Here is a 1,153,433-nt window from a genome sequence, read left to right as displayed (position 1 = left end):
CCCCCAAAAAGATGCTATATCTATTTTCCCTTTCTTCTTTAGTAACGGAATGCCAATTTTATTTGGGATGGTAACTCATCCAGTGAAAACACTGTATTTCCCAGTAGCTCTGGTAGCACCTGTAAATAACAGGTGACTGTTCTAGTCATTGACATGCAAATGAGGTACTATGTGGGTCTTCCGAGAAGACTCCTTCCAGGTACTGGCTCCACTGTGAAGTACACCCCTACTTACCTTTTCCTTTCCTTCTTCCTGGTGCCTAACATGTGGACATGATGACAGGAGTTTCTGCAGCTGTCTTGGACTTTGAGGACATGAGCATGCATTCACTGGTGGTGGGGAAAGAAGGAGCTCTAGTCCTCAGTGAGTGTGGACTACCTATCTCTGATTTATTTTATTCGAAAGATAAACTCATATCTTGTCAAACTTTCTTTTATAAACAAATCTGATCCCAATTATAATCATAGCTTAAGCTTACATTGTTCTTTATCAAGACTGACTACATGCTGGATGTTTTTCTACATGGTTTCCATACATTAACTCATTTCTTTCTCACAACAACCATAGGATGTAGATGCTGTTATTATTCTGATTTTGCAAATATGGAAACTGAAGCAAAGAGAGCTTAACTTTCCCAGGGTCATGGGATGAATAGTGCACAGAGAGCAAAACAAGCCAGGTGTGGTGATTCCTGCCTATAATTCCAGCGGCTGGGGAGGCTGAGGCAGGAGGATCACAAATTCAAAGCCAGCCTCAGTAACTTAGTGAAATCTTGTCTCAAAAAAAAAAAAAAAAAAGTAAAAAGGACTGGGGATGTAAAGCACCCCTGGGTTCAATTCCTAGTACCAAAAAAAAAAAAAAAAAAAAAAATGCAGCTAATAATAATAAAAAGTGGAAGTAAAATTCTGTTCCCTAGGACACCCAAATTCATGCTGTAGCAGTTATGGTCTTTGGCCTCTGACGTATTCACTGTGAATGTGGTATGTTTCATGGATTTCTTTGTCTGGCCACTACCTTCCTCTTGAATTCTGAAAATGGAGGGACTCTGCCCATGTGGCAGTGCACACTTGGCACCCAGCTACTCTGGAGGTTGAGGTAGGAGGATTGCAAGTTCAAGGCCAGCCTCAGCAACTTAGAGAAACCCTGCTGAAAATTTTCAAATGGTGGGGGCGCAGTGCCTGGGGATGCAGCTCAGTGGTAGAGCAACCCTGAGTTCAATGCTTGGTACTGGAAACAAGGGAAGAGGGCATGAGGTGAGGTCATAAAGTGAAATGGGGTCAGATCAAGTTTGCCATCAATGCCAGATTTGGGGAATTTAGATAAGAGGAAAAGGTATTAAAAGGTGTGTGGTTTGGATGTGAGGTGTCCCCCCAAAAGCTCACAAGTGGGATAAGGAGGTTTGGAGGAGAAATGATTGGGTTGTGAGAGTCTTAACCCAAACAGTGAATTAATCCCCTGATAGGGATTAACTGAGTGGTAACTGAGGTGGTGGGGTGTGGCTGGAGGAGGTGGGAATTGGGGTGTGGCTTCGGGTATATGTTTGTATCTGGCAAGTGGAGTCTCTCTCTCTCTCTCTCTGCTTTCTGATCATCATGTGAGGGGCTTCCCTCTGCCACTCTCTTCCACCATGATGTCCTGCCCTACCTTGAGCCCCAAGGAAGGGGGTCTGCTGCTTATGGATTGAGACCTTTTCTCCTCTACAGTTGTTCTGGTTGGGTCTCTCAGTCGGTGAAAAAGCTGACTAAAACAAAGGATCTGAGCAATATGGTAGACATTTATCCTCCAGATCGGCCAGCACTCCAAAGTCCTTCTTATTGTGGAGAATCACAGAATTTATGGGAGGTGAAGACCCATTTCACACTAGGGAAGCCAATGCTTACAAGAGAACCACCCCAGGGCACTTAGAACAGGTCAATCAGGAGTTCCCACCAGGAGCTTTGAGTCATAAGGGCAATTGCAAAGATGTAAGGTCACTGAGAAATGTTTGGTGGCTATGGTGGAATCAGTGCCCAGGGATGAGTGTGCATGGGCAGCAGATTCAGCATATGGTGACCAATGTCCATTAACCCCTGGATGCCCAAATGTTTCCTGGGAGATCCTTCTCAGCAAACCATTGGTGCTTTGCAGTCTAAAACTTCTTTGGTACCTTATTCTCTCTTCAGTCTTCCCCTTGACTCTCTGAGTTCCCTGGTTACTTTCAATAAACTCCTCTTCCATTGAACTATTAGCACTGTCATCCAAGGTTTGAAACCAGTCACCTTGACTACAGCAGGGAAGTAACATTTTCTTTTCTTTTTCTTCTTTTTTTATTTTTTTCAATTCAGTAGGGGGATTGAACCCAGGGGTTCTCTACCGTTGAGCTACTCCCCGGATACAGATATGGGTGGGGTGTCCAGTTGGGGGCCGGTTGGCATTTCGAACAAAGAATTAAGCAAGACAAGCAGAAGTAACAGGCAGAGTATACATTTATTGAAAATGAAAGCAACATTTGTTAAGTAAAGCAAAATGAGCCCAGTGAGAGGGTGACTCAAGGCCCTGTGTCTGAGGGAGTCTTGTCTCATAGGCCGAGCTGTGCCTTGGTCCCCTCTCTGATTGAACAACCTACTCCATTTGGTCCCATTAGTTTCTCTATTTTCATCTAATTAGAAAATGGTTTACATTCTTTACTTGCTTTATACTTGATTAGAATACAGGACCTGTGGCAGAGTTACCATGGCAATGAGCCTTCAGTGGCCGAGTTGTCACAGTCATGGACTTACCATAAACAGAGGCACGATGACTCATCTGTCTGTCTTATACTCCAGCCAACATTTTGCTCATGTCCTGTCTCTACCATATTAATGTCCTTAAACATCTATCTCACCCCCAGCCCTTTTAATTTTGAGACAGGGTCTCACTAAGTTGTCCAGGCTGGCCTCTAACTTGTGATCCTCCGTCCTCAGCCTCCTGAGTTACTGAGATTACAAGCAGATACCACTGTGCCCAGCTAAAGGTGACCTTTCTCAATGTATTTTGCATTTATTAATAAATTGATATATTTTATATGTATCCATTTTTATTTGTTAATAAGAGATATTTGTACCTGTGTGGGTAAACAGTTCTATAAAAAAAAGTGTGTTAGTGACTTTTCTCCTACATGGTACGGTGAGGCACCTCAGACTGACAAATAGAACCACATAGGTCTGTGGATGAATTTCCATATTTTATATATATAAATTTCCGTATGTTTATATGGTTATGTGTGCTTCTACGTGTTCCATCAATATACTTTTGAGTTTGAATATAGGTAAATATTTATTAGACTAGACTACGTGTGGAGGAGGAAGTCATAAAGTACTCTATCTAGCATTGACGACCTTAGACACCGTCCAAACCTCGCAGGGGCAGGGCTGCTAGTACAAAGTCCCCTGCCAGGGTGAGCATTTAATATGCAAATGTGGCCTTTCCACTGCCCTGTCTAAAAGCTCCCTTCAGTCTAGCAGAAGTTGGGAGCTAGAGGACTATGGCCACATCTAAAGATGTTTTGTTTAGCTCTCAGTGTTTTTATAAACATTGGAATACTTGCCAACTTTAAAAATCTGAATCTGCCTGATAAAAATCAGAAATTCCAGCTTTTCTTTATAACTCTGAAGATTTGGTATCTCTGGGTCTGCATAACTCCACAGCAACACCTGGTCAAAACTGAGGGGCAGTTATTTTCTTTCTTTATTTGGGAACAGGTTGAATTTGCCAAGATCCCAGCTGTGTCTTTTGCACTCCCCTGTTTATCCTGGACCTTCAAGGCATTTGAGCTCTGGGACTTCAAGGCCAAGGGAATCAAGTTTGAATGTCTTATTTGAGCTTCTGGGACCTTCCTTGATCTCTTCCTGCCTATGTTTACTCCTAAGGTGCCTCCTGGGCTCAGCTCCACATAGATCATTTACCCACTGTGCTTTTATGAGGGATGGGGGAATGCAGATTAAACCCAGAAGCATAATAGGCACGGATGAGGTTTTTCAGTTCTCTTTCTCCAACATGAGCTACTGGAGTTCTCACTAACTTGGTGAAGGGAGACTGTCATCAATTTATTTAATACTCAAAAGAGATGCAATTTTATTGGTATCTTAATCTAGTGTGTGGGGGGGGTGGGGTCATTAGATTACAAATAATTCCAAAACAATGTGACGACTACATTAGGAAGAGTCATGAAGCCAGGCACAGTGGTGTACACCTGTAATCCCTGCAACTGAGGAAGCCGAGGCAGGAGGATGTGAGTTCAAGGCCAGTCTCAGCATTTAGTGAGCCCAAGCAACTTAGTGAGACCCTATCTCAAAATAAAAGCTGAAAAAGGGTTGAGGATGTGACTCAGTGACCCCTGGGTTCAGTCCCCAGTACCAAAGGAAAAAAAAAAAGAGAGAAGAGGAATGAATACTTTCAGGGAGGAAGCCTTCCCAGAGGAGGTAACCCAAGCTAGGACTTGCAGACTGAAGAGGAGGCCTCAGGTGGCGTTGAGGTGTGACTGTTCATTAAGAAGCAGGTCAGACTTCCCCGGACAAAAGCACAGCAGTGGCGCATGCCTGTAATCCCAGCAACTCGGGAGGTTGAGGCAGGAGGACTACAAGCTCAAGGCCAGCTTCAGTAACTTAGCAAGACCCCGTCTCAAAATTAAAAAATAAAAAAGGGGCTGGGGAGGTCTCAGCTGGGAAGGCCTGTGCAGCTTTTTCACACAACAAATATTCTCTTACTCTCTTCCTCCAGGGCAATGAGTGCCTTCTGTTTTATATTTATACAATGCAGAGGGGCTCTCCATGTTATTCTTCTCCAAAGACTTGCTCCGAGGTGACCAGTGTATTCTCTTTGGAAAGAATGTTCTGGCAGCTTGTGACTATAAGATATTTCTAAGTTGCACCTTGCTTTGGTGGGATTCCCCATAAAATAGACTCAGTGACAGAGATTGGCATATTCTCAGGAGCAACACCCATAAGGGACAGAAGCAGCGCAGAGCAAAGGAAGGAGCTGAACTGTGTTGCAATTGAAGCAGATGCATCAGCTCATCCCACAAGGACCTCTGGTGCTGGGATGACCCTACAGTATTGTCTCCCATTAAGACTAGGAGAAGATGAGTGGGATGGTTCATACCTGTAATTCCAGCAGCTCAGGAGGCTGAGGCAGGAGGATCACAAGTTCAAAGCCAGTCTCAGCAATTTAGCAAGGCCCTAAGCAACTTGGTTGGACCCTGTCTCTAAATAAAATATAAAAAGGGCTGGAGATGTGGGGGATGTGGCTCAGTGGTTAAGCGCCCCTGGGTTCAATTCCCAGTACCAAAAAAAAAAAAAAAAAAAAAAGACAAGGATAGCTTTTGTACTGACTCAATAGTTAGTCATTGAGCAACCCTTGAATGCAGACTGCTCTAGCCCCAGATTTGTAACCTTGGGGAAGCAAGGTCCCTTCAGCCAAGGTTAATTTCTGGGGATGGACTTACCTATGGGTCTGTTTGTGTGTTTGTTGGAGGCGCGATGGATTGGGGATCAAACCCAGGGCCTTGTGTGTGCTAAACAAGAACTCTACCCCTGAGCTGCACCAACCTCTCATCTGTGAGCCCTTACTAGGCAGCTCTTCACGAGCGGGGGAAGAATGACTCAGACTCCAAGGGAACCTCTGGGCAGTACACCACAGGGTACATTTTACCCCTGTCCAGGCACAACTTAGTTACAGCTCTTTCTCCCCCACTGTACTCAAAGCACTTTGTTGTGAAAAGAATGTTTGTTTCTCCCCAAATTCATATGCTGAAGCCCTAATCCCAGTATGATGGTATTGGGGGTTATTAGGTCATGAGGGTGGAGTCCCCATGAAGGAATTAGTGCCCCTGTCAGAAGAGACTCCCAGGCTTCCACTCTCTCTCAGTCATGTGATCTGATCTGGGCTGGGGATGTAGCTTGGTGGTAGATCATGTGCCTAATGTTCCTGAAGCCTTGGCTTTGATTCCCCAGCACTGCAAAGAGAAAGAGAGAGACGGAAGCACCAACTGCAAACCCAGGAGCGGGGGTCCTCACAGGCATTGAGTCTGCCAGCACCTGGATCTTGGCTTCCCAGATTATATACCTGTAAGAAATAACTATTTTGGGTTGGTGGACAAAGCCCAGTGCACAAGGCCCTGGCTCCTGCTCCCAACACCAAACAAACAAACAAACAGAGAAAGAAAGATGTCTGAAAGCAGGCATGATAGTGCACACCTACAGTAAGCCAGCCATTCAGGAGCCTGAGGCGGGAGAATCTCTAGTTCCAGGTCAGCCGTGACAATTGACTGAGAACCTCCGCAACTTAGTGAGACCCTCTCTTAAAATAAAAAATAAAAGGACTGGGGATGTAGCTCAGTGGTAAAGTGCCCCTGAGTTCAATTCCCAGTACAAAAAGAAAAAAAGAAAGATATCTGTTCTATTGTTTAAGCCAGAAAATCTATTGTATGTCATTACAGCAGCTTTTACAAACTAAGTTACAACCTGAAGGCAGAAACAAGGGGTGTCCAATGAATGCTTGGAACTAAGTACCCAATTAGTAGATGAATGAATAGACACATGCAAGTAAGAGTAAATATAAACCAGGAACAGTGGTACACACTTTTAATCCTGGCTACTTGGGAGGCTGAGGCAGGAGAACCAGAGGTTCAAGGCCAACCTGGGCAAGTAAGTCCCTATCTCAAAATAAAAAATGAAAAGGGGCTTGGGATGTAGCTCAGTGGTGTAGTGCTTGCCTAGTATGTGGTCTGAGCCCCAATCCCCAGAACTAGAAAAAAAAGAATGGGGGTGTAAATAAAACCCCAACAATATTGGGCTTAATTGGTTGCACCTATGCAGAACTTTACATATGGAAAAATTCTGCTAAGAATATGTTATGAATATATAAACCTTCTGAGCAATAATTGTTAACAAAACCTGTCATCAAAATGAATTGATATTTAGTGGGCATGAACTAGAAGCACGACCCTGCATTAGTTAACTCTCCCAAAATGTCTCTTCCTTAATAGTAGAATTATTAAAAGGTCTCAGCACTGGCATCCTGATTCATCTCTGCTGTGGTTTGGATGTGATTTGTCTCTTCAGGGTTCATACACTGGAAGCCTGGTCCTCCATGTGGAGGTGTTAAGGTGGAGGCCCTTTAAGAGGCAGAGTCTAGTAGGAGGATGCAAGACCTACTTCCCTCTCTCTGGCTTCCTGTTTTGTGATATGGTCATTCCTCAAATGTTCCTACCATATTGGTACCGTCCACCATGAGTTGATGCAGCCAAGGGGGCCCTCACTGGAGTTGGCACTATGCTGTTTGGACTTTGAGCCTCCAAAACTTTCAACTAAACGAAACTCTTTTTCTTTTCTCTTTCTCCTTCTCCTTCTCCTCCTCCTCCTCCTTCTTCTTTTTTGTACTGGGGATTGAACCTAGTGTCACACATCCCCAATCTCTTTTATTTTTTTATTTTGAGACAGGTTCTCACTGAGTTGCTTAGGGCCTCTCTGCATTGCTGAGGCTGTCCTCAAATCTGCAATCCTCCTGCATTATCCTCCTGAGTCTCTGGAATTACATTTGTGTTCCATCATAGTAGGGTAAACTTCTTTTATTTATAAATACTCAGCCTTGGGTATTTCATTATAGCAATAAAAAGAAATGGACTAATATAATCTCTTAAATTGCTTTTTAGACCCTCTGTTACATAAATCTCTTCTGCCTAATGTAGTTTTTATGATGTTTCCAAAGTTTACTAAGTATTTAATCCTTCTTCTTCCTCCTCTTCTTCCATCATCGCCTCCTCCTCCTCCTTGTGTGTGTGTGTGTGTGTGTGATTCTGGGTTTTAAACTTAGGGTCTCACACACACTAGACAAGTTTTCTACTGCTGATCTACATCCCTAGTTTTCAAACTTATACTGGTTGTTTTTGCATTTCTTCAGATGTTTCCAATTTCTTCCAGTGGCCTTATTTCCCATGGACATTCATTGTTTGACTAACTAAAACAACAACTCTTTTCTGGGAAAGTCTCCATCAAAGCCAATATGAGGGTTAGTCTGTAGCTCAGTGATAGAGCAGGTGGTTAGCATGTGTGAGGCCCTGGGTTCATTCCCAGCAAGCAAACATGCATGCACACAAAACCACACACACAGACACACACACACACACACACATAAGCCCCGTGTGACCCTTGTGGGGGTAGTTGATGATCACAGAACCTTGCTCCCAGGACCATAGTGATTAGCCCACCACTGGACACAAGACTTAAGCTGGATTGATTATTGTTCTTACCTGGGAACTTTCTACCTTAGGAAAAGTGGGAAAGAAGAGCGCTGATATTCTATCTGTGGAATTCCTTGCTAGGCTAGGAGTTCAGACCATCCCCTACCCCATGAAGGAAGGAACTTTGTACTAGAAGACGATGCAGTCAACCTCAGTGGAAAGTAACAAGGAGAGAAGTGGGAGGGTCCTGAAGGCTTTCAAATCCCTGATTCCAGGAGCTAAAGTCTTAGGATGCTGTTTCCTGACCTCCCAAGGCTTAGCTGTCCAATTCATCCTTCATTCTGCAGTCCCCAAAGTCTGCTGTCAGAAATCTTCATTCTGCAGGAATGAGTTTAAGCTATGTTTCTGTCACTTCCTATCCCCTGCCCCTGACACACACTCGCCCACACATTTGCCATTGGAATTTAAGGTTCATTGCAGGTCAACCTTCACAAGGTGATAGAGCATAGGGTAAAGGTCACCAGCTCAAGTGCCTTGGGTTAATCCTACCTTCCTTACCAAGTAGTTAAGTGATCTTGGGATAGATATTTAAATGGTCTGTGCCTCAGCATCTCATCTAGGCAAACTGTGAAATGTTAAAAGCATTATGCACTTTAAATGGGTTGTATTTTTTGAAGTCATAGGACAGCACCTGGAGTGTAACATGAACTCAATAAATAGAGTTATTATGATCTCTTTCTTCTGTTGTCATTGATGTCTTCCATGGCACAATCTCTCTGTAGAATTCCATATACAGTCATTCATTCCAGGACCTCACCTTTCTTTCTTTCTTTCTTTCTTTCTTTCTTTCTTTCTTTCTTTCTTTCTTTCTTTCTTTCTTTCTTTCCTTTCCTTTCCTTTCCTTTCCTTTTCTTCCTTCCTTCCTTCCTTTCTTTTTTTTTGTGATACTGGAACTCTAACCCAGGGGCCTTCTACCACTGACCTACATCCCCAGCTCTTTTTATTTTTTTATTTTGAGACAGGGCCTGGCTAAGTTGCCAAGGCTAACCTTGAACTTGTCATCCTCCTGCCTCAGCCTCACGAGTTGCTGGTATTACAGTATATTACAGTCATGTACCACTGCACCCGGCTCAGATTTCTTCTATCTTTTTACTTTTAGATTGTTAAGAAAATTACTTTTGATATTTCATGGCCTTTCTCATGGACCACTTTCTGCTTCTTTCTTTTTGCTAATGGTTCCATCCTGCTTATTGTTCTTTCTATATTTCTTCTTCACAATACCTTCAGCTCCTAACCCCAACACCATGCTTCTTTTTATGCCCCCTTTTTATGGACCTTTCCTACTACAAGGAGCAATTTGCTGTGTGTTTATTTTCTTTGGAATCATCTCCTCATTATGGAAGCAAGATTATTTATCAGCCAAGGATGGAGCTCTTCCTGGTTTGGTTAGGGCATGCTGCAAATGGCCCCTATAATTGCCAGTCCCTGCAATAATGCTTTTTTTGGCCAGGACACAAACCACAATCAAAAAGGTCTTCCTGAGTTCTGAAGGTCAAGCAATTAGAATTTTCTCAGGGCTTTAGAAGAGTGGAATTCTGGAACGGAGCCTGCTCCCCACGGGGAGCATCTGCTGGCGGTAGTTCCTTAGGTGGGAACTGGACCTAAGGTGGCACCCGGGTGCTAGTCCTGGCTCTGCTATTCCTCCTACCTTACATCTCAGAGCCTTGATTTCTTCATCTATAACATAGGTTTACAGCAGTATTACCTTGATTTTGCATGAAAATCAAACTGAGACAAGCTGGTAGTTTGTAAGTGGTGAAGTGTTTGTAAGTGGTAAAGTGTTCACAAGTGGGAGATGCTATTAATGCTAGTTTTGGTGAAAGAGCTTGAACCCAGGGGTGCTCTATCACTGAGCTACATCCCTACCCCACCTCCTGCATCCTTTTTCAAATTTTTAAATTTTGGGACAGGGTCTCACTAAATTGCTGAGGCTGACCTCAAACTTGCAACCCTCCTGCCTCAGCCTTCAGAGTCATAGTGTCAGCTTAAATAGGAATCCCATGATGGAGAGAAAACAAGGGATGGTCCTCTTTAATATGCTTTGCACAGTGCCATGTGCGGACAGACAAGATGAATTCAGGACACTCTGGTGAAGAGTCACACTAAGAATCTTCTTAAGTAAGGCAGACAAATGGAGTCAGTTGTTTGTGGCCACAGTCCCTCCTTGAAGTTCCAGAGATAAGACACATCAAGGAATAGCTGCAATTTGTGTAGCTCAGTAGGAGTTTTCAGAAGCAGACTAAAAGGATCCATGTTGCCTCTCTGGGCCTTCCCTTATTCCATCTGTCCTGCCTTCATTGCTGGATCCCTGCCCTCTCTCAGCCAGGTCTAGAGGGGCCATCAGGATACTCTTACCCCACCTGGCTCATATGATACAGAATTTTCTAGCATCTCTGGCCAGCCCCACACGTTTTCCCATAGTGCTGTTGCTCTATAAGCTTAGATTTTGCCTGCCTGTAAAATGGGTATAGTTAAGTCTGTAACACATGTCTCAACAGAAAACTCAGGGAACACAGAGAGGTGACTAATACTGCCCAGGGAGGGGGCTGACTTCACAAGGAAGCTAATTTTAGAGCAAAGTACTGAAGGCGAAGGAGGTGTTGCCAGAAGGTAAAGGTTGCAGAGAAACCCCGCTCCCTGTGCCCCCAGAGGGAACAGTGTGTGCCTTTGACAAAGGCATGAAAGAGCTTGTTGTATTCTGGAAAGAGCACGAAGTGATCCTGGCTGCAGTGAGAGTGGCCTGGTGGGAGGGGCCTGGAAGTGCTAAACTGAAGGGAAGCTTGGGAAGAGCAAGCCTAAGCCCAGCCCCAGGGCCTGTTTCCCCAGCCACCTTCTGCCCCACAACTCTGCCAACTGCAGGAAGAGTTATCTTGAAAATGACTTTAACTCTTATCAAAAGTTGGCTGAAAGAACATCTAACTGAATCACAGTCCTCACAGGGACAGATAAGTTCTGCTGAGTCTTCTGAGAGATGGGTGGCTTCAATCCCCCCATCCCAGACTTTTAACCTCAGCATCTCAGTCTTTCTCCCTGGGGACAGAGGGCCTCTCATGCAAATAAGGGACTGGTGGCCCACAGTTACCAAGGTCAATATTTAGATCAGGTTTTTGATTCTCCAGTACTGTGTACACAGTGGAGCCAACTACTCAACTTCCCTCAACCTCAGTTGCCACATTGGCAAAAGGGCTTTTGTGAGAACTAACCTAGATTATATGTAGGCTTCCCAAATTCTGGTTCCTTCCCAGTGATTCTACCTTGGTGAAATGCATCCACTCAACTATCCAAACTGGAAACCTGAGAGTCAGTCTAACTTCTTCTTGCTAATATTCATCAGCAGGTCCTATAGATCCCCCCACAATATACCTTTCTTCTCTCCACTGGCACTTCACAAAATCCTAGCCAAGACTGTCACTCACTGCACTGTGGGAGGATCATGATCTCTGGCTGCTTCTCCATCCACTCGTAACCTCCACAGGGTGGCCAGAGCTTCGTGCCACAGCCGAAAACCCTCCAGTCATTTTCTTCTCCCCCAAACTCCATAGTCTTTATCGCAGCCTATAAGACCCTGCAAGAGCTGACCTCCACCTTCCATGTCCCTTGTTCCCATCACTTCCTGCCACCCATCCTTACTGGTCTTGGTACAACTCCTAGAACATGCCAAGTGGCAAGCTCTCTCATGCCCTTTCCATTCCCCTGACTTTCCTATACCTGGTTCCTGCCTGCCCTCCTTGCCTAAAGCAGCTTCTTCCATTGTTCTTCCTCTACCACAATACTCCTTTCTCCTTAGACAGACCGCAGCTTTTCATTATTGATTCACTTGATGGCTTATGTCAGGCACACAGGGAACTGATCCTGAGACAAAGATACACGTACAAGTGATTGGTAATTTTCATTTTTAGGAAATGTTCCCGAAGGGCAACTGGTAAGGGAGGGGGGAAGAAGGACAATAAGGGTGGGATTTCAGGTCAAGTTCCCTTCAATCTCCTCCCATGGGGGAGCCCTGCAGTATAAATTTTGCCTCTGATTTATCCCAAATTGAAGCACTGTATTCCCACACCACTTAATCATTAGGTAAGGACACTGGGGTAGGCAGGGATAAACTCCCAAGTAGGCCTCTGGAAAGTGCTAGGTTTATTCATCCCAGTAAACAAACATACAGGAGCCAGCCAGGTGCAGTGGTGCATGCTTATAAACCTGGCAGTTTAGGAGAATGAGGCAGGAGGATCACGAGTTCAAAGCCAGCCTCAGCAACTTAGTGAGACCCTGTCTCTAAATAGAATATAAAAATGGGCTGGGGATGTGGCTCAGTGGTTAAGCACCCCTGGGTCCAATCCCTGGTACCAAAAATAAATAAATAAATAAACAAACCAGGGGAGCCGGTGGAGAGGCCAGAAAGACTCTGAGGCTGACTTGGTCAGAGTTGCCTGGAGTTAAGTGCTGTCAGAATAAGCAAATAAAAATGTAGGATGTCCAGTTAAATATGAATTTCAGATAAACAATGAATAATTCTTAATGGAAGTATGTCTCATAGAAACTTGTAACATAGTTATATCTTTTTCATTGTTTATCTGGATTCAAATTAACTGAGCATCATGTATGTTTTCTTGCCATGGGGTGAGGGGATCAGCCTTTTATGCCCTATGTTGACCAATCCCTGACTTCAGATTGTTCCAGTAATGAGGTTTAACCCTAGGTAATGAGACTGTTTTCAGTCGAGGCAATTCTCAGGTGACTGTCAGCTGAGGGCTGCCTGCCAGCAACCCACTCAACAACTGAGGGAGTAAATCCTCAGACTTGGAAGAGAATTGGGAGTGCCTCTCACAGTGTCTACTACACACACTCATTCTCCATAACCCACTTGCTTGAATGTACCGGAAGGATATTGTCTGGCACAGAATCAGGCAGAGGGTTGGAGAATCAGCATCAGAAAACAGACAAAGACCAGCTACCTGGGAGGCTGAGGCAGGAGGATTGCAAATGCAAGAGCAGCCTGAGGAACTCAGTAAGAACCTATTTCAAAATAAAAATAAGAAATAAAGAAAAAGAACTAGGGATGTAACTCAGTGGAGGAGCAACCTTGAGTACAATCCTAGTACCATGAGTTGGGAGAAAAGCAGCAGAAAAAGCATGCCAAAGTTACACTAAAAGTCTGACCAAGATGCTGTTGCGGGTACCCCAACCTACACCCCACATTCGCTAGGAGACTCTTGACCTTGCTGCTGCCATCTTGAATAATGTCTCTTCAGTATTATGTCAGTCCTTCAAGGTGCCAAGTCCTGGTTCAAGCCTCTGATCAACTGATTTAGGTCACTGCACTCTCTAGCTCTGTGACCTCTCATCTGGAATCTCTCAAATGGAGAAACTTCCAAAAGACTAAAAGACTAAGCTAGGCACAGTGACACATGCCTGGAATCTCAGCTGCTCAGGAGGCTGAGACAGGAGGATCATAAGTCCAAGACCAGCCTCAGCAACTAAGCGAGGCCTCAAGCAACTTATTGAGATTCTATCTTAAGAAATAATTTTTAAAAAGGGTTGGGGGTATGGTTTAGTGGTAAAGTGCCTCTGAGTCCAATCCCCAGTACCACCCCCGGTGCCCCCCCCAAAAGATTAAAAGGCTACATCAGGGCCAGTGACAGGGACATTAGGAGCAGGTGATATCTCTAAAAGGACTGCACAGCAATTTGAATCATGGTCCAGATTGATCTTGACTGGCCCCAAGGACTGTGACCACCAGACATGGGAGAGAAACTCACAAGTGATTACAGATCTGATTCTCTCAAATATGATATGCAAATAGGATAACCTAATAACTCTGGAACAGGAATGACTTAATTATGTAGATACTTTGCCCAAACACAGAGGTGACTTTCCAATGCAGAGAAAAGTGTTTTCTGGTGTGGAACTTACCGTCTGTGGCAGTAGTGATCAGTGTCATATTTCAAATCCGAGTCCCTATGGACAAGAAAGAGGAGGCAGATCACTCCTCCAAATGATAGATGAGGCCTGTCCCTTGTTTAAGAAACATTTTAAAGTTTTTAGGCTGATGTAGCATATCAATAAAGAATATTAATTTTTAACACATGGAATATATTTTATAAATAAGTGAACTCAGAAACACATCACAGCAAAGGTGTACGGGAGCTGTTTCAGGCAAGGTCTCAATGGGTAGATGTAATCTAGTGGGCTCACCAGATTTCAGGGGTCCTCAGTTTCTTGGGTATCTAACCTGTTACAGGCATTGTGTGGGTCCTGGAGAAACGGTGAGGAACAGGAACAGGAGAGTCAGATTGTGCCTTGGGCCGCTTACATTCACTAGGATAAACAAATTCATTTTCAACTGCAAGGAAGTAATTAAGAGGCTGAAGTAGAAAATTAAAGATGGGGAGAGAAGATAACTTATTTTAGGGTGGCAGGAATGAGTTCTTGCTAAACAAAACCCCATTTGTAAACCAAAATTTATCTTTCCAAGGATACAAGGGATTAATTAAAACAACAATGAGGCTGGGAACATAGCTCAGTGGTAGAACATTTGCCTCACATGTGCAAGGCCCTGAGTCTGATGCCCAATACCAATAAATAAGTAAACAAATCATTTAAAAATACAGCAACACTAACTTTCAGGAAGGCAAGTCTTCACCACTTTCGTTTTTGGAAAAAAAATTTTTTTTTTTATTTGGTTTGGTTTGGTTTTGTTGTTGTTGAGATGGGGTCTTGTTGTGTTGTCCAGGCAGGTCTGAAACTCCTGGGTTCAAGTGATCCTCTGACCTCAGTCTCCAGAGTGGCTGGTACTACAGATGTGAGCCACCAAATCCGGTGACATCACTGTTTTCTGTGACTTTTGATGATTTTATTCTGTTTATTAGTAAACAGAAGGTTGCTTGGTGGTTTGGAATAGAACATAAATTGGACATTTCTAAAGGACAGTATTCTTTAAAATTGAGTCTAAATTTACACATGAGCTGTAAAACCACTTCCAATTTTTTTTTAAATATTTATTTATTTCGATACTGAAGATTGAACCCAGAGTGCTCTACCACTGGCTTACATCCATCCCTAACCCTCTTTCTTTCTTTCTCTTTCTTCTTTCCTTCCTTCCTTCCTTCCTTCCTTCCTTTCCTCCCTCCCTCCCTTCCTTCCTTCCTTTTTTAAAACAGGGTCTCACTAATTTGCCCAGGTTGATATTGAATTTGTGATCCTCCTGCCTCAGTTTCCCTGGTTGCTGGGATTACAGGTGTGCACCACTATGCCCCACCTATTTTTTGTTTAATATGAGACACGTATCAGAGTACAAGGCACATGGCCTGAGTACTCCTGCATTGTATTTTGCATGTTATATGAGAACATATACTGGGCTGAAATCAAACCTGTTCTTACTGTGGAACATGAGAATTTCTACAACTCTAATTTTTTTTTTTTTTTTTTTTTTTTCAAAAAAAGAAGGAAAAGCCAGGCACAGTGGCACATGCCTTTAATCCCAGTGGCTCTGGAGGCTGAGGCAGGAGGACGGAGAGTTCAAAGCCAGCCTCAGCAAGGTGCTAAGCAACTTGGTGAGAACCTGTCTCTAAATATAATACGAAAGAGGGCTGGGGTGTGGCCTAGTGGTCAAGCACCCGAGTTCAATCCCCAGTACCAAAAAAAAAAAAACCAAAAAAAGAAGGAAAAATACAAGAAATGTGAATAAATGTATAGCAAGCCAGGTGTGGTGGCGCATGCCTGTAATCCCAGCAATTTGGGAGGCTGAGGCAGGAAGACTGCAAGTTTGAGGTTAGTCTTAGCAGTTTAGCAGGCCCTCAGTAACTTAGCAAGACCGGCTCTCAAATTTTTAAATAAAGAGGTCTAGGAATCTGGCTCAAAGATAAAGTGCCCCCCAGTAAACGCCCCTTGCCAAAAAGAAAGAAATCCTGTAGAAGCATACCATGTGAATGCTGCAGAAATATTCATAATCCTAAAAGACAGATTGGCACAGGAAGAAAGACAAATGTACCCACATTCACATCCTAGCTGTGCCCCTATCAACTGAGTGTCAGAGTTGGACAAGTTAGCAATAATGATAATAGCTAACATTTATGAACATTTACATTGTTTCAAGCTCCAAGCTGACTGATTTGCATGTATTAACATATTTAATTCTCAAAACCACCTTCTGAGTTAGATACTTTCAGCTTCATTTTTTCAGATGAAAATAAATACTTTGGCCCAGAGAGGTTAAGAACTTCATCCAAGCTCACACTGATGAATGTAGAACTGGGGTGGGAATGAGGCAGGCTGGGTTTTACATACACACTCCACTCTTTTTTTTTTTTTTTTTTTTTGATACTGGGAAATGAACCCAGGTGTGCTTAACCACTGAGCCACATCCCCAGCCCTTTTTGTATTTTATTTAGAGAGAGGTTCTTGCCAAGTTGCTTAAGGCCTCCCTAAGTTGCTGAGGTTGGCTTTAAATTTGCAATCCTCCTGCCTCAGCCTCCCAAGCTGCTGGGATTACAGGCATGCGCCACACCGCCTGACCCCAATCTAATTTTTTAATTGGTGCATTATAATTATACAGAATGGGGGGATTTGTTGTCACATATTCATACCTGCACACAATATATGCATGTACATGCTTAACCACTCACTGTGCCACACCTCCTCTTATTCAAAACCTCCCATGTCTGATTCCTGTCTGTGGAGGAACACCTGTGTTGCTTCACGGTTCCTGGTTGTTTTCTGCCCTTCTCATCTCCACCACTTGCTAGATCCATCTAGTTAGCAGAATCTTTCCTGAGCTAATGCCCACCTCCACTTTACATCTTTTTTCCCTCCCAGTGCTGGGAATCAGACCCAGGGCCTTGCACATGTGAAGTGTATGCTGTACCATTGAGCCACACCCCCAGTCCCTCCACTACCATCTAGAGCACCACATCCCATGCCTTAGCTCATGCTGGTCTCACACTGCTAGAAGATCCTAGCTGGAGGTGGGTTGCGACTTAAATGGTACATTCAGCAAAAGGCTTTTTGAGAAGATGGTCTATGAGCATCCCCCATCCAAAAAAAGATGAAACAGCCATCTGCAAAGCTGGGAGGAAGACCTTTCTGAACAGAAGAAATGGCAAATGCAAGAGCCCTGACGAGAGTGTGCCAGGCATCCTTGGGGAATAACAAGGAAGCCATTGTGGCTATATAGAAAGGGTAAGTTACTAGGCATGTTGGTGCACACCTATAATCCCAGGGTCTTGGGAGGTTGAGGCAAGAGGATCACAAGTTTGAGGTCAACCTCAGCAAAATGAGGCCTTATGCAACTTAGTGAGCCTATCTCAAAATAGAAAATAAAAAGGGCTGGGGATGTGGCTTAGCAGTAGCGCACTCCCGGATTCAGTCCCCAATGCTGAAACAACAACAACGACAAGAAAGGAGCTAAGCCCTACAACTTCCTTTGTCCTGTCACCGATGATCTTTCAAAATCCTCAAGGGTACCCATCAATATGTACTACTATAATGCACCAATAAAAAATATGGAAAAAAATTCTCAAGGGTAGGCTGGGCATGGTGGAACATGCCTATAATCCCAGCTACCCAGGAGGCTGAGGCAGGAGGATCCAAAATTTGAGACCAGCTTGGGCAATTTAGTGAGAGCTTGTCTCAAAATAAAAAATAAAAATAATTGGGGATAGAGCTAAGTGGTAGACCACCCCCCAAAACATGTTCAATTCCCAGTATTAAACACACAGACACACACACACACACAAATCCTCAAAGGCAGGTTAGGCTTTTCTAATTCCTATGAAACTCTTCGAAGCACCCAGTGAGGAACTGTCCCCACAGACATCGAGTACTGGATTAGTTCTGAGTTGTGCTGACCCAGATCTTCAGAGCTATATGGGAAGTGGTATGGAGGGGGAGGTTCACTTGGTTGGGTTCTCTTTATTCACTAAAGTCATCCCAGGAGCAGTAAGGTTATCTTCCACAGAGCAGCCCTCTCTCCAGCTTGGTACATTAAAATGCTAATTGATACTGGGAGGCTGACCTTGGGTAAGTAATTAAGTAGAAATATCTTCAGGGCTTTCCTTTTTCCTTTGGAACCTAGCTAAGGGGTCAATAAACTAGGGGTTGAGGACCAAATACCAATGGACCACCTGTTTCTGTATGACCTTTGAGCTAAGAATTATTTCTACACATTTAAATGGTTGAAATAATAAAAAATAATATTTCTTGACACATAAAATTATGTGAAATGCAAATTTGAGTGTCAGTTTTATGATTGACACTGAGATACAGCCACACAAATTCATTCGTAGATTATTTTGGAATACACTCAAACAATAGCAGAGTCGAGTAGTTGGGCTAGAGATAATGCCTAAAATATTTACTATTGAGAGCAAGAGATAGAAATGTGCTAGGCAGACGGGGTTAAGACGGCCACCCCGGGTGTTCATAAATGGGGTGGACAGCTCCTGACCAGTGACTCCGCTGGAGCCTGAAAGTATGTGTAGGAACCCTGCATCAGTCCCTGAGGTGAAACAGGTGTGATCAACATCCTGATTGGACAGGGGCTTGTGAACACCAATGGCCCTAATGTAACTGGACTCAAAGACCCACTTCTTTAAAATCTCTAGCCTATGGTCTTCAAGGCCACATAACTCCCCTCGAACCTTATCATGTAAACCCCTAGACACTGGTGGGCAACCCTCTCTTGGGACCCCTTCCACTGTGGGAGCCTTTCCCTCTCTCTCTCTCTCTCTCTCTCTCTCTCTCTCTCTCTCTCTCTCTCTCTCTCTCTATCTCTCGTACTGGGAATTGAACCCAGGGGTGCTTTACCAACTGAGCAACATCCCAGCCCCTTCTAATTTTTTTTTTTTTGAGACAGGGTCTCACGAAGTTTCTGAGGCTGGCCTCAAACTTGCCATCCTCCTGCCTTAGCATTCCGAGTCGCTGGGATTGCGACTGTGTGCCACTATGAACGGCTCAGCTTGCTTCCTATTACTTTAATAAGTCCTGTTACTTTGCTCTCACTTTTTATGTCCTCTGATCTTATTTGAATTCACAAGACAAAGAACCACAGAGAACCCTCATCTTACTATTGAATTATTTACAGAAAAATAAAATGGGGTGGGGAGGGGCTGGGGTGTAGCTCCATGGCAGAGCACTTGCCTGGTATGCACGGGGCCCTGGGTTCCATGTTGCTGACGCCTGACCTAGACCATTAATTTCAGATTTGACTGCACTTTGGAATCATTTGGAAAACTTTAAAAAAAATACTGAGCTACTGATGCCTGAGCTCAGAGATGCTGATTAATTCGTCTAAACACTCTTTTAAAAGTGATTACCATGTGCAGCCAACCTCAACAAGAGCTAACCCCATTATTTCTCTATGTTTAAGGTGTTGTGCACACCTGACGGCTTGTTAAAATGCAGATTCTGACTTGGTAATTCTAGGGAGGGACCTCAGGTTCCCCAGTGGTGTGAAGGCTGCTTATCTTTGGGCCACACGGTGAATATAAAGAATCTGTAGTAGCCTGTATAATTTTATTGTTTTTTTGTGGGGGTAGATGGGGTGAAGTGGGGTGGGGATTACACCCGGGGGGCTTTACCACTGAGCTACAAACCCTGTCCTTTCTCTCTTTCTTTCTTGATACTGGGGATTGAGTGCAGGCGTGCTTAACCACTGAGCTACATCCCCCGCCCTTTTTTATTTTTGAGACAGGCCCTCACTAAATTGCTTAGGGTCTCTCTAAATTGCTGAGGCCGACCTCAAACTTGTGATTCTCCTGCCTCAGTCTCCAAGCTGCTAGGATTACAGATATGTGCCACCATGCCCAGCTCAGTCCTTTCTTTTTTGAGACAGGGTCTCACTAAATTGCTGAGGGTCTCACTAAATTACCTAGGCTGGCCTTGAACTTCTGATACTCCTGCCTTCGCCTCCCAAATCACTGGGATTACAGGTGTGCACCATAGGCCCAGCTGTAGCCTCTTTCATTTTCTCTTAAAGTTAGGTTAAAAGATGCTACGAAACAAATATGGGTCCCATCATGATCTTCTTAGGCAACTTCACTGGACCGAAAATTGCCCCTGAAAGGGATTTTGCTCCTTTCTCAGAAAACAAATGGTTTTGCTAGGCGTGGTGGCACATGCCTGTCAACCCAGTGACTCGCCAGGGCCAGGGCAGGAGAATCACAAATTTGAGGCCAACCTCAGCACTTTAGCAAGTCTCTGAGTAATTTAGTGAGAACCTGTCTCAAAATAAAAAAAATAGAAAGAGCTAGGGATGTGACTCAAAGTGCCCCTGAGTTCAATTTCCAGTACCCCAGTACCAAAAATAAAAAAATAAAAAATAAAGGTTTTGAATACCTGCCCTAACCTCAATCTTTTAAAACTTCATGTGTTCCTGTTTCGATGAAAGAATAATTACAGCTTTCTCCTCTCACACTCCCATTCCTTGGGGGAAGTTTTTGAGGAGTGTGCATAAAGAAATCCTCTGTTGGTTAACTGCCTTGAAATTGTGTGTGGATTGTCAATTAGTCTGAGTCCAGTGAATGGGAGAAATGCTTCCCCCACTGGCTATAGTTGCACTTTAGGAATTAACTAGGAGGAATAGAATGTCCTTCCGGGCATGGATTGCTCTGGAATCTCTCAGCTGAGTCATCTGAAACACTTTGCTAGTGAAATTGAAAAGGAAGGCCCAATCAGATCTTACAAGACATTTTACCCCTAACTTCTCCCTGCTTTGCTATGAGGAAGAGTAAGATTATGGAATTTCAAAATCTCTTTATCTCATTGATAGTTTGGTGGATTAGAAATACACTGCGTTTTAAATACTTTTGCCTCCCAATCACCTCCCAAACACCTGAGCCTTTACCACCCTAAACCCACTTGCTACTGGGACCTGCTTAATCTTAAGAAATATAAATATGCATGAGCCTTAAGTATGTTAACATGATACTAATTCATTCTATGGAGAAAATTTTCACTTCCTATTTCTTTTTACCTGAAGTAAAAAGCCACCTCAAGGAAATTATCTTATTGTAGCCCCAATTTGCATAGAAAAAAATGTCTTCTCCTAAAAGTAGTAATTATGAGTTTGAGATTCAAGTAACCTGACAGGGACTGAAACTTGTGACTCAACTCCATATTTCAGAAGGCAACTGAAAACCCATACAGAATGGAAACCCGGGAAGCTATAAAACCTTGGTAGTTTGTGGTATGGGGAGGGGGTGACTCTCAAGAGACTAGGAGGCTCAGCTGGAAACACCCCCTGATTAGTCCACATCCAACTCGGTGCCCATGTCTTTATAACATGTCCCTGCATCCTACTCCCTTCCCTTCTCCCAGCCATGCTCTTCCTAGAATTTCTTTATTCGTATGAAGGAAAGGTAATAGAGAGCAAGGGGAAATGCAGAGAGTTTTATATATTTTTTTTAATTTATTTTTTTTTTTACACATGCTAGGCAAGTGCTCTATTACTGAATTATATCCCCAGTCTTTCAAATATTTTTATTTGGAGACAGGGCTCCAGGCTGGTCTCAAACTTTCAATCTCCTGCCACAGTCTCCTAAGTAGCTGGGGTTACAGGCATGCACCACTACACCCAGCATAATTTTTTTTTTTTTTTTTTTGTCCTGGGGATTGAACCAGTACAAAAAAAAAAAAAAAAAAAAAAAAATATGCTTTACCACTGAGTTACACCCCAGCCCTTTTTAAATTTTTTATTTTGAGACAGGGTCTCACTAAATTGCTTAGGGCCTTGCTTAAGGCCCTAAGGGACTCAAACTTCTGATCCTCCTTCCTCAGTCTCCTGAGTTGCTGGGATTATAAGCATATGCCACCACACCCAGCTCATAAATTTTTTCATATAATAGTTTATTAAGATGTAATTCATATAATACCATACAACTCACTCATTTAAAGTATACAGCCTCATGGCATTTAGTATATTCACAGATGTGAGTCATCTCCACTCTCTAATTTTAGAACACTGTTAACACCCCAGAAACAAACCGTGTCCACGGTCACTCTCTGTTGCCCCCACTCCCTAACCCCTGACAAGCACTAAACTACTTTCTGTCTCTATGGAATTGAGAAAGAAGGTTTTTATAGCCAGAAGTTTGGGTGATGGTATCAAAATGTGGGCCCCTCAGCTGGATCTTTCACTTCATCTCTCTCTGGGTCTCTGTTTCCTCATCTGCCAGATGCGGGATTCTCAGTCTTGGCTGCATGTTAGACACAGTGAACTCAAAAAATATTCTGATGCTCACATATCACTTCCAGAGATTCTAATTCACTTGATCTGGGTTGAGGCTGAGGCATTGGAATTAAAGAAAAACTTTAGGAACATCTCTGTACCAGATGTTTTCCATAATCTTGCTATCCAAATGTGATCCCTGGACCAGGAGAATTGATTCCTTCCCTAGGCCTCCTGAAATAGCATCTTGATGTTAACAAGACCCCTCAGGTGACTGTGGGTGCACTAAAATTTGGAAAGCCCTGCTGTCAGGTACCCCCTGGTTTCCACAGTCCTGCAGTTTTGTGATCTGGGCTCCTTTCTTCTTGAATCACCAGGTGATATTAGTAATCGGTTTCCACAAACCAAAGTTTACCCCACACTGGAAAATTGGCTCTCAGTTTGCTCGCTGAACAGGATATTGGAATATGCCATTGGCAAAGTTTGCAAGAAGTTTGTTCAGTGATAGTTAATTACACAGTAATTTGGAAGAACATCAAGTCATTTTAGAGTTGTTTTATCTACTGTCCAGAAGCAAAAAAAAAAGGTATTTAGGTTTCAACCTGTAGACAGCTTTGAAGCATTCTGTACTTTGCATAAATCACACATCAGGAAAGCCACCCTGTTTACATTTGAAGCAGTAAGAGCAGAGGCCCTTAGCTTCGGCTGCCCATGACAATGGCTTGGGGCCTTTTTTTTTTTTTTTTTTAGCACTGGGGGTCAAACCAGGGCCTCAGCATACAAGCAAGTGCTTTACCATTGAGCAACACCCCCAGATCCCACCTGGAGACCTTTTAAAACTCCTTTTTGGGGAGATCCTGTCTCAAAATTAAAAATAAAAGGTCTGGGGATATAGTTCAGGGTCACTAGGAGAGTGCCCCTGGGTTCTATCCCCGATACAAAAGCACGCAGGGCCCCCACACAGACCAAATAAACCAGAATCTTGGTATTTTTATTTATTTATTTATTTTTGATACCAGGGATCAAACTCAGGGGCTCTTAACCACTGAGCCACATCTCCAGCCCTTTTTATATTTTACTTAGAGACAGGGTCCCATTAAGCTGCTTAGGGCCTTGGTAAACTGCTGAGGCTGGCCTTGAATTTGCAATCCTCCTTTCTCAGCCTCCCAAACTGCTGGGATTACAGGCATGTGCCACCATGCCCGGCTTGGTATTTTTTTGAAAGCTCCCCAGGTTGTTCTAACAGTCAGTCAAATTTGAGGAACACTGGTATATTTGACTACTCTTTTCCTGTTTTAGATGTATCAAAAAAATCCTACTTTAAAGTCCAAGTTGTATTTCCAATGCATTATTGTTGATCGAGTCCATAGCCTTATGCTGAACAGTATCCTAATGTCCTAATCACCAACAGCAGGACTCAAGAGAAGGAACCCATCAGGAAAGAGAAATATACAGAGCTTAGAGAAAGCTAGCACCACGACTGTTTGCATGGCCATACTCAGGACATTAGCAGCCCTGTCATTTGGTATTGTTTCTCCAGGGTTCCATATGCACAGGAAAGTCTACACAGATGTTTTGTTTTATTTTATTTTATTTTTTGTAGTACTGGGGAGTGAACCCAGGGGTGCTTTACCTCTGAGCTATATCCCCAGCCTGCCCCCAAACCTTTTTATTTATTTTTGAGACAGGGTCTTGCTGAGGCTGGCCTCGAACTTGCAATCCTCTTGCCTCAGCCTCCCAAGTTGGTGTGATTACAGGTGTGTGCCACCGTGCCTGGCCTACACAGATATTTTAAGACAGACCTTTCCTTAGGAATTATATTATCAACTATGTAGGTTTGATTCTCTCTTGATCTTCAAATACATGACAACAGTTGTTATGATGTGGATCTCAAATGTCCCCCAAAAGTCATGTGCTGAAGGTTTGGTCCCCAGCCTGTGGCACTACTAGGAACTTTTAGGAGGTGGGGTCAAATGGAAGAAAGGTCACTGGGGGCATGCCTTTGCAGGGAATATTGGGACCTGCTCCTCCTTTCTTTCTCTCTCTTTTGCTTCCCGAGAGCCATGAGGTGAGCAGCTTCTCCTGCTACCCAGCCCTCCCCCTCCCCCACCTTGCTATACTGCCTCACCACAGGCCCACAGGCAACAGGCCCAGAGACCATGGACTGACACCTCTGAAACTTCGAGTCAAAGTCAAACCTTTCCTCCTTTGAGGTTGATTTTCTCAGTTATTTTGTCATAGCCATAGAGAGTTTAATAACGTAGTGGTACTAAACAGTTAATTAGCAGGGCTGGGGGTGTAGCTCAGTGGTAGAGTGCTTGCCTAGCCAGGGTTCAATCCCTGTACCTAGAAAAATAGGAGAAAGATTAGTTAACAGATATCTTCTAAAAAATGCCTTCCAGTGCACCTCAGGGAAGGACTGATAAAGAAGCTTTGAGGCCTCCAGGCTCTGCCAATGAGATAAGGCAACCATTAATGGGACAGTGAGCAAACAGTGCAAGGCTGAGATGATGGTAAAATCAGCAAGGACTGCAGAAATTTGGAGGAAGAGAGAGCAGTGCCCGTTGGAATAGAACGGAGAAGCTTTGCAACCAAGGTGGTAAGATGGCTCATGGAGAAGAGAAGGAGGGTCTTGGAGGAGGTGGACAATTTTTATGATGTTCTTCTGTCTATTCGTTCCACAGAACATTATTTTGTTACTATGAGCCAGGTGTTGTACTAAATGATTTCCGTGCAGTCTTATTTATGCCTCCCACCACGAAAGAGCAATAATTGTTCCCATTCTGTAGATAATGCTACTGAAGCACACAGACGCCAAATAACTTATCTAATGTCCCAATGCAGGGAGGTGACAGAGAAAGGGTTCGAGCCTGATCTGTATGACTGCCAAGACCAGGCTGTGGCACTATGCCACTCTGCTATATTGAACGCCCACTTAACACTCACTAAGGGTATGCCCGCCGGTATGTTCCTAACCTTCTACATGACTTATTTATCCTCAAGACAACCCCTTCCAGTAGGCAGTAGTATTTTCGAGTTCCAAATAAGGAAATTTGGGTATAGAGACATTAAGTAACTTGCCTGAGGTCTAGGTTGTCAGATGAAATACAGGATATCCAATTTTTAAAAAAATTTTGTTTTTTTCGGTTCTGAAGATTGAATTAGGGGGACTCTATCACTGAGCTGAATCCTCAACCCTTTTAATTTTTTTTGAAATTTTGAGACAGGGTCTCACCAAGTTGCCAAGGCTGTCGTCAAACTCGTGATCCTCTGGATCAGGTCCCCCACCCCCAGTAGCTGGGATTATAGGTGTGTATCTCCATACGCAGCTACAATTTGTTAAATAATAAACATGTTAGTATAAGTATCTTATAGGACATGATTATCCTAAAAATTCATTGTGGGCTGGGGTTGTGGCTCAGTGGTAGAGTGCTTGCCTAGCATGTGTGAGGCCCTGGTTTCAATTCTCAGCACCACATACAAATAAATAAAAGTTCATCAACAACTAATAAAAATATTTTTTAAAAATTAAAAAATAAAAATTATCTGAAATTTACATTTTAATGTCTATCCTGTTTGTGTCTGATTTTGCTAAAAAGCAAGGTTTGAATTAAATGGTCCGATTACATTAGGTGGTCCATACCTTTTTTTTCTTATAGTACTAAGGATAGATATACCCCAGGTCTTGTGCATGCTAGGTAAGTACTCTACCACTGAGTTACACACTTAGGCCTACTTATATTTTTTTAGCTAGTTTTTTAATGTCTGAATTTCTACCATAAATTTCCATTGGGTGCCCATGGTCACTTGTCACACTCCCAGGAGGTGGTTTGTGTCAACCAAGAGTTTGGCTATCAGCAAACCAGGAAGAGAGGTGCGCTGGGGGGGCTCTGCCTTCCTACTGGTACCCATAACTTCTTACTTCCATTTATATATGACAATCTTGCCCTCCAAGTCCCAGTCTTGATGCCAAGGCTCTGCTGGTACAGAGCCAATTCCAATTGGGGCTGAAGCACAGGGCATCAATAACGTCCCCAACATCTAGCATATGAAGGTTGAGATCCCATAGCATGGCCTGGCTAGTCTCGCTTCCAGATGCAGAGGGATCCATCCCGAGAGGCAGTCATAGTGTCCTCATAGTCCACGTGGCCCATGGGGGCTCACAGACTTAGCTACTGCGTTCCAGTTTGGCTAGAGATGCTGGGTTGGCAATAATAGCAGCGCCTTTGGGAAGAAGTAAGTGGGCTTCTTTGCCTTCTTCTATCTGATTTTATGGTTGAGAAGTGAGGAGTTGGACTCTCCTCCCTCCCTCCCCTCCCCTGTGTTCAGATGACGTTGCTGACACCCACACCCAAAGGTTAAAATCCTTAAAGGTGTCGGGCGACACAGTTCCAGGCTCTGGTAACACATGCTTGGTTCTGATGCCCAGAAAAAAAAAAAAAGAGAGAGAGTCGTTATGGGGTTCTGCAGACACATGACAGGTACCACTTCCTGCATACATTGCAGAACCACCCACAGGACAGACCTGACTATTTCCAACACCTTCACAGAAAACTGTGGCACGACCACAGCAATGGCAGTTCTGTGACCATCTGTAGGGAACTAGAACTATTCAGACTAATCAGTTAACTTAGACCTAGGGGCCATCAGCCAGATGGCCATGTGGCCAAGAGTATCACTTAGGGAAGAAGAAGGCCTGAGAAAACGTGGCATCTCCAGAGTAAATGTAGCGTTCAGTTCCAACACTTCCCGCCGCGGAAATCTGGCTTAGCCTAGGGAGCAGCAGGGTTCTGCAGCTGCAGAAACAACCCTGGCTGTGGTTAAAGGGGGTGAGCACTTATGTAATTGAACAGCAAACAAACAGAACAGATCTGAAAGCTTAATGGGACCAAAGTGACACTCAGGAAGAAGCAATAAGAATTAGCAATAAGAAGATGAGCAGAAGCAGGAAAACTGCTCCCTATTGTGGAGTAATAGGGATTCATAAACAAATCCCCACATATTAAAACGTACACACACACCTACGCTTGGCAAAGTTCTACAGCATATTGTAGAGTTCATATTTAGCAAAACATAAACTCTTAACGTTTTCAATGACTTTTATTATTTCCTTTCGTTCTTTACTAAATGTCCAAGTTAAAAGTTACAAAACTCCTTGAGGTGGAATATGTTCAAGCAGTAAGGAAATGGTTAAGTTATGGCCCAAAGATACCAGATATTGTCAGCTTAGATCTCGTTCCAAGACGATTTTGAAGATTTATTACTCAGTTGCCCTACTTTCTGTCTCCCTGCCCTCCGGTTATTCTTCCATGCTTCCTCTAGAGTTACCCCTCTAAAACATGGCTGGTTTAGATCACTATCAATCGCATAAAAGAGAAGATTGCAGAAATTCAGTGCCTTTTGCAATCTCTTCCCAAACTGATTTCTAGATTCTTCCTTCATGATCTATTTCTCCCCTCCCAGGCTACACCTGTCTTTTCTTTGTGGATCTTTGATTCATACTACACATGCTGCTCTATTTCCATGTCTCTTCTGGCCCGATTAATCTCCAACCCTCTATGTCTTTGCTTGTGCTGTTTCTTTCACCTGGTCCCTCTAGTGGTGTGAGAACCTGTTTTTTGTTTTTGTTTTTTTTGTTTTTTTTAGTTGTCGATGGACTTTTATTTCATTTATTTATTTATATGTGGTGCTGAGAATCAAACCCAGTGCCTCACACATGCTAGGTCTTAAAAATTAAAAAGGACTGGGAATGCAGCTGGAGCTGTTCCCACTGTTGTGCACAGCTAGTACCCATGTTCCGTGAAATAACCTTGGTAGCCTAAAATCTGCCACAGGAAGAATATTTACACCATGAAAATTGGCAAATTCTACACATCTGGGCTCTCTTTCCCTGTTAAACACCGAGTGCTGGCTGTTTAACATTGAACAACACCTTTGAGTTCTCCTACTCTTTGCCTAGAAGATTCCTATTTATCCTCCAAGATGGTTCTCTGTGAGAACGGTCAAGAGGTTTTGAGGCTTTCTTGGACTCCCACAGAGAACAGAGAGATAAAAGCCACTTCTCTTTGCTGAGCATCTGGTCTGGGTACTTCACATACATATTCTCATGCCTCCATTAAAAGAGTTGTGTCATATTGTAAGCATTTGTTTGTGATTGTCTCCTTGGTCAGTGCTAAGGGCAAAGATTACTATCTATATGGATGTGTAAAATCCTAGGGGCCTTCAAAGTATCTCATAAATAGTGAGTTTAGTGATTGCCATACTGTTTAAGTAGAAACTAGGAAGAAAAACTGCATTTCTTAGTTTCATCTTTCTCTGTTCTCCCAGAGAGCCCCCATCATATCATAAGCAATGTTGGACATTTTCCCAAGGTCTTCAGATGGTTGACTTTCTTTTTTTTTTTTTTTTTTTTTTTTTTTTGGTACTGGTGATTGAACCCAGGGGGGCTTTACCACTGAGCTACATCCCCAGTCCTTTTTAATTTTTATTTTAAGACAGGTTCTCACTAAGTTATTCAGGGTCTCACTAAGTTGTTGAAGGTGACCTCAAACTTGTGATCCTCCTGCCTCAGCCTCTCAAATCACTGGGATTACAGTCCCGTTCCACTGCACCCAGCTGATGGATTTTTAAAAAAATCTCCATAAACAAATCCATACTAAGGTATCACCAATATAATACTTCTGGGGTGTTTACAGATGTAAAAGGGCTACAGGAACTAATGTACAAAGTTGGAAATGTTAGGTCTATGAATAACAGGTAAGGAAGGCATTTTTGAAAAGAGGGACCTTTCAGTGACCACTCTTGGTAAACATTAAGGTAGAGGAGATGCCCTATTGCATTTGTTTGATTTGCTAATTTTGGCAATCGTAGGAAGGTCACCTTGCAAAGCAAAGTTTGAATCAGGTGGTCTGGCTATAGGATCCACGCTTTAAGAAAAAAATTGCTTTTTAAAATTGATTTATTATATCTGAAGCTTTTCCATAAACTTCTAGTACCAGTGGCCACCTGCCACGCTTATACCAGGCAGTCCATACTGAACCAGCAAACAGGGTCTGGCCTTTTGCAGGACTGGTCAGACCAGAGAGGTGTACTGTGTAGCTCTGGTACTGATAACTTCTTGCTTAGGGACATGGTTCCTGGCTTAAAATAGGGCCTTTACAAAGGCACCCATTGCCACCACTACCTTGTCTTCTTTCTCCTCCTCAGATACTGGTAATGAGCAGAGCTAGGCAAAGCTAAGAAACCATTCAACTGATTTGAAACTATTTTTGGAAGTTGGTAATTCTCCTTATTTCACTCTCTCACTTCTTAAATTTATTAAAGCATCAAAACATGATGAAGAAATCTGTTTTCTTGTGGTGTTGAGGTGCTTTGTAGGGCTGGGGATGTGGCTCAGTGGTAGAACCCTTGCCTGGCATATAGGTGGCCCTATTTTCAGCCCCAGCACCCCAAAGAGAAAAAGAGATGCTTTGTAAATATGATTTGTCTACCCTTACCTTCCAGTGAGAGAAGCAGACAGTAAATACTAATTTAACCTGACTTGAATAGAAGCTGTAAAATGATTGAGAGTTTCTTTCTTCTAATTTATTCAGATTAACTTGGTTACAAGTTAAGGTGTAGATAAAAATTGTGTCATACTCATACTTAAAAAAGAAATAGTAAAGCAAGGTAGGATGGCTTACACCTGTAATCCCAGGTGAGGAGGCTGAGGCAGGAGGATTGCAAGTTTGAGGTCACTGTGGGTAATTTAGTGAGACCCAATCTCAACATTAAAAAAAAAAAAGAAAGAAAAAACAATAATACATATAGAAGCAATAACTTGTCTTCTGTCTTCCGAACTTACAGCCGCATAATAACTTTTCTGCTGCAATAGTAAAGTATTCCGATCTTATTGGTCTTTCCCTAAAGGCAGAGTGTTGCAGCAATAAGATCAGAACAGAGATAATTGTGGACTGCAGAGGTAGCTTCATTGAAGAGATGAGACCCGAAGCACAGCTAGGCAAGGAGCTTGGATGTTGTCCTAAGGGAAGAAAGTAACTAGGGCAAATGTTCAGAACAGCATTCCCTGCTCTGTGTTTTACAGAACAGCAGTTAGCAAAAGACCGTCCAAGACCACAGACATTTAGGAAATTCAAATACCCAACTCAGATTAGACTATTATAGATTCTGGGAAGACCTAAAGGAAAAAAACCTATTTAGCTTTGTTTAATCTAAGTTTCCCAAATGTGCTTGATCATCTAACACTCTTTAAGATCTTTCAGAATATTCATGTTCCATGGAACACTGTTGGGCAATACTAATTTATAGCATAACTTTTAAAAAAATTAAATTCATTATTTTAGCTAGATATGGTGGCACCTGTCTATAATACTAGCTACTTGGAAGACTGAGGCAGGAGGATTGTTTGAGCCTAGGAGTTGAAGACCAGCCTGGGCAACACAGCAAGATCCTTATCTCAAATTTAAAAACAAAAAAATGTAGCCATAAAAACAGGGACTGAGCGTGTAGCTCAGTGACAGAGTATGTACTTAGAAATTCAAGACTCTCGGTTATATCCCAACACCAAAAAAATTAAGTAATTTTTTTGAAATTGTGCATTTTTATAGGGTACCATGTGATGTTTCAATACATGTATACATTATGTAATGTTTAAATTAGGTTAAACAGATCTATCTCCTCAAACATTTATCATTTCTTTATGGTGAAGACATTCAAAATCCTTTCTTTTGGCTTTTAAAACTGTATAGCACATGGTTGTAATCTACAGTCATCTTCCTGGCAATAACACAGCAGAACTTCTCGCTACAGTCTAACCGCATCTTACTACCATTGACCAACCTCCCGCCTCCACTCCCTCCTCCTCCTCTCCTCTACCTTCGGTAACCACCCTTCCACTCCCAACTTCTGTGAGATCAACTTTCTAAAATTCCACATATACAAGGGAGATTGAACAGTACTTGTCCTTCTATGTGTGGCTTATTTCATTTCCCATAACGATCTCCAGTTCCATCCATGTGGTCACAAATGACAGACTTCATCCTTTCCTAAGGTGGAATAGGATTCCTTATGCATAGGTACCACATTCTCTTTATCCATTCTTCAGTTGATGGACGCTTAGGTTGCTTCCATTTCTTGGTTATCATGAATTGTGTTTCAATAAATATAGGAATACAAATGTCTCTTTGACATACTGATTTTGTTTCCTTTGGACATATATACAGTGTGAGATTGCCAGATCATATGGTAGTTCTATCCCTTAAATTTTTTTTTTTGGTTCTGGGAATTGGACCCAAGGGGGCTTAATCACTAAGCCACATCCCCAGTCTTTTTTATGTTTTATTTTTGAGGCAGTATCTTGCTAAGTTGCTTAGGCTTCCTTAAATGGCTGAGGTTGGCCTTGAACTTGCCATCCTCTTGCCTTAGTCTCCTGAGCCTCTGGAATTACAGTCATGCACCACCTCACCTGGCTTGTGCATTTTTTTTTTTTTTTTTTTTTTTTGAGGCCTCAAAAGAGTTGATCTCACTTCTCAGTTCACACTACTTTATCATCACATTTTTAGCAAGGTTTCTCTTCTTCTATTTCATTCCCCATTCCCTCCCTCATTCCTGAACCGTGTTTTCTTTCATGTTTCCTATGTTTCCCTAAACATGCCTTTATTATACCAAATATAATATATTGCTTAATGTGTATATGTTATAAATTTTATTCTTTATTACAATTTTTTCTCATGCAATAATACCTTTTTTTTTTTTTTTTTGGTACTGGGATTGAACCTATGGGAATTTTACCATTGAGCCACATCCCCAGCCCTTTTTATTTTAATTTTTAAATTTTTGAGACAGGGTCTCTGCCTAAGTTGCTGAGGGTCACACTAAGTTGTTGAGGCTGGCCTTGAACTTGAATCCTCTTGCCTTAGCCTCCCAAATCCACTGGGATTATAGGTGTGAGTCACTACTCCTGCTCATGCAGTTATACATTTTATTTTCGGTTTATTTGGTTATGTTGGGGTACTGGGAATTGAACCCAGGGCCTCTCTATCACTGAGTTACATCCCTGGTCCTTTTTATTTCTTATTTTGAGACAGGGTCTTGCTACATTACCCAGGCTGGTCTCAAAATCTGGGATCCTCCTGCCTTGGACACCGGGATTACAGGTATTTGCCACCACGCTGGGTCCAGGAGTACATTTTAAAGGACTGCATTGGTTGTTATGAGTTCATGCCATCTGTTTTTGTTAAGGTGGTGGTGTTGCTGCGGACAGAACTCAGGGTCTTGTGCATGGTAGGTAAGGTACCCACCACTGTGCTACCCTCTGGTCCTTGTGTGTTCTTTTTATCACTGCACCAGAGTTATTCATCTCTCCTCCACTATAGGACACCAAGTTTGGAATTTTGAGATTTGGGCACCAGGACAGAAAAATAGTCACTACTTTTGGGTTTGAAGAGTTTTCTTCTCTTAAATAAATAACCTGGCCTATTTTGGCAATCTGACCTGATCAAGTTCTAGAATGATGAGGAGTAAATTTCAGAAGCAGCAGCATTTGGGGAACAGAACAGGAACTAAAAGTCTTTTGCCTCAGAGAATTCAAAACTATTACCTTTGTCCAGCTTTCAAAATTGGTTCCCTGACCTTAAAGTATGATGGTTGAAAAATAAAAGTTTTTTTTTTAAATCTAAGAAAGTTGGGCACAAGGGTGCACTACCTGTAATCCCAGTGATTTGGGAGGCTGAGGCAGGAGGATCGCAAGTTCAAGGTCAGCCCCACACAGTAATTTAGGGAACCCCTGTCTCAAAATAAAGTAAAAAAGTACTGGAGATTTGGTTCACTGGTAGAGTGCCAGAGTTAAATCCCCAGCCTCTCTCTCTCTCTCTCTCTCTCTCTCTCTCTCACACACACACACACACACACACACACACACACACACAGTAAGAGAGAGAGGGTAAAAAAAAAAAAAGAAGGAACAGTTATAGATTTATGGCAAATGACCAAAAGCTGGGGTCTGAACAGTCTGCCCAGTTGAGCAAGTCAGAGGAGGAAGATTGGCAGAAGGCCCTCTGCGTCTCGTGGGACGCTCATAATGAGACACACTGACCTTCTCTTCACCCAGCCCCTGTTTAGTAGGACAGGCAAAGTATTTGAGAGTAAGAATCCCTGACTTCAGGTAGTAACGATGGAAGAGAATCCTGGCAGTTTGGGGGAGTCGAGAGGAATGACCATCTCAGAGGAAGCGTCTAATGATGCTGAACAGGAAGTATTGTAGAGCTCAAGAACTTCTGAGCAATCAAGGAAACTATTCCAGGTAATTAAAGTACCTGGAATTGTTCTCAACTTGGAAGTTCTTCACTTCCTTCAAAGAGGGTGTGACTGTGAAACCCCTCTGAACACTCACCACAGTTCAGATGGACAGTGAAAGCCAGGTTTCATCAGGACACTTGGTTTCAACCTGAACTGTGAAAAATATGTATTGATAAAAAAGAAATTCCTGCCAGGCATGGTGGCTCACTCCTGTAATCCCAGTGGCTCTGGAAGGTGAGGCAAGAAGATCACCAGTTCAAAACAAACCTCAGCAACTTAGCGAGACCCTAAGAAACTCAGTGAGACCCTGTCTCTAAATAAAATACAAAACAGGGCTGGGGATGTCACTCAGTGGTTGAGTGCCCCTGAGTTCAATCCCTGGTACCCGTCCCCCCTGCCCCGTGAAAAAGAAGTTCCTTAAATTCTAATATTATATGGAGTCCTACTATAACCAGTTTTCATGAATTTATTATTAATAAAGAGACAGCTGAACTTAGAGAGTGAAATTTGTGTGTGTACAAGTAGAGAGACAGAATTTTCTGTAACTGAGATTGAAAACCACCAACACAAACTCTTGAAAGGCAGAAAAGGTTTTCTAGACAACAGAAGAAAAGGAGCTGAGTTGAAACACAGAGAGACTTCTGGATAAGACTAAGGATTTTTAACCAATCCACTACAGCAGAAGAATAAGTTTATATAAAAAACACACTGTATATTATTTGTAGGACTGTTTCCTGTCCTTGACTCAGTAGCCCAGTGCCTAGAACATAGGAAACACTGAGTAAATCTTTTTTGATTAAAGTAGCTTAAATTAAGTGCTGACAGAGTTGGGTACAGTGGTGCATGCCTATAATCCCAGCAACTTCGGAAGCTGAGACAGGAGGATCACAAGTTTGAGGCCAGCCTCAGCAATTTAGTGGGACCCTAAGCAACTTAGCGAGACCCTGTCTCTAAATAAAAAGGGCGGGCAATGTAGCCCAGTGGTAAAGTGACCCTGGGTTCAACCCCTAGTACCGATAAATAAATAAATAAATAAATAAATAAATAAATAAATAAATAAAGGCTGACTACTGCACAGATTTTATTTTGTTTATTTTTTCATGTGTGTGTGTCTGTTCCTGTGTGTCTGTGTGTGTGATGCTGCAGATGGAACCCAGGTCCTTGCACATGCTAGGCAAGTGTTCTAGCATTGAGTGCCCCAACCCAGAGTTCATTTTACAACATATATTTATAAAACTGTAAACCAAAGAACCCCTCCAGTTATGCAACATGTGAACTACATCTAACAATTGTAGTCAAGCACAGAGAGCACAGTGTAAGGGCCAGGTCAGCTGCTGACTTCTAACTGGGGGGTCTCAACAAGGTTTGTTTTGGGCAGGGTCTGATGCATATTGGATTATCCTGGGGGGGGGGAATGCCAAAAATTGGGCCTAATACCAAAGTTGTTATTGAATTAAATTTATCTGGTGTTTCTTAAGTCACAGGAAAATGTAGTCCTCTGTCTTAAGTGTGAGATTTCTGCATTCATGACCTCGGCTCTAGGTCTTAGTGCTGTCTCAGTATGATACAGTCAAAAGAAGCTGCACCTAGATTAGTGTCTGGCGTACTACAGTGCCAGCCACATATATGGTTCTAGCCAAGCAGGGCCTAAGCTTGCCAGATGTTTCAGCAGAGCTCACAAACCATCTGTGCCTTTGGCACTTTGCTGATGCTTGTGTGAAAATGCACAGATGCAAGGACCTGGCTTGCAGCACTAGTCACGACTTCAGAAGAGTATTTATTTTGTGTATTTTCTCAGATGTTTGGAAGTAAGCTTTAGAAAAATCAATAAAAATAATGCAAGCTGCAGAGAAACTTCAAGACAATCAGTGCATTCTCCCTGGTGTTAAACAATAATTATAACTTTACATTTTGAAGGAAACAAAACAGAACTTTTTAGGGTTTCTAATCAGACATGAGTCTAAAATGCAATCTCTCTCTTCACACACACACACACACACATACACACACACACAACACAGTGTGTTAACTTTCCACAACTATAACAAAATGCCTGAGGTAAAGAGAAAAAAGTTATTTTGGGTTTTGGTTTTAGAAGTTTTAGTCCATGATTGATTGACTCCATTGCTTTGGGCCTAGAGCAAGGCAGTACATCCTGACAGGAGCACATGGTAGAAATAATCACTCATCTCATGCCCTAGGAAGCAAAAGATAAAGAGAAGGAGGTGAGGGTCCCTCAGTTTCCTTCAAGGGCACACCCCAATACCTAAAAGTTTCCCACTAGTCTCCTCCTCTCAAAGGTTCCTCCTCATCCCAACAGTACCATGCTGGGGACCGAGCCTTTGATATGTGGGCCTTTGAGGGACATTTAACATCCAAACTACAACACTCACATACACACACGTGTATCTATATACCTGTATATCTCTACACCTATATCCATACATAGATCTATATAGACACACATATGTACATACATATATATCAATATATCTATCTATGTATATATCAACATTTCATTAGGCATATGGGGAGGCACAGAAAATAGGTTATGATCTTTGTTCATTTCTAAGAAAGATTTTTTTTATTAAGTCACTTAGGAAATTCTACTAGTTAATCCTTTTCACTAGGGTTACTTAGTGGAATGGTCTGCATAAGGGGTCCAGATATCTGCATTTTCCTCCTTAAGGTGCTACAGAAAGGTTTTAACCTGGTTGGAGGTGTAGCTCAAGGTAGAATGCTTGTCTAGTGTGAAGGAGATCCTGGTTCGATCTCGTGCACTGCAGGAAAAAAAATAAAATTTTTTACCACTGTGGAAGTTGTTAATTTCTCTGGATTCAGTTTCTTCCATTGCACAATAGATATGGTCGCCTGTAACATCTTGGCATCCTAGGACTCTGACTTCCTTCTCTCTCCTCTCTCTTTCTTTTTTTAAGTGCTGGGAATCAAACCTCATGCATCCTAGGCAATGCTGTGAGCCACATCCCAGGCCTTCTGACTTCCTGATCACTGTGTCCTCCCTCTCTCACACACACATACCTCTCCACAGTCACATGACTGAAAAATGTACAAACGTTGGTGGGTTTCTTACCGTCTGGCATTCTATGTGAGGAAGAGTATGGAGGCCACTCAGCATCTATGTTCTTTCCATTGCTAAAAGCACTGAGTTCTTTGGGGAGAGTTGTCCCTCCTCAATTCTGTGTCCTTGGAAGGAGGGTGATTCTTACACAGAAATGCAGTTCTAGATTACATTTAAATTAACTTCACTCATTGCAGTCACCCAACATGGGAACACATTTCCTCAGCACCACATGGTGCTCAGTGCTTCTCAGGAGCAGGACACGGGACTGCATTGATTTCCCATGGCTGCTATAGCAAATTACCACAAACACAACACATTTATTATTATGTTTTTCCTCCCATACTGGGGATTGAACCAAAGGCTTGGAGCATGTTAGGCAAGCGCTCTACCACTGAGCTATATCCCTAGCACTTTTAAATTTTTTATTATGAGACAGGGCTTCATTAAGTTGCCTCGAACTTGCCATCCTCCTGCCTCAGCCTCCCCAGTAGCTGGGATTGTAGGTGTGCACCTGCTTCCAACATCCTGGTCTTGTAAAATAGAGTTCATCTTTACTATCTAGGATGAAACGGTCTTCTTTGCTCTCTGTGATCCCTTTTGTTGAAGCTGGCATAAAGAATACTTCAGTGTCTTGAAACTCTGAAAACAATCACTTTTCAGAATTCAATATGTAAGATATTTTGACATAGTATGTCTTCGCTCTTTTTATTCTCTGGATGCAAACTTACTGCTGGAAGATCTCTGATCCTTGATGATTTCAACCTATAAGAAAGCAGGCACCACTCAAAAAGCACTATGGTTAGGACAGAAGTTAAACACTAAAAGAAATACATGGTAGTAAGTAGAATTTAGTATTAATAAATCAGGTTAAACCAAATCTTGAAGAGTTTGGAATAAATGTTGGGTACTCTTACAGAGCTGCATGCCTCAGTAGTTATCAAAAAAGAGGAGGCCATGTACAATTATGCAACAACAAATCCCATCATTATGTACAACTATAATGCACCATAAAAAAATGTGGGGAAAAAAATTCCTTGACCACACCCACAGACAAAGGAGGGTGAGGGTTTAAACCAATACCAAGCAGGTATTGAGGTCGTTTGTCCTTGCCTTGCCCAGACCTGCAAAGAATTATTTTTTGTCCCTCCTGCACCTCCCTGAACCCAGTGCTCAGGGCAGACTGCACAGGGGAGAAGGAACTTCTGCAGCCCAACAGGAGCGCCCTGAGCACGGCCTCCCTCCCGCCCTCCCTTGGTTTTCAGCAGGCCTGCCATTCTGACTAAAGTCCTTTCAGTAAGGATTCTGTGGGTCTCCGCCCACCTGACCTCCTACAATCAGGGGCTATGAAGCAGCTCAAGTGCAGTGTAAGGCTGGGTGGTAGTGCTCACAGCCACTGTGCACAGCCCGGAGCTAGATCTCATTGTGCTGGGGGTGGGGAGCAAGGGGACAGGGAAGGAATGGGGTAGGGTGTGGCCATTTCTTTCCCTCAGATTTTCACAGTGCACCTTTTGTATTCTAGAATTGGAAATCTGAGTGTGGGAAGAAGTGGGTTAGTCCTGGAGAAAGGGAAATGAGGGACAGGGTTCTCTGCAAAGAGCTGGAAGCTAAAAAAAAAATCAGGTTGTTCTTCCTTACCAACCATGATTCAATGGGATCTCTGCCAGCTTCCAATGCAGCAAAAAATGTCTCCGAAGCGCTCCTGAGTCCAAAGACTCCACAGGCTGAAGCAGGAGGATCATAGGTTCAAGACCAGTCTCAGCAATTTATTTATTTATTTGGTATAGGGGATTAAACCAAGAGGGGCTGAACCACTGAGCCACTTCGCCACCCCTTTTTTATTCTGAGACAGGGTCTGAGTTGGTTAGGGTCTTACTAAGTTGCTGAGGCTGGCCTTGAACTTGCTGTCCTCCTGCCTCGACCTCCCAAGCTGCTAAGATTACACCAGTGCACCACCACAAACTAGCCAGCCTTAGCAATTTAGCAAGGCCCTCAGCAACTTAGTGAGGCTCTGTCTCAAAATAAAATAAGAAGGGCTGAGGCTACAGCTCAGTGGCAAACCATCGCTGGTTTCATTATCCAGTAACGAGGAAAAAAATTATGTATATGTATAAATACTTAATGTTGTTTTCACTATTTAACAATTATTTCACTATTTAAGTAATTTAAAAATATTTAAATTTTTACCTAAGTTTTATCATAGTACATATATTCTGAAGCTTTCAGTTTAGTAACTCAATAGTATGTTTAGACTTTTAGATTTATAATGAGGTTTTATATGTATTTTATTTTATTTTATTTGGTACTGGGGATTGAACCTAGGGGTGCTTTACCACTGAGCTACATCTCCAGTCTTTTTTTCTTTTTCTTTCCTTTTTTTTTTTTTTAGTTGCTTAGGGCCTCACTAATTTGCTGAGGCTGGCCTTGAACTTTGGATCTTCTTGACTCAGCCTCCTGAGTTACTGGAATTACAGGTGAGTGCCACTGCACCTGGCTGTATTTTAAATTATATATCTTACCTGTTTTAATGCTGTACAGTATTGTAATGTATGCATGTGTCACATTTTACTTATCCACGCCCTGTTAAGAATCCTTTAAGGGCTGGAGATGTAGCTCAGTAATACAGTGCTCACCTGGCATGGGCGAGGCCCTGGGTTCAATCCTCAGCACACACGGACATAAAAGAATCATTTAGGTTGTTCCAATTTTGCATATTAAAAAATCCTACATGAATAACCTTGCATTTTCTCCATGAGCAAAAATGGGATATCTTTTATAGCTAGTTTTGTTTGCAGTCTAACTTTTTTTTTCTCTAAAGAGAGAAGACAAATATCTACCCAGTGCATGGAATGACTGTGATGAATAAGAAACTCTGTAAATATAAAATTGCTTTGTAAATTGTTTCACATCATATAAATACACAGCATCTTGCACAACCTACTACAGTGATCCTTATTATCTAAGTTACTGGAGCTCTCTGACCAGGCATATTTTAGGGAACACTTCAATTTTCTTCCAGTCATAACATCTTCACTATCACAGAATAAATGTTTTTTTAAAAAAAAATCACTTGAAAAATAAAATTCAAATATGAAGATTACATGATAAATTGTCTTATTCAACAAGGTCTCAAGGATACAGACAGCACACATTGTTGCAGGCTGAGTTTTTCAGAAGCGGGCACAGATGGAATCTGGAGTGTAAGATGTTTATAAGGGATCAACACCCTTGGATGGAAAAAAAGCAAGGTAGGCCAGAAGCTGAACTGCGGTGTAGACCCCACAAAGCTTGAACCCAGGGTACAGCGTGATGAGGATACAGCCCATCAGAGCCCTGAGTTGGGCTGAAATGGGCTGGGTCTTTATATTCCTTCCTTGCTGGGTCAGTAAAGAAGGTGTAAACTCAGAAGAAGTGGGTTTTTGCAGCCATGGCAGCCCTGAGGCAAACAACAGCTGGAAGCTATTTGCTGGCTCCTTTCCCTGGGTAGGCAGCATGTCCAACCTTCCTTAAAAGATCTTGGGTGGTGTGTCTTCATGTCTGCCGCCGTCCATCCCATCCGCTGTTATTCTCTGCGGACATTTTGGTGGCACATCCCTGAAATCACAGCTATTGGGTAGGTCGAGGCAGGAGGATTACAAGTTCAAGGCCAAACTGGGCAATTTAACCAGATCCTGTCTCAAAATGAAAAATAAAAAGGGATGGGGATGTAGCTCAGTGGTAGAACATCCCTGGAATCAATCCCCAGGATCACAAACAAAACAAAACAATTTTAGATAAAATAAATCTAATAGTTTTTTTTTTTTTTAATTTTAATATATTTTAGTTGTCAATGGACCATTACTTTATTTAGATGCGGTGCTGAGGATTGAACCAATGTCTCACACCTGCTAGGCAAGGGCTCTTCCACGGAGCCACAACCCCAGCCCTAATAGTTTATTTTGAGCAAAGAATGATTCATGAATTGGGTAGTACTCAGAATCAAGTGAGTCAGAGGCCTCCACAGCAGCAGCAGGCTGCTATGCCAAGGGAAGACAAAGAAAATGGACTTGATTGATTTAGAGTGGAAAGACATTAGTTAGAGATTAGTTGGTGGTTTCTGATTGGTAGTCTGTAGCTTTGTTTTACTATTTACATTTGCTTATCTAGGAATGTGAAATATTGGAACTGACTCCATCTACCATCTTCCTTTTTGTTTTGGGGGGTCCAAGAATTGAACCCAGTGATGTTTAACCCACTGAGTCACATTCCCAGCCCTTTTTATTTTTTATTTTGAGACAGGATCTCACTAAGTTGCTTAGGGCCTCTTTAAGTTGTGAGGCTGGCCTTGAACTTGAGATCCTCCTGCCTCAGCTTCCCGAGTCTCTGGGATTATAGGAAAGCACCATCATGCTTGGCTGGGATTGTCTAATGGCTCCCTGTTAGGCTGTTTTAAAACAACTATTCCCCTTTGGTTCACCCTCTCATTTGTGACCAAATCATGGTATCAGGCTGACTGAGGAAAGATTTCTTTTATTGATCATCTCATTTTAATCACTCTAATCACTGTGAGACCATTTGGTGTACCATTAATAGCTGTGGACACAAATTGAAGACTCTGGGGGAATACAATGCACCAAGGAATTTACAATGATGACTATACCAGGCGTTTAACAAGAGACTGGAGTGTGCCAAGGTCCCTGAGAACTAAACAAGTTGAAAATCAAGCAAATCAACCAGAGGGGTTTTTCAACCTATTTTAACCAGGTGGTCTGTTTGTTAATGTCTTGCAATTGAGTTTCTGTAAAACAAAAGGCATTTATCCAGGTACAAAAAGAGTCCTTAATTACTACGCATGTTACCAGAGTCCTAAGCCAGAGGTCTGACTCTGCAGGTCCCAATGAACCAGATCCGGCTGCCTGCCACCTTGAGAGTCCAATCAGACACCAATGGTGGTGAAGTCGGAAAGAAATGTATTCAGTATGGCCATACCAACAACAGGGTCCAGGAGCGAACCAGCATCCTAAGTCCTACATTTGGGGTCTGACATTAGCTCTAGGATTGTACAGAAGAAGGACAAAATCAGGGTCTACTGAGATGTATAGCAATCAGTCTTGGTCACACTGTGGTCTCGTTGATCACCACCTCAGATCTGGTTCTGTGAGGTCCTGATGGTGCTGCAGAAGTTCTGGTTGCTGTAGGGGGCAATTTATTTTCCATCATGAAGTAATCTGCCTACAAGACTGGATGTTCCTGGAACCTGAGATAAGCTGAGGAGAAAGTGGCTCTAAGAGAAATCAGTTTTGAAGAACAAAAATAGAGTTAGGACAATAACTGAATCCTCCTTCACACAGACTCCTCCTTATTCAGCTTAATCGATAGTCCAATGCAATACCATTACCTAACACTACTTGAGTAAGAGAATTCAGAGACTCGTGCTGGGCATCTACAGCCTTAGCTGTAGAACCAAACATAGTAGCCAAAGTCAAAGACAAATCTCTGATCATGTTTCACTTGTATTCACCCCAAACCCTGGGGAAAAGGATCTAACAAACAATGCCCACCCAGCAGTGTTGAAATCTGCTGGAAACTTTTTTTCTCAGATGATGCAGGTTTAGAGGGATGGACCAATATTTAGCTTCTGGTTGGTGATGGAGTAATAGTGGCACCACCAAATCACTAGTCTCCATCAAGGAATAGAATGGCCCAAGCATGTAGCTAAGTTAAATCCTCCACAGACTAAGATGTACCCTGGGAATACACATAAGGTACCTCCTTGGGTGACTTCATTTGTGGAGCCATTATTTGGAACAAAAACATTTTCAGTTTCTAACCAAGAGACTAATGCTGAGTTATTACATGTTAGAAGGCTGCCAAAATACATACATAGATAGGCATTCTTGCAAATAATTCTATTTAAGTTCCTTTTGCTGTAGTCTCCTTTCAATGTAGTCAGCAGACCCACTCACCCCATTCCATGGTTGGGTTAGATTAAAACAAGGAATCAGAATAAATGGGTCTAGAACTTTAACTCTATAACAATATAAACAGATGGTTGCCTTTGAAATTCTGGTAAATCACTCATAAGGCAGACCAAAGGATCTGTAAAATTTTATGTATATTTTGGTTTAATTTCCTGCAAAAGCTAATGACTATGAGATTCTAATGATGGACTTTCATTACCAGGCATGGATAGAAAGAAAGAGGGAGAATCAGGAGAGAAAAGGGAAAAGGTTTCATGATAGGGAGAGGAAGCTCTTCATTTGTAATCTTGGGAAAGCTGCGTATACTCACGATGCCATCTGCTTCTGAGGAGGGACCTCCCTGATCAACTTTACCTTGAGGTCTCCAACTGGTAAACAGTTCTGAAAGTCTGGAAGGGCCCTGTTGACCAGAGACTCCAGGCCCTGAAACTGTTGCATCATGAGTGGTGAGAAGAACTTGGTATGATCCCTTCCAATAAGGCTCAAGGGTGGTCTTTCTTTCTTTCTTTCTTTCTTTCTTTTAATATATTTTTAGTTGTTGATGGATTTTTATTTAATTAACCTACTCATATGTGGTGCTGAGAATTGAACCCAGTGCCCCGAGCATGGTAGACAAGCACTCTACCACTGAGCCACAACCCCAGCCCAGGGCAGTCTTTGATATCTTTTCTGAAAAACCAAATTTCCTCTTCTAGGTCATGGAAAATCTGATCACCAATTAGTGGGTCACAGAAAACATCTTTTTAATGGTGGAAATGTGATTTGGCATAATGTATGAAGGTCTGAGTCACGTCAGAGGATAAAAGTACTGGGGACACATGAGGTTCTATCTTTAAGGCACAATTCTTCCAGTCATTATTCGTAGATGTCAGCTTGTGCTTTCCAGCAGGACTACCCCAATTGTCATTAAAACCAGCGGTAAATGTTTTGACTACAGAATGCCTGGTGCAGTTACACATGCCTGTAATACCAGCAACTCAGGAGGCTGAAACAACTTTGAGGTCAGTCTGGGCAAATTAGTGAGACCCTGTCTCAAAATAAAATTTAAGAAGAGTCCTAGGTATAGCTGGGTGGTAGTGCACTCCTGGGTTCAATACTAGTACGATTATTTGGGGAGGAGGGGTGGACAGGGAAATCTAGTAGATTCCATTAGTTTAGTCAATTTTAGTTTTAGAATGCCTTTTTTCATTCAACCTTTCCAGAAGGCTGGGGATGGTAAAGACAATGATAGTGCTGTCGTTTTTACTATCCCAAACTACTATGGAAGGTGAGGACTGCTTTTCTGTGCTATTGGAAGCTTATGTGGCCTCTGTCACCACTCCATTCATGTGCTCATTGTACCAGTCCTAGATGATGGTTTAGGAAGGTCAGAGCCTGAAATGTTAAAATCTTTGGGAATACACACAAGACGTCTCCATTCTATTTATCAGGTTAAAAGTTTTCTGATCTGTCTTAGCACAGATCTGTCTTTTTTTGAAGTGCGGCTGCTCAAATTATTAGTTCTAAACTTTTTTTGTGCTGCCATTTCAGGGCTGCAAGAGTTTTATATGTATACAACAAGCTTCTGGATTTCATATCTGGCTTTTACTCACAGATGCTCCATACCCTTCTGTAGATCATCGACAGCACTTAGCAAGACACCCAATTCCATTGTCCTTATATCTCTCTCTTCTTTCCAAACCCAAATGCCTGATACACTGTACCTGCTCGACATTCATTCTCGTTGGTACACACTTCCAATTTACCCCTGAGAAAGATTTAACAATTGAATGACCACCTGTGCTAGTGGTGTCTGGGTTACCATGATGGGGTCACCGTGGACAGCCTGTTGGTGTGTGGTCCACTTCCCAAACCTCACATTATCACCTGCTTTTTGAACCATATCCAACATCAATTGTGGCAGATTAGAGTCTCTGGAAATTTGGGGTGCAAGGTATTTATTAGTGATCGACACTTGTAAAAGGGTGTGAGAGGAAGCAGGACTGTACTGAGGAAGAAATTAACCATTATGTCAGCCCAACCAAGCCTTTGGTAAACTAGCAGGATATTCTGGAGCCAGCATTGCCCATCGACTTTCCCCAGGTCAAAATGGCTGTGCCTTTTTATCCCCGCCACTCCCCACACTTCCTTAGTCATTGGCTGACCTGGAGAGGGCATGACCTCAGATGAAGCAACTGAGGACCTTCAAGGAACTGACAACTTAAGGCTGCTGGTTGACCACACTTGCTACAGCTGGGCAGCATGCTGTTCCTTGAGGGAGGATTTTGATGACACATTAGTGTCTACCATATCTTTGGGGTCACATTCCTCATACCCAGCTCTGCTTTAAATAGAAAAATTGACAAAAGGGTCATTTCAGTTGTAAACCAATTGTCGAATACCATAAAACCAGAATAAAAGTCTAACAGCATAAGTCTCTTCCCCAGATAGGAAAAAAAGGATGGGAGGTCATTATTCATTCATATTTGGGGTAAAAAAAAAAAAAAAACTCACCTTTTTGCAATGTCTTTATTACAACATGGATACTCACAAAGAATAGTGGTTTATATTTCTCTCTTTTAAGTCTCCTAGATGAAAATCTTGAATGATTTTTCCTTTCCAGTCTCACTGGAAAGACAGAGTCATCTGGCAAATCCTGTTACTAATATACGGTTAAACAGTACAAAGCTAAACTCATCTCACATGACCGTCATGGGTTTTCTCTGAGGAGTTGAATCACATATACAAAAGCGATCTCCCTTAGAAGGAAAATGGAAACATGGAAAAAGAGAGGAAGCCTTGCTGTTAGAGACCCTGCAGGAAGGGGGATTGGAGGTCAGCCATGACCCGAACTCCTAAGGTGCTAAATTGGTCACGTGATTTCAGCCTGCCAAGGAGTGTGTGCTTAGCATCTGCAGTACTGCCTCTTAGGTGTCCCGAGTCCTGAGGGGACTCTGAGAACCACGGGAACCAAATAAGCCCTTCAAGGTCACATTGCTCCTTTCTGGCAAAACTGGGACTAAAGCACAGAGCTCCCAACCCCTACAGTAAGGCTGGTTCCTCTCTTCAGCACTCAGTGATGTGTCTGGTGTACTCATGGATATAAAGAAAGCAAAAATGGCAGCTTTGCTGCTTTTCATGACCCACTCCACTCTCAAGATCCCCATGGCAGATGCTGTGTGTATGCAGGAATCTGGGTGTGCTTTCTGCCCTCAGGCCACAGCTTCTCTATCAGAGCCACTTTACCTGTGTGCATAAGGGAATCCCGTGTGCCTGGGGAGTCTACCTGTCCCTGTCTCCCGGCAGTCCTTAATTAATGACTGGCAGGTCTGGGGATATATTTCTACCCCCTTTCCTCCCAGGAGACAACTCTGAGATGAGACCTGCTCTGTCACCAGGTCGACCTTGCTCAATATCGCCTCTTTTCTTTATTTGGTCCCTTCCCTTTCCTGAGTCACTTCTGTATTCCTCTCATGATTTTCCCCCAGGAATACTCCTTAATAAGTCATTTTCATACAAATTTTTCTTCTCAGAATTTGCGTCTGAATTTCCTGAAATTTGCTTCTGGGGAATCCAAATGAAAAAACACAACCAACTCTGAAATTATGATCACAACCACCCTTTCTTTTTTTTTTTCTTGGGGTGCTGGGGATCAAACCCAGGGCCTTGGGCTTACAAGGCAAGCACTCTACCATCTGAGCTATCTCCCCAGCCCCAACCACCCTTTCTTGAACACTGGCTGTCTGGATATGGGCCTCAGAAATCTTTGGTTAAAATCCTGGACTCACGACTGACTCACTGTTTGCCTCAGGACACACTGTTGAACCTCTTCTAAGTTTTCTTGTAAGACATGGAAAAGAATCTTTCTCTCGAGCATCTTAAGTGCCTGTTTTTATGTGAGTGTGCCCGGGGCTCAGCACTCATAGAAGGTCAGGGCACTGCCTTAGCAGGCAGTAAGTCTGCAGCTAAGTAACTTACCCAGCGTCTATCTTAAGTACTTGTGACCAGAGAGTGAAAAAAAAAAAAATTATTTCAAAATTTTACTGATCACTGGGGCAAGAGAAATAGCATTTTTCTGCATCCCTCACAGGACTCGACCACTGAAGGGTTTTGTAAGCATTTGTTGATGGATTGGGTCCCACAGTCAAGTGATCTCCCAGAGTTTCCCAGAGGACACAGGCAAAGAAGAAACGGAAGTGGAGGGAATAGAATAGGCATGAGCCAAAGCAGCGAGTCTGGCAGGCGGAGGAGAAGTGGCCCAGGACCTTGATTCTTAGGGAGCAGCCGAAGATTCTAGAAAAAGAGGATGGCCATGGGGGTGGGATGATCTGGAGTGGGTGAAGCTGGTGGGAGCACAAGCTCACACAAACACCCAAGGCAGAGAAGCTTCCAAAAATGTTTACTCACTTACAAAATGCCAGGCAAAGGGACCGTCAGAGACTTGTAGCTAAACAACCCTGCGCACATCCTATTTGCACAGGAAGAGCCTGCGATGGCCAATTAAGATGCCTGAAATTCCTATAATTAATCAGCCAGCAATCTTTTAGGGCAAGACATCTTAACCTGGAGCCTAAGGATCTTGGAGTCAGGTATGGGAGCTTGGATGAGGAAAAAAATTATCTCTTTGTTATCACCAAATCATAATGTAAATTATATTTTCACTATCATTGAACTAAAAATTTAATTATGATTTGTAGTCAATGAATTTAGCACTACCCATGACTTTGTTACCAATATAAGTCACAGATATTTTCACATAACATTACCGTTGCTGTGGATATTTCAAAATATTGACGTGTACCATATTTTGAAATTAAGAAAGCTACCAGATCTGCCTCTAGATCTTATTTTTAGCATATTAATGAAGAACATATCTTACTACTTCATATTTTACAACATTTTTACAGCAAGATTTCAATATCGTTTTTTTAAATTATGCATTTAAAACCATTCTGAAGAAGACTCACGGAAGGAAAAAAAAAATGACCATGATATTGAAGGCCATAGAAAAAGCTCATGGAAATAATAGTTTTTTCTTTAACTCTCCATCAGATGAGCGTCATCTACCCGTAGAACCTATAAGAAAGTGTATATGAAAAACGTGAAGTCTGATTTTAAAATGTGATAAACGTAGGGAGCAGAGGACAGGGCTGGGTGGGCTGCATCTGGGGAATGTTCAGCCCCTTGGAAGGATATACTTCAAAAAGAGAAAGACAGAGGACCTGTTACAAAAACACAACAAACAAACCACCTGCTTAGTACAAGGTGACTGGGGATTGAAAGCTGGGTCACCCCAAACATGGGTGTTTGTTAAAAATACAGATTCCCAGGTCTTGGCTGAACATGACAATCTGTATTTTTAACAAGCAGTTCAAGTGATTTAAGAATAAAGCTTAAGTAGGGGATCTTGCCTACCTACGACTGTTGGGGAGAGAAGAAAATACTGTAGTTTTCCAGGGAACAACTCAGCTGTCCTTGACATATTAATTTGTACCTGACTTCCAGAGAAATGGAGATTGCAACCCTTGCTGGGTTGTAATCCAGCCCCCTACTGGGACAGGTTCGCTTTCCACTCCCCTGAATTTTAATTTCTGTCATTCATGTGGGTGAGTTACTATATTTCTCAGAGCTCAGTTTTGGGGCTTTCTTTGAACTAGATGAATCCTTTTTAGTAAGTAGGTCTGAGTTCTAACTAAAATTTCCATCCAGATTTAGAAAGAGTGAGGTATTTACTTATTAACTAATACTTATGTAAATCACAACATTCTAACCTTGATGTAATTGAATGCAGGATTTTTTTTTTTTTTTTTTTTTTTTTTTTTTTTTTTTAGAAGCTCCGAGGAGAAAATCCGTGACACAGTTCAAAGGGAGATTTAAATTGCTAATTTCCCAGCACTGGAATGTGAGGAAGGATTGTCACAGATTTAGCATGAAAGCCACATATTTAACATTCCTGTGTAATAACCCTCTCTTAAATTACATTTGGGTTTGAGAAACACCAAGAATAAATTCAGCACAAGGGGGAAACTTTGTTGTTTATTTTACTGGAAATAAAAATTGATAAAGAACTTCTGCCTGTCAGAAAAAATATTTTTCTTTAGTCTCCCACATGATTTTATACCATAGATCACATTGGAAATAACTTCTTTTTTCCTAGTGCTGTCTGAGTTCTGTGTTTTGGGGCCCAGACTCAGGAAGTGAAAGGATAAGTAAGAGACAAGCATGTCACCAGACAATAGATGTAATTTGGAACAAAGACATTTTTATTTGCCTAAGGCTCAGAAAGTCATGCCAAGGAAAGCCTGGAGGAACTGGTTTGGTCTTTCCTTTTCCAAACCACTTCCTTGGCTCATTCTTTTCAGGTGGCCAAGACATGGTATTTTAACTGCTAGCAGAATGTCATTGTGACGTCTTAATGACATAATTAGTGACAATTCAACCAATTTTTATTGGGTGTCTTCCACATACCTCAGGGACTGGGTTCAGCCCTTTATGTACACAGGCCCATTGACGCTTCACTATAATCCCATTAGGTGGGTATTAGCCACAATTTACAGAAGGGAATTTACAGTGGCTGGCATAGAATCAGCGCCTAAGGAATGGTGGCTATCATTTTAATTCGTCATTACTTTCATGAATAACTTCCATATGAGGCTAGAGGAAATTTTTAAATTTCAATATGAACCTCAGAATACAGGTTCAGTTTTAGTAGAAAGGAGGCAGAAAGCCAGCTAAAATAAACCCAAAGCTGTGAGGGTAATTAGGAGAAACCTCATTTGTCTGAATTCAAGAGTTTGTTCACAGACTTATTTGGAGTCATACCATACAAGGTGATGACCTAATTAAACCTCTGAAAGATTCCACCTCTCAAACTGTCCCAATGGCAATTAAATTCCCAACAGGAGTTTCGGAGGAAGCTTTCAAACCATTGTAGTAGGACAGACCCCTACTCCTAAAATCATTTAATGAATCATCAAATTAAAGAACTAACACTTTATCTTCTGATATTTACAAAGAGATTGCTAAGATCAACAAAAGCACATTTATAGTTCTTAACCACATGTTCAAAGAGTTGTACAACTTTTCCTTGTTGGCCTAAAGTAATTACCTGATGAGGAAAAGGTGCATTATACCTTAACAATTAAAAAATGTTTCCAAGTTTGAAAGTATTTGTTTTAATTTAGAATACAATCACACAAAATTATCAGGTTGCTTTTTGATAATGAATGGAAAACATTTGCTCATGTTTTTCCAACCCCAACACCAAGTTGTTCCATTGAATTTCTTTATAATTTATTGTACCCAGAAAACTGACAGGTAGAGAGGGAGACTATTGTTTCCTCCTTGATTAACAAGATTTATGTTTATTGAAAGAAAACTTTAGGCAACTCAGGAGGCGGAGGCAGGAGGATTGCAAGTCCAAGGCTAGCCTCAGCAACTTAGTGAGACCCTATCTCAAAACAAACAAACAAAAACCAAAATGTAGCTCACTGGGGAAGTGGCTCAGTAGTAAAGCAACCCTGGGTTCAATCCCCAGTACCAGAACAGAAAAGGAAGAAAGAAAGAAAGAAAGAAAGAAAGAAAGAAAGAGGCAGGGAGGGAGGGAGGGAGGGAGGAAGGAAGGAAGGAAGGAAGGAAGGAAGGAAGGAAGGAAGGAAGGAAGGAAGGAAAGAAAGAAGGAAGGAAGGAAGGAAGAAAAAAAGAAAGAAACTTGAGTTTTCAATACTTCTTATTTAGCTGTCCAAAATGAAGAATAGAGTCTAAATTCCAACTATAAGATTTATGTATGCTTGCTTTCATGTCACCAGTTACAGTAATTTTCCCATTACTATTTCTCTCTCTCTCTCTCTCTCTCTCTCTCTCTTAATTCAGCCTTTTCCTTCTAGGTTGAAGTCACTCCCTTTGCTTCGAGAGTGCTATATTTTCTCAATGAATCCACTGGTATTAATAAATCATTTGGGACTGTGTATTATAAAGTCTATGGGAAATGTATCTTATGATCATTATCATAAGTAAAACTATGTAGTAACTATGATTTCAAAACATTCTCCCCTCATTATCTCTAACCTTAAAACTTGGGAGGTGCTGACATTAATCCCATTTAACAGGCTAGTACTTGATATTTTCTCAGGTTCATAGGACTAGTAAATAGAGAAACCATGGAATTAATTAATTAATTGGTTAATTATTTTATTTATACAATTGTGGATTTGAGTTGATACTTTGAGGGTGTTACTAATATCAGGGATTGTTTTAGTGAGATCTGGTGTTAAGCTTCAGCATCAGTTTTTAAAAACTACAGTTAAATAAAAAGGTTTCCTTTGTGTGTGTTTGTGTGTGTTTTTTCCCCACATTTTTAATTGGTGCATTATAGTTGCACACATTTAAAAAGTCTTAAAAGTGTGTATATTGGGCTGGGGAGATAGCTCAGCTGGTAGCGAGGCAAGCACAAGGCCCTGAGTTCGATCCCCAGTACCACAAAAAAAAAAAAAAAAAAAAAAAAGTGTGTGTATTAACAGAAAACAGGTTGTGATTGCTCTTCAGGCACAACTTGTGTACAGGATCTGCAGCAGTTTTTCCCGGAAGGCTCAGGGTTTGCTGCCATCTCTGAGGCTTACCCTGATGGAGCAGAGAAGTGAGGCCCTCTAGCTCGCCAAGCTAAGATGCATGATCATCATGCTCGGACCTAACTGACCAGGTGCCTCTGTTCAGATAACTTGGTTACTACTTTTTTGAGACTCGATTCCCTTTCTTACGGGCTGGGGTTGTAGCTTAGTGGTAGCGTGCTTGCCTGCCATGTGTGAGGTACTGGGTTCCATTCTCAGCACCACCACATTAAAAATAAGTAAAATAAAGGTATTGTGCCTATCTACAACTGAAAATATGTTTTTAAAATTCTCTTTGTTATATTTTAATTCTAGTCATAAAAACGATACTGTGCTGGGCGTGGTGATGCATGCCTGTAATCCCAGTGGCTCGGGAGGCGGGAGGATTGTGAGTTCAAAGCCAGCCTCAGCAATTTAGCAAGGCCCTAAGTAATTTAGTGAGACCCTGTCTCTAAATAAAAAATAAAAAGGACTGGGGAGGGAGGTGGCTCAGGAGTTAAGCATCCCCCAACCCCCAAATGATAATGAACACTATAACTAGCGTTTTATAAGGAGTCATCTTATGCCAGATGCTTGCTTAAATGCATTGTATGCATTATCTTACTTACTCCTCCTAATAAGCCCACTGGAGGGTTCACAGTTGAGAAAACTGATCTTCATACACGTTAGCAAGTTGACAGAACCAGGCCCACACAACTTGTGTATGAGTCCATGTCCCTGCCACTCTAGAGTCATGTCAACAGTCTTTCTGAGTTCCCGAGTTCATGCTCCCTCGTATAATCAGAAAACTCTCATCCCCCTGACAATCACTTATGCCAAGAATATCTCATCAGTTGTTAATTTCTATAAATTGTATTAAACAGTGTCAATTCACCTATGTCACCCTCATCCAAAAACACATCATAATATTAATTTTAGTTTTCAGAATACATCCATCCCTTGACTATTTGAGAGCCCTTACCATAGATTCCAGGCCTACATCCTGCATGCCTTTTGCGGCTGATCAGTTCAGGACTTGATTCCTATTGCTGAACTTCAAGTCAGGAGCCAGGGGCCTTCTAATGACTCAGTTTCTGGAATATCCTTTCACTATGCTCTGCTGGAGTGACTTACTTCCATTTGCAGTCCTTCACATTCTCTCCTGCAAAACCTGAGGTCTGTTTCCTACATTCTCTGGACACCATGTTGTATGAATTGGTCTGGATGTCTTTCAGACCTTATAGTTCTTACCAGTCCAATTCCCTAACTCTCCATTTTTCTCTCATCTTCGTCCCTACAATGGTAGCCTTGCTTCCTTGGGTTTGGATAACATCCTTTATTTTCTTTCAATTGATAAACAAAGACTTGTTGATATGACCAAGTTCTATGCAGAAATCACCTGACCTCTCTAGGCTCAAATTCATTCTATACATTATTAAATTATTGGCCTGTTTTAGTTCAGTTCAGTTCAATATGTATTTATCAAACAGGAATGTGTTCCATGTCTTCAAGGAGCTTACAGACATCTGGGGAATAATTGTTGGTGGTACTGGTGGAGTAGTGATTGTTAAAAAGGTGAAGGGTTGGGATTTTTACCCTGCTTGCAAGCTAGCAAGTTAGTTTGCCATATTTTAATGGATATGGGTTTAAGACACAAGTCTGTCAGAGAAAAGGACCTTAATTCTTATGGCATGACAAGCAGAATGAGCATCAGCATATTCACTTCAGCTGCCCTTCCTTCCAGCCCCTTAGGTGTGGTGTAGACAGACTTGGGCAGATACCTGGACACAGTGGGTTGTAGTATAGGAGAGAAACTCTGAGTTTAGGGAACCTGAATTTTACCTAAACAGATGTAAGATGGTAATAATACTGGAAAGTGAACGTGGGATATATGAGAACTCTTCTACCTTCCTAACTTTCCTATAAATCTAAAACTATTCTAAAATAAATCTGTGTAAGTTTGTAAGAAGCTTATTTGCCCTTTGTTCTGAAGGGAGATTCCATCTCTATCTTCTAGCACTGCTTGTTATACAAACATTCATGAGAAGTGGGCCCAGAACGAAAGCAGAAATGTGAGCACTTCATAGCGTACTTGTCTCCCAATAACGCCTACTCTGTCTGCACTGTCTTGGCTTCTGGTGAATTTTCCCACTCTGCTCACCACTCTGATTGACCCGACTGGTAGTCAGCTTTCTGTCAGTCCAACAAATACCAGAGATACATTAAATTATGACAAGAAAAGGTTTATTTTGGCTCACAGACTTGGAGGTCAGTTGGCCCCAAAGCTTTCGGGCCTATGGTCAGGCAGACATCAGGATAGGGAGTATGTAGTGGAGCAATCTGTTAACCTCATGGTGGGTGGGAAGGAGAGAGAGAGAGGGAGAGGGCAAGAGACTGGAGTTCCACAAATGATCCCTCCCTTTTTGTTGTTTTTTGTTTTTTTTTTGTACCTGAGATTGAACCCAGGGGCGCTTAACCACTGAGCCATATCCCCAGCCCATTTTGTAATTTTTTTTTTTTTTTTTTTAATTTTGAGATAGGGTCTCACTAAATTACTGAGGGCCTTGCTAAATTGCTAAGGCTGGTTTTGAACGCACAATCCTCCTGCCTCAGCCTCCTGAGCTGCTGGGATTACAGGTGTTTGCCATTGTGCCCCACCACAATCCCCTTTTGGGGAATGTCCCCAGTGACCAAAAAACTTTGCACTATGCCCCACCTCTCAAAAATTTCCACCATCTTGCCATGTCCATATTCTGGGTAGAACCCCACTATCCGACCACCCCCCAAATAATAATAAAAAAAGAAATACACCACCTTCCTATAGTACCATGCTAGGGAATAAGATTTTTATTTACTTCTTTTTTTTTTTTAACTGGGGATTGAACTCAGGACCTTGCATATGTTGGCCAAGTGCTCTACCACTGAGTTACATCCCAAGCCCCCATTTATATATATATATATGTTGTTGATGGATCTTTATTTTCTTTATTTATATGAGGTGCTGAGAATTGAACCCAGTGCCTCATGCATGCTAGGCAAGCACTCTACCACTGAGCCACAACCCCAGCCCCCAAGCCCTTTTTGATTTTTTTATTTGAGACATCTTGTTAAATTACCAGAATGGCCTCAAACTTATGATCCTCCTGCCTCAGCCTCCTAAGTAGCTGGTATCACTCATGTGAGCCACCACACCCAAGTGGGAACAAGCATTTTTTTTATTTTGTTTTGTTTTTTTTTGCGGTGGCGGGGATTGAACCCAGGGCCTTGTGCTTGACAAGCAAGCACTCTACCAACTGAGCTATCTCCCCAGCCCAGGAACAAGCCTTTAACACATGGACCTTTGGGAGACAGTCCAGATCCAAAGTACAGTAGCACTTAAAATGAATGGGTCATTGTTTCAGTTGATAATTTTTGTATTATTAACTATTATGTATTATTAACTGTTTTGGAAGGCGTATATTTGTGCCAGGTTTGGTGGTGCACACTTATAATCCCAGCTACTGTGTAGGCTGGAACAAGAGGATTGCAAGTCCCAGGTTAGCCTAGGCAATTTAGCAAGACTGTGTCTCAAAATAAAAAATAAAAAAGGGATGGGGATGTAGCTCAGTTACAAAGCACCCCTGGGTTTGATCCCTTGTACCAAAAATATAAAAATAAAAAATAACACAAATGAAATTAGCTGAATGCCCTGAGAGTGCCATGAGAACTCAGAGTATAAAGAGAGCATGTCCAAGAGACAGCACAAGCAGAGGTTTTACACTGCGAAGGTCATGGGTCTGTATTAAAAGCCTGAAAGTCAGGAGCTAGGTAGTCTATGTTCAGAATCCACATCTGCGGCTGGGGTATAGCTCAGTGGTAGGGCACTTGTCTAGCATGAATGAGGCCTTGTTTGATTCTCAGCAATGAAAAAAAAAATCACATCTGGGGCTTGCTAACTTCCTGGGCCTGTGGCACAGGTCATATATAGTGCAACCATATAAATAGACATATTCTCAAAAAATGGCCTCAGGTGATTTTCTTTGAGTGGCAAAATGATGTGTGATGCTTACTTTCTTCTTTTTTACTTACCTATACTTTCAAATTATTAAATAATAAGTATTAACTGTAATAACAGGAATAAACAAAAACCATGCTTTAAAAAGCTGTTATTTACTAAGTAATTTACATTTATTGATAGAAACATTTGTTTCTGTTCTTCTCAAGCAAGGGCCATGATATGTGAAAATTTGTCACTGTGACAAGCCAGGATTTCACTATGCGGCTGGCATGTAGAAGCTAATTCCTTAGCCTTTTGAGTGAGCCTGGGTGATATCTCAAAGTGTCAAAGTGACCATCATTTATTACATGATTACATTTTATGAGTAATAATAGCGGGAGATAGTATGGTCTCAATTTTACAGGAAAAAAAAAAGCTGAGGGTATTATATATGACTGTGGTAATCAAGAATTTGAGAATCAGAATATCATGGGTCTAGTACCAGTGTTCCCAGTCTTGGCATTACTGATGCTTTGGATCAGTTAATTCTTTTTTTTTTATTTTTTAAAAAATAAGGAGCTGCTGCATGGTGTGGTAGGCTCGCTGGGCTCAGGGTATGTGTGGGCTGGAATGACGGGATGGCCAAAGGGAAGAGGGAGGTTTTGAGGCCAGGCACCCGGGGGCCTCAAATATGCTTCTGGCAATGGGTAACTTTCATGAGGAGTCATGGCAAGCTACGGCTAAGATTAAGAAATTCTCGGAAATCTAGTTGTCAATCACTGTTGAAGTCCAGCTTCTTCAGCATGTAGTTGAGGACATCAGGATTCTTCTGCTTCTTTGTGAAGGCAGCCAGGTCTGTACTCATGAAGCTTAGGATCCCCCTCTTGGATAGAGTGCAGCTGTTCCCAACCTGTCCAGCATACTTCTGGAAAACAGCAGCCAGGGACTCCAGGCACCACTCCGTCTCTGTGGGGTGGGACATTTTTTCCAAGTTGGAGTGCAGCAAGGAAGAGGTGACTGCAGCTGGGAGCAATGCCTGACTGCTGTTGGATCAGTTAATTCTCTTTTGAGGTTTCCTGTGTGTTAGCTTCCACCCTGCAGATAGTAATAGTATCCCTCCCTCCAGGCTGTGCTAACCAAAAATGTCTCCAGGTATTGCCAAATGATCCCTGGTTGAGAACCACTTGTCTAGTATTTCTATTCATTAACCCTGTGCATTAAACTATAAAAATTCAAGATACAAACCTCACACCATTTTCAATACTTAACCTTCATAGGGGCTTAGTTCTCCGACTAAATCTTTAACACATGATGATACAACTATGTTCATAGTGATGCATTTAATGTATTTTGTGTAAAATTATTGTTCCCTATCTTCTGTATATTATTTCCACTCTCAAAAGGATCAAATGGAATCAACATTTTTCAGGCTTCTTGTCAAATTGATGACAACAAAAGTTGTATAAATTTCCATTTCCATTAGCAATTGTTTCCTTATTGTGATTGTGAACCCTGGGCCTTGCTCAGCATATGCTGTACCACTGACCTGCCCTGGGAGTCTAGCTGAGCACACCCTCACCAACATTGTATGTGTATGTTTGTATCTTTTTGCTAATATAAATTCTTAAATTATATATAAATATATTGTTCTTATGTGTGTGTGTGTGTGTGTGTGTGTATAAATATATTGTTCTTATGTGTGTGTGTGTGTGTGTGTGTGTGTGTGTTTGCGTGTTCTGTACTGGGGATTGAACCCAGGGGTGCTTAACCACTAAGCCACATCTCCAGCCTTTTTAAAATATCTTATTTAGAGACAGAGTCTCCCCAAATTGCTTAGGGCCTTGCTAAGTTGCTGAGACTGGCTTTGAACTCTCAATCCTCCTGCCTCAGCCTCCTGAGCCGCTGGGATTACAGGCATGCGCCACTGTGCCCAGTTCTTAGTTATATTTTTGAGCTCTAGTAAGCATGAACATTTTCTCATATATTTTAGCCAGTGTATATCTTCTTTCCTCAGTTATTCATACTTATTTCTCCTTTGTTGGGGTCTCTGTATTATTCTCATCAATTTGCAGAGGTCTTTATGTAATTTAATGTGGATGTCATAAGTTTATCCACAAAACAGCTCACATAAAGCATCTAAGTTGAGACTTTATTAAAGGTTGAACAGATGGCAAAGGATTTACATTATTGCAATTGAAGCATTTTCCAATGAAGTTCTAAACATTCACCTTTTTACAAGTCCTTGGTCATCTTTCTTTTGTCTTTCTCCTTTTTCTTTCCTTTTCTTCCCTATTCCTTCTTTCCACCTCTCCACCCCTGGTCCCTGATTCCTATTCCTTTCCATAGGAGACCAGTTTAGGTATCTCCTTGGTTTCTTTGTCTCTTTTTACCTAAGTAGTTTATCTTCTGCCCTAGAAGTTTATCAAGGTACTTTCCTAAACAAGGACACTTCCTTTTCTAAGGGGAATACCAGTACCAATATCTTTAACATTGTAGGACAGTTAAAAAAAAAGTTATGAATTTGATTGTTCTATTTGCTTCAAGTGTTTTCCCCACTTTGATTTAAACATTTTATTGTGGGTATCATTCCATTCTGCAAGGAAATTTTCTGGAATGTGGTTGTTTATCTCCATCCTCCTTCTGTTCCATCTAAGTGCATGCCATCACTCCATGGAAGAGTTAATAGACAGGAACATGAGCTTCCGGAGATCCCGGAACTATCTTTTCCATTGTGAACTAAAGGTTGATAGAGATTATCACTTTATAGTGGACAATGATGAAAATGAGTACCAAAAATGATCAGTTTAGGGGCTGGTGCAAAGGACAAATTGCACATTGTTGAAGTAGAGGCAATAAGTTATAAAGGCAGTCTGATTAAAGTCATGCTGGCAACTTTGAAGTAGTCTATACAGCCAAGGGTTTCCCTTGGGGGCTTTAATATAACACTGCATGTGGCCTTATGGTTAAAGCGTGATTCAGGGCCCAGACCCATCAGTGACAGTACTTGACAACTGTGGAGAAAGATGCAGAGTCGGAAGATGAAGAGGAGGAGAATGTAAAACTCTTTAAGTTTATCTGGAAATTGACCTGCTGCTGGAAGTGGTAGCATTTTCAAATAACAAAAGTAAGATTTGCTGCTGATGAAGATGAAGAATATGATTTCACTGAGTATACAAATGAAGAAAAAACTCCAGTGAAGAAATCTATATGAGATATCAGATATTCTAGTCAAAAATGCACAAAAATCAAGCCAGGGTAGAAAAGACTCAAAATTAGCAATAAGATCAAAGATCAAAAGAATCTTTTTAAAAAAAAAACAATGACTAAAAGAATGACTAAAACAGGGGGCTGAGGAGATAGCTCAGCAGGTAGAGTGCTTGCCTTGTAAGCACAAGGCCCTGAGTTCGATCCCCAACACCCCAAAAAAAAAAAAAGAATGACTAAAACAGCAAAGGACATAATTCTGAAGAAGACAAAGCAAATGTGCAAGTGAGAATAGAAAAAGTTGGTTCTTCCAGAGATCATCTGCTGCCTGGGCAAGTGGTAGTATCAGACAAGGCAGTATGACAGGGTCTGTGAGCACACCTTTCCTGTTCTCATTTTTCCCTACCCTTAAGACATCATCACCCTATGTACATGTATGATTTCAGGAATGGTATGAATCTACATTGTGTTTAACCTTAGAAAGGAAATGATGTGCCCCATTTGTGTACAATGAATCAAAATGCAGTCTGTAAAGAATTAAAAGCTAAATAAAAAAAAAAGAAAAAGTTGGTTCTTTTCACAAACAGGTTAATCTATTATGTGACAGATTGCTTCTGTATGACCAAGCAGAGACTATTCAAAATCTCTGGCTGTAGAAGTCTTTATAAGAAAATAGCTTAAACAGTTTAAATTTTTTTGTCATTCCCAATATGATGGTCCAGAATTATAATCTCAGCTATTTAGGAGGTTGAGGTAGGAGGATGGCAAGTTCAAGGTCAGCCTTAGCAATGTAGGAAAACCTGTCCTCAAAATTAAAAAAGGGCCTGGGGATGTAGTTAAGGGTAAAGCACTCCAATCCCCAGTACAAAAGTGGAGGAAATTTTTCTGTCTTGTTTCATTTCTGTAACAGTTGATATCCGGCTGTCCTCTTTAGAATGCAGAGAGAACTTTCTCTACCATGTTTGATAAATGTTGTTCAGGTTCCATTGCCAAGAAAGTGTCATCTAAAATGCCAGTTTAGGTTTGAAAGATGGAGCTCCACTCTTTGCTTAGTTTTAATGTAAGGAATGTTATGATAGGACATAATAGCAGCAGTGGTCAGACATGGATAATAGATAAAATTTTATTTTTTTTCCTTTAAAAATGTTGTTAGGAAAAAAATAATCTTTACATGTCTGTCTTTTTTTTTTCTCCAGACAGGCTCTTGCTAAATTGCTCAGGTTGGTCTCCAACTTGTAGTCCTCCTGCCTCAGTCTTTGGAGTAGCTGGGGTTACAGAGTTGTGCCACTCACTTGACTCTATGCCTCCTGTTTTAAGTTTAAAAAGCGCTTCCATCTTGGTAGTATTTACAGTTGGAATAGAGGAAAATGTGTGGCATACTTGTAACGTTCTCAGATAACTATGGATGCTTCTATTAACAGCACAGAGAAATGAGCCTCCTCTGTCTTTGTAAAAACACATTCTCTTACTGTTATAAACCGATGAAAAGCAATTATGTCCTGCTTTTGTTAAACACACTTGCTAGGTTTTTAAGTGAGATATTCTAGGCCAATAATGATTAGACCTAATTTTTATTGAGCATTATTCGGTCTCTATGTATTACATGGATTTTAAAATGTTGGAAAATGCAGCAAGGTCAGAAGTAAATGCACTTGAATTTAAAACTCAAGAATCCAAGATGATTAGTCTGCCTAGGACCACACACAACAAGAAGAAACCAAGAGGTTTCAAACGCAGGCCTTAAAATTTCAGGGTCTAAAGCTACTATCACCAGCCTCATCTAGCTATTTAAATTTTAACTGAAGTAAAAAAACTTTTAAAATTCAATTCCCAAGTCACATTAGCCACTTTTCAAGTACACAATAACCCATGGAGTTAGGGGTACTGTATGAATAGCAAGCAGAGAATAACATTTCCATCATCACTGGAAGTTTTGACAACGTGGAACTAACGAAAAATTGCCTTAGGTTCACCTTGTGATGCCAGAAAGTCTTTGGAATTTCTGACAAGTTTCCAAAGCTGTGATATGAACTGAAATTCATCCAAAATTATGTTTTTACTTTCTGTTCAACTTACTTCTGTAATTCTAAGGAATTTTGTGGTGAATTTCTGCAGGGATACATAACGGAAAATGCATAAGACGGGTCAGAAAACCTATGCCACCGGCATTTCCTATGTGCCAAGCACCATGCTAAATGCAACTTCATATAACCCACAGGATAGCTCTATCGGGTATTTATTTATTTTTGTACCGAGAATTGAACCCAGGGGCGCTTAACCGCAGAGCCACATCCCCAGCCCTTTTTAATATTTTATTTAGAGACAGGGTCTCGTTGAGTTGCTTAGGACCTCGCTAAATCGCTGAGGCTGGCTTTGAACTTGTGATCCTTCCGCCTCAGCCTCCCAAGCCAGGGTGGAGTGGGTGGTGGGGGTGGCGGTGAGGTGTGGGGGGGTGTTACAAGGGTGAGCCACCACGCCCGGCTATCTGGTGTATGTGTTAATCACTACTCTGCAGATGAAGAAGCTGAAGTTTAGAGGTGGAAGGTCACATTGCTAGTAAGGAAGTCCAGGATTTACCACCAGGTGTTTATTGTGCTATACAGCTCTGTACCCTTTAGTTCTTCACTTTCCTTAACCGTAAATCTAAAAGGATTAACTTAGTAAAAACCTCAAAATCCTCTACTGCTTCTAAAACTCTGTGTTCTAAATTAGAATAATACCACTCACCTACCCAAGCTAATGAAATATGCATGGGTAGGAAGAGCAGCTTGCTATCTTCCCCCCAAATGGGAATACTTTCCTCTGTCCATGCCCATCCTGATTCCTTGCTTGCTTTTCCTTATCTAAAGTGGTTTGAACCATTTATAATTACCACACACCACATACCCTCCCCCTCCCCAAATTGATAAGAAGCTCGAGGTAAGGGGTGATTGGCTGCAGTACATAATCCAAACAAAACAAAACAAAACGAAAAGAAAAAACCAACCAGAGCAATGCCTGGCGCACAGTTTATGGACATTTATGGAACTAAGTGGAATTGGACGGCAAGGAAACTATGAATCGGCTGCAGTGAACTATTCAGGATATTACTCAGAAAACTGGCCTGTCGAAGAAAACCCCGAGTGAAGAAGCCTGTGAAGAGGGCTGGAGATAAATTCCGATCCCCAGAAACCTCAAGTGGGACAACCTGAGGGATGGGATTCACGACGTTTCCAGGCTGCCCGCGCGACGCCGCCCGCAACACCCGCAGCAGCGGCAAGCCCCACCCACCCGGCTCGGCCGCGGCAAGCCCCACCCACCCGGCTCCCAGGCTTCCCCGAGCCTCCGGACCCCGCCCTCTCCGGCGGCGCGGCCGCGGTCGCGGCTGCGCAGTGGCGCGCGCGTCGGTCAGCTGACTGCTCCGACTGGCACGTGACTTGTTCTGTGGGCGCTGGGGTCGAGGAAGCTGTGAGGCCGGAGCTTAGGTCCGGGAGCGATGGAGCGCTGAGCCGTTAACGTCTGCCAGGCCGCCTGCCTCCGCACCTGTTACCGCCGCCGCTTCCTCCTTTGGCACCTTCCTGGGTCAGTGAGCGATGGCTATCCGGGAGGGGTCCCGGGCCTGGCCGAAGCTTGCTCTGCTGTCGCCGCTTGGGAGGGATGGGGGTGCCTGTGGGGCCGAGACCTTAGCGTTGGCGTTGGAGCTGGAGCAGGCAGGCCTGGCGCCTGTGTCTGCTCGGCGTCGGTTGGTCACTGCTTTGGGCCTAGGTTCAGTCGCTAAGGAGGAGGAAGGAGGGGAAAAGAAACGACCTGAGGGGCTACTCAGTGGCAGAGGCCGAAAGGAGAGGCACTGCGGACTCAGGACCTTTCTGCTTAGGCAAGGGTTACAGAGAATCCACGCGGTCTGATGGAGGGTGGACGGTGACAGATTCAAGTGAGGATCCGGGGTGGTTTGTGGGAGGTCACAGCCAGCGCTAGAGCCCTTCACTGGGTGTATGGACTTGTGTGTGAGTAGGGGGATGGCAGTTAAAGGGCCTAACAGCCCCTCTCTGCACGCAGGGCATCGTCACGGGACAACAGGGTCGGTCTAGGCAGGACAAAGAATAGAAATCCAGGGAACGCAAACCTTTCTGTTGTTGCTATTAGAATGGGGGAAGGGTAGGCAAAAATCTCCGAAAGGGAACTTGCTTGGAGTCTCTTAAGGCATATTGAATCACCTGAGAAACAAGAGTAAGAGGGAAGCTAGTATTATTTTCAGAGGAAAAATCTGATACGTCAGGGGAAAAAAGTAAGTTCTATCCCGAGAGTGCAACGGGTTTAAATAGTCCAACCTTAGGAATTGGAACTAATAATATTGGGAAGAAAAGTCACACATGTAACACATTAAAGTTCTATAAGGTTATATATAATTGTCAGAAAGAATGCAAAGTGTTTTGAAAGTGTGGAGCAGGGGCAAATGTATGAACTAGAGCTATGGGAAAATACCTTGGAGGCAAGGGAACTTGAGTTAGGTCTTGTCAAGCCAGTGGGATTTGGACAGGTTGAGGAAAATGGGGATAACTTTCTAGGCGTGGAAAGCCATAGGATTTGAAGACCTGAAAATGAAGGGAAAAGTTTCTGGGGTGGGGGACAAAGACCAGATTTATGGTGGGTTGTGTTATGGAACAGTAGGAAATAAAATTGGGAGTCAAGTATTGAGAACTTTGAATGACTTTTATTTACTTATTCAACTAAGGTATTGAGTGTGTACTGTATGCTACGCATTGTGGTGATTCAGAGGTTCAGAAAGTAGGATTTCTGCCTACATAGAACTTAACAGTCAAATTGGAGGAGATGGATTTTAATGATGATCACGCAAGGGTGAAATGTGCTTTGAAGGAGTACCACCGTGGTGTGAAAGAGTTTACCAGGAATATGACCTTTTTTTAAAAATATATATATATATTAGTTGTCAATGGACCTTTATTTATTTATGTATGGTGCTGAGACTCGAACCCAGTGCCTCACACATGCTAGGCAAGTGCTCTTCCACTGAGCTACCACCCCACCCAGGAATATGACCTTTATGGAAGAAGATTCAAAGAAGACTTTGCTGAGAATGTGACTTGACCTGCCCTCTGCAAAGAGACTGAAAAGGGGATGTGATGGTACCAGTGGCAAGAACATTACAGACTGAGGACTGGAGTTGTGGCTCAGTGGTAGAGTGCTTGCCTAGCATGTGTGAGGCACTGGGTTCAATTCTCAGCAATGCATATAAATAAATGAATAAAATAAAAAGGTTCATTAACAACTAATAATATATATGTGTGTGTGTGTGTATGTATGTATATATATATATGAAGAACATTAGACTGAGAGAACAATATATGTTAAGGCCCTGAGATGTGAGGAGGAATAAAGCTTTTGAAAAGTTGTTGGAGAGGTAAGTGGCTGAAAAGTGGGTAGTGCTTATGGGAGTTGGGGTCAGGCCCAGCAGGGCTTTTACCCTAAAAGTAAAGAAGCCAGTAATGATTATAAGCAGTGGAATGAGTCAGATTGTGGCTTTTGAAGAGATAATTTTGTGAAGATGGAGGGTGGCAAAAATGCATAATGAGACAAGCCAACTCAGGAAAACTTTGTTGTAGTCCACTGAAGGATTTGAGGGAATAGTTCTCTCTTCACTGGGAATTTAAGGAGAACTTTTAACACTCACCTTGAGAGGGTTAAGGAGTTGGGAAAGAGAAAGAATGATAGTTCTGTTTGCCCCTTTCCCTGAAGGTAGTTGTAACTACTACCTAAGCAGTCCTGAAATACACAGGGAGGGCTGGATCGTTTTGGAATTGATGGGAGACTTCTTTGTAGAAATCTATTTTGACCTTTAAAATTTGTCCCTTAGTAATGTCATCTGTTTCGGAATAACTTTTGTTGAAATATAGTCACAGGAAGGAATCAGTTAATCTTTCATTTTATTTTGTTCTTATAGGTCTTTAAGGGATGGTAGTTGAACAGGCTGTCATTGGGTGGATAGGGACCTGTCTAGATTCTTGGAACTAAAAACAGAAGTAAAGTGATTTGTCTAAGCCTGGCATAACTTCCACAGACTTCTTATTACTGATAGATTATTCCTGCTGATTACCTACCCAGTACTTACTATGATTCAACATCAAGAGAGCAGGGTGAGTTTTTTGAAGTGCGTTCTAATCTTTGATTCAGCATTTTGGGTGAAGTTTTCTCTAGGACAGCTTCAAGGGATTTGGCAGTCTGTACTTTAGAAACTGCATCTCTAGGAGCTTGGGGAAAGCACTATTTATAATCCAGTCGGGGGAGATAATAAGCAGCAAGGTAAACTGAAAGTACTCAGTTTGTCAATCTCAGTTCTTTGGCAACAAGTGAGTCTCAAATTGTACTGAAGATGGAGCCTCAGGGTTGTATTGCAGAACTCTGGGATTTCTTTCCCTTTTTGCTATATTTTACAGAGACTATATAAAATTTCAAGAAACCAAAATATTTAGTTAGTACTTGGGATCTAACTAAATGTTGAGAGCTTTGTGGCTAGACTAAGTGCTTTTAAAACTGGACAGGAAATGCTCATTTTTTGGTGTATAAGTCTTAGGACCATCATTTACATTTTTGCAATCCAGAAAGAAGCTTTTGGGCTTCACGAATTTGATTTCCACAACTTGTGAAATAATTTTGTTGGTCAAAGAACAAAACTGGCCCCACAACAAAACTGCAAATATAAACATTTGCAAAAGGGTCTTCTTGCAGCCAACCTGTCCTTAGCATAAGTGTTCCTTTGAACTTGATTTTGCTTAGGAGTAACAGTTTTGACTGAAAACAGTTTTGACTGAGCACCTCCTAGTTAAATTTTGTTCTTGGACATATTATTATTATTATTTTTTTTCTTTTTTCCCCCTGTGCTGGTGATTGAACCCTGGGCCTTGTGCTTATGAGCAAGCACTCTACCAACTGAGCTATATCCCCAATCCTCTTGAACATATTCTGATCTCTCTGAAGGATACATCTTTTCTGTTTCGCCCCCACTTTGGTATCAGGGATTGAACCTAGGGGCTCTTAACTAGCCCCCCCCCTTTTTTTTTTTTGGCTCGGTTTTCTTTTCTTTTTTTTTTAAATTTATTTTTATTGTAAACAAATGGGATAATCTTGTTTCTCTGTACATGAAGTAGAGGCTTATACCATTTGTGTAATCATACATTTACATAGGGTAATGGTGTTTGATTCATTCTGTTATTTCCCCCCCCCCACGCCTCCTACCCCTCTTTTCCCTCTATACAGTCCCTCCTTCCTCCATTCTTGTCCCCCTCCAACCCCCCCCATTATGTGTCATCCGCTTATCAGCGAGATCATTCGTCCTTTGGTTTTTTGAGATTGACTTATCTCACTTAGAGCCCTTTTTTAAAAATATCTTATTAGAGACAAGGTCTCCCTGAGTTGCCTGGGGCCTCCCTGATTGCTTAGGGCTGAGCAACTAAGCGGTTGCTTAGGGAGTCTCCCTAAGTTGCTGAGGCTGGGTTTGAACTTGCAGTCCTCCTGCCTCAGCCTCCCGAGTTGCTGGGATTATAGGTGTGCACCACTGTGCCTGGCTCTTTTTTACCTTTTGGATGTAGAAATATATGTGATTTTAGTTATAAGTCAATTCCTATTCAATTGTCTTTCTCTCTTTTTATTTTTTTCAGTATTGGGAGTTGAATCCAGGGTCTCCTGCTTGTTAGGCAAGCACTCCAACACTGAAATACATCCCTAGCTCTACATTTCATGTCATTAGTGTTTTTTAAGACAATGAAAATGAGCTGTGGTTGTAGATTAGTTGTAAAGCGCTTGCCTAGCGTGTGTGAAGCACTAGTTTTGATCTTCAGCACCACATAAAAATAAATAAAATAAAGGTATTGTGTCCATCTACAAGTAAAAAAAAAAAAAAAAAAGTGAAAATAGTGGAAAGAGCTCGGGAAGTATAAAATTTCCTATTGACATGAGTGGTTCTTGGAATTAGGAATTTTAGTTTATATTTTTGATAATGAAACAAAATTCTTTTCCAGTGGGGAAAAAACTGCTTCTGATATGTGAATATGTACGTATGTTATACATTTATTGAGTTTAAAAATGAGCCAGGTAGACAGGAGGTTAGGTGCTCTGGTTATATCATGAGATAAAAGACAGAATAACAGCTGGGTATTTAAAAAGTGAGGGGTGTCTTGCCAGGTGAATGCAGAAGTGCTATTTTATAGAAAGAGATTAATACAACTTCTGAGGTATTTTAAGCAGACTTATCAGTGAACAGGGAAGTTGTTTGTGTATTAAACTAATTAGCAGATGGATAAACCTTACCATGAAAGGTTATCTTCTTGAACCAGCCTATAGTTCAGTGTTTTTGCATGGTGCTGTTGGCATTTTGGACAGTAGTAGCTCATGTCATCCACCAAATGCTGATTAATGATCCTCACATTGGGACAACCCAAAATGCTCCCATTTACTTCCAGACTTCTGGAGGAGAGGGTTACCATTTGGTTGCAGATGGATACATGCATGTGGTTCCATCATTTACTTGTTGAACAATATTGAGTGTTGAAAATACAGAGGCTAAGAGTAATATTTTAATAGATTCAGTTCTTGACTTTGTGTGTGTGTGTGGTGCTGGGGATTGAACCCAGGGCCTTGACTTGACACGCAAGCACAAGCACGTGACGAACTGAGCTATATCCCCAGCCCAGTTCTTGATACTTTACTGTAACCCCTTTAGTATGAAACTACAGAAACTAGTCTGATATTTCTTTGAGAAACTTGTCTGTTTCAAAAGCTGCTTGAATAACTCAAATATGTTCCCTTCAGTCCTGATAAAATGTAGTCACTAGCTGTGTGACCTTGGGTAAGCAATTTCATTAACTCTTCCCTTTTTTTTGCAAGTGGGGGCAGTTATATCTACTTTAAAGGAATTAAGTAAAAAGCTTAACATTAAAATGCTTGTCGCTGGGCACTGCACATAGTACATATTCAATAAGTGATTGTCCTTAACCATTTAACAGAATCTCAAGCTTACTGGAGTTAAGAATAGGGGAAAATTTATTTTAACTCTTTAACTTGATAAATTTCAGACCTAAATACATTGTAACAGAGACACCAGCACCTTCTCATACTGTGGTTCAGTCAAGATTATACATGACCAACCCAAAAGAAAAGGGAAGTAATATTTGGGGAGCCATGAATGTAGATTCAGGGAATCCCCTGGCACAGAAGGAACTGTTTGCTCCCTGGGTCATTCTGAGTTGCCTGTACAGAGAGGGAGTTTCTGGGAGCTGAGAAGATTCTGATGATGACTTTCAGTAATAGCTATACAACTCTTCCCTGTTGGCTGTATCTGCCATTTCAACCAGCTTTGCCAGAAATTACTAGAAACTTTCCAACACTGTATTTTGTGTAATTACTCCCTGCAACATGTTTCAGCTGTGTGTGTGTGTGTGTGTGTTTTTCTTTTTTCTTTTTTCTTTTCTGTACTGGAAATGGAGCCCAGGGCCTCATGCATGCAAGCAGCTGCTCTGCCATTGGACTACATCCCTAGCTCTTGTTTCCGTTTTTTTTTTCTTTTTTTTTTGAACTCAGGAGCACTCGACCACTTAGCCACATCCCCAGCTCTATTTTGTATTTTATCTAGAGACAGGGTCTCACTGAGTTGCTTAGTGTCTTGCCATTGCTGAGGCTGACTGAATTCTCCATCCTCCTGTCTCAGCCTCCCAGGTCACTGAGACAGGTGTGAGCCACCACACCCGGCTCCAGTTTTTATGGTAGGCATTTTGTGTGAAAGCGGGGCTTTCCTTTTACAAGTTTATTTCTTCTCATCTGTGGTATGAAAAGATTGTAGTTGTTTATAAAATGTATCTATTAAAGATTTAAGTTTTCTTTCATGTTTAAATATATTTATTGAGTGATCTTGAGGTAGTCTTTAGTAGGAAATAGAGTATTTATAAATACTGTTACAGTTGAAAACAACATATATAGGAATTAAAATTTGTTTAATGAAAATATATGTTGTGCCAATTTTAAAATCTCATTCCATATGAATCATGGAAATATTCCCTGAAAGGTAAAATTCCCCTTTTAGTTATTGGAAACATTTAAGCAAGTTACAGTAAAAGCAAGCCTCTCCCACAATCCCATTTAAGATGCTTGTTTTGAAGGGTGAAATTTTTACCTTTAGGGAGGAAATGGTTATTCTTACTTTCATTTATACAGTGTAAGTGATTTCTAGGATAGGATATGGCAACCAAATTTTAAAATGAATGGCTTGACTGGGCATGGTGGCTCTCATCTGTAATCCCAATGATCTGGGAGGCTGAGGAAGGATAATTGCAGGTTTAGTCAGCCTGGACAATTTGGCCAGACTCTATGTCAAAATAAAAAATAAAAAGGGCTGGGTGTGGTAGTGCATGCTTGTAATCCTAGTGATTGGGAACTGAGGCAGGAGGATCACAAGTTTGAGATCAGCCTCAGCAACTTAGTGAGACCCTGTCTCACAATAAAAAAACAAAAGGGACTGGGGATATAGCTCAGTGGTAAAGTGCACCTGGGTCCAATCTCCAGTACCTAAATATATGCATACATACATACATACATACATACATATATGCATAAATAGGGCTGACAACGTTGCTCAGTGATAGCATCCCTGGGTTCATTCCTCAGTACCTAAATGAATAAGTATTTTGTGTTAAATGTTTCATACTGATCAGTTTCATTTAAAGTTGAAGTACATATTTGGAAGGCAATGTAATATTTTACTGTTATCTGAGTCATGCCTTTTCTTCGTGCTTGTTGAAATAAACTGCTTTAGTAAACTTGGTACAGTTGCCCCTTGGTGTATGAGGGAACTTGGTTCCAGAAACCTCTCCTTGACTCCCTGGTGGATACCAAAATCCAAGGATGCTCAAGTCCTCTGTCTAAAATGGTGTAGTGTCTGCATATAAGCTACACATACTTTCCCATATGCTTTATTTCTAGGTTAACTGTCCTAGGTAGCATAATGATAAGCGTCTGTACATATTCAGCACAGACAGAATTTTTTTTTCCCAAAATATTTTCATTCAATGGTTGGTCAGTGCATGAGATGTGGCCTCTTTGGATATGGAGGGCTAACTATTTTAAAGGACTGGAAAGGATGTTGTTTGCATATTGGGCACTTCGTAGGCTTATTTTACTGTGAAATTAATTTATTGTGAAAGATGACTGCATTTCAGAGACTGCAGTATTCTTGAAAGCATTAAAATCAGTCAAGGGTTGGGCACTTTCTGGGGTGCTGCTGTTTTCTGCAGTTGCCTCTGTCTTGAATTAGGCTTGTACCTTCCATTCACAGAAGCAGTGCTAGCAGATCTGTTCAGGGTTAGCATCCCCACCTTTTGTGTTGCTGAGTGAGTTACTACATTACTGTTTTTATTTTACATTTTAATCATTTGTGGTAGGAAAATAATTCACTGCCTTCAACTCCCTAAAGTGAGAGAGACAGTAAGTAAGCAGTCCCTGAGGTTTGGACCCAGGTTTTCCTTTCTTTTCTCCTTCCCATGGATAAAGAGTCCAGGAAGATTGTAAGGATAAAGGATAACAACTCAGACAAGGACTAGTGGTGTTGACAGTGGAGACTGGCGGATTTGTGTTTTATTTCTAAGAAGTAGGGCTAGGGGCATATGTTTTTGTGTTATTCAGTCATCTGTCCCTTGGAGAGGAAACACTGTGGTCACAAACCCTCCTGATATTATATGTTGGGCTTTTAAAATCCTTTGTATTCTGTTCTCTGATAAATTCTATATGCTTTTAAGAAATTTTATTTATTTTTAAATTTTGAGATGTTAAGTTACCCATATTGACTTTGAACTTGTGATCCTCTTGCCTCAGCGTCCCAAATAGCAAGGATGATAGTCAGTGTGTCACTACACTCAGCTAAATTGTACATTCTTCCTTTTTCTGGTACTGGGGCTTAAACTCCGGGATGTTTTACCACTGAGTGACATCCCCGTTCCTTTTTTTTTTTTTTTTTTAATTTTATTTTTTTAAATTTTGAGACAGGGTCTCACTAAGTTTTTGAGGATCTCACTAAATTACAAAGGATGGACTCACACTTGTGATCCTCGTGCCTTAGCCTCCCAAGTGGCTGGGATTATGGGCTTGCACTACTGTTCCTGGCTAAGTTATACATTCTTGAGCAAAGCAAGAATTTACCCAGATTTCATTTTGTTCTATACTTGATTTCACGTATTGTTGTTGACTTATTTTTTTTTTTCAGCTTCAAAAGCATATGTTGGAGTGTGTGTGTGTGTGTGTGTGTGTGTGTGTGTTTATGGTTTCTAAACTTCATAGCACAAAAATCATTTATGTTTATGGAACTAATGATGTTGCATGTTTTTTTTTTTTTTTTTTTTTTGGCAGTGCTGGGGATTGAACCCAGGGCCTTGTGCTCAAGAGGCAAACACGCTACCAACTGAGCTATATCCCCAGCCCTGATTCTTTTTTTTTTTTTAAATGATTGTTTTATGTATTTATTTTTATGTGGTGCTAAGGATCGTACCCAGTGCCTCACACATGCTAGGCAAGTGCTCTGCCACTAGTCCACAGCAGTGCCAGCTCCTGTTGTGTGATTCTTGATGATGGTAGGACATTTAGCTATATTTTATTAAGGCATATTGGCATTTCTTGTCACACTGAACTCACTGTGTAATAATGGAAATGCTTGTTTTGGTATAGTGGTTTGGAAACCTGACTGATCATCTGATTTACCTGAAGGATTTAATAAGAAAATAGAAAAAAGGAAAGTCCTGGGCCTAACAGTGTAGATTCAGGGAATGAGTATAGGAACAGAAAAGGATCTTGGATAGTGTAATCTAATCCTTTTGCTTTACAAATGAGGAAATTTCTGCAGACAATAATATTCAGAACTGGGATTAGATCCCAAGGCTTCAGTTTCTCAGTGCAGCACTCTGGCCATTACACTGTGCTTTCTGAGTTTAGCATTTGGGGTTTCTCTGGCTATAATTCCTAGTGAGATAAAAAGATTGTTGACTAACCTTGATCTCATGCTTGAGATGTAGCTGCTGTTAACCAACTTTACCTTTCTGCTTTGTATCATCCTCAGATTTCTTTGTTATAATGCCATGTAATAATTTCTAAACTTTTCACTGTTTTCAGGTATGAGAGTAATGCCCTCATATGGGGTTTTTTTTCTTTGTTGTTAATTTTATGTGTGTGTTTTTACATATAATAAGTCATTTAAAAATTGGGAAACAGGAATATGCACAAAGAATGAAAATAAAAACATTCATGAGCCACTCCCAAAAGGTAATCATTAACAACTTTTTTAATATATAAATTAATGTTTTTTGCTTATCTGTATCCTTATTTATTTTGTTAAAGTTGATATAGCTGGGTCAAAGGATATGCATATTTTTAGATAGTGATGATACAGTATATTCTGAAACACATTTTTGAGCTTTTATTAATGATGTCAAAGTATTATAGCTTCATTAATACTTTTATTATTTATTTAGGTACTCGGGATTGAACCCAGGGGTACTTTATTACTGAACTATATTGCCAGTACTTTTGAAAATTTTTTATTTTGAGACAGGGTCTTAGTAAGTTGTTTAGGGCCTCACTAAGTTGCTGAGGCTGTCCTTGAACTTGTAATCCTCCTGCCTTAGCCTCCTGAGTCGCTAGGATCACAGGCATGTGTCACTGCACCCTGCTTTATGAATGCCAGTCAAAATATCTTGCCATATGTTTGCAAATTAAAGACACATATATAAGTATGAGTGACATCTATTCAGGCAGCATCCATTGTTGTTTTTTAAAGAAAATTGAGTATTTCTCCCCTTATTACCAAAGTAATACATGTTCGTTGTTTTGTTCCATTTTTCACACACACAGTATTCAGTCTTTCGGCCTAGACTTGTTAAATTTTTGGTGTTCATTGTTATTAATTCTGTTTTCTATTAAATGTAAAACATAGGACTGAGAGAGGCTAGGAGTTTGAGGCAGAATTCCCACTCAGAAATAAATAGCAATTAGAGAGCAAAACCAAGCCCTCATGAATAATACATTTAATACAACTGGCTGAGGCTTCAGTTTCTAACTGCAGTGGAGTAACTGATACCAGATGTGATTCCCACCATAACTGCAAATGTGGACAAGACTTATGAAGAAACTGCTTTTAGATAGTGGACAGCAAGCAGTAGAGGAACTGAGAGAAAGGAAACAAGTGATGTGAGCTCTGCAATCCCTCCTGTACATACTCTGCACCATAGTTAGCAAGGGCAAAACCCAAGAAGAGCATGTCAGTCTTACTGATTTAAGGAGATTAGGTTTGGGGAAGGCTTATCTGGCTAGAATTTGCAAGTCAGATTGTCAGAGGGCATAAAAACACCAGAAAGTAATATAGGTCTCTCTTGAGGAGGGTCAACAAAGAATGACTACAGAGCTTTAAACTGAACAATTGCTAGACCTCACAGGATTGAGACATTCAATAGAATCCCCAAAGGTCAATAATAAAGTTAAATTAGTAAAGCCATGTACTTATTTTAACAGAGTTTAAGAACAAACCTTGAGTAGATCAAGCTTGATCCTCATGTCACTTAACTGCCTGCCAGAACAAAGTACAACACTTTTAAAAGGAAGACGGCAAGATCCAGTGATCAGCCATATAATACTGTGAATTATAAGTATGCTCAATGACTTGACATGAACATAAGGAAGAAAGAAATGGAAGATCTTTAAAAATGGAACTTATAATACAGAAAAATGCACCTGAAGTGAAATACGCACTGGATGAGATGAATGACAGATTAGAGACTGTAAAGAAAAGTTCAGCAAAGTGAAAGAGAGAGCAAGAGACTATCCAAACGATGCAGAGAGAAACACTGGATGAAAAAACCAAAAAATCGAAGCTCAGTGACATGTTGAATAATATCAAGTTGTTTAACAAGTGATTTTATCTCAAGGGAGGGGGAGCAGGAAGAAATACTTGAAGAAAACAACGGCTGAAAAAATTTCAAATTTGATGAAAGCTATAAATACAGACCCAGGAAGCTCAACAGATTTCAAGCAGGACAAATAATTGTTACTTTGGGGTAGACAAATTTTTCATCTACTACAGAAAGCATCTATTATTTTAAAAAATGGATACATTAGACACTGGCAGAATTGAAAATTTCTATTCAAAAGCACCATTAAGTAAAGGCAAGCCTCAGATTGAGAGGAAAATATATAAATGTGTGTGTGGGCTGTATAGTTTTGATATTTAGGGCCCCACAACATTCCATGTGGACAGACTTGGTCCCAGTGTGGCACTGTTGGGAGGTGGTAGAAAATTTAAGAGGTGCTGCTTTGTGAGAGGCTTTTAGCTTGTGGGGTATAGCTGTGAAAAATGATGCCCCTTTCCTTCCTTCTTTTTTCTCTTTTTCTGTTGCTGGCCACAAGGTGAGTGGTTTTGCTCCACCACATGCTCCCACCATGATCCATTGTGTCATCACAGGCCTAAAAGCAATGTGGCCAACCACTGATCATAGACTGGCACCTCCAAAAGTGAGCCCAAATAAACCTTTTGTTTTTCTAAATTGATTATCTCAGTTTTTTTTTTTTTTTGTTGTTTGTTTGTTTGTTTGTTTTGAAGTACTGGGGATTGAAACCCAGGAGGGCCTTGCACCTGCTGGGCAGGTGCTGTACTACTGAGCAATACTCCCAGCCTACAGGTATTTGTAATAATGGCATAAAGCTTACTAATACCATATATGTATATCACAAAGAAACTGTATCAATATGCAATTTCTACAACTCAGTAATAAATCAACCCATTTTTTAAAAAATTGGGCAAAAGACTTGAAAAGAGACTTCACAAAAGAAGATCTGCAACTGGCTGATAACATGGAAAGGTACTGAACTTCATTATTACAATGACAATGCAAGATACCTCTACAGCCACTGGAATGGCTAAATACAAAAAGACTGAGAACCCTAAATGTAAGTGGAACACCTGGAGCTTGCATACCTTGCTAGTAGGAATATAGAATATTATATTTACTCCGGAAAACAGTTTGGCAGCTTCTTATAAAGTTAAATATACCGTGATCATTCTACTTAAAAATTCTGTTCCTAGAAGTTTACTCAGGAGAAATGGAAACATATCTTTACAAAAAAACTTTGTAGAGGAATATTCATAGTGCCTTTCTTTTTTTTCTTTTGTACCAGGGGTTGAACCCAGGAACTCTTAACCATTGAGCCAAGCCACAACCCTGGCCTTTTTTTTTTTTTTTTTTTTTCTTTCCCCAGCCCTTTTTTGTATTTTGTTTAGAGACAGGGATTCACTACGTTGCTGAAGTTGGCTTTGAACTTGGCAATCCTCCTGCCTCAACTTTCTGAGCTACTGGGATTACAGGTGTGCACCACCATGTCTGGCAGTGTCATTTTCCTTAATGGTATCAAGTTAGTAATGATCCAGCTGTCCATCGATAACTGAACAGATAAATTGTAGTATATTCATGCAGTGCTGTTTTAAGCAATCAAACAGAATGAAGTGCTGATATATACAACATGGACAAACATCAAGGACATGCTCAGCAGAAGAAGCTGGATAGAAAAGTGTATATGATGTATGCTTCCATTAATAGTGAAATTTTAGATCATGTAAAACTAATCTGTGGTGACAGAAAGTAGATCAGCATTGTTTAGAGCTGGCAGTTGAGCAGGGACTGGATGTGAGGGACTGGATGTGAAGGAAGGTTTTGAGTTGATAGAAATGATAGATTTTATTTTTCTTTCAATACTGGGGTTTGAACCCAGGGCCTCCTATAGAAATGTTCTTTTTAATTTTAATTTTTGGTTGTTGATGTACCTTTATTTAATTTATTTATTTATGTGTGCGAATCAAACCCAGTACCTAACACACGTCAGGCAAGTGCTCTACCACCGAGCCACAACCCTAGTTCGAAATGTTCTTAATCTTAGTTTTAGCAGTGGTTACACAGATCTATATGTATGCCAAAAACTCATCGAACTCTTAAAATGGATATGTATGATTGTATATAGATTATATTTCAATAAAGTTGATTTAAGAAATAAATTGAGAAGCCCACCAGTTATGAGTTAAGTAATTTATGTTTTCTTAAGTCTCACAATTATTTGTTTATTCAAGAATATTCAACAAAGACTTTGAGATTCTGCTGTGCCAGCCTCTATGTCATATACTGAGAGGATACCATGGTTAGCAAAAACTACCATGATTTCTACTTACCTTCTCAGGCAGTTTATTTAGAAGACAGATATTAGTAAAAAGTGGTCTATAGAGAAAGTGCATATAATATATGCTCTCATCTAGTATATAACTTGCTACATAATATATAAAATGCTACATAATATATTTCATCTGCGGTATTTTCTGTGTCTTGGTTTCTTGTAATTACTACCCATCTCCTGGGGTTGTTTAAATAAGTTAATGAGTTAATATATGAGAAGTAGTACTTTGGTGCGGGTAGATAGGAAGTGTCTGATCAGTCTTGGCTGCTGCCTTTAGAATATTTGACAGTCTTTTTGGTACTGGGGATTGAACCGAAGGGCACCCAAACACTGAACCACATCCCCAACCCTATTTTGTATTTTATTTAGAGGCAGGGTCTCACTCAGTTGTTTAGCGCCTTGCTTTGCTTAGGCTGGCTTTGAATTCATGATCCTCCTGCCTCAGATTCACAAGCCACCAGGATTATAGGAGCATGCCACAGTGTCCACTTAGAATATTTGACAATCTTAATTGTCTGATGTTACAGAGGTACACCTGTGCTAGCTCAGGGACCTCTGGATTAGAACTAGGTTTGGGGAAAAGAATGATGAGCTCACTAGAAATGTTGTTTTAGGTGCTTTGAGACATCAGAGTGGAAAGGTAGTCAGTGACTGATATTGGTGGGGTACAGTTCTTTGTGTTACAGGAGAGCCCAGGCGGAAGTTACAGTTTGGAAGTGTCCAGCACTTAGCCTGGAATTGCCTAGAGTGTTGAGAAAACCAACAGGAGATAAACACATTTGTACACATACACATACACAGGAGAGGAATGTAGACTTGGGTCTGAGTCTTGAGAACTCCAACCTGTCATCATTGTGCCTATTTGATAATTTTTTCCTCTGTTTAGCATATGATGTGCATTTATGCTTGATTTCCAGTATGCAAGATGAAACAAAAGGAAATAATTATTAATTAAAACAAGTCATTTGAAACAGTGGAGGTGTTCAGGTCTTGTGAGTTGATAACCAGTGACCATCTATTTTGACTCTCTCCTTGCATCTGAGAGAAAAAGGGAAATATGTTTGACAACATAGATTTTATTGTCTGACACCCCTTCTCCCCAAATAGTTCAGTATACCTCCAAATAGTAAAATGTATTCCCAAATAGTAAAATGTATCTACAGAGATAAATTTTATTTGCAACTGGGTTAAATTGTTCTTTTTAAAATTTTTTCACCTTTATTTATGTATTTATATGTGGTGCTGAGAATTGAACCGGTGCCTCACACATGCCAGGCAAGTGCTTTACTACTGAGCCACAACCCAAGCCCTAAATTGTTCTTAAATTTCAAGAATTTTTTTTAAATGCAACTCATGTTAAGAGTTTAACCATGGGCATTGCTTAAAAACAGAAAATTAATAAATAAAGCTGGGCACTATGGCACACACCTTTAATCCAAGTGTCTCCCAAGGCTGAGGCAGAAGATTGCAAGTTTGAGGCCAGCCTCTGCAGCTTGGTGATGCTCTAAGCAATTTAGTAAGACTCTCAGATGGGCATGGTGCATGCCTGTAACCCCAGTGGCTCAGGAGGCTGGGGCAGGAGGATTTCGAGTTCAAAGCCAGGCTCAACAATTTAGCAAGGCCCTAAGCAACTCGGTAAGACCTTGTCTCTAAGTAAAATATAAAAAGGGGTGGAGATGTGACTCAGTGGTTAAGCGCCCCTGGGTTAAATTCCCAGTACCAAAAAAAAAAAAAAAAAGAAAAACAAAACCTAACCAAAAAAATATGTTTTTGCAAGCGTTAGGGATGCTATTGTGTTGGGCAGTTCTTGTATCATTCATCCTTAGGCACTTAAGTTCATTGATCTTAGGCGCTTAGTGCCTAAGAACTGAGGTCATGGACTTTGCCTGAAGTACCGATAATTTTTTCTTCAGACCCTTTCTTTTATATATTTGACTACATTCATCCTTGGGTTGCGGGGAGACAAAGGCTTAGGAACCTGCAGCTTTATATTTTTTAAATTTAGAAACTAAAAGAATTTGTTTTTTAAAAGACTTCAAATAAAAATAGAAACTCCTCTTAAAAATATATGATTTGAATATTTTTCTTGGCCTTTATTCTTTGGCTAATCAGATGTTTTAATTGATTCAGAGTCTTTGTTATATTTGCATTTTATTTATTCATTCAACAAGATGACAGGAGGGCAGCAAATAGGTTCACAGCATTTCATCATGGCCAGAATTGTGTTTACTGGCTCTTTGGGTTTACAGAAAAAAAGATACGCTGATGACCTTTTAGCATTTTCCAGTCAGGTAGAAAAGAAGTGCTTTATAAAAAATGAGGGGAGGGCTGGGGGTGGAGCCGAGTGATAGAGCATGTGCTTGGCAAGTGTGAGGCCCTGGGTTCCATGGCAACGCCAAAAAAAAAAAAAAAAAAAAAGCTCGGTGGGGGGATATGTGATAAGTGCACATTTATAAGGTGTAAGTAAACAGGATGTTTTCCTCTAGGGGCACTGGGGAGAGCTTGAGAGGGAGAATGGGGTAGGTACACAGTTAATACAGTTACCTCCAGAAAGATCTAATCATCATTTCATTTATTCCTTCCAACAGTTTTGCGAAGAGGTTTGTGGGATTTCCATTTGCACATGAGAGAACTTTTTAAGGGGTAGAGTTAGGATTTTAACTCTTGTGAGACTCCAAAGTTTATGTTGTTCTGTGATCTTAGTTTAGGTCCCTTGAATCTCTAAATTGTTTTGTCTTTTTGTGTGGAGTAACTGTTGTGTTCCTTTTAGGAGGTAGGATAGTTTTGGATGCCAGGTTCTGAACTATTTTAGAACTTGTAATGCTCCTGGGTGAAAATAAAAGGGAAAGGAGTTGGAAACATTTTATGTAGCAGAATTCATTAGACTTCCAGGATGCTCTGAACTTGGAGCTAAACATAGAGTGAAGGGGTTCCACCTTGCTTGTAGATCTCTCTTCAAATGGAAGACTTCAGGCGTGTGTGACTGCAGAGCACTCTTCTTTCCTAGCCTGACACAATAAAGACAATGTGGCCTTTATAGTCAAACACAGCTGGATTTGAATCCCATCTGCCAGTTGTGTGGCCTTAGATAAATTACTAATCTCTGAGTGTCTCATAGGGTGGTTATAAGAATTAACTAAGGTAATGTATGAGAAGTATGTAGCACAGTACCAAACATAGGGGCACCTTTTTTTTTTTGGTGGTGGTGGTGGTACTGGGAATTTAACCCATGTGTTCTGTACCACTGAGCTACATCCCCAGCTCTTCTCTTTTTTTTAATTTTGAGACAGGATTTCATTAGGTTGACCTGGAGCTTGCCATCCTGGCTCAACTCCCCCAAATTGCTGGGATTGCAGGATTTTGCCCCTCTGTCCTGCTTATTACAGTCTTTGAAGAAGCTGCAGTTTAAATAATTTAATATTGTTGTCAGGAAGAATTGTAACACTTGACTTCATTATCTGCCATTTTAATGGGGAGGAGGGGTATAAAAATGTGTCATCAAATACATTTCAACAGAACTAGTTGTATAAAATAATGTAGTAAAAACTCAGTTTTCCAAAAATCATAGTTACTTTAGAGGATCTGAATTACTAACAGACATTTAAAGATGCCATTGGATCCTCTGATAAACTGACAAATTTAAAATATTGTGATTGGTGTTTGAGCTAAATAGCTAGATTCAGTTAAGTGCAAGAGTATTAGATAGAGGAAACCAGAGGGAAATAGCTAAGGCCAAAATAGCCAAAGGAAAGTGAAAAGGGTAGCGGTTATTGGAGCAGCTTTGGTAAGGTGACTCAGGTATAGTGGAGAATAGAAACCAGATGACAGGAAGGCAGCAAATAGGTCCTGATTTCATCAGGAATTAATTGTAAAAGGCAACTTCCTGAATAGGTTTTGGAGTTAATATAGGTATAGTCTAAGCCTCTATCCTTGCAACATTGTACAATTAGTTTTATTGAACATATTGGCCCTAAAGGAGAATTAATTTGGTAGATTATTCTGGTCTCTGAATATTCCACTTGATACTCACTAAAATTTTATTCTTTATAAATTTACCAAGCTGTTATAATTTATCTCATGATTACATTCTTATAACAGTTTGAGATTTTTAAAAATATTTCATATATACAGAACAATTCAAATATTGCAGATTAACAGACATCCATGCATCTACTACTTAGATTTAACAGCTATTAACATTTTGCTGTTTGCCCCAGATTGATCAATCATCCATCCATCCATCCATCTATCCATCCATCTCCTCTTCTCTCTCTCTCCCTCCCTCCCTCACTTTCTTCCTTACTTCCCTCCCTCCCTCCTTTCCCCCCTGAGCTCTTGGACGTGCTAGGCAAGTGCTCTACCTCTGAGCTACACTTACAGTCAGATGTTTTTCTTACATAAAATCCTGGGTTGCTGGGAGTACAGGTGAGCATCACCCCCACCCAGCTTAAGTTTTATTTTAATGATGCCGTAAAGAGTAGACAACATTACTTTCATTAAAATGGGCTACTGAGGGGGCTGGGGATGTAACTCGGTAGAGTGCTTGCCTCACAAGCACAGGCCCTGGGTTCAATCCCTTGGACTGCCAAAAAGGAAAAAAAAAAAAAAAATGGGCTACTGAAATTATGAAAGTCCATTATGATTAACTATAATCCTTTATATTTTGAAGAAAATATATAAAGTTCTTTCTCATTCATTATCTGATTTTGTTCTTAGGATAGCTATATGTTTAATTTACAGAGATGGAGTCCAGTTTCAGGAGAGGTTAAATGGGCAGTGGTGGTAGGGAGTTTATGCTAGTTCTCATGAAGGCTTTGGAGTGGAAAATGATACTGTAATTTTTTCGTTTTTATGAGTTATTTTGTGATGTGTGCTTTACCTACTTATATTCTAAGTAGATTTATCTTGTCCCGCCATCCCCACTCCTCGATCCTGTGTGTTTTTGGGGAGAGGAAGGAAGAGGAAGGAAAAAAGATTATAGAAAAGAGTTGGATGTATTTTTAATGGGAGTCTTTGTGAAGGAGTATCCACAACTGCTTCTGTCACTCAGATTCAGTACTATTGTTTTTACTCCTCCCTCCAACCTTATATTTGAACAAAACCAGGTAGATTAGCAAGACTTTTTAAAAAATTTTTATTTTTTTGCAAATGTTTGATTGTAACTAAGAACGTGGGGGATTTGAGGAGATTCCTCTAGGTCAAATATGGATAATTATCAATTTGACTACTTCTAAGTTAGTGTGGCAGATTTATTTGGTAACTACTGTTCAAATGCACTGATTCAATTAAGTCTTTCTCAGAGGTAAGTTATGCCCAGCTTTAAAAATTTTTTCCCATTTTGTTTGTATATGTTAAGTTTAAGGTAGACCTATACATTTGTGGCCCTCAGATTTGGTTGAATGAACCTTGCTGGCTGGTATTTTGGGTAGTCTCACTTCTTGAATAATCCTATTTAGGATGTTATATAATTTTAAACACGTTAGGTAATTTATATATTATGTCTTTTTTCCCCCTGGTTCTGGGGATTGAACCCAGGTCCTCACACATGCTAGGTAAGCACTCTGTCCTTGAGTTATATCCCCAGCCCCTTGTATTAGGTCTTTATCATTTCTTTTTCTTAGTATCACAAATAAATCACTGATATTATTTACTTCCAGATAAGTAAATTTGTTTGATATCATATGCCAGTGTTGAATTAGTTTTGAAACAGGTTTGTTTAGCTTTTAGTCACTATGACAGATACTTGGGAGAATCAGTTTAAAAGGAGGAAAGGTTTATTTTTGGCTCATGGTTTAGGAGGTTCTAGTCCATGGTCACATGGCCCCATTGCTTTGGCCTGTGGTGGCACAATATATCATGGTGGGAGTGCATGGCAGAGGAGACCTGATTAGTTCATAGCAGTGGGAAGCAAAAAGGGAGAAGCTAGGCACAGTGGCACCTCCTATAGTTCCATCCACTTGGGAGGCTGCGTGGGAGAATTGCTTGAGTCTAGGAGTTTGAGGCTTGAGGCTAGCCTGTGCAACTTAACAAGACACCAGTTTAGAGAGAGAGAAAGGGCAGGAGGGGCCACAGTTCCAATATTCCCTTCAGGGGCACTACACCAGTGATATAACTTCCTCCATTTAGGCCCTACCTCTTTTTTTTTTTTTAATTGTCAATGGACCTTTTTTTTTGTTGTTTATTTATATGTGGTGCTGAGAATCAAACCCAGTGTCTCACACATGCTAGGCAGGTGTGCTGCCACTGAGCCACAACCCCAGCCCCTAGGCCTTACCTCTTAAAGGCTTCCATCACCTCCCAGTAGCACCATGGGCTGTGGTCTGTGGGGTACATTTTATCATTTATCCTGTGACTGAAACATTTTAGAAATGAATGATACTAAAGGATTTTTGTTTGTTTGCTTTATTTTACATTATAGCTTTTTTCTTGATTTCCAAAGAAGTACCTGGTAACAAACATGACTGAATTCTGGCTTATATCGGCTCCTGGGGAGAAAACCTGTCAGCAAACATGGGAGAAACTGCATGCGGCGACTTCAAAGAACAATAATCTTGCTATTTCTTCCAAGTTCAACATTCCTGACTTAAAGGTAAAGCTGTACTGTGCAAATGTAATCAGGAGTGTAATCAAATAGTTTGTAATCAGGAGGGGCCAGTTCTTTTTTTTGGTAGAAATGAGATACCCAGTTCCTTCAGGAGAAAACCCTCTCATCTCTAGTTATTGACATAGTTTAAAGTGTTTCTTTTTCTTTGAGATGTTATAACTGCCAAAACTAAAGAACAGTTTTTTCTTCCTAGACTTTTTTGTGCTTTTTAAAATATGATTTTCAGAAGTGAAAATCTCAGTAATATGTACATTTAACATTTTTTTTTGTAATTGTAGATGGACAGAATGCCTTTATTTTATTTATTTTTATGTGATGTTAAGGATGGAACTCACTGCCTCACACATGCTAGGCAAGCACTCTGCCACTGAGCTTCAGCCCCAGTCCAATAATATATATTTTTAAATAACCCAGTGAATTAATTTTTTGTTAATAAATTGATATTCTGCTAACACTGTAAATGTGTTACTGTGGTACCTACTTAATCATACTAATTAACCAAATCTAACCTCATTATTTAATCCATTTAATCTGTTTACAATTCTGTTCTGATCTGATTGATCTACTGATGCTAGAGCAGTAATCTAGCAACTTCAATGTGAAACAGGCTGCCAGTAATCAGTTGATCAAGTTGCTGGTAATTAGTTTAATGGACTTTTGTAAAGAATGGAAAAGATGGTGATATTTACAGTTTGCTAGTTAACCAAGTGAAGCAATCATATGCAGAATTCATCGAAGACATACTGAATGTGTTCAGTGTTTGATTTTTTTGGAGTTTGCATTCCATTTGAATAGGATGTTTCCTCCAAGATAGGATCTTTTGCATGCAATTTTGCATAGAGGTTCCACTACAGACCCTCTGACTCACATCCATGGACCTCTTGCTTAAAGATCCATGTTGTAGAGCAGGACTTCGAATGACCCATTGTCACCAGTATAGGCTGCCTCAAAAAGTCTTCACATTCTAAATGGTGCTTGTACCCATGAATCCAAGTATTAGTTTATACATATAAATAGATTTGAAATGTCTGACAAACATCTTTTTACTACACTTGCATGTTTTAAAATAAAACATAAAGAATTTAAGATTTGTGGACCCTTAAAATCAAGATATTGTATAATCTTGTAAAAAAGGTGGGGAGGGATGAAAGCTAAATAACAAAATGCTATCTTTCCTTTCCAGGTTGGCACACTGGATGTTTTAGTTGGCTTGTCAGATGAACTGGCCAAACTGGATGCATTTGTAGAAGGGTAATGTACTTATATGCATGTAGTAGAGCAAAAGGAGAGACATTATTATCAAACTCCCTGGATGTTGGACTTGTCATCACATGTGTACTTGGTTTATAGAAATGGTTTTAGAAAGTAATGACTTTTTTCCTTTATAAAGCAATTTTATGAAGGTGAAGTTTATATACAAGAAAATATACCTGTTGGAGAATGAAAATAATAATATTTTAATATCTTTATTGAGGTAATTTACATGTCATATAGTTTACCTATTTAAAGTGTACACTTCAGTTTTGTTAAATATATTCACAGAGTTATGCAACTATTATTCCAATCAGTTTTAAAACATTTTTATCATTCTCTCTCCTTCAGTAAAACATGCTCCTATTCCCATCAGTACTCATTCTCTGCCCCCACCACCCACTGATCTCCTTTTTGACACTGTAGATTTGCCTGTTCTGGACATTTCATATAAATGGAATGTAGTACATGGTCTGTTGTGATTGTGTTTTTTTGTTTGTTTTTTGGTAGTACTAGGGATTGAAGCTGGGGGCACTCTACTATTGAACTATAGCCCCATGGGGCTGTTCCCCACCCATTCCCACTTTTTTTTTTTTTTTTTTTTGGTGGGGGGTGGTACAGGGGATTGAACCCAGGACCTTGTACATGCTAGGCAGGCATTTTACCATTGAGCTACATCCCCAGTACCCCTGGTCTTTTTAAACATTTTTTTTATTTTGAGATAGGATCTTGCTAAAGTTGACCAGGTTGGCCTTGAATCTCTTGTCTTCCTGCCACAGCCTTCCAAGTCTGGGGTTACAGTATGTACCATTGCACCTGACTGTGACTGGCTTTATTAGTTAGCATAATGTTTTTAAATCTTAGCCATGCTATAGCACATATCATCATCTCATTTCTTTTTATTAACAAATAAAACTATTCCATTATCATCAAATAATATTATCAAATAATCCATTTGATTTTAATCCACTCATCAGCTAAGTGGACAGTTTGTTTCTTCTTTTTGATTTATATGGACAATATTGCTATGAACATTTGCATGCAATGTTTTTATGTGCTCATATGTTTTCTTTTCTCTTGGGTATATACCTAGGAGTGGAATTTCTATGTCACTTGGTTCCTTTTGAAGAACTGCTGTACTATTTTCCAAAGTGGCTACACTATTTTGTACTTTCACCATCAGTGTTTAAGGGTTGTAATTCCTCCATATTGCTACTATCAGTCTTTTTGATTATACCCTTCCTAGTGGATATGAAGTAGTGTCTCATTGTGTTTTTGATTTGCACTTCCCTGATGACTAATGATACTGAGTATCTTTTCATGTATTTATTTGCCATATTTTTTTCTTCTTTGGAGAAATGTCTATTTGGATCCTTTGCCCATATTTAATTGGTTTATTTTTCTTTTTATTATTGAGTTGTAAGTTTTCTGTACATATTCTAGCTACAAGTCCTTTATGAGATAGGACTTGCAAATAATTTCTCCCACTGTGTGGGTTGTCTTCTTTTTCTTTTTCTTTTTCTTTCTTTTCTTCTTCCCCTTTTCCCTCCTTATCTTCCCCCTTCTTCCCCTCCTCCCTCACCCCTTCTTCATCTATACTGGAGATTGAACACAGTAATGCTCTACCACTGAGCCATATCCCTAGCCCTTTTTATTTTATTTTTACTTTTTATTTTTTGGTACTAAGGATTGAACCCAGGGTTGCCTTACCACTGAGCCACATCCCTAGCCCTTTTTATTTTTTATTTTGAGACAGGGTCTCAGTAAGTTGCTTAGGGCCTTGCTAAGTTCCTAAGGATGGTCTTGAACTTCAGATCTTCCTAACTCAGCCTCCTGAGTCTCTGGGATTACAGGTGTGTTCCACCACATCCAGCCCCTTTTTATTTTTTATTTACAGACCGGGTCTTCCTAAGTTGCCCAGGTTGACCTCAAACTTGTAATCCTCCTGCCTCTGTTTCCTGAGTGGCTGGGATTATAGGTGTACACCACTGCACCTACCTTGTTTTTACTTTGTTGATTTTGCCCTAGAAAGCACGAAAGTTTTTAATGAAGTCTAATTTGTCTACCTTTGTCGCTTGTGTTTTTGGTATTATATCTAGAAAACAGTCACAGTGTACATCTATATTTTCTTCTAGAGTTTTATAGTTAAAGATTTTGTATTGAGGTCTTTCCATTTTGATTTCATTTGTGTATATTGTGTAAGATAGAGGTCCAAGTTCATTCTCTGGTTTGTGAACATCTGTTGTCCAACAGTGGTAGAGTGTTTGCCTAGCATGTCCTGGATTTGATCCCCAGCAGTTCAAGGAAGAAAAAAAGTATAAGGGCTAATGTGTATCTCTGTAATAGTTGTCCAAGCTCCTTGTGTTAAAAGGCTATTGTTAGCCAGGCGCGGTGATGCATGGCTGTAATGCCAGCAGCTCAGGAGGCTGAGGCAGGAGGAACACAAGTTCCTAGCCAGCTTCAGCAAAAGCGAGGCACTAAGTAACTCAGTGAGACCCTGTCTCTAAATAAAACACAAAATAGGGCTGGGAATGTGGCTCAGTGGTCGAGTGCCCCTGAGTTCAATCCCCAGTAACCGCCCCACCCCACCCAAGAAGAAAACAAAAAAGAAAATTGCTATTGTTTATTAAACTGTCTTGGCACGCTTACTGAAAATCGGTTGGACATAATTATGAGGGCTTGTTTCTGAACTCTCAATTCTGTTTTATTGATCTGTTGTTTTTATCCTTTGCCAGTACTGCATTATCTTGATTATTGTAGCTGCATAGTAAGTTTTGAAAACCTAAAGTGTAAATCACTAACTTCATTTTTCTTTTCAAGATTGTTCATTCTGGGTTTCTTGCATTTTCATATGAATCTTAGGATTGCCACATCAAGTTTCTGTGAAGTCATCTGAAATTCTGATGGGAATTGTGTTTAGTCTGTAATTCAGTTTGGGGAGTATTGCCATCCTAACAATGTTGTCTTTGATCCATGAACTTGAGATGTCATTCATTTTATTTGAAGATGCTGATACTTTTTTCTTCAAAATTAAGTTATAACTATTTAATATAATGCTTATTCCATAAACCCTGTACCCCTCCTTACTACTTAATGTCTAGTTTCATATACTACTTATAATACTTAAAGTGACATTAATGTATATAAATAATATATGATACATGTAAGCTATATGCTTGTCAAATCCCTAAAACAAGAACTTTTACATGTTAACTATTTGAAGAGCTTATAGTTAATTATAACTTCAATTATAATATAGTTTCTAGTCTAACCCTCAATTAGAGTAAGGTAAAAACTGCAAAATTTAAAAATTTTTAGGCTTAGTGAAGTAGAACATACCCTCTTTGTATATGTGTAATTGTGTGTGCGTGTGTGTGTGTGTGTGTGTGTGTGTGTATTTACCACCTATTGCCCCAATACTTACATAGTACTTGAATTCAAACCCTCTGTTGGGGGAGTGAACCAGTGCCCTCTAATTTAATTATAACTTCAACTATAATGCAGTTTCTAGTATTACTCTCAAACAACTTTACAAATTGCAAAAACTCCCAAGATTTTTAGGTTTAGTGAAATAGAACATACCCTTTTTTATATATAGTCTTACCAACTTTTACCCCAATACTTACGTAGCACTCAAACAAGATTATTTAAAACTTCATGACAACCATATTTATTCTGATAGTTAAAATAGCTTAATTCATAAAGTAAAGCATGAAAACGTTTAGATGAGTATTTTAACTCCATAAAATTTTGATCCTGGACTTTTTATTAATTTATAGTAGAATTATACATGCAAATATTCTCACCTCAATAAGAATTTTCTCTATATCAAAATGAGCAGGTTTCAAGTCCACTATTGTAGTGGCTCATAACACCTTGCTGAATCACACCCTCACGGGATACAGCAGTGGTTAAGATTAAGCAATATGAACAAACGTTCAACTAAGTCATACTATAATAGGGTGGTAAACTTTGTGCTAGCTCCTGCAGTCATACAAGTAATCCAAATTAATACAACTTGGCATAAAATGTCCTTTAAATGTATCACAGTAAAGTTAAGCCCTAGGTAAGCTGTGGAAAACTTTGGTTAAAATAAAACTATAAGAGTAACCTTAATATATGTGAACACACAATAGCTAAGACACAAACTGGAATTAGATACCTCACTATGCTTAACCATAAACAAATACTTAAATAACAAAACTACTCACCAGAGTACAAACTATTGGCTACAGCCTAAAACTCAAAGTGCTTGATGGTACTTTATATCCCTTCAGAGGAACCTGTTCTATAAGTAATAAACCCAGACTCATCCCAGCACTTTGTGCAGTATTAGCCCAGGTACCACCATCTTCAGTAAACTCTAATAAGGTCTTAACTTTAAGCACAGTTATATACATAAAAATGTTAAATCAAGGTGGAGACTGTAAGGTGGAAAGAAGGGGGCTACATTTTCTATCTTAGATCATTTCAAAATAGCTCTTATGAAATCCAAGAGTCAAAGGCAGATTTAGTAGTAAGAATAGAGAGCCTAAGTAAGTAGAGATATAAAGCTCATACACACCACCTGTCACCCTCCTCAAATATTACAAACTAAAAATATAATTTTATTAACATAAGAAGAGATAAGTTGTAGTAAGGTGAACCTACTGGAGAGAGTGTGTTTGGAATAACCAAAATATGGCTTAATTTAAAGCACACAGCCTACACCTGGAAGATTTCACATAATTTGAACTTTTTTTTTTTTGACAAAAAATTGTTTTTATTCATTCAATAAAGAAAATCCATTTTCAATACAAAGAAATAAAAGATGAGGAAGTAAAATAGATAAATTCTATTTCTCTTTGCCTTTGTTGGCTCATGCTGCTTTAACAAAATACTTGATACTGGTGGAATAATTTATAAAGTAGAAAATTTTATTTATCACAATTTTAGAGGTTGAGAAACCCGAGATCAAAGTTCCAGAAAGTTCAGTGTCTAGTCTCAATGCACTAGTCTGTGCTACCAGGATGATGTCTTGAACACTGCTTTCTCTGGAGGGTATAAGTCCTGGGTCTTCAAATGGTGGAAGAGAGAAGGGTAAAAGGGACGAGCTAGTTCCTCAAGCCCTTTTATAAGGTCACTAATCCATTCATAAGGGCAAAGCCCTCGTAATCACCTCTTGAGGCCCCATGACCTAGTACTATCACATTATCAATTAAGTTTCAACACATGAATGGGGGGACATTCAAATCACAGGACCCTTCCTTATTCCAATCGAATGATCTGAATCATGATTTTACCATGCAGCCTGTCCAGGTAGGTTGGCCTGCTGAGTAACATGTTATCTCTTTTAGCTTGTTGTGAAGGAATAGTGAGCATGGTACCTTGCATTACTTACCCTACTTCCTGCCTCACTTCTCTTTTCTCTCATTCTTGCTGCCCCTATTTGGCATACTTCTCTCTCTCAAGTAAATCATTAACATTTAATCCTTGCCTCTAATTCTATTTTCTAAGGAATCCACGTTAAACAACTACATTATTTAGACTCTTTTGCATTTAGATATGACCATGCAACTCAATTCTAATCAATGGAATATACATAGAAATTATACATACTGCTTCCAAACTTGGCTCATAAAATTTCTATCATGCTCAGCTCTTCTCTTTCCTATAGAAGAACTGTCTAAAAAGGAGGAAAAAAAGAAAAAGGAAAAACCAGGGCCACCTTGGAAGTCTATATATGGCAGAGTCTTTGCTGCTGGGATGTCCAAATGACTGGAGGAGAGTTGTCTGCTGACCTGTTCACATCTCCACAAATGATACATGAACAAGAAATATGCTTCTGTTATGTTTATACCATTATTTATCTAAACTCCATTTACAATAACAATCAACATACCCCATTTAGTAAACCTATCTTGTCAGTAACCCAATAAATACCATTAGTGAAATCAGAATGCTTAAAAGGATATAACACAACATCTGAAAGTCATATTTTCATTTTTTTCTCTTCTTTTTTTGGGGGGGTAGGAGTGGAATGCTTACCTGAAACCATACTTTAAGTTTGTGTAACTGAAACAAAATAACAAACCCAAACTTCTTTTTCCAAAATTCACAGTTTGTAAGTTCTTTCAAAAAGTCAATCTCAAGCTAGGCATGGTGATACATGCCTCTAATGCCGGCTAATTGGGAGGCTAAGACAGGAGGATTCCAAGTTTGAGGTCAGTCTTGGCAACTTGGTGAGAACCTATCTCAAAATTAAAAATAAAATAGGCTAGGGATGTAGTTCAGTGATAAAGTATCCCTGGTACACATACGTACAAAAAAAAAAAATGGAATGAGACAAAAGTTAATCTCACTCTCTCACCCTCTAACTACCTTTTGTACAGCTCCAGGAAAAAAATTAAAATGATCTGAACTGGCAAGTGTTCACCAGTATAGACATCTTTGTGCTGGTTTTACTAACACAGGCTACAATCCAAGAAGTGCAAAAGAAACTAATCCAGAGATGCGACTGCTGAAACTAACTTCTTCATTTCCACACTACATGTTACCCACGAATGAGAACAATTATTCTCAAAGTATAAAAGTCCCCATGGGAGGAACATTTCATTTTTTGATATTTTAGTAGATGGTGCCCTCTGATCTTAAAAACTCAGGGGGACACTGTGGTGCATAACTGTGACTCCCATTGGCAATCACTGCTGGATCTGCTCAGTCTTTCATACAAACAACTCAAACACCTCCACCCACTTCATTCTCTATCTTCCTCTAGATACCCACTCAATCACTCCCTAAAGGTAACCCTGTGATAGAGTGGAAATAGTAAATTTCCTGCCTGCCTTTCTCCCTCACACAACATTCAATAAGAACAGAACAGATGCTGGGTCAGCCAAGTGCTGAGAATGGATGACAGTGGCATGCCAGAAGAGCTGCTAAGGAGGGACACAATCCAAACCAAAGACCAGCGAAGGGGTGGGTCAGGAATGCTAGATGAAGTCAACATCTGTGGCTTCTTGCTGGGGCAAAGAAGCAGTTCAGAGATGTGGCTAGATCTCAGTCTCAGTAATGGGTTGCCTACAGTGAAGGAAAAACTTTATGTTATCTTGGTCTGTTCATTTAACATATATTTATTAAGAACCTGCAATATACTGGGTGTAGTCACTAGGAACAAGATAATTTGAACATTTTGAACTGATCCTAGCCCACCAACCTTATAAATTCCAGTACTATAATTATCAAAACATTTGTACCCAATAAAAATGTAGGAGATAGAAATTATTTACTGGAGCTATGAGACAATACCATAAGGGAAGGATAAAAGGTACAAAAGCACAAAACAGCGTAATGAATTAAACAGACCTTCACATAAAGAACTTAAACTAAGAACTCTGAAACCAGTTGAACTACTCACAAGCAGCTGAAAGAGTAAATTCATCTATGTAGTTAAATAGTAGGGAGACTTATGAGTAGAAGTTTTCTAAACTGTATTTTAGCATGGGTATAACTTTTTGCATTTTGACTAATTGGTGGAATCAATAAGAATTCCTTTGACAGATCATTCAGATACATATGGCTTAGGTAAATTTTGTCATTTGTAAAATTCAGAATTTTGGAGAATCATTTAGATTTTTAAGGGAATAGACTTGAATAGAAGGAATATTTCCTAGAACTCTGTGCAGGCAATTTTCTTATTTATGCTGTTAATACTTTTCTGAATTAATTAGAATCATCATAAAGCAACCGCTCTGGCCATAGAAGCTAACATCAGGGTTGCAGAGAGAATCTTTTAACCTAACCTAAGGAGGTAAACAGACCTAATGTTGAAGAGGTGGTCTTTAATATTGGAGGCAAGAAAGTCCTGTAGGAGACAGATTTACAGTAGATTAGTCAGGAGATATTAAAAGCCTTAAATGAGGCCAGGCTCTTGGTTATAAAATGGAAAAGAGAAGTTAAAAAGTAGCAGATTACATTTAGGATTTTAATTCCATATATTCATACAGAGTAAATTTATGAATTATTGTAAATGTCATGAAAATACTTATTGATGATATACTCAAAGGACAAAAGAAAATAGTCTCTTGATTTCTGGATTATAAGGGCTCTCTTTTTAATTTTTTTTTTGGTGCTGGGGATGGAACCCAGGACCTTGAGCATGCTAAGCATGTACTCCACCACTGAGCTATACCTCTAGACCAGTTACAGGTTTTTAATTAAAAAAGAGCATGAAGAAACTTATTTTTAGTTGCAATCCCTGAGGCAGTTGTCTTCCTTGAGGTTCCATCTACCTCATTCATTGTAGTTTCAGGTCATGACAACCAGAGACACTGAGAAAGGAAGTTCCTGGTAATATAATTATTAACATTATATATGGAACTATATTTATCACCTTGATGACTTCTTTTTTTAATTGGTTATGGGGATTGAACCCAGGAGTGCTCTACCACTAAGCTATATTCCCAACTCTTTATTTTTTATGTTGAGATAAAGTCTCACTAAGTTATGAAGGCTGGCCTTGAATTTGACATACTCCTGCCTCAGCCTCCTGAGTTGCTGGGATTACAGGCATCTGCCATTATACCTGACTGACCTTGATGGTTTTATATAGGTCTTGTCAATGGTATCCTAAGTATAGTTTAAAGTTTGCCAAAATCTTTTAGAAAAGGGATCTGAAAAGTCAACATGGGGCAAATGTAGTGAGCTTGGTCAGTAGAATTGAAAGCTACCTGCAGTGTTTGTCAGCTCTTCTTTTCTATGCTGCTCTGCAAACACCATCTTTTTTATTCTACCTGAAAGATATGAGAATCTTAAAGATCCTATGGTTGTTAGACCTTGGTGGCATTGACAGATGGTAGCCCAGTGACCCAAATGTTTCAGCTTTTAAGTCAGAACATAGTGATATGTTGAGAAGGCCATAGTCTATACTTTCTCAGTAATCTAGTCATTAGATTTTTTTTTAAAGGTGACTGCATGCATTGGCATAGATACTCTTAGAGATGCATAGGGCGATCATGGAGACATAGCCCCACGTTCAGCATATTGAAGACTTGGGGCTTGCTTCATTGTTTCTGAAATTGTTCTACTTAAGTTTGAAGATCACTCAGTATAGGGTTGTCGTTGAAGTTTAGTCCTTTTGTCATATTTTCCTGGCCCTTACTGGTTCATGTTTATACCATTACAAGTCTTCCAGTTTCCTCTCCCAGCAGTTGAGCTTAGTGTGTATCTTAAGATCTGTTTTGATCATGTCGTTTCCCTGTCTGGAGTCTGCATTGAGGAGAGCTATCTGCACTCTTCTCCTCCTACTTCCTAGCATAAGCCCTCAATTCCTCAGCATGTTGGCTCCTGTCAATCTTACCCTCACCATTCTCTGAATGCCCATGCTTTTCGCCTCTTCTTGTCTTGATGCAGATAATACCCTGTGACAACAATGCTCTTTGTTCCCAGGCAGCCATCCTTTCCTTCCTTGCCCATATCCTGAACTGCTAGTCTTTCTCGATTATAGTAACTGGAACTGATCCCCCCTTTTTAATGCTTCTCTGTCTGTAACCTCAACTGGCACTTAACTCAAATTGTTAGTCATTTATGTATCTTTGTATCTTTCCAGTTAGATTTTAAGCACTGGAAGTAGTGATTTTGTAATTTTGAATTCTACCAGGATCTAGAAGCTGCCAAGGAAAGGAAAAAAGAACCCCAAGAGTCAAGGACCAATAGAAACATGGGTCCTGTGACTTTGGACAAGTCACTTGTTTTCTTTATTCTTCATTATCTTTCTTATAAGAGATTGACAAGGTCAGATCTAAGTGCCTTTGTGACATTGGCAGTATGGTTTCTTCTGTTGTGTAACTCCTTGCAAATAGTAGTTGCTCTGAATAAGTAAATGTAGGACCCCAGCCTTCTTCACATAGTCGTTTCATTCTGAGTGAAAGTACAGTGTCCGGCTCGTAGTAGATTGTCAGTTAATGCCAATTCCCTGCCTCCTCTTTTGTTCTTGACCCTTGCAGTCAGATCCGTTGTTCATTTTCTCAGCATATAATTTATGGCTATTTACAGACTATTTTTCTCTAGTTTTCCCCTACTTCCTTTCCAGGTTAATAACCACTGCCCATAGTCTCCTTAAAACCCTACACTTACTTAATTGATATTTGCATGCAACAAAATCTTGGTCTGTTTTATCCTTAAACTACTACGTGTAAAGTACAACCATTTCTTCTCTGTTATATAGATGTATGTAATGGGAATATATATACAGTTAAATTCATGTCTTTGTGTAATGTGTTCATTGTATAGCATGGATTATAGTTTTTTCCCTGAAAATGGTGGTGTTGGTTTTTTTATTCCCCAGGGTGGTTAAGAAAGTGGCTCAGTACATGGCTGACGTATTGGAGGACAGTAAAGACAAAGTACAGGAGAATCTGTTGGCTAATGGAGGTAAGTTAATGTTTCATGATTCTGTAATTATTAACTTAGGTAAAATGAATGACATAGCTAAAAAAACAAAAAAATGTAAAACCAATCTATAGATAAGGATGTTAAATACAACAGAAAGCCATTAAAATACAGTTGTTACTACTGATATTGCCAGTTATATCCTGTCCCCTGAAATACAATCTCATATAAGATAATCTTACATAATATATAATCTATGATATGATGTTGATTTTTCTGCAAAAGCAGTATTACAAAGTTGTATCTTCACTCTTTCTGGAATGTTTGCTAACTTATGTTTATAAGTAGGTTTTCACATTATATATATCAGCATTGTTCTCTGGTTACCTGCTGTCTTCCCTAGCTTTTTTTTTTTTTTTTCCTGCGGTGCTAGGGATTGAACCCAGGGCCTTGTGCTTGCGAGGCAGGCACTCTACCAACTGAGCTATATCCCTAGCCCTTCCCTAGCTTTTTATATTTAATAGCATCTAACTGCTCAGGCCTCAGAATAGAAATTATTAATTTTTATTACAGAGCAATGCCTCTTCCCCTCAAATTTGAGTATGACTTCTTAGTACCCATAAAATAGTGTACTGGCATCTCTCTAGCTACAAGCTAATATTTACACAGTTTGCTTTGTATAATAATGACTTCATACAGACAGCTTTGACCTCCTTGTTGATATTTTTACTTGAATTCTAAACTACATTGCCCTCAATGATAAGAATACTGGTTTTTTAGTCTATTGTTCCTGTAGTCTTATTCTCCTTATAAGTAATAGATGCTCAATAAATATTTAATCAGTTACAATATAGTAACTTATTCTTGATTTTTGTTATTGTAATTATCTTAATCCAATTGCTTGTTATTTCTGTTAATCTTTTAGAACAGAATAGAAGGTAGATATGTTAACTTATGACACCTTCATTGATCTTTAGTAGATGGAATGGCAGTTGACAATCCCTGCTGTTGACTCCTTGGCATTATGTAAAGACTTGTTGAGGAGAGAGATACTTTGATATGAATTACTTTTGTCAGTTAGCTTTGTCACTCTTGACATTTATTTCTCCTAGCCTTGATCCTGTTGAACTTGAGAGGTAAATTTATTTTGATTACTAACTCAACAGTTGTTAAGTGTCTCTTTGGTTTTATATTTTTTATTCCTTCATTTGAAAGTGAAAGACTTCATGTTTCAAAGTTTGTTGATTTGTAGGCTTAGAAACAGTCATCACATGGTTTTACAGACAAGTTTATTTTCAATTTGGGGATGTTGTCAAAGAATCCTTTTGTCAAATCAAACTTATCAAGGAGACAATTCAAAGTCATTTCTTAATCTTTGTCTCACCTACGTATGAGGCACATCATGGATATGTACATATTCCACTTATTAAGTTGTCAAATTAGGAGCATTGAATTTTGAGTCAGAAGAAGAGACTAGAAGGTAAATTTTGATTAACCCATGTTGCTTAATCTATTTCCACATTTATTTAATCAGGACTTCAGAAACAACGTCTTTGCCGATGTTCTTGGTATTGAATTCAGCATTAAAATGTATTGCTGTATGAAAAACCTGTAAAAAAAATTGTTGCTTCTCTTTAGTAATTAATGTATTCCCTTATTTCAGTTGATTTGGTTACTTATATAACCAGGTTCCAGTGGGATATGGCCAAATATCCTATCAAGCAGTCCCTGAAAAATATTTCTGAAATAATTGCTAAGGTAAGATAAAAATTAGAACAGGTGGTACATACTGTTTTATAGTGGCTTTTATAATTTAGCTATGAAATACTTTTTAGGCTTTTAATAAGCAGTTAACTTATATGTCACAGGTAAACCAGATGTATACCTATTACAGTACGAGATGTTAAAATATATTCTATTTTTGTGATCCTGGGGATTTAATCTAGGATCTCACATTCATGAGGCAAGGCATTTAAATTTTAAAGATGTTATAAAGTATAATGTCAGTAATGTAAGTATATAAATTATCTAAGTTGGATAGTTTATTTACATGGCTGATTTAAATATGGCACAAACAGGGTTTCAAGAAGAAACTTTAAAATTATGTAATTATTATTTATACAAATTTTAAGGATAATTTAAATCATGTAGAGTAAGGAATTGGAATCTAGTAAAGATTTATGGGTTATCCAAATAAATGATAATGCCACTTAGGTATGTATGTATGCAGTACTTTTTCAAACATTAAACTTTATGGGTTCTCTGACTCTTTCTGACTAATAATATTGACCCTGTGCCCCAAAGTGCCTATGTTCATGTACCACATGATTTTATGTACAGTTTTCAGAGAGCACATGGACACTGAAGCCCATCCATTAACTCACCAAGAGCCCCTTTGTATTGAAATGTCCTTGAGCTTGAGAGAATTTGTAAAAGTCTTAGCACAGACCTTAATGAAACAAGTAGACAAGGACCTGTTAAATTTGCCAATATTCTTAATGACCTGGTTGGAGGGAAAATATGGTTTAAATTATTGGGCAGATACACCTTGGCTCCCAGTGACTTTAGTTATACAGTATTGCTGTAGAGTTAAATGAAAATGAATTGACTATCAAAGATTTTATCATTTACTAATTTTTTTTTAATGCAATAGTGGGACTTGAACCCAGGGCCTTGTAGGTACTTGGCAAGCACTCTGCCAGTGAGTTTTTTTTGTTGTTGTTGTTGTAATATTGAGATAGGGTCTTGCTAAATTGCTGAGGCTGGCCTCAAAGTTGTTTTGCTCTTGCCTTAGCTGGGATTTCAGGGTTGCACCACCACGCCCTGCTAAAGTCATTATATAATTTAAAGAAAGTGATTCTCTTACAGGATTGAACCTTGACTCTCTTTGGATCCTTATCAAGAATTTAATCTGCTTCCTGATACTATTATAGATATTGTAGAGAGGTGAAGTGACTTAACCTCATGGTACACAAGGTAGAGCTGAGTCAGAACCAGTTCTTCAGATACTAACCTACTTTGTATTTTCTCCCTAAGTAGTTAATAATTTTAGTCCTTTTTGGAAAAATCAACTTTTTTAACATTTATAAATTCAACTAAATTAATTTCATTGAGAAAACATTTTGTGGTAATTATAGTGGAATTTTTGACAACAAAACTCCATAAAATTCTTTAGCCTTGTGAATTGAAGCCTTGTAATTAGTAATCTTCAAACCCAGTGGCCTAGATTCATTTATATGGTTTACAAAGTAATATAGTAATAAGCTGATACACATGAAGATTAAAACATTAATAAAAAAGGTTCATATGGAAATTATCCTATTAAAAATGAAATTGGTTGTTTAAAAAATTACCCTAAGGTTGTGCTTTTAAAATAATAAGATATTCTTACATCAGAAACTAATGTATTTTGTGGAAGTTAAGTTCAGCTACTTTAATTTTATTAGTAGAAGCAGGCTTAGGAAAATTTTGACTATTTTTCTCCTCTTTTTTGAAGGGAGTAACTCAGATTGACAATGACCTGAAATCTCGAGCATCTGCGTATAATAACCTGAAAGGAAATCTTCAGAATTTGGAGCGAAAGAATGCGTAAGCATAGCGAGTATATGTGAATATTAAGCGTAGGACAGTATGCTAGCGTGCACTGATGAGGTGTGGCTGGGGTTTAGCAAGTTCCAGTGTAAGCTGTTTCTATAATCAAATGATGTTCTTTTAATATCACAAAGTTGATTAAGTTTAACTTTGAAAATGGATGTGAGGCTGATTTATTATATTTGTTTCATTAATATGATTTGTGAATTGGGTTCTGGTTTATGTCTTTATCCATTTGCTACTTCTCAGAAAAATTCTAAAATTAATTGTTTTAAATCAAGTTTGTAGTCATTGCTTAGCAATAAACTGCTTAATTCTGTAGAAGAATCCATTTATGATGTAATAATTCTCTGATTTTTCTGTTTTCTAAGTTTAGATTTTTTTTCACATTAGGTTTTCTTAAAATAGGACACCCTTGTTTTGGTTGATCTTGTACTGTGACCATACAGACAAGGGTAGTTTTAAGCATATATAACTATTCAACTTGTATGTTCATAGACCGGAAGGAAAGTTGGTTGGGAGACCATCAGTGAAGCAAATAGGACAAGATATTTTCTTCATTACTAGAATACCAAATGAAGACCAAAAGTTGATTATTGGTTTAATAACCAAAATTGCCTGGTTTCAAATGAGGCATAGAGAGAGGGAAGAAAACTAAAGGCCAGGCTTTTAAATGGCATGATTTCATAATTATGATGAAATAGACTTTAGTGAATAGCCCCTTACCAGTCAAGATGTAATCAAGAGAAAAGCTGGGTTAGGATAATTAAAGCAAACACAAAGGTAGACACTGGAGAGAAATTTTGATAAATGTTGCCATTTCTTTGGTTGTAAGGTTGGGATATATTTGTCTAACTGTTGACTTCTTATAAAGCAAAAATGCTAAGACTAATTTCTCTTGAGATATATATGTAGCAAATGTGAATATGACCAGTCTGCTGTTGTACTACAGAAGCACATAATTATCCACCTAATGCTTCTTTTTTCTTTAGAGGAAGTTTGCTAACTCGAAGTCTGGCAGAAATTGTGAAGAAGGATGACTTTGTCCTTGATTCAGAATATCTCGTCACATTACTGGTTGTAGTTCCCAAGTATGTTTTTCTATTATAAAGGATTTTACTTGTTAAAATACAAGATTAGTATCTGGTATTGCAATATGAAGTTTTCCTTAAAACCCAAGTGTAAAACAAGTATAACCCTGGTATTCATTCTGTCCACCAACATTTTCTCATAAAGTTGAATTTCATTTATAACCTGGTTATAGAGATACCAATTATAAACTGAGATTGGTATAGTTGAATCATCAAAAAATTAATACCAAGTTATTGGATTTTTAAGAATACAGATTTTATATTTTTTTCAAATTAGGTCTTTGGATTTGTTTTTCAAAAAAATCTATATGACTAGTTAGGATGAATTTAAACCCTGTAGGAAGCAAAGAATGAGTTAGATTGGGGTGAGCAAAATTTTTTTGTTTTACTTTTTAAAATAACATCTTTAAAGTTTTTGCAGTTAAAATATCAAACTTAAAATAGATCTTAGTACATGAACATACTAAGTTTTCTAATTGTATTTTAAGATAGTCTTTAAAACATAACAACCTGTATATCATAGAAGAGTATTCTTGATCTGCAGTTATACAGAATGAATTTTACAAACATAATAAATATATGTATACTCTTACACATAACAGTATAGACAATAGCAGTTAACAATAGTAGCTTGCAACAGCAAAATGATTAGATCTGCAAAATTTTTTTTTTTTCTGTCAAGGGTCAGATAGTAGGTGTTTGGGCTTTGCCAGCTGTCTGATCTGTCACAACTACTCAACTTCACCATGTCACCTTTGTGGTGATAGCTGAAGCAGCCACAAACACCATAATGGATCCTAGAAAAGAGAGACAAAGCACCTCCATGGAATTCACAGTGGCTACATTGACCTTTCTTGTACACTTTTTCCCTGTTACTGTAGTAACTAGGCTTTTGGACTTTTCCTTACACGTGGAGAAAAGCTTAAAACTAAGGGGGTTTGGCTTCAAACTTTTAATTTCATGTTTTAGTTACATAACTCCCTTGCTATATTGGAGCACTGTTATTTGTAGTAAATTTCTGTGTATCTGTGTTTTTACACTGTGTAGAAAAATTTATACTATATAAGAAAATAATCTTTGCCTATACATTTCTCTCATCCTTTATTTAAATTTTGTGTTTGAAACCAGAACTTTTTATAGTTTTCCATACCTTATATTTGAAACACTAAACTTACATAGGGCACTTTACATAATGAATTATTCTCTATCCTGGCCTACAAACACTATATTTTAAGTTTCCAGCATAGTTGTCTCTCTGCACACCTCCAGAAGCCAGTGGCCTCTAGAGAAGGTGGTTGCACAATACTCTGTGGTGACATAATTTACTGTCACTTCATTTATTTGCTACTTCCTGGTACTCTTTGCTCACTGTAGTTTTATTCAGTCATATGTAATGGCCACTGAATAGAAATGACAGTGATTTCAGTATGGCCTTTTTCTTGTTTTTTAAATGAGGCATAATACTTAGCAACCATATAGTTTGAAAGTAATATAGAATGTATATGATGCTTTGCTTCCTTCCCATACTTAGTTCTAGGGTGTGCTGCTTTTGCAATAGTTACTGGATATAAGAGGGTGGTGATCCCTACTTCCTGCATCACTCAGTGTATCTGAAATTCATTCTCAGTAGGAAACTTGAAATTTTTTGTTACGTATATTTGATGTATTTCACTGTAGCTACATTTCCTATTTGTCTCATAAGTTTGTCTCTTCCTGGATGTAGCAGGAAGTAGGACTTGTTTTTCTTTTCCAGTGCTTATTACATCTTTTCTGCAGGTTAAACCACAATGACTGGATCAAGCAGTATGAAACTCTAGCTGAAATGGTAGTTCCAAGGTCTAGCAAGTAAGTAGCAGTCTTTGTAAAACTTTATTTCCTAGAATTCCTCTGAGAGCTTGGTTATTAGATTAGGAAATATCTTTGCATCTTTCCTTTATGGTAGATTTATAATTTAAAAATGATCATTTTTAGCTTATAAGTGAAATATATTAGCAGTAGCTATCATAATGTTAGACTTGGAAGGGACTTGGCACAGTCTGTTTCACCCACTCATGTTTATAGACGTAGAAATTTGAGGCCAGTGAAGTGAAGTAGTTTGCCCAGAGTCACACATGTCATTAGTGGCAGACTGGAACTGGAACCAGGTCTCTGGTGTGGTGCTTTTTCTGCTGTAACAGTCCTCATTCACTGTGTGACTGTAATTCCTCATTTTACCTTGCAAAGAAAACCTTCCAGGTAACTTTTAGAGTGCTGTTGATCTCCAAATGTTCATCAACACTTTGAGCATAGATTTTGCCAAATCTGTACATTTCTTAAAAAACAAAAAACAAAAAACTGAAGCCAGGTGCAATGATGCATGCCTGTAATCCCAGCCACTCAGGAGGTTGAGATGAGAGGATCACAAGTTCGAAATCAGCCTAAGCATCTTGGTGAGACCCCCGTCTCAAAATAAAAAGGAAGGGCTGGGGGTGTAGAGCACTTGCCTAGCATGTAGCCCTGGGTTCAATCTCCACTACTGGGTAAAAAATTCTTTTTATTAAATTCTTTTAAATTTACTTTGTCTAATTTGATATTTAAACTCATTCTGTGAAGCAGTTTGGGCAGTCACCCTTTTTTCTCAGAGATGAGGAAGATAAATTGTTGCCTAGAGCATATGGCTGTGTAAGTGTACAGTGGCAGAGTTAGGACCAGAACTCAGATCTTTGAACTCTAGGTCCCATATTCTCTTACACCATTCCATGTCATATTCCCTATATTCTGCCATTATCACTCAAGACATTCTTTGAGAAAATACTCAATATAGTGTATATATACCCAAAGAATTCCTTGTATGTAAATGCTTGAAGAGGAGATAACCTTGTGAAAAAAAGGTGTAGGAGATAGTGAAGGACTGGGGAGATTAGCTCAGTTGGTAGAGTGCAAAAAAGTCCCTGGATTCGATCCCCAGTACTGCAAGGAAAAAAAAAAAAAAAGAATTGGAATTAGTAAGGTCAGGCCCATGAAATATTTTCTTTTCCAGTTTCATTGTGTCATATGGGAGGTAGCTTAGTATTTTGGAAAGAGGCCTGGACCCAGGGATCTGAGTTCTATTGCTGGTTCTGCTACCAACTTGCTGTGTGACCTGGGGTAAGTCTTTTAACTTCTCTGGGCCTCATTTTCTTTGTAAAATGAGCATAGCACCTTCTTTGTATATGTTATGAAGTAAGTTAGTTTAGAGCTTGATAGGATATATAAGATAGTACTGCAGTCATTTCACAAATATTGATCTTTTGAGAACTAAACCACAAACTTGCGCCTATCATGAGTTTTTTTCCTACTGGAGGGAATACCTTTTATGCAAACCAGCCCCTTCACATGATAACTAGAGACTACAGTGGTGTCTTGGTATTAGATTCAATTTTGGCTATCCTGACAGATAACGCCTTCTTATCTATAGAGGATTCAGACTGTAGGGGTTGACTGTGCCCAGGAGTCAGTGAAGGAGGAGGGTGAGGACTTGGTGCACAGACTGCCTTCCAAGTGAACACATACCAGCCAGGTTTCCAGGGGTTGGTGTGTAGGCTAGCTAAGTAGCTCCAAATTTACTCTGAAAGGGGGACTAAACTTATTACTTCAGAAATTTACCTCTTGCAAATCACCATAGTAGTTTAAAGGAAAAAACGCCAGGCAAGAAGAGTTTAATGCAGGCCTCTGAGAGACTTCTAAGTGCACAATGGTGACCTGAGTCCCCAGCCCTTCCTCTCTTGTTGCAAACATCTGTTCTACATATTTCTCAGTCCAAAGTACAAATGGATTCACTGACTCAAAAACCTAGCTGTTTAAATATCATCATAGAGAACAGGGCACGAGCTCAGGTAGCACCAGGAAGAGCTGTAGCTTAGGTAGAACAGATAGGCTGCAGGGTCAACTCAACATTCTTCCACTGTTTAGGAACAACTTAGGATTGATGCTGATTTTTTTTTTTTTTTTCATGAAAACTAACATTTTTGAGTCATTGTTCAGTGCTTTCCACAAATTAAGTCAAATAATTATATGTGGTGACACTTTCATTTGATACTTTTTATCATGGTACCTGAATGATGATGAGTCTTGGAAGTAGTGAAGATGAAAGTGGAATTTTGAGGTATAAGAATAGATTGAAAAAAATATCATCCTCAACCCTGAAAGAAATGATTTCATTTTTAAAGTGCTTAAAATCTAGCTATTCCAGTGAGTTGGGAGACTGAGGCAGGAGGATTGCAAATTTGAGGCCAGCCTGGGCAACTTAGCAAGACTCTGTCTCAAAAAAGTGCTGGGGATGTAACTCAGTGGTGAATTGCCCGGGATTCAATCCCCAGTACCAATAAGGAGGCTATAAATCTAGGTATTTATAAGGTATTTTACATGAATCATAAAATCATTGTACAATTTGAAATATTGCTTTTTTTGTGTGGTGAAAAACAGGATGTATATGAATGCTTGTCAAGGCCATGGCCAGGAAGTAGAGGCTGGGTTGCTCTTCTGCTTCTTTTTGTTGGAATATTTCAGAGAGGGGTGCTTTTTATTTGTACTTTCAGAATTACCACTTTCCTTTTTTTCTGCCTACTTTTGCTTATTACAAAAATAACAGCCTTCTGATTGAAGGTTGGGAGTAAAGTTTGAGGTGGAGCACTTGGCTCGTGTGCACAGAGCTCTTGGTGTAACACCCAGCACTGGGGGTCGGGGCACTGATTGGGTCAGATCAGGGGTTAACATTTGCCTTTCCTTGGAAACCACCACAAAGTCAGTGGAGCTTCACAGAAGATTTGTTCAGTGAGCTAGAGTTGCAGAAGAACCTTGCTAGGAAGTGAAGAAAGAATTACACCAGCCATTATGCAGAGACGTTTCTCTTTTTGGGGGTTTGCAAAGGTAACTTGTATGAAGTACGGGGCAGGGAAGAAACAGGTGGGTTGGTCAGGGAGCAGAGAGCATGACTGGTCCAAGCCTCAGGAGGGAGGGAGTTTACTCGTTTATTTTAATCTGGTAGGGCGTTTTCAAGGTGAGTTAGACTGAGCCTCCTGTCCAACATTGTATCTGGGGATACTTCAGGTTCATGTTGACTCATGAAGAAATGTGATTTTCTTACCTTTTTTCTCTCATTGTGGCTTTCATTTTGTTACTTTACTTTGGTTTCACATATCACTTAAGATTTTTATGGTATTTACCTTGGTTTGAAATCCATTTGTCATCTGCTGACTCTCCTCTTTGATGCTCTCATCACTTCCGCTTGGTTTCTGCAAACTGTTCTCTTGCCTCACCCTTGACATCTAGAAAGGTTTACCTCTGGAGTCAGATCTTTTATCCAGCTCTTTACCAGACCTTCTCTGACTCCTCCTTCTGCTTTTTTACCTTGTTCACCTCCTCAACCTCTAACCCTGGGTTTGCATTGACTTTGATTTCCTCTGATCAGGCTTTGTCTCCTGTTTAGCCTGGACTCTGCTGATCACTTTAGCCATTCATCTGCAGAGCCTTCAGCCTTCAGCTCTGCAAACTCACACCCTAAATTAATCTTCAATGCAGTCCGATGGCTTCGGTACTGGAGTTGTTTGAGTGAGCTGAAGAGACTCTGGTAGCCACTCCAGACTCATGCTGTTCTGTGTCAGGGCAGCCTTCTTCCATAGCTCTTATCTTCACTGTAACTTAAGAATTTTTAAAGCTCCACCTGTGTCCTGCACGAACCCTGTAGCTTCAGGCTCACATACAGACATACAGGGTCCCCACTGGTACCCATGTGATGTTGTATAAGAAAACAACCAACATGATCTCCCCAATGTTGGACTTAACCTGTCCAGAATTGATTCAGATAAAAAAGCATGGTAGTCAGCCACCTTGGACTCTTCTCCCTTACCCCTTTCCCTAATCCAGTCAATCATGTCCTTTCTACTTTCTGTGGTAGTTGGTTGAACCATATGAAATTTGTTCAGTAAATCAAAATGGCCAAACATCTCCAATTTCATATGGTTTATTCTACTTCAACCCTTCCCCCTGCTACTGCTTCAATTCAGACTCCTCTTATCTCTGTCGTGGACACTCTAATGGCCATCAGCTGTTCTCCTTTTTCCCTCTCACACATACTGCCATTTTCGCCTTGTGATATGTAAATCTGTTACTGCCCTGTTTATTTTTTGCAATGCTGGGGATCGTACTAAGGGCCTCCCACATACGAGGCAAATGCTCCACTACTGAACTACCCTCCCACTCCCTGCTGCCCTTTTAAATCTCTTCTTATTCCTCCCTGCTTTTACTGCCCCTACTCAACATCCCCCTTCACCACCAATGTGGAGTTTCAGCTATGTTTATTTCTGGCAGTTCCCCAAGTACGCTGTGCTGCTCTCTACCTGTGTTCATTGACCTGGAATATTCTCTTGCCTGTCCTCCAGATTTCCGCTTGGCACCACTTCTGTGAATCTCTTATATCCACCCAGATAAAAGTACCATTCCCCCAATCCCATGCACATTCTCTATTATAGCACTTAAAGTTGTGTCGTACGTCTCTTTCCTTCATTGAACCCTTCCCTTGAGGTCAGGGAATGGGGTCTTAATTGGTTTTACTCCTAGCTAATTAGAGCTTGGTACAGTGTAGTACTCCAGTACATGCTTAACAACTAAAAAGTTCCTTATGTTAAGGACTCATTGTTTATTTTTTATAAGGCTTTAAGAAATATCCTTCCTGGAGGAGAGAGGGAAAGCCAGGTCATTTTTATTGACTTTTTTCTTGATAAGGTGACACAGTAGGATCTCATCATAAAACAAGATTGGGTTTTTATCTTGGTTTTTCTGTCAGGATTTTAAGTAAGAAGTACAACTCTGCTGGTTGTCAAGCATCAGATGTTCTAGAAGGGGCCTTCAGTTTGCAGAGTATTGCATAAGATTGATGTGTTAATGGTGGAATATTTTTTATGACTCTGAAATAGCCTGTCAAGTTAGATTTGGATTTGTTTTCATCCCAACCAGTTTGCACATCACCAAGTCAATGTTGGCAAACCAAAAGATCATTAAAAACTTTTTTTAAATTGAGTTCTGTCCACTTGGTAGCTGCCCTGCTTTTGGGGTTAAAAGGCACTTAGGAGCAAGAACTAAGGATAACAGTTTTAAATTATAGTTTAAAAGTTTTAAAGGACCTAAATCCAGTATAATTGAGTTCCTCAGCATATCAGTGATCACAGTGTCTGTTGGTCTTACTCTTGGGAGGTGGCCCCTGCTGACTGGCCCACCAAGAGCCAGCAAGGTTTCAGGTCTGAAAGCCATTCTTTAGTTAAGCACTGTAGTTGCTGCCTAAATTTACTCAGCTAACCAGGCAGTTCGAAGGCATCTGGGAAAAATGAAACTTGCTTTTTTTTTTTTTATGGTGCTGGAGATTGAACCCAGGGCCTTGAGCTTGCGAGGCAAGCCCTCTACCAACTGAGCTATCTCCCCAGCCTCCAAAACTTGCTTTTTTAAAAAATAAAATTTAATAAGTCATCTTTAAATTCCATAAGCATTCCCTTCGTTTTGTGAAACAGTTTTTTGATTTCCAGAGTACCACATGCTACATAAAAACTAAACATTAAAATAACAAAAGGTCCAAGGTAATGTGCTTATTACCTTGATTGTGGTGTTGGTTTCCTGGTTATGTGTATATGTCCAGACTTATGTGTTGCACCTTTTTTAAGAAAAGACATAAACATGAGTAAACCCTCAATACAGGAAAGAAAAGGAGCCCCTGGCCTCTTGTAACATTCCCCTGCCCCCAGGGTCATCACTGTTGACGGTCTAGTGTACCGTTTCATAGACCTTACATGTGGGGGTTCTGTGCGAAAGAGCTATCAACAATAATTTTTTTTTTTTTCCTACTGGTAGTTTTTGAAAGCCAAATTACATGTCGTGTGAGTCATACAGGTTGGCCTTCCAAATAGTGGACTTTTCCCCACCGCATTACAAATTTATATGACAGTTAAAATTTCCTGGCACTTGTGTTGAAAGGTCTTCCCAGTGATGTCCACAGAGCTGTGACTAAATAGAAGCTCCACCTCAGGGGTATCTTTAAAGCCTGAAGTGGAGCCTCAGATGCACCCGGATGCTTTTATTCCCAGGTTATTTAGACAGTTGTGTTTATGGTTTTGACTTGGGTCGTGATGGTAGAAAAGGAAAGAATCTGAGGTATGAGGTAGTGGTCATGCAGAGAGGCTGGGCCAGGCCTCTGTGGGGCTGGCTGGGTTGTGCTGAAGAGAGGAGAGAATTAGGCTTCTAGAAGTGATGAGTATGTTCAGCAAGGAGATGTCCTAACCAGCCCTCCTGACAGACTGAAGATTGTGCTTCTTCAGAGTTTGGATGCTTTATTGAATTAATGTTTAATTCTGTTGGTTAAAAGGAAGTAAATGAAATACAGGATGTAAAGGCATCATAACCAGAAAGCAAATGTACAGTGTCCTCAGTGTTTTGAGGTGGTACAGATAAGAACATGCAGGTGGTTTGGGAAGGGCCATTTCCCCCACTGCCGCTCCTCTTCCTCCTGTTTCTGAATTCTGCCCTTGGTATGAAAGAGAGCAGAAAGTGTCAAACTTCAAATAAACTGTGAACTTCTTTTTTTCCTTAGTGTTCTCTCAGAGGACCAAGACAGTTACCTTTGTAATGTCACCCTGTTTAGGAAGGCAGTTGACGACTTCAGACATAAAGCCAGGGAAAACAAGTAAGATTATTTTTTGTTTTATTTAATTTGTTAGATTAGCTGTATATGGTGTGAACAAGTTTTTTTCATCCCCACATTTAGATTCATCGTTCGTGACTTCCAGTATAATGAAGAGGAGATGAAAGCAGATAAAGAAGAAATGAATAGGCTTTCTACTGACAAGAAAAAGCAGTTTGTATGTGTTCTGTTTTCTTTTACTTAAAATAAAAAAGCAAAAGTTCTTTGATTTTGTTTTGAAGACATTTTTAGTTATTTTTCTGTTGAATAATCAGAATGCATTTCCTCTAAATAGGCTTTGATCTGTAGTTATCGTAAAATACTTACCAAAAACAAAATAGTCCAACTATATTCATGTCAGAAATTAATTTTATATATAAGTGTTTTGGTTAATGTATTTGTAGAGAAGGATGATTCTTAAGTAATGAAGTTCTGTTTTCAGTAAGAATATTCATTTTCTTAAGGGAAGTTTTTTCAGTGCTTCAGTCTTTTTATGAAGCAGTTTGTATTTAAACTGTTAAGAGCTGGTATGTTCTAGGTATAACAGAGAACAGGGACGATTGGATTTGGAAAATAAAGATGGCACCAACTTTCTTGCCATCTTCAAGGGCAGGATTATTTTGAATACTAAAAACTTATAAGAAGAGGGAAGCGTGATGAGTTAAAAAGTGTGTTGCTCTGGTAAAGTGAGGAGAAATAGAGGCAGATTTCATTGAAAATTATTTCCTAGTGCTTCATAAACCACACCTTCTCGAATGGGAGAAAACCATCCTTGACCAGGCGATGTTCAGCATAACCAACTTGTTAGGGAAGATCCTGACCCTCCTTAAAGAATAGATGTCTTGACCAAAGATCTCATTTTTTCTTGTCCTCATTGCTTAAATTAATTGATTGGTATATCCCAATGAGCTTCCTAATGTTATCCAAGTATTTGTTAGCTGGAGTGATAGTATGTCTTTGCAGTGTGGAGAAGAGGTTTTATTATTTGAAATTTTTTTCTTTAAAGAGACATTTAATCATAATAAATATTTTAAGTTCAAAAAGAAATTTACTACATCATAGAATCATTGAAAGTTTAGCACATGAAGAGGTTTCAGAGAGCTAGGTGAATTCCCTTATTATTAGGGAAAACTAAGAGCTCAGGATATTGAATGACTTGCCTACATAATTGTTTATCTTTATTAATAACCTAAGTTCTTTGTAAGTTAAATTCTATATAAATATATTAAATGTTGTAGAGTATTGAATAGTAAATTCAGATTTTTTATGTTTTGGTGTTCACATCCAGAGTAACCCTCTATTCTGTACCAGTTCAGACTACTTTCACAAAATATTTATATTTTTATATGTTTATGAAAGTAGTCTAAACTGGTACAAAATAGAGGGTCACTCACTATATTAGGGAGTTGTTTCAATTCATTTTAATGTCTTTTGAGATTACTCAGTGCTGGCTAACCTTTTAGTCTAATTTAGGATAGTGACATAAGATAATTTGATATCCAATATAACTAAAATAATACTTAAACTTTTAAAAAGTGAATTACATTACTTAATTCTCCTATAGATTCTCAGTAGCTAGTTAACTCTAAAAATATTTTATCTAGCTGGGTGTGGCGGTGCATACCTGTAATCCCAGTGACTGGGGAGGCTGAGGCAGGATCACAAATTTGAGGTTAGCCTCAGCAATTTAGGGAGGCCGTAAACATCTTAGTGAGACCCTGCCTCAAAATAAAAAGGGCTGGAGTTGTGGCTCAGTGGTAAAGCACCCCTGAGTTAAAAAAAAAAAATCTAATTGTAAGATCAAACTTTGTGTTGTTTTTTTCTTTTTAAAGGGACCACTTGTGCGGTGGCTGAAAGTGAATTTCAGTGAGGCGTTTATTGCGTGGATTCATGTGAAAGCATTAAGGGTTTTTGTTGAGTCTGTTTTAAGGTAAAGAAAGTTGGGAAACTTGGAACTGAAGAGTTCATAGATGCTGAAGGGTACTTTGAACCTTTTTGTTATAACACAGTCCAGCACCATGACATTGATTTGGAAAAACCAAAAAGCCAGTTGTGAGGGAATACTGTCAGAGTTACACAGTTTTAAGTGCACGTCGTTTCATCCTTTAATACCAGGTTTAGAAAAAGTGACACATGCTGCTCTACTCCTTGGCTCTTTTTCTAGGTGTATCACACACTGCTTAACAACAAGCTTAGTTCTGAAAAATTCTTGATTTCATTCTTGTCCAAATACCACAGAATGCCCTTACACAGGCCTATGTGGTACGGGTCAGTCACATGACATGGCCCCTTGATGGGGGCCAGAGATCCAGTAAACAAGCGCTGTTGCTTGTACAGGGCATACTGTGGTAGAGAAAACTTCCTTTAAACTTCTGATGAGAAGAAGTACTTCCTAAAATAGTGATAAGAAGTATAATAAACACTAAACCACTAGCAGTCATTTTTTATCGCATCTTGTTTACTGTACATGCTTGCATGTGCTGTACTTTTATATGACTGGCAGCACAGGTTTGTTTGCACCAGCATCATCACAGACATGAGTCACAGTGACTGTGACATCACTGGGTGATGGGAATTTTTCAGCTACATTGTAATCTTATGTGACTACAGCATACATGAACTGTCACTGATGGAAAGCATCAATCTGCAGCGCTTGACTTTAGTTAAAAGTAGATTATAAAATATTAGCCAATGTTTAAAAGGAAGATACTTCAGTTATTTTACATGTAGTTTGGGTACATAGTATATTAATGATTTATTGAAATCATTTCATATTAACCTGAAATACTCTATTATTTTGAGATATTTAAAATTTCATTTTGTGATCCTCTGTACATGTTACTCAGATTAGAAATATATATATTTTTTAAAAAACTTATCTGTAGCCATACTCACTATTTTTAGGTATCTTAAATTTTTCAAAGTGTATGTGGGTAATCTCATTGTTTATTATAAAAATATCTGGTAGCCTTACATGTTATCTTTACTTCCTGAGAGTATTCATAGATTACCTTAAAAATGGAATAGTATTAAAGTAGTTCCCAGTAATTGACTCATTTTTAAAATAGAAGTTTCTAGTGGGCATTGAGGACCAGAGGTGGTTTGTGCTTCTATGTAAAAGTTTCTGTGACTGCTGTGTACACACTTCTATAATCCCAGAGACTCAGAAGACTGAGTCAAGAGGATCACAAGTTCAAGACCAGCCTTAGCAACTTAATGAGGCCCTAAGCAACTTAGCAAGACTTTGTCTCAAAATATAAAAAGTGTTGGGGATGTGGCTCAGTGATAGAGCTCCTCTGGGTTCAATTTCCAGTACCCCAAAATAAAAAAATAACAAAAATTTCTATGACTATTATTCGAACTTGTGAAGGGAGTCATTAAAATGAGATGCCCTCTACCCATTAATGATGATTAAAGGGTAGTTAGTAGGATATTTACTCTATAAAGGAAATCTCTCTATGAACTTGTGTTGCACACTGTATTTCTTTTTTACAAGGTATGGTTTGCCAGTGAACTTCCAAGCAATGCTACTTCAGCCTAATAAGAAGACAATGAAGAAACTGAGAGAAGTATTGTATGAATTGTATAAACATCTAGACAGCAGTGCAGCAGCTATTATTGATGTAAGTACTTACTAGGTAGCTTGGCAGAGTGGGAATTGGAATGACGAAAAAACATTATTAGAAGATAGAAAAGGGGAGGTAAATATGTATCATGATAATCACTTTTTATTACTTTGAAGTTCTCAGTTTGTTAGACAAACAAAGCAAGTAATTTAGGTGTTTACCCTGTTCTCTGTTAGTTAGAACCGTGCTTTGCTTCTTGATATTTCTAAAAGCCAGTCATTATCTGACTGAATATCAGCTGTTTATAGCTGCAGAAATACAGAAATAACCTTGCTACTTGTTTGCTAGAACTATAAATTGTGGAGAGAAAGAAAATAAGTAGTTATTTTAATTTTATTTGGTAGAAGAAATGGAGTCAATAGATAAGCATTTTAAAGGGAACTATCAGTTTTCTAAAATGGTTTAAACCAGAAGAAGATATAAACAGTATGGGAGTGTTTTGTTGTTTAACCTTTTTTTTTTTTTTAATTGTAAACAATTGTTAAACCTTTTAGTGGGTTTTTATTTTAGATATTTGATTTCATGTATCTTGCTGATTTTTTTTTTCTCTTTAGTTTAGGATGGTAGTATACTATATGTGCACTAGTTAAAACTATGAAAAAGCAGTTTTTTCTTGACAAAAGAAAAGGGGGAAATGACTTGCTACATTTTCATGGAATCGTGGATAAAATGTGAGGTCTAACTCTGATACATAATTTTCTAGCAGTAAATTCTTACACGTAGGTGATACCTTTAAAGACTTACTTCATTTATTTTTATACAACATTTTCTCATAAGCCCTTATCCTAAGCCTGAGATATTAAGTCACTTTTGCAGCATGCATGGAAAAGGATGGTAGACTGGTAGACACCCGGGCTTCGGAGGCAGCATTTGACCCTGGCTTTACTAGGACACACTGTTTCCTGAGTCAGCCTCTTAGATACTGCTTCCTCATTTGCAAAATGGAGAGTGCCCCTAATTCTGATTGAATTAACATAAATGCACTAACGGTCTTTCAGTAAAAGGTGAAGGGTAATACTTTTTGTTTTCCGAGTTCTGTAAGTACATGCCTGGTCTTTGTTTTTTTTCCATAGGCTCCCATGGATATTCCTGGCTTAAACCTGAGCCAGCAGGAATACTACCCCTACGTGTACTACAAGATTGATTGCAACTTGCTGGAATTCAAGTAAAACTGCAGCCCTTCGTACAGCCCTGTGCTTGTTTGTGTACTAGCAGAACCAGGCTGCAGTCTCATAATACTTTTAACTCTTGTCCTTTGCTTGCTCCCACCCCGTCCCTAGTGAGTTCTCCCACAGTGGTCCATATGTCAGTGTTTTCTTTTTAAAGGAAAATATATATATTGATTGTTTTTATTGATCAGGTCTGTAAATGTGTACTAAAAAAATCAGAGTTTATTTATAAACAGAATAGTTTATTTAAAGAGAAGGTCTTTCCTCATTGATATTGTGATATGCATTAATTCCATTTGTTACCTATTGTGCACAAAAGCCTTGTTTACAAGGGAATGGTGTAAACACTTATACCATTTTGTTCACTGTATGTAGTAAACATAACTGTTTCATAGTTATTGAATCGTGATGTAAAGAAATGTGACGATATTCAGGTATGTGCTTTCTGAATGTTTCAAATTACAATCTGTGAGCACTGTTGACACCCACAGGAGAGAATAAAATTACCTGTGCAAAGGTGTATTGTGGTGTGTGTAACTTCAGATTACAATTCAGTGTGAGAGTTTAATAAATGATGTCATAGCTAACTTGCTATGCTACTTTCAGGATCTTGTCATATGCTGAGGTGTGACTATTTGTGTCTGACCTATGTATGATTTAATTGTGCCAAATTTGGGTCAGAGCACAGATTTGAAGATAATTTTTCAACATATGATGAGTATTTGCATTTGGACACTAGACTTTTAGTTCTTGCAAATAAGTGGGACCAATTTTGAATAAAGTATAGCGAAACTATGCAGTTTTGTAATTTGTCTTAAGTATTTTGCTTTATTTTTTAAACAACTTTAACAACTTTTTTTTCTTTTTTTTTTTCTTTGTACTGGGGATTGAACCCTGGGACACTCTACCCTGAACTACATCCCCAGCCTTTTTTATTTGAGACAGGGTCTTGCTAAGTTGCCCAGATTGGCCTCAAACTTTTGATCCTCCTGCCTCAGCCTCCTGAGTAGCTGGGGTTGCAGGTGTGCACTGCTGTGCCTGGCACGTGTTTCTTTTTTAAGGTCTGTAATTATAAAAACTTTCATTTTGACAGTATGTCATTTCTGACAGCCTCTGTAAATAGAGGCATTGCTGGCTTTTAAAGCAGGGTTCTCTGGTAATGCTGCCCTTCCTGTGGACTCATAGTCTTCCAAATGGGAGGAAGAAGTATGCATCTTAAGGGCGTCTCTGAACAGTCCATTCCCTTTAGGAAATTAATCTCTAAATTTCTTTTTATTATGGAATTTTATATTGTTATTTCACTTAATATTAACTTCAAGCAAACACAGAACATGGGAAACAACCCATACTGCCTCCAGTTTCTAACTCCCAAGGGAAACTTTGCATTCTTCCATGCCATCCTTTATATCTCTAGAACATACGGAGCTTTCTTTTAATAAAACTAAGATCATACTACACACTTTCTATCACTCATTTTGCTTAATACTACATCCCAAATACCTGCACATGTCAGCATAGCTAGAGCGACCTCATTCTTTTGACCAAAATCATGTGTCTTTGCCATAATGTATTTAGTCAGTGATGGATATTCAGGTTGTTTGGTTTTGTTTCTTACAAACACCGCTGCAATAAGCATCCTCCTACAGATTGCAGTATACTTGTATTAATATTTCTGGAGGGAGAGACCCTAAAGTGGACTTTGTAGCGTCATAGGGTATGTATAGTTGAAATTTTGACATACTGCCAAATTACCATTTAGAATTCTAAATTCCAGATGTATTTGGAATGCAGATTTATTTTCAGTTTTCCTTTTAACAAGAGAAAAATTTTTGGTTCTGATGTCAGAAAATTCTGGTTGTTTCTTGCAAGTGTTCTTTGAGTCTTAATATCTGTAAAATGGGGATACCATAGGAGGGCGGTTTTGACAATCTGTGATTGCTAGGTCCACACTATGCCTTAAGGTCGTATTTTGACTGTAATATTATTCTGATGAGAGAGGCAGGGACTGTGTCAGGTTTAAAATCCCAGCATATATTTCACGCCGTGGGACTTCGCATAGCTTCTATCAGGAATGCAGTACAGCAGAGGGACTGAGTAACTCTGGGACCAGACCCCAGCTCTGCTACTGATGAACTCTGCAGTTCTGGGCATATTGTTCAACTCCTTCGAGTAGAGTGTCTGGCATAGGGCCGTCATGATGAGTAAAGGAGACCCCTTGCCCACCGAAGAGCCCAGAATGTGCCTGGTGGGAGCTTGATGCACGTACTTAATATCCTTGAAGAATATATGTAGCTCCTTTTCACTGTCTAATTTGGTAATTTTGAGGAACACATTATTATAGAGTCTGAAGGTTAGTTGTAACTGTGTGTAGAGGAGGAATGATAGTTTGTGTGTGAAACATAACACTATGACAGTTTGAATGTCACTGAGCCTCAGTCTGTGTTGGAGAATTTCGGTTGTTCAGGGTGGCCACCATTCCTGGGAAAGGACTCACTTGCCTTACTGAGGCGTGTCCTGTTCTTTGAGGCTGGAACTCAGCTAACTTTGAGATTCACTAAACATGTGGAGAACATGTTGCCTCAGCCCTTCATTGTGTTGTTTAGGATGGGAGGACTGGTTGTCCCCATTTTATGTATGGAAAGACTCAGGGTCAAACAAGTTAAGTGACTTCTGTGTTAGAAGTCACAAATTTTGAGTCAGAGTCAGAATTTGAACCTACGATTTCTGACTGCTGGGTTCTTCGTCATGCCACCTGCCCTCCCCCAGGTAGTGTGTGAGTGAGCGAAACACATCCATCCCTTAACCCTCGTCCAAGACAGTGATACAGGAGAGGTTTTAGGCATGGATAATTGGGTGTTAAACTGTGCTGTCATTTGGCAGGAGCCCAGAACATCCCCAGTGATGGGTGATGGTGTGTTCAACCATTGCATGCTAATTTACTAGTCTGCAGTCTTCAGCCAAGGAAGATACCCTCCTGCTGAAGTTGCTCTTTAAAGCAGAAACTCTTTGTGGCCATATTCCATGTGGTTTGAATGAGCTTATATCAAGTAGTACCTTTAAAGTAATACTTTGTGTATATATATATATATATATATATATATATATATATATATATATATTCAGCAATGTGAACTTTTACTTGCTCTCAGTTCAAAATTATAGTTCCAAATGTTGGAAATAAAGTATAAGAAATTGATCTAGATATGAGGGTTTTCTCCTTTATTCTCGGCTACCTTTTCTTTCATCTTAAGAAGAAATTAGAGAACATGTGCACAAGCTTAAAAACCACATATGCAAATTTAACAGCTTACAGTGCAAACCTTGCCTGACTTTAGGATCAGGGCAGTGATCAGTGATCATCTTGTTAACGTCAATAAAAGATGGTGTGTTGGGGAAGATCCATAACAGTATTACATTCTAGAGAAAGCAGAGAAAACTTTCCTGATTGAGTACTGGTCTCTAAATTGAAGTTCACTCATTTCAATAATGTATATTCACACATGGTGTTTATTTTCTAGGATAAATAGCATTAGAACCTTCAGACTAATATCTGGATATATATTTTTTTTTTAAATTATGGTACTTTGGAGTCATTTCATTTACCAGCAGATTAACCTTTAGACTATTTTTATATCTGACTCCTATAACATATGAGAGGGAAAGAGAACAGTAAAACCAAGAAATTCATGAACGGTAAAATGTAGGAAAAACAAGACAACCAGGAATGGGCGAAATAATGCAAGAAGAGAAAAGCTTTAAAACAAAACAGAAGGTGGTCAACACACACAGAGGGATATTTCCTGGCAGTTGCTCAGTACTGAAACTGATTATTCTATCCACAGTGGTTCTTTCTTGAGGAATTTAATAAAAGTACAGATTTGTTACTAAACTCTATAGAGATGTGATTTCTAGTCTTGAATAGGTCTGAGGAATAATCTGCATTTTTAACCTGCACCCAGGAGAATCTCACCCAGAAATTTTTCCTCTGAATCTCAAGCTGGTGTGTTGACTACAGTTTGTGAGTATCTTGAGGCCTGTACAAATAGTGATTCTCCGTTTCATGAGACCACATGCCATAGGGTGATTTCCTGTGATTGGCTTTCCCTGCTTTGTCACCTGAGGAAGCACCCCATCAGAGCCAGTCTGTGCAGATGGCCTTACCCCTGAGATCACAGAATATGGGTTGATATTTACAAAAACTGTCCACCGTGATCAAGGTCACATTTTTATCTCTTAGTTGAGAACCCATTTGGCATAGTTTTTCACTATTTATAAAGTGTAAAAGAACAACCAAAATACAGACTTTGAAAGAATGGTGTGAGGAAATCAAGAAAAGGGTAAGATGAAAGTGAGACAGTAAAGATTATTTTGGATGTTAGACAAATTAAACAATAAATTTCATGTATAATATTACCTTGAACTTGAAGGTAGTTGTTTATCCAGAGGATGAATAGAAACTATTCAGAATATTAAATCCCAAGAGCATGTTTTCTGTACTTTGCCATTTCCTACCTAGGTGGATATGACCTCTTAAATGAGAATTTTTAATTATCTTTTTCACCAACACAACTTGCTATATTTTATATTTATTTAGGTACATTTTTGGAGCGACTCTTAAAGCAGTTATTTTAAATAAGCTTTATGTGTAGAAGCATAAATTGCTTTTTAAATAAAAATTGTGACTACACAGTACCGTATCTTACCACAAGAGGGCACTCTGGCACCATCGAAAAGCAAGCAGGTAGTTTCTTCCTCCTCTCCCTCTGGTGGTTGGTTCTGAAATACACAATTGAGAAAAGCCCACACACCCAACAAATCAGAAGCATTCCAGTTTGGAGTTTTTTGTTATAACCATTTAATATAAAATTCTCAGAAAATGTTAGATGGCCTGTGTTTATCTTGTGACAATACATTGTGTGTGTGTGTGTGTGTGTGTACCCCACAACACATTTCAGCATACTTATGCTAACCAGTCGCAAAGTTTTCAACAAAAAGAATGAGATAAAGGTAGACATATGTATGTTTGTGCAATGTGTGCATATATAATCACTTACTTAGCAGATAGTTTATTGAGCACGTACTATGGACCAGGCAGTATTTTAGGAACTGGGGACAAAGCTGAACAGTTGGAGAGGCATAGCACCTATCTCCATGAGACTTACAGCTTAGTAATCTGATGGCAGCCTTGCATGAAAACTGCTGACTCATTGGCCCCAATTATGATCAGTGAAATTCGTAATCTAAAAATATACTTAATTATGGGTATCTGTCCAGAAAAGTCAACCTATAGTATCAGTTTATGCTAAAGAGTAATCCGTTTTTTACTATGATCACATAGGTGTGATTGAACACTGTCCAAAATAAATTGTTGTGTTGAACTTTCTATGCCTGTGCTACACACTGGAGGAGCCCCTGGCCACTTGCGGCTGTAACTCACTGGAAAGGTGGCTAGTTTGACCCAAAACTAGAATTGTTAATAAATTTAAATAGCTACACATGGCTGGTCGCTACTGCATTGAACAGGTTTAGTGGTCAGCTACAGGTAATGAGCTCTTTTATCCTTGAGTTTCCAATATACTCCATATCCTTTGGCCTTTTATTGTCCCTATAACTGGAAGAACCAGCCCAGCTTCTATTCACTTGGATTGCCAGATTGAATTTCCCAACAAGTCAGAGAAATAAGGGAAGGACTGCTCTCTGAATCACTGTTGATGTGCCTCAGATTGCTACAGACAGCATTCCCTTTGATCACAAAGACACTTTATGTGCATGAGGATAAACCGGATACAATATTGAAAGACCAAAAAGCTGTTTGTGATGGGAAATATTGAATCAGCAGAATTGAAAACACAGCTGTGTGGTTCTAATGGGAATATCATTTCCTCTGTCAATCAGTGCTCACTTAGCATCCATTGTGTACACGCCTTCACTGTGCCAGACTCTAAGGAGACGATGCTCAGCAAACGTTCTTGAATGACATTACTTACATCTACCGACCCAGGGATCTGAGAGGTTCATAAAATGATGAAGCAGTTCAGTTCTCTAAAGAAGACCTGTCAACTCACAGGTGCCCGCAGGAAGAGGCCAATTGCATAGGAAAGGGGTTGAGTTGAGCACTGGTGTGTTGGCATGAGTCTTGCCTCTCTCCTGAGTCAGAGGTGCTGTCCTGTAGGACTGTGGGCCAGGAAAGCAGGCACCAGACCACGCTCCTCACTGCAGCCCTGCACTCCCCCTACCCCAGTTCATTGCCCCTTTTCTTTCTCAGCCTTTGTGTCCAGGTGAGTGGCACATTCTGGAAGCCCCTCTCCTCCTCCTGGCTTTTCTCATCTGACAGCTTCCAAATGGGCTGCCATGTCCCTGACCTGCCTTCCCCTTCAGTTCACCCTAGTCTGCAACCAGAGGATGGGCTAGTCGCTCCAGGCACAGGATAGAGTCCCTTTGTTAAAATTGGGTTCTCCCCTCCCCTGCTTATTTGTTGAAATTGCCTTCTCTGTGTTTTCTAAAAGCAGAATGTTTACTGTTTCTTTTTTGTTTTGATGGGAGCAGTGTTTGTGAGGAATGGCCAGGGGTCTGCTTTCTCTCCTGCCTTCTTGGAGCTGGCCATGTTGACTGGCATCAGATCTGTGCTAGTGTGATCTTGGGCAGCTTAACATCCTGGGATCTAAACCATTTCTTCATCTATAGGAAAGGGATGATGAGGATAATGCTGTAGGGTAATTGCGACAATGGGGGTTAATCCTTAGATTCAAGTTTTCTAACAAGGCCCTGACACTGAGAAGAGGCTCAATATAGTAACTGGCTTTTTTTTTTTTTTTCTGTTAGTGATCAAAGGAATCAAAAAAGATTCTTGTCTTTGATAAGTGATTGAAATTATTTCCCCTTTAACTACATCTACTTAGAAGGCAGCTACCAGAATCACATGACTAGCAGTTTTACTCCTAAGTGTACACTCAGGAGGACTGAAAACCACATGTCCATATAAAAACTTGAACATGAAGGTCCAAAACAGCATTGTTAGTAATAGCACCAAAGTAGAAACAACCCCACTGTCCATCAAGAGGAGAGTGAGTGGCACAACAAAACGTGACATATCCTTGTAATAGATATTCCACCATAAAAAGGAAGGAAGTACTGATCACGCCACAATGTGGATGAACCTTAAAAAGTGACACCAGACACAAAAAGTCACATATCGTATGATTCTATTTATAAGAAATGTCAGACAAATCCAGAGATTCAGAAAGATTAGTCGTTGGCAGGTACCAGGGAGGGATTCGTAGCAGGGCTTCCTAGGGAGTGATAAAAATGCCGTGAAGTTCGTGGTGATGGTTACACAGTTGGTAAACACACTAAAAAAAGAAAAAAAAAAATTAGATACTTCACAAGGGTCAGTTTTTTAGTATGTGAATTATTTCCCCATTAAACCTATCAGGGATTATCTGAAATTCTCTTCTTTAATGTTTATGTGCTTAAAAAAATTAATTTGAAATCCCTTTTTGAAAGACAAAGAATTTTGAACTTCAGGGTCTCACCAGTTATTCCATTGGTTTGTCTTTTTGTTGGCACTTGCTCCACTCAGTCTCTCCGTCTTGGCTGTGGCAATCTGCAGAGCCCCCTCCACTTCTGTGACTGTTACAGATCTGTCCCAGGAGAGCTCACTCACTGGTTATCACATCAACAATCACCATTCATCCCCAGCAGTCGCTGAAGAGAGGACAGCTGACTGAGGATAAATTGTCAGGCTGCTGGTCTGATGATCTCCTTGGTTTAGTAAATGTCAATCACAACTTGCTTAGATAAAAGTGCCCTTAGATCATTCATTCATTCAACAACCATTTACTGATGGCAGAATCCTCAGTCACTCAGCAAATGTTGAATGACTGCTGAATACCTGGATGCTGGGACAGAAGCACTTAAATGACAAAAAGGACCCTGCTGCCCACCTGAAGCTTACCTAGTAGTGTATAACAGACAATAAACACTTAGTGGACAAGATACGATGAATGTTAGATTTCCATGGCTGTGACAAAACACCTGAGAAAATTGATTTTCTTAACAGGAGGGTTTATTTTGGCTCATGGTTTCAGAGGGTTTGGTTCTTTGTTATTTCTGTTTTTTAGGGGGGCCTGTGGTGAGGCAGAACATCATAGGGATGTATGGTGGAGTGAAGTTGTTCGCCTTATGGCCACTGGGAAGAAAAGAGAGAAGGGAGAGGCCAGGGTCCCAATATCTCCTTCAAGGGCACATCCCCAATGACCTAACTTCTTCCCACAGGCCTTACCCCCTAAAGATTTCACCACCTCTCAATAGTGCCACTGGATGGTGACCAAGCTGTGAGCCATGAGTCTTGAGCCTTTGGAGAATGTTGAAGATCTGAAGCATAACATTCCACCTCTAGCACCACAGGCTCATGAGTATCCCACAATGCAAAATGCATTCAGTTCATCTTCCAAAAGTCCCCAAAGTCTTAACTGTTCAGCATTGCTGAAAAGTCCAAGTCCAAAGTCTCCAAGACTCGAGGTAAACTCAGCTGTGAGCCCTGTAAAAATCAGAGAGAAAGTTAAACACTTCTAACATACAGTGGCACAGAGCAAACATTCCCATTCCAAAAGGAAGGAAAAGGAAAAGGGCAAGGAGGAGTCAGACCAAAGACAGATTGAAGCCCAGCTGGGCAAGCGTTCAGTCCTACAGCTCCATGCCCAGCACCTGGGGCACACAGGGTCATGATGCGAACCCTGAGGGCTTGGGCAGCCCTGCCCGGGGACCTTGCTGGCCACCACTCACCTTTTTTTCCCCTTGTAGTACTGGGGATCAAACCCAGGGCTTCACACATGCTAAGCAAAGGTACCTTCTCACTTTTTTAAAGAGTGTTTTACAAACATATTTAGTGCTGTCCTACAAATACAAAGATCCAGCGAAAATTTAGTCATTTAGTAAGCTTTATTATTAAATTCTTTGGTAGATGCTCTGATTTCTTTAAAAATGTGATTGTCACCTGTTTATAAAATCATTAGGCATTTTAAATAATAGTTGACAAATGTCCATCTGACTCTGTAGTCACACCGTAGTCTTTTGGTAACAGCCAACAAAAGAACAGGGTTTTGGGGGGTGTGGGGCAGGGACACTCATTTCCTTTTTATTTTTCCAGTACGGCTCTATTGCTTACTTCCACTTTCCCTAGTGGGAAGAGTTGTCTTTTTGCTTCAAACTATTATAACCTTGCAGTGAGAGACGAGAGGCAACCTCTGGTCACTCAGCAGAGTGTGAGTATCTTGTACATTGCTGCTCTATTGGATCCCTCACATTCTTCTGGGGGAAATATAACAGCTTTGGGGAGACATGACCCCCTGGTGTGTTGAATTGATTGCTTGGGAATGTTAGCCTGCCTTCTGGAATCGGGGTGGGTATCATTAGGCACTTAGGTTGAAAGGAAATGTAAAATTTTCCATAGTTGGAACTATCCAGATTTTCATTGGCTCCCTGCCCTCACATCAGAGTTCCTTTTCTAAAATAAATATTTTGGAAGGCTCTTATCTGCACAGCCAGACACCCAACTCCAGCTCCTGACCAGGCAAGTTAACTCTTTAGCCACCATCTGGTACACACTGCTGTTCCTGTCAGCTTCCAGAACTCGTCAATCCTGCGTTGGAACAGAGTGGACAATCACATATATTAGGCTTTTTAAAAAAATTTTTGTATGTCATAATTTATTAATTTTTCTAGGCTTTTTCTTTCAACACCCTATTTTTTGCTACTTAATTTTGTTTGGTCAGAATCTTTTTTTAACATTCTGACTCCCTTTTGACTTTTTCACCTTGGTAATTCTGTTTATTCTTTCTCTTTACTTCATTTTGGGGTCCCTTTCCAATGAGCCTTTTTTACTTATAAGGATTGCAGTAAACAATAAATAAAAAATAAAGCATGCTTGTCTGAAACTTCATGCAGCTAAGCAGTCATTTCAGATATTTTCTGAATTTGAGGGAAATAATGATAAAATTATGCAGTGAGGTCATGTATTAGAGTTCTCTAGTGAAATGGAATATGTATATATGTGTGTATGTGTGTGTACATACATACGTATATATATTTATGTAATATGTATGTTATATATATAGACACACACACACACACACACACACACTTACATTAACAAGGAATTGGGTCATGCAGATCCCTGAGTCTGAAGGCCAGAAGCTGCTGTAGAACTTGGAAGAGCCAATGTTGCAACCTGAAGGCCATCACAGGAGAATTCTTTCTTCCTAGGATCAGCGTTTTATTCTCTTCAGGCCTTCAACTCATTTGTGGGGCTCACCCACTTTATGGAGGGAAATCAGCTTTACTCAGGTCTACCAATTTAAATGTTGATCTTACCTGAAAACACCTTTACGGAAACACCCAAAATGATGTTTGACAGACCATCAGGCACCCTGTGGCCCAGTCAAGTTGATGCATAAATGAACCATCAGAGGCATCTCTTGCTTTCTCAGTGACCACACAGCCCAGCCCTGGGTTTGGGATTATTTGTTGTTCAGTGTATACAGAAACTAAGCCAAAGAAGAGCTCCGAAACCTCAGTTTGCCGCCCCAGGGGTATTGAGTTTTGCAGCACTCTGGCTTTATATGGGGAGTACGTTCCCTTGTGCTGTGTCGTACATGTTCTTTTTACTGGTCGCTGTTCAACTCTCTCCCATTCCCCACAGAAAGGGTTCCAGCTCTTCTCCCCATTTCACAAGGTCACTCCTCAAGCCCCTGTCCCTTCTTTCTCTGCCTAAGATCTTGTCTTCTTCACAGATGGGAGAAACCAAGACCACAGCAGCTAGTTGGCTTGCTAAGGTCACATCTCTTGTGAGTGGGATTAATTTGAAGCATTTTGCCTCCCTAGTCCTGGGAGCCCACTGGGTGCTAGATGCCTCGCCAAGTGCTAAACACTCTCATCTCCAAATATCCTAGGCTCCTGTATGCCTCTGTCCTCATTTCTGGAAAACTCTGCCCTCCTGCAGCTGGCCTGTGCCCACCCTTCATATGAATGCTCTGCTCTGATCTTACCATCTAATGCCTGCCTTTCTGCATACAGGCCTCTGGCACCTCATTAGCTTCTGTAATAGTCTCCTATTTCCAGTTTTTCCTCCCTTTTATGTGTATGTAAGGAAAAAAAGAAAAAAAAAATCCTCAGTTCTATTAAAAAAAAAAAAAAAAAAAAAAAAAGCCCCAAGGGAATTGGGACATATCAAGCTGACAAATAGAAAAATAAGTATGGCAGGAAACAAATCAGGTGTTCAGAGTCTGCATGACGAACAAGCTGCGTCCCTTCATGCTGTTTGCTGACGAGTGCGCAGCCGTGGAGAGATGCAGTTGTATGGCCCCACCGTAGTACCCAGGGCAGGCTCCGCAGGCCTGTTTGACTGGGTTCTGCTCCCTGTCCAGGGAGAGGGATGTTTCTCGCCTCCGGGTGCAGAGGAGACATCTCTCACATCAGGGTCCCAAGACCTTCCTCAGCACCAGGTCAGAATTATGACCTGCTTCAGGGGAGAAGGGCAGAGGAAGCTGAGAGGGACCTTAGGGAGACAGGTGGACTCTCGGGGAGAGAAAGAGCCCCTTCCTAGAAGGAGCCCCGCATCTGCCAGGCCAGTCACAGTTGTCCCTTCAGTTAGAGGAACAAAACCTCCAGCGTATGCTTGAACCCAATCAACTAGAAGAAAAACTGATGGATTGAAATAGCACCAGGTTCAAAGAAGACCCCTACGAGGTGCCCACAACTGATCTGTGGCCGCACTGTTTAACCAAGAAGGAACAGTCTGAAGCCCAACTATCAAATGATTGACGAGGGGTTTGATTTTCACAAAAGCTTGCCTGGGAACCTGCATTTTCTTCCCAGGAAAATCACATAAGTAGCTTGAGCTGGACCCTGGGTGAGTCACTTGCCTTCCCTGAGAGGCGAGTGACGTCAGCACCCTGCCTGGGGATGGGTATACCTTTGCTCTGTTGCACTGTCTTTAATAAATCTTGGCCTGTACTTGCTTTTAAAGCATCACTGAAATTCTATTTCAGAGGCTTGAGTCAAGAACCTGCCTAGGCCAATTTGAGGTTCCACTGACTCACTGCAAGGACCTCCTTAGACTCCTGCCAGGTGACGTGACTGCTTCTGCTGTTTCTTCAGGTGCCAATGTGCCCTATTTGGGAGGTAGCATACTATTGGACTCTACCCAACTATGTTATTAAAACATAGAGCAAAACTCCGTCTTTTTAGAAATTTGTTCTTTTTAGGTATACATGACAGCAGAGTGTATTTTGACATATCATACATACATGGAATCTAACGTCCCACTTTTATTTTTTTTTATTTTTATTTTTTTATTATTTTTTTTTTACGTTTACATAGGGTAATGATGTTTATTTTTTTCCCTTCCCCCCCCACCCCTCCCACCCCTCTTTTCCCTCTATACAGTCCTTCTTTCCTTCATTCTTACCGCTCTCCTTAGCCTAACTCTAAACCTAACCCTAAACCTAATGCTAACCCCTCATACCCCCCATTATATGTCCTCATCCGCTTATCAGCGAGATCATTCGTCCTTTAGTTTTTTGAGATTGGCTTATCTCACTTAGCATGATATTCTCCAATTTCGACCATTTGCCTACAAATGCCATAATTTTATCATTCTTCATTGTGGAGTAATATTCCATTGTATAAATATGCCACAGTTTCTTTATCCATTCATCAACTGAAGGGCATCTAGGTTGGTTCCACAATCTGGCTATGGTGAATTGAGCAGCAATGAACATTGATGTGGCTGTATCTCTGTAGTATGCTGATTTTAAGTCCTTTGGGTATAGGCCAAGGAGTGGGATAGCTGGGTCAAATGGTGGTTCCATTCCAAGCTTTCTGAGGAATCTCCACACTGCTTTCCAGAGTGGCTGCACTAATTTGCAACCCCACCAGCAATGTATGAGTGTTCCTTTTTCACCACATCCTCGCCAACACCTATTGTTGCTTGTATTCTTGATAATCGCATTCTAATTGGGGTGAGATGAAATCTTAGGGTAGTTTTGATTTGCATTTCCCTTATTACTAGGGATGTTGAACATTTCTTCATATATCTGTTGATTACTTGTACATCTTCTGTGAAGTGTCTGTTCATTTCCTTAGCCCATTTGTTGATTGGATTATTTGTATTCTTCGTGTAGAGTTTTTTGAGTTCTTTATAGATTCTGGAAATTAGCGCTCTATCTGAGGTATGGTTGGCAAAAATATTCTCCCACTCTGTAGGCTCTCTCTTCACATTTCTGATAGTTTCCTTTGCTGAGAGAAAGCTTTTAAGTTTGAATCTATCCCAGTTGTTGATTCTTGCTTTTATTTCTTGTGCTATGGGAGTCCTGTTAAGGAAGTCTGATCCTAAGCCAACAAGTTGAAGGTTTGGACCTACTTTTTCTTCTATAAGATGCAGGGTCTCTGGTCTGATTCCAAGGTCCATGATCCATTTTGAGTTGAGTTTTGTGTAGGGTGAGAGATAGGGGTTTAATTTCATTCTATTGCATATGGTTTTCCAGTTTTCCCAGCACCATTTGTTGAAGAGGCTATCTTTTCTCCATTGCATATTTTTGGCCCCTTTGTCTAGTATGAGAAAATTGTATTTATTTTGGTTTGTGTCCATGTCCTCTATTCTGTACCATTGATCTACCTGTCTATTTTGGTACCAATACCATGCCGTTTTTGTTACTATTGCTTTGTAGTAGAGTTGAAGATCTGGTATTGCAATACTCCCTGCTTCGCTCTTGCTACTGAGGATTGCTTTAGCTATTCTAGGTTTTTTATTCTTCCAGATGAATTTCATAATTGCTTGCTCTATTTCTGCAAGGTACATCATTGGGATTTTAATTGGAATTGCATTGAATCTGTATAGCACTTTAGGTAGTATAGCCATTTTGACGATATTAATTCTGCCTATCCAGGAACATGGGAGATCTTTCCATCTTCTAAGGTTTTCTTTAATTTCTTTCTTTAGTGTTCTCTAGTTCTCATTGTAGAGGTCTTTCACCTCTTTTGTGAGATTGATTCCCAAGTATTTTATTTTTTTCGATGATATTGTGAATGGGGTAGTTTTCCTAATTTCTCTTTCTGAAGATTCATCACTTATGTATAAAAATGCATTGGATTTATGAGCATTGATCTTGTAACCTGCTACTTTACTGAATTCACTTATGAGTTCTAAAAGTTTTCTGGTAGAATTTCCAGGTTCCTCTAAATATATAATCATGTCATCAGCGAACAGGGATAGTTTGAGTTCTTCTTTTCCTATTCGTATCCCTTTAATTTCTTTGGTTTGTCTGATTGCTCTGGCTAGAGTCTCAAGGACGATGTTGAATTGAAGCGGTGAAAGAGGGCATCCCTGCCTTGTTCCAGTTTTTAGGGGGAACGCTTTCAGTTTTTCACCATTTAGAATGATATTATCCATGGGCTTAGCGTAGATTGCCTTTATAATGTTTAGGAATGTTCCCACTACCCCAATTTTTTCTAGTGTTTTGAGCATGAAGGGATGCTGTATTTTATCAAATGCTTTTTCTGCATCTATTGAAATAATCATGTGATTCTTAACTTTAAGTCTGTTGATATGGTGAATGACATTTATTGATTTCTGGATGTTGAACCAACCTTGCATCCCTGGGATAAAACCCACTTGATTGTGGTGCACTATCTTTTTAATATATATTTGTATGCGATTTGCTAAAATTTTGTTGAGAATTTTTGCGTCGATGTTCATTAAGGATATTGGTCTGAAATTTTCTTTCCTCGATGTGTCTCTGTCTGGTTTAGGTATCAGGGTGATATTGGCTTCATAGAACGAGTTTGGGAGGGTTCCCTCCTCTTCTATTTCATGGAATAGTTTGAGGAGTATTGGAATGAGCTCTTCTTTAAAGGTTTTGTAGAACTCGGCTGAGAACCCATCTGGTCCTGGACTTTTCTTTGTTGGTAGGCTTTTGATGACCTCTTCTATTTCATTGCTTGAAATTGGTTTATTTAAGTTGTGTATGTCCTCCTCGTTCAGTTTAGGTAGTTCATATGTCTCTAGAAATTTGTTGATGTCTTCGAGGTTTTCTGTTTTGTTGGAGTATAGATTTTTGAAATAGCTTCTAATTGTGTTTTGCATTTCACTCGTGTCTGTTGTGATGTTTCCTTGTTCATTCCGAATTTTAGTAATTTGAGTTTTCTCCCTCTTTCTCTTTGTTAGTGTGGCTAAGGGTTTATCAATTTTATTTATTTTTTCAAAGAACCAACTATTTATTTTGTTAATTTTTCCAATTGTTTCTTTTGTTTCGATTTCGTTGATTTCGGCTCTGATTTTAACTATTTCCTGTCTTCTACTACTTTTGGTATTGGTCTGCTCTTCTTTTTCTAGCGCTTTGAGCTGTAGTGTTAAGTCGTTTATTTGTTGATTTCTACTTCTTTTTTTGAATGCACCCCATGAAATAAATCTTCCTCTAAGTACTGCTTTCATAGTGTCCCAGAGATTTTGATATGATGTGTCTTTGTTCTCGTTTACTTCTAAGAATTTTTTTATTTCCCTCCTGATGTCTTCTGTTATCCATTCATCATATAATAGTGTATTATTTAGTCTCCAGGTATTGGAGAAGTTTCTGTTTTTTATTCTGTCATTTATTTCTAATTTCAATCCATTATGATCTGATAGAGTACAAGGTAGTATCTCTATCTTCTTGTATTTGCTAACAGTAGCTTTGTGGCATAAAATATGGTCTATTTTAGAGAAGGATCCATGTGCTGCTGAGAAGAAAGTGTATTCGTTCTTTGTTGGATGGTATATTCTATATATGTCTGTTAAGTCTAAATTGCTGATTGTGTTGTTGAGATCTATAGTTTCTTTATTCAATTTTTGTTTGGATGATCTATCCAGTGGTGAGAGAGGTGTGTTAAAATCGCCTAGTATTATTGTGTTGTGGTCTATTTGATTTCTGGAATTGAGAAGGATTTGTTTGATGTACATGGATGAGCCAATGTTTGGGGCATAGATATTTATGATTGTTATGTCTTGCTGATTTATGCTTCCCTTAAGCAGCATGTAATGTCCTTCTTTATCCCTTCTGACTAGTTTTGGTTTGAAGTCCACATTATCTGAGATGAGGATGGATACTCCAGCTTTTTTGCTGTGTCCGTGTGCATGGTATGTTTTTCCCCATCCTTTCACCTTTAGTCTATGGGTGTCTCTTTCTATGAGATGAGTCTCTTGCAGGCAGCATATTGTTGGATTTTTCTTTTTAATCCAATCTGCCAGTCTGTGTCTTTTGATTGATGAATTCAGGCCATTAACATTCAGGGTTATTATTGTGATATGATTTGTATTCCTAGTCAATTGACTCATATTTGTTTTTGACATGATTTGGTTTCTCCTTTATTTGGCTATTCCTTTAGGCTAGCGCCTCCTGTTGCTGATTTGCATCGTTGTTTTTCATCTCTTCCTCATGGAATATTTTGCTGAGAATGTTGTGTAATGCTGGCTTTCTTTTTGTAAATTCCTTTAGCTTTTGTTTATCATGGAAGGATCTTATTTCATTGTCAAATTTGAAGGTAAGTTTTGCTGGGTATAAGATTCTTGGTTGGCATCCGTTTTCTTTCAGGGCTTGGTATATGTTGTTCCAGGCCCTTCTAGCTTTTAGGGTCTGGATTGAAAAATCTGCTGATATTCTTATTGGTTTCCCTCTGAATGTAATTTGATTCTTTTCTCTCGCGGCCTTTAAAATTCTCTCTTTATTTTGTATGTTAGGTATTTTCATAATAATGTGCCTTGGTGTGGGTCTGTTGTAATTTTGTATGTTTGGAGTCCTATAAGCCTCTTGTACTTGGTTTTCCATTTCATTCTTCAGATTTGGGAAATTTTCTGTTATTATTTCATTGAATAGATTGTTCATTCCTTTGGTTTGTTTTTCTAAGCCTTCCTCAATCCCAATAATTCTTAAATTTGGCCTTTTCATGATATCCCATAATTCTTGTAGATTCTGTTCATGATTTCTTACCATCTTTTCTGTTTGGCCAACTTTGCTTTCAAGATTAAATAATTTGTCTTCAATGTCTGAGGTTCTGTCTTACAGGTGTTCTATCCTATTGGTTATGCTTTCTATGGAGTTTTTAACTTGGTTTATTGTTTCCTTCATTTCAAGGATTTCAGTTTGTTTTTTTTTCAGTATCTCTAACTCTTTATTGAAATGATCTCTTGCTTCCCGTATTTGGTCTTTTAACTGTTGATTGGTGCAATCATTTAATGCCTGCATTTGCTCTTTCATCTCCTCCTTCAATGCCTGCATTTGCTCTTTCATCTCCTCATTAGCTTCCCTGATCGTTTTAATTACGTACATTCTGAACTCCCTTTCTGACATTTCTTCTGCTGTGCTGTCATTGGGTTTTATTGATGTAGTATCTACGTTTGTTTGGGACATTTTCTTCCCTTGTTTTCTCATATTGGTCAGTTGTCAGTGGGACCCTGAGATATTGCAGTTTTCCGCTATTGGCTTATAGTGTCCCGGTAGATTTCTAGTGTATCACCTCCCAGCCTTCAGTAGCCTGATGTCTTGGAGGAATCTGATAAAGCAGCGCATCCGAAGAAAACTGCCCCTAGCCCCCTACTGGTTCCACGGTTTGGAACTGGGTCTGTGCGGAAATGCTCTCACTGTGGGCCTGCACCGTGCAGCTGGCCGTGTGGGAGGAGCCCACTGCCGGAGTGTGGAAGGCTACCTTGGGAAGACTCTAGCTGCCTTGCCCGGCTCCGATAAGCCACCTCTATCTGGGCCTGCCACCCGGGCCGAGATTTACCCAGTGGGCAGACTCACCCGTGGCTCTATTTCAGTCCGAGTCTCTCAATGCCTCCCCTTCTTAACTCCTGGGTTCTGGAGCAACTGGGGGTGCAGTCTCCCTCTAGGCCGCCATCTTGGATCGCCCCCCTCTAGGCCGCCATCTTGGATCACCCCACGTCCCACTTTTGTGGTTGTACATGATGTGGAGTTTCCCTGGTGGTGTATTCATATATGAACATAGGAAAGTTAATCTGATTCATTCTCCCGTCTTTCCCATTCCCCACCCCTTCCCCCATTCCCCCCGTCCAATTCAGTGAATTCCCACCTCCCCCATTGTGAGTCAGCATCTGAATATCAGACAGAACATTCCGCCTTTGGTTTCTGGGGACTGGCTTCTTTCACTTAGCATGCTAGCTGGAGATAAGTTAGCTGATGAGGCCGCTTAGTGCAGGACTCAGGCCTGGAGGTGCTTCAGTGTGCGGTCGGGACTGAGCGCTGGGGAAATCTTGCTTCAGTGTGTCTGAAGTCAAATCAGTTTTGTTGTCCATTCTGTTTCCCATAAAAGAACACAGTTCCAGTATTCCTGATCCCATGTGTTATTTTCATAACACATTGCATTTTATATGTGTGTAAAATATAGTTGATTTTCTTATGTCCTGTTTGGTGTTGTTTTTACTTATTTAGTACATTCTTATTTAGTGTGCTTAATTATTCATTCTTCATTTTACTGTAAGTATTGGGCTATTTCCTTTTAATGGAAAAGGAAGTAGAATCAGAAAAAGATGATCATGTTATTCAAATCTATTTTTACTCATAAGTAGCAGTGCTCTTGCTGTTTGGCTATCAGAAAGTGAGTCTTAAATAGGAAAGTGACAACTGGCCGTGCCTTATTTACTACTGAACTAAGTCCCACCTACCAGCACTCTTAGACTTGAGTTCTATTTCCAACCCATATTATTCTTTGGGATACTCAGCCAATTCCAAAATCACTGGTATTTTGCCAGTGATCATTTGGATGGCGGGCCTGGTTGGCTAAAAGCCCACCACGTCGTGGTGTGATGGCTCATGTTGTGGGAACTGGGGATCACCCATGGTTTTGACTTGAAGGGGAAGGAAGTAGTTAAATCCAGAGCATGTCCTCCAGGTAGCCCTTCCCAGGCACAAGTGGGGGAGACCAAGGTCCAGAGTTAATGGGCAGCCAGATTGCAGAACCAAATTGCTTTGGACAAGGAAAGCTTAGGATAATGCCTTTTCTCTAATGTCCTTCCAAACGCCTGGCTGACTGAAACCTTGATTAATATAGTTGGTCGTAGGAGGTCCCATCCTGCCTCTGGGTTTACTCTGTGCTGTGGTAGACAGCAAAGAGAAGAGGACTGCCTTTCAAGTTGCCTGTATATCATGCACTTGATATGAAGAAATTTCTGGAAAAACCTGAAAATTCAAAAGACATTCCCATAGACAATAGAATTTTTCTTTACTTCATTTGAGTTTCAATTTCAGGCAATGAAATTTGAGTCTGTTTGGTTTTCAGACTACAGGTTTTGTCTTATCTCATTTGAAATTGGCACGTTATCCGGCAATACTTCCCCTTCCGCAAAAGCAACAGTGATATCGAATACATGGCACATGTCTTCATCTCCATTGCGGATGAAAGGAAATTAGCATTTGTCTTTAAAAATCTCGGTAAAATAATAGCTCATAAAAATTATCCATGTATCACAGGTCATTTAAAAAGCATGCACCTCAGTGGACTCTGCAGCACCTCCACCTTCTCACGGGCTGATGGGGTATTGCCCCAGCTACATGAGTTTCCTTTTGGGCAATTTCCCTCCACTGTGGAGGAACAGATTTAGCAGGAAGACCAGCAGCCTTATATCGGTTCGCCTCCCCTTAGCATCTTGTCACCTGGGGGTTTTCCCTTGGGTGTGGCAGTAGCAGCTGGGGCTCTGGCTGCAAGAGAGGGGCTCAGGGTAGAGTGGCGGTTACTCTGGGAACCGCAGAGGTTGGATGGCGCCGGGGACAGCTAGAATTTCATTTCTTCTCCCATCATCCGGAGCTGCCCCACTGGGCATGCTTCTGAAATTCTGGCCTGTTCTGAGATCTTTGACCCGAGAGGGATTCTGAACAACTGCCTTTCAGGACCAACAACAGCTGTCCTCACGCTGTTCTCAGAAGATGGACAAAAGATTAATCCCACCACGGCAACATATTTCTTTTTCATAATTTATCTATTCAGTTGATATCTACTGGATTATTTTTATTGTGTTCTAGTTGGAAATACCCATCAGCTGCTCATCAACTACACTGGGAACCTTTGAAGGGCGGTCTGAGTAGGATGATTCCATCATCCATCCATTTCCGGAATGGACGTCTACCTGTTGAGTGCCTGCTGTGTGCTGGTCATAGTTAGTGGCTGGAGAGACAAAGAAAAGAAAAAATTCTGACCCCAGAGAAGCTCATGGATATTTTTTTTTGGTTTGTTTTTGTTTAGCAATATCGAAAGGACTCAGAAGATGGTTCACTCGGTAGTCCGAGGGTCCTTTTTGATCCTTTCCTTGAAACTGAGGACCTTTCTGTTCTACTGCAGTCAGAGGACATGGAAAGTGGCAGCTTAAGTTAGGGATACTCCTGATGATGAACAGTGAGGCGACCTCAGCGCCAACTGAAGATCTGGTGAGGATGTTAGGGAGGGACAACTGGCGTTGCCAGGATATATTTTAGAGATGCCGGGTTCAGAAGCAGAAGAAAGACTGAGTTGCTGGGAAGCAGGAACATCTCAGAGGAGGTGGGGAAGGGTTCCACCCATGTTCCATGATGGAGAAAGCTCTCCCACTCCTACCTCCTTTTATCTGGTATAATTCTTCACCCCAGAACCTGGAGGGAGCTCAGACTCTATTCATTCTGGGTCCTTAGGACAGAAAACAAGAGTTGATAAACATAGTGTGCTTAGAGCCTAAACTAGCACAGAGCAAGAGCTACGTCCGTGTCCGTCTGTGGTTGTCATGCTGTGTGACAGTTCCCAGATGATCAGACATCCACTCCTGAGCTTTTCATCTGAGCGGTTCATCAGCAGTGGGAATGCTGGTCTGAATTCTCTGCAGGCCCCTTTTGGCAGACGGGACATCTCTGTGCCCACCCTTTCCAGCGTCATGGGACTAGAGTCCCTCTGCTACTTGCAATTAGAGTGTGCTTCTGAAAGTCCAGGCTTTGGGAGGCACGAAAGAGGGGAGAATGGGGACAATGAGATGTCTGCCTTGGGTAGTTCTGGTTCTTTCTGTGTAGCAAAGAGCCCCAAGGTACTTCCTGTACAGAGGTGCAGCAAGAGGATTCTCAACTAATTGCAAGGAGGATGGAGGCGCTTATTGGGGTGTGGGGGAAAAGACACTAGAATAATAAAAAAGCAACAAGAAAAACCATTTTTTCCTACTGCTGTAGGGGATGCCCATTATCATGGAGATGGCAGGTGGTCTCATGTCCTTAGTGTTTATGGGATGGGTTAACCAATCCTCCTGAGCCTCACTAGGACTCTTCCTAGAAGGACCCCAGGAGTTTATCTGGAAATTGAATGAAAAACAATTAAAAAAAAAAACACCAAAAAGAACAAAAAACAGGTAGGTTGGGACTTTGCTGACAGTAGGGTGCTCCAGGCACCCATGTGATACATGTAAAATAAGTGTTTTCATTATAGATTTGTTTTGGTAGCCTAACTGGACAAAGTTTTAAAATACACTTAGGGCTGGGGCTGTAGGTCAGCAGTAGAGCATCCCAAGACCCTGGGTTCCATCCCCAGCAACAGCAGAACGACCATTATAGAAATGCTTACAAAGGGAGCCCAGAACCATTGTTCCCAGTATCCAGCATCTACCAGATATGCAGCGTGGATAATTATCATAAGTTCACAATGCTGCCACCTGCATTTATATAGTGTCAGGCCCTGTGCCAAATGCTTTTGTCATTGTCTCATTTAGTTTTGAGAACAGCCCTGTGACAATGATGGTAAGACTGGAGAGTTGGAGTCAGTCACCTGCTCACAGCCCCGGGCCTCTCGGGCAAGTCTGACTGACCTGCAGCTGTGTTCTTGGAACCACTGGGCCACATTGCCCCAATTCTGAACTAGAATTCTGGAAACCAGTCAAACCTTTAGAGGAAGACTTTTGTTTCAGATCTGGAGGAGCAGGGAGAGAATATTACTCGAGGTCTGAAATAAAAGAGGGGCCCAGGAAAGGGTGCAATTTGTTCAGGCATCTGTCATTGAATGTAGTGGCAGGATCATGACATTTCGGAGAAAGCCATGTTTTCTGTCCCATCTGCTCAGGATTAGGCCAGCAGGTAGGAAATCTGGATCCTACCCCAGTTCTTCTCATTAGCTGGGGTCAAGCCCTTGGCCTCCTAGAATCTTCCTTTTCTCGAATGGAAAGTGGGGACACTCTCATGGCCTCCCTCAGAACTCAAGTTAGAAACGTCCAGGGCGTCACACACGACCTGCAACGTGTGACCAGGGCAATGGGAGCATTTTGGGTAGAAGACGCATTCAGCCCTCCTCCCGAGTGAGGCAGAGCACGCCACCCAGCAAGGAAAGCTTTGCAGAAGGATATTTTTGAGACTGATGCAAAATCCCAAGCAGTGACGTCCCAGTGACTCAGCCTCGTGGGTGGAAGTGATTTTCAATAATGACAGTATCGCCGTCTTCCTCCTCCTACAGTGTCACACATCACCAAACACATGCTCACTGGCCCTCAACCCACTAACTCAGCTGCTGTCCACAGGGCTGAAGTGAACAGAGTGGACCTGCATGTCAGGGAACATCCCTCTGAGCCATGAGGACCTCAGCGCCTCTCTGGGCAATGTTTTTCTCTTCCTTAGAACAAAGCCCAGATAAACAACAGTGGTAAAAAAGATCACCTTGTACACCCCCCAGTTTTAAACAGTTCTCTGGGAGTTGAGGCGTAATTATAGGCACCATTACCAGGGAAGAGGCCACTTGAATTAATTAGAAAGGGAAGCCACACAGTTAAAAACATTTAGAAATTGGTGGCAGTTTTGAGAAAGAAACTGCGGTAATTTGTGTTGGGCCATTTACAGATGCCCTTTCAGGCAGAACAATACAGAAATCAGCTCAGGAAAGAGAGTGCAGGTCGTGGCCATGTTTGGAGCTAATGAGTGACCCAAACAGTGCTTCGTCCCAGTGGCAGTCTTGTGTCCTCTCTGACCCTGGTTGCCTCCAGAGCTAAGGGGTCAATTAAGGACTTCACCAGGGTTTCCACAGGACTGCTGTGACCCCAACAAAAACCAGAGCCCTGGAGCCAGTTGGAGGAGGAAAGAGAAGGGGGGTTGCTTGCGCACTCGGGAACAGAAGTGAGTCGGAGCTGGAAAGGGTCGTGTTGGGAAAGAACTGCCGAGTGCAACCGTCCACTGTGCCAGCCAAAGCCTGCAGGGGTGAAGCCTGGGTTCCACCCCTCACCTGGGCCCCTCCCAAAGTGAGGCGCCAGATGGAGAACTGGGACCAAAAGTGATTTGTTTCATGTGCATCGTTTTATGAAATATTCATCGTGGGCTGGGGCGAGGCTTAGTGGCAAAGCATGTGCTTACTGTGCTCCCGGCCCAGGGCTCCATCCCCAGCCAGGCTACATTAATTGATTAGTTAATTAATTATTCAATTATTTTACTGGGAACTGTAAGGACAAGTACAAATTTAAAATGAAGCTTAATTCTTGTCAAAAATAAGTGATTTTCTTATCCTTCTTTTCTTTGAGCACTTATTTATCTTAGAATGAAGCAGACCAGGTACCCCCACCCAAAAGACCCTTGCCGTAATTCATCTTTTTCTCTTGTCAGATCAGCAGGATGTCTGCAGAGGTTATTGTGGTTAGTAGTTTCCTTTTTCTTATCCATGTCAGGTTTGCACACAAAAGGTATGAGTTAATCTGCAAGCTTGTTGTACAAAAAGATATCATCGCTGACCCCCGACCCCCGCTGGTCATAAAGTTCAAAGAATTTCCAAAATCTTTGTTCAGAGGAAGAAGTCTTAGGCGAGAGCCACCTCTGAACCCTGCAGTCAATAAACCTGCTTCCTGAAAATTCTTCGGGTGTTCAATCTCTTCTGTCCCACTTCGAGAAAACTCAAAATGGTAAATACTTTCTTCTTTAAAACGTATGTAAATGCTTTGGAATTCTTGACTGGCATTCTGTCAGCTTTGTGACATGTGAATATCTTTCTGAAGTCCCAGAGAGGCACCTCTTTGAAAAGTAAACATCTGGAGAGGACGTGGAGGAAAAGGAACAGACTCATACATTGCTGGTGGGACTGTGAATTGGTGCAACCACTCAGGAAAGCAGTGTGGAGATTCCTCCAAAAACTTGGAATGGAACCACCATTTGACCCAGTTATCACACTCCTCGGTTTATACTCAAAGGATTTAAAATCAGCATACTACAGTGATGAAGCCACATCAATGTTCATAGCAGCTCAATTCACAATAGCTAAACTATGGAACCAGCCTAGGTGCCCTTCAACAGATGAATGGATAAAGAAAACATGGTCTATATACACAATGGAATATTACTTGGCCATAAAGAATGACTTTATGACTTTTGTCGGTAAATGGATGGATGTGGAGGCTATCATGCTAAGCAAAAAATCAAAGGGCCAATGTTCTCTCTGATATGTGGATGCTAACTCACAATGGCAGGGGTGGGGCGGAGAATAAAATTTCATTAGCTTATACAAAGGGGAATGAAGGGAAGGGGGGAGAGGATTAGGAAAGATAGTGGAATGAATCAGACATCACTTTCCTATGCTCATATATGAATACACAACCAGTGAAACTCCACATCATGTACAACCACAAGAATGGGATTCTATCAGAATATACTCTATCATCATGTATATCTGAAAAGAATAAAAAATAAAAAATAAAAAACCAAAAAATAAATAAAATCACACTTATCTAAAAAATAGAAAAGAAAAGGAGAGACGCACACATCAAGGTGAATAGCACCGTCCCCCAGTTTCTGAGGGATGACAAGGGTCAAACTTCAGTGGCCCCCTCAGAGTTGCAAAACTACCTTCTCCCGGAGATTCAAGTCCAGATCTCTACTGTAAAGCTCATTAGCTAACCCAGATGCCACCCGACTGCCAGGTGAAGCAGCCCGCTCAGTGTGTGATCCGAGCTGCTGTCCAGTCCTTTCACTGAAGGCTTATTTTTGTTTAATTTGAAAACATGTTTGGACCGTGGCACCTGCTTGACTGTATGAGGGAGTCGGAGCCCTTTTCTGCCTTTGTGATCTCCCTGACTGCCCGAGATGTGCACCACATTCTGGGTTTAATGCTCATCTAGTGCTAGAAGCATGTCATTCTCTGCTGCCTTTGTGGACAGGACTCCTGGATAGGAGATTCACAACAGTGTTTCCCTAGCCGATCCCACTGTCCCACAGGGTCTGTTCTGGCCTCCTGCCCACGCTCCAGATTCTTCTTCTTCTTTTTTTTTTTTTTGGTACAGGAGATGGAACCCAGAGGTACTTTACCACTGAACCACACTGCCAGTCCTTTTTATTTCTTATTTTGAGACAGGGCCTCACTAAGTTGCTGAGGCTGGCCTCAAACTTGCAATCCTCCTGCCTCAGCCTCCCCAGCTACTGGGATTACAGATGTGCACCACTGCTCCTAAATGCACTCCAGGTTTCTGAGTACAAGTTGTATGTCACTTTGGCTTTCCTACAGCAAAAGTTCTCTTTCAGGACTCAGATATTTATAAGAGATGGTCTTAAAGCTGATTGAAATTAAGGATCAGATATCCTACTTTCATTGGAGAAAGGGGCTTATGGAATCAGGAGAAAAGCAAAGAATTGTTAAATCCCTGCACTTGAGAATGCTCGGTCCATACCTCTCCCATAGGAATCCCCACCATCTTTCTATTCTAATCACCTTCAACATCCATGTTTCTCTCAAATCCCCGTCATGGTCAATAGCATTATATTCAATAAACTCTTTTTAAAAAATATATATTTTTAAATTGTAGATAGACACGATACCTTTATTTTGTTTGTTTATTTTTTTATGTGGTCCTGAGGATTGAACCCAGTGCCTCACACATGCTAGGCAAGTGCTCTGCCACTGAGCCACACCCCAGACTTCCATTTGATAAACTCTTAAAAACAGAGTGTGCTCCACTCCTGGGTGTCGGAGCAAGAACCATGAATGCACGTGTCCACAGGAGGACTTGTGAGTTAATGTTCATAATTGTCCCGACCCGCGGGACATCAACGCGGAACGGCAAACCTAAGAGAGAAGGAATGAAGGGACAAGAGACGCAGGGAGAGGCAGCAAGACAGGAATTCTGATCAAGCTGCAAATTTTTATTGTTCACACAGGGGTATTTATATGCTCAGGGAATGAGGGGTATGACGAGGTGCAGCCTGGTTGGCTGTGTTCTTCTATTGGGCTCCTGATAGGCTGCAAGTTCGCGCCGGCGGGAAGGTGAGGTTCCCAGCGGCGGGAAGGTGAAGTCCCGGAAGAGAAGCAGGGACGGCACCATAGGCGCCATACTGTCAGAATTATCAGCCAGGAGGGGGGAGGGGCGCTGCTGCTTATTGTAAAGGTCAGAATGTTCTCAGAATGAGAACTTCTTGGTCCCTGACACATAATGACCAAAACCTGGAAGAAACCAAACACCCACTGACAGGCAAATGTAGAAACGAATTTGATGTATCTATACAAGCTACTCTGCCACTAAAATAAACAACTAATACATGCAATAGCATTAGTGAATCTCAAGGACATTATACTGAGCCAAAGAGGCTAAAGACACCAGACACGAACACTACACAGCACACGAGTCCTCCAATGTGAAATTCTACAACAGGCCACCTAACCTACTGTGACCGGAAGTGGCTTGGTGGTTGCCGGTGATCGGAGTGGGAGGAACTCACTACAAATGTTTTTGGAATGATGGACACACTGTCTTGATCAGGGAGGCCTACCGCACACATTCGCTTCTGGCTCAGCCCCTTGTCCTCTCCCCAACGCCCTCCCTGCTGGAGTGGCTGGCAGAGACATTAGGTCACCTGAGTCAGGATTTCTGGACTGAGAAACCCCAGGTTGGTGCACGTTCACCCCTCGAGCCCTGGAGGAAGCCCACGATCAAGGTGGATGGAAATCAAATCAGTATACAAGAGTCTCTCTGAAAATCTCTCTGGGATCCCTTATTGATATTTGCTGACTTTATGGAGTCCATTTAAAACACTGAATTACAGTCGGGTGTGGATGGAGCAGCTTGGGAGGCTGAGGCAGGAGGATCTTGAGTTCAAAGCCAGCCTCAGAAAAAGCAAGGCACTAAGCAACTCAGTGAGACCCTGTCTCTACATAAAATACAAATAGGGCTGGGGATGTGGTTCAGTGGTCGAGCGCCCCGGAGTTCAATCCCTGGTACCAAACAAACAAAAAACGCTGAATTACAATCCATCCAGGTCAATGTTTCCCTGCTGGAGCTGGGGACGGGGAAAATAGTCACCCCCCCCACTCACCTCCCCCAGCTGATGACACTCAAGGGCAATGTCACTGCCTTCAGGGAACAGGAGTGATGACTTGTGTGACAGAGAAGCAGCTTTTCTCTCCACATTAGTTACCACTGACAAAGGTGTTTTCCTACACCCAACACTGTCTTGTTTTGAGAAAGAATTTTTGTGCTTAACCAAATACAAAACCTGACAAGAATTTCTTCTACATGAATCAGCAGGGCGGAGTTGAAGTGACAATTTTTTAAAAAAGCAATGAAATATTTAAAGACAGCGTTTTCTATTTCTCTCCCCTGGGGAAGAGACCCCTTAATATTCCCATCAGCATTGACATGAGTGAATCACAGTCCTCTGGTTCCTATAAAAGCCTCGTGACCACAGAAATGAAGAGCTGTGCTCCATTTGTGTACAATGAATCAAAATGCAGTCTGCGTCATGTGTAAGGAAGTAGAGCAAACAATAAGATACACACAAATGCATCCTGACTCATCACCACCCTGCCAGCTGTGGCTGCACACGACTCTCCCCACCAAGGCTTTCCCCAGGGAGAGCTGGGGACGCACGGCTCCCAGCTGCGTGCTATTGTGGACAGCCCTCTGTTTGCTGCCAGCTGGGTACTTATGATGCAGTCACCGGGCTCGACAGGGGTCACTCCCTGTTGTTATCCTGAGGTTCCTTGGGATTTTTGACACTTAGAATCTATGATATCAGGGACACCCCGGAAACTCTGCAGAGTGGTGGCATGTGCTTCACAGTCACACCGATCAGTCCTTCCCAAAGACCTGAAGGCAGAGGCAGGCCAAGGTGATGGGGAGGGAAGGCAAAGGCCTCCGGAAAGACGTGCGCTCCCCACTTTCCTAGACTTAATGGCAGCCTCAAATTTTCCATATTATCTTATCTGTATGAAAAGTTGATTCATTAAAAGGAGGAAAAAAAATCTGTTCATTTGCTGTGAAGTAGGGTTGGCCCCAGGAGGCTAAGACCTGGTCCTTACTGTCAAACAGCTCTCAGGCCTGTAGGGGAAGCAGATGCAGAAACCCAACCCTAATAGTGATAACGAGCTGGGAAGACCAACCCACTGTCCCCTGGGGGCCAGAGGCATCCCTATGAGAGGAAGCAGCCCTGTGGCTTGCTTCTGAGTGTGCCGAGCCCCAGCGGATCCTGCTCTCTCTGTTTGCACTGGTGTTGATCCTGGGGGTGACTCAAGAGAAAGAAAAGCCGATGCAGAGCTTGGGACCTGAAGATGCAAAGAATCCACAGTAGGGAGGTGGGACAGGGTGAGAGATTTCTGGGCACAGAAAACGGTCATGGGTAGAGGGTGCCCCCTAATCCACGTGCGTACCCCAGTGTCTCAGGGTCTGACCTTACATAGACATAGAGCTGCTGCAGAGGAATTGAGATGAGGCGATACCAGAGTGAGGTAGGCTCTTAATCCAAGACGACTGGTGTCTGTAAGAGAAGGAGGGACACGCAGAGGGAAGGCGGCTGTGTGGTGATGCCGCAGACTGTGGTGAGCACGGCGTCCTCCAGCCGAGAGCGCCAGGGACTCTTGCGCATCACCAGGAAGCATGGAAGAGATCGTCTCTCAAAACCAACCCTGCCAGCACCTGGAATCCAGGCTCGTCACCTCCAGAACTGCAAGAGGAGCGCACTGCAGTTGTTCTAAGTGGCCCATTAGCGGTACCTGGTGTGGCAGCCCAAGGAGGCTCACACAGAGCGCTAATATGAGGAAGAGCTTGGGGTTTCTGAAGAACCATTGGCAAGCCCTGTGCCAAGTGAGAAGAGAGGAGGCTTCCTGCGCCTCTAGCACACACACTGTGTGTGCTGGTCACTGCCCCGAGGTGCGGGGGACTGTGAGGTGCTCCCAGCCTCTCGCTGACCTGTGCCCTGAAGGAGCCTTCAGTGGAGTCGGAGGAGCTGGGTTCAACCTCCCCATCTCTGCCTCTAGGGAACTAAATTCCCACCTTCCTCACTGTCGCAGGGGAGGATGATGACGACTGTCCTTGGGCTGCCTCTCTTGGGGTGCTGGTGGGAATAGGAGAAACTGTTGGAAAGTTCATTGTGAATCAATCACACGCACTGGAGTGTTAGGTGCACCTTCTCCTGTTGCCCCATAGTCAGCAGAGACTCCTGAGGGGAAAAAAAGAGCAGCAGCTGCTTATTGAGCAGCGCTTACTATGGTTATAACAAAATTCTCACCACCTGGAGACTGCTCCATCAAAAGAGGCTGGGGACAGAGCCAGGGGACAGGCAAAGAGGCTGTTACAATGAGAGCTGATGGAAGGATGAGGTCAGACCTTCTCCCACACCCTCTTGCTGTTCCCATTCCATCCCCACCCTTACAGTAAGCCTAGGGAACTTCGAGATTGCCAAATACCCGACAGGGGCACTCTGGAGCTGGAGGGATCAAGGGACTGACACTTGAGCCGCATTTTAAACCACAAAGAGAGAGTCTGGCTGGGGTGGCCTGTGGCAGCAGAACGAGGATGCTCAGGGGGCTGTACTCACAGCCGCAGGACTCAGGTGGGCCTGCCCATGGCGAGAAGATGACCCCACTGGAGAGGGCTGGCACTGATCTGTTTTGAAATGTGTTCTGCCCCATAGAACTCTCTGCAAGGCAGGTGACCCAGCAGAGTGAGCCTGGGTCTGAATATCAGAAGCCAGGGCCTGGGGGCAGTCATCAGTGGGCAGCTTGAGACGCATCCTCTGGGCCAGGGAACTATAGTCAGGTCCGCTCACAGGGGGGTCTCCAAGGGACCTGCAAAAACTCTACATGGGAGAGAGTCAGCATTTGCCATTCCCAGGCACCAATTCCGGAAAACTCATATCTAACAAAGTACTCTACTGGGACTTCCTACCTTTTAACTTCCTGCCACCCATCCCTCCCCACTCCAGGTCTAGAGGTGCCAGAAGAGTACTTGGGCAAACTGAGGCAATGAGAAGTCCACCATTCCTCCTTCTCTCCATTGAGTTTCTGAGTCTGATTCAGGCCTGAGGTGCTTTTGTCATTGTTGTTAGTGGTGTTGTAAGGGGTAGTTCCCCCCCACACACATTTTTTATTGGTGCATTATAGTAGTAATTAGTGATGGGATTTACTGTTACATATTCATACTTGCATGTGGTATAACAGTATGATTTGGAGGCCCACATTTTAAATTGGTGTGAGATAGCTTTGATAGTCAAAAGGACTGGACTTTCCAATTGCTGAAGAAGACTGGGTCCAGAGGTACATGCCCGTAATTCAGCAACTCAGGCGGTTGAGACAGGAGAATCATGTATGAGACCAGCCTCAGCAACTTAGTGAGGCCCTGTTTCAAAAAAGAAAAAGGATTGGGGATGTGGCTCAGTAATAAAGTGCCTGTGGGTTCAATTCCCAGTACAAATCCAAAACAAACGAACGAACCCTTCTCCCCACAAATACACTAATACCTGAAAAAGGATACTATACCTTAATAAATAGAGTGACTGGAAATGTCATGGGGCCTTTCTTAGAATTCATCAGGGGCAGGTAAGAATGATTTGACAATAGTTGCTTAAAGAGGAAGTAGTCAAAAAGAATCGAGTTTTTTCTTCTTTTCTTCTCTATACCATACCAATTAGTCTGTCCACAGTTATAGTTCGATGAGTACTAACCATGGAAACTCCTTTTCTGGGAATGAAAGGATTGGTCAAGCCCTCCTGTCCCATTGTAGCCACATAAATAGTCACATAAGGGACGTATGTTAAACAGTTATCAAACATGGGTGTGAGAAACCATCGTTCTCTGTCATTAATTTAATTTAGATTAAATTCTAATTTAGCAATAAAACTGCAGATCTCCACTTAGGAAATGCTCTTCTCCTTCAAAGAAATAAATGAGTCTATTCCTTAAATTGTGCTGTGCTCTGTATGTGAATTGAGATAATTGGAAGAGATTGCAATTAAGTGTCATCATATATGATGGTGGACACTTTGAACTTTTAGGAATGCATTAAATCATATTAATAGAACAGTCATATAGTATAGAAAGAATATGATACAGGATGAATACCAGATTCTGGTGCTTGAATCTGACATAGAGTTAACTCTCCATATCCATGGTTTCTGCATCTACAGATTCAACCAATCACGGAGTAAAAATATTTGGGGAAAAATTGCATCTGTACTGAACAGTGCAGGCATTTTTCCTATTCCCTAAACAGTACAACTATTTGCATAGTATTTCCATTGTGTTAGATATTATACGCAATCTAGAGAAGATTTCAAATATACAGAAGTACGTGCGTGGGTTATATGTAAATGCCACACTATTTTACATAAGGGAATTGTGCATCCATGGGTTTTGGTATCCATAGAGATTCAGGAACTAATCCCCCAGGGATACCAAAGGATGACTGTACATTGTTTTTGGCATAAGAGTAAAAGCAACCCAACTCAAACTAGTTCAAACTAAAAGATAACACGCTGGTCATGTAACTTGGCGGTTTGGGGCCATATTTGGTTTTAGACATGGCTGGTTTCAGAGCTGCCTCTCCCTCTGTGTCTTGGCTCTGCTAGTTAAGTTTCAGTTCATTCAATGAACTTTCCTCATAGGATGGGCAAGATGTCTGCTGGCCCCGTCTGTCTCCCATTCTCCCTCCTTCACAGCCCAGCAACCGCAACTGGCCCATTCCAGCAGAGTCCACCTAGCAGTAAACCCCGTGACAACTCAGGTCACATTCTACTCCTGAATGACCAGATGCTATCCAAGTTATGGCAAGTTGTGATTGACAGCTGGTGACATGTGGCTATCTCTGCAGTGGAGGCTGCTGCACAATGGTTGACAGTCTCATTGGGACCTCACAGAATGGACAAAGAGTACCCTCCCCAACCTGAGGAACTAGTAGAAGGAGATGGAACAGCATCGACCTCAGCCAATACCAGTCCCATTTTCTTCTTTATGTACAAAGTTGATACTTTCTTACCTGGAATTAAAATGGCATTCCTTCAACCTGTGCTACTTTCCCTCCTCTGCTTAGAGTCAGCCTTCCCGTCGGAGACCGAATCATGGAACTACTGGTCTGGAGATAGAAATTATTTTGAGTACGTGTAGTTTTCTCTGAACTAAGATAGTAGAGATTATTTCTTAGCCTTTTTATCCATTTATGTATAAATTATTAATATACTGTGTATAAATACATCCTAAAGAGTATTTAAGACATCTTATAATAACACAAACAGAGTTTAAAGAATTGAATGAGGGCAAAACCCAGCAAACACCAAGTAGGAGAGGTACTGGGAAGTAAATCATCCAAAAAAAAAGAAAAAAAAGAAAGAAAAACCAAAAACCGAAAACCAAAAACCAAAACCACCCAACCAAACAACAATAAAAAAGGAGGCTAAAGATAACTACTTACAATTCTACTCCTAGTTATGTCTAAATAAGCTCTTATTAGATGACCCTCCTATAAGTTATACCTATAAACTCTAGACAATCAATACTTGGAAGATGGGAATGGCGTGAAGAGAGTTTTGGGGCTTTTAGATGAGGTCAGGCCTTATTCTGCCCAATGCAAGGTGGCTAAAATGCCAATTTAAAAAAACTATAGTTTTTCCTACTTGAAGAATCAGATGATAACACTTAAGGAAGGTTTAGGGAAAAACTGAAGGAGGGGTGTGTGTAATTTGGGAATGGAAAGAGCCAGAGAGTCCCAAATTCTATGTATAAAATTTGCCTATATATGAAATCTGTATATAAAATTTCTGTATATAAAATCTCTCACTACTAAATCATGTATACATGGGGCAGAGTTCAAGAAAACCAGTGAAGAGAACTTAACTGAGATTTGAGCTTCAGCCCAAAAGAGTTTGCAGTTAGAATTCAACCAAGTGAATTGTCTTAAAATTGGTACTTACTAGAGGACTATATCTGAATCCAGAATCTCCACAAAATTGCATTCACAATATCAAGGACATCATCCAAAATCATCCACACACTAAGAAACAGAAAAATACACTCTCAAGAAAAATGATCGTCAGTGGAGCCTCATCAGAGTGACCCAGATGCTGGAATGAACAGATAAGACTTTTAAAGCAATTATTATAACAATGTTCAATGACATAAAGGAAAACATGTTTGTAAAAACTTAGAGGTAAAAAAAAAAAAACTCAGCAGAAGAATAGAAACAATGAAAAGAATCAAATAAGGGGCTGGGGATATGGCTTCAGTGACTGAGCACTCACCTAGCATGCACAAATTCCTGGGTTCCATCCCCAGTACAATAATCAATCAATCAATCAATGCCATAAAACTGAAACAATGCAATATCTAAAATAAAGTCATTGATGGGGTTAATAGCAAAATGAAGATTAAAGAGGAAAAAAGTCAATTTAAAGAGAGTAGAAATTATCTCATGGAATTTCGACTTCTACTTTGCAAAGGTCAGTCATAAGTTTACTATCACCAAAGCACAAAGGGAAATCAGATAGATCATGGACCGTGTTGCTTCCCTGAAGAGTTGTTATGTTAGGTTAGGTTGCAAGAGGCTCTAACGGCCAGTCCCTACCTATCTGGAGGACACTTCATGCCAGTAATTAATCTGCTCTCCCTTCACTCCAACGTCCTTCCACACTCTGCTCTGCACTCCACTCTGCTGGAGTGGGTATTCTGCACACTGCATTTCTTTTTGGCCAGCTGTTTCTTTTTAGTTTTTTCCACTTAGGGCAACAGGAGACTGGAAGGTAGGAGGACAGGGAGTGGTTTCTTTCTGTATACTTGCCATTCCTGTTAGCATTTCCTCTAGCCCGTTTTCTGGCAGTTCCAGCTAGTTCTGGTCTCCACTTCTCCTCTGGGGCACCAGCAGCCACTGGGCCTCTCACTGTCTCCTCTCTAGAGGTGTATTGTGCCAGTTTTGTGACCCCTCTTTTTTGCATTTAATTCCTGATAACCCCAAGCTCTTTCCTTTATTCCCTCAACCTCAGGGGTGAGAGTTGCTTCCTGCACTTCCTGTGTGTTAACCTGTTTTCCTTTTGAAATTTTCAGTCTTCTCATATTCACTTTAAATTTTTTGTTAAAATGACTCACTTGGTTTCTGTTTTCCTGACTGGACGTACATCCCTTTTAAGACAAATTGTCCATTTCCTCAATGGACATACATCCCTTTTAAGACAAATTGTCATGTATAAAGCTGACTGTGGAAGATGACTGTGAAAGACAAAGTTTGTTATGGATCCAAGATGCCTCCTTTCAGGTCTCTTACCCACCACAATCTTAGGAGGCCCCAGGGTCCACAGCCCCTGCCAGCCTGTACCCCTCCATTCTACTCCCAGGCCCTCAGGGACCACATCTGATAGTAGCAATAAGCAGTCATGGACTTTGATAAGATAAACTAGTTCCCTGGTATGCCAGGTAAAGTATCCACCTCCTGATAACCTACCTCCTTGACTTAGATCAACATGCTTAGAAAACCTTGGACAGAGTGGTTAAGCAGTATCTTTCCATGGGTATTGACCCTGTCATCTGCTCTGTCCACGCAGGAGCTTGGCTATTCCTTCCTTCTCTGACATCTTCTTTCCTGAGCCAGTGGGAAGGTTGAAGATGCTCATGAGTCAGAGCAAAGTCAGACTAACATGTTCCAACATGGCATTGTATGATGGAGTGGCTTCTAGAGCTTCACAGATGCTAGGAGAAATACAGCGATTCGTTTTTAGCTGGTACAAAGAAATTCATTTGATTTTCTCAGGTAGTCAGTTAAACTTTGCTTCAAGAAATTTGTGTTACAGATAATGTGTAACTCCTGTATATTTCATAATTAACAACTTTCCCTACTTTCTGTGGAAAAGGACTTTATGTAGTGTGACTCAGATGTCCCATAACACATAGATTTCCAAGCTTAGAAATACTCTCCTAACCATACAATTTAATCAACCGACCCGATGCTTTAAGATGATTCAAGATAACACACACATGTCACAGGTATATAGTTCAGTAAATGGTAGCTACAAGAATATTGTGCAGGATTGTATTTTCCAAAAATGGTCATGACAATCTTTTCTCCTAGGACACACATTCTTTTAAGAAACCTGCCATTCCCCCGTCAAGAGGTGGAGTCTACATTCCCTCCCCTTGCACCCAGATGGGCTTTTGTGACTACGGTGCTACATGGAGCATGGGGAACATGATGCTCTGAGCCTTCTGATGCTAGGTCATCTAAGGTGACAGTATTTCTTCCTGTCAGCCCTCCTTCCACCCTGCTTTTCTTTGGAGCCCTGAGATTTCATGTAAGAAATCTAGTTACCCAAAGCCCACCATGATGGAAAGTTCTAACAGCAAAATGACATATATACACTCCAGGAGTCCTGCTAATCCAGCACCAGAGGCTTCCAAACTGAAGTATCAGACACAGGAATGAACCTTCAGATGATTCTAGCCCCAGTCACCATGTAACTGCTATTGCATGAGAGAGAGAACCACCCTCCCCCCCCCCCGCCCCTGATCTACAAGGCAATAACACATTATTGTTATTAAGTCACTAAGTTTGGGGTTGACTTGTTATATTGGCAATGACTGTTATATTAGGAATACCTAAGTGGGTGTTAAGTCCTTTGGAGGGATTTCCTTATTTAATCCTGACTGTCCCTGAGAGAAGCATTTTTATTCACAGTGAGAGCAAGGATGTAGACGAGGTCAACTATAGTGAATCTGGGATTTCAGTCTGGCCAGGATGGCTCTAGAGCCCAAACACCCGACCACTGAACCCTAGAGTGCAGTATGCCCATCTCTGCTTTTCTGCTGGGTAACAGCATGTCCTCTGACTCACGCTTTTATTGCCCTGTTCCCCGAAGCAGAGAAGCATCATGAGTGGGCAGAAAGACTGTTCTCATGCATCCAGTCAATGCCTGAACCCCAATATTAGAGTTTTATTCCTTTAGCTTTAAGACTGTGAGTTGCTTTTAAAAAATCTCCACTGGCGGTGGCGCTGGTGGGTGGATACCTGTTATCTCATATTAGTCACTATACTTAGCGAGGATGAGTATATAGGAAGCTTTCCCGTTGGGAGATTTTAATGGCAGCTGGAGGCAGAAAAGGGAAAGAAAAAAGAGGGAGGGAGGAGGAAAGAAAAACAGCAGTGAAGGCAGAGAACAGCATGTAGAAGGGAAAGGATTCATGGGAGGCTGAGGTGCCAAAAGCAAATGTTCATTGTCATTCAAAAATTGTACTGGATGTCTACGATATTCCGGGCCCTTCATTCAGTTAGCGCCTATGAATAGAGTTGAACATAATGTTCTGCAGAATCCTACTCCTCCACAGGCAGAGACCAGAGGCTTCCTGGAAGAGGCAGCAGCTGAGCTGATGACAGTGGCCAGGCCAACAAGCAGTGGAAGGCAGGCAGAGGGACAGCAGGAGCAAGTCCAGAGCCTGGAACTGTTCTCAAGTGCTGAGGGAAGAGAGCAAGGTAGGAGCTTCGAGAGATGAGCCTGGCCTGGAGGTAGGAGACGGCGTCCTGTGGGTGATGCTGAGCCCCCAAAAGGTCTCCATTCATTGGGCACTTCGATGGTGTTACCTAGTATCAGTGATTGACTTTTATCACTTAAATACTAACTCCTGGACTAGATCATTAATTCCTTCTAGGTAAGAGACTTACTTAGAAAAATTTGTATTCCCATTTATAATTTGCTCAAAATAAGGTATTCCAGGTCAGGTGCAAGGGCTGGAAATGGAGATGAGATCCTGGTCCAACTTCAGTGACTCCACAGTATGCTTGGGCAGATAGAGAAGGGGAAATACGGTCACATGCCACATGGTGACACTTCGCCAATGACACACCAATATACAGCCATGCTCCCCTAAGATTATGACAGAGCTAAAAATCCCTATTGTCTGTGACGTCCTAGCTCTCACTATTCTAGCACAACGCCCGCATGGCCAGTCATGCAAATGCACAGCACGTACATGCAATTGCATATAGTACAAACTGTTTGATAACAAGAATAAAGGACTAAACTGTGTATTTACTGTTTATGTATTTACTTTTTCCATTGTTTTAGATTGTGCTCCTACTTATAAACAGCTTACTGTAAGGCAGTCGGTTGTGTTACTCTGGAGCAGCCTCATCCATCTCACGTTTAGTTCACACCAAAGGCTAGGGATGTAGCTCAGTGATACAACCTTACCTAGCATGTGCTAGCTCGGGATACCACACACAAAAAATGAATGAACAAATAAAACCATAAAAGAAACCACATCAAGTGGTCAGCCTGTGTAACCATCTAGGTTTGCATAAGTACATTCTATGATATTTGCACAAAGTCGAAATCACCCAGTGGTGTGTTGCTCAGGACACATCCCTGTGGTCAAGTGATACATGGCAAGATGATTTGGCCTATGATTGCTCCGGCCTTGAGCTGTGTTGGACTCCTGTGGTTTGGAACCATTCTGAACCTATCTTCCTACTTTTTCTCTTGAAGACTCCCTCCTCCCAAGTTCAGAAGTGGCACTCTTGGTCTAGGTTTTAACAACCTGCACTCACGTCTGCAGTCATATAGTGATTATCCCAGGGCTGGGCAAGAGAGAACTCTGCTTTCTGGCTTAACAGGAAGCTAGAAGGGGTGAGGTGGGGGCAACTGCAGTCCTTTCCTATGACTAAACTGTGAGTTCTTTTTCTAGAGAGAAATTCAGTCAGTCTTGACCAATAGAAAACACAAGGAGGTATTTAACTCAGAGGGGGAAGTTAGGGAGTCACGTACAATTACACATCCCAAACGTGTGTGTGTGTGCACACGTGTGAGCGTTTGATGAACCTGAGCTGAATCTTGAAAGGCCAGCAGGAATTAACCAGAGTAATTCCAGGCAGAGTGGCAGGTCTGCGCCTGCCTCCTAATAGCAGAGTAGGTGAGATTCCAGAACCTTCTGAGGATTGGGGGTGGAGGGGCCAGCACCCTATTCCAGTGCTTCCCCCAACTTCTGTTGAGGAAAGACTCCTTCAGATGTTAATAGATGTACAGAGAGAAAACCAGTCTCCTGAGAAGAAAATTGCTCTAGTTTCTGCTGGTTTTCTCTGAGCCTTTAATATGTTAATGTGCATCCAACAATAGCATGCTTTGTCTGTAGAGCACAGATTCTGAGCCCTGTGTGGAAGGGTTTTGTAAAGTTTATGAAGTGTACTTTTCATTGAGGTGTGGAGTAATAAATGATTCAGTAACTCTTAAGTCCTGCCATCCCAGGTCTAATTGGCTATACTGTTGTCAAAACAAATTACACGATATAAACACATCTATTGGGGCGAACACTGGCATGGTAGATGACTGCAGACTTGTCAATGGTTCTGTCCTAATTCAGCCTCTCTCTGCTTTGCATATGAATGACTTTTGGCACTATTTGTTCATTGGAATACAGTGTAGACAGCTGGATTACTGCCATGTACAATGAGAGTGTACATGTATTATTGGTTCAGTTTGTTGAAACTCCAAACAAACAAGCCCATTTTCATTAATCATACCAGGGGGATAATATTCCACAGCTGGTTAGGGGAAGGAGAGCCAGCAAGACAGACATAGTTGTGGGGCTTCTAGTGCTGAGGCACTGGACAGAGGTACAACTAAGTCACAAGACATGAGTTTGTGTTACAGCTCCACTGATTACAGGCTGTGTGATACAACTCATGTAACTTCCCTAAGACTCAATTTTTTCATCTGTAAAATGGGCATAATACCTACTTTCTGAGCGTTCAGAGAACTAAGGTATGTGACGTTGTTTTTCAAACTGGGAACTGTATAAGTGGGTCCAGGTGATCCTTTTCCCCAAGACTGAATCAGCCTGGGTTACTTTAAGAGGCTCTCTGATTCTGACCTCACTTTCTTAGTGTGAATTCTAGTTCACTCAAATTCCTCCCCATACTGAGACTCCTAGGCAGGAAGCACTTACTGCCCAGGGGTCTTTTTGCTCTGAGCACCTCATGTTCCTGCTGAGGGTGCAACTGGATGGACTAGGGGTGGGCCAGGCACTCAGAGGAACAGCCCAGCTATGGGTCCTGTGTTGGACACCCACCCCTCTCCTGTAGAGACCTCTGCCCGTCTTCTTGGGCTCTTCTCCATAAACTCCCTCTTGTTAAGGTAACTGGAGGCTGTGGCTGTGTCTCTTAGCTTAAAGGAGCCTGTCATGGAAGAATCTCAAGATCCCAAGGAGAGAATGGAGTTAGCTCACAGTAAGGAACTGTTGGTGTCTACTGCTTGGGGCCTGGTAAACAACAGCGGAAACCTGCAGTCAGAAGCAGAGCAAGGACACACTTTAGGTACTGATGTGGAGTGATCCACAAGGCATTTCCTAATTGAAAAGTATGAGTTTTGCAATGGTATGTATAATCTGCATCACTTGTGTACAACATGGAAATCATCAAATATCTCTGGAATATTACATAGAATCTAATGACCCTGGCTGTCTATGAGGAAGCAATCTTAGAAACTGGGGCACTGGGGGCTGTGGTAGGAGAAAGAATTTTCACCAATCTGTAGTACTTTTTCTAAATCTTTAAATCACTACTTAAACCAGCCAATTAGAAAAATATATATTAAGAACAGCCTATGAAGTCCTGGATTTGAAACTGGCTCTATAATTTATTGCTGTGTAATGCTGAGCAGGTGACTCAATGTCTCTGAATTGTTTTCTCTACTGTAAAAAAAAGCAATGCCTGTCTAATAGTAATCTTGTCATAGTCCACCCTTCCCAGAGTCTAAGTTGCTCAGTCTAGCCTCAAACTTGCAATCCTCCTGACTCAGCCTCCTGAGTCACTGGGATTACAGGCATTCTTCTTAGCTTTCTCTTTGAATCCATTTTTCTCTTCCAGCCTTCTAAAGGGTGGTTTCCTCAGGCCTGAGCTTGGGTCATTCCTTATCTCTCCGCACCTACTACTCTCTCTATATGGAATCTCACATTCTTGTTCATAGGGATACGGTACTCATTACATCCTACATAGTGTGTAAAATGCACAGTGGAGGGCATCATCTATAATATTTAGCACGTAGAATCAGTAGGTAGACCAAGTCCAGAGTTTCACCAGGCACATATTAAACAGGCCCCCAATAAATTTTCACTGAACAAATAATAAAGTATCCTTTTGTAGTAAGTCAATTCTCGAATCTAAAGTCAGTTTTCAACACAACTGATCTTAAAAAAAAAAAAAAAAAGAGGAGAGAGATTATTCTTTCTTCTGACACTACTTCTTATTCTTTAAAAAAAAAAAAAAAATCAAAATTGTCACCCTGGTCCGTACCAGGCACCTTGGCTTTTCTATTGGGCACTCTTGTTCCTTCTGGGTACCTCAGTCTCTGCCAGTACTGGGAGCCCTAGAGGTGCCAAAGTGAATTTCTTTCCTGTTTTTGAATGTTTCATCTGACTAAGAGGTTGCTGAGGGGGTAAAATCTATGCCCTGACATCAAACAGCTTTGAATGAAACTATTTTCTAACTTTTGCCACCGTCTCCTCCTTTCTATGGGATCTGGGAGAAGTTCATAGTGGAAGGGAGTTTGGACTGGGTTCAGGGCTGGGGAAGGAGGCCAGACTGAGCAACCAGCACCAGGTTGCTCAAGAACCTTCCCTGTTTCTGACAGCCAAGGCCTGGCTTTGCGAGGAGACTGCTTTCCCGAAATCTTCCTCCCAGGATGCTTCTCAGTATCTCAAACAAATAGAGCCCATCTAGCCCATCAGTCTAGATATGTTCACACACATTTGAACAATTTAGTTTTAAATTGTCCCTCCAATTAAAAAATTCTTATCACCACCTTCTTTTCTCCCTAGAACATCTGCCTGCCTTCCTGTGGGACTCCAAAAGGTCCACTGTTCTTTCTAACATGAGGCTTATTTAGAAAGTTGTTCTTTTTGATTTTTAACAATCCTAAAGTTCTATTCTTATTGGAGATGCTTTGATAAGAGGGAAGGACCCTGCATTTTGACGTGCATGATGCCAGTGGATCTTCGAAATTCATTAAGTAAGTTTCTTGCTGATGGCTGAGAAATGGAAATGCACATCAGTTAGTTCAACCTGATAAAAGAATCTGTCAGGAGGCAAAATCAACAATGTGGATAGTTCCGACATTCTAGCAGCCCACACATAATTTTTACTAGCTCATTTCTCCCTGGTGCTGCCAGAATAACACCCCATGCAGCACAGATGAGAGATGAAATCAAACCACCATTCATATTCACAGCTTGCTCCTGGATTTGGCCATATGACTGTTTATGAGGGAGCTCTAAACCGTGGAGGTACTATTTTTCACTCTCTTTCCAGTGTTTTATTTTTCTCAATTTTGAACAGGATTACTCACAGCATAGACACTGCTTGAAACTGGAAAATTTCCCCCAGCATTCTTAATAATCTTTGTTCCACCCCCAACCCCGTGACTTACAGGGGGGCTCACGCAGATTTCCCACAATGGGGCTGTCTGTCATTTAAGAGGTCCTCACAGACTTTCCAGGGGGCCCTGTGACGTAGCCATTTCTTAGATGCATGCAGGTCACTGGTCCCATGGAAACTGCTCTAAAGTGGGGGACTGATGTTGTAACTGAAAGCATGGACTTTGGTGTCTTATAGACCTGGGTGTAAGTCCTGACTTCAGTGTTTGGGGTCAACATTAGATAAGTCATTTAACCTAAGTCTCAGCGTTCTGATGAAAATGAGGCTCTTTAAAGTAATCTACCTCCTAGCATGGCTGTGAGGATGGAAATACTCCATGTTGAACACACTTATTATGCAGACACTCATTGGTACTGCATAAAGGTTAGCTATTAGCCACAGGAGCTGGGGGAGATGTCCTGCCTCCCTCTAAATCTGCCTATTCCAAACCTGGGAAGCCAGTGTACCCTTGCAAGGATGGGTCCCTCAGTGTTCCCTCAATTCACCTCAGTTGGTTTCAAGGGTCACCCCTGGGTACAAAGTACAACTGTACCCAGAAACCAGATCTTTCTATTGAATTTCACTTCCCTGGCCCAAGGTGGAGACACCAAGAAAAGGAGAGAGTCCTCCACACTTTCAAAGCTCCCCTGCGAGGGTCACCTTCGCTTGTCCCTGTTCTTTGTCTTGCTTTGAGAATGTCCGGACTTTAAGGACATTGGCAGTAACACATAAGCTACAATATCCAAGGCAGGACAGAAAGAAGACTCAACTGTCTCAGTCAAGGAAAAATGATGACCAGAACAACACCTTTAAAGATTTAAAGAGTAAAACACTCCCCCCTGCACTGTTGTGTGTTGGGTGGGACTTGTCTCTGATGCTTGCCGGGCACGGTCCTGGTTTCCAGCAAAACTGTCAAGCAGGTATCAAGGGTTTCTGAACATGGGTTTATCTGCAGGAAGTGGGAACAAAACCAATTCTAAAGCTTGATTTAATCATCCTCAATTCAGGCAGAGTCAGATCAAACCACCCAACCGGGCAGCATCCCAGGGGCTTCATGCCTGTGGACACCACTCATCTCAAGACGCCCCATGAGCTACCTCTGCTTCTTTCCCACCTGCTGCTGCACTTGGGCTCTCCTGGGAGGCCATGTTTTCGCAGGGTTGTCTACCCTGCTCATTTTCCCCGTGTCCCTGCTTACTTTAATCAGGAAGTCATGTTTGTCACTTAGGATAAAACAATTACTCTTCTGGTGACTAAATACCAGCAAAAAGCACACTGAACCTCATTTCCACATTTATGTCATGAGGACAGAATGGAGAGGTGGCCCAACTTCACAGCCGCTCACTCCTCTCTTCTACGTCTCTACCGTACCCGACCTAAGCCACCATTGCAATAGCCACCATTGAGATGGCATCGGGAGAGTAAGTGATCTGGTCTGTTCTCTACCCTGGGAAATGATAAGTATCATGACTGCTTCCCCAAACCCTGCTGTGCAAGGTCTGACTTCATGCACAAATACAACTAGCAGCCTGGCCCATCCCAGCTGTGACAGAATCAGTGTTCTGCAAGTGTTTTTTTGTTCAGAGCAAGAAGGTCAATTATCTGACCTACTTTGTGCTACATGAACATTTCTGAGAGCCTTCAAGAGCTCCAGGAGACAGTTTGCCTTCAAGATCCAGGCATGGTTCAGAGGTGAGAACACTGTTCTATGCCTTGAGCTTTACCTTAGAAACCCAAGCCTGTGCTCCTGTACTCTTGGCATTGTAAGATAGCAATCTTCTGCCAAAAGCATCAGCCAAAATCATATTACTGTTATTTTATTGTGGTGCTAGGGATGGAACTCAGAGCCTCATGTATCCAAGCAAATGCTCTATCATTAAGATGTACCTCCAAAATCTTTTGTATTCTATTTCAGTTCTTCTCTTTTCATCAGATTATATTCCTACAGTCATCCTATTGATTCTCATACTGAATTTTAGATTCACTTACTGAACTGCTATATTCTGAATTTGTGGATCCCCTCAAAATTCATATGTTGAAACTTAATCCCCACTGTGATACTATTGAGAGGTGGAGGTCTTTGGGAAAGTGATCAAATCATGAGGGATTAAGTCCAATGCTCATGAATTGAATTAGAGTCTATATAAAAGAGAGTGGAGATGGGCCAGCAAGCCCTTCCAATCTCTTCTACCATATGAGGACATGGCAAGAAGGTGCCATCTTGGAAGCAGAAAGCAACCCTTACCAGACACTCAAGCTGTGGGCACCTTGCTCTTAGACTTCCCAGCCTTCAGAACCATGAGAAATCAATTTGTTGTTTATAAATTAGCCAGTCTAATATATTTTGTTATAGCAACAGGAATGGACAAAGATGCACGCTGTTAAACTCTTAATAGGAGTGTGCGTAGAGAGCTGATACCTGGCATTGAAACCACTGCTCTTCAAAAATGCCATACAAATACTTGGAGTCATAAAAAGTGCTCTTTCTCCAAATGTGGGGAGAACTTGTAGTTTACTCTTTCTCTAAGCGAGATTCCATGTTTATAAACTAAGAGATCTAGGCTCTAATTTTTCTGTCCCTGACATTCATAGTGCCCTTTAGCAAATTACTCAAAAAATTTCTTTGTTCCAATAGAAGAGAAAGTGCAGAGGACAGTATTATGAACTCATAACACTTAATAATTGCTGGGGTCCAGCCCTAGTAGCTGTCGGGGGTCCAAGGTGGATGGGAGGCATCAGCGCGGTGGAAAAACAGCACACAGAGACACCAAGTGTTCTGAGGCTGAGTCTGAATCTTTATTGTTCTTTTTGTTTGTTTTTTCTTTGGTATTGATTACATCATTTCATGGTTAATACAAGGAAATGTTAAGTAAAAAATCTTCAAGAGTATAATTAATGATCTTATTCAAGAAACATATTCTTACTGTATGATAACTTTAAAAAAAAAAAAAAAAACCCAGTTCCCAGCAAGGTAGAGGGTACCATGCTCTGTTTAATTTTGATTTCCCTGAAAGAATACATCATTAAGTTTCTATAGCAGTTACCCCTTCCAAGAACTCTAATGTTAGTTATTAACAGTGGAAAGGTTTTGTTATTACTAACAGAGAATAGAGGAATCAACTTATAGTTAATATTTATTCTATTTCATGTACTCAATGGTGGACTAAAACTCTATTTTGATCTTTAAAGAACTAGACATAGGAAGAATACAAATTGTACTTATGATCAACCTATTTATTTTATTAAGTGGGAAAAATATCCTTAAACTTATTCATAAACACTAAGAAAGCAATGAAGACCAAACACCACATCAAAGCTCAGAGGAATATACTCTCATATACCTATATATAACTTTTAGAGAATTTGTATACTAAAAGAAATCACAGGCTCCTTACAAATTTGAGCAAATCATATTGCTTATTTATAATTTCATCTAAGTATTAATATTAAACTTTATTGTATGTTATTTTGTGTCCCAGCACCATGAACTCTCCCTAGTATGCTCTATAATCTGAATCTAAGGATATATTGATTATTAGTATTAAAAGCAACTGCACATAGAGACATGCCATGCCTATGGCCCCCAAGAGGGAGGATGATCTTTCAACAGAACAGTGTTAAGTGTTGAACCCTCTACTCCAACAGAACCGTGTCAAGTGTTGGAGTGGTAGGAAACAGATGCAGCCAATAATGTTTCTGGAATTTTCTATATAAAAATTTTGGAATTCAGTTGACTGGGTAAATGAACTGCGAAAGTGAAACCAATATTCCTCCTCTACCTACCATTTCTAGATCTCTCCAAGTCACTATGTCCACCTCTGGTATTTCCTTCCTCAGTGATTGGCAATCCTACCAATTCAAACTCTTGTATTCTCCAACATCATGTCTTCTTTCTAAAAGCCGCCTAGTGCTCTCCAGAATCCACTCTGGGCTCTCTGCACACCAATTTTCCATCTGCCTTCCAAGTGATGGTTTCTAAAGCAGATCTGATGTTGGCAGTGTGTGGTTTAAAGTCTTCCGGTATGTCCTGGTTTTGTTTGTTTGTTTTAAAGTACAAAGTTCAAATCTTTTTCTAAGATCCTTTCCACCCCTGTATGGCTCCAGCCTATTTCACCTCACCTCACATTCACTTGGTCCTTTTTTTACCAGGCTCTAGTTCCAGGGCTTTTATTTTCTGGAAGTCCCTGAGCATCTTCCAACTCAGGCACTCTCTCTATCCTGACTGCTCACTCCCATATAGACTGTGATCTCAACCTGAGAAGGAACCCCTGGTCTTGGTGCTATGAGTCCGTGCTCTCCTCTACCTTATAGATTCTTTTGTTGCTGTTGTTCTGCTTAGATATACCTGACAATAGAATTCATTTTGACACATCATACATAAATGGAGTATAATTTCTCATGGTTGTACATGGTGCTGGATTTCACCGGTTGTGTAATCATATAGGCATATAGGGTCATAATGTCCAATTCATTCTATTATCTTTCCTACCCCCATATCTCCTCCCCTCCCTTCACGCCCTCTGTCTAATCCAAAGTACCTCTATTCCTCGCTAGGTGCCCCCACCACTTATTGTGCATCCACATATCAGAGAAAACAGTCAGCCTTTGTTTCTTTGGGACTGGTTCATTTCACTTAGCATGGTATTCTCCAGTTCCATCCATTTATCAGCAAATACCATAATTCATTCTTCTTTAAGGCTGAGTAATATTCCATAGTGTATATATACCACGTTTTCTTTATCCATTCATCTGTTGAAAGCATCTAGTTTGGTTCCATAGTTTAGTTATTGTGAATTGAGCTGCTATAGACATTGATGTGCCTGTGTCACTGTGGTATGCTGATTTTAAGTCCTTTGGATATAAACCTAGGAGTGGAATAGCTGGGTCAAATGGTGGGTCTATTCTAAGTTTCTGAGGAATCTCCATTCTGCTTTCCATAGTGGTCTGCCTTTTGGATTCTTGTTAGTACCAGCCTCAAGGGCCTCTTACAGCTCCAACCTAAGCTTTTAGGATTGAATTGCAATAATTAAAGTGAATTTCATTACTACAAAAGGATACTTCATTATTGTCCAGTGAATATTTATTGGGGGCCTATTTATTATGTGCCTGGTGAAGCTCTGGACTTGGCCTAGCTACCAATTACATGTTAAATATTACAATATCCTCTAATGTACATTCTACACATTATGTAGAATATAATAAATACCATACCTATATGCTATATACTTTGTTGTGTTAAACAGAATGTGTTACAATCTAAATATAATAAGTAATATATGATTTATTACACAGCTCATTATATATACTGCTACAATGTCTTGCCATAAGAATTTAGCAAACATACTTTGAATAAATGAATATGATATTTAACACCATATTCTATTCTAGCACAGACTAGTCAAACCCTTCACCTTTCCCAGCCCTCTAGGATGGTTTCCTTCTTTTACCTCCTGTTCTAGGTTCTTTGGGACAAATTCATCAGTTTATCCAAGTTTGAGCTCTAGGTCTGAATCCCTATGGACTTTAGAGTGCACCAGAGGAAGAAAGGCAGAAGATTGCGGGGGTGGAATTGAAGAACTGGTCAAGCTCACTCCTGGGTTTGGAGGGAAGCCTGCCATGGCTCCCATACCACCCAGGGAGGGGTCCTGGACGGTCCTGGTGATCTTTCTTTCCCTTGAGAACAAAGTTCAAAGAATCGTGAAGTTACAGCACTGAAAGGGGTGTTATATACAGGGTCTAGTTCAAGTCTCTGAAATCATAGGCCCCACTCCCCAAACCAGCCCAACCAGGCATTCACTCTTCTTAATTCTTGGTGGTAACCCTGTCTCAGTTTTCTAGGACTGTGCCCAGCTTCGCTGCTTCTAGAACAAGTGGCCAGAAAGCTTGTGAGCCCCTTTCTAGGAAAGAAGAAAGGGAGGGAGGAAGGAGGGACAAGTGGGTGGATGGGTGGATTATGCGTGAATGGATGGAACCATAATCCAGGCAGGAGGGGTCGAGTCCCTCCAGAGACCCTCCTCTCGCTGCGGTGGCTCCTGCACCCAGGCCTGCTCCAGAGCACTAAGGAAGGGTGTAGAGAGCGGGGGACTTGGGACAGGGTGGGGGAGAGGTGAGGGGAGGTGGGCAGGGGGAGGGCCTCAAAGCAGAGAGGAGGCGCAGCAGGAGCTCCGCGCGGGCTCCCAAGCGATGCCGCTGCCGCCGCCTTCTCTCGGGCCGGGGCTGCGCCGCCCGGGCTGAGCCACAGCGCCAGCAGTGAGCCGAGCGGCCGCCAGGCGCGCCCACAGCGCGGGAGGATGGGCTGCGGCGGGAGCAGGGCTGATGCCATCGAGCCCCGCTACTACGAGAGCTGGACCCGAGAGACCGAGTCCACCTGGCTCACCTACACCGACTCGGACGCGCAGCCCAGCGCCGCTGGTCCGGACAACGGCCCCGAGGCCGGCGGCCTGCACGCGGGTGAGTGAGCTGCAGACCCCCGCCTGGCCGGCCGCTCCCTGAACCTGCGCGCGGCCCTGGCCACCCGGAGAGAAGCCGGAGGGGTCGAGGCGGCAGGAGTGTGGCACAGGACCCTGGTGGACCCATGGCGGGTGGGGGGCAGTGACAGACAGGACTGCCCACTGATGGACTGGCTGCCTCAAGCTGGGGTCGGGGTCGGGGTCAACAAGAGCCGCTTACAGAGGGCTGAGCTAATCCTGAGCTGCCCACCACCCAGCGCTTCCTTGCCTTGGCCAGTGCATGGCGCCCACCCGGGAGGGATGGGTGGGAGGACTACCCATCTGGTCCAGACACCTACCTCACAGCCCACGCCAGGGCTCCCACCCGACCCTGTCTGCCTTTGCCCTGCTCTGGTCCAGCTTCCCCTCTGGTCACCTGTGTATCCAGTGGCTTCATCCACTGGCCACCTGGACCCTCTCTTGCTTGATTTAGAGACAAGACGCCGGACTGGGATTGCCTGGGTGGAGTCTTCTTGTTGATTCCCTTATCCTTCCTGTTGGGCTTCAAAAATCAGAATCCTGATTCAGGGCAAAATAAATGCATGCCTGCCCTATCATGACTTTAATTTACTTTTCAAGCAGTTATTTCACAGTGCAGAACTTCCTTCCCTACTCCCTGTCGTCTCAATTATAAGGCAGGGCATAAAAATGTTTATAATTTGAATACTCTTACTTAGGTCATTCATTCTCCAGCCACCAGAAATCTCTTAGAAGGATTTGAAAAGAACTTTCTAGTCCAGTCACAAGAAAGGATTGTTTTTAAGCAAACACTAATAATTACAGAGATGAAAACTGTTGCCATGTACTAAACTTTGATTGTAAATGTGTTGGTGACACTAAAAGGGAAAAAAATCACTACTTATTACATGGATGTTGTCACAAGCCAGATTGATAACTAGATTTAAAAAGTTGTTTTCTGACTGCATTATGTAGGCATTTTTGAATGAAGAAATTTAAAAATAAGGCTAATTTGAAGCATAATGCATATTATATGGAGGAGGAAAGACATGTGAACTACTTTTAGGACTAATAACACTCAATCAATGCCTCTTAAATAAGAGCTGCCACCTTAGCCTTGCAAATAGGACTCTCCATCTTTTTTAGGACCAATGCTGGTTTTGTTTGTTTGTTTAAACAAGAGGGTTTGGCTGTGTTGCCCTGGCTAGCCTTGGACTCCGATGCTGAAATGAACCTCTGGCCTCAGCTTATCCAGTAGCTGGGACTATAGGCATGTGCCTGGTCTGGCTTCTTTTTCCACATAAGAAAATGGCTTTTTTTTTTTTTTTTTTAACTGAGAACAATCTGTGAAAGCTGTCAGAACACTGGATTTCTCTCTAAATTTCGTGACTCAGAGAGGCAATCATAATGATTATTTTGTGTGGCCAGTGCTTTCAGCAAGTTACCAGGTGGTAGTAGGTCGGTCAAATTCAGTGTCAAGATGAAGATAAGACATGAACCTCTAAAGGGATTGGTACACATTGGATGTAACAGCATTTCCCAAGGAAGTGGTGGTACTTCTCTGCAGAGACTGAGGCCAGGGCTGCACAGCAAAGAAATAAGATTGAAAAGATCTAGCATGAAAAAGAACAAAGTACAGCTTCAGGGAATGGTTGCCGTGGTGACAGGGAGTGTATGGTGTGAAAGGGAGGGAGCGAGGGGGAGAGAATATGAATGGGTGTGAGAGTTATGGACTGGCTAAATATGTACATATATGCTCCTCAAGTCTTTTCCAACATTTATTCACTCATTTCTCTGCCATCCTAACTCAGATCCCATCTATCAGGAGATCTGATCCCCTCAACAGGTGGGGATTGGGACAGGCGTGCTGTTCATGGAACTTTGCCAAACATGGGACAGCCTTGCCAGGCAGATGGTCCTGAAGGTCTGCATCATTCATAGGATGGACTCAGCTGTAGCTCCGGGACATCACGCTAAAATTGGCAAGACTCGTCGATGGGCAGAAGCATTTCAATTCTCTAGAAATTTCCATCAGCCTTGGAGGAGAGGGACATTTCTGAAGACACAGTTTGAGCCAAGACTTTTCTTGGAGTACATTAGTATTCTCGGGGGTCTCTGGAAGAGTGACTTGATTCCTGTGGCTCTGCAGCCTGAAAACTGGTCCTCTTTAGTAGTGGGACATCCGAGAAAACTACTAATCTCCTGGGTTTCTGCCACCCTGGGAAATTAGCCAGGATTCATTCTTTCTTTATTTTTCCTTTCTTTCAGCTCTCCCTGCTTTGCCCATTCCTGCCAGTACTTTAACCATGAATTCAATCCCATTGGGGACCTCTAACGGACTTCTGTGACTATGTGGTCGTAGGAAACTAGAAGACCAGTTTTTCCTGTTCCCAGCAGTCGTTTTCTGATGGAGCAGGGAGGACAAACAAATGAAAGAGCTGGATTCAGGAGAGTTCGGATTATAAAAATCCACCCGGTCCAGTACAATGGTTTTGCACTGGATTCTAGAGCTAGAGAGGGTCTCTGGAAGTCATCTACCCAATCAAATGGACTCTTCAGTGAATTGTCCCAGTCTGTACACTCTGAAGCTCTTACTTATGCCCAGTTCCCTCAGTCCTCAAGAATACTTTCTTTCTGGGCCCCTGGTCACTCTATCAGATTGAAATCACCTTTCTTCTGGCTACCTCAACCTCAGGACCTTAGTGGGTGGGGAGTGGACCTAAGTCTTCTCTGTGTCTTCCATGCTTAGCACATGTGTGACATAGGTTGGAGTTTCATGAAGATTTTCTAAATAAGCAGATGATCTGTCCAATGCTGCTCTTCATTCCCATCAACTCTTCCTAGAAGCCTCCTCTTCAGCTTTTCCCTGTCTTGCTTGCCATTGAACTTCCCCACTTAAATCTATTTAATATCAGTCCCTCCAAGTACCTTTCTGATTCCACAGTTTCTGTTAAAACAAACAAATAAACAAACAAACAAAAAAAACCTAGCCCCAACTTTATCACACACTGCTGAAACATCTGGCCCAGTTCAAACACTCCATAGGTCCCCAACTCCATAGCCATGTCGACTGAAAAAACCCCAATAGGCATATCTGCTTTTATTTTTTTATTGTTTGTTCTATTTAGTTATACATGACAGCAGAATGCATTTTGATTCATTGTACACAAATGGAGTACAACTTTTCATTTCTCTGGTTGTGCATGATGCAGTCGTACCATTCGTGTAATCATACATGTACATAGAGTAATGATGTTCATCTTGTTCCACCATCTTTCCTTCCCCCCTGCCCTACCCTTCCCCTCATTTCCCTCTACACAATCCAGGGTTCCCCCATTCTTCCCTTACCCACTCCCTCAGCCCCCTGTTATGTATCAGCATCCACTTATCACAGAAAACATTCAGCCTTTATTTTTGGGGGATTGACTTATTTTACTTAGCATGATATTCCAGTTCCATTCATTTATCAGCAAATGCCATAATTTTATTCCTTTTTATGGCTGAGTAATTTTTTGTTGTATATCTAAACCACAGTTTCTTTATTCATTCATCTATTGAAAGGCATCTAGGTTGATTCCACAATCTAGCTATTGTGAATTGAGCTGCTATAAACATTATGTGGCTGCATCACTGTAGTATGCTGATTTTAAGTCCTTTGGGTATAAACCAAGGAGTGGGATAGCTGGGTCAAATGGTGGGTCTATTCTAAGTTTCTGAGGAATCTCCACAATGCTTTCCAGAGTGGCTGCACCAATTTGCAATCCCACCAGCAACATACGAGTACTTTTCCCCACATTCTCATCAACACCTATTGTTGCTTGAAATCTTGATAATAGCCATTATAATTGGAGTGAGATGAAATCTTAGGGTGGTATGGCATATCTACTTTTAAATCCCACTTTAATTTCTTATATTCTATCCAGATTGAAGGTGTGTCATATGACAGTGTTCAGTAAAATTTTGTTGAATGAATTCTGCACTTCACTGTGGGATGGGTATGTTTTTCACTTCCATGAAGGACAGAGTGTCTTGTCCCTCCTCCTCACTCAAAAAGTGATCCTAAGTTCCTGGTCCCTGTCCTTGGAGATCATCTCCACTAGCTAGCAGAATTGAATTAAATTTTTACATTTGACTATTTTGTAGGCTGGAATTTAAAACTTAGCTGAGGCCAGTGTCTGATATCCATTATGTCTCTGTTACCAAAGTCAGTCTGTCAAAGAAGGAAATTAAGTTGGTCTGACATGACTTAATCCTCATAAAATCAGTTTGCTAGACTGATTTTTACTTCTGTTGTCAGATGGGAATCTCCAAGGTGATGGGGAGTCTGAGGTTGTCATGACCCATCCTCACTCAGCCATTCCATACATTAATAACTTCCTAGCTTGGTCTCAATTTAATTGCAAGTCCCTTTTTTAAAATTGTAAATATTCCCTTTAACTTTTTCTCTAATATCTTGAGAGAAAACAACATTTCAAATTATTATTCTATACAAATTACTTTAGTATAATAAAGTTTGAAGAATTAGAGACTCACAACAAAATGATTTACCTAAATAAAAGTCAAATAAAATGACAAACTTGAATATTACTTATCAGGGACCAGGCACCGTACCTGGCACTTTATGTAATGCATCTCATTTAATGTTTACACCCAGGATAAGGTAGGCACCATTACCACCTTCCTTTTACAAGCCAGGAATTGAGGTTTAGAGTTGAGTAACTTTTCCAGCTCAGGCTGGTATCCATCTGAGATTCCAAAGCCCACACTCCTAACTACTGCCTTCCTTGTTAATAGAGATTTGCTGTAGAATTCTTGATCGGCAACTGATGGTACCCAAAGTTTAGTGCATCCTCTAGATGGTCCAGTCTCTCACAATTTTCCCTGCATCATTCCTGAGGATGGGCTATTTCTTCTTAGGATAGGGGGTCTCCTCATGCCTTTGCAGAGTATCTTCCCTGGGATTTCCACTGGTGAAATTTGAACTTGCACAGATAGCTCCTTTCAATCCTGGAGGATGCTTTCCATCTCCTCTTACCTCCTCCAGGCCAAACACGTGCAGTTCCTTAATCATTTCTCATGTCTCTTATGGGTCTGACCATATTCCTGTAAACATACCACTAGGTTTGTCAAAGTCTTTCTACATACAAGGAACCTAGGGTTACCTCCAAACTCCTGCTGTCAACTCAGCTGCAGAGGGCACCTGGCACATTCTGAAGTGGCTGCAGAAGGAACCTCTTTCCTCCTGCAGGTAAAAATCAGGTTAGGATTGTTTTTCTGTTCTTGTTGCCATGTTACCTAGATGACTCACACTAAGCTTGTGATTAGTTAAAACCCTGAGATTTTTTTTATAATTAAATTGAAGTTCTGTGGCATTAGGGACATTGTATTTTCTCTGCTATATTCCCAGAACCTGGGACAGTGACTGAAATATAAGTGGCACTCAATAAATATTGAATGAGTTTTTTTCCCCCTGTGAATCTTGCATTAGTATTGTTGGTTTCAGTAATCACCAGTTGAGATTTTTGCATTTGTTCCTGTTAAAATTCATCTTGTTGGGTTCCCTTTAATGTTCAACATTGCTGATCTTGATTCAGGTTATAGTGCTATAAAGAGAATATTCCAGGGTTTTTTTCCCCTGTGTTGACAGACTGAAGATGAAAGACATTTGCTCTCTGTTCCTTCAACAGACATTGGGCACAAAGATAGGTAAGATACATTTCTTGACTTTAAGAGGTTAATAATACAGGGGACACAGACACAAAAGTGGACACGCTTCAGGTGAGCCTGGTTCATACTGGAACAGCATGAAGGAAAAGTGCCAGAGGTGTCAGGGGACCAAGCAGTTCATTCTGCCTGGGAAGGAGGTAGTGTGTGTACAGACATCTGTAGGAGCCCAGCTCAGGAAGCAGGTGTGTGTATAGCCCTTTCTAGCCAGGAGAGGTGGGGGAAGGCAGCTCAGGCTGTGTAAGTGTCGTGGCTTCCCGAGGGACAACCCTCCACTCCAACCCCCTTCTATATATTGGTTACCACATGTGGTTATATTTTAAAATGCTTAATGACCAATGACCAATGGCTGTCAGGTTAGATAAGGGGTCTGTCAAGTTAGATAAGGGGTCTTTTCATTCACCATTGTATCCCCTGTGTTTGACGATGGTATGACTTTGAGTGAACTCTTTTGAATAAATCTCCTAAAATTTTTAAGTGTCTTTTCCCCCCATAGACCTCTGAGCTGATGATGTCCTTCCTTGTCAGTTCCATCTGCTTCTCTCTTTTTGGGTTCTTGTCCATGTGATTGGTTACACAGTCAGAAAAGGTCCCCACCTTCCTCATGCCCCTTTTCCAAACACCAGCCTTTTTGTTATAAGTGTTGTTTTGCAAAAACTAAAAGAAACAGGTGGTTACTGTGCAGTTTATGGAGTTTTAGGAAATCTCATGTCCTCTGGCCCTTGTCTCCCAGGCAGAGCATCACAGCCTGCTCTGTGAACCCAGGAGCAACACTGGCTGGATCACGTTGCCCAAGCTCGATTGTGCTCTGCCTGTCCAGGGAGGCTGTGAGCTCTTCCAGGTTGGGGACCACCTTACTGATATCTGCATACCTGGCATCTACCACACATTTGTTGAATGACTATGAAAATGAGTAAATGGATTAATGAGCTAGCTATGCACATGAAGCTTGATCTGTCTGTCTTACAACCTCTTTCCTGGGTCTCATCTTGGGTGTTTTTTGTCTTAGATACTTGGTCCATGGAACCTTGTCTTTGTTGTACTCCAGAAAGGCTATTCCAACCCTCACCTGAGATGAGTTTAAGGTGACTCCATGGCTGGGTATAATAGCTTCCTAAGCACGTTCCAGATTCCCTTCTGATGGTTGAGGACCTGGTGGGAATGATAGTGTCCTCTCAGACATCAAGGGGTCTTTTCCTGTGCTCAGCATACTTCAAACTGGACCCCTCAGGTCCTGCCTTCACTTTAGGGTCTGTGCCCTGTGACCCACAGCACTTTCCTGCTGTTAAGACCATTTGACTTATTAGCGAACTTGGGTGTCTGAACCTGTTGGTCTTGGCTGGTGTTGCCTCCGGCCTCCAGCTACTTCCAGTAGACCAGTTGATTTCTGCTGCAAAATTCTGTCCCTGTCAGGACTCCCACAGTTTCTTTGGCCATTCTGAGTGTCACCTCGGCTCCCCCTAGACTGCAGATTTGATGGGTATACCCTGTGCCTTAGTTCAAATTGTGATCTAGCCCCTTCTAGTTTAGCTACCAGGAGCCCTCACTTCTTCCCATGCTCTCTTCCCGTCTTCCCCACACCCAGTCACCTTCATCCCCATGGAGATGAAATTCTTTTAGAATGTTGCTATGGGCTGAGTTGTGTCTACCCCAGTCCCACCCCAAATTCAGATGTTGAAGTTCTGATCCCTAATATATAACAATATGATCTAATTTGGGGATAGTCTTTACAGAGGCCATCAAGTTAAAATGAAGTCATCGAGGTCCTAACCCAGTATGACTGTATCCTTATAGAGACAGAAACAAATACACAGGGAGAACACAGGCCAATATGGCTACACTTCCACAAGCGAAGGGGCACCAAAGGTGGCAGAAAACTGCTAGAGACTAGGGGAGAGGATCAGCTCTCTCTGCCCTTAGAAGGAACCAAGCCTTCGGCTGCCGTGATCTTGGACTTTTGACTTCCAGAACGGAGACTATAGATTTTTGTGGTACTTTGTTATAGTAGCCTTAGAAAACTCATGAGTGTATTTGTGAGCACAAATGTGAGCATTTGGAAATAATGAAAGAGAATTTCTGCTCCCTCACATTCCCTTCTGAGATTGGGTCTATTTCCTTGACATTGAGAGTCAGATAGTTTTTACTGATCATCTACTATATGTGAGAATTTTTCTTTTGGATATCAGTTCACATTACTTTCCAAAGTAACCTCATAAACTATCGTTATAACCGTAATCTGAATGAAGAAATCTCAGTTTCCGTGAGTTTCAGGAACTGAGCGAGGTGACGCAGCTAGGGAGTGAAAGAGCCTGGATGGGAATTCATCCCTCCTTTCTAAACCCAGGGCCATGTCCATTGTGCAACTGCTAAGCACGCATCTAGCACACCCTCCTCCACCCATCTGCCGGGTGTGGGAGCCTCTGCCAGCATTTACAGGGCTGAGGATGTGAATTTGCAGCTCTGTGGCTCTTAGGCCACCCCCTCTCTGTGCCAGTCTCTGCAGAGCAGGGATGCTCTGAGGATCAGCTGGATCCCAGTGGACAGAATAATGTGGTCTGTGGTTTCAAATGCAATATATGTTCCTTATAAAACTTAAGTAGTATAGAAAAGCACGCAGGAGAAAATACCACCTCAGTCAGCATCTAGGCTTCATCCTCAGATCCTGCACCTGGTTGTCAACTTGCATGATCCATTTGATGTGGGGATGATGTTTACAGTTCGGTGGGTGTGGGGAAATCGCTCAAAGTGTTTGGAAGCTCAAGGTTCAAGACAAAATATTGTTTCTCCTGTGTTTACAAAAATATTTGGAGAGAGCTGGAACCAAAGTCTCTCTTAAATGGAGGAAGAGCAAGGCCCTGGATAAGGGAGGGAACTTTTCAACCTTTATTTTTTCCATACTAAGCAAATGTCATTGAATTCAGCTACTCTCTGCTGACAGTAGCCAGAGGCTGTGAGCTTTATGTGGAAAGGCTTCAGGCACCATTGGCCAGTTACGCAGTTAATATTTATTATGATAAACACATACTGTGTGAATGTAGTTCCTCCTACATCCCCTCCACCCCCTGCAATGGGCTCACGATGATCATGCAGTCTTATGTTCTACCCAGCAGTTTTCTGGAATGTACATCCTTTACAGATGTTGAGGCATAGTCTCTGCGTGCGTGCATTCATGCATGCATGTGTGCGTGTAGGGGGTTCGGGCGTAGGAACCAGTTTCCTGAGTTTCAAATGCCTATGAAGTCAGGCAGGTTGGCTTTCCAGTGTTCCAGCTGGCCCCCCTCCATATGCACCCAGCCCTGGGTCTCTGTGTCCAGTCGACTAAGTATGGAGTGTCTGCCTGCATCTTATCATGTGGTTTTTGTGTAAGGAAGTAAAGCCAGAAGCCTGAGTAGGTTGTTCTTAATCTGGCTCCATCTGCTTTCCAAATGGTACAAATTTCTCCTGGATTCCAGGATTAGGTTGCCTGTTAACCTTCATTGGTGGCAATATTGTCATTTTTCCTCTGTGTCTTCATGAGTATTTTGGTGGGCAGTTAGACAAAGCTGAATCAGTGGCAGCTGGCCTGATGCCCTTTGGCTGGGAAGTCCCACCCAGTGCCTTTTGACCTTCTGCAAGCCATTGTGCTGTGCTTCCATGCAGCCCCACCCCCAGGACCAAGCCAGATCTGGTCTTTCTGATTAGACTTCCCACACTTCCTTCCTCATGAGCCATTTCTCCTTGTGCCTCAGAGCCTCAAGCCCTTGGTCCTCTCCCTGCTGTCTTCATGCAACACCATCCATGCTACTTTGCTTGGAGATGGGATAGTTCTGTGGTTAAGGAAGCTGGTGTTGAACAAGGGACAGTTATCAGCTGTGTAAACTTGAGGTTTTCTTAGCTGTTCTGGTTTTGATTTTCAGGCAGATGGGAATCATAGAAGAATTAGTGCATTCACAAACCTAAGGGGCCCAGTTTCGTGCTGCCCATGCTAGCAGCCGATCATTTGCCTCCCTGGGCTTGACGGTGCTCATCATGCCAATCTTAAGCCACGGGTCACCCTTCCCTTCTGCTCCCTACATCTCTGTTTCTGAGTTGCCTGGCACTGCTGGAAAGGGTCACGAGTGACCTGGAGGGTCTTGCCATCTTTGGCAATTCTAATTCTTATTAGTACACTGTGACAGTCGCTATGTAATAACCCCAGTGCTACCTTATTCTTTCCCCTGAATACCAAAATAAATCAAAGACATACTACGCATTCTTTCCAGTCACCCACTGTGCCTACTTCTTGCCTCTTCATAGTTTTAAAAACATCTTTAGCCATCCTTTCCTCCAGCCTAAGTGAAGGGAGAGGACTCTAAGTGCACAGATGACGCCATTCCTTGTAACCACAGCGAGGACCTCATAGGCAGCTCCATTTGGGTGCCAGTCTCCTCTACATCTCCACTGACCCTCCCTGAGTCCATCTCCTTCCACTTGGACCTCTGCAACAGCCCACTCCCATTCTTGCCCTTGACAATGCATCCTTATAGCACAGGAAGAACAATCTCTTAAGCACATTTATCACATCCTGTCTCTGCCTTGCTTAACACCTTCTAATGGCTTCTCTTTCTACTAGAGGTAGAATAAACCCCAATCCCTCTCCTTGTTCTCCAGGGGCCTGCCTGACTCATTCTCTGCTGCCTCTCCAGCATTGTTTATTCTGTTCTTCACTCAGAGTTTTCCAGTCGCACCAGATTCCTCTCTATTCTTTGAACACACCAAGCCCTCTCCAGTTGCCAGGCCTTGGCAATTGCTGGAATGTGCTTTCTCTCCACAGGTCAGACCCCCTTACATAATTAACCCCACCTCTCCCTTTAGCTCTGGGTTCAGATGTCACCCTCTCAGTGACACTAGCCTTCCCCAGTAACTGTCTGGTTATTTTCTTCCTAACACCACAGTCATTATCTTATTCTTTTCCTGTTATTTCTGAACTTCCTCACTCCATGAAGGCAAGGCCCCAATCACTCACTCACTGTTGGAGCCCAAGTGCGTAACCACAGCACCCAGCACAGAGTGGATATTTGTTGAGTGGAGGGAACCCTTCTCATCTTTTATTTGGCTGCATGAACAGAAGGCAAGTTTAACAAGTTAACAGTTTGCACCCCAAGTTTGGAGGTGGATGCTGCACCTGCTCAAGGATGCTCTCAAGAATCTGGGTCCCTCTGAGTCTGTTGCTCTGCAGTCCGTGTGTGGATTTCATCCTCATGGCTGTTTTTTAAGATGCTGCACTGTCTTATTTGAGATAGGAAAAACCCAGTAAGCTTTGCTTGGGTCTCACTGACCAGAGCTGTGGGACATCCTACTGGCTGCAAAGTAGTCTAGAGAATCAAGACTTCTAACTGAGCACATGCCGTCCTAAAAGCATCAGGGTCCTTTTGGCAAAGGAGAAAGAGAGAACAGACCCTGGGTAGGTTGCCAACAGAGTGGCTGCGTCTTTCATCCTAAGGCTGTGATCAGAGAGCAGATGAGATTAGCAGGAGCAAGGAGTAAAGGAAGTAGATAGGTGGGGAGGGAGAAGTCTGCCAACATGATTGCTGCATTAAGATTTTGCTTTAATAATAATAATGTATTTAATAATAATGTGTCCAATGAGTGCTTAATGCAAACATATGCTACATATTCACATATTACATGTGCTAATACTGAAATATCTCTTAAAATAATGCAACAACACCCTAAAGACTTAAATCTTTGACCTTGTTTTCTGTTTTGTTTTCCTGTAAGACTAATGCCAGCCAGAGACTGATGTGCAGCTCATATTCCATGGCACCCGTTTCCAATTAGTGAGAATATTTGTGGAGGAGGTTCCCTGTGCAGAGTCACACATCTGCTCAGCCTGGGGGCTTCTGTGGGAAAAACTGCAGTCAGTCCATTGACAAATATAAAAGAGTTGACAGCGTTTCTTGTGGAAGTTCAAAAAAAAAATCCCCTTGCTGCTGTCTCCAGGGCGTGTAGACTTCAGCATACGAGGAAACCAAAGGGGTTTGTAGAAAACAGCAGGGCTGTTTGGAGAACCAGTCACCATAACAACAGGGCAAGGCATTGGTTACAATGAACCTGAAATTGCCTGTGTACCCTTCAAAAGAGGAAGGATTCAGGTTTAAGCACCTCAATAAACAATAAGTGTGTTTGAAACCAAGTCCTCATCAAGTTATTACCTTCAAGAATCACTTCCCAAGGACACTCTGGACAGTCTTTACAGTAGCCAGGCTCAGACTTGCCGGGCTGATCCGTGATGTATGCGCACAGCCTCTGCCTCATGAGCCTGGCTTCATGAATCAGCTGCTCTGCCTGTGCAGGTGCTGCAGATTTATTACCTCTCTTAGCTTCATCTTACAAAGACGGGCGTCCAAGAGGTGAGCTGACTTGCCAAAGGGCAGACAGGTTGTAAGTAGTCAGTGGGGTTTAAGCCCAGATCTGTCTCATTCTGAGCCCTGTGGCCTTTCCTCTGTGACAGTTCCTTGGCTGGCTACTAGCTTTGCTTCTCATTGTCTTTCACTTTGACATTTGCAATAGCTTTTGGACTCTTCCCTCTCACCCCATTCATGTCCACTCCAATCTCTTTCACTCTCTTGCCTGGGGAACATTCCTGAGCCAAAGCTGGGACCATTGTCCTGCTGTTCTGCTCAGAGGGTCATGATTTTCCATCATCTACAAAATGTGAATGTGCCGCCATTTTAGGCCTTCTTTCCGTCAGTTCTCTGCAAATCCTCTCCACTCAGTCTGACTGGGGCTGGCCTTTGAAGCACCCTATCCACTCACTGCCTCTGCCCCAAACATCTCCAGTCCCGCCCTCCAGTTCAGCCATGTGCTCCTTTCTAGGGCATGCCTTTTAGGATACTTACTCCATTTTGAATTTTCTCATTTACAGCTATGACCTATCTTTGCTACCAACCCATATTCTCTAGAGTTGGTTAGCAGAATCTGATGGATTCCTACTGGGGAGAGTGCCAGGGAACACCAGATGTAAGGGGTAAGGGGCATGGCTGGGGCAGAGGAAGTTGAATGGCTGTTGCAACAGGGTCCTTGGCTGGTCCCTCAGGAGCTGCCACAGCCCCTCAGCAATTGAGCAGGCCATTCTACCCTACATCAGCCAGGCAATGGACACAGGCAACCCCCAGCAAGAGGACAAGACGGTGGGTGGGGTCACTTCCTTCCACAGAGGGTGACTCCTAGAGAGGAACTTGACTGTGGGCATGCTGAAGTCAAATCTACCCACCTCCTGGCACCCCACAACTGAAGGATCTGTGTTGCAGGCAGCAGGGAGACCTGGTCAGGCGCTCCAGTAGCCTCTACAGGCAGGAGACACCATCAGCATATTCACCTTTCTGTGCCCCCGTTTAGCTCCATAATGATTCACCAGGGGAACCTCAGACAAAGGCTTCACTCCTGGGGCTTCTGATTTGGTAGGTGAGGGAGGACAAAAAGCCTGAATGTCTAACAGGTTCTCTAGGCCAGGGAAGAGACAAGTTTCACAGGTCGGGGATGCCACAAAATTCTGCATTTTCAACAAGCTCACAGTGATGCTGATGCAACAGAGAGCTGCCTGAGGCCCTAGATCAAGGTTGGCGAACTGTTTGAGTAAAGGCCACGTGGTAAACACTTTAGGCTTTGTGGGCCATGTTTTCTCCTCATTGTTGCTATTTTTAGTGTCAAAGCAGACTAAACCCTGGATGCCTGATGAGCATGTTTGTGTTCATGCCCACTCCTGTCTTAGGTCACTGTGGGCACAACTAGTTTAGGATTCACTGTCTTTAAAGCCGAAGGCAGTGTGAAAGACAGAAAAGACCAGTTTGCAGGTACTAGTGCCGGCCCTCAAACACACCTGTAAATAGCTCAGCACATAACCTTGTACTCCATGCTTAGAAAATGAACAAGGAATGAAGACATGGGATAAACTTATTTCTCATTTTAAAGGTAACCCTTAAAAGCTATTAAATCCTCTCTGATGATATGAGGTCATTAAGGTACCCTAATCAGAGATCTTATTATGCAAATTATGCTCTTGATTTGAGAAGAATATCATGCTATCACCCAGAGGAAGGCAGAGGGCGCCTGAAGATTAATTTCATCCCCTTCCTGGTTCTCAAAGGAGCTCTCCCTGCGTAAATATTGGGGCTCTTGTGCCCCTTCAGCACAGGTCACTGTTGACCAGTTTGGAGCAGCCGCTGTGGCCTGAGTTGTTTTCCCAGCTGACCTTAATTCAGACAGTCCCCATTCTAGCTGCCCTAGGAGGTGTGAGGAGATGATCTCCCCGTGTCTGAACTCCCCTCACCTTTCCTGAACTCTCAGTTCTTGCCACAGGCTGGAACGCCAGGGTTGAGGGTTTTTAGAAAGTCGCTGCACGTCTGGTTGGTTCTGAGTCTGGGCAGGCGATGAATGGGGTTCTGTTATGATGTTTGCTTTACTGAATCAGGTGTTCCTTTGCAGAGGTAGGGGGGCTGCCAGCCATTACATAAGAAAACACCCGGTGAACTTCCTAGAAAAGGCATCATTTAAATAGAATCTGCTAAAAATGTTAAGAAAGGGACCCAGAGTGTGTCCATGCTCTTTAGTCCCCTTTTTTTCTTTTGTACATAAATTGAAAATTCAAATACTATTTTTGGGACCCCTCCCCCTACAAATCTCATAACCATATGTAAAAGAAAAATCAGTGGAAAATGTAAGAAAAAGTTACATGAGAAGGTGATTCGACATGATAGCTTCATTTGAGCAGCAGACACCATCTGGTTGCTGTTGCTCGGTGCAGTTCTGGAACCCCTTAATCATAGATAACCTCAGGCATTTATTTTCCTAGCATTTCAAACTAGCATTTACAACTTTAAAGCAATACCATATATTTCAAGCACATACACTATACATATGTAAAGTCTGAGCAGAGTATAATGAACCTGTGTACCATCGCCTAGCTACAGCAATTAACACGTGGCAAATCTTATTTTATCTCTGCCTCTATTCTCCTTCACCAGTTGGATAAGTTTTAGGCAAATTTTAGAACTCATGTAATTCATCATAAATACTTCAGTATGAATCTCTAAGAGGTAGGGGCTCTTTTAAACAAGATGTTAGATTTGACCATATGAAACTACTATTTTTATAGATTCCTACTGTGCAATATAAGCAATCCCATATGCTTCAACCTAATATACAACTGGAATACCATCTCAGACCTCAAAGTTAATGGAAATGCCTTCATTCTGATATACAAATTCAATCAGTGTCCACATTTCTTTAAAGGTTTCATAAGTGTTTTTTCTAAAATTTGTTTGAATCAGGATGGACAAATGAGGTCCATCCATCATTGTATTTGATATTTTTCTCAGGTTTCTTTTAATTTATGGATTTCCCATTTCCTTCCTTCCTCTTTCAATTTATTTGAATAAATTGTTTTTGAATAAACTGTTGCTTTCTTTTTTTTTTTTTTTTGGATTTTGCATCTCTATGGGGTTGTTTAAAACGTCCCAGTATTTAGTTAGACAGACGGAAATTTTCAGGAAGTCTATTGTAGGAAATGGTGATTATAGTTAATTACAATGTATTGCACACTTGAAAATTGCTAAGAGTAGATTTTGAAGAATCTCATCACAAAAAAAGTACGTGAAGTAATAAACGTTAATTAGCTTGATTTAGCCATTCCACAATGTAGACATATGTCAAAACATCATGCTGTGTAGCATAAATAGATACAATTTTTATATGTCAATTAAAAATTTAATTGGACAGAATGTTCCAGATTCCCTGTAAACTGGTGATTAGAACTACAGGCTTGATGAAGTTCAGGTTTGATTTTTTTTTTTTTTTTTTAAGTAGGAAGACCTCATGGGTTATGATGTACTCTTTCCATTGTGACATACCAGGAACCACATGGTACCTGGTTCTCTCTCATTTTTTGGTTAATATGGGCATATACAATCTGATCCATCCATTTTAAAGTTTCTTATCAGTTTTCTACCTAATGGTTTTAGGAGTTATTGATAACAATTAATGATTTCATTAAGGATCACAAAATTGTGATATTCTAACATCTCTTCAACATTAGCTAGAATTCCTTTATACTACACTTGATTTTAGCCAAAAGGCCAAGAAGCAATTTCGATTCTTTTATAAAGAACAACGTTTCCTCATTGTGCTGAAAAGGCTGAATAAATGTCTAATTCTTTTCCTTTAATTATCAATTCTCATTTTCTTCCCTAGTACTCCAAATGACCAGTAAGTATTAAGGTATTATTGTGAATTCATGGGATTTAGCATGTTTTAATTCATTACACTTATTATTAATTTTGCACTCAAAATGTCCCATCTTTGGCTATGGGGAGCTTCTCAGTTTGACTCTTGATTCCTTTTGCAGAACTCTAATAATTTTAATAATCCTTCCTCCTTGGTATGGTACATTTTTTTAGGCTTTTATTTTTCCTGAAGTTAGCCAATTCTTTTTTTCTTTTGGTACCAGCATTGAACTCAGGGACACTCAACCACTGAGCCACATCCCCAGCTCTATTTTGTATTTTAGAGACAGTCTCACTGAGTTGGTTGAGGCCTTGTTAAGTTGCTGAGGCTGGTTTTGAACTCTCGATCCTCCTGCCTCAGCCTTTCGAGGCGCTGGGATTACAGGCATGCGCCACCATGACTGACTTGAAGTTAGCCATTTCTTTAAGGAGCCTCATTCCTTTAATTGAACTATGATATTCATACACTACAACCTGGCACTGGGATGTTTGTTGCTACTGGTTTTGTTGTTGTTTATATGCCTTTTCAGTGAACAGAACTAGGAATAATTTATTTATTTTGAAAGAAACAACATGTTTGCATTGATAGTACAGATTCAAATTTTTCATCTTTAAAAAATGTGTTTGTGCTAAAATCCTGGATTCCTACCAACCATTATAAGTACTTATTTGCATTATGTTATGTAAATAACAGTATAATTATTGAAAATTTAAAGTTTTTTTTTTATTTCTATCCTTAGGGTGAATCCTAATAGGAATATATAATTAAATTACAATTACTATTTTTTTCTTTTTTTTTTTTTTCATGGTACTGAATATTGAACCCAAGGATGCTTTTACCACTGAACTACATCCCCAGTCTTTTTTATTTTTAAATTTTATTTTGAGTTGGTCTTGCTAAGTAGCTGAGGCTGCCCTTGAGCTCAAAACCATCCTGCCTCAGCCTCCTGGGTCACTGGGATTACAGGCATGCACCACCACACCCAGCTACATCACTATACTTTAAAATTACTTAAAATAATGTCTTACTGTGTGGTTAAGCCATCAACTTGCCATACACATAGGTTCACTGCTTCTTTTTTGCTTTTTGGGGAAAAATTGCTGTTTCTTTCATTCAGTTTAATTTTGTTTTGTATTAGTCAAATACTTCCATGGTTCCAATGACCAATCTATAAAATAAGCTGCATTTACAAAGTCTAGCGTTCATCTCTGCCCCCCTACTCTGCTCCTTTTCTCCTCTTGCAGAAAATCATCAGTTTTTTTTTTTAAAATAAGTACATGCATATACACACAAAATATATATACAATATATACATATAGCATACATAATATATACATGTTACACTATATAGTCATATGCTGTCCCTTAAGTTGAAAGATAGCATTCTATCTCACTGTTCCATACTTTGACTTTTTCATTTAACAATATATCAGAGATCACTTCAAAGCACTATGTAGATAAGTTCCTCATTCTTTTCACAACTACATAGTGCCCAGTTGTATGGGTGTATTCTAGTTTCCTAACTCAATTGCTTACTGACGATCATTGGGATTGTTTCCAGTCTTTTAGTCCTGTCCATGTCCTTTTGTCTTTACCAGTGTCTATTTGGATAGATTCCTAAAAAGGTTATGACAGGGTCAATTGCTGCATGGGAATGTAATTTTGCTAGATCTTGCCAAATTTCCCTTCACAGAGCTTGTACCATTTTGTATCTCGTCAGCAGTGTGTCTAAGTACATGCCTGTTTCCCTATAGCCTGGCCAACAGCTTGTGTGTGTGTGTGTGTGTGTGTGTGTGTGTGTGTGTATGTATGTATATATATATATATATATATATATATATATATATGTATATATAATGTCAAACTTAGGGATGTTTGTCACTTTCATAGGTGAGAAATTGTTCGTTTTAGTGTGCATGTGTGTGAGTAAGGTTGATGTCATTTCATGTGATTGTGGGTAAATTGCCTCCCTGCCCCCCCATGCAGTCTGTTCACATCTCCAGGCCTGTTCTTTTGATCATATTCACAACTTGCAAATCTTCATCCTTTGAGGATGACTGAGATGTTTTGAAAAGCAGAAAGTCCCTAAGGTTATTTAGTGAATAAAATTGCTGGGTTTTGCTGTCAGATGGAGCAGCTGGGACTGGCTGGGCATCTTTCTCTCAGCACAGTTCCAGGGCTTCTCCATATGGTCTTTCTGCATGGGCTAGTTCAGGCGCTCACAGCGTGCTGACCTGAGGGCAGTTAGACTGTTTACATAACCGCTCCGAGCCCCACTGCGTGCCTCAGCTAGCAAGGGAGGAGCGGCCTTGCCTTTTATGACCTAGACTTAGAGGTCGCGTAGCATCGCTTTGCCTGTGTTCTCTTGGTTACAAGTGAGTCACAGGCCTGCTCAGATGCACAGGGGAATTAGATTCCACTTGATGGAGGCATGGCAAGGTTCTACAAAGGCACTGCAGTTTTTAAGAACTGTAAGTGACCTGAAATTTTACTCTACAGTTAACCCGTCATTGTCTCATGGATGCCAGTGAGACATGAAACTCCTGGGTCAGAAACAAAGGACTATGGGTGGCGAACTTCCTGATTAATAGCATTATTTCCCACGAGTCTCACAGGGTGAAGCAGATGGGTCCAGGTGGATTCCTGTACAAATGTTACAGATTTCTGTTTCTATAGTCACTGAAACTCTCCACATAAAAGTACCAGTGACCCTTTGAAGGTACTCATTTCCCTTGACCTGCCTGCGGTTTCCAGCACCATTCATCTGGCCAATATCCTCTGCCCACCATTTCCTCCCCATTCTGAAAGCCACCATCTCCCATAACACTGTCTCTCTCCCACCTCTGAGGGTGTTTTGTCTGCCTCATCCTCCTTAGCTGGCTCCTCCTTCCTGGTTCCCCCACACCCCTTCCAAGGCTCCATGATGTCACATCCTTTTCCCAGCTTTCTTTCCTTATTCATCAGGCTCTGTCTTGGTGAGCCGTCCCTAGACACCTCCCACTGCTCCTCCTCCAGGCTCCAGACCCTCATTTCCAACTACTTGTAAGACATCGATTATTAGCCAGCAGCCTCAAATTCAATTTATCCCAATCAAATTAGCCTTTTCTTCCCCACACCCACCCCTCCCCCTTCCATATACCTGCACTGGATTAATGGCATATATAGTCTATAAGACAGCTGAAACATACTGTAGTTTTCTTTCCAGAGCAAAGTACATTACTAGCATAGGAGCATGTCTATCTCAATATACTTTTCTTAGAGTTCAGTAGTAGGATACTGTTGCTATTTGTCATTTAACTTTCATGGTTAAAATGTGAAACATTATGGAGCTCCTAATTGAATATATGTCTATAGATTGGGTTTCTTTTACACCTTCCAAATATGTTCCCCTCTACCTAGAGGTCTTTGCCCCTAACTAGTTCCACACTTTTTTTGGGTATAGTACTAGGGATTGAACTTGGGCCTCACACATGCTAGGCAAGCACTGGACCATTGAGTTACACCCCAGCCCTTTTTATTCTGAGACAAGTTTTCAGTAAGTTGCCAAAGCTAGCCTTGAACTCTCAGTCCTCCTGCCTCAGCCTTCCAGTAGCTGGGATGACAGGTGTGCACCATCATGCCGGGCTTGCAGTTCCATTCTCTTGAGCCCTCACTGTTTCCTTTCATCTTTTCTCTTTTGTCCTGCAGTTTCCTCAGAAGGAACATGTTTCGACCCTCACACACATTGTGCAAGTCTAACCTAAAGCCAACCCCTCCGCAAAGCCTCCCTAGGCTCGCCCCACACAGAACTCTGTTTTCCCTGTTTATTTTATTTTTCTTTTAAATATTATTTCCACTGCTATAGGGTTAGTACATGTACACAGGTCTGCCCTTCTGTAGACAAGAGGGGTTTCTTGGGAGCAGAAATTGTGTCTTGCTCGTTGTCTTTCCCCTATGAAAGCTTACATGAAACAGGAGTTTCATTCATGTTTTCTGAGATTGGTAAGACAGACCAACACCTACTTTGTTATCCATTTTACATTTGCATAATGGAGTATTGCTTGACTACAAAACTGTGGGATTTCAGACATGGCTCTATGGACAGTCAGCTGGGTGGTTGGATGGCTATACAAATGTGTGACCATTAGCTGTATGAATGTGTGGAATCTCACTCTCTGGCCACAGACTGCATGGCTCCATGGCTATGTACTCCAGAACCTTGAAAACCCTCCTTTTGTTTTCCTACGTGTTACATCATCACTTCCTCCAACATTCCAAAGTGGATCACGTTTCCCATAGGGAGCCACTATGCATTTGTGTGACTGCAGCACATCCTGCCAACATTACATGTCCCTATACTCAGGGACCAAAACCAGTATGGCTCCCTCGTCATCAAGGCAACCAAGAATGTCCCTGACCCTTTCCAAAATCCTCCTCTTCCCACCTGTTAAGTTGGTAATGAGTACAAGGGGGAGAAGATTGTGAGCACAGGGGAGGATATGAAGGAAAAGCTACCAACGAGTCGTGTTCATTAGAAGCATCTTGTAGTTTGTAAGGAATCACTGAGAACAAACTGAGATTTTTTAGGAGGTAATCAAGACAAGAGTTTCAAGGCCTGCCTAAAGCCCTGCAGCTTATCAACAATAGGACCCAAACTAGAACCCATTTTCTGATTTGTACACTGGGAATTTGTAAAACAAACACTTGTGTATTCTACTTACTGTGGGCCTGCCACTGTTCTACCTGTATAACATGGTGACTTTTTTGAATGGGGGCACGTACCAGGTATTAAACTCAGGCACACTTGACCATTGAGCCACAACCCAGTTCTTTTTTTGTATTTTTATTTTAGAGACAGGGTCTCACTGAGTTGCTTAGCTCCTTACTTTTGCTAAGGCTGGTTTTGAACTCATGATCCTCCTTATTCGGCCTCCTGGGCTGCTGGGATTATAGGCATATGCCACCACGCCCGGCTACAAAACCCACTTGGGTACTTGTGACAACTTAGTGGTCAATCACCCCCACTTTGCAGAAGGTGCTGCACAATTGGTAAGGCTCTTGCCCTCTTTGTCCTGCAGTTTTCTTATAATACTTGCCTTTCCCAACAGAGGTACAGATGGATGATGTAATGTATGTCAAAGACTCGGAAGTGTTTCATCAATGCCAGCTATCATTATCGTGACCACATGACATGTCCTCCTGCTACCCCCCCAAAATTCTCCCTTGCATCTAGCATGGGGGCTCACTCCTTTCAGCTATCCTCTGTCGATCACCAGAGCAGGTTCTCCATTGTTTGCCTTCCATGCAGTGACCACACGCTGTCAGTGCAGGATGAGGACATGTCCTGAGGAAAGGTCATCTTTGTCCACTGTCTTTTAATGACTCAGAATTTAAGCTTCTACCACTCCACTTCTTGCTTGCTTCTTCAAGTACACTTGCTTCTGAAACCTTTGTTTCTGTCAGGCTCTGATCTCGAAATGCTGCCGGCCTGCTCTTGGTTGTTTTGTTATGGTGAGTGGAGAACAAGAGGGACAGGTGACCGATACAAAGGAGAGATGAAAATGTGCTCTTGACAGAGAGCAGCAGAGAGTCCTGCTTCCTTGAACGGCTTTTTCCTGGCTTTGGAAATATTTTGTTTCCAGGGAACTTCTTGAATCAGGGCTTAAAATGAAGATGTGTGGGTAGAAGGGAGACCTGAGGACAGACTCCCTGTTTTGGAATGGACAGGGTCACTAGCAAGGTGAGTCTTCTGTGGCCAGTATGTTGGGTAGAGGGGAATAGTGGTTTTACTATTGTCCTGAAAAATTTTTATATTTTAAAATTTACTTAAATACATTTGAATGCATCACTGCGTTGTTGAATTTGTTCAAATCCAGTGAACACATTAACCATTAATTAGGTGCTTGTGCCTCTTTGAAAACCTGGTAATCATTCTCTTAAAAGGAAATTGTACCTATTTAATCTCTTTCTTTGTGTGTAATGCTAAACACAGCATCTAAACTGGATTTCTAATTCACAGTGCCCCAAGTGACTTAACTTGGTACAAAGGACACATTAGGATGCATCAAATCTAAATGGACTCTCAAAATACACACCTTCCAGGCTAATTTTCATGATTGACTCATAAGACAGATGTGGAAACTCATTTTAGTAACAGGCAAAATATAGTCCTTTGGCCTCCATGAGTCACTTAAGTCCACCATTATACCCAAAATGGTGCCTGTGTTTACTTAAGACAAGACCTAAGTTTTAATTTTGTTTGATGCAGGTTTTGCTTTTGGAGGATAAAAGAATAGATATTATTGAAGAGCTCAAGAGACTAAGAAAGTCCAAATATAATGGCCTTTCAGGGCAGTAGTCTCACCGTTGACCCTGAATGAGTGAATTTTGCTACTCAACCAGGTATTTGAGGAGCACTTTCAAAGTGCTGTCCCAGGCAATAAGGATAGATCTATGATGAGCCCTATGCAAATTTACAGTCTAGAGTGGTGCTGTCCAATAGAACTTTCTGTGACGATGGAGTGTTCTGTTTGTCACTATCCAGTACAATAGCTGTGGTCTATGGATTACTTAAATAGAACTTGTGCTGTTGAGGAAATGAATTTTTCGTATTACTTAATGTTAATTTAAATTTACATAGCCCATGGTAGCTAGTGACTACCATATTAACACAAGTAGAAGATTCAAATAAACTGATTCACACAATTCATTACTTGTAATTGTTATGCTACCCAAAGGAAGAGTTCTACTTTCCAGGTATTGAAGGACAGCCATTGTGATTGGAGGAGCCTCATCATAGTGGTGAGGAAAGGAGGGAGGACTAGGGACAAGGTGAAGTTGAATCACATAGGATGCTTGTGTCATAGGACCTTGGACTTATCCTAATAGTAATGAAAAGCTGAAGAAAGGTTTTAGGCAGGAAAGTGCCTTGATCCAGTCTTATTACATGTAATAAATTTATACATGTGCAAACAAAGAATATCCTCAAGTAGCTTCCTGGGTAGAAGGTGACATATTTTGAGACTTTGCATCTCAAAATTTTCTTCATGCCTTGTACATTTCACTGGTATTTTGGCTGGGTATAAAAGTCTAGAATGAAACTTGTGTTTCCTTAAAATTCCGAAGGTGTGGCTCCATTTCTTCTAGGTTCCAATGTTACCATTGACAAGTCTGGTCTCATTCTGATTCTTTATTCTTTGTATAAAGTTTATCTTTCCTTGTTCCCATCCCTCCTGCCCTGTCTCTGCGAGCATTTAAAAAAAAAAAAAAAAAAAAAAAAAAAAAAACAAAAAAAAAACTAATAGCCTTCAATTATGGAAACATTTTCTTAAGAAAATTAGAGTACTAGTTTAGGAGAAAAAAATAACATCTTTTCTCTCCTATTTTCCGTCTCCTTGATTTTTTTGCTCTATATTTGGGGAGTTTTCCTCAACATTATCTCCCAAACTTTCTGTTGAATTTTTCATTTCTCCTTTAATTTCCAAGAACTCTTTTTTTGGAATTCCCTTTTGTAGCATTCCCATTCTCATTTTTCAAGGTGCACTATGTCTCTGATGATGATATCAATTAGATTTTCTTTATAGTGTTTGTTTCTTCAAGTTTATTTCCCCCTTTTGTTTTGCTGTCTTTTTTTTATTTGGAGGCTTTTCTCAAACATCTGGTAGCCTTGACTGTTTTCTCATATTTAAGGAGAGAACACTAGGATGTTGGTTGGAATCTCTCATAGGAGGATGGAGCTGGAAATCTGTTTTTTAGGCCTTTGAGGAGGCGGGTGATTACATTCCACTAAGAAGATTCTTCCAGCTTCCCACCTGGCTGCCTGAATAGAAAACTAATATCTTTAATATTCCATACAATAGTCCTGACCTCAATTGCTCTAAGTGATTCTCAGTTCAAAAACTGTGCAAAATATAAAACTATAAGTTCTTTAAGGATGGAAGAAGGGCAATCGTTCAGACTCTCTGTGTTGGGAAGAGAATGTGGAGTTCTAACTGCTATCTAAGCAGATTCTGCACAAATACTTTCCTCCTTCCAAAAATATCCAGTGCCTCCGATTCCTGAGTTCCTTGGGGATATAGGGATATAAACTATGTCACTTCTTAACTTTCCCCTTTACTGTTTGGATTCAGCTTTCTTGAGCTGTTAAGATAGTAAAGCACTATCTCACCTCCTTTCTGGCTTCCAAAATTGTGTAGTCTCTCTTCTCTTTGTCCTTGTGAATTTATGCCTTTGAAAATTTTCTTACATCTGTCTTAGTGGGATTTGAGAAACAAAACTAGTTGCATTTGCAATTATAAAAATTGTCATTTCAGAACTGGGATTCAATGAGCCTATTTAAAAAATAAAGCACCTTATTTATAAAAATTGAGAAAAAAAAAAAAAAAGGATTTGATGATTCTTGGTGCTTTTGATGGCATAGGGGGTGAATTGAATTCCCTAGGAAGATACGTTCAAGTCTTAACTCCCAGTACCTGTGACCCTATTTGGAAACAGGGTCTTTGCAGATGTAATCAAGTTAAAATGAGGTCATACTGCATTAGGCGAGCCCTAATCAAATGACTCATCCTCTTATAAGAAGAATGAAATTTGGACACAGACATAGAGGGAGAGAGTCTTATGAAGATGGAGGTTTGAGTGACACGTCTACAAACCAAGGATTGCTGGCAACATGAGAAACTAGAAAGGAGACAGGGAACTGGTTCTGTCTCAAGGCCTTCAAAAGGAACCAACAACCCGCTGATACTTGGATTTCAGACACTAGCTTCCAGAAGTGAGAATGTGTTTGTTGTTTTAAATCACTTAGTTTTTGGTTCTGCTACCACAGTCCTATGAAGTTAATACAGATGAGTATCAAACTATGCATTTTAGTATTCTTAGAAATAGTGGTGCTTCGACAATAAGTACATGACAAAATGTTCAACATCCTTAGCAATTAGGGAAATGCAAATCAAAACTACATGGCGATTTCATATCATACGAGTCAGAATAGCAGTTATCAAGAATGCAAATGATAATAAATGAGGGAGAGGATGTAGAAAAAAAGGAACACTTTATACTGTTGGTGGGACTGTAAATTAGTATAACCACCATGAAAATCAGTATGGAGATTCCTCAAAAGACTAGGAATAGAATCACCATATACCTCTTTCTTGATATTTACCCTGAAGAATTAAAGGCATCTTACTACAGTGATACATCCATACCCATGTGTATAGCAGCACAATCCACAATAGCCAAACTCTGGAAACAGCCTAGGTGTCCATCAATGGATGAATGGATAAAGAAAATGTGGTGTATATACCCAATGGAGATTTATTCTGCCATAAAGAAAAATGAAATTATGGCATTTGCAGGAAAATGAATGAAACTAGAGACTGTCACGTAAAGCAAAATAAGTCAAACTCAGAAGGTCAAGGGTCATGTTTTCTCTCCTAAGTGGAAGCTAGAGAGGAAAAAGGAAAACAAAGGTGGGGGGTGGAACTCTTAAAAAAATCAAAGGGAAATCAGTGGAGGAAAAGGACCAAGGGGCAGATGGAAGGGAGTGGGGAAGTGCTGGGGAGTGATATCCACATTCTGTTGTTATATTGTGTGCATGTGTGAATATGCAACAACACATCCCATCAGTATGTACGACTCTGATGGATAATGCACCTATTAAAAATGCAGAGGGAAAAAGGAAAAAAGAAAAAGAAATGGAAGTGCATATCATTTTGTTATCTGGCAATTTCTTTCAGTAAATGCCCTAATTTTTCCCTCAACACTATAAAATTGACTGTGCAGCCTGTATCTGTACATGTCTTATTTTTCTGGTTAATTTTTAAGAAGCTTATCTGACTCCTTCAGAAAACTATCAAACCAGACAGAGCCAGGAGCGTTAATAATAAGAAGAAAAGGAGTCCAAATACATCTCCAATAATTTTGACTCAAACAATGGAAAATTTTCCAGTAACGATGAACCCAGAGGATTTCCTCCTCTATCCCCTACCTCCCAAGGTTACCAGAATCCCCCAGAATCCAACTCCATGCCACCCAGATTCTAGTCCTTTCACAAAAGTGCTTACGTTTAAAGAACTCCCTCCTCTTTCTGAGGAATTCCTCTTCTCTGTGTTACTTAATCCTCCACCCACTTCGAGAGCTCTCACCCCAGCTGTGGCTATCACCAGTTTTCCAATTGCCCCTGGGCTGTAGCTTTTCCCAGAGGATGGGAACTCTAGGTTTTTTTTTTTTTTTTTTTTGGGGGGTGGGGAGCGGGTGCAGTTTACTAAGGATTGAACTCAGTCACTTGACCACTGAGCCACATCCCCAGCCCTATTTTGCATTTTATTTAGAGCCAGGGTCTCACCGAGTTGCTTAGTGCCTCACTTTTGCCGAGATTGGCTTTGAACTCACAATTCTCCTGCCTCAGCCTCCCAAGCTGCTGGGATTACAGGCAGCACCACCACGTCCAGCAGGGAACTCTAGTCCTAAAGGATACATTCATAAACACTGGGTCTATGGGGACCTGTGTATAGCAAAGAGCCATCATGAGAAAGGAGCAGCCACAGTAAGAACTCACCAGCACACTTCCTGTCTCCCCACCTCTGCACCGCCCTCCCATCAGCGTGGCACCTGGAGAACTCAGGCGACCCAGGCAAGACTGGCTTCCTGTCAGAGTTCACTACTGCTGACAAAGTGTCCCCAAATCTAGACTTCACACGAGAAAAGAACCAACTCTATGTCAGTCCAAAGGTCAAGGCTTCACAAATAAACTTGCCCATGGGTGAATCTGCCTGGATACCTGAGCACTTTCCCCAAGTTTGGGTTCTGCATCGACTCTGCAACAGCAGCCCCTTCCTGGGATGTGTTAGTTCAGGATTTTTTTAAAATTATAAATATATATTCATAAATTATTGTTATATAGCAAACCATCCAAAATTACTTATTTCCTAGTTTCTCTTTTCTTCAAGAACTTTTTTTACTTTATTTAAAAATTTTAATTGATATAATTGTACCTATTTATGGGGCATAGTGTGATAATTCAATACATGTGTACAGTGTGTAATGATTGATGGAGGGTAATTAGCATTTCCATCCCCTTAAAGTCCAGGTTCTTTTCAGTATAAATGACTAGTCTTTCCATTAATTCACTTCTGCCATCCCAGATTCTCATAAAACTGCTGTGTTCCTCTTCCTGCTGTAACCACAGACTCCACTCTTGTCTGCTTCTGCTTCTACATGGGACAGCATATAGTTCTAGAAAACTTTTGTAGACTGAATTTTAAGTAATTTTGGCTAATTTGGGGGTATTGATCTTTTTTTTCCTTTTTTCTTTTTTTGGGGGGAGGGGCACTAGAGATTGAACTCAGGGATGCTTAACCACTGAACTACATCCCCAGCCTTTTTATTTTGATACAGTGTCTCACTAAGTTGCTTAGAGTCTAAGTTGCTAAGGCTGACTTTGAACTTGGGGTCCTCCTGCCTCACCCTATCAAGCCACTGGGATTATAGATATGTGCCACCATGCCCAGCTTGGGGTATTTATCTTTTGACTTTTTCCCAAATGGATATTTCACAAATGGATATTTCAATGAAAATGATTTTTGATGAATAAGAATTTGATAAAATGTTACAGAAATAAGACATCTTATTCAAGAAAACCTCCTTTGCTCTAGGAAAGCAATAGAAGTTCATTAGGATTAGGTAGCCTAAATTCTATTCTGGCATACTTCTTACTCTAAGAGGCAAATTTCTATATCTCTAGTTTTCCTGTAAAATGGGAACAATAATGGCAACTTCACAGGTGTAAGGATTAAATGATTCCAAGGATTACTTATAGAAACGAAAAGATGTATCCCACTTGTGTACAATGAATCAAAATGCAGTCTGTAAAAAATTTAAAAAATTAAAAAAAGAAAAAAGAAAAAATAATAAAAAACTATTTACTTTAAAATGTGCATATTAAGTTTGGTTAAGCTATTCCTTACAGCTCATAAGCAGTCAATAAAGCAAAACATAGTTTATAAAGGAGAGACCTACAAACTGGAAATCCAGTAACATTCTGAATAATAGCATTACTTTAATACACCAAATAACTTTGTTTTGTAGAAACTGAAATGCAAATAATTGGTTTTAGTTGTAGAAAGATACATTCGCTTATTTTTTATCTCATTTTCACCCACTGGATTCTTTTTTGATTTTTGAGCATGATGGATCATCAGTTTCATTGTAGGAGCAATGCCAATATTAACTATCCACCATTGCATTGGAAACTTTCAAGATGGGAATCGTGTGCCACACAGATATAAATTCCATCGTTTCCACACAGAGCCTCTGCCTTACCTGATGTTGGATGTCAATTATACCACCCTTTCTCTCCTGAAATGACTCTGAAACAGTCATCCATGGGGCCATTTTACCTTCATGTAGTACAGAGATCTCATTTACCTGTCTTTTCTCATACCCCAAGATCACTAATGGAGTTAGTACCAATTTAGCCCTTAAAATACAAACGTGATCACCAAATCATGGAATTCTACTAAGTTGAGATCATTTGGATGATCCCAAATTGGTTTATAATTTTTTCACAATTATCACCCAAATGGAAGCATGATAATATATCCTAAGTCCCTCAGAGGTTTGCTAACAACTGTGTTTTTAGGCAAATTGAGCAACATGGAGGAAAGCTATGCATATAGTAGACATTTGGTAAATAAGTTTTTATAAACATTATTCCAAAACTATCCCTTAAGGACAGAGACTTCCAATGTTTAAGTTTTAAATTTTTATTTTATTTTATTTTTGGTACTAGGAATTGAACCCAGGGACACTTTCCCACTGAGCTATATTCTCACCCCCATTTTCACCCCCCTTTTATTTTATATTTTGAGACAGGTCCTGGCTAAGGCACTGAGACTGGTCTTGAACCTGTGATCCTCCTGCCTCACTCTCCGAGTCTCTGGGATTATAGATGTGTACCACCATGCCCAGCTACATTTAAGTTTCAATTAACTAGATTTCAGTGACTTCATATTTCAAAGTACTAGATTTAAGTGATTCCATGTTTCAAAAATTAAAAGAGATAGGGGAAATTACTCAACTTAATTGTGACCAAGTTGAACCGGGATCTAAGTAACTAGTAACCGTGGTGCCAGAAGTGAGTAAAGTGATTGCAGAATACAAAGTTAACATGGTTCTGCCCACAGTCCTGCAGTCTCCGTGAGAACCAGAAGGCCCTCAAGAAATTCCTTTTAAGATCTACCACAGAAGGAAGGAAGAAGCTATGGAAAGGGCAGTCACTCTCATAATGAGCAAGGCCGACCTTGTAGAGAACACAGGTGACCTTGATCCATGCACAACCTAGAGGATAAAAATTATAACTGAGCATGGTGGCGCACACCTGTAATCCAGAGGCTTGGGAGGCTGAGGTAGGAAGATCACAAGTTCAAAGCCAGCCTCAGCAACTTAGTGAGGCCCTCAGCAACTTAGCAAGACCCTGTCTCAAAATGAAAACTAAAAAGGGCTGGGGATGTGGCTCAGTGGTTAAGCACCCCTCAGTTCAATACCTGGTACAAAAAAATTACATAAAAATTATTCAGAGTCCCTTTTAAAAGATTCAAATTCCAGAAGCTGAAAGCTGGTTAGACTCTGAAAGGGGTCTAGATTCTGAATCCATTCATCCCACCTCTTCCATCAAGATGGACTTCTCGAAGGAAAAGTACAAATATGGAAATTCCAATTTGGTTGTCAGGGAAACCTCTCTGGTGTCTTCTCTCTCTCCCTCTCTGACACACACACACACACACACACACACACACACACACACACACACACAAGTACCAGCACATTCTGGGAATGCAGGAGAAAGTCATTTGTATTTGCTGAGAAAAACAGGTGAGAATGGACCATCTCACGCCAGGCACGGCCAGGGGTCCAACCATAAGGCAAAACTCATGCGAAGTCCTGGGAAGGGCTTCCTACACATGGTCTGCTATGAGGCAGACTCTTCTTGCTGAGACCTTGGGTATCTGCTACTGGGATGCCAGCTACTTGATTTTCCCAGCTTACCTATGAAATGCATGATGGAGATGAAACTGTGTAGAGGAAACTGGGTGAGTGAACTTGAAAATATATTATACAAATATATAAAATATAAGGGATGATTCGTAACCTAGAAGAGACCTGGGTATACAGTCAGCCACTTCTTTAGTCACTCCAGGAAGGCACCTGGACTCAGCAAGCGTGGGCAGTGCTCCATACCATGAACTCCTATTAGAGTCAATGTAGATAGGATATTAAAGGCAGTGAGAAACTTACAGCAAATAGACCTGTTCACCAGGTACAGTGGGTTGAATGGTGGCCCCAAAGCTAGGGCAACAGTCCTAATCCCCAGAAACTGGATATATTACTTTACAAGGCAAAAGAGTGAGTTAGGTGACAAAGCTGGGGTTAAAGACCTTGAAAGTAGTAGTTTTTCCTGGATTATCAGAGTAAGGGAGAGAAAATATCTTTTCTCTGCCTATCCTTTTATGGTTAGGCCCTTTTAGCAAATGACAGATTAACAAACGTCTTTATATTTATTTAAGTTATGTATGACATGAAAACCCTTAAACAAAAATGAAGACCCAAAGAAATGGTTAAACCTGTGTATTTTGATGCTAGGTTTGCTGAAAGAGAGCATAGTTATGGAGAAATGGCATGTTCTAATGGTAACAAACCAGGGAAAATTAGCAAGGTCTTTTTCTTCAAATTCTCCTATGTTCCTGCGTCTTCAGAAAAGGAGACTCCTAGTCTCTTTTTCTTTGGGTAGAGGGAGGGTGCCTCTCACACAAGGGTATTATGATCTGCTTCAGGGGAAGGTTAGAAAGTCTTTCCTAGATTTTCAGGACCTGCTTCAGGGTAGAAGGAGGGAGGGAAGGTTAGAGAGACCTTCCTGCTTCTGCTGCTCTTCAGTGTGTCAAGGCAGCATATTTTGGGGTAGCGTATCCTGAACCCTAACATCAGGATGGAGTCTATAAGCAATCGCATGTAACTTTATGAGGAAGACAGAGGATAGTTCAACATTATACCACACACAGAAGAGAAGGTGATGTCAAGACAGAGGCAGAGGTGGGGATGATATGGCCATGGGCCAAGGAATGCTGGCAGCTAACAAAAGCCACAGAGGTAAGAAACACCAGCAGAGGGCAGCTCTGCCCTGGCAACACCCCGATTCATACTCTGGCCTTCAAAACTACGATAGGATGAAGTTCTATTAAGTCACCAAGTCTGTGGTCACTTGTGACAGCAGCCTCAGGGAACAAATACTCTTTTGTTTGGTGCAAAGTTGACCAAACTTACAAATTTATTGTAACCTTTTTATAGGACACTAGTTTTTATGTAAACACAATGATCTTCTCTGGGAAACAACACTTGTGGTGAATTCATGAATGACTGACCCAAATCTACAAGTCTGGATCCATTCTTAGCACACTAGAGTTTGCAGGATGGCCAGAAGCCTAGGGTCATGCCATGTGCCTTCCTTCGATTCTCTCATCAGAGAAGGCATCCTGTCATTCCTTGCTGCTTCTTACCTCTAATCTAGTTGTGTTTTGTCTGTGGGATGTCATACGCAAAGCATGCTGTTATTTCCTACCAGGTCACACAGATGTGCTGTCTCAGCCTCTTGAATGTTTTTGTGATCTCTTCCTAGGTTGTTTGGAGGGAGTCTTCTATTGCTGGACTGCACAAAGAATATCAGGATGCTTAGGAACAGAAATTAGAGGGTCTCACACGGTTTGTTATTTCCTGTTAAAGCTGAGGCTTAGCCTGTGCTCACGTATTACCTATTTTGCTTTCAACTCTCTGCCTGGAAATGACCACATAAAGGGAATTCATGATCCTAAGCTTCAGTGCCTTTCCAAGTGGGGAATCTGACCCGTGGTTGGATATTTGCAGAGGATTTCTGGATTACCTACTCAGTGCTTGTCCCCTTTAAATACTATTCATGGGTTCTGAGGGCAGAGGTTTTGACCACATTTTCAGCCTTCTCCCAAACTCCACTCCAAAACCCCTGGATTAATTCATTAGAAATTGCCAAAGATGCTGGATGTGGTGGCACATGCCTATAATCCCAGTGACTCAGGAAGCTGAGGCAGGAGGATGGGGAGTTCAAGCCAGCCTCAGCGATTTATTGAGGCCCTAAGCAACTCAGGGTGACCCTGTGTCTAAGTAAAATATTAAAAAGGGCTGGGGATGTGGCTCAGTGGTAAAGCACTACTGTGTTCAATCCATGATATGAAGGAGGTGGTGGGGGGGTGGACACAAAGAAATTGTCAAAGACAATGTCCCCAGGGGACCCTGGCAGACAAGGAACTATGCAAATAGGTTAGAGAGTGTAGCCTCGACAGGGAGAAACTGACATGGTCTCCACACCAAGAATTTATAGTGGAAAATTTAGATATCTTTTCCGAATTTTACATGGAAAATGAAAAATGGGTCAATGGCCCCTGGCAGGGAGAAAAACAATCCTAAGGAGAGAGAAAAAAAAAAAAAAAAAAAAAAAAAAAACCCACATCACTTGTTAAGAGTAACAGATTAGGACCCCATGGAAGGATTTTCCTGATATTGTGACTTAATGGATGGTGACAAATGACAGGACCAATTAGGCTTGGAAGGACTTATGGCAGGACACACTCCACTTGTGAGTAATAGAAAACCCAAATTTAAACTGGATTAACTAATAGGGAAATGCACAGTTTCACATCGTGATAGTGCTGATGTTGAATGATTCAGGGTTTAGTTCATTCCACCCTCAGCCTGAGAACAAGGTCTCCACGCCTATCCCAGGAACGGTGGCCACACGCACCAGCAGCAGGAGGAAGAAGAGACTGCTCTTGAAGGAAGATCTCTGTAGGTGAAGACCCACCTCTCCAAAGCCCCTGCCCACCCTTGGCTGACTTCCCAGTGGTTTCGATGGTCAAAGTTATTAATTCCACGTGAATCAATCACTGGCAAAGAGACCAAAGAGCCCAACGCTTTTGAAATTCATCAACCAGTAAAGTTTGAAAAGGACACAAATTGTGTACATTTAAAAAGAGAGAGAGAGAGAGTGTGTGTGTGTGTGTACATGCTAATAGAGTTACTAACTTTTGATTTGTCAAGGTGTGGAAAAGGGCTGTCATTTATTACTACTACTATCTCATTGAAAAGAATCTCTCTTACACACACACACACACAGAAAAAAGGATTTCTAAATGAACTTAACAAGTGTTTATTGACTGCCTATTATGTGCCAGGGACTATGCTAGGCTAGAATACAATGGTGACAAAATTAACAAAAATCCTTGCCTCTGCTTGAATTCTAAGTATAGGGTAATAGATTAAGAAAAGCGAGCCAGCATAGTGCTATGGGGGAAAAACAAAGCGGGAGTGGGGGTGGGGCAGGAGGCCCTGGCTGAAGGTGGTGGGAAGCACACAGTCTAAGGACGGGGACTCCCCCTATGCCCACGTAGACACAATATGCTTTCTCATGGTTCTCACTGCACTACGCCCTGGGGAAATCTTCTCTGTGACCCAACCTTTGGAAACTTCTGCCCTGTGCTCTCCTAGCTTCACAGAGGTTGAGATGGGAGGGACCTGCGAGACGGGACAGACTGTGTCAATTCCTAGGCCATGGATTGGCTGAGGTTTTATCTTCCCCAGACAGGATCCAGGAAGTGTCTCACTGCAACCCAGTATAAAAGGATATTTCAAAGGACTGAGGAAACATGACAACTGGAGCCTGAGGAAGAAGAAAACCACCTGGGAAAACCGGATCCAGGGAGGGGTGCAAGGGAGCCATGTGAGGTCCAGGTGATCCACACTGGGGCCACTGGCCCAAAGGTTATGAGGAGTGTTTCCCACAGTGAGTGGACACAAAAGCTTCTGCAAAATTGATAGCAGTGGTCAGTTCTTTTCTGACACAAAGGTTAGAGTATCCACTCCGTGACCTCGAATCCATGCCCCATGAACCTAGGCATAATTACTGAAATTGATCCCAGACATGGAAGTCATGGTTGTGTCACCGAAATACCTAAGTTGCAGAGTGCTCTGAGGTACTCACTGAATTCTGGGCATGCCCTGAAAACAAGATGGGAAAACACAGTGAGGTCAGTTGTATTCATTCTCTGTTGTCACTATAACAAATGGCCACACACTGAGTCACGTGAACAACACAAACTTATTTTCTTCCAGTTTTGTAGGTCAGAAACTTGATGGGTGTTGACAGAGCAGCGTTCTTTTCTGAAGCCCCAGGGGTTAATCTATTGAACCCAGGTCCTCACACATACTAGGCTCATCCCATCCTATCTCCTTTAGATTCTCTATCTTCTAGATCTCTCTCCACTTTTGGGGGTGATGGGTGCCAGGGATTGAACCCAGGGGTAAGTTTAACTACAGAGCTACATCCCTAGCCCTTTTTTAAAATTTTGAGACAGGGTCTCACCAAGTTGCTGAGGCTGGTTTTGAACCTATGACCCTCCTGCCTCAGCCTCCCGAGTGACTGGGATTACAGTTATGCACCTGGCTTCTCTCTTCCACCTTAAGGACACCAAAGCTTACATGGAGCCTGTCTGGTATTTCAGGATAACCTATGTTAAGGCCAGTTGGTCATTAACCTTAATTCCATTTACAATCTTAGCTCCCCTTTACCATATAATCTAGCATATTCACAGGTTCCAGTGATTAGGAGTGAATTTTTTTTTTTTTTTTTTTTGGTACTGGGTATTGAACCCAGAGACACATAAACATTGACCCACATCCCCAGCTCTTTTTTTATATTTTTATTTAGAGACAGGGTCTTGTTGAGTTGCTTAGGACCTTGCTAAGTTGCTGAGGCTGGCTTTTTTTTTTTTTTTTTTTTTTCCCAGTGCTGGGGATTGAACCCAGGGCCTTGTGCTTGCAAGGCAAGCACTCTACCAACTGAGCTATCTCCCCAACCCCCTGAGGCTGGCTTTGAACTAGTGACCCTCCTGTCTCAGCTTCCAGAGCCACTGTGATTATAGGTATGTGCCACTGTGCAAGGCTAGGAGTGGACATCTTTAAGGGGCTGTTATTCTGCCTACTATATCATGTCACCAGAATCGTACTCAATACATAAAGAGTTTCAGGGAAGAGATCTGACATTTGTTCAGCACCTATTATGTGCCAGGCAGTGTGGGTACTTTATGGGTTATCTGGTTTAATGCCTCAACATTCAATCCCTATTACAAGTGAGAAAATGGCTCAGAGAGGTTTGGTGACCACAGCACTCAGTCCACATGTCCTCGAATCCATGCTACCCCATGTTACCGTTTGCCCCCTCCTAAACAGGCTGGAAGGCCTCAAAACACAGTGTTTGTGGGAATAAGGGACAAAAGCACAGTACAAAGATACCTTCTGAACCTTGGGCCCGTGGAGCCCTGGCACCTAGTGAGTATATGTCTGCCGAGTGGATGTCTGGGGGCCACTTCCTGTGTCCCTTTAGGAAGGATTCCCTGGCACGATCTAAGGCACCTGCCAAGGGTCAGGCCTGCACCAGCCTCTCTGCTGTCCTCGCTCTCCCCCCACGACGGGGGCACTACAGTCTCTATCTTATTAGATGAGAAAACGGAGGCTCAGAGTCATAACTGGCCTAAGATCACATATCAAGGAGCTGGTGATAAAGGTACTGGGCCAGCTGCTTGCTGGCCAAGCCAGTGCTCATCGCACTGCATTCAACAGAAGATGCCAATAAAAATGTGCGGCATAAATCAACCTGGTTCTTTCTGAAGATCCCAAAAGTCTCTGCTTCTTCTCACCAAGCCCCACCCCGGTTGCCCACGGGGATTGTTTTCTGTCTCGAGGTTTCTCCTTCAAGAGCTGCTCTTTCTGTCCCCGCTGGAGACCCTTCGTTTAAGTTCCCGTGCTCTCAGTGTGTGCCTCCTAATGCCCATACTACAGTGTCCCCAGCCCCAGAAAAGGGACCCACAGCGGAAATTGGTTTCTGGATTTTATTATCCTGTGGCTGTAAGTAAATGCACTTCTGAGTGAGAGAACATCAGTGGGTGATCTTGAGCCAATGTATTTTCTATGATTTGAGGTGATGGGATTTTCCAAGTTTACTCCAAATGAGTAAACTTGAGTTTCATGGGTCTCTGGATACAAACAGGCTCGCATGGAAAGCAATGAGCACGATTCACTTCTTGCTGCCACTTTACTCTCTCAGGACCTAGCCATTCTGCAAAGTCTCTCAAATTTCAGGGAGTCCCCAGAGTGTCTCTCACAAATTATTCTGGCCAGGAGCTGTTCTGTCACTATGGGGTCCTGGTTTTGGTTTCTGTTTCAGATACCTCTCCTCATTATCGTCCCTTTCTTCCCTGACACATATCCTGGGTGCTGATATATTTTCCAGGCCTATTTTTTTTTTTTTTTTTGCACTGGAATTATTTGCAAGGGGTATTTAAGATCCCTCTTAATTATGCCACAGACTATAATGTCATAGAGAAGTGGTTCTCAACTGAATGATTCCCCTCCACCCCCCCACTCCAGTCCCAAGGACATTTGACATTCTGGGTTGTCATAAATGGAGTGGGGGATAATGATACTATTGGCATCCAGTAGGTAGAGACCAAGGGCACTGTTGAACAGCCTCAATGCTCAGGACAGCTCCCACAACAAAGGATTATGTTCCCCAATGTCAACAGTGCCTCAATGGAATATTACTCAACCACAAAGAAGAGGGAAATTATGACATTTGCTAGTTAATGGATGGAAGTGGGGACTATCATGCTAAGTGAAACAAGCCCAACAAACAAAAAAAAGGGATAAATGTTCTGATATGTGGATATGTGGATGCTAACACAAAATAAGGGATAGGGGAAGAATAGAAGCACTTTGGATTAGATAAATGGGAATGAAGGGAACAGAGGGAGGATGGGGACAGGAAAGACAGTAGAATAATCAGATATAACTTAACCTGTTCATATATGAATACACAACCAGTGTAATTCCACATCATGTACAACCATGAAAATGGGAAGTTATATTCCGTGTATGTATGATATGTCAAAATACATTCTACGGTCATACATAATTAAAAAGAATGAATACAATTTTTTTTAAAAAATAGTGCTGTGCTTGAGAAACCCTGCTCTAGAGCTGGGGTTATATCGTAAAGTAGGAAAGAAGAATTTTCTCCTTTTTTGTGTTTTGCTGTGATCCTCGAGGGGCCCCACATCTCAGGCAATATTTTGGCACACAAGTTTGTGAGTCTTACTTATGCGCCCCCCTAATCTCCGTGGGATGAAGTTGTGAATGGAAGACAGATCTGAAGGACAGATGCTGATTCTCTTTCAAATGTTCCTCCCCTCCAGCTGCCAAGACTGCCCGTCTTCCTTCCTGGGTGAGGCTTGCTGGGCTCAGCTTTTCCCTGGCTGTGTTTAATTTTCAGGAGGCTCTTTGGTCCCTAATGCAAGCACCCTGTCAGCACCCACGAGTTTGTCCTGACACATCTGAACTTCAGAGCAGCTTCCATACAAACAGGATAGAGAATTTTTGTGAATTGATGTCCAAGTAGTACAGAACTTGGATAAGTTCTTGAAAGGTTGGGCTTGTGGTTTATACTGTGTCAGGACTTTTGGTGGCAAGTAATTAACAAACACATCACATCAAAAAAACAAGACCCTTCTGAAAAAGAGGGTGGGTTGGGGACTGTCTTGACTCGGTTAACAGGAAGACTAAATGTAGGGATGCCCTGGAGAGAGGGTAGATTTAAGGCTCAAGTGATGTCACATTCCATGTCTCCCTCTTCCCTCCTATGCTGGATTCATTCTTAAAAGGCCTCACCATGACAGAGACCACTGCCACAACCCCACCTCGCAAATCCCAGAGTCAAGTCCAAAAGGATGGTAAGCCTCTTTCCCAATAACTGCTGCAAAAGCCCTGAGATTTACTGACTCAGGCCATGTGATGCCTTGGAATCCATCACAGTCCAGGAGATTCATTAGTTTTCCCTTAGTCATGTGCTCCAACCCAGCCCACATGGTCTGAAAGTGGGTGAGTGGGGTCCTGGGGAAAAGGAAATGCTGAAGGACAAGCCCACTGCATGTGGTTTAGATCTAGTTTCTGTTTAATGGGCTACCGGATGATATTGGGTGTGTCAGGAATGGGATATCTAATGAACGATGCCTCCTTTTAAAATAAGGAGAAAGCAATGATAATTTTGTGTTTAAGAAAATCAGAATGCATGTTGTGGAGGAAAGGGGTCTGAGAAATGTAGAAATTTCTAAAGGAATCTCTGAAAGAAATATGTCTGTCTGCTCCTCGACCTAGTTTTTACAGTCCCATAATTAGGCACGCATCTCGATTTCGACCTTTCAATTTCTAAAGGTTATAAACACTTAGATTTTTGCTTGATAGCATGCCAAGATGTATCCAATACAGACATGTATGTTTTTCTATATATTGATTTATTCATGTTTTAGATTTTAACTAAAATTCCCTGTGGAAGCATATCTTTGTGTAATAGGCAACCTTCTAAAACTGTTCCACAATTTTTTTTGAAATGTCAAAAATACTTTAAGTACTTTTTTTCCCCTCTACTAGACTTCAAAGTACATTTTTCAACATATATAGACACATTTTTTTTTTTTTTTTTTTTTTTGCCGTGCTGGGACTGAACCCAGGGCCTTGACATGATTAGGCAAGTGCTACCATTGAGCTACATCCCCAATCCCCATCCTATATTCAAACATGATTTTTAAATGAAAACCTTTTTTTTTTAATTGCCCTTTTATCTGCCTTTCAGTTCAGTAGTGAAGATTAAATAAAATAAAGCAATTGGTTCAGTGCCTGACGTAACAGATTTCCTATAAGTAAAAAACTGCTTTCTGCTTCTGTTTTAGAAAATTTAAAAATTCTCAAAAGATAGAATATTCACTCCAGTTTGTAGACGGGTGATTTTCATGCTTAGGATATAAATCTAAGATACAGGTTTTTGTTTTTGTTTTGTTTTGGTGCTGGGGATTGAAACCAAGGACATTTTATTACTGAGCCACATTCCCAGTCCTTTATTTTTTCTTTTGAGAAGAATCTAAGTTACCCAGGTTGGCCTCAAAGTTGTGATCCTCCTACCTGAGCCTCCTGAGTCACTGGGATTATGGGTGAGCTTCACTGTGCCTGACTATCTTCATGTTAAATAAAGTATCTTTGGCCTCAAAATATATGCCAGTAATTTAAATAACGTAACATGCATCAGAAAATAATGAGAATTTTCAAACATTGTTGCATTTTTCTATGCTTTAAGAGAAATAATATAACTGGGATCGAAAACTAAAATGCCAGAGCTCCCCCAAGACCTTGCTTCTTCCCAGGTTAGCAGAGATGGCTAGACAAAGTAATATACTTTTTTTGAGGGAACTGGGGCACTGGGAATAAACAAGAATTGTTTAGAGCTCAGTTGTGTGATACTGACGTCAAGTGGCAGATGTACCTTCAGAGGTGGGTAAGGCCTTTAATTAGAACCAAGCCTGGATAATTATCATGAGCCCAAAAGAGGGAGCACTTGCAAGCCAGGCAGAGCTGCTTGGATCTGAGGCAACGGGGCAATATGGTGTGAGAAAGGAAGGTTTTTGGAAGAGTCAACCTTGATCATGATCAGGATGTACTGGGCAGTGGAGAGAGACTGGAGTCAGGAGGCCAGCTAGAGGTGTGCAGCAATCTAGAGGTGAGGTGACCTGGACCCTTTCAATGGGGAGCACAAAGCCACCTGAAGAGGTACACAGGGATCAGCCTCAGACTCGACTATAGAGAATGGAGTAGAGGGGAAGCTCATAGTCTGTTATCCAGAGGCTAGAAAATTGGGGGCACAGTTGGCAGAGATGGCAGTCAGGAAGGGAAACTGACTGAAGGTAATGAATGCAACAGGTTTGGACATGTGGAGTCTGGAGTTATCTGGGAGACCTGCTGGTTCTGCAGGGCTGTCCACATGGCTTCCTGAATCTCTCCCTAAACCTCTCTTGAATCCATCCTGCCCAAGTCCACCCCTCTGCTCACTAGAGTGGACGGTCTCATCGACCCTTGTCTCCACTCTTGTGATAGCCCTCGCTAATTTTCCTTTCTCCTGTCTCCTCCCCTTTAATCCATCCTCCTTCCTATCTTCAGTCTTTTCTCTCATGTTTTCATTAGGCACATAGTTTTGTTTTCCTGGTTATTAATTTGGTGTTTATGTAGGGATCATATAAAGTATTGCACTAGATTAAAAGCAAATAAAGTTAGAGAGTAATCTGTATCCTTGAGAGTATTGAACAGTCTTTCCTTTAATGCCATTCTAAGATTGGACCTCCACTTGATTTGTGAGGATTGCACCAACTTCTATTTCCAGCTCTCTCACTAGATAGGAGTAACTGGAGGGTGAAGATGCTAACTTATGCCTCCATGAAACGTCTGGAGTGTGTAGGGGTTCAGCAAATACTTGCTGGGATGAACTAATAGGAGCAGAGAGTTGGGTATCAGATTTGAGCAAAAACACTGAAGATGGATAATGGTTTCTGAGAGAAAACATTAGAACAAAAAAATGAAGAAAATTCAAAGGTTATTTTTCCCTTAGTAGTCATGAGCCATATGTGATTTTGGGGGGACAGAAATTTTAAGATCCTGGGTTGGCAGAGCCTGGATAGACCAGTTCCAGTATTGCATGTAAGCTCCTGAGTGACCTTGGGCTCAGGAGGTTTTCCATAGGGCTGCCTGTCTTCGTGTGTACACCTGAGGTCTGATCCACATATTCTGAATGGCAACCTTGAAGAAATATCAATTTTGATGTTGTTTGACACTGAAGAAAAACTGCCTGAGAGGAAGGACCATAGGAGGGATTTTGATGTTTCTCAGTCTTCGCATCTCCCGGTTCTATTAGGTCAGAGCCAGTTCCGCTTCAAAATGGAGTCTGTGCAGTTAAGGTGGGATTGGATCACAGCTGTTGACTATGTGGATGATCATGATGTCCAAATACTTCCGTTGGAAAAGACAGCCACTTCCATGAATGTCAAGAATGGTATTGTAATTTAAAGCAAATCCAACTGTACCTATTCCCAAATCCTTGCAGGAATTTGTCCAAAGGGAAGATCTTAAACTGATATCTCAGAAAAGTAAGCCTAAACCACCTTTAAATCTATTCCAGGAAAGCTAAAGGATAGGAACTGGGAAATCAAGAGCCAATTACTGGGGCTGGGGTTGTAGCTCAGTGGTAGAGCACTTTCCTAGGATGTGTGAGGCACTGGGTTCGATTCTCAGCACCACATAAAAATAAATAAAATAAAGGTATTGTGTCTATCTACAACTAAAAAAATATTTTAAGAGTCAATTACTATATATCAGAAATACAAAATCAAGTCAGTCCAAGTGGAGTTTTTATTTTATACTGCCAATAAAAAGTCCCAAACATCACTGTCTTATGTGACTCCTGCAGAAGAGATTTTGGATATCACCACCCACTTACACATTACCAGACAGCTACACAGGGGTAGGTTGTTAAGCATCATCCTGTTCCCTCTGATCAGGTGCTTTTGAACTTGTTATTGCAAACCTTTTCATCTATAGTGTGGTCACAGATGATTAGCCTAATTAATTAACTATTGTTCTGAAGTCTCCCTTTCTTTCTTTCCAAATATTTAATTGTACTCCTTAGGTGAGATTTTTGGCAAAAGCTACCTTTCCAAAATGGTATCACTTTGAGTCACAGTCTGCTAAGAGTGGCTTTCAATTTGAAGAATCCAACTGGGAAGATAATATCTTAAAAATACCTTCAAAGAGTTAAGGGAAACTCCAGAAGGTGATGAACCTCAAAGTCAGGTTCTCCCGGTGGACTCCCTGCCTCCACACCTGAACTCTTCAAAGGGATTCTCCACAGTATTCCAAGACAGTGTTCAGACTTAACGAGGAACATATGGACACCCATAATTTGGCCTCTGTCTCTTTGGCCTGCCTTTTGCTTCACCCACAGCATTACCCCTGAGACTTCTCCAAATTCCAAATACCACCTCCAGAGATGGCAAGGACTGAGCCTCTCTCTCACCTCTGGCATATCAGAGAGGCACAGTAAATATTTGGTGCAGAACTACATGATGTACCCCATGATAGGCTTTTCTTTGCCCTGCTCATTTTTCTTCACCATGACAAAAGACTCAGTAGGTAGCCAAGCCCTAAACTGTCCTTCTAAAGAAGGTAGGGTGCCCACACACCTCATGAACACGATGCTTCATTCTTCACCCTGTCACAAATCATATCTCAGCCCTCTGATCACGTGCAGTAAACAGACCCTGGGACTGTCAATGAGAGCAGTCAGTCCTGTCAATCAGCATCTCTCACTTCAGATTAGCCTTTCACTTCCTGACTGGCTCCCTGGGGCCCCTTAGTCTCTAGGTCTAAGTCCCTGTAGGCATTGCTATCCACTGAATAGATAGGGAACAAAATTATAGCCCTAGCAAAGTTGACCTTAGATACTCTCTTGTCCGGACTCTTTTTTCCATGACTTGCCTTTGCGCTTAGGAAAGAATTTGAAATCAAATGTTGGCATGTCATTGTGCCTAGGGGTGAGAAGGTGTGAAATTAACCCTGACTATGTGCCAGCTCACCTACTCTTTTCTTTGATCCCCGATCTTTGATGTAGATATCATGATTCTCATTTTATATCCAAGAAAATTGAAGCTTAGTGATGTTAAGTAGTAGGGCAATGACCCAACCAGTGGATGGGAACAGGATGTCTTTGGAGTAGTAAAAGATCTGGGTTTTGAGTCCTTGCTTCACCACTGGCTGATTGTCTCTGAGGAAGTTATTTAGCCTCTCTGAGCCACCGTGTCCCAGTCTGTAAGAGGGGAGTAACAGTACCCATTTGCTTAGATACTGCACACAGTGAAGCATTGCACACTTGGTAGACAGACACCTGGTAGATTCTCGTCTCTTTGGAAAGATCATACAGCTTGCAAGAGGCAGAGCTGGGGTTTGACTCCCACCCCACTGAAGCACACCCTTTCTATCACTGTCAGCCCACCACCAAGGCACCTGTTGAATGAACATGAATTTAAGTCATGAACTCACAGACACTTAAGGGCCTCAAAAGATCATCCTCAAAACGGGGTCAAGTTCAGATACAAGGCAATGAAAGGGGGGTGGAGCACAACTCAAACGCTGCTCTATGCCACAGGAAAAATATCGAAAGGAAGGAGCTTTCCTTTTGGTGTGCAATGAAACCTCTTCAAAATTTTTGTTTTAAACCAACCCAGAAGATATTCCCCCCAAAACTCTCCTTCCTCTCCCACTGATAACCACTCTCCTGTGCTCCAACCCTTCTCCAAATTTGTCCATTTAATGCCTGTCTTTTTTTTAAGCTTCCTTTCCACTGGTGATTTACCTAGGTTTTTCAACCAAGAAATAAGCAACAGGATCATTCTAACAAACAAAAATTCCGGGCCTTTAAAAGATTGGGGGAGTAGAGGTTGCAAGTACATACAACATAACGTAATGCTATTAATTTCTGGCATGGAAGAATGTGACTTGACATGTTCCCTTTCAACCCAATGCAAGCTGTGAAGTTGTTTTAATAAACAAAAACCCTCTGCCCTAAAAGATTGGGAGGTGGAGAAGGGCAAATTTAATTTACCATAGTCCCACTCTGGAGCTAACTAAAATTTTAAGACTTAGTGCTAATCACAGAGTAGAAGATTCTGTTCCCTGGTATCAGCCTTTATAACATTATAACAAAATACCTCAGAGTGGGTAATTTATAAAGAACAGAAATTCTCACAGTTCTGGAGGTTGCAGTCAAGACCAAGGCATCAGTGGAGACATGCTCCTCAAGGAAAGAGCCTTCTATGTGTCCTCTCATGGCGGAAGGGACAGAAGGGCAAAAAGGGAAAGAACGCTGTATTCTTAGCTGATAGAAGAGCGGAAGGGCAAAACAGGCCAGAGCTGGCGCTTTTTTGAGGCACCAATTCCTTCACAAGAGTGGCTCCCTCATGATTTGGTTACTTCCCCAAAGGCCCCACTTCTCAATACCACTTGGGGCTTGTTTCAACATGAATTTTTGAGGAACACAAACAGTCAAACCATAGCACCTGGGTAAGGAATTTCAAGCATCAGCAAAAAGGAGGGAGCAGTTTTGAGCTTCGGGCCCCTTTCTGTTGGCACAAAATCAACCCCATAGGCCTTCCAGCCCCAGTATCAAAGGTTCAGAGGTCAGGTCCTCAGCACCTGGCTGGAGTTCCACATCAAAGCTCCCCTTTCCAGCAGCCATGCAGCCACCTGTGGCAAGAGGGACAAGAAGTCCACACAACTCTTGTAGCTTCCTCACCAGCGCCCCCACAGGATCCCCAGGCTGTCACCAGCCTCCTGTTGGTTGGATTCAGGGTGGTCTTTACTCAGCTGAGATCACTGGAGAACTGCTTTAACTAGGGGGCTCTGACTTTCATGAAATTCTGTTCTGTCTTTCTGTTGCTCGAACCAACAGATAAACATGACCACTCAAGACTTCAGGAACGACCTGGAGAAGATTGTCAGTTCTGCCCCCCATTTTGCCCTCAGCTCTAAACAAATCCTAGACAGATTCCAGCCTTGACTGGGAGACTGTGGGGAGCCGAGGCGAGCTGAAGAGGAACGAGGGGCCCATGGCAGGACTTGCTGGGGCCATTGCACTGTGCACGAGCTGGTCCTCTCCCTCCCAGTCCTCCACCCTAATCGGAACAGCAAGCATGGTGCACCTTTGCCCCGCTTCCTTGGGAATCTCAGCTGTTTGGTACATCAAGAGAAAAAAGCACTTTAACACCTAGAGGTTCACATGGCAGCTTTTTTTTGCACAGATAATACTTTGGCAGCCCACTCAACAGTCTGAGACTCAACAAACATTTCTTGACTGCCTAAAGTACACCAGGCAAGAAAATGAAAGTGACAGACATGGTCTTTTGTCTTCAGGGAGCTCCTGGCTACTGGGGCGGGCAGGCATGGAAGAATCATTCCAACGGTGATAACTCTCCAAAGAGGAGGGACGGCACTGGTGAGGAACAGGGGGGCCTGGCCTTACGTGGTGGAAGATGTGGGAAGACCCTTCTCAGAAGCCGGGTTGCAGCTGAGATAGAGAATTAGCCAGGCCGTGGGAGCAGAAGAGAGTGCAGTAAAGGCTACGGGTGCCCTAAGGAGCCCTGGGAGCAGAGGACAGGAGAGGGCATAAACCCAAGGCCAGAAGAAGCAAGAGAGAACCTGGGAGGCATGTAGGACTTGGGTCTGTATCCTAACACTTGGAGAAGCTGGGGAAGGGGTGGGCCCATGTCAGATTCTAAAAGATTGTTCTGACTGCCCGTGGAGAATGGAATCCACAGACTGCCATTTCTCCTTTTCTTGGTTTGGCAGCCTCTCTCTGTCCCCTTGGTCACACTGCCAAATGTCTGCAGCACCCTGGTTTGGTGAGCTTCTCTGGAATTATTTTCTCTCTCAAAGCACAATCTCTCTAGAGTGGAAGCTGACCAAGTCCACCTGACTGCACTCTTGACATGAGAGTGTTGAGTGCAGAAATAAGCCTGGCAGTGTCTCCCTAGTGTTATGGAATACATGTCTGATCTTCAGCTGGGGACCAGAGGGCCAAGCGCATGGCCAGAGGGCAGTTTCACTTGTCTAAGAAAGAAAATGAGCCGAGGAAGCGCATCACAGACTGCATTCATCTCCTCACTGGTCCCTGCAGTGTGACATGCTCGATTCTGGAAAGCAAGTTACTTGAATTCTAAAGATCTGCTCCACCCTTGAGGATAAGACAGTTGAGCTACAGATTATCTTTAAAGCAACAAACAACAAGCCTTTCATTTATTTTGATGACACCATACATCCACTCATTGTTGCCTAACTCTGAAAAGGGAGAATATGATTCATTGTAGGTTTGTGTTTTTTTAAATGATGTGAGTAGACATAAATGCATGCAGAAGCAAAGGTTTCCAACTCTGGCAGACCCGAAATGGAGTCCTGGCCCTGGCACCAACCACAGGACCCCAGACAAGTTACTTAACCTATCTGACCCTGGGTTTCCTCTTCTGGGAAAACGAGAGGGGGGAATACTACCATCCATCTACCACGTTGATGTGACAATGAAGCAGAGTTGGGAATCACACTCTGACGCCGTGCTTTTAGCTATGAGTCATATCAGGAGTTTTTGTCTTCCCCTCCTTAGCTCTCAACATGGGGCTGGCATGCACCCACAGATGTGAATCTCATTTTTTTTTAAATTAATCTTCATGCCAACAATGCTCAATCTTTCCTTTTAAACACGGCTCAAGAATCCCCGTTCTGTGGCACATGAACATAATCCCAGCTGAGGCAGGGAGATCACAAATTTGAGGCCAGCCCAGGTAACTTAGCAAGACCTTGTCTCAAAAAAAATGATAAAAAGGGATGTGAAGAAGAAATATGAATGGTGAACAAATATCAGCATACTCTAGTGACGTGGCCACACCAATATTTGTAGCAGCTCAATTCACAATAGCTAAACTATGGAACCAACCCAGACGCCCATCAGCAGGTGAATGGATCAAGAAAATATGATATATATACATAATGGAATGTTCCCGTAAAGAAGAATGAAATTATAGCATTTGCCAGTAAATGGATGGAACCAAAGACTATCATGCTAAGTGAAAAAAGCCAATCCCCCCAAACCAAAGACTGAATGTTCTCCCTGACTTGCAGATGCTAACACACGAGAAGGTGGAAGGGAAAAAGAAATGTTCATTAGATTACAAAAAGGGGAATGAAGGGCAGGGAAGGGGGATGGTAGTCGGAAAGACAGTAGAATGAATCAGACATTATTTTCCTAGGTTCACACATGAAAACATGACCAGTGTAACTCCATATCATGTACAACCACAAGAATGGGAAGTTACACTCCATCTATGTATGATGTCAAAATGCATTCTACTGTCATGTAAATCTAAAAAGAAAAAAAATTGTTTTAAAAGAATCCCAGCTCTGTTAGAACTAACCATGCCTTATTTCAGTCACATAAGTAACCCACAGCTTCTTATAAACAACTACAATTTGTCCCATCCACACATATTGTTGGAATGCCTCAGTAAACCTGTCTGACCGAACCAGAGAGTTGGACTTCTCATCTCCTGATTTTTGAAGGGTTGAATTTCTCTATAGAACAGGACATATAGCTATGAATTAATCCTTGTGTGTTGTTCTTGCCCTTGTGTTATTATACATGGCTATTTTTTTTTTTTTTTTTTTTTTTTCAGTGCTGGGGATTGAACCCAGGGCCTTATGCTTGCAAGGCAAGCACTCTACCAACTGAGCTATATCCCCAGCCCTAGATGGCTATTTTTGATAGAATATTTGATGATTTAGTGCAGTCTAATGAAAATATAAAATAGTTTTGGGTCCAAAGCTATTACTAATGAGAAGAGGCAGAGTATGATATACCTCTATTTTTTACAAAACATTATTTCATAAGTAACAAATGAAAATATGTAGGAATGTTATAAAGAACAGTCTTTAAACCACCCCATGATCCTGGTCCTTTATCTTTTCCTTGAAACAGACGTTGTTACCAGTCTGTTGGACATCCTTCAGGCCCATTCTCTGTGAACATGCACTCACACGAATACCCCCACACCCATGCACTGTCCCCCACCAAACCCCAATAAGATAGCATGCAATGATTTTCCAAAATAAAAACTATCGTTAGGACATAATTTATGCTCTACTTGCTTTTCCATTCATTATATGTTGGACTTCCATCTATAAATTTACTTCTTACTTCTAAATGGTTGCATAGAAGTCCACTGAATAGGCAAACCACAATTTATTTAGTAATAATCCAAATGATGATTGGTGGCTATGCTGATGACATTCTTCACTATTGCAGCAGCATGAAGAGCATCCTCAGCAGGCCTGGTTCTGCAGTGGCATGAGGTTTTCTAAAGTAGATGTTAAGGACTGAATGAAATTGCCGAATCATAATGGTATGCCCATTTCAAATTTGGCTATATTGTTAATTGCCTTATAAAATCATTATTCACACTTCCACCAGCAGTATATGAGAGAATTCATTAACCCTCATGCTTTCAACGCTTAATAGTCAGACTTCCTAGATTTTGCCATTCTGATGGATAAGAAACTATTATTTAATTTTGCATAACTCTATTTCAGAAATTCTTAAGTAAGCCATAAGTTACCAAATTGAATTACCAAAAAAAAAAAAAAAAAGATTCAGACAGGTCTGTGTTTTATATCCTCTAATAATAATATTCCAATGCATGGTATAGGTTAGGATTCCCTTTGGGAAGATTTAAAAATTTTAAAAATTAGAACAATTCAATTGACCAAATTCTTCTAATTTTTATTGACCCCAATATATTTCTTGGATTTAATAAAGATATATCATCTTATTTCTAATGTCCACTTTGGAGGACAATTTAGTGCTGACTACATCCCATGTGGAAAAAGCCTTATAAAGAAGACAGTTGTACTAAACTCAGAAAATGTCAAGAAGAAAAAAAACGACTAACCAGGAAATCACTTGCCCCTGGCTTTAAGGGTTAACCACTCTAAAAGTGATTGAATCAGGCTGCTATTACAAAATAACTTCTACTGGGTATTTTTATTATTTTAAAAATATTTTTTAGTTATCAGTGGACTTTTATCTATAGGTGGTGCTAAAGATCGAACCCAGTGCCTCACACATGCTAGGCAAGTACTCTTCCACTAAGCCACAGTCCCAGCCCCCATTGGGTAATTTATAAACAATAGAAATTTATTGCTCAGAGTTTTGGAGGGTGGGAAGACCAAGATCAAGACACCAGCAGATTTAGTGTCTGGTGAGGGTTTGCTCTCTGCTTTAAAGATGGTGCCTCTCCTTACTTCCTTACTTGGCAAAGAGGTAAGGCTCCTTTTAATATTTTATAAAGGCATCACTCCCTTTTTTTCCTTTTTATTTTGCAGAACTAGGGACTGAACCCAGGGGTGCTCTACTGCTGAGCTACATCCCCAGCCTTTCCCTGCCCCCCCCCCCGCTTTTTTTTTTTTTGAGACAGTGTCTTGCTAAGTTGCTGTGGCTGGCCTGGAACTTGCCATCCTCCTGCCTCAATAGCTGGAATTAAAGGTATGCATCCCTGTACCAGACTCATCTTAAGGGCAGATCCCTTATGACTTAATCACTTCTATAAGGCCCACTTCTTAATACCATTGCATAGGGGTTAGGTTTCAACAAATTTGGGGAAGACACCTACATTCAGACCATAGCAGAGTGGAAAATTGTATTTGAAGATTGATTCCCTTTGAGAAAATTTCACCGTTTAAGAAAACAGTTTAAACCAGGTGCCATGGTGTATGCCTGTAATTCTAGCAACTCAGAAGCTGGGCATGAGGATCACAAGTGTGAGGCCAGCCTGGGCAATTTAGTGAGCACCTCAGCAACTTAGCAAGACCCTGTCCCAAAGTAAAAAATAAAAACGGCTGGGAATGTAGCTCAGGGGTAGAGCACCCCTCCGTCCATTCCCAGTACAGAAGAAGGAAAAGAAAGTCTAAAGGGCAGGCCATCAAGCCTTGCATGGTTCCAGACACCTTTGAAACAGTTTAAGGGAGTCTCTTTCCTATTTAGATCTGCCAACTTTATGGGAAGAGGCCAGATCACAAGCAGGACATCTTGTCTGGACATGTAAATAAATGAGATGAGCAACGTAACCCTCCATATCCAAACAGAAAATCCACTAGAGGGACAGATTAACCCTGAGGGCCACTTCTCACATCCAACTCCTGTGACTTTCTGCCCAGGCATCTGTTGATCTCCTAGGAGATCATTCTAGGAGAGCATCTATTGATCATCCTAGGAGAGCATTCCATGCTAAGGGTGGCAGCTTGGTGGGATATCTAGGGTTGTACAGGTAGACAATTCCCTAGAAAGGCCATTTGAGTCTGAGAAGGTAGGATCCAAACTGGGTCTTATGGAAGAAAAAAGGGGAGTTAGACACAAGGACAGATAAGATTCATTACCTTCTGAGTATTCTGCAACTTGCCTCATCTTCTCTCTCTCAAAGAGAATTGTGTCAACACTGGACCAAATCATCATCTTCCTTGTCAATGAGAAGTCAATCTTTGTCTTCCACCTATCCACATCCAGGGTCGATGGAGAGGCAGGAAGAAAGGGAAGGTAGGTGCAGAGAGGATTAAGCTGAGAGAATAAAATCCTAGTAAATTTTTAAGTCTCAGGTGTAACCCCTGCACCCAACATAGTGCCTGGTACTCAGTAGGCACCAAAAGTATTTTTAATGGCTGATTAAAAGACAAATGATAAAAAAAAAGGAATAAGTCATTTGTGGCAAGGAAGAAGTAGATGAAGGAGGAATGAAGATGAGTAGAAATGTTCGTAGATAAGGGTGGAAAACAGATCATTATTATTATCTAGTGTCTCTTTAAAAACTATACATGGCATCTGCATTGAAAACAGTTGAGGAACATAATAGGCAAATGCCAATTATTCCTGGTTTTAGACTATAACTTTCATTTTCTGTTTTTTTTTCTTAGTCTAGTCTTCTACATGAAACATCTAGTTCTTATGTAAAAAAATTTTTTATAAAAGGAAAAACAAGGGGTTATAGGTTGAATCGTGTCCCCCCTAATATTCACATATTGAAGTCCTATCCTAACCACAGGTACCATGGAATATTATTGCATTTGGTGATAAGGCCTTTAAAGAGGTAATTAAATAAAATGAGGTCATCTGGATGGACCCTAGTCCAATATGACAGGTGTACTTACACACAGAGAAAATGAGGACACAGACACACCCAGAGGGAGGCCACCTGAAGACAGAGGGAGAAGACATCAATCCATAGGCCAAGGAGAGAGGCCTTGGGAGAAACCAACATTTTAACATTCTGACCTTGGCTTTCTAGCCTCCCAGGACTGAAAAATAAATTTCCCTTGTTTAAACCACCTCTCCTGCCCTACTGTTGTTATGACAGTCCTAGCAAACGGAGGCACACACTTTAAACAGTTAAGAGAATAATTCAAGGGAAGGCAAAGAGGAAAGGAAAGACTGCCAAAGAAGTGTTTTAGGCAATTTGAGAGAAAGGCTCTGGAAAATAGGGTACTGCTATGGTCACAGCAATACTGCACACTTCAGAAACAGACACAAAGCGCATTTGATGTGAGAGCACGTTGAACTTGAGAACAGCAGTAGCTAATAGAAATGTGGTTGAGTACCTGCCCCCAAGAACCTGCTCTGTGGGGATCTTGGAGCAGAGGTGATGCTTCCAAAAGGGAGTTGCCATTGAGGGATCAAAGGGAGGGAGGGAACCAAGTACAGCTTTGGAGAAGACTGATGGGTTCCAAGGATAGCAGCAGAGAGGAGAGTGAGGTCTTGACTTCCCCTCTTGACCATCTCACAGTTGCTTAGCTTACCTCCTGGGCATCTCTTAGACAAATCCAGGTCAGATTTCATGTAGACATAGACTTCTGTCCTTGCTTCTGTTCACTGTCCTCAGTTCTAGCTGTTGCTCTCGGCAGGTGTCCTCACCTGCCACTAGGCACCATAGGAAAGCCATTTCCCTACCAACTCTTGTGACCAAGGGCAGATGTAAGCAGTTGGTGATTCATCTCAAGGAAAAGAGGTTTCTAATGCTCTCCTGGATTAGGACCCATGGCCTCAGGGGGCTGTTGCTAATACTGTAAGGGTCCTTAAGGACTGACCGTACAAGTTCACAAGTTGGTCTCTTCTCTAGACCACTTGCTATTCAAGTCCAAACATGCTTCTTTATTTTCTTTGGTCAATAAAACATTCCAAAATGCATTGCTCACCATTTTAAAAATACTAGCTTTGTTGAGCTATAATTCACATACTATTCAATTGACTTATTTAAAGCATACAATTAAACTTTTTTTTTTTTTTTTTAATTGTCAGGGCTCTGCAACCACCCTCCAAATCAATTTTAGAACACTTTCAACACCTAGGAAAGAAACTCCATACCTACTAATAGTCACTCCTCATTTCCTCCAAAACGCCCACCCCTGGGCAACCACTAATTCACTTTTCTATCTATAGATTTACTCATTTATGAACAATTTATAAGGCACAAGCATAAAATATATAAACTTCTATATCTGGATTTTCATTTAGCATAATGTTTTCAAGTTTCATCACTATTGTAGCATGTATTATTACTTCATTTTTTTATGTGTTGCCCAATAATATTTACCCATCCATGATAAATATTTGTTTCTACTTTTTGGCTATAAAAATAATGCTCCTATATGACCATGAACAGAGGTTTTCATTTCTCTTGGGTGTAAACCTAGGAGTACCATTGCTGGATCATGGTAACTCTGTGTCTAACCATTATGAGTACCTGCCAGACTCAAAGCAGCTGCATCGCTTTACATTCCCCCAGCAGTGTAGGAGGGTTTCAAATTCTCCATCTCTTCATCAACACACATATATATTTTTATTACAGCCATCCTAGTGGGTGTAAAGCACTGTCTCATCTTGGCTTTGGATATGCATTTTTCTGATACCTGATGATGCTGTACATCTTTTCCTGGGTTTCTTCGTAATTTGCATATCTTCTTTGGAGAAATGTTTATTAAGATCCTTTGCTCATGCTTTAATGGGGCTAACTTTTTCAAGTGGAAAGAGTTCTTTGAAAGTAAGAATTCTTTATCAGGTAAACAATTTGCAAAAATGCTCTTTCATTTCATAAGTTATCTTTTCACTTCCTCCATGGTGCCCTTTGAAGTACAAAATATTTCAAGTTTGATGATGTCCAGCAGACCTATTTTTTGTCATCATGCTTGTGCTTTGGGGATCATTTCTAGAAACCATTTCCTAATCCAAGATCATGAAGATTTGTACCTATGTTTTTAAAAGGCATTTTATAGTTTTAGCACTCACATTTAGATCTTTGATTCCTTTTAACTTTTGTGTATGGTGTGAGGTAGGGGGTCCATTCTTTGGCATGCAGATATCCAGTTATCCCAGCACATTTGTTGAAAAAAAAATTTATTATTTTGTTGAAAGTCAATTGGCCATAAATGTAAGGGTTACTTAACATTTTCTAAGAATATTTTTATAATAGTGCTCACATCATATTATAGTATGCTGCTGACAATTATTCATCAGATTGAAGAAATGACAGACACCTTTCTATTCTAGTTCATTTTGAAAGAAAAGGAGACAAATTCTAAGTGGTTATGTAGTCACAATTTATACATTAATTCAGACAAAATTATCATCAGCCATGTGATTTTGGACCTGAGCCCAGACAGAGTTTGATGAGCCAGATTCTCATTTGATGTGACTTTAGGAGATTCTTCTCAAGTAGACTGTTAATGTCTTATACTTTGGTTTTCTGTCATTGAGGGGAATGTCTTGCAGTTAATTTTTGATGACTTTGGACAGACTCTGATCATCTTCTCCAAGGAGAACCAGTTGCTGGGGTCAAGGAGAAAACCTTCTCTCCATGTGGTTCCCAGCTACCATTTTCAATTTCTATACTCTGCCCTCCTGCCCAGTTCTACTTCAAAAATAGCAGGCAGCTTTGGCAAGAAGTCACTGGTTGCAGTTTACCAACAAGCTTTGGACACAGCTGTTTCCCATCTTTTGGCAAAGTCAGTGATTTGGCTTCTCTCCTGGATGGGATAAAAATTTTGTGGAAGGTGTCAAAAAAGACACATTCCAGGGGCACACAAATGTCTCTTAATTTACTGCTATACGATTCATTGTGGAAAAAATATGGATGAGACTGTAGATGCAACCCTCAAAATTAGTATAGGTATCAGTTGGTCAGACAGATATATACAGATCTATATCCCTAATATAAACAAGTCTTTTCAGTCTTTAGAATCTCCTGTATCAGAATCTCTGGATTGTAGAGGGACTTACCAAAAATCCATATTCCTGAGTCCCCATGGAATCAAGAATTATGGGGGAATGGCTTCACCTATAAAATAAGTGCGATTCTCCCACCTCCCCGACTTGAGAGGGGGTAGGAGTAGTATACAGTAGACTTGCAGATGGAGCCCAGGGTGTGGGACAATGAAGCCAATGAATAATGATTCCTGCTTCATGGGACCCCTATAAAGATGAAACGCACAACATGCGAAAGGTTTTTAACAGTGTCTGGTACACGCATTTTACCTATTTATGGCACAGAACCAGCTGCCTTGTCATTTCATGCCCCTCTCATTAGCAACATTAGTTACATTCTTGACTTAGGAGTCAGCAATGAGCCAAGTGCTGAGCTGCTGGCACACTGAGCCTTACAATAAGCAGAGAAGCTCTGATGAGAAGCAGAGAAGCTCTGGTGAGAAGCAGAGAAGCTCTGGTGAGAAGCAGAAAAATAGGGCCAGCTCAGGGACCAGCATTGCCATCTAGTGAGCAGGGGTCATCTGCTCAGTGTGGTCAAGAGGTCACCCCAATGGGTCAGGAATCTGGGGGTCATTAACCCATACTTCTGCCTGCAACCAACCAGGTGTTTGACATGGATTTAAATTATATTTCCTAGTTTTTTTTTTTTTTTTTTTAAAGACTCAATCTTAGAAAACTTGCAAAATACAGAAAAACACAAAAGAAAAATAATTTCTCTTTCATCATCCAGAGATATGCTCTGTGTAGAACAGAACAAGCCATTTCAAAAATATGCTGTTTTAGAGCTGAAGAAAATTAAGGAGGCTATTTAAAAAAAAAAATTTTTTTTTAAAGAAAAAAAAAACTATGTCCTCCCAAAGTAGCACCGATTGGGTATGGTGGCGCACACCTATAGTCTCAGGGGTTTGGGGCTGAGGCAGGAGAATCACAGGTTCAAAGCCAGCCTCAGCAACTTAGCAAGACCCTGTCTCAAAATGAAAAATAAAAAGGGCTGGGGATGTGGTTCAGGGTAAAGCACCCATGGGTTCAATCCCTGGTACCAAAAAAATAATAAAAATAAAATAAAAAGACAAATTCTTGGATTGGGGGGTTAAGAAATCAGTTATAATTTTGGTTCAGCCATCAATGAAAAGTGAAAATGTTGAACCAAATGAGAGATTTTTAGTCTTTTTCTAGAAGCCCCTGGGAATGGAGGAGCTGTTGAGAGGGAAGTACTGGCCATTTGCTTCTCAGTCACAGCCGATCTGCTTCAGCCCGGCCAGCTTCATGAAAGTGCAACCAACTCAGCTGCACAGGGACCCACCCAACCCCACAGGGTTAAGCAGAGGTCCTGGTTTGAATTTAATGTTCTGCAGGTGCATCTTAAAATTTTTAGAAATTTTGTCTTTGAATTTGAGGGTTTTTAAAAATAACTATTTTTTTTAATGTAGTGCTGAAGATCGAATCCAGTGCCTCACATGTTTTAGGCCAGCCCAGAATTTGAGTTTTGTTGAGTGAAATTCAAAGTCCTTGAGTACACAGTCCTTCTGAGAGGACTCACTGTTATCTTGCTAGTGGAGTAAATTGGGCTCCCTACCTGGCTGCTCCTACCCGCCACGTGGCACCTCCCCCACGTGGGGTGTGCTTTCTGGGTCCTTTTCTGAGCCCCATCAGATATTTTTCATCCTTCATGAATTCTTCAATGTCATCCTCTGCTTGCTTTTCAGTGAGAGTATTTTTTTAAACTTTTGAAGTTTCTTGGCATGTTATGGGAGGCATACATGCATAGTTCAATGCTGAGATGGAATTATGCAGCAATCTCCAAATAACTTTCAAGTCAGTAATCTCTCTTCTAGATATTGATCCCAAGGAATTAAGGATAAAGCTTTCGCCAGGAGTTGTAGCATATACCTGTAATCCCAGTTACTCAAAAGACTGAGGCCAGAGGATCACAAGTTCAAGGTCAACCTCAGCAACTTGGTGAGGCCCTAATCAATTTATTGAGAACTTGTCTCAAAAAATAAAGTATTTAGAAAGCAGCACCACAGAAACTTTAAAAATATAAAAAAAACTTTAAATCAGGAGGAGTTTCATCCTAGTAACGCTTATTAAAAATGGGAAACAAATATACAATCAGAGAGGACTAGTTAAATAATGGTGATATATCCATACAACATGTTTAAAATAATATTACTGAATAGTTCATGATATGGAAAAACATCAATGTCTTACATGAAAGTTTCAGGTTACAAATCTATTTTTAAATTTCATTTTTATAAAAAACACATTCTTATAGAAAAGGACAGCTCTCCATGGTGGGATTTCTGGTGATTTTTTTTTTTCTTTTTTACTATCTTTTTCTCCAAAATCTTGGGATTATCTACAAAAACTGCCATGTAAAAGCCTCTGGTGCCACCTTCTGCTTACCTTCCCAGGTGTGCTGGAAGATGGACTGTCCTCTAATGGTGTTCCCAGATCTGCAGCCCCAGGCGGAATATCCAACCAAGAGAAGAAGATGAACTGTGGAACCCAGTGCCCGAATTCCCAGAGCCTCAGCTCGGGCCCGCTGACCCAGAAACAGAATGGCCTTTGGACCACAGAGGTAGGGCTGCGACCACAGGATTGACTGGGGACTGAAGAACAGAGGTGGAACTTGCTCTAGGTCAGGGCCACCCAAACTGTCCAGGGAAGGAGCACCTCAGCAATAGATACCCTCTACCTTTCCTTATAAAAATTGCTGTAAATCTCAGCCCAACCCCTGCCATTTTTGTTGAAACAGCAGAAATGGGTCCTTGATATTTCTACTTTAAAGGAAGTGTGTGTTTAAGCACAACTTTGTTTCAAATATATTTTCTGGGACAGTGAAGACTGTCCTGGTTACAAGAACCAGTCTAAGTCCAGGTCACAGTCCAGTCTCAGGTTGGCAGGCAGGGAGAGGAAGAAGCTGGAAGATCAGTGTGGTAGGGAGCAAGTCTGACATTTTGCCTCACACTCCCTCCAATCAGGTGGGCAGTGGAAGGTTCCCCAAGGATGGTTCTCATTCGAATGTGGTGACTGCGTCACTCCAGAGCAGTTGCTGTTGGAAAGAAGGCAGGACTATGGCATCTCTGAACCTGGCTGGCATCCTTTCTGATCCTTTTCCTCCCAGAGCTATTGTTGAGAAGTGTTTCTCCTGCCACCATCAGGTCCTCCGATGGGTGTGAGAGGGCACAGGCCAGGATCTTGATGGCAGGCCAGATTCAGGGGGCTGCAGTCTTCCTCTTCCTCCTCTCCTCCCTCCCACTTCATCTTCCTTATGCCTCATCTTCTCCCCTCTCCTGTTAAAACGTACAACTTGCTGTCTAATGATAGAGTTCTTGCTCATGTCAATGAGCTTCTTGTCTAAGCTTTGGTCAAAAACTTGTTGCCAATTCAGCTCTAATGTTCATTAACCAAGGAACCTGGCAGAGATCAATCTTTCTGAAATTGAGGCTCCTTATCCACATAATGGAAATTAAATAGTACCAAAATGAGTAAAGAGATGGGCCTGCTCTTATAAACTAAGATGTACACAACAATGGCAGTAAGGATTAACAAAGGATAGTTCAATACGTGACACCATGACCCAATTAAAGAAACACTAATGGGAGTCCTGCAGACACTGTAGGAGGAAATGGGGGTTGGATCTGAGTGCAACAGAGGCTTCCTCGGGTCCTTTATTGTCCACTTTGCCTGTGCATAGCTGGCCTTCTGTAGACCTAAGCACTTTGCCATCTCTCAAGGCAGTCTGGGTCTGAGAACCATGCTCAAAAGCTTGGTGACAGTTGTAGTGTGGACCCAGACATTTGTCCCCTAGTTTCCTCCCAACACACATGGCCCCATTCTAAGCCAGGATGGGCCACAGCAGGGAGGAGGCACAACTGCCTGGTGGCTGTAATGATCCATGCATTGTTTCCCCACATTACTTTCTGCCCTCATCATCCATCACTTCCAAGCTGTATTTTGCACTTTACAAGGTATTTTTAGATCACCTAGCTCATTGAATCTTCTGAAGAGCTTGGTGAAGCAAGCAGCATTCCCATTTTGTGGGCAAGGCATTCTGGGAGCCTGTGTGGCAGTTAAAGTAGGGCCAGGCAGAGCCAGCCCCTGTGGGGTTTCAGCAGCATGTTCATTTGAGTGTGTGACATGAATACAGAACCTGGATAAAACTGTAGAAATGCTAGAGATGGTGTCATAACTTTACAATGAGAAAGTTGACTAATATTAAGGTGGACCAGAAGATCTTAAAATATGTTTTTTTAGAAGAATAACAACATATAAGTTAACTACTAATGGCATAATGCTGTGTAACAAAGCATGTCAGTATTCAGTGGCTCAAACAACCACCTTTCCTCCCTCCCTCCCTCCCTCATGGTCAGCTGCAACTTAAATGGGCTAATCTGACTTTAGCTTCCAGGTCTGGCTCAGTCTGTTTCATGTGTATTACTCTGGAAATTATGCCAGGAAGCAGCACCTCTCCAAGGCATGTTTTTCTCCTAACTCTGATGGAAACTCAGGAGGGCAAAGCCAACAACCTGAACACATTTCATATCTCTGTTTACATCACATTCACAAACAGCATCCTGGTCAAAGCAAGTCAAATGGACCAGCCCAACATTAATACAGCAAGGAGAGAAGTGAGGAGAATGAAAGATTAGGAGCAATAATGCAGTCTATCTTGCATACCATACACACAGAAAATGCACAAGTCATAAATTTAGAGAATTGTTATGACACAGGTGTGCAACCATCTTCCAGATGAAGACAGAACCTTACCACCCCAAAAGTCCTCGCTGTGCCCCTTCCCAGTCACCATCCATCCCCCACAACATAACCACTCTTCTGACTTCTAGCATTATAGATCAGTTCATTTTTGAGATTTTCATAAATGGGATCATACAGTGTATACCCGTGTGTGTCTGGCTTCTTTTGTTCAACATTATTCTTGTGAAAATCACCCATGTCATTGTGAGTTGCAACAATTTCTTCATTTTAATTCTATATATTTTGTTATGTGACTATATCACAATTTAACTATTCTATTTGATGGACATTTGGGTCATTTCCAGTTTGGGGCTATTGAGCAACACAGCTATTAATATTTTTTAAAAATTTTTTTAGTTGTTGAACAACACAGCTATTAATATTTTTTAAAAATTTTTTTAGTTGTTGATGAACTTTTTAAAAAATTTATTTATATGTGGTGCTGAGAATTGAACCCAGTGCCTCACACATGCTAGGCAAGTGCTCTACCACTGAGCCACAACCCCAGCCCTATTAATATTCTTGCACATACTCTTTGGTAGGGTATCACTTCCTTGAGTTATATACCTAGGAGTGGAATTGCTACATTGTAGGATGGTCTATATTCGACTTTAATAGATTCGGATACATAGTTTTCCAAAGTGGTTGTGCCATTTTACACTCTTGCCAGCAGTGAACTGAGTTTCAGTTCAGAATTAAAAATCAATGATTTGTACTTAGTCTGACTTCCTTAGGCCTATGATAGCAACTATTTGTGTGTTCTAGGTACAACATAAGGGCCTAAACACCAGTGTATCACCTCACTTAACCCTCACAACATTTGGATCAATATCTAAAATGCTGATATCGTCATCTCTAGTTTACAGCTGAGAACTAACACTCAGAGATAGCTGAGGAAAGCTCTTCTCCACACAATCTACCCCCAAATTCTGGAAGCCTCTGTGGTAGTTAAAGTAGAGCCAGGCAGAGCCAGCCCCTGCAAGGTTCCCCAGCAATAGATGCAGTCGCAGGAGACCATTGACCACACCGACCAGTGCATCCCCAGGTAGATGCACACAGCAGTAAGTTCTCTGTGCAGCTTTTGTTTGTTTTCACAAATCAACTAAGGATGGCTGTGTTGTAACTATTTCAAAATAAGATCAGGAAGTTGATAGCTTTGGTTTTAATATTTCAGACAATTGCTGAAATTTGTCAGGGGTCCTTGCATCTGGCGAATCATCAGACATCCTGAGTCCTTCGAAGCCCAAGGCAAAGGTTTTCTATTGAAGGTGTCAGTTTACAAGGCAAGTTTGCCTCTGATTGAGGCTTCTGCTGCAGAGCTTTCTTATACCAACACTCCAGAGGGCTTTCAGGTTATCTAGATCTGCCTAAAGAAAAGAGTGTTCTTTTTATTGCCTCCTAGGCCTCGGATTTATGGTTTCTTTCTAATTCATCTTTTACCCTGGGTCAAAGCTTCATGCATTTTCAGTATCTGCCGGGCTTCCTTTGCATACCCCCACCACCAAGATGACCTATACCCATGGTCCCCAGGTGACAGTGCTTCGACTTAATGATTTTTCAACTTTACAAAAGCACAATGACAATGGGCATTATGTAGAAACCACATTTTGAATTCTACATTTGGATCTTTTCCTGAACTATCAAGACAGTACAGTCCTCTCAGCTCCCACTCAGCCTGACAATCACAAGGGGACTGCATTGCTAAGCTATGATATTCAGAAGATTAGGTGTACTAAATACATTTTTGATATATCTTCAACTTGCAATGGGTCTCTTGGAATAGAACCCCATGGTAAGCAGAGGAGCAACTGTGCTAGCCCTTCACAGTGTTCCCTTGTGCCCCATCAGGCTGTCTGGCTGATGGTTCTTTGGCATTTTCTTTTTAAAGCTTTCCTTCTCCAGAAGACCCCTCTGGAGAAGCTTGCGGCCCCATCCACATGCCCACAGTGGCCCTACCATTCAGACAAGTGTGTGTCTTAAAGACAACCCTGCTAGGTCTGGAAAATTTCCTCATTGGTTCCTATAGTGCTCTTAAGAACCATTCATCGATGTCCATTAAGCACTGTTCTAGTTCCAAGGTTCCAGGAGGGGAGCAAAGCAGATGTGGCATTTGTTCTGGAGTAGCCACCGGTTTTAACTGGGCTGAGGACTGGAGCAGATAATATAAATAAAGCAGTTACAAACAGACTGGTGCTCTGACGGAACTGGAAGGTCACTAATAGGGGTAGCGACTCTATTTAGCACAGATGCATCTCACAGTTCAGATGGCTTTCTAAAGGGTGATGAGGCACAACTCGCGTTGCCTACAACAGGGAGCAAACAGCACCCGCTGCTTTGAGTCCTTCTCCACTTCGTGTGCCATCAAACAGACCATACCCTGCATTCTCAACTCCCTCTGGCCCCTGCCTTCTGCCTAGTGTTAATAGGTGCTAACTGGCAAAACAACTGTGGCAAAAATGATCTTTTGCAAATTGGATGCAACTATCTCAGTGGGGAGCTCTTTCTCTATTGCACCTTGGTTTCCCCAGTCATTTGGGACTTTATTGACTCTGCAGTGTCTGATGATTTATTAGCTCAGTTTCCTTCACCCAGCCCCCGAGCTGTGCTCAAACAGGAGAGGAGGCTCTGCAGTTGCTCATCTTCTGCTAATTAGTTGTTCAGGAACTCAAGGCTGCCTCCCATAATTCTCTAGCCCTAATGTGCCATTTCCTTGGGCTTAGAATGCCTGTCTCCAGCCCTGACGTTTCATAAACCAAACAAAACTACCTCAAGTCCTCAGAGAAGGTAGAAATATATATGTGAACATAACTCTAAGTAGACAAAGCTCCAAGTATGTGGCCAGCCTCCCAGAGAGCCTTCATGTCTTCAAAAGCTGCATATTTTCCAGTTGCTTTATTATTCTTGGCAAAGTGCCCAGACTGAGTTAAAGGAATTGGCCCTTGTCTGGACTGAGCTCTTAGCTAAAGGGCTTCCCCCTTCTGCCCCACTCCCAGTGTCTGGCCAACAGTTGGAAGGACGGCTGGAGCCTCACAGAGCTGGAAGAAGAGGTCAAGAGAGCGGGAATAGGATGGGCCTGGAATTTTTCCTGGACAGCGGTAATAAGAGCCATATCAGGGAAGAGTTTGGAAAGTTATGATGAGTCTCTCCTAGGAAAACAAACTCCAGACATCAAAAGGAGGGAGAGAACAAAAGGAGGGAGAGAACCATTGGGTAAAGCCAGAGGGGAAGTAGTTAGAAGGGCACTGTGATGCGGTGACTTTAAGGGAGAACTGGGCAGGGTGCTGTGGTGAGCTCAATATTCCCTCCAGGCTTGGGGTTTTCTTGAGACTTTTGCCTTGAAGTAGAATCTGATCCCTGCCTTCCAAGACCAACAGCTGGCCCCTGATGGAGTTGCTAAGATGGAATATTTCCCAGTTGAAGCCAATTGAAGCTTTACATCAATGCTATGAAAATCATGAGACAACAGCAAACCACTTTATGGAATTTGGGAACAACTAGAGGTTTCTTATTGTCTGTATTCCTTTAATGGAGACCTGACTTGAAAGAAGTCAAACATCTTGAGTTGCAATGTATAAGGCTCTGATCTTTAATCTTCTGAGGAGGAGGCAAAGAGCAAACATGTTTGGAGTGCTTACTATGTGCCAGACACACCATGTATGACATTATCTTTAGCCCTTACAACTGTGAAAGGCAAGGTGTCCTTCCCCATCTGAGAGAAAGGCTCAGAAGCTGGATGTTTGACCAATATGGCCCAGGGAGAAATGACTTGGCTATGCTAGAATTCTACCTCCCATCTATCTGCCTCCAAACCCCATGTCCTTCCTTCTCATTATCTGAAGCATCATGGTGGAAAAGTTAGAGTGAGCTTTGGCAAAATTGTGGGAGGCTGGATGTGGAACCTGGGGCCACCATCTCTAACTTGACTCACCAATATGATGTTGGCCTTGGGCAAATTGCATTAACCCGGATGACCTCAGCTATCTCACTGCAAAATCAAACACAGCGAGATTCTCACCTGTTTCTCAGGGATGTTGCAAGGAACAATCAATTAAGAGTATAATTGAAATCCAGGAGGCAAGTTGTAGGGCATTTAGGCAGGGCAACGCAAACAGGTTCTCTTCCTGGAATTTTTCTTTTCTTTGTGCAGATTTACCTTCTCACATGTGTTCCTCCAATTATTTATGAGGTGTCTATTATGTGACAGACACTAAGTTAGATGCTAAGGATAATGTAGTGAGAAAAACAGACTGGGCCCTGACCTTCTTAAAGTTTATAATCTGATGAGAAGATAGAAAATAAATGAGTAAGCAAATAAAGGTACAGTTCAAGCTGTGGTTAAAGGCCAGGATGAAAGTAGAGTGTGGGGAGAGAGAATAATAGCACTCTGATGGTGTGTACTTGGAAAATCCCTGCAACACTCCCTGGAAAGTTAGTAGCCAGTATTACCTGTGGGGACAGCTCTAGGGGCCAGAGCCTGCACTCAAGTGTTACTTTTCACTGTGCCCTTCTCTACTCTTTAATTTTTTACTGTAATTATGTATTGCTTTTATAATTAAAAAAAAAAAAAAAAACACTAGTAATATGGCCAGGTGTGTTGACCAATGCCTGTCATCCCAGTTACTTGGGAGGCCAAGGCAGGAGATTGTAAGTTCAAGGCCAGCTTGAGCAATTTAGTGAAACTCTGTTTCAAAATTAAAAAGGGCTGGAGATATAACTCAGTTGTAGAATACTCCTGGGTTCAAATCCTAGAACCTCCGAAAAATTTATATATTAGTAATATAGAAAAAAAAAATAGCATCTGATAAATCAAATCTCAGGAAGCCCTGATTTTCTTTGTTATCTGCAAAGATCTGTGAAAAGGTTTGTACAATTCCATGCTAGGTACAGACAAATTTGTGGAATCCTAACAAAGCTGAGAAAATCTCTACTTCCATTTAGAGGGAAACTGAGAAAAGACTGAGCAAATTTAACAGCTGTCCTGAGTCCAGGTCTCCACAGAGCAGCCAGGCTGTCCCTGTCACCATGGGGAATGAGCTGCAGCATTGATTTCTGAACCTCAAGAGAAACCGGTCCATCTGGTTTGGAGACTGCCAAGAAGTGATCACAGTCAACTGGTTACCCTTGAGAAATGGCAGCCAATAAATGACTTTTAATTAAAGAGGCAGTATCAGGAAGACAAATTCATGATTCACAGGATATAAAACTTGCAGAAATGAAAATGAGGCAAGAGAATAGAAAAGCTGTCAAACTAGGTGAGACACAAGAGGTGTCAATGGTGACAGATCACAAAACAAGACTATTACACCACCCTTCCCACCCCATTCCCCCCCTTCCCACGTATAACTAATTCGAACAAATTAAAATTTTCTTAATTAAAACAAGAATATTAGAAGTGGGGAAAGAATTGAATTAGCAGACAGCTGTAAAAGATAAAGGTGCCAAATAGGAGTTTCTCGTCATCATATTGAGAACCACAGGACTTTTTAAAGCCAGTGATTATAATAGGGACATATTTTCTTTTCCTGTCATTAAAAAAGGGGTGGGAATAAATATGCAAATGAGGTTTAACTTGCTGAAAACCACATAAAAGGGGGATCATATCTGTTATACAAAGTGTCCTGAGAGACAAAATGAAAATTTTTCCTTGTACCTATGTAGCTCTTTTTTTTGGTGTGGGGGGAAGGCAGGAAGATCCCTGCCCACCCTCTCCCCGTTTTTTGTGTTGTTACCCTGGGAATTGAATCCTGGGCCCCCTGCATGCTGGGCAAGTACTCTACCACTGAACTACAACCCCACCCTTAGAGAGGGTACTAGCATTGTAGTCTTTCTTGTTCTCCTCTGGGGTTGGATTCTAAGCTTTCCAAGCTGTAACTGGGCTGTAGTGACTGCCAACCACCTTGCTATCCTCACAGCTGTAAATGGAGTGGGTACCTTTCAGTTGACTTCAAAGCTTTCAGACTCCAAAGCTTCTCTTTAAAAAAAAAAAGTTTCCAGGAAAACACCTTGTTGTTCTAATTGTTTACTTTGTTAAACTTAATAATTATTTGAAAGTGAACTTCTTTGTGGCTTGGAACTTTCTGGGCTTATCACTAAACTACAGAACTTTAGTTATTTTTTTTGTTTGTTTGTTTTTTGCGGTGGTAGGGCTAGAACCAGTGCCTTGTGCTTGCAAGGCAAGCACTCTACCAACTGAGCTATCTCCCCAGCCCAGAACTTTAGTTTTTCTTTATCCAAAAGTGTATCTTTTAGAATCATTATTATTGTTGTTGCCATTTAGAAGTAGTAGTTGTAGTCATCATTTTAGGATAAGGTTTTTGATGTCAATTTGATGTTTCACTGACACAGCTTTCAAATGAAATTAATGACAATAGATATACCTGGGGTTACTGACTGCCCTGATTTGTTAGGGCCTGGAGAAGATTCTGCAGTGTGGGACTTTTATTTTAAAATGGGTCAGTCCTGGGAAAACCAGAAATTGATCACTCTTTCCAATGCTGAGGGACACACTTAATTCTCTCCAAATATCTAAGAAGCAGGCATCATTTTCCTGTTTTTCAATTAAGAGAATGAGACTTAGGTTAAAGCGACAGGGTCTTGTTACAGCTAGCTGGTGGCAGTTTCCCATTAGGTTCAGCTCTCTCTGACCCCAAGGCTGATGCTCTAAGCATTCCATGGTACAGGCTTATGATATGCAGATTTAAGAAACTGCCCCACTATAGTTGGGATTCAGCGGCTGCTCCAAGAATTTTGTACCCTTTCACTCTTTACACAGCTTAGAAATTCAGAATCATCCAACTACTGAATTTTGGCTTAAATTTTTTAAGGATCTAAAAATTGATCAAAATATAGCAGAACATTGTCTGTGTAAAATCTTAATAATCTTTTGTAATATCTTGCCAACACTCTGTTCTAAAGATAAGTACTTTTGCAGTTTGGAAAGTTTGTATTTCTATTCTTGAAAGCTCTTTTACCTTCTATCAACTTACAGGGACTCTGACATCAATTTGGCTCATTTCAATCATGGCCTCCACGTATTCCCCTGTTCCTGTTTTCAAAGCCTTCGTGTAACAACACCTTACAAGGAAGTCCAATGGGACTGGCCTTGCCATCGCCACACCTTTAGGTGCCTTCTTTTCCTGCACAGCACCTGTGGGATGAGCAGGCAGGAGGTAAATATTAAGTTCAGTGGCAAGTGGGAAGATGAAGTCGCCTAGGAAGAATGCTTCAAAGGATCATACAGGAGGAGTTACAGAAGGACAACCAGAGATGTCTAGTGGATGAGAGGTTGAGTTCTGTTTCTCAGGGGAGAAAAACCCATGAAAGTCACTGCCAGCCCTGATGCCAGTTCTAGCTTCACAGACCTAGGTGTAAGACAGAACCTAAACAGTACTGGCTGATGGTGGTTAAAGCAAGAGAACCTGGACAAGGGCAGGGTGCTTATTCATTCATCCATCCATCCATTTACTCAAAGTTTAACTGAGGGCCTACTATGTCTCAGAACTGATGAGAGGCACCAGGAACATTAAGAGGAAAACAATGAAATCCTATTCTTGAATTAATGAATAAGTCTAAAGTGACAGTTGAAATTATCCTTGAATGCCCCTCAGATCACTTATAAATGAGTGATCTTACGTCAGTTTCCCCAGAAGCAGAGCCTAAGAAGATGACTTGTGCAAGGAATTGATTGAAACCTGCATGTTAGTGCAGGTCAGAAGGTCAGGGCTGAGGAGCAAGTTCAGCAGGCATGTGAGCTGAGCTGAACAGTTGCAGTACGGACTCATCTTCATCCGACAAGGAGCTCTAGAGCATGAGTGGCTGTAGATTTGCAGCTCCATGAGGCCCAAGAGGTAGCCTTTCTATCCCCAGTAATCAGACACTGAATAGGGATCCTATCCAGGAAATAAGGTGTAACTTCTTTGGCATTTCTGGGGTAGGTGGCTCCAATCAGATGAGGACAGTTTTCAGAAGAGCCCTGCTATAAGTATTTAAGAGCCAAGACTCAGTAGCTGGGAGACAGATGCATCAGCTGACTAAAGGGAAAGTAGTGGGCACCACCAGCAGCCACTACAAGAACACAGGTTTTATGTGACACGACAGAAACCTACCTATCATTTATCGATAAATTCAATAGAGCAGCTTATTTTTTTGTCCAGTGGTGGAACAGTCCGCATTCTTCAGATGCACCACAGATGACATGGTTGGCTGTGTTTAGCCATGAAAATCAGACATCCAGCAACCCCTGACTCGCACCGAGCATGGGGAGATCCTTGCTCTGTAAGAGCTGCTCCCACAGGATCTGACACTGTTTTCCAGAAAGCAGACTGGGACATTCATTCCACAGGATGTTCATTAGGAAGTGCCCCTGGGGTTGCCACCTGTGGAAGGGAGGAGTGGAAGCAGGAGGTGGCAGAGGGGGACGATGAGCCACAGTGCAGGCAGACAGCGACCTCCACCTTCCGGGCCCCTGGGCACTCTACAGCTGAGTGGCGCACCAGATCTGGCCTGCCTTAGATGGAGACGGCAGGGTCTTTCTGTCCTTCCCTTTGTCACCACACTGGGCCACCTCCAGAAGGCACAACCTTGCATGAGGTGACTCTCTGAAGCTGAGACCACTCCTGAAGGGACAACTGTAAGCTGTTTGTTGACCGTGTTCCCTGAAGCTGGGCAGCAGGTCCTTCCTGGAGGGGGAGTTGGGCAGTACAGTAGCACATGCATCCTGGGGAGGCCACTTGGAAAGCTCATCTCAAGTCACTCCAAGCTCACAGTCATTCATTGGAGTGGGCAGGAAATAACCCCCTCTTCTAGTCAGTCATGTTCACTTCAGGAGAAATGGTGGGTAGGTACATATTGAAGAACTTAGAGTTTAGTTAATGCTTTAATCTTGGGCTTTATCATTGATCTGTCTTCACCTAGACATGGGTAATTCTACTTTTATACAGTTTTTCCCCCACCATTTTTATTTAGTAACAGGTAGTGTGCTAAGTACCTTACATATATTGTCTTAATCTTTACAACAACCTTATGAGGTAATATTATTCCCACTTTACAGATGAGGAAATTTAAGATTAGTGAGATTAAAAAAATACTTCCCCATGGTGAAATTATATAGACTGTATTTGAACCAAAGTCTGACTCCACAGATCAAAAACTTAAGCATCCTACTAAAGCCAGCTGTGAACACTTTTACCCTCTGATGAACCTGAACTAATTTATTCACTCAATAATGTTTCTGTCTTTCGCCAGGTTCTGTGTTAGGCTAGCATTATAGAGTCAACAAAGGAACCTCTGAAAATAAGTGTGTGTATATTAAACATCATATTACCCCATCAATATGTACAATTATTATGAGGGTTTTTTTTGTTTGTTCGTTGGTACTGGTGATTGAACTCAGGGGCACTCAACCACTGAGTCACATCTCCAGCCCTATTTTGTATTTTATTTAGAGAGAGAGTCTCACTGAGTTGCTTACTACCATGCTTTTGCTAAAACTGGCTGAACTTGAGATCCTCCTGCATCAGCCTCCTGAGCCACTGGGATTACAGGCATGTGCCGCTGCATCTGGCTCAATTATTGTGCTTTTGTGTACTAAATAAATTTAACTTAAAATGCCACTGAAGAGGAACTTGCATACATGTGTTCTTATAGGTCATTCTTCCAGCCTGTGTGTTTGTAACAATCATCAGAAATTAATGTCAAAGTGAAGATCTTTGGATATCTCCTAGTAACTCAATTCACTGTTTCAAACTTTTTAACAGGCCAAAAGAGATACCAAGAGAATGTCTGCAAAAGAAGTCACCATTAATGTTTCAGACAGCATCCGGCAGATGGACAGAAGTAAAAGAATCACAAAGAACTGTGTCAATTAGCAGAGTGTCCAAGTAGAAGAACAGAGGGACTTCTGTGGGTGCCCTTCATGTTACTGGATCCCCTCAAGCAGCCTTGAAGAAGCGGGCCCCATTTGCTCAATGTGGACACTGCTGAATGCCTTGAGAAACGGTTTTACCTGGCAGCAAACAACTACCTGAGCTGTTGGAACTTTCCCAGCCTCTTTTAGTCGCATACAGCGATTGTATTGAACAGTTCACGAATCTGTTAATAAGCTGCCAATGCATGGTTAGGTTTGGCTCTTTGCAACCCCTGTAAGAGGGTCTGATGTAGAAGCAGGGAGACAAAGTCACAGGTTGGTTTATCCAACAGTTCAGTAGGAGGAGTGGATTTCCTGGGTGAAAGATTCACATGCCAGTGCCAAGCTCTCCTGGCTTCGGCAGGGAACAGTTTCAGGCAAGCTCATCTTTTCTTTTTAAATAGTGTCATAACAAAACATACTGTTTTCACTTAAAAGCTGGCTTTCACCCAAATCCCAATCCAAAAATATCAGAACCTGAGAAACAGGAAAACTCTGTTATTCTTGTTTCCTTAGCTCAGATTAGATCCAATTTCACAGACACTAACTCCACTGGAGTCTCTCTGGAAGGTCTCTGATCCAGACAGACATATTTTCATTGACCTGAAAGGTCCTCCTAAGCTGGTGTCCATATGTTGGCCTCCAAACTGTAACGTCATGATCCCTGTGGCCCCCGCATCCAACCTGGGACACCTCCCCCATCAGGGCTTAGCCTGACATTGCACTTTCTGAGAGCTTTCCAGTTCCCTTTCCTCCTCTTGAAGATTTTTTTTTTTTCCGCTCCATTTGGGTCATTTGCAATTTTAATCAAAGACTGGACACTGCTCACAGGAGGGAGGTCACCCAGGAACATGCGGTGGCACACATGGCTTCCCTTTGGCCTCTCTGTGCACAGCCCCAGGACTGTATCATCTTGGTATCTGCAAAGTAATTACTTTAGAAAACCAGTACCTGGTTGATGTGTATTCACATTGACATCAGACTGCTACGCACTGTGTTAGAAAATCGGCAGTTAACACAGTGAAGTGGTGTTTTGATAGGAATCATTTTCTAGCACTTTTTAAAAACATGTTCGGCTTGACATATTTTCCTTTAAAATAATGTAGCATGATTTTTAAAGGATTATTAACATGACTGAGATTGGAAAAGGAAGGGTTCAAGTTGTACCAAACTATACCAATAAACCACAGTTAGCAGAAATAGGCAGCCTGATGGTGTGTTTATGTAAGATAGTCCAGAGAACTAACATGAGCTAAAACAGACTAAAACTCAGATACTCCACCTTCATCTGCTATGACTCCTCAAACACAACTTAGTTGTTTTATTTGTTCATCATTTCATTGATAGAAGACATCTTTAGAAATTAAACATTAAATACCAAACCTGTTCCAGCTAGTGTGCAGATGTTGAGGGATTTGGAGTTCAGCCAATTACAACTGTACATCCTGACTCTAACAGCAAACTTAATTAGGAGACTGACTGAGACCCTAAGGTACAGTGTGCGCTGTGAATGACTCTGCAGCGGAATCTCTCTTTTACACTGAGGGTGGATCTATGTCAAACCACAGATCTAGGTGTTCTCCTCATCTCTGGACAAGCCTTTACCATACACAGAACCGCGCTTTTCCTAACCCTCAGTCATTTTGATTCCTTGTTAAAGGGCTTTTAGAGAATTTCACATTCTGAAATTTTTAAAAACAAGCAAAACGTGTGACTTTTATGTGCGTGGCAGTATCGCTCAACAGGCACACCCAACTGCAAGGTTGGCCATGGTCCTGTGAGTTCAAGGGCTCGTCCCCCCAGGGCATGCGTGCTGTCCAGTCACTGTGCTATGGGCCCTGGCTAAGCCCAGCTTCTCTTTATAACTTTGTTCCTCTCAGTTCACTGCTGCACATTGTTTGGAATTTATCAACTTGAGGTGTCTCTGAATGTATCGAAAACACTTTCTCACTTCTGGGGGAGAAGGGCACGGAGAGCATGTGATCTGGCCCTCTGCAGAACAGTCTGGATTCCACCAGGGTGGTGGCCAGAAGCTGAACCATGGTACTGAAAATTCATCTTTTCTGGTGTGTGTTTAAGACAGGAGCCGATTCTTTACTATCTGTCCTACTGGGTTAATACTTTCCATTGCAAAGTTTGTGTCAATAAAGTCCTTAATTTCACATATATACAGATGGCTATAAAGAATCTTTACTGGAAAAAAAAGAATCTTTACTGGAACCTTAAATATGTATGTAGAGCTATTCAATTTTTTTTTTTTTTTAGATTCAACAAAGGCCTTTTTACAGGCAGAGTGAGTTTGTACACTCTTATAATCCCAGCAACTCAGGAATCTGAAGCAGGGAGACCCTAAGTTTGAGGCTGCCTTAGCAATATAGAGAGACCCTGATTCAAAATAAAATATAAAAAGGGCTGGGGATTTAGGTTAGTGATAGAATGATCCTGAGTTCAGTCCCCAGTACCAAAACAAACAAATCCCCAAGTCTTTTATATAAGTGATTCCTGTGAATCTTCCAGAAAACCTTGTGAGGTAGAGGTAAGAGGAATGCCCTTAGCAGCAATTTAAGTATTTATAGTCTGCTCAACCAGTTGGTGATCATGCTGGGACATGAGAGAAGAAATGTACCTGCAAAATCAGTGTTTTCCCACCATAATCTGATGCCTCTCCTATGTAGAAACAAAGTCAGCCTGGCTGGGAGGGTTAGCATTTAGAGTGAGTTCTCAGCAAGCCTGAGACTGGGCCAAGCCCAGAACTAACAGGGTGACTTGGGCTATTGGAGAGGACTGGGGAGCTCTTGGGGAGTTTGGGTCTGGCCCAAGCTCAATCATCCCTCCAGAGAGGGTGACCCTGACCATGTATAAGAAGGCACCTTCAGCAAAGTGACTTTAGAAGTCAAAGGATACGGAACTTGTACGCCTTTGTCGGGGTTTCCGGGACCCCCAGCCTTGGGCATGGTCAAGATGGTGCCTGACGCTGAGCCAAAAGCGGCCAGCTATACAGTAAACAACCAGCGAATTCCAATGATTGGCTAGTTAACGATGTGACTAGAGCATGCCCCCCTCGTGTACCTATCCTATGCTTGCAGCTGTCTGCGTTTACCTCGTGTACTCTCCCCTGATTGGTTGAAGTGTCTATAAGCCTGGTGGGTGGGAGAGTAGGGGGGCGAAGGCTGAAGCTGAGCTGGAAGCTGGGAGTGCGCGGAAGCTGGGAGTAAGAAGAAGCCGAGAGAAGAGAAGCTGGAAGTGCGCGGAAGCTGGGAGTAAGAAGAAGCTGAGAGAAGAGAAGCTGGGAGTGCGCGGAAGCTGGGAGTAAGAGAAGTGTAGGAGAGGGACTGTGCATAATAAACTTCCAAAGCTTCAGACATTTGTCGTGTCTCTCTCTGCGGCCAGAGGGAACGCGATACGCCTTAGAGTAACTACCTAGACTAAAAGGGAGGGAAGCAGGGTGGTCCCAGGCTGCTGCCTAGGATGCTCAGGTGGAAGGCTGTACCTCCTCACCCTTTCCCCACCTTCACAATACTGCCACCCTCCAGGCTACCTGCATACATTTGTCTAAACCTTGCTAAACTTCCCGTTTGACCCTCCTCAGTCCACTCTGCTGGCTGTACCACTTGTCACAGAAATGCACCCCATCCACATTTGCTCCTCTAAGAGGTTTACCACTCTCCACTGCTGGCAGCTCATCCGCTGAGACCAGATGATGGACTTGCTGTGTTTGACATGCTTTGCTTCACAGGGAAAACTTGGGAATTTCACATAAATCACCAGCTCTGGCAGAGACTCCTAGTTTAGAACTCTGCTGTGCACTCTCCCCTTCTTCCTTAGCTAGGCACAGCTAGTTCACTTTGAATAAAGTCTACATTTGCCAGTCTCCTTTGTAGCTAGGAGTAGCTACATGATTAAGTTCTGGCAAATGAAACAATGAAAATGAGGCATGAAAGCTCTGTGGAAGTCTCTTTATAAAAGAACATTAGGGTTCCTCTTTCCCTTTTGCTTCCTGAGCCTGGAATGAGATGGTAATGGCTGGAGTCACAGCTGCCCGTTAGGCCAGGAAGTGATTTGGGGAATGAAGGCCACGCCAAGCCAAGCAACAAGTTCGTGCCTCCATGAGCCCTGGACACCCTCAGTGTGCGCTCTCTCTCTCTCTCTCTCTCTCTGTGTTTGAAAGAGACTTTTACTTCACTTAAGCTGCTGCTGCAAGCTACTATTCACAGCCAAACCCAATTCTAATTGATACACAAACTTTCATTTTCCCTTGAAAAATTGGAAGCTCTTTCCCCTTGTGCTGTCCATGCCACTTGGCTACAGTTGACTGGAGCTGCTAAGTCTGCACTGGTCAGAGCTGGGGCTTCTAGATGGTGATGATACTGACCACTCGCTGTGGCTTGCACATGGCAACCTCTGCATTTTTTGTCACCTGCTGGAGACATTTAAGTTTATAAACTCTGCTCCAAATTGTGCTCCCAAATGTCTAGTTTTCATGTTTTACTGAAATATAGACGATCCTCTACGTCCCACCCACCTGAGAAGTAGTAACCTTAGGAAATTTTTTTAAGTAAGCAAATTACAAGTGTGACCTAATATTTAAAATTATGCATTTATTTGCTCTTTCATTACTCTAAATATATTTATTGAGAAGTTTTAATGTGCCAGAAATTGGGAATAAAGCAGACTTGGTTCTTATCATCATGGAGTTGATGTTTAAATAGAAGAAATAGACAAAAAAAAAAAAAAAGAATGATCACAACTTAAGATGATTTAAGGTGATAAATACTGAAAGGAGTGCTAACAGGAAAGGAAGTAGAATGGAAAACCTCTTTTTGCTTTACTTCATAGCAAAATTTCTCAAAAAAGACTAGTAGAGAAAGATGAAGGGTCAAGGAGAGTTTTTAAAATGTGGGGACAGACTACAGTCTGTTTCTCGTCTATCGCAACGATTCTATAGAGGGTAAGGTTGATCCTGAAAGGACAAGGTCATTGTCCACAGAGCAAACTATCCTTGAGAAGGTGAGAAGAGAATAGACAGATACCTACATGAAAATTTAAAACTTCTCTGTGGCAAAGATGTACATAAATCAAGTTTAAAGACAAAGTTATACAGTGATACACATTTTTGAAAAAATGAGAATAGAAAGAAACAACCAAAGGTAAAAAAGAATATGAATAGGCAGGAAGAAAATTAAATGTCCAATAAAGCATCAAAAGAATAAAACTAGGTGATTTTAACACGCCTCTCTCACCACTGGACAGATCTTCCAAACAAAAATTGAACAAAGAAACCATAGAGCTCAATAACACAATCAATAATTTAGACTTGACATTTATAGAATATACCATCCAACCAAGAGCGAATACACTTTCTTCTCAGCAGCACATGGATCCTTCTCTAAAATAGACCATATATTATGCCACAAAGCTAATGTTAGCAAATACAAGAAGATAGAGACACTACCTTGTATTCTATCAGATCATAATGGATTGAAGTTAGAAATAAATGAAAGAGTAAAAAACAGAAACTACTCCAACACCTGGAGATTAAACAATATGCTATTATATGATGAATGGATAACAGAAGATATTAGGAAGGAAATTAAAAAATTCTTAGAGGTAAATGAGAACAAAGAAACATCATATCAAAATCTCTGGGACACTATGAAAGCAGTACTTAGAGGAAAATTTATATCATGGAGCACTTTTAATAAAAGAAGTAAACCTCAACAAATAAACAACCTAACACTACAGCTCAAAGCCCTAGAAAAAGAAGAACAGACCAACACCAAAAGTAGTAGAAGACAGGAAATAGTTAAAATCAGAGCTGAAATCAACGAAATTGAAACAAAAGAAACAATACAAAAAATTGACAAAATAAATAGTTGGTTCTTCGAAAAAATAAACAAAATTGATAAACCTTTAGCCACACTAACAAAGAGAAGACGAGAGAAAACCCAAATCACTAAAATTCGGAATGAACAAGGAAATATCACAACAGACACGACTAAAATACAAAACATAATTAGAAGCTATTTTGAAAATCTATACTCTAACAAAATAGAAAATTTTGAAGACATCAACAGGTTTCTAGAGACATATGAATTGCCTAAACTGAACGAGGAGGACATACACAATTTAAATAGACCAATTTCAAGTAATGAAATAGAAGAAGTCATCAAAAGTCTACCAACGAAGTAAAGTCCGGGACCAGACGGGTTCTCAGCCGAGTTCTACAAAACCTTTAAAGAAGAGCTCATTCCAATACTTCTCAAAGTATTCCATAAAATAGAAGAGGAGGGAACTCTCCCAAACTCATTCTATGAAGCCAATATCACCCTGATACCTAAACCAGACAGAGACACATCGAGGAAAGAAAATTTCAGACCAATATCCTTAATGAACATCGACGCAAAAATTCTCAACAAAATTTTAGCAAATCGCATACAAAAACATATTAAAAAGATAGTGCACCATGATCAAGTGGGTTTCATCCCAGGGACGCAAGGTTGGTTCAACATCAGGAAATCAATAAATGTAATTCACCATATCAATAGACTTAAAGTCAAGAATCACATGATTATTTCAACAGATGCAGAAAAAGCATTTGATAAAATACAGCACCCCTTCATGCTCAAAACACTAGAAAAAATAGGGATAGTGGGAACATTCCTTAACATTGTAAAGGTCATCTATGCTAAGCCCATGGCTAATATCATTCTAAATGGTGAAAAACTGAAAGCATTCCCCCTTAAAACTGGAACAAGGCAAGGATGCCCTCTTTCACCACTTCTTTTCAATATCGTCCTTGAGACTCTAGCCAGAGCAATTAGACAGACCAAAGTAATTAAAGGGATACGAATTGGAAAAGAAGAACTCAAACTATCCCTGTTTGCTGATGATATGATTATATACTTAGAGGAACCTGGAAATTCCACCAGAAAACTTTTAGATCTCATAAGTGAATTCAGTAAAGTAGCGGGATATAAGATCAATGCACATAAATCTAAGGCATTTTTATACATAAGTGATGATTCTTCAGAAAGAGAAATTAGGAAAACTACCCCATTCACAATAGCCTCGAAAAAAATAAAATACTTGGGAATCAATCTCACAAAAGAGGTGAAAGACCTCTACAGTGAGAACTACAGAACACTAAAGAAAGAAATTAAAGAAAACCTTAGAAGATGGAAAGATCTCCCATGTTCTTGGATAGGAAGAATTAATATTGTCAAAATGGCCATACTACCTAAAGTGCTATACAGATTCAATGCAATTCCAATTAAAATCCCAATGATGTACCTTACAGAAATAGAGCAAGCAATTATGAAATTCATCTGGAAGAATAAAAAACCCAGAATAGCTAAAGCAATCCTCAGTAGAAAGAGCAAAGCAGGGGGTATCGCAATACCAGATCTTCAACTCTATTACAAAGCAATAGTAACAAAAACGGCAGGGTATTGGTACCAAAATAGAAAGGTGGATCAATGGTACAGAATAGAGGACACGGACACAAACCCAAATAAATACAATTTTCTCATACTAGACAAAGGCGCCAAAAATATGCAATGGAGAAAAGATAGCCTCTTCAACAAATGGTGTTGGGAGAATTGGAAATCCATATGCAACAGAATGAAACTAAACCCATATCTCTCACCATGCACGAAACTAAACTCAAAATGGATTAAGGACCTCGGAATCAGACCAGAGACCCTGCATCTTATAGAAGAAAAAGTAGGTCCAGAGCTTCAACATGTCGGCTTAGGACCAGACTTCCTCAACAGGACTCCCATAGCACAAGAAATAAAAGCAAGAATCAATAACTGGGATAGATTCAAACTAAAAAGCTTTCTCTCAGCAAAGGAAACTATCAGCAATGCAAAGAAAGAGCCTACAGAGTGGGAGAAAATCTTTGCCAATCATACTTCAGATAGAGCACTAATCTCCAGAATCTATAAAGAACTCAAAAAACTCTACACCAAGAATGCAAATAATCCAATCGACAAATGGGCTAAGGAAATGAATAGACACTTCATAGAAGAAGATCTACAAGCAATCTACAAACATGGAAAAATGTTCAACATCTCTAGTAATAAAAGAAATGCAAATCAAAACCACCCTAAGATTCCATCTCACCCCAATTAGAATGGCGATTATCAAGAATATAAGCAACAACAGGTGTTGGCGAGGATGTGGGGAGAAAGGTACACTCATACATTGCTGGTGGGGCTGCAAATTAGTGCAGCCACTCTGGAAAGCAGTGTGGAGATTCCCTAGAAAACTTGGAATGGAACCACCATTTGACCCAGCTATCCCACTCCTTGGCCTATACCCAAAGGACTTAAATCAGCATATTACAGAGATACAGCCACATCAATGTTCATAGCTGCTCAGTTCACAATAGCCAGATTGTGGAACCAACCTAGATGTCCTTCAATTGATGAATGGATAAAGAAAATGTGGTATATATATACAATGGAATATTGCTCAGCCATAAAGAATGATAAAATTATGGCATTTGCAGGCAAATGGATGAAACTGGAGAATATCATGCTAAGTGAGATAAGCCAATCTCAAAAAACCAAAGGACGAATGGTATCGCTAATAAGTGGATGATGACACATAATGGGGGGTGGGAGGGGTTAGTGTTAGGATTAGAGTTAGGGTTAGGGAGGGAGGTAAGAATGGAGGAAGGAAGGACTGTATAGAGGGAAAAGAGGGGTGGGAGGGGTGGGGGGAAGGGAAAAAAATAACAAAATGAATCAAACAGCATTACCCTATGTAAATTTATGATTACACAAATGGTATGCCTTTACGCAATGTACAGAGAAACAACATGTATCCCATTTGTTTACAATAAAATAAATAAATAAAAATAAAAATAAAAAAATTTTAAAAAAAGCATCAAAAGATCCTCAGTCTCACCAGCAATTAAGCAAATTGAATCAAAGATGCTACATTTTCACATGATTACCAAAAATTTTTAAAAGTTGATAATATGCATGTTGCAAAGGGTGTGGGAAAGAATCACAAAGATTGCTGGTTGAAAGAGATCAGTGATGACCACTTAGGATGTCATAGGTGAGGTGAAACGTTACTCTCCTGGGCTCCCCAGCAAAGCCTAAGAATTAAATTGACATCAGACAGAGAAACAAGAGAAAAGCATGCAGATATATTTAAGTTTTATAAGACTCAGGAACCCTCATGAAGAAATGGCCCAAAGAATGGTGGGAAAAAAACCATGTGCTTTTATAGTAGGCTGAACAAAGAAAAGCAATGGTGGAAGGTAGCCAAAAATACACGGGAAGACCAAAGGAAGAGTTATTTTAGCAAGATTTCTTTGTACAGAATTTTCTCAGCTTCCAGTCCCCATCTCCGCTGATAAGCATGTTCCTTTCATCCTAGTAGGGAGGACATCTTTTATATGTGAGCTTTATCTCTTGCTTACAGGGAGAAAAGGGAAGACCTGAATGTTCTTGTTGGACCTGCTGTTTTGTTGTTGTTGTTTTTAATAAGCACCTTGACCTCAAAATAATACTTATGCCAAAGTAGCATTTTGTGGTTCTGCCATTCTTCCAATGGCGATTTGATCAATTTGTTAAAATTTAAAATGTACATATTCTTTGGCCAAATATTTCCATTTTCAAACAGGGTATCTGTTATGGACTGAATTGTATCCCAATGACCCCCTCCCATTCATACCCACAGTATGACTGTATTTGTGGATAGGATCTGTAATGAGGTATTAAGATACAATGAGCTGGGTGCGGTGGTGCACACCTGTAATCCCAGTGGCTCAGGAGGCAGAGGCAGGAGAATCACGAGCTCAAAGCCAGCCTCAGCACCAGCGAGGTGCTAAGCAACTCAGTGAGACCCTATCTCCAAATAAAATAAAATACTAAATAGGGCTGGGTTGTAGTTCAGAGATCAAGTACCCCCGAGTTCAATCCTCAGTACCCTCCACCCCAGAAAAATAAATAAATAAAAGATAAAACGAGGTCATCTGAGTGGGCCCTAATCTAATTGGTAACCTTATACAAAGGAGAAATTAGGACACAGACACAGAGGGAAGACCCCAAGAGACACCAAAGGAAGATGATCCTCTACAAGTCAAGGAGAGAGGCCTCAGAAAAAAAACGGCCTTGATCTCAGATTTCAAGACTCCACATTGTGATAAAGTCAAGTCCGTTGGTTAGGCCAGTCTGTGGTTCTTTGTTATGGCAACCCTAGAAAATGAATACCCCGGAAAAATACCTGCATATTTTTATAACCAGATATGTGTGAGCCAGTACTCAGTCTTTTCTAACTTGGTTTCAAAGGAATGGAACAACAGGACAGAAGGACACAGTTCAGCAGCAGACATCACCACGGCTGCACCCCTGCCTCCCCTCAGCCCCGGCATTCCCTTCCCCCTCAACTCCTTTAGTGCACCCTGCAGACTTCCAGCAACTGCCACCTGCTCTCCTTGGGCTTCTCTTGTCACCTCCAGGCACTGGTGTTACTGGTGCTTTTCCCTTCCTTCCCTATCCCAGCATCCCCCAGGCAGTGACTGATGGGAGCTGCCTTGACCTTGGGTGGGGTGATGCTAAGCTGTGTTTTAAACAAGCTCCTAGGGTGTTCCCAGCTGTAGTAAGCTCCAGTTACCCAGCGGGTAGCTGGCTGAAGAACATTCTCCTTTATTGAATGTTTCTCTCAATCTCCAGGGTAGGTGCATTGCTGGTGTTGCAGGCATTGATGTGAGCAGCAGCCTCTCTTCTCTTTGTTAATATCATAGTCTAATATCTTTTCTAAGACCTGGTTTCTGCCAATAGATAATTCTCCTGCCTAGCAGGGGATCTACATCCTGCTGCCATGGATCTATAAATGTTCTTTTTATATATAGTACAATAATAAAATGGGCTTTAAAATAAAAATAGATAAATGGCCTATTTTGCTTTGGAAGTAACCTCTGACATATCCCAGATGCAAGAAGCAACTTGGAAAGGAGCCCCCAAGAGACGCCTTAGAAGTCACACTACATGGTTTCAGGGACAGGCAAGTGATAGAAATGAACATTGTAGATCACCACAGCAGGTAGTGGGACCTGAGATGAGAAGGATACTTGCATTAAAGTTGAAAACAAAATCAAGACCAAAAACTTTTACTAGGATAATTTCATCAAGATTTTGCAATCCATGTGATAGGCTCAGAATTAGACTTATTCAAGGAATTTTTTTCCAGATCCCCAACTGATAGTATTTGATACCTGCTTACAATTGGTTTTAACAAAATGCCTTTGCTGTTTGACTTGTTCTGCCCATGATACACTTCTACTCAAGTGTTGTGCCTACCCGTGACTCACTTGCTCCTCTGAAGCACCCACAGCAAACATGGGTAAGGAGAGGATTTCAGGGAAAATAATTGCACCCAATCATGAGCTGTTCAAGGACCCTGCTTCATTCACCCTGATGAAAAAGGTATTTGCATTAGTTAACCCAACTAAGAATCTAAGATGGCATCCAGGAAATAAGACGTCCAGCACATTTATTAATAGAGAACATGTAATTAGTAGTTGCTTGGAATGACAGAAAAGTCTTCAGTTGTCAGGAAGTAGGCTGGGTTCTCCAGCTCCAGGTCACCATTTCACATTTCCTTCTCAGGCCTCCACCATCTCACCTCCAATTCCACTGAAGCTGTATTTTCTAGGGCCACCATACACTAACCACCAAATTCAATCCTCATCCTGCTTGACTTCTCTGTGTCAGTTTCTTGTTAATGTCCTTCATGAAAGTTCTATTAAACCAGGTATAGTGGTACATGTCTGCAACCCCAGCAACTATTTAGAGGCTGAGGCTGAAGTATAGCAAGTTTAAGACTTTGTCTCAAAATTAAAAATAAATAAATAAATAAAGAGAGCTGGGGATGTAGCTCAGCAGTAGAGTACCCCTGGGTTCAATCCCTGGTATCAAAAAAGAAAGTTCTATCAATCTTTACTATGCTACCTTTATGAGTCTAGGCTTGTCATTCTCCTTTGCCAATTTCTTTCTCCACCTTCTCCATCAATGTTGATATTCCTCAATATCTCCTTTTCAACCTTTCCCCAATAGGTACTACCATTATTTTTAAGCTCCTGGAAAATTTAATCTACTTGATCCTGTGGCCTCAATGATTTACATGCAGGTCTATTCTCTGTCCCAAGCTCCTGCACCATACATCAAGTGACCACTGTACACCTTCACTTGGATGGCCTGTGTTGCACAGTTTTGTCACCTGTCCTCTAAACATCTTTCCTGTATTCTTGGGCATCAAGCTGGGCTATTTTACCCAGTATCCCCTTTGAGGTGAGCACCTAAGCCACTTCAGCAAGAGCTGACTTTAAATTATTTCAAATTGTCCTTCATAAACCAGACAATAAAGTCCAGCATCAGAAGAATTTCAGCTTAATTCTCTTGGGAATATGGACTGTTAAAGGATGTGACATGATCAGACAATGGATCATCCAGATTTAACTCAGCAAATTCTAGTTATCTATTGCTAGATTGAGCTTTGCAGTTTTTGTTTCTTAGGTGTTCTTCAGGTACAATTCTTCTTTTAAAGGAGAAAGTAAATAAGATCACCCTTTGATCCAAATAGCCCTTTTCATAACATTTTTTGCATGAAATTTTATTTGCCTTTTAAATTTTATTGCATTATCCAGCTTGTGTTCTAATAGAACAAAATAGCCAAGGATGGCCTGAGAAGCAAGCAGTGACAGCCAGAGGGCTTGGAAAAACAGCACAGGCTTCAAGTGCAGGAGACAAACCCTAACTTGTTCCAGCTGTGCCCTGGGGCATATTGTAGGGTCTCGGAGACTCACTTCCTTAGTGGAAATCACATCTCTTGGAGAGCTTATGGGTGAGGATTGAGTGAGATAACATGCAGATAGCGTGGAGTCTGCATATGCTAATCATTGCTTTATGTCAGGTACCATGCTAGGCGCTCACACACACTATCTCTGATCCATTCAACAGCTCTGACAACTCCACTTTACAGATGAGGAAACAAATGTTCAAGGCCAGACAGCTAGGAAGTGGCAGAGCTAGGGTTTGAACCTATTTGCCATTGTGTAAATACTCTCGCTCTGTCCCTTGTGCCATGAGTAAATCCTCAGTAAATGTTCATTTCCTTCCTGTCATGAGGGAATAAAGTAGCCTCACAGTTCTTTTTATAGCATCAGTATCTCAGCACTTCCAAGTTGTCAGTGCCAATTGAGGATAAATTATAGCACCCTAGATGCAAAACTGCAAAATTTCACCTTTAACTTTTTCTTAACTGCAATAAAACAGAAGCAGTCTTCTGAGGTATACCACAATATTAAAATTACTAATAAACTTTGAGGGTCTTTAAGATGCACGGAATTTTTTACTTGAACATTCAGGATCTCTTAAAATCTAAAAACATTAAGGAGTAACTGCTCGTTCCTCTTTGTTCCTGAATAAAAGAAGGTCTGAACTGGCTGGGTCCCAAGGAGAAATGAAATGCCAGCCTGCAGTCCCAGCTACTGCAGAAGCGGAGACAGGAGGCTTACTGGAGCCCAGGGTTTCAAGGTCAGCATAGGTGACATATTGTGACCCCATTCTAAAAAAAAGAAAAAAAAGGAATGAAATGCCAGAGCTGGTGGTGAGCACCATGGTGGCCTTTCAACCATTCATTGTGGACAGGAATGAAATAGAATTGTTTTCAAATTAAAAATTACCCATAGGAAGAATTACGATTGCTTAGCAGACTGGTTGGTGATAGGACTGCACATTTGAATCATCTGTGGAGCTTTGAAAACTATGGATGCCTGGGTCTCCATAAACCAGATTCTGGTTTAATTGGTCTGGTGTGAAATCTGGGCATGAAGGTGTTCAAAAACTCCCCAGAAGATTCTAACATACAGCCAGGGTTGAGAACCAATGGCTTAGCAAATCACCGACACAAATAGTGTCTCAAAAATTCTCTGAGAACGTCTCAATTTGACTTCCTGGGTGTGGAGCAGCATCTGTGACCCATGCAGGTCATTTGACCTCACCAGGTTCCTTTGTGCCCATGTACATCCTGGGGACTCATAATACTCATGGCACCAGGAGGGCTTAGTAAGGGTGTAGGGAAAGTGCTTAGCCCAATCCCTAGCATATGAAGGTAGACACAAAGTTGTTAATTATTAAACTGTGATCCCACCATGAAAGTTCCAGAACAAAGCAAGACTTGGCATCTAAAATGCAGCTCTCAAGGGTAAATGTACAGAGGGATGGCTCTTTAAGTACTTTGTTCTCCTGTACCACAAAATGTACTGTTTTTCAAGATAAGCACTTCTTACAATACGAAGTATACCTTGGGAAGGGGAAAGTAAACCTTCCTAAGGTTTCTTAGGAAACACTGGCTCAAGATAACATGGAGTGGGGCTGGGCTGGGGCTCAGTGGTAGAGTGCTTGCCTAGCATGTGTGAGGCACTGGGTTCGATTCTCAGCACCACATAAAAATAAATAAAAATAAAGGTTCATCTACAACTAAAAAAAAATTATATAGATAGATAGGTAACAGAGTAAGAACTCCCTAGTGGGTTTTGGATATTTGAAGACTATTTTTTTTTTAAATGTGGTGCTGAGGATCAAACCCAAGGCCTCACATGTGCTAGGCGAGCGCTCTACCACTGAACCACAACCCCAGCCCTAGAGATTCTTAACAATGTCCATTTAAACTTGATAGTCCTTTCATTCACAAATACTGCAGGATAGTGTTCCCTAAATTGGTAATTGACAAGTGAGAAGTGAGTTTGGATAGAAAGAAATCTCATGTGAGGAGTTAGAGAGACTTGGATTTGGGCTTTTTACATTTTTCTCTTGCACCAATGAATTGTCCAGAACTGGACTTCAAAGAAGAAGTGCTGTCCTCTAGGAAAGCAGAATACCTGGCCCCAGTTATGTGACAAGGCTGGCAGTACCTTCTGCAGGTCCAGAAAAGGCCCAAGTGAACATGTATATTCAAACACAACATTTGAGCAGGCATAGAAAATTAAATCCTTTAAGAAAGGATCTGAAATAGATTTGAGATCCCTAAAGAGCAATAGGGATGAGTCACTTAAGCAAAGCCGAGTACATTTTTGAGATACAAGAAATCCTCTGGGCAAAGATGACAGGATGAATTAGACTCTGGTGATCCCACCCTTCCTATGACTGCCTTGATCACACTTGCCAGCCTCAGGCCATGGGCCTGGGATTTGGACAACTCCAGGCTCAGCTCCAAGCTGGGCTACTTTTACACATTGCCATGGGACATGATCACAATATATAGCTCTGTCTCTTACTGTTCCTTTAAGATGTATTCTAAAAGGGGAAGTTTATCCTTTGCCACCTCCAGCGGCCCTACGACTTTTCTGGACACTCATAGGTAAGAGAAAGCCTTGGAGTCACTGGAAGTTACAAACATGATTTCAATTTAGCAATTAAAACAGTGAATCCTAGAAATTCATCTGTGTCAAATTTTACTCAAAGGTTAAGATCTTTCCCTCCCTTCTCCAGGCCTGCAAGTGGCCGACTGTGATCAGATCCTACCCCTGCTTTGCTCACCTCCTCTTTCCTCCCTTTTGAATTTTGCCAAAGGATGGCAGGAAAGGGAATCCAGAGTTCTTCCTTGACAGTCAGGAGCTTCCCTCAGTTCTCATGGTCCTCTAGAACTCTACATTTTTTTCCTCTTTGGAATTGTTTTACCTGAGTGTTCTTCTGGATCCTCATAAACTCCCCCACACCTCTGACTAGTTCCTGTGATAGAGATGACACGGCCACCATTACCCTCTTTGCCCATGAGTTCAAGTGCTCCACTCCCCACAGACTCACTCTGGTGAAGCCCATGACCCTCCCAAATGGCTCCAACTCAGTTCTCGTACCCGTGGGCAGCATCTACCCCAACCTGGGGCAGGAGGTCAGAGCAGACCTCTGCAGATGGGACAGTTGAGACCTAAGTGACCAGAATGAGCCAGTTGCACAAAGACCTAAGCACAACAAAGTCCAGGCAGAATGAAGGACACCTGCAGAGTCTAAGCAAGGCTGGGACAGAGGGAGAGAGGAGCCACAGGAGAGAGAGAGAGGAGAGCAAGATAGAATCCAGATCAGAAGGGTCTCATGGGATATGGCAGAGACAGGATTTGTGTGTGTGTATGTGTGTGTGTGTGTGTGTGTGTTCACTGTGGGTTTTTATTTTTTAAATGTCTTTCTGGTTACTATTTGAGTAGTAGATGGATCTGAGATATATTTTACGGAGGTTGAGACTATGAATTGCCTTTTTTTTTTTGTACTAGGAATTGAACCCAGGGACGCTTAACCACTGAGCCACATCCCCAGCTCTTTTTTGTATTTTATTTAGAGACAGGGTCCTGCTGAGTTGCTTAGGAACTTGCTAAAATGTTGAGGCTGGCTTTGAACTCACAATCCTCCTGTCTCAGTTTCCTGAGCCACTGGGATTACAAGTATGTGCCACCATGTCAGGCTAGAATTGCCTTCTTTGACCTGGCATTTGTGCAGATCACAAATGAGGACTTCAAAGAATCAAAGACAATTCCTGAATTTGGGGTTTAAACAACTGACTGGTTAATAGGGTCATCTACTGAGGAAAAAAAGGTTTGGGAAAGAAAAATCAAGAGTTCTGCTTGGGAATGAAGGTGTTCCGTGCTTATTAGATATCTGAGCGAAGCTGTCCAGAGGCAGTTGGAGATTCAAGTCTATAGCTAGGGTGGGAGGAGTGGTCAGGCCTAGAGATACACTTGTAATACATGATTTTTAATTCATGGGATTATATGAGCTCACCTTCAGAGACTATGTCTGTGGATTAGAAAACTGTGTTTAGAAATTCCATGTCCCAAATTTTCACAGTAAATAAATAATAAAATCAGGATTAGAACTCAAAGCTAGCATTTAGATAGGGTGAGCATGAAGGAGTTCTAGGACAGGAAACTTCTATTGCTAAAACCAGGACAGCGCCAGACAGCCAAGGGCAACTTGGTCGCCTTATACCCAGACCAGCGCTCACCGACCCATGTTCTCCTTTGGTGACTTCAGCTGAGATGAAAGTGATTATAACGAGTGACTTTGTTTATTCTTGTCTTCAAAGATTTTTCATTCTGTTCATTTTTTCTACGTTCATGAAATATGTTTACTTTGAAGATTGAACCCAAGAGGAAAGCACAGAGCACCATGTTTTCTTGATCCTCTGGAATAATCAGTAGGAAAGACAATCTTTCTGAAAGTGCCACACAATTAACTCTCAAGACAAAGTTCAAACCTCAGTTGGTGAGAAAAGGGCAGGAGAGAATAAGGTGTCCTCAATGGAGCTCAGCATCACCCCAACTCAGCCACACCTCGCACTCCTCAGTGTATATTACCATCATATCTTATTCACCCAACTCTTTGTCTCTTCCCCTCCCCACTTCCTGAAACCACTCTCATTTCCTAGCTCTGTCAATGTATCTTACATGGGCCTTATATCTAACAGTCAATGGCCCACTGTCCATCATATTGCTCAAAATTCTAGGGTCACCCATGACTGTCCTTCCTATTATTGAGTCATGTCTCATAAACTTCTGAAATGCCTCTCACATCAGCCTTCCCCTCTCATTTGACCCCCTTAGCTCTGGTGGTCAAATCTCCTGAATTTCTGCAGAAGCCTGACCTGCCTAAAATGTAGGCACTACGTTTCTGACAAAATTATCTTCCTAAATGCAAATCTGATTTCAGTACTGGCTGTTCAGGATTTAGACTCAAATAAGACTGGCTTACTAAATGCTTGCATCAAAATCTGGCTCCCTCTGTCAGCTTGAGTCAGTTCTATATTCAGAACAGATCTTCTTAGATCTTCTCATTAGAAAAAGGGGAACTCACCTTATGTTTGGGATTGCTTTATTGGGGGCAGTGATTCAGTAAGTGACTAAAAGAGACAGCCCTCATTTCCTTCCTCTCTGCTGGGCCCTAGCATAGCCCCTGTCCCTGCAACCACACTTACCCTGCTGCACAAAGTTGACCAAAGGAGTGGCTGAGTGTGGCAGGAGTGTAAATCAGAGCCAAGAGACCTCAGTGGAATGCCATCTCTGTGTGAGACCTTCGACAAGTCATTTAAACTGAATCTCCTTTGCCTGATCTGTCAAGGGGAGGCACTCAATAAACATTAAATGTGAAACTTCCTTGCTCTAAATTTCAGTAGTTCTCTCTGGTTGATTTTCAAAACCTTCCCGGTCACTACAGCTCTCACCAGCCTGCACTTATTTTATGATGTAAACAGCCCTCTTCTTGCTACTCTCCACCCTCTGACTGTCTTTGGCACTAGTCCTCACTAGTGCAGCCCTCTCTCCATCACTTTTTTTTTTTTGTTGTTAATCATTTTTCTTCTGAGGTTCAGTTCCAGAGCTACCTCAATCCTCATTGAAGCTTTGAATTCTCTTAACCAAATATAAACTCTCCCTCCAGTAAATGCCCCACCCTCTCTCTATATATATATAGCTTATGGTACCAATGTATCCAAGAGATAGAAGTTCTTGTGTTCATCTTAGTAGTTGATAAATTGTAAGGACCTTAACTCCATGACATGTTATTATATATGTTCAAATATGCTTATTAAATTGAATTACTTGTGAGACATAGGACACCAGCAAAGTCCATGATCTAAATGCTTAATTAGAAATTCATTAACTCATTTGTTCATTTATCTATACTTACTGGATGTTTTTTTTAAGGTCCTGGAGATACATAGAGAATTTTAGATTCCCACACTGAAAGATCTTATAACAATCAGCTGAAATACAATGTGATAAAGACATAATAGGAAATCAGTTGACAAACATGAGTACAAATACTTTATTATTACTAACTATAGTGAAATACCTTGAGAGGGTCCATTTTAGTCTCTGGAAAAACACTGCCTAGATACATGAATCCAGTCATATTAGCTTAAGAATAGGGAATCAAGGAATTAGTACCCATTGAATGCCTACTAGGTGCCAAACAATATATACACATGACTTCACTATTGGAGTTGTGGGATATTATAAGTCCCACTTTACAGACGGGGAAGTTTAGATTGAGTTGTCACATAATCCAGGTAATGTCATACAATTAGAAGTTCTGAGCAGTTATTAATCCCAGGACAGTGATGTCACCTTCCTGGATGATGGGACAGTAACCTGAGGGCCCATGGATAGCCTGGGCCTGGTGTAGGTGTCTGTTCTAGGAAACCAAGATGCTAGCCTGGAGCCACAGGGATTTGTCTCTCAGCCAGAAGACGTATTAAAGGAACCAGGGATATTTGACCTGGAGAAGATAAGAGGTGGAATACCCTAAAACCAGGAAACGCCATCCAGGGGCCTGTGAAAGGAGCCTGTTCCTGGTCTAAATTTTATCAACTAAACTCAGCTTCCATTCAATCATCTTATAAGAGCCATGGAATTCAGAGAGACTAAGCCTAGGATGACGATGTTGACTCCAGAGTATTGCCAAGAGATGTGCCACGCTATGACTTCCAAGAAAAGGAAGCTAAACAGCTTCTGACTTGGTGGTGATATTATGAAGATAACTTTCTGGGAATTAAAATTCCTTCAACAAATGTTTTTGCCATAAAATAGAACCAAATTACATGATGAAAGGAAGTTTAATTGGGAGATCCAAGATGGTAGACTAGAGGGAGGCTGCTTTCCTTGTTGCTCCATAACTCAGGATTCAAGCAGAGGAAAATCTGTTTCTCTATGAGGCAGTCTTTGCTGCTCATCGATCCCCTGCTGTTTACCCCATTCCTCCACCACAATCACCTGCTGTCTGCCAGCATATCACCTACTTTTTGAATGCAGATCGCTCATTGACTGCTACCTATCATCTGCCAATTACCCATTTGCCTGCCTCTTGCCTGCCCATTGCCTGCCTTTCACCTACCCATCACCCACTGCCCAAGGTCCACCTGTCAATTGTTCACTGTTAGCCTGCAGGTCACCCACAGACCACCTGCTGCCTGCTGTTGTCTGGAAGTCCAATATCACAGTACCTGCAGGCTTGGTTACATGTGGCTGCTGCCATTTTGGGACAACAGTCAGGACTTGCAGGACCCCTGGTCTGACTGACCATGCCCCACCTTCAGGACCCCCGGCCAGCCCACACCCTGCACAGACTTGGCCCCCCGTGCCTGGTCAGCACCTGCACAGTGGCTCCCCATTTGCTAACACGTTAGAAGCCAGTGTAGCCATCTTGGATTATCCTGGAAGCAGAAACTGCCATCTTTAGGCAACTCCCATCCTGACATGCCAGTTTGAGACTGGAAGCTCATTGTCAGGTATCTCTCATGCATCAGGGTACTGAAGACTGGGAGGTTTGAACAGTAAATGACTGTTATAGTGTAGTTTTTTTTTCTCCTTTTTGAAATTTTTAAGTTTTTATTTCTTCATTTTTCTGTTTTTCTTTTGTTTACCTGTTTCCTTGAAGTCCCTTTCTCCCTTTTTTCATCCTAACAAACAACTTCTTTTGATTTTGCTTTCACTCTTCCTACCATCTAGTACCTCTATATACTCTTTCTTATCCCATTAACAGTTACATCCTACACCCCTCCCCATCCTCTTTGTCCACCATTAGAAACTGTAGACCTCATTATAAATCTATTGGTTATACTGTAGATAATAATAGAATTCATTCTCTCTGTTTATTATGACAACACTGTTAACATCTTCATAGGGGCTATTTGGTTTAAGGCTGCATATTGTCGATACTGGGTGCTGCTATTATTGATTTCCCCTTTAAAGGAGAGGTTTTGGAAACATGCAGGGTCACTGTAAGTCTATAGGGGGTAAAGTACAATACCCCAGAACCCCATTGCTAGAGGGAAAGAAACGTGAACAACATGAAAAAACAAGAGAAGAAAGTATTCCAAACAAACCAAGATTCTATATTAATAGAATCCAATGACAGCGTGGTAGATGAAATGTCAGAAAAAGAGTTCAGGGCGATCCAAGATGGCGGACTAGAGGGTGACTGCATCTCCAGTCACTCCAGAACCCAGGAATCAAGAAGGGGAGGCATTGAAAGACTCGGACTAAAATAGAGCCACGGGTGAGTCTCCCCCAGCGGGTGAAGCTCTGTCTGGCCGGCAGGCCCAGATAGAGGTGGCTAATCAGAGTAGGGCAGGGTAGCTAGAGTCTTCCCCAGGCAGCCCTGTGCACTCCGGCGGTGGGCTCCTCCACAAGGCCAGCTTCTCCAGCTTCTCGGAGCAGGCCCCCCCAGTGAGAGCCTTTCTGAACAGAACCAGCTCCAAGTCCCGGAGCCAGAGCGGCAAGCTCCGGCCCACAAGCAGCTTCAGGGACCAGGACAGGGCAGCCAGGGACTTCCCCAAGCAGCCCGGCCCCCTCCGGTGGGAGGCACCTTTCAAGGCTAGCTTCTCAGAGCAGACCACCCAGTGAGAGCCTTTCTACACAGAGCCAGCCACAAGTTCCCAAGCCAACAGAGAGCTCTGACCCGCAAGCAGCCTCTGGGATCAGGGCAGGGCAGCCAGAGACTTCTCCAGGTGGCTCTGCCCACTCTGGCCACAGGCTCTTTCCACGGGGCGATCCAAGATGGTGGACTGGAGGGTGACTGCATCCCCAGTCGCTCCAGAACCCAGGACTCAAGAAGGGGAGGCACTGAGAGACTCAGACTAAAATAGAGCCACGGGGTGAGTCTCCCCCACCGGGTGAAGCTCGGCCTGGGTGGCAGGCACAGACAGGGATGGCTTATCAGAGCAGGGCAGGGCAGCTAGAGTCTTCCCCAGGTAGCCCTGCGCACTCCGGCGGTGGGCTCCTCCCACATGGCCAGCTTCTCGGAGCAGGCCCCCCAGTAAGAGCCTTTCCACACAGAGCTAGCTCCCAGCCCTGGAACCAGTAGCGGTCTATGGGCAGCTTTCTTCGGAAGCACAGCATTATCAAGTTCCTCCAAGACGTCAGGCTACTGAAGGCTGAAATCTACAGGGACACTATAAGCCAATAAAGGAAATCTGCAATATCTCAGAGTCCCACTGACATCTGACCAATATGAGAAAACAAGGGAAGAAAATGTCCCAAACAAACCTAGATACTATATCAACAAAACCCAATGACAGCACAGCAGAAAAAATGTCAGAAAGGGAGTTCAGAATGCACATAATTAAAACAATCAGGGAAGCAAACGATGAGATGAAAGAGCAAATGCAGGCATTAAATGATCGCACCAATTAACAGTTAAAAGAGCAAATATGGGAAGCAAGAGATCATTTCAATAAAGAGTTAGAGATACTGAAAAAAAAAAATACAGAAATCCTTGAAATGAAGGAAATAATAAGCCAAGTTAAAAACTCCATAGAAAGCATAACCAATAGGATAAAACACCTGGAAGACAGAACCTCAGACATTGAAGACAAAATATTTAATTTTGAAAACAAAGTTGACCAAACAGAGAAGATGGTAAGAAATCATGAACAGAATCTACAAGAATTATGGGATATCATGAAAAGGCCAAATTTAAGAATTATTGAGATTGAGGAAGGCTTAGAGAAACAAACCAAAGGAATGAACAATCTATTCAATGAAATCATATCAGAAAATTTCCCAAATCTGAAGAATGAAATGGAAAACCAAGTACAAGAGGCTTATAGGACTCCAAGTATACAAAATTACAACAGACCCACACCAAGGCACATTATTATGAAAATACCTAACATACAAAATAAAGACAGAATTTTAAAGACTGCAAGAGAAAAGAATAAAATTACATTCAGGGGGAAACCAATAAGAATATCAGATTTTTCAATCCAGACCCTAAAAACTAGAAGGGTCTGGAACAACATTTACCAAGCCCTGAAAGAAAATGGATGTCAACCAAGAATCTTATACCCAGCAAAACTTACTTTCAGATGTGAGGACGAAATAAGATCCTTCCATGATAAACAAAAGCTAAAGGAATTTACAAAAAGAAAGCCGGCATTACAGAACATTCTAAGCAAAATATTCCATGAGGAAGAGATGAAAAACAACGATGCAAATCAGCAAAGGAAGGAACTAGCCTAAAGGAATAGCCAAATAAAGGAGAAACCAAATCATGTCAAAAAACAAAAATGAGTCAAATGACTGGGAATACAAATCATATCACAATAATAACTCTGAATGTTAATGGCCTGAACTCATCAATCAAAAGACATAGACTGGAAGATTGGATTAAAAAGAAAAATCCAACAATATGCTGCCTGCAAGAGACTCATCTCATAGAAAGAGATACCCATAGACTAAAGGTGAAAGGATGGGAAAAAACATACCATGCACACGGACACAGCAAAAAAGCTAGAGTATCCATCCTCATTTCAGATAATGTGGACTTCAAGCCAAAACTAGTCAGAAGGGATAAAGAAGGACATTACATGCTGCTTAAGGGAAGTATAAATCAGCAAGACATAAAAATCATAAATATCTATGCCCCAAACATTGGCTCATCCATGTACGTCAAACAAATCCTTCTCAATTCCAGAAATCAAATAGACCACATGCAATAATACTAGGCAATTTTAACACACCTCTCTCACCACTGGATAGATCTTCCAAACAAAAATTGAATAAAGAAACCATAGATCTCAATAACACAATCAACAATTTAGACTTAACCGACATATATAGAATATACCATCCAACCAAGAGCGAATACACTTTCTTCTCAGCAGCACATGGATCCTTCTCTAAAATAGACCATATTTTATGCCACAAAGCTACTGTTAGCAAATACAAGAAGATAGAGATACTACCTTGTACTCTATCAGATCATAATGGATTGAAATTAGAAATAAATGACAGAATAAAAAACAGAAACTTCTCCAATACCTGGAGACTAAATAATACACTATTATATGATGAATGGATAACAGAAGACATCAGGAGGGAAATTAAAAAATTCTTAGAAGTAAACGAGAACAAAGACACATCATATCAAAATCTCTGGGGACACTATGAAAGCAGTACTTAGAGGAAGATTTATTTCATGGGGTGCATTCAAAAAAAGAAGTAGAAATCAACAAATAAACGACTTAACACTACAGCTCAAAGCCCTAGAAAAAGTAGAGCAGACCAACACCAAAAGTAGAAGACAGGAAATAGTAGAAGAAGAGCCGAAATCAACGAAATTGAAACAAAAGAAACAATCGGAAAAATTAACAAAATAAATAGTTGGTTCTTTGAAAAAATAAACAAAATTCATAAACCCTTAGCCACACTAACAAAGAGAAAGAGGGAGAAAACTCAAATTACTAAAATTCGGAATGAACAAGGAAATATCACAACAGACACGAGTGAAATACAAAACACAATTAGAAGCTATTTTGAAAATCTATACTCTAACAAAACAGAAAACCTAGAAGACATCAACAAGTTTCTAGAGACATATGAATTACCTAAACCGAATGAGGAGGACATACACAACTTAAATAAATCAATTTCAAGCAATGCAATAGAAAAGAGGTCATCAAAAGCCTACCAACAAAGAAAAGTCCGGGACCAGATGGGTTCTCAGCCGAGTTCTACAAAACCTTTAAAGAAGAGCTCATTCCAATACTCCTCAAAGTATTCCATGAAATAGAAGAGGAGGGAACCCTCCCAAACACGTTCTATGAAGCCAATATCACCCTAATACCTAAACCAGACAGAGACACATCGAGGAAAGAAAATTTCAGACCAATATCCTTAATGAACATCGACGCAAAAATTCAACAAAATTTTAGCAAATCGCATACAAAAATATATTAAAAAGATAGTGCACCACGATCAAGTGCGTTTTATCCCAGGGATGCAAGATTGGTTCAACATCCGGAAATCAATAAATGTCATTCACCATATCAACAGACTTAAAGTTAAGAATCACATGATTATTTCAATAGATGCAGAAAGAACATTCAATAAAATACAGCATTCCTTCATGCTCAATACACTAGAAAAAATTGGGGTAGTGGGAACATTCCTTAACATTGTAAAGGTCATCTACGCTAAGCCTGTGGCCAACATCATTCTAAATGGTGAAAAACTGAAAGCATTCCCCCTAAAAACTGGAACAAGGCAGGGATGCCCTCTTTCACCACTTCTATTTAACATCGTCCTTGAGACTCTAGCCAGAGCAATTAGACAAACCAAAGAAATTAAAGGGAATTGGAAAAGAAGAACTCGAACTATCCCTGTTCGCTGATGACATGATTATATATTTAGAGGAACCTGGAAATTCCACCAGAAACTTTTACAACTCATAAGTGAATTCAGTAAAGTAGCAGGTTACAAGATCAATGCTCATAAATCCAATGCATTTTTATACATAAGTGATGAATCTTCAGAAAGAGAAATTAGGAAAACTACCCCATTCACAATAGTCGCGAAAAAAATAAAATACTTGGGAATCAATCTCACAAAAGAGGTGAAAGACCTCTACAATGAGAACTACAGAACACTAAGAAATTAAAGAAAACCTTAGAAGATGGAAAGATCTCCCATGTTCTTGGATAGGCAGAATTAATATTGTCAAAATGGCCATACTACCAAAAGTGCTATACAGATTCAATGCAATTCCAATTAAAATCCCAATGATGTACCTTACAGAAATAGAGCAAGCAATTATGAAATTCACCTGGAAGAATAAAAATCCCAGAATAGCTAAAGCAATCCTCAGTAGAAAGAACGAAGCAGGGGGTATCGCAATACCAGATCTTCAACTCTACTACGGAGCAATAGTAACAAAAACGGCATGGTATTGGTACCAAAATAGACAGGTATATCAATGGTACAGAATAGAGGACATGGACACAAACCCAAATAAATACAATTTTCTCATACTAGACAAAGGGGCCAAAAATATGCAATGGAGAAAGATAGCCTCTTCAACAAATGGTGCTGGGAAAACTGGAAAACCATATGCAACAGAATGAAACTAAACCCATCTCTCTCACCATGCACAAAACTCAACTCAAAATGGATCAAGGACCTCGGAATCAGACTAGAGAACCTGCATCTTATAGAAGAAAAAGTAGGTCCAAACCTTCAACTTGTTGGCTTAGGATCAGACTTCCTTAACAGGACTCCCATAGCACAAGAAATAAAAGCAAGAATCAACAACTGGGATAAATTCAAACTAAAAAGCTTTCTCTCAGCAAAGGAAACTATCAGTAATGTGATGAGAGAGTCTACAGAGTGGGAGAATATCTTTGCCACTCATACTTCAGATAGAGCACTAAATTTCCAGAATCTATAAAGAACTCAAAAAACTCTACACCAAGAATACAAATAATCCAATCAACAAATGGGCTAAGGAAATGAATAGACACTTCACAGAAGAAGATATACAAGAAATCAACATGAAAATCAATATGAAAAAATGTTCAACATCTCTAGTAATAAGAGAAATGCAAATCAAAACCACCCTAAGATTTCATCTCACCCCAATTAGAATGGCGATTATGAAGAACACAAGCAACAAAAGGTGTTGGCAAGGATGTGGGGAAAAAGGTACACTCATATATTGCTGGTGGGGTTGCAAATTAGTGCTGCCACTCTGGAAAGCAGTGTGGAGATTCCTTAGAAAGCTTGGAATGGAAACACCATTTGACCCAGCTATCCCACTCCTTGGCCTATACCCAAAGGACTTAAAATCAACATACTACAGAGATGCAGCCACATCAATGTTCATTGCTGCTCAATTCACCATAGCCAGATTGTGGAACCAATCTAGATGCCCTTCAGTTGATGAATGGATAAAGAAACTGTGGCATATATATATACAATGGAATATTACTCCGCCATGAAGAATGATAAAATTATGGCATTTGCAGGCAAATGGATGAAATTGGAGAATATCATGCTAAGTGAAATAAGCCAATCTCAAAAAACCAAAGGACGAATGATCTCGCTGATAAGCGGATGAGGACATATAATGGGGGGTGGGAGGGGTTAGCGTTAGGGTTAGGGTTAGGTTTAGGGTTAGGGATAAGGAGGGTGGTAAGAATGGAGGAAGGAAGGACTGTATAGAGTGAAAAGAGGGGTGGGAGGGGTGGGGAGAAGGGGAAAAAAATAACAATGAATCAATCAACATTGCCCTATATAAATTTATGATTACACAAATGGTATGCCTTGACTCCATGTACAAATAGAGAAACAACATGTATCCCATTTGTTTACAATAATAAATTAATAACAAACATAAGAAAAAAAAAAGAAAAGGAGTTCAGAATATACATAATTAAAATGATTGGCAAAGCAAAGGATGAGATAAGAGAGCAAATGCAGACAATGAACGATTACTCCAATGAACAGTTAAAAGAGCAAATGCAGGAAGCAAAAGAGCATTTCAATAGAGATAGATATTCTGAAAAAAAATAAATAAACACAGAAATCCTTGAAATGAAGGAAACAATAAACCAAATAAACTCAATAGAAGGCATCATCAACAGAGTAGGTCACTTGGAAGACAGAACCTCAGATAATGAAGACAAAATATTTAATCTTGAAAATAAAGTTGACCATATAGAGAAGATGGTAAGAAATCATGAATAACTATGGGATATCATAAAAAGACCAAATTTAAGAATTATTGAGATTGAGGAAGGCACAGAGATTCAAACCAAAGGAATAAACAACCTATTCAATGACATAATATCAGAAAATTTCCCAAACTGGAAGAATGAAATGGAAAATCAAATACAAGAGGCTTACAGAACACCAAATGTACAAAATTATGACAGATCTACACCAAGACACATTATAATGAAAATACCTAACATCCAAAATAAAGATAGAATTTTTTAAAGGCTGAGAGAGAAAAGCATCAGATTACACATAGGGGAAACCAATACAGATATCAGCAGATTTCTGAGCCTAGACCCTAAAAACTAAAAGGGCCTGGAACAACATATTTCAATCTCTGAAAGAACATGGTTGCCAACCAAGAATCTTATACCCAGCACAACTAACCTTCAGATTTGAGGATGAAGTAAAATCCTTCCATGATAAGCAAAAGTTAAAAGAATTTACAAATAGAAAGCCTGCACTGCAGAACATCTTCAGCAAAATGTTCCATGAGGAGGAAATGAAAAACAACAATGTAAGTCAGCAAAGGGAGGAACTACTCTAAAGGTAAAGCTGATCAAAGGAGAAACCAAGCCAAGTGAAAAACCAAAAATAAGCCAAAATGACCAGTAATACATATCATATCTCAATAACAACCCTGACTGTTAATGGCCTAAACTTATCAATCAAAAAACATATTAGCACCAAAATAGACAGGCAAACCAATGGTACAGAATAGAAGATGCAGAGACAAACCCATGTAAGTACAGTTATCTCATACTAGACAAAGGTGCCAAAAACATACAATGGAGAAAAGATAGCTTCTTCAACAAATGGTGCTGGAAAACTGGAAGTCCATATGCAGTCGAAGAAAAAGTAGGCCCGAATCTTCATCATGTTGACTTAGGAACACACTTCCTTAACAAGACCCCCAAAGCACAAGAAATAAAAGCAAGAATCAATAAATGGGATGGATTCAAACTAAAAAGATTTTTCTCAGCAAAGGAAACAATAATGTGAAAAGAGCCTACAAAATGGGAGAAAATCTCTTCCACACACACTTCAGACAGAGCACTCATCTCCAAAATTTATAAAGAACTTAGAAAACTTTACACCAAAAATACAAAGGACCCAATCAATAAAGGGCTAAGGAACTGGGCAGACACTCAAAGAAGATATAAAGATGATCAACAAATATGTGAACAAGTGCTCATCATCCCTAGTAATTAGAGAAATGCAAATCAAAACCACCCTAAGATTTCACTGAACTCCAATTAGAATGACTATTATTAAGAACACAAGCAATAATAAGTGTTGGTGAGGATGTGGGGAGAAAGGCACACTCATATGCTGCTGGTAGGGTTGCAAATTGGTGCATCCACTCTGGAAAGCAGTATGGAGATTCCTCAAAAAACTTGGAACAGACCCACCATTTGACCCAGGCATCCTACTCCTTGGTCTACACCCAAAAGACTTAAAAATCAGCAGATCACAATGACGCAGCCACATCAATGTTTATAGTTGCTCAATTCACAATAGCCAGATTGTGGAACTAACCTAAATGTCCTTTAATAGATGAATGAATAAAGAAACTGTGGTATATATACACAACGGAATACTACTCAGCCATAAAGAAGAATAAAATTATGGCATTTGCTGGTAAATGGATGGATTTGGAGAATAGCATGCTAAGTGAAATAAGTCAATCCCAAAAAACCAAAGGTCAAATGTTTTCTCTGATAAGTGGATGATAATACATAACAGGCAGTGGGGGTAAGAGAAGAATGGAGAAACTTTGGATTGTGTAGAGGGAAATGAGGTAAGAGCAAGTGGGAGAAGGAAAGATAGAATGAAACAGACATCATTACCCTATGTACATGTATGATTACATGAATGGTGTGAGTCTGCATTGTGCACAACCATAGAAAAGTTGTATACCGTTTGTATAGAATGAATCAAAATGTAGTCTGTAAAAATAAATAATAAATTTTAAAAAAGATATTTCAAAGTAGAAATAACTGGTAAGCTGCTGATCAACAATGACCATGCACAACATTCAGGGTACTATGTTCTGGCCCTTATTGCTAAATCAAGGACAAGCTTTAGCAATGAATTTTCCAAAAGTGCATGTTCCCTCAGACCACATCTTTGCACCTGCTATTTCCTTAAGCTGGAATGTTCTATTCAACAACTTCTTCCAGGAAAAATGCTTATTCAACCACAGAACTTACATTATACCTCTTTTCCTTAGGAAATGTTCCCTGATGATCATCTACTCCTATCCCAGGATATTTGAACCACCACACTTGAGACACTCCCCCTAAGCCAGTAATAGTATATTTTATTAAAATGAATTTTCTTATGTCTGTTTCCATAAAATAAAGCAGTTTGATGGGGGGGGGGAGAGTGTTTATAAACTATTTATTTATTTATTTATTTTACTTCTATAAGAGTGAGGGAGTAAAAAGTAGATGTGGTACTTTTCTATCTTTACCCAAAGACTTTAAATTCCACTAAAGGTATGCTTTCTCTTGTAGAGATGGCTGAGTTGTGACTGGCCAGGGCTTGTTCTGAGTTCAAACGCAAAAGTGGCAAGGATAGGGCTTATTTCTGCAGTTGGTACCAATGGTAGACCATAGACAGTATACATAACCAAATCGTTTTGAGTTCTGTGACTCAAGTTCTACTATAGTCTTCCTTCTTCCAGGTGAAAGAAACTTATCTACTTAGGGTTCTCACCTTTCCTAAGAACTACATATGCCTACCAGAAATGTCAAAAGGCTGGGTGGGGTGGGCTGGGTGTGTGCGAGAACATCTGGATCTTCTTTTCTACCCACATTGACATCTACTGAGGTGTGCAGCACTTCTTCTGGACTTTGGTCTATGTGCTGTCTCATCCCAGTCTGCAAGGTCCTTTCCTTCCTTGTGGGTGTCTTATCATCTCATGAGTACATGGGAAATATTTATCGCTTCTAAGACCCACTGGGTCCAGGAAAGGAACTCTGTGCTGCCAAGACCCTAATGCTGCTATGCAGTCTGGGGGCGCCTGAGGTCACACTATTGCTCTGTTCTATGTTAGGCTTCAGATGCTTCTGGGGAGTTTGGGCCCTTCTGCCCAGACAGACCATACCACCTGTTCTCCATTGCTGTTTCCTCCCCACTAGGGGCTCACCTGGAGACCCCTTATTATCTTGTCCTGATTCCACAAACATATCTTGGGGTTCTCTTATCCCTCTCCCTTTTGGGACTTTTCCATTAAAACTCCAAGGTCAGGAAGATACCATGTGACCAAAGGGGAGGTGAGGTCGTAGGGTAGCAGAAAACACTGGGGAAGTAGGTAGGTTTGCCCTCAACGGGCACTTATAAGTTTCTGCCTTGTTGTTGAGTCTGAATGACCACTTCTTCCAAGGAAAAAAATTAAAATTAGAGACATTTAAAAAGGTCCATAGTCGAATTTATCCTTGATGATCTATCATATTTCTGACAGTTACCAATACTAATTTTCTCTTTAGGAAATCGAGTAGTGACCTTGAGTCATTAGGATGCTTGTGTTGAGGTATTGGGGAGAGGGGCAGTTCATCATGTGGGCACACAAGCTTGAGGGACACATTCTCCCTGCACTCAGAGAGCATGGCTAGAGTCTCCCTTGCAAACCTGGTAATAGTCCTTTCTTGCCTGAGGCTCCGACATCTTGCCTCCCACGAGAACACACAGCAGCATCATGATGGATTTGAGAACAGGCCTGGCTGTACAAGGAAGCAATACAGGTGGTGCCATTTATACGACTCGAGGGTAGTAACAAGGCCCCATCTGCTCCAGACATCTCCGCTGGCATGCAATTGTCCCTTCCCACAGGGACACTTTCAGAGTTGTTTCTTTACTGTAGGAGGCATAAAAGAGCCTGCTTCCCAAAGGCTACACCTCCTCATCCTGTTGTACTGCAGGTTAAGTTTTGACACAAAGTTGGGAAGGGGAAACTTATTTAAGTCCTAGGAGGCTGAAAATTCTCTTATTCACCTACCAAGTTCTCCATTTACTACTGAGGCAACTTGGAGAAAATCATTCAGGTCTCTGCTCAGTTTCCTACTTTGGATTCAAGAGAGCAATGTTGGCTGCATCTCTAGGAGCAGCACATCCCCCCACTCCAGGGGATGCCAGTATGAAACCAGGATGTGAGATCATTGGTAGAGAGGAAACTGGCAATGCAGCCGGGCAGACTTTGGTTCAAACCCGGCTCTACCAAATACTGTGTGTGATTTTGGGGTGAATTATATCATGATCTTAAGCCTCAATTCCCCCCATGTCAAAAGGAAGGTGGAGCAGAGTTTAAGGGGCTCACCTTACAGATTAAATGAGGCAACCAGCATAAATAAAACATGAAATTGCCAGGCCCAAAATAGATATGCTGAATGTGGACCTGTCCTCCCTTTTCATGTTTGATGATTTTGTTCTTAAGATTCTAGTGAATCCTTTAAAGAAAAAAGGGGTGGAGGGCACAAACATCTTCAGAATGGAGGTGAAGATTTGGAATTAATCAGAGTAGACAGGAAAGGAAGTCAAATTGCAATTTGCTGTGATGGGTAGTTGTAAGGGTCATAAATAACACCCAGGACACTGTTGCCATGGTTTAATTAAGCCTGTGGCCCCATACTATAGAATCGTACATTAAACTGAACATCCAGAAAGTTTTCTGAGGTATTTCTAGATATTATAAATTAGTGGGATGCTATGCTCCATGCACTTTATGTGCTTGCTTGCCAGTGGTGGCTATCAGCAGGAAATTCACAACATGACAGTCATTTACAACACTATTTGAAGATACCCAGGTGAACAAGACACATCATTCTATTTTGGAAAAGATAATTTATCCAAGATACTCCACCTATTCTTTCTAAGCTCTAGAAGAAAAACTAGATAGGTTTTGTCCACCTGTCAAGAAAGAGCCCCAGGATCGTGCTAAGTGTCTTGCAGTGAAAGCTGTGGAGTGAGATGAGCCATCAGGAAACAAAGCCGTGTGCGTGAGAACGTGATTCATGCTTCTCAAAGGGCTCAATGTGACCTGCTCTGGTAATAAATTCAAAGTCAGAAAAACCTCCAGGGCAGGCTGAGGACAGTAGGAACAAAGAATTCAAAAGGGCAGAGGAGTGAGAAGAGAAGCTTTGAAGAGCAAGAAGGAAAGAAAGTGATCCAATGCTTGAGATAAACCGGGTCACACAGAACATGTCATAGTCGATTGCTTTGCAGTAATCTTACAGGAACAGTGTGGGAAATCAGTTGAGCTGAGAGTGCGACAGTTTGGTGATTCTGGGTCAGGCCTTTTTTCCTCTTAGCACGGAAGAATAAGGAACTAGCCTCCCACAGGGAATGACTCACCCTGGTGCTGTGTTCTCTCCCCTTTAAGGATATAGATACTATAATAAAACAGAAAAGGAAAAAATCATGCAGCAAGAAGGGAACCTGGGTCATTTAGTCTAACGTTGTCAGCAGAGCAATGCTCAATTCCTAAATCCTCAGTTCATATTTTAAATGAAAATGGGTTAAAGTTTTCTTATAAAAGTTATAAATGTCTTATGTTGCCTTGGAAGGTCTAAGAGCTTGGACTCAGGAGCAGGACAGATGTCTGTTCAAATCCCAGCTCTCAATGCCTACCTACCTAGCTGGCACTCTTGCCAAGCTTCAGTTTCCTCATCTGTAGCATGAGGAATGCCCTAGATTTGATGTGGGATGAAGTGTTGGTGCTGAACACAAATCACACCAAGTGAGCTATGGATGTTTAAAATATGGGGAGAGGCACACATTTAGAATTGATGGATCGGTGTGAAAGTACTTAGGATGGTAGCTGGCTCATGGGAGGTACTGACTGAGCCTTAGCCCTCACCAGTGTCGCTGCCTTCCTCCTCATCCACAGCAAACTGGCCTGGATTTCACCTTTGATGAGGTTAAGTACCAGTTATCTTTATGATACTTTCTTTCCCTTTTAGTTGCCAAAATGCCTCCTAAGATGAGTGATGTTTATTCCAATATTTCCTAAAGTTGATCACAAAAATTCTCTTCTGTTCCATGTGACAAGACATGGAATTGATGGTAAATAGTATGTATTTACTTTGGTGCCAATACCAGGCCCTTTTTGTTACTATTGCTCTATAGTAGAGTTTAAGGTCTAGTATTGTAATACCTCCTGCATCACTTTCCTGCCCAGGATTGCTTTGGTTATTCTGGATCTTTTGTTCTTCCAGAGGAATTTCATGATTGCTTTCTCTATTTCTATGAGGAATGTCATTGCGATTTTAATTGGAATTGCATTAAATCTGAATAGCACCTTTAGAAGTCGGGCCATTTTGATAATATTAATTATGCCTATCCAAGAACATAGGAGATGTTTCCATCTTCTAAGCTCTTCCTCATTTTCCTTCTTTAATATTCTGTAGTTTTCATTGTAGAGGTCTTTCACCTCTTTTGTTAGATTGATTCCCAAGTATTTTTTTTTGAGGCCATTGTGAATGGAGTTGTTTTCCTCATTTCTTTCAGATGATTCATCACTTATGAATTAGACTTATGCATTAGACTTACGTGTGTTGATTTTATATCCTGCTATTTTGCTGAATTCATTTATTAGGTCTAGAAGTTTTCTGGTGGAGTTTTTTGGATCCTTTAAACATAGAATCATGTCATTGGCAAATAGCGACAGCTTGAGTTCTTCTTTTCCTATTGTATCCCTTTAATTTCTTTGGTCTGTCTAATTGCTCTGGTTAGTATTTCAAGGATGATGAATAGAAGTGGTGAAAGAGGGCATCCCTGTCTTGTTCCAGGTTTTAAAGGGAATGCTTTCAGTTTTTCTCCATTAAGAATGCTGCTCGCCATGGGCTTAGCATAGATAGCCTTTACAATGTTGATGTATGTTCCTACCAAACCCACATAAGTACAGTTATCTCATACTAGACAAAAATGCCAAAAACATACAATGGAGAAAAGATAGCTTCTTCAACAAATGGTGCTGGAAAAATTGGAAATCCATATGCAGTAAAATGAAATTAAACCCCTATCTCTCACCCTGTGCAAAATTAAACTCAAAAGGAATCAAGGATCTAGGAATTAGACCTGAGACCCTTCACCAAACAGAAGAAAAAGTAGGTCCAAATCTCCATCATGTTGACTTAGGAACACACTTCCTTAACAAGACACCCAAAGCACAAGAAATAAAAGCAAGAATCAATAAATGGGATGGATTCAAACTAAAAAGATTTTTCTCAGCAAAGGAAACAATAATGTGAAAAGAGCCTACAAAGTGGGAGAAAATCTCTTCCACACACACACTTCAGAGAGAGCACTCATCTCCAAAATTTATAAAGAACTTAGAAAACTTTACACCAAAAATACAAAGGACCCAATCAATAAATGGGCTAAGGAACTGGGCAGACACTTCAAAGAAGATAAAAAGATGATCAACAAATATATGAACAAGTGCTCATTATCTCTAGTAATTAGAGAAATGCAAATCAAAACCACCCTAAGATTTCACTGAACTCCAATTAGAATGACTATTACTAAGAACACAAGCAATAATAATAAGTGTTGGCAAGGATGTGGGGAGAAAGGCACACTCATACATTGCTAGTAGGGTTGCAAATTGGTGCAACCACTCTGGAAAGCAGTATGGAGATTCCTCAAAAAACTTGGAACGTATCCACCATTTGACCCAGGTATCCAACTCCTCGGTCTACACCCAAAGGACTTAAAACCAGCAGATCACAATGACACAGTCACATCAATGTTTATAGTTGCTCAATTCACAATAGCCAGATTGTGGAACCAACCTAGATGTCCTTTAATAGATGAATGGGATAAAGAAACTATGGCATATATACACAATGGAATACTACTCAGTCATAAAGAAGACTAAAATTATGGCATTTGCTGGTAAATGGATGGAGTTGGAGAATATCATGCTAAGTAAAATAAGCCAATCCAAAAAAACCAAAGGTCAAATGTTTTCCCTGATAAGCAGATGATACATAACCATGGGTTGGGGTTGGGGGGAGAGAAGAACTTTGAATGGTATAGAGGAAAATGTGGCAGGAGGGGTGGAGGAAGGAAACATAGTAGACTGAGACAGACATTATTACCCTATGTACATGTGTAATTACATGAATGGTATGAATCCACATTGTGTACAACCATAGAAATGAAAAGTTGTACCCCATTTGTGTACAGTGAATCAAAATGCAGTCTATAAAAATAAAAATTTCTCAAAAATAAATAAAATAATATGTATTTACTAAGTGATATTTCAAAACATTATATTTATACCATATAGCTACTGCATTTTGTAATGCAAAAGTCAAGAGTTTCTTATTATATTCATAGTCTGATGATGTGACAGAACATTTAGAATTGAGACTTCTCAAATAATCTTGTGTATTCTATGACATAGAAACTTACTGGGATTGATTGAAACTTGTCATCAAAATTGCCTCCTGTGCTGGTGATATAGCCCATCACGTAGAGTGCCTGACTTGAATGCTGGAGGCCCGGGTTCGAGTCCCCAGCACTGTGGGATTGTGGAAAAATTGCCTCCTAATCAAATTCTGGCCTAGGAACCCTGCAGCATGCCTCCATGCTAAGATGGGATGTGCCTTTTCCTGGGGGAGAGTCCTGGTAGGTTGCTCATTGGTACTACAGGATGCCAGCCTTTCTCCTACTTACCTGGTTTCTGCAGCATCTGCTTTAAACAGAATCTCTACCTACCTGTGTTGCAAGAAAAGGTAGCATCGAACAGTCTGACCTGCTTCTATCAAAAGCCTCACGCAGAAGATATTTATTGATCATGGGCCGAAGAATTTACAGTTCTTAGTCCTTCTATGTACTCAAAATGCTAGATTTGAATCACCCAGAATTCAAGGCTACTATGCATAGTAATAACTGTTAATTGAGCACTGGCTAGTGCCAGTCACTAAGTGAACACTCTATTTTCCTTATTTCACTTAACCCCCAAAATAATTCTTTGAGGGAGAGTCTATCATCCCCCTATGGCTAATGCTGTGGATTCACTATTCAAAAGAAAATTACTTCCCTTTCTTCCTGTTTAGTAACTGAAATGCAAAGAAGGGTGCATTGTTGTTGTTGCTGTTTCTGGAGTCAAAAACATTTTTAGTTGATGCATTCCATTTTATCAAGGAGGAAATTAAAGTTCAGTAAGTGCTAAAGGTAGAATTTGTGCCCAAGTCTGCCCAACATCAACTCTGTTCTTAACTGCAAAAGCAGTTGGATTGCTTGCTCATAATATCTGTATCTGTTTACCGTGGCCTCATCCTTTCCAAACTTTTCACAGAACTCAGAGGTAATTAAAAGCTGAATCTCACAAGAAAGACCTCCGTGGTAAATCAATTCCAGAAACATCAAGTTGTGTTGTTTTGTTTTGTTTTTGCACCAGTGCTGGGGATTGTATTTAGGGTCTTGCACGTGCAAGGCAAATGCTCTTCCACTGAGCTGTATCCCCAGCCTATAGTCCCTTTTTGGGGAGAACCATAGTGCACATCAAATGACAAAGTTTTTGAAAAATCCTCCAAAGAAACCTGCTTGATTTTGACTGGTTCAGTGTTCCTCAACTTCTTTGGGCATAGAACACTTTGTTAAAAAGAATAATGCCATTCCTATTCATATTTTTCAGAACATTGTTCCCTAGAACAATTTGAAAGATTACTCCCCGAATTGTAAGTATTATTTCTGCAGCTTTGGTTTAAAATAAAAGTGAGTCACAATTCTGTCCACTTGGGGAACCCTATAAAGTCCCAAGTGATAAAGAGAATTTGGTGCCAAGATAAATATGCACCTCCTAAGGATACTGTTTGCTAATGAGAATTTTGTGACTTAGTGTGCCTCACCTTCTGTTTAGGCTTTCTGAAATTCAGAGTCAAATGGGGACTAGGTGCCATTTTATACAGTTTTTTAAAAAAACCTGGCCTAAATTTTCCTTGTTCCAATTCTGTATTGAGGGTTTTTGTTGTTGTTGTCATTTTGTTGTTTTGTTTGGTTTTTTTTTTTTTTTTTTTTTTTTTTTTGATACTGGGGCTTGAACCCAGGAGTGCTTTACTACTGAGCCACATCTCCAGCCCTTTTTATGTCGAGACAGGGTCTCACTCAGTTGCTTAGTGCCTAGCTATTATTGAGGCTGTCATCAAACTTGGAATTCTCCTGCCTAGGCATTCTGAGCCCCTAGTATTATAGGCATGCATCACCATGACAGGCTGCATTTGAGTTTTATTTAAAATTATGCTTCATGTTCTTACAGGTGATGGTATAATGTTTGTAGAATAGATATAAACAAATTAAACAAATCAAACGGACCTAAAAAATACAAGTCATGTGGCCTCTGCCAACATGAACGAGCCTGTGGTATCTGATCAAAGAATCCATTTTAAAATTGATACTGTAAATCTTAAAATTACAGCTTATCTAACAAAAGATTAGATCTGAATGGGGAGATAGATATACACATTTATGTTTTTTTTTTTTTTTTTTTTGTACCAGAGATGGAACCCAGGGGCACTTAACCACTGAGCCACATCCCAGCCCTTGTCTTATATTTTCTTTAAAGACAGGGTTTCATTAAGTTGCTGAGGCTGGCTTTGAACTCCTGATCCTACTGCCTCAGTTTCCCAAGCCAGAGATATATCTTGTAGATGCAACATCAATGCCTTTGCTGAACTTCCATTGGAGTCGATTCCACTTCTATAGATTGCAAAGCTAAATCAACTTGTATACCATCAATTTCAATAACCAAACTAATCACAGCCTTACAAAAAATAAAAGTAAAGAAGACATGCCCTGTGACATGTGCCTATTTCAGAACACTGAATTTAGTTAATCATGGTGATAACTAGCACTTTCTTTTTTTTTTTTTTTTTTTTTGAGGGGGGGTGCCAGGGATTGAACTCAGGGGCACTTGACCACTGAGCCACATCCCCAGCCCTATTTTGTATTTTATTTAGAGACAGAGTCTCACTGAATTGCTTAGCACCTTGTCTTTGCTGAGGCTGGCTTTGAACTTGCGATCCTCCTGCCCCAGCCTCCCAAACTGCTGGGATTACAGGCATGCGCTATGGCTCCCCACGTGTAACACTTTCTTAAGAACAGAGTTTCACATAATTGTCAACACAGAGGAGTGAGAAGTTATTCATAAATTGGTGGCTTATACCTTTCATTGAAGGGTCAACTTAACAAACCCTAGGTCAATAAGGAAATACAACTAAAAGCTTACTGTGAAGGACTGGGGACGTGGCTCAGTGCTTGCGTACCATGCGTAACGTCCTGGGTTTAATCCCAGTTGTGGGCAAGGCTGGGGGCAGGGGTGACATACTGTGAAATTCAGTAGGAGAGAGAGAAGAAATGCATTGCTGCATCTGTTGAGGTAGGATGCTCGGGACTGAGTAGGAGCCGGGGAAGCAGCTGCTGTTTTAGACTCCTAAGCAGCGTTCAGATATCAAATTTACTGACAGCTTTTCATTTCTTGTGGCCGCACTTTCATCTTTACAGCCCTAAATTCCACTTTAATCCCAGGCCTGGTGACTGCTTGGATAAATTTCATGTACGAGGATAGAACTTTTGAACTATCAGCATTTCCTTCTTCCTATTCTTTCAGGCAACAAGAAGCTGTCCTCCCTGTGGCTCTCAGGAAAGAGTCATTATGATACCAATGCAAAGAAATAAAAGGAGCTTTTGAGCTTCTGTGCAGATCTTTGCAACTCAGAACAGCAAATACATTAAGAGAAAACTAAAGCCAAATCCATGGTTAGATTGTAGGTTATATAAAAACAGAAAATGTTAAGCTTGAATACAATATTTCTGTCTTGTAAAAGGTCTGGTAGACAGGTTAGAACTAATGAGGTCAGAGATTAAGACTCCATCTATATTTCAGTTCCATCCTAGGCTGGCTTCCACCCTCAAGATGACCTCCTGGTACAAAATGGTTGCTAGAGCTCCAACTATTACATCCACATCTGAGGTAATAAGAAATAAGGCAAGGAGTTCCCATCCCTTCCTGCTTAATCAGACATCTCAGAAGTCCCATACAACACTTATGCTTATATTTCATTTGCCAGAATATAGTCACATGGCCTTGTCTAGCATCAAGGGAGCCTAGAAAATATAATCTTTTAGTAGGACACACAGCTTATCTAAAGAAAAATCAGCATTCTTTTACTGAAGTAGAAAGGGAGGATGCATGTAGGGTTGAAAATAGTACTCTCAAATGTGTCTCCAAAGAACCCAAGGTGTAAAGTTTATACCATAAACACAAATTGAGAAGAATCCTTGATTACACAAGAGCAAGTTCTCACCCCAGATAAAAGTTGTTTGGACTGAGGTACAAAGGAAGGAAAAGAAAGGAAGTGGGGAGGGAGTAGATATTGAAGGTTCCCAAGCACAGGAAGTGGAGCCAAGATTCATCAACAGATCCTTGGAGGGTTACCAGAAACCTCAACGAAGTGAGAGAAGACAAAAGCAGAGAAGTTCTACACCTTGCTCCCTGGGGAAGACCCAGGAAGCCACGAGCCTCATGTCATTTCTCCAGACCTGTCTGCGGAAACATCCAAAATGGAGACGGTAGCTAGCAGTCCTAGCTAGACAGAGCCTAGGACAAGTCTGAGATTTCCTGTGACCCCACAGCAGTGCAGAAGAGAATCGGAAGTGCCCTAACTCTTCAGTCTCCACTAGGAGGGACTCAAAAATGGCTGGGAGAGGCCAACAGGTCTGCCAGTTGAGAATGAGATGCAGGGTGACCTTCTTGGACCAACTACTGGAGACCAGATGGAGAAACCAGATGTCCTAGAAGTTTCCTGCCGGGATGATGTGCCTCATCGTAGATGCCAGCAGGGACAGATGTCTCCCCCTCTCCACGCTGGCTTTGTGAAAGATCCCCAGAATTACCCAACCCAGGAAGTGGGAGGGCGGGGAGGTGTGAAAGTCCCAATTTCACTTGAAAAATAAAATCTTGATTTGAGTGAGAAAAATTTTAATTTGACTCAGCTTTAAAAATGCCCAGGATTGAGTTGTGCCACCAGGCAGAATGGAGAGGTTTGTTTAAAGAATTTTAATCAAAAAAAAAAAAAAAAAAAAAGTTTGTACAATTGTGTATGACTTGCAAAACCTCATCTGCAACTCTTACTCTCTCAGTTGGCAGATCTCACTTTTGGAAAGTCATTCAGCTCACAAGTTTCTTCAATGGTATATGAAGAGCAGTGACAAATGAGCATTTTGCTGTTTCAACTGAAGTTATTTTGAGTGAACAGAATTTGTCACATTACTTCAATAATATTGTACCTCATATCTCTGACTCACAAATAATCTCTCTGGCCCCACCAGCAGGCACCTACGCAGATGGTCTAAGAATATTTTCCAAACAAGTTGCATCTAAGGTGACTGATTTGTCCTAGCTTGCTCAGGACTTCTCTGATTTTCACAATAAAAAGGTCAGTATCCCAGAATCCTTTTGAACAGTCCTGGACAAACCAGAATGGATGGTCACTGCTATGGTTTGGATATGGTTAGAGTGTTCCAAGACCTCATGTGTTGAAATTTAATCCCCTTTGAGGTATTAAGGGGATGGAAACTTAATCTGAGCATGGTGTTTAGAGATGGGACCTTTGGAGAGTGATTAGATAAGGTCAAGGTCAATAGGGTGGAACACCCATGATTGAATCCTGGTGGCTTTATAAGACAGACCTGAAGAGGCACACACACACACACTCTGTCTCTGGTCATGTTATGCTCTTTACCACCTTGACACTCTATCAACAAAAGCATCATCAACAGATGAAACCCTCAGCCCTTATACCTCCAGAACCATTAGCCCAAACTTTTTTTTTTTTAAACAAAGCAATCTGCCTCAAGTATTTAGTCATAGTAATGAAGAGTTGACTAATACAATCACCCTGACTATAGTAGAACCACCAGGAAGGTTTATTAAAACAAATATTTCTGGACTCTATCCTCAGAACTTCTAATTCAATAAAGGTGGGGACATTGAGATTTTTGCATTTGTAACCAGTTTCCCCAAGATACAATGCTATAGCCCTCTGAAGTGGAAAAGACTGATGTGTCTTTTCCAAACATTAACATAAAAAATTATTTTGATCCACATATTAATCAGTGAAATATATACAATCATTTATTTTATTTTTATAGACTGCATTTTGATTCATTGTACACAAATGGGGTACATCATTTCCTTTCTATGGTTATACATGATGTAGATTCATACCATTTGTGTAATCATACATGTACATAGGGTAATGATGTCTGTCTCATTCCACCATTTTTCATAATCCCCTCCCTCTCATTTCCCTCTATGTAATCTAAAGTTCCTCCATTCTTCTCTCATCCCCCCACCCCGATTATATATCATCATCCACTTATCAGGGAAAACATTCAGCCTTTGTTTTTTGGGGACTGACTTATTTCACTTAGCATGATATTCTCCAATTCCATTAATTTATTGCAAATGCCATAATATTCTTCTTCTTTATAGTTGAATAATATTCCATTGTGTACATATACCACAGTTTCTTTATCCATTCAATTAGAATGGCTTTTATCAAGAACACAAACAATAGATGTTGGCGTGGATGTGGGGGGAAAGGCAGTTTTACATTGCTGGTAGTTGCAAATTGGTGCAGCTACTCTGGAAAGCAGTGCGGAGAATCCTCAGAAAACTTGGAATGAACCTACCTTTTGACCCAGCTATCCCACTCCTCAGTTTATACCCAAAGGACTTAAAATTAGCATACTATAGTAACGCAGCCACATCAATGTTTATAGCAGCTCAATTCTCACAATAGCAATATAATTATAGGAATGTATATGTATTTATATATAGTCATAGAAAAAGCTTTGATCAATTTTTTTCTCCTCTCTTCCACCAGTTCCCTGGACAAGACAGGTTGTTGGAACTGTACTACAGCTCATCCCTGGGAGACTAAGCCTAGAGCCTTCCCCTCCAACCCTTCCAGAAGTTCTGTAAGCACCTAATTTTCTAAACCATTAAATCCCTTTCTACTAGAACTATCAAAAAATGTTCTGTTACCTGTAAACTAAATCCTGACTGATGCATCACGGGACAATGTACCGAGGGGTTTGAGAAATGGTACAGGAAAGGGAAAGAAGTTAGAGCAAACTTCAGGACTAGAGAAGGAACCACAGAGGTTTCCTGTGAATATAAGGCATGTCTAAAACCAAGATGCCCCTGCCCACCTTACCCATTTACAGGGAAAACAAACCCAGCTGTGGAAAACCATATGAATTCACTCCTGAACAGTTAGGGAGAGACGACCTCATTCCTCTTCTGATCAGAACAAGAAGCCCACCTGGCTCTACCTCTAAACAAAAGCAAGCTGTGCTTCTCTAACAGACGGAAATGAACGGGCTTGAAATGAGTGGGGATCCCAGAATGGTGGTCTCAGGAGCCTTCCCTGTACAAACACCTTACCCTAGAGAATCACAAGGGTGAATACAACTAGCCACAGTGAAACACCCTGAGCCGCGTGAAGACCAGAGGGGCAGATCCTGGCATACTAAGAGGGTTAGGTATGATCTAGGAGTCCCCAAACTCTCCCATATCTCCAAAGATACCAACTTCAAAGTCATCCCTTTCAAATTTTTACTTAAGCCTTGAGAAGCCATTTGCCACGTAGAGAGGAAAAAGATGGCAGACATTCTCCACTGCAAGGTCACTAATTGGCTAAATCAAGCACAGAAGGGGAAAAAGTGAGCCATGGAATCTCAATGTAGACCACTCTGGATTTTAACGCAGGCAAGCCAATTAAGTTCTTGAAATTGGATTATGCATGCAGGAGGAACCAGCGTTAGGTACTAAAGTTAATGTTCGGCCGTTGAAGCAGTGCTTCTGCTAGGACTCAGCGGATTGATCAGCCCCATCCAAGAGCGTGCGTGCACCCACACACTCAGGGAAGTACCTTATTGCCTCAGCCTCATTCTCATATGCCATTGTAGGCAACTTACACCACCTAATTTAAAAATTCCATAAGTACATACAGTTATCTGTCAATTTAAAATTTAAAAATTATCATCCGACTTGGAAAATTATCACAGCTAAACCTCATAGTGTAAACTTGATTACTAGTCTATAAGATCCCACTCTTAAAAGGCTACAGAATCAGCACAAGCTTTCTTCTCAAAACTTGAATTCGTATCCCACTAGAAACTTTTATACCTTGTGAGGTATAAATTATAATATAGGTGAATGGGTGAAAATTACATGTTGGAGTTCTTACGTTTTCACCTCAACTTTTCTCTGTTGCAATTGCTATGAACTTACTGTCATAATTCTATCCGTTTATTGAAAGGCACTCTATATACAAGGCTTCAAGTTATGGGGACAAGAGCAAAAGGGTGGTTGACAATGTGATGACTCATTTTTATTCTTACACCTCTCCGATCCTTCAACACAGCAGCAGGGGCTTTGCAAGACTCAAACAGGTATCTAGAAGTTCAGTTGTTACTAGTGTAGTTCTGTCAAGAGAAGAAGGGTTAGACAAAGAAAAATTAAGAGGGCTTTAAGTATCGTGACAGGGAGTCCTGTTTCACCATCTCAGGAGAAGCTGCTCACATCTAAAATATTGTCTACTTGTCGGGAAGCCTTTCCTTATCCAGCTTTACCTTAGTCTCCAACAGGTGTGTGGACTGCAGGTTGGAGACCCCAAAACTATTTCAATGTGGGTGGCAAAAACTTGGTGTAGTCCCTTTCAATGCGGTTCAAGGGTAGTCTCTTAACCAGTCAGCATACCAAAACTTCTCTATACTTTGTATCATTTTGTCTACTCCATGATGAGTCATGCAATACAGAGCTCTTAGTGATGGAAGCTTTGAAGACTCAGTTCAGAGCAGGTATCTGTCCAGGCCATCCATGAGTCCAAGCTTAACACTGGATTTACATCCTTTCAGTTACCAGTTATGTTCCTCCAGCTCAGGTATGTAGCTGAACAGCCTACGTAGGCATTTGATTTGAACCAACCTCAAAGAGTCCATTCAAACTGCACATCTCAACAATCTCAGCTGTAGCTGACCCAGCATGAAAGTCTGACTAAGCATTTCCCGGCTTCTCAATCAGTTCCTGTTCTGCCTGATGTTGGCTTAGCAGCCTTGTGAACAATCAGTCTCTCCAATAGAGTTCCAGGAGTTCTTACCCAGTCCAGTGAGTTGATCTCAGAGTTATCAAAAACCCATACTGCGAGGTGCTGCAGTTGGAGCTCAGTGGTACAGCACTTGCCTAGCATGTGTGAAGCACTGGGCTCAATCCTTGGCACCACATAAAAATAAACAAAATGAATGTATTGTGTTCATCTACAATTAAAAAAAAATTTTTTTTTTTAAATCAGTACTTCGTCTTTTCCATGAGTCCCCTTGAAAATGAAACACTTAAGGCCAGAATGAACAATTAACCATCTGTGAAATGACAAGACTCAAAATGGCAAGGACTAAAGATCTGATGAGAGTTCACGACAATAAGAATGCAAATGACAAGAAAATTGCCTCAGGATTATCCAATTTCTATGGATCTCGTACAATTTTTGAAGTACATTTTAATGACACATTCCTACAAATGCAACTCAAAGAGGATCATTTATTTGACAAATCTTTCCATACAATTGAGCATATCAAATATTTCTAATCAATTTAATATCCCTCTTTCAGATGCTCCAGAGGCCGTCCTGGAACAGTCCAAAGCTGGTTTGAAGCCAAAAGACCATTCCAGAACTTGATTTGGGAGAAGTTTATAAAAAATGATTAAAAATCTTCATCAAAATAAGATCACAGGTCACTACAAAAATAGTCACTTATCTAACCAAAGTGACAAAGCTTTCAAAGTAATCATAAAAAGCCATATTGTCATTGAAAAAAATCCAGCTCTTCCATAGAGGACTAAATTTTCTTCAGTCCTTCCTTTAGAAAGACTAATCTCTATTTCCTAGTAAGAGTACATCAATTCTCCAAGAAAACCTGTTTAACTTAAAAAAAAAAACAAATTCTAATTTTTTATAGTTATACTTTGATATTAATGCTCAATTTTTATAAAAATTTTAATTCCCTTCAAATTTTAGCCAATTTGATCACATAAGATTCCTTTCGCCAGTCAACCATTTTCTACAAGTCTTTTATCTATTCAGTGATTTGTCCCACATTTTTCCTTTTAGAGCAGTCAGTCATACTTTTAGATTAGAAAAATTCCTCTTCTCCCGTCCAAAAAAACTCACATCTTTTATACCCTATAGCTTCACCCACCCAAAATGTGTGAGGAGTTATTATTTCTAGTTAAAAGTACCACATATTAGGTTTCCTAACACCTAACAACCTTAATTTCTAGGAAGCAATTTTGAATTGTTTTATGTTGGCATTTTGTGAACAAATGCCTATTCTCTCTGTACTGCAAAAAGATGTTCTGCTAGCAGAATTCATTATCAAAATAAACTGATGCCAGTATTACATTTGCTTTTATTTTTTAATTTTTTTTATTGTAAACAAATGGGATACATGTTGTTTCTCTGTACATGGCGTAAAGGCATACCATTTGTGTAATCATAAATTTACATAGGGTAATGTTGTTTGATTCATTCTGTTATTTTTTCCCTTCCCCCCACCCCTCCCACTCCTCTTTTCCCTCTATACAGTCCTTCCTTCCTCCATTCTTGCCCCCCTCCCTAACCCTAACTCTAACCCTAACACTAACCCCTCCCACCCCCCCATTATGTGTCATCATCCACTTATTAGCAATATCATTCGTCCTTTGGTTTTTTGAGATTGGCTTATCTCACTTAGCATGATATTCTCCAATTTCATCCATTTGCCTGCAAATGCCATAATTTTATCATTCTTTATAGCTGAGTAATATTCCATTGTATATATATATACCACAGTTTCTTTATCCATTCATCAATTAAAGGACATCTAGGTTGGTTCCACAATCTGGCTATTGTGAACTGAGCAGCTATGAACATTGATGTGGCTGTATCTCTTTTATGCTGATTTTAAGTCCTTTGGGTATAGGCCAAGGAGTGGGATAGCTGGGTCAAATGGTGGTTCCACTCCAAGCTTTCTGAGGAATCTCCATACTGCTTTCCAGAGTGGCTGCACTAATTTGCAACCCCACCAGCAATGTATGAGTGTACCTTTTTCCCCACATCCTCGCCAACACCTGTTGTTGCTTGTTACATTTGCTTTTAAATAGGTGGCAACAAAAATACCTGACAAGGAGTTGAATTTAACAATTCATCCCTTTGCAGGTACTAACAGAGCTAACAGGAGTGGATGATTGTTTTCTTCATTGCGTTTAACACAATTACCAGTTTTCTCTACTATTTTTTTACATCTCTTATTTTAGTTAGTTTTTTTATTGCTGGGACCAAAACACCCAACAAGAATTTAGAGGAAGAGTTTATTTGGGGCTCATGGTTTCAGAGGTCCCAGTTCATAGTGTACTCCATGACTGGCAAGTCACCATATCATGGGGGAAGGGCCCAGTGGAGGAAAGCTTCTCAGAGTACCTGTCGGGGTGGGAGGGGATTGGGGGATAGATGTGATCTCAGGAAGATGAACCCCTTCCAGGGCACACCCCCAATGACCCACCTCCTCCAGCCACACCCACCTGACCACAGTTATCACCCAGTTAGTCCATTCAAACTAGGATGAACTGATTAGGTTATAGTTCTCATAATCTAATCATTTCTAAATATTCTTGCATTAACAGGCGCTTTCAGGGGTACTTCCTATCCAAATCATAACACCTGCATGGTGTGCATGCACCTGCTTCTCCCATGATATTCCATAAAGAGGGGAGCTCCACCTACCTTGTTGTCATATCCCTGGTCCCAATACAACGCATTTACACATGGATGGTCAAATATGTGAAATGAACACATTACATTACTCATTGTTTTCTAATTAGTCAAGATACAGTTCACTTTCAATAAAAGCCATAACAGCCATTTTCTCTTCAGAACAATTTCTAGAAGCCTAACCCATCATTAAAGGTAATTGGGAAATCTTCTGCTAGTCAGAATCCTACAACAAGCTTCAGAATTTTAAAATATTTACAAAATGTTTGAGTCATTTTTAAGTATCTACCCACTTAATCCAACATAACTGAAAACCTCAAGTTACTGAAAAAGATTCTTGAAATTCTGAGAATCTTTTATAATTGTGGGGGTGGTATCCTAGGGATCCAAGTGAGGGCCTCATATGGGCTAGAAAAATACTCTACCACCGAGCCACATCCCAGCTCCCTAACTTACTTTATTATAGTTAAGTTCAATAAACAAAGCTAGTCATTGAAGGAGTTAAGCACCACCCCAAAATATATTGCTTTAGTACATTGATTAAGTAGAAGTCACCTTTCTGTTCTTTCCCGTTTTTTTATTTTTTTATTTGTTCTAATTGGTTACACATGACAGTAGAATGCATTTTGACACACTGTACACAAATGGAGCATGCCTAATCCTTCCTGTGGCTGTTCATGGTGCTGAGTCACACCAGTCGTGTAATCATACATGAATACATGAATCATACATGAATAGAGGGTAATAATGTCTGTCTCATTCTCCCGTCCTTCCCATCCCCACTGCCCACCCCTCCCCTCACTCCCCTCTGCACAATCTAAAGTAGAAGACACCTTTCAGAACAGAATGCAAGGTTTTCTGAGCCCCTCCAATAACTTAGAGACAGATCCTCAAAGGGACTTGACTTCAGCCTTCTGAAGATTAACTCTTATCACAGGACATTTCACCTCACCCAGACCTCGGTTCCAACCATCAGTTCTCCTCAAGGCTCACCCATTCTCCCCACGCCCAACCATTTACTGAGATTATGTTATTGATCTCCTGCTGACTACTTACTTCAACCAGGGGTTAGTCAAGGGACCTTCACCCCTTTCTTGATGGACCTGCCAAATCATTGCTCTAAACACCATTACCAGACAAGAAAAGCACAAGTAGGAAGCCTACTTAGGACAAAGGGAGTCAAAGGAAGGCTCATTATCCAGACCTAAGAGCCTTTGCCTTCTTCACTGTAAAGCTTCCTGGATTCAGTCATCCCTCTCCCTGTGCACAGAGGGAGCCATCCTTATAAATGGAGATTTCCTCCATAGGTGTGGGTTTCCTTCACTAACCATAGGTCTCAAAACAGAAACAAGAAACCTGACCTGGGTTCTTTAACCAAATTACTTAGTTCAGGGTGCATCACCCTGGGCCTAATCCAATTCCTATCTAAGCCAAACAGTCACCACAACCCCCAAAACATAACCAACAGGTTATATGCCCTCTCATAGCACAAACTAACCCTTGGTCTGATCCCCAGGTTATGACCTCTCACAAAGTGGATAGAGTTCCAGGAAGTGTGGCTCTAGACTCCCAGCATCCAGTAGAACCCATAATTCCTGGTCTTCTAGCAACTTCATCCAAGCACTGAACCCAGCGCAATTTATTTGTTTTGTCTGATCCAGTCAGACTTTAAGACCGCCCTACAAGATCCAGTCCTGTTTCTACTGAAACCATTTCAATTCCATTTTCGTTTCATTCAGTTAGTCACCTGACACCTCCCTTCAGGACTTAGTCCTGTCTCTTGTCACAACTTCCAAGCCCAACTTGGACCAAGAAATTTGTTCAAACCAACTCAGCTTAAAACACAAATCCATGGAGCTCCAGAATTCAAGAGAGAATTCACTGTCCCAGTTGCCACAAGAAAACACTGAGTCAGTGGGCTTCGAGAGTACTTACCTCTGGTTACTTGATGTTCTGGGGAGTCATGGGAGCCGTTCTGTGACTACATCAAAACCATTGGGGTACATTCCTTCAACCAGATAAACCTCATGGAGCTTGGACAGAACAAATGATGACTTGTGAAGTGAACAGCTACTAGAACAACAGAAAGCTCTGAGGACTCCAGCCAACGTGGTCAGAGAGTATTTATAGAAAAACGAAAACATGAAATGGAAAACAACTTAATTGGCCTCAGATTCATCAACTAGTCAGTTGGATACAACTTAACCCGTCAATTGTTCACAGCTTTGTTAGTTAATTGACTACAAGGCCTTCTGTGACCAATGAAAGCTCAGTAACTGTAATTAAACTCTACATTGAGTTGGTCCTATTGGGCCCAATCAGGTACCTAGTCCAAACCCATGGCCTACCCCAAAATATTATTCAACACAAACAAGCTAGACCTAACAGACATGAAGGAGCCTTGAAAACTCTATACTAAATGAAATGTTAGTCACAAAAAAAATCACACTGTTTGATTTCATTTATATAAATTATTCAGAGTAGGCAAATCCATGAAGACAGAAAGTATACGAGTGCCTTCTAAGAGCTGTGAGGAGAGGTAAATGGAGAGTGACTGCTAATGGGTGTGTGGTTTCTTTTGGGGGTGATAAAAATGTTCTGGAATGTAATAGTGGTGATGTTTGCACAGCATTTCAAATATACTAAAATCAACTGAATCATACACGTTAAAGGGTTGAATTTTATGGTATGTGAATTAAGTTGCAATTAATAAATCATATTAGGTTGGGATTTAGTAATTTTGTGTCTTAACCCTTCAGCTATTTTCACTTGTGAATGGTTCAGAAGTGTACTACATATCCTTCAAGATGCCTGAAGTTCCTCTGTGACCAATTTACATTTTTTGAGATATTGCCATGACCCTGGGTCATTTTGTAAAACATACATCAATTGCTTCAAGAGCAATCCACATGAAGTCTCTAACTCCTCTGTGAGTGGATTTTTGGTTTCCAGAAAATGGGCAACGACTGGGATGCCAACTTTTCCTGGCAAATGACTGTTTAGATGGGAGGAGAGGGAAAAGGGACATTCCCTATCTGGGACCTATTATGAGATAACTGTGCCTTTAGAAACAAGATAGAACTTTTCTAAGTATTTCCCTGTAGTTTGTTAGGTGAAATGAATATTAATTGCCATTGTGACATCATTTGAGTGTTGTTAAGATCTATGAGATAGTGAGCCTGAGTCACTGGAGCTGAGGTGGTGTGTGATGGGATGAGGAACGTATTTTTGTCCAGAACCTAATACTTGTTTAGCCCACATCATAGGATTACTGCAAGGCTCAAAGTATGATGTGTCTGAGTAAGGGCTTTGTATTTGCACCAAACAAATGAGAGGAATCACTATTGTCTAATGAACCAGAGAAACGGTTCAGAAAATTATTTGTGGTCTGAGTTTCTGTTCAGTCTTCACATGTAGGATCACACCCAAACTGTTCACACAGAATTTTGGCCTTTGGAAAAATTGGCATAGTACAAATACAAAATGGCAGCATTCTCATTAACTAGCATACCCTGCTACTGTGACTAAATGACCTGTCAACAGAAGTCTCAACGATATAATAAAACATCCTCAATACAGAATTTGAGGCAGAATTGAGACAAAGACTTAAAAGCACTTTGCAAATGGGAAAATGCCAAATAAATGCCAGTTGTTATTATTAATTGAATAAAGAAGATTTATTTATTGTGACTTCTAATTTCATGTTTAAAAATACCTACTAATTTCTAATTCATTCCCATGACAGTATTTATTGGTGCCATCTGCTGGAAGTTCCTGAAAAATTGATGAAGTTAAAAATGAACAGAATGATAAACAGCACAGCACATTTCTATTTTAAGTACATGGATTCTTTGCATATTAAAATAAATGTAGGTAAAGTTTCTTATATTCAAATTGGCTATGTCAAACATTTTGATGCTGAAAAAATGGATGTATTTTATGAACGATAGCATTTGTTTGTTCACTCAGCAATGTGTCTTGAGCTCTTGCTGTCTGCCAAGCCCTGTGCTAAGAACCAGGCAGGTGAGGAGGTATAAGTCACTGACTTGCTTGCGAGGTATCTGGGTCCTCCATTTAATGGGGGGAGACAAAAGACCATAAATAACTAAGTGTAATACATTAGAATAGGTGAAAATTCCTTGGGAAAAACTGAGGACAGGCTCCGAAGTTCAGTGGATGGTGGTCTTCTTCACAAAATATTGAAATCTACCATCTTGGCAAAAGAGGGGAAAAAGAGAAAATTACTGAAGAAAAATCAAACTTGAGGAAGTGAAGCCAACAGGCACATAGCGGCAGAAATGAAGAAAACCAAAGTTTTCCAGTCCTGGGAAACATCACGGCATTAAATGCTCTTGATGACCATCAGATTACATTTAAATGAGTCCAGCCTTCAGTCTATAAATGCACCTTGGATTTCAATAGAGTGCATAAGCCCTGAAGACCAACATATTTATCATAAACTCAACAAATTTTTGCCCCTGTTTAATTCAGACATACAACTGTGATGAGCTTTTGTCCTTTGCAGCAGGCTTACCCCAATCACTTCACTTAACCCACAATAATGCATTTTAGAAGACTGAAAATTTTGGACCCCATCGATGGAATGTTACTGGGGATTTCCAGGAATGTGGAATGAAAGTTACCTTTAGATCAGTGGTCCTAAAGTTTAGCATGCATCAAAATCACCTGGGGTGCTTTCTTAAAATACAGGTTGCAGGGTCCCACTTTGTCATTTAATAGGTCCTAAAGAATATGCATTTCTAACAAGTCCCCAAGTGATGTTGCTGCAGGGACCACACTTGAGAACCTCTGTTTTAGACTATGACATCATAGTCTATTCACAAGCATTTTAAAATAACTTAAAATGATTTGCTTGATTTAAAAAAGCAATACAGGGGTACATTGAAAAATGGAGACAATCATTAAGGAGGAAAATTTAAATCACTTTAAATCTCAACACCCTGGAATATCCACTGGAAACATTTGATACCTCTCTGTATTTCTTTTGATATGTGTGCATATGATAGAAAGCATCTTGTATAAACAATTTTTGTATCAGATTTTTTTCTCTTGGCATTATATCTTGAGTATTCCCCATATTATTAAAGTTAGCCAATATGGATCAGATTATTGTCTGAGTAACTAGGACTCAAAACCACAGGGATTGCTGGGAGATGTGTAGAGCAGCCAGAGTTGACTCCATCCAAGGAGCAAGGAAGCTGACATCTTTATCTGACACCTCCCATGGGGTAGGGGCTGCTTCCAGGACTGAAAACTTACCAGCACTGCCATCCTCTAGTGCATGGGCCATGAGAAAAACCCTGAGAGAGCCACAGGTGCTCACAGTAGAATGTCATCAGTATGCAAAGGAACAATAAATGAGTATGGGTTACTAGAGGAGGGTAATCAACAGCATCTACCACTGGCAAGGAATCTGTGTGAGCATGGAGCCTCCTAAGGAGATGACTTGGAGAAGTATACCCATATAGTATTCTAATGTAGGCATTTGTGTTTTCTTTTTAAAAATCAGTTCTATTATTGATTAGTTGACTCTTGCATGGTTTGTATTGAAGCAGTTTTTACAGAGATGTGTCTTTATAGAGTTCTAGGGAATTAAGCCTCATAACCTGCCGAGCTCATGACTTGGACACAATAGACTCTCCATCTCACTTACTCTGACTCAGCACCCGCTAGCGTTCCTTCGTGCCATATTATTTTCTATAACAGTTCGACATATTTTGGACTGCCAGTTTTAGCACTCTTTTTGAGGTGATAGGCTCTTCTGCAGTTAATTTATTCTACTTCTCTCAAGAACATTGAAGCTTTTTTATAGCAGGTACCACCTCACCATGGTTAGGATAGTTCCAAAGCTTGTTGCAAGCACCTGGGGTAAAGCTTTTTGCAACCCAGAGTTGGTTGCAAAAGCTCAATGCAGCTGGTTGTAGCTCAAATGCCACATATTCCCACTGCTCTTAACAAAATTTTGTAGATTTTCTCGAATTAATGTTTCTCCATTATCATAAGTTCTTCAGGCAATTCTAGAGACTTTGATTTTTAAAACCTTTTTACCAGTTATATAGCTGTTTTGCTGGTGAGAGAATCAATTGAACTCCTTGCTCCATCATTTTGGAAGCCCTGCCTCATCTTTATTTTTTCCTTCTCCAACCAACAGGTGGTAGAAGGAGCATGAGGAGGTAGGAAGACAATGATGATATATCTTCCCTTTATGGAAAGATTCTAGGATCTTCCCATCCTCTGTGTGCTCAACCACTTTAACCATTAATAAGTGACATTAACATTGAATATGTTAAGAACAGCAGGTATAAGTTGTAATTTTTGGTGGGGTTAACATCAGCTGATTAATCATGGAATTATGCTTATTAATTATTTTGGTTTTCCTAAGAAATCTATTTTAGGTTGATATATAAAAATTTACCATGAGTGTAAAATTCAAGAGCAGACCTATGACTTCAGACATTGAAAAATGTTTTGTTGTTGTTTTGTTTGTTTGGGTTTTTGTTTGTTCATTTATTTGTTTTGGTACCAGGGATTAAACCACAGGGCACTTAACCACTGAGCACATCCCCAGCCTTTTTTTATTTACTATTTTGGAACAGGGTTTCACTAAGTTGCTTGGGGCCTCACTAAGTTGCTGAGGTTGGCTTTAAACTTGTGGTCCTCCTGCCTCAGCCTCCCGAGGCACTGGGATTACAGGCAGGTGCCACCACGCCCTGCTAAAAAATGTTTTTGAATTATTTAAGTAGTACATAGTTTTTATCATAGAAAAAAAAAAGGTTATATCTTTCCTTGCCAGAGTATTTTAATTGTTTAGGCAGTTAGTCTAGTTAATAATCACTCTAGTTTGGGTCTAAATAATAGTCACCCTATTTTGAATCTTCATTTCCTTTCACCACAGCTTAGTGATTCTAGGTGTTTCAAATAGGGGATTTAACAGAGGGCATAGTTACAAAAGTGCTAGAAGGGCTGAAGGAGCAAAATTTGGGGATAAGATAAGTTAGAGGTTAATAACTGGGGAATCTGCTACCACACTAAGGCTAGAGAAGAAAGAAGAAAATGCAGGCGCATCAGGCCTTCATCACTGATACTACTGAAGCTCATCGGTGTTCCTGGAACCACTGAGACACCACCAGCGCTTGAAACTGCCACTGATGCTCAAACTGCCAAAGGACCGTGGAGTTTGTAGTCATCAGAGGTTAGAGGAAGAGCAATGGCTTCTTCCAATCGCCTTCCGTTGGCACTGGGAAGTTTATTAAAAAGAAATGTTGTTTCCAGGGTCTAGAATTTAACTTTGTCCAGAAGTACTTTCTGCAGTAATGAAAATGGTCCATAACTGTGCTGGCTGGGGGTTCAAGATAGCAGAATAGAGAAGGTCATTTACCTGGCTGCTCTGTGGTGTGAAACCAAGAAAGCAGATAGGCGACTTCTCCACAGGGTGGGTGGAAAAACAGGGAGGGAGGACTTTACTGGAATTTAAGACTGGACATTCAAAGCAGATCGGGGACTCAAGCTAGATATAATAAAATAAGAAATCCCCAAGGCCACAGTTGCTGCCCCGGCTGGAGGCACCAACCAGAGTGGTCCCTCTGCAAGCAAAGTGGAGCAATAAGGGAATTAAAGGAACCTGTATTTTTAGGAGGCCTGAGGCAAGTCTGGGTATAGAGAGTTTAGAGATCAAAGACACTGCCCGACTAAACTGAAAGGTGCACTGCACAATATCCTTTTGTGGGGAAAGAAGTCACATCTCTCCTGGTGGCCGCTGGAGGACAGAGGAAGGACGTGGGGCGGGCAGCTGTGGGCCCCACCAAACCTGAGTTTGGCCTGGAATACAGGCCTAGCAAACCCATACTGCACGATATAGAGTGTGGCAAAGCAACTGGGACGTTACAATAGTCCTGGCCACATAGGGACGACTGAGTGCTTAAAATGTGGCAGGCATGACCGAGGAATTGAAATTGAAATTTATTTAATTTTTAATTAGTTTAATTTTAAGAGCCACATGGGACTAGTGGTTTCCACATTGGACAGCACAGATTTAGCATTGACAATGCAGAGCAGAGCACGGAAGGACTAGATTGGAGCTCAGCAAGCAGGCAAATGGCTTGTGGAGGCTCAGTGCTCAGATTTGCCTTCCACCCTAGCTGTGTCACGCAGTAGCCATGTAATCTTGGGCAAGCTACTCAGTTCATGAAAGCCATCTGTAAAAACGTCAATGACCATAAAACTTACCTCCTAGGATTATGAGTTATTGGCAGAATGAAAAAAAATGATGTAACCATTCAGCAAATGCCTGACTCACTATAAGTGCCCAATAAATGTTCATTATAATTATCATCAAAATAAATATTTCCAAATCTTTGATCATTAGAGGTGGGGTAAGATGCAGAAAGTCTATAGGGAGATGGTAATTCAATTTGTCTCCCAATGCCCTTTTAGTTGTAATTCTGTGAATATATTTGCTACGTATTTTGTATCTCCATTCTTCTTATAGTATGGACTGTATTTTTCACTTGGCTTAATTATCATGCCATTATAGGCATACTGTTATGGAAGGCTGACTTAATTATCATATGTTATGGAAGTTCACAATGATGTTAAATAATGCTTATTGGACCTGAGAGAGTGATGCAAGTTTTCTTGCTGTTTTCTGCTTTGTTCACAGGGACGATTTTTTTTTTGACACCACTATGACAGTCTAAGAGGCTTTAACTATAACACATTGCTTAACTCTAACTACATGTTTATGTCTGACTTTTCTTTATCATGTTCTTAAAGATAAGAGATATATAAATGCTTACACATTTTTATAGTAGTTCCAATGCATTGTAGAGGCTTAAATTATTATAAAATGTAATATTTTGTGCCAAACCTAGTCATGTCTCTAACAATTTCCTCTGTTCTTTCAAAGGTTTCAGAGAACAGACTAGGTTCTGGAGACTTATCTCTTACACAAACAATGTTGATATGGCCTAGATGTTGTCAGGTGCTTAGAGAACAACATTCCCATTGAAATGTTAGAAATTTCACAAGACAGAACCATCCTTGCAATTGTGTTGAAGGAGCATCTTATCTTGGTCCAAGTCAGAAACAATGTTAATGAGACACACCTGGGAGTAAAGTGATTCTCCCATGAGGGTAGGGGAAAAAAAAGTTTTCGTTGCTCAACTACATTGTAAAACATGGCATATTTCTCAGATAACTTATGAGGAGCCTTTTGAGAAAAGGATAAACACAAGAGAATGTTGAGTCCTAAATGGAAGCTAACCCAATAATAGCCTGCATGCAGCTACAGTGGATTGCTTTAGTAATATGTGCTCACATGCCCGGAGGCACATCGGGCCTTTCACCAAAGCCAGGCAAGGTCATGTATTACTCTGTCATTTTTCTGTGGCTACAACATTTACTTTAGTGGGAGCTCTTTACATTAAGTTAAAAAAAATAAAATAAAAGGAAAATAAAATGCCCACAAGATCCATAATTGTGCAGCCCTCTCCCTTCTGCATTACATCTACTCATCATGTCTGTGGGAGTTATTTTGAAAGCACTTGCCAAGACTCAGATTATTAGTTTTCTAAGGTATTAGAACATGGAAGTGAAAAATTTGCTACAATCTTCCTTTCCACCTCTGAACAGTATTTAAACCAGTGAAGGGAAATTAGCCCCTAGTCATTGGTTCATGCTTTCTAAAACAGACCACCCAGTTGCCTGTCCTTGCACTTTCACTTTCTTTTTTATTTTTATTATTATTGTATACAAATGGAATAGTTTCTCTATTTGTACATGGAGTCAAGGCATACCATTTGTGTAATCATAAATTTACATAGGGCAATGATGTTTGATTCATTATCTTTTCCATTCCCCCCCACCCTTCCCACCCCTCTTTTCACTCTATACAGTCCTTCTTTCCTTCATTCTTACCACACTCCTTATCCCTAACCCTAAACCTAACCCTAACCCTAACGCTAACCCCTCCCACCCCCATTATATGTCCTCATCCGCTTATCAGCGAGATCATTCGTCCTTTAGTTTTCTGAGATTGGCTTATCTCACTTAGCATTATATTCTCCAATTTCATCCATTTGCCTGCAAATGCCATAATTGTATCATTCTTCATGGCAGAGTAATATTCCATTGTATATATATGCCACAGTTTCTTTATCCGTTCATCAACTGAAGGGCATCTAGGTTGGTCCCACAATCTGGCTATGGTGAATTGAGCAGCTATGAACATTGATGTGGCTGTATCTCTGTAGTATGCTGATTTTAAGTCCTTTGGGTATAGGCCAAGGAGGGGGATAGCTGGGTCAAATGATGCTCCCATTCCAAGATTTCTGAGGAACCTCCATACTGCTTTCCAGAGTGGCTGCACTAATTTGCAACCCCACCAGCAATGTATGAGTGTTCCTTTTTCCCCACATCCTCGCCAACACCTATTGATGCTTGTATTCTTGATAATCGCCATTCTAATTGGGGTGAGATGAAATCTTAGGGTAGTTTTGATTTGCATTTCTCTTATTACTAGAGATGTTGAACATTTTTTCATATATCTGTTGATTGTTGGTAGATCTTCTGTGAAGTGTCCGTTCATTTCCTTAGCCCATTTGTTGATTGGGTTATTTGTATTCTTGGTGTAGAGTTTTTTGAGTTCTTTATAGATTCTGGAAATTAGCGCTCTATCTGAAGTATGAGTGGCAAAGATATTCTCCACTCTGCAGGCTCTCTCTTCACATTACTGAGAGTTTCCTTTGCTGAGAGAAAGCTTTTTAGTTTGAATCTATCCCAGTTGTAGATTATTGCTTTTATTTCTTGTGCTATGGGAGTCCTGTTAAGGAAGTCTGATCCTAAGACAACAAGTTGAAGGTTTGGACCTACTTCTTCGTCTATAAGATGCAGGGTCTCTGGTCTGATTCCGAGGTCCTTGATCCATTTTGAATTGAGTTTTGTGTAGGGTGAGAGATAGGGGTTTAATTTCATTCTGTTGCATATGGTTTTCCAGTTTTTCCAGCACCATTTGTTGAAGAGACTATCTTTTCTCCATTGCAAATTTTTGGACCCTTTGTCTAGTATGAGAAAATTGTATTTATTTGGGTTTGTGTCCATGTCCTCTATTCTGTACCATTGATCTACCTGTCTATTTTGGTACCAATACCATACCGTTTTTGTTACTATTGCTTTGTAGTAGAGTTGAAGATCTGGTATTGCGATACCCCCTGCTTTGCTCTTTCTACTGAGGATTGCTTTAGCTATTCTGGGTTTTTTATTCTTCCAGATGAATTTCATAATTGCTTGCTCTATTTCTGCAAGGTACATCATTGGGATTTTAATTGGAATTGCATTGAATCTGTATAGCACTTTAGGTAGTATGGCCATTTTGACAATATTTCTTCCTATCCAAGAACATGGGAGATCTTTCCATCTTCTAAGGTTTTCTTTAATTTCTTTCTTTAGTGTTCTGTAGTTCTCACTGTAGAGGTCTTTCACCTCTTTTGTGAGATTGATTCCCAAGTATTTTATTTTTTTCGCGACTATTGTGAATGGGGTAGTTTTCCTAATTTCTCTTTCTGAAGATTCATCACTTATGTATAAAAATGCATTGGATTTATGAGCATTGATCTTGTAACCTGCTACTTTACTGAATTCACTTATGAGTTCTAAAAGTTTTCTGGTGGAATTTCCAGGTTCCTCTAAATATATAATCATGTCATCAGCGAACAGGGATAGTTCGAGTTCTTCTTTTCCAATTCGTATCCCTTTAATTTCTTTGGTTTGTCTAATTGCTCTGGCTAGAGTCTCAAGGACGATGTTGAATAGAAGTGGTGAAAGAAGGCATCCCTGCCTTGTTCCAGTTTTTAGGGGGAATGCTTTCAGTTTTTCACCATTTAGAATGATATTGGCCATGGCCTTAGCGTAAATGGCCTTTATAATGTTAAGGAATGTTCCCACTACCCCAATTTTTTTTAGTGTTTTGAGCATGAAGGGATGCTGTATTTTATCGAATGCTTTTTCTGCATCTATTGAAATAACCATGTGATTCTTAACTTTAAGTCTGTTGATATGGTGAATGACATTTATTGATTTCTGGATGTTGAACCAACCTTGCATCCCTGGGATAAAACCCACTTGATGTTGGTACACTATCTTTTTAATATATTTTTGTATGTGATTTGCTAAAATTTTGTTGAGAATTTTTGCGTCGATGTTCATTAAGGATATTGGTCTGAAATTTTCTTTCCTCGATGTGTCTCTGTCTGTTTCAGGTATCAGGGTGATATTGGCTTCATAGAACGAGTTTGGGAGGGTTCCCTCCTCTTCTATTTCATGGAATACTTTGAGGAGTATTGGAATGAGCTCTTCTTTAAAGGTTTTGTAGAACTCGGCTGAGAACCCATCTGGTCCCGGACTTTTCTTTGTTGGTAGGCTTTTGATGACCTCTTCTATTTCATTGCTTGAAATTGATTTATTTAAGTTGTGTATGTCCTCCTCATTCAGTTTAGGTAATTCTTATGTCTCTAGAAATTTGTTGATGTCTTCGAGGTTTTCTGTTTTGTTGGAGTATAGATTTTCAAAATAGCTTTTAATTGTGTTTTGTATTTCACTCGTGTCTGTTGTGATATTTCCTTGTTCATTCCGAATTTTAGTAATTTGAGTTTTCTCCCTCTTTCTCTTTGTTAGTGTGGCTAAGGGTTTATCAATTTTGTTTATTTTTTCAAAGAACCAACTATTTATTTTGTTAATTTTTTGTATTGTTTCTTTTGTTTCAATTTTGTTGATTTCAGCTCTGATTTTAACTATTTCCTGTCTTCTACTACTTTTGGTGTTGGTCTGCTCTACTTTTTCTAGGGCTTTGAGCTGTAGTGTTAAGTCGTTTATTTGTTGATTTCTACTTCTTTTTTTGAATGCACCCCATGAAATAAATCTTCCTCTAAGTACTGCTTTCATAGTGTCCCAGAGATTTTGATATAATATGTCTTTGTTCTCATTTACTTCTAAGAATTTTTTTATTTCCCTCCTGATGTCTTCTGTTATCCATTCATCATATAATAGTGTATTATTTAATCTCCAGGTGTTGGAGAAGTTTCTGTTTTTTATTCTGTCATTTATTTCTAATTTCAATCCATTATGATCTGATAGAGTACAAGGTAGTATCTCTATCTTCTTGTATTTGCTAACAGTAGCTTTGTGGCATAAAATATGGTCTATTTTAGAGAAGGACCCATGTGCTGCTGAGAAGAAAGTGTATTCATTCTTTGTTGGATGGTATATTCTATATATGTCCGTTAAGTCTAAATTGTTGATTGTGTTATTGAGATCTATGGTTTCTTTATTCAATTTTTGTTTGGAAGATCTATCCAGTGGTGAGAGAGGTGTGTTAAAATCACCTAGTATTATTGTGTTGTGGTCTATTTGATTTCTGGAATTGAGAAGGATTTGTTTGACGTACATGGATGAGCCAATGTTTGGGGCATAGATATTTATGATTGTTATGTCTTGCTGATTTATACTTCCCTTAAGCAGCATGTAATGTCCTTCTTTATCCCTTCTGACTAGTTTTGGCTTGAAGTCCACATTATCTGAAATGAGGATGGATACTCCAGCTTTTTTGCTGTGTCCGTGTGCATGGTATGTTTTTTCCCATCCCTTCACCTTTAGTCTATGGGTATCTCTTTCTATGAGGTGAGTCTCTTGCAGGCAGCATATTGTTGGATTTTTCTTTTTAATCCAATCTGCCAGTCTATGTCTTTTGATTGATGAGTTCAGGCCATTAACATTCAGGGTTATTATTGTGATATGATTTGTATTCCCAGTCATTTGACTCATTTTTGTTTTTTGACATGATTTGGTTTCTCCTTTATTTGGCTATTCCTTTGGGCTAGTTCCTCCCATTGCTGATTTGCATCGTTGTTTTTCATCTCTTCCTCATGGAATATTTTGCTGAGAATGTTCTGTAATGCCAGCTTTCTTTTTGTAAATTCCTTTAGCTTTTGTTTATCATGGAAGGATCTTATTTCGTCATCAAACCTGAAAGTAAGTTTTGCTGGGTATAAGATTCTTGGTTGGCATCCATTTTCTTTCAGGGCTTGAAAAATGTTGTTCCAGGCCCTTCTAGCTTTTAGGGTCTGGATTGAAAAATCTGCTGATATTCTTATTGGTTTCCCCCTGAATGTAATTTGATTCTTTTCTCTCGTGACCTTTAAAATTCTGTCTTTATTTTGTATGTTAAGTATTTTCATAATAATGTGCCTTGGTGTAGGTCTGTTGTAATTTTGTATATTTGGAGTTCTATAAGCCTCTTGTACTTGGTTTTCCATTTCATTCTTCAGATTTGGGAAATTTTCTGATATTATTTCATTGAATAGATAGTTCATTCCTTTGGTTTGTTTCTCTAAGCCTTCCTCAATCCCAATAATTCTTAAATTTGGCCTTTTCATGATATCCCACAATTCTTGTAGATTCTGTTCATGATTTCTTACCATCTTCTCTGTTTAGTCAACTTTGTTTTCAAGATTAAATATTTTGTCTTCAATGTCTGAGGTTCTGTCTTCCAGGTGTTCTATCCTATTGGTTATACTTTCTATGGAGTTTTTAACTTGGTTTATTGTTTCCTTCATTTCAAGGATTTCTGTTTGTTTGGTTTTTTTTTCAGTATCTCTAACTCTTTATTGAAATGATCTCTTGTTTCCTGTATTTGCTCTTTTAACTGTTGATTGGTGCGATCATTTAATGCCTGTATTTGCTCTTTCATCTCCTCCTTCAATGCCTGCATTTGCTCTTTCATCTCCTCATTTGCTTCCCTGATTGTTTTAATTATGTACATTCTGAACTCCCTTTCTGACATTTCTTCTGTTGTGCTGTCATTGGGTTTTATTGATATAGTATCTAGGTTTGTTTGGGACATTTTCCTCCCTTGTTTTCTCATATTGGTCAAATGTCAGTGGGACCCTGAGATATTGCAGATTTCCTCTATTGGCTTATAGTGTCCCTGTAGATTTCCAGTGTATCTCCTCCCAGCCTTCAGTAACCTGAAGTCTTGGAGGAACTTGAGAATGTAGTGCTTCCGAAGAAAGCTGCCCCTAGCCCCCTACTGGTTTCAGGGCTTGGAGCTGGCTTTGTTCGGAAAGGCTCTCACTGGGGGGCCTGCACCGCGCAGATGGCCGTGTGGGAGGAGCCCACCGCCGGAGTGTGCAAGGCTACCTGGGGAAGACTCTAGCTGCCCTGCCCTGCTCTGATAAGCCGCCCCTATCCGTGCCTGCCGCCCAGGCCGAGCTTCACCCAGTGGGGGAGACTCACCCTGTGACTCTATTTTAGTCCAAGTCTCTCAATGCCTCCCCTTCTTGAATCCTGGGTTCTGGAGCGACTGGAGATGCAGTCACCCTCTAGTCCGCCATCTTGGATCGCCCCGTGGAAAGAGCCTGCCGCCGGAGGTGGCAGGGCCGCCTGGAGAAGTCTCTGGCTGCCCTGCCCTGATCCCAGAGGCTGCTTGCCGATCAAAGCTCTCCGTTGGCTCGGGGACTTGTGGTTGGCTCTGTGTAGAAAGGCTCTCACTGGGCAGTCTGCTCTGAGAAGCTAGCCTTGAAAGGCGCCTCCCGCCACAGGGGCCCGGGTTGCTTGGGGAAGTCCCTGGCTGCCCTGTTCTGGTCCCTGAAGCTGCTTGTGGGCCGGAGCATGCCTCGCTGGCTCTGGGACTTGGAGCTTGTTCTGATTAGAAAGGCTCTCACTGGGGGGCCTGCTCCGAGAAGCTGGAGAAGCTGGCCATGTGGGAGGGACCCACCATCAGAGTGCGCAGGGCTGCCTATGGAAGACTCTAGTTGCCCTGCCCTGCTCCGATAAGCCACCTCTATCCGGGCCTGCCACCCAGGCCGAGCTTTACCTGGTGGGCGAGACTCACCTGTGGCTCTATTTTAGTCTGAGTCTCTCAATGCCTCCCCTTCTTGACTCCTGGGTTCTGGAGCAACTGGAGATGCAGTCACCCTCTAGTCCGCCATCTTGGATGGCCTGTCCTTTCACTTTCTACTATGAAGTCCCATGTTCTGTTTAACACCACATAAAGCTCTGGCGTAATGCCTAAAATCTAGCCTTGACTTTCCACATAGTCATGTTAATCATGAGGGACAACCAAGACTGTCACAATTATGGAACTAACTAATCTGGATGGGCTTTGAATTTCCATTTTTCATGCACTTTTTACAGTCACCCCAACACCATCATATAATTATTTTTCTGACAAAAGGAATAAGGAAGCAACATGGTGGGAATGAATCGTGGGCTATTGGAGCTGGAAGGTACCCTGGTGTTTGGATAGCAAGGGACCCCCAAAAGCTTCTGTGTTGATGCAGGTATGTTCAGAGGTGAAATGATTGGATTGTGAGAGTGGTAACCTAATGAGTTCATCCTAGTTTGAATGAACCAACTGGGTAGTAACTGTAGGCAGGTAGGGTGTGGTTAGAGGAGGTGGGTCACTGGCAGAGGCCTCTTCCCTTCTCTCTCTGCTTCCTGGTGTCATGAACAATGGAGCAGCATTCCTCCACCATGCTCTTTCACCATGATGTTCTGCCTCCCTTGGGCCCAGAGCAACGGAGTTGGCCCACCATGGATTAAAACTCTGAATCCATAAAACAAAATAAATCTCCCCTCCCCTAAGTTGTTCTTGTCAGATACTTAGGTCACAGCAATACAAACTTGACTAATACACTTGGTGACTACAGAATTTGTCCCTTCCTTGAACACTGTGGTGAAGACTCCAAGAGCTAGAGCAACTTGACCCAGTTTTCTTCTGATTTGTTCCATGATACCATGCTGCACATAAGGAAAGTGCATGGATAAAATTCCCAGCTTCCACGTGGTGGGGAGTGGGCAATGTAGGAACCATGACAAGAGTTTTATGTACATTCTTTCACAGACCCTCATGCCAAAACTATGAATTCTTTTCATTTTGCAGATTTGTAATCAGAGTCTTAAATCACAGAACTTAATTCACAGAGGTAGTAAATGGCTGAGCCAGGATTCAATACCAGATATGTCAGAGTACAAAGGTCATTTATTCAAACTGCTACACTACACAATATTGTCTATGCCAAATATTACTCACTCTAAAGAAGGAAGTATCACTAAGACATGGAGAATAATTTGAGATTCCAGAAGACAGTGGGATCACAGGAAATATATCCAGAGTAGTACCCATCCCTTAATAATAATAATAATAATAATAATAATAATAATAATAACTACCATTAACTGAGTGCCCACTATAAATGGGCACTTTACATGTATTATTTAATTTAATTATCATAATTTCTCTGCAAGATATGGATCATTATATTCATTTTCAGATAAGGAAACTGAAAATTAGAGAAATTAAATAACTTTCTCCAGTCACAGCAATGGCAAGTGCTAAAATGAGGTTTAGATTCAAATCTAAGTGACTTGAGAGTCCACACTCAATCATCTTAAGATGAATACCTGAACCATGGGAACTGTTTAGTAGATGTTAAATGCATAAAGAAATGAATGAATATGGTCTGGAAAGGAGTGTACCTGTTACATAGTGTCCAAGCCTTGATTACAAGGACTTCAAGACAAATGAGTGACAAATGCACAATGTTTTATTTTGTTCCAAATGGTAGAATTGGGAAAAATCACTGGAAACTGCAGACTTCCTGTGCAGTAATCTGGTTTTAAAGACTTCATTGCCTAAATGACCTTCAGATCTCTGATTCAAAGATTCTATAAGAGTCAGTGTCTTTATAGAGGCATAATAAGGAGGAATATTCCGACAATGAGAGCTACCTAGTAAAACAGTGTCTTGCCCATCTTTGAAGGTGTTCCAGGTACATGACCACCTGCTGGGTGTGCTGAGAAAGAAATTATTAAACTGGGTAATGTAAAAGATGGTTTCCAAAAATGGCTGTAGTTATTCCCTTGCCTTTACCATTCATTCCCTTTTGTAAGATGACTTTGAAATTCCTTCCATTGAGAGGTGGTATTTCCCCACTCCTGTCGGGGTTTCCGGGACCCCCAGCCTTGGGCATGGTCAAGATGGCGCCTGACGCTGAGCCAAAAGCGGCCAGCTATACAGTAAACAACCAGCGAATTCCAATGATTGGCTAGTTAACGATGTGATTAGAGCATGCCCCCCTCGTGTACCTATCCTATGCTTGCAGCTGTCCACGTTTACCTCGTGTACTCTCCCCTGATTGGTTGAAGTGTATATAAGCCTGGTGGGTGGGAGAGTAGGGGGGCGAAGGCTGAAGCTGAGCTGGAAGCTGGGAGTGCGCAGAAGCTGGGAGTAAGAAGAAGCCGAGAGAAGAGAAGCTGGAAGTGCGCGGAAGCTGGGAGTAAGAAGAAGCTGAGAGAAGAGAAGCTGGGAGTGCGCGGAAGCTGGGAGTAAGAGAAGTGTAGGAGAGGGACTGTGCATAATAAACTTCCAAAGCTTCAGACATTTGTCGTGTCTCTCTCTGCGGCCAGAGGGAACGCGATACACTCCCTTGAATCTGGGCTGACCTTGTGTCTTGCTTTGCTCAAAAGAATACAGCAGAAGCAACATTAAGCCAATTCTGAGCCTAGACTTCAAAAGGCATTGCATGGTTTCAATCTCCTTCCAGAAACCCCAAGACTCACAGTGAACAAACCCTAGGTTACTAGAGGCTGAGAGACTTCATGGAAGAAAAGAGAACTGCCCTCAATGATCAGTCGACCTCTAGATTAGAGTGGCCTAGCTGACCACAGATGCCTGAGGGAGCTCAGCAGAGACCAGAAGAACCACCACATAAATGGGCAACAATACATGGTTGCCACGTGATTCTCAAAAGTACCTCCTAAGATGAAGGAGAAGTATAGGGAATGCCTGATGGCCCAATCATAATAGTTTATACCATTGTCATCTGCCTATATTCCAGAAGGCCTCCAGGCTTTCCCCTAACGAACCTGGTAATAGCCCACATTAATTGGGCATCTTTACTATTGACAGACAATAGTCTTAATGCATTAGGTAAATTAATTGTAAGTCTCATAATAGCTAGTGAGAAAATGAACTGATTTTACAGAGATAGAAATAATGGCAGGTTTCTAAGACACAGAGTTAGAAGTCCAGCCCAGGAACCCAGGAAGACTAAAGCTATAGCTCTTGCTATTAGTTATACTACATTGCTTCTTGCTCTGTTCTGAAGCGGAGGGTTGTCTGCAGGAACTATACTTACAGTCACAAAAACTGGTGGTTATATTTTCTGATGTTTTCACCAGGTGCTCTTCAGAAAGTCTGGGATATCACCAAATACCTCATTCTTTTTCTAGGTTTCTTTGGCCTAAAAGTCATTTTTCTTGCTGTCTGTTTTTGAGGAATCTCACTATTAAGTCTGAAATTAGAACCTATGATCAGGAGAAATGTTTAAAAAGGCATGGGAATAAGTAGAAGAAATGCTCCTTTACTAAAAGAGAATTGATTCCCCAGTATAAGAATTTCCATCCTACCCAGAACTGGAAATGTCTGCAAATCAGATTTAGAAAAACATATGAGATAGGCTTATGCAAAAAAGGTTTATGTAGGGAATCAAATGCTAAGTAAAATGATTGCGGCAAATCTAATAATCATGCCTAATATCCAAGATGATTTAGGATTTTTTTTTCTCTTAGATATAGTTTCCTTGAAGCTCACGACAGTTATAAAACGTCTCAAATTGCTGTTTTTCTTGTTGAATACAATGCACTGCCAACACCTCAACCATAGTTAAACCAGTCCAAAAGAAAAAAAGCCAAGGAATGTGTCCATGCCAACATTTTCTTCACAGTCTGACACTGCATAGCTGTCTGCTATGAGACTTCTTAAACAAGAACTCCATTTGCCAAACTGGATGAAACATGATCAAGACGAATATGCTTTTCTAGAAATTTCCTCTGCCTTGTCTAATTTTTCCATTAGAGTAGGCTGTATCACTCATTTTCCTACTAATTGTGGATTTTTTATTTTTTGGTACCAGGATTGAACCCAGGGGCACTTAACCACTGAGCCATATACCCAGCCCTTTTTAAAATAGTTTACTTAGAGACAGGGTCTCATTAAGTTGCTTAGGGTCTTGCAAAGTTGCTGAGGCTGGTTTTGAACTGATGATCCTCCTACCTCAGCCTCCGCAGCCTCTAGGATTACAGGTGTGTGCCACCCAGCTGGGTGTCATTGTGAATTTTTTTAAGACACCTCTCAGCACACCCCCCATTTCCACACACACACACACACACACACACACACACACACACACAGTAGGACTCAAATACTGACTTAATGTGGGAATGGGAATTCTCTATCACCCTCTGCCCCAACCCCACTGTTAGGGATTTGACACCTGCCTCTAGGAAGAGTGGTGAATGCCTGTGTTTTTGCATATGGACCTTCCTTTTGCTTTACCCACTGTCTACTAATGTTTTAGGGCACTTCTGTAATCTTAGCTTTTTCTTGCCTACAGTTTTTGACTCCTCACATTCCTTCAAATTAACCATTGGATTCTCAAAAGACAGATGGGAGTCTTCTGGGATGTTTTTGCAGACCTCTTTTCTTTTTTCTTTTTTCCTTCCTCTTTCTCCATCTTTCAAGAATACTTTCTTATACAATTTTCTCATACTAGACAAAGGTGCCAAAAATATGCAATGGAGAAAAGATAGTCTCTTCAACAAATGGTGCTGGGAAAACTGGAAAACCATATGCAACAGAATGAAACTAAACCCCTATCTCTCACCCTGCACAAAAATCAACTCAAAATGGATCAAAGACCTCAAAATCAGACCAGAGACCTTGCATCTTATAGAAGAAAAAGTAGGTCCAAATCTTCACCTTATTGGCTTAGGATCAGACTTCCTTAATAGGACTCCCATAGCACAAGAAATAAAAGCAATAATCAACAACTGGGATAAATTCAAACTAAAAAGCTTTCTCTCAGCAAAGGAAACTATCAGCAATGTAAAGAGCCTACAGAGTGGGAGAATATCTTTGCCACTCATACTTCAGATAGAGCACTAATTTCCAGAATCTATAAAGAACTCAAAAAACTCTACACCAAGAATACAAATAATCCAATCAACAAATGGGCTAAGGATATGAACAGACGCTTCACAGAAGATCTACAAGAAATCAGCAAACATATGAAAAAATGTTCAGCATCTTTAGTAATAAGAGAAATGCAAATCAAAACTACACTAAGATTCCATCTCACCCCAATTAGAATGGCGATTATCAAGAGTACAAGCAACAATCGGTGTTGGAGAGGATGTGGGGAAAAAGGTACACTCATACATTGCTGGTGGGGCTGCAAATTAGTGCAGCCACTCTGGAAAGCAGTGTGGAGATTCCTTAGAAAACTTGGAATGGAACCACCATTTGACCCAGCTATCCCACTCCTCAGCCTATACCCAAAGGACTTAAAATCAGCATACTACAGAGATACAGCCACATCAATGTTCATAGCTGCTCAATTCACAATAGCCAGACTGTGGAACCAACCTGATGTCCTTCAATTGATGAATGGATAAAGAAACTGTGGTATATATATACAATGGAATTTTACTCAGCTATAAAGAATAATAAAATTATGGCATTTGCAGGCAAATGGATGAAATTGGAGAATAATGCTAAGTGAGATAAGCCAATCTCAAAAATCCAAAAGGCGGATGATCTCACTGATAAGCAGATGATGACACATAATGGGGGGTGGAGGGGGGCAAGAATGGAGGAAGGAGGGACTGTATAGAGGGAAAAGAGGGGTGGGAGGGGTGGGGTGGAAGGAAAAAATAACAGAATGAATGAAACATCATTACCCTATGTAAATGTATGATTACGCAAATGGTATGCTGTTACTCCATGTAAAATCAGAAACAACATGTATCCCATTTGTTTACAATAAAAATAAATTTAAAAAAAAGAATACTTTCTTTTTGGAGCAGTTATAGGTTTACAGCAAAATTGGGTAGAAAGTAAGAGAGTTCCCACACATTCCCTGCACTCATATATAGCCTCTCCCACTGTGGATATGTTCAACAGAGTGGTACATTTGCATGTACACTGACACATCATTGCATCCAAAGTCCATAATTTACATAGGGTTCACCCCTGATGTCCTACTTTCTATGGGTTTTGACAGATGTACAGTGACATCTATCTACCATTGTATTATCATACAGGATAGTTTCACTGAACTAAAAATACTCTGTGCTCTACCTATTTCCCCCACCTCCCAGTCTCTGGAAGCTACTGATATTTTCATTGTTTGCATAGTTTTGCTTTTTCCAGGATACCATATATTTGGAATTACACATGGTATGATTGGCCTCTTTCACTTAGTAACACACATTTAAGATTTCTCCCTGTCTTTCATGACTTAAGAGCTCATTTATTACTAGTGCTGAATAGTATTTCATCGAATGTGCCACAGTTTGTTATTTTCCCTATTGAAGGACATTTTGTTTATCTCCAAATTTTGGCAATTATAAATAAAGTTGCTTGTGATGGTTTAAATATGAGGTGTCCACCAAAAGTTCCTGTATTAATGCAGGAATATTCAGAGATGAAATGATTAGATTATGAGAGCTAAAATCTAACCAGTGGATTAATCCATTTGATGGATTAATATTTCTAATGGACCAAGTGGGTGGTAACTGTAGGCAAGTGGGGCATGGCTAGAGTAGGTAGGTCACTGGGTGCATGCCCATGGGATTCTATTGTTTTGTCCGTACCTCCTCTCTCACTCTCCTCCCTGGCTGCCATGAGCTGAGGAATTTTCCTTTGCCACGTTCTTCCCCCATGACATTCTTTCTCACCTCATGCCTAGAGCAATGGAGTTCACTGACCATGGACTGAGACCTCTTGAAACATGATCCCCAAATAAACTTTCCCTCCTTTAAGTTGCTGTGGTCAGGTATTTTGATCACAGCAATGAAAAACTAACACACTGCTATAAACATTTACATACAGACTTTTGTGTAGGCATAAGTTTTCAACTCCTTTGGATAAATACCAAGGAACACAATTGCTGGATCATATGGTAAAAATATGTTTAGTTTTGTAAGAAATTGCCAGTATGTCTTCTTATACATTCTGCCAGCATTTGGTATTGTCAGTCTTTGGGATTTTAGTCTTTCTTACAGATATGAAATTGTATCTTGTTTTCACCTTTGTGTTTTGGTTTCATTCTTGCCCTTTACTCTTGTATACACATTATGCTGTGAGATTTTCCTATTACCTTCAAAATATTTTTAAAGGTAACATATTTTGATGTAAAAAAAAAAAAAAAGAAAATTATAGGAGTCCCCTTTGCACATCAGATTCTACCTTAGTCTCTACTAACTCCAATCAGTCACAAGAGACAATGTTTACAGTTTCTGTGTTTCCTTGGAAATAAATCTTTTTTTCTATATTCTTTCCCCCATATCCTGGTCTCACCCAACTGAAACCTTGTCAATTGCATTTTTTGTTTCAAATCAATTAAAGTTTTACTGAGGAAAACATCCCAACACTCTCATACTTGTCCTACAGTTATGGTAAGCACATAGAGGGGCTTTTACAACCTCAGGTATCTCAAGTTATTAAGCTGTCCAGGTAATTCTCTTGTAGCCATTTATGCTATAATGGATTTGTTAATCAAATTAAAATGCAACATTTATCCTACCCAGAGTTTTTACTAAAATGGAAATATTTTATTCATGATATTCCTGTTAAGTCATCTCTTGCTTTAAAAAAAAAAAAACACTATCCTTAAGATTACAATACATTCAACTTGAGCAAAAACAGTCATTTAAGTAAGAACCATGTATTAAAATTAAAATGAAAGTAATCATCCCAAACTATATTTTTAAAGAAACAAAAACTGACCCAAGTTTTTATTGTGGTTTTAGTTTTTCCTTAATGGAATTACTTGAAGGCTAAAACCACCTTAAGGGTAATTCAATTCTACTTACAAATATGACTGTGTGGGGAAAAAATACAAAAAATAAAAGTAAAAAAGAGGATAGTGGAGAAACCCCCCTGATGAGAAGAAAATCTTCATCACTAATGCAGAAGGTAAAGCGATGTAGGAGAAGAATTTCCTCTTCCCATGAACTCCTTTTGGCAAGCTGGGTCTCTGGATTGGAGGAAGGGAGGGAGGGATAAAGGCTGGCATGGTTTGCCCTGGTTCAACGATTTTCCTTTGAAAACTTGCATGTGCATAGACTTCCCAGTGTCTGATCTCCCTTCAAAGGGTTTTAAATTTTATAAAAGTGATATGTTAACTATCTGTATAGGGTTGTTAGTAGTAAAACAAACAAACAAATCAGTTAATTCTCCTTCCATCATCCACCCTGTTCCAGGAGAAATCAGTACAACTATTCTAAATGTTGTTAACTGCCTCAAAACTCACCTGAGGGCCGTGGTTGTGGCTCAGTGGTAGAATGCTTGCCTAGCACATGTGAGGCCCAGGGTTTGATCCTCAGCACTGCATAAAAATACGTAAAATAAAGGTATTGAGTCCATCTACAACTGAAAAAAAATTTTTTTTTAAACAAAACAAAACAACAACAACAACAACAACAAAAACTTCACATGAATCACTCTGCTTCCCTGGTCTCCACTTGTCTCTTTTTGCTTTGTCGCCTATGCTTTTGGTGTCATATCCAAAAACATTGGCAAAGATCAACTTCAAACGGTCTTTCTATAGGTGTTCTTCTAGGACACCTAGATTTTCATGAAATCCATTTCTAGTTCATTTGTGTATATGGGTAAGATAAGATTTGTCTCAGCACCACTTTTTGGGAGACTATCCTTTCCCCATTGTGTATTCTTGTTACTCTCATCAAAGATTAGTAGACTATATGAATAGATTTAATTCTGGATCTCTATGCTGCTCCATTGGTCTACATGTCTACTTTTATGCCAATAACACACGGTTTAAGTTATAATAACTTTGTGATTCAGTTTAAAATCAGGAAGTCTAATGTTTCAAGTTTTGTTTTTCTTTCTCAAGATTTCTTTAGTTATTTAGTCTTGCTTGCTTGGTTCCATATGGATTAGAGCATTGATTTTTCTATTTCTGTGAAAACTTCCAGAAATTTTGAATCTAGATCATTTAGGTAGTAAGGACATTTAACAATATTAATTCCTCTAATCATTAATTTATCTCATTTGTTTTTAAGACAGTTTTTAAAAATCATATATACTCAGGAGCAACGCAGCAGGTATGATTGGAATAAAATTGGAATTTTTGTATCAAAGGAAATTAATTTTTTTCCAAATAACTAAATTTGAGGTAGGAAGCCCTTTTCTTTTTGCAGTGCTGGGGATTGAACCCAGGGCCTTGTGCTTGCAAGGTAAGTACTCTACCCACTGAGCTATATCCCCAGCCCCTAGGGAGCCCTTTTCTAGATGCCTTTGAGGAAAATACTTTTTCTAATATCTGACTTAACTTTGCTGCTTTGCTAAAAAACAAAAGCTATTAAAAAGTAAAGATGACCAGATATTAGGTATTGAAGTTACTAAAAACAAAACCTAGCAGGGTGAATTACAGGCACAAAATATAAATCAAAGCAGTAATAGAGCTAAGACTGTTTTTCTGTAGCATTATAAATCTCTAATTGCAAATGACAATACCAGAGCTCCAAAGAGGCAGTCTTATACATCAAACTGTCATTAAAATATGTGGCTCTTTCCTGCTGTGTCATGTTACTACTATACTGATTTTATTCTTCCAGTAATACTGGGGGTATTAATTAGAAATTATATTATTTCTGGCTAATCATAATGGATACAACTGAAAGGTTAATTGCTATGCTACAAACACTGCAGCAGTTAGCTTTTAGAGTAGAGAGCAATGGATAATGCATTTCATACAAAAGTCAGTTTTTAAATAAAGACTAATCTCTATGCCATGTTCATAGATTCCCCTAAGTTACCTGGGGGAACTGGAACCATGGATAGAGCATTCAAGACCTGGACAAAAAAGTGACTGAGAGAGGCACCACCTCTTACATGACCCACCAACACCTCTGAATAGGGCTGCAAGCTAGGAGCCAACCAAGTCTTTAATACATGGGCCTCTGGGGGACATTCCCAAACTACAGGAGTCATATTTCAGAATGATTACTTTCTCCCCACTCCATGTTGGGTACAGGAGGGTATTTTTCTCTGATCTTCACTGAGAGAACCTGGCAGAGCTTCTGGAGATAAAACTCACAGAAGTATGAGTATGCTCTCTAAAGAATAGGCCCTTTGGAAGTTTGAACTCTCAGACTTGTCTATGTGAGCCTCTAGCAATTCATCAGTGACAGTTCCTTCCTATCCGTCTTTACTTTTCAGCTACTATGAATTGAGTAACTTCTTCTACCCCACTCTCCAGCCATGATTTACTGCCTTGCCACAGGCCCAAAAACAATGGGGCCAAGAGATAGTGAACCAAAACCTCTGAAACCATGAACCAAAACAAACCTTTCCTCCTTATAAGTCAGTTATCTCAGGTATTTTGTTACAGTAGCAGAAAGCTAACTAACATGATGCTTGAAGATTGTGTTTTTCTTAGCAAGGCCTGTGCTCAAGAGAAACTATTTTACCAGAACCTAATCTATTGAGGGGTTTTATCAGCATATAATCAATCTTGGGGAAGGGAAATGTCCAATCTCAGTGCCCCCTAGCCATCCTATCCCACTGAAGGAGGCCTAAAAACTGAGAAGTACTTGTGAAGTTCAAAGCCCAGTGACACAGGCTCACCAAAACAGATCTAATCACAGGTCTATAGAATGTTTCCCCTCCCCACACACCCTTAATACCACATTACTAAATCCCTATTGCCACAGTTCATTTCTCCTACTCCATCATATCCAACTTTCAACCAAAATTTACAAGGCATAGTATAAAACAAAAACCATAGTTTGAAGAGATAGAGCAAGCATTAGAACTAAATTCAGATATGGAATAAATATTGGAATAATCAGACCAGAAAGTTAAAATAACTAGGATTAATATGCTAAGGACTATAAAGGAAAAAGTAGATAATATGCAAGAACAAATGGATAATATAAGCAAAGAGATGGAAGTTCTAAGGAAGAATAAGAATTGCTAGATATGAAAACACTGTTAACAGATATAAAGAATGCTTCTGATGGGCTCATTTATAGACTGGAAAAGTTTGAGAAAAGAATCTCGATTTGAGGATATACCAATAGAAACTTCCGAACTGAAAAGAAAAGAAAAAACTGAAGAAAAAAAATATTATACAAGAACTGTAAGACAACTACAAAAATATCACATGTAGCCAATGGGAATACCAGGAGGAGACAAAAAGGAAAAAGGAACAACAGAAATATTTACAGCAATAATGATTGAGAGATTCTTCAAATTAATGTCAGACAATTCCCTAAAATCTTTTCCAGAAAATAGAGGCAGAGGGAACACTTTATAACTTCTATGAGAGCAGCATTGCCCTAATACCAAAGCCAGACAAAGCCCTACAATAAAACTACAGACCAATATCTCTTATGAACGTAGAGGTAAAACTCAACAAAGGTTAGCAAATGGACTTCCCTACATGATGGTGCACACTTGTAATCCCAGCTAGGAGACTGAGGCAGGAGGATTGCAAATTCAAGACTAGCCCAGGCAATTTAGGCAATTTAGAACCTGTCTCAAAACGAAATAAAAAGGGATGGGGATATAGCTGAGTGGTACAGTCCTTGCCTAGAGGAAGACCCTGTGTTCAGTTCCTAGTACTTCAAAACAAACAAGCAAACAGAAGATTAGTAAGTCACACCTCTTCCCTAACATGAGTGCTAAGCTCTTGGTAAAGCTGGGAAGGAATACCCTTCTCCAAATTCAAGACTTTCCACATTTCCATGTTTTGCAGATTTCAAAACTCTTACTTCTGGTTAGTCTGTGATGCCCTTGCTCCAGGTACTGAAATGTGACATCCATTTTCTGCAGCAGGATGGTTTACCTGGCAATCGCCTCCGTTTAAGTCATTTTCCATTTGTCAAAGAGCTTCCACAAGTTCATTTTTTTCATATACATTTCTGTCTACCTCATACAGGGGTCCTACGAATTAGACGTAAATGAATGTAAAGGATTTGACACTATCCCGGTTTAGTCTTCAGAAAACATGAACTATCATTCCAAATATTATATTCTCTACATATCGAAGGAACAGAGACTCTGAAAGATAGGTAATTTATTTGGGATGATGTGTGGCAGAGCTGGAACTAAAAACTAGCTTGACTTTTAAAGCAATACAACTTTCTATTACAGTTTTGCATCAATGAAAGCCTAGGATCTGCCAGGGTTCGAAATCCCACTGCCATCTGCACTTAATGCTGGTAACCAGATCCCTGAATTAATTGCTTTTTTTTAAAAGGGCAGTTATTCTGGAAGTTATCCGTTACGGAACTCGGGTCACTAGGGCAAGTGACATTGCAGAGCACCTCGGCTCCATTTAAGGGTTCCTGGAATGCCAAAGTGGGTTCCAAAGGGAGCTGAATTTTAAGAATCGCCATAAGCTTAAAAAAATTTTTTTTTAAAATCCTAGGATGAAGCCCTCCGGGCCGAGGGCGAGCTACCGCGCAGCCCTGTGCTTCAGCTACCGTACCCGACGGCAAGCTGCGGGCCTTCCCGGCGCTCGGCCGGACCCCGCGCCCCGACGGACTGTTCTCCCGGGCCGGGCCGGGCCGGGCGGGGCGAGCGGCCGAACCAGGCCCGGCGGGCGCCGTGCGGGCGGGGCCGGGCGGAGGGCCAGTCCCCCGCCGCCGCCGCCGCGAGCCCGGACCTGCCCGCCCGACCTGGCGGCGCAGTCTCGCGGGATCGCTCAGCTCTCGCTCCCCGTGCGGCCCCGGAGGCAGCTCGAGACCCGGACACTCCCCGGTGCCGTCCGAGGTTGCGGGGGGGACGGCGACGGGGAGGGAGAGTGGCCTTGCAGCGCCGTCCGAGGTGAGGCTCCCGGGCCCCGACCGGGCGGATGGCCGCGGAGGCAGGTCTTGGGCCAGCGGAGCGGGCCTGCGGGGGTGCGGGGCGGGCTGGGGGCCTGGACGGTGCGGGGCGGGCTCCGGCGCGCTCGGGATGGAGCCGCAGGTGCTGGGGAGGCGGCGGCGCAGCCAAAGTTTCCTCGCAAGTGAGAGCCAACTCCTGAAATGCGATGCCGGGCCGCCGAGCAGGCCGGGGACGCTGCTGCCGCGCTCCGGGCCTGGGACAGGTGTCCGGGAGTGGGGGCGCTGGAAGACTGCCCCGGGCTGGGTTGGGGGCTGTGGTTTGCGGGGAAATGTCATCTCTAGGGAACTGATGATTGAAGGTTTGTGCTGTAGGAAACACGGGGTAAAGGGGTGAGGTGGAGAAAAAAGGGAACTCTGGCCATTAGGAGTCAATTAAAAGGGATTAACAGAATCACAGAAATCATGCTTCGGAACCCACAGGACCGCCATCGCAATCTGTCGGCCGGGACAGATTCGCTCCTGTTCCCATTTCGACGACATCATTACGCCCTCTTCACACACACCCGCCCCCATTCCATGAAAACTGGTTTCGCCCCTCCACAGGAAGAATCCTAGAAGTCTCCCTCTAGTTGGCCTTTTGAAAAAACAGGAAAAGTATATCCCCAGAAGACTTGCCACAGAAGCTGGCTTTTTAGAGTCTTTAAAGGTTTAACAACTCCTTAGGTTTTAAGGAATTTCCCTGGATCTGTTTTCTTGTGTGTAATAATATTACCAAAAAGGACCCTTGGATTTTATGGTTGTATTAGTGCCTTTTAACGTGGTCCTAACTTACACCAGCATTCCTTTTTTCTCCAACTCATTCTCTGCCCCGCTTAAACCCATGTTCCATACAACATAAACCTTCAATCATCAGTTCCCTAGGGATGAGATTTCCTCAGCAAATGATATATTATATGCCAAAGCAGATTAAAGAGTATCTTGCTAGGATGGAATTTTCCGTCGTTTTCCCAATGTTACCTAGAACAAAAATCTTAACTCTGCACTTTGACTTGCATTTGATTTTATGACAAATGTTTTTATGATAACACTCTCTGGGTTGTTTTTACAGCAATTGACCCAGAACTCGTTTCCAGGAAAACGGGTTCCTTCAAATTGGCGAAATAATGAAATGAGGAATTTGAACATTTTATCTTTAGATGGGAACCTTCTGATGATGGTGAAAAGCAATTAATCCAAGCCATGTGGTAAAATCAGGAATTCGAAGAAAATGGAACTGTACCCATTTTTGTTAATGTGTGTTTTTCTGCCCCTCATAAGGGGGCATAGTCTCTTCACCTGTGAACCAATTACCGTTCCCAGATGCATGAAAATGGCCTACAACATGACATTTTTCCCTAATTTGATGGGTCATTATGACCAGAGTATTGCTGCTGTGGAAATGGAGGTGAGTGGTTCATCATGACTTTGTTGAAAAATGGTTTATGCTTTGGTCTAAAATAAACTTTTATTTTTAAACGCATCAAAGAATTTTACAAGTTTTGTACAAATCATATTTTGAAAAATCCTTTTGAAAATTCAGTCCCCCTGCTGACATATTTTGTGTACAGTTGGAGCCTTCTTTAGTAATTTGCTTAAGATAAGGTTTATTTTATCATGAAGTTTGGTTCTGAATGACTTTCGAAATATCTTGCACCTGGAAAATATTTTGCTTTTTGCAATTCAGTACAATAGCTGCTCTAGAAATATGAATTCTGTATTTTCCAATTCACTGAATATATAATCTATATTGCCTGGACTGAAAGTGAAGAAACTTACATGTTTTATTAAGTAGTTTTAATGTTTACTCAGCTTAGTTTTTCCAAAGCAAATAAATTATTGGAATATGTTGGGGGCTGCAGACAGTGTTTTACTAAAAACTAGTTTTTTAAAAGTGACTAGTTTTTAAATACAGTACTTAAGTATTCTTTATAAAATACTTGTTAAATGAAACCACAAATCAGGTGAGGAGCAGTGACACTAAAGATTGCCTTAGGTGCCTCAGTTACTTGCCTCTGGTTTAGAGATATGCAAATTGCTAGGGAGGCGTGGGAAGAAACAGCTACCTGTAGAGACAGGAACCTACCCTCCCATACAGATCTGTTAGGTTGATAAGTCTCATGAAAGAAAGAACAAATGTGCTATTTTCATAGTCTTTTTTTCCCGTAAAAAAAAAATAAATGGTCTGAGGGTGGTAAAGATTTTTTCCCCCTCAGATTGTTTCTAAGAGATGAAATCCCTTCAGATCTAATTTAGGTACTATTTTTTTAAAAACTGACCAGGTTTGATTATGCAACTTTGAAGTTCTTCCATTGTTCAGTTGAACAGTTGTCTAACTACTTCACTGTAGACTAATGTCTAAAAAAGGAAAGCTTTTAAAGTAGATACCATTTTAAAAGATACTACAGATTATTTTATCAGCATCTTTCAGTGGTTTTTCAATCCAATGCGAGATGTCCTTTTAGACACTGAACAAATGGTGCAGCAAGATTTTCATTGATTTATCAGAACCTTTTTGATAGTTTAATTTGATTAAAATAAAGTATGCAGTGGGAATACCATCAAGCAATGATTCCATCATCCACATTTCCTCTTATGATAATACATATAACTCATGTTTCAGTAGTGTTTTTAAAGTATTTTATCTTAATCTGGTTCTTTCCGGTGTAGTAGCTACATACATTTTGAATGCTAACAGTGATTTTATAAGCTCTTAACATTTAGACTTGAGTTCCTTATCTGGAATACCATTGTAAAGATAGGGGAGAGATGTATCCCTGCTATTAAAAAAGGCCTATAATTGTAAGACAGTGACAACTATTTTTGTTCCACTCCTATCTTTATAAAAAAAAAAAAAAAAAAAAAAAAGATTTCTTTTCTGACTTAAAAACGAGAAGTTTTGTTTGTTTGTTTTTTGGTTTTTATTTACCTAACTTCTTTCCCAGGTAGTTTTGTGTCTAGACATTATCAAGAAGGCTTTTTGGTCTTACCTTCTTTATTTGATTACTGATATTACCAATCTCTTCATTATATAAACTTTCTCATAGGCTTCACTAATCAACATTTTCTATGAATCACATTTCAGTAGGCTTAAGGATACAAAAGAAGAAAGCTATCAAACAGCATTCATAACAGCATTCACCTGAGTCTCCAAAAGGAGAAGGGAACGTGAACAGGCAAAAATAATATCAACCTGGGTCAAAGTTTTAATCTCTCTATAATTTTTTGGTCTGTAGTGTTGTGCTTTTCCTACTGTCCCATTTCTGTTTGTTCTTAGCCAGGAGCATTCTTTCCTACTTCCTATATTGAATGCCAAAATCCTACCATTTGAGACTTGTAAATAAACCAAAAGGTCATGCAGAACTTCTTAAACTTTCTTGCCATTAAACCCTTCTCAAGGGTTAATGTTTTAAAATTTAAATAAATAAGATGGGTAGGATTATAAAAGAAGCCAATTATATTGAAATGTACTTCTATTTGGGGCTAAAGTTAAGAACCCCTGAACCCTACATTATTCAGCCCAGAGAAATTGTGATTTGTCCAAGGTTTGAGCACTGCGATCTGACTCTGACACAGTTTTCTCTGTCAGCATAATCCATAATGTTATCTTTCACCTTTTTTTAAAATACCTTTAATTTTGTTGAATAAGCAAGATATATTTCCAAAGATTCAGAATATAATGTGTAAATTTCAGTCTTTTCAACTTTTTTGCAGACTCCATTTAGATAAAAATGAGGTGATTTTTTTTCCAGCTTTGCCTTTTTTTTTTTAATCCCTTTCATCAGGATCTTAACTACAAAGTCTTATGAGATAAAAAATAAAACCCCTAACCTTCATTCTGTCTTTTCTAGTGGTGCCAAAGTGATTTTATTAAAATGCAAATGCATACAGTCCACCTTGAGGTTAAAATTCTTTACCATATGCCTAAAGTCAGGAAAATAAAGACCTGCTTCTAGAGTGTTTCCAAACTTGTCTTGTGGGACCCTGCTTTCCTGTCTTTTTCCCATACTGCATACTCTGATTCAGCCAGCCTGACCCATTTGTGGAACTCAGATTCATATCACTCTTATCTCTGTACCTTCGCACATTTTTGTGTCTTCTGATAAGCCCTCTACCTGCCCTTCTTTCTCCACCTAGGTTTCTTTGTCTCAGTTAAAGCAATGACTCTTTTTAGTGAGGCCTTCTTTCCCCTTTCTCCCAAGCATTAATGAGCCCATTCTATACTCTTATGACACTTAATATTTATAACAGTTCATGTACTTTACATGTTGTATTGCAGTTATTTATGAGTCTTTAGATGGTGAACTTGTTGAAGGAGGGATGGTCTTTATTCATCTTTATTCTTTTTTTTTTTTTTTTTTTTTTTTTTTTTTTGTGGTGCTGGGGATCGAACCCAGGGCCTTGTGCTTGCAAGGCAAGCACTCTACCAACTGAGCTATATCCTCAGCCCTCATCTTTATTCTTAATGCCTAGTGCAATGTCTCTGTGCATGCTAGATGCTCAATAAAAGCTAAATAAAGAAAAAGGTGGTGTTTTCTGTCCCAGTAAGTCAATGAGAGAGCATTTTTCTTCCAGTTCTTACCTTCCACCTCTATCCTCTATCTACCTCTACAGTGTTCAAGTGAGAGACATTCTAATATTTTTAGGTGGTTTACATAGCATCCATTTTTGTTCTGCTGAACCTAGCTCTAATGAAATTTATCAGTTGATATTCTCTATTTTCTTTCCTATATTAGCTCTACATATATTTGTTAGGATTTGTTTAAAGAATTTGATTTTTAATCATTTATTTTATACAAACTAAAGGAATTCATCTTTTGAGTGGACCATTGGATTATAAACTGTGTCAGGTATGTTTCAAACATTATGCTTGAGTACTTAAATTAATACTCCAGTCAAGTACTAGATTATGATTGTGAGTACTTTAGCTTTTATTAAGAATATCTTTTATAGCTTCTGTAAAAAATAGATTGGGTTTTACACTTTCAACCCAACTGCCTTTGGTTCCTGCTGGTCCCTGTTAAATTTCCACTGAATTAATGATAGGGCGAGGTTCTGAAGAATTGCCTGTTGGTTATGACAATGAATTGTACTTTCTTAGCCAAGAATTCCATATAAGTCAAGAGATCCACCTCTTTCTTCTTTTAACCCTCAGTTTCCATTTTGTGACAACTAGCCTGTTTTGTAGAGTTTAGGCATTTATGGTCATTAATCTGTGATTTTATGAGATACTTTAGAGCTGTAGTTTTCGAAGTTTAGTTCATAGACCAGTGACTGTGAGCTTGTTAGAAATGCAAGTTTGTGGATTCCATCTCGACCTACTAATTCATGATATTTCAAAATAGAGCCTAGGAAACTGTGTTTTAACAAGCTGTCCAGGTGTTTTGAATGTTAAAGTTCAAGACCCATTGGTTTAAGAATAGGGATCGCACCAAAAAACCAAAGGCCGAATGATTTCTCTGAAAGTGGAGGATGATTCCTAAGGGGGAAGAGGCAAGGGGTGGGGGAGGCAAGAATGGAGGAAGGATGGATTGTGTAGAGGAAAATGAGGGGTGGGGAGGGGGAAAGGAAAGATAATAAAAAGAGACAGGCATCGTTACTCTATGTACATATATGATACACAAAATTCATGTATAGAGAAATGAAAGTTGTACTCCATTTGTGCACAATGAATCAAAATTAAAAAAAAAAAAAAAGAATAGGGATTGCAAACTTTTTTCTGTAAAGGGCCAAATACTTCTGACTTTGGAGTTCATATGGTCTCTGTCACAGCTATTCATCTCTATAACTATAGCAGAAAAGCTGTCATAGACAGTATATGAACAAAGGAGTGCTATGTTTTGGTAACACTTTACTGTATTACAAAAATAGGGGGACCATATTTGACTGAGCCTCATAGTACTTGAAAATGTTTTAAGGATACCATATCATGTAATAAATGAACATTATTGTGCATTGTTATCAATATGTCACCTGAATTTTATGTCATTTACTTTCTATATGCATTTGTTGAAGTCAGGCTTATCACAAGCCAGAAGAGTCTGAGATAATCACAAATCTTAAGTTTTGTTTCAGAGATTACTTGAAATAAGGGACTTCAGTTTTTCTTTATTATCTGAAACTAAAATCATTTGTATTACAAAGAGTTAATTTACAATTCTGAATAGTAACTTGGCTTTGTAATGAAAAGGATGTTGTACATTCTAAGGCTCCCAAGTGGAAAAACAAATGGCTGCTGGTTTTCCATTGTGTTCCTTTTGTTTCATATCTAGGGCATTGTTTCTCAAATTGTGAGGTTTGACTCCCCTGAGAGACTGATTTCATCATAAAAAGCTGAGACCAATCTAGGGAAAATGGAAACAGGAATATTGTATTTTTCCTTTGAATTGCCTTCATGGAGGTCCAGGCAAAAGCAAAGTCATGTATTGTGTTTGGAACATCATGTGGCCATTCCACTTTTAAATAGTCTAAAGAGAAATAAACCCCCCCACACCCCTGCCCCCCCCAAAGGCTTTTCTTTCCACCTGTTAATATGTACTATGAAATGTCTCTATTCAATTAAAAATAAAAGGATGGAGAAAAACTGGATCAACAGACTTCTAAGAAAAAACCTATTATCCAGTGGCTTTTAGGCATTTTTATTTTTCTGCTTTTAGAAGAATGCAGGGACCCCATCCTGCTCTCACCTATCACCTTTCCTCCTTGTTCTCTACCCTGTGTCCAAATACATAAGGGGAAAAAATGTTCAGTGTGATTAACCTGATTTTCAGGGAATATGATCTAAAAAATGACTGTAACTACTGTAAAAGTCAGATATTAATCATATAAAATGAAATGACACTGAAAGTGTTCCAAGTCAGTATTATAATAACTGTCATGGTGTTTTAAATGTAGAACTGCAAGCTTACCTTCCTTTGTTGCAAACGTAGGGAAAGCACCCTGCCTGCTTTCTTTGAATCTATAGAATAAGGGTAGACCTGTATTGAACAGAAAGGGTAATTAATATTTCTCCTGGAAGGTTCTGCTGATAGGCACAGAGTTCCTATTCCTCTCCTTGGTGTGTTCCATGGTCTAGGTGGTTATTGTTGTGCCCTCAGGAGAGCTTGGTCACAAAGGTACATGGTCCTGTCAGATCGTGGGAAGACCGTTGTGTTCTTATCATATCCTCTCCTTCAGAGTGTGACATGTAGGTAATGAGACTTTATTATTCTAGTTTGTATATTTGTCATGTGTTCATTAACATTTGTTGATTGTGTACCTGAGTGCATAGCTTTAATGTGTACCTGAATGTATAGTTTCCACAGAATTATAGCTTTTCAAGTTATTAGTTCTAAACTAAAACATTGACCATTAAATAGATTGTTTTGTAGTACCAATCAGTTAATAAGTATATTTGTCTGATTTCTAAAAGAAAGGTCTTTGGGAGAAATAATTTAAAATATTTAATGTTCCCTGCCAAGAAATATTTTTTTTAAAAAATAAGTTTTCCATTATGGAAATATTGTAAATTCCTGCCTTTTATTCTTTTCAGGCTTGAATTTTTTTTAAAAAGAAGCTGACTTGCCTGAAATTCATCACATTCCTGAAAACATGCAAGAGTTTACACCACTCTTTCATGCAGTAGCCCATTGATTTTTCTCAAAGAATTTACACCACACTTTTGTAACCACTTGCTCTGTGAAGTGTAACTGAAAATATTTCAGGACCCTTTAGACTTCAGTGAGTCTGTGTCTTGCTGAGGTTCATCACTTTTTTTTGTTTGTTTGTTTGTTTAATCGCTTTTTTTAAGATTGCTTGACTTGCTTTCCATTTTTATCACCATCACTAAAGTCAGCTTTCTTTTTGAAACCTTTGTAAAACAAGTATAAGGCTTTTATCATTTCATGGGATTTAGTGGTTATGAAGACCAGGGGTAGAAAGCATAAATCCTGAGCTGAGAATCAGATACTTTGAAGTCACATGGCTTTCATAAGGTGCCTTACTTCCATGTACTGATGGGATTCTGATTTATGCTTCAATTGACAAGTATATGTCCTGTATCTCAGTACTAGTGGAGGCAAGACACAGCCAAGATGCTGCTATGGGACCACTCTGCTTAGACTCCATTTTATATAATTTTGAAATTATCAAACACATTTCTTTTTTCATTCTCTCTCAGTTAGAATCCTATCCTAGTTTTTCTCTTTGGGATATTATTGTTGCCAACCCCAGGACCATGGTATGGTTTCTCCCATTAACATTAGCATGGGGAGCTCAATGGTCCTTTCCCTATATACCAGACCAGCTGGTGTCCGTTTGTTCAAGTATTTGAATGCCTAAATCAATAACTACCTGGGGCACCATTCAGGTACTCGCCATACTATAATGGACCAAACAGACCTCTGTGCCCTCATGGAATTTACACTCTGGTGGAGGAAATATGTAAGACAATCTGTTTTTATTATAACACTTTTAGCTCTATTTTTTAGCAGAGACCTAGTAGATTACTTTTTTAGCCCATATTATTCATTTCCAGAAAACACTTTTAGACCTATTTTAGTATTATTTTGCTCTGGTTATTCCTTTATTTATATACCTCTTTAAGTCCTTTAATTCTTTAAAAAAAAAAAAAGCCTCCTTTCCTTGTATTTTGAATAATTTTCTTCTTTTTCTGCATCCTTTCCACCTGAGATAGGGTTAAACAGAAAAATAATTGATTAGAGATGATAAATTTAATTGATTAAAAAAGAAAGAAGGAAAAAGAATTGATTAGAAGATTAATGGGCAGCTCATAGGCTCAATGGACGGGCTGGAATTCAAGCTCACCCTTAGGAAACAAGCTGTAACTAAGACTCTGATGCAGGAACAATTTACTTGGGGACATTATAAAAAGGGAATTTCAGTGAGGCCAAGTCTTGAATGGAAGGGATCCAGAGTCTTAACCTGAAATTAGATAGGTGGATGATCCTCTTTTTATGGTGCTTGAGAGCTTAATGTTGGCTGCTGTTCTGCTTCTGACAACTTGACTGCTCCTAAATAGCCAGATCAGCCTGAGGGAGAAGTTGTCATGCTATTAAATTGGGGTACCCCTTCCTGCTACCTTTTCCCTCTTGTTACAAAGCCTAATAAATCCTGGAGTAACTAGAGAAAAGTCTGACTGACCTCCACAGAGTAGATTATTTTGCCTTCTTGTTTAAGTGCTTCCTCCACATGGAGGGGTTTTGGTTTACATTCATATGCAACAAAAATATTTTTAAATTATAGGCTTATTTGAAGAAGTGCATTCACATACTGCTTTTCCAGACTCCTAATCACCAGTTCTTCAGCTTTGCTTTACAAAGTCCCTATCTGGTTGTACTATAAGATATATCTCTTGAATCAATGTGACTTCTTATTTCAGACCACGTTTCTAGCAACAATACAGAATAGACATAATAATTGAAATTCAGCCCACTAGGACCACCTTTAAGTTGAGTTTGGCTGAGCCACCTTGTGTAAACCAGGCTATAATTGTTCCTTTTCAGTCATTTGGTCAGAAGAAACTATAGATGTTTTAAGAAAAAGATGGTAATATGGCAGAAGTAGGCATTTTGAGAATGCTCATGCAACTTTAGCATGAGCTAAGATCTGCTTAGCCTCTTGCAAATGGAATACTATTGGATACACCTGGCATTTTGAGTAGGTGAGGTCGATAATACCTAGTTCATGAGAGGTAGCTTGAGTTATCTCCAGATATTCCATTGTTGTGTTCTGTTTCTGTCAGAAACTAGTAGCAGAACCAAGGTGAGAAGACCCTTTTGCTTATGTAGGGTTAATCTCATTTGCCTTTGTAGCATACTGTGGCATTTAGAGTATGTGTCTATGGCTTTATCAACTTTATGTCTTCAGTGTGGTGAACCATTATTTCATGTGAAATGATCTCTGACAGTGAAATGGAGGCACAGAGCTGAAGAACAGATGTTACCCTAAGGCAGTGCCTCTCAAATTTTGAAATGCATCAGCATCAGCTGAAGTAATTGTTACAAAACAGATCTTTGGCCCTACCCTCAGTTTTCCTAAATCAGTAGATCTGAGATGGGATGGAGAAATACTGATGCGGTTGATTGAGGACCACTCTTTGATAATGCTTCTTAGGGCAAGTTGGCCAAGGTATAACACTATCCTTGCTGGTAAAAAGCAAATTACTTTCACAGAAGAGAGTACTGACTACATTAGAAGTGCATACAAGGTGGAGGGTTGTACTGATTTGCCTATGGTAGAGAAACCATATCTGGAAAAGCACCTTAACCATTTGATTATGATTGCTTCAGACAGTTTGTAACAACATATCCAGTTGCACTGGAATGTTAAAATGGGCAGGTGAATACATTTTTGATGGTGTCACTATCACGGAAAACCTGCTTGGTCTACAGTATTGCTTTTGATTTTCTGTCGTGGTAGGTAGGGAGGGAGGGAGACCTCTAATGGTTTTTGTTTGACCCTTCCTACCATAGTGACATCCAGAAAACCAATATGGAGATTGTGTTTTTGCTAAATACAGCTTTTAAGGTATACATGTGAGACTTAGGAAATCACAGTGGGTTGGATTGGGGGTCCCACTAAGCCTCTGTCAAGAGCACAATTTATTATCTGAATTCCAAAAGCCCTTTGTCTAAAGCTGGCACACTGAATCTAGAATCTCTGAGAAATAAAACCCATCAGTATATATTAACTCCATCCAAAATTGTTTTCTTTTTTTCTTCAATCTAGAAACCTCAGAGATCAATCTTCACAGTGTCTTACCACTAATTTATAAGCCTTTTTTTCCCCCCAGATTTGATTTTGTTTTTTCCCTCCTAGGGCATGCTGGGGTGGAACTCTAGTTATAGGGTGAGACTTTGAAGGGAAATTTGGAGCTTGAAGCTATTTTTTTCTTACAGAATAAGTCTTTCCATGAGGAGGATCTGCCTTGAGGGCTGTGGGTTCAGAGTACTATGAGTATAATACTGTGAATCTTGTCACTCATCCTTACCTCAGAACTCTGGGTCTCACTGCTTCCTAACCACAGTATCACCAGATCTTTTATGTGGAGGAAAAATTGTGCATTGTAAATTGGCAGCCAGCAAAATCAAACTGCATTTGGTATTCAGCTTTGTCTTGAGTCCTCTGAGTACTTGTACTTCATACCTTGAGTCAAGAATCTAGGGATGCTCTTTTGTCATTCTCTTCTTAAGTCAGTGCCATTAGAAGCCCTAACCTCACACCGTAATCTTTTAATAATTCATTTTCTTCATTCTGTTTTCTTCTTCTCTGGTGGCAGTCATTTGATTTCCCAGAAGCATTGTTTTCACTGGGTCCTAAGATGTATGTAGAATCTAAGCGATTAAAAGGATAACTCAATTTACTGTTTTGCTCCAAATCTTAATGACTGTTTACTGCTTTTAGTCTCAAGTTAGGCCAGAAAACCAGTCCTAGAACTCACCCATTTTGCTGAGGCCACTTACAACGTATTCTTTGTGTAACTTCCACACTAGTCGGTCTTCTTGGCTACAAAGAACAGAAACCAATTCTGGCTAATTTAAACAGAAAACTAATGGATATAAAACAGCTTGTAGAATTCACAGGGAGGCTGGAGATTCACAGATTCAAAATATGTGGAGGGGCAGAGGGAACCAAGACACACATTGTAGGATCAGTGTGTCACCAAGACCAATACCGTTGGACACTTTCTGAACCATTGTCATTAGATACTTAATTTGGCACTGCAGGGAGAGTGTTGATCCCTCTCCAGCTGCCTAAATTGTACCTGTTCTTCACCCAGCCATCCCCCCAAGGAATCACAATACCTGGAGCATCTAAATGGCTAAGCCTATGTTTTTGTTGCCAATTTGCATCCCTACATTCCTCATTATCTTCTACAGTATCTCCCCTGCTTTGGAATTCCCCAAAAACAGGACTGCTGGGCAGATGAAGACAGCAAATGTTCACTGAATTTTCAAAGAGAAAATTTCATTGTAGTATCTACAGTCGATTTGAAACTTATCTCTAGTCTGCTACTCAAGTCTTTGTTACCCTCTTCAAAGCTATTGAGTCGTTAGTGTCCTCAGAAATCATCCAGTAGTTTGTGGCTCTCATTTTACTAGTGGATTCTGAAATTCAGAAACAAATTTCTGTCAGTGGTGGCACAGGTAGGTAAAGAGTACCTAGAATTCAGTTAGGATTAAAATACTAGCATTATTTCCAGAAAAAGATTACATAAAGTACTCCATGTATTTTGGTTCTCATTACCCATTTATTTTACTGTTTAGCTTAGGCTGTTTTTCAGAACAGAGGTGCAAATTGCCTTCTGAATTGCCTCTTCCTCCTTCAATTCTACCAGTACTAATAGTAACAACCATGTCTAGGGATTTCTGCCAGAGACTGACCATTTCCTTGAAGGAGTCTTTTATTTCTCTGAGGATTAAAATTGAAATTAAAGGACTATTTTGTCTATTATTGAATGGTAGACTCTCAAAAGCATTTTGATACTTTTATTGTGGTTAGTTATTGGATGAATTTGTTTTGAGAATGAAATACAAAACAAACAATTCATAAGTGAGATCATGAAGGCCCTAGGGCAGTAAGTGAGTGTCCCAAAGTGGGAAGAAAGGGAACAGACTGAGTAGACCAGGAAGTTTGAATATTTGCTCAATTCACAAGTTTACATGCACTAAGTATGCTAAATACTAGTGTAATAATCTGATGAATTTCAGAGTATAAAACTATATGGACATAAATATTGCAGTGAGTCAGGTTAGTAGTTTTTATATCTGAAGGTTGATTCTGAGAAGGGTGCCTTGGACATTTTGTGGATGAACATGATTCCTATTAAGATTTTTCTTCAAAGATTAGGGTAATATGTTCTTCAAGTTATGTTTTCAACTGATTGATACACTAAGTTCAATCATAGGCTGATTTATTATTTAAAGTGCCATTGTTTGTTTCTGAATTATGTGTTCAAAATTACCTGCTTTAGGAAGTACGCATATTATCTGGAATGATGAACATAGTTTGAGGTTTTATAGTTTGATCTGTGACCTGTGAATATTTGTTTTTTCAAACTGGAGAGTTTGTTTCATGTAAATATTTACAGTTCTCTCTTGATATCTTTTCTTCCTCTCATTCTTATTGGCATTTTTGCCTGTCCAGTGCTCTGGGAAGGGTGATTCTCAGGGAGAACCTTCGTGTGAAGGTTCAAGAGGGCGTCCTCTGGAGTCATGTGGACCCAGGTTCATATCCTCCTTTGCTACTTACTACTTTTATGGCTGTACAAAGAGATTTAACCTCTCCAAGCCCCACTACCTTGTCTGCAAGGTGGACATAAGAACATCTATCTCACAAGGTTGTTGTAAAGGTAAATGGTATTTTAAAAACACAGTGCCTCATTTATGGTTAAGTGCTGAATAAGCAAAGCTCTGATTTGTTATCAGCAGCTGTAGTCTTGCTAAGAATACCACTGGATCATGAATAAGGATATCTAGATTCTATTCAGAGTAGATTTTGGAATTTGAATAATAATTTCCAATAAGAAATTGGCTTCAGTTTTCTCACTTACAATCTGAGGGTTTGGATTATGTTAGTGGTTTTCAACCTGTGATTTCTGGAGGTGCTTTGAGGTCATTGGTAGTGAGGGAAATGGTGAGAGGTTTCTCTGCAGGGAGGGCTTCCTCCTCAGTCAGAGCAGCTGTGCCTTTATTTATTTAATAACTCAGGTTCTTTGTAACTTCTTATTTAAAGAAAATGTTTCTTGGCAAGATGTGCATGTGCACGTGGAGGCACACAGCACTTTGAAAATAATTGACTTGGTCTTCTTGGTTTCCTTCCAAGAATTTTTTGTCTGTTTGTTTGCAGCAAAACTTGGAAGTTGGTGATCTCACTGAGTCTTGACACAAAGATATATTTTGTTTGTCCATACATGTTTTAAATGTGTAAATTAAAGTGCCCAAATCTAAAAATTCATTGTTTTCTTGTGCCCAATCTGACAATTTCTGTGCCCACCTTTCCAAATAACACCTTACTGGAGTTGAGTAGCAGATGCTACCCCCAAACCTCCATTTTCTTATACCCCTGTGAATCTACCTGCCTGGCCTCTGAAGGATTTTGAGTGTTCAACAATCTGGTTTTGTCCTCTGCACAGTGTGTGAACACCAGCATTATGGGATTAACCAACATTGGCACTGTATAAGAATTAAACAAGGGACATGGTTTCCATGTGTGTCTTGTAAGAAAATTGTTTTAGTGTAGATTTTCATTTTGCCAACTCTCGAACTGGATGATTTAGTTCTTTACTGCTGAACATCAAGTTTATCATGGCTATTGCAAAATGTCTTCTGAGTTAGAATTAAAATACAGTATGTTTTGGGCTGGGGATATAGCTCAGTTGGTAGAGTGCTTGCCTTGCAAGCATGAGGCCCTGGGTCAAACTCCCCAGCACCACAAAAAATAAATAAATAAAATAAAATACAGTATGTTTTAATTCTTTCTACCAAAGAATCTGATTATCGGATACTCAAAAAATTTAGGAACTAGGCTTTTGTGGGAGAGTAAACAAAGAAGTAAATGCACCAGGTACTCATGTCTTCTTCCCTCCACTTCAGTCCCAAAGGAGGTTGGTCGCACAGTTGGGCACCGTCCCCTCTGCCATCCCCAGGATAAAGGAAATTGAGAAAGTCTTGTGCTGTTTGCTGTCCAATAATTTCCTGTTATGTGGCAAAGACTTGGGCCTCTGATAGTCATTCAATAGAGAGATGCAGAATACCAACTGTAGTGGACAGGTGAAACTTCCTTGGGTCCAACATCCTCTAATTATTGTGTATGGGTTCTGTCTGTATGCACCCTTTAAATCACATTTGTTAATTGTAGTACTCTAATCATATCTCATATTTATTTATTAATTTTCTGTCTTATCTATTAAGATATATTGAAATTTCTTATTATGATCATGAAATCGTCCTTGTAGTTTTGTCAGTTTTTACTTTATATATTTTAAGGAAATTTTATTAGGTCTATCCAGTGCTCAGCAATGCATCTTAAAGTGTATGTTGCAGTATCTAGAATCTGAATTTTTTTTATGTCCAGAGCTATTGTGCTGACCATCCTGATGAAGTATCAGTCCTCATTCCTTCTTTATATCTTCCAGAAATGTTTCCAAGTTTATAGTAATTGATGAGAATTTTTCCTGTTTCTTTTTTTCTTATGTAATTATGGATTTTAGTTTTTCATCTTTAACCTTTTCATCTTTTTTCAGTGGCATTTGGGGAGGAATTAAATACTAATAATAGGTTTAGTACAATTCCCCTGAATCAGGATTTTCATCTTCTCTTAATATCCATTCTGCATAATGTCAATCAGATTCTTTCAGTGTCCATTTTTATACTGATGATTTTCAAATCTATATCCTTAACCTAAAGTCTCTGGTCAGCATAGCTCTATTTATTAACTGTCTACTAGTAGGTAGTCATATTCAAAGGTCCTTTGAATACATCAGACTGTCCATCAAGTAAATAGATAAACAAATGATGGTATAGCCATACAATGGAATACTACTCAGCAATTAAGATGAATAAGCTACTGATACATGAAGCAAAATGGATGAATCTCAAAATAATGATTCTGGGTGAAAGAAGCCAGCAATAAAAAGAGAACATACTATGCATTCCACTTACGTAAACTTAAGAAAATACCACTCCGTAGTATAGAAACTAATCAGTACCTGCCAGGGGTGAGAGATTACTGAGGAGGGAATAAGGGAAAGGAAGGTATAGGGAGTGGAAAAAGAGGAATTACAAAGGGGTAGGAGAAACTGGATGGTGATGGTTATATTTATTACCTTGATTGTGGTGATGGTTTCAAAACTTATACAATTGTACACTTTATACATACTCCATTTATTATATACCAATTAATTTTACCTGAATAAAGCTGGGGGAAAAACCCTCAATACTAAAAGGCTTTTGACAGAAAAGGAGGAGTCCTTGCACACGCTGCCCGCATCTATCCCAGACCTGCTCCCCAGCGGCAGGCACTTTGAACCCTTCTAGGTGTTCTGGCGTGTAAGCCATATTCAGACCAGTATGTTTACTTTGTTATTTATTAATTCATCAAGTTAGAACTTTAAGCAGTAGCTCTTGTTCTTTCCTGCTGTGGTAGTTGATAATTCATTTTTCTTTTCCTCCATTTTTATTTCTCTTCCCAATCTTCTAAGACAGTTTTAACTAAATCAGTAATCAGTGCTAGCGTTACTAAATATATCAATATTGTACATTGCTGAGTTGAATAGTATACTCACATACATTATTTAAAAAGACCTCCTCCCCCCACAGTTAATGCAATAATTTTATTTATCCCTATTTTGCTTTATGTACCTACTGCTGACATTTTTCAGATGCCTTAACAGACTTGTCAATCATCTAGCGACAATTTCCCAAGGGGTCTAAATATCATATAATCTGTCAATTCCGGTACTCCATTCCCATTCCCTGGAGATCTTTTTCCTTCAGCCTCTGTCCTCCTATCAATATGCTCTGATTGTGTTCTAGACTAGATTCTGCCCTACTGAGGATTCCTCTTGATGTTTTTCAGTACTAGATGAAGTAATTCCTGAGTTTCATATTATTTTCCTTCTTGGTTTATTCATATATCTCTTCAGTGTGTTTCAGGAATACTACATTCTCTGGTTGCTTTCTAAAAAGGGATACTCAAAATTAAATTAAAAATAATTGATAGAGCCAAAAATATCACGATTTAACCTCACCAAAATATTTGGCTAGGTATAAGTTTGAAAGTAACTTTCTTCAGAATTTTGGAGTTATTTCTTTATTGCCTTCTAGCATGTGATATTACCAAGTATTCAAAATTTAATTCAACCATATGCCCTTTTATTCCCTCTGGAAGCAGTTAGGATCTTCTCCTTATTTTAATGCTCTGAAATTTTTATTGACACACCTTGTCATGTTCACTCATTGTTCTGGAAAACATTCGTTTTTCAGTAAATATAGATAAATCACTATGTAGCATACATTGTTATAGGCTCTGGGGATTTATCAGTGAGCAGAGGGCGAGGGATATAACTAGGTAGAGTGCTTGCCTAGCATGCATAAGGCCTTGCGTTCACTTCCTAGCATCACAAACAACAAAAACAGTGGAACAGAATAGACAAAAGTCTCTTTCCTCATAGAATTACATTCCTAGTGGAAAAGGCAGATATTAGAAATAAACTATATATAATACAATGTTATATGTTGGTAAGGGCTTAAAAGAAGTACAAATTAGAGCAATGGGATGGAGAATGATTAGACAATTTTTAGGTAGGTTGGGTAGAGAATGCCTCTCTAACGTGACAGTTAAACAGACTCAAATAAGGACAATAACCATGTGATTATTTGGTGGAAGAATTGAACGGAACAGCAAATACAAAAATTCTGAGGCAGAAATATACATGAAATGAGAAGCAAAAGTTTCATTTGGTGACAGTGGAGTGAAAAAGAGAAAGAATGGTAAAAAATGAATATGGCGATATATCAGAGTTAGGGACCTTACAGGACTTGGTGAAGACTTCAGAATGTATTTTGTGAACGTCTCTGAAAAAGGACAAACTTAGATTTTTAAGAATCACATTGGTGGGAATAAGGATTGATATGAAAAATGGACTGTAAGATTCACAGGGTGGGAAGTAGTGAGACCTGTTAGGAGGGTTTTTCAGTAATGTAGGTGAAACATACAGTGCTTAGAATGGTTGTGAATAGTAAGAAATGGTTAGATTGAGAATATATTTCCAAAAGAGAGCCAGCAGGATTTGCTGATGGATTTGATATAGGATGAAAGAAGAGAGAAGTAAAAATCAATCAAGATTCTTGGTCTGAGCAACTTGGTGAATTGTGGTAACTTTTACTGAGGTGGGGTAGACCGAGGAGAGAGTGTTTGTGGGTTAAATCTGTAATGGGATTGAGTCGTGTTTTAGATATATTGGATTTGAGATGCCTGTTGACAGCCAAGTGGAGTTGTTCAGAAAGCAGATGTTCACTAGAGTCTAGACTTCACAGGAGAGAACGGGGCCAGCGAGTTTCCCCTGAGGAGTGAGTATAGCTTGAGAATTCTAGGGACTGAAGCATTTCAATATTTAGAATCAGGATAGGAAAAAGGATCAGACAAAGAAACAGCCAGTAAAATAGGTAGAAATTCCAGGAGAGTTAGTATCCTAGAAGACAAATGAACAAAGTGCCTCACAAAGAGGATAAGATCCTTTGTGTTGATTGTTGAGTAGAATTTAGCATTGGACTTGACAATGTGGAGTTTATTGGTGACTCTGACAAGCAGTTTTGCTAGAATAATCCTTGTCTTCTTAAAAATGTGTAATTGAATAAAATAATAGCATCCATTTTGTATAAAGGGATCTTGCATCTAACAGCTAAAACATACTGATGTCCTCAAAATTTGTATTGAGAGGGAGATTTAAGATTCTTTTGGAGTAAAGTGAAAAGTATATACTTTAAACAGTAAATAAACTTCATTTATTTGCGATGAAAATATTTCTAACCTTGTTTTGCTATTTCCTTTGCAGCATTTTCTTCCTCTTGCAAATCTGGAATGTTCACCAAATGTTGAAACTTTCCTTTGCAAAGCTTTGTACCTACCTGCACAGACCAAATTCATGTGGTTCCACCTTGTCGTAAATTTTGTGAGAAAGTATTTTCTGATTGTAAAAATTAATTGACACTTTTGGGATCAGATGGCCTGAGGAACTTGAATGTGACAGGTAAATTATGTTTTTCCCTAAAAGCTACTAATGTATTTTAATATTGTTAACTCTTCACAGTGTTAGTGACAGGCTTTCGTTATTTAATTCAATAATGTTTATTGCACACCTAATATACACCAGGCAAAAATGGTGGTAGACATTGCATACATAATGATTGCAGTAAACAGACTTTGTTCTTGCTTACAGAAAACCTAGAGTAAGGTGGGATGGACAGAAAATAATCAAATAATTATGCCAATAAGCGAAAAGTTAAGACTGTGATGATAGAACAAAGGAGATGTACATAGTTCCTTGAGAATGTATAGTGGTACCTTTGGCCTAACTGGGGGATAGGGAAGGAGGTGACTGCTGAGATGAAGGTTGACCGAGGTAACTGGGCAATGAGAGGAGAGAAGAGCGTTTGGACAGTAGGAGTACTTTCACAATAGAAACCCTGTGACAGGAGGGAGCTTGGCATATTTGGGAATTATAAAGCCAGTGTGGCTACAGTGGTGAGAATAAGAAAGACTGGTGCAAGACAAGGAAGGAGAGAGAAGCAGCGGTCGAACCATTCGGAGCCCGTCTTGCATGTTTTTAATGCTGAGAGCATTGAGAAGGTCTCTGTGTATGTTAAATTAACAGTGGGTGACACGTGCTGTTAGCTTCCGTGTAGAGCAGGGCACTTGCATCACAGTCTCATGAGTGTTGTTGGCAGCTCTCCGTGGCAGTTCATCTCAGGAATCCAGGCTGTTCCCATTCTGTAGTGCTGACAGTCACGTAGATGGGAGAGAGAGAAGATGGAAACATGCCTTCTCTTAACTGCCTCTATCTGGAAGTATTGTACATTTTCCATTTGCATTCGTTCTGGCTAGCCTTCAGTCATTTGGTTGGTGTCGGGGTTTTCCACATGGATTGTCAAACCACCAAGGATGGTGACAGCAAAAGAAGAGGTGAAGAAACTGGCGAGTCATGCAGCACTCTTACATCCATAAATTTCTGTTGTCCTGGATCTTACTACTTAGTGGAGGGAACTGGAAGATGAAATAATATATTTATATTTGAAGATGATAAGGCCATTGGAGAACAGGGAAGCTAGGAAATGTGTGTCCAGAGAAAAAGGCATTTAAGGCAAAGGAAGTGTCAGGTGTTGCCAGTCCAAAAAAAAAAAAAAAAAATTCTTTTTCACTGGATGAATGTGGAAAGGAAAGGTTGCGGTGCATGAAAGGGTGAGTGGAAAGCGAAGCAAGACACATGGATATTTCTCAGGAAATCTGGCTATAAAGCAGAGGAAGAGAGTGTGGGGGCCAGAAGAGGATGGTCAGGGGAGGTTTTATTTTAATGGGAAAGATCCAACTACTGTAAGAACTGCTGGGAACAAGGAACAGGCAAGTATGTCTGAAGTAGAGGAGATTGTCTATAGAAGTTTCAGCGAAGGAGGTAGGATCCCAAGCACAGACACAGTGTTGGCCATGGATAGGAGTAGCTGCTGCTGTAAACCGCAAGAGGAAAAGTTGGCTACAGATGTAGGTGGAGTTGTATGTCTGGTAAGGATTGTTGGAAGAATCCTACTTGCCAGTTTCTATTTCTGTTTTGAAGTACTAAGAGTCAAGGTCCTTTGTGGAGAATCTGGGGAGAAAGGATATGAATTTGAGATAAGTGTAGAGAAGGGAGGAGTGAGTAGAGGGGAAAAACTTGGTTGCATGCAGGTAAATCAGGTGAATTTGTAGTGGATCTCGTATGACCTATTGAGACCTTCTCCAGCAGCATAGGTGGCTTGGGGCTAAGTGCAGGAAAGTAGATTACTGGATTTACCTGTGGTTGGGGTTGTCAGATGGGTTCAATGCAAAGATAAAGGAACAGGAAGAAAATGAAGGATAATTAGAAGGGTGTTACTGAAATGATGGTCCAGGAAAATCTAAATGGATGAGGAATGAAATGAAGAAATGGAAAGAGTGCTGTATGCAGACAAGGTTGAGGAGATTTCAGTGAGGTTTACAAAAAAAGGCACAGCAGACATTTTTTAATAAACAAACTACAAAGATAGGAGCTTGTAGACCAAGAGCAGGATACTTGAGTTAACTTTTGGAGATAGTGTACATCTGTAGGCTGTGGCAGGTTCCTTGTGATTGCAGGTATCCCAGGGGGGTTATGGATACGCATGGAAAATTAGCAAGTTGGGGAGCTAAGAAACCAGAGTGGGTTTTCCACATGGATGGTCAAACCACCAAGGATGGTGACAGCAGAAGAGGTGAAGAAACTGGCGAGTCATGCAGCACTCTACATTCATAAATTTCTGTTGTCCTGGATCTTACTTAATAGAGGGAACTGGAAGATGAAATAATTTTATATTTGAAGATGATAAGGCCATTGGAGAAAACACTTTGTTTTTATGGAATTGCCACTCAATTTCAAAGCAGAAGAGGTTATAACTTACAGAAATTTACTCTGGGGCCTATGCTGTAATTACCATCTCCTTTGGAGTTTGTATTTTTGTATTTTGATTTTGTTAAGAAACTACATTTTTTTTAATAATTAAACCAAACCAAATTTATCTCACATATGAGAATACTTGATACTTAGGATTGGAAGTAGAATCCTCGTTTTAAAAAACTGTGTAAGCCCCTGTGTTAAACTGTATCCTGCTCATATCAAGCAAACCCATAAACAATGCCCTCTATAAAAGGTTAATTGGGTCAACACATAAGTATAATTCTGGTGTGCTCTACAGTAGAGAAATTTTGTTCTCTTCATTTCTGTAAATAAAAGCTTCAAGTTTTTATGGCGTCTAACTTTGAAGACATGAAAAAGGGGATTTCTGATTAAAACCCTAATTCTAGCCTGCTAAAGGTTTCTAGCATAATGAAGGGTTTACCATAGTCAACTTTGTGACAAAAACATAATGACAGCTTCTCCTGTTTGAGAAGCAGTAGGACCCTGTGGCTCTGGATACCAGAAGGTACTTTGTCTTGGAAAGATAAAAAGGTAATTCTCTGAGGCCTGTGGGTTCCTCAGCTTGTCAGAGCACAGGCACACATTCGGATGTGAGGAGGAGCCTCTTGGCAAATGAGGCTTTCTGCGTTCCTTTGACAGCTTTCTAACAGATTATGCCTCTCATTGTGACCTGTTGTGCTTCTTCTCACTCTACCCATGGTAGTGCATATCCACCATACCACCTGAGAGTCTTGGGATCTTACTATTGTCTATTATACTGTGCTGTTTTTCTTTCTCGCATTTTCCTGTCTTTATTATAATAGTCCAGCATTTCCCCCCAGAATGTATATCTGCTTTGCTTTCACAAAAACACTTTATTGGTATGGTTTATCACTCCTCACCCATTGCAGTGTGCCGAATTCTTAAATTAATAAGTGCATTTCAAATTGAAAATGATGCAAAAGTGCTTGTTAACAGGCAGTCTTATAATGTGAAATAGTCTACCATGTTAAGGCCAAAGTACTTTTCATTACATATGCCTTTAGATTGGTGTTAGTGTAATATTTGGCAAAGTGAATTCTCTTTATTGCATATAAAAATCTCAGAAATATATTTTTTTCTCTTAAAGAAAATTCAGTCTGGGCATTTCCATGATAGTGAATAAACATAATAAACAATGCTTGGGTTGATCATTTATAATAAGAGTTCATATTACAAAAATAGGAATTTTTAGCACAGTTAACTCATGAATGAACCTTATCAATTCACTAAATTTCACATTAGTCTTTATTTATTACTTCTGTTTTTCTATTCTCCAGACATTGGGGATTTGGAATTTTAAATATTCTGTTCATATAGTGAGATCTCATTTAATAAATTGGGGAAGGAAGCCGACTAGCTTTCTGGCAGTTTATTTCTAAATTGAAGAAACTATAGAACCTTTGCGGGACCTACACTCTGGTAGATGCATAATTGAATGATATATGGTAAGTTGCAGGTGCTTATGTGCTACACCCAAGGAATCCTCTTCTATGAAACTCTTGCACAAATAAGGAGTCATCAGCTAAAATATCAATTAAGTAATCATTTTTCTTTGTAAAATAGGAAAAAAGTCTAAAAATCCATTACATAAGAATGATTAACAATTTGTGATATACACACAAGAATACTACCATACACTTGATAAAATGAATGTAGCTGACCTAAATCTATCAACATAGATAGGTCTGAAAACATGTAGTGTTGAGTTTTATAAAGGGAATTGCAGTGTGGTATACAGCTTGTCACTTATGTAAAGTTCAAAACCCACAATACTGTGCGAAGTTATTGTTAGCAAAAAATATAGTTAAGTATTTTAAAATGTGTGAGAATATAAATCAAATTTCTAGTAATGAATATTTCTGAGAAGAAAGAGAAGGAAATAAAACCTGTGTAGTGTTTTATTTTAAAGGATAGCAAAACTTACATAATTCTACATTTCAATAAAGCTGGTAGATACATGAATGTTCATTTTATGGACATTACATACTTGTACACACACACACATATTTGGAGATTGAACCCTGGGATGCTCTACTACATCCCCAGCCCTTTTTATTTTTTCTTTTGAGGCAGGGTCTCACTAGGTTTCTGAGACCAGCCTCAAACTTGAAATCCTCCTGCCTCAGCCTCCAGAGTGAATCACTGGGATTAGAAGTGTGCCCTGCCATGCTTGGCTTATGAACTTGTTTTATTATTCTCCATTTTTATCTAATGTGCATTTAAATGCTTTATCATTAAAAACTTCCCCTGCTTTTAACTACATAGAACCTTCAAAATAATACTGGCGTGTACAAACTCGACCCAGTGATAAAGTTCTGCACAAGACAGAAATATCCCTGTGTATCCCTAAGGTCTGTCCATAAACAAGGGAGGCAAACACCCAAACCTAAATAAAATGGTGATATGAGGTGAGCTGGTCCTCAGCCTCTTACTGGTGTTCTTGCCCTTCTCTTAAGAACTTGAACTCTACCCTGTCAATCCAGGAAAGAATCTCATTTCATTCATTTTAGTTATACTCACCTTAGTCACATGATTGATGTGCTTTGCTTGTTGGCATTAGGAAACAAAAGTGGGGCTGGGGAATATAGCTCAGTGGTAGAGATCTTGCTTAGCATGCACAGGCCTTGGGTTCAACCCCCATCAAAACACACACACACACACACACACACACACACACACACACGCACACACGCACGAATGAGTTTCCCCAGGACTTACATTTCATATGCCATAAGTAGGCAAGTCAGTACTTTTTTGTCTGAAAACTACTAATTGAGATACATTTTTTAGATATTTAGTCTTAAAAGCAGAATTTATTTTAAAAATTATTTGACTAAGTGTTTTCCAAGTTAGGGGGCTTTCATGTTTACCTGCTTTGTATTTAACATATATTCATGTGTTGAGGTCTAGTGAACAACCACAAGTTTTTAATCAATTTCAAAACTTTCTACTCAACCCTAACCTGTAATGTGTTTAGGTTTGTATTCCTTCTCATCAATTATGGATGCATAAGGTAATATTTATAGTTGGGAAACACAGATTCAATAGCAGATTAGTACAGATATTGACTTCATGTATTTAATTTTTTTATAATCTTTACAGATTGCAATACTGTGATGAGACTGTTCCTATAACCCTTGATCCACACACACAGTTTCTTGGTCCTCAGAAAACAGAAGACATCCCAAGAGACATTGGAATTTGGTGTCCAAGGCATCTTAAGACTTCTGTGGGGCAAGGATATAAGTTTCTGGGAATTGATCAGTGTGCACCTCCATGTCCCAACATGTATTTTAAAAATGATGAGCTAGAGTTTGCAAAAAGTTTTATTGGGATAGTTTCAATATTTTGTCTTTGTGCAACTCTGTTTACATTTCTTACTTTTTTAATTGATGTTAAAAGATTCAGATACCCAGAGAGACCAATTATATATTACTCTGTCTGTTATAGCATTGTATCTCTTATGTACTTTATTGGATTTTTGCTAGGCAATAGCACAGCCTGCAATAAGGCAGATGAGAAGCTAGAACTTGGTGACACTGTTGTTCTAGGCTCTCAAAATAAGGCTTGTACTGTTTTATTTATGTTTTTGTATTTTTTCACAATGGCTGGCACTGTGTGGTGGGTGATTCTGACCATTACTTGGTTCTTAGCTGCAGGAAGAAAATGGAGTTGTGAAGCCATTGAACAAAAAGCAGTGTGGTTTCATGCGGTTGCATGGGGCATACCAGGTTTTCTGACTGTTATGCTTCTTGCCATGAACAAAGTCGAAGGAGACAACATTAGTGGAGTTTGCTTTGTTGGCCTTTACGACCTGGATGCCTCTCGATATTTTGTACTTTTGCCACTGTGCCTTTGTGTGTTCGTTGGGCTGTCTCTTCTTTTAGCTGGCATTATTTCCTTAAACCATGTGCGACAAGTTATACAGCATGATGGCCGGAACCAAGAGAAACTAAAGAAATTTATGATTCGAATCGGAGTCTTCAGTGGCCTGTATCTTGTGCCCTTAGTGACGCTTCTTGGATGTTATGTCTATGAGCAAGTGAACCGGATTACCTGGGAGATAACTTGGGTCTCTGATCATTGTCGTCAGTACCACATCCCATGTCCTTATCAGGTAAGAGCTATCACTTGGATTGTGTCACTGTTTACTTTTAATGTACAAAATGTTCCTAGAAATGTACTTACATTAGTCAAGGACTGAGCACTAGATTTCAGATGACAAAATCCAACAGACATAGGGAATGATGATGCCCTGCGCATCAGCTAAAACTGGGGTAAGTGTCCCAGGAGTTCTTCCTGAGCTGTGGCTTCAGCTGCAATAGTATAAATACTTCTTGTATTTATTCTTTTCAAAATTAAATTGGGATGCAAAGGCAGGTAACAGTAGTAAAGAACAGATTCAGAAGCACAGGGCTATAGGCCTCATCAGAGGGAGAAAAAGAGAAGTAACTTCTATTGAATTGGGGATCGTTTTTACTTCTTCAGTCAGGAGAGGAAACCCCTGTTTGAGGGCAGGGGTTTAATTTGATTGTGTTATCTTAAAACTTTTTGCATAGTACATGCTTATTAAACAGAATTTGATTTTTGCCTAGTCCATGCTGTTATTTCTTAACTAAAAAAAAAAAAAAATACAATTGAAACAAAATCTGTTTCATGTGTTTCTGATGCTTATGATTAGTGTAAGGGTGGTGTTTTTAAGATTAAAACAAATATATAAAATTTATATATATGTATTTTTACATATATATTTTATACATAATTGTTTTTATATATTTATATATAAAATATATATTATATATTTATGTATTATATAAAATGTATAAAATGAATATATAAAATTTTAAAGCATTTTGAATATTTTTAATATAATTTTTATTTTAAAATAGATTAGATATATTGTTTAATATTGATATATGGTAATAATTATATTCTATCAAATTAAAAATTACTTTACACATATAAAGTTAATCACTTCAACATTATTCACAAATGCCAGTAGGTTAGAAGTAACCTGAATATCTTGAATAGAGGTAGTTGAATAAGCTGTGGTTCATCCACATAATGGAACATCGTTCAAAGGAAAGAAAAACTCTATACTGCTTGTAGAAGGATCTCTGAGAAATAGCAAGTGCAAAAAAAGCAAGATACACAGCAGAATGTGTAATATTTTTATGCTTGTACAACATTTTTAAATAGTATTTGAGTTTATGCTTAAAATAAAAGTATGATTTTGATTTTTGTGAAATGTCTGAATTTTCACATTTTACTGATATTTATTTTACTATAGCCAACCAGGTTTTTATAACATAAACATAAATATGTGACAGGCTACAATATAAGGGGTTATAATAACTTATATTTTATAATCACGGTAGATTATAGTGAAGGAAGATGGATAATATTTAGAGGTAAAAGAGACTTTTGTGCCTGTGAGGCCAAAAAATTATAACAATATTTTAAAGGTCATTCCTAAATACATTTCAATATTTTTCCCTTCCTAGATATAAAGATATGTAGATTTAGGTATAGACATATGAAGTTTCTTCATTTAGAACTTAGGTAAAAATATGTTGTATTTAAAGTATTGCTCATTATAATATGTTATTTCAAACCTTCTATAATAAACACACTGACGATTTATAACTTAAGTAGTTTTACATTGGCAATATAGACTTTTCTGTGCATTTTAAATGTATAATTATTTTTCTTTTGTAGGTAAAAACAGAAGCTCGACCAGAATTGGCCTTATTTATGATAAAATATCTGATGACATTAATCGTTGGTATCTCTGCTGTCTTCTGGGTTGGAAGCAAAAAAACATGCACAGAATGGGCTGGGTTTTTAAACGAAATCGCAAGAGAGAGTAAGAACCTATTGAATCATCTGACATTGTTTTAGAATAAATAGATCAAAATACCAAGATCTTTTACCTAAAATGGTAAAAATTCAACTTCCAGAAGATCCTATAATATATGTATACCTATAGTTCATTTTAATTCTTTATGAACATTGTATTTAATATACTGTAGAGTTTTTTAATTATTTTTGATTGATTGATTAACGAACTCTTTGTGATACAAATCTCAGAACCCTAAACCCTTTCATTAGGAAGTTTCAGGCTGGGGATATAGTTCAGTTGGTTAGAGCGCTTGCCTCGTAAGCACAAGGCCCTGGGTTCAATCCCCAGTACTGCAAAAAAAAAAAAAGTGTTTTCAGAATCTGAAAAATTGCATTAAACTCAGCCTTTTTTTTTCCCCCCTTGTATTTGGGATTGAGTCTGGGAGTGCTTTACCACTGCACTTTTTTCTTTTGAGACGGGGTTTTACAAAGTTGGTGAGTCTAGCGTCAAATTTACGATCCTCCTGCCTCAGCCTCCTGGGTCGTCAGGATTACAGGCTTATACCATCATGTCCAGCCTAACTAGGCTTTATTTTTTGTGTGCTATTATGACTATCACATATTTATACACCCACTCTATAACTTCACTGTAACTTGTCAACTTTAATGTTAGAAAGAAAACAAATTTAAACAAAGACCATTAATTATATTCCATGTCTTTTCTTGTGGTTTACTTTTATATTTGATGTATTTATAGATGATACAGAGTCAGTGAGTTCCTTATTTTATGCTGGTTTGAATTCCCTTGCCCTCATTCTTTGATTTTTGTCTGTTTGATTTCTTGCCAATTTTCTGTTTTCTGCTGACAAAAGCAGGTTAGTGTGCACAAGAGATTTCACTTCATAAAAATCTACTTATTCATGGCATTTATATTGCAAGATTTTATAAATAACAAAAATCATGTAGAACTTCTAACTTAAACAGTGAGGCAAAAGATTTATCATTTCCTTTATGACTCCTACTGTAATACTTGAAATCTGTTGAGTAAATTCTCTTCTTCCATTTTCCTACAGCCCAATCAGTGAAAGTCGAAGAGTGCTACAGGAGTCGTGTGAATTTTTTTTAAAGCACAATTCTAAAGTGAAACACAAAAAGAAGCATTACAAACCAAGTTCACATAAGCTGAAAGTCATTTCCAAGTCCATGGGGACCAGCACAGGAGCTACAACAAATCATGGCACTTCTGCAGTAGCAATCACGGACCATGATTACTTAGGACAAGAAACTTTGACAGAAATTCAAACTTCTCCAGAAACATCAGTGAGAGAGGTGAGATCAGACAGAGCAAGCACCCCAAATTAAGAGAACAGGACTGTGGTGAGCCTGCCACCCCAGCAGCCTCCACCTGCAAACTCTCCAGGGAGCAGGCTGACAGGAATGGCTGGGCAGGCAGCCTGAAGGATAAGAGCAGTGTGTCTGAGGACTCTCAGAGTGCAGGAAGGTAAGATTTTAATTTTGTTATCTAAGCTTATCACAGTTTTAATTACTGCATTATCCATTTTTTATTAAAGTATAACATCTGGGAAGTTAGCATTTTATGATATGATATGTCTGCTCTTTAATATAAGGATTTGGGGTTCAGGCTATAAATCTGTTTATTGGTTTGATTCGTCCCTTGAAGAAGAATTTTAATATATATATTTTCAAGAAGGAAAATAATGTCCATTTCCTATGGCAGTTGTTAGAGTTGCTTGTACATTTAGGTAAACATTTACCATTCATCTGAAATATAGACTAAATTTTCATTAATACTACATTATAATTATGTCTGAAAGGTATCATTTTATACAAAGATGAATATAAAATCTTTGTTTTCTGGACGTGAAAGGATATTGACATTTTTAATGAATTTTCCCAAATGATCATAAGAGACCCAAACACAGGTCAGTGGTCAACACTGAGTTAGCCAGAATGCTGACAGCTAATTACTGTTAAGGTCTCAAGATCATCTTATCTTGCCACCTACAACTGGGCCAAATGCACCTTCTCTGTGTTCCCCTGACAGCTTTTGTATACCTGGACTGTAGTTGGATATATACTTTTATCCTCCGCTATATTTGAAAATCGTCAAAGGCCAGAACTGAGATCTTATTCATCTTTTTGATTTATATGGTGTCTCATCCATGGTAGGAAATCCACCATGTTGAACTATGGACAGTCATCTGCCCTCATGGTGCTCCTATGAGACACAAACATTCAGTCTACACACGGATAGCACTTGATGAAGTTTCTAAGGTCATCAAAAACTGTATTTGAAAAAAATTATTTGTATTTTGAAGTGTTAGAATATACTAAGAGTTTTAATGGATTTTCCTCTGATTAAAGTCTACATTAGTTGGGGATAAACTTATGAAAAATGAATACCGTAATAAGGACACCTGACATATTTGTGCTTATTTATATATGTCAACATTTTTCTTCTAAACAGGGTAAGTCCAAAGAGTGATGTCACTGAAACTGCCCCAGTGCAGAGCAGCAATCCCCAGGCACCCAGTTCTTCAGAGCCGAGCAACCTCAAAGCTTCCACTTCTCTGCTTGTTCACTCAGCTTCCGAAGATAGAAAAGAGCAGGGTGCTGGCAGTCATTCAGATACTTGAAAACATACTATCTCATTACTTAGAAGTAATCCATGTTACACTGGAGGTGACCAATGCACTGTCTTAGGAGAGTCACTGCTGGGCTGGGGGTATAACTCAGCGGTAGAGGACTTGACTACCATTTATAAGGCCCTGGATTCAATCCCCAGCATGGAGGGCAGGGGAAAGAATCACTGTTACATTCTTCTTTTGCACTTAAAGCTGCATTGTCTACTGTTTTACTGGTAAGGGAAAAAAAAAAAAAAAAGATTTCAAGAATAATACAATTCACTTCCACAAAGATTTGTGACAGCAGTATGTCTGAAAACAGAAATGTGCAGGTTAATAATATTTTTTAAATTGTGTGGGAGGAGGAGTTAGAGGAATCTTCCTTTTCTGTTTTTGAAGATTCTCCTCTTAGAAAGTATTTTTAAGATATTATGCTATTTTGCCTTTTTAAATAGAAAATCAAGATTTTACATTGCATAAGTTTTAAATATTTAAAACTTATCCTCTTACACACACACATACACACATATATATTTGAAAATAAGCTTATATATATTTGAACTTTTTGGAAATCCTGGAAAATCAATTCAAATATTTTTATTATGTTATTCTGATATTTTAGAACTACTTTGGTAGCTTTTACACTGAATTTCTAAGAAAATTGAAAAATTGTATTATTTTATAGGTTAAAAATAGTTAAAATACCAAAAGGTTTATAATAGGCATTCAACTTTTAAAAAACATTTATTCTGCATTATCATCTTACATGTATGAACTTTATTAAGTCTCATTTTAGGAACTTCACATATCTATCATGCAACTGAAATAAGGTGCTTACTGGAAGAGTGTCTGATGTTGATTGTATTGTGCTGCTCCCTGATCCTTTGCATTTTTTAAATAAAATGTCCTGAAGGATTAATAAATGAAACTTTAGTCTTTTATAAATTAAGCCAAGTGCAATTATTTCATTTTTTAAATGTTTATGACCACCAAGCATTGCATTTTTACTATTTAGGTTGCCTTATACTTTAACTTTTTTTTTTTAACCAATTTCCATACTACAAAACTTTGTGTGCTATAGTGTCTTTCTCAGATGTTAAGTAGAATTCATTTCTGCAGCTAAGTAGCTGAACATTTAAAAGTGTGTTAACAATATTTTGGTGCCAATCAAATGGAAAAAGTGTCTTGATAAAATGATTTTGTACAACATACTTTAAAATATTAAAGAATTTTCTTAATTTTGGTTCTCATTAAGCATTAAAGTTTTTTGATGCTTTTGGTCTATTTAGCATACTGTTAAAGTATATAAAGAAAATTATGTACTGTATGGAACATGTTGTAAATATTAACTTTTCCACATTTGTAAACAGATAATGTTGTATACAAGAACTTTGTTTCATGTGATCTTTTCCTTAATAAAATCTTCTTTGTATAAGAGATTGTAGAGAATTCTGTGATTAGGTGTTCAATCCTGGTCTAGGGACTGGGATTTGACTCAGTGGCAGAGCGCTTCATGTGTGAGGCACTGTGTTCGATTCTCAGCACCACATATAAATAAATAAAATAAAGGTTCATTGCCAATTAATAAAATATTTTAAAAAATAATAATAGTCCTGGCCTAGGAAGTAGTATAATTTTCCACCCTAGTGACAGTTAGCCAAAAACTTCTTTTTAACTGAAGAAAGAGAAGACGGGACTCTATTTTTCATCACAGTTTGTTCCCCAAAGTGTTAATTATAAGGAGACCTGGGATGATGGGCAGATGAGCAAAGGGAACTCAGGACACTACATTTGCAGTATATTAGGTAATTTGAACAGAACTGAAAAAGAAAGCTAAAATATACACATGAAATAAAATATCGTCCCCAAAACATTAAAAAGTCAGTTGGATGGTGAGGAATTGCCAGTTAAGATCTTGGGAAAAGAGAAATTCACACTGCCAACCCCAACATTTGGAACTTCTTTTGTCCAGGGAGAATTTACTAATGTGGAAAAGGAGGCTGAAAAATTGAACAGTGTTACCAATAGCCTCAAGACTGGAGGACAAGAAGAGAGGAGTGTACAAAAGTCTTGCACTGTAAACTGAAAGGGTTGGATCCTTCAAGTAAGTGTGAACTATAAACAAAGCAACTCTACTTCAGGTTATCTGGGGGGAGTCAGAAAAGCCCAAAACCTGATATTAGATAAAGGTAGTACTGGATTAGTAGCCCTCAGGCACCAGGCAGAAGCAAGTGAAAATCTTGGGAGGAGGAAAATGTTCTTCTTCATACCCTAAAAGTACTTAACAGCATCCATCCTATAATCAGACAATCAAACATGGAAAAACAATTTTTTGGATCATCAAAAAATGAATAAGAATTATCACAAACATCAGGTAAAAGGAAAAGATCCACAGGTAATCCTGAATTACCAGACATATATCATGTAAGTTTAAAATACCAGCAGAGGAAACAATGAAGTACTACATACCTATTAGAATGATTAAATCCAAGAAACTGACAATATCAATTTTCAATGAAGATGCCAAGAAACAGGAACCCATTCATTGCTTATGAGGATGCAAAAATGGTACAGGTTGGCAGTTGCTTACCCAGGTAAACATGGTCTTATTATATGACCAAGCAATCTGTAGCTCATGCCTACCATGTGCAAGGCTCAAGCTGCAAAATAAATTAGCCAGGTGTGGTGGTGCACGCCTATGACCCCAGTGACACAGGAGGTTGAGGCAAGAGGATAATGAGTTCAAAGAAGTCTCAGCAACTTAGTGAGACCTTAACAAACTTAATGAGTCTCTGTCTCAAAAAATAAAAAGGGCTGGATGTGGCTCAGTGGTTAAGTGCCCCTGAGTTCAATCCCCCATACCAAAATAGAAAAAAAAATTAAATTGTATTTTAAAACAGAGGAGATATGAAGATAGCTTCTACGGTGAAGTAATCCAGTAAACACTATCTCCACCAAAGTTACCTCACTACTCAGAAGGTGATCAAGGCCAACATCAATAGTGATAAGTCATGTTGAAAGTATCTGCCAGGTCAGGGAGATAGCTCAGTTGGTAGCGTGCTTGCCTTGCAAGCCTAAGAACCTAGGTTCAATCCCCAGTACTGAAAAAAAAAAAGTATTTACCTTCATATGATGTGATGAAATGGCACCTTACCTCTGTGATCTTCCTCCCCAAAACCTATAATCTCAGTTTAGTCATGAGAAAAATGTCAGATAAATTCCAGAAGATGGGGCTGGCATTGTACCTCAGTGGGAGAGTACTTGCCTGGCATGTGTGAAGCACTGGGTTCGATTCTCAGGACCACATGTAAATAAGTAAAATAAAAATCCATTGACAACTATAAAATATTTTTAAAAATTCCAGAAGATGGACGTTTTACAAAACACCTGACTAGTACTCCTCAAAAGGAGTCATTGGCATCATTATTGTAAACAAGAAAAGTCTGAGAAATTGCCACAGCCAAGAGGAGCCGAAGAAGACGTGTAGCTAAATGTAATGTGGTATCTTGTGGGGGAAAGTAATAGATAAAAACTAAGGAACTGGGGTGTAGCTCATTGTAGAGCACTGGGCTCAATTCCCAGAATGGCCAAAAAAAAATTTTTTTAATTAAGTTAGTATTAGGCCAATTGCTGCAACCAACAATCCTCAGAATCTTAGCAAAAAGAGCTATTATCACTCATGTGACGGAGCAGATGTTATTGAGGTAGACTTCCAAATGATTATTCAACCTTTCTGCCCACTCTTCTATCTGTGGCTCTGCCATCTTTCTCATAAAGAAAAATTGCCAAGGAAAAGTTTCATGGCCAGAGCTGGAAGTGGTCATTTCCAGCTGCATTTAATTTACTGGAATTCAGGCACAAATTCATATCTAAGAATAAGAAAGACTGAGAAATGTAGTCTAGATGTGCATTTAGTAGGGAGAAGAAACAGATTTGAGGAACCATCAGTCAACATTGCAATCTGCAAGTGTGAGGTGTTCAGTAAATCTACTAATATAATGCCATCCTTCAATTCTTTGAATAATTTCCTTGAACAATCATTTGCTATACAGATAGATTTGAACTGCTAGTGATTTACTTAGAATAAAAATTTGCATCTATATCCACCTAAATTCTAAATGGTTTATCAACCCTAAGTTTCATACTTACAGTCAATAAGCTTGAATTTTAAAAGTATTAATTTTTAAGAGCAAACTTTAAAAGTAATATCCCATTTTTTTTAAAGTAGTTTTTCTTTTTCATGGGACCAGAAGCATGGGGTGAATCCACAGTCTCAGAAAAAGGTGAAATTAATTTTATAAGAATTATGTAGCATTTTTCAATCCAGAAAGTTGAGTTCAATTTCACAACACTATGGGATTTACATTTACAATAACAAAGTTGGCATGAGCAGTGTGCAGCTACACCCAATGGCAGCAAAGGTGTGATAACATGATATATCACCTTGAGAGTCTGCTACAAGCCCTCAAAAGCATTTCACAGAAAGCCATCTTTCAAAAGGAAACAGAACACCCATTGGCATCTATAACCATTATGCTGTTAATGGTTCCAAAGGCATCTTAACTAAACTTTCCTGGTGAAACTGGACAAAAACCAGTCTGTAATTGTCACCCATCATCAAAATCAGAGTTTTCCTGCTTCCTTTCTCTCATTTACTCAGAAATGTACCACTGTTGTGTCTAGTTATTGCTGCTGGAAAGTTTTAACATTGCCAAGGCAGGCACCTCTCAGGAAATGAAAGATACAATTTGTAATAACCACAAGAAGCCCTGCCCTTACTTTTCTGCTTGGAAAGCATAATCTTTCATACCTCACTGCCCACAGCCTAAAGTAGAAGACTTTGATTCCAGATGGTAAAAACCTTTTAACAGCAGTCACTGTGATCTGTCATGTGCAGAGGAATCAAACTTTGATTGACTCACAATGGCAGTGTGTCCATAAGGAGAGTGAAGAAAAATTAAAAGGCTAATCCAAAATGACCAAAGACTTTGAGACCCAGAGCTAGATGACAGTGGAAAGAGGCCCAATAAAGGTCACGGTGAACATGACTGGTGGAGGGGACCCAAGGCAGCAACTGGAAAATAAATGCAATGAAATAAAAAGCAGGAAAGATTTGGAGTGGTAAATACTAAATAGAAATGAAAATAAATGAAAATGATTGCTAAGGGCAGTATTTTCACTCACATGGTTTTAACATACCTAGTGGAAAAAGTCTACTAAACCCAACATTTAATACCTATGTTTATAAATATACCATTATATACTATTACATTTTGAATATACTATTACATTTTGAAGAAAGGCATGGAATCAACAGAGATTTAGAAAGTTTTTCCTAAACTCAGAAGAAAGTAAAATATCTGCTCTCTTCTCTGTCATTTTCCAAAGGACTAAGTAGAATAAATCTTTCTAGTTTATGAGTTTGCTTTCTCAGGGTCCTATACCAAGCTCTCATCCATTTAGCTGTCAGGAAATAAGCAAATCTTAAGAGTTAGACTCCACACTTGATCCAGAAAACTTACTAGCAAACACAGAGCCTAGCAGTTTTAGTCCTTCTAATGGTCACACCAGTGGCTTCCATGAAAACATTCATGAAACAGAAAATCCCAGGTCTGCAAACAAAACTGACCACTGGCAAAACCCTTGCTGGCATTTTGTACCTTTTAACAGCCACCTCACTCAGCGTAGGCTCCCTGTGCAAAAGAAGGCCACTGTGTTTCTGGAACTTCCCTGTTGGCAGGCTCCAGGCAAATAGCACAGTAAAACAAACCAACAGGGCTGTTTCCTCGACTGACAGTCATCACTGCCTCTTTGTCACTGGTCCTCAGACTCTGGCAGGCTTTCCAGGCATACCCTGGACACCAAGTGGCCCAAACACCTTTTTATGTTGTTTGTAGTGCTGGGGACAGAACCCAGGCCTCTCGTGGGCTAGGCAGGTGCTCCACCACTGAGTTACACCTTCAGCCTGCAAAGGTGTTTTCATGGAAGCAAAGACCACAAAAGGGGAGCACAACACTTCCCAAACTGGGAGGAGGGTGGTTCCAGGGCTTTGGGGGCTGGTCAGAGGGTAGCTCCCCTGGACACTATGAAGAGACCAAACAAGTAGCCTCCACTCCATAAGTGTACTGAGGAGATTGAGGTAGTGGAGGAGATTGAATTCATGCAAATGAAATCTAAGTGCACTGTCATGGAATCTCCCAAGACATTGTTAAGTGTTAAAAAAAAAAAGCCAAGTTGCAAAATTTTACTAGACTAATACCACATATGTAAACAGCCCTCATGGGATAATACTTTGTATTTATTATGTTTACATATTGGTAGATTTTGCAAACTTCTATTACTTGTTTAATATGACAATTCAGGTCAACCAAGATGTATATAGATATAGATATAGATATAGATACAGATATATAGATAGATCTTAATGAATTTCCTTATTTTCAATATCACTCTAAAATTTTCAAAATTATTGCACTCTAGGTAAAAATTTCCTTTTATTCAATTCTGTAAAAAAATACAACATGCTTATTTCCATAATATAATTCATGAAATTTCATTCATCTCAAATATGAAATTAATATATAAATATATAGTTGGTTTTGCCTTCTCCTATAACTTGGTTTAGAACTTTGACAAGTGACCTGTGTCTCTGGATAGAGATCTTAGAAATATTTGACATGTCTCAGTCCTATACTGAATTCTAGTTAAATATTTCAAGATGGCTTTGGTCAGCCAAGCCTGACGGCTGGAATGCAAACATGAGCAAATCACTAAGAAAAATAATTAAAACCCTTACTTTGGATATGCAGCTTGGAAACCAGCATATCTGTTGAACATATTAACAATGACTCATAACCACATGAGTTAAATATACTGAAGAATTAAGTGTTTAGCTCATAGTTCTGGATGTGCAGAGGTCTGGGATTACTATAATTCCAACAGAAAATTGGGATTGAATTAGATATACTGGACATGACTCCCAACTTCAAGGCCAAGAGTTTGCTAATAATGCACCCTGTTGAGCTGAGACATAAGGGGAACCTCCCTGTCTCCATCTTTCAGTTTTCCAAGAGTCTGTCAGGCAGGAGGGGAAAAATATCTTTGCAGCAGCTCATGGTGCAATTTGGATTCTTACTTCTGATGCAAAGTCCAAGAATCTTGGAGCAACAGCAGTCCTTGTGACAAGTTGTAAGGGAAAGGAAAGGCTTCTTTGGGAATACCCAGGAGCCCCAGATAATCCAACTCGTATTTGGACCTTCTGAATCTACCAAAGCAGGGGAGAGTTCATCCCTGGCACACTGTCATCTTACATCTCAGCATATTCCTAACCATGGGAGTCGCGTATTTACAGTGGTAGACTCCAGAGCTCTTAGCCCCAGGGTTGAACTATCTATTCTAGAAAGGAACGGATATACAATTGACCTTAAACTACAAATGCTGACAGGGTATGATCTTCTTGGATACATGGACAATCAATTTTAATAAAAATAGACTACTGATCCATGAGATAATGGATGAGTCTCAAAAACATGATGAGTTAAGGAGACCAGACACAAACAAGTAAACAAAGAGTCCCTCAAGTGGATGAGTGAAAAGTAGGACTACTAAGGGGTCAAAATGTTGTACTGACACATGTGGCACCTCTTCATAGAATGTGCAGGTGTAAGTTACCTATTTGAACTTCATTCAAAGCTCTGAGAAAAAGGAACAACCGTCTCTTTTTTGGACCAGGGATTGAACCCAGGGGTGCTTAAACACTGAGTCACATTCCCAACGCCTTCTTTAATTTTTTTTTTTTTTTTTTTTTTTTTTTTTGAGACAGGATCTCGCTAAGTTGCCTAGGGCCTTGCTAAGCTGTTAAGACTGACTTTGAAGTTGTGATGCTTCTGCCTCAGCCTCCTGTGCCACTGGGATTATAGGCATGCACCACAGTGCCCAGCTGGAACAACCATCTTTAACACACCTGTGTTCTCAACCAAAAGCTGTTGGGTCCAAGTCACCATCTATTGCCCTACACTGATTCATTGCAGAACCTCTATTTACTCAAGTAGCAATTCTATTCCACATGGGGAAAATGGTCCTAGGAGTTTCTTCTTGATCTGCCTATAAATCTACTGTGCTTATCTTGGTCCCCCTGTTCATGATTCTTTCAGAGATGTGTATGTGACTGGCTTCTGGCCAACGAGATGTGGGGAGAATGGGGATTTCTAAGAAAGATTCTTTTCCTCTTCAGAAGGAGGTAAGACAAGAGCTGGTCCTTTTCTTTTTCTAGATATTGTGGCATTCAGCAGAGACAGCTCTCTCCTTAGGGAGATGACACATTAGGACAAAGGTGAGATCCTAAGAATGACAGAATATAAAGATGAGAACAAATTTAAGTCCTTGATGACACTGTGGTTGAATCACTGAATTAAATAATCCTGGATATGCTCTCCTTCTGAATTTGTTATTAAGAGGAAAATATAAATTTCCTTATTAAGTCAGGATGAGTTGATTTTCTATTATTTGCTGCTGAAAGCATCTTAACTGACTTAACGATCAACTAACTCCTTAGAGATGATTGATATGTACCCCCCAATGTAAGTCACATAAAAGACAATGTTTGTTGAAACATTATAAGAATGTACATATCAGACATTGTCATGACCTCTACTAGAAGTGCATCATGCCACACAGGTACACCAAATCTGAACTTTGTTATGCTGAAAAAAAAATGAGTAATTAAGTATGTGGGCATGGTAGGATTTGTGTGGAATAAGGAGGTCTGGGAATCAGTGATGGTTCAGAGTAGCAACAGTAGCCATCTGGCTTGGGAAGTGTGATTTATGCCAGCAGAGACTTCAACCTTCAGTGAGAAATCCTTGAAAATTCTGCTATAAACATGAGGGAACAAAGCAGAACAGGACAACGGATAAGCTGGGATCTGGTGAAGACTAATCAGTTACTGAGCCTCCCAAACAAAATGTTGACATTTTTTTGTTATGCTCAGTATTTCTGTGCTCTTTGGTGCCACTCCACATGGATACTCTTGGAATATTGCCACAGCCAAGATGGCTTTTGCAATGGCGACAATGACGAATCTAGGAAGTCTTTGCTCAAAAGACTACCCAGAGCTACAGCATCTTGGGGACCTTAGTCAATACTGTGGTATTCCACCCAATCCTATCAACTTTTAAAAAACAGACTTTAGTTTTTAGAGCCATTTTAGATGCACAGAAAAACTGAGTAGAAATGCAGAGCTTTCTCAGATGCAGCTTCTCCCACTATCAAAATTCCCCAGCAGAGCAATCCATTTGGTCCCATTGCTGAACCCGTCATGACTTATTGTAGTCACCTAAAATCTACAGGTTACACTAGGGTTCACTCTTGATATTCTCATCATTGTCCTTAAAGTCTCCTGTGCTCTGCCTGTTCATCCCCCTCGTTCCTCAACCCCTCATGTTTTACTCACCCTATACTATTGCCTTTTCCAGAGTTGGAATTACAGCATGCAACCTTTTCAGATTGACTTCTTTACTTAGTAATAGGCTCTGGGTCTTTTCATTGCTTGATAGTTCCTTTCTTTTCAGTGCTAAATAATAGTCCACTGTCTAAATGTACCACAGTTTAATCATTTACCAGCTGAACAACATCATGGTTGCTTCCAAGTTTGTGTAATTATGAATAAAGTTGCTGTAAACATCCACGTGCAGTTTTTTTGTGTGGATATAACTTTTCAATTCTTTTGGATAAACACAAAAGACTACAATTGCTGGGTTGAATGGTAAAAGTATGTTTTGTTTTGTAAGAAACTGCCAAACTCTCTTCCAAAGTGGCATTCCCATCAGCAGTGAATGAGAGGCCTCCTTTGCACTACATTCTCACCAGCATTTGGTGTGGTCAGTGTTTGGGGTTTTAGTCATTTCAATTGGTTTGTACTGAAATCTTGTGGTTTTAATTTTAAATTTCATAATGACATATGATATTGAGAATCTTTTTCATATACTTATTTGCCATATGTATCTCTTTATTGATGAGGTAGTTGTAATGAGACAAGGAAATGATAGGAATTGCTATAATTGTGTGTTATATAGTAATAATAAGCTGTATTTGGTATTTGCCTGGACTTGTAAAACTAAAATAAAGGCACCTGGTGACAAACTTGCTGTGTGGCAGGATGACACTCCTGAACAATGCCAATATGAACCTTTATCTATGATCTGAGTGGGGCTCCTGGTCTAGTCGTGTTCTGATCTTTATCAATGAAGACCAGAGCGTGACTGGGCTGAGAATCACTACTTAAACCCCTGGACTTTTGGAGCAAACTGTCAGCAGCACCATGACCAGAGGACTCCACGATGCTCTGTCTCTTGACTACCCGGCTGCTGTCCACTCCATCACTGATTGCTGATTGACCATTGTCACCGAGGCCAGAAGACTGGCCACCTCTCCAGCGGCGACAACTGCCACCCAGCCTCTGGCTTATTGGACACCCAAGGACATCCAAAGACATCTGAGGAGTTGAGAGAGGATACTGCTGAGAAGAATCCCCTCAGTCTTGCTGACTGACTTCTTGGTTAAGAGGTGTTGCATTGAGTAAGTCCATGGGGATTGGACTCTAGGTGAACAAGGGAGTGAATCTTCAATGTATTTGTGACTTGCTATTATTAGGAGTGTTAAGTTGAGTGTGCATTGCATGAATAAAATCCACTTGTTGGAACCAAACCTGATTCCTCTCTTGCTCATTGCTCACGACAGTTGTTCAGGTCTTTTGCCCATTTTTTAATGAGGTTGTTCACGTTCTTATTGTTGAACCAATATTTTCACTTCATATTGGTGACAGATTTCAGAAGCGATTGATTTCTTCCACCTGATTCTATCTATTTGCTCCAGATACTCTGAAATTTACATGGAGACAAGTTAGAATTTTAGTTCAATGCAATATAAATTATTTAAAATCTATTAGATGCCCAGCATAAATGATACAAAAAATGTGAGATACAGTCACTGATATCTTGACACTCTTTAGGAAAAATAAATATGGCAATGAAAAAATTAGACAACACTGAAGGACATGAGCAAATTTCCAAATTATGGCATCCCCTTTAAGTACTTACTGAGCCGAAGCCCTTGTCCCAGGAGCAGCAGCCACAGAGTGGTGGCCCTGCGAGTGCACCTGGGGCCCAGCCACATTGTCCACAACCTGCTGCTGCTCTTAGCCAAGCATGAGCAGGTGACCCAGGTGCTGTGCATTCAAACAGGCCACTGCTGTGCAGACCCCACCATGCAGGTGCGGGTCTCAGGTGCTCCCAGCCAGGGTTGAGGCAAGTCAGGGGAGCCAACGTGTCACCCTGTGGTTGCCAGACTGGGCCAGTGGGGATGCCCACTCCACAAAGTGCTGCAGCCTGGAACCCCCAGCATTCAAGATCCACTGACCTCAACCACTGGGAAGCTGAGATGGCAGCTAGCTGTGAGAAAATGAAAACAGGCAGAACTAAATGGAAATCAAACTCAAGGGTTAACCAATAGCATTGGTACTTTTCCAAATCCTAATTAGCATAAATATGGACCAATAGCATGAACCCAAGTGCTATATAAACCCTAGACTAGCACACTCAGGCGGCAACCTGCTGTCAGGTCCCCTGTAGCCCTATGTGAGCTCTGTTTCTATTCTTGACTAAATCCTACTCTTTTCACTCTCGCCTTCCCTAGTCAGTGAATTTCTTTCTCTGAATTTGCAAGACAAGAACTCAGAAAGAAGTTGATGGTGGGCTGCTGTGGTCTGCAGGGCATACCCCACCATCAAGAGTTCACGGCTGCAGAGGTCTGCAGCTTATGCAGATCCTTCCCTTTCCTCCAGCAGAAGTGGAGAAACAAGAGTTTCATTCTACCACTAAGTCAAAGTGCCATAATGTTTATTGTAATGATAGTTATTAGTAGTGTTTTGGAAACAAAGACCTAATAAATTTCTACCAATGGACCAATGTTTCAGGAATTTGAAGACTGTAATGAGTATAGGAAAGAATATGTGCTTGGGACAGAGCCTAAATTTTGTTTGAAGACTTGTCAAGAGATAACAAAATGCTTGTGGAAAAGTGACTGACAAGAAAATCCAGCATTGTCAGTGACATTTTCCTACTTACACAAGACTTCTCAGTAAGTGGAGCCTCACAAATGATCATTCCAAGAGGAAAAGCAGCACCTTCCATTAATACTAGATATGGGGGTCTCAGCCACATCCCACGTGGATGAGAAAAGGGTTAACTGTCGGAGGACGATGTTGGTTATAAATCAATCAATTACCCATAAACTGATCTAATCAATAAACACACAAGAGCCAATACTCTTCTTAATGAGAGGAGGCACGACGGGTGGGCCATACCAGCTCTGGCCTCTAACAACATGGAGTAGCCCAACTCTCTTTTATTTATAGTCACACGGGTAAAGGGACCTGGAACAGGAGGGGCTTCTTCTGTGATGAACATGATGGGGTGGAGTTAGGAAGCCAATTTGCTCAGGGAAACTATCATAGAACCAGGCAGGGAACCACTCCCACAGTGCCACATACTCCCCAGCAATCTGGGACAGATCTCCCTGTCTGCCTCTGTGTCCTGAGACTCAATTTCGTCTGATTCTGCTAGATGAGGATGGCTTCCCACAACTAGAATCCTTGGGGAGGTAGAAAGCAAACATATTACCGACAAGACACTCAGCAAGCAAAGAAATTTGTGCAAAGATCTATTGACTCAGAAGCTTTGGAGGTGGGGCACAGCTATCTGTTTGACAAACCTGCTAGGCGACACTCTTGTACATGGAAGTTTGAGATATGCTGCTTTAAAAAAAAAAAAATTAAGTTGTAGATGGACACAATACCTTTATTTTATTTATTGATTTTTAGGTGGTGCTGAGGATCAAACCCAGTGCCTCACACAGGTTAGGCAAATGCTCAACCACTGAGCTATAACTGCAGCACTGATATGCTGTGTTAATACATCAATCACATTCTGAGGGATCAAAGCCCCATCACTTATCCAAGATGAGCAGACACACACTCCTGAATCATCCAAAACAAGACCCCCAGAGATCATGGCTCCATTGTGGTTATGCCCCTGTGTTAGAATATTAGGAGTGCTGTAGCAAAACACCACAAACAGGGTGACTTAAACAACAGCAATGTATTATCTTGCAGCTCTGGAGGTTAGAAGTCTAAGATGAAGGTATTGGCAGATTTGGTTTCTCCTGAGAACTGTCCTTGGCTTGCAGATGGCTTCCTTCTTGACATGTCCGTACATGGTCTTTCCTCTGCACAGGCATCCCTGGTGTCTCTGTGTATCCTAATTTCCTCTTCTGATAAGGACACCAGTCAAATTGAGTTAAGGCCCTCCCTACTAGTCTCATTTTAATATCAATACCTTTTTAGAGGCCATCTCCAATCAATCACATTCTGAGGGACTGAGGGTTAGGTCTTCGACAACGAATTTGGGGGTAGAGTTGGGGAACAAATGCCCACTCTTAGCAGCATCTCAGTGTGACGATCTTTTCTTTGGCTATTCACGGAAGAATATCTGGGAAAACTGTTGACTTGAGAAACTGAGGTTCTAGAAACACCCTGCTCAGAAATCTATGTCCTCTCAGGTTTAGTTTGCTGATAAAAATGCAAATGTTCCTAGGAAGGATTAACTGGAGGGGCTCCCTGGGGGAGGGGGAAACACCTCGGAGGGACTATTGAGACTTACTGATTTAGATGACTGTGGAGCAGGAGAAAGGGAGCAATGAAAAGCAGTTGACTTAAATTTTCCAATTGTTTCTACCAAAAGAGAGGGAGAGTGGGACCAGGTGCGTGAAGAGTCCTTCCACAGCAGTGTTCAGAAGGAGAGAAGAGAACCCCTGTGATACACAATGATGTATACTCAGAGAGAATCCGAAGTGCAGGAGGTGGCTAGCACAGTTGTTAAGTGAGTGGGACATCCTCACAGTGAAAAGTCCTGAGAAAAATTCAAGAGAAAAATGATGTCCCTGAGCCCTGCTTTTTAAAGCGTAGGATCCAACCCCACTGGGCTGCCACTCTTTAACACATGTGCTACCAGCCTGTTTAGAGGGTAGACTTGAAATTTCAGTCCCTGAGATGGGCACTACCGACCAAACTCAGTTTCAGGGTTTAGGCTTTACCAATCCATACCCTCCTTCTAGGATGTCATCAGTCTTCCAAGATCAACAGCAGCTGCCGTGTGCAAACTGCCCCCAGATGGGAGACCTCATGAAGGTGCCACTGAACATTCAGATGGTGCCTGTTCTCTGGCCCACTCCCTGCCAAGGCAGCTGGACTCATACTGCAAAGCTAACATTAGCCCCCCAAAAGCATCCATTTTCATCACTTCCTGGATTGCAGCAGTAACATTCTTAAACCTGAAGAACAGTTCTTAAAAAGGTTTTAAAACCATTAACATTTCTTCCTTGATTTTTAATAGCCTTATCATACCAGCCTTGATAATTGTGAAATATGAAACAATATAATTATAATCAGTGCAGAAATACAGGACTCTGCCTCTGTCTGTATACATGAATAATGGCGGGGTGGCATTATGGGGAGATAGCCCAGGAATGTATTATTCCAGTCATCACCTTGAAATGTCATCAACGCTTAACAAAGGGTTACCAAGAAAAAACAGTTCCTGGAGACACATTAAGCAGATGCTGAGGATGTAAACTGACTTTTGGAAGAACTCTGCCTAAAAGAAGGGCAGGAAGGAACAGAACTGCTTCCTGTGATGAGCAAGGGAGCACCCACCTTACAAATTAAGGCACGTACTAGGGATTCCATTTACTTGATGAAGAGATTTCACAACGAAACCCCAAAGGAATCAAACACCAGGTCATCTCTTATAACCCCTGGTATGAGTCACATACAACTAGTGGCAGCATCTAACCTGGGGCATTTATAACCAGAAGAAAATTCATATATCAATGCTTGTCCCTGTTTAATGGCTACATGAGAATATTCAGTATCTCTCCTTATCTGATCTCAGGTGATTTTCTTCTAAAAACAATTTAGTGGTTTTCTTTTAGCAAGTGACTAACTTGATATCTACCTTGGTTCTCCTTTTCCCTTCCCATCCTCTCACTTACCCACCTTATCCTTTTCTGGCTCTGGTGCAAGCAGCTTGAGCACTGTAGAACTGTCTCTTCCAGTTCAGAGTCATCTGTAAAATTGGAAGCGTGCTTTCTACAGAACCTATAAATAACGGGGTCAAGAGTGTTAGTAAAAATAAGAATTATCAATCTAGACAAAAGTTAGAAAGAAAAGACAGTAAGAGGATGTCTGATAATTCTGATAAAAGTGCCAAAGTATTGCCAACGGGTTCTTTTGAAATCGTGGTTAGGAACATGGGAAGGGAATTTGCCTAGATTCATTTAAATTTTCTACATAATGGTTAGCAGGTCTCACCACCCATAACTTCTGTGCCACAATTGCCAATGAATTGTTTCACTAATTCATGTTTTTTCTTTGAACAGTTGCCTCTTTCTTATTTTGTACACAAACCTCTTGATCTTTCAAAATTCTATTCATTTCTATATTTTTTGAAGTCAATAAGAAATTTATTTGTTTTAAAAATTCCAAATCCTGGCATTGTCCAGAAAATTTTTTTTAATTAATTTAGTTTTTTTTTATTGTAAACAAATGGGATACATGTTGTTTCTCTGTTTGTACATTAATTAATTTAGTTTTGATACAGAGTACTTAACCCAGGATTGCTGCTTTACCACTGAGCCCTTTTTATTTTTATTTTGAGACAGAGTCTCCCTAAGTTGCTGAAGTTGCCTTAAACTACAAGCCTTCTGCCTCGGCCTCCCAAATTTCTAGGATTACAGGATTTCTAGTATTATAGGTCTGTGCTACCACACTCAGCTATTTATAATTGTTATAAAGTTGAATTGCTGAAACTTGTTCACTGAAACAATTTGACTACATTAATGTTTTACATCCCCACATTCATATTAAAAATTCACACTCAAAATGGACTTATGTACCCTATTTTTCCCACTTGCAATCATATACTTAGGTATTTTTTGACCCCGTGGGGGGGAAAATTTAACATTCAGAACTACCAATAACAGGAAGAAGAGAAAAAAATCTTTTGGAGAATGAAATGTTTCCCATCATAGTGAATTCTTAAGTATGTTCTCCAAATATGCAGCATGCTAGTTGGATGTCTTTTGGCGTAATTGTTACAAGTATGGCATGAATAGCACACAGGTTGATGTATTCAAGGTGAAGAAGCCAATCAGATAGACCTCACCTGCCTCCTGCAAAGTACGGATAACTGCGATCAGAAAAAGCAGATCAGTTTTGAAGTCCTGAACAATTTTCTCACATCAAACGCTGGAAGTTTGCGAATCTGAAGTTTAGTGGACTTGGATAACAGAATGCCACAGTACGAGGCCTATAACGATGAGGTTTGTTCACCCCTCCAGTAGATGGCGCATTTTGTAGCCAGCTGTTTCCGGGGCGCTTTATCACAGGAAGATTTCGGGCATTCTGATTTATGCGAGCCTTGGTAGAAAGACCACCTTTCTTAACCTGCTTCTCCTTCCGCTGGAGCTCAGCAAGGTAAAGGCAGCCCTGACCAGCTATAGTGGCAGCAGTGCGGCAGTAGCTGCGAACACAATTCAAATCTATTGATCTTTCTCCCTCTTCTTACTAGTCAATTCCCATTTTGTCACTTCTTACCATTCCCTAGTAGACACTTTTGGGAGAGGTGAAACCGTATTGAGTTTGCTCTGTCATTTGCTAAAAACTTTGCAAATATTATTGACTTGTTATAATTTCTATTATAATGCTCTGACTTTATAGCAACAAAGCAATCACATTGATAACACTCAGGGGAGTTGAAGAAGGAAACAAGAATCCATGGTTCAGCTGATGCAGTTGGAGATTTGTGGAGGGAGACTGGAGAACTGGATGTATTTTGTAAACCTAAATGGGGATGCAATTCCAAAAACCTTGCTTACTTTGGCTTCCTTTTATCATAAAACAGGCGGTTCTTTGTACCTTGAAAGAGACACACAGGCTGCAAAGAGTCATCTGAACTGCCTAGAAATGCCTTTAATCTTGACCATTTTCAAACCCAGATCTCCATGGTGAACAATTTTCTGAGAATTTCTTACAATACAGAGTCTGTTCAGAGGATGCTGATTAAAAAAAAAAAAAAAAAAAAAAAAAAAAACCTCTGTACACAGGGCATAATGAAGAGGGGAAGAACGTACCCAACTTCGGGTAACTTAATAAAAAGGAAGACAATTTGACAGGAAATGAAAGACTACCCAAGTTGAAAGCATGCACCATGCTATGATTGAAAATAAATGAAATGCAGTTCTTCCAGGTCTAGCAGACCAGAGTTTGCCCTCCAGCATGGCAAAGGATGTCAGCTTCCAGTTATATAAATATGCAGAAATAAAAGATGATAGCTGTGCACTATTCTTACTTAATTGAAGGCCAGAGACTTTGGGTCATCTTTCACCAATGATTTAGGCACTATACTTTTCCATCAACTTGTATTCTCTTTATTTTTTTTTAATTTTTTTTTAGTTGTTGATGGGGCTTTATTTTATTTATTTATTTATATGTGATGCTGAGGATGGAACCCAGTGCCCCACACATGCTAGGCAAGCGCTCTGCCACTGAGCCACACCCCCAGTCCTCCTATTCTCTGAAGACTGTAACATTTCTAACCACTGTGACCTGGTAAGACTTGGTACAGAGTGTAGGTAATCATTGGATAGCAAATTAAACAGCCTGGTAACCTAGATATGTAGGAATGTGGAGAAGCCACCACTTTGCTGGATATTAAGGCTGACTGTGTGTGTACATGTGAACATGAGTCAATGGAGGGCAGAATTCAATATCCCTTTTCAGGACTGTTTGCCTGTGAATCCATTCTTCGCGTTTTCCTGCTCTGCTCTGACCTTGGCAGTTTATTTGCCAGACCTTTGTTTTACAGGCCTGCAGTTGGGTTTGACCAATCAGAGACTGGACAGTGGGAATAGGAGAGAAGCCAGGGTATTGCTCATCTTTCTGTGGTACAGGTGGCTCTTCTGTCAGTGGCTTCATCTCTTTTGTGATTTCAGCTTCTGGTGGACAGCCCAGCATAGTTCCAGCTTTGACTGGAAGCCTTAAGAATCCCTAGCTTAGGGGAGGGTAGCAGCTTATAGTTATGGCCAATTTTAGGGTTGCCTAACTGTCCTCTATTTAACATGTAGCTTGCGTGGGTGGCCAACTTTTTGTACAAAAAATTACTTCTGCTTAAATTCTTAGAGTTGTTTCTGTTTCCCATTTGGACCCTTAGAGAAACAACTGATGCATAGATTAGGTGCCATTCCATGAATCATGCCTTCTTCTCATTCTGTATGGAATTCTTAACCTATCTAATTGTTTTAGTCAGCTTTTTCACTGCTGTGACTAAAAGACCTGATAAGAACAATTAGAGGAGGAAAAGTTTATTTGGGGGCTCACGATTTCAGAAGTCTCAATCTATAGACAGCTGGCTCCACTCTTCAGGACTGAAGGTGAGGCAGAACAATATGGCAGATGAGTGTGACAGAAGGAAGCAACTCACATGATGATCAGAAAGCAGAGAGAGAGAGAGAGAGAAAGAGAGAGAGACACAGAGAGACACAGAGAGAGCGACTCCATTAGGCAGATACAGAATATATACCCCAAAGGCATGCCCCCCAATGCCCCACCCCCTACCTGCCTTCAGTTACCACTCAGTTAATTCTGTCAGGTGATTAATTCACTCCTAACCCAATCATTTCACCTCTAAACCTTATTGCATTGTGTGACACATAAGCTTTTGGGGGACACATCATATTCAAATTATAAAACTAATAAAAGTAATAATGGTTAATTTGTCTTGAGCACAAGAACCATTGTGCTAAGGCAGCAGTCTCCCAATTGATCCTCATGCAATCCTTTGAAGAAGGTACTGTCACTATCCTCATCTGAGAAACTTGAAGTGCAAATAGATCTTAAACAATTTTTCCAAGTCATGCTCCTTAAGAAGTATAGTCAGAATTCAACTGAGATGAATATAATTTCAGTCTATCACTTTTAATCATTCTATTCTATTGTCTTTGACATGTTGTATTTATGAAAAAAATATATACAAAGGTCAAATATCTTAAAATCAAAACCAACATACATGGTACAACAACAACAACAAAAGAATTTGTTAACCATGTAACTGAAAAGTACAAGTTCACTTTGGGATAGGGTCTTTCTTTTTCTTTAGTTTTTGAAAAGAGCGCTTTCCAGTGGCAGACAAAATAGTCATTGGTCTTTGATAGCCCCAAATTCAGACTCATACTCCTCCAGTTTAGCAGAAAGGCCAGTATTTACTGAGAATGGTTTTGTTTTGTTTGGTTTGGTTTTTGATACTAGAGATTGAACCCAGGGGCACTTAACCACTGAGCCACATCCCCAGCCCATTTTATTTCATTTTTATTTTGAGACAGGGTCTCACTAAGTTTCTTAGGGTCTTGCTAAGTTGATAAGTGTGTCTTTGAACTTGCAATCCTCCTGACTCAGTTTCCCAAACAGATGGGATTACAAGAAGTACCACTGAGTCCAGCCCCACCTCTTTTTATTTTTTACTTTGAGACAGGATATCACTGAGTTGCTGAGGGTCTCAATAGGTTGCTGAGGTTGGCCTCAAACTTCCTCCTGCCTCTCCATCCTGAGTTGCTGGGATTACAGGAGTATGCCACCACGCCAGGCCTGAGGATAGTATTTGTTGTTGTCGTTGTTTTGAAAGAAGTCCCAATAAGACCTCTTATTAGGCTGTTTTTGGGATCTTCTGTTCATCTCTAAACCAATTACTGTGACAAAGTGAATGAGGTCCTTAATAGCTGGGGGCCTGGATAATATACCCCACTTCTGTGTCAAACCCCCACTGGACCTACATGGAATGGGCTCCTTATTCTAAAGAAAGATTCTTTCACCAAAAGAAATCTAAGTGGCTCTAAAAGGACAAAAGGCAAGGAATGTCCAACTGAAGAGAGTCCCCTTTTCCTCCTTGACCTCAGAAATTTAATGACATTCCTAGTTATTCCTCACCTTTCACAAATGATGTTTGAATTATATTTTCCTCATTTTGTACGTTTCTAGTTTTTATATTGGCACTCACAGTTATTTTCTATTTTCAACGGGAAACCCTCCTTTGTACTCTACTCTAACATGCTGGGCCTGGAGGTTAAAAACTACATTTCCCAGAGGTCCTTCCAGCTGACTTCCTGATATGGTCTAGTGATGGAATAACTAGAGGCATTACAAGGAGATAGGAAGAAAAAGGGAACTTCTTGCTACTGAGTCCTACTAGCCTGATGCTGACTTCAGAGGACAGAATCTGCTGTAGCCGCCAGCTTCTCTTTCCACTTCCAGCACCAGCTGAGCTGCAGCCCCTTCAGAGGTACCAACACCAGCTGGCCTTTCTCCCTTGGTAGTTCAAACCCTGTGCACTCAGCACCCAACAAGAAGTCTAAGAAATGATCGTGCACCAACTGGGCAGGCATGAACCTTTCTCCAGGCCCAACTTTCCAGAACTTCCCCACAGACACCTGTTCTCTTGTTTCTCCAGCCTGGAGGGGAGGGCAACAGGGATAAGCCGCTTCCTTCGGTATCTGTCTGGTTTTCTCTGCATCCTGTCTTTCTGGGGAACCAATTTTGTATGTTAAATGCTTTCTAATTAAAATATCCAGTATGGCTTATGTCACTACTCAAGTTCTGCTGTCTTAATTCCAGTGATTATCCCATTGCTCCTTTAAAAAATTGACAATTTAAGCCCATTTATTTCCATGTATATTTTAACTACACTAAGTTTACAAGACCCTCTCCCTAATATTACCACTGTTCTTGATTCTTCTTGCCAAATACAAAATAGTCAAGCAATTATGCAAAAACTGCTATACGAAGCAAATGCTGCTGAAACTGAACTTTTGACTGGCAGGTAGCAATCATATGACACTTTGAAATGTGAAGTGTTCATCATTAACTGATACATAAAGGATGCACTTAGCACATAAAGAGTGATTGAGAGTTAAGTGAATGTGTAATATTTTAAAAGTTAAAAACTATTTGTATTTGCTTTCCTGTAAAGGACGTATATATAGAATTTTGGAGGCTGACTCCTGCCAAAAATTCAATTAGAATATTTTTAATGATCATTTTATTTTGGCCAAGCCTGATAACAATTTATGTTACAGGGAGGCAAGAGATGAAAGTCAAAAGCTTTGAGTCATAACTAATTGCTTCTACATAGGAGGCAGAATTCTACGATGGCATCCAAGTTTCCCACCTCCTTAAGTATAAACCCAATATAAACCCTCCCTGGAGTGTCAGTGAACCTGTGAATATGATCTATGTCACTCTCATGATTATTTTACATTGTATAGCAGAAGGGATTTTTACAGAAGTAACTAAGGTCCCTAATCAGTTGACATTGACTTAATCAAAAGGAAATTATCTTGGGTGGGCCTGACTTAACTGTATGAGCCTTTATAAAGGACTGCACCCTTCCTGAAATCAGAGCTTTAATATGTGAAATAGAGTTCCTTTGGAGGGGCCACCTGGCAAGGACTTGACACCAATCACTGGTAGCCGAGGATGTTGATTAGACCATAGATAGCAAGAAAACTGGAATCTCGATCATACAACCATAGGAAATAAATTCTTCCAACAACTTACGGAAGCCTGAGAGGGGAATTCCCCTAGACAAACTTCCAAGGATGAAGCACCTGAGGACGACTTGATTTGGCCTTGTTTGATGCTGAGTAGAGGATATAACCAGGTGCGCTGGAATTCTAGTCCACAAAAACTGGGAGATAATAAATCTCTACTGTGTTAAATCACTAAGTTTATTATAATTTGTTACAAAATAATAGAAATGTAGGGGATTCAATTGCAGTAGCAGCAAAATACTACAATAAGAAATATATAAGACCTAAATTTAAAAATTGCAAAGCTTTGCTGATTCATGAAAGAGGATTTGGAAAAATGAGGAGATATGTTAAGTCCCTAGAAGAAAGATTAAATGTTTTAAAGATGCCCAATAATTTTTATGACAATAAGAAATATATTCATAACCTAATAGAAAAATAAAAATACTTGTTTTTCTTTTCAACTAACAGTCAGATGGCCTCCAATGCCACTTGACAGTGAAAGAAATGTTGAAAGACTTGGAAATAGCCAATATTCTTTAAAATGGTCAATAAATATAGTCAGTTTTTAAAGCAGCAAACATTTATACAGAAATATTTCAGACTAATGTGTGTATCCAGATGTGAGGCCTCATACACTACTGAGTATTCATAGTGGTATGATTTTTGTAAAATATAATTTTATATTATATATCAAGAGCCTTAAATATTCTATCCTCTCTGATGTAGTAATTCCACTTCTACTTTCTATCCTTAGAAAATAATTAGATGTGTGCAAAATAATTTCATAGAATGACAAATGCAGTATTATTTATAAGTTGAAAATAACCTATGGGGTTCAGGATGTGGCTCAGTGATACAGCACTTGCCTAGCATACATGAGGCCCTGGGTTCAATCCCTAGTTAAAAATAAAAAAATTAAAAAGAAGAAAGACGGAAAGACAGAAAAGAATCTATGATAATAACTTTTCCCACATGTGTCCCCCAAAAGTTCATGTGTTGAAAATTTAAATCCCAAATTCATATGTTAATGGTATTTGGAGGTGGGCCCTTTGGGAGATAATTAGGATTCAATGAAGTCATGAGAGCATGAGAGTGGGGCCCCTGGTGACATTAGTGACTTCGTGGGAAGAGGAAAATCCTGACTGTAGCTCTTGCTCAGTCTCACCATGTGATACTCTCTGCCATGCTGTGATCTAGCAAGAAGGCCCTCACCTCGTGTTGAACAGACTCCAGGGCCATGCTCTTGGACTTCCCACACCAGAACTGTGAGGCCAATAAAGTTCTATTCTTTATAAATCACCCTGTCTCTGGTATTTTGCGCAGCAACAGAAAACAAACCATCAAGACCATTGTTCTAAGCCAAAATTCAGTCATTTCCCTGAGTAATGATGAGTTTGGAAATTGACATGTGATCTGATCCTGGCAGAAGATATGACCCAAGGTTTATAAGGTGACTTCAGAGGGTTTTTGCCCCTAAAATGACAGATAGGAGACCATAGCAGATTTTTCAGCACGTTTCTGTGCCTGAATGTGGCATCTGAGGCCTTCTGACTATCATAAGGAAAGGAAGCCAGAGGGTAAAAACTGGCCCACTGAAGATGGCAGAGTGGAGCCATAGAAAGATCTCAGCGCACTCTTACTTCAGGCCTTGGGGTTGAAGATGCCCTCTACCTGGAGTAGTCTTCTCATAGATGGTGGCACAGCTAACTCCCTTGCCTTATTCAAGCCTTTGCCCACGTGTTACCTCATTTTGAGACTAGTCTACCCTATGCAAAATTGTGCCTGGCTTCTTCTATACTGCCACTGCCACTTTTCGTTCCTATTGTTTTCCATAGAATTTATTGCCTAATAGACTTTACGATTCATTTATTATGTGTATTGTTTACTGTCTTTCATGATGAACTAAATTATAAGCTTTAGGAGGGCCAAGATGCTTATCTTTATTATTCATTGATAAACTTCTGTAACTCTGAACAGAACTGAACATATAGTAGACCTCAATAAATTTTCATTCAATGAGTGAATGAATGAATCCAGCAGTAATGGCAGACTTAAGATTCAAATTTGGATCTATTGGCTCATAGCCTCACTCTATGGTGTGCTTCTTCTTTCAAACAGAAGAAAGATTTCCAAGGAGATAAGAAAATGGATTTGTTATGAGTGGTCTAGAGGGAAAAACCAGGGCATATGGATGAACACTACATGGAGGCACCAGGCACGGTGGCACAGGCCTGTGATCCCAGCAGCTCGGGTGGCTGAGGCAGTAGGATTGAGAGTTCAAAGCCAGCCTCAGCAAAAGCAAGGTGCTGAGCAACTCAGTGAGACCCTGTCTCTAAATAAAATACAATGTGGCTCAGTGGTCGAGTGCCCCTGAGTTCAAGTCCCCAAAACAAAAAACAAAACAAAAAAAACTACCTGGAGGCACTTAAAGGAACAGTTTCTTTAATTAAAAACAGCCCAGAATCCTTGAAAGGGCAGCTCACTGGCCAAGCTCCTGACTTCGGTTTTACCTTTCCATTGCAGTCCCTTTACTTTGGTCCTTTTCTGCCCCTATGGTACCTGACCCTAAAAGCACCTCCTTGACTTTGAGCCTCTGGTTCAATTCTTTCCTCAATTTCCACCAGCAAAGATGTGTAAAGGTGGAATACTCAAAAGGAATATTACTAAACACTGAACCTGAACTAAAAATTCTCTGACTTCAATTACAACCCTTCTTTGACACTTACTTGCTATATGACCTTGGAAGGTTCACTGTGTTCTGAGTTACTCTTAGTCGTGTGCCTCAATCACAAATTAGGTGGCTGGTATTGGCTGATTGCTAAATTGATGCCAACTCTTCAAGTCTTTGATTCTACTTTTCCGAAGAGATCAATGATATTATATTAGAATTTGCACCACATGAATGAAGTGGGATAAACCACACCCAATGATATTAACCCATTTACTCACCTTACTAATTTCTTTCAAGAGTCTTGTTTTGGGAACAGGTGCTGAATATGCATGGAAAATGCTATTTACTGCTATTTCTATTTAAATTATTAACAACTTAAGTATTTTAATTTGAAAATCAAGACTTTCTTGAATTTTTAAGTTCAACATAGAAGACGTAGGCTCAACTGACACATAAATTTAAAAGATTTAATTCCACTAAACTTTAGCTCTACTTAGAAACCGAGTCAAAATACATTGTTTTACATAATTTAAAATACATTAACAAATCTAATATATCCAATTTTTCTTAAATGCCAAATGTCTATTGGGAACAACTTTAAGGTCTAATAAGAAGAAACTTTTAAAGCACATAGCACTTTTTTTTTTTTTTTGAGGTATTGGGGATTGAATGTAGAATCACTCTACCACTGAGCTACATCCCCATTTTTTTTATTTGTTTATTTTTTGAGATAGGGTCTTGCTATGTTGCCCAGGCTAGCCTCAAATTTGTGATCCTCCTACCTCAGCCTCCTGAATCATTGGAATTATGGGCATATGCCACTACATCCAGTTAACATATTACTTTCAAATTTTTTGGTTTTGGTTTTTCTGGTGCTGGGGATTGAACCCAGAGCTTCAAGCATGCTAGGCAAGTGTTCTACCACTTAGGTACATCCCTAGCCCCCAGCACTTTTTAAAATGTTTAAACAATCAAGCTTATAAATGTAGTTACCAGGTTATATTAAACATTGAAAACCTTTTCAAACTTGAAAAAATGTAGTTATTGGTTTCAAATTAATATCGCAAATTTAATATGTTAAATTTTTCAAGTGTATTGTATACAAAAATATCATTGAAGTTGTTAGAGGACATTACTAAAATTAGGCTTGAAAAATAGAATCTGCAAAAGTCTCATTTGTTCATCTGTGGCTGAGGAAGTCTGGGGAAACAGCACTCAGAACTCTAAATAATTCCTAATCTTTAACTGGAACTAAAATTTCTAATGGTAGAACAGGCCTAAGGATTAGAACAAAAAAACTCATCTGGATAAGATAGTAACCTTCAGAGGTGTTAGGATAAATGCCTTTGCAAACTCACAGAGGTATAGAAGTAAGAAGTTAAGCTAAACCTAGAGCAATAGTACTTTGGGACTAATTTTGGAATGTGGGAGACAAGATATGTGAAAGCCCTCTGTATGCTGTAAAGCACTTTTGCTTGATTATATATTCTCTTTAGATAATGATAACCAACTTACTTATCTTATAGTGTGATTGGATTAATTCTGTGAATATGTAGTTTAAAAATGTCAGGATGTTAGTTAGTGCAGGGTTAGTTCTTTGCAAGTTCCCCTAATGTGGACCCCAGATTTACAGAAAGGGACCATGTGAAATTACTAGGAGATAACAGCAGCAGGAGGAGGAGGAGGAGGAACTAGAACTGTCTGGAAGAAAGACTTTTCAGTGGTTCCCTGGTCTCCCTTCCAGCCTCCAGGCTGCTGCGACCACAGTGGTTTGGCTGCCAAAGGGCATCAGCCAGGATCTCCTTCAGCTTTACACAGGGCCAGTTTTTCAGACATTCACACAGAGCATGGCACTTATAAGAACCTCACACTTGGCTTATTGCTCTGTTGGCATGTTTTGAGATTCTTTCTCTCTCTCTCTCTATCTCTCTCTTTTTTTAGTAGAGGCCCCTACATTCTCATTTTTTCACTGGGCAGGGCAAATTATGTAGCCAGTCGTGGCTTTAGAACTCATTTAGATTTTTGCTTCTTCGGACAAACAGGAATGAAGTTTACCTGTAGCTAGGTGTTAGGCCAGGAGTGAGCATCCTAGAACTGCTTTGATCTGCTTCCCTCCACATCTGCTCCTTCTCTTTAATACTCATCAGTTGGGCTCCCACTAACTTTGGGGTACCGGCAGATCTCTAAAGCGAATCCGGTTGAGTCCTATTTGACATCAGCAGGATTACCTTTCAGGGCATCCTCCATGTTGCCATAGATGGAGCAGGATCTGTTTTGTCCATGGTGTACAAAGGTTCGCCTGCTCGGATTTGATCCTCCCTGGTGGGGAGCCTGGTCCCTGAGGAGGCTTTCTTCCAGAATGGAGGAATGACAGATAAACGAACAGAGGGGTTTCGAAAAGGACACTATCAACCAGAGATCAAGAATGAATACTCAAAAGTGAACGTCTACCACTGGATGTTGGTTAACTTCCCTGACTGAGTCTCCTCGCAGGCTTCACCTGTGGCTCCTGACCACAGCCACGCCTCCCCGCTCCCCGACTCTCAGGCTTGCTCTGCGCGCAGTCGGCGCAGCCGGGAGAGGGTCCCGGCGGGCAGAGCGGCTGCGGCAGGAGGGGCGGGCCTGGGTCTGGCCCGCCCCGCGGGCTCGGGGTGGGGGCACCGGCCTATTACGGGATGGAAACTCCGGCTGTCCACGGGGCGGGAGGAAAAAGAAGGGAGGTCGGCGCGCGGTGAAAGGCGCATTGATGCAGCCTGCGGCGGCCTCGGAGCACAGCAGGGCCAGACGCTGACCGGGTCCTGGCTTCCGCGGTCTCCTTCTCCGCCTCTGCCTCCAGCTCGGCGGGGTCCAGCTGCCAGCGCCATGCACCCCCCGGGCCGCGCCACCTCCCCGCAGCGGGGGCTCGGCCTCCTGCTGTTGCTGCTGCTGCTGCAGCTGCCCGCACCGTCTAGCGCCTCTGAGACCCCCAAGGGGAAGCAGAAGGCGCTGATCCGGCAGAGGGAGGTGGTGGACCTGGTGAGTTTTGGGAACTGGGCCGGGTCTGCAGCGATACAAGAGGGGGCAGTGGGCACGGCGAGGGTGTCCGTCCAGCTGTCGGGGGAAGGGTGCCTGAACAGCTGTTTGTTGTGTATCCTGTGTTCCCCTGGGTGTCCCGCTTTGTCTGGGTCTATGCACAAGGAAGGACCTGGGATATGCGTTTAGTGGAGTCTTGGAACTGGAGGGGAGACCAAAACCAGAGGCCATCGTGGGGCGGAGGTGCGACGTGGGTCGGTGGAACGCTGTGTACTCCAGGGAGTCGCCCAGTAATTTCTGGTCTCAAGGGAGGCCACACCCTTGGGAGGGGTGAAGAGGGTTAGGGCGTCAATGAGAGTAGAATAAGGACCTTGGGTAGGTAGAAGTGGGCTGGAAAAGACCCTGGACGGCTGATTCCCTGGGCCAGGGCCTTGCAACGTGTCCTTTGTTGGGGCTGTTGGCCACGTCTTCCTGAAGGAAAGAATAACAACCCCCACTAAGCATCTGTCCAACTCTTTGTAACTTGAAGATTATGAGTCACATTGGGTCATCTTCCTGGGGAATATAGGCTGCAATTTACTCTGTTGGACAACCACAGCTGGGGCCAGGAAAGGTTCAGAAGGTTTAGGCCGAAAGGGCAAATGAAGGGTCCCAGCATGGACCCTTGGAAGATCCATTTCATTTGCTCTGTTTAGATTAGATGGGCAGCCTATTCTTCAGCCTGTGGCCACCAGGTAGGAGCATCACGGTGGTGCTAAGGGAGAAGACCCTTTCCAGAAGCACAAATAAGTAGCCCAAGGGCTTTCTGAGGGGCCAATCTGAGGGAAGGTCTGTTTGCTTAAAGCTCTTTCCCTGTAAAAGTCAACAAACCCAGCGGGGGTGGGGAGGCAGTGTCCTGTGGCTAGAGCAAGTCTTTTACAGATAAAGGGAGCCCTTGGCACATCATAAACTTCAACCCTTAGACCAGCTTCTTTTGTAGATAAATATGGTTGACAGGCACTGCAGGACAAAACCGGAGACATTTATTGATTTTTTTTTTTAATTTCAAATTTGTTAAACTGCCATTCTAAACTGAGCTAATAAGCTCCCTGGCAGCCAGTTCTAAGCTGGATTCAACATTACTGGAAAAAATTCCTGCCATTTCACACAGCACTTTTTGGTGATAGGGTGTGTAATTTTGCTCCACAAAAGCAGACTATGTGTTCAGGACTACAGTTCTATTTTAAATGTCTAAATTGTTAAAACTGTACCAAATGACTGTGGTTCGTGTGTAGTTTGCATTTTATGAATGTGTAATTATGATCACAAAATACCCCTCCTCCCCATAAAGCTAGCAATTTTTCCCCTTCTAAGGATTTACAGTGCCTGTGGTTTCCCACAACTCTAGCCCAACTTGGAAAAGCTTATTGTGCAGCCAGGCTCAGGTGCATCCTGTGGCTTGGGTTTGGTTTTGGTGATAGAAAAAGTCCACACAGTCATTAAGGTTTCAACAGATTCTGTAAAGCAACTTCTTTGTATAGGATCTTTCAAAGCCTTCCTTTCAAGTTTCCACCAAGTTCTGCCCCCTGGTGGCTAGTGAAAGAAAATGGGGGTGGGGTAAGTTTGAGCTTCCCAGTTGACATTTTTCATTCTACAGACATTTTTTGAGATTCTTTTTTTTTTTTTTTTTTTTTTTTTTGCGGTGCTGGGAATTGAACCCAGGACCTTGTGCTTGCAAGGCAAGCACTCTATCAACTGATCTATATACATTTTTTGAGATTCTAAACAGTGTTGGGCTAGCAGTTTAAGGTGGATGAAGACAAAAATAATACCTGTGGAACCAAATCCAATAAAGTTATGTGGTCTCTGAAATGCAATTTTTACATGCAAACATAGTACTACTGACATTTTGGGCCAGGTAATCCTCATTGTGGGGACGTCCTGTGCATTGGTAGGTAGCATGGTTAATAGCATCTCTGACCTTTACCCACTAGATTCTGTTGGTAATCTCCCCAAGCAAATTGTAGCAAACCAAAATGTCTGTAGACATTGCCAAGTGTCTCCTGGGGGACAAAACTGTACCCAGTTGAGAATCATTGATAATATGGAAAAATAATCCTTAAACTATGTAGCATCTTGCCATGAGGAGGATAATTGTGGGGGGGAAAAAAAGAATACCAAAAGAAATTTTATTGTTTCTTCCTTCACACTTTAAATCTATGTGGATATATATATTTATATATATGTATATGTATATATGTATATATAGGTATATATATGTATGTATGTGTATATATATATATATATATGCCAGTGAAAGTGAATGAAATTAAAATGAAAATTAATTCTATCATATGCCAAACCTTTAAAACAGTTTTTATTTTGGCATGTCTTCAAATATTTTTGCAATTTTAAAATACTTTTGTTACTATTTCTCTGAGAGTAAATAAATAATAGTGTCTTTTTTCTTTCTTTCTTTCTTTCTTTCTTTATTTATTTATTTGGTCTTATAGTAGGGAAAATGGCAATATCTAAATCATAAAATATCATGGACCAAAACAAAATCAAGCTGGTGATGTAAGAAGCAAATTGGTTAGCAAACAGTTTAGTCGGATCCTTCCTAGATAGTGTTATTTTTGGATTTTATAATCTGATCATGCCCAATCCCAGACTACAAGGGTAAAAGATAAGCTTTGAAATTATCTTAATATGTAAGGAATGTTGGATTTGTTCTCAATGAATAGTATATTTATATGGAATTATAGTATTGTACGATTTATACAAATAGTGAAAATGATAAAGAATTTAAATGGATGCATTGAGTTTTGGGAAGTCTAATGAATGGTACTCCTGTTCCCTTGTGAACTAATTCAGGGGTAGGCACAGGAATTGGACAGATGAAGCTCAAAATATCACCTTTGCTCTGTGGCTCACATGTGCTAGCTGTGGGTTTGCTAATGCGCTTTCCTCAAATCTAGAAGTGGTCAAGGTAGGGTCTGGTCAAGGAAGTGGATACATCTGTCCTGAGTCACTGCCTCATACTAGTCTTTGGGGGGTTTGGATGATAATGGCTGGCATGTGTTCCAAGCATTGTTCTAAGCACATTTTATATGTGATGCACTTAAATCTTATATAAACCCTACAAAATAGGAATCTTTGTTATTATCCCCATTTCACAGATAAGAAAACAGGCACAGAAATGTTGAATAACTGGCCCTATCTCACATAGCTAATAAGGGGTAGAGCCAGAATTAAAATCCAGAGAAACTGGCTTTAAAATCCATGTATTCATACTCTACAAAATACTCCCCACCACATACACATAAACAACCGCCACAGAACATAGAGAATCCTAGTCCTTACACACCATTTGATACATTTAACTAGGTTACTTACTTCTCTTTGGGGAGGCAGGGTGGGTTGGAGACCAGAAGTGTTACCCTGGTACTGCTTCCTACATATAAAAATGGTTCAGAGGGTTCAGGCCAGAAGGGTAAGTGAAGGGTCCCAGCACGGACACTTCAGCAAGTGGAGGACATGCATATCCAACGTAGAGCTATTACCAGTACAAGGTAATTATTGACGCTAAGATTTTATTTTACAATTCTGTCCCTAGCAATTCATTATAGGGAAATAATTCATAAGAAAAAAGCTATGTGGGTGAAGACTTTGATTATAATATTAATGACAGGAAAAACTAGAAATAAACTAAATATCCAAAGATGGTACACTGCATGAAAGTGTGAGTATGATTTTGAAGTCCAAGTTCTTTTATAACCTCTATAAGGTTAGAAGAAAAAAGAATATGATATTATATCTGGAATACTGCTATTGAAAATTCTATGTGCTTTAATGAGCAGTGGAAAGAAACAGGCAAATGAAAAAAAATTTTGCCTCCTTTTTGATTTGCACACATGTGCGCATATGTGTGTGTGAAGTTTGTGCAATAAAAATATGAAGGAAATTGCAATATTTTAGAAATAATTTTAAAAAGAGTTATCTATAATAACTCACTTAGAACATGGACAAGTGGTTTGAAGGGATTCAAATAAATGCAATTTTAATCATATTGAGTCTTTGAATCTTAAGTGATGAGAGTTGTTTTCCCCTTTCCTTTCCTGCTGTAGTACAATGGAATGTGTTTACAAGGACCAGCAGGGGTGCCTGGTCGAGATGGGAGTCCTGGGGCTAATGGCATTCCAGGTACCCCTGGGATCCCAGGTCGAGATGGATTCAAAGGAGAAAAGGGGGAATGCCTGAGGGAAACCTTTGAGGAGTCCTGGACCCCTAACTACAAGCAGTGTTCATGGAGTTCCCTGAATTATGGCATAGATCTTGGGAAAATTGCTGTAAGTAAAGTCTGAATTACTTTCAAGATGAAGCAAATTTAAGGGTTTTATATTTGAAAGTTAATTTTCTAGTAGATTTTATTTTTTTTTAAACCAAGAGATTTTTTTTTTTAAAAAAAGATAAGGAGTAGGTAACATGTAATTTTTAACTTAATGAGAAACTTGATAACATTTCAGTTAATTTCATAAAAGTATTTTTAAGACAAATCACCTTAATATTTAAAATGTCACTCTTATTTTTTTTTAAATGCAAGCAAAAAAAAGGAGAACATAGGTTTGGATAGTAAGCAAATTTCTAGTCTTGTCATAAAGTGATTTTATATTTAAATCAGTCGAAGACGTTCTGCTGTGGCCTCAGACCTAAAAACGGAAGAAGTTTCCAAGAATTACCACATGATAAGAATTGTCTGCAAATGGGAAGTCCATTGGTATTTGTCCTTATTCCAGGTAGTATGCTCAGCTTAAAATTGCTAAAGAGAAGTGAAATGGATCAAATGGAGTTTACTACAACCATTTAAAATTATTCTGCAATGTTTTATGTGTGCATAGGGGGATTATTCAAAATAGCATGTCTGATGTCTGACGATGCATTTTGATTGCATTCAGTTGTCTTTTTTTACTAGGGCTTGAACTCAGGGTTGCTTTAGTACTGAGCTACATCCTCAGCCCTTTTCAAGATTTTTTATTTGAGGCAGGTTCTCTATAAATTGCTGAGGCTGGCCTTGAACTTGTGATCCTCCTACCTCAGCCTCCCAAGTCACTGAGATTATAGACATGCGCCATCACACCCTGCATGATTCAGTCACTTTGATTAGTGTTTGCTTCGAAAGTAATTGGGATGGAACAGAGTTGAAATTGGTACTGTTTTATAAATCATCATCTTTTGTTGACCACAATACTTCCTGATTTTAACTACTACTACCACTACCAAAGAGATTTTATCTTTATTAATTATTAGAGTTCTTAACCAGCAATCTACACATTATCCCTGTTCTTCATCTCAGACTTTCTACTGTATTCTATAAAAAGAGTTTGAGACTGACTTCATTTTCTATGATAGAAGTTCCATCTAACTGCCATAGTATTGGTGACTATGAGCTTTTCTCTGTTCATATGTAATTCTTTCTTAGAAAGTATTTTTTTTTTCAAATGTCACCTCGTTATGTAAACATCTGATGTTGATAAAATGCTCACTTATTTAGAGTTGCTCATCACAAGTTGTTGAGTTTTTTCTAAAAGCTATCCCAGTGGATGCTGTATTACTAATATATTTTTGAGTGCTTTTGGTAGTAGTCAGAATGATTTCGGGATCTTTTAAAAACTACTTGATTTCTTCAAGTAACAGATGATAGGACCATAAGCCAAAACACTAATTTTGCAAAGACCAATTAGAGGGAAAAAAATAAATCTCGAACTTATTATTGTGTCATAGAGGTAAAGTTTAATGCTTTACCCCCTCACGCTGCTTGCTGTTGCTCAAATAGAGAGATTAAGACAGAGATGTATGGACAGCACTAGCCTAGAATGCAAGTTCCCTGAAGGCAGGGATTCTATTTTGTTAACTGCTATATCCATACCAGCTAGCACGTAGTTGGTGCTTAGTGTGATTTTGAATAGAAAAAGGAAAGTACATAAAATGGTTGGTTGAAAATACTGAAGACGAGCTGTTTTTGGTAAATCTGAAAAATACATTTAATGGAGTGAATTCTATGAAAGCCATTGTTTGATTTTCTTAGAGTTCTTATATCAAAGTCTATCTCAAAAGGAATCTCCCTTTGTAAAAGTTAAGCTTTTTAAATATGTTGGAGAGAAGGTTAGTTAAGTAAAATTCACAATGTAATTTCAAAGTCTCTTTTAATGAACAGGGACAGTGTTAATCAAATTCTATTTTTCTGCTTGTGGCAGGAGTGTACATTTACAAAGATGCGTTCCAACAGTGCTCTGCGAGTTTTGTTCAGTGGCTCACTTCGACTGAAGTGCAGGAACGCATGCTGTCAGCGTTGGTACTTCACATTCAATGGAGCTGAATGTTCAGGACCTCTTCCCATTGAAGCCATCATTTATTTGGACCAAGGAAGCCCTGAACTGAATTCAACAATTAATATTCACCGTACTTCTTCTGGTATGTAAAATAGTGACATCACCTTAGATCTGTCATGGTTTTAACTGAGTTTCACTATCCTGTTAAGTCACTAACCTGCTGTAAAGGGATATCTAGTAAATTTGCAGTTTATGATTCTCCATCCTGGGGTGCACTTCAAAATTACACATGGACCTTTTTAAAAAAATGTATGGATACATGGGTCTCATCTCTGACCAACTGACTCAGAATCTCTAGGGTAAGAACCAGCATCAGTATCTTTCAAAAGATTCCCTAGTGATTCTTATGTGTCCTAGGGTTGAAGAATCAATGACGAGTTAGCTGCGATGGCAAAATAGCTAGTTGTTTCATAGAGCATTGGTTTTGATTCTCAAACTTAAGTTACATACTGGGCTCACCTGGGTAACTTGGAAAAATCCTATGCATGGAAGTGTGATCTCATGGGTGTGGATGCAGCCACCTAGGCAATAGAACTTCCAAATAGTGTCCAGTTATTCTAATATTGAGTCAAGGTTGAAAACAACTAGGGGCTGGGGAGATAGCTCAGTCGGTATAGTGCTTGCCTTGTAAGCACAAGGTCCTGGGTTCAATCCCCAACACCCCCCAAAAAAAAGAAAGAAAAAAAGAAAACAACTAGCTTAGATTGATAAGGAGACAGACTCATTTCTCTGCCTGTTCTTTAAAGGGGTGGATACTGTCTACTGAATTTGTGACCAGTGGTCACTTAGGCTGTTGGGGGGAAACAGTTTGTTTTATTTTAAGGTTTATGTAGGGAATGTTTAGAAAATACCAAAATACAGAAGGGTTAAAAAAGAAAAAACAACTATTAACCTCATCACCCAGAGATACCACCATTGGCCATTTGGGTTTTGAGGTTTGCTGTGGAGGTGGTAACCTGACAGCACATGACTAGGAGAATCAGAAAAAGACACATAATGTTGGCTTCATGTCCCTGATTTCTTACTCATCTGCTTAAAAATGGCTAAGGGAAAAGGAAGAGATCCCCCACTGCTAACCAGAAATAGTATTTCAGTATTCTTTAGGGATTGAAGTCAGATACTTATCCATAAGACATCAAGGGCATTGCTTCCACTTTTTCTCAGGTCATAAAGATATTTTGACCCCCTCTCTTTGCATATCAAGAAGGTCTAGGGAAATTGAGCATCTTACCCATGATAGTAGAATTACTTTCAGAAAAGCAGAAACCAGTCTCCTAGCCCTCTTTTTTACCTTCTGGCTATGCACTTTTTTTTTTTTTTTTTTTTTTTTGCGGTACTGGGGATCGAACTCAGGGCCTTGTGCTTGTGAGGCAAGCACTCTACCAGCTGAGCTATCTTCCCAGCCCCCTAGCCCTCTTTTTGATTAGACTAGAAGGCTTCTTCATTAAGCCCTTACTTGAAACCTGTGACGGATAGAAAGAAGTGCTTCCTATCTGAGAGGCAGCCTCTAAAACAAGAAAAAAAATTAGATATAAAATATAAAATTCCATTTGGAAGTGGTATGTTTAGACAGTAGCTGATATAAGCAACTGACTTTCTATGATATATCTTCAAGGTATGTATTAATGCCTTGCTATAATGTAAAGTCTAAGGCCTAGGAACTTCGATTATATAAATTATTTAACAAAGCATTTCCCAAACGTTATGTGGAAACAAGTATGATCAATTTGGTGGCATGTCCAAGTAATTTGCTGTTAATAAGAGTTTGTAACAATGTCAATTAAAAGTTATCTCTATAATAAAATCACTTTCCCTTGCATACTGAAATTCTTTCTTGAGGGAAAGGGAAGCAGGTGCACTTAAAGACAGCACATCAGAGGAAGACTTAAAGCCTTGGATATGCCCATGGGAGTTTGACCAACCTTTGATTGTCGTCTGTTACCAGAGTCAAAATAGATCAATATCGCCCAATCCTACATATTTTAGGAGCTTAACTAGCTATGCTACTTTAATTTTCACAGCAAAAATTTTAAATTTACTCATTCAACAAACAATATTTGGTTTGCTAAAGATGATGAAATGACCATTTGACTTTCCCCACATGAGGCTGATGCTAGACCCAAGCTTGTCCGGCTTCCTGAGGCTGTGGGAGGAAGTAAACAACTTTCTAGGCTGTGGATGTCAAGGTCTTGGAAAAACAGGAGTATTGCTGGGCATTTTCACCTGGTGCAGTTCTGAGAACACTAGATTGCATGGTGCTTAGTTCTCCTAACTTTAGAGAAGGCCTGAACCAGAGCGGGTTACCTGGATTTTGACGGACTGCCCTAGATGTGCTGATGTAGCAACTCATGGAAGCAGATTGCTTCAGACCTACATCCCCGAGGCTGCTGGAATGTACTAACCAGTCATATGAAAGCACTAAAACCTCGAATAGAAAACCTAACCAGTTACTACACTACTTTTATGCAAGATTCATTGTCTTACTAAAGAATCTGCCAACCTACAGTTCTTCTTCCCCTTTCACAAAGACATATCTTTGCCCGTTATGATGACCACTGCTGGAATTTTGTTTTCCTTTTAGATATAGGTGAAGACCCTTAGTAAGATAGAATGCAAGTTGTGTATTGGTATGTGAAGAAGTCCAGAGGACATGCAAAAAGGTGCATAATTATAAAGCATGAGATCAGAGAGGGAATGGGGTTTTTTGTTTTGTTTTAAAGTAAATATTTTTTTGTTTACTTTTTAAAATTTGTTCTAATTAGTTATACATGACAGTAAAATGCATTTTGACATATCATACATAAATGGAGTATAACTTCTCATTTTTCTGGTTGTACATGATGTAGAATTACACCAGTCATGTAATCATATGTGCACATAGAGTAATAATGTCTGATTCATTCCATTGTCTTTCCTACCTGCTACCCCTCCCCTCCCTTCATTCCTGTCTAATCCAAACCTCTATTCTTCCCCAGCCCATCCCCACCCTTATTGTGAATTAGCATCCCCATATCAGAGAAAACATTCGACTTTTGGTTCTTGGGATTGGTTTATTTCACTTAGCATGATATTCTCCAACTCCATCCATTTACCAACAAATGCCATCATTTCATTCTTTTTTAAGGCTGAGTAATATTCCATCATGTATATATGCCACATTTATCCATTTATCTATTCATCTGTTGAAGGACACCTAGGTTGGTTCCACAGTTTAGCTGTTGTGAATTGAGCTGCTATAAACATTGATGTGGCTACATCATTGTAGTAGGCTGCTTTTAAGTCCTTTGGGTATGAAAGGAGGAGTGGGATAGCTGGGTCAAATGGTGGTTCCATTCCAAGTTTTCTTAGGAATGAATACCCATACTGCTTTCCATAGTGGTTGCACCAACTTGCAGTTCCACCAACAACGTATGAGTGTACATTTTCCCACACATCCTCAACAACATTTATCGTTGCTTGTATTCTTCTTCTTTTTTTTTTCTTCAGTGCTGGGGATTGAACCCTGGGCCTGTGCTTGCGAGGCAAGCACTCTACCAACTGAGCTATATCCCCAGCCCAGTTGCTTCTATTCTTGATAATTGCCATTCTGACTAGAGTGAGATGAAATCTCAGTAGTTTTAATTTGTATTTCTCTAATTGCTAGATAAACATTTTTTCATATATTTGTTGACCATTTGTAATGTCTTCTTCTGTGAAGTGTCTGTTCAGATCCTTAGCCCATTTATTGATTGGGTTTTTTTTTTTTCTTGGTGTTAAATTTTTTGAGTTCTTTTTATGTCCTGGAGCTTAATGCTTTGAGGTGCATGTGGTAAAGATTTTCTCCCATTATGTCGGTTCTCTCTTTGTTATTGATTGTTTCCTTTGCTGTGAAGAAGATTGTTAGCTTGATTCCATCACATTTATTGATTCTTGATTTTACTTCTTGTGCTTTAGGTGTCTTGTTAAGGAAGTCAGTTCCTAAGCCAACATGGTGGAGATTTGAGCCTACTTTTTCTTCTGTTAGCCACAGGGTCTCTGTTCTAGTGCCTAAGTTCTTGATTCAGTTTGAGTTGATTTTTGTGCAGAGTGAGAGATAGGAATTTAATTTCATTTTGCTACATATAGATTTCTAGTTTTCCCAGCACCATTTGTTGAAGAGGCTACCTTTTCTCCAATGTATGTTTTTGGCACCTTTGTCTAGTATGAGATAACAGTATTTATGTGTGTTTGTCTGTGTCTTCTAATCTGTACCACTGGTCTACATGTCTGTTTTGGTGCTAATACCATGCCATTTTTGTTACTTTGTCTCTGTAGTATACTTTAAGGTCTGATATTGTGATACCTCCTACTTCACTTTTCTTGCTAAGGATTGCTTTGGCTAATCTGGGTCTCTTATTTTTCTAAATGAATTTCATGATTGCTTTTTCTATTTCTATGAAGAATGTCACTGGGATTTTAATACAGATTGCATTAAATCTGTGTAGTGCTTTTGGTAGTATGTCCATTTTGACAATGTTAATTCTGCCTGTCCAGGAGCATGGGAAATCTTTCCATCTTCTAAGGTCCTTAGAAGGTCCTTAGAAGGTCCATCTTCAATTCCTTTCTTTAGTGTTCTGTAGTTTTAATTGCAGAGGTCTTTTACCTCTTTTGTTAGATTGATTCTCAAGTATTTTATTTTTCATTAGATTCCCAAATATATTTTTTGAGGCTACTGTGAATGGGGTAGTTTTCCTAATTTCTCTTTCAGTGGATTCATCACTGAACTATAGGAATACATTTGATTTATGGGTGTTAATTTTATATCCTGCTTCTTTGCTGAATTCATTTATTAGTTCTAGAAGTTTTCTGGTGGAATTTTTGGATCTTCTAAATATAGAATCATGTCATCAGCAATAGTGATAGTTGAGTTCTTCTTTTCCTATTTGTATCCCTTTAATTTCTTTCTACTAATTACTGTGGCTAGAGTTTCCAGGACTGTGTTGAATAAAAGTGGTGAAAGAGGGCATCCCTGTTTTGTTCCAGTTCTTAGAGGGAATGCTTTTTCTATATCTAGAATGATGTTGGCCTTGGGTTTAGCATACATAGCTTTTATAATGTTAAGGTATGTTCCTACTATTCCTAATTTTTCTAGTGTTTTGAACATGAAGAGGAGCTGTATTTTGTCAAATGCTCTTTCTGCATCTACTGAGATGGATCATATGGTTCTTGTCTTTCAGTCTATTGATGTGATGAATTATGTATGTTGATTTCCATATGTTTGAACCAACCTTGCATCCCTGGGCTGAACCCCACTTGACCATGGTGCACTATCTTTTAAATATGTTTTTGTATGCGATTTACCAGAATTTTATTGAGAAATTTGCATCTATGTTTATCAGGGATATTGGTCTAAAGTTTTCTTTCCTTGATATGTCTTTGTCTGGTTTTGGTATCAGGGTGATACTAGCTTCATAGAATGAGTTTGGAAGGGTTCCCTCTTCTTCTATTTCATGGAATAATTTGAGGAATATTGACATTAATGCTTACAAGAAATTACTTACTATAAGGAAAGTCTGTATAAAATGGGATTCCCAGATTGAAGGGTTGGTATAATGATTATGCTAGAATTTCTTTTAATATAAAAGTCTTTTCTTATACTTGAGTAGCAAGTACTGTACAGGTAAGTGTTGGGAAGGGGTTTCTTAAATTTTTTAAAAAGACGTGTATATTTTGGTTCAGACCTCTTCCAAAGTTGGGAAGTCTTGACTTTTAAAAGTATAGGCTTCCTTTGTTTAGTAAATAAATTACTTTTTGGTTTTAGGCTACCTCTGTAAGTAAATAAATTCTGGTTTTATGATTGAAACCTGTAAGAAAAAGTACCTATTATGCTTGTATCACAAAACAGCTAAGCATATATCTCTTTAAAGTATTTATGTACCAAGAAAAATAAAAATACACAACTTTATTATGAAACCCTTATCAGATATAAGAATTTTTAATTAGCTTTATATTAAACAGGAGTATAATCTAGCTTTCTAAAGTAATACAAAGTGAATGTTTTGCTCTCATTTCTGAAGATGTTAACTGTGATCTGTTTTGCAGTGGAAGGACTCTGTGAAGGAATTGGTGCTGGCTTAGTGGACGTTGCTATCTGGGTTGGTACTTGTTCAGATTACCCAAAAGGAGATGCTTCTACTGGATGGAATTCAGTGTCTCGCATCATTATTGAAGAACTACCCAAATAAATCCTTTAATTTTTCATTCCCTACCTCCTTTTTTTTTTTTTTTAAATCATACCTTTGGTTCATTTAAATGACATTTAAAAATCTTTATATATGTATATACATATATATATATGTATATACATATATATATATATATATGTATATACATATATATATTTGAGTGAAAACAAAGCTAAAAATGTTTACAGACCAAAGTGTGATTTCACACTGTTTTAAAACCTAGTATTATCCATTTTGTTTCAATCAAAATGGTTTCAGGATTTTTGGGGTTGATTAGAATACTTTCTTCCTACTTACATTCTCTGAACCTTTAGTTTGGAATGTCATTGTGGTCTTTAGTTTTTCCTATTCTGTTAGCATAGCCTTTTTAAAAAAACACAAAAGTTACAAGTTTTTGTACAAGTCATAAATGTTTAAAATTGTTTTATATCTGTTAAATAAAACACTTCAAACAAATTTCTTTAAACTAGTTGCCACTAAAATTGAACTTTCTAGTACTTTATATCTGAAGAGTTAAGTATAAATCTAATTTTGTATTTATTCATTTAACACTTTATGAATTTCACGACATGTATATTATAGTGCCATTCTTGAGGGCAAAGAGAAAAGGATGTCTGTTAGGAAATTACAACCGAACTTTAAGAATTTGTTTATTTAACAAACAGTAAAAAGACATGAACTCTGACCTCAAGTTGCTTACCCTTTGGTAGAAAGGATCAGACTTACACAAAAAGAAAAGTGTTGAAGGGCTAGTGTAGGTCAAAACAAGAAAGATCAGAAAGAATTCATGGAGGCTCGATAGGTGTAAGACTGATGAACTCTTGAATTGGAATTATTAGCATGAACTAATAAAATACTAAGCAAAGCTAGAAAACAGTAAGGACATAATTTTTTAGTCTTGTACTAAGAAGGCCTTGGAATAACAATCAGTCTAGTGATATCAGATTGTGATCCCAATATACCATTTGCTACTAAAAGGATCTTTGAAAAATGGGTGATTTGGGGGCAGGAAATATATAATCTGGGTCTGGAACACTTTGTTATACTTGAAAATAAGGCAACTATGAAAGACAACCTAAAAGGCTTTTAAAGAGCCAGCTTGAACTGGTTCCACTGGCAAAGATGACATGATTTGAGCATGAATAAAAATAATAATTGCAATGGCTTGAAACTTATTAAACATGTTTCAGTGCATATGTTTATATTAAAATAAATTTCACTGGTCAACTTAATAGGATACCAGCAAACAACTTGTTACTTTGAAAATCGGTAAATAGAACTAAACATTTATTCTGTCACCATTTTATGAACTGTAACTGTAACCAAACTGTTGATGAAAGGGAATTTCTCTTTATAGAAATACATATACACATACACACAGTATTATGTATCTTATAGTAATATCATACATTGCTATAACTAATAAGTGAAGAGTGATAACAGTACCTTTTTCCAATTCTTTAGGAATGAAGGGATTTAACGAAGTTCATCAATGACTGATAACATTCCTAAAATAGTTAAGTGCCTTCTAATAAAATTACATGGCACCACCCAGGAAGTACTCTTTCCAAGAAACAATCAAACCCAGATCTGCTTTTACCTCCATATCTAATCATTAGTTGTAGGAAATACAGGAGATAAAAGAACATGTTCATTGACACCAGAGGCATAATCAGCAAAATTCAGATTGTAGGAAACTTGAAACACAACTTGGCTTTTTCAACAAATAAATTGCAAGAAAATTTTTAAAAAACACATATTAAGAGACGTAAGATTACAACAATCAATTAAAATGCTTGGGCTTATTTGGACAGATTCAAGCAAACCATAAACACAAAACAAGAATGAAGGTTTCCTTGAGATAACTGACATTTGAACATTAACTAGGTATTTAATGGTATTAAAAATTGTTATTGAGATACAGTAATGGCATTATAGTTATTTTAAAATAATGTTTGCTGAAGAAAAAGTGATAATGTCTGAAATATACTTAAAAATAATCTGGAAAGGGGAAGTAAGAGAGTCTAGATAAAATAATATTAAAGATAGGCAGATATTAACAAAAAAATTTGACAAAGGGCAGGGGTTAAAAACATTTTGGGTGAGATAAAGAACATTTTAAGATTCTAGGATAGGAAATTGTGTTTAGAGAACAGTGGGTTGAGCTTAAGGCATGTGCGTAGGAAAAATAAGAGATAAATTTGGTAAAGGAGGTTGAGAAAATACTGTGGAAGTCAATATCTGATTTGTCTGTAGAACAGTAGAAAGCTATTGACAGTTTGGACAGAAAAACATAGCTAGGCACAGTAGTGCACACCTATAATTCCAGCAACTTGGGGAGGCTTAAGGCAGGAGGATTGCAATTTCAAGGCCAGCTTCAGCATCTTAGCAAGCCCCTGCCACAAAATAAATAATAAAAAGCACCCAGATGTAACTCAGCTGTAAAGCACCATTGGGTTCAATCCCTAGTACCAAACAAACAAAAACACAGCTGAGTGAAAAAAATGAAAATTAGAGGTCCAAAAACTGAAAGAAGGCTAGATTAAGAGGCTATAGACAACAAAACGTCAAACCCACAAACAAAAAATGAGCAAAAGAAAGAAATGAGTAGGCATTACTCTAAAGATACAAGCACATGAAAAAGACACTAACCATCATTAGCCATTATGAGACTGCAAGTTAAAATCATAATGAGATAACCACTTTAAATCCACTAGGATGGCTATAATAAAAAACTGGAAAATAAATGTTGATAAGGGTGTGAGAAACCAGAACTCTTGATACCTTGCTAGTGGGAATATAAAATGGTACAAATGAGAAACAGTTTGGTGGTTCCTCAATGTTAAATGTAGAATTACCATATAACCCAGTAATTTCTATTTCTAGATATATAATCAAAAGAACTAAAAACAGGTTTACAAACAAAAACTTGAACATGAATCTTCATAGCAGTGTCATTCACAATAGCAAAAGGTTCAAACAACCTAAATGTTCATCAAATAAAAAAATGAATAAAAATGTAGGGTATGAATACAATGAAATATTATTCAGCCATAAAAAGGAATGGATTGCTGAGACAAACTGACAACATGGATGAATCTAAAAACAAACTAAACAGAGGAAGCAATGTTACAGCAGATTGGTGCTTGCTGGACGCTGAGGAAGGAAGAATGGGGAGCAACTGTTCACTAAGTACAGGATTTCCTTTTAGAGGTGATGAAATGTTCTAGAACTATGTAGTGGTAATGGTTACATAATGTTATGAATGCACTAAATGTGTAGACTTTAACGTGAAGAAAATGGCAAGCTTATAGCATATACATTATCCACGGGGGGTAAAAAAAAAAGGAGCGACTGGAATGGCATGGCTTTACAGAGATTGATGACCCTAGGATGAAAGAGAGAACGTATTTGAGAGATGTCCAAAAGAGGCTCAAAAGGAAACGATATGGGAAAACGGACCACAGGAGAACCAAATATCACTTTTGGGCGTTCAGTCTTAGGATATTGGAAGAAAAAGAAATAGGAAGGTCAGATTTGGGGGCAAGATGGCTTTGAAGATGCTGAATTTGCATTAACAGGAAACTATCACAGATGCTCAACAGGCAGTTGGAAATGAGTCTGGAGCTCAGAGGAAAGTTTAGGGATGAAGATGGATATTTGGAAATTTTTAGTATGGAAGTGATAATTAAAGCCATGAGATCATATTGCAAAGAAAGTGAAGACTGAGACCCGTGTAGGACAGAGAAATTTTCAGATTAAGGAAGTTTAGGGGTTAGTGGCAATTCCAATTCTTTCCTTAAATTTATAATTGCTTCTCCTAATCTAGTACTTCTCAACCTTAGCTGTATAGCACCATCACTTGGGAGAAGTAGAGGATTTTCTAACTCTAAATTTAGAAGTTACTGAAGAGAAGTGTGATCAACTACATAATGTATCAGTTACATACAAATAAATTTTGTATGATGGTAATAGGTGAAAAAGATCATATGCCAAGTTGAAATACAAATAAAATAGCTGGTTACAGTATTTGTAACTCCAATCACAGCCCTCATTAGTAAAGATCTAGAAATTGAAAAGTAGATCATAAGCAAAGGTGAACACAACTGTTCATAATATTTGCAACTTGTATTACAGCCCTTATTTGTAAATAACTTCTAGAAATCAAGAACTAAAAGACCAAATCCCAAAAGAAAGTGGGCAAAGAACACAAAGATAGTTCACAGACATGTGAATGAGCAGGTGGGAAATAAATCCAACAAAAATTTGGGGAACTGTCACCTCATTGTCATTTCTGGGGGATTATTAATCTGAAGGGTCAATACATATTCTTCACGGTGACACAGGTTGCTGTACCTTCTGCCACCTACATGAAAAAAGCTAAACCACTGCAGACTATTGGATCTTACAGGCACAATATAACATCCGAGTGTTATATTTAACCCAAATATAATCATCCCCATTCTTGCCAGTTTTGAGAATCAGAGCAAGAGAAGTCTCTGAAACAAATTTAGTCTGTAGAAGTGGCAATACCACTTGGTACCTATGATCCAATGGAGTCAATGAATTAGGAGTTTTTATAGCAAATAGAGGTGGTAAATGACATCTTAAATGAAAACCAACAGGAAAAATCAAAGACAGAACCTCTAGAATTTTCTAAGAAAATTATGGCCTCTTCTAAATATTTTCTTTCCAAAAGCAAGACCCCAAATACCAGCAGCATCTGGCATGCTACTGAGCCTTGGTAGACATCAGGTGACCATATGGTCAGAGTTCCCCATATTACCTGGGTGTTGTTTGAACCATCTGTAATGTTGAGGATGTAGATGTGTAGCAGCAATCATAGTAAGGAAATGGCATATAAGAGACAGCTTAGGAAGTCTAGAAGGTACCTTCAATACCAACTCTCCCACGCCTCATGCCTATGACCTGGTGTGTTCAACAGTTGACTGATTAAAAATGTTGAGGTCTGTATGTTACTCTATGATACAAGCCCAAAGCAGGTATGCTGATGTTAAGTCCAAAGCTGTAGCACTATAGTCCCAGTGACGGGTGACCCTGAAGGACAATGAAGGAAAATTCACTGGGTACTCAGTCACTGGAGTGAAAAATGTACAAAGTATAGATCTATGCTAATTCATGGACAACTACTATTGCCTTAGCTGGATGGTCAGGGAACTAGAAAAGCAATGAAAGATGGTAATAGGAAATTTCCGACAAGTAGTGGATGGATTTCTCTGAGGGTATTTGCGTCCCTCGTCAATGACTACCAAGGTGCATTCAATGCTGAGCATGCTCTTAAGAATGAGGGCTAAAATAACACACTGGGTGTCTCAGATTTTTCCCAGCCACTTCAGTGGTTTTAGAAATACTATGTAATCACATAACAGTCCCAAAGTGCTTACTATCCATAAAGTGGCATCAATTTCTATAGAAAAAGGAGTCCATGACATGACAGCTGACTGGAGAGTAAGTTTAGGAACTATATCAAATGTGTAACCTAGGAAGCATTCAGTTGCAGCCAGTAATAGAAAAATCCAACTGAGATCAGTTTGTAAATAAAGGAAATTTATTGTCCACCCTGAAAACTTCAGAGATACATGTTGATTGATACATGGTGAGTTGAGTCAGAATCCCATACATGTGACTTAGAACATAGTTTCTTTCTTTCTTTCAATCTCTTATAGTTGCTTCATTGATGTTGACTCTATTCTGGACAAACTTCACCCAATTCATGATCCTAAATTGGTTTCCAGGAGGTATGAGAGTTATATGCATTCTCACTCAAGAAACAGCAAAGAGAAAAATCTATGTCAATATACTCAGGAAAAAGATCTTTAAGACTTACTCTGAATCAGTTTAAATAACTGCCATTTCCAAACTGGTCATTATCATCAACAGAGATGGTACATTCAGATTGGCTCTGCCTATCAGGACTTACCTCTGATTCCTTCTAAATCATAAAGCTGAGAATGAAGGGAAGAGGTAGGCTTTGAAAGAAATTCAGGCTACTTCTCCGAGAAAAAAAGAGAAAAGGATTCAGGGCAGTCAACAGCAGGAATTCATTACAGGTATTTCAGAGGCTATTTCCTATTTAATCTTATAGAAAGAAGTTCAAAACTATAACCCAAAACCACATATTTTCTGTATGTTACCTAACATATAAGGTTAAGAAAAATCATTTCGCAGTATTACATTTATTTCAATAACCACTACAGAGAATTTGCTACAAAAGTGGTAATAATACATATTTTATCTGGAGGACTTTTCGTGGGATTCACATTCAAAAGAAAACCTGGGCTGGGGTTGTAGCTCAGTGGCAGAGCACTTTGCCTAGCATGTATGAGGCATTGGGTTTGATCCTTAGCACCACATAAAAATAAACAAATAAAATAACGGCATTCTGTCCAACTACAACTCCAAAACAAATTTAACAAAAAAGAAAACCTAACTGATGACTTCTGAAATCAAATATACTTTTTAGTTGATATCCCTATTATATAGTGTGCTGTTTAAAAAACATGACGTAATTATTGTCAGACCACAAAAACATATTGAAATCAAAGGGACTTCTTTATAAAGCCTGAAACCCATCACTTTGGGTCTTTCATCATGGGTCTCTGGCACATAGCTTGTTTATTTTTTGGCTTCTTTTAGAGTTCTCTATAGTCATATTCTGGTTTTTCCCTTGCCAACCTCTCCTACTTCCAGCCCTTCCTAGACTTACAGTACTTTTTCATGATAAAGTTCTTTTACTTTTCCTTCATCTGCTGAAATCCCAGAAAGAAGAGTCCATGGTAAATTACATCCTCACAGTTTGCTCACTTCCTCAGCTGCTTGCAACCTGTCTTCAACTTCTATAAACCGAATCAATGTTCAAACTACTGAAATATTTACATGGTTGATAACATATGTTTTAAGTTTGCTTCTCTCTGACTGGTCTTCCTGTCACCCCTAGCCATGTCTCTGTACTAATTACTCTCATTTCTCTTTTACCTAATAAAACCCCAATAGGTTTATTAGTAAGGCCCAGGGTTATGCACTGACCAGGCTTGCAGCTCGCACTTTTATTTATTATACTGACGACTCACTGCTCAAGACAGGCCACCTCCACTCCCTGCTTGCTAGTTTTCTCGAGGTTCCATTTATAATCTTCCTTCAAGGTCCTGCTTAAATGTTTTCTCATGAACCCTGTTCTAGTTCCCCTCAAGCTGTAAATCACCACCTGACTCCATCAACCATGTCCAAGCTACCACCAACTCTTGACACCAGAAAGCTTCTTAACCAGTATCCCTGCTTCTTGCCTGTCTCCTAATTGTTCCTCCAATCACCAAAATGAGTTCTCATACAATCTAAACTTCTTACCATAGACTACAAGATCTGGCTTCTGTTAAGGTTTACAAGAACTGTGTTAAATTCTTTATTTGAATAAATTCAATTAATCCTGTCAATAATCCTATGGCTATGTATCACATGCTGCTGGTGACTCATTTAGATTCCTTTTACAGGGCTGGTGCACTCCTATCCTAGCTGCTACAGGTTGGCTGCCAACAGCTCTCCACCCTTATTTGGAGGACTGCCTTTATTCTTCTTTCCCTGCCTTATTCTGTTTTCTTTATTCTGTTACAGATTTTTCCTAAGAGTACTCCCTCAGTCATGTGCCCAAGAATCCCCATCTCAGGCATTACTAGAGGAACTGATCTAAGACATCATTCCACAGATGAGGAACCAAGAGGCAGGTGAAATGATTTGCCTTTGGTCAAACAGAAAATTAGGAGGCTGAAACTGGAAGCCAGTCTGATTTACCAGCCTGCACTCTTTCCTGCAATGCTGTAGTAGTCAGTTCTCCAACCTCCCCTTTCGTCACTCATTCTCTACTCAAGGTAAGTCCTGCCTCAGGGCCTCTGTAATTCCCATTCTCTCTGCCTAGAATATGTTTTCTCTATTTTCTTGTGGTTTGCTTTCCCACTTCTTTTAAAAGTTCTCAAATATTACTTCCTCAAAAACACCCTGCCCAACACCAACCATACTAAGAAGCCAACACTATCCTCAATTCTGCTTTCATTTTATTTGCTTTCAACACCAGAAATTATACATAGATTTGTTTTCCGAGACTCATACTAAAATGAAAATCCCCTGAGGGCAGGAATGTTGTCCAGCTGACTTACTGCTATATTTCTGAAGCCTGGTAACTGGCTCCTGGCAACTGGTACTTGGTAAATATTGTTGAATGAGTGAAGTAAGAGCTCTTTTCTCAAAACACTTTTAGAAACTCTTTGTAAAAATGTCCCTGCATGTTCTTAATTTAATGTTCTTATTTAATGCAAATTTTATTATGTTAGCTTATATGCTCTTGGAGGACAAGAATTATGTTTTATAAATTTGTGGGTACACAGCAAGATTCAAATGATGGTGCTACCTCTAAAACTCCAAATATAAACTATAGTTTATCTTTCCATATAGGTATTAATATCAGGATTTCATATAAGTTACAATATAATCCAGAAGTATGAAAAAACACTATACTTAATTTACAAAACATTCCTATGCATGTTATATGTATTAAATACAATTAGATACTTATCATTTCATCTTTATTTTAAAAACAATGCCACTTTCAAAATATAAAAAAATAGACCTATTTTCAAAGAAATATGGCTCTGAAAACCATAATATTTTATTTACAACAAGTGGATGGTAGTGCAACAGCACGCATTGATGTTTATGATAAATACAATATCAGTATTATTCTGTCGGCCTTTTGTGGTAGGCCTTTATACTTACAGATAGTTACAATTACTTTAACAAGTAAAATCAATAATAGCCATTAATATAATTTGTACTTCAATGTGAATTTGAGCGACCAATGTAGATTAATCATTTATTGGGAACTGGATCCATACATCTGGACATTAAAGGAGAAAGTTAAAATTTCCCTCTTTTCAGTTTGTTAACAACACACAGTATCTGTGAAAGGCAATCTACTGAGCACTTCTCATAAGTGATTCACAGCCATACATGCTAAATAAAGGCTGCCAGAGCCTAGAAGTTGAGATTTTACGACTTTAATCTACACTAGGTATTTATGCCCCAAACCAAGAACTGAGTCCAGGATTATGTTTTAAATTATGGAAGAGCCACTGGGGGAAAAAAGCAATGGAATGACAAAAAAATGTTAGATATTTCTCAGAGAATTACATAATTCCTCAAATTTCTACAGTTAGTGTGTTCCAAATGAATTAAAACTAAAGCACGTTTACAGTGGACTTTTCTCACTAAAATATCCCCATTCAAAATGATCTGGATTTGGCAAAAACCTTATTCAGTAAATTCTAAACACATTATTCAGTAAATTCTTAAAGTTTAATTACCCTTGAAACAAACATTCTTTTAAGAAGCTGTTTTCTTGCTATTGCACAAGGTCAATTTTAAAGTCAATCCAGGCAAACAAATTCTGAAAAAGGGGCACATTCCTCCAATCCATTTAGCAAATGTTGCAAATTAGTTTCTACTTAATGAAATGGAGAGATGTCTGAAACTCTACACTTGGTGTCAGTTTTAACATGTAGAAGGCAGTCATGACAGACAGAGGTAGCCAAGTCCCATATATATGGAGAAGACAAGAAGCAGGAAACATTGTGAAGACTTAGCAGCTCTTTGACTTCTAAAGATTAACGACAAATTTTGTTTATAAGCCATTTTGCTGTGCAGCATTCTTCTGAGTTTCATGTCTCAAACACAAAGGAGATTGATGCTGTCTTGGGAAAATATACAGGAATTACTTTTTTTTTTAGCTTACTTTCTTGTCTCTAAGGCCAAGTAAAAAATGTGAGACATTTTCATATACCACAAAGGTAATACAGCAGGCTGGAGTCACTCTAATCAAATTGGGGGCAATTCCTTTGTAAAATCCACCGATGCCTTCTTTCCTTAAGAGGGAAAAATAGATACAAGCTTAATTTCCTAAATAGAAAGCCAGAAAACACAAATTTTAACTGAGAAGGGTATGGAGTAAATAGTCGAGTTTAACTTTGACTTAAGTCCATGTTTAGAATGTCCTGAAAAAATATAGTTTAAAGCCATTCATAGGGCCTACATTCTTTTCATAAACTGACTAAGAGAGAGGGTGGGGACACCTTAAAACTGAGCTGGAAAGTAGCTTTAAGTTAACAATCTTTGAATGCTTTCAACTGTGTGGATATGCAGCAGTTTTAACTGATCTAATTGAAGCATTAAAAATCCTATAGCTTATATAAATGCCCACAACACTACATATAGTACATATAAAAATAAAATTTTATTTCCTTGATGCCTCTAATATGGAATAAGGCCTAGGAACTTGACACTTAGGTTCTTATTCAGTATTTCTTGTATTTAACTAAATTTAAACATTCTAAATATTCTGCTCTGGCCTTTTAGAATTAAAGGCAGATAATCATTTATTCTCATAGTGAAAAACAAGCATCTCTTCCATACTGGGAGATAAGTACTGAAAAAGTTATAGGACCAGTAGCAGGTATGGGGCCTTCTAAATTGTATTAAACTAGCTTTACTATTTCTTACTTTCAATGCCAAATGTTTAAAACACCTCAATTTTATTATTTTTTTCAAGTAGTTCATTTTTTTCTTGAGATGGGGCTCTTGCTATGTTGTCTAGGCTAGCCTCTTAACTCATAATCCTCCTGGTCTCAGCCTCTCAAGGAACTGTGCCACCACCCCCAGATCTCATTTTATTTTTACAGCAACCTTGTCAGCCTATTTAGTCTAAGTTTAAAATGAAGAAATCAAGTCTCAGAGAGATTTAAGTCCATGCCTACACAACGGCAGTAGTAAATGAGAAAGCAGGGACCACTAGTCATGCTTTTACCATAGCAAATTGGCCTTTGTTATACAACATGTACAGGATAAATTAAGGCATCACAGCAATTCTGATATTCAGCATACTCTCACCTCCATGTCTTTGCAATTACATCCGTTACACCATTGTAACACATGTGCTGATCCTGAAGACGGGCTCTCACAACTTGATATGGGTATGTTGCTGCCACAGCAAATATTTTGGATAGTGCAGCCACAGATATATATTCTACTGTGCTCTAAAATGACAATGTGAAACATTTGTAGACAGGACTTCTTTAAAAATATAGAAGTAAAAACTATAAAGAACAAAAAAATTTAAATGAACCTTTATGTGAAAAATATGGTTTCCTCTCTTCAATGCAAGCTCTGTGTAATTATGTGGTTTTGCTTTAAACATTCGCACATCATTAGCTTATCAAATATTTAAATATAAATTAAATTAGCAGAGTCAGTATTCATTATCACATCAATACTACTGAAGTATACATGACAAAATTTCCAACTCTTAAATGCTTCTTCAAGTAAATATGATTTTTACAAGAATGATCTTACCAACTGGGCTTCTGGTAATCTATTGATATGCTGGTTGTACTTCAACTTAAGCAATTCATATGCCATAAACTGAAGGGCACCATGTGATGTTCCAAACAGTCCAGGAATAAATCCCTAAAAGGGAAGAATTTTAAAAGGAGCAAAAACTAAACAACTTTCAAAGAAAGATACACTTAAGTCAATATTTTCTCTCTTAAGTGTAGTACTCTAAGCAAATTTAAGTTTTGTACATATCACATTTTTATATGAGGTTAAAATAATATTCTCTTTTACTTTATTTTTTAGTTAAAGATTTGGGGGGCTGGGGAGAGAGCTCAGTCGGTAGAGTGCTTGCCTTGTAAGCACAAGGCCCTGGGGTCGATCCCCAGCACCCAAAAAAAAAAAAAAGATTTGGGATTTTTGCCAGGTATGGTGGCACATGCCTGTAATGCCAGTAAACTGGGAGGCTGGGATAAGAGGATTACAAGTTTGAGGCTAGTCTCAGCAACTCAGTGTGGCCCTAAGTAACTTAGCAAGACCCTATCTCAAAAAAAGGGGTGGTGGGGGGGGGTAGAGGCAGCTAGAGATGTAGCTCAAGGGTAAAGTCCCTGGGTTCAATCCCTAATACTATCTGCTCCTTTCCACCTGCCCCCAATTTGAATTTTCATGTTATTTATTCTTTAAACAATACACATACAAACATAAAGAAGACACCATCATCAAGAACCAGGATATGAGCAGGAGGTTAGATTCTGGAAAAGTAAAAAAGGAAAGGTAATAATAATTCAATGGAGTAAGCATAGGTATTCTAAAAGAATAAGGCAAAAAGTGATGGAGAAAACACAGAATTGAATGATTTATGTCCAACACTTTTGCCCATAGGCCAGTAATTTATAACAACAAACTCATGTTATTGATTTTAAAAACTATTACACAATTCTTTAAAAAAAAAAAGTTAAAAATTGAAAGTATCTAATTTTGATTTTAAACTATGGATGGCCTAAAAAAAAATGCAGGGACTAGGTGTGGTGGCACATGCCTGTAACCTGAGCTACTGAGGAGTTTTGAGGCAGGAAGATCACAAGTTAAAGGGTAGCCTGGTATATAGTGAGACCCTGTCTAAAAATACAATTTTTATAAAAGGGCTGGATATATAGAGGTATGTAGTTTAGTGGTAGAGCACCTGCCTAGCATGTATGAAGCCCCGGATTCATTCCCCAATAGTGGGGGGAAAATTTTATGGGAATAAGACAGGTGGGAATGGATGGTAGAAAAGCAGAAAATGGGAGAAAAGGAGTTATAAAATAAAATAAAAAAAACAGATGTTAATGTCACTAATAAAATATTTGAAAAAATATCACAATAGGCAAGGGAATAGGATTTTTGTTATTTTAAAAATACATGAAAGGTTTGAACTTTATAAAATTTCCAATAAAATAAGAGGCTATCAGACTCACTTATCTCTTCTCCAGACTGTTATCCCAACTTGCCTGACTTACTAAAAAGACACCTGACAGAGTTTTAGACAGTTCTCACACCCACCAGTGTCATGATGACACTAGAATAAGCAGCTTAAAATACAATCTTAATATTATAAGCTAGATTTCAGTTTTCATTCAATTGCTTCTTGCCTAAGGGTGGCTTCTTTTAGGACCAAATCCAGGTCATTCAGAAGAGAAACAACAAAGCTAAGAGAAACTGCAATTCTCAGTTATTGAAAATATATTGATAACTCATTACCTTATACAATCCACGCACACCTTCATACTTATATATTTTCACAAGTGCATCAAACATTCCTTTGTATTGTCTCTGTGAGGAGTTAACAACACCTTCATACTGTAACATAAGGCGAGTTTTTGTTACCCATAATGGGTTTGTAATGCAGAGGGTCATGGCTCCTAAAATCAGATTTAAAGAAGATTACTCAGCATATAGGTGCTTCTCCACTTAATCCAAACTAAGAACAGTCCATTATGTAAAGGAGGAGTTTATCTAGAGGCTGTATCAGGAACAACAGAGATGTGGTCTTTTTAGGGTCAGAGCATAGACATAATTTTTGAGGGTTATAAAAAATTCCTCATGTGGTGGTGAGAGGTAAGTTAAAAGGGAAATGAGATGTAAAATACTTCCCTTTGAGGTCTGGGGATAGTAAAGGTCCCCTGACTCCTAACCAATGTGGCCTGGTATAGAAAATAGATGGAAAGGAGATACAGATCTTAGGAGCATAAGACAGCATAAACCAGAGGGGCTGAAGGTTAGACGAGAACCAGGAACTCAGCATCTCAATATTCTGTGCACATATACACATTCGTTCACCTCCTTCATCACAATCTTCCCCAAATCCATTCAAAGTAGCTACTTCCCCTCAAAAATTAACTGTGTGATACAATGTCACATTTTACATTCTTACAGAAAGTGACAACTCTGTAAAAGAAAAAAACTGGTCAAGTTTTTCATTTGCTAAATTTTCTAAGGAGTCCTTTATTCAACAAATATTTGTTGAGTCTTATCATGACTCTGCTAGTAGCTAGGTATTCAAAAAATGAGTGAAGTAGTTATTGCTTTAAAAAAACAATCAGTAAACACTGAGAAACCAAGGTAGCAAGGATCGAAGAAGTAGGATTTATAAAGATTTATGGGTCTCACTTTGTTTTTTTCTCCAGATAGTATACAAACATAAGGTAATGAAATAAGGCTACTAAATTAAATACTTTGAAAACTGAAATAATATTTTAAGGAAACATCTACCAAATCATCTTAATCTATTAGGAATTCATAACTTTTCTAAATTTTCCACCCTTTGTGATAAGTACAATTTTTGAAATCCATCCAGAGAAACCAATAAGGGCAATTGCTAAGAAATTTTATGTGATAACTAATTAATATACTTAGATAACTTTACTTAAATTCTGGTATCCAAAGGAAAAAAGACAAAAAATAAAAATGAAAAACAAGTTTGGAAGGTGATGTTTTATATTACACACATTGCCTTACCAGCTTCAGCAGCTGAGATGAGGTATTCTGTTGCCTCTAACCTTTCAGCTCTTCCTTCTGTTTTATATGATTTGATGGCATTGTAACTAAAAGAATTAAACATGAGCAGGTTAATTAAAATAGATGTCCTAAAACAGTAAAGTCTGTTTCAAAAAATATGCAACTTAATAGCACTATCCCCAAAGTAAAAGTCAATGAAAAACAAACACAAATGAGACTTTATTTTAAAGAATGGACATGACAGAAATGGTTTACTATAGGATTACACCACCTCTCCCTAACAAATATATATGTCTGGCAATACATATGTAACATATTTTAATCACACATTCAGCAGTCAATTAAAAAGGACAGGAAAACTGGGAGAATGGGAAGATGTAGCTGTGATGCAGAGATTGAGAAGAACAGGCAAAGGCAAGACCAAAGAGGCACTTAACAAATATGTGTGCTGAGTACCTATGTTCTGGAACTATCCCTTGGTTTTCTGACAGAGAAACATCAAATATAGATCTTTCTTAAGATTAACAAGGACCACAGGTGGCAAACAAATAAACAGTAAAAGACATAATAAAATGATAATCATATAGAAAGGACACAGACAGTATCATAAGAGATCCAGAAACTATGAGGTCATAGAAGACTTTACGTTGGAGGGGGCACTAAGCTGTGCATGGAGATGGGCACAGTTCCAGTAAGGAAAGATATGAACATGGGGAAAGTGATAGTGATAACGGTGGATGGTAAAGACAGGGAAAATTGAGCCACATTGAGTAACAGAGATTTCAGTTTTATCTGGCAGAAAATAGTCACTAAACATTTCATTGCAGGGGAGTCAAATCAGGCCTATTTTCTCTAAACACAAATTTTACTTTCCTCTTAAAAGACTACAGTTGAATCAGTATTTTCAAACTTTCCCAGTATAATTCTAACATGCAACAAATTTTTCTCATAAGCAATTCTCATCACATAAACATCATTTGTAAGGCTTGTTCTTAGAAACTCTCTAGGACAATGTATACAAATCAAATTCATAAAGTATTTTTTTGGGGCAAGGTGGCACAGCACCTGTAATCCCAGATACTTGGGAGGCTTAGGCAAGAGGATCACAAGTTCAGAGCCAGCCTGGGCAACTTAGAGATCCTGTCTCAAAATAAAAACTAAAAAGGGCTAGGAATATAGCTCAGTGGTAGAGCACCCCTGGCTTAATCCCCAGTGCTATAAAACAAAAACAAACACAAACATATATGTGTATGAATATATCTATATGGTTTACCTAAGTATGTCTTAGGAGTGAAATTAAGAAAAACATTTAAACAAAATGAAGGCTAAATTTTAGTTTTTTACTTTAAAAATGTATCTTAAGATTGGTTTGGATACTGCCATTAAGTTATGAAAGATCAAGTAACATATATAACACAAAGGAGAAAAAGGCAAAGGCACCAGGTATTGAGGTTTTCCTAAAAATGTCCTCTGTTAAAGAAAAGCTTTCCCATTTGTGGATTCAGTCTCAAATATCAGAGGCAAGCTCACAGCAGCACATGCTTCTCCACAGCAGCAACAAGTTGCTCTGTTCTTATGTACTCAACAAGCTGAGTGTGGCTGCCATACATAGGTCTTCCTGTGGTTTCTTCAGAAGGCACGCGATAGAAGTTCTTTCTAATAGTGATGCTATCTGACTGGTGAAGGAGTAAGAGAATGAAAATGAACAAGCTGGGAAGATGAAGCAGGTCAAATAAGAGGTATGAAGCAATATGCTTCAAAGCCTTTCAGCTTTTGCTTTCTTTCCTCAATCAGGCTCTCCTAAGATGTGTTTTTATAAGGACTCTAAATCTGTCTTTTCTTTCCTTTCCAAGTTCATTATGAATCAAATGCATTTCTGGGTTTCTTTTTTTTTTTTTTTTTTTCCTTAGGTACTGAGAATAAACCCAGGGGTACTTTACCCCATACTTTTTTATTTTGAGACAGGATCTTGCTAAATTGCTGAGACTGGCCCCAAACTTGCCATCTTCTTGCTTCAGCCTCCTGAGTCATGGGATTACAGGTATGAGACACCACATACAGCAAATCAAATACATCTCTGTAAGCCATCTCAAATATTTCAGGAATCTGTCTGAGCACAAATAAGCAACAATCTCAGGATACTTTAGAATTTATAAAATTTTCTATTTTGGGGGCATTTTGTAATTAATCTCTTATTAGTGGAGAAAATAACAAGTTATCTTCTTTTATAAAAAATAGAAACCAAAGAGAACTGAAATTCATGATTCATTTTAGACAAGAGTTCCAGGTTCTTCCAATCTCTGCAATACTTTACAAAACTACTAATAAATAACAAATTGGTTTATTCAACTTTTTCTAGTCTATTTTGGCTGGTAGAAATGCTCAAGAGTCCTGATATGGCCCAAACACCTCAGAAATCCTGAGGATGTCCTAAAACTTCATTTTGAATTGTCCAAATTTTTTTTAAATGATTTTAAATAAGATAAAAAGTTCTCTTCTAATCTGTGAGTGTTCTGCTTATAAAAATAATCAGTTAAACACCTTGCCTTCCTGAATACATAAAATGGCTTCTATAGGGTTTTCCATCTCATTTCTTCATCCTTTCCTTTATAAACTTTCTTCTAGACCAAATGCTTCTGATGATAATAGCTGAAAGTGAAGGAAACTAATAAGCTATTTGCTCTCTAATCCTTCCACTTAAAATACCTGATTCAATGATTCATCTTTCTTCACCAAACAATATGTAAAAAACCACCAAAACAAAAATTCCTTTTTATTTAATACTGTGAAATCTCCCAGATCTACTCACAAGAAAAAGTAGAGTCCCCAGGATAAACCTGCACCCCAAACATTTGGAGTTACTCCTTGATAAAGTCCCCGCAGCCCATCAAGTTTCCAAATGGTACTCAAGCAATGTAAAATTCCTTTATATTTTGGTCTCAGTTCCAATCCATCACTCACTGCATTAAAGGATACACAAAATGAGAAAAAAAATTCTAGTTCAGAATCACATATAAATAGGTTCATAAATTAGATATATAAAGAAGAAAAATTCAGAAGAAAACCTTTATTAAGCAGAAAAATATTTCCTAGAATTGTTCTATACTTCAAAATTAATGTTAATAAATTTATCCAAGCATTTATTGAGCATATATTAAGCACCCAAGTAATATTTTAGGAAGTATCAGATTAGCTATTAAATAACCCAAAATCTCTTAGGTAAATAGGTTTCAAAACCTGTTAACATCCTTTCTCATTCTCCTGAGTCACTGGGATTACAGTACACCAAGCTGAAGTTTTTTATACTGCTTTTCCCCTACTCAAGAAATTATAGAAACATTCCCCCTTGCTATTAAGTAGATTCCCAAACTAAGACTTTTAAAAAAGTGATAGTTTTCCATCTCCTAGACATTCTATCATTTATACTATCATTCCCCTATTTGACATGTTCTCTTTTTTCTATTACAAAAAATTCTCTAAAGAATATTTTGTATAACAGTTTGTATGAATTCTTATTTCCTTAAAATTAACTATTAGAAGGGGAATTGACATGGCCAGGCATGGGTGTAATCCCAGGGAGCCTGTAATCCCAGCTGAGTCAGGGGGATCCCAAGTGCAAGGTCAGCCTCAGCAACTTATTAAGACTGTCTCCAAATAAAAAAACAGAAAGGGCTGAGATTGTAACTCAGTGGCAGAGTACCCCTGGGCTCAATCCAATACACAAAAAAAGGGGAGAGAGAAATGATATGGGTCAAAGTGTACTAATTTAAGTTATAAATACATATTGAAATTGCCCTCCAGAGAGAATTTACAGTCCACCAGCCACAAATAAGCATGCCCCATTCAATGTACTCTTGACTCTACTGTGTATAACAAGCATGGCAAATAAGAATCACTGACTTGTGTTTCAGTGTGTGTGTATATATACACTAGATAGCAAAGGTAAAATTTATTTACTATTACGGGTTGTGGTCAAAAAGAGCAAGATGTTGGCTGGAGACAGAGCTCAGGAAAGAGCTTGCCTAGCAGCCACAAGGCCCCAGGTCTGAAATGGGAAAAAAAAAGTTTTGAGATATTGCTCTAGATCATGTTCCCTTGGACCCCATGGGGAACAAAATTAACCAAATTATACTGTTAAATTGTGTGCATGTACAAGTAAGTAACAACTAATTCCACCACTAAAAAATGATGAAAAGAAACCTCACTCATTATTTCCCTGTCTCCATCTTCAATCTCTCCCTTCCTTTCAGTTCTTAACATCAGAATTTAAACAGGCTTAAGTCTTTCTTGAAGTACTTCCTCTTTGATCCCATTGCCTCCCTATCAGTGAAGCTTCTGCAAATGAGAAAACAACAATCCAGCTTTCTCACCTCCATTGCAATCTGTCTGGGTTTCACCTATTACTTCAAGTGCTCTAGTTAAGGACCTCCAAGTACACTTTGGGAGTCCTTTCTTCCTTAAGAACCCCTTGTAACGGTGGTTCACTTCACCTTTTGAATATAGCTCTGAAGCTTATTTTTAAAAGGGACATGTTTTCCTTTTCCTCTTCTCCCTCTCCACCTCCCTAACCTGGGGTGGGGAACAAGATTACTTTGAGTTATCTGCCAGAGGATCTAGGAAGTAAATATCTTCCAAATTAACAAGTGAATGTTAACACACCATCAGGGCACACTGGGACCCCTTGTCAGGGCACACCTGGAATACAGCCTTTGAAGAGCTCCTTTAAAATCCCCTGGTCCCTCCTGATGGGCAAATCACAGTCTCTGGGACAGAAGTCCCTTTGCTCCTCCTTTGTTAGCAAAGCAATAAAACTTCTTTTTCCTTTTTCTCAAAACTGTGTCTTCATTATTGAATGGGCATTGGGGACAAGGACCAAGCTTTCGGTTACACCCTTAGTGGCAGCTGACATTGTTTACCTTCTAAAACACCTCCTTTTGGCTTGCCTCATCCCACATCCTCCTGATTTTCCTCTTCTTTGCCACTAAATTTCCCCAGCCCCCTTTTTCTCTGCCCATCCTTAAATGTTAATTTTTACAGGCAATCTTTCCACTTTCAACTGCAAAGTAGATTCACTGCCATACCTGTGCTCCAGTTTCTTGATCTCTAGTCTTGATCTCTTTCCTAACATCCACTCCTGGAGATAATTTTTTACATGGCATAAAAGACATGTCAATCTGGCAGCTTAACTTTCTGGAATTTTTTTTTTTTTTTTTTTTTTTACTTTCATTTCTAGCATTTAAATTTTCCCTTCCACTATACCAAACTACCCACTCACAGCTTCAGACCAACAGCATATGTTACTGAAATAGACTTCCTGGGATTGAATCCCAATTGTTAACAATTATTGTGTGACCCCTGAGTAAGCCATGTGATTACTCTTATACCTGAGTTTTGTCACTCACAACATGGAGGGGGAAAAAAAACCAAAATGAATTCTGAATATGTTAACACCAATTAAATGAGTCAGTATTAAATGGATTGATATATGCATAGTGGAGCCAGGGATGTAGCTCAGTTGTACAGTGCTTGTCTAATATGTGCAAGACTCTGGGGTCAAGCCCCAGCACTGCAAAAAGACCCCCAAAACTTTTCGTGTGTGTGTGTGTGCGGGAGATTCAAACCAGCGGCGCTTAACCACTGAGCCACATCCCCAGCCTTTTCTTGTATTTTATTTAGAGACAAGGTCTCACTGAGTTGCTTGGGGCCTTGATAAATTGCTGAGGCTGGTTTTGAATTCAGTACCCTCCTGCCTGAGCCGCTGGGATTACAGACCAAACAAACACTTAAAGCACATGGAAACATGTCTAGAAAACTGTAAGCACTAAAAATATTTGTTCATTTATGCCAATGAGTCTTGTAATACCACATAAATATAACTTTACCATGTGCTAGACTTGTTTTTGTACATTATTGTTCCTTTATTAATATTACAGATTTAGTTATATTCTCCTTTCTTCTTTCCTCACAAAAACTCACAAATCTTTACAGATGGGGTTATTTTAGGAAATTCCTATTTTTACACATTCGTATTTGCTGGGATTCCTATCATTTTTGAAAATCTAAAATTATATCATAAAGTCAGAACAGACCTCAACGATTACCTAATTCAAGTCTTCCACCCAACACAAGAATTTCTTCTAACCTCTGTCTGAACCACTTTTAGTCATCACCAGTTTCATTTCATAGCACCACAATGTTGCCATGCCAAAATTTGCCTCCCCATAATTTCAACTCAACTTATGTCTGAACTTAGGATCAACCCACAATGAGGCAGCTCTCTTTCCCACATGGAAGTTCTCTTAACTATCTCAAGGATTTCCATTCCCTCCAAGCTAAACTAGTTCCTTCAGTTTTCTCACATGAGATGATTTCCAATCTTTCCAACTTCGGATACCCTGAAATTTTGATTCATATTTAGAACTCATTGAAAAATTATAGGTTTGGTTTAGTAGCACATACATTCAGGACTAAACCCCCATCATCAGATATTAATTTTATTAAATGGTTTTAATTATATGAAAGCATAAAAACCACAGGTTAAAGCATTGATGCTGATGACCAGATGCTTTATCTCCATTACTCATCTAAAATTTTCCTCTTCTCTATTATAATATCAGAGCCACACTGTGGGCTTTATTATTACTCTCAATCCCCTATCTGTAACTTAAACCCTACTAGTTTCCCACTACTCTCCCACTTCATCAAGATTATCATCTTCTCAAGATACCAAGAATTTTCTTCCCTCAGGTATAGTCTGCTTCACTGCATTGTCTTAAATTAATCAACCAACTACACTATTTCTCAATGATCATCTCAACTGCCACCTTTTCTGCTCCTAAACAAAGCTGCTGAAAAAGGTCACCAAGTTACACAGGTCCACCTCTGCAGCCAAGCCCAAATTCTTTTATTCATGTTCAATTCACTATATACCAGGGATTCATAAAGGCAGGATGGTAAGTAGTAAAGCGCCAGAGAAATCCAGAGTTAGAATACATAGATTCAATTCCAGATCTACCTTTACATTCTGTGACTTGGGCAAGTTAAGTCATTCCAGTTATTGTCACCTGTATAAAGAGGATAATAAACTCACAGGATAGTGAACAAGAATGTATATAAAGCTCGGTCAGGCACAGTGCTGCATGCATCCCAGCAGCTTGGGAGGCTGAGGCAGGAGGATCTCAAGTTCAAAGCCAGCTTCGGCAATGGTGACACACTAAGCAACTCAATGAGACCCTGTCTCTAAATAAAACACAAAATAGGGTTGGGGATGTGGCTCAGGCCCTAAATACAATTCCCAGTACAGGTGCAAAAACAAAACAGAACAAAAAACACAACTTGATGTTTCTGGAATTGATTTTACCACAGAGGTCTTTCTTGTGAGATTCAGCTATTAAATACCTCTGAGTTCTGTGAAGTTTGGAAAGGATGAGGCCAAGGTAAACTGATACTTAATGACAAAGCTGATATTACCAATAATACTGATATTATGAGAAAGCAATCCAACTGCTTTTGCAGTTAAGAACAGAGTTGATGTTGGGCAGATTTGGGTACAAATTCTATCTTTAGCACTTACTGAACTTTAATTTCCTCCTTGATCATATGAAATGCATCAACACCACTCAGGAGGCTGATGCAGGAGATGCTAAGCAACTCCGAGAGATCCTGTCTCTAAATAAAACACAAAACAGGGCTGCAGATGTGGCTCAGTGGTTGAGTGCCCCTGAGTTCAATCCCTGGTACCAAAAAACAAACAAAACAAAACAAAAAACCATATCTAAAGCTCTTTGTTCATTGCCTTTCTTCTAGTAAATGTTCCTGGTAAATGCTCAAAGAAGATTACTTGTCAATAATAATCACAATTATTTATATATGCATCATAAACTCTATGAAATTATGTGTTTGTAGTATCTTTTCTAAAGGGAACAGTCCATAACTTTCACTGATTTTTCTTCATCGAACTGTTTCTTGTCTTCTTTCTGTCAAAGTATTAATTCTATGGGAAACCTCAAAATCCAATCTTGCAAGGAACCTTTACAGATGCATGTGGCCATCAGCAATTTATGATTTTCTTGATAGTCTACACGTATTCCTATTTTGTATTTGAATTTTCTCTACTTTGCCCTTGATTTTATGTTTTTGGGAATTTTCTTATATGACTAAGTCTCAAATCTTACAATTAGATAGTAAGTTCCCTGAGGTCAAGAACTTTTTAAAGCACTTCTGTAACCCAGAGAGCTCTAAGTCTACAAATATTAAGAGATACATAATTCAATTTCAGGTACAAAAAAAAAGTGAAGAGAATAAAATACCTAGTATTACTCTAAGATAAACCGAAACTGCAAATTGAATTCTCAGGGCAGAACTTAACTTGTATTAATAACCAGAAAAAAGGTTTCTGAGTTAAGTTTCCAAAGTTTATGTCTAAAACTATCTCTTCCAGAATTTAGTGTTGAGTTTAACTTCTAAAGTGCTAATTCGACATCCTTAATTCACTTTTAAAAAAATCTAGATTCTGGCTACTTTTTTGTTCAAAGGATAATAGTACCACACTGTAAAGACCAAAAACCAAAGAAACTGAAGAGAATTCTATCTCAAACCTACTTCTATATATCCACAGGACAGCACTCTACCCCAAGCACTTGACACTTTCAGTTACGCTTCCAAACACGTGGCTGCCCTACGATTTCAAAGTACCTCCAGAGAGTTACTGATTCACACGTGTGACAGCCAAGTCCTAAAAAAGTGACAAATCCACTCTTTTTTTTTTTTTTTTCTTTTCCCCTCAGACTTTGCCCAGTCTTAGAGAGCGGGGAAGACAGCGGCCAGGTCCTACTTTCACAAATCCAGTTCCAGAGGAGACAACGTAAACAGCATCTTTTTCAACGCCCGCCTCCTCAAAGTATAGAAGAAGCAGGGGAGAGCCACGGTCCCCTTTTGAGTTTCTACCACCCAGTCGGTGCTTGCAGCTAGGAAAGCGCCCCGGGTCTGGGTGGGCTCTTACCGGCAAAGCGGATCTTCACGAGGTCGAGCGGGTGTAGCGCAAGGTTGGATAAGACCCCGCCGCTCACACCAGCTACCAGGTTCTCATACCGGACGTGGCGGAATACTGTGCTCCACGCCGACGACCCGGACGCCGACTGGCCCTGGCCGGTCATAGGCTCGGGGCCCGTCGACACTACGGCACCCAGGGCCGCGGAGGTGGGACGAGATGCAGTGGCCGCCACCGTGGCGACGGTCGCCGCCCGGGAGCAGGAACCGCAGGGCGCGAGCCCACTTCCGGGATTGGCGAAAAAACTCTGACAGCCGGGACCCAGGAACCAAGCCCGGAGACCCCGGTGCACAGGGGCGTGAGGGGGCACGGCCGCACGTCACGACGGTGGAAAACGTGAAGGAGGCGGGGTGCACGCCTCCACCTAGTGCCCGCCCTACCTCCACAGCTGAAGCGGCGTGCTTGAGTCAAAGGACGTGGACGATAGCTACAGCTGAAGAACCGCCCCCTGCCAACCTTTGCCGGCGCAACTACGGAGCGCCGCGGGATCCAGCTGAGCCTCGCTGGTGGCCACGAGGCGGCGTCACGTGACAGGAAGTAGTCAGCGAGAGGCGGAAGTGGAGTGTGCGGGAGGAAGCGGTGGTTCTCACCGGACTGAGACTGGTGGAGTCCGGGAGGAAGAGCCGCCAAGATGAAGGTGAAGATGCTGAGCCGGAATCCGGACAACTACGTACGCGAAACCAAGTTGGACTTACAGAGAGGTGAGGGAAGGTGATTGGAAGGGGCGCCTCTGCAAGTCTTAGGTCCGGCCTCAACGAAAGTAAAGGAGTGGGCAGACCAGCACTTCAGTCTTGTTCTTTCCCACTTCTCTTTCGCCTAGGCAAACTTTTTTCAGATAGTGCTGTTGCGGAACTGGGTAGCGGGTAGTGTTTTTTAAAGACTTTTTTTTCCCTAAGAATTTCTTCTAGTGATAACTGAAAGTTCCCAGGAGGTAGAAAGGCTTCCGCCTCCGCCTTCCATTTCCATCTCCTGTTCTCTGGTTCTCTTCAGGTTTCTGTTGTTGAGAAGTGAAACTTGAATAAGCCACACTCGTGTATTGAAGGGTTTAAGGATTAAACAGTCTTCTTTAAAACTTTGCAACTTGTGTATTCACTTTTCCTCTTGTAATTACTTATGCGTTTGAAAAGGAACAAATGGGTTTTAAAGCCATCACTTTTCGCTTACCAGAAACCCTTGTGAAAAGTTTAAGTGCGGAAAGGGTAAAGTAAAAATAATGTTTTATTTATCCTTAATGACCCGTTCGCTCAATAACATGCCGACCGCTTATGAACTGTGATTTTGGTCATGAAACCTAAATGACTAGAGACCAAACTGGTGTGAACAGACCATTGTAAGTGAAGAGAATAGCACCTGCAAAGGCTAGGGCTTTGCCTTCTTTCTAAGGCATACAAAGAAGGGCCATGTCTTTGGAGTTCGAATGAGGGATAAGCTATTAAAAGTGAGACGAACAATATTTCACTTTTGATTAATAGAGAGTTGTCAACATATATATGAGTATTGCTAAGATGTAAGTTTATGGTCCCTGCTTCCAGTATGTTTACAGGGTAAGAAATGAGACAGGAGTATTTCTGAAATGCAAATTAAGTTTGTCTGTCAGACTTGAGATTGTTCTCAATCGTTGAACCTCTGATCCCTATTTCATCTTCAATTTCATCAGTCACTACTTTTCCCACAAGCAGCTTATATTCACCCTTGCCAACATGAGTGCATTTCAGGCATTCTCTTTCAGACTTCCTGTGGCACACACCCTTACCCAGTTAAGCTGCTCTGTCTAGGAAGGTTTCTTTGAACAATAATCTTCTATGCATGTGCTCGCCACCATAGCAGCAGCCCTCTTCTATAACATTTTTATACCTTGGTCAGTGTTTACCATAATGTCTTCTGGTTTTACTTTGATGAATAGTCTTTCCCATCAGACTGTATTTGGAGAGAGAAGGAAAATCATTTTTAATATTCATTGTGTTTAGGTAGTATGTGGCACATAGTAGATGCTTCATGAATGTCTGAATGAATGGGCCTGTGACTGACTGGTCATAGAATCTCAGTGTTAAGATGTTCTTAGTCATCTGATCTAGTTATTTTTTTCCTACATCTCCCTATTTATACTTTCTGATGGAAAGAGCAATAAATGGAAAACTAGAAGTTTTCGAGCTCTGTAAAACAAAACAAGACATTTGTAGTCTTTATCTTCCATTTTTATTTTAAGAGTTATTTTCTTATAAATTTTATAAAGTATTTAAGTATTGGGGTAAGCACTGAGGAATCTGTTTTTAAAAGTCCCTTGGTAATTCTGATGCAGCTAGTTAATATGTGTGAGAACACCTTACCTAAGTATATGCAGTGAGAGGTCTGGGGATGTAGCTCAGTGGTAGAGTACTGGCCTAGCAGGCACAAGGCTCATTAAATAATAAATGCAGTGAGTTTATTAATTATTATATCCTCAGTGCTTGTGCTGTATGGCAGGTCCTCCTTCAATATAATTGACGTTTCTTATTGACTGGATTATGAATTTAGAGGTGAGCAGGATCATTGTGAGGTGAAAAACTTCACTGAAGACATTTTAAAAAAAGATACAAGATTTTACTAGACTTTTTAAGGGGTACACAGGGCTTAGATAGGTTAGAATAAAAGTTGGAAGTTCTGTTGGAAGCCTTAATATATAGAAGAATTCAAAAGTGGAACAGTACAAGGCAATTTTAGATGACAGTGAGTAAACTTATTTGTCTTTAACTGAGCTTCAGAAAGAACTTGAAGCTAAAAAAGGTAGATTGGGGTCAGATTGTAGAAGACCAGAAAGGAAACTGAACTTTATTCCGTAGGTCATAGGTCTCTAAGAAATGGATGCTTTGGGGGTATCCATTCCAGTGTGGTAAAAAAGCAATTGGAATTTCAGTTTATACTTTCTTAAAAGACAAGTGAATTTTTATTTATATAGTATTTGGATTGATTAGAATACCCTCATTTTAGCTATATGTTAAATAGTCACTTACTATATGAGGTAATTCACATATACTGAGGAGTGAAGGATTGACAAAGCAGTACTTCTAGCTTCAGAATTTTGCAGCATGTTACAGTTTATATTTATAGGGGATTATAACTTTTAAGTGATGAAGTGGACCATAAAAATCTTTTCAAGTTCCTTGGTTTTATTATGGCAAAGTTCTTGAAAGAGTTGTGGAACATAACAGTGAATTAAGCATTTCTTAAATTTGGCAGGCCTCAGTGGTTATGAATGTGAACTAGGAGGCTTTTTAAATTTTTTCTTTTTTAGAAAAAAACAATTTTCAAAGTTCATTTTAATGATGAATGAGGAAATGACTTCAAAAAAATCTTGTGCTATGTAAAAATCATTTTGATGATGTATGCTTGGGAATGTTTCCACCATTTAAAAATTTTTGTACTGAAAGTGATGAAAGTGTTATCTATAAAAATTCATTTTTTCTTCTGAAAGAAATTGGGAAACAGTGATCTTTTTTACTGTTAAAAGTATTGAAGTAGCAATTTTGTAGGAACAGCTGTTGACATCAGAGAGGGTAGAACTTTTTAAAACATACTTCAGAAATAACCTTTGCAAATCTGATGGAACTAAAAATTAAATATACTAAATGAGTGTAGTAGCTGTAGGCATCTCTTTGGATCTCCTTATCTTTGTGAAGGCCAGGCAGTCCTCACTCTGTACAACACTGTATTAACTGAACCAATTCTCCTCTTTCGAGATGTTCTCAGTGAATGAAGTCATAGATATTACCATAAGAATATGCCAAGCAAGGAATTGGTTCCAGGATGCTTGCTATTCTTTTGCAGGATGCCTGAATTCTTTTCAGCTATGGTAACCCTTAAAACCAAATGCCGAAACAAATTGAAATTAGACCAGAACCTTTGAAACTATCACTGTGTTCAATTGAAGTTTGTTTTTAAATTTAATTATTAGTATACATTGATTGTGTGAATTAATGGATTTCATTGTTAGGGTTCCATCTATGCATGTTACATGCTTTGATTGTATTAACACTCCCTACTATCTCCTCCCCCTAACTTTTATCCCTTTCCCTAAAAATTCCTCTTCTACATTCATGGGATTTTGTTTGTTTTTTGTTTGTTAGTTTTTTAGATTCCACATGTAAGAGAAAATGTGATACTTATCTTTATGAGTTTGCCATATTTCACTTAACATGATGCTCTCTAGTTCCATCCATTTTCCTGCAAGTGACATGATTTCATTCTTTTTGACTGCATAGTACTCCAAATAAATAGTACTAGTCCTCTCTTGTGTGGATATATCACATTTTTTTTATCCATTCATCTGTTGATGGGCTTCTAGCCTGATTTCATGGCTTGACTATTGGTAATAATGCTACAATAAACACAGGTGTACAGATAGCTCTTTTATAGGCTGACTTTGATTCCTTTGAATATATGCCCAGGAATGGTATATCTGGATCATATATGTTTGTTCTGTTTTTAATTTTTTGAGACACCTTCATATTGTTTTTCATACTGCACTAATTTACTTTTCCACCACTAGAACATAAATGTTCCTTTTTCCCTTGCATTTTCACCAGCATGTTATTTTTTGTTTTCTTGATTATAGCCATTTTGACTTTTTCATACTGCACTAATTTACTTTTCCACCACTAGAACATAAATGTTTCTTTTTCCCTTGCATTTTCACCAGCATGTTATTTTTTGTTTTCTTGATTATAGCCATTTTGACTGGGATAAGAAAAAAATGCCAATGTCGTTTTGATTTGCATTCTCCACTGGCTAAAGATGTTGAGCATTTTTTCATATATATATGTATCCATTTGTATTTCCTTTGAGAAGCATCTGTTCAGTTCACATGCCTATTTATTGATTGGATTACTTGTTCTTTGGGTATTAACTTTTTTGAATTCTTTATATCTTCTGGATAGTAAGCCTTTGATGAATAGCTAACAAGATTTTCTCACATTCTGTAGGGTGTCTTTTCACCTTGTTGATTGTTTCCTTTGCATCCTTTGCAGTAAAGAAGCTTTTTTTTTTTTTTTTTTTCCAATCCTGTATCTGATTTCCTCTTTTTTTGGTCTTATGGCACCTTGAGGATAGTTCTCATATACTAGGTTTGGGTTGTTCTGGGAACAATGCTATTCATGACAATGTGAATAACCCTTGACAACATTAGGTAAGATGAAATAAGCCTGTCATAAAAGGACAAATATTGCATGACTTCGCTTAACTGAGATATCTAAAGTAGTGGAATTCAATGAAGCAGAGAGTAGAATAGGGAGTTGCTATTCAACAAGTACGAAATTTTAGTTATGTAAGATGAATTAGTAATAAAGATCTGCTGTACAACATTTTGCCTGTGGCTTTACAGTAGTACCCTTAAATTTTTTAAGAGGTAGGTCTCTTATTAAGTGGTCCTATCAAAAATTTAAAACAATTTTTAAGTGAAATAATTGTAAACTCTGCTTTTAAACTATGTATTTGTGCATGTTTTAAGAGTATGAAATGAATGGGACAATATCAGAATTTTATATTTAAAAATGTTAATAACCAATTTCTTTAGAAAGGGTTACATAATTCTGGAAGATGAACTTCCACTTTTCTAAACATCTCCGTTTATTTAATTCTTTTTTTAAATTTATTTTTATTGTACACAAATGGGATACATACTGTTTCTCTGTTTGTACATGAAGTAAAGACACACCATTTGTGTAGTCATACTTTTACAAAGGATAATAGTGTTTGATTCATTCTGTTATTTTTTCCTTCCCCCCCAACCCTCCCACCACTCTTTTCTCTCTGTGCAGTTCCTTTTTCCTCCATTCTTACCTCCTTCCCACCCACCACTATGTGTCATCATCCACTGATCAGGGAGATCATTTGTCCTTTGGATTTTTGAGATTGGCTTATCTCACTTAGCATGATATTCTCCAGTATCATCCATTTGCCTGCAAATGCCATAATTTTATTATTCTTTATGGCTGAGTAATTTTCCATTTTGTATGTGTGTGTGTGTGTGTGTGTGTGTGTGTGTGTGTATGTATATATATATATATATATATATCACAGTTTCTTTATCCATTCATCAATTGAAGGGTACCTACGTTGGTTCCACAATCTGGCTATTGTGAATTGAGCAGCTATGAACATTGATGTGGCTGCATCTCTGTAGTAAGCTGATTTTAAGTCCTTTGGGTATAGGCCAAGGAGGGGGATAGCTGGGTCAAATGGTGCTCCCATTCCAAGATTTCTGAGGAACCTCCATACTGCTTTCCAGAGTGGCTGCACTAATTTGCAGCCCCACCAGCAATGTATGAGTGTACCTTTTTCCCCACATCCTCTCCAACACCTGTTGTTGCTTGTATTCTTGATAATCGCCATTCTAATTGGGGGGAGATGGAATCTTAGGGTGGTTTTGATTTGCATTTCTCTTATTACTAGAGATGTTGAACATTTTTTCATATATCTGTTGATTGTTGGTAGATCTGTGAAGTGTCTGTTCATATCCTTAGCCCATTTGTTGATTGGATTATTTGTATTCTTGGTGTAGAGTTTGTATTCTTGTTTGAGTTCTTTATAGATTCTGGAGATTAGGGCTCTATCTGAAGTATGAGTAGCAAAGATTTTTTCCTACTCTGTAGGCTCTTTCTTCACATTGCTGATAGTTTCCTTTGCTGAGAGAAAGCTTTTTAGTTTGAATCTATCCCAGTTATTGATTCTTGCTTTTATTTATTCTGCTATGGGAGTCCTGTTGAGGAAGTCTGATCCTAAGCCAACATGTTGAAGATTTGGACCTACTTTTTCTTCTATACGATGCAGGGTCTCTGGTCTGATTCCAAGGTCCTTGATCCATTTTGAGTTGAGTTTTATGCACGGTGAGAGATAGGGGTTTAGTTTCATTCTGCTGCATATGGATTTCCAATTTTCCCAGCACCATTTGTTGAAGAGGCTATCTTTTCTCCATTGCATATTTTTGACCCCTTGTCTAGTATGAGAAAATTGTATTTATTTGAGTTTGTGTCCGTGTCCTCTATTCTGTACCATTGATCTACCTGTCTATTTTGGTACCAATACCATGCCGTTTTTGTTACCATTGCTTTGTAGTATAGTTGAAGTTCTGGTATTGCGATACCCCCTGCTTCACTTTTCCTGCGAAGGATTGCTTTAGCTATTCTGGGTTTCTTATTCTTCCAAATGAATTTCATGATTGTTTGCTCTATTTCTGTAAGGTACGTCATTGGGATTTTAATTGGAATTGCATTGAATCTGTATAGCACTTTTGGTAGTATGGCCACTTTGACAATATTAATTCTGCCTATCCAAGAACATGGGAGATCTTTCCATCTTCTAAGGTTTTCTTTAATTTCTTTCTTTAGTGTTCTGTAGTTCTCATTGTAGAGGTCTTTCACCTCTTTTGTTAGATGGATTCCCAAGTATTTTATTTTTTTCAAGACTATTGTGAATGGGGTAGTTTTCCTAATTTCTTTTTCCAAAGATTCATCACTTATGTATAAAAATGCATTAGATTTATGAGCATTGATCTTATATCCTGCTACTTTACTGAATTCACTTATGAGATCTAAAAGTTTTCTGGTGGAATTTCCTGGTTCTTCTAAGTATATAATCATGTCATCAGCAAATAGGGATAGTTTGAGTTCTTCTTTTCCTATTCATATCCCTTTAATTTCTTTGGTCTGTCTAATTGCTCTGGCTAGAGTCTCAAGGACAATGTTGAATAGAAGTGCTGAAAGAGGGCATCCCTGCCTCATTCCAGTTTTTAGGGGGAATGCTTTCAGTTTTTCACCATTTAGAATGATATTAGCCATGGGCTTAGCATAGTCTTTACAATGTTAAGGAATGTTCCCACTATCCCTATTTTTTCTAGTGTTTTGAGCATGAAGGGATGCTGTATTTTATCGAATGCTTTTTCTGCATCTATTGAAATAACCATGTGATTCTTAACTTTAAGTCTATTGATATGGTGAATGACATTTGTTGATTACCTGATGTTGAACCAACCTTGCATCCCTGGGATAAAACCCACTTGATTGTGGTACACTATCTTTTTAATATATTTTTGTATGCAATTTGCTAAAATTTTGTTGAGAATTTTTGCGTTCATGTTCATTAAGGATATTGGTCTGAAATTTTCTTTCCTCGATGTGTCTCTGTCTGTTTCAGGTATCAGGGTAATATTGGCTTCATAAAATGAGTTTGGGAGGCTTCCCTCTCTTTTATTTCATGGAATACTTTGAGGAGTATTGGAATGAGCTCTTCTTTAAAGGTTTTGTAGAACTCAGCTGAGAACCCATCAGGTCCTGGACTTTTCTTTGTTGGTAGGCTTTTGATGACTTCTTCTATTTCATTACTTGAAATTGTTCTATTTAAATTGTGTATCTCCTCCTGATTCAGTTTAGGTAATTTATATGTCTCTAGAAACCTATTGATACCTTCAAGATTTTCTATTTTGTTGGAGTATAGATTTTCAAAATAGCTTCTATTATGTTTTGTATTTCACTCGTGTCTATCGTGATATTTCCTTGTTCATTCTGAATTTTAGTAATTTGAGTTTTCTCTCTTCTTCTCTTTGTTAGTGTGGCTAAGGGTTTGTCAATTTTGTTTATTTTTTCAAAGAACCAACTATTTATTTTGTCAATTTTTTGTATTGTTTCTTTTGTTTCAGTTTCGTTGATTTCAGTTCTGATTTTAACTATTTCCTGTCTTCTACTACTTTTGGTGTTGCTCTGTTCTACTTTTTCTAGGACTTTGAGCCGTGGTGTTAGGTCGTTTATTTGTTGATTTTTTTCTTCTTTTATTGAATGCGCTCCATGAAATAAATTTTCCTCAAAGAACTGCTTTTCATAGTGTCCCAGAGATTTTGATATGTTCTTTGTTCTCATTTACCTCTAAGAATTTTTTAATTTCCTTCCTGATATCTTCTGTTATCCATTCATCATACAATAGCGTATTATTTAATCTCCAGGTATTGGAGTAGTTTCTTTCTTACTCTTTCATTTATTTCTAACTTCAGTCCATTATGATCTGATAGAATACAAGGTAGTATCTCTATCTTCTTATACTTGCTAACATTAGCTTTGTGGCATAATATATGGTCTATTTTAGAGAAGGATCCTTGTGCTGCTGAGAAGAAAGTGTGTTTGCTCTTTGTTGGATGGTATATTCTATAAATGTCCATTAAGTCTAAATTATTGATTGTGTTATTGAGATCTATGGTTTCTTTGTTCAATTTTTGTTTGGAAGATCTGTCCAGTGGTGAGAGAGGTGTGTTAAAATCACCTAGTATTATTGTGTTGTGGTCTATTTGATTTCTGGAATTGAAAAGGATTTGTTTGACATACATGGATGAGCCAATGTTTGGGGCATAGATATTTATGATGGTTATGTCTTGCTGATTTATGCTTCCCTTAAGCAGTATGAAATGTCCTTCTTTATCCCTCCTGAGTAACTTTGGCTTGAAGTCCACATTATCTGAACTGAGGATGGATACCCCAGCTTTTTTGCCGAGTCCATGTGCATAATATGTTTTTCCTCATCCTTTGACCTTTAGTCTATGGGTATCTCTTTCTATGAGGTGAGTCTCTTGCAGGCAGGATCTTTCTTTTTAATCCAATCTGCCAGTCTACGTCTTTTATTGATGAGTTCAGGCCATTAATATTCAGGGTTATTATTGAGATATGATTTGTATTCCCAATCATTTGGCTCATTTTTTTTTTTTTAACATGACTTGGTTTCTCCTTTATTTGACTATTCCTTTAGGATAGTTCCTCCCTTTGCTGATTTGCATTGTCGTTTTTCATCTCTTCCTCATGGAATATTTTACTGAGAATGTTCTGTAAGCTGGCTTTCTTTTTGTAAATTCTTTTAGCTTTTGTTTATCATGGAAGGATTTTATTTCATCGTCAAATATGAAAGTAAGTTTTGCTGGGTATAAGATTCTTGGTTGGCATCCGTTTTCTTTCAGGGCTTGAAAAATGTTGTTCCAGGCCCTTCTAGCTTTTAGGGTCTGGATTGAAAAATCTGCTGATATCCATATTGGTTTCCCCTTGAATGTAATTTGGTTCTTTTCTCTTGCAGCCTTTAAAATTCTGTCTTTATTTTGTATGTTAGGTATTTTCATTATAATGTGCCTTGGTGTGGGTCTGTTGTAATTTTGTGTATTTGGCGTCCTATAAGCCTCTTGTACTTGGTTTTCCATTTCATTCTTCAAATTTTGGAAATTTCCTGATATTATTTCATTGAATAGATTGTTCATTCCTTTGGTTTGTTTCTCTAAGCCTTCCTCAATCCCAATAATTCTTAAATTTGGCCGTTTCATGATATCCCATAATTCTTGTAGATTCTGTTCATGATTTCTTACCATCTTCTCTGTTTGGTCAACTTTTTTTTCAAGATTAAATATTTTGTCTTCAATGTCTGGGGTTCTGTCTTCCAGGTGTTCTATCCCCTTGGTTATGCTTTCTATGGAGTTCTTAATTTGGATATTGTTTCCTTCATTTCAAGGATTTCTGTTTAGTTTTTTTTTTTTTTTCAATATCTCTAACTCTTTATTGAAATGATCTTTTGCCTCCTGTATTTGCTCCTAACTGTCGATTGGTGCGATCATTCAATGCCTGCATTTGCTCTTTCATCTCATCGTTTGCTTCCCTGATCATTCTAATTATGTACATTCTGAACTCCCTTTCTGTCATTTCTTCTGCCATGCTGTCGTTGGATTTTATTGATGTAACATCTAGATTTGTTTGGGGCATTTTCTTCCCTTGTTTTCTCATATTGTTCAGGAATCAGTGGATCATTAAGATATTGCAGATTTCCTCTATGGATGTATAGCCCTTGAAGATTTCTAGTATATTCCCTCTTAGCCTTCAGTTGCCTGAAGTTTTGGAGGAAGTTGATAATGCCGTGCTCCACAAAGAAGCTGCCTCTCTAGGGGTGGTGGCCTTCAGTTGGGGTATATTGCCTGCTAGTGGGCAGAGGTGCCTCCACTTGTTGACCAGTGGTCATCCAAAGGGGAACTAGGCTGCGGGCTGAGGCAAAGCCTGTTTGGGCCTGTGTCTCTGGTTTTACCGTCTTTTTGGGAAAACCTCGCCCAGCAGGGAAGACTCATCCGGTGGGGACATCTCACTGGTTAGCTCCCCTCCTAGAAGTTCCCCTCAGTCCACAACTACCGCCTGGCCTGGGCAGCCTTACTCTGCAACGTTCCCAGGGGCCTGGACCTACCTCCTGGGCCTGGGAGCCTTGCCCTGCGCCCAAGAGTCTCCTTAGGCTGCCCCTCCTCAGAGAAGCTGTCTGCAGTCCTGGAAACTTCGCTCCGCCCCTAAGCGTCTCTCTGTGCGGCTCCTCCACCAAGAAGCTGCCTATGTCCTGGTACTGTGCTCTGCACCTAATCATCTGGCTGTGCGGCCCCTCCTCTGAGCAGCCGCCTGGAGCCCAGGTGCAGTCGCTCGAGTCCAAGCGACTCACTGCTCGCCTCCTCCCAAAGAAGCTTTTTAATTTGATGTAATCCCATTTGTCAGTTCTTGCCATTTTTTCCTGAACAATTGGAGTCCTATTTAGGATTTCACTGAATCTTGAAGTGTTTCTCTTGTTTTCCCTCTAGTAGTTTCAGAGTTTCAGGTCTTACATTGGGTCTTTGATGCATTTTGAGTTGATGTTTGTACAGGATGAAAGGGATCCAGTTTCAATCTTTATTTAACTGGTGGATGCCCAGTTTTACTGCATCATTTGTCAAAGAGGCTGTCTTCTCCAATGTCTGTTTTTGGCACCTTTGTCAAGAATCAGGTGGCTGTAGATATGTGGGTGTATTCCTGGGTCCTCTGTTCTATTCCATTGGTCTACATGTCCGTTTTTATGCCAATACCATGCTGTATAGCGTATTTTGAAATCAGGTATTGTGATGTCTCCCCCATTAATCTTTTTGCTCAGGATTACTCTTGCTATTTTGGGTCTTTTGTACTTGCATATGAATTTTAGGACAGATTTTCTAGTTCTGTGAAGAATGTCATCAGTATTTTGATGAGAATCCTAGATTGCTTTTGGTAGTATGGCCATTTTAACAGTGTTCTTCCAAGTGATAAACAGGGAGGTCTTTCCGTCTTTTAGTGTCTTCTTCAATTTCTTAACTATTTTATATTTTTCATTATAGAGGTCTTTTACCTCCTTGGTCAGGTTTATTCTTAGAGGGGTTTTTTGTTTGTTTTTAAGACTTGTGAATAGAACTGTTTTCCTGATTTCTTTATCTGCAAGTTCATTATGGGCATATAGGAAAGCCACTGATTTTTTTTCTTTTTTCTTTTTTTTTTACTTCACATTCAAAGCTTTTATTTTGAAAAATAAGATAATGAAAGTCATCAAGTCATTAAGTTGTAAATATATACAGTAGCCACTGATTTTTTTGTTGTTGTTGTTGATTTCGTATCCTGTTAGTTCAGTAACTTTTATCAGTTCTAATTGTTGCCAGTCTATTTTTGGTAGACTCTTGAAGGTTTCTACATATGGAATCATATCATCTATAAATGGGGATAATACAACTTTCTCCTTTCTTGTTTATTATGTCCCTTTTCTTTTTCTTGCCTGATTAGTCTCGCTAAAGTTTCTAATACTTTATTGAGTAAAAGTGATGACAATGGACACCCTTGACTGTTCTTGATTTCAGAGGAAATGCTTGTAGTTTTTACTCATTCAGTATGATATTGGTTATGGGTTCATTACATGTGTCCTTCGTTAGGTTAAGATGTGATCCCTTTTTTTTTTTTTTTTCCTTTTCTTTTTTTGGTGGGAGGTATAGGAAATTGAACTCAGGGGCACTTGACAACTGAGCCACATCCCTGGCCCTTGTATTTTATTTAGAGACAGGGTCTTACTGAGTTGCTTAGTGCCTCACTTTTGCTGAGACTGGCTTTGAACTCAAGATCCTCCTGCCTCAGCCTCCTGCGCTGCTGGGATTACAAGTGTGCGCCACCACGCCCAGCTGTGATGTGATCCTTTTATACCTAATTTACTCAGGGTTTTTATCATGGATGTTGAATTTTATTGAAGGCACTCCTGCATCTGTTGAGATGATCATAATGATTCTTATCCTTAATTCTGTTTATGTGATGTATTACATTTATTGATTTGCGTATGTTGCACCAACCTTGCATCCCTGAAAACCAACTTGGTAATGGGGTATGATCTTTTTGATGTGATATTAAATTCAATTTGTGAGTATTTTATTGAGGATTTTTGTACCTATTTTCATCAAGGATATTGATTTTATAGTTTTCTGTTTGAAAGAGTTCCTTTCCTTTCTCTTTTATGGAATAGTTTGAGGCAATTGATATTAGTTCTTTAAAAGTCTCATTAAATTTGGCAGTGAATTCATCCAGTTCTGGGTTTTTCTTTGTTGAGAGACTTTTTATTATTGCTTCAATCTCACTGATAATTTTTTATCTATTTAGGATTTTATATCCTCTTGGTTCAATTTTGGTAGTCTAGTAATTTGACCATTTCTTCTAGATTTATTAGTTTATTGGCAGTGGCATCTAATTTTTAAAATATTCCCTTATATTATATTCTCTGTATTTCAGTAGTAGGTGTTGTAATATCCCCTTTCATCTCTCGTTTCATTTATTTGGGTTTTGTGTCTCTCTTGATTAGATTGGCTAAGGGTTTTTTCTATTTTGTTTACCTTTTCAAGGAATCAACTCTTCATTTCATCAATTCTTTGTGTTCTTCTTTTAGTTTCAATTTCATTTATTTCTGCACTTTTATGTTTATATTTCTTTCCTTCTACTGATTTTTTGGTTTGGTTCTTTTTTCCCTAAGACCTTGAGACACTCCATTAGATTATTAATTGGAGTTCTGTTTTTCCAATGTAGGCACTCACAGCTATAAACTTTCCTCTTACAATTGCTTTTTCTGTGTCTCACAGACTCTGGTAAATTGTCTTTTCACTTTCATTCTAGACATTTTTTAATCCCCCCTTCTCAATTTTTTCAGTGACCCATTGCTTATTCGAAAGTGTATTATTTGGTCTCCATGTGTTTGCATATTTCTACAATTTCTCCTGCTGATGATTTCTAGGTTATTCCATTTTGGTCTGATAAGGTGCAAGAAATTATTTTCTTGCATTTGTTAAGACCTGATGTATGAACTAAAGTGGGATCTTAAATTGGAGAAAGTTTTGTGTATGCTGCAGTGGTTGGGTATATTCTGTAGATGTTTGTTGAGTCCATTTGATCTATAATGTAATTTAACTCTGATTTTTTTTGGCCTGGATGACCTATATATTGGTGAAAGGGGGATATTGAGATCACCCACTGTTATTGTATTGGAGCCTATCTCTCTTTTTATGCTTTTTTTTTCATGTTATATAATTGATGCTCCAATATTCAGTGCATATGTATTTGCAGTTTTTTAAAATCTTCTTTTCATGGATCGCACTTTTTATCGATATGTAGTGACCTTTGTTTCTTCTGACCAATTTTGGCTTGAAGTCTATTTTTTTGGATATCACTATAGCTATTCTTGCTTGTTTTCAGATTCCATTTGTTAAATAATATCTTTCTCCATCCTTTTACTTTCAGTCTGAATGTGTCTTTGCCAGTGAAGTAAGTTTATTTATTTATTTATTTATTTATTTATTTTTATTGTAAACAAATGGGATACATGTTGTTTCTCTATTTGTGCATGGAGTCAAGGCATACCATTTGTGTAATCATAAATTTACATAGGGTAATGTTGTTTGATTCATTCTGTTATTTTTTCCCTTCCCCCCACCCCTCCCACCCCTCTCACCCCTCTTTTCCCTCTATACAGTCCTTCTTTCCTCCATTCTTACCACCATCCTTATCCCTAACCCTAAACCTAACCCTAACGCTAACACTAACCCCTCCCACCCCCCATTATATGTCCTCATCCACTTATCAGTGAGATCATTCATCCTTTAGTTTTTTGAGATTGGTTTATCTCACTTAGCATGATATTCTCCAGTTTCATCCATTTGCCTGCAAATGCCATAATTTTATCATTCTTCATGGTGGAGTAATATTCCATTGTATATATATATACCACAGTTTCTTTATCCATTCATCAACTGAAGGGCATCTAGGTTGGTTCCACAATCTGGCTATGGTGAATTGAGCAGCAATGAACATTGATGTGGCTGCATCTCTGTAGTATGCTGATTTTAAGTCCTTTGGGTATAGGCCAAGGAGTGAGATAGCTGGGTCAAATAGTGGTTCCATTCCAAGTTTTCTGAGGAATCTCCATACTGCTTTCCAGAGTGGCAGCACTAATTTGCAACCCCACCAGCAATGTATAAGTGTACCTTTTTCCCCACATCCTCGCCAATACCTATTGTTGCTTGTGTTCTTGGTAATCACCATTCTAATTGGGGTGAGATGGAATCTTAGGGTAGTTTTGATTTGCATTTCTCTTATTACTAAAGATGTTGAATATTTTTTCATATATCTGTTGATTGCTTGTACATCTTCTGTGAAGTGTCTGTTCATTTCCTTAGCCCATTTGTTGATTGGATTATTTTTATTCTTGGTGTAGAGTTTTTTGAGTTCTTTATAGATTCTGGAGATTAGTGCTCTATCTGAAGTATGAGTGGCAAAGATTTTCTCCCACTCTGTAGGCTCTCTCTTCACATTACTGATAGTTTCCTTTGTTGAGAGAAAGCTTTTTAGTTTGAAAAAAAAATGGAATGCTTTACGAATTTGCGTGTCATCCTTGCGCAGGGGCCACGCTAATCTTCTCTGTATCGTTCCAATTTTAGTATATGTGCTGCCGAAGCAAGCACGTGAAGTGAGTTTATTACTGACAATAATCAGGTCTTGTTTTTCAATCCAATCAGCTACTCTGCATCTTAATTGGAATTCAGATCATTTATTTTACATTTAGGGTTATCATTGAAAGGTACTATTAGTTCCTGTCATATTGTTTTCCTTTTGTTTGTTGTGAATATTTATGTTCTTCCTTATTCATCTTAAGAGGTTGGTTGATTTACTGCAGTAATCCTGTTTGACTCTTTCCTACTCCTCATATATTTATCAGCTGTTCTAGTGTGACTTGTTTTTTTCTGTGGTCTTGTGGTTGTGTTTACCTTGCTTCCTCATCTGAGTGTAGGATTCTTTGAGTATCTTTTATAATGCTGATTTAATGGTCATGAATTCTTTTAGTTTATGCTTATCCTGGTAAGTATTTTCTTCATCATTTTGAGGGATAGCTTTGCCTGACATAGTAATCTAAGTTGATATTTATTTTTTTTTCAAGGCTTAAAATACATCATTTCATGTTCTTCTGATCTTTAGCATTTCTGCTGAGAAATCTATTGTTTTGATGGATTTGTCTTTATAAGTGATTTGGCACTTCTCTTTTGCAGCTTTTAATATATTTTGTTCCGTATTTTAGCTTATCTAACTATAATATGTCATAGAGAAGTTCTTTTCTGGTCATGTCTCTTTAGGATTCTAAATGCTTCTAATACCTAGGTGTCCATCTTAGCTCCAAGATTTGGGAAATTTTCTGTTATTTCACTGACTCTGTTTTCTGTGCCATTAGCCCATAGCTCTACTCTCTCCTCTAAATCTATGAGTCTTAAATTTGGTCTTTTAAAGTTCTGGGAACTTACATGTTGTAATCATAATTTCTTTTCTTTTTTTAATTACCATTTGAATGTGATAACATCCTCTTTGTCTTCAAACCTTGATATTCTTTCTTTTGGTGGAGCTTTCAACTGACCAGGTTTTTTCCCTCTCTCTCTTTCTTTCTCCTCCCCCGCTTTTGAACTTCTGATCTTTGCATTTCCAAGATTTCTGGATCTTTTTCCCATTTTCTATCTCTTTATTGAATTGCCCTTTCATATCTTCCATTGTCTTCCTTAATTCATTCAACCGTTTATTTGTATCTTCTTTGAATTCATTCATCATTTAAAATATCAGTCTTTTGAATTCCCTGACATTTCAACCCTTCACTATCTTTGGAGTCAGTTTCTAAAGAGTGCTTTAGGAGGGCTTATGTTGCCTTGTTTTTTCATGTTTCTTGTGTTTCTATGATGGAATTTGTCCATCTGTTGAGCTGGAACTTTCTTGTACTTTTTTACCTTATTAGTGAGCACTGTTAATGATGTGTTTAGGGAAATTGATTTGTATGTAGTGTTGAATCTGATTCCATATGGGTTCTTAGAGTAGTTTCCCTGTGACTTCTTTGTCTGTGATTGGTCGGTTTTGACTCTGTGCATACCATGTTGGAGCTTAAGTGACCTTTTTCTGTAGATCTTATGAGAGTGTAGACCCTGTGGAGGTTCAGGGAGATGTGTTGTAGACAGCTGTGTATCAGGGATGTACCCTGTGTAGTTATTCCTCCTTATTTGTTATAGGTGTGTTGTCTGAAAGGGTGTAGAATCTTCCTAAGCTACCGTCATTCGTAGATGTGATGTACAGCAGTTGCGTTATTTCTCTGCTGTTGCTGGGGCAGTGAATGACCAGGAATAGAACTTCAGTCCTTCCCTGGCCATTCCTGATTGGGGTCAGGCCGTCAACTGGAGAGTTTTATCTCCCTTATTATTTAAGTTGAAATATTTGCCAAAATTCAAGTGAGATTAATTGTGAATAAATTGAGGTGTAGAATCTCACAACTAGGTTTGAGGTGTAACTTAGTAGAACATCTTTTCCATATGTTCAAGGCACTGGGCTTGATCCCTAGCATTCCTCAGAAGAAAATTAAGGGCATAACATTAGCTATATAAAAACAAACTAAGGATGCAAATAAGTAATAGCAAATTAAAAACAATTATCACCACTTCACCAAAAGTAGAAAAGAGAAGAAAAATGTAATGAACTACAAAGATACTAATTCATAAGGATAAGAAAGTAACAGAAAGATATTAAAAAATAATAGGAAGGAAATAGAAGAAAATGAAAGGTTAAAGAGTGAGAAAAGAGGGGAAAGGTTCAATTAAAGGTTTTTAATTTTTTTTTAATTTAGAAAGGGGAAATTAGAAAGAAGAGGAAAAAAAAAAGATCCAATTAAACATTTTTTTAAAACCAAATGGAGGAGGAATGAAGAAAAGAAAAAGTTATTAAAAGGAAGAAGAAATGACAGGGAAAGATAAAAGAAGAAAAAAGAAAAGGGAAACAAGGCAAAGAAAGTATGCATGTGTGTATATTCATTTGTTTTGTTTGTTTGGTACTAGGTGTTAGACCCAGAAGTACTATACCACTAAGCTACATCCTCAGCCCTTTTAACTTTTTATTTTGATACAGGTTTTCCTGAGCCTGGCCTTGAACTTGAGATCTTCCAGATTCAGTCTCCCCAAGTGTGTGCAGAATCTATGATTACATACATGCACCACCACACCTGTCTTACATTTTCAAACCAAACTGGAATAACCAAAAAATGTCTTAGTAAAGAGGAAATATTTCATTTCTGCCAATAATGTCACTTGTATGGGGGAAAAGAATGTGTTTTCATTCCTTTGCTCAGGCCAAAGGAATCTTTTTGTGCCTTCTCTGGCTCTGCACCTTGTAGAAAGAGCAAAGGCTATATATTCACCCTTCTTTCTTTTTGGTGTTCACTTAGAAACCAAAGAGAGAGGTTTGTGAGCTGAGCCAATTGTAACAGCTCTTGGTTCCCTTCTTATCAGTACAGGCTGAGATCAGTGTTTCTGGATTCAATCCTCAGTACCATATAGATACAGATACATACATACACAAACTCACATTCACATTTTCTTTGCCTTTCTTCCTTTTTGCTTCTTTTGTCTCTCCCTCTCATTTCTCCTTTTTAATTTTTTAATTTTCCTCACAGACTTTTTGCCAGTAGCATATTACTCTGGTTTTATTATCTCTGTACATTCCTAGGGTAGAACTGACTCTAGTCATTGTAGCATTTCTGGATCTTTAATGCCACCTTTGATGGCTGCTTCAAGGGTTGGAAAATGCTATGGGATCTCAACTGCACTTAAGCAGGTGGGTATCAGCAGATTGTGCACATACTCCACCCCCATTGGCACTAGTGTTCTGAAAGTTAGCTCCCACACATATTCACATGCAGTTTCTTGTGTGTCCCTGCCTCCAGTGGAGTTCCCATAGATGATTTCTCAAGTTGATGGTCCTAAATGGAAAGTTTTCTTTGTTTACTTAGATGTCACAGGTCATCTTTCCACTATTTAAAGCTCAGCAGTTTTATATCAGATGCTTTCCACCATAACCAAACCAACTCCTAAGGCCAGCACCTGCTGGTTCAGTGTTTGACATGCTGCTAGTTCCCAGAGACAGGATCATGTAGGGACCTTTGACTCCCATACTGCAGACAAGACCTTCTCAAGATGACTCCTTGATACTGCATCATGATTATATTTTGGGTCATAGAGAATACTTCCTCAGTGCCAGTATACTAGATAAAGTCCAGGTTTGCTCTCTGTTTACCCTGCACTTGTGCATGTTATTGAGACCTCTGTTAACTGTTTTCTGGATCTCTTATTCTATTTCACCTCTTTTACTTATGACCCTGCTCTCTGCTGTGCTGCCAGATGTTCCTCACTGATGTACTACTCACCCTCTGTTCTACCCTCCAAAGTCTCACTTAACCTCAAGGAGTAGCTACTCTCCATTTGTTTTGATTCCATCCCAGGAGAAACTGGAGGTCATTGGGTGCTCCTTATGTGCCATCTTGGAATCTCCGCCAAGTTTATTGTTTTTCATTTTTAATTTTGTTTTGCTTCGATGACAGTAATCTTTAATTACATGCGCTCATTTAATATGCATATGAAAAACAGTTACTAATGGGATATGCAGTATAATGTGTTTGGAGGTGACTGCTATAGGGAGTCTTTAAAAGTTGTTGAGGACAGATCCAGGAAGTCTGGCACATGCCTATAAATGCCGCTACCTGGGTAACTAAGGTAGGAGGATTGCAAGTTCAAGGCCAGCCTGGGTAACTTAGTGAGACCTGATCTCAAAATAAGTAAAAACAAAAAGGGCTGAGAATGTAGCTCAGTGTCAGAGCACTTGCCTAGCATGTGTGAGACCCTGGGTTCAATTTCCAGTACTGTTTAAAAAAAAAAAAAAAAGATTTTTACTGGAGTGACATGCTTTAGGATGGTTAATCTGATGATAGTATAAATTGCCACCAAATCAACTAGGGATGATTTTCTAGTAGTCCCAGGAAAAAATGTAAAAATGGCCCTAAGTTATTAGATAGTGGGGGAAGAGGAAAGAATGAGTATTTCAGAGAGAGGATGAGTAGGACTTTGGATTTATTATTGGGGAATATAGAATATGGAATTCACAAGAATGACCGAAGTTTATTGTGTGTTAGATACAATGTACAATTATATCCAACAATGTATAGGGAATTAAAAAAAGAATGATAAGGTGAAGTCACGGGGGTAAGAAGATGCATTTTTACTTTACACCTTGAGTTTTTTTTTTTTTTTTTTAAGATATGTGAGCTTAGAATTATTTTCTAAGAATTATTAACTGAAGCAGCAAAATGTTTGGCAGAGTGGTTAAGAACATGGCTTATGGAGTCAGACTTTATTAGTTTGGCTACCTGCTCCATTACATCACAAGCAGTCACTTAACCTTTCTATGCTTCAGTTTCTTTAAATATAAATGGTAATAGTATCTGATCCCGAGGGTGGTATGGAGATTAAATGAGTTAATATGAAGTGTTTAAAACAGTGCCTGGAACCTAGTGAATTCTGTTGGTGTTTTTTAAGTAAATAAAGAAATGTGGAAAGTGCTCAGTAAATATTAGCTGTAGAATGCAATTATAATCACATTGTGCGTCTGTCAGTGTAGTGTTTAACACCAGAGGTAAATAGCATTCTCTGCTCCCTAAGCAGCTTGAGTTCAGTTGAACAGAACTTCCTATATATTTGCTCTGTGCCAGGCACCAGACTAGGCATAAGGAGTACAAATGAGTAATGTGTCAAAGCCTTGCCCATGAGAGGATATAACCAGTCGAAGGATGCACAGTAGGATGTGTAGAAGGAAAAGCTGTGTGTGTATTTGTGTGTGTGACCTAATTATTTTACTAAATGTATGCATTTCATGATTTTCTGGTAGTTTTGGAAAGACTTATGGACACCAGGTCTTGGACTTTATATTCTTAGTGTTAGGCATCAGTGTCCCTAATTAAAGGCTCATTGAATAATACATTGATTAGCCGAGGGTCTCTTTGGAAAATGTTAACTGAATTATTTTTCAAGAAGGATTGTTCTTATTTCAGTTCCAAGAAACTACGATCCTACCTTACATCCTTTTGAGGTACCACGAGAATACGTAAGAGCTTTAAATGCTACCAAACTGGAACGTGTGTTTGCAAAACCGTTCCTTGCTTCCCTGGATGGTCACCGAGATGGAGTCAATTGCCTGGCAAAGCATCCAAAGAGCCTAGCTACTGTCCTTTCTGGGGCATGTGATGGAGAGGCAAGTGATACTCTAAACCTTGATGTTTGAAGCTAAAACATTTTTATTACAAATATTTTTCCTTTAGTTTTTAGTTACTGTAGGTTTTACTTTGATTTCAGTTTCATTTGTTAAGACTAAATTGTTTGAAATAGTTTGGTAGTTTTTTTCCCTAATCATGAAAAATTGTAAATGCAGTAGCTTAAGGCTCAGTTTGACAGTAAATAAAGTAACTTTATAATAAACATTTGAGTTTTTTCACAGAGGATGTTATTAATGACAACACTTAATTTCCTACTCTGATAAGGAAAAAGCTTTATTTTAAAGTAGAATCAAATAAACTAGAATCAAAATTTAATCAAGATTAAATTTTCATCTTGATATGTATATGTGTGTGTACATATACAGATGTGTATTTGTACACACAGACATATATATCCATATGTATCAAATTATTTTAAATCAAAGGAATTGTTTTTATATGTCTGGAAAAGTGATTTATAGCCTTTTCATTGGCAAATTTCTTTCTTCAAATGTTGTACTCCTGTGCCTGAATGTTGTTACATTTATAGTTCACTGAAATTTCCTGGTATGTTTTATCATAGGTTAGAATTTGGAACCTGACTAAACGAAAATGTATTCGTACAATACAAGCACATGAAGGTTTTGTACGAGGAATATGTACACGCTTTTGTGGGACTTCTTTTTTTACTGTAAGTTTACTACTGTTGTCATTGAATCTTCTCAACATGTGTAAGAATGATTTAACTGAACAAATTATTTTATAGTTCATTTGGAACAATCCAACGTTCTCTTGGAGTTCTACAATATAAAGAACTTATTAAACCTTGAAAAGCCCTAGTTTTCTGGTGTATAATCTAACCTTTTCTATACTTTTTGTCTTCTTATAAATAATTACTTAACATCATTGAACTAATATTGTACTGACACCTGAAAAGAGGATTAATGGAAGGTAAGATTGGAAAGGTAGTTTGACTTACTCTGGAAGATTGTCAGTGCTAAAATGAATAATAGTACTTCAGCTGTCAGACAGTAAGGAATTATTGAAGGGTGTGTGTATGCATATGTAGTAAAATTTACATAAACTATTTTTAAGTGTACATAGTTTATTGGTATAAGTATGTTCATGTTATTATTACATCATTTGCCACCCTGGGAAGTGAAAATAGTAGAAAGAAATTATTGTATTTAGTAACTTGGAGGTTTGACAAGCTTGACAACTGAAAGGTATCTAGGAAGAAGATAGTTGCTATAACATAAAAGGACAAGTCAGGAGTATCAGCAAATTTAGAGGCGAGAGAAAGGTATGGTTTGATGACCTGGTCTGCCAGTGGGTATTCTAGTGAAGATATCTACCATCCCTTTACAAACTTAGGTCTGGAATTTAGGAGGGAAGTCAGAACTAACTGGCTTCTTCCATTTATCTAGTTGGTTTTTCTTCTGGATGTATTGATTCATTTACTATCCAGCTGGAGTGTTTAGAGCATGTTTTTTTAGATGCTGAAAATGAATAAAGACTGATTGGAAGCTTTATTCACAATAGTCAAAATATGGTATCAATGTATCAACATATAAATGGATAAAGAAAATGTGACATATATACACAATAGAATACTTTTCAGTCTTTAAAAAGAAAAGCCTGTCTTTTGCAACAGTGTAAATGAACCTAAACTGGATGTGGTGGAACTCACCTGAGGCTGGAGAACTATAAACTTAAGGCCAGCCTCAGCTGGACCCAGCTTGTGTTCCTTTTTTTGTTCCTGTTTTATTTCACTTATCATAATGTCCTCTTAAGTTCATTTATGGGGTTTTTTTGGTACTAAGGACGGAACCCACGGGTGTTTTACCACTGAGTCACATCCCTAGCTTTTCTTCTTTCTTCTTTTGAGACAAGGTCTAAGTTGCTTAGGGGCTCGTGTATTGCTGAGGCCTCCAGGGAGGGTGTGTTCAAGGACACAGTTTATCCAGTTTTCTATAAATGCTAACATATCCCATTTGGTCAAAACCAGATCAGCCAAAGCCTAGGTATCCAGGTTATACCTTACTGACTCCCAGTAAAATCATGTTTCAGAATTGAGTTTTAGAATGTTGTCAGTAGCTCAGATTCAGAGTTGTTAGTAAGATGTAGTCTAGTTAGATACTTTTTACCTATTGTAAGGATGTTGTTAAGGATTCTATTTTTAGCATCTTCAAAAAAAAATTCCTGATTCTGTTGCCAAAGCCTATCTCTAATCAGTTTTCTAATCTTATACGTACTATGAAGTGTTTTGCTGGAAATGTTTCCATTTTTTAATTTGCTGCAAAAATAAAGCTAAATTCATGTCCCTCCCATAGATGAAAATGTATCTTTTTATTATCTTTATTAAAAATTCATTATAAATTATATATAATATAGAAATGTGAACTTTAAAACTAGCAATTCTGTACAGTTTAAGCATTCTTAATCTGAAATCTGAAGTACTTTAAACTCTGGAACTTTTTAAGCATTGGCATGATGCCAAAAGTAGAAAGTTTTGTGCCAGAAAACTATTTCGATAAAAATAGAAGGGAGACCAATAGAGTAGGGTAACAGGATCAAGAGAGAGGGAGGAGGGAGAGTATGAAGGAGTACTGGGGAACAAAATCTACCATGTACAGATATACCATAATGAATCCCATTTTTATATATAATTCACTAATTAAAAATAATAGAAGGGAAATCAGTAGAGTAGAGCAAGCAGATGGGGGGAGGGAACAGGAAGGTAAAGAGGAGTGATAGTGATCAAAATCTGTTATGTGCATGTACAGGTATGACATTATGAATGCCATTATTATGTATATTATTATGTATATTTATGTATGTACATTGTACCAATAAACATTTTCATATGTACAGTTATTAAAAAGATTGTACAAAATTACCTTCAGTTTCTGTTTCTAAGGGGTATATGAAATATAAATGAATTTTCTGTTTAGATTTGGGTCCCATCCCCAAGATAAATCATTAGGTATATGTAAATATATTCCAATCTAAAATATTACTTGTTCCAAGCATTTCAAATAAGGGATACTCAGTGTGTGTATGTGTAGTTGTGCAGTACTATATATATAATAACTTTGTGTTTATATATAATAACTTTGTGTTTTCAACCACAAACCATGTTATATTACACTTTGCTTTACATTCCTATTTGACCTAATTTCAGATATGTCTACCAAATAACTCAAAGCTAAATTATCATACATTTTTACTTTGCCTTTATTTGGGTGGAGTTGCCTACAGGTCTACTCACCATTGTTTTGTCACTATCTGGGCAACCATAAGCACAGTGAAAAGACAAATGCTGTTTTTACTAACATTATCAAAAATTTTTCACCTTATGAACCCCCCAGAAGTTCTTGGGGTTCCCCAGGGATCTACCCTTCACTGCTTGAAAACTACTAATTTGGTGCTTTCTGGAGTCCTGTGTCCTAGAAAAAGGGCTTTATCTCTTACAAGAGTGTAAATAATACCTTCTTGCTTGCATTTTTATGTCTTTTATTTCATTTTTTACATTTGTAACTGTATATAATTTCATTATCATGTGAGGCATCATATTGGCTTAAACTTTTAACATGACTCATCTGATATTTCAAGCCATTTTATTATAATCCATTTTTCTCCCTAATTTGAAGTGCCATACTTATCACTATATGCATTTTGCACTATATTTATGACCTACCTTTTTTCCCCTAAGGTTCTTCTTTTGCATTACTCATGATGTTTTATTTTTATTTTTATATACTTTATGTATGTGTCACATATCTTTTCCATAACATAGTGGCATGTCAATGCATCAATAAATGTGATAAAGGAAGAATATGATATATGTAGTTTTTTTCATTGAAATGCTTACAATTTGATACATGTTGGCAAGTTTTAATTTATAACTTGTTCATTACCATCATACTAAAACAAATGTGTCTAGGTTGGTGATGACAAAACAGTGAAACAATGGAAAATGGATGCACCAGGCTATGGAGAAGAGGAAGAGCCACTGCATACAATCTTAGGAAAGGTATAAATATAAATTGATTTGTTCTTTGCCTATTAAAACTCTCCTCTCTTTATATTATTTCATAGTTATAATTTCCAGAAAGGAAAAAAAAATGTAGATAAGAAATGAGAGGTTTTTATTTGCAATAATTTTTAATGCAATTTAAATTAAGCAATTTTTAATGCAATTAAGGTTCTTCAGAGCTAAAGAATTGGAACAATTCTTTGGAGTTCATTGTAGTAGAATTTGATATGTTTTTAGCCACAGAATGTAAGGGAACATTTCTTGTAGGAAGAACGTGGAGGAAAATCTACAAGGGTAGTGGTTAGAAAAATAATGCTTCAGCTTCTGTTTGGTTTATATCATCATAGATCTTACATAGCTCAGAATTTCTTGAAATTATCCTTTAGGAAATGAAGTGTAGTGTATGATACGGCTCACAAATAGTTATGCCAGTGAGATGCTATGATTTAGTTATAGCTTTAGTTTAATTCAGAACATTTGAGGGGTGGGAGGGGTGGGGCGGAAGGGAAAAAATGGCAGAATGAATCAAACAACATTACCCTATGTAAATTTATGATTACACAAATGGTATACCTTTACGCCATGTACAGACAGAGAAACAACATGTATCCCATTTGTTTACAATAATTTAAAAAAAAAAAAAAGAACATTTGAACTATCCATGTTTTACAGTGCTTATATTTTTCTAAGAAGGCAAAATTCTAAAATTAGATTTACTCTTTAACCTAAATATATTCCTCAAATCACCAATTTATTTTAGTATCATGGTTAATCTCTTCTTGGCCTTCTGCTAAGATCAAGTGCAATATGATGGTTAATATGTATTTTGGTTCTGTCTCAGATATCAAGAAGTTACAAATGTTCTTAAAGGGACATGAAGTTGGTTTATGAATATAAGATGGAGATAATTCTCGGGTGATAACAAATTCATTAGTAATTTTTGAAACAAAGTTGGGTTCATTCTTAAATTTTTTTTAACTCTTTGGGATACTTTTTTTCACTTGAAGGAATGACTTCAAAGAAGTCACTTTTGTTTTGGGGATTTCCTTAAAAATGAAAATATAGATAAGTGTATTTAATTTTTTAGTCTGCAAATTTGAAATAGCAGAGAAGACACCCATCTTTAACAAACTCTTTTCTTTTAAAGACAGTGTATACTGGAATTGATCATCACTGGAAAGATCCTGCTTTTGCCACATGTGGACAGCAAGTTGACATTTGGGATGAACAAAGAACCAATCCTATATGTTCAATGACCTGGGGATTTGACAGTATAAATAGTGTTAAATTTAACCCAATTGAGGTAATGTTCTTTTTAAAAATATGTTGTTATTATTTAATCATTTTATCTCTGTTTAGGAAACTTTTAGATATAGGAATTTTCTGACTATTAATGGTTTTCTGGCATTTGGTCAGTTTTGCAGATTATATTTGAGTTCTGACAAATCTCAACTTGTTTCCCTGAAGTTTAGTTCCCGACACCAGTGTTAAGGATTGTGAGAGAAGGAAGGTGTGTAGAACTAAGCAAATACTGAACTGTTTAACTTTGAATTTATTTATACCTTCAACACTCATGTTCCACAGATAATTTCATTGTACTTTTAGAAAAATGTTAGTTTTTATTAATTATCTTGGAGGTCAGAAAGAACATTGAGCAGTGTTTTATTTATAAACCATAAGGATACAGTGCTTCATAGTAACATGCATGATCATCATTAGACTGTGTGATAATTACTTATATTTTTCTTTGCTTAAAAGTCTGCGTACTTGAGGCTGGGGAGATAGTTCAGTTGGTAAAGTGCTTGCCTTACAAGCACAGGGCCCTGGGTTCAATCCCCAGCACCGCAAAAAAAAAAAAGTCTCCATACTTCCTCCCTGGTCAAGGAGAAGACTTGGAGATTGGCCATTACATATTGTCTATTCTGGTGTGAACTTAGAGGCTACCTGAAGACGCTACCTTTCCCTGAGCTTTTTTGTTAATACACATAATAATAGTCGGGTGTCATGGTGCACACCTGTGATCCCAATGGTTCAGAAGACTGAGGCAGGAGGATTTGCCAGTTCATAACCAACTTCAGCAACTTAGAAGACCCTGTCTTTAAATAAAATATTAAAAAGGACTGGGATGTGACTCAGTGGTTGAGCACCCCTGGGTTCAGTCCCTAGTACAAAAAAAGAACACAGAGTAATGATGAACTCATTGTCCAGAACACTCAGTAGAGATACTTTCCTTCAGAAAGAAAAGGAGATCAAAGCATACATAATTTCATTTTAGAAGTTATCAGGAGGCTACCATATTAAGTGCTGTAAACAAAAATCCTGATATGTAAGTTTTATACTCTCAAAGACTCAAGACTAATAAAAGGAAGGAAGAAAGGTTAAATCAGAGTAGCAAGTAATAAGAATTGTATGATGTAATAGAATATGAGGTGCTGTAGTGTGATGTGATTGTATCCTTGAGGTATTACCAAGAAGGCAGTCTAAAGATACCCTTTTTGCCCCTAGCACATGCCTGTGTACACACTTCTAGGAGAGGCTACAGGTCTAGAGCAGAGGTTGGCAAAGCACAGTCTGTGAGCCAGATATGACCCATTGCTTGTTTTTACAAAGTTTTGCTAGAACACTGTTTGGCCCTCTTGCTTACATGCTGTCTGTAGCTGTTTTGCACTATAATGGCAGCATTGAGTAATTGCTATAGTAACCACATGACCCACAGATCCTAAAATATTTACTCTTTGGCTTTTTACAGAAAAAGTTTACTGATTTATAGTCTATAGTTTCTCTTTCTTTTGTATCCTTATTCCATTCTCCAACTTCCTTCATGTTTCCCTTGGTTACAGGAGTAGAGTATGGCCTAGAGGGCCACGCTAGATTTACAGTATAGGACTACAAATATAAGCAACTTGTAAGAATGTTTTATGCTCCACTTATTGTGGAGCCAAGTCAAAACTGTGTTTCCTGCCAATGTGCCTTTGAATTGATTTTATCCACATCACAATTCTTCTCTATATTTGTTTTGTTATTTTAAAATGAGATTAAATTATATCTCTCAGTGCATGTCATAGTTTTTTTTGTGAGCATAAATTATAGTAATGTACGTGAACATTTTTAAAAAGTGCTATCCAAATTGAAGATGATGATGCTTTTACTATAAAAAATAATAAACCCAGACAGATAAATTCCTACTTTTCCAAGAGACAGATCTTTTGCTTTTCTATTTTGGTGAACATCTACGTCAGAGGATCAGCTCCTCTGAGATGGCCAATTTAAAAATCATAATTCACTATTAGTCATGACCTAGCAACCATGTTTTTCACACTTGTCTACATAATAGCTCTATTCATTCTCCTGTATTTGTTTGTTATTAAACTTATGAGCTTAGTGCTAAAAACAAATGTTGTGCATTTCTCTTATCCTATATTAAACTTAATGGAAAGGACATTGCTGTGAACAAAAGGAGTATGTTTGTCTACTGTAATTATTAATAATTAATTTTCTGTTAAAGTATTGAAGCGTAGTGTTTAGTAAAACCAAAATTTTATCCTGAGTGTTGCTATATTTTACAGTGCAAAATACGACTTTCAATCTAAATAGAATTTTTTGCTTTGCTCAGATCAGTCTATTTTTAGAAATGGAACCTGGTCAAATGCTGAGGTGACATAATGAAAGACAAGAAAAGTTACAGGGTCTCTAGGGCAGTTCTCAGAGAGGCAGCAGAGGAGGCTTTTGGAAAGGTCTGAGAAGACATCAAGGTTATAAAGTTAGCTTTATGATGTTTGATTTGAACAGTATACGCTCAGTAGTAGGAGTTAGGAGACCATACAGCAATTTAGTATATAACTTTTCCTGTTCCTGGTACACTTGCACTATGAAGTAATAGTAGGCAGAAACCAAGAGTTGTGTGTTAGAAACCTTGAGTGAGGAGGAAGGGTGGTATTCAGGGCTCCTGAACTGGGTGGTTGAAGGCTTATTTTCACTTAATGCCAAGGGTTTTGTAAGTAGTTTGCACATTTATAACTGACATAAATAAGCTGAATATTTGAAACATCTTAAAAAGGTGGACAAAGGACAGGCCTAATTTATACAGAAAGTTAACAAATGTTTAACTTCTAATAAAGCAGAAAATTTATGTGTTAAGAAAATATTGTCATACAGAAACAGTGGCTTCTTTGGAAACTGAGGCAGAAAGATCACAAGTTCAAGGCCAGCCTTGGCAACTTAGACACTGTTTCAAAAAAAGAAAATAAAAGAGGACTGGAGATACACTTCAGTGGTAGAGTATCTGAGGTTCAATCCCCAGTACCACAAAGAAAAGAACAGGTATTAACTTTTAAATGACATTACTTAAGGCAGTAAAATCAGTATATTCCCACATTGTAGTGTATATTGGTACATTTCTTCAGAAAATAAGTAGCCCTGAATATCAAACACCATGAAATTGTGGGCTGGGAATATAGCTCAGTTGGTAGAGTGCTTGCCTTGCAAGCACAAGGCCCTGGGTTCAATTCCCAGCACCACAAAAAAGGAAAAAAAAAAAAAAAGTGAAATTGTTTATACTTTTAGGATTAAGTAGTGTCACTTCTGAAATTTTTACTAAGGAACAGAGTTAATGTATAGAAATGTTTTTTGAAGTGTTATTTATAATAGTGAAAATAGTAAACAAGTCAAAGTTGAAGAACAGATAAGTAAAATATGTTCTATTATGAATTTTAAAAGTGTTACCTGTACATTGTTACCACTGGTATCTAAAATATATGTATGAGATCTTCACAATGAAACTATTTAGGTTGCTAAGATTATATATGATTATTGTACCCTCATAAAATGAGCTTTAATGTTATAATTTGGTGTTTTAACAAAAAGATTAAGTATATTAAATCATTTGTGTAGTGAATAGACATGGTTTGCTGCCAAGCCTGACTTTTAACAGGTGATTATTATAATTATTTTTAGACATTTCTTTTGGGAAGTTGTGCTTCTGACAGAAATATAGTACTATATGATATGAGGCAAGCTACTCCTCTGAAAAAGGTGAGTTTCAATTTTGTCCTTGCTTTATTATCATTTCTCTGTAAAATGAATAGCTGAAAATGTGAAGTAAATTTTTTTATTTTCATAGAAATAGTCTTAAATCCCAGAGTGATAATAGTGGCATTTCTCTCAGCTTCCCATTGCACTTTAAAGAAGCTTACATTTCTGTGTCTTCCATGATGCCAGCAAGTTTTAGGCATCTAATTAGTACTAATTGAATTGAAAATTATTAAATGACATATATTGCAACTTATTACTTAGCAGTATAATATTATCAGGCATATATGATAAAGTATTTTATTCCTGAAAGTTTTAGAACTCATTCACAAAACCAGCTTTATTTGTTTAGTTATATGCTGGTGGGTACTAGTTAGTTTGCTGGGGAGTTTTTGTTGTTGTTATTGTTGTTGTTTTGTTTTTAGACAGGCACTATCTTGTCCAAGGTAGTAGTCTTCCCAACAGTTCTAATATGGTAATTCTAGGATTATGTGTCAAAACTAATACAACCTATGCTAACTCTGAAAAAGGAGAGAAATCTTGTTGTAGGTAGAAAGATGAGTACTTTTTTAAGTTGAAGGTTATAATGTTGATTTTAAGTACTAGTAGAATTGTGAGGGCACAAGACGGGCTAGATATTATTCATTTGCATGAGTCTGTTGTCATAGTCCATCGATAAAGGAAATGCTTTTAATACTCTCTTTGTTCCTAAAGTATATTTATGATGTGTTATAAACTCATATCAGGAGAAGAGTGTGTGTGTGTTGCAATTTAAGTAGATAAATATGATTATTTTTTCCAAAGTACTACCTTAAATCATTTTACTCATTCATATATATTGAGAAGATCCTACATGAACTTTGGTATTTAATTTTAAGTGTGTAACTTAATCTGTATTTCTCTTATAAAATGGTGGTATTAATCACTACCTTGCAGCATATTGATAAGAGTAAAACATACACTTTCAGTATTCAGTAGAATGCCAACGTGAGGTACTAGTTTAATAAATGTGATCTCTGTCCTCCCATCCCCACTTTTCTTTTAATGGTGTTCCACTACTTTTAGGTTGTAGGAAATAACTGGCTCCAGTTTGCATTCCATTTTTTTTTTCCCCAATCAGTCAGACAATATGCAGAGTATATTCATCAGTGCTATTTTATTTTTAACTGTCGTTTCTACCGTCAGTGTTTCTTCTCCTCCTCCTTCATTTTTCATTTTTTATTTCTTGTGGTACTAGGAATTGAAGCTAGGACCTCATGTGTGCTGCTGCCCAGCTTACCATCATGGGTTACATGATGCATCCCTGGCCTTTGTCAGTGTTTCTTCTATCTTTTCTATGCTAAATATAGTATTTTTCAATCCTCCACAAGGTATAGTTTTGGAATATGAGAGAAGCAGTTACTGGAGAACTGCCTGAGAGTTAAACACCCTACAGTGGGCAGTCGCACACAACAAAACATTATCCTTCCCCAAATACCATTGGCATTCCATTGAGAAATACTATAAATTATTGGTAATCATAAGTCAGTTCAAATCTTGCTGTTCTTTTGAAACATTTCTTCTGTACCTTAATCTTAAACTCACCATTAATTTTGTTCCTAGTTTGATACTTAGTCATTTAAGTTATTTGAAATTCAGGGACCAGGTATTAACCATTTTTCTCTTTTTCATATGTACCACTCTGCCTTGTATTCAGGAAATTATTATTAATTGATTTCTTTTCCCATCACTTTGAGCAATAGTGTGCACATAGTAGATGTCTACTAAGTATTTGCTTAAATCAATGGGAAAAAAGCAATGAAATAGGAACTTTATTCATTTTAAAGATAATTAACTTTGTAATAATAGAATAATATATGCTTCCTTTCTCAGGTTATCTTAGATATGAGAACAAATACAATCTGTTGGAACCCTATGGAAGCTTTTATTTTTACTGCAGCAAATGAAGATTACAAGTAAGTTTTGCTTTTGTAAAAATGTATTCTATCAAATGACTCAATTACACACATTTTACTACTACAGTATGGTTCACTAGGTAAGTATGCCTTCATATACAAGTTAGAAAACTGATTTGCTTTGCTAAAAATAATTTCCAAATTGGAGAAGAGCTGTTTAGAAAATTATTTTCTCAGTTTTTGGAATGATGTATACCAAGCACAGTAAACTATAACCTCTGGACCAAATCCTGCTTGCTGTCTGTTTTATAAAAAGTTTTATTAGAATTTTTTCACACCCATTTATATATATGTATTAGATATGGCTGCTTTTATGCTATAATGTCTCAGTTGAATAATTTTCACAGAGACCTTATGACCCATTTGACCTTATGGCCAAAAATATTTACTATCTGGACCTTTATGAATGAAGTTTGATGATCTTTGATATAGACTCTATGAGTAAAGACTAAATCATATATGTTTTAATGGAAACAAAAATATTGCTTGCAATTTTGGGGACACTTGGGTGCTTTACCACTGGGCTACATCCCCAACCCTTTTTACTTTTTAAGACAGAGTCTCACTAAGTTGTTTAGGGCCTCAGTAAGTTACTGAGGCTGGCTTTGAACTTAAGGTCTTCCTGTCGGTCTCACAAGTCACTGGGATTATAGACATGTGCCACCATCTCTGGTGTCTGCCTACAAATATTAGTATCTCTTACTCATGTACTCATGCCGTCAGCTGTCACTATTCCATCATTAAAGCAAAAGAAAAATTATACTTGAAATTTTTTAACTTAATATTTGCAGGTAGGCTATTCTGTGATTCTGTTGTGTAAAATTCTCTTAATCTGCCTTATATTCTTGACCTATGTAGAGTTTTGTTTCTTATGTAATGTTTTAACATTGTTGAAGCATTGCACGGTGGCACTTATTTCATCTTTTCTTGAAAGATAAAAACAAACATAACTGTTATAAGGTGGACAGGACATGTGTGGTATACCTTTTTTAGGATATTTAAGCAGAGATATTAACCTCCTTATTCATCTTTTTTATCCAATGCATTAATTGTAGTGCTATGTATATGGTAGGTTCCTAATATTTTTGTTTGTTTTATTAGAGAAGGTGGAAGTTTGGTGGTGGATTGAACTTTAGATTTTCTACATTTACATTCTGTGTTCCACTTTATACATGTGAAAGCATAAGTAGTAGTAACATTAGTTCATAAATGTGATTTATTATATAATGTTTTAGTGGTACTTACTAAAACATTTTTGATTTCTTTACTGAAGAGAGGCACAGTTGGATGGTTACTAATAGTAACCACCCACACTAAATGAAATTCTTTTTTTTTTTGATGTTTCAAAATCAAATGACATTATTCCAATTAAAAACAATGAATGAAATAAGTAATACTGCAGTTTTGTGACCACTTTATTAAGGTGTCTAAAGTACATTCTCATTAGCTATTTTGACAGCATGAACTTTTTTCAGAGCATCCTTTGAATTTTTTGCCATGGGAAGCATTATATATATGGCACACAAAAGAAAGAACATATATAAGAAATGATTATTAGAATGTTCCATAATTGCTTTTACTTGAAAATCACCTTGCTGTGGTATCCCTTTTCTGTATTTGTAAATATTTTCCTTCTTTTATAAATGCCCTTTAAATATTCTAATCATTGTGAATTAGAAACGCAAGTTCAAATCTAGGTCAAGCAGTAATTGCTATAAAAAGTTGGGCAAATCATTAAAACTAATTATTTGTCATAGTTTTATCATCTGTAAGAAGAGAACTTTGAAATAGATGATCCCTAAAGAATCTCATGACTCAAACTTTGTTGAGAACCACTGCTCTGGGCAGGTAATGCTCTGAAGCAGTTGTCAACTCAAAAATTTAACCTCAATAAAAGTTAAAAAAAAAATTGTTTTTATAGAACAGTGCTTTGTTTTTGTATAAGTTGTGACTTTTCATAGTGGTGTTATTTTTTTGAAATATTTTTAAGTTGTAATTTTTAAAAACATTTTACTTTGAAACAGTTTTAGGTTTACTGAAAAGTTGCAAAAATATGACATTGCTATTGCCCCCTAATGTTCTAGATTGCATCCAGCCAACCTCCCCTTGCTTCCCCTCATAGGGCAGGCCAGTTTTCTGGATTATGAGGGCACAGATTCTCTCTTCCCTTTTGACCTTATTACTTCCCAAAGACTGTACTTCCAAATACCATCATAATTGGGGATTGGACTTCAACATATGAAGTTTGAGAGGATATAAACATTCAGTGCATAATACCTTAGTGCTTTTTTTTTTGGTATCAGGGATCGAACCCAGGGGTGCTTAACCACTGAGCCACATCTCCAGTCCTTTTTATTTTTTATTAGATACAGGGTCTCACCAAGTTGCTTAGGGCCTCACTAAGTTGCTGAGGCTGACTTTGAACTCCTGATCCTCCTGCCTCAGCCTGCTGAGCTGCTGGGATTAAAGGCATGTGCCACAGTGCCTGGAACCTTAGTACTTTTGAAGAGGACCCACTTGTCAGTTATTTTGTAAACTACCCTTAATTTGGATTTAGCTAAGGTTTTCTCATTATTAGATTGATATTATGTTTTTGTCAATACCACAAAATTGAGCTTGGGTTGTAGCTCAGTGGTAGAGCACTCCTCTATAATATGTGAGGCACTGGGTACAATCCTTAGCACCACATAAAAATAAATAAATAAAATAAAGGTATTGTGTTCATCTAAACACACACACACACACACACACACACACACACACAAAATTGATATGCTTGTCTTAGTATGTTAATCAGCTTTCTTTTGCTATGATAATGCCTGAGGGGGAAAAAGAAGGAAAGACTTATTTTGACTCACAGATTTTGAGGTTTCAGTCCAATGTTGCTTGTAGAACTCATGGCAGAGGGAAGGAGTGGAGATCACCTCAGTTACTTGCTTTGTACAACTATGCAGTTTCTACTACCTCTCCAAACCTTTAAATTAGGAATCCATTAGTGGATTAATTCACTGATAAGGTTAGAGCCCTCATGATGCAATCATCTTCCAAAGGCCCCACCACTAAGTACTGCACTGGGGACCAAGTCTTTAACACATGAACTTTTGGGGAACATTTCGCATCCAGATCATAACTATCATACAAAGGTCTGGTACTTGATGTCAGTATGTCTTACTACTGATGATAATATTAAACTATCAGGTTTTTTAAACTTAGTTACTATATTTTTCTTTTGTGATAATTACATAACTTTGGAGAAGAACTTTGAAACTGTGTAGATATCATCTTTCTCTTAAAACTTAAACTCAGTATCATCTTGAAGTATTTTGGTATTATGGTCACAATAATGCTGTATTACTTTTATCCATTGTTTTCATTGGCTCATTTGGAGCGCTATTCTTTTAGTAGTTAAGAATTTTTAAATCTTGAAACTCAAAGTCAATTGTTTTTACCAATTGTGCATAAAGTATATTTTTCTTATTTTGGTACACCCTTTGAAAAACTGTGATCTTTTTTTTTTTTTTTTTTTTTTTTGGTAACTTTCAACATAACTTTTTGTTTGTTTGTTTAGAGCTTTAATAGTTGTGCTTCCTCTTACATGTCACTGATAGGAGTACAAATTAACAGCCTTATTGTAAGTGATTTGGCAACTCAAGCCTTAAAAATGCTCATGCTTTCAGATCCTACTTTAGAAATCTGTTCAATTTTAATTGAATCTGCCTCATTCAGTTTTAATTCAAACTTAAATATTTGAATTTCATTTAAGCAGTATGATTTTTTAAAATTGGAAATTATTTCCAAAAAATAGAGAAATAATTTGTATTCATTTATGTATGCAACTGTTAAAATCTTTTCAAAGATTATTTAATGATATGAGAAAATGTTCATGATGAGAGCATGAGATGAAAATACAAAGCTTTATATGGTATTAATCTCAATTTTATCAAAAGTAGAAGTTTAAATAGCTTAGTCCAAAGATGTTTAAATTTTTTTATTGTACCAGCTGACTTTCTCTGGGTAGTAGAGTTAAAGGTAATTTTGTATTCTTTGTCATTTCTTTGAAACTTCCACATTTTGTACAATGAGATTTACATTATGAGGAGAAAGTGTGTTTGTGTGTGTGTAAATATAATCTTAAGGAGCAATAAAAATTGTTGATATTTTTCCCTGTCCCTTCACTGTCTATGTACAGGATTGAGCTATTTATTTAGATGCCCATGATTTAGCCAGTGGGTCTTATTTTCAGTAGTGCCTTTTAGTAACATAAATGGCTTCTTTCTAGAAATTTATGTCAGATTTTTAAAAATTCTTTTACAGCTTATATACTTTTGATATGCGTGCGCTGGACACACCTTTAATGGTCCACATGGATCATGTATCTGCAGTGCTTGATGTGGATTACTCCCCTACTGGGAAAGAGTTTGTGTCTGCTAGTTTTGATAAGTCTATTAGAATCTTTCCTGTGGACAGAAGTCGAAGCAGGTATGTGACTACCAATAAACTATTTGTTTTTTTTTTATTTTTTTTTGTCCTAATTGTTATTCGTCTGTTACTTTTCTGCCTGGTTATGTATATATGATAGGGCTCATACCCATGTGTTGTGGGCTTGGGATATTAGCATCCTTTGTATCATCTATGGACAAAACATTAGCCTACCAGGTAATTTCTTTCATTGAACAGAGCATTATATTTATGTCATGAGTAAACTTTCTGTAATTTAATTTGCTAACAACTCTGATAAGTTTTAACTAAGGCAGTATAAGAGCAATTAATACTGTCTACTTCTTATTTCTTACTCATTCAAATTTAACCAATGAAAACCTAAAAAGAAAAAAAAATTGTCAAGACCTTTTTTCATTCCACTTTGGTACATATATGCTGTGATGGATCATGAAGTAGGAAATTTGAATACTCAGCTGTCCCGTAGTCTCAGTAATGTGATATTTATGTTGTCTTGTACTGCTTGGCTCTCTGGCTCTCTACTATACAGTTTTTTACTAAATATGATATAGTATTTATGTATCTATAATATATTGTATCATATATACATGTGCATATGTGTGTGTGTGTTTTTTTTTTTTTTTTTTTTTTGGTACTGGGTACTGAAGTCAGGGAAGCTTTACCACTGAACCTACATTCCCACCCCTTTTTAATATTTTTTTTCTTTGGAGATAAGATCTCACTAAGTGGCTTAGATCCTCGCTAAGTTGTCGAGGTTGGCATTGAACTTGCAATCCTCCTGCCTCAGCGTCCTGAGTCTCTGGAGTTAACAGGTATATACCACCATGTCTATTTTACTGACTAACTTTATTTTTCTAGCAATTGTCGGGATTAAACCCACCACTCTGATATGCTGGGCAAGGGCTCTACCACTGAGCTATACCCGTAGCCCTGTTAAGGCTAACTTTAAAACTTAACTCCTGTGAAATATACAACCCCTTGTGCATGTACAGTGTGCTGTGGGCTAATAAAGCACTATCATGCCAGGCACAGTGGTGCCTGCCTGTAATCCCAGTGACACAGGAGACTGAGACAGGAAGATTACAAGTTCAAGGCCCACTTTAGCAAATTAGCAAGACCCTCCTCAAAATAAAATACAAAGGACTGGGGCTATAGAGGGCTTCTGGGTTCAGTCTTCAGTACTGCCCAAAACAAACAAATAAGCACTTTCATACACCTTCTATCTAAGTAATAATACCTTAGATATATTTCTAGAGGTATGCGTAAAGGAAATTCAAGTAAACTGAAGGACATTTTTCCACAAAAATTATGATAATTCAAGTATGATGGTAGTGTTACTCACAAATAAAGATATAACCACTTCCATTTTAATATGATAACTGCATATTAAAATACAAACAAAATAAACGAATCTCTAAAATGTAATATATACACACATACATACATATGCATATATAGGTATGTGTACACTCTCACTTCATTTAGTGTCCTAGTCTTGGTTGATAAAATTAGTTGGAGAAAAGGTGGACTTTTTGTAAGATAATGGGATTATTGGAGGTAGTAGAAAAGGAAAAGAGAAGGAGTAGAATGCAGAATGTGGGAAAGGAACAAAGAGAAACCTGTGTAATGAGATTGTGTGGTGGTACTCTCACTAGAGGACAAGTGCAAATGGCAACTTTATCAGCTTCCTAAAGATTAATGGTAGCAGAGAATCTTTCTCAGACTCTTTGTTCACTCTTTAAAATTAGAGAATGTTTAATTCAGTGTTGTAGGTACAACAGATAGAGATGCTCAGCATTTTAGTGCAGTGATGAGAATTTTGATCATTACTCTTAATGATAAACTAGCTTCTGTGGTGCAGCAGGTTTCTGAACCTTCTGGAAGAATGATGCTTGTTTTCAAAGACATACCCTGTCCTTTTCCTAACCCACCCTCTTTCTGTTCCAGAAGGGTCAGGACTAGGGAAAGACAAATGAGGTGCATAGCAGGCAGAATTTAAGGAATTGTTTGTTCTCAGGGTTGATCCTGTATCTGTACCATCTTGAGAATGAATGTCTCCTTAAAGTTCACACAGGGAGTAACTCACTTGCCTCAACTTTGTCCCAGTCCTGTGTTCACCACCAAAAGATCTTTCAAACAGTGCCTCCTAAGAGTCATGCAGTTCTTCCATACCTTTTTCGGTAAAAGTGATTTGCTTGTCTGGCTCTTCACTGTTTTAATTTTGATAATTAAATAATTTGTGATAATTCATGTTTTTCCACTCTTGATTCAAGGAAATCACATTGATTCCCAAACCTTGTGTCATCTATTGCATGGAAATAATTTTGATCATCATTATTTGATTTTGATTTTGAAGATAACTTGAGTTAAAGGTATACTTATGACTTTGATCTTTATTTTGTCATTTTCATTGTAGAAATATTTATGTTTGTTCTTATGTGGCTGTTACTTCCTTGCAACTGCCTTCATATTCTTCTCTACATTGTCTTGAATTGTTTATGGGGATAAATTAGTCAGGCCCAAGGCAAGGCTGTTAAGAATCAAGAGACTATAGACCTCCATCATTTCATGGCGCTTGAACTTCTGAAGGTAGTAGGACAATACTTTTCTAACATGATGCATAAAGACACACAAGGAATGAAAAACAACCAAAGAGTTAGAGAAATAGGAATATGTATTTGTATATTTACCTCTGATCCCAAAGACCCAGTTCCTGAGTGGGATTGACTTATTCCTAAGCCATTGTGGCTGGCTAAATGCAGATAAGGTCAAGTTATTCCATAATTGCATAAAGAAGTTCTTATGTCCCGTTTCCAGGGCAATTTTTCCTGATGTCATTTGGAGATTTGCAAGCACAGTCTTCATATTTGTTGCTCTCTGTTGTGTTTAGATGTAAATGGTATTCTCTCTGTGACCTTTGCTTCATCTGCTTGAAAGCTTGTTCAGCTTTGTTTCCTTGGGTCTGTTATTATTTCTTATCATTATGCACATCAAGCAACTCAGGCCTAGGCAACTTTTTAAATATCTGTACTTTTAAAATATTTTCCTTTGAACGACAAAATGGTTAAACTGTGGGGGTTTTTGTTTTGTTTTGTATTCTCCACTACTGGGAATTGAACCGTGGCGTGCTCTGCCACTGTGCCACATTATTACCCCAGTCCTTTTAAATTTTTTATTTTGAGACAAGTTCTCACTGAGTTGCCCAGGCTGACCTCAAGCTGTTATAATCCTCCCTCACCTTTCCTAGTAGCTGGGATTATGGGCATGCACTGTCAATTCTGACTTAAAATGTATTGTTTTAAAGAAAATTTTTTAAAACTAAGATTAAATCAATATTGGAAGTAGGTTTCTATGGAGATTTCCTTCAGTATTTACAAGTATTATATGAATGTTAAAAAAGTAAATCGACTAGGAGTTCATTTTGGAAAAAATTAGTTTATTTTGACTGTATACAGAAAAAATTTAAGTTTTTGTAACATTCATTTCTTAATAGCATAGTTTATGAATCTAGCATATATGTCAACAAGAGGTTAAGAGCTCTGCATAGTTTACCATTAAGGACGATTCTAAGTTAGTTAGATGTCTAACCATTTATTTCACTGGTTTGAACAAATTATTTTTAATAGTTACTGAAGTCTCATTGGATTTCCATACTTTTAAACACATTATATTGCTGTGGGAAGGTGGGGCTCTTAAGCAGGTAGAGATTATAAGAAATGAGCCTTATAGAAGCAGAACATTGAGAAGAAGAAAAAAAAGCAGTCTGTCATCCAGTTTTCATTTTAATAGGCTATTCTTTTTAACCATCCTCCCCCCTTTAAAAATGTTTCTTATGATTTATCATACTGATTAAAATATAACTCTTACAAACAATATAAAAGACTAGTTGTGTAGTTACACTTTAGAGATACTTTTATTGATAAGAATTATATTTGATGTGGTTGTTCTCTATGAGTTTTCTTCTGTGTACAATTGTTGAACCTGTTTCCTTTCTCTTAATGTAGTTTGCATTTTCAATCATTTAATCCAGATTTGGAAAATTTATTTCCCCAGCAGTCTTAGCTTATTTTTTCGTGACCTTATCTTTTAACTTGCTTTTTAATGCTCTTTTTCACTCTTCCCAATATAGTATCTTCTGTGAATTCACTTAGCATGTTTCACAGTTTTTCCAAATAGGTATCATATTTGACTATTAAATGATTCTTACCTCAACTTATACTTTTTTAGCCCTACCTTTCTTTTCACACATGTAAATTAACTCTCACTTCAATTAAGCTTCTAAACAATGCACCCAAAGCAAAAATCAGACATCAAATTCAGCATATCACAATGTGCTCTTTGAATGCTGTTGTTTTATTTTCTACTTTGGGTGTTGGGGTGGGAGGGTAATTGTTGACCTGAACTGAATTGAGAATGGGCAAAGGGGCTTATTAAGAGCAAACCATTTTTTTATTGTTACAAAGTTACCCCAGCTTTAAAATTTTATTTGCATTGCATATTTATTTTGTGAAATTTCCTATATATCTGGTTTTGCTTAATTTGTTTTTATTTATTTCTTTTGTTGGATTATAAATTCTTCCAGGGGAGGAATTGTTTTTAAATTCCCTAAAATTTAGCATAGAACATTAATTGGGTTCAGTGAAAACACATTGAAGTGAATTTGAATTTTTCTTTTATACTCCCTTAGAACTCAAAAATGGTATCCTGATACTTGACAGTCAAATGGTTAAAGAAAATCTATACCAAAATCCCCAGAGCTTAACTTAATAATTATTCCGTAGGGAAGTGTATCACACAAAACGAATGCAACATGTTATATGTGTAAAGTGGACTTCTGACAGCAAGTACATTATGTGTGGGTCTGATGAAATGAACATTCGTCTGTGGAAAGCTAATGCTTCTGAAAAATTGGGTGTGGTAAGAGACCCCTTTTTCTTTCATCTTCATAAAGCTAGTTGAATTATTATTATGGATATCATTATATTGTAGAGATTCATTTGAAGTATTTTAGGTATTTTGATGAAATGGACACATCTGTGATGAAAAGAAGTAAGTTAGGAACAAAACAAACAAAGCTATATTGATTTTTTTTTTCACATCAAGGACGCTTGCAGAGTGCCTTTGTTAATCCAGATGTTTGATAATATTTGAACCTACTTGTTTTTTTTGTGTGTGTCTTCCTTGAGGCAAGAAGAGAAGATTGAGGACTAGAAGTTTAGACTTTAGAAGCCTCTCTCTTCTGTTAGCAGACTAGTAATTGGATAGATCAAAGGTTTAAAGTCACTGTGAGGTTATTTTTAATATCAAAGCAACTAAAACACTTAGGTAAAAAGTAAATACAGAAAGTTTCAGACTTTAAAAAAGATTCACAGAAAATATTACAGATATTATCATTAGCTAATTACCTTTTGGTTGTAGGATTATGGTTGGGTTTTGTTTTGTTCTTAATTTTTTTCTAAATGTCCCACATTTTATATAAGAAGCATACAGAATGTTTTTTTATCAGAAATAAATATTAAGAAGTAAAGATTAAGTATGAATTATTTTCTCCTTAGGCCTAATAGGAATATCAAGGTATAATAGGCTGTAATTAAAGACAATTCTATTTTAAGCTTAATGATTAGTAAGTATTGCCCTGTGCCTGGATTTAGTTCATCAGTAAATGTTTCTCTGATTTGTATTATCCTTAACATTAAATAAAACCTAATTATTATAGAATCAAATACTTTTTTTCCTTTTCTCTTTACACACTTATTTTCAGAAAATAAAAAAGTTTAGGGGCTAAGAAGGGTACTCCTTAATTTGTTATAGTGAAACAAAACCAACGCACTATTCATTAAGACACCAAAATGCATTTTTTTAGCTTACATCAAGAGAAAAAGCAGCCAAGGATTATAACCAGAAATTGAAGGAGAAATTTCAGTATCATCCTCATATAAAACGTATTGCTCGTCATCGACATCTACCAAAATCTATCTACAGCCAGATTCAGGAGCAGCGCATCATGAAGGAAGCTCGTAGACGAAAGTATGTACTGAGGCAGATGACTCTGTTACAGTTCCCTTTTCTGACTTTCCCACCTTTTTTTTTTTCTTTCTTTTCCCATCATAAGTGAAAGCAATGATTGTCTAAGAATGTGAGGATTCCACTACTTATTTTTAAGTATGTGTTTAAAGGACAGCAAAAGTGAATTATCAAAATAAGAATATACTTCTCATTTAAAAACTATTATAAATAGATAATGTTTAAAATTGATTCCTAAAGTAGCTGTAATTATGAGGTATTGCATATTTTTCATGTAAAAATTCAAAGAACTCATACATTGGTGCTCATTTCATAAGTACAAGAATTCCTAATACACTTCATCATAACATTTGAGAGCTAACATTTTGGATCTAAAGCAGAACTGCCCCTACACTGCCATTTCTCCTGGGAATATTTTCTTTGAAACGTTTGAATTAATGCAAATAGTGCAAAGTATTATAGAAGTTTTAAGTCAGAGCTCTTTTTAAAAAATTATACTATAAAAATGACTATTATTTTGCTCTTTTGTTACATGTCGGGATGGGATCAAATAATTTTTGTTAAAGTAACCATGGCAGGTTTTTAGACTTACTAAAGAATATTGCTTAAAAAAAAAAGCAAATGAATAATGAGTTTATTTCTAGTTAAGAACACCACCTTTTACCTATTCTCATTGTGAGTTTTTTTCAGTAGTTATTTTTCTAGTGAAAGAAAATGCTTTATGATTTTTTGAGAATGTTTTCTTTGGTTAAGATGATTTCTCCTAAACTTGCTTATTTTCTTTATTTCTAGGGAAGTGAATCGTCGTAAACATAGCAAGCCTGGGTCTGTGCCAATTGTGTCAGAGAAAAAGAAACACATAGTGGCTGTTGTGAAATAATATTTGATATTCCTACCAATCCTGGTGTGTAATTATTGTTGCTTTAAACTGGGAACTCTACAAATAAAAGTACTGGCTCTAGTTTAATAGTAAACATGAATATGTGTTTTTTCTTTCCCTACCATCACTTCACTCATCTTTCTCTTTTTCTGTTTTTCCTGCTTGTGTTTTGACTGCTCAAACCTGGTTGCACCTCAGCCCAGTGAACTGTTAGATTATGGACCACCTGAAAAATGAAGCAACCATAGTATGATGTTTGCCTGGCATCTTGTCAGGGCATTTGGTGTTAACTGCCATAATAAGCCCCACCTGCTGAGTCACTGGCTCTACCTGCTGCTATAACCTGTGGTTTCCATAGTGATGTCCAGTGACTTGCACACCACAGAATCTGAGTGGTTAATGACATGAGCAATTTCCTGTAATTCAAGTCTTTTACTAATCTAGAAATGGGAGCATGATGTTGATCATTTTGAAATGTAACTTTACCAGTTCAAAATCTTTTAAAATGCACAGGTGTTTTTTTTTTTTTTTTTTTTTTTTTTTTTGCAGTGCTGGGGATTGAACCCAGGATCTTGTGCTTGACAGGCAGGCACTCAACCAACTGAGCTATATCCCCAGCCCCACAGATGTGTTTTCACAAGTGAGGGTGTTAGGGTAGAACCAAGAGGAAGGAAATAAGGATGGTGGTAACATGAAAGAGTTATTTAAGGACATAGAGAAACCTAAGTAAATAGAAAAGATATATTGTTACTCCTTAGTTTTCCAATGCCTTATTATTAAGTCTTGCAACTTGGTTGCTGCTGTGTGACCCTTTACTTTGATGGAAACAGCATATTGCTTTTTGACCTGTTCTTTTATAATTCCCTCTCCATCACCTTATTTCAGAGAAGAGGAAGGGAAAAACCTTGAGAAACGATTGTCAAGGGCCAGAAAAGAGAATCAGGAAATGAAGATCTTTTGTCTTTAGAGAATATTTAAGGTCAGCTTGAAGGTTCTAGCAATGAATCCAAAGATTGTTTGCAACCCAGAAAAAACTGATGATTCATACTGGGCCTTACAGTCCCATATTAGAAAGTACTTGTTTATTTGATGACAAAGATTTTGAAACATAAGGGTCAGTGTTTTCCAGTTTTTTTGTTATTATGACAGTTCTAATAGTGCTAATGGTGTGTGTATTTTAAAGTAAAATCCTTGTTTGCCTTGATCTCTTTGATCCCTTTAAAGTTGTTAAATAGCTAGAATTAAGTCAGGGCCAAGAACTTTCTTCAATGAATGAAAGCAACTAATGTATTGAACATATTGGATGAACATATTTTCATTTAGTCAATGTGTATGATTCTTAGCTGTGTGTGTATGTGTTGTTTTGAGTCAGAGGCATTCCTGGATTGCTTCATGATCACTGAAGACAGTGTCTAGAAATGAACTCATTATTTTGCTCCAGCTCCTAAATTTCATCTTCTGCATTCCGTGAATGATACACCACCCTCGGAGATACTCAAGACAAGCCTGGGTATAAGGGTACAGGTTTTATTAATACTGATGACAATAGCAGCTAATGTTTATTGAACACTCACTACCCTCCAAATGGTTTTCATGCACTTAATTGAAATTAATTTACCATAAGAACTCAAAAAGGAAGGCCTTAATATTGTTCTTGTTTAGCCTCTGTGTTCAGTTTTTAGAAGAGTCCTAGAGCTGTGTCTCAAAGGAGATAAACATGAAAACGTAATTAAGAACATTATGATGTCTTAGCAGGATCCTATAGTAGCACAGAAGAAGGAAAGCCTTATTTCCTGCTGGGGAAGGAAGAAATCCTCCAGAGGTGAACAGCATTTATTAATTGCCAATGGGTTCTGGCGTATTGCAGGGATGAGTAGAAATGCAGTCAAGCTATTTTCAAAATAAATTTGAGTTTTCTCATTTAGATATATTACTGTTAAAGAAACTGTTTTGGCAATCCTGTGTTGCTAAACATTTGCTACCCCAGATCAGTATATAAGATTTGGGCTAATATTCTTTCTCTGAAGAGATAAGGGAATTATGGAATGGGAGTTAAACTAGGTAATAAATATTAATGAATCAAAAGGCACAAAATATGTACAAAATATCTTAGGGGAGAGAGCAGAGAAAGGGTGAGTGTGAGATAAAGTTGAAGCTATGTGTGAAAAGCAGGAGACACAGGGCCACAGAGGGGTGTGCTGCAGATCCTGGTGGATGGGTCCTTGACAAAAACAGCAGCAGGCTTCCAACAGGTGTGCACACAAACATGCTTTTGCATACACACAAGAGCAGAGAAGACTAGCAGCAAATGAAGAAGAGCTCTCTTCCAATCTTTACCCCCAGAATTCACCCAACCAAAGGCAAAAATCAGTTTTAGGGCCAGGATCAAAAACAACTCTGAATGATTTTATGATTCCTTCCTCTTCTGCCCCCCACTAAATACAATATCTCTCTACTGCAACTAAACATAAAGGTTAAAAATACAAATGTTGACTGAGTTAATACATTGTTCTAAATACATTAATTTTGTTGTAGATTGGACATAATTTTGTCACAAGAAAAAAGATTTTTTTTGTAAGGCAGTTCAAGGAATTAGTAGGAAGGAGTCACAAACCCAGGACATTGTTCCCAGTACAGCATAAGCAGACCTCCAGGCGTTAAGCTGGGCCCTGCAGTAGCCACAAGGAAATGAGACTTCTTTGGTATTTGCTCTGTACCCCTGACTTCTGTTTGTCAAAAGTTAAGCCCAAACAGCTGCCCTAGTCTGACTTGGCATGACCTTTCAGTTTCAGTGACCTATGAATTGGCCATTTACCTGTCTGCCTTCTGACTTCACTTCCTCAGGGGAAGAATTCTTCATCTTTAATCATTTCTTTGGAGGTAGGGTTCTTAACAGCAGTCACCTCAGAGCCCTGGTTAGAAGCTTTTAAATGTCTGCCCTTGACCACTGGCTTAGGGTTGGCTGGAGGTGGAGTGCTTTGGAAATGAGCTGTTAGTAGGAAAGCCCTGAAAATGCTTTGTATATTTCAATTAGAGCATCAAAAGAAATAACAATATCATATCAGTATTTTTTAAATGGAAACAAAGTTGAAAACAGCAGTGTCTCTCAGGTCTGAATGTAGACCCTAATTACCTTCCTTTCTCCATGTGACTCCATCCTGAGCCCGTGGGCTGACTAGGCCATGGCTCCTAACTAGCTCCTACCAAATCCTTGTCCTGGTGGCTAGCCTTGCCCTGCTTACTGGCATAAGAGCTGGCACTTGCTTTATCCAGCTCCTATAATGAACCACTACATAGAAACCCTCCTCTTGTGCCCCAACCACCCAATGAGCCCCTGGATTCTGGCTGAGCTTGTTAGACCACATCACTGCTGAGAGCACTGCAGCAATTCCCATCCGCTGCATCTCCTAGCTTGCCTGCTAGAGCTGAGGTCCCAGCATGCTGTGCACCTAAGAAGAGCACAAATTTTGTACGCTTCTTAATTACCTCAAAGGGAATTTTATCTTCTCTATAGCAGGAATAAAACAAACTATATAAGCGTGTTATCCACCTAATGCATTCAGGAAGCCTTGTTTTGTATGATTTATGAAGGGTTTTGTTGACTTTAACATTTGAACTTCCTCATGAAGAAACTTGTTCCCCCAAGGATTAATCAAAAACATCACAAAAAATATGTGGAAAAGTGCCCTTGAACAATTAGAATTGTGAGGGAATGTAAACCCAAATATTGAGTTTGATATGATGGTAATATATATTCCTCAAAACTATTGTTCTTAATATTTGTAATTTTAATTTAAAAATCCATTTGGATTTACATGTATTATCACAGTACATAGAATTCCAAATATAAAAGCTTTAAGCTCAAATATAACTAAGTAACTAGAAAAAATGTCTTTGAGTCTAGTTTCAATCCTATAAGGAAATAGGTCAGGAAATTAATTTGTAAAAAGCAATCTCATTAATTAGATTTCTTTCCAGGTGAAATGTGAAGCTTTGAATAGCATTATCCAATCTGATTTATAATGAATGAATTCAATTTCAGTTGAAATAAAGAGATTTCCTATTCATCTGGGACTTTCAAACCACTATGATTTGTTTTATGAGGAAAAATGTGAAATATTTTCTAGAGGAAATGTATATTTTAAGGTAATCTTACTAACCGTGGTTTGCTTAAATTAGAGTTAATAAAGTAGAAGTTAATTGCTCAAAATCTGCACTTCATAGTAACAATTACACCTATATAACTATAGGCAACATACCCTCTCCAAGACTGTCAGACTTAACATGTAAAATGGACTTATTAACTCATATGTACCCACAAAGATGAGGGTTTCTAATGAGACAATGTCATACCCCAGGCAAGTAGCAATCTTCACAAAGATATTTGCCTCCATATGCAGTGTGCACTGAACAATTGTTCTTTCTTATTTACTGGCATCTATTTGGATGAAATCCATGCTGTGTGATTCTTGGAAGTGACAAAGCCAAATTCCACCTCTCAATTCAATTAGAAGTAAAAACCAATTGAATGTTTCTACCCAAGACTTGAATCTGGGGTTAATGAAGATAGGGACAGTTTTGTTTTGTTTGCAGGACTAGAGATTGAACCCAGGACCTCCCACATGCTAGACAAACACTGTGCCACTTAGCTGCATCATGAGGTTTTGTGTGTGTGTGTGCGTATGTGTGTTTGAGACAGGGTCTTGTTTCCTCTTGCCCAGGCTGGTCTTGAAATTCTGGTCCTCTGCCTCAGCTTCCTGAATAACTAGGATCACCCATCTTCTCTGTAGGAACAGTTTTAAAGTGACACATGGAGTAACATCTAGCAGTAGCAGAGTGCAGACTTGCCCATTGAAACATCCCAACTGTGCCATTTCTGCAGTACAAACTTTGACCTGATTTCTGGTCCCTTCCCTTCCCTGGAACTTGTCAACTTTCCAGCCATGGGATCCAGCCTTCCTATCTGATCTGTGAGTTATTCTGTACCTTTCCAACAAATTTCTTTTCTGTTGAAGTTAGCAAAAACCAGTTTTTGTTGCTGTAACCAAGAGCAAGTATATAGTCCATGGGCAATTAATTAATTAGGAAACTACCATTTGAGTAGTTACATTAGAGATGATTCCTATTTCCTAGCATTTCTTAAGTAGATCTTTTTTTCCTGAGAATTATTTTTCTTTAAAAATAATTGATTGGAACCCAACAAAGAATGATAAGCCCTGCACAATCTATTGATCTTAGTATGTTGGAAATGAACTGCCTTCTCTTCTGGTGTGGACAGTAATCTAATATATTCTAATATTGGGGCTGTACATTTCCCTTTCTCTTTTTCCTTTGTAACCCTTTCTCCTCTCAAGACCATTGTTTTCCTCTTCTCCCAACCACAGCCCCACCCATATTTCTACCATTGTTGCCCTACTTGTTAACTTCAGTTGGTCAAGGAAAGGTATCTGTAGAGAGCAAGAACAATAGAGAGGAAAACTTTGGTCAACATCTGGGAAGGGAAGGAAAGTCTTCATGTTCCTATTGGATTTTATTCACGTACTGATTTTTGCAGTGCTGGCAATCAACGTTGGACCTCACATACTAAGCAGCCCCATATTTTAGATTTTAATAAAACTCACTTTTGTATATTCTCTGCCCAGTTTCTGCTTTCCATTCTTGGGACAGAAAAATAAGAAAGAGAAAAGATAGAAAAGGAGAGAAGACCTCATCACTGATACAGGGCTGGGGTCTTCTGAGAAACTGAGGCAGTATGCAGGCCCCCCTTCAATCCCCGATTCTTGGGATCAAGTCAGAAAGATTTCAGACATGTTGCTCAGTGTAGCAGACAGGAAAAGGGAAAGCAGGCTTTCAAGGGAGTAAGTGGGTCCTCCTAGAGAGGAGAGGGACAGTGTACCCCTCCTGCCCTCCAGTTTCATTGGGGGTCCTGGGGAAGTTTTCAGAGAGTCCTGCCAAGGTCCTCCTCTTCACTTTTGACTAAAAGCAGGACGACATCAGACTTTCAAGTCCCAGCTGCCATGACCACTTTAGGTCACATTGACCCATGCTGACCAGTTCTAATTGGAACCTATTCTTACAGATTTAGGGTTAGGGGAAATTATCCTTTCCTCCCTAAGTTCTAGGATGTGGTCTGTTAAAGGGTCACAAAAGTCCCCCCCCCCCTTTAGGGTTTTGTTCCTCTTATTCGAATATTTTAGGCCTGCATTTCTCCTGCAGATAACAGGTAGTTTGCTTAAGCCAAGCAGGACTGCAGGTAAATTGTTTCTTGGAAAAGAAGCACGTGGGGGTCAGCACAGTGATCCCATTTTATAGAATTATTCCCTTTACCTCATGTTCTCACCAATCATGTCCAACTGTCCCCTATCATCACAACTTCCTATCCTCAGCCTCTTATTTCCAGCCAGACTACAAGGAACTTTGTATTGCTTATTGTTATAAGTTCTCAGCATAAGAACATTATCTACCCCATTGTAGGTGTTCATTTAAGTTTGTTGAAGAATTGTGACAACAACATGATTTATGTAAATTCCTATTCTAGCTACATTAATGTTTCAAATAAGTTTTATGAGCTGCTTTGGGAATTTATGCCAAATTTATAGTTGTTTCTTTTTTTCTATTAGAAAATAAATTTCCTGAGTTGGGTGTGGTGGCACACACCCATAATTCAGGTACTTAAGGAGATTGAGGCAGGAGGATTACAAGTTTGAGATCAGCCTCATCAAATAAGCAAGACCCTGTTTCAAAACAACAACAACAAAAAAAACCAAAGGCCAAATGTTTTTCCTGGTAAGTGGAGAATGATATATAATGGGGGTGGGGAGGTGGGGAGTGAGAGAAGAATGGGGGAACTTTAGAATATGTAGAAGGAAATGGGGGGGTTTGAAAATGGTGAAATGAGACAGACATTACCCTATGTACATGTATGATTACACAAATGGTATGAATCTACATTGTGTACAACCATAGAAACTAAATGATGTACCCCATTTGTGTACAATGAATCAAAATGCAGTCTGTAAAAAAGTAAAAACTAGGGAAAAGAGGGGTGGGGGGGAGGAAAAAATAACAGAATGAATCAAACACCATTACCTTATGTAAATGTATGATTACACAAATGGTATGCCTCTACTTCATGTACAGAGAAACAAGATGTATCCCATTTGTTTACAATAAAAATAAATTTAAAAAAAATTAAAAGCTAAATTAAATAAATAAATTAAATTAAAATAAAAAGGGCTGAGGATGCAGCTCATGGTAGAGTACCCCTTGGTTCAAGCCCCAGTAACACAGAGAAGAGGAGGAATAAGAGGACAGGGGAGATAATTTCCTGGAGTTGAATATTGGTCTTACAAACATTTCTAAGACAATTTCACATGGGCTGGGAACTATCCTTCCAGAGGGGTTAAATGGAAGAAACCTAATATTAGCATTGACGACTTAAGAGACTTCAGCCCAAAGTTGATTTGACTTGATAAAGAAAATACTAAGTAATATAAGAAGTTACTTATAACTGCTCTTTTTTTAAAATATCCTTGGTATCCACAGAGGATGAGTTTCAGGAAACCCCACAGATACCAAAACTGTGGATGTTCAAAGCCCTTAAATAGCATAGGATTTGTGTATAACCTATGCACATCCTCTATATACTTGACATCTCTAGATTACTTATAATACCTAATATAATGTGAATGCTGTGTTAATGGTATATTGTATTATTTAGAGAATAACAAGGGAAAAAGTCTGTAACATTCCATACATACAGATGCTGTGTGTGTGTGTGTGTGTGTGTGTGTGTGTGTGTGTGTGGTACTGGGGATTGAACCCAGGGCCATACTGTGAAGTATTCTACCACCAAGCTATTTATATTTATTTATTTTTATTTTGATACACAGTCTTACTATGATGCCCAGACTAGCCTTAACTTGCTATCCTCCTGCCTCCCCAGTTGCTGGGATTACAGGCATGCACAACCACATCTGGCTCAAATGCTCTTTTTACGACCCCCCCCCCCCCCATTTTTTTTTTCAATTCACATTTGGTTGAATTTGTAGATGTGGAACCCATGGAGATGGAGGACCAATTGTATTTGCTGTAATTTGGTTCTGAACAGTAAGTTACCAAATAGCTTAAATGAGATTTAATAAAAAGCTTTAAGTATTTTTGATAGTGCCGAAGAAGTTTCAACTTTCCAACTTGTAGATTCTGCCCACAAGCACCAAACTTCTCTTCCACCATCATTCAAGGTCATCAATCACTGCCTTCTCCTCTAGCTGCCATCCTGCCATCCTGCCATCCTGCATCACACTGCTGAGCTTCTACCTGCCCTGCAATGCGATGGCATTGCTCTGCTACTTTACTAATTCCCCACTTACTGACCATCCACCTTTGAATGTCACTGTCTCTTTCCTGACTCCCATCAATCATGAAGTCTTAAATACCTCCTAATCTATGAATCTTCCCTCTTATCATCACTGCCAACACCCCAATCTAGCCCACCAACATCCCTCACTCAGATCAACTACACCAATGACCTCATGGATCTTTTAATGTAAATTTTGCTCTCTTTTAATTTGTTAGTCCAAGTGATCGATATTTTCAAAAGCATATATTACCACAACTCTCCTGTAAACCTTCCAGTGGCTTGCTATTGATACTAGAATAAAGTCCAAAATTTTTAAACATGGCTTACAAGGCTCTATCCTCTCCATCAGCATCACACATTCCATCTTTTTCTTTTTCTTTTTTTTTCTTTTTGGTACCAGGGATTGAAATCAGGGACACTCAAGCCATTGAGCCACATCCCCAGCCCTATTTTGTATTTTATTTAGAGACAGGGTATCGCTGAGTTGCTTAGCATGTCACCGTTGCTGAGGCTGAATTTGAATTCACAATCCTACTGTCTCAGCCTCCTGAGTCACTGGGAACACTTTCCATTTTATACTATGAGTCTTCCTCCATCTCTATAGTCAGTTAATGTGGACTTTCCCAGCTCTTTAATGACTTTGTATTTTCTTCTAATTTGAGACCTTCCACAGATTCTCTCTTCTAGTCTCAGAACTTTTTCCACATTCTTCAGATCTGCTCAGACGTCATTTCTTCAGAGGAAATTTCTCCTCACCATTGGAGAAATAGGTCTCTTGTCACATAATACCATAGCACTTCTCTGTTAGCTACAAACTCAAAAAAATAGACTATACCTATTTAGCCTCATCTATATTGCCAATTCCCTGACCTCTCTGCTCACACCTACCAAAAACTCCCCTTTACTCTATACCCTGAGAAGATGTGACTATGTCATTCTTTGCTTGCATCAAGTTCTCTCATAGAGAAATGTCTCCCACATTGACAAACTATCCCACGAATCTGGAAATCAATGAGGTCTCTACTTAACCTATTTCAACAAGCCATTTTAGAAAGGTAGTCAAGATTGTGGTCCCTTAGTTGGACTTTTTGGGGATTCAGATCCTGGCCTTGCCAATCTCAAGAAATGTAACCTGTATACATTGCTCAGCCTCTACTTCTGACTCAGTTTCCTCATTTGATTAGTGGTAGTAATACCTCTTGGATTGTTAGGCAAATTAAATGAATGAATATGTCGAATTCTTAGAACAGTGCTTGTGTATAATTCATATTGTGCAAGTACTTGCTATTATTCCTTGAACAGACTCTATGCCACATAGACTAGCAAAGTTAATTCTGTGAGGTAGGGTGTATGTTGGGCTTATTTATTTTTATTTGTCCAATGACTATTACTAAGTAATTGTACACTAAATATTTGTAGCATGAATACAGAGAATATCAAATTATCATTTATTGAACATCATTATAGTGGACTATAGCAGAGAAGTTACCTCTCATTGGAAAATTTCCATAAATTATCTGAAAATGAGGGTAATTATATCTTAAAGGATTGTTGTGAGATTTCAGTGATAAAATCCAAGTACAGTAAGCTCACCAACTACAGACTATTGTTTACTTTCCAAACTCAGAAGCTAGCAGATCTCTTTCCTTGGGTTCCAATATTAGGTTCTCAGTTCTGCCTTCCTTACTGTCCCTTTTACTATGGCATTTGCCACAAGATAATCTGCGTTGTCAGCCTCCCAACAGTTCTCTAAATTCTCTATAAAAGGGTAGTGGACTCCTCTGCCTTCCATATTAGCCAATACTTGTCCTATCTAGTGGTTACTCCATTCTTAACGGATATTGAGAAGATAAATGGAAATGATTAGAATGTACTTTCCAAACACAAAATATTGTATTGCAGCAGTCTGCCAAAAGGGATTAATATAACCAGATATCTGTAGAACTTATGAAGACCCAGTCTATCTTGCAACTTCAATGACTAAGATTGTAGATATGATAGAAATCTGTAAATGACAGATAAAAGAAAATTTATTAAATTCTAGAACAAATGCATTATTCCACTATAAACAGCATGTTCCTTCTTCAGATGCTGCAATAAATGAAAAAGATGGTTGTCAAAGAGATAGTTAAACTATGCCCTTTGGCTAGCAGATTTGAAGTCCATTCCATCCAGTAGAAGGGAAGGTAATTTGTCTATAAGTGATATTTACAGATTATTTCTATCACAGTTGTAACCCAAGTTATTAAGCTTAAATGTTAAAAGTATAAACATTGCACTTTATGAAGACTTTTGTTCCTTTGGTAAAATATATTTTAACATTTATATACAAACCTTAAAATCTGCTATCTTTCTGTCTTGAAAACCGTATTTTTAAAGTTCCCTTTCCCCACTCAATATATTATAAAAATCTTCCTTGAAATGTATTCTACCTCCTACTTGGCTTCATTTTCGTTGAAGCTCATATTTTATTTTTTGAATCATTTGTCAGAGGCAATATGTAGTATCACAAAAGATGCATCAGTACAGGAAATGCTTATGAAACATAGAAAACTCATTTAATAATAACTCATAGTAATCAGTTAGCATAAAGATTTGTGGATGGTAATATTCAGATCCTTATGTAGTCATTTAATCTTTTCTTCAAAATTCAGAAAGTAATTACAAATCCACAGCCAGGAAAATCTGCCAGTTGATGCAAGCATTTGCTCCAGGGAGAAAATTTGTCAAGGTTAAGCTTATTTTGTCTGGTCGGGTAAGATAGGTTCTGCGGATAACAAAAAGGAAGCTGAATTTTTTTGTGAATTGAATGAATTTTATGTCATCGTAAATCTGACCACTCTTGCCTGAAATATTGCTGCATAAATCCATTTTTCAGGTGTGATAACTTAAAAGAGATTTGTATTCCCTGGGGAAATAATAATTTCCCTTTTTTCCTGGCATTGAGAATTTAGTCATGACCTTCCTTTGCCCAGGTCAAAGTTTAAATAATTGGTTCTTTCCCCTATGCTGGTGGTACCTCTGTTTACATCATTTTCTATGTGTGTGCGTGTGCATTAAGGGTATAAGTTTAATTGGACATTTGAAAGAAAGGTGAATAATAGGGGAAAATGCATAACCTTCAAAATAAAAAGTTAACTATTGCCAAGTTTCCTGAGCTCCAAACCAGACCCCTTAATTTCTAAATTTAGGTGAATAAATGGTCATGTAGCTCATTTTGTATCTTTTCTACTTCCCCAACCCCTAATCCCCAATGTCTTTCTTTTTAATGTACTAAAACCAAATGAGTCAATATGTATCAAGATCTTTTAGTATCGGAAAATAATGACCACAAATCATTAAGGGTAGAATATCAGTTTTCTTTTTTCCTGAGATGAAGTAAAACTTGATCAACTACACACTTCCTAGGTAAACAGAGTTGATATAGGAGCCATATAGTGATGTTCTAATTTATTAGGCATAAACTCAATTTTTTTCTTTATCTAAGATTGTCTTTAACATTTGTTCAAGGACAATTGTGACAGACAGCAAAAGGTTTCTAACTTCAAACCCATTCCCAACCCTCTTTATTTCCATCCCTAAACATTTTCTTTCTACCTCCACTGTAGCTAGAGGTAGCCTTGCCAACTGTTCTTATCAATTAGACATAAGCAGAAGTCTACTGTGAAGTTTCTGGGAAAGCTTTTCATTCCTAATGAAATGAGATGAGGTTGGTGCTTCTCCAGCCCCCCATCCTGCTCTCCTGATTGGTTTCACATTTAAGACATGTTCACATTTAAACATATGTTCACACATGTCGGGCACATGGTAGCCAAATTGTGATCATGAGTCCAAAAGCATGAGGCTAACAATGGTAGAATGGAAAGAAAAAATGCCAGGAGGTTTGATAGTATTATTCAACAGAACTAACCTTCCATCTCCTGTCTTCAAATTATATGACAAATAAATCCCTATTGGTTTAAACCACTGTTGGTTTGATCTTCTTAATTCTTATAGCCAAGAAACCATCCTAATGGATGTAAGATGCAGTTTGAGTTTCAGTCTGAGAACACTTACCCCCCTACAAGGATATGTGAATATTATTATTTTATTTCTTATCCATTTTAGGTGAGATTGTTCAATCTGTAGTAATCATTAAAAGCTTTTTTTAAAAAATTCAGCAAGTAAACTGGACTTTTTAAAAATGTGGAAGACAAGCAATGGTTTGGTGTTACGTAAGCATTAGCATTGTATCATGATGTACATGTAACACAGTTCAAGGTTTATCCTTGGGATGATAATAACTTTAACCAGTTTGGAAATGAGGCCAATTATAGACCAGGAAGAAGCAAATTTAAAATTAATCCCTTTCAATCGAGGGTTCAGATGGCTCATATCCATTCAACACATCAAGGCATTTTCTGTAGAGCTTAATGAAACTGACTTTCATAAAATAGAAAGCATATCCTCCTAGCAAGGATTTCTAGTTCTTCCACACCAATTCTGTATCTCTGAGAATAGAATTTGCTCTCTCAATAGACTGATCTGTTGTTAGTGGAATAGTGTACAACTCCCACAAAGCACTTCTCCTGTGACCTTCCCCTGGTCTTAATTAGTTCTCCACAGAATGGTAGATGTACTTCTATAGTTTCTAAGCCGTCAGCTGCATGCCATGTATCTATCAGCTTCATCATCTAACACTATCAAGTTCCCCATGATCTAGCAGTCAGTTCAGAGAGCCAGTCATGTTCCAGTTAATGTCACCTGTTCTGAAAAAAAACTATTAATCAAGTGCTCCATTGATTTCAGTTTCAAATTTGCATGTCAGATCATTTGATAACAATTATCTACTGCATTTTGTTTTAAATTGGGGTTATAATTCACTTTACTTACAATTAACCAGTTTAAAATGTATAATTCAATGGCACTTAGTGTGCTACATTCTATACCCATCATTCTATCAAGCTCTAGAACATTTTTATAACCCTGTATCCACTTAGCAGTTAGTCATTTGTCATTCCCCTCTTCTAATTTGGGGCAAACATTAATGTGCTTTCTTTTTTAAAAAAAAAAATTAGATGTTGATAGACCTTTATTTTATTTATTTATTTTTATGTGGTGCTGAGAATCAAACTCTGCCTCACACATGCTAGGCAAGCACTCTACCACTGAGCCACAACCCCAGCCCCCTACTTTCTCTCTATGTATTTACCTATTCTGGAAATCTCATATAAAGAGAATTACACAGAATGTAAGCTTTTGTATTAGGCTTTTTATTAGCATGTTTTTGAAGTTCTTCCACATCATAACATGGATCAGTACTTCATTTCTTGTTATGAATAAATAATATTTTATTATATTCACCTACCACACTTTGTGTATCCATTTAACTGATAGACATTTGGGTGGTTTCTATCTTTGGGCTATAGTGAATAGGGCTGCTATAGACATTCATGTACAAGTATTTGTCTAGTACCTGTTTTAAATTCTTTAGGTTGTATATCCAGGATTGGAATTGTTGGGTCATGTGGTAATTTTATATTTAGCTTTCTGAGGAACTACTACATTGTTTTCCATAGCAGCCCTGAAAACATTTTATAGATCTACCAGCAATCTATAAGAATTCCAATTTGTTCACATTCTTACAAACACTTTTTATTTTCCTTTTTAAAAGGGTAGGCCCGGCACATTTGCTCACACCTATAATCCCAGCAGTTTGGGAGGCCTGAGGCAGGAGGATGGAGAGTTCAAAGTCAGCCTCAGCAACAGCAACGCACTAAGCAACTCAGTGAGACCCTGTCTCTAAATAAAATACAAAATAGGGCTGGGGATGCAGCTCAGTGGTTGAGTGCCCCTGAGTTCAATCCCTGGTACCCCTCCTTTCTATTGTTGAATTCTTTGCCTATTCTGGGTGTGTGAGTCTCTCATTGGATACATGTTTGCAAATATTATCTCCTGTTTATGTGTGCTGTCTTCTCAGTTTCTTAAAAATGTCCTTTGATACACAAAGTTTTAAATTTTGAAGTTCAATTTATTTTTTTTTCTCTTCTTTTGTGTGTTTGGTATCATATCTAAGAATTTATTGCCAAATTCAAGGTCACGAAGATTTATCACTCTTTCTTTGCGTGTCATGGTCTTAAATACTTTTATGAAGTTAGCACATGTTATAGTTTAGATATGTGGTGTCCCCCAAAATCTTCTATGTTAAAATAGGAATATTCAGAGGTGAGGTGATTATATTGTGAGAGCTGTAACCCAATCAATCACTCCTAGTTTGAATGGACTAACTCACTGGTGACTTGTAGGCAGGTGGGGTGTGGCTGGAAGAGGGGGTTACTAGGGGTGTGTCCTGGAAGGGTTCATCTTCCCTGTGCCCTGCCCCCTTCTTCCCAGCCACCAGGAGTGGATCAGTTTTCCTCCACCACTGCTTTGCCACCTTGGTGTTCTGCCTCAACTCAGGCCTAGATCGATGGAGTTGGCTGATTGTGAATGACTCTGTAAGCACAAGCCAAAATAAACCTTTCTTTCTCTAAGTTGTCATCAGGTATTTTAGTCACAGTGACAAAAAGCTGACTAATACACCACAACATGACTGACTTAAAAGTAAAAAAGGAGTAAAGTTTATGTACTAACATACTCCATAGAGAGCTTACCTGATACCAAGAAGTTTTTTTTAAGTATTATATAATTAGAAGTTGTTCTTGGATTCTGCTACCTAGACATCACATTGTCCTCTTAGCATTTAATTAACAAAGATTGTTAATTGATGAGCTAAGTGAGAAACAGACAATTTAACAAGGTCGACATAGTCCTTGGAAGATAGGCAGATGGTTCAGTGACACGATATAACACTTATTTCCAAATGAAGACTTGCGGCACAGACCCATCTTTGCTATGTTCGAAATATTCTGCATACCTACTGTAGTTTGGATTGTGAATGTCACCCAGAGACCCATGAGTTAAAGGCTTGGTCCCCAGGGTACCACTATTGGGAGGTGGTAGAGCCTTTATGAGGTGGGAGGCTGGCAGGAGTTCTTTAGGTCATTCAGGATGTGCCCTCACAGGGGATTGTGGGACACCAGCCCTCATCTCTTCCTCTTTTTTTTTTTTTTTTTTTTTTTTTTGCTTCATGGCCATCCATGATGTGAGTGTTTTTGCCTTGCCACATGTTCCTACTATGATGTGCTACCTCACCACAAGTCCCAAAATATGGGATCAACTGATGATGGACTGAACCCTCCAAAACTGTGAGCCAAAATAAACCTTTTCTCTTTATAAGTTGGTTATCTCAGATATTTATGTAGTAATGGAAATCTGACTAACCTACCATGTAAATTTGTTACATTCCCTAAAAATCTCCCTTAGTGAATATCTTTCATTAACTATCGTGGCAGAGCCTTCGCCACCAATAAAATGTTAGACAAAGCTCTGCAATGAGTAGTAGGATTTGTCATAATTCTATCCAACAAACAACCAGAATTTGGAAAACTGGGTTAGAGATTAAGTTTGTCTTTAGCATCTATCATACCTACTAAGGTCAAAAAAAGGACAGCCTTCTGACTAAGCTGTACCCCAAATATGAGTAATTTTCTTGGTAGAGCATTCCCAGGTTTTTAAATTTTGCAAGTTGAAAAACTGTGTTTTCACTTCTTACAAAATTGTTCACATTCAGGGTGACTTATTCATTCTAACTTATAAGAGACTATTTCATAGGTTAGGAGGTCAAGTTCAAAATTTATCATGGACAGAAGTTGTATTTGCCCAGATGCCAACACTATTTGCTTCAACTTCTCTCTCTTAGTGGTAAGACATTTTGGAGAACAAATTGTTAGTACCGCAATATGGTTGGAACTCAGTAGAAGTGTGTGTGATGGGTTCAGGTAGTATGGAACATTTATTTAATTTTTTTTCTTTCTTAGTACTGGAAATTGAATCCAGGATGCTTTACCCCTGAGCTATATCCCCAATACTTTTTTATTTCAAGACAGGGTCTCACTAAGTTGCTTAGGGTCTAAGTTCTCTAGGCTGCCTCAAACTGGCTATCCTCTTGCCTCAGCCTCCCAAATCACTGGGATTACAGGCATGTGCCAGTGCACCCAGCATCAAGTAGTATGGATCTTTTTCTGCCCTTCTCTACTCAGAGTGTGACGGTACTTGCATAAATATTAGTTGATTTTCTCCAAAGAGGTCCTCATTCCCATATACAGCTTTTCTCTTTTGTAACCTGGATACAAATATATCAAAATATCCAGGAGCATCTTTCTTTCAGGAGACTGACAGTTCTATCTATACAGAGGAGATCTTGCTCTTGGGTTAATCTAAAGCTCTTATACCAAATGGCTAATAATTTTAGCAATCTAGTAGTTTCAATGACCTACAATAAAACCCTGAGCCACTAAAGTAGGAGGAATTAATGGTACTTCATTTTCTTCTGTTTTTTTTTTTTTCCTTCTCTCAGAAAGCAAGAAGGAGCCTGAAGAAAACTAGATCCTAAGTGCACTTAGCACTCCTCTTCTTACATCCAAACCATGATATTTCTGTGGACAAGCAATATATGTATTACAGAGTTTCTCAGAATGGTATGTGTGTATCATCAGTAGCTCACAGATTGATTTCAGTGGTTACACAGATGAAGCACTTTTATTTGGAAAGTTATGCACTTATATCAGTGGATTTCAGAAAAAGATCTAGTTATCGAACTCATGGTGTCATATATATTGCAGCTTAGGATGAAGCTAAAGTGTGAAGATTTTTTAAAACAATAATTCTTTCAAACGGTAATATTAAACAGGTAAGAGTAAAGGCAGTATGAGGTTACAGCAAAAATGATGAAATTAGTACTCAAAGACTAAAATTTGGGAACCACTAGATATATTTCTCATCTTATGTTAAGTCACAGTGTTAGCAGATTTAATAACATATCATCCTGGCTGATGTGATACTTCTGAATAATTCCATTCAGTTCCCTATCTTCTACTTTATTTATGATGGTTACAAACGTTACCCTCATTCGCTTGGCTTTACAAAGTATCAACTTTGTTCGGAAAAATGCTTACTATGGCAACCTCTGGGGGGCTGCTTTCTCCCAACCTTCTTTTTTTATTCGAGTACTCAGATTCAGCATTTATCTATAAATGCACTCCCTTGTGATTATGCCTCATCCTAACTTTCTCTTATCAGTAGGTCAGCCTTGTCTTTCTCCTAGCATTTCTTTCTGTTCACCAACTCCTGAACTGCATCTCTCATGAAACTTCCATTTAGCAATTTATTTTTTTCTATCTGGCACTAAATGTACATTACTTTCCTATCCATGACATTCCTATCCACTCCTCTTCCTAGTTCTTCCTGCCTCTTGCAACACTTGGTGAAAATAATTGCAACAAAAATAGTTAGATGTAATTACTGGCTATTTTTACAAAATTAAGTGTAGCTTGCCCCTGCACTCTTCTAGGTATATTCTAACTAAATAATTGACATTGGTTTTCTAAAGTGAAAGCATCCTTCCATCTGGTAGGCTGTATAAAACTAATATCGGCTTGCTTTCTTGTGTTTTTTTTTTCTTAGGACTGAGACTGACTTCCAGTTTTCCTGCTGTATGACAGGACAACAGTAGGCAGAGGCATTTGACAATGCCACTGGAGTAGATTGCAGTTTTTTTGAGAAACCCAGTGCCTTTCTGAATTGGACTAAAAGACAATGGCTCCATTTTGGACCTTTTAAATACATAATTTCATTGAGTTATTTATTTAGATTTCATCATATCCCATTTTTATTAGTTTTTGTATCAGACACTCACCTTTCCTTGACCTCATCCCCCAATTTTGGAATTATATTCTATTTGGAGTTTTAATGGATTATTGCATTCTTCCATGTAACTCAGCATCTCATCTCCCAGACCTATAGTCTATACTCTATAATAAGACCTTTCTATCTTAATCAGGTACCTAATTGTGAAGTTATCATTGCTAACCAGGTTTTGGATGATTAAAACTTGTGATTTAAAAAGACAATGAATGTGGTAGAACTCTCGTCTACATGAAGGCAAAAATAATTGAAACATAAATGGACCTTAAATTGTAATGAGAGGGATAGATAGGATGAGGTTTTCTAAAGTACCAAAAGGAGAAGGTCACAGGTATAACAGAGAAAGAGATGATTAAAAACAATTAGAAGTCATCTGGAGAAACATTTGGGGAAAGCTTAACATGGGAAGCTAGAGCAGGAAAAGGTGGTTGAAGGCTGCTAGAAAAGTCCAGAGAGAGACCTGCATCAGCTTTATACAGATAAGTTATCTAGAAAGCCTTGGAAAGAGGAAGCAGCAGCTTAACTCACTTTATCTAAACAGATCGAAGGAATCTCGAGATGAAAAATTTAACAGAGATTTAGGATGGAATCCAACTACAATTATTCAAGCAGTAATTGGAGGTTGCAGAAAGAAAGCAGTTTTCAACTGAGAGCAAGGACCCTCCCTATCTAATGGCTAGACTGAGCTTAATTATCAGCTCACCTGGCAGCGAATTTTGAGCAACAAGTTTTTAAAAATTTGTTCTTTTGATATTGTACTGGTGGGTGGTTCTACTCGTATCCCCAAGATTCAGAAGCTTCTGCAGGACTTCTTCAATGGAAAAGAACTGAATAAGAGCATCAAACCTGATGAGGCTGTGGCGTATGGTGCAGCTGTCCAGGCAGCTATTTTATCTGGAGATAAATCTGACAATGTTCAAGATTTGCTGCTCTTGGATGTCACTCCTCTTTCCCTTGGAATTGAAACTGCTGGTGGAGTCATGACTGTACTCATCAAGCATAATACCACCATTCCTACCAAGCAGACACAGACCTCCATGACCTACTCTGACAACCAGCCTGGTGTGCTCATTCAGGTATATGAAGGTGAGCGTGCCATGACCAAGGATAACAACCTGCTTGGCAAGTTTGAACTTACAGGCATACCTCCTGAACCCCGTGGTGTTCCTCAGATTGAAATCACTTTTGATATTGATGCCAATGCATCCTCAATGTCTCTGCTGTAGATAAGAGTACAGGAAAAGAGAACAAGATTACCATCACTAATGACAAAGTTCATTTGAGCAAGGAAGACATTGAGCGCATGGTCCAGGAAGCTGAAAAGTACAAAGCTGAAGACGAAAAGCAGAGGGACAAGATGTCTCTAAGAACTCACTTGAGTCCTATGCATTCAACATGAAAGCAACTGTTGAAATGAGAAAATGCAAGGCAAGATAAATGATGAGGACAAACAGAAGATTCTTGACAAATGTAATGAAATCATCAACTGGCTGGATAAGAATCAGACTGCAGAGAAAGAAGAATTCGAATATCAGCAGAAAGAGCTGGAGAAAGTCTGCAACCCCATCATCACCAAGCTGTACCAGAGTGCAGGAGGCATGGCGGGAGGAATGCGTGGGGGCTTCCCTGGTGGGGGAGCTCCTCCGTCTGGTGGTGCTTCCTCTGGGTCCCCCATTGAAGAGGTTGACTAAGCCAGCCCAACTACAGGAGTAGTATTGTTTCACAGTAAAATATGGAAGGGCCCAAATTTGTAGCAAATTCTGTGGCAGTTTTAAAGTTGCTGCTATAGTAAATTACTGGGCATTCTCAATACTTGAATATGGAACATGTACACAGGGAAAGGAAATAACATTGCACTTTATAAACACTGTATTGTAAGTGGAAAATGCAATGTCTTAAATAAAACTGTATTTAAAAATTGGCAAAAAAATTTGTTCTTTCTAGTTATACATGACAGTAGAATGTATTTTGGCAATTTATACATACATAGAGTGTAACTTATTCTATTTAGGATCCTACTCCTGTGGTTGTACATGATGTGGAGTTACCCTGGTTGTGTATAAAAATACAAGGCTAGGAAAGTTAAGACTGATTAATTCTACTGTCTTTCCTATTCCCTTCATTTCCCTTTGTCTAATCCAATGGATTTCTACTATTTCCCTCCTCAAACTCCCTTGTTTTGGGTTATGAGCAAAAATTTTTTGAAACTGAGTTCTATGAATTAAGAAGCATCAAACTGGTTTAAGTAGTCAGACTATATTCCTGTCACTCTGGATAATGTGTATCCTGAAATGTCCTTACTGCAAAACAAAGTCATATTAAAACTAAGTGACTGACTGGGCTGAGATAACAAGACCCAGAAAGGAGGAAAACCACACCAAACAAAGATAATAAAAGGAAAAAGCATTCACACTGCAGGCAATGGACAAACTTCCTAGTCATGGGAATTCTAGGAAGATTCTGGTGGTTTTTTGATATATGTTCATCCCAAGAAATAAAGGGAATTATTTTGGGGCATGAAATTTTTTTTTATAGCTGTTCAAATTATGCCTTGTCCTTAGAATGAACCAAGGTAGGTCAAAATGTATTTTTTTAAACAATTACACACAGAAAACCAATGTATAACTAAGCATAAGTAAAATATTTTTATATATATTTTCCATTAAATGAAATTCATATATGTTTATTGTGAATAATTTGGGCTATAGAAGAATAAGAAGACAATTCTAAGAACTCAGTGCTATCTGTAGATATTATCCTCTAAACTGGTAGAATAGATAATATTTTAGGGAAAGAAAGCAAGTGGGAAAAAGAGCTGATGGTTGGAGACTCAAAATTAAATTATTGTGCCTATTGTGAAATAGATAATATTTGTGCCTATTGTATGTGGTTTATGGGAAATGGACAAAATAATAATTTTACTTTATTCCTAGTCTGCTCTCATTTTATTTTTATATCTAATTTACTGCTCTCTGGGCCTTCAGTTAATCAGAACTAACTAGAATTCTAGGAACCATCTGGAAATTTTTCCTTTCTTCTTCTTTAGCTAGCTCACATTGATGCATTCTGGCTTTATCAGCAAAGAAAGAAATCACTATTTCTTTTATTTTTTTTCCTTCATATTTCTTTAATTCTTTAAAGTGGTGCTGCTCCAAATAGCTAAAGACTAATTTAAAAAATAAAATGATGATTCATTCATTTCCTCTGCTGGAGCCACATTTCAGCCTCAGGGCTCAGGGTGGCTGCAGCTTGAGGTTAGTTCTGGAATCACAGTCTGCCTGAGACTGTTAGCTTCATGGCTCATCTCTTCTGGACGGGAAGCTTCCACTGATTATGTATAGAAAACAATGGATAAGAATTAGGCTTTCTATTTGGGAGTTATGTATTTTTGAGCAAAATTAAGAATAGTGTGGGCAGAGTGGATTAGGATGAAATTATCCCTATTTTGACAAAGTCCTTTTACACATAAACACATACACACACATACTAGATAACATGGCTAGTATCCACCCTCAAGAACAAGGTAAATTACCAAATATCTACAGTACCCTACTGGGTTTCTCACAAGAGCAGCAGAATATGATAATTAAGGTAATTAATACTATGAACTCTGAATTTATTTATTTGTTTATTTTATCAGTTCTTTGTAGTTATACATGACAGTATAATCAATTTTGATATAATTATTTAAGTATGGATTATATCTTATTCTAATTAGGATCCCAGTCTTGTGTATGTACACAATGGTGATATTCATATATGAACATAGGAAAGTTATGTCAGATTTAGTCCACTGTCTTTCCTATTCCTATTGCCCCCTTCCCTTCATTCCCCTTTGCATAATCCACTGAACTTCTATTCTTCCCCTGTACCCCCTAATTGTAGGTTAACTTCCATATATCAGAGAAAACATTCTTTGGTTTGGGGGAAATTGGCTTATTTCGTTTAGCATGATAGTCTCCAGATTCATCCATTTACTGGCAAATATCATAAAGTCATTCTCCTTTATGGTTGAGTAATGTTGCATTGTGTATATACCAAATTTTCTTTATGCCTTCATCTGTTGAAGGGCACCTAGGTTGGTTCCAAGGCTTGGCTATTGTGAATTGAGCTGCTATAAACACTGATGTAGCTGCATCACTTAGTATGCTGGACTCTGAATTTAAGTCCCAGCTGTATAACTCACTGGCTATGTAACCTTGAAAAGTTATTTAATCTTCCCAATTTGTTTTCTCTGATGTTATATAGGGATTAATAATCATATATAATATTCATTGGTACATACTATGCATAGAATATTTATTACTCATTCATTTTTGATTTAACAAGTAGGAAGATGGGTTAGAAGAAAATGTTCAGACTTAAGTTCAAAAAAAGGGATGGAAAACAGTGAGTAAAAGAAAAATGGTACTCAGCAAATAGGTTAAACGTGCAGTTGGAGTCCCAGAAGGGGATGAGAGAGAGGTATTATTTCTTGCCATACCCATTTTACAGATGAAGAAATCAAGGCACTGATACATTAGGTAAATTTCCCAGGGCCACACAGGTAGTAAATAGTAGAGCTGGAATTTAAACACAAGCAGTCTGGCTATTAAATCTACATATTAAGCCAGTTATATTCTGAGGAGTTTACATCCATTAACTCATTAAGTGCTCACCAAAAAATCCTATGATTACTATCATTATCTTCACTCTATACATGACAGGTTGGGTAACTTGTCTAAGATTATACAACTAGCTAACAGTAGAGCTGGGATAAAATTCCAGGCAAGTCTAATTCTGAATCCTACAGGGAGAATCATTATGGCTCTCAGTAACAGTACAAAATCATTGAAATCTTGTGGGAATTAAACGGGAACTGGTACTTAAAGCACTTCACCCAGTGCCTGGTACACATTAAGATAGTATTACTGTTATTATTACTGATTATTCTCTAATTGTTTGTGGCTCTGTAAGAGCTCAAGTAACTAGGTGGGAGTAGCAGGAATGTACAGAACTGCCTGAAATATGATACCCTTGCTCTCAGAGTTCCCAAGAAGTGAATCCTTTACTTTGGGAGAATCCTTAAGTCACTGTTCATTTACTCCCATTAAATAACAGCAAGATAGCAAGTGATTGGAAACCAGAAAAATTGCAGGGAAAGAGAAAGGACCATAAATCCTGCGTTGGGGGGAGGGGTTAAATTTTGATGGAATTGTGATCTATCTTATCTGAAGGCAGGCTACCATGGGACACAGCACTGCACTCCTCAAATGATGCCAAGGCTTTTATAAGCGTAGGTGATGTTTTTATAACCCCCACTCTGTACCAACTACTTTCCCAAGTACATGTTACTCTATGTGCTTCTCAGAAGAGCCCCATGAGATGAATACCCTTATTCTGCCAATTTTAGAGATGTGGAAACTGAAGCCCAGTGCCCAAGGCCAGAGACCATCAGTAAGTGGCAGAGTGACCTGAATCCAGTATCTTAAGTTCTTCTCCCATTCTAGCTTTAATAATCTTCCCACATTACAGATAAGATGTGCTTACACATATTATGTAGGAAGTAAGAGATTAAATAATATAATTTCACAATACAAGTGAGGACCTTTTTTCTCCTTTCTTTCTTTCTTTCTTTCTTTCTTTCTTTCTTTGGTGCTGGGGATTGGACCCAGGTTCTTGTGCTTGTGAGGCAAGCACCCTACCAACTGAGCTGTCTCCCCAGTCCAACCGTTTTCTTTTAATGAAGTTGTTTTGTAGTTCTCTTGCATAAAAGGTACTTCCCATCTTTCGCCATTAAATTGCACTGATTCCTTTGCCTGCAATGCTTTCAACCTATTGTCAAAGATGAGATTCTTGATAATAAGTTCTGCATCTGTTTTGCAGAAGTGGACAGCTGTAAATAGAAGTGTCTTGCTGCCCACAGCCAAGCCCTCTGGGGATAATCATATAGTAGGAGCTGGTGGGGTGGTGGTATCCCTTTCTGCTTTTCATTACCTTTACTAGAGCAGAAATTGGCATATACTGGCAACCAATGACAACTTGGTTTCACCTTATTTGGGATCCTAAGAGATGAATTTGTCCTCTACTTACTGATGAAGACATAATTTTCTAAAAGACCAAGAAAACAGAATTTGTAAACAAAGAAGTTAGAGAATTTGCAAGCTTTATGTGTTCTTCTAACTCAGTGCAGACATGTAGTTTATTCTTCTTTTGGAAGGGTCAGAAAAATTTAATGTACCTTGCTAAATAGAAGTAGACAGTAGTCATGGTCTGCTAATCCCATCTGCTTTTCATGAGAAGAAGCAAAGGTCTACAGGGCATTGTCAGTAGGATTTGTTCTCCTGTAAGAGATTTTCCTGAGGATTTTACATAACCAAATGTTTAGCTTGTTTACTACTTCGTGGTTCTAGATTGAATGATCTATGTTGATATGTAATACATTAATTAATGCATTTTTCCAAACTCATGGCCAGCTTGAAACATTTATAGATTATACTCTTATAATAGAATCTGTAAGTATATATTCTTAATATTTTATAATATTTTGAGATATTAATGAAGGATTAAAAATATAAGAGCAGGGAGGATAATGTTAAAACTCCCTGAAGATTGTTTTTGTTATTACTCATGTGAATTTATTGATACTACCCTGATCCTAATACAGAATTCTTTGAAGGCAAAGCATTTCTATTTTTAGCTCACAGTGAATCTGACATAGTAATTTGGACATAGTAGATACTTTGTTAATGTTTGTTGAACTTTTGAATGATTAAAAAATGAATTTAGTAAGTTCTTTAAAAACTTTGAAACCTAAATACTTAAATAACTCCACTGAAATAGTTGCAGCAGAAAATTAAAATATCTTTAAATGAAATTGAGCCATGCAGTAAGTACAATTGTGAATATGCTGAGGAAATGTTTGTAACAAGAATCTAACTCTTTTATATGATAAATTATCAATGAAAGAATGTTGATTTTTGCATGTTGATTTTACACATATTAGCAAAAAACTAGCAGAAAACAAGAATTGAGAGTGAAAAAATAAATATGAAGAACTGGCTTAGTCATCATGACTAAATGATCAAGCCTCAGACCTGGCATGTGATGGGAGACATGAATCTACTCCGTCTTAGTCCATTTCAGTTTGATGTCTTCTGTAGAATGGGCAGCTATATTTGGTGTTTGAAGAGACTTTGTTTTGTACAAGTAGTTGGTTCTTTTCCAAACGAACTACTTTCTTTGGTTCTCAACCAAAGAAACAATGGAGAACAGGACTGGCAGTATTATTCTTACTGAGAGCCGAGATGTTGATCCCTGTTTTAGATCAGATTAGGTAACTGAAGAGACACACTATTCCTGGAAGATAGGAGAGACCAGACTCATTTAAAAAAATTTAAGTCAACATTTATTTTTTCAATAAACATTTGTTTCTGTCAAAATAATTTTACAAATTTAAATAATACTGTATTAGTAGGAAAGAAACCTCCAAAGATACCTCCAAATAAAATGGTTCAAGTAATAAAAATTTATTTTTCTGTCGTTTGACAGAAAGGGAACAAGACAGTTCAGAAGAGTGGGTAGTTCAACTCCACAGGGTCAATCCAGGGACCCAAGTTCCCTCTGTCATGTTACCCCCACATACCCTGAGGTATTGTCCTTTTCAGTGAGACTGAAGCTGGATCACCCCCAATATACCCATTCTGCACCTTGAAAGAAAAAGAAAAGTGAAAATAAACACCAAACAGCTTCCTTTAAAGGACATAAAATGGAAGTCATTGACACCCCTCTGGCTGCTTCAGCTGGCAGGGAGACTAGGAAGCATAGCTGTTAGCTGAAGAGCCACGTGACCAGCAAAAATTCCTGAGGTTCTATTACCAAAAGGAAAAAAAAAAAAAATTGAAGAGTGGATATTTGGGTAACTAACAGTCTCTATCTCAAGCACATGAAGGCTTTTCTCAAATACTTGATGGTTCTGAGCTATCTGTTGATATTTAAGATTGAGGTACTGAGAACTGATTTTGAAGATTTGTGATAGGAAGCAGTATTTGAAGAGAATCAAGCTTTACTGTTGGTTCATTTGATAGCCAATTTATTCATCATTTGTGTGAACCTCCTGAATGTCAATATTTATAGGACTTTTTTTTCCCCCTGAGACCATTCAGTCTTCAAGAAAACAGTCCTCTAATCTTGTACAAGGATAAGAGTACTCAATTCCTAGGGCTGTCTTAACAAAGTACCACAAAATGGGTGACTTAAAATACCAGAAATTTGTTCTCTCAAAGTTGTGGAGATTAGAAGCCTGAAATCAAAGGGTCAGTGTCACCAAGCTCTGAAGGCTCAAGGCTCCCTTGCCTCTTTCTAGATTCTGATGGCTGCCAGCAATTCTTGACACTCCTAGTAATCTTGATTTGTAATTGCCACCACTCTAATTTCTGATTCCATTTTTATGGGCTTCTTTTCTATGTCTCTATATGTGAGAACATCAGGTATTGGATTTAGGGCCAACTCTAATCCAATAGGATACCTTTTGGTATGTGTGTGGGGGTTACTGGGGACCTCACTGAGGGTGCTCTACCACTAAGTTACATCTCTAGCCCTTTTTATTTTGAGACAGGTCTCACTAAGTTACCAGTGCTGGCCTGGAACTTGCAATCCTCCTGCCTCAGCCTCCCGAGCAGCTGAGATTACAGTTAGGAATATTTTCGAGGGACCTATTGTACAACATAGTAGTTAGCAACAATGTCATTTGATACCTACATTTTAAATTAATTAATTAGTATATTTTAATTGTCAAAATTGCATATATTTATCTCATAACACAGGATGTTTTAAAGCATGTGTGGAATGTCTAAATTGAGTTAACATCTGAATTACCACACATGCTCATTGTTTGTGGTGAGAACTTTTAAAATCTATTCTTATTGATTTTCAGTAATATAATACATTGTTACTAACTCTACTCCCCATGTTGTACAGTAGGTCCCTTGAAATTATTCCTAACTGTAATTTTGTATTTTTTATCTCACATCTCCTCACTGTGCCGTCCGCCCTACTCCCTGGTAACCAGCATTCTACTCTCTACTTCTATGAGTTCAACATTTTTAGATTCCACATATAAATGAAATCATGTTATATTTGTCCTTCTGTGCCTGACTTATTTCATATAAAGTCTTCTAAGTTCATCCATGTTGTCACAAATGACAGAATTTCCTTATCTTTTAAAGGCAGAATAGTATTTCATTGTGTATATACACAACATTTTCTTCATCTATCCATCCATGGATGGATACTTGGTTTATTTCTTTTAACTTTTTAAGGAACTGCTCTACTTTTTACTATAATAGCTATATTAATTTATGTTTTTCTCCAAGGATGTGTAAAGGTTCCCTTTTCTCTGCATGTTCACCAAAACTTGTGATCTTTCTTTTTTCTTTCTTCCTTCCTTCTTTCTTTCTTTCTTTCTTTCTTTCTTTCTTTCTTTCTTTCTTTCTTTCTTTCTTTCTTTCTTTCTTTCTTTTCTTTCTTTCTTTTCTTTCTTTCTTTCTTTCTTTCTTTCTTTCTTTCTTTCTTTCTTTCTTTCTTTCTCTTTTTCTCACTTTTTTTTTTTTTTAATAAAAGCTATTCTAAAAGGTGTGATGTAATCATGGCCGAATAAAAAGTGATGCTTCTGGGTGTGGTGGTGCCTGTAATCCCAGTGACTCAGGAGCTTGAGCAGGAGGACCGTAAGTGTGAGACCAGCCTTGGCAACTCAGCAAAGAGGCCCTAAACAACTTAGTAAGACCCAGTCTAAAGTAAAATAATAAAAAAAGGTCTGGGGATGTAGCCCAGAGGTAAAGTGACTCTGGGTTTAATCCCCAGTACCAAAAAACAAACAAACAGAAAACAGTGATTTTTATGCCTTCTTTTTTTTTTTTTTTTTTTTTTTTTTTTTTAGAAATGTCTCTTCCTTTTTTAATTGTTTTCTTGCAATTGAGTTGTTTGGGTTCGTTATAGGTTTTGGATACTAACCCCTTATCAGATGTGTGATTTGCTCACATTTTCTCCCAAATTCTGCAAGTTGTCTTGTCACTCTCTTGATTGTTTCCTTTGATATGTGGAAGCTTTTTAGTTTGATGTTGTCTGTTTGTTCATTTTCCAGACCAATGTTGTGGAATTTTCTCCCATCTTTTCTTTTTTTTAATTATTTTTTTTATTGTTTGTTCTATTTAGTTATACATGACAGCAGAATGCATTTTGATTCATTGTACACAAATGGAGTACAACTTTTCATTTCTCTGGTTGTACATGACGTAGAGTCACACCATTCATGTAATCATACATGCACATAGTAGTTTTGGTGTGTCATGTCTTATGTTTAGTCTTAATCCATTTTGAGTTGATTTTTGTATATGGTAAGAGATAAAGATCTAATTTAATTATTTTGCATGTAGACATTGTCTCAACACCATTTGTTGAAGACTGTCCTTTCTCGATATGTGTTCTTGGGACCTTTTTTGAAATTCAATTGACTGTAGCCAGGTGTGGTGGTATATGCCTGTAATCAAGTTAAGGCAGGAAAATCACAACTTTCAGGGCAGCCTCAGCAACTTAGTGAGACTCTGTCTCAAAAATTTTTTAAAAAGAGCTGGGGATGTAGCTCAGTGGTACAGTGGGTTCAGTTTCCAGTACTAAAAAAAGACAAAAGACACAAAACAAAACAACAAAAACTTAGTTGACTGTAAATGATGCTTGGATTTTTTTTGCCATCTTACTCTATAGGTCAATAATTCTGGTTTTCATGCAAGTACTATGCTGTTTTGATTACAGTCACTTTGTAACATGTCCTGGAATTAGGGAGTATGATGCTTTTGGTTTGTACTCAATGGTACAAAGTTCCAGATAGACAGGAGGAATAAATTTTGAGATCTCTTGTACAGGAAGGTGACCATAGTTGATAATAATGTATATTTCAAAATAACTAGGAGTAAATCTCAAATGTCTCATAAAACATGATATAAACAAGGTTATAGATTTGTTAATTAGCTTGATTTAATCACCCACTTTTTATACATATATCAAAACATCACATTTACTCTACAAATGTATGTAATTATGATTTTCCAATGAAAAATAATATCAATAATAAAAAAGAACTTCAGGTATTACCATGGCACAAAATATTCAATGAAGCCAACCAGGATGGAAATTAACCATAACAACATAGAGTAAACCTCAAGTTCCTCCTGATCTTAGTGCTATTTTATTTTTAACTTCTCTAAACTTTCCTCAATACTTCAATCTTTTTTTTCTATCTTCCTGTATTATTTCAACTCTGTTAAATCTCATACTCATAATTATTACCAAATACTTGAAACCATTAGGGAGTTACCTTTGTATCAATCTGGCACAGCACAACATAGAGCAGAAGTTAATCTTGGGTCACCATGGGGATCTATAATTACATTGGCAATAATGGTGATAGTGAACAATATCCCTATATTATTAGTCTTGTTTTTCTAAAAATTTCTTATTTCTGCTACTTCCTCTTAGGAAAACCACATTAGTGACATGCTTAGGAATGATCATATAAATTTGTTTAATGCTACTGGGGATTGAATCTAGGGCTGTCCTTACCACTGAACTACATCCCCAGACCTTTTTATTTTTTTATTCTGAGACAGGGTCTTAACTAAATTGTGCATGCTGTCCTTCATCTTGTGATCCTCCTGCCTCAGCCTCCCAAGTCACTGGGATTACAGGTGTGTGCCACTACGCCTGGCTAAACTTTGTAAAACTATTATATGCTGATCCACAAAGCAATGTCCTTTTCTCATAAGAGCTAAAACACAAAACCTTCTGAGGCTTATTCAGTGAAAATTCTGGAAGGAATATCTAAAAGAAAAAGCTGACTAAACTACCCTAATTATTTTACTTCCATTTTCATCTTTTCTTGGGAAGACTTGGACTGTCCCACAAGGGCTAAGGAAAATATTAAAGATCTTCCCTGTCTACGTGCCTGCCTTGACCTTGCACATCCTTAATGGAATATCTACTGAATGTTGATTTCTTGGTGGGTTTGGCTTACTCACAAGGATTCAGTCATTCACTTATCTCAAGGCTATCTCCCTTTGGAGATCTGGCCAGTCCTCTGGGGGGATGAAGTGTCCTTGAGGGGATCACTAGCTCATGTGCAGATCATTAGAATGGAGCTTTCTTTGTCCTAACTTGAATTTAAGGAGCCCCACTGGGAATAAGACTTTGGAGTCTCACCAGTGGAGAGGACTCTCTGCCCAGGACTTCCCAGTCAGGACCCTGGGAAACCATACTAGGGCACCGCAGGTGTTGGTGTTTCCTCCTAGCTGGTGATGTACTTTCTTCTCTCTCTTGCCTATCACTTTTTCTTTTGCTCTTGCTTCTGTATTATTGCTAAAATAAATGCTCTTTAGTATAAAAGAGTGTCTTTATTGTCTTTTGGATCCAACCTACCATATTCAGCAGCTGCATACATACTCGATGCTTTAACATTATGCGACTTTGAATTATGCTGAGTACAAAACCCTAGTCTAAAGGAGAATTTTTCTTAATATTTCAAATAAATCATATTTGAATTAAAAACATGAATTAAAAAATTAAAATTCTGGTCGGTTGCAAATTTACAAACAACAGTTGCACTGTGGAGTCTTTATTAGAAGAGACCTATCAGATACCCAAATTTCAAGTCATAACGTTTCAATAAAATAATGTGTGGTTTCCATTAATAAAATGTTTTGTGTAGAAAGAGCAAAATATTTTTATACAAGTATTAGATCTGTCATCACTTTCCTTTGCAAAGAATGAAGACTGTCAATAATAAGTCCTATTTGCAAGAGTAACATGGAGGCAAATAAAGAGGTCAAGAGAGAAATTATGAAAGAAATGAATAGAATATGTTTTCCCAGGTGCCACTTGAGGGAAAACGTTTTGATAGATACTAAAGAAATAAGAAAATTGAGCTTGTCAAGGCTAAGAAAGCCACTTGTGGAAGTATAAATAAAATCATCAAACATAGCTATTAGAAAATCATTTGGCTTCAAACTCATTCTGAAAACAAAAACAGGATTCTACAGGCTCCTGTTTGGGACAGTGAAGTTGCTTGAGTGAACAGAGGGAGCCATTTCTTGTCACTTTCTCCTTGCGGGCAATTCTAAGAGTTATGATAATTTCTTCCACCCACCCCACTTCTTTAAATCACCTATTTTTACCTTCTCAATTAAATTATTGACTCCTCAATAAAATTACTTTATCCTTCATTGTTTTCTGTTTGCCCCTTAGAACTGAGTAGGAATAGAATGCCTTTGACTTTAAGACATTTATGCATAAAAGATGATAGTGGTAGACAAGCTAAGGTAGTGTTTATAGAAACTGACACTGTCAAAGAGATCATCTTCAGGTGGGCCTTAAGGGAATGATGGCCTGGATATCATGGCCTCCACAGCCACATGCATCACCTGCTTTCCCATTAGGAACAGTATCAGACCTTAACCTGAGTAACGTGCCCTCTACCGTGAGTTCAAGTCCTCTGGAGGAAGTTGATGCCCCCTCAAACTTAAGGGGAAGCTTTGGTTAGTTTAATCAACCACAGGCACATTCCATTTCCCCTGCTTAATGTCATTGTTAGGTAGGAGCAGGGGCTGGAGGATGAGAAGAGGAGGATATGAACCAATCAGGGTGACTTTCAGGACTGTTGTTTGAGATACTAGAAAGAATCCCTGTCCCTCCAACACTATGGTACATGGATGTAAAGCCTGGAAACACTAGAGTCATTTTTATAGGTAAGACAACCTGAGGACCAAGGAAATATAGAGAGGAGGGCACTGTAAAGACAACTGCAAGGAACAGAGGCAGCCACAGAGCAAGGAAACCTGAAGTCTGTTACTGTGGACCACTACATCTTATTATTGTTTAACCCAGTTTAATTTGGTGTTTTATGGAGTTGAAAGTCCTCAAAGTTAGATGGTTACATTTCAAATAAGTAAAGGAGCTATTTTTTCCTGGCATAAGTGATATTGAAGAGATGAAGATAAGTCAGGAGGCCATGGAATATAAAAAGTACACAGATATTTGTGAGGTGAAGTGTATATATACTGTAATAGGGTAATTAAAACAATGGATCAGAGGAAGATGTAGAAAATTCCATGATTTTGGCTATGGATTTTGGACTTTATGTAGGCAAAGTCAATTAGTGAGTTTTACTGAGGATTATAAGAATAACACATTTGCTGAGCACTTCTTATAAGCTGAGCATTATTCACATATTACCTCATTTAATTGTTAAAATCTTTAACAAAGTACTATCATTTTCCTTGATTTACATATGATGCATACTTAGTAACATTTTTAGTAAGTGATAGAGCTGAAATTAAAATCCTTGAATTCTAACCTCAGAGATGGCTCTATTAAATAACGCTTTAGTTTGCCTCCTATGTATTATAATAAAAGTTGTGTTTTTAAAAAGGTTAATCTGGTAGCAGTACAGAATTATTTGGAAGGAAAGAGTGGAATAGAATGAAGCAAGAAAAAGTAATCCTGGCATCATATTTTAGAACCAAAAAGAACATTCCCATTCACTTTATGGAAGAATTTGGACACTAAAGATTGTGACAATTAAGATGACATAACAAATTAGAGGTATCCTGACTCAAGTCCCAGTGATTTTTCTTCTAAATTATGCTTATGATATTGCAATTATTTGTTAGGGTGATAAGAACTTAGGTTAGGGTGGTGGCAATGAGAATAATTTAAAGGATATGTCTAGGATATTGTAAAGAAATAATTAATGGTATTGATATTTAATGACTGATAGTGCTTTATTAGATGATAGAAAATCATAGAAATAATCGTTCATGTTTTTGACATTCCTACCTTGGAAGATTTGTGGGAAATGATGATACCAATTATAGAAATTAGAAGTTGGAGAAAAAAATTGTTGTTGTTGTTGTTTTTGGAGAAGGGATAGTGAGTAAACTCTGTTTTAGATAATATCAAGTTTTAGGTGATAATGAAACCTTCGAGTATAAATGCTTTGTAGACATCTGGAAATAAAGGACTAAAACTGATGATACACTTTTAGATAGTAGTTTCATTAAAGTGATAGTTGAAGTCATAATTTTATCATTAATCTTAAAGTAAGTAAAATGAAGTAAGTGTATTATTATTATTATTAATCTCCTTCATCCACTTGTGGTCTTTTCAGTTACTTGAAAAACGTTTGTAATGCTTCTACTAGACTTGGATAAAATTCCCCCAAAAAATAACTGCTTAAAGTTGTACCTTATTATGGTTATCAATTCAATATACATTTGTATATTAGTAACTCTATAATTAATTCCTATGCATGTATATTTTAACAGTAGGGTGGCCAAAGTCCTTCTATTTTACTTTTGGTTCTGTTTCAATTTATCAGATATTTATCTATAGTTTTAGGGTAAAATATACCAATAATCTCTTGGTTGCATCAATTATTTTAAAATCTATTTTCCCCACTTTTTGTGGCTATATTAAAAATGTAAAAATCTCTACTTTCCATTATTTTCTCCCTTGTACTATCTTCATGTGATTTTCATCTGAGCATATGAAACCAACATTATTTGCTCACTTTTACATTTCACAGTGTACATTATCATGAAAAAAATCACTTGAGATGTAAATATTTCAAAAATTAATTGACATTAGAGAAAACTAAAGAAGTTAATGTTCTTTTTTAATGACATACTAAATGGTATGACTTTCACAAGATCTTATTTCATCCTTTCCCCATGACATGGCAATAATGAAGTTTTGGCAGACCATGTCTATCAGGTAATTTCACTTCCTTGCCACAGTTACAGGTTCAAGGAAGGTTCAGGTTTTTCAGACCTGTTATCAGAGGTTGGCCTGCCTTGGCCACAGGAAGAAGGAGCGGTGCTCCAATCAGTGCACAGTTCAGAACTTCTTCTCTTTGTCAGTACCCTGGGCGTGCTTTACCACTGAGATACATCCCAGCATTTTTTTTTTTTTTTTTTTTTTTTTTTTTTTTTTTTTTGGCGCTGGGGATTAGAAGCCAGAGCCTTGTGCATGCAAGGTAAGCACTCTACCAACTGAGCCATGTCCCCAGCCCCCATCCCAGCCTTTTTCATTTTCTTTGGCGATCTCACTAAGTTGCCCAGGGTGGTCTCAAACTTGTGACCCTCCAGCCTTGAATAGCCAGGATTATAGGCATATTTCACCATGCCTGGCTCAGAAATTCTGTTGGATGCATATGGGAGGAGACTGACACAGTTATTGAAAGGTCCTAATTGTTTTTGTTAGCCATATTATGTGATGAAAAGAATCACTGTTAAAGTCAGTATCAAGAACAGCAAAGCACAAATCCAGAATAAAATGCTGGATCATCCAATTCTTTTTGTGTGTGTGTATTACTGGGGATTGAACCGAGTGGTGCTCTCCTACTGAGCTGTATCCTTAGCCCTTTTTATTTTTTCTTTTAAGACAGGGTCTCACTAAACTTCCAACACTAGTGTCGAACTTGTGATCTTCCTGCCTTAGCCTCCTGCCTTGCCTTGATTACAGGCAGGCACCACTGCGCCCAGCTGAATTAAACAATTCTGAAATCCTATCTACTTTTGGATTTTCTAATTACATGAGCCAATAATTTGCATTATCATTTGTCAGTTTGTGTTGATATTTTCTTTAGCATTACTGGAAGTATACAAGAGCTAGAGCTTTCTTTCTCTTACTAGGAAAAGACCTGAAATAGACTCCATCTTCATACCTTTGTACTTAGTTCTCACTTCTTGACTACACTGCTTGTGGCAATTATACAAGACTTGAAATTGAGCCTTATTTATCCACTGCTTACATTCAAGGAGTGTATCTGTCATCACTCTTACAGGCTTACTTACAAATGAGCTCATTTTCTCAGGGGTGTTATGGTCTTCTGGGATTTCCAAACCTTGGTGTTGTTTCTTAAAGGAAAATGATATCATTTAGTTTGCCAAGATATTCTTGCCCTTGCTGGGTGTGGTAGTGCACACCTGTAATCCCAGTGGCTCAGGAGGCTGAGTCAGGAGGATTGCATGCTCAAAGCCAGCCTTAGCAACTTAGTGAGGCCCTCAGCAACTTAATAAGACCCTGTTTCAAAATAAAAGAAAAAGGGCTGGGGATGTGACTCAGTGGTAAAGTGACCCTAGGTTCAATACCTGGTACCAAACCAAACCAAACCAAACCAAATAACAAATAAAAACTCCTCACCTTCAACATGGTTTACAAATAATTCCATTTCTTAACATTGACTATTGCATTAAAAAATATTCTTAATGAGCCACAAACTATGTGACTGAATGACCTCAGTGACACCATGGTAAAAGATATTGTTTAGTTAGCCATATCTTACTTTAATCCTTGACATATATAAATTTGAGGTATAACAAAAGGTCTTTCTTTTCTAAAATACATCTTAAAATATCTTACAGGAACAAAAGTTTACACTTTAAAAGAAACAAACAAAGAATAAAAGCCGTGAGATGTTCTTCACAATGTTGACTCCTGGGCTGGAGATGTAGTTCTGTGGTAGAGCACTTGCCTAGTACGAGGTCCCTGGAAAACAAACAAACAAACATAATGTTGACTCTTCATAATACAGATGCCTAACTGATCTTCTATCAGTGCTTATATCAGAAATTTCTGGAGATGTTCTATATTGGTGGTGTGCAAAGTGGTAGCCACTAGCCGCATACAACTACTGAACACTTGGAATATGACTAGTATGAAGCTGGGCCTGGAGGCACATGCCTGTAATCCTAGCAACTCAGGTGTGGAAGTACAAAGTTCCTAATACATGCTTGCTGAATGAAATAGTATGTTTCAAAAGTCAGTATTAGATATGGCTGTATTTTACAGAATCATTTCATTAAAAAGGCAGAATCTTACTGATCACCTTAGAGAGAACTTTTGTTTTATAAGAACTAAATCTTCCAAAGTTGAAAGACTTTTCCAAAATTTTTGACATGGCAACATTTTCTTGATATATACTAAGTAACCTACAAAACATACAACTAGTAAACACGATGAACATTTTTCTCATTCTGGTATTGGAATGAACAAATTTTCCTTTCACTAGTAAAATAAAGGCTAACAATCTTAGGTTATTTTTCATTTTTTCTGGTAATCCTTTCATTGTGGGAAATGACAGGGCTCTTTTCTATCTCGTTTCAGTTTAGTGTTATATGACGCTAATCAGAAAGATAGTGAAGTAATTAGGGATGCAGTACCATCAGTACACAGCTGATAGTAAGCTTTGCATCTCCTGTCATCAGATCTAGGATGAGGTTTCTTGAATTTCATGGTGTCTGGTAGAGTAAAGGACATGCAGTTGGATCAGGCACCATCTAGATAAGACTAAAGCAATCCTCATAGGCAGAGGGAGATGTTAGAAGCATCAGCCAGTCACATTGTGAAAGACAAATCCATCCTGTCTTAGTGTGCTTTCTGTTTCTAATAATACAATACCACACCCTCAGTAAGTTTTATAAATAAAAGAGGTTCATTTTGGCTCTTGATTTTGGTCCATGATAAAGAAGGATCACATCTGGTGATGGCCTTCTTGCTGGCAGAGTCCCAAGGTGGTGTAGGGCATTACTTGATCAGAGACAAAGAGCATGTCAGACCTAGCCCAACTGGCAGACTCATTCATTAGATAACTCATTAATCCATTAATGGAACAATCCATTAATCACATGACTGGATTAATCCATTAATGAGAGCAGACCATAATTATCTCTTAAATGTCCCACCTCTTAATCTCTCATAATGGGAATTTTTAAAAGAGGAATTTTATCATTTAACCATAGTTAATTTAAATTAACCATAATTAATAGTTTGTTTCTGAGAGCCACAATTTTGTGGGAAATTTGGATTATAACTCATTCCAAATTTTCTAGATTTTTTTTGTCCAAACTTCTATAATCATTCTACATGTTTTAAAATAAACAGCTATTATCTTTTCTTCCCACCTTGCTATGACTTTATTTTCTTACACTGTATTTCAGGCCTTTGTTGATACTTCAACATTGATTACAATGCGTATCTTACAAGTCCATGAGTAGTTGATCCACTTTTTTGTATCTTCATTAGAAAATGGGCTCAATATTTCCTTTGGTTATTTCTGGATTTCAGTTGGTATCAAAATCTTGTCCTAGGGGAATATTTAATATAATCAGAGTGACTTAATCTTTTCTATTGTGGAATTCATTAACTTCACTTCAAATGTCTAGCGTGTAGAACTGCAATTACAGGATGTTTATGACATAGACATTCATTTTAGGAACACACTATTTGAATTTTGAAGATTTTCTTTCTCTCCTTCCTTCTGTTTCCTTCCTCCCTCTCTCCCCTCCTCTTTCTTTCTTCCATTCCTTCTCCATCTCTGTCTCCCTCTCCCTCTCTCTCTCTCTCTTTCCCCTCCTCCTTCTTTCTCTCTACTGGGGGACTGCACCCAATACCATAGAGTCACATCCCCAGTGCTATTTATTTATTTATTTTTTTGAGACAGGGTCTTACTAGGTTGCCCAGGATAACCTTGAACTTCTGATCCTCCTGCCTCAGTCTCCCCAGTAGCTGGGATTACAGGTGTGTGCCATTGAGCTGGGCTTAAAGATTTTCTACTTTCATTAAGTATTGTACATTTGAGTCTAATTCATGTTCCAGTAAATTTAGCATGACCATATAATATGAGGTGTAAAGTGAGATACTTGGGGACTGAAATAAATTGCAACCAATAATCACAACTGAGCAACAGGTTAAAAAGACTGACCTGGGAAAACTAAGTGAGTGTCAAGCCAAAATGGAACATATATTATCACCTTAACTAAACGTTAGTTTCTGTTCTAATTAAAAAAAAAACTGATTATTTTTTCAAGTATGATAAAGATTTTTGGGTTAAATATAACTATTTTATTATTCTTATTAGATGCCAGGCACTACAATAAAAGTGTACTTAGATTTTGGTCAGGGAAACAGAATATCTACATATAACCACATTAAGCAAATGAGTATTGTGTAATGAATGTGGAGCCAGGAGAAACAGATTTGAAAACTAAGCTTGAAGTTTAACCATTTCATTTAGTCAAATCACAGACGGCTGAGGCTTAGTTTTCTTACTTATAAAATGAAGTGACAGTAATTCTTTGTTATAGTTTGGATATGAGAAACCCCCCTATATTAATGCAGGAGTATTCAGAGGTGAAATGATTGGATAATGAGAGTTGTAACCTAATCAATTCATCCTAGTTTGAGTGGACTAACTGGATGATAACTGTAGGACTATGGGGGGTGTGGCTGGAGGAGGTGGGTCACTGGGGGTTTGTCCTAAGAGGATTCATCTTTCCTGAGGCCCCTTCCCCTCCCTTTGCTTTCTTGCTGTCATGAGCTGGCAGTTTTCCTCCACTGTCCTCTTCTACTATGATGTTGCCTCACCTTGGACCTAGAGGAATGGACTCAACTGACCATGAACTGAACCTCTGGAACAGTGAACCAAAATATTCTTTAAGTGTTGTCATGCATTTTGGTCAGTGATGCAAACCTGACTAATATATTCTTTGTAGAAGGTGGTAAAAAATGTGAAAACATCTAATACAGTATCTGTCAAATAATGAATGCTTAATAAAGGATTATCTGAATTTATATTGATATCTTAGTATAATAAATGGTAACAAGAACGGAATTTAGAGACCCTTATTCTTTTTTTTTTTTTTTTTTGCCGTACTGGGGATCGAACTCAGGGCCTTGTGCCTGCGAGGCAAACACTCTACCAGCTGAGCTATCTCCCCAGCCCGAGACCCTTATTCTTTTAAAATTTTTTGTTATGAATGATTTTTCTGGTCCTTCATGGTCAATCCTTCACTTATATTATTCTGAAGCACAACTCAAATATCACATCATTTTGTCCAGATATATTTCATTATGTGTCACAATTTTTTATTTTTAACATCATCATGATATTATTATTCTAAAAATAACAATAATTCTCTATTATCATCAAATACCCACTATCCAAATTTCTAATTCTGTAATAAACTTTTTTTTCCATTTTTTTTTTAAACTCAGGGTCAAAATGAGGTTTCCAATCTAAATTGCAGATCTCACCCTTCATTTTTTCATTTTTTTTCTTGCAATACATTTACTGAAAAAACTGGATTTTGTCTTTTAGTATGTTTTCTAGAATGTCTCATAGATTGCAATCCCATGGTGCAGTTTAATATGTTCCTCTATTCTCCAAATATCCTGTAAATTGGGAGATGGCTCTAGAAGATGTTCAGATTCAGGTTTAATTTTGCTTTGTTTTGTATTTGGCAAGACAACTTCACAGGTGGTATTATGTTCTTTCATCAGGAAGCACATAATACCTTGTTGATTATTTTTATGATGTCAGCAGCTGCTGTTATTTAATCAGTATTTTATGCCCAGATCCATTCATTTATTGGGCGATTTAAAACTATTTCTGCCCTCATAAAATTAACTATAAAAAGTTTCTTTAAGTGGTCAGAGCTGTAATTAAGATAAACATTTAATTAAGAAACTAATGACAATTATGTCTACATGTACCAACTTCTAATATTGTCCAATTTCATTTTATAGATGTACTTATTGACTGTTACAAGGGGAAAAAATAGAAATAACTTTTTATGTTATAAATGAAAGATAATTGAAATACTATTTTCCCAGATTCTTTCAATATAATAGCTTTAAGTTTTTTATGATGTGATAAGTAAAAAATAACCTCCTATGCTGCCATATGCACAAAAAGTAATAAATAAAACTTATCTACACTAACAACCACTACATTTTTCATTATTTCTTGGCTGTGAATCCCAATAATTAAATCGTACTAATCCCTAGTTTTCTAGGAACAAATAATGTATTCTTTCTCTGATGCTGTGCTCTTTGGTCATCACTAATAAAATACTATTATTTTAATTTAAAGTGACATTATGGTCCTATAACCAATAGTCATGCTTTTTGAACTGATTCTCTAATAATGTTGATTAACTTTGGATGAACCAGTCACAGTCTCCCACTCAATTCCTGGTTAAGAAATATATGGTCATTTGACAACTGGCAAAGATTAACAGTCAGCTGTAGCAACTGTACCGACTGACTCACTTGGGGATTTTAACCATGACCTTGGCCTCATTATCATGCTGCTATAATCTACTGAGCAAAATAGCTACGAAAATAAATTCTGAAAACAGGAAGTAAAAATTTTGCTATTTGTGTCTCCATGCCTAAGCCACTGTGCATCTGTGTCGTTTGAGGAATTCTGTATCAGTGGGTATTTTAGATATAGATGAAAAATGGAAGGCAGGATATTTTCCTGAAAATCTAACTTGATCATGTCATTTCTCTGGTTAAAAAACTTCCACTTCCTAATTATTATAAGACAAGTTCAAAATTTTCAGCATAGCATATAAATTATAGCATAATATTGCTACAACCTATTTCTCCAACGTTAACTTTTGCTACAACTCTCTGCCTCCCTTTCTTCATGCTCCAGTATGTGATTTTTTTTCATTGTTTTGCGTACTCATGTTTGTTAAACGTATTTATTGAGCCCCATTAATATATGAGACACTCTGATAGGCTCTGGAAAGAAAGGCATATTCCTATTCCTTGCTGTTAAAAAATTCATGGTCCAGTTGAGGACATAGACAAGAAAAGAAATGGCTACAACACATTGTGACAAGTGCTATCTGTGAGCAGGGTGTGTACAATGATCAGACAGCCTGGGGCGAACAGGTGGAAGAAGGAGAAAAAGGAGATGAACATATGGCAGAGACAAAGAAGTTAACTGAAAGAGAAGGTTATGGGAAAGGGAAGAGAAGAGGTGATCCAAGTTGATGGTAGTAAAGTTACAGAGATGAGAAACTACACATTTGGTAAAATGCAAGAAGACTGTCATGGCTGAAGAGTGGGATGAGTATGTAGGATGGACTGGAGGTAAGGTCACGAGGTGAAAAGACCTGAATCCTAAAGAAACCTAGATATTTTGGCAGAGTTCGGAGTTTCCTTGCATCCACTTTTCCTGCTGTTAAGAATGCTTTTTCCCTTTCTCCTACCCAACTTAAACTAATATTAAGAATAAATCTTCACAGAAACCCATTAAACAAATATTTGTTGCAACACCTACTGGATGCCATGTATTTCTCTGGGTTCTTGGGAAACACTAGTAAAATTCTTGCTGCCTTTGTGCGTATATTCTAGTTGGAGGAAGTAGATACCAATGATAAACATAACAAACTGGTATATTATTCAATTTAGAGTAAAAATAGTTCTAAGAGAGTGGCAGTGCAATGGAAGAAATGAAAAAGAAGGGTAGGGTAAAGGAGGCTGGAGTAAACAGGGAGAGTATGGGGCAGGTTGGAATATTAAATAGAATGGACAAGTGAGCAAAAAAACTGAAGAAGAGGGAATTAGTCAAATGAATAGCTTAGCAAAAAATACTCTAGGCAGAGGGAACAGTTAAAGTAATAGGAGATGAGGTTAGAAAGATCAAGGGGGACTTGTAGACTTTAAGGAGTTAAATCTTAATAAATAAAGTGGGGAGCTACTTTAGGATTTTGACCAGTGGGGTGTTATGGCTAGTGTTAGGATGCTTGCTCTTCATGCTGTATTGAGAAGAGACTGTAGAATTACAAGGGATAGAAGCAGGGAGACCTGTTAGAAGCTGCAGGAATGCCAAGCATCTATTTGTGTGCCGTAGGGGAGCTGCAAATGATTCAGAGCATTGTGAGGCAGCTAGATTTCTTAGCAGAGTACTCAGTTCTCAGTAAATTCTAACAATGTGATGATTTTAATTTATAGTTGTGGACTTTTAGATATGTCACCTAATACTACAGATTACAAGTAGTCCTTATTAAGATGAAAGTCCACGGTCTCACAGGCTTCACAAGCCTCTAGGAACTGCAGAAAAGGACTTACATTTTGGGAATATTTTGGGAATAATTGTCATCCTGTTAAAACCTTGAAAATTCAGTGATGAAGATGGCCATGTTACTTCTAAAGTTAAACAAAAACACTGCAGTTTTGACTCAACTTCGAATGTGTTTATACAATGAGGGATATGCCCTAAAATGCAATACCATACAAGATACAGTGAATAATGATAAAGATTTTAAGTAAAACACTAAACAGAACAGACAAACACCTCTAAGATCCATATTGTACAAAGACCAAAAGAGATCTTGCAAGACAGTTTATTTAGTGCTGAATATAGCAGTCTTATGTTAAATTGGGGGCAATTATTTTGAAAAGTAGCTCACTTGGCTAAAGTTCATTTATAAATTTTATATGATATATTTTATTTTTAAACCAATAGAAAATTTTAATTCGTGTAAAGTTCATAACAGTATAGTATTTTCTACATAGCAAGTATTGTTTTTTATGATGTCTATTCTGTTGGTATGATACATACTGTGACAAAATTTTACTTCATGAAGATATGTGACTAATGGTAGACTTATTTATTGTAGTACTGGGGATTGAACCCAAGGATGCTTCACCACTGAGGTACATCCTCAGTCCTTTTTTTTTTTTGCTTGCTCAGCGGCTGAGAGTCATGCTAAATTGCTGAGGCTGCCCTGAACTTGCAATCTTCCAGCCTCAGCCTCCAGAGTTACTGGGATTACAGGCATGTGCCATCATGCCCAGTTGTAGATAATATTAAGATAATTTTCACGTCTAAGAATTTCATTTAATAGAAAACCTTAACTAGTTGTAGTAAAGACTGTAAAAAGGAAACAAACAGCAAGGCCACTCACTTCTGCTTCAATTCTGTAAGTCAAATGTCTCAGTGATTCAGGTTCATGTCCACAGTATTTCATATGTTGGTACCGTCACTAAGGTAGGTGAGAGTTAAAATTCTTTAAATCGAAATTAAATAAATTGAATTTATATGATCTCATCTGGTTTGCCTAGCTCCAAACAGACTAAAGTTGATTGGTAGTATGTATGCATCTTGTTGAAACAGGTGATTAATAATAATAATAAATAATAATAAAAACAGCACGTGAGTAAACGGTTTCCTTTTCTCTTTCCCATTACAGGGCATGGTAGGAAAAAACAGAAATTTAAGCTTAGTAATCGCAGGAGACTTCTACGGCTTCTTTGTTCCTAGCTGTTTTAAATTGGGAGCTAGTCAGATGGTACCTGGGGAACGGAGGGAGAAGGGAGCGAGCTTACTACACAGCAAGGAGGTAAATATAATACAAACCCCAAGGTGTAACGCAAGACCATAATCTGACCTGGTACTCAACAGCGCGAGAGGGCAGGGCGAGGTAGGCGTGTGTACACCCAGACACACAGCCGGACTCTGTCGTCCACAGCTCTGGGAGAGCGCGGGTCAGAGAGAGGACCCCTGGCCATTCACGCCCAGCCCAGTCCACCCGCCTGGCTTCTCTCCCGGCTGTTCCCTGCCCCGCCCCCGCGGGAGGGTTGCCAGGGCGGTGCTCAACCCCGCGCAGAGCAGAAGGCGGCGGCCACCTCATTCCTCCAGGAGTGGCTTTGCCTCTTCCCTGGTCTTATTTCATTGAGTCCTTCTCCGTGCTTCGAAAATCAGACTGAACCTCTGCTCTTGCTTCTCTGCCTCTTTGTAGACTAGCGCGAGAGCCCAGAAGGGCCAAACCGGCGAAGCCCTTGACCCAAGCGGGGCTCCTCCTGCCCTCCGGTTGAGGCTTAAATCTTTCACGCTTGCAGCCTCCGGCCGGCCGCCTGTTCGTCCTCACCCCCACCCCAGCCCTGACAATCCCTGAGTGTCCCAATCTCACCTCGCGGTCTCCTACGTCTTCCCCTCAGTACCCCTGAGAGAATTCTCTGCCCTGTTTTCCAGAACTTCCACATTCCCGCTTGGTATCCCAGCCCGCGACACCACCAGCGCTCCCCACTCCCTCTTATCCCCCGACCCCCATTCAGGTAACTCCTCGCGGCTCTTCCTCCATATTGGCCTCCGTCCCTAACACTTCAGGGGGACCCCCTCGTGCACGTCCTCCCCCTTTCAGGACTCCACCCGGACAGCTCCGGAGCTCTTCCTTCACGCGCTCCACTCCTTCACTTCAGGGCCTGACACGCCAGCGCCTGTCCCCCGCGCCCCTACCGAACTCCATCTACTGACCTGACACTGGCGCTTCGCTGCACTCACGCTCCCTACCCGCCCCACACCTCGGGCGCCACCACCCAGCCCCCACGCTCACACCCCTCTCTACCTCCCCACCTGCCACACCTGGCACCTCTCCTCCACCTCCGCTCCCACTCTACCCCGCACTCCACATCTGGGTTCTCCGCAGTCGGGCTCCCTCCTCCCTACCACTCCCCGTTCGGCCCCAACCCACTCGGGTGGGGCGCCCGCCGCCCGCCGTGCCGGGGCCTGGGCTGCGGGGAGGTGACGCGGCCCCCGCGGGAAGAGCCTGGAAGGCGGAGGGGCGGAGGCGGCGCGGGTGGCGGCATCGAGCAGCGGCGGCGCAGCGAGCGGGCCCTACGCGCCGATTCCACCGACCCAAGGGGCGGCGGCGGCGGCGGCGGCGGCGGCTGAGAGACCCCGGGCGGCGCGTGATGAGGGCCGGGAGCCCGACCCTGCTGCGCGTCGGAGCTCGCTTGAATTCGGACGTTGACAGTGGAAGGGCCTTGGCCCGAACACTCTCCGCCACTAGCCCTAGTCATTCCTTCTCGGCTTTCGCTTCCCTACTCTAGCCCAGGGTGGGGGTGGGGGTCTCCTGCGGCAGCCTCCGGCCGGGCGGCCCGATCTTCGCAGTTTCTGGAGGGGTCCTCCTCTCAGCGCAGAGGAGGCTTGTGACGCGTCAGCCGGCGGGACGGCTGAGCTGCTTCTCAGGGAAATCGCCCTGCTTCCTCACTACCCTCCCCGCTTTCGCCTCAGCGCTCCACCGGCCCGCCGGACGCCGCCTCCCGGCGCTCGGAGCGAGTTCCCGCGACTCCCCCGGGGGCCTGGTTCGCAGGCACCCCTTTCCTCTCCGAACAACGCGCGCGCCCCCGGCCCCCGCGGCGGCCGGACACACTCGCGTCCCGGCCCGCGCGCCGCCTTCCCGCCTGCTCCCTCCAGTCACCCCACCCTTAGCTGTCCCCGCCACCTTACTCCACTACCCTCCCCTGCCGCTCCGCGCACTCCGCCTCTGGGCCTCCAGCTCCTCTCTCCCCGAACCGCTCACTTCCAGCCCTTCGCCCCCGGGAAGAAGAAACATTTCCCGGAGCGGTCTCCTCAACCCTCCCTTCCCCACCCCGCTTGCCCTCCCCTCCCCCGGCTCTTTCTTGGGGGAGGGGGGCTGTCGCCTCAGATTGAAGGCCATTGATTTGTATGTATTTGTCCCAGCGCCGGAGGCTGCCCCAGCCGCCCGCGCCTGTGCCGCCGCTGCCAGTGGAGTTGGCTCCCCGCTTCCCTAGGGTGGTTCAGCTCCACCAAACATGTCGGCTCCTGTCGGGCCCCGGGGCCGCCCGGCTCCCACCCCGGCGGCCTCTCAGCCGCCTCCGCAGCCCGAGATGCCCGACCTCAGCCACCTCACCGAGGAGGAGAGGAAAATCATCCTGGCTGTTATGGATCGGCAGAAGAAGGAAGAGGAGAAGGAGCAGTCAGTGCTCAAGTAAGGACCGGGCTCCATCTTCCCGCCTCCCTTCTGCCCCTCCGCCCCCTCGGTCGCTGCCCCGCGGCCGCCTGCGCGTCCCGATCGCCGCCCTCCCTCCCGCCCGCGGCGCCCGGGCCACGAGGGCTGCGGCCCGCGCCGGCCGCCGGGGCTGCTTTCTGGGTGTCAGAGCGCGGGGGTGTGTGTCTCGGAGGGAGGGCGCGGAGGCCGGCTGAGGTGACGGTGGCCAGTCTTAGGGCGGTGTAATTTTCCCCGGCGCCCTCCGGCTTTCCCCGCCGGCCAGTTCAGCTCCGTGGTCCTGGTGGGGATGGGGTTGAACCAGGCTGCTGGTGTCCCTTTTCCTTTCCCGCCCTCCTCTCGAGGAGGCAGTGACTGGGACAAGGAATCCAATATGGCCGTGCACAGGTGCTCCCTGGCCGGACCGGGCGGAGGCGCGCCGACCCGAGTTGCGGGCGCCGCCGGGGGTCCCTTGCCCTGCGCCTCCGCGGGGCCGCTTTGTCCCCTGCGCCGGGAAGAGGAGAGCTGCCCTCGGTCGCCGCCGGCACGAGGGCGGCGGCACCGGCGAGGGGCCTAAACTCTGTAGCGTTTCGGGTGGGTGTGCGGCCGCCGCCATCTTCCAGCCCCTCCCCCTCGGCGGGTGCTAACACCCTGCACTCTGCTGCTCTTCCTGTTTGCAACTAGTAAATCTGTGTAATCCTGAAGAGACTCCAGCTCGTACCAGTATTGTGGTTTGGATTGCTTCCTACCTCGTGAAGTTCTACTCTTTGTGCTCGTGGTCCAGGCAGCCCGGATTTTGCCGGGGGTGGGAGGCGTACCGTAGCACCCAGGCATTGGTTAGATGCTGTGTAACTTCAGCACTAGGGAACTGTCCAGGCGGGTTATCTTGAGCTCTGAGATTGCTTTCTCCTCAGTGTAACAGATTTGTTTCTACAGGTTTGCTTTTAAATGTTTCATGGTTATTTGATTTCTCGGTTACTACGAAAGAGATCGTGCAAAACAAGTGTAACCTTTGTATGTTTTTTCAACTCAACTTTTTTCTTTTTTCTTGAAATGAGTCATTTAGTGAAAGATTAAGTTTATATACCAAAGGGGGGACCGTTCTTTTGTTATGTCATCAAATCTACTTTTCCCTTATTCTTCATAGAAACGCACGATTGAAAGTGTCGGGTTCTTCTATGAAGGAAATAACACGCTGACCTCAACACAAATTTTAAAAAACAGGTTGTTAAGTTCAGTATTCTTTCATGCATTTATAAAGACATAGTTTTTGTGGCCTATACATATATATTTTTCCATATTTTAATGAAAACTACTTCATATAATTTGTGTAATAAACCTATACCAAATAGTCTCATCTTAGAAAAAAGATACAATTTCTCATGAGATATTGAAGAAGAGCAAATGTATTCCGGACATATTGACTGAAATTAAGAATTACTTCTTCAAAGCTAACTTTTGTGTTTGAATGTTTATTTGAGAATGTGATTTATTAATTGGCATTGGATATGAAAACTAAGCAAGTTGAGCAGTTTATTTCAACTAGTGGAAGAACAAAGAAGTAGTTTTAAAAGCACTTTTAGCATACTCTTAACTCTGCTTAACTTTATTATGGACACTAACAAAGTCAAGCTTTTGATAACTTACAATTTTATGTTTAAATATATGCATTCATACTTTTTGCTATAATTGCTAAAAACTACTGTTGCCAAAATGATGCTTAAAGCATAGTTTTATTTTTTTGACTTACATATTTAAATGTAAAAATGTTTTTTTAATAGTATGCTAAATCATTGTGATTATTGACTAGTTCATTACAGTTCTGTGTCTGTTTAGCATACAGAAATTTAAATGAATTTTTGAGTATTAAGAATTATTCAAAATTAATAATATATTTCATAGGAAAATGTTGTAAAAGATTTTTTAGATAGCTGCATAAGTATATGATATATCTGTATGTAAAACTACATACTATGCAAATACATGTTTGTGCATTTAATGTGCATAATTTAGGTAGACAGAAAAGTCTCTAAATATATATTCATGAAATATATAATATACCCATGAAAAATAGGTATTTATATATCTAAATTTGTTTATTTAAAATAAAATTATTTAAAATATCTATTTGCATTTCTACCTAACAGCCTTGGAAAGGGATCTTACCCTCAAAATGGCTATATGATTTCAGAACTGTATTTATATTCATTTTAAGAAGTTACTTGGAGACTAAAGCATAATATATTTAGTTTTAAATATTGTTTAAAATGTTTTGTAGTATATTATCAATATTGGATATTAAATAAATATGATATGTAAGAAAAATAATACCAATTGATTACTATTTCGAAGAAAGCTTTAGATTCTGACTAAACTAGCCTTTCTGTGTAGTGGCACTCATTTAGTTGCAAGTTAATATCTATTCTGATAGGTCATAGAAATAAACCGAAATCCAAATTCACATCTGCTACCTTTTAACAACTATGTTAAAAATAAGTTTGATGTGTGAAGAATTTGAAACTGCTGTATGAAAATATTTTTTTGCATGATCTGTGAGATTCAATATTCATATTAAGTATTAAGCAAAGTGAGGTGGGCATACCCAAGGGCGTCACATGATGTTATTTTGGAATACAGAAAGAGAATATTAAAGTTTCTATTTCTATTTGCAAAAGAAAGAAATTAAACTTCATTAATATTTAATATATAGATTGGCAGTACTAAGATACATATAATTTTTAAATAAATGGGCATATCTTAAGAGGTTCATGCCTGAGATAGTTTTTCCATAATTTAATTCATGCATTACAGTTGTACATAGTGGTGGGATTCATTGTGACATATTCAAACATGTATAGTATATAACAATGTAATTTGGCCAGTATCATTTCTCAGTATTTCCCCTATCCTTCCCTTCCTCCCTCTGCCTGGTTCCTTTCTTTTACTTCACTGATCTCCCTTTGTTTTTCATGAGATCCACTCCAGGTTTCTTTTCCTATTTCCTCTTTAACTTCCGCGTGTGAGAGAAAACATGCCACCCTTGACTTTCTGAGTTTGGCCTATTTCACTTAACATAATGTTCTAGAGATAGTCTGTGCATAAAAATAGGCACATGTATGTCAAATATTGTGTGTATCTTTGTGTGTGTGCACACATGTATGGATATATGTACACATGTATGTGAACATAAAAACAAATATGTACTGCAGTTTGCTTTTTAGGAGATCAGTTCACATCTGTTAATATATAGCTGTCTTATTCATTTTAATGACTATAATAACTCATTTGATGAACTTTCTGCAATTTCTTTAGTATCATATTTATGGGTATTTAAGTTGTTTCTGGTCCCTCCCCCCCACCTTTCACCTCCCCTGGTACTGAGGAATGAGCCTAGGAATGCTTTACCACTGATATCCCCAGCCCTTTTTATTTTTTATTTTGTGGCAATCTCACTAAGTTACCCAGGTCGGCCTTGAACTTGCAGTCCTCCTGCCTCAGCTTCCCAAGTTGCTGGGATTATAGGCATGCGCTACAACATCTGGCTTTTTTAAAGTATTCTACCATTAGAAACATTTTGATAAAAAAATAAATATATATATATATATATATATATATATATCCCACATGTATGAGTATATTTCCAGAATAAATTCCTAGACACAAAATTTTTGGTCAAAGTGTCAGTATATTTTAAATTTTTATAAATATTACTATCCTTGAGGAAATATGTGTAAGTGATATGTAGGAAGGAGACTTCCCCTCTTCTTTGCTAACTCAGTGTGTGGTGAACTTTGTTAGGATTTCAGTGAAAAATATGCCAGTGTCAATTAAATTTGCAATTTTTCTGTATTCAGTTGAGAGCCTTTTACATTTGCTTAGAGCAATTTATATTTTCTGCTAGTAACTTTTAGTGATTTGTTAATGCTCTTTATTAATTCTTTGCTTTAGGACCTGTTTGTGCCTGGTCAAGAGTTTTAAAAAAATGTATTTGACTTTATTACATTTTTGTTTTGTTACTTTTGAGTTTGTGATCTATTTAGCAGTCTTTCAACTTCTAATATTAAAAAAAATCATTTCCTTCTTACACATTGCATGTCAGATAAATTATGCAATTGAATCATGAAGACTGTGTGTGTATGTATGTGTGTGTGTGTGTGTGTGTGTGTGTATGGTAGTTAGGATTGAACCCAGGGGTGCTCTACTACTGAACTACATATCCAGCCCTTTTTATTTGGGGATAGAGTCTTGCTAAGTTGCTTAGACAGACCTTGAACTTGGGATCCTCCTGCATCAACCTTCTGCTGGCATAATAGGCATGCGCTACCACCTCCAGCCATCCTGAAGACTTAAATAAGTAAGATTTTTACAATGTGTAAATAACATTGCCATTGCCCCAAACTGAAAGCTTGTAAATTTTCTAAGGATTCAAAGTGTACTCTACAAATTGATTGGCATTTTATAAGAAAGTGCCTAATATGTTTTTATATATATTTTATATTTTAAAGTAAAGGCAATTAAATACCTTCCAGTTGACAATACACCTTGATAAAGAACTAATTAAGACTGTGTGATGAATAAAAAGGTAGTGGATACAAGTGTGATAAGCCAGATGAATTTTTTACTTGAAACCTTCCTTTACTGATTAATAGCTATAGGATTTGCTTATGTTATTAAACTCCCTGAGTTATCTCATCTGTTCTGAATAATAATGAGGGATTGTTGTGATCATTATAGACTTAAGTGTCCTGCCTTGCATCTGTTGGTATGCAATAAATAATCATTATTATTAACTGGTTGTAGACAGTGCTTTTTCAGCCTTAACATTTTCATAGCATTCCTGGATGAAATCTTCCCATTTTCTAAAAATTGAGAGATTCTCTCCTTTGTTTACCAGGAAGCTTTTCAATAACTTAATTCTTTGTCTGTAAGATTAAGGGTGGGAAGAGGGACTTGGAAGTAGTTTCTTTAGCAAAAACCATCTTAGGGAGACTGATAACTAAGGCATAGTTGTGAAAATAATACTGACATGAAATTATTGGTTATTGATAAGATAATGATTGTCAAAGGTGATTGTGTGATGGGAACTGATTTGTGCATTGTCCTTAGAATTGCCTGGGATCAATTTTTATTCTATTATTTTACCAAATATGCATTTACTTATTTCTCTTATTCATGTTAAGCTAAAAAACCTCTTCAGGTTAAGCTAAATCTGAAGTGTGGTTATTAGAGCTTAGAATGCTCTTCTTCATATTTTCCCTCAAATAAACTCCATCTTTGCATGATTGCCTCTATGTCATTCTTTTGGCCTTTGCTTCAAATTTGCATCTTTAGAGAGCTCTCTTCTGCTCATACTTTCTTAAATAGGTTCTCTCCTTTATTCTTTATTACAATATTTTTTATATTTCCCTAATTATTCTTATAAAAATTTACAGTGATTTTTTTGTTCACTTGTTTATGGTCTCTTTTGCTAAATTATAAACTCCCAGAGAGTAGACATCATGCCTGTCTTGTTCATAATTGAAACCTCAGCTCTGATTTAATACAATGCTTTACCCATAGTATTACTAAAAAATTAGGTGAATGAATGAAAATATTGGGAATGAAATACTATATTCATATTCATATAGGTAGTGCTTACTTTTAAGGTGAAATCTAATAATCCTAAAGAAAAAGGATTGTTTATGTAGTAGTGTCCTTTTTGAAATCAAATGTAATCTTTAAACTTATGCTGTATTTTTTTTATTTTGCTTAGAGACAAACTTACAGTATTTGTGTCTGATTGAAACTCTCATTTGGACTAGGAACCTATTTATTTTGACTAGAAAACAGAAGAAACTTGTGATATTGTATCATTTTTAATTCAAAGAATACTAAAAATTAAGGAGTATTTTGCTTTAAAAATTACTTTCAGAACATTTAGAAATTTCCATTGTGTTCAGCAGAGCTGAGTAGTTAGGAGTGCACAGAATGCCTTAAATAGAAGGAGTCATGTATTTCAGGGACAGAGAGTCTAAGGACAACCATAGTCATATGGATTATGATTATAAAAATGTTGTGTCATGAAAAAATACTGTAAAGGAGTTTTTAGTACATTATAATTATAGTAAAAAAATTAGACTAACCTTATAAGTAGTTTTGTTGTTTCTTTGGTATTATTGAGGGTGTCAGACCGTTTACCTTATAAAATCTCTAAAAGTTTCATTCCTAGACTTTTGTATTCTCTGGTCATCTAATGGAATCCAGTTATTTCTGGTGTCAAAAATACTTTTAACCATTGTCAACTAAACCTTAGTTCACTGTAAAAAATGTGATAAACTACAATTAAAACATTGCATGGGAAGTGCTAGGAGACCACTATGTACCAATGTATAATGAATATATTTATACAAGAGGTATTTCTGATCTGATTTTGGGGAGATGGCATCTCTTCTCTCTCAAAGGATGAGGTGGATGTTAGCTGGGTAGATGAAGATACTTTCAAGCAAAAATCCTAAAACATACAGGTCTCCCTTTACCAAAGAACTCTTTTTTTTTTTTTTTTTTTTTTTAATAAAAGTTGCATGGCATGTGGATCATGGTCAAAAAACTCACTTGAAGTGGTTCAGGAGAGCTTAGGGCGTAGTTTTATTTATTTATTTTTTAATTAATGCATCTTAGAACATAGAGTTTAAGAGGAGATGAGTCAGTAGAGGAAACTGGAGGAATGTCAAGGGTCAGACCTTTTAAGACCTTATATACTGTTCTTTGGATTTGAGTTTAATCCTGAAAGCAGTGGGAAATCACATAGAAGTTTTAAGCAGTGGCACAATATAACTAGGCTTTCATTGGAAAACAAAAGCAAAAACTCTCCTACAGCATTGATTGATGAGAAGATGTAATACTAGAGACAAGGGCACTAGTTAGGAGATTTACAGTAATCCAGGTGATAAATGATGAAGCTATACAAATAAGACAATGGAGGTGGAAATGGAGAATGCAGACAGATTTTTGAAGTTTACAAGCCAAAATTGCCAGGATTAGCAACTGGGTGTACGGTCGGGTAAGCTCTTATGATTCTTGCTTGCTTGACTACTTTACATAGTATAAATTTGCCTGTGTCTGCTCATCTCATTGATAGTTTAGCTCTCTGAACTCATCTGATTTTAGGACCAGTATTTTCTTAGGGTGCAGTTGTTAAATGACTTCTTTTATTGTTTTAACTATTCTAAAGAGTTTATAAAATGTATGTGAATCACTAGAAGTCACTACAACTTGGGATATAGTGGGTTGGGGTGGCAAACAATAGAACAGTAGTAAAATGATGAAAAGGAAGAAGGAAGAAAAGAGGACAAAGGAAAAAGGGGAGAAGGAAAAAGGCCAGGGCTCCTTGAGTCCATTCATACTTGTCAGAATCCTACTTAATAGCTTTTAAAACTTTTTTATTTCATGTCATACAATCTTTCAAAACTCCTGGACTGTCTCTCTTTTATCAAATTTTCTTTGCTCCCATTAATAATAGTTGCAGTGAATGTCTTACCCTCTGACTTTGTTTCATCCTTTGGATATTTTAAGCTATCACACAATCTTTATTTTTTACATTAGGTTTAACTACAATAAATTTCCTTCCATGAGTGTATTCCTCCATCATCTCTAAGGGAATTTTGGAGATATGAATGTATTTTAAGACAGTATAGACAGGAAATTAGCAATGGAAATGACCTGTTGAAGTTGGTGAAGATTATGTTTAAGTTTTGAAGTAAGAAGTTACATAATTATTATTGGAGGTAGGGTTATCCACGGAAAAAGTTTAGACTCATTAATGATATAATATCTCACCTACTTTCTCTCTGGTACTGTTACCTGAAGAATTGAAGGCAAACTGGGCAAAGTGGCACACACCTGTAATCTCAGAGGCATGGGAGGCTGAGGCAGGAGGATTACAAGTTTGAGGCCAGCCTTGGCAACTTAGCATGGCCCTCAGTAATTTAGTGAGATTTAGTCTCAAAATAAAAAATAAAAAAAGGACTGGGGATGTAGCTCAGTGGTTGAAGGCCTCTGGGCTAAATTCCCAGTACCAAAAATAGCAGGGGAAAAAAATAAAAGGAAAAAGAATTGAAGGCAACAAGATAGTATTAGTTTTCCAAGAATTAGCACCTTTTATATAGTTTATATATTATGAACATTTATTTTATCTGTATTATTTATGCACATCAGAAGCTCTAATGTATATTTTTTATACAACATAGTGCTAGCTAAATGCTTTTTAAAGGTTTTTAGAATTAACTTTTAGATAGTTTTATATTATAAACCTTTAATATTTTTATGTAACATTACATAATTTGGTAGGTTTTGGTAGATAGAGGGTCTGAATAAATGCTGCTTTAGGCATAGGAAAAAGATGATATTCTTTGTCACGTAAAGATTTTTTTTTTCCCCAACCAAATTTATGATCAGCTAGAAGGGAAAAATGGCTTGGCAGTTTCACACATCCTGTTACTAGCGTCCAGTCTGCTTAAAACTGGGGGAAAAGTACACTAAACAATATAGTTAGTAGAATAACTGGTGTTTGGTGCTTTGGTATTGTTCAATTCACAGACTGAGGTGATGCTCACATCCTTCTTATTTGTTGGTATAAGAACCCTCAACAATAAAATCTGTTGGAATTAAATTACAGACTGAATGTTTATGTACCCCAAATTCATATGTTGAAACCTATATCCACAACGTGATGGTAATAGAGGTAATAGAAGGTGGGGCATTTTGGGGATAATTAGGACACAAGGGCAGAGCCCTCACTAATAGGATTAGTGCCCTTATTTAAAACAAAAAGGCTTCATAGAGCTTCTTTATCCTACTACCTTGTGAGGTTATGGCAAGACGGTGACCTATAAATCAGGAAGCGGGCCTGTACCATACAATGAATGTGTTACCACCTTGAACTTGGACTTCCTAGACTCTGGAACTATGAAAAATAAATTTCTGTTGTTTATAAGCCATGCAGTATATGGTACTTTATCATAATGGCTCAATAGACAAATACATGGGACAGCCCAGTAGTCACCATACAGAGGAAATCCACCTTCCTTGCAAATTGTGTATTTAAGAATTTTATGACTAAGACTTTTAGTTTTAGCTTAGACCAGACAATCACTAAAGAGAGGTCAAAGAAAATTTAGTACCATGAAAATACTTTTGGAGTTAACCATTGCACAGATATTTAAAGGTTTTTCAAAGTTAAACAAGTAAAAGAAAATAATAATAAGAGAATTTGTATTAGTTAACATGATGTTAGTTACAGTAACATAAGCTGAACATAAACTTGGTTGGAAGAAAAAAAATGTCATAAGGGACAAAAAAATGCCATCTTTCTCTTGTGCCTCCAGCAGTATTTGTTCAGACCCTCTATTTATCAAAACCTCCCAAATTATGTATATGTTACATAATTTGCAGTCACTTAACACATGTAAGTGCTCATGTTAACACATGTGTTATTCATGTAGAGTCTAATGGGAGTGGATGAGGGTAGTTACCCACCATATGAACCCATCTAGACGCAAGCAGGGCTGGGAAAGCTAATCCAGAGTCAGGCAACTGCTCCACAGCAACAGCTTCATGAAATGAAAGTACAAATCTGATGACCACCTAGCCATCTCCACCACAAAATTCATTTTTGACAGAAAAAAATTGTGTTGATAAAAGTATTAATTCTTTCAGGCTAAAGACAACTTTGGGTTAAAAGGAATTAAGTATGATAAAACAGATTTTTCATCTGTGTGTCTGGGAAGCAAACTGTTAGAAAAATGGTAGTAATTACCTCATATGCCAACAGACAGCTCAGGTTTCCACCTGTTGAAAACTGGGTTAGGTGACTGTTCTTCATATTCTTACAACTCTTATTGCATACCTCTGTCATAACTGCTAACATAATAATAGCCAACATTTATTAAATACAGAATAGATAGCTGCCAGCATCTTAAGAAATGATTGTTTTGGGGTCATAATTGGAAGAGGTTTCATTGTTACTTCTCTTGGCCATGAGAGCTGTTAGTTATGGTGTGTGGTATTAATTAAACTAACAAGTAAGCAGTGGCCAACAAATGAAATCAATGAGAACAAAATGTATTTAATAAATATCATTTCCATTAAGTTTTCACTTAATTATTATTTATTCCAGCATGGTAAACACTGTTTTTTACCTCCCATCATTGGGCTATTTTTCTGTTTGAAATAGTTAGCATTTTAGAAACCAACAATAACAAAACTCCCTGGAAAATAATAATGGTGGTATTGTGGTGATAGAAAGCTAAATGGATCCTCAGAGAGAATGTTTGAAATTGGATCATCTTGTAGGTATATTCCAAAAGAGAAATAGAAATTTAAAATCAGAGAAATTTGAGTATAGACATTTAAATATCTGATTTAGAGGGTATGAACCTTGAAAACATAAGTCTTTAGGATGAGGGCTCAGTGTTTAGAATACACCTGATGAAGTTGAATTTCTGGATGATAAAGGATATAAAGAATATTTCCATGTCATCAGTGACCAAGTCTTCAGGCTTGTTAACAATAACGAGGTAACATGGTAGCAAGGTTAAGCCAAAGAAATGAAGCGGTCAGTGTGTGTAAATAAACTATTTGATTTGAGGTAAATTATGGCTAAAGTTACCTTAAAGAGACTTTGTAATACCTACATCTCATGCTTAATTTCCTTTAAGTTTTTTCCCTTTGGCTTTTCAGTAAAGTTATGATAGTAAAATTCCAGTTTACTTTTGTTGATATAGTAACAATTTAGGGTACCTCTAAAGACAATTCTGTAGCACCATAGGTTGTCTCTGCTGAGGATCTGAGAAAGAACATGTAGAAGTAAGAGAAAGAGAAGTGGAAATTCAGGAACATGGGATTAGTATTCAGCTTTTATTCTAAGTGTATCCCATACAAGGTTTTGTTTGAATTTGAATGTATCTGTAATCTTGCAGCAAGACTTGAAAGAGGGAACTAACATTCTTTCAGGGTTTACTTTGTACTAGGAGCAAGTCACGATGCTTGTAAGAGGAGGAATACTGATTTTTACCTAGATCTTTGTACCTAGATCTTTCTACCTCAAAACCATTCTCTTTCCCTGACATTGCCATTTATTTAGCCTTATGGAAAACAGTGCTCAAGTGTCTGGACTCTGGAGTCAGACAGTCTGGGTTTGAATTCTGCTATGTTATTTAGTACCTATGTACTTTACTGTGTTTATTTGTAAAATGGGGATAATAATAACACCTATTTTAAAGTCTGTTTTGTTTTTGTTCCAATTAATTATACATGTCAGCAGAATGCATTTTGACACATTGTACACAGATGGAGCACAACTTCTCATTCCTCTGGTTGTACAGGATGCAGACTCACCCCGGTTGTGTAATCATACATGTACATAGGGTAATAATGTCCGTCTTAGAGGCTGTTTTGAGAATTGAGTTTACATTTGTAAAGTCCTTAGAGGAAGGTCTAGCATGTAAGTGCTAATAAATAAGTTAGTAGAGGAAAACAACTGACGACAAGAGAGAATATCAATTTCATCAATAGATACTTTTTATTTCTCAGTGTTAGGGATTGAACCCCTAACACTGTGCTATATCCCCAACCTCCCTCCTATCACCTTTTTTTTTTCCTTTTGAATTTTGTTTTGTTTTGTTTCGAGACAGGATCTCACTAAGTTGCTCAGGCTGGTGTCAAAATTGTGATCTTCCTGCCTCGGCCTCTGAAGTAGCTATGATTATGGGTGTGTGCCTCCACTCCTGCTGTAAATGCTTTTTGAAACATGCCCCCCCCCCCCCCAAGTTTTAATGCTTATCGAAAGGGTATTGCCACATTCATTAATAAAGTAAGCTCTGAATCTTCCAAGCTTATTCATAGAATTCCTTGCATTAGTTTTCTTCTGTTACTCTCAAAGTTGGTGACTTAAAATAATACACATTTATATCTTAAAGTTCTGTAGATTTTTCTCATTTTAGCCATATCTATGAATTTCTGTTTGCCATGAAAGGAAACATATTTTACATATTTCTAGGATAAGTTCAGAACTTTTTTTTTTGAGGGGGATTATTCTCCTCACATTTTTTTATTCCAGTAGAAATGAGTTTGGATACATATTTTCTAATAAAAAACTGTATTACTTAGTTTTTACAATGTATTTTGTATCTGAGACACAAATTCCAGAATGATATCTCTGAAATAAAATTTTACAGTATACTTTTTAAAAGAATTTTTAATCTTTTTTCCTGTGTTCTTTTTAGATATATATGACAGGAGAGTATATTTTGACACATTATACATACATGGAGCATAACTTATTCTAATTGTGGTTGTATATGATGTGGAGTTTCACTGATCATGTATTCATTTTTGAACATAGGGGAGTTATGTCTGATTCATTCTACTGTCTTTCCTATTCTCATTCCCCCTCCCTTCCCTTTATTCTCCTTTGTCTAATCCACTGAATCTTTGGGTTTATGATACTACATCTCCTTCAAATTACTGCCGATTTTTTTTTAATTGATTTAACAATTTGTAACTGAATTAACACGTTGGTCTAACTGGGGGTGAAGTGAACTGGCGGCAAGAAGTGTGAATGAATTGTCCTACATTCTGCATGTAACACTTAAGTAGTCTCCCTAAGTAGCCATTTTAGTCAATAATTTTATTTATTTTTTTAGGGTGAGGAATAAATAATTTTACCATTTGACTAACAGTGAAAAGTCATTGAAATATTCACAAATGCAATATTTTTGCTATCTGATGGTCATTTTTAAGACTCAGAATAAACTTTATATTCTAATACAAGTAAGGAAAAATTTGGATTTGATCTTTTCACAAGAATATGAGTTTTCTTGGCATGTTTGTTTGAATAGTCATTTCTTTCCTCACAATAAAGTGTGGCTTCATGTATTATCTTTTTCCTGTAATGACTAGCTAAAAGTCTAGTATAATGAAAAGATGTAACATGTACTATGACTTAAACTTTATGGCAGTGTTTAAAATATAATCAATTGTTTTGACTTAGGTGTCTGAACATTGGAAGTAGCTAAGAAATAAAGTAAAAAATAAAGTAATAAAATATTAATGTCAATTCATATTGCAATTTGTAGTTTTATATGTTAGTATAGATTAAATGTCAGACTCTAGTCAGAAGATAGAAACTACAATAGTAATTTGAACAAGGACATTTTAATGCAAAGGATTAACCTGAGGCAGGGAGCAGCCTTCTTTTCTAGGGCTAAGGAAGACTACCCACAAAGGAAACAAATTTGGAAGAAGTTTTCTCCCCCATGGCTTGTTGGAGGGTGTGACTATAGCACCTGTGCTGCCACAGACTGAGACAGGCAAGCAGGAAATCGTGTGTGGTTTTTTTGGTGGAACTTGCTGATATACTTGCTGGGTTGCTCAAGAAACTCACTGGGAAACCTGTTAGGGTGCAGCTAATCTTACTGAGTGTTATGGTTTGGATAGGAGGTGTCTGCAAAAAAGCTCACGTTTGAGACAATGCAAGAAGGTTCAGAGGAGAAATGATTGGGTTGTGAGAGTCTTAACCCAATCAGCGAATTAAACCCCTGATAGGAATTAACTGAGTGGTAACTGAAGTGGTAGGGTGTGGCTGGAGATTGGATTTGGAGCGTGACTTTGGGGTATATATTTTGTATCTAGAGAGTGGAAACACTCTCTCTCTCTCTCTCTCTGCTTCCTGTTGACGTGAGCTGCTTCCCTCTGCCACACTCTTCTGCCATGATGTTCTGCCTCACCTGGATCCCTGAGGAATGGAGCTGGCCTTCTGTGGACTAAGATCTCAGAAACTGTGAGCTCTCAAATAAACTTTTCCTCCTCTATAGTTGTTCTGGTCAGATCTTTTAGTCACAGCAGCAAAATAGCTGACTGAAAAACTGACAAACTGCCTGCTGGTGTGCCATTAAAACTTGCTGGAAAGATATTTCTTGGGGTCTGTGAAATGTGCTAGGAGATTTAGTACTACTGAAGTAGTCCTTAAGTTCCAGGCAGCCAGGAACTATACAACAAAACCAACAAAACACACAGAACCTGGAAGAGACACCCCTTCTTCTTCAATGTCATTATGGCTCCCTCTACTGACAAAGCTCAACATTGTGCCAACTGGCGAAGGCAAATGATGAGTCCATATAAAATAGGGCTGAAAAGGGTGTATTTGTAGTAGGCTAAACTTGTAGTAGCTTATGCTACCCTCAAATATCCATTATCTTAAAATAATATAGGTTTATTTCTTTTTCATGCTGCATATTTTCTCTGGGTTGCTTGGGATCTCAATTCCATGTCATCCTCATCCTGGGAGAAGCCACTTTCTGGAATATTGTGAGCAGATGAAAAGGGAGATTGTATAATTGCTAGTTGTTTCTTCTCAGAAGTATGAATACAACTTTTGCTTGGCCAAAGCAAGTTACCCTATCATGCTTAACTCAAGGTAGAGAGAAGTATAAATTTTTCATGTATAGAGGGAGAATCAGAAATATTTACTGAAAAATGTAACTACCACAGGATTGATAGGATTGGCATTAAAAATTTATGTAATGCCTTGGATAATTATTTGTAATTCTTTAAAATTTTGTCTTATTTGCTTTGTGGATTTTATGAATTTTAGTGAAAAATAGCATTGACATAAAAATTGATGATGCTGTTAGCTTCTAGGTCAGTGAACTCATGCTAGACAAGAAATTTATTTGTGTAAAGCAGTGAAATGGAGAACAAACTTGTGCAGCAAGAAACATTTTTGAAGGATAGTTACAAATAGACTATTTTCAAAATTTTGCATTTTGAAAATTTGCATTAACTCATGTTTACAAGATATTACCTAAGATATGAAGTCTCTTTATGCTGAAAAAGGCTTTTTAATTTATGACCTTGGCTAGGGGATAGAAAACAAGGAGTCTAAATTAGAGATCCAGCTCTATCATTTACAAACTGTTATCTTGAAGAAATCACTTAAATTCCCTAAACTTTATAAAATGAAGATTTAAAAAATAAAGGTCTACAATTCCTTACCTGAAAGTTGTGGTGCCAAACATTTTTGAGAATTCAAAGATTTTGGACTTTAGAAATGTAAAGTTGCATATTCCAGCAGGGCCAGGATAGCAGTGCCAAATTGAAATATATTAATATTTCTGTGGTGAAAATTATGAATATTTATAGGTGGATTATATGGAGACTATAGCCTGATTGCAATTAAGGTCAGGTATTTTGACCCAGACTTACAAAACAGTTCTTATTTTCAGAGCTTTTGTGGCTTAATTATGGCTAAGGAATTATGGGGCTGTCTTATCCTATCACAGTGTTAAAATGACACTGTATAAGTGAAAGTGCCTCTGTATAAATGACTGTGATATGTTATAATCATAATAGCCATTGACATTATCATTATTATTAGACACTTAAAATAATATTTAGAGGAAAGAATTGAAAATTAGGTTTTGCTCTTATAGGTTCATTTACATAGGACAATATTGGAGTCTTTATTGATATCAGATCATTGCACATCAAAAACTGGTCATATGAAAATACAGCACCTCTTCATGTTCAAAACACTGGAAAAACTAGGGATAGTAGGAACATACCTCCAACATTGTGAAAACTATCTATGCTAAGCCTATGGCCAACATCATTCTAAATGGAGAAAAATTGAAAGAATTCCCCCTAAAAACTGGAACAAGACAAGGATGCCCTCTTTCACCACTTCTATTCAACTTCGTCCTTGAAACCCTAGCCAGAGCAATCAGACAGATGAAAGAAATTAAAGGGATACAAAAAGGAAGAGAAGAACTCAAACTATCACTATTTGCCGACAATATGATTCTATATTTAGAAGATCCAAAAAATTCCATCAGAAAACTTATAGAACTCATAAATGAATTCATCAAAGTAGCAAGATATAAAATCAATACCCATAAATCAAATGCATTTCTATACATAAGTGATGAATCCACTGCAAGAGAAATTAGGAAAACTATCCCATTTACAATAGCCTCAAAAAGAAAAAAACAAAACAAAACAAAACAAAACAAAAAAAACAAACCGGGGAATCAATTTAACAAAAGAGGTGAAAGACCTCTGCAATGAAAAATTCAGAACACTAAAGAAAAAATTTGAATAAGACCTTAGAAGATGGAGAGATCTCCCATGCTATTGGATCAGCAGAATTAATATTGTCAAAATGGCCATTCTACCAAAAGTGTTATACAGATTCAATGCAATTCTATTAAAATCTCAATGACATTCTTCATACAAATAGAAAAATCAATGATGAAATTCATTTGGGAAATAAGAGACCCAGAATAACCAAGGCAGTCCTTTGCAAGAAGAGTGAAGCAGGAGGCATCACAATATCAGACTTTAAACTATACTACAAAGAAATAGTAACAAAAATGGCATGGTATTGACAGCAAAATAGTCATGTAGACCAATGGTACAAAATAGAAGACAGAGACAAACCCACCTAAATATGGTTATCTTATACTAGACAAAGGTGCCAAAAATATACATTGGAGAAAAGCTCGCCACTTCAACAAATGGTGCTTGGAAAACTGGAAATCCATATGTAACAAACTGAAATTAAACCTCTATCTCTCACCCTGCACAAAAATCAACTCAAAGTGGATCAAAGACAATAAAACAGAGACTCTGCGCCTAATAGAAGAAAAAGTAGGCCCAAATCTTTATCATGTCGACTTAGGACTTGCCTCCCTTAACCAGACTCCTAAAGTACAAGAAGTAAAATTAAGAATCAATAAATGGGATCGATTCAAAGTAAAAAGCTTCTTCTCAGCAAAGGAAACAATCAATAATTTGAAGAGAGAGCCTACAGAATGGGAAAAAAACTTTACCACATGCACTTCAGATAGAGCACTAATTTCCAAGTTATATAAAGAATTTAAAAAACACCAAAAAAACCCAAATAACCCAATCAATAAATGGGCTAAGGAACTGAATAGACACTTCACAGAAAAAATACAATCGATCAACAAATCAACAAACATGAAAAAATGTTCATCATTTCTTGCAATTAGAGAAATGCAAATCAAAACTCTAAAATTTCATCTCACTCCAGTCAGAATGGCAACTATCAAAAATACAAGCAATAATAAGTGTTGTTGAGGATGTGGGGAAAAAGGTACACCTGTACCTTTTTTTGTTGTTGGTGGGACTGCAGATTGGTGCAACCACTCTGGAAAGCAGTACAGAGATTCCTAAGAAAACTTGGAATGGAACCACCATTTGACCCAGCTATCCCACTCCTCGATTCATACCCTCCTCGATTCAGCATACTACAGTGATGCAGCCGCATCAATGTTTATAGCAGCTCAATTTACAATAACTGAACTATGGAACCAACCTAGATGCCCTTCAACAGATGAATGCATAAAGAAAATGTGGAGACCCTTCATCTTATAGAAGAAAAAGTAGGTCCAAATCTTCAACATGTCGGCTTAGGATCAGACTTCCTTAACAGGACTCCCATAGCACAAGAAATAAAAGCAAGAATCAACAACTGGGATAGATTCAAACTAAAAAGCTTTCTGTCAGCAAAGGAAACTATCAGTATGTGAAGAGAGAGCCTACAGAGTGGGAGAAAATCTTTGCCACTCATACTTCAGATAGAGCACTAATTTCCAGAATATATAAAGAACTCAAAAAACTCTACACCAAGAATAAAAATAATCCAATCAACAAATGGGCTAAGGAAATGAACAGACACTTCACAGGAGAAGATCTACAAGCAATCAACAGATATATGAAAAAATGTTCAACATCTCTAGTAATAAGAGAAATGAAAATCAAAATCACCCTAAGATTCCATCTCACCCCAATTAGAATGGTGATTATCAAGAACACAAGCAACAATAGGTGTTGGCGAGGATGTGGGGAAAAAGGTACACTCATACATTGCTTGTGGGGTTGCAAATTAGTGCAGCCACTCTGAAAGCAGTATGGAGATTCCTCAGAAAGCTTGGAGTGGAACCACCATTTGACCCAGCTATCCCACTCCTTGGCCTATACCCAAAGGACTTAAAATCAGCATAATAAAGAGATACAGCCACATCAATGTTCATAGCTGCTTAATTCACAATAGCCAGATTGTGGAACCAACCTAGATGTCCTTCAATTGATGAATGGATAAGGAAACTGTGGTATATATATACAATGGAATATTACCCCGCCATAAAGAATGATAAAATTATGGCATTTGCAGGCAATGGATGAAATTGGAGAATATCATGCTAAGTGAGATAAGCCAATCTCAAAAAAATCAAATGTCGAATGATCTCGCTGATAAGTGGATGATGACACATAATGGGGGGTGGGAGGAGTTAGTGTTAGGGTTAGGGCGGGGGGCAAGAATGGAGGAAGGGAAGGAAGGACTGTATAGAGGGAAAAGAGGGGTGGGAGGGGTGGGAGGGGTGGGGGGGAGGGAAAAAATAACAGAATGAATCAAACAACATTACCCTATGTAAATTTATGATTACACAAATGGTATGCCTTTACTCCATGTACAGAGAAACAACATGTGTCCCATTTGTTTACAATAAAAAAACTGGAAAATAAATAGATGAATGGATAAGAAACTGTGGTATGTATACGCAATGGAATGTTATTCAGACATGAAGAATAAAATCATGGCATTAGCAGGTAAATGGAAAAAAAAAGAAAATGTGGTACATATACACAATGGAATATTACTCAGCCTTAAAGAAGAATGAAATTATGGCCTTTGCAGGTAAATGGATGGAACTGGAGAATATCATGCTAAGTGAAATAAACCAATCTTCAAAAACCAAAGGCCAAATGTTTTCTCTGATAAGTGGATGCTGATCCATAGTGGAATGAATGAAGGAACTTTGGATTGTACAGAGGGGAGTGAGGGGGGGGGGAATGAGGATGGAAAGACAGTAGATTGAAACAGACATTATTACCCTATATACATGTATGGAAAGAAACTTTTAAATAAAAAACAAAGAAAAAAATTGGTCATATAACTCTTTTGCTTAAAATATCAGGGTTAGCCAGGTGCAGTGTTGCATGCTTGTATTCCCAGTGACTCTGGAGGCTAAGATAGGGTGATGGATTCAAACTCCTCCAGTACCACAAAAATAACAAAGCAAACAAAAAAAAAATCCCCCAAAACCCAGAGTATACTGTATGCAGCCTTTAACTGGAGCCTCTCTTCAGAACCTCTGGACACACGAAGTGTGGATGGGCACACAATGCATAAGAAATACAATGGATGCCTTAGGACATTAGATTAACATTCTCTTCCAGACCTCTAGTTGACAATGGCTAGAAAAAGTCTACAAGTTTTAGCATGCAAATAAGGTCCTTAATGATCTGTCTTCTATTTATTTACAGTTTTTAGATTTGTCTTCTCTCTGTCACTGTATACTTTAGTTAAATTATGCTTATTTAATTTAGTAATTCCTAAACTTTTCTATATCATGCCACACATAGCTTAAAATGATGGATTTGTATCCAATACTGGGTAAGATGGAAGAGATTTGGGGACTTGGGACTAGGTGAAAATAATTAATCAACATTTTCTGTTATATAATAGAACCAAAACTAAATGTCAGGTATTATGGAAAATAGTAAATGTTGAATTATAGAAACTCTTATAATCTCAAAATCTAGAATGAGACAATTAACTGGTTACTCTGAGCATCTTTTTAAATATTAGGGTTACTTATTTGTTTTTAAACATATTTAATATATAGATATATAATTATATATACATATGTATATGTGTGTATATATATATTTATATAATTCCATAACTTTCATGATGATTTCTTCAAGTTCTTATTGGTCATCATTGATAAGAAACTCTATACAAGTAGTTGATAGAAATTGCAGGAGAGTATTTCTTTTTCTCTGATTGATGGCAACTCCTATAATGCTATTGGTTAAGAGTTTTGAAAGTTTATCCTCTCCAAATTTTACTTTAAAGATAGCAATATTTTTTTGATCTTCATTTTCTTTCACTGTCAAATGTAATTATGGAATTTTTTTCTGATAATGTGAATGGACTTCTAATCCATATGAACTTTTTAAAAAAATCAAGTATTTAAGAATAATGTTGATATTTTCTCTCAAGTATGCTCTAATAGTCTTAATTTTTCTCAAGGACTCATTATAACATTGGTGATCACTGTCAAATCATTTTAACATCATTTTTTTCTGAAGATGAACTGTTGCTTTGAATCTATTATTATAACTTTTTCATGCTAATATATGTTCATATGGTTTATGGAAATTTTTGACTAAGTTCATTCAGGTGTTCAAAACTGCACATTAAGTGTGACCACAGGCCCTGCCCTCCTCTGCCACACCTCCCTGGGTGCTGGGGATCCTGTTGGGGATTAAACTCAGGGCCTTGTGCTTACTAAACTAGCAGTGTACCACTGAGCTATGTCCTCAGTTCCTAAACCATTTTTTGAAGTTAATATTCAATATTGAATATTCAATATTCAATTTTGAAGTCAATAGTCAATATTTCAACAGATTTATAAAGTGAGAATGACCCACAATTTCGATGATAATTTTAAACTATAAACGTTATTTATTTATTTATTTGTTTTTTATTGGTTCTTTTTAGTAATACATAACATTAGGATTCATTTTGACATAATTTTAAGAGCATGGAATATAATTTGTTCTAATTCAGTTCCCAGTACTTGTCCTTTCTTTCCCTCCTTCCCTTCCTTTCCCTTTCCTCTAATCCACTGATCTTTCTACTATTTACTTAGCTTTTAGTTTTTTTTTTCTTCCCAATTCAGTGTCCTATACATGTACATGATGGTGAGATTCATGGTGGTATGTTCATATATGTACATAGGAAAGTTAGGTCAGATTCATTCTACCATCTTTCCCTATCCCATCCCTCCTCCCTTCCCTTCATGCCCCTTTGTCTACTCCACTGATCTTTCTTCTTTTTTTGCCTTCCCCCATTTTGGTTTAACTTCTCATCTCAGAAAACATTCAACCTTTGACTTTTTTGGGACTGGCTTATTTCACTTAGCATGATAGTCTCTCCAGTTCCGTCCATTTACTGGCAAATGCATAGTCATTCTTTCTTATAGCCGAGTGATACTCCAAGGTGTATGTGTGTGTGTGCATATATATATATATATATATATATATATATATATATTATATAGTATGTGTGTGTGTATATACATAGGTATGTGTATATATATATATATATATGTATATATATATGTGTGTGTATATCACATTTTCTTTATCTCTTCATCAGTTGAAGGCACCTAGGTTGGTTCCATAGCTTGGTTATTGTGAATTGTGCTGCTGTAAACACTGAAATGACTGTGTCACTGTAGTGTACTGACTTTAAATCTTTTGGATGTATACCAAGGATGGGATAGCTGGATCATACAGTGTTTCCATCCCTAGTTTTCTGAGGAATCTCCGTACTGCTTTCCAGAGTGGTTGCACTAATTTTCAGTCCCACTAACAATGTGTGAATGTACCTTTTCTCCCATATCCTTGCCAACCTTTATTATTACTGGTATTCTTTATAATTGCTATTCTGACTGGAGTGAGATGAAATCTTGATGTTGTTTTAATTTGTATGTCTCTAATTGCTAGAGATGTTGAACATATTTTCATGTATTTGGTGACCATTTGTACTTCTTTTGAAAACTGTGTTTAGTTCCTTTGTCCACTTATTGATTGGGTTATTATTATTATTATTATTATTATTATTATTATTTTTGGTGTCAAGGTTTTGAGTTATTTGTGTATTCTGGATATTAATGCCCTGTGTGGGGAGCAGGTGGCAAAGATTTTCTCCCATCCTGTAGGCTCTCTTCATATTATTAATTGTTTCCTTTGCAATTTGAAGAAGGTTTTTAATTTGATGCCATCCCACTTACTGATTTTTGATTTTAGGGATCTCATGTTTTAGGAGACTGGCTAAGGAAATCAGTTTGAGTTGACATGTTGAAGGGTTGGGCCTGCATTTTCTTCTACCATTGCAGAGTCTCTGGTCTAATTTCCTGGGTCTTTGATCCACTTTGAGTTGAGTTTTGTGCAGGTGAGAGATAGAGGTTAAATTTCATTCTATTACATGTGGATTTCCAATTTTCCCAGCAGCATTTGTTGAAGAGGCTATCTTTTTTCCATTGTATGTTTGTGGCACTTCTGTCTAGTAGATAACTGTATTTATGTGGGTTTGTCTCTGTGTCTTCTGTACCATTGATCTTCATGTCTTTTTTTGTGCCAGTACCCTCCTGTTTTTGTTACTGTAGCTCAGTAGCATACTTTGAGGTCTGATACTATTATGCCTCCTACTTCACTGTCGGGGTCTTAAGCCCCCTTGCCCTTCCCTTCTCGACCAGCGACAAGGGACAGGGGACACTCCCCAACAAGGTCAGACTGGGATAGGTAGGGCTGACTCACCTCCCGCCCTCCGGGTGGAGGACAATCAGACGCGTCAGGGAGACCCGTCACAGCAGGAACTCGTTTATTGAGGAAATCACACAGCTTTTATGTAGGGTGGGGGCTAATCAGCTTAAAGGTCAGCAAGGCAGTGGGGTTCACGCAGGCGAGAGTCCCATTGGACTATATGGCAAGCACGAGCTGATCACGATGTTAACCAATCCCTGACGGTGGTCCGGTTTATCGTCATGAACCTTTGAAACCGCCTTTGAAGCCTTGATCTTGCTCACTTGCCAGGGAATAAGGAGTCAGCCTGAGTTAGTTAACGTGTCATTAGTCCCAACACTTCACTTTTCTAACTAAGGATTTCTTTGGCTATTCTGGGCCTCTTATTTTTCCAAATGAATTTCATGACTGCTTTTTCTATTTCTATGAATAATGTCATTAGAAATTTAATAGGAACTGTATTAAATCTGTGTAGAATTTTTGGTAGTATGGCTATTTTGACAATATTGATTCTGCCTGTCCAAAAACATGGGAGGTCTTTTTGTCTTCTAAGGTCTTCAATTTCTTTCTTTCTTTCTTTCTTTTTTTTTTAGTCATATACAAGTTTTATTAGCTATTCAATTCAAATCAATATAGTATTAAATGTATTCTAATGAATTAAGAAAATTAGTAAAAATAATTGATATTTAGCTTTCTGTATAACTACAACTTAATAGGAGTGTTTCCAATTAATTTGCAAAGGTGCACTAGAATGGAAGATAAATTGTTTACCTAAACAGATTTTTTTGAAGTCTGGCTTAAAAGTCATATTGTAAATGTTACTACTTAAAATAATATATATTAACAGCAATATCAGCTTTCAAGTCTGAGAAAGTACTAAAACATGTTTAATTCAGAACAAAAAAAATGAAGTTACTTAGCTGTACAAGCCAATTTTACTAAACATTAAAATCTTAAGCATGGATTTTTTTTTTAATCTCACAAACTATTTACTTTGCAAAGTTCACTTTTGTCCTAACTTTGTCCTTATAAGATTTAATTCAACTTTCTTCTTAGGTTGTTTCCCCCTCTAATCCTATGAACTGTTTAGTTTTAGTCTCTTTTCTGGCCTTCAGTTTCCACTATCTGAAGCTGAAGGATTGTATTATTGCTACCTCCCAAGTTCTTTGCTGGTACTAAATTTTTGAAATACCTTGACTACCACTGAGAATGAAACTATCATAGTATAAGGCAGCAGAATCATCTGTAAAAAGACCCTCCAAAGAATGGTACCCATGCAATGCAAATACTATCAAAGCTAATCTGTTTTGCTTACAGTGCTCAAGCTTACGTCTTTATTGCCCTTTGTAGATTGGTCAGTCTTAAAAACTGCTTTTTATACAGCCCCTGCAAGTCAACAGTTCTCCATTCTTCCTCTTTGAAATAAACAGAAATAGAATACATCTTAACAAATGCAAGAAAACCTGAGTCCCTTCCAAAACAAAGGTCATTGTATTGAAGTAAATTATCTCTAAACTCATACCACAGATTTAATTTATTAATAAGTATATTGTGAAAAATCTACATTTGTTTTAGAGTTCACATTTACAGAGCTTTTCACGGTATTAGGATTTCTCAAGTTACCCTCACAGTATCATGAACAGTGAAATGGAGAATCTGGCTCATGACTCTTATCATAGCTTCCCTTTGGCTCATGGGTGAGCTAGTGGTTCCCTAGAGTAAATCAAAACAAGATATCCTTGGGAAATTTTCTGTTATTCATCCACTCTTGGACTCTATCCTGGGAACACAGGGAAAACTCCTAGAGAGAAATCTTTGACAAATTATTTACATGGAAAAAAAGGCCAGTTTTCTTTCTTAGAGTAGCAATCTGCAAAAATAAGTGCTGCCATTTAAAGAGTAGCATACCTTACCACCAAACTATTGGTGAGAATTTTATTATTCCTACCAAATAATGGTAAACATCACATATTAAGTATGGGATGGAACTTCGGTTAGATCTGCCTTTTAAGGCAATGTCAACTCTCTCAGCTTAATTCTTTTTCAAGGGAGTTACGTACTGTCTACACTTGGCTTAAACTAACTACTATTATGGACTACTTTCAATGTACATATAACTGTTCATGCATCAGAAGCCAATTTCCTTTAACAGTACATTTAAAGGCATATTTTGGGGTGCTAATAAACACTTCAACTTAAGAAATGATATTGGTAGTGATCAAATTGCACTATTACTCTTGTTAATACCACACTGGCACACACACTGCATATATATGTATCGTCCTAAGATAAAACTCTTCTCAGAATTTCATTACTTTTTATTATACACCAACTAGTTTATACTTTATTTTTTTTTTTAACAAAGAAAATGCTAAGAAAATTAAAATCACATGTTATGGTTTTAAAATCATAATTCCAGATTTCTTTACATATAGGATGGAATGGTCCAGCAGCTATGTCCACTGTCACAGACTTTAGTTCCGTTCAATGATATGGCACATCCTGCAAAATTAACTAGTCACACACAAAAAAATGTCTCAAAACACAGTAGAAATGTACACACAATAAAGGTAATATACAGTGACAAATAAGGAATGTAATTTATCATGGCTGTGCTTCAGAAATTTAGGGTCAATAGCCTTTATCAAGGCACAGAGCAGGAAAAGGTGAGCACAGCTCTCTAGAAGTAGGCAAGGTATGTACAATCACTGATGAGGTATGCATGCACGCAAAGGATTTAAAACTGCTCAATCTCGCTATGAAAATTGAACTGAGTTAACAGGAAATGCTGACTTTCTTTCTTTAGTGTTATATAGTTTTCATTGTAAAGGTCTTCCACCTCTTTTGTTAGATTGAGTCCCAAGTGTTTTATTTTATTTTTTTGAGGCTATCGTGAATGGAATACTTTTCGTAATTTTTCTTTCAGGTGATTAATCATTGGAATAGGGAACATGACTGATTTATGAGTGTTGATCTTGTATCCTGCAACTTTGCTGAATTTGTTTATGAGTTCTAGAAATCTTCTGGTGGAGTTTTTTGGGTGTTTTAGTTTTTTGCTGTCAGCAAACAGATAAAATGAGCTCTTTTCTTATTCGTATCCCTTTAATTTCTTTCTTTGGTCTCCTTGCTTGGCTAGAATTTCAAGGACTGTGTTGAGTATGAGTGGTAAAAGTGGGCATCCTTGTCTTGTTCCTGTTTTTAGAGGAAATGCTTTCAATTTTTCTCCATTCAGAAAAATGTGGACCTGGGATTTGTCATATGTAGTCTTTACAATGTTGAGGTAAGTTCCTTCTATCCCTAGTTTGTCTAGTTAAGCCATAAACTTTAACATAAAACCTTTTTTTTTTTTTTCGTAATATGGGAGATTGAACCTAGAGGTACTTTACCACTGAGCTACACCTCTGGCCCTTTTTATTTTATTTTTATGTTTTTGAGCAAATGAAAATACAAGGTGGTCAGTTAAATTTGAATGTCAGCTAAGCAATAAACTCTTTAGTGTCAGTATATCTCATACAATATTTTAGAAATACTTAGCACTAAAAGGGAATTCATCATTAATCTGGAATTCAAATTTAACAGGTTATCTGACAAACCTGACCCCATCTTGTTTTTTATTTTATTATTTTTTGTTTTTTGGTACTGAGATTAAACCCAGGTATGCTTTACCACTGAATACATACCCAGTCCTTTTTTATTTTTTATTTTGAGACAGAGTCTCATTAAGTTACTGAGGGTCTCGCTGAATTGTCCAGGCAGGCCTAGAAATTTAAATCTTTATAGGCATGCCCCTGAACCCAGCCAAAGTGTTTCCTCTGAATAGACAGTCAAATGAGGTATGGAACTAAAGAATAGTATTCTGATCCCCTTTCTTTTTATAAAGTCAACAGTCATTGGGACTGTAACAGTGTGGAATTGATTAGATTCTTCATTTTGGTAACATTATTTGATGTTGAATTCATACCTGCAGGCAAAATTTTATATTCAAGAGCTTTTCTGGAAATAAAATATTGTATTACTTGAATTTGAGACTTTTTGAAAGGTTGTTGAACCTTTTTACTTTCTTGTCATTACAAATTTATACAATATTTCTGTAGTAGTTTGTTTCAAGATCTTAATTTATTCATTTAAATATTTTATTTGTTTTTAATATGTTTTGTGAGACATAATATTTTTAAATCATTTCTCTTTAGGTGCTGTATGTCAATTATTAACCAAATTTTGTTACTTACTGTAGATCATTAATCTACAATGAAAACTTTAGATAGTAATCTCTTTGATTAGTGTTGTCTATATATCTTCTCATGCCCTTATTATACTTATTGATATCATTGAAAGTGTCATTCATTCTTTTTGGTTCACTGACTTTCAAAACTAGTGTTGGCAGTTTTCATACAGACTACTTAATGAGTAGTTCTGCACATGTGCTTTATTTTTCACTTGAAACATTTTGAAGAGTTAAAATATTATTTTGTGATAAGGTGCTGGCATTGTTCACTTGACCACATTGCTTTATGTGATAACTTTTTTAGTTTGAAGAAGACAGGAGTTATCAGTATATAGGAATCCAAATTTGAGAAACTTATACTGCTTAAATACTGATATAAAGTTTTACTTCAGTGAAGTTCTGAAAAATTCATAACTGTATTCATGTTTGATTAAATATATTTTCCAAAGAAGTCTGCTGTTCCTTTACTAAATCCCTTTACTAAATTTAATTAACTAAATTATTATTTTTTATTCCTAAAATAAAAAAATCAGTTATGGGATTCTGTCATGAATGAGTCTTTTGCTAATTGTTAACATCAAAAGTCAAAAAGAATGAAAGGAAGAAGGCAAGAAAGAAAGATGGAAAGAAAGAAGGAAGGACAATGAGGAAAGTGACAAAATAATTTGTGTTCTATTTATAAAACTAGATACTGTTACTACTGCTGCTGCTGCTGAGTAAAATGATAGAATTCACATACTTTGTATGTTAAAAATGTGAAAATAAGGACAAATTAAATTATAAAAATATTTTACATGTGTACATAAAGTAACTCCGTTGTGACAAAATAACAATTAGACTACTAGAGGTGATCCAGCGGAAAGGTCAGGGAGAGATGCTACATGGTGCCAATGTTACAAACAAAACCAAACAAAACCAAAAACTTTCCCTTATACATGTTTAAGTTTGCATCTGAAATTTTCCAGGGTAGCATACAGTATAGAAAATCAAAGACAATGTTTTTGGGTTAGCTATTTATTCATTCTTCTTTTAAACTAATGCATTTTTGGTGTCTGCTGCCTACCAGCTACTATACTAATTTAGGAAACAGGAATAAGATATAGTCTCTGTCCTTGAGGTGCTCATAATCTAATGGGAGTCATATAAATAAATAATTAAAATACATGACATATGCTTTAAAATAGTTATCTAGTTATGTACCAAGTGTTGAGCTGACGCAAAAAGGGAATGAGTACAAGGAAACTTTAAGGGAAACTTTATAATCAAAGATAACATTCAAATTGGCCTTAGAGGAAAATTATAATTCAATATGTGGAGGAGGAGAAGGGCATTTTAGATATGTATAAAGGATGGACTCAGAAAACTTGGTGTCTTTGGGGAATGGCCAGTACCTATAATGCTGCATGCACAGAAGATGGAAAGAAGGGATGGAGTGATGGAAGATGAAGCTCTCAGGTGTGTCAGTTGTAATGGGTCTTATATGCAGGATTGGTATTCAACAGATAATGCAGAAATACTAGTTTCAAAATACTGAATCACTTTCATGCAGATTGATAAATTTTATTGAGAGAATAAATTATAATGTTGTTCATTGTAGTCTATAGAGATGGGTTACGGGACCTAATAAGGTGATTGGTGTAGATTTTTCTGGTCCTTGGGAGGCATATACTGACTTGTCAGTGTCTACCTGGTTCTCCAGAGTGCTGTTGTTGGAGGCAGCAGTACAGGCTGCAGTGGTTGTGTTGCAGTTTTTTGGGGAATATCCTGTGGCACAGGGTATCGGACCTGTGGGAGGCACTAGCATCTGGATACTTATGTGACCTTGACATGTTGTCTTATAGTTGCAACGAAGTGCTGTGTACCAGGTACCTAATAACTTGTCCTCACTTTAATGAGGAAGATATTGGGAAAAGCTTGATATGACTTCAAATATCAAAAAATGGCCCTATTAGACAGGTTAATTTGACATTTCCTAAAACTCAAGAGATAATTTATAAATTATTAGAATGACTATATAATATGCTATAATTCTTGGTACATGGGAAGCACATATCTTATATATATAGTTTATTTGGAAAATAAGATTTATTGTAAATTTATATAATGATTTTTATATTACTTTCATATTATTAATGTATCAGTTGTTAAATATTTAGACTCACCCATGCTTGTATGCCATGATAAGAAGTTTGAATTTATCCTATTGGCACATCTGGTCTTTAGAAAGGTTTTGATGTAAGGAATTGTTATTATATGTCAACAAATCCTACTGATTTTGTTTCGGAAAGTCTCATTAGTGGGAGAATTCTTACCAGTGTATTTCCACCCTTAAGTCCACTGATTTGTGTTCTGGGATCTGTGTCTGTATCTTGGGTTTGTCATCTGAATTTGCTGCAGAATATAAATATATATATATATTTGCTACAGAATATGTATATATGCACACATATACACATATATAAATAATATTATAATGTATAAACAATATTATAACAATATAATAATAATATTATACAATACAATAACAATATAATAAACAATATTATAATGTATAATATTATAATATAATTTTATTTTATGTATTAATTTATTTTGGGGAGGATACAGGGGATTGAACCCTGGGCACTTAACCCCTGAGCCATATCCCTAGCCCTTTTTATTTATATTTTGAGACAGGGTCTCACTAAGTTGCTGAGGCTGACTTTGAACTTGCAATCCTCCTTCCGCAGTTACCACATCCAACCAGAGTATATTCTTAAAAACAAAATTTGAATCATTCATTCCCTGACTTAATGATCTCTTTAGGCTTTCTGTTGGTTTGAATAACACAGACTCTCTCCAACCTTTCTTTCCAGATTTATCTTCTAAATCTCCCTTTCATATGTTTTTCCTTTTAGCTACAATAAAATTTTCACTGTTTCTGGAGCACTAAAGGAGAAAAGGGGATCTACTCATAAAGGGGATATATATGGAATAAAAAATACAGTAAATTTATATGTCATATGTCTATATATCTTGGAATCTTTGAAATTGAGACCAAATCTGTGCTGTTTTCATTTAAAAATTATATTAAAATTACCTTTGGAGGAAACTCAAATATTGTTAAGGACAAAAAATTTTCATTACTCATTTTCTTCAACTTCAATAGGAAATCTTATGGAATTGTTTTGGAACACATGCTTCCAATCTGCCACCACATTTTGCAGCAGGAATTTATATAATCATGCCATAGCTCAAACTGTCTCACAATTTACCATATGTTTCAATATTTCCAATGTTTTCAAACACTCTCTTCTCTTTCCCACCCTTACCAGTTTATATTTCTCAGTTTTGTCCCAGCTTGTTCCCTACAATTCTCATTTTATTCATTTCTCTGATTCACAGATAATCCTTGTTATAGCCTTCTAGTTTAGAATTAGTCCTCTGCTGGTTCCCTTTCCTGGGCCCTTTCCTATATTATTAACATAAGTAATCTTAATCCTCAATTTAGAACTCCTTAATTTTTCCTGGTCTAGGTTCTGCACTCTTCCTGGTCTAGGTTCTGCACTCTGATCTCAGTACATATTTTTAGAATTTTTCTGCTTGTCATTTTTTTTTTTTTTTTTTAATGCTGGAGATCAAACTCAGGGTCTCATGTACTGTACCACTGGATTATGTCCCCAGCCTTCTGCTTATCTTAAGAGTTTTTGTTTAAATTTACTGGAGCAAGAAACATTATGGTTTAGAGTCAGGCTAGTTTCTGTACCATATTAAGATAGCAGTTTTGGTAAAAATTTTCCTCTTATAATCTCCGTTTTCAGCTGGTTAAAGCCTAGGGAAATTTCTGTAGTATAAATATGATCAGTTAGGTTAGTTTTATGTAAGAAGCTGGGTCTTCATGACTAAAAATATTGCTTTTCTGCTTACTTTTCTCCTGATACCATGTTTCCTTACCTGGTTTCAAGGAGTCAAAACAGCACAGTGTGTGTAAAGAAAATGAAGGAAAGACTTTGGCATCTGTCAACTCTGGGTCTTATCCTAGTTTGTCAGTTTACTATATTGTGTGATGTTGAGCAAGTAGCTTAATCTGTTGGCCTCCATCTCTGTATCTACAATCAAGGACAATAATGCCTATTTCATAGAGTCGTGGTGAGCTGCAATGCAATGTAGCTGCACATAGAAGGCATATAATAAATGTTAATAGGGAAAAAATAAGCACTTTGCATTTTAGGTTATTTTTTATCTTACCCCACCCCTCCTTTTTTTGTTCTCCTACCAGTTTTGTGCTCTCCATCTCAATCTGAAGTTAAGTTCATTTATTTATATGAAGGTCAGCCTTAAAGGTCAGTCTTGAGGGTTAAATATGACACTAGACTTAGGAAGTGAGAACATAGGTGAACTTCATCTGGGTATTTGTCTTTGAAATTTTCTTCACTAAATTGTTTTGAGATTGTTGAGAATAGCAAATTGATTTCTTGAGGCTAAAAAGTGTTTGTTTTTATTAAAACATTTTTGAACAAATAGAAAATAGTTAAACAGAACCTTATCTTTGCTCTACTCCTGCTGTTACTAACCAATTTTTAAAAAATCTTTTAATTACTATTTAAAAATAGTAGTAATTAAAAATCGTTTGAAATATTCTGTAATTTGGGTGTGGTGGTGTATGCCTGTAGTCCTGGAGGATAAGGCAGGAGGATCACAAGTTTGAGCCTACCTCAGCAATTTAGCAAGACCTTGAGATAAGAAAAAAAAAAAAAAAAAAAAAAAAAAGAAAAAAGAAAAGAAAAGAAAAAGGGCTAGGACCCTTACACATCCCTGGATTCAACCTCTGGTACCAAAAAAAATTGCAAGCAATGTATTCAAATCTAAACTCTGCTTTGGATTTATCATGCAGTTTGACAAGGGTATATATATTTAAGACTGTTCATTCTTTTGATCCAAATAATAAAATTCTTGAATTTGTTTTGATTCTCTTCTGGCTGTGGTAGGTATTAAAATCATCATCTTTCAAATATTTTCACCTATGGTTCTAATTACATTGTTTAGAAATAGGAAATTCAAAGACTTCATTTTATCTCTATTTTATTATAAAAACTGAATAATAGTAAGATTTTTTAAAAATGAAAATATTCTGTATGATTCGTCACTATATATAACTCAATTTTTAATTTTTCCTTATAGTTATCATCTATATGTGTCATGTTTTTACATAAATGCAGTTATGGTATGTGTATATGTGTAGCTATCTATGCAGTTTTATATTCTGCTTAGTAATTTACTAAGCATTTTTTTTACATAAGAGGATATTTTTTTCCATGAATATGGTTTCTCAACCACCTACTTCAGTTCCTGCCATATGAAAGGAATTTTCATTTAAATGGGTTTCTGTTCATTCCAGTTTTTAATACTCACAGGAAATTTCATTGCAATTAAATAAAAAATATCCAAAATTCCACTATTCAATTATGCCGTATATATGTGTGTGCATATAAAGATATAGATATAAAATAAATATAAATATATTTTCCTTCTTCTCTGCTCTGGTGTCAAGCCAAATGTGGGATAGTCCTATTTCCTCAATTTTAAAATTTTACTCATTCAGGCAACTACTATGTTAGTAGTATTTCTGTGGAGATTTGGGGATAATGATAAATGATGAAGTTTCCACATAGTAATTCAAAATTCAAAATTAAATTAGGCTTTCCTACACTTAAAAATAATCTCTGAGCATTTCTACCCACTTATGGCCATGTTGTTGGATTCCATTTATTCTTGCCTTGTCGTTTCCTTCCATTTCTCCTTTACTCTCCAGTTCTATTAATTTTTGGACATATCAGGTTAGTATTTTTTTCTCTCAATCTTTTAACCTTTGGATTTGCCCTTCAACTCTGAAATAGCTTATCAAGGTGGGATCCTAATTAGAATAAGATATTCCATGTTTGTATAAATATATCAAAATAGATTCCACTGTTAGGTATAACCAGAAAGAACAAATAAAGAAACATGAGCTCCCTCAAAAGAGATTAATCTTCAATAGCTTTTGATTTTATCTTTTATTCTGCTTTATTGACTTTTCTATAAATTATTGGGTGGTTTAAGTTGGTTGGTCTTTAGGGAGTTTCTTCAGATGTGTGTCTGGATAATATTAAAATTTGGGTAAGAGTTTCATTGCATCTACTTGAGAAGGGTTAAGGGACATTGGGGTGACTTTACAATTAAGTTTCAGCAATTTCTTTTCTTTGGTTCATATGAAGGAGAGTAATTTCTTGATTTGTTAAAACTTCTGAGGATATAACTCCTTATATTAGCCTCAGTAAAATAGAAAGAAAAGATCATTAATCGTGTGAAACAGTTGTTATTCTTGTGGCCCTCAATGTTGTAATGACGTTGCAGTTTCTATTTATCTGCCCAAGTTTGATGATAAAGAAGTTTGCACAAAGGTAAAATGGTGAAGTTGGTGGAACCTGTCTTGTGTTCTTAGTTTTCTTACTTGATACCTTTTCAATACTTAAGGGTAACTTCTTCCTTTGGGCTTTTACTCCTCTCCTATTCTTTAATCTCCCATCAATTCCTAGTATATTTAGATGAAGAACAAGCAATTATTTGTAGTTTTCCCAAAGGGCAAATAATAATGCAATTACCTTAAATTATTAACAATTATTAACTTGAGCAGATACTGAATATCTACAAGTTAAGTGAGTTATTGATAATTGATATTTTTGTGGAAACTGAGGACAGGAATTGGGTGTGATATGTTGTTCTATTCCTTTTTGAGCTTAGCCACACTGATAACACAATACGTTCTCAGTAATAAATTAATGAAGGAATTAAAGACACCTTATTTAAAAAATTTCAAGAGATCTGTAGAAGAAATAAAAGGGTACAATGGCAGGGAATTTTAGAATTATATTAAAAATACTTTAAAAGGTGACCCTAAATTTAAAACAATTAATTATTTTGATGTGTCCAAGGATGATGAGGATGATGATGAGGATGAGGATGAGGATGTGTGTGTGTCTGGTGGGGGGATATGGGAGGTGGTTTATTCTTTACCATAGGGAAGAAAGAGTGGATGTCTTGAGTCTTCAGTATCATTCTTTGTTTTACGTTTCAAAGTGGGCATATTCTATCCTTCATGTGAGTTAAGCATCAGTTCTTCCCCCCTATTAATTGGCTAGGGGACAGTTCAGCCACTTCTCTGAAGGAAGAAGTAAAATAAGTGGAGACAAAGTATGTGAGGAACATAAGTGCAGAGAAGGGTCTTCCCAGGCCTGAAAGTTGTGTGTGTGTGTGTATGTGGAGAGTTAGATTTAAGCCATTTTGTGACCATTAGTTATTTTCCTTATATCTGTCTTGAGTAAGGAAAATAGATGTTGGGAATAGAACAGTAGGTAGTGATTAAATTAGGCAGGGACTTACATGGCAAAGAGTTTGGTCTTCTAAATATAATGGCAATTTAAGGGGACATTTGGAGTGATAAGGTGTGGGGAGAATTGGTGATAGAGTGTTTCCTAGTGGAAGCAAGAGAGGTAGCAGATTTGTATGAATTGTGAAGTTTGGTTTGTGATCCCAAGTAAATATTTATGTTTCTTAAACTTTTCAGATGGGTTAAGGCATTTTGACATTGTCATATTGACATCTTCCAAAACATTTGTTATGTTTCTCTTTCTGCTTATGGGTCAATGTTGATGCATTTGAAATCATGTAGGAAATGTAATCTGAATTATAATTTCTATTTTATTTAAAATTATTACTTGCCTTGAGTCTTTATGGCTAAGATGATGTTACTACTTGAATGGTGAATTGTGGTAGTATTTATGGAAAATATGTCCTACATATTAATAATTGTGATTATAATAAAATTGGATTTTAGAGTTATAGTTTCTGAGGGTGTTCTTATTTTGGTATTTTAACCTCATACTATTTAAATTGAACATAGTCCAACTTCTTTTGCTCTTGGTGTCATTAAAATAAGTAATAGCATAAGTATCAGTGGTATACTTAGGGAATAGGACCAAGGAAAAAAAAGAGAAAGGAATTGAAGAGAGCATAGAGGATTGGAGTGTATAAATAAGAGGAAGAGAGAACAAGAAACACAAAAATGATGGAATAGAAAAAGAGGAGGTCATGAAACTGAAAGTTGTGTAATTAGGAAAAACAAAGCCACACTAAATATTTTAAACAAATAAAATTTAATATAAGATTACCAAAAGTAGTGGTAGGGTATGAGAAGGAAAAGGTGGGTGATGAATTTATGAAAAGATCAACAACTATAAGAAACTACTATTCCTAGGCCTGGGAGAAAAAACCAGAAAATGCTGTTAAACAGAGCACCAAAATACTATGATGATACAGTTGTTGGCGCACCACTGCTACCCTTGGAGTTAACACTACGTTGATCCAGAAAGCCTGTAGTCCTGTTCATGATGCTGAACTCCCCTCAGAGGATGCTGGAGACCGCAGCTTCCACTGCTACCCCTGCCAGCACTGCTCTGTGGTCACAGTAGCCAGCATTTACTTGTAGTTTTCTGCTGCTGCTACTACTGGCTGGAGCCATAGTGCGTGAGCGATCTGAGCCTCAGTTTTCTGGAATACTGCTGTTGCCCTTACAGGAACTAGGAACAGAAGAAAGAAAATAAAATGTTTTATCTTCCCTTGCCATCCAGTTTTCATCAGTGCTTCTCAGTAGCAGGACAAAATTAAATTAGAAACTACGTACTGAGGGAGAGTGAGAAATGTAGTCTGTAGGCTTCTAGCCCTCTGAAATGAGGAGGAGAGGTTGGGAGGGCAGGAATGGAGTTGAGAACCAACAAAAGACCAGTGCAGGAAGAAATAAAATACTGATTCTTTAGTCATAATAGGAGTGAAGAAACTTTTTTTTGCAACTTTTCTGAACAATGTCGAGACCTGTTTGTCTGTCTCTCTTTCATGGCTAAAGGAAATGATTAAGTTATAGGACTAGTAGAAAAAGTTTAAAAAAATGAGATCTGAGGTATAGGTTAGGGTGTTTTTGTTTCAAGAAATAAAAATTAACCTTGATTTACTTAAGCAGGAAATAAATTTATTAAAACGTCATTTGATAACTCTTAGAAAAGTTGAATAACTAATCCCTGGAAAAGGCAGAAATAGGATTCACTCTAGATAGCTAGTTTGCAGAAACTAATGAATGACCTGTTCAGTGCTGCCTGCTGTTCGTATGGACCAGTTCCACCATTTGTTGCCTAAGGTTCACATTACCAGAGGAGGAGGCCTTCTGGCCTAGCTTGGGGTAGTTGTCCACCCTTGGATAGAGGAGGGCATGACACCATGATAGACAATTACAGTGCTACTGAAATCAGTCACTGAGGACTACTTTCTCAAAGAAATTTTGAGATATTAGAGAATAATAATTACTAGGTAGGAAAAATTCACAAGATATTTTGTTTTGGATTAGCAGTAGGAAACCAAAACTATAGCCCAAATTTCTTGAGCACTTAATATGTAATAGGCTCTCTGATCTCTTTTTAATGATATCTTTGAGGAAGTTGTCATTATTATCCTCATTTTACAGATGAGAAAAGTTGAGAGGTGCACTTCTGATGATGGTGGATTAGGCAATTTGGACTAACCCTTCCACTGAGAACAACTAGAAAATCTGGATCAAAAATAAAAACCATCTGTTTGAAAGTATCAGAGAGCTAACACATCAGTGAAGACTATGGGGACAAGATCCTGGAGAAGAAGGAAACCCAAAAGGTGAGCTGAGATATGAGGCTTCTTTCCCTCAGGGGAATCTGCTATTTTTAGTAAAGGTGACCAAGAGGATGAGAAGAGCTTTGATGCACTTGTGCAGCGGGACTAATAGAGCAACGGTTTGAGTGCAGGGTCTTGCCTGCTGACCTCCTCTCCTCCCCGCTTTGGTTTGGGATCTGAAAGGCTACACCTTAAGAGTGAGAATGAGTCAGAAATAGAATGGCCTACTTATAGAATAAAACCTATTTAGAATCACCCTAATCTTTGATTATATTAAGTATACTCAGGATTATTAATGAATTTAGCCATCAGTTAAAACAAAATAAATCCTTTTTGGCAGAAGATAATATCATTCTGGACTTCAGATAATTTCTATAGTTTTTATTTATAATGTCTTGCACCCCAAAATAATCAGGCATACAGGAGACAAGATCATAAAAATGAAACTAAGAGAATCAGCATATCACAGGGGATTCAGATAATGGAGTTCTTAGGCCTTGACTTAAACAATAAAAGTATATTTAAAGTAGTAAAATACAAGAGCGAGAGCTTTGGCAGAGAACTGTAAAGTAAAATATGTAGAACTGAAAAAGTCAATAAATGAAATTAAGAACTCATTGGATGCATTTAACAGCTTTCTAGAGAAGTGAATAGAGAAATAGCTAAGTAGAAGACAGACTAGGGAAAAATATGTGCAATAAAACATAGGAAAAAGAAAAAGAAAAAAGAATAAAAGACATAGGGAATAGATATAGCTGGAGTTCAGGACAGGAGAAAGAGAATATGGTAGATACAATATCTGAGAGATAATAGGCTGAGATTTTTTCCAAAATTGACAATACACCATAGATTTGCTAAGTGCTACAAAGACAGAACAGATAAATATGAAGAAAATCACAAGTAGGCATGTCAATAACTGTGAAAAACCAAAACCAACAAAAATTTTACAAGTATACAGAAGGAAAAAGAGTAACAACTTTCAAAGTGGCCCTAAAAAGATCTACATCTGATTCTTAAGAGAAATAGCTGAGACTATAAGACAATGAATTTGTGTCTTCAAAGTGTGAGAGAAAAAAAATTTTTTTTAGGGATAGGGTCCTGATGTGTTACTCAGGCTGTCCCTGAACTCCTGAGCTCAAGCTATCCTCTGCCTCACCCTCCCAAGTAGCTGCAACCACAGGTGTGTGCCACTGTATCCAAATCAAAGAAAAAAAAAACTGCATTCTTAGAATTATATGCACTGAAAATATCTCTCAACAGTGAAGGCAAAATAAAGGACATTTCAGACATGTCAAAACTGAAATATATTGTTCTGGGATGTGACTCAGTGGAAAAGCACTTGCCTAGGATGTGTGAGGCACTGGGTTCCATCCTCAGCATCATGTATAAATTAATAAAATAAAGGTGCATCAACAACTAAAAAAAATAAAAATAAAAAAACCCTGAAATATATCACCAGATTTTTACACTTAAGGAAATACTGAAGAGTGTTTTTTATATAGAAGAAAAATGATCTTGAGTGGAAGGCTAGAATTGGAGGAAGGAATGAGAAAAGGTGGAGTACAAATATGTGGATAAATGGGAAATTACATTGACTATAAACCAATAAAATAAATGTAATGAATTGAGTGTTATAATAAGAATATTGACAGACTGGATAAAAATCAGAAACCAACTATATGCTGTTTTTAAGAGATGCATCTAAAGTTTCTTATATGGGTGTTGAAAGCATATTGATATAGAAATATTGAAAATAAAATAATGCTAAATTTTATAATATCAGCAAAACTTTAATACCAAAGCCTGAAATTATAAGAAAGAAAAAATTTCAGGCCAAATTTTATCCAGGAATATAGATATAGAAATTATAAAAATGCAGCTAGTAGGGCTGGGGTTGTGGCTCATTGGTAGAGCACTTGCCTAGCATGTGTGAGGCACTGGGTTTGATTCTTAGCACTGCATATAAATAAATTAATTAAATAAAGGTTCATCAAAAACTAGAAAAAATATTTAAAAAAATAAACTAGTAGAAATATAATGAAATAAAAAGTAAAATAGAATATGATTAAATGGTATTTAGGACTATAAGATTAAACTTTTGAAAATTAATCAGTATAATGGGCAATGAATTTCAGCAGTTTTTATTTTTAGATAAACAGATATGCTAATTCTAAAATTTATATGGAAATGCAAAGGCCCAGAATAGTCTCTTGTAGAAGAACAAAGAGAAATTGCCCTACCAGATATTAGGATTGATTAGAATTCTGTCACCATTAAGACTTGGAGGTAATGGTGCAAAAGTAGAGAAATTGACCAGTGGAACAGAATAGAGAATCCAGAAACAAGTCTGTAAAACATGGATACTTGGATTTATGACAAAAGAGCACAGTAAAGCAGTGACGAACTAGCTTTTCAGTAAATGGTGTAGGGTCAATTAGAGATTCTGGTAGAAAAAAATTGTATTTTACTCTTACCTTACACTATACTCAAGTATCAGATGCTCTGAATGTGAAAATAAGCTCTATATCACAAGCTTTAAATGTGAAAGTAAAATTATAAAGCTTCTAGAAGACAATTCCATGACTTCAAAATTGGGAAAGAATTCTTAAATAGGAGGAAAAAATGGTGCCCAGTTAGAAATTATTGACAGATTGTGTTATATTGAAAAGAACTTGTTTTCATCAAAGGTATCATTTATAGTATAAAGTGAGTCAGAAAGTAGAAGCTATTTGAAAATTTAGGTAAAAACCATAACATGATTAGAATAAACACAAGGATAGTACCTTTTACATGTAGCAGATACTTTTCTCTACTGAGCTAGTTTTTATGTTTAGTGCAGTTGGTCAAATAGCATCTTCTGAAGTTCTATTTTGCCTGTAATGTATCTAATTTAAGACATATTAAATAACATTAAGCCAAAAAAATATTATGCACCTCTCTGTATTCTACTTATTTCACTGCAGTAAATGATTTATATGTGTCTCTCTTCCCACTAGACTCTGAGCTATGTAAAATATTTGCTCTGTTTTATTTATCACATATTCACACTCATTATTGTTTGGTGGATAAATGAATAAGTGACTATTACTTATTTATATAGGCAGTGGTACCACTAGTGGCAAACTATAAGCACATGTGTTTCATGTCATTCCAGTGTTACAAAAGAGAAATTCCTGGCCATTTCTTGTTAGCCAAACTCAATTTACTTGCATATTGAAAATTCAGTTTTCATACTTGTATATAGAAAATATGAAGAATTTGCAGTATCTCTTGAGAATTATATGCTGGTAAACTAACAGTGAGCGTTGTGTGAGGAGTTAGATCATTCCCTTCTTTTATCATTTAGACCACATACTTTGATTTATAAAATTAATAGGCCTGGGTTAGATTTCTTATATGACTCTTTCCTACATTTTATGTGCTTTTATTCTATTACTAGAGGAACATTTAATTTTTACCCAGTTGTCGCATTTGAAGCAAATGGCTTTTACTTTAGATTTTATATGATTATTGAAATATAAAACATTATGAAGATTTTGAATAGTACATGTTCTAATATTTACTAATTATTATAACATGTTATGTTCTATGAGTATGACTTTAAATTTGTATCTGCTACAGAAGATACATTTGCAATCAATACTTAATGTCATTTAAAATGAATATTTAAAAACTTATAAAAAGATCACATTTTGGACAATAGAATATTTACTGTGCTGCTGGTTGGATCAGTAAACAGTATAGATTTTTGGAAGCAAAGTTGGCTTGAAGCATTTTTTCTGCCACCTATTAGTGACTTTGACAAGTTATTTACTCTGTGGGAGTGTAATTTAGGGTATTAATATGTACCTTGTGGTTGTGAGAATTGAGAAAACTCATATTAAGCATATAATATAGTTCATAATCATAGTATTTTTGGTTACTAGTTATTTACATTCTCTCCTATTCTGTCTTTAACAATTTCACTGGGTTCTGTATCTTAGCTCACATAAAGAGAAGAAAATAGAGACAAAATACTATGCAATGTTCATTAATTAACTAAAATTAATTTAGTTATATATATTATAATAGAGTTCAATGATATGCAGATATTATTGTGTGATTCTAGTGTTTAATTTTTAATTCTTCCTTATTAAGTTATAGTGAAATGCTCAGCCAGGTGTAGCTGAAGGAAGTAGCTTTACTATGTTCCTAATCAGATCATCTTTCACTTTTTGGGTGTTCATTGTTCATAAATATGATCTTATATTTTTTAGTGTTCTTAAAAAGTCAAAAGAAGATAACTCATGAAAAATATGGAAGTCAAATTCCAGTATTATTGAAACAAAACTGTGTTCATTTGTTTATGCATTATGGGTGCATTTGTACTTCAGTGGAAGAGTAGTTGGGATAGTGACCATATGTGGCATATTCTTCACTTGGCACTGCTGCTTGGTGCAAGGCAAATTGCAGTGATGTAGTTATAATTCAACAACATTTTGAGTGCCATGAGTATTGCTGTATTGTGACATTTAGTTTATTTTTTAATTACCAGTGAATACTTATTGTTTTGAAACATAGTAAGACAAGAAAGTGAACTTCAGATGTTGTGCTTTTAAATAAAGCACAGTAGAGTGTGGATTTTGTTATCCAAACTATAATTATATGTGAAACTTAAAAGTTCTACCATGTAACTTAGTTTATCATGACTGTGGAAAAGTCATTTCACTGATGAGTAATGTTTATCATAAATATTTTCAATATACTTATGTCCTTCTCCTGCTGTCAGTAGTTAAAAGAAGTAATGAACACTCTATTCTCACATGATTTTTAGTAAATATAATTTTCCAGCTCAAAATATGGTTTCAGTAGCACTTTTCAAATGTTGTTGCAAGTACAGAGGGAATTTATATATTTCAAAATTCATTTAACTGTGTAATTAAAGAGCTACCACCTATTACATTTGCAATGTAATGACATGCTAAAAGGAAAATACCAAGAGATTCAATTAATTCTATATATTCTTTAGGCAACAATATCATCAATTAAAAATCTGTTTTCATGGATTGATACCAGTTCCTATTTGTGGTAAATGATATTTCTCAGGTAAAATACATAAAATCATATTATCAATCAACATTAACAGATGGGCATTTGAAATTGATTTGAATGATTTGGAGTAGAACTGAATCCCAGTTAAGTGAAATGTTATCCACCCCCTCCCCAAAAGAGTTCCATTATTTTAATTAGTAGATCTATGTTATACTCGGTTATTTGAATTTTGTCATTAAGAATTTTGTGGAAATTTGTTCCCTCTCATAATGTTAGTACTATATATCATCTTTATAATTTATTTTGACCCACAAAATCTAGCCTATTTACTATCTGGTGGCCATTTACAGAAAAAAATAGTTTTCATTTAGACAAATAAATACTAGTATAGACTAATCTAAAATCTACATTTTGTATTGGTTTTCTACTTCAAATAATCAAAAGGGATTTTTTTTTTAACTTGAAGTCCAGTTTATTACTGTCTTCTTCTGCTTGGAAGAATGCTTTTGGAGGAAGTGTTGAATATAAATTATTATTTGCTACTTTAATGTGTACTTAACTATGTTTTAATATTATCACATCCTTCGCTAAGTGTGGACCAACCAGAAACAACTTTAAATTATTGATAGAACCAGGACATCTACCTTTATTATCAACTCTGAATGTCATAACTCCATTTTCCTTAGTGAAATTTTATCCTAGCCATAGCTATAGTAGAGATTAGGCCAGCAGGGGTAGAGTAAATATGGAGTAATAGTATAAATGTTCCCTCCTCCCTTGCTGTGCAGCCTATCAGTTACCCTTAATTATTTCTACATTGAACTTTATAACTAGAAAAGGCTTATTTTTATTCGTATTCTAAACTGATAACTCAGATATCAGAAAATATCAGAAGTGTTGCTTATAAATATTATTCTATAAGTGGCAGATCAAGCTCAAATATATACTCCAGAATTTTAATACTGTTATGTTTAGCTCCATTATTGAGTTGATCACAGCCAAAAGAACTGCTTTGAATATCTACATAGCTTTGCCAGAATCCAACATTAGCTTTTGGCTAGGCTCCAGGAGGCAAGTGGTAAACTGGCCATCTGGTCTGCTTCTTCATTTTCAGTTCTTGCCAAACAGTGGGACAACAATTTGGTGCATTTTGATTAATGGTAGGTTTAGTAATAGGTGATGGGTTAGGATTTTGGATTGGTAAATGTGACAAGATGAGTAGGACTGAATTTTAAAAGTTTCTGAATATGTATACCTAGAATATGCATACCTGAATATGTATACCTAGAGTGATGAAGAGAATATGGAATGATATAAGAAATGAAGTTCAGAAGGAATTAAAATTTATAGAGTAGTGGGGATTGTGTTTTACATGTATCATTTTATTAAATTATAGCAAAAATAGAAGAGGAAGGTAGATGCTTATTTTATAGGTGAAACTCAGATTAAGTAATTCACTGTAGAATGTAGTACATTAAAAACTGAATGCATCTAACTTCAATAAATGAATACTTTTATGATACAGTTGATACAAGTAGAAATGATAGCAAAAGTAGGGAAAAAAGAATGGTAAAACAATATGTTTTGGTCACCTCTGACTTCAGCTTCATCATATTGTGTGTTTTGGGAGTCCAGTTGTATTTAGTTCAAACTTCTTTTCTGGGAATGGAACTGTAGAGATACACTGATGGTCCGTTTTGGTTGTTAAGCTTTAGGAAGAGGCTGTCTTCACTTTGCTTCAGCAGAAACATACAAGGGCACTTCTGTGAATACAGGATGGAAGAGAGGTTCAAAAAAATTAAAGTTGATGTAAATATTTGTAAATTGTGCTTAACAGACATGTACATTCTCCATGGGTTTAAGAAGAAACAATAAGGAAGAATATTAATACAGAGTTTAGAAATTGTGCAATAATATTAAAATGTACACTGATCAGACATTGTTTTGGTATGTGTGGGTGTGAGAGTTTGTGGTGCTGGAGATTGAACCCAGGGCCTTTTGCCTGCTAGGCAAGCACTGTACCACTGAATCACATCCCTAGCTCTGGTCAGGCTTTGGCAGTGAGTATGAATTGTGAAGTTTAAAAAAGATAACAAAAATACATCAAAGGAATGCCTCAAAGTTGACAATAGGCTGTAAAACAAAAGCAAACTACCAAATAATAAATTAATTCACTTATCTATTTATCAAACTTTTAGTCTATTATGTGACTACATCTTTGCCAGGCACTGGGGATACAAAGATGAACAGACATGGTCTTTGTATTAATCTCCATTAAAAGGTAGTTTTTTCATCCATATAACAACTTTATAATATTTAACTCAAAGAATTTTTTTTGTGTGTATGAAGTTCCAATTAGAGAACTGTTAGTCATCTTTCCATTACTGTAAAAAATATTGAAATAATTTATATTGGTTCACAGTTTTGAAGGTTTTAGCACATGATTGGTTGACCCCATTGCTTTTGTGCCTGAAATGTTAAGGCCTAAAATGCTAAAATTAAATGAAGAAAAGATAGCAGAAAAGCTCCATGACATTAGTTTAGACATTATATGTGTGTATGTATGTTTAAATGAATATGTATATATATAGCTACATGTGTATGTATGTGTGGATATGACCCCCAAAGTACTGGAAACAAAAGCAATAGTAGACAAATGGGATTACATGAAACTGAAAAAACTTCTACACAGCAAAGGAGACAATAAACAGAGTGAAGAAACAACTTGCAGAATGGGAGAAAGTATTTACAAACCATACATTTTATAAGGTGTTAAAATTGAACATTTATAAGGAACTCAAACAACACAATAGCAAGATATACAGATGGCCAATGGGCATATAAAAAATGTTCAACATCACTATTCATCTGGGAAATGCAAATTAAACCACAAGGAGGATGTGGAGAAAAGATGACCCTTGTACACCATTGGTAGAAGGTAAATTAATAGTCATTATGAAAAGCAGTATGCAGGTTCCTCAAAAAATTAAAAATATAACTACCCTATGATCCAGCAATCCCACTATTGGACAGGAAATAAGTATGTTGAAGATGTATCTATACTCCCACGTTTATTGAAATTTTATTCTCAGTAGCCAGGAATGAAATTAACTTAAGTATCTATCAATAGATAAATAGATGGAGGAAATGTAGTTTCTATACACAGTGGAATGTTATTCAATCTTAAAAAAGAAGGAAATGTTTTCCTATGTGACAATATTAATGAATGTGGAGTACACTATATTACAGGAAATAAAAAAACACGAAAATACTTCATCATCTCACTTATATGTGTAATCTCGAAAAAACTGACTTCATGGAAACAGAAGTTGAATTGTGGTTACAAGAGGATTTAGGGCTGAGCACGGTGGGGTGATTGGGAAGATGTTGATGAAAGGACAGAGAATTTCAGTTAGGTAGGAGGAATAAATTCAAGAGCAGCATTGTACCACGTGGTGACTGTAGTTAATATTGTATACTTGAAAATTGCTAAGAGAGTAGATTTTAAGTGTCTTTACCACAAAAAAGGATAAATATTTGAGGTAATGCATAATGTTAAATGACTTGATTTAGCCAATTTGCAACGTATTCATATGTTAAAACATGCTGTACACCATAAATGTATATGCAGAATTTATATTTGCTAATTAAAAATAAATAGAAATTAAATTTCCTTAAGACCTGGTCCATAGTAGATATTCAAATGTAAAATAACATTACTCATTCATGTTATTTATAGCTTTAAGTTTCACAAATTATCTTTACTTGCAGTAATACCTTTTTGTAGATAAAATAATATTATTCTTATTTTACAGATAAGGAAATTGAGATCAAAAGAAATGAGGTTACATCCAAAATTATTCTGGAGAGCCAGGACTTGGTCTAAGTCTTTTGAATTTTATCGGTCAATTTTTGTTATTAACTGAGACCAGCATGTATTGTGTTTAGACCAATTTACCCATAGACCTCAGAGAAAATTTTTTAAGTTTATCACATTTTTTTTATGTTATTGATAAGTCACTACTAGGGAATCTTACAATTTTTGTGTTTCTTTCATCCACCAGACACATATTTCTACGGGAAAATATAACCATTATTAATAAAGACTAATTCCTAAAGGCAACAAAATACTTCCCTAACAAAAAATGTGAAATTTTTAACATAGTTTCCTACTTTTTCATTCCTTGAAGTATTATAATATTTCAGCTATATTTTGGTTTTAGTAAGTTGACTTGGAAGGTCTAAGGTTACTTTTATGGGAATATGCATTCTGGGTAATAAAAAATTGATTTTTTTTTTTTTTTTTTGGACTGGGGATTGAACCCAGGGGTGCTTTACCATTGAGTTAAGTCCCCAGCCTTTAAAAAACAAAACTTTTTTTTTTTTTTTTTTTTTTAAAGACAGGGTCTTTTTAAGTTGCTTAGGGTTCACTAAATTGCTGAGGCTGGCCTTGAACTTATGATTCTCCCTAAATTGCTAGGATTACAGGTGTGTACCACCATGCCTGGTTAAATTTTGGAATATGATCAATTTGGAAGTTAGATTTGGGTAAATGCAGAGTTTAGATCTGTGGTACAAGAAACAGAAATCATCTGTAGAAAGGGGGAAATATTACCTTAAAGGATTGATGAGGATTAAATGAAATAGTACATAGAAAGTACCTAACACAGTGTTTATCTTAAGAAATACTGGTATAAGTGAGATAAGCCAATCTCAAAAAACTAAAGGACGAATGATCCCGCTGAAAAGCGGATGAGGACATATAATGGGGGGTGGGAGGGGTTAGCATTAGGGTTAGGGTTAGGTTTAGGGTTAGGGATAAGGAGTGTGGTAAGAATGAAGGAAAGAAGGACTGTATAGAGGGAAAAGAGGGGTGGGAGGGGTGGGGGGAAGGGAAAAAATAATGAATCAAACATCATTGCCCTATGTAAACGTATGATTACACAAATGGTATGCCTTGACTCCATGTACAAATAGAGAAACAACATGTATCCCATTTGTATACAATAAAAAAAAAAAAAAAGAAATACTGGTAGATACTCAATAAATGATAGTTCCTTTCCTTTCTTCCTTTTAATATATATTACTGATCTTTAACATTTACTAAATATTACTTAATTTAATCTCCAGTATGTCACCTGACTAGGATTGATCTACCATTTAAAAAAAGCCTTTTCAAGGCTCCTCTTAATTCCAGCATCAAATGTTTCTTTCACTTTCAGCTCTTTACTCTTAAGTTTTATAGCTTTATTTGTCTTTCTTGGAATTCTCAGGAAAAACATTCATGTTGTATTTTTTCTGCTTTTCTTATATTCTTTGCCATCTTTAGGTAAAACAGAAAGAATAAAAATACTTGTATATTGATTTTAGATATTGTGATATTTTGAAACAACAAATATTTACTATACTCCAGGCATTGTTCTAGAAATTTGAGACACCTGTAGTGAATGAGACCAAATAAACCCATTAATAATTTCTATTCTACAAGAGTTCACATTCTATTTTAATACTATTTCCTTAAGTAATGACTGTAACAATCTTCTGGCTCACATACATTTTTTGTTAATTTCAGCACTTTCCAGTTTTAATTTAGGTCTAACTAACCATAACTCTGAAAATGTACATAAATCAAGCATAACAAAATTGTGTCTGGTATTGTAGAAAGAGTACTGAAAGTAGGTAATCTGTGCTTTATTTTTAGTTCTCGTCTAACTGAATGTGCAACCTCAGGCAAGTTCTATAAACTCCCCAACCATGTGTACAATTAGAATTTAAAATTGGTTTTTCTTCAAGCTTCCTTCACTTCTAAAAATTTCTGATTCTAAAGTTTTAAGAAAGATACATAAAGTACCTTCTTGGGCTGGGGTTGTGGTTCAGTGGTGGAAGTGCTTGCCTGGCATGTGCAAGGCACTGGGTTTGATCCTCAGCACCACATAAAAATGAAAAATAAAATAAAGGTATTATGTCCATCTACAACTAAAAAAACATTTTTAAAAAAGTACCATCTCTATAGAATGTATTCTTTCCCCATGACACTGTCAATTCATTGTGGATCCAAACTTGAGCCTTATTCTAAGTTAAAACTTCAGTACCTAGCATAGTGTTGAGCGTGTGGAAGATGATCAATAAATATCTGTGGCATCATTTCATTAAATTGTCAACCAGAACTGTGGAAGTTCTGAGATTTTACTTTATTCACAAGTTAAGAAGTTAGCCTGCCACTTTTTCAGGATATAAGTGAAAGACACAAGGCTCTGGGTTAGAGAGTAAGGACCGTTGATTACTCACTGCAAAATTGGTACCCAGAACATTATCATTTGTGCTTTCTATCTTATTTCCACAGGATGACATGAAGAGAGCCTGATTATGTCTGCATATACAGTGGGTTGAGTTACAAGATAGGAAATCTGAGCCTAAGGGACCCCAAATCTTTTATAACATGTATTATACATGCCTGCCCTTTGTTTCAGAAGATTTTATTTTCCAAAGCTATAAGTGAATCTGTCCTTGGCTTCAGGGCAGAGCTTATCTTCTGAGTTTGCTATATAAACAAAGAGAAGATAGTCCAGAACAATAAATCAGTGCCTCTGTTCACAAGGTATGCAGAAGCAAGAAACATCCATCAGTTGTCTCTAATGTAAATTCTTTATTAAAATTATTGTTCTATTAAAGGGTAAAAATTTAGAGTTCATTTTATCAGTTTCATTTTAGAAACTGATAAACTTATAAACAGTCTTCAGAAGAGATGCTCTCTGAACATTCTTGAATCTTGCTAAATACACAGACTGAATATTTAATCATACTTACTCATCAGGTAAAGGGAGATGAAAAGGTAGCAGTATAATAATCCAAGTGTTAAAGTAATTAGGCTGCATGTCAATGTCTGGGGATTCAGAGATTGTTCAAAAAGACAAGGCAATCATTTGAAATTTATGATGTGTTTTTAAATTTTAGAGTAAGTTTATTTCAATAATTTCTTGCAATTTACCAAGTTTCTTAAAGAAAAATAAAATTCTAAATATCATGTACATGTTATTTTGAGGTTATACTAATAAATATAATTTCTTTATGTTAAATAGGAATTGTAGGCAGTTTGATTAGTATTACTTGTAAACAAACAACATGCAAACCAGAGACCAATAAAAATAAATCAACAAACAAAATTGCTATCTGTATCTTTAAATTTCTAAGTGTTTTTAGAATTTCTTTGACAGAGTTAGGTTGGTTTTAAAATTTAGCTCAGTGACTCAGTTGCAGCTGTTCTAAATAATTGGTCAGGAGCTTTTTATACTATCTGCCTTAATCTAACAGCAGTTTGCTGCTGTTGTTTCCTCTGTGTGATCAAGAATCTGAAATATGCATATCTAAAGATATTGCCTTAGTTGTTCATATTTAAGAATAACAACATAGGCCTTACAAAGAGCGGTTTTCATACATTTTATATACCTTTGATCTGGATAGATAAAATAATAGGAATTCCAAATGACAATGTATTTTAAAAATAAGAAAGACATATTTATTTAAATCAATTTGGGAAATTAAGGCATATAAAAGAAATGCTTATTTTTCTTAGAGATAGTTACTTTAACATTTATTAGTCCAATTGCTATGTCTTGATATTGATTTGTTTCTGTAACAATTAAAGATCTTTATTTATTATGACTATGATGGAAGTCAAGATACATAAATAAATTACCAGCCCTGGTCCATTGAGAGACTCTTCTCTGAAACACACACACACACACACACACACACACACACACACACGACACTACTTCCCTTTTCACATTAGCATCAAGAGTACAATAGTAACTAAGCAAAAAAGCATGCTGCTATTAAATCTTGAGTTAAGAAATATTAGCTTATTGACAACCTCAAATGTGAGTTATTGCCTAACTGAATGGGTTACTCAAGATGTTTACAGGGACAGATGTTTTTCCTGGTCTCTTTTTACATCCTAAAGTCACAGTCTGTACTGTTGCATTGCATTGTGTAGTCTGTTGCATGCTTCTAGTTCTAATTCTCCTGCATGGGGGAGGAACATTGGTACTAAAGTTAATTTCTGCATTCAACTCATATCAAATATGTTATTTGAACTATGGTTACAGGGAAAAATAACTTTTTAAAAATAAATACATCAGATCTTATATATTTAGGCGAATATTTTCTCTTTTAGGGTAGTTCCTTAGGATACTATGAGTTTATTCCAACTATCCTGTCATTGCTGTTGTCACTTTTTAGGGATTAGGTGTTAGGCTAATTAGAAGAAAATTTTGGTCCTGATTTTGTGTTGCTTAGTTTTTTAGCAAATATTTTTGATCCTAAAGAATTACATAAAAATTATTTGACTCCAAAAAATTGGAGAAGAATGAAATGTAGAATTTTACTAAAGGTGATGAAAAGTAAAGAATATTGTGAAGACTTTGCTGTAGTAACATAAAGTATCAGGAAGCAATAAGATTCAATTTCCTAGTATCAAGGACACTTCCAAACATATCATTTTCTTTAAACTTTCAACACCTTTCTGATACTCATCACTCTAAATGGGTGACTCCATTGGGAAAATGGAGTTCATTACATATGAACTTTTTCTACTTTCCACTTAATACTTGCTTGTTTATACTTAACTGTGCCTATATTTTACAGTGAATATTTGTTACTTCTAGGATATATTTTTGATCCTCCCATTTAATAGTATTCTAAATTTCCTAGTCATACAATTTAGACACTGATTATTCTGGAATAAGATGTAGGGAATATTAACAAAAGTGATCTCATTCTATCACTTTTCCTATATGCTTGTATGATTTTCTGTATTTTACTAAATCTTCATTTTTATGACTAATATTTTACTAAGTTATGTCTCACCCTGCCACATACACACACACATTCACTTGCATACACTCTCACCTTCATTGAAATATAATTAATTTACTGTAGAATTTAGTATTTCAAATGGTGCAATTCAGTGCTTTTAGTTCTTAGGTTGTATAATTATAACCAAAGTCTAATTTTAGAACAGTTTTGTTTCTCCTGAAAGAAGCCCTGGACTCTTTAGCATTTACTTCTCCCTCCCTTCTTCCTATTCAACCACTGATCCTCTTTCCTTGGATTTGCCTATACTGGATTATATTTACTTTACATTAATAGAATCATATAATATGTTGTCTTTTGAGTCTGGCTTCTCTCACTTAGCATTATGTTTTAAAGGATCATCTGTGTTGTAACATTTTTTATTGTGATACAATACATATATGATTTTACCATTGTCATCATTTGTAAGTGTAAAATTCAGTGGCATTTAGTATATTTGCACTTGTGCAACCATCACCACTATCTAGTTCCAGAAGATTTTCATCACCTCAGAAGGAAACTTTGTATCCCTTATCCCTTCCCTTGGGCCACTAATCTGGCAACCACTAATCTCTTTTCTGTCTCATGGATTTGTTTATTTTAGATATTACATATGAAATGAATCATACAATATGTAGTCCTTTGTTTCTGGCTTGTTAGAATAATGTTTTTATGGTTTGTTCATGTCATAAGAGCTATAGTATTAACTTTGAAATGGTTCAATAATTATTCCATTATGTGGACTGCCACATTTTATTTGTCCATTCATTAGTTGATGGACATTTGTGTTTTTTCCCACTTTTTTGATAATGTGAATAATGGTGCTGTGGAAATTCTTGCACAAGTTTTTGTGTGAATGTGTGTTTCCATTTTTCTAGGGTATACCTAGGAGTGAAATTACTGGGTTATATGATAACTTTAGCTTTTCAAAGAACTTCTAAACTTTTCCAAAGTGGTTGGTTGCATTATCTGATGTTTCTTCCAGCAATGTATGAAGGTTTTGATTTCTCCACATTCTTCCCAATACTTGGCAATTGTTGTTCTTTTATTTCCATCTTAGTGTATATGAGATGGTATCTCATTGTGGTTTTGACTTGTATTTCTGTAATGTCTAATGATATTGAACATCTTTTCATGAGCTTATTGGCCACTTTATATTTTCTTTGGAGAAATAGCTATTCAAATCCTTTACCCAGTTTTTAAAAAATATTTTTTAGATGTTGATATACCTTAATTTTATTCATTTATTTATATGTGGTGTTGAGAATTGAACCCAGTGCCTCACATGTGCTAGGCAAGCACTCTAATACTGAACCACAACCCCCGGCCCCTTAACCCAGTTTTAAATTGAGTTATTTATCTTTTTATTATTGAGTTTTAAGGTTGTGTGTTTTGCATGCAAGTTTTTTTTATCAGATATGTGATTTACAGATATTTTCTCCCATTCCGTGGTTTGTTTCTTCACTTTCTTGATGATAACCTTTGATACACAAATTTTTGATTTTGTTGTAGTCCAATTATCTTTCCCCCGCCTTTTGTTGCTTGTATTTTAGGATCATATCTCAGGAAACCATGCGTAACCTAAGGTCACGAAAATTAGCTCTATATTTTATTCCAATAGTTTTATAGTTTTTGTTGTAAAACTGTATGGTCTTTAGTTCATATTGAGTTAATTTTATATTACATAGATAAAATTATGCATAGATTCTCTTGCATGTAGATACATAGTGTTCTCAGCACCATTTTTGATAAAACTTTTTTTTTTCCTCATTGAATTCTCTTGGCACCCTTGTCAGAAACCAATTTATCATTGATATAAAAGTTTATTTCTGGACTTCAGTTCTGTTCTATTGATCAGTCTGTCTTTATGCTAATTCCACAGTTTTGGTCGTTGTAGCTTTGATGTAACTTTTGAAATTGGGAAGTGAAGAAACTTATTCTTCTTTTTCAAGTTATTTTGGCTCCTCTGAGTTGAGTTTTCATCAGAACCTTAGGATAAATTTTTCAATATCTATCAAAAACCAAAACCAAAATAAGACAAAAGCAACCCCCAAAACCACCTGTAGAAATTGAGTTGAATGTGTAGATCAACTTCAGGAAATATTGCCATCTTAACTATATTAAATTTCTGATCTATGGGACATAGGATATCTTTCCATTCATTTAGATCAAATCATTGTCTTCCAACAATGATTTGTAGTTTTCAGTGTACACGTCTTACATTTTTTTTGTGAAGTTTAAGTATTTTTTTATTTTTGCTGTTAAATTTTACATCTGCAATTGTTTTCTTAATTTCATTTTGCAAGTGTTTATTGTTAAGGTATAAAAATCCTATGAATTTTAGAATATTGGTCTTTTTTTATTGTATTCAAATGGGATACATGTTGTTTCTCTGTACATGGCGTAAAGGCATACCATTTTTGTAATCATAAATTTACATAGGGTAATGTTGTTTGATTCATTCTGTTAGTTTTTCCCTTCTCCCCATCCCTCCCACCCCCCTCTTTTCCCTCTATACAGTCCTTCCTTCCTCCATTCTTGCCCCCTCCCTAATCCTAACTCTAACCCTAACACTAACCCCTCCCACCCCCCATTATGTGTCATCATCCACTGATTAGCGATATCATTCATCCTTTGGTTTTTTGAGATTGGCTTATCTCACTTAGCATGATATTCTCCAATTTCATCCATTTGCCTGCAAATGCCATAATTTTATCATTCTTTATGGCTGAGTAATATTCCATTGTGTATATATACCACAGTTTCTTTATCCATTCATCAATTGAAGGACATCTAGGTTGGTTCCACAATCTGGCTATTGTGAACTGAGCAGCTATGAACATTGATGTGGCTGTATCTCTGTAATATGCTGATTTTAGGTCCTTTGGGTATAGGCCAAGGAGTGGGATAGCTGGGTCAAATGGTGGTTCCATTCCAAGTTTTCTAAGGAGTCTCCACACCGCTTTCCAGAGTGGCTGCACTAGTTTGCAGCCCCACCAGCAATTTATGAGTGTATCTTTTTCCCCACATCCTCGCCAACACCTGTTGTTGCTTGTATTCTTGATAATCGCCATTCTAATTGGGGTGAGATGGAGTCTTAGGGTGGTTTTGATTTGCATTTCTTTATTACTAGAGATGTTGAACATTTTTCCATATGTTTGTTGATTGCTTGTAGATCTTCTTCTGTGAAGTGTCTGTTCATTTCCTTAGCCCATTTGTTGATTGGATTATTTTTATTCTTGGTGTAGAGTTTTTTGAGTTCTTTATAGATTCTGGAGATTAGTGCTCTATCTGAAGTATGTTTGGCAAAGATTTTCTCCCACTCTGTAGGCTCTTTCTTCGCATTGCAGATAGTGTCCTTTGCTGAGAGAAAGCTTTTTAGTTTGAATCTATCCCAGTTATTGATTCTTGCTTTTATTTCTTGTGCTATGGGAGTTCTGTTAAGGAAGTCTGATCCTAAGCCGACATGTTGAAGCTCTGGACCTACTTTTTTTTCTATAAGATGCAAGGTCTCTGGTCTGATTCCGAGGTCCTTAAACCATTTTGAGTTTCGTTTCGTGCATGGTGAGAGATATGGGTTTAGTTTCATTCTGTTGCATATGGATTTCCAATTCTCCCAGCACCATTTGTTGAAGAGGCTATCTTTTCTCCATTGCATATTTTGGGCCCCTTTGTCTAGTATGAGAAAATTGTATTTATTTGAGTTTGTGTCCGTGTCCTCTATTCTGTACCATTGATCCACCTTTCTATTTTGGTACCAATACCATGCCGTTTTTGTTACTATTGCTTTGTAGTAGAGTTGAAGATCTGGTATTGCGATACCACCTGCTTCACTCTTTCTGCCAAGGATTGCTTTAGCTATTCTGGGTTTTTTATTCTTCCAGATGAATTTCATAATTGCTTGCTCTATTTCTGTAAGGTACATCATTGGGATTTTAATTGGAATTGCATTGAATCTGTATAGCACTTTTGGTAGTATGGCCATTTTGACAATATTAATTCTTCCTATCCAAGAACATGGGAGATCTTTCCATCTTCTAAGGTTTTCTTGAATTTCTTTCTTTAGTGTTCTGTAGTTCTCATTGTAGAGGTCTTTCACCTCTTTTGTGAGATCGATTCCCAAGTATTTTATTTTTTTCGATGCTATTGTGAATGGGGTAGTTTTCCTAATTTAGAATATTGGTCTTATATGCTACAGTTAGTTGTAATCTACTCAGTTCTTAAGACTTGTCAAATATCATGTGCTCTGGGAAGTTTTCACAGAAACTTTGAATTGAATTAAGTAATCCTTCTTTATGGTATACACTGTACTTGTATACAGTTTTGTTATTGTAGTTTTATTTTTAGACTTCTCATTTAAACTATTAGTTTTTTCTTATTCCAGATATTCTAATGGATTAGTATGACAAATTTAGTAACAAGGGTTGTCCTAAGTATTTCTTACTAATAATAGTGTTGAGTACTGAAGTTTGTGAATGATTTACTTACTATATAAAGTAGAAAACATGAAAACTACAAATTCTAACAGTATAATTAGTATTTATTTTTCTTATATTTCAATGGCATTTATATCCTCATATCTTACTTACACTACCTGTAGAATGGAGTTTTGTAAAAGCAAGATTAATTTTTGCAAAAGTAGAGCTCAGATTTGAAAAAACATTGTGAGTCATTTCTTATTCTTTATTACATATTTATTCATTATAAAATATCATTTTTGGGTTCTTTAAATAAAGTTATTCAAACACATATGCTGTATTTTTTTTCTGTATGTTTTTGTGAGTAACTCTCACTCCATTAATTCTCTTGTGCTTTGCTTCTCTGAATATTTTGCAGAAAAAGATTCTTGCAGGGGAATGTAAATGTGTTTAGAGCTAGAAAAGAATGAGAATGTTCCTACAGATTGACAACCTTAATGGCAAGAAATTGTGTTCTATTTATTGTTAACATGGTCCCTAACACATGATAGTTATCAATAAATCCATTATTGAATTAGTGTTTCTACACGTAAATCTTAAAGATCCCAGATTCAAAAATAACATTTACTGACCACCTGTTAAATACTGGACACTATTCTAGACGTTGGGTTTAAATAGTCACTAGAACTTTCATTGAGCTTACCTTCTAGTAGGGAGAACTCAAAATTTCCAAATCAAGTTCATATTGACAAAAGCTATTGCTTTTTATGGTTTTCCCTATAATGATGACTTAATGGATATTTTGGAGTCATCTTTGACTGCTTTCATATTGTCCTAATGATTGATTAATATGCTTCTAATTTTTCCTTTTTCTTATCTACCTGTATCTATAATAGTCTCACCAGTTTAAAATCTACTATTATCTGGTGTCAGTGTTATTTTTTGACTATGCCAACTTGATCACTAGATTATAAATTCCACAGAAGCAGCTGCCATGTGTACACACTCTAGTATAGTGCTTGGTAATAGGAGTTACTTCTTAAGAGTTTTTTGAATAAATAAGTGTCATTTATCTTCTTAATATCATGGATTTCTATTTTCAAAAAAATAAAAATATAAATCCCTTAATATGACATACAAAGTTCATAATAATGTGATCATTTTTCTTTTCCAAACTTATCTTCATAGTATTTCTTCTCACATCTTAACCTGCATTAACCTGCTAGAGGTTTTCTGAAGCACACAATAGTGTGTTAACAAGGGCTGGGGTTGTGGTTCAGTGGTGGAGCTCTTGTGTGAGGTTCGATTCTCTGCACCATATATAAATAAATAAAATAAATGCCCATCAACAACTAAAAAAATTTAAAAATAGGGCATGGAGCATTAATTTATCATACAGGAATATAGAATAAAGCTGCTCTGCTTTGTGTGTGGGTGGGTATGTGTGTGTGTGTACATATGTATGTGTGTGCATGTGTGTACTGTAACAACAAACAGTGAAAACCCAACTGTTTGACACATACACATATATAGGCCTAGTATAGTTTATGTCCCCCAAAAGCTCATATGTTGATTTGGTCCTCGGTACAGCAGTGTTCAGAGGTGGGGCTCTTGGGAAGTGACTGATGAGGGATCTGACCTCATCAATGGAGTAATTCATTTGTGGGTTTATAGATGATGGCATTATTGGGAGGTGGTAGAAACTAGGAGGCAGGACTTAGTTGGAGGAAGTAGGTCACCAAGGGCATGTCCTCAAAGGGTATGTCTTATTCCTAGCATCCTTCACCTTGGATACCAGAGGTGAGCAGCTCTGCTTTACCATTTTATTTTACTCACCATGATATTTTACTCACCACAGGCCCACAATAATGGGGGCAGGCAATAATGGACTGAAACCTTTGACGCTGTGAGCCAAAATAAGTCTCTTCTCTTTAAAGTTGTTTTCCTCAGGTATTTTTTCACAGCAACAAAAGCTAACACAAAGTCTTATGTGTGTCATATGTACCTGTCATATATATATTTGTATTTATGTGTATGTGTGTGTATATACATTTCCATTCATCTTGTGCATGTAAGTGTAAGATGTTAATTAGTCAGTACTTCTTGTTTTGAGTTAAAAAAAAGAAAATCAACTTAAACTAACTTAAGGAAAAAAGAGAGAAAAAAAGAAATTGGCTTGTCTAACTGGAAAATTCAGGAGGTGACTGGATCTGAGACTCAAGGAATGTCTTTAGGACTCTCATCCTTACTTCTCTTTTGGTTCGGCTTCCTTTTATTTGTTGGCTTTAAAATTTTCTGTCTGATTTGCAATTGGCAAAGATAGGCTACTTGTGTATTTAGGCTATATTGTCCAAATTTAGCAATTCCATCATGTATTTATAGCACCAATAACAAAGGCAATAGCAAAAGTAATAATAACAATAATAGTAATAATATTAATGAAATACATTATTTTCTATATGCCAGTAACTGTTCTGTCTTTATGTATGTTTTACTGTATTTAATATTCATAATAGCTCTGTGAAGAAGATAGTATTAATAGTTACATTTTAAAGATGAGGAAATTAAGACAAATCAATTAAGTAACTTACTTGATCATTTAGTTAGTGATAGAGCCAAGAATTAAAATACAGACTCTGTATGCTTACCACTATATACTACACAGTATAGAATTAACTCAGAAAATAGCTCTAAATAATCTCTCCTTCAGTCTTTTGCCTGTTCTCGGTCTAGTCACTCTTTGAAGGGAAACAGTGGTACCAAGTTTGCTCACAGCTGGGTCATCTACTAGTTCCATTGGCAGTCTTATTAGAGCTATATGGCATGGAAGAGAGTGTTTCCCTAAAGAAAACAATCTTGGGCATATTTAAAAAAGCACCACACATGTTCACTAAATAAACATTTTGTAGACCATACTGCTTAGCAACAGAGTACCCTATCAAACAGTGATAGCTAAGTGGCATCTGGTGGAGGCTAACAGTATCCTCAGTTTTGATTATAGCCTAATTACATGTGTTGTGTTTCTTTAAGGTGAGATCATTTATTAGTAGTACATTGGTTAATTATTCAAATCCTGATCTAATAAATTTATTACAAAGTCACTTTGGACAGTTTCAAAAAATGTTAAAGGTATATGTATTTTTAGGTTAATTATATGAGTTATGGGTATGTAGATGTTCATCATACAGATCTTTCAAAAGTTTTGATATAATTATTATATTTGTAATAAAAATATTGGGAAAAATGCTCTAGACTGAAAACCACTCTACAGTATCTCTTTATGTTTTGTGAAGTAAGTAACTGTTGGGTACCAGAAATTATTTCTACCCAATTTTTCTGCTTTAGAGTATAGTACTTATTTTGAAAGTAAGGTTCACCTCTAATGGGTACACACATAAAATAAACAAAGAAATAAATAAGGTCTTAGCAGAATGATTACACCAGTCTCAGGAGGCTGGGTGAGAGAATTATTTTACAGATAACTAAGGAGTAGAAACCCAAGTGTGTGTATGTTTAAAGGATCAGTAATTCCTGACCGAAGAGTCTAAAACCATCTCGAACTGAGGCTTCCCCCCTTCCTAAACACTAGGCTCAAAAGGAGATGGGTGAATTTGGCAAAGGCATTGTCTCACGGTCTCAAATGGGATTTTGGAAGCAAGACATACCTGTATCTCTCTAGCCAGAAAAGTCTGGGAGAAACAAAAATCCTTAGAGTCTGTTATGCATTAGATGTGAGGTGTTCCCCAAAAGCTCATGTGTGAGACAATTCAAGAGGGTTTAGAGGTGAAATGAATTGGGTTATGAGAACCTTAAGCTAATCAATGCATTAATTAGTTCTCTTGAATGAATTAACTGGGTGATAACTGTAGGCAGGTAAGGCAGGTAAGGTAAGATTGGAGGAGATAGGTCACTGGGGGCATGCCTTTGGGGTATATATTTTGTCCCTGTTGAAGGGAATAGTCTCTCTCCTTCCTGATTGTCATGTCCTGAGCTACTACACTGTTCCACAATGATGTTCTGCCTCATCTTGGGCACAGAACAATGGAGTTAGCCGTCTATGAACTGAGACCTCTAAAAGTATGAACATAAAGTTTTAAAGTTTTCCTTCTCTAAAATAGTTCTTGTCAGGTCTTTTGGTCACAGCAATGAAAGAGCTGATTGAAACAGAGCTGAAAACTTTTCCCCTGGTCTTGAACATTCTGAGTATTCTGCTGTTACTATAAGCTATAGGAGAGTAGGGAACCAATCTGCCCTGGTCATCATGGTTTTCTTGACACTCAACACAGAGCCTGGCATCATAGTTAGCACTCAAAAAATATCCACTAAATAATGAGTGTTTGAATGCAAGAATTTGCTTGTTCTTATTGCTAACCTCTGTTCAGCTTTCAGGTTTCAGGTTTGCTGTCACTTCTTCCAGAAATCAGTTCCTGAAATTTCCTCTTCCCATTCCCAGTCCACGTTAAGCCCTTCTTTTATTATGTACATGTAACCTTTAGTGCATTTTAAAATGACAGTTTTGATGTCTCTCTTATACAGGTACCTGTAAACCTCATAAAGGCAAGAGTGTGTTTGTCTTGGTTACCAGTGTACCCCTGGTGACCAATATTGATGATCCAAAGAGTCAATGAATGAACATTGTTCTTCCCTGATCTGGGTTAATTATTTCACCATATGTTTGTTCTCTGCTTTTCCAATATGTTCATTTTAAAATAAATTTGATATATAATAATCTTCAAAGTTCTAAGTGGAACAAAGGAAAATGAAGCAGATTAAATATTGATAAAGATACTTTTAAAATATTATTTAGATTAGTCTTAAAAAATTGAAATTCTATTCAGATAAAACTAAGCTTGTTCAAGTAAATGACTAGAATAACTTTAGTGATTAAGGCAGAGTTTGTCTTTTGCCTTTAAGCAGAAGGCAAATACATAGATTTTTAGATGTTTTATTTTTTTCACTGGAACATTAATGTCTTCTTTACTTGTTTTAGATTTCCCCATCCTTTCCATACCCTCACTTGTCCACTGACTCAAGTAAACTTTTATTTTTTGACCCTTGTCTTTTTTTTTTTTTTACATTTTTATTTGTTCTAATTAGTTATACATGACAGTAGAATGTATTTTGACACATCATACATAATGGAATGCAACTTCTCATTCTTCTGGTTGTACCTGATGTAGAATTACACCAGTTGTGTAATCATATTTGCACATAGGGTAATAATGTCCAATTCATTCTACTATCCTTCCTACCCCCATGCTGCCTCCCCTCCTTTCATTCCCCTCTAATCCAAAGTATCTCTATTCTTACCTAGTGCCTGCCCCCTGACCCACCATTGTGAATTAGCATTCACATATCAGAGAAAATATTCCACCTTTGGTTCTTTGGGATTGGCTTATTTTGCTTAGCATGATTAGCTCCACCCATTTACCTGCAAATGCTATAATTTCTTTAGGGCTGAGTAATATTCCATTGTGTATATATACCACATTTTCTTTATCCATTCATCTGGATACCTAGGTTGGTTCCATAGTTTAGCTATTGTGAGCTGAGCTGCTATAAACATTGATGTAGCTGTGTCACTGTAGTATGCTGCTTTTAAGTCCTTTATGTATAAACTGAAGAGTGGGATAGTCTGATCAAATGGTTGTTCCATTCCAAATTTTCTTAGGACTCTCCATACTGCTTTCCATAATGGTTGTACCACTTTGCAGTCCACCAGCAATGTGTGAGTGTACTTTTTACCCCACATCCTTGCCAACATTTATTGTTGCTTATATTCTTGATAATTGCCATTCTGACTGGAGTGAGGTGAAATCTTAGCGTAATTTTGATTTGCATTTCTCAAACTGCTAAAGATTCACTTAAGTCTTTCATCTGGCTGTGTGTGTGAGTGTGTGTGTGTGTGTGTGTGTGTGTGTGTGTATGCTTGCTATATTCTTTTGTAATTTGAACTGCTTGTGTGAAATCTATTTAGAATTATCTAAGAGACAGCACTGACTTGATGCTATTCAGAGAATGATTGGATTTCACATTTGTCTTAGATTCTCCCAATTTAATAAATAGAAAGATATTTGTATAAAAGAGATTTCCTAAAATGATAATAATTCTGGTGTGGAGTACTTTTGTTATACTTCTAAGGGAGCGCATCTTCATACAATACTCCCCCACACCAGTCTTTCTTTGTGTACTTTCCACTAAGCTTTGTCACATAAGAGCAGTTATCTCACTAATATTGTTGCTCCTAGCCTTATCCTGGACTCCTTGCCCTAGTTTTTTATGGTTGACTTGCTCCCATCTTTAGAGATTAATTTCCCTCTTTGAAGTTGGATTTACTGTAATTTCACTCTGTTTGTAAGACATCTTTGATTACCCTTTATAAATATGTTACTTGGTCATGTCTGGTTCTTAAGAGTCCTTGAAGTATTCCTTGCCAATGATGAAATTTGAACTTTCAGGTAAAAATAAGAAATTTGGTAAACTTATATTCATCATCATGAACATGACAATTTCTCAATTTTTAGACTCTTCTGATGAGATCAATGATATTAATGATATGATTTTTGATATTGTTTGATGTAATGTACCAACATTTAGAAAATTTGGAGAACTCTTTCCAAATAACCAATGCTTGCTTCTACAAGATTGTGCATGGGTAAAAGATATATTCAGAGTGTTAGATTTTAATGTAAGAAAGTACAGAAAGTTCACTGATTTTTTTTTTTTTCAGCTTTCACATGCAATTAACCTGTATTAGTGTAGACTATTACCTGCAAATTTTGGTACAGAATCAAAGATATCTACAATGAACTGAACAGGCTATTAAAATACTATTTCCTTTTCCAACTAAATATCTGTGTGAAGCCAGAGCTTGAGGAGTTCTGCAGAAATGTAAAAAAATAAGCCAGACACAGAAAGACAATTATTACATGTTCTATCTCATATATTGGGGAAAAAAATATGTCACCCCTAAAGTGGAATAGAGATTACTTGGAACTGGGAAAAGTGCCGAGGAGGAGGGTAGAGCCCAAGAATGAAAGAAGGGTAGGTGGATATGATCATTGCAAGCTGTATGTTTGTATGGAACCACCAAAATGAATCCCATTGATATGAACAATTAATGTGTATTGATCAAAAAAATAGGAGGAGGGTGCAGAGGGAGAGAGAGAATATAAAAACTAAAATGTCTATGGTAGGGTTCTTTGATTTGAGGTCTGTGGTTCTCTATCAGTAAACATGGAATTTTGTATGTTTTTTTTCTGAGTGAAAATATCCATAGCTTGAAACAAATGCTAGAAAGGGTTTTGACCCCTTAAAATGCTAAGATCTAAAACTCAGTAATAAGAACTGTTTCTTATATCTACTATGTTCTGTCTGACCTGAAGAGTGAAGAGTAATCTACCTAATCTTCACATTGCATATAATTTGTGTTGTCTCCACCATAAACAACAAAAATTATATGTAATATTTGTCTGTTTATTTTGAATAATATTGAATTTAACAGCAACAACTACAAACAATATAAAACAGTGCTACCCTTCTCACTAAAGTTTTGGGAAAGATAGTTACTTGAAATAAAAATATTTTATTCATGTTAATGTAATAGATTCATTATTATAATAATTCATTTATAAATAAATATTTACAAGTTTAGTCTTTTAAAATTTTTTTGTCACTGATGAACATTTATTTATTTATATGTGGTACTGAGAATTGAACCTAGTGCCTTATACATGCTAGGCAAGCACTCTACCACTGAGCTACAATCCCAGCCCCAAGTTTAATCTTAATTTATAATATTTCTAATAAAGTAAAGAGCAGTATACATAATCCATTAAACAGAAGCTTATGGGGATCCTCAATTTTTACAATGTAAAGGGATTCTGAGATTTTTTGAAAAAGCTTAAGAAGTGATGAAAAAGAGGGAAGACAAAAGCTTTTAGATGTACAATTGATTCTCATTTTTTATGGATCCTGTAGAGGATAAAAATTTGCCTATTTGCTACAATTTAGTTGTAATCTCAAAGTCAATACCTGTAGCACTTTCACGATTATTTCTGAACGTGCACATACACAGAGAGCAGTGAAGAATTTGAGTCACTTCATGTTCACGTTCCCAGAAGACTGAACAAGGTGATGTTTATGTTCCCAGGTAAGACTGAACAAGACGATACTCTTCCTTCTTGTTTCAGCTGTCATAGCCTTAACAGATGTCCTTTTTGTGACCTATGTGTTGCCATACCTTTTGCATTTTTGTGTTACTTTTGTTGGTGATTTTCCAAATGTAGTCCTGAAGTGCTGTCTTGTGTTCCTAAGATAAGATGTGCCTTAATGGAGAAAATGTGTGTATTAGATAAGGTTCATTCAGGCATGGGTTATAGTAATATTGGCTATTCGTTTAATTTTAATGAATCAACAATATGTATTAAGTAAGTTATGTTTAAACAGAAACACATAAAACAAGATTATGACTTGATTGGTTAATGAAAATGTGAACAGAGGCTGGTAGGAAGTCAATTCTGTATTTCCCATAGGAACATTGGTTTAGTATTTGCTAATTCACTGTTTACAATGACTTTATACAATAATAAATGTCCTGTGAATATTGAGAATCATCTATACTAATATTCTCAGATAAAAGGCAATGAAGGTTATGAATGGATAGTGTATTCATAGATATAGATTGATGAGCTGGAAGAAAGTTTAATGACATTGGACTCTGGAACTTTGGTATTTGAGTCTTGGAAGGGATAAATAAGGAGAAGGGTTGAGTTTGACAAGGATAGACTTATGCTTATTCAGGGAAAGGATGAATTGGAGTTAGGGAAAGGTTAGAGATATAGGTAGTCACTTGGATTTGTTCTTAGACATGGTCAACTTCAAATTTAGGAACTACAATAGAAGATGTAGTTTTCTGTAAGTAGCAACTGGGTCAGAAATTAATTTTTCTTCAGGAGCAGTGGAGCTTCTCACTGCAAGGGACATGGTCCCTGCTGACCTTTGTACCTTAACCCAGCTATCCAAATAGTATGGTATTTAGTTATAGTATAATTTCAGGAAGAAATGAGAACTTTCTCTTTTCCCACCCATCCCGCCAGAATATCGTTTCCATCTTTTCTTCTACTATTGTGCCAGTAAACAATGAGAGGTTTTTATTCTTTTTGCTGCTTTTGGTAACCCATCTTCCTACTGATGGATTGATGCCTGCCTGCCTGGCCTGACTGCTTTCATCCCTCCCTCAGTCCCTCTTTCCCCATTTCCTCCTTGCCCCTTTCCTTTTGTGTGGTGCTGAGGATCCCATCCAGGGCCTTAGAAATAATAGGCAAATGTTCTACTACTGCGCTACACCTCTAACCCTGATAGGTTACTTGGAGATTTTCAGTTTTACAAACCATGTTGCAGTGAACATGAAAGCATATTCTTGGCTTGTAGAGTACTTGCACCTTTTATTACTTTATACTTTTCTCAGTAAATAGTCTAAAATTTATATTTTAATTAAACTTATTTTCTTATTATATTCTTTTGCAAAAAAGTTTTATGTACTCCTTCAATAACAAGTCAATAGAGAAAATTTCAAAATTTCAAAATCACTTAGTATTAGTAGTACTATTTAAGGTTTACTTTATGAAATAGACATCTAAATTTGTATTTGTTGACTTATTGTTAATTTACTTGTTACCAAAATTATTTATCCATACATAATGCTTTACCAATTTATTTAGGTTTTCACTAAGTAAAATGTGCAAATAATCAAATAGTATATAGACCTTTCTTTGTTTCTGTCTTTATTTATTTATTTATTTATTTGTGGCACATTTGATTAATAATGAACTGGATTGAATTGTATACTTATTAAAAATTTTCTTTCTTGCTGTGCTGGGGACTGAACCCAGGGACTCACACATGCCAGGCAAACACTCTACCACTAAGCCACATCCCCAGCTCTAATAAGCCTTTCATGAATTACCATGTGGTGAATTAACTGTGCTCATAAATATAAATCCGATTTTGATAAACTTAAATTTGAGTTCAGTTTACACTTGAAAAAGTTTGTTATGTAAGTACTGATTCTTGCTCTTTTCTAAAATTAATTAAAAAACCCCTAAAACCAAAAAAGCCTATCTAATCATTTTTCAAAGATACAGCTTAAGCATTTTGTCAAATGGGACTATTTTATAATAACAGTATCATTAATTTGTGACTGTTGGAAATACTTTTTTTTTTTTAACTCGTAAAGAATAAGAAAGATAAACAGATAACTTACATTAATATGAATCTTAACATTTTGTTCACTAAAAGAGCACAGCTATTTCTATAACACAGTTATATGTATGAAACGTTAAACCAGGGAACCATTTGGATCTGCAAAGAATTAAAAAACAATGTGGTAGATACTAAATTAAACTATAAATACTGGTAGTGTAAAATTATCAAATAGATAACATGTTTATTTTCTTAGCTCAGCATTCTAATAAAATAGGCCAAAATTATTGGTAGGAAAGAGTGCTAATTAATAGAGCATTAATAAACTGACCACATTTTCTTTAACTACAGTGAATTTGAGCTACATATAAAGATCTAGCTCACTTATAGCCTGAGAGAACACACATAAAGGCACAGTTCCATGCCTTTCTGCTCTCGTGCATAAGGCAGCCAAATGCCATCAGCTTTTTTTCCTTTCTGGCATTGCACGTTATTTTCTGTTGGCCTTGTTTCCTCTTATGTGCCTGTTTTCTGCTTTCCCTTCTGGCTCTGGCTCTGTTTAGCCTCCTGCTTCAGGTTCTACTTGTTTTCCTGGCTCTGACTGTGTTTATCTTTCACTATCTGCTTCCTTTGTCAGCCCAGTAGGTCTCACACCTCCTGCCTCTTTGCCTACTTAATGTTCATTTCCTTTTCTCTGCTCAATGTTATTGCTTCCCTTCTGGCCCTAATAAACTTCCTTCTATATCCTGCTGTACCCATAGAATTACAAAGATTTGAAACCTATAGGGAGACCCAACAGCCTTCTCTATCAGATAGAGAGAATAGATAAGAGGTGACTATAAAGACACCTCATGTCATTTGGCCTTTTTTTTTTTTTTTTTTTTTTTTAAATTGTACTGCAGATTGAACCTAGGGGTGCTTAACCACTGAACCATATCTCCAGCCTTTAAAAATCTATTTTTTTTTTCTTTTGAGATAAGATCTCGCTAAATTATTTGGGGCCTTCCTAAGTTGCTGAGACTGGCTTTGAACTGGAAATGCTCTTGCCTCAGCCTACAGACTTGCTGGGATTACTGGTGTGCACCACTGCACCTCGCTTTATCTGGCCATTTAAAAATCTTAACTTGCTCTTTAAATCCTAGAGATATTTTGGAAGTTGTGCAGAACTCTCAGAAGATGTGGATTTGACCTGGGATTATAAAGTAAAATCTAATAGTAGTTATTGTGGATTGTGTTTTTTAAATTGTCAGTTGTGAAATCAATTTAGTGGGAGTAAAGTAGGAATTAAGAAAAAAGATGTAAATTGAAAGCAAAAGACTTCATCATTGTGTATTGCACTTAGCCCGTATTGTTTTGTGGAATTTTATTTTAGTCATATGCCTTTATGTAAATTATATACTGTATATAAAATATTTCTTACTTTGGGTCAACTTTCTAAAATAGTTTGAATGTCATTTGTAGAAGATTTAGTTTTGGCTTCTTTTGAGAGTATACTTATTCAAAGAGACTATTCCTTATGATTGTGAACAATTTTTAGAAACATAAATTCAAAGCCTTGTAAGAATGTGCCTGAACTAAATCAAATTTTCTTTAGAAACACTTGAATTTTATCACAACTTTTAAATGAGCCCCAGAACACCACGGCTTTCTATGAGGTACCTACCTCAGCACTTAATTTGGTGAAAACACTGTGAAGTCTGGGATTCCAAACAACTCTGTAGCATACCAGCATCTGAAGCTCTTTTGCATCTCCTCTGATCCTGTTTCATTTGGAAGTGAGGAGGCTAAGAGGGCTAAGAGGAATGCACTGAATGATGCCAAGACATTGAAATCCTTACTCAACTTCCTACTGATACTCATACAGAAACTGAATTCATTGAGATGATTATTTTGTCAGAAACATATATACAGTAGGACTTTGCATAGTGTTTTAGGATTAGAAATTTGACTGATTCGAGTGGCAGAAAGTTGCCAACAAATTAATAACTAATAGTGTTAGAAGCAAAACCTTACTTCTAGGCTCTGATGTGCGTGCGGTACCAGGACTTTGTCATTTACTTGATTGGGTAATGTTCTTTGACATTATGATAGAATGGTTTTCAGCAGCAAGTCCTTCTCAAAATCTTCCAGACCAAGAGCATCTCTTTAAGGAACAGAATTTGGGATTTCAATGAAATATTTGTTCTAAAATTTGAAAGGACATATGTCTTCTTCTTAATAAAAATCTTGCCTTTGTCTTTAGGTAATTTCATGGACAGCTTTTATACTTGGGGTGGGATGACCAAGGTGGGATCTTTGTTTTTTGCTTATTATCTTTACCATCTGTGTATCTGGTAGCTAAAGCATATTGATATTACAGTGGACACAAAAAACCTACTCTTAGCCACCTGAATCTTGAATATTTTGTTCTCCCAATTTTTACCAAGAGCTAAGGAATAAAGAGATGTATTAAAACTCTTCTCTTTTTCCTCTTCTTTATTTTCTTCTTTTTAAGAACAACAATAACTACTGTTGTTCTTACTAACAATTGCTGAGTGCTTAATATGTGAACCAAGATCTTTTTATTTATGTGTATTATTTTTATTTATTCAAATATTACCTTGGTAAAATAGATCTTTTGATCCTCATTTTTATAAATGAAGAAATTAAGGTTCAGAGAAGAGTATCACCCACAGATAGTGGTGAAATCAGGATTCAAATCTGGTGTGTCTGACTCCAGCCAGAGCTTGTATTCTTATCATGGTGATTATAGTCATACTCTTTCTTCATAAGTTTCCAGAATTGATTTTTCTGAGAAAGATCACCAGAAACTATATATTTAAGTATATATCTCTGCCTCCCATAAAAAGGATTCAATATTATATGTTTTTAACAATTGTAGACATTAACAGCTATGTCACATTTCTTTGTGTTTTAGAATACTGTTATTGAGGATATTGCCTAATATGTTGCCTACTGCCCTTTATATGAAGACCTTTGTGACAAATTCTTAACAGAAATTAGAAAATTTTGACTTTATTGGTAAACTGGCCTTTTAGGGAGAATTATGTATGATATTCCATTTCTCTTAAATATACAATGCTAATTACTTACTGGCTAATAGTTACCATAATTAAGCTCTTATTAAGTGTATACTAGACATTGTGCTAAGCACTTTTCATATATTATCTCAATTCATACAACAACCTCAAGTATTCTATTTTATGGTAAAGTCTCTGAGGCTTGAGTATTAAATAACTTGGCCTAGTGATCTAGAAATGCCATTGATTAGATTAGAATTCAGGTTTTTTGACTTTAGATCCAGTGCTTTTGACACAATACCATATTATTTAGTATGTATTTTATTCCTTGCAACCACTTCACAAAGCCAATATTATTACCATTATTTACTTTTAAAAGATGAAATTTAAATTAAATTTCTTGGGCTGGTGGTGTGGCTTGGTGGTAGAGTGCTTGCCTAACGTGTGAGGTCCTGGGTTCAATTCTTAGCACCACATATAAATAAATGAATAAAATAAAGGTCAACCATCAACATCTAAATGAAATAAAATAGATTTCTTGCCCAAGATCTCAAAACTAGAAAGCATGGAGCTAGGTTTTCTTCGAACTAACTGACCCCAAAGCCTATATTTCTTTCATTATATTTAATGTAAGCCACTTCAAAGTATTTTTGTTTTAAACAAATTCAATATCTTTTTAAAAAAATAGGTAAGGTATAAATAAATTAATACAGAAAAATAATATATGAGGAAGTGTCTTCACACATGCTTAATACTTGTTTGATTGAAAAGGAAATACTATTATTTTTTCTTTTGTGAAATATAGAAGGACATTAAAAAGTGGATCTAGAGTACTAGATATTTTGATTTGCTTCCATTCAACTGCCTTCCCCCTGCAAGTATAGGCACCATTAGATTTACATTTTTTTAAAAGGTATTGGGGATTGAACCTAGGACCTCATGCTTGCCAGGCAAGCACCATACAACTGAGCTACATCTCCAGTCCTTTCAAAATTTTATTTTGCACAGGGTATCACTAAGTTGGCTCAGGCTAACCTTGAACTTGCAATTCTGTGCCTCAGCTCCCTAAGTAACTGAGGTTACAGGCATGTGCTACTTTTTTTTTTTTTTAATTTTTATTGTAAACAAATGGGATACATGTTGTTTCTCTGTACATGGAGTAAAGGCATACCATTTGTGTAATCATAAATTTACATAGGGTAATGTTGTTTGATTCATTCTGTTGTTTTTTTCCCTTCCCCCCACCTCTCCCACCCCTTTTTTCCCTCTATACAGTCCTTCCTTCCTCCATTCTTGCCCCACTCCCTAACCCTAACTCTAACCCTAACATGTGCTACTTTTGTACCTGGCTTATTATGGTTTTTCAAGTAGTAATTTAAAATATTTAAAATATGGCACTTTGATGGTCCTAATATAACTCACATCAGAAATCCAAACTTGTATCAATATAGCAGTACTTACTTAAAATTATCTTGCAGTTAATTTAGAGGTCTAGAAAGCTAAAGATGACACTGAATCAGGTGTCAAGGGGTAATCAAGATGACAGTGAATCAGGTATCATTAGTAAATAAGTTCTAGTCAAGGAGACAACTTAACTACTTAGACATATCTATTATGCTTGGTAATATGGTGGCCAAGAGTCTTGTTCTTTTTAAACTGATGTTAGAAGAATGTAATTATAGAAAAGAGTGGATACTACAACACACTTTGTCATGTGCTGTAACTTCTTCATTTTAAATTTAGCTCCAACAGAGATGGATAAATGTGTGTGTGTGTGTGTGTGTGTGTGTGTGTGTGTGTATGTGTGTATGTGTGTTCCTCAGCTGGTCAATATTTGAGAAAAACAGAAGACTTGGGTCAATGTTGGGTAAATGTTACCTCTGCCTAAAACAGTGATATCCTAGGATGATTTCGGGCTGGGGTTGTGACTCAGTGATAGAATGCTTGCCTAGCATGTGTGAAACACTGGGTTCAGTTCTTAGCACCACATAAAAAATAAAGATCTACAACTAAAAAAAAATTAAAAGCAAACAAACACACAGTACAAGGAATGTACCCCCTTACTTTCATTGCTGACATTTCTTTTTTAAATTTTTTATTTGTTCTAATTAGTTATACATGACAGCAGAATGCATTTTGACATAATTGTACACAAATGGAGCACAACCTCCTCTGGCTATACATGATGCAGAGTCACACCAGTTATGCAGTCAAAGTTGTATATAGGGTAATAATGTTCATCTCATTCCACCATCCTTCCCATACCTATGGGGAGCCATCCATGACTAGCAGAATCAGACTTGGTTGAGCCATGGGACTCAGTCATGAGAGACGGTTTCAGATAGCCTGGGGTATGTGACTCTGTGCGGAGTGACTCACCGCCTGAGGAAATGCTAATTCTACTGGGATGGCCTGCTAAAGCAAGCAGCTTCCATAACTCTGCCCCATCCTGTTCCTCACGGAAACTCTTCCTGGTCCCCCTTTACCTGTACTACTATAAATAAAGGGAAGGTGGGCTTCTCCATCTTGTTAGAGGCCAGATCTTGGCATGGCTCAATCTGTCATACCCCCTTCCATTTATAAAGATAATTTGCTCTTGTATTTATTTTACTAAATAAGTTTCTTAGTGATTAATCAACAGCTGGCACGGTCCTCGGACAGAAACCCTTTTCCTCGCCCACGCTGAACATGGCAGAATCCCCTACACATCTCATACCCTTCCCCTCCTCTCATTCTCCTCTGCCAATCCAAAGCTCCTCCATTCTTCCCTACCCCCTATTATTATCAGCATGACTTATCAGAGAAAACATTTGGTCTTTGTTTTTTTGGGATTGTCATTGCTGACATTTCTAATAAGACATTTAAAAATGCCTCTTTTAAAATCCTATTTTATATCCTGTATCACATTTTGAGGGAGGAGTACCTGTGTAGTCTCACTAGAAGTCTCAAGATCTTTCTGTACATAGAGAAAATTGTGCTAACTATTACCATACATTGGGATGTGTGGGTGATGGGCCTGTCAGTGCCTATTTATTTATCACTTTTATACCATGTCATGTTAAGGCTTACATTATGTTTATTCTCCATTTTCTTCCTTAAACTTGAATAGAAGTCCCTTGTCTTCTCTTTTCTGTTTATTCATTTAATAGTTATTTATATTTTGGTTGTGTCTTCTTTCAGCCTTATTTTTTCCTGGTCTTTAAAATATGACCTTCGGTGTCAGCCCCATTCACTCACAGATGTCAGTTCATGTTGCCTGACTCTTTTATATCTATATATAATGTCTTTATTGGGACAGAGTTACTAAAACATTATAAAATGTTGTTTTGAAGGTAGAAAAAGGAACATTATTATCTTTTTTTTTCCTCTTTTCTTTGTTTCAAGTACATCGATGATGTCATTTTCTGATGCTGATTTTTAGCTATAATAGAACATTGAACTTTATCTGAATGATAGAGACCTTGGAAGTGGAAAGATTTAAATTAGTATACAGTATTCCAGTTAAGTGATTTTTCTAGACATTGTATTTCCTTAGGGGCAATTTCTATTGATTGCTATTTTTTCCCCTGTGTGTGGGACATATATTCTTGTTTCTTTGCATATCAGTTTTTTTAAAATGAAAACTGAAATTTTTTTTTTTTTTTTTTTTTTTGGTACTGGGGATTGAACTCAGGGTACTTGACCACTGAGCCCCAGCCCCAGCCTTATTTTGTGTTTTATTTAGACACAGGGTCTCACTGAGTTGCTTAGCACCTCACTTTTGCTGAGGCAGATTTTGAACTTGTGATCCTTCTTCCTCAGCCTCCCGAGCCATTGGGATTACAGGCATGCGCCACTGCACCTGGCTGAAAAGTGCACATTTTTAATAATATAATTTGACAATTTTGGAAATCAGATTCTCCCCTTTCCACAGGGTTTGTTGTTTGTTTGTTTAGTGACTTTTCTGAACTAATTCTGTAAAGCTTGGGTTCATTGTCATACAGTCACTGAAGGCTCTACTCAGTTTAATGATCAACTAATGATTGGGTAGAAATTTCCTTAAATGTCTTGAACCAATAAATCTTCCAGTCTTTCCTAAGGATCTCTATGTGGATTTTGGGACATTCTTTCAACACTCAGTCAGGTAGGTTGACAACTCTGCCTTTGACTCTACTTCCTGCTTGTTTGGTACCTCAAAGCTTAGCCAAAGGTGAGAGCTGTAGTCTTCCTAGGTTTTTCTTGAGCATATGCACATAACTATGTAGGTATATAGCCTTCTAGAGTTTCAGGAATTATGTTGGAGCTCCCCAAAGCCCCTCTGAGCATGTCATTCATTTTAGACTTTTTGATTAGTCTTTTATTTGCTATAGTTGTTATCTTTTGCTTCTAATTGTTTTTGACAAACTCCTCCAGGAAAAAGTCCTGCCCCCTTTTTTTGGTATATGACAAGCTCCAAGTTAGGTAAAATAAAACAACTTTGCAAGTCTGGTTTTCTGTAGTACCTCAAGACAGATCACATAACAATACTTCTCTGTGAATGTGGCCTTGAGAGCTCCAACCCCATTCTACCTCCTGAAGGAGGCTTCCAGGCTGCTGGTTTTCACTGTGATTGTGGGTTATTGATTTTCAAGGAAATGCAGAACGGGGTCTAGGAATAGGGCAAGTTAAAATACCACAGAGCTCATTTTTCCTGAATAAATGGTCCTTGGTTGCTGCATCCCTTAGGTTAATGTCTCATGTTCTTAAGTAGCCGTAGTACATTAGTAAAGTTAGAAAATTGATATTGGCACAATGCAATTAACTAAATTATTGATCCCCCCGATTTCACACATATTCTGTTTTGGGGGGATGGGGCTGTACTATGTACTATGGAATTTTGTCATATTTTAAAAATTCATGTAATGACCAACTCAATTAGTATATGGAACTGTTTTGTTACCACAAAGAAATTCTTTCACGAGATCTGTTATAGTCATAAACTAATTCCTGAGGAATATCAATCTATTCTCCATCAATATAATTTTCTCATTTTGAGAGTAGATTCAACATAGCATGCAACCTTCTGATACGGGTTTTTATCACTTAGCATAATGCCCTTGAGACCCATCTAGATTGTGGCATATATCAATAGTTTGTTTCTTTATTATTGAGTAGTATTCCATTATATGAATGTCCCATAGCTTATTTATCCCCTCACTTATAAAAAGATATTTTCAGCTTTTAGCTATTGTAAATGTGGTTACTGTGAACATTTATGTATAGTGTGACTGTATGTGTGTGCGCACACACACACACATATATATATATGTGAATTCTTAGTTTTCTATAAAAAATACTTAGGAGTGTAATTGTTTGGTCAAGTGGTAAATTTGTATTTATTTTTATAAGAAAATTCCAAGTCATTTTCCAAAATGACCATACCATTTATATCTCCATCAGTAGTAATGAGAGATCCAGTTTCTCTGCATCCTTGTGAGCACTGGTATTGTCAATGTTTTACTTTAGGAATTTTATCAGATATGCAAATGATAACTCATGTGACTTTAATTTGCTTTTCCCTAGTAGCGCATGATGCTGAACATTTTTTTTTCATATAATTTTTTTTGTTGTCATATATGGTGAAGTGTTCTCATCTTTTGCCTATTTCCTAATTGTTATTTTTTTCTCACTTTTGTTTAGAGGATTCTTTATATATTCTGGGAATAAGTTCTCTTTTTATTTTTATTTTTTAGCTGTAGATGAACACAATACCTTTATTTTCTTTATTTATTTTTATGTGGTGCTGAGGATCAAGCTGAGTGCCTTACACATGCTAGGCAAGTGCCCTACCAGTGAGCTACAACCCGAGCCCCTGGGTACAAGTTTTTACTACTGATATTATATGCAAATATTTTCCTGGAGTTTATGGTCTTTTAAAGGGTCTCAACAGGGTCTTTTTAAGAGCCAGAGTTTTTAATTTTGTTAAAACCAATTTATTGACTGTTCTTTTATGGATCATGATTTTGATACTATGTTTAAGAGATGTTTACCTAGCACTAGTTTCTGAAAGTTTTCACTCAGATTCTTCTAAGAGTTTTATATCTTATGTTTAGATATTATTATATTATTATTATCTATTTTGAGTTAGGTTTTTTTATAAGGTAAAAGATTTGGGTCAAGGGTTTGTGTGTGTGTGTGTGTTCTACTTGTTCTGTTTCTCTTTCCTGGGTTTTTCCTTACCCTGTTTTTTGTAGGTTACTTGAATGTATTTTAATATTCCTTTTTATTTTATGTATAGTGTTTTTGAGCAGCTCTCTTTTATAGATTTTTTTGTGGTCATTGTAGAAATATTTATATATAACTTTCACAGTCATTTAACATTTTATGATTTTAGGTAGAATGTAAAAACCTTATCAGGTTTTATGCCTCTTTACCTGTCCTTTTTATGATTTAGTTATCTTAAATGTTCCTTTATATACATTGAGAAACATATCAGTGTTAAAATTCTTTCAGCCATCAAAGACAAAGAACTTGAAGAATACTCTCTCATATTTACTCATCCGCTTCCTTTTCTGTTGCTCTTTATTTCCTTCTGCTATTATTTTCTACTTTAGAACTTTCTTTAGCTATTCTTTTAGAGCAGGTTTGCTGGCGATAAATTGTCTTAGTTTTCTTTCATGTGAGAATGTCTTGTATTTTATCTTAACACCTGAAGGGTATTTTTGCTAGATAAAAAATTCTGGATTGACAGTCCATTCAGCACTTCAAAACTGTCTTCATTAACTCCCAACCTCAATGGTTTCTGTTGAGAAATCTGTTGATCCATTATTTTCCTATTATAGTAATTTTTCTCCTTTGTAACAGTTTCTCTTTAGTGGCTTCTGATATATAATTTTTCTTTGCTTTTAGTTTTCAGAAAATTAATTATAATGTGTCTTGGTATAGGTTTATTTTGGTTTATCCTGTTAGTGGTTCACTCAGTTTCTTGACACTATGAATTTATGTCTTTGTGTCAATTTTGGAAGTTTTTAATCATATTTCTTCAAATAGTTTTTCAGTTCTATACTCTTTTCTACTTTTCCCCTGGGACTCCGATGACATGAATGTTTGATATTTTATTCCCCTTAAATCCTGCACCTGGGTCTCTGAGATTCTGTTTGTTTTTATAACCAGCCTCCCCCCCCCCCCCCCCGTGCCCCCACCCCCATTCTTCAGATTTAAAGGAATTTGTATTTTTCTGTCTTCAAGCTTCCTGCTCTTTTCCTCTTTTGTCCTGCTGTTGAGCTCATCCAGGGGATTTTTATTTTGGTTATTGTATCTTTCAATTCAAAAATTTCTATTTGGTCATTTTATGTCTTTTATTTCTTTGCTGAGACTTTATGGTGTCATTTATTTGAAGAGAGTAATTGCTTGTTATAGCCTTTTTAATGATAGCTGCTTTAAAATATTTGGAATTAGTTGACATTGGTGTTATATCAGTGTTGGCATCTATTTGATTGTCTTTTAAAAATTTGAATTGAGATTTTCAGAATGCTGAATATGACAAGTAGTTTTGGATTGCATTCTGTACATGTATATTATTTTATGCGACTTTTCTTCTTTTTAAATTTTTAAATTTTATTTATTTATTTATTTTGCAGTGCTGGGGATTGAACCCAGGGCCTTGTGCTTGCAAGGCAAGCACTCTACCAACTGAGCCATATCCCAAGCCCCTAAATTTTTTTATTTTTTTGAGTATTGGGGATTGAGCCCAGGGCTTTTCTACCACTGGGCTACATCCCCAGCTCTTTTGATTTTTTATTTTGAGACAGGGTCTCACTATGTTAATGAGGCTGACCTTGAACTGGAGATCCTTCTTTCTCAATTACTGGGATTATAGTTGTGCAGCACTACATCCTCCTCCTCTTCCTGTTTTTTGTTTTATCATATATTCAATTTGTTTAGGTTGAGTATATATATCCTGACACCCTTTGTGGACTGTGGTTCAAATGTCCGTTTGTTTTTCAAAGTCTTTTCAATGTTCTTCTGATCTCCCCCACTTATGTGTCATCTGGAGGCCAATTTGAAACCTGGTAGGTATTCTGTACCACAGTTGAGTTCTCAAAGCTTTTACTATGTTGATTTTTTTTCAGCTTCATATAATCGTTGCTCAGAGATCTGCCCAGGACTTTACATGCAGTTTAGAAAATTCGTCTTCCCCATCTTTTTATCTCCCTCCTCTCAGTAATTCTTCCACTCTCAAATTGTGAGGAGATGGTATTCTGCCTCATGATTGTATCATGGAGATGGAGGACAAGGCTCTGTACATTGTCTCAGTGGCTGCAGCACCCAGTTGTTGGGGATGGGATGAGGAGATACTATGCTCAGACTCTGGGGAAAGGAACCTGTTTCATTATTGTAAGGCAAAGATAATAGACAAGGCTCTTCCTACAAGTTCTGTACTGTTTTTCAGGGTGGGGTTGACAGAGTGATGTTCACAATTGTGCAACTGCGGTGCTCAATGGGGAATAGAAATTTATTGTTTTTCTTGTTGTTTACCTGAAGCAGGGCCAAGATATTTATGTTCTGCTGGGCTGTTTGTTTCTTAATCCTTCCATTAGAGATAGAAGGCTTTTCTTGGGACAACTTCTCCTCCCACTCCTTTCTGTGTCTATTGGCATTTCTGGGTTGTGGATCTCAGCATTGTCTATGTTGGGATATAGAAGGGGCAAAACCATTAAGCAAAGAAAATTGCCAGGGATTTCCTAGGGATTTTCCCTTGAGTTCTACCATCTGTTCTTTAACTTTTTTGTCTTCTGTTAGTTTCTTTATGAATTTTGTATTTAAAAAATTATTGAAAGTTTAATAACTGAATTTTGATTGATAAATTATTATAATTATAATTAGTAGTGGAAATAAGGTTTTTAGAACCAGACTTAGTTTCTCTTTTGTCCTCTTCTTTTTTTTTTCTTCTAACTATGTTTATTTCCCCAATGCCTTACATCTAATTTGGTAATAATTTAGTTTTATTACAAAGAAGTCATAGGTAACTGTGAAATTGTTTAGAGAGGTTTAGCCTGAGAGTTGCAAATTAGATACTCTGTTATATAAAGGAACTGGTAAATTTAGGTTTTCAATGACACTAGATTTACATAAATTAAAAATATCTCATGTATGCTTTATCTAAATTTAAAGCACGAAAAGCATAAATGATTATTTGTCTAAATTGAATAAAATGTTCTTTACTGATTTTTATTTTCCATTTTGGGTCAGCTATCATTATTTCATAGTAAGTGAAATCAGTAATTCTCTATTGTAGAACTGAAAGCTTTCCTCTTGTTTCCCCACATCATCTTATTTTTTGGACATTGAATTTTAATATATTGATATGTGGTTTATTTAAAATCATTCAATTAAATCATTTTTATTTGAAATAGCTGTTTGGAATAATTTTAAACATTTGTGGTTATTTTATGTTATATGTTATACCATATAATTGTAATTATTTTTGCTGATGTCTATGTTTTTGCAGTGGCAGTCCTTCGTTTGCTCAGACTACTTTTAGTATTGTGATTATTTTTCTTTTTTGACTTTTGTTAGTATGTTGCTTCTTCAGTGACAGCCCTATTCATTTTCTATGCAGATCAAGGAAAAACTAGCAGGAGTGAATGTTTGTAATTAGATGATAGCAGAAGAAGGCAAAAACTTTATAATCATGTAATCATGATTTATTATGAATTGAATACCTTCAAATGGAATAAAAATTCAGTTATTAAACTTTCAACCATTCAGTTTTTTTTTTTTTTTTTTGTACTAAGAATTGAACCCAGGGATATTTAACCACTGTGTCACATCCCCAACCTATTTTAAAATATTTTATTTAGAGACAGGGTCTCACTTAAGACTTCTCTCAGTTTCTGAGTCTGGCTTTGAACTCGTGATCCTCCTACCTCAGCCTCCCAAGCCACTGGGATTACAGGCATGTGCCACCATGCCTGGACAATAGTTCTCTTAAAACAAATATTTGAAGGAAACATTCTCATGAGTGTTAACACATTTAAACTGAGCTGCACCCCTATATTTCAGATATTGTACCATTTAAAGAAAATGTAGAGAAATATATAATTCATTCATTTTACAAGAATTTATTGAATATTTACTGTAGGACAGGCATTTTGTTAGGTGTTGGACTCACAAAGGTGCATAAGTCATGTTCCCCATTTTCAAGTTCATATAGTACTAAGGAAAAGAAACGTATGAACAATTAACTCTAATAATACTCTAATAATATATAATAGTAATATAAAGGCATGTAGTATCTATACATAAATATGTCTGTTTTATGTTAGCTAAATATATATTATGTAAAATATATTATATAAATATATATTTGTGTTTTAGTCCATTTTGTGCTACTATAACAGAATAAATGTAACTTGGTAATTTCTAAAGAACAAAAAAATTTCCTTACAATTGTGGAAGCTGGGAAGTTCAATATCAAGGTACTGACTAATTTCGTGTGTGGTATGGGCCTGAACTTTGGTTCTGAGATGGTAGCTTGAATACTTCATCCTCCAGAATACTGTTCCTCACATGGCAGAAAAGCTGAAGAACTAAGAGAAAGTGAGAGAGAGCCAAACTCTTCCTTTTACTTGGGCACCAATCCTACCAATGAGGGTGGAGCCCTGGTAACTTAATCACCCTTAGAGTTCTGACATCTTAATGTTGTTCCAAAGGCAATTAAATTTCAGCTGAGTCTTGGAGGGGCCAAATGTTTAAACCATAGCAATATGTATCATGTATATATGTATTGGTAAAGCAGAGAATAGAAAAACTACCAAGTATACAATGTATATATTTCAACAATATACAATTACAACCATTTCAGACTTGTGTACACTCAATGAATAGTTGTTAAATATTGAATGAATTAACATAGACAGTTTTCACTTGCTTTGCTGTTCTTCACCATTGAACCCATCTTTTTCACTGTAATTTTAAGGATGTCATTAAAACAGTATGAGCTTTACTTCTCAATATGTTATACAGAACTTTATTATTAGAAATAATTCTGCCTTTATATGTTATTATGAGGATTAAACAAATTCATGCATGGGAAGACAATTTATGAATTCTAAGTTACTATCTTAATTAATACAAAGAGTATATCTGTGATTTTATGCTATTATATGAATACAAAAGCAATAAAAGCAAAATGTCCTATTATTAAATTTATTTTCTTATTTCTTATTTAGTAGTGCACTGTTTCCAAATGTAGTTATTGAGCTAGAGTGGGAGCTTTTTGAGGGAAAGATACTCTTGAGTCTTATTTTATTCACTGTCTAGAAATGTGCTTGATATAGTAAGTAATTAAAAAATATTTATGGATGGACAATTTGGTCTTATAATTAGAGCATGAATTATGCTCCAAAATAAACAAGACCACAGCTATTTTCATCCTTATCCCTGTCCTGCCTAAAAATATTGTACAGGGCAATTGAAGAAAGTGACAAAATGTAAGCTCAAATTCTACTGAAAACAAGAGCATTAAGTTTAGGTTATAACTGAATCCATTTTTCCTCCTAAGAAGGGTCCAGTATTTTTTTTTTTTTATCATTTTATTTATTTTTGTGTGTATGTGTATGCATTGTTCATTGCTTAGAAGTCAGAAAATAGAAATATAAGCATGGAAACCACCCAAAGACTAGTGTTGCTCAAGTCTTAGGCCAGTGGGTCCTGACTTTGGAAAGTACCAACTGTGAACCATTGACCTCACAAGTCAAGCAGAAAAAGTAATGGTGAAGTAGGAAAGGAATTTTATTTAGTGTAGCCATGATGGGAAAATAAGGGAACCAAGCATCCTCAGCCCTGTCTTCAAGGATACAGACATTTAACTTCAGATTTAAATAGGGGAAAAATTGGAGCAGGGAGGGAGAGGTATGCCTAGTTAAGCAGTCTTGGTTAAATTGTGGTCCTGTAGATCATTATCTCAGGTGTGGTTCTATGAGGTCCTGAGAAGACATTATCCTTTGAGAGGCCATTCAGTTCCAATTGTAGAATGATTGCTCCTGCTGACGGGTTCAGGCTCAGTTCCCAACATGGGGTGATTGATCTCACTTAGTGGGGCAGTACCATTATAGTGATCTGCCTGCAAGACTTGGAATCTTGAAAATATCTTAGTTCTTATTTTGATGCCTTTGGACTTGAATGGGGATAAGAGAGATTAGGTAAATTTAGGACTAATCAACTTTGAATTGACAGTTTTTAGAAAGACACTCTTTAAATGATTAACATGTCTATGCGCAGAGTTGAGCAAGAATCTGACCCAAAGTTTAAGGTAGAAAGGGGACAGATACAAAATGAAGGCAGAGATACCAACCTCCCTGCTTTTACTTACCATATGATATCTATAGACCCAAATGAATAGTCAGTACTTTTAACAAAAGCAGCAAGTCGCTGTTATAATTGTGCCAGCCTTACAGAGTTAAGATGATTAAATGAGTTAATATTTGTAAATTACTTAGAGCAGTTTCTGGTATGTAGTAAATCTTTGTGTAAATGTTTGTATATTAAAGTAGAATAAAATTTTACAAGTGAATGACATCTAATATTAATATTACACATATGTACCAGAGGTTAGATTATTACTTCACAAATTCTCACAATGACAATAAAAGAAATTCTGAGTGTGTGTGTAGAGATTTATTATGGGGAGTTGGTTCATGTGATTATGGAGGTTTGAGGATTCCCATATAATCTGTCATTTGCACACTATAGATCTAGGAAAACCAGTGGTGTGATTCAGTAGGAAACTGCATGCCTGAGAACCAGGGAAGCCAGCAGTGTAAATCCAAGTCTGGGGGCCTGAGAAAAAAGACATATCTTAGGAATCAGAAAAGGGTAATTGTCTTCTTCCTCTGCCCTTTTTTTTTTTTTTTTTTGGGTGGTAGTAGGGATTGAACCCAGGGTAGTCTACTATTGAATTATATGTCCAGCCTTTTAAATTTTATTTTTAGAGAGTGACTTGTTATGTTGTGCAAGCTGTCTTTTAAATTGCCATCCTCCTGTCCCCAGTGTCCTGATTCTCTAAGATTGTAGGCGTGAGCCACCAAGCCTAACTGTGCCTTTTATTTAGGCTACCAACACATTGGATAATACCTATGTACATTGAGTAGGGTAATCTATTTTACAGGGCCCACCCCTTAAAATACAAATCTCATCCAGAAACCCCCTCACAGACATGCTCAGCAATAATGTTTGATCTGGGCGTCTAGGGGCCTGAAAAGTTGATACATAAAATTAACTTATCACGTGAGTTTTGTGTATTGTTTTACCACTATGACTTTGAAGATTTTAGCCATTTAAATCAGTGTGTCAGTCAACTTTTCATTGCTGTGACAAATGCCTGAGAAAAATAACTCAGAGGACCAAAGATTTATTTTGACCCATGGTTTCACAGGTTTTGGTCCATGGTCAGGTTGCTTCATTGCTTTGGGCTTGACTTGAGGTAGAGCATCATGACAGAAGGATGTAGCACAGCAAAGTTGCTCAACTCATGGCAGCCAGGAATTGGGGGTGTGTGGAGAGAGAGAGGTGGGGGAGAGATACCCGTGACAAGATATAGTCCCCAAAGACACGTGCCCAGCCACCTGATTCTTCTAACCACACCCCAACTGTCTACAGTTTCCACCACCTACCAGTAATTCATTTATAGCTATCAATGGATTAATCCACTGGTGAAGTCAGAACCTACATGATCCAATCACTTCCCCAAAGCTTCACCTTTGAACATTGCTGCACTGGGGACCCAGCTTCCAATACATGAGTCTTTGGGGGACATTTCATACCAAATCATAACATTCAGAAAGGTTGTTAGAAGTTAGTTTCCTTTTATAATTAGAATCAACTTCATCTATTCTTGATTTAATTATTATTTTCCCATTTATGACCATTTTCTCTTAGGCAGTGAGAAAAATCTCTCTTGTATCCTTGTGCTAAGGTCATCAGATGATGTTTATTTAATGTGATAAATTTGCCTAAAGGAAGAGGTCTAAACTGGATATTTGATGACCTCTAGTTTCTTCTTTCCTTCCCCATCCCCCCCTTTTTTTTTAGCTAAAGAAACTAGTAAAATTCTCATGTCTATAAAAAGAAGTGAACCAACAATTATTGGGAGCGGATTATATACCACTCATACCACATGTTTTTATAATTAAGAAATATTTTTTAAACATAAAAGAAATAATAAAACATGCAATATGCATTTTCATCTATTTTGAAACAATTCTAACTATAGCTCTACATGTTAGCTGTTTTAGTTACCATTTTTATAAATGGGCTATAAACTGGTTAAGTAACTTGCCAGGTAGTGAAGTTTAGAACTAATATTCAAACTTGAGTCTCCTTGAGTCTAAAGCCCATACTTTTCCATGTAACAACTGACAAGATCAAATTGGGGGAATCACGCTGTTTCTTTATTAACCTCTAATATGTCACTGCCTCTGTTTTTTCACCCTCACCACCCTCGTTTTCTTTGAGAATAGTTTAAGGATGGGATATAGACATTTACTATCTTTATTCCTTTCAAGTTATTTCAGAAAACCTCGTTATTTTAAGTGCTCTCATATGTTGTGACAGCAGGTTTCTTTGTCAGCCATCCTGTTCAGAATAAATAACCTGTGCTAGTGAGCATGATTTATTGCTGCTACTTCCTTTCTTTATGTTTTGAGTAATTTTATCATAAGAGGATATAAAGTGTTTTAGACATGTGCAAATGCCTGAGTGACTAGAGTAGTACCCGTGGCTGTTTGGCCAACTGCCTGTGGATAGTGCTCCATTTGATTGCAGAAAAGAGATGATAGGAAAACAAATTAGGTTTCTCAAACAAGATAGGTATTCTGAACCATGTCACCCTTAATGAACAGGTGGTGCTAATTGCAAATCCCTTTTTTCAAGGACTTTCAAAGTGGATTTTACACCCAGATGTGTGATATTGCTTAATATATTACATAAACTGCCTAAAAGCATATGATACACTGAATGTATTCTTTGCTTTTAAACCAGATGGCATCTTAAAAATATAATATACATTTAATTAGTAAAAGAATTTGAAAAAGAGGCAGAAAAAATATAATCACTCATAATCTTGATAATCTAATGGAAATATTAATAACATTTTGATATAATTTATCTTTTAAAGACTTTTATACATTAAAAAACCTTAAAACTAATCATCCAGATAATATCATATTAACATTTCTTGTAAACTCAAGGTTCTATGATTTATAATGATGATGCCAAAGAATTTTAAAGTATGTTTGTGCCATTGTGTGATTCTTTTGATCAGATATAGGTTTCCTTCTAATACTGACCAATTTGTTGCTCTGTCCACTCGGAATTATTATTTTTACTTTTTGTGGTACTGAGGATTGAACCCAGGACCTTGCATATCTAGGCATGTATCACTGAGTTACACCTCCAGGCCTACTCTGAATTATTAGTTCTTGTAATCTACTTTGGAAAAAGTAATTTTTCTTTCTTCATAATGTACTTGGATTTTACATGTAAAATCTAATGACCCTATTCTCTGTGAGCAAGTTTTAGAGTTTTGAGAAATACATTTTTCTTTACAATTCTCTAAAATAAACAATAATTTAAAAAATGCTTGATACTTGATAAATAATTTTTTTTGATTGTTTCTGTAGATACAAACATTAATTTTATTATTTGGAAACCAATTATTTGCAGTTACCCTGATAATACAACCAATTATGTTGCTGTACTTATATTTATTATGTAGTTCAGGTAGTTAGAAATTATAGAGAGTTATTTTCAGTCTTACTTTGGTTACCATGGAGATAAACCAATATGTACACAGAAGTCACAACCATACATCCATTTGTACTCATTTTTTGCATGTTTACTGTGTACCAAGTATTATTCAAAATTCTTGTATCTCAGAGATGAATAAGATATAATCCCTGCTTTCAGAAGGTTCATTTACAGAATATTATTAAGACATTATAATCCTCAGATAAAGCATTAATCTCCAGGATATACAGGGAACTCAAAAAACTTAATACCAAAATAAAAGAAAGAAAGAAAGAAAATAACCAACTGCCAAAACCCCCCAAATAACCCAATCAATAAATGGGCAAAGAAAATGAACGGGCACTTCACAGAAGAAGAAATATGAATGGTCAAAAAATATATGAAAAAATGTTTAACATCTGGAGAAATGCAAATAAAAACTACACTGAGATTCCATTTCACCCCAGTCAGAATGGCAATTATCAAGAATATAAGTAACAATACATGTTGATGAGGACATGGGGGAAAACGTTGACTCATACATTGCTGGTGGGACTGCAAATTGGTGCAACCACTCTGGAAAGCAGTATGGAGATTCCTTAGAACACTTGGAATGGAACTGCTACTTGATCCAGCTGTCCCATTCTGTGAACTTAAAATTAGAATCCTACAGTGACACAACCACTTCAATGTTTATAGCAGATCAGTTCACAATAGCCAAGTTATGGAACCAACCTAGGTGCCCTTCAACAGATGAATGGATAAAGAAAATGTGGTATATATACACAATGGAATATTACTTGGCCATAAAGAAGAATGAAATCATGGCATTTGCAGGTAAATGGTTGGAGTTGGAGAATATCATGCTAAGTGAAATAAACCAGTCCCCAAAAACCAAAGGCAGAATGTTCTCTCTGATATGTGGATGCTAACCTACAACAAGGGAGGAAAAGATTAGAAGTTCATTGGACTAGACAAACTTAAATGAAGGGAAGGGGGAAGGGATGGGAATAGAAAAGACAGTAGAATGAACTGGACATATCTCTCCTATCCTTATATATGAATACATGACCAGTGTATATCCATATCATATATAACCACAATAATGGGATTTTAATTGGAACAAGTTATATTTATTCTATGTATGTATAATGTCAAAATATACTCTATGGTCATGTATATATAGAAAGAACAAATAAAAAATAAATTTAAAAGAACATTATTAAGACTTTGTGTCACATTTGATTACTTTTTTTGATTTATTGTTTTATTATTTTTATCTAGATTTTATTCCTGTATTTTCACATATATAATATATTCACAAAGTTCTATAGTTACAAAAAGTATGCAGTGAAAAATTTCTTTTCCATGGCTCTTTCCTGTTGCTTAATTTCTTCCCCTTGGAGAATATTTCAAAGGGATTAGTAATTTTTTTGAATTTTGATATGAAAATTCAGATTTGAAAGGACGGTCTCATTTATTGTGTAACCACTGTGTGCCACACACACAGATATGTGCACTTCAACATCTTATTTAGTATACTTAATATCCTTTACTTGGTATTCTCATAATTTTATTAATTACAAACAGAATGAAATAAAGGGACTTGCTGATGATCATGTAAATACTTTTTTATGTTAAAAAGTTGTTATTTTTTTTCCCCTAAGAAAATGGTTAGGAAACAGATCTTCACCCCAAACTGGAACCAACAGGAGCCAGATGGCAAAGCAGAAATGTGGTTAGAGAGGCACCAAGTCAAACAGGCAAATGTGGAAGGATAGGTTTGTAGCTGAGAAATAATAACTGAAACAAATTATATGTCTCAAAATTCTGCTTATTTGGTACTTATTTTTCAGTTTGTTTTCCTCCTTTTCAAGTTATAGACCATCTTAGTCTAGCTTATAACAGTCCCTCCCTCTTTAATTGTCATGTCTTTTCAGTCTCTTTCAATTTGTCACAGCCTCTTGCTCCTTTCTTGGTTCCATGGTTTTGACGTGTTTTAAGAGTTCTGGTTAGGTATTTTGTAGAACAAACATCTCTCAATTTAAGTTTATTTTGATGTTTTCTCATGATAAGACTGGGGTTATGAGTTTTAGGAATATCATAGTAGTATATCTGAAGGTTAACTTTGATCATGTGGTTCGGGTGCTCTATGTCAGTCTTCTTCACTATAACGTAATTTTTCTCTTTCCATTTTTTGTTGGTTATAAATTTCTTTTCTTTTATAACCTTATTTCACTTTTTTTTTTTTTTAATGTGGTACTGAGGATTGAACCCAGTGCCTCACTTGTGCTAGGTGAGCATGCTACCACTGATCTTGGTTAAAAGTTGAGTCAGTAATTACAGTCCCCATTTAAAAGGAGAGGAATTAAGCTCCACCATCTGGAGAGAGGATGTCAAAGACATTGTGGACATATATGAAAACCAACAAGTAATTAATATTTTGGGGGGGAGGTGCTTGAGGCTATTAGTTTTGCCCAGTAATGTTAGCCTTCATCAGTGAATCCTACCTGCAGCAACTTTTGTGATTTTCTAATGGTGATTTCCTATTTTCTTCATATCTTTTACATTTATTATCTGGAATTGTTCTGTGAAGAAGATATGTCCTTTCTTCTTTATATATCAATATCTATCTGTATCTATATCTATCTCTCTCTATATATCTTCTCTATATATCAGTAGGCATTCATGGGTATTTATTTTTAGGGGAGGTTATAATTAATTCTGTTATTTATTTTGGCTTAAAATTATCCCAGCTTTGGCCATTAGGAGATCTTTTAGGTTGATTTCTGTGCCTTTTGCACATGTTGTATTTTGTCAAACACTTCCTTACCTTTTAACATTACAAGATAAACTAGGTTTATCTTCATTTTGTTTTTTGTTCTGCCCAGCTGAAAAATCAGATATTTCTTCAAGTATTTTGGGTTCCTTTGATTGGAAAATGGTATTTAGAAACCAAGATCTCTGTGCAGTGTATACTGGTTGCTAGTGGGGTGTCAGTTTCTAGGTTCTGTCAGTGGATAAAATAAGGAAATAATGTGTGTATACTCACCTGTATAGACACACATCTATATTTATTTTTGTCTATCTATCTCTGTAAATACCTGTCATCTTCCTTTATAATATGTAAATATACATGATTTCAGAGTGGTTTCTCTAATTTTAAATTCAACACTACAGATAGGGTTAATTCCAGCCACCTTTGTTTATTTATAACTTCTGTTTCTGACAGTGAGAAACCTGTCTCTCATTTTTTCTAATATATCTACTTAATGTTTGAGCCCAGTATACCTGTAAATCAGTTTCAGAATTGGTAGCCTGTGTAGTTTGAAAACCAACTTACCAGACTACAATGTTTATACAGATTTTTTTTTTTTTGTCTTTGGTATGATTATCTAGTTGAAAATATTCTTTCTCCATGTTATTAGGACATCATCTTTTTCCCCAATCCCAGTCAGGGAAACTGTATTATATATTTTTCACCAACTTAGATTCATTTGTCACATTTTGCATAACATCTGAGGATTTCTCTGCCCTCCTATTTGATGTTTTAAAAATTAACATAAGATTTTCTCTGTGATGCAGTTTTATGGGTTTTGAGAAATACATAATCAGGTATCCAGCAACACAAATTGTACAGAACAGTTCCAGCATCCTAAAAATTCCCTTGTGTAATCTCTTCGTAGCCAGGAACTCCCACTTCCATTGAATGCTAGTAGACACAAATCTATTTTCTGACCCTAAGTTCTGCCTTTTACAGAATCTCATATTTCAAGTTCAACATTATATAATTTTTGTTTCTTATATCTTTCTCTTAGTAAACTGAATTTATTCAGCCATGTTGTTCATGAGTAGTTCATTCCTTTTTATTTCCCAGTAAGATTCCAGTGCACATGGCTTTATCATAATTCATTCATTTATCTGTTGAACATTATCTTGACTGTTTCCATTTTTTTTGATTATGAATAAAGCTGCTATGAATATTTACATACATATTTTTGTGTGAACAAATGTTTTGAGTTTAATTAAATACCTACAAAATGGGATTTCTGGGTCTTATGCCTTTTCCCAAAACTTTAAAATCACTGTCACTATCTACAAAATAACTTGCTGAGAGTTTGGGATCGCCTTGACTCTAGATCAAATAGCTAAGAAATGACATCTTAAAAATATTAAATCTTCTTGTTCATGAACATGACATACCTGTCTCTTTATTTAGAGCTTTGATTTTTTTTCTTCAGAAATATTTAGTTTTCCTCATATAGATTTTGTGACTCACTTTTTTTTTTGGTGCTAATGTAAATGGGGCTATCTTGTAAATTTCAAATTTCAATTTTTCATTGCTTGAATATAGGAAAGCAATGGGTTTATTAACTTGCTAAAAGTACTTATTAATTCCAGAAGTTTTTTGTTGATTATTGGGGATTTTTAATATTGAAACCCATCGATGTTCATTCATCTATGAACAAAGACAGTTTTATTTCATTCTGTTGTTCCGCGTACCTTTAATTTCCTGGTTTTATCTTAGTGCATTAAGTAGGACTTCCAAGGTGATGCTGAATCAGAGTAGAGAGACAGAACATCCTTACTTGTTCCCCATCTTCAGGGAAATGCCTCTACTTTCTCACCATTAAGTGTGATGTTAGCTGAAAGTTTTTCTTTTTTAAAATCATATTGAGGACATTTGCCCTATTTATTTTTGTTGAGAATCTTTTAATTTTTCTTTTTATCACGAATGGGTATTAAATTTTGGCAAATGCTTTTTTACACCTGATGTTTCTTCCTTAGATTGTTGATGTGATGGATTACTTTGATTTTCAATTACAGAAACAGCACACTCGGGATAAATCCCACTTAGTCATGGTGTACAATTGATATTATTCATTGTTGGAGTTTATAAGAAATATTATTCTGTACTTTTAATTTCTTTTAATATCATTGTTTTTGGTATCTGGGTGATGCCAGGATAGAATGAGTTAGAAAGTATTTTTCTCATCTTCCATTTCTGAAAGAGATTGTAGAGGATTATTATAATTTCCTTTTTAAATGTTTTTGTTGAACTCAGCAGTGAAAACATCTTCGCTTAGTGATTTCTATTTTGCAAGTTATTATTTATTTATTCAATTTCTTTAAGAGAAGTATACCTATTTGGTCTATCTATTTCTCCTTGTGTGAGCTTCAGTAGATTGTATCTTTCAAGGAAATAGTCTATTTCATCAGTATTATCAAATTTGTGGCATAGAATTTGTTCTTAATAATTTTATTATCTTTCTAATGAGATCAGTACTGATGAACTATCTTTCGTATCTGATATTAGTAAGTTGTATTTTCTTTTTGTCTTGTTTGTCCTAGCTAGGATGTGTCTATTTATTGGCCTTTCAAAGAAGTGGATTTTGGTGTTACTGACTTTTTCTACTGACCCTTTTAAAATTTCATCTGTAATTTTTATTATTTTTTTGTTTAGTTATATTGCACTTTTTATAGTTCACCAAGGAAGAAGCTTAATTTGTTGATTTTAGAAATGCTTTATAATATAAACATTGAATCCTAGAAGTTCTAACCTCTGCTTTATCTATATTGCAGAGTTTGATAGGTTGCTTTTTCATTTTTATTTAGTTCAAAATATTTTTAATATATTTTGTGACTTCTTTGACACATGTATTAAATAGAAGTATGTTGTTTAATATCTAGATATTTGGGGATTTTCCACTGTAGTTTTGTTATACATTTCTAGTTTAATTCCATTAAAGTGTATTTTATGACCCCTCCACAAGTATTCTATCTTGGAGATTGTTTTCATGTTAACTTAAGAAGGATGTATGTTTGCTATTATTGAAGCATTATAGGATGTTAATTAGATCCATTTTCTTGATAGTACTATTCAGTTCAACTGTATTTTCACTGATTTTCTGCCAACTGGGCATATCACTTGACTGATGAAAGTATGAAGAACTTAACTGTTATTATAGTGGATACATATATTTCTTGTTGCAGATATATCAAATTTTGCCTACTCATACTTTGAGTCTTTGCTACTGGGTACATGTTCAGTGAAGATTGCTATGTCTTCTTGGGGAATTCACCTCTTTTTTGTTATGAAATGCCCCTTCTCATCCTTGATTATTTTCCTTGCTCTGATATTATCTTGGTTTGAAATTAATGCAGATGAGTTAGCTTTCTTCTTGTTATTGTTAACATTGTATATCTTTCTCCATCCCTTTACTTTTAGTCTATTTTTAAAATACATATATTTAAAATTTGTTTCCTATATACAACAATTGTGTATTTTCTCTCAAGTTTCTAAAAAATTTCCTTTGTCTAGTTTTCTGCAGTTTGAATGGGATAAACTGAGGTGTAAATTCTTCAGTATTGCTATGATTTTAATATGATTTATTCCCTTTGAAAATGATATTGAAATCTGATTTCCAGTTTGTGTTGGGCAGTAGGAACTTTAAGAGGTAATTAGGTCGTTAAGAGGGATTAATACAGTTCTCATGGAAATGAATTAGTTACATGAGAGAGGTCACTATAAAGCAAGGCAATTCTTGTTGTTTTGTATCTTCTGCATATACCTAAGCAGAATCCAGCAATTATAGTGAAGTATTTATACAGGTTTCTGCTGCTGGACCTCTACTCATGGTAAGTCATGATGCTCTGTGTTTGCTTCTCAGTCTGTCTGGTTTGATGGCAGCCATTTGGCTTGTGACTTTAACTCTTTAATGGCTCTAAGGAGAGTTGTTAATTTTCAGTTTATTCAACCTTTTTTCTTATTGTGAGGATGGGAGTGATGATTTCTAAGCTGTTAACTGGTTGTACTGGAAACTAGAAGTTTTGCATAAACTTTTTGGAATGCAAGAACATAGAAGTCATTGTCAATGTTTTCTGTCAGAGAAATACATGAAATAATTACCTTTTCATGTTATCAGTTCTTAACTTATTGTCTCAACATGAGTATTAATTTTAGTCAGATACTTTGAGATTTGATTTTATCTAAAATATTGGCAAAAAGAATAAGAATAATTTATACTCAATTATATTTAAAGACATTAACTATACTGCAGTATATATAATACATATTTTATTTGGAAAGATGATACAAATGTTTATATATTTGATAGGTAGGTATTTTGTAAAGCCAAGAAATGATTCCTGGTTTTTTAATTAAATATTTTGGGCCTATTGACCTTTTCAATTAAAGTTTTTAAATTGGAAACTAGATTAATATAAATGTGTTTAGGATAAAAACTTTTGTCACTGATTAAGAACAGCATGATTTTTTTTTTTTTAAATCTTATCCTTCCCCTTTCCCTCCCTCTTTCCTTTATTTTTACTCTGCTTCTGCATATGAGAGAAAACATTCAATCTTTGAGTTTCTGAGTTTGGCTTATTTCACTTAGCATGGTATTTTCCATTTCCATCCATTTACTATCAAATGCCATAATTTCATTCCTTTTTGTGGTTGATTAGAATTCCAGCATGTGTGTGTGTGTGTGTGTGTGTGTGTGTGTGTGTGTGTATACCACAATTTCTTAATCCATTCATCTTTTGATGGGCATCTGGGTTGAGTTCATATTTAACTATTTGAATTATGCTGCTTCAGACAATGAGATAGATATATTGCTGTAGTATGCCGATGTTAGATCTTTCGGGAAAATACAAGGGATGGGATAACTGGGTCATATGGTGATTCCATCCCTAGTCTTTTGAGGAATCTCCATACTGCTTTCCACAGTGACTGTAGTAGTCTGCAGTTCCTAAAACAAGCATACATTTCCCCCCCAAACTTTCCAACATTTATTTTATTCATATTCTTTATCATTGCCATTCTGACAGGAGTGAGATAAAATCTTACTCAGTTGTTTTGATTTGCATTTCTCTGATTGCTAGAGATGTTGAATATTTCTTCACATACTTAAGAGCAACATGAATTTTTGCAGATTATCAAAAAGGACTTTTTTTAGAAAATATATTTTCATTTACATACTTATTCAATATTTGTTGTTAACATATTGTTGAGTCAATATGGCAGTCTTTCTTTGCATTACCTTTTGTTCATTTACAAATTGTTTTATACTAAAAAGATTTTTGTCTTTTTCTTGAAGAAATACAAAATCTTAGATACTATGACTTTCTTTTTTTTATTTTAATTTATTTTTATTGTAAACAAATGGAATACATGTTGTTTCTGTTTATACATGGAGTAACAGCATACCATTTGCATAATCATACATTTACATAGGGTAATGATGTTTGATTCATTCTGTTATTTTTTCCTTCACCCCCACCCCTCTTTTGCCTCTATACAGTCCCTCCTTCCTCCATTCTTGCCCCCCTCCCACCCCCCATTATGTGTCATCATCCACTTATCAGTGAGATCATTTGCCTTTTGGATTTTTGAGATTGGCTTATCTCACTTAGCATGATATTCTCCAATTTCATCCATTTGCCTGCATATGCCTAATTTTATTATTCTTTATAGCTGAGTAATATTCCATTGTATATATATATATATACCACAGTTTCTTTATCCATTCATCAACTGAAGGACATCTAGGTTGGTTCCACAGTCTGGCTATTGTGAATTGAGCAGCTATGAACATTGATGTGGCTGTATCTCTGTAGTATGCTGATTTTAAGTCCTTTGGGTATAGGCCGAGGAGTGGGATAGCTGGGTCAAATGGTGGTTCCATTCCAAGTTTTCTAAGGAATCTCCACACTGCTTTCCAGAGTGGCTGCACTAATTTGCAGCCCCACCAGCAATGTATGAGTGTACCTTTTTCCCCACATCCTCTCCAACACCTATTGTTGCTTGCATTCTTGATAATCACCATTCTAATTGGGGTAAGATGGAATCTTAGTGTAGTTTTGATTTGCCTTTCTCTTATTACTAGAGATGGTGAACATTTTTTCATATGTTTGTTGATTGCTTGTAGATCTTCTTCTGTGAAGCATCTGTTCATATCCTTAGCCCATTTGTTGATTGGGTTATTTTTATTCTTGGTGTAGAGTTTTTTGAGTTCTTTATATATTCCGGAAATTAGTGCTCTATCTGAAGTATGAGTGGCAAAGATATTTTCCCACTCTGTAGGCTCTCTCTTCACATTACTGATAGTTTCCTATGCTGATAGAAAGCTTTTTAGTTTGAATCTATCCCAGTTGTTGATTCTTGCTTTTATTTCTTGTGCTATGCAAGTCCTGTTAAGGAAGTCTGATCCTAAGCCAACAAGTTGAAGATTTGGACCTACTTTTTCTTCTGTAAGATGCAGGGTCTCTGGTCTGATTTCGAGGTCCTTGATCCATTGTGAGTTGATTTTTGTGCAGGGTGAGAGATAGGGGTTTAGTTTCATTCTGTTGCATATGGTTTTCCAGTTTTCCCAGCACCATTTGTTGAAGAGGCTATCTTTTCTCCATTGCATATTTTTGGCCCCTTTGTCTAGTATGAGAAAATTGTATTTATTTGGGTTTGTGTCCATGTCCTCTATTCTGTACCATTGGTCTACCTGTCTATTTTGGTACCAGTACCATGCTGTTTTTGTGACTATTGCTTTGTAGTATAGTTGAAGTTCTGGTATTGAGATACATCCTGCTTCATTCTTCCTGCTAAGGATTGTTTTAGCTATTCTGGGTTTCTTATTCTTCCAGATGAATTTCATGATTGCTTGCTCTATTTCTGTAAGGTACATCATTGGGATTTTAATTGGAATTGCATTGAATCTGTATAGCACTTTTGGTAGTATGGCCATTTTGAGAACATTAATTCTGCCTATCCACGAACATGGGAGATCTTTCCATCTTCTAAGGTCTTCCTCAATTTCTTTCTTCAGTGTTTTGTAGTTTTCATTGTAGAGATCTTTTACCTCTTTGGTTAGATTGATTCCCGAGTATTTTATTTTTTTTGAGGCTATTGCAAATGGAGTTGTTTTCCTCATTTCCCTTTCAACTGTTTCGTTGCTTGCGTATAAAAATGCTTTGGATTCATGTGTGTTGATTTTATAGCCTGCTGATTTGCTGAATTCATTGATGAGGTCTAGAAGTTTTCTGGAGGAGGCTTTTGGATCCTCTAAATATAGAATCATGTCATCAGCAAATAGTGACAGCTTAAGTTTCTCTTTTCCTATTTGTATCCCTTTAATTTCTTTGGTCTGCCTAATTGCTCTGGCTAGAGTTTTGAGGACAGTGTTGAATAGAAGTGGTGAAAGAGGACATCCCTGCCTTGTTCCTGTTTTTAAAGGGAATGCTTCCAGTTTTTCTCCATTAAGAATGATGTTGGCCTTGGGCTTAGCATAAATAGCCTTTACAATCTTCAGGTATGTTCCTACTATCCCTATTTTTTCTAGTGTTTTGAGCATGAAGGGGTGTTGTATTTTGTCGAATGCTTTTTCTGCGTCAATGGAAATAACCATATGATTCTTATTCTTAAGTCTGTTGACATGATGGATTACGTTTATTGATTTACGGCTGTTAAGCCATCCTTGCATTCCAGGGATGAACCCCACTTGATCGTGGTGCACAATTTTCGTAATGTTTTTGGATACGGTTTGCCAATATTTTGTTAAGGATCTTTGCATCTATATTCATCAAGGATATTGATCTAAAATTTTCTTTCCTTGATGTGTCTTTGCCTGGTTTGGGTATGAGGGTGATATTAGCTTCATAGAATGAGTTTGGTAGGGTACCCTCCTTTTCTATTTCCTGGAATACTTTGAGAAATATTGGAATGAGTTCTTCTTTGAAGGTCTTGTAGAACTCGGCTGAGAATCCGTCTGGTCCTGGGCTTTTCTTGGATGGTAGATTTTTAATGGCTTCTTCTATTTCATTGCTTGATATTGATCTGTTTAAATTGTGTATGTCCTCCTGGTTCAGTTTGGGAGGAGCATATGTCTCTAGAAATTTGTCAATGTCTTCGGTAGTTTCTATTTTGTTGGAATACAGATTTTCAAAGTAGCTTCTCATTATGTTCTGTATCTCAGTGGTGTCTGTCGTGATATTTCCTTTTTCATCACGAATTTTAGTAATTTGAGTTTTCTCTCTCCTTCTCTTTGTTAGTGTGGCTAAGGGTTTGTCTATTTTGTTTACTTTCTCAAAGAACCAACTTTTTGTTTTGTCAATTTTTTGAATTGTTTCTTTTGTTTCAATTTCATTTATTTCAGCTCTGATTTAATTATTTCCTGTCTTCTACTACTTTTGCTGTTATTCTGTTCTTCTTTTTCTGGGACTTTGAGATGTAATGTTAGGTCATTTAGTTGTTGACTTTTCATTCTTTTCTGGAATGCACTCCATGCAATGAATTTTACTTTTAGTACCACTTTCATAGTGTCCCAGAGATTTTGATATGTTGTATCATCATTCTCATTGACCTCTGAGAATTTTTTTTATCTCCTCCCTAATGTTTTCTGTTGTCCATATTTCATTCAATAGCATATTATTTAGTCTCCAGGTGTTGGAGTAATTTCTGTTTTTTATTTTGTCATTGATTTTTACTCTCAGTCCATTATGATCTGATAGAACACAAGACAGTATCTTTATTTTTTTGCATTTCCTAAGGGCTGCTTTGTGGCATAACATATGGTCTATTTTCGAGAAGTTTCCACATGCTGCTGAGAAGAAAGTGAATCCGCTCGTTGATGGATGGAATATTCTATATATGTCTATTAAGTCTAGGTTATTGATTGTGTTATTGAGTTCTATGGTTTCTTTGTTCGATTTTTGTTTGGAAGATCTATCTAGTGGTGACAGCGGTGTGTTAAAGTCACCCAGAATTATTGTGTTGTGGTCTATGTGATTCCTGAAATTGAGAAGGATTTGTTTGATGTACAGGGATGCACCATTGTTCGGGGCATAAATATTTACTATCGTTATGTCTTCCTGATTTATGGTTCCCTTAAGCAGTATGAAATGTCCTTCTTTATCCCTTCTGACTAACTTTGGCTTGAAGTCCACTTTATCTGATATAAGGATGGAAACCCCCACTTTTTTACTGAGTCCATGTGCGTGGTAGGTTTTTTCCCATCCTTTCACCTTTAGTCTGTGGATGTCTTTTTCTATGAGATGAGTCTCTTGTAGGCAGCATATTGTTGGGTCTTTCTTTTTAATCCATTCTGCCAGTCTATGTCTTCTGATTGATGAGTTTAGGCCATTAACATTAAGGATTATTATTGAGATATGATTTGTATTCCCAGTCATTTGACTTATTTTTGGTTTTTAAGTTGGCTTGGTTTCTCCTTTGAGTGGTTTTTCTCTAAGGTAATTCCTCCCTTTGCTGACCTTCATTGTTGTTTTTCATTTCCTCCTCATGGAATATTTTGTTGAGAACATTCTATAGTGCAGGCTTTCTATTTGTAAATCCTTTTAACTTTTGTTTATCATGGAAGGATTTTATTTCATCTTCAAATCTGAAGGTTAGTTTTGCTGGGTATAGGATTCTTGGTTGGCAACCATGTTCTTTCAGAGCTTGAAATATATTGTTCTAGGCCCTTCTAGCTTTTAGAGTCTGGGTTGAGAAGTCAGCAGCTATCCATATTGGTCTCCCCCTATATGTAATCTGATGCTTTTCTCTCGCGGCCTTAAAAATCCTATCTTTATTTTGAATGTTAGGCATTTTCATTATAATGTGCCTTGGTGTGGATCTGTTGTGATTTTGTGCATTTGGTGTTCTGTAAGCCTCTTGTATTTGATTTTCCATTTCATTCTTCAGGCTTGGAAAATTTTCTGATATTATTTCATTGAATAGGTTGTTCATTCCTTTGGTTTGTATCTCTGTGCCTTCCTCAATCCCAATAATTCTTAAATTTGGTCTTTTCATGATATCCCATAGTTCTTGGAGATTCTGTTCATGATTTCTTACCATCTTCTCTGTTTGGGCAACTTTATTTTCAAGATGAAATATTTTGTCTTCATTGTCTGAGGTTCTGTCTTACATGTGGTCTAGTCTTTTGGTGATGCTTTCCATTGAGTTTTTTATTTGGTTTATTGTTTCCTTCATTTCAAGGATTTCTGTTGGTTTTTTTTTTTTTTTTTTTTTTTTTGAGAATGTCTATCTCTTTGTTGAAATGATCTTTTGCTTCCTGCAGGTGCTCTTTTAGTTTATTGGTATTATCATTCATTGCCTGCATTTGCTCTCTTATCTCATCTTTTGCTTCAAGAATCATCTTAATCATGTATAATCTGAAGTCTTTTCTGACATTTCTTCTAACATACTGTCATTGGATTCTATTAATATAGAATCTGGATTTGTTTGGATCATTTTCTTCCCTTATTTTTTCATGTTGTTCATGTATCTTCCCCTCTAGCAGTGCAGTTCTGGGGTATTGAAGTTTTCCCCCTATAGGCTTATAGTGGCCCTATAGGTTTCCAAAACCTTTTCTTTAAGGGGAGATCAAGATTAGCAGTGCCCAATTCAGACACTATGCAGTCCTAGACCAAATAGCCCCTATGAAGACAATAACAAAATTGTCATAATAAACAGAATGAGTTAAAATATTATCTTCAATAAAACAAAGAGATTTGCAATAACGTCTGCAGTTTCTAATGGAGGACAAAGAGGATGCAGAGGGATGTAGAATGTGGCTGTTAATGGGATAAGAAAAGATTATACATAAGTTCTAGATAATAGAAAGGGTGAGAGTGTAATCAAAAGAAATTGGATGTTAGCATGCAAAAAAGGGAGAAAGAGACTCTGAGGGAACAGGTAAACAAAAGGAAAAGAGAGCAAGAAAAGTAAAGAAATAAAAACTTACATTTTTTCTCTAAGGAGAAAAAAGAAAATCTACAGTATAACAGTCATATAGTAATGAAACCTCCCAGTGTTCAATAGCCTGATGCATGAGAGGTACCTGACAATGAGCTTCAAGCCTCCAGCAGGCGTCTCAGGATGGGATTTGCCCCACCTAAAGATGGAAGCTACGGCTTCAAGAATTATCCAAGATGGCCGCTCTGGCTTCCATATGTGATGGCAAATGGGGAGCTGTAGCTCAGGGTGAGGACGTGGTCAGCTGGAGGTCCCGAGGCGGGATGCGGTTGGTCAGGCAGGGGTCCTGGAGGTCCAGTGTGTTTGGTGTGGTTGTGGGATCCTGGAGGCCAGGTGCAATCAGTCAGTCTGGGGTCCCAGTGATAGGGCGCAGTCAGTTGGTCAGGGGGTCCTGGTGGCAGGGAGCAGTCAGTCTTTGTGAGGGCCCCAGAGGCAGGGAGTGATCGGTGAGGCTGAGGGATCCTGGAGACAGAGCTCAGTCAGACCGGCCAGGGGTCCTACGGGGCCTGACTGTTTTCTCAAAATGGCAGCAGCCACGTGTAATCAAACCTGCAGGTACTGTGACAGTGAACTTCCAGGCAACAGCAGGCAGCTGGTGCTCCACTGGCGGTCGACGATTGGTTTGCTGACTGTTGTCGGACGATCAGGAGGTGAACCTTGTGCATTGGGTGATGGATAGGTGTAAGGCAGGCGATGGACCGGCCAGAGGCAGGCAAATGGCAGATGATAGGCGCCTGACAGTGAGCAATCTGCACTCAAAAAAGGCGTTGATATGCTGGCAGACTGCAGGTCATCACAGCAGACAAATGGGGTAAACAGCAGGGAATTGATATGCAGCAAAAACTGCCTTACCAAGAAACAGATATCCTCTGCTTGAAACCGGAGTTACGGAGGGACAAGGAATGCAGCCTCCCTCTAGTCCGCCATCTTGGATCCCTCACTATGGTTTTCTTGTGTTTGATCACTTCTATGATATTTGGTGATAAATAAATCTTATTAATCCATTATGTGATTATATTTAAATAATAAGTTATGTGATTTTTTTTCTCTGGGATATAACATTCACTCTGAAGTTTATGCAGAGAATACATTATATTCTTTTATGGTTGATATAGAGGTATATAGTTACCAAGTATATTAATTCATTTCTACACAAAAATATATAATGGTATGAATTTTAATTTATTGCTTATGTCATTTAAAAAAGTAACACTGTAAAAAAATAAGTTCGATCTAAAAAGAAGATTTAATTTACATGATTACTATAACTTACTAATTAATGAAAGCCCCAGTTGGTGACCAGGTTTAGTTACCAATTCTTAGTCTTTAAGAAAGAGAAAGCTAATGAACAGATTGTTGAGTCATAAATGTACTTCTTATGACCAGTCCTAGGCAAATTATTGGGAACTGAATTTCAGAGGTCTTCACTACTCTGTGCATAATCCTTCTTTAACTTTTAAATATCCAGTCCTATTTTGTTTTGCTAGCCAGTGTTCTATTTTGGTCTAGTTTGCCCTCCATTTCCTGAATATTGTGAAAATAGTATGTACACTAGTAGTTATGCAGAAGGACTAATTTAACTTTAATAAAAGAATAGAACAAGGAGTGAATAACAGTAATCCCAAGATTGACTCAGTAAGGGTACCACATGAGGTGGGATTTGTTTTTGTTTTTATTTTTAGTTGGGAATATTTGTTTGTTCATATCATATACATAATGATTTGAATGCCTACTTATGGCTCAGTTTCTGACCATGATTTCATAGATTTGGCAATATAAAAATTATTTCTTATCTCAGAATTAGCGGGATTTTTTTCTGTATATGGTTTTGGATAAGACTGTTGAATACTGTAGGACTGAAAACAAAGCACTCCACTTGATTATAATTATTTATATAGTATTTATTTATATTCATTTTCATTATGGTATAGTTATGAATAATTTAACTTATAAATATTTTAAATTTAATATACTTTAAGAACTACTTTTATTGAAGAGACTGGATACATATTTCCCCAATTCATTTATTTACTCCTTTAAGCATAAAAAATCCATTTTTAAGGCTTTAAAAAATTCATTCATAAAATCCTATTTTATTTAAAATATTTATGCCTTTATTTCAATTTATATTAAGGGAGAAATTTAGAAAGCAAAAAAAGTCTATTTTCAGGTAACTAAATATACATTTGTTTAATATAGTGCCCCAAAAGATTTATTTTAAAACCTTCAGTGAGAATAAAAATATGCAGAAAACTTTAGGACTAAATTGTTGTTTTAAAACAGCATTATAATTTTAATATAAGAATCAATGATTTAACTTCTCTTTTTTTTATAAAATTGATTGAAATGTATAATTCCAATAGACAGTGAAGCACTAAGTTTTTATATGTAACAACCCTAGTTTTTCATGTCCATTATATATGACCACAAATCTGTAGAGAGAAATTTCTTCCTAGTACAGTGCACTCAGTTGTGCAAACTTATCTTTTTAGGGTCAAAGAAGAACACAAACCACAACTGACACAGTAAGTAAATATATTGAGTGCAGTAGACTTAACTTCTGTACTTCTGCCACATTCTGCTTCCTGCACCTTTGATGGTATTAGCTTACACTAATACTGGATAGGCTGCAGCTAGTGTGTCTTCTGCTTTCTGACTCTCTGGCTTGTAAGAGAGCTGCCTGCAGCTTCTTACTTCATCCACATAGTGACTGGATGTAGTTTTTTGCTGCCTGCTTGTGGACTGGTTAAGTGTTCAAACTTGATTTCTCTATATTCTGATTGCCTGGATGATAATTGGAGCTCACATTTCCATTGGCTGTAGCTTTTGTGCCTGTGTATTTTTATTGTTATGGATAAGAAAACATCTAATCTACATTGTTATTCATTTGGTTATTCAGTTACATTATTTGCTTATTTAAACAGGTGGTTTCCCTTTAGTGGGATCACTGAACTGGTAAATAACGTTCTTCAGCCCCAGCAAAAACAACAAAATGAAAAGGAACCCCAGACGTAAGTAAGCTGCTCTATATAGACTGACTATTATAACTGATAGTATAACATATTGAAGAGTGTTAACTAAAATACTGCCCTTGGAATAGAATAGTATGCCCATACATAGGAAAATTGTTAGGTTAAATTTCAATGTTTCTTCTTTAATTATTCCCTGGAAATCTAAAAAAAAATAAAAATTATTACAGGATAGTAAAAAGGAAGAGATAATTCTCCCAATTTTAATATAAATAATGTAAAACCATATCTGTCCAGTAAAACATCTTTCTCCAATAATGCAATGTATTCCAGAATGTGCTGTTTTCAACTGTGTTCCAGAAGACATTAAAAAGGTACTAACCCCTAAATTCAATCTTTGGTCAAATCATTTTGGAAAGGTTGTTTTAAAAAAGTTAAACAGACTTCTTTATCCTAATAATTCTGAGACCTTAAATATGCTTCAAGTATATTAAGACATACACAATGTAGTAAACTTATTTGACCACTGAATCTTGTTTCACTGAACATTTTTAGGCTATAAAGTATGATTTGGGAAATATAATAGTTTATTTTCACATTGACCTGAAACATTAAAAACACATTAATTATACTTCTTTTTGATTTAAAAATATTCCTTTAAAAGTTGTTCACGACTCACACTTATTCCTAAATTGTGTAAGAGAGAAGTAACAGGTCATTTTTGCTTACACCCTTTTTACCCAGATTTGTCACAGGGTTCTTAACTAAGTGCAAGGAAATCTAGAATGTCTTCCCATGTTCTCAGGAATAGAGGCAAGCTCTTTTATAGTGAGCAGTAGTAATATCCACCATAGTTAGTTTATATTTGATTCTCATTTATGTGCTTAGATGGAAATTTCAGAATGCCCAAAGTTGAGATTTGCCTGAGGAATACCTATTGCAACAAGGTTATTCATTATTCTTGGTACCATTGGTTCTATTAAAATGCTTTAATGATTAGGATCAAGGTCTAATTTTTTAAGGCTGAAGGTTAGGATTAATAATATGAAGATAATTCAAATATAAAAATGTCCTCAGGAAGGGAATTTGCCATTTGCAGTGTTTCAAGAAATAGTTATTTTTATTGGTGGGATTGCAGGTAGATTTTTTCCTTATCTTTGGTGCCAATGAAAAAACTAAAGATTAAGAGCAATTATGGTGAAAATATGAGAAACTTTTGGTTAATCACTAGGGATTCTGTGATGACTTAGGTCTAGAATGTCCCCTAAGGTCTCAAGTGTTGAAAGCTTGGTTCCCAAAACAACAGTTTTCAGAGGTGGGGCTTTTGGGAGGTGTTTGGATCTTGAGGGCTCTGACCTTATCAGTGAATTAATCCCATTCATAGTTGAATGGACTACTGGGAGGTGGTGGAAACTGTAGGCAGTGGCGCCTGGTTGGAAGAAGCTGGTCACTGCGGCCATGCCCTGGAAAAGTTTTTCTTGTCCCTGGTCTTTTCCTCTCTCTCTCTCTGCTTCCTGACTGCCATAAGCTGAGCAGCTTTCTTCCACTACACCCTGCTACCATGATGTTCTACTTTACCTCAGACCCAAAACAATGAAACCAGCTAACAGCGAACTGAAACCTCTGAAATTGTGACCCAAAATCAGTCTTTTCTCCTATAAGTAATTTTTCTCAGGTATTTGTCACAGTGGTGGAAAGCTAACTAATATGGAAAATTGATATGACAAGTAGGGTCATTGCTGTGACTATACCTACCATGTGGTTCAGAAACCTTTGGAACTGGTTTGTGAGATGAATTTGGAAAAGTTGGAAGATGCAGTATAGAGAAGGCTTAGAATATCACAAGTACAGCAATATAGCATTCTGGTGTGAGTTCAGAAGGCCACAATGCCAACAGGAATGTAGACTGTTCTTACGAGGTTTCAGATGGGAATGAGGATACTACTGGGAATTGGACTAGAGGCCACGAATATTACATTCAGGCAAAGAACTGGTCTACATTTTGTCCATGTCCTTTGTATGAGGCTAAATTTAAAGGTGATGGAATTAATCTGGTGGAGGAAATTTCAAGTCAGTACAGTATTCAAGTAGTGGCCTTGGTATTGCTGGTGGTTTTTAGCCAGGTTTATGGTGATAAACAGCAGCAAAAAGCAGAGCAGAAAGATTAAAAAAAACTTGCAGTTTGACCAGAAGGGGGAGTACAAAATGGGGGCAAAGGAGGTATAGTTTCTGAAGAAGTTAATGCTATTAAAGAGACTGGAAGCTGAGCATGGTGGCACATGTCTGTAATTCTAGCAACTTGAGACTGAGGCAGGAATATAACAAGTTTTTAGATCAGTCTGGTCAACTTAGTGAGACCCTGCCTCAAAAACAAAAGCAAAAAAAAAATATCCAAAAAGGCGAAGCTGGGGATGTAGCTCAGTGGTGACAGTGCCTGTGGGTTCATTCACCAGTACACACGCACACGCACACACACACACACACAGACACAGACACAGACACATACAGAGAGAGAGAGAGAGAGAGAGAGAGAGAGAGAGAGAGAGAGAGAGAAGGAGAGAGAGAGAGAGAGAGAGAGAGAGAGAGAGAGAGAGAGAGAGAGAGAGAGAGAGAGAGAAAGTGTTTTGTACCTGAATAATAGGAAAGATATTTTGAAGCATCTCAGGAATCAGTAAGATACTATCCATTTCAGGCTAAAGTTATAAAAGTGAAAACTCATTTAAAAGACTTTGAGAAAAGATTACTGGGGAATCCTGTTTAGATGTGATCACCTAGGCAATTTTCTCCCCAGTATTTGTTTCACTGTGCTGAGCTGGCACTCAGAAGCCACTGCAGCAGTGATACAAGTGGGCTGTATTACTGTGCCTACTGGCAGCGTACCTTAGTGTCATCCACATTGGTGGTTTTGCAGGCATGAAGAATTCAAGAGTTATGAGGTCATGGAGGTTCCCACCAAGATGTTAAAGAAGGGCCTGGGAGGACTGATAATGTGTGTCAGGGTCAGGATTCCTATAGGTAACCTCTGAGAGGGCAATGCATGAAGCTGTAAGAGTGAAGCCAAAGCTGCATTGGAGACACCAAGAAGTAAGAGATGTCAGGAACAAGGAACATCTACTGAGGAAACCTGAAGGTAAAGAGCAGAGCTAGCCAAGAGAGAGGCCTTGTGGGCTGCAACTGGCAGGGCCATAAGTGCAGGTCCTGTACCAACCCATTGGGACCCACATCTTGCCACTGTGTGCCCTGGATACTGGATGTGGGTTTTCATTTTGATTTGGTCCTGTCTTTTCTTTCTATTCTACTATTCCCCCCCCCCACCACCTTTTTTTCAATGTGCAATTATATGTTGGAAGTGTGTCACTTGCTTTTTTGATTGTTTTTTTTTTTTTATAGGGGCTGAGTTTGCCTTGAGTCTCTGGAGACTTTGGACTTGGACTTTTGGGCAATGCTGGAATCATTAAGACTGTGGGGACTCTAGGTGATAGACTCAATGCATTTTTGCACTGTATGATGGGCATGAGAATTTGGGGGCCAGAAGTGGAATGTTATGGTTTGGATCTACAATGCCCCTCAAAGTCTTATGTGTTGGGGGCTTGAACCCAAATCCAACAGCGTTCAGAGGTGAAACTTTGAGAAGTGATTGGATTATGGAGGCTCTAACCTTATCAGTGGATTAACCCATTGATAGCTGAAAGGACTACTAGGAGGTGGTAGAAACTAGGTGGTGGAGAATGATTAGAGAAAGTATGTACTGGGGGCATTCCCTGAAAGGGTTTTTTGTCCTCCACCCCTCTCTCTCTGTTCTCTGGCTGCCATGATATGAACAGCTTTCTTCTACTACACCCTTTTGCTATGATGTTCTGCCTTACTCAGGTCCAAAGCAATGGAGCCAGTTGGCCATGGACTGAAACCTCTGAAACTGTGAGCCAAACTGCGTTTTTCCTCCTGTAAGTTGTTTTTCTCAGGTATTTGTCCTGGGGATAAAAAACTAACAGAGGTGCCAATGTACAATAGAAAATAAAATTAAAACTAAACAAAAGAATCTTAAAAAGGAGGAGCAGAGATTTCAAAAAATCAATTCTCATTTGTTCTTGGGTGAAGGCGTTTTCTGAGTCATTGGTTAGCTGTTTTTTCCAAAGATCATGTGTTTTTTGAGGATTCTGAAAATTCCAGCTTAAGGTTTCTAGTTGGAGTGATTTGTAACTGCCCAGAGAAAAGGATTAGCTTCTTTTTAGTTGTGACATGTGACTCTGAGGATCAACCTTTTGGAGCTTTTAGTGAAGTAATAATTGTTAACATGACTTATTATAGTCTTTTCTGTCAAGAGTCCAGGGCAGTTTTTCTTTCATGTTTCTTCCAGAAGATTTTAGGTCATAGAGAGTTGCTTATAAGGATGTTTTTAAAAGACTGCTTGTATCTGTTAATGATAAGACAATGTATCACAGTGATTCCTTTGCTGTAATTACTTATATTAGCTTGCAACAGACCAGATCTAGAGTCAGAGATGAAAATTTAAAACACATGGGAAACCTCTTATTAATTCACAAGGATTGAGAGCAGAAGCATCCCCAAAAGTGTTGATGTTATTGTTTTGAAAGCTTAAGATAATAGAAATTGAAGGACTTTTGAGAATGTTGTTAAATTTTAATTTTAGAAATCCATTTGATATTTCTATCTTTCTGAAGACTGAAGATAATATGGCTACAAGGTGTTTTTCATATAAGCTATGTACGTCTTACTGGTTCTTGATTGGTGAAAGCATTTGATATGGAGTTGTGAAGTGGTGAAGGCAGTTCCTGCACATAGATGTTTTCAGGTACAACACTTCAGTATGAACAATCTAGAATTGACTTCATCTGTTACCTTAGAACCACCTTAAATTCCCAGTGGCTCAAGGCAGCATAAATAAATAAAATAATGACAGATTTTTTTGTTCACAAATGCTTTTTATAAAAATTCTTAAAAGAAGGAAAATACTTCTTGCTAAGTTTTTATGAAAACATAATGTTTTTAATGAGAAGTACATAAACCAAAAGTTTGTAATTCATTGAATTGTTATACAGTGAAATTAGCACCAAGATCAAGAATACAAATATTAGGACCCCTCTAGAATGCCCTCATGCTTCTTTCCTGGGAGGACTACCTTCCATCCCTAAGAGTAACTTACATTCTGACTTCTATCTAGCATGCTATTTTCTATGTAGCATCATTATTTTTGCCTGTTTTTATTTAGTTTTTTCACAAGTGGAATCATACAAAATGTAGTCTATTTAGTCTGTATTATTTTGTATAACATAATGTTTGTGATATTCTATTATACGTTGCATGTAGTTGTTTTTCATTCATTCTTATTGATGTTTGATATTCTAGTATCTGAATATACTACAATTTTATTTATCTGTTTTATAGTGATAGATATTTGAGATTATTTCTTATTTCTTGGTTCTTAGTAGTACTGCCATGTACATTCTGATGCCATTATTATTGTTTGTCAATTACCTTGAAGGAGAATTTTATAGTTACTTGTGAAACTAAAGTACTTAAGCTAATTAAAAATATTTTCAAATATTAAAGCTAGTTACTATGTCAGCATCTCTATATCTCCAGCTTGTTATTTAATTGGTAATGCTACATGTACTATTTGTTGATCATGCCTTACCATTTGATGTTTCGATACCTCTGTTTCTAGCCAAGAGAAGGAGAAAAAGGGTTTCAAACAGAACACCACAGAGAAGTGATATCCCTCTGTGCATAATGAAATAATTCAAGGTTTACGGTTAACCACATCAAATGATATGAAGTATAATTAAGTTCATATAAATTGTAAAACATGTAAATACTGTGATGTATTCTTTATATATACATATATATATAATTTTTTAAAAGATTAAGATCACAGCAATATATAAAAGTGTTTTACTCCATAATGTCTTCTTCAAGGAAGTATTTTATTTTGATTAAGCAGAAAACAGTTGAAAGTAGAATCATAAGAATGGACTCAAAATGAATTTTCTACTTATCACCACCTTTTAAAAATTTAGAATTGAGTTTGTTAAATAATTTTCTTCAAGAAGCAAATTTCAGAGAAGTGATGATATATTTCCTCTTGGAGTCAGGAAGTGGTATCTATATATTGAGGGTGAATCATTCTCTAATAATCTTCTACAATAGTATTTTTACTTTTTAAAATCTCAACCTCTAACATCAGGATTATTTCATATTTGTGAATGAAAAAATAATTTCAGTCCCAAAGATTCACTATCCAGTGGTTGTCTATTTTTTTAAGAGGAAATTTACCTCAATTTAATTTCCTTTTGGAGTTAATTATGGTGACATAATAAAACAAAGAAGCAAAGACATTTGTTTAAAAATATTAAAGAAAACATTAGTTCTTTTCATGTAACTTTTCAATATGGTTATTTGTTTTGTACAATACTTCAAAAGTGTTTTTTGAGATATATTGTTGGTCTAAAAGCAATGAAATGTTTGATTTATTTGGGATAGTTTTATAATATTTCTCAGTAATATATTACTAATTTCTCTAACTTATACTGTAAAAAATTAAGCCAGACATCAGATAATATGGGAAATAATCCTTAGCATGGAATTCAAGGTGTTCTCCTTTAAGCTGCCTTTCCAGCTTCTTCTATTTTATTTCCCTTTTTCCTTGTTCCCTTATGCATATCTTATTATAAGTGAGAATATGTTCAGTTTCCTGATTTTTGATCTGCTTTTATGCTTGCATATGAAATACTTGAGGCTGAAAATCTTTCCTCATTTGATACCTATCATAATTTTGCCTATTCTTCAAGGATAAGATGTTTAAAAACTAAAAACTGTCCTTCCTTTAGGAAGTTATGCCTATGCCATTCTCAATTAATGCTTCTTTTCTTTATGCTTTAGTACAGTTTTTCTTATATATTTATTTAACATGTTTCAAATGACTTGTTTTATAATTGTCTAATATTTATACATGTCTATTTTATTTTACTAATGACAAGAACTGAATCATATTCAATTTTATAGTTTTGCTCCATTACCTATTAAATAATACATATACAATACATTATTCATTAATTCATACATTCAGTAAGTATTTATTGAGACTTTGGCTATGGGCCCTTTATTAAGCTAAGTCACTAAGATAAAATTGGGAGAAGAAACACACAATAATCTTAATGAATTATATTTTCTAATTACAGAGTTAAATATAATCAGATAGTCACATATATGAAAAAAGTTCAACTCTGATGAATGCAGTATACTATGATGCTTTGAAAATATTTAATGGATGGATTTGACCTAATCAGAGATGTTAAGGAGTATCTTCCCAAGGAAGTGATATTGAGGTACAGTGAGAATAATGTAGAGTTATGGAAGTGAAAAGTAGAAAGTGTTATGGTTATGTTAGTTTTATGAAATTGTTGGGGAATTATTTTCCCCCTGAAAATAATTTTCCAGGGGGAAAGATATTTCCCCCTGGAAATGTCTTGCAGAGGGCCTTAATCTGTTTCTATATGAATTCCTTTGACAATCCTGTGAAACCTATAGATGTCTTCTTAAAAGATAAAAGGTAAATACAAGCAATTACAAAGGAAGCTCATTAAGTTGAAATACAGATCTACCAATGGACTCCTTGAGGAGTCTATGAATATATTGCACTTTCAACAAAAGCTGGATAAAAGGATTACAATATTCATATGGAAGGAAAAAAGATTTATGAATAGTAAAAGTTTCTACAAGAAGAACAAAGAGACAGACCCATTTTACCAGAGATATCATAACCAGTTATAAAGCCAAAGTATTATATACCCTGGGATATTTGGATTTTATTCCCCTGAAGTCATCCCTTTAAGATAAAGAAGTTGATTTTTAAAAAATATTTTATTTATTTATTGGTACTAGGATTTTAACTTAGGGGCTCTTTATTACTAAGCTATATCCCTATCCCTTTTATTTTTTTTTTTTTGAGATAGGGTCTTGCTAAGTTGCTTAGCGTCTCCCTAAGTTGCCAAGGCTGGCCTTGAACTTGCAATCCTCCTGCTTCAACCTTCTGAGTTGCTGGGATTAAAGAAGTGTGCTACTCCACTCGGTGAGAAGTTCCTCCTTTTGGAGTCCTTATAAATCTATTGAGTAGCCCTCAATTTCTTTTCTTTCTTTTTTTTCTTTTTTCTTTTTGATACTGGGGATTGAACTCAGGGGCTCTTGTCCACTGAGCAACATTCCCAGCCTTATTTTGTATTTTGTTTAGAGACAGGGTCTCATTGAGTTGCTTAGTGCCTTGCTCTTGTTGAGGCTGCCTTTGAACTTGTGATCCTCCTGCCTCAGCCTCCTGAGCCACTGGGATTACAGGTGTGCACCACCACGCACGGCCCTCAGTTTCTTTTCTGAAAAGAAATAGCAATCTAGAAAGTTGCAGGGGTATGACCTCACAACAGCAAGTGTTTGAAATAAACAAATACAATGCATTTAACTTGTGGAGATCATGAAAATACACATGTGGAACAACAATAACAAAACTGTGTGCCTAGGGAAAAAAATTCCAGGAATAACAGTACACATGATTTTAAAAGACTTATCATTATCTCACACAACTCAATGATAATTAAAGAAAATTTAGTTTGGAAAATATGAAATTCAATGAGTTGCTTTAATGGTGATGGAGACATTAATGTAGAAGATCTGAAAAATTTGGATGAGAAAGCTTTATGAGATAAGAAAACGGAAAAAGCAATTATTTTAGTTAGTTTTTTCACCACTGTGACTAAAAGACCTGACCAGCACAATTGTAGAGGAGAAGAGGTTATCTGGGGGCTTCCTGTTTCTGAGGTCTCAGTCCATAGGCAGTCAGGTTCATTCCTTAGGGATCAAGGTGAGGCCAAACATAACAGAGGAAGAGTGTGGCAGATGGAAGCAGCTTACATTGTGATTGGGAGAGAGGGAGAGAGAGAGAGAGAGAGAGAGAGAGAGAGAGAGAGAGAGAGAGAGATATCTCTCCTTGCCAGATAAAAATATATACCCTAAAGCCATGCCACCATTGCCCACCTCCTTCAGCCACACATCACCTGTCTTTAGCTACCACTCAATTAATTTCATCAGGTGATTAATTCACTGTTTGGGTTAAGGCTCTCATAACCCAATCATTCCTACTCTGAACCTTCTCACATTGTCTCACATGTGAGCTTTTGGGGGATACCTCACATCCAAACATAACATTCCACCCTGGTCCCCCAAAATTCACAACCATCTCACAATGCAAAATACTTTTAGTCCATTCCCAAGAGTCCCCATAGTCTCAACAATCTGAAGATTGCTCAGAGTTCTAGTCCAAAGTCTTCTCTGAGGCGCAAGGCAATCTCACATTGTGAGGTCCTGTAAAATTAAAAGCAATATACAAGTATCCAATATATAAAGGTACAGAGTAAACATTTCCATTCAGACAAATAGGGGCATAGAAAGAAGGGCTAGGACAAAAGCAAGACTAAGACCTATCTGGGTGAACAAGTCCTGTAGCTCCACGTCTGACATCTGGGGCACATGGCATCACTATGCTCTGTCCAAAGGGCTCCACTCCTATGACCTTGTTGGTTGCAGCCGAAGTGGCATTTGTGTTGACTTGTCTCTGCTCAATTCCTGCAACTTTCCTAGGATGATGTCCCTGGCATTTCTTAATCTCAGAAGTCTTACTGAAGCTTAGGCTTTCTCCTCAGGGGCTGCTCACAGGGACTTTGATCCTGCTGCACTTTGCCTGGCCTCCCAGGCCTTTTTTTTTTTTTTTTAAATTTGTTCTAATTAGTTATACATGACAGCAGAATGCTTTTTAACTCATTGTACACAAATGGAGCATAACTTCTCTTTTCTCTGGCTGTACATGATGCAGAGACACACAGTTCATGCAATCATACATGTACATGGTGTAGTAATGTCCATTTCATTCCACCATCCAACCCACCCTCACCCCCTCCCCTCTCCTCCCTTCACTCTCCTCTGCCCAATACAGTGTTCCTCCGTTCTTCCCTATCCCCCTCCCATTATTGATAAGCATCTGCTTATCAGAGAAAACATTTGACCTTTGGTTTTTTGGGTTTGGCTTATTTCAATTAGCATATTCTGTAGTTCCATCCATTTACTTGCAAGTGCCATAATTTCATTCTTACTTAAGGCTGAGTAATATTTCATTGTGTATGTGTACCAATTTTATTAATTCAGTCATCTGCTGAAGGGTATCTAGGTTGGTTCCATAGTTTAGCTATTGTGAATTGGCCTGGTATAAACAATGATGTGGTGGTGTCACTGTAGTATGCTGATTTTAAGTTCTTTGGATATAAAATTAGGAGTGGGGTAACTGGTTCAAATAGTGGTTCCATTCCAAGTTTTCTGAGGAATCTCCATACTGCTTTCCAGAGTGGTTGCACCAATCTGCAGTCCCACCAGCAGAGTGTACCCTTTTCCCCCATCCTCGTCAGCACTTATTGCTGCTTACATCCTTTGTAATTGCTTTTCTGACTGGAGTGAGAAGAAATCTTTAAATCTTTAGAGTAGTTTTGATTTGCATTTTTCTAATTGGTGGAGATGTTGAACATTTTTTCATATATTTGTTGACCGATTGTATATCTTCTTCTGTGAAGTGTCTGTTCAGTTCTTCAGCCCATTTATTGACTGGGTTATTTGTTTTTTTTGGTGTTAAGTTTTTTGAGTTCTTTAAATATCCTGGAGATTAGTACTCTATCTGATGTGCATGTAGTAAAGATTTTCTTCCACTCTGTAGGCTCTCTCTTTAAATTATTGATTCTTCTCTTGCTGAGAAGAAGCTTTTTAGTTTGAATCCATTGCATTTATTGATTCTTGATTTTATTTCTTGTGTTTTAGGGCTCCTGTTAAGGGAGTCAGGTCCTAGGCTGACATAGTGGAGATTTGGGCCGACTTTTTCTTCTATTAGGCATAGGGTCTCTGGTCTAATGCCTACGTCCTTGATTCTCTTGAGTTGAGTTTTGTGCAGGGTGAGAGATAAGGGTTAAATTTCATTTTGTTTTATGTGGATTTCCAATTTTACCATCACCATTTGTTGAAGTGGTTATCTTTTCTCCAGTGTATGTTTTTGGCACTTTTGTCTAGTACATGATAATTGTATTTCTATGAGTTTGTCTCTGTGTCTTCTATTCTGTACCATTGGTCTACAGGTCTGTTTTGGTGTCAGTACCTTGCTGTTTTTGTTACCATAGCTCTGTAGTATAGTTTTAAGGTCTGGTATTGTGATGCCTCCTGCTTCACTCTTCTTGCTAAGGATTGCCTTGGCTATTCTGGATCTCTTATTTTTTCCAAATGAATCTCATGATTGATTTTTTTATTTGTATGAAGAATGTCATTGGGATTTTAATAGAATTGCATTTAATCTGTATAATACTTTTATAATAGTATGGTAATTTTGACAATGTTAATTCTGCCTATCCAAGAGCATGGGAGATCTTTCCATCTTCTAAGTTCTTCTTCAGTTTCTTTCTTTAGTATTCTGTAGTTGTCATTGTAGAGGTCTTTCACCTCTTTTGTTAGGTTATTCCCAAGTATTTTATTTTTTCTGAGGCTCTGGCAAATTAGGTAGTTTTCCTAAGTTCTCTTTTAGTGAATTCATCACTGAAGTATAGGAGTGAATTAGAAGTTCTGTTCATGGTTTCTTACCATCTTTACTGTGTGGTCAACTGTATTTTTAAGATTATATATTTTGTCTTCATTGCCTGAGGTTCTGTCTTCCAAGTGATCTGTTCTGTTGGTGATGTTTCTATTAAATTTTTAATTTGGTTTATTCTGTTTTTTTTTTTTTTTTTCAGAATTTGGTTTCTTATCTCTTTATTGAAGTGATCTTTTTCTATCTGTATTTGTTCTCTTACATCATCCTTTACTTTGCAGATCAGTTTATGTATATTATGAACTCCTCTGACATTTGTTCTACTGTATTGTTAATCGTTTTATTATTGGAGCATCTTGGTTTGTTTGGGGTGCTTTCTCCCCTTGTTTTTTCATGTTGTTCATGTGTCTTCCCCTCTAGCAGTGTGTATCTGAGGTATTACAGTTTCTACCCTGTAGACTTAAGTGCCCCTGCATATTTCCAATACTTTGCCTTTAAGTGCGAGATCAGTATTAACAGCAACCAATTCAAACAATATGCAGTCGTAAACCAAAGAGTGCCCGTTAAGGGGTTTATAGTTTTGTCACAATAAACAGATAGGATATGTTTAATTATTGCCGGAGGATCTATAATTTCTAGTGGTAGACAAAGAACAGGGGTGGTGTAGGATGTGATGTTTATGAGGTAGGGGGGTAGACAGAAGTATTAAATCATGGGAAGAGTGAAAGAGGAATCAATAGAAGTTGTGAGCAGGAGAAAAGAGAGAAACAGTGTCTGGGGAAACAGATAAGTGAAAGGAAAATATAGAGAAAAAGTATACAAGAAAGAAAAGATGGGAGAGAGAGAAGGAAAAAGATTAAAAATAATAATAAAATAAGAGAAAAAGAAAAAAGCAAAAGAAAAAAATGTAAAAATAAAAGGATGTACAGTAAAACTGTAATACAGGGCTGGGGATATAGCTCAGTTGATAGAGTGCTTTCCTTGCATGCACAAGGCCCTAGGTTCAATCCCCAGCATCACACACACACACACACACACACACACACCAAAAAAAAAAAAAACCCCAAAAAACTGTAATGCACTATTCAGACATCCCAGTCCTCATTAGCCTGTTACATGAAAAGTAGTTCATTTAAAAAATGGTGGGGATGTGTGAGCAGAATAAGAAAAAACAATCCAAAGGAAAATTGAACAATCATTTCTGTTGGGTTTCAGCAGGTTCTCTGCTTCCCTTCTCATCTGATTGAGTTTGCTTGTATCTCCATCCTCAGGAAGATGAGGGTTACTAGGGTGGGAGGGTTAGTCTTGGAGGTGGGGTATGGCAATTGCCAGTATCCATTGAAAGACTGCACCCCAGGAATCTCCTTTGGGGTATGCTTGTGTCATGTAGGGGCCTGATCTTAGCCCCTTATGTCTCTTGGGGACCCCGCAATGCTGGTCTCTAATTCAGTCTCTAAACTGTATCTCTCTTGCCCCTGCCCTTTTGACTTCGCAATCAGACACCTCTCCTCTCTCCCTAGGTCCTAAGGGCTGAGTGCCAGGACATGTGTGCCTGTTGTGGAAAGCTGTTTTGTATTGGGTGAATCAGGACCAGGCATTGAGAGCTTTAGGCATTGGGCCAAGTTGGTAGGTAGGGAGTGGTTGAGAGATTGGGGATTGGGGAACCAGAAGGTCCTGTTGATTGTCAAACCAGTGGGACCAAGGGATTGGCAGATGCCAGATTGTGGAGGGAGTCAGGGACTCGGCTGGTATCAAGTCCCAGCCAGTGGCAGTCTGAGCTGGCCCTGGAAACCCAGTGGGTGCTGGACTGATTGACTAGGCAAGCTAAGAGCAAGATGCCCTGACACCCTCTTCCAAAGCCTTCAGGGATCCTGGCTGCAGCAGCCTCTGAGTGCCTGGATAACTGAGCATGTTGAAAAACTTTCTAGGCCCCTTTGTACAAGAATTGTACCCCACTAGTCTCTTCCCAAGAGAATTTTTACTTTTACTTCTTTGAGTTGGAAATGGGTGTGGTCTTGCCAGCTCCTGAAATTCCTTCAAGTCATTTTTCTCATTGTCTCTGGGCAGTCTTTAGCATTTCCTTAGTAGTGGTAATGGTAATGTGTTTAACAAGTGCAATTTCCTTAGGCCCAGTCTAATTCTGGCCTGTCATGTCCAAGTTTTTCAGATTTTTCTACTCTGCTTTTGACTCTTGGATATCACAATAAACTTAAATAAATAAGCTAAAAGCTGCCAGAAATACTCATGCCACTTCCTGAATGCTGTGCTGCCTAGACATTTCTTTTGCCAGATTGAAGTCCCATTGCTTTTTAAAATCGGCTTCACAGAACATCTCAGAACACGGGCAAAATAGAGACAACTTCTCAGCTAGAACATAACTTAAATGGCCTCTACTCCAATTTCCAATAGTGTCCTCCTTTTCCTCTTGAGTTCTGTCTTCACTGTCCACAGTCCTATTGGCATTCTCATCTTCTGAGTACCCACCAGAATCAGCCATTAAGTTCTGCTTATGAAAATCTAAAGCATTTTCAGTTTGCAATGCATATCTCAAAATCTCTCTAACAAACTCCAAAGAGCTCCAATAGCTTCTGAACCACATGGCCAGGTTAGTCACAGCAATGACTCCACTTCTCAGTACCAGTTTCTGTATTAGGGTTTTTGTAGAGGATCAGAATCAACATGAAGTATGATTATAAAAAGGGGATTTATTAGATTGGCTTACATGACCAGAAACTGGATAGTCCACAATGGCCATCTGCAGGCTGGAGAGTGGGAGTAGCTGCTCAGTCCAAGAGGCTGAAGCCTCAGAACAAGAGGGATCAATGGTGCTATCCTAGTCTGAGATGGAGGCTTCTGGAAACTCCTTAGAGAATCACTAGCAGAGTCTGCTTTGGAAAAGTGAAGAAGCAAAAGTCTGATATCTTCAGGCTTCACAGCAGCAATCAAGAACCCATTCAAGAAGAATCAAGCTTGCATCTGCTGCTGCTTCCTTGTTCTTCTAAGTTTTATTCCATCCTAGCCACCATCCTATTGGACGATGTTGCCCATGCTTAGGTAGAGTCTTCAGTTCGCTATCCCACATGCCAAATATTCCTCGACACACCTCATTGACACACCCTGAAGCCTCTTAATCATTGGCTTATCTTAATCCAATCAAGTTGACAATTCAAATTGACCATTACAGCAACACTTCTAAATAAATTCAGATATCATTGTATATATCAAATATTTCTTTGTAAATAAAAATTTCAGATTAAATATATGGACACTTCTTTGTCTGTTTTATCTACACCAGGGATCTGTAAAATATGGGCTATGGGTAAAGTCCTGCCTGCTGTTTTTGTAAAAAAAGTTTTATTGGAATGTAGTCAAATTCATTTATTTATGTATTATCTATGGTTGCCCTTATATCCCCAGTGGAAAATTGTGACAGAAACTCTATGTCCCATAGACCTAAAATACCTACTATCTGTCCTTTTACAGAAAACTATGACTTCTAGAAAGTTATACATTCAACCTTATGTATTTAAGATCTTTTGGACCTTTCATTATATTTGGAGTTTGGTTGTGACAAGTGTTATTCTTGAATAGGAACAGAAACCATACCTATGAAGTAGAAGGCACAGTCCACAAAACAGAGCTATCTTCATGCAGGAACTTAGTATATGATAGATTGATATCACAAATCAGTGGAAGAAAGGTTGAATTATTTAATAAATGATGCTGGGAAAATAGAATCTCTATATAGAGAGGAGTGAAATTAAATCCCTGCATCACATCATGTATAAAAATAAACTTCAGATCGATTAAAAGCTTAACTGTGAGAGGCAAAATTATAAAGCTATTAGAACAAACTATAGAATTATTTGTGACTAACTCAGGGGTAAATAAGTACTTTTTTAAAAATAGCCAACACTGATGCCATAAATGATAAAGGGAGAAATTGAATATTTCTGTTTAACGAAGAACACTATTAACAAAATGAACAGTTGGCAGACTGGGAGAAGATATTTGCTATGTTGAAGGAGTTTATAAAAGATTAACATATAGGATACATGGAAACCCAATACAAAGTGTTGGGTAAAGGATAAGAATAGTTGATTCATAGGAGGGCAGTCCAATTGACTGAACTTCATTAAAAGTTAAAAAAATTAACTGACAAAAAGGGGAATCAGTTAATATTTATTAAGGCTGAAAAAATTAATAAAATTGTATAATAATGACAAGGACAAGTGGAAACTGAAACCTTCCTCTACCTGGTTGCAGGTGCGCTAAGTGGACTAAGCTATTTGGGAGAGCAGTTTAGAAGTATTTAGTTAACTTGAGTAGTGCATTATAGTCTTGTGTATACAGTTTAGAAGTATTTAGTTAACTTGAGTAGTGCATTATAGTCTTGTGTATATACCCCAGAGAAAAATTTGTGAGTTTACAAATTGTCATTATAGAAATATTATAGAGTAATGACTTATGAAGGGCTAACATAAAGAAATGGTTGAATAAAATGTGATTTATACAATGTGATTATGCAGCCACTACAGTGAATGAACTAGATGAAACACTTATAGTGAAGAAGAGCAAAGCTCTGTAGTAACACTGAATTTGGATCTGACTTTGCCAGTTATCAGCTATGTGATTATGAACCAAATAACATGTAGAAAATGAATAATAATGGGAATGATAATAATACCTATCTCCCTGATACAAAATAAGGAACATATATGTTAGGTATAGTTTGTTTATTTAAAATTTAATACAAAAATGTTGAGTGATAAAAAGAAGTTGAAATAAGTGAATGGCACAATGCAATATTGTTAACTACAATAGGAACCAGGCATGGATCAGTGCTACCAAGATTATGATCAATTCTATTCTGGGTACCTAAAGCTTAACATAAGACGGTGAGGGGGGGCGAGGGCAGGAGGGGAGTGATATGTGTGTAGTAATTTATTTTAGGCTGAGGCAAGAGCGAGCATGTATAAAATGTAGACTCTATAAAAGGATTCACTATGGTGAGTTTAAAGGATTGAACGAAAGGTGGGATGGCTTTAAAAGAAGGAGGCAAAAAAAGTAGTGCAACAATTGAGGTTAAATAGTGTGGATGTGCCTCAGTACAGTCATGTGTCATTTAAAAATGGGGATACATTATAAAAAATGTGTTGTTAGGTGATTTCACTGTGCAAAAATCAAATGAGTGTATTTACACAAAGCAAAATGGTATGGTCTATTATATATCTTAGGCTGTATTATAATCTTATGGCATCACCATTGTGTATGCAGTTTCATTATGTGGCACATCATTACATATAAGGCTTTATAGGTCCTCATATGATTTTTCTTTTCCTTTACAGCTACCACCAGTGAGATAACAATAAATATTTTCTTTTAATGGTGTACAGAATAGATTCAAGAGAGTGTGGATATGAAGAGCCTACCCAGTAGATTATTCTCTAGATTAAGTGTGAATTGATGGTAACAAGGCCTATAGTATTGGCAGTACATATGAAGAAAAGTGGAAGGATTCAAAACACATATAGGAGGTAAAACGGAAAGGACCTAGTGATAGATAAATTTTGTACTTGGTGGGGAGAGACATTTAAAGTATAATTCTAGATTTTAGGCCTTGATAGTTGAATGGTGGTATCATTTACTGAAATAAGAACACTGGAAGGGAATCTTGTTTCATAGAAAATGAGGAGTTCAGATTTGCACATCTTAAATTTGGGGTATGATGAAGAAATTCAAACAGAGATTAAGTGCATAACTGAATATTTAAGATGAGAGGAGAAATCTGAGCTGGGGATATATGTTTATAAGTCATTTATATATAGGTGGAAGTTGAAGCATTAGGTGTGGCTCAAACTTCCTAAGAAAACAACTATACAATATAAAGAAAAGAGGACCTGAGTTTTGACCTTAAAAGAAAATGAAAACCCATAGATACAGGAAGAAAATCAAGAGAGTGTTATGAAAACCAAGTGAGCAGTAAGAGCAGTGATGCAGAAGTTCAGATATTGCTGGAAGTTCAAGTAAGGGGAACACTAAGACATCTGTCCATTTTAGGTACGTGGAGTGAGAATTATTAGGCGGCAGACTGAAATCCAGATGAGATCAGGTTAAAGAGTGATTGGGGCAAGAAAGCAGAAAGAGAATTTTGCTTATTTATAAATAGGAAGAGAAGATGTACTTCTTGTGGTGAGGAGTGTAGTTTAGCCTCTGTACTGCCCCACCTTTTTGTCCAGGACTGTCTCATTTTATAGGACTGGTAGGATGAATATATAAAATCTCTCCAAAAGTCTATTTCCTCAAACTATTGTATTCAGGTCCTATGTGGATTGCAGTTTCTCCATCACTTTTCTTCCAGCAACTGGGACCATTTGATCCCATCCTACAGCTTAATAGTGTTGCAATCTCAGGGATTATTAGTCTTTATGTAATAGGGTTTTAAGTAGTTCTAATCTAGTTTTTGGCATACATAGTTAGTAGCTATGCTACTAATTTGTCTGGCCTTTTCTACATGTGTAAAATGGTACTTCCATTTCCCTTGAAGAATAGTCACTGAATTATAACACAGTTCACTTGACTGGACTTTTGGTTTTTGTTTCAGTGTGCTTTGGTGACTTGTCTGACACTCCAGTGCTTTTAGAACAGAAAGTGTTGTTCTTTTTAATTTTCCCTTTTTTTTCCTTCTTCCTCCCAATGGTGCTTAACCATTTACTGAGAGGTATCTGAGAGACATGAAGTATACCCACAAGGATGCAGTGGAAATGTACAATGTGGAACAAATATACAAATACTTGTCATTTTCTTGCACAGCAAGATGATTCCTCTGTGGGAGAAGTGTGGATGCAGAGGTCTTTTATTATTCACTTAAAATTATGCCCATTCTGGTTCATGTTTCATGGACTTCTGCCTCCTTTAATGGTGCTTGTTAGCAGATATTCATTTAACCTGGTGGGAGATCATCTTGGAAAAACAGTGTATTAAAACTGGCACAGTTTTCATTGACATTAGTTGGAAAAAATGAAGTATGCTTTTGAAATTAAGTAGATAAAAAGTCTCCTGGAGTTCTATTTTTAATATAGTGGCTGACTTTAGGTTAGCACTCTGAAACTATTTTTTTTAAGTTGAGATTTTTTTGGAGGTATAATTTATTTGCAGTAACATTCTCCTATTTGATTTAAGATAAGTTTTGGCAAATATATACAGTTATAGATCTTCTATTATAATCAAGGCACAGAATATTCCCTTCACTTCTAAAAGTTCCTTGTGCCATTTGTAGTTGATCCCCTTACTATACTCCCAAGAAACGATTGATCTGATTTTGTCTTATCCAGAATGTCATCTATGTGAAATCATATCATGTAGAAGTGGGCAAAATACGACACATAAGCTGAATTTGGCCCATTGCATGTTTTCTTCTTCAAATAAGAAAAACATTTTTACAGTTCAGGAGTCTTTATTTTATTTTATTTACATCTATTATGCCATGAATTCAGAGGGAATAGGTTCCAGCAGTATTGGTGACTGCTTTCTGGTCCGTAGTTTTACATTTAAATCCCCACCTAACCTATCTAAGATGTCTTTGTTTAAACCCAAGATCACAAAGATTTTTCTTCTTTGTGTTTTCCTAGAATTCTTATAGTTTCATTCATTATATTTAGTTCTGTAATACATTTTAAGTCTTTAAGTATGAGGTATGAATTGATGTTTATTTTTTACTTATTTTTTACACATGGATTTTTCAAACACTATTTTTAGTTTCCCACTGCTTAAAAGACTTTCTCCATTGAATTACTTTGGTACCTATGTAAAAAAATTAATGATTACTTAAATATTTTGCTATTTCTGGACTCTATTGTTTTCCATTGGTATGTGTCTTTATCATTTGCTAGTTCTATGTTGACTTGATAACTATATAGCTGTTATAAATCTTGAAATCGGGCAGTATGGGTCCCTCAATTTATTTCTCTTCAAAAAATATAATTTGCCTGTTCTATGACTTTTGCTTTTTCACATAAATTTTAGGATTGGCAGGTCAATTTCTATAAAAAAATCATATTTTGATTGCTTATGGCATTGGATCAGTAGATCAATTTGAAGAAAATTATAATCTTAATGATATTGAGTCTGCCAATTAATAAATACAGTATATTTCTTCTGTTATCTAGTTCTTTTTTGATTCTTTATTAGTGTTTTATACTTTTCATCATGAAAAGTCTGTGCATATTTTGTTAAATGTAGACCTGATATTTTCTCTTTTTTTTGGCGGTGGTGTGTGTGTGTGTGTGTGTGTGTGTGTGTGTGTGTGTTATTACATACTATAAAAAATTGTATTTCCAATTATTCATTGCTAATATATAAAATTTTAATTTTTAATTTTTAACATATTCTGTGACCTTGCTAAGCTCATTTAGTTTATGAGGTTTTTTTTTAATAGTTCTTTTGAGAAGTTATACGTTGACAGTTATGCCAAGTGCATAGATTTCTACTTTCCTTTCTAATTTGTATGACTTATTTTTATGTACTTTTCTTACCTTCATGCACTGGCTGGGTTTCTAGTTCACTGTAAGTAGAAGTAGTAAGAAAGAATGCTTTGCCTTTTTACTGCTTAGGTGAAAGCATTCTATATTTCACAGTGCTGTATGAGGTTATTTGTATAAAGTAGGTCTTTCTGTAGATGCTTTTACTGTGTTAATGAATTTCTGGGGATCCAAGATGGCAGACTAGAGGGTGACTGCATCTCTGGTTGCTCTAGAACCCAGGACTCAAGAAGGGGAGGCATTGAGAGACTTGGACTAAAATAGAGCCACGGGGTGAGTCTCCCCCACTGGGTGAAGCTCGGCCCGGGTGGCAGGCCCGGACAGGGGCGGCTTCTCAGATCAGGGCAGGGCAGCTAGAGTCTTCCCCAGGCAGCCCTGCTCACTCCAGTGGTGGGCTCCTTCCATGGCCAGCTTTTCAGAGCAGGCTGCCCAGTGAGAGCCTTTCTGCACAGAGCCAGCTCCAAGTCCCGGAGCCAGCGGCGAGCTCCGGCCTGCAGGCAGCCTCTGGGACCAGGTCAGGGCAGCCAGGGACTTCCCCAAGTAGCCCTGCTCCCTCCAGCGGCAGGCTCCTTCTATGGCTAGCATCTCGGAACAGGCCACCCAGTGAGAGCCTTTCTGCACAGAACCAGCTCCAAGTCCCAAGCCAGCAGGGGTCCCAGACCCCCAGGCAGCTTCAGGGACCAGGGCAGGGCAGCCAGGGACTTCCCCAAGCAGCCCTGCTCCCTCCGGTGGCAGGTTCCTTCCACAACCAGCTTCTCGGAGCAGGCCGCCCAGTGAGAGCCTTTCCACACAGAGCCAGCTCCAAGCCCTGGAACCAGTAGCGGGCTAGGGGCAGCTTTCTTTGGAAGCACTGCATTATCAAGTTCCTCCAAGACGTCAGGCTACTGAAGGATAAGAGGGGATATACTGGAAATCTACAGGGACACTATAAGCCAATAGAGGAAATATGCAATATCTCAGAGTCCCACTGATATCTGACCAATATGAGAAAACAAGGGAAGAAAATGTCCCAAACAAACCTAGATATTATATCAATAAAACCCAATGACAGCACAGCAGAAGAAATGTCAGAAAGGGAGTTCAGAATGTACATAATTAAAACAATCAGAGAAGCAAATGAGGAGATGAAAGAGCAAATGCAGGCATGAAGGAGGAGATGAAAGAGCAAATGCAGGCATTAAATGATCACACCAATCAACAGTTAAAAGACCAAATACAGGAAGCAAGAGATCATTTCAATAAAGAGTTTAGAGATACTGAAAAAAAAACCAAACTGAAATCCTTGAAATGAAGGAAACTATAAACCAAGTGAAAAACTCCATAGAAAGCATAACCAATAGGATAGAACACCTGGAAGACAGAACCCCAGACATTGAAGACAAAATATTTAATCTTGAAAACAAAGTTGGCCAAACAGAGAAGATTGTAAGAAATCATGAACAGAATCTACAAGAATCATGGGATATCATGAAAAGGCCAAATTTAAGAATTATTGGGATTGAGGAAGGCTTAGAGAAACAAACCAAAGGAATGAACAACCTATTCAATGAAATAATATCAGAAAATTTCCCAAATTTGAAGAATGAAATGGAAAACCAAGTACAAGAGGCTTATAGGACTCCAAATATACAAAATTACAACAGACCCACACCAAGGCACATTATTATGAAAATACCTAACATACAAAATAAAGACAGAATTTTAAAGGCTGTGAGAGAAAAGAATCAAATTACATTCAGGGGGAAACCGATAAGAATATCAGCAGATTTTTCAATCCAGACCCTAAAATCTAGAAGGGCCTGGAACAACATTTTTCAAGTCCTGAAAGAAAACAGATGCCAACCAAGAATCTTAAACCCAGTGATTTGGGTTTTCTCTCGTCTTCTCTTTGTTAGTGTGGTTAAAGGTTTATCAATTTTGTTTATTTTTTCGAAGAACCAACTATTTATTTTGTCAATTTTTTGTATTGTTTCTTTTGTTTCAATTTCGTTGATTTCAGCTCTGAGTTGAACTATTTCCTGTTGTCTACTACTTTTGGTGTTGGTCTGTTCGTTTTCTAGGGCTTTGAGCTGTAGTGTTAGGTCGTTTTTTTGGTGAGTTTTACTTCTTTTATTAAATGTGCTCCATGAAATAAATTTTCCTCTAAGTACTGCTTTCATAGTGTCCCAGAGATTTTGATATGATGTTTCCTTGTTCTCATTTACCTCTAAGAATTTTTAAATTTCCTTCCTAATATCTTCTGTTATCCATTCATCATATAATAGCATATTGTTTAATCTCCAGGTGTTGGAGTAGTTTCTGTTTTTTACTCTTTCATTTATTTCTAACTTGAATCCAATATGATCTGATAGAATACAAGGTAGTGTCTCTATCTTCTTGTATTTGCTAACATTAGCTTTGTGGCATAATATATGGTCTATTTTAGAGAAGGATCCATGTGCTGCTGAGAAGAAACTATATTCGCTCTTGGTTGGATGGTATATTCTATAAATGTCTGTTAAGTCTAAATTATTGATTGTGTTATTGAGATCTATGGTTTCTTTGTTCAATTTTTGTTTGGAAGATCTGTCCAGTGGTGAGAGAGGCTTGTTAAAATCACCTAGTATTATTGTGTGATGGTCTATTTGGTTTCTAAAATTGCGAAGAATTTGTTTGACATATATGGATGAGCCACTGTTTGGGGCATAGATGTTTATGATTGTTATATCTTGGTGATTTATGCTTCCCTTAAGCAGTATGAAATGTCCTTCTTTATCCCTTCTGACTAACTTTGGCTTGAAGTCCACATTATCTGAAATGAGAATGGATACTCCAGCTTTTTTGCTGAGTCCATGTGCATGGTATGTTTTTTCCCATCCTTTCACCTTTAGTCTATGGGTATCTCTTTCTATGAGGTGAGTCTCTTGCAGGCAACATATTGTTGGATCTTTCTTTTTAATCCAATCTGCCAATCTATGTCTTTTGATTGATGAATTCAGGCCATTAACATTCAGGGTTATTATTGAGATATGATTTGTATTCCCGGTCATTTGGTTCATTTTTTAAATTTTATTTATTTATTCATTTTTTTGACACACCTTGGTCCCTCCTTTATTTGACAGTTCCTTTAGGATAATTCCTCCCTTTGCTGATTTGCTTCTTTGTTTTTTATCTCTTCCTCATGGATTATTTTGCTGAGAATGTTCTGTAATGCTGGCTTTCTTTTTGTAAATTCTTTTAGCTTTTGTTTATCATGGAATGATTTTATTTCATCGTCAAATTTGAAGGTAAGTTTTGCTGGGTATAAGATTCTTGGTTGGCTTCCATTTTCTTTCAGAGCTTGAAAAATGTTGTTCCAGGCCCTTCTAGCTTTTGGGGTCTGGATTGAAAAATCTGCTGATATCCGTATTGGTTTCCCCCTGAATGTAATTTGGTTCTTTTCTCTCACAGCCTTTAAAATTCTGTCTTTATTTTGTATGTTAGGTATTTTCATTATAATGTGCCTTGGTGTGGGTCTGTTGTAATTTTGTGTATTTAGAGTTCTATAAGCCTCTTGTACTTGATTTTCCATTTCATTCTTCAGATTTGGGAAATTTTCTGATATCGTTTCATTGACTAGATTGTTCATTCCTTTGGTTTGTTTCTCTAAACCTTCCTCAATCCCAATAATTCTCAAATTTGGCCTTTTCATGATATCCCATAGTTCTTGGAGATTCTGTTCATGATTTCTTACCATTTTCTCTGTTTGGTCAACTTTGTTTTCAAGGTTAAATATTTTGTCTTCAATATTTGAGGTTCTGTCTTCCAGGTATTCTTTCCTATTGGTTATGCTTTCTATGGAGTTCTTAATTTGGTTTATTGTTTCCTTCATTTCAAGGATTTCTGTTTTTTTTTTTTTTTTCAGTATCTCTAACTCTTTATTGAAATGATCTTTTGCTTCCTGTATTTGCTCTTTTAACTGTCGAGTGGTGTGATCATTCAATGCCTGCATTTGCTCTTTCATCTCCTCGTTTGCTTCCCTGATCATTTTAATTATGTACATTCTGAACTCCCTTTCTGTCATTTCTTCTGCCATGCTGTCGTTGGATTTTATTGATGTAACATCTAGATTTGTTTGGGGCATTTTCTTCCTGTGTTTTCTCTTATTGTTCAGGAATCAGTGGATCATTAAGATATTGCAGATTTCCTCTATTGACTTATAATGTCCCTGAAGATTGCTAGTATATCCCCTCTTATCCTTCAGTAGCCTGAAGTCTTGGAGGAAGTTGATAATGCGGTGCTCCACAAGGAAGCTGCCTCTCTAGGGGTGGTGACCCTCAGGTGGGGTATATTCCCTGCTAGTGGGCAGAGGTGCCTCCACTTGTTGACCAATGGTCATCCAAAGGGGAACTAGGCTGCGGGCTGAGGCAATGCCTGTTTGTGCCTGTGTCTCTGGTTTTACCATCCTTGTGGGAAAACCTCACCTGGCAGGGAAGACTCACCGGTGGGGAGGTCTCTCTGGTCAGTTCTCCTCCTTGAGGTTCCACTCAATCAACAACTACTGCCTGGGCTGGGCTGCCTTCCTCTGCAATGTTCCCAGGGGCCCAGACCTACCTCCTGGGCCTGGGAGCCCCACCCTTCACAGACGAGTCTCCTTAGGCTGCCCCTCCTCAGAGAATCTGCCTGCAGTCCTGAAACCTTCGCTCTGCCCCTAAGCATGTCTCTGTGCAGTTCTTCCACCAAGAAGCCGCCTAGGTCCTGGGACCCTGCTCTGCACCTAATCGCCTGGCTATGCGGCCCCTCCTCTGAGCCGCCACGTGGAGCCCCGAACAGTAGCTCCGAGTCCGAGACCCACCACACACCTCTTCCTCCAGACAGCCGCCCGGTGTTCCGACGCAGTCACTAGGAGTCCAAGTAACTCACTTCGCGTCTCCTCCTCCCGCCAACCGCCCGTAGCCCTAGGCAGTCACTCCGAGTCCAAGTGACCCGCCCTGTTCCTCCTCCTCCTCGGGGTAGCCCCCCAGGTGTTCAGGAGCGGTCGCTCGGAGACCAAGCGACCCACCGCGCTCCTCCTCCACGCAGGCCACTGGTGTTCAGGAGCGGTCGCTTTGAGTACAAACAACTCACCCCTCGCCTCCTCCTCTGAGCAGCCACCTGGAGCTCTGATGCAGTCACTCCTAGACCAAGCGACCTGCTATGTTCCTCCTCTTCCTCCGGGCACCCCCCGGTGTTCAGAAGTGGTCGCTCTGAGTCTAAACAGCTTGCTGCGCAGCTCCTCCTCTGGCAACCGCCTGTAGCTCTGATGCAGTCCCTCCTAGACAAAGCAACCCGCTGCGCTCCTCCTCCTCTTCCTCTGGGCAGCCCCCCCTCCCCGTGTTCAGAAGCGGTCGCTCTGAGTCCAAACAGCTCGCCACGCAGCTCCTCCTCAGGCAGCCGCCCAGAGCCCCAGTGGTTGCTCCGAGTCCAAGCGCTGTTCTGAGCAGCCACCTCTACGATGTTCCCAGTTGTCCGTGTTTACCGCTCCAGCGGGGGAAGGCCGTCTTGCTGGGCAACTGTACTTCACAAATTTCCCTGCATTCCAGGACGACTGCCCCATCCGGGACGCCTCCCCAACCGGAGAGACTCACCTGGCGGCTTTGAGTTTGTCCCAAGTCTCTCACTATCGCCTCTTTTGAATTCTGCGTCCTGGAGCAACATGAAATGCAGCCGCCCTCTAGTCCGCCATCTTGAAACCATCAAGACAGAATTTTAAAGGCCGCGAGAGAAAGAATCAAATTACATTCAGGGGGAAACCAATAAGAATATCAGCAGATTTTTCAATCCAGACCCTAAAAACTAGAAGGGCCTGGAACAACATTTACCAAGCCGTGAAAGAAAACGGATGCCAACCAAGAGTCTTATACCCAGCAAAACTTACTTTCAGATTTGACGACAAAATAAGATCCTTCCATGATAAACAAAAGCTGAAGGAATTTACAAAAAGAAAGCCGGCATTACAGAACATTCTCAGCAAAATATTCTCTGAGGAAGAGATGAAAAACAACGATGCAAATCAGCAACAGGAGGAAATAGCCTAAAGGAATAGCCAAATAAAGGAGAAACCAAATCATGTCAAAAAACAAAAATGAGTCAAATGCCTGGGAATACAAATCATATCACAATAATAACCCTGAATGTTAATGGCCTGAACTCATCAATCAAAAGACATAGACTGGCAGATTGAATAAAAAGAAAAATCCAAAAATATGCTGCCTGCAAGAGACTCATCTCATAGAAAAAGATACCCATAGACTAAAGGTGAAAGGATGGGAAAAAACATACCATGCACATGGACACAGCAAAAAAGCTGGAGTATCCATCCTCATTTCAGATAATGTGGAATTCAAGCCAAAACTAGTCAGAAGGGATAAAGAAGGACATTTCATACTGCTTAAGGGAAGCATAAATCAGCAAGATATAACAATCATAAGTATCTATGCCCCAAACATTGGCTCATCCATGTACGTCAAACAAATCCTTCTCAATTCCAGAAATCAAATAGACCACAACACAATAATACTAGGCGATTTTAACAAGCCTCTCTCACCACTGGATAGATCTTCCAAACAAAAATTGAATAAAGAAACCATAGATCTTAATAATACAATCAACAATTTAGACTTAATGGATATATATAGAATATACCATCCAACAAAGAATGAGTACACTTTCTTCTCAGCAGCACATGGATCCTTCTCTAAAATAGACCATATTTTATGCCACAAAGCTACTGTTAGCAAATACAAGAAGATAGAGATACTACCTTGTACTCTATCAGATCATAATGGATTGAAATTAGAAATAAATGACAGAATAAAAAACAGAAACTTCTCCAATATCTGGAGATTAAATAATACACTATTATATGATGAATGGATAAGAGAAGACATCAGGAGGGAAATAAAAACATTCTTAGAAGTAAAAGAGAACAAAGACACTTCATATCAAAATCTCTGGGACACTATGAAAGCAATACTTAGAGGAAGATTTATTTCATGTGGCGCCTTCAACAAAAGAAGTAGAAATCAACATATAAATGACTTTACACTACAGCTCAAAGCCCTAGAAAAAGAAGAGCAGACCAACACCAAAAGTAGTATAAGACAGGAAATAGTTAACATCAGAGCTGAAAATCAACGAAATTGAAGCAAAAGAAACAATTGGAAAAATTAACAAAATAAATAGTTGGTTCTTTGAAAAAATGAACAAAATTGATAAACCCTTAGCCACACTAACAAAGAGAAAGAGGGAGAAAACTCAAATTACTAAAATTTGGAATGAACAAGGAAATATCACAACAGACACGAGTGAAATACAAAACATAATTAGAAGCTATTTTGAAAATCTATATTCTAACAAAACAGAAAACCTTGAAGACATCAACAAGTTTCTAGAGACATATGAATTACCTAAACTGAATGAGGAGGATATACACAACTTAAATAAATCAATTTCAAGCAATGAAATGCAAGAAGTCATCAAAAGCCTACCAACAAAGAAAAGTCTGGGACCAGATGGGTTCTCAGCCGAGTTCTATAAAACCTTTAACGAAGAGCTCATTCCAATACTCCTCAAAGTATTCCATGAAATAGAAGAGGAGGGAACCCTCCCAGACTCATTCTATGAAGCCAATATCACCCTGATACCTAAACCAGACAGACACACATTGAGGAGAGAAAATTTCAGACCTATATCCTTAATGAACATCAACGCAAAGATTCTCAACAAAATCTTAGCAAAGTGCGTACAAAAATATATTAAAAAGATAGTGCACCATGATCAAGTGGGTTTTATCCCAGGGATGCAAGGTTGGTCCAACATCCAGAAATCAATAAATGTAATTCACCATATCAACAAACTTAAAGTTAAGCATTACATGATTATTTCAATAGATGCAGAAAAAGCATTTAAGAAAATACAGCATCCCTTCATGCTCAAAACACTAGAAAAAATTGGGATAGTGGGAACATTCCTTAACAGTGTAAAGGCCGTCTACGCGAAACCCATGGCCAATATCATTCTAAGTGGTGAAAAATTGAAAGCATTCCCCCTAAAAATTGGAACAAGGCAGGGATGCCCTCTTTCACCACTTCTATTGAACATCGTCCTTGAAACCCTAGCCAGAGTAACTAGACAAACGAAAGAAATTAAAGGGATACGAATAGGAAAAGAAGAACTCAAACTATCCCTGTTCGCTGATGACATGATTATATATTTAGAGGAACCTGGAAATTCCACCAGAAGACTTTTAGAACTCATAAGTGAATTCAGTAAAGTAGCAGGTTACAAGGTCAATGCTCATAAATCCAATGCATTTTTATACATAAGTGATGAATCTTCAGAAAGAGAGTTAGGAAAACTACCCCATTCACAATAGCCTCGAAAAAAATAAAATACTTGGGAATCAATCTCACAAAAGAGGTGAAAGACTTCTACAATGAGAACTACAGAACACTAAAGAAAGAAATTAAAGAAAACCTTAGAAGATGGAAAGATCTCCCATGTTCTTGGATAGGCAGAATTAATATTGTCAAAATGGCCATACTACCAAAAGTGCTATACAGATTCAATGCAATTCCAATTAAAATCCCAATGATGTACCTTACAGAAATGGAGCAAGGAATTATGAAATTCATCTGGAAGAATAAGAAACCCCAAATACCTAAAGCAATGCTCAGTAGAAAGAGCGGAGCAGGTAGTATCGCAATACCAGATCTTCAACTCTACTACAAAGCAATAGTAACAAAAACAGCATGGTATTCGTACCAAAATAGACAGGTAGATCAATGGTACAGAATAGAGGACATGGACACCAATCCAAATAAATACAATTTTCTCATACTAGACAAAGAGGCCCAAAATATGCAATGGAGAAAAGATAGCCTCTTCAACAAATGGTGCTGGGAGAACTGGAAAACCATATGCAACAGAATGAAATTAAACCCCTATCTCTCACCCTGCACAAAACTCAACTCAAAATGAATCAAGGACCTTGGAATCAGACCAGAGACCCTGCATCTTATAGATGAAAAAGTAGGTCCAAAACTTCAACTTGTTGGCTTAGATCCAGAGTTCCTCAACAGGACTCCCATAGCACAAGAAATAAAAGCAAGAATCAACAACTGGGATAGATTCAAACTAAAACGCTTTCTCTCAGCAAAGGAAACTCTCAGTAATGTGAAGAGAGAGCCTACAGAGTGGGAGAATATCTTTGCCACTCATACTTCAGATATAGTATCTGAATATATACTATAGATATATTCAGATTATATATAGATAGAGCGCTAATTTCCAGAATATGTAAAGAACTCAAAAAACTCTACACCACGAATAAAAATAATCCAATCAACAAATGAACTAAGGAAATGAACAGACACTTCACAGAAAAAGATGTACAAGCAATCAACAGATATATGAAAAAATGTTCAACATCTCTAGTAATAAGAGAAATGCAAATGAAAACCACCCTAAGATTCCATCTTACCCCAATTAGAATGGTGATTATCAAGAACCCAAGCAACAGTAGGTGTTGGCGAGGATGAAGGGAAAAAGGTACACTCATACGTTGCTGGTGGGGTTGCAAATTAGTGCAGCCACTCTGGAAAGCAGTATGGAGATTCCTCAGAAAGCTTGGAATGGAACCACCATTTGACCCAGCTATCTCACTCCTTGGCCTATATCCAAAGGACTTAAAATCAGCATACTACAGAAATGCAGCCACATCAATGTTCATTGCTGCTCAATTCACCATAGCCAGATTGTGGAACCAACCTAGATGCCCTTCAGTTGATGAATGAATAAAGAAACTGTGGCATATATTTACAATGAAATATTACTCCGCCATGAAGAATGATAAAATTATGGCATTTGCAGGCAAATGCATGAAATTGGAGAATATCATGCTAAGTGGGATAAGCCAATCTCAAAAAACTAAAGGACGAATGATCTCGCTGATAAGTGGTTGATGACATATAATGGGGTGGTGGGAGGTGTTAGTGATAGGGTTCGGGTTAGGGTTAGGGTTAGGGTTAAGGAGGTGGGCAAGAATGGAGGAAGGAAGGACTGTATAGAGGGAAAAGAGGGGTGGGAGGGGTGGGGGGGAAGGAATAAAAAATAACAGAATGAATCAAACAACATTACCCAATGTAAATTTATGATTACACAAATGGTATTCCTTGACTCCATGTACAAACAGAGAAACAACATGTATCCCATTTGTTTACATTAAAAAAAGAAGTTTTAGATTGTTCTTAGTTTTGAGTGGTTTGTTAGATGCTTTCTCAAAATTTTTTTGAGATAATCATGTTACCACCCTTAGTCTGTTATTATTTTGAATTATGTTGCTCGAATTTAGAATGTGGACCCAAACTTTCATTTCTTAGATAAACATCACCTGTTTATGATGTGTTATCCTTTAACACATTTATGAATTTGACTTGTTAAGATTGTGTTGAGGATTTTACATCTGCTTATGAAGAATATTGTCTTTAATTTTCTTTTTTTGTAATACCTTTAAATGGTTTTGGTATCAGAGTAATTCTGGCTGTATAAACTTAATTGGAAAATGTTTCATCCTCTTCTATTTTCTGGAAGAGATTATGTAGAATTGTTATTATTTCTACCTTGAATATTTGGTTGAATTCACCAATAAAACCATCAAGAATGAGAGTTTTATACTTAAAAAAAGTTTTAAAACTGTGAATTAAATTTATTTAGTAAATATTGGATTATCAGGCTATTTCTTGTTGAGTGATGTGTCCTATATTCTGTCTTTCAAGGAAATGGCCTATTTCCCATGTAAGTAGTGGAATACATGGACATAGAGTTGTTTGTAGTATTTCTTTATATTCTTTGAATTTAATTCAGATTAGCTATGAGATCGGTAGTACCTCCACCTTTGTTCTTACTGTAAAGAATTTGTATCTTTTCATCATTCTATCTAGAGATATATTAATTCTAATGATTTTTTCATTTCTGACGTTTTTTCATTTTAAAATTTGTTTCAATTGATTAATAATTATACATATTATGTTGAACAATATTATATTTTGAAATATAGTCCTCAGATTATAATGATTTGACTTAGATTTTTTGTGTTTATGGTAATATGTATTTAGCAACCAAAGTTTGGGTTTTTATTTTTTATCAGGCTAGCAATATATGGTACAATACTCATTCATGATGCTGAGTAGTAGCTGTGAGCCACATCTCCCAGTCAGCCATGTGATTGTGAGGGTAAACAACCAGTACTCTACAGTGTACTCTGTTGCTAAGCCATGATGTAGTGAATGCATTTTGACTTAGGATATTTTTAATTTCTGATGAGTTTATTGGGATATAAGCCCATTATTAGATGAAGAACACCTGTATGTATACATTATTGAATGGCTAGGTTGAGCTAATTAACATGTATTACCTCACATACTTAGCTTTTTTTTTATGTTGTTGAAGAAAACATTTAAAATCTATTCTCTTAGTGATTTTCAAAGTGTAATACATTGTTAATTACTATAGTCAATATGTTGTACAATAGATCTTTTGAACTTATTCCTCCTAACTGTAGTTTTGTATCTTTTAACTAACATCTTCCCAGTTTCCTATATTCTGGCCCCAGTGTTCAAAAAACCAACTATTAGTTATGTTGATCTTTTCCATTGTTTTTTATTCTTTATTTCTTTTTTTTTCTCTTATGTTTATTATTTCCTCTTTGACTCATTCTTAGCATGTTTACTCTTCCTTTTCTAGTTCCTAGAGTTGTCATGTTAGGAGCATGCTATTTAATTTATATATATTTGTGAATCTCCCACAATTTCTTATATCACTGATTTGTAATTTAATACCATCCTGGTGGGAAAAAGTACTTTAATATGATTTCTATCTGTAATTTGTTAAGACTTGTTTTGTGACTTAACATATGCCCCATTCTGGACATTGTTCTGTGTGTACTTGAGAAGAATGGTATTCTGTTGCTTTTGGTTGGAATATTGTGATATATTTCTGTTATGTCCATTTGTTCTAAGTATAGTACTTCAATTCCATTGTTTCCTTATTGATTTTTTTGGTGTAGATGTTTTATTCATAGTCAAAAGTAAAGTATTATAGCCTCTTATATTGCAGTCTAATTCACTATTGAACTCTATTAAAATTTGCTTTATATATTTTGGTGCTCTGGTGTTGGGTACAAGTATATTTATAATTGTTTTATCTTCTTAATTTATTTATCATAATATAATGACTTTGTCTCTTTTTACAATTTTTGGCTTAGCTTATTTTATCATATAAGTACAGCTATCCCTGCTTTCTTTTAGTTTCCACTTGCATAAAATATATTTTTTTAATCCTTTCACTTGCAACTCACATGTAACTTTACAGGTAAAGTGAGTCTCTTATTATAAGCTGAATATAGTTGTGTTTTTTCTTTCTTATAAAAATCAAAACCCCAAAACACTATTCAGCCATTTTGCATCTTTTGATTGGAGAATTTAATGCATTTTAAGTATTGGTAGGCAAGAACAAACTACTGCTATTTTGTTAATTTTGTTCTAGTTGTTTTTTGCAGATCTTTAGTTCCTTTCTTCTTCTATTGCTGTTTTCTTTTTTGTGATTAGATAATTTTCTTTAGTGGTATGTTTTGATTCCTTGCTCTTAAGGTTTTTACTTTGTGGTTACTATGAGGATTCCTAAAATGTTTTATAGTTATAGCAGGCTATTTCAAGCTGAAAACAATTTGACTTTGATTGCATTAACAAACTATACCTTTATTCTATCTTCTTACATCTTTTCTTTTAATGTCACAATTTATGTTTTTTGATATCGTATATCCTTTAATAAAATATTGTAGCTATATTGTTTTCAACAGTTTTGTGTTTTGGCCTTTATACTAAAATGTAAGTGATTTATATACTACCATTGCAATATTCTTAATTCAACTGTGTATTTGCTTTTACTAGTGAATTTTGTACTTTAACATATTTTTGTGTTATTATTTGGCATCCTTTTATTTCAGATTGAAGGATACCCTTTAGTATTACATTTCGTAAGATAGATTTGGTGGTGATGAATTCCTTCAAGTTTTGTTAGTCTGGAAAAGTCTGTATTTCTAAAGGACAGATTTTCTGGGTAAGATTTTCTTGGTTGACAGTGTTTTTTCCATTAGCACTTTGAATATATCATTTCATTTCTCCTGACCTGTAAAAGGTTTCTATTGAGACATTTGGTTTTAGCCTCATTGGAACTCTTTTATATGTGATTTGCTTCTTTTCTCTTGCTGCTTTTGGGATTCTCTTTTTGTTTTGGATTTTTAACAGTTTGATCATATTTCAGTGTAGTCTTGTTTGTATTGAATCTAATTTGAGACCTTTGAATTTTCTATATCTTGATATTTATTTCTTACCCCATTTTTGGAGAATTTGTGTTATTATTCTTTAAAAAAACTTTCTGCTGCTTTCTCTTTTTTCTTAAACACTTATAATTCTTAAATTTGCTCTTTAAATGTTATCCTATGAATCCCTAAACTTTCTTCATTCCTTTTCATTTTTTCTACTCTGTGTGTTTTCAAATAATTTGTCTTTGAGTTCTCAGATTTCTTTTCCTGCTTGGTCAATTCTATAGTTGATGCTCTCTACTGAACTTTTCATTTCATTCACTATATTTTCAGTTCCAGAATTTGTGTATTTTTCCAATTTTTATTGGTGCTTTGTAGTTGTACATAATGGAGGGATTTATTTTTACATATTCATACATGCTTACAATATAATGATAACAGTTTGGCCAATCTCATTCCCCAATATTTCCCCTTTTCCTCCCCTACTCCTTCACACTGGTTCTTTTTTTTACTCATCTGTCTTTGATTTTCATGAGGACTCCCCCAACCAACAACTTTTTTTCCTTTTTTCTCTCTAGTTTCCATGTATGAGAGAAAACATATGACCCTTTACTTTCTGAGTTTGGCCTCTTTTGCTTAACATAATGTTCTTAATATCCATACATTTTCCTGCCATTGACATAATTTCATTCTTTCTAGCTAAACAAGGTTACACTGTGTATGTATACCACATTTCCTTCATCCATTCATTCATTGATGGACACTTAGGCTGATTTCATAATTTAGCTATTGTGAATTGTGCTACTGTAAACATAGGTATGCATGTATTGCCACAGTATGTGGACTTTATTTCTTTGTGATAAATACTGAGAAGTGGTATCCTGGGTCATATGGTGGTTCCATTTCTAGTCTTTTGACTAATTAGTGTTTTTGTACTAATCTGCAATTCCAACAGTACCCTCCAGCATTTATTATTGTTTGTATTCTTGGTGACTGCCGTTCTAACTGCAATGAGAGGAGATCTCAGTGCAGTTTTGATTTGTGCTTCCCTAATTGTTAAAGATGTTGAACAATTTTTCATGTATTTATTGACCATTGGTGTTTCTTTTTTTGAGAAGAAAAAAGTTTCTTCATTTAGCCATTTATTTCATTTACCCATTTATTAATTGAGTTGTTTTTTGGTGTTAAGTTTTTTTTCAAGTTCTTTATATATTCTGAATATTAGTGCTCTGTCAGAAGAGGAACATGCAAAGATTTTTCCCATTCTGTTGTCTCTTCACATTCTTAATTATGTCCTTTGCTATGCAGAAGCTTTTTAATTTGATGCCATCCATTTATTAATTCTTGATATTATTTTCTGATCTTTAGGGATCCTACAGGAAAGTTGTGGCCTGTGCCTATATGTTGGAGTGTTGACCCTATATTTTCTTCAAGGAGTTGCATAGTTTCTGGTCTAATTCCTAGGTCTTTGATCCATTTTGAATTGACTTGTGTAGGGTGGGAGGTAAGGATCTAGTCTCATTTTCCTACATATGGATAACCAGTTTTCCCACCCAACACCATTCGTTAAAAATGCTTTGTTTTCTCCACTGTATGTTTCTGGCAGCTTTGTCAAGGATCAGATGATTGTAGATATGTGGTTTTGTTTCTGTGTCTTCTATTCTGTACCATTAGTCTGTGTGTCTGTTTTTATGCCACTACCATGCAATTCTTGTTACTCTATCTGAAATCAGGAATTATTGTTTTTGTTGCTTCCAGCATTGCTTTTTTGGATTAGAATTGTGGCTATTCTGGGTCTTTTTTGTTCTTTCAAATGAATTTTAGGGCTGTTTTTTCTAGTTCTGTAAAGAATGTCATTGGTATCTTAGTGGGGATTGCATTGAACTTGTATATTGCTTTTGTTAGTATGACCATTTTAGTATTATTAATTCTGCCCTTCCATGAACATGGAAGGTCTTTCCATCTTTTATTTATTTATTTATTTTTTGGTACTAGGGATTGAAGCCAGGGGCACTTAACCACTGAACCATATCCCTAGCCCTTTTTGTATTTTATTTAGAGACAGGGTCTCACTAAGTTGCTGAGTGCCTCATTAAGTTGCAGAGGCTGGCTTTGAACTTGTGATCCTCCTGCCTCAACCTCCCAAGCCACTGGGATTACAGGTGTGTGCCACTATGCCGGCTTCTTTCCATCTTCTAATGTCTTCTTCAGTTTCTTTCTTCATTGTTCTATAGTTTTCATTGTAGAGGTCTTTTGCCCACTTGGTTAGATTTATTTATTTATTTATTTATTTATTTATTTTTGAGACTCATGAATGGGATTGTTTTCCTGATTTCTTCCTCTGCATATTCATTATTGGTGTATAGGAAAGCTACTGATTTTTGTATGTTGATTTTATAACCTACTACTTTGCTGAATTTGTTTATTTGCTCTAGAAGTGTTCTGGTATGAGGTTTTTTTTTGGGGGGGATCCTTCTATATATAGGATCATATCTTTAGGAAAACAGATAATTTGACCTCTTCTTTTCCTATTTGTAACCACTTAGTTTTCTTTTCTTGCCTGAATGCTCTGTCTAGATTTAAGAACTATATTGAATAGAAGTGGTGAGAGTGGGCTTTCTTGTATTGTTCCAAATTTTAAAGGAAACATTTTTAATTATTCTCCATTCGTGAAGATACAGGGTTAGGGATTGTTTTATATACATTTATGGTGTTGAGGTAAATTCCTTTTATCCCCAGTTTATTCATGAATGGGTGCTGATATTTGTCAAAGGCTTTCTTTGCTTCTGTTGAGATGACTGATTTTCTTCTTAAATCTATTTATGTGATGAATTACTTTTATTTTTTGTTTGTTCTTTTCAGTTATACATGACAGTAGAGTTTATTTTGACATATGTCCATGGAGCGTATCTTATTCTAATTAGGATCCAGTTCTTGTGGTAGTACATGATATGGAGTTTCACTGTGGTGTATTCATATATGAACATAGGAAAGTTATATCTGATTGATTCCACTGTCTCTTTTCTTCCTATCCACCCCCCTTTCCTTCATCCCCTTTTGTCCAATCCACTGAACTTCTACCCACGCTCTCCCTCCACCCCTGCATTATGTGTTAGCAACCACATATCAGAGAGAACATTCCACCTTTGATTTTTTGGGGATTGGCTTATTTCACTTAGCATGATAGTTTTCAGATCCATCCGTTTACCAGCAAATGCCATAAAGTCATTCTTTTTTTTTATGGTTGATTAATATTACATTGTGTATATGTACCACATTTTCTTTATCCATTCATCTGTTGAAGTACACCATAGCTTAGCTATTGTGAGTTGGGCTGTTATAAACATTGATGTGGCCGCATCACTGTAGTATGCTAATTTTGACTCCTTTGATAGATACTGAGGAGTGGTATAACCGGGTCAAATGGTAGTTCCATTCCTAGTTCTTTGAGGAAGCTCCATACTGCTTTCCAGAGTAGATGCACCAATTTGCAGCCCCATCAGCAACGCACGAGTGAACCTTTTCCCCCACATCCTCACCAACACTTATTGTTACTTTTATTCTTGATAATTGCCATTCTGATTGGAGTGAGATGAAATCTCAGTGTCATTTTAATTTGCATTTCTCTAATTGCTAGAGATGTTGAACAGTTTTTCATATATTTGTCGACTGTGTATCTTCTGTGAAGTGTCTGTTCAGTTTCTTAGCCCATTTATTGATTGGGTTTTTTTTTTTTTGTTTTTTGTTTTTTGAGTTCTTTATATATCCTGGAGATTAGTGCTCTCTCTGAGGTGTAGTTGGCAAAGATTTTTCTCCCATTCTTGTCATACTCTTGATTGTTTCCTTTGCTGTGAAGAAACTTTTTATTTTGATACCATTATATTTATTGATTCTTAATTTTACTTCTTGTGCTTTAGGAGTCTTGTTGAGGAATTCGGTTCCTAAGCCGACATGATGGAGAATTGGCCTACTCTTTCTTCTATTAGGCACAGGGTCTCTGGTCTAATGCCTAATTCCATTTTGAATTGAGTTTTGTGCAGGGTGAGAGATAGGCATTAAATTTCATTCTTCTAAGTATTAATTTCCAGTTTTCCCAGTGCTCTCATCACATGTCTTGTGGGTTCCTGTCAGAGGGATGGGCTGGCTGTGAAATAAAAGCTATGAAATTTATTTATCGGAAATAATGACAGAAGACAGAATTATCTTAAGAGCAGGGGCATGACCAATTGAACCATCCAGAAGGGTCTGGCTCTAATAAAGGAAGGAGTTCATGCTTGCTTTATTTATAGTAGTACAGATCAAAAAGGACCAGTAGGAGCTTCTTCCATGATAACCAGGATGGGGGTGGAGGTAAGCAAGCCATTTGCCTCTAATGGGTCACTCCCATATCCAATGCTTGTATTTGAACTTGAGTGGTGAGCTAACGCAGGAAAGCCACATGACTCAGGCGTTCTTGAACAGTTATCAATAACGTGAGTTCCTGAGGCCAGATCCTTCTGGTTAATGGCTTAACTATCCTGGTTCTCATGCAAGCCATGGATGGCTTCCCACACAGCACCATTTGTTGAAGAGGCTATCTTTTCTCCAATGTATGTTTTTGGCACTTTTGCCTAGTATGAGATGAACGTATTTATGTGGGTTTGTCTCTGTAGCTTTTATTCTGTTCTTTTGGTCTTCATGTCTGTTTTGGTGCCAATACCATGCTGTTTTTGTTAACTGTAGCTCTGTAGTACAATTTAATGTCTGGTGTTGTGATGCCACCTGCTTCACTTTTCTTGTAAAGGATTGCTTTGCCTATTCTGGGCCTCTTATTTTTCCAAATGAATTTCATGATTGCTTTTTCTCTTTCTCTTCAAAATGTCATTAGAATTTTAATAAGAATTGCATTAACTCTGTATAGCAATTTTGGTAGTATGGCCATTTTGAGAACTTGATTGGAGGTTCTAGCAGGGGAGCACAACTACTGGTATACTCTTGACCAAAGAACAGTTCTTCTCTATCAGGGAAGGTCATCCTCTTTGAGCAAGTACACAGCTTTGGGAGGGATGCACATGGAGTGGTGAGGGAGGAAGGGGACACCTGCCTAGCCAACCACACCAACCAGATCAGTTGAATTAACCTGATCACCAATCAATGGAGTGACTGATGTTGCAACCAGATCACCCTCACATCTAGTAGTATGGCCATTTCGACAATATTAATTCTTCCTATCCAAGAACAGGAGATCTTTCCATCTTCTAAAGTCTTCTTCAATTTCTTTCTTTCTTTCCTTTTTATAAATCTATAGTTTTATTAAGACAAAAACTGACAGTGTGTATGAAGTTTACATTTAAACAAAAATTTCATAGAAACCTAACACATGCCTAAAAAGATTTTACAATGTAGCTCTAGATGCAGGTCAAGATGATATCAAGAACTTCTGTATTTCATGATTCAATTTTGGGACTGAATCCCAAAATTTTGGATTTTGGGATCTGTTATTTCATAAAACTTTTTTTCTTAAAAACAAAAAATTTTAGTATCTTTAAAATGAACCACTGCTCCAATATGAAAGCTAATCTCCTGAAACCAGGGCTTTTGAAACCACTTGACCTTTGAATTGACTTAGGGAAACTTTTGTGCTGTCAGTGCACACTAATCCTGCCACTAAAGGTTTCAGAGTTCAAAGTTAAAAAAACAGAGATCCCAACAGTTTCCATCTGGAGAGCATGGGCCCTCCTCTTTCCATACTCTTCCATCTCCTATACCCCCTTTGGCCCCTCCCCTAGTACTTCAGCCAGTGGCTTAGCTGGACAAGCTGATTTTATTTATAAATTGGAAAAGAAAGGGTCTTTTTGTCTAATTGCAAGAATTAGCACCACTAAGACAGAATGATCTGCCTGTGTATACTGTTCAATAAAAGACCTTCCTATCTTAGTCAGTGTCTATCTCTAGAATGGCAGCTTTGGTAACTTATGAACTGGCTCAGTCCTTTGTGGGGAACATCAACTCAGGTAGGGAACACCTTGGCTTATAGGTTTCAGGCATTCACAGCTTTTAAACAGTCTCTCACAGTCCTCATTTATGGTGTCAGTGACATTATTTTGAAAAAGGTCAAATATTCTGGACATAGAACCAAATCATTAGTTAATTGTTCTTTTCATTTTTTCACCATTTTCCCCATCAGGCCCCAAATTTTCACGAAAATGATCCTACTCATCTCCCTTCTTCCCCACACTATCCCTCCCACCCCAAGTAATACACCAGTAATAGCCAAAAACCACACACATGCTACGCTGTAAAAATGCAGAATTAACACTATTGGGAAGAAGGTTGTGGATTGTGGACATGCTCTTTGAAGATCAGTATTTTTGGCCTTCCCACACCTGATTCTGCAAATGTTGTCATTCATAGAAGGCTTTTTGTTTTTCTCAATGAAGTGCAGAATGGGTAGCCTTGAAACACTTACCCCTTTCCCCTCCACTGGGATGGGTGTGCAAACTAGACAGTTTGGAATGGCTTTAAAGCACTTGGGCTGCTGCAGGGCACAGAAACTAGACAGGCTCTTCAAAAGACATCTTCTCAAGCCACCTTTATGGTGTCAAGACAAGTAGAACTCCCTCCCCACTTAAACCCACAGTAATAGGTGACAGGAACTGGTACTCAGGAGAGTTAATTCTTGTCATCTTTGTCATCATCCTCTGAGGGGTAGGAATGCCATGTCAGCCTTAGAGAAGGATATGACAACCTGTGAGCACTTGGCATTGGCTTCCTTGGCAGGTACCAGGTCAGCCTCATCAGAGTTTTTCCATTTTATCAGGAACATGAGCTCTCCACTAGACTCTCTAGCTCCAATAATCTGCTCTAGCTCTAAACCCAGGGCGAAGCCTTGTGGCTTTTCAGACTCTTCTTTCTTCTTTGGGTTGCTCTTCTCTCCCTTATCTTCAGAGTCAGAATCAGTTTTACGCTGCCTCCCTCTGATTTATCTGTCTCGTGTTGTTTTCTGCGACCATAGAAACTCAGCAATGAGGTTGGGACAATCCAGGTTGTCCTCTGGTTCCCGTGTGTTGTCCTCATCTGAAAAATCCTTCCACTTTAGGAAGTACTCCACTTTGCCTTTTATAACCCAATGATGGAGAACTTTTTCCAGTACATATTCCTCTTCTTCTTCTAGTACCTCCTCTATTTTCTTCTTGCTTTGTTTTTCCCCATAGTGCCCACCAGCTTTCTGGTGTAAAGGGTAATGCTGCTCACAGCAGCGACCAAGAGGCCAGGAGGAATCAGTGTCGCAGTACTGGTGGGTTGTGTTGGGCCAGCCAGGGGAGTGGTGCCCAGGAAAGCAACAAGTGGGGTGGCCACAGTCGAACCCCTAGTTGAAGTTGGTTACTGCAGGCCCCGGCCATCAGCCCTTCCCTCAGCCGAACCTTCTTCAATTTCTTTCTTTAGTGTTCTGTAGTTTTCATTGTAGAGGTCTTTTACTTCTTTTGTTGATTGCTGCCCAAGTATTTTACTTTTTATTGATACTATTGTGAAAGGGATAGTTTTCCTAATTTCTCTTTCAGGTGATTCATCATTGGTGTATAGGAACACAATTGACTTATGGGTGTTAGTTTTATATCCTCCTATTTACTGAATTTATGAGTTCTAGAAGTTTCCTGATGGAGTTTTTTTTTTTTTTTTTTTTTTTTTTGGTCTTCTAAATATAGTATCATGTCATTGTCAAATGGGGATGGTCTGAGTTCTTCTTTTCCTATTTGTATCCCTTTAATTTCTTTCTACTGCCTAATTGCTCTAGCTAGAGTTTCAAGGGCTAAGTTGAATAGAAGTGGTGAAAGAGGGCATCCCTGACTTGTTCCAGTTTTTGGAGGGAATGCTTTCAGTTTTTCCTTGTTTAGGATGATGTTTGCCTGGAGTTTAATGAATATAAATATCCAGTGGAGAGAGATGTGTGTTAAAGTCACCCAGTATTGTTTTGTTGTGGTCTATTTGACTCTTGAAATTGAGCAGTGTTCATTTGATGCTTGTGGATGCTCCATCATTTGGGGCATATATATTTATGATTGTCATGTCTTGTTGATGTATGATTCCCTGAAGCTGTATGAAATGTCCTTCTTTATCCCTTCTGACTAACTTTGGTTTGAAGTTCAATTTGTCTCATTTGAGGATAGAAACCCCTGCTTGCTGATGTAGTCCATGTGAGTGATGTTTTTTCCCAAGCTTTCACCTTCAGTCTCTGGATGTCTTTTCCTTGGAGGTAAGTCTCTTGAAGACAGCATATTGTTGGGTCTTTTTTTTTTTTCTTCTTAAATCCAATCTGCCAGTCTATGTCTTTTATCTAAGGGTTTAGGCCATTAACATTCAGCATTATTATTGAGATATGATTTGTACTTATGGTCATTTTGATTCTTAACATGACTCAGTTTATCCTTTGATTCACCTTTCCTTTAGGGTAATTCCTCCCTTTGCTGATTTTCATTGTTTTTCTTCATTTCCTCCTCGTGGAATATTTTGCTGAGAATATTCTGTAGTGCAAGCTTTCTAGTTGTGAATTCTTTTAACTTTTTTTTTTTAATAATGGCAGGATTTTATTTCATCTTCAAAGCTCTAGCTTAATTTTACTGGCTATAAAATTCTTGGTTGGCATCCATTTTCTCTTAGAGCTTGATATATATTATTTCAGGACCTCCTAGCATTGAGGGTCTGGGTTGGGAAATCAGCTGAAATTTGAATTGGTTTCCACCTATATGTAATTTGACTGTATTCCTTTGCAGCCTTTAAAATTCTATCCTTGTTCTGTATGTTAGTCATTCTCATTACAGTGTGCCTTGGTGTGGGTCTGCTGTTATTTTGTACATTTGGTAGTCCTATAAGCCTCTTGTAGTTGATTTTCCATTTCATTCTTTAGATTTGGGAAGTTTTCTGATATTGTGTTATTGTAAAGATTGTGCATTCTTTTGGTTTGTATCTCCATGCCTTTTTCTATTCTGATAAATCTTAAATTTGGTCTTTTCATGGTATCCTGTATTTCTTGGAAGTTCTCTTCATGGTTTCTTACCATTTTCTCTGTGTGAATGACTTTATTTTGAAGAGGATATATTTTTTCTTTATGGTCTGATGTTCTCTCTTCCAAGTGGTCTAATCTGTTGGTGATGCTTTCCATTGAATTTTTAATTTGGTTTATTGTTTCCTTCATTTCAAGGATTTCTGCTTCATTTCCTTTTTGTAATCTCTGCCTCTTTATTCAAGTGATCTTTCACTTCCTGTATTTTCTTTCTGATATCATCTTTTATTTCTAGACCAATCTAACTATGTATTTTCTAAACTTCTCTGACATTTCTTCTAGTGTATTGTCTATGGATTCCATTGTTGGAATATCTTGGTTTGTTTGAGGTACTTTGTTCCCTTGTTTTTTCATTTGTTTGTCTGCTCATCTAGTGGTATGAAGCTGAGATGGTACAGATTCTACCCTGTAGTCTTATAGTGTCCCTGAAGGGTTCCAGTACCTTGCCTTTAAGGGGGAGACCAATATTAACAGCACCCAATGCAAACAATATACCACCTTCAACCAAATGGCTCCTATTAAGATGTTTACAGTTTTGTTGCAATAAACAGAAATGTAGTGTTCAATTATTGTCTACAATATAAACAGTAAGTTTGCTAAAAGTGTTTACTGTTTCAAATGATGGACAAAGAGGGAACAGAAGTAGTGTGAGATGTGTTTATGAGGGCAAAGGAGAGAAGATAGAGTTAAAAATTTATAGTATGAGTGAGGGAGGAATTAATAGAGATTGGCTGTTAGTATGAGAGAAGTGGGAAAGACAATCCAGGGAGACTGAGAGGTGAGAGAAAATGTATACAGATTAAAAAGTAAAGTAAAAATATAAGAATATACAACAAAACTGTAATATACTATTCAGACATCCTATTCCTCAATAAATTGATGCATGAAAAATGTTTGGATTCAAAGATGGTGGAAGTGTGAGGGAGAGGGTGAAAAAAGAAAAAAGAAAAGGAGGAAAGTCTCAATGGAAAATTGATTGGTTGCTTCTGTTGGTTTTCAAAAATTTTGTCAGCTTTCCTGCTCCACTGATAGGTGGGATTGTCTGAAGTTTTATATTAGCTGCAGTCCAGTGGGGAACAGACTGGCTGGGTGGATGAGCAGATAACAAGATGCCCTCACACCCTTCTTCCAATCTTCCCATGCATTACAGCTGGTCTCTTCTGTCCCTGACCACTTCGGAACTCACTGAGCTGTAGAGAGAGCAGTTTTTTCCAGTTTATTCAACCTGTGCTCTGCCCCCAGGGAACTGCCCCTAATCGCCAGCTTTCCACAGGCTTGCCAGATCTGGACTGGCCCATGCAAACCCAGCTGCAATCTGAAGGACCTGTGCTTTCCCCAGGATCTGCCTTGCTGCAGTCCCAAGATCTCAATCCCCTTTCAGCTTGCAGAGAGGCCACCAAGGATGCACTCACACAAAGGAGTGACCCTGCAAAGAGACAGCCACTTGGCAGCTACTACTAGAGGTGAAAGACCTCTACAATGAGAACTACAGAACACTAAAGAAAGAAATTCAAGAAAACCTTAGAAGATGGAAAGGTCTCCCATGTTCTTGGATAGGAAGAATTAATATTGTCAAAATGGCCATACTACCAAAAGTGCTATACAGATTCAATACAATTCCAATTAAAATCCCAATGATGTACCTTACAGAAATAGAGCAAGCAATTATGAAATTCATCTGGAAGAATAAAAAACCCAGAATAGCTAAAGCAATCCTTGGCAGAAAGAGTGAAGCAGGGGGTATCGCAATACCAGATCTTCAACTCTACTACAAAGCAATAGTAACAAAAACGGCATGGTATTGGTACCAAAATAGAAAGGTGGATCAATGATACAGAATAGAGGACACGGACACAAACCCAAATAAATACAATTTTCTCATACTAGACAAAGAGGCCAAAAATATGCAATGGAGAAAAGATAGCCTCTTCAACAAATGGTGCTGGGAGAATTGGAAATCCATATGCAACAGAATGAAACTAAACCCATATCTCTCACCATGCACGAAACGAAACTCAAAATGTTAAGGACCTCGGAATCAGACCAGAGACCTTGCATCTTATAGAACAGAAAGTAGGTCCAGAGCTTCAACATGTTGGCTTAGGACCAGAGTTCCTCAACAGGACTCCCATAGCACAAGAAATAAAAGCAAGAATCAATAACTGGGATAGATTCAAACTAAAAAGCTTTCTCTCAGCAAAGGACACTATCAGCAATGCGAAGAAAGAGCCTACAGAGTGGGAGAAAATCTTTGCCAATCATACTTCAGATAGAGCACTAATCTCCAGAATCTATAAAGAACTGAAAAAACTCTACACCAAGAATAAAAATAATCCAATCAACAAATGGGCTAAGGAAATGAATAGACACTTCACAGAAGAAGATCTACAAGCAATCAACAAACATATGGAAAAATGTTCAACATCTCTAGTAATAAGGGAAATGCAAATCAAAACCACCCTAAGATTCCATCTCACCCCAATTAGAATGGCGATTATCAAGAGTACAAGCAACAACAGGTGTTGATGAGGATGTGGGGAGAAAGGTACACTCATACATTGCTAGTGGGGCTGCAAATTAGTGCAGCCACTCTGGAAAGCAGTGTGGAGACTCCTTAGAAAACTTGGAATGGAACCACCATTTGACCCAGCTATCCCACTCCTTGGCCTATACCCAAAGGACTTAAAATCAGCATTTTACAGAGATACAGCCACATCAATGTTCATAGCTGCTCAGTTCACAATAGCTAGATTGTGGAACCAACCTAGATGTCCTTCAAGTGATGAATGGATAAAGAAACTGTGGCATATATATACAATGGAATATTACTTAGCCATAAAGAATGATAAAATTATGGCATTTGCAGGCAATGGATGAAATTGGAGAATATCATGCTAAGTGAGATAAGCCAATCTCAAAAAACCAAAGGATGAATGATATCGCTAATAAGTGGATGATGACACATAATGGGGAGTGGGAGGGGTTAGTGTTAGGGTTAGAGTTAGGGTTAGGGAGTGGGGCAAGAATGGAGGAAGGAAGGACTGTATAGAGGGAAAAGAGGGGTGGTAGGGGTGGGGGGGAAGGGAAAAAATAACAGAATGAATCAAACAACATTACCCTATGTAAATTTATGATTACACAAATGGTATGCCTTTACTCCATGTACAAACAGAGAAACAACATGTATCCCATTTGTTTACAATTAAAAAAAATAAATAAGTAGGAAAAAAAAAAAAAAGACCTCAGGTATAACCAGACCTACAGGTACCCCAGTGTATCTCCAGGTGCTGGCCTGTGTCACCAGACCGAGGTGGCCACACCCCAATGGTGGTTGTGGCGTTGGCAAACCTGCAGGCCCTGGCCAGTGTCCCAAGATAGTGGTGGCTGTGAGTAACCAATCCTCCGGGTACTGCGACTTCCAAGCAACAGTGGTCAGCAGGAGATCCAATCACCGTCTGTAGGTGTTCTGTAGGCTAGTGGTGGACAATTGGTGGGTGGACATCAGGCAGTGGGTGATGGATAGGTGAAAGGTGAATGATGGGCAAACAGGTAATTGGTGGATGATAGGTGGTGGTCAGTGAGCGACTTGCACTCAAAAGGCAGGCAATATGCTGGCAGATGGCAGGTGATTGTTATGGACGAATGGGGGATAAACTGCAGGGGATTGGTGGGCAGCAACGCCTGCCTCAGAGAAACTATCTCCTCTGCTTGAATCTCAAGTCACAGGAGCGACAAGGAATGCAGCTTCCCTCTAGTCTGCCATCTTGAATCTGCCTGTTGTTCTTCAATGTTGTTTATCTTTTTGAAGAACCAATCCTTTGTTTCATTGATACTTTGTATTTAATTTTTTTTCTATTTCATTTAATATGACTGTGATCTGAATTATTTTCTTCCTTTTGATTTTGAAATTTTTTGTTCTGATTTTTTTAAGGTTCTTGAGATATGTCATTAGGTAGTTTATTTGGGATATTCCTGATTTTCTTATGTAGGCACTCATAGCTACAAACTTTCTTCCTCTTCCTCCTCCTCCTCCTCCTCTTTACTACAAATTTTCTTCTTCTCCTTTCTCCTCTTCTTTTTCTTCTTTTTCTCCCCCATCTCCTTTTTTTCCCCTCCCCCCTCCTCCTCCTTTTTTTTGTGAGGTGATGGGGAGTGGATTGAAGCTAGGGATGCTTAACCACTGTGCCATATCCTTTAAAAAAATTTTTTTTTTTAAGTTTGGGGCAGGGTCTCATTAAGTTGCTTAAGTCCTTGCTAAATTGCTGAGACTGGCTTTGACTTTGTGATCCTCCTACTTCAGCCTCCCAAGTCTCTGGGATTATAATATAAACTTTCTTCAAACCACCTTCAAAGTGTCCTAGAGGTTCTGGTGTGTTGTATTGCTATTATCATTTGATTCTAAGAGTTTTTAAAGTTCTTTCCTTATTCTTTTATCACCCATTCATTATTCCAGAGTGTATTGTTTAATCTCTATGTGTTTGTCTGTAGGTTTTTTGGTGTCGATCTCTAATTTCATTCCATTATGATCAAATAAGATTCAAGAAATTGCATCATTTGTGTGTGTGTGTGTGTGTGTGTGTGTGTGTGTGTGTGTGTATTTGCTATAAATTGCTTTGTGGCATAAAATATGGTCTGATTTGGAGAAGGTTCCATGACCAGCTGAAAAGAAAGCGTGTGGCTGTTGTTAGATGAAATATTTTATAGATGTCTATTAAGTCCATTTAATTTATATTTTTTAGGTCCAAAGAGTCTTTACTGAATTTATGCCTGGATGATGTATCTTTTGGTGACAGAGATGTGTTGAAATCACCCAGTAATATTGTTCTAGGGTCTGTCTGACCCTTTAATTCAAATAGTGTCTGTTTTGTGTAATTAGGTGCACCAACATTTAGGGTATAAATATTTACTATTATTATATCTTCTGGTTGGATTGTTTCCTTTATCAGTATGAAGTGACTTTCTTTGTCATTTCTGATTAATTTTGACTTGAATTCTGCTTTGATAGAAGAGTAGCTACTCTTGCTTTTTTTCAGGCTTCATTTCCATGGTATATCAATTTCCATCCTTTTGCTTTCAATCTGTGGCTGTCTTTGTATATAAGGTGAGTCTCTTGCAAACAACATATGATTGGGTCTTGTTTTTTAATTCATTCTTCCAATCTAAATCTTTTGAGATTTGAGACAGTTTACATTCAATGTTATTATAGAGGGATATTTATTAATTTTACATTTGGATTTATTTCTAATGTTTAAATTGATCCTGTTTCTAATTTGCTTAACTACTCTTTAAATGAGATTTGTCTGTTTTTGAGCTCTGGGCAGTGTTTTTGATGTCTTCTTTGTGCAGTATTTCTTTAAATATTTTGTGTTGTGCCAACTTAGTAGTCCTGAATTCTTTTAGTTTCTGCTTATCTTGGAATGTTAGTATTTTTTCTTTGATTTTGAGGGATAGCTTTGCTAGACATAGCAATCTTGGTTGACAGTTATTTTCTTTCAGGACTTGGGACATATCATTTCAAGCCTTGCTGGCTTTTAGAATTGTGATGAGAAATTAGAAGTAATGCTGATTGGCTTTCTTTAACCTTTCTTTTGAGGGTTTTAAAGTTCTGCCTTTGTTTTCTGTATTAGGCATTTTAATTATATCATTTAGGGAGTGGTTCTTTTTTGATCATGTCTATTTAGGGTTCTGAATATGTCCTGTATCTGGATATGTCTACCTTTATTCTCAAGGTTTGGAAATTTTTCTGTTATAATTTCCCAGAAGTGGTTTTCTGTGTCAGTAGCCTGCATTTCACAACCCTATTTGATTCCAATGTTTTTAAATTTTGGTGTCTTAATGTTGTCACCAGTACTTTTTATTTTTTAATTAATTAATTTTTTGGTATCAAGGATTGAACCCAGGGGTGCCTAATGTTAACTCTGAGCCACATCCCAAGACCTTTTTTATATTTAATTGGAGACAGGTTCTCACTGAGTTGCTTAGGGCCTCGCTAAGTTGCTGAGGTTGGGTTTGAACTCATGATCCTCTTGCCTCAGCCTCCTGAGTGACTGGGATTGCAGGTGTGTGCCACTACACTTGGCTTATTTTTTATTTTGAGGTAGGGTATCACTAAGTTGCTGAGCATCTCACTAAATGTCCTTAAACTTGTAGTCCTCCTGTCTCAGCCTCCTGAGTCACTGGGATTACAGGTGTGTGCCCTATGCCCAGATCTTTAATACTGTCTGTATGGTCAAGGGCAGCCACTTTTTCTTCCAGTTCTGAGATTCTGACTTAAGCATGGTCTACTCTATTTGAGAGACTTTCAACAGAATATATTACTTGATTTATTTTATCTTTCATTCATTGATAATTTTTATAATTATTCTCTAGGATTCTTCATCTGATGTTTCCTTCATTTCAGTATCTTTGGAGTCATTTGCTGGTGAATTGTGAACTTTAGAAGACATCGTGGTATCTTGTTTTTCCATATTTCTTGTATTCCTGTGTTGTGCTTTATACACCTGTTGGCATGATTTCTCTTACTCTTATGTATGGGTCTTTTTAAGGCACAGACTTCTCTTGTAAAAGTGTTCTAGAGTGATCTATATGAATACCCTTTATTATTGTGGTGTCCACAGCCTTTTTATTAATTTGTTTTTGTTGGAGTGAATGTTTATTAATGGGACTTTAAGCCCCCTACTCCTCAACTATTTCTACTTGGTACCTGATTGTTAGTTTGGGATTTTTGTTTTTTCTGTTTTTTTTTTTTTTTTTCTTAAATTAAAGTTTCATTGAAATTTGAGTTTGTTTAATTGGTGTGGAGCAAGGTGTGCTATCTCTTGGCTGAGTTTAGCTCAGTAGCAAAATCTCTACCCTATGAACTTGTAGTGTCCTAGTATGTTCCCAGCAGTTCACCTGTTCAATTTCTTCAACTGGTCACATGGGCTGCTAGACTGAATGGGAGATCAAGCAGCAGTTCCCTCTGTATCTCTGACTTGAATCCCCCTAGGTACAATATTCTCTTTCTGTATTTTTTAAAAACATTAGTCTTTTTGTTAAATTTCTTATTTTGATTATTACTTGTTTTCTTGATTTAGTATCATTGATTCTCTGTATTTTCTTAAAGTTCCTTGAGCTTCTCCAAAACTAAAACAATTCTTTTTGTCAGATAGTTCATATAATTCCATTTTTTTGGGTGTTAGTGCCTGAGAACTTATTGTGTATTCCTGGGTGATTTTATATTTCTTTGCTTTTCCATGATCTAGTTATCTTTTTTTGATATCTGCACATTTGAAGAAGGACTTCAAATGTCCTAGTCTTAGCAGACTGTCTCTATTTGGAAAACTTAAATCAGTTCATCTAGAGATGAAGCTTTTTGACATGGTCCATAGGTGAGTTTGCTATTGGAATCCTCAGGCATGTTGGCCAGTTGTTTATGTAAGCAGGCATGACCCTAGCCCCTGGGTCTGTTGTGCTGGGCCCTGAGCCTGAATTCATTGTGGTCAACTTGATGATTGGGTCCACAGGATTGGTCCTAGACCATGTATCTGCGGAACTGGTCTGAAGCCTGTGTTTACATAGCTAACCTAGGATTGGGATGGTCCTTGAGTCTTATAGGGGCCAACCAGGTGCTAGGATGGGTCAGGTGCTATGTACACTGGGATGGGACTGGAGCTGAGTTCATGGGGGACTGACGTGGCACTGGGGTGGACCTGGGATCAGAGTCTCCCAGAAGAGAGATGGAACCTTTGTTCATGTTGGTCAGCCTGGCACTGGAATCTAATGTGATTGGCCTGGAGCCTAGGTCTTCTAGAACATGGCCTTACAAGGCCTGTCCTGGAGAATAGGGTCTCAGGTATGGGCATAATACTAGGCAGGCTTGAAATCTGTGTCTGCATGTGTTGGTTTAGTGCCTGGGCCCAAGGTGGCTGATCAGGCACTGTGTTGGACTGGAGCCTTGGAATGTGTGAATCTACTTGGCTCCAGATTGCTCAAAACCTAGGGTAGAACTGCCACCTGGGGCTGCAGGGCTGTTCTGGTGCTGGCTGGGTCTGAATTCTATATAGAGACCTTCCCATAGTCTCCACCTTTGTGGACCTACTGTTGGCACTGGTCTGGTACCTGGGACTGCAGATCCTGTCCTGGTCCAGGTTGGAGAAGACCTTGGGCCTAAGTCTGGCAGGGCTGGTCTTATGCTTGGGTAAACCCAAAGGTATGGGTCACTATGGCCAATTCAGAGATTGAAGCTGCTTGAGTTGGCCTGATGCTTGAGGGACTTGGAGACCTAGTGTGCCTGGCAGGCCTAGACCCTGGGACTACCAGAGTCTTACTGGTGCCAGAGTGGGATTGATCTGCAAATGCTAGTCTGGAGCCTAAGATGGCTAATCTGGTCCTGGGCAAATCTACATTCATAGGGGCTGGTCTGGAGGCTGGATTAAAGAATTACCAAACTGATGATTTGGGCTCATGGGCTGGCCTGGTGCTAGGGCTGTCCTGAAGCCTGGGGTATTAGAGGCCGCCCTTGTGTTTGGGCTCTCTGAAGCCTGCAGCAGCTGGTGTCTGTCTGGCAGTAAGTAAAATTTAGAGACCAAGTCTCTTGGGTTAGTTAAGTCTAAAACTGTAGCATCTGTTCTGGCACTGAGGTGGGCTTGGAGGCTTAGTCTGTGGGTACTACCACAGAGTCTTGGACTTTGGGGGCCAACCTTGATCCTCGGGTATGGGAACTGGCCTACACCTTTGGTCTTTGGAGCTGACCTGGGACTGGGGCAAATCAGAAGCTTGGGGCTTCTTGGGTCAGATTGACTGTCAGGTAGGTTCAGAGACTAAGTCTGCTGCCTGGTTCTGTTGGATCCTGCCTGGTGCTTGCACAGCCCTATTGGCTCCATCTGTGGGTACTGGCTTAGAGTCTGGGACCACAGAGCCCTATCTGGCACTGTGTTTTGTTGGGTGGGCCTAGTCTTGGAGTTTGACGCAAAGTCTGGTGCTCATTATCCCTTCCTTTCCCTGAGTAGAGGGGAATCTCTTTTGCTGCTGTGCTCCCTGGGCTTGGTGGAAGGGTGACACAACCAATGTAAAACTATCCTACTTACTGTTTTATTTTTAATATAAGCATTTATTTCTGTCTATGTCCAGTTTTACATATACATAAGAATTTAAGTTCTTAGCAGTGAAGGAAATACCAGCGAATTCTTTCAGTCCTTGTTTTCCTGAAAAGTTCTTATTTTGTCTTCATTTTTGAAGTATAATTTTAATGTGTGTAGGATCCTGAGTTAACCATTGTTTTTACCCCTCATGTCAATGCTTTAGGACATCACTTTGAAATCTTACAATTTGCATGATTTCTAAAGAGTAATCTATAATTCTTACCATTGGTTTTCTGTACATGATATATATTTTCTCTAGTTGCTTTCAACATTTTCTCTTTGTTTTTTTAGCCGTTTGACTATGGAGTGTCATGGGGTGTGTGTGTCTACTTATTATTTGTTTTCTAGGGGATTCTCTGAGGTCTTCTATCTAATTTGTTGTTTTTCATTAGTTTTGGAAAATCCTTGGCCATTATCCCTCCAAATATTTCTTCTATTATTTTCTCTTTTCTTCTGGGACTCCAATTTCATATATCAGGTTAACTCTTGGATCTTCTGTTCTTATTGTTTACTAACCCTTTCTCATTCCTCTTATTTCTGTTTAATTTTGCACAGTTTTTATTAAGTAATTTTGAAATTTATTGATTCTTTGGCTCTTTGGAATCTACTCATGAGGCTATCAAAGGGATTCTTTATCTTTGATAGCATGTTTTTTATTCAAGAACTTCTCTTGAATTTATTCATGTATGGTTTTTTCTATATATCATTTATCTTAGTATTTTTAATAATTTCAAATTCTTTGTGTGATAATCCCAACATCTATGCCATCCCTGAATCTAATCATATTGATTATTCTTTTCACAATGCATTGTTTATTCCTCGTTTTTTTTTTTTTTTTCCCCTAGTGATATACAGCTTTGAACAGTGAAGGCCATAAATATAATTTATGCCATTAGGCTGTTGGTATTTAGGATTGAATTCCCAATATAGTCACAAATTCAGACAGGCTTATTTTTTGTTGTTGCTGTCATTATCTTAAAGCCATAAAGTTTTTTTTTTTTTTTTCCTATTTGCTTTTTTTTTTTTTTTTTTTTTTTATAAAATTGTAAACAAATGGGATACATGTTGTTTCTCTGTCTGTACATGGCGTAAAGGCATACCATTTGTGCAACCATAAATCTACATAGAGTAATGTTGTTTGATTCATTCTGCCATTTTTTCCCTCCCCCCCCTTCCCCTCCATCTATACAGTCCTTCCTTCCTCCATTCCTGCCCCCCTCCCTAAACCCAACTCCAACCCCAACACTAACCCTTCCCACCCCCCATTATGTGTCATCATCCACTTATTAGCGATATCATTCTTCCTTTGGTTTTTTGAGATTGGCTTATCTCACTTAGCATGATATTCTCCAGTTTCATCCATTTGCCTGCAAATGCCATAATTTTATCGTTCTTTATGGCTGAGTAATATTCCATTGTATATATATATACCACATTTTCTTTATCCATTCATCAATTGAAGGACATCTAGGTTGGTTCCACAATCTGGCTATTGTGAACTGAGCAGCTATGAACATTGATGTGGCTGTATCTCTGTAATATGCTGATTTTAAGTCCTTTGGGTATAGGCCAAGGAGTGGGATAGCTGGGTCAAATGGTGTTTCCATTCCAAGTTTTCTAAGGAATCTCCACACTGCTTTCCAGAGTGGCTGCACTAATTTGCAGCCCCACCAGCAATGTAAGAGTGTACCTTTCTCCCCACATCCTCGCCAACACCTGTTGTTGGTTGTATTCTTGATAATTGCCATTCTGATTGGGGTGAGATGGAATCTTAGGGTGGTTTTGATTTGCATTTCTCTTATTACTAGAGATGTTGAACATTTTTCCATATGTTTGTTGATTGCTTGTATATCTTCTTCTGTGAAGTGTCTCTTCATTTCCTTAGCCCATTTGTCGATTGGATTATTTACATTCTTGGTGTAGAGTTTTTTGAGTTCTTTATAGATTCTGGAGATTAGCGCTCTATCTGAAGTATGATTGGCAAAGATTTTCTCCCACTCTGTAGGCTCTTTCTTTGCATTGCTGATAGTTTCCTTTGCTGAGAGAAAGCTTTTTAGTTTGAATCTATCCCAGTTATTAATTCTTGCTTTTATTTCTTGTGCTATGGGAGTCCTGTTGAGGAAGTCTGGTCCTAAGCCGACATGTTGAAGCTCTGGACCTACTTTTTCTTCTATAAGATGCAAGGTCTCTGGTCTGATTCCGAGATCCTTAATCCATTTTGAGTTTAGTTTCGTGCATGGTGAGAGATATGGTTTAGTTTCATTCTGTTGCATATGGATTTCCAATTCTCCCAGCACCATTTGTTGAAGAGGCTATCTTTTCTCCATTGCATATTGTTGGAACCTTTGTCTAGTATGAGAAAATTGTATTTATTTGGGTTTGTGTCCGTGTCCTCTATTCTGTACCATTGATCCACCTTTCTATTTTGGTACCAATACCATGCCGTTTTTGTTACTATTGCTTTGTAGTAGAGTTGAAGATCTGGTATTGCGATACCCCCTGCTTCACTCTTTCTGCCAAGGATTGCTTTAGCTATTCTGGGTTTTTTATTCTTCCAGATGAATTTCATAATTGCTTGCTCTATTTCTGTAAGGTACATCATTGGGATTTTAATTGGAATTGTATTGAATCTGTATAGCACTTTTGGTAGTATGGCCATTTTGACAATATTAATTCTTCCTATCCAAGAACATGGGAGATCTTTCCATCTTCTAAGGTTTTCTTGAATTTCTTTCTTTAGTGTTCTGTAGTTCTCATTGTAGAGGTCTTTCACCTCTTTTGTGAGATTGATTCCCAAATACTTTATTTTTTTCGAAGCTATTGTGAATGGGGTAGTTTTCCTAATTTCTCTTTCTGAAGATTCATCGCTTATATATAAAAATGCCTTCGATTTATGTGCATTGATCTTATATCCCGCTACTTTACTGAATTCACTTATGAGATCTAAAAGTTTTCTGGTGGAATTTCCTGGTTCCTCTAAGTATACCATCATATCATCAGCAAATAGGGATAGTTTGAGTTCTTCTTTTCCTATTCGTATCCCTTTAATTTCTTTGGTCTGTCTAATTGCTCTGGCTAGAGTTTCAAGGACGATATTGAATAGAAGTGGTGAAAGAGGGCATCCCTGCCTTGTTCCAGTTTTTAGAGGGAATGCTTTCAGTTTTTCACCATTTAGAATGATATTAGCAATGGGTTTAGCGTAGATGGCCTTTACAATGTTAAGGAATGTTCCCACTATCCCTATTTTTTCTAGTGTTTTGAGCATGAAGGGGTGCTGTATTTTATCAAATGCTTTTTCTGCATCTATCGAAATAATCATGTGATTCTTGACTTTAAGTCTATTGATATGGTGCATGACATTTATTGATTTTCTGATGTTGAACCAACCTTGCATCCCTGGGATGAAACCCACTTGATCATGGTGCACTATCTTTTTAATATGTTTTTGTATGCGATTTGCTAAAATTTTGTTTAGAATTTTTGCGTCGATGTTCATTAAGGATATTGGTCTGAAATTTTCTTTCCTCGATGTGTCTCTGTCTGGTTTAGGAATCAGGGTAATATTGGCTTCATAGAATGAGTTTGGGAGAGTTCCCTCCTCTTCTATTTTCTGGAATACTTTGAGAAGTATTGGAATGAGTTCTTCTTTAAAAGTTTTGTAGAACTCGGCTGAGAACCCATCTGGTCCTGGACTTTTCTTGGTAGGCTTTTGATGACTTCTTCTATTTCATTACTTGAAATTGGTCTATTTAAATTGTGTATGTCCTCCTCGTTCAGTTTAGGCAATTCATATATCTCTAGAAACCTGTTGATGTCTTCGAAATTTTCTATTTTGTTGGAGTATAGATTTTCAAAATAGCTTCTAATTATGTTTTGTATTTCGGTCGTGTCTGTTGTGATATTTCCTTGTTCATTCCGAATTTTAGTGATTTGGGTTTTCTCTCGTCTTCTCTTTGTTAGTGTGGCTAAAGGTTTATCAATTTTGTTTATTTTTTCGAAGAACCAACTATTTATTTTGTCAATTTTTTGTATTGTTTCTTTCGTTTCAATTTCGTTGATTTCAGCTCTGAGTTTAACTATTTCCTGTCTTCTACTACTTTTGGTGTTGGTCTGTTCTTCTTTTTCTAGGGCTTTGAGTTGTAGTGTTAGGTCATTTATTTTTTGAGTTTTACTTCTTTTATTAAATGCGCTCCATGAAATAAATCTTCCTCTAAGTACCGCTTTCATAGTGTCCCAGAGATTTTGATATGTTGTTTCTTTGTTCTCGTTTACCTCTAAGAATTTTTTAATTTCCTTCCTAATATCTTCTGTTATCCATTCATCATATAGTAGCATATTGTTTAATCTCCAGGTGTTGGAGTAGTTTCTGTTTTTTACTCTTTCATTTATTTCTAACTTGAATCCATTATGATCTGATAGAATACAAGGTAGTGTCTCTATCTTCTTGTATTTGCTGACATTAGCTTTGTGGCATAATATATGGTCTATTTTGGAGAAGGATCCATGTGCTGCTGAGAAGAAAGTGTATTCGCTCTTGGTTGGATGGTATATTCTATAAATGTCTGTTAAGTCTAAATTATTGATTGCGTTATTGAGATCTATGGTTTCTTTGTTCAGTTTTTGTTTGGAAGATCTGTCCAGTGGTGAAAGAGGCGTGTTAAAATCACCTAGTATTATTGTGTTACGGTCTATTTGGTTTCTGAAATTGAGAAGGATTTGTTTAACATACATGGATGAGCCATTGTTTGGGGCATAGATGTTTATGATTGTTATATCTTGCTGATTTATGCTTCCCTGAAGCAGTATGAAATGTCCTTCTTTATCCCTTCTAACTAACATTGGCTTGAAGTCCACATTATCTGAAATGAGGATGGATACTCCAGCTTTTTTGCTGAGCCCATGTGCATGGTATGTTTTTTCCCATCCTTTCACCTTTAGTCTATGGGTATCTCTTTCTATGAGGTGAGTCTCTTGCAGGCAACATATTGTTGGATCTTTCTTTTTAATCCAATCTGCCAATCTATGTCTTTTGATTGATGAATTCAGGCCATTAACATTCAGGGTTATTATTGAGATATGATTTGTATTCCCAGTCATTTGGTTCATATTTAAAATTTTTGACACATCTTGGTTCCTCCTTTATTTGACAGTTCCTTTAGGATAATTCCTCCCTTTGCTGATTTGCTTCTTTGTTTTTTATCTCTTCCTCATGAAATATTTTGCTGAGAATGTTCTGTAATGCTGGCTTTCTTTTTGTAAATTCTTTTAGCTTTTGTTTATCGTGGAATGATCTTATTTCATCGTCAAATTTGAAGGTAAGTTTTGCTGGGTATAAGATTCTTGGTTGGCATCCATTTTCTTTCAGAGCTTGAAAAATGTTGTTCCAGGCCCTTCTAGCTTTTAGGGTCTGGATTGAAAAATCTGCTGATATCCATATTGGTTTCCCCCTGAATGTAATTTGGTTCTTTCTCTCACAGCCTTTAAAATTCTGTCTTTATTTTGTATGTTAGGTATTTTCATTATAATGTGCCTTGGTGTGGGTCTGTTGTAATTTTGTGTATTTGGAGTCCTATAAGCCTCTTGGACTTGATTTTCCATTTCATTCTTCAGATTTGGGAAATTTTCTGATATTATTTCTTCAAATAAATTGTTCATTCCTTTGGTTTGTTTCTTTAAGCCTTCCTCAATCCCAATAATTCTCAAATTTGGCCTTTTCATGATATCCCATAGTTCTTGGAGATTCTGTTCATGATTTCTTACCATCTTCTCTGTTTGTTCAACTTTGTTTTCGAGGTTAAATATTTTGTCTTCAATATCTGAAGTTCTGTCTTCCAGCTGTTCTATCCTATTGGTTATGCTTTCTATGGAGTTCTTAATTTGGTTTATTGTTTCCTTCATTTCAAGGATTTCTGTTTGGTTTTTTTTCAATATCTCTAACTCTTTATTGAAATGATCTTTTGCTTCCTGAATTTGCTCTGTTAAGTGTCGATTGGTGCGATCGTTCAATGCCTGCATTTGCTCTTTCATCTCCTCGTTTGCTTCCCTAATCATTTTAATTATGTACATTCTGAACTCCCTTTCTGTCATTTCTTCTGCCATGCTGTCGTTGGATTTTATTGATGTAACATCTAGATTTGTTTGGGGCATTTTCTTCCCTTGTTTTCTCATATTGTTCAGGGATCAGTGGGTCATTAAGATATTGCAGATTTCCTCTATTGACTTATAATGTCCCTGAAGATTGCTAGTATATCCCCTCTTATCCTTCAGTAGCCTGAAGTCTTGGAGGAGGTTGATAATGCAGAGCTCCACGAAGAAGCTGCCTCTCTAGGTGTGGTAACCCTCAGGTGGCGTATATTCCCTGCTAGTGGGCGGAGGTGCCTCCACTTGTTGACCAATGGTCATCCAATGGGGAAGTAGACTGTGGGCTGAGGCAAGGCCTGTTTGTGCCTATGTCTCTGGCTTTACCGTCCCTGTGGGAAAACCTCCCCCGGCCGGGAAGAGTCACTCGGTGGGGACGTCTCGCTAGTCAGTTGCCCTCGTAGAGGTTCCCCTCAATCTACAACTACCACCTGGGCTGGGCTGTCTTCTTCTGCAACGATCCCAGGGGCCCGGACCTACGTCCTGGGCCTGGGAGCCTCACCCTTCGCAGGCGAGTCTCCTTAGGCTGCCTCTCCCAGAGAATCTGCCCGCCGCCCTGGAATCTTCGCTCCGCCCCTAGGCGTGTCTCTGTGCGGCTCTTCCAGCAAGAAGCCACCTAGCTCCTGGGACCCTGCTCTGCACCAATCGCCTGGCTATGCAGCCCCTCCCCTGAGCCACCACCTGGAGCCCCGTACAATAGCTCCGAGACACAGAGACCCGCCACACACCTCCTCCTCCGGACAGCCGCCCGGTTTCGGACGCAGTCACTAGGAATCCAAACAACTCACTTCGGGTCTCCTCCTCCCGCCAACCACCCGTAGCCCTAGGCAGTCACTCCAAGTCCAAGTGACCCGCCCTGTTCCTCCTCCTCCTCCTTGGGGTAGCCCCCCAGGTGTTCAGGAACGGTGGCTCCGAGACCAGGTGACTCACCACGCTCCTCCTCCAGGCAGGCCACCGGTGTTCAGGAGCGGTTGCTTTTAGTTCAATCAGCTCACCACTCTCCTCCTCCTCTGGCAACCGCCTGTGGTTCTGATGCAGTCACTCCCAGGCTAAGCGTCCCACCGCTCTCCTCCTCCAGGCAGGCCACCAGTGTTCTGGAGCAGCTACTCCGAGTTCTAACAGCTCGTCACGCAGCTCCTCCTTTGGCAACCGCCCGCAGCTCTGATGCAGCCACTCCCAGGTCAAGCAACACGCCGTGCTCCTCCTCCTCCTCCGGGCAACCTCCCGGCACTCAGGAGCGCTCGCTCTGGGTTCAAACAGTTTACCACGCAGCTCCTCTTCTGGCAGCCGCCTGTGGTTCTGATGCAGTCACTCCCAGACCAAGCGTCCCGCCGCGCTCCTCCTCTTCCTCCGGGCAGTCCCCCGGCGCTCAGGAGCGCCCACTCTGAGTTCAAACAACTCACCACGCAGCTCCTCCTCTGACAACCGCCCGTGGCTCTGATGCAGTCACTCCTAGACCCAAGCGACCCGCCGGGCCTCTCCTCCTCCTCCGGGCAACCCCCCGGTCGGAAGCGGTCACTCTGGGTCCAAACAGCTCGCCACGCAGCTCCTCCCCAGGCGGCCACCCGGAGCCCCAGCGGCTGCTCGAGTCCAAGCGCTATGCTGAGCCGCCTCCTCTACGATGATCCCAGTTGTCCGTGTTTACCGCTCCAGTGGAGGGAGGGGCGTTTCGCCGAGCAACTCCACTTCACAAATTCCCTGCGTTCCGGGGCTACCGCCCCATCCGGGACGCCTCCCCAACAGGAGAGACTCACCCGGCAGCTTTGAGTTGGTCCCAAGTCTCTCACTATCTCCTCTTTTCAGTCATAAAGTTTTTAAAAAGCAGTGGGCTGCTTTCACCTTGTGCTTAGGATAGATGCAGAAGTACTAGAAGTTGTTTCAGTGCTTTTGCTCCCCTCTCAGCCATTTCCACACAATCTGTACCACAAAGGAGAGGGTATTTCTCCTCATGCTCTCAAACTTTCCTCAGCAGTAGGCTACTGGAGTGTGTTATCTGATGCTTGTCTTGTGGTAGGGGAAAGGGTGTTTTCTTGCAGGTTTTTCCACCTTCCATTTTTGATAGACCCTGGCCTCTTAGGCCTTGGGAATGAGGCTTCTTATTGTTCACATCCTCCTTGGTGGGGAAGCAAATATGTCTTATATCTTTAGTTGCTTTGTGGCTGGAGCTTCCTCTCATCTCCTAGTGATACAGTCTTCTGATTGTATTTGGGTAGGATTCTGGACTCAAATTGGCTTCCTATATCTCTTTGGAGATTAGAGAGGATTTTCTTTTTGCATCTTTTCCCTACCTGCAGTGACTCTTTGCCTCTGCCCTAGGGATGAAGAGTTTACTTTCTCTCCTTGTGAGTTAAAGGTTTTGCTTTTTTAAGAGAGAAAGTCTGGGGAATTATGTTTGTACTTTAGCAGCCATAGCCACGTGTGCATTCTCATAAAGTTGTGGCTTGTGAACTTCCTCTGAGTCTGGGCCCCTAGCTATTTCATATTGTCATGCTAATCCATTATTAGCATTTAACAGTTTGTTAAAATTTTAATTGATTTCCTTTTACCTGTCGGTGCATGGCCACCTCCTTCACCTTTGTTCTTGCCAAAGATAAAGCAGGCAGTGTGTCTCATTTCTCCTTGGATAGACTTGTTGCTCTTTGGAATTCAGAATGTTTTCCTTATAATCTCACCTCTCAGATGAACTCAAGAAAAGTTATTATTTTATAGATTATTCATCCTTTAGTCATTGTTAGGATGATTATTTGCAGTTTTCTAAATCTTAAACCGAACTAATTACAGTTTTTAAACATTTAAAAAATTTTCGTGGGCTGGAGTTGTGGCTCAGTGGTAGAATGCTTGCCTAGCTTGCATGAGGCACTGAATTCTATTCTCAGTACTGCATTTAAATTAATAAAATAAAGGTCCATTGACAACTACAAAAATATTTTTAAAAATTTTTGTTAAGAGACAATGGAAATGAAAAGTTTTTATCACTATTTCTAATTAGAGTAAATAATATGCTTTTTAGACATCTTTGTGATCCTTTATTTTTAAAGTGAAACTTAACTTTTATTTGCACAACCCTCGTTTGTTAGCCTATTAAGATTTTACTTTTTTTTTTAACAGCTAGGTTATGTTCAGACTGTTGTATAGATTTAAATGATTAGCGAGAGCACTCATCTAGTGGTTTCCCCTCTGTTTGGATATTTTAGGTTATTCCAATTTAGATTGTGTTTCATTTATTTGAAGTTCATAGATTTTGGCTTCACTATGTATGTCAAATTAGCTTCCTGTATTTTTAAAGCTAAACTGTTGAAGAATAACATAATAAATATTTTAAAGCATATGATTGAAAAATATTGCAAATGGTAGGTAGAAATTTTATAGTTCTTATTCAAAGAAATACCTCCATAAACATGTATTAATTGATTTTTAAATCGATATGTGTAACAGAAGGTAAAACTGATTGTAACACTTTTACAATGTGATGTGCCATGCAGGATGTTATTCTGTAAGCACAAAATTAAATTTTTATTCTCATTCTGTGTATTTTTTGGTTAGGAAATTATAGATTGTGGGTTTTTCTTTTTTTGAGACCATAAGGGAAACCAAGTTTTTTCTTGTCTGTTTTTTCTGCAGAAAACTTCATCAGCAATTTGAAATGTATAAGGAGCAGGTTAAGAAGATGGGAGAAGAATCACAGCAACAGCAAGAACAGAAGGGTGATGCCCCAACCTGTGGTATCTGCCACAAAACGAAATTTGCTGATGGATGTGGCCATAACTGTTCATATTGCCAAACAAAGTTCTGTGCTCGTTGTGGAGGTCGGGTGTCATTACGCTCAAACAAGGTACGGAAATGAAAGCATGACAGTTCTCTTATAGTTAAGCTTATCGCAAATAAAAAAAAGATAACTGAAATTACTACTGTGATTAACCAAAGAACAAAATACTTCTGATGTCCTCATTTTAGAGAGTTTCTTTAATTTTTCACTGAATTTTGAAGATACCTGTCTCATTGTGTTATGTCAGTTAGCTTATGATTTTGTTTAGAACCATTTGATCTTAGACTTTCAAAGATAATATAAGAATATAATATATAAGAACATAATATTGAAGACAATATAAGAGATAAAATGGTCTCACTCCTTTATTTTTTAGGTGCAGAAAACTCAGACCCTAAGAGACTAAAGTTCATTCTTAAGGCATGCAACTGATCAATGTCAGAGTTTTAATATAGTTTCTCCATTGCTACACATAGTTTTACAAATTCGTAGACGTGTTCTTCCTTGGTCTGTTTCCTTTCTTTTTGAAAGAAGCCCATTTCACCTTTGAGATTCTGTTTCATAATTTTATGGATTTTGAAGCTACCTACTCCTTTGTTTCTATTTTAACATTAATAGAAAAATAGTAGACTATGACTATGGAAACTATAGAATTTAAAGAAGAATATTAAATTTTCTTATACTTACTAGATTTTTGTAGTTTATCTTTCTACTTTAGGGAATATGCTAATGCTATCCAAAGAATATTTTTTTTAAATTAGCAAAAGCAATATTTAAAAATGTCCAGTACAGTAAGTTCTTTAGAATTTGCCTTTATCTCCTCACTGGTATCTTATCATCTAATTATTTACCTAGGTAGTTTTTAAATAGGAAGCTGATATCTTTATATACATTACTTGGGCATAATTGTGGGAATTTGCTCTCTGCTCTAATTTCATTTCTTCATTTTTTCATTGTGCTCTTTATCAATATTTTGTTTTGTCCAGAACTAATCATGTATTTCTCTTATCTTCTCCCTTTGGCTTACCTGATTTTTTTTTCTTCTAAGTAGTGCATTATAATTTTGCATAGAAATGGTGAAAGTAGACAACATTTATTTTAATTTTTATATTTTGCATCAGGGATTACACTCAGGGGAACTTAACCAATGAGCCATATGCCCAGCCCTTTTTTAAAATTTAATTTAGAGAAAAGGTCTCATTGAGTTGTTTAGGACCTTGCTGAGATGCTAAGACTGACTTTGAACTTGTGATCCTCTTGATTCAGCCTCCTGAGCTGCTGGGACTACAGGCAGGTACCATGGTGCTGGTCTCCTGGTATTGTTTTCAGTCTTAGGAAAGCGTTCAGTTTTTCACTGTCAGGTCTAATGTTAGCTGTGCTTTCACAGATGCCAACTGGGCAAATTTGCTGAAAGTTTTGGTTTCTTAAATCATCAATAGAAGTTGGGCTTTCCCGAAGCTTTTTCTCTATCTATTGAGATTAATCTTATGTTTCTTTCTTACCTTCTTTGTTATTATGATTTTGAATGTTATCCCAACTCTATTTCTGTGATAAACCCTATTTGGTCATGATAGATTATCCATTTTACATATCAATGAGTTTGATTTGACAAAATTTTGTTTTAAATTTTTGCTTCTATGTCCATGAGGCATATTATCTGTATTTTTCTTTTCTTGAAATATTTTTCTTAGGTTTTGGAATTAGTTTAATGATGGCCTATTGGAATTAGTTGGGAAGTATTTCCTTGTCTTCCATGTTTTGGAGAGTTTGTGTAAAATTTGTATTATTTCATCTTTTAATGATTGTAGATTTCACCAGTAAAGCCATCTGGGCATGCATTTTTATTTGTCGAAAAAGTGTATAGTTTAAATTCCTTAATAGATACAGTGTTATTCATGTTATCTATTTTTTTCTTTTATGAGTTTGCATAACTATGTCTCTCAAGGAGTTTGTCCAGTTCCTCATAAGTTGTCAAATTTATTGATATAAAATTGTTCATAGTATTCCATTATTATTCTTTTAATATCTATAGAATCTGTATTAATACCATGACTATAGTTCTTGATATTGGTAATTTGTTTATTTTCCCTTTTCAGTCTGGCTAGATTTTTGTTAATTTTGTTGATTTTCTCAAAGAATCACCTTTTGGTTCATTGATTTTTCCCTACTATTGATTTTAGTTTTAATTATTATTATTTCTTTTCTTCTGCTTACTTTGAGTTTAATTTTCTAGTTTCTTAAGGTGGAAGGTGAGGTGGTTATTTTGAGACACTGTTTCTTTTCTAATATATGGGTTATATGCTAGAAATTTCCCTTAGGTATTACTGCTTTATTGACATCCACCAAATTCTCATGAATATGTTGTCTTATCATTTCACTCAGTTAAAAAATTTATATATTTTTCTTTTCTTCTTTGATTCCTTGAGTTTATATAAATATATTATTTAATTTTCAAATGTTGGGAGGTTTCTGTAGATCTTTCTGTTAATGATTTATAATTATTTTGTAGTCCCAGAATATACTTTGCATGCCTTTTATTTAATTGACCTCTTTATCATTATAAAGAGGACTTCTTTTTTTCCTGGTAATATTCTTTGCTTTGAAATCCATTTTGTCCAATCTTAATATAGCTTCTCCAACTTTCTATTGGGTGGTATTAACATACATATATATTTCTATTCTTTTACTTAAAACTTTGAAAAATGAAGACAAAATTTTCTGCACAAAAAAGTTGAAAATATTCATAACCAGAAGACTCTCATTGTAAGGAAAATTGAAGGAATTTCCTTAGAGCAGACAAAATATGAGACCAGATAAAAATTCAGAAAAGTGCTAACTATGGTAACTACATGAATAAATGTACACTTTATTCTTATTATTTAAAACTTTTTAAAGTACTTTTTTTTTTTTCAGGAAGAATATAGTTAGGCCCTACTTTATTATCCAACCTGACAATCTGGCTTTTAGTTGGATGTTTTGAAAATTTACATTTTATGTGATTATTGATGAGATTTGTTTTGATTATATCATCTTAGTGTTTGTTTTCTTCTTGTCTCATCTGGTCTTTGTTTTCTTTTTTTTTTTATTGTAAACAAATGGGATACATGTTGTTGGTCTTTGTTTTCATTTTATTTTTTTATTTTTCTTCTGGATCACTCAGGTATTTTTTATGACTCTCCATTTCTACTTTGTTGTCTTAATAGCTATAACTCTGTCTTTTATTAATTGCTTCAGGATTTGTAATATACACATTTAAATTATTAAAGTAAATCTTCGACTGATATTTTACCATTTCACAAATGGTATTAAGAAGCTTACAATAGTGCACTTTCAATTTTTTCTCTTTAGACTCGGTGTTATTGGTGTCATATTGTACTTTTACCTGTTTGATAAACCCCACAATATGTTGTTATTTATTTTGTTTAAAAAGCTTATCTTTAAAGAGTTTTAAATAATAAGAATAAAGTATACATTTATTCATGTAGTTACCATAGGTAGCACTTTTTTGAATTTTTATCTGGTCTCATATTTTATCTGCTCAAAGGAAATTCCTTCAGTTTTCCTTACAATGAAAGTCTGCTGGTTATGAATATTTTCAACTTTTTTGTGCAGAAAATTTGTCTTTATTTTTGAAAGTTTTTTTTATGTTGGATATAGAATTCTAAGTTGATATTTTTTTCTTATAGTATTTTAAAGGTATTACTTCACTGTCTTTCCCTTTCACTGATTCCAATGACAAATGTGATATATACATATATATTTGTATATTTATATTTTGCATAATGTTTTTTCCATTGCTGCTTTTGAACTTTTCTTTTATCACAAGTTATGTGTGATTTATTATGATGTTTCTTGGTTTATTTTTCTTCACATTTTTTGTATCTTGTTTTTGAGCTTTTTGTGAGTTTATGACTTTATTTCTTTAAGTACTTGTACTGATTCCTCCTCTTTCTTTTTTCCTTCAGGGATTCCTTTATCAATATGTTAGGCTGCTTGAAGTTGTCAGATCACTTATGTTCTTTTCATTAAACCAAAATTTGTACTTCCTGGGTTTCATTTTGTATACTTTCGTTATTTTGCCTTCAAGTTTACTAATCTTTCTTAACATCATATCTGCTGTTTATACCATTGACTGTATTTTTTCATCTCATATATACTTTTCATGATAGAATTTAGAATTTCAATTTGGGACTTTGTTTTTAAGTATCTTCCATGTTCTTAACTTTTTGAGTATATGAAATACAATTTTAATTGTTTTCATGTCCTCCTTTGATAATTCTAACATCGCTGTTCTGGTTGGGTTTGATTGATTATTCTCATTATGATATTCTCCGGACTCTGAATGTCTAGTATCTTAGGTTGGATGCCAGGCACTGTAAGTTTTGCCTGTTGAATGTTGACTATTTTTGTATTCCTGTGACGCTTCTTTAAGCTTTGTTTTGTGATACAGTGAAGTTATGTGGAAACAGTTTGATACTCTCACATCTTGCATTTATGGTGTTTTAGGTGGATCTGGAGTAGTGCCCAGTTTACCACTAATTATTCTTCTTGAAGGAAGAAAAACTTGGCCGAGTGCTTTAGCCAATGTCCCATCAGTTATGGTTTTGTTTGTTCTTGTTTGTGGGAATATCTGCTCATCTCTTAATTCCTTTCAGGCATTTTTTTTTTCTTTCTTTATCTTCTAATCCCTTGAATATTTTCCTTACATGCATGCTCACTGATCATTACTCTGCTGCATGCTTGTCAGGGCCCTCTATGGGTCTCTTGGGTTCTCTCTGTGTAACCTTTCTCTCTCTTCCCTGGTGACCTTGCCTGTGAAATCTAGCTGTGATGGTCTCTCTGGTCTCTCAGATTTTTCCCTTCAACTGTGTTTATTGGTTCCCCTTTAGCTCCTTCTTACTGTCCTGTTACCTGAAAGTCTTTCAAAGTTGTAATTGTAGAGCTTATCATGTTTCCCATCTTTTGCTTCTCACTGTGCTTTGTTATATCATGTGATGTAGCTTAAAAAAATCTTCTATATATTTAAATATGTCTGTTTGTTTCAGGCAGAAGGGGAAATATGGTTCTTGTCATCCCCATTTAGGCCAGAAACAGAAGTCCCTAATGACTTAACTTTTTGAAAGTTTATTTCTTAGTTTTCAATGTATGATTCCTTCATGCAGAGCAAACTTTTAATCAGTAAATTAAGTACAGTGACAATCTGGAATACTCCTGAAAATAGATTGTACTGTGATCAACTAGAAATCTCTTTTAATGTTTTAGATTACTCCGATGGGGATCGTTTGTTGTGGAAGAAAGGAACTAGAGACTCACTACTTTCCTCATATTTTTCTTAGGTCAAAGGAACAGTCAGGAGAGTAAAATATAATAAAAATAATATAGATTTTAGATTAAGAAAGATAGCCCTAGCTTTTATTTATTTATTTATTTTTTTAGATTTTCTATATTTTCATTCAGTTAAGAGACCTGTCATAAGAACTTCTTAATTCTTTTAGAGGAACATTCCTTTGAAAGGAACATGTAAAGATTGTATTCTAAATGAAAAGACCATTCCATTCAATTACTTTTTTCAGATTTGATCATCGTGAGTATGATCATCATGAGTATGGTGTTTTAAATCATAGGACAAGGCTTTTGCTGTCAGTAGGTGATAAATACATATCCTTGAGTTATCCTATTCCTGAAGGATTATGCTCAGTGAAATTTGGTCAGACCATTCTTTCATTTCTTCTTTTATTCTTTGTGGTACTGGGGATTTAACACAGGGGTGCTATACCACAGAGCTATATCCCCTGACTTTTACTTTTTATTTTTATTTTGAGACAGGGACTTGCTAGGTTCTTGAGGCAGGCCTTCAACTTGCAATCCTCCTGCTTCAGCCTCTGAAATAGCTGGAATTACACTTGTGCACCACCACACCTGGCTCAAACTTATCTTATGAGGTAGAATATTGAAAATACAAGTATTTTATAGATTAAAATTTAATTCTGAAGCTGTCAAAAATTCTTTTTATAATCTCCTAAGAGAACACAATAAAATAACCTTTTGTTTTAATTGAGTCTTTTTCATGAGGAGCCATCGTTAACATCAATTATGCTTCTGAAGGTACATTAAGGATACACAGAGAATAAATGAAGTGTTGGACCTATGGAAGTACCAATACAACAAGATTTTATAAAATACTGCTCCCATTTATTTTCTTTTAAAGATGATACCCCATAATAAATACAAACTGTATGTTTAATGAAAAAATAATTAATTTATAAAAAAGAAATTATTTTGTAATCATCAAATGGTGCTCTTAGAAAGACATTAAAAGCAATTTACAATGAGGATTATTATTATTATTTTTTCCTGGGGATTGAACCAAGGGATGCTTTACCACTGAGCTACACCTCCAATAGTTTTGTTATTTTGAGGAAGGGTCGCACTTAGTTTCTGAGAATCTCCCTAAATGGCTAAGACTGGCCTTGAACTGGGATCCTCCAGTCTTAGCCTCCCAAGTCCAGTGAGGATTATTTTTAAGCTTCAAAGTATGGCAACTTCAACTTTTCATTTCTTTTATCTTATGGTAGGAAAATTATATTACTGTCTACTTAATTACTATTTACTTGATTAATCTAATTTTTAAAAAATAAAAGGATATGCATTTTTCAGAATTGTTAAAATTAAATAAGAACTTAAAATGTAACATGAAATTTTGTCACTATTATCAAATTTGAAGCAAAATAAATTAAAGTTTTATAAAGCTTATGAAAGAATCATGTCCCTTAAAATATATTGATATATACATGTTCAATATATTAGATAGTAAGAATGCATTGATAATACTGATGTTATTATATAAGCAAATCATTAATATTTATACAAGTGATTTTAATGACTAGTAATTAAACTATGTTTTGAGAAATCCAATAATGATTAGAATAGTTTTGTAATCCTCTAGGTAGGTCTTTTTAAAAAATTACATGCCAGTGTGATTATGTGCAAGTCTATATTCACTGTGCTAGTATAGTACGATATCAGTCTCCATAAATTTAAGGCAAGCAATATTGTATATGAATTTTCTTTTGGACTTTGTAGAATCACTACATGCTAATATATCAGAAAGAACTGAAAATTCTCCAGGGAGAGGGCATCATAAGTTAAAAAATATCAAGAGAACCAAGTTCTGTTCCAACCCTGGTATTAACCTATTTATTTGACATGTCATTTTTTTCTCATAGTGCTTCTATAATCTGTAAAATGAAGTCATTGATCTAAATGATTTTAAAAGGTTTCTTCTTGGTGTAGTATTTTATGATTTTAAAATTTATACTATATTACTTGTATAATTCTTGATATACCTGAAAATCACATTCATGTAGATAATTATTTCTACCATTTAAGTAATTATATATTGGTTATTATTAGAAGTTATAAGTAGCATATATTGGGAATTAAGCTTTGTTTTTTATTCCTTCTCACATCTCACATCTGTATAATGTGGCAGTATTAAGGACACCACTATTTTAGAAAATCATGTTCAGAGGAATTTGAGGAATGGATAAAGCAGACAAGCTTATTAGAAATTTATAATTTACAAAGTCATCATTACGCAAATATCATGTCAGATGGACTCTCAATTTCATGCCTGTAGACTGAATAATCTACACTGAGAATATTATTAAAAAATAGTTGTACAATTTAAAAGGGAGAATTGTTTCCTTTTACTGATGCTGATCTTTCCAGTGGTGCAAGATAATTTAGTGACTTAAAAAAAAAAAAACAGTTAACTTGCAAAACCAGGATATTTTGTATTTCCTAATGCATATTAGTACTGTGAAAGGAAACAAAATAAAGTTTGAACCAAACATAAAGGAAAGCATTTTCCAAAGTTTACATGAGCTTAGTTCCTTTCCATATTGTGACATATTTTAAGTAGTTTTCACCTGCTTCAACTTGCCTGTTCAACCTATTACCTGTGTATCATAATAATCTATGGATACTATTATCTAAGGAAGCAAATATGCCTATGAATACTGTGTTGGTTCCAATTTGGGATTATTTCTCTTCAGGAATCTTTAGGTGAGTTCATGTTTTTTTTTTTAATACTCAGAGAATATTGCAGTGTTCTTGAAAGTGAGGTAGTATACCTCTACTGTGGAAGAAAGGCTTTCTGGGAATAGATGGTGTGAATAACTTCAAGGGGTAAGATTTCCATATGTATTCTTAAAATCAATCTATATGAGAACATTTTCTGTTTGGATTTTTCTTTTCTAGCTCATTTTTACAATTTCTTTTCTACTTTTCTAAAGAAAAAATGCTCTCTAATCTCATGTAAGAAATACAGAAAGGGTCAGTACCTTGTTTCATTTAGGCAACAAATTTCTGGCAGGATTCTGGTGCCTCATCTGTTGTTTTTAAAATTAGAATTTGAGTGTGATATAATTATCATGGTTATTCATATTGACAGTTATTTGATTTTAATAACAAGGTTGGACTTTTTTGGATAGAAACCCACATTTAGCTAATGGTTTGACAATGTGGGCTCATTTACCAAATAAGTTACGTGGTAGACATTTTCCATATGTTGAATGAGCTAAATATGTACTTCTAAGGTTTGATGAAAATATATGCAGAGTGCATCTACAATATACAATAAATCTGAAACTGTATCTTAACCTTTTAGACTTTAAAATGTTGACTTAAAAATATGCAAGGTATACATAGTTTTAGAGGTTATTTTTGAGAAGAAAAAGTATTTGTAGGCCACTGGATATATAGCATGGGCAAGGTTTGCTTGATTATGGGTATTATGCATTCAAAAGCTTCTGTTAGCATCTTCTTGCTCCTAAACTTTTGGTGTTAAGGACTCAAGGACATTGCCCAGTACCTACTGTTCTCGTTAATAGATAAGGTGAGCTCCTGATGAGTAGATAAGATAAGCACCAAGCTAAGTAGATTCTATTTAGCATATATGGGGACACTAATAATAGCATTTATAATGCATTCTAATCCTAATAGAGACTATTTAATAGCTTAAGATATAAAGGAACTCAGGATAGCACCAAACTACAGGATGATAAAGCTGATAGTAGTCATGGGAACACAAAGTAAATGGAATGCAGGCAAGACATATAACATAGGCTAGATATTAGTCATGAATCCTTTATTCCCCTTTTAATGTTATACCCAATAAACCTTACACAATTCCTTTTAAAGTATTCCTAACAAAAATCTTTAACTTCACACATTAGCCAAAAAATAATGAAACCATGTTTTAAGTTAAAATAAGTACTTATTCATAATGCTTATTTTTAAGAATAGGATATTATATTCATCTTTTGAAGTCTTGTCTTGCTAATTCCTTTTCAATACAATTATTAGAATACCACTTAATCTCACTTAGTTCAGAACAGACTTTGTATTTTCTATCACCGAAACAACCCCCACATCTACTCCTCCTAAAATGTTCAACTTTTTAAATGACAATACTGTTTTTTTTTTTGTCACCTACTACAGAAAGCCAGGAATCATCTCAGGTTTCTTTTCTTTACCACTCTTTCCTGATAATTTTTTTTTAAAATGATCATTTCTTCTCTAATTATGAACTTCTTTTTTAGAATCTTCTATCACTTTGACTAATTAGTCTCCTAACTAGTCTCTCTGCTCCAGTCTTGGCTTTTCAAACACATCTTTCATGCACTGCTATAGTGATATTTGTTAAATGCAAATCTGATTATTTTGCCTTCTATATAAATCCATTCATCAATTTCTTATATCCTGAGTTAATGAAGTTTCTAATGGTATGAAAACCCCTTCTGCTATGATACATTCCCTGCCTCACTCTAGGCATGAGCTTCACTCCATTCCATATGTCCCAATTTCACTATGGTACCTATGTTTTTCTCTTAAATTATCTTCACCTATTTCTCATATGCTTTTGCTCATCCTGCTATTGTGATCTAAAATATTCCTTTTCTTTCCCATAGAGCCCACCCCACAATTCTTACCAGCCCACCCCACAATTCTTACCTATTTGCTGAACACTTAGTCTTTTTTTTTTTTTGACTGGAGCATCATCTTCTTTATGATCCTTTCTTTGGATATCCCATGTGAATTAAGCACTTGCTCTTTTGTGCCACACTGGATTATATAGACCTCTAATCTAGTATTCTTAACATTTTACTGTTATTCATTGATTCACTTTAATTTCCCTAGACTACTTGTAGGTTTCTATGTATTTTGGTAGGTAATAGGTCAGTGCATATTACCTGTTGGATGAATGAGTGAAAGAAAGTAATCTGGTATTCTTATCATGAGCATGTTAGTCTGGGTTAGACATTGTCTTTCAATCCAACTCCTTGATGTAGCTCAGCACTGTGTCATGCTTTCTTGAAGAAGGTAACCCAAAATTGTGGCTGAATTTAATTGTTGTCATTCTTTAAAAAACAGACCAAATGTGAGAGAGAATATTGTAGTGGTATGAAATATATCTTTCAATTGATTAGGTAAGGCAGACAAAAAGAAAGAGAAATAACATAAGTACAGTGAATATACAGCATTATTGTAGAAAGAAGCACCTGTCTTTTTAGGAATAGTTAGAGGAAATAGTGGGAGAAAGATTCAGCATATGGAGAATGATTCTGAGGGGAAACTGACATTAGTTTTATAGAAGATAGGAGAACTAATAATGGACAGTTGCACAGAGTGGATTTAGATTTAGCCTGAATTTATGCCGTGACTATCAGGAGGAAATATCTGAGAGAAAAGTAATAGAACCAATGATGTAAATGATAATGAGAATGTAGATTGGAAATAACACATTGATTTTGGGGAAAGGCAGGGTGATTGGTTATTAGTGGGCATAGGGATGGTTGATTATAAAACATAGTAGGCATAAAATAATATTAGAAAATAAAATACAATAAAATATTAATAGGTATTTAAAAGAAATTTTAACTTATTTGTACTATTACATTTTAAACAAATAATTTGATTATACATAAAATTACCATTAGACTTTCCAAGTCTAGTAATTATGACCTAGAATAATTTATTAATCAATCAAATCCTAGAGATAAGTAATACAAAGCCAACAGAATACTGTAGTGTATAGAGGTGGCATTGTGCAGTGACTTTGTCTCACCTCTGAAGTGAGACAAAGTTTGAATCCCAGCTTTGTTACTGAATGGCTTTGTGAATTTGTACAAGTTACTTAATCTCTCTCTACTTCAGATTCTTCATCTGTCAATAGCCTGTCTCACAAGGCTATTGTGAAGGTAAAACAAATGATTTTTTGTGAAGCACTTATATATACATCTGGCATGCACTAAATGCTATTAAAAATATTATGTAATGGTTTTTATGCTAATAGACTTTATGATAATAGACTTCTTACCTACTATATATACATACCACTCATTGTGCCAAGCACCTTAGATAATCATATTGGATCAGTGTATTCCTTTCTGCATATGTAAACTGAATCTTCTGTAATTAATATGCTTATAAATATAGAAAGTAATTTTAATTTTTTAAATTATTTTTTTATTTTTACAGACTGCATTTTGATTCATTCTGTACAAACAGGGTACATTTTTTCGTTTCTATGGTTGTGCATGATGTAGATTCATACCATTTGTGTAATCATACATGTACATAGGGTAATGATGTCTGTCTCATTCCACCATTTTTCATACCCCCCCCCCATTTCCCTCTATGTAATCTAAAGTTCTTCCGTTCTTCTCTCACTCTCCCCACTCCTCAACCCCATTAAAAGGCACACTTTTACATTACTGGTGGAGTTGCAAATTGGTGCAGCCACTCTGGAAAGCAGTGTGGAGATTCCTCAGAAAACTTGGAATGGACCCACCTTTTACCCAGTTATCCCACTCCTCAATTTATACCCAGAGGACTTAAAATTAGCATACTACAGTAACACAGCCACATCAATGTTTATAGCAGCTCAATTCACAATAGCTAGATTGTGGAACCAACCTAAATGCCCTTCAACAGATGAATGGATAAAGAAACTGTGGTATATATACACAATGGAATATTATTCAGTCATAAAGAAAAATAATATTATGGCATTTGCAGATAAATGGATGGAATTGGAGAATATCATGCTAAGTGAAATAAGCCAATTCCAAAAAACCAAAGGCCAAATGTTTTCCCTGATAATTTTAATTTTTAATTGAACCATTTAGTCTTTTATATTTCAACATAGATGAAATATAAAGCTGAGATAAACATCCAGATGATTCAGGTTGAAAATTACTTTTAAAGAATATTTTAAAGTCCAAATCATTCATTAACATAAAAGTATTCCTCTGTATGCTTTTTATATGTCACAGGAGATTTTAATCAACCTTTGTACTTGGTAATTTTTTTGAATTGGTACATTACATGTGATTTTTTTTGATAACATAATTCCAATTTGATTGTTAATGAGGTGGTTTTGATAATTACATTGTGATTTCTGACAAGATTACATTACTAAAATCTGATTAGAGGATGTAGCCATTCCTTTTGTTATTTAAAATTTTCTTTTCTTTAGAACGCACACCAGTTTGAAAAGAAGGACCATTTTGGTTAGCAGCCAATATGCTTATCTTCCCTTTTCTTTCCGATTTTGTTCATTCCTATAGCTTCAAATACTCTGTGTATGCTTTTCATTTACAAATACAATTTCACCAGAGCATTCTTCTGACCTGCAGATCCAATGGCATAGTTGCCTACTGAAAATCTTTGCTTGAGTATATTTTAGGCACCTCAAAGTCATATTATCTGTGTCTGAATTCATTATTTCTCCCAAATATGCTCTGTGAGATAGCTAGCTAGCTAGCTAGAGACAGAGAGAGAGAGAGAGAGAATATGAATGTGTTTTTCTTAAGTAATTATCCTTTTATCTTCCCAGTTGCACAGTTATTCTTCTGTACTTTTTATTTTGTGATCAAGTCTTCAGAGGTCTTACTTCTTATCTCTAAATCAGTCCACTTCTTCTACTCCTTCTGTTACTAGTTTAGTTCTTGCAATACTCATCTTGTTTTTTACCCCAAATATTGCAGCAAATTTCTAATAATTCTCCCAACTTCTAGACTTGCTGCCTTGAACTTCAGTCTGTACATTGTAGTATAGTGAACATTCAATTAATAGTAGTTAATAATATATTATTTATAAATTATATGGTATTATATTTTTTCTATTGAAAGACAATAAGATATGTATTTCATGTATATTTTATAGCTAAGTATATGTTATAGCTAAAATTAAACTTGTTTTATCTGCTAATGGATGTTTACTATTAGCAAATCTATTAGTTATGGTTTTATTTTCTTTCTTTTTTTTTCTCTGAAATGTGCATTACCTTGTGTAAATATTATGTTCCTGCATTTTTACCACATATAGTAAACAATGGAAACTTCAATTCAACTGTATCTGTTAATCTCTTCATTTCAAATTACTTGTAGTTTCAAATTTGTCAGTCTGTGTTTTGTGCTTTTTGCACATGCCGTGATCTTGAAAGAAATATTTTCCCTCACTAGTCTTCCTGAGATTATTTTCATTATTCTTTAAATCCCTGTTTACATCTCAGATTCTTTTTATTCCTTCTTTCTCCAAGTACTGTGATCTTTCTATCATTTCTGTTTCCATAATGCTTTGCTTTCTTACTTTCAAAAAATCTCTCTGTTTTTCAATGATTTGTTTCTCTGTCACCATATTCAGTTCCTTGAAGGCAGAAACTGTCTTACTTTTTTTTTTTTTTTTATGTCTCAGCCATCTAGTGTAGTATCTGATCCATATATAATGATTGTTCTGTGAAAGACTTGATGAACTAAATGGTTGGTGATGTTTTTGATTGTAGACAACAGCTTTTATATTATCTTTAGCGTTAAAGATTTATAACAAGTGAAGCAGTCAAGAACACAGTGATATAAAGGATATCCTTTATATCCTGTCCCTTTTATATAATATGCCATTTTTTAATAGACTAGACTGTCAAGTATGGAATTATGGGCCAGGCCCCATACTGAGAGTGTTTCATGTTATTTTACTTAATTCTCAAAAAAAAAAAGTTCTATAAAGTAAATATTCTCTGTTTTGCATATGAGAAAGTAAAGGATAGAGAGCTTAGGGAAATTACACAAAACGTACAGCTGAAGTGTTGTTTAAAGCGGCAAGATTTTAAGATAGGTCTGTGTGATTGCCATTCCTCTCATTCACAAATGTTATACTGCCACATGTATTTTAAAGGACAAGCAATATCTTAAAACACATGATTTGGTTTGAAATTTATATAAATTCTTATATCGTTATTATTACATTTGCATTTTTATTATAATTATTTTATATTAAAAAGATGTAACAATTGGGTTTAGTTTTAGGTATATCTATTTTAATATATCTAAATTTTAAATATATCTCAATATTAAATATTACAATTTAGGTATATCTATTTTAAGATATCTAAATTACATATCTTATTATGACCCACAAATGCTAATTATAATAATTTATCTTTGGTGACTTACTCCAATTAAATTTCTTCTTTTTGGCCACATTAAGTTTAAAAGATTTCTAAGTTAATGAGTCAGTGATAACTTTTAGAAGCAATATGCAGAATTCATGCAAAATTATATTTTTGCTTTTGATAGTAGATGATGAAATTAATGGTAAATGATGAGGCTGTGTTTTATTATCTTTGTACCTAAAACCTTTATTCCTAAATATTTTTTAGTTTTTTCCTTCAATTTAATTAGAATTTTATTTATGAAAAAGGCAATGTATTTTTTGATATTTGTGTATTTAATTGCTTTTATTTTGAAATTATTTTGTTTATATATCTTAGTAGCATGCTCTTGCTTGAATTGTATAAAGATATGGAAAACTTTCCTCCTAAAATTTTAAATTTAAAGTGTAAAGTTTTAAATTTCAGTCAAAATGTGATTTAAACATTTTCAGAATTTTTATTTCATTAACAAACTCTTATTTGTTTTAAGAATGGAATTAATAATTTCTTTTTTGTTTTGTCTTTTCTGTCTTTTTGACTTGCTTTCGCGGATAATCTCACCAGGAGGACAAAGTGGTTAGAGTCTTTTTTCCTGTCAAATATGATTTTTTCCTTATTGTTGTTATTGCCAGTTTTAGTTTTATAGTTATATTTAATTTTATATGCTTTAAGTGTTTTGTTACAGTTGTATTGCATGATAATTGCTAAACATTATAGCATACTTAATTAAGCATGCTGATTTTACTGAAAAACACATTCTATTTTGGTGAAAATTGGTTACTTGATTTTTAAAGAGACTTGACTTTTTAGAATTTAATATTTTTCAAGATTTCATAGCATTCCTCTTTTTGATAAGAATTCCTTTAATCTTGCAATGTTTTCCTAAACTCATCATTGTACTGATGGGTTTTTAAAAGAAGCTTCTGACTTAGTTAAGAGTTAATCTTTGTAATGAGTTACAATAAGATTGAACATGGGTTTTATTGAAGTATGTATTTGACAGTTGATAATATTTAATACATTTTTCTTGATAATATGTTTTAGAAGTTGATAAAATGTCTGCCTTATATCCTCATGGTATATTTTACATTAGATATATTTATGATTTAAAAATAGGCAACACTGATGGGTAGGATTAGACTTTAGGCCACCTCTCAATAATCTGCTAATTTTCTACCATGAGAGGTTAGATTTGGATTTAGATCTCTTCTGGATACGGGGTTGCTACAAATGTAGACAAAAACTTTGTATTTTGTTTTCTTCTGATGAATCAAACTAAACCTAGAAGTCTTTTCAAGATTTCCAATTTAGAAGTGGCATAAACCCAAAGAGAACACCCTTGACCTGAGATCTTCTAAGCAGTATCTTTTTATATTAATAATTTGAAGCATTTTTGTTCCTTTCAAAGTCTTTGGTTACTTGTTTGGGGGTGATGCTTATGTTAGCAAATACTGAATGTGGGTTTAGTATGAAATTTCTGAGCAGAAAAGAAGACACTGCAATTTTTGCCTTTTTTTTTTAAAAGTCTTCCAAGCGTTTAGAGGCAGTTGTGACTATATATGGGTCAATATCTGTAGATATGTCTCAAACTGTGCATCATCCTTGATCCAGGGCAGGTTCCCCAGAGAACTTATGTACTTTCTACCAGTCCATTATAGTAGCTGACTAACAGTTAACACAATTCAGGCAATTCATAACCTTAGAATCTCTAGTGCTACTTTCATGGCCAGAGTTAACACAAAAAGCATAATGATCCAATTAGTGTCTGTGGTTTCCATAATGAATTGATACACCTATCCCAGAATTGAGGCACTTAATAATGAAATCTCAACTGTAGAAATGACTTTCATGTATTGATAAGATTTCATAATTTTCAGCCTATATTTTAATTAAGGATTGACTGACAGATAAAAATATACTGTGATAAAATTTTTGTGAATTTGGAACATTGCAAATAAAATTCAGTATGCCTTATTATGACATTCTATATGTAGTACTGTTTAATGTAGTAATTAATGTAGTAATGTTTAATGTGAAATGTTTTATATTTTCACTGTCCAACAGAATAACTTCCAGTCACAAGTAGTTTTTGACAATTGAAAATGATCTAGACTGAGAAATTGAATATTAAATTGTAATTAATTTAAAGTCATATGTGTCAAATGTCTAGAGAAAACCTAAACCTAGGTAGCAAACATTCTCTGATTTTCAAACTCAGATTAGCAGTAGCAGTGGATGTAAAAGCTGTACAAACCCCAAGAAGGGTATATTTGTCAGCTCCAATCTCTGTATAAAACCAAGGAAGATAATGGACAAGAGATATCCTTCCCAAGGGTAGAACCAGGGGATTTAATTGACAGTGGTCAAGGGAGAATCCCCCAGATAGCTGAATCAGGGGTAACCAGATAGGATAACAAGGAAATTAAGCCATTGTCCATATAGGGATTGCTGTGTGCTATGAACATTTGCCTCTGTATCTTTCTTACTCTTCTGTTTCTGATTGAGAATCTTTTCTCTGACTTGAGTGTGTTAGGAACAGACAATTTGTCTTTTAGTAGTTAGGTCAGAGGTTCACAGTGATCCATACTTCACACTCTGTGTGGGAAAGATCTGTTTTTCTTCAGAGTTCCTGGATTTGCTGTTAGATTTTATAACTAAATGAGACTTTGGGATCTCCTCTCTTAGGGAGGAAGTGAATGTGTAACATGTAAAATATTATCTATGAAATGTTGATTAGTCAAAAGAGCAGACACTTTAAAATTTTTTAAAATTATTTCATTATAGATATAAATGATATTAGGGTTCATTTGACGTAATTATAGACGTGTGGAATGTAATTTGCTCCAATTCAGTCTCTCCTTTCCCTCCCCTTCTCCCTCACTTGTTCCCTTTCCTTTCTCTATTGATCTTTGTTCTAGTTATTTGTAGTTTCTTTTTTAATTGGTGCATTATAGATACACAGAAAGGTGAAATTCACTGTGGTATATTCATATATGTACATAGGAAAGTTCAATCATATTCATTCCACTGTTTTCCCTTTCCCATCCCTCCTCCCTTTTAATTTCTTCCTCTAATACCCTGATCTTTTGTCTATTTTTATGGGATTCCCTTTTTTCTCTCCCTCATCTTTTCTTCCTTCCTTTCTTTCTTTTCTCCTTATTTTGATTTAATTTCCACATATGACAGAGAACATTTGACCCTTGACTTTCTGGGTCTGGCTTATTTCACTTAGCGTGATGTTCTCCCTTTCCATTCATTTATTAGCAAGCACCATAATTTCATTTTTTATGGTTGAATAAACTCTGTTTTCACACACACACACACACACACACACACACACTATATTTATATATATAAATCACATTATCTTTATACATACATCTGTTACCAGGCACCTAGACAGATTCCATAACTTGGTTATTGTGAATTGCCCAAGAGCAGACTCTTGTATACTCTGCTTAGTGGATATTTTCCATTTTCTTCTGTCCTGCAAACCTCATTTGCAAGTCTGGAAGAGTATAAAACTTGACTTCCTTGCTACTGGGAATGACTCTGTGACAAATGACATAAGAAAATTTCTGAAGGATTCTAGAATGTCATGGTAAAAAAGATGTATCTGGCACTCCTTTAATGCAAAGGTGACATCTTGACTTGACTGACATTTGTGAAGATGAGGGAAAGGCCAAGACTATTGGAATAAACAGTCATGACATTGTTGAGCCTGATAAGTGTCAGTGGTTCTAAAGGGTGGCAGATCTGAAACTTGAAAGATGAGAAATTTGGTGGTTGGATAAAGAAGATTAAAAGAGGAGACAAGGATGACAACTAGATTTTTGCCATCAATTCCCGGTTACTGTATGTATGGGCAATGAGAGCATTTTAGATTTACTTTCTGAGCAAATTTCAAGTATATGATAGAGTATTATTAATTATAGTTACAATGCTGTATACTAGATCTTCAGAATATGTTCATTTTACATAATCAAAACTTTATACTCTTTGATCAACATCTCCACATTTCCCTCCTCTCCTATTCCCTGGCAACCACCATTCTACTCTGTTTCTATGAGTTTGACTTCTTAAGATTCTATGTGTAAGTGGAATCATGCAGTATTTTTGTTTTGTATCTGGCTTATTTCACTTAGCACAATGTCCTCCAGGTTCATCCATGTTGTTGCAAATGACAGGATTTCCTTCTTTTGGAAGGCTGAATAGTATTTTGTTGTATATAAGTACCACATTTACTTTGTCCATTCATCTATTGATGAATACTTAAGTGGATTTCATATATTAGCTATTATGACTAATGCTCGAATATGAAAGAGTGCAAATATCTCTTTGACATACTAATTACATTTCCTTTGGATATGTACATACATAAACTACATACAAAAACTCTACACTTTAATTTCTCCTTTCTTCATATTTTACATTATTGATCTTTTTTGTTTAGTATGAGATAACTGTATTTCTGTGGGTTTGTCTCTGTGTCTTCTATTCTGTACCATTGGTCTACCTGTCTGTTTTGGTGCCAGTGCGATGCTGTTTTTGATACTACAGCTCTGTAGTATAATTTAAGGTCTGGTATTGTGACACCTCCTGCATCACTCTTCTTGCTAAGGAATCCTTTGGCTCTTCTGGTTTTTTGTATTTCCAAAAGAATTTCATGATTGCTTTTTCTATTTGTATGATGAACATCATTGGAACCTTAATAGGAATTATATTGAATCTGTATAGTGCTTTTGGTAGTATGACCATTTTGACAATATTAATTCTAAGGTCTTCTTCAATTTTTTTCTTTAGTGTTCTGTATTTTTCATTGTAGAGATCTTTCACCTCTTTTGTTAGATTGATTCCCAAGTATTTTATTTTATTTTTTTGAGGCTATTGCAAATGGGGTAGTTTTCCTAAATTACTCTTGCAGAGGATTCTTCACTGATATGTCAAATGCATTTGATTTATGGGTGTTGATTTTATATCCTGCTACTTTGCTGAATTCATTCATGAGTTCGAGAAGTTTTCTGGTGGAATTTTTTGGATCCTCTAAATATAGAATCATGTCATTGGCAAATAATGATAGTTTGAGTTCTTCTTTTCCTATTTGTATCCCTTTAATTTCTTTCATCTGTCTAATTACTCTGCCTGGAGTTTCCAGGATGAAGTTGATTAGAATTGGTGAAAGAGGGCATCCCATTCTTGTTCCAATTTTTATAGGTAATTCTTTTAATTTTTTTTCCATTTGCAATGAAGCTGGTCTTGGGCTTAGCATAGATAAGTTTTACAATGTTGAGTTATGTTTCTACTATCCCGATTTTTTCTAGTGTTTTGAACATGAAGATGTGCTGTATTTTATCTAATACTTTTTCTCATCTATTGAGATGATCATATGATTCTTATCTTTAAGTCTGTTAAGGTGATGAATTACATTTATTGATTTCTGAATGTTGAACAAACTTGAATCTCTGGGATGAATCCCACTTGATCACAGTGCACTATTTTTTAAATATGTTTATGTATGTGGTTTGCCAGGATCTTATTAAGAATTTATACATCTATGTTCATCAGGGACATTGGTCTGATGTTTTGTTTCCTTGATGTATCTTTGGCTGCTTTTGGTATCAGGGCGATAGTAGCTTCATAGGATGCATTTGGAAGTGTTCCCCCCTTTTTATTTCATGAACTACTTTGAGGAGTATTGATATTAATTCTTCTTTGAAGGTCTTGTAGAACTCTGGTGAGACTCCATCTGGTCCTGGTCTTTTCTTGGTTGGTAGGCTTTTTTTGATGTTGAATTCTATTTCATTCTTGAAATTGATATGTTTAAATTTTCTATGTCCTTCTGCTTCAGTTTGGGTAGATCATATGTCTCTAGAAATTTGTTGATGTCTTTGAGATTTTGTGTACATTGGAGTATAAATTTTCAAAACATTTTCTAATTATCTTCTGTATTTCAATAGTGTCTGTTGTGATATTTCCTTTTTCATCATGGATTTTAGTAATTTGAGTATTTTCTGTCCTCTTTGTTAATGTAACTAAGAGTTTATGAATTTTATTTATTTTTTCAAAGAACCAACTTCTTGTCTCGTCAAATTTTTCCATTTTTTTCTTTCAATTTCCTTGTTTTCAGCTCTGATTATAATTATTTTCCTGTCTTCTACTACTTTTGGTGTTTATCTTTTCTTTTTTCTTGGGCTTTGAGATGTAATGTTAAGTTATTTATTTGTTGACTTATTATTCTTTTAATGAATGAGATCAATGCAATGAACTTTCCTTTAAACCCTGCCTTCATAGTGTCCCAGAGATTTTGATATGTTGTATTGGTATTTTCATTTACCTCTAATAATTTTTTTTTTTTTATCTCCTCCCTGATGTCTTCTGCTATCCAGGCATCATTCAATAGTGTATTATTTAGTTTCCAGGTGTGTTGGAGTAGCTTCTATTTTTTATTTTATCATTTATTTCTGGTTTCATTCCATTATGATCTGATAGAATGCAGGGTAGTATCTCTACTTTTTTGTATTTGCTAAGAATTGCTTTGTGGCATAACATACGGTCTGTTTTAGAGAAGGATCCTTGTGTTGCTGAGAAAAAAGTTTATTCACTCATTGATGGAGTGAATATTCTATATATGTCTGTTAAGTCAAAATTATTGATTGTATTATTTAGTTCTATAGTTTGTTTAGTTTTTGTTTAGAAGATCTATCCAGTGGTGAGAGAGGTGTGTCAAAGTATGTTGTGATCTATTTGATTCCTGAAATGGACAAGTGTTTGATGATGTACATAGATGCTCCATTGTTTGGGGCATAAATATTTACAATTGTTATGTCTTGATGCAGTATGAAATGTCCTTCTTTATCCTTTCTGGGTAACTTTGGTTTGGAGTCCATTTTATCTGATATGAGAATGGAATTCTCTGGTTTCTTGCACAACCCATGGGATTGATATGTTTTCTCTCATTCGTTCACCTTTAGTCTGTGGATGTCTTTTTGTATGAGATGAGTCTCTTGAAGGCAGTGTATTGTTGGGTCTTTTTAAAATATCCAGTCTGCCAGTCTTTGTCTTTTGATTGATGAGTTTAGGCCATTAATGTTTAGGATTACTATTGAGATTTGATTTGTATTCCCAGTCATTTTGTTTTATTTTTGGTTTTTAACTTGACTTGGGTTCTCCTTTGATTTGTTTTTCTTTTAGGCTAGTTTCTCCCTTTGTTGACTTTCATTATTATTTTTCATTTCTTCCTCATGGAATATTTTGCTGAGAATATTCTCTAGTGCAGGCTTTCTAGTTGTAAATTCTTTTAACTTTTGTTTAATTTTTAATTTTATCATCAAATCTGAAGGTTAGTTTTGCTGGATATAAGATTCTTGGTTGGCATCCATTTTCTTTCAGAGCTTGGTATGTTTTTTCCAGGAGGATCTGTGGCTTTGAGGGTCTGTGTTGAAAAATTTGCTGAGATCCAAATTGGTTTCCCCCTATGTAATCTGATATTTTTCTCTTGTGACCTTTAAAATTCTATCCTTGTTTTGTAGGCTAGGCAATTTCGTTATAATGTGCATTGGTGTGGGGGTTCTGTAATTTTGTACATTTGGGGGTCCTGTAAACTTCTTGTATGGGATTTTCCATTTCATTCTTTAGGTTTGGGAAATTTTCTGATATTATTTCATTGAAAAGATTTTACTTTGCTTTGGTTTGTATCTTTGTGCCTTTCTTGATCCCAATAATTCTTAAATTTGGTCTTTTCATGTTATCCCATAATTCTTAGAGGTTCTGTTCATGGTTTTTTTTTAACCATCTTTTCTGTGTGGATAACTTTATTTTCAAGATTATATATTTTTTCTTCATTGTCTGAGGTTCTATCTTCCAGGTGATCTAGTCTGTTGATGATTCTTTCTATTGAGTTTTTAATTCCATTTATTGTTTCCTTCATTTCAAGGATTTTTTTTTCAGAATCTCTATCTCTTTATTAAAGTAATCATTTGCTACCTGCATTTGCTCTCTTATTTCTTTATTGAAGTGGTCTTTTGTTGCCTGCATTAGCTGTCTTATATCATCCTTTACTTCACAGATCATTTTAATTATGTACATTTTGAACTCCTTTCTTTTCTTTTACAATGTTGTCCACGAATTCTGTTATTATAGCATCTTGGTTTGTTTGGGGTGGGTTGCTTTTTTTCCTTGATTTTTTCATGTTATTTGTGTCTTCTCCTCTAGCAGTGTGGATCCAAGGTATTACAATTTCTACCCTATAGATTTATAGTGTCCCTGTATGTTTCCAATACCTAACCTTTAAGGGGGAGATCAATATTAACAGCACCCAATGCAAATAATATGCACCCTTAAAACAAATAACCCCTATCAAGACATTTATAGTTTTGTCATAATAAACAGAATTTTTTTGTTTGATTATCTACAATATAAACAATAGGTTTGCAATAGGGTCTACAGTTTCTAATGGACAGAGTGAATGGTGTGTGTGTGTGTGTGTGTGTGTGTGTGTGTGTGTGTGTAGGACGTGATGTTTTTGAGATAGGAGTTGAAAATATAGAGGTATTAGATCATAGGAAGAATGAAAGAATGAAAGAGGAATCAAAAGAAGTTGATTGCTAGCAGAAGAAAAGAGAGAAAGAGGCTCCAGGGAAACAGAGAAGTGAGAGGAATATGGAGAGAGAGAGAAAAGAAAAGAAAAGAAATATAAAAATAAAAGAATCTACAACAAAACTATAATATACTATTTAAACATCCCAGTCCTTGGTAGCTTGCTACATGAAAAGTACTTGATTTCAAAAATATTGGGGATGTGAGAGTGGCAAATGAAAAAGGAGAAAAGAAAAAAAGAGGAAAAAAAAAGAAAAAAATTCTTGAAGGAAAATTGAGAAATTGTTCCTGTTGGAGTTCAGTATCTTCTCTGCTTCTCTTCTCATCCAATAGGTGGGGTTTTCTGGAGTTTGCTGGTAATTCCACCCTCAGGAGGGTGAAAGTGTTAGTCTTGTAGGCAGGACATAGCAATTGCCAGTCTCCATTGGAAGACTGCCCCCTAGGAATCTCTTTTGGGATCTATTCATGTGACGCAAGAACCTGTTCTTAGCCCCTTGCGTTGTTTTTGGGCCCCACAATTCATGGTCTATGGTCTATAATTTTATCTCTCCCACCCCTGTTTTCTTTTTTTTTTTTTTTTTTTTTTTTTTTTGCGGTGCTGGGGATTGAACCCAGGGCTTTGTAGCTTACCAAGCAAGCACTCTACCAACTGACCTATCTCCCCAGCCCACTACCCCCTGCTTTTTTGACTTTCTAATCAGGAACCTCTCTTCCCAGAGGCCCTGAGGGTTGAGCACCAGGACCTGTGTGCCTGTTGTGGAAAGTTGTTCTATATTGGGCAGGTTAGGATCAGGTGTTGGGAGTTGCGGGCCAGCCACGTAGCTGCAAGCACTGGGCTGGGTCGGTGGGTAGAGGGGTGTTGGGAGACTGGGGCTTGAGAAGCTAGAGGGCCCTGTTGATTACCGAACTGGTCAGACCAGGGCCATATTGGGTGGGAGTCATGGACCAGGTTGGTGTTGGGTCACAGCAAGTGCTGCCTAAGTTGTCTCTGGGATCCCTGTGAGTGCAGAGCTGGTTGGCTGGATGAGCCCGGATCAAGATGCCCTCACACCCTCTTCCAACCTACCGACCCTTTGCAAGATTCTCTCCTGCCACTGCAGCAAGAAGGTGGCTGTTAGCACACTTAGCAGGGATACCTCAAGTACAACCAAGCCTGCAGGGACCTTGGTGATGTTCTTACAGGTCCTGGCTGTTATCCCTAGATAGAAGTGACCATGTTCCTAGATGGTGGCGGTGGCCATGTCAAACCTGTAGGTGCCTTGATGTTGAACTTCCAGGCTCCAGCTGGTGTCCCAACTAAGATGGTGGTGGTGGCAGTGGAGGTAACCCAGGATGGTGACGGAGTTGTCCCAAGATGGAGGTGACTGCTTTCAGAGATGGGGTAGCAAGAGTGGGCCATGGGGTGGCATTAGGCAGCCTGTTCAGAGATGCAGTGCTGAGGTGGGTAGTGCCGCAGCAGCCTCCGTGTTCGTTCTAAGGGACTTTTTTTTGTGTGTCTCAGGGACCAATAGTTTCTAGCACCAAAGTATAGTACTTTCCTTAAGTCTACTAGAGTGTTCATTGGTGCAGGGTCTATTCTTGTATTATAGTTTAGATCTTTAAGAGCCATTGGTATATATCTTGGGATATGTTCCATTGTTGTTTGTTCTTATATTGAATGGTGAAACTAGATGAAAAGGTGCATAGCCAAAAAAAGTATGCTCTGGTGTCGAGCCTTCTACAGGTGTAGGTAAATATACCAGTAATAGGAATTAAAGTTCAGCATTGTTTTACATCAAACTATCTGGATCTTAACTATTTGAGAGCCCACCAGAGTGTTATCAACCTGGAATTGACCAAATTGAATCTCTAAGAATAGCTCTGTATTAACTTCAGCCATCTGCAAAGTAACTGACCTGTGTTTTCATAGAATAAATAGTGATTCCTCAGAGACTTATGTCTGCTAGGGAGGATGTGCTGGCTTAACTTTTTGTCTGAAATTTATTTTTAAGTATGTATCATAATAGAATTTGCTGAGCTGTTTGTGTGTCTTTTAAAAATGCCAGAGCATTGTTCTTTAATCTGAGGGCTAGATTATTTAGTTGAAGATGGTACCAAGTGAGGCTAGTGTTAAACTAACAACATAGCACTAGGACTTATTGTAATGTTAAAAAAAGCGGGGAAATGACCAATTAAAAGTAAGATAATGTTCACTAGGGATACACTGAAAGTAGTCTAAACAAGAGACTTGAATTTCCATGGAAATTTATTTGGTGGAGAGAATATGGTAGAGGGAAAGTTATTATTTACTATTAGGATTTAATTGCCCTAAAATTTAAGACTATTCATAGATGGGATTTTACTAAATTCTCTACCTTACCTCTTGCTTCACTGTTTTTCAAATTTTTATTTTTAGCACTTTTAAATTGTATCTTTTATCAAGACAACATTCTATTTAATGCTTTCTTTTCTTTTCACACATTGTTTATTCTGTCCAGAGTCCCCTTCTGTATTTTGTCCACTCGGCAAACTCGTGGGTTCTTCCAAATCCAATTTAGATATTTCTTTCTGCAGAAACCTGTCAGTTCTTTCTCAGTATCTTCTTCATGTTGTTGTCACTCTCCTTATCAGATCATATTATGACTTGTTTTTTTTTACCTATATGCCTCACATGTTGGGTTCCTGAGGGCAAAGATTGTTTTTTTTTTTTTAATTACGACTAATTTATCACAAATAACTAATACAATTACTGATAGTTAGGAAATACTTGGTAGATATTCAAATTATTATCAGTCAGTAGGCTGTGGGGACCAACCAATCAGAATGTATAGCTGACTAATCAGAATAGACACTGGTTATTACTCCACACCTTTGCATACTGGCTAAATATTAATAGGGGGTGGTCTGAAAGAGGAAAGTAAAAGTTTTTTTTTTTAATGTAGTGGTTTTATATGACTGTTGGTCCTCCTGAATGAATGAAAGATATTTTCACTCTTCCATAATACTGTTTTGAAATTAATACAAAGGATTATATTGAGAGAAATAATTTTCTCTACTTCTTTGAAAAATGTTTTATTAATTTCTCAATTTCTTATTTTTATTTTGATTTACTTCATAATTGATTATTTCCTATAGGAACTGAAGGGGAAAGAGGTTTAACTTAACTTTGCCATTCTGTTTTGACTGTACCATGGTTAAAGTAATCTTACCCAATTAAAAAACAGGATGAACATATTACTGCCTTAAAGACATATATACATACAACTTTCAGGGTGAAAGTATGGACCATTTAGAAGTGAATTCTTTCTAAGGAGTGGGATATGTTAAAAAGAAAGTCGATGAAAGGAAGGTATTTTCTAGTTTATTCATAAATTATGCAGATTGTCTCTATGTTAAATATTACTACCAACATCCATTTCAAATGAATATAGTATGAATTTTCCTGTATTTTTTTTCATGCTAACATAGTTTTGCCTAATAGAGGTGATTTAGAATTGGCAGTAAAAATTAAATTTGTTTAAGAATATTTTATATTTACAATATAAAAATAATATTAATACTAAAATTTACTACATATCTGTTACCTTTGAAAAGATTAAATGGGTATATTCTTAAAAACCCATCTTTAAAGCAAAACTGTATATGTTAAATCATTTTTAGTGGATTTTATTAAAAATAGATAGATGTCTCATCTATTCTAAATGTTCCTAAATATTGTAGCTATTGTAATCAATACTATTATGGCCTTATGTTTATATTATCATGCCCATAGTTATTGTAGTCATTGCACTGGTAGTTCAGAGCATCAGAAAAACATATTTTTGTAACAGATCTTTATGTATTTAAATATATATTCTATGAAAATTTAAAATTTAAAATTCCCAAGCTATATGTAGGTATTTAATAGAAAGCAGGAAGTATAATGAATTTACTTTTATTTAAAAAAACCTAAGTATATACTAAATATATCAATAACACCTTTTGGAAGCTACTAACAACCAAGTATTGTGTGCAGGAATTACAGAGCTGAGTGAGACACAGTCTTTCTTCCCTAAGGAGTTCAATTATCTTCATTTTTCTATATAGAAAACGAAGCTTAACCTTGGTTAAACAGTTTGCCCAAAGGCCCATAATAAAGCGTCAGATTCTGAATGATTTATCTCAGGAGTTCCCTGCTGTTTATTTTTGAGTTAGCAGAATTATCTGGGGCAGTTTTAAAAATATTAACACATTTCAGTGTACACCATATCAGAGGAATCTTTGTTTTCTATGGTTACTCAGATTATTCTAGTACATAGTTAGGTTTAGATACCACTGTTTTCTCTGATTCTAAAGATCATTCCTTTTTAAACTTTAAGCCCTGCCTTTCTCTTGGTGTTAACATACTCAGAAATCAATGTCATGGGACTGGGATTGTGACTTAGTGATAGAGCACTTGCCTAGCATGGGCGAGGCATTAGGTTCTATTCTCAGCACCACATAAAAATAAATGACTAAAATAAAGGTCTATCAACATCTAAAAAAATAAAAAATAAAAAAATCAATGTCATGAATCCCAGATTTCCATAGTGTATGCATGAAGTATAAATTTATATACAGGCAGCTGGAGGCTTAAAACATTAAACAAGAAGTAATTCCTAAATATGAACCCTATCCCTGACCTAGATTGCATATCTTTTTTTTTTTTTTTTTTGGTGGTGCTGGGGATTGAACCCAGGTCCTTGTGTATGCTAGGCAAGCACTCTACCAACTGAGCTATATCCCCAACCCTGCATACCCTTTTGTAACTTAATTAAGAATGGATGGGAAATGATTAATTTAGATAGGTATTGTTTTATGTCAACATAGAAAGCTAATATTCTGTAAGTTTTTAGGAATATGTAGTTTTTCATGTGTTATCAGAATAGTTATTACTAAGATTGTGAAGGGGAATGGTAGGTAAGAATATACATTCTTTATTTGTCAAGTTGGAGCTTGAAATAAATTTTCCCACAGAAACAACTTTGTAAGTGGTGATTAAACAGAATATTAGTGAACTTTACTAGATAGGCTCTACTGACTTAATTAACCTAGGTGCCCATTGTCTTCTTGCCAACTGATGGGGAAGGGAAGAAATGACTTAGTAGGTAAGACCTGGCTTATAGAGCTTCTTGTAAAGGGTGGCAGTTTATAGCCTACACAACTCTGCTCAGAAAGTATTGTACGTGATAGCTAAATATAAGATGGTTGTGGATTAGGAAACTTGTATAACATGGGATTATTGGGGTGGGGGAAGCTAAATGTTGTTAAGTAGTAGCTGAGGTGATAGTTTAGACACTGATCTTCAAATGTTTGTTTCAAGCCTCTCATTTAATTTTAAAAAAATCTTTCATCTCCATATATTTTTATGAGGTTGTTTAACATTAGCATCATGTGTTTAGTTGCAAGGGGTACAGATTCTAGCATATTATATTGGTATTTACAGTAAAATTGTTAGAACCTCTTAAAATATATGTATATATATCCAATGGCATCTAAATAGTTTAGTAGAACCTCTTAAAAATATATATATATATATCCAATGGCATCTAAATAGTTTGGTGGTTTGTTAATTTTCATGAATATAAAAAAAATCAAACACATGAACACAATTTTTGACAATTGAAAGTTTTGTTTTTCTTTGAATTTTTATGTACATTCCACATCCTTCACAGTATTTATACACATGTAATATGTTTTTTTTTGTTAGCAATCACCTGGATTTCCAAAGATAGAACATACATGACTACATCTCTTTAAAAATCATCTTTTAATAGTCTGTTCCAACAAAATATGCATATGTAGGGAAACATTTAAAAATTTCTTTGGCCATAAAGCTTAAAGTTTTGAAAAACTTCTACTGAATTGAATCATCAGTAATTGATAATTACTAATGTGCAATTTGTTAAAATAACAAATACAAATTTTGATTAAAATAATTAAGTGTAAGAATTCTTTTGGAGATGGGTTGGATTAGTTTTCTTTCAAAGTTGTTCATAATTCTAGAGGCTGAGATGGAATTCAGCATCAATTCTATTTCTTTTATTTTTATAGATACAAGTGCTGAGGAAGGTTGTTTGCATTTATGACTGAATGTGAATAAAAGGAATTTGGTAATAACAATTCACTCATTTCCTCAAACTCTTTCCAAGTTACATGACAAAAAAAATATAGTAATCTATCATCAAAAATAATTTTGTTATGTATCAGTTGACCACTAATTTAGGTTTTTCTTCAATTTGATGAAAGCAAAAAATTGAAAACACTCACAAAATTTATTAACTGGTTTGTGATTTATTCTGTTAATTTCTGGAGTTATAACAAAAAGGTGTTACCAAGAACCTATCAAGTGACTGTTCTTTTTATTCTTACAGTTAGAGACATCTTGTTCAAGCCAGTATGCCTAACCCAAAAAGGGTTTGGAAAATGTTAATTTTAGTACCCTTAATAATTATAACTTATTTTAATAAAATTATTTTGTCTTTTTGTATGCTTTAAATTGTTTTATAAGTCTCTTAGAACTGCATATTGAGCTTTCAGTTTATAGAAAATATGGAGCATATTAACTAATAGGCAAAGCCATTCTTATTGTCAAATTAATCAGCCAAATGAAACTGTCAGTCTTATTTTACTTTTAAATTTAAATAAAAATATTAATATATATTCTTTGATAATCTTATTGTGACAAAAATTATGTACAAGTGGACTTCATTTACTCACGCATCACTTGAAAACATTTAATATTTTATATATACTAATAATTCCTCTTTTAGTGGTAACATTTGATACTTCAATCAGGGGTCAATCTTCATGAAGACAAGTGTTTTCAGTGTAGAGTTTAAAGCCTTAACCATAAGATTATTTCCTGTGATCACTCATTGAACCAACTCTATTCATGGAGATATAAGTTGCTAACTGAAACAAAAATAACCTGAAGATGAATATGCAGTTTTGAAATCTCTTCACTAGTTGGGCATATTTCTTATATATGCCATAATTTCATCAGTTATGTTGTTCTCATTGCGATTGAGAATGACTGGAATCTCTAGATAATGTATCTGCAAGTAATATAATCTACCACAATTTTTGCCACAATCTGAACAGTGCTTCTTGCCACTTAATGAGTTCTGCAATATACAGTGGTATCATTATGAGGATTTAATAAAATTACTTTGATGGACTCACTAGTTAACATCTTTTTTGCTCATAACTTATGGAAGAGGTAGAGCAATCTACTTTTGTTGTATGTAGTAATAAGAGAAATGCAAATCAAAACCACCCTAAGATTCCATCTCACCCCAATTAGAATGGCGATTATCAAGAATACAAGCAACAACAGGTGTTGGCGAGGATGTGGGGAGAAAGGTACACTCATACATTGCTGGTGGGGCTGCAAATTAGTGCAGCCACTCTGGAAAGCAGTGTGGAGACTCCTTAGAAAACTTGGAATGGAACCACCATTTGACCCAGCTATCCCACTCCTTGGCCTATACCCAAAGGACTTAAAATCAGCATAATAAAGAGATACAGCCACATCAATGTTCATAGCTGCTCAGTTCACAACAGCCAGATTGTGGAACCAACCTAGATGTCCTTCAATTGATGAATGGATAAAGAAACTGTGGTATATATATACAATGGGATATTACTCAGCCATAAAGAATGATAAAATTATGGCATTTGCAGGCTAATGGATGAAATTGGAGAATATCATGCTAAGTGAGATAAGCCAATCTCAAAAAACCAAAGGATGAATGATATCGCTAATAAGTGGATGATGACACATAATGGGGGGTGGGAGGGGTTAGTGTTAGGGTTAGAGTTAGGGTTAGGGAGTGGGGCAAGAATGGAGGAAGGAAGGACTGTATAGAGGGAAAAGAGGGGTGGTAGGGGTGGGGGGAAGGGAAAAACTAACAGAATGAATCAAACAACATTACCCTATGTAAATTTATGATTACACAAATGGTATGCCTTTACTCCATGTACAAACAGAGAAACAACATGTATCCCATTTGTTTACAGTAAAAAAAAAAAAATTGTGCCTGTAAAAAAAAAAAAAAGATTTCCTGTGTTTAGCAGTGAGCACAATATTAATTTGTAAGAGTTTTTCAAAGCCTGTCTTGAATAACTGCTTATAAGTTACCAATACTTTCAGTTTTCTCCTTATAACGTTAATTGCTTTCTTTGGGGTTTGAATATTTTGCAAATAAATGACACTTCAAGAGAAATGGTTTCATACCTTTGTTGGATAATAATGTTTCAACAACAGTCTCTCACAGGGATTCTCTGGAGCAGCATATACTTTTACAATTAGAAGTCTCTTTCCCAGAATGGTTGTATGTCCAACAGCATCCTCTTGCTTATTCTCATATTTTCTTTCTTAAATTTATATGAATTTTAACAAATGCAAGTTATTAAATGACGTTTATTATAAGATTGCATATCACTTCTAAAGGGTTGACCTACTGTATTAGTGTTTTAAGATCGTTTTATAAAGAACATGAGTTTAAAATGATAATCTCAATCGTTCCTTACCCTCATATTTTCCAGTACTACTGCAATCAGAATTAAGTTTATGTTATACCTTTTTTCAAAATGTGTTTAGCCAGTACCTTAGTCATGACTTAAAATTGTAGTATGCCTAATGTTCTCTAAACATAAAAGAAACCTCTGCACATTTAGCAAGTACACATTGTGTGTTAATTCTGGACATAATTTCATTTATTTCAGTATTAAACCTGCAAATGCATTGCACATTTTCTTTCATAACAAGTAACATCCACATATTTCTTCTCAAGATATTTCCCAGTTATCTACAATAAATACAGATGAGAACTAATCATGATTACATGCAGAATGAGATTGCTGGCAGTCTAAATTTATCTGCAGTTTCTAGTCCATTAATTTGATTTTAAAATATTATCTAAAAAGTGGTAACCTTATTATTGTTTAAATTAACTTCAAATAAACTTTATTATTGTCTATATTGTCTAAAAATTGGTAACTTTATTAAGATAAAAAATCTACATTATGTTTTATTTATACCTTCCCAATTATCACGGTCATTAACAACATGACCATAAATGGGCTAAAGTGATTTTTTTTGTCATTTCCTATTTATGAAGTGTTTTATAGTTTTGTTGTTCTCATATTGTTCTGTTTACTTTTATCTTGTAAACATATATTATTTTATACTTAAAGGAAGTATTTGAGAATACATGATTTTATTTGGTCAAGTATGATGCAAACTTAAAGGGAATGGACCTAAAACTTCTCCATCAAGTATGATCTTTGTCAACATATTTTAATATACCATTTCCACCAACCTGAAGAAAGTTCTTTGATTTTTATTTCAATTCCCAAGCTAAAGAAATGCACTTGTATTCTTAATATTTTAAGAGTTTAAACTCTAAAATGGTGGTTGAGCCTTAGCAAGTACTTTATTACTTGAGTTATGATTTTTTCTCCTTTATTCAGTTAACATTTTCAAATACATAACTGAATTTCCTGATGTTGTACCATCTTTACATCTCTGGGAGTGAAGAGTGTTGATTATGATATAAATTCTAGTTGTCTTGGATTTTGTTATTTAAGTATTGGCTTATGTTTTTGTCTCCAAATGTATGTGAGTAGAATTGATCTGTGCTTTGCTTATTTTATGTTGAAATTCCATTAGGCTTATAAGATGAGCAATATGGCTTTTATTATCAGTTAAAATTCAACTTTGTGGAACAGTTTTGTAATATATGAATTAATGATTCCTTTGGTAGAATTCAGCTGTACAACTGTAGCAGTTGTTATAGGTATTCTACTCATATGCTTACAACCCACTCTGTTTGCTACCTGTAAATAGCTCCTGAGCATACCAATAGCTTCCTAAACCTCTCTGCCTAAAAGCATTTTATGGTCAGACCTGACTCAAAGGGGAGAGACAGGAGTTTCATTAGCTAATATATACCCCAGTCTTTTGACACTTAGTGGGTTTGATTCTGAGAAGAATCTATCATGGCCAAGTTCCATTTGTCTCCCCTTGCCAAATAAGTTATTCCTTAATTAATATTTATCATTTTTCTTCCTTTCTGTATTTCATTTCCTCAGTCTTTCACTGTACTTTTTGGGATCATCTTTCAAATAAAGAAACTACTTTTCATCCAGATTTCAGGCTCAAGATGTGGAGAAGCCTCAAATAAGATCAAACTCATCTGGGTCTGAGATTTTCCTTAGAAGGAGTTTTTCTTCTTAATTTTTTAATTGAGATATAATTCATCAGACATATATTAATTATTTAAAATATACAAGTTGTTTTATTAACAATGTTGCATGACCATCCATCTAATTCTAGAACATTTTCATACCCTCCCAACCCCAAACCTCTGTATTCATTAGTAGTCATTCTCATCTCTTCCTACAACCTGGCAATCACTAATGTATCTGTCTTTTTATCCATGGGTTTACCTATTCTGAAAATTTCATATCAATGTATTTGTATAATATGTGACCTTTTGTGCTTGGCTTCTATATTCATTCCAATGGGTATTAAGTGGTATCATTGTGGTTTTATTTGTATTTCCTCAATGACTAATGATAAACATTTCTTCACTTATTTGTTGACCATATATAAATATTCTGTGAGGAAATGTTTAAGTCCATTGCCGATTTTAAAATTTGGTTCCCCTGCCACCCATTTTGTTTTTTTTTTTTTCCTCCAGTGTTGGGAATCTAACTGAGGGCCTCATGCATTCTACCACTGAGCCACATTGCAACCCTAGTTAGGTTATTGATTTTTAAGAGTTCTTTTTATATATTCTGGTTATTAGACCCTTATCACACATATAATTTGCAAATATTGTTCCTATTCTATTATCTTTTCATTTTCTTGAAAATACTATTTGACTGCTCCATTCTCTTCCTGAGGCCAGTGGACAAAGGTATGCCTGCCCATGGTGGTAACAGACAAGCTACAGCAAGCATAAACTTTGAAGGCTTCTTAAAGCCTTGGAACAGCTTCACCATCATTTCTGTGTCATTCTGTTGCCAAAAGCAAGTCATGTGGTCAAGGGTTGGAGGAACATTTTTAATGGGAAGAACTAAAAATCCACATGGAAAAGAGTATGAATACGAAGTATAGAGTACTGAGACCATTAATTCAGTCCTTCACGGGGGCCAAACTTTGGAAGAGTTCAAACAGGAATCAGCTTTCTTTTTCTCCTGGTATTGCTGTAAAATATGTACTGTTGAATCTCTGTCCTCCTATGCCTTGACCATATTTCTACTTTTTGCTCTAAAAATGGTCTCATTTGAAGTCAAATTGAACTTCACTTTGAGGAAAAGTATGGTCATGCTAATCATACCCAGATTTCAACATTCAGTGATACCTGTTCTCTCTCAAGGTTCTTGACTCAGAGACCTTGATACAGGTGGGTGTAGTAGCACAGACCCCCTTTAAAGAAGGATGTGTTGCTCAGCTGTGAGTAGTGGAGAGGCAAATAGATTCAGCTCTCAACCCCTTCAAGGTAGCCTCAGCTGCAGAGGGAAGCCTGCTAGAGGTGATGCCTTTCCTGGTCAGCACATCCAGTGGCTGAGAGATGTGTGCCAAAAGGCCTAGTTAGTTGTCCCAAATCTAGGCAATGCTAGTGACCAGTTCTTGCCTCAGCAATCCTGCCAGGTTGGCTAAGGGTACTTCAAACTGACTTACCTCATATCTAATGCTGCTTCCTCCCTCTTCCTTCCACAAGAATTGATTCATATAAACACCTTACATTACCCACCTCTGCAGAGCAAGGGGGGGGGAAGAGAGAGAGAGAGAGAGAGAGAGAGAGAGAGAGAGAGAGAGAGAGAGAGAGAGAGAGAGAGAGAGAGAAAGAGAAAACTGATGCATAAAAAATTTTTAATTTTGATGAAGTGTAATTTATCTATTTTTTCTTTTGCCTTATTCTTTTGGTTATCACACTTAAGAAACAGTTGCCTAAACTAAGGTCACCAAGATTTACTCCTGTTTTTTCTAGGAATGTTATAATTTTAGCTCTTACATTGAAGTCTTTGATTCAGATTAGTTAATTTTTGTATATGGTGTGAATTAGGCATTCGACTTTTTATTTTTCCTGTGAATATCCAGTAGTTTCAATGCTATTTGTTGAGAAGACTATCCCTATTGAATGTTCTTGGTACCCTTCTTGAGAATCAAAAACCTGTAGATGTCTGATTTCCTCCCCCCGACTTTCAACTCTATTCCAATCGTCTCTCTCTCTCTCTCTTATATATATAGTCTTTCCTTATGTCAGTATCACATTGTCTTCATAACTGTTGCCTTTTGTAGTAAGTTTGAAATAGGGAGTGAGGGGTAAAAGGTCTGTGATCACTTTATATTTCATTAATACTTTCCATATTTAAAGAAATTAGCCTATATTTAGAGTCTTTTTTTCCCCCTCAGGAATGTAATTATATGTTATCAAGAGTACTACACAGAAATGGATGTTTCTACTGAAAAATAAACATGACATTCTCTCTCTTCTAATCTAGATTAGATTCTAAAATTATTTGAGGTAAATCAAAAGTGTATTTCAATTGAAAAAACTTGGAAACCTCTAAGATAAACAATGCACATCATATTTTCATCCAAATGTTTAAGCAATTTAATGCACACCAAAGAAATCTTAAAATACTTTGTTTCCACACTTTGAATTTTATTAAACGAGTATTTTTATCAGAAAAATAAATTTCCTAGTAGTATTTGATTTTTTTAAGTTCTTAATACTTTATTTTTTCTTAAAGATAGTTTTGTAAAACTGGATTGTATAAATTTACAAAGAAAACATTTTAAAGAAAGTAGTGTATAACTGTGTTCTGTATCTATAGTTAATATATTAATTCACTCATTCATTGAATAAATCTTGGTATTGTTTGGGCATTGGGAGATAGCAGTGAACTAAAATAAATAAATATCTCTTATTTTCCTAGAATTTCTACTTTGGGGAGTTAGGGAATGCAGGCAACAAATGAGATAAGTAAATATTAGAATGTGTAAATGCCTCGGAGAAAATGAAAGTTAAGACCCCTTAATTTTGGGTGGTGTTGGAATTTTAATTTGGATCGCCTTAAAAAGTGACAGTTGAGCTTGAAACTAATGAGTGAGTTAGTGTTTGTATTTAAGGAAAAAGCAATCAGCAAGGACAAAGGTCCTATGTTCAATGCATGCTTGACATGTTGGAAGAATAGCAGTGAAGTTCAGTATAGCTGGGGCAGAGCAAGTGAGCATGGAGCAGAGAAATAGAGAATGCTGTAGGACACAGGGTAAAATTGTAGAGAAAATTTTACATCACTTTGAGGACTTTGGCATTTATTCTAAGTGAAACAGGGAGCATAATATTCTGATTAAAAAGCAGCATTGTTTTACTTATATTTAAAAACATTTAAAAAGGCTTATTTAGACAGTTTTGTTTTTTTTATAATAAGAGAAAAGAGTGGAAGCTGGAAGATTAGTTACCAGGTTGTTGCAGTAATTTATGTGATTGATGTTGGTTGCTTAGAGTAATTGTGGTGGAGGTGGTGACATGTTATCTCTGTAGGTGTATTTTAAAGAAGAGTCAAACTCCCCCAACCCCACACCCTGGGAAATGTATATGGTATATGGGAGAAAAAGGTCAGTCCAATATTTTGCCCTGAGGCAAACTGAGAGAATGGAAAGTTGCCATTAATTGCTATAGGTAAGATTGTGGATGGAGCAATTTTGGGGTGATTGTCTAAAATTCAATTTTGGTCTTATTAAATTTGAGATAAATGAAAATACAAATGCACTGAAACTTAAATATAAAGTTGTGCTTTAAATTTTGTGCTATCATAGTATTGTGATCTGGCTTGTCTTTCTTACAGTAGTAGATATACCTTGGGTGGGCTAAGTTGGACCTGCCTTACATTTGGATGATTATATGTGATTAATGATGTCATTGTCTTCTAGCAGTGCAGGAACCAAAAGCACACTTTGCAAAGGAAAGTTCATATAGTAGTCCATGGCTTCTGGAAATTTACTTGCAATAAACCATGGAGGATCCCAAGTAGTTTTGATCATTAACCTTAAAGTATTTAAAGAATTACTAGCAAGAATCTGAGAATCAGGTAAATGAAGCTTTATGCTCTGAACGTTTCCCCCTCTGAATTAACCCAACTTCTTAAAATTTTCTCGTTCTTAAAAGTATTGTAGTGTTTTCCACATCACTATATTTCAGGCATTTCACCATCATTGCATCTAGATATACACTTCTAATTTGCTAAAATGACATCTTTACCATCTGTTAACCTTCAAATAGTTATGTCTTGTCCCCTGTCTTTTATAGGATATCCTCTTCAGAAATCCTCATGTTCTGGTCTCTGTTTTTAATGAAGTCTTTTAGGTGCATATGCCTTCTATTTCAGGAAAAATTAAACTTGCTTTCTCTCTGTTTTGAAATCAATATTTTACTTTAATGTAGTTTATTCATCATAACTGGTATGTTCTACATTATGGACAACTAAACTGTCAGCTTATCGTATGTTTGTTTCTATTTCCTCTATTGAAGTTTTGAATCAGTCAATATACAATGGAAAATAATTATTCTAATCAACTTCACATTTTGTAGTATAGAATAATGGTACTGTTCATCTCATTTTGCCTGAGTTTTTATTTTACACATTTTAAATGGACATTTAATATATTTTTTAGGGGAAAAAGTAGGTTAGTTATGTAGTACCAATATGCGTTGAATCAAGTTGAGCCAGTTTGTACAAAGTGCCATAGCACAGACTAGTGGGAAAACTTCGTAACTGCAGCAATGTTGTTTCCTTAATCTTGTAAGATAAACCCACCATTTTAACAAAGGTCTTAAAAAAAATTACTTAGAGAAATTTAATCTAAAAACGCAATTCAAAATTAAGATAATATTTTGAAGTTTCATATTATTATGAAGCCAGCAATTACCTATTTTTGTGCAGCCACTCTGGAAATCAGTGTAATTTTGAGTCAATAAATATTTTCATTAGTCTAATTAATTAACCTTTGTTGATAACTAGTTTTAGATTGTTAGTTACATTGTCTCTTTCCAATGTGTGTTCCTTTTTTTTTTTTTGGTACTGGGGATTGAACCCAGGAACATTTAACCACCCATCCCTTTTTTGTATTTTAGAGACAAGGTCTACTGAGTCGTTTAAGGCCTTGCTGAGTTGCTGAGGCTGGCTTTGAACTCGTGATCCTCCAGCCTCAGCCTCCTGAGTCACTGGGATTGTAGGTGTGAGCCACTGGGTCCATCTTGTGTATTCCTTTTTTATTTTTTTACTTTATCTTTTTTTATTTTGAGATATTTCAAACATGTCAAAAAGTTTGAATAATATCCATTTATAGAAATCTTAACATTTTATCATTTTTGATTTTTATTTTTCTTTTATTAGATATATAGCAGTTATCTCAAATACTTGTCATTCTATGCGTGTTTTTATTTGTATAGTTTATACATATATATCACCAAGCCTAATATGTTATTTCACAAGATTTTAAACTTAATATTATGGTATCATAGTGTTTATCCTTTCCTGAAACTTGCTTTCTTTGTCCAACTCTTTTTTGACAGTTATCTCAAAATTAAATTCTTTTACATTTAATTTGTTCATTTGACTGCTTTATATAATTCTCTTGCATGAGTATGCTATAGTTTATCTTTTATCATGTTGACTTACATTATCTGTATTTTTTCAAATAGAAATAGTACTGAATGAACATCTCTCTTCATGTCTTCTGTGCCTGCTTGAGAGCTTTTCTAGAGTAGAAGTGAGATTTCTGGGCAATAGAGCATAGATAGCTATTTTCAGTTTCACTAGCTAATTCAGAGTGGCTCTCCAAACTGGATGAAATAATTTTCAGTTCCTAGAGGAATGGTTTGTACTGATTCCTTTACTTCCTCTCCAATGCTTGGTATCATCAGATTTGTAAATGAGGCCAAACTGATGGCATGAAATTGTAATCGATTTTTTATTGTATTTTTTATTTGTTCTTTTTAGATGTATATGGCAGTAGAATATATTTTGACATATTATACACACATGGAGTATAACTTCCTATTGGTAATTGATTTTTAAAATTTTGCATTTTCTGACTTATGAGGTTAAACACCTTTTGTTTATTGTCCAGTTGGGTTTCTCTGTGGAATTATTTGATCTAATTTCTTGATCTATTATTAATTTCTTGATCTGTTATTTTACTGTTATGTTTGTCTTTTTCTTATTAAACTATGGAAGTTCTTCACACATTCTGAATTCACATCTTTTGTTAACTATGTACATTACAATAAAACTTGTTTCAGATTGTGGCTTCTCTTTTTACTTTGCTTATCTTATTTTATTATTCAGAAATGTTAAAAATCTTAACATAGTAGAATTTATCATTTAAGAAATAGTTTTTGTGTTTTTGTATATGGATCAGGAAATTTCATCTTTCATGTTTCCATGTTTAATACATTTGAAATAGATTTTTGTATCCAATGTGAAGTGGGAATCTATTCACAACCTGTTGTCCCATCTATAATAATTGAATACTACATCTTTTCTTCTCTAATTTTGTAAGGCCAAAATTGATATATGTGAGAATCTGTTTTTAGAGCCTCTGCTTCATATTTTATTTAGGATATCTTTACTAATGCCACACTTTTTAAATTTCAATCACTTTATAAGTAGAGTGAGTTCTCCTTAAACTTCTCTCTTTAGAGTTATCTTGGTTTTCCTTATTGTTGACTCATTCATTTTAGAATCAACTTGATAAAATCCATAGAAAATATGGTAGGAGTTTTGATTAAAATTGTATTTAACTTTATAGATGTAATTTGGACAGACTAACATCCTGGGAGTATTTGGTTTTCTCGTCCTCCAATAAACCAATAATATATCTGTCTACTGATATAAGTGTTCTTTTAAACCTTTCAATAAAATTTTTATGGTTTTTAATTCAGTAGTCTCGCCTTTTTATTTCTCCTTTCTTTTAGATTTATTTGCAGGATTCTCGTATATTATTTTTCTTTGTAGTAGATATCTTTAAGTTTCTTATTTAATGTTTTGTAATTGGTTATTGGTAATGTTTGGAAATGTTTAATTTGGCTTATTCATCTTTGATCTAGGAAATTCATTGAGCTCTCTTATTACTTTTAATATTTTGGTTGTGGATTTTCTTAGATTTTATGTTTATCATCAAATGATGTGCACAGTCAACTAGTGTTCAAATAAAGAAGTTTTATTTCATTCTTCTGTCTGTGCATGTGTGCATTTGTGGACTTAATAGGCTAATACCTTCAGACCAGTGTTGAATATTTTGTGGTAAACTGGGGATCCTTAGCTTAATCTCTGACTTTATTTTATTTATTTTTATTTTTTTTAATCTCTGACTTTAAAGGGAATGTCTTTACCTTTCATCCTTAAGTATTAAATAGAACATAAAGTTTTTATAGAGACTTTACCAGATTAAAGCATTGCTTTTCTTTTTCTTGTTTGCAAGATTTCGTATTTTTTTCACATAGTGAATTTTACATTTTATGAAGGCTGAATATTTTTTCTGTATCTATTGATGCAGTCTTTTTTTTTACCATCTTAATCTATTAATGTGGTCAATTACATTAATATATTTTCAAAAATTATGCTTGCATTTTTTGTAATCTCACCTTTGTCATATAGATTCTTTGATCATTTTTTTTTCTCATAGACACTTACTGTATGAAATTTAGGATTTGGTTTGTTGAGATTTATAAGTCCATTTCTATTTGTGCTGTTGGTTTATGATTCCTCTTTTATATTGTCTGTGTAGGTTAAAAAATGACCCCTCAAAAGACATCCATGTCTAATCCCTGAAACATGTGATTGGTACTTTATATGGCCAAAAAAGGCGGGGGGTGGGGAGGAAACAGAGGGCCCTGAATGCAATCACTTGTATCTTCATCAGGAAGAGGCAGAGGGAGGAGAAGGCAATGTGAAGATATAATAGTGAGAGTTGGACAATATTATCTTTCAAGAGTGGATTGATGTGACCACAAACCAAGGAATGATGGTTGCCATCAGAGCCTGAGATTACCAGAGAAATAAGAACTAATTTCTTTGAGATTTTTAAAGGAGTGTGGCCCTGTAGACCTATTGATTTACTTCAAGTGATACTGAAATTTGACTTCTGGTTCCAAAACTATGGGAGAATAAATTTCTGTTGCTTTAAACCAACAGTTTGTGATATTTGTTATTGTTAATTAATTCAGGAAGCTGATTTCTGCTGTTTTCTGATTTTACTAGTAATTTTTTCTAGTCTTATAAATTGAGTTGGGAAATTTTCCTCTTTTTTCTTCTCCATAATACTTTGAATAAGTTTGAGATATTTCAAGTTATCTTCAAGGAGGCAAAAATCATCTAGGACCTCTTCTATCTCTCTTCCTTGTTCCTTCCATTCCTGCTTTTCCCTCGGCATATACCCCTTTCTTATTAAAAATTTTATGATTGCCTTCATGCCTTCTTAGGGATCCCTAATCTAGAAACAGGACTTCATTATTGAGCTGGGATCTTGCCTCAATCTTGATAGCTAGTGATATTGCAAATTAATATAGTAGTGCTATTTTAAACTAGTGATCTTATGAACTCATGTATACAAACTAAGTTCATTAATGACTTTGTTCACTGTCAAAGTTCCAAGATCTCACTTGCTTAAGTTCACAGCTCCATGTAAGCTGTAATTTGAGATTTTGACAGAATTTTTCCAGCTTCTTTTATGAATAAAGAAGGCCCCATTAACCAAGAAGTGAATTTAATTTCAATTTCCCAGCATTTTAGTTCTGTTATCCCATAGGAGCTATGCAATTAACCACTAGTGCCTGCTTTTGTTTGTTGGTATGTTAGACCTGAGGCTTTAGCTCTGCTCATCTTTAGTTATATTTTTTCTATTATTTATTTGCTAAAATCCTGGGTATAGAAACAAAAATCTGTTAAAAGCTATGTGGAAAAATCTTGAAAAAATGGCATAAAACAAACTACTTCAATATGTAGACAAAATAGAGTTTGAGAAAAATAGAGGTGGGTAAAAGTTTATGTTAGGTAGAGCAATAGAGCTTACTATAATTTTTAATTTTTCATAATTTCTTTGTAGCTTTAAGTGTAAGTTAAATTGCTTTATTCCTGCAGTTGTGTATTTTGTTTTGAGAAAGAATGCTGATGTCTAAGATTTTTAGTAATACTGACTTCATGACAATATAATGTGATTATATTTCAGCTTGTCTTTTGCTTTCATTATCATTTTCATTTTCTGCATTTTCATTAATATTTGATGTTTTAAATTATCAAAATGTGGGAGATGAGCTTATCATTAATTATGGTGCTGATGAAATTATAATTCTGATTTCTCTGTTTTCTTATTTATTATTTAATGTAAGGTCATGGAGATTAGTACTCAGTAATCTAAACACCTCAATTCTCTAATTTAATTGATGGAAAACAGTTTTAGTTCACTGGGCATCTCTCTTTGGAGCATACTCACATAGTCAGTAAATCCCTCAATAATTCTATGAATAGATACTGTGATCTATTCCTATTCAAAGGAAATGGCTTAATACTAGCATGCTTAAGTAACACATTAAACACAGGTAGAAGTTTCTTGTTTTCAGCAACTCCATGCATTGTTCTGCATAATTTGCCAAGCTGACCTTGTTCTTTAATTTCTGATATTTACCCCAGTTTCTCCTACCGTTGATCTGCTATGCTATTTCTTTAGATCATGGTCTTTAGTTAATTTTGCTATACTTAAAATGTGGCACTTTAAAAAATTATTTATTTAAGTAGCTTCAGCTCTGAATAACATAGGCCGTTGTCACTTTCCTGAAAGACCCACCCTAGCTGGATTAGATTCCTATTCTTTCTTCCCCAACCTGCCTCCCCAATCCCACCACTCCTGCCCAAAGCAGAGTAATCAGTCATTTTTTTCAGAAACCAGAAGCTCCCCATACCTCTTTCTCTGGATGTGGAATTGGTCTATAGTTTTTTGTAGGCAAATACTAATCCCTGAATATAGCTGATGCAATTCAAAGCACAGCATGATATTATTTTTAAAGTGCCTTTTGTTTTCTTCCTTCCTTCCTTCCTTCCTTCCTTCCTTCCTTCCTCCCTTCCTCCCTTCCTCCCTTCCTCCCTTCCTCCCTTCCTCCCTTCCTCCCTTCCTCCCTTCCTCCCTTCCTCCCTTCCTCCCTTCCTCCCTTCCTTCCTTCCGTACTGAAGATTGAACTCAGAAACACTTTACCACTGAGCAACATCCCCAGCCCTTTTTATTTATTTTGAGACAGGGTCTCACTAAGTTGCTAGCCTTGCTAAGTTGCAGAGACTAGCCTCAAAGTTGCAATTCTCCTGCTTTAGCCTTCCAAATAACTGGGATTATAGCTGTGTGCCACTGTGCCTAGCAATTTTGATTCTTTTATCAGTAAGCTGGCTCTATTTTCCTTTTTTGCCAATATGTCAGTGGATGACTTAAGGGAAGCTGTGACATGGATAAAATGGGAAGACTGAAGCTCATTACTTCAAACCTAGGGTGTTTGCAGAAGGTATTAGGTGTACAGAAAAGTCTCTGAAAAGCCTGCTCTATCTTTTGCATGTGATAGGGGAGGAGAAAGAAGATAGAGGTAAGCTTGGTTGGATATTCAGAGGTGTGTTTCAATCTCTTCTTTCCAGACTTTGATCCGAGAGGAGAATGTATATTGGTTAAATTGAAGAACAATTTTTACCCTTCTAATATTTGAGATTCCTAGAGGAATTCATTCTTCAGGATGCCCTAGCATTCACCTGGGGCACAAGTCCTTCAGAGTGGACTTGGCAGTGCATCATGGTTAAGAAAGGCCAGAAAAGGCCAGAATTAGCTTTCTGGAACTATACTTAGGTCTATTGTGGCATGAAAAACATGTAAATAGCTATATCCCTCCAGTGAAAATTCCTCTGGTCCCCTATAGTGTGGTAGAGGTGATTTTGCAGAATAATCTGCATTGTAGATAGCTTGGGCCATGACTAAACAGAGGATTATTCAGAGACTAAGAGTAATCTGCAGTGCCTATAGGAATCTAAGTCAGGGCAGGTTAATAGTGGAGCACAGTCCTCAAATGAGGAGAACCCAGACTATGAATTAGATAACTTCTAGGATTTTCTTGGAGAATAGCAGATGAAGGGGTAGAAATAGGGAATTTGTTTGAAGGAACTACTTAGCATTCTAAAATTTAGTAGAGTAGCTGTACAGAAAAATCTGGTTAGTGTGCTTTTGAGAAAAATCAGATCAGAGGTAGAGAAATAAGCTGCATTTCTTTGTAATTTTTTTCAAAGCCATAATAATAGCCAACAGAGAAAAGTTTGTAACAACCAAGACTTAAAAATGCCCAAGGTTAAAGCTTCTTCTGTACTGCTGCTACCTACTGAGAGATTTATGGAAGACCTATTAGACTTTCTTGTTTCAACCTACAAATATGGCTATAGCTAGAGATGCCATGCTTGCTCTTCATAGAGAATCTGGGAAAGTCTTGCTGCTTATGTAAGGACTACTGAATGAAGCAAATTTCTGATTTGTGTTTTTCTCTTACATGGAGATTACAGTGATTTCTTCATTGCTTAAGAAATTTATTTGAAAACCTTAATCTGCTAGGTTAATGGGTCAGTGAGTGCATCAACTTTGAAAATCCACCACGGCAGTGCTGGGGGAGGTGTTTGCTGGTCCAGTAGCTCAAATGTCCTTGAATTCTGCCTTTTGAGAGACAGACACCATGGACACAGTGACGGGACTATTTTAGGATAATATTGTGTTTGAGCCTCTCTGAACTTCCAGACCTCTTGCAGATCTCTGCCTCCTTGTTTTTTCTTCAAACATGGTCTGGACTAGAGAAGGCATCAAGGGATTTGTAGTGTGAATGCATTCCTTTTGTAGTATTTACCATAACTAATATAAATAACTTTTGTACAATTATTTATTTGCTTGTCTCCCCCACTACACTTTAAACTCCACTGTGAAATTTGTCTTTTCAGCTGTATTCATCAGCTCTTAGCATAGTGTCTGACTTATATTAGCCACTTAATGAATATTATATGAATCCATAAATAATTAATGAATTTGTCTTAATAGTTATTTGTCCATCTGTAAATAAATTGGAATTTTATGGTTTGAATTAATTTTTATGGCAAATTATAGCTCCATCCAAGTTCATGTACTAATATGAAATATAGTCTTTTTCTTTTAGTAGAATATAATACATACACTCAGTGGTGCTTATAAATGTGAAAAACCTGTTTTCTGTTGGAAAAATCTTTAGTTTGTAGCATTTTCTAATTTCTGCAATTTAAATATACCTATTGTGACTGATTTCAAGCTAATACACTTCATGGAATTTGGGAAGAAATGTGCACAACTGGTTTTTGTGCTTCAGTGAACCATGCTGAAGTTTTTAAATATCTTTGTTCTATCAATGCATTTTTCTCAAACACAAAGATTGTGCTGGTGATACACATTCAATAGAATATGTACCTTAAAATGATTATAGATTAGTTAAGGTAGTGCTATCAACTATAAAAGATAAAAAAAATTTTTGTAGCTCAACATAATAGAAGTTTATTTTTGACTTATATGAAGTCTATGTGTGACTAATCAGCTGAGGGCTTCCTGCAAGTTTTCATTCAGTTCCCAGGTTTGTTTTTTTTCTGTGGCTCCTTTATCTTCAAGGTCTTGTGTGAAGACCTATGAAGATGCCATATGAGAATTTTTCTTATAGGTCATAGAAGTGGCACATACTATTCCACTTCCCATCCATTGGCCAGAATATAGCCTTATAGCCATAGCCACCCCTAATTAATATAAGGAAATGTTTCTAAGAGGAAAAGGAGATAAGTTTGTTGAATGTGACAGAGTGCACTGATCAATTTGTACTCTTCCTCCTTAATTCTTCTCTGATAAGTACATTTATATAAGCAGGCTGGTAATGGTTACAAGTGGAGTCTACTAAATTATTTTTCTGTGTAGAGTTAACTTGATCATATGAGGTTGGCCTTTGGCCTCATTAGCATCAGTCCTTAACTCAAAATCGTTTCTTTTTTTGAATTACCGTACTAGTTTTATGCTATATAGGCAGATTTAGAACTGAATGGTATATAGAATGGTATATATATATATATACATATCATATATGTATATATATATATACATATCATTGATATATATATCAATGATATATATATATCATTGAAGATATATTTTTGATAATTATGAGGACCAGTAAAAGTAAAAGACTCTACCTATGAGTTGAGATTTATAGGCATACACATTTATGGTCACACAGATATTAATTATAATACACTTAGATTCCTGCAGTCTGAAAAATATATCTATCAAAAAATCAAAAATCAAATGGCCATTAGTAGGGTCACGGAACTTAAGGAAAGAAGCATTGTTGTTTAACATGTGTAGTGTTTCAGTTTTTGAAGGAAAATTTCAGAGATCTATTTTGCAGTAGTGTAAATATATATAACATTATTGAAGTGTATACTTAAAAATTATTAAAATGGTAAATTTTACGTTCTTTTTACCACCTTAAAAAATAAAACTTTACTAAAATAATGCGTAATCAATAGGTTTTTTTTGGGGGGGGGGATCAAAATTATTCCTAGCTTTATTTTAACCATTAGGAGTTACTTAAAAGACGTAAAAACCCACCAAGAAGCATACAATATAATCGGTGATAGATTAATGTTGACAGGAAAATAAGTATTATTGTTTTATCATATCCCTTTCCTTTTTATTTATTTTTTGCTGTTAAGGAAGTTAAATTCTGTAGCTATGATGTTTTAGTACCTTGCTGAAAGTTGCAAAGTTTCTAATCTTGGATCTGGTATTTAAACCCAATTAACTAGCTTCAAAATTCTTTTTCTGTATATTACATCATGCCTCTTATTACATAAAAAAACTAGTAATTTGATATTTTATACTTTTGTATTTATGCTCTCAATATGTATAGTTGATTTCATTATAATTATTCTGGCAAAATGGAAAGAAAGGGTAAATTATTTAATTTATAATAGCAGATGATCTGGATTGTATTTTAATTTTAGAGAGATGACCATAAAGTTTTTTGTTGGCTTGAATTGCTGTCCTTCTTTTTGTTTTCTTAACTTTTGGGAACACTAATTACTTTTTAAAAATTATTATTTCACCAATATTTATTTCATACTATCTATGACAATATGGCAAATATCTTGGATGACATACTAAAATATATTTCTGACAAGAGACTGAGATCAAGAAACATTGAATGCCACTGGACTAATTACTTTTTCCTGTGTCTTCACATACAGGTTATGTGGGTATGTAATTTGTGCCGAAAACAACAGGAAATCCTCACTAAATCAGGAGCATGGTTTTATAACAGTGGATCTAATACACCACAGCAATCTGATCAGAAGGTTCTTCGAGGACTGCGAAATGAGGAAGCACCTCAGGAGAAGAAAGCAAAACTGCATGAGCAGGCCCAATTCCAAGGATCCCCTGGTGACATAGCTGTACCTGCAGTGGAGAAAAGTCGATCTCATGGGCTCACAAGACAGGATTCTATTAAAAATGGGTCAGGAGTGAAGCACCAAATTGCCAGTGACATAGCTTCAGACAGGTAAACATTTTTTGTAATCTTTAGGTAAATATACTATTCTTAATCTTCATTCCAAACAGAAATAAAAATACATGAAACATAATGTAAATTTTCATGTTTTACGTAAATGCTGGATATGATATTCTGGACTTGAGCTATGATAGGTTTAGACAGTCTTATGTTTGATGTGGGAGTGCTATCAGATAGATTTCTTAGAATAAAGAAGTGAAATAAAATACTTCTTTAAAATTCTAGTCTTTTAAGATGCTTTGAAGTATCATACAGAAGTCTTTGATTTCTTGAATAATGGTATAGGACATTTCTTCTTTATTAATCATTCACATATTTTCTTTTGTGATGAGTCTATTCCATTTTTTGTACTTTTTAGGATTATTTTAAATCCCTGTTTTATAAAGTAGGTTTATATTCCCTTTTAAGCTATGTGCATTGCAAATTTTTTTCAAATTTCTTGAAATATAACAAATGGTTTAATAGTTTTTTGATGAAGAAAAAGTTTTATTTTGATGATGTCTAATTTGTTATTATTATTATTATTTTTAGTGTTTTGTGTGTCTTGTCTAAGAAATACTTACCTACCCTAAAATGTGGAAGATGTTCTATTTTAAGTCCTTCATTGAGCTTTCTATCTTTAGTCTAAATAAAGAGAAAACAATATTTTCATATATTTTTTTCTAGAAGCTTTGTACTTTTAGATTTTACATTTAGATCTATGATTTATTTTGTATGTGGTTAAACAGGAAAATTTAAATGATTTAAGTGTCATTTTTTTTTTTTTGCACATGGATATTCAGTTGTTTCAGTACCATTTATTGAAAAGATAACATCCTTTCTCTACTGAATTGCTTTTGTTCTTTGTCAAAAACTAATGTCAACAGTTGAGTTTATAGACTTCTCTCATTCCATTTCACTGATCAATCTTTATGCTAAAACCACATTGTTTTGATTACCATAGTTACACTCTCTTCAAACCAGGTAGTATTAGGTCTCTATCTTTGTTCTTTTGAAAAACTGTTTTGAATATACCAAGTATTTCCTTTTGAAGTTTAGAATCATGCCATAAGTATAATTTAGATTAGTTTCCCCACAAATGCATGACTTTGTAGTTAATTCACACAGAAATGTGTCTGCCACTTCTGAACAATAAAAATAATATAAAGTAAGTTTCTTATAAGTAGCAAATAGTTGGATCTTGTTTTTTAAGTCCAGTTTCTGTCTTTTGAATAAGTTAGCCCATTTACATTTTTGATAATTATTCATAGGCCAGGTCTTATTAAAGTCATTTGGTAAATTGATTTCTTGTTTTATTATTATTCTTTTTTCCCTCTCTCTTCCTCTTTTTTTTGTTATCTATTTATTTAAATTGACAAGTGAAAAAGGTATGTTTTATTTATAGTGGACAATATAATGTTTTGATATATGTGCACTTTGTGGAATAGGTAATCAAGCTATTTAACATATGTATTATTACCTCATGTCTATTTTTTGTGGTGAGAAGACTTTAAGTCTACTTTTAGCACTTTTCAAATATACAATACATTATTATTAACCATAGTCATGACATACAACAGAGTTCTTTTTTTTTTTTTTTTTTTACTAACATGCATTAATTGTACATTTTAATGGGGTTCAGTGTGATATTTCCATACATGTATACAGTGTGTACGTCTTCCTTTCTTATAGTCTTCCTTTGTGATTAATTGATTTAGTTTAGTAGAGTATTTTGATTACTTTTGATTTTTTGGTTTGTCTATTATAGATTTTTACTTTGTTCCATTTTAGGCTTACAAAAACATCTTTTGATTTTAACAAACTGTTTTGAACTGTATCAATATAACATGATCATGAAGATAAGAAACAACAACAAAAAAAGAAAATGTTTTACTAGAAAATTCTATACTTTTTGTTGGGGCAGGTACCAGGGATTGAACTCAGGGGCACTCAACCACTGAACTATATCCCCAGCCCTATTTTGTATTTTATTTAGAAACAGGGTCTCACTGAGTTGCTTAACATCTCAGTTTTGCTGAGGCTGGCTTTGAACTTGAGATCCTCCTGCCTCAGCCTCCTGAGCTGCTGGGATTACAGGTGTGCACAACTGTGCCCGGGGAAAATTCTATCCTTGTAATCCATTCTGCCCACATTTTGAATTTTTGATGTTCCATTTTACACATTTCTATATTTGTCTAATCCCTTAGCATATTATTAATGTAGCTTTTATTTTATTTGTTTTGTTTTATAGTCAACTGAAGATATGAATAATCTTTGCAGTATATGTATAATAGTAGAGTATTCTGATTTTGTCCGTCTCTTACAGAGTTTTATACCTTCTGATATTTTCTTAATACTCATTAATTTCTCTTTATTTCAGTTTAAAGAACTCCTGTAACATTTCCTGTAGGACAGGTCTGGTGGAGATATATGATTTCAGATTTTTTTTTGTCTTCTTGGTTGGTAATTTCTCCATTCAGTAGTGTAAAAATCTTATGACTTCTCTTCTGTACTATAAAGTTTCTACTGAGAATTCTGGTATCAGGTGAATTGGAACACTCTTATAAGTTGTTTCTTTTTTCTTCTTGCCTTAAGAAATTTTTTTTAAACTTTTGAGAGCTTGATTATAATACATCTTGGGGTAGACTTGATTGAGTTTAATCTGACTGCAACCTTTGACCTTTTCCGCTCTGAATATTTATATCTTTTTCTAGGTTTGGGAAGTTTTCTGTTATTATCTCTTTGAATGAACTTCCTTATCCAAAATCTGACCTTTGGCAGTCTTAAGTCCCTTTTGAACCCTGATACCTTGAATATTTACTCTTTTAATCCTGCCCCCAGATTTCCTTAAGCCTTCTTTAGTCCCTTTCATTCTTTTTTTCATTTCTCTGATTGTGTATCTTCAAATAGCCTGATGTCCCACAATTTTGGTTAGTCTCATGACTAATAATCTTCAGTGGATGGAATCTTGCTCCCGAGGTTGAGGTAGTGTTAGTGAAGGCAGTCCTTTAGCCTCTCTGGCTGAGGCAAAGCTGGGTTGCACCTGATTTTTACAGGGACAAGTACCTGCACAGTCTCAGATATACCTGGCTTATACTGCAGTTGGCCATAGACTCATGTATCCCACTGGGAACAGGTCTTTGCTTGTTGCAGGGCAGGTCTAGAGGCTGTGACTGAAATATAGTCTGTGTATAAGGACCTTGGCTTTTATATGGGCCTTGGTCTCACTTTGGTTGACCTGACCCTGAACTCCAAGGCAAAATCTTGTGTTAACTTTTGTACCTTGCTTCCCAGCAGGTATAGTCTTGCTCCCTGCTATGCTACCTGAGGTTTGGGGAGAGGTGGTGTAAGCAGTCCTTTGGTTCCCTAGCTAACATGATTCCAAAGACTCAGTCTGTGGGTGCTGGTCAATAGTCCTGGTTTGTGGGGCCATGCCTAGCATTAGGTTTCATCATTGCAGGTCTGGTAGTGGGTTTCATTCAAGTCTAAGGCCTGGACTTAATTCCTTCTCTGTACTCCAAGTGGGAGACTTCTATTTCCAAACTATTCTGGATTGTTTGGAGATGGTGGAGGGGGGATGTGGGCAACTCTTTCCTTCCAGCCTTCTACAGTGAATCTTTACTTAATATTATTTGAGGTACTATGGTCTCTTACCTGCTTCCTTAGCTCTTGTGAAGGTAGTTTGGTATTTTGTTCAAATTGAGAATATCTGATCATCTGTAAGGAGTGGAGCTCTGGAAGATCTTACTCAGCCAACATTTTGCTCTACCTCCTGTTAGCTACATTTTAAAAACTTCTGGTTTCATTTAAATTTTATTGGTATTAGATATTTAAAACATTGTGAAATTAGATAAAAAAGAATGAATTTTTCTTTCAACAAGTACTCTTTTCAGCAGATTCAGAGATACCTGCATTTTTAGAGTGTTGACAATGTACCTAGAACCAAACAAGTTGTATTTAGAATTTATTAAGTGGATCACATATGGTTTGAAGACTATGTAACCTATTTTCATGAGCTGTCATATGAAATTGTGACATAATTCTCATGAATCTTGTTTAAAGGGGTTACCTTAAATGTGTTGTGAGAAAAAATTGCATAAACTTAGGAGAAATAAGATAAAAAGTTATAAATGGAAACAATTTTTAAGAGGGAATCAAAGTATGAGTATAAAATTATGAGAGCTAAGAGAAGATAAAATGATAATTGCTATAGGAGAAATAATTTGTAAGCAAATGTCTTCATGACCTTAATTCCTGGATATTTTTTCTTTTTCTTTTTAGATTATCAGGTGAAACAGAAAGGCACTAAAGATAGTTATGTATATAGTAGTACTTTTAGTACTACCAAATTCAATATACTTGGTGCTTATGGTGTATGAATGAAACCGTAATACTGTCTTTAATGTGACTGGCGTCCTTTCTGCAGAACTTTTGTTTTTTATTGACAGAACAATCCATCAATAGACTTAAAGATAAATAATGACATGTTCTCACATAGCCAATGCTAAGAGGCTTCTTTAGTCTTAAAAATATTAGTTTTGAAACAAAAAGTGTCTAAAAATGTGTTTAATAAATTATGGTAATTGTTTTGACTGTATAGAAGTCAGTCTGTTTTCTTGGAATAAGTAACTTAAATATTTTTAGTGTTAATATATGGGCGAAAAAAAGAAGAATCTTTATTCTGCTGTTCAGCTAAATTAAACTTGAACTATTCTGAAGTTTCCTTCATTTAAGTGACCTATAAGGTTGCAGTATGTGCCGGTGTGCCCAGGATGATCCCAGTTTGTTCTGGCATCCTGCACAGATTGGCATTGTCCTGGATTTTAAGTATTTTATTAATGATTACATTAAAATGAGTTGGTGTGCATTTGGTAGCTCTCTAGATTACTTAGAGCTCCTGCCATGGTTTCTTCTCCTGTGGTATTCTTTTGCAATGAACATAATTCTCAACTGAAATGCAACAAGCAATTGCCTATTCTTGCTCCCCCTGCCCAGTGTTTCAGACTCAGGATAGATAGAAACAGTTATCTTAGAAGAAAAGGCAAGATGCTGTGTGATAAAACAAAGTGCAACAGGAAGATCTTTATTGGTGGTGCCCAAAGTGTTTGACATTGCTGCCCCATTTGCAGTTTGGTGTATTGGCCATTTTAGTCATGGCTCATTCTTTAGAATTTGAGATGCAAGAGCAAGGTTTCTGAGAGACAGAATGATAGATTAGGCATATGTGAAATATGCATGGGAAATAGAGGCTGAATAATACTGTCATAGAATGCCTAGAATGTTGCAGAATGTCAGATGGTTTTTGGCAGTGTTTTGTTACTTATTTATAGATAATGTAAATTTACAACTATGTTTTATTATTTGATAATTTAAAAATTTTGAAATAAGTGCACTTTTACTGATTATTGTGTAACTCTTACAGATTTTTTATTGATAATTACTGTCCACTAGAGGGCTCACAGTCACTGAACACATGCATGCAAAAAGAAGAAAAAAAATCCGTTGAAGAAGCATCATCATCTATTTCAAGAATTATTAGAATTATTTCAAGAAAGCCCTTATATGAAAAAGTATACAAATGCAGAAGATGTGTTTTACATGTTACTCTGTGAAGCATGACTTATGGTTTAGATATGAGGTGTTCCCTAAAGGACAAAGCAAGAAAGTTTAGAGGTGAAATGATTGGGTTATGAGAACTTAACTGAATCAGTGCATTAATCTCCTGATTGGGATTAACTGGGTGGTGATGATAGACAGGGTGTGACTGGAAGAGGTGGATCTCTGGGGGTGTGCACGGCTTTGGGGTACATATTTTGTCTTTGTTGAGCAGAGCTCGCTTTCCTTTCTGATGTGATGTCCTGAACTGCTTTCCTCCACATCATTTCTGTGATGTTCTTCTGCCTCACATTGGGCTCCAAAGAATGGAATTGACCATCTATTGACTAAGACCTCTGAAACCATGAGTCCCCAAATAAACCTTCCTTGTCCAATTGTTCTTGTCACGTCTTTCTGTCACAGCAGTGAAAAGACTAAAACAATGACTTTTCAATTAAGTGACTATTTTTTAAAATTGATTTTAGTCAATTTCAATTCTAAGTTTTTTTGTGATCACAAAAAGTTAATTTTTGGCTCCACTAACCCATAAGAGTTGAAATTTTGAAAAGCATTTTAGAACAAGTGCTTTTCAACACTGACACTGAAATTTTTCTCTACAAAAGGGAGAAATCGAACACATTAAATAGGTTTCATGATGTAAACCTCCTGTGTATCTTCTTTATCAATATATTCCTAGTACCTTGCACAGTATATTTAGTGGTGCTCCTTGAATAGTTGTTGAAAAATCAACTGACTGGATAAGTAAAATACTTAAGGAAAAAAAGTGTTATTGCTATAGAGATGGATGCAATAAAATTACTATACTGTTTTTAAAAAATGGTTTAAAATTCTTTTCATAATTACTTGAGTTTTTTGGTATGCCTCTCCTATAAGGTTTTTTTCTATTTCAAATACTGTTTTAATAAATAATCTCATAAGTGTATACATATAATTTTTCCTAAGGATAAATCTATATGATAGATGAAATTCCCAGAAATACAATCACTTGATTAAAGAATACAAACATGTGATTTGAAGTTTTTGTAGGCTTTGCCAAATTGCTCACTATAGAGGATATACCAAAATACTTCTATCAACAATTATTAGGGTTTCTACTCTATAACTCTACCAGCACAATGTTATAAATCTTTTGGTCTTTACCAAATTTGATTTGCAACATATAATATTGCATTATAGTTATAATTCTTTTTATATTATAATTAAGTCATGTTGAACATTGCTGTGTGTGTTTAAGAATTTGTTTTTTCTTTCAAATCTTCTATTAATATCTTTTTCCATTTTTTCTATTGAGTTGTTAATCGATCTTTACTTAACATCTGCATTTATATTTTGGAAAATAACCTTTTGTGGAATGAATTTTGTGTTGGTTTTCTATTATTGTGAAACAAATGACCACAAACTCAGTGACTTAAGACAACGTACATTTATTATCTTGTAGTTTTCTTGGGTCAAGATCAGGGTAGAGGTTAACTGGGTCCTCTCCTTAGAGTCTCAGGGGTTGCAGTCTCATCTGATGCTCAGGATACTCTTCCAGGCTCACTGGTTATTGCCTAAAATTTATTTCCTTGTGGTTGTATGACGGGTCCTAAGCCATTAGAGGCAACCTGGTGTTCACTGCAATTGTTTTTGGCTCTTAGCATGATTTTTCCAAAGTTCATCCATTCATAGCATGAATCAGTAACTCCTTTCTTTTCATGGCTGAGTAAGATTTCATTATATGGACAGATGATATTTGGTTTATCCATTCATCAGTTGATGGGTTTCAGAGTTGAGTTGTAATAGTCATTTTTTTCGGCTATTATGAGTAATGCTGCTGTGAATGTCTGTGTGTAAGTTTTTGTGTGGACACATTTTCATTTCTCTTGTAAAACAATGATCTATCTTATGTTTATAAGAATATGGCATTCGGTGCAGATTCAGCCTTGCTTTTTACTTGATAACACTTTGGTTCCACACTTTTTATTTAGTGATCAGTATTTTCATCCCACTGATTTTAGAGGTCATAACATTGAGTTATTGTATGTTGGTATATATTATAGATGTCTTGTTCTGTTGCATGGATCAATGTGTCCAAAGAACCTAGTTTAAAAAAAACAAGCAATCTGAAACATTAGTTGTTGAAAGCAATAAAGTTGGCAACAAGAGCTTTAGTAATATATTTAAATTCATAGTTATTTAGCTAAGTTCCTTGGAATGTAACTGGATTATGTAATGATCGATTATGAAGTGGGAACTTCCCAGGAGCGAGTGGGAAGTTGACACTTTTACCAACCAATAATACTTTTTCCAGTTATATAATTTGAATGTATTAGTAGCCAGGATAAAAAAATGAAGAGAAATAGCAATTATAATAGAATTGAAGAATAAGAGAGCCTTTCCCTCGAATATACTGATGGAAGTGGCAATGATAAATAGAATGACAAATAAGGAATCATTTCAGCTTTGGAATAACAATAAGCCTGTATTTATTATTTTTGCCACCAGATGGCGAAGGTGCATCCTGAAAGCAAATTTCTACTGTGATTGTTCCATCTGAACTAGTTGCAGAGATTGTTTAGACTAGTAAGTGGATTAAGTATGCATTTGAGATTGTGGAAAACGGGACTTCTCATTTATCTTCACCTTTTTATATTCAGATATGATATTTATTTCCAAATGTTTATCTCAGTTCTGAGATTTCCATGTACCAGATTTTTATTTTAACAAATGCAAGTTTTATAATCTTACCTTTTGTTCCACAAACACTTCAAAATTAAAATATTCAGAACTTAAACATATACTCCCTTCCAAAGTAACAGTTTCCTTATCATTCCTCAGCCCAGCTGATCACACCATCAACCATCAATGCTGCTCAAGTCAAGATACTTAAGAATCATTTTCTAATATGCTCCCTCTTGACTTCCATATTATCTTTAGTTGTTTTTGATTATTTCCATCTCTGCAATATTTCATATAGCCAACCCCTTATTTCCATTGGGGATATTGTCGCTGCTTGTGTTTATGCATTAACTTTGTCTTGCTTCCTTTCTGGATCTCTGCTTTTTATTTGCCTTTCTCTATATTCTACTTTGTTTTGAGAATCACATTTTTAAAGTACCATCTGTACTTATGATGAAGTCACTGATCTGGTCACTTTTGATGACTCCACATTTTGTAATTACAGTTTAAAAGTTGTTAGCTTTTTAAGAAAAACATTTAATGAGTACCTACATTTAGGCTTTATGAGAAAAAGTGTTATAAGGTGATATTTAAAATACCTTTTTATGTTGAAATAATTTCTTAAGATTCCAAAATTAGAAGAAGGAGTTTCAGTTGAAATAGGTTTTTTTTTTTTCCCCGTTTTCTGACTCAAAAGTCTGTCATTCCACAATCTGAGGCTGTTTTGTGTCTTCTCACTTCATCCCCTGCCACTTTTTCTTACTTCATTGACCCTGTAATCAATAGTCTAACCACAGATTATCATTCCTTCTTTTCCTTTATTGGTACTGGGAATTGATTCCAGGGGTGCTTTATTGAGCTATATCCCCAGTCCTTTTTATTTTTTATTTTGAGAAAGGGTCTCACTAAATTGTTGAGGTTCTCCATAAGTTGTAGAGGCTGGCCTCGAACTTGTAATCCTGCCTCAGCCTTCCCAGATGCTGAAATTACAGGCTTGTACCACTGTGCCAGAATGATGACCATAATGATTCTTCTTCCTCTTCTTCTTCCTCTTCCTCCTCGTCCTCCTCCTTCCCTTTCTTCTCTTTCTCCTCCTAGTATTTACTTATGCTATTTCTCTTGTCTAGAATTCTGTTCTAGTTCTGAATGTATTAAGTCAGCAAATATTATTGAGTGTTGATTGTGTGATAGATTTCTAGGTGCTGAGAGTACAGTAGTGAAAAAATAGACAAAATTCCTCATGGAGATTACTTTTTATATGGGTAAGACAAATAAATACAAAATAGCTAATATGTTAGCCTAACTTCATATGTAGCCAGCTGCTCAGGCTGTGAGACCAAAAGTCTAGGGGACACCATTCATTTAAATGTGAGTAGTACAGCTCGAAGGGTCTCACCTTTGAGATCCTGGTGACAACTACTAGAAGGAAAATAAGATAGGGGAAGAAAGGAAGTGATTTTTTTTTTTTTTTTTTTTGAGAGGAGAGGGCAGTTAATTTTAAGTAGGGAGTTGAAGAAAGCCTTGCTTAACATTAAGACTTGAAATAGTGACGAAGTAAGCCATGTGAATATCTGAGGAAAGGGCACTCTAGTTAGAGAAATAACACTGCCAAAATTCTTAAGTAATGATGTGCCTTAGCATGTCTGCCTAAATCTTATTTTTCTTTTAAAGCCCAACTCAAGTGTCCCTACTTACATATACCCTTCCTGTAGTTTACCTAGCATAAATTATATTTTTGCTTGTAGAGGATACCTTTGTGAAAGCACTTACCACTCTCTGACCTTGGGTATACTTGTCATTGTTTCTTTCTGTCTTACTGAATGTTGAGCAACTTGAGGGCATACTGTTTTTTACATCTTTGTGTTTTTATATACCTAGTTTAGGTTCTAGAAATAATAGGCACTCATTGAATGTAAATTGAATTGAAATAAACTAAATCACTGGAAAGACTAGTAATGCTATCTTTTCAATATTTTTTATGTATTACAATTATCCTGTGTTTATGAAAAATTGAATTTATTTAAGGAATCTAGTAATTTTTGCCGGGGTCCATCCCTAGCAGGGTCGTAGTGGTCACAGGTGATGGAGTAGGCGTCGGCAAGGTGGAGAACAAAGCAACACAAGCTCAAGGAATGGATGTTCTAAATTTTATTTTTCCCAGCCAGCTTTTTATACATTAAAAGGTTGACAGTTACACGTTTTTCCAGAACAGAAAAAGATCACAAGGAAAAATAACAAAAATATCTCGTATAATCATTACTAGACCAGGCAATGAAGTATTCTAATTATTTTTAGTAATTGCTTACTCATGATAACCTATAACTAAACAATAAGACATATTAATATTGCTTAACTAATCATAAAGGTTAAAGCAAGTTCGGCACAGTTGAGTAAATGTCAGTTGTGTGGCTACTGCTGTGGTCAATAAGTGCTAGACAGTTTAAGCTAATAATAATATGACATCATCTTTTACTGTGTGAACTTAACATTGAGGAACTTTTTCTCCGGGGGATAGGTGGCCAATAATATTTACAGCATTTAGTAAATCCTAATCTTTAAGAAATGGAAAATCTTGCACTCTTGTATGTATACTTTCAAACCAGATTATAGCATGTCCTGATTTTACATCTAAATATCCCGTGGGAGATAAAGGAGGGTATAAATCCAGGGGCTTAAGAGGCATCCCTCTGTAAGGATGTCATGACTTTCCATTAATTAAATAAGCATTGTCATAGGTGTTTTAACTGTAGGAACTCTATTTTCTTTATTTCTTCTGTTCCTGTTAATCATTCCTGATGGGGTGGAGTTATTTGCCTACATATTTAGGTCATCTGAGAGTAGTTAATGGGATCGGCAGCTAGTATCTATTTTTGTATTTTCTCATAACATTCTTGGTTACTCAAAGTTTCATTACAAATGACTAAATCTGAAATCACTGTTCCATTAGAAGTCTGGTTTTTATGTTTTAACCCTGGTTCTGTTAAGACCCCTGTTTTCAGGGAAAACACATAAAATATTAATAGTAAACCTACACATATTAAGCAAGCAAGGAAGAAAAGTTCGCAACCAAATTCCAGATACGATGAAACTTTGCAAATACCTTTATTACTCAGCGAAATCCTTGTCAAGCACTGAGGGGAATTGCAGGTGGCGTAGCAAATTTTCCCTGCATCTTAGTCTAATTTTTCATACTGGTGTTTTCATAAAAACATTAACTTGCATAAAAACACACATTAAACTACCGGTAGCTAGTTACAAGATTGATCTTAAGTAGTCTCTTGTTTCTTAGGAACTTTCAGTGATAATGAGATTTTTAAAGTACTTTAACATATTTTTATAGAAATTCTTATGCCATTTTTGCTGTTAGTTGCCATAATTTAGTAGCATTTAAAAATTTTGCCTGATTATCTTCTGTTTTCCAAGTTCTGTGTATTTTGGGGTGGAGTGATTTGTGTTCCAGTTTGTCATGGCTAGTTCTGCCTTCTACATATTGTTCCAGCATAATTATTAAGAACACTTAATAATTTGGTGTGGACAATGTATTACATGGTCACCGTAGTCTCCTTAGAGGCTTTCTATGTGAAAGAAATTTTTCTTGAGAAAAATGCTGCACACTATTTAGGCTTATTGAAAGTTCCCAGTGGGACTGTATTACAGAAAATATTTCTTCATTCCTTAGTCTATAGTTTTTATTGAGCATATACTTTATTTATAACACAAGTTTATATGGAGAAATACAAAGAAGATGCTCTGTGCCACAAAATTTATAATCTAGTAAGTCAGGATTAATGATGTTATATAAAAATGAATATTTGGAAACTGGTAAAATTAATGTAACTAAAATAAATTAGAAATATATAACAAGTCAGAGAATTAAATGAATTAACTTAAATGATAGACCCAAATAGGACACTTTAGGGGAGATCTTCTAAATTTGTTAAAATTTCAACAGAATTTGAATGAAGGAATTTTGAAGACAGATGATACAGCAGGGTTTTCAGAATAGTAGGAAAGCAAGTTGGTGGAGTGTAGGAACTCCTACATTATCTTCTACCACTCTCATTTTATTTTACTTTGCTCCTCAGGTGCAGTGAGTTTTGTTAATCATATTTAGGGCTCCACTACTGTGTTTTTTTCCCATCTAAAAATGTCTCTTTGAATAATATATAACATGTATGTATGTGTTTTAAATTATATAAATGACAAAGTGCTTTAGGTCTCACATTTAAAAAAAATTATTCATGTAAGAATGTCAGGGGTTTTTTGCTCCAGACTTTTGCATTATTCTCTGTGGTAGAATAATGGCTTGTATCCTAATCCTAATCCTTAGAACCTGTTACTTTTTACAGCAAAAGAGACTTTGTAGATGTGATTAAGATTATGGATCTTGAGATAGGGAGATTATCTTGGATTATCTATGTGGGCCCAGCCAAATCACATGAATTTAAAACTGGAGAATCTTTTCAGTTTGATGAAAGAGATGAGATGGAAGGAGGAGAAATTCAAACCAGGAAAGAGACTTGATTGGCTATTTTTAAATATGAAGATGGAGGAAAGGGGATACAAGTCAGAGAAATAGGTAACCTGTAGAAGATAGGAACCATCTTAAGTTTAAAGTTTGAAATAAATAGGGACCTTGGTCCTACAACCACAATGAGTTGAATTCTGCCAACAACTTGAAAAAAAAAAAAAAAAAGAATTTCCCTCGATCCTCCAAAAAGGAATTTAACTGATGCTTTGATTAAAGTCCAGTGAAATGTCATCAGACTTCTGAACATCAGAAGTATAACACAACAAACTGGTGTTTTTAAACTTTGACATTTGTGGCAGTTACAACAATAATAGAAAATTAATACACACTCCTTAAGTATGTATTTATAGAGTTGTATTTGACATTCCACTAGTGATGGACAATCTGGACTTTGTCAAAATCCTCATTATTATAGCAAATTGATGAATGTCCTTATTCATGTCTCCTTATGACCTGTATCCTTTGCCCCATTGAAAAGAATTGGCTCCTTCTCATTTTGATCACTTTGTTGGACAGACATTCTTACCCGATTTTATATTCTTATTCAAAATCTAAGGAGTTGTTATCTACTTCCTTTAAAGCATGACTTGCTCAGATTGTTCACTTTTGAAGTAGTTGCTTTTCAGTTATGATCCATAAACCAATATCCGTTTTCCTAATCAGTGGCATTTAATTGACTGAGACTGTATTTATTATTTGCTATTTCCTGAAAGTGTCTATAAATTTACTTTTACAAGTTATTTTGAATGCTACATATTCACTTTTGGTATTAACAGTATCAAGGAAAATACTTTAGTAGTAAAAGGAAAAAAAAGCTAGAAGGACATTAAAATGGGGCTAAATGGTTAACCAACAGTGGTGATCATGCTAACCAGCCCCACTCTTTTTTAAACTGTTGCTGAGAAAATTGTATTTTAATGCCAAAATGCCCATTTTTGAGAATAACTTGTTCCAACACTAATGTGTGTCTTGTATTGCTCAAGTCTCTCATTCATTAAAAATATAATAGTTAATAAGTAGTAATATATTATGAACTGGTATTTATACATATACTCATGTAATTCTTTGCCACAGATAATTTACACATATGCTGGCAGTAGCAGCGTTGATGTATTGGTAATAGAGGTGAATTTGCACAGTGAACCATGGGAGTGTATTGCTTCCAGTTCAGCTTTATGGGGTTGTTAATGTTATATACTAACTTCTAGGGGATCTCACCCACTTCTCCCCCTTATACCTTGGCTTTCCCAGCATACACCAGTGAAGCAGTTCTGATATTGCTTAGGGGTGTAATGGATAAGGGCTACAAAATTAGGCTGCCTTACAGAGGTGAGGCAGAGGTAGGGGCTGGATTGTGTAGATGTGTTTATTCAGATCTTTTAGTAAAGCAAATAAAGTGGTAATAAATGAAACTGATTTGGATTAAGTTCTTCCAATTTTCTTCACTGTATACTTTCCTTTCTTATAGCTAATATGCTGAGAGGTTTGGGATAAACCAGGTTTGGGAGTATCTTTGGAAGATCAAGAGAGAAAGTGTGAGTCTAAGGACTAGCCACTAGATTTGGCTTAGCTAGTAATGAAATTTAAGGAGCAAGTGCAGTCTTTTCAAGGCTCATACAGGTCTAGCCATCTTACTAGAGTTAAAAACCAGAACACAAAACAAACAACAACAAAAAAACAAAAACAAAAAACAGGGTTTGTAGTCCAACCTTGAAGTAAATGTAAAAGATGCATTTTCTTATTTCATGTCTTTAGTGCTGAAGGATTCAGGCATTTGAGTTTATCATTTAGTAGCATGAATTCAGTAGTGGAGACCTTAAATAACTTTATACAAATTTGAATATTTTCATACTTATTTATACTGTGAATAACAATACTTTCTATATGTACAATCCATTTATTTTTACCTACTTAAGGACATAGCTCCTACAATTCTCTGAAATAATTAAAATATGAAATTGGGTAGGGGGCATACAAACATTTGCAAAAATAATTATGAGTTCGAAATTTCCAGCTAAAATATATGAAAAGCAGTATAACTCAGATAATTTCCATGATTTAAAATTTCCTTTTCATATAATGGCCTTGACTTCTGCTTGTTTTGAAATAGTAACATTATTTACAGAAAGTAAATTTTCTTTTCTTTTTGCATGTGTCAAATGTAATGGGCAGCTTACAGTGGTGGTTCTTAAATTTTTGGTCTTGGGATTGCTTCACAATCTCAAAAATGAGGACTTTAAAAAACTTTTAAAATGTGATTATGCTTATTACTTATTAATATTCACTATATTAGAAATAAAAACAAGAAAATCATATATATATTTGTTACTTTTAAAATAATGGTGAACCCACAGAGTGTTAACTAACCATATTTAGTAGATATAATCCTATGTTGATCTACAGTGAGTACTATTCTTCCCTTGATAATGTTTAGAATCTGTGACTTGATTTTAGCTTGTAGAGTTTGGGAAAGATGACGGGATATGCAGTTATGTGATTACATTATAGAAGAGTATGTCTTAGATTAGAGCAAGAGATTCTTCTGCTGAATTTGAAGAAGTAAACTACCTGTTGCAAGAGACTATTAGAGAGTATGTGACTGGGATTTGTAGGATACTCCCAGAAGCACTGGCTGACAGGGAGAAAGCAGGGAACTCAAAGTCCTAGAGCCAAAAGGAGCTGAATTCTGCCCTTAACCACATGAACTTGAATTAGGCTCCTGAGTTCTAAAAAGAAACTTAATCTGGCAGATACCTTGTCAGTCTTAACTTGCAAGACCCAGAACAGAGGAACCATTTAAATCATGCCTAGACTTCTGACTTATAGAAACTATAAAATAATCGATATATTCTTTTTGATGCTACTAAAATTGTGATTATTGGTTTTTGTTTTGCAGCAGTGAAAAACTAATATAGCATATTTTTAAAAAAGCAGGAGAGAAAAAATTAATGAGAAAATATCATTATTTTACATTTTGGGAAATTCTTTTAATGCCTGATTTAGTAGAAGACACCTTCTTTGTTCAATACTTTGAGCTATTATACATAATTTAGTCTCTGGAAAGCTGCATTGTATACTCAGGTGAGAATGAGTATAAAGGTAAAAGGAAAAAGCAAATAACATTTTAGTATTTTTGAACATGAGTTTGACTGTGTGGATTTTCTGAAAGGGACTTGGGGACCCTGCTGGAGTCACTGGATTACACTTTTGAGAACAACTAGATTTGAGATTAAAGTTTTAGTAGCTTCCTTCTTTGCTAAAAATAGACCATTAATTGTATATGGTTGTTTATAAGGTAACAAATTATATGGAACTCTGTTTCCGTGCCTGTTTTCATTTGATTTCTACTTTTGTCCTTGAATTTGTTTATGTGATTTATTTTCTGTGCTCTTCATGGTAAGCAAATTCAGAAGATCCTTGCTGACTCTTGTTTCAAGGAGGAATAGGTAGGACTATATTTAATATGAAGGAAATTGGGACAGAATTTTTCTTGAAATGATCCATGCATGTTTGTCTGTAGCATTTACCCCCAACGGTGCAGTGGCCATTGAGAGATTTGGTTTAAAATTCAGGAGGAGATTTTAAACTCTATTTTTTTTATTTATAATAAATTTTTAGAAATTATTTCATTAAATTACAGCTTTTTTATGTATGTATGTTTACATATACATAATATTTAATGTGGTACTAGTGCTTATTTTTCTTAAGTGTTTTTGTATTAATTTTGTGTGGTCACTTTTAACTATAGGAATCCTGGGGAACAAATTAGTCCCACGGATCTCAAGATAGCTCAATATGTGATAAATTGCTCTTATCTTAAGATTTGGGATGCAGTTTATTGTTTAAAATGTTTATTATTTAAAATATGAAATCATGTGGACTTCTTTTTTAGTAATCCATGACTATTCTAGTTTGTTTTCAAACCAAGAACCAATATCTATACTCAGCTATTTTTATTTCTGTTCTATATACCTAAAGTTCCTTGTATATATTATTTGACACTGTTGGAAGTTTTAAGTTATTATTTGAAACTTTTTGTGTGGATAGAAGGACTTTCAAGGTTGGTTTGAATGTTTTTTGTAGAATAGTTCTCACTGTGCTTACCTAATTACACAGTACTTGAACTGGAAAATTAAACTTTAGAGTGGTCTCCCTCTCCCTACTGATGAACTCCCCCTTTTTTTTTTTTCCTTTTCAGTACTTCTTTCTTTTAACATATTTCCACCTAGTCATTTTTTCATTTATTTATTAAATGCTAGTTTTCAGCTTTTTTTCACTAATATTTTCAAATTCTTATTGAGTTTTCTGTTTTCATTGAATTGCCACTTCAATTTTCCTTTCCTATGCATAAGACTTGATTTGTAATGATGGAGCAATATTAACAAATTTTAGTTACATTTCTTAGAAAAAGTTTATTACATTTTTCATACAGCCAAGATGGCAAGGCTAAAGGATGGGGAATCAAAATTGTTGTGATGCAAAATAATTTTTTTCACTTCTGTGGTAATAATTTGAAACTCACTTATACAAGTTGTTTGACATGGTTAAAAGTTTTGAGGTGTTATTTAAGATCCCTGTCTCATAACAAAACTTTCTTCTGATTGACTTTGTGAAGAATTAGAGTCATGAGAATGGGGGAGATTATGAGGATTTGATGTTTATCCTTGAAGTATTTCCCCTTTGTGTTTAAATATTAATTAAATATTAATGTTTTATTCTCTTAGAAATTATGATTTGGGAGTTGTTTATGTCAAAGCATTAAGTTGGTCTTTTAATCCATATTTTAATTTTATCTATTATTTTTTAAATTCTGGGGGATACTTAAAGAGTTACTTTGAAATGAGAGAATGTATCCATGGGAAGTTGCTGAATAAGAGAGAAATAGTAGTAACATGTAAGAAGCACCGGACTGTGAATCAGGAGATTGGGATGCTAATTCTCTTTGCCACCAATTATTTGGGGAAAAAACAAAAACAAAAACAAAACATTGAATGGAATAAAGTTTCTCACTTACTTTCTGCAAAATAAGAGAGTTTGGAGTCTGTTTTAAATGTGAAAATGTGACAGTATATCATTGTAGGGTTTAAGCATAAAAGAAACATTATTATTATTATTATTATCTATTTATTTTTGGTGTGTGCATTCTGTTTTATGGAGAATAGGTTGTAGGGACCAAGATTGGTGCAGAGAGAGCTTTGGACACTATTTAAGTAGTCCAATAAGTTAGTAGCTTGAACTAAAATTGTAGTGAAATGGAAAATGTTTTGTTTTGAAGGTGGAGACGGTAGAACCTATTGATAGTTGGGATACGTATGTTGGAGTGTGAAAGAAAGAAATATCAAGGATAACTCCTGGATAAGTCATGGTGTGTTCTAAGATATTAAAAAATGGGAGGAACAGGTTTGGGTGAGGAAATCAGGAATTCTCTTTGGCCATTGGCCATGTTATGTTTGAGATACCTTCTTTTTTGAGATTCCATTTGGGGATGCCAAATTGGCAAGTGTTTAAGTGTGTCATAAATCTTCAGGGAAGATGAGAACAAAGATATAAATTAGAAGATATTGATAGCCATGGAACCTAAGTTGCCTAGGGAAAGTCTTTAGATAAAAGAACAGAAGGGATCCACATGATAGCCAGAACAGTCTCTCCCTGCAACCCCCTACAACATTTAGAGATCTGGGAGAGGAGTAAGAGTCGGTCAGAGGCATAAGAAAAAATTAAAGCAAGAGGAAAATCAGTAGGGTATGTTTCAGGCATGAAGAATAAAAATGTCTTAGGTGTCATCAAGAGCATAGCATTAATGTTAAATGCTACAGGGAAGTCATTTTAAGAAAGCATTGCAAAATTGCCGTTACTGAGAACTATCTCAATAGAGTAATAGAGACAGAAACTTGATTAGTATAAATTGAGAGGAGCAATGTGAAATAAAAAGTGGATATAGTCACTATACAACTTCTTCAAGAAATTTTACTGTGAAAAAGAGCAGAAAAATGGGGTAGTACCTGGAGGGGAATGTGGGTTCAAGGGAGGTTCTTTTATGATAGGAAATAGCATAGTGATAAAATTACTGGTGACTTGATTCACACTTAAATTATTAATTTATCATTATAAGTATCATTAGAAATAATTTCTAAAGCAGACTCAATGATAAATTAAGTATATAAAAAAAAGAGTAAGCTAGATGGGAAATTAATAGAATAGGTCTTTGTTACATTATATTGTCTTTTTTATTTTCAATTTTGGTGTTTAATCACTATCATTCATAAGTAGTTGGGATGTCTAGTTAATCCTGATCTCTGTTCATTTATAAGGGCCAGGCAAATTATATTTTTTATGTTGATAGTCTTGGGTTTAAGTTCTTAGAGATTTTCATAAGTTTATTTGCATAAGACCTTCAGTTTTGCTTGAACACAGCTAAAAATTTGGTTTGCTCTTCTTTCACCAAGGAAGGAAAAGGAGTAAATGGAAAAAAGTTAAGAAGATGTTTGCTCTCAGACCATTTTCATAGGCTGACTCTGGCTCTCATGGAATGAATGAATTCAGGTCAAAAGAGCTATTTTTCAGGAGAATTGTTTTGATACAAAGAGTTATAAGCCCAGCATTTCTTCAGATTCATGACAGAATATGTAACAAAGTTGATCATCACATTCTATTATTTTTATTATTATTATTATTGCTGAGAATTGAAGCCAGGGCCTCACATGGTAGACAAGTGATCTACCAATAACCTACATTCCCATTCCCATAATTGTTTTTTTCAAAAACACTGTCTTTTATTTACTTCTAGGCCATCACACTTTCCTAATTTTCCTCCAACTTTGTGGCTGCAATTTAGTCTCCTTCACTGACTTTTTTCTTTACCTGCTGACTTAGCATGGAACTTAGTTTTTTGGTGTTCTATCTTAGACTTTCTACTTTTTACCATTTCGAATTATTCTTTCTTTTTTTAAAAAAATTTTTTGTTCTTTTTAGATATACATGACAGTAGTATGTTTTGACATATTTATACAAACATGGAGTTCCTCTTATTCTAATTAGAATTCCAGTCTTCTGGTTGTACATTATGTGAAGATTCATTGTAGTGTATTTATGTATGTACATAGGAAAGTTGTGTCAGATTCTTTCCACTGTCTTTCCTATTTCTATTCCCCCCCACTCCCCTTCATTCCCCTTTGTTTTATCCACTGACCTTCTATTCTCCCTGCCCCCGGCAACCCCCTTACTGTGTGTTAGCATCCACATATCAGAACATTTGACCTTTAAGTTTTGGGGATTGACTTATTTCACTTAGAATGATAGTCCCCATTCCATTCATTTACTGGCAAATATCATAAAGTCATTCTTTGTGGCTGAGTAGTACTCCATTGTGTATATATATCACATTTTCTTTATCCATTCATCTGTTGAAGGGCACCTAGGTTGTTGCCATAACTTAGCCATTGTTAGTTGAGCTGCTATAAACATTGATATGGCCGAATCATTGTAGTATACTGATTTTAAGGCCTTTGGGTATATGGTGAGGAGTAGGATAACTGGGTTAAATGGTGTTTCTGGGTTTTCTGAAGAATCTCCATACTGCTTTCCAGAGTGGATGCACCAAATTGTAGTCCCACCAGCAATGTATAAGTGAACCTTTTCCCCCACATCCTTGCCAACCTTTATGGTTACTTTTATTCTTGATTATTGCCATTCTGATTGGAGTGAGATGAAATCTCAGTGTAGTTTTAATTTTCACTTCTCTAATTGCTAGTGATATTGAATATTTTTTCATATATTTGTTGACCATTCATATTTCTTCTTCTGTGAAGTGTGTCTGTTCAGTTCCATAGCCCATTTATTGATTGGATTTTTTTTTTTTTTGGTATTAAGTTTTTTGAGTTCTTTACATATCCTGGTGATTAATGCTCTGAGGTGCATGTGGCAAATATTTTCTCCCATTCTGTAGGCTCGCTTGTCACACTCTTGATTGTTTCCTTTGCTGCAAAGAAGCTTTTTAGTTTGATACTGACCCACTTATTCTTTTTTTAAAAGTATTTTTTAGATGTTGATAGACCTTTATTTTATTCATTTATTTATATGTGGTACTGAGAATCAAACCCAGTGTCTCACACATGCTAGGCAAGTGTTCTACCACTGAGCCACAACTCCAGCCCACATTTATTGATTCTTGATTTTACTTCTTGTGCTTTAGGAGTCTTGTTGAGGAGTCTGGCTCCTAAGCCAACATGATGGAGTTTGACTTTTTCTTTCTTGCTGATGTCATTCACTTACTTGGTTGAATTCATTATTAATATGCTGATGCTTCCTAAAGTTATATTTTTTTCATTTTCAAACTCCTCTTTTGAACTTAAGAGTGACATATCCAATTGATTAACTGTTTTTTAAACTATTATACATAATATTTCCCTCTCCCTTCTCCCTCAACTTGTTGCAGTGGATTTTAAGACTATGTGCTTGGTTATAAAAGAGAGAAATCTGAGAGTAATTTTTTGAATCCTCTATTGACATTCATTATCACTTCCTACTCCTTTAGCAAATTACTATGTCCTTCTGATTCAACATCTATCTTTTTAGTCTGTTCCTTTTTCTCCATTTTACTGTGTTCACTTTAAGCCCACTAATATTGTACTTGAACTGTTGCATTAACTTTCTGATATCCCTACATCCACACATAGTGAGATAATATTTTGGTGTATTTCCTTCTATGTGTGTTCTTATTTTAAATTCCTGAATCATCTCCATTATGACCACTAAGACTTGATTTATCTGTTGACTCAAAGTAGGAAAAAATAGAATTATTCATGGGTTTGATTAAAAATCAAAATACTCAGCAGTTTTCAATGCTCTGTAGAATTGGCAGATTTTTTTTCTCCAGCTACTTGATATCTCTCAGTATTGCTCTGTTCTGTTTTTATTAAATTGACATTTGTAAATGTGATGCTCTAGGTAATACTCCTTTGTTCCCCTCTGGGTTGGGCTCATACTTATTATTTCTTGGTTCTCATCTTAAATGGTACTTTCTCTAGAGCTTCCTCTGAACTTCTGAACTTCAAGACTATTTCAGGGTTACCTGTTAATAAGCTCTCATCATATCATGAATTATAATCCCCAATAACACATATAATCACTTATTTAGTATCTATATTCTCCTCCAGACTTCAGATCAAAACTCCTATAAGGGCTGGTATATTATCCTCCTGTCCTCTTTTCTTTCCTCTCTCCCTTCTTGCCTCCTTTCTGATTTCTCTCCCTCCTTTCTGCCCCATTTTCTTTATTTTCTGCAGGCTTTTTAGCAGTTAGAAAAGTGCCTATGAGACTATGGTTAGTACTTAATAAATTCTTGTTGATGAATGAACAAATGAATTTTGAGAAGAGATATATTCTCTCAATACTTAACACAAGACACAGCACCTTGAATTGTAACCTTGAGATTCACTACCTTTGATGGGGTATTGGAATTCAGACTGAGGGTACCAGTAAATGGTGACTCCCCATTTTCATGTGGCTTTATAATCAGCACATGCTACTGAAGAGGAGGTAGGCATATAAGAATTAAAGAACTGTGCAGACATGTATATGATATGCCTGGGTACTTCCACATATTTAGGAGGTCATTTGCTAGGAAGTTGGCAAATATCCAAAGAAATTTGAGATATTAATCTGATTCATTCCCTCTTATAACTATAGTCTAATGGGAGAGGAAAACATTTTGGATTCAGTGTAAACTTTTGAAGAAACTATAAATTGACTAATATTATCTTGTGGATAGATAATTCAATCTTACATTACACAAGTCCCTGGTGTCCTTTGCTTGAATACTTTTAAGGAAGTATGTATTTAAGGTCTACAACATGACATTTTGATTATATATGTGTGTGTGTGTATATATGTATATATACACACACACACATATATATATAGTGAAAAGCTTAGTAATGTCAAGAAAATACTTTTTTCTGACATCTGATATCAAAGCTGAAGCAAATTTTTGTATTTATAGAATAAGATGTATAGCCTGTGGGAGAAAAGCTTTTCCCCCTTCCCCCCACCCCTTTTTTTTATAAGGTAATGAGTAGAGTTGCATGAAAGGAAGAAATTACAGATGAGAACTATTGGAGGCCAGTATTATTGCACAGTATTTCATTTGTTCCCATATTTTGCTTTAACCTGTTTATAGTTGTGCCAATGATTATTATTTCTAATATTTTCATTCAATAGCAAAATGCAGTTAGTATTATTTCCAGAAGATTCTAGTTGCACTTAGAAGTTACTAGGTGGCAGACATGCTTTGTGGAGGCAGTTAGTAAGCTGAGATGTGAGTCCTTGAGATCCCAAGACTATAAACATTCCTTATATTGTGACTCCTGGTGAATGTAATTATTAGAGATAGAGTTGGGTCTTATTCATGTTGATATAGTTCCCTGCAAGTGTAGTGTTACTTCTAGTGGTTCTCCTGATAGTTATAAAGGGAATGTATTTTTGGAGTCTTAACACTGGAAATTTGCCAAGTTTGTTGTTGTTGTTGTTGTTGTTGTTGTTTGTTTGTTTTTGCAGATCTTGGTTCTCTCTCTCTCTTTCCTAATTGATATAATCCCTAGGTATCACTTTGCAAGCTCTCATTCTGGTGCTTAAATACAGGTGTGGTCTTCTATAGCCTGACTCTTGCTTATTGACAAAGATATTTCCACTGTTGCCAGCTTTGAGGTATAGGGACTGCTCTGGCACTGGATTATTCAAGCAATTCTGTAATACCTTTCAGAATAACTCCATGCCACAGCAGAGTAGTATTAGTTCTCATATTTCTGGTCCAGAAAGAGGAGTCAGAGAGATAATACTGATGATGGGGCTTCCTGCAGTTGTGGTGACTTTTACTATTAAGCTTTCCCTTTCCTTTCTGAGTTAGATGATGCGGTCATTTGGGTTATTGGTCTCATCTAGCAATGACCAGAATTAGGAACAGATACAGAGTTCAATCCCCAAGAAGTACTATAATATTTTTTAAATTTTTACTTTTTTAACAGCAGAAAACCACTGGATATCAATAAATTAAAAAAAAAACTTATTAGACAAATTGCTGTGTTTTGAACTGTTTTTCAATTTTTATCTGAAATTTTGTGAGTAGAAATGTACTAGTCATCTTTAGATTTGTAGCATGCTTATTTAGGTCTGGTCTGTTCTTTCTTTCATCCCTGAATACACTGCATGATTCATCCTAAATTGAAGCATAGGCCAAATTACCTTTCTTGAATGCCTCCTTTTTCCTCCTTTTCTTAGGAATTCTATCATGTGCCTTTTATTTCTTTGCTTATTTGTTGTCCCTGAGGTGGACAGTTTGATGATCCTTGCTTCAGGGAAATATTTCCAACAAAAGATACTAATTTGCAAAACACGAAGAGAGCATTTTTCAAAATATTTGCTCTCTGGACCACCTTTCTTATAACCCTTAGATTTTTATTGGTTAGATGCCTCAGATAGTCAGTGGAACAAGAATAGTGCAATGGTGACATAACTAGTTGTATGTTTGAGAAACATCAGAACTTGGGTATTAATAGTGAACATCCTGAGGTATTACAGCTAGTTGGTGTTGTAATCAGTGCTTAAACCCAGACTCCAGGTACTATTTTCTTTCATTTTCATAGAAGTCTCTGATATTTGTTGTTTGTTAACCTGCACTATATAGAAAGTGTGAAGCAATATTACCTATAAAATTTCTTTGTAATCCTCAGTACATTGTAACAAAGTCCATTAAAGTATAGTGTTTTCTAATACAAATATTGGTGACTCTTGTATTTCTGAACCTATGACATAATGTGGCAGGCTTAAACCAAATACACAGGAACAAAGAACAAAATGAGGCCCTTATGTGGTTTCTATCCTGTCTGTGGATGTGACCAAAAGATAATGAACTTTTCAATAAAATTTAGTCCTTTGTTTATTCAAGAAATTTTTATTGAACAGAAATTTTTATTGAACAGAACATACTCTGTTCTAGGCACTAAACTAGGTGAGTAAAACAGATCACAGGACTTAAATCTCATGGAATCAAGGGTGAAACACATGAGCATTTTGTCAAGTGAATATATGGTTGTATTTAAACACTATGAAGAATAACTGCAGGGTAAAATTGGAGTGCATAATAGGGGATCTAATCTAGGTCAGAGGAAGTCTTCCTAGGTTAAAGGAAGGGAAGAGGTGGTAGAGAAGGTGGAAGAAAACGCTTTGGGATATTGTATGACTTAAGGGAAAGCTGTTCGGTAGTACCACTATTCTATAGAAAAAACTGGAAAATGAATTGCTGAGGAAGGCAGTTGCAGTATTGTTGACTCTTCCAAAGGGGTCAATTTAAGATTCATTCTAATGATATTTCCAATGTTTTAGACCATCTTTGAGCTCTATGATCTTACCTTCAGATCCAGGTTTGAAACACAAAAGAAATATTCTTTTTTTTAATTTTTAATTTTTTTTTAATTTTACAGACTGCATTTTGATTCATTGTACACAAATGGGGTACATCTTTTTGTTTCTTTGGTTGTGCATGATGTGTTTTGTAGTATAATCACCTTACTTGGTAGACTAGCTTCAAAAGGGCTTTTGATTATTTATAAAAATCTATCCACAGGGAATAAATTTATAGTTCTTCATCACTGATAGTATGAGCCATAAAATTAATTTTAAAATAACAATTTTAAGAATTTGTATGTTTTCATTTGTAAATGTTGCTGTTTTTTGGATGTGAAATATCTGCTTATGATCAGAGGCTTAAAAATTTAAATCACATTGGGTTGCTTCTGTTTGAGGTAAATGCAAGAAACCCACTAAAAAATTCTTGTGAATTAAAATATTTGAGATATTTGTTCTTACTGAAATATTCTTGATTAATCACTGGCAGATGCTTTTCTTATTCATCTACAGAGACTAGCCTGTTTACAGTAAGTGTGCATTTGTGTGTGTGGTTGGGTGCATATGCATGCAAATGAACATGTACATATATGTAGAAAATAAAATAACAGGGAAGGAGCATAGGAAACAGTGTCCAAAAAAAAAAAAAAAGATCTTCATTCCAATTACCCTATCTTTTATAAACTGTATAATCTTTAATCCATGAAAGCTTGAGTGTTTTCATCTCTAAATCTATGGTAAAATTAATATGTATAATATTTTCTGAACATTAAAAATGAATTTAGAAGTGCTTTATAAACTAAGAAATACTTTATGATTTGTATGTGTGTTTGACAAATAGTTTGGCGTGCACCTATAAAAATCCCAAGTAATAAATAATAGTCAATATTGGGTCATTCTTAGTTGAGGTCAAACTCAATTGAACATCTTAGTTTAAAAAGAAATAAAGTAGTTGTTTAAAAATTTTTGTTACTATAGTTTATTGTATGTTTTTATCTGTTTATGTTTTTATATGTTTATTCATGTCCAAAAATAATTTACCAGTATTTTAAAAAGTGTATTCAAGTGTTTATATGTTGACAGTTATAAGTGTGTGGAAAGAGATGGGGTTAGGGCTAAGAGTTGATCAAGGTGATGAAGGGCCCAAGAGGGTTGATCTGTTAAAGAAACATCAAGGAGCCCAGGGCAGTGATGCATGCCTGTAATTTCAGCAATTTGGGAGACTGAGGCAAGAGGATCACAAGTTCAAAGCCAGCCTCAGCAGTTTAGTGAGGTTCCAAGCAACCTAGTGACACCTTGTCTCAAAATAAAAAATAAAAAAGGTCGGAGATGTGGCTCAGTGGTTAAGCACCCCTGGGTTCAATCCCCAGCACTGAAAAAAAAGAAGAAAACCAAAAACAACAAAACAAAACAAAAACCCCAAATGAAAAGCAACAAAAACCCAAACAAAAAACAATCAAGGATCAGGAGCAAATAAATATCAATAAAAATATTAAGCATCTCTACAAATGACTGATAATTCAAAATTTGGTTTACACACTACTTTTAGAAATCTTGTAGAAAAATGGTTGCCCCTGGATACAGAATAAGCTAAGATTTTATCTGAAACAGAATTTTTCACTAAGAATGAATGATGATGTGGGGGTATTCTAAGACTATTGGAGCCATCAGAAAATAGTTCCGTCTAAAAAATGTTATGACTACCATTATTGAAATAAATTAATGGTTGTTGATAAAGTGTCTTTGACCATGGTCATGTTTTGTTTGGATTTGTGGGAAAGTTTTTATTTAATGTGTGCTGCTTATGTGAATTTTAATTGATAGGTATAATTTTTTCCATAATTATATGACCAACCATGGCCTTTAGAAAGGGACCAGACTCAACATTATTCATATTTCTTTAAAAATAAGTAAATGAAGACATTTTAAAATTAAATAAGAAATTTAAGATGGCCAAGTACATGTTTCCCAATGTACTTCATTCTAGAAGTATGACATTATAAATGCAGGTGATAAAAGCCCCTTGTCATACTTCTATTGCTTCAGGATACCAAAAGGAGAATGTACCACTTATTTTTAGAGTGTTCTGGTCTTATGCAGCAGCTTGCACATTGAAGAGAGATGCTCTGTTACTGGAGTTATTCATTTCTCAGAAAAGAGAAAAGGGTTTGGGAAATGCATAATTTCTCTTCTTCTAACCCAGTAGCAACATTGAGAAGATACCTTGTCCCCATTTTTATTACTTCTGAGATTTTATTGCTGGCAGCCAGATGTGCTGAAACTCCTGACGACAGCATCTATTCATTGCGTGTTTTTAATAGGCTTAGAGAAATATGAGTAGAGTACATGAAAGCAGCTCAGCTTCACACTTCAGCTGGGAATGCCCAAAAAGCTTACTGCTGTTTAGAATTCTTGCTACAGTCAGGAGAAAGCCGAAAGCTGCACGAGTACTGAATCTTCTACGATTGAATTAGAAGAATAATGACTGTACAATTAACTATCAACCTCTGCTCATTTAAGCACAGTTTTTACAGAGCTCAGGAGAAATATGGAACTTGATTGGCATGTTTTTATTTGATGGTGTCTGTAAATAGATGACTTTAAAGACAGGTGGTAAGGAAAAATAAGAGAAGGAAAAAAAAAAAAGGAAGAAAATGCAATTTGAGACATTGCGCCAGGTCTGCAATTCTGTTTTATCTCATTTTCATGGGGTTTTTTCATCCCCACCAAATATTTTACAAAATGAGCTTTTTGGACAAACGCTGAACAATGCAAGGTGAGTAGAGCTAAGCTATATTTTCTTTCAGTATTGTTTTTTTCAGGATAGCTATTTTATATGTCTGTAAAATTGTTTTATATTGCATTGTTAGTATTATAAGGGTGCTGTCTTTTTATCATACATACAGAATTAGTATTCTTAATTTGATTTTAAGAAGAAAAATAAGCTTTATTTTTCTTTGGAAACCATAAAAAGCATCTTACATTTAAGTAGATTGACCTCTGAAACATAATATAGATCTTTTAGTCTGTTTCATTATTTCTTTTCTTAAAATGATTAACTTAAAATGCTTGATAGATGTTTTCTATGTGATCATAGCAGTAATTAAATTGCATATTTAAGAATGGGACTATATAATCATATCTGATTTGTTGGAAAATGTGAATTAGCAATCATGCATGCTCTTGTAAAACATGCGGAAGATGATTCCTAGGTCTAAGACATTTCTCTATGCAGGGTAGATCAATAATCACTTTTAAGCAAGCTGTACAGTGAAACTGCTAGTAATGCTTTGTATTAGGTCAGCTAGTTTGGAAGGATTCTTTATTATAAATTCCTATTGCTTTTTCAACCTGAGCATTTTTTTGTGGTGAAGGTTGTTAAATTATGAACATATGTTCTAGATGGTTTCTCTGGTTTACACTAAAAGAGATATTTCATTGAAAAAAGCCTTTAAAATGTAGTTTTATCACCTGATTCTTCTCTCACTTAAGTTGTTTCGCTTTTGAGAATTTCTCATGTTATACAACAAGTATAAAAAAGACCCCATTTTAACTAAATAAATGTGGAGAAAGACTAAGAAAGAAATTTCATGAACATAATAGTGCATTGAAATCTTCTGGAAATCGATGGGAAATTAACTGTGCATAGGCTATTGAATGGTTTTGTTGATCTCTTCCTTTTAGGTTCTTTGAAGAATGTGAGGCAGATTATTTTAGAGATTAAAAAAAATCCTGTTATACAGTGTGTGTTAATTTAGCAAATGAAAAGGAGACTTTTAAAATTTATTGGCATTTACTGATGGTAAATATATTTATGACCACTTGTGAATATGGAATAGCATATCTGTTATAACAATTTAGTTCTTTTCCTCAGTGTAGTTTGTTCAGTGAACTAATTGGATTTTTTAAAAAAATTTATTTTCAGTCTAATTTGAAATACCTAACTATATGAAATGTTAGAATATTCTATAATGGACTATTTATATTTTAAGATATTGTTTTCTTTTTATTTAGCAATAAAACATTTTACTGCTTATAATTTATGATAAAAATAATATGCATTATATGTTAAATTTTTAATAAAAAAGTATGGGTTTCTAAATATTTTTCACAACCTAAAGGTACCAGAGTTTTAGAATTTACATCCATCCTTTAAAGTTCTTTTCCTTCTTTTATTTCCATGTCTTTTTTTAATGCTGAGAATTTATGTGTTCAAAAGTATTAACATTAGGGCTAGGTGTATATTCACTATATAAACTGTACTGTTAGCACCACAGTAAAGAAATTGGGCTTAAAATTAGTGGTAGTAGTTTTCAAATACAAGACTATGCATTTGTCAGGGGGTTGTGTACATCCCTATCACTAGGCTTTTGCTGTGATTTCAAGTTTATTGTTTGCATGCTTATAACTTAAATGCTGTCATTAATAGCTGGAATTTTGTGCTCCTGCAATTAAACATTAAATTGTGAAGTTTCTAATACTTTCATAAGATCAATCTTGTTTAACTTGGACACTTACCTAAAATTATCCTAAAATACCAATTAACTGGTAAAGAATTTGTTTTGCTTTAAAAATATAATTCCTGCTTCTATGTTTTTACCTTCTTCGTCTTTAAAATACATGAGATATTATTTTACAAAATAGACCTAATGATCTTCACAAATAACAAACAACTTGATTTACTTTTAAGATCAGCCAAAGCCAAATATGCAAATAGTATGAAGAAGGGAAAATAAATATATGAACTCACAATTAAAGCTTCCACATATTTTAATTTTGGACTATTTTTTGTGTTCAGACCAGATATAAGGGTCTTTTAAATTTTTTATTCCATTAGATTCTTTAACAAAAGCATACAGTTGCCTAGACATTAGCATTTCAGTTAATGAAGCAAAAAGTATGTAAACTAAAAATTTGTTCTTGAAGAAAAATACCATGGATGAATGACTTGAGCATGTCATCAGAAAATATGATCTTACAACTTAAGTTTTTTTTTCCTAAATAATGAGCATTTCAACTGCATGGACTGGACACTAATGATTTTGAGGTTTTAAGCAACAATTATATAACTATCACTTCTGGAAAGGACAGTTTTAGTGTTGTTACATGAATAGTAATCATTTAAGTGTTTGGACTAGTTGACATAGAATATTTAATATTTGTATTTTGATGTTAACTATGATCTTTAAACTCATCAGAAATAACATAGACTTGGACGAATAGATTATATTTTTATTCTGAATTGCTTTCTAGGAGACATTACTAGAAAAATACTAAGCATCAATTGTAGAAAATATATTATTAAAAACTGATCCTTTCAAGTAGTTTTGAAACTGATATCTTTCTTTTTCTTAGGTAACTAGTTATATCCCTAAATGTGCAACTCAACTTTCATCAGGTTTTTAAATATTAGGGCAGTTAATATCTATGATATATTAGTAATGAAAGATGAAAAGTTCTCATATTGTGCTCCAAAAATATTTCCAAATCCAACTTGACACAGAAGAAAAGAGTTTAAGTGTATTACTAATATTAAGTGAATCATAAATCAGTAAACTAGAAATTAATATTGTTAAAGTATTTTATTATCTAAAGAATAATGGAAATTTATTCGTGAGTGACAGTCATTGGAAAATTTAAGACTAAATTTTATTGGAAACCATATAGCATGATCCTTATGTTTTAGACAGAAAGTTCTTAACTTGTTTTTTTGTCATCACATGGTCCTTGAGTACCATTTTAGTGCATAAGGAGGCGGCAGGATATCCTCTATTCTTCTACAGTTAAAATGCAACAACTAAAGATCCTACAAGGAAGAAAACAAAAACAAAAGCCTGTCTGCATCCTACATAAATCCATTTGATGGGTTTTGATGAAATGCCACTTTAATTTAAATTTTGTTATCAATTCTTATAAATTCATTTTTTTCCCAAATTAAATTATTTAACCAGAACACAAAGATAATTGCTTTTGTTGCCAGTGAAAATGTCTTCAAGTACCGGATTCATTATGAAATCTAATTTTTGTTATCTTGTTTTTGAAATCAAGCATAAATATTCAGATACTAGAAGACATTTTTTATTAGAATTCTCTGCATTGAGTTGTCAGTTGCTGTAAGGCAGTGTTCAAAGGAACATAATAATGATGAATTGTGATAAGAATTTATGGAAAACTATTTGATATCCTCCAAATTTTTTCATTTATTGAATTTTGGCGGTCTTTCTTATACAGTTAAGAAACCTATATTTTCTTCTTAAAGTAATTATTTTTTTGTCACCAAGATTGTGGCAGTGAATTTGCTCTGCTGTCTGGCCACACAGGGGCATACTAGAACTAAAATTTGTTCAGAATAGAGCTTTCTCTTCTTTGCATATATGTACAACAGATATGCAGACTTTCATATTTGAAAGTAAGACTTAAAAAACTTAGACTAAAGAATATTTGGATTTGTTGATACTTTTAATTATGAATGAGGGAACTATATGACCTCATTTGCCTGGAGTGGTCTCAGTTTATGCCCTCCATTGATTATTTTAATACCACTTATGTCTCTCAAAAGTGTTGTGATTTTTCATTAAAATATGGGGCTACTCTAATTATAAAAACGAAATGTAAAGCTTAAGTTCACTTAATGTAAACAATTTTTTTATAGAAACATTACTATGGTTCTAAAACATTAATATTATTTTAAATAAAATCTGATTTTGCAATGTAAATATTTAGTTCGTTAGTGTTTTTGTTCAGAAGTAATTAGTCTTTTGCATAGCATTTACTATTGATTAATGAAACCGTTAATTCGTGTATAGAAATTTTGGCATAGACACTTGTTTTTCATCATGGCACATTAATGACGGTTTTGACATTGAAAGGGCATGTTTACTTTTCAGAGCTCTGAAGGTACAATCTGCAGTGTGTATTGTTTGGACTTGATATGGCCCTGACATAATCAGTTTTTTTTATTTTTAGGAGTTTATTTTGTGAAAAGTTTGTATTCTGAGATTTATAAAGCACTCAATAGTCTGATACAAAACATGCTTTATGTACTTACTTAAGCCTTATTAAACATATAATGATAATAATTATTGACCTAAAAGGTTATCTTAACACCACCACTTGTTTAGATTTCTAATCAAAATGATTTTTGATTTAGATATGCATTTCATCAATTTTTTAAATCAGAATATTTATCTTGAACCTTAGGTGCTTACCACAATTATTAATATAGTTACCTAATCTGATGCAGATCTACAGTCTTTTAAGTGTTTTCTTTGTTGAAACAAACTTTTTAGAGCTACTGCTTTTGGTGATAACTGACAGATAAATATTAACTATGCTTTTTAAAATTATCCACTTCCATACAATCATATAGATCTTAGAACAGTTAAACGAGGTAATTATTAGTAAAATTTTAAAAAATTCTGGGCTAGTCACTGAGTAGTAAAATGAATTCATTTCATATGTACTATGTTGCTATAGGCTGTTTTCTTATCCATTTGTGAATTATTCAGAAAAATTCATGGTTCTAACAAAATAATTCTTAGGACTGAGCTACAATTTGAATTTAATGTTTGAATTTAGCTAACACTGGGGCAACTCTGGTTTAGAAATTGAGACACAGAATTTATATCAAGTTCTGAGAAATTTGAAGACTTTTCTATTCCACCACTCTTTGCTCTTTAACATAGTCTAGCTTAATTTAAGTTTACTTAAATCAAACGCAGGATTCAATTCACTTATATGCCTTTAAACATTTCATCTCCTTGCATGTCCTTTGAAATATCAATAATAAAGTTAATGGAGAATGGTAAGGAGAACTGCCATGTTGAAGGATTGATTTGTGCCTGACTTTTCTACTGTATATTCTAGCTTTATGTTGAAAACAGGAATGTTGAACATAGAAGTTGTGTTCATGCTTAGGGCCTGAGCTATTTACTAGGTATGTGCTATTGGTAAAGTCACTTATTCTCTCATGCTACTTGTCAATCAATATAAGCTTCCTCCAGTCTTCAGAACTAAATACTGCTTTTTGAAAATCTAATGTCGATTAGCTTTTCATGTTCTAGAACTTTAAATAATTGAAATCATATACAATTTATTCTTTTTTTGTAAGACTCAGCATAAAAATAAAAATTGATGTTGTTTTGTGTGAGTAGTTTTTTCCTTTCCATTACTGAATAGTATTCCATTTTATAACACCACATTCTCATTTAAGTCTTTTTGTAGACATTTAAAAAACTTTTTGAGGGAATTTCTAGAATAGGAATTTGTGAATCATAGAGTAAATATATGTTTAGTTTTATAATGACAGATCATTTAAAAAATTGTACATTTTAGGTTCTACACACTTTCAACATTTGGTGATTTTTTTAAATTTTTGTCATTAAAATTTTTTTGTCATTTGGTATTTTTGTGATTTTTGTATTTTGTATTTGCCTGATGGCTAGCAATGTCAAGTACTTTTTCATTTGCTTATTGGCTATTTATATATCTTTCTTTGTGAAGTGTCCAATTTTTTTTCTCTTGTGGTTTCTATTTTCTGTGTGCTAACTAAAAATCACTTGCCAAACTCCAAGTAAAAAAAAAAAAAATTAAAACTATCCTCTATATATTTCCACTAAGTTGAGTTTTAGCTTTTCATTTTGATATATGATCTATCACAAATTAATTTTTGTGTACATAGTGTAAGAGAGGGGTCAGAATGGATATCCAGATGGATATCTCATTTTTCCATTGCCATTTGCTGACAGGACTTAAGACCTTGTACTTCTTATTGGATTGCTTTGTCACCTTGGTAGAAAATTAAATAATTGTACAAATGTGGTCCCATTTTTGGGCTACCTATTCTGTTCCATTGATCTATTGTTAATCCTGTGCAATACTCCAATCTTATCTTTATAGTAGTCTTGAAGATGGGATAGTGTAAGTCCTCTATCTTTGTACTTCTTTTTCAAGATAGTTGAGTATTCTAGATCCTTTGCATTTGTGTGTGTGTGTGTGTGTGTGTGTGTGTGTGTTAATTTTGATTTGAAAAGTTTGTTGGAATTAACTCTTAAATTGCTCAATATTTCTATTGATAGATTGAGGAGAACTGACTTCTTAACCTTGAGTCTTCCAGTAATATATCTCTATATCTATTTAGGTGTTCTTTAATTTATCTAAGCAATGCTTTATAGTTTTGAAAAGCTAGAAGTCTTACATAACTTTTGTTAAGCTTTTCCTAAGTATTTCTATTTTTTTATTATATTATAAACTGAATCATTTAAAAAATTTCAGTCTTCAGTTATTTGCTGCTAGTATATAAAATCAAAATTATTTTTAATATTAATCTTGTATCTTTGATCCTGCCAAATTTACTTACTAGTTTTAATAGTTTTGTGGATTTATTAAGAATTTCTTTGTAAACAATCATGTCATCCATAAAGTTTTTCTTATTTTTTCAATCTTTATGCCTTTTATTCAAGTTGTGAGACTCTCCTAGTTTAATAATAGTTTTTTTAAAATGAGCCTGCATATTATTAGCTGTTTATTCTGTGGTTATTGTATTACCATATGATTTTTCTCTCATTCTATTTACTAGTTATAGTAGTTTTGAATATTAAACCAATTTTTCATGTCTAGATTAAATCCCACTTGGTAATGGAATATTATTCATTTTATATACAACTGGTTGAGACTTTCTATGATTTTGATAAGGATTTTTTTTACATCTTTATACATGAGTGATAACTTCATTGTTTTATTAAAATATCATTGACAGGTTTTGGCATTAGAGTTATTTTGACCTCATAAAATGAGTTTAGCAGTTTTTATGTCTCTATTTTTGAACAGTTATTATAAATAAGATTGATAATATTTCTTCCTTAAGTATTTGATAGAATTTGTCAGCAAAAGCAACTGGACATAAAATTTTCATTGAGTGAAATTTTTGGTAAATAATTCAGTTTCTTTAACCTAAATAGGCCTATTTGGATGTTTTTAATTTTTCTGAGTTGTGGGACATTGTAATTTTAAAGAAATTTTTTATTTTTTCTAAGTTGACTAATTTTTTGTTATGTTTCCATAATATTCCTTTATTATTCTTTTAACATCTTTGGAATTTATAGTGATTAACTTTCTTTTATTGTTGTTTTTGGTACCAGGATTGAACCCAGGAACACTTAACCACAGAGCTATATCTCCAGCCCTTTTTATTTTGTTTTAATTTTGAGACAGGGTCTTGCTAAGTTCTTTAGGGCATTACTCAATTTTTGAGGCTGGCTTGTGATCCTCCTCCTGAGTCACTAGGATTATAGGCATGTGCCACCAGGCCCAGAAACTTTCTTATTCTAATATTGGTATTTTATAACTTGTGATCTTCCTCTCATTTGCTTATTACCTTACTGAGGAATTTATCATCTTTATTTTTTCTTTTGGCTTTGTTAATTTTCTCTCATTTATCTTTGCGTATTTCACTGAACTGTTCCTATCTTATTTATTCCTGTTTTTCTACTTACTGTGGATTTAACCTCTTTTTCAAGCTTCTTAAGGTGGAACTATGTGATTTCTTTTCATACTTGGATTTTTTTAAAAAGTTTGTTAATTTCTAAACATTATATTTAAAAAAAACCTTATTATTATGTAATTTTACTCAATGAGAGAACATACCCATATAATTTCAATTGGTTTAAACTTACTGAGATCTGTTTCATTGCCAACTGTAAGATCTGTCTTGGTGAATATACCATTGTTTTTGAAATAACTAGGTATTCTGTACTTGCTTAGTGTTGTGGTCTATAAATATCAAATTTTGTCATGATGTTTCAAGTGTTGTTTAGACTTTGTCAATTTTTTAATCTTATTTTTTCTCAAAATTTCTGAGAGAAAGGTGTTAAAAATTTTAACTATGATTATATACTTTTATGTTTCTCTTTTTAATTCTATCAATGTTTTTTATTTGTCTTAAAGCCCTGTTGCTGGGCATCTACACATTTATGACTTTAACTGACTTTTAAGAAAATCTCTGTGAAATATTCCTTTTTCCTTGGTATTACTCTGTCTACAAGTCCCCCTGCCACCTGTTATCATTCTGTTTTTCAGTTTACAATGTAATCCTCTCCTTGCTTCCAAAATGAATTATCAGTGATAATCAATGATTTTTTAAAAGACCTATGTAATTGTCAAAGTAAATAGAGTGAGAATCCTCATCTCTAGTCCTTTGAAAACATTTTTTTTTCCCCCTTTTGCATAGCCAATAACACATTGTGTCAGGGGACACTCACTGGAGAAAAGCCATAGTTTCAAAGTGACTCAACTGGATAATTCTGGGCAGTCTAAACTAGGTACTAGGCTTCGTTAATCACTGACCTCAGCCATTTGACCTGCCCTGAATTCAGAGGGGCTCCAGTGCAGTTCCACACACTAATTTAGCTCATTTGCTTTTTCCTTTTATGGTATTAACTACTATTTTTGTTTTTTGGCGTCTATTTTGTGGCTTCTCTTTTACATTAATTACCATTATTTCTCTTCAAACCCTGCAAGGTGTTGATATTACAGGTCTTGTTTTAAAATAGTCAAGGAGGGTAAAGCTCAGGGAGGGTGTCAACCAGTAATTTTTTTTTTTCTGTTTTCTGAAATAGAGAACCTAAATCAAAACAACTTAAGCAAAAAGTCTATTTATTGGCTAACATAGTCAAAAGCAAAATAAAATGAAACACATAATACTAGTTTCAGACTCAGCTGCATCCTCATAATAGCAACAAAGACCTGGTTCTGTCTCTAGTCTGCATCCTATGTTGGAAGTGGTAGGAAAAATCAGTAGCATAACTGAGCCTGTATCTGTATTCTATATCTCCTCCTTTCCTTAGTGGTGAAAACTCCTTCTCTTTGCGCTTATCTACCTGTCCTCAAGCTACAAAAATATCTTATTTGTATCTTCCTTCCATTCATTTATTGTTTTTTAAGTGGTGCTTTATATGTACATAAAAGCAGAATTCACTGTGGTGTATTCATAACCGTTTATGACTGTTATTTGTATGGTATGAGTTTTCCCCCTAGTCTTAATATATTTCTGGCTTTTGTATAAAGTATATATTATATAGATGGTGTAAGATTTAATCTTTTTTAAAAATTCCACTTTGAATATTTAGTTCATTAAAACTTAATGTAATTGTTGGCCAGATTTGAATTTAGATATTTATTTTATGGATTTTGTTTCACTTTGCTTCTTTTTCCTACTCCTGTTTTTGTTTAAATTATGTGAGTACATTTTAGAATTCCATTTAATTTATGTTCACTTCTGAGCTATATATATTTTAATCACTAGTTTTTGGTTTCACTTTCACAACCTCTTTAGTGTTTATATTGTACCACTGTATGTAAAATATAGATACCTTGCAGCAGTATAACTCCATTTACTCTCTCTTCCATTCTTTAGCTGTAGTTTTCATATTTCATTTATTTGTATGCTTTATGATTGCATTATAATTTTGATTTAATCAGGCTTATATTTTTAAGCAAATTAAGAGGATGAATAGTCATTTTACACTTACATATTTCCCATTTAATAGTTTCTTTTCCTGAAGATCCAAGTTTTTATTTGATAGAATTTTTCTTTAACCTGGAGAGCGTCCTTTAGTATTTCTTGAAGTGGGAAATTCACTTCTCCATTTACTCTTATCTTTGTGAATATTTTTGCCGGTTATAGAATTCTGTGTTGACAGGCTTTTAAAAAAAAATTAAATTTCTACAGTTTAAAGTGACCTTCATAGAGTCTAATGAAAAGAAAGTAGTTTATCATGACATGTTAGTGATTCTTTAAATCATTGCTCTTTTGTATAATGTGTTTTCGTTTGTCGATTTCCCAAATCTTTCTCCTTTTTTGTAGCTGTTTTATTATGATGTGCTTATATGTGGTCTTTATTGTTTTTTATTTTGCCAAGGTCTGCTGCAATTTTTTTGTCTATTAAAAATGTTTTATTACTGCATTATAGTTATACATAATAGTGAGTTCATTTGGACACAATCATATGTGCATGGAATAAATTTACTCCATTTCAGTCCTCAGTACTTCCTTTTTCCCTCCCCTTCTCCTTCTCCCTGTTTTCTTTCCCTTTCCCTACTGGTCTCCCTTCTATTCATTTATTATTTTTTAATTGGTGTTTTACAGATGTGTGTAAAGGTGGAATGCACTGTGATATATTCATGTATGTACATATCATAATTTTGTCAATTACATTCCAGAGTTCCTCCTTTTCCCTGTCCCTTCTCCCTCCCCTTAGACCTCTTCCTACTCCACTAATCTCTATTTTCCTGGGATCTACCCCCGCTGCCCCCCCAACTTTTTCTTACTTTGCCCTAGCTTCCACATATGAAAGAAAACCTTTGACCCTTGACTTTCTGAGTCTGTCTTTTTTCACTTAGCATGGTATCCTCCATTTCTATCCATTTACCAGCAAATGCTGTAATTTTATTCTTCTTTATAGCTAAGTAAATTCCATTGATATATATATATACCACATTTTCTGTATCCATTCATCTATTGGCAGGCACCTGGACTGGTTCCATAACTTGGCAGTTGTGAATTGTGTGACTGTAAACATTGATGTGCCTGTATCACTATAGCATGCTGATTTTAGTTCTTTTGGATAAATACCAAGGAGTTGGATAGCTGTTTATATTCCTAAACTTTTGAGGAATCTCCATACTGCTCTTCAAAGAGATTGTACAAATTTATATTCCCACCAATAATAGTTGAATGTACCTTTCCCTCCACATCCTCACCAGCATTTATTATTATTTATATTCTTGATGATTCCCATCCTAACTGGAGTGAGATGAAATCTCAATGTGGTTTGATTACTAAGAATGTTGAACATTTTTTCACATTTTTGTTGGTCATTCATATTTCTTCTTTTGAGAAGTTTCTGTTTAGTTATTTTGCCCACTTTTTGATTAGGCTATTACTACTTTTTTGTGTTAAGTTTTTTGAGTTCTTTATATACTCTGGATATTAATCCCCATTGGAGGAATAGCTGGCAAAGATTTTCTACCATTCTGGAAGCTCTGTCTTCATGCTCTTAGGCATTTCCTTTGCTGTGCAGAAGCTTTATTTTTTAATTTATTCTTTTTAGTTATACATGACAGTAGAGTCAATTTTGATAAATGTATACAAACATGGAGTATATCTTATTCTAATTAGGATCCCAGTCTTGTGAAAGCTTTTTAATTTGATGCTCTTCCACTTATTACTTTTTGGTTTTCTTTCTTTAGGGATCTTGTTAAGGAAATTGGTGCCTGCACCAGTATGTTGGTTTGTTGACCCTGTGTTTTCTCCTAGCAGCTGCAAAGTTTGTGGTCTAATTCCTGGATCTTTGATCTGCTTTGATTTGACTTTTGTACAAGGTGAGAGATAGAGACCTAATTTCATTCTACTTTTCCCAGCACCATTTGATACAAAGACTATCTTTTCTACAACATATATTTTTGGCACCTTTGTCAAATATCAGATGACTGAAACTGTGGGTTTGTCTCCATGTCTTCTAGTCTATTTCATTGTTCTTCATGCCCATTTTGATGCCAGAACCATGTTATTTTATTACTATAGTTCTGTAGTATAATTTGAGATCAAGTTTTATGATGTGTCCTGTGCTGTGTGTATATTTATATCTTCCACCTAATTTGATATGTTTTTGAGTATTATTCTAACATTTTTGTCCTCTTTTTCTGTCTTCCTTTTGATTTTTCAGTTTTCTTATTTTAGTTTTATAGATTATCCCATAGGTTTCTATAATTTTTCCACATTTTTCTCTGTTTTTCAGAGAGTATAATTTTCAATTTTGTTTCTTCTTTCGTTCAGAATTTCCTATCAGATGAAATCTCATCTTGTAAAATTTTAATGTTAGATATTTATTGTTCCAAAATTTCCATTTAGTTGTTTTCTATAGTCATTATTTCTCTGTTGAAATTTCCTGTGTTTTCACTTACTATGAACATCTTAACTTTATTTACTTGAACATAGTTAGTATAGTGGTTTTCTAAACTTTTCTGTTAATTTTAACACCCAGGTTATCTTTCAGTTAGTCTCTATTGGTAACTTTTTTTCTCTTCAGAATAGAATATTTCCCCATTTATTAATTTAATCAGGTAATTTTGAATTTATTTTCGACATGAAGAACGCTTTATAGAGAATCAGAATCTGTTCTTCTGAAGAGTGCTGATTATTTTAATTTTATTTATTTATTGTTTTGTGGGGCTGAGGATTGAATTCAGGAACTTGTATAGGCTAGGCAGGTATTGTACTACTGAGCCACCCCCTGACTCCCTGTGCTGATTATTTTTAAAACAGGAAGCTTTAGCTCTAGCTACAAACAGTTTCCCTTGAGGTGACTACAGCTGAAATGTTATTAATGTTATCTGGCCTTCTTGAAGTCTTTCTATGGATTCAGGATATTTTGGCAATGTTTGTTATACACAAAAATTTATTTTTCTCTTCTGTAACATTTTTCTTTATTGTCCTTTCCCTCTTTTAACCCTCTATATTCCCTCAAACTCTTTCCTCTGCTTTTTTAAACTAGTATATCTCCAAGTTTCTAACATAACCAACCTCTAGGCATTGACTGGGTTTGGTTTAAAAATCATAAAAATTGGAAACTCATCTAGTGTCATCTTCTTCCATGTGTCAATTGCTTCCCATTATCTTTCTTCTTTTTGTTACTTTCTAGGGTCTTCAAATAGTTGTTCATATTTTGTCCAGATTTCTATTTATTATCTGTGACAAGTCTAACTTGAAGGGAGCTGCTTGGCAAATACTGAAGTAGGAATCTTTTCTTTTGTATTTTGAATCTTATTTGTTAAATACTAAGTCTGTAACTTTATTCTTTATAATTTATTAACTTCATTCTTTGTAATTTATTGTGCTTTCCCATATCACTGGGTAGCCCATTGTCCACAGCTGCTTGGGAACCTTACATCCTTATCCAGTTATCAAAATATCATCAGAAAATACCGGGAATGTGTAATTTAAACATTTCTTTCTTTCTTTCTTTCTTTTTTAAATTCATTTTTATTGTAAACAAATGGGATACATCTTGTTTCTCTGTTTGTACATGAAGTAGAGGCATACTGTTTGTGTAATCATACATGTACCTAGGGTAATAGTTTTTGATTCATTCTGTTATTTCCACCCCCACACCTCCCACCTCTCTTATCCCTCTACAGAGTCCCTCCTTCCTCCATCTTGCCCCCCTCCCACCCCCCATTATGGGTCATCATCTGCTTATCAGTGAGATCATTCGTCCTTTAGTTTTTTGAGATTGGCTTATCTCACTTAGCATGATATTCTCCAATTTCATCCATTTGCCTGCAAATGCCATAATTTTATCAATCTTCATTGCGGAGTAATATTCCATTGTATATATATGCCACAGTTTCTTTATCCATTCATCAACTGAAGGGCATCTAGGTTGGTTCCACAATCTGGCTATGGTGAATTGAGCAGCAATGAACATTGATGTGGCTGTATCTCTGTAATATGCTGATTTTAAGTCCTTTGGGTATAGGCCAAGGAGTGGGATAGCTGGGTCAAATGGTGGTTCCATTCCAAGCTTTCTGAGGAATCTCCATACTGCTTTCCAGAGTGGCTGCACTAATTTGCAGCCCCACCAGCAATGTATGAGTGTTCCTTTTTCACCACATCCTCGCCAACACCTGTTGTTGCTTGTGTTCTTGATAATCGCCATTCTAATTGGGGTGAGATGAAATCTTAGGGTAGTTTTGATTTGCATTTCCCTTATTACTAGAGATGTTGAACATTTTTTCATATATCTGTTGATTGCTTGTACATCTTCTTCTGTGAAGTGTCTGTTCATTTCCTTAGCCCATTTGTTGATTGGATTATTTGTATTCTTGGTGTAGAGTTTTTTGAGTTCTTTATAGATTCTGGAAATTAGCACTCTATCTGAAGTATGAGTGGCGAAGATATTCTCCCACTCTGTAGACTCTCTCTTCACATTGCTGATAGTTTCCTTTGCTGAGAGAAAACTTTTTAGTTTGAATCTATCCCAGTTGTTGATTCTTGCTTTTATTTCTTGTGCTATGGGAGTCCTGTTAAGGAAGTCTGATCCTAAGCCAACAAGTTGAAGATTTGGACCTACTTTTTCTTCTATAAGATGCAGGGTCTCTGCTCTGATTCCGAGGTCCTTGATCCATTTTGAGTTGAGTTTTGTGAGAGATAGGGGTTTAATTTCGTTCTGTTGCATATGGTTTTCCAGTTTTCCCAGCACCATTTGTTGAAGAGGCTATCTTTTCTCCATTGCATATTTTTGGACCCTTTGTCTAGTATGAGAAAATTGTATTTATTTGTGTTTGTGTCCATGTCCTCTATTCTGTACCATTGATCTACCTGTCTATTTTGGTACCAATACCATGCTGTTTTTGTTACTATTGCTTTGTAGTAGAGTTGAAGATCTGGTATTGCGAAACCCCCTGCTTCGCTCTTGCTACTGAGGATTGCTTTATTTCTAATTTCAATCCATTATGATCTGATAGAATACAAGGTAGTATCTCTATCTTCTTGTATTTGCTAACATTAGCTTTGTGGCATAAAATGTGGTGTATTTTAGAGAAGGATCCATGTGCTGCTGAGAAGAAAGTGTATTCACTCTTTGTTGGATGGTATAATCTATAAATGTCTGTTAAGTCTAAATTATTGATTGTGTTATTGAGATCTATGGTTTCTTTATCCAATTTTTGTTTGGAGGATCTGTCCAGTGGTGAGAGAGGTGTGTTAAATCACCTAGTATTATTGTGTTGTGGTCTATTTGATTTCTGGAATTGAGAAGGATTTGTTTGACGTATATGGATGAGCCACTTTTTGGGGCATAGATATTTACGATTGTTTTGCCTTGCTGATTTATGCTTCCCTTAAGCAGTATGTAATGTCCTTCTTTTTCCCTTCTGACTAACTTTGGCTTGAAGTCCACATTATCTGATATGAGGATGGATAATCCGGCTTTTTTGCTGTGTCCATGTGCATGGTATGTTTTTTCCCATCCTTTCACCTTTAGTCTGTGTGTATCTGTTTCTATGAGATGAGTCTCTTGCAGGCAGCAAATTGTTGGATCTTTCTTTTTAATGCAATCTGCCAGTCTATGTCTTTTGATTGATGAGTTCAGACCATTAACATTCGGGGTTATTATTGTGATATGATTTGTATTACGGTCATTTGGCTCATTTTTTTTTTTTTTTTTTTTGACACGACTTGTTTTCTCCTTTATTTGCCTGTTCCTTTAGGGTACTTCCTGCTTTTGCTGATTTATGTCATTGTTTTTCATCTCTTCCTCATGGAATATTTTGCTGAGAATGTTCTGTAATGCAGGCTTTCTTTTTGTAAATTCTTTTAGCTTTTGTTTATCATAGAAGGATTTTATTTTGTCATCAAATCTGAAAGTAAGTTTTGCTGGGTATAAGATTCTTGGTGGGCATCCATTTTCTTTCCGGGCTTGAAAAATGTTGTTCCAGGCCCTTCTAGCTTTTAGGGTCTGTATTGAAAAATCTGCTGATATCCATATTGATTTCCCCCTGAATGTAATTTTATTCTTGTCTCTTACAGCCTTTAAAATTCTGTCTTTATTTTGTATGTTAGGTATTTTCATTATAATATGCCTTGGTGTAGGCCTGTTGTAATTGTGTGTATTTGGAGTCGTATACAAGCCTCTTGTACTTGATTTTCCATTTCATTCTTCAGATTTGGGAAATTTTCTGATATTATTTCATTGAATAGATTGTTCATTCCTTTGGTTTGTTTCTCTAAACCTTCCTCAATCCCAATAATTCTTAAATTTGGCCTTTTCATGATATCCCATAGTTCTTGTAGATTCTGTTCATGATTTCTTACCATCTTCTCTGTTTTTCAACTTTGTTTTCAAGATTAAATATTTTTCTTCAATATCTGAAGTTCTATCCTATTGGTTATGCTTTCTGTGGAGTTTTTAAATTTGGTTTATTGTTTCTTTCATTTCAAGGATTTCTGTTTGGTTTTTTTTCAGTATCTCTAACTCTTTAATGAAATGATCTTTTGCTTCTTGTATTTGCTCTTTTAACTGTCTATTGGTGCGATCATTCAATACCTGCATTTGCTCTTTCATCTCATCATTCAATGCCTGCATTTGCTCATTCATCTCCTCATTTGCTTCCCTGAGCATTTTAATTATGTGCATTCTGAACTCCCATTCTGACATTTCTTCTGCCATGCTGTCATTGGATTCTATTGCTATACCATCTAGGTTTGTTTTGGACATTTTCTTCCCTTGTTTTCTCATATTGCTCAGGTATCTACCCCTCTAGTAGTGAAATTCTGGGATATTGCAGATTTCCTCTATTGACTAATATTGTCTCTGTAGATTTCCAATAACTCACTTCTTAGCCTTCAGTAGCCTGAAGTCTTGGAGGAACTTGATAATGCTGTACTCCACTAGGAAGCTGCCCCTCTAGGGGTGGTGGCCTTCAGGTGGGGTATATTCCCTGTGAGTGGGCAGAGGTACCTCCACTTGTTGACTGATGGTCAGTCAAAGGGGGACTAGACTGCAGACTGGGGCATGTCTGATCTGAGTCTATGTCTCTGATTCTACTGCCCTGGTGGCAAAGCCTTGTCTAGCAGGGAAGACTTACCCGGTGGGGAAGCTTGACTGGGCAGCTCCCCTCTGAGAAGTTCCCTTCGGTCCAGAACTAACACCTGGACTGGGAAGCCCTCCTCTGCGATGTTCCCAGGGTTCCTGACCTACCACCTGGGCTGGGGATCCTGGCCCCGCGAGGGATTCCCTCGCTCAGCGGCCCTCCTCTGCTGTGTTCCCTGGGGATCGGAGCTACCACCTGGGCCTGGTACCATCACTCATCTTCGAAGCCTCTCACTGTGCAGCCCTCCTCTGCAATGCTCCCTGTTGACTGGGTACTCGGCTCCAGCAGGGGAGTCTCACTGGGCCACTCTACTCCACGACGTTCCCTGCATTTCCGGACTACTACCCCATCCAGGGAGCCCGACCAGTGGGAGAGTTTCACCAGGTGGCTCTGAGTTGGTCCCGAATCTCTCAATACTTCCTCTTCTTGATTCCTGGGTCTTGTCAAAGGTCCTCTAGTCTCCTGTAGGTGTCTCAGGAAGGGAGCTGCCCTTCCAATGATGATGGACACGCCTTCAGGAATAATTCAAAATGCCTGCACCAGCCTATAAAGAAGCCTCTGTCTAGCTCCGCGATGCAGGCGGACTGGCTCATCTGCCGGCTTGCTCCGCGATGGCTGCAGACCTCGGTGTGGTGGTTGGGCGGGGTCACTCAGTGATGGTGTCTGCCTTTGTCCTGGTGTTTGGGTGGGTTGGCTGCTTGCTGCCTAGCTCTGCAAGGCAGGTGGGTTGGGTGCCGGCCTGCTACCTCCGAGATGCAGGTGGCCTGACTCACCACACCAGCTTGCTCTGCGACTGTGACAGATCAGTGATGGTGCCGTCCTGGGTGCTAACATTTCTTCCTTTGCTGCTCTACTTCATCTATATTTTAATATGACTATTGCTAATGGTAAAACATGAGTAAGATGTGTGGAGGCTTTCTTCACATAAAACACAAGATTGATATGATTAACCTAAGTCTGAGAGAAAAGTGTGATCAGATAAACAAATGCCATTATATTTCATCTTTACCTGCAATTTGGTGGGCATTCATTTCAAAAATATTGTTTCACATGGAAATTTTAAAGGAAGTTTGATGATATCTGTGACAAAAATGAATATGCTAAAGATGAAATTTTATTTCGTAAAGCATTTACTAGCTGATTCTTCAACTGATGTCAACCCCGTATTAGAAATTAAAAGTTTGTGCTTGCAAATATGGTAGTTATTTGCAATAATGGCCAGTCTTTTAAATTAATAAAGTTTTCAAGGCCACATGTGTTTTTGCAATATATTTCTGCACATTACTTTTTTGAATCCTTCTGGGTTATTTTGTAATTTTGAAATAAAATGTGATGATCATAAAAATAGGACACTGTATTTTCTAGAGTAATTAGACAGTTTGTTATAAAACCTATTTACACAAAATGTAAATCTGATGATGAAAATACCACTAAAGTAATGTATGCTTTAAAGAACATTACCATAGTTACCCATGAAGCACATGCAGTGAGGAAATGCTTACATTGTTTGCTTTTGGTGCTGAAACAAATATATAGATGAACAATTTCAATGAAAAGCAGTATGGCAGTTTGATATTACAGTTCAAATATTATGTAGAATTCCTCACCTGCATATACCTCTGAGGATTTAAATTTCTACTTATTATTTCATGTTGTTTAGTGCAAAGAAGTTTATTTTATTAGATAATACAAAGACATTCGTTTCCTGTGCTACTTCATATAATCAGAAAATTTTACTGCCTTTTCAACCAGTGAAAATTATTTATATTGATTCTTTTTTTTTTTTTTTTTTTTTTTTGGTATCCGGATTGAGCTCAGGGGCACTCAACCACTGAGTCATATCCCTGCTGACTTTTTTGGTACTGGTGATTGAACTAAGGGGCATTTAACCATTGAGCCACATCCCCAGTCCTTTTTTGTATTTTATTTAGAGACAGGGTCTTGCTGAGTTGCTTAGGGCACTCACTAAGTTGCTGAGGCTGGCTTTGAACTAGTGATCCTTCTACCACAGCATCCTGAGCTACTGGGATTACAGACCTTCATCACTGCACTAGGCTTGAATGCTGATTTTTCAGTCATGTGAAGCACTTACATGAAAGAAGATCACCTTGATCTGTCAAAGCTTGTTTTATTTACTCTTTGGACAGTATTCTTCTTCTTCTTTCTTTCCTTTCCTTCCTTCCTTCCTTCCTTCCTTCCTTCCTTCCTTCCTTCCTTCCTTCCTTCCTTCCTTCCTTTCTTTCCTTCCTTCCTTTCTTTCCTTCTTTCTTTCTCTTTTTTTCCTTTATCACAGAGATAGCCCTTACTTCTAGGGGGTAGTTTTGTATTTATTTATTTATTTATTTAATCTTAATGCATGTCCATTGTGGGGTCTCAACTGAATGCTCAGGAATTTCTACAAATATCTCTTCCAACTTGCCTGATCAGAGAGTTTTGTAGTATTAGGCAACTTCTGAAATTCTCTTCAACTTTTAGCCTCAGCATGTGCAATTTATCAGATTCTAGGTGGCTTGCGTATATATTGTTTAGGATTTGGGCAGGAAGCTGAGGAAAACCTTCATGCTTACTTTTGGAGCTTGTTCTCTTAGCTTTCTTCTATCTAGTATCCCGCATTACAAACTCTAACTGCCTTGACAAGCCTGAATTCTAACCTCTGTTTTTAACAACAGACTGATTCTTATGCTCAGTAAGAGATTCAGTGCTCTCTGCTTGGGCTCCACTTCCTTATGCTACAAATGGTGGTACTGTTTCCAGACAGAAAGCTGTGTGTGAAACTTACTTGTTTTGTCCAATACCTTAAAGTGCTTGTTTCATATATTTTGCCTGGTTTTATAGGCAAACCTAATATTATCTACTCAGAAACCTATTAATTATTTTTAAATGATGTAATAAGCATATGTGAATGTACCATGCCAAACAAGACTTAGAACCTAGGCAATAATTTACTTTTAACTATTTATTTAACTCATTCCTTTTCCTCAGCTCTCCAGTTTGTGACAATCATAATCTTGGGCTCTAAATTACTAATCCCATTTTTATATAGATTATCAATCCTAAAAAGCATTAATAGGTATTCTGTTTTTCCCATGTAATTTTACACTAAATTTATCTTGTTATGGGTTGTGGTAGTTTATATCATTTATTTTGACTAAGATAATATTTCATAATGTCACTATATCACAGGTTTTAATCTAAGCTTCCATTGATGATTTTACTATTATGAAAGTCCAACTATGAACATTCTTATGTATGTCTCCAATGGCATGTATTGAGAATTTTCTTTTGGCTATATTCCATTCATTTATTCAACTAGAATCTAATACCAAAGTGTTTTCCAACTAGTTTTTTAGCCACTAATTACTCACTGTGCACTATGGGAATGAAATGGTTCAGGAACAAAACCTTCACAAGAAAGTTGGACAATTTAAAACAGAGCTACTGTTGTGAAATATACAATAACATAATTACAGGATAAGTGAATCAAATGAGTTTGCTTGTACCAGAAGTTTACTTTCTTTTCCTTTTTTAGATGCCAAGACAATGTATAAAACTTTCACACATCAGTGAATGAAGAGCTTTGGAATGGGCATGAATAGTAGTAGTAGTAGTAGTTTTTTTTTTTTTTCTTTCTCTCAAATGTTACTGTATATTTGTACCTTTATTTTATTTATTCATTTATTTGTTTTTATGTGGTGCTGAGGATCAAACCCCGTGCCTCACATATGCATAGCAGGCCCTAACACAGTTTAGCTTTGTCATGAATAGTCTCCAGATTGTTAAATGTTACCAGAGAAAACCTGTCATCTGTGGTAATAATAATTAGGTTCTCTGCGTTTATCTAGGTCCTTAATGCTGTTGCTTCAGAACAATTTTATTTATTTATTTCCAATTAATTAATCATCACAATTCCTCTTTTGATCTACCTACATCTTTAATAAGAAATTAATTCCTTTCTTACACTTATTGCCAGAAATAGTAAATGCTAAATCTCTCAAATTTGTTTCCACTTCTAAAATTGTTGTCTTTGATCTTACTAGATCAGAATAAGTTTTCATTCTTTTTTTTTTTGTCTCAGTTATGTTAGTTTATGAATTATCTCTTTTCTTTGGATCTTTATTGTTAAACTTTGAAAAAAACAGACATGCCAACTTTCTTGATGCATATCTTTGTTATCAGCAACAAAATTCAAGCAAGTGAATCATAGACTATATTTTCAATCTTCACAGCCTGATTGTTTTCTGTCTAATCTGCCTCTAGCTATAGAAAGGCAGGGGAGCCTTGTTAACCCAATCAGCTAAACATCTTTCTCTATAAAATCTTACAGATGGTTCTGATGTTTGAGGAATCTCTTAGCATCTGCTTAAAATTCTCAAACTGCTTCTACTAAATTTGTTTGAATCCTGTATGTGTTTATTCTTGATTATACATCTGTAGACTTTTGAGGGTTGACATTAAGAAATAGCTTTATTTTTTATACTTATCTGGTACTAACATAACTTCTAGTAAAACTATCATTAAAGTGAAAAATACACAAAAACATAACCAAATATGTATGAGATTAAGGCATTGAAGAGCTTAACCTCATTTTGTGTGAGTTCATAAAATCTTGCTTATAAAGCAAAATCCTACTTTCTATTGAGTTTAACTGTAATTTTCATGATTTGATATTAGAATAATACTTTTTGACATCATTCTTGTTAAATGAAAATAACTAGATGTGGTTTTTGCTTTTGTTTTATAAAAAGGAAAAAGGACAGAAAAATTGAAGAAACTATACCAAAATATTAACAGCAAATACTTTGAGTTTTATGATTTTAAATATAACGAAGAACTAAATGACATGGTGATGAATTTTATTAAGATTAAATGAGGTAAAATACATGACACATTTGGGACATGGCCTGGCAAATATAAAACACTAAGTAAATGATAACCAATAATAATTATTATGTTAACCATTAATACAATAATCAATAAAAATTTAATCAATATTCTGGATTATTATTAATTTCACCCTTTCTTCTGCTCAAGATTTCACTCTGAAAGATTCTCTCATGTCTAATTATCAGGTCACAATATGTCAGGTTTTCTAAAATTCCTCTTATTGCCAAATTGCTTTTCCAAAAATTTAAGCTAATTACATTTCATTCATAAACACCTAAAATTGTTTTTATCATTGATATTGATAGCTTTCATGTTGTACTATTTTTAATTTTATTGATTGTTATATAAATTTTCCAAATATCTTAAAAACATCTATTTGGCATCTATATAATCTTTTGTTAAGGCTGCCATGACAAAGTACCATAAACTTGGGGGGCCTAAACGATAGCTTAAGTTTTGCAGTGCTGGAGGAGAAGTCTAGGAAAAAGGTGTTAGCAGGTGTGATTTCTTCTTTCTTCAGCCATCAGATGACCATCTTTTTTATTTGGTCTTCTCTTGGTCTGTCTTCTGTTTGTTCATATTCCTGATGACTGTGATTCTCTTCTTTAAAAGTAAATTAGTTTTTATACCCTCCTTTTCCAAAAAATCTATGTAAATTATTTCAAGTTTACTTCTCCTCTATCAACAATGACCTTGGCTCTTAAATCCATTATATAAAAATAAAGTCACTTTTAAAGTAATTTTTCTTTTTAGTTTTTATAAATTTATATTTTTCCTCAAAAATTATAAGTTTGCAAATATTTTTAATTTTCTTGGGACATTTTCCAGTGCTTTTTGGTTAAAGAAAAAAGAGGGAGAGGGAGAGGAAGGGAGAGAATTCCTTACTCTCTTTTTACCTCTTTCATTGACTAAAATCACATTGCTTCTTTGCCCCCCCTTCTTCTTTCCTATTTCTCTTACTTATTCATTCTTTTACTTTTTGCCAAGACTTAGTATACGTATTTTATTTTTAAAATAAATTCTGGTGATGTGTAGGGTAGACCCCATATTCAGTAACTTATTTCTAGGTACAAGGTCTTTGTTTTCAGTTTTTTGTTAGCTTACATTTGGCCCCATAGAACTTTTATTTCTTATGTGTATGACACTGTTAATTTCATACGTTCCTGGTTTGCTCTTGTTTGTCAGGATATGTAATGTCACATTTTAAGCGGTTTATATTAGTTACCTTTCCTAACACTTCTCTTGTTGTATAATCTTGTTTGCTCTACTGTTTGCCAGATTTGCCTCTTCTTATGATTCTTAACAGGATCTTAAGTATTTTCTTTAGTTGCAGTAATTTCCTTATTTTCTTTATGTGACCCTAATTTCTCTTACAATGGTATTCCTTCTCCGTTCCTAATTCAGACCTTTTACTATGGTAGGCACTATCATGCTAGCTTGTTGATTTTAGTGGAATAGAAATGGTCACAGGAATCATAATGAAAGAAGAGTAAGTAGATGCTGTGAATCAGAATGTGCAAACTTACAACTAAAATATCAAAAAGTCAAGAAAGAGCAATTAGGGTCTTGGGAGCAAATTGTAGTCTTTGTAAAGATGTTTTTAAAATTGTTTTCCTGCTTTTAACTATCTCAAGGCAACCCTTGACCCCACATAAGGTTTCATTTTAGTGAGAGTAAAAGGGGGATTTGATCAAATCAAGTGACTTAAATGTCTTTTTCTTTCTTCAGTTAGTTGTAGGTGTTATAAACTTCATGGGAGATATTGATTCATTAGTATTAAGTGATTTAGTTGTCTGAGCCACCTGTTTGGACAGATTCTTTTTGCCCTCTGGACCTGCTCAACTTGATCCAGATTAACTATTTCCATTTTATTATGCAATGGTACTATATCAGTACCATTTTAGAATTTAGTCGGTTTTATGATGCATACTTCTTGATTCATGGTCAATTGATGGCTCAAGGTGAGGTGCCCCTTTCTATCAGGATTACTTGACAGCAGCAGTTTTTTTTGAATGGTTCTCTGCTTTAACATTATGGTGTGTTCTAGAACCCTGTGCATTTGTGTTGTGGTTCTTACCATGGATATCTCTAGTACCATAGGTTATATGGGATTGAACCCCTTACAAATCTCCCTCCCTGCACTGGGCCCTACTCAAAATAAGCAGCTTTTTTCTTCTCTTCTGAAATAGGTTAGAATAGGATTCTGAAGCACAGAATGTTACTTTCAAAACCAGTAATATCCCCACAAATTTTAGACTTTTTTCTTAACTTTTAAAGGCACAGGGTGTAGTAAACATTCTTTTCTATTGGAGGAGATGTTCTGACACTTTTTTTTTTTATACCACAGAAACCATAAAATCTTAAACCCTTTTTTGAGGTTTATCTTCACTTTCTAGAATACTTATACCTTTTGGTTGTGGTCTAGTTAACATGCTGTTATCAATATAATGGATTAATGTAACGTTCTTTGGAACATTTATCTAGCACAATTCCTTCTGACAATTAGAGGGTAGGGGAATTAACATATCCTTGGGGCAAGTTCAAGAATGCATGGTTGTTTGACCTATGTGAATGCAAATTGGTTCTAATCACCCTTTCTAATGGGAATAGGGAAGAGTATTTTCACCAAATCAGTAACAACACACTTTGGTTAAATTTACAGTAGTACACCATCTTCTGCCACCAACCATTGGGATTTGCAAGGGCCAGTTATACATGACAGTAGAATGTATTTTGCTATATTATACATACATGGAGTATAACCTCCATTTTTTTTGTTGTTGTTGTTGTACATGATGTGGAGCCACACTGGTTGTGTATTCAAATATGAACACAGGAAAGTTATGTCCCATTCATTCTGCTGTCTTTCTCATTCCCATGCCTGCTCCCTTCTCCCACTACCCCCTGTCCAATCTGGTGAACTTCCACAGCTTAGCTATTGTGAACTGAGCTGCTGTGAACATTGCTGTGGCTGTGTCACTATAGAATACTGATTTTATGTCCTTTGTGTATGTGGTCAGTAGTGGGATAACTGGGTTAAATGGTGGTTCCATTCTAAGTTTTCTGAGGAATCTCCATATTGCTTTCCAGAGTGGATGTACCAAATCGCAGTCCCAGCAGCAATGCATGAGTGTACCTTTCCCCGACATTCTTGCCAACATATATTGTATTTGTATTCTTGGAAATTGCCATTCTGACTGGAGTGAGACGAAATCTCAGTGTAGTTTTAATTTGTATTTCTTTAATTGCTAGAGATGTTGGACATTTTTTCATATATTTGTTGACCATTCATATTTCTTCTTCTGTGAAGTGTCTGTTCATTTCCTTTGCCCATTTATTGATTGGGTTATTTGTTTTTTTGGTGTTAAGTTTTGAGTTCTTTATATATCCTGGAGATTAATGTTCTATCTGATATGCAGTTGGCAAATAATATTCTTCCATTCTGTAGGCTCCTTCTTCACACTCTTGTTTTCTTTGTTGTGAAGAAGTTTTTTAGTTTGATACTATACCATTTATTGATTCTTTTACTTTTTGTGCTTTAGGAGTCCTGTTGAGGAACTTATTTCCTAAGCCGACATGATGGAGATTTGGACCTACTTTTTCTTTTTGTAGGTTCAGGGTCTCTGGTCTAATGCCTAGGTCCTTGATCCTCTTTGAGTTAAGTTTTGTGCAGGGAGAGAGGTAGAAGTCTAATTTCATTTTATTACATAAGAATTTCCAGTTTTCCCAGCACCACTTGTTGAAGAGGCTCTTTTCTCCAATGTATGTTTATGTCGCCTTTGTCTTATATGGGATAACTGTATTAATGTGGTTTTGTCTCTGTGTCTTCTATGCTGTAAAATTGGTCTTCATGTCTGTTTTGGTGCCAATACTATGCGGTTTTTGTTACTCTAACTCTGTTGTATAATTTAAGGTCTGGTACTGTGATGCCTCCTGCTTCACTTTTCTTGCAGAGGATTACTTTGACTATTCTGGGTCTCTTATTTTTCCAAGTGAATATCATGATTGCCTTTTCTATTTGTATGAAGAACATCATCAGAACCTTAATAGGAATTGCATTGAATCTGTATACTTCTTTTGGTAGTATGGCCATTTTGACAATATTAATTCTGCCTTCCAAGAACATGGGAGATCTTTCCATCCTCTAAGGTCTTCTTCAATTTCTTTCTTTAATCTTCTGTATTTTTCATTATAGAGGTCTTTCATCTCTTTTGTTACATTGATTCCCAAATATTTTATTTTATTTTTTTTTGAGGCTATCATGAATGAATAGTTTCCCTAATTTCTCTTTCAATTGATTCATCACTGATGCATAGGAATGCATTTGATTTATGGGTGTTAATTTTATATCCTGGTACTTTGCTGAATTTCCTTATGAGTTCAAGTAGTTTTCTGGTGGAGTTTTTGGGTCTTCTAAATACAGAAATCATGTTGTCACCAAATACGGATAGTTTGAGTTCTTCTTTTCTTATTTGTATCCCTTAAATTTCTTTCATCTGTCTGATTGCTCTAACTAGAGTTTCTCAGACTATTTTGAATAGAAGTGGTATAAGAGGGCATCCCTGTCTTGTTCCAGTTTTTAGAGGCAATGTTTTCAGTTGTTCTCCATTTAGAATGATATTGGCCTTGGGTTTAGCATATAATAGGTTTATAATGTTGAGGTATGTTCCTACTGTCTCTAGTTTTTGTAGTGTTTTGAACATGAATGGGTGCTGTATTTTGTCAAATGTTTTTTCTGCATCTATTGAGATAGGCATGTCTTGCCTTTGAGTCTATTGATGTGATGCATTATGTTTATTGATTTTGATATGTTGAAGCAATCTTCCATACTTGGGATGAACCCCGCTTGATGAAGGTGCACTGTCTTTTAAATATGTTTTTGTAGGTGATTTGCCAGTATTTTGTTAAAAATTTTTGCATATATGTTCATCAGGGATATTGGTCTGAAATTTTCTTTCCTTGATGTATCTTTGTTTGGTTTTGGTATCAGGTTGATACTAGCTTTGTAGAATGAGTTTGGAAAGTTTCCCTCATTTTCTATTTCATGGAATAATTTGAGGAGTATTGGTGTTAGTTCTTCTTTCATGGACTTGTAGAACTCTGTTGAGAATCCATCTGGTCCTGGACTTTTCTTTCTCGGTAGGCTTTTGATAGCACCTTCAATTTCATTGCTTGAAATCAATCTGTTTAAATTTTCTATGTCCTCCTGATTCAATTTGGGTAGGACATGTGTCTCTAGAAATTTGTCAATGTCTTCAAGATTTTCTATGTTATATTAGAGTATAATTTTTCAAAATAGATTCTGATTATTTTCTACGTTTCAGTAGTGCACATTGTGATACTTCCTTTTTCATTGAGAATTTTAGTAATTTGAGTTTTCTCTTTCTTTTTGTTAGCTTGGCTAAGGATTTATCAATTTTATTGTTTTTTTTTTTTTTTTTTTCCAAAGAACCAACTTTCTGTTTTTTAAAAAATGTTTTGGAATTATTTCTTTTTTAAAAATTTCATTGATTTCAGCTCCGATTTTAATTTTTTCCTGTCTTCTACTGCTTTTGGTGTTGATCTGTTCTTTTTCTAGGGCTTTTAGATATAAAGTTAGGTCATTTATTTGTTGACTTTCTATTCTTTTAAGGAATGAGCTCAATGCAATGACCTTTCCTCTTAGCACTACCTTCATAGTGTCCCAGAGATTTTGATATGTTGAATTGGTGTTCTTGTTTACCTCTAAGTATTTTTTTATTTTATCCATGATTTCTTCTGCTATCCATTCATCATTCAATAGTGTATTATTTAGTTGCCAGGTGTTAGAGTACCTTTTATTTTTTATTTCATTGATTTCTAATTTCATTGCATTATGATCTGATAGGATGCAATGGATGTTCTCTATTTTTTTGTATTTGCTAATAGTTACTTTGTGGCTTAAGATGATCTTTTTACAGAAGGAACCATGTGCTGCTAAGAAGAAGTATATTCAGTCATTGATGGATGAAATATTCTATATATGGCTGTTAAATCTAAATTATTAATTGTAGTTTTTAGTTCTATAGCTTCTTTATGTAATTTTTGTTTGGAGGATCTATCCAGTAGTGAGAGAAGTGTGTTAACATCACCTAGTATTTTTGTGTTGTGGTTTATTTGCTTCTTGTCATTGAGAAGGGGTTGTTTGATGTATGTAGATGCTCCATTGTTTGGGCATAAATGTTTACTACTGTTATGTCTTGTTGATGTATTTCATCCTAAAGCAGGATGAAATGTCCTTCTTTGTCCCATCTTAATAATTTTGGCTTGAAGTCCACTTTATCTGATATGAAGATATAAACTCCTGCTTGTTTACAAGGTCCATGTGAATGGTGTGTTTTTTCTCATCCTTTCACTTTCAGTTTGTTGATGTCTTTGCCTATGAGATGAGTCTCTTGGAGACATCATATTGTTGGGTCTTGTCTTTTAATCCAGTCTGCCAGTCTATGTCTTTTGATTGTTGAGTTTAGGCCATTTACATTCAGTGTTATTATTGGGATATGATTTGTTCTTTTAGTGTAGTTCCTCCCTTCTCTGTTTTCCCTTTTATATTTCATTTCTTCTTCATGAAGTACTTATTGACTGTTTGGTAGTGTAGGCTTTCTAGTTGTGCATTCTTTTAACTTTTGTTTATCATTGAAGGCTTTTATTTCATTACCAATCCTCAACCTTAATTTTGCTGGATATAGTATTCTTGGCTGGCATCCTTTTTCTTTCAGAGCTTGGTATTTATTATTCTATGACCGCTTGGCTTTGAGGGTCTGCATTGAGAGATCAACTGCGACCTTGATTGATTTCCCTCTAAATGTTACCTGTTATTTTTCTCTGACAGCCTTTAACATTCTATCCTTATTCTTTATGTTAGGCATTTTCATAATAATTTGCCTTGGTGTGGTCTTATTGTGATTTTGTGTATTTGGGGTCCTGTAAGCCTGTTGTATTTGATTTTCCATTTCATTCTTTAGGTTTGGGAAATTTTCTGATATGATTTCATTGAAAATATTGTACATTCTTTTTGTTTGTATCTCTAAGCCTTCATCTATCCCAATAAATGTTAAATTTGATCTTTTCAGGTTATCCCATATTTCTTGCAAGTCCTGTTCATGGTCTTTTAACAGCTTTTTTCTATTGTCAACTTTGTTTTCAAGATTACATATTTTGTCTTAATTGCCTAAAACTCTGTCTTCCAAGTGATCTATCTAGTCTGTTGGTGATGCTTTCAATTGAATTTCTTTGGTTAATTGATTCCTTCATTTTGAGGATTTCTTCTTGGGTTTTGTATTTTCCCCTCACAATCTTTGTCTCCTTATTGGTATGATCTTTCACTTCCTGTATTTTCCCTCTGATTTCACTCCTTATACCATCCATTATTTTGCAGATCAATTTAACTATGTACATTCCAAACTCCTTCTCTGACATTTCTTCCACAGTGGTGTCAATGGATTCTGTTATTGGGGTATCTTGTTTTGTTTGGGGCAATTTGTTCCCTTGCTTTCTCATCTAACAGTATAGACCTGAGGCAGTAGAGTTTCTACCCTGTAGTAGTTTCTACCCTGATGGTTTCCAGTGCCTCACTGTTTAGGGGGGAGACACATAATAATAGCAGCCAATTCAAATGATATACAGTATTAAGCCAAATAATTCCTACTATGACATCTACAATGTTTAGTATCACAATAAGCAAAAATGATATGATTAGTTATTGACTATAATAAAAACAGAAAGTTGCAAATGTGTTTACAATTTCAGATGGTGCACAGGGAGAGAACAGAAGTGATATTGAATGTGATGATTATGAGGAAGGAGGAGTTAAGATAAAAGTAAAAAATTGAAGAGTGGAAGAAAAATAGACATTATTAGTGGAAGAAAAGAGACAGAATCAAGGGAAATAGTTGAAAGAAAAAAGATACATAAAGTAAAAATTTAAAAAATTAAAATTGAAAACAAAAGGATAGAAAACAAACATAAAATATACTAATCAAACATCCTAGTCCTCAAAAAAACTAATCCATGAAATATATCTGGCTTCAAAAATGCTAGAAATGAGAAAAAATATGAATATGTATAAATGTCTATGTGCCATCGAGGTCCCAATTAAACAGAGAAAAGAGAAAAAAAGGAAAACAACAACAACAAAAATCTTGTTGAAAAGTGAAAGAATACATTGGAATTGAAATTATTCTCACCTTCTCCTCTCAGCAGTTTTAGGTGGGTTGTCTGGAGCTTCATGCAGCACTCTCCAGATTGCTGGAGTGCAAGAGGTAATTCCATAGGGAGAATTTCTGGAGGCATAGTTTAGGCTTAGGTGTGCTCCAGGCTCTTCGGCGAATGCCAATTTTTCTGGAGATTTTAGATCAGCACATCTCTAAGGGCCTAGTTCTTGCTGGTCTACACTGGAAGCTTGTACCCCAGGTATCTCCCCTAGGTTCCACTTGTGTGCTGGGGGAACCAATCCCTAGTCCCCTACATCACTTGTGGACTCCATGTTTCCTGGTGTCAGAATCAGTCTCCACACAATGTCTCCTACCCCTGCCCTTCCAAATTTCTGACCAGATGTGTCTCTCCCCGCCAGTCCTGCAAGCAGCTAGACTGGAGGAGGAGGGGTAGAGCCAGGTGGGTTTCCATAACCAATTCTCCCCTGTGTAAACCTCTCTTCATGTTTGATTTCTCTTCTAGTCACTTAAGCACACTCTATGTCATGCAGAGTATGTTTACTGGGCCTGTATTTCAGTCCAAACTTGAGTTTGCCAGGAATTGGCTCCCTCAGCTGCTGGCTCCTGCATTGCAACTGCAAAATGGCTCCTTTCTTTGTCTTCCACATGCTGCCTGGAAAGATGGTGGCTTGTTTCCCACACAAGGATATTGTTGCAGCGAGTCTTTCAGGTTTGTTGGACAATGTCCTTGATCTTGTGGGTTCCTTTAATTCCCTTATCCCTCCATTTTGCTCATGGAGGGACTGCTGTGACTGGTGCTTCTGGTCTGGCCACGGCAGTGGTAATGACATTGGGGATTTCTTTCTTATTTTATTATATCCAATCACCTGAGTCCCTGATTTGCTTTAAATGTCCAGTTTTAAATTCTAGTGAAGTTCTCCCTCTCACCCTTTTTTGTTCACCACCTCGTGAAGAAGCTGCCTGTTTGCTTTCTTGGTTTCATGCCATGGAGCAGCCAGGAAAGCAACTTCCTCTATTTTGCCATCTTGGGAGGCGGGGACAAACAAACGAAAAACCTGCACCATCTTGATCCGTGGAAGGTTGCCTGCATTCTCCTAAGGAACATAGTTAGGCCACTGTGTTTTGCAGTCTTATGTAGCAAAACCATTCCAACACACACACTTCTTTTGATCACTCCTTCTTCAATTTTCTAGGGCAGTAATGGTATCTCTGTTTATTTAATGTAGGCCATTGCTATTTGTTTATGTTTCCAGGAACATATTCTAGTTGCAGATTAATACTATTTCCTATGGCCCTTCCCAGACTGATAAGTTCTATCTCACAGATTGACAAACTCTCTCTTATTCAACCTTATGTTTTATTCTTTTTAACCCCAAACCTTTAGGATCCATTGTCAGACATACTCTTTTAGTACCTTTTGGTATTTCTTAACCAGGTTCTATTTTGGGGTATAATCTATTCATCCTTAGGAAGTCTAGTACTTTCTCAGTTGGATTATGATAAAATCTGATCCTTTATTGGCAAACAAGAGGAGAGGTGGAGGTAGGTCATGAGGTTAGATGTTTTACTTAGTCTTGTAATACATCTACCTCATTTGAATCTTCTGTGGAGCTTTCAATGAAAAGAGGTCTTCCATTTACCACAAACAGGAATAGGTTCCATTTCTATAGGCCTAGAAGTTTCAAGGGGGAGTTTCAGGTAGTTCCAGCATAAGTCTCATATTTCTATTGCTGACTTGACAGGACCCTAAATATAACATGGAAGATTTGGCTAGGGTAAGAATTTAGTCTTATTTGGCTCTTTCACTCTTACAGTTAAATTGTGACTGATCTTCAACTTTGTCTTTACTCTTACTTTAAGATATGAGAGCTCTTTGAACAAAGTCAGCAAGGGCCTTTGAATTTTATATTTCATATTGCTAACTGATGAACTTGAGCATTTAAAATTTTTAAGTCTTAAAAATTTTCAGTCATTTAAAAATTTCAGTGTGCCAGTTTGGCATCCAATTCCAGTCTTTAGAATTATTATTTTTTTCTCATATCTCTTGAATGCTAAGAGATATTGCATGATCCATTGCATCCCTTTCTACTTATGATCCATTCCAATTTGCTACCGGCAAAATATTAACATTTGTATTACCACTGTTTGTCAGGAAAAATGGACAGTCCACATACAACAATAATGGAATACTCACTCCAACTCTAGAATTGAGAACCATATATTATCTTAATATGAGTGTTACATATAATTTTGTTAAAGAGAAAGCCTCAGAAAAAGAATTATTGAATGGATTCAATGCTGGATATATTTTTTTATATTGGAAAAATTGCCACTATCTTTTATCTAACAAGGTATTAGCAATTTTTTCACTCATTTTCCTTTCACTCCAGAGATTGTTCTACATAGTTGAAAATAATATTCCTGATGGAGTGCTTACTGTTTAAATGTAGTTTTTCAACTACATATGACTATGTAGTGCACAAATGGAAAAATTTCCTAGATTTGTATCTGTAACTTCTATTTGAAGAACCAAGACTGAAGTACTATCCCATTTTAAGAAAAAAAATGTAGAATAGATTTTTAATTTTAAAATGTAACATAAACTTGTTATTGATATTAAATTGTTAAACAAAATTCTCACTTCATTACAGTAAGGGTCCCTAAGTCATTGACATCTCAGTAGATTTCCTCTGGCTTGTGTTCTATTTGGAGTCCTGTTACAGAGACTGCTAAGTATCTTGGAAGAAGGATCACCTTCCAAGTAGCTCCCAGTGCCTGTTTAGTTCTCCAAGAAATGCCAAAGACCAAATGCTCTGGTTTTTGGTTGAGGATGAATAGACTAGAGGCATCCTAGTTTTGATCATTTTATCTTTTGTGACTAACTATTCTTTTTGCATGACTATTACTTTTTACTTATACCTTGGACTTTTTTTCTTGTTAATGTCGCTAAGGAACACAGCTAAGAAATAGACTTGGGGTTTTTCAGGTAAGTCATATATTTTTAATGTGAATGTTTGAAATGCACATGATCTTCTTTATTTGAGAGTATACTTAGGATTCCTACATTTTTTCTTATCTAGTGTCCCTTATGGGGTAAGGCAACTAATTCTTGGGTATAAGGTACATTAAATATCTAGCTATCTAAATATTTTTAATATTAAATCTATGTTGTCTTTGAGTGGGGAAGCTTTAGGTAATCTTCAGGTAAACATAAATGTCCTAGTTATTTATGCACTCTCTTTTGAAAAAATTAATTTTAAAATTCTCATATTTTCAACTTTACATTATAAATTATTTTCTTTCACATGTAATGTATACTTTTTTATATTCAGGCATAACAGGAAAGGTGCATAGAGAACAACACATACTATTCATTAAACTTTTCTTCTTTATGAAGTAATATGGAGGATCAAAAGGGAAAATAAAAGTGCCTAGTTTCAGTCAAATACTTAATTAAATATGTTTTCTTTTTGATATTTTCTTGACCCAGGGAAGTTAATTTTAAAATGGTTATAAATTTTCTATAGGTACATGTAATATATTTGTAATAAAAATTATAGACTATGTTTTGCCAGCCATCTGTAAAGTTGCTTTATAATTTTGTTAAGAAATATTTGATGTGTTGATAACATGAAAAATATAACAATGCTGTGGGGGTGATTCTTTAAGAATAGAATAAATTATTCTAGGAATGAAGTAAGTTGTATTCTACATAGCTAAAACAATGAGCTTTCAAATATATAACTTAGAGTACATTATATTACTTTCATTTATGTTCTGAAAATAGTTTGATTCCAATATTCTTATGATTGTTAGCTGTTGACGAGTTCAACAGTTGAGGATTAAAAGGACAACACAGTTTTGGAATTAGATAATAAAATTGAACAATTTATGTGCAGATATACCAAATAGGACTTGGTTATAATTTCCTTTTTTATATATATTATTAATTATACCAAGAAGACATACAGAGTATGAGATGTAATTATACTTACAGAAAATCATTAACTGTTTCATCATTTAGCACTATAAAGAAGCAATCAATCAAACTAATAAGAAAAAATCAGAGATAATTATATTGCACCTTCCTAAAACCTTTTCCTTGAAGTGTAGAGTCCACACATGATATTCTGGTAGATAGGTATTCAATTTCCCACTTTAGTTTCTGTACTCTTCCACACTTATTATAAGAATAAATACTAATGACATTTTCCCCAGACATTATCTTGAGATAGTGTAGAGGCTCTTTTAATAATAAGATTTTGTTTGTAACTTCCAGCAAGACTGAATCTTGTTTTTTCCCTTTTGCATAATAGCTGGTTTGCCTGGGAGGAATCATCACTAAAAGAACTAAAAACAAGAATGTGACAAACAGAACACATTATCGATGTAATAACCATGGAATCATACAGGAACTTGGGAGCTAATTTTAGCAGTTTAACCATCAGTGAATTATGTACATTTAAAACTTTTTTCTTTATTTGATTTTGTAAATAGAATCATAGATAGTATTACTTTAGTAATTAAATTTTGCAGTTTACAAAACACTTGCTTACAAGTTTTAACTTACTAATATGTCATAGAGAATATAAAACTTCAATGTTTTATATGTGACTTATACTGGAAGGACATTTCAGAACATTTTTATTCAGAAGTAGTCATGTCTGCTTTACTAAATTGATTTTCATTTGTAACTAATCAATTTGTTAAGAACAAGTTCATGTTGCAATTTGAAAAGGATAAAAAGGGCACAAGAAAAGAGGAAAATTGGAGACCTTTCACAGTTTATCCAGAGCTACCTAAACCTCTTGGTTTTTAAAAAGGAACCACAGAACTGATTCTACTTACGTTAAACATGGCAGATATCTAATACTAACTATAATAAGTAATAATTTAGTAGTTTCATGGTTTGATTGATTTAGCATCTTTAAGTCTTAGTAAGATAGTACAAATAAATCAAGTGCTTTAAAAAGCTTTCAAAAACTTTTCCCCTTTAGACATTGAAATATAAGTAGAGAGATCCAATATCATTGCATTAAACCTTGAGTTTTTTTCCCCCCTAACAAATCTGCAGTCTCTCTTTTTAAAATGTTTGATAATAACTGAGAGAATAAACTGTTGCATAAAATTTTACCCCAGGAAATTTATGAATTACCAACATTTATGGATAAGAAATTGTGATTATTTATTAATATATAAATTCTGATTTACTAAATATGTGCTGTATTCAGGTAAGATTCTGAGGATGTTGCTGGTGTTTCTGAATCTTTTACTGAGCCATTTTCTTATTTTGAAATGGGCAGGACACTGGTGATTTATTGAAAGATTCTTCAAATCAATTGTATATAACTATGCTCACTTTTTTACATTTTTGTAATTAATCTTAAACAACTCTTTGTTCATATCTATTATAATAAAATTATTCCTGAGTATCTAATATTATGCTTATCTTAAATGCCTTCATTTATCAGTTTTTGAAGCTATGAAGCTTAATTTTTGCTTTGGGATATTTTGGTTTAAGATATATACTTATATGATATTGTTTATTTTGACCTTTAGTTTCATATTGTAGTATTTGTTGATCGTTGATTCAGTAGAAGTCTGAATATTTACTATTTTTAATACTACTATATAATTACTATTATTATAATCTAATAAGTTATTTTTTAAGATTTATGCTTAGTTAGAAAAATAAAGGAATAATCACCAGATCACAAAATGTGTAGAGATTCTATGGGATCTGAGTTTATTACAATTCTCTTCTCACTTTATTTTTCTATTATAGTTTCTCTTCTGCTATAGAAGCCACAAAGTGAAAAGCTTATCTTTTCATTTTGGCTTCAGGTAGTATTGTGACTCAGATCTAGACTAGAACATGGTTAGCTAGCACAGCTTCTCTGACTTGTATCTTTTCTTTCCTGATACATGTAAGAAATGTCAGAGCTGTATATATAAAATCTAGGATAGTAATAGAATCTGGTGACTTGTTAGCATCATTAAGTGTTACATCAGCCCTGGAATTACTTCCTGTATAGACGAATACCTCTCTTGTTTAAGTTGTTGTTTGATAGATTTTTCTAGGACTTGCAGCCAGTTGTATTCTTAACTGATTATTAGATTACCTTTTAGAAATAATCATCAAAAATATTGGTACATTATTGCTAAATCAGGCATAGGATACTGTCCTGACTAGGCTTGTGTGTCATCTTTTTGTAAATATCCTCAGAGGACATTTAGAGACATAGTAAAAACTAATTTATTGACATTTTAAGTTCTTGTCATGCCTAGTATAATGCTTTGTAGCCAGTAGGAAATAAAGATAGCATGAGGGACAGAGAATTGAAAGAAATGAAACTTACAAATGATTGAGTACTACTGATAATAAATTTTATTAAAACATACTGATTTCTGATTTTAATTCTTAACAGTAAGGGTAATTTTGTCTTTGTAATTTTGTTTTTATTCAGATTAGTCTCTACATATTTTGAACAAAATTATTTTATATATTTAAAAAACTGTTAAGAATGCTACTTTTGTAACAATTTTAGATTTGCTAAATAATTTATTAAAATATTTCTACCTCAAGTTAAGCAATTTATTTTACTTCACTGTTACTTTATTGGAAAAAATTAGAAGTCTAATTTTTCAATACTTGTTGAGGATTTGCATGAAGAAAAAATATTGCTCCATCAAACGATTGAGAATATATTATCATAAAATCCACTAGTTTCTAGCATTTCAAGGTTTTAAGAGATCTAGCCAAGGTATGAAAACTAAGAAGAAAAACTGTAAGGATTGCTCACGAGTGGCTAAACTTTTTTCTTTGATAGATTGGTAAGTTGTATATTGTAGTCAATCATTCTATTAAAATCCTTTTGGCATAGATTTGTATTAGAAAAATAGATAAATAACATTTCTAGTATTTGAATGTGTATATTATTTAAATGTATATATTTTTATGTAACATATTATTAGTGAATGATTTAAAATCCTGGAAGAGTGATCTTGAAAAGTCCAATAATAGAGTTATTCTTTTTTATATTTGTACAAATATGCTTTGTTTTTATAAGACCAAAAAATTCCAAGACCTTATTTTAATACAGCCAGGAGAATATTAGTTTATAAAATTGTCAAATCTTTATTCCACAGGAGGAATTTTGGAAACCATTGAAGATATGAAAATCACTGCTGATATTATTATGTTTATTGATTTTTTAATCTTAATTAACTGTCTTGAGTTTATGTTACACCTGCAAAATTTTATGTTCATTTTGGTAATTGTTATGTACTATATATAGTTCTACTCAATCATAAAGGGAAATGCTCCTTAAGTTCTTTTTACCTGATCATAAAAAGCAAAATTTCCAGTTTGTTTTAGTGTCAGCATACAGAAAAAACATTGGATTATCTTGTAAAATTAGGAGAATTAAGAGGAACCTTAGCAAAGAGATTAGCTGAGGTCATATAACTCAGAACCTACTTACTTGAAATTATTACGGTTCATTTCTTCTAGCTGAGTAGTGTAGGAAAAACTCTACAACATAGTGGTATGGAATTTTTTTTTTTTTAATTACCATTGAAATAGGTATTTGTGGATTGAAGAAGTTTTCAGGATCAAATAAACCTAAATAAGTACTATTAATGATAGCTTAGGATAATAGGAGACACTAAACAATTGTAATAGGATATGGAGTAAGTCTTTCCTAATTGTTTTGGAATTTAGAGACTGAAACCTAATGTGGGAGAAAAAAAGCATTAAGAACCCTATCATTAAATGAAAGTTGTGCCAATAATTGGGATCCTTCTTTCAGGGTTTTCTAAAAGTAGAAAAATGACTGCTACCTTTAACCACTACACCTAGTGGAATTTTCACTTTTCATATTTAGCAGAAGACTGGGGGAGAGATAAAGTGTAAGAGAGCAATTTGAATAATAAATCATGATCCTAGTGGGGGAGTTCGGGAACCTTTTTCTTCACTTTTCCAACACTTTGAGAAGGGAAGTACTATTCTATCCAACTAACAGCCCAGCAGAGTGGACTCTCCAAGAGTTATTTATAGCAAATAGAGGTATTAACAAAAAGGGGATCTTACTAGTGGTCTACTTAAGTAGTAAAGGGATCTATCTCAATGCTTATTTCAACAGAGAAAAAGATTACTGAAAGAGAGTGGGGGTAGGTGGATGGGTACTGAGAACAGCCTGTATTTCCATTTGTGAGGTGGAAAGGATTTTAAGTCACAGTTGTCAAGGTTATGTAGCAGCAATATGCAACTCCAAAATCTGAATGCTTAGCATACAAAAGAGTTTATTTCTTGCCCTTACATAGTTCACTGTAGGTAAAGGTAACTCCAGGGCAGTTCTCTCTCATGTGGTTTATCAGTTTGGGCTCCAACATCTTACAACTGCACGATCTAGTACATGTGTGTGGGTAAGGGAAGAGACTGGAGAATAATTTCATTAAAACAAAAACAAAAACAAAAGAACTATCTCAGCCCAGAAATGACACACTTTCCCTCAGATTTCATTAAACAGGATCAATCACTTAGTCCCTCACAATTGGATGTAAATAAGAAGTGGATTCTTCTGTGTTGCCCAAAAGGGAGGAAAATTTGGTATATTAGAACTCTAGTCATTCATACTACTGTGAATTTCCTTTTAAGTTAAATTGACATCACTGAAGGTGGCTATGCTTGAACTATTCTAAGATGTCATTATGGGATGGGAAAGGTAGATTCAACAGAACATAATTGAATGTACTTGTTTGGAGAAAAATAATAAAATTTTCATATTTATTCCCTGTTGAGCTGAGACAGCTCCCTAATCTGTATACATAAGGAACTGGAGTGTTTAGAAAGCCAACGTTCTGGAGTAAAACAAACTAGGCTGAAATTCAGGTCTATCTCCTCTTAACTATTTTTTTCTTTTACTTCAGCTAAGTTTCTCTTTCCTTATTTGTTCAAAGTGTATTATTATAGCACTTTGTTCCTAGAATTTGTGAGACTTAAGTCAGATACTGCAGTAAATCATCGTGCCAGTATTTATTACAGATAAAATCTGTAATAAGAAACAATACATGAAAAATGAAATTTTATATTCTCATGCAAAACAAAGACTTTTCACTGGTTAAATTGATTTAGACTAACAAGTAGTGAGATTATCTGGGATGAATCACTAGAAAGGTCAGAAGTGTGTACTATGTACTTTTGTCAGTATACAACACTTTCCAGAAAGTGCACCAAAATAATAATATCACTATTATGCTTTTCTAATAATTTTTAAAATGAGGATCATAAGTACATCCTGTGGAGTAATAGTCTGTTATGAATAAATTCATCCTGTGGAGTAGCAGTCTGTTATGAATTTGTTTATTGGTATTTCCTTATTCACTGTTTGTCTTCACATATATCAAACATCTTTTATAGTTCTAGGGGTAATTTTCAACCATTAGGATTGAAGAGATTAAAAAAAGTAAATGTTTTTTCATTTTTTAAGCAGTCTTGTTTGGAGATATAGACAGAAGTTAGTTAACTAGTCATTAATTAATTAACATTGTCTTAATTCATCAGTGATGATGAAATTCCAATTTGAAAAGCTAAAAATAATTTTTAGTTTTATTTGAACTTGATTATTTCAACTATCCCAGAATGAACATTAAGTCAAATTATTCTTGTTGCTGTGCCTGTTCCATAATTTAAAAAATAAAATATAGTATAAATTATTTACTTTCTAGATTTTTTTCTCTTTATAGATCCTGAATAGTGAAAATTTTCCATTTCTTTGTTTAAATTATAAAAGGATCATGATTCTGTGCAGTTACTTTTTAAAATACCCTCTTAGGATGTGTAATTAGTAAACATTATTAGTGGTAATTACATGAATATATTCCTTTGCGTCAAGATTAATCACACCTTTAAACAAATTTGATTAAATTTCTTAATAGTTTTTTTAGATAATATTATTCAAGTTAAATAAGTTAAAAATATGATTGTGTATAGATTTAGTTATTTCTATATAGAACTTCCATCACATATTAGAATTGAAAATCTTTATTTAAATGCATCTCATGTATGAGGAGTATTCACATAATGTTTAAAAGCAAAAGCCTTGGAGCCTGAAGAACTATGGTTGATGCCCACCAAATAAACAATTAGAAACACATCTCTAGACAAACAAAATTGGGTTTATTATTTGCTATAGAAAGAGAGGGCTCACAACTTGTGAAATTGTGGGACATCTCAGCCAGAAGTGGTTAGGGAAATTTGTTATAGGATTTTGGGCTTGTATTAGGGAATTTGGAAATGGGTTCAAAGAAATGGAATCTATGAATTTGATGCTGTTAGAAAGTGGGGTTGTATGAATATCTTAAATTTTTATCTGGGAGGTGGGAGTAGAGTTGTTCCTGGATAAATAATAGTCACTCATGGCAGCTAGGGCAGGGGAATGTTTGGTCATTCTGGTTGGCCTACTGGCCTTGCTTTTATCTTTGTTCAGACGTGATGGTAAAGGAGTGGTATTGTTTTGGCTTGTTCCATAATCTTAACAGTGGGCCCTTGACTGACGTTGATATTCTATGAAATTGTTTATATTTACTAGGGGACACGAGAATCTAACTGGTATCAACTAGGCCAGCTACAAGTTGAGCATTGTAAGAGCATCCTTTTCTCTCAGTGGTTTTAAATTCCTTCTCTTCTGCTTACTGGCTATGTTGTTTTAGGCAAGGTAAATAACTTTATCATCAGTTTATATATCTGAAAATTGAGGATGATGATAATAGAACCTACTTCACAATTTTTGAAAAAATGATATGTGCATAAATGTAGAGTGCCCATAGCACTACCTGTTATGTAGTCAGTGTTGTTTAGCTAAACCTCTTTCACCATCACCACCTCTACTGCAACCACCATACCACCGCAATAACTATAAAAAAAATCATACACAAATTAACTTACAGCATAATGTCTTTAACACTCCTACCCATTACAGAAATGCAATCTGCCAATTAGACAAAAATGCTCATGTTGGCTAGTTAGGACATCTCTTTTGTTAGTGATGGAGAATGTAGCAAATTCTTATTCTTTTTTTGTTGTTGTTCTTTTTTATTTTTTTTTTATTGTAAACAAATGGGATACATGTTGTTTCTCTGTTTGTACATGGAGTAAAGGCATACCATTTTGTGTAATCATAAACTTACATTGGGTAATATTGATTGATTCATTCTGTTATTTTTCCCTCACCCCCACCCCTCCCACTCCTTTTTTTGCTCTATACAGTACTTCCTTCCTCCATTCTTGCCCCCCTCCCTAACCCTAACCCTAAGAAGCTGTTTATTCATTAGGCAATAGAACATATATTTTCTTATATTTTCTTTTTCCGCTTTTTCCAAACCTTATTCACTTAGTCGCTCAATTAAAAAATGTAGTCAACTTTTATTTATTTTTCCTTACTTCATACACATAAGGTTTCAGAGATATGACTTCCTAAATATATTTCATTTCATTTCCTTTCACTGTCTTACTTTAGTAATTTCTTTTTATTTTCTTGCATGAATCACTGAAGGAAGATCCAATTGATCTTCCTTGCTGCTAGGTTTGTTCCTGTTCCTTGGTTTAACCAGAATTCTGCGACCAGACTACCTGTGAATACAAAACATTCAATGATATCCCTTTTGCCTACAGGAAAAAAATAGTTCAAAATGCTTAACATGACTTAGGAGTCTTTTCGATTTTCACCTGACTTTCATTTCTGACCTCTCCTGCCACCCTGGGGTTTGATCCTGATTTTCTATTTTTATTTTATTCATTTATCTTCTGCCTTTTGTTTTTGTGCCATTTCAAATTCTTTATGCAAATAAAAGTAGCATAAACAATTAAAATATATAAAATAATGTAAAAGATTTTTGTGTAATAAAAAATCTATAATAATATTATTTTTGATTCTTCAAGATGTAGATTCAGCTATATAATCTAGTGCCATCTAGTGGTAACTGCTTTTAGTTTTGTTTATTTTTTATGTTACTGGGAACTTCAAATGCAGCTTCTGACCCACTTTCTTTACATCCAATACTTAGGGTTGTTAAGCTGACTATTGGATCTTTGGAAATCATACTGGCCTGGGGGTGTGTATCATGAGATTCTAATCAGCACTGGATTTCATCGTGGCAGACCTCATGCTGGTGTCAGGTCTAAACCTGTACTTAATTTAATTTCTTCTATATCCCTATGTGGAAGACATCTCTCTCTCTGGTGGGATGTGTTGTTCAGAGTTGAGGAAGAGGATTTGTGGGGAACTCTTTCCTTTCTAACTTATTCAATATGTCTTTTCTTACTATAACTAAAGACTCTCACTGGTTCTCCTTAGTTCTTGCGAAGGTAGTTTGGTGCTTGAATATAGCTCTCTCCAAATTGGTCTGTTTAGGAGATGATGGGTGGAGGATCTTAGGCGCCATTTTGCTTTGCCCTTATGGCACTATTTTGAACCTCAAGTCATGCAGTCCTATGTGCACTACAGTTAGTTTAACTTAGAACAATTCTAGACATCAGTGTTGTAGGGCTTTGGTAGGTAGGATACCTTCTTTCTTAAATCCAGTGTTTCCTAGCACATGGATGGAGCTGCATTAAAATAATGTTTCTGGCCTCACTCTATTCTCTGTTCTACTAAACCTTTGGAAATGAGCCTAAGTAGCGATTCTCTTTCTTCTTATTCTTGGGAATGTGCTGCTTGGAGAGAGCATGGTCTGTCTTATTCAACCACAAGTTTTACAGGAGCAGTTCATAAAATAAATGGTCTTGGACCAGTGTTTTCTACATCTAAATGGACATGTCTGCATAATTCTGGAACTCGGTATTAGAAAGCAAGCCCAGTTTTAATATAGATAGATATAAACCAATTCTCCAATATTTCAGTTTTGTTAGTAATAGCATTACTACTTTATCCAGCATCTACTTCTTTTTTTTGTTTCTAAATTAGCTCAGAATTTGGGTGGGAAGTCGTTTAGTGTAAATTACTTTTAAAAAGAGCTGCTTGTTGCTGTTGTTTGATATATATTGAGTGTGTATGTTTGTTTGCTTGCTTTTTTGCACCAGGGTTTGAACTCAGGGGCACTTAACCGCTGAGACACATCCCCAATCCTTTTTATATTTTATTCTGAGACAGGTTTTGCGTTTAGGGCCTCACTAAATTGCTGAGGCTAACTTTGAATTTATGATCCTTCTGCATCAGTCTCCTAAGTACTGGGATTATAGGTGTGTGCCACCATACCCAGTGAGCGTGATCTGTTATCTCTTTCTAACCTTAAGTAGAACAAGCCTAATAATGAAATTTAATATTGAACTGAAATCTTGTGATTTTTGTTGTCAGAAAAGACTTTGATCTCTTTAAATGACTTTATACAGTAAAACTGAAAATACTTTAAGAAAACAATGTGATTTCAGAATATATAAGGTCCCTACAGTGCTTACTTTTCACAAAGGTAAAATCAGTTTCCATAGAAACTGAGTTCATTAACATCATCACAGTGGAAAAGATAGTAGGACTTTAGGATCTCTATCACATCAATCAAGAAGATTTTAGTTGCAGGTAATAGAAAACTGAAAACTTGAGACTTGCTTAAAAACCAAAGAAAATTTGTTTACCCAACAGCAAGCTCTGGAGGTACACTTGATTCTGGTGAGGACTGATTCTGAATCTCATGTAATGTGACTTAGGACTCAAATTGCTTTCTATTTTTTAATTTTTGCTAACTTCATGTTGAATCCATTTGAAGAAAACTCCTCCCTTCCCACCCAATTCATGGTCCTAAATTGACTTTTAGTAGCTCTGGAATATGAGCCCTTAATTATGAAATGAGAAACCTGTATCAGATAAATATCTGGAGGAGTCACCTAACTGGGCCAGATTAGATTATTCTGCTAGTCATTGAATAGGTCTGGTACATACAGATTCAATCCAAATCCCTGGGCTGAGACTAGAGACATTATTCCTTTCCTTTCAAGAATTAAGAGAAATAGATGACGAAGAGCCAACAACAGATGTTCATTGTAGTTGCTTCCAGAGTACATCTCCTATTTTCTTCATTCATTAGTCTTTAAGTAACCTAAAATTTCACCTAGTTTTAGTCTAACACATTTTCAGAGGATAGACATATATTAAAGGTTAAACAAGTAATTTCTCAGTGATATTATTTTCTGTCACTTTAAAAAGTGCTTAAGAAACTTTGCTGTGTAGGTGGCAAAAACACATAATTGTTCTGGGGGAATTAGTGTTAAAAAAACATGTCCACATTCAGAAGAAAATCATAGCCCCATTTAAAAAAATCTGTTTACTCATCATCTACATAGCCTTAGATATGCTTCTTAGCTGATGCCCTCTTTTGATGTGGTATTTAATAAAAGAATCAGTATGTTTTAAAATATTATCAGGTCACACAGAAACACTTGTTGGAATTCAACAGCCTTCTTTTTATAAAGCTCAGCCTCACTAGTGTCTTTTTGATCACGTTCTGTCTCATGATGTTATTTAGGGCCTACCTCTTGCAAACTTCACACTTTTCTCTCCCCCTTGGAACTAATATACATCAATTGCAGAGGAAATTTGTAGAGGAATGTGGAGGAAGAAGCTGGTAAGAGGCCAAGAGAGCTTTATTGAAGAGATTGAAGAATAGAGCAGAATTGTTAAAAGATGTATTTTATGAAAGTTTTACTCTGGGATGCAGTGTTTCTTCACTTAGAAGATTGCTTGAAATTTCCATCATATTTTTCATTGCTTTTGTAGTTTAGATAAGTAGATTTAGGGCTAACTTCTTAAGACTGGGATTGGAATGAAAACAGTGGCATCCCAAGATAGAGTTATAAATTACTTATAGCCACATTTGAAGACTATCTGCTAGAGTCAGTTCATTTTATAGTATTTTACTCATCTTAATGAATAGAATTACATAAGTATATAGCTTCAAGAGAATACATTGTATATGTAAACAGTGGGGCTGATTGAAGTATGATATAAAGTAATGCAACATTGGGATAGAGAGGTAAGGAACAACCCACATATGCTGACATACAGCTGTTAGGTGCTGTTTTCACTGCATAATAAAGAACGTTCTTTCAGTGGAAAGACACATTTGATTTCTTTAATTGAGTCAGATCCGAATGTGCATCCTACAGATATAATTCATGTCAATTCTTTCAACTTTGTGTCCAGATATATAACGTGCCATGTGTGTATTTACTGGCACATAAGCACACAGAAGTTACTTGAGTAGCATCCTTTTACCCAAATATTGATATAATGAAAGTTCCCAAATTTAAATAAAATATATTTTATTTGTTTTTGTTTTGTCATGGTAGTTGTTTCAAGTTGTCTGTATGACCTGCTTTCTATGAATTATCTTGTAAGAAAAAAAAAACTTGTCTAGCAAGTGCTTTCTTGTACTTACCATTGTCCTCAATAATTCAGTTTGGGGTTGTGTTCTCATAAAGTTTACAGGTAAGCTAATTGTCATAGCTAATGCTCTATTTTCCAGAGATTCTTTTTGTTCTGCTATTAAGAAACAACTTTACTTTCTTACATCTCCCTATCTCAAGCAATGATTTTTATTCCAGATATTTGGAAAAGTCACTCAAATTCTCAAATCATTCTTACAAAACAACAAAATATCATAAAAAGTATTAGGTAGCTGGGAGAATGAAGAGGTTGATACTATTAAGATTTATGTATCAAAGGCACATCTTTTGCCAGTTCACCTGAGAGTAATGTTTTGAGTAATTCATGAATTTATTTTTCAAGGTAAAATACAAATAAGGAAAACTAGTTGTGTGTTATATTGTAGATAGGCTGTATAATTATGCACATGAAATTTACTTTTAACATAGTATAAAAACTGCCTTGCTTATGTATCTATATTTATGTACTAAGTAAATATTGAGTACTTGTCCTAGTATCTGTCCCAGGCTTTGGAATAATGTGAACAAAATTGTGATTCCTGCCTGTAAAATTTATATTTTAGCATGTGGAAACAGACAGTAAACATTGCAATTAAAAAATATTAACTAGAAAGTGATAAATGTTATGAAAATATTAAAAAGTAAATCCAGTTAAGGGGATTAGGACCGAGAGTGCATGGACTGGAAGAAGAGATTAAAGTGTTAGAGTGGTCAGAGTAGGCTTCCTTGAGAAAGTGAGAGTTAAGGGAAAACCTGAAGAAGTCTACTGAAGACTACTAGAGGACATCTGTACTTCTGCTTGGAGGAACTGCATTCTAGGCAGCAGGCACTGCTAGAGCAATGATCCTAGAGTGAGAGCATGCAGGGATGCCAGCATGGCTGGATCTGAGGGAAGAGAGGGCATTAGGAGAGGACACCAGGAAGGAATGGATGCCAGATCCCACAGGAATTTGATCTTCATTGTAAGCAAAATTGGGAGTTATTGCAGGATTTCTAATGTATTAATGATAGACTGTGACTTAAATTCTTGCAACTGTGTTGAATTGGACTGTAGGGGGATATGGTAGAAGCAGGGAGATAGGATAGGGAGATTTTGTGGTAATTCTTATGGGAAATGATGGTGACTTCACTAGGTTTTTAACAGTTTAGGTGATGAGGAGTTCTTGGACCCTGGATATATTCTGACAGTAGATCCAGTGGCATTTCTTCATGAGCAACTAGAAGGAAAGAATTACCATTAACTGAGATAGAACATGCTGCATCTACTTAAATCCATTTGTATATATTTTCCACATTGTTAAGCACTATGTGATGTTTTTTCCCAGTAAGGAAATATATACTTAGAATGAAAATTAATTATATAATAAATAATAAATGAACAATCTTGGTTTTAGCCTATAATAAGAAATCTGTAAGTTGAGTTTCAATAAAAGGAACTGCAATACTAAAAGAATATAAAGACGACAGGGCCTTTAACTGATGATCATGGAAGGTAGTTGTTGGCTAAACTTATACTTCTTTCCTTTTCTGTTTCTTCTGTCTTTCTCATTGTATTTCTTGGTATTGTTATCAATGAACATTTCTTTACTGAGGATTGTTTCTAAGGCTGCCATAGACTCAGAACACCTAAAAGAAGAGAAATAAAATCACTACTTTAGGTTTAAATCATCTTCTAGTATAGAATGGTTCCCAGTCTTTGCATCCATCTTTGACAGGACAATTTTGAGAGAGGTGGAGAGACAGAATGGGTTACTATGGGAAGCATCAATTGTGCATTTAGAAATTTGAATATTTAACACCTTCATCTTTCACACATAAGTTGAAATGATTACTGTGAATAATATAAAATTAACTTAAACTGTTAATCTGATTCATAGAATTTTTTATACTTCATCAAAGAATACTAAAATTAAAATTCTCATAACACTTTTTAACCCCAAATATGTATATTTGAATAAATAATTATCCAAAGTATAAACTATAAAGGGAATAAACTAAATATGTAAAAGTAAAAAACTAAAAATGGAGGAAATAATCTTAAAAGGAGCATAAATAAAAGTTCTGGAGGATAAGGGAGCAGGAAATTGGAGACCTTGAAAGTCAATGGAGAGTGAAGGGAAAGCAGTAGTACTGTTAGAGATGATAAAAATGAAAGTTTGGAATGGATAAATAAGAGGAACAAGAAGCAAGGTGAATAGAGGAAGGCACTGGCCACAGAGTGTGCATGTAAGTTGGAGGAACCACTACCAAGAGACTTATGGAGCTGATGAAAGTGAATGTAAAGAAAAAGTAAAGAGGAACAAACTTTGCTATTATTGTAACTACTGTAATGTTGTTTCTGAAATTTTCTGGACCTTTCAACTTGGAAGAAATCAAAATATGCTTTGGGAAATTGTTTTTTTCAGTTTGATATGAACTGTGAACTTTAAACGATGAAATTTTATTATTGTTTAGCATTCCTTTGAAAATGATTTGTCTTTATTTTTTTATTTTTATTTTGGTACCAGGGATTGAACCCAGGGGCACTTAATCACTGGGCCACATCCCTACTGCTTTTTATTTTTTATTTTGAGATAGGGTCTCCCTAAGTTGCTTAGGGCCTTGCTGAGCTATTGGAAATGATGGTGACTTCATTAGGTTTTTAAGTTTAGGTGATGAGGAGTTCTTGGACCCTGGGTATATTCTGACAGTAGATCCAGTGGCATTTCTTCATGAATTAGATGAGCAACTAGAAGGAAAGAATTGCCTTCTTTTAGCTGAGTCAGCTGAGGTTGACTTTGAATTGGAGATCCTCCTGCCTCAGTCTCCCGAGCCACTGGGATTACAAGCATGAGCCACCGTGCCCAGATTGTCTTTAATTTTTATTGCTTTTCTCCTTGAAGAATCTTCAAGACTTAATCATGAACCTCAGAGGTAAAAAAGTCTCCTTCTTTGTCTCTACTTGCCCCACAGTCTTTGTAAAACCTACACTTAATTGTAGAAGAAAAAATTGTAGATGATTTCTGCACAAATAGTTGAATGGTCCAACCACAAATTCCTGGACCCTTATTAAAACTTGATACTTGGGAGACCAAAGAAATAGCATAATACTTTTATGTGTGTCCTCACACCTCAAACATGGATGGTCCTTTCTCAGGCCGTTTCTCTTATATAAGTTTATTTGGAATCACTTAAATATAATTCTTAGAGGTATAATATTAACATTTAAGTAATTGGCTTTTGATTGGAAGTAATCTGTCCTGTTTTATTTTCTTCTTTTAAAAATGACTGAAGGGTCTATGTCCATACCACCCTAAACTCCCTTATATTTCCTGAATGGCTGAGAGCAGAGAGATGTTAAGTGATAAAATAAACAAAACTTGTTTTAAACTAAGTGTCTAACCAACTTCTTAGTTCATGGAGCACAGTTCTTATATTAACTTTCCACAGAAATGTCACTTTTTCTTTAGGTAAACATTGTCTTTTTAGTAAAGATTAAGAAATTTATTGTTGAATAATTAAAAAGAAGTTACAGAATAGGTCTGTTAAACTGTCACCACCTTGTATTGTATTATCATTAAACATTTTATGGCAAAAACTGAGCAGCAGAATTAGAAATAACATACACAATGAAGTCTCTCATTTTAGAAATACTGTCATTATGAGAAAATGGTTTATAAATTTCTAAAGCTGCCAGTTTTAAGGATAGTGCCCAGAAATGCCTTGGATCTAGATTGCATTTTGTGTTCAGTATTGTGAGGCATTAATCAGCTAAGTACCATAATCCTCCTTACAGGGTACATTCTTACTTGACCTCGAGCTATATACAGCCACATAGCAACAGCATTAAAGAATAACCCTTTTCTTAACAGGCCCATCACTAGAGGATTTTATGACTTCTTCCTTGAATGATTGTTGTTTTATGTGTAACTTTTTAGTAATTGGTTTTGAAATAAAATGGTTGTAAACAAGTAGATACTTTCAAATCACCTGATTAAGGATGGCTCCTATGATTTTGCTAGGGCTAGAAGGATTAAATGAAAGCACTGCCTGGCACACTGTTGATGTATTTTTGTCAACATGATGCTTCATGCTCGACAGATGTGAATTGATTGAACAAAAGGTAAAAATAAAAATGTTAAATATTAATTGTGATGGGTAAAATACTGACCTATTTTATAGTTTTTTGATATATATAAATTGAATTTTATATTTAAATGCTTTTTGTAGGAACTATAGGAATGAAACCTGTGTATTTCATGTTTTACAGGGACATATATTATGTTAAATTCTTGATGTACTGTGTTTTAACAGCTTTCAATTTTAGAATTTGATTGTGATGTTATGTTTAAACTACATAGTTAACATTGTGTAATTTTTTAAAGAAATATTATTTTCATTTATTTGACATTATCCATGCTTTACAAAACTTTTATGAAGATTTAAAAAAATTGTTGATTCTTCAAGTGTACTTTATGTCCTTTTATTTATAAAATGACAATTTTTAATGATCTATAATAATAGAGATTACGAGCAAGAGATTTTCATGTAGGTAATGCTTAATCAAAATAATATAAAATTCAAATTTGCAGTAATTAGTAATCTTGAAAATCTTTACTTTCAAACTCATTATATAATTCTTTAAAATTACATGTATCTTAAAGAGTTAAAAGTTCTGCATATCAAAACCAAAGTTTTCATGTAATCTTTCACTGTTTTTATAAATGTTTACAGTATTGTATTTTCAGAGATTTGGTGGATATTTTGTGTAACAATAGTCAGTATCAACTTATAGTCAACACAAACCAGATAAGTTGGCAAATATTGTAAATATTAAAATGGAAATTACGTTAAAAACATGATGAATTCATATATAATATATAAACTGAAAATACCTTAGGGAAATTAGGAAAATGATTTTAATAGGAAAGAAATTTCATGTTTGGAATTTTCCCTTCAGTTTTTTATGATTTTGGGGACATGGAATTTTTGAGCCTAATAGATAAGGTTTGTACTGAAATTATTATGGATAGTCAGAAAAACATTTATAATGGAGCATCTGGTATTTTATAGCTTGAATGTTTTGAAATAGATTAAATAGTCCATATGACAAAATAAGTGATGAATAGAAAAGGTACTCATTAAAGTAGATTTTGGATGTTTAATATGTAATTTTCTATTAACTTGTTCCAGTTAAGGTCATTATAATGTGGTAAAAGAAAATTGTAATAACTGAAGTTTCACTAAAAAGAAGTAAGGTGAATATGTCAGGTAAATTTGAAGCAAGTTTAAATATATACTGATATATAAGAAAATAGAGTTTAATAGAATACATAGGAATGAAAATTAAGACACTATGTAGTGTAACAAAAACATTTTATTCTAAATAAAGCACAATTTTGGATTCTGTCTCTTACTTTCTCTTAGAATCCTTGAAGGAGTAAGTGATATATAATACCCTAGATTAATTGCTCCATTCCTTAGAATTATGACTTATGGGTTAAATACTGTTAAGTGCCTTATGAATTTTTAGAGAAATGTATGAATTATTATTTTTTAACTTATTAAATGTTTTCCACCTGACAATAATAAATGCTAAGACTTATTTATAAAGGCCAGTAGCAAAGATAGAGACAAGAAATACAGTGCTTTAATTTTTATGGATTTTCTTTAGTTCCTGAAAATACTATAGTGACTAAGAAATATAGAAGTTTTCAAATATAAAGAATAATTGATACAGTTTGTAAAAATTATTTTGACAGAATATTTTAATATTTTACAGTATTTGATGGCAAATACTTCATTTTTTGGTAACCTTACAATGAAATCTTGTCTTGCTTCTAATACAGTTTTAATATACTATAAGGTACTATACTTAAAAGTATATTTTAAAAGACCTATGTCCATTTTAAGTGACAGTGACTACAGTCATCCCAGTTTCAGATTTTAACCTCTGTTCTATTTATACTTAAATCCAGTACAAATCAGCATGTACAGTATGATTCACATGCTTCAGGCAAATTTCATAATCTCTACTACACAGAGATTGCTGGATATAATATGGAATTCAATTTTCCTAAGGTATAATTTTAAAAAATATATCTAATGGCTTGCCAGTGACCAATTATTAATGTCCTTTCTTTTGGAACTGATTTCTGTAATAAGAAGTAAATCATCCTATTTATCAATAAAATAGAATCCTCCATTATAAAAACATTATATTCACTTTATACATACTTTCAAAAATTCATATTATTTCCTCAGGTTAGTAATAAAAATTGTTTCTTTTTTTTCTTGATACTTCTGTAACACCGGGTGTAATGTTAAATATGTTACTGGAAATTTTTAATGCTTTAAGCTTTCAGATAGGCAAATTAAGTTGATGAGGTCGTGTTATCAGTATTATAAGATGGTAGTCACTATTACATGGAGGAGGGCTTTAGAATCATTCAGCTTCTTAAGATCAAGGATGATATCTTATTCATTTCTATGTTCCTCGTCTATATTTTCATGTGTGTTATTTATTTTTTACCTACTACATGCTTGTTAAAATCACAAGAGTTAAGGTATAAAATCTATGCTTCTTAATTTTAAAGCAAAGACTCCCTGAGATTAAATAGCTGTATTGGTTCAAATAACTGGTTAATAGTAAAAGGAGGACTAAGAAATACAAATTCCTTAACTTCAGTTGTCTTTTCTTGATATACTGTTACCATGCTAGCCATTTGTAAAAAAATAATGACAAAAGTAAAACCAATGGTGCATATAATACTCATGTGTGTGCAAGTGCACAGATACACATGATGTTGTATTGGTTAATACTATAAAATCTATTTTGCGTGTTGTTTTGATCTTAAATTTTAAACTGTAAGAGTCCATAGTTTTATGTGGCAATTGTAACTTAAAAGATTTGTTATTAAATCATATTCACTTGTGTAATTATAAAATAATTAGGGAACTGACTAGTTCCTTCATATATTACAATTCTTTTTGCTTGATGGTTCCATGATAATCTATCCTGGCTTTGTATTTATGTGAGATTTGAAAGGTGGAATAGATATGAAAGTTATTATTGTCAAAAAGTAGTTTTTGGTAGTAAGAATGCAAAATCTTAGAGGCTCCTGGGCAATCTCCAGTTAATTGGCCACCCTCATGCAATAGGCCACTGAGATCATTAGGGGCAAATTTCCAAAGGCTTCTGAGATTCACAGCAACTTTCTAAGGTTCATCTTGAGGACCTTGTTTTGGATCATTTGTCTTTAATTTTCCTGACCTTCATTCGAACTCTAGGCTATTCGATCATCGTGTAGCTCTGACTCCTGTATTAAAACCTTTCCTACTGGAGAAACCTAGAACAACTTTTGTTTTCACTGGGGAACCCTTATGGACAAATAAATTTGCAGACTGTATTCCAGATATGAGGGAAAGGGGATTCAATAGCAGAGGGAAGGCTTTAAAAGACAGTGTTGATTTTGCTGGGTTGCTCTAATCTTGCTTTTGAACCCCTTCCCTTCCCCTTCTCCTGCCCCTGCCCCAAGTCAAATTCACAACCAAGCTGTTGAATCTTGGTCATCAAACTGGCTCCACTCTGTCAATGTTTCTTTTTTATGTCCAAGAAAAATTCCCATAACAGTCATTCTAAACCTTTTGTTTCATCTTCAGGGTTGCAATCCCATTGCTTCACATGACTAGTTGTAAGTATTATCTGAGTTCATACCAGAGAAGAGGACAGTGTGAATGTTTTGTTGACAGAATATCATGTGTGATTGTATTATTAACCATATGTTATCTACTAACCTAATTTATACCAATATTAGAGAGACAGATTGAAAACAGTAAAAATTCTCTTCCTTTAGACTGTAAGGGAATATGAAAGGTCATATGTGAAGATAACTAGAGAAGTATCACCCAGCAGGCATTAATCTTATTGAAGATTCTGCCCACATTGTGCATGGAGAGGGAGCGGGTAACCATCAAAGGTGTAGGTCAGCTGGAAATAAAACCTGGGAAAGTAGTATTAAAAATAAAGACAAAAGGCAAGAATTATTTATATATTCAAACCTGGGGTGTTACCGGTAGAACAGATCTGATGGGTCTAACCTTAACAAAGAGAAAAGCCCTCAAATGCTATATTTATAGTGGAACACGGCAAGGTGATTCAGTAAGGAGTTTCTTCAGAAAAACAGGATAAGAGTGGGGAAAAAAGGTTGTTTGGGGCTTGGCAGGTTATTCTCATCTCCAGGCATCTGTGTTTGAACCTAGGGCTGTGAGCTAAGTCAGGGCACCAGCATGATCTGGGCTTTCTCAAACATGGGAATTTCACCTGTGAGTTCCCAGAAAAGCAGCCTCCCTGCCTTATAATGACTCAAACACATCCATAGTTCATATGTGGCTTCCAACAGAAGATGAAATAAACATAGCAGTTGTTACTCCTAGGGTTTTTGTGATGAATAATTGTTGTTGGTATTTATTTAAATTACTTATCTCAAGTTAAATCAATAAAAAATGAGATGGAAGCATAATGATATGATGAAAATTTAGATGAACCAATACTAGGAGTGATATGTGATGAATGAAAAATGAATTTTAAGAGCTAGCACAATTTTAGAAGGTATTCAACTCTTGTGGCAGTCAGTTTGACTTCATTACATTTTCAGATAATTTTCATATGAAAGTGTCAGAGAATGGAAGGAGATGTTTTTCTAAGCTATTGAATAATTAGGAGATAGCTGATGTGTATGTAGCAAGAAAAGCAAAGAAGTTAAAATACTGTAATACATCAGAATAGGAGATTGATTGTCTAATTTTAGAGCATAGTATATATCATATATAGTATTTTGGGAATTTAATAACCATGACAAAATGTCTTTTAAATGATCTATTTGAACTGAATGAAATTAATCTTACTAAAACTTTGTTAATGGTGTATTTTTAAAATGAAAAAAAAAAAAAGGTCAAAAGATTGATTTGAATTTATCCACCGACTTGGCAGTGAATCAGTAAAATATAAAATTGTTTCAATGTTTTCCTCTAATTGAACTTTTACTTTGGCTACGTAGGAAAAGAAGTCCATCGGTGTCCAGAGATCAGAATAGAAGATACGACCAAAGGGAAGAAAGAGAGGAATATTCACAGTATGCTCCTTCGGACAGCGCAATGCCCAGATCTCCATCAGACTATTCTGATAGACGATCTCAACTTGAACCTCAGTTTTATGAAGAATCTGATATTCTAAATTATAGGGACTCCACAAGGAGAAGTCATAGGCATTCCAAAGAATATATTGTAGATGATGAGGATGTGGAGAGCAGAGATGAATATGAAAGACAAAGGAGAGAGGAGGAGTACCAAGCCCGCTATAGAAGTGATCCAAATTTGGCCCGTTATCCAGTAAAGCCACAGCCTTATGAAGAACAAATGCGTATCCATGCTGAAGTGTCCCGAGCACGGCATGAGAGAAGGCATAGTGATGTTTCTTTGGCAAATGCTGAACTAGAAGATTCCAGGATTTCTTTGCTAAGGATGGATCGACCATCAAGGCAAAGATCGATATCTGAACGTAGAGCTGCTATGGAAAATCAGCGATCATATTCAATGGAAAGAACTCGAGAGGCTCAGGGACAAAGTTCTTACCCACAAAGGACCACAAACCATAGTCCTCCTACTCCTCGGAGGAGTCCAATACCCATGGATAGACCGGACATGAGGCGTACTGACTCACTAAGAAAACAACACCACCTAGACCCCAGCTCTGCTGTGAGGAAAACAAAACGGGAAAAAATGGAAACCATGTTGAGGAATGATTCTCTCAGTTCAGACCAATCAGAATCAGTGAGACCACCACCACCAAAGCCTCATAAATCAAAGAAGGGTGGGAAAATGCGCCAGGTATCATTGAGCAGTTCAGAGGAGGAGTTGGCTTCCACGCCTGAATATACAAGTTGTGATGATGTTGAGATTGAAAGTGAAAGTGTAAGTGAAAAAGGTAAGCTCTCTAATCACATCTCCCTGTAATTGCTCACACAAGGGTGTTCTTTCTAGATTATATTTTTGAATAAACACTTAATAGTTAGATATTCTTCCCTTTATCTCAAGTCTTCTAGTTGTGTTGGTCATGTGAAGAAAATCTCAGATTGTATAAAGTGAGTATCTTCTGTTGTTCATGTATAAGAAAAAAGTCTGTTTTGGTCACTTGATGGCATATTTAAAAAATATCTATTAGCTGTAGTTTAAAAAAATAACATTTTTTGTGTCTCCTTATAAAACCGTGTTCAGTATAAAATATCCAAAACATTTCTCAAAGTACAAAGAATAAAATACAAGTTATTTAAATTTCCTTCCTCCAGATACAACCCTTGTTAAACTTTTGTTATATTTTCTTTCTTTTTTTCTATGCATATATAGTTTATAGGTTTATAAAATTGGTATCATACTATGTATAATTTTGTACCCTGATTTTTTTCATTTGATAACCTTTTTTGTGTCCTGATTTTTTTCAGTTGATAACCTTTTCTTCAAACTATTAGATATTCTTTAGAATTCTGTTTTAAAGGCTACACTAATGTTTTATCTTAAGAATTCATCACAAACTAAATATTTGAAGCATTGCAGTTTCTTCCAACTGCTAATATAAATAATTTAACAATGGTTATCTTTGTGTATAATATTTTGCCTTCATTTCTGAGTATTTAAAACTATATGTATATGAACTTTGGATTTTTTAAATCTTTAATTCAGATTTCCAGATTGATTTCCAGAGATGTTGTAATATTCTATACTACCATCAAATGTGCTTAAGCTTTTGGTTTCAATGCATCAAATCTTTTCAAACTGATTAGTCCACAAAAAGTGCTCTTTATCACCTTAATTTAAATTTGATTGTGAGGTTGAATGTTTTAATATGCTTATTGGTATTTGATATCTTCTGTGAATCATTTTTTCATTCCTTTATTCCTTTGGTCCTTCTTCCTATTGGGTATTAATGAATTTTTCTTATTGATTTTTAAGAACTTTTATATATTAGAATTTTACCTCATCTGACTTGTTTTCTCCAAATTTATTTCCCATTTCAATGTTTACTAATTTTCTTTGATTATTTGCAAATATTGAAGTTAGTATAGCTAAACCTTTGTATATTTGTTGATAATTTTCTTATTATTTTCATCCTTAGAATTTTTTATTCATCCCCAAATCAGTTATATATTTAGGTGTATATTTTGCCAATTTTATTTTTTTAACCATTAACTTTTTAATCTTTCTGGAATTTATTTTGGTGTATGACAAGATAAACACCAGATTGGTGAGTATGTAACACAAATTGCTTGTACCAATCCCTACCTCATCCTCCCCCAACTTTATCATACTATTTGGTCTGTAGCCCATTTTTCTTTGTAGGAATCAACAAGAATCAAAATGGAATTCAGGAAGGCAACCAGATATGAAATTAATATAGTAATTTTATGCTATATCAAAACTAATTAGGAAAAATAAGAGTAGTTCTCATTCTGAATTAAAACCAGAAAATCTGTTTTAAAAATAATTAACAAGAAATCAGGGAACTGTGGGAAGAACCACAAAATTTTACTGGATAACATAAAGGAAGATGTGAGTAGAGAGGTTCATTTAATGTTCCCAATTAGGAAAACTAACACTGTAAAGATGCATGCCAAATAATCTTTTGGGGTTAATAACATTCTAGTCATGATTCTAGTTGGACCCTTGAGGTATCTTACTTTCTAAAGTTAATGTAGAAGGAAAAACACTGGTAAGAATAGCTAAGAGTAGTCAGGAAGAACTCACTTGACCAGATATTTATAAAAAGACAATAATTAAAAGTATGGTATTGATAGAAAATTTAGCAGAGCAGTGGAATTCTAGTATAGAATATTAAAAACTAATAAAATGATAAAAATAAAGAAGTACCACAATTCAATGGGAAGGAAGTAGTTATGTAACATAGAAAATGTACATACAGTTAAGAAAAATGAAATGATAGATTTATTGTATACTTGTTGCATTAAATGATGTTATGAGAAAATTTATGTCTTGAATATATCTCAAAGGAACTAGTAGGTGTTAATCAGTTGTATTATGGAGTATATAGGAATTTTATTTTCCATGCACTGCTATACTTCCCTAAGTACACTTAATATTCTTTGGTTTGGTAATTTTCCATGTTTTCAGAGTGAGAGATACTAATAGATTAAAAAAAGATAATTTTGTTATTTTTGGTGGGTTGGTTTAGATTCCTTCTGGTAGGTACTTGTATTATACTTCCCTAAAAACTAATACCATTATTTTACTACACAAAAATGTATAAAATGAAGCAGAGATGTACCAATACAGTGATTGAAAAACATTTTATGTGTGGTAGCCTTTCAAATATTTACACTTTGTTTTAGGATTCTGAACTATCCACTTATAAATATCTCATATATATATATATATATATATAAATCTCTCTCTCTCTATATATATATATATATAGAGAGAGAGAGAGAGAGTTATGTATGAATTATATTCAAATTCTATATGATACTACCAAACTGAGACATTTATCAAATAGAGAAACTACATACCACTCACGTCTGTGTTCTCCCCTAATTTGAACTCCAAGTAGACTCTGGAGATAGTCCTCTTTCTCATCTATCCAATAATTTGTTTCTCAGTGTACAATTTCTGCTAATATGTATTTTCTAGGGACAGATCTGACTTTCATATTTGGAGAAAGAAATCTGAATAAAGTAATCTTTTCCTATTCAATATTTCCCTAATAGTAAAATGCAGTGAGGAGAAATTGTAGCTGTTGAGAGACTAGAAATTATGGGATAGAGAATGAAATGTGTCCTATCTAGACTTTTTTCATTATAGTAACATTTTCAATTATTTGTGGAAAAATTATCAGTCTGATTTGGGAATAAGCTACTTTTAATGATGTCTAACATTGTTATTCATGGACTCTTTGGGATTTAACTAATGTTTGACATTTCTTCTGAATAATTAAGGAAGTTCATTAGTACCATTTAAACACAGTTTTTTCTTGTATATTTATATGTGACAGCATCATTCCAATGAGGACAAGCCCACTTTAAGAAGAGAATTGTCCTTTTGTTTTGTTATCCCTAAGCTGGGTAACTACAAAGAATGTGTTCAGATACTCAGATATCTCTCTCATTATCTTTACTTTTCTGTTCCTTTTTATTTTTTATGTGCATTCTTAAAAATGGGCAAGGCAAATTTGGATCAAGTAATCTAATTTAAAAATATTAACCAACTCCAAATAGGTAGTGCCAGTTAAGACTATCATTGCAAAAGGATTCTTTCCAGGCCCTAGTATGTTATAGCTTTTGCTTACTACATAGCAGAATCTTTTCTGCTTTTTAAATAATAAAATTCAATTGGCAATCGACAGCAAACTTATAGTTCACTTAACTTAAAACCTTCTTTCCTCTTCTTTCCTTTTGGCTCAACCAGTTTTTAGTTTCAGCTTCTTTGGTGTATTGGTAGCTTTGGCTCTTTTATTATTCATATGGATTTCTTTTTAAGTATACAAGATTTCACTCATACTTGAAATCAGTGTCATTTCACTTACTATATTCTGATAAATGATAGTGATAGTTATAAACCATGAGTGATTTGGCCATTCTTTGTGTAAGAATAACAGGGGGGTGCAGTAGGAAGTTTTGGAATCTAAGAGATTAAGTCCTGGTTGTGTTATTCTCTGATTACATGGTCTTGTTCTACCATTTTAACTACTCTGTTTCCTTACCTATAAATCTTTAAATCAGAATATAGCATTTTTAGTTTTTGATAATTGTAGGGACCAAAAGAGACTCACTCTCCCTCTTTCTATAAACACACACACACACATGTGCACACATTTGACAAGTAGCAGGTAGTCAAATCATTAAATTTTTTTAAAAAATTTTTTCTGAGTAGTTATACATAACAGTAGAATGTGTTTATGCATTTTGATTTATCATACAGAAATGGAGTATTATTTCTCATTTTTACATTATTTATTTAATGTTTTATAATGATCAAGACTTCTATAGGACAACTCTAAAGAATTTTGGATGGAAAATATAATTGTGGTCATGTGGACTGTGGTCATTTCTTTGGTTTCTACTCTTTCAGAATCTGTCCCATGTTGAACATGCTATTTCCAGGCTAAAAAGAATGTACCTTTTAACTCACTGAAGTATTCTTTTGAGATGTAAACATCCGTTTACTTGTTTTCTGCCAAGTACTTTTTCAGTTCCTCTTATTTACAGAGTGTGGGATTAGATCCAGTGGAGAATGCAGAGATGAACAACACATTCATTCTACCCTCAAAAAATTGAAAGACTAAAATAATAGTAGTATAATGTGATTATACTATAGGAATTATATGATTTTAGATGAGAAAGGCATTAGTTGTATCCACTGATATTTTGGGAACTGCATGTCTTGAAACACTTGTCTTTCAACAGTGTGATGGAATTCCTTTTCAAATTGTTAATATAATCACTTCTCTATCCTTTGTGTTGGATTAGGAAATGGCAAACTGTGTTCTTTATTCTTTTCTTTCTTTCCATCTCTCTCTATACTTCTTGCCTTGATTTATGGAAGGAGATAAGGCTTAGATTACTGATGTCATAGTATCTCTATATTTGAATATTAATGTGCTTCTCAAATTTAAAATATATTTTTCTTATGCTTTATAAAGTACTATTGACTTTATAATTTTTCTTATGATTTCCTTATTGAATGATCTAGAAGAGATTTCTCAATCTTAACACTGTTGTTATTGGATCTGGATAATTGTTTTTTGAGGCTGCCTTGTGCATTCTAAGGTTAGCAGCATATCTGCTAAGTAACCAGAAGCATTCCATTCCCAGTTATGACAAACAAAAATATCTCCAGACATTGGCAAATAACTCTTGTGGGGCAGAGCCCCTCACTCTGAGCCCCCATCTCCCATCTCTATTCTCTCCACTTGTCCTTCTCCCCTCCTCACTTTCAGAACCAATTGAGAGGGTCAAACCAGCATTTAAAAAATTTAAAGAATGAAATAGAATACAATAGAAAACATCAGAGAAATACAGAGTAAGGATAATTGTTCTGTAAAACAATTTTTTAGGGTTTTTAGTTTTTTGGTGTGTGTGTGTGTATGTGTGTGTGTGTGTGTGTGTGTGTGTGTGTGTGTGTGATGTGGGTATTCCCAGGACCCCTAGTGGATACCCAAATCTGTGGATGCTCAATTCCCTTATATAAAATACAATGGCATAGTATTTGTATATAAACTATGCAGTCCTCCTATATGTTTTAAATAATCTCTAGACTGCTTCTAATACCTAATATAAGGTACTATATAAATTATTTGCTGTATTGTTTAATGAATAATTATCAAGAATGAAACATTGTGTACATGTTCATTATAGACAATGTTTTAAAAACTATTTTATGTCTGCAGTTGGGTGAATTCATGATGTAGAACCAGTGGACACAAAAGACTGATTGTATTTATACTGTGGATCATGGCCAAAAGGTTTAAAAGATACTCCCTTATGTTAGAATTTTGCGACTTCCTTGGTGCCAGTCTTGCTCATCTCTTTCAGACTTGGAGACTGATTTAGAAATGATGTTTGATGATTAATGGCTAATTAATGTATTGAACCTCCTCCCCTTTTTTTCTTTTTTGGTTCTTCTGGGAACTTAACCTAGTGCCTCACGGTGCTGGGCAAGCAATCTATCAATGAGCTACATCCCCAGGCCAAACTGATACATTGTAGATAGTATACTTTTCTTTATTAGATATATTTTAATCTTAACATTATCATGCAATGTAGTTTTTTCACCTAAATTACATAGTCATGTTATCAGTTATTTTTCCAGTTGCACAAAAGATATTCTGTAAGACCTTTTAAAAGCACGAAGACTCATTTTGGAGAATTTTATTCCTTTGTGTTTTAGGACCTAATCTGCCTGATTTCACCTTGTTGTTGCAAGCCTTTATGGTTTCTTTGTAAAAATTTGAGTTAGTGATTGGGCTAGCAAATGCAAAAATACATGCATATAGTCTTCTAAGCTATAAAGTGAGAAATGTTTGATTCAAATATTAGAATATTGAAAGTAGCACAACACACTTTTATTTATCTTGAGGAGTTGGGGGAGTAGAGATGGGAGAATGGGACATTTTGGATAGAAGACCCAGAATAGGAAGAAGGAAAGACAGACTGCACACCTTCCAGATAAAAACTTGGATCATAAGGTACTAAAAACAAACCCTAGAGGTATCAGCCTGTATTTGCCTGGATTTGGGTATCAGTATCAATGGTTAAATTTATCTCTTTGCATAATCTCAAGTTTCTTGTAATTTTTAATTACTGGATTTACTGTATGTGATTATAAAGAAAATAGACTATTAAAACAATAGTATATATTAGAAAGTCAAGGAAAATACTAATTTATGGTATTGAGAGCAATTAAACATGTAAGGAATTCTAAACCAAATGGAATAAAAACCATTTGGGTAAGTTGTAATAATAAAACTATTTTTACAAACTTTAGGTAGCTATTTTATTAAGACTTTCACAAGTAAAATTTTTTAAAAGTCAAAGATTGATTTCTTTTTTGTATATTCACTCCATGTATTAAATAATTTTATGCTAAAAATTTTTCCAATTGTGCCATGAGTCTTAGAGCTTCACTTTTGAATAAAAAGAATTCAGTCACGGTAAAATTACATGGATATGATGGACTATTCTGTTGCTATATTAGGTAGTCTTATGAAATTATTTCATCTTGACTTTTCTAAAAGTAGGATACTTTTTGTTTGATGAGAAATGAAGTTACAAATATACATTATGAAGCTGATTTGGGACTTGAAATTATATAACAAAAATATGAGCAGATTACAAGGCTAAATTAACTCAAAGTTAATATAAAAAGTGCATAGCCAGGGCTGGGGAGATAGCTCAGCTGGTAGAGTGCTTGCTTTGCAAGCACAAGGCCCTGAGTTCGATCCCCAGTACCGCAAAAAAAAAAAAAAAAAAAAAAAAAAAAAAAAAGTGCATAGCCAGAAGGTAAATTTACAAATGGGAATAAAGAAGAATTTTAAGTTTCCTTATAAATTGGATCATTTAAATTTTTTAAGATGATAATCTCTCCCCTTTGCATAAATCTTTCCTTATTAATTATGGTTTAAACTTGTCTTAATAACTTGAGTATAATAAAAACTGCTTAAGGAAAAAAAAAGCATTTTCTGTAGGCATTTACCTATGAAAAAGAACTGTTTTGCTTCTGAGCTAAGAGTGCTTTTTACATTTTTTAAATGGTTAAAAAATAATATTTCATAACACAAAAATTATTTGAATTTAAATCTTAGTCTTTTGAATAAAGATTTACAAAAATAGCCACACTGTTCATTTGTGTGTTGTTACCAACATGTTCATATGTTTATTTCATGTGTTGTGCATCACTGCTCTTGTGCTACAAGAGTTGAGTGGTTGAGACACATTACATGTGGCACTTTCATTGCTTTGCATTGCTCTTTAGCATACTACAAATTACGACACATTCATTACTCCACAGTGTTTTAAATATCATGCACACTGCCACAGTATGCATGACAGTATAACAGTGTGCATGACACTAGAGATACTGTAGAATTACAAATGCATTTCTGTATTTTTTTTTTTGTGTGTGTGTTTTATGTCAGAAAGGATTAGGAGAGTAGATTTTGAATGCCACAGTTTCAAGGCTCTATAGAGTGTGGGTCACTTTGTCAAATTTGATGGCAAAGTATAGTGTTTATTGTTCAATGACAGTGCATGCACATTACTAGATTAAGCACCTGTTGCAATATTTCCAAGTAACAGGAAACCAAAGGCCAAAAAATTTGGAAATTTAAAATGGGATATGTCATTACAGCAGAATTTCTTTACAACAATAAAAAAGGAAAATGAGGCTAGAACCAAAGGAAGTTTCCAAGTAGCTCATTTATTAGCAACTCAAGAAAGCCATTTACCAATGGTGAATTAATTAATCCTGTTCGAATGCAGCCACTGAAGTAATGTGTTCTGAGAAAATAAACTTGTAACATTATTAGCCACTTAATGAGAAGAGTTGTTTGAAAATTTGGGAATGTTGATCCATTTTAAAATAAGCAAATGATTTCATGTAACTTTCCTTGGCTCTTCATGAGTCATTAGATGTTATCAACATGCTCAGGTGTTTGAGAAATTGTTACAGGATTTGAAGTGAGTGAAGAGTTAGTAACCATTAACAGTCTGTGTAGAAGAACTAGAAGTAAGAATTTTTTTAAAAAATCAAGAGAAGACTAATTCTGTATAGCTTACTGAAATGTGTTATACCTAAAATATGTGTGGAACAGAAAAGTTTTTTTCCCCCTTGGACAATTATCTAAAACATTTGAAAATGTAGGGTGTTAAAAACCTGTGATTTTTCATGTATTATTTGCCAGCAGATATTTAGCAGGAAATATTTGAAACTATTATGTGTTATTAAATCAGTACCATCAATGGTGAACTTGATTCACTCTTGTGGACTTAACCATTATTAGTTCTGTACATCTGTCAGAAGCGGAAGTTAAATATCTTGACTTTTCCTTTGCAGTAATTTGCTGTCTTAGCAGTCCTGGAATTTTATTGCTTTTTTTTTTTTTTTTTTAAATCTCTGAATGAGAATTGCCTTTGACTACTATTATTGAACAATGAATCAGTGAATTTTTTTATTAGAACTTTATGGTTATCCATAGTAGTTGGTGTATCCCGACAAACTCATACATGCATGGAATTTGATTTCAGTTCTTGACCTGCCTCCCCAGCTTTTCCCTCCTCTTTTCCTTCTTGTCCCATTCTTATTCCTCTACTCTAATAGAATTCCTTTTGCTTGTCTATTTATTTATATTTGATTGATTCTTTCTGCCTGTGCACAAAGGTGAAGTTCCCTGTGGTATATTTATATAGGACATAACATGATTTTTAAAAAATTCATTCTGCATTGCCTTCCCTTACCCATTCCTCCACTCTGCCTCTGGGTTTACAGTGATGAACCACTATGCCTGGATCTTTTTTCTCCCTCATTCCCGTGTTTTTTTCCACAAACCTCTTCTGCAGATATCCCTTTCTCCAATCTTTCCATTTCTTTTTATCTCTCAACCTCTGGCCAATTAGCTATGTCAATCGCCCTGTCCATCTGGAGATGGACTGACTTCTCTGAATAGGGTAACTCTCTTTGCCTGAGTGTATGTAGTTGTTGGCAGGGTAAGGATACAGCCATAGTACCTTGCAATGCTTGGGGCATCTTGGGGAATAAGTGCTATACTGAGACACCCATATGAGTGGTATGCAACAGCATCCATTGAGATTTTGTTCTTAGATTTTTATCCCTTTACTTCTATAAGAATGGCAGTAATGGTTTTAAGCATCCTTTACTCAAGTCCTTTTTTGAAAATGAAGGAAAAGTTTCTGGATTCCTCCTTGGTAGACGTTATCCTATGTTTTCTTAGCCATAATTATTTCTCATGTCAGTTCCTAATCACTGGCAAAGGACTTCAGTTTATCAAGACTGGCTTAGAATTCACAATTCTAAGGGGATAGGAAATGATTGTTGGATAGATAACAATTATGCCTGCCAAGATATTCATTGTAAGGGCTACAATAGTACAAAACCGGAAGCAACTCAGATATCTAAAAATGAAGTGCTGACACTGGTTTGTTCCAGATTGTGAGAGCTAATAGTGTGCAACTCTTGTTCAGTGACATCATGTTGGTAACGCAAATTGATCAAAGTAGAAGTGCTTGCACATGGAAATAAACAAAATTTTACATAATAGCACCTATTCCACATCCCCCAGGAAATTGCTCGTTAAACATTAACCATCATACCACTGATATCTATTTGAGGTTTATATAAGAAGATTATGAGAACTAGGAAAATTATCTAGGATATAATGTAATAAGCTTTTTAAGAAAAGTTATATCTACTTTTATAACTTTTATCAAAGTTATAGCTGCTATTTTAAAATGACACGCATATGGTGAAAATTGGAAAAGAATAAAGATAAATTAGAAGTTTCATTTGTTGGGACAATCATTAGTAGGAAAGTTTAATGTAGAATTTTATTAGTGTGACTATAACATTTATGTTATAATAAAACAAGGTATTACTGTTGATTAAGCTTTCTTACTGTATTACTGTTTTAGTAACCATTTCTCCCCTTTTTTATTCTCAGAATACATATTGAAAAATATTTCCATGATAGTTCTGTGCATTGAGTATATCATGCTAAATGCCTAAAAATGTAAACATCCTTTATATTCTTTATAATTATAAAATAATTATAAAGTAATTCTCCATAATATTTTCTTCAGAACTCCTTTAGGTTTTCAGTATTGCATGTTTTATTGTTTATGGTTTATCTTCCCCTATATTTTTATTAAAATTCGTATAAAATTAAGTCAGTCAACTATTATCTTCTTCTGATATACATGGCTTACCAAGATCATGTAACTTTCCAAGACCTTTTTTAGTTGGCGACAAACATTTAATTGTATATTGGTCCTTTCAGGAAATGCCAAGACTAATATTGGCGTGGAAACAGATGAAACAATATTTCATTCCTTGAGAACACTTTTTGTGGACTGCTTAAGAGATTATGTAATCTAATTGGTACAAAGTTTTTAAAAATATTGATATAAAAAGTAGTCTCCTGTTTATTTATCTTTATTTTCTGTCATGTGCAACACTATTTTGCACAAAAGAGGGACTGCACTGTATTATGAAATGGCCATTAGCACAGAATTAAACTTTCAAAGTAAAATTATCCATTTTCAAAAGGTAAATAACAAAAATAAATCAAGTTTCTTTTTTAAATATTGATTTGTAAATATTATATAGAATAGTAATTGTTTTTTTGGTATGCTGAATGAAAATTTTTCCTTTTTCTGGCTATTTACTAAAAGTTCAAGGGAATATGTTTTAATATGGGCATTAACCAACTCAAAGAATACAGAAATTTGTGGCAAAAAATTGTACAACTTTAAAATAAAATTAAATAGCAGAAGAGAAATGAAAATTAAAAATAATAAGGCAAATAGTCATTAAAGAGAAATAAGTATTAGATTTCAGATATGATAAGATTTCAATATGAATCTGGTTTAACTGATAGGACATATAGTGATGCTAAAATTAAAAAAAGAATTTCTACTTAGACTTCAGTTAAACAGAACATTTTTTACCAATACTCACTTAAACCTTACTTTTAAATTCTGGTTAATACAACTCAGTGAAATTCAAGAAAACACAAATTTATTGCTTGTCTGTTGTGTGTCTGATGATATGCTAAGAGCCATGAACGAGATGAATATGATATGATCACTGCTTTGGAAAAAAGCACATAAGTAAACAAGAGCAACATAATATGTTAAACATGACAATAATAGATGTAATTCATAGAGGAGAGAAATAATTCTACCTTGATTTATCAGGGAGAAGCTTACAGATAAGTTGATATGTAGATTTTGGAGTTTGAATGGAATTTTCCAAGAGAAAATGCAGATATAGGATGAGGACAGATGACCATTCTTTGCAGGGGGATAAAAGAATCATGGGTACTTATTTGGTAGGCATTGCTTGACACTAAGTGAGAAGGCATATTACAAAGATGAAAAAGACACATTTCCTTTCTTTAAGAAATTTTTAAGCTATTGAAGAGTTAGTTTGGTTAATAGGTTTATCAATTATCCTTTCATAGAGATGCTGTATGATATATTAGAAAGGGAAACTGATTTAAATATACCAGGTCCTATTTTAGGCTCTGCTAGTGACCTCCAGTATCATATTCTGAAGATCATTTAATTTTCTGAGTCTCAACTTCTTCTTAAAGATGGAGAAAGTAGAATCATTCAGTTTTTTTCCAAGTTTGTTCAATGGAGCCATCAGTTTTCGTGGAAAGTTGCAGGAACTTAAGAGAGGGGTGAGAAGGTACTTCCAAAGGGGTATGTAGCTGGGTAACCACTTTGAAGCAAACTCTAACTTAACTGGTTTTATAGTTGGGAGTGCTGTTAGGAAAGAGCCTTCATTGCATGAAGCAGTGTGAAAAATTAGACAATATTTTAATTAATTAATTGATTAGTTAATCTAGTATTTACTCTCCAGGCACTACTCTGTGTGTTAGAGGATACAACAGTTAAAATACAATAACAACAACAAAAAGTCAAATTTCCTGAAGTCAAAGAGATAGCAGAATGCCAAATCACGGAGGACTTTGTAATTCCTTAGAAGAACTTTGGCTTTTACTCTTTCACTCAAGTGAAATGAGAAGTCCTTGAAAGGTTTTGAGTAATGAATGACTTGACCTGGCTTACCTTTGGGATATAATTGTTTATACTATAGATAGATAACTGTTTTAGTCAGCTTTTTCACTGTTGGGACCAAACGACTCCACAAGAACAGTCACAGGATGAAAAGTTTATTTGGGTCTCATGGTTTCTGAGGTGTCAGTTCATAGATGGCTGACTTCATTGCTCAGGGCCTGAGATGAGGCAGAACACCATGGCAGAAGAGTATGGCACAGGAAAGCAGTTCAGGACATGGAACCAGGAAACAGGACTGGGTATGGGGAGATTGCTTCACTCTTCCATTCTCCAGAGACTAAATAAATACCCCAAAGCATGTCCTTGTTGGGAGAAATCCTAGTTCTTGGCTGGCAAAAGTGAATGTCTCAAGTGTGTAAACCTGCGGGGAGGATTGTTCCGCTTCGGCTACCTAGGAAAGGAAACAACTGCCCCAAATTGACTCAGTGTTACCACGGGAACCCATATAGGAACCTGGTGGTTTGATCCCCCGTGGCACATTGTGATTGGGAAAGAAACCTATAAAATGTATAGCTGTTCTCACAATAAACGAGTTTGCAGACTGCTGGTCACAAGCCTGCTTCCACCCAACTCCCGGAGTCTGGATCTTGACTCTGCACGCTTACCCCGCATATGAGCTAGCCCAGCACAAGAGAAACTACTTGTCCTCAATGACCCACCTCTTCTAGCCACACCCTACCTGCCTACTTTTATTAGGGGATTAATGAACTGATTAAATTTAGGCTTTCATAATCCAATTATTTCACCTTTATTGCAGTGTCTCACACTTGAACTTTTGGGGGGCACCTCATATCTAAATCTATAACAATAACTGTTGTGTTGGAAGAACTTGAGAGAAGCAAAAATAGAGGCAGAGACACAGTCAAATAGCAAACTAATGCAATACCTCAAGAGAGATGATGATTATTTATGCCAGGTTGATACTACTGGTGGCAGAGAGATGGTATTTTTTCTAAGGAACTTATTAGAATGTGGTGCCACAGTCTTTAATCAGGACTATAAGTACAGCATTTATGGCAGTGGGATTTTGCATTGAGGGGGAGAGCTGGGGTTCAATTTTCAACATTGAACAAGTTTCAGCATTGGGCAAGTGTTAATTCATAGCTAAGGGAGCTGGGGTAGGGGAGTTAATGGAAGAAAAATTATTAGAGAAAAAATTACTAACAGGAAACATCAGGGTTAAGGAGAATTCTGGGCAAAATTACCCAACAGGATTCTTGCTTCTGTGTGTAAATTAAAATTGTAGAAAACTATGTGTTATATAATCCTGTTAACAAAGAATACTGTCTTTACTACATTTTTAAAAAGCCTGCACTCAAGAAATCTATTTAATTATACTTAATCAAGAGTTTTACAAACTTATGTGACTGGAGTACCTTTAAGTTAATCAAGCCTATTAACATTTTGCAGAACCATGTTGCATGAAATACATGTTGGTCAATATATGTATGCCAGCATATGTATCCTGAGAAGTTGAAGAGAAGAGTAAAATACCAAGAAGAGAAATGAGAGGAAAAATAAAAGGATCATGTTTGGATTTTCTCTACCTATTTAGAATGAAAGTTAGGATTATTTTAAACTTATGATAAAGATGAGAATACTATCAATATTGGTATGACTATAATTTATAAAGAACTTTAATAACCATTATCTTTTCTAAACATCTTAACAACTGTGAAATATCAAAATTAACCTCTTCGTGCAAATGAGAAAATGAGATCTAATTGTAAATTATATTAGCTTAAAAGAATGAAAAGTAAGTAAATAAAAATTTAATAAACTCTTGCCTTAATAACTGTAGGAAAAAATATTATAAATAGAATTCCTGAACTATTTTATCTATGTTTAATATACAAACAAATATACAATGAGGTTAGTTTGTATTTTATAAGAGAGGAAAGTGAGGGAGAAAAATCTTAGTCTAAGATTTGAAACTTTTGGTTATTTATACCTAGGTAATCATTTTAAAATATGTTTAACTTGTACAAGTAGAATCATGATATCCTCATTCGGTAGGATTTAGTGTGCTTTTAGTGTAATTTCCTATCTGAAGCATTGATCTTCTCTATAACATACTAACAAATGCTACTTTAGCCTTTTCTTCAAATACCTTTAATGATGGAGGTGGGTACTATGAAGGCAGTGACACATTGTCTTTTAACTTTTTACTTTGAAGTAATCATAGATTTGGAGGAAATTGCAAAGATAATATAGTGAGATTCCATATACCATCCACTCAGTGTTCTCCAATGATTACAGCCTGTATCAAAACCAGAAAAATGACAATGGGTCAATGTGTTGTATACAGTAGACTCCTCTTATCTGCAGGGGTAGGTTCCAAGACCTCTAGTGGATTTCTGAAGCCACAGATAGTATTAAACCTTATATAATACTGTTTTTCCTATTTATTCATACCTATGGTAAAGTTTTATTTACAAATTAAGTACAATAAGAGATAACAATAGCTAATAATAAAATAAAACAATTATAACAATATGCTGTAGTACAAGTTGTGTGAGTGTGGTCTCTTTCAACTGCCAAGGGTAGGAAGCATATACAGAATAGATACGCTGAACAAAAGAATGATCACTTCCTGGTTGGGACAGAGTGGGATGACTTGAATTCCATCACAATACTCAGAACAGAAATTTAAAACTTATAAATTGTTTATTTCCCAAATTTTTCATTAATATTTTCTGACTATGGTTGATTGCAGGTAACAAACTGCAGAAGGCATAACTACCAGATATGGGGACGTTATTGTAGTTCTAGGACACTTCTCTTATATATTTAGATTTATGAAACTCCCACCAATATAACGATACAGAATTACCATATCACCACAAGGATAAAGATCATCCAAATAACTGCTTCTTTATAGTGATGTCTTATTCATCCCCTAACCTCTGCCAACCACTAAAAAATCCCCTCAAAATGTCAGACTATATGATTTCATTCATAAAACATTTTCTTAATGACATTTTGAGATTTTATTTTTCCATTCATTTTTTCATAATGCTTCATCCATGTTGTAAATATCATTACTCAGTAGCATTACATATTGTGGATATACCACAGTTTGTTTATCCATTTACCTGTTGAAGAACATTTTGGGTGCTTATACTTTTTAACTATTACAAATAAAGATATACTTTTTGATAAATTTCTCTTCATATAAAGTGTTCAACCTTTCATCATTAAGATGTGTGCTTTAGGTTTTATGTTGTTGTCTCTTACTCATTTGATCAAGTTCCTCTATATTCCTTATTTTTTGAGTTTTGCTTTTTTATTCATGAGTTATTTTTCTGCATCAATGATCAGTGGAAAGAATCATCTGATTTTTCTTGTTTAACATTCATTTCCAAATATTGAATCAGACTTGAAGTTCAGAAATAAACCCTAGTCATAATGTATAATTCTTTTACATATTGCTGAGTTCTACTGTTAATATTGTATTAAAGATTTCCATGTCTATATTATTGAGAATATTGGTCTACACTTTATTGTTGTTTGCCATTTCTTTTTTATTTTGTTTGTTTTCCCTTTTTCATTTCTGATTTCTTTTTCTTGCCTGTAGGTTATTTGAACTTTATTTTGGAATTGCATTTTTATTTCTCTGAACTTTATTTTGGAATTGCATTTTTATTTCTTTTCATTTTTTTGTGATCGCTCTTGGTAATGTATTTTATAAACAACTTATTACCTTCTATAGTGTTTACATTTAGTGAGTTAACATAAAATGTGAAAACTTTTTGTTTTTATCTTCCTTTATCTTTCTGTTTATGATGTAATTGTCTTAAATTTTTCCTGTCTATATGTTGAAAACCACATCAGACAGTGTACACTTTGTACTTCAAACATCAAATATAATTTAGAAAATTCAAGGGAGGAGGAAAGTCTAATGTATTTATACTTATTTTTGCTTACCATGTTTTTCATTCCTTCTTGGTGTTTCCAGGATTTTTCTTTTTTTGTTTCCAAAACTTCTCTTAGATATTCTTTTAGGGTGGCTCTGCTGGTGACAAATTCCCTTAGTTTTCTTTTGTCTGAGAATGTCTTTCATTCTTGAAAGATAATTTCATCATATTTAGAATTTAGGTTAACATTATTTTATTTCAGCAATTAAAACATTGTGCCTCTTCCTTTTGGCCTCCAAAGTTTCTGATGAGAAATCTGCTGTCATTCAAAAATTTTTTCCCTTTAGGTAAGGTATTTTTCTTGATGCTTTTAAGGTTTTTTTTTTTCATTTTTTATTTGATTATGATATATCTTCTTACAGATTTCTTTGGATTCTGCTGATTTATGGGTTTATGTAACTTCTTCAGTCTGAAGTCTTTTATCTTTTGCCAAATTTGGGAGATTTCCCAGTCATTATTTCTTTGAATACTTTTTTAGCCCATTCATTTTCTTCTCTGCCTCTGGGGATACAATGTTATGAACGTAATATCTTTTGCTCTAGTCTCTCAGGTCCTTGAGGCTCCATTCATTTTATCTTATTTTCCTTTTCAAAACGAGTGATTTTATTTAGTTTTACTATGTTTTTTAGATCAAGTAGACTTTGTTGTTCTACCTTTAAAATCAATCATTGAGTTATTCCTCTGTCCTCTCCATTCTACAGTAGGTTCCATCCATGTGCCTTTTAAATTTAAATTATTTTTTAGTTCTAAAATTTCCATTTCATTTGTGTGTGTGTGTGTTAGTTCTCATTCTAGAACTGGAAAGCCCAGCAATGCATATATGTATTAAGGAAAGATATTACCTTAATTCTGCCCTTCGAAGCTATACAATATAATCATTATTATATGATATATGTACATAATTGTACATATGTATATAATTATATAATTATTTATATACTAATTGTCCTGATAGGTTAAAAAACTATTGTGTATATGATTTACACTTATTATATAATTTTTACAGCAACACTAATTTTTTACTCATTCTACCACTGTTTATTCAGTGAATATCATATATGACATCTTTTTTAAAGGTCAGATAGTTTTGCTTTAGCTAAAAATGGTTATGCAGTTTGGTTTATTTACAGAGGAAAGAACCACACTTTGCCTTTTTGGTAGGTTGTGAGCTTAAGGGGAACAGGGGAGATTGTGAACTGAGTTCTTTTACCTTCATATAAATCAGTTAAGAGTTTGATTTACAACCTTCATACTGTTTTTCTCTCCATTTCATCGATGTATCCTTGTTGTGGAACAATAACACATTTTGAAAAGGCAACAGATTTCCTGAGATACAAATACTCTTAGCTTTTTGAGTAGCTTTCCAGGCAGGGGCAGAAGTATCCTCTGTGATGCTCATCTTCATTTACTCCAGTGTGTTGTACTAAAATTATAATTGTTTATTTGTACCATGAAAAGTTAGAGAGGCACTTCTCTGACTTCATAGGTTAAAGAATGAGGTTCATACTACAAACTATTTTGTGTGTGTGTTAGATAATATAGTTTCATTCTTCAGAGAGAAACTTAATTGTCTCTAGTGGCTCTCAAACATTATTGCAGTCATCATCTGTTAAAACATAGATTGCTCAGCCCCACTAACAATTTCTTATTCATTGAATCTGGGATGATACTCAATAATTTGCTTTTCTGGAATATTCCCAGATGATGCTGATGATGCTACTTTGGAGATTTTACTTTGAGAACCATTCATCCACTCAGAATTTTTCTACTTCTTTACTTCCTTTGGTTCCTCAGTTATTTGACTCTGATTTTAATTTTCATCATTTTATCGTAACTGTTCTTTATAACATCGGTCTTAACCTTCATGTTACCAAATCAAATGCAGACTTTCAATTAGTCATCCTATCTGATGTATAGAAATCAATCAATACTGTGAATTTCTCTTCCTTTTATGAAACTCTTTTATTTGTTTGGAGACTTTTCTCCATCTCCCTCCCTACCCCCTTTCATTCTCTGCATGCTCTTTCTCAATTTATTTTTTTCTTGAATCAAACCCTAAATTTTGAAGTTAGCTTGGGTTGTCTTCATATATTATCTTACCTTCTATTCCTAAATGATCTCAGTCCTGTCTATAAGCTAATCATTTCCAATTTTTGTGTCTCCAGATTAAAACTTCTTTCTAAGGTTTATTTCAGCTTGATTAATTTCTTTCTTACAGTTTTCTTGCCCACTTGAATGAATAACATTTAGAATTATATACCCGGAATCAAATATTGTATTTAATAAATTCTAAGATGCACTTTTTAAGCATTTTAATATCATGAAATTTATGACCCTTACAGTGAGATTCTATGAAATACAGTAATCCCTCCTACCCTTTCCCTAATAAAAAGTGCTCTTCTTTGTGTTGTCCATCTCATAAATTATCTTTTCTTTCATTCATTTGCTAATGTTCAGAAACCTGGGAGTTAATCTTGACTTTTCAGTCTTTTTTAACACTGTATTTCTACCTACAAAATATTTCTCAATTCCCTTTCATTTTAAATTTATTTTTTAACAATGTTTATTGCCATTATCTTTGTTCAGGCTATATTCACCTTTCCTGGGGACCATTGCACATGCCTTGTGACTTTTGGTTTCTTCCATTCTAGTCTCTATGTAGTACCTAGATTCACCCCCCTTTTTTAAATATTTAGACCATTCACATTTAATATAATTTTAAAAAATGGAGTATAACTTCTCATTCTTCTGGTTGTACATGATGTGGCATTACATAAGTCATGTAGTCAAATATGCACATAGGGTAACAGGGTCTGATTCATTTTAGTATCCTTCTACCCCATACCCTTTAAAGTGTAAATAAGATCTTGTTTCCATTTTGCTTAAAAAATCCTTCAACAATTGAAATTTATAATCTTTAACATGGCATAGAAGTACCTGTCTAAGCTGTTAAGTGCAGCGTTGCCAGTTTTATTTAGCATGATATTCTTCCTCATTCTTTCTGTAGACACACTGGTGTTCCTTCCATTCTTTTATAGTAAATTAATGTTAGTTCTTCCTGGAATGCTCTTTCCTCCATTTATTAAATCTATTTCGTACATGCTCATTAGATCACATCTTTCAATTCTCATCCTACACATCTTTACTTTAGAGGTGTTTTGTGATACCAAAATATAAATTAGATCTTCTTATACTCTCACGTAGAATTTTTTTTCCTATTTGACACTGGTAATTTATTGTGCTTAAATCTGTTGTAAGCATGTTTCTTTTGTCTTACCCCTTACACTAGACCCTAGCACAATAAATAGAACGTGGAAGGTAGTAAATATTTTTAAATAAATCAAAAGTATAAATGAAGATTAAATGAAGATTAAAAACATAGGTGCCTATTCAACCTAAAGAGAAGTTCTCTTTCAAATATGATAAATAAGAAGCACGTTAAGTGGGTGAAATGAATTTTCATTCTTTGTTGCCATTACATAAATTGTCTTGACAAAATGATTTTTTAAAAAAACTTTACTCTTTACAAGGATACAATTTCTGAAAAAAGTTGATGAGTTATTTCAAGTAATATTAAGTAATTCATGATATTTAAGCAAAGTTTATTTCATTTTAACTATTAGAAATTGAATTTGGTTTGTCATTTTCACAGAAATTTAATCTTTTGGCTAACCAGTTTTTTTAAATACATTTTTGAGGAAGTTTCACCATTATAAAGAATATCATACTGCATTCAACGGACAACATTTAATTATTTGGCTTTTGAAATGTTTATTGGCAAACCACTATAATTTTTAAAAAATTATCATTAGCCTTTGGAGAATAAATTCCTGTCTTTAGGCAGCATGGGGGGAAAACAGCACAGGAAATAGATATAGCCAAGAGTTTCTTTCTTTTTCAGAATATCCATTTTTTGTGTTTGTTTCTATTCTTGTTTATTATTAGCCTTTTTCTTCTTGCAGGACTTTTGTTCTGTAGGGTCTGTCCAAAGTACATAAACTTTATATTCTGCATTCTATAAATTTTATTCACTTGGAATCTTAGCTTTCTCTTGGTACACATAACGAGTGCTATGAAGTTCCTGAAACCAGGCAGGATCACACAGTTTATAATGTTTATAATGTCTCTGTCTGTCCTTTTTTCCCGCCGTCTCCTTTACTGCACTCTTATCTGTCTGACTCTCACAGGAGACATGGATTACAACTGGTTGGACCATTCGTCTTGGCATAGCAGTGAGGCTTCCCCAATGTCTTTGGTGAGACATGTGGAGCCTTACTATTTAATTTCCGTTATCATTTCACTTTTCCTTTTTATTTACACCTATGCATGTTTTCTTTTTTGTATTCTTTTTTTTTTTTTTTTTTTTTATCCCATACCTGTAGGGGACAGTCAAAAGGGAAAAAGAAAAACTAGTGAGCAGGCAGTTTTGTCGGATTCTAACACCAGGTCTGAGAGACAAAAGAAAATGATGTACTTTGGTGGCCACTCTTTGGAAGAGGATTTGGAATGGTCTGAACCTCAGATTAAGGACTCTGGGGTAGATACCTGTAGTAGCACAACTCTTAACGAGGAGCATAGCCATAGTGATAAGGTACTGAGATTGTGGAGCCTGCCTTTTAACCTGCTCATTTGGTCTTCGTTTGCTCTCTGTCACTCATTAAAACAGAACATACTAAAAGGACAGGGCATTTCAAGGGTCAATGTAGCATTTCTTAAGGTGCAGAAAAGAAAAACAAAATAAAACCAACCAAACCAACCAACCAAAAAAACCTCTTGTTTGCTTTGCTGTTTTTATTGTTTGACAGCATACCAAAAAAATAAGTAAATGAAAATAAAACTTAGGAACAAAGGAATGGTTTGTCTATGGTTGCATGAGAGAATTTTGTAATGTTATAAAAAAACCACAAATAATGAATAATTGTTTGGATTGGCTTATTTAATTCCTTCTATATATTTTCCTTGGGATGAAAATTAAATTATTAATAGTTTGAATCCCAGGCAAAAGGCAGTTAATTGGGTCTATTTGCACAGAAAAAGTTGTTTTTCTTTTTTCCCTTTCACTGTCATTTTGCTCTTTTGTTTTATCAATACAGCATTTTAATGTATTATTAATTAGTATTAGAGCCATTGCCATCTGCTTTGATATTTATTATTTTTGCTTTTAGTATAGTGAAACTTTTGAAATCTTTTACCATATAGATGTGATTGATTGGAACTTGTGTTTTGCCTGCTAAATTTCGCATGAAGATATGCATGCTATTTTAGGTGACTGTGAAAGTACTATGATTACACAAATCATTTTCTTTGATATTTAGCCTGTCATTCATAATGGACTGGTGTCATTATTTATAGAGGCCTTGGTTCTGCACTGAGAGAGAAATAAACTCCTAATATTTTCAAGGTTACTTAGCAATGGATATCTTTGAATTATCTGCTAAAGGTAATTTACTCAATAGGTCAAAGATCTGAAAGAATCAGGGAATTTCTATGAAGTGGGAAATATAATCTTTGAATGATGTCCCTGCAAAATCAATTGAAAAGTTATTGGAGCTTGTGTATTTTTTAGAATTTTAATCTAAAAACTTATTCAAGAAAACCATTATCATGGTTTTAGTCTTTATGTTTTAATAAGATTTAACCTTTTAATTTTTGCTGTAATACAGTCCTTTAAAATCATCCAGAAGTGTTTTAAGAAGAAATTCTCATTTTTAAATAGGTTCAACTGCGTAGAATTTCAATTTATTTTTCTGTCTTTAAATTTTTAATCTTCAGTCATAGAAAGTTTAAAGATTTTTAAAGTTTTTTGTCATTTTGTAGAGCTGTATTACTTCTGTATTGAGTCAGAGAACTGTAAGAATTTAGCAAAATTGAATTTTGAAAAAAATCTCGATTATAAAATTGAGATTGCAAGAGTAAAATAGTAAACTCTTTCAATCAGTTTTGGAATGTAAACTGGTTTGTGTAATCATAACAGGTTAGAATTCTGAACTTTGAGAGATTGTACAATTAGAGATAATTTGTCATAAAGGAACATTAATTTTTCTTCTTTGTTGATGCAATATGTCAGCACCCTGTGACTTGGCAGCCATCTAAAGATGGAGATCGCTTAATTGGTCGTATTTTATTAAATAAGCGTCTAAAAGATGGAAGTGTACCTCGAGACTCAGGAGCAATGCTTGGCTTAAAGGTATGTAATAAAATGTGTGAGATTTTTGGCTCTACACTCCTTTACAAATTTATCAGGAAAACAAAGAATATAATAACTTTTGACCCTTACCAATTTAGGGGGGATTTTTCCATTTCCTCTCTACATTTTCAAGAATTTTCAAATCCTGGCACTCTTTATCCCAAAGTTTTCATTTTCCAAGTATTATTTAAGAAGTTGCCATTATTCCACAATAATAGTCATGTGTATAATTTTGGAAGGCAATGATAGTAGCCTGATTAGAATAAATTTGAATCTTAAATACAATAATCAAACTTATTTTACTTATACAGTTTGTTCTTTAAGTCTATGTCTATGTTTATCTTATATTAAAATGACAACTTTAAGTACTCTATATAGAGATTAGGGAAATGTAATATGTACATTATTAAGGAATATGATTTTTGTATTAATGTAGTAAAATCGTGTGTGTGTGTATATAGGAGAGAATACTGTCGAAAGTCTGGAAACAAAAATAATTATGTTAGGAGATTAAATATGAATGCTTTATATTTCACTGTAAAATAGCAGGAAATTATTTGGTAAGTAAACAGAGCTGTTTGATTTTTATGTGTCTAATATAGCCAATTAAAAGCTGAAATGAAACACAAGTAAATGTTTTAGAGTTAAACAATTGCTATAGAAGGTGTGCTGTAGAATATAGATAACAGATATTAGAATAATTTGAATATAGGTCAAATTGGGCAAGTAACATTTATTGGGTGGCTGCTGTGTGTCTGGCACTCATCTGAGCATTTAACATCTGTCTGCTAATTCAGCACTTACAACAGATGAGAAGCTTACAGAGGTGTCATAATTTATCCATGATCACAAGATGATGACAATGGTGGTATTTAATTCCCCATCTGCCCAGTATAGTGTTAGAACAGTGTGATATAGAGGTTAGGAAGATTGGCTTGAATTTCAGTGATAGCAGTTCTAACTACATAACATTAGGCAACTAAACTTCTCTCAGTCTCAGATTCCTCATTTGTCCAGTGCTGATAATGCTATTTATTAGATTGTTAAAATGAAATTCAATAAAGCAGTATGTAAACATTTAGTACAGTATGTGGCATACCATAAAATTTTGAGAATACTACTAATAATAACTGTATGTAGTATAATTACGTATTACTATTAAAGTTTATTAGGTCAGAGTTTTTTTAAAAAAATTTTTCATGAGGTTGTAAGCCCACAAGACATCAACATTAAATTTTTAAATATAGGACTAAGTAAGTATTAACTGAATTCCAGCTGAGTGTAATTATGGAATAAATACAGGGAATAAAATAAATCAGTGATTTTTAAAATTTAAATACCTTTCACTTAATTTAGAAGAGAAAAAACAATTTGATTGATGAATTTGGTTACTTTCATTTGCTTTATCTGCTATGAAGTTGAAAATTACTTGAATGGCAGTTGATGAGAAACAAAACGTTAGTTTTATAAGAGTCCAGCCAGTATCTTACAGGTACACATATGATTCCATAGCATTATTCTTACTTAACATTTTTTCTTCTTCTAAAAGACATATTTTAATAGAAACATAAAATTAGAAAAATTGGGCTGCAAATGGTCTGCAAGTTTGCATTGCTTTTGATGAAATTAAGTAATTCTTGTCATTTTTGCAAGAAAAATCCATCATCATGTACATTATCATTATGCCTAAAATTGTATTAATGAAAACTTAGTAGCATACCATAATCAAGTAAAAAGTGACACTATTTTGTATTATAATATTTTAAATTTATAACAAGAAATTTTAAAATAACAATGTAGTACTATGACAGCAAGTTTTGAGAAATTACAAAAGGAAGAATTACACATAATAAGAACAGAAATTGTAAATGGTTAAGTTGTTTTTAAGTATGTGATGTTTTTAACATATAATAAATTAAATTGTAACATATTTGGAGTATGTAAAAGGGGTGAGTTCTTAGGATATGTATTAACTTCCTAAGAGCAACACTGAATTATTTAAGAAATGATTTTTAGTACATTAAATTTGTTGTAGAAACTGCAAATTGTTCCAAATATTTTTAACCTGAATTTTCAAGTATATTCACGCTAACAATATGACAACTTTAATGCATTTCTCTTTTAAACAGGTTGTAGGAGGAAAGATGACTGAATCAGGTCGGCTCTGTGCATTTATTACCAAAGTCAAAAAAGGAAGTTTAGCTGATACTGTAGGACATCTTAGACCAGGTAAGTTTCTTCCATTGGTGATTTACATTTAAAATATTAAATGTGCACTGGGCACAGTGTTGCCCACCTGTATTTTCAGCCACTCAGTAAGCTGAGGCAAGAGAATCACAAGTTCCAGGCCAGCCTCAGCAAGTTAGTGTTTCAAAATAAAAAATAATAATAACAGAAGGGGAGGAGGGGCTGGGATGTGGCTCAGTGGTGGAGAATCACTGGTTCCAATCTCCAGTATCACCAAAAATAAAAGTTCAATATGAATAGTTAAGAAAAAGTTGTCCTCATTTAGAAGTAATTTGACCAATGACAAAGAACTCATTTCGCTTAGATATAAAGCTTTATTAATGAATGGAAAGTTTAGTCTAATATGACTCAAAAAAGAATTTTCTTTTAAAATTTTTTATATATGTTTTTAGTTGATGGACTTTTATTTTATTCATTTATTTATATGTGATGCTGAGAATTGAACCCAGTGCCTTATACATGCTAGGCAAGTACTCTACCACTGAGCCACAACCCCAGCCTTTCAAAAAAGAACTTTTATGTTTATTGATTTTGTTTTTTGCTGATGAATATTCTATCTATATCTAGTAACAATTTATTTTGTTTCCCATAACCTTATTTTTCTCTGGAAAAAATTCCAACTTAGTTTGGAAAACTAGTTTCATGGATAAATGCTTTTTTTCTAAAATGTGTTACTCTGTGTTACTTGGGCAGTGTATACTCTTGGAGAAATCCTTGAGTTCCTTGAAGAGGATTTAATAAAATGGTAGTTAATAAGATTTTTACAAGAGTTTTGACAATAGAAACTTTTAAAGAAAATAGGGTGTTTGGTTATGTGTGAGGGCACGCATACACACAGAGTATAGAGTCTTCAAAGAGATAACATCTCCAAAGGGAAAGTGATTTTGATTGTTGTCTACAATTAAAATTTCTATTAAGAAATCAGATAATGATAACTTTTATGTATGTTTCTTTCTTCTGACCATTATCCTTTTGGGTGCAGTATACTAACCTGGCCATTAAATTTTATGCCATTGGGATTATTTTCAGTGTGTGTTTTATTCCACAGTGCTGATTTTATTCTATAGTGTTCATTGAATTTTAAAGATTGGTTTTGTTTTGAGTACTTATTTGGGAATTAGTTTTTTTTTTTTCTGAGATTATTATTACTGCAACTATAGGTGATGAAGTATTAGAATGGAATGGAAGGTTATTGCAAGGAGCAACATTTGAGGAGGTGTACAACATCATTCTAGAATCCAAACCCGAACCACAAGTGGAGCTTGTTGTTTCACGGCCTATTGGGTAAGTTGGTTTCAGTACTTGACTTTGTGTAAAGTAGACTACTGTTAGGTAATTTACATTGTGCTAATAACACACAAAATGTCTTTCTGCTTTATGAAAATAAATTATTTTTTTGCCAAAAACATCTCACTAAAAATCATGACTTTATCTGATTATGATAGAATATACAGTTTATTTCAAAAGAAGAAAAATTATTTAAATGTTGTGTTAGTTGCCTTTTTGTAACTATGACCAAAACACCCAACAAGAACAACTTAGTTTATTTTGCTCAGTCCATTGTCTGCCAAATTACTCTGGGACCAAAGTGAGGCAGAACATCAAGGCAGCAGGGCATGGCGGAGGAGTGCGACTCTGCTCATGGTGCTCAGGAAACCGAAACAGAGAAGTGGGGTGTGGGGGGGAAGGAGAGGGAGAGTTGGGACTTCAGGGATGAACCCTTCTAGGGCACTCCCTCTGGTGACCAACCTTGTTTAATATATTTTTACCACCTAGTTGGTCCTTTCAAACTGGGATGAACTTATTAGGTTTCAGCTCTCATAATCTAACCATTGCACCTCTGAATACTTCTGCATTAGCATAGGAACTCTTGAGGATACACCTCATATTCAAACCGTAATGGATGTCTTTTTTTTTTTTATTATCTTAGCAACTAAGTGGATGCCTATAGTCATTTTTAAGGGAAGGAGATTATAGTAACAATTTTTAAGGTAAATTTCATGAACTATAGTTTTCTACACTGTAAAAATGACACTCAATCATCTATATTCTACACATTTTAAATATTTTTTTCAAAATTCGAATTTCAACCTAAGAAAAAAAAGAACTAAGGGGGATATAATTCCCAGATGCAGGGACTTGCTTAAAGCAAATAATCTCTTCAAGGAATGGTGATTAAAAAGATCCAAAATAGACAAACATCAAAGTATTTGATTTGTAATTTATTGCCTATAGATTAAATAGGCGATTTCCAAAAGCTGTCAATAAATACCTTTCTTTAACTGGAATTATAAGAAGCACTCATTAAATATCACAACATTATTATCTCTACAGAAGCTTATGTTCTATGCCAATGTAAATGATTGCACCTCTGATATATCTATGACAAAATAAATGCAATAGAACATTCTATAAAATGACAGTGAATTATTAAATTCACATTTGGGTGAGAGCAATCTAGGGTGGAGACTACAGAAATTCTTTTGTTGTAGTACATGAGTGCCCCAGTTTTACTCATTAAGGAAATGGTTGGACTGTATTATTTTGATCTCTTTCTATGCTAGAGAAAATTATTTAGATTAGTAACAGTTTTTTTGAAATGTTCCTTTCAAAGTAATGAATTTAGCACATGATATTGTATTCATTTTTCATTTGTCCTTACATAGTTTTGTAATATGGTAAAATTGCAGTTATCTGCTTAGTGCATTAATCAAATATATTTCTTGGTTTTAAAGTGTTCTTAAATCATATTTTTGTTAAATGTTTTAAATAATTTATTCTTTTTATTCTAAAATCTAATATTCTTATCAAAGAAGTATGCTTATTTTTGGTGTGCTTATAGTGACAAGGTAACTCTGAATGTCCCAGTAAGAAATATGTTTGCTTTTATCTCAATGAAGTTATTACATTTATTTTTTTAACTATAATCTGAATGTTTAATTTTTGTTTTGGTAATATTTTGAGATTCAATGTTATTGATTTAGACCCAAGGTAAAAATAAGGAATAGAATAGAATTAAAATATATCTATAAAACTTACCTTTTGAATATAAAAGTTTTTTTAGAGCATTTGTGTAGTGAGTCACAAAGCAAATGACATATATGTTTTTATAAATCTACAAATGCATATACATTTTAATTTCTTTTAAATATTTGGAGTTAACCAAAACATTTATTAGCAAAAAAAATACTTTTTTGTTTCTTAATTATATAATACCTCAACAATACATGGGTTCATCTTTGTTTTACAGTGTCCAATTATTCTGTAAGTAGATAATGATTAATATAGCAGTTATATTAATTGTTGAAACAGTTGCTTTCTTTTTCTGTCATTTCAGAGATATACCTAGAATACCTGATAGCACACATGCACAACTGGAGTCCAGTAAGTTTCATTTATTCTATAAGTAAATGTTATTAACAATGTCACTTATCAAAGGTCAAATGAAGTATTTTGTCTATTAATACAAGTAAAAAATATCATGACATTGTTATCAAGTATATAATAATATGAAGATAGAAAATTAAGTATCATTTCATATCACTGAGAGAAAAAGTACTAAATTTTCTCATAAGATTATTTTTAACCAGACTGTCTTTAATGTGGATATTTAGATAGCTTTATTAAGGTATATTACAATAAACTGCATGTAATTAAGGTGTCCAATTAGGAACTTTTGACATACATATGTACCTATGAACCCGTTGTCTTGATAAAAATAATTACAAACATATCCGTTACTCCCAACAGTTTCATCCCCAACGTTTTCCCCAACTTTAAAATTTACTCTTTGTACACTCACTATCAGTAAGTAGGGGGAAATGCTTGGGCAAAACTAGTGAATTCTTACATTTATTCTATTCTACATTTTTGGAAAACAGGATAATTTTTCTGATTTAGCACTAATGCAGTAATGAGACCATAAATATATAAATTTAAATAATTTCAAATGTATGCATACTTTTTATTACTTGTTTTTGAGTGTTATTTCATATGTTAAACATATGAATTGTTTCCCAGTGAACCAAGTTTCTTGTTTGATTAAGATTAGATCTTGGGATACTGGGAGAGGGAAGGAGGGTTGCAATTTGAGATACTCTGACCATGATAAACCAAACTAGGAAAAAGATTGGAGCAAAAATTTGAAAAAGTGGCTACCTGAGGGAAGAACTTGTCATGTACAGAAACCAAACATAGTATTGGCTCTAAAACAGGAAAACCTAAAGTGCACTTAAGGAAACTTAAGAAGGCCATTGTGCCTGAATGGAATGATCAAGGGGGAGAATGGTAGAAGGAAGATAAAGGAGTTAAGGGCAGCAAAATTGCATGTTTTATAAGCCACTGCGGAGACTTTGGCTTTTCCTGTCAGTTTAATTTATTAGATTCTTCAAAGTATGATCTAAATATCACCTACTGGGAACATTTAATAAGTTTGGATAATCTGATACTTATGTTCTTATCATTTAAAGTTTAGACTCTCTATAAGTTGCTTTATTGATTGATGTTTTGGTTATTTTTCCATTTGTATTATAAAATTTTTATTATCTTATTATAAGATATAAGTACAGTGTACATAATAGACAAATAAAGACATATATTTTTATATACAACAACAAAACCTGTAAGGATATTTGTAACATAAAATGGTCTATATGAATGACATTTTTTAGACATTTCAACAATATAGGCCAAAGATTCTTAAATAGTAAGAGGAGCCATTTTTATTATTCTTCATGTATCATTTCAGGTTCTAGCTCATTTGAATCTCAAAAAATGGATCGTCCTTCTATTTCCGTTACCTCTCCCATGAGCCCTGGCATGTTGAGGGATGTTCCACAGTTCTTATCTGGACAACTTTCAGTACGTAGTCACTAAATTAATTTCTCCATATGGAATATTATATTGTGTTTTACAAATATGATACATTAGGTGTTTGTAAACCAAGTTCTTCCTAGAACATAATTGTAATTTAACCATCACTTTTCATTATTGATAATTTTAATTAATTGAAATTCAATTTTTAATAGTGCCTTCTCTATTAGAATTAGGTTTTGTGGAATTTATTGACAGATTTTGTGACAATACTAATTTTCTCTTCCTTAATATTTATTCTAAAACTCAAGGTTATGATTTTTGCTCTGTAGTTTAAATTGAGTATAACTTGTCATAGATTGTTAAGAGAAATAAATGTTGTGCTGTACAAAGATAATTCTTAAGATAAAAGTAACTTCATATATTCTTCCCTACTTTCAATCTTAAGGAAATTTGGGGTGAATGTCATAGCAATCATTGGATTTTAAATATTGCCTGAAATATAAGAATATTGGAGATTTTCTTTGTCAACAGACAAAATGAAATATTGGGGAGACATATAGTAGATACTTGAATATGCTAGGTAATTTCACATTAAGTGATCTCATTTGCACATTTTCTAATCAAAGGTGTAAGTTCACTTGCACATTTAATACTATATCTATATTAGAAGAGCTTTGCAAATTTAAGTCCTCACTTTTTATAATTTTTCAGTTAGTAGTCCCCTATTAGAATATTTTAATATATTAGTATATTCAAATTTATTCAGTTATATTAATTGCCAGTAGTGCCTGGTGCTTACTTAAGTTTCATGAGTGTTAGAAAACTAGATTCCCCTAGTTCAGACATTGAATTTTGGGTTGAAAATATTATAGTCCAAACTAAAATATCTTGAGCTGGTACATCTAGAGCAACAGAAATAGCTTTTTGTTAAAAAGCTGCTACAAAATTTCTCCTTTTATTTTTAGCGGGGGATGGTGTAGTGTTTGATTTTTCTGAAGCATTTTCATTTAATTAAAAGGAGATATGGGAAGTATAATCAAAATTAAGATATGAAAATTATTGAAAAAGTTATTAAGCATGTCTTTTCTGGAGCTATTTTGACCACAAAACTGATAATAACAGAAAAGTTATGCAACAAAGAATATGAAAAACTATTAGGAGATTTTATATGTCTCACTAAAATAAGTTTCTTTCCTTCATTATTTTCTTTTCTTTTATAAGTAGAGTTAACTTTTCATTTGAATACCATGGTTTTTTCCATTCTCTACAATAAGTAGCAACTTTCTACTTATTGTCTTACAGACATGTATTGACAACACCTATGTTAACATATATAGTTACAACAAATTTATGTGTTTTCTTCTACCATCTTGGAAAACATTAATATATTAGGTATTATTTTTTATTATGACTATTTAAATAGGTCATCTTTAAATAATATTTGAGTGGGGGATGTTAGATGATTCTAGTACATAAATAAATTGTGTGTGTGTGTGTGTGTGTGTGTGTGTATGTGTGTGTGTGTGTTTATGTGTCTCTGTGTGTAATTGGCTTGAGTTGGTTGAGGAGGGAGCAGATGTTAAATTTCCATAATAAGAACTATGTTTTCTCCTAAGTTCATGTACAAATTGGAGTAGGAAGGGAAGGTGAGGAACATAGGCAGAAATTTAGACAAATTTCAAAGGCAGATATTGTCCTTGTGTTTCAAAATTAGTATGGTAGGAAGGCAAGGCTGCTAAATATTTGGAAGCAGTATAAAATAAAAAATTTTATTTCTAAATGTATGTATAATGATATAAAATGATATAAAGTTTTTAGATTTACAAATGATGTCATTTTAAACTCCATATAGTTATAATTTAATGTGTATTCCATTTTCTCATTTTCTTATGACTTGGAAGGAATATGCTCCACTATGATATTAGTGAAACTTCAACTGCATATGATTTGAAATTACACACACATGCCACATCCCTGTATATAAGAGATATTAATTATAAATATAATACCTATTTACTATAAGATATGTAGGAAATATGGAAAATTAAAAGATAAAAATCACCTATAATTCTGATACCATTCTATAACCATTCACATACATATAAATCTTTAAACAAAACTAATAAATCTGTACATACTGTTTTGTTCTGCTTTTTCATGTAGTAACATATTATAAACTTTTTCTTGTCTTAAAAATTTCTGTTAAAATTATTTTAATAGCTATTTAATGCTTCATTTATATTAATTCATATATCATATATGATTTATTATATCTTGCTGACTTCAAATTTTCATTATTATAAATATTGATGCCATGAATCTAAATCTTGTGTAATTTTGCTAGGGCCACTTTATTTTGTCAGGACACCTTTTCCTGAAGTAAAATAGCAATATGAAGTATAATACAAAATTTTAACATTATTGAAATCTATTCCCAATTTTTCTACAATTTTTTAAACCAAATCAATGTCCGGTCATCTATTTGTAAGAAATACCCAGGTCAGAACTAGTACTATTAGTACTACTACTTGCCATCAGGAATATAAATGAACAAGATAGAATATTTTTGCTATTATGTAACTTACCAATTTTATTCTCAACCTTTGCATCTAGAAAATACAAGTAAGATGCCATCATGGTTATAATATTTTCCTTCATAACCCTGTCTCTACCATTCTAGAACAATTTTGGTTTTCTATAATGATGTAGGAGTTGAGAAAATGTCTTTGTATTAGGGAAAGCCTTAGGAAGGCACAAGGCAACATTACATTTCTGTTTTCTTACCTTCTATCTTTGAATATTTTTGCTTTCAGTGGAATTTTACTTGGGCCTATACCAAACTTACAAAATCATGAATTGCTAATGCCTGAGAAAAAGATAATTTGTATAGTATGTGAGTTGCCCTTTCTAATATGTTAGTTCATAGACTGATATTTTCTCAAACAGAAAATATACATTTAAAGTTTTGTGTTTACATTTTTATGCTCAAATCCATTGTTTGTTAAAAAATGTATGCAACTTTTTTTTCTCTACAGCTTAAATCATGTGACTGCCAATATTTTAGATTATAACTGTGAAAGTGCCACTAATGTATTTGGGTGAGAAAATCAGCCAGAGTTCAGGTTTATGCCACTTGGATTGTATGTTAGCCCTTTCAGTGACAGCACTCCCTTGTTTTCATATTTTTCTTGGTATGTGTTTTAGAATTTAGCAGTTTATGCCTTCAGAAGATTATCCTTTTAAATCATAATATTTTAAAATTAATCTATAGTCTTTGTCTAGTTTTTTATAAGGTATTAAGATAAAATGAAAGTTTTGATTTTTTTAAAGTGAGAAAAGATTCAAAATTCTTTTTTACACACTCATTACACAATTGATTCTATTGACCAACTGTTATTATACTAACAGTACAGTTAGTACAGTGAAGAGTAAGAAGTGATAAAAAATGCAAAATAGATCATGGTGTACAAATTAAAATTATTTATATGGAAACTGAATTATAATAAACATCACATCTTTCATGCTGAAAATAAATGAATTAATAGTAATTACCAATTACAAAGAGGCACATATTTCTATTTGAAATACCTAGAATCCATAGAGACAGAAAGTTCTTAGTGGCTGCCAAGGAGGGATAGTGAGACAGGGAATGATTAAAATACAGAGCATTTTTCTGGTATATGATGAAAAAGTTTTTAAACTTGGGAAAAGTGATGATTCCATAGCATCAGAAACTCAGTGATTGCCACTGAATTGTGTACTTTAAAATGATTAGTTGTATGTTTTATGAATATCATTTCAATTGAAAAACCACCAAAATATAAATGTGTTTTTACAGTCACATTTAATGTCTGAATGCCTGGGTGAAGATTTAGCTTATAAAGGCTGATTTCAGAAATCTGTGAGCTGGTAGCTTGAGATCATTTTAGAAGTTGGAAAATATTTAAAGGATTACTTTATTTCAAAATTCTATTCCTTTTAAAGTAAATGTTTTATTTTATGAAGTAATATTTCTAAAATATTTCATTATCTTGATATATTTGGTTAAAACAAAACAGATGGAAGGGCAAGGGAAATAAAATCTATTTCTCAAGTACCTTGTTAGTTCATTTCTTCAGTCTGTCTAGTTAATCTCTGTGAATTTCATATACCCCTTCTTCGATTTGCTAAAGAATTATCTACCCAGGATATGGAGACAGATATCATTAATACACTCCACATCTGAGTACTTCTCCTTTGGCCATATTGCCATACAAAAAGGAAGATAGCTTGAAATTGAGACTTTGGTTTTTGGAGGGTGGGAGGAGATATGATTCATAATTTAATAATGTCTGCTTTTCTTTGAGTTTTAGATTATATCTTAAATAGAATTTGTCCAATGATAGTTGAATTGGACAGTAGTACTCCTATTCCTCATTATCTGTTTCCGTGTAGCAGTGGAAAATACAGAAAGAAGCTTTTAACTATTTATGACTTGAAACAAGGAGACAAGAGAGACATCTGTAAGAAATATGAGGAATGGGATGTAATCTTGGTGAGAGAAGCAGAATTAAATGTCTTGAAATCTATTTTCAAATCCAGAGATATGCATCTGGTTTTGGTCCTGATTTAACTGTTGACATGCCTGAATTCTGATTTTTGTGGTATCTTTTGGAAATGGTTTCAAAATGAAAGCAAAAAAAGTCAGAACAGACATTTGATTTTATTCTAAGAATTTGAAATAGAATGGTTTAATCAGAACTTTACTTCCCGTCTTTACATTATCTTGTTTTTTGAATATGGGCAAGTGTATCTACATCTTTTTTATGTCTTTGTTTCCTCATCTGCAAAATTGGGGACAACAGCAACTGGGGTTATTGGTAATATGAGGCAAAACCTGCAAAAAATTGTCATTAAAAGCTTGAAAAAATATTAAGAATTATATTAATAATCATAATGAGATATTGTAATTAATCAGCATGATTAGCAATAAATAATATTATTTCCAATTTTAAGCACTAATTGTTTAAAGATGCTGTTTAGTACTAGAAAGTGGTATAGATTCCTAAAGTATGAATTATCAATTAATCATGTGCATCCCAGCACACTTTTATCTTAGTGTGCTTTTTTGTTGTTGTTAAAGAAATTCTAAACCTAATTTTTTTTTGATTTTTAATTTTTTTTTGATTTTGGTAAAATTTATGTCATTTTGGAAAAGTCCCACAATTACTTCCACAGATGATTTTTTCACTAATAATTCTATAATACTTTTTAAAAATCTTACTTCTTTTTGAACTATACCTTTCTCTATGTATGGTTGACACTTCATATCCATGTATTTTGATCCACTAACTGTAGATCAAAATATTTTTAAAAAACTGTACTAAATATGTACATGCTTTTGCCATGTCATTATTTCCCCCAAAATTCAGTATAATAACTATTTATATAGCAGTTACATTGTTTCAGGTATTATAAGCAATCCAAGGATGTGTGTATGACATTTTTTATAAGGAACTTTAGCATCCATGGATTTTGTTATTTGCTGTGTCCTGGAACAAAACCTTTATGGATTTCAAGGACTGTAGTATGTATAAGATTAAAATTTGAATTTTTTTGATTCCTAGGTTATACTTGCAATTGTTCTTTCAAAATATACAGGCCCAAACATGTTATTTTAGCTTAACTCCTCTTATGCTGACTACATTTTTAAAACCTGATCAAACAAATTATAATATTTTATAAAGTTTTTATGTATCTTAGCATTTGTCAATATTAATTTATTCATTAGAAGTACTTAATTTAAATAAGTACATTGTCATGGAAATATTGTATTTAAGGGATAGTTCTATGTTTTTATTTTTACTTTGGTCTTTTAGTTCCAGTGTGTTGTCCTTTTTGGTTTTGTTTTATTGCTTTTTTCTTTAATTTTGCTTACCAGAGCCAAAGCCTTAGTAGAAGAACAACGCCTTTTGTTCCTAGGGTTCAGGTAAAGGCCTTGTCTGCCTGATAGAAATTAAAGTTGTGTTTTATCCCTTATTTGTATGTTTTTGGAAAATGCGTAGTAGGAAAACTTGTTTTGGTATGTTGCTCCAAATCATATTATTGACTTTGAAATCATTTGATGAGCCAGCTTGTAAAGTTCTGCATGGGGATTAGAATACTGAATAAAAATTTAAAGAGACAATCTCTGTTAGTGATTTTATATGATAAAATACTAAAACTTATAGGTTTCAAAGTGGCATTTAATGTAGATTTATTTTAGATTCCACTTAAATATGTAACATTTACAGAAATGACAGTTATACTGTTGATATTTTTCTTTATTACACTAAGGTTGCTGTCTCTTTAAATCATTCATTATACCACTTAACATCTACATTCTCTTGCATTTTCCAAGCATTGACTCCTTGAGGAGATTGGCAAATACATTTGTACCTTATTTAAAATGTGAATTTTATGCACAGTGTATATAAGGTTCAACTTTTGGAAAGTACATTGCTATGAAAGAACAAAATCCAAATCCAAATGAAATCTGTTGGGCTTATTTTGTTTATATTTTATCATCCCATTTAATTTATTGTACTATTTGGGTACAAGTTGTTTGCCTCTTTTCTCTAGGAAATCTTTATATGGTAAAATAATATCAATATAGTTTTTCTTTAAAGTAGTATTATGCCTTCCTTGCTTTGCTGCATGTTTTTAAGAATTTGTTGATTTTCAATAATACTTATTTTGTTTAAATTTTAGAGATCAAAATTATTTTATTTAATATTACAATATAAAATATTTATGTGCTATTTAGCTACTTAGAAAAATAAAAAATAGTTACATGGGTAAAGGTGGGATGATAGTCAAATTAAAAAAATGAAAGGATACCAAGATTTTATTAAAGAAATTAATTGAGCATGAAGTTTTTCAGTGCTCAAATCGTGAAAGTATATTTGTTATATTTGGGGGAATCAAGAGCTAGATTTTAACCATTTATTTTAAGAGTATAGAAAAGAAATTTAAGAATATGATACAATTAACTAACTAGTAACATATGTGAACTGGATATTTGTTAAAAACTTAAATTTTATTTTAAGCCCTACAATATAAATAAAAATTAGGGCTATTGAACACCTAGTGTAAGACAGTGTGTTAAAAAAGTACAATTTTGATCAAATGATGAGTAGAATTAAAATGCACTTGTTTCCTATCTAAATTATTTTAATATACTTGGAAAGTGTAATTTAAATAAGCATAAAATACCTTTATGAAAATATGAATGCCATATCCTAATGTCGGTTTGTATGAGAATTGAATAATATTGATTTTTTTTTTGGTTTCTCATAGCATAAGAAAATTGGAAAAGAATACTCTAAGACTTATGAAAAGAATACTCTGAGACTTATGAAATGTATCTTAACTATTTAATGATTTTAATTGAGCAAAATTATTGCCTCTAAAAATGGTAACAAGTGCTTAGTCTCAACTTTTTGAGAAATTTTCATAATAATAAATAATTTGTTCATATCATTTTGAGCTTAGTCTCATAATAATAATTACTGTTTTTTAATTTTAAAATTTATTGGAAAAATTTTTATTTAGTCTTTCAGAATCATTTTTTGAGGTGTCAATATGTTATGATCCTTTGAGAAGAATTTTTAATATCTTGGAAAAATTAAGCCATAAACTCTTTTATTATTAGTGCAAATAAAGAATACAGTAGATATTAATCTGATTTTAGTCACACATTTTAGAGTAACTGTGACACTAACTACATCTCTTTCATTTCATATACAATGAGGCATTTCTGCATTTCTGTTTTTGTTTTCTTCTTATGGCTTTTGCCAAAAGAATATTTTAGTCTCCCCCACCACCCATACTTATGCATCTGTATTTTTATATTCTTAGACATGCAAATATTTGAACTTTTCCTCTTTCATAGGAGACTTTTTCCTTCAGGTTATAGATTTATTTGTGTAAGGCAGTGGTTCTCAAATTTCAATGGTCTTAAAGTTCACCAGGAGGACTAGTTAAAATGCAGATTCCAAGGCCCCATTCTGATTGAACAGCTGAGAGGTGGGAACAGAAATTTATAACTTTTTAATAAATAAGTCAGATAATACTACTGCAGGAGTTTTATTAGCCAGACTTTGAGAAACACTTTTTTAGGGTCTGAGTTTTGAACTTAGAAACTCTTAAAAATTTTTGCTATAAAACAGGAAGATAATACCTACATTAAAGACTTAATAGAATATAAAGACTAGTAATTAATTTTCAAAAAGTTCAGATATTCCTTACTCTTATTCCTGTAAGAAGACTAATTCTTTTTAGAAATAAAAAAGATTAGATATTATTTTATATACTCTTTTGGGCTGTCAGTTTATCTCTTCTAAAAGTTGCTCAGTCTCTCATTATCTAGAATGTGAAGGAAGTTAGGCACTCAGGAAAGCCATGGTGGAATTGGAACTTAACTACCAGTGTTTCATATATGATCAGAATTTATTTTTACCTGTAATTCTCAAGTTTCAAATTTTTGATCCCTTTTCAATTTTAAGGTAGTGGTCAAAGATGTACTGTGCTGAACCAAGATGTGGATCAGAGCCATGATTATCATAGATCCTGATGTAATAGAATCAGCTAGTTAGGTGTGAAGGTCTGAAGTGTGTATGGAAGATGATAACTGTTAAGTCAAATGAATTCAGCACCTGGATGTGAAGTTCCAATCCCTAATTATGGCACAGTGGTATTATTCACATTTTCTTGTCACATATTAAAAAATGAAATCTTATTCTAAGGATGTGATGCTTTTGCTTCACTAAAGAAAAAGGAACTTTATGTCTGAAAAAGTAAAAATTTAAAAAAAATTATTACATTTTAAAATATGAACTGGAGAAATCAATGGACCAAAATTACTATTAAATCCCCTTTGTTCATAATCTTTGAAATGTATTTTGCTGTGAAATAACATGAAACATTTACTTGAAAATACCCTACAAATTCCACATAAATAAGTTACTCTCTTCTTAATTCATTTTGAGGACTTATTTTAAACTCATTGTAGGGGAAACAAGATGAACTAAAATGATTTTTGCTTAGAAAACATAGAGCATTGATCATATTGCTCTTTATGTTAGTGTAGTTATTATGTGAATATTAATAAACAATTAGGATAATAAAAAGTCCAAGTGATTTACCAATGAAACCAAAATACATGAACAAGTTCTTTTATTCATTGGCGTTATTATAGTATATCCTTTTATTTTGACTAGTTATGTTTACTTAAGTGAAATTTATGTTTTGTGTTAATGTTAGTGTAAGAGAATGTTGTATAGACTGGAAATGTAAACATGTATTGGAAGTAAATGTTTGAGCTGATAAAATAATATTTTTCTTTGCAGATAAAACTGTGGTTTGACAAGGTTGGTCACCAGTTAATAGTTACAATTTTGGGAGCAAAGGATCTCCCTTCCAGGGAAGATGGGCGACCAAGGAATCCTTATGTTAAAATTTACTTTCTTCCAGACAGAAGGTAGGGATATGAGACAAAAATAAATATTCTTAATAAGGGGGAAAATGTTAATAACAATGAGTGTTTCAATTCTACATCATTTATTTTTCTGTATCATACCAGTTATTTTTGAAATCTACATAAAGATAATCATTTTGTTATCAGAATATTGATACTTAAGTATTTGAGATTATTCTAAAATGTGAATCAAATGTGTTATGTATTATTTTATTAAATATTTATTTTAAGCATGTGTGACTTATTTTTGAATAATGTGTTTTCATTTATCAAAATCATTATAATTTATAGTCCTTAGTATCATATTTTTATCCAAAACTATAGAAAAAAAAAACTGGAAATGGTACTAAAAATATTGATATTCATCTACAATTTCTACTTTCTATTACCATTATATTGTTTCACTCTAGTTTGTAATATTATTAAGTGTGCTTTGTATTTCATTACTCTATATCATCAAGGAAACTCACTAGATCCAGAATCAGTTTCTTCAAGCAGTATTTGTTTTGATTTTAGTCAACATAAATTATACTGTCTACCTTGATTTAAACAGAGGCTTAGGATTGGAGAAATATAAAAATAATCTAATTTTCTTAATTTTAGGCATATAAAAATAAAAGGGTCTATTCAATAGGGATCATTTTAAAAAAAGGAGGATGTAATGGCACCAATTGCCCTTTCCCCATTTATTGGCATCCCTGGCTTCCAAGGCAGAGTACTCATCAGGTCATTTATTCTCAGGTTAGAAGAAGCTGCATACAGATGTGATCTTAAACATGTTCACACCCTTTTGGATTCCAATTTTCTTCTTAGTTCAATTAGAAAGTTCACTGGGATTCATTTGTGTGCCAAAGTATCATCTGAACAACAATATCAACAAAGAGATGGACAAAAGAAAGAAAGTAAAGAATTAACAAAACCTTTACAGTTTATTTGATACGTATTTTGGAAGTGAAAATTGTAGAACAAATTCCTCAGAATATAACAAGGTACCACAACATCTGGTTATTAGAACTAGAGGAGATGAAAGGACATTCATAATTAGAATCTAGACCATAGCTTCCTAAAAATCTAGGTTTCAGGTAAATGCCAGGTATCACAGCCAGGTTAGCCTGTCATCCTGGTAGTGAAGTCACATGACTTCTTAAAGTAGTAGGACTTACTAGTCTAAGTACTGTTGGGATGCCATGATAAAAACCTACAGGAAATGCTACATTCTCATCTATGTTTTTATATACACACATGACTTAGGTTTCTACTAATTCAAATCTTTAAAGAGAAACTTTTTTTTAAGATGCTAAACATTTATCAAATTACTGAATTTCTTTCTTGATTAACTATTTTTAAAACTCTTTACATAACCTGTCTCCCTGCTTTCTGAGCAGATAGAACTTAAAATGGAAGGGTAGCTTTCCTTACTCAGTCCTTTATATTCTAAATATAGCATTGTTTTCTCTCTCTTTTATTTATTTATTTATTTATTTATTTATTTATTTATTTTTTGTGGTTCTGGGGATTGAACCCAGGTCCTTGTGCTTGAGAAGCAAGCACTCTACCAACTGAGCTATCACCCCAGGCCTCTATTTCTCTCTTTTAATATCAAGGAATTTGAGAAACATTTCAATATTTTTTTCTCAGATTATTTCCCATCTGAGTTCCTTGTCAGTTTATCAGGAATTTGATAATAGTTGTAGTTAAGTAAATTTTGTAGCTTACATTGGTGAATGGATCGTGTCAGAGTTTTATTTCTAATAGTGAAAAGAATTCTCTGCTTAACTTAGCAACATTTTTATTGACAGTTGCCATCATCCCAACTTTTTTTTTTTTCTTTTTTCTTTTGCCACAAGTTTCTAAACACTAAATATGAATAAAGTACTGTTTGTGCTTTGGGTATAAATTTTATTTTTCCTGGTAATATTTTAGGGAGAAATGCTTAAGCAGATAAACATAGAAAAAAATTTATGCTTTTTAATTGATAAGACTTTGTGGAGGAATAAATGAAACTACACAAAAGAAATCTACTCTAGAATCTCAGTTAAGCTTTTTGAAAATTTATTTTACACATAATTTACTATGTATTGTAAAAAATAACTGGGCACTCTATACATTCTTTCTAATATCTTGAAGTTAAGTTGGTTAACAACTTAAAAAAATTTTGGTTAACTTAAAAATTTTTTTTTCTTTAATTTTCTTTGCTTAACTTAAAAAATTTCTTTCTTTTAAAAATTATGTATAAACATCAAGTCTCTGCATGCTATTATTAAGTTAAATAGAAAGCAAAAGTACTGGTAGCATGAAGACAAATAGAAAAAGCTTTAGGCTCTATTTTATTTTTATAAAATGTTAACTATATGCTTAACATTTTTAAAGATTAGTTATTTATTTTATTATCTGTAGACTGCCATCTTAAACATCTTCATAGATTCTTGCTGATCTTGGTTTTTAAGTAGTTTTAGCTCTTTTTTTCAGTGCTTTACTCTATAGCATGATCTGATTCTGGAGGCTTTGATTATACATGTAAAATAAGTAAAACTCAAAGTTATTTTTTTCATGGTTCTTTTTATGAATTGATGCTTGGGTATACACTAAATAGCTCTATCGAGTTCTAATAATATATGTTAGGTTTGTAAGGAACTTTAAAAAGCATTTTTTCACCCTTCTACTCAATATAGAAAGCCCTTATAAAACAGTTATTCTTTGAGAACTCTTTTCAGTTCTTTAAAAGAAAGTTCATGGCTTTATTCTTCTTTCCTTTCAGATTTCAGTGTAATTTCAAATTAGACAGTAAGCTCCTGTTTAATATTTCCTTCCTGTTCTTCTTGGAAGGAACTTTGTCTTTTGACAATGTCTCAGAATTCATTATTTCATGGATGGAATATAAGTCGATGCTAAATGAACATTTGTTAACAAGTTAAAAGAAGGAAGGGGGAGAAAAAGCATAAATCATCGTCCTTGTTATTACAAGTTGAGTATCCCTTATCCAAAATGCTTGGAATTAGAAGTGTTTCAGGTATCAGAATTTTCAAATTTTTGGAATATTCACATATATATAATGAATCATCTTGGGCCTATGACTCAAGTCTAAACACAAAATTCATTTACATTTTTAACATGCTTTTGTACACGTTGCCTGAAGGTCATTCTGTACAATATTTTCAATAATTTTGGTGTGGAATTGTCCACTTGTGGCAGAAATCAAAACATAATGGATTTTGGAGCATTTCACATATCATATTTTTGTATTAGGAATGCTCAACTTGCATTCCTTTTACTTAGTTATTCTTATATACAGAATCATTTCTTTTTATGTATAGCAATAAAATCTAGATTGATTTGCAAAATTAGTTTCCTACAGTGCTTTCAAAATTAGTAAAGATACATTATATATTACCTTTTCCATGTGTGTATATTAACAAATTCATTATCAGTGTACTTACAGGCAGCTTTCTCTCACATTACATATAATGCTCTGGAAATACATAATACTTCTTGATTATAAAAGACAAATCTGTTAAAACTTAATATTCCTAAAAGAAGTTGCATAACTTCCTTTTTTCAGAGATACTTAGCTTTTCTTTGTTGTCCTTCTTATATCCCAGCTATATTGGTCAGCTTTCTGTTGCTGTGACAAAATATCTGAGATAAACGACTTAAAAGGAGGAAAGATTTGTTTTCACTTATCATTTCAGTATATGGTCACTTGATCCCATCTCTTTGGGCCTGTGCTAAGACAGAACATCATGACAGGGAGTGCTTCTTTGAGCAAAGTTGCTTGCTTACCTCATGGTGGCCAGGAAGGAAAGGGGTGGGGGATCAGCAGGCAAGGGTCCCAGTGTCCCATTCAAGGTCATGCCCTCAGTGAACTCTTTTCTTCCGCTTAGGCCCTGCCTCCCACAGTTCCCACCACCTCCTAATAGTGCCATCGAAAGGAGACAAAACTTTCAATGTTGTGCTTTGGGGGGACATTTAAGATCTAAACCATAACACTGGCATTCTTAGAACAGTGCTGTGCTAAGATAATTTGAAGCAGTTAATATTAATCCAATTAAAGTTCATTTTCTGTCCACTTCTCATTTTAAATAGGCTCCTCTAGATAGTATAAAGTTTACTTCCTAGATGATTTTCTCTATTTCTATCTGGTTTTTGATCCTCCTTAATAAGTTACAATAGTGATCTCCAATAGTATGGGTCTATCTTGGGGGATGTGTAGGATAATCCATGAGAGTTCAGAAAAAAATATTTTAATTAAAAAGAATCTCATTTTTATTTCTATTTTAGTATATTTCCCAGTATACATAATATTTTAACACAATATAGTATGGTAAAATGTGTATATTTTAAAATATATGTACAAATAATGACTATATAGTTTAAAATATTCATGATAAAAATATGCTATCAAAATAAGTATGAAACTCTTTCAACTGTAATTTCCATCTGTCAAGATGATCCTCTTACATTTCTAGCCCTCAGTAATGTGGCTAGTTGACACAGAAATAATTTTCAATATTTTTAAAGAAATGATATATTCGAACAAGCAAATGGTACTTGTTGTATGTAAGAAAGTGACTTTTATAAAATGCAAATAAAGTTGCTTATTAGCCAAACTATCTGGAAATGATATGTACATTGCAGTTTACTCATATTATTATATGACATGTCAGCAGTTTAACTAAATATTATGTATAATTTTACTGGTTAATTACCATTTTGAAGGTTTCCAATAGGGTGATAAATTAAAAAATTTAGAGTTAAGATTCTTCATGTCATATTATTTACATTTTGAGAGATTTTATTTTTAACTATTGATCACTGGAAAGAATTGAACTACTGATATCATTGTCATACTTTTAAGTATGATATAATTATACATCTTATAAATTTTAAAGAGTATTTTTAAACAGTATTTGTAGCATATGACAAATTTGTGATAAAATTTCACTTCTGAGAAATTTTAAACTACTATATTTTAGTGCAAAGTTTTATATAAGTTCATATATATTTTTTTTCATAGTGATAAAAATAAGAGAAGAACAAAAACAGTTAAAAAAACATTGGAACCCAAGTGGAACCAAACATTCATTTATTCTCCAGTTCATCGAAGAGAATTTCGAGAACGAATGCTGGAAATTACCCTTTGGGATCAAGCTCGAGTTCGAGAGGAAGAAAGTGAATTCTTAGGAGAGGTACCTGAAATTATTTAAAGTTCACATTATTCATGTTATCCTAAATACTTTCTTTAAGTGACTATCAGTAAAATTTTTATATTTCAAATACATGAATAAGTAAGCATATTTTTTAATTTAACAGAATGAATTTTGCTACTTACTACTTTAAGATAAAATGATACCATAGAAAAAAATGGCTTTAAATATTTTCTAATACAGCTGAGCATGGTGGTGATGGTGCATACATATAGTCCTAGCTACTAGGGAATCTGAGGCAGGATGATCACTTTGTGCCTAGAGTTCAAGGCCAACCAGGGCAACATACTGACACCCATTTCAAAAATAAATAAATACTTAAATAAATAAATATTATGTGACAGTTTCACATGCTTATTCTTATCATAGAAATCTCTGTTGAATGATAGAAGGTTGGTTTCTAGTTCACAAAATGTTTTGCTTCTTATTATTGTGTGTGTTTTGTTATTGAACCAACTGTACTACTAGTAAGTAGTTCAATCATTTACTTATTCGTGGATTAGTTTTTAGTGTAGCCGACACCACCGTGTTAAGGTCTGAGATTTCAAAGATGAATAAGGCATGTTACTTCACATCAGGGAATTTACAATCCACTGGGGATATAGACAAGTGAATGACAATTATAATATAGTTATAATATAGCACACCAAATGCTATAATGGGGAAGCTACAAAAGGAACGCATAATTCCTATGCAGAATAGGGGAAGTGTCAAAAGAAGTCTCCATAAAAACTGGAATGTAGCAAAATCAAGAGGAGTGAAATTCCTGCATGGGAATAATAAGACATCAAGGTTGAGGGAATTTTGGGCAACCACATTGGAATTGGAAGGAAAAGTGATTAGAAATGAGACTTATGTGTTAAACTGAAACCAGATCATGTCTCTTAATAATTTAATTTATTATATTAAATTTTGATTTATCCTGGGATAATGGGAGCCAATGACATCTTCTAAAAAGAGACTGTCTCAATTGTATTTGTACTTGAAAAAAATGTTTAATTACAAAGTGATAAATAAATTGAAGAGGAGCACAATGGGAAGCAGTTCTCCAGCTATTAGCATGCTAATTTAACCACTTTCAGCCTTTTCAGTTGTTGTGGGGCACAACTTAAGAACAGATGGATCACCACTGAGAAGTCCAAATCTGAGCATCTTTATTAGCTGGCGGGCTGACTGTCTTACACAATGCCCCCAAAATTGCTATTGGGAGAAAAGCCCCGACCATAGAGTTGCAAGGGTTTTTATACCATAAGTCAGTACATCAATCATAAGTGTCTGTTGCTATGATTCAAAACTGCATACTAACATCATGAGATCTAAAATCATAAGCAGAAGGGGAAGTGAGTCAAAATGACTTTAGTTGGGTAAAAGTTCAAGAATGATCACTAACATCTAGACAGTTGCTGTTGACATGGTACATTGTCTAAGAAAAATAGGAATCAAAAAGAGAACAATTTAATATTATATAAAAATTGACATTTTTGTTGCTAACCTGCTATGCTATTTATTGGCAAATGCCATATAAATGACTTTGATTTTGATCTAATAGTATTACTATTATGACCATAAGTTATAAGACCATTTAGGAGAATTTCTTTATTATTGGTGTATTATAACAGTCCTTTGTCTCTTGTGTTTGTAGATTTTAATTGAATTAGAAACAGCATTATTAGATGATGAACCACATTGGTACAAACTTCAGACCCATGATGTCTCTTCATTGCCACTTCCCCATCCTTCTCCCTATATGCCACGAAGACAACTCCATGGAGAGAGCCCAACACGGAGGTTGCAAAGTAAGTTTTCAGCAAAATTTATACTTGCGTTGACTTTTTCTGATCTTGAGTGTATCTCTGACTGAATTTAAAGTTCCTGTTATGGGAGTTAAGAAGTATCTGTTAGTGTTTTCATAGCTATTATTGAAGCTTTTCAATTATTTGATACACTAAGATAAGGTTATACCTACAGCATTTACTCATCACCATATTTAGGTATTATGGTTCTATTTTAGATGCTGTGTTCCTAAATAAGCACAGTTATGTTTAAATTTTCATGCTTAGAATCTTAAATATAGGAATGATATAGCTAATAGAGTTTGTATATCTAAATTAGTGCTTTCACCTTCATTGTCCCAAGTATTTATCTTGGATAGCAGTTATAGCAAAGTGGTTGAAACTATGAACTTAAACTTTTTAACTGTATGACTTGAGGTAGGTGATCTCTCTATGCCTCAGTTTCTTCATTTATAAAATGGAAATAATAATACATATCTCACCAGGTGGTTAAAAGAATGAATTAATCTCAAGAATATAAACTGATATTATTATTGTCATTGTTGTTATGATTATTATCAGCATTTAGATTTTGCTTTGGATTATATATCGTCTGAATAATTCAATTGCATCAGTTCAGAAAAGCATAACAAAAAATGAGAAAAAAATTCTCTATTTTGGAAAGTGGCATTGTTGACTCTTTGCATTCAATACAGGTTTTTTTTCCCCCTGATTTTCCTATTTCTGATGAATCTAATATTGATAACTGCTACTTTGGATAGTATTCATGGAGTAGTTTACTTTTCATGGAGTCTGCATGCTTCTGGTTTAGCAACATTTTGTCCAATACTAGAAGACCAATTGACATTAACTAAAATTCAGAAATGTCCATTTTTTAGCACAAATGCTATAAATGTGTCATTTATTCATTATTGCAAGTGTACCTGGCACCATAACAATTAAGTATTGTGTATAATGGATTACACCTTCCTGGTGAAGAGGGCCTAAGTTATGTATATGATGGTGATATAGAATTAAGAGCGGAAGATTGGTCTTAAGGGATATTTAGTTAGTTATAGCAATACCTAGAGAATTGTTTGTGCCCCTTTAAAAAAGTAATCTATTGATTAGAATTTTATTTTCACTAAATACAATCTCATACACTTGAATGGCATTAATTGAACAATGGCTCTACCCTACTCACTTTTTAGACTCTCCAAATAGTAAATACTCATTGACCCCTTTTTGCAGATACCATTACAATATCCTTTGTTGGAATAATTATAAAATTGTAATTAATTTTGTGAAACTAATTTTATTCTTTCTGGTCATTATCATCTTTTTAGTTCATTCTTTCTAAATCACTATGGAGGATAATGGGTTATTACAAAACAGATATAAACTATTATGTACTAATTCTTATAGTTTTAGTTTCTAAGCTACTCAAGCTAGCCATCACTATCCTTTCTTATAGGAATGGACTTTTTTCCACCAACTCCACTTGTGATAGCAAATAATTAGTAGGCTTGAGGACTCTGAATACCTGAAACTCTTAAAAAGTTTTCATTTTTTTATCCCTCATCATTTGGTACTAGTGGATGTGAGGAACAGTGAGATATTTTTGTTAAGTGTATGTGTCATGGATTTTCCTGCAATTAATTTAATTAGTCTTGCAGCTTTCAGTATTTTCCCATTCCCCAAGTGATTCCTCTATTACTTATTAAACTTGCCCATGGGCAATATAATAGCTCCATACATCATGTAATCTTGTCACTCACTACCAACTAACATCTAACAGTCTATAAGCAATGAGTAGGCCTGAAGAAATTTAAAATCATGTACATACACATAAAAGGGATAAGACTAGGAAATAACATTTAAGAATTGAAAAAAGGTTAAAAACTTCTCCAGTGGCTAAAGATAATATTGATCATAAGTGGAGGTACAAGTAAGGATATGGATAAATATCTTGATTTTAAAACTTAATAGATGACATGAACCTTCTTAAGGGTTTTCCCCCCATGGAGAAGGTAAATATTGCATTTATCTATAAGTATGTTACATATTGGCAAAGATAATGATCATAAACACATTGATTCAATATATGTGAACAGTAACAATCAAAAGGATGTTATAATCCCTCATGTATTCCTTACATCTACATAATAGTGTGTTTTATAATCCAACCTACAATACTATGAATATCATTATGAGTTTATAAAATGTATAGATATTTATTGGTATTTAAAATGAACAAATGGTAATGTTGGAATTACTTTCTTTTTACTCATGATTTCTATTTTAAATTGGTAGATTCAAGTGATTTAAAGCAGTATATCATTTACATGGACATTAGTAATTTATAATTTTATTAATATATAAGGAAATAATTAAAATCATTCTAAAATAATGGTTTTACATATATTACAGGTAAATTAAATATTTTAGAAGTATTTTTTGAGATGAAGAGTTCAGGAAACTTTTATAAACTTTGAGTGGTCTTCCAAATTAAATAATTGGTAGAATCCAGCTAGTGTCATGTTATACCACTATTCCTGCATATAACAAAATAAGAATATTATTCCATGTATTAAAAATCTACAGAAATGGACACAGAGTCATTGCTGTGGGGTCTGAAAGAAATTAGTCATCGCTAAAGGACGGTAGGAACAGTGCATATTTCAAACAGTGATTGATGAAGCATTTTTGAAAATGCCTGCTCAAGACTAGAGCTAGGAGTTCACATGATTAAATTGCATTAACAGATATGTGGAGTTGTTTTTTGAGATGTGAAATATCTCATATTAACATAATTTTTCTTTTTATTCATTAGTAAGAAACTTAATTACCTTCTCAAGTAGATTGTTTTGGAATATGATTTTGATATTTATATTTCTTGTTATATATTATTTACTGTTATTCAGATAAAATTGTAGTGTCTTAAGGAAAAAGTCCTTCTTTTAGTATGACAGAAGGTATTTACAAATTTATTATTTGAAGTTATTAACCATTCTCATAATGAACACACACTCCATCTTTTAACTTCATTCTTCATTCTTTGCCTCATATTAACCAAATTAATCTGTCTTCTCAACTGTGAATTCTTTATTTAGTAAAATTTAATGTTATTACAACTTTTGATTTGTAAGATTGAAAGCATCATATTTATTATATATTTATGTTCACCAGTTTTTGGAGAAAAATGAATGGAAAGAAATTGTGAAAAATCCAAAGTGATTCTGTTAAGAGGTAGAAGATAAAAGAGGCATGATTTTATAATTAAGAATTTTCATTGTGTCTGATATTATAGGGCTTTTCAGCCATTATTTCTTACAAATTCCCACTTCATTCTCATGTCTCTTTCTTGAACTTCAGTTAAATGTACAAAGACCTCTTGACATTGTTCTGCATGCTATTGAGCCTTTGCTTATTTTTTAATTTCTCTCCCCTTCTTCCTCAATTGTTCACTTATCTTTGTGTCCAAGCATTTATGAAATCTATCTATAAATTGTCTTATTAAATACTCTTTTAATTTTTAAAAAGTTTCATTGATGAGGATGGCCTCATGCGTGCTAAATGTGCACTTTCCCACCAAGTTACTCCTCAGGCCCTGAGGAGACTACATTTTAAATTTTAAGATATTCATTTTTTTTACAAGTTTCAATATCCTTCCTGAAATTGCACATCTTTCACTATGTGTTTAAGTAGAAATACAGATACAGATATTTATATAAACCTATATGTATATGAGTTATATAAACATGTATTTATATATATGTGTGTATGTATTTATGCATATATAAAATGCTATAAATTAATGTATTTGTTAAGTTTTTGTTTGCTAATTCTAACATCTTAGTCTCCTGGGGATCTACTTGTATTTGTTTTCCCTCTTCATTTTAGATTATATTCTGTATTTTAAAAAAATTTTATTGTATGCTGAACATTGGTTTAATATGTTTTAGAAACTCTGGTTAGTGATGAATGTCCCATTTAATTTCAGCAGACAAAAAAATTACTGAAAGATCACCTAAGTCCTATGGAAGATACATTAGGGAAAATCTGTTTGGGTTTCTTTCTGTGGTTCTAAAGCATATGCATTAGTCTATTTTGAATGTCTGTTTCTAGAGATAGTTCCAGATAGTTTTTAAACTCCTATATTACAGTGAGAATTTAACTCCAAACTCTACATCAGGATGTTGCTGAAATCTTGTAGCTCTTTTACCATTTTAGCTGTACCTCCTGCTATGTTTGTTCTTGTTTTGCCCTCTGCAGTTCACAATTTAAACAAGGATTTGAGGATCCTTTTTGTTCTACTTTGGGTCTTTATCATTTGGAGCCTCTTAGGCTTCTTCCCTTCCAGGATTTGCCCCTCAATTGCAACTTCTCTGAAAACCCTGAATTATGATTTCTGGTTCCTCAGTCTTATATAAGACTGAGGCTTTTTTTTTTTTTTTTTGCTTGACCCATATATTTTCTCCACTGAACCAAAAAGGGAATATCCTCAGGAAAAAGTTAGTTAAATATGTGCTTTTCTTTTATTATTTCAAGGGTTGTATCACTGATTTCTGCCTGTACTTGTTTGTTTTCTAGTGTCTAAATAGTGTTTTTAATTGAAATGTTTTATGCAATTCATAATTATTACTGGGAGGAGAATTAGTTGGATTATGAGCTACTTGACCATCCTCAGAAGCAAACTACATTTTAAACTTTTTACTTATGTAAAACATGCATATAAACCATGTATATTACCATATACACACACATGTACACACACACACACACATATACCTAAGTGAATTTTTACAGTGTATCCACATTATGTAACTAGCAGCCAAATAGATAAATAGAATGCTACCAGCATCCCACCAGCCTACCTCTTAGAAAATTCAAGTAATCATCCCCCCGCCTCACAAGGTAACAACAATCTGCTGGCTTCAAATTCAATAGAATAATTTTCCTTGTTTTAAAACTTCTTATAAATGAAAAACACGTATATATGAATTTTATAGAAATGAAACTACACACAATGTATTACCTTTCATGTCTGACTTTTTTCTTGCTAGTATGTTTATGAGATTCATCAGCATCATTACATAAAATTCCAGATAACTTATTTTTGTTTCTGTGAATATACAGCAATTTATGCATTCTACAGTTAATGGACAGCTTATTTGCAGGTTTGACTGTTCCTAAGATTTATGCTGTGAATGTTCTCATACATGGCTTTTCATAATATGTGTTTATCCCCTTTTTTTTTTTTTTTGGCTACAAATCCACCAAATAGTAGAATAGATAGCTCTTAATAGATCATGCTATATTCAATTAGATATTGTTAGTTTTCCAATTTATATCAATATACACTTCCTATAGCATTGAATGAAGGTTCAAGTTTCTCCAATTTTTTATCTATAGTTGGTATTTTCAATGCTTTTTATCATCATCATCATTCAAGTGGATGTGGAGTATTCTTTCATTATGACTTTATTGCATTACTTTAGAGAACTTTTCTAGGATTAACAGACCATTTATATGTATTTTTTATGAAGTGCATGGTCAAGATTTTTGCCCATTTTTCTTTTTTTTAAATTCATTTTTATTGTAAACAAATAGGATACATCTTATTTCTCTGTTTCTACATGAAGTAGAGGCATACCATTTGTGTAATCATACATTTACCTAGGGTAATAGTTTTTTATTTATTCTGTTATTTTTCCCCCTCCCACCCCTCCCACCCCTCTTATCCCTCTACAGAGTCCCTCCTTCCTCCGTTCTTGCCCCCTTCCCACGCCCTATATGTGTCATCATCTGCTTATCAGTGAGATCATTCGTCCTTTGGTTTTTTGAGATTGGCTTATCTCACTAAGCATGATATTCTCCAATTTCATCCATTTGCCTGCAAATGCCATAATTTTATCATTCTTTATGGCTGAGTAATATTCCATTGTACATATATACCTCAGTTTCTTTATCCATTCATCAATTGAGGGGCATCCAGGTTGGTTCTACAACCTGGCTACTGTGAATCGAGCAGCTATGAACATTGTTGTGGCTTTATCTCTGTAGTATGCTGATTTTCAGTCCTTTGGGTGTAGGCCAAGAGTGGGATAGCTGGGTCAAATGGTGGTTCCATTCCAAGTTTTCTAAGGAATCTCCACACTGCTTTCCAGAGTGGCTGCACTAATTTGCAGCCCCACCAGCAATGTATGAGTGTACCTTTTCCCCCACATCCTCTCCAACACCTATTGTTGCTTGTATTCTTGATAATCGTCATTCTAATTGGGGTGAGATGGAATCTTAGGGTAGTTTTGATTTGCATTTCTCTTATTACTAAAGATGTTGAACATTTTTTCATGTATCTGTTGATTGCTTGTAGATCTTCTGTGAAGTGTCTATTCATATCCTTAGCCCATTTGTTAATTGGGTTATTTTTATTCTTGGTGTAGAGTTTTTTGAGTTCTTTATAGATTCTGGAAATTAGTGCTCTATCTGAAGTATGAGTGGCAAAGATTTTCTCCCACTCTGTAGGCTCTCTCTTTGCATTGCTGATAGTTTCCTTTGCTGGGAGAAAGCTATTAGTTTGAATCTGTCCCAGTTATTGATTCTTGCTTTTGTTTCTTGTGCTATGGGAGTCCTGTTAAGGAAGTCTGATCCTAAGCCAACAAGTTGAAGATTGGACCTACTTTTTCTTCTATAAGATGCAGGGTCTCTGGTCTGATTTCAAGGTCCTTGATCCATTTCGAGTTGATTTTTGTGCAGGGTAAGATATAGGGGTTTAGTTTCATTCTGTTGCATATGGATTTCCAGTTTTTCCAGCACCATTTGTTGAAGAGGCTATCTTTTCTCCATTGCATATTTTTGGTACCTTTGTCTAGTATGAGAAAATTGTATTTATTTGGGTGTGTCCGTGTCCTCTATTCTGTACCATTGATCTACCTGTCTATTTTGGTGCCAAAACCATGCCGTTTTTGTTACTATTGCTTTGTAATATAGTTGAAGGTGTGGTATTGCGATACCCCCTGCTTCACTCTTCCTGCTGAGGATTGCTTTAGCTATTCTGGGTTTTTTATTCTTCCAGATGAATTTCATGATTGCTTGCTCTATTTCTGTATGGTACATCATTGGGATTTTAATTGGAATTGTATTGAATCTGTATAGCACTTTTGGTAGTATGGCCATGTTGACAATATTAGTTCTGCCTTTCCAAGAATATGGGAGATCTTTCCATCCTCCAAAGTTTTCTTTAATATCTTTCTTTAGTGTTCTGTAGTTCTCATTGTAGAGGTCTTTCATCTCTTTCGTTACATTGATTTCCAAGTATTTTATTTTTTTTGCCCATTTTTCTTGAAGTGTCTCTTTTTTTAAACTGTAATATGTAAGAATAGTTTAGTTTGGTTTTATAATTTTTAAAAATTTTAGACAATTATTTGTTAGACATCTGTATTGTAAATTGTACTACTCTGTAGATTGCCTTTTTACTCTTAAATGGGCTTTTTTTTGCCAGTGGGTTTTTTAATATTAATGTACTTTAGTTTTTCAGTTCTTCATTTAGGGTTATTGCTGTTTTAAAAAAAATTTTTTTAGTTATAGATGGACATAATTTTATTTTTTTTAATGTGATACTGAGGATCAAACCCAGTGCCTCACATGTGCTAGGCAAGCTTTCTACCACTGAGCCACATACTCAACCCAAGGGTTAGTGCTTTTTTTTATTCTTGTGATCTGTTTAAACATCTTTGTCTTCTTCAAGGTCAGTATTGATGTGCTCCTTTGTTTTCTTCTAGAGTATTGTTTTACTCTTCTCATTAAGTCTACAGTTGATCTGGAATTTACTTCAGTATGTGATATGAGGTAGGGATCAAAAATTGTTCTTACCTTGTAGGTATACATTTGACCCAGCATGTTTATTGGAAATGCCATATACATGTGTTTCTGAATAAGGGTGTACTCTTTTCCACTGTTTCCTTTCTTGTTCCAATAGCAAATTGTCAAAATTATTATAACTTTACAATAAATTGTGACATCCAGTAGTGCCATTTGCCCAGTTTTTCTTCTTTATGATTATTTATATTATTAGTATTTGAAAGATAAATTGAATATCAAATTGCCATTTTCACAAATATTCTTCTAGGATTTTGATTCAAATTTCATTGATCAACGTAAGAAGAACTAAAATTTCCACAATGAGTAGGGAGAATTCTACTCCATGATTCTGGCTTATTTCTATCTACAAGTTATTTTATAGTTTTACATGTAGAGTTTTGTATCTTTATTCGATGTATACCTAGAAATTTTATTTAAATTGATGCTGGTATACATAGACAAATTTATTATTTATTGTTTTTACAAATCCTAATAACTCTTTCGAGTTTTGATGTACAACACTATCTTTTTCATGAATAATGTCAAGTTCCCTTTCCTTAAATTATGATACCTTACTTTCTTTTCTATTGCTTACTGCTTTGGTTAGTTCCTGTAATAAAATATTATATAAAAATTATATTGCTGAGTAGAGGTGAGCATCTAAGTTTTGTTCTCCATACACTTGGAAAGCCTTTAAATATTTCCCCATTATATTGATGCTTGCTCTAAGATTTTTTTGTTACTCCAAGAGAATCAAGAAAGTCTAGATTTATAGAAGTTTTTAATCTTGAATGGATGTTGAATTTTTTAATCATTTTTTCCTTTTATATGTATAATCATATGACATTTCTTTTTCATTCTATTGGTATGGTAATTTCACTGTTTTTCAAACATTAAGGTAATTTTGAATACCTGGAATAAACTTAGCTACCTCAGGATGCATTACCATTGTCTCTATTTCTATATTCATTTTGTTGCTATTATCTATAGAATTTGTGTATCTATATTCATACAGAAGAGAAAGATTATTGTTTGTCCCCCCCCTTTTTGGTTATCCTCATTGGCCCTTGGTATAAGCGTTATTATAGGCTTTATTAAAAGAGTTAGGGAATGCTTCTTTTTTCTATTCAATATCTTTTTAAAATTTTTCTTATAGTGTCTTTGGTATAAATGTCATGCTGTACTCAAAATGTTTGGAAATGTTCCCTCATTTTTCTATTGCTTAGAAGAATTTGTGCATTATCAATATTAATTCTTCTTTAAGTGTCATGAAGTATTCACCATAGACATCATCAGGGCTGGTACTGTCTTTGTGCATATGGTTTTATATTACAATTTTATTTCTTTACCAGATTTAGAACTATTCAGAATGGTAGGTCTTATGTGTCACCTTAGTTAAGTTGTGGTTTTCTTGAACTTTGAGAATTTCAACCTAATGTTTTCATTTCATTTGCATAAAATTGTTAATTATAACATTCTGTCCAGTTGATATCTTTTGGATGTTTATTCATGTTGTTTTCCTATATTGATGACTTGTTCCTTTTTCTTTTTTCCCCATAGTTCTGCCTTACTAACGACCTATCAGTTTTATTATCTTTTTGAGCATTCAACTTTTTCTTATATTTATTTTCTGGTTGTATGTTTTCCTTTCTATCGATGCATCTTATTAATTATTTCTCTCTACCTTCTTTAGTATTAATTTGTTTACTTTTCTCATTCCTTTAGAAGGAAACTTAGGTAATTTTTAGTCTGGTGTTTTTATTAACCTGTGGGGTATTTAGGAGGTCATTATTGAATTTCTAGAACCTAGGGACTTTCCAGATTCTCTGATAGATATATAGAATTGTTCTGCTTCTGTCTGAGAATGTACTCTGAATAATTTAGAATTTTTGGAATAGCTATTTTTTTGCTTTATGTACTAATATTCCCAATTTTGGTAAATGATCTTTAAAATAATGTTTATTTTGTTGTAATTATGTACATATTCTTTGTCAAGTAAGTCAACTTTATTAATTTTATTCTTCCAATTTTTCATTTTTGCTAACTTTTTGTCTGATTATTTCATCAGTTATTGAGAGATGTATGTTGAAGTTTTCCTCTAGATTGTGAAATATTTTTCTTTTAGCTTTGTCACTGTTTGCTTTATGTAGTTTGAAGTTATTAGGTGCATATAAATCTAGAACTGTTACCTTTTTCTTAGCAGACTGATAATTATCATTAAATAACATTCCTCTATATCTAGGAATATTTTTTGCCTTATGGCCTTCTTTGGTTTATGTTACTATTGAAAACAGTTTTTTATTTTTCATTATTTTTGCATGACATATCTTTTGTAATCTTTTTGCTTTCCAACTGTCTGAGTCATTATATTTAAGTGTTCTGGCTAGGCATGGTGGCACATGCCTGCAATCCCAGGTACTTGGTAGGCTGAGGCAGGAGGATTGCAAGCTTGGAGCCAGCCTCCGTAACTTAGTGAGATCCTATGCAACCTATTAAGATCCTGTCTCAAAGTAAAAAAATAAAAAAGGACTGGGAATGTAGTTCAGTAGTAAATGTTTCTGAGTTCAATTCCCAATACAAAAAAAAAAAAACAAAACAGGATTGGTCTTCTGAAAGTATTGTAAAGTTGGTTTCCTTTCCTTATGTTTTCTTTCTTTTTATTTTGTTATGGTACTGAGGATTTAATCTAGGGCTTTGTGCATGGCTAACCAAGTACCCTACTACTGAGTTATGCCTGCAGCCTCTAAAGTTGGTTTTCTTAAATCCATTCCTATAAGACATATCTGTTAATTCATGTGTGTACATTTAATGTGATTATTATGAGTTTGTCTTAACATGTTGCATAGTATAATTTGTTTTTAGTTTATCTTTATTCCTCCTTCCATGCTTTCTTTTTACATCCACATTATTTTAATTACATAAACTAACATTTATTCTTATGTTTATGCAGATTGATTTTGTAACTGATATATTATACTTTGATAGCAGTCATAACTCCTGTTCACAAACTTGAATGTAAAATGCACTTTATTTTTTTCAAAAATTATATTTAATGTGACTCTGAGGTATCTTTGTTTCTAGGTTAACAAATATCTGTCATTATTTTTTCTGTTTACTTATTCTCACTTCTCAATAGAAAGTACTAGGAAACCTAAAAAAGGGCAAAACCAAGAAGGGTCCATTAATTCCAAAGCCTTACTGATCCTCTCTGACATGTCCCAGTATACAGTGATTACCACAGCCTGCACAACCATTAATTCAGAATACCAGGATAGGGGCAATGGAGGGATTAGAAAAGACAAACAGAACACACATAGTAAGAAAGTTGAGAGCCCGTGGGACATTACACCCTGTTGGTGATGTAATGAAACCCAGAACTACCTCAGCATATTTATTATATAGGTTTTAACATCAAAAGGGTTTTCTGTGAGAAAGTTTCTTCAAAGTACAGAGGACCAAGGCCAAAGACTTGTGGCTCAATTATAATTATCAGTTTATCCTCATAATTCTCTACTTCCTGCTACTGATTTCTGAACTCAGGTTAAGACTAATAATAGCTCTGTGGTAGGCAGAGAACCTCCTTTTGAGCAGGGCATCACCATAGCAACTGGGAAGTCTCAACTGACACTTTTGCACCAAGAGTTCCCAGCACAGATGTGTTCGTTTGCTTGCTGTTGCGAGGCAGTAAAAGGCCATAATTCAAAACACTGCTCCTGACAAATGGTTATGTGAAATCATGTCTAGGAATAGGACTTTCTGCTAAATCTGACTGCTTCAGTATTAGTATCCAGAATGCCTAGGCACATCAATGAGCTACTGCACTGGTGTTCTAAACTATTGCTGGTCTCTGGTTGGAAAGGTTCTCAATATGGAATATATTTTATTTACAGGATTTCTGACCATTGTTTTCTTACTGATGCTGGGAAATTTTGACCTTTTTTTAATGCCGTCTCCTTCATATTCCTCTAGAATAATCTCATTCTCTCCTCTTAACTGAAACATAGACTGCCCTAATTCAAAGAAACACAAAGCTCATTATCCCTTTAAAATGTTGGAGGGAAAAATACAAGGATAATAAAATATAATTTATACTCCAGTGCATGATCATGCCATGCTTGATTTTTTACTTTGTATAAGTTTTATCTATTGTAGGAAGGAGAGATATAAAAATTAAAAATTTAAATTTGTTTGGAATGCTATAGTAATTTAGAGATATAGAAGCTGTCATGAGCATTTTATCTGGACTTGAAAATAAATAGTAGAAATACACTATATAGTGATGAGAAAAGTAGTGAAATTCTGAGAATACAAACAACTTTAAGTATTGTGGTGGGATTTCTTGCAGAACATTGAGTGTCAAGGATTAGAAAATTTACCATTTTTAAATAGAATCTGAGGGAAGGAGTTTGAAAGAAATTGTACAATAACATCTTAACATGATTCATTGTCTCTTTTGGATGTGCTGCAATTTGAAAAAAAAAGTACTTTGGGGGGCAGAAGGGTTCCTTTATTTACTGTATTAACAACTGCCTACCTAGTTTATAGATTAAGTCTTACGCGTTTTAGAATTGGAGAACAATTAAATATTAGGTAAGGCAGCAAACAGCAATGGAAAAATTTAGGGGGCTTTGGGCTAGCTTTGTTCTATTTTACTGTCTGCTTACATTTAGATTGTAAGTTTTCAGCAGAACATGACCATAATAGTCTCCAACTAATGAATATCACTATATATATATATATATATATGTGTGTGTATATGTTAATTACTACCACCATGTTATATATGTATATATAATTACTACCACCATGTTATATATGTATATATAATTACTACCACCTCTCATCTAAATTCCTTTTCAAAACTTTTCAGCATCAGAACTTGAATATAGACTATATATAGTTTATGTATATAGTTTAGAATATCTGCTACACACATATGCATGTATCTAGTTTATATTTTCAATTTTTATTATTAAAATTTCTGCAAGAAAAACAACTTCAATAGCTTAAAACATTTTGACATCTGATGTTTTATTCTCATTTTTGTAGTTGTAAATTTTTAATAATGAGCAAAAATTTCAATTTTATAAAGAAGAAGGAATTATATTCTTGACAGAAAACACTTATATCCACCCTCTTTTATAAATGACAAAGTAGGTAATTTACAGTATTTGCAGGGAAAAAACTACAGTTTGAAAAGTTGAGTGTCTTTATTCTTTTATTTTGTATTGATTTAGTGTTGATATCTTTATGTTTTTGAGAAATTATATAATCCTTTGACTCCTCATCTCAAACTAATCAAAATGGTCTACACTACTGACAGTGAAAATGAACTGTTGAAGTTATATCTTAGGTTTACTCTGTGTTCTTTTTCCAAGGTTGTATTTGTTAGAGAAATATTGACAAAAGAAAAGTCACTTGGAACTATCTCTGACTTTGAAATTTGTATAGCAATATGAGTGACTTTTAAAAAAAATCACTTTAGGGTTGCTTAAAAACAGTATGCTTTGCAGAATTTGAGCAAATAAAACTTAATCAGTTAAGTCTATAACAAAGCCATAATATACATATCACCTAAAATATATAAAAGGGATGAAATTGTACTGCTATCTTGGTGTTCTAGACTGAGAAATTATAGATAAAATCAATATGAGGAATATATTCATTTTTATTGAAGACACTATTATATGTGGAAACACTATTTCCAAAAATGAGGTTTCTTCATTCATAATTACTGATGAACTTAAATAGAAGAATGAAGAAAAGTAGGAAGAACGTAACATATATATACTACATACATATCTGTTTTAAAAATCTAGGTTTTAGACATGTTATATTAATGTTTGAGTATGTGGGCAAATTAATATGACTACAAATATCATTATCCTAAATATTTTAGGAAAAAGACATTTAACATGATATGAAAGTGTCTACAAACTACTGAAATCGTAAAAAAAATTTTTTGAGAAAGCATTGTTTCTGCACATAAGATACTATTTTAATATATTCAATTATATAGACTTAATTATGTTATATAACTTGGTTATATAACAATTTATTGATATGATTTAAAATTATGTACAGTATAGCTATAAATCCATTTTTAAAGTAACAGGTTTTTATTTATTAACTATTAACAGTTCTACTGCATTTTTACCTAGAATTTTGGCCGCACACTTTGTGATCACCTCTTCATATGAGGTTTGTACTATCAGCTGCTTACATGAGCGCTATATGTTTGTACAAATTGTTTTTCTTCATGTGATTTTCATGCTCTTTATTATTTAGGAAGATTATTGTAACTTTTTTTCTCATTACGTTTTGGTCATTGGGATTCTTCATTATTATGAAGAGTTTTTTTGTGATATAAATGGATTTTTGACATTTTGAATTATCACTAGTTTTTTGTATTTCTGCTTATATTTGTATACTCTACATCCCTTTATAGTGTAATTTCATAGTCAATACACCTTCTTATTTACTGATATACTAGAGCCTGAGCCAATTATATAACTTCTATTCTTTTTCTTTTGGTGACATTAATTTGGTAGCTTTAAGACCATATTGTAATATTTGTGCTCTGGAAATTGGCAAATACTATAAGTCAAAAGAAACAGTTGTTATACCTTTACCAAATACCACTACTTTACATATCAAAATTAACTTTAGACTTAACACAACTTAAGTGTAAAACATTTAAGTGTTAAGAGGCTAGAAAAACAGAAATGAGTATATAATCAAGTTCTTTATGAAAGCATTAGATGAATACTCAGAGAAAATAATAATAGGTATTAAAATATATAGATAATATATTAAATATATTTTAAATGTAAATGTAAGTTTGATATTTGATAGAGTGATAGGAAGTATTGGTCAAGCCTGATGATTTTAGTTTGTGTTGGTTTTGTGTTACTATTATTGTTTAATTCTAATTTAATCTTATTTATTAAGTTAATCCTTAGTTAATAGAAACATGTCCTGATTAAATGGTATGATAGTTACAAAATGTCTCAAGTCTACTGTATTTTTCTGTTCTATTTTCTGTAATTTTATACTTATGTCTCTAAGGTATGTTCTTTTATACTTATGGCCTAAGTTATTCCCACTATACTTCCAATAGTGTGTCTAGAATAAAGTTTTCTTTAAGATTCTCTATGTAATTCCACTTCTATGTAGCTTACTAATGGAACAGATCGCTCTTGTGAAATTATGGCAAAATTACTTCTCTGTTTGTTAAATAAAGTTCAGAATCATATGATTAATTTTAAAACTTTTATTGGAACATTAAAAATTAGTTTCTTTAATAACTTGTGAATATATTGTTTTATTCTTTTGTGATTATCATTTTACTAATGACTTACATGTCAGGATAAACATTTACATTTTTCCAGGTATTATGGCATCTTTTCAATATTTTGTTTTTTTATGCCATACTAGTTCATAAACTCCTTTAAATTTCTAATATGTATTCAGATGACAATTTATTCATCCTTCAATATGAAAACAACTTACTAAAATTTGCTGCCTTTATAAACTTTGTTTTAAACACATAGTAAAAAAAAGTTTGTTTTCTGTCAATTTCCACATGTACATATATATTTTTTTTTTAAATTAGTGGGTCAGAATACTTTTTCCCATATAAATTTTGAAAGTTTGTCTGTCCCTAAAAGGAAATCGGTTTAAATATGCGCCTTCCAGAAATTAGGAATTCCAAAATGCATAGTATTTTTTTTTCATGCTAAATTTCTAACAGTTATTTCTTAGATTTCAGGTTATATAAATAATCATGCATTATAACATAAAATTCATAATCATTTGTGAGTAGGGCAATCTATTATTAATTGTTGTTTTTTTGTACCTTGTATTCCTAATTTCTGTTCTTTTAGCCTGTAGTTCTTTGCATTTGGTCAGACTTTCTAGTAATACAATTTATAGTTTGATTTTTTTCTAGTTCAGGTGTGATGTATTTTCATTTTATTTTGTTCTGAATTATGTTTTTTATGTTTTGAAAATAAAAATGGTAAACTATGTAGTCTGCACTGTAAAGCAGAAATTAGATTTCAATATCCCTATTACTTGTAAAGATTTAAAAATAAACTTTTGACATTATTTTAGCATTTTTTTCCAGATAAAACCTTATGTTCATATAATTCAGGTAAATTTTATCATGTGCAGTATTTAATGCATGTATTCATATGCAGAGTTTAATTTGATTTGTTGTTTTATGCTTCATTTGGCTATTGTGTGTATATTAAATTCCTAACCAGTGTGCCAGTAACTTCTTTTTTCTGCCATAGAAATTTTCCAATATCTTCATGTTTACATCTTTTCTATTTTGGCATTAAAGACCATTTATTGAAATAGTTATTAATTTCAGTGTGTCTAATATTATCTCCTTTAATATAGTATTATTTTGTCATTTAAGTACATTTCAGTATATATTGAGTTTTATATTGTTTCAAAAATTTATATAAGTGAGTATAACATAATTTTTTTACTAATGGGCATCTGGTGTTAAAAACCTTAACATATTGAATTAAAACACAATTAATACTACCATGCTGGCTATAATGTAGATCATTTTAGCAATTTTGCCATCTATTCCAAGAAAAACTGAATAACCTTAGTGTATAATATATCATGAATTTTTATTTTACACATTTATAGAGTATATGCCAGTATATTATAAATTGATCATAAAAATTTTAACTGGTCAATGGACTTACCTTGATTTGATAATTATAATTACAAAATATTTTTAATATGTTTACCTTAACAAACTATAACATTTTTAAAAGATGGTCTTCTTTAAAAGATTAGGAAGTAATTATAAGAAGCCATAGGAGTGGAATACTAAAATTTCAAATCAACAAAAGAAACCTATTTCTCACAATAAGATGGATTTACCTTGCCACCTTAACAGTAGCAAAAATGGACATAATACACTGAACATCAAGCAATGAAGGACAGTAATTACTAAGAAAAGGGAATTAAATGAGTTAAATCCTAAAATTGTCCTACCCTGCCACTTAGGAAGAATTCCTGGCCACAGTACAGCGGGAGATAATCCAAATGGAGCCCAGGATTTCATGTTTGAAAGAGGGAGCTAGAATTCACCAAACAGTACTGGAGAAGAGAGAACTGCAAATAAATGACACCAAAAATCTACAGAGGATCCACCTTAATAAGTCAGTTGAGTTGGCACATAAATGTGAGGAATTTGCTTAATGCTAGGAAGGGAACCACCCAAAAGAATTAGAGGTTAATAGTGCCTGAGAAGAATGCCTATTGACTACATTCAAGTTTCTGACTTCAGTAGAAGGAAATAATCAGCACTAGTATGTATACTATAACTTATCCAAAGAATTAAAATAAAAAATTGAAAGCATCAGTATATCTCTAAGTAAAACACCTACATGCAGAAGAAAGCTAAAAAAACATTCACAGGAATACAAAAACATTCACAACATTAACAATGTTATGTTCACAATGACCAGCATCTAGTTAAAAATATTTTTTTTGTTTGTTTCTTTTTAAAGACAGTGGGAATCAATCAGAACTAAACAAGTGGCATCTTAGATGTTACAGCTAGTAGGCAAGGATACTAAACAGTTCCTAAAAATGTATTCCAATTTTCAAAATGTTAATTAAACATGTGGAAAATGTAAAAGGACCCAAAATCAAACATTTAGAAATGAAAACTACAATGTTTGAAATACAAATGTACCTAATAGGATTAATAACAATAAACAGTGAAAAGAAAAAACATTAATGAACTTTAAGATACAGCAATAAAACTATGTAAAATGAAGTATAGATTTAAAAAGAGAATATAAAAAAATGACAGAACATCTATGAGCTATGGAAAACTTGAAATTGCCTAATGTAAAGGTAATTTATTTCTCTGTGGGAAATATGGGAGAAGATAAAAATAGATAATGACTGAAAAATTTTCAAATTTGATGTAAAATATAAACCCATTAGCTGTAAAACTCAGTGAATTCTAAGCACAAGATACATTAATAGGACCAGACGAAGGCACATCATAATTAGATTCTTTAAAAGCAATAATAAACAGAAAATCTAAAAGCATTCAGAGAAAAAAAATCAGTACATAACTGAGGAACAAAAATAAGGATGATTGCAGATTTTTTTCATTTGAGTGCAAGAACTAAAAGAAGAAAACACATCAATCTAGAATTCTATACCATTTCAAAGCACAGACTAAATAAAGATTTTGAGACTTATGACTCCTTGATGAACTCATCACCAGGAAACAGGAACTATAACAAATGGTAAAACAAGTCCTTCAGATAGAATATTGAGACCATATAGAAATATAGAATGTAGAGTTATGCAAAAGAATGAATATCACAGAAATAGTAACTGCATTGATAAATATATGAGATTTGTATTAATGCATATATGCCTTTAAATATAAATGATTTTTTAAACAAAACTAATGGCAATGTAGTATAAGATTTACAACTTATATAAAAGTAAAAGTATGACAATAATAATGAAAGGTTGGGAAAGGATAAATGAAAGTGAGATTATAATGTTTTAAAATTGAAAGTAAGATGATGTGATTTGAAAGGAGTTGAAATCAGTTAAAGATGTATAAACACTTAAACAATACAATAAAACATTATAGTTCATAAGACTATAGAAAAGATAAAATGGAACTGTAAAAATATCCATTCCATTCTAATGAAGACAGAAAAATAGTAAAAGTGAGCCAAAAACAGATGAGATAAATAGAATATAAGTAGCAAGCTGATAGATATAAACTAACCAAGTGAATGATCACATTAAACAGTCAGAATATCCCCATCAAAACATAAATTGTCATTTGAGTTTCCAAGACAGGGTAAGAAGACAAATATACAAACATTGAGCTAAGAGAAAATATTTGAAAATTGTATATTTAACAAAATACTGGCATTCAGAATATTTAATGGACCCTTAAAACTGAAAAATGAATGATAAATAATGCAATTAAAAATGGGAAAAAGATTTGATAGCCATTTTAAAGAAGAAAATATACCAATGGCAAATGTAAACATGAAAATGTGCTCAGCAACAGAAGTTATTAGTGAAATGCAAATTATTATCACAATGATATATTGCTTCACATGCACTAGAATAAATGTAATAAAGACAGACAGTGACAAATATGGGAAAAAATGTGAAGAGATTGGAACCCCCATTTATTTGCTTATTGAAGTGTGAAATGGTATAGCCACTTTTCAAAATAGTTTAGTAGTTTGTTATGAAATTAAAAATAAATTTAGCACACAACCCAACAATTAACTTCTAGATACATACTTGAGAAATGAAAACAAATGTTTACTCAAAAACTTCTACATGAATATTTGTAGCAGCATTTATAACCAAAAGGTGGGACTAATCCAAATATTCATCACTTGGTGCCTAGATAAATAAAATGTGGTATAGACATAAAACAGATTACTATACATAACAAGGAAGAAAGTACTTGCATATGATATAATGTTGAATCTTAAATATACTATCCTAAATGAAATATGCCAGATGCAAAAGTCTTATGATTCCATTTATATAACATGTACAGAAATGACAAATCTATAGAGACAGAGATTAAATTAGTAGTTGTCTGCCTGGGGTTGGCAGTGGGAGTGACTGAAAATGGCTTCAAGGAATTTATTTTGAGTGATGGAAATGTTTAAAAATTGGATTCTGGTGAGATCTATACAACTTTTTAAGTTTACTGAAAATTCCTGAATTGTACAATTAAATTAAACTTATGTAAGTTATTCCTCAATTTTAGAAACACAGTGATAAAACTAAAGAAGAATTAGACACATCTCAATTACATTAAAAATTTTTGATACTTCTCTCTAGTTCATAGAACCAATAGAAAACTCAGTAATACTATAGAAGCTTTGAATAACACAATTAACTAACTTGATCTAATTGACAATTATAATTTGCTCCCAAGAACAAAAGCAGAATACACATTCTTTTCATGACATGCAGAACATTTACTAAGACCTTACTTTGACCCAAATGAAGTCTCAGTAAATTTAAAAAATATTCAAAGTGTGTATTCTGGCCATAATTGAATTTGATTAGAAGTCAGTAACTGAAAATCTGGAAGATATTTAAGGATTTGAAAACAAATAACAGATGTCTAAATAACCAGAAGTCAAAGGAGAAGCCAAAATGGAAATTAAAATTATCTTGAACTGAATGAAATGAAAGCGTATCTTATCAAAATTAATGGGTGAAACTAAAACAGAACACATGGGGAAATTTATAGAACTAAAAACTTCTCAAATTAATAATGTTTTTTCCTTAACAAACTACAAAAAGTATAGTACATTGGGCCCAAATTGAGTAGGAGAAAAGGAATGAAAGAACAGAGTTCAATGGAATAAAGACAAAAAAGAAAAGAAAGATTTCAATATAGCTAGAGATTGGCACTATGAGAATATCAATATGAATCTTATGGGAAGAAGGGAAGAACTCAATAAAATTGATTAAAAAGAACCTCTATAGGCAGAATAATCAGGAGGGAAGAAGGGAAGGAAAGAGAGAGAGAGAGAGAGAGAGAGAGAGAGAGAGAGAGACACCGATATCAGGAAAATGCTGATATTAATACAGAATCTACAAATAGTAAAAGGACTGCAAGAAAAAATATAAATAACTTTATGATAGTACATTTGATAATTTAGATGAAATAGAAAATCTACTTGTAGTATACAAGCTTGAGACTCATTCAAGAGGAAAGGTACAATTTGAATACCCCTGTATCTATTAAAGAAATTGAATTTGTGGCTGAGGCTTTTCCACAAAGAAGAGTCTAGGCCTGGATAACTTGACCAGTTAAGTCTATCAAATATTTAAGGTTGCTAAGATGCTAATTCTACACAAACTCTTGCAGAAAATTGCAGGGTTGAGAATACTTTCCAAATGTTTTTTATCAGTCAAACATTAAAACCTGTTACTATGTCCTATTAAAAGAAATTTACAAGCCATTAAAGCTCATGAAAATTTTAGAAAAGTTATCATACTAAAATTTAAAAGATTAGCAAAAGAAAAAAGGAAAATTGAATTTATGGTACATCAAAACAATGATTTATTGTGACTAAGTTTTATCTATGACAGAGATATAATTGCCTAACATTAAAAAATCAAGGTAATGTTAACTCTGTATTTATGAACTAAAAAAGAAAAACATGCATATTTTCATCTTAAGAGAGTCTGAAACAGCTGGCAAAGTCCAACATCTATTTCTTTTTAAAAAGAAAACAGACAAACAAACAAACCAAAAGAAAGAAAAACTAAGCAAAATGGAATAGAAAAGTCTTCCTCAGCCTGATAAAGAGTGTCTATCAAAACCCATAACTAAATCATAGTGGTGAAAACAAACTGTTTCTCCTTAAGGTCAGAACAGGGAAAGAATGTCTGGTCTCTCCACTTCTATTCAAAGTTGTGCTTGAGGGTCTATCTAATGTAATAATGCAATGGAAAGAATTGAAGATTATCCAGCTTGAAAAAAAAACAAGTAAAATTGTCTGTATTTGCATATGTGTTCATCTGCACAGGAAATACAATGCAATCGACGCAAAAATTATTATAACTGAAAAATTAGTTTATAGATGTTGCTGAATGTAAGGTCAAGATACAGTATCAACTTTATTTTTGTGTACCAGCAATTAAAAATCAAAAACTGAAAAATATAATGCCTTTTCAAATAAAATAAAAAATACGAAATGCTTAGGGGTAAATTTGGCAAAATATATAAAGGTTTAAAACTGAAAAGTACAAAGCACTATTAACAAATTTTAAAAGACTGAAATAAAGGGAGAGACATACTGTGACATGGGTCAGAAGTGTCAGTATTATTAATTTGTAACCCCTAATTGATTGACAGTACAATTTAAAAATCACTAAAGTTCTGTTAGTGTAAATTGCCAAACTCATTCTAGAACTCATCTGAAAATTCAAAGTACCTAGAATTTCTAAAAATAACTCTGAAAAAAGGTCAAAGTTGGAAACCTTACTCTACTTATTTAAAAAACTTATGAAACTACGATAATCAAGACAGTGTTAAAAAATAGATAAATGCATCAGGACAGATTAGAGAATATAGATGTTGAGCCACATATATGTAGACAACTGATTTATTGACTTAAGTGTAGACTCTAAAATTATAAAACTTCCTGGAGAACACTTTAACATCATTGACTAGGCAGATTTCTTCAATAGAGTACCTCAATTATCTTCTGCCAGATAACAAATTGATAAATTGGACTTCCTGAAAGTGAAAATGCTTTTTTCTTTCAAAGACACTGTTAATATAATGAAATGGCAACCCACTGGCATTTCTCCAGACTGGGAGAAATGTTTGAAAATTATATATGTGAAAAAGGATTTGTATCAAAATGCATAGAGAACTGTCAAAACTCATGATTAGAAAATAACCGAAAAAATGGACGTAAGAGTTGAAGGACCACTGAAAAAGATAGAGGGATGGAAAATAAGCACGTGGAAAAACCCAGAATTAGTCTTTAGGGAAATGTGAGATACTATTGCACATATTAGAGTGACTAAAATGAAAAAGACTGTCCATATCAAGCATTGCAGAGATGGGTAGTGACTAAGATTCTCATACACTTCCAGGTGGAATGTAATTTGTTACAGGCTCTTTGGAAACATTTTTGGCAGCTTATTAAAATAGTAAACATACATCTATCATATAGGTCAGCCATCCCATCCCTGTGTGCCAAAGAATGAAAGCATGTCTATCTGACTCTTGCACACATATGTTCTTGTTATTTTTATTTGCAATGGCCAAATAACCCAAATGTGCAGCAACTATAAAATATATGTATATATTTCTACGTAAATAAATAAAAATGAAATTGTGGTTAGTCATATAATAGGATATTACTGAGCAATAGAAATAAATGAACTGCTGATAACATTACCAATATTTTATCAAAATATTGTCCTGTGTGAAAAAAGAAATGAAAAGGGTGTCCGCACATTTGTATTTATGTACATTTCTGAGAAATGGAAACTAAAGAATGAAATAGAAACTAATAAAATAGAAAATGACTGAGTAGGTAGAATTTTGAAAACTCTGAAATCTTTAAAAAGAGATTAGGTACAAATGTATAGTATGAGTTTAAAAGAGGAGTTAACTTCAGATATAATACATGTTAAAGTTCAGTTCAGATAGTGTAACTCTATCTACAAATATATTCCAATAATTTTGAAAGCATAGGTAATATGGACAAATTCCTAAAAAATAATTTTTGTGAAAGTTGACTCAGTAAGAAATAAATACTTGAACATTACTATATGCAGAGATATTTTCACTATCTTATAAAAAGAGGTAAATCTAGACCCAGACAATTTTTACAGATGATTTGAATAACCAGTTATCCTAAGGTAATAAAACTCCTGTAGAAAGTACATAAAATAGAAATATTTCCAAGCTCTTTTACATGGGAAACATGACTCTTATACCAGTTTGCAGAGTCATTCCAAAAAAGGAAATTTATAGACCCATTGTATTCCTAAATATAGATGACCAACGGGGTTAAAAAAAAAGTCACATAAAAGAGTAGCAAATCAAATGCAACAGTTTTGTAAAAAAAAAATCTGTAAATGTGAAAAACTTGTTTTTAATACATAAATTACAAAAGTTCAGTAAAATTCAACGTAAGTTCATAATCACATCTCTTATTAAATTATAAATTGGAAAGGAACTTCCTTAACCTTATAGAATACCTATTAAAAACCAACAGGAAATCACATCTTAATTGGTCAATGATAGAATTATTCCTTTAAAGAAACATGAACAGAGAATGAGTGGAGGAGATCTCAGTATGAAAAGACAATAATTTAGAAACATTATAAGCATTCAAAGGAAGAAGTAGAGCCATTATTGTTTTCAGATGATATAATTGTTTACCTATAACTCTCCGAAGAACCTATAGACAAATTTTATGGTTTACTAAGATGACTGGATGTAAGATTAAACTATAAAAGTCAATTGCATTTCTCTACCCTGGAAACAGAAAAAAAAATAATTTAAAAAGACAATTTATAATAGTACTAGAAAATAATAAATACCCAGGGGGGAAAAAATCTAACAAAAATTCTGTAAAACTACTTTAGAAAATGTGATAGCATTTTAATAAGAAATGTTAAGGAACACCTAAAGAAATGACTAAATGTCACAACCACGAATAGGAAGACAACATTATAGATCATCAGTTTCTCCTGTTTGAGCTATATTTTCAATACAGTTTGAATTCTACTGGATATCTTCATGATAATGATGAACTGATTCTAAATACATGGAAAGCTAAAGGGACAAAAATAACCAGAAAGCATTTTATGAGGACAGGGAGGAGAAAATTCCTTATCAGATGTCAGCATTTACTATATTTGACACAGTGTGCTACTGGCATGAGAATAGACCAATGATGGAATAAGAGAAAGAGAGCCCTGAAGCAGACTTGTTTATATAAGGATCTGAGGTAACATGTCAAATCAACAGGGGGAAAATAGTCAATTTAATAAGTGAGCTGGAAAAAATTTGTTATCCTTAAAAAAAAGAAAATAGATGAAATTGGATCTGTGTCTTACATCATGTATAAGATAATCAAAATCTCAATGGATTAAGAACTTAAATATTATGTAATTTCAGGTTTTTTCAGGAAGCTAAAGTGCTTAGTGATGAAGCACTATTACAGATATGAAATGAAATTTATTATAAAGATTACAAAATTGTGTGAGGACCTGGGGATTCTTTTTAAGCTGGGAATTCATTGTTTGTAAGGCAGTAAAGAATCTAAGAAAAGTCACTTGTCAGAAACAAAGGGGAGCTAGTAAAAGTCTTTAACAGACTGTTGCCCTTCATCCAGCTGAGATCTTTAAGTCTCTGTGGAATGGGAGGATAGGTTTGGAAAGAAAAATGCATGCAAAATGGGGAAATCAAGGAAAGCTAAAATGCATGAGGAAAAATTAGAATGTGCATTTATCTCTCATTCCTTTTAGTCCTGATACTGTGGGCGATCTACAAACTAATCTGGTTTCCTTTGTCATGGATCTGTAGATATGCTTGGCTTGGCCAAGGTCTGGGAAGAGTTCCAGCAGGACCAGGACCCAGAAAAGCACCTAAAATCCTAAACTTTGGTTTTATTATACCTATTTTAAACCCAGAAATAATTGAAAAGAGAAATTGAGAAACCATAATCATAGTGACAATCTATTAGAAATGTGAGCTGCACAGTTTACTGAATTTAATTGATAGGTATGCCCCCAAAATATATTCTTTTCATCTATACATGAAATGTTTGTAAATATTTACTGTTTATTTTTTGAATGCATTCCTAGCTACAAATTTAAAGTTCATATAGTGAAAAGTCTCCCACTGCTTTTTCAAATATCTCTTTCTGTGAGTGAATCACTTTAACTAATGTCTATGTTTTAGGTTCTCTATGCCTATGTAGACATAATCATATAGACCATTTTTTCTAACATAAGTAAGAATATGTAACTATTTGGGACTTTCTGCTTTTTATTTGTAATCTCTTTTTCTTTTTAGTGGTTGCTCTCGAATTTCTAACACGTGTACCTAACAAAGTAATGTTAATATGTCTTCCTTTTCTTCTCCAAATCACATATCATATCCATATCCCTGCCATCTAGCATATTACTACCAGAACTTTACCTCTGCCTCTGTATTAGTTTTTATCATAATTATTGTCCTTTTATTCATTCAGAGTTTGTTGAGATTTACCTGAATTATTATCAATTTTTTTGTACTTTATCCCTTACTTTGGGGATAAATTTATTCTTCCCTTCTCCACTGTCCCTCCTCCTATTTCTTCCCTTCCTTTCCCCTCCCTCCTTCCCTCCCTGCCTCCTTTCCTTCCTTCCTTCTTTTCTTTCCTCCCTTCTCCCTTTTTTTCTTCCTTTTTTTCCCCTCCTTTAAAAATTTTAAATTTTTTATTTTGTGTGCTGGAAATCGAACCTAGGGATTCATACCTATTAAGCACGCACTTTACATCTGAGCTATACCCCCAGCCCCTAATTTTGTTATTTTTGAATTACAATTTTAAAAAGTTCTTTCAGTGAAGAATTACAAGCAGACTCCCCCCACCAAGTATATACCTTTATTTCTTCCTCATTTCTCATGAAATTTAGCTATTTATAAAATCCTAGTATCAGTTTATTTTCTCTCAGCATGATGACAATGTCATTCCAATATGTATGGCTTCCAGTTTTGCAGAAAAGTCTCTCCACTTATTTAAATTTTCTTTAATATTGTTAGCAGTTGTTTGGACTGAATTGTGTCTTTAAAAAAAGATATGTCCAAGTCCTAACTTCTAGTGCCTGTGCATGTAATCATATTTGTAATTGAGTTTTTGCAGAGATAATGAATTTAAAAATGAGCTTAATTCAATATGATTGGTGTCCTTAGAAAAAGGAGAAATCAGGACACAAGGCAGATATGCACAGAGGGCAGACAATCTGAGTACATAGAGGGAGAAGATGGTCATGCAACTGGAATGATGCATCTACAAGTGAATGAGCATCAATGATAACTGGACACACCAGAAACTAGAAAAGACAAGGCAAGATTGTCTCTTAGAGTTTCCAGAGAGAACATAACCCTGCTGACATGTTGATTTTGGACTTCTAGCCTCCAGAACTGTGAGGCAATAAAGTGCTATCCTTTTGAGCTACCCAGTTTTGATACTTTGTTATAGGATCCCTGGGAAATTAAATAACAGTGTTTTGCTGACTGGGAAGAACTTTTGCACTTTTTGTATAAGATGTCTTCCTAAGTATTTCATGATTTGGGATATTCTTGTAAATGATACTAGTTTTGAAATTCATTTTCTAATTGCTTTTGTTTTTGTCTAAGAAATACAATAAACTTCTGGAACGTACTTTCTTTAGGAATTTTAATTTCAATAATTATGTTACTTTTTGTTTTGTAATCTGTACATCACTCATTTCTTTTCCTTATTGTGTTGCCCTATCTAGAACATGCAGTATGATGTTGAAGACAAGACTTAGCCTTGAAGAGACCTCTTTCCTTATTTTTTTCTGTTAGGGGGAAGGTGTTTAATATTCCATAATTGAATGTGCTGTTAACTGTAGATTTCTGTAGATGTTATTTATCAGTTTGAGGAAATTCCTTTCTTACTGGTCTGCTAAGACCTTTTTCATGAATGTAGGTTAAACTATTTCAAGTGTTTCTCTACATCTATTGAGATAATCTTCATCTTTCAAGTATTGATAACTTCAGTACACATAAAGTAACACTAGAGAGGAAAATTCACAAATTTCCTGCTATTGAATTCAGTTCCAATATAATTGTTTCTTCATTGTTGGTAAGTCAATAATTTATGTAAGATGCAAAAGAATCAGAGAACACAAATTACAAATTTAATCTCATGATCAAATGAAGAATTCTACACATAACAATGAATTTACATTCCTCTGTTAATCCATGAAACATATATAAAAATTATTAACATACTATTTCATCATTCATTTTATTAGATTTCAAAGAATTGACATAATACACATAATACAGATTATATTCCCCAATATTTTGTTAATAGGTCAATTATTTTAAAAAGATGATAAATTATACTAATACATTTGAAAATTTTAAAGTATGGAAACTTGTAGCAAGTTTTTCAAGCTCTATCATCTCTATAATTGTGATATATCACTCAGTTGATGTTAACTTAGATTTAATAAAGATTGATAAATATCTGATAGCTCTACAAGGATATAGCTGGAATTGGATTTTAATCAAAATGCCATATTTAAGTATTTGAGTAATAAATGGAAGTACTAAGACAAGAATGCTTATGTTAAAACACATTAAAAGGCTGAAATTTATGTTGGTTTCATCCAGTTTAAGAATTTTCTCAATGTGACCAAGAGTAACTTCAGCACATATCATTTATGTTAGTAAAACTATGCTTAAAATCAGAAATTAGGCAGGCGTAATAGTTCCTGTTTCTTTTTAGCATTGTGCTTCTCAGTGTAGTAAGGCAGGGGTAACAAGACTAAGAATTGGGAAAAAGATTATCTGTAAAGAAAAATCTTATCAAACCACAATCACGGTATTAGTAGTAAAAAGGTAGACCCATAGATGGTTGGATAATATTGTTTTACAGGGAAATTGCATGTCTGTATTTGAGCAATTGTTAGAAAACATAATTTTAAACAATAGCAGTAAAGGATACATGAAATAAAAAGGGAAAATATTGTTGGTCAAAATTTGAAATGTCATAGAAAGGCCTGAAAGACAGTGTAAATGGGCAAGATACCATGTACATGATTAGCAAAACAATGTTATAAAATATGACCTTTCATTGTCAATTTGATAATCTGAATCTAAATTTATATGGATAGAGCAATGGGACAAAATCCAAAATGCAAATAATAGTGTGGATGAATTTGCTCCTCAATATATAATGTTATAGTAATGAAGATAGTGAGTTGTTTGTTTATAGATACAGCCTTGACAAGGGAGAAACAGAGCACCAGACAGGTACTTGCACATGAGATACATTTATGTATGACACAAGTATCATCACAGTTAATTGGCAAAGTGGTGAATATTAAATAAATAGTTCTGCGATATGTGCTATCCCTATGGAAAACTAAAATTGAAACCATATCTCACCCCATATACAAACTCATTTTAAGATGAATGAGGATATAAATGTAAAAAGCAAAATGTTTAAACTTTCCAGAAGAAAATAAAGGAGCCTAATTCTCTGCTTGTAAGGTCAGGAAAGTTTTTTTTTTTTTAAATATTGAAAACACCAATTTTTGTCTATAATTTTAATTGGTATATTACAACTTTACATAATGGTGGGATTCAGTGTTACATATTCAAACATGCACACAATATCACTCTCATTTCACATTTTTTCCCCTTTCTTTTTTCTCCTCCCTCCCCCTGGTCCCTTTTCTCTACTGATTTCCCTTTGATTTTCCTGAGATCTTCCCACCATCTTTCTTTTCTTTTTTCCTGTGTGACTTCCAAATGGGAGAGAAAACATACAGCCCTTGACTTTCTGAGTTTGGCTTATTTCACTTAACAGTGTTCCCAGGTTCCATCCTTTGTCCTGCAAATGACATAATTTCATTTTTATTTATGACTGAATGAGACTCCATTTGTATATATGCCATGTTTTCTTTATTCATTCATCCATTGACAGACATCTAGGCTGGTTCCATAGTTTGTCTATTGTGAATTGTGTTGCTGTAAACATGGATATGCATGTATTATTATTAACATAAATACTGAGGAATGGTGTAGCTGAGTCATATGATGGTTCTATTTTAGTTTTTTGATGAATATCCATACTGATTTCCATGGTGGTTGTACCAATTTATAGTTCCACAAATAGTAAAAATACAATTTTAATAGAAAATATTGATAAATTAATTAAGTTAAGGATTTACATTCATAATCAGAATGTCAAAGGACAAGGAATAAAAATAGAGGACATAACTGCAATATATTAACCCTAATATATTTTACCTCTACAGGATGAATATCAAAACAGATAAAATCTCAATCTGAATATAAAGATAAGATTTGGAAGGAAACAGCATTTATAAATCATTTATGCCACCCTGCCCAATGTACACACACATACACAGGACAGTTCTCAAGAAGTATTAAAATGTGAACTTCACCTTTTGTTGGTGTCATTCTTGATCTTATCTTTGGCTAATCTCCAAAACTGGTCATCTTTATGTTCCATTTTGTACCTGGCACAGTAAAGTAACCATTACCCTCATACTTGAGCATTTGCCAAATGAAACCTTTTTGTAAGCTGAGTAGCAATTCTCTCTGTAATTCTTTCCTCAATAGTCCCATCTGTATGATTCCTCTCCATCTCAAGTCCATTTAGAATGTATGTCCTCATTTTACACATCTTTTTCTGCCCAGTCTGTTGGTAAGTTCCCCAGTCTGTTGGGAAGTTGTCAGATAATTCTAGTTTCAAAATCAGTAGGAGCTATAAATACCTCTATTTTGATTGTCTTTGAAGTTTTATGACATAAGGGTGCGGAAAGAAATTAATGAGTTGATTTCATGGAATCACACGATTAAAATACCAAGTGTCTGGACTAGGTTTGTGACTCAGTGTCTACAGCACTCTACAGATGACCCTGGATTCAATCCCTGGCACTGAAAAACAACAACAACCCATTGCAGTGACTTCTCCTTAGCCATTAAAAGGAGAAAATAAGAACTATTGTTCCTAGCAGTAGACTCTCCCTTCCCCCAAAGAGCAGGGATTCAAGCAAGCAAACAAACAAACAAAAAGGGGAAAAAAAAAAAAAAGCATATAGGGTATTTATAAAAGTAGGCTGCAAAATTGGAGGGCATTTCCTAGAACGTTTTAATTATCTCTGTTGTAGATACCTTATGCAATATGAACTCCTAGTGTTTTGTAAGCCATACAGGAAAACATGTATTTTCTGATAAAACTGAGCTCTATCTACTTAATAATGTATAGTGTAAGAGAAAGGATAAAACAAGTAATTTTTGGAAATAGCAACACTGTTTTTGTTCATCAGTAAATGCTTTCTGATATCATGCTTTTAATACAAGTATTCTGTTATGTAGGGTGTGTCCATTTGTGAGACACATATAGGAGAAAATAAATGTTAAATGTACATAATAATACATTTGTTTCTGTACATGATGTTTCATAATTATGAAATCATAATCTGCATTAGCCATCGAAGCTCCAGTTGATTTAATTTGATGCCAGTTTGCCATATTAGGTTCAACATTTTAAAACTTTGTTATAGATTTCTTTTGTAAGGAAAGCACACACAGTGTTCTTAAATTATAATGACTATTAGTGCTCTTAGGCTATTAGAAAACAGCACAATTCACAATTTAGTTGTATTAATTTTATGCATGATTTATTTCTTGTCTTCTCAAAGCAATAAACAGCTAAAAAGGTTTATAAAAAAGGAAGTTTCAAAATACCTTAAATTGACTTTTCTGAATTATACTTCTCCATGAGCATGAAAAATAATTGGATATACCAAATTTGTTAGAAAAGCATGTTAAGAAAAGACACATTAATGCTTTAGAAAATAAATTGTATCTTGAAATTTATCTAAACTTAGGTGCCTTTGTCCAAAAACATCAAATACTAACTTACCTTTTTTGTTGGTACTGGGAATTGAACCCAAAGGTGCTTAACACTGAGCCACATCCCCAGCCCATTTTTATATTTTATTTAGAGATAGGGTCTCACTAAGTTGCTGAGGCTGATTTTGAACTTGTGTTCCTCCTGCCTCACCTCCTGAGCTGCTGGGATTACAGAGCATTTAATTATTTTTCAATAGACATCATCAATAGACATTAGACATTCAATAGACATTATAATTTGATTATTGATATCAATCAATATCAATAATTTACATAATTATTTCAAATTTAATATTATTTTAAACTTTACACCATTTATGAACTTTGTCTTACATATTCCTAGAATTATTCTTGTATAAGCTTTTACCTCCTCATCACGCCTATCTTCATATCATTTAATATGTGTGAAAATAAGTATTGGTGAACTCATTCATAATTATTTTCCTTCGCTCTATACTTTTTATTGTCAAGTGTTTAATTCAAAATTCTTTTATTTATTTTTCAGGTCATCGAGAGTTTTTGTCCTCTAATCAACAATTTAAATTATTGCTATTGTTTGCTTCATAGGGTCAAAGAGAATAAGTGATAGTGAAGTCTCTGACTATGACTGTGATGATGGAATTGGTGTAGTATCAGGTAAGAATTTTAGAATTATTTTATAATAATAAAAATGAAGTGTAATTCATTATTATTTACCATTAATATAAACAAGTAGAGAAAAATAACTTGCTTCCTCATTTCCTAAAACAATCTTTTTATGACAACCAGTGCAATTTGAACTCCTAAAGAGTTACAGAATAACTATACAAATTATTAGATTGAATATTCTTGAAAGATGTCAAAAAGTAAATATTTGTAAGTTTTCTACACAAAACAACTAAATAAAAAGGATTTACAATAAATTGAAGGAGTTATTGCATAATTGAAACTTCTTTATACTTACTGACCCAAAATTGTGAAAATAAGCTGAAATCTTTTGACATTACAAATATACCTACATATATCAAATATATGAATGGGACTTTTGCAGTTTTTTCCATTGTATTCATATTAAGTATCATGTGCAGCTCAATTTTGAAATTATACTATTGTAGTTTAAAATATTGCCTTGTGTATGGTTAGAAAATTTCTGTTGCTTTAATATTTAGGTAAGTAGATATGCTTTCTACAAATTCTAACAAATATATATATAATAATCTTAATATTATAAATCAATGAGCATGCCTGTATCCATCCACTTTTTAAAAACTAAAGTATTATTTTTTTGCTTTTTCTTTTTGTACTATGTCTGAACAATATATTAATGTTTTAAGACTGCAAACATATTTTCCATGTTTATGGTTTATATATTAAACCTCAGTAAAATGGTTTTGAAAAATATTTCCCCCACAGTTCTTTCCCAGAAGTCATTGCGATTTCTTTTTCTCTTTGTATTTTGGTCCTCCATTAGTTGGCTATCTCACTTCTTATCTATTGTAAATATATAGCCACATAAGTTTTTTTTTTTTTAAATCCAAAATATTTTCCTTCAGACCACCCAAGCTGTTCATCTTAATGCCATTTTTGGTACCTACCTGAATTCTTTCATTTTCTATTTTCAAGATGGAAAATTTTTTTTATTGATTTATGTATTTGAGTACTACTTTGAGTTTTAAAAAAATTAACTGATACATGAAGACAAAAAAAGTGTATATATTAATGGAGTACCATGTGATATCAATAGATGTATATGTTGTATAATGTTTAAATCAGGTTAAACATATCTACTCCCTCAAACATTTACTATTTCTTTAGGGTGAAAACAACCAAAATCCTTTCTTCTAGCTTTTCAGAGTAGTAGACAATTGTTATCTATGTCACCCTACTGTACATATAAGAATTTATTCTTATGTTCCTGTGACTTAGTGCCCATTGACCAAGCATTTCTCATTCCTTCCCCCAAAATACTTAAGTCCAGTCATTTTATTATTTTTCCATTCTCGCAAAGGAATCGTATTTTTTGAAAAAAAATTATAGATTCTTTATTATTTGGATTAATAATGTAATCATTTTTTGACAATTCAGAATAGTGTTTAGAAAACCTATCCACAACTCAAAGTGCTTACTTTGGATTATGTTTGAACATAATGAAAAAAAAATGTCTTCCTTTCTCAGCATTATTATTATTATTATTATTATTATTATTATTTTTAATATCAAACCCATCTGGTGGATCATTTACTACTCCATTGAACAGAAGAAACTGTTGTTCAACATTGTGTGTTTTGCTATACTGAAATCCCATGTGATTTCGAGAAATGGATTTTTCATGACATACTGTGTTTTAATCCATTGAGTACTTCTTGAATTCTGTTACTATAGAAATTTGAAGTGGTCTTCATAATTTTGTGAACATCGAATCAGCCACATTTGTTTACAATAAAAAAATTTTAAAAGTCAAGATTATGATGTAGTTTCTGTAATTATGGTATCTGTAGTTTCTTTTCATAGTCCATCATCACTTTATTATATGATATAGCAATTACATTTACATGAAAATTGTAACTTTCATGTATAAGACAAGCATGTATATATTACTTTTGTTAAATTTTAAAAATATTTTTCCTTGGGTTCTTTTTCTTTAAAGCTCCATTTCCAATTTATGCAAGTTTGAATGCAGATGACTTGAATGCGAGATATAATATTTTCTCTTTTTAAAAATTTATGATTTTTAGAGCAGTTTTAGGTTCACAACAACAAGATTAAGAGGAAAGTACAGAATTCCCATATACTTTCTGCCCCTTCTCATTTATACTTCCCCTATTACAACATCCTCCACCAAAGTAGTACATATATTCCAATCGATGGACATATTGACATATCATAATCACCCAAAGTCCATACTTTGCATCAGGGCTCACTTTTGGTATTGTACCTTCTTTGAGTTTCAAATAATATATAATGAAGTGTGTTCATCATTACAGTATCATACATTGTTTTCACTACTTTAAAAATTTTCTATTTTCCATGTTTATTTCTCTCCTCCCCTCAACCCCTAGCAACCACTGATCTTTTAATTTTCTTCCTGATTTTACCTTTTTCAGAATGTTATTTAATTGAAATAATATAGTATATAGCTTTTTTCTTATTATATTTTGAACTGATTTTATTAATGTATTAATTGTGCATATCAATGGAGTACAGTATGATATTTCAACACATGCATATAGCGTATATATTTCAATCAGCATTTTCCTCTCATTATTTCTTTGTTTGGAGACTTTGAGATTATCTTTTCTAAATCTTCTTTTTTGTGTGTGTGTGGTGCTGGGGATGGAACCCAGGGCCTTGTACTCTACCAACTGAGCTATATCCTCAGCCCTAAAATCTTAATAAAATATATATATAATAGGTTATTGTGAACTGTAGTCATCCTACTGAGCTGCAGAACACCAAAACTTATTCCTTCTATCTAACTGTGTTTTGGTATTCGTTATCCAGTTTTTCTTTATTCCCATCTCCTTAACCCCACCTTTTCCAGGAAGCCTCTTGTCATCACTATTCTACATTCAGTTCAACTCTTTTTTTTTTCAAACCTTCCACATATGAAAGAGTACATGCAGTTTTTGTATTTCTGTGTGTAGTTGATTTCACTTAATATAATGCATTTCAGTTCTGTTCATGTTGCTACAAATGACAGAATTTTATTTTTTATAACTGAATAATATCCCATTGTGCATATATACTGCATTTTGTTTATTGTTTCATCTCTTGATAGGCACTGTTATGATATGTCTTTCAAATGTCCCTCAAAGACCTATGTGCTAAAGGCTTCATGGCCAGTCTGTGGCACTACTGGAAATTGGTAGAACCTTTAGAAGGTGATGCTTATAAAAAGAAGTTAGGTCATTAGGGCCATGCCCTTAAAGGGGATGTTGGGACCCAGCCCATTTCTCTTGCTCTTTTTGCTTCCTGGCTACCATGAGGTGGGCAACTTTGCTCTACCATTTTGGGTCTCACCACAGGCCCAAAGTGAATGGGCCGAGTGACCATGAACTGAACCATGAGCCTTTAAGTTGATAATCTCAGGTATTTTTCCAATTGTGGAAAGCTGACTAACATAGACTTTTTAGGTTGATTTTGATTCCATATCTTAATAATTGTGGAATGCCACAATAAGCTGATGATTACAGGTGTCTCCTTAGGATGCTAATTTTGTTTACTTTGGATTAGACACAGAAATGGGATAGTTAAGTCAGATGGTAAATCTAATTTTAGTTTTTTTGAGGAATTTCCATATAGCTCTCATTAGTATCCAGAAAGTATAAGGAATTCAGAAAATACAACAAAAAACGTAATCCTATTTGAAAAATGGACAAATGATTTGAATAGACACTTATCAGAAGGAGAAATGCACATGCCCACAACATATTAAAAATGTTCAATATCATTACCTGTCAGGGATATGCAGATCAAAATTACAATGAGATATCATCTAATATCAGTCATAGTGGCTGTTATCAAAAAGATAGAAATTAGCACTTGTTGGCAAGAATGAGGAGAAAAAGAAACTCATACACTTTTGATGGGAATGTAAATGAATATGTAGACTTTTAGGCAAACTTTTAGTTAGCAAATGTCTTTTCATGACTTGATAATTCATTTATCTTTAGCATTGACTAATATTCCATTGTTTGGATATGTCATAGTTTTTTTAAAATTAATTCACCTATGAAGGATATTTTGGTTGTTTCCAACTTTTTACAATTATAAATAATGTTGCTATAGATATCTGCGTGCAGTGTTTTGTGTGGACACAAGTTTTTGACTCCTTTGGGTAAATATGTAGGAGCCCAATTACTGAATTGTATGTTAAGAGTATGTTTAGTTTTTTTAAGAAACCACTGATTAGTCTATACTATTTTATGTTACCCATCAACAATGACCGAGAGTTTCTACTGTATAGGTGTTGGTGCTCTGGAGTTTGGCCACTCACTAGGTGTGTAGTGGTATGTAATTGTTGTTTTAATTTGCATTAGCCTGATGATATGAAGTTGAATATCTTCTCACATGTTTATTTGCCACCATCTCATCCAGATAAACACTGTGCCTGCTTTCCATTGGTTGAGTTTAGCCAATGACTGGCTAACAGAAGCATTAAAGTTCAGCCCAATTACCCAACTCAGAGCAATTTTGAGGCAGTTCATGACCGTCTCCAGTGAGACCAAACTGGGACTACATCCTTTCTTAGTTTCTTCCTTTTCCTTTTTCTGTTCTTTTTCTTGAGAATACTCCTTATACTGTTCATGTGTATTTGAATCTTTCTCTCTTGGTCTCTTTCTAAGGAATCTAATCTATAAAACATTAACATGTTGGGAAAAGTTATGTATGAACCAATTTGTTTATATTTCTACTTATAATCTTTTACTTATTTATTTTGGTGTAGTTAGGGATCAAACTCAGGGCCTTACACCTATTAAGCATATACTCTTCTCTAAGCTATTCCCCCAGCTGCTAAATTATTTCTGAAACAAATGTTGTAATATAACTTTGGAAAGTGTCTAGCAGACTTCCTAGCACAAAAAAAGAAATCAATTACTGATAACCATAATGAACATGATGAACATAATGGAAATGATGGTAATATCACTTCCTGCTTGGCACTATTCAGGCTTTCTCCATTACAGACTTCATGCTGCTTTAGATATTTACAACTTGGTTCACACTTATCTTTCCTCTTCATTTCACCATTAGTGCCCCACTCTGAACTGCTTTTCTGCAAACTGAGAATTCCTCCTATTTTCCTTCCCATATGTCCAAATGTTAATTGCATTCTGGTACTCACTGGAGTTGTATTTCTTTTAATACACTTGTCTAAGTATGTCATGTTATTAGGCTTTTTCCCTGTTCTATTTTGTCATATTTTCTTCTTAACTTTCTGTGGCATCTTGACCCTGTGAAACACTATAAAAAGACATTTTACATATGCACTTCAAATAGCATTGACTGTTTCCTAATATGGTATATCTCTTAAAGAAATAACTTTAGACTTTAAGAACTCTTTGCAAACTTAATAATTTTAAATATTAGTAGGTGTTCAGAAGTGTCTGAAACTCTTTAGGTCATTGAGGAGCTGAAAATGTTTTTAGAATAAATTTGATGTTTTTATTGAAGATCATAAAATTTTCTTTGTACATGTGTATATATAAAAAACTTACTGTATACATAAGTATATATAAAAATTTTACTCTACTTTTCACATTGCCTCGAAAATAATAACTATCTATTTGAACGTTTGTCATTCCTTTTTAATTTATATATTCATAAAATATTATTTTTTCTTTATATTATGATTCATTCATTATACTTTAATGCAGTCTTTCAGCTTTACCAGTAGTTTATGTTTTTGAGTAAAATACAAAATACATAAAGGACTTAGTGTGTAGATAACTATATTTATTAATCTTTTCTCTTTCAGATTATCGTCACAATGGTCGAGATCTTCAAAGCTCAACCTTATCAGTGCCAGAACAAGTAATGTCATCAAACCATTGTTCACCATCAGGGTCTCCTCATCGAGTAGATGTTATAGGAAGAACTAGATCTTGGTCACCCAGTGTCCCTCCTCCACAAAGGTAAGGTAGCATACATATTTTACTTGGTAGTGTATTGCAGGGTTACTGTCCATAAACATCATTAACAATCTCTAAAGATAAATTCTTATTGAAAAAAGTTACTTAACAAAAACATAATGCTATTCAATAACACATGTAATGAGAATAAAATGAAATAGGAGTTATTTTGTAACTTTGGATTATCTAAATATCATTTTATTATACTATTTGTTTATATATTATTATTTTCTAATTAAGAATCAGCTTTTAATCACTTATAAATATTCAGCATATCTAGTTAGAACCAACTAACTATACCCATAAATGATACTTATTGGTGATTTAAGAAATAATAAAAATAAGCATCTGACTAGTCTTTAATATTAGGAGCAATCATCAGAACATTAAAAAAGAATCAGGCATGGTGGCACATGCCTGTAATGTCAGTGACTGGGGAGGCCGAGGCAGGAGGATGGCAAGTTCAAAGCCAGCCTCCACAACTCAGCAAGGCTCTAAAGCAACGTTAGTAAATACCTGTCTCTAAAAAATATATAAAAAAGGACTGGGGATGTGGCTCAGTGGTTAAGTGCCCCTGGGTTCATTCCCCTGTATCAAAAGTAAATAAATAAAGAAAGAAAGAATAAAAAAAAATATATGCACATCTGATAACTGTGGGGATAATACATATGTTATATAGCTTGATTTAGCCTTCTACAGTGATTATATATTTTATATTATATACCATGAACACATACCATTTTTATATTTCAATTAAAAAAACCCAAGAAACTGTTTAAGTAAGTACTGGATTTCAGAAATGAAATATAAGACAAGAAAGGAAATATAATGGAATTTGAAGAAAGGAATTATTAATGATAAGGGCATAATCAATGAAATTGAGACAAAATAGATGCAATAAGAGAAAAGAACAAACAGGAGAAAAAATATGAGTGTATATGAACCCCAGAACTAGTTATTTGGAAAGATTAATGACATATACATAAGGACCATAGATGAAAAGTGAGGTATAAATAAATAAAATGGAATGAAAAAGAGAGACAAATTAAAGATGAGAAAAATCCTTCAAAAAAAATGATGACTATGAAGGTATGCTATTAAATTTGTTAATCTCCACAAAATACTTAAATATCTGAAAAAAAGATTGCTAAAGAAGAAGTAGAGCAGTTAAATAAACCAGTAACTAGTAAGTAAGTTGAAACAGTAGTCAAAGACAAACCATTCCCTTCCCCCTTTCACTCAGGTCAGACTAAAAAGTTATTACACATAAGTTTTAATCAAACTCCAAAACCAGATATCTCTGTTCTATGCAACTGGTTATAGAAATGAAGCTGTGCAATCTCTTTCTGGAACTAATAAAATTCTCACTAATTAATCTTTACAGGACAAAAATTATAAGCACAATTTTAATTACAACTACAGATGTAAAAATCTTATGTTAACTAACTAAATCTAACTATGAATAAAAAACATGTTAGTTAGATGTCTACTATGGTAATTCATTATGGTAATTAACTAATGGGGAAATAAATCTTATTGAAGGTAATAAAAATAATTTTATTATTCAACTTCTAATCACATTAGATAATCAGTAAACTGGGAGTAGAAGAGAACCACCTGCAGTTCATAAAAACTTTATCAAGTGAACATTGTACTTAAGGAATTGTTTTAGAAGCCTTCAAATTAATAATCTAAATAAAATAAATAATAAGCAATGTCATAAATAATATAGTGCATCTAGTCCTGAAAAATGCTATTAAGACAAGAAAGAAATACAAGGTGGAAGGAATGGAGAAAAAGAGATAGAAACCATCTTTATTTGTTAGTAATATGTTTTCTATATAGAAAAAACAATATAATCAAAATACTAAAACTAATATGGGAGTTCTACCAAACAGCTGGCCATATATCAACTTGCAAAAATGAGTAATAGATGATTAGAAAATATAATAAGAAATAAGGCACTAGTCTTAAAAACAACATAAAATGCAAAATATCTAATAATTTATCTAATAATTTACAAGATCTTAAGGAAGAATATAGAAACTTTAGGTAAGTAATAAATGAGATATATTCAATTCATGAGTACAATGACTTTATATAATCAAGGTGTTAGTTCTTGATCTAGATTATGAATTAATCTGTAATGCAATCCCAATAAAACTTCTGTGTGCAATTTTTAGAACTGTGGCATCACTCTAGAATTTTCATGAAAGGAAAAAATATAGAAATAATTAAATATTTTCAAAGAGGGGAAAAATTCATCACATTGTAATGGACATGTTGAATACACTATATAGTGAAAAATAAATACATATAACATATACATATATTTTAACTTATATGACGATAAAGGTAGCATTACAAATTACTACGTACAGGATAGGTTGGAAAATAAACATGTTGTGTAGAATAAAATTAAAAACCAATTCTTACCTTTCATTCTATAATTTCAGATACTGTGATCTTTGATTATGTTTCAGACGGTTGCTGTGTGTGATGGGCAATTGGGTAAAGGGTTGAAACAAGAGAATACTTAGGCAGCTATTGTTAGAGTAAATGCATGAAGGTGGTTATTTGGACGAGGGTGCTACCAAGGGAGATGGTTCAAATAGGTAGATTTTTGAGTTGTTCTGAGCTCTGACCTCATGTGCAACCACCTATGAGGCTTTCTTCTCCATTCCTGTAGACCCTGTAAACAAATATGTATAATATGGAACTAATTTTCACTATACACATGTACTATTCCTCCTATCATTTACCATTGAGTATTGTTACTGGAGACCAGGGAGTCATCCATTAGTAGTTTTGATATTCCTTATCTTATCCCCAATGATATTAACTTAATTTAGTCTCTTTTTGTGCCTCTATCGTAGTATCTGTCTCTTCAATTGACTCTCAAACTTCAATGAAATTTATACTGTTGACCAGAAGTTGAACAAGATAATTGTATTTGACATTGCAGTGACTGACTTTGTCTTTCTACCATGTTTATTAATAACTTCATTTGTTAGTGTAATATAAGCTTATGGCTTATTGAGACATTTAACAGATGTTGCTGTTTTAGTAGGAATGTGGAACAGGGACTTCGAGGGACCCGTACTACAACTGGACATTATAATACAATTAGCCGAATGGATAGACATCGTGTCATGGATGACCATTATTCTCCAGATAGAGACAGGTAAATATAAATACATACTGTTAGAATTTATTTTAACCACTGCCTGATGGAAGGGGTTATCATAGAACATTTTCAAGCAGTCCTTTATCTTAGTTTCTAAAGCCATATTTTCTTTCTCTTTACCACATCCACATTCTTTCTTATCATTGCCACATTGCTAAACAAATAAAACACTAGAACATTTTTGGTTTATTTTTGGTGAGAGACAAACAAACCATTTTGCTTTTGTAATTTTTGCCTATTGTTAAACCAGTTGTTATTGAATTTGCACAGGAGATTATGATAATCATAATAAAAATGAGATGTTTTATCATTTTACTTGTCATAACCAACAGTTATATGTAAAAATACTCTGATAAGACAATAGATTCTTAAAGTCTTTTACATACATCAAAAAAATCATTTTGGCATTTCAGATATAAATGTATTGAGATGGAATCTAGTTTGTTTAGGAAACATTTTATCATGATTCATGAAGAGGTTTTTCCTCATGGCTTTCAGTACACCTTTTAAGCATCTTAAAGAATCATGCTTATTGATTGCTGTGTTTGGAAGAATTCTCTGAATTTGCTCCATTAAAGGTGACAAACTTGAAAGTAACATGGTATGTTACAATGCTTACATTAATTATTACTAATTTTTTAAGCAAATTGATTACCTCTAATTCATGCTTTGGTATATATATATATATATATATATATATATATATATATATATATATATGTATTTTTCCTGAACTATGAAATGAATTTGAGAGAAGATGAGGAGGAAAGAAAGATGAATTTACTGTTCAGAAAATATAAGATAATGAGGGAACTCAGATGTCCTTTTGTATGTATACTAAACAAATTTTAGGAAGAACAGTTGAGGGCTTTAAAATCAACTGATATGGTGAATTATTGTCAATATTTACAAATATAATTGTTTTGACTGGGTCTAGATTCATATTCAATTCATGTTTAGGATTTCATTGTGCTTTAGTACACATCTCCAAAGGAAGAGATAGAGGATATCTTCAATAGCATCAAACAAATACTTTTTTTTATGTCTGGAATAAAAAAATAGGAATTATTAAATTAACATCAATATTAGTATCAAATGAAAGTTGATATTTTTTATTTATTTTTAATTTACTTAATTTTTCCAAGGTAATCTGTGCCTTTAGGGGTGATTATAGGTATTCTACCCATAGAAAGTGATGCTTATGAAGTATAATAATGTCAAAAGAAGGATGATTAGGAATTGGAAGCAGTCATATTATGGTGAATTAATAGGTATTCTGATTGCCTAAGGAAATTTTAATGAGCTTCATAATTTCTGAAAATCATTTATTGAGCAAGTCATAAGCTCCTTGTTCATTAAAGGTTTCTTAAAAGAAGGAATATATGAGGAAGTCTGAAATGACTTTAACCCTTCTGAAGTTTATGTAAAGTGTTCATTTAATGAAAAGTGGACTGAATATTTATACAAGTAAATATGGTCTAAATCTTTCAGATTCAGAAGAGTAGAATAAAATCAATCTCTAGAATTATACCTACAAACAAAAGTGGTTGCTATCATAGGGAATGCATAGTATTTTATTACTTCAAGGCAAATGACCCTATATTAAACAATAACAAATGTAGGATAACTTGCCTTAAAATATTGCTATTAAATCCTAGGTGATTAATCCTTGGTCTTATATAGTCATACCCAAGAGTCCTGCAGTGTTTATTTTTTAATCGATGTGTATAATAGAAATATCATTATATAGAATTTTCACTTTAAGATTACAAATATTTTATCAAACATTTTCAAGGAATTATCTCTAGAAGTTTTATAGAAAATTGATTCATGTGATTTCATTACTCTGTTAAGAGTGCTATAGGTCACTAAATCACAATTATTCCTAATTGTAAGGTGCCTTAAATCCGTTTTTTTTTAAATAAAAAAATTAAATTTCATTTAAACAGAAATAAAAAACATTTCTAATATTTTTGAATTATCTGTAATAATTACTCATTAAGCCAGGACTCAAAGATCTAAAAGCATATTATTGATATATGTAGTGTATCACATTATTAAACAATGAGTTCTTGATTTGTTTTAGCCTAACACAAAAAAGGATTTTTCAATAATAAAATGTATGTAAAGGCATCATAGTTTTTATATACTATTTAGAAGTTAAGGATACTCTAGAACTCTTGCATTAATTTTCATGAATAGCATTTTTAATGTCAATCAATAATAGTTTTGAGTCTGATGCCTAAAAAATTTTTTTGAGATCATAAGTAAAATCTAAGTATTTTGAGAGATACATTAATCTTTGTTGTCAGTGTAAGTTGATGCAATGGACTAGAGTAATGTTTTATTGAATATACTCATTTTCATAGAATTTGGAACCAACTGGCCTTGGATTTGAATATAGGATTTTATCTCTTGCTTACTATTTATATTTGGGAAAATTAACCTCTTTGACACTTGACTTCCTTCTCTATAAAAATAGAATATTCGTACCAACTTTATAAGATTGTACAAATTAACCAACTACCAAAGAGTGTGACGCATACTCTTAATTATCTCATCAAAAATGGTATGGTGTATACACCAAAAAAGGTGCTTTACACTTAACATTTTAGAAGTTCTTTTGGCTTGCAAATAATTTACACTTAATTCCTTAATAGCTAAGGGAAAAAAAAAAAAAAAAAAAACAAAGAAATCAGTCAAATCAAGTTTTTTAAACAAAGTCTTTTAGAGAATGTAGTATGTCAATTGGGGTTTGAGAAATGGGAATGTTTTTTAAATATATTTTTTAGTTGTTGATGGACCTTTATTTTATTCATTTCTTTATATGTGGTGCTGAGAATTCGACCCACTGCCTCATACATGCTAGGCAAGTACTCTCCCACTGAGCCACCCCAGCCCAGGAATGTTTATTTAGGCAAGAACAAGAGCAAAGATTCATAATCAGAATACACCCACCCATACATCATAGAGGTCCAGTGTGAAGGAGAGGTCTGGTCATGTGTTGGCAAGTTGTGTATGAAGATAGTGGCTTTTACACTGACTATATAGGTGGGAAATGATGCTATTTGACATTAATTTAGAGTATGGTTAAATTTAGTGGTGTTAGGAGGAGATGTTCATATTCATGTCCATATTCTTTTTTGATGGGTCAATGTAAAAGATTTATATGTCAAAATTTTATTGGATCTTTGCTTTGCTGCATATGTCACTCTGTCATCATTAGTCAAAACCTTCTGTTTTAAAATGTAAAGGAATTCAAATATTTCAGAAACTTGGATACAGGAATATTAGTTAAAATAATTAGTTACAAAGATCACCTTCCACCATTTCCCTCCCTTTTGTATTATTTCTTCTGTGGTAAATCTTGAAAACTATTACAATCAGGAATATAACGTGACTTTATTAGAAATCATTTTAAGAGTATTTTGCCTATAGGAGTTAATTTACTACTAGAATATGCGTTGAGTATTGGATAACATGTCTGTAACATGTCAGAGATATCCCACAGTATGCATTTTTATGTCTATCCTAGACTCCAAAATGTATTGAGTACTTTTATTTCTATGAAATATACATTTAGCATTACAGGGGAAAATAACACAGCAGAAAATTAATTGCCTTTTACACTTTTCCCAAGTCCATTTAATTCATAGATTTATATTCTAAAATGGAAACTGTCTTATTAGATGGACCTCTGGGATGCTTCACACACTTGAGCCATTTTTATATTCTGTACCAGGCAGCCAACAACCAAAAAATATTGTACATTCTCATATAATTATTTCATCAAAAAGAATAGTCTCTTTTGCCCTTACATCTCTGAAAGTTTAAAATTATAGAGAAAGTAAATGAAGAAAGAAGCTTCAACTTCACTTTATAAATATTTTTGTTACATTTCAGAAATATATCTTAAGACAGTTAAATCTTGCTAAGTACATTGTAGGAACTGTAAAGTAAGCAAAATATTAACGATATTAAGGACACAGCAGACAGTTTTTTATTAAGTTGGAGTTGTTGGAAACAACTTTCAAAAACTATACCTTTTCTTATGAATGGGATATTGAATTATTTCCTCCTTTTGTGGTACTTTTTGTGTGTGGTGATTTCTAAAGGGGACATTCATCCTAATTTAATATAGAGGAAGCATAATTCATTATAATAATGAAAATTTTGTGTTTTCTTTAAAGTTATATCACTTCAGAGAATGTGTCTAGAAATTGAATTAATAATCTAATTCAGTTCTTTGAACAATATTTTTAATCATGATTCTTAGAGTATGGAACTTTTTTTTTTTGCTTTTTCAAATTTAGTAAATTTATTAGTTTTCTATTTTTTCTTTTACAATGAAGTGCTACTCTGATCAGATTTTTTAAAAATGTCAATCAGATTTTCCTAAATGTAATTTACTAATAAGTTATTTACTCATTATTCATATTTAAAACATCATACACATTAATTCCTTAGGTTTTATAATGTACTTAGTTAAATTTAATTTTGGAAGAAAAGGAAACATGGTTATTGAAAAAGTACAAAATGTGTGTACGTTTTACTAAGTGAATGCAACAAGGGGCCTTGTATACATCTGTGGACCTTAACTGGATTTTAGAGGATTTACTAAAAGAGAATGGTAAACTGTGCTCATGCATGTATTTTCATAGTTTTTAATAGAATCTTAAGGGAGAGACATGACCAGTTAAGGTTAAGAACTAACATGAATAGAAGTAGAAAAGAGAAAATAAGTTGATGCTTGATGAAAGTGATTCTTGCTTAATGTTTCTTTGGTTATATAAGGACAAAATTAATTATTAAGACTCTTCAAAAAAATTTTGGAAAGTGGATGATGTTGTTGTACATATTTTATGGACTTGTAACTTTTAACAAGCTTTGAAGTTTGTACTTTTTTCGCTTATATAGTATTTAGAGACAACCTATTCCTTTTCAGAGCAATAAATCTTAACATCACAATTGCTGAATATTATTTTATTCTTTATAAAGCCTGGAATTTAAAAAAATACTTCTTTATTTTCTTATCCTACATAGGCTTATAATTCTGCATTAACATTTCTAGAGTACTTCTGTGATTATGTGAACCACTCCCCTTTTTTTGGAGAGAAGGTTCATCCTGAAAATGGTGTTTATTTTGTTTTACACCTTAGTTTAGTACAATGGATATTGATTGAGTGGGTGAGGCCATTGTGTGCAAAATGTTTAAGACATTATTCTATTCTTGATAGACAAATTATCATGTACTGGCTAATTATAAGATGTTGAAGTCTATGAGGCTAAAGCATAATATTACAGGAAATAATTGGAATAAATTTCTTGAGCCTGTTAGAAAAGATTTCAAAGAGAAATTGAACTTTAAAGATTGATTAGGATTTTCAAAGGCAAAAGGCAGAGATGGAGGGGGAATGATGGGCATTCTTGACAATGATGAGCGTCCGCAAGTCTTGGAGTCCAGAAAACACATGATATATTTAGAGAATCTTAGGTAGTCTGTTTTATCTAGATAAAAGGTAGTGGTATGGGGGATAAGAAGTGACAGGAAATGGGAACTGAAAGTGGTTTAGAACCCTTAAGGAATTTGTACTTGCTTTTTATATTGGAAAATATTGAAAGATTTCAATTCAGGTACCTGCATGAGCAGAAAACATAATTTACATATACATTTCTATAGATAGGGTGAAGAATAGATCGGGTCATGGGAATGTTGGGTTCTGAAGGTAGGGAAACCTAAGAGAAACATTTCAAAAAACAGGCTTATTTCAAAGCTTGATTTAAGGTAGTGGCAGGAGAAAAGGAGAGATGGGAGAAATCTGAGTTATTTAGGTGTCAGAAACAGCAAAGCCCATGGGTCAATTAAATGTGTAAAATAAGGAACTAGAGGTGTTAAATTCTGAATTTTACAACTTAGCTTATGAAATGAGTTTCTAAATCATTAGTTGAAAATGACATTGCAAGAAGAGAAATAACCAAACTATCATATTAACTTCCAAAAGGGAATTAAAGAATCTGGTTTGAAATTAAAAGACTTTAGAGAGTGTGTAGTCCTTGGTTCTGAATAGGTATTTGAGGGTCAGCTATGTACATCATAATGAGGCCAAATGGGTAGGGATCTAGACTTCTCACTTCCTCTTTAGCTAGAGTCATTTTGATTTTATTTGGTTCCTATATATTGATTCAACATCAAATTTTGTTTGAAAACAAGTGGTATTCTTAAAAAAAAACAAAAAACGATTGTTTCAATCCTCTCATTTCACAAATGCAGCCCCTGATGTCCCAATAGGAAAAAATGTATGTTACTTAAGCCACATTAATCTGAATTATTTTTGTGATACTCCAACATGTGGAGAACCAGGAAGCAGTTGGAAATATGCTGTGTAACTCAAAGAAAAATTAAGACTAAACAAAGTAATCATTCATACTATAAAAAAATAACTATTTAGAAAGAAAGTGTTGGAATATAAAAAGATCAAGAAATGAATTTTTGAAAACCACTGCCTCTCTTGAATACAGAAAAAGGAAATCCATTAAATGAAATGGATGAAGAAGCAAAAGTCAGGTAGGTGGGAAACCAGGCCACGCGTATACATGTTAAGAGCTTAATTTCTGAATTTAAAAAGCCCTTAGTTTGAAACCCAACCTCGCTACATACTATGTGGCTATGAGTGAGCCCTCATGGTCTCAATTTCAAATTGGAAATATTAGATCTTGCCTCTAAGAATTCTTATGAGACTATAAATGAGGTAATGTAGACAAAACTCTTAATTAAATACTTTATGTTAGATAAATACTGTATTCAATAAACAGAGAAAATAAGGTTTAAGAAACCAGGACAGGAAAGTGTTAAGAAATAAAGGTTTGAAAATCAAGGTCTAATATCATAGATAAGTGTAGTATGATGAAAATCAATGGGAGATCAAAAGATTTTTTTTTAGTATTTTGCAGATAACATTCATAGAATAGCTTCAAGAGAATGATAGAAGCATAAGTTAGTTGCATTAAGCTTAAAACTTGAGGTGCGGTGACAAGAATTGTAGATATATGTCATTTAAGATGTTTAATAATGAGAAGAAAGTGAGAAAGAGGCTGTGGCTTGAAAGGAAGGCCGGGGGGTTAGCAAAGGATTTATTTTTGGATTATGCAGATGAGAAAGGGAAGGGAGTAATGAATGAAACCAGGTCCTGTGAGAAGCAGGATTACAAGTAAAGGCATTTCTTCTTTTGGTACAGAAAATAAGGACAAGGGAAGATATAAATATATGCCTATTTACTCTCCATTTAAAGGTATAATTATGAAAATCGGGAGAGTTCAAGGTTTGTTTCCTGAAACATCATGATCATCTGCCATGTTTAAATGTTTTGCCATTGGAGGTTTTAAGAAAGTAGAAAAATTTAAATTAGTACCATAAAAAAAGAGAATCAATATAGATGGTAAAAAGGTCAGTGTGCTGTTTTAATTGCTCATGGTGGTCTTGAGGCATGAAATGTAACGGAGCCCAACAGTATGTAGTGAATACAAAATAAAGAGTAAGTGGAAAAATGGATAGCATCCAATAAATTTAATAAACATAATTAATAATCAAATAAAAAGTATTCAAATGAGTTTGTTTTTACTAAATAGAATTTTTAAAGCTCCTGATAGTTATTTCTAAGTATTAACATTTTAAGGAGAAATAATTACCTCATAAAATCTCCTAAGACATTATAGGTATTATTTATTACCCCTTTTATTATTTTCTTAAACCTTATGGTTAGTGCATTATTTTTCTCTTCTTGACATTCCTCCTAAAACTTAGGAAAACATCTGTATAGGATAGTATAGCATTTTCCAAATGGTGCTAAAGATATTTGAGTGGTAATTGATAAAATTTTTATTTTGAAATATGATTTTTTAGAAGTCTGAATGTTATTTTTTGTTGCTTTTATTTTAGAATATTTAGGTTATTTTATCCTTTAGCACTGCCATATTACTATTGACATTGGGAGAAGGGGCAAACACTTCAGTAGCAGTTTCCATTTGCTTTGCTTACTATCTGCTTATCTTTTTGAATCTCACTTTAAAATTAAACTATACCTTTTTTCCTTCTTTCCTGAGTCTCATTTATATTCTTGTTTCTGGCATGCTTGCAGTCATTTTCTTACTCTACCTCGCTCCAGATACAGTCAGACCATTGACCATCATCACAGGGATGGCAGGTATATTTTTCTTACAATTGAGTCTATTTGTAGAATTGCATGTTCCTGTCTATTGATGTAATATAATTTACTTTTACTTCTGTTTGTATATACATAAATGGTTATTAATGAAACATAGAAACCTTTATAAAATAGTATGAAATGAAACATATAAACTATTTAATTATAATAGAATATAAAAAATACAGTTTCTTTTTGGCCAGCTAAGATCATCTTTTTTATTTCCCTAAATATTTAGTCCACTAGAAATTACAGTTAACTATTATATAGAAGGATAGAATAACTGTATTCTTTTAAAATTAATTGCAATTGACTATTTGTCTTCCTCAGCAGAGTTTACTGGCAATTTTTAGTTAACAATGGTTGATTTTTACATGTTCTAACAACCTGCTTCCCTGTCTCCCTGATCCAGAGTAGAAGAGTCTGTTTCTGAAGTGCTTAGGTTGAACCGATTTGTTTGTGGTTACCTTGTCAAAGCTGGTCGTGATATATTCCTTGAACATAGTAGACAATCTTGGATCTGTGGAGAATACTGGGTCTGAAATCCTTCTTCATTTCTACTCTACCAATATTCCTCTTTCCAAAGCAGGAATTTCAATGAATCATAGGTAGTACAACTCTGATACTTTAAATATAATTTATGTTGAAAGGAAATATCAATTCCCTGACATATAACAGAAAGGGGAGATAACAAAAAGACTAGGGAAAGAAGGTCTCTAAAATTTGTAGAGTTCTCAAAGGTATATATGTAGCTTTAGGAATTTAAGACAGTTTACTGGCAACATTTTGAGGCCCTTTAGGCAGAGAAGAGAATAACAATGATAATGTAGTAGTGGGTTCACTTTAGTGCAGATTAAGATTATGTGCTGTACTTATTCACCTAACTATTGTTGCAAAGAGATAACTATTGTGATCTTTAGCCCTATTAAAAACTAATTGAGTTGATAATAGTTTAGAAACAAATAATGAAAACTCATGGGTAAATTCCTAAGTTCGAATTCATGTAGATAAATATGGAAGGAAACATAAAAGATAGCATTAACGATAAATTCCTAATAATTCAAGTTTTGTGATCTTTCCATAAATATAATAGAAATTTAATGCCTTGCAATTTAATTATATAATAATGTTTATAGCTGTATATACATTTAATATACATATATTTAATTTTCTTTTGTGCATTCTTGGTCTCTTTTCTATTATTTTGCTTTAATACTAAATAATTCTTACTTTTTGTTGTTTTGTCTATAATTTTGCTGTTGCTATATAATAATGCATTCTTTTTTGGTTGCATTGATTATACATTTACCTTATGAAAAATATTAAAAAATAGTTATATGACTGTGTCCTGGTACTTGGAGACTTTTCTTAAGGTGGGTGACATGCATGAATGAAATATTACTGATTATAGTCTTCTTCTATTTACTCTGCTATCTCTTTATTCCATTTTAAGTAAAATTAGTTTTAAGTAAAATAATTTACTCTTTTTATACTTTGCGTTTTTCTTAGTCTCTGTTACCAGTAAATAAATTGTTTGCTTTGTGCTTGATTTTCAGTTTGCTAATGTAGATAGACTCAGTTCTTGATCAGTTCTACACTGGTTATTAGTTTCATATCTTATCCAAATTCTCAAACTCAACTTAATTGGTCTATTTTAAGGGGACATTTTATGAGTTGTCTATGACATGATTTGGTTTGTGGTTAGGAAATATAAGATTATCGATGATGTTTATATTATAGTAAAACACAGGAAATTTTGTTTTACAAAACATGTTATCAAATGTCTAATTGTAAGATTTGCTCTGAACATTTACATGCTGATTTTACATGTATTAAGGTACTTGACTTGTTCTAGCATATCAGAAACTCCTAAGGGCCTCAACTAAGCTCAGTTTATCCTGAACACTTGGATAGATGATGTGAAAATGAAGTTTCTAAGTTATTTTTGTTATTTTGCAGTCATTATGTTTTTGATACATGCCAAAGAATATGTGCAAGTTTTAAAGCATAGTAAAAAATGAGCAGCTATGAATCTACTTCCCAAACTAAGAATCAGAATACCTGGTTACATATATTGTTCCTTGCCTATTAAAGCCCTGCTCCTCTTTCATTAAATTTTCAGTTTAACATTCCCTTCCTTTACTTTTAAAAAAACCTACTTTGATCATTTGTTTCTCATTCTACTAATATTCTAAATAATCCATTCATCTGACCTCCACCCCAATCCATTAGGAGGTCCTTGGACTGATTTATTTCCCACTCTCTTAGAATATCTGTTGATGACAAAGATTTTAATCAACTATCCATTCTCCTCTATTCGTTTTTACAATGTTCTGTCTTTATTATCTTTAACTCCTATACCTTTCATATGTACTACAACTAACCACAACCAACTTCTAACCCTTCCCTGTTTCTATTATCTGCTGACTTTTTCATTATGCTCTTTTATTCACTGATGAGTTTTGCACCTGACTTTAGTATCCTTTTTTGTTAAAATTACTACCATCAACTTGAGTAATGTCATCATTCTGAAAGATTTATTTAACACACACTCAATTTCTCAACTATCTCAAATATAGGGAGCTTTACCCCTAATTCTACTTCAGTCAGTCACTCCCATGGCCATACTCTGAGTTTTATTATCACTTGAAATTAATGTCTTTGATATCTTAATTCAAATACTACTCCACACTTAGACTCCAGAACTGCATGTTCCTTTCTTATTCTTTGAGTAACTTCTACTCCATTTATTCTTTTATCTCAATAAAGAAATATACCTTCTTTGCCCCTTTACCTTCTCCTTATTTAAGTCTCCATCTTTCTTTACCTACTTTCATATCCAGAAGTTGAATTCATTCTCAGAAAATCTCAATTCCCTTACCACACCGTTCTTCTTATTTGATAAGATTCAAATCTAGATCTTTCTCTTTCTTTTGCAGAATCACTTTTGAACTAAAAACTAAAATATTCAAATTATCCCTAATTCACCTACTTGAGTCAAAATAATTGAACACTTACAAGCAATGTGAAATAAGAAGGTGAAATCCATTTCTAAGTGTCCAGTGTTTCAGCCTAGTTTTCAAGGTAGCATATACTTGCCTCATAATCCTTCCGAGAATAAATACATGTTAATAACTCCAAATGGGTTGTAGTTTGGCTATATAATATATGCAAATTTCTAAATGGAATGAATGTAGTAAACTCAAGATGACATTCCTAGATTATGACCAGTCCATCAAAAGTATCTAGGCTTGGCTGGGTGCCATGGTACATACCTGTAATCTTAGCAGCGCCGGAGGCTAAGGCAGGTACTTATCTCTGCTTACAATTATACATAGCATATTAAGGAATTAGTGGCATTGATGATTGGTATCAGGTGATGGATTTTTATATAAAGGTCTCAGAAGATAACTCAGTTGTATCTTAAAAGATGAACAGGAATTATTTTAGATTTATGTGAAGCTAGATTCTGGCTATAAGAAACCTGCAAAACTCTGTGAAGGAACTTGGATCTAAGACTACAGGTGCTATAGATTCTTTTGAGGGTTTTAATCAAAGGGTGGCTATGATAAGCCTATTCACTGAAGAATAACTACTCTGGAGAGTATCTGGGTGGTTAATTTGAGAAGAATAAAGGCATAAAAATAAAAGAGGGATTAAAATTGTAGTTGGAGAAATAGAATATGGATGATTCAATAAATTAAAGTTAATAGGAGCAGGTAAATAATGGGATTTGGATGTTGAGGGAGAGTGAAAAGTCATGAAAAACACCCAATCTTATAGCTTGAGTAACTGGGTGCATAGGGTACATTAACAAGGGTTGGGAGTTAAGGGGAGAAATCTGTAGTCTTAAGTATGAGGCAAGTTCAGTTTTAGAACTACTAAGAGGGCTAAGGGGAGATTTTTAGAAAATAAATAATTTTGAAGCTTAAACAAAGGTCTAGACTACATAGAGAAATTTAAGAGTAATTTCATTAACAATGGTTAAGTAGCTATAAAAATATAGGTGAAATCAACCGAGAAACAACCCATGAAATGACAGCCAAGGAGTTTCCTCTGTCCTGGGATTCTTTATAATTAAGGGATAGACAGGGGAAGGAGAACTACTGAAGTATGTAAGAAGGAAGAATGAGAAAATTAAGAACAAAATTAAATGGAGAATTTCAAGAAGAAATTTTTTCTTTTTTTTTTTTTTTTTTTTTTTTGTGGTACTGGGGATCAAACCCAGGGCCTCGTGCTTGCAAGGCAAGCACTCTACCAACTGAGCTATCTCCCCAGCCCTAAGAAGAAATAATTTCAGTAGTAAAAATAACAAATGAAAAATGCCTATTGGACTTGTTCAGTGAGAAGTCATTGTTGATTTTAGCTGGGTTAATTAAGGAAGGGTTGTGGTGGTGGTGGGAATCAGATTGCAGTAGCCTGGCCATGAGTAGGAAAGAAGGAAATTAATTCATCCACTAAATGTGAAGGAAAAATAGTAGATAGGTGTATGTGATATCAAATAATGTTTCCTTCTTTTAGAATAGGAAATTCTGTATGCCCATATGTTCATAGACTAGGACAAAGAATGCTTTAGGAAAGATTGAAAACATAGAAAAAAAGGGAAGATGACTAGAAGAAAGGTCTTAGGAGACTTAGGAGGGGATTGGGCTAACCATATGGAATTTGTAAAGAAAAAGAAGCTATTACTTATGGTTGAGGCAAGGGAAAAATAGATGCAGAGGAGCAGCTAAGTACATTAATGAAGAGAAATCAATATTTGGGATTAAACCAGTATTAAGGTTTTTTTGTGAGGGGTGTGTTGGGGTTTTAATCCAGGGGCACTCTACCACTGAGCTACACCCCAGCCCTTTTTTATTTTTGTTCTGAGACAGTTTTTCTAAGTTGCCAAGGCTGGTTTCAAACTTGAGATCCTCCGGCCTCAGCCTCCTGGCTCCTGGGATTACAGGTGTGCATCACAATACATGACATTTTTTTGAGAGGCAGGTACTTAGGATTGAACTCAAGGGTACTTGACCACTAAGCTACATCCCCAGGTCTATTTTGTATTTTATTGAGAGACAGGGTCTCACTGATTTGTTTAGTGCCTCATTTTTGCTGAAGCTGGCTTTAAATTTGTGATCCTCCTGCCTCAGCTTCCCAAGCTGCTGGGATTACAGGCATGCACCACCAATGCCCGACTTTTGATGAATATTTGAGTAGGAAAACCATTAGAAAGGAATTCGGGTGCTGTATGGGAGTGGTAGAGACAGTTCATAGAGTGATTCATAGAGTCTGGATGGGTAAGGAGGGAAGAAAAGCAAAGAGGGTGGCAGGGACCAAGGAACAACTGATCAAATGAAGATCAGTTGAATGCGAATGAGATTATAAGACATCTCACAGAATTAATGGTTGAAATCAAAGTTCAAGATATTCAAGTTTAGTGTTTTTGTCTTTGAATGGTTTAATTGGATTCTATGATCCATAATATTTCCCCAGAAGTAGGAGACTGATCCAGGAAAAAGGTGAGGATGATTGAATTTACAAAAATCTGGAGATTGGGTCTCATATAGAACAAATTTCTGCATGTCTATGTATTGAAATCTATCGTTATTATAGGAATTAGGATAAAGAAACTGGTGGAGAGCCAGTTCCCTCAATTATCAATGATTAAGTGGGAGTGATAGTAAAATGGATAGATGAATAGCTACCTGAATTAATAATGGTTGTTACAGCTGCTTGGCATCCTTACATGAATTAAGGATTATGCACATTGTGTCAGGAGAGTAAGGGTCAAAAGTATCTCCAAGGAGCTAATCTCCTCTTCTGTATCCATGGACTATGAAATGTGAAAAAATAAGTAGCTTCTGCAGACGAGGGATACATGAAGCAGAGGCTGCACAATGAGCTAAATGTTATGTAAAATTGGAATATGCAGAAAACATTCTGCAGAAAGCTTTATATAAAGAAGTATGTCAACAATGGAATAAGGATTCTTGAAAATTCAGCCAGGATTTAGAACAGAACTAAACAGAGTGTAGGAGACAATTTAGAGAGAAGATATCAGGGGCCAGTGGGGTTTTTCTTTCACCTGATAGACAAAAATGAAAAATAATTAACCTCAAAATACCCTAGGTTTATCTTAAATTGGTTTGAGGTCAGAATTGGATGATGGTCTTGGGAAATGTCTGACCTGGGTCTAGAATAGTGGTAAGGGCTGCTATGGAATTTGAAGAGGTAGTGATGTGATGGTCTTATCTCAAGATATTTGGGGACACAATTAGGACCCTAGTTAAAGAAAGGATTCTGACAAGCTTTGCCATGACAAGCTTTACCAGGGAGTCATGGTAAAGAGTAAGATTCCTGTGTGGAATGGAGATTGTCTTCCTACAAGTGCCTTACGTGGAAAGTAGTAATGCAATCAAAGTTAATGAATTATGTAGCAGCTACACCTCTTTTTTTAACCTTAACTTCTCTGCTTTGTTATCAATCTTCTTCCTTCTACTGTTTTCTTTTACAGTGAAACTAACTTCTGTTTGTGTTTCTGTCTCTACCCTCTCAATTTCTCTGGAGTGTTCCTGCTTTCATTTCTTATTTCCTTTATTTAAATCTCTCTTCATTTAATGATTTTATTTTTCTTAAAAATTACTGATGAAATTTCCTAAATAAATACCTTCTTTCTACTCTGTCATCCCATCAGGCTATCTTGAGAATGGTCTTTTTTTCTGTTTTCTTTTTCTTTCTATCTTTTACTTAAGTCAGTTTTCTCAAGTACATACTTTTACATATGCTCCCTCTATGCTATCAATTCCTAAGTCCAAAACCCTGTACAGTGTGACCTCTGTCTTCAACACTTTGTTGAAATTATTTCCTCTTTGGTTGTTTGTCAGAACTTTTATACGTGTTTATTATTATGTGTCTGCCATTATTAATTGCCTCCTTTTAAGCTTCTCTAATGCAGTTATCTCTGGTTCTTACTCTGTCCCTTAATTGATCTTCTGTTTTCTTCACTTTCTCAAGTGCTTACATTTAGATCATGTGTTTTCTTATATCCTATCATGCTTGTGACTTTGACTAAAACTTCTAGTGCCTAGTGTAGTAACTGGCATATTATAGCAACTCAACCTAAATGTATTGAAAGAGTGAATGAGCCAATGAATATTAAAATATTACTAATAAACCATGACTTCTCAAATTTTACCTGTTATTCAAAGGACAGATTTCTCTGATTGACATCGTCAGAGGAATATTTTTCTAACACTTCTTAAATTTAAGACCAAACCTGAATTTACTATCTTCTTCAAGAATATTTCTGTTTCTATCCATAGTTCATGTATTTCTGTTGATTCATCATTTCATTTCTGAAGCTATAAATTTAAAAGATGTTTCTTGGATCTTTTTTGTTATTATTTTATTGGTTGGTTGGTTTTTTTGGTTTATACATCTCTGCATTTAATGTGTATGATGATTTTTAAACATTATTAAGAAAAAAAATCCCTACTACCAAGAATTTACAGTTCAGTGAAGTTAATGGATTTTTGAATCCAGAAAGTTCAGTTCAAGTTCCAGCTCAGAAGATAACAAATTATGTGACTTTATCTCAGTTTCTGTAAGTCTCAGCTTACTCATTTCTAAAATGAGAGAGATTGGATTATATGTTTTCTGAGATTCCTTCTATATCTAACAATTCTGTTTGTGTACTTCTGTATACTGGCATATTCCATATACTGTATAGTACATATTTTATATATTGTTATTTATAATGTGTGCCATTCATACCCTCTTCACTGTTTTCTTCACTGTTACTGTAGGTTAGAACCTTTTTCTAGATTGATTCATTCTCTACACTACTGCTGAATTAATTTTCTTAATTCAGTATTTGATAAAAAGTTCAAAAGCTTTTGATCTCTCTTGAAAAAAATTAAGCCATTTAATCATCTTTATTAGGCATTTAAGATCCTTATAAATTGACTCAGCTAATTTTCTAATATTTTGCATATTCTCTTGTCATTTCTAGCATTTCCATTAGACTTTTTTATGCTCTATAATCAATGTGCTGAAATTTACCCATCTATTCATGCACATTGTTGTACATCTTTTCTACTACCGTCTTTAACACATTAAGTATATATATTTTAAATAATTTATTTGAGAGAGAGAGAGAGGAAAAAACTGATTCTTAAATTTCTATAGAAATGAAAGGGGTCCTAGATAACTAATAAAACTTGAAAAAGAACAAAGTTAAGGATTCACAGTTCCAACTTTCAAAACTTATTTCAAAGTTACAATATTCAAAACAACATGGCAGTGGCATAAGGGTAGATAAATGTATCAAGGACTAGCGAATCTAGAAGAAATTCCAAACAAAAACAATTTTTATTTTATAGTTGCAGCTGTCATATGTGTGTCAGCTCTGTTGCTTGCTTTGACTCGTAAAACAATGGGCCTGATTTTTTATGTCTTTTGTGTTTATAGTAGTTTTGTATTGAATATTGTACATCATATGATCAATAGTGATGACTGAGGCAGAATTTATGCTTGAAAATGAACGTGTGTGTGTGTGTGTGTGTGTGTGTGTGTGTGCATACCCTTGAGAATATGAATCAATCTTCTGAGTGTGGAACTTGTACTGGAATTTTGATGTTCCAGCTAAGTACAGCAGGCAGCACTGTGTATGGAAAATTTGCTTTATCATCATTCCACTGTCCTTGTAAAAATAGGAAAACAAAAGGAAAGGTTGAGAACTTTTTGAAGTTCGTCAGTAAACTTGTTGAATAGAGCAGTCACATATTTTATTGTGAGGAGTATACTACATCAGTCTCATGTAATACAATAGCTAGTCATAATTTTATCCCTTAGATAGATATATTTAAAACATTTGCTGTTTCATGAAATCTATGAAGAACTGACACAAAAATAATGTAGAGCCAATACTTTGATAGAATAGCTTTCTTATAATCAGCAGAGCATTATTAAACTCAAACATACACTGAAAATGAAAACTGTTTCACAAAATAAGAATTATATCATGCCTTTGGACTTAAAAATTTGTATTTTAAAGATATGCTACTTTTCTGCATGTTAATTGTGCTGGGTAAATAATCCTGTCAATATGTGAGTTTTTGTTATTTTTAAAATACAAATTGAATTACTAGGAAAACAATAAATATTTAATACAATAGTCAAAATGACTTCAGGATATTTACAATTTATATATTTTTATATATGCATCTCTAATAATACAATATATCTATTATTCAATGTTAAGTTTTTCTCAAGAAAATCAAGATATTTAATCTTGTAATTTCAAATACAACTATTTAAAAATATACCTATAGAGATATGAAGACACTTGACTTCTTTTTTCATGATAACTTAGGGTTGTGGGTAGCAGTAATATATTTCTCTGCATTACTAATGTCTTTCTCTCATCATTGTATTTTCACTTTCTCATTTTAGATTGTTATTGATTTGAATGACTTTGTAGATTCTTGTTATTTTTGTGTAAGCTTATTTACTTTTAATTAACATATAGTGCTTTTTTTTATTTCAATAGAAATATTCAGTAGAGAAATGTTACCATGCCCAAGGATAAATTAATCCATTCTCCTCCAAAATAATAAAATATTTCTATATATCCACAGTACTTTACATACCATGATTTTCATGGTGAATATTTTATGTCTTGCACTTCTCTTTCTTTGTTGTTACTTTTTCTTTTTTTTTCATGGTGCTGGGAATTGATTCATGCTAGGGAAGTGCTCTACCACTGGCTACAACCACAGCTGTCTTGCAGTTCTCTTCAATTCAAAGTAGGGGTAAAATAATATAGAATTTTTGAAAAGTTAAACTTGCATCTTGCACATTATAATGAACATGAAAATTATGATATTGAATTTGAGTCATAATTGTTTGTTTTATTATACAAATTTATATATGTATTTCTTTAATTACTCCTAAGTGTCTTGTTTTTTATTGTTTCTGAGTATACGTTGTAAGTTTTGCTTCAGTTATGCATCTAATGCTCAGAAAATCTCTTGACATTTGTTTTAGTCAACTTTTTGTTGCTGTGACCAAAAGACCTGACAAGAACAATTTTAGAGGAGGAAAAGTTTATTTGGGGTTCACAGTTTTAGATGTCTCAGTCCATAGATGACCAGGTCTATTGTTCTATTCCCCAAATGAGGTAGAATATCATGGTCGGAGTGGGGGCATGGCAAAGGAAAGCAGCTCAGTATATTGCATGAGGAAAGAGAGAAGGAGTTTGGGAGATTCTCACCAGGGACAAAATATATACCTCATAGGCATGCCCCCAATGACCTTCCTCCTCCAGCCACACCTAACCTGCCTACAGTTAACACCCAGTTAATCCCTATCAGGGAATTAAGGCACTGATTAGTTAAAATTCTCATAACCCAATCATTTCACCTCTAAACTTTCTAGAATTGTCTCACATGTAAGCTTTTGGGGGAATACCTCATATCTAAGTCATTACAACATTAAAGATACTTTTTTAAAGTATTGTGCTTCTGCTATTAACCAGCTTACACAATATGTATGAATATAGGGAAGGCACTTCTTGCCACAAATAGACTAGAGTTATTCTTCAGAGATATAGCCAATTAAAAAAAAAAGAGATTTCAGCTTCATAAAGGAAAAGCTTAACTAAGTTCTAAGTAGCTTTACTTTTTTATGTTTATTTTTAAAGAAAAATCTATTAAATTTACTTACACAATATAAACACAAAGCCTTTATTTTGCTATATGCTAGATTCTGATTTAGAATATAGGACAATTGTCATTGTTTTCTGAATATTACTTGGAAGCACTTCATTGTGTCAATGGGTGTTTTTAACTTTTCTTTTTCTTTTTTGGAATGTTCTTAATGTTTTTCTCTCATACTTACATAGATACTCTATATTGGGCATACTTTGGTCTGGAGTTGTGTCATTGGGATGGATGGAAGAATGAGTACATACAAAAAGATATAAAAAAGAGTGCTCCCAAATCTATTTTTCCCCAGAACATTGCATAAATCCCTTGTACTTTCTTTGGAAATAGAGACCCTGAAATAGTCTCTATTAGTCTCTAATAGCAAAATTGATGAAGTAAATGGGAAGGTGCATCAGAGTCCTGAAAATGTTAAAAATCTCTCAAAAACAACCACATTGACTGGAAAAAGTATTTGAAACTGAATCATTATAAACTGAATAATTCAAAATTGAATCAGATGATTATGAAACTTTTTCTCTCAGAATGACTGAAAAGGAGTACTAACATTTAATATTTTTAATTTTTAGCTTCTTATGAGTAAACATTGACATTTAAATTCAAAGTCTTTCCAAATTGTTTATTATTATAGCCTATTGTCAGTTTATCCTTATATTAGAATCTGTATGTGCTATTATATGTTTTTATGATGGTTGTTTCAATAGTGACTGTTGTTATAGGACTACAGGTCAGTATAAATTAATGAGGGAACTATTAGGCAGTCCCCTCACCAAATACTTCCAATGTAGAATAGAGGCCACTAGGTGTTGCAGAATAGTAGTCTGTATCAATCAAGGGAAACAATACCTTAAAAAAATCTGAATTACTTTAAACATAGATTAAAAAATATAGATTATTGAAAAATGGAACTTGAATGAACATTAAATTACTTTTTAAAAGACAGTTGGATTATTTACCTAAAAAAGATTTAAATTTACAAAGAGTTCCTAACCTTGTGTGTGGCTTACTCTTTAGCTGTTTGATAAAACCAATGGCCACCCATTTTAGAATGTTTTATGTGCATAAAGTAAAATAAGGTGTTTAAGTAGAATTACAAAGGAAATTGCTTTCATTGAAATATAGTCTACAATTTGAGAATTCCATGTAGGAAATAAAATATGTTAAACCTTATGTATTATTTACACTTCTCAGTTGTTGCTATTCAAAGTTATTTATACATTCCTGACTTAAAATTAATACTCTCTCAAAATGTAGTTGTAAATTCTCAAGTTTTATATACTGGCATTGAAGAATCTGCTATGAAACTGGGTAATTCAGGTAGTGCTGCTTTAAATTTTCTTAACAATAACCCTAACTCTTACCTATTTAGACCTATTCTTGCTAGATTGTAGGCTTAGGAGCCTATCTTGACTTTTTCTCTGTGTTATCAGAATTTAAAATATGGTAATTTTTTATTTCCCTTAACTGTGGAAAGACATTTTTTGGAAAATTCTAACTTCTTTTGTGGCTCTTTTCATGTTTCCCTTATTAACCTATTTTCATCTCACATTATGATAATTATGTATTTCTTATTTTTTGTGGAACAAAATATAAGGAAATTTTAGAAGATTGCAGAATGTAACATAAAATAAATCCAGTTTTTGCTTTCTAAAATCCTCTAATTTAATGTCTTCTGGTCTAAAATTGTATGCAATGTAATTCATGAATTTGGGAAAGTGTGTCCTTTCCCTTTATTTTTCTTTAATTGCTTGTAGTTTTCCACTATCAAAAATAAGGTTGCAAGAATTTATAGGTAAAGTAGAGGTCCTGGATGAGATTAATACTGCTTTACTTTCTATAATATACAGGCATATTTATTTTGTGATCACAATTGGGTGGGGAGATAATAATTTTATTTGAAGTATTACTTTGGTGTATACTACTTTAAGTTCAAGAGCCAAATTTAATATTTTTAAGGTTGCCTTACAAATTGTGGGGTTGGTGTTAGAAAGCATTTATTATCAAGTTAGGTGTAAAAGCATTATACTAGGTTTCAGGAATACAAAAATCAGTAATGATAGGTTACTTAAATTTACTATTTTTCTTTCAACAAACATTAAGTTTTAGTGTTAGACTTATTTGTGGTTGCAAAGACCACATCGTTTCAGAATTATTTCAGCCAATTAAGACACATTCTGAATTGGTTAATATAGCTAAAGTACACTGAGATAGATGACTGATTAACCAGTTCCCTAGAGTGATTTCTCTTTTGGGGTCATGTTTAAATGTGGCTGCATATTTCAAAGGTGCCCTATTTTCTTATAACCTTGTTTTGATTTTACTGTCTGAATGTTCAGGTTTATCAGTATATTATTATTGTGTTGAAAGTTTTTTAATATCTTAGTTGTATATTAATAAAGAGTGTCAGGGACTTGAGAATTAATGCTTACATGGTTTTCTTCACTCTTTTGAAAGTATTAGGAAAAGTCATTGAATTTCTTTAAAATAGAATACTTCACACAGTTCACATGTTCTGTTTAGGGGATTCATTTTGGAAAGCAGGCAGTTTTGGTTTTCACTAATTATAACTGAGCAACTCCTATTATATGCACTGGGAGTTTCTATAAAAGGCAGATTTTGGTTCCTTGGAAATTCTTAAGAAGTGTAGTGAGATTTTGCTCAGAATATGTTGGGGAACTTCTTTTTTAACATACTCAATAATTTTAAACAATTACCTTTCTCAAAATCAGTTTGATGCATCATGACCAAATAGAAGAAGGGCACAAAGATCAACTGAGCTGCTTTTTGACTAACGTTTCAGGGATTGTGAAGCAGCAGATAGACAGCCATATCACAGATCCAGATCAACAGAACAACGGCCTCACCTTGAGCGGACCACCACCCGCTCCAGATCCACTGAACGTCCTGATACAAACCTCATGAGGTCGATGCCTTCATTAATGACTGGAAGATCTGCCCCTCCTTCACCTGCCTTATCGAGGTGAAAGATAAATCAATCAGACTAACTTCCCCCTTTACACCACTGGCACACCATTTTCTTTTCCCAACAGCTAAATGGTTTCTTCTATCATCTTTGACTGATCACTAGTAACAGTCAATACTAACCTTTTCAATGTAAACACACTATTTATATTCAGTGGATATAATAGTGTGTGGTTACCATTGTAATTTGTTTATTAACTGTCCTGATTGCATTTGTTTTGTGATTTCTCATTAATCAGGAGTCCTGGGTAAATGCCCTCATAACTATCATGTTCTTCTCCTACAGAATGAGAAATTACTTGTGTCCATTAGACATCACTTTTCTAATGTTCATCATAATGACACTACTCAGAAGCAGAATTTTAGTTTCTTTCTCTCAGCACTAATATCATGTATTAACCAGTGTTTTCTTTAGCTGAATTTTAAATTATTCAGGGTTTTATTTGTAGTTTCATATTTTCTAATGAAGGGACATTTAATATAAGCCTGAGTAAAAATCTCTTTGGATCAAGAGAGGAAGATTAGTGTTAAGTTTGAAATCAGATAGAAAGAGGTGTGAGGTATTAGCTTTTATTTTTTGAGCTTCAGAATTCTCCTCTTTCATATGAATAGAATACTAATTTACATTAACTATTCCATGGATTTTATCATAGGGTTTTGTGTGCATGTATGTGTGTATGTATGCATATTACACAAAAATGTAAACATCTTTTGCTACTTAAATAATCATTCAAATATCCATATTTTGTCCTGTTTTCCTAACCTTTTAATCAGCAGCTAAACCTCTTTTTTTAAAAGCACTTACACAGCTATAATATGAACCAAATGTATTAAAAGCATTTAACTCATTGTACTGAAAATGAATACCAATGATGTATCTTGTAGGTCTCATCCTCGAACTGGGTCTGTCCAGACAAGCCCATCAAGTACTCCAGTGGCAGGACGAAGGGGCCGACAGCTTCCACAGCTTCCACCAAAGGGAACATTGGAGAGAAGTAAGTTTTATTTCTCATTTTATCACATAGGAAATGCACATGGAAGCTAAGGTGAATCAAGATTTTATTATTACCTTTGTGTTACTTATTTTGTTAATCATATGCCTTGCTGAATGTGATAGTTTTATTTTTGAATATTATATGTTCTATGTTTAAAATTTATAGTATTTGGAGATAAAATAAGCTAAATTTTTGCTCTTGCACATTTTTCAAATTTGAATAAATGTATTTTAAAAGTAAACTTAATAGTCTTAAATAAGCAGTTGGATTTTTTTTGCTACAACTAAATTTATGTAATTGTTGATAGTTACATAAAGTTTATTAGTAACTAGCTAAATCAATTTTCACACACTGCAAAGGACTGGTTAGCTGATGCACATGAATGGTGATCCTTCTCAAATCTGGAGTACAAGAAAAAGGTAATCATGAATATACAAAGAAAGATGCATGTTGTACTGATGTTTTTAATAATTTCAAATTTTTACATAAGATGCAATATTTGCTGACACACATGAACATTCTTCTCAAACATTTGTAAATTTATAAAGTTTTGGCTAAAGGACCTCTTAAAGCATGGATAACAAAATATAAATATTTTAGCATCATTTAAAAAATGATCCCTTTATTTGGTAACTGGATGTGTTTTGCAAAAATATATACATTATATTTATAAAAGTATATATCTAAGTCACCATTTAAATTTTCTTTAATATACAATTCATTCTATGCCTTTGGAAATTTCTGTTGTTTTTAACCCCTGTGCTTTGGTTCCCTTTTTTTTTGTTTTGTTTTGTTTTGTTTTGTTTTGTTTTTATTTTGTTTTCCCTAGACAATGGAGTCAAGGAGATAGAACCTTATGAAGGTCTGTACATAAAGGAGGGTTTGTTTTGTGCCGACAGCCTTTTTGAGGGACTGTTAAGCAAAAATAAACCCAACTGCAATTGATGTCCCTTCATTGCATAGTTATTTATATAGTAAAATCATTTTGTTTTATGATTCTGATAAAGTATTCAACTTTTATTTTACTTGCAAATAAGGTGAAGGAGTTAAATTTCATTGATTCATAAAATAAGAATTCAAAGAATTTAACTTCTTTTAAATGAGTAAAAAATATTTGCTCTTTTAAAAATATTTAATTTCCCTTTTAGCTGAATTCCAGATTTTGAGTAAAACTTTCATCATAGATATCAATTGCAGTCTGTGTTTATGTCATTAAGGATGTAAACATAGTCTAGTTATATTTATCATCATATATTTCATTTTGTATTTATGATGATATTTTAGTTATTAAATTTAACTTTCTTGAAAAGAAAGTTTTTGAATTAGATAGTGATTGTGGTTTGTATTTCCTACATCATTTTTCACGTTGTAGCAAAACTGCTTATAGTAAGTATTCAAAGTTAAATATGATATAGTTTTATAGTTTTAGTACTAAACCCTTCATTATGACTCAAGACAAAATATTAAATTATGTATATGGAGTACTTACAAAGACATATGGAGTATTTACATTTACAAAGACAATAAAATCCTCTGCTAATTATAAAATTCTGAAATTTTTGACTCTTTTATTTACTGATGAATAATGCCCACATAGAATAATGCCCACATTGTAGGCCCAGAATAAATATTTGTTGAATGGATACATGAAATGTTTATCTAAAAACTGAAAAACTACCTCAAATAGTGTATAAAGTGCCACTAAAGTAATCTTATTGTCATAACTTATTGTAACAAATTTGTAAATGCTTTGCATTTGAGCAGTAATGTTCTTATTGCCTTATGTAACTTGATAGAAGTTGTGTTTTTGTTACTTGTAACTGAATGGCTAGCAACTTCTGTTTTGTAGTTCTTTCTGTTTATTATATAGCCTAATAGAAGAATTCAGTGCTGTTGTGATTAGAGGTCTATTATGCTGCCTGGTAAAAAGATTTGAGCAGCATTTCTACAATTCTCCATTATTTGCATCAGACCAGGAGCCTAAAATTTTAAATTACTTTCCACAAGGAAAATTCAGTAATAATTATGGAATTTTTTTTGTCTTTTCACGATTTTTAAAGATGGAGTTTCAGCATCATTTATTGACTTATGAAGTCAGAAACATAAAAGATTATGTTATAATTTTCTAAAATTTTAATTTTAATGTATTTTAAAGCAATAGTCTACAGAGATATGACTAGCTCTGTTGTTTGTAATACTGAATATGCCAGAAAACCGACCATATTGTTCATAGGGAATGTCAGAATTGATGAAGGTTCTAAGGAGTTATCAACAAATATTCTAATTAATATTTTTCCCAATAGAATCCATTAAAACCACAATTTTCCTTTAATATCTCCAGTTATCATTTTTCCATATTTTTATCTTATAAAATAAAGGATCTAACACCTCCCTTATCCTTTTCAGTAGAAAAATTGAAAGGTTTTTGTCTTTTTTAACTTAACAGTATGGATGATTTTTTAAAACAGTGTTTTCATAAGTGTTAATATGGAGACAAGTAGATACATGATTGTGTGATTTTCTTTAGTTTTAAACGTGATAATTATCTCTTTAAGAGGTCATTTTCTAACTGAAATTACATATGTGGTAACCCAAAATAAATGATCAACTGACAGTCTACATGAAATTACCTTTGCACTACTTACTAAACTGAGTTTGTATTTTGATGGCATTATTTTAGGACCAAACTATTGAAATATTTATTTTCTAATCCTCCTTAGTAGCTAAAAGTCAAGCAAGTCCTAATTTAACTCTATGATTTTGATTAAGCATTTTATATTGTCTTTTAATTTAGTTTAAAATCATGCCTTTTGATTTTAACTTTAGTACTCTTTGTTGAAAGTTAGAGAAATAAAATAAGAACAATATAGAAAGTATAAAGTACCCAGTGATTGCAAGGCATTATCATAATTATTTCATTTCCCCCTCATTTTAATGTACTGCCATTATGTTAAAAAACGTTTATCATACCATTTTTTGTTTCTCTAGAAGGAAAGTTACATAGCATTATTTTTTCTAATAATATGCCATGTTAATAGATAAGGCATTTTGCCTATTTTAGTTTTCCACATATTGCAAATACATTGAGCTCACAATTCTTCCTTTTACAAATCACCATCATCCTAAAAGCAGATAGTGTGATAATTCACTAACAGTAAACTTGGTTAGTCATTACATATCAGAAACTCCTTTAATCTATCAGTCTCCTTATACTCACCCATTATACAATTATGAATATTTTTGTGTTATTTCATTTAAAAGTAACTATTATACCTATCTGGTGTTATTGTTTTCTTTACTTTTACTCATGTAAATACAGAAGTTAATGAAGAAACTGTACATGTGGAAGAGAAGGGGGTAGAAAAGCTGAGAGAAGAGGTCAAGGCAGGTCTGTCTGTGTGTTTAAAATAAATGAATGTTTTACAAGTGTAACTAGATTTCACATGACTTTGGGTTCCACATTTATAAATGTACAATAAAGAACAGTTTTCTGCTTTTCAATACTAATTCTAAAATAAATTGCCTAATTTTATTAATGAAGAGATTTTATATAACATGTCTAGGCAACATGTCAGAGAATTTAATTTATTCAACTGGTTGGATTTGTTTAAATCAAACTAGAATTATGGACAGTACCTGTGACCTAGATGTCTGCTTTTCCTGTACCCCAGCTCATTCATATACATTCAGAACATTTATTTAATTACTCCAGAATTTTTTTTGAGCTCCTGCTAGAAAACTGTGTTTTACCATGTGTTGCTGTGGGCAATGGAAACTCTAGCTCCTTCTCTAAGGATTTTGAGTCTAGTCAAGGTAAATCATAAGGAAATATAGAACAGAATATAAATCCCATTCAGACCTTTAAAGACTATGATCACTTTCAAATTATTATTTCCTAAAGTAAGAACAATTAACTTTTTTATCCTAGTTCCTCTTCCTTCTTCCAGCTCAACAAATAATATAATATTTATTCAAAGTCATAATTTCTCCCTATATAGTGTTCTTTCTAAACAGTATGCAGTTCCTTTGTTTCTGGTGTTTTATGACCATCTTATGTTTACATGTCATAATGTTTGCCACTTTTTGCCAGAATGTTCCTGAAAGAATTTTAAAGCATAAATTATTATATAATCAGTATATATTTTATTATTTAAGTAAATAATAAATTTATCTATTTTATTATTTTTATTTGAAACAATTGAATCTTAATCTTGTCTAAACTGCCAGGTTTTTTAAAAAGTTAACTTCCTTTAAATAATGCAGAATAACTTTAAATTTTTTTAATGTTTAACTGATCACTTTTTACTCATGAGTAGTAGAATGTACATTATGTACTTTTTTCACTCTTATTGTGAGAAAGCATTGTCATATTGTGCATGGAGATATATTTTCATGGATACATTCTCTGAATAGCCTGAAGTTACTAAAAGCATAGTAAGTTGCAGTTGCTAATTATCAACAACTTTTTAGTATTATAACAATGACAAAAATGATTCATCAGAGTACATCTGATGATGGAAACAAAGTCAATTTCAGCTGTGTAGTTCTAAAAGTATATAACAATCTCCATTCTGAATATCCAGTACTCTAAGTGGAAGAATTCCATACAAGTTCCATTTTCCTGGAATGCTATAGGGATGACATTTTAATGCAATCTTGTTACGAATGGATTCCATTTTTATTTAGCTGGGCAATTAGTGTTTTCTATTCATTCATTCTTCTGTATATCATACTAGTTCTCACAAACACTGAAACCTTTCACACTACTCATGAATTGGCTTCCACAATAAATTCAGTTTTAGGATGTTATTTTAGGGACTTAAGCAATAGTTAGCATCACTTTAATTTTGTCTACTTTACCCTAAATAAATCCACATGTTGAACCTGTGTCTTACATCAATTATTAAATTGACATAAAAGCATAATTATAAAATATAAATGACTCCTTGTTCCTTATATATGTTTTTACTACTTTTTCTAGGAAGTATATACTTAACTCTTGTTTTCATTAATGTGGCATGTCATCTTTAGTGCATGGATTTAATTCTTTAGTGTGTGATTTCATACTTTTGATGTGCTTGGCTTTTATTTGGGTTGTTAATGGTCTCAATTATTAATCACTGTTGTCTGTTTTCAACATTATAAAGACAATAAGGGAGAAACACCAAGCCTACCTAATAATGGGAAAAAAGGCAAGTCTCAAAATGAAGTGAATAGTGCCTTTCTATATATTAGACACTCTGTATTAACATTTGTAATGTGTGTGAATATTTTTTAATTAAGGAGTTATATTTATTATTCCAAGTTTAAGTTATCCAAGTTAAAAAAAATCTATTCTTGTTTATTCAGGAATATGAAATTCATTTTCAAGACTTATCTTACTGATCCTAACACAATCCTATTTTATTGAAATGTATGACTCTAAGATTAGATTTGCTTTTTGATTGTGTTAAATGGGAAGATTCTAAGTAAAATACAGATGGTCATGTTAATGTGCATTCAGAGAAACAAAATGTATTTTTTCAGTTCAGGAATTTTTAAATTGAAATGTTTAAAAGTATTTTAAAATAGAAAAGGAAATAATTATGAGTTCAACAATGAGCATAAATAATAATGAACATAAATAACATAATACTTATGGTCTTCTCACAATTTTATACATATATATTAATATGTTGCCTAGCAAATAAAAAAATGATTGATTCCTAATACTTAGATTTGGTTTTCCTATCATTATTGATGACTCAATTCCTTAACTTACCATAACTAAATGCTATCAGAATAGACTGTGTACATTTTATAATAATTGATAATCAAATATAGCTATACATATTGATTTAACATGTCAGCATTTTAAAATATTACTTTAAAATTAGCATTATTTTCTATAACATAACATTTGGCCCTTGTTATTGGGTCAAATTAAGATATGAATAGGTTTATGCTTAAGTCGAAATGACCTTTAGTCTTAAATATATTCTTATCTGACTTCATCTTTTATAAATAATGTCTACAATGTTCCATGTAAAATTTAATTAACACTAAGATAAATCTATAACTTTTCTTACTGGGGAGTGTTATTTATTAATACAATGCTAGGATGTGATTTAAAGGGTGAAATGCAGCAAAAAATAAAATTAATCATATATTGTAAAATACAAATTCTCCAAAAGCAATAAAACTTTACATGAGCTTTCAAAGTGTATTTACACATATCATTTTATGTTTCTTGATCTCCATTGTTTTTGCTTAGTACTTAAATTGAAAATTTTGATACATATTTAAGTGTAGATTGATGATCTGAAAGATTGATATATCTTCCTAAATGTTCAGTTAGTAGGGTGCAAAACGTTTTAAGCATATTTAATGCCATTTCATGTTTAAGAGCATTTGGACATGTTAAGATTAGATCTGTTTCACATGAGGTCACTAGGTTAAAGATTTTAACTAACTGTATTCTCTCTTAGGTTCTTGTTTTCCTGAGTTTTTGTTGGCTTAGAATACCGTCAAGTCATTCTAAGGCTGTTCTGTTTTCTTATTATTTCATTTGATCTTGTATGTAAAGGTTTATATTGACAATGATTATTGGGACCTCAGTTACCTACATTCATTACAAACTTTATTTTTTAAATCACATATTAAAAATTACTATGGTTCTATATACCAGTCCTGTATATGGTGTAATTGAATCTAGAAAGAAATTAATTAATGAAAATTTGAAAAATGAGAACTCTGTACATTTTTATATGCTAACCCTCATGTTTATTTAGTTAAATCTTTCATTTTTTTATTGTCTACCTATAATTGAGGTCTAGTTACCTACTTGTTCCTTTTGTTCTCTTCTTTAGGAGAGTGACTATGTATTTATTGTTAATTTTAAATATCACAGTAATGTATATGTGTAAATATTATGTGGCAGGTTATTTTTGAATAGTTTAAAGCTTATTTGTGGATCAGAGAAATTCCAGAGATGAATGCTAGAAGCATCTACAATATTCCTTCTACTACTTTTATATTCAAAGTGAAAAACAGAGAACTATGATTCCAACTGTAACCATTTCCTAGAAATGCCAAGCATTGAATGGAGTAGACTTAACACACCATGCTATCTTCAGCTGAAATACAAAGAGAGTCAATAATGTAGTCAGTGTTATTTTATATCATGATTCAGAGTACTCACATACAATTTTGGAAAAGACCTTTGCCCTATAATTATTGAAATATGTGATCAGTCAGTTGAAGCTATTCTGTTAACCCTCTATTAATAGTCAAATTCTTTGATATATAAAAAAAACTGAAAGAAGAGGTCAGGAGAACAGAACACATGAAGAATATGTGGGAACCTTTGTGTTCACCTTTTATCTGGTAAATCCAAGTCCACCATTTTGCTGTGGAGAGGCATTTGGCCCCAAACCATCTGCTTGTAATTCATCAAGATATTTATCAGTGTTATGTAGTTTAGCTTCTAGATTCAGAGTCAAGACTTAAATTTGAGAGACCTTATAAATCTTTTAATAATATTTACAGATAAAGGACCAGAATTGTACAGGGTAATAAGCTTTTTTCAATGCACGTAGTAGCAGATCTCTAGTCTAGACTTTTAATCTCATACATTATATACCATGCCCCTTGAGATGGATAGTGTTTTTCTTGCATGGACTTCAACCATTTATTTTATGTTAGACATTAGCTAAAGATTTAGTCCAATTTGACCAATATCTGTTGTCTAGGCAGTCACTGTGGATGTAAGAATGAATAAGACATGTTCCTTTCTCTGGAGAGCTCTCAAGAATAAAAGAGCAATAATATAATGACTAAATATACCTGATAAAATTATTCTGTACTGTGTAATAATGTACATATTCACAGTTACCTTTTTAGAGGGAAGTTAAGTTTTAAGGGGTTTTGGGTAGGTTGTCCGCCCAAAATATTTTTCCCATTATCTGTCATAGTACTTCATATTCTACTATTCTCTAATAGCTAATTTTAATAATACAAAGCTCTTAGGCTTTGTAGAACACTGAAATGTAAATATTCCTGGAGCAGGAGCTTTTATTACCTACAAAACTTCATGGGAAGTAACTGAATAGAGAAAATCAAGTTGTGGGAAGAGGGATGCTCAAAGATGTGTTAGAGTACTAAGTACCTTGGAAGGGTGATAATAGCAAACTCTATCCATTCTAAACAATGTTACTTACCTTGTGTGTATGTTATAAATGTGCTTTTGAAATAATTTGATATATTTAGATTGCTTAGAACAATACTTGTCACCTAATAAGTAATGTATAAGTGTTAAGTATTATTACTATAATTTCTTAGTACAGTCTTTGTGTAATTTCGTATTTTCAGCACATAATCTAAAAACATCAATTTTAGACCTAAAATCAAATTAAACTTTATTGTGATCATTGTTCTAAACCAACTTATTATATATATATTACCACATTTGAAATATACATATTTATATATATAGTTTTGTAGTTCTTTAGGAAATAACTAATCTTGGTGCTATTCTTGATCAAATAGCTTTCTTAAGAAACAGTACCAAATGGAAATAAGTAGGATTGTATTGTGGTGTAAGTTATTTTATAGTTCACTAATATATTCATGCAATTTACTTACACATTTCAATACATTTGTAAAATGATATGCATAATTAGAATACTTTTCTTAAAGTTAGAATGAACTTTTTAATCTACTGGGAGCTTTTCAAATTTCATAGTGTTTAAAGGACTCCAATAGGAGACAGATGCTTTGGTTTTAAGCTCATCTCCTTCTAAATTTGTGATCTTGTCTTTAATTTCTCTGGGTCTCTGTTTCTTCTTCTGTAAAATAAAATATCCTGTAAGGATTTTAATAGAGAATAAGTGTTTTTGAAGATATGGCTGATAAAATCTAATGTCTCAAATACCTTTGTTTCTTATTCATTGTTTATGTTGTTATTTTATTTGTTAATATTGATTGACTTTGAAAAGTTAGCAGATAAACCTAATTGGCTGTCAGTAATTAGTTCACTGTCAGTATTATATATTAAACCTTACCTATTAAAAAGTCATATCCCTAAAGAAACCCAATGGGATGGATAGAAAAATATTTTGTTCCTCTAATGGATAATTTTCAATGTGTAGTGACCTACATTATTTTGAATATAGATAACTTTATAAATAAGAAAGAAAGGAAAGGAAAAGATGTTGGGAGGGAGGGAGGAAGGGAAGGGAAAGGGTGGGAAGGGAGTGGAGGAGAGGGGAGTGGAGATACAAACAAAAAAACCACAAGCAAACAAACAAACAGAAAAAGCAGTTTACAAAGGAAGCAAAGTAGTAATTTTGATGCTCATTGTGAAGGATGCTCGTATTTGTAGGCATTCTAGGAATTGTATACGGGTCTATTATGTAAAAGTAACCTGGTGACAGTGAGCAGGATGGACTTGTAAGAGAAGGGAATGAAGACATGTGACCATTTGTGGCGTTTCAGTAGTCCAGTAGTTGGTGGCCTGAAGTAGAGGAGAGGCTAGAATAAAGAGGAAGAGAGCATTTAAGATTTCTCTACCAATTCATCATTCCCAAGCCTAAATGAATCAATTGTGGCATTTCAGTACCTAAAACAGTTATTTTCTAAATTATTTTCCTCTTCTTCTGCTTCTTACTCTGCAAACTTCAACCTTTGTTCAAGTCTGTTTCATTGTTGATTTCCTAAATACACTTCTAGTCATGTTTTCTTTGATGAAAGCCATTTAATCTTATAATGTGATGTGGTATGAAAAAGAGTATGGGTTTTTAATCTTTGGGCTTGGGGCCTGTTTTTACAGTGTACTAACTCTCTGACTCTAGACTTTTAACCCAAGTTGGTTTTCTGAGAAAGGGAAGTCAGTGCATTTTTTTCCATTCCTAATATGCTGCTTTGTGTATCCAGTAAGGTAATGTGTGTGAATCATTAACTAGGAGAACTATTCTGTTCTTATGAATCAGCTCTTTATTTTCTTATCTGTAGAAACTAGGTGATAGAAGGTCTCTTTTGTGGTTTATAAGGTCAAATGTGATGGTGTATATTAAAGCACATTGGCACATATCTCATACAAATATAATCTTGCTAATATAGGAATTTGTGCTCTTTAAGTCATAGTTTTAATATAAGATTGACTACCTGGTGTGATGAAAATTAGCTGGAATATAGTTACTTTTACACATACAGATTCCTTAAATATCTCTTATAAAAACCACACCATAGTTAAGTCTTCATGAATATACTCTTCAAATTATCTAATAATTATTAAATCAATCACCAAGCTTTTCCAGCTATGAATTAGATAAATATAGTGATTGTTTAGGAACTTCAAATTGTAAAAATTGTTCTTATGTATTTTATTGAATTTTAAAAATAAGTTTCATTACACATCAATTTAATCATGACATTTAAGAAACTTAGGTTCACAACTAAATATTTAATAAATGATATTTTTAAATATTCAATAAGAATTTTGGTTAAAAAATTATCTTATTAGAAGAAACATTTTTTTCTACTCAAATGGTTCCTCGTATTCAGCAAAGCAACTGACACATACTTTTACGAAACAATAGTTATCAACAAAATTCTATGTCTCTAATTTTCACTTTTTTTTTGTTATTAAGAATACAATATCATGGGCTAGCTCTCTACTTAAATTTCAATATTGAGGTCTTTACTATTTAAAATTGACAAGATTTTAGTTTTCAATAATGATCATAAAGGTCCTTTAGTACAAAGGACTATTTAAGGTGTTGCAAGCTCAGAATTTTTGCCATTTTTGTTTAATGTTGCTAAAACAACTTTCAGACAATTTGAACATTTTCCTGGTAGCAAACTTGTTTGCTTTTAATGACTTTAAATGTTTTATATAATTTTATAGTTTATAAATTCCAAGAGGGCTTGGTATGGATACCTTAGCATTTTTTTTGAGTGTTGAATTAATGAGTTATAGTCAATTCTGTTCTTTTTATGACCTTAATTTTGTTTTAAAATAAACACTTGAATTTCAATGTAGAGTTTAATAATAGCTGCATTTCAAACTCTTGAGAAATCTTCTGAACTCTCAAGATCTCAATTTTATCAGCTCCATTATTTATACTCTTCCACAGCATTTATTTTGACTAATTAACTAACAGGGTAAGAAGTAGAGCAACTCTGTAATTTTATAAGTGGAATAACCTTACAGATATTTCAGAACTAGCTTTCTCATATCAATTATAACAAAATGCAGAGGCCATACCTCAGAGGTGTATGACTTTAGGCAAGTTCTGTAAGTTCTAAAAGCCACCTTTCCTTACTCCATTTAGTAACATATGAATACCTCTTCCATCAGTTATTGATAGACTTGATTTAGTTTTTTCATTGTTGTATTGGTTGGTCTTTATAAATTTATAGTTATTGTAATTTTTCTCTTATTGACATTTCATAGTTTTTCAACAAATATTTGCTAATTTCATTCTGTCAACAAAACTGACTCTACAAACTATTTTCAAATAAAATATCAACTCAAAAGTGTTTAAAAGTTAACTCTGGTGCCTGAGGATATAGCTCAGTCACAGAGTGCCTACCTAGCATGCATGAGGTCCTGGGTTCCATTCCTAGTACTGGGGAAAAGAGAGAGAGAGAGAGAGAGAGAGAGAGAGAGAGAGAGAGAGAGAGAGAGAGAGAGAGAGAGAGAGAGCGAATTAAGTATGTAAGTATGTTATGTTTTAAGATTTTTTTGAGATTTTTTTTTCTCCAGACTTCAAAAAATACTGTCAATTTACAGATTTTCAGAACAAACAAATTCTACTTCTACACACTTAGTCTTGCTTCAAGGGTAGCATGTCTTCTATTTTTTGGGACATCAAAAGGTTATCAAATGGTGAACATTTAAAATGATAATTGTAGTATTTGTTTTTAGATGCAACTCTGTGATGCTTGTAAAATCTTTCATGTTGTTTATTGATAGATAATAAAAAGTACAAGTCATTCAAAATCAATAAATACTTTCTAATTAAGTCATTCAAAATCAATAAATACTTTCTTATTAATAAGTTTATTTTTCCCCAATGTGGGAAAACTAGTCTGTTGGCTTTTATGTTTCCACAATGTAAAAGGTTTCCTTATTCTTATAGCTAAAGACGACTTAACTCATGTCTTAGAATTAATCAGAAACCTTTTTATATTTTTAAAAAATTTTAAAATTTTTGTTCTCACTAGCAGTGGATTGAAATATAGCATCTTCATCTAGATTGCTTATCATTTGGAAATCCTGTGTTGTATCTTTATCAGGTTTTTTTGCTGGTTGGAAAATCAGGGAGTAACTGACACACCTAAGTGTAACTTTAATACTCCCAAAGCAAGAAGTTTATTTCCTTGCAGTACATGATTTATCTTGTACCAGAATATAGTGTCATATTATTAATAGCATTTATTTCAGGTTAAGGAATTGGAAAATGCTTATAATTAACACAGTCCAATCTGACAGTATAAGTAATCTAATCAAAAAAAAGTAATGTATTCAGAATCACATTTGATATTGCAATTGAGATATTTTCCCCATTTTTGACAGTGATTTTATCTTCCCAGTAATGTTTTGCTTAACTTAATATTATGAAATGTTTGTGTTCTACCATTTATGGTTAAGGATAGATTATTTCCAGGGCACCATGTGTGGGATAGTGAAACTGTGTGGGAATTATAATGTACATTGTAGTAGTCTTCTTATAGTATAGCTTTCGAATTGTGAATAAAAAGAAAGGAAAGTGGTAAGAAGTGTAATTGTTTATGACTGCTACTATGAGAATAAGATGACATGATGGCCAATCTTTTAATATGCATCCACCAACCCACTACATGAGCTGTACTAGTACACTTCTCATCTCCATTACTGCTTTAATCTCATTTTCTAGTACTCTGTCGTTTGTTAACTCTGCTCCATCCACAGTGATGGTTTTCTGGAACATGTCAGACATGCTTCTACCTCTGGGCATTTACACTTGCCTATTCCTACCTGGAATGTCCTCCCCTTACATCCTTAAATGCTTTACTCAAAAGGTGCCTTTTTGGAGAGGACTTCCCTACTGGCCTATCCCAAATGTCATCATCTCTTGGACATTTCATTTACCTCTTATCTACCTCATGATTGTCTTTTTAGCATTTATCAATGTCTAAGTCACAATATATTTTACTTATTTGCCTAGTTAATAAGCTCTATCCTTCCCACTAAAATATAAACTTTATGAAAATATGGATTCTTGCCTATTTTGTTGCTGTTCTATTTTATTTAGATGTGCTTGGATTATAGTAGATACTGAATACATATTTGTTGCATGAATGAATGTTATGACACACTAGAAATAATTCTAGATAATCTTGGATAAGTTTGGCATCTCATATTCAACCAAGCTCTTACTCCTAAATATTTTTGTCTTCCTTTATCAAGGTTTATACTGAAATATTTCATAGTATATATAATTTTGTCACTTAATGAAGATTCCAAATATAGTAGTAAAATAGTCATTTTTTCTTATATATGCATGTGTATTCACAAATTCTCTCTGGATGTGCACAAAAATCTCTAATTACATATAAACATTTCATTTCACCACAATAAAACAATAGTTAATAAGATGTTTATTTCTAAAATAAATCAGTATTGTTTAATATCAACAAAGACAAGAACTTTGTCAAACCATTTTACTTATCATTAGTTGTCATTTCTCCCTACCTTGGCCCCATTCATTTTAATGAAAAGAGACTTTTAAATTCACCAAAAGTAAATTTTAGTTTTTTGGATTTTGAAATCTATAAAAATATTTCAAATTATATCACATTCTTATATTTAAAATGTTTACATACATAATATATGTGAGAATTTAGGAAAAATATTTTTAAAAATATTTTCAATCCCTGAAGTGTTTTTAGGTTCTTGTTATGCACATTATCTACTGTTTCTTACAAGCTCTGATTACCTTTTTTTTGATTTATACTAGAAGTTACATGGGAAGACCAGCAGAAAAAGGTGAATGGTACAATAAGTGATGACACACCATTGCCGAAAAAGAAACACCAATCTGAGCCAGGTTTGTCAGGGTTTGGAAACCACATGAAAGCATGAGACTATAAACATTGCATTTCATGCTTTTCAAATGTGTGTGTCCTTGTTGTACCTCATTTTTCTCATTTTGGTGTGAACTTTACAGTGTGTGGATCCCATGTAGATTAGAGTCGTAGATATTGTATTTCAAGACTTGTTTAGAACACTACTTGTATATATTTTGGGGAAAACATGATTATTATTATTAAGATTAATGCTTTGGGGAAAAGATGACTAATGTAAGCACAAATGATTATGTGCTTCATATATTTGTACCTTAATGGAACTTCCCTAGAAAGTACTATAGAAAAGCTCAATGTATGATTTAAGGTATATCTTTATATGCCATTCCCATTTTTAAAATAATATTGTATATTGATAATTATTTATTTACAACTTTTGGAGCCAGAACTACTACCAACAAGGGAAAGGAATGGCATACTTTATGAATGCATTAAGTCTCTTCAAACCATTAATTCTGTTAGTGAATTGAAATGAAGTGTTTTGTTTTATTCACTCTTTCTTTTCTTTTTTGGAGAGATTTGATTAACTATGTAGAAGAAAAAAACAGTTGTTAAAAGGATGAGGAATAGGAAAGAAATGAAAGTTTGCAGAGATCAACCAACTTAATAATCAGTACTACTTTTAATAAGTAATTAGATGAGAGTAACAAAATTTTTATTAAAAATATTAAAATTCAAATGGAGTTTTACTAATTATATCATTATTAAAAATGGCTGTCTATAGTAGCAGTGCTATTGTATTTTTATGTAGTGATTCATTTTGTCTTAGAACTCTAAAACCTGTATTTTAAAGATGTCAATGTATAGATTCATTTGGAAGTATTCATTGTCATCCTTTTGTTTTTGAGGGATCACAGTTGGCAGTGAATTATTGGGGTAGATAACACAGACAAAGCAATTGTCCTCTTAGAGACTATATCTGATAAAAATAGGGAAATTTAAAAATAGTTATTAAGCTATTATAATTGTGATAAGTGCTACGAAGGAGAATAGAGGACTTTGAAAAAATTTATCACATTATATCACCTGTCTGTAGAGCAAGGAAAGATGGCAAAGCCCAAATGACAGTCCATGAATTCTCTTTTAGTAAACAGTACATATTGAAATTGTAATAAACTTCAGTTCACATTGGGAATTTAAATATTTATGAGACTTATAAGAATTAGTTAATTTGAAAAATCATAATTGGTTTAATATATTTAAGGAAATTTTTAAAAATAAACAAAATAAATAGAAATTGATACTTTATGTTATGATTTATATAATTAAAATATTGTTGTAAAAATCTCTCCTTGCTATATTATTGTGTGATATGGGTTACCCTTAGTCATAGACTATAACTTATGTTTTTTTGTCTTGTTTGACATCATATCTAATACATTAGTGTGTTTGTGGCCACATATATATCTACATTTGTATACAAAAATCATGGAACAATGCAATGTTTGGCTAAATTTTTTTTAAATCTCACAAATGCAAAATTTTAAAGATCTACTTTATTTTTTATTCTCACATACCATAGGTTTATTTTTATCAGTTAATCTTTCTAATTGAGTACAACCTATGTATACAGTAGATGAAAATTAGAGTGCCTTAATATTATAGTTTAAATTGTAGATTTTTCTATTTTGGCAATTGTGTGTTTTCCCGTATACTAGGAAAATTGGTCCTTAAATTCAAATTTAAAATGTCACAAGTAAGTATAAAATATACTAAGGTAGTAAAATGAATGTTAAAATTTAATGTTCCATATTTTTTGTTTATTGCTAAAGGAAAATAAGCTATAGAGAGAATATTTTTAATTATTGACACTTTGGAGTCATAAAATTGGAGAAAAGTAATGGACTTCAAGTGGGGCTGATTGCATTTAAACAACACGTTTATGAGCCTGAACTTTATAAAAGATGTTTGGAGTCATTTATTTTATATTTAAGTACATCTTTAATATTACTAACATATGAATTGTGAGCAGTACCTAATATATCATTTTTATGTTCTCACTCAAATCTAAGAGATTTTATAAATTGACAAAGATTCCTTATCAGAAGTTTATCGTAAAATCATGGCTTTAGAAAAAGTTGGCAAGGACTTGAATCTAAACCTGAGATGGAAAGTTGGTTATATTTCAATAGAATGTTTGTTTTCATTTTTTATTTCTTCCTATGAAATTTTTTGCAAGAATAATTTATAATAACTGGGAGTTTGGACATTGCTAGGAAGTATGCTAACAATAAAAGTAATATTTTGGTTAAAATTTTTACTATAAGCCTAAGACTATAGAACTGAGAACTAAATGGCAAGATGCAAACTAGAGAATGAGTTAAATATTTGGATGGATTTTACATAGCATGGATGAGTATCTGCTTTTTTGTAGAGAAAAATCAGCATTTCTGACTTAGGATGTCTTGAGAAGATTGGCAGCAAGAGAGGTAGTCTCTGTAACTTAATGGATAGCTGTATAAATGAAGGTCTTTGGGAAGTATGATGCTATTCATTATATTAATGTCTTTGGTGTGAGCATGAAACACAAAAATTCTACATATGATTTTAAATCTCACAATGTATGAATGATGATTAATCTACATCTTTCTCTGTTCCTCATAGAATGTGGATTAGATTCCTTTTAGACTTCAATGTTAATAAACATTCTTAATATAAATCAATGATGCTTAAATAAGGATAATGTGTTGTTTATTTTTAATACAAACAATTTGATTCTAGACAACAATGTTATGGTCTTTAATAATACAGTACTTTTGAATTTCATTATTTTTGTTTTATGAGTTTATCTGTTTAAAGTAAGTAGAAATGTATATGAGAAAAGAACATAAAATATTTTAACCTCATATTTTGCTTATTATACAGAAAGTCTGCTAGGAAAGTTAACTTAAATGATAAGTCCTCCAGGTTTAATGCATGTTTTGAAATTTAAAAAATTATAAATTCTCCAAAATGAGAAACTCTGGGATAGATAGATCTTGGATTTCCAATATGTTTGATGATTATTTGTTACTAGTCATGAGGACTGTCATCCTTGATTTATTTTCTAAGTGTAATGACAAATGTTACATCTAGGAAAATCTTGAATTGACTTACCCACCATTATTGTATTACTCTGAAACCATGATAGTTCTCTTAATTTGTTTTATCATATCTGAAAATAAGTTTGTGTATGTGTGTGTGTTGTAAAGGTCAGGGAAATAAAACACTTTGTTGGGGTCTGATGTGATTATATATTTTGTTTATTGAAAATAATCAAAGTAACAAGTTATGTTTTACTACTTTATAACATCTTAACTTGTGCCTATGTCTCTAGTTTTAGCATTGTGTTATTTAATTACTGTATTAATCTTTAATTTTTTCCTATGTGGACATTTTCATATTGTATTTTTTAAGGAATTTATAATGATAGCTCCTACTTTGATATCTACATTGTTAATTGATACAATATGCAAGAAATAGTAGGATCAGCCATTTCCATCAGTAAAAAATAGTAAATAATCATAGTGAAGGTGGAGTTTTTTTCTTTACATAATTTTAACTTGGATCATGTTTTATAAAATTTATTTTAAGGAAAATAAATATTTAGCAAAGTGTTTTGTTAGTTAATTTTATACATACTAATTTTCTGGAATATTTTCATATCTTACACTTTTGTTTCCTTTTATTCTTGAATATTTGGGATTTCTTAAAAGCAGGTACAGTTTATTTCAGTCCAAAGCATCATTCTAAACTGGTGTTCTAATTTGATACTAGTTTAATCTATCCAGTCTGGATTGTATTCCTAGTCATTATTAGGTAAGAAGGGAAGAATTTTATCTAATTATTCTTGGATTGTTACAGAGTGAGTACATTTTGTTCTTAATGGGAAAAATTGGTGTAAGAAAAATTAAGTAAATGTTTTACAAAATAAATCAGCTTATGAAATTTTGGAGTTAAATGCTACTTAGACCCTCAGAAGTAAGTATACACTTCCCTCTTTATCCATGAGGGGCTGATTCCAGGATGTAGTGCAGATATGGAAATCTAAAAATGCTCTATCCTTATCTTTGTATCAATGAGACCCTCCGAAGTACATGTTTACCTAGGATTTCTTTTGAAAAGTAGCTCCCCAATCTCAAAAACAAACAAAAAAAAACTTAATCTCTATGACCTATAATAAATTCTCATACTGTTGTTAACTTATAGTTATGTGAAAGTGTTTTTTTTTCTTAAAATCTTCAGACTTCTGTGTCATTGTGTTAGAAATATTTGAACATGTTTGCTTCTATAGGATAAATGTCAACTCGAGTACAATTAAATTTGGTAATAGGTCTAAGAATATGCTTGTTGTAAATGGTGATAGGTGGGAACATTAAATTAGCAACAAAGTTTCAAATAGGTATCACATACCTTTGGTGAAAACTATACTCATGAATAAACAGGCACCCATGTATTGCCTATTTATGTAAAATTGATTGCAGATTATCATTTCTGTTTGAACTTGAGATAATATAATTTATTTGAAGTATGATAATAGTTACACCATTATATTGGAAAGGGAAGAATTTTTGGTTTACACAAAATTTTACACAACAGCTGACACTATATTTATTCTCCATACCATACTTTTTATGCTTAATGAAAGGAATTTTACATAAACAAATTAAATTTTAAAACAAAATATAGATATCTGTATAGAGAAAGAGTGTTTGTGTGTGAACATACACGTTTGCATTATAGTATTTTGCTTTATTAAAAACCGGTCCTTGAGGCTGGAGTTGTGGCTCAGTGTATCAAATGAGAGTGCTTGCCTGGCACTGTGACGCCCTGGGTTCACTACTCAGCACCACATATAAATAAATAAAATAAAAAAGATCCACTGACAACTACAAAAAAAAATTTACTTTTTATAGTTTGCAAGTTGATATTGCATTAAAATTCAAAATATTTTTTGAAAACTAATTTAACATAAGTAATGAAATAGTGCTTATGAGTTACTCATTGTATTTCAAAAAAATATATTTTTTAGTTTTCAATGGATCTTTTTGTTTTATTTATTTATATGTGGTGCTGAGTATCGAACCCAGGGCCTCACATATGCCAGGCAAGCACTCCACCACTGAGCCACATCTCCAGCCCCTACTCATTGTATTTTATAAATATTTTTATTTCCTTGGTTTGGGGGTTGAACACAGAAGCTCTTTACCACTGAACTATGTCCCCGGTCCTTTTTATTTTCTTATTTTGAGACAGAATCTCACCAAGTTGCTGAGGCTGACCTCAATCTTGGAATCCTTCAGTCTTAACCTCCTGAATCATTAGGATTATTTGCCACCATGCCTGGTAGTTCTGTAAATATTTTATTTCATTGTGATTTGAGAAAAATCTTTTATTTCATATGACATAATGAACAAAGAACCTGCTGCATTCTCCTTATGTTTGCTAAGTCTAAAATAAAGATTCAGCCATATTTGTGGTAGTGATGGACACCTAAGAGAAAGAATACTACTATCCTTAATCACTCTTAACTGGTAATGCATGGTTAAATGAAGAGTCTGGTTTATTGGATAGAGGAGGCTGTAACTGGTTATTGGTTAAAAGAAAGAAGAGTTCTCTTTCAAATTGTCATTAACAGCACTGAAAAGCATATCTGACTGTGGCATAGTAAGGATTAAAGGAAAGGTATGGAGATGGGAAGTGTGGAAGGGATACTCTTATCTTCTTTCAAGGTTCACTGAAGCCTGCTATTCATTACAATACTATATTCAAAATAAGTATAGCTTGTTGCTGTTTTCACATAAACCACAATTGCTGAAATGAGATCATTGTTTCTTCTTTAAAATGAGGAGTTATTTTATTACAAACAGTACATAATAAAACTGTAACCACAAAAAAGCCAGAAAGCCCCCCAAATACTTACATTTGCTGTAACTATAGTTATATATTGAGATTATTATTATTTACATGAACATTCTATCTGGTAAAGGTATTTTTCACAAGCTTAGTTATGATCTGTTTATTAATACATCATATTCACATAAACAACGGGGAAATGATTTAATGTATACTTTTAATTATTAGTTTGTTCATGGTCAAGATATTTCATTTTCACCCATTATGAATAATAATAATTTTGTATTTTTTCTAAAAATTGTTTTTAATTATTGGTTCTGGGATAAGTGTTAACCATATTCCTTACAACAATGAAAGCATTGGTGGATTACTTGACTGGCCATTTCATATACCTCTTTTTAAAAATGTTTCTAATTAGAGGCTATATAATAAATGTCCAGTTCAAGTGACACCATGAGGGGATTTTTGTTTGTTTTTTACTTGTTTGACTTTTTATTTCATATATTTTTATTGGGTCATATAGCATCTTGTTTTAAAAAAAAATTGGGTAATCAGGAAACCTCTCTTCTATTTCTGGTTCTACCACTGAACTTGTTTTTTGACATTGGGTAACACTTGAACTCTACATGCTTCTGTTTTTCACTATAATGAGGAGTTGAGAAGAATTTAATGTTTTTAATCTTTATATGATGAAAATTATTATATCAATGCTATGTAAAGTGATCCAAGATACAGGGAAACACTTGATCGAGAAAGAAGCTTCTTTTATTTGTGGACTTTATATGTTTTCTGAAAAAAAAAAATCATAATATTTTCTTAGTAATGGAGTGTATGTAAACAATTATTTTATCCAATTCATACCAATTTTTTTTTAACATGCGAGGTTAACTATTTTAGTAGAATGGTAAATGTGCAGTTAGGGAAATTTTATATGTAAACCATAAGCAAGATATGATACTAATCAATGTTGTCCTTAGTTAATATAACATTGATAATTCTGTCATCTTTAAGAAATGGGTGAACTGGGAAACATGCAGCATATATCATTTTAATGTGTATGAATATATTTCAGGAGGATACAAAGTTTTCATTTGTTTTGTTTTCCTAGTGGTCAATCCTATTAGTAACTTCCAATTTGGAATACAATTGTGATGAGCGTCTGATTTTTGAGTAGATGAAAAATGTGCTTATGAAATAATAAAAGAATATTGCTTAGTTTCAAAATGTGTCTTTCATTTTCCAATTTTCTATAGTTTATGCAAGGACTTCTCTTATTTTTAAGGAGAAAAGCTTGGATCATCTTAACTCTATTTTAAAATTGGAAAGTCTTTTCTCGCTATTCATAAAAGATAAGTTTGTTATAGGAACTAATTCTCTCAGGAGTTGTAATTTCAATAATTGATATTCCAGCATATTTTTCCATAAATTGCTCAAAAATCATGATACAACTATTGCAGAATTGACTGTTATTTGACTTAAGAATTTTGTGACATGAGATTCAAAGCTAAATGGGTAATTAAAACAGGAAGTGTTTTGGTTTTGTGTTGTATTATTAATTTGACTCAATCATACTAACATTATCCACTAATATTTTGAAGGATTTTTTTTTCTTTACTAGGTTTTTCAGTTTTCTTCAGTTGCAGATTTTTTTTTCTTGCTTTCAAGTTACTAAATAAAATACTTTTTGAACTTCTTCACTAGCAATGGGGAAAAAAGTGTTTCCAAAATGGTGTACCCTGTTCTATTCTAGTAGATATTGAATTTGGATGGGTACATTTTAATAGAAACACTGGTGATATATAATGTGGTCTTTGCAAGAATATCCTAAATATTTAAGAATTAAAAGGGAATCTGATTAAAGGCACTTTGTCTAAGTTGAAGGTTAATTTGAATATATAATGATAAAATAAAACCATATAGTTCAGCAACTCTTCTCATAATTATTTGTATTGTATTTATTATTTCATAGTATTTTTAAGATAATATTTTATTGTATTGATGTTATTAATTAAAATTGTCCAGGTGGCCATACTTTATTTTCATGTGCACACTGTTTTATTTGGGAAACTTAATAAGCATAAGTATCTGTTAAAACTATTTTTGAACTATTTTGACTGCTACTTTTGATGATGACTCAATTAAATTCTTTTCATCAGATAACTAAAAATCTAAAAGCATTTCCACATATTTTAAATGAACTTAGTAATGTCTTGAAAATGTGGTCATACAACTAACATTGGTTTTACTAATGGTATCTTTCTTCAGCATCAGTGTTCAAGAATGGCTGTACATAAATAACTGTGATCTTTTGGATACTCTTTATGCACTAACTTTATTTTTCTGATTCTGCTTACCTATAGTAGCTTAACTAATTTGCCAACAATCCTTACATAATTCTTTTTGTGTGTGTGGTATGTATTTGATTATATCTTTCCTACAACTTATGCACAGGATTCTTTCTCAAAATGATTTGGGGTCCTTTCCTTCAGTATCACTTTTACCTTTTGAGTACATACACTCATACCCATCTCCTTTGTCTATGTCTGTCCATTACACGATGTGATCACAGAAGAAGTGGACTCCACAAGGAGAAGATATGCAGGTCTGTCTCTTCTACTGCTTTTCTTTGTTATGTTTCCATTTATCTAACTTGTCCTAGAATTTTTTTTTTACCATTTTTTACTCATTTCATAATTTTTCATTCTTCTCTAATATCAGAAAATGTTATATTTTGCAGGCTTTTTAAAGGTATTTATATACTCAGCTTTTAACAACTGCTGTTCCAATTAGATGGATAGAAGTAAAATAAGTAATTTTTTGTAATATGTATGTATATAATTTTTTGTAACCAGATTATTGCAGATTAATATATATATACATATATATTTATGCATTTGTTTATGAAAGTCAGCTATATTAAATTAATAATAAATTAATCATAATTTATTTTCAAGGTTATTTTAGCATTAAAACTTGTCAGCTTTTTACATAATTCTATAAGTATTTTATCTTTGATTTTGTGTTGTATTATTAATTTGAATCAATCATACTAACATTGCCCACTAATATTTTGAAGGAATTTTTTTTCTTTATTTGCTAGGTTTTTCAGTTTTCTTCAGTCGCAGAATTTTTTTTTTCTTGCTTTCAAATCAGCAATGTTCTAGTCTGTGGAAGAAACCAAAGAACTAAAGTAGTTATCAGTATCACTGAGGAATTAAAAGATGTGGGTAATATGCTGTTTATGTGCCAGTATGGATGATTCTGACAACATATTCTACAAAGCTATAAAGTCAAATAAAATCTGTTTTAAAATGGACAGAAAAGGATTCATGGAAGTGGTAACACCTAAACTGAAATTCAATTATTCATTCAACCTCATTTATTCAATGCAGGCTATATGGTACTGTTCTAGGAGCTGAAATAACAGGATGAACAAAACAGCTCCCAATCCTTATGGTGTGTGTCCAACAAATACAGGCAATAATTAATTATATGTACTATGCAACAATTCTCCCTGTATAGAATACAGTGAAATCCCAAAATAAAGTAAAATTATTTCCCCTTAGGAAATATGGATGTTAGTTCAAGAAAGACTTCATATAAAACATGACCATAGAGTTGAATATTAAAAACTAAAAAATGTTGGTATCTTGTGTAGACAACATTTCAGGCAAAGAAAGCAATATAGCCAAATGCCTCAAATAAGTTTGGGCAAAAGGAAGCAGGGATAGGACTCATGAAGATTGTGTAGGGTATTGATCCATGAAAAGCAATGGAATAATAAAGTTAGATATTTACTTTTAGAAAGATTACTTTGACAGCTATGTAAAAGAAGGACGAGTGATATAAACACATAAATTATTATGCTGACATTGCAATATATCAATTAAGGGATGGTAATAGTCTGTTAAATTAAGGTTATCAGTAGAAGCAATCAGTACATGAGAACTTATTTAACAATGTGGAATCTACAAGTCAGTTGTTGAGTGGACATTATTGATGTGGGAAGAGGATGTATAAAGTAATCTCAGGTGATTGGGATGTTTGGATAGATGGTGGCACAATTTGATAGGGAACATGAGTTGTACAAATTTTGGGGAAAGATAGAGTTCATTGTGGAGATGGGTTGAGTTTAAAGTTCATTGGAATATTCAGATATAAAGATCTAATAATATTCTTTGGATGTAGGAAACTGAAACTCAGAAGTTTGGATTACAGACAGATTCCTCATTTAAATGATGCCATTGAATTAAATGGAATTGTTAGTAACATATGAAGAATAAGAAGCAAGTCAAGAATCGAAATTTGGGGATCACCAGTATTTAATTACACTTAAGAAGTGGGTGAAAGAATAAAATCCAGAAAACTGTTGAAAAGAATATTTTAAAGATAGTAGGATATCCACAAAAGTGGAAAATTCAAGAAAAAAGAGTAATTCAGGAAGGGGTACTATCAACGGAACCAAATTCTAGAGAAAGACAAATAAGTTGTTAAATGATAAAAAGTAATCATTAATGATCTTTGCATGATTGGTTTCAGTGAAGTTCTTAGAGATGTAAGTCAAATTGAGGAAGGAAGGGAAGGGAGATGGAAAACAATGAAAATAAATAAGTGAGAATAATGATTGCAAACCAGGCTTTATGCTGGTGTGAAAATTTATACAGTTAAAAGTAGCTACCATGGGAGATGGGCAAGGGTGTTTACCAAGAATATGAAAATGATTTCAAGTTTATGTTATCATGATTTAATGATGTTTACAACTATCAGAGATCAAACATTTCTAAGTGGTATAAAGATAGAAAGTTTTATCTGGGGAGTGGGTTTCTGTGATGGAACATGTATTATAGTTTGGGAAGACAAAGAAAGCAACAAACTTTGATGCAGAATTTTAATACAGGGATTGAAGTCACTGGGTGCCTAAGATTGGTAGAAAATGGATGGGAGAATTGCCTTGGATATAGGTGATATAATCAAGGGAATATATGGTATGAACATAAAAGAAGTAGATTTTATATGACATTAGAAATGTAAACATGTAGAATCAGCAATGTAGACTCAAAAGAACGTGGATACTACTTTTGTGTGTGTGTGTGTATACATATGTTACAGGATTTTGAGCAGCTTTCTCTTAAAGCATTTCTGAGAGAGCTAGTATTCTTGTTGAAGTATCAACTTTTCATTTAGGATAAGAAGGGAAATATTCTGTGATAAAGCTGAGAATGTATAGCCTTTCAATTAAAAGAATAGAATTATTGACCTAGAATGTTTCTAAGCAATGCAGAAAGTGTTGGGGAAAGAAGCTCAGGATAGATAGGATTCACAGTAGAGGTTGGAAAATGTTAAGAAAAGAATGAGTGCTGGGGAAAGGATGGAATGAACTGTGTGATTTAGTGGCACTATAAAGAAAAAGGAGTATAAGCTAAGTTCGAGAGGGTAGAAAATTCATATGTTCAACTTAGAGGTTTATAAAGGAAACTTCATCATAGGAATAAAGGCAGAGTGAATAAACTTGAGTAAAGGAGTTTAAATAATCTGCAGAGGAGAGGATTAATAATGAAAACAGCTTTCCTTATAAAAAGTTAAGCAGTATCTAGGACAAGTGAAGAGGTTGAATTTATGGAAGAAAGGAACTGTTTCATTGTTTTCAAATATCGTTATAAATTACCTTTTATTATTAATGTCATTTCAAATCTTTCTTGACATAAATCATATAGTTGTAGCTACAAATCTAACACCTCTTTTCCTCCTGTTCTGGGGATGCTGAAGTCAGAGCTTTCTGAATTTCTGTTGCAGACCCCAATACTGAAAATGGGGACTTGGTCTGTATACCAGCATTGTGTTTAGGATTCCACAAACTCACTTAAGCTCAGAGATAAATGAAGACTAACGCATTCTGCTCCAAAGAAAATAAAAGAGCATAACAAAGAAGGTAATAAGAGGTTAAGAGAAAAAAGAAATGATTTTTTAGAAGAGAAAGCAGTAAATTTTGTTAAAGCAGTTCAGAATGAATTTCACTTACATCATAAAAGAAAGATGAAGTTAAGGCTTTTCAAAAACTGGAGTATTTAACCAATGAAAGATAATTTCTATCACATCTCTAAAGAATATGTAAGTTATTTTTCTTTATCAATACCACCTAGGGCTGGGGAGATAGCTTAGCTGGTAGAGTGCTTGCCTTGCAAGCACAAGGTCCTGAGTTCAATCCCCAGTACTGAAAAAAAAAAAAAAAAAAAAAAATACCACCTATTAGTTACACCCAAAATATGATAGAAAAATAATTTTATAAGTCTAATAATGTCCCTATTATATAAGGTCAAAGTGTATGTTTTATGTTTTAAACTACAATTATAATACCTGCAATTGTGATAATAGGTCCAAGTACATTCACTGCAATGCAATTCTACAGAATAAATGGAGGAATGAAGTTGATCACATATTTTGAAGCAGCAAACAAAACAAGTAAAAAACACATCAATTTAGCACTTGGACATCATAATCAAGTTTCTTTTAAATGAGAGGTTTATACTACATTTTTCTTTTCTGAAATTTCATATCTAATTTTTTAAACAAGTCTTAGAGGTCATTTTAAACAGATCTAACAATACAGATGAAATTTTAAAAATACTACCTACAACATCTAAACCTGTTTCTAAAGTCAAATTTTAACTACCCAAATTATCAGAATTATTTTCAGACTTAAATGTTTGACAATCTTAGTACCTGTGTAATGTCCATTTTATTCATAAAAAGATCTCAAAAGCAAAATGTTTTGTCAACCATATTTTTCACCAGTTCCTCAGATAAATTGTTGTACTGTAATATTTAGTTTTATTTTATTAGGTTAATTAAATTATTATTATTATTGATTCTGTGGTACCTTAAGAGTTTTAGAAAACATGTAAAAAAATTACAATGTAAGACTATCCATTGGTTTGTGAGATACTAATGTTAATTTGAAGTGCTGAATGTTCCAAGTTGAATAGATTTCAAATACTAACAAAATAAGAATTGAGAATAATTGTTATAGAACCTAATAAAAATATTACCTCACTTCCTATTAGGCTAGCTAAGGAAAAATTGCAAAGTTTGTACAAATACTGTCCCTTTCTTGGTTTGTTTGTTTGTTTGATTTCACTGATTACTCAGTGTTGTTCATTAATTGGCATTGTCTTAGTCTGTTTGGACAGCTATAACCAAATATCATAGACTGGATGGCTTATAAACAAAAATTTAGTTTTTGTAGTTACAGAGACTTGGAGGTTTAAGATTCAGGCACTTGCAGATTCAGTTTCTGGATAGAACTTGATGAACTGCTATCTTTTCCCTATTTCTTCTCCATGCAGAAAGGGCAAGCAGTCTTTCAAAGCCCTTGTATCCTAATAATGTCAACTTTCTAATGTCTTCACCTTAAGGGTTGGAACATCAATATATGAATTTGATGAGGGCATAAACATTGAGATTAAAGCATGTATCATTTAAAACTCTAACTTCAGCTTTTGTCAGATTTTCTTAGTCCATATGACATTTTTTGAATGCTGTGTGCTTTTATGTGATACTTTCTTGTACTTATGTTGTATCCTAAAATTGAAGATAAATTCCTGTCATTGTAAGGGGAGTTTAATATATGTGCACGTATGTACACATACAAATCCACATTCCAACTGTTTCTGAAATTTTCTAGTCTTTCAATTATTAACTTATTAATCTTATTACACATTCTATCCATTTTATTGATACTCTCTGTGTACTAATTACATCCTATTTGGTATGAACTCAGTATTATTGATGAAAGTCTAAGACAGTGATACTCAAGATTGGCTCAGTCATGAAAACCATAATCCTAATACTCTGAAATCTTACTAGAAAATACAGATCACTCTGTTCATAAGGAGGCATAAAGTGTCAACTCTATTATATGTTTAAGATTAAATATTTTATTACACATTTATCACTGTTATACATTTAATGAAATCTCAAGAGATATATATGTATATACATATATATATAAGCATCACATCTTATGACAGCTCTTATAGATAAAATATAATACTCAAATTTAATTAAATAAATCCTATGAATATTCAAAGGGAAGAGTTAAGAAAGTCTGGGAACTTGAAAGAGTAGAAATACCCAAACGTGGAATAAATAGTTATCTACAGGATAAATAACTCATTTAAATGCAGGTTTTGGACACACTGTTTTTTAGTTCTTTGTGGACATAAAATTCCATCTGTGTTGGAAGATAAATCCTGAATTTAAGATGTTAGTACTAAATTTTCATTATATTGTTTACCCATTCTTACTTCTATAGCATTCAATTTTACCCAGGCATGCTGTCTACCTTAACCCTCTGTCCTAGAAATTTAAGCTAGTCAGTGAAATATTTGTTCCTGTAAGAAATGTTGCTCTGAGAAGCAGTATAAAAGCATAGACTCTGGAACTCTACTGCCTGATGCATCCATCACTTTCTTACTTTGTGATCCTGAGAGTGTTATTCTCCACTCAGATTCTTCATCTTTAAAATGGGGATAATAATAGGACTACCTCAAAGGATTATTGCAAATTTAATTAGTTAATAAATATTAATTCAAAACACCTAAAATTGTGTTTATTACATAGTAAGCAATATATATGTGAAACTGTTTTTCATTATTTTATGAAAATACACTAAAAGGACTTGAATAGAATATTGAAGCTCATGCATTTTGATGTGTAGATATTCTTTCTATTATCTAATTATTTTCAATATGTGCATTACAAATATACTATCAGGAGATAACTGTAATACAAACAAACCTGTGCATAAGGAATGAGGCAATATTGTTGAGGGGAAAGAGCCAGAGCATTGAAATCAGATAGGTGTGCCTTACTTCTAATCCAGGTTTTGCCACTCACTAGGGATGTGACTTTGGGCTGGTTGCTGAATACTTCTTAGTAAGCTTTATGATCTACAACTACATTAAAGGGTTTTTTTTTTATTGGTTTTAGTATGTGTGCATATGTGCATGTCTGTGTGTCTGTCTATGTGCTACTGGGGGGTGAACTCAGGGCCTCATGAATTCTAAGCAGATGCTCTACTATTTAGTTACAACCCCAGCTCCAGTTTATTATGTTTTAATGAAAGCATAAAGGGTTCTTTCTTTGCAAAAACAAAAGTGTCCTATAAATTGCAATGAGAAATTTAAAAAGGGAGAGATATCTGTCCACAATGTGACATGTATCAACTTCAGAATAGCAAAATGATCATAAATCAATTAACACACAAGAAGTTGGGAAACATATTTGCTGCAACTCAGACAAAGTATTGAGACTTAACACCTGAATTAATTTTATAAATAAATTATATATTCCACAAAACTCTAACAAACAGATGAATGAGGGATCTGTAAAGAGTGCAGTTGAAAGGAACTACATGAAAAAACTTCATTTCAGTCATTACCAAGTGAATGAATATTATTTTAAATGAGAAGTGATATTTCATTGATTTTAAAAACCAAGGTGTGTTTTGAAAGTGATAGTAAAATTTACTATAACCTTGTTATAAATCAATTTGCCATATAAATCAAAAACCTTAAAAATATTTGAAGAGTTGACCCAGTGGAAATAGAGATTCAAAATAAAAATATATGTTCAAAATGTTCATTAAAGCACTGTTTATAGCAATAAAAGATATGTCATTTAACAAAGCAGTAGCTATATAAATTATATAAATATGCGGTCATTTAAATTAACTTTTTGGCATAAAATTAGAAATACTCATTCTTATTTCTTTTGTAATGTGAAAAAATGAAAGTAATATCTTTAAAGAACTTGTTTCAGAATTTTGTCCATAGTGGATATTCAAAGAATGTATTAGCACTTAATTCTATGCCAAAAGGTAATTTTTCAGGCAAATATATTTACTCTTATAATTTATGTTTGTTACTAGCAAAATCATAAGAGCAAGCAAATAAATTCCATAAAAGGAAAACAAGCAAAAAACTGTGAGCTATCATTTTTCTCATACAGAATTGAGTTAAAAGTTAGAGAAATTTTTCCTAATGTGGGTAGTAGGTGACCAATAATATATTATTAGTACAATCATGAATTCTTCAAATTATTGAAATTTCTCTTAATATTTTTCTAATGCTAAAATATACATTTAATGCTCAGATTATAGTCAACTCTAGATTAATATGTTAATAAGTATATGCCTCTACATATTGATTGAAAAAAATTCAAGAGAGACCATTAAAATCATCTCATAAAATATTCACATATCCATCAAATATGACTATTCTATACTAAAATCATTCCTTAGTTTTATTTATGGCATATTAAACTATGATGCAACATAATTAGCCTATGTAAAGGAGAGGTTGTTCCTAAAATTCTAATTCTGTTCAATTTAGAGTTCATCTATTAAAACTTCATTGCTCAACAAATATCCACAAAACATTAATGTATCAGGCCTTCTTCTAGATGCTGTGGATGTAGCAGCTGCAAAGACATACAATATCTCTCTCCTCATGGAAATTTTTTGATCAGTTAAATAACTTGCCCAAACCATTCAAAGCTGGAATTTAAACTGAAAGAATCTGGCTCTATGCCAGAACCCATCTGTATCTTATGAAATGGGGCCTTACTTTTGATACAGTGAAGGGTGTAGAAATATTAAAGGCAAGAAGTCCAAGCAGAGAAGGGGCCCATTATGCAGAGGACAGTAGGAAGAGAAAATAATGGAAGGAGGAGAGCAAGAAGAGAGGAATTGAAAATGGGAGATTTCATGTCAATTGAAGCCAATTTGATCTACTCCAAGTTTTATATAGGATCCTTAATGTAACTAATAATGACATGGGGACATTTGAAAGGTTAAACTTCAGTTCAGTTTCTCTAGCTTAGTCTAGTCTGTCTTGATTCCTCTTTATTTAATCTTTATATTTCTTCCTCTGAAAGTAATCTCTTTCAATTTTAATTTCTCTTCATTCTCAATATTGGAATGCAACATTTTATGATATTTCCCTATTGGTGAAACATTTAGGATTAATACATTTGAACTGTGAGAGACTGTTAAACTATATGACATTTGTTTCTTTGTATAGCTATTCTTGTTCCCTTAAACCAACTACGATCATAAGCAAAATTTTTAGGGAAAAAGTACAATTCAATATTCTGAGCATGAGTTCTATTTCAAATACATAAATATTTCCTTTTTTCATTGTAAATAAGTATTCCCAACTTAATGATGATCCTAACTGGATTAAAATTTTAAATGTCATGTTACAAAATATTTACTTAACAAAGATAAAATGATACAATTAAAATTAAAATGTTTCTTTCCTTTTGATTACAATATTGCTACACGAGCTTCATTTTATTGTAATTTATAACCCAACTGTATAATCCTTTTCTAGGATGATCACTATGGAAATATAGTGATTATGTTATATCCTAATATAATTCTTTCTTGTTCTTGCATTGGAAACTTACATCACATTTGCAATTTGTAATCATAATTTAATTTATTTTAGTGATTTCCCTTAATTTAATTATCAAAAATATAATTTTTTCTAAGTGTTCCTAGTTTAATTTCCAGGCAGTTTTATCATCTTATTTGACATACATTGTTTAAGATATTATTTTCATTATTAATTGCTATTTAATGACATAGCTAATATAAGTTAAATTTATTTGACCTGTATGGTCTTATAGGAGTCTTAAAAATATTGAAATGAAAAGTGTAGAAGTAATCAATATGAATAATATCCAATATCATAAGAATTAATTTGGGAGAGAGTTCTATTATATGGATTTTCCTTTTTATTAGTTAAATAACTTAGTTTAAGCATTTTGTTTATCACAATTACTGTTTCATTTTTAATACAAGGCTACTAATATTTGTGAATTTGTTAATTCTTCAGATGGAAAAAATCTTTAAATGGACACACTTTTTCTAAGCAAAATATCTGACTAATTAAAATTTCCAAAATCTTTCCATGTGTTTGGAACCATGACAGTCTTTTTTATTCTCTTTATGGTGCCGGGAATTTAACCCAGGGCCTAACGAATGCTAGACAAATGCAATATTACTAAGCTACATCCATAGCTTGATAAGTTTTAAAAAGTGGAGTATGAATAATAAAGCTAAAAGAATTTTGGGATGCAGGAAATCTCAATGTTAATGTCCCATGGGTATTCACATAAGTATTTTGTTGTAGCACAAGAAATAATCTTAACTTTTAGGTTTCTAATACACATAAGGAAAGTCATATGGGTCTCTTTCCATCATAGGTCTTTCCATTATTGTGGATATTTTTAGTTTTACATGACTTTTAAATTAACACTGTCAACAACTCTATTTTAATTCTATTTCAAAATGTAAATGTAAAAATGCACTTAAATCTCTTTATTCTGCTACTTCCAAACTTTCTACAGTGTCTTGTAATATGTATAATAGAGAATGTAGTTGAAATATATCTTATGACTATGTTAATTTAGTCCCAGATGAAAAATACAGTAGCATTGACAAGTCATATCAAAGCATAATAAGATGGGGATAAGACATGCACAGGGTAATGATTTTTGTTATTCTGTGAATTCTAACTCCTTTAATGTAGATATTTAGCTATCGTTTAATGATAGAATATTCTAAAACATATAACACAAATGGGAAATAGTTTTTAACCTAATGAATCTGACTCTTGTTTGTATCTTTTACCAAAAATTATTTCATCTTTTTCTTAGAAGCAATTTTTAAATAGCTTTATATTCCTTTTTGAAGAACTTTCATTATAAAATTTAGTTTATACTCTAATATTCCTGTCAGACACAGGAATTGTGACTAACAAGTTAAAATAACTAAGTTATTAGAATGATAGTCATCTTTTCTCTGAAGTATGTCACTATACATCAGGATAAAATCATATATAGTAAAACAGTTGTATTTTAACCTAACACATCCTTTTATATTAGATCATGTCTATGATATTGCTTTAATCAACACTTAAAGTTCCTGCTTTAATGAACTTTTCAGTATAGCCTGTGTATTTTTGTGTCTGTCTGTCTGTCTTCCAGGCCCTGACTCACACTTTCTCTGTTCCTCCTTCTCTCTCTCCTTTTCTCCCTACTTCATTTCTGCCTTCATTCATTTTGAATGACAGAATGCATTGGCATACACACATGAACACACACATCCCATATTTTGTTTAGAGAATTTTAATGAATGCAATACCAGGGCAAACAGATTATTAATTTCTGGAGTAATTAATGAAATTGCTAGACAATTAATGAAATTGTCATGGTAATATAAAACAATTAATGCTTAAGTATCACTTGACTTCAAAATCAACCAACCAGAGAGTTTAATAGCATAGGCAATAAGAAAGGGTGTCTGGTTCAAAACTATTCATTTTACAGATAAGGAATTTTCTGTCTAGAAAGGTAGTGTAGGATTTGTTAAGATCCAAATCTGTCTTCTCTCTTATCTTTTAAACCAGTGATGTTTTTAAGATTTTCTTTAATGCTACATATTATAAATACACCCATTAGTCAAAATCTGGGCAGTTGCAAACCCCATCAATTCTGTAGTGATTATCTCCATTATATCCACCACACTTTCCAAGTAAAAAACCTGATTTTCCCCCATGGGGCAAATGTATGCTGATTTTCAATGTTGAAACCTCATGCTAAAATCTAATCTAAACCCGTGCTAAAATCTAATCTTTCAAATGATGAAATTTTGTTTAGTCTGGTCGGTGGATTTAGAGTTCAATATTACACTATTTTTTTAGGATTAAACTTATATTCCAAAGCAGTTCAAATTTGTTTCCTTTTGATTATAAGGAATATAATCTGTGAATATTTTTGATTATAAGGAATATAATCTGTGAAAATTTTTCATAGCATCTCCCTTGAAGCATTATTTAATGAATATGGCAAGGAATTAAAAGATAAACATCACACAAGTACAAGTAACTTAGTATCTAAAATAGATTGTTAAGGTTTAGAACTGAATTGACAAGATGAGAGATCATAACCCTGAACTTCAAGGTTGTGCAATAATTTTGTGAATTTATAGAGTTCATATTTTTCATTTAATTCCATTTTTCACTTGAGCACATATGAATTTCAAATTTCCTATATTCCTGGAGGCAAAGGAAAGATCATTTTATAAGCAAACACATTATAAGCAATCAAATTGTATTCTTTCATTTGAAATGTATCAGTTTCTAGTGACCTGAGTAGAAAATTTCTAAAAATTAATTGATTTTCAAATAAGTATTTCTCAAAACTTACGTTATCTTAGCTGCACAGTTAAGGTTAAGTTTTTCTTGCTACTCATAACTGAATACTTTTTCTTGCCCCAGTAACTGAAATAATTCGGCACATAATGTTTACGTAAGTCTTGTGAAATATTTATTTCATGCTATTCTCAATTTAATGTGTTTCAGTTTTTATTATTCCTTGCATTACATCTACTTTTAGTTAGTGATTTATCTAGCAAAAAGTGTACTTGTTTAAATGAGGTTCTAGTATATGATATGTAATGTTTCAATATAAGAATATGTGAAAATTCATTAAAGGCAAGTGATTGTGTACAGATACTACCTTTAAAAATATTGTTGCATAATTTCTTGCCCCATATTTGAAAATGCTAATGTAGAAAGTTTAAAAACATACCAGCTTGGTTTTTGTATTAATGTTTATAAATTGGAAAAGTCTTTTTTTATTCAATTTGGAAGCATTTCCTGTTATGTACTTTCAATCAATACATTTAAATACTTCCTTTAACAAATAAACTCATGTCATCCTGATAAACTGAGTAATGAATAATTGCACATCTGCAATTTAAAATACCTTTTACATTGATTTTCAAAACATTTTTATCAGCTCATAATGCAAACATGTTTTTCAAAATGGATAATATGAACTGGGCACAGTTCATGTGTAATTCCAGTGACTTGGGAGGCTGAGGCAGGAGGATCATAAGTTCAAAGCCAGCCTCAGTAACTTAGGAAGGCCCTAGCTAACTTAGTGAGATCTTGTCTCAAAATAAAAAATAAAAAGGGTTGGGGTTGTGGCTCAGTGGTTAAGCATCCTGGGATCTTTCTCTGGTACTAAAAAAAAAAGGAGGGGGAGGGGATAATATGCACTTCTTTGCATAAACTTTTGTTTTAAAAATAACATTTTTTGACTTAAACAAGTAATGTATAATTATGGAAAATCTATAAAACATATTTACAAATAAAAACCAAATAGCACTTATATATACTTCAAATGTATAGTGATGGCTGCTAACATTCCAGTATATAAATCTTTAAAAGTTTTTACTCCCTTTATCTTTTGTATAAGTCATGGGCATGTATTTTATATATATATATAGTTTTATAATTTTGGTTTCTAAACTGTAGTTCCACATTTTCCACTTAATCTGTTTTTATAATTACGAGTTACAATATCTTTAGTTTGAATATATTTATAGATATAGCTACACCATCCTCATCACTTTTTATGGATACATAATATTCTGCAGATGTATCGTGATGCAGATATCTAATCACCTATCATTGCACATTTAGTATGTTTTTTCCAAGGACTTCACAATTACCCAACAGTGGTGGAATAAATGCATTTACATCTTTGCACACTGACTTATTTTGGGGGGAAAAATCCTGGAAAGTAGAATTTCAGGTTCTAAAACATGACTATTTAAAATACTTTTGATACACATACAAATATGTTGTATCTTTAAGTAACTTTCTATTGTTGTGCAGCAGGGACTTTGAACATTTTTCACATAAATGTTTTTTAATTTTTTAACAGCTGATAAATGATTACCATCCTGAGAAATGCATTTTTTACAGTTACTATATCTTAACCATATACTTAAAACATTCAGTAAAATCAAATCATTTTTCTTCCTGAATTGCACTCACTTTTAAAGTAAAATTATGATATTAAATATTATGTACTCTTTCTCATAAGTCATTTTAATTTAATAATTTCTATACTTATTTCTTAGACTATAGAAAGAGAACACTGTTATTTTTAAAGTCTGTTACACTGAACCTATAAATTAAATACAGTCATGCTTTCTGTTTTGTAATTGTTCCTTAGAAGTAAGCAAATAGCTACATATACTGATTATACATTTTTCTTCATTGCATTTTATTTGGTTCATACCTAAATGATCAATGTAGCATTTGAAAATAAATAATCTGACCCTTTTAACCTTGCTCATTTAAAATATGATATTTCTGTCACTCTCATCATTACTGAGCATCTTCTTTTGTCCTGTATTTTGTTAGGAAAAATGTTTGTAAAACTGAATTCAGTAGGATAACTATCAGAAGTATTTTTTTCCCTTTCCTTGATGGTTTGGTAGGGAATAGTTAATTTTGAAATATGTCTCTTCTATGTAAGTAATATGCTTGTTGAACTTCAGTTAAAACAATCTCAAGTAATATTTTGATTTAGTATTCAGATTACATTTATTTTTATATGTATTTTATGAAAAACTAATTATTAACTTTTCACTTTTTCTTTTTGTTATTAATGATTTGGATAGCTTCATCAGGAAATATTTGAGATTGGGACTCCTTCACTCTTAAATAAAGTCTCAAATTGGGACAAATATCTTTAATTCTTACCTGGAAAATATTTAATATGTACTTTAAAAAGGATATGATTTAGAATAAATTCAGTTATAAAATGCAAATGGTTAATGATTATTTCACAAGTTCTTGATATTATTTTATTACAAATATGAACAATATTTTTTTTCTACATTCAAATCATGTCAAGGTAGATCTTGTTTTGTGAAGACATAATAATCAAATAAAGAAGTTACAGATGTGATTATTTGCATTGGAGGCCCTCAGGAAACTGATTGTCACTTAAAAGTTTCTATTTCAGTTCAAGGAAGTACTTTTTATTTTAACTAAAGGACAAATATGTAGGTAATGATGGAAGATAACCATTAAATTAGTGAAATTTGGAATACTAATCAGTGCAGTTTCTGAATTTAAATAAAACAATCTTGGAATTCCATGATGCCTCTAATGATGGGTTTCTAAATTTTTATTTTTACAAAATTTGAGGTTCTTTCTTGAGTTTTAATATTGGGTTTAAGAGTTTTCCCTCTTAAAATTCCCAGATTTGAGTATTTTCTTCAAATTTCATGAGATGACTGAATTAGCAGTCCTGCCTATTATAGTATTCAACTTCATTGTGAATCACAGCACTGCCAAACCTGTGTGCTTTCTTCAAAGTAATTTGGGGTGTGAAGCTACTCTGGGACCACAAGAGTACTGTGTGTATGGGTGTGTGTGTGTGTGTGTGTGTGTGTGTGTGTGTGTGCATATGCATGTGTTTGGAAGAGCAAATTAAAGCTATTACTGTTTACAGTGTACTATAGAAATCACAGAAGGTGTGCTGATGATCTTAGTAGTGTACGTGCAAGCATCTACCGACTTGCTGCTACCTAATTTGGCCATGTTCAGGTAGGTCTTTGAATTAGAAATCCATGTATAAGTTAACATTTTTATTTTTGCATCAACTTGATTTTTAACTTTATGTATACATTAAATAGTTTTTTAAATTAAAAATAATCACAGAATTAGTTTATTGATTTAAGAACAGGTAAACTCTGTGTGTGTGTGTGTGTGTGTGTGTGTGTGTGTGCACGTGCATGCATGTGCATGTATGGTACTGGGGATTGAACCCAAGTACTCTACCAGTGAGCTTTACTCCCAGGCCCAAAGTAATCCTCTTAAATGACTTGTATCAAAATAAATAACTTACAGGATATATGATATGATTTTAAGAAACACATTAATCAGGATCAGCAAGTGATTGAGAAATGGGCTAAGAGCTCTGAGCTTGAGAAAAGTAATTTGAGATATTTATGAATTTAAGATATTCATTTAGCCTTAGTACCTTTTTGTTCTCTGGCTTAATTTTTTAAAGTAGAAAAAAGGCCTTGATTAATTTAGATGCATTATTAATAAAACCAGTGAGGTAAGTATTGAAAAAATACAATTTGTCTTATAGAAATACTAAAACTGATGGAATTCAAGAGGATTTGTATATATACATGTGGAAAACTGCAGAGCCGTTTTCAACATAATTTAAGTGAAATCTGGTATTTATGAAACAATATTTTCGTAGTTTACAAGTTAATAACATATGAATATTACTTTAATACATTAACAGATTATCACTTATGGATAGACACAAATATATAAACTTTTGTTGGAAAGATGTTTGTCCAAGAAATCTGATTGTCACATTACCCTCTTAATTACATTTAATACAGTGTGAAAGTTTTAATATTTCATTTGATTTCAAACATATAATGACTAATTTTAACGTATACTCACATTACAAAACCAAATAAAACTACTATAATGACTTTTGTAATAAGCATTGTTTTTCACACAAAAGAACATGAACTTTTGAGATGCCTAAATAAGTTTGCCTTCTAAACCTATAACCAGAATTTCCCAAAATGTACTTAGAAAATTCTGAGACTATTTCAGGAATAAATTAACAAATAATAGGTAGAGGGAAATTTGGTGAGTGTTCTGTGGTCAAGTGATTATTCTTTATTGCAGGATATGCAAATTTGTACTGTGACTCAGAGAGAGATACAGAACAAAAATCTTCCACTGTATCACTTTTTTTCCTTTCATAGAGTAGGCATAGAATAATAGTTGAAAGTTTAGCAATTAGGTGTTGCATTTCTCAACCAGTGCACAGCCCTTCTATTTACATTAATTCCTCTAAGTTGTGTTTCTTTACAATGAAAAAAACTGGATGAAACCAAAATACTGTTTCTGAACTATTTTCCGTAGATAGAGCAAAGTACCAGCATAGAAAAATGCACTTGCTTAGTGAAGAATTCTCTAAGATGACAAAGGTCAGATCCTGCACCATGCTTGTTCTGTAAATATGGTTTTATTATGTGTGCATTGTCTACAGGCTCACTTTGTATATTCATTGTTTACAGCTACTTGCATGCTACACTAGCAGAATTGTGTCAGAGTAACTGAATAATTCCAAAATGTCAACAATATTTACTATTGAACCCTTTACAGAAAATGTTTGCCAGCTACTTGAAGTGTGTATCTAGTAATCAGAAAGAGCTTAATGCAGCTGCTATAGGAAGTTGCCATCCAGAAGTAGTCCAATTGTGAGAACATGCTTATGTTTGTCTGTCTGTGTATATATCTATATAGCTATATCTGTATACTTTTGGTAGTATGGCCATTTTGACAATATTAATTCTTCCTATCCATGAACATGGGAGATCTTTCCATCTTCTGAGGTTTTCTTTAATTTCTTTCTTTAGTGTTCTGTAGTTCTCATTGTAGAGGTCTTTCACCTCTTTTGTGAGATTGATTCCCAAGTATTTTATTTTTTTCGATGCTATTGTGAATGGGGTAGTTTTCCTAATTTCTCTTTCTGAAGATTCATCACTTATGTATAAAAATGCATTGGATTTATGAGCATTGATCTTGTAACCTGCTACTTTACTGAATTCACTTATGAGTTCTAAAAGTTTTCTGGTGGAATTTCCAGGTTCCTCTAAATATATAATCATGTCATCAGCGAACAGGGATAGCTTGAGTTCTTCTTTTCCTATTCGTATCCCTTTAATTTCTTTGGTTTGTCTGATTGCTCTGGCTAGAGTCTCAAGGACGATGTTGAATAGAAGTGGTGAAAGAGGGCATCCCTGCCTTGTTCCAGTTTTTAGGGGGAACGCTTTCAGTTTTTCACCATTTAGAACGATATTAGCCATGGGCTTAGCGTAGATTGCCTTTATAATGTTTAGGAATGTTCCCACTACCCCAATTTTTTCTAGTGTTTTGAGCATGAAGGGATGCTGTATTTTATCGAATGCTTTTTCTGCATCTATTGAAATAATCATGTGATTCTTAACTTTAAGTCTGTTGATATGGTGAATGACATTTATTGATTTCCGAATGTTGAACCAACCTTGCATCCCTGGGATAAAACCCACTCGATCGTGGTGCACTATCTTTTTAATATATATTTGTATGCGATTTGCTAAAATTTTGTTGAGAATTTTTGCGTCGATGTTCATTAAGGATATTGGTCTGAAATTTTCTTTCCTCGATGTGTCTCTGTCTGGTTTAGGTATCAGGGTGATATTGGCTTCATAGAACGAGTTTGGGAGGGTTCCCTCCTCTTCTATTTCATGGAATAGTTTGAGGAGTATTGGAATGAGCTCTTCTTTAAAGGTTTTGTAGAACTCGGCTGAGAACCCATCTGGTCCTGGACTTTTCTTTGTTGGTAGGCTTTTGATGACCTCTTCTATTTCATTGCTTGAAATTGGTTTATTTAGGTTGTGTATGTCCTCCTCGTTCAGTTTAGGTAATTCATATGTCTCTAGAAATTTGTTGATGTCTTCGAGGTTTTCTGTTTTGTTGGAGTATAGATTTTCAAAATAGCTTCTAATTATGTTTTGTATTTCACTCGTGTCTGTTGTGATGTTTCCTTGTTCATTCCGAATTTTAGTAATTTGGGTTTTCTCCCTCTTTCTCTTTGTTAGTGTGGCTAAGGGTTTATCAATTTTATTTATTTTTTCAAAGAACCAACTATTTATTTTGTTAATTTTTCCGATTGTTTCTTTTGTTTCGATTTCGTTGATTTCGGCTCTGATTTTAACTATTTCCTGTCTTCTACTACTTTTGGTATTGGTCTGCTATTCTTTTTCTAGCGCTTTGAGCTGTAGTGTTAAGTCGTTTATTTGTTGATTTCTACTTCTTTTTTTGAATGCACCCCATGAAATAAATCTTCCTCTAAGTACTGCTTTCATAGTGTCCCAGAGATTTTGATATGATGTGTTTTTGTTCTCGTTTACTTCTAAGAATTTTTTTATTTCCCTCCTGATGTCTTCTGTTATCCATTCATCATATAATAGTGTATTATTTAGTCTCCAGGTATTGGAGAAGTTTCTGTTTTTTATTCTGTCATTTATTTCTAATTTCAATCCATTATCATCTGATAGAGTACAAGGTAGTATCTCTATCTTCTTGTATTTGCTAACAGTAGCTTTGTGGCATAAAATATGGTCTATTTTAGAGAAGGATCCATGTGCTGCTGAGAAGAAAGTGTATTCGTTCTTTGTTGGATGGTATATTCTATATATGTCTGTTAAGTCTAAATTGCTGATTGTGTTATTGAGATCTATAGTTTCTTTATTCAATTTTTGTTTGGACGATCTATCCAGTGGTGAGAGAGGTGTGTTAAAACCGCCTAGTATGATTGTGTTGTGGTCTATTTGATTTCTGGAATTGAGAAGGACTTGTTTGATGTACGTGGATGAGCCAATATTTGGGGCATAGATATTTATGATTGTTAAGTCTTGCTGATTTATGCTTCCCTTAAGCAGCATGTAATGTCCTTCTTTATCCCTTCTGACTAGTTTTGGTTTGAAGTCCACATTATCTGAGATGAGGATGGATACTCCAGCTTTTTTGCTGTGTCCGTGTGCATGGTATGTTTTTCCCCATCCTTTCACCTTTAGTCTATGGGTGTCTCTTTCTATGAGATGAGTCTCTTGCAGGCAGCATATTGTTGGATTTTTCTTTTTAATCCAATCTGCCAGTCTGTGTCTTTTGATTGATGAATTCAGGCCATTAACATTCAGGGTTATTATTGTGATATGATTTGTATTCCCAGTCAATTGACTCATATTTGTTTTTGACATGATTTGGTTTCTCCTTTATTTGGCTATTCCTTTAGGCTAGCGCCTCCTGTTGCTGATTTGCATCGTTGTTTTTCATCTCTTCCTCATGGAATATTTTGCTGAGAATGTTCTGTAATGCTGGCTTTCTTTTTGTAAATTCCTTTAGCTTTTGTTTATCATGGAAGGATCTTATTTCATCGTCAAATTTGAAGGTAAGTTTTGCTGGGTATAAGATTCTTGGTTGGCATCCGTTTTCTTTCAGGGCTTGGTAAATGTTGTTCCAGGCCCTTCTGGCTTTTAGGGTCTGGATTGAAAAATCTGCTGATATTCTTATTGGTTTCCCTCTGAATGTAATTTGATTCTTTTCTCTCGCGGCCTTTAAAATTCTGTCTTTATTTTGTATGTTAGGTATTTTCATAATAATGTGCCTTGGTGTGGGTCTGTTGTAATTTTGTATGTTTGGAGTTCTATAAGCCTCTTGTATTTGGTTTTCCATTTCATTCTTCAGATTTGGGAAATTTTCTGATATTATTTCATTGAATAGATTGTTCATTCCTTTGGTTTGTTTCTCTAAGCCTTCCTCAATCCCAATAATTCTTAAATTTGGCCTTTTCATGATATCCCATAATTCTTGTAGATTCTGTTCATGATTTCTTACCATCTTTTCTGTTTGGCCAACTTTGCTTTCAAGATTAAATAATTTGTCTTCAATGTCTGAGGTTCTGTCTTCCAGGTGCTCCATTCTATTGGTTATGCTTTCTATGGAGTTTTTAACTTGGTTTATTGTTTCCTTCATTTCAAGTATTTCAGTTTGTTTTTTTTTCAGTATCTCTAACTCTTTATTGAAATGATCTCTTGCTTCCCGTATTTGCTCTTTTAACTGTTGATTGGTGCGATCATTTAATGCCTGCATTTGCTCTTTCATCTCCTCCTTCAATGCCTGCATTTGCTCTTTCATCTCCTCATTAGCTTCCCTGATCGTTTTAATTACGTACATTCTGAACTCCCTTTCTGACATTTCTTCTGCTGTGCTGTTATTGGGTTTTATTGATGTAGTATCTAGGTTTGTTTGGGACATTTTCTTCCCTTGTTTTCTCATATTGGTCAGTTGTCAGTGGGACCCTGAGATATTGCAGTTTTCCGCTATTGGCTTATAGTGTCCCGGTAGATTTCCAGTGTATCACCTCCCAGCCTTCAGTAGCCTGATGTCTTGGAGGAATCTGATAAAGCAGCGTATCCGAAGAAAACTGCCCCTAGCCCCCTCCTGGTTCCACGATTTGGAACTGGCTCTGTGCTGAAATGCTCTCACTGTGGGCCTGCACCGTGCAGCTGGCTGTGTGGGAGGAGCTCACTGCCGGAGTGTGGAAGGCTACCTTGGGAAGACTCTAGCTGCCCTGCCCGGCTCCAATAAGCCACCTCTATCTGGGCCTGCCCCCCGGGCCGAGCTTTACCCAGTGGGCAGACTCACCCGTGGCTCTATTTCAGTCCGAGTCTCTCAATGCCTCCCCTTCTTAACTCCTGGGTTCTGGAGCGACAGGCACCCCCTCTAGGCCACCATCTTGGATCGCCCCGAGAAGAGAGCCTGCAGCCGGAGTGGGCAGAGCCGCCTGAAGAGGTGTCTGGCTGCCCTGCCCTGATCCCAGAGGCTGTTTGCGGATCGAGGCTCTCCATTGGTTCGGGGGCTTGTGGCTGGTTCTATGTAGAAAGTCTCTCACTGGGCGGTCAGCTCCGAGAGGCTAGCCTTGAAAGGCACCTCCCACCGCAGGGGTCCAGACTACTTGGGGAAGTCTCTGGCTGCCCTGTCTGGACCCTGAATCTGCTTGCGTGCCAGAGTACACTGAGCTGCACTGGCTCCGGGACTCGGAGCTTGTTCTGGTCAGAAAGGCTCTCACTAGCGGGCCAGTTCCGTTCCGAGAACCTGGAGAAGCTGGCTGTGTGGGCGGGGCCCACCGCCGGAGTGCGCAGGGCTGCCTGTGGATGACTCTAGCTGCCCTGCCCGGCTCCGATAAGCCTCCTCTATCTGGGCCTGCCCCCCGGGCCGAGCTTTACCCAGTGGGCAGACTCACCCGTGGCTCTATTTCAGTCCGAGTCTCTCAATGCCTCCCCTTCTTAACTCCTGGGTTCTGGAGCGACAGGGGGTGCAGTCTCCCTTTAGGCCGCCATCTTGGATCGCCCAAGATTTTCTTATTTGTATCAAAGCATTTTCTTTTCCTTTCATATATTTTAGTTAATCAGTTTTTACTTAATATTTGTAACTAACAAGAATTATCTAATATACAGCAACATTTTTGCAGGGCAGGTAATATTTAAAAATTAAAATATTGGTTCAGGAGAGGATACTGTAGCTTCTAATTAAGCTGGAATATTTTCAATTCCTTTTTCCTTTGTGCTATATTTTAAATCACGTAAGTATTAAAATATTCGTTTTAAAATAAACACGCTTTTTTTCTGAATATTTTTATTGTAACTTTAAAGTAAGGGGTATATACATCTGTGCATGTTTACATTTTTACCTGAGCACACAGTGTTTGTGAATTTACATGATGACATTTTTTTAATGACTACCCATTTGAGCCTTCTAAGCTTATTTTTTCACTACATAAATGTATAGTGTATAGTTGAGATTTTTGTTTTCCCATTATAAGTATTTATGAGAAATTGAATTTTTCTATAAAATCTCTTAAAGTCATAAATATACTTTTAAGATTTTTTCATGTTTGCTAGGATTTGCTTACTGAATATAGTTCACATTCCAAATAAAGTTTTCAAAGACCCTTTTGATATCTGTAATTGACTTGTTTTAAGGTATCATGAGTTACACAGTCCATTGTTGTGATTTAACAGTAGGTTTACCTTTTCCCTTTCTCATCTCCTTACGTCCTAATTTTTTTTTTTCTGAATTGATTTCAGTAATACTTCGTGCCTTTACTGGCATGGTATGTTATCAGGAGTACTATTCAAGAGTCTCTTTCTGGGCCCTAGTTCTAGGAAATTCAAATTAAAAAGTTCTTGATAAATGGATTCACATGTATGCTGGGGCATCTTGCTTAAATACATGACCTAAATTTTACAATAATAGTTTCTAAAATTGTATTTGAACCCACTTTGACTTACTGAAAACTTCATTATCAGTAAATAAATCACAATGAATTGAAAGTCAAGCTTTTTATACTATTGTTATCAAATATGTTTGTTATCAAATATATTTCCCAGGATATAGATGTACCAGAAAGTGTTTCCTATTTAGTTTGGAAGATTTGCTGTGTCTTCACCTTAAATATGCTTACATTTTATTCAGATTAAAATTATTTTACATATTTCACAATCATGTGTTTATTTACCAAATTTCATAATTTGAGTAAATCTAAAAAATAGTATGACATTTAATTTGTATATACTACTTGTAGTGAAAGTGATATATTAGTGTAGCATTTCTTCTTTTATGCATCCTGTAAGTAGGAGTCAGAAAAAAAGGAACTAAACATTAATTTTATGGGTTTTTTTCTACTCGATAGGTGCTATGGATATAGAGGAGAGAAATCGCCAAATGAAAATTAACAAATACAAACAGGTAGCCGGATCAGATTCCAGACTGGAACAAGATTACCATTCGAAGGCAAGACATTTTTCTTTTTAAAAGTTGTAAAATAATCAATTAATCATGTGAAGCCATTAGATTCTTTCATATACTGAATATAGATTAGTCAGACACAAACATGATGCAATGGCCCCATGATATTATTAAGTGTTAGAATTTTTGTGTTTGTATATTAGCTCTTAGGGATAGACTTTTCCTTATTAAAAAAGATTATTATATAGTATGGGACGTTAAAGATGTGAAGAATGAACTCAGGATTTTTCATTTTATAAAATCTGAAATCCCTCAAAAAATGTTTAAGAAGAACGTCCATTATCTTCTTACGGTTTCTTACAGATTTTTTTTTGTTGAAGATTTTAGTTAAATCTGGCTTATTATTAAGTTATTAAAACAAAAGATATACTCTTGAAGTATTAGTAATTAAAAAGATCTTTTAGTAAGAATCTTTTTGAACTACTTCATGGGAATAAGTTGAGGTATGAGGTTTAGCAAAGAAGAAAATACTCCATTGCTGTTTCTTTTCATTACCTTTTTTCAAGTTGTTTTTAGGTTCATGACAGTATTGTATATCATGAGTATCATGTATACTGTGTTATACCTGATACTCTCAATAATAGTGTGAAGGCAGAAGAGAGTATCAAGAGAAAATAAAATTGGCACAAAACATTAAATTCAGAAGTGAAGTTTGTGAACAAAATGCATAGTGTGAGCTCCTATACACCTGCTTCTTGTGAGACATACATTTTGACCCTGAGCTTCCTAACATCAGCAAAAACAGAAAGTGAAACAATCATCAATATGATTTTTGTTGTTCATACAATTAAAAACAATTTCCTTAGAAGCAATAACAATGATTCTTGACAGAATTTTATTACAGTCAATTAACCAAAGGATAAGAATACTATAAACTTGGATAAGAACATTTTTCCCCCAAAATAAATTTTGATTCCACTCCAATTTATGGATAGTGTGTAAGTCTTCAAAATTGCGTAAATTTTGACACCAAGCATTGTAAGTTGTGGGGGCGTGGATCTACGTATTAGCAAAAGACTAATTATACTAAGCAATATAGTTTCCTATGTATTCTCTTAAGTAGTGGTTTTTATAGTTTCAAAGTAGTAGCATTCTGATCACCTGGAGAGTTTTGGAAGCAGTTCTCTGGGCTGTCTCCAGACTTGTGGAATCAAAACTCTGTAGTTGGGTCTCCTGTGTTTTGGCATGCATGTCGGGAGATTCTGATGTAAACTACAGTTTCAACACTACTTTTCTAAAGTGAACTGATTGCAAAATTCACTTTAAGGTATTTGGAGTTGACTTCCTCAATTAGGGTTTTCGCTAGAAGCCAGACATGAATAGTGTTATCAAAAAATGGAGACTTAAATTTAGAGAATAAATCATTTGGCACATTTATAAAGCTTCTTACAGATTCTAACAAATCCTATCAGTGCATAACAAAAACATCGTTCTGTTTTCTATTGCTGAAATTATGTAGTCAGCTTACTCCAAAATATAATCGTCATTAAAGTACAATTTTTTAAAGGATCCAAAACAAAATCCTATTTTGTATCATTGCAAATTATTTCCTGATATTGGACGGTCTTGCTGGATGATCTGTCTCCCTATCATCCCTAGGTTGATCTTCTTTATGAGCAGAAAGGGGAATTACAGAGTATTCTTCTTTAGTCAAGGGCATATATAGATTAAATTATTAATAGTTTCCATATGAACAGTGTCTCAGATTAAAATTTTCAACATCATCCTTCTCTTTTTGTTGAGTGATTCTTAACTTGTATTTCCATTCTTTACTTCCTTATTTAGATTAAAAATGCCATTTATAGAATCTGATGTTGAGCTCTGTGTTTTAAAATATTAGGTCTAATTCCTGGAAAAAAAATCATTTAACAGATAAAGGTACTGTTATACAATAGCACAGGGATAAAGTTGTCTCCCCAATGGGTTCCTGGTGCAGGTTACTAAAATAAGTAACCTGCCCAAGTTCACATAGCTGCTAAGTCATGGAAAGTATTATTTAGTACTAATTTGAAATAACTGGGATGAAATCCAAACCCTCAACATATGGAGCATATGCTATACACTTCTAGCTATATTCCTGAAGTTTCAATAAAGTGATTACAAAGCTTTGTGTGGAATCTAATTGAATGTTAGCCTACTTTTAAAAAACTATAGTTCACATTCTAATTTGCATTGCCTGTCTTAATTTCTCAGTATTTCCGTATGACTAGTTGTAAATAATTCTTACTAAGTTTAAAAGAAAAATCTTCTCAGATATCTCTATTACAAATATTCATAGAACACTGCCTCTTAAGGTATATAGGAAATTTGAAATCAGATACTATTTTAATAAGAGTAGCAAAAGGCATATGCAGACACCTTTTCTAGTTTTCAGTGCACAATTTCTTAGTGTTTTCTCTCAAAAATTCTACTTAAAATAGGTTTTAACTGTGTAGTTCATATATTTTCCTGCCTATTGCACTTTATTTCAACTTGAATGTGATTTATCAGTTGTACTCTAGGCATCAACTAATTTTTTTTCTATAATATTCAATTTTATAGTTCACTATAGGCCAACTACCCTTCTATGTGTAATATAATGGTAAATTAATATAATCCTCCATAATTTAAAGTCATATAATGTATTTATAATGAGAATTAGTTTGCAGAATCTTATAATATTTCTTTAAACATTTATTTTTAAAGTAAGCTATGTTTAATATTTTTATATTTTCCAGAAGCACTATTGTTATGATGAGTTTTTAAGCATTTCAACAGATAATGCTATACAGTTAATTGTTATAATAATTATTGGAACTCAAGCTTATTTCTTTGTAGTAGCAATACTCTTTTCTTGAAGATCATTTATTGGAAATCTTCCTCCAAAATCACCACAAAGATATTGTACTCTCATAACACTTACAAGTTTCAATTTCTGATTTTTTTTCTCTAGAATTCAGAAGCAGTATAACCCATGAGTTACTCTTAACACATCAGATGAGGTCCCAAGCCTATGATAATCCCTTTAACCTATTATCTAATAGAAAAAGTTAACATTCTAGAAGCACAGGACAATGTAGTAAAGGAAAAAAAATTAAAGAGTTTGTCTCCTTTCATGTGCATACCTGATCCCAGACACTTCTCACCTATAACCTGTTAACTTTTTTCTCAGGTTTCCAGTCCCCTAAGCACAGATCTCAAAGACGTATTGAATAAAGGAATCCAAATAAACTAGTCTAACTAAAATATGATCATGATACATATTTTTTAGAAAGCCCTTGTAAGTACATATAAAACTAAAATTGATGAAATTATAGATTTTATAAATAAAAAATATTTCAGATAGTTAATGACAAATTACTTTTGGCAAGTATACTGCCACTTAACAGTTTAATTTTATTGGAGTTTATCTCTTCTCAACACTGAGACTAGTGTTAAGTGTTTTACATTGACTTGTAAGAACACTGGTGATGGAGACACCGACCGACGAGAGACAGGTTGAGGCTGGTTAGGCTTGGTTATATATGGGCTAATTAAAAGTTTGATGTTTATGTAGGAAATCTTTAAGGCTCAAATATCATCAAAATGTGACAGCAGTTGTTTGTAGATGAGAGTACCTCCGGTAGTCAGGCACATTCTGCCTAGGGTGGCTTTGGTGGGTTTAGTTTTACATTCTCAGATTCTTTATCGATTAAACAAGGCTGTGATGTCTATTTCATAGGGCAGAGATATGGATTAAATAAGATGATGTATATAAATGGGTTAGCACCTAAAATGCTCAGTAAATGGTGCAGACAAAATTAGTTGCTTTTATAATAAAAAACAGCAAATTTAGGATCTGGAAATGAATATGATGTGGCTACAAAGAAATGATAAAGAAATAATTAAGCAAATGAAAAGAAGTTTAGCATGTTTCAGATATTTTCAGTTGTTCTCCTTTATTCTCTAATAAAGGGATTTGAGTAGCAGAATTCTCATAGGAACAATCAAAGAATTCATCAATCTTAAAATTATTTTTTAATTAAAGAAAATATACTATAACATATCTGATGAAAAATTACAAATAAAACTACTGAAATTATAAAATTATGCTATCAAGTTCAACATTAAAGGTGACTAGTTCTTGAAATAATTTACAAGCAACATATGGCTAGGGGTATTTAAAAAGAAATACTCTTTCATAGTGATGTCATAAATGGATATGAAAACTGGAAGATTAAATTTGATTTTTATAAAGCAAATTTTAAAACAGATTAGATGGCCTTATACAAATTAATAAACATGAAAATGCATGAATTTGGTTATGATGAGGAAAGGAAAAATGAGTTATATTTTAATTTTATAGCAATGATTGAAATAGAATGCTTGGGAATTTCTTTTTCTTAAGAAGACAGGTGGAGTTGTTAACCCAATAGCATAGTAAATTTGTGGCAGGGCTTGTAGTCGCTGGAGGAAGAGCAGCTGTAGCAACATGCTCAGGATATCAGGGGAACTAATATACATGGAAATGTAGATTGTTAGGTTAGGTGAAATCCCCTGATAAAATAGAGCAGAGAACTCTATAACAAGAGTGATCTCAGTAACCCGACATCTGCCCAAAAACGTCCTCATGGAGTCTGTCACATTTCCCTCCAGGAAGGAATGAAGTGTCCTTCCTCAGAAAAAAATAATCTACTGTTTTATGAACAGGTAGAGTTCAGATTTTCAAAAAATTCCTGCTTGGCTTGTCTAGTCAGATATCCAGAAGAAAGACTTATGCTTTTAGATCAGAATTAAGACCAGCTATTCATGGTCAAGGAGTCTTGTCGATTACTGAATATGCCAGAGAGAATGCTAGTGACTGCCTCTGAATTTCCTCATTGAAACCCACAGTTTCTCTAACTTCTATTCTACTTTGTCAAACATTTGTATGTATTATGTATATTTCTGTGTAACCCTGCAATCTGATAGCTTTCGGTTCTATGGTAAAATCCTTAGAGAAACTTCTGGAAATCAGTGAAACTACTAATATGAGAATTTAGTGAAGGGGAAAAAATAGACACAATATTTGAAAGCATCATTATTGCCAGGCTAGTCTACCAGATTCTGAAAAAGTGTGTTGAGTCCTGGATGCTGTCCCAGCTCTCACATTCCCCAGCTGAGGATACATCTCAGGATACCAAGTATTATGTAATTTTCATTGCTTCCTGGCCCCAAACCAGGTCAAACCAACTAGGTTGTCTCACTGCCTTATCCAACTCAGCCATCCTCTGAGCCTTTAATTAGTCACCTTCTGTGTATTTTACCTCATCACTGTATGGTTGTTCCTTTCCCAAGTGTATTTATGAACAGAAATAAGCTTAGATTTTAAAACATTATTAAACTGTCAAGAAATAGTTTACAATATGGGTCCAGAAGGACAAGACATATTAGTGGTAATCTTACACCAAGGCCTGATTAAGAAAGACTTCATGTTCAAACTCATTTACAAAATCAACAAATGGCTGTACAGCCTAATTAAAAGACAATCACATATTGAAAAGAAAAAGGATAAAATCATATTTTCAAAACCTTTCTGTCCTAATTTCCTCTTTTATAGGTTTTTAAAATTCGTGTTTATTTATGAAAGTAGTTTTCTCATTTATATTAAACACACATCAAGCTAGAATTTGAAAGTAACTAAAAAATCCATATTTATTTTTATAGTCTGTTCCTTTATTTCTAAGATAAATAAAGGAAGATAGCCAATATGTCTCCAAGGAAGAAAGAGCCATTGGAAGTATAATTTGTTGCTTTAGTTGTACATTGTCAGTAACTACAGTTGTGGTCACATTCACAGAAGAACTTCTGAAATCTTGAGTATAGTAATAGAGATATATGAGAAATTTTTAACATCACTCTTCAGTTAATTTTTAGGTATTATGATTAAGTACAGAATAGAGAGTAGTGTTGAAAGTGTGGACTACAAAACTAAACTCCCGAACTTGCCTACTTTGGGCAAGTTATTTAATATCCTTATGCCTCATTTTCTTATTCTATAATGTATACTGCTAATAGTACCTAACTCATAGAATTGTTTTCATAATTAAGCGTGTGTGTGTGTGTGTGTGTGTGTGTGTGTTTGTATCTTAGAACAGAGCATGGTAAATAATAAACAATCAGTGTGTGTTTGCTGCAATATGATAATGTTGGTGGTGATGATGATGATGATGATAGTAGGGAAGAAAAAGAATTGCTATATCCAATAGATAACTTGCTTTATTAAAACTCTTGGAGATTTAGTCTTATATGCTATCTTTAACAATTTAGTACACATAGATAAATTTATCTGTAAGGTAATCTTAAAAGTTAATAGGCAGAAAGGGAAGAAAGGTGAAAAATTATGATATTATTTTAAAAGCCTAAAAATTTATTTGTCCTTTTTTGCCAACCTAGCTAAATTTTTATCTACCCAAATTGTTATCTTACAATTTCTATGTTCTAAAGAGCTGGATATACTTCAACTTAAATTCAAATATCTATCTGTTAGTATAGACATAAATAGATATAAAATTGTATTTGCATGGAAGTTTTATACACACATACTATAAATCTCTGAGCCAGGGAATTTCTGTTCTCCATGTTTTGTGATGGAAACAACCATATTTATTTCTTCCTTATCTCATAGGAATATATATAACAATATAAAAGATTTATAGTTTAAAACTTAGTAATTTTAATGAGCTTTTAGAGCTTTTATATTTTATGCTTAGTCTTTGATTTTGAAAGTTTCTAACCTTAGTGTCTTTTTTTCTCTTAACACATTGTGTTAGTTTGCTAGGGATGTCATAAAATACCACAAACTACATGGTTTAAACATAGGAATTTATTTTCTCACAGGTTTTGGAAGCTAGAAATTCAAGATCAAGGTTTCACCAGTGTCAGTTCCTTCTGAGGCCTCTCTCCTTAGCTTGCAGATAGCTGATTCCTTGCTTGTCCTTAATATGATTTTTCCTCTGTTTACGTCTGTGTTCTGTATCCTTGTTTTGTAAGGACACCAATCAGATTGAATTAGGAGGTGAGCAAGTGACCTCATTTTACCTAAACTACCTCTGTAAAGGTCCTTTTTCCAAATACTCTGACATTCAGGGGTACTGGCTTCAACATAAGATTTTGGGAGGCATTCAATTCAGTTCATAACACATCTACGCAAAGAAGCTAATGGTTTTCTAAATTAATGCTTTAATGTATTTTGAAAGCATATTTGATTTTTTGAACATTTTGATCTCTTTGATTTTTGTTGCTTTTCTCTTTCTATTTCTTGGTGGTTTTCTTTTCTTTTATTCTTTCTTTTCTTTTTTTTTTTTTCTTTTTTTAGTCTTAGATAGATGGACACAAAATCTTTACTTATTTTTATGTGGTGCTGAGGCTCCAACCCAGTGCCTCACGTGTGCGAGGCACGTGCTACCTACTGAGCCTCAGTGCCCCCAACTCTTCTTGGTGTTTTCTCAACTATCTTTTCAAGTCCTTGGAGGTAAAAATATTGTGGTTTTATGTTTGCAAGTTCATTTTTAAAGTTATCTTTCTTAAGTCATAAAACACATTTAAATATGGTTTTCCTAGCTATAATTTAATGCTGACATTGAAGCATGAGTTCAATTCTTTACATTTAGTTGTGAATTTCTACCTCATACCATGTAGTCATATTTCAGGTTAGGAAGTATAAAAATAATATCCTTTTTGTTATGAAGAAGTCATTCAGATGACTAAGATAGCAACTTATGTGTTGAGGACACTATAAAATACAGGAGAAATTGTTATTTCTTCCCCTTTAGTAAATACATTTCTAAAAACTAGCAAAAGAAAGAATTTTAAATTGCATCTAACTACCTGCAGGTTAAAGGACCAATCTATGGACAATTGCTGCTATTGCCAAGAGCATAATTTCTTTCTGTATATTGCCTAAGAATACACATGCAGGAAAAAAATGTTTTTACATTTGCTTTTATCAGTCCTTCAGAGATAGTTTTGCTAACAACTATAATACCCTACAGCAGATGAATGATATGAATCATAGAAGGAAGGGAGATCTTGCTGTATGAAATCAAGGAGAATATGGGAAATAAAGAAGGAACAAAATGTGATGAAATAGGATAGAAATGTTCTTTCCAATCTTGTTCCATTTAGCCTGATAGGATTAAATATGGAGGTGTAAATACACCAAATATAAGAATATCCAAAATGTAAAAACATATATAACTTTCTGATCCAACTTTGGTATTTATCCTCTCAAAAAATACATATGTTCTGTTTTACATGCTGAGTACTTTCTTATCTTTCATATTAAACTATGCATTTCTTGAGAATTGGGACTATATTTTATTTATCTTTGTAGTCTTTTCAGTGGCAGATATTTGACCTTGACCATAATAAACTCCCAATAGGACTTTTTTTTTCCAGTGGGGATAGTCAATGAACATGGATTGGATAAGGAGGGAAAACTAAAATGGTAAGGGTAGAATGATTTGGAAAAGGTTTCAGATGTGGTTAATTTTAAACATTTTGTACCAATATAAGGACAAAATATGATCTTCAGGGGAAGATTATGGGTAGATTATTGTGTAAGAGAAACAGATTTTCTAATGAGTATACGTTTATAGATTTTTCGTCTAGAGTTAATCATAGAATCCTGGAAAAGATTGTACAGATTTGAGTTAAATTTTGATTTTATAACATGTGATAAGACTTTGGACAATTTGCTTGATAGTTTTCAATATCACAGATTTTTTTTCTTTTGCAAATTGAGGGACACTTGTAATATGTAAGGCACTCCACATATTTCATACTTTCACTATATATTAACACTTGGAATTTTAGGAAATTTCATCTCTAATTAAGCAAATCATTGGATTTCATAGCCTAATTTTTAAAGTTAGCTCTGAAATAGGTTTTTTATATTTCCTTTCTTTTAATTCTAATGTTAGAAGTAATCTCACAAATGCTTGAATCTGTATACTTTTTTATGAGCTTATTGTATAATAATTATGGTTTAAAGAGATGAACTTATTATATAATAATTAATTTTGAGAAGTTTATATGTATAATGTCTGTTAGTTTTCATAAAATAATTCATAGCCGAGTTTGAATTTACACCTATGTCAAAACCTTTATTCAATCAGGGTGATCACCTAGGACAACATGGAGCCATTCCTATATATAACTTCAAATTAATTCAGCTCATTACACCTTGAATATCTATAATTTTATTATTTAATAGCTTTGTTTGTAAGTGCATGATTAGTTGTAATTTTTCTTCTTTTGGAAGGACTAAATTCTTGGTAAAATGAATCTACTAATGTTTTACTAAATATTCATAAATTTGATTATTTCAATTTTATAGACTTTGAAGGTTGTAAAATAATGCTTCAGTCGTATGATGTAGTTAACCTTGGAATATGTTTCATGTTAGAAATTTTTGGCTGGTGATAACTTCAGAGGATAGAAATATTATAAGTTATTAGAAATGTTACCTGTATTTATTGTAGCACTAGGCCAAGCACATGGGAGTACCCAGTAATGGTAGTTATTTTTTATTTATTTAACATATGAGGTAGGAATGATTTTAAAAAAGTAAAGAAAACCTGTGAGTGGAATTTCATTCTGATGGGCGAACTAAAACCCACTAGCTCAATACAACTCCCTAACAATAAAGATCACTATCATTTCATGATTGGGCATTTTCAGGTCATTTTCATAACTAGAAATGCTTACAATTATGCTCCAGGGCATAGTCATATAAGAAAATATTATTTCTAGCTGGACATGGTGGTACATAGTTATAATCCCAGCTACTCCAGAGAGTGATGTGACAGGACCACAGAAGGGTACAGTGTGAGACTAGCCTAAGGCAACACTACGAGACCCCAATGTCCAAAAATAAAAAAAGAATTATAAGAAAAAAGTTACATCTTATTAAACTTTTTCCATTTTCTGTCCCTCCCCTCCTTTCCCTGCCCCCAAAATATTACCTGAATTTTAAACAATGAATAGAGTTATTTAAATATTGCATAAAACATCTTTATTCAAGTCAATTTGTATGGTATCATTTTGGGTTTTGTAAGGTTAACTTTCTTTAAATCCATCCAATTATACTTGGAATGAGTGTTGTTTAGTGTCATTGTACACTAAACATCATTTTAAGTATATTTCTTAACATATTAGTAAAGGAAGGAAGTCTTAAATTTAAAATATATACTTAAAGTAGAAAACAATATGCAAATATTTTAAAAATAAATGACAAGTTCTAAATTTGTTTTCCCAGTGTCTTATTAAAAGTGAGGCAAATTATAGTTGGCCGTTTTTTAAGTGAAAAGGATAAGACATTAACACTAACAATCATACAATCTTAATCAACTCACTTCATTTTTCTGTTTCTCAGTGTTCTCCTCTGTACTTTGAGGAAGTTAGATAAAATACCCTCTGAGGTTTCTTCAGACTTAAAATACTGATTTTCTTTTAAATGACAATGACAAGTGAGTAAGTCCAAGTATGCTTTAGCACCACATAATGTTCCTGGGCTTTTCTCTTAAACAGGCATGGTTATCTGAGTTCTCTTTTGCATATCTGAACATATTTTGTAATCTCAGTGGACACTTAGTATCTTCAACTTCCACTCAACTACAGAACTGCTTGCCTGAAGTGTCCCTGAAACTGATAGACTAGTTCAGGATTCTGGCTCTGCAGCATTAAAAGGAAAAATATTGCCCGAGAAACAACCAAATGGTACATACATACTAAAACAAAGGAAAGAGTAAAATAAGAAAGAAATTAAGGAAGGAAGAGAGAAGGGGTTAAAGGAGGGAAGAAAAGAGAATGTGAAAGGAAGCAAGAGAGATGGAAGGAGGTGAGCAAAATCCTTCCAATGTAGGAGTTCATAATCTAAGTAGGGAAACATGAATGTGAGTAATGCTTGTACAAAAAAGGCTGTGTTAATTGATGCAATAAAAGAAAGCCATACAAAGGATGAATTAACAAGAGAAATAGTCTTTTAGCTTGGAGATATTTGGGATTATGTTTAATGAAGTAAAGGATATGTCAGACAGAGGGAAGAGAATAAGCAAAGTTATAAAGACATATGAGCACTAAAACCTTGTTTAAAGAACAGATAGTAGTATTTTATGGTGGAAATGTACAACAAATTTGGACACATATAAGGAAAAAAGAGTGGAAAATTTAGCTGGGACCAAATTTTAAAGGACTTTGAATCTCTCAGTTAAAATTATAAAATGTAGGGCTGGGGAGATAGCTCAGTCGGTAGAGTGCTTGCCTCTCAAGCACAAGGCCCTGAGTTCGATCCCCAGCACCGCAAAAAAAAAAAAAAAAAAAAAAAAAAAAATTATAAAATGTTGTTTTATACTACACTATTTTATTTTTATGTTCTGCATTATTTTGTATAATTTTAAATATTTTAATGTCTTATATTTAATATCTACATTAATTTAACATCTACATTCACAGTCTATATTACTTTTCTATATTTTTATAATTCAGAATTATAGAATTATAGTATATGAACAAATATGTGCTTTTAAAAGATTACTCTAATGATATATTTAAGATGTATTTGAAAGTAAATTAAAGGAATCCCTTTAGAGGCTACTTCTGTAATCCAAGAAAGAAGTAATTGTTTCTCTTTGCTCCTGATTTGACTGTTGACTTCATTCCAAATGACCTTTGTGTAGACGTAACTAACATTGTTCTGTTTTCTTACAAAGGGTAAAAATATTGGGCCTCTTCCTGATTTTCAACAGAATGTAATTATTTCTGCCATTTGTCTTAATTTGATTAAGGTCAGGGCAATTCTGAGGCCCTGTTTTTTCAATACTATGTAGATATTCGGGATATTATTTAGCTTTAATTCTCTTTCATACAAGTACCTTTAGTTACACTATAACCTTCTAATGTACTAATATTTGACAAGGACCCCCCCCCAACTCTTTATTCTCACAACCCATTAATTTTTGTTGCGTTTCTGCCTATTTCAGATTCCCAGAACATTGGTCCTATTGCTCTGTTCTTATGTCTCATTCCTATTGCAACTTTTGAGATGTTAGTTTACTACTCAATACCTATAATAATCTATACCTTGTATTCCAATAAGTATACAAATGTTCTTTAACAATTTATGAAAGTTATATAGTAAGCCATGTAATATTAGATGGTTTCAAAAGACCAAGTATCATGAATTTTTGTGGTTAGGGAGAATTTCTTTATGATTTTTCTTAATTCTGTCTCAATCTTACAGGTTTCTTATCTGAGTTCTTGGATGGAGAAGCATTTAATCATAACAATGATATTAGTGTTTTAATATGGTCTAGACCCTTAAATTTAAATTAGCAGCTGAAATTTTGTTCTACCCTTTCTTGAATTTGGTACAAATGAAATTACTTACTCTTAAGGGCTTGTTCCCAGACAGAACAGAGGGAGATGTTGCTTTTAAAATATCAAAATGAGATATTGCTATTTTTATATGTAAGGATTCTTCAACTTCTGAGAAGAACAGCTTTAGAGAACACTTCTGGATTGAGGCAGAAATTTCAGACAACATAAGTTTGAATTACTGAATAATAAAGGGCATAAAATCTAATACTAACTAAAGCTGTTGAAAAGAAAAAGAAGTCATTTATCTTATATGATTACATCTAAATCAATAAATGACTAATTGCTAATATTGTGTGCGTTGTGTGCACGTGTGTGCAAAATTTTTAAAAAATTACTCAGCAGATATGGGAAAGAAAAATGATATATAAAATGTTAAAAAATTATCAATCATAATAATGATAATTATTTTTCTTAGTACCAAACATAAATAAAATTATAAAAGTCAAGTCAGGTTAACAGTTTTAAAAATAAAAAGACACAAATTTCCCAAGTCAGGTTTAGTGGTATCCTATCCTAAGTAAATAAACCAATCTGACATCAAAGCACAATGCCCTATTTTTTTAATGAGACATGAAATTAAGATCCTATTTATAGAGTTTTAGTAGCCATTTTCATTTTAGTAGTATTTTAAGTTACAATAAAATAGTTGAGATTATAGTTGAATGATGGTGAAAATTATTATCATTTTTCAGAGCTTCTTTAGTTTCATGAAGAACTATGTCTAATTATTGTCATGATAAGTATTTACTATATGTTAAGACCTATGATCCCATTTAAAGTTCACACTTGGTCTGTGAAAAAGATATTATCTACTCCTTAGATCTAGACTCAAAGAAGTTGAGAAACTTGCCCACAATTATATAGCTTCTTCTAGGTGTAATAGCAGTTACACATCCATATGATATGGACATTATGATATGTTTCCTTTTATCATCAATATTGGATGATTACATCATGATTTTCATCAATATTGTTGCTAAAGAATGTGTCTTGTATTTATTCTTTTTCTATTCACACATAATGAATATACATAATAGTGGAACTCATTGTTATAAGGAATATATATTTCATGAGATCAGAAAATATTTTTTCTGACACAAACCAAGAAAAGTGGTATATAAGTCAGGTTTGCATTCAACTATTCATTTTTTAAAAAAACTGACTAAATTATCTGAATCTATAAGGGATTTTCTTTATTCACCCAAAACTTCCAAATATAACCAGGGCTGGTGCTCCTTCTGAATTAGCAAAGCACTGTCTTCCTGCTCTGTTCTTAGAGTTCATCCCCATTTTGATGCAATGGCTACTGCGCCTGATGGCTCATATTTAAATTCCAATCAAAAAGGAAAGAGAAGAGGGAAAGGCAAATGGCCATACTAGCTGAGTCAGCCCACTGTAATCAGAAAACTACTGCTCTTCTCAAGCCCCAACCCCTATCTTCCTGCACATATTTCAGGGGTTAGACAAGTCTAATAATTACCCTTGCTACAAGGAATCCTGGCAAATGAAGTTGTTTTGTTTTACTGTTGTTGGTAGACCAACAGAATAAATCTGGATTCTTTTACTAAATAACAAAAGGGGAAAAAGCATATTCATTAGCATATAGACACTCATTAGTAACTGCCACAAATGCTTAGGTCTTAAGTAGTCTATTTGCTACCTGAAAGAATGAAAACCTATTCATAATCCCAAATGGCTTAATATTGAGATGATATTTGTTTCCACTAAATGAATAAGCAATATTTCTTGACTGACTAAAATGGAGGACATTGAAGAAGGAGAAATTGTAGTTCACAAATTATCTTTTAGATATCCAGTTGGATATTAAGCTTAATAAATAGTGCAGGGAATATAAGGGATACAAGAATTATGTGGGGGTGAAAGAGAATAGATTTGCTTTTTATCATATTGAACTTGACAAACCAACTATAGGAGATATCCTGTTAGCATCTATAAATATAGGTATGAACCTTGGGAGAGAGGAAAGGGCAAAAGATAGTGTGTATTAGTCATTATGTGGTTAAAATGGATTAGATAATTAGACAATGGATTAGATAATCCTACAGCAGTATATTTATTGTTAACAAAAGAGGGTTAAAAATGGGAACTTTGGGAAAGCGTAATTTAAAATAAGGGTGAGGAAAAGTGACACCAGTAAATGAGATTAAGAAGGAATAGTGGGGAGGTAGCAGAGAAATTATCAGTAACATTTATCTCAGAAGCATTTCAAGGAGAGGAGAAAAGAAAACTAAAGATGCCTTTGGCTGGTGAAATAGGAGATTATTATTTTGTTTTTAGAATGTTTTCAGTAAATGATAGGTATAATGAGTTAAGAGTTCACTGATTCTGAATAAAATTGTAAATTTATTTGTTAAAGGCAAAGGCATAAACTCCACAACTACCTGAAATCTCTAAACCTGGGATTCCATTGTAGACCTGGTCTTCCTGCCTCTGAATTTTGAGAAATCAGTGGAAGTAATGTTTCTCAAGGATGAAAAAATTGCTAATAGAAGTTTCTACAAAGGGAAGCCTTTGGGAAAGTCATAATTAACAACTGGCAACAAATTCTCCAGGAAAAATTATTTACCTCCCTTAACTTTCTTCAGGCCAGGAGAAGTAGTTCTTTATTAAGTCTAGATCTATGTGTTAATGGCTACCCTTTCTTTGATTATAGTTTTTTACCTTAAGCTGTTATCTTAGCTCTTTCATGTTTCAGAAGTTTCCCTAGATAAGTAAATTACAGATATGGTATCTTCTTTTTCCTTACTTTTTTTTTGCTAAGGAGTCTGAAGTTGTGTCTCTGTTTTTAAACTCCATATCCAATGGTGTGCCCAACCTGCACAACAATGACCACTTGGTAACTTAAAATCAGCAATGATGGGAGTTTTTATACCACAGAAGTCAGCAAAGTCTGTAAATTAAAACTTATTTCCCTAGAAAGTTCATTGTTAAACTTATCAGTACACCACTGCCTACACTCACTACAGAGAATGAAATTGTTAAAGTGACTAAATTCTATGCAACTATAACAGTATCTTGTACTCTGACTTGATACTTTGTCCAGTGTATTGCCCAGATAAATGTCAGCCTTTCCATTCATTTGATTCATTAAATATTCACTGGGTTCCTTCTATGTACTAGACACTGATTTAGATAATAAGACTTTTTAAATGAATAAAAGTTATTAACCTCAGGGAGCTTATAATTTGCCAGGGTGGGTAGGTAGGTAGGATGAATGGATGGATTGAGGGAGGGAGGGATGGATGGATAGATAGATGGATAGATAGATAATTGATAACAGAATTACACGTGCTACTACATAAAACTGTAATAAAGGCTTGATTAGTAGTTTAGAAACACTCAAAGCAGTGATTAATTTTCCTTTAGTGATTTAAGGAAGACTTCACAAGGAGGTGACATCCAAGTGTCCTGGAGAATGACTAGATTTATCTTATGGAGGAGGCTCTGGGTATCGGTCATCCCACCATAGCCCCTCTGTCTAACTCTAGCTACCACAGAAGTCACCTTATAAGGTTTGGGAAGATTAAATAAAAGCAGCCTACACATATTATTTAAATCAGTGCCTTTCATGGGGCATACATATAATAACTGTAGCTAATTTATTACTGTTCTGATTGAAGATGCCATCGTGGCTGAAAATCATCAAAAGAGAAAACCCAGAGCCTCCATCTGCAATGAAAAATTTAGAAACTTGACTGCTTTCCAAACTCAGCCATAATATTCATTAGACTCAGCTTTATTCCTGAAGCCTTCCCTTTGAACTCTACTCACCAGGAATCTTTCAATTCGGGATTTCATTTGCAGAATATTATTTACAAGACTAAATCTTAAATAAGTCCTCTCTGCCTTCTCCTTCCCAAATAGAGACCATGATCACATAATGTCCTCTTTAGGAGTCATATCTAAACAAAATTTTATCTGCAAGCTACAATTTCTGTATAACGTAGCATTCCAATTTAGTACTGTGCCTTGGGCAGGACAGAGAAAAAAGTCATCTGAAAGTAGCTCATCTAAAGGCGAATACCTGTAATTCCTGTACTATCAAAGGACAACAAACACTAGCCTTGAATTTCAATGGCAAAAATGAGAATCTTCTTACTCACATGATTATTTAATTGATTGCATTGTAGAAGTCCCTCTCCCTCTGTTTTCTCCTTTACACTCCCAGACTGATATCAAGATTCCTGTTCAAAACTTCAGCCTTCCCTTACCTTTACAAAGATTATGCTTGCACCTAGTTTTTTTCTATATTTCAATTAACTAATTGTTTTTCCTCCAGGAATATGATTTGAAGATTCCTCTAAGTATTTTTGATAATATAAAATATACTTGTATTCAAAATTGGACTTTATTACTACCCAGTATTTTTCAATAATCTATTCCTTACACTGACATTTTATACAATATTTTATGGTGAAATTTTTAAAATTGAAGATAAGTAATTTTTTAGGAAACATTCATAATCCTATCCCATCTTTTATCTGAGAAGTTCATGTATAAAGATAAACAACCAGAGTTGATGAGATGCTATAGAAAAATTAAACTAGGAAATTACCTAATCTTAGAACTTCAAATGAAATATTGGAGAAAATGATTTATTTATTTTAGAAATATAATTTTTTAAAAGTATATCATGCTAAAATTTTAATAATAACCTAATTTTCAATAGAGCTTTGCAGATACACTGTTACTTTTCACTAATTTTAGATACATGGGAAGAACATTCACTTTTCCAGGCCACTTAGGAACTCCTTAGAGTCTGCAACATCTGAAGAATAGTCATTTCTTGTAAATTTTTCTAGCTTATGACCTGCTTAATAATAATGTACAAAACATTAAAGTGTTGTCAGGAAAGACTTCTTCACTTTTTTTCAAGATTTTAATGATCTCCAGTTGGAACAGTTTTTAGCTGAGATTATGAATCTTCTTTGATTTTGTTCCACTAAAGGGAAAAATGACCATATCACTCATTGTTCATCTGTCACCTGTATAATAGTACATAGTAATTATTTAAAACATTTAATGTATAGTGCCAAGTTACACCAACCAATTCCTAAATAATTAAATTTACTTATTCACATTCATAGTTGATTATGGTGGTATAATAATAATTTAACTCCTCGAATCTATTTCATGGTTAAAGTATATAACTTTTGTTTATCATATTAGAGTAAATGCAGAAACATATTGAACCATTTTAAACATAAACTGTAGCATTAGGTCATTTTATTAATTAGGTTTCTAGGGAGAGGTTGTATATGTGGAGCTGTTTTATTATAAATATGGTCAAAATAGATTATCTGATAATTTCATTTATACAAGTTTTTTCCAATACGAGTTCTTTCTCACTTTACAAATTTTTCATTCTGTTTATTACATATCTATTTGTAGTGGAAGCCTGCACTATATTCACACATTCTTCATTACTTACAAGTGAACAAAGGTTTGCATTTGATGCAAACCTTGAATAGATAGCAGAATATCATCAAACTAGAGCTTTTAGCTAATTTCTGTTCCTTCTTCATATAAACTGTTCCATTCAATGCCTTTTAATTTATTGGCCTTGTGCTTTATGCACTAGAAATAAGCATCTGTCATTTGCTAAGCAGACTATTCAGTATTTTGAGTATAGATTTTTAAAGAATCTTAGGATGGAAGTTATTCTTATATTATTGCTAAGAAGATCAGACCTCAGGGATTAGATTAAGTTAAATTAAATCAAATATTTGACTTTTAGGTGATAAGAGAGATACAGGAATGAAGATATTGTCCTGGCTTTCAGAAGTATGTATTCTAATAAAGGGCTTGAAAATTGAACATGAGCTATCTATTCACATGTTCATGTGCATGTGCACACGTGTGGACACAAATGCACATGCGTACGCACACACACACACACACACACACACACATACACACATACCCCTATAACAAGAGTTAGTTACCTGATGGATTATATATAAAAGGCATGAAGCTAGTATGAGGAATTTTATCTTTCCTTAAATTTTGAATATCAAAACTTAACTCAGCAAACAGAATTATATGACAGTTCTCCACCAAAGAAATATGTAATGCATACCCTGCTCATGTGTTATAGAAACTAAACAAATTCTTAAACCTTAAGTTAGCCTATATGTTGCTATGAATCATAGTAGCAGTGCCAAAAGTTATGATAGAACTAAAAAGATAAAAGCAAAATCAGAACTTAACTACTGAAATTCAAGAGTCAAATAAGCAAATAGGATTCAGAAATTAAGGCAAAAAGGAAATATCAGATGAGAACCTTCAGAAGAGCATTGGATACCCAAGCACCAAATAGCTTTGGTTATCTGGATAATGTAGAGAAAATATTAAAAGTGAGGCATGTTCTGTGCCAGTCAAGAAGTGTCATATGTTTCCTGAGGAGCAAAAGCTATTCCTAATCCTGTAGTTGGGATTCCATATAAAGTGATGGGATATGGAGAAGCCTGGCTGAAATGGGAAAGGATATACTGCAATTGAGTAGCAAAGTTGGGTTTAATATTTTAAATTTGCTTTATAAGCATATTTTCTGAAACAAATTCTTGGGCATACTTAGCAATAGTGGTATTTTTATTGTAGTTTTAGATAGTCTTAAAATGATATGTTTATTTTGGTGTGTTTTGTCTAATATTTGTGTAGCTAAAGATATTCATGGAATTGGTGTGGGCCAGTATCAGCTACTATCTAATCATCATCATCACTGTCATTTTTTAAATACTTGTTATGTGTCAGTTATTGTGCTATTTGCATGCATTGTTTTATTTAATTCTTGAAGCAAGCTTAAGAGGAGGGTACTGTTGTTATCCATATCTTAACAGATGAAAAATTGACTCATAGAAGTAATTGAACCAAGAAAACAAACAATAATTTTTTTGTACCTAGGATTTACACCAGTGATTCAGTTTCATCAATAACATTGACTCTATTTTTTTTTAAATATATGTTTTTAGTTGTCATTGGATCTTTTATTTTATTTATTTATATGTGGTGCTGAGGATTGAACCTAGGGCCTCGCACATGCTAGGCAAGTGCTCTACTGAGCCACAATTCCCAGCGTTGGTTCTTAATGACTGCGTTATTACCCTTACTGCCTCCTAAAGTTAAAACTTTTAGTTTTTCCATTGATTTTAGAAAAACTAATAGTCTCATGAGTAAAAGTACATGAGAAATACCCAAACTGTGTTATAAAGTATTTTCAGTGAAATAATAGCAGGTGTCTTCTCTTTTTAATTATAAATTTAAAATATAGTACAGTATCTACTGAACAATTTCATAGCTTTGAAATATTTCTCAAAACTGATTATTTATATAAATGAAATATCCAAAATATAAGTAAAATGAAAGATTTCCACATATTTCTCAACTTGAGATAAAATTTACTTACAAAAATGTATGAAAAATATATTAATATACAATATAGTACATGCTTACTATGTGTATATACTATGTAGATAGATTTATTGCATAGATTTTATTGGCTCCACCTATTACAATATTGTACTACATGAAGGCTTAACTAAATTTTCTAGATTTTTTAAAATTGTTTGAAAAATAATATCATGGACTAAATTCTGTTCAGATAAGTCTACTCTAGGTAAATGGTGTTTCTTTTAAAAGCAAACACTATCATTCTTTTTAAATAGACATTTCCTGAGAAAAGGCAACATTTTTAAGGCAACAATTTTTAAAATAATTTAATCATATTCTTATTGATAATTGAGTTTATCTAATAAAGTAGAAAAAGTAGATTATGAATGGCCAGTTATCATCTAATTAAAATATGTTTCTAGATTAGTGGATTTGATTATTAAAATATTATGAACCCTTAGAAATAATCCCTTCATTTGACATTTTAAGAAAAGGATTTTAACAGATCCTTATAACTTAAAATAAGTGTAAGTATATACTGGAAGGTTCTGAGGAAAAAAACATACCATTTAAATATGATCTAACCTTTAAATTATGGGCTGTTATTATTCAATTTATCTTAGCCAAAATGTTTATATCTATCTAATACTTATAGTGAACCATTATTACTGGAAGATTGTTTATTAGGTAATAATTTTTTAAATCACAGCAAGTGGTTTATGAGATAATCATCTTTCCAAGGCTTTGTGAAATTTAACAATATCTATGATTAGAAAATTCTCCAAAAGTTGATTAGATAAGGATGTTTCAGTGTTATATTTGAAGTGCATATAAAGAAAAATATATTAGCAGATACTCTTACTCATAAATAACTATATTTGGTGTTTATTCAGAGAGAGAATTCAGTAGTACCATCAGGTAGTGATGATGCAGAAATAATACTGGTTTCATTTATTTACATTATTTCAGATATCACACACATGTATTAGTTCTAATTTTCAAAACAACCAGGCAAGGAAGATATTATTATCCTTATTAGTTTAGAATAAGACTTTTAAAGGTTAAATAATTTGTTCAAATTTGCCCAGCTATTAAGAGTTTTCCTTAATCCAGGTTTTCCAGGCTCTAAAGTCTGTGCTTTTTAAATCCTAGCTTGAGGACTTCTGCAAATGATCTTTAGATGTCAATAAAAATTTAGGTTCTGTCCATTAGTTTTTACATTTATTGTATTTAATTAGAATAGGTCATTAACATAAAACATTCATGTTGGTTTTCAATTTGCCAGAATATTTGAACACCCGAGAACACCATAGCACCCTAATTGTGCCAGTTAACTATCTGATTATTTCAATTCCAGGAAGTTTGAATTTTGTAAATAATAATGATTTTTTTCTAGTATTTCTAGGATTCATCAAAATTCCATCAACTTGCTCAGAAATTAAACTTTCTCTTTTCTCTTGACTTTTTAAAAAACACTTAGTGGTTTAATAATTAGATTTTATATTATTTTTAGGTTTTCAGTGAAGCAAAATGGATTAAAGAGAAAATTGATGGCTACTCGAATTGGTTTTTATGAGTTACAACGGCAACTTTTCATTTTTTTTTTCAAATTTTTATTCAGATATTGAAAAGTTGTACCTCCTAATATTAAGCCAAATGTTTATTTCCCAGATTTTTACCTAAATGTTCTTCCCTGAGGCCTTTGCTGTTTTGAAGCTATTTTAATGGCCTTCATTGGGGTGTGGTGAAAATGCTCTAATTACTTTGCTAAAAACAAGGGTTTCATATAAATTGATTTTTTCTTTTAGGATAATTACCACTCACTTTGGTTTTATATGCAACTGAGTGGGGTATTGCAGTATCCTCTGAGGACAATTAAAGTGCTGAAATAGGAGAAAGCTAATAATTGCTTTGTGTGGTAATACTGACAACTTCTGCGTATTTGTCAATCTGTGTTAACAGTATCGATCAGGATGGGATCCTCATAGAGGGGCAGATAATATTTCCACTAAATCTTCGGACAGTGATGTAAGTGATATATCTGCGGTTTCAAGGACTAGTAGTGCTTCTCGTTTCAGCAGCACAAGCTACATGTCTGTCCAATCCGAACGGCCAAGAGGAAACAAGAAAATCAGGTGAGTGAAGGGATATTAGCAGTAAACTCTTCTAAAATATTTTAGGTCTTTTTTTCTCTAGATAAATGTAGAATCCTTTATTTCTAAAAATTTTAATATTCATCATTAAGGCAATAGAAACTTCTGTATATATTACTTTTTATTTTAACTTGGTTCAGATTTCAGGCATCTTTCCTAGAAACAAATTTATGGAACTGATAACAGTTTCTGTGTACTAGATATTAGTTCATTTTATGAAATACTTTCATTATTTTATGTTTGCAATTTAAAACCTAAATGGTTATTATACCTTGACTAAAATCAAAGCAATGGATAAGTGAAGATGTGCATTTTTTAATGTCTCAAGGAATATGAAAAATAATATTTGGAGACTTTTTTTCCTACCTGAATACAGTGATTCAGAAAACAAGAACATTAATCTGTTAGAAGGATGTATACCCATTCCCCTGAAATTTTTATAAATACATGGAAGAGTTTCTCTTCTACCCAAGAAAATTTATAAATGTAGTATATAAGTTAGTGGTATAATTTGGATTTCTCACTTGTCCTATAGATTTTATGCATAATTGAGCTAAATTATCCTTTTAACTCTGTAATGGAGATTTCATAGCTTTTTCTGTTCTCATGTAATTCTGTAAAAGGAAAATATGATTTAAAAACCAGTTATGATTAAGTATTGTTTACTTAGCACTTCTCCAGTATATGACAAAAAAGTGTTCAATGTTTAAAAGATACAATTTATATTTATGTTTTAATGGTTTTCATTGCCATTTAGTTTAATTTTGTGTGCATTTTTTCTTGACCTTCTTTTCTTTTTTTCTTTCCCTGTATTTATTTGCATGCCTTCCATTTGTGTTGCTTTCTAAAGACCAAAGGGAATAGAAGAGGGAGGGAAAGAAGGGGATAAGCAAGAAGAGATAGCTCATGAGGAGGAATTGGTAAAGGAAGAAAAAATTGATGAGAATGGGAAAGGGAAAGAGATTACAAAAACCTGTAATAAGGAGGAAAACAGACAATCAGGAGACGAGGAAAAAACACAAGATATACCTGAGCAAGGGAAAGAAAAAGAACAGTGGAATAAAGAGGATTTGCAAAGGAGATTCTCACAAGATGATACCAGGTAAAATATGCTTATTTTTTGTAGATATTTACCATTAGTAAGGTAGTTTAGTGATTTTTTTTTTAGTATTCCTCAAAATTATTTTACTACTTATATTCATTTTATTTTCTTGCGTTTTATCTATTTACCTTCTAATTCAGCAAATTATTATGTTGATAAATTTTTATCTAATAGATTGATTTGCTAAATAGATTTTAGTTGGTTTACTCTAGCTCCGAGTCTGATTTACTTAATTTTCAACTTCTTTATGACAAGCTGAGTCAAAATATATTTCCCTTTAGGTCTTTTAGCATGAATTACTTTATATCTTTCCCAACTATAGAAACTTGTAAACCCTTCAAATGAGATTCTGAAAGATCTGAAAAACAAATTCATCCTACTTTATAAGGATATTATGTACTGGAAACATCCATCTGAACCCAGTGCCACAATAACAAATATAAACTTTATTTGGTCTCTATTTCCCTTGCCTCTTCTTACTTAGTGCTCTCGTAGCTTCTAGTGCAGTTTAGGTCCTGAGGAAGATTAAAAAGCAGTGGCAGTATTTTCTGATACTCTGAAAAGAAAGGGTAGTTGCCAGAGTTTATTGGGTTATGCCCTTCTTGAAATTCATCCACTTAGAGAAAGTGCTGGAGAGGGAACTTTGAACAAGAAGAAAGGCAGGAAGAAAACACTAGCAGTAAGGCATCAAAACAACTCCATTATTTTTATAACACAAGCCACAAAGTAAGTGTGAAGCTGCCTTTATGGTTTGTGCTGCATGTCACAAGTATGCACGAAGACTTCATCATTCTGCTTGAGCAAATGAGATTGCTCTAATTACTTTCATCTAAAACTGAAAAGTGCAAATCATGTACATTTCTAAGGAATAGGGTTTTCTAGCAATCCATAATTTGATTTTGTGTTATACAAAGTCTGCTTGATAAGCACACCCTATTTATAAGCCAAAATTTTCATTATTATATCTAAACCTAATATCAATTTGTTCTTTTCTCAATGTTAATGAGAAAGATGTTGTGGTAAATATTTACCCATCAGGTATATAATTTAGAGGTTTAGTCTGCAATACTTCTTTTTTATTATACATATCAATGTTCTGTGAAAAGTTTCCACATAATAGGCACTAACCATAAAAATCAATCTTAAGTAAGGCATATTTTGTGATTCAAGTTTAAACTAGTAATTGAAGTCTGTCTTCTTATATATTTAATATGATTTATATATTGGCTTATGAAGATGACTGTTTTTCAGATTTGTGGGACATAGAATCATTTCATCACTAATTCACAGAGAAAAATTTTCCAAAATTTCTATATAGAGGAGTACGCATGAGCTCATTGATTTTTTTTCAAGAGCCAAAATCCTCCCATACTGGCACACTTGGCTTGGTGGGCAGAGGTTTGGAGAAGATTATAATCTTAAACTTTCAGATTTTTAATATTATTTTCTTCAGGATAAAAGCATATTGTTTTATAAGGGAAAGGAAAAGATCGAACTTTCTTAGCAATGTGATTCATCAAGGCATTGTACTGAACTTAAGTAACTATATAATACTTCCAGAACTATTAACTGTAAGGAACAATGCTGAAATCTCTAGGGAACATATGTTCCATAAGATGAATTTGCTTTCATTTTTTAAAATAAAACTAAAATTCTTTATTCTAAGGAAATGTATCTGAGTATTCCTAGCAAGATTTTACTTTGGTACTCCATAAACAATCACAGGTTGTTTAAACACAAAAAACAACTTATGTACTTATATAGCATTATTGGAAATAACCTGTTCTATAATATACCATGAATATTTCACTTGGAATCCACATTTTTATAAAGAGAATGATCTGATTCCAGAGTATTTACATCACAATACTGTAATAAACGAAACCCTTTATAACTGATATTTTCTTTATAGTATTTAGAATTCATGATTTTATTGTTTATAATAAGATTCATCAAAGTCTATAATTATGTCCTTTAAAATGTTTTAATATATTTTTATGTGTGTTCTCAATTTTATATTTATTTGCATTTGCTGATTATGTACTATATATATGTGGTAAACGGAGAGATAAAGAGAAAAGCATTCATTCAACCAATATTTATTTAGAAAATTTTAGGTACTATATTAATAACTGGAGATACACATGAAATTAAACATTTCTAAATTTCTAATCCTAGGATGAAGCATTTTTTTAGCCATGTTTGCATGGCTGTATGAGAACAGCCCTGTATCCAAAAAGTGTCATCAAAATTCCTGAACAAACTCACAAGGATATTTGATGAAAGTATTTGGCACGTAAAGAAGTGATCTTAAATAATCTGTAAGGAAAGAAAGAAAAGCAAATATTGAAAAGTATAGTTTTGTCAAAACCAATCATGTCTGTCACTTTATGTATCCATTTCTCCAAGTTCTATTCTGTGCACATAAGACTAAAGAAAAAATTGAAAGATCAAGAAACTCCCATAAACTTTGAGTTCTCAGGCATGTCTATAGATGTTGTGTGTAGACATGCCTGTACCTTTCTCTTTTTAAAGAAAATACTCTGAGATAGGGAAACTTTGAAGGAAACAGTGGCATCTTTTCAAATTTTCATGAATAACTATTTTTTAAAAAGAGTCTTAAACCATGTAATTATCTAGACAAGCAGAATAAATGTTAAATATTCATTCAAAGGCATTGTTGCTAACGTACTAGTTCTAGATCAGAATTAAAATGTGGGAATAGATTTAAATGACTATAGAATTGATATATACAGCATATTTATGCCTATGCTACAGACCTTTAAAGAGAAAGAAGTATGTCTCATGAAAATCACCGTGGATTAGGAATCTGAAATACCTATATTCTCATGCAGACTGCCATGTGTACCTATCCACTTTACCTTTCTGGGCTTTTTTAGCTTGTCAAATAGAAAAGGGGATGATTCAATGATTTGCACTCCTTGCCATAGCTTAGATGAGCAGAGTACACAGCAAACAAGAAAGTAAGCATTATCTATTATTCTGATAATTTCACTTTATTGTCATGAACTCAAGAGATAATTGGTTTTGTGACTCAACACTGGTATAGCAAACAGCTCAACTTAAAGTTTTATCATTTGGAATATGTTTATAAAATTTATGCAGCTTGTATTTAATATTTTGTATATCAAGTTTAATTTTTTTGATATCTGGAAATTTGTTTCAGTAACTTATCCCAGAAATCATGTATCACCAAGGACTTATTTTCTTTAGTTTTTTTCTAAATCTATCTCCTAGTGAATACCATACAGAATCTTGGAAGCCCAAATAACTTCTATTCTATCTTATGCTTGTACATGATACTCAATGAGAAGCTTTTAAAAATACTCGAACATTACACCTAAAATTATGATTCTGAAATTTAGGGTGAGACCCAGGAATTTACACATTTAAAACAAAAACTGTAGGTAATTAGGATGCAGGTAGTGTATGGAGGTTAACCCTCCTCTTTTTTGGTTCACTTGTGTTTTCTAATGAATTTTAACTTGTGAAATTTAATTTGTGAAAATAAAAGTGTCAGCTGGGATTTTGTTAGAGATTGTGTTCAGTTCTATCAAATTGAGGATTATTGCTTTCCAATCTAGGAACATGATGTATTCTGTTTATTTTTTTCTTTATATTCTTGCAATAATGTTTTGAAGTTTTCAGTATACACACCTTACCCTTTCTATTAAATTTACTCTAAATATTTTATTTTATTTTTGGTGCTATTTTAAATGGAATTTTACTATTAATTTTATTTTTAGATTATTCATTATTAGTGTATAGAAATACAGTTGATTTTTTTTATGTTGACCTTGTATCCTATAATCTTGCAATAGTCATTTATTAACTCTAATGGTATTTTGTTAGTTGAGATTTTCTATATAGGACATCATGTCATCTGTGCTTAAAGATAGTTTTGCTTCCTTTCCAATCTGAATGCCTTTATATCTTTTTTTATTATCTAATTGAACTGACTAGGTCTTATACTACAATGTTGAGTAAAAGTGGTTCATTCTAAGTTCTTACAGCAAACAACCATTCAGAATTACTCTTGCACGTGCTATAAAAGCATTTTGGAAGATATTGTCTCTTATGCTAACCATCTATTTTAAAATAGTCTATGTAAAACTTTCTTTTAAAAATTTATAATTATGTCTATTAAATAATTGATTTATCTGCCTTACTGATAAGAAAACTACATAGCTCATTGTATTTTTTTAATCTAGTCTATCAGGAAGTTCAAGATAAATGTCAAAAATATGCTAAATCCATTTAAATTCTTTGACTATATTTTAATCATTATATTAAATATAATAGTTAACAGTTTTCACTTTTGCCTCCTTTCTATTATATACATTTGAGGTATATAGCATGTTTTTTTTTAATTTTGCTTTTTAGTTTTAGATGGACATAAAATTTTTTGATTTTTTTTTTTTAAATTTTTTCTGATGCTGAGGATCAACCCAGTGCCTCATATGTAAGGGACAAATGCTCTACCACTGAGCTACAACCCAAGCCCCAACATGTTATTTTGATATACTTATCTTGATATACACATACATACCAAAGTGATTACTTCGGTCAAGAAAGTAAATATACCCTTCATTTCACAGTTACCTTTCTCTCTCTCTCTCTCTCTCTCTCTGTAAAAGTGTCTAAACTCTACTTTCTTATTTGCCTCCTTTTTGAGGTTTGGTTTTTCTTTTTCATTACAATTATGAGTTCTATATCCTTCTGCTGAAACTACCTCAAATTATATATTTTGCCAAATTTAGTTAGCAGTTTTCATACTTTAAAAAAAATTTTAACCCCATTACCATTTTCTTAAAACATTTTCCCACTCTGGGCTTTTGTTATTATACACTCCTCTCATTCTCTATCTGTATTCTCCTTCCAGGCTGAGATAGTTCAGGATACCATCCTAGGTATACCATCCTCTTTTCTTCACTCTACACATTCTATCTTGATGGTGCATCCTGTTCCATGGCTATCTTATATATTTTTTTCATGTGTGCGTGTATGAATTCCAAATATTTATTCCAAAATTTCCTAATCATCTACCAGTTCTATCCAGTTGGGTTCTAGCCATCTTCTTGTCTATCCTAAGAAATGTCAAACTCAGTATGTAAAATTAAATTCATTGTACTCCTCACCAAATAAGCAATCAAAATAAATAATCCTGTGCTCTTTGTCCCAGTAAAAGCATGGCATTAATATCCTCACTCCTGCTCAAACCAGAAACCAGGGCAACACTCTTCACTAATTCTTCTCTAGTCATCACAATTCCCTTCCTCCTATCACATTTTTATTAATTTCAGTGCTTAATTATCTTTGAATTATGTCCATTTCTCCCTGTAAGTTTTTACTTTCATAATTTAAGCAATTTTCGCTCATGGAGATTGGATTTGTAGGAAATTTTTCTTTAGAAACCCCAAGTCCATTCTTATTGTGATAAAAATGAGTAGTTGATTTCTATGAAGTAGTTCATTTGTGAGAACCTCATAGAAAAGCTGTCTTTACTGACATGGATAAACAAAGTGTGCTATATTCATACAATGAAATATTATTCAGCTCTAAAAAGATTGAAATACTAATTCATACTTCAATGTGGATGAAACTTGCAAATGATATATCAGGTAATACAATAGGCTGTATATAATTTTATTTATATGATATATCCATAATAGGAAAATCCTAGAGACTTCACAAAGTAGTTTAATGATTTCTAGGGGTTGATATGAAGGGAGAACAGGGAGTGACTCCTAATAGTACAGGATTTCTTTTGAGGGTGATGAAATGTTGTAGTATTCTAGCAGTGATAATTGCACAACATTGTGATTATAAAAAAAAAAAAACAGAAAAACACCAATTCACACACTTTAGAAGGGTGAATGTGAATTTTATTGTATGTTAAATATTTATTGCATTTCTAAATGCCAAAAGAAAGTCTCTGCAAAAAAAAAAAATGAAAAATTTACAATCTATGTTGCTTCTTCAGTAAAAATTATGAGTATAGTAGTGGTAAAATATAAACAATATTATGTTTAGGGCTTAGTTTATCAAGCATATTTTCTTCTCTTCTAATACTTTTAAGGGTTACCTTTCCTTCAAAATATTTGTTCATCCCTTTTTTTTTCTTTGTTTTCATTCTTACATTTTTTTCATGTCATGGGACTAAAGAATAGAGCTCAAACCTTATTTTCAAGAGAAAATGGTGATTTTCTTTCCTTTTTTTATGGTGCCAATTTATAAGTTATTATATAAGTTATTAGGAAGTTGGAAAGTTGATTGTCACTGCCTGATGACCTTTATTTTCTCAAATATGTAATAAGCGAAAGAATGTTAGTGTTGAAGTATTGATAAAAATCCTATCTTTTGACCCTAAAGTCCCATCTTCCTCCCATTTCACTCTAGAATGCCTTTGGAAAACAAATTGAAACAACAAAAAATTTATTCTTTTAGTATTATTTATAGTGGAAAAATATTCTCAGAAGAAAATTCATTAACTTATAACCTCTAACCATTACAAAGTCTTTTTCTGAGTTAATAGCATATAAGAATATTTTTTGGAAAGCTTTGTTAAAAATTGTTCTGATGCAAACCAACCACAATAATTTTAAAGCCTAAATGCTACAATAATTAAAACATTATATATATATTATTTTGTGTGTACATTTCAGAGGTTCTCCTCTGTAGTCTTTTAAAAATCCTACCAGGTGAATTTGAAAGGATCCCTGGATTAAATCAACCAGCAAGATAATAATATGAAGTACAAATGCATAGAAATATAAGTTGAAGCTTTTAAGTACTTTTTAAATGTATTTTCAGAGAATTAATCCCATGAGTTGATGCTTTAAAAAATGAGTCTTTTGTCAAATAAATTTGGGAACTACTACGCATACTCTCCTTCTCATCAGGATTCAGTATACACGTGCACTCTGAGAAGTCCTGTAGTAAAGTTGTTCAAACCAGCATTTCCTAAACTTAATGATGAAACTATTTTAGTGTAATACTTTCAAAATTTATCCTGGATATGTGCTTAGACTCAATGTCATACCTTAAATTTCCATTTTTAAGTTTAGCCTCTGTTCTTTTGTTCTTACTGAGCTTAAGCATAGAATTATGATATAAAATTTAGGATTGCCCAGATGAGATCCTTGCAACTAGAAAAATCTTACCAGAGGAATTGAGCTTGTCTCTAAAGAAGACAAGTGGGAGTAGAAAAAGAATCACAAAATCAAATAGTAATTAATGTATCTAACAAAGAAGAAATATATTATCCAAGAAATATGAGATAAGATTTCTCTCTCAAAGACACTCAGGAAATTCATAAAAATAACTTATTGGAATTCAGCTATCATGAATATTGAACATTTTTCCTATCTTTTTGTGTATTGAATTTAATCACTGTATTGTTTAGGAAATCACTTCAAACAAAGAAAGTAAGCCACAGTGTAAAAAGATCGAGCTGACAAATAGCCATTTTGTATGTTTTCTGTAGTTCTAACAACACACTGAATTGGGCCATTGACTGCTGAGATCAGATATTATATCTCTAGAACTGTGTTTATGTCATATACATGTGTGTGTACATATGTGCATGTCTACATGCTGCTCTATCACATACTTAGTAGTGTCTTTTTTCCTAATTTCTTCTTTATAATTTACTCCTTCTCTATTTCTCATTTTCAAGATGTTGAGAGGTTGATTTCACATTTCTATTTGATTATTATGAGTTCATGATTCCTATATCTAATATTTTAACACATCATTAAATTCCACAATTTATTGGAAAACACCTTCTTCATTAAAAGTATTAATTTTACACTTTACGTATAAGAAACCAGCAAATTCTCTTATGTTTGACATATAAAGTATTCATCAAGATCTATCAATTTAATGAGTGACTATTATAAGGAAGATATTTATAGACTTGTTAAAATAATATATAGGTATTTCTGTTATTCTATCACACTTGTAAAATATTCATTTATTTTAATTATTAGTAGATAATGTTTATGTATCATTTGTAGAGTGTGCATTGTGTAAACTGATTTATAATTATTAGATTTTTCCCAATTGAACCAAATCCTACTTGTCTGTAACTTAAAAACAAAAACTAAAACATCTACTTTATTAACTTGGAAGATGATTATAAATTCTTTAATTTATAATTCTTTAATTGAGCATATGTCTGAAGCATTCCTTTGTATTTATGATGTATTTCACGATTTAAAAAATATGAAAAAGAATTGGAAGAATCATGTTAAAGAATATTATCTTGGAATTGGACCAAGTTTTATTTTAACCCAATGATTAGTTGTATAAAATAACTAATGGGTTTATACACACACACAAACACACACACATACACATACATATTCATATGTAAACATACACACATAGGCATATATATGATAGTTCTGCTTTTATTGGTGTAATTATATTCCAATTCTAGACTTCTGATCTCAAATTGTATGGTTTTTTCATTAGAACAAATTATTCCCACTATCAAGTTTTATTTAGGTCACCACAATCTAATCTATTCAGTCATTTGTTTCTTAGTCCACACATTTCAACCTTTGCATCACAGTATAAAATGGAATAATGTAATAATAGCATAACACAGATAAAACTAGCCACAAATAAAGAAAATATAATCATGATATTTTCTGTAACATGGCTAAAGTTACTAAATTGAATCAATTTAGATTATTAGAGACCTGAATTTGACTTCGGAAATAAATTGTCCCGATAATTAGAATTCCTAGTTTATTTCAGATTTATTTGTACTGGAAATTAACTTTCTTGGTCTCCAAGTATATTTAAAATATTCCTACTGTTATGTTTAAATTGTTATTCACCTTTAAGACACAACAACATAGGAAAATTATCTTAGCATTTTCAATAGTATTTATTTTTACGTTAAGGGTTTGTCATGTTTTATTTACATGTACATTTCACTTGCTACATATTACTTCTTCATTTGATACTTTTATACAATTATATCATTCATCTCATGCTGAAATATTGCTTTATTTCTTTCATTCAATTTTAAACTAGTCTCAGTTTGTAATGATTATAGGAAGAAACGAAAAAGAAGATGAAAGATGAAAGAAAAATATAAATAATAGAATTTATTAATGCATTTTACATAGAAATATATAAATTGTGCTATGAAACATTTTATTAGTCTTTTCATTATATTAAATAAAATCTGCAATTAACAGTATTTAACCCCTTTGAAATTTTTTCATATGTATTAGTAAGTATTAATAGCTAATATTCCTATTAGCATAAGTAAAACTCTAGAAACCAAATCATTATTTTGAAAAATCTACCAATTCCTTTTTCTTTACAGATGGATTAATATCTATATTTTAATCATTAGCATAATTGCATCAAAGAATGTCAGATTAAAACCTCAATATACCTAAATGCTTGATTTGTTCAAGTTTTCTCTTTTTAATCATTTAATTTTTTATATAGATTTATACCTCTAATAACTTTATAGCAACTTTAATTTCTAATTTAAAATTTTTAAACTTTAATAATTTTTAAGCTTCTAATGAAGGATTTTCTGTTTTTAAATTATAATAATACCTGTGAACCTCTATTTCCTTATCAACTGAAAAATAACTAGATACAGGGTCTCAGAATATAACTATGTAAGTTATTAATGTTTATTTTGTAATAGCAAAATGTAATAATGGGGTGGGAAGCTAAGTATAAATGTACTTAAATTTGCATCCAATTTATTATAAACTATAAAGTAATTTAAAAATGATGATTAAATAAACTTAGCAAAATAAATTACATGAAAATCACAGCTGCTTTTATTTTTCTTTTTATTTCACAAATTGTTGTCTATTCAGGAAGGTGTTTTGTTCAATAAAACAAGAAAGTTTATTTGATGCTAGATTAAAAAATAGTGAGGTTGATGTCTTTACTGAGTCATTAAATCTTTCTATCAGGTATTTGCATATTTATAATGAAAATTGTATATCAGAAAAAAGATATCTTAAGCAGGTGGGAGGCAAGAAGTTTTTTTAAATGTTATTATAAGTAAAATCTTGTTTCTTGTAGTAGTATAGAAGTAATAACTCAGTGAATCTGGTGTTGATCAACTAGAAGTCAAGTAACTAGATTCTTATTTAACCATGTTTACCCCATAGAAATTTGATCACAGATACTGCCTACACCATGATAATTGAGATTTCTTCTAAAAGCAACTTGTACAGAATTTTCTCCAGAGTATAATATGATTAATTTCCTGTGACTCTTACAGTTATAGTATTGCATATTGGTCAAAGGATCTCAGATTTGGAAAACACCTACTCCCATCAAAGGGGAAACTGCTGCTTGGCATCACCTGGTTGTCATATAAGAACGCAGCAATATTGCCATATCTGATGTTCAGGAGATCAGAAACTCTCTCTTTTCTTGGTTAGCTTGGTTAAAGGTTTATTGATTTTATTTTTCCAAGAACCAAACTTTTCGTTCTGTTAATTTTTTGAAATTTGTTGTTGTTGTTTCAATTTCATTGACTTTGGCTATTTTAAATATTTCCACATTAGGATATTTATTTGGTGACTTTCTAGTCTTTTAAAGAATGTTCTCAGTGCAATGAACTTTCCTCTTAGAACTTTCTTCATAGTGTCCCAGAGATTCTGATAAGTTGTGTTGCTATTCTCATTTACCTCTAAGTATTTTTTAATTTCATCCCACATTTCTTATACTATCCTTTGATCATTCAAAATTGTATTGTTTAGTGTCCAGGTTTTAAGTAGCTTCTCTGTTATATTTTATCATTGATTTCCAATTTTATTCCATTATGATCTGGTACAAAGCAAAGTATTATCTCTGTTTTTTGTATTTGCTGAGAGTTGCTTTGTGGCCTAAGATATGGTGTATTTTAGAGAAGAATCATGTGCTTCTGAGAAGAAAGTGTGTTCAGTCATTGAGGGACAAAATATTTGTCTGTTAAATCTAAACCATTAATAGTATTTTTAGTTCTGCAGCCTCTTTATTTAGTTTTTGTTTGGAGGATCTATTCAGTGATGAGAGAGGTGTGTTAAAGTCACTGGTATTATTGTTTTGTTGTATATTTGATTCTTGAAATTGAGAAGAGTTTGTTTGATATATGTAGGTACTCCACTATTTGGGGCATAAATATTTATGATTGTTAATATCTTGTTGATGTATAATTCCCTTAAGCAGTATGAAATGACCTTCTTGGTCCCTTCTGATTAACTTTGGCTTGACATCCAATCTGTGGATGTCTTTGCATATGAAGTGAGTCTCTGGAGACTGCATATGATTGGGTCTTGTTTTTATTCCAATCTGCTAGTCTATATCTTTTGACTCATGAGTTTAGACAATTTACATTCAATGTTATTAAGATATGATTTTTATTCACTGTCATTTTGATTTATTTCTGGTTTTTAATTTGAATTGGTTTCTCTTTTGATTGACTATTCTAGTTCTTCCCTTTGCTGGTTTTCACATTTTCTTTTCTGTTTTTTTTTTTTTTTTTTTTTTTTTTTTGATACTGGGGATTGAACCCAAGGACACTTAACCACTGAGCCACATCCCCAACCCTTTCCATATTTTATTTAGTGACAGGGTCTCTCTAAGTTGTCACTTTTATAATATTTTATTGAGTATATTTTGTAGTGCAGGCTTTCTAGTTGTGAATTCTTTAAACTTTTGTTTGTCATGGAAGATATTTATTTCATCATCAATTCTGAAACTTAATTTTGTTGGGTATAGTGTTCTTGGTTGGCATCCATTTTATTTCAGAGCTTGGTTTATATTATTCCAACATCTCCTAGCTTTGAGGATCTGGGTTGATAAAGCTGGGATATGGATTGGTTTCCCTCTAAATGGGACCTGTCCCTTTTCTCTGGCATCCTTTAAAGTTCTATCCTTATTTTGTGTACTAGACATTTTCATAATAATGTGCCTTAGTATGGGTCTGTTGTAAATTTGTGTATTTGGGGGTCCTGTAAGCCTCTTGTATTTGGTTTTCCATTTCATTCTTAAGCTTTGGGAAATTTTCTGATATGATTTTATGGAAAAGATTGTGCATTCCTTTAGTTTGCATCTCTGAGCCATCGTTTATCCCAATAAATCTTAATTTTGGTCTTTCATGTTATCCCATATTTCTGTTTCTGAAGTTCTGTTCATAGTCTCTTAACATCTTTTCTCCATAGTCAAATTTATTTTCAAGATTATACATTTTGTCTCCAGTGCCTGGAACTCTGTCTTCTAAGTGGTCTAGTCTGCTGGCAATGCTTTCCAATGAATCTTTAACTTGGTGTGTTGATTCCTTCATTTTGAGGATTTCCAGCTGATTCTTCTTCGGATCTCTATGTCCTTATTGAAATGATACTAATCCTTATGTTAACTTTGTAAACAACTCTAATGACCAAAGAAACTTACCAATGGACCAAATCCAATTGGTGGGCCTCTGGTTTACAGTTTAAGTTGTACTTACTTTGGAAAAATGACCCAAAGTTACTAAAAGTTCCAAGTGATTAAAAAAAGGAGTAATAGTATACTTCTTATTGTTCTTTCTATGTTAAAAACCACTGTTACATTCTACAACAGTGTTTAATGATATGAGTACAACAGATTAAGTAGACCATTGCATTGCTAAAGTGTTCTATAAAGGAAGGTTTTCCTCTAATAAATTCTGTGTGTGTGTATGTGTGTGTGTGTGTGACAGAGAGAGAGAGAGAGAGAAGCAAATTAAACCTTGAATTTGCCTTATTTTCCTCATGCAACAAGCAAAATAATTCGATGTTGTATGGAATTATTGTATTGAATGTAGAATGTTATAAAACCCTTAATAGATCTGAAAAATACTGTACTGAATTTCAGGAGTAGAACTAATTATAGAAATGCTAAATATGGACAAATAAAGTGTTACCCTGTGGAAAATTACATTTTCTATTTTTTTATAATATGACTTTCTAGATTAATGGGAAATTAAATTAAGCTGTATTGAGATTACTAGAAAATAGGAAAGAGTTAAATTTGTCCCAAAAGTGAGTTTAATAAAAACAAACCTATAAACTACAAAATTAAATAACATTTTGTTAGTTTTAGGATTTATATTGGATTTATATTTGGTATACAAATAAACTGGATATTAAAATTTCAGCTAGTAGTTTTAAATTTAGGTGATAACTATAAAAACTATGTATAATATATATAACCATATTATGTAATTTATTATAATGTTTTATATATTATGTTTATATATTTTATACATTATATATCATATTTTATATATTCCATTATATAGTATATATAATTTATGAAAAAGGACAGTTTCAACATTTTTTTAACACTGACCAAGTGCTGTAACTAGAACCAAAACAGCATATCATAATTATAATAATTTATAATTAAATAATTTCTTTGCAAAGGCAGAGAAGATTTCTTTTAAAAAACTTCTTCCTTTTTCCATCTAACTTAAGTATAATTGGTAGTTATAATATACTTCCTATATTTGCTTTTTAAGTGATAAAGATTTTTTTTATGTCACTGTAAATATAATAATGTATTGTGTGAATTTGGAATAATTTTATATGCATTGAGTAATATCAGGGTAACTATGCTTTAAGAATCTTCAAATAGCTTTGTCCTTTTTTCTGATTTAGTATCATAAATTTATTTTTATAAGATTAATTCAACTTTGTCTAAAATTCATCACACTATCCATATTAATATTTTAAATTATATGAATAATTAGCTGAGTACAACATATGTATTTTAGCATGTTATTCTATTTTGTGGGTTTCTTATAATTTAATGTATTCACACAGAATTATAATTTTAGGGAAATGAGCTTTAAAAGTTGTGTAAGAATATACACCTTCAAAGGAGCATTTATCTTTTAGGAATTTCTAGGGAATGTAAGTGTGAGCAAAATAACTATTACTTTTTCATTGATTGGTCAGACAAAATATTGTTTTCTGCTTTATCAACAAAACCTAACATTTTAAAATATGCGTGGGAAATTTTGTGCTGTCTCTTCTACTGCTGAATTCTACATAGGCTTATTAAATTCCTGGTTGCTTTGAAGAATTTAAATATCAGTATGTATTTAAATATTTAATTTATTTAATATATAATTTAAGGGAATTCTGAAACCATCACTGAGTGTGAAATTTATGTTACGACTGCAGAGATTGTCTAGAGTAATTTCAAGAACACAACAAATAGAACTGGACAGCAGTTCAGGACAGAATGTACTGTGATATTCCATTGGCATTGCCTAATGAAAATTTTAGCATAGGAAATAAATTACAGGAACAAAGTAAAGATAATTTCAATAACTAAGAAAGTTACAAAAATAATAGAAGTTTACCTCTTAAAAGCCTCCTTTTCCTGTTTATTATGATAGAGAAGAATATGACCATGTTAGAGTATTTTATGCAGTGTGAAAGATTTTTATTACTATAGATAAAGGTCTCACAAGAAAGAGAAGTATAAAAATTTCTTAGGAAAAATACTGAGTAAAAAAGAATCTTTCAACTTGCAGTTTATAATAATCAAAATTCTCATGCTAAAGTTTTCACAATGTTGTAGTCAGTTCAGGCAACTCTAACAGATTACCATAACTGGGTGGTCTACAGAACAGAAATATATTTCTCATAGTTCTGAAAGCTGGGAAGTTGTCAGGTTATAGTGAAGACACTCTTCCTAGTTTGCAGATTGCTTTCTTCTCACTGTATTTTCACAGGCAGAAAGCAGAGGAAAAAACAAGCTCTTTCCTGTCTTCTTTTCCCATCCCGTAAAGTCCCCCATGACCTAGATACCATCACATTGAGGACTACAGTGTCAACATATAAATTTTAAGGGAACACATTCAGTTCATAGTATATTTTTAGTGTAATAATATATATTCTTTTCAATTACTGTATAGAAGCAGGATTTGTTGTGTGCATTATACTTTGGGTATGCTGTAAACTTAGGTTTGTTTTATTCTACATAAATAGCAGGTATAGAAAAATGCTTAGATTTGGGTGCAGTGGTGCCCCTCTATAATCCCGGTTGCTCAGGAGGCTGAAGCTGAAGGATCCCAAGTTCAAAGCCAGCCTCAGCAACTTAACAAGGCCTTAAGCAACTTAGTGAGGCCTTGTCTCAAAAAACAATTTTTCTCAAAAAAAAAAAAGGGGGGGGGCTGGAGATGTGGCTCATTGGTTAAGCACCTGTGGGTTCAATCCCTGGTGCCAAAAAAAAAAGAATGCTTTGTAAAATGCACTTTGTTCAAAGTTTGAAGAGTAAACACCTTCAAATAAGTTCAAAATCCTGTGCTCATTTGTTTGTTAGAGAAGGTTAAGATTTTCTAAATATTAATAAGATTATTTTTAGGTTAAAATTTTTTGGTATGTGTTTTGCTATCGTTCACTTTTAAATTTGATTTCTGAGTATTCTCTCTAAAACAAGATTTAAAATGCAAATAAAGTATGTCTGCTTCTAGTACTACATTGTTGAGTTCTGCCTGATGATGCCTAGGAACCAAGTACTCCCAGGTTGAAACTTAGAAAGGGCATTTAATCATTCTTTCCTACTTGTCATATTTCTTCAGTCTCACTCAAAATGAAACCCATGGTAACTGAAAATTTACCTTGTCCTAGAGCCTTCAAAAGTGGCGCAGCCTTGTTTGTTGCTTGAATAGCAAAAGCAGATGGCACATATGGACAAATATGAGATTTACTCTAATGTGTTCAATAAAGATTATTCCAGAACCCTCTTTGTAGTTAAGGATAGTAGCACTCTTGTATTTTTAGATGAAAGAGCAGCACATTGTGAAAAAGAAGGGTTAATGTCCACTGATGTTCTTAGTACATTTCCAGATGTTATAGTTGAAACAGCCTTGAATTAACAGATTTTAAATCCTTTTTTGACCCTTAGCACTCTAGGATATCTGGGGCAATTATCTTTGCCTCTTTGGGTTCAGTTTTCTCATTCATACAGAGAACAAACCAGATGATCCTCAAGTCTCTTTCACATATACCATTCAGATTTAGATCTGAATTTAATTATCACTTATTATGAACATAGAAAAGTGAATGCTTAATGCTTTTTTTGCTTTTTACCCAATAAACAACATTTATATTATTGTATGAATGAACCATTTAATTCTGTAAGTTAGTCATGTACAGCTTCTTAAAAAATCATTAAGGAAACTTTTCCTCTAGGTTTTCTTCCTCTGTGGGTAGTTTTATGCTATGTTCTAGGGTATGATCTTTGTGATTAAGTTTTATTAATTTTGGTATTTATGAACAAAAAATACTAATTCATTCTCATTAGAATTGGAGTTAACTTAGAATAAATAACCTGTTGGCTTAAAAATTAAAGCTATGTTTATTCACCATTTTGCCTCATTTTTTAATACACAGTTAATGATCAAATTAAGCAATGATTTTTATTTAAAATTCTTCATCATTCTAGGAAAAATGATCTCACAACAGGCAGTCACTTACAGATTATAAATTAAGATGTGAAGAGGAGTAGGAAAAAGGAAAAGGCAAAAAATTCAACATTTTGTGTGTCAAGATGTACTTGCATTGCACAAAGGGGAGTGACAGCACTATTTGTAGGCATGTAAAAAGATATACTCCTTTTCCTGTACACACCACTGAAACATGGGGAAAAACATATTAGTACCCTCTCTCCTTGGCAGTATTTGACAGGAAAATGAACTAATTAACTTCCTTTCTTTTTTTCTTCTTTCTTCCCATACCCTTCCTTTCCTCTCTTCAGCCATATTTCTAGCTACTACTTGTTGCAATTAACAATTATAGCAGTATCTAGGGAGTTACTGAAATGGATGAAAAACAGTGCTTGTCTTGAGGAGGCCAAGGCCAGTGGAGGACATGGACATTTAAATGATTATAATGCAGTTATTATAATTCCTATAAAGGTATATTCAGCAATTGAATGTTTCATAGGTATATATAGTTACACATAAAAATGATAATTCCATATTTACCTAAAGTTAGCAAGTAATGTAATTAGGGAATAGTCTTGGGAGATAGTAGTTAAACCTTTATTATTTAAGATTTTTAAATACCTTAAGGCAGAAATTTGAGACACAAATTCACATCCCTGATTCTGCCATATCTGAGCATATGGTATATCATCACAGACTGTTACTGTTAATCTAAATAATAAGATATTTTAGTTTGATTTTGATAAGGCCCTAAGCTTGAGCAGTACAAGAAAGGGATAAGAAGGAGAAAAATCTGAGATGATTATAAACAATGACTCAATAATGTTTGGTGATTGAATTATTCATTTACTCAATGGATATCTATTGAGTGCTTATTAAGTCTCAAGGCCCTATTTTTTAATGAAAATTTTATTTTTATTTAATGTTGAAATTTTATGCTTACTATTTTTTTCAATTTTTATCTTTTCCTTTTAGTTACATATGACAGTAGAATCTATTTTGACATATTTGTACAAACATGGAGTATATCTTATTCTAATTAGGATCCCAGTCTTGTGGATGTACACAATGTTGACATTCGCTGTGGTGTATTCATATATGTACATAGGAAAGTTATGTCAGATTAATTCTACTGTCTTTCCTGTACTTATCCCCTGCCCTTCCCTTCATTCCCTGTTGCCTAATTCACTGAACTTCTAGCCCCACCCCAGTTGTGTGTTAGCATCTGCATATCAGAGAGACCATTCAATCTTTGAGTGCAGCAATGAAATAACAGGCAAAATTTCTGCCATCGTGGAGTTTATATTCTAATAAAGAGGCTGATAAAAAAGTGAAATATATTGGGTGTATAATGATGATAGTGAAGGAGGACCTTAGCCTATGCTAGAGTCAGAGGGAATATGAGCTTTGCTTCACTACCCAGAAAGCAGAATAAGAAAATGAGTACAGATTTAAGAATTCTGAGCTTTGTGTGGTGACCAAAATTAACAAGAATAAAAGAGGTAGAAATGAGGTTAATTCTGATCATCTCAAAACTCATGTTGGAGGTAAGGCTACAGATGCTGAGCGGGGGCTACAGGTTTGTTCTTATATGGAGCTCACAGAGTTCTAGGATTCATTTCCTTTCAGGCATATGGTGATGGAGAGGTGATTTTACACACAGCAGTTAAATGTCAGGGGTTCCCTCTTAACCTCAACATAGGCAGTAAAGAGAAAGAAAGAAATAGAAGTGACCTCAGTGTTCCTATTTTTGGTATCTATGACTGTTATAAGAAAATTCGAGATGTGGAAAGAATTAGGGGCTTTAGATGATGAGTAAAATATTTTAAAAATTCTAAATTTTTCAAAAATATGGCCTGAAAATGGTCTAATTGTAGAGTAAATTAGCATATTTCTATTACATTCATACTTAAATTACTGAAATAAGAACTCCTCATGTTATTATTACTGAAATAGATATTAACTTCATGTTTAACATCATCTTTAAAACTATGGTAATACAAGACATTAAGGATGCCATTTTGAGATGATTTTAAATTATATAATCTGCATGTATATAAATTTCCTATTACCCTACATGCTTTCTGAATAGAGTACTTGACAATCAGCAGATTATTCTTTGACTTTCAGAGTCCCAAGAAACAGGATTCTAAAGAAAGTTTTCTTATAAATAAAGATTATGCAGTTTATCACATGATGTTGTATTTTGGCATCATAATTTCCTGTTTGTTAAAGGTCATTGCATTGTTGCAATATTATTTTTGTATAATGTAATGTTCCCAAAATGCTCAATAATGACTGAAGTAGAATGATATTTTTAGACAAAGAAAATATTTGCATTTGAATAAAGGAGTTCTGAGATTTTTGTCATCTGAAAGGAGATAGTTTCTTTTTATAAAATGTTTACTTTTATTTTATAATGCTAACTTTCATTCAATTTGTATTTTTCTTGATTTTACTTAATATAGACTCACAGAAAATGGTCTTATAATATTTGAACAACTCTAAAACTCTTTTATTCTAATTACTACAGACAATAATTCTCTAAACTCTGAGTCACAGAAAAACCATCCATATCCTTCAATAGAATGCACCAGTTTGTTCTACTTACACAACAGTTTCTCCTGTTAAAATAGAAATCTCTAAGAATGAAATTTACACTAACTATAAAATAGTGCTTAAGAATCAATGAATATGGAAGGTATTATTTACACTCTATTTTTTACTTTGCATTTCAATGGTGGACACTGGACTGAGGAACAACAGTAGATGATTTTTTAAAAAAAATAACATTATCAGTATTGTGTTATTTCTTAAATTCATTCCATATAGGAATAGGACAGGACCAAATGTAAAATACTGTTTGATTACCCAAAAAAATTTCAAATGATAATTAATTTGTATTTTTCAACCAATTTTAATGTATAGGTCCAAAGATGCTTCAAATTATTTTCAAAGTTCAAAATGAAAATGGCCAAATGTTTAAAATCTTCTGTAGTTCAGAATCACTTCAAATCTTACAGGGAAATAAGGGAATAGTAAAGTGAAAAATAGTAAAGTGAAAATATGAAATTCAGTTAAATTAACTGATTTCCAAATTAAATTTTGATACATAAACATGAAAAATTTCCAAAGTTTATTTTCCAAAAGGAAACCAAATACATTTCTTCAAAATAATTATTTAGTATATGCTAATTGAAACAACACAAAAAAGTTAATATGATTATAAATAAACTAAGAACTAATTTAAAGTACTGCAGGTCATCCTTTAGCTAAATAATTCAGAAAATATGGATAACTCGGGTTGGAAAAATCCAGTAATGTCTGTTTTATTTTTGCTGATAGAAATTTAATCATAAAATCTTATATAATCTCTAAAAAGGCAAAACAAAGATATTTTAATAAGGACACTTTTCATTTGCCTATGCTAAATTTCTTAAGTGGTTTTTGTCTGTCACTTGCAATAGAATCACTAGAAAAACATCAAAATGTAAATGTCTTGCTGTCATTGCAGAAGTATCATACTAAAATCCCTGGGGCTAAGGCTGCAGGCTATATTCTATAAAAACTCTTCAAATAGTTCTGGTGAATACTAAAATTTGAGAACTCCTCCTCTAATTCATCTGGAAATTATATACCTTCTACTCTTCCAAGTGGACAATATAATTCAAGGACAAAATTTAGTACTTGGCTTTCTACCCAACTGCCTTTGGAAAACTTCAGGTTTTCTGGAATTACCCCCAAAAGCTTAGTCAAAGTTATTTTTCTGACCTGAAATAAAAGAAGCTGAAAACCAGAGTTACAATCAGCATTCTGTTGTCAATTTGCCTCCTGGAACAAGGATCATTTTGAATTACTGGCCATGTCTTTAAATATTTTATCAACTATGAAAGTAAGTGAAAGCAGAAGCAATTAGTAGCTTCAGCAGCAGAGTGAAGGCAGCAAAGGCGGGAAGCAACAGACTCCCCCAAAACAAAATCAGTAGTAGAGGAAAGTCTGAAATCCAAACAATACATTTAATTGTGTTGTGCTGCCCTTGGTGAAGGACGCTGTTATGTGCACATACAAATCAGTAAGTACATCTAGATCATGTTCTTGAGAGAGTGAATATCATCATTTCTGATCAAGTTAAAAATCTAAGCACTTTTAAATGCCAATTGAGTGAGCATTGTGTAAATGAGTAATGTGTTAAAGAAAGTGAGCTTTTAACTGCAAAAGAAGCAGCACAAACTCTGGGTTCATATCATTTTTGTCTGAGCCCTGATTCCAACATGTTCCTTAAGTTTTATAACTTTTCAATCTTTTCGTCTTTAAAAACAATAATAGATGCTTTAAATTAGTTAATAAATAAACCACTTATAATAATGCCTAGCACATAATAAATGGTTATTGTTGTTATTGTTATTGTTATTAGAACTAAGAAAAAATTAATGAACTTGTGTAAAATGTCAGCAAATCATAAAACTTTGGAAGGAAATAGTATTGCGAATAACGTATCTATTACCACAGGGCATCTCCTGAGTTATCTCAGAGAAATAATAAGAAAATTATAATACACTAAGACGACCATCTTACACCATAATATGTCAATAAGTCAGGGGTCTAGAGTTGGAAAACAAGATTTGACTACCTGTTTTTATGTATGTTAATCTTGGTGACAGAAAATTATATTCCTAGGCCTAGCAAAAGGTCACACGAATTTGACCACACTAAAGTGCAAACTCAATCTAACTTTTTTATTTGTGGGGAAAAGCATTCCAAGCTCCAAAATATTGGATATTCAAAGATCAAAATATTCAGAGCCCAAAATATGAATAAACAAATAGCTGTTGATCCATGAAAGTCTCTTCCAATTTTATGAAAAGCAAATTATATTAAGAGATCCATCTTTGCTGGCCTTCTGTGTGCTTACAAGTTTCTTCTCAACAAGATTTAGTGTTGGTGATCTTATGTTTGCTAGGAGATAGCCTAGATGACAGAGAGACTCATTTCAGAGCTGTAATTTAGTAATTTTGGCCAATTTTTGTTTCTTTTCCATGTGTCCTATTATGACTGGAAAAAACAAGTCCATTCTAACTTTATTTGCTTCTTGAAAAATAATAAAAGTATGAAAGCCAAGAGATTATTGTTGAAATACTGAATGAAAAGGTTATCCAATCAAAAAAAGCAAGCTAATGTATAAATGAAAAAGCAATTTTGTGCTAGGTTTTCCTACCTTTTTTGTATCTGTAGTGAAACATAATTTCCAAACTCATTTGAGAATATCTAAACTCTTCAATGGCTGGATAAAAAAAAGAGAGCTAATGCAGAGATGGGTACAAACTGATTTTAAAAATAAAATGTGAAGCAATAAAATGTATTGAGATTTTGCAGATGGGTAAAACAGCCCTGCTCTGTGCCACAGTGGTCTTTTAAGCCGAAGGTACACAACAGGTTGTGACCTTCCCAAATATTCAGTTTCTTTTTTAGCAAAATAGAGATAATTATCTACCTTGAGAATTGTTATGTACTGGGCGTGGTGGTGCTCACCTGTAGTCACAGCAGCTCCAGAGGCTGAAGCAGGAGGATTGAGAGTTCAAAGCTAGCCTCAGCAACTTAGTGAGGTCCTAAGGAACTCAGTGAGACCCTTTCTCTAAATAAAATACAAAAAAAGGACTGGGGATTTAGTTCAGTGGTTAATTGCCCCTGAGTTCAATCAGTGATACCAAAAAGAAAATTGCTATGAATATGAAATGAAATTTAAAATACATATGACACCTCATATGTGCCTAGCAATGGAATAAGCATTCAGTATCTGTTAGACAAAATTAGAAGCTATTGTTTTTGAGGTAGTGTTATCAGGATATTTTGAATGAAACTGAAAACTTAAAGCAGATTGATGGCATTAGTAAAACTTTTGTTTTTAAGAGACAAGAACTATAATTCTATATGGTCACTTTGGTCTTTGATTTACTCTGTAATTTTCACAATAGGAAATCCATGCACTTGTTTCAAGAGAGGGTATCAACCAAGCAGGATATATTTTCAAGCCATTTTTCATCAGGACCATTCTGAGGCTAGTGCCTTTTCAACCCGAAGTATTTAAAAACCCAGAAAACTAGTGATAGTATGTATTATTTTATTCGAGAAAAAGTTAAATTATTTCAGTGGTTTTGTATAAGGCAGGGAAAAAAATATATATGTATATATATAAATATATCTTTTTGAACTTTAGTTAAGTGTCAACCCCCTACATTATTCACTTATTTTGCATGAATATTCTCCATATATTGTGTCTGCTCTTGACTATTCAAAAATAAAATATTCTTAAATATTTTATTCTAAAATAGAATCTTGATCTCTTAAGGCTGTACTTGTTTTAAATTGTAACTACTTCAGTAGTGACATATGAGTTCGCACACACACATACACACACACACACAGAATAAAATTGAGGTAAAACTATTAATTCAGCTAATATCTCTTGAGTCTTACCTATGTTCAATGCCAGTATTTAATCCAGAGCTGGTATACAGAAAGTGTTCATTATACGTATGAAACAATGAATGAATGAGTAAATGATTGAATAGGTAATGTGAGGAATATAGCATTGTGTTAAGAGTATAGGCTCTGGAACTAGGCAGTTGGGTTTTAATTTTGTCTTTCCCATTGTGTGTGCAAGTGGCCTTGGACAAATTAATTAGCTTGTCTGTGCCCATTCTTCTCACTTAGAAAACAATACTACTACTACTATTAATAATAATAATAATAGTTTCTTCACTAGATTATTTGAAGATTAAGTAAATTACAACAGTGTTACATAGTAAGGTCTGATAAATATATGCCAAAATAAACAATAAAAAGAAATAGGAACAAGAAATTAAAAAATAGAAATAAAAAAGATTTTATGGAAAGGACAACATTTACAAAGTTGTGTGTTTTCAAATTACTTGGAATAAATATTAACTTGGTAACTCTTCTGTACCAAATGATACTGAGTTAGTTCTAAAGTAGTATCTCTTTTATATAGACCTTTCTCTAATAGGTTAGTGAGTTGGAAACAGGGATAGGATGAATGGATATTTCTAGAGTTACACTCAAAAGGTGCTATATCAGACCACATCTTAATCCATGTAACCCAATATTCTATAAACAACAAATAATTTTTGTCTTTTAAATTTAAAAGATATTTACCCACTCTTATTTAAAATAGATGAAATAGGAGTTTCTTCTGATTCTAATCAATTGACAGCTTATTGATGGGCCTGAGAGAAGCCCAAGATCTACTATTTTTAGGACTGGGAATGACCTAGCACTAAATTTATATTCTTCCCAGTTACCCTCAACCAGATCATACAGTTAACTGGGCAAGAATATGTATATCCAATGTTGGGAGAGAGTGGAGGAGCATTTAGAAATTCTTCCACATTGGTGAGTTGGATATTGGATCAAACAATTGACAGTATTTCCAAGAGTAATGGCTTTTCAAAATGTTACCAAAAGATTGCATTTTAAAATGCTCAAATAATGAGTTTTTGTGTTCTTAACGTAACAGAATAAGCAGTACTATTTGTCCAGCTCTCATCTGTGCTCTATTTCATTCAAATTTTACTTAAAAAAAAAAAAGAAGTTCAATGGAATAGACAAAGGGGAATGAAAGAAAGTGAGAAGGCATGGGAAAGGAAAGACAGTGGAATGGATCTGACATAACTTTCCTATGTACATATATGAATATATTACAGTGAATCTCAACACAAGAAATTAAGTTAAAAAGTATATCCCCAAGAAATTAAGTTAAAAAGTAACTATGGGTAAATGACAGAACAATCACTAGGGGGAAGGAAGCAGGGGGTAAGGAGAGGAGATGGGAAGGAGAGTTATTGGGGACAGAATTAGGACAGTATATACTCCATGCTTTTATAATTATGTCAAAATGGATTCTACTGTCATGTATAACTAAAAAGAACCAATAAATAAAAATTATTCCCAGTATTGAAAAATGTGTTCAAAATCAATAAAATTCCATCATATATTCTGTTCTAAATTTATTAAAACTTTTTTGATATGCTAAAATGAATTTAAATAAATATCCTTTCACTTGTTTGAAATTGAGTGGCTTATTTTTTAAATTTGTAAGATTAAAAAGCATTTGTTATTTACAAAGTCTTGTGTTCAATTGGCTAAACCATACGTGTTTTGCAATTCCTGAATGTTACTTCAGATTAAATTCAAATATAATTTCTTTTTTAAGTTAGCCTTACATCCCTACTTTGAAAAGCAGCCAAACAGTAAAGTGCCATATTCTACACAAGATTTTTTAAAAATAGATGAGACTTAAGCATAAGATTTTATAAGAGATCAATGAAAACATTTGCTGATATTTCACTGTATGCTTCATTTACTCCACATTGTTGAGGATTTAATATAAATGTGGGGTTCCTGAAAGATGGAAGGATTAGTTTAAGTGGAAGAAGATGGAAGCTGCTCCAAATAGGATGAGACTCTCTGTATTAGCATAAAAGCAAAACTGAGTTCATTATCATGCAACAACATGGCCCACATGGAATTGAGGACTGTTGTGAAGCAAACAGATGGGCAAGAAAATTAGTATCATATTTTAATTTCTTATCTGAAATTCTTTATTATTTTATTTTATATCTTTACCATTTACTTGGAAGTTATTCATGTTTTGCCTTGGATTATCTTTTTCTGCATGCTTTGTCTACCAAATTAGGTCATAAGTGGTTTTAGTACAAGTGTTCTGTCCTATCTTTCTTTATTATCAGCCTTGCATGGACACCAGAGATTTATACATGGTAGATGTACAAATATTTGTTGTTAGATTGGCACCTGTGTTTCTGAAACAATTTGGTAGGAAGTTTTGATTTCTTTATAATCAATACATATTTATTGAATAGTCAAAATTCACTAGATACAGCCTGAACATTAGTATATAATTATCGCTACAATTCTAGAAGCTTTTATTCAAATGATGAATTTATTGAGTTCATTTATCCAGCAAATTCTTTCTTGAGAGTTAGTAAATATCAAGTGCTAGGATGCTAACAAAATGAACTATCCAAGTTCCATGAGATGGGAGGAAACAATTGCAAGGAAAGAACTTCTGTAATGGAGATATAGTAAAACACTATGATTGGCATTCAAAACTTATGACATCAATATTGCCATCTGTCAATATTCATGAATCATTGAAACTGGGTAGCAGTCCTGCAACATGATTCTGACTCTTCAGAGTCTGATTGCAGTTTGGTAGCACCTGGTGGCAGTTTTCCACTCTGAAAAATATAAAAAATAAAAATTATCCTGCATCCTGTGGCTGAGCCCTTCAGTGTAGTGGCAGAAATCAGATATCTCCTGTTGGTCTTGCTATTCTCTAACATCCCTTTCAGAAAATAAGGATTTTAACCCACCACTGTATGTCAACCGGAGCTAAACAGAAGATGGGAGCAAATTAGCAAACGTTTTACTTCTAATTTCATGTTAATTTGGAGTATGTTATTGGAAACTTTTACTATTTATATGTTTGAAAAAAGGGAAAACATAGCTATCCAAACTATGGGGAAGAAACTTAGGGAAGACTTCATAGAGGAATTGTTATTCACACAGGCATACAAGAAATGTAATAGCTTGTCCTCCATGTGAAAGCAGGATATTTAAGAGTGAGAAGAAATGCAAATGTCAAGGCACAGAAAAAGTATGTAAGTATTTCAGAAAACAACATGTAGTTGTATATTTCTAGAGCATCCAGTTTGAGAAAAGGAAGGAGATGAAGTCAATGTTAGGCATGAGTCAGAGCACTGCTAATTTTGTAGACCATGCAACAGAGTTTCTATATTTTTTATAGATGAAGGATCCATTAGAGAAATTTTTGTGGGATTTTTATCAATAAAAGATCACTATCATAGTAGCAGGAAAACTGAGTTTTCTCTTCTGTAAAATAGGGATAGCACCTACTTCACAGGGTTATATGAGTTGGAAAATATGTGACAGTTTTGCATAAAGTCCAGCATGGAGTAGATATCAGACAAAGTAGTGACTATGGGTATTATATTATTATTAATATTACCATATTAGTGATTGAAGAGAGCAGGGCTACAGACTGAGAATCATAAGGATACTAAATCAATTGCAACTGCTGATTGAATAGATAGAAAAAGTAAGGGCAAGAGATGGCATGTCATAAATTTCTTGGTTACTTATTTGGGTAGTTAAACATGGTGATCTTCATCAGGAAGTAATAAAAAATATATACATATGCATATGATAGTAAATTATTTGAAGTAAATAAGTTACATTTGAAACAATCAGCTGATCTTTTCATAAATTCACATGTATATGAACATGAGATGGACTTGGGTTTCTTTACCATGAGAGAAGATGGTAAAGTGTTTGGAAGCAACCATGGAGTTAATTCTGTAGGAAGTACATGATATACTAAGTTATAATCTTAAGAATAGCATCTTAAATTGGTGAAGAAGAAGAAAATTTGCTTTCCAGAAAAGCAAAATATTGTTTGAATGAAGAAAAATGTAAAAGAAGAAAAGCTTGTGCACAGTGGACAAAAGTTGAATTTGACTGAGACAGGGATTGAGAATTAGGACTTATTAGGGAATGTTTATGGTGCAGACCTTTAGGTAAATTGGTTTGACTTAAAACCAGAGAGAGTATTTATATTGAAAATACAAGCTCTAGTATTTTGGAAAGAAACAGATGGTTGGATCCAAGTGAAATTATCATGATTATAAAAGATGAAAGGGAAGTGAAGATGAAGATAAAAGTTCCAATTCTTAACTGCAGCTAGTGATTTTGTAAATTCATAAATAAAAAATAGTTTCAGTGATAATTAAATGCATATATACGTTCAAATAATTTTGAAAGTTATTCATTTTTTCTGTTTTGCATGTTAATATAATTAGATTACAATAAATGCATTTTAACATTAGTTTCTTGAGAAAAGGAAGGAGATGAAGTCAATGTTAGGCATGAGTCAGAGCGCTGCTAATTTTGTAGACGATGCAACAGAGTTTCTATATTTTTTATAGATGAAGGATCCATTAGAGAAATTTTTGTGGGATTTTTATCAATAAAAGATCACTATCATAATAGCAGGAAAACTGAGTTTTCTCTTCTGTAAAATAAGGATAGCACCTACTTCCAAGAACATATATCCATGTTCTTCATTACTCTTAGCTTAATCAAAAAAGTCTGCATTACATATAGTTAGGCATTAAATGCAGGCCTGAAAGAATTGAGCAAGAATGAAGAGTGATCTGAATGTTGTTTACCAAACATAAAAGGAAGTCTTGCTATCTTTTCACATGTGATGTAGTTGTAATATGTAAATTTTAGCCAGTGATCTCAAAATGTTCTTACTGAACCTGTAGCAGCAGTATTGCTTAAAAATCCATTAGAAATATTAATTTTCAGGCACACCCCAGACCTAATGAACCAAAAACTCTGAGAATGGTTCTGAGTAATCTCTGTATTGTAACAAGCCCTCCAGGTGATTCTGATGTAAGCTAAAGTTTAACAGCCACTGCCCTAAGCAAAGGGGATTTGTGTTCACCTTGTCCCTTTGGTAAAGTTGGTACCTGCATGAATTCTAGTGTCACACTGCTGGATTCATATTCCAGCTTCATGACTTAATAGCAGTTAGAATGAGACCTTACACAAACTTCATAACCTTTCTTCCTTTTGCATTCCTCATCTGTGGTTAGAATAGTTCCTACTTTGTAAGGTTGTTCTTAGGAATATTTCTAGTGGGGTACAGTATATGTGAAGGTCCTGTGTTAGAAGAAGCTTGACATTTTACAAAAAAATTAAGAAAGACTAGTGTAGCTGAGGAATAGTTTATAGAGACAAATGGTTTGAGAATAAGCTGAAAGAAAAAGGCAATGGCCAGATCTGCAAAGGTTTGAAGAAGAAGAGGGAATCCTGAGTTCTTGTGAAGTAATTGGTATGTCCAGGAGGAGAAATACTTTTTGTTGTATGGAGAAGAAAGAGGATAGCATTCATTAGTAATTAGGTTTATAGACTGATAGTTGGAAGATTAGGAATTTGATTCTGATAACTTTTCTCAAGTATGACAAGACATAAAATAAATTTAGCAGCAGATTGACATAACCTGCTTCATATTTTAGAAAAATCACTCTGGCTGCTATGCAGAGAATGGGTTAGAGTTGGAACATAAGCATTCAGGATACTCTTGCAGTGGAGTAGAAAGTGACATGCACATGAATGGTAAAACTCAGGATGGGGTGAAATAGAAGAATATGACATATTTTGGGAGTAGGATCTACAAAATTTAGTGATGGTTCAGGTGTGGAGAAGAAAAGAGAGAAATCAAGGGTACCTCTTGGATTTTCATATTTGTCATTGACTAGTAAGTACTCTTTACTGATATAGAGAATGCTGAAAGAGGAATTAGTTTGAGACAAAAGATTAAATTCAGTTTGGAATACCTTAAGTGTGTGATACCCTGTGTGACATATGAGTTCTTATTTTGAGTAGGTAACTGGGTAGACAGTTCTGGAGATTAGAAAAGAAGCCCAATTTGGTATCTTAAAGTATGTATATATTCATTAATTATAATAATTATGTTATTAACATGTGGAAATTTCTTCCAGTAACTTCCATTTTCTCTATGAAATGTAAGGAAAAATTGTCTGGTGAGAGGAAAGCAAATGATGGGAGATTTGAATGGCATTGAGAACGTGTGCAGGGGATTCTAGTATTAGAGACATTGTCTTCCCATGACATGTGTTCAACACTGTGATATCCTGACCTGTGAAAATAATCATTTGATCCTAAATAGGAACTTGTATGAATATCTAAATATCTTACTTCTAATCAGTAAAGCTGACCTCCCCATGAGGAAGTGTGAATAAAATAATAAGATGTAAAGACCCCATGGAGCTTAAATTTACTTGTGTACTTGATTTATATATTAGCCTTTACTAGAGACTAGTGCAGTTAGTGAGGAGAGCATAGATGGAATAACTTGGACTGGTGATAGTGAGTTGTAGTAGAACCAACTGAATTCCGAATTCTGCCCTTCTGAATTCTCTTTTTAAACAATTCTTAAATGTTGAGAGGTACTCACAGAGGTACATCAGAGTTAGCCAGCCAGATGTCATATGAGGAGGGACACTCAAAGTTGAGGATATTTGCAAAAGAGTGATTAAATGACAGGCTTTGGAATCTAGGATGGTTAAATATAAATGAGGGAGGGGTAGTACTTTGTGAAAAAGTGAATCAAAGTTCTCTGAATATATAAGAACAAGGATAGCTGATTAAATAAGTCATAAGAAAAGGAAATATAAGGCCTTGGAACAATCTTCTGGATTAGACTGTGTTATTATTATTCCCACTGAACATAATATGGCTTCTGAGACACAATGACTTCTCTGATTATTCCTTTATAACATGAGTAGTGCATCTATGTCTTTGAGTTTCCTAATTAAATTCAATTAGCTTTGCAGTAGGTAACTACTCTTTTTACTGCATAATGTATCATAGATATTCTTTGTGTCTAGATTATAGAGGTGTCTTTTTTTGGAAGGATTTGTTCATTGACTGTCTTATGTCTCTGAACTCACTGAGCATTTCTATCTAATTTGAAATAGCATCTAGCTAAAAGCCATACTTCATTCTTTCAAGGTAAGAAGGGTGTATGGGCAAGTCTAAGTTTTGGAGTGTTTTCTGGGGAATGATCTATAGAATAAAGAGAATTTCCAATTTTTATAATTTTTGCTAATAAAACTAAATAATAAATTGATACACCTGTCTTATGTGTAGCTTTTCATTTAGTGCCAAAACCACACATCTTTTTTAATCCAGTGCCAAATGCTGTATCTGACATTTTACAGGTGATAAATGTCTATTAAATTGAATTTACTTGTAAATGCATTATCAATCATCTGTGTAAAAGGAGAATTTTATGAATATTTTTCAATGAAGCTCATTTTTTCAAATGTGCAATTACCAAAGGTATGGTAATTGTCTGTCTATACAAAGTCTGAGTGACCATTTCTTTGAGACCACAGAATGTCTCTGGTTATATAAAATAGCTGCCTTCTCAAATAAATCTATCAAGTTTAAGAATCTATTCTTAGTGAAGGCTCAGTGTCCCCATATAATTGCAAATATACTTAATAGTGTTTACATATCTCAACCATCTTCTAGACATTGTGCTAAATATTCTATGTTATTTATATGACCTTCATTGCAATCTTGTGAGAGTTACATTTGTTTTTAAAGATTATTTAACTCACTTCTTTGACAAATATTCCCTGAATACTTACTATGTGGCAGGCATTATTTTTAAACTTATGATTTGGCAGTGAACAAATAAAGGGATAGTCCTTCTCCATGTTGCTTATATTCAGATGTGTAATAAATAGATATTGTATAATAAATAGCAGAAAGGAATATAATAAATAGGCAATATACTTAGAATATCACATTTTTATTGACATTCTTACCGAATCAATTGCTTCATTGTATTTGTTCATTTGTTTGTTTGCTTAAAGAGATCACAGATATAATACTTAATGCTTCATATTTATGTTAGAAATTCTGAATAATTTTGATAGCATCCTTCAGCTCCAGGAAAAAAAAATTCTGGCAATGCTTTTTTGTTTACTGCCTGACTTTATTGTGCTATACTTTTTCCCTTCGTCTTACAGTAACAATAGGAAAACTCCAAAAATCATGCTCTAGAGTAAAAGAAAATGGTTCACCAAAACTTCTGAGTCAGCTACAATCCTAGTAGACTTTCTCATCTTGAAAGACTAGCATTATGCCATCTGAGACCTCATTCCAGAGCAGAAATTCACAATCTCTGCAGAACTGATTGATTTGGAATCTGAGTTGAAAAAAGAAAAGTTTTATACTCCTAATTTGTTAAAAGATCTTTTTTAAGATGACTCAAAGGAGGATTTAATACATATACCCAAGGATATGTTGTTAAAGTATTGCTGTCATTACAATAATCTTTCTGTTCATGGGTGATTGACCATGAAACTTATACTTAGAAAATTATGACTGGAATATTGAGTATGTACATAAAAGCAAGCTTTGCAAATAGTCTAAATTAAATCAGATATTTATTTTCATGTTCTTAAGTGAAAGAATAACGTTCTTTAGGGTTGGATAAAGAGATAATCTAGAGAATTTTAACACATTGAATTTATTCGAAGAGGAATCACTAGCATTTGTCCAATGAGTCAAGGAAAGTAATAATTTAACCAAAAATAAGAATTACCTGTCTTAAAAAAAATCTTTTCAATTTCTCTATGGGATGTCCGAATTCAATTCTAAATATCTAAGTCTTAACCTAGACACTATACTATACTTCACAAAATAATTTACACTTTTAAAGCTCCCTGAGTGTTTTGCCTCATGTCCTCCTCTATTTTATTATTTTTGTTTTTCCAAATTTATGAATTAAGACTATAAACCATTGTCCTTGACAAGACATGGTCATTTCATACACACACACATACATATATACACACATGCATATTCTTTAGACATAATTTCTTTAATGCACACTAAACTTGAATTGAGAAATATGAAAATTTCTCATTTCAAGCTTTCTGGTTTAGATATTTTAAAATATATATATATATAAATAATCATTGTCCGGTCAGTGCGTGTTTCCCCTTCTTGCTTTTTTGGTGTTCTTTTTTTATAATCCCAGAGCCCTCATTTTCTTCTAAGCAAGCGAGGTACCTGAGAGCATTTACTGTCTTTGAAAGTATAATATGGGCCTCTCCTTTATGAACACTTCCAAAGCTTTTATGCCCCTTTCTCCTGAGCTCTACTATCTGTAAAGAGGATAGAGGGTAGCTTTATTTTGTCCCTGACAAGAAAGCCTTTTCTATAGCAACATTGCAAAGTTCAGTAAGAATAATAACATGACATATGTGATAGGAGACCACCAATTACTGGAACCTGAGGAAGCAGTGGGAGTTATTTCTGGTGCCCTACAAGTAGTTTTACCTAACTGGAACAGATGCTCAGAAACACTGAAGGGCACGAGACCACTTCTTTTTGCTTGATTATTATCAGGTAATATAAGAAAGATATAAGACAGCTTCTACAATAGCATCTTTGTTTCCAAATATAAATATATAATGTATGAATAGTGTATATTTAGTCTTAAAAAATGATGAAGAATGAGGTTTTTATTTTTATTTTTTTAATCCCATGGGACTCCAGAATGTCTGGTAGATTCTTCCATTGAGTTTGAAAGATTGATTTACAGTATGGGATTTGTTCAGATAAGAAGTAATCAGATTGCATCCAGCCTTAAAGTATGTCTTGTTCTCTGAAATGACACAATGTAATATATACAAAGAAGAGATTTTTTATATTTGAATTTAATCTGTAATCAATTTTTAAGGAAAATCAGAATATATACCATTTTTCAAAATAAGACAGTAACCTAGTTTGTACTTTATGACTTGAGATATTAGTAATATTCTTAATGTAGTATTTAAACATTTCCCTACATTTCAAGCACAGCATTTAGTAGTTTTATGTGGGTAAAATTTACAGCCCAAGAATATCTTCAAATTAAGGTTTAGCTTAATTTAAGTAATCAGTATTACTTTTAGAGACATGATGTGCATTTTTATTTAATGTAGTCATTTTAAGACTGCAGATATTCATCATTTATTAACCTAAAAACTGGATTCACTGATAATAGAGTTAGATGATTAGGAAGAATAAATCAAAGCTATTTTTTTATATTCACAAAATCTTAACTATCAGTAGTCTTTTGGTCATACAAATAACTGCTAAATTGATTCTTGAAGTTGCAGACCAGTGAGTGTACCTTCTGATCGTTCGTCATGACCTTTTTATGTTATTGAAATACTGTGTTCTCTTTTGGTAAAGCCAGAAAAAAATGCATTGAAAATGAATCAGAGGGAAGTCTACACTGTTCAAAATACTTATGTATAGAAATAATTAGGTTCAGTTGAAAATCAGGAGACTGTATACATTATATTGCTGGATTCGAAGTATGAAATTTATTCTGGGAACTTGTGAAGAGAAAGAAGATGCTATTTATTAAATATCATCTACTTGGGAAAATAATAGGGAAAAATAGGCAAAGTTGGATTAAGAAGAAAGAGAGAAAACACCATGGAAATTTTAAAGAAATTAATTCTCTAAAAATAAATCAACAGAGAAATTATAGTCATACAAAGAAGTTGAAATGACCCCAACAATGATCTCTAACTTGTTCGCTGGGTTTGGAACATGAGGCCCGATAAGTAAGTAACAACTTTTCTGGAAAAACATTAACAATGTAGCTTTGAATCTAGAATTTGTGATGGTGAGACACTTTTATTAAATAAATATACAGTTGAGCTTTTCCCCTCCTCTGATAAAATCCCTCATAGCATAAAAGTTTCAAGTTCTAAATCAAGGATCATACTCATCATCTTCTTTTGTATGACTCCTGAGCTAAGAATTGTTTTTACATTTTTAAATGGTTGGAACCAATCAAAATAACAATACTATTTCATAGCATATGCAAGTTACATAAAATTCAAATTTCAGTAAACATCAAGTCTTACTGACACACAGCAATTTCCACAATTGCTTACACAATGCAATAACAGAATTGAGTAGTCACAACACAGACCACATGGGACTAAAATATTTCCTGGTTTGTCCAACTTTGTTCTAAAGAAATGAATTAATGAATCAAATTCATCAAAATTATATAAGTTTATATATGTAAAATGCTTAGAATAGTTCCTGATACATATTAAGTATATTTTTTTAAATATCATGGCCATCATTATTATTACCTTACGATGAGGCACTTTGATGTGTCTAATAATCTTATTTGATTTATTAATTTTTAAAAAGTAACAACTGAGGAACTTATCAGTTACATAAAACAAGGAGACTTGAATTTCCTCTTTGAATGTCAGGAATAATATGTATCAGTCCTCCCATGAAGTAGTTGAATATTTCAGAAAGTAGATGATTAGAGTGTATATTCTTCAGAATTAAATACTGAGGAAGAATTAAATTAAACTGACAGCACAATCTCTTTGAATCAACCAATTTGATAGCAGGTGTAGCCTAAAGAGGGTGGTGGGAAAAATATCAGCATAATGTGATATCGAGAAGAACATTTTTCTTTAACAGTGCCTTAATCAAAAAATGAAGAAGAAAAAATTTTATAGCATAGATTTTGCATTGTGCCCACCCAAAAATAAAATTATTGAAAATAAAAAGTCATCATATTTCTCAGACTGACTTGAATTGTTAAAGTCATCCATTTTGCTTCTCAAAGTAACTTTTTGTTTCCATTTTTAACTTTCTTTTTTATTTTTTCCTTTCTTTAAGGTTTATCAGTTTTGTCTAGAAATTAGTGAAGTACCAGTAATCTTTATTTTAGCAACTGTTCTCTGCATTTTGATACCATCCTGTATGTACCATCTCATTCTTTCTCGACATTCAATCTCTTCCCAAGTTATTCACCAACAAATTCTTTCATCCTTGGAGAATATCATGCTGAGCAAAATAAACCAAACCCAAAAACACAAAGGCCAAATATTTTCTCTGAAATGCTGATGCTCATTCACAACAAGGTGGGGTTGGAGGGGAGCACTAGGGAAGAATAGTTACTTTAGGTAGAGGGGAGTGAAGGGAGGGGAAGGGGTATGGGGGTAGGAAGGATAGTAGAGGGAAACAGATATTATTACCTCATGTACATATATGACTGCATGACTGATGTGATCCTGCAGTATGTACAAGCAGAAAAATGGGGAATTATACTCCATTTATGTGTGATTTATCAATATGCATAAATGCATTCTACTGTCATTATAACGAAATAGAACAAATAAAAATTTTAAAAGTTCTTTCATCTACTTTCCATCAGCATATTTGGTTAATTCCTTGGAAATTGATTTGTATCGCTAGTTCAGTACCTATTTTGTCAAGGTCTATTGTATCTTCTAAATTTCTCAGTGAATAGCCCTTTATACATACGCTTGCTAATCAACTTCTTGGCATCTTTTGAACACCCCAACTTTCACAAATCTCATTCTTCTTTTGCCTTTACAATTTAATCCTATTATATTTTTATTACTTCTGAGAACATGCCTCTCTTTTCCTCAGTCATTTCTTCTTAACCTTCAAAAGTACATATTCTTTGAGCTGTCTTCTCAAATTTTTCATTTCTCATTCTTTACACCCCTTGTTTGCCTACTTCAGCCATCCTTTTAACTTCATCTACTCTTTCCTGTTGAAATATTTGACTTTCATATTTCTTTTCTTTTCTTTTCTTCTTTTTAGCTCTAACTATTCCCTGGACCCAGCTGAAGTGCACAGTTTCCTACTGAATTCTTCATCAGGAAATTCCATTGTTTGCAGTGTTGATCATGTCCTAAATCAACACTCTTGGGCAAATGCTTTGCTCTGAAAGGGCCTCAGTTTCCTCTTCTAAAAAAATCTTATTCTCAAATCCAGATACTAAACTACACAGATAATCCCTTCCAAATAACTTTAATCATTGCTTTTTGTTAGTAATAGCAGTGCACTAGCCTAAATTTACTTTAGGATTAGTGCTTCAAATAATTAGCTGATTTTTCTATAGTCAGTCTCTCCTATTCCAATCAATCTTTGTTAGTGCAGGCTATAGTGAGCTACTATAATAAGCAAACTTGAATTCTTGTTGGTCAACCAACTACAGTTCACTTCTGGCTCATGCAACATGCATAGTGCAGGTTGGTGAGGACACTCTGCCCATTATAGTGACTCAGGGATTCACTGGATGGAAGTCCTTCTGTAATCCAAGTAGTAGGGGGCAGTTGGAGTTGAACATCACCAATTAAATGCTTTTATCCAGAAGTGACACAACTGATTTCCAATGACATTTCATTAGCCAAAACAAGCCAAAAGGCCACTTCTAACTTCAATGGAGTGAGGAAGTATAATCCTGTCAGCTACTTGCAAGGAGATCAGAATAATGTGAACAACATAATCACTATCCCATTGTTTTGTATATAATCTTTCTTATTTATGATTTTTTGTTATTTTCCAGATCCATTAGCTTTAGTGACTCTTTTTTATCTACAAACCCACACACAATAATGTAGGTCTGATAGATTTTCTGGACTTGTCTGTACTACTCTTAGCCTACAACACCTTAAAATTTGGTCAAACTCTACTACTCATCTTAAAACCATGGCATATGCTTTTTTATCTCTGCATTTTTATTTACAATATTCTATTCCCTTTACAGTTTTCCTTTCACTCTTCTTGTCACTGTTTTTACCCATCATACAAGATCCAGGTTCATCAAGTTTTCCTGATTTTCTGATTCTAGTAGTCTCTCTCTACTGAAATCTCTTGACACCATGTTTTGTGTCTCTTTTCTCTGATACATAGTACTTTTTAAAAATTAATTTGTACAGCATTTTTACTTTCATTTGCCTTCTTATGCTTGGTTCTTAAATAATGACCATGTCTCATTCATTATTTTTATTCATCACAGACCAGAGCTACCATGAGACTAAATGGAGTCTTTGCACAAGTTAGAGAAAAGTGTTCCTCTGGGTAGATTATTAGACGCTTCCTTCAAAAACAACATTTAAAGAAAATCCTCTTTATGAAGAACAAAGTATATTCTTTCTTCCCTTCAGTTTCATCTCCCTTATGTAGGAACAAGGAGCCCAGGCACCCTTTCAACCCCCACTTGCTCCCTTGGGACCTAACATCAAGTACATGCAAAGGAGATGCAAAGGAATCACTTAATTAGTGTCAAGATGTTTACAATAGTTAAAATTAGCTGAGTTCAGAAATGTTTGAAGGCCTAAAAATTCAAGGGAAAAAAATAAAAAAGAAATTAGGCCATGTCTCTCAGGATAACAAAGAAGTAGCTAAACTCAAAGGAGAAAAGCTGTGTGTGATACATGTTATAAAATCACAATTCTTGTATAATTTTTATCTTAACAGCAAGTAAAATCAGTTGATACTTATGTTTGATATATGTGTATTTTTAATGTAGTTTTTGCAGTTTCTTTTTTATGAAAAACAATGGAGCTAGAGAGAGTTCAGGGAAATACAACTAACAAAAAAATTAAGAAATTGTCATATGAGGATAGACAAAATGAATGATTAGACTGATTCTAATAAATAATTAGAAACTATGAGTACTGTAGTAAACAGAAACACATAGTTCTGATATATAAAGTAATAAATTTAGAGTTTTTTCTTATAGTAACTTTCATCAAACTCACAGAGGGGATCTGTTATTCAATAACTGATGGGAGAACTTAAATTTAAATGATAATAAAGGAGTTTAAATTTGCTTGTGTCCCCTAGTAGTAAGGTGAATCCATATTTGGTATGTAGGCTGGTCAAACTAAACTACACAGATATGCTTTCCCTCTCCCATTTTGAATATCTTTTTATGTCAATAAATGTATTTTGTATCTGCATTTTCAAAAGTGCATTCCTATTTAATGTACTTTTTTATTTTCTTTTATTAGTGCATTTTGATGGATAATAATGCATTATTAGTGCATTATTGTGCATAATAATGGAAATCATTGTGACATGTTTGTACATAGCAATTTGATGAATCTCATTCTCTAGTACCTCCCTTTGCCCTTCCCACTTCCCTCCCCCAGACCATCATCTTTTGTTCTATTGGTCTCCCTTCTAGTCCCCCACCCTTTTTTGTTTGGTTTTGTTTACTTTTTTTTGTCTTTAGGCTCCACATATGAGGAGAAAACATGCCACACTTGACTTGACATTCTGTTATACTGATGACCATAATTTATGTAAACCCCTCTACACTTGGACAGTTATAGGTGTTTTTTCCTTGTTTAAATTTCTTGTTTTTTTTTTTTATAATCAATTGTGCAATAAATATCATTGTAGTTAAATCTAAACACATTGCTAAGTTTTCCCTTAGGATAAATACTAAAAGTAGAATTACTCCATTAATAGACATTTAAAAAAATAAGTATCTTTTGATACATATTGTCAAATCTTACTTCAAAACCTTATCACTGAGACTCACCCCCACCAGCAGTATTGAAATTCAGCATCTTACCAAACCTCAACTGGTCTTCTCTTTTAAAGTAATTGCTGTTACAATGAGACTGTACTTTCCTAACCGCATTGAACATTCCAAAAAGTTGCCCATATTTATAAATCCTTTACTACAAAGTATTACAGAAATCAAGAGTACTAAAACTAAAATTTTGGTAGGTACTTTTGCCGACTTGCAATATTTTTTGCTTGTAGTTTTAAATGATGTTCAGTAAGGAAAGAAAAGGAATCCAGTAGTGATTTCCTAGCTTCAGTCTCTTTCCTCTAAGAACACCTCACTCAATAGCAACAGTTCATAAACTCACCCTTGGTGGTGGCTAAGTTTCCAGGAGATGAAAAGTAGATTCACTGTACAAAACCTTCAGTGACCCCCTTAGTATTAGTGTACAATGCAGATTGTTAGATTGAAGAGAAGTACACATCTGTAAAACCAAATTGTCATTAAAATATTTATCAATCACATTTTATCAGCTTCAGTTAGTATTTTTATTATTGGATTTTCATTAAGCATGAAAATTAGATTGCAAAAGTCACAGGTACAATAAGTCATCTTGTGGTTATATCTCTGGACTCCTTTGTCAGATTAGGGTGGTTCCTTAGAAAAGTATGTTTCTGGTGAAAATTCATATATAACTGGAGCACTAGTTTAATCTGGCTAAACCTTAGTCTCAATTAAATCTTGACCTTTCTGTGCTGTCTCATGCCTTTTTGGTGGCAGCATAATATGAAAATCATATTATGTACTTGCATCTTTGTGTTTTTTGTCCCAAAATCATGGACTAAGAGATATCTGGGGAGTGAGGCATTTCATCATTAGAGGAGACATTGAAGATGTTGCAGTCAATATGTTTAATGGATGCTGAATGAATGAAGATGGTGATGACACTGAGGAGGAAGAAGAGATTTTTTGTAGCTCTTATTATGTAGCTGGCATTCTGCTTAGTGCCCTGCTTATGTCTTCTTGATTATTGAACAAGGAAACTAAGTTCCAGAAAGGAGAAACAACTTCCTCAAGATCACATGGTTGGTTAGTAAAACCAAAGATCAAATCAGGTCCTGACTCTCAGTGCAGCCTATGATGCAATGCTGGCTATGTTAACCACGTTAGACATTTTAATATCCAAAGTTTTTAAATTTATAATTACAAATATTACTTTTACTGATGCTATTATATATTTATATCATAGTGAAGAGAGTTAGCCTGATTTTATTAATTATCCATATAGTAATTGTTAGAATCTCCATTTATTGACTTTTTACTTTAGATATGTTGTTTAAAACATAAACACAAAGTAAAATATTCCTGCTTTATAAATGAGAAACATAGGACTTAAAGTGGAATAAATAACTCTTCTAAAGTAAGTTAGTTAAGTAGCTGCAAAACTCATACTCAAGACCTTGTCTATTTACCTCCAAAATTCTATTTTACTCTCTTGGTATAAACAGAGTATTTTATAACAGAATATTTTATACTGTTCTATTTTACTCTGTGTTTACTTTGTTTCTTAAAGAATAAAAAAATCAAGCAAACGTGAAATTTATTAATTTGGGACATTATAGAAACACACTGTTCTTTTCTTTAACACTCTTGCTGCATATATATATGCCTTATTTGGGGTGGGGGGTGGAGGGTACTAGGGATTGAACCCAAAGGCACTTTACCACTGAGCCACATCCCTAGCCCTTTTTATTTTTTATTTCAATGTAGGGTCTTCTAAGTTGCTTAGGGCCTTGCTGAATTGCTGAGGCTGGCCTTGAACTTGTGACCTACATCAGCCTCCTGAGTTGCTGGGATTACAGGCATGTGCCACCATGCCTAACTGCCTTATTTCTCAAAACTGATATGAGTGAAAAGATTGTGCATGCACTGCATTTAAAAAATTCATAATGGATCTTTCTCCCCTTTAAAGACTTAGAGAAAATGCACATAGATTAATAAAATTTACATGTGGTTCTAACCTTTAATTTTTTTTTCTGTTTGACCAAGATATTGAATTAAGAATAACAGTTCACTGCAGTAGGTCAGTTTTCTAATTTTTGTGCTTTAAATGATGTACAAAAATATTCATTTTCAATTTTTATTCTCTTCTTTGTTACTTTATGTGTTAAACACACCTGTTTCAGAACCAAATTAAAGCAGAGACTATGACTACTGAGGCAAATATTGATGATATGTAAATAAGTTTTCCTATTCATTCAAAATAGACTGCTTCCTTCACATACTCCCAGGTTTATGGGGTCAGCTAGATAATCTGCTTCCAGATTCTTCAACCCCCACAACCCCTGCCTACCACACCCCAGGAATTGTGAGAAAAATCCAGAGACCTTTCTTTCATTGCTCCCATTTGTAGTATTTGTCTTGCAGTAGATCATCAATCAAGCTCACATGCTTTAGTGATTCATTAATTGCTTTCTGACCATATTATATAGAAAACTAATAATTTTTCTTTTAAATGAATATGAGGGAAATCTTTTATTTTTGGAAAATAGATTAGAATAATTATGAAATTAAGTGAATAAATTATTTTTATTCAAAATAATTAAAATATCAAGCCCTGTTAGAATATTTAAGCAGTATTATATTAACCCCTATTAAATTTTTCATGAAATTAGAAAACATTTTAAAGAGTGAGGCTTAGTAAATGGATGCTGTAAATTTTACCATTTTTTAGATAAAATTTCTGCATGCACCTAATTTCTTTTTGAAAGCAATGGTAAATTAGAGAAGAAAGCTTTTGGAAGCTTTTATGTACATATAATTTTTTTTTTCTTTTTTTGGTACCAGGGATTGAACCCAAGGGTGCTTAACCACTAAGCCATATCCCCAGCCCTCTTTTAATGTTTTTTTTTTTTTTTTTTTGAAACAGGGTCTCCCTAAGTTGCTCAGGGCTTCACCAAATTGCTGTGACTGGCATTGAATTAAGATCCTCCTGCCTCAGCCTCCTTTGCCACTGGGATTACAGGCACGTGCCATGGCGCCTGACCTAAATGCATTTTTGCAAATGGCAGCACAGCATATTCTTTCATATGATCCCACTGATCCTTCATGCATTTTTTTCTCCCTGTAACCATTGCAAATAAGTACCCTCTTTGACAGCGGAAATAAAATCAAAAGTCTGATTTTGCATAGTTGGTTTATGGTTGGCCCTGAATAGTAAATCACACTGAAAAGCATGGTATTGAAAAAACTTTAAATCCTAAAACTATGTTCCTTAGATGATAAAATTTAATTAAATTCCAGATGTTTCATCTAAAATGCCTCTTCTGTCTTTTCCTTTTTACTCTTGTCTTCACTTTTAATGATCCATCGGCTGACAGTGTCTTTACATCCAAAATGCAAAGCAGACAAATGGGCATGTCAGGGAAGAACATGACCAAAAGCACCAGCATCAGTGGAGACATGTGCTCACTGGAAAAGAATGATGGCAGCCAGTCTGACACTGCAGTGGGCGCCTTGGGCACCAGTGGCAAGAAGCGACGCTCTAGCATTGGGGCCAAAATGGTAGCTATTGTTGGTCTCTCTCGGAAAAGTCGCAGCGCTTCTCAACTCAGCCAAACGGGTAGGAATTTTTATGTTACTTTTGACTTATTATTTGAGTTGTCATTAAATATATTTTTTTCTCTTACTCATTTTATTGCAGTAATGTGAGGATGATGACGTGTTCCAGGAGGAAAAGGACATTTAAAACTAGTAAACCTTTCTGAAAACATAACCATGATTTTTTTTTTGCAGTGATCAATGAACCTGCTTCCAAGGGAACCTTGGCCACTTTCTTGGAATGTGTGTCTTTCCTCCTCAGGGAGGAGTTAAGCTGTGGTGCCCGAGAGCCTACTGTTGATCCTCTGTAAAGCTATTCTGATCTCAGGGATATTTGCTTTCCTTTAGGTTCCTCAAGTTGGAACCAGCCAAATTATTTTTCATTCCCAGCAAGTTGCCATGAAGATGACGCTCATATTTTGTGTGAATAATATAGCTCTTTTAGTGCTGACAACCTAACTTCCTTTACAGTTTGTAAGTAACATTTACTGTAGTATCAATTTTCTCACGGCAGTTTTTATTTCCCTGTTAAAACTTCAAGCGGCAGTTTTCTCCAGCAGCAGGCGGGGGGAGTTTTCTGCTGACAGTGAAGATATTCAAAGCTTTGCTGCTTTGAAATTCAGCTTCTAATTCACATCTGCAAAAATAAATTATATATAACACTCCTACTCAGAAAAGCTACTGTTAGCAATTAAGAAATTTGTGAGTCAAAGCAATGTCTTTTTTTTAAATGGGTGTTGATAATTAAACATTAAATCCCTGGTATCTTGAAAATAATAGCATATCTTCTACTTAACAAACAAAAGCATGTAATAGGGTGTTTCTTCTGTAGCAAAATAAATTATAGGCAACTGGATAAAATCTAATTTGTTTGAATACTAGTGTTGTTGTACACAAAGTAAGGAAAAAATTACACCACAAAAAATAATTTACGGTTACATTAATTCTTGGACCCAGCTAATCTTGGTTTTACAAACTATAATGGTGATTCTGAAATAGAATGGTGATTGTAGAAATATTATATTGCAATATTTATTTGATGGTATTCCTTATACTCTAGTTATAACTTGCTACGTTTAATGTGATTTTTGTTGTGGTAATATTTCATTTGGTGTTTTAAAATGTTATTTTTCATTTTAACATAGAAATAAAGTTTAATTTATGGACACTGGACATATAGATCACATTTGTATGATTTTTAAACAGCTAATATTTATACATATTGTTCCTATGACACATATTCTTTTGAAATCGAGGGGTGTTTTTATACTTCTCTAGTGGTTCAAACTTTTATATTTTCCTCTTTAAAATTTGTGAACATCTTTATATCTAATACTGCTTGAAAAAGTAAAGTTGATGAAATTTAAAAAATAGGAACCTAAAATGGACATTATTAAGACTGTAAGTTATGGGGAAGGAAGGGACAGAGAAAGGCTGATCAATAAGTGCTAAGTTACAGTTATATAAGAACAAGAAGTTCTGGTGTGCTGTTGAATGGTAGGATGATTATAGATAACCGTAATGTCCTGTACAATTCTAAAAGACATTAGAAAAGATTTTTACAGTTTTCACCACAAAGAAATGGTACATGTTTGAAGAGATAGATGTGTTTAACTTAACTCAAAGATTATACAATGTATACATGTGTTGAAACATTGCATGATACCCCATTTATATGTGCAAATTTTGTTTTTATGTATTAGTTCAAAATATATTTAACTTAATTTTTACAAAATATATTTAATTTAATTTTTAAAATTGTAAAAACTATCGGATAAAGAGGTGCAGCATTAGACTAGCAATTTAATTCCATTTTAATTAAATTAATAATTAAATAATTAAATTAATATTTAACTTTTAATAAATATTGAGCACTTACTATGTTCCAGACACATCAAGAATAAAGATACATAATCATTTATAAGCAAAATTATATACAATCTAGCAGGAGACCAATTTTTAAACAGATTGCTTCCAAGTAACATATCAGTGATAAAATTAAAATACAAAGAAGGTGACTTGTATGTTCAAAAACAGGCCAATTGATCCAACCTAGAATTCCAGGAATGAAATCCTGGATATGATACCTGATCTGAGTTATCATCTCAGTAACTACCGTGACTACAAACTTGGTAAAAGATCATTAGAAAGGTGTTCCAGATACATGCCACAATGAGCAAGATGTAGATACATACATGGATGATAAATGACTATGTGTGATTTTAACATAAAATGCTCTGCCTAGAGATGAGGCTGGTCAGTAATTAGAGATCATGGAGAGTCCACAGGTCATATTTATAGGTTACAGAAAGTTTTGAAAGGTTTTCAGTAAAGAATTGATATAGTCATATTTGTATAATTTGTAGTTTGTAGGCCAGTTTGCTATTTATTTTGATGAAAAGTATCAGGCATCTATCATATGCCAGGGAGAATCCTGAAGAAAACATGAGAAAACAGAGATCCTTTTCCTCTTAGAAAGTATATTCTAGTGGGAATATCATAAGGAAATAAATTTAAGTTCACATCTGGTAAAGAATGTTTTAGAATGATTAGCAGAACAGTACAAGAATTCAAACAAGAGGTAAGATCCTGAGATGTGAATGATAGATTTAGGAATTTTTTTCAGTAGAGATTGATCATAAAAATTTGTTATCTTTGGACTGGGAAGATAGGTAAATGATAAGGACTTTGCCTAGGATGCACAAGGTCCTGGATCAAATCCCCACCACTGAAAAGAAAAATCATCTTCAATTGTTTTCAATTCTCATGTAATATAGTCAGAGGAATAAAACAATCATGTAAAATTTATGCATCAATGGATAACCATTTATAATTAACCATACAGAACATATTGGACAACAAAAATCATGCAATATTTTTAAAGAGCACAATTAGTAGTCACCCAACTTAGTGATTGGTTGGATATGAGTAGAGTACAGAGAAGATTCAGGATGTCTCCCATATTCCTTATTTGCATGACTAGGTAGATGGTAGTGCCATTAATGGATATTGAAAGATTAAGAAAAAGATTAGGTTGAGGAAAAAGCAAGAGGGACGGGTCTGATTTAGAGCATTTTTATAATTTGTGTTGACCATGGAAATTTCCAAGTGGAAATGTCTAAACTCTAAACACTTCTAAAGCTAATGTCAGAACCAGGTGATAAATCTGAGTTACAAAGTCAGGGTGATCACCTAAAACCATGAATGTGGCTGAAATTGTCTAAGAAAAATACCACAGATTTTAAAAAATCAGTTGATCAAGGCAAGAACCTATAAAAGATTGGCATTTTTGAGTTGGGTATAGGAAGAGTATCCCAGGAAGGACACTAAAAAAGAATGACTATAAAGAAAAGGCAGAATCTATATGTGAGAGGATAGTGTCACAGAACCTGAGTGTTGAAAAATTCAAGAAGAGAATAGTCAATATTTCTTAATGATCAGTTTCATGTCTGTACAGCTTTGGAATATCCCATATACCTTTCTTTGGCAGTATTTTATTAGAGAATTATAGATCTCTTGATCATATGCTGAGGTTCTGTATAACAGCACTCATTTGGTTTGTATGTCTGAGTGTTACAGGTTTTTATCTTCAAATATATTGATATTGGCAGACTTAAGAAATGTAGTCTTGTTCCTTGTTTTACAGCTCCTTCCCTTATATTGCAAAACAAAATAAGGCCTGTTTGATGTTTTGTCTTCATTATTATTCAGTGATATATAATGGTTAAAATTTTAATTTTTCTTAAAATTTGCAATTATTCCTACATACCCCCTAATAGCTTTGACTAACTGACAATAGAATTCAGATTATCTCTCATTTTAAAGCCTTAGTTTAAGTACAGAATAGCCAACACACTGTGTTCTACAATAACTGAACTCCAAAACTTCAGTGAATTTCTAAATTCTGTATTTGTGTGGGTATGTATATGTGTTTCAAGTAAGGCTTTTATGTTTTTTATTTAATCTTATGGCTTATAAAACAAAGTAATCATAAGCTCCAACAATATTTAAAACTAGAATTTTCAAATTCAGCTATTTGATAGTCTGATCAGACAGTTTACATATTAAATTATCTAAAGTAATGAACTAGATTTATGATGTTGGAATCTTTGTTTAGACACAAATATGTAAGATGTATTGAATAACTTACCCAAAGTCAAGAAATACCATGTATATTTTCAGCTAGTATGTCTGCATGCTCAGAGATACATTTATTATTCTCTTTGACTTTTCTTGCTTTTATATGGAGATCTGCATGTTATTAAGTCAAAGCATTATTTAATGAATGGTATTTTTCAATTTTTGAGATGGTGTTTATTGTTGTAAAATTAATACCACTGCATCACCATGGATTTCAAGATCAGACAAGGTGTAGTAAATAGCCTGAAGACATGAAAACTCAGCAAAATGGGATCTTCCTGAAGAAAAGTGAAATGGTTCTGGATGATATCACAGTAATCATATGTAAACAGTAACTGGCAAAAGAGAAACCATTTATTAAGCTGTGTTGACCATCACACATAGTGGCTAAGTCACCTTTTTTTCTGCCACGCTATTTTGTTTTCTCTTTTTGTCTGTTAATTAGAAACTCACATTTAAAAACCATCATTTTGAAAGAATTAAATATGACTTTATAGGCATCATAATCTAACAGAAAGTGTAAAGAGATAAGGAGACTTGGATTCTGTTTTTATTGTGAGTTATATAATTCCATTAACTATGGCTGTTTTTAAAACCTGTCCAATGCATCTGAATCAGAGTATGTTCATCTGCCAGAAGTAACCCTTACTGTCCTACAGAGTTTTAGAAAGATAATAGTTGAAATGTATAAGAAAGTGCTTTGAAAACTTAAAATCATTTAGTAAACTTAAGATACCATAGCCAATTTAGCCTCTATGTGGAATCAGGAAATCTATTTTAGACATGTTGATTGTTTTGCAGTGCTTATTAGACATCTAAATGCAATTGTTTTATGATTAGTTGAATGGATGAGTTTAGAGCCCAGGAGCTGAAAGCTAAGGATGCAGTTTTGGAGTAATCACCAGGTAGTTTTTAAAGCTGTGGAACTGAATAAGATTACTTAGGGCAAATTGAATCAAGAAAAAAACTAAAGGCTGAGCCCTGGGACAGCTCACCATTTATAGGTTAGGAAGAGAAAGCAAATCTATCAAAGACTTAAGAGAGAGAAACCATTAGAGGAAACAATAACCAAAGTCAGAATATGGTTTCTTAGAGGCCAAAAGAAGAAAATATTTTAAGGAACAGGACATAATCAACTTCTGAAGGATTCTGAAAGATTGAATAAGATGAAAACAGTGATTTCCATGGACTTATCAAGATGGAGGAATTTGGTAAAACTTTACAAACCTTGTAGTGGTGGACAAAGCTCTGAGGGGAGCAAGTAAAAGAAAATGAATCAAGAAGTTAGTCTGTTAGAAGAAAAACAGTAGCTCTTTACACTTATTGGGCACGTAATATGTCCTGGGCACTGTTAAAAGCACAGGACATGTGAGTCAAATTATTTACATGTAAACATCACATCAATGTTATGAAACAGGAATCAGTTACTATTATCCTCATTTTACACATGAGGAAACCAAAGCAGGAATAGGAGTAATAAGCTCTCCAAATATATGCTGCTCGTGAAAAGAGTCAACATTGAGTTTCAAACCCATACAGTCTGGATTTGGAGACTTTACTCCTAATTTTTCTGCTATAGTTTAAGCTGGCGCTGTATGTTAGAACTTCCCGCAAAGATGGCAATGTTCTACATTTGCTCTGTCCAATATAATATGGTAGCACTAGCGATATGTACTATTGAGCACTCAAAATATGGCTATTGTTATTATGTAACTGGATTTTAATTTGTTTACATTTTTAATTAATTTAAATAGGCATAAGTGTCTATTGTGTTGGACAGTACAGGTAAATAAAACTCTAGGAATTTTTTTATAAAAAAGAAATTTTCAAATAGGTTTGTAAGTTGGTGGAGATGGGATCAAAGAAAACTTTCCTTTTTTAAAAAAAATGAAAGATGGAGTACTCTTGGGAACAATTGGGTTGGTGAGAGTGCTTTGGATCTAAGCTAAAGTGGAGCTCATTTGTTGTGATATGTGGTCATACAGGGATCTGAACTCTTTTTATCTTTTGATAACTTATAAACTCATATAGTACTTTGAATACACTTCTTATAATATCTAATAACTCTAAATATTTATTTATCTCTTTTCCTAGCTAGATTTTTTCTTATTTAATATATACATCTAAGTATATATAAGTATATATAAGTCTGATATAGTATCCAATATAGCGATCTTTAATGAGAGGCCCATGTACTCTATGAGGTTACATGATTCAGTTTCCTGGGAGACAGAAAGAAATTATAGAACTTACTGTTATTTTTTAATCCAAAAGATGAAAAATGAAATTAGGCTCTATGAATATTTAACATATGACTTCACTCTCTGGTATTCTCAGTTGGCCTGGTTATCAGATGGTAATGTGTTTCATGCCTTTCTGGAAATATTTGCTAGCTTTAACTAAACTACAATCAGAAAATGCACAAATGACTTTAAAAGATTCCTGCAATGAAACTGTAGATCGAGTGTACCTCTGAGCTTGTGACTTCTGCTCCTGGTCAAGTTCTTTATAGGCTCCTGATAAAGACATTCAGTGACACTCTTAAGATCTGACATGTAGTTCACCCCAAAAGTCTACATTATCGAGAATATTAATAAAATATTGGTTATATCTACTATTATTAACAATGAACCTTACCCCAAGTTTATACTTTATATGGCCTATGGTGTCTTGGTGGAGTTTTCTTTTTCAGTTATGATATCACTAAAACTAAATATGAGAAAACTGAATTTAGAAACAGGCCTCAAAATTTCTCTGCTTATTACCTAACATAATGCCATCTACTGTAATATAGACAAACTTCGAAAACTTAATACATAAGAAGTTTATTTATTGAGCAAATATCTGTCCAATAGCGATATTCCTAGTAGGCAGGTGGCCTTTCCTGTGGTCATCCAGGGTTTGAAGCCCTTTTTATCTTGTGTCTCTCCTCTCTTCAAGGGCTGTAGAACCCTCTCTGTTCAGTCAGCCTATGTGATGTTTCATGAACGAGGACTGGAAATAGTTATCACTTCTGTTTGTATTCCATTGGCTACAGCTCAATCACAAGGTTGATGAAGGAAACTGCAAAGTTGGAAAATGTAATCTAGAGGGTGCCCATGAAAAGAAGCAAGCAGATTTGATTAGCAAACTAGTCCAATACTGCCACATACCATTAAACCAATATTTCTAAAATTTAGCACTTTATTTCAAATATTTTTTCTGAGAGCACAATCTTATTTTATCATTAAAATACTTATTTGCAAATATTTATTAAATTATAGTCTTAAAATATTTATGTTTATGTGTTATAAAAGTATGTTAGAATATGTATACCATTTATAACTTTTTTATTGAACAGTAAGTAAAATTTTTAAAAAGTCTGAAACAGTCGGTGTATAATAATTCTTTTTTTTTTTTTTTTAGGTTTACTTTTTTTTATATATCTTTTTTTTTTATTGTAAACAAATGGGATACATGTTGTTTCTCTGTTTGTACATGGCGTAAAGGCATACCATTTGTGTAATCATAAATTTACACAGGGTAATGTTGTTTGATTCATTCCGCCATTTTTTCCCTTCCCCCCTCCCCTCCCACTCCTCCCCTCCATCTACACAGTCCTTCCTTCCTCCATTCCTGCCCCCCTCCCTAAACCCAACTCCAACCCCAACACTAACCCTTCCCACCCCCCATTATGTGTCATCATCCACTTATTAGCGATATCATTCTTCCTTTGGTTTTTTGAGATTGGCTTATCTCACTTAGCATGATATTCTCCAGTTTCATCCATTTGCCTGCAAATGCCATAATTTTATCATTCTTTATGGCTGAGTAATATTCCATTGTATATATATACCACATTTTCTTTATCCATTCATCAATTGAAGGACATCTAGGTTGGTTCCACAATCTGGCTATTGTGAACTGAGCAGCTATGAACATTGATGTGGCTGTATCTCTGTAATATGCTGATTTTAAGTCCTTTGGGTATAGGCCAAGGAGTGGGATAGCTGGGTCAAATGGTGGTTCCATTCCAAGTTTTCTAAGGAATCTCCACACTGCTTTCCAGAGTGGCTGCACTAATTTGCAGCCCCACCAGCAATGTAAGAGTGTACCTTTCTCCCCACATCCTCGCCAACACCTGTTGCTGCTTGTATTCTTGATAATCGCCATTCTAATTGGGGTGAGATGGAATCTTAGGGTGGTTTTGATTTGCATTTCTCTTATTACTAGAGATGTTGAACATTTTTCCATATGTTTGTTGATTGCGGTGTATAATAATTCTAAGTGAACATTTGCTGAATTTTCAGATCAATTCACAGAGAAACCAATTGCTGACCAACTCTATAAACCTGGTTTACCCTTCCTAATGTTTATTTCTTTGAGTAGCATTCATATCAGTGTGGAGAATGATTTGATGACAAAGCCCTACAAAAAGTTTATACTAAATACTATAATGTATGTGGAGAGAACTTAGTAATTATGAAGGATAATCAGAATTTTAAGTAGTAGGGTTTTCTTTTCACATCACCAGAAATTTCAAACGAATCCTACGGGATACAGCACATTAAGGATTCTAACAAATAATGTGCCTTTAACACTAAGTTTAGGTGTATTTCTTACCTTTGAAATTTATAATAATGTTTTAGCACTTACAGTCATCCACCATTAATTAAAAATATTGAGAGTCATGAGAGTCATGTCACTATTTGTCATTTCCTATGTTCAAGTTATTTAAATATTGTGGGTGGAATAAAATATTTTCTGTAAGTGAAAGCTGCTATTCACAAATCATGAATTATGTTAAAACTACCTTTATAGTCAGTAAGGGTTAACACATAGCTGAAGATGGTAGCCATATATTGTTAAAGAAAATAAAATCAGAGTTTTTAAAATTTGATTTGGATTTCATATCATTTACTCTAAACTTATTTTTTATATTCTTAATTGTGGTAAATACACATAACATCAAATTTACCTCTTAACCATTTTGAGTGTACAATTCAGTGCTAAATGCATTTGTTATGTTGAGCAACCCTCACCACCACCCACTCCATAACTAAATCTTTTGCAAGATTTTCCCAATATCTTACAAAACTGAAACTGTACCCATTAAACAACTTCCTGTTCTCCACTCCCTAAGCCCTTAGCACTCACCTCTGTTTCTCTCTGAATTTGACCTCTCTAGGTACCTCAGCCATGTTTGTAGCATGTGTCAAAATTTGCTTCCTTTTTAAGGTGAATAATGTAATATTATGTATATGTACACTATATTTTGTTTATCCATTCATCTGTCAGTAGACCCTTGGGGTATATTGGATGAATGCTGCTCCCAAGAACGTGAATATACAAATACCTCTTGTAGACCTTGTATTCAGTTGTTTGGGGGATGTAACCAGAAGGAGAATTACTGGATTATATGGTAATTCTAGTTTTTTTTAATGTTTTGAGGAACTCCCATCATGTTTTCCATAGCAGTTGTACTAGTTTACATTCCGACCAACAGTACACAAGGGTTCCAGTTTCTCCACACTTGTTATTTTTTGTTGATGGTTTTATAACCAACCTAATAGATGTGAGAGTTATATCTCATTATGGTTTTTATTTGCATTTCCCAAGTGACTAGTGGTTTTGAGCATGTTTTTATGTGCTTGTTGGTTATTTGTATATCTTCTTTAGGGAAATGTCTATTTGAGTCCTTTGCCCATTTTTTGTTCAGTTTGGTTTTTTTGTTGTTCTTATTGAGTTGAAAAAAAAAACCTTCTTATTTTAAAATAGAAAAATATAAACCTGTCTTTAAAAGTTATGTCTATATTAATAACATTATTTTATAACCTATAAAACTTTACATTTTCCTGAATCCCATTAGACTATTAATTCCTTGAGAGGAGGAACTATGTATCATTCATATTTTTTATCTCTAGTACCTATGAAAATAGTGGATCAAATACTCTATTTGTTAGAATGAATGAATAAATGAATGAATGAAAGAAAGAATAATATTTCAGTTACTCTCTGTTTTAGACAAAATAACTTAAAGCCATTTTCCTCAAGGTGTTATATTGTTGGTACATTTAAGTTTTAATAGCTAAAAGTAATTATATAAATTTATGTCAAATATTTCTTATACATTATAGTGTTTATTGTTATTGTTTACATAAAAAATAGAGCTCTTAAAACTATCATTAATGAACTGTTCATTTACATCTACAAATACAAATTATCTTGATTCATCCTTTCTCAAACATGAAGGCTAGAGTCTTAATCAAATTATTAATTTGCTGATGAAATTTTATGGGATTTTAATCATTTCCTAAGTCACAAATTGGGCTCACTTCCATGATCTAAGATATTCTTGCTGTTTTAGGATCCATAACCTTAATTTCATCTGAAAAGGGCCTTTTGCCATATAATGTAACATATTTTCAGAGTCTATGGATAGTGCATGGATATCACTGAGGGACCATTCTGCCTACCATAAATGGTAATAGCAGATGGAGGTAGAAAAGTGAGAGATTAAAAAGGTACTGTACGCATGTTTTTGAACTTATTATTTACATCCTGTGTACTTCCTGGTAGGCAATACAAATAAAAGTAAAAGTTAATTTTCACAATTTACCTTTTTGACCAGAGAACAGATCCAATTATTAAGATGTAAGCTTTTTTCTAACATAAAATTCAGAAGAGTATTTACCAATCATTTAAAAATAAAACTAGCAATAATATGAATTTGTTGTTTAACAACTGGAAGTATATGCATGGTCATCTCCATTTCACACATCAGAAAAGTGAATCTCAAAAGTTTCATGGCATAAAAATATAGCTCCAAAGGTATAGTCTTCTATTACCCCACTGTTGTTAACAGTAAGTTTTTATAATTGGTTTTTTTCATATCATTAAGAGGAAAAAAACTTTCTTTCAAAATAAAATTTCCAAAGGGAAGGACTTTTAGTATAGACTTTATTTCATTTACTTAGACATAATTTTAAGATGTGAATAGCCAAGAGGATTGTTCATGCTAGTAATCAGTTAAAAAAACAAACAAACTACTAACTGTGGATAGTTATATTATAAATACTTTAATTCTGAACTGAGAAACTCATGAGGAAAGTATCTTTTAATTTCATTAAAATTAAATGTTTAACGCCTTTTGAACTTCAGAGTATAAACAGAAATGCAATTTTAAGGTAAAGGCTATTTTTAAATAATATTACTACTATACATTTTGACTAGGTATATGCTTTTAATTCAACTGAATCCTACTCCTGTTGTCCACTAGGAAGCCTTCCAACTAGACAGTTGTCATTATTTGTTGGAAATATAATGCAAGTGTGAATAAGTAGTATTACTCTGAGTACTGAAGTGTTTTATTTAATGACACTGATATTCATTGTCCTATGATATATTAATGTAACATACTATTATTCAGTAATTATTTATTGGACTTCTACTATGTGACAAAAAACACTGTGTGTCTTTACTAGGGTGCTCTTCATATAATGTTCATGTTTCAATGGGAGATTAAGGCCTTTAATAAATAAATAAATTAAATCAATTATTAGTCACAATTACAAAACTTTCCTTGACCTAAAAGTACCAGTGGTATAAGAGTGTATCGCAGAGGATACTAACATAGTCTGGCTGATCTTTCTATTCACACAGACAAATGACCTTTTGATTTAAATTCTACTATTAGGATCTGAATTTATATACCGTGTGTACTATGAGGAGGAGAGGCAACAGATTCTAATCTAACGTAGAAATATGTTTGGGATTGAAACACTGGGAAAGTGGAATCTAGTGTACTTAGACAGCAAAGTTTGGAACTAATACAAGAATGTAATTTCTCCAGTTTTTAGTCCTAGAGTGGTTTTGTTTTTGAATTTGTGTTTGTTCTGCTATGTGAGGAGTTCATTCCTTTGTACTTGAAGCTTCATGGTTGCTTAGGAAATGAAAATGAGATACAAGCAAATAGAGCTGTACGACGAGTTGAGGTGGGGAAATATTCTGATAGGGAAATTGATGGTAAGATGACATGTAGTGAAGCAGCATAAAAAAGAATATAAAGGTATGAAGACAGGGAAATAATTTTGGAAAACCAACAGAGAGCCTCCAGGGGCTGCATTCATAGCCGAGATATTGAGGCATTTTTACTTCAACACCTTTCAGCCAAACCCCACGTTCCAAAGGAATTATGGTGCCACGGGTAGAAGAACAGCAGCCACCAGCTCCTATCATATCGCTTCCAATCCTACTGATGTTTGAATCATCTCCTCTCCTTGTTCACTTTGTCTTCCTCCTCCTCCTGCCAGTAGTCATGTTATCCTGGAAATAGAGCTGTCTGTGTCAAAGAAAAGATGGATGGTCAGTGGTTCCTGACTATCCACCAGCCTGACTTCCTCCTTTCAGTCAGTTGTGAAATTATCTTACTACGAACTCCAATCGGATAAAATTCCGCTTCAGTACTTAAAATAATATTCTCAAATCTAATCTGTGTTTATTTGACTTAGTTCATTTGGAAAATTCTGCCCCCAAATTTAAGAACAACAAAATTATTTTACATATATTAAAATACCTGTTTTGGGGGCTGAGGTGTAGCTCAGTGATAGAGTTGCTTGCATTTCTAAGGCCCTGGGTCTATCCCCAGCATAAAAAAAAAAAAAAAAAAAAAAAAAAAAAAGAATAAAATAAAATATCTGTGTTAAAAGTAAAATTGTCAATGTAATGAACAGTGAGAAAAATGCCATTCCAAATAACTAAACACATATAAACTATATGTTTGAGCATTCAGCTCTGGCTTCTTTTACTATCGTCCATTTTAACTTCATCAAAGGAACTGAAATAATGGGTAGGTTACCTAAGCATTTCTCTTCTGTTTATAATATCATGCTGAATCAAGAACAATCTAGAAACCTCTGATTGAATTATAAACTCCACCATCTACAACAGCACTCCCACAATGATCTGTAGCATCATATTCCCAAGTCTATTCCTGCACACCTATATTGTCCTTGCTTCAGATCAAAATGGACCTGGTTCTAATTTCTCAGGCTTTAATCTTGGTGCTTTAAGTTGTTGGTTAATTATTGTCCCCTTACTATTAAATTATAATAAATGTTTCCATAGTAATAGAGATAGTATCTCCACTGCTATAGAGAGATAAGGTGCACTTTTCTACAATGAAGAAAAAAATAAACATTATATGCTGTTTTCTTTTTGAAGAACAAAAAAGAAACAGATAATTGAATGTAAGCCATTTTATTTCTACCATGCATTTTCAATATTTTTGTATTCTAGAAATTCTGTATACTTTTGAATTTATATCTGACAGATGGAAACAGCACATGATTTTATGTACTGCTCCAATTTTGTCAATAACAGCCCTTAAAAATACTTACTTGCTCACAGTAGTATGCTTATTTTGACATAGGTAAGAAAGTGACAAATTCAACAAGTGAATTTGTATTGAAATATTGTAGGCAGGTGGATACATGTGTATTAACACTTCTAGGAGTTGCTCAGCTATAATATACTTAACTCTAATTTACTATAATTATGGCTAATAATTAAGTAAATATAATTATATAATATATAATATATTTCATCAGCATCTAGAGGCAATAATCAAATTTTTAAAACTTGAATTGCTTTTCTCAATAAAACATGTGGTAAGGACATGTCATAGATATGAAACTGAGACAAAAACGTGACTTTCTTGAGGTTTCTTGATATTAGTAATATTAGTAATGATGCAAATATAGAAGCTATTCATTATTTAATAATTTGGTCATGCTGCCTTTGTGCTAGTAAAGTTTCTGTTTAAATTAACTATCTACATTCTGTGTAGTGACTGTTTCCATAGGGAATACATTAGGATGGTAAATGTATATACCTTGTATATAATGTCTTTTTACTTTTTTCCAAACTAAGCTGATTCCTCCTTGCTTAATAAGATTTAAATCCAATTTCTGGCTTTTACCTGCCAATCAAGGGGAAACGCTACTATTATTTTAGTGATAAAATACATTTAACTGCTGAAAAGTGATCTCCAAATCAGTCACATAGGCTAAGAAGAAAAAATCGTGCATTGGAAATTTAGACATAAGATAGTCCACTATTTTCAAATGATCATATAAGAAAAACACAAACACAGAGTTTGTTATACATTACTAACTATATAGATATGGAATATAAATAGCTGTGTTGAGTGTATATTTTTGTAAGCTCCTTGAGGACAGGGACCCCATATATGTTTGAACTATAAAATACTGACTCAGTGTCTGTCACTAAATCAAATATTTGCAAATTATATAACAGACTAAGAAAATAGGTATTTGAAAATAGTGTCTTCGTCATGCATTTTTCTTTGGACTTGTTTCTACACTTGAAGGAAGATGTCAACACTGCAGATGAGGAACTCTAATGATGTGTCTACCATATGGAAGCATGCAAGAAACTAGGACAGTTAGTCTTGAGTTCGAGAGACTGAGTCTTCTATTGCTGTTATAACAAATGATCACAAATTTAGAGCCCCAATAAGCACAAATTTATTATCTCAAGCTTTATGTAGGTAGAAGTCCAGGAACACTGTGGCTCAGCTGGTTCTCTGCTTAGAGTCTCACAAGGCCAAAATCAAGGGGTTGGCAGGATTTGTGCTCCTCTCTCGTGGCCCTAAGAATGAATTCTTTTCAAAGTTGATTCAGGTTGTTGGCAGAATCCCATTCTATGTGGTTGTGGAATTATTGAAACTCCCATGTCCTCACTGACGATCAGCTGGGGGTCATTCTCAGCCTCTCTGACCTCTTCTCCTATGTCATCTTTTCTCTCTTCTGTTGAAATTCTATAATTGCCTTACTCTTCTGCTTTTAAGGACATAATTACAGTAGATCCATGTATATAATCTAAGACAGTCTCTCAATTTTAACATCAATGCTTATATATTAGCTTTTCCTTACTTGGACCAAAATACCTGACACAAACAACTTAAAGGAGGAAAGGTTTATTTTGGTTCAGTTACAGGGCTTTCAGTCCAGCTCCATTGCTCTGGGCCTGAGGTGAGGCAGAGTACCATGGTGGAAGGCTGAGGAAAAGAAAAACTGTTCTGCTCATGGCAGCTAGGAAGCAGAGAGTGAAAGGAGGAGGAGCCAGGGACAAGATACAGGTCCCAAGGGCATACCCCCAGTGACCTACTTCCTTCAGTCATGCCCCACCTGCCTACCATTTTCACATCCTCCCAGTAGTCCATTCAAATTATTAACTCATCAAATGGATTAATTCTCTGAAAAGATTAGAGCCCTCGTGATCCAGTCACTTCTGGATCAGTTTCTCTACCTCTGGACATTGCTACATTGGGAACCAAATCTTCAGCACATGAGTTTTTGGGGAAACTCTAAAACCAAACCATAATAACATAGATCAGTATTTGATTGAATAACCACAGAATGGAATCTTGAGGGGGCATCTTTAAAATTCTGCCTTCCGTAGAACTGTAGAAACAGTGAATGGTATTTTATAAAAAAGAGTATTGATTTTCATGTGTAACTGTTCCAATAATTTCTTTACTATGCCTCAGATAATCAAGAAGAAGGTTGACTATCCAATTATATATATTTCAAATAGAGTTAGAGGATGTACCATGATTGTGGTGGTAGCAGCAGTTAGCAGAAAAATCTCAAAGAAGTTACTAGATAATAAGAGAAACTATGCTCAAGATGTACCTGTTCAGGTAGAAATTCTTCACAATTACTGTTAACTCAGAAACAGGTAGATTTTATTTTTTTAAGAAGAATGACAGTATCTTTATAGTTGCTGAAGAATATCAAGATAAAGAGTGATTTTGACTTTTAACCGAACTGAATGGTTTGATTCTTGAACAGTGGTTCTTATAAGATCAGAGACAGTAGCCTTTCATTTACAATTCTATGTCATGGACACAGAAGAATTAGAGTTAGAACAATAACAAATTATAAAAAATGCAGTTAATATCTCCTATTAATTAAGAATCAGGATCTTCTTGGTTTTCTTATTTCAAGGGAAATAAAAAGGGCATTTTAATAGTTTGGTAATAGTAACTGCATGAATTATCAATGCAATGAGATAGATTTTTATAAGCTTCTGGTTATTGTTCAGTTCTTCATGCTCTTCTTTATTAAAGTAGATTCTAAGAAAATATCTTCTGGATTTGTACTGAAAAATAGGACTTTATGCTTTGACTAGGCTTTATTAGTAGTAATAATGTAGGAGACTCAATTTTATTTGATATAATAAAATAAAGGATTTTATGAGTAATTTTAAGTAACTCTTAATCACTACACACAACTTTCTCCTCTGGAATTTATAGTACCTAATTTTTTTACTTGAGCCACTAAAGTTAAGTGTCTCAGAAAAATATAGTAAAATAATAGCAAATTATTTTCAAATTTAAATCTCTGATGATTAAACCCATTGTTTAAATATAATCGCTACCTTGTCTTTCCAGGAAAACGTATCAAAAATATTTACTTTTATTTTAATTTATAAAACCAATATCTACTTTTAATTTTATAAATTAAAACAATATCAATAACTATAATAGAGAATAAAAATCCATACAGATCTTTATCATCTTGCAAGGTATCCTGTTGAATTCTCTTCCATTGCAAAGATCCAGTTTAATACTCCATTGAAAAACATTCAGTCTTTTTCTATACACAGTGAACATCCTCATACTGGTCCTAGTGTATATATAATTTATCTTTAGGTTAATTCTGCAAGTAGATTAACTAAAAGGGTGTGCTCATTTTTAATTTTGATAATGTAAATTACCCTCTAAAAGTACTGTGTTATTTATTATTTCTAAGAAAATCTGAGACACTCTGGGCCATGCTAGTTGACTTTCTTGTTTGTTTGTTTCTTTGCCAATCTGGTTTAAATTTTTGTTTTTATTTTATTCAGTACTCATAAATCACTTATATGAATGCATTATTCGATTATTGGTAAGATTAAGACCACTTCCTATGCTTATTTGTTAATTAACCATTTTTATTTCTCTTTTCACGTGAAATACTAGTTCATAGTTTTTGCTTAGTTTCCTGGTTCTGTGTTATATTTAGTAAAGCCCTTTCCTTTCTGAAATTATAAACATTTTTATATTTTGTATTCATACATATATGAAGTGTTTATGACTCTTTGATGCATCTGGAACTTCTTTTGTAGATAGTGAAAAGTAGGGATCTTAATTTTTCCAGATAGATAATTAGTTGGACCTAGGTAATATATTTGAGACCTCAAACTTTATTTATTGCTCTAAAATTCCATCCTTAGTATGCATTATATTGCCTTTATTTTTGCTCTTTCTGGTTTTTCAGTTGTGTTCCATCCGTGTTGAATTAAAACAATACTATATTGTTTTAATGACTAGTTCTAGCTTTATAATTCATTTTGTTAACTGTTTAGGGCAACACTAGCTTCATTATTCATCTTCGAAATTCTCTTGGCTAATCTTTCATATGTTCTTTTCTTGGTTAACTGTAAAGTTAAAATTGTGTTAAAGTTACCACTAATTTAGGGTGAGTTGACGTGTTTGTAATATCAATTCTTCCTTTTCAGTATGAAGGTTTGTTTTTCCATGGATTCGGGTCTTCTTTGATGTCCTTCAGTAATGTTTTGAGATTTCTATCATCCATCTTTTAAATATAACTTGTTCATTTTATTCCTAAGTATTTTGTAACTTTAGTACTATTGTAAATATTGTATTTCCTATACATTTTTCTAACTGGTCATTTTAGGTATTTAAGAAATTATTGATTTGAATATTGTTTTAAATTTTGTCTCAGGTCATCTTACTGAACTCTGGTTAATTCTAACACTTTTTCTCATTAATTCTACTAGTTTTCTCTTTGACTTTCCTAAATATACCACTGATCTGAAAATAATGATTTTTCTTTCTTCTTTTGAGTGTACTTTCAGGGTGCATGTACTCAGATCTATCAAATTATTTGAAGCTGTGACTTAAGATATGTTGGAAATAATATTGCATTCATTATCTGCTACTACAGAAAATGGATCAATATGACTTGCTGCTTTCTTTAAAATGGAAGGACAAGCAGCAATATTTTCCTTTCCCAACTCCAGATCTCCATTTTGTAAGTCATGTTTTAAATAAGAAGGCAAAATTAAACTTTAATTTGTAATATATCATCTGTGGTTCTTTGAAGCATAAACTTTAATCTATGATTCATTGCTTTTTAAGGTCATTGAACTATTTAATGTATTAATATGGCATTGGATCTTTTGCCAAACTATGATCTATTTCCAACTATCAATATTTTCAAAGACATGAGAAGGAAATTTTTTAAATGTATTAACCAAGTGACAAGAACAAGGGCAAAACTAAGAGAAGCATGATCTATGAAGGCTTTTTTTTCCTGTGACACTCTCACTCTTCTCTTTTAAATGGGCTACGAAGTAAAAATGGACAATACAAGGCATCATAAAAATAGAAAAAAAATGTAACCTAAGCATTTCTCAAAGTATATCTCACAAAACAGTAGGTCTTTGACTCCCTCTGGGTGTTATGCTGAAAAATAGAGTTTCATGGTCAAATAAGTACAATTCAACCATTTTAATTTTAATCTATCTTTTTTTAATTGCAGGACTTCATAAAGTCCTTTGTTATGTTTGGGTGATGCTTTGTGACTCTCCAAAAGATAGGTAAAAATGGGTAACTTCTTCCTAACTTAATCAAATAGTCCTTTGTTATTTGTCTGTGAAACATATCTTGGAAATAATATTCTTTATAATGGTTTGGAAAACTACTAAACATCCTTCTTGTTACTCAGCTATATGTCACTGTGGTAAAATATCTGGCATAATCAACCTAAAAGGAGCAAAGGTTTCAGTCCATGGTTAGTTGGTCCTGTTGCTTTGGTTCTGTGGCAGCATAGTACATCATGGCAGAAATGTGTGGAGTCATGTTCACCTCATGGTGATCAGAAAAAGAGAGAGAGGAAGAGGAGGGGCCAGGGCCCTGGTATCTCTTTCAAGGATACGCCCCCAATAAGCTAACTTCCTTCCAGTAGGCCCCATCTCTTAAATGTTTCACTACCTCTCAGTGGTGCCATGGGCTGAGGACTAAGTTTTGAATACATAGCCCTTTGGGGAACATTTCCTTGTGAAAATATTCTGCATATTTCACCATTTGAAGGGTATCGTGTTTACAAGTTATAACAAATCATAGCAATCCTCAAATTTAAATTGCAGCATGTGTTTTTAAGAAAAGATAATGTTAAAAGAAGTAGACAAGATCTTTGTAATCTTTGTGCTAATTAATTCAGGCAATTTTTTTTTTTTTTTTGGTACTGGGAATTGAACTCAGGGATACTTGACCACTAAGCCACATCCCCAGCCCTATTTTGTATTTTATTTAGAGGCAGGGTCTCAGTAAGTTGCTTAGCGCTTTGCTTTTGCTGAGGCTAGCTTTAAACTCACAATCCTCCCTGCCTCAGCCTCCCTAACCGCTGGAATTACATGTGTGCACCACCTCACCTAGCTGTGCTAATTAATTCAGTATTCTATAATATTGCTTGTTATCATTGTAATGTCATTGAGAGAATTAGAGTTCTCACATTCAGGAATGCCATGACCAAATGACTTAAGTAGGTAAAAGTAGAAGAACCTTAGTTCGAGTTTCCAATTATTTGGGCTGTATTACATATTACATATACCAAGTCTAATCAGACTGATCCTGAGTTCATTAAAGGTGCTGTCATTAATGTAAAATTTGGGGGGAATATATGTCCAAGGATAATGGAAAAATTCTACTAGTTTTATAATTATGATAATCATTTTTTCTCTTAAAAGCAATTTTATTTTAGATAATTTCTCATTATTGCATTTAAGCCATAGGGGGAAAGGGTATAACCCAGGATTTTATGAAAATAATAGCACCCTATTTCTAAATGTACCAAATTACAATTGAAAATATTTTTTATTTTTATGCACTAATCTCTAAACAACATTTTTCTAATGTAATTCTGTGCTTCAGTATTTGTAGTTTTCTGAAAGAATGTTTATTTTTTCCTCCTTAAAAGTTAATGATGCATTTTAGGCCACTTAAAATTAATGCCTACTTCAAGGCAAATATTGAATGCAGTAGGAGGGTGGTAAAATATTTTTATCTTGAATCTGTTGTTAATGGTAGGTTTTTGCTTTATGCTAAACCCATTTGGGAATTTTTTTCTTTGTGAAAATATTCTACATATTTCACCATTTGAAGGATATTGTGTTTACAAGTTATAATTTTCACCCTGAGGGGAAAATATTTTCATGTAGCATTATTGTAGGAACTTTAAATCCCACTCCTATTAGTAATTTAGTGATATTTTCTTTTAATTTAATCACATGTGTTTATGTCACTGATACTATTCTATACATATCTCTCATGATATTACAACCTAAACACATTCTCTCGTTTATCCCACACATTTTGGCTATCCACAATTCTGTCATATTGAAACTTAAGTTTGGAATGAAACTAGATTCTCTGCTGCTGCTGGCAGATGCAGTCTGCGTAAGCTGGAGGCCTCTGCAGATGAGACAGCCTGTTTTAATATTAGCATCTAATCCTGGCAGGGGAGTCTGCAGGTCTCGGCTCTGAGGGTCGCAGCCAGCAAAGCCAGAGAGTGGTGTGTTGAAGTTCTTAATGATGGACAGTGCTCTCCACCTGTCACAGCAGACCCTAGCAACTTACCACTGATTTCTTCTTTCCGGGTCCTTGTTAATAATGGAAAGTAATAGTGAAAGGAGTAAGATTTATTCAAGTAAGAAGAAAAGAGGCAGAGCTTCCACAGGGGCAAGAGAGGACCCAGTAGCAGGTTGCCACTTGAGTAGGTTTATATTATTCTTGAATCAACACTATTGGTCCAAATTTATGCTAAGCAGGTCTTGGAATATATCAACATTATTGGTTAACCCTTGAATCTGAACTTTCCTGAAATCACCATTTGGGTCTGCTCCCACTTTGGTTTACTCACTGCTCATTGAGCAGGGTGGGGTCATCCAAACTCCAACCTACCCTGTCCACCATTCCATGGCCACTTCTCCCCTGAGATCAGGGGCTGGCTGCAGGGCTACATGGGTGAGAAGCCATCTCTATTGGGACAAGGGCTCAGACTCAATACCAATATACTTTAATTGAAATGATAATTTTAAATATTGCCATATTTAGAAAATATGTTGATTTTAAAAGCTTTATTGAGATTTAATTCACATACTATATCATTTACATTTAAAATGTACAATCCAAGTTTTTAGTATTTTCAAAGATATATGCAATGATTTCCACAATTTTAGAACATTTCATAACTTTAAAAATAAATTCAGTACACTTTAGCTATCACTTCCATATCCCACCCATTCCTCTTCCTCTACCCCTAAGCAATCACTAACCTATTCACTGTGTCATAGATGTCCCTATTCTGGGCTTTCATATGAGTGCAGTCATAAAATATGTAGTCTTCTGGAACTAGCTGCTTTTACTTACATAATATTATCCAGATTCATCTCTAACAAAGTATATTTTGGTACTTCATTCATTTTTATGTCTAAATAATATTCCATTGTATGGAATTTTGTTTATTCATTCATTAATGAAGATTTGGATTTTTCCACCTTTGGCTATTGTGAATAATGCTGGTATGAACTGTCATTGTACATGAATATGTTTTTATTTCTTTGGGTATATACCCATGAAAGGGATTGTGGGATGATAGTGTAAATACATGTTCAATCATTTGAGGAACTGCCACACTGTTTCCAAAGTGTTTGTATCATTTTACATTCCCACCGTGTTTGAGGGTTCACATTTCTCCATGTGCTTACCAACATTTGTTATCTCTTTGATTCTAGCCATCCTAGTAGATACAAAGTGGTTTCTCACTGTGGTCTCCATTTGCATTTCCCTGATGACTAATGATGTTACATCTCTTTTCATGAGTTTTTTGGTCATTTGTATATCTTCTTTGGGAGAAGTGTTTGTTTAGATCCTCCATCCACTTTTTAATTAGTAGGTTGTATCTTTTTATTATTGAACTTTATGAGTTCTTTATATATTCAGGATACAAGTTCCCTGTCAGATATATAATTTGTAGTCATTTTCCCAATTTTTGGACTGTCTTCTCACTTTCATGATGGGATTTCTCCAGAGAAAAAAAAGTTTCTGATTTTGATGAAGTCACATTTATCTATGGTTTTTGTTACTTGAAGAATCATTTGCCAAGTCCAAAGTCAAGGAGAGTTACTGTAATTTTTTTTTAACATTTGCATAGTTTTAGCTCATACATTTAGAACTTTGATTCATTTTGTATTGATTTTCAAATATGGTATGCAGGAAGGGTTGGACTTCATTTATTTGCATGTGGCTATTTAGTTGTCACAGCACCATTTGTTGAAAAAGACTATTCCTTTTCCATTGATCTTGTCTCCCGTGTCAAAAATCAGTTGACCTTAGATGTATGGGTTTAATTTTGAGCTTTCAGTTATACTTGATTGACTAATATGTGTCTTTATGCCAATTCCAAACAGTCTTCATTACTTTTATTCCTGATAAGTTTTTAACCACCAAGCATGAATCCTTCTACTTTGTTCTCCTTTTTAAGGATTATTTTCGCAGTTCTGAGGTCCTTGTAATTCTGTATAAATTTTAGAATCAGCTTGAAATTTTCTACAAAGAACTTAGTGGGGTTTCTGGTAGGGGTTGCATTGAATCTGTAGATCACTGTGGGGAATAATAATTTCATTAAAACATTGTTAAGTCTTCTAACATAAGTGTTGGGTACTTTCCATTTATTTAGATAATCTTTATTTTCTTTCAACAATGTTTTACAGTTTTCAGAGTACAAATTTTCCACATCTCTTATGAAATTTATTCCTAAGAACTTCTCAAATGGCTGCTTTTTTAGAATTTTCACTGGTTTCCCTGGGGAGCAGGTGTGCAGAGCTTTTCATGCTATTGTGCTCGGAATGGATCAGGATAATATTTACTTATATACTTACTTTGTCAAAGGTCATCAATTTAGAATTAACTAGTATAACATTTCTTATTTTAAATTGAGGTTTTATTTCACTGAGATAATTCTTCATTTTGGTCCATTTCAAGAGTAAATATTTTAAAGTATATCATTTTTTCTACATCAAATTAACAAATTTAAAACAAGCGATTTTTTAATAAAATCAAGTTATCTATATAGCCAGAGACAAACAGGGTATCAATACTATGACATGAATTTTAGGCATACATTATTTCTGAGGCACTATATTTTCTCAGAGTCATCATGTCTGCACTCAGATTACTCATATAAATAGGTTTATATGCTTCTAAAGAGCAAAGACTGTGTTCTGTTTAAGCTCTTACAGATTCTATACTCAACTTCATGTGTAAACCTTTGACATGTAATTCAAATTATTTGTTGCCCAGCTAGATTAAAAACTAGAAAAAACACCACTTATTATAATTCTTTACCTCCTTCAGAATATTCATAACAGTGTTTTTATTGGGCAGCATAAAGGATATTTCATGCTTAATTGGTTATAAATATTGTTTCTGATAGTATCAAGGTAAAAGCTTTCACTGACTGTAGACCTAAGCCTCTATAATTTCTCTGTTAAGATCAAGGTTCAGAACTGTTTCCTAGTAGATCAAAGAAGTTTTCAGTGGTTTCAGCAGCTGCTATTCAAGGTCTTTATTCTACTCTGGTTAATTCTAAAACATGCAGTAGGAAATTAAGATAAAGTGATGTTTCCTAGTAAAGTAAATCTTAGTAAATCAAAGATTGATCTTTAGAAATAATAAAGAACAAGTTAACTAAGACTCATCTGCTTCCATTCAAAAGTACTGTTTGGGAAACCTTTCAAGATATATCTACATATCTGTCATGGTAAGAAGTCAGATTCTATGGGGCTATAGCTTGGTGGTAGTGTGCTTGCCTAGCATGTGTGAGGCACTGGTTTCATTCCTCAGCACTACATAAAAATAAAGTAAAGGCATTGTGTCCATATAAAACTAAAAAAATATTAAAAAAAGAAGTCAAATTCTAGCAAGAGGTTATTATACAGTAGGAAAAAGTAGAAAATAGAAAATTTGTGGTCTTTGAAATGCTTTTTATTTATTTATTTATTTATATTATTTCAGGTGTACCAATATTATTACCTAGCATCTGCTCTGATCAGTGGGTTATAAAGTATTTCAATGGTAACCGTGATTTGTGTGAAGCATAATTGCTTTCATGTCTTTTTATACATATGAATAAGTGAAAATGTACTCAAATTTACAGTTACATTTTCTTTTTTTTAAATCATTTTTATTGTAAACAAATGGGATACATCTTGTTTCTCTGTACATGAAGTAGAGGCATACCATTTGTGTAATCATACATTTACCTAGGGTAATAGTTTTTGATTCATTCTGTTATTTTTTCTTCCCCCCACCCCTCCCACCCCTCTTATCCCTCTATACAGTCCCTCCTTCCTCCATTCTTGCCCCCTTCCCACCCCCTATATGTGTCATCATCCACTTATCAGTGAGATCATTCGTCCTTTGGTTTTTTGAGATTGGCTTATCTCACTTAGCATGATATTTTCCAACTGCATCCATTTGCCTGCAAATGCCATAATTTTATTATTCTTTATGGCTGAGTAATATTCCATGGTATATATATACCACAGTTTCTTTATCCATTCATCAATTGAGGGGCATCTAGGTTGGTTCCACAATCTGGCTACTGTGAATTGAGCAGCTATGAACATTGATGTGGCTACAGTTACATTTTCATTTCACACCCAAAACTTAATTTCAATTCATTAACCCTTAAGGAATAAAGCATAAAATCTTATGTAAGCCAGTAATTAATTACTTTTCATAGTAAACAAAAATGACTCATTAAACTTTGAAATTTTTCTTCTTGGTACTGGTGAATTATATATGAATTTTTAACTGTCTCAGATTTCCGTAATCTTTCAAAGCTGTCAAATGGTAAAGAATCACTTAACATGCCCCAATAATATATAGGTTGTTTTCAAAGGGATAAAGCCATCATCCTTTCTACGTTTGACTGTATAAGTAGTATCTGTAGCCCCAAATCTCAAAAGCTTGACAAAAGGCAGTAATGCAAATAGTAAACAGTACACTACTAAATGAGACCCTTTGACTATGGAAATAGAAATAGGAATTAAGGAAATTTGTCATTAAAACTCCAAATGATGTAATAAACTTGAAATCTTCAATAGAAATTCATTGTTTTCTCCCTCACTAAATATCCCCTGAATTATGATGTTTCTACTACTCTTTACTCTCAAGTGTCTGACTTCTACCATTACCAGGTGGTAGGGATGGGAAGAGAAATTGTTGAAAACAGTAACTTCTTTTGTCTATAGGGCTGACAACCACATTACCTCATTCCCAGAACTCCTAGGACCCACTCTGGCCCTTCATGTTAATAGTCAAGCCTGTGGATGCTGCGTTAATGCCATCAACCAACTACATCCATTTATTTTAGGCCTTACTCATAGATTGCTGGTTTGCAGTACCAGAGTTTATAGTACATAAACCAGATTATTTTCCTTATGCATATTAAATAACATTTGATATTCTACCTCCATGTGCTATTCCAGGACCAAGTCCATCATTTACAGCCTGAAAAGGCCACAGCCTTAAATTCCAGCAATCTGCAACATTTTCCAAAAATGCAGAGAAAGGTATTGTTCAGAGGAAAATATGTCTTGAAGAAAAATAGAGGAAAGAACCTCTTTCCAGAGGAAGATTTAAGGAAAAGAAAGAAAAAGATTAGAAAGAATGTACTGAATGACTCAGAATGGATTCTCAAGTCTTAAGTTATGTGATTTTAATATAGGTTTTCTTAGAGAAACCCAATGTCTGCCTTTAGAGAAAAAGTAATCTACAAAAGTCATTGTATGGGTCTTGCCTTTTTTTTTTTTCATACATTTGCATGAGTCAAACTCTACAAAATGTAAATTTAGGGAATAGATATTCTTAACACTTAAATGTAATGTAGGCACTCTGTTCTCTGGTTTGTTGTTTTGAGTTAGTTCCACTTCACTGTAAGAATTTCAATTCAGTGTTTATAATATGAACAATATAATGATGTTAGACTGTGCTATTATTTGAGAATGAACTTCAAGGAACACAGTAATGTGACAGGCAAATAGTTTCCTGCTGCTAGTGAAATATCATTGCAGTTAAAATAGTCTTAGAAAATAAGTCTGTAGGTGAAACTAAAACACTTCAAAGCTGCAGTCTTTTATTCCATTACTACCTTCAAATCCCACATAGAAATTACTATTTTTATTTAGATCTGTATTTGACTTAAACTAAAACCTCCTGCTTTCAACATTAAAAGTCACACATTATGTATTTCTGAAAATATTATTTGTAAGTATGAAATTCATTTTGTTTAGCTGAAGGTTTTGGCTTACCTTTATATGTATTTTTAATTATTTTAAATGATTTTATGATCAAGGTAATAAAATTTGATCACATCATAGGTATATTGTTTATTCTTTAGATATTTTGAGGTAAGACCTGCCAACTCTTTAAGACTTCACTTTGATAAAATATATCTGTCTTGGTTATTTGAAAAAATTCTTCTCTTAACAGAATATACTTTCCAATATTACCCACAATTCCTTGTCAGAAATTCTCATTACTGAAGATGACAATAAGGGAAGACATTTTTGGCAGTGGGTATTAGAGATTGAACCTTGGGATGCTCTACCACTGAGCTACATCCCCAGCCCTTTTTATTTTATATTTTGATATAGTATCTCACTAAGTTGCTTAGGCCTTTGCTAAGTTGTTGAGACTGGCCTCCAACTTGTGATCCTTCAGCCTCAGCCTCCTGAATTACTGGGATTACAGGCATGCACCACCTCACCCAGTTAGAGAAGACTTTTTAATAAACCTTTTTACTGTGAAGTAATATTTGGACTCACAAAAGTTGCAAAACTAATACAGAATCTCTTGTATCCTTCCCCTGGTCATAACACTTTATATAACTATAGTATATCAAAATCAGAAATCTAAATTGATTCAGCAATGTTAACTGGATAATAGACTTTAGATTTGATGAGTAAATAAGAGGGGGAGTTAGAAAGCTTTCCTTATTTGATATTTATATGATAAATTTGATGATTATCTTTGTTTTCTTGAATCTCCATAAAATGAATGTCAAACTGGTGTCTTAAACAATAGGAATTCTATGACTCATACTTCTAAGGCTAGGAAGTTAAAAGTCAAGGTGCTGGCAGATTTGGTTCTGGGTGAGGAGCCTGTTTCTGTGTCACATATGACTGCCTTCTTGCTGTATTCTCATATGGCCGAGATGGCACTAATGGGGGCCTACCCTAGTCATGTAAACCTAATTACCTCCCAAAGGCCGATCTCCAAATACTATCACATTGTGGGTTTTGGCTTCAGTATATTAACTTAAGGGAGACAATGCAGTCCATAGGAATGGTAGAAGGCTTCATCAAAATGGAGACTAGAAATAGGGATTACAAATGAGTGAGAGAAATGCCACTTCCATCTTGGAAATGTTGATTTTTGAAATACCTGTGGAGAAAAGTAGGAGACAGATGATATGCCAGTCCAGAGTTTAGGTATTGACTGGGTTGCAGATAAAAGAGATCTAGGAATCATCGCAGATGGTAATGTTTATAGAATGTGGTGTGGCCTACCCCTCTGTTCAGCAGGACAGTGCTTATTCTGGTTGGTAATGAAAGTTGCTGCAAGGAGAGTTTAGTTTGGGGACCACAGCTGTTAGGCAAGATTTTGTGAGAAGTGAAACTTTGCTGTTTTAGAGAAGGTCTGTATCTGTGTGTGTGTGTGTGTGTGTATAAAGATCATCTAATCTTTTTATGTAGCACTATCCAGAGCTAAAAGTTCCTTGTGCTCCCAGTATCCATTTCAGTGTCATTCTTTTAATGAGTGACTTAATTTTAATGAATGTGTGTTTCAATTCACAGAGTAAATAATAAGCATATCTAGTATCCATTATGTGCCAGACATTATAGAAGATCCCAGATAGCTGAATATAAATAAGATCTATAATTTCCTAACAGTGAGTCACACAATATTTATCATGTAAGTTAGATATAATGTATGCCAAGATGAGGGATGTGAAATAGTTAACCTTCCTGTAGGCACTGTGAGAGATATGATATCTAAATGAGAGTTTACTGTGTATTCATGGGAAATGGCCCACAATGTGTTAAGTTTTAAAAAAGGATATAAAATTATAGGGTGTGATTAAATTTTCCTTTTTGTGATTATTGGTAGTAAAACATATCAAATATAGTATCCTTCATTCAGGCAGTGAGAGTATGAGGATTTATTCTACTAGATTTTTCACTCTTTTCCAGGTTTTCTACAGTAAACATACCTTAAAATTATACATTCCTTAAAAATTATGCATTTCATTATATTCTTAAAGGAAAGAAGCAGCAGTTGTATGCACTAAAATTGCTAATGAGTTTAATCTTGTAAGTTAAAAATATTGGCTTTTTACAATTGCTCTTTCCCTGGCTTGTCTACGTCTATAAATTGTTCAGTCTTCCTTAACTGTAATTACTCTTTTACAAATTAAATTTTATTTTTTGTCTTTCAAAAGACATATCAATCACCCTAATATCATCTGACCCTACTTATAATGGTATTATTGGAAAGAAAAATAATAATAAATATTGGCCAGGATGTGGAGAAAGGGGAACTCTCATACACATTGATGGGGATGTAAATGAGCACATTAGGCAAATTTATAAATTAGTCATTAGGGAAATAGGGAAGTGGTTTGGAGATTTCTAAATAAATAAATAAATAAAACAAAAATAGAACCATCGTAAGATCCAGCAATTCCACATTTAACTCCTCTCCAAATCCTAACCATGTAATAAAACTAAAAAGTCGAATTCACCTCCCCTAAGATCTCCCTTATCCCTTTTCCCAGCCAGAAATGAGCTGTCTGCTGAGCTGCCATAGCACTTTCTGTCTCTCTTAAGGTAGTTAAAACATGCTTCTTTGTATTATAGTCATTTGTATCTTACAGCCTTGAGTCCTTTTCTAGAATAAGTTTTTGTCCTGTTAGGGATCACATGTAAATTATTTGGTATGACTCTGCCTGTCTCATGTGGTGCTATACAAGAATGAATACATGAATGTGATCTGTAAGCTGTTAAACTGTATAAATGTTCGTTGTTACTAGTTCTGAAGCAGAGCCTAGAGGTTGGTGTGCATTAAAGATTGATTTTGTTGTTGTTTGTTAAATGCAAAAAAGTATGTATTGACTTTTTAGTAATTATTTTAAAAAGAATAAACAGAGACTTTTACACAAGTTATCCTACAGGATAGCTGTTTCTATAGACATCAAAGAAAAAAGAAGTCTCAAAAGAGTTCACATAAGAAGAAATGAGAAAGAGTTGAAAAAGAGTACATTGGTTCTTTTTTCTGACCTGGGGATGGCACAGAACTAGGCACTCAAGTTCTTTCTTGTACCTCTAGTGTGGAACTAAGCCTGTTATTTCTAGAGACCCAAAAGAGTTAAATCGCCAAATATTCTACTATAAACTCTGGAAAATTCTGGTTAAATGGCAACATAGAAAGCAAGACATTCAAAGATAGATAGATAAAAATAGAATTATACAAATTCTATATACATATGCATTCTAAATACACTTATATTTTAAATGTGTATATATTCCATATATATGCACACATATTTATGTTATACTCAATTCTCACAAAATGCTGAATAATGGCTACAGAATTATAAATTTTAATAGATAGGTGCAAAATTTTAATCATACATGTTTTCATTAATAAATTATGAAATATATTTTTGAAAACAAACAAAAAACACATTAATCACTTTGCTTCAAAGATCAAGGAATACCAGAATTGGAAGGGACCCTCTAATCCAACTATGCATTCGTTGCTTGAAATCTCCATCATCTTCAAGCATTGTTGGCTTCTACTAAACCCCTCTAGAGAATTTACTGTCTGAAGATAAGGATGCTCATTCCATCTTTCCGAGAGTTTTAAATATGATTTGGACTTACTTTTTGTGACCACCAAATATTGGATTAGTTCTAGTGTTTGGACTCCTATAGCTTTTATATGGTAGTTCTTCATGTTTTATTTGTTTATTTTTTAGTTCTTTGTATTTTAAAAGAACGTTCTGATGTCCTAATTTTTGTTTTTAGTCTTCATCCTTTTTGTCTTTACTATTCAAGACTCCAAATACTTTGACGCATCTCCAAATGTTTTCAAATTTGCCTGTATTTCTCCTGAAGTTCAGTACTGAAGTGAGTGAGGCTCTGGATGTGCAGTTATTGCATTGATTCTGGGCTGTGTCCTCATTCCTTGCATATCTGAGAATGTGTATCTATTTTAGATGACTAAGAGCACATTAACTTTTAGAGTAACCACTTAATAGCCCTATCATTTCACACCTAATTTCAAGTAAGAAAGATAGATTGCTACTGACAGGCTTTGAATTGTTGATAATGAGTCACAATAATTTAAAAAGCCTATTCTGCCAATATTTTGCTTTCTCAAACATTTGAGGAATGTTATATTTGATTCTTCTCTTTTCTTTGTTTTAATGTCTTCCTCTTCAGAGGTGGAAAGATTATGGAGAGGTTGTAAAAGATAAGATCAAACAAAGGTTCACTGTCATTTCATAAGAGAAGATAAATGGATTACCTGAATTGTTCTGCTTTTCTAGATTCTCTCTTTTGGCAGGATCCAGTTTTTATTATTTCCTATTGAAGTTTTTAATTTAATCTGTAAAGTGAAACATAGTGTCTATTCCTAGGGGAATTTTGATGGTTTTCTCAGCACAGTGAACTCAAGTCTAACATTTCAAGTTTAAGTTTTGTATAGATTTGCCATGGTGTCTGTCTCTGAAATGAATCGACTCTTCACAAAATTCAGCTATTTGTAAACTCCCATTTTTTTTTTGAATCAGCATGCTCTACCTAATAGACTTTTTTGTGAAAATAATCTTCTAATTCATCTATTTCCCATGTAAGAGTCTCAGGACCCTGATTTTCTAGATTAGATTTGGTAAAGTGAGATACTAAGCATACATCTAATAGAATGAGTTCTGTGCTTTTCCAGGAATCAATTAAGTTTAAAACCAAAAGACAAAGAGGTTTAGAAGGAAGTGTATTGAAAATAGCGCCATTAAAGAAACCAAAAGAAATATTAGACATATTAGAAGTGTTAGCATCTTCAAAGAAACTATTAATCTAAAAGCAAATTTGCTTGTTTTAACCAGTCTTTCTTTAGCCCTATTTGGCTACTTCTAATTTGTTAACAATAAGAAATCAAATAATGCAAAGAAGGTTCATCAGTTTAGAATTAATCAACAGTGACCCTATAGCAAAACTCTATTTAAGTAAATCGTTCTGTGTCTGGAAATTTATTTTCCTAGAAGAGCAATTATCTTTTAAAAATATTTGTTCCTGGGCTGGGGATATAGCTCAGTTGGTAGAGTGCCTGCCTTGCATGCACAAGGCCCTGGGTTCAGTCCCCAGCACCAAAAAAAAAAAAAATATTCCCTGCATAGTTAAGTCTAATGAGAATTTTCACTATAATATGTATGAGCCAAAAAAATTTAGTTTTGTTGTAAAAGATGAGCTAGGGAGTTGCTACAATTCAAGATTTTTTTCTTTTTCTTTTCTTTCTTTCTTTTTTTTTTTTTTTCCTTTTTTGTACAAGTTAATTCATTAGCAAGGAAGGGTTCTTTCATTGCAGGTATTACAAATTCTGGTAGGAAAAGCACATGAAAAGCAAGAATCAACAATATCTGTATTGAAAAGACAGGGTCATTTGTTCAGTGCTATATAATCTCTCTCTAATCATACATTATTTAGTGCTCAATGAAATGCATCTATGCATAGCTTAACAATGGGAATATATTTTGAAAATATGTTAGGCAAGTTTTTGTACAAACATCATAGAATGTACTTAGAAACCTAGATGATCTTGACCAATCACTCAATGAGCACTTGATGTAACCAAGAGACTCAGAGAACACAAGATGTATAAGGTTGCTGTCACTATAACACAGCATCCTGTTTTTCAGCAAACTTTTTTTCATAAGTAGATTACACTCTAAAATAACAAAAATAAGATTATACAGTAAATATATAAACCAGTAGCAGTGATTTATTATCATTATCAAATATTTTGTACTATACATAATTGTATATTTTATACTTTCATATGACTGCTTTGGGCTGCAGCATTACCATGGCAACAGTATCGCTAGATGATAAGAATTTTTCAGCTCCACTATACTTTTATGGGACTACCATATTTGCAGTCTGCTTTTGACTGAAATGTCCTTATGCCTCTTATGATTGTTCTTTGAAAATGCATACTTTGTGAAACTGGTAAATAGAGAGCTATTCTGAATTATGTAGCATTCATTACAAGTTCTGAAAGAAAACTTACTGATAGCTTTTGTGACTAAGAAATTCCATTATATAGGAAAGCATAAAAATATTATTTTGATAGGAAATTTATAATATGAATACTTTAAAGGTTATAAGAACATTTATTATCACATGAGCAGTACTATCTCTTTATCTTTGTAATAAAAAACTGAAAATAAAAAATATTTTCTCCATCTTAAATGTATTAGATAATATAAAAGTGGTTCAGGTAGAGTCACACCTGAGTGTCTTTGGAAACAAAATTGCTGCTCTATTTTTGCTAAAATGAAATGTAAGAACTTATCTTTCCTGAGATGAAACCTGCATTTTAATAGTGAAGATGCATGTGGAATTTTTCCGAGGTCTTAAGTTTAACTTTTGGTGTTTTCTTACAGTATGAGTAAGTCCAGTATAAAATTTGTGTTCATTTATTCCTTCAACAAGTACTTGCAGCAGGTAAGCACTGTACTAGGAGTAGAGGATATAGCAGTAAACAAGACAAATACATGGTACCCACCAGTATGGCTTATAACCTTGCTGAAGAGATATTTGTTATATAATCACACAGTAGAGAGGTTTTCTGTTAGGTTGAAAGGAAGCCTTTGGAGAGCAGAGTGGAAGGGATACGATAGAGGTCTATACTGAGAGTTTCCCCTTCTCCTCCTCCTCCTTTTCTTCTCTGTCTCCTCTCTTTCTTTATTCAATCATTTATTTACCTCCATTCTTGCTCCACCTGTTATAAGGATTAGTCTTTCATGTTTAATATGTAGCTTCAATACATGTATGTGCTCTCATTAAGGGTGCTTTATTCTTTTATATGTATGTGTGTATTTGTGAATGCATTTTAAATTTAGACTGTCTTTTTACCTTTCTGGTTGAGCACTGTGGTTTTCATATCACCCCTGTGGATATTTAGCCCTATATTTGTAATTATTGCATAGTACTACATGGTACTTATCACGTTTTTCCTCTGTTTCTCCATTGCTAGAAATCCAAATAAACTTCAACTCCTACACCATGAATAATACTGAGATGAATATCCTAACTTACCTCTCCCTACAAGATGGGTGAGAATTTCTTTAACATATATCTATGTATGTTCAGAAATAAATTGATCAGGTTGAGCATTCATTGTGGGTTTAATTTATTTGGCCAAGTTCTGCCCACTTCTTTACCAGGTTTCCTGCTCTTATCTACTATCCTACCACAAATGCATCAGTATCCCTATAATCTAATATTCCTGCCAACAATTGGCATTACTTCCTCATTTCTAACAAGGTAATATTAGTATATCAGCATGAGTGATGATTAGCATGAGTGATATCTCATTATTGTATTTAATTTGCATTTCTCTAATACCTGATGAGTAAGAAAATATTTTCATACCGGTCTTTTACTTTGTGCTCATGTAAATTGTCTATTCCTTAACCTTGCTCATTTTTTATTGGGGTTGCCATCTTTATCTTTTTGGTTTTCAAGAGTTTCTGATACTAATTCCTTCTCTGATTTGAGATTTTTGCAAAAGCCTTTTCCCTTAATGTCATTTGGAAAATTTTTATTGTCCATAGTGGGTTTTCCTTAGGAATATGGTAGAATAAAATATGGAAGAATCCAGAACCTCTCAAAGCAAGACCCTTTAGCCATTAGGCAGCATGGGTATAGCACCTAGAGCCTTTAAATGACCTCTTTCACAGTGACAGCTTTATTTCCAGCCTGTTTTGACTACTTTTCCTCAGCAAGTATCAGTATTATGAGAGGTTTGTTTGTCTTTCTTAAAATTGCCAAAACACTCCTACATGCTACTTTTGGACTTGAATCTTTATTGCACATGGCTTCCTGTAATCTTCAAGCATTGTGTCCCCTAAGTTCTTCTTTCAGGGCAGCTTTCTGTAATTAGTTTATCAAAATTATTAAGATTTCAGAATTTACTAATATTATTGGACATTATTTACATTGTATGCTCATGTGTATAAAACTTTGTGATTTATGATCATTGATTTTTTAAAAACATCTTTAAATCAAAACCAAATATAAAATTAATCAATTAAAATGTTTTTGAGCTATTACATATAAAATATGATGTTAAGCATAGTGTGGTGTTATGAAGGTAAAAATAAATAAATTCAAATAAATAGAACATAGTAATGTTCCTCTTGAAGTTCGATAGGATATATTCATTCATTCATTCATTAGCAGAGATCATTTACTGAACATCATGCACATGGCACAAAAAAGTGTCTGACCCAGACAAGCTATTTAGTAAACACTTGAGGACTCAGTGAATGAATGAACATAATTAAAAACTAATTTTGAATACTGCATGGAATAGACCGACTTTGGATGGGGTAGAATCTCAGGAAAGGAGCCTCTACTCCTTGGGAATTGTTTCCCTGGAAAATACCTGAACATTTAAGTAGAAAATGTCAGGTAAAGATGAAAAGAATGAGGAGAACCTTTCAGGCGCCCTACCTTTACAAACATGAAAGTTAAGAGGTAACCTGGAATTTGCAGGGCAACTCACATAATCTTGTTTTCCTGGAGTTTGAAGTGAGAGCAAGACATTAAAAAGAATAGTAGGATGTCTTTAGGTCAAAGAGAAGGAAGTTCCCACAAGGTCTTTAAGCAAAGCTGAAGCATGGACTGAAGTACTTTTTAAACAGATCATCCTAACTTCATAAAGGATGGATTGGAAAGTATTTAGATGAAAGATAAAACAAATTAGGAACTTTTTAAAATCATTTTTAGTTTTACAAGACAGTAGGTTCAATATTTACATATTTATACAACATGGAGTGTATCTTATTCTAATTTAGGATCCTACTCTTTTGGATATACATACTGTGGAGATTCACTGTGGTATATTCATATATGTACATGGAAAGGTTATGTCAGATTCATTCCACTCTCTTTTCCATTCCTATCCCCTATCCCTTCCCTTCATTTTCATTTGTCTAATCCACTAAACATCTATTCTTCCCCTACCTCCCCTTTGTTGTGTGTTAGCCTCCACATATCACAATTAGCTTATCTCACTTAGCATGATAGTTTCCAGACTCATCCATTTACTGGCAAATGTCATAAAGCCGTTCTTCTTTACGGCTGAGTAATATTCCGTTGTGTACATATATCATGTTTTCTTTATTTATAATAACAGTCAGAGGTTGTTAGGCCCTGAACTAAGTATAAAGGAATCAATTTGACATAGCCATTTAGAAAGTCCAACCTGGGACTTGATGGGTATTGGAGAGGAGGATAAGACAGAGGAGATGATAAAGGTGATTCCCAGTTTTCCATCCTGGGTGATTGAGTGAATGAATGGTGCCATCATCTACTAAGTGAAAATACAGAACAGAGGATGAAGAATTTGTGGGGAGGTATTTTGAAATTTGGATACCTCAGAAACTTTCAAGTCAAGATGTGCACGCTAAGCAATTGAATAAGGAAAATTTAATACAAGTTTTACATGTCATGAGGACTGTTATGAGGAAAAGAAGACAGAGAAACACTTAAAATCAGTTTCTAATGTACTGACTCAGATTTAAAAAAAACAGTAGAATGTAAAGAAGCAACTACATTGTGGGGTGGCTTGAATTATAAGTTATTTTAATGATTTCTCTTCATTTCAATTTTCCTTCCTTGGGCTGAGTGTAGCTTGGTGGTAGAGTGCTTGCCTAGCATGAACCCTGGGTTCAATCTTCAACACAGCAAAAAACAAAAGCAGAAATTAATTTTCCATCTTTGATGATAAGATGTGTAGGAAGAACATCTTTCACAAGGAATTTTATCTTTTAAGAAGCAACATGAAGGTCAGAGTGATCTTTTCACACTTTCTGTTTATGTGTATTTAACCTAGTCAATATGCCAGTGTCAGACTTTCAATTCTTTCAGCAAGTATAATAAGCACCCAAAGAGTGAGTTGGAGAATGGGATTTTGGAGTAGGAAAACATTAAACTGTATCTTGAAGAATGGGCAATATATCTCTAAGCAAAAATAAAGGGGAGCTCTCTCTGAGTGGTACACCTCATGTCTTCAACAGGCTTTGTATTAGCAAGGTGGCTGGGACCTTGAATACCTAAGCCTAATGGGGAGGAAAGATACTTGGATTGGATGGAATTAGAAATGTTAGAGTGGGGCCTCCTTCCTGAGGACCCTGACTTGGAGTCTAAAGTTTATTTTAAAGAGGGATCTTGATGAGCCTGTGTTCTAGTTGGTGAAAGGAGGTAGAGAGGGTCTTGCCAAAATTACCTGGTAATGGTAATGTTCAGAGTAAACTAGTAGTCCCATTATGACTCTCAGGTTCAGAAGACAAAAGTCTGAGGAATAAAATAGTTTCCAGCTCTAGACGGGAATGGTCAGGATAGGAATAGGTTAACTTCTTACACAGCAGATAAGAGGAGGCTTTGGGTAAGATGAATTCTACATCTACCAATAGATACAAATAAAAGGAAATGAGAATTGAGAAGTGAAGAGGCAGTGGGGGATTGAACAATGAGTAGAATATAAGACTTAGTTAAAAAACAAAAAACAAAAAACAAAAAAAAAACCATATGTATTTGAAAAACAGAAATCAAAGATCCCTTCGGAAGATCTTTGGTGGGAAGCCCTAAATTCCAAGGTTGGTAGATTAGATTTTGTCCCATTAACTAACTGAGAGTTTGTTTGCTGTTTTCTTTAGAAAGATACTTGATTTTTTAAAAATCTATTTTAGGAAAATAAACCTGGCAAAAATATCTAGGAGAGACAGAGAAGCAGTCTGAGAAGGAATCTAAACATGGGATACATGGGACAGCCAGGATATGGGAACTTGAAAAAGGTAAAAGGAATGCTTGCTACATAAGATGTTTCCAGCTCTAGATAGAGGAGTGATCAGGATAAGGTGTTCATAATTATATATTTATATGCCACATAAAAAATAGAACAAATTAATAAAATACATTTGTATTTTAAAATCTGAGTTGGTGCCAGGATCAAAAATTCTTTTTATCTGAAAAACTATGCCAATGTGATATTTGTCTTTCTGTGCCCACCTTGTTTAATTTAACATAATGTCCTCCAGATTCATTCATGTTGTTGAAAATGATATCTCTGCTTTATATGGCTAAATAGTATTTCATAATATATATACACTGCATTTTCTTCATCCTTTCAGGCATCGATGGGCACTTAGGTTGTTTCCATCTATTAGCTATTGTGCATAATGTTGGAATGAACACAGGAGTGTAGAAATCCCTTTGACATATTGAAATATATATACACAAAAGTGAAATTACTGATTCATAGGGTAGTTCTATTTTCAGGTTTGTTAGGAACTTCTATATCCTTTTCCATAATTTACATTATAATCAACCATGTTTTAGTTCTCTTTTCTCCACATCCTCTATAGCACTTATCTTTCATCTTTTTGATAAAAGTCATTCTAAGAGGTGTGAGGTGATATCTTGTGGTTTCAATTTACATTTCCCTAATGATTAGTGATGCTGAGTATTTTTTCATGTACCTACTGGCTGTTTATCTTCTTTAGAGAAATGTCTGCTGAGATCTTTTGCCCATTTTTAAGTAGGGTTATTTTGCTATTGAGTTGTTCAAGTTCTTTGTATATTTTGGATATTAACCCCCTAATCAAATGTGTGGTTTACAAATATTTTCTCTTATTCTGTGGGTGTGTTTTCACTTTGTTTATTGTTTCCTTTCATGTACAGAAGGTTTTTTTAGTCTGATATAATTCAATTTGTCTGTTTTTGCTTCTGTTACCTGTGCTTTGAGGTCGTGTCCAAAAATATCATTGCCCACAACAATGTCATGGAGTTTTACTGCTATGTTTTCTTCTAGTGGTTTTATAGTTTCAGATCTTGTATTTAAGATTTTTTTTTTTAAATCTAAGTCTTTATCTATTATGAGTTCATTTTTGTATGGTAGAAGGAAAAGATCTCTTTCTAGTTTTTCCAACACCATTTGTTGAGGAGTCTGTTCTTTTGCCATTGTGTGTTCTTTGCTGCATGATCTTATATACATGTGGAAACTAATAACGTTCATTTCATAAAAATAGGGAGTATAATGGTTGTTATCAGAGGCTGGATGGAGGGTTGTTGAGAGGGAGGGAATGGGAAGCTATTGATCAAAGGGTACAGAATTTCAGATAGGATAAATAGGTTTTGAAATCTACTGCACATTGAAATTACTATAGTCAATAATAACATATTTCAAAATAGCTGAGTATATTTCAATCTCACCATAAAAAATGACAGGTAAGTGAGGTGATAGGTTATGTTCATTAGTTTAATTGAATCATACCATACTGTACACATATATCAAATCATCACATTTTACCCTGTAAATGTGTACAATTATGATTTCTCAATCAAAAATAATAGTAATGATTTTAAAACTTTTCCAATGTGTACTGAAACAAAGTTTTAATTCTAACATAAGAATAGATTTAGGAAATAATTTTAAGAACATAATTAGATATATTCACTCTGTTCTTTTTTTATATGTGACATATATATATGATAAATACATATTTAGGTTTATGAAATTTTTAAATTGCTGGGTAGAATTCAGTGCTTTCTCAGCCTAATTTAGTAACAGTCCTTAGAGGTCTCTACAGTTCTGTTTTTCTAGAACTATCTTAAAATTCTCAAATTATTCTCAAAGTAAGTTTTATCTCACTTCAATTAATATCTGTCACTAATTATATCTAGAAGGAGATCATCATAAAAGCAAATGCAGAATTGAGAAACATAAAAAATTCAATATTCTATCTTTAAATAATATTAGACTAAAACATTTTAGAAATGCAAGGTTTTATGTTTCTATTTTATTTAATTAAGTGCTAGAAAATAACACAGTTAATTTTTAATGTATTTGGTGCTGAAAAAATTATCCAGGCTTCTAGTACTGAATACTTTAGATGATAAAAGTGAGAAACGTATGTTCACTTTTGATTTGCTTCCTGATAAAGTAGAGGTAAAAAAATGGGTTCAAGGCATCCATTTACTTTGTTGTACTAAATGAGTTATAATTGCATTTTGTAGAGCTTTTTACATATCAAAAAATAGAATTTGTAAGTAATGAGAATACTAGAGAAGAAAAATCAATTCCAAAGGCCATGATCCACAATAATAGTAGTTAGATGATTCATTCAGATGTATCACAGATACCAGCATTAACAATTTTAATTTCAAAATACATTCTTTAAAAGAATAATGAACCCACCACTGCCAAAAAAAAAGAAAGAAAGAAAGAATAATGAAGATTCAGAAAAAGCCTGTTGTTAACTAGTAGCTTCCTTGTCAGAATTTATTTAGGTTAAAAAAAAGTGTCCTGAGAAGCAAATCAGCAAGCTAGGCAATGATCATTTTGGTAGGCACCAGGAATTAGAATATCATCATCAATGAAATACAATTTCTGCCTTTAGGAATTGTAAAATCTTATGTATATAAAAATGTGTAGACAAATGTGTTCTTTAAAGAGACTAAATAATTTACCTTTATTTAAACCGAAAGCACAATATTTATTATTGGTGTAGACACATCTGTTTTTAAAATAGCAGAAGTGATTAGGATATTCCATTTGATTTATGAAAATACTCTTTACAACTAAATTTTATTATACAAAGAGACCTGGTCTGTTTTGATAGCAAAATTATGCAAGGTATTAAGAAATCTTGAAATGACGATAAATAATTTTGAATAAATTACTTAAATTTTTAGAAAACAGATTGATAGAAGCTGTTGAAAGCACCATGAACCTAAAGATTATAGGATACTTTATCACAAAGTACATTATATTAGTTTTCTAGGACTGGCCAAAAAAGTACCAGGTACCAATTGGTTTATACAACAGAGATTTTATTTTCTCTTCCTCTTCTTATAAGGGCACCAATCATATTGGTTTAGGGCATACTTTAATGACCTCATGTTAACCACCTCTTTAAAGACTTTATTTTCAAATAGGATTATATTCTGAGGTGCTAGGGTTGGAACTTCAACATATGAATTTTGAAAGAACACAATTCAGCCTATAAGATGTATGAAACAGCCTAATACATAAAAAATGAATAACGATAAACTTCCTCCAATTTACTATGAATATGTATGGAATAAAATGTAAAAGAAACTATCTCTATAGACTTTAGTCTTTCATGACCCTGGGAGTACAGGATTTGGGGAAATTATATTTTCCAAATAGAAGTGCAACTGATTCCTTTCATGTGAAGTTATACGTAGAAAGATTATACCAGTACCTTTTCTAAACATTTTGAAATCTATGATGCTGTTATTTTTTCCAGTTCCCCAAATACAAAGTGATTTTTGAGGTCTAGAAACAAGAAAAAATTTTAGTAGTAACCCATTTAATATAAATGAATATCAAGGTTTTTGCTAGAAACAAATGGACTTGAGGAATAGAAATTTATTATATAGAATTTTATACCACATAATTTCATTATGTTTTGTTTTTAGTCATAAAAGAATTAAATAGGAAGAGCTGTGTAAAAAAATTTTTTTAATAATAAATTTCTTTTCTTTTTCTGTCCTGGTGTGGGAGTTTAAACCCAAGGCCTCAAAATGCTAAGCCAACTCTCTGCCACTGAGGTACATCCCCAGCCCAAACAGTAAATTTCATAAACTGCTACTTATATCATGTATAAATATGTTGTGACCCTACACAGAAACCTATTAAAATAATGATCAGATGAACCTTAAGCGAGGAGAGCCATTTAACACCATGCAAAATCAGTTGATATTTATTTATTATGTATTTTTTAATACTAAGGATTGAACCACTGAAATCTATCCCCAGCCCTTTTTATTTATTTATTTTTATTTTGAGAAAGGATCTCACGAAGTTGTTAATGGTCTCCCTAAATTGCTGAGGCTGACCTTGAACTTGTGATCTTACTATCTCAGCTTCCCAAAAACCAACTGATTTTTGGGGGGAATCTACTAGGGATTCAACTCAGGGGTTCTCAACCACTGAGCCACATCCCTACCCCTATTTTGTGTTTTATGTAGAGACAGGGTCTCACTGAATTGCTTATTTTTCATGCAACTAGACATTTTACTTTTAATTATACTAAATGAAATAATTGAAGCAATTATTCCATTAGAACCCATTTTGGGAACATTGGACCTTAGAGTTCTTTATAGATAGTAACTAGCTACTTCTCAGCTGAATAAAGAGAAGAGGCAAATATGAATATTTTAAATGGAAAGTCCTAAGTCTACAAAGTTGTTCCACATTGATATAGCAGAAGTGGTTGATGCAAAAGAACTTTGCCTGTCATTTCAACCACATGAAAATGCCACATAAAACACAACAAAATAGTTTGAGGACATGAATTTGTTCCGAGTATGTCCAACCACTTGAATAAAATAAAACCTGTGAGTAGTTATTCACATATGGACTTACGTTAAAAACATGTAAATATAGCACACAGGATCCTATTTTTTTAACACATTTATATATGCAATGTTAGAGGAGAATTTAGAACTTTTGTAAATCTACATTGCATTTTAATAACCTTTGTAATTATTTATATTCTAATAATGAGGTAATAGAAGCTGTGTGATAAACTGTAAGTCCTAAAAGTTTAATCAAAGTGAGATGACTGCTTTGTCAAACTTGATTTGCTTAATTAAGAACCTGTCTTATCTAACATGCTATTATTTTAGTGTGTAATATTTTTGTATGATCTCTGCCTCAGAGGAGTGTTGCACAGAGATATTCAATTTCTCTGGACAGTATTAATGAAATATGAATATGTTAAAATATATATACATGGATAGTTCTCCTAAAGAGATAAAATACTCAATATCTGACTGAAAAAATTGACCTCAACCTCCACTTCTCATACATCTGATTAAAAAAAAAAAAAATTCCTTAGCCTTTTTAACAAATCTATGTTCAGTTTTAGAGGAAAGAGAGAAGTTATGAAGAAGCAAGAACTCAGGAGAACTGAGTCCAGAGACGAATCCTAGAAGGAACTTGTTTGTATGATGAAACTTCCCATTTCCAAATTAAAACCCTCCATAAATTTGCCAATATACTTTTAAAAATCCTCTTTTAACACTGCCTGAAATTTCACCAATTGTTTGAAGATAAAAATATCTCTCAAAGACAAATCCACTCCATCAATATATTTTAATGATAGAATCAACCTGAGAGCAGCCATATTTCAGGATGGAAGCCTTAACTGGGCAGAAAGAATGAAGCTGTAGTTTGGGAATTTCTGAGTACTTTGGGCATCAAACCTTGGTGAAGTGCCAAAATGAGAGACTGAGTTAAGATACACAGAGATGGAGAGAGAAAAGGAAGCTAGGCAGAAAGTTTATTAGAAATGAGAAAACTGCCTTTTCTTCATTTTGAAATGTTTTTAGGATTTGCCTAATAGGAGAGAGAACCCTCTTTTTTCTTATTTCTTTCTCCTTTTTCTACCCTCCTACACTATATAATTCCCACTTTGTAGACTCAGAGCACAAGCTGATACCGTATAAAATAGTATTTAATTACTTTTTGGATTGAATGCTTGCCAAAGATAGTCTAGCAAATGAATCACATTTTGATTTGCTTAATTTTTCAAAAGTGTTTTATGAGCTGTGAGCATAAAAGAACTTTCACAATAAAAATCAATTTTCACAATAATTTAAAAAAATTTTTTTGATGGTACTGGGAATTGAAGCTAGGGCCTCATGCCTCATGCATGCAAGACAGGTTCTCTACCACTGAGTTATATTTCCAGTCCCCCACAGTAAGAATATTTTAAGTATGTGTGTGTATGTGTGTGTTTATGTATGTGTACACACGCATATGCATGTATATGTGCATGCTATCTCCCTGTCTGCCATAGTTTGGGTTGTGAGCTCCCAGAGATTAGGAGCCAACTATCCCAGTGTTCATCGGTGTACATTCCTAGATCTCCCTGTAGTAGAATCACTTGAGGTGATAGTTAAAAATACAGATTTCTAGATACATAGATTAAATCTCCAGAACAGGATCACGTCCCTAGGTGATCCTCAGATACTCTTATCACTGAGAACTACTTATTTACATTGTGAAGCAGATAATAGAGACTCAGTTATCTACCATAGCAATATAAAATTTGAGGGTGCATCAACTTAGTTATTTGTGCAAAAATCAAAGTTTATTTTATCAAAAAATCATGAAAGAGAGTTACTGAATTATTTTTATTCTTGTGTTTGGAATTCATGTTAGCACTTTGTATTGAAAGTTAGAAAGGGGTATTAGGTTTTACCTAACCTGAATTCTACTTAATATAATATTTACCTCTCTGAACTTTAGAAACAAAAACTGAGACCATGACCAAGACTTTGTGCAATAAAATTTGACTGCATTAAAGGGAAATAAATTCTTTGCCTTTCCAAAGATGGCTATCATGGGACATGTTGCCTGAGTCAATCTGGGAAGAACAAACTCTTAAATTATCCACTTGAAATAATATAAAAATCATGATGATAATAACCTTTACTGAATACTCACTATGTACTCGGCATTGTGTCAAGAGCTTCACATTCATCCTATTATATGAGATAATTCTCTCAACAATCTATCATGTTGTTGCTGTTATTATCTCCCATTTACAAATGAAAAACAGAGGCATAGTTTAAGAAACTGTCCAAATATGCTTTACAGCTATGAAGTTTAAGGACTGGGTTATATACCCAAACCTGTCTGATGCCAGAGTTCACATCATTAACCACTATTTTATACTGTTTCCCAAGTAAGGGTAAGTGATTATCTGACAAGACTGTTTAGAGGATGTCCCAGGGAGTAAGGAGGCCTAGCTTCCAAACAGTTTCATGTACTCCTGCCCTTTATAAGAAGGAATGGAGAGCAGGACTATCTTGGTATTGTACAGAAGAAAACAGAAAACCACAAACTATTAAAACTGGAAAGGCACTCAGTGACCATCCATGTGGACAGAATAGAAAAGTTATTCAACTTCATTTTAGGAAAGAACCCAAGAAATAGAGAGATTAAATAATTTGCCTAAAACTGCACTATCTCTTAAAAAGATGTCTAGTTAATGGTAGACTAGGTAGGATAAAAAATAGACTTTAGCCCAAAAATGGTGATGGAAACCTGTGGTGCTAATAGTTTGAAGAGGAATTTGAGTTGGACCTGCCTGACCATTTCTGATAGGCTCAGTCCATCTTCCTTTAATGGATAACCGAGGTCTTTATCCAGAGCTAGCAAACAGGGACTAGCAGATTTGATTGGAAGGGACATGAAAGGTAAAATTAAAATTGAAATAAACTTAAAAACTTTAAATCTGTTTCATACATTTCTACTGGCCATGCAGATGAAATCATGTATTTGCCTTCTGATGGCCCTGAGGTTCTAAGCCCACCCCAACTTCCTTTCTTCCCAGGGAATATGACATATTCTCATCAGTCATGATGTCTCACCTCACCTTGTAAATGAGTCACAGTTTCTACAAGAGGCAGGTGTAAGTTTTGAAGCAGACTTCCAAAAATGTGATTCTTGTGTTAAATAATCACTGAATTATGATGCTGTGATGAAGTATTTCTGGCTAGAGCTATAGTACATTTCATGAGACCTTGGAAAATATTGTGGTAGAAATCGTCTGACATGTTCATTATTATTTACACTGAAATATGAGAAGTAAAGAGAAAGGTCTACTTAAAATTGAAGAATACTTTCTGTGGAGGCTCTTCGTGTCACATAAGAAAATCCCAATGAACAAAGGTGTTCAGTTATTTGATGGAGTAACTAACAGAAACTGGATACCACAGGGAAGTCCTATGGTGTAATAAACAAGGAAAATCTGAAATTTGAACATGAAGTATATAAAATACTGGCAGATTTTTAGTTTAGGTATACTTTACTTAGGCTAAATATATCTGGAGGAATGAAAATTGGGACTGAAATATCAGAAAATAATTTATCTTCTTCAATATAGACAAGTTTCACAGAAAGGGAAAAAGGAAGTAGAGAGACCATTTGATCAGTGACTTTTAATTTGACCTGAAATTCCATGAATTTGACAAAGGAAGCCAAGTACAGAGCATTTAAGTGAATCTGAAAAGAAAAAGTATGTAATTTTCAGACTTAATACCATAGAGAAGATGAGATGCTTTCTTTAAAACAGGACATAAAACTATTACAGAAGCAAAATAGAGTCATTAGAAAGCTTCAAATATCTGAACATTTGTAAAATTCTTTTTTGAGAATAATTGGTGTAACTAACCTTGACTCATTTGAATGACAAGGAACTGATGGAAAAGGGCAAATACTGCATTAGAAATCTCAGAAGGAGGAAACCATATTTTCTTAGAGTTCAAAAACAGTGAAAGTATAGCAGGTGGAGTTGGCTACCTCCAATTCTGTGATTTGTATTCACACTTGGATTGTAACACTTAACACACAGGAATGCCTGTTTCATAGTTCTGCTCCTACTGGGTGTGAGTTAATAACAGAAATAGACTCTCATGGATCTCTGTGTCTCTGGGACCTGTTATAGTGCCTCACACATTGTAAGTGCTAAATAAATCTGTAGGAAGCAGATGGTAATAAAGGAAGGGAAGGCTCTAGCCTCCGAGGGACAAGAGAACTATCTTCAAGGCTTTTTTAAAATATCACCTTCTTGCTAAGACCACTCTGACTCTCACCTCCCACCCCTTTCTTACTGTGCTATACTTATTCTTTTTGAGAACATTCATCCTCTTAATTCACTTTATCATTTTCTGATTGATTACATTTGCTATTGATTTCCTGTCTCCCCCAGCTAGAATCTAAGTTTTAAGGGGACAAGGATTTTTGTTTTGTATATAGTCTATCTGAGACACTTAAGGTACTATATATAAACATTTTATTATGTAAATAAAATTTCTTGAAATATTTGCATGTATATCTGAAAGGCACAAACTGGAAATTATTGAAGTTATAATTTTATTGACTTTGGCAACAGACTTAAGAGGAGTAGGAGAAATTTAAAAATACAACTGTGACATAATAAAAATGTAATTGATGCTAGTCTTTAAAAAGTGAGGGAAAGAATATGTAAGAAAACCTTTTAGACTGAGCTATTTTCTATGTATTTTTAAATAAAAAGAATGAAGGAGAAATAGAGGTGCTCACAATTAGAAATATAGGCAAATTATGAAGGGCAGGAGTATAGTAAATACAGCACCAAAAGACTAAAATTCAAATGACCTGCAGCTTTTTAGTACAAGTAATCACCCAAACTGAATGAATGAATGAGCTGCTCTATTTCCTAATATTTTAAGTATGGAAACCAGAAGGTTTTCCTTACTGAAGGAAAGCAGAACCTTTCTTTTAAATATTTCTAGGCTTCCCTATGGAAAAGGACTTCTGTGTAATTATAGAAGGCACAACCAGAACTGATTTTTGGAATTGGTAGTGAGGGTATTTTTGACATCATACTAAAATTGGTTATTTATTAACTTATTAATTAAAATTGCAATTCTTATCACTTGAAGTATCCAAGAGGAGTTTGCAGGTAGAAATACTGCCCTGCATAGAATGTTCAGTTTTATCTGTCATCTCTTCTGTATCTTGAAATTTCATTGGGTCCTATTGTTTGAATGAGAGTGTTCTCAAGGAAAATTAAAAGGAATTTTTTAAACTAAAAATTGTATTTATACAAAGAATTTATTCCTCGTACTGGGATTGTAGCTCAGTGGTAGAGTGCCTAGTACGTGTGATGCACTGGGTTCAATCCTTAGCACCATATAAAAATAAACAAATACAAGAAAGGCATGCTTTCCATCTACAACTACCAAATCAAATTAAAAAAAAAAAAAGAATTTATTCCTTCCCAATTCCTTCCCCCACATACTTATATCTCTTTCTTGGCCTTTAACTAGAATTCTTTGGGGGATGTTATAATTCTATGTAAAATTCAAAATGCCTATATTTGCCCATAGGCCTTTGGGTCACTGTGGAAATGCAACATCGCAGGGTCTTTCCACCTGACCTTTGCACAGCGGCAAATGGTCCATTTCTTTTTCTAATCTAAAGTCTATTTCTTTCACCAAAGTTGACCATTCAAGGGTAATATCATATGGTATGACCTGAAGCAGTATTTCCTAATATTTTAAATAACTCCTATGGAGCTCCATTCAATCATGTATAGAGAAAATGCAGCTCTGACACAAGTCAATTGACTTCACAATTACGTAGATTTGTTGAAGTAAAACTTCCATCATAGGCTTAAGAACTCCTTACTCTGGATGTTTGATATTACGCTGCCTAAACTGAGGAAATGGATTTTAAGATAGTTCGAAACTAGAAACACACCTCATAGTTCTGTTTTGTTTGATTCCATTACCTCAACAAGATTACATTATTAGGCACTGGATAGGAGAAAGGATATAAAGTGAATAAAACAAAGAAGTCTTTGTTCTAATAGTGGTTACATTCAAGTAGGGATTAGAAGAGAATAAAATACAAATACACTTATAAGTATACCTTTCAAATAATATTATGAAGAAAAAGAGTAGGATACCACTTGAAAATAAAAATGGCCTCCTACTTTGCATAGAATTGGAAAGAAAAACTTTTTTAGGCTGAGTTCCAGGGAATGAGAAATCAACTAATAAGAAAAGATTAGGAAGCAGACAGGAATTTGTCCTGTTTGAGGAACAAATCAGTGTGGTTTCATTCTGGTGATCAATAGGAAATGTGACCTGTGGTAAATTTGGAGAGAAATGCAGGTCCTCTAAGTTCATACTATAGGTTTGTATTTTGTTGTAATTGCAAAGAGAAGACATGGCAGAGTTTTAGGAAGTTAGCGACATGACCAAATATAGCTTTTTAAAAGATATTTCTGGCTGCTCTATGAGGAAACTCTTGGAGGGAAGAGTGAAACTTTTAGAATAGGATTAAGAGAAATGGATAGTCATGATTTATTTAAGAAGTAGAATCAACAGAATTTGATGATGATTGGATGAAGCAGGCATACAGTAAGAGAAAGTGAAGAATAAAAGGGATGTCCAGATTCTTGGATTAAATAACTACTTGCCTGTCATTTATTAAGAGAGGGAAGATAAGAAGAAAGGCAGATTTCTCTTGGAAAGTAATCAAGAGAGTATATTGAGAGGTCTGTGAAATGTTCTGCAAATAATGACAAATAGACAGTAAATGACTCTGAAACTCAGAGGAGTGGTCCAGCTACTAATTCCATTGGCATGGAGATATTTGATTTTTAAAACTGCAAATAAAATGAGATTATCTTGCAGGGACTGTATAATGAGAGGAGATGACCTAGGATTGACGCCCTAAAATGTATTAGACATTGAAGGTGTAAACTCCATAGAAGAGATAAAATCACCCAGGGAGGTTTTGAGAAGATTCCAGAAAGACAGGAAGAGAAGTAGAAGAATGTGACCTTAAGGAAGGCAAGACAAGATAATGCTTCAAATTAGTGATCAACTCTGTAGACTGCTGCTCAGAGACCAGTAAGATGATGACCTGAAAGTCTCTTTGGATGTGACAACAAGGTAGTTGCTTTGGATCATCCTAGTGCAGCTTTATTTTTAATATATTGTATTTTTGTTGATTTATTCTTTTCTGAATCATTTTGTGCCTCTACAATTTATACTTTCTGGGGAGGACCAAAGTAATATACTCCCAGATTTCCCTTCAGTTCTCTTTCCTCTTGAATACTGTATTTTTCCAAAATTATGTGTTAGAATGTTATAGTCCTACAATTTCTAAAATTAATATCCCGTGATCTTAAAAGTGTGGCATTATTATACTCAAAATAGGAGTACTTAAGCTGTCTTGGTCTTGCTTTGGTGCTGGTATTCTACATGCTTTTAAGCTGTATATACAATATTCCAAATTCATGCTAGTCCATTATAATCTCTTTAATTTAATTACATATGATTACTTTGTCTGTTTTCTTAACTTTTCTATACTTATCAGTTCAAATAATAATGATTTACCCTGAGATGAGATCATAGTAAGTGATACTATCTGCTACTCCTGCTTAGCACTGTACTTGAACAGTATGGAATTCAGTAAATATTTAGTATTGTTTAATAATAAATAAATGGTTAATCAATTCTACTTAGCAATCATCTTTGCTAAACACTTTCAGTATATTACCTTTTGATGGAAATATATTTATTGGCACTTCATATTTATTTTGTAAAAAATTATTCAACAGGCAGAAATGTAAGGAATTACTAAACTTACAGTTTAACTATCTTGGCTTCACCTAGATCTCATCTAATGAACATTTAGCCTTTTGCGTTCTTCATACTTGAGTACATAAAAAGCAAGGAGTAGTACTGACCATTTAATAGATATGTTTTAGAGATGAATATATAGGATGTTTTGTTTTGTTTTGTTTGATACCAGGGATTGAACTCAGGGATGCTTAACCAATGAGTGACATTCCAAGCCCTTTTTATTTTTTATTTTGAGATGGATCTCACTAAGTTGCTTAGGGCCTCATTAAGTAGCTGAGGCTGGCTTTGAACTGGGGATCCTCCTGCCTCAGCCTCTAGAGCCTCTGGGATTATAGGTGTGCACCACCATGCCCAGCTGAATATATAGGTTTTTAAAAAAATACTTGAGAAAAATCACTATATAAAGCAAATTTTTATGAATTGGACTGATATAATATCTAAAATATTTAAGATTATTATGGAAAATGACTAGTGTAGGAACAAAAAAAATTTATAGGGTTTCTTATATTAAACACTGTGGTTGAAGTGATTGTCAAGAGTTGTTTCGTTGATGTAATTTTCAAAGTTTTGAATGTGTATAGATAGAGTCATCTCTAAGCATTCATAAGGGATTGGCTTCAGGACACCCCTGCTCTCATAATGGAATCTTCAGATGCTCAAGTTTTCAATGCTAAATGGCATAGCATTTGCACATAACTCATGCATATCCTCCTGTATACTTTAAATCATCTCTAGTTTACTTGTAGTATCTAATACTAGGGAAGTGCTATATAAATAGTTGTTTAGGGAATAATGACAAGGGAAAAAAATCTGTCCATATTCAGTACAGATGAATTTTTTCCTAATTATTTTCAATCCATGGTTGGTTGAATCCACAGATGTGGACTCCATGGATGCAGAAGACCAATGTATATGTGCGTATATAGATGGATAGGCCATTTGTTGTGGTTTAGATATTAGGTGTCCCCAAAAAGCTCATGTGTGAGACAATGCAAGAAGTTTAGAGATGAAATGATTGGGTTATAAGAGGTTTAACCCAATCAGTGAATTAATCCTCTGGTAAGGATTAACTGAGTGTTAAATATAGACAGGTAGGGTGTGGCTGGAGGAGGTGGGTCCCTGGTGGCTTGCCTTTGGAATATATAATTTATCCTTGGCAAGTGAAATCTCTCTTTGCTTCCTGGTGCGATGTTCCCAGCCTCTTTCTTCTGCCACACCCTTCTACCATGATGTTCTGCCTTATCTCAATCCAGAGAAATGCAGGGGGCTATCTGTGAACTGAGACCCCTGAAATTATGAGCCCCCAATTAATAGCCTCCTCCTATTATTGTTCTTGTCAGGTCTTTTGGTCACGGTTGTGAAAAAGCTGATTAAAACACCATTATAGAAACCATATATAATTTGGAGAACTTTTAAATTTTTATTGAAATCATTATAGAAATGAATACATGTTGATGATAGATTCTTATAGGGTTATTTAGATTCTAGCATTGTTTTACATCTTTTAATGGACTCCAGAATGGGAAAAAATTATCTTTCCCTTTCACAAAAATTTCTATTAAAATGAATGAGCTAATATATGGAGAAAAAAAGGAACAAGTTAAAGGGTGGTATCTCTCTTTTTTCATTCATGATAAAAATTCAATGACAAAGAGATCTAAGAAAAAAGATGTGATGATTTGGTAAATCCCAGGTAATCTATCACAGGATCAGAATAATCACCAGAGAGAGATTGAGAGTAAGGTTGGGATGGAACTATGGATGGAGGTAGATCTATAACAAGCATCTTCTAAGTGGCTATAAAAGGTGAAAACTAATACTTTGTGTTAATTTTGTAATCTGAAGTTGAGAATAAATATGAAAGTTTTTAATAAATGAACTTAGATGTAGTACAAGAAATCCTTTATATTATGATTTTGAAAACATATGAGGAATGGAGGTGTACCTTAATGTTAGGGAATTTGCCTAGCATGTGTTAGGCCCCAGGTCCTGGTTAAATTCCAAGTACCACCACCACCAAAAAGAGAGAGAGAGAGAGAGAGAGAGAGAGAGAGAGAGAGAGAGAGAGAGAGATTATTTATGAAGCTACAAATACTTTTGTTCATCTTACCTAGAGAACTTTTAATATACTATCTTCATAATGTTAAATACAGTGCTATGTGAAATGAAATTAATATAACAGTGAATCACAAAGCATGATTTTTTACAGATGTTAAATCAATGCCAGATATCATTTAAAAAATACATACCATAAAATAAAGGAACTCAAAAATTCTACACCACAGGTTTTCTGTTCAAATTTTGATAAATGTTGACTGGAGAATAAATAAACACTTTCAAAGAAAAGTCCTTTGAATAATGTTGCCAAACTTTACATACAAATGAATATATGAAAGTTTTGCACATTATGCAATCTGGTTTAGAACACCAACCTTCCTTTTACTCTTGTAAAAGACTGAATGTCATGATATACTTGGTGTTACACCATTAAATTTTTTAAGTAAGGGAGCATAAGCTAGTTACTCTAAGTGTTTTTATTTTGATAATTCATCTTTTAAATGATTAGCTCAAAAGTTTAAATAGCTGTATTTTCCCCTAACATCAAACAAAATGGAGAGATGACTGAAAGTATTGCAAATCATTGAATGGTAAATCAAATCTGTGCTAGTCAGTCTCAAAATTAGCTTTCCCAGAAAAGCATGTTTTTTTTAAATGATATTCCCACACTCCTCTTAATGAACTAAAACACGATGTCTTTATCCCATAGAAGACTATGCCCTGTTACCTTGACATCTGCACATTTCGCTAACTAGGTAAAGTGAGGTTTAGGGGGCCCTATGAACTGGGTCAGTGATTTAGTGCCATGGTGACTGAGTAGAATTCTGAAGGCAACAAAAAATATTGTGTGACCTGAAAAATTAACACTCTTTCTTCATGAAAGGTGATCATTTCACTATAATACCAAGACCCTTTGAGAATTGTGTTGACATTTGAGAAGTGGTTGATTATGGGGAGATGTTATAGCTGTCCTTCATACTGGTGTCCCTTCTAGCTAGAAAATCTTTAATTTGATTCTTTGTTTGCCTATAAATTCCTGTATATCCTTCTGGCCTCGGGGTGAAAGAAACTTCCTCAGAGAAGTCTTCTACCTTCTGTGACTTCCCCAAACTCCAATCTAAATTAATTCCTCACTCTCATCACACTTTGTAGCTTTCCTTCACAGTACTTATGATAACTGTTATTTAATTTTTGTGTGATTATTTATGAGTATCTATCTACTCATTACATAGTCCACTTTGTGAGGGAAAGGACCCATTCCCATTTGTTTGTTACTGTACTCTCAAGCTTAAGGAATAGTAGATATGGATAGAAGGAACTGGGATGGATGGATGGGTGGATGGATGGATGTGTGGATGGATGAATGGATGATCAAACTCTTATGTGAATGACTTGCAGCAAGTGGAAAGGGTTTGCTAATTTGATTACTTTTCAGGTTATAAATCATGGAGCAAGATTTGTGACTCTTCCACAAATGTCTTTTCACAATTTATTGAGAAATGTAGGAAAGGAGACTGGGGTTTGAAGCACTGCTCCATTAGAAGGTTGAGTTACAGAAGGAGTTGGCAAGCAGAGGAATCCAAGTTATAAAGCAATGGTCAAGGAGAAACCTTCAGCACAACCCCTTCAATAGAACACCTATGAACTTACAATTTACCTCTCTGTAATTAGTTGTATTATCTATATTTACACCATGAATTACACCTCTTATTGAGACTGTTTTCCCTGGGTCCACAGTCTTGTTAGATCTGAGATACCCACCTTAATTGTGAAAGTATAAATGAAACAGATTATATGGAACCATATTGACTTGAATTTTAGGAGGGAAATGTGTTTATTCTGTATTGTTCCTTTTTATTATGAAATTTCATATCAACAAGACAGATACATTTTTCTTGAAAGATATCTTTATCACAATGCCTTAGGGGGAGTCAGCTGATATTGCATTGCTTGGTTTAGTCCCTAAATTGGCCACTCTGCACACAATTTTAACTATTTATCAAATGTACTGAGCTACTAATAGAATTGCCTTCAGGCAGCAATTCACTTATATCCAATCTAGGTGATGTTTGACCTGGATCTGTATAACATGAGTGCTTTTCATGGACTCTTTCCAATATGCTATTTAAAATTCTGAAATTTTGGTGCTTTGGCAGAACCCTCATTCTTCTCTACTGCTTTTGGCCTTTAACAACTTTAGGTGACTTTGTCACAAATCTTCTCTCTTTATACATAATGAATAATAATTATGGTGGCTATAAATTAAGTGAAACGTCTATGTAAAGTATTACAGTTTATTTTCTATGTCAGCATGGTATTGAGCAACATAAACAACTTATAATCACTATGTGCTACCGATACATGACTTAATTGAACTGAATGATAATCAAGTCTTTTCTACCATGTATGTTGAAGTGAATACATGAAGCTTAGCCAGCAAAGATAAAGAAGGAACATGTCAGAACTAGACTTATTTGTGATTAAGGGAATCCTACTTTCCCTAACATTCTAGTCACATTGTGGTGTAAGGAGTAAGTGACTAGTAAATGAATAATGAATGAAGAAGACAAAGTTTAAATGCATACGCTTTTTACAGATATTGCATAATGTTATAATGACATTGGTACCTGAGCTTGAATAAAATGTTCCGATCCTGCTGAGTATTTGTGCATAATGATTACACCCACAAAATATGAAAGTGCTATTGATCTCCTAGAATGGGAGGTTAATAGGTGATGTTCATCTAGAATTCAAAGAGAGTTGTAATAGTTAAAATAAATGTTTCTTCTTCTCTCTGAAATGACTGAGGATATTCTCCTAACACTGCTTTGTATACTTTATATAAATTTATCACCATGATATTATTTTATATATAAGATTATAACCATATAAAATAGAATAGTTCTTCCTCAAAACAGGTCATGGAACTCTAATTTTCACCTACCATGGAGTTGACCATATGAAAATTTTTTGACTCAGTTTATCTGAATGGTAGATGATAAAAACCCCATTTCAGAAGGAATCCTGACCCATACCTATTAGGAAGGAATGCTGAATCTGAGCAGGCAGACCCTGTTGGATTTCCCCACCCAGTCTGTTAGCATCACATCATACCCTTTTGTCCCAACACATTTGTTTGTGGCCTTCCTATGCAATGAAGTCTCCATAAAAACCCAAAAGAACCTAGTTCAGGGTGCTTCTGGATAGCTGAACGTGTGGAGGTTACTAGAGATGGTGGGCCAGGAGAGGAAATGGAAACCCCTTCTTCCATACCTTGTCCTGTGCATCTCTTTATCTTTTGTAATAAACCAGTATATGTGTTTCCCTGAGTTCTGTGAGCTGCTCAAGCAAATTAGCTGGAGCTAAGGAAGGAGTTGTGGGAACTCCAGTTTGTACAAAGTAAGCCAGAAGCACAGGTAAAATATTCAGGGACTTGTGATTGGCATCTGAAGGTGGGGGGAAGTCTTGGGGACTGAGCCTCCAGCTTGTGGGATCTGACAGTATTTCCAGGTAGTGTCAGAAATGAACTGAATTTGAGGACACCCACCTGGTGCCTACTGCTACAGAATTCATTGTTGGCTTACTGGTGGGAAGAAATTCCTGCATGTTTTGGGATCACAGACATGATTTGTTTTGTGAGTATATATTAGGAGAAACAGAGTTTGAATTTCAGGTAGTTTTTCCTTCCTCAGCCCTTTTTATTTTTTATTTTGAGACAGAGTCATGCTAAGTTGCCCAGGCTGACCTCAAACTTGTGATTTCTGTCTTAACCTCCTGAACAGCTGGGATTATAGGCATGCATTAGTATACCCAACTAGACAAGTTTCTTTAAATATCACTGTATCTAGTGAATTTGTAGTTCTTTTAGTTATCATTAGATCAGAGTTAATGTAATCAGTGAAATAATGTACTTCCTTTTTATATGAATGTTTTTCTTTTGAAATTTTATTTCATGTGACTATTTAAAAACAGATGATATTTAGAAGGTATGAACATTCTTTTTCTAAATTTTATGATTTATCAAAAGGTTTGATTTATGATTGACTATATTTCATTTTTGGAAATATACATTCAATAGTGACCAAACACCAATTAATTATAAATATCATTACTATTTACTTCTTATCTTCTCTGGAGACTGAGTGGTTTATGTGATTTTTTTTTTCTTTTTTCTTTTTTCTTTTTCCTTTTTTTTTTTTTTTTTTTTGCCTGAAGTCATGTCTATCCACTGACTCCTAAAACTTCTTGAGCACATTTAATAAGTTTTAGATTCCTGATGATAGCTAAATAAAGATTTACATAAATATGCCTCATAACAAAATAGAACTACCATGCTAAAAGTTTCTTATTACTAATGGAAAAACAGTTCCTACTGGCAGTCCCATTGCCTAATTGTTGATCTCAGTGTGTTCTTTTTTAGATTGTGTCACTTAGCAATTAAAAGTATGGATTATAGAATCAGAACACCTAGATTCAGGTCCTGGGTTTGCTATTTATGACATTGGAAAAATTGCTTTATAATACTATGTATTTAACTTCATGGGCTTATTCCTGGTTTCATTTATTAATAACCTGTTTTACCTCAGGCAAGAGACATCTTCCGTGTGCCTTAGTTTCATCTTTGTTATGAGTATATTCATAATACTATCTCCCTCATGGAGTTGTGTGTTTATTAAATGAATATATGCACTGGTATGTAGAGTCGTTTAGAGAAAGGCCTGGTGCATAGTAAGTGGGGTATATTTGTCAGCCATTATTCCACTAGAATGTGAGCTACATGAGGTGGGGGTTTCTGTACATATCTTATTCTCTAATATGTCCTGACTAGAATAGTGTCTGGTACATGGTAAGCACTAAACAAATATTTATTGAATAAATATGGGTCAATTTTCTTGTCTGTTAAGTTAGAATAATACAAGTAACTTCCCTATAGAATGTTTATATTAGAGGAGATTGATATATGAAGAATATAAATTTAATTATTCCACAATTATAATTATATATAAATGGCTGTAATTAAGATTATTGAGTCCAAGTACTTGTTCTTCCTGTGTTGTCTATTTTGTTTTTTTGACTCATGACCTTAGAGTTTTGTTCCCCCTTCATTTCTCAGTCAAATCTTATCATCATATTTTAGCTTAATCAATAAATTTATGTGCTTACTTCCATGGACTTGCTCTATTAAGAGATAAAGACAAATATTGTCATAAATCTTACTACAGAAATGGTGAAAATACTGATCATTTAATCCTTTTTTGTCTTTCATACCCTAAATATCTTTTGACCTCTTCAACTTTTGTGAAAGTTTTCAATTGGTCAATCACTAACATGTAACATGTGGTTTTCACTTTCAAGTATGATGAATAAAAACCAAAAATAATTTGAAAATGGAAATCACAAAAGTTCACAATTTATTTGTACCATATTGGCATAAGATTAGGTATAAGAGAAAATATTTTATGTTTTGGATTTCATATTCAGGTCATGTGAATATGTAATATTGAAATATCTTTAAAAGGGGGGCAAATACCGATTTGACTTTAGTATATAGTTAGAATAAGCTTTATGATTTTAAAACTGTATTGTCAATATTTATTTCAGACCAAGAAATTTACTGCATAGTTAAAATCACATTTATCATCTGTTTTATATAAGTGTTTGAAACATCTGTGATATGGAATATAGGACCCTAACCTGAAAGCAGACCATGTGAGTCTGAGTTCTGCTCTACCACTTTCTCATTAAGTAGTCATTCAATATTGTTGTCTTTTTAAACTCATTTATAAAGAAGAGATAATGATGACATTCTTTCATGATTAATGTAGGAATTAAGTAGCACAATTAGTATAATATGTTCTATAAACTCTAAAATAGATCTATAAAATATGCTATTGTGTATTCATCAAATAGTATACTATGACAGTATATGCAAGTTAGATGTTTATCTTTTCTTTGAAAAATGATTTTCATATTTTCCAGCAGAATCTTTTTCAAGGTCATATTTTGCTTTTAGAAGGCAATATTTATGTATATTTGTGACTATCTAATTTTATTTTAATGAAGAAAAATTATAAATAATTTGAAATAATACATTATAATGATTCTGGAACTATACTTAGTTTGTAGGATGAAATATAGTAGTCTCTCATATAATGAAATGCAGTGTCCCATTATTTGAGAAGTATTTCCAAAGCTACATAAAATACACATATGCTACATAAGCAACATGTATTATCCTGGTATGGAGGGATATTATTTGCAATCTGCTATTTATTCATTCATTCATTCATTTTGCAGTACTAACGATTGAACTCATCCCCTCACACATGGTAGACAGACCCTCCATCACTAATCTACATCCCAGTCCTAGTGGTTTATTGTTTATATGAATTTTTAAATTTCTTAGGGAGTGATGCACTTACATCAGAATGGAACAAGGAATAAAAAATCAACTTAATAAAACATGTAAACCAGAAATATTATTTAGATAATATGTATTAAATCTAGGAAAACAATTGAGCATAGAATAAAAGAAACCAGAATTTGAAATTTCCTCAGTAAGTTCAGAATATTCCTCAAGTTATTATTTAAAACTAATAGTCTCTGGCCATTGCTGCAGTCTGTCTCTTGAGTACCTATCTGCCAACACTTTCTCCTTAAAAAGTTTTTTTCCCCCAAATAAGGTGATTTTTCTCCTTCTTTCTCTTTAGTTCTCCCTAGTCCTCCTTGTGCCATTCTTCTATCCCTTGTCTTTATCATTTAAGATTCTGTAAAAAAAAAAAAAAAAAAAAAAAAAAAAATGTCAGAAAGCTTCCCAGGACAACATTGTTCTGAACCTGCAAGGGAGGAGTAATGCTCATATAGAAATAAATGCATCTGATACTAACCTCTTTTTGGTGCACAAAGCCAGTTATTAACACAAAGAAAGGTCATTTATCCAGGCAACGCTGCACAGGTACTCAATCCAGTTCTCAGGCTACCCCTCCTATGCAATCTCTAGTAGTAACCCAAGATTTCCTTTTCCAAAGTGATTTTCAGTGATCATTATGATGTTGCCAGATGCCCAAATAAAAATTTTTCATCCAACCATGCGTGGATTTCTCTAGGAGTACCCCACTCATCCCTTTTTCCTGATATTTTCTTCCTGACAGGAAGTTTGGAAATCCAGTAAAATTTCTCATAATCTAATCAAGTGACTTTTGCATTAGGAGAGTCTGACTGATAAATGTGCCATTTTCTCCCAGTATAATTAGATTCATAGGGTAACTCCTGTTTCCTTTTATCATCTTTTGCCTCATTCTGGCAAATACCATGATTGAAACAATAAGATGAACATAATGAATGTTTTTAAGATATTAACAGCATTTCTTCCAAGAAAGAGAAAACTACAGGTATTCTTGGAAATAAAATGTTTTACTCTTTAATCTTAATTTCCTCCTTCATAAAATAAGTATTTTATTGTTTTATTCTTGTATTACATTCATTTTCTAACTTTTCAAAAAGTAACCCGGTTCACACACTTGTGAGCACATCCACGCATACATACTTACAAAGCAATACTGCAATTGATGCACTAACTACAAGGGCTGAACTCTGATTATTTCATTTTATCCTTAAAAGTGCCAATCAAAACCTAATAAATTATAACTCACTAAAAATTTATGACCCACAGTTCAAAAAACATTAGATGACTTTCAATAATGTTCTTTCAGTTTCCAAAATTCTGTGATTCTCTTTATTCTTATAATGAAAATCTCATATAATAAAAATTCCTATTCTCTGAATAAAAGTGATAAGGTATGAAAAAGCATTCATAGAGTTCTCTGGTTTTTATCAACGTTCTTTTGAAATACTGATATTAGGAAGGTGAATAATGAAAAGGAAATTGGACTAAGCGTTGTAGGAATATTAATGAGACAGGATAAAAGTCTACCAGAAAAGCAGAAGCAAAAAACCTAGGTGATCCTAAATCTAAACTACTAAGATTTTTTCCTTGTTTTCCAATGTTATTGTTATTTGTGCAAATTTTTTTTAATTTTTAGGAAGATTTAAGAGGATTATTACTTGTATGCATTTTCATGCCTTCTAAATTGGAATGTCCATTGGACAAAGTCCTAGAGAAAGTCCTGTGTGATCTTTTTCTCACTTGCTCTACTCCACCCACCCGCAACATACTTCAGGGTGTTTGCTCTATGGGTTCTCTCTACCCCATCTTCTTCAAATGGCTTTTCAAATGTCATGACACCATTGAGACCCACCCTCAAAACCCTTTTTAATTTACAGTGTATCCCAAACTCCTTAACTTTTATTGTTTATTTGCATCCATCCCCCTTTTAATGTTATGACATATATTAATTTATTTTGCCTCTATCCCCTCCACTAGAGTAAAGTCTACAAGAGCTGGGATTTTTAGTTGCTTTGATCACTGTTTTGTCATAAGCATCTACAGAGTAGATGGCATATATTAGGAGCTCAGTCAATATTAATTGAATGAATATTTGAATGTATCAGTAAATTGAGTAAAGTGCTTGTTCATATATACTACTTAGGACATATTTCTTGGATGAAGGAACTGATTTAGATTGTGTGATTTACATTTTACAAAGCATTTTTGAAATTCCCTATTACACATACCCAATGAATCAAGCCATGACATAGGGCTGGAATTATTGTTTCCCACCTTCCCACATCCAGGTAGAGAAAACGAGAGTTGAATGCTTATCCAAGGTTACAAAAGAGTGGGGTGGTCTTCTGACTCCTAGTAAAATGGAACTAAAATTGTTTTATGTTCTGGAACAGAGGTTTTCAATTCACAGAACGCACCATGCTTCTTTGGTTATAAGCTGCTTTGTTTCCAGTGTGTCTGTGTTGCTTTCAAATGTGTTAAAAAGATATGGCCTTTTATTTAGATGTTGATCCTTATGGTGCCTGTCATTTTTAATAACAATGAGTAGCAGATTATTTCGTTCAGAGAAAGAAGTATTGAAGTTGACAGACATCATTGTGTTTTTTTGTGTTGGTGCTTTTTAGTTCATGATAAAAAAATCAACTCACTTACCTCTCTGTTGAATTTTTATGTTTTTAATAAAAAAAGAAAAAGACAAAGCTTCCATTTAGGTTTTCATGGAACCCGGTAAAAATTGGGGAGCCTTTGTGTTATGACTTTCAGCCTTTCTTGCTTGAGGTACGTTTACAAATTAAGTGAACCTGAGGAAAGGGAAAGTGACTAGCAGAAATTTCCCTGACCTGTTATCAATGTGAGATGCCTAACTCGCTGCATCGGGCCTTCACCCGGCTGCGGCGGGAGGGGTTTCGGGAACAGCAGTAGCTGCACGGGGTCCGCTGGCCAGAACCTGAGGCGCGCGCCCAGGAACTGCCAGTCCTTCCAAGGTGCTGCCGCCGCCGCCGCCGCCCCCTCAGGCCGCTGATTGGCGGGGACCGCAGCATCAGCAGCATCTCCCGGCGAGGGAGGGCGCCGACACTCAGCGGCTCCAGCCTCCGGGATCCTCAACTCCCCCGGGCGAGACCTCGGACTTCCACTGCGAGCAGCCGCTTCTCGCCCGCCACTACCTGGACCCTCCTTCTGACCCCTCCCCAACAAAGCAGAGGTCCGGGCCGTTCGGGACAGCCACATCTCCCTCTGGGCCGGGTCGGGTAGACGGGGACCAGAACCTTAGGGTCCCGCGGCACCAACCCGGCCCCCGACACTGGCTTGGAAACCGCTGCGGTCGCCGCGTCCCAGCCGCCAAAACGCCTCGTATCTTGTACCGCGGGAAAAGCGGGTCCTCGTCCAAGATGGGCCGGCAGGGTCTCGGGGGCGCTGGCGCTGCGGGACGCTCCATGCAGCGCTCCCAAAGCCGGAGCAGCCTCTCCGCTTCCTTCGAGGCACTGGCCGGCTACTTTCCCTGCATGAACTCCCTGGAGGAGGAAGAAGGAGGTGAGACAACCTTCCCTCCCTATAGTTGATGTCTCTTATTTGTGTAGATCTCTGCAGAGACGGCGGCTGGAGGGTTGGCAGTGGGAGAGAGAACTCCAAGTAGCAGTGTCACAGCCCCTCCGCTCTGCAGGACAGTGCCAGGGCCAGAGACCCCTAGAGCGCGCGGGCTGAGCAGAGGAGCTCTGTTTATTGGTTGTTTGGAGAGCTCCACAGGCGCGGACTTGAGACACGACTCTTCTAGTGAAGTTTAGTTATCAAGTGCTTGGAAGTTGAATGTGGATGTAGGTGGCAAGGCTGCGCTTCTTCGGTGGCCCCCACTCTGTTTGCTTTTGTTTATTCCTGCAGTCTTTGTGGACCCAAGGGCAAAAATGCTTAAAAACTAGAGGGAAATGCAGCAGCAAAACTTTGAAACAGGAATCTCAGCCTGTGAAAGGCCAAGATCCAGATGAGGGGAAGGGATCCTAGAATGTACAGAGAGAAAGGTGATAGTATTTAAGGCGAGTTCATGCTATGGACACTTGGGACTTTGTCCACAAGGCACAATACTATGAATCTGACTGTTGGTGGTCTATCTCTGGCATGCCAGCAATTAAGCTAATGGGGGGAGCGGGTTCACTGTGTTAAACTTTTCACCAAGTGGTTCAAAGTCCTTCAAGAACTTTTGAATACTGAAACTTGTGTTCTTCTTCATGAAGAACTTTCCTAAAAAATTTAATAGCTAACACTGAAAATATAAATTGTAAAGCAAAGTAAGAATTGAGGTAAATAATAATGTCCCAACATTTGAAATACTGTTTGTTATTATTAATATGTTAGTTGTGAACTGAGTACATCTTTAGACACAGTAGCATAGTTACGATGTTAACTCTCATTGCATGTGATAGGATTTGGTTTGCTTTTTTGGCAATCAGTGAAATCTTAATAGTTAATAGCTCTGATTGAAAAGAAGTTAACTACCTGCTTTAAGAACAGGTAGAAATAAAAATTTCCCCCTATTTTCTCAGGAGATAGAAGGGGAGGGGAGAATGGAGGATTCATAGTACATCTGAACAGTGATCTTCAAACCAGTCCAGTAGAACTAGCCATGTTTTTTCTAGATTATTGTCACAATATTAATTTAATATTAATCAGTATAGATATAACATTAGAGTACTCCTCTACTTAGACATGACTTAATTTTTACACTAGTCCTTTTATTCTGATTTGTACATTTACATTTTTTCTATAATTTAATATTTAAAATTATAGGGAAATATAAACAAATCAAAAACTTTAAAAATCAAACTGGTCCATGAATGATCATATTTGCAGCTAAAACTTTTAGCACTTGTTAGCCAGCACAGTTCCAAGGACTTGACACGCATTTACTCTTTTAAGCCCATAACAACCTTTTGTGGCTGTGCCATTATTTTTTCCATTTCACAAATGAGGAAACTGAGGCAAAAAAGGGTTCAGAAACTTGCCCAGATAGTAGGTAACAGATAGCATTGAACCAGGCAGTCACCAGCTCAACCTATACACTCAACTCCCAAGATCTGCTAGATTTTTTTTTATTTTTATAGACTGCATTTTGATTCATTGTACACAAATGGGGTACAACTTTTCGTTTCTATGGTTGCGCATGATGTAGATTAACACCATTCGTGTAATCATACATGTACATGGGGTAATGATGTCTGTCTCATTTCAACATCTTTCATACCCTGGCCCCCTCCTCCCTCTCATTTCCCTCTACGTAATCTAAAATTCCTCCATTCTTCTCTCACCCCCACCCCCCGCCCCCATTATATATCATCATCCACTTATCAGGGAAAACATTCCACTTTGGTTTTTTGGGGATTGGCTTTTTTCACTTAGCATGATATTCTCCAGTTCCATCCATTTATCAACTAGATTTTTATTATTTGAAAAATATTAAACTGTACAAAATAATCCCAAAGAAAATTTCTGCTTCTATGCATGGGAAATTGGAAAAATATTTCTGACACATAATATTGCTTCTTGAGTTGTATAGACAAAATATTCCAGAAGGAAGGTAGTAGGCTGGGGATGTGGCTCAGTGGTAGTGCTCTCTTAGCATGCACAAGTCCCTGGGTTCTATCCTCAGTATCTTACAAAGAGAAAAAAAAAAAAAAAAAAAAAGTCGGGGGATAGCATTTTTTAAGTAATCCTTATAGTTCTGTACTAGTAATGAGAGGGGAGACACTCTCCATAAATGAGAGGTCTTTCTTTCCACTGGCTTATGGTCATTTCATAATCATAGAAGAAATCTTAACTTTTTTTCTTTATTTCACAACACTCCTGTCACCCTTGAAAAGTCCTGAGATGTTTTTTAAGACAATTCAACATATCCTGCAGAGTTGTAAGAGTTAGAACTCACTGGCTTCTCTATGGTGTTTTTTTCTATGTAGACACCCACACAGGACACATGAAGGTTATGTGGATGACATACTCAAGAATGTTATTTTAGTCATAACCATGAAACTCATTCTAATTTACAAAGAAAGTAAATCTATCTCACCATGTGATTTTCACACTGATGGAGAAGAGTTCGCCTGAGAAAAAGGAGTGGTCTGATAATTAATGTGATGACTAAGTTCACCAATCAGTTCATTAAGGCTGTCTGAGTTCAAAACTAATCTTTGTTGTTGAGTCTTTTTAGAAATAGCACAATGGCTAAAGGATCTCAAACGTGCTCTGTCTTCCAGTTCCATATTCTTATTTCATTCTTATTCACTACCAATCTATACAAAAAGTGCTAAGAAGTCTACAAAGAGAATGTATGCTTTGAATTCATTTATTAAAAAATATTTATTGAGGATATTTGATGTCAGTAGCTTTGAGAGTCTTAGAATTAACTGGATATGCTCCCTCCCCTCTGAGAGCTTACAGTCTAATGGAAATGGACATTAACCAAAATAACTATATAATTATAGCTGTGACGAGTGTCGATTAGGTCAAGTACAGAGCACAATAAGAAATTATAAGAATTATTAACTTAGGAATTAACGAAGATGCCCTGAGAAAGTGTTAAATCTGGATTCAGGTGTCAATAATATCACTTTGTCATGAGCTGGCATCAATGACCTCCTGCATACCTTTAAAAATAATTTGCCCAGATTCCATAGTTAATAAGTGGTAGAGGAGTTAGGATCTAAACTCATAATCTGACTCTCAAGTTTATAACTACAATGCTCTATATATTGTTTCTTTGTTATTTTACTGCATTTCTTTGCAATATGCTATATTCTTAAAAACCAAGTACAGCTGGGGATGTAGCTCAGTGGTAGAGTACTTTCCTAGCATGCGTGGAGCCTTGGGTTCTATCCCAAGGCTCTATCACACACACAGAAAAGTGCAACAATAATAATTAACATTTATTGTGCACTTTCTATGTTCCATATTCCTTTAATTTCATGATTCTTCAAGGAAGTTATTTTCCTCACTTGACACTAGTGAAACTACTCAGAGAAGTTAAACAACTTGTCCACAGATGAGAAATCTAAATGGGGCCAATTTGAGTGAAGATGAAAGTGGTATTCCAATAAGCTAAATAAAATTGTTGACTGGTCTTCATGGCATCTTTTTTGTATACTTGCAGTTCTTTTTTTTTTTTTTTATCCTTGTATCTGGGATATATGCCAGAAAAGTGTACTGCAAATCCCCAAAATTATTTTTTAACTAAAATTAATAATAGTAGTATTTTCTTGTTATCAATTGTTTATTTACTTTATTGTCGACCCCTATAGTAAAGCATTATGTTCACTCTAAAACTACTTGGCCCTAACATTGTGTTTCCCTCCCCTAATACAGAATATTAGTGTGCACAGAATGTTTAAAATCACAGGCAAGAAAGAATGAAGTATTTCACAGAAATGTTACCATTCTTAATAGGAGAAGGAAACATACAACTTCCCAAATTGCTGAGGACAAATGGTTATGACTGTTTAATGTAGGAAAATCGTGCATTTCCTTGGTACTTGAGGTTTCTGGTTTCCAAGAGGTGATCTTAATGTTATGTGTGGTCCTAGGCTAATGGTTCTTATTTAGTTATGTGTTTATGTGTGATAAATTTGGCCTGGCTGATTTTATGATCTGCCATGTGTGACAATCATACAGAGGAAGTCCTATCAACTTAGCACTACTAACTAAATAAGCTAACCCCTTAGATTTTTTGCATATCACTAGCCTAAAAATTAAACTACATGAAAATCGTGTAGAAAGTAGGAATTGTTTAAAAATCATTAGAAAACCAAGGAATGAACCTTTGCATGTGATAATAAAGAAATGAATATAAATAAATAAAAAGATATATTCAACTCTCCCCAGTTCTTTAATAGGACATTCATCCAGTAAGAATGTAAAAAAAAAAAATTATCCTATTCTAATCCTTGTGTATACTAATTCTTACACTTAATACTTAATAATCAATTTTATTTTATTAGAATAACATCTTTGCATGTGCTCCATTGAAATAAAAATTCTCTACACACTTAAAGATAATCATCCTCAGTACAGACATCATACCTCACACAGAGATATTCAGTAAGTATCTATTAATAATAATTGTATGTAGTTCTCTGTTCTTTTCAAGATAAGTATCATTATAACTGCTATTCATTATATTTATGCTAGTTTAAAAATATGTGATATAGATGTTCTTAAATGCAACAATTATAGTGTTTGCACATAAAGCCAAACTTGGGGACAGGATACGTGGTTACAGGCTATTATGGATCATTTTATAGGAGATACCACTTTCCCTAGATTATAATCATGTCCAATAACTCATTCCATAAATGAGTCCATACATAATCAACAATAGCACAATATTAGATTTATATTTTAGTTAGACAAAGTGAAACAAAATATTTGGAACTTATAAAATAAATGAATTAAGGATCCATTGCATTCAGAGTTCTTATCAAATATTACCTTTTTAAGCTCTAAGAATCCCATCTTTCACTGCTGTGTCTGAATAGTATACTTAAAGTAATTTAAAACTTTAATATAAAAGTCAAATTAAACCCTAATTTGCTTGCATCCTTTAGTAGGTTCACTAAATTCAAAACCAGTAATGGGACCAAGTTTCCCTGTGGAGACATTTTGTGTATAATGACTTACAAAAGAAACTCACTGGAAAGTTGTAACAGAAGCACCCCATTCCTACTGAGGACTGTTTTAATGTAAATGCTCTCTGCTGTTAAGTAGGCCTTTATTATGGATGAGAAAAGATCCTTCTGTGTATTTATTCTATCTCATGCTGTAGTGGTTTTTGATTGGGAAGGAGGGAGATTTACCTGCTGTATATATAATATTATTAGAACAGTTGAAGAAAAAGCTAACGTAAAAAATAGTGTCAATTCGAGCTTTGAAATGTCATTTTCTTTTATTTTCCCCTTGAAAACGAAATTGGGATTTGTTTCAATGTAAATGATGCTTTATGCAAAGATACATCACCAAAAGTATGGGCAGAAATCCCATCAAGGCTCACAAGGCCTAAACTGGGAGTCAGAAGGCTATTGGGAGGCCAGAGCACTCTTGCCATTGCATCTGTCTCTGCATGACTGCTTTGCTCTTTGTCAGAAGCCAGCTCCCTCCCCTTCTCTGTTACCCCTGTGTCTGGAGGAAAATGGTAGTTGATGGCCTCCAAGTTTACCTGTCACAGTTCCATCCATACTGCAAAACATTCCTTTCCCAATCTCAATCCCAACTGTTCTGACATGAGATTTTATTTACCCAGTTTGGTCTAGTTTAATACAGCCAAAGGGCAGGACCTTGTGTATCAATTTAGTTCCCAATAATATACTCATGTGGGCAGCCAGGAAGAGGCATGGTTATGGTGAGCTTTGTGGACATCACCAAAAGTATCTACTTTTGTCTGGATCATCGTGAGCAAGGAGCTGGTATCATTTCTTGTGATTTAGATTTTGTCTAATGATACTAATATATAAGTAAAATTATTTTAGCTATTTAAAGAGATAAATTAGTGTTCAGCTTTTCCCTGTTATTTCTGTAAATCAGGGGCCAGGAAGGTAACCTACCTCAGTAAAGTAGGACAGATGTAAGATAAAAGGGAAAGACTAGGGCTCTGAAAAGCTGGAGAAATCTTACCCATCCAGAGAGGAATGATGAAGAGTCATTTCCAGCTAATTGATGCCAAGTTAACTATCAGCTCAAGGTTGGCAAATTTACTCTCATTTTCCCCCAATGGGAAACAAGTCTGTTTATTTAAAACCTTTAAACTTTAAAATGTTGACACCTAAATAAAAATTCTCAAACATTTGAGATAAACCAAACATTTATTGGCCAAATGTGGTTCAAAGACCACCAATTTGCAACTTCTGCCAGTGAAACACACTTCCTTCTTACCTTTTCTCAGTTTTCTTTCATCCTTCCCATCCTCATTAACATCGTGATAGTTCAGGACCACATGAACTCATCTTAGAAATCAACTGCTAACCTCCCAACCTGTCCTCTCTACTTTCTGGGTCTCTCCACTCCAATCCCATTCCAATGTCCCTATATAAGTTGTCTTGTACATCATCTTGATCTTGACACTACACTCCCTTCAGAAATGTCAGTAGACTCCCTTCTCCTAAGTAAAACCTTTAGCTTGGCAATTCCAAGTCTTTAAGAACCTGGTTTTAACATATAGTTCAGCTTCCTCAACTTCCAAGGCTAGTAATTCTATACAACTAAGCCTCTTTATTCTTTGTCTCCAAAATTTTGTTCATGCCTATCCATTTCCCTCTACCCCGCATGTAGAGCCTAATTGCTCATCAGTGATCAGCTTATATCCCATCTACCTATGAAGTCTTTAGAACCTGTAAGAACTGTAGGCAGAGAAAAATCTGCATGGACCTGGAATTGAAATATTGTCTTGACCTATTCCTGGTTCTGTGAACTAAGCAAGATACTTAATTTCTTTCAGCTTTAGTTTCCTCATTTTTGTGTGAAATGTACACACTGATACCTTTCTTGGAGGGATGTTGTGAACAAGTGTTACTATATTTACTATTCCCCTATGGTCTCATTTCAAAATATTTTGTGCCTTTTCCTGTACCTCTAGCTCTATGCTATCTAATACATGAGGCACTAGCCACATGTGACTCTTTAAATTTAAATAATTTAAATTAAAATTTTAGTTCCTCAGTCACATTAGCTGCATTTCAAATGCCCAATAACTCCACATGTCTAGTGATCGTCTGATCAGGCAGTGCAGCATTATGGAACATTTCTGTCATTCACAGAAAGTTCTTTTGTACAGCACAGCCCTTGTTGAGTAATACCACTGATTTAGCACTTAGCACATATTGCCTCAGATTGTCATAATTTGTTTGCTATCTAATCTTGCATACTAAATTTAAAATACCATTGGGAATTATAAGATCATGTGTGATCCTATAACGAGTACCTGACTGGTTTTTCTTTTCATATCATGGAATGGATAGAGGCTATTAGAACCAAAAAGGACTATGCTGATTAAACTACTGTTTCCATTCTTTCAGGTTCAAGAGTGCTGGAATGTCATGCGTTCTTTGTGCTCCACCTAGAAGTTGGGTATCTTTGGCTCCAAATGACTAGGAACAACACATTTTTCCATTATAAGTTTAAAATGTGTATGAAGTATTCGCAGTGCCTAGTGACATCAATATAAATCAATTCTGGCAACTTAGGCAGAAAGGTTTTTGCTTTTGGACACTGAATAGGTCATTGAATTCCTAGGAAGGCTGGAAAACCTGTACTAGAGGATAGGAATGCAGCACAAAAGCACACTACAAAGCTGGTCCTGCACACATTGCCCAAATATCACTGCCACTTGGCATAGACATCACAAACTTGTACATGGTGAATCACTGCATCCTGCTACAGGACCCACTCCTAGAAGCCATACGTCATGGCTGCCAGCCTTATGATAATGGAAGCCTGTGGTGTCTGCTTCTCAGACTCAATAGCTTCAGATTCAATTTGGGACAGCAGTTTCACAGCCACATGCTCATGCCCTAATAACAAAGCAGGATAGGAAAGCAACGCCTGACTTTTTATTTTATTAGAGCTTTATAGTTATATATAGTAGTTGGGTTCATCCTGACAAACTCATACATGAATGGAATTTGGTTTCTTTCCCTCTTTTCCCTCCAGTCCTCCCTCCCCTTCCCCCATTCTCCTGCCTCTAGTCTACTAGATTTCCTTTCAGTCATCCATTAATATACATTTGATTGATTCTTTTTACTTATGTATAAAGGTGAAATTCCCTGTGGTACAATTATATATGCACATAACATTATCTTTTTAAGAATTCTGCATTGCTTCCCCTTTCCCAGTACCTGACATTTTTAAGTGGTACCACTGAAGGATGGGATTTTTATTCTTACTTAGGAAGGGGTTTCAAATGCCAATAAGCCAAAAACATTAACAGACATCCACTTTGTAATACAAAATAATTACCAGTGGCACAAAAATTACTCTTAAGCCCATCATGATGTGCTATTTTTAGTTTTCTTTTAAAATAATAGTATGCTACTTGATTATTTTCCTCTTTGTTCAATGAGTATGAAGAAGTGGGAAGCAGGGAAAAATCTACAGAAGACATCTAAGGAAGAGAACATGGCTTTTGGCTTGCAGGTGTAGCTCAGTGATAGAGTGCTTACCTACCCACAAGGACCTGGGTTTCATCCCCTAACTCACAAAAGAAAATAAAAGGAAATGATTTTCTCATCTTTTAACTTTTTCTGCAGTTTTATCAGTCAAATATATGTTCATACTCTTATTTTTTAATATAGAACAGTCTCCCTCCTCAAAGGCAACCTTAAATTTTTATCCATTAACTGCATGCAAATTGAAGTCTAGGATCTTTGAGTGATATGTAGTTCTTTTTCCCATATCCTGATGTGATTTTCCATGCTATGGTGACCTATAACTTGATAAGACAAGTTATCTGCATCAAATAAAATTCCCATTTACAAAGAAAAGAATAGAAAACACAAAATAGTCATTCATAGGTATTATCAAATACTACCTGATAGGAATGGCAGAAATTGACAGTAGAGGACAATTGTTAGTTTACTCATCTGACATATCTGGTTCAGTTTCCTGGGAGGTGTTTCTTTCTCCTAAATTCTCTATGACCATGAAGAGTTGCTCTGAAGAGAAAGTTTAATATCTGTCATAGCCTGCTTCTTGCTTCCTGGAAACTCAGCTGTTATCTTAAGTTCGCACATAATTATATAAGGTGAGCTAGTAATTTATGCATAGTGTTCTTCTTGCCAGGTTAAGATAATTTCACAGATCATCCCAGTCATTTTATAGTATAGCATTTTATAGCTTTTGGAACTCTTACATTATAGCATTTTATAGTTTTTTGGAACTCTTTCACATGGACTGTAGTATCTGGTCCTTACTCATCACTATTTGTTAAATACCACTCCATGGCATATACTCTGAAGTCATAGGCTAAGTGTGGTCCCAAACTTACACGTACAAACTCTGAGCCTCAGAAAGATAGGTTCCCTGCCCAATGTTTGCAGATAGTCAAATAGGAACTTGGACTGCTGTCATCTAACTGCAAAATGGCATGCTCATTCCACTATAAAATACTTCCTAAAAATATCTAACTTGAGAGTTATGAAGGTATTGGTGATACTTCACTCTTGAGAGAGAAACAGGTACAGTTAATCAGTGGGCTGATATGTGACCAAGGAGAGAGCTTAGAGTTAAAAAAAAAAAAATCCAAAAAGGGGAATGTACAATTCTATAATAGTTGAACTTGGGATTAGAACCTGAATCTTTTCTAATGAACTTTCACTTGATCCCCCTTAGTGCCATAATAGCAACATCAGTCATTAGCAGAAACTACCATAAAAATGACAAATACAAAAAGAATAACAATAAAGCTATAATTTATTATATTTAAATGTGTTAAGAATGCCAAAATAAACTTATTTATATGGAATGAAAAAAATGAAGAATCATCTTACTACAAAAGGGTCATGAACTTGGTTTTGTTTCTTTTCAAAACTTTGTAGGTGTGCAGATGAGTATAAGGCACAAAGAGATCAGGTTCCTTTTCAACTCCACATGCTGGCAAATCCACAGTTTTTCATAATGTGTTCAGGACTATCATTGGATGAAATCTCTTTTAGGTATGGGTAGGTCTAAAGTGACATGCCAAAAGATTGAAATGCATACGTGTGTTATAGAGAGTAACTACTTCAAGCACATTAGTTTCCATTTTTATTGTAAATATATGTTGCCACTGTGTTCATGAAATCAGAAGTGAAACTTTTTCCCATTTTCCACAATAAAGAGCATGAATGATCTGGTTTTCAACATTATCCATAAGATAATTTAAGTTTATTTGGACATGCGAGAACAACACAAGATGAGGTTTCAAGTCACTAATTACTGTGGAATTAAAAGTTATCATGCAAAATACTAAGTGAAGACAGAATGCCAGCATGCTTTGAGAAAGAATCATAGGCTTTGGCATTGCTGAGATTTAGGTTCAGATCACATCTATATCATTTGCTAGCTGTGTGGCTGGGGTAGTTTCCTTATATGGAAAGTGATAGTACTAACCACCACATAATGCTTTTATGAGGAGTAGAGAGATAGGTGGATTTTATATCCAGAATGTCTGCATAGTTCTAACTCCAGGAAGAAAAAATAACTCTTTCCTTGCTTGTTATGAATTTAGTAATTGAATTTTTTTCAACTTTAAAACCTCTTGTTTATAAAAGAATGGAATACTGCATTGTGACTATCATAATTGTACTGTCAGAATGTGTTGTTAGGTTGTAATAATGACTAAAAAACAAATCTCTTGCTCTTGCTTCATGTCCATTGAGTCATGTGTGGCTGTACTCAGGGACTCGGGCTGATGAAAGCACCTATTATCTACTTCCACAGGGGGAAAAAGGGACATGGTAAGCCAGACATGAGCTGTTAAATCCTCTGACCTGAAGTTGCAGGAGCTAGTTTTGCTCACATTTCATTGGTCAGGCAAGTTTCATGACCACACTCAACTTCAGAGATGGGTAGACAAATTAATATATTTTAGTAGTCCTAATGTTCATCGTGATTGTGGCCTCTTCTTGGAGCTCACTGTTACTGTAGATATTTAGCTATATAACTTTCGTAATAGTTGTCACAAAGCTATTGGAATGAGTGCATTTATGTTAAACAATTTTTAGAGAAATCTGTTAAGTTCTATTAATTTCTACTTTAATTGTTAATATAGGCCTTAGATTGGTCCAAAAGAAATTGCCAGTTATTTGTCTTCATTTGTTCAGACTTTCAGAGGATTGAATTATAGTTATTATAGTAGGAAGCCCTTATAAACATAAATATAACTGCACAAGATTTTATCCAGTTATAGTAATCTACCATGACAGGAGCCCCTGTAGTGAGATCTCACAGGACCACATAGGTAAATAAATTTCATGTCTTGATATAAAATCTGTTGATGAGATGTTATGCTCACAGTGGCCACATGGAGACTGGTTAAGAGTGCTAAAGGCAGTTCTTATAAAACAGTTAAAGTACAATTTGGAATTGATTTTAAAGATGAAGAGTCTTTTACTAAAAAGGAACTAGCTATTGAGGAACTAGCTTAGTTTTCTCACTGCTGCAATAAAGGAGTACATAAACTGTGGATATACTGGATCCCCTAGATTACTTCCGAAAATATGTGAGTCAATGATTTTAAAAATTATCATTTTAAAACATTTTAAACATTCTTTAAGTGTAATACAAATGATTTTGCTAAATTATACATACTCTGAAAAATAGCAATTTTGAATAAAGTGCAAAGATAATACCTTCTTAACTTAAAGCATATACATTGTAGTCTAAACTAATAATTACAGGCAGTCTTCAGAATCTGTCAAACAACCTTCAACCTGTTCCCATAAATCATTTCCCAATTTGATGTTGAGAGAATTGTGAATCCAAAAGAATCTGTCTGATAGATGAGACTTTCCAGATGAGAGCAAGCAGGAATGGATTCTGTGGATCTGAGATTCGATTGATTGCTTGATTGAGTGACTGAACTGAGGGGCCTTTTACCCTCGAGCTATATCCCTAGCCCTTTTTATTTTTTATTTTCAGACAGGGTCTCACTAAGTTGGTTGTGGCCTTGCTAAATTACTGAGGCTTTTCTTGAACCTGAGATCCTCTTTCCTCAGTTTCCTGAGTCACTGGGATTACAGGCATGTGCCACGGCACCTGCTGGATCCAAGATTTGAAAGGAGGCCACCATGATGTTGAGATAGGCATTGCAGCATAAGCCTGGGCTTGGGCAGGCTTCAGACACTTTCCAAGTCAGTAGTGAGGAGGACCTTCTGAAGAGTTTTCTGCTTTTCAGATATTGTTAGGAGAAACTTTACCTTTTGGCCTTTTATTTAATTAAGTGACTTTCTTTGAATACAGAGGGTGCCAGGTAAATGAGTCATCAGACTAAGCAGAACAAAATAGCAAGGACACCCCCTGTGTTCTGCTTTCTGCCTGGAATATTTTGCAGTTCAAGAACTTGATTTTACCTACAGGCATCTTCTCCAAATGCACTTTGGATTTAAAAACTTAGTACCAGAGTGAGTGGTTTAAGGGCTCAACAGCAACCCCATCTGGGCTTTAGTTCTAGGATTTGCTGTGTGTTTTTTTTTTTTTTTTAATTTCAGTACACACACACACATACACACACACACACACAGAGTTATTTATTCATGGCTAAGTTCTTACAGTTTTGGTTGTTTCACTCCTGTGGAAATAATAGAATATTTTATATACACAGACAAACACACATATATGTAAAGGACTCCAGATTTTCTTTTGCAGTATAACAATCATCACAAATTTAGCACCTGAAAACAATACCCATTTATTAGTTCACAGTTCTAGAGATCATAAGCCTAGCACAGTGACTGGGTTTTCTCCTTGGATTATCAAATAATTCAAATCAAGATGTTGTCTGGAGGCAGTGGTGGGGCGCAAATGAATCCACTGTCAGGGTCATTCAGGTGTTGGTAGAACCTGGTTCCTTGTAGTTGCAGCCCTCAGGTCCCCATGTTCTTGCTCCTGCCAGCCAGGTATCACTCTCAGCAGCTGGTGGCTGCTCTCAGGTCTTTTCCACATGGCCCCCTCCATCTTCAAGTCAGCAAAGTTGTATTGAATCCTTTTATTTCAAATCTCTCTGACTTTCTCTCTGCAATCAGAGAAAGCACTCTGCTTTTAAAGGGTTCAGGTGGTTATGCTTGGGCCCCTCAGATAATCTCAATGTCATTAAGTCAACATATTATCTCAATTACATCTGCAGAGTCCTTTTTATCACATAAGTAACATGAGAGGCATCTTAGATTTCTGCCTACCTCACTTACTTTGCATAGCCCTTCACTATTATATAGATTCAATTTTTAGGTTTTACAATGTGACAAATCATTAGACATTTTGAATCTCTATAATGCATTATATTTAGCTTGAATTACTTTCATTGTGAATGTAACACAAAGATTTTTGTGGTGCTGAAAAATTTACTCTTTAAATAAGTCTATGTTTCAGATAATGGAACCCTTCAAAAGAGAAACTTTAAAGGGATACTATAAACAGTATATTAATAGCTACTAAAAATAGTATATTAATAAGAATTCTTTGATTCTGTTGGATAACAGTGAGCAACATATGTCTTTGATGTATTGTGGTCTTGGTCATACACAATGACACAAACTCATAGACATCAGAGCCAAACTGTCAGAAATCACCTGCCCTCCTCCATCTGCCTTTTTCATAAACTTCAAACCAGAGACTCAGAGAGGGAATGTGACTCTAAGAAGTCCAATGAGCCAGCTAGTTAGTGGCTGAGACTGGCCTGGAATACATGTATTCTGATTCCCTATCTGGTAATAATAGTAATAGTGCCATTAGTTGAAGTCTTTCTAGTATCAGGTGCTCTGCTAAGAACCCTAAATGTTTATTTTCCTTAATTCCCACAAAATTCTATGAGGTATGCATTATTATCACTGTCATTTTACAGTTGGAAAAAACTAAGTCTCTGAGAGGGTAACTTGTTCAGTGTCATCCATCTTGTAAATAGTAGAGAAGCAGTTTGACCCCAAGGCCTGATGACTTCTGCACTGTGCTCTGCTTTCCCACCCCACCAGGCTGCTTCTAAAGCTGCATGCTGTTACAGACTTGGCATAGTATTGCCATGGACAGCTGCACAAACCTGTGTAGTTATAGTCCAACAATAAATTAACAAATAGCAGAGAATTTGAAGTCTTGCCACTGGGCACAAATTCTGGTTCTGTCCCTTACCGTGTTTCTTCAGGAAACTGTCTAATCTCCTGAGCCCTTAGATATTGCATCTGTAAGAATGAGCACTTTTAGAGTTGTTATGAAGAGGATATATGAATAAAGCAGCCTAAAAACAAAAGAATTACATGCTCATTGTATTTATTCTTTGACAAGTAGTGGCTGGTTCTTGTCACTCAATAACAGCTGATTTTAGTCATTTTTGCTTGATGGAGGGAGATATTAAATAAAATAGAATAAATCTTTGGCATTGCAGAGATCTGCAGGAATCTCATTTCCTTTCTATCATATGTTTCCTATTGGTATCCTCCTTCCACACATTCATACTTCACTGAAGTATCTCACTCCATGGCAGTTTTCACAAGTACATCCTTCACTTCCTGTGAACATTAAAGCTACATAGAAAAGCGGATGTTCCACCCTTGGTCTGGCTTCCTCACAGCAGCCTAGCAGCTCCATGATTACAGTTCACACCTGTGCAAAATTTTATTACTTTCTGATGTAGTCATTTGAGAATCACTCTGAAATAAAACTATAAATATTAAATTCATGAGTACTATGATCATCTGCAGCCTCATCCTTTTAAAAATAGTTTCCATCTTTGTTTTATGTATATGTATTATTTATTTATTTATTGCTTGCTACAACATTCGAAAGTAAATTGAAGACAATAAGATTTCAGGTTTAAATGATTTAGCATGTATCTTCTAATAATAAGGAAATTCTTTACAATATATGCTATTCTCCATCAAAAAAAGTAAGAATTTCCTAATTCCCATCTAACATCCAATCCATAGTCACATTTTTCCTACTTGTCTTAAAATGACTTTTATACTGTTTTATTTGTTGGGTTTCTCATTTGTTTTATTTTTCCAAATAAAAAATCAAAATACACTCAGCATTTGGTATTTACAATCCTTTTAACTAGAAAAATTCCCTCATCGAATTTGGATTTTTCATGATGCTAACTTTTTAAGCAAGTAAGCCAATTCCCTTGAACTGTATCCTGTGTTCTGGTTTTGTCTGATGTTGTATGCATGTCAATTATCTTGTTACTCTATATTTTGAAAACTGAAAGTTGGTCCCACAGACTTGACTGGAAACAGTTTGTATATTTTTGTCTACAACAACTTGACAAGTGATACTGTGTATTTTGCATCAGGAAGTACATATTGATATACCCACTAGCACTCCTAATTTTGTTGACTTATTAATATACCTTTTATTCCTTTGCTTTAACAATCAGAACTCATTTGTGGAATAATTCTTTGACATACATATATATACACACACACACACACACACACACATATATATACATATATATGTGTGTATATATATATATATATATATATATATATATATATATATCTTTTTCCCAATCTTTAATCAAATGGCATTAGTCTCCATTGTTGAGCCTTACTTAAGGTAACAAAATGGTAATTTTTAAATTTGTCATTCCTTTTACATTTATAACAACACTTTTGTGTAAATAAGAGCCTTCCCTAGTCAAGGGAGGGATGATTTATGTCTTCTTACAGTTCATATCAGTACAACATGTTTATATCAATTATCTAAATTATCATTGCGTTATGCAACTGAGTTGTAGATAAACATAATTTATATTTTGTGTAGATACCCTTTAAAGTATTTTGATATACATTAAAGTTGGAAGTGAAGAATGGATGAAATTTAAAGCAGTGTTTCAAAGTGATGAGCAAATGTAAGAAACTTGGTGAAAAATATTTCAATAAATGCACTAATAGCATTTATAGATCTAAAATAACTTATTAACACCAGCCACTAAAAGAGCTTGCCATGTGGTTGTACCCCAAAAAACTAATAACATGCACAGTCAATGTGAAGAAATATTTAGGCCGGACAAGAAAGAAATGGATACAAATAGTTTAGACTGCCACCATCTTGCTCTGGTAGTTTCTCAACTGCATATTCCAACATTCAAGGCCCTTTGAAATGTTTTACTCAATTTCTTGTCTACCTCACTCCTCATTCCTCCTCGGGTACACGGGATCTTCCCTGTCTTTGCCCCTTTGCCTGTGCTGTTCTCCTCCCCCAAACACTCTCTTCTCTCTTTGCTTGGAGTTCTGATCCGTCCACTTTTCAAGCATAGGTTCAAACCCCACTCCTTTTCCCTCCCTGATCTCTCCAGACTCTCACATCTGTGGTACTTGACTCAGTCTCCTGACTGGTCTTCTGATTGGCTTCCGAATGTCAGCTTCATCACCAAAAATCCTTAAGAACATGACCAAAAATTTCAAAGCTCTTTTCACATGATATTGCTGAGTTTTTACATTTCCCTTGGAGAGTCTTCATGAAAGTTACCAACAGGTCTGAAACTGCTGTCAAACAGGGTTCTCTCCTTTGTTAGCTTTCTTTTACTTCTGGTATCTATCACCCTAGAAAACCAGATTTTCCTGTGAAAGTTAAGGCTAGAATTTCTCACCATCAGTTCTTTGTAAGTAATATGAAGGCTCAATTCTTTACCATGTCAGAGAGGAAGTGGGGAGGAATGTAGGCATAAATCAACCTGGCCTTCAAATATTACAATGAAAACAGAGCTTATTCTATCTGTAGGTTGAATCTTTATGTTAAATTTGAACACTGTTTTAAATGGAAATAAAACAATGGTATTTATGCTGCTTAAAGATTTTGATCTCACACAATAATATATTGTTTAAAATTGTTCTAAATACCTTTTCTCTGTCTCCTCAGTAGGAACACTTCCTGAACACACGGTTGGCCAATACTTACTCTTGCCAGACAGTGAGGATTTTCATTGCCAGACAGTGATACCATTTGATTTCTGTTTTTGCAGAAGCAGGAGGTAAAAAGCTACGGAGCACTGTCCAGAGGAGTACAGAAACAGGTCTGGCAGTGGAGATGAGGAACTGGATGACCCGACAGGCAAGCCGGGAATCTACAGACGGCAGCATGAACAGCTATAGCTCAGAAGGAAAGTGAGTGAGGCCAGCTGAGCTGTGTGTCTCCTCTGTGCTGCCCAGAGAGACTGTCTTCTCTCTCTTACCCTCTGCTTTCACTAATGCAAACTCACACTCAGCAGCTCCATTTTTATTTTCACTGGATGATTTTTTTGTGAAGAGAATTTTGCTTACCTGCCACTGAGCAATGTGACATATCTGGCTTTTTATACCAAAGGAAATAGGTTTAGGGATAAAGTGCTTTGTTTTAATGATAAGATGCTAAAATGTGACTCTCACACTGCATGCGAATAAAACATTTTGCCCTGGCTTGATATAATATATAAAAGCACAAAAATAATAAGCATTCATGCTATGCTCTGTGGACTATACTAATTAAAAAAAATTATAGCTCTGAGTTAGTACTAAAACATATGCACTCTGATGCATACTTAGTTTGATGCAATCATTACTATATTTTATATAACTTAGTTATATGAAATTAATTTATATGAAATTAAGTTATGTGAAATATCATAGCCAAAAAGAAATGGTACCAGAAAAGTTGATGAGCCTTTTTTTAGGAAATTCCCTTTGAATTTGCTGTCTCTGAAATATTTTTAAATCATTTATAAAGATTATATAGCCTTGTCACCAACAAATTAACAGTAAATTAACAGCTACAGATATTTGAATGTGACTGTAAAGGACATTAATAGAGGAAACTGGAGTTTACTGACCCACTGGACCATTACCACAGATGCATTAGATGTTCCATGTTCACAGATGTGAGGCCATAGGAGCTGCTGGCATAGTCTTAATGATGTCCCCTAAGGATAATTTGTTTGACATGATTACATAAATACAAGAGAGATGTATGACTTACATAAATGTATTAATAGGGTTATATGAGATACTTATATGAATAGACTAAGACTAAAACATTTATATTAACTGAATATTTTGGGAATTGAGTTGAGGAAAAAGAAATAGATTTGATGTCCATCAAGAAAATCTAAAACATGGAGAATCAAGGGGAAAATAAATGCTTACTTAGCACTAATAGTTGTAAACCCTATATTAGAAACTGTAAGGGACATAAAATATATGAGCTGTGTTCCCTGCTCCCAATGTTTATAGTCTTATTGGAGAAATGGAATGAATACCTGAAAATCATTCAACACATCTTGCCTTCTATTCTAGACACTGTGCTGCCAAGTGGGACATAAGACATAAGTGAGAGTCAGTATCAGTGGTTAAGACCTGGGGCTTTGGAATCATGGAGGCTGGGGTTCTTATTTGGTGTTTTGGCACTACAAAACCTTGAGCAAGTTATTTAATTTTTCTAAGCTTAAGTTTTATCATTTGAACTTAACAAGCATATTTTGGTTGCTTAAAATATTATTGGCATGGTTTTACAGACAGACAAAACAGACAAAAGCCCCTACCTTCATCAAATTCACAGTCTGTCTAATAGAGAAGATAGATATTAAGGAAAATTGTTAAAATTTACATAAAAGAAAAATAATGAAATGCATAGTAGATTAGGTAACATAAGTGTTAAGGAGAAAAATAAAGCTAGAAAGAGAAATGAGAGAGGGTCAGGGTAGGACTTTAGCAGGGTAGAAGAGGAAAAGGACTCATTAAGAAGGAAATTAGTGAGTAGGTGGACACTTGAGGTGGGACTCTTCTAGGCTGCAACAATGCTGGGGCCCTGGGAAGGAGCTTGCTTGGCATCAGCAGAGGGGAGAGAAGCACTGTGAATGGGGACCAGAGTGTAACAGATGAGGAATTAGGTTGGTGGTGGAATGGGGTTTGGACAGCTTCGGTCATCTTTGTATAGTATGAGGACTTTGCTTTTACCCTGACTCAAGTGAGAAACCACTGGAGCATTTTGAGCAGGGGACATGGTCTGACTCAGTTTTAGATTAGTCTGATACTATGATGAAGGGAAAGCAGATGCAGCAACAGCAAGACCATTCAGAAGTCTCCTGCAGAAAAACACAAGATAGATAATAGTGGCTTGGACTAGAGGAGTAGTATTATTGAGTTCAGATTCTAGATTTATTTTGACACTGAACAAATAAGATTTACTGGTGTATCCATATGGGTAGCGAAATAGAGAATATTAGTTTGCTAGAGCTGCCATAACAAGATCAAGATCAAGGTGTCCACGGGTTGGTTTCTCCTGAGGTCTTTCTAATTGGCTTTCAACTGGCCACCCTGTATCTTCTCATGGCCTTTTCTGTCATACCCTGGTGTCTCTTCCTTTTCTTATAAGGACACAGTCATATTGGATTAGGGCCTTATTTTATTATCTCACTTTACCTTATCTCTCTAATGACCCAATCTGTGATCTCATTGACAACTCAGCCCCATACAGAGAACAAGAAAGAAAGATGCATGCACAACTGAGCAATTGGAAGAATGAAGCTGCCATTTACTAAGATGGGAATCCTCTGAGAGTCTAGAGTTTGGTTTTTCTGTTTGCTTGAAGAGGTTTGGGGGAGTTAGTTTCTGGCAAGTTCAGTTTCAAGTACCTATTAGACATCCAAGAAGATATATAGTCTAAGCTTCTGGGATACAGGTTTATGTCCTAAGGTCCACGCTGGAGATGTCAGTGCAGTCAATAGCAGCATAAATAGCTTTTAAAACCATGAGACTGGATGAAGTCACTGAGGGAATTCAATAGAATTCAAGTTCATATAGAAAAAAGGTGAAAGATTTGAGCTCTAGTATTTGGTGGCAGAAGTAGCAAAGGAGATTAAAGTAGAGTGACAAGTGAGAAAGAGGGGACTCCAGGAAGCTAAGTAGAGAATATGTTTCAAGGAAGGGCAATCAAGTGTGTTCAGCCTGCTAATCTGTTAAATTAGAGAAGAACTGAGTGTTACCAGCTGGAACTACCACTGCAGTGGTTAGGTGACTTTGATCCAAGAAGTTTTGGTGGAGCGATGAAAAACAGATTAGAGTTTCAAAAGTAAATGAAAAGAAAGTGAAGACAGCACATAGTGACAACTTTTTCAAGGAGTTCCAATAAAGAGAGGAAAGTGGGGCCAGGGAAAAGATTTTTTTTTTCTTTCTTTCTTTTTTTTTTTTTTTCTTTCTTTTTTTTGTAAGATGGAAAAAAATAACAGCATATTGTTTTACATGTGGATGGGAATGACCCGGAAGAGTTTCTTCATCTATAAAAGGAGATAAGTAATAGAATCCATCTCAGCTCAGTCAAGAGGATTAAATATGGTAAACCTATAGTGGAATACATGCTTGACATGTACTGAGCATCAGTAACAGAAATCACAGCCCCAGCCCTCCAGACCAAAGGAGAGAAAGGCATGGGAACAGGATCCTGTAGTATGGACGACAAGAGTTTCTGGTGGCACACGTGGGCAGCCAGAGAATACTGAGCAAGAGCAGAGGAGGTGCAGTAGGGTGTTGGGATGCACTAAACTTAAACACCAAAGTGATGCTCCCTGGTGTCCTGCTATGTTGAGGAGGCTGGAGGGAGCTAGGGCTTTCCTGAGAGCAAGCTGGGCTTGAGGAGTTAATTCCATTTGTTATTTTGCCTTCAGTCTGATTTTCCCTGGTGTCCGCTTGGCCTCTGACAGCCAGTTCAGCGATTTCCTCGATGGCCTTGGCCCGGCTCAGCTAGTGGGACGCCAGACTTTAGCTACTCCAGCAATGGGTAAGAATTTCTGTCTCACGATTCCAATGCTTTTCTCTTAGATTGAAAATTGCATTCTCTAAATTTCATAGAATCTTTTAACAGTATTATCAGCAGGAATAAAGTATCTTGTATTTTGATGCCCAAAAAAACTTTATCTTTTTCCTATTAGAATTTCTGATGATTTTTAAAAGAAGACATAAAATGTTAAACATATTTAAATTTAAAAGAAAATATATAGGAAATGATGAAATGATGTTAAGCCAAGGTCTTTGGCAAAGCATTTCTTTCTGTGTTTGTACAGTAAGGTGTGTCTGTTTCTTCTTCACACACCATTAGGTGATATTCAGATAGGAATGATGGACAAAAAGGGACAGTTGGAGGTGGAAATCATTCGGGCCCGTGGCCTTGTTGTCAAACCAGGTTCCAAGACACTGCCAGGTAAAAGCAAAAGATTTTTCTATTTTGTCCATAATTCACATTTTTTTCAATGTAGATATTTTACTTTTGTTGCTAAAAACTTAGTTTTTAGTTAATCAAAGGTACTGATAGGTGAGAGAATTATCTGACCAGTTTGGGGCTAGAGTAGTTTGTATGTCTGTCCTGGATGAGTGTGTAGTCAGGTGATCTGGTGGGAATAATACAAGTTGTTAAATAAGTACATATGTGTTAGAAATGACTGCAAAATGCAAACCACCACCCTAAAATAATTCATTTTGTCACAACATGTATGTTCAAAGTTCAATTTTTTTGCTAACTGGTGTTCCATGTTATTCTTTAGTTTACACGGAGCTTCAAAATTCTCCTTCAGCATCCCTAGTATTCTGGAATTAGAATAAAAATGATTCAGTCCCCATGGTAGCATTATACCTATTTATGCTGAATATTCTAAGGTTCTGACTTCCTGTTGTTGTATATTTAAAAAGAGGCACTGTTATAACTTTATGCCACATACTTCATACGGAAATGTCATAATTTAAGGTGTTTGGAACCATGGGAAATGGTGAAGTGACTCCAAATGCATTATGCAGAGGTCATTTGATTAGAAACATAAAACAATTGTTGAGGGTTTTGAAACTTGGTTTGTAACCTCAGCATCTCCACAGACTGACTTGTAATTTTGAATCTCTTAACTTCTCAGTTCTTGCAGAAATTTTTAAATGTGGTATATATTCCCTGTGTACAACCTCATAATGATGATTAAGATGATGGTGTCTGTAAAGGTCTTAGAGCTTGTCAACACACTCTGCCATAAAGAATATTGTGACTTTTACATAAATTAGCATAATTTTTATGAAATGTCTGTCATATAAATTTTAAGCCACAGAATTCACAATTAGCTGCCTCTTCCTAACTAATCTGAAATATTATATCAAACCCCACCCATTCTGTACCCACACCACCAGCAAAATATAAATGCTTTTGGGTGTGAAGTGATTCGTGGAGGTAGATGAGTAAAACAATGATTTTAAGCACATTTAACTAATTTAAGTATTGATAAATTAAAGACTAAGACATTACTCTTGAATATTGATAGAGACTGGAAGCATTTCACCTTATTTAATGCCATGTTTAAACCTATGTAGCCAGTTAATAGCAAAATAATTTGAAGAAAAAGATTAAAAAAAAAAAAAAAAAAAACCTCAGGCTGTGTCAGCATCCCCTAAACCTCTCTGAATGGCAGACAGTTATCCATTGTTTATCTAATGATTTTGACCCAAGGTGGCAAAGCCAGTGGCTTTTGATCACTGCCAGCTGTTGCAGAGTCACCTGTGCGCCGGTATGCCACAGCCACAGCTCATCACTCAGCACCTGTTTTCTTTCCCAGCACCCTACGTAAAGGTGTACCTATTAGATAACGGAGTCTGCATAGCCAAGAAGAAAACAAAAGTGGCAAGAAAAACGCTGGAACCCCTTTACCAGCAGCTGTTATCTTTTGAAGAGAGTCCCCAAGGAAAAGTTTTACAGGTATTTACTAAGTCGTTGATTCCTTAAATAAGAAAGCATTTCAGAGTTAGACCTTGTGTCCTGCATCTTTTCTATTACCTCCACTTATGTTCCACACAGCTGAAATTCTTCGAAAATTTCAAAGCAGTGGCCCATGCCATAAAGCCATGCACGTTGATGTTCCCTTTGAAGTCAATCAGAAGCTTGCAAAGCCCAGTCACCATCAGCTAGTCTTCCTGACTGCTTATGACCTTAACCCTCCAGCACAGTTTTCTTAATGAAACTTGGATCCTGGTAGTTAAAGACAACTATCCCGTTAAGCAAATACAACCGTTTCACTTAATCTTTGATGTCAGAACATCAACTGAATGTATTTTAGTTTTTTAATGTATTTTACAAGGTTTTTTGTTATATACTTGATTATTCTGACATTTCTTTATATTTCGCCAACAGATCATTGTCTGGGGAGATTATGGCCGCATGGATCACAAATCCTTTATGGGAGTAGCCCAAATTCTTTTAGATGAACTGGAACTATCCAATATGGTGATCGGATGGTTCAAACTCTTCCCCCCTTCCTCCCTAGTAGATCCAACCTTGGCCCCTCTGACCAGAAGAGCTTCCCAATCATCTCTGGAAAGTTCAACCGGACCTTCTTACTCTCGTTCATAGCAGCTGTAAAACTGTTGTCACAGCAACCAGCGTTACAAAAGAAAAAAAAAAAAAAAGAAAAAAAAATCCACAGGTCGCAAACCCTGGTAACACTGCATGCTTAATGTTGTGTCTTCTGAGCCCGTTTCTAGGGATACAGAGCGATCCTGTGTTCTCAGAGGAAGTTGCACACATTGTGCCCTAAGGAAGGCCCTCAGGTGAAAGAGCAGAGCTATGAAGAACTGTGAGGTTTGGAGTTCAGCCACACTCGAGTTGTGGTCCAATCTGAAGCCATGGATTTATCTCAAAGAATCAGTCAGTTTCATGCAACAAAAGCCCTTTTCAATGGCACCTTTATATTTTTATTGTTCCTTTTTCTTCATTTATCTGATCCCAAAGCCCTGGTATGCCACAGAAATGGAGCTATACAGCCTCTGAGCCATGTTACAGGTCAAGGAGCAAAGTCCTCAGAAGCATCAGGTGTAAAGCAAGAGACCAAAGAAGTGGTCGAGAACAAAGCGTCAGCCCTCCCCTGGACAGGGTCCAGCAGGAGGAGTGGCCAACTCGGTAGCTCCAACAGCATGTCATCCACTCATGCCAAGATGTGTTGGACTCTGAAAAACAAAGTTCTGTGGCTACACTGTACTGAATGAAATTAAAGAAACTTTTTTTGCATGGACACAGATTAGCTGAATACTTAAATTATTTTCTTGGGGCTGCAACTTGCAAAAAATAAAAAGAAAATAAAAATCAGCCATTTTCAACAATTTATATTATTTTTAAAAATAAATTTCACGTGCATGGTTTTAAAAAGGGGAGAGAATGCAACAGGGTGATACAAGACACACCATGTTTATTCTTTAAACTAATCATAGTCTGTGTTTTGGCAGACATTACAAATGAAAATTCTTTCTAGAAGATGCGTAAAATTCTCTTTGTGTGACAAATAAGTATAATATATTCAATTTATTTCCATGTTAAATATACAGATCTTATGAAGTTCAATATGTGCAAATTTTTCACATCTTTCTCTTCTCTATCTTACTTTTCCTCTTCTCTCTCTTTTAATCTTTTATTTTTGTTCTCCCTGCCAGGGTGAACCTTATTCTAAAAAATTACAACTTTTTGATCTGATCCTCTCTTATAACCCATGTTTGATTCAGAGCTATAGATGCTTCTGAATTTATGAATTTCTCAAGGGAAAAATCTATTTAAGAGCTTTCTTTATTTCAAGCATGTTGAAAAGGATTTTGCAACATGACTTGGGAGTACATTAAAGTAAGTCAGCATGTATTTGACAAAGAAGATATTTGAACTTTTGCAATTTATTGTACAGTGCATGGTAATTTTTTTTCACCTTCAAAATTCAGTTTACAGGGAAGTCCTAAAATCATGTGGCCATTGTAATGTCTAAAAAATTTGTTTTTAGCACCAGCATTATTCATACAGGGGTTAAAGTATTATTTGTAGAAGGTCTTAGGTTTTGTTTGTTTTTTAATTAGTTAAAGCAGTTTCTTTAGCCAATTTCCATTTACTATGTGAATAGAAACACTGCTAAAAATCTGGAGCCCTGAAACACAGGGCTGTTTATTAATTCATTTTTCTGTAGTAAAATTCAATTTTTCACAAATTATATTTCTAAAGAAATATAGTAAACATAAATTTGCAACAATTTTAAAGCTCCAATTTTTAGGTGACTCAAAGAAAGTCAATATGCCTATTAATAGTTCTTTGATGCCATCACCAAAAGTCTACAGGCAAATTCTCTAAAGTCAAAACCCCTGCCTTTGGTTTTACAGAGAGTTATAACCATTGGGTGGTGCTGCAAGGTCAAATTTCTCTTAAGTTCCCCTATTTTGAGGAAAAGTCACTGGATAATGTATAAACCACCCTACTTTCTGGTTCTTATGTACACTTTGATAGCACATTCTTATAGATTGGTTTTAATTTCTTGCAGTAACTTTTAAAATCCACATACATCCCATTTGTTGAAATGAAGGCCATGCACAAAAATTCTTTTCTTTTCTTTTTTTTTAATCCAGTGCTGACCATTACAAACTATCATGCTTGATATGGTGCAAAAGTTAAAATGAGTATCACTAAAAATGCCTTCTCATTATGTGGTGCAATATGAAATACACCGAGACTGTGTCTTGACATTTGGAAATTATGATGGATCCAGGTAAAGTTGTTAAAAGAATGAATAAAACTTTATTGAAATAATTTAGACACCTGTGTACCAGCAACAATTGGTTTAATAGACCTTTAGTGTCTATACTATCCCTTAGAATAAACGTTTACCATTTTCCTGATACTAAGATGCAGTCACATAATCTTTTGTGCATATTCCTATAAAATTATTTCTAATTTTAATAAGAAGGACATGACTGTATGGAATATTTGTACATACGTGTCATTATGCAGTATTTATTTAAAGGTTGGTGTATTTTTTTTTTTTTTTAATTTTCACATGTCTGCACCTCGACTTGTGGTTTAGTCATGTAAATAGCACTCTGCCAGTGACCATCGCTGCCCTGTATATAGTATGTTTTAAAGTAAAGGGAATTCCAGTTGGGGAAAAAAAAAAGGGGGGCAGATTAGTCCTGTAACAAACACCAACTAATGTAAATCAAATTCATTCTGGTGATGGTATTTAACACTTTAAATAAAACATTTTCTTTACAGACGTTGTATGCAGTGCAGTCTCTGACCCCTCTTCTCCCCACACCTCCTAAGCCCGCTGCAGCTCAGCCCTGAGCCTGTTTCTCATTCAAGACAACGACATTACTTTCCCTCCTGTTCATGTCCTATGGGTCACTAGTTTTAGCAAATAGCTCTTAGAAGAGTATAACTTTTCTTTAAAATCCCAAAGGATCTCTGCTCACATCATTAAAAGTTGCTATTTTTTAGAAAGATTGTTGTTGGATTGAGGTGCTTTTTGATTAAATGACTCAGCAACTTCCAGATTTGATGAGCAAAATGAGTAAGATTTCTGAGTGAGTCCTGCCAGACACTGATAGCAGAGTCACAAGGAACCATGCAGTCTCCTGGGTAAAGATGGAGGCGGCGGCCATTGTCTTTAAGCTTTTGAGTTTGTGCCGAAGAGTTGTGGGGCAGGTGCATGGTCAACTGGAGAGATGGGTGTGGTAACTCGACAAAGCAACCTGTCCAGAGACTGGCTTCTGTTGTGTGAGTCTAAATAAATGGGTGACAGAGTCTCCTCCACATCTTTTGAGGGTAGTTCCTCAAACTAGGAAAAAGGACCCCAGCAAATTTCCCATAGACTCTTCTCAGACTTTGAACTTAAGAGGTAGTTTGGATTCCCATTTAATTAATAATTCAAATCTAAACCTAACCAGCTCTCCATTCTTGAAAAGAATCATTTCCTCTATTTCCAAGGATTCAATTCCACTCCCCCGCGCCTATCTTATAATACTTTTCATTATTCAATATATTTCCTCTATTCTAGTGAACTACTTCTTTGCTGTTTGAAAACTCCTATTATAAAACTCCCCTTGCCTGTCTTATGCCCTTTCGCTTTCTCAAAAATAATTTATGTTAGTCCGTTTTGCAACTCCCAGCTCAGCACAGGTCCTGACGACACTCACATCATGGCCACCCTGATGCCAGCACATTCCCTACCCCAGGGACTCTAGGTGCCAAGGCTCCACAAGCAACAACAGAGGACATGCTGGTCGCTCTTGTATGGGATATAACACAATTGGGTAAGAAATCACCAAAATTGTCTTCCTGTTTCAGGCTTAACCTTTAGCTTTGTGTGCACATAAAAATCATGTGCTCTACATGTTTGTCTCAGTCACCTCATGATGCCCTCAGTGACCTGTCAGCATTCACACACTGAATAAACAAGTTCCTACACCCCCTTTGATTTTTGAAATGTTACTGAAAACTAGTATGAAAGAAGAAATTTTAAAAATAAATATATAAACAAAAATTTTGTACCACTCAAATTTTCCATGTGGCTGAACTCAGGTCACTTGAACTTTCATTCATTTCTTCACCTGGGAAATAAGTTTGAGTTAGCTGTTCTTCCATCATTTAACCGACACTTTGACTAACATGTAAGCTCCCTCAGGTCAGGGACCATGTCTATTTTTTCTCGTCTTTTGAATCCTCAGTGCCAAGAACGGAGATTAACACATAGATGCTCAAACACATGTGTCAAATGAGTGCTACTTTAGTCCCTGCCTTTTTTGAAGTACTATTTATTATTCCAGGCACAGTGGTGAACAAAGTAAAAATGGTCCTGCCTTCACTGGGCTTTGTTTTACCAAAGAAGAACACTGGGTAAAACATTACAAATGTCATAACTCCCCTAACATGAAGCCCCCAGAATGCTATGGGAGCACACAGCAAGGTGTTGTAACCCAGTCTGGTCAGTCAGGAAGATCAGTACCTTAAAAAGAAAGAAAAGTACAGTAGTTAAACAGAAGGGGAGCATAGCAGCAGGAGACAAGAATGAGAGAAAGAACATTCCAAGCAGAGAGAACTGGAGGTAAGAATTTTGATGGAATGAAATCATGATTCTAATACTTCTATTACTGTATGGTGTCTAAAATAGTGGTAAGCACATAAAAAATATGGGTGAGTAAAAAGAATGAGCTCCCAATGAGTGAGTAGGGTTCTGCATCCTGGGCAATCACCAAACCATGCAGAGGTTTGTTGAGAAGCTGGTTTTGATTTTACCTTGATGCGAGATCTGTTTGTAAATGAGATCATTGATAAGGCCGAATCCTCTATGTAATTGTATTTGAAACGCTCAAATGCAACTCAGTCCTTAATCCCATTAAATTGTTAGTCTCTGAACATAGTACACCCAGCTTGGCACCTAGCTCAGTACACAGCTCAGGGCTGAGCACATTGCAAGTGCCAAATATTCAGTCTTAACAGTAAATATCCCTTTCAAATATTTTCAGAAAGATCACTGTCATCAACATGGAAGATTCCCAAGTCCTGAGATTTATGTTCATAGTTTTCACAAGGTTGAATTATGGTGGCCTTGGTGCCTTTTGATTACCAGCCTCCTATCATTCGGTCATTTGGCCTTCGGGCAGGGAAACCTGGTGTTTCTTCTGTTTCCTTTTTTGATCCATCCATATCATTCCCATGAGACTGGCCACTCTAACCAATCCCATTCCCCTGTCCCCCAAATGGTGGTATAGTGGGTGTAGATTCCTAAACCCGGTCAACCTGTCTTATTTTTTTGTCTTATTTTGTTGTGCCTTGATACCAAAGAAGCAGTCCATCTCCAGTGACAGAACCTATTAAATAGAAAAAGAAGCATGTCAAGATCTGCCCGTGGCTATGTTTCCTGATATGTGATCAAAGTTCATTTGCCACAAGAGGAAAGAAAGTCAACAAAGCCAGGTGGAAGCAAGAACTGAAGAAAGAGCTCTACAGGTTTCATGGTCCTGGATCCATTGTGACAGAATGGGCTGTGTCCTTGCTCTCCCTAGACAGCCCATACGTTCTGGCCCAATTACTCAGGGTTCCTGCTGCTTGAGTTTATGAGTCCTAATTAATGCACTTGCCCATGAGTCTAATGAAATTATGGAATCTTGCAGGGGTCATCAAGACTACCTAGGGAACCATGAAGGTTGGCCATCCAACCTCTGCTTGGCAAGCCTGCAGAGAAATCCCAGTCCATGATCTGTTATTCTTCTCCTAAAACTTTACCTAAATCTCCCTTCCAGTATTTTATACTTCCTTGAACTATCACTACCTTCCAAAAATACACAGCAAAGTGCTGATCCCTCTTCCATAAGAAAGTCCTTTAAATATTTTAATACCATCCCCAGCTCAGCAGAACAGCATGTTGGCTGAAAGTACTGGTTCTAGATAAGAATGCTGAGTTCAAATAAAAGCTCCCTCACTTATACCCTTGAGTGAGCCACTTATCCTAAGTCTGTTTTCTCATCTGTACAGTAGGAAAATGTGGAGCACAATGGCACCTGACTCGTGAGGTATCCAGAGGATTAAATAAAGTAGGAGTGCTAAGGGACTTAGCACAGTACCAGACATCCAAGCACTCTGTTGGTACAGACATGGCAGTGGTGGCGGTCACCATAATTATTACTACAGGTACCACTATTTATTCTTCTCTTTTCCAGGCACTCCTAATCCCTATCACTCACTAGAAACTTCGTCATCTTGTTTGTCCTCTCCAGAACTAAGCAATTGGCTTTCAGATGGGCTCTGGTCCCAGGACAGCATGGTGGACTCTGCTGCTATGGACACAACCTTCGAGTCTCTTACCTTTTTCTTTCTTTTTCTCTTTTAAGTATTTACTTATTTATTTTGGTACTAGGGACACTTTACCACAAAGCTACATCCCTAGCTCTTTATATATATTTTTTGAAGACAGGGTTTCCCTAAGTTGCTGAGACTGGTCTGGAAACTGCAGTCCTCTTGCCTCAGCCTCTGGGTTGCTGGGATTCCAGGTGTGTGTCACCCTCCCCAGCTTTCTGAACTTTTCCTGCAGCCATCTCATACAACTCAATCAGAGAGGGCTGGTGGTCAAAGCCATCTCACATCTTTCAAGGGAGCTGCTTCCTCATTCTGTCTTTGTGGAATTACGTATTTAATGTAATTGAAGAAGCACGCATTCTTGCTAAATTTTTTTCTTGTGGATTTGTCTAATATCCCAAACTGCCAGAATCATTATAGCTGACCTAACCCTGGCATTCCTTGGAATTATGTGACATCTTAATACTCAACAAAAGTATTAGTTTTCACTGCCAACCCTGTTTCTCCTGCAAATCTGATAAAGGGGTTTCTTTATCTGTATCCACATCCTTAAAATGTTGAATAAAATAGGGCCAAGATCAAAATCTTCTCTCTCTCTCTCTCTGATGAAAAAAATTAATTGATATGAATAGTACTTCCTGTCATGTAACAAATGCTAGCTTACAAAGTAATATTAATACACATGATCTAAGTCATGTACATGACTGCCTTATAAGGTATTTTTAATCTTTATTTTGCAGATAAGAAAACTGTAGTAAAAGTAGCTTAAATAATGTGACCAAGGTCCCCCATCTGAGAAGGGACATATCCAGAGGGAAACCGGAGTCTTCTGACAGTCGATTGGATTGTCCTGTCATCTGAAGACCTGATCATCCACTAACCCCACCTCATCCATGGGGGAGCACACTAGGGTCTTTTCTCAAATAATGCTTTTCTTTTCCTCATAGAGCAATCTCAGTGCTAACAAGAAGCAGGGCTGCGGTTAGGGAGGGGAGGCAGGAAGAGGGTGCTGATTAGAGTTACACCTACTTTTCTGAGTCACTGTTGGGATTTCAGGAGAGCATGTATATGGGTTGGATGTCAAATGGGCACTACTGGTGGCAGCTCTTTTTCTTATCATGGTCTTCTGCCCTTGCTCTTTAGTTTAATGTGCTTTACCATTTTTACTTGAAGCTCCCTGCAGTCTAGTTTTACACAAGAGAAATAAGAGAGGACTAGAAAATGCCTTAGAATTTTCCCAACGTCGCCTCTGAGAAGGCATCTGCCCCTTCCTCAGACTCAGAGGAACTAAAAGGGTCCCTTTTGTCACCATCAGCATTTTCTCAGCCTCGCTAGCTAGACTCGGGCCTTCAGCCTCCTGCAGCTGTTCTATGGTATGTGCCTGCTGTTTGCCCATTTATGGGCCCTGACCCCTCCTCTTATCCTCTTCACCATTTCTTAAACCTCGAGTTCATCAGTGGTATCTCTCATCAGTAGGAGATTACTTTCTGCTTGGGTTGTATTTATATTATATATTTGTTTTCTTCTCTTCCCTGTCTTCCTCCCCATTCCTCCTTCTCCTCTTTCTTCATTCATTAATTTGTTTGTGCCTGCTTTCCCCTTTCTTTCTCATTGGAATTATATAATGATAATTTCCCCCCCTAGATTCTTCCACGCTTCCTTGGCCATGGCCACTCCTGCTGTGGAGTCATTTTTATTCCTCCAAATGTTTGAGCACATCAATCAAAACTCATGTCTGATAACGACCAGTCTCCATTTTCCTTACTGTCAGGATGGTAAAAAGAAATAGTGACTAACTCCCACGTGTGCAAGTGACCAATTTCTACATTACAAACTAGTTTGTTTGTTTGTTTGTTTTGGGTGGTTCTGTTTTATAAAGAAGTGTGCTATATTGTTTCTCCCTGGATGGCCATGGAGGTGCTGTTCAGTATTGACAATGTCATTGGTATTCTAAGTCTCACTGCTCACCTCTGTAAAGTGGGAATGGTAAAACTACTCCGTGGTCTCCATGGGGATAAAATGCAGTAACCTAACAACACACAGGTACTGTGAACAGTATAAAGCAAGAGCTCACAAACACCGACTATTAAGAGCATGCGCGCTGGCTGAGGACGTCTTGAAGACCTTTCTGCTCTTTGCTGGTCTGTCTCATCTAAGGTTTCAGTCCTCCTAAGGAGTCAGAGTCCCCTCTGGATGTTATTCTCAAGCTGGGGCATCTGCTGCTGGATCTGGAGGTGTTATTCTCAGCCCCCTCACAGGGGTCTTCCCTGGAGAGGAATGTACCTGATGGGTGCCCCAGGTCACTGCCCAGGGCCACCTAGAGACCCCATTGAGGATCAGTCCCAAGCAGCAAGACAGCTCACAGCCTTCACAGAGAGTAGCAGCTGGCAGATGGAGTCTGACATTCATCCAAATCAGGGCTTTAGAAATGTCCTGGGAGTGTGTCACTCTAGATGGGCTGACTCTGCATCCCAGAGTGCCAGGGATGGGAGAGAAGGCCCCCAGAGGATGACCCTAGGTGGGAGACGGGTGACCTTAGAATCCTCTTGGGTGGATCCTTGTGTTCCTTACCATGCAGCTTCTCTGGTTTTTCCTAACCAAGAAAGAGGTCAGGTTCTGTTCCAGTTTACACCTCCAGAGTCTGGGTTTCCTGGGTCATAGGTCTGGCTGGAGATTTCCAGGGACAAAGGCTTCTGGAAGGACTGCAGAGCTCCTGTGGACTACACTGGGACCCTGACAATGAGTTGGGGGTCCCCGAACCTTCACCCCCTGACAACTTGGACCATGTCTGGGTGGTAAGGAACAGCAAGACAGTAGGAAATTGTGCCTGATGGGATGGTGAGCCTTCCTTAGCAGATCTGAAGCTCTTGCTGGAGAAATATTGGAAGCTGGGAGAGGTATGTGTAGCCAGTTTGTTCTTGCTTCCCTACAGAACTTGGCAGGCTAACTTTGTGTGCTAACAGGCATGAAGCTTATGTATATTGTTCATGACACAGTGTTTGTTTGTTTGTTTGTTTGTTTTTTTAAAAACAAACGAACAAAAGTAAAAACACAAAAGCTCCAAATCTTTGGTGGTTAGTGGGAGAGACAAGGGAGTTGTCTCATCCAGAACGTCCTGAGCCTGACAAGTGCACAGTACTTCAGTGAGGATCCAGGCAGATTCAGAAACCTGGTGCCTACAGATTGTTAGAGATATAATCCTAACTCACAAAGCTGGAAATCCAGCCCTTCAAGGCTCACTCAGAAGTGAGAGGACACAACACACAGGGCCTCAAGTCTTAGCATCATGTAAGAGACAAACCCTAAAAGTAACCAGTAGTCATTTTATTTCCAAACAGACTGTCCTGTCAATAGCTACCTTTAGATATAGATAGGCACTTCTCTCCTGTCTTCTATCTTTTCTATCATCATAAGAAACTACACTTTGGTCCTCAGGTGTAAATGTTCTCAGCTCATCCTTTAAAACTGAACCTCAAACCCTATCACTCTTTTTTATGACATAAAAGAGGAAATGGGAGTAGAAGAATGGAGAGGAAAGAAGGTGTAAAGAGAGGGAACCAGGAGAGAGAAGGTCTCAAATCACCCTACTCCTTAACTACAGCTTCATCTCTTCTCTTTTATAGAATTTGGTGCCTGTTTCCTTGGGTTAGGCAGGTGATCTGGGGGACATGGTTGAAAACCAGAAACAGAATAAGATAGAAGCAAATGCTCGAGGGCTTCTTTTATTACATTAGACCTGGTATCTTCCTGGAGAGTTGAGTGCACCTTGAATGTCAAGGAAAGGGGTCATGGTCTTGACATTTAGGGCAGAGTGAGCTTGGGAATAGACAGACCACACCAACAGGGAGCAGGGCCAGAGCTGCCCTGAGAGGTGAGGTCTTCCTTGTGCAGCACAGTAAGTGGTCATAGGAAAACTTGTAGTTACTGCAATAACGTATCATGAAATACATGATTATTTTCCTTTCACTTCTTTTGATATCAAAAAATCTAAGTATTGATAACCTGCCTAGCCAGCTGTATCTTTCTTATCATTGATCTTGGTGGTTTATCAATTGGATTTCAAACACACCATTTTGCACCTATGTTATAGGGTAGGACTCTAGGACTCAAGGGATGTAAGGTTAAGCATGAGCAGGCAGCTGTCAGGAAGGAGCCCCCACAATGCAAGGGTGTGTCAGGCCTTGTATCCAGTCTATGAAATCTTTAACCATCACCACTTGCTCCTGTCACAGCACATGACTAGCCTTCTCAGTAATGGCAATGGTGGATGATATAGTCCAAGACAGTCTATCTCTGTATTGTATTTTTAAAGAATATTCTGTTCAAGCAGTAGCAATGAAATGGTGAAAAACACACCATTCTGGACCATGCAGAGCTTCCCTGAACATGACTAGATTGTATGCTTCTAGACCTAAAATATGAGTGTCCATTGCTGGGTAAGATACACACTAGACAGAAGCATGGAGGAATTGGTTCATATTTTTTTAGGAAGACTGCCCAAAGAAGGTATGCTTTTCTGTTCACTGTTTATGCATCTGTTTCAGTTAACACATTGGTAAATAGGGGTGCATATTATCCACTATGAAAAGCATTGGAAAGCTGAATGACAAAGGGAAAAAATGACCACATCCAATGCAGGCTAAAACTTGTCTTATTGTCTAGCATAATAAATTGGTGAAAATTCCAGGTGTCCTTGAATAGAATGTGCATTTTGCAGTTGTTGGTTGTAGTGTCGATGTTCCAAACATATGAGCCATGTGGAGCTGATGGATAGTATGTTAAAATCTTCTCTATCTTCATTGTCTAATTCTATCAGTTGCTAAAAGAGAAGTATTAAATTTGCAACTATGTCTACTTCTTCCTTCAGCTCTGTCACTTTGTGGTCATTTCCCCACTGGCAATGTTCCTTCTCTGGATGTCTGCTTCTTGTTGATGTGCCAAACTCTTCCATCTTCTTGCTCTGAACTTGATTGTGCCCCTTTATTTAAATTGTGTCTCCATCTCTTTCCAACAGTATATGTTTGACTTCTGCTTTTTAATCTAGTCTGATAGTCTCTGCCTTCTAATTGGAATATTTAATTTATTTACCTTTAATATAATTGTGAATATGACTTGGCTTAAGTCTAACATGTTGATATTTATTTCCAAGTTTTCCTGTCTGCTCTTGTTTTTCCTTTCCTCTTTTCCTCTCTTCTGGCTTAATATTTTTTTTAGTATTCCATTTTCATTCCTCAATTCACTTTGCATTATTTTATTGGTTTTTCTAGATAGATTACAAAATGGATCCTCAGTTTACTTCTGCCAACTTAGAGTAAATATTTTACTAGTTTGTGTAAAATATAAGAATTTGACAACAGCAAAATTGTATTTACCCTACCTATTCTTTTTGCTATTGCTATCACTTAGTTTGCCTGTGTAAATAATATTATGCCATAATGCAATGTATTATTTGAGGGGAGTGAAGGGAGGGAAAGGGGCTGGTGGTAGGAAGGATAGTAGAGTGAAACAGACATTATGACCTCAGGTACATATATGACTGCATGACCAATGTGATCCTACAACATGAACAAATTACACTCCATTTATGTATGATCTATTAAAATGTATAAATGCATTCTACTGTCATGTACAATTAATTAGAATAAATAAAAATTAATTTAAAAGAGGAAAAATATTCTCTTATATTTTTAATAACATTTACTTTTTTTGGTTCACTCATTCTTTTCTATATATTCATGTTTTCATCTGGTATGATTTCCTTTCAGTTTGAAAAATTTCCCTGAGCATTTCTTCTTTTGGGGGTGGGGGCATGCTGGGGATTGAACTCAGGTACATTGATCACTGAGCCATATCCCCAGCCCTATTTTGTATTTTATTTAGAGACAGGTTCTTACTGAGTTGCTTAACACCTCACTTTTGCTAAGGCTGGCTTTAAGTTCATGATCCTCCTGTCTCAGCCTCCTGAGCTGCTGGGGTTACAGGCATGCACCACTGTAACTGGCTCCCTTAGATTTCTTATGAAGCAGATCTGCTGTCAACAAATGTTCTGGGCTTGTTTTTCTGAGAATAGCTTTATTACACCCAAACTTTTGAAGTATATGTTTAATGTGTAAGGAATTAGTATTTTTTTCTCCACCATTGCAGAACTTTAAAGGTATCATTCCATGGTCTTCTGGCACCATTATCTCTGATGAGAAGTCGTCCATTATCTGTGCACTTGTTTCTTTTTCTGTAACTTTAAAAATACATATGACTTCTAAGATTTTTCTTTTCATCTCTGGTTTTCAGCAGTTGACTACATTGTACATAGGTGTGCTTCTCTTTCTATTTAAATTATTATTAATGGTGAATTCTTTTGGTTGTGTCTGGCTTCTTTCATTCTTTGGTAGGTAGGGCAAGTCTATTTCAGTTTTGAACTTAGTGTATCACAGACCTTACTCCTAAGGCATGGTGTTGAACTCTGTGAATATGATGTTGAGCAGAATATCCAGTTTCTGCCTATGTGGATCTTTTTCTATGTTCACAGCCACTTCTGAAGGGAAACACTACCAAGCCCAATATTCAGGAAAGATGCCATGGTATGACATGCCAGGTGCACATCTATTTAGTCAACATCCTATTGTACTCAATTTCCCATTCTGATGATTGATAAGTTGTACTCAGTAAATTCCCCATTCTGATTCATTGATGTCTGTTCTGTGTCTGTTGTTAAATTATTTGACTGTTAACCCAAATGCCAATAGCACAGCACCCAAAAGATAAACTGGACTCACCACATTCTTTCATTGAAAAATATCGAATTAGTTCTGCAACCCATAATTATGGAGGATTAGAAACATGTTTCAACTGAGGAAGCTAAGTGATAGAGTACAAAAAAACTCCCAGACATATAAAACTATAATTGCATCATAATCATAGTATTTTGTTAAAGCTCTGCCAAGAAGTTTAGCCTCATCTTGAATCCAGAGCCATTCTTCAGCTGCAGACTGTGTGAGGTCCAGCCCAATTTTAGATCTCCTCCTCTTACATACAGAGATTCTCCTAATCACTTCATGTTATTCCTCACAGTAAAAACTCTCTTCATTCAAACTAACTTACTTGAGTGGGTCTCTGTTTATTTAACCAAAAGAGACAAGCTAAAAATGTAATACTGTTAACAGTTCAGAATATTTGTCAAACCATGACACAAATGCTTTCATCAAATCTTAACACTGTGTCAGCACAGAAAGAGGCACACTATATTAGACATGAATGAGCAACTGGAAGCTCATGGTCATTTTCTATTATTGAATATAGGAATTTAGTTCTCCTAACTTTGAGTCTTAAGAGAATGATATAGAGCAGTGGTTATCAAACTTGAATGTGCATCAGACTCACCCCATGCCAGAGTTTCTGTTGCATTAGGTTGAGGAAGGGTCCCAGAAATTGCATTTTCAGTAAGTTCCCAGGTCATGCTGATGCTGGTGGTCTGGGACCACACTTTAAGAACCACTGATGAGGAGAGTTGTCAGAGCAAGTTCATGTTAATGCTTATCTGTGTTTATGTTTCACACTTTCATAGACTCATCAACTCCATGGTAACTCATTACTTTACAAAATTCTGTCATCCATATTCCCAGAGTTAGATGAGCAGGGCTGGAAGCTGATATCTGAGAGTAAGGAGGTCGTAATGGAGTATTATGTTAATTGTGATGATTATTTTCCTCTGGAAGAAATGATAGCAGGGAGATTTGAGGACCTCCATTGCGAATAGCACTGTAAATAAACAGCTCTAAGTATACAATTGGGGTCTGGCAGTATTTCTTTAATGTACTCTACTGGGAAAAGCTAATGATAGTGAACTACAGATGTTTCCAATATTCAGGTGGTTATTATCACCAACAGTACATCTTTAATTCAGATAAAATGAAACCTTCAAAACCCAAGAGTAGACTATATTTTATAAGTTGCAAAATCAAAAAACAACACTCATTATTGCCTAGCCTTGAAATAGCCTTCTACTTCATCAAAAGTGAGAAATTCTCACATGAATTCTCTTTGCTTACTCACAACTTTTCTGTGAATTGAGGTCATGTCCTAGTACTTCTTCATTTGACTCATGTTTATGGGAAAAACAATGAAAATTAGCCACTTTGCTCTCTGGGTGAATCAAAGATGTTCAGGATATGCTGGCTTCATGTAGAAAAACTCTCTTTTCAGGCTTTTGCAGAAATCACTGTGACAAGGAGAAGTAGAGCTGAGCAAGTGTCCTACCTAACACAAACAGTGGAGTCACTTTTAATCAGCCTGGACAGAGAAGGTTCCACAAAGACATTGACATCTCACTAGGATTTTGGAAAGTGAATTTGGGTTTTGACAGGAGTATGTGGGAAGAAAACATTCCAAGCACATGGAATTATATCTAAGAGCAACAGAAGGGAATGAGCTCAGGTTGTTCATTAGTCAGGGTTTTCCAGTGAAAGAGAACCAATAGAATACATATATTCAAAAAAGATAGAATGAGATTTATTGTAAAACGTGGATTGGTGTGACAGTGGAGCTTGATGTGTCCCATGACCTTCCATCTATAAGGTGGAGAATCAGGAAAGTCAGAGGTGTAAACTCCATTCTGACACCGAAGGCCTGAAACCCAGGGAAGCTGATACTGTTAAGTCCCAGACTAAGAGCACAGAAGGACATTACTCTAGCTCAAGTACAGAATTCAGGCTTCCTCCTCTGCTTTGCTTTGTTCAAGCCCAGGACAGTTTGGATGGTGCTCACTGGGGATGCACTCTGGGGAGGGCCATCTGCTACCACCAATCCAAATGCTAATCTCTTCCAGAGACACTCCATAGACACAGCAATAATGCTTAATTAGGTATCTGGGCATTCCATGGCCCAGTCAAATTGACACATAGAATTTCCCATCTCAAGACATAACCCATTCACAGTTAGTTAAGAGGGTCGGTGCTCATGTAAGAGCCATGCAAAAGAGGAAGGGAGATGAGATTAGAGGCAAGACAAAGAGGGTCTTAAATGCCAGGCCAAGTACAGAAAGTTGATTCAGTAGACGATTTGTGGTAGTTGTTGAGCAAAAAAATAGGACTCAATTATTTACCTTTGTCACATTATTGACTAGCTAATGGCAAAGGAGAACAGTTGATCACAAAGGGGAAGAGAACAGAAGTTATCAAGATGACCAGAGCAAGTCCAGAAACACAGGGGCCAGGCTCTAACCAAGGAGGCACCCGCAGACCACAGCACTGTCGTGAATAAAGCAAAGATCAAACAGGTCAACAACAGTATAAAGTTTAGAGAAGAGTAGGAAGTGTTTAGAAGAGTGTTGTTGTCCCTGCCTAAAGTACAAATGTCAGGAAGAAAACATCTCAGAATAAGGAAGGAAGAACAATGACTATGGATATAGAATAGCTATCGATGGAAGATAGGTTCACAGAGTATAGATACAGATACACTTCTGTAAGTCCAGAGAGAAATCTTGAAGGCAGTTGGAAAAGTAGAACTTGAACTTCAGAAAAGTGTCAGAGGGAGGTGCTGCATCTCTGGAGATAGACTGTCCTCTACCACAATACCAAGCTGCACTAACTTCTCAGTGGCTGGAGATAATGGTGTTTATTTGTAACTCATGATCCTGGTGTTTGCAGTTCAATCTGTTCATCCTAGTTACTCAGAGACTCAGTTCAGTGGAAGTTCCATCTGGACAAAGTCTCAGTGATTACAGAGACCAGGAAAGGAGAATGTGGCACATCAACCACTGGCTCAAAACACTTCTGCCCAGAAGTGGCACTGGACACTTTCTCACATGTCATTGGCAAAAGCAGGTTGCATGATCATTTCTGAGATTTGGTGAACACAGAAAATGAATCCTACAGACATGCCCAGGGCAAAAAAATGTCCCTTTGTGAACCATGATGTCATCCCTGTGAGAGTTTGATGATGCCAGAGTTGTAGGTACAGTTCTTGATATGAAGAGGAGAGAGGAGGAGGAGGGATGCTCTCAGGACAAAACCTCAAGGAACACTCTCATTTATAGGGCAGTAGGAAGTACACAAAGCGGAGAAAGCAAAACAAACATACATGGAAAAGAAAAGGGCTTAGCTGGCCTGGGTTCACGTGGGAAGCATCCTAGAAAGGCTCCTCAGGACCCAAACTAGAGATAAGTCCAAGAAGATGCTGCTGGGAAAGGCCATTGTGTCTGACCTCGAAGGAAGCATGGTCAGCCTTCAAGAGAGCTGCTTTGGGGAAGCCGTGGGACTGGAGATGTATGAAGCCAGACTGAGCAGGGAGCTCCACGGTGTAGGCTGAACATTGGACTATGGAAAACAGGAAGAGAAACAAGATGGCTGCCTGAGATGGCAGCAAAATCAAAGCTGCTCTGTTAGATCAAACCCGACACCGATCCTCATTTGTCCATTCTGCAAATATTTATTGAGCACTTTCTCTTGCCAAATTCTGTTTTAGGAGCCAGGGAGAGAGGGAGAGCAAGATAAGTTTTCTGTTCCCATGGAGCTTATCTTCTAGTGGAGGCAGACGTTCAATAAACAAGACAGCAAAGAAATGAACGAGTGAAAAGATAATTCCCAATTATATTTAGTTCAGATAAAACCGAATACATTATATTTAGTCCTTCCTTCTCTTCTAAAAGGAGGCAACAGGGACAGTGGGGAGTGTGGGATGAAGGGTGTATCCCAGACTCATCCAGAAAGGAGGAGGTGACATGTAAACTGACTCCGACGGACAAGAAACACCAGCCAAGCAAAGACTTGGAGCTGAGTTGTTCCATGGCAGGCAAAATCTCCAACCTCAAGATCCAGTTCTCCTGCAAAATAGGGATTCAAAGGAAACTTAAAATGGCAGGGCATGTACTGGTATATGTGCACATTCATGTGTGACTCTGTAGAGTAAATGAAGGTGCTAGAGGGCATTTAGCTCTCGGGGCGCAGGATTTGTTGGTTCAGGAAGCATTTGCCTTCTTCCATAGGGAACCCTGACACCAAAACACCTTCATTTGTTTGGGAAAGATGTCTGCAAGGGAACAATCTGCAAGATGGCTTCTTCTCTGTGTTTTATAGTGGGTCAACTGCTTCTTTTTACAGTTTTGGAACCAGTCCCTACTGGTTTAACATGCAATGACTTTTCTACTTGCATTCTATCTAGTTTCAGATTTGCAAAATTCAGTCCTACATTTGGATAAGGTTGACCTTTTTCACATCACCCTGCAACTTCAGAAGGCTTTCCTGGGCCTGCTCTTCCACCCCTGGATTTTTCAACAGAAGCTTAAACACATCTCTGCTGAACTCTATGACCAGCCCTTGTTGCCTCAGAAGACAAGAGCAATCATTATGGCCTGAATTAAATTGCCACTAGGAAAAAGCATATGTATTTTAAATTAAGGGTATGTCAAGGTGATGGGATAATCTCTTAAAAGATTAATGTGTGTTAACTTATTTAAATTTGTTCCTAATTTTTGTTTATTGTTCCTATTGCCATCCCTGATATAATATAAGCTCTATAAGGGCAGGAATATTTGTCTGATTTATTGGGGGCTGTATCCCTAGATCCTAAAGCCTAACCTGGAGGAGGCCTTTGGTAAACACTGAGTAAATTAGTGTTTCTTCCACTTGTTATGGGACATGGGAAGGAAGCAAGGCTTTCTCTATAGCCAGTCCCAGCAGGTAGCTAAGTTCCTTTTCTGGAATGAGTACTGGTCTCAGGGCTTGTTAAAGACTTTGTTCTGTAGGCTTCAAAAGCCCTGGTCCTAACATCTAGATAAAAGTCTGAGGTTTGAGAACAGGAGGAGAACAGGAACTGGGGTGGACCCTTCCCTGAATCTCTGAAATACTGAGCTGGGAGAAATCTGGCTGGAGGCCAAGGAACAGGAGGCCCTGCATTCTGAGAAAGCCAGGATGCATTCAGATGTATATAAGCTTCAAATTTCTCCCCCAAATCTTAAAGTCCAAAATGGGACAACAGGCTCAGGATAGAGGCCACAGCTGAGCATGCCCGGGTCCAGCGCAGAAGTGAGTGTTTTGCAATCTTCCAGGCCTCCAAACTGCCCCTGGGCAACCTGTGAGCAGCGTCCCTGTCTTATAGCATGAGTTCCCTGGAGAGGAGCTGGTTGGCGGTGACTGGTGGCACCTAGAGTGGAAGGGCTGGGAGCCCAAGGTCACAGAGGAGTGGGGAGCAAGATCTCGGAGCCACGGAGTCACGCCCAGAGCAGAAAGTATCAGCAGCAAAAACAAACATCAGGCTCCGTAAAGTCTCTTGATTAGGGGAGACCCAGCCCAGGAGGGGCAGCAGTTTGTCAAAGGCTTTCTGTTGGTTCTAACTTATAACAAAATGAGACCCTTCCCTGAGGAGCCGGAGGTGAGGATCCCTTCTGAAATGACAGGAAACCTGGTCTTCCCCTGCAGCCGCCATCAAACCTTCCCCATCACTGCCAGGTGAGGAGGACCTCCGTCCTGTCCACTCTCTGTTGTGACTGGACCTGGACCTGCTCCTCAGAACCTGTTCTCTCCCTGCCGATGTCACCCTCCTCCTTGTCCTGGGTTCTGATGCTCTAGAAGATATAGCAGGAAAATTCAAGGAGCAGGTGACTCAGGGTGCAGGTTAGGGTTTTTTGTTTTGGTTTGGTTTGGTTTTGATCCCGGACATCTTTTCTTTGTCTCCCCCTCAGTGCTGACTTGAAGGGTGAGCTCCTTCAGGGTCTGATGTGTGCATGGGTAGAAAATTTGGTGCTGTTTGGATCTGGCTCTGAGAGGCACAGCTACACAGGAGCCCTGCACTCGCAGTGAACCTCCTGCACCAGGTGCAAGGTCTGCGCCAGGCAGAGGCGAGGCGCAGGGAGCAGCACCCAGACCCCTGATTTCCACTGGGCTGAAAAGATGATTGACAGAGATCAACATCGTGTTTGCAGCTCCCAGACAACCAGAACTAACATGTGAGAACACAGAGAATGGTTACCAGGGAGTCAATCCCCAGGGCCGAGGAACCTCGCAGGCCTTTCCTGCAGCGTTCACCTCTCCAAATCCTGCGGGCCAGTACGATCCCACCTCTGGGCAACATCCTCTGACCTTTACTAACCCCGAGGATTTCTCTCCAAATTCTGATGCTGCCTATTGTTTCATCCATTCAGTTAATACCCAGGAAACCCCAACTTTGTACCAAGCTAAAAAAAAAAATGAGAAAGACACCATCTTACCCTCTTGGGGAACTGGAAGGGAGACAGCAGTCAACAGGTGCTCGCAGGTCATGCATATCTACTGCCTTAGTGTTTATCTGCCTCGTCCGCCTGTGCTTACATCTACATCTACGTGTTAATGATAGACGAGTGAATTGGTTTTCCCACCGGACTTTAAGCCATTTGCCAGCAGGGGCTGTATCTCTTTTTGTTGTTGTTGTTCTAATTAGTTGTACATGATAGTAGAACGCATTTATACATTTTGATAGATCATACATAAATGAAGACCAATTTCTCATTTTTCTGATTGTACATATGGTAGGGTCACATGGGTTATGCAGTCATATATGTACCTGAGTAATAATGTCTGCTTCGCTCTATCCTTCCTATCCCAAAACCCTTCCCCTCCCTTCACTCCCCTCTACCTGATCTAAAGTACCTCTATTCTTCCCTAGCCCCCACATTGTGAATTAGAATCCGCATATCAGGGAAAACACTCGGGTCTTTGGTTTTTTTATGTGGTAATTGTCAGGGTTCAGAGTATAGAACAAATCTGTGTAATTCCTTTTGAAATTGGAAGGAAATGAATTTGGAAGGAAAAGAGCTGCGGTCAGAGCATCTTCTGGAAGAAAAGCAGCAAGTCGCTGGTGTGTGGAACAACGAAGCATTTGTGGTTGGTTTCACTTGCACTTTTTCCACTTGAAAAAAATCACCACAAGTTATAGAGCTATAACCGAACAGTCCTACTGCTGACCTCAGGAGTCGGGGGTGGGCGGATGGTTCCCAGGCATGGCTTTCCAAGGCAGCCAAAGAGGCCATTAAGAAGCATCAAAGAAATTCATAAAGGGAAGAAATTAAGCTGGACCCCTATCACTCCAAACACAAATACAAATTCCAGATGTATCAAAGATTGAGATGAAAAGAAAACCCAACTCAGATAACTAACAGAACATCTCTTTGTATTCTTGAGATAAAAACGGTCTTCCTGAGAAAGACAAAAACACTCAAAAAGAAAAAGACTGTAGGTCTGAACATACATGGTTTAAGTATGAGGTGTCCCCAGAAAACTCATGTGTGGAACAACCCAAGAAAGTGTAGAGGTGAAATGACTGGATTATGAGAGCCTTAACCTAATAGTGCATTAATCCACTCATGTGGATTAGTGGGACGATAACTACAGGAGGGTGGGTGTTGCTGGAAGAGGCCGGTCACTGGGGGTGTGCCTGTGGGGTCTATGTGTTGTCCCTGGTGAGCAGAGCTCTCTGTGTTTCCTGATTGCCATGTCCTGAGCTGTTTTTCTTCTCCACACCCGTCTGCCATGATGTCCTGCCTCACCTCAGGTCCAGAGCAATGGAGTCAGCATCTAGGGACTGACACCTCTGGAACTATGGGCCCCACATTAACTTTTCTTCCTCTATGTTGTTCTTGTCAGGTCTTTTGATCACAGTGATGATAAAAGCTGACTAAAACAACATACAATTTAAAAACTTCTCTAGTCATGATATATTTGCCAAGTAGGAGAATATTATCTAAGCTATATAGAGATATAGAGATCAATAAGAAAGGTGACTTAAAAAAGATAATCTAAAAGAAAAAAGAGAGATCAATCAAATGACAGAAAGAGACAATTTACGGAAGAACAGAGAAGGTCAATAGGCACATCAAAAATGTTAACCTTGACAAGTGTTCACAGAAAACATCTATTTGGTGTTAATAGGTGTGACAGATTTTTAAATGATTGGTAATGTGAGGGCGAGGGTGTGGAGATCTCTTCACATGTGGTTGGGGGGTACATTGCTGTCCCCTGTGGGAGGGCATCATGTAATCTCTAACACAATTGTCCTTGCAGGGACCCTTTGATTGAGCAGTTTTCCTCTCGGATTTCACCCTCACTTGTAGATGGAGCCCAAGAAGACTATAATTAGTTGGAAAGAGTGAACTACCTATCCCACAGGTGCACTGCTGAGTGTAGTGTGGAGCAGTGTGTGTGATGCACACTAATCATGCAAATTAACAAAACGAAACATGGCTGCCATTGGTGGTACTCAGACCTGTAGCTAAAGTACACAAATCACGGAGGGGAAGGATGCGCACCAACTTCAGGAAAGCAGTTGCCCCAGGTAAAGAACAGGGGGAAATGGCACAAAGCACATACTTTTTCTTTAATTTGAAATAAGAGAGGTAAATATGATACAATTTTATTTTGTGTATGTACACAGGTCTTTACTTTCCATATGTTTATTTTCAGTATGTTTGATCTTATTTTTCCAACTTTTGAATAAAAGCGTACTAAATATTACATACAATGATGTTCACTACTGCTTAAAAAAATATCCCAAAGTGGTCACAGAGCTTTAAAGAGACAGTGACACAGAAAGCCTTTCAGACGTGTCATTAAAGGAGAAAAGAGACCCCAGCACCCAAAAAAAAAAAAAAAAAAAAAAAAAAGGAGAAAAGAGAAAAGGAAGACAAAACAATACAGGTCCTGTTTATGTTGTGTTCTTTTTTTAAAAAAAAAATTTTTTTTGCAATTGATTTTAAGATGCTTTGAACACTTAGTGAAAAATCTGGAAGCATCTTAAAAACGATGACATCATGGAGGCCTTGGTGGGTTTTTCGCTTTCTTAGTGGTACACAAGACCATGGCATATCTTGCAAACAAAAGGACCGCATACAAATCCATACACATCCATACACATATGTATGTAAATGTGTCTTCAAAATCAGGAGGGTTTCTGCAGCCAGGTCCGCAGGGGAGGTCTGAGGGCAAAGCTTGAATGGATGAGGTAAAGGGTACAGGAACTTTTTACTCTGTATGTTTCTGTGTTGGAGTTTTAACACTATATGTACAAAAGAGCCCTATTTGTACCATTAAATATAATTGTGCCTAGAAAAAAAACCCCATAGAATGTATGCCAAAATATTATCAGTAGTTTTCTCTGGGTTGAAAAGTCATAGCTGATTTTTATTTTGCTTCATTTTCTTTGCTTATCTGCATTTCTGGATTTTCTTATACAATTGATAAATATTAGTTGTATACATCTTAAGAAGCCAGCATGTAATTCCATGATCTGCCTGCATTAACGCAATTGGTGGCCATTCATGTGTAGCCCCGGGTAGATGAATGTGCATCCCTCGTCAGTAGACAGACGGGCCGCGCCTGCTCACCAATGCAGGCAGCTAGCAGGTGGTCCTGAGCAGAGAGGTCCCGTTAGTCCTCACCCGAGTGTGCCTATGTGTTCTGGGCACCACCAAAAGTGACTGGGACAGGCTGCAGCTGTCTGAGAGTTGAAGGTGCAGGAGAGAGGGTGCATACAGGCAGGAGAGCCCCACCCCACCAGGTGACTGTGTTATGGGGCACAACTTAAGAACAGACCGATCACCACTGAGAAATCCAAATTTGAGTCTTTATTAAGCCGGCCAGCTGATTATCTCACACAATGCCCCAAAAAATGGATAATGGGAGAACAACCCCGACCACAGTGTTGTAGGGGTTCTTATACCAAAAATCACATCAATCGTAAGTGTTTGTTGCTATGATTCGAAATTACAAACTAACATCATGAGATCATCGACACACCTAGGTACAAACTAAAAAATGGTTACTAACATCCACACAATCACTATTCACATGGTACATTGTTTAGGAGCATAGAGATCAAAAGAGAGCAATTTTTCTTTACATAGGAATTGTCACTTTGTATTGTTAAACATGTCACGCTAAGTAACTGATGATGGGGACAGAGACAGGGTGTTCCCACGGGAGAAACTTATTTCCTACGTAACATGAATTCTCATAGCAAAATGGAGTCTGTTTAGTCATTTCCCTTATAGTCTGGCCTATAACATTCTCATGGTACCAGATCTGTCAGCCCATCACAACTGGTGCTGAGGCAATCTCATTTTGCTACTCTTCAAAATTGAAAAACTGCCTGCCAAATGACTTGTGAGATCTTTGAGCAAACTACCTGGAGGATGAGGGTGGAGATTGTGTGTCTTAAGGCCAGCCTGTATTTTTATTGCCACTAGTCAGATTTTGTCTTCATCACAGCAAAATCCATTATATGATGTGATTTCATAAAATAAGGTGGCTTTCTCTGTTTGGAATCTTTTTTAGAAATAAAGAATTTTATCCTTTTGAGATATTTTATCTCTTTGAAGTCACCTAGACTCAGTGTTTCCTCATTATAATCTAGAAACAAGAGGACACGTTTATCGGGCTTCAGCTTTGAGAAACCATAAGTAGAAGATAAAAACAAAGGCTGGGGAGATAGCTCAGTTGCTAGAGTTCTTGCCTTGCAGGCACAAGGCCCTGGGTTCAATCCCCAGCACCGCAAAAAAATAAATAAATAAAATGGACTGAAGATAAAAACAGTGGTTCCAGGACCCCATAGATACCAAAATCTGAGGATGCTCAAGTCTGTCATAGAAAATAGTGTAGTATTTCCATGGAGGTGGTGCACACCTGTAATCCCAGCAAATCAGGAGGCTGAGGCAGGAGGATCAGAAGTTTGAGGTCAGATTCAGCAACTTAGCAAGGACCTCAGCAACTTCGTGAGACCCTGTCTCAAAAATAAATAAATAAATAACAAAAAGGGCTGCAGATGTGGCTCAGTGGTAAAATGCCCCTGAGTTCAATTCCCAGACCAAAAAAATAAAAGTGAAAGAAAGAAAGAAAAAGATAAAGGGTATAGTTTTTCCATGTAACCTATGCACATCCTCCTGAAAACTTGAAATCATCTCCAGATTACCCATACCACCTAATAGAACATAAATGCTACATAAATAGTTGTTATACTGTATCATTGAGAAAACAGTGACAAGAAATCAAATCTGTATAGGTTCAGTATAGATGCAATTTTTTTTTTCAACTGACTACTTTCAATCTGTGGTTGGTTGACTGTGAATGATGAATCCAAGGACACAGAGGGTCAACTGCACAGACACCAGGGTGCAGAAACTCCATGAGTAACAGTGAGAAGGTGGCCATCTGCAAGCCACGGAGAGAGGCCTCAGGAGAAACCAAACCTGCCTACATCTTGATCTTGGACATTCAGCCTCCAGAATTGTGAGAAAATAAAATTCCTCTTGCTTAAGCAATCCAGTGGGCCTCTTTTCTTACAGCAGCTCATGCTGACTAATACACATACGCTGCTCACAGTCCCTCCCTGTGTCCTGAACAATGATCCTGAGCCTCATCCCCAGGCCACACTCCTCTGCCTCTGTATATGTTCTTCCCTGACTCACATCTCTGAAGGTCGGTGTGGTAAAGCCATGCAGTAACTGCCCTCTTCCATGGAGGGTGGGCCTGGATGGCCCAGAGAGTTTAGTAAGCCACTGGCAGCTGTCTGCTGAGGCCTTTGTTGCCCACAGCTTGGCAGCAAGTGCAGTGGGCAATGGAAGCGGTGGGGGATGGATTCCTGGAGGTCATTTGAGCCTATTCCTGGATGCAGAGATTGGGGAATAGGATCCCATGAACTTCAGGCAGTTCACTGAAGAGGAAGTTGGGCTGGAAACCTCAGTTCAGACTTAAAATTCTTGCTTATTTCTGTAAAACCAGAAGTGGAGAAAGGAGGAAGCTACCCTTCTGACTCTCCATTCCCTGTGTTGTTGCTTGGCCTTTCTTTGCTTTTCACCTCTTTGGATTTCTCCTGGACATAGCTTCCTTTCCTTGGTAGATATCCCTCTCCCCCCTCCCACAGAACTTGGCTTCCTTTCCACTTATTTTGTGGTCTTTCCTATATACAGGTTGAATATGCTTTATCCAAAATACTTGGGACCAGAAATATTTGAGATTTTTTTGGAATTTGGAATATTTGCATACACATAATGGAACCTAAGTCTAAAGATAAAATTTATATGAATATATTCCCATATATGTTATACGCCCAGCCTGAAGGTAATTTTATATAATATTTTTAGTGTGCCTGCATTATGACTGTGACCTTTTATATAAGAGTTCACTTGTGGCATTTTCTTCCTGTGGCATGATGTCGGTGCTCAGAATTGTGAGATTTTGGACCATTTTGGATTTCAGTTGTTTCAGTTAGGGTTGCTCAGTATGTAGCAGGAGTTAAAGCTGCAGAGAGTCCTGGGTGTTGAACAACTGGTTGTTCTGGGCTCTGCAGACACAGCTGTGGATGAGGTTGACTTAAAGAATTGATGTACTTGAGCTTTGGATGTAGAAGATAAACAAGAAAACTATCAGAGAGTAATATCCTAAGCATTAAAACGGAGCAATGGAATGGCACAGGGCAGTCCATCAGGGGATTGCTTTGGACTGGGTGGCTTTTGGTTCACCTCTGAGCAATGCTGGAAAGGAGCTTGACAATTTATGATCTACAACACCACTGGGCTATGGGGAGGTACCAGACCCTCCACAGAGCTCTGCCATTTGACTCTAATTTACAAAATAGTAAATAAGCTTTCTTAGGTATCCTAGATCCAGGGTATAACCAGACCTGGTTAGAAAATGAATAAAAAGTGATGTTTCCTCTGCTTGTTTAGAGGAGTTTCAGCTATCACAAAGCTTTCCTTATCAGGCCTGTGATAGGAAATGGCATGTTATTAAAGACTATTACCTGAGAACCAAGAGATAGATATTTGACTTGACACCTTCAGGTTGCATGCATCCAGGGACTTTCAAAAGTGACTTGGGATATCAAAGCCAGGTGCTGTCCCTTAGGTCTCAGCACTAAATTCAGGTGCCCTTGAAGGTGGGGCAGGAGCCTCTGTCTACCCCAGGGCCAAGGGACAGGGGACCTGGAGGAGTCAACAGCTCAGGTCTCCAAGGAACACCTAAGCTCTTGATCTTGGAGGTGCTTAGTGGCAACACTGGGAAGGGCGTAGAGGACAGGGCTGGGGGCAAAGAGGTGGGATCCCAGGTGGAGCCAGAAACAGTGGAGCCTCAGGACCTGCCCCACCCTGGCCTGCTAGAGAGAGGCGGTGGCTCTCACTGACCACAATCTCCCCAGGACCAACACCCTGACCTTACACTCAGGTCACTCAGGTGACTTAATTGGTCTATAATTAAGGGACCTGCCAGAATTTGAAATGAAGCACAAGTTCTTATAACATCCAGCCATAAGTTTAAATCTTTTTTTTTTCACCCAAGCAAAATAGTGAGATGACTTGACATTTTACATACTTATATTTAGAACAGATTACAGAAATTGAATGCCCACGTCATAAGCTGCTTCATTTAAGAACAACACACACCCAGACTCAGTTGCATATGACTCATATCTTGAGAGCACTTCAACTTTTGCCAAAATTAAAAAAAAGTCTTAAGGTGGCCAATAAAGATTAACCTGAGAACAAGGTCAGCTGACCTCAGTCCTGGCTCTTGCTGCAGTGCTGGGTGAGTAAAACCACACCTCAGGGCCTCAGAAAACTCCTAAGATCTCACAGAGTAACGTGTAAAGCCTTGCTCTTGTTCCCAAAGGACAAGCATAATCCAGGATGGCACAAACAGCGGCCAAGACACACCTCCGTGTCTGGAGATCCTGTGAGTAGGAGAAACTGAGCTTGCCTTACAGTCCATGACTGCTAACAGTTATGAGTGACTGTTGGAAGCATTTCTTGCTTGTCTTAATTCCCCCAAATCTCATTAGGACCTGCTGAGTGATTACCATGTTACCAAGAAGCAACTTGAAGTTCAAAGAGGTTAAGTAACTCATCCAAGTACTCGCGACTCTAAGTGGGGAACCAGGACACAAAACCAAGCATCTGAGAGCATACCACATTTTGTGACCCTTAGACATCAGCCCTGAGATCTCCTCCCACCACTGAATGGAGGGGTGAGACTGGGTGGAGCTAGTGACTCCAACCCCAAGATGCTTCCTGTTGAGAGCAGCCATCTCTGGTCATGCGTCAGGGCTGGAGAGAGAGCAGCTTCAGAGAGGGGAGGAGGCGTGGATAGAAAAAATAATAATCTATTCCATTTAGGTGAATTTTATCTCCAGTCACCTTGAGCAAGGTGCAGAGTATGTAAAACTTTCCCTCAGTAGGGAACACTTGTACACTGTGGATGGGAATGTAAACTAGTATAGTCATGGAAAGAAGCATGGAGGGTCCTCTGAAAAACTAGCAAATAGAACCATCATATGACCCAGCAAACTACTAGGACTATATCTAAGGGAACCTGAATTAGTACATTAAAGAGATGTCGGCTCTTCCATGTTCATGGCAGCACTATCACAATAGCCAAGATGCCGAATCAACCTAAGTGTTCATCAACAGATGAATGGCTAAAGAAAACATGCTGAATATGCACAAGAGAACACTATTCAGTCTTGAAAAGAAAGAAATCCTATCATTTGCAACCATGTTGGTGGACCTGGAAATCATTAGGTGAAATGAGATAAACCAGGCACATAGACTGTGACCTCGCTCATATGGAAAATATAAAAGAGTTGAACTTATAGAAGTAAAGTGGCAGCCACCAGGGGCTGAGGGTGGAACATACAGATGGGAAATCTTAGGGAAGCACACAAAACGCAGGTGCCAACTGGAAGAAGTTCAAGAGAGCTATTGTACATCATGGTGATTAAAGTCAAAAACAATGTATTCTAGAAAATTGTGTTTTCCCTGGTGGTACAGAAACTCGGGAGGCTGAGGCAGGAGGATCACAAGTTCAAAGCCAGCCTCAGAAACTTAGTGAGGCCCTAAGCATCTCAGCAAGACCCTGATTTTCACTAAAATATGAAAAAGGGGCTGGGGATGTGGCTCAATGGTAAAGTGCCCTTGGGTTCAATCCCTGGTACAAAAAAGAAACAAAAACAGAAACAACAAAAACCAAAGTTGTTAGAATGAATTCACCCACCTGGGGATGTTTGTGTACATTGACTACATTGATACACATACATATTGACCCTTTGTCATCTAATTTAAGTTGGAAGAAAAATATGTACAAGGTGGGGCTGTGGAGAGAGGAGAGGGGGAGGGGTGAACATCCCAGAAAAAGGTGAGAGTCCTTGAAATCTTGCATTCAAATCAAGTAAATAAATACAAGAGGATCATCCCTGTTGTTAGTGCCAGACCCATGAAATAAAACTGATCTAGAGATGATGTTTTTAATAATATTAGTAAATGACATCATTTATTGAGCATATATTATGTGCTGGCAACAATGCTGAGTGGCAGGCTCTGCCTCCATTTTGATGACAGAATGGCAAACCATGTGAAGGGGCAGAGTCACAGAGCAGGTTATCAAAGCCACAAGCCTCAGACCCAATCTTGTGCTTCAAGTCACCAATCTATGCCTCCCCCAGAGGGGGAGACCAAGGCAATACTTATTTCCCAAGTACGGACACCACATTTTCTAGTGAAGTGAACAAAACCGCATTATAAAAAGAGCCCTAGGTTTGAGCCCTTTCTGTCATTTCCTGCTTGTGACTTTAGGAAAATTGCATAAAGATGTTTGCAACTTGCTTTCCTCCTCTCTCCGCTTCCTGTACAGCCAGCCACCTCTTTGAGTGCTGGGAGGGAGAACGTGGGTGAAGGCCTTCGTTAACCATCCCGAGCCTGCAGGAGCCCCACACGAAAGGAGCCACATCTGTTTTTACAGCTGGTGAAGCGAGGCCTGGCCTAACTGCTGGCGAATAGAGAAACGACGGCGGAGGAGGTGGCAGAAAGCTGCGTCTGCTTTAACCTTTGTATCTTTCTAACATAATCTGGGTCTGTTCCCTGGGTTGGTGGCTCTTTGGTACTTGGATGGCCCGCTATAGCAGGATGCAGACGGCCTGTAAACTCTCCACGAGCCACTCCCAGAGCCCCAGGAGTGGAGCCGCTATTTAGGGTGATACGAAGCGGAGCTCTGTCCTCCCTGTTTTCTCTCCTAAGTCACAGAGAATGGCAGTGAGATTTACCTGACCTACAGAACTGAGCGCTCAGGTGTGGGAAGAGTCACGCAGACACCCTAAGACATCTGGCTCACGCGCCTCCCCTCTCCCACAAAAGTCCCAAACCACACGTCAGGAAGATTCATAAAGTAAATTGCTGCAGCTTCAGAAGGGGGTGACCCCTCCTAACCCGCATCCCTGGTCACTTCTCATGTCAACACAGGCCCCTGAGAGCAGGGCCAGAGTGACTGCCTGCATCCATTCCTCTTTGCTTAACTGATTGGTGACGGTGGCTGAGCCCTGGAGCTGTGGTGGTGTCCAGTTTCATAAAGCAGGCACCTTGTCAAAGGATTCCAAAGAAATCTCTGAGCTGTCTGTCAGAAGAGGCACCGAGCACCTCTGCGGCCCAGCCCGTCACAGCCTGCAGCCCCAGGCAGGTCCCACCTCGAGAGCAGCTCCCGTTCCCTCCACGCTTCCTGGGCACCTTCTCTGTGCTTGGTCCTCCCAGGAAGCCAGCAGGGAAAGTGCCAGCCTCGCGGCACAGGTGAATGAAGTCAGGCTCCCAGAGAGAAGGGCAGCCCAAGCAGAGCTGGGATTAGAACCCAGGCCTAACCAGTCAGCTACACTATACTCTGGCACGGCAGGGTCAAGCCTGGCACTGATTAGTGTCCGGGCGGGTCCCTACCTCTGATAGTAACTGCACTCCGTCACACTCTTGCTGTACGATGCACTCCATGTTTTGTAAGCAGTGTCACATTAATTTCCATAGCAATGCAGTGACACCAGTGCCTGCTTAGCCCCATTGCAGGGAGAGAGGCTTCTGGGAATAGGAATCGTCCAGCCTCAGGCACCAGCTGTAAGGAGCTGAACCGAGACCCAAACCCAGGGCCTTTGGCCCTGAGGGCCCTGCTTTGAACCCCTGTGCTCATTTGCCCCAGTAAGAGTCCCCCAACTTTCATCCCTGGTGCTCATCAGGCCTGGCTACCCACCTGGAGGCAACCGGGTCCAGCTGTGGCAGGATGTGCAGGGCCCTGGGTGGGGCTTTCCCATTCTTGAGATCATTTAACTCTCAGAGCAAACTGTCGAGGGGGTGCTGTCACCTCTGCTTCCCAAACAAGGGCATGGAGGCTTCACAGGTTAAACGGCTCTCCTGAGTCTCATAGCTGGTGAGTGGCTGAGCCCGGGTGGCCACCCTGGCTCTAGACAGAGTTTGGGAATGGTTTCTCTGGCAGATACCATTTGTTGATTGACTCAGCAGACCTCCCTGATCATTGACATTATAAACAGCAATTTCCCCCCTTTCAGCTCCTATTATGGTCACATGACACAGTCCTGGTCAATGGGCAAAAATCCATTCGGGGCTTTTGGGATGTTCACCCACTTTTCTGATGAAAAGGATAGAAGCCCTCGACTCTACCTCTTTCTGTCTTCTTCTTGGTTTGGTAGTGCTATACGCACCGAGTACCACTAGCATCTTGGTAAGAGAGTAGGTGCAACTGGTTCTACCATCATCAAACCACTAGACCAACATCATTAGCCGCCTAGATGAGGCCCTCTTGGGATGTGCATCAGGTATGTCCTCTTCTGTTGAAGCCCCTGTAATCTGGCTCCCTGTTATTGAGACCAAGTGTATTTGGGTCTGTAGAGAGCAGACTGAGTAGGGTCAAGCCTCATGATGCCTGGTCATAGTGAATCTAGTGCTTTGGAAGCACCAAAATAGGAACTCATTCACACTTCAGGAATGAGACACGTGGATGTGGCAATAAGACTCTTGAAATGACTAGATTCATGTAAAATAGGACTTTCATTTTCCCAAACAAAAATGTGTAAAGTGCAGATTAGTGGCCAGGCCCAGAACATGCACTAGAATTGATGGGCTTTCAGGGAGTTAAGCTGTCAAGGGCTGTGGTCCCTCTCTCAGATGCCTCTAGAACCCACCAAACCCCAGTGAAAACCCTTCTGAGAAGGGTTGTGGGGAGAGCAGTGGAGGAGGCCAGAAGTCAAAGGTGGAGACTCCAAGAAAGTACCAAGAAGTGTGGGGATACTGGCAGCTGCCCGACACCTTCCCTGCTCCTGGGTTCTCTCTCCGTTATTAATGTCTAATTGGCAATTTCCCACAGGGGCCAACAGGTGGACTTCTGCTCAACTGGGTTCAGCCCTCAGTTATGGATACCATTATATTGAATTTTGAATTTTGAAGCTTACTACCTATATGGCCCTGTACAAGTCTCTTAAACTCTCTAAGTCTGTGCTTCTTCATCTATAAAATGAGCTACTCACAATGACTAATTCATGGGGTTGTCATGAGACTCAAATTAGATAAGCCATATCACGTGCTTAATACCTGGCGTGAGGGAGATCATTGATAATGTTAGTTATCGTTGGAGTCTGTGCCCGGAGTGGGCGGCTGCTTGTCTGTGGTGCTTTAATCACACTGAGAAGGTCGTGCTGCTTCCAACTCTGCTGCTCTTTGCTACAGTCCTGCTGTGCCAGTTATTCTGCTTTTACATTGTCAACTCCCCTGGAAGTCAGAGAAGCTGGTGGCTGGAGATGGAGGACAGCCAGGACCTTGGCCAACATACCAGTCGAAGGCTCTGACCAGTGGCCTTGACTTTGTCAGTACTTACCTTTTTATACCGAGCAAAGTAAACTATCATGGGTCAGGTCAAAAGTAGAAGTGCAAGGAGAGAACCAGCCCACGAGACAGGAAGGGCTCAGAGGGTCCCATTCAGCCTTGTCATTTGATATTGAGATAGAAATTGAATGCAATCAATTTAACTCCAAGTGAAACAACAGTCTTTTTATTTTTTGGTTTTTGTATTATTATTATTATTTTTTTGTCCATCTTAGTCTGGGCGGTCTTCCTATTAGTCAAGAGAACAGGTCATAAATCTTCCAGTGGACAAGAGTGCTAGGCACATGACACCCTGCACTGTCTCCTGTTTCCAGAAAGAGTTGATGGATCCTTCCCCTCACATTTATTTCAGCCATTAACATGGCACAGTAGAATTTCAACAAGACAGAAATAGAAGGTGGAAAGGTTGGTCCTGTCAAAAGCTCTTAATATAATTATGAGAGTCCAACCTCCGCACATAACCCAGCCCCCCAGGAATAATTAGGCTGTAAGACAGTGGGAACCAAAGTGAGGTGGGGGAGGGAAGGGACAGGGATAGGCAAGTTGAGGGCAGGCTGATTAGTGTAATGGCTTTTGTTGCTCTGCAGGAGGATCTGGGATGCTGCAGCCCTGCAGGCACCCTGGGAATTCTGCATGTTCATAAAAGCCCCAGTTACAGCTGGGATCATCCCAGGCAGCAATTAGTGTCTCTAATAGTTTCAACTGATGCATTATGGCTGACCCCCCACCCCCAGCGCTTCTTGTGCACCAACTTTTTGCTGAAGATTAGTTATGTAGAAATATGCCCTTGTCGGCACCCCCACCGCCTCTACTACACCCACAGGATCTGCAGAAGTACCAGGGACACCTTCGCCAGGACACCCAGCTTCAGGATTGATGGGCGCCTCAGAGGCAGGCCCAGATAGGAGAGCCAAGCTACCAGCGGGGAGGCAGATTCCCTCTTTCCTTGAACATTTGCTTTGCATTTAGTGTTTACTTTTCTCTTTGAAAGGCAATCTACTGAATGAAAAAAAGCAGTCCCCAAAGTCCATTCCAACTTGTCTCTTCTCCAACTTAATTTCCATTCTAATGTTTATGAAGCTCCCACCGGGGCATTTGGCATTCATTATTCTAATTCTACTGCTATTCTCCCCAGGATTTGCTGTCTTGTCACCCCTCCCCCAACACACACACACACACACACACACACACACACACACACACACGCTCTCACACACACACACACACACACACACACTGGACCATTTCAGGGTTCGCAACGGAATGACTGAGCTCAGGTGTCCATGGAGGGGACTGAGGAAGGCTCTAACACCCTGGTAAGCAACTCCTGGCTTCAGGGATGCCCCTAAGTTTTACTAGCCGCTACCCAGACCCCAGAGCATCCATTCTACACTGGTGGCTGAGTGTCAGCTCTGTGCTCTGTATGGGGAACAGACTTGGTTCTCTGAATCTTGGAGAAGTCCAAGATTTTGTCTCTGTTGACAGTGACACTGACAGTATCTTTGAGAGGCACCACACAGTTCAGCTCTTGAACCAAGACAGATTGCTCTGGTTTTGAATCTAAGAGTTGCCCTTAATCAGTCATGTGACCTTGGGCAAGTAGTACAACCTCTCTGTATCAGTTTCATCATCTACAAAATTGGTTTTAACAGTACAGAGTCACTATTAACATTAAACAAATAAGTAGATAAAATTGCCTGGAAGAGTGCTGGGTGCATAGTTAGCATCAGTAAGTGTTGGTTGATCCTGCAGGGGTTTGTGTGGATACTGAGGCCGGAGCTGCAGTCCCCAACGTGCCCAGCAGGGTGTGCCCTGCATCTCATGGTGCAGCGTGTAGGGGTGGTCACCATAGTTGGATCCACTGGATGCCTTCCAAGGGTTCTTTTGGACCAATGAATGCTTGCATCACTTCACAGGCTCCATCTTATCCTTCAAATTCACCTGGCCTGGTGATCCCTGCCATGTGACTGGTTTGTGAGGAAATCAAAAGGGCAGGAAAAGGATGAAATTATTGAAATTCTAATTCCCAGGGGGTTCGGTCACTGGGCCAAGGCCACCTGACTAGGAAATGGCTTAGTGGGCATTTATTTCCGTATCGACTGGACTTTCAGGGTACACCTGCCCAGTATCCCGTAGAGTACCTGTGGGGGCTTGCAGTTTTTGCCAGGGGCTGCTCTGAACTGTTCTGGCTTTGGGGTGGTGGGTGGTATGGACAAGTCTTCCAACAAATCTCTGAAAACAGAATTGAGGTTGTTTCATAATACCCAAAAATTGGAGATGTTCCAGAAGGTGGAGAGAGAAGTTGGCCTACTTTAAAGGGCTTCAGAAAAGGAAATTCCCAACTCTCTCTAGACCTGGGAAGAGCTGCCACCTTCAGGCCAAATACGGAGGATAAGCCTCTTCCTAAAATGTGCAGCCACCCATCCCACCACTGTGGGACACAACACCTCACAAATCCGTGCCCCTGCACATGGGCAGAGAGTCACCAGGATCAAGCCTGTGCTTGCTGGCTACCTAAGTGGCCTTGCTTCCAGGCATGGGTGGATAAACCCTCTCTCTGACCCCACCAAATTAGGCCCCCAGGTTGGAGGGTCTGAGGACTGTCTTTGACAGTCACCCTCTGCATTTTGCTGTCTTGCTCTGTGCACTTTCACCAGCTGCCAACGTCAGTGGCAGCTCCATGGCATGCGTCTGTGAGCACTGTGGAGATCCAGGCTACACTTGAACTCCGGCAAGCTGGGGTGAGGCCTGTTTCCTGAAGCCTGGGCTTGGGTCATGAGGACAGGCAGATCTCTACATCTGTGACCTGTCACCCACTCCTCCTAGTGGCTTCCATCTCCTGAAGTCCCCCATCAAAGAGGCCAGGTCTCTGACTGCCTACTATTCTCTGTTCAGACTCTGGTTTTATTGCCTGGAAGCAACTGTTTTAGACTGCAAGTCCCAGATCGAGGGCATATCAGCACTGTTTCCAGTAGACAAGGCAGCCTGAGGTTGTTTTGAAAAGTTGCCAGAGTTTTTGGTGTTGGTCACTTCCCAGCCAAGAGCCCCTCAGCTTCTGGCTTTCCTGTAAAGTCTGCCTGGCAATCTTGGCAAATGCCAAGGATGTAGACACCTGAGGCAATCTGAGCCCCTTCCCCATTCCCCTGCCGTTTCCCTGCCATGGTGCCTTAACTGCTCTGTTAGAAATGCATCTTCCTGAGACCCCACAGGAGGCGAGTGGTAATGTATTGAGGACACAGCCCTGGCTTTGGGGCCGGATCTGGACCTCAGAACATGGGTAATTACTATCTTATGCAAGGGCTACTTCTCTGGATGCTCAACTGGATGCTGGTGGGGCGAGAGATAATGTATGAACCCATCTGCAGAGGACATTCATGCACACCCTCAGACCTCCTTCACCACTTGCTAAAGTTTTACTGTTAGTCCTGTAACACTCAGGCTGCTTGTGGAACATAGCCACTGGCTGGATGGGAGACCCTGCTAAAGGAGGCCGGTTCATTTGGTCTGGGAGAAAGGGAAGGTAGCTGACTTGGGCCCGGGCATATCTTGGAAGAGAGAGCAACAAAATCCAGAACTCCCCAAAGCAGAAAAACATTGAAAGGTGTTTGGGAAAGAAAAATAGAGATGGCCCGGGAGCCCAAATGATCTGCCTATTGTCATTCTGTCCCCAGACGGAATAACCTCAGGCAATGTCTGGATTCTGAAGTTTTCTGCCCACCTGACCCCAGGACTCTAGCCCACTCAGGTCAGGCATCATGGCCTTGCTCTTTGCAGAAGCAGCTGATTCTCTGGAATGATCCCTGAGAATGTTAATACAGGTCCTTCTATGTGTTTGGAGATGGTTGGGCAGAAAGTTGAGGCTTGGCCAAGGCATTCTGGAGGGCTCAAAGTCTGGGAATCTTATGGAAGAATTGGAAGGGAGAAAGTAGAATTTCAAACTAACAAGGCTTCCAGGGCACCGTGAGATCCTACCACAGGCCTCTTTGCTGGTATAGCCGGCACCAAAGACTAGAGAAAAGAAGGACAGAAATGTGAAAGATGAGTCGCAGGATGAGTGGCGCTTCACTTTTGGATCTTGGAAGGTCTGCTGTTGGGAGAGAGTCTGGTCTCACAGAACAACCTGCTCCACTGAGTGTCCATCTGGCTGCGGAGCCATGCTGCCTCCCTCAGGGCCACATGCAGAAGGGAAGGGACAAGAGTCACCCACCGGGCAGGTGTGCAGGGCAGCTAGCTGGGCAGGCTGCATTGGAAGCTGAGCCATTGAATGTCTGTGCTCCTTCCAGTCTTGGGGCAACCCAAGGAAGTCACACCCCTACCCCAATTTTACCTCATGAAAGCATCACAAGTCAGGTCATAGGAGAGTCATGTTGGTGCATCGTCAATGTTATAGACACAGATAAGGCAATCTCCCTGATCCCCAGGTCCACATGCTTTTGATTTAATTATTCATAACCACTGTCAATAACTACTGATCTGCTGCAAGGCAATGAATAAACTGAGATTTTTGCTGAAGGTGAATGGGCATGTGCTGCACCAGCCAGATTTGCTCCGAGCTGTCGGGCGCCACGTCCCCCATTAGTACTCAAAGCACAAGCCTCTCCCATCCGTCACTTCTAGCCTTATCTTATCGATCCTTTTAATAGCAGGCAGTAACAATTTATTAGCAATTTTCCAGAGTCTCTGCCTCCTGGCGAGATGTTTTTCCATCTTGAGAGCTGAAGTAATATTTCTTCTAAATCTGGCCCTCTTGAAGGTTCTAAGAGAGGCCAGGCTGAGCCAGCCGGTGATGCCTACAGAGAAGGAACAGTTAAATGAGGACATTACTATTATTTCCCTTTTCCAACTAATTTTGTGGTTTCAAGTGAACAACTGTGCATGGTGGGGGGTGGGGACCTACAGAGACCAGATGAAAAACAAGTGTTCTTTTATTTTAATCTTATATTGAAATCTGTATTTCAATCATTCATTTCCCCTTACAGAACCTGGTTTTTAAAAGCAAGGCCACAGGAAGAAAGAGAAAAGGCCAAGGCTGCTGGAGGGCAGGGTACCTGGAAGAGGGCCTCCTGCCCTGTTGTCAGTCTGCGCTTGTCACTCAGCCTCCTGGGGACTGTTTTATCCACTAGAGAGAGAGGGGGGAAAAAAAAAAGGCAGGGGTGGGGTGGGGGAGAATAAACCACTTCCCTATTTCATGACCCCGGAGTTGATTCATGGCACCTTCTCATCCCTGAAAATGAAGAACTATGGGGACCATGTGGAGACCCTGGCTAACCATGTGGTGCAACGCCCCGCAGGCACTCTTGGGAAAGGACAGGAGATGTTTTGAGGCCTGGATCAGGAGTCCTCAGCTTCACAATCCAGGCGCAGCCGAGGAGCCCTGAGGGACTGGGCCTGGGCAGGCAGCTGGCGCTGCGTAAATTCAAAGCGTCTATCTTGTCAGTGGCCAAAAAGAACAGAGGCCAAGAGGAAGCCAGGACTTCAGAAAGCCCCAGAATAGGATGACCTCTTCAGGATTCCAGAGGCACAAAATGACCAGAAGGGAGATTGGTGCCCAGGAAGACCAGGCTGTCCCCAGGGCCTCCGGCCCAGCTTCCCTGTGGTCCTTGGACATTACCGCCCCCACCCAGCCACACACACACAGTTTGTTCCCAGAGCTGCTGTGTGTAGCAGCCACCAACTCCCCTCGCAGCAGTGCCCACCCCAGTACGGCCATCTCCTATATCCTGAGCGATAATAATAGATGCCTTTTAGCTCTGAGGAAAACAGAGGCTCGTGAACGGGAAGTGACTTGCCTACCACTGCCCAGCAAGCTGCTGGCTTCAAATGCAGGCCTGTCTACTTTATTATTTATTTTTCCAATATTTCTCTAATGGTAAGTTATCAGTGTATATAGTTCTATAAATATATTAATATAATTAATTAACATAATTGTATAGCTGTAATTTTTATTAGCAAAACTGTATAGCTTATTATTATTTACAATTATTATTATTGTTATGTGATTTTTAAAAATAGATAATAGATCATATGATTAAAAAGTCAGTCTACCTAGTCCCTGTGTTCAAACTTGTCCTTCAACTACCCAGGTCCTCAGAGGCAAACACAGCTATTAGTTACTTGTGTCACCTTTCAGAGACAGTAGTTTAGCTAAACACAAGCCTATATATTCTTTTTTACCCTTTTGCACAGATGGTGTGTATAAATACCCATCGTTCTGTTCCTCATTCCCCCCCCACTTAGTATTTTTTTTCCCACTTAGTACTTCTTGCAGGTCATTCCATTTCAGTACATAAAGAACTGTCTCATTTTTATTTATGGCTCCACGGTATAAAGACACCATATTAAATTTCGTTTTAATCTCGGGAGGCAAACATTTCCCCCACTCCCTTGTTACTGTACGCACTTGTAAAAATTCCATCCTTTATCTAACTGAATTTTCCTCTGGGAGCCCTCGTCTCCTGGGCCCGGACAGGGGAGCAAGTTCTGGAGACCTGTGGTTTGGTGGGTCTTCCCCCGGTGTCCATACCCTGAGCCCCAGGCTTCCTCAGGAATGGCTTCTCTGCTGCGAACCACAGGACTGGGCCCCCATGGCCTCCTTAGGTGAGCAGGAAGCATTTCTGGGGTTACACCACACGGGCAGAGTCCATGTTTGCAGGAGTCAAATGAGGTTCGAGATCCCAAGTCTCATGAGTTTAAGAAGAGGATGCTGGTGAAGCAGGAAGATAGATCTCCCCTTGGTAGCCAGGTTGAGGGCCTTGGAGAAGGACAGGAGGAGAGGGGGACATCATGCCAACCTGAATGGGGACATGGGGTCTGAAAGACATCCTGTGACTTCTTCTCCCTGCCAGCGTTGGTGACTTCTGAATTAGTGTACCTTCAACCAAGCAGCCCTTCCTTAGTTACTCTTGCCCTTACCCTAGCAATGGCCAACCACAAGCAGACCCCTACCTGAAACACCTCCTCTTTCTAAGGCTGTCAGTAACCCCAGAGTGAGACCTGTCCTCTTGACGATGCACTTCTGATTGGCTTATTAAGCTCTGATCTTGAAGAGTTTGATTGCTCCACGCTGGCACCCCTCACCCCACCAATCACCTGCACTGGGCCATCAGAGATACCTTTACAAACCCTGAGATACCAGACACCCGTGGGTGTCCCTCTCTTGGGGCCCCTCCCTTTCAGGAGCTCTGCTTTCTTTCTGTTACGCTAATAAATCCTGTTACTTCGCTCTCACTTTTGTGTCCATGGACTTCATTCCTTGAATTCTCGAGACAAAGAACCTGACTAACTCTGTGTTACACTGGGAGATGCCAGGACTCTGTCACTCACAGTTGCACATTGGATGATTCTGCAGTAAGAGGGGCTGTGGTAGTATAGAATTTTAAAGCCAGAGTGACTCTGGAGGTCATCTGGCTTTACCCTGCCTCAATGCAATTAAAGAACAGAAACGGTAGTTTAAGTCACTTGCTTGAGAATACACATTTCTAGAATGACTAGAAAACCAGTTTCTACCCTGGATGCTAGAAATTATGCCACCAGCAAGCTGATGTGGGCAAGGAAGCAAATACCAGGAAGTCCTCCAATGGGAGTTAGTGGTATTTACAGTAAGTTTACAAAGCACCACTTAGGACATTATTATCACAGACCATCAAATGCTGGTGTGGCATTGTAGGAGTTGAACAGATTCTGCTATTTGACAAAATGAATAACATGGTGATTCTTAATGAGTGATAACATAATGGAAACTTTAAAAAAGATGAACGGGCCTGCCAGTCTGGTGGGTAAGCTGAAACATGCTCTATCGTGACAGTTACCTCTCTGTCGCTGCCCGCACAATGTTTATTCAGTCTTCCCCCAAACTTGGGATGATGAAGGATTGGAATAAAGACAAACAGACAAAAATATAGAGAAAGTGGGACTCAGTGGACCAGCCAAACTCCTGATGGGAGAAGACTGGCTACGAGCAGGCTCCGCACATTTATTACATAGGTTTAAACATCAAAAGCTTCTTCAAGACAAACAAAACAAAGTTGTGGGTGAAAGAGTCAATTAAAGCTCATCAACTTGCACTCAATTCTCTACCTCCAGGAAGTTGGCGTTTGAACTCAAGGCCATGAATCAGTAGATTCTGTGAGCTTCCCAGAATCCCCTTTGAACAGGGTATCACTATCTACTAAGCAGTCTTCATCAGCGCCTTTCCACCAAGAGTCCTCAGAAGGGCATTGCTTCCGCCTGGGACAACTCAGAGGAGCCTGTAATTCAGTCACCACTCCCAACATCTCTGTACTGACATTCTCATTGCACGTATTTGAGTTCTCCACAGACAGAACACACAGCCAGAGGTAGCTTGTTCCTTCTGTAGGGCTAGTGACTAACTTGATAACCTGTGCATCGTCAAATAAATATTGGCCTCAATAAATATATACTGAGCCCAAACAGAATCAGAATATAGCTCAATCGTCTTCACAGAGTATGAGCTGGCATCCTATCTTAGCGCTTCTCACTGATCTTGTGTTTTCGCTTTGAGGACCCTAGAAGGCCGTGTCCATTCACCGTGGTGTCACATGTAGGTTAAGCAAGTTACCGTGCCACTGAGCCTTTCTGGTCCTGGCTGGAGTGCGGTGAGCTCACCAGGTGTAGAAGCACTGAAGCTGAGAACAGAAGCAGGAAAGGGTTGGTGGGGGGTGTTCTGAGAGTCAGGAAGGAATTTGGACTGTAACCTGTGGCAATGAGGACTAGGTGCACATGTCAGAAAGTTCATTCCATTGATCAGAATATCAGGTTCTGAAATAAATATACATCCCATATGAATTTCTTATAAGATAAAGCTGACATTTCAAATCAATGGAGAAATTATTTCATAAATAATGTTGGGCTAAGAGTTGAACCATTTAGATACAAAGCAATATTAGATTCTGGGGTGGACAGAAAAATGGGCCACCAAAGAGAACCTCATTCTAAGCCCTGGAAACTCTAAACATGTTACTTTAAATGGAAAACAGATATAATTAAATTCAGGATTTTGAGAATGGGAGATTATCCCAGTTTATCCAGGTGGGCCCAAGGTAATCACAAGGATTCTTATGAGAAGTTCATTTTTCAGAGAAGCAGATATAATGATGGCAGCAGAGGATGGAATAATGCAATCGCAGGTTCTGGAGTTGGGAGGGGACGATGGTAAGGATTGTGTGTGACCTCTAGACCCTGCAAGAGGCAAGAACCCAGATTCCTCCTTCAGACAGCCCCACGGACCCCTCCCTGCAGCCCTGCAAAAGTTATTTCAAACTTGTTACCTCCAGAAGTATAAAACAACAAATTTGGTCTGTTTTAAGTCACTGTTTGTGACAATTCATTATAGCAGCAATAGGAAGCTAATGCAGATTAAATATTTAAATAAATATTTAAATATGAATGCCTCCCTCCAAAACGAACAAACAAACAAACAAAACTTGTGGGAAGAGTAGAATTTTTTAAGCATGGTTTCAAAGCCAGTTTGATAGCATTTTTGGGGGGGTGGGGGGGTACCGGGGATTGAACTCAGAGACATTCTGCCACTGAGCCACATCCCCAGCCCTATTTTGTATTTTATTTAGAGACAGGGTCTCACTGAGTTGCTTAATGCCTCGCTTTTGCTGAGGCTGGCTTTGAACTTGGGATCCTCCTGCCTCAGCCTCCCAAATCACTGGGATTACAGGTGTGCACCACCACGCCTGCAGATTGAATGAATTTAAGAAATACTCTATATTTAAAAAAAAAAAAACTCTAAATTTAAATGCAAATTACATACTGGAAAAAAATATAAAAGGAACAGTGAATTGACTCTGAATAGTAGAGTTAATGATGATTTTCTACATTATTTTTGTAAAGAAGATACAAATTTTTTAGAATGGAATTCTGTTACTATGGCAGTTGGATTAAAATTGAACTTGAGGTTACCAAAGAAGATATAAGGATGGGAAATAAGCATATAAGAGGCTCTACATCATTAGTTACCAGGAAGACACAAATTAAAATTAAATGATACTCCTATTAGAGTGGCTGAAAGACTACCAAGTGTTGGCAAGGACATGTGGTACCTGGAATCCTCACATTGCTTGTTGGAGGAAATATAAAATGATACAACCACTTTAAAAAACACTGGCCATTTCTTAAAAGTTGAAAGCTGACATAGTGGTGCACGCCTCTAATCCCAGCTACTTGGGAGGCTGTGGCAGAAGAATTGCAATTTGAGGCCAGTCTCAGCAACTTAGTAAGACCCTATCTCAAAATTTTATTTTTTTGTTAAATTTCTTTTTACTTTTTACAGACTGCATTTTGATTCTCTACACAAATGGGGTACAACTTTTCATTTCTATGGATGTGCACAATGTAGATTCACACCATTCATGTAATCACACATATACATAGGGTAATACTGTCTGTCTCATTCTACTATCTTTCCATCCCCCACCCCCTCCCACCCCATTTTCCTCTACACCATCCAAAGTTCCCTCATTCTTCTCTTCACCCCTGCCACCACCCCTCATTATATTTTGTCATCCACTTATCAGAGAAAACATTCGTCCTTTGGTTTTTTGGGCTTGGCCTATTTCACTTGGCATGATATTTTCCAACTTCATCCATTTACCAGCAAATGCCATAATTTCATTCTTCTTCATGGCTGAGTAATATTTGATGTGTATACATACCACAGTTTCTTTATCCATTCATCAACTGAAGGGCATCTCGGTTGGTTTCACAATCTAGCTGCTATGAACATGGATGTGGCTGCATCACTGTAGAATGATGTAGCTCAGTGGCAGAGTACTTGACTAGAATGTGCGAGGCCCTGTGTTCAATGCCCAGCACTGTCAAAAAAAAACCCAAAAAAGTTGAATGTACACTGACTGTTTCACTGCTGTGACCAAAAGACCTGACAAGAACAATTTCAATAAGGACAAGTTTACTTTGGGTTCGTGGTTTCAGAGGTCTCAGTCTACAAGCTGACTCCATTCCTTGGAGCCTGATGTGAGGCAGAACATCTTGGCAGAAGCGTGTGGCTGAGGAAAGCAGCTGGGAACACAGCACCAGGAAGCAGAGAGAGAGAGAGCACCGTTCAACAAGGATAAAATAAATACCCCAGAGGTAAGCCCCCAGGCACCCGCTCCTCCAGTCAACGCCACCTGCCTGCAGTCACCACCCAGTCAACCCCTATCAGGGAACTGGACGCACTGACAAGGTTAAAACACTGGTAACCCAGCATCCCACCGCTAAACCTTCCTGCGTTGTCTCACATGTGAGCTTTCGGGGACTCCTCACATCTAAACCATAACACTGACCACACGATCAGTCATTCCACTGCTAGATATTTCCAAAGGAAATGAACACACACACCTCTACAAAGGCTTATGTTCAAAGGCTTATAGCAGCTCTGTCTTTAATAGCTCCCACAGTGAAACCACTCAAATGCTCACCAGCAGACTTACGGATAAACAAATCCAGGTACATTCATTATAAAGAAATGAACTATTGATATGAGCACCAGCATGCATAAATCTCAGAATAGTTATGGTGCATGGAAAGAGCTAAGCCCAAAAGAAAAACAGAAGATACAGTATATGGCTCCATCTATAAAGTTCTAGAAAATGCAGACTAATCTACAGTGACAGAAAGCAGATGAGCGGGAGGCTGAGGATGGGGTGGAGTCTAAGGGACCAACGTGCACGGAGGCCTCAGGGGGTGGTGAACATGTTCCCTCTTCATGGTCTTGATTAGGATAGTAGTTTCATGGGTAAACACACATGTCAAATCATATCCATTCGAACACATTAAATGTGTGTGTTGTATGCCAATTGTATCTTAATGAAATGGTATTTAAAAGTGGTTTCACCATGAGAATACATGGAGGAAACCTAAATACATATCACTAAGAAAAAGCAGCGATTTGAAAGATCACATACTGTATGATTCCAATTATGACATTCTGGAAAAGGAAAAATGACAGTAAAATAGTCAATGATTGCTCAGGGACTTTTAGGGCAAGGAAACTACTTGTTGTGATACTGTAATAGAAGATACACATGTCATTACACATTGTCCAAACCCGTAGAATGTACAACTCCAGGAGTGAGCCCCAGTGTCAACTGTAGACTTGGTGGATGAGGACACAGCCCTGGGTGTTCTCAGTGGTAACAAATGTACCTCTGGTGGGGGTGCTGCTAATAGGGAGGCTGTGCATTTTTAGGAACAAGAAGCATCTGGGAAATCTCTATATCCTTCACTCACTTTTGTTGTAAAACCCCAAACTTCTCTTAAAAACAAGTCTGCATTTTAAAAGTGACTGCTCGGTTAGGATATTTGCTGTCGCACGCCAGGGGTCAGAGGGCAGGGGAGATCAAGGGTTAGTCCTATGGCCAAATGCCACTGGGAATGCAGATGGTTCCCATATTTCAGCTCTGTTTTCTCTCATGTTAAAAAAAAAGGTCACAGCTGTTCAGTCATCAAATAAGGGCACTTCCTACAAAGCAGAGCCTGTTCCTTCCCATGCACAGCTTTTGAAGGAGAGGAAGGCTCTCCCACAAGCTCCTCCTTGACTTCCCCTCAGGTCCCATTGGCCACAGCCGAGTCACATATCCATGCTTTTCCCCCAAGGGATGCTTGGGTAAAGGTCTCCTGTGAGCACCTGCCTGACCATGCTGGCCCTCCCAGGGTTCTGTCCTTTCTTGTCCTCATCCTCTCACTTCTGTCTTTCCCTTACTCCAACTTCTGTCCCCAAGAAGTTCAGAGACCCTCTTCACTCTTTTCTCAGGCTTTTCTCTATCACTTCATGTCCCTCTGCTATAATTTGAATCCTCAATGTCCCACAATGGCCCATGTGTTAAGGGCTGTGTCCCCAGCCTGTGTTGCTACTTGAAGGTGGTAGAAACTTTAAGATTTGGGGCCCATGGAAGGTCTTATGTTGTTGGGGTCATGACCTTGGAAGGAATGGTGGAACTCTGGTCTCTTTCTCTTTTTCTCTGCCTTCCAGCCCCTAGAGCTGAGCAGCTTCCTCCCACCATGATGGGCCTTGCCACAGGCCCAAAAGCAACAGGTCAACCAACCATGGATTGAAACCTCCAAAATCATGAACCAAAGTGAACCTTTTCTTTTTTACAGTTGATTTATCACTAGTATCTGTTATAGTAATGGAAAGCTGATTAACACACTCTCTGTCTAGACTTCCTTACATGTCATGAGCTTCTGCAGTCAGGCCTCTTTCAGCAGGGGACCCTGGGGACCCTGGAGACCCACCACAAGGCCTGGTGCATGACTGTGCTTGAAAAGTGCACTTGAATGGGGAAAAAAGCAGATGATGCTAAGAATGTCCTGGGAGGACAGAAAGGTCAAGGTGGGGAAGCAACTCAGGACAGAGTGAATGCGAACACCGGAGGCTGCAGTACCCGCATATCAAAAAAAGTTCAGAAGGTTGTAATTGACACAGCAAAGCACAACTACCACGATTCATGGTTCTGAATGAAAGGGACTGAATGTTAGGTCAGAGATGACATAGATGGCCATAGCTGGATTCACACGACAGAATCCTCACGTTCTTTATTATTATTATTATTATTATTATTATTATTATTATTATTTTCTTTTGAAGTTCTGGGGATAGAACCCAGGGATTCGTGCATGCTAGGCAAAGACTCTACCACTGAGCTGTATCCCCAGCCCGTTTCATTCTTCAATCAACATAGGAACTAGGTTTTTCTAGAAATACTACAGCAATTTTAACAGGTTAAAACTACTAAACAAACAAAGTGACAACCCCTGTCTATGCCAGGCCATACAGTCTCAAGAAAAACCCTTTCCTTATCTTGGTTTTCCTGAGGATTCCTGAGCTGGGTGGTGCAGGGGTCTGAGGCAAGCCTGGTATTCTCTACACTTCTATGACTCAAAGAATCTAAAATGACCTCTGAGGGACAGAGGTTCATGGAAGGCAGGCGAAAGAACAAAGATGCTCCTGACCCCGATCTTAGGATCATCCACCTGAGACAGAATCCCAGTGACACCCTGGACGTTCAGGCCCTGATTTTAGTCGGCTGGTGGTCGCCAGGCCCTGGCATTGGTGTCCGGATGGTTCCTGTATACCAGGCTCTTTCAACTATTGCTGTTCTGAGGCTATTCATCTGAGGAGTGCAGACAGATCCTGTCAAAGAGTCCAGCTTACTAAATGCAGACTTTCAAAGTCATTAAGGAACATTTGAGCTGACCAGGATAAAATTCCCAGCTGAGCATAGCTTTTCCGTTCTCTGAGTTCACTCAGAGCTCAAGAAAGGAAATGTGCAGCAATAGCTGAATTCCATCTGCCCACATCCTTGCCCCTGAGCCCCATATAGGTCTTCAAGGTTAAAACCCAACTGACCATTTTGTCCCCCTCAAAAACCTTGGAATCTGCTGGGGATTCTCAAAACCAGGTCAATGGCTCCACTTCCGGTCCCTGGTGTGTGGGGGCCATGGTGTCCTTTGTCCAGTGTTTTCTTATTGTACCTGCTGGATTTGCTCTGCTTGAGCCAAGAACCTCTGATGCACTCCCCTCTAAGTAGAAACCTCTCTTTCCACCTTCCCCAGAAGGTCTTGAAGTCTCCTCAGCTTTTCTCTCTCTTCCTCCTCAAAGAGTTACCAACGTCTCTCCTCCTGTCTTCATTCTCCTTTGTGAGTCTGATTTACTGGATTTTCTCTAGTCTCTTATTGCATCCTGTCACTGCTTTCTCCATCTCTGTTTTCATCTCTAATTCTACTACCAAGCAACCCCTGGCCGGTTCCTCCCCTCCTTGCCTCTGGTTCACTCCCAGCTCACTGTAACCCTCAACCGTCTAGCAACGTGGCTCTTCTAAAAGCCCTGGGCGCCTCCTGTCTGCTAAAGACAGGGCCATTTCCTGAACCTCCTTCTTCCTGCCCTCAAGATCCCATATACCTCCCCTCCTTCACTCCTCACCCCTCCTCTCTTGGTGGCCACCGCTGTTGCCCGCTTAGGCATGGACACTGCAGTCAGGTCCTTCTTGTTCAGATGAGAACATCTTGCTTTACCTTCAGCACCAGAGGAAGGGGCGGGTGAGGCTGTGGCTCTGCAGCCTGCATCCTTCACACCTAGCACCTGCACGGCAGGCACATCCAGTCGTCCCAATGTCTCACTCACGTGCTGAATTTCATGGCCCTTTCCTCTGCCACCCTGCCCTCCTCCCTGAGCCAAGACTTACCTCTGTGACCCATGGTAGAGGCTGTCATGCTCCTGGGGCTTTGACAGAGATATCTCAGGATATCTCCCCACACCCTTCTCTCTCTCTCTCTCTCTCTCTCTCTCTCTCTCTCTCTCTCTCTCTCTCTCTCACACACACACACACACACACACACACACATCCTGACTAACATACTGGTCCTACCTCCTATCTCAGCCCCCTTCATTCATTTCCCTCCAACCCACTCCAGTGCTGCTCACTGACTTTTTACAATGCTGATTTGTTCACCACATTCTCTAAAGCCCTGTTGTCTATTGCTCTATAGTTGTGTCTCCCAAACATCAGCTATTTGTGTACCTTCACCATGATGTGTGGTGAAGTTTATCTCACCTGCACAATTACTTACCTTATATGTTTCTTAATATCAACATCATTTTAAACTTAAAAATTATTGTAAAAGAAAATCATTATTAGTGGTATAAATAAAAAACATGAGCCAGGGGTATAGTTCAGTGGTAGGTAGAGCACATGCTTAGCATGCAGGAGGCCTTGGGTTCAATCCCTAGCATCAAAACCAAAAAAACAAACAAACAAACAAATAAACAACAACAAAACCAAAAGCACATGCCATGAAATGAAAATTACTTGAAAAACTAATCCACTTTTAAAAGTTTTGCTTTTTTAACCTATGTACGTGCTATCTAGAACCAGTGCATATCAGGTGGTGGTAGGATCATTACTCTCTGGGGACCTCAGGTCAAATAAGGAAGGCCAAGCACCTCTGGTGGAGGGCCACACTCCAGGCCCCTCTGGTCTGACTCCCATCTCCTCCTCCTAGCTCCCTGAAGCTCCAGCTGACCCTAAACCTTCTAGAATGTGGTGTACTGCTTCCTGCTTCTGGGACTTCACAAACATCTCGGTCTGCTGGAAATTCTCTCCTGCTTCTTTTCTTTTTTTTTTTTAATTTTATTTATTTATTTTTTTATTGTAAACAAATGGGATACATGTTGTTTCTCTGTTTGTACATGGCGTAAAGGCATACCATTTGTGAAATCATAAATTTACATAGGGTGATGTTGGTTGATTCATTCTGTTATTTTTCCCCTTTCCCCCCACCCCTCTCATCCCTCTTTTCCCTCTATACAGTCCTTCCTTCCCCCATTCTTGCCCCCCTCCCTAACCCTAACTCTAACCCTAAAACTAACCCCTCCCACACCCCATTATGTATCATCATCCACTTATCAGCGAGATCATTCTTCCTTTGGTTTTTTGGGATTGGCTTATCTCACTTAGCATGATATTCTCCAATTTCGTCCATTTGCCTGCAAATGCCATAATTTTATCATTCTTTATGGCTGAGTAATATTCCATTGTATATATATGCCACAGTTTCTTTATCCATTCATCAACTGAAGGGCATCTAGGTTGGTTCCACAATCTGGCTATGGTGAATTGAGCAGCAATGAACATTGATGTGGCTGTATCTCTGTAGTATGCTGACTGTAAGTCTCTCCTGCTTCTTAGGTCTGTTTAAATTGTGTTCAGTCTTCAAGGTTTTCACCTTCTGCATAAAGTGTTCCCCAGACTCCTGTTAGAAATGTTCTCTCCCTGTCCATGTGTTTCCACACTACTCTCACTTACTCTCTCACTCACTATTTCTCCTCAAATAAATTATGAAAATCAGGAGTTAGATTTTTATTAGGTTTTACACCCCCCGGTGCCTAAGCAGTAAGTAGACTTTCAATCCGTATGGTTTGAAATACCATACGGTGGTTCAATTGAATTTCATTGAATTGAATCAAACTGAATGATAATTTAAAAATTTCAAGAGAGAGGGAAAATGTTTTTCCAGTTTAGAACCTGTTTCTATGATCGAAGTTATTGGATTATTCATAAAAAATAAATAAAAACATTTTGAGAGAGGAGAGGAAGTCAAGACTACAGTCAGAAGACTGATTGTAAAGTATGACTACGAAATATCTCAATGTACAGGCGTGTTTTTGAAAAATTGTCAAACTTGTAAATTTTGGAACTATTTCTTGCTTTTGAAGTGTCCCTTAGCCTTCACTCGGTCAACAGACAAGAATTTCCAGTAATGACATTTAGCATCCTTCCCAGGGACATTTGCAGTTCACTAGGACTTACGAATTTTAAGACAAAAGCTTTTTGTAGACATATTATGGGTCTCAGTGAAAAGATAAATAATAATTTTGTAGAAAGGTTGGGGCATTGCTAATTCCCTAAAAGCATAAAATACTGTCCTTTCAACTTGGAAGCTGAATTTCTAAGGTGGGAAATTCCCATGTGGTTGCGTGGATGACACCATTATCAGCCCTGTCTTGGTCATTAGAGCAGGGGCGGCTCTTTGGTGAAACTGCCCTTCAGCTGTAGGTGGGAGCAGGGGAGGGCACTTGCTTATCGTTCCCCTTGCTGGAGTGGAGTTAGGGATTATGCATGAGGAGAAAAGAGGAAAGAAGAAGACTCTCCAAATTTTTGTAACTCATCCCTTGTGTTTGAAAATAAACTATTTCCTTATTTTCCAGATTCTATTTCTGGAACATTTATTCTGTGAAAAATACTAGAATGCACTATGTAGTTCCTTTATATCAGTTTCACCCTTTGTGATATTGTGACACAGTCGCTTTGTGGAGGAAATAAAGGAATTGATTCATGGTGATGCTACCCTCTTCTCATTTCTGGTTCCTTTTTCCTGCCCTATATTAAGACTTGGAGCCCTTGGGAAGGGCATTTTTTTGCACTCAAAGAAGAACCTGAGAGAAATCTGTAAGTAACCTTTCAGACTAATCTTTTTTTTCTAAAATTGCTTTTCAAAAAAGTATTGGTAAATTAGAATGAACAATTATGACCACTCCTCTGCTCCACAGTCTTCCTTTGAATAGAAATGTCAGAAAAACCGGGGAGATGGCACATGAATACCCTCCTGCTAGGGCCATGTGGAACCCTGTGCCATCTCTCCTGGCTTTGCAGACTCGACCCTGGGAGCATATCCTCCTGGCCTGGGGAGGAGCTGGCACCCTGTCCTAGGTAGGCCAGGGGGCCCTGCCTCATAACAGGCACCTCAGGGCTTGGCAGCCTGCAGTGATGGACGGAACCTCTCCGTAGCTGCTTTTCTGTTTACCCGGAGCTTTCATTAATCTTTCCTTCCTTTTGTGAAGGTTGCTTTCACAGAGTAAGGCATTTGCTGATGTTCCCAAGGCAAAAATGATTAAAACAAAGTGATGAGGAATTCAATCCCCCTCAAACAGAGGCCTGGGCTCCTGCTCCAGCTATTTTGGCAGCCTGAGAGAACAGTATGTTCCCAACCGAATGATAAGTTTGAAAGAGTTTTTAAAAAAAGGAAAGAAAGAAAAAACAGAAAGGAAAAGCAGCCCTCCCTTCTCCTTTTGTCCCACTTACAGGTGCTAGTCTTTGATGTTCTCTGTCTCAGAAGTGGGTGCAAAGTGCCCATGCCAAGAGCCCTCTCTGTGGCTCTGCTTCACCTTTCATTTCAGAGAAGACCAGGCTGGCAGGGACCTGGGAACCCAGCTAGCTCTCGGGTGGAGATCCCAAGAGGTGAAGCGGCCTGTGGAGGCAGTTGAGGCCTCAGGCCTCCTGTCTCCCTGCGCGGGGCTCTTCCTATTTCACACAGTTCTTCGTTCAAATCAAGTTATGGAGGAAGTGAGGAGACTGAGGGGCTGAGAGGCTCCTGCAGGGGACTAGCAGAACCAGTCGGAGGAGCTCAGGAGGAATAGTGGACCGTCCTTCTGGGTTTATTTTTCCCCAGGGTGTCTGCAGACTGTAACCAGCCTTGCTTTGTTTTCTGCGTAGGAGCAGGGATGTGATGAGCTGGAAATTTCAAGATATTGATGAGGCAGGCGCTTTGTAAGTGGGCAAGAGGGCACCTTCTGTAGCCTGGGGTTCCAGGCCTTTCCCGGCAGGAAGGCCACATCCGTTCCTCCTACGCTTGCGCTGGTAGCCGACTGTGGGTTTCTGTCTGACAGCTCTGAAGCTGCTTTGATGATGTGCACCTGCAGTATCCCCAGTCTAGAAAGCTCCTAGGAAGTGAGGGCCTCTCACTTAGAGACTCTCATTATTATTTCATAGCTGCATTTGTTGTGGCTACTGACTGGGCTTTGTATCTGATCCAAGGACACATTCATCTGTACCTTGAGGGTTGATCTATGCTCAAAAGACTGTGCTCAGGGGCAGGACACTTGTCTTCCATGTGTGAGGCCCTGGGTTCAATCCCCAGCACCACACACACACACACGCGCGCACACACACACGAAGAAGAAGACTGCTCAGGAATGGAGGTCTGCCCTGGGGATCGGGGGTTGGAGCCCCTTTCCATGCCAGCATCATGCTGCCACTGACATTTAATTCCACCTGGAGAAAACCACAAGGGGGCATGCACCGCTGGGGGGTTTTCAAGCAAGCATGTGCAAAGCAGACGGGGGAAGTCTGGTGGCTTCTGTTTCCCATGGCAACAGCTTAGCTCTGCATAAAAGCAGGTGCACATGGGCTCAGGTTGGATACACAGACTGCACTGCTCTGCAGGGCTCTGGGCTTGGGCTGGGCTTCTCACCACAACCCTGTCCTTCTCCCATCCTCTCCCACCCCACCACAAGATAATTGCTTTGACCCTGTAAAAGAGAGATGGGGCCCCAGTGACACGTAGCTCTGGACTCCAGCTAAGGCCTCCCTGCCTGCAGTGTGATGCAAACTGTAGGTGAGGGATGAAAGCATGGAAGTGGTAATTACTACTGGGAAATTGCTGTTGGTAAAGCAAGAAGCAGGGTCTCTATGCCAGGGAGACGGGGCTGTGAAGCCAGGCACTAAGCATTATTGATAATGGAAGCAAAATAAAGAGAAATGACAGGTTAAAGGGATCAGGGAGCCTTTTAGAAGTTGCTGAATGAAACAATGTCGAGGGTGAGAAGGGAATCCAGTCAGCACAAGAGAGAATAAAACAGAGTTAGAGATCTTGGGGCAAAAATAAATACGCCCAAGGCATAGAGAAAGCCCTTTATATGTGAGACTCAAAATTGGCTGATAGCATTATTTGAAAATATCCCAAGAGATAGAAGGTGGAAAGGTCATTCTGGGAAGTGGTTGGGAGAGAGATTAAGGTGAGAAGGGTACAGAGAGGAAGAGGAAGCAATGTGACCATCACCGAAGCCCAAGGCGGCAAGTTCACAGCTGTGGTCAGAATCAGCCAGGGTGCTTGCAAATAATTTGAGTCAACTCCTTTTCTTTTTTTTTTGTTTTTCTTTTAAAACAAGAGCTATCACCCAAGGAAATCTAGATTTTTTTTTTTTTTTCAGTGCTGGGGATCAAATCCAGGGGGACCAGGTACAGGCTAAGCACTTCCTCTACCACTGAGTGGTACACCCTCACCTCAGAAATCCCGATTTCTAACTTCTGTTAAAAATAATCAGAGGGGCTGGGGATATAGCTCAGTTGGTAGAGTGCTTGCTTACTTTGCCTGCACAAGACCCTGGGTTCAATTCCCAGCACCACACACACACACACACACACACACACACACAAAAATCAGAAAGTCTGACCATACAGAGTCTATATATAACCTTGAAAAAGTCTGCTGGTTTGGGGCTCATTTCCCCTACAACTTAAATGGGGGTCATGGACCCTTCAACACCCCAGATATTCACTGCCCATCGTCTCACACCCCAGAGTATCGTGTCTCTTTATTTCCTTCACTCTGGACCATGGCTGTCTGACTCTGTAGGCATTTGGAAGTCTTGGTGCCCCCTGCCCTGCCCGTATGTGGGAGGTCAGGAAGAGACCGGACCCTGAATCAGCTCAACAGAGAAGGAGGGACCAAGATGCAATGCACCTCTCTTCCCCTGTCCCAGAATTCGTTGGGAGCAAGGCTTCTTGACCAGGACCTCAGACCAGGATGGGCCTGAGTGCAGGGTGCCCTGGTTTAAGAGCTGGGCAAGGGGAGCCCAATGCTGCCTGGAGCCGTCTGTAAGTAAAACACGGGACTTCATGAGTGGCTCCGTGCACCCGAGGGGAGTGTTCACCCAGGAAAGGACTCTGAGTCAGCCTGAAGGCTCGTGGAGCTGTGCTGGCAGGAGGTGGAGGACACCGGATGTGTTGGCAGTGCCGGGCAAGCTCTTGCCGCACTGTCTGCATGTCAGCACGCACGTGTGGATGGGATCCTGGGAAAATATTTCACTTAAATTTAGGAGATTTTCAAAGACCATGTTGAAGAGGATAGAGGAGCTCTCCATTTGATCCCTCAGTGTCACTTAAACATGAATTAGAATCCTGGTTCTTCTACTTACTAGCTCTGTGACCTTAATCAAGTATTTTATCTCTCTGAGCCTCAGTTTATTCATCTAAAAAAGATACAGATACAACAGTGTAAGATTCATGGAAATCATGTATATCAGATGCTAGAACAGTGGTTGGGCGTGTGGTAACAATGGTAACTGCTGTCTGTTAGTAGTAGTGTTTCTAAGTTACTAAGTCACAGAGATCGGTTATGATTGATCCACTTCTTTATGTACCTTCTGGTGCCTGCAGACAAATCAGGTATTGTTATGGAGTGAATGTTTGTGTCCCAATCTGCCACAAGTCTATGAGTAATCAGTGTCATTTGGAAATGGGGTCTCCAAGGAAGCCATGAAGGTTAACGGAGGTCATATGGGTGGAACTCTTATCCAATAGGATTAGTGTCCTTGTAAGAAGAGGAAAAGGTAATTGCCTGTTATTGTTTAAAAGACTCATGGCCAAATAGAGCTGCAGCTGAAATGACCTCTAGGTGACATATTGGAATGATGTGTATACTTAATTAAAGATAATACAGTATGAAAGAAGAAGGGCAAGGTAGAGGAGGAGGAGGAAGAAGAGGAGGTGGAGAGGCACCAGAGGGCTCACCCTCCTCTTTATGCCATGTGAGAACACAGAGAGAAGGTGGCCATCTATGAGCCAGGAAGAGAGCCCTCACCAGAACCTGACCCCACAGGACTCTGGTCTGGGCCTTGCAGACTCTGGAACAGTGAGAAATATGTCTGCTTTTTAAGTCACACAGCCTAAGGTGTCTTTTATGGCTACTCTAGCAGACTGACAGGTGTGTAGGAAAATTTAATTCCATTACTCAGGAACCCTAGTAAGGATTTTAGAAAAGTACTTTTCACGACTTGTTGATGTGATGAGAAATGTGTCACTTTGTGGTGAACTGGGATCTCACTTCAGGCTTTGCCAAATGCCAGGATGGCTTTGGTGGGTCCCTCTTCTCTTTACATTTTAATTTCCTCAACAGTGAAAATCACCCAGTTAGGTGTCACTCATCTGGAACTGTGACATCTAATATGTAGATATTTGCTAGTCACTTATTTCAATTTCAAATCAATTCAATTCAATTAAAAATTGAATTAAAAATTCAATTCCTTGGCCCAGTCCTATTTCAAGTGCTTAGTACTCACATTCAGCTGGTGTCCCCGCGTTGGCAGTGCAGATATAGAGCATGTCGGTTATCACAGAAAGTTCTCTCAGCACTGAGTCTAGAGTTTGCTCCCTGAGGTCTGATCATCAGATGAGCAATGGCAGTGTCAGCTGGGATGTGCTAGATGGCAGAATTTCAGATGCACCGAGATCTTCTGAATCAAGACCTGCATTTTTGCAAGATTCCCCCAGTGATGACAAGCTCACTTCAAAACCACCCTGATCTATACAATTCCCTCCAGCTCTCAATTAAAATTTAAGAATAAGTGTCCATGCTTGACAAAGTCTTTGAGAAAGAACCAAGCAAGTAGCTTGCCGAAAGTTGGATTCCCTGATATGCCTGAAAGGAAGAAATAGGGGTTATCTGCAAAAAGATAAGCAGAATAACTCCACTGCCGCAGGAGCAAGAAGAAGTCAGCGCCCTCTGAAGGCACCATGTAGCATTTCAGGCCTGGGAGGGTGGTACAGTCCTACCCTGAATCTAAGCCTCCCATCAACTTAGGCATTCTGTCTTTACCTAAAGGTCAGAGAATGGGAGTTCTCAATTTTCTGTCTCAGAAAAGAAACAGCAAGAAGAAATGGATTGTGTTTGCTGGGAACCTTATGCCCAGGGAGTGTTAAGGATGCTAACATTTTCCTCCTTAAACTCCTACCTACCAGGAAGGAGTAGGTAGATCTTATATTTAAACAGGAAAAATGAAGAACAGAGAGTGGAGAAGAAATTGAAACCACTCCTGACAGGGACGGAAGGCAGGCTGATGGTCCAAAGCTCTGCTCTGTGGCTCGAGTTGTAAAATAGGAGCAAGTGCGTCTGGTCTTCTCAATGCAGACAGGTTTGGTGTCTTTGGGTAACGTGCTGTTTTCAGCATAATAACAGGAGAATAAGGTTAGAGCTGTTGCTTGTTGAGCAAATACGTGCCTCTTACAGGACAAAATTGCAGTCATAAATCTTATTTAATTGATACTAGATTTTATTGCAGAATGTTAAAATTTTAATGTGTCCATAAATCTATTTCATACTTTCAGGGAAATATCAGTGTAAAGAACACATTGTACAAGGATGAAGGCAAGAGAAGGGAAAAATGAACCACAGTATACATTATTAATATTTCAGGAAGCAAGCAGAATGGTGTCTCATAAAGGAAATTAGAAAAAAAAAAAAGAGTTGGGATTTCAGATTTGGTTAGAGAGGAATCTGCTAATTGGAGACAGATTTTGGTCAACTGTTTAGATGCAGGAGGAAAAACCACTGAGCAGGTAGAGGAGATGGGTTTGTGATATTCAGGTCAGTCCCTGGCAGAAAGTGTGACATGTTTCCAGCAGGGACAGATACAGCAAGCTGATTGGCCTATCAGCAAACTCAGAATCTTGGAATCCGGTCAGGGTGCAGAGGGAGGGAGGGAGCCAGGGTCGCCTGGTGGGAATCCTGCTCTACCGTCTACTCTGCATGATCGCTGGCAAATTTCAATAAGCACATGGAGCCTTGGTTCCACTGTGTAAAACGTGAAGCGCATCCTCCATGGGTTGGGCTGAGGAGTGTGGGTATTTCATGAAAAGTGCCTGCAACACAATGGGCAAGGAATGCCTATGAGTGTATTAGTCAAATGACGGTTTGGGGTCAAAGTCAAAGAAATGGCAGAGAAAGTGAGTGGGGACAGAGGAGAAGCAGCAGCTCTTCACCTGCTCTAGTGCTGGGCCCTCTGCCCACTGCCCACCCATCCTCCAGGCCCTCCTATTCACACAGTGAAGTCAGGGAGGGTCAGCAATACTGGGGAAGGTTCAGGAGCTCAGCCCACCCATGATGGCTGTCTCTGTCTTCACTGGGGACTATGCATGTAGCACTGCCAACCCTCCATCCAACCTGATTCTGAAAGAAAGCAAGATTGCAGGGAAAAAGAATTATGGCCTTTGCTCTTCCCCACCCGGATCTTTATTCTAATTCCCTTTCTTCCTGATGGAGTAGGGACATTCTCACCTATGCCATTCTGATCTCTGCCAAGGCCAGTCCCACATGGTAATGACCCTTCTTCAACACTCAGATTCTCCCCATGTCCCTTGTCAGCTCTGAGCGTTTGCATTCAGAATTTGTTCCCAAAGATCCACGCCCTCTATACTCTTGCTAGAGAACTTTCCGTATGTTTACTTCTGACTTGCCTTTTCCTCTCATCTCACTTCTGCCTTTTGTCAACCCTCCTCAGCCTGAACACAGAAAGACAATAATGTTTGCACCTCTGGTGCCCCAGTTCATGCTTCCAGAAACACCCAATACACATCTCACACCATGAGTGTAATTCACTGGTTCTAACAGTTAACCTAGTCCATAAATTAAGCTCCCTCATATTTATGAGAGAAGGGATGTTTTTGACAGTGTTTAAAATTGATCAATGTCCTCATTAAAATCCTATACATATCATGCCTGTTAGATATTTTCATGCCAATCAAGAAAGAAAAACCTCAAACTTATTTTATATCATTCCATCTGAATCCTAGCCTCTTTGAGTACATCCTAGACCTAAATATGCATGACTAACAGGGTGGGCGCAGCCTTATAGCATCTTCATTTTAATTATTCCATATGTGGAAAAAGGAAAAGATGATTAATTCTAGGGACAGAAATATCCTTCCTTTTCTTGCAAGATTCTTAGGAGACAACTGTATGCTAAAGGTAGGGGCAGAGGAGGAAGAAGCAATGGTTACAGAGCAGCAGTATAATGGCCTCAGTCCAATTCCACATTGAAGTTTGGATGCCCTTGGTATGCTTTCTGGTCTGTAAAATTACAGCACAAGAAAATAAATGACTATTAAAGAGTACTCTTACATAATGCAGTTTAGTGAGATTTCAGCCTATCCATCAACCTTGTGTTTGTTCAACTATTAGGCCCATGATGCAGTACTGTTGCTTTTATCAATTAACAATTACGGCCTAACAGACCAGAACAGATTTCAGTGGTTTAAAATAAAACAGCATTTTATTTATTCTTTCTCATGTGTCTATGGTCAGCTGGTGGGCTGGTAGGGACCCTGGCTGGTTGAAGATGGCCTCTCTCACATGGATGGGAGCTGGGTGACCATTGGCCGAGCTGATGGAATTGACTGATCAAGTGCTGTTCGTTGACCAGAAGTCTAACCTGGTATGACAGGCTGGTCAACGATCCCCCAAAGATATTCATGTCTGAATGTCCAGAACCTCTGAATATATTGCCTTACACGCTAAAAGAGACTTTGCCAATGTAATTAAGTTGATGATCTTGAAATGGGGTATTGTCCTGGGCTATCTGGGTGTCTCCATCTAATTACAAGGGTCTTTATAAGAGGAGGCAGAAGGATCAGAGTCACAGAGAGAAGAGGTGAGGATGGAAGCAGAGGTCACAGAGGAGGGAAGATGCAACCTTGCTGGCTTTGAGGTGGAAGAAGAAGGATCTATGAGCTAGGGAATGTAGGAAGACTCTAGAACCTGGACAGGCAAGGAAACAGATTCTCCCCAGAGCCTCCAAAAGGAGCACAGCTCTGTGGACTCATTTTAGACTTCTGACCTCTGGATTTGTAAGAAAATAAATAGATGTTTCTTTGAAACACCAAGTTCATGGTAATTTGTTGTGTGGCTCCAGGAGATGAACGCTGCTGGCCTTGTTACCATGGCAATGGCAGGGCTCCAAGAGAGCATGCAGGATTGAGCCATAGGCTGGAGGACTGGCACACTGTCCCTGCTGCCACGTTCTACTGGCCAAGCAATCATAAAACCAGCCCAGATTCAAGGAATGGAGAAACCGCATCCACTTCTTGATGGATTTTCTTTCTCTCACCTCTTGGTGGGAGAAGCTGTGACATCTCATTGCAAGGGGTGGGCAGAGGGGAGGGATCAAGAATTACCACCATGTTCTGCATCCGTCTACCCCCTGGTCCTTAAGCATCTTCTGATCTTGATTTCTTTTTCAGTCCTAGGGACACAGGAGACATGGGCATGTGGACCTCAGGCACTGATATCATCCTAAGTCTTTGGAGGACTTACGTGTTTCCAAGAGGTCCTGGATGGATGAACTTTATCCAACACTTGGGAGTGTGCTGTTTTGTGGCCTTCATTTCAGCCAGCCTCCTCTCGGTGGCCTTCTACTGGTTTCTGCCATCAGTCGTGGCCTTCGCCACCTCCTGGATGGCCATGTGTGTTCTGTTGTGTTACTCCAGGCACGCGCGATGTTTCATTCTTCTCATCTTTCTCTCGTGTGGCCTGCGCGAAGGCAGGAATGCTTTGATTGCAGCCGGCACAGGGATAGTGATCTTTGGACACGTGGAAAATATTTTTCACAACTTTAAATGTTTCCTAGACAGTATGACTTGCAACCTGAGGGCAAAGAGCTTTTCTATACATTTTCCACTTCTGAAAAAATACATTGAAGCCATTCATTGGATTTATGGCCTTGCCACTCCACTGAATCTGTTTGATGACCTCGTTTCTTGGAACCAGACCCTGGTGGTCTCTCTTTTCAGTCCTAACCATGTCCTGGAGACACAGCTAAACAACACCAAAGGGGAAGTCCTGAGGGTCTTGCACCCCATGACTGCCATGACGGAGGTGCTGTGCTCCCTGGGGCAGAAGCTACTTGCCTTTGCTGGACTTTTTCTTGTTCTACTCGGCACGGGCCTCTTCATGAAGCGATTTTTGGGCCCCTGTGGTTGTAAATTTGAAAACATCTACATCACCAAAAAATTCATTCAGTTTGATGAAAAGGAGAGGCTTCGGCAGAGGCCCTGTGTCCTCCCGCTGAATAAGAGGGAGAGGAAGAAGTATGTTGTCATCCCATCTTTGCAGATGACTCCAAAAGAAAGGAAGAACCTGGAACTCTTTTTCCTCCCCGTTCTTACCCATCTCTACATCTGGGTGCTGTTCACAGCTGCAGATTATCTGCTCTATCAGCTCATTTTCTCAGTGAGCAAACAATTCCAAAGCTTGCCAGGGCTTGAAGTTCACCTAAAACTGCACAGAGAGGTAGGGGTTCAGGTATATCATGGCTATTTGCTGATTGGTCTTGCAAAAGACCTGGAATCTCCCAAGACAGGGAAGTATTGTATTTACCTTTGGATCCCTGGTGTCTGGCACAGTGACTGGCACATAGAAGAAACCCAACAAGTAAAGTTAAATTGAAGTCCTGATGTTAGAGTGTGATTCTGCTTTAGTGTCCTATGACTGTTATAGCAAGTGATTACCAACTAGGTGCTTAAACAATAGAAATTGTATTTTTTTTATAGCCATAGAAGTGAGAAATCTGAATTCAGTATTGCTGAGATAAAATTGAGATTGTGGTTGGCAGGGCCGTGCTCTTTTCAGATTTAGGAGACAATCCACTCTGCCTCTTCAGCTTCTGGTGGCTGGTGGCATTCCTTGACCTCTGTGGCCTAACTGCCTCTGTCTTCACATTACCTTATGGAAAATCTCTCTCTACTCCCTTAAGCCATGCACATGACCCCATGAAGCTCATCAGGATGACAGGATAATGTTTACATCTCAAGATCTTTAACTTGGCTGGGTGTGTTGGCACACGCCTATTATCCCAGTGTCTCTGGAGACTGAGGCAGGAGGATCATAGTTCAAATCCAGCCTTAGCAAAAGGAAGGTGCTAAGCAACTCAGTGAGACCCCGTCTCTAAATAAAATATAAAATAGGGCTGGGATGTGGCTCAGTGGTTGAGTGCCCCTGAGTTCAATCCTGGTTACCCCCCTTCCCCCAGAAAAAGATCTTTAACTTAATCTCATCTAGTGTGGCCTTTATCCCAAATGAAGTACCATAGGTTCCTGGGACTAGGATCTTATATCTTTGGAGGATATTTTTCGGCATCCTACACTCGATATGCTATGAAATGGGGAAATAGATGTCTGTGATGGTGAACATGAAGTTGATTCTCAAGCTGTATCTGGCACAAACTTGAGTCCAGGATTTAGGGCCTGACTTCTCACTCTCAGCCTTGTGCAAATAGACTCTGAACATGTTCTGAGTGAGATCTTTTTATATATCCAAGTCCTTATCAAACACTGATCCTAGTGCATCAGTGTAATGTTTAAAAGGATGATTACTGAAAAAGGGCTCCTAAGTGACTCAGTAACACAGCTGGTACTAGTACCATAGACCACACTTTGGGAAACTCTGGCTTAGGTGCTAACATGCAAAACCTTCTAGGCAAGCAGTCCTTGACCTTAGACCTTAGCAGAGGTGTGTCATTGTGGAACTGAACAAAGAAGCAAGTGAACACACCCAAAACTCTTCTCCAGAAACTCCAGAGAATCTGCTGTATTCGAACTGGGGCAAGAGATTTTTAGAACCTCCTGGAGTAACTCTAATGTGCCACCAAGACTGAGAAGGGCTGTTTTAAACACATCACCTAGAAGAACAAAGTCAGATAGCTAAGCTCTCGTAGCTGTCATACGGGTCTATGATCACACGGGTCTATGAAAAACTGTAATTAGGCAAGACAATGTCTTTTTCTGAGATGGTGCCCCTCGCATCTTGAGGAATCTGACTTTCTTCCTCTTCATCTTCCTCCCGGCAGATGGGCGCCAACAGAGAAGACTGGGGGTTTTGTGCATCTCATCTTTTATCTTTTCCATCTCCCCTGTGGAGATTTGTAGTTATGTTGACATTTCAGAGGGTCTGGGCATTGTCAGACACTTGCCTTGTTTAGTTTCTTAACCCCAGAAATTGTGGCGCCGAACCAGGTATAGCACGCGTGTGCGTGCATGCAGGCGAGATGCGTGTGGGGTCAAGGACCCGGCTGGAGCTGGTCAAATCACCAGCAGCAGGCTCCATGTGCTGGCTGCTGGGGAAGCCACAGGGGGCAAGTGACAGCAAGGCTGCTGGTAAACGTCCACAGAAACCCCACTTTCCCTTTCTCTTTCTCTCCCAGGGTCTCGGATCCTCTTGCTGCATCCTCCCTTTGCCTGTCTTTCCCTTTGTCTCAGCAGATCCAGATCCCCTGGCTCCTGCCCTCCTAATCCTGGGCTGCTTCTCTGAGTTGATTACTCTGAGCTCTCTGCTTTCCCTGAAGAATTCAGTTAATTACAAGGCACCCTGTTGTTCTAGCTATTTGGAGCAGGGTGAATAATGGAAGTTGTGTTTCAAATGAAAACCAAACAAGAATCTCACACATCCCTGGTCTGGGTGTGAGGGGTGGCCAATACAAAGCCCACCCCCCATTCTCCTTTTGTATTCTCCTTTCTTCTCTTCTCCTCTTGATTCTCCCTTTCCCTCTTTCCCCTTCCACTCATTTATTTCTCTCTCAGCTAATATCCAATACCCGTTCCTCTTTCGTGAATTCTCACTGGTTTAGACACAGGAGGACAAAAGCAAGTTCTGTCTTCCCCGCAAAAAGTGCAGATTTCCCATGACAATGTGCTGACACACTCATCTTTGGGTACTGCTGGGACCTGGGGATGTGACAATGTCCAGACTGTGATGGCCCCACTGTGAGGCTCATGTCCCAAGGGGGCAACTGCCATTTGCACACCTAACAGCAGCAGGGTGCTGGGCACTGGGCACTGGGACAGATGTGGGTAGGAGGCTGCCCGGGAGCTCCTCTCCAACTCTTGCCTGCTGTGCCCGGGAGACTGCACCTCCAGCAGTCAGCTTCTGCGTGACTGGCAGTGCCCTGCCCTTATCCCAGGATGCCCTTGGAGGCCCTTGGCCTTCTCTGTGGCTGCAGGTTTGCAACAGGGAAGTCAAACCAGAAGAGAGGCATTGGTTCAAGGTTTTGCCAGTTTTTCTCTCTACTTTCATACAGTTTTAGATAAATGTTTTAAATAAAGACCTTGGGAAATGATTCAAGTTGATCGAGCTGTGTGGGTGGGCATTGTAAGTAAAAGTAACTGTGGTTCCCACTTGGTGAGCAGTAACCTTGTGCGCAGTGCTCCACTGCCTTGACTTTGCAGGACTGTGGGACACCAGGACCTGCCTCCATCTATGACTCAATGCTGTCTCGCGGGCTGTTTACCTAAGAGAAGGAAACACATTTAAAATCATTGGGGTACCATTTAGTATCTTGTTTGGCGTTTGGAAAGAGTGAATTTGTCTTCCACGTTTCCCTCAACCAGTCCCATACAAAAATGTTGACTCAAACGTTTTGAAGCCCTGACTCCCGATTGCAAAACCCCAGTTAGTTATTTAGTCTAGACTAAATAACTTCTTCCCAGACCGAACACCCGCTGCTTTCTCATTGTGGGATTGCTCATCACTGCCTCAATCGATGTGTTTGTTTCTTCAGTAGTATTAAAAAGACTGCATGCCTTTGCTCTGGGGACTGAAATCTCTATTTAATTGTAGAGTGACTGTCTTTTTAATAAGAGAAGCAACACAAATGTTTTTCGTTGCGTGGGTGCAGGTTTGAATTTGTATAGAGGTCCCGGGTTTGGCATTTCCAGATTCTTTATGGGCCCCGGGGCAGATCCAAGCTGCAAGGTATTTTCTGGGTGTGGTTTTTTTGGTTTGTTATTTTGTTTTGTTTTTTGAGACATCATTTACTTCTTCCTGGGCCCAGGACTCTGTGGCACTAGGGTGATAATAACTTACTAAATACTCCAGTCGGTAAGGTTAATGCTCCATCCCCAAGGTGTTTAATTTACACTGGGAGTAGTTTCTTCATGGGCAGGATCTGGTCCATTAATTCCTGCTTTACCAAATTAGAAAACAAATCCACCGAGAGTTTAAATGACTTTCCCAGGTCAGGGGAAAGAAAGAGCTGAGTCAGCACTTCTGCTGGTGGCTGGGCTGGGTGGTTCAATGTCATCTTCTGCCCTCTGTCAGTCTGCTGAGGGCAACTGTTTGTTCTCTTGCCTTCAAACAGGTAGGGACGCACCCCTCTTGAGCATCAGGGAGAGATGAGAAAATGCCTTATGTGAAAGACCTCTTCCAACAAGATTTTAGATTCTCTTTCAGTTGAGGGTCAATGTATCAACCTAAAATGGGGTATCAGACACTAAATAAGAGGAATCCCCCACAGCTTCAGAAGGTTGATTTAAAGCATGATTAATACCTCATTATCTTTGTGACCTTGTCATCTGCTGCAGTGGAGTTTATCCTGACCGGGAGGATATTTTCTGGGTCTTAAGGGGCTGTGTCCCCAAACAATCCTCTCCCCAAGTTGAACCAACTCCCCCATCTCGCTTTAGCTCATGAGCTCTCAGTGTAGAAACAAGTATCCCATGAAAACATGTATGTGTTAGTGTAAAGTTAAACAGATTTTTCCATCTTCTTCTTAGAGCCTCCAACAGTGACTCTCCAAGAAGTTATGGAGTAGACTCACTTGTCTGATACACTTACCTTAAGAAAATCAGTTTCCACAAACCCAGTTTGGAAATCACTGTCGTAGTTACAGATAGGACTCATCCCTTCTCCTCTGTTCCAATCACAGCACATAAAACAAGATGTGAAACTTCCTTTAGCCAAAGCTCCCTGCAGATTTGAAGATAAATGCTATGTGCTGCCAGGAAGCATTGAGAAAGATAGAGACTGGGGTAGAAAAATGGCATGGAGATTAATTATTTTATTCTTTCATTTTAGAAGCAAGGAGCTCAAGACTTCATCTATGATTCTTCCTTTAATATATCTGTCTTTGAACCCAGCTGCATCCCTAAACCAAAGCTCCTTCTCTCTACAACTTGGGTTCCTCTTGGTATTATTCTTGTGATATTAATGATGCTGGGATTGTTGTCCTCTATCCTGACACAACTTAAAATCCTGGTGTCCACATCCTTCTACCCCAGTGTGGAGAGGGAGCGCATTCAATACCTGCACGCACAGCTGCTTAGAAAAAGAGCAAAGCAGTCGCCAGAAGAGATCAAAAGGAAACTGAGTCTGTACTTTACAAAGGTGAGGCCAAGATGGGGGGGGGTGAACCTCTAACTAAGCGAATGTTAAGTTTGAAGAGCAATTGGAAAGAGGATTCCAAAGCACTTTTTGACTTCATATCAGAGCTGATAGCCCAAGAGTAGAGAGGATTTTGAGGTGGGGTGGGGTTACAAATGTACTTGGCTGTGGCTCAGCATTGTGTTCCGAATGTTGATCCAGAGAAGTCTATAAGACATCCTTACTTGATTTCAAGTAAGGATGTCCAGCCGTATTATAGAGAAACTATTTGTATAGATATTGAATGGCAATAATAAGATTTACTTTTCTGGGTCAAGAATAAAGAAAAAAACATGGAAGGAAATATCTACCATGTGGTCAGTTTCAAAGAATTTGCTCATCCCACAGTGTTATCTATCTATCCATCCATCTATGGGTTTTATTATACAATATATATAGAACACCAAGTCTCCCATATACATGTAAAATGAAGTCATGTCAAAGATTTTATTTAACTTATTTATTAATGAGAAAAAATAAGAAATTATAACCATTTAAAGAATAATTCAAAACACACACATATATATACAGGTCATCAGGGATACCAAAATGAATTTGCTTAATAGATGCTGAACTGGCTCCTCTCTCTGGGTGAATGGGAGGACTCAATTGTACTTTATAGAGTGGAGTTCATGTGCATGTCATGATCATGAATCCTTTGCCTTGCTATCAGCCATCTAAAACTTAAAGATTTGGAAAATGAAAGACCTAGAAAATCCCAAAAGGATAAGCTTTCCTGTCCCTTTCAAAGTCTTTGCAATTTTTCCTAATCCCAGTAACACTATGAGGAAAGTTTATGTAAGAGGCATTTGAAATGAGTCCAGTGTTCATTTATCCACTTTTCAGGTTCATTTCTGGTTTCCAATCCTGAAAATGATTAGGAAGAAACACACAGACATTGAGGCTGAAGACAATCCGTGGGAGTCTGAGTAGTGTTTTAGCCGCATGCATGAGCCATTCTCCTCAGGTCTTCTGTTGGTGGTCACTGTTCACGCCCAGCACTGGAGGGCTGTGTCACAAGGTCATACAGAGCCTTGGGTTTGCATCTCCTGGTTATGCCTCCAAATGACTTGTCATCATAAAACCAAGGAGTACCAGGCAAATTGTTATGGTCTGTCTTCCAAAGTGCCTGATCTGAACTGAGTCATCACGGACTATACCCACTTGTGATGAGCTTCAGCATACAGTACTAGCCAAAGAAAAAGAACCGAAAAGAAAAGAAAACAGCCAGGTACAGTAACGCTCACTGGTAGTCCCAGTGGTTCTGGACACTGAGGCAGAGGGTCATGAGTTCAAAGCCAGCCTCAGCAAACGTCAGGCACTAAGCAACTCAGTGAGACCCTGTCTCTAAATAAAATACAAAATAGGGCTGGGGATGTGCCTCAGTGGTCGAGTGTCCCTGAGTTCAATACCTGGCACCCACCCCCGGCAACAAAGAAAAAAAAAAAAAATGGAAATCTGTACTGCAGTCTTACCAGCAAATGCCAAGGAGAACATACGTGTATAAAATCTGCAAAATACCTTAAACTCTCTTGTGCTTTTTATGCCCTTCTAAAGGTCTTTCACAGCTATTCCTTACCTGGGATTGTCTCTCTCCCCTGGACTCCTATTCAATCCCTTTTTCCAAAACCCACTGCCAGCATCTGCCACTGTCCTCCCACTCCCACCTTCTCTCCTGCACCCTGCTTGCCTCCATATCTTTTGTCCTAGCAAATCCTCCAGCCTGAGAACAATGACAGGGTGGCCTAGGGACCATGTATATCAAAATCACATGATGTACTTATTAAAATGCACATTTTAGACCCCTTTTCACCTCTATCTATCTTAAAATACCTAGAAGGGAGACAAAATTCCTTGAAAACCAATTCTATTATTTCTAAAGAACCAGATGGGGAAAATTTTAAATTAGCTACTTTAACTTTTTATCTTTCCATTTTGAAAATTTTCAGAGTTACAGAAAGTTGCACTGGGAGAGTAGCAACACACCTGTAATGCCAGCAGCTCAGGAGGCTGAGGCAGGAGAATTCCAAGTTGGAGGTCAGCCTCAGCAATTGAGTGAGTCCCTAAGCAACTTAGCGAGATCCTGTCTCAAAATAAAAAATAAAAAGGGTTGGGGATGTGGCTCAGTGGTTAAGTGACCCTGAAGTCAATCCCTAGTACCAGAAGGGGAGGGGGAGATCAAATAGACAGATTATTAGCCATCTAGAGACTTCCTTCCTTATATAACCCCTGAAACCTTCCCTCACCTCTGCTGGCAGCAGACTAGTTGGAGTCTTGTGGGTCTAAGACAACCGAGCTCTCTGCAGCTCTTGGGATTCCCTGCTGGGCAGCATCACCAAAAACACACTTTCCTCCCTCTAACTCCCTTCTCTTAATCCTTTAAGAGGAGTTCCCTTAACCTCCTCCTCTCCTGGGTGGGGCCTCAACCGGGCCCAAGAGTTGCCTGATTAGGCTTATTCTGTTACTACCTCTCAGGTTCTTCTTTGATCTGCCCCAAACCCTTCAACTCTCTACAAAAATTATCTCTGTTTCTGTAGATATGAAAATGAGGTGTGGATTGGTCAGATAAGTCACTAGAGGCTTAATATTGTTAGTACGTAAGAGATTTTGAATGCAAAATCTTTGGCGTCCACTGATGTGGTATAAGTCAGTCAAAGTCAAAGAGATCAATTTGTTGGGCCAGTGGTTCCTAAACTGCTCACAGGTCATACTTTCTAAGGGTATTGGGGTTTTCTAAAGATTGCTATTACCCAGCCTCAGTCTCAGCCTTAGCGACTCTGACTTGGCTGG

At 36.4% G+C, this 1,153,433-nt stretch overlaps 8 protein-coding genes, 2 non-coding genes and 2 pseudogenes across 61 annotated transcripts; 9 read left to right on the top strand and 3 right to left on the bottom strand.

The window, feature by feature from the left end:
* Positions 1-61,890: 61,890 nt before the first annotated feature.
* Atp6v1c1 (ATPase H+ transporting V1 subunit C1) lies at positions 61,891-112,996 on the top strand. Of its 2 annotated transcripts, none has more exons than XM_047517384.1 (13): positions 61,891-62,054; positions 82,171-82,320; positions 83,519-83,586; positions 93,911-93,996; positions 95,618-95,712; positions 97,451-97,542; positions 98,538-98,636; positions 100,413-100,481; positions 107,230-107,322; positions 107,404-107,497; positions 109,152-109,249; positions 110,816-110,942; positions 112,019-112,996. In XM_047517384.1, the coding sequence occupies exons 2-13, from the start codon at positions 82,189-82,191 to the stop codon at positions 112,112-112,114; spliced, it is 1,149 nt and encodes a 382-aa protein (XP_047373340.1). In that variant the 5' UTR covers positions 61,891-62,054; positions 82,171-82,188; the 3' UTR covers positions 112,115-112,996. The 2 variants fall into 2 exon arrangements, with proteins under 2 accessions (XP_047373340.1, XP_047373331.1); XM_047517375.1 differs by having other exon boundaries at positions 61,892-62,054; positions 82,150-82,320; positions 112,019-112,993.
* Positions 112,997-159,897: 46,901 nt separating this feature from the next.
* On the top strand, positions 159,898-231,689 carry Baalc (BAALC binder of MAP3K1 and KLF4). 2 transcript variants are annotated; one of them, XM_047529375.1, is made up of 3 exons: positions 159,898-160,217; positions 216,419-216,585; positions 228,521-231,689. In XM_047529375.1, the coding sequence occupies exons 1-3, from the start codon at positions 160,058-160,060 to the stop codon at positions 228,629-228,631; spliced, it is 438 nt and encodes a 145-aa protein (XP_047385331.1). In that variant the 5' UTR covers positions 159,898-160,057; the 3' UTR covers positions 228,632-231,689. The 2 variants fall into 2 exon arrangements, with proteins under 2 accessions (XP_047385331.1, XP_047385338.1); XM_047529382.1 differs by lacking the exons at positions 216,419-216,585; positions 228,521-231,689 and adding an exon at positions 162,025-163,258.
* A 73,133-nt stretch (positions 231,690-304,822) lies between these two features.
* Fzd6 (frizzled class receptor 6) lies at positions 304,823-335,032 on the top strand. The gene is given in 11 exon segments (XM_047521800.1): positions 304,823-304,987; positions 306,095-306,430; positions 323,579-323,636; positions 323,639-323,716; positions 323,719-323,773; positions 329,330-330,344; positions 331,946-332,066; positions 332,069-332,093; positions 333,142-333,422; positions 333,425-333,569; positions 334,557-335,032. Coding segments are annotated over 10 exon segments (2,124 nt in total). The 5' UTR covers positions 304,823-304,987; positions 306,095-306,253; the 3' UTR covers positions 334,726-335,032.
* Trnat-cgu (transfer RNA threonine (anticodon CGU)) lies at positions 332,351-332,425 on the top strand. The gene has a single exon. It is a non-coding gene; the product is annotated as a tRNA-Thr (tRNA).
* Positions 335,033-361,754: 26,722 nt separating the features above from the next.
* Cthrc1 (collagen triple helix repeat containing 1) lies at positions 361,755-374,705 on the top strand. The gene is made up of 4 exons (XM_047519575.1): positions 361,755-362,092; positions 366,196-366,417; positions 368,323-368,539; positions 374,518-374,705. Exons 1-4 carry the CDS (start codon positions 361,940-361,942, stop codon positions 374,658-374,660), a joined length of 735 nt encoding a protein of 244 aa, XP_047375531.1. The 5' UTR covers positions 361,755-361,939; the 3' UTR covers positions 374,661-374,705.
* A 6,133-nt stretch (positions 374,706-380,838) lies between these two features.
* Slc25a32 (solute carrier family 25 member 32) lies at positions 380,839-398,572 on the bottom strand. The gene is made up of 7 exons (XM_047557798.1): positions 398,050-398,572; positions 391,858-392,008; positions 389,049-389,134; positions 387,792-387,952; positions 386,073-386,186; positions 385,611-385,756; positions 380,839-384,589 (listed from the first exon to the last, which is right to left on the bottom strand). The coding sequence occupies exons 1-7, from the start codon at positions 398,201-398,203 to the stop codon at positions 384,451-384,453; spliced, it is 951 nt and encodes a 316-aa protein (XP_047413754.1). The 5' UTR covers positions 398,204-398,572; the 3' UTR covers positions 380,839-384,450.
* A 54-nt stretch (positions 398,573-398,626) lies between these two features.
* On the top strand, positions 398,627-441,995 carry Dcaf13 (DDB1 and CUL4 associated factor 13). Its single transcript, XM_047557783.1, has 11 exons — positions 398,627-398,798; positions 419,323-419,522; positions 420,107-420,214; positions 423,470-423,559; positions 424,710-424,865; positions 428,516-428,593; positions 430,463-430,545; positions 434,860-435,024; positions 439,785-439,920; positions 440,867-441,030; positions 441,820-441,995. The coding sequence occupies exons 1-11, from the start codon at positions 398,729-398,731 to the stop codon at positions 441,905-441,907; spliced, it is 1,338 nt and encodes a 445-aa protein (XP_047413739.1). The 5' UTR covers positions 398,627-398,728; the 3' UTR covers positions 441,908-441,995.
* On the bottom strand, positions 413,781-413,887 carry LOC124969051 (U6 spliceosomal RNA). Its single transcript, XR_007105921.1, has one exon. It is a non-coding gene; the product is annotated as a U6 spliceosomal RNA (small nuclear RNA).
* Positions 441,996-460,283: 18,288 nt separating the features above from the next.
* On the top strand, positions 460,284-461,743 carry LOC124979687 (heat shock cognate 71 kDa protein-like; annotated as a pseudogene).
* Positions 461,744-487,110: 25,367 nt separating this feature from the next.
* On the top strand, positions 487,111-1,088,781 carry Rims2 (regulating synaptic membrane exocytosis 2). Of its 50 annotated transcripts, none has more exons than XM_047527015.1 (33): positions 487,114-487,669; positions 587,551-587,583; positions 587,983-588,069; positions 649,430-649,640; positions 664,636-664,647; positions 697,009-697,319; positions 779,712-780,637; positions 801,334-801,542; positions 803,019-803,138; positions 805,268-805,367; positions 806,546-806,669; positions 808,723-808,769; positions 810,133-810,245; positions 816,121-816,168; positions 819,569-819,699; positions 824,711-824,882; positions 826,543-826,696; positions 858,324-858,392; positions 864,214-864,370; positions 867,435-867,551; positions 875,690-875,755; positions 889,265-889,444; positions 890,332-890,441; positions 912,955-912,987; positions 935,595-935,695; positions 957,461-957,633; positions 958,502-958,753; positions 1,000,644-1,000,885; positions 1,079,811-1,079,952; positions 1,083,483-1,083,595; positions 1,083,914-1,084,015; positions 1,085,403-1,085,542; positions 1,085,975-1,088,781. In XM_047527015.1, exons 1-33 carry the CDS (start codon positions 487,494-487,496, stop codon positions 1,086,191-1,086,193), a joined length of 5,190 nt encoding a protein of 1,729 aa, XP_047382971.1. In that variant the 5' UTR covers positions 487,114-487,493; the 3' UTR covers positions 1,086,194-1,088,781. The 50 variants fall into 50 exon arrangements, with proteins under 50 accessions (XP_047383101.1, XP_047383109.1, XP_047382971.1 ...); XM_047527022.1 differs by lacking the exon at positions 912,955-912,987 and adding an exon at positions 891,271-891,303; XM_047527028.1 differs by having other exon boundaries at positions 487,120-487,669; positions 867,438-867,551.
* Positions 628,160-648,366, bottom strand: LOC124987642 (chromobox protein homolog 1-like; annotated as a pseudogene).
* Positions 1,088,782-1,136,049: 47,268 nt separating the features above from the next.
* On the top strand, positions 1,136,050-1,151,967 carry Dcstamp (dendrocyte expressed seven transmembrane protein). Its single transcript, XM_047522636.1, has 4 exons — positions 1,136,050-1,136,068; positions 1,144,694-1,145,741; positions 1,150,299-1,150,607; positions 1,151,490-1,151,967. The coding sequence occupies exons 2-4, from the start codon at positions 1,144,713-1,144,715 to the stop codon at positions 1,151,574-1,151,576; spliced, it is 1,425 nt and encodes a 474-aa protein (XP_047378592.1). The 5' UTR covers positions 1,136,050-1,136,068; positions 1,144,694-1,144,712; the 3' UTR covers positions 1,151,577-1,151,967.
* The last annotated feature ends 1,466 nt before the right edge of the window (positions 1,151,968-1,153,433 follow it).

The sequence above is a fragment of the Sciurus carolinensis genome, chromosome 1, assembly GCF_902686445.1.
Source record: "Sciurus carolinensis chromosome 1, mSciCar1.2, whole genome shotgun sequence".
Classification (NCBI taxonomy): domain Eukaryota; kingdom Metazoa; phylum Chordata; class Mammalia; order Rodentia; family Sciuridae; genus Sciurus; species Sciurus carolinensis.
This window is presented reverse-complemented; position numbering and strand designations above follow the sequence as displayed.

Coding starts and splice junctions, on each gene's coding strand:
- Dcaf13 (XM_047557783.1), top strand. CDS start 398,729: ATGAAGGTGAAGATGCTGAGCCGGAATCCGGACAACTACGTACGCGAA. Junction 424,866..428,515: donor TTAAATTTAACCCAATTGAG/GTAATGTTCTTT, acceptor AATTATTTTTAG/ACATTTCTTTTGGGAAGTTG. Junction 435,025..439,784: donor GTGGACAGAAGTCGAAGCAG/GTATGTGACTAC, acceptor ATTATTCCGTAG/GGAAGTGTATCACACAAAAC.
- Baalc (XM_047529375.1), top strand. CDS start 160,058: ATGGGCTGCGGCGGGAGCAGGGCTGATGCCATCGAGCCCCGCTACTAC. Junction 160,218..216,418: donor GGCCGGCGGCCTGCACGCGG/GTGAGTGAGCTG, acceptor TTACCTTCCCAG/GTGTGCTGGAAGATGGACTG. Junction 216,586..228,520: donor ATGGCCTTTGGACCACAGAG/GTAGGGCTGCGA, acceptor ACTTTTTAACAG/GCCAAAAGAGATACCAAGAG.
- Dcstamp (XM_047522636.1), top strand. CDS start 1,144,713: ATGGGCATGTGGACCTCAGGCACTGATATCATCCTAAGTCTTTGGAGG. Junction 1,145,742..1,150,298: donor ACCTAAAACTGCACAGAGAG/GTAGGGGTTCAG, acceptor CTTTCATTTTAG/AAGCAAGGAGCTCAAGACTT. Junction 1,150,608..1,151,489: donor TGAGTCTGTACTTTACAAAG/GTGAGGCCAAGA, acceptor TCCACTTTTCAG/GTTCATTTCTGGTTTCCAAT.
- Slc25a32 (XM_047557798.1), bottom strand. CDS start 398,203: ATGACCGGCCAGGGCCAGTCGGCGTCCGGGTCGTCGGCGTGGAGCACA. Junction 389,135..391,857: donor TGGGGACTCTACTTTTTCTT/GTGAGTAGATCT, acceptor TAATTCTTTTAG/TTACAATGCCATCAAATCAT. Junction 387,953..389,048: donor CATCTCAGCTGCTGAAGCTG/GTAAGGCAATGT, acceptor ATCTGATTTTAG/GAGCCATGACCCTCTGCATT.
- Rims2 (XM_047527015.1), top strand. CDS start 487,494: ATGTCGGCTCCTGTCGGGCCCCGGGGCCGCCCGGCTCCCACCCCGGCG. Junction 588,070..649,429: donor AATGAAAAGGAACCCCAGAC/GTAAGTAAGCTG, acceptor TTTTTTCTGCAG/AAAACTTCATCAGCAATTTG. Junction 1,084,016..1,085,402: donor AGGTTCCAAGACACTGCCAG/GTAAAAGCAAAA, acceptor TTTCTTTCCCAG/CACCCTACGTAAAGGTGTAC.
- Atp6v1c1 (XM_047517384.1), top strand. CDS start 82,189: ATGACTGAATTCTGGCTTATATCGGCTCCTGGGGAGAAAACCTGTCAG. Junction 95,713..97,450: donor TTTCTGAAATAATTGCTAAG/GTAAGATAAAAA, acceptor TCTTTTTTGAAG/GGAGTAACTCAGATTGACAA. Junction 107,323..107,403: donor CATAAAGCCAGGGAAAACAA/GTAAGATTATTT, acceptor CCCCACATTTAG/ATTCATCGTTCGTGACTTCC.
- Cthrc1 (XM_047519575.1), top strand. CDS start 361,940: ATGCACCCCCCGGGCCGCGCCACCTCCCCGCAGCGGGGGCTCGGCCTC. Junction 362,093..366,195: donor AGAGGGAGGTGGTGGACCTG/GTGAGTTTTGGG, acceptor TTCCTGCTGTAG/TACAATGGAATGTGTTTACA. Junction 368,540..374,517: donor TATTCACCGTACTTCTTCTG/GTATGTAAAATA, acceptor TCTGTTTTGCAG/TGGAAGGACTCTGTGAAGGA.